We start from the raw sequence: 1,153,433 nt of genomic DNA on the forward strand, positions 1-1,153,433 counted from the left end.
TTTCCTCTTCTTCTGGACCGAAAAAAAAAACACTCTCTAATAATGCGCTGTGAAGCCCCTATTAATCGTAATAAGGTGCAAATAGTTTGAAGCGATAGAATTCGGAGGGTTTCGTCATGAAATTGGTTTAGGTTAGATAAATCATGCTTCATTTGGAATTCTGCGAAAATATATCTTAAATGATTTCACCGACATAGTTAAATCTCATTATTTTTGAAATATTTGTTTAAGTTTATCCCAAAATTGATAGCTATTCATGCTCGTAAATATTAAATAGGTTGGATGCTATTTTCTAACAGCATTCATAGAAAAATATGATGTTCATGACAGTAATTCATTAATTGGTTGTAAAGAAAATATAAGTAAATGGTCAAAATAATTTGTGTATGTTAAAATCAATAAAAGTTTAGAACTGATAAATTAAAGCTTGTAATTTAACTTATATAAATTATTTCTATTTCTAACATTTACTTATAATTTCTGCACAACCTATTAATAAGTTAACATTTATAGAATTTTAGAATTGATAAATTAAAGCTTGCAATTTACCTTTTTAATAGGTTGTATAGAAAATATAAGTAAATGTTCAAAATAATTTATGTATGTTGAAATTAACCGAATTTTAAAATGGAAAAATTAAAGTTTGCAATTTAACTTTTAATTGGTCGTATAGAAATTACAAGTGAATAATCAAAATAATTTATACAAGTTAAAATTATCGAAGTTTAAAATTGATAAATTAAAGTGAGCAATTTACCTTATTAATAGGTTGTATAGAAATTATAAGTAAATGTTCAAAATAATTTATGCATGTTGAAATTAATAGAATTTTAGAATGGAAAAATTAAAGTTTGCAATTTAACTCATTAAAAGGTTGTATAGAAATTATAAGTGAATAGTCAAAATAATTTATATAAGTTAAAATTATCGAAGTTTAGAATTGATAAATTAAAGTGTGCAATTTACCTTATTAATAGGTTGTATAGAATGTATAAGTAAATGATCAAAATAATTTATAGATGTTAAAATCTATAGACTTTTAGAAGGGAAAAATTAAAGTTTGCAATTTAACTTATTAATAGGTTGTATAGAAATTATAAGTAAATAATCAAACTAATTTATATAGTTAAAATTAATAAAATTTTAGAATTGATAAATTAAAGTTTGCAATTTACCTTATTAATAGGTTGTATAGAAAATATAAGTAAATGTACAAAATAATTTATGTATGTTAAAATTAATGGAATTTTAGAATGGAAAAATTAAAGTTTGTAATTTAACTCATTAATAGGAAAGTACACAATACAAGAGTAATTATGCACCAAGATGAAAATACTTCTGTATTCCAAAATAAAATACTAAATAATATTCCATTCTAATAAAATTCATTTTTAAGTTGTTTGGTAATATAATCGGATCATAATACTTCTTTCTCATCTAAAAAAAGGATTTATAAGTTTACCTGTTATAGAATCTTCTTTATTCTACTTATTTCCGAGGAAATTATTCTTTCTAAACAATTTTGATTAATACAGTTTACGCTTCTCCTACCTTGATCATTGAAATTGGACCTTTTTGTTTAGGGTTTGAATTTCTGCAGTTATAAAAAAACCTGAAAAAACAGCTTAAGACATTGATTATAGAAAAATAATTGTTAGAAATATTAAATATTCAGGTTAAGAAACTACAGTAATTCACAGTAGCCAAACAGTATTAAGATTTACTACAATGCTCATTGGAGTTTTTTAGCTCATAAGCACATTCTTCGTCTAAACTAAAGGATTGTGTATTCCTAACTTCAGTGACAGAATGCAAAAAAGAAGGTCCATTCCTCGACGTAACATTAGTTTATAAAGAGCTAACAGTATGTCCTCTCATCAAGGCAGCAGCTGAGTTGACCATTCTATTGTAGAGATACCACGAGCTTATATCCGTCAAGCTCTGTATCTCTTTCACTGGATTGGCAACCAATGGCTCCCGCTTTTGAGTGGCACCTTTTTCACATCATAATGTTATTTTCAAGATATACGTTAGTAGATTTCTTTTGATCTACTGTGTTTTTTATTTTGTTTGTTAGACGAACTAATGACAAATCATCAAGAAGGTCCAGTCCATGTAAAATTATTCTCTACAATGGTGTTATAAGACCATTAGAAGTAACTAGGTTCACTTCTATTTTGTCTTTTTTTTCTCTATTGTTTAGCGTAAATAGCTGCATCATAAGCCCTTTTGCTTGCATCCGAAAACACATGAATTTTTATTTCATAATCAGTTGCATCATCAAATGACTTTAGAATGTATCATGGTATTTTTAAATATTGCAAGTTCGGAATTTTGGAACACCATTGTGTTCACAGTTCTTTAATGTCAGGAGAAAGCATTTCATCTCATGTGTTAGCTCGTACCCATAATTCTTAGAATAAGAATTTGGTTCGTAAAATATAAGGCGTAAAGAATTAACGGATAAAATATTTTTCCTGCTACCTTCAGGATTTTATGTTCTGAGCTTTGTTTAAGAGTTCCCGACATTGTTTACCTCTATTGAGAAACAATCACTTTCAGTGTTCAAATTTAGTCCTTAAATCTTCGATGCATGAGTTTTTAACGAAACATTGGTGTGATACGAATGTGTGTCAAATCCAAATTTTTCCCATATCTGCATTAAATTTGGATGTTTGTAAACATCACCGCATCTTTCACAACGCTAGAAGCTTTACAAGCATTTTCAAATGCCCCTGAAACATTGTCCAATCTCCAATAAGATCAGCCACATGAAAACAATCATTCAAAATTTTCTGTACTTTACCGTTATCTACGTGATATTTCATTATGCGATGTTTAATCGGTATAATTTAACAACTAACTTTTCTTCATTGGTTGATAAGTTATCCGCCCATAAAAACCTGACCACATTATTGTCGTTTTCTGACAACAATATCTAAAAGAAAGCCAGAGCTGCGTCCTGCCAGAGCTCCATTTAAGTTAAAGTTTACCAATAAATCTAAGAGAATAGGATTAAAATTGGGGCCATTCATGAAGTGAAAACTATCTATTTACATAAACACACGCATCAAATCCAATTTTTTTTAAAACCAAGACCTGATTTTTTAATAAGCAACAATCTAAATTATTTCAGAATTGTTTTCCTTTTTCATACCAGAAGTTATCCATACCAATTTATTTCCCACCAAAATAATATCAGTACCCCTTAGTTTGAATTGACCCTATGAGTACATAAAATAGCTCAAGTTAATAAATCTATTTAAACTGGTTTATTAAAATTGGGATCAGAATACGGAAAAGGAGAGGTAAAATTTATCTTAGAAATATCATAATATTTAGAGGGTATTAAGTCCGTAATTTTTAGTATTATTACAAAAAATCATTATTTCTTGAAATTCTTATTTATGATCAGAATTAAAAGTAGGAAAGTTTTCTTTCAACTGTCAAATTTGATCCATTAATACCAGAGATGGAAAAAAAAATCTTTTTTTTTTTAATCCTAATAAATCTGGGCATTCTGTGGTAATAAAGCTAAATCGACTCGCATTATCTAATAACGCTTTTAATGAGCGGAAATTGCTTCGACAGTTCTTCGAATAAATAATAGCTATACTCAAAAAGATAAATGTCCAATTAGATATAGTAAGACAGTCATTACCATTTAAAAATGGAAGGAATCTAAGAATTTTCTCTAAACATTCCAGTTTAATTGAGTTATTGTTTATAGATGGAAAATGTATGGGCAACGGAGAATCCGCACCCAACGCGACCATATGCGTATCGACAAGGGTTCTGTGTGAATGTGTGTGCAGGTCTTGTCCGCGACTTTTTGATTGGCCTATACTTACAACCGATGCGATTTAATGGCAAATGTTATCTTATTTTTCTGGAACAGGTGTTACCAGAGCTACTGCAGTATGTTCAGATTGCCATTCGTAACCGCATGTGGTTTCAGCATGATGAGGCGCTAGCCCACTTCAGCATTGATGTGCGCACTTACCTGAATGCCACGTTTGGGGCGCGTTGGATTGGGTGTGGTGGAACAGACCCTTGGCCACCCCGATCTCCCGATTTATCGAGCCCCGATTTCATTCGATTTCACGGGGACATCTGAAGAATCTTGTTCATCCGAATCTACTTGACTCAGATGAGTATCTCGTTGCTCGAATGCAGCAGCGCGTAGGCCTGAAATACCTGCAGCGTGTTTGAACGTGTACGCCAATCGCTCCACCAACGCTGTCAAACATGTTTCTCTACTGGTGGACGCAATTTTGAGCAGTTACTGTAAGAATTGCACTTTTCAACAACGCTTTCAATTAGCACTTTCCTTTCGTCCCTTATTTTTTTGGTTTTGCACATCACCGCGTCACTTGCGTCCATACATTCCTATACAATAAATGATTCTTACAATGTCCTATACCTACCGTTAAAGTTTGTACCATGTATTTGCGATCACCACCCTGTATAATGACTGTGATTGAAATTCACAAGGGAAACATAATTTTTGAAATTTGTTGTATTTAACTAAAAAGGATTTTAATCGGTCAGAATTAAACTTAGATGGGGTGTTATCATCATAATATTTTAGAATTTGGTATCTTCTTTCTAAAAATTCCAAAAATGTATCAAAATCTAGCACTTCATTGTCCTCCAATGTTAGTTCAAATTGTTAAATTGTTTTGCTGTCTAATTTAACTAGAAGGACAAATAATAAAGATTTCTAATCATGCATGATTTTTCCTGACATTATCCAATATGTAGCGAAACACCCTAGCAGATTCGCGTTCGTTCCTTTGCATATTAAGTATGTTTTTGATATAACAGTTTACAATAATTCTTTTGTCTACATATCGCTGTTCTAATGCATTGAACAATGAAGCAAAGTTATCGCTTGTTGTTTCTTTTACTTGCGATTCATCCTTTGAGGATCCATGAAATTAATTAAGTTTTCCATTTTCTGAAAGTTCCGGATTTTCATTTATTATTAACCAACCACTGTGGTTTTTCTAGCTTCGTTTCCTACTTTTATTTTTCTACTTTTTGTTGGAAACTTTACGTTTTATTTTTCTTCTCATTCACTTCTGTTTCGTTTCATTCACGCCTGGCAAGTTTCGAAAAAGAACAAGCGCTTTTTTTAAAGCTTTACAGTTTTGGAGCATTTTTGAACACGTCGAATGTTATTTCGAATTTGAATTTTTTTGAAGCGAATGATGTTTTTAATCAAGTAACATCTAACCGCTTTAGCACTTTGGATTATTTATTTAATATCGATGTCGTGATTTGCAACAGATACAATTTTACATTTGAGTTTATTAATTGAGGTTTTGAATGTGGTCTTCCCTTATGTTTTGAATGTGGTCTTCAATTTGGGACAGTATTAATTCCATAGCTTCTAGCTCATCACCGTTAAGTATTTTGTAATACTCATTTTTGAGAATATCAAATTTTTCGTGGATATTCAACACTGGATCCAAAAATACGCAGTTCTGTTTGTTTCCTATAATTGTCCTTTTAGGTCACCGCGTTTAGTTTTAAAATGGTTATGCCAATGACTCTTTGGGTCATAACTGCAGACCCTTTGTTTGGCATGCAAGTAGCCATTGTTTGGCTTATATTTCTATTCCAAAGGTAGCTAAATTTACCTATTGGTTGATAAGGATCATAAACATGCAGGGGTTTCATGTTAGAAATGAATGAGGAGGTAGGCTGTGTAGTTAAACAAATAAACATTACTTGATACTAGCTGAATACCCATTCGTCGTATGGGGGGAATAAAAATTAAATAATCAGTACTGAACAACCCTATAAAATCATGCTCAAAATTGAAAGGCATATACCGACACAATTAAAGAGCTTAATGGAAGAACCAGGTAAGTGACATTTATAGGGGTATTTATGAATCAGGGAAAATAACATAAAGTGTTTGAATCAATATGGGTATGTTTAATGCCATAGAATAGTTCTTGCTTTCACTTTAATATTAATAGCTAACTCACATTAGTTTCTAGTAGGCTTGAATGATTTTTAATTTTAAATTCGGTAATGGTAAATAAGACAACGAATTATTAGTCCCAACTTCTATTAAATCGGTAATAAAATAATTTGAAGATCACTTATTTTCTGCTTACCCTGATTTTAGCATCTCAAAAAAATTTTCTTACCTGTTTTCTCCATTACGCTCTTCAATTAATAAAGTTAAAATTTTTTAAAGATTTTATTCATTATTATTTGTTGTCTTCTCGGTGGCTTTATGTTACTATATTCAGCAAAACGCGTTTTTTTTGTAGTTCATCTCATTAGAATAGAGAGAAACTGCATTTAGCATCATTTGGCGTAATGATCTATAGCTCGCGGCCAATTCATGATTGTCAAAATTTAGCACTATCAAGTAATCCCTTTCCAAAAATCTATAGATTTTAACATATATAAATTATTTTGAACATTTTCCTTTCCATATCCCTTTCAAGTGGCCGTAAGACACTTATTTCCACAGTATCGGTATTAAAACTGCTTAGTATTGATGCTGTTTCAGTAATTACCAAATATATAAATTTTTTTTATATCAACATTAAATATATAAATTTTTTAATTTGATACTGATATCAGTATATTTGATATTTATTGCACTGCACTTTTTTGTTGTTGCCAGAGATGCATTTATCAGTGGCAACAAACTAAAACAGAAAGTTTAAAAACAAATAGAATTCTTATAAGATCTTGATAAGTGCTTTAAATCATGACTATTGCTCTATCTGACCATTAATTTATTGTTTGAAATATTTATTAGTAGCGGCGGAATAAAGTTCGTTTAACACTAATTCATTAAAATATTAATACACTATCTTTGCTACCACTAGAAAAATGCTTTCTGAGACTACGAAAACCCGAAACTGTAGAATTCTTATTAAAACTGCACCAATTACTATTATACCAGTAATACATAAAACTAAAATTAATTGAGCATCATCTGTGTTGGGCAATTTTCTACGGTTCCCTTAAGCAAATTTCCCATTAATCCCTTCTCCATTAACTTTGCTTTTTATTAGATTGTTTATTTTTTTAATCAATACAGATTACCAACATTTATGTAGCATGATTGTCGCCAATAATAGTATGGCTAAATTTTTATGGTTCTTCTAAACCTTCACTCCATTAGTTTTGCTTTCTAGTTCATAACTTATTTCTTTTATTTCAATATGCATATATTACTTGAATTAATTAAAAATCATTGGCATCCATAATATTATGGCGATTTTTTACGCTTCTCCTAAGCGAATTAGTTCAACGTTGAATACCTAACTTGTGCTTTTGAATTTATATCTATTTTTTTTCGTTTCAATTAACATTTATTTTAAATTATTTACTTCTATAGAAACACATTTTAATTAAGTTACCACAATTAAAATAAACTTGTGGTATCATATAACTTTAGAAATATTAATTTGATGACGTAGTCCACGAATGCTATTAAGTTAATGTTGCTCCTTGAATTTTACGCCTGCGAATGACGTAGTGTGTGCATACCGATCGTGATTGGCTGTTAAAATTGGGCATTTATTTATGTTAGCAACTGTTCTTTCCATTCAATTCGAGTAAGCCAAGCCTATCAAGTAGCAATTTTCTGAAATGACACATTCTATATTCCTTCACAAAGATTTCGACTCTTACGCTATTTATTTCTTACCTAACACAAAGACAAGTACAAAGCCATAAAGAACATAAACATAATTATGTATCGAAGTTGCCAGACACACAAAACAAAAGATAATCATAGTTAATTTAAATACGTAAACAAATAATAAATCTGAGCTAAGTAAAAGACGTATACAAGAAAAAATTGTAATTTAGTAAATTCCTTGTATGATATGCTAATTAATATCCTAACTTATGTCGAGATTTAGCTTGACTTTAATACGCGATCTTGTTTATAAATGATTAACTGGCGCTGAGGTCATAGGTCACGTGTCTGTGTATCAGTGATCCTCTTTTTCTCTAGTTACAAGTTTCCAATTTATCTGCAACAGCTGATAAAAATAAATAAATATTAACCCGTTTTGTCCCGAAATTATATATTGAAATGATACGAAAAGTTGTTTTATAGAAAAAGTGGTATATTATCGAAATCAATTGGTTTTTCTACTGTTAGGGCAATCAAAAAGTCTTTGATAGATCAAAAAGTACTTGCTCCTTATAATTCTAGATCTAATCAAAAATAATTAAATCATTCTGGTATCTGAGAATCTCTTAATTCACCCAGATAAATAAAAATGCTGAAAAAAGTTTTCCGCCACAATGAATGTCTTTGAAAAAAGGAACTGTTCTAAATATATGACGCTGGGCGTTAACCGGTTAAAGTATCTGCAATAGATTGTTTCCAGACGGTTCGACATAAAATGTTCTAATGTCGACAGTGACCTTCCTCGTGCTTTGAACCATTTAGATGCCAAATTTCCTCGTAATCGGTCTTATGGTTTAGGAGTCTATAAAGGATAAGGCATTCCTTTTTTTTTTATTTATTAAGCCAAAGCAGGGACTGAGGATGTGGGATGGGGGCAGGGGTATTGCCGTATCAGCCCTTGTTAAACCTTTCTACCGTAAGCAGGTAGTCGGGCTACCAACAGGTAGTTGGGCTACCAACTACCACCGGGGAAAGCATCCCATTTGCAGAGATTCAAAACTGTGATGGCATGTCGTCCAATCATTCTTAAGGATGTTTCTCAGATCGTCGCTAATTGCCTACTGTGCAGCACTAGAGCGACCTAAAAAATTATCTTCGTTGTGAATAATTATTCATTTTGATAGCATTATAATTTTATTATAATTAAAATTATATTTTACTTACTTAATAGATTCATATTGTTCCATGTCATAAAATTGAAATCAATGAACTAAAACTTCAATAATATATTACAGTACAAGTGAAGAAATTGACTGTTTCCGTCACGCTTGTGTTGTATTTGTGCAATGCTTACGGGGTTTCACAAAAATTTCCTAAACATTAATGGGGTTCCCACACCAAAAGGATTAAGAAATCCTGCTTTAGAAGATCAAGCGTGGATGCAATGCATTTTTCTTTGAATTAAGCATATCATTTTGACCTCAAACGCGGGTAACTGAAGGAATACTAATTTGGTGACGTAGTCCAGTTAATTGTATGATTTTTTCAAAAAATTTTTCTTGTTTAAATATTAAGTCGAAAATCTTAACTAAATAACTACGAATTAGAAAAAAAAACTATGATATAATGAACTGAATACCTATGCTTTAAAAATAAAAGTGATATTTTAGCAATATATAACAACAACAAAGAAAGATGCTAATAATGATTAACGTTTGAAAACGTTCGGAAGAATTCCTGTTTCAAGCCATTGTAGAGTTTGTTAGTCGCAACATTCACAAATAAGAAGACTTACAAAAATAGTCAGGAAATTTAATCTTTTTTCTTTGCAACTTGTTGTTTTGCTTTCATTTAAATTGATCATTAAAATAGGTTAGAAAAGTTTTGAGAATCTAAAGGAAATGTTTGAAGCTTAAAAGGTAACTAAGGTTCATTGTCTAAATCAAATTCGAAATTTGGTTGAGATTATTTAGAAAACTTGTTATTTTTTATGTTATTATTTATTTTGTAACATGAAGAACAATTAATAAGAATAAATAATATAAGATAGAATAAGAGAATCATCACCAAAAAAACTATATGAACAATATATTTTAACATTAAATTTTAGGGTAGGTTTGGAAAATTAAATAAATTCTAGATTTATACATTTGTTTGTTTCTCATAATTAAATAAAAGCGAAAGCGAAAGATATCTACAATGAATACGAATAAATAGTACGAATATGAATGATAAGTATTTTAATATGAATATATATATGTTCAATTATGAATCAATCTGCACCAAATTTGGTTCACAGCCAGCCAAATCAAAACGGACCACTCTGAATTACTTTTGATCTACTGATAGCATCTTCACGTTCTAGGACTCATTCTTAATAGTTCGAGGGGGTGACCTCAAATATGTTATTTAGTTGGTACAGACGATACTTTAAGTTACGAAATCAGACACAACGTACTGTTTCGACGCAATCAGAATCAGCAGCAATCTGAAAAATATTGTCCTCATAGTTTGGTCAAGAGATCGATCCAAAATTTGGAATGAAGTAAATTAAAAAAAATTTTTTGCCCAGAATTATAAAATTCGTTTATTCAAAGATAATTCCAAGCAGAAAATATAGCTTTTATTAAATATTTATTATTTTCGTTTTTTTATTTAAGAATGGTCAGAAGAAGTTTTTATCGTAAGGCTTAAAATTTTTTGCATCATTTTAAGGAATGTAATTTTATGTAGCAAAATACAAAGTTTGAGCGAAGCGGTTAAATAGTTCCTGAGAAATCAGATTTTTAAGTATTTTACTTTTTTGAAATTCGAGTTTTCAGTAACTATTCGCGATTGCCATAGAAAGGTAGATTTTTTGAAATGATGAAAAAAATGTATACCTTATAATTCAAAATTTTTCTGATCATTCTGTAAAAAAATAATAAATAATAATAAATATTTACTGAAAGTTGTCTATTGTATGGAATTACCTATGGATAAACGAATTTTACAATTGAGTGCAAAAATATTTCAATTCTCTTGAAAAGTTCTCGAGATATAGCGAAATACACAAAAAGTAAAATTACCATGAAAGCGTTCAAACTCTTGAACGTTCTCCTGACCAAAATATTAAGGATCATATTTCCCAGATTGCGGCTACCCCCTATATTTTGGGGGTCAGAAATCTGAATTCGGCGACAAAAAAGTTACGTTTATTTAAAGAAAATACGATTTTGTGTCTGATTCGTACTCATTAAGAATTAATGAAATAAAATTGAACTTATCTATTAAACCATAGAAAAATTACGCTAAATTCTAATATCTATAGCTAATCTTTATTTTAGTCATAACTCCGATTATGATAAATCTAATAGTATGCAGCAAATAATAATAATAAAAAGATAAAGGTTGTAAATTAAGTGCCATGTATGTTAAGGATGATGATTATAGGGTACTTATATGATTCGGAAGACAGTAAAAATATATATTACTAAAGTAACTGTATACTAACGCCTTGGAATAATAGTTTCTCATAACTGCATTACTTATAACGGCAATACTAGAAGTATTTAATCTCACATTTATTAAGCATTACTGTCGTCTATAATAATTAGGCGATTTTTTACGGCCTTCTAAATAAGTGCCGTTATTAGTTCGTTCTCCAAAAATTATTATAAAAATATTAGCACCGTTACTAATTATTTTCAATAATTTCGCTTTACTAATTTTTGCAATACATATAATTTGAAATTAAAAAAGAGTGTATTAAAATGTTAAATTAAAGGATAAAAAGGTACTTATTTATGTATATAAACCGTAAAAAAACTGTCGTATTGTTATTGATGCCAGTGATACTTAGGAAAGGAAAGGGAAGGTAATAATGAAAAAAATGGGAATTGTATTAGCTTAATAAATTGTGTCAGTTTATGTCTTTCAGTTTTGTGCATAATTTTGTAGCCTTGATCAATACCGATTTATTGAACATTTACTTTTTTTTTCACTCTGTAAGGAAAAGTATTCAGTTATAAAATAATATAAGATATAATATGAGAATCCTCAATGAAAAACAAAGCAAAGAAACTAAACATTTTAATATTGAACTTTAGTTAGCTATGGAAGATTTTTGAAAATTACATATATATCTGATTTATTTTACACTTATATACATCAATTAAAGATATAAACACAAATCTTTTGAAGTCAGAGAAAGGTTCTATGCTAAGTATAATCACCATGGCTACTTAAGCAGTCAGTGTAACATAGGACCAAATTTGCAATTCGTATAGTATACTTTTCTACTTCCATAAAGTTAAACCAGAGTATGGTTTCCAGTCTCATTGGTCGAGTAGTTTCGATGTTGCACTAAACATTCTATAGTATTGAGGTAGTTCTAAACCTGCTGTTAACCTGGATACAACTTTGGGATGTCCTTCTCCTATTAATGATATCTTTTCTTCAAAGTTTCAAGGGGGTATAGATCATTCTTTATTATAAGCCCAAAAGTCTTGCATCTTGCCCAAAAGAAAGCAGAATGCCACTTTTTTGTTTTTAATTTATTCTATCAGCGGCCTTAAATAGCCAATTGTGATAGGATTTACAGCTATATCAAATTTAAGCGTCGTACCTTTGTAATTTTGTATGCAACCCAGAAAATAAGGAAATTCTTGGAATAAACCTTGGGGCAAATCTGTTTTCGTAGACGACTTTTTGAATGAAAATAACCAGCGTTCATTTTACGTGAAATGAAAAACCACGAAAAACTCTTAAGGTTAGTTCGACAGCAAAGGGGCTTTCACCCCTGATTTGTCTATCATTGAGGATTTTTTTACAGGGATGTGATCAGTGCAAACCGAGAACTGTATACGAATCTTAGAATACCGAAAAGTTATTTCTTTGTTTGAAGGACTCAGCCCTTAAAAATTGTTTTCTGCGAAAAATGTCATTAGTTTCGGTAATTCAAAGTCCTTTAGTTTTCAGAGGTCATAGATAATGTCTTCAACTTTTACTTTCATCTCATTCGTAAAAAGTGATGGCCTTTCACTAGTTGCGAAATGGTAGTTACACCTTGGCTCAAATCTTTCGCGGTCGTAGCATGGAAATTACGGTAATGTATGACAGCTATGGTATCTAAATTGTGAAATAGGTATAATTTAGCCTATTAAAATTGCTGCATTATAAAGTGTTTCTGTTTAAAATGTTTATTGTGCTTATGTCATGCTATATACCTTTTAAGAATCAAGCAAAAATAGTCAAATATTTGCAAAATTTACTGTGTAGTTATTTACCGTTTTTTTTAAAAATTATTTTGGCGTGTCCGGAGCAGTTGGCATCTCTGCACTCATTTCAGATAAGCCGTTCCCAGCCATAAAGACATAGATAAGGAGCCTCACATTCAAGCCTGCTACATCTTACATGATGCCTTTCATTATTTTATCTCATTTCAGGTTCTTTTCCGAACCACCAATACAACCATCCTATGTATTTCCCTTTAGGATATTTCATGATGAATGGGAAAAGGACCATTTAGGCCTCAGATGCCCAGTTCTACAGCAACGAACGAACAAATAAGCCGTTCGGTTCCCGCCATAACCCTAAATGTATTCTTCGTGATGTCCTTCTCTGAATTGTTCCATCTGTCTTTTTACTTGACAAAGGCTTATAAGCCTAAATTGAGTACACAAGCCTGCAAATGTATGTAATTTCAATAAATCAATCAGATAAGTCATGCTTAGCTTTTTAAAAAACTGGCAAAATCTTTCAAATTTGCAAATTTAGTTTGTAGTTATTTACCGTGTGGCAGACGGGCAAGCAATGTAAAATTAGCGTGGCATTCAACGTGTTAACAATATAGGATAAATGCGTCAACATTGTACTAGTCAATTCCTTATTAATAATTTCATTATTGGTCATGCAATACTAATCATAGATCAAACGAACTTTTTATACAAAAAGTAATTTTAACTTCTAAACTATTGATCTTATTGCCCCAAACATAAATTTTTTATCTATTCAGAAATACATGGTAAATACATGCTAAACTATTCAGAAATACATGGTAAACCATACCGTATTTGTAAAGCTTGCAATATTTATGGTTCCATCCTCATCTATCCCGATCCCCACATGTGAGGTTGCGCAACTTTTTACCTGTTACTGAGAAGAGGGTATGTCACTGGATTAAAAAATTTTATGCTCGGTTTTGAAAATTACTCAGCTATCTTTAATCGAACTAAAATGATTTAGCCTCAAAAATCGTTTTAAATAAGATTCATAATTCAGTGAAGTTTTTAGGTAAAAAATCTCTATTTACTGTAAAGGCATAATACGTATAACTGAAATCTATCTCTTGGATTATCAGGAGAAAATAAAACTGAATTAAATGCAAATAAAAGTTCTAGATTTTCAAATTCAGATATCACGTAAATATTTTTTAATATTTTCATTACTGTGCTGAAATAAATGTTTCTTTCAAACTTTCACGATGTATTTCTTTTTTGCATTGCATATTTTTTCTTTTGCATTAACTTTTAAAACCGTTTTTAACACAAGAGTTTAATTTTAAAAAAAATGATTCATAATTTTATTATTTTTAAAAACCCTTAATTGAACATAAAAAAATGCATTTTATTTTCCTTTAAAATATGAAACCATCGCTTATAAAATTTGATTTTAACTTGCTCTTATATACCTTATAGTTACGACTTCAATGCGAAATGTATGTTTTGTATTCATAATAAGAAAAAAGGATTAATAAAAGAAATAGTTTTACTTTCATCTCTTTTTTACTCATCAATTTCTTTTTACACGAGGAATTTTAAAAAAAATAGCTAATGCAATTTTGACTGTGCAGTAGAAATAGCTTTCGATTTAATATTTCCAGAAGAGAAGTATAACAAAATGAAATTTCTTTCATCGACAAGAAAAGAAATAAATTGATGTTGTGGAACATTAAATGTCTTAGTACGTATTGTGAGAATGCAGAAAGAATTTAAAGAAACGAAACATTTTTATTTGATTCCTATGATTGTTACTTTAGAAAACTATTTTTTAATATTCTATGCATGATTACATTTGCGGTCGTATTTATTAAGCATTCGAGCGATTATTTTGTTGTAAATTTATTGTTTTGTTCAATATCGGTAGTGAATAAAATTGTTGCTACGATAAGGTTATTGAAAGACTCTGTAGCTTAAGGGATAGCGCATTCGCCTCCCAGTTAGTAACCCGCTTCGAAACCCAGCCATGACTGGTAGATGTCCGCACACGGCCACTGTGATCACCGACCACTGTGATCACCTCCTACATCAAAAAGCCTCCACACGGTCATTTATAAGTAGTCCGCACAGACTATTTAAAAAGTGAATCAATTGTGCGCATGAACCCAAAATCTTTTATTAAAAGTAATTGAGAGAAATGTATCATATATATTTGAGAATTGAATCTGTAGTGGTTGACAAGTGAATAAGGCAAACCAATAATATTCATAAATAAAACAAATTTTTAGTCATATAATTGCTACCACTTTCTTATTTTAATTAGATTTTGTATTAAGTAACTCGTACGGAAATTTGATATCTTTCACAGTGGTCTGATCGGACTATCTATAAAAAACCGTGTGGTGGCTTTCAGATGTAGGAGGCGTTGCCACTGTGCTGACGAAAAGTATAGTTCGTTCACCAGGAGTTGGCACTTGGCTCCGCCTTCATCACGTGGTATCGGATGATACTATTTCGCTATTTTGGGGAGAAGGATATGAACAAGGCTGCTATTTGGCGATAGTATGACAAAAATATTTATTTCGCAATCTTCATGCGCATATTTTGAACATGAGCATTTTATTTCATAAACTTGTTGATATTTCTCTCTTTTTATTGAATAGTATGTTCTTTTTTAGATATTTTGCTGGGAAAAAGTTTTTAAATATAAAGTAGCTAGAATAACGAAAGGTATAATAGCTGATGATAAAGCGAAGTAAGTGACTGAACAAGAATTCACTGTTTTTGATTGGCCATCACCTTCTACATCAGAAAGCCTCCACACGGTTTCTTATAAGTAGTCTGCGCAGACTATTTAAAAAGTGAACAGTTTGAATGCATAAACCAAATTCTATTTTTAAAGTGACTGAGAGGAATTTGTCATATATATTTGAGAATTGAATCTGTAGTGGTTGACAAGTAAATAAGACTAACCAATCATATTCAAAAATTAAAAAAATTTTTAGACATATATTTGCTACAACTTTTTTATTTTTACTAGATTTTCTATTAAAGGGCTCTTTCGTAAACTGGTTTGCCTTCATAGTGGTCTGATTGGACTACCTATAAAAAACCGTGTGGAGGCATTGCGCGCACTAGAAGTAATCTTGATTTCAAGCGGGGAAATGTTTTTCCTCTTACTCCCCCGCTCTGAAATGAGCTCGGCGTCCGAGGAGGTGGAGTCAAGTGCCAACTCCTGGTGAACGAACTATATCTTCAGTGGTAGATGGATCATGGGTTAGAGTCTCTTTGTTGTTAGGCTAACCATGGACGGTTTTCCTGTCCATGTAACGCAAATGATATTTAGTTATAAAAAAGTCCTCCAAAAAGCAAATTTCTCCCATTACTTGAACCAGGAGTTTCCTTGTGTTATGGATTGGCTTCAAAATTACATGGCTTCGAGACTCGACAGATTTAACGTGCATCAGTCACCATTTACTACACGGGGAGTCTTCGGCCGGCAGGGATCGAACTCACGACCACTTGGATATGGGCCCAGTGATCTACCAACCAGACTATCCCGGCTCTCATACCTGTTTCATTCTGACAAGAAGACCCGTTTCTTGTGGCTGTTTGAAAATCGACTTGGGAGCATATTTTTATTGTTTAATTTTCTTATTTTTCGAAGTAAAATATTTATACCATTTTGCATTATAATAAATACACTTTGTCTCCACTAATTATGTACTTTGTTTCATTCCTTCAATCATTGTATATTATTAATTATTCCGAAAAATGTAACTGTTCCTAAGTAATTGTCAAGCTGTGTAGTTTGCTACCAGTTGAATATTTTAGGTGGACCTTTGGAAGTTCTGCTTTTCGGAAATCTACACAAACTTTCCGGAGGACACGAAGCTTGTTGCCGTTACTCACCCGAAAACTTAAATCTGTTGTTAACTCAGTGAACTAAACAGAGTAATATACTACTCCATCATTTCCGCTTCACCAACCTGGAGCAATATCTCAGCTGGTCAACTCGAAAAGTATCAAAATAAAATACTACATATTATGTGGAAATAGAAATTTTGTTTACACTTACGGTCGAGATCATTTCAATTTGACCTCGAAAATATTAGGGGGACCGGAAAGTAATGTCGTTTCGGTGCATTTGATATCAAGATTTTATTAATAATTTATTCACTCTCGTTAGCAACAACTTTTCAATGCCGGATCGAAAATGAATTGGTATTTAAGAACACTAACGAATATTTAATGCGCCGACACGAGATTACTTTACATTCCCCCTAATTTATATTCATACCTGCCAACTTTCACTCTTTCCGAGAATGGATTTTCAGAGTGGTTGTAAAACAATAAACGAAAAACAATCTGACTCAAAAATATATTTATATTTTGATTCCGTTGAAATTCGCTTGCGCAAGGATAATTATGCTTTCATATACTTATTGTAATTACTTATGTTGTGGTGGTCAAACTCATTTATAATTCAAAAAATTAACTCGAATAACCTGAGTATTGCTCCCACTTTAAATATGAAAATAAAATCCGGAAAATCTGGAAGAGTGAGCATCTATTACAATTTTTAAAACAAATGCTTTCCTCAATAGTAGGCATTTTTATTTATTCGCATTGTAATGCGTTTATTCGCAACGATAGGTGCAAACTATTTCATTAATAAAATATTTCGTAAATTTTAAACTGGTAGTAATAAATATTAAAGATTTATCATCGCTGTTTTCGATATTTTCAATGTTTCACTTAAGTTTTTTGAAGAACCATACGAACCCTGGTTAAAATGGAAGTGTATACATTGATAGTTAGTGAGACTAACTGTCAGACTATGTATTTCAATGAACAAGGTTCGAGTAAGAGTCAGAGATCACGAGTTCGAAAAACCTCTGAAAGAGGGAGTTCGAACATTTAAAAATAATTCAAAGACAGAATTTGCATAGTATTAATTTTGAGTGTGTAAGTACCCTCATTATGTAACTGTTATTATGTATATATATATAACAAATCAAGATTGGATTTGGAGTTTTGTTTCTTTTGATTTTCAAGACTGTATGTATTGAATTCATGTTATGGAGAGGATTGTTTCTCCTTTATGATGTTTAAGTTAAGTTATGATTTTACTTGCTTAATAAAATTTATGATTAGTTAAAAGATGACTTTTTCATTATGCTTGCTGGGCATTTTCCACAACGCACTAAACTCTGCCAGCAAGGTTATGGGCCATGCCTGCCCAGCTTAGTTAAGCTTTTGTCGTCTTTAGAAGCAAGTTTATTATAACGCTACTGGGGCCGTTTAGATAGATTGGAGATGGCCGAAAATGACAGCAGCTCCATATTGGGATTTACAAAGCTAAACAGTTTCAATTACAGTAGTTGGAAAATAAATATGAAAGTATTACTCATCGATAAAGGCTCTTGGGAATTTGTTGGTGGTACAGAGAAGCCATTACCAACTGATGCAACAGACAGAGACTTACGCTCTTATGAAATGCGAAAAGCTAGAAGTTACTCTACTATATTCCAAGGAATTGATGAGCAGTTTCAACCGCTGATAGCCGACACAGAGGACGGAAAGACAGCGTGGACTATTTTGAAGGAAAACTTTGAACCTACCTCCCGAGCACGGTTAGCCGGACTTATTGATGAATTCTTTGAATTGAAGTTTGATCCAGAGAAGGAGACTATTGGCATTTTCTTCAAGTTAGTAAATGAAAAAAGGAAACAGATTCAGGACGCAGGTTTTGAAATGCCAGAAAAGCTCACATGTTTCCAATTAATTAGAAGATTGCCAGCAGATTATGACAACTTAGTTCAAATGCTTTATCGACTAGAAGATAAAGATTTTTCGATTTCTAATGTTGAAAAGGAGCTCCTAATCGAATCTGGAAGGATACAACAAAAGCAGAAAGACAGAGGAGAGGACATAGTCGCCGATGCTTATACTACTTCATCTACTAGAAAGCAAGCCTATCGGAAGTTGAATGGAAATAAAAGCAGTGGTCGCGTCCTGGGCAATGATACAACAACAACAATTATGTGTTCCTACTGCAATAAGAAAGGACATAGTGCGGAAAGATGTTTCCTGAAGAAGAAAACCACGAAACGGAATTCTAAAACTCAAGATTCCAAGGAAACTTTTTACAGTGATTTGACTACGATAAGAGATGCTGAAATTCGCCAAAGGAAAGACAAGCAGTTTGTTGAATTTCTGATTGACACTGCCAGCACAGCTCACTTCTGTACACAAAGAGACTACTTTAGTAACTTCAAGACTTTGAATCCTAGTCAAGTACTTGTTGGAGATAAAAATAGTAAGTCTGATATTTTTGGTATTGGTGATATACATTTTAATGTTAAAGATAGAGATAAATTTGTTCCCATAAAATTAGAAAATGTATATTTTGCACCCAATATGCGTAGAAATTTAATAAGCGGTTCGAATATGGATTTAGCAGGGATTACTGTAAAATGGGGCAACAACAAAATGACTGTATTTGGTAAAAACCATAATTATTTATTTACTGTACCTAGAATTGATAAGTTGTATATACTTAAAGGCTATGTTGAAAAAGTGGTAGTAACTAAAGAATTAGCATTTAGTACAGGTCTAGATAGGGAATTGGTTCATAGACGATTTTGCCACTTAAATATTGGAATGTTAAATCATATGAGTCAAAACAATGTTGTGAATGGTTTAGATAATTTGTGTGGTAAATTTGATGCTTGTAATACTTGTAAAATAACTAAATCGACTAGAACTAGTTTTAAAGTAAATCACGGTATAATGACTAAAAGTGTATTAGAGAAAGTACATATGGATGTTTGGGGTAAAAGTCCAGTAAATTCAGTTGGCGGAGCTGAATATTTCGTATCTGTAATAGATGATTTTTCTCGTTATGTTGAAATTTTTACTATAAAACATAAACATGAAGTTTTTAATTGCTTTAAACTGTATTTAGCAAAATATGAAAGACAGTTAAATGTTAAACTTAAATCTGTAAGGTGTGATAACGGCATGGAATTTTGTAATGTAAAATTTCAAGATTTTCTTAATGAATTAGGTATACGTATGGAGAGAACTTCAGTATACACTCCAGAACAAAATGGGGTAGCCGAATCTTATAACAGAGTAGCTGGAGAGGGAATACGCTCAATGTTAGCCGATAGTGGTTTAAAAGGTAGATTTTGGGCAGAAGCACTGCATTGTTTTGTTCACGTAAAGAATCGTAGTGAACACAAACTACTGGAAGGTAAAACACCGTTTGAAATTTTCTATGGTTATAAACCGTCAGTTAAATATTTCAAAGTATTTGGATCTTTAGCGTATGCTCATATCCCTAAAGTTCAGAGAAACAAACTACAACCAAATGCAAAAGTAGGAATTGTAACTGGATATGCAGTCAATACTAAAGGTTATAGAATTTACTTGCCTAAAGATAGGAAAACTATAGAAACTATACACGTAAAAATTGATGAAAGTAAAAACGGAGTTAAAACACTATTTGGTAAACCTAGTAATGAAAACTTTTTATTTATAAAGCTGAATTCAGACATCAATTTTGATGATAACAATGAAAATGAAATAGATAAGGTTCATGCTAAAACTCCAGATTTAAAATTAAAACCTTTAAAAATATCAGAATGGACTAGAGTTGAGAGACCGCGTAATAAAAGTAGCAGAATAGATGTTTACTATTACCCTCCAAGCGATAAAACCAGATTGAGATCAAACAACCAAGCTAAAGAATATTGCGATAAAAACCAAATTGAGTATGATCATTCTAAATTTAATTTTAAAGCTTTAAGCAAAACTCAAAATTTAACTTCTTCCCATAGTGACACTGATAGCGAAAGTGAAGATTCGCCATCTAATTCTTTTGTAGATAATCAGATAAGTGATATATTTGAAGGTGAGGTATATAATGCAGAAATACCGAAAAACTTTTCCGATGCACAAAAACTACCAGAAAGAAATCAGTGGAATAAGGCAATGGAAAAAGAGTTAAATATTATGAACGAAAGAAAGGTATGGGAAATAGTTGATAAACCTCCCAATGCTAAAGTAATAGGAAATAGGTGGGTTTATGCAGTCAAAAGAGATGAAAACAATAATGTTAAACAATACAAAGCTAGACTTGTAGCACAAGGTTTTAGACAACAGTATGGTGTTGACTTTCTTGACGTATTTTCACCAGTTGTGAATTTTTCAGTTATTAGATTACTATTTATTATTCTTGTGTCTATGTTATGTTGGAAATATGCACAGCTAGATGTGAAAGCTGCATATTTGTATGGAAATCTTAGTGAGGTAATTTTTATGAAACAACCTCCAGGTTTTGAAATTGACGGTGAAATGAATAAAGTATGTTTACTTAAAAAGTCGATATATGGACTTAAACAATCAGGTAGAGAATGGAATGCTGAGTTAGATACTATATTAAAATCGATTGGTTTCGAAAAATTCAAATGTTGTAATTGTGTGTATAAAATGAATAACATTATTTTATTAGTATACGTTGATGACATGGTGTTATTTTGTGAGAATAAAACTATTTTAGATGAAACTATTGAATTGATTAAGAGTAAACTTGATATTCAAAATTTAGGAAAAGTCAAATATTTGTTAGGTGTTAACTTTGAGAACAAAAACGGTAGTTTGTATTTACATCAAAAAACTTATATTGAAAAATTATGTAAACGATTTAATGAATTACCTAAAACTCATGTTACGTTACCAATTAAAGTAGGTTTTAAATTGCCAAATAAAGTAAATGAAATTGTTGAAAATAAAATAATGAAGAAATTTCCTTATCGTACATTGATAGGGTGCTTATCTTTTATAGCAAATCGTAGCAGACCAGATATTTCATATGCTGTGAACGTTATGTCACAATTCTCGAATTGCTATAATTACCAACATTGGACTGTAGTTGTAGATTTAATGAATTATGTAATAAATACTAAAGAACATAAACTTTATTTATCAAATCTTAATAATTCTTCTTTGATAGCTTATTCAGATGCAAATTGGGGTTGTCATTTAACAAACAGATTTTCTACATCAGGTTATTTGATATGCTTAGCAGGTATTCCTTTTAGTTGGAAATGTAGCAAACAAAAATGTATTGCATTAAGTAGCATGGAATCAGAATTTATAGCATTAACCGATACGGTTAAAGAACTTTTATGGTTTACAAACATATGTAATGAGTTAAACATAATATCAAAAATTGAAAAACCTGTTTTGTATTGTGACAATCAATCTGCAATTTATTATTGTAAAAATAATGTTGAAAATTTAAAGACGAAGCATATTGATATTAGATTTCATTTCGTGAGAAATTTGCTTAATGAGGGAAAATTCGAAATTAAGTATATTAAAAGTAAAAGTAATTTGGCTGATTTTTTGACTAAGGCTTTAACTAAGACTGAATTAAATAAAATTAAAGGAATTTATTTTGAAATGTTCGATGGGGCCGCATGTCAGACTATGTATTTCAATGAACAAGGTTCGAGTAAGAGTCAGAGATCACGAGTTCGAAAAACCTCTGAAAGAGGGAGTTCGAACATTTAAAAATAATTCAAAGACAGAATTTGCATAGTATTAATTTTGAGTGTGTAAGTACCCTCATTATGCAACTGTTATTATGTATATATATATAACAAATCAAGATTGGATTTGGAGTTTTGTTTCTTTTGATTTTCAAGACTGTATGTATTGAATTCATGTTATGGAGAGGATTGTTTCTCCTTTATGATGTTTAAGTTAAGTTATGATTTTACTTGCTTAATAAAATTTATGATTAGTTAAAAGATGACTTTTTCATTATGCTTGCTGGGCATTTTCCACAACGCACTAAACTCTGCCAGCACTAACCATAAAAGCGCTTACCTGACCAAAGTTCACAAATTCAAAGCATGTATCATCTTGCCATTTTCTTTAACGAACATCACACAATTGAGTGGGAAATAAACTAAGAACGAAGAGAAAGTAAAACAGGTTTAAGGTAAGAATGCATCCCATAAAAGTATTTAATAACTATAATTTATTGTAGCATTTATAGTGCAATGTAACCAGACACGCTACACGTGGAATAAAACGTTCCCTCGTCGCAGTAGTGCCACCATCAAGCATTTGAAAAAATTAACTTTTCCCGCATTTTATTTAGTTAATTATTTATAAATTAATAAAGTAATAAATATTATTTAAAAATGAACCCAAAACCCCTTTCAGCTCCTTTTATTTATTTATTTTTCCTCAAAAGACTTGCAGAATTAGTTTATATCTTGGATTTCATTTATATAACTATTAATTTATATCTTAGAAACGAAACGTGTTTCTTTTAACCATGATAAATTATTGTTATAAAACTATCAATGTGTATCAGTAGTAATGGAATTTGATTTTTTTTAAAACTTACACAGTAGGAACATAAGGAAATTAATTACATAACTAGTTTCAGCACGTTATTTTACACATTAGTTAATATTATAAAACTATGAATGTGAATCAGTAGTGATGGAATTTGATTTTTTAAAAACTTACACAGTAGGAACATAAGAAAATTAGATACATAATTAGTTTTAGCACATTAGTGTACGCATTAGTTTTTAGCACATTAGTTAATATTATAAAACTATGAATGTGAATCAGTAGTAATGGAATTGATTTTTTCTAAAACTTACACAGTAGGAACATAAGGAAATTAATTACATAACTAGTTTCAGCACGTTAGTTTACACATTAGTCTTTTAGCACATTAGTTAATATTATAAAACTATGAATAGAAATCAGTAGTAATGGAATTTGATTTTTTAAAAACTTACACAGTAGGAACATAAGAAAATTAATTACATAATTAGTTTCAGCACATTAGTTTACGCATTAGTTTTTAGCACATTAGTTAATACTATAAAACTATGAATGTGAATAAGTAGTGATGGAATTTGATTTTTTTTAAAAACTTACACAGTAGGAACATAAGAAATTAATTAAGTTTCAGAACATTAGTTTACACATTAGTTAATATTATAAAACTATGAATGTGAATCGGTAGTAATGGAATTTAATTTTTTTTAAACTTACACAGTAGGAACATAAGAAAATTAATTACATAATTAGTTTCAGCACATTAGTTTACGCATTAGTTTTTAGCACATTAGTTAATATTATAAAACTATGAATGTGAATCAGTAGTGATGGAATTTGATTTTTTTTAAAACTTACACAGTAGGAACATAAGAAAATTAATTAAGTTTCAGCACATTAGTTAATATTATAAAACTATGAATGTGAATCAGTAGTAATGGAATTTGATTTTTTTTCAAAACTTACACAGTAGGAACGTAAGAAAATTAATTACATAATTAGTTTTAGCACATTAGCTAACGCATTAGTTTTTAACACATTAGTTAATAATATAAAACCATGAATGTGAATCAGTAGTAATGGAATTTGATTTTTCTTAAAAACTTACACAGTAGGAACATAGGAAAATTAATTACACGATTAGTTTCAGTACATTAGTTAAGCAGTAGCATTAGTTTTAGCATATCAGCACAATAATTTCACAATTACTTTTTATTTTAGTAATGCAAATATCTGTCATTCCTTTTATTCAAGTACTTTTCACATCATTGGGTGCGAATTTATTAACGAAGTAGCAATTTTTCATAAGAAATAACGACCCTTTTCTCGACTACTTGCAAATTAAAAACTTCCAAGACATTTTTGTAATTAAAAATTTATCTCAATATCTAAAAATTACTTATTTAAAAATAATCCAACTCATATATGTCAAGTGGTATTGCTCGTCGAAGTACATCATCGTGTATAATGGCAATTCATAATAATTAAACATATTAATACGAACTAGCATAAATTATTAAAGCATTTTCAGTCTTCTTAATTTAATATTCATCATTTAATACACAGTTTAGTTTGCAATAGATTAACACATATTCAAAAATTTAATGCTTGAAAACAGAATAATTCCATTGCATAATTCCATTCATAAGGATATATACTACATGAGTAGTCTCTTACTTATGCTAATGAGGTACTATCGTTGCCAGGCAATTATGCGATATCAGTTATCAATGTATGAGCATTCTCAAGAGGGGTTTAATATAAATTGGAGTTAATTATTGACGATAGTTTCGTCATCTTATACACTTATAAATTCATTATAATGCTATCCTGTTGTTCAGGACTAAACATTGAAGAATTATCAGTGATTACTATTCAAGGCACCAAATCCTACCTTTAGGAAATGCGTCATTAAAAAGAAAAGAATTAAACCCATTCTCCAAATAGTAAGACATTCGTGTCTTACACGTGTATACCCATACCTGCCAACTCTTCCGGATTTTCCTGAAGATTTTATTTTCATATTTAAAGTGGTAGTAAATATATACTTTTTTTTCTTTAAAAACTTAATTTTTAAATGATTTTGATCACCACTATTCTTTCAAAAATTAAGCACATATATTAATATGCGGTACTACCATGGTTGTCAACTTAAGTTTTTTCAAATGCAATGTATTTGTTTGCTTAAAATTGAAGTTTTAATTCCATTTTAATACCACTGCAGAGATGCCAACTTGCTCCGGACAGCAAATATATATTTTGAAGTGGTAGTTTATCAATTGTGATTCGAGATTTAATAAATTCAATTTAGAAGAGTTTTATCCCCCACTATTTCTGAATAATTCGTAGGCTTATATAATTCACCCCTTTATGATACTTAAGTCATGGGGACCTTTTAAAAAGCAAGCGAAAGTAGTCAAATATTTGCAAAATTTACTTTGCAGTTATTTACCGTTATTTTAATTATTTTGGCGTGTCCGGAGCAGTTGGCATCTCTGCCACTGGGAAAAATGCAATACTTGTCATTTCTAAATTTACAAAAGTAAACGTTCAGGATATATTTTCGAAACGGTTTCTGTTCACTCGAACTCCAACTGCCAAAAGGATTTTATACTTTTTATTTTGAGTATAGTACACAAAAAAAATTTGACTTGTTATTTAATGATCGGATCTTTACGTTCTAGGATTCAATCTGAATGGTTCGAATGGGGCACCTCAAATACGCTAATTAATTTGCGCAGACGATATTTTAAGTTACGAATTCAGACACAAAAACGTACTTTCTCCGAACAAATATGCCTTCTTTTCGACGGATTCGTATTTCTGACACCCTAAATATAGATGTAACCGCAACCTAGGAAATATAGTCGCAATATTGCATTAATAAATATTTTTAGGGAGCCTAGATTAAAACATCTCTACCTATAGAAAATATTTAACTACCAGATTTTCCTGAATTTTATTTTTAAATTGAATGCGGTAGTAAAATTGTTGCATTCATGTTTGCTTTAACTTAAGTGATTTTACATATTTTTAACTGCTATTACAAACCTGCCAACTTCTACGCTTTTTGCAAAATATTTTATAGTGTAGTAAGCATTTTAAAACCAAAGCTCGCAGAATTTTTGACAATTTTACCAATACTTACCTTCCAATTTTTTTATTAATTACCTTCCAGCATTTTGCGTAAAATTTTATATTTATATTTAAAGTAGTAGTAAAATGCATGCTTTTTATATATTCCTTGTATTTATAAACTTAATTTGTAATGATTTTGATCACCACTACTTTTAAAAAAATTATGCATATATAATAATATGTGAAATTTAATAATATTCATGCATGGCCCATCTTTATTATTACCCCACTGCATTTACATACATAGATGTCTAATACATGCTAGGTGAATATCTAAACTGAGGAGGTTGCGAAATAAGGAAAATTTAATATTGATTTGATAAGTAGTTTTCTTCCACTTTAATATTTTTAGAGGACCTTTGAGAGCTCAGCCTATCAAATATCAGCAAGACCATTCCGAATGGTAGAATATTTAAACTATAAATGTATATTTCTTTTATTTTTAAATTTTCTTGATCGCAGCAGAGGTTCAGAAATTTATTGCATACATACAGGGGTGAAAGCGAGACGGAAAAAAGGAAAGGCTGGTAGTAAAACCATCTCAGTTATAGCTAGTTTTGGGGAGGAGTTTACTTATTCTTTTTTTAAATTTTTCAACAATATCTACTTTATCTTGGAAAAGAAGCAGTTTTATATATATGCCAGAATTATAAAAGAAATCTTGATAGTTACAGATATTTCATTTTTTTCGAAAAAAATGCTGGAATGAAATGTTTTACGTACCAGGTTTTTCTCTTTTCCGTCTCGCTATATAAGGGCTTTCACCCATGCATACATAGATGTCTAATACATGCTAGGTGAATATCTAAACTGAGGAGGTTGCGAAATAGGGAAAATTTAATATTGATTTGATAAGTAGTTTTCTTCCACTTTAATATTTTTAGAGGACCTTTGAGAGCTCAGCCTATCAAATATCAGCAAGACCATTCCGAATGGTAGAATACTTAAACTATAAATGTATATTTCTTTTATTTTTAAAATTGAATCATTAAATTTTCTTGATCGCCGCAAAGGTTTAGAAACCTTTTGCATATATAGATGTCTAATACATGTAGGTGAATATCTAAACTGAGGAGGTTGCGAAATAAGGAAAATTTAATATTGATTTGATAAGTAGTTTTCTTCCACTTTAATATTTTTAGAGGACCTTTGAGAGCTCAGCCTATCAAATATCAGCAAGACCATTCCGAATGGTAGAATATTTAAACTATAAATGTATATTTCTTTTATTTTTAAATTTTCTTGATCGCAGCAGAGGTTCAGAAATTTATTGCATACATACAGGGGTGAAAGCGAGACGGAAAAAAGGAAAGGCTGGTAGTAAAACCATCTCAGTTATAGCTAGTTTTGGGGAGGAGTTTACTTATTCTTTTTTTAAATTTTTCAACAATATCTACTTTATCTTGGAAAAGAAGCAGTTTTATATATATGCCAGAATTATAAAAGAAATCTTGATAGTTACAGATATTTCATTTTTTTCGAAAAAAATGCTGGAATGAAATGTTTTACGTACCAGGTTTTTCTCTTTTCCGTCTCGCTATATAAGGGCTTTCACCCATGCATACATAGATGTCTAATACATGCTAGGTGAATATCTAAACTGAGGAGGTTGCGAAATAAGGAAAATTTAATATTGATTTGATAAGTAGTTTTCTTCCACTTTAATATTTTTAGAGGACCTTTGAGAGCTCAGCCTATCAAATATCAGCAAGACCATTCCGAATGGTAGAATATTTAAACTATAAATGTATATTTCTTTTATTTTTAAATTTTCTTGATCGCAGCAGAGGTTCAGAAATTTATTGCATACATACAGGGGTGAAAGCGAGACGGAAAAAAGGAAAGGCTGGTAGTAAAACCATCTCAGTTATAGCTAGTTTTGGGGAGGAGTTTACTTATTCTTTTTTTAAATTTTTCAACAATATCTACTTTATCTTGGAAAAGAAGCAGTTTTATATATATGCCAGAATTATAAAAGAAATCTTGATAGTTACAGATATTTCATTTTTTTCGAAAAAAATGCTGGAATGAAATGTTTTACGTACCAGGTTTTTCTCTTTTCCGTCTCGCTATATAAGGGCTTTCACCCATGCATACATAGATGTCTAATACATGCTAGGTGAATATCTAAACTGAGGAGGTTGCGAAATAGGGAAAATTTAATATTGATTTGATAAGTAGTTTTCTTCCACTTTAATATTTTTAGAGGACCTTTGAGAGCTCAGCCTATCAAATATCAGCAAGACCATTCCGAATGGTAGAATACTTAAACTATAAATGTATATTTCTTTTATTTTTAAAATTGAATCATTAAATTTTCTTGATCGCCGCAAAGGTTTAGAAACCTTTTGCATATATAGATGTCTAATACATGTAGGTGAATATCTAAACTGAGGAGGTTGCGAAATAAGGAAAATTTAATATTGATTTGATAAGTAGTTTTCTTCCACTTTAATATTTTTAGAGGACCTTTGAGAGCTCAGCCTATCAAATATCAGCAAGACCATTCCGAATAACTCAAAACATACTTATACACTTACCGGCTCCAGTGAAAATAAAACTGATTTGATAAGTAGTTTTCTTCTACTTAAATAGTTTTAGAGGACCTTTGAGAGCTCAGCTTATCAAAAATCAGCACGAACATTCCGGACCCATTACGCAGAAATACACTTGCCTGCTGCAATAATAATAAAATAAACGATGGAAAAACAAACAATGAACAAACTATGAAAATATGACACAAAAAAACATATAACCTTAACGTATCACATCATAAATTGAAATGCATTATCGCCTTTTTTCTATTGCTCCTTACGTTGTAGAGAAGTGGAGACGCTTAATATTCCCTCTAAGGAATTTTAATTAAAAAAAATCCCTGTTAAGAATATTATTATTAAACTGCTTAAAAACTACAGCTATTAAAAGTAAAAAACTTATCACAGATTTGAAATCAGTGACCGAAAATATCTAAGATCATTAATAAATGGCATTAGATATCAAAAATCTAATACCACAAAAAATAAAAAATAAAAATTTCCAGTGTTATCATACATTTCAAAATCTCCTTAAATTAAATTTAAAAATTTAAGAACTAAATTTAAAGCACATAAATTTTGCTAGCACTTTAAATACTAACTTAAAATCTAAAGGAAAATTCGTTAAAGTTGATATTTAAATCATTCTGAATCGCTGACCAATTCTTGTTGCAATCTTAATGATTTTGCAAAATTTACGAATTTAAACTCTATTCTTATATTTGGCGAAGATGAAAAATATTGATTTTGACTATCATAACATTAAAATAATCTGCTTGCTATTATAAGGTGATTTTAAACCTTGACCAAATGTAAATGATTAGCGAATTTCATTGCTACTAAAAAAACACTTCTTTTTAGAGCGTAAAAATTTATAGGTAAATAGGCTAACCAATTAAGTGCCTATGAGTTTATAAACTGTTATTCAAAAAGATAAAGACTTGCAGTTTAACTATTTCTTTCTTAACATTTATCTTGGGGAAAAACTAGACATTCCTGATCAACATTATACATATCCATTAACATTCGATGCGTTCGATGTTTTTCAATGTTAATGAGTAGAATCAAAACTTTTTTAAATAAATAGAACTTTTATTTTAAAAAAAATAGAACTTAAGCACATGAAGACTCCAAAGGTGACAACTACTCCGTATTCGACAAAATAATTTTTTTTAAAAAAGGTATTAAACAACAAACTAAACTGAAACTTTATAAGCGGCTCAAACAATGCCTCCTATGACTGAAACCCTCCACACGGTTTTTTATTAGTAGTCCGATCAGAACTTTATGAAGGTAAAAATGTTACAAACGAGTTTATCTGAAAATCTTGTAAAAATAAGAAAGTGGTAGCAAATATGTATTTAAAATGTTTTATTAATTTATGAATATGATTGGTTTGTCTTATTTACTTGTTTTTACAGATTCAATTCTTAAATATATATGATAAATTCCTCTCGAGTACTTTTAGAATAGAATTTGGGTTTATGCGCACAACTGGGTCACTTCTTAAATAGTCTACTTATAAAAAACCGTGTGGGGGCTTTCTGATGCAGGGGGTGATAGCACAGCATGGCTAAAAGTGGCTAACCCAATATGTTTTTGAATTATTTATAGGTAGGGGTGAGTAAAAACCTTATAAGTCGAATTTATTAAATCAGGAATCATACATTAAGACTGCCACTCGAAAATATTCATCTGCTGTGTGGAACAAGTTGCAATCTCTGAGAGTCTGGTCTGGTCTTTTTGGTGTAGCTGTGTGCCTGAAGCAAAGAAGTCCCTTTTCCCATTCATCTTGTAATACAGATGCTTAAGATATAAAATAAAAAGAATGTTTGCATGGCTGGAACCACGAATAGCACTAATTAAAGTAGAAAAAGCACTCTGCTATGATATTAATTATATAATAGCATGAATATACAAGGCAAATTGATCTTAAACTTGAGTTAAATCAAATTATTTACTATATAATAAATTATAAGTGAGCCACTATAAACAGCAAAAGCAGAGATGCTAACAGCTCCGGACACGCCAAAATAATTTTAAAAAAAACGGTAAATAACTGCAAACTAAATTTTGCAAATATTTGACTACTTCTGCTTGCTTTTTAAAAGACAGAGATGCCAACTACTCCGAACATGTCGAAATAATTTAAAAAACGGTAAATAGCTGCGAAGTAAATTTTGCAAATATTTGACTATTTTTGCTTCCTTTTCAAAAGGTATAGACTGACATATATACGACTTGACTTGACTTGATATATATTGTAGCAGAGTACCTGCCCGCGAAGCGGGCATCTAACTCCTTCTGATGATATGATATAAAAATTGAGACTAAATGGCTTTGGCAAAGAAAAGGATTCGAGTGTTGGCTGTGGAGCCTCTGTAAAATTGCAGACAAATCTAAGTAATATATACACTTTACTTTACTTTATTTAAATCAAGCTGGGTGCCTGGGCCGCGCAGCGGCCCCTAACCCATACATCATGAAATAATTTACTTTGTTTGAAAACATTTTATATTATGCAACATTGTGGTGGCAAGATTAAATAGACAGGAAAGTAACATATACACCTAGTCCTAGTGTTTAGATTTTACTGGGCACCTGGGCCGCGAAGCGGCCCCTATCCCATTCATCTGGAATTTTTGAACAGTTTTGGTTGAGCAATGAGGTAAGCAGGCAATGGAGTTGCTTTTATGAATGTTTCAAGCTCTTTGCTTGAATAACTAAAAAGGAATCAAAAATAAATTGAGCAGCTTGCTCTAAACTGTGTTTGTTTGATTTTGGAGTTGTTCAGAATTGTATCAGCATGAGTAAACGTTATTTTCAGAAAGGTTGATGAAATTATTTGTTTTGATAGTTATGATACGAGGCGTCGGAGGTGAAACGAAGGAACTGAAAGGATGTGTTGTTAGATATGAACTTTTCAATCATTTATATGTAGTGGTGATGAACATAAATTTACATGGATAGAAAATAATAAATTTAAGTAGAAACATAGCTACCAGTTTAATAGTTTTTTGTGATAAGCGTTGAAAGTTGGCAATCCAGCTATTGCATTTTACTTGATCAAACAAGCAAAAAGAAGTACGGCCAGTTATGTTATTGCAAATTAAGTGATAGTATAGAGTGAATAAAGTATTAATCTATGATATCACCTCCGTACTTGTTTTATTAACGTAAGGAAAGATTTAGTATAAAAACTAGTGGGTATGAAGTGTTCATCTTCAACAAGTAAGTCACAGGTGACTAAAAATGTAAAATATGGTGATTAATAAAAAAACACAAATCTATTAAAAGAAATAATCCATTCATTAAAAGTGTATACAACTCTATTATTAGCGATTGCAACTTCTCTAGCTTTGTTCTATCAGTTTGGTATTCATTCAAAAAGTTGAACTTGAACTGGTGTTTCTAGCGGAGTGCCTGTCCGCGAAGCGGACTATCGACTCCTTCATATGAGTTTGAGCCCGTGGGCGCCTGTAATGTTGACAATGGAAAGATGGGTAGAGTGGCGGGCGAAAACACAGAAGCGGTAGTCACAAATCAGTTTATACTAATAGTGAAAGGACCTAATATAAAGTGGGGATGTATACAATTCCTTCAGGGTTGTATACAATTCAATGTATACATACCTGGCAACTTTTAATCCCTTCCATTATCATTTTTTGTTGTTAATTTACGTCGCACTAGAGCTGCACAATGGGCTATTGGCGACGGTCTGGGAAACATCCCGGAGGATGATCCGAAGACATGCCATCACAATTTTGATCCTCTGCGGAGGGGATGGCACCCCCGCTTCGGTAGCCCGACGACCTGCGCGCGAAGTCGAGCACTTTACGGTAGCACAGTTTGACGAGGACCAATACCGCACACCCTCGGTCCCTACGCAGGCTGATCCAAGTGGTCACCCACCCGCACACTGACCGCAGCCAGTGATGATTGACTTCGGTGATCTGCTGGGAACCGTGTCTTAACGATCAGTCCACTGCGGGACTATCATTTTTTCCATTGGTATTAAAATGGAATTAAAACTTCAATTTTAAGCAAACAAATACGTTGCATTTGAAAAAACTTAAGTTGACAACCATGATAGTACCGCATATTAATATATCTGCTTAATTTTTGAAAGAATAGTGGTGATCAAAATCATTCAAAAATTAAGTTTATAAAAGAAAAAATAGTATATATTTACTACCACTTTAAATATGAGAATAAAATCTTCCGGAAAATCCGGAAGAGTTGGAAAATATGTACTGATATGATAGAATTTAAAAAATCATCATCAACATTTATCTGGGCGCCTGCGGCCGTTAGCGGCCTTTTTCCCATTCGTCTTGAATTTTGATCTTTGGGGTGGTTCTTTCTGGTAATTGGAATGCAATTGAAGTAAAAGGAAATTAAATATTTTGAATTTTAGATAAAATTACGTCACTACAAAAATGAGCTGCCATCGATCTGAGGTTTATGTCTTCTCTTAAGTTTTCAAAAGTAAAAATTTCGTTGAATCCTGCGGTGTCACAATTAATGGTTTTTTCAAAAAATCTGAAATTTAACTTTGCTATGTGATGATCTAAAGAATCTATGTTGAGGTCGCGATGTATGTTTTTATTTCTGATAAACCATCTTGCTTTTGTTATTTTCCTTAGGATTTTGTTCTGGCATGTTTTGAGTTTTTTAAGGAGTGATGTGGTGATGTTGCACCAAGCTGGAGATGCATAAGTCAGGATGGGACGGATCATTGAGAGAATTTAACAAATATCATTTTGTTTAAAATATGAACAATTTGCTGTGTAATCCAAGGTGGTAGTTCTATTTAGATGAAATAAGATTCTATCACCTGTTACACTTTTGGTAGTTTTTGACATTTTCCTGTCTGGGACAGGGATGGGCAAACTACGGCCCGCGGGCCAACTGTGGCCCACTTGAAGGTTTTATCCGGCCCATGTATAAAATTTTAACTTGCCGATCCGTGACGAATACAATATACATCCATTTTCTTGTCAACTTTGTTTAAAGCTATTTTTGTTCTTACTTTTTTAACAAAGTACTGATGATCTTTCTACTTTCTCTATTTTTGTTCTACAAAACATAAATTGATGGAAATAGGCAGCTTCAATTGGTAAAATGTTGAAAGCAAACGTTCTTTATAGAATAGCAGTAGATTGGCGCCATCTGAAGCAGTTGCTTCTAAATATGCCAAAGTTAGAGTTCTACAAATCATTACCAAAACCTAGTTTCCCAAATTTAATATTTCACGCCCAGAAAATTAGTGCTATGTTTGCTTCATCTTATATATGTGAACAAGTGTTTTCAACTATAAACCTTTGCAGTCAGAAGTAGACTAACAGACAAACATTTAGCCTTGAGCATTAAAATAAGTATATCTCACCTGGAACGTCAATATAAGGAACTTTTAAAAATGAGATCGCAATTTCATTCATCTCATTAAATATTTAAATTAAAACTTGCATATCGTTTTTTTTACTTGGTCCAAAAAAGTTTGCCTACCCCTTACCTACGACTATGCACGGAATAATTGAAAACGCTTTTTTCATATAATTTTTATTTTATTAAAAACTGGTAGTAATAGTTATTGATAAATTTTCAATTTAATTTTTGTTCAATAATGCAATTAAGTCAAATTAACTCAGTTGTTACGGGATAAATCTGAAGTTAATAATTTGCAAATTTAAATTTAAAACATTTATTTTATCCCATGCAGAGATAAAATGAAATGAGTGTTAAATCGAGAAATTATTGAATAATTTAATAACTGAATGAATCCGACATTTAAAAAGTAGTTTTTTCCATTTTTTACAAAACTAAACTTTTAAACTGCTGTTTGTAGAAAATGCAACACCATGAAAGAATCATCAGAATCAAATGAAATTTAATGCAGAAACGACTTGTACTGATACAAATAAATGATGAAATTTTCAAAACAAAAGAAACAAATTAAGCGTCCGAAATCAGTATTTGGTGCAGCCACCACGCGCTGCAATAAGTGCTGCTATACGACGTGGCATGGAGTCAAACAGATGTTGAATATCTGCTTGAGGAAGAGAATTCCATATCGCTTGTATGCGCAACCAAAGTTCGTCTTTGGAAACTGCAGGACGCGGATCACGAGTGAGACGCCGACCAACCATATCCCACACGTGCTCAATAGGCGACATATCCGGCGAATAAGCAGGCCAAGGAAGAAGTTGCATGCGTTGTGCTGAACAGAAGTCTCTAACAGTCCGCGCAACATGTGGGCGTGCATTATCCTGCTGAAAGATAGCTCCAGGGATGCCTTGAAGGAAAGGAACGACTTCGGGCTGTAGCACTTCACGGACGTATCTGTTGCTATTGAGATTACCCTCAATTCGTATCAAATTGGATCGTCCATGATACGAAATCGCACCCCAGACCATAACCCCGGGTGTTCGACCACTATGTCGTTCAATAATACACTCAGGAAGGCAGCGTTGACCGGCATAACGTCTAACACGAACACGGCCATCATGGGTCCACAAATTGAAGCGTGATTCATCTGAAAAGACAACTTGGTGCCAATCAGCTCGCCAGTCTCTGTGCTCAAGAGCCCACTGCCGACGCAGCCGTCGATGATCCGCCGTGAGGGGAATCCTGTATAATGGCACCCTTGCACGCAATCCACGGCGCAGCAGACGACGACGAATTGACGAAGCCGACAATTGTACACCTGTAGCAGTAGACCAATGTGCTGCCAGCTGCCTGGAGGAAGCTGTGCGATCATTCACCGCCATGCGGAGCAGGTGTCGATCATCGCGCTCTGACGTCACCTTCTGTCGTCCAGTGCCTGTTTTTCGAGTTGTTCGGTGCTCGTCGGTCCACTGCTTCCAAACTCGCATCACTGTGGAACTGTTCCGCTGCATACGAGCTGCTATTGCGCGATAGGAAAATCCTCCTTCTCGAAGGCCGATTATCCTCCCTCGTTCAAACTCCGTAAGTTGCTTGAATTTCTTATTCTTCCGTCGTGGAGGCATACTCAGGTCTCACTAAACGTTTGCCACTAACAAATAATCATAGACTATTTTCAACGTCCCGCTACAGCACTTTATTTATACGCTTTGATCATCAATTCAGAGGGCGCTGCGCGCGCCACGCACGCGCGATGGCTCTGAAACTTTATTAATTTGCATAATATCCTATAATTGACATTTGCTGCGAATTTCATTTGATTCTGATGATTCCTTCATGGTGTTGCATATTCTACAAACAGCAGTTTATAACAGATTGCCATTCTAACGCGAATTAAAGAGAAAAATGATGGAGGAGTAAGGGGCGTTACTTTGATAATCGAAGAATTAAACTTAAGTACACGGTATCAGGACTCTGAGTAACCAATATATATAAACAATAATCTTTTCATATAAATACGTATTATTATTATTACGTAAATACGTATACGTCATGTTTTTACTAAATTTTCTATTAAATGGCACTTTCGTTCATTGGTTTGTCTTCATAGTGGTCTGATATACTACCTAAAAGAAACCTTGTGTAGGCTTTCCGTTTAAATAGATGATAGGTACTTACTCAGGGTTCCCGCGGGACTTGTAAGTTACGAAAAGTGGTAACGAAAATTTAATAAATGTCGGTAATTTAGTTTCTGTGTAACCACCACTAAAAGTTGTTTTCCAAAGAAGGTATATATGCATGAAAATTCCAACTTCTAAACCACTTAACGACGAAGTGACATACCTGCCAACTCTTCTGGATTTTCCGGAAGATTTTATTTTCATATTTAAAGTGGTAGTAATTATATACTATTTTTTCTTTTATAATCTTAACTTTTAAATGATATTGATCACCACTATTCTTACAAAAATTAAGCACATATATTAATATGCGTTACTATCATGGTTGTCAACTTAAGTATTCTCCAATACAACGTATTTGTTTGCTTAAAATTGAAGTTTTAATTGCATTTTAATACCACTGGGAAAAATGATAATGGAAGGGATTAAAAGTTGGCAGGTATGAAGTGGTATAGTAAAATACGAAATATCTTCTAGCATTAACCTAAATTTACTACCCGTGCTATAATGTTTCAAGGACTGCGGGAATCCTGTTACTGTCTATTTTTTCCACATTTTGAGTACAATTTTTTTAATGCTGTAGCGAAAATTACGTTATTCCTTTAAACTTTTCGAATTATAATTAATAATTATAAACTTTTTGACCATCACTACACATACATAATTAAAGCAAATAGATAATCCATAATAATCTTCTGTTTCATTATCACGTGCTACAAGCCCTGTGAGAAGTGTGGAGAGGTTGGGTTCGAATCCCGCTGCTGCCTTGAATGTATCTTAGCGCTTTCATTCAACTTGACAAATGGTTTATAAGCCTGCAATAGTATGTTGCGCAAATAAAATGTCTATAACCATTAAGATCTCACTAACTCTTATAACGCATATATAAGGCTGGTTTTGACCCAAGAAAATTACTAATAGTTTATAATTAAAAATCGTAAGAGATTGTTATTATCCTCAATGGTTTTACTACCAGTTCCTCTTTTTTTCCGTCCGTTTTTTCACCGTGGACAGATATTTTAACAGGAAAATTCCCAGCCACAAAAAGTAGTCAAAAGTTTAAGGTCATAAAAAGTATTGGAAACAGCATGTGAAGAAAGTGGTAGTGCATTATACCCAAAGAATATTTGTTACTGCTATCAAGCACTAGCTTTGAAAGAGCACTGTGACTGAATTTCAAAGAAACAAACTAAAGTTCATTGCTGGAATATATTATGGTTGACAGAGCAATCTTGATTTTAAAAGGCAAATATTAATAATGAAACATCTTTGCTAATTCTTTCTTTTTTTTTATAAAAAATAAATAAATAAAAACCTTGCTCTTAAAAGAACGCTGGGCACAAATATAGTAAGAAAGAGCGAAAAATAAGATTTAACTTGCTATTCTCGTATACAAAAGAATATATAATTCTCTGTTTATCATAAATAAAAATGTGAGTATTTATAAAAATTAACCAATTTTATACAATCATAAAAACTCCAAGCATACTAAAAGAGCTTCTATCTAAAAGTGTTTTTTAAACACCAATTTTTTCGATTAATTACCAATTAATAATTAATTATTATCTTTGCTCCTTGGAACAGAGCTTCAAGCCTTTATCTAATTATCTTTTAAGCAAACTTTTCTTACATAATTAACTTAAGATATTATCTTCATTATTTACAAAAATGAACTAGCTTTAGATGTCGAGTTCTTAATATTAATTTATTAAATTGAAAAACTCTTATAAGTCAATTTTATTTTTAACAATCTTTGTTAGCAGGTGTGGTAGGATTATTAACTGCTTTTTTTTTTCTTTTCCTTTTTTAAAATTTGTTTTGGGTAATTCGCAACTCAGTTCTCCATCTTTATTTCATTAATGAATTTCTTGCTTTCCCACCGTACTTTATTTCCTTCAATGTTCTAAAAAATGTTAATAAATTCATTTTTAAAGAGCGTTAAAGATAAAAATTATTTTTAATTGCATTATGAAAGCTGTAATATTTTTGAATTTTATCGCGCTGCAGGTATCGAAAATACAAATAAATTTGCCATATTGTCTCTGTAACGCAATTAAAATCTTCAGCTAACAAATAATTAGGTTATTTGAAAATACAGAAAAAAATCTCTGTTTTTGATAGACACTGAAAGGAGAGAAATTCTGACGAAAATGGAAAATTTTGAAGCTCCTGGCTGTCGCTATTGTAATGCCATCCATGCTGAGTCAGTTATTTTTTTTATGTACTTTTGTCCTAAATTAAGTGGCAACAACAAGAATATAATTTCTCTACGGGAAGGAAAAAATGTTTAGAACTGCTTATGAGAGAAGCCGTTTTGTTGCAAAAAAATGTATGTTGCATACATATATAAATATTAATAATTTAAAACAAACTTCACACTCGTCAGTCCATGCAAGCTGCCTCAGTTCTTGGATGAAAAAAATGAGTCATATTTTGCAAAGAAACTTCATACTAACAGGTAGGGACTGAAGTTATAAACGTAGAAGGAAGGTAAAGAACATTGAAACTCATTCTCATGATAAACTGGCTGTTCATGCGCATTTGGAAGCTGTTTTATCGTGATTTAGTATTAAAGAAAATTTGCCAGGTTAGTCGCTTAATCATTAGAGTGTGTAAAATAGCTAATTTTTGGACCTATTTTGATGCAACTTTTGATAATAATTACTAGAAAGCGTAAATCTTATGAAAAACCAAGTTAATTTAGATAAGTAAAATCAACTGCATACTGGCTGCCATACCCACTCCCCAGAAGGCGACAGACTAGTCCCGACTGACAGCAGGAGAGAAACCCACCACCCTGCGATCCAACGGGGGTCTTCAGGCGGGAAGGTTTTTGAACCTAAATTTATTAAAATTACAAACGAAAATTACAAATTAAAATTACTAAGAAAATCAATGAAATAATCGAAATAGAATAAAATGTTAGAGCAGGTTGGAGATTGCAATGGCTGGCTTACAAACAGATACTAGCTTCTTCCAGTATATAATTTAATTTTTGTATTCCAATCTCCAATGCATAATTTAATATTTTCGCAATTTAACATTTGTGCCAGCGCTCTTTGGCAAGATGGACTTGTCCGTGTCGTCTTCAAGGCACAAAGATTGGTGCGAATCTTCATTCCAAATTTCTTGTTGGTTTCGTTGCAATTGATGCAATTGCTTTTTGGTTTGCACTTCCTCCATGATTTTCTGACTCACGATTCTTCGTTAGTGCACTTGACTGCCATGTGACCTAATCTATAGCATTTACAGCATCTGAGTGCTCTTAACTATTCCTTGGCGTTATATACACGCCGCCTCAGCTAAAGTTTCGCTCTTTGAATCGCCCTAAAAGCTTAGCGTTTTATTGTCACTGTTTACTGATACAGTCTTTGGAAATTAATTGAAAAGGGGATTTCGAATTGAGCACCTGTGGGTTCTTTATTGCTCTCCCAGAGTAAAGCTTCTAGGTTCTCATTTCCTCTGCGCTGTTGACCCCGAATAGGATGATTTTAGGTCCTTTTCTTAATAGTGCTTGGTAAGCAGAGTCATCGCGCAAGCCTTTATCTTTAATCTCCGTTTTGAACTCCATCGCTTCGTATTTTTTTATGCGTTTAACTCCAAAATTGAGTTCTGCCGAGTATGTTTTGCATTTAATTGCCTTCTCACTGTGCTCCAAAGTCTCATTTACATTTGGTTTCAGTAACACGACATGTTCAGTCTCCGCTTGAGGCTTATTAGCATTTGTTTGATTTCCGTATAAGTCGACTTTTGTTTCTTATTCTAGCGAATCATTTTGCTAAGAGCTTTTACGGCTTCCTGCTGAAAGCCTTTAATGTAGGACAAAACTTAGTTCTATCGTTTTATAATGTCGGCGTACTCTAATGCTAGTCGCATTAGCTTCGAAGAACTATTAGGTTCATGGTCTTCTCCTGGTTCACGCTCATTACTCTCACAGGGGACTCTGATCTGGCACACTCCTTTCTTCATTTCTCAAAGGAGTCTCTAAATTCTTCGGATGCCCTGTAATCTCCGCGCAAAGATTCTCTTTTTTATTCAAATAAAACATTTTCAGCACAAGTTTTTAACAACACAGTAAAACCAGTATTTTAGATAAAATATTTCTTTAAAATATTAAAACCGCCAAACGAACTCACCGAAGACTTGATGTGGCACTCTATGTGCTGCACTTGAAGTAGAGCTTAAATTTATTACCAATAATACAATATCTTTGTTGAGAAGTAAGTAAAATATTCCCACAACAGCCCGTTGTGGGCCAGAGCGGTTAATAGAGGATAAGGCTCCTCAATTTCGTGACCAACGGCATGATTGTGGCCGAGCCGCGATGGATCAGGGGATAGAGCGTTCGATTTCTAATGCGATGAACCGGGTTTGAAACCCGGCGATGGCTGGTCGACACGAATTCCGCATCAGGATTTCACCGACCACAGTGCTGACGTGAAATATCCTCAGTAGTAGACGGATCATGGGTTAGAGCCCCCTTGCCGTCAGGCTAACCATTGGAGGTTCGCGTGGTTTTCCTCCCCATGTAACGCAAATGCGGGTTAGTTCTTTCAAAAATTCTCCCAATACTTGAACCAGGAGTTTCTTTGTTTTCTGGGATGGGTTCAAAATTACAAGGCTATGTAGCTGAACATTAGTGTTCAACTAGTAGAATTGGGTCGGCTGTTCAACGACGGTTATAAAATTATAAAATAAAATGTGATTAGCCCTGCACACAAGCACAGACTGCCTTTACTTCCTAGACAAGATTTTACTTATCTAAGGGTGAGTTTCAAGCCACCACTGGGGATCGAATCTCAGCTATTCGCAATGACTGCCCAGGGCCTTAACCACTGAGCCATCACAGCTCAGTGTTGAGAAGAAATACTTTAAACATTTAAACAATTATTTTACTTTCCACTCCACTTTAGACGAAAATCATTAAAAACGAAAAAATAATTCTGGTCTTTCTTTGGGGGGTTTTAAACAAGGAAGATTTTTTTTTCTTTACTTTATTTTGTAACCGTCGTTGAGCAGCTGACCAAATTTTGAGTTTCCGACTACCAATGATCAACTCCGTATCTTTGTAATTTTAAAACCAATCCAGAAGACAAGGGAACTCCTGGATCAAGTAGAGGGAGATATTTTGCCTTTGTGAAGGACGCTTCGATGAAACTAAGCCGCATTTGCATTACTCGGAAAGGAAAACCACTAAATTCTCCCACGGATAGCCTGAGGGCAAGAGGATTCTAACCCCTGCTCTTTCCACCACAGATGATATTTTACGTCAGCACTGTGGTCAGTGCAATCTGTCAGGAATTTGTCTAGTATTAATGTGAATTTACTACATTTATGAAATTTACTCTATATCCGAGGAAATCTTGTATAAATTAACTTCCTTCAATATAATTTTCTGTTCCGGAAAAGGTTAATTTAGTTGTGCGACAACCTATTACCAGACCTCTAAACATTAAATTGGTTCCTTAAAAGAATCCTTGCTAGTATTAACGTGAATTTACTACCTTTATGAAATTTCCCCTATACCTGTGGAAATCCTGTATAAACTAACTTCCACCAATGTAATTTTCTGTTCCGGAAAAGGTTAATTTAGTTGTGTGACACCCTTTTACCAGACCCCTAAACATTAAATTAGTTCCTTAAAAAAATGCTTACTAGTATTAACGTGAATTTACTACCTTTATGAAATTTCACCTATACCCGTGCGAATCGTGTATAAGCTAACTTCTATCAATATTTCTTTGTTCTTATTTCCTTAAATGCAATTCTAAACGAGAATGTATTCACGTAATTTTAATCTAGTCACGTTATAGCTTTTCCCCCTTCTAAAATTGAAATAAATTTTTCACAGGAAATAAGGAAAATATTGAATTGCATTTTTATACCAAACATCATCCATGGAAATATAGTCCTCTCGCCAATTTTATCGCCTAAACATACGGCCCGACTGGTTCGTTCTCAAATTGCTTTTTTCCTTGAAAAATTATTCTGTCAATCTGTGCTGTCTGTAACATGAAATTTTTTTTTGGTGAATGTAAATACACCCGCGAGACTACTTTTTCAAAGTTTTTTTCAAGAAATTCTTTTGAGTTCTGATAGAGTTGCATGGATAGATTTATATATTTTCAAAAAATTGAGTATATTTTTCTTTTTCGAACAGTTATAAAATGGTAGTTTATTTCGCAATAAAATATTTGAATGCAAAGTATGTTTGGAGTTTGACAATTTAGAAATTGAAGGGTAACAATAAAATTTTATAAAATCAAAGTTTTTAAACTCTTATTTTAATCATAAAAAGAATATCCAGGCATTTTAAAGCTTATTCTTCTGACATAATATGGATAAAATATTATAAGATTTTATTATTTCAGAATTTGCAAAACAATATACTTAACTTTAACAACTTTTTCTTAATCTTCTAGTATAAACATTTTTAACTAAAAACTAAACATTTTGAGAATTCTGCTTCAGACTTGATTTTAGATATGGCATAATGTTATTATTTCTGAATTTGTGAAACATGCAGTTTTCCCAATTTATAAAGTTTTTTTTTTAATATTCTAGTTTAAATATCTTAACATTTTGGGGCACTAAGACAAAAAAAATTTTAAAAATTGCAAAATTTTATTATTTCGTTATTCGTCGTTTATTAAATTTTATTATTTATAAAATTCGTAAAACAAATTTGTTCAACCTAAACAGATTCATTGATTAGAGTATAAAATAGCTGAACATTTTGATAATTCTATTTCAGACAAAGTGTATAATTTTAATATTTCAGTGCTTGCAACTCTATTGGCTTAACTTTTGCAGGTTTCTCAGTATTCTAGTATGAAATATCTCGCTTATTTAAGGCTTCTATTTAATAATGAATTAATTGTAGAATTTGTAAAACAGTTTTCAATGTAAAAAAAAAAATTCTAACGTTCGAGTGCACGATTTCAACATTTTAAGATTTCTATAACAGATCTGCTATGAAATATTTTATAAGTACAAAAATTTTGAAATGCTTGCATACTAACTCTTTAAAAACAATCTTTTTTTATAACAGAGATAATTTTGGAAGATTTTACATTTCAAAACTCATGTCACAGTTTGAAAGATTATGCTTGAACCTTTTTAGAAATGGTGTCATAGCAACTCATGCAACATTCCGATTGACCAATGCGAGGCGAAGAAGTTAATGACTTATTTTTTTGTTTTTATACCAGCTATTTTGAAATTATTCTATAGGATTGCAATATTTATATTAGAATTCTTTTTGAATTTCAACGGTATTGAAAAGGGAAAGAAGATTTTAACTTCATACGCTCATCTTGTCTGATGAAAATTTTACATGGGTAAAAATGGCACCATTTGCCGGTGCAAACAATATTTCTTTTAGTAGCAAATGCTTTGGAATATTTTAGAAGGCATAACTCATGGCACAATTTGTACGATCATGCTTGAAGCTGTTAGAAATGTTGCCATTTTTACCCAATCTAACTTAGGATAGGCAAAAATAAGGAGAGGAAGCTTATAGCTTCTTTCTATTTTTAATACCAGTAATTTTGAAATCTGCCTATAGGATTTTTGATAGTCATTTAGAATGCTTGGTATATAGTGGTATTGTGGTTTTGGGAAAAAAATTATAATGGTATTGAAAAAAAAGGTGTTTTTAACTTTCCACCCTCATTTCGGTCGGTGAAAATTTGGTATTGGTAAAAGAACAAAATTTCTAAAAGTTTCAAGCATGATCTTTCAAATTGTGGCAGCTGTATTGCCTCGTAAAATGCTCCAAAAGGTTGGAGGCTAAAATAAATTTTTTTTGCACAGAGCTAGTACAAAAAAGTTTTTGTAATTTTTTCCATCCCCGAAATTTAAACATTTTAAAACTTATATCTCAAACCTCGTATCAAATATTACACACTTTTCCTACGCAAAACGGTGTACTTTACGCATATTTTCTCTTCACGTTTTCCCGAAACACTAGAGACATAAGGCGGAACATTAAATTCATTGTTTCTTAAATTGAAAAATAAATAATTCGAAAAATTAAATAATTTCCTTATGTTGGATAATTCAAGCTTTCAATAATTCGAAATCGAAATTTTTGTGTTAAGTATACCAATACAATCGAAAACATTAGTAATCGGAATACTATGGTTCGCGAGCTGCAACTTTTATTCTTGCGATTCGAGAGTGTTTGGATTAATGCGGTAAGGTTAGGTTTTGGAACAGAATTTGTCGAGTACTGCACTAGCATTTCATTATCTTGTTGACAAATTTGCGATCAAATTTTTTCTTGTGTTAAATTCTTGTTTTAAGGTATGAGATTACACGATTAGTAACCTTGATTACAGTAGAACCTTGTTCCTGTCTCCTCTCACCTCTCTCCACTACATATAAAAATTCAAAAGTTTAGATAAATAGTTACTTTGTTCCAGTTATGCCATGCTTTCGAAAGAAATGGCGGAATTTATCAAATTGAAATCTATTTTGAAAATCAGACAAAGGGGAAATAAAAATGGAATTATGGTTATACATTTTGATTAGCTCGATTTTCTGTGCTAAAGTAGGCTATGAAAACTTAATGCTGTGCAAGTTTGAGATCGTAAAAAAAATTCCTTCTCCTGTAGAATACGTCAATCATCAAAATTGATTAAGATAATTTCTTTAAAATTTAAATGATAATGCGTTTGGAATGCTTTATCTTAAGAAAGCAACTACGTACTCAAAGTTTTGTTATTCTATGTTATTAGAATACTGTTGTTTAATTATGAGCATACACTCGTTTCCACGGCTGCCAACTTTCTACGCTGTTGGAGAAAATTTCTTTAAGTAGCAGCTAAGTTTACGCTGTAATGTACGATTCTTTATTTTGTAAACTTAATTTAAAGTAATTTTCCACACGACTACATGTGAATGATCTGAAAGTTCATATGAAACACCATTTTCCTTCAGTTCCCTTATCTTCTGGGTTCAAAATTACAAGGCTACGGAGTTGAACATTGGTAGTCGTAAACTCAAAATTGGATCGGCTGTGCAACGACGGTTATAAAATAAAATAAAATGAGTAAAAGAAGCAGGTTTTGTTGCTCAGTTAAAATATAATGCTCATCACATATTTCAAGTTTAATCTTCTCAACACTAGCTATTTTCGTTTTTTAAAACATGCATTTAAATCGTGGTCTCTCTCTCTAAATTAAATCGCAAAGTGCATTTATCCAAACACGTATTTCAAATTTAATCTTCCTAACACACTTCTAGCTATTTTCGTTTTTTTAACACGCATTTAAACCTTTGTCCCATTCTTTAAATTAAATCGCATAGCGCATTTATCCAAACACGTATTTAATCTTTTTAGGTTCACTTTTTAATCTTTTTAACATGTAATTTCAGCTGTGTCCGTTTTCTTAAACGCTCATTTAAAGCTATGTCTTTTTCTATTAATACGTATTTCATGCCGTATCTATTTTTTCCAAACACACAATTTAACTAAAAAAATAAGGGAAAAAAGGCCAACTTGAAACTACTTTTACTGCTGTATTGATAAGAAAATAGATAGAAATAAAAAACAAAATAGAAATAGCAAAAAATAGCAATAGCAACCGATTCTACTTATTTCAGAAAGTGACTAGTAAAGAAAACAAAACAAAACGCTTAGTTAAGTATTTAATGGATTGCAAAGATAAAAGACCTCTCTACTTGGTAATGATAACTTACAAAAAGTAACCATTTCCGGAACTATATGGCTTTGTTGTAAGAAATGATTTCGTCTAAAACAGTTCCGGAAATGGTGCAACGATAAGAAATACATCAGTGTTCGATCAGGTATTATTATCAGAAACCACCTGCGATACAATGGACTGCCATCATAAATGTTATTAGCAGTTATAAATAATACCCATTAACCTGTGGACAGTTTTAGAATATTTCTGTTTTCCCCAAAGAGTAGTTTGATGTGATATAAAAAATCTAGTAAGGTACTTTGCTTTCGTTTTCACAATTCATGAACTTAGAACACGCTCAAAACAAACGTTAACTACTAGTAATCATTTAGTTTGCTTAATAAGTATTGTTTGAAACTATATATAAGAGCTGATTAAATTTATTTTTGAAATTAAATGTTTTTCTTCCTTTTATTACGGTATAATGAAGAAAAATGACAACTATTTTGGACAATTTCATTTTTGTAAGAATGATGTTCGTATCATTATCTAGTATTATTTCCGGCATCGGTGATATAATTAAAAAAAACATTTTGTGGTTATTATTACTCACATTATAGCAGGTCATCTTTCGAAAAATTAGTTAATAAGTTACAGCTGTATGAGATTATTGAGTTACAGGAAATAATGCACAAAACTCTCAGAAGCTACTCAGTTTAAGCATCTTATGGAAATTTCAAAAATAAATACAGATATTCCAATTTAGTTTATGACTATAATGACATGTTTTTCATCAATGACTATAATGTGAGATAGATGAACAGCAAAATTCAGCTAAACTCGCTAAAAGGGTGAGACATCAACCGAGATAGCAGTGTAAGGTTAGTTTTATTATTAGCAACAATCTTCATCGCACAAAGACCAACAAGGTTTATAAATGATTAACAAATAAACCATGCAAGCTTGAAATAACGTTACATTTAACTATGCTGGTTCACGCGCTATGATTTTCGCATTAAGCTTGCATAAACAACCCTTTTATATCGAGACTGAATTTCATTTTACTAAAAAAGGCTAGAAAAACCTGACAAAATCAAGAAAAAATAATCATTCGCAAATCAAGAGTAGAAAGCGTTCTCAATTCGAGGATAAATTCACCTTTCAAAGGTTTATTTAAGATCTCACGACCCTCTCTAAAACAAGACTTTTTTTTGCGCAGGCTTTTATATGGTTTCATCAACTTTTTAAAAATGATGGTTATCCTGATAAATAAGTTTTCAACACAAGCAAAATATTACATTTAAAATCCTGGACAAAGCTATAATGAGAAAAAGGAAAAACAAAGTTTACAGTACCTGTAAATAGAAGCCAAAAAATGAAATTTTATAATAAAGGCATTTACGTGCCTTTATTAAATCTTCAAGAAAAAGAGCTTTGCATACTGAGATTTCTACAACCAAGTTTAAAAACGATTAATTAGTCAACCATTATATGCCAACCAAATAAAAATGAAAATACAACGTTTGCCGTATGCTTGCTATCTGGGCAATTCTTTCCATAATCATCTGAAAGATAATTCTGAGTTCATGAATGCTTTTTTGTCATTAGATTCTTTAATAAATCCCTCCTTTAATAGTGTTTTCATTTTATTTCTGCAGGAAATCGAAAATTTTTTAATTTAAAAGTTTTTAAAAAAAATCTTTCTGCATGATTATTAATGAAGCAGTAGTCTCCTCTAGCTCTGCCACTGCACAAACTCAAACGCTATGACACACTTAATTAAAATGAGTAATAGGAATTTACGTAAAATTAGGAATCACCTGCTTAAAGCAATAAATTAACTGCTCAACTTAAAGAAGAGTCAAATTAAAAAAATACAGAAATTGTGGTATTGTTTATCTTACAGCCGAGTTATTTAGGATTTTGCATATTGCAAGGTACAGAGGTTGGGCAAAAATATGAAAACACTTCTATACTAACTCCATGTAAACAACGATTTCATGGTGTCAAATGCTGAGATGCCAACTGCCCCGGATTCGAAAAATATTAAAAAAAAACGGTAGAGAACTACAAACTATAGTTTGCCGATTTTTCGGTAAATTGTGCCAAATCTTTATAACACTCAATAGGGCTTAACTGTAACCAAGTGGAACATCATACAAGACTTTGACTTATTTAGATGTAGTTGTGAGTAAAAAACCTATAAATCGAATTTTATAAACGTATAATCGTGCAGTAAAAGACTATCTCTCGAAAATATTTACCTGCTGTCCGGAGCAACGTGGCGCATCTCTGCGAATGATGTCATATATTACCATGAAAAATCCAGATCGACCAAAATGAGGAGAGATCAATAACACCACAATTACTGTAATGAAAAAATTTATTACCATTTTAAAGGACTGAAAAATGTATATTCAGATGCATTTTTAATTATAGTGGCAATGAAAACGAAAAAAATATTTTAATTTTCTACGCTCATTTTGGTCAATGTAAAAATTGTGCATGGGTAAAAAGGACAACACTTGTAAAAGCTGCAAGCATGATCTTTCAAACTGTGCTAAGATTTTTGCATGTAATATCTTCCAAAACATTTGGTGGTAAGGAAATGATGTCAACATAGAGTAAGAATAAAACGGTTCCCATATTTTCCCTATAAATACATTGTATAAAAAAATTATATATCTGAATACCAAAAATTTGGGCAACAACTTTACACCTAAATGGTGTTTCAACATATGTTCCACAACGCCAAAAACAAGGATAGTTCTTGGTGTAGCGAAAAGTCTAGCATATTTTTTTACATTTCTTGATGTAAGGAAGCCGTTTGTATCATTCAGCTGTACTAAAGTTTATAATTACAATCAGATATGACACACGTAAGAATCAATTAGGTTGCCTTTACGATCTTTACGAGGTAACAAAAAAGAGTCACACATTTAGGATATATATATATATATATATGGAAAAATTACAGAACAATGAAAATAGGGGAAAAAAGAGAAAAATAATAATGAAAATAAAAATAACAAAAATCCGGGGGAAAAAAGAACAAAACATTTTTAAAAATCCGGAAAATAAAAGATATAATTTCTTCATCAGCTCGCACGATTATATCCGCAAAAAAGAATGCTTTCATTATAGCCAAAGCAAAATATATCAATACTATAGTGTTAGAAGCACTCAAAAAATTCTACAAAAAAATTACAACAAATAAAATAGAACACAATAAGTAAAAATATCACGTAAAAACAGAAATATAAAGAAAAAACAGATTAAAACTTGAAATGAAAACTATAAAGCGAGTAGCGAATTCAAATGAACTTTCGTGAACGGGAAATTTTTCAAGAATGATTTAAAATATTTTCGTAACAACATTGCCAGATTGCAAAATATGAAAACAAAAGCGTAAATTGAGCTAAATGCATAGCTAGGGGAGTTTTGTTTTAAAGTGCGTTCCTGCTGCATTACTGAAGTGCGTTTTATTTATTAGTTACCAAGGATGGGCCCGAAAATGGATGTGCGCAAGGTTATATTATACTGGATAATTTAAAGAAGTTGACAATAAATAATTTTGCAAAATAAATATTTATCTAAGAAAAAAATATATAAAATAGAAAAGAGAAAGAAACTTGTTTTCTACACAAAAGATTTTCTATTTTAATTTATATAATTTTTCCATGTGCAAATCCATTTTGGGCAAATCCGTGGCAAAAGTTATTCACTAAAACATTTCTTTGCTAAATTTTTCCATTTCAGGCAAATTCATGGCTAAAATAATTCACTAAAAAGTTTCTTTGTTTTATATAATTTTTCCATGTGCAAATCCATTTCAGGCAAAGCCGTGGACTAAAATTATGTGGAAAACAGGCAATTCATGTTTCTTTCTCTTTTCCATTTTATATATTTTTTTTCTTAGATAAATATTTATTTTGTAAAATTATTTATTGTCAACTTCTTTAAATTATCCAGTATAATATTACCTTGCGCACATTCATTTTCGGGTCCATCCTTGGTAACTAACAAATCAAACGCACTTCAGTAATGCAGCAAGAACGAACTTTAACACAAAACTCCCCTAGTTACGCTTTTAGCTCAATTTACGCTTCTACTTTCATTTTTTGCAACCTGGCAATCTTGTTACGAAAATATTTTAAATCATTCTTGAAAAATTTCCCGTTCACGTAAATTCATTTGAATTCGCTACTCGCTTTATAGTTTTCATTTCATGATTTATTCTGTTTTTTCTTTATACTTTATTTTCTGTTTTTACGTGATATATTTTTACTTCTTTTGTTCTATTTTATTTGTTGTAATAATTTTTTTGTAAAATTTTTTGAGTGCATCTCACACTATTGTATTGATATATTTTGCTTTGGCTATATTGATGCAATATTAGAAAGCACTCTTTTTGCTGATATAATCGTGTGAGCTGATGAAAAGATTATATCTTTTATTTTCCGGATTTTTTAAAATTTTTTGCTCTTTTTTCCTCCGGTTTTTTGTTATTTTTATTATTATTTTTCTCTTTTTTTATTGTTGTGTAATTTGACCCTTGTTTTCTCTACATTTAGAACTTATTTTATGAGTTCTATTTACTTGCAGCTTATGCGCAATGAATAAAACTTATTGTTTTTCTTAATTTTTTACATGTTTTTATTTATTATGTTATATATATATATATATATATATATATATATATATATATATATATATATATATATATATATATATATATATATATATATATATATATATATATATATATATATATATCTTAAAAAGCAAGTAAAATTAGTCAAATTTTAGTTTGTCGTTATTTACCGTTTTTTAGATTAAATTGGCGTGCCGGAAGCATTTGGCATCTATACCCAAAACATTATATAAACTTCACCTCAAGAAAAGTGGAAGAAAGTGGCGTTTAATTAAAACATTTGAATCATTAATAAACATCAAATAATTTCGCCACCATTAAACCTGAGTATTAACACATAAATGCCCAGTGCAGGATATTGTTGCGATCTCGGTGTTAGGTGCAAAACCCCACTAACCGACTCATCGTAATATCATACCTGCCAACTTTCACTCTTTCCGAGATTGGATTTTCAGAGTGGTTGTAAAACAATAAACAATCTGACTCAAAAATATATTTATATTTTGATCCCGTGGAAATTCACTTGGGCAAAGATTATTATGCTTTCATATATTTATTGTAATTATTTATATGTACTGGTGGTCAAACTCATTTATAATTATCATTATAATTGAAAAAGTTAATTGGAATAACCTGAGTATTACTACCACTTTAAATATGAAAATAAAACCTTCCGGAAAATCCGGAATAGTTGGCAGATATGTAATATTCAAATGATAATCTGAGTGGTCAACATATTAAAAAAATATGTATGGAAAGAGTGGTAGTAAATATTTGATACCATCAAATGGATATTTCTTTTTGTAACCTACCATTTAAAAAAAAACTGGGGCATAATTTCTTATTTTAAAATAAATATGTGCTATTAGTATTTTGTGATCCACAGAAATTTCTTACTTCTGCAAAATAAATCTTAATATAGAATCAATTAAACTACCACTCCTTTCGCTTTTGAAAAAAAAACTGTCAATTTAAATAGACGCTGTACACAAAGGGACAGACAGATAAGTCAAAATAAGATCATTAAATTAAAAAGGTATTAAATGTGTACCATTCCTTTTTTTTCCTACGCAACACATTTCAATTCCATACAAAATTAATAAGATAACTTATAATTATTTAAAAATTGTTATTAGCTAATATTCTTAATTATTTAATAACAAACATTAGCTAATGTTTGTTAAAAAAATTTTAAGAGAGTAATGCTTTTATAAAGATTTTGCAGATATTTTTATATGTATATTCACATAAAATATATTTTAGATAACAATAAATGGGCTGTAATTAACTAAACTTAACTTATTAAACCTAACTAGTGGATAATATACGTCTGTTTAATTTCCCTCACGGTGTTCGTTGTTAAAGGACTTACAGCTGCTTAACAATGTCCAACACAGGAATGAGCAATTTAGATAAACAGGTTTATCTTGTCACTCAAAACCAATTGTTTCACTGAATATGCAGCTGCATGCCCTGTAGTAAATGGGAATTTAATTGTAATACAAATCATAAAAGCCAGGTACCTGTTTACATTAAATGAAACCGTGAAATGAGCTGCAACGATTCAAATTTTTTAATCAAATAACTATATTCTCCTGCGAAGGATTGTGTGGTTTAATTTGTTAAATTTTGATGTAATTATTAAGCACTGAATCGAAAAAGATTTTCAAATTTGTTTCTCAAATAATTACATTCTAAAGTAAGAATTCTATGTTTTAAGTTATTGGATTTTTATGTATTTCTTTAGTGCTAAATCAAAAAAAATTTAATTTTTCCTCATTACTTCACGTTTTTTTTTATTCATATCGTCAAATTCAATACCCGGGAGGCCACGAGCGACTAATAATAATAAGTTGTGACTAATAAAAAGCAAAAAACGATTAAAAGTAATTAAAACCAGGAATACCGACTTGCTCCGCTTTGTAAAAAAATATTTTCTAGTGTTGACGAAATGTAAGTTTTTTTGAGTTCGGTATTTTTCTTTTTAACACTAGGCTTACGAACGTTTTTTATATGCCTATGTCTACGAGCACGCGTCAGTTTGACGCATGAACGAATACATATAACAGCACTTACAGAGATGTCAACTTGCTCCGGACAGCAAATATATATTTTAAAGTGGTAGTTTATCAATTGTGATTCCTAGTTTAATAAATTCAATTTAGTAGATTTTTATCCACCACTATTTCTAAATAATTCGTTAGCTTATATAGTTCACCACTACATAATTGTTAAATTTACTTTGAAGTTATTTACCGTTCTTTTTTATTATTTTGTCTTGTCCGGAGCAGTTGGCATCTCTGCCCTTAGAAAGCAGTGCAATTATACACTATAAGAAATAAAATGATATGCATATTTATGAAATATTGTAGTATTTTATTTTTCAACACTCGAACTGAGCAGCTGAAACCTTCAAAATCTGACATCAATTGACATTCTGCGTTTGTTCGTTCTATTATTGCTTATCGGCAGCAATTGTTTATCGCTTGTTTCATTTGAGATAACGACAGCGGATAACGGATCGAAATATTGTCGGTACATTCCTATTTATTATTGACGTGATGTTTACTCAAAATTTTGTCTAAATTATGATTGCGTCAAATTGACGCATATCCGTAGAGATATTCGTAGAGATTGACGCATACTACAAAGAAAATTTCAATATTTCTACGCTTTTGAAGAAAATAGACTTCAATATATATTTACCTCGATAAATGAATAAAAGTCATTATAAAACATAAAATAAAAATACAAACGGGTTTTGTAATTTTCCTAATAAAATTAGTAAACTTAGTGTTAAGTAACATAGTAACTTACTTAACACTAGATTACTCCCGTAAACCTAGTGCTAAGTAATTTTACACTAGTATCAAAAATTCAAAGTATTATTATGCAATGCAATTTTATTGCAGTTTTTCAGTGGTGACATTTTTGTTAAGAATGGGCGCAAATATCCTTATTGTAAAAGTGTCTCTATTTAATTAACACTGATTACTACAAGTTTTACTATTTATTTAAAACTTTTGCAAAAAGCGGAGCAGTTGGCATCCCTGTAAAACTAGTAACTTTTTCAAGTTTATTTTTTTAAGTTTACAGTTGAAAGTTAATGCAAGAATAATTTCGATTTAAATATGAATAGTTTTCAATGTAAGTTGAGGTGGCAGTTACGATTTAAAAACTAAGCAGATTAAATAAATAAAAAAATATTTGAGTTACTACCACTTCTAACAATTTGGTCACCTCTAGCATCCTTGCAACAGCGATGCCAATTTTCTCCGCCCTATAAAAAATATTTTGTAGTGGTAACAAAGTTTAAGTTACTTTTAAATTATTATATTTATAGTAATTTTTCCACTACTATCGAAAATTTAAAGTATCATGTGAAATACAATTTTATTTCGATCACGTTGAAAACTTATAAGAATTAAGTCGAATTATTCATGTTCTATATGTTTTAATATTGAATTCGCTATCAATTTACTAAAACTTTTGCAGATAGTGGAGCAGTTGGCTACCCTATTGCAATATCATCAATAATTCAACATCAATTTCCTATTACAATGCGAAAATATAATTTTTTTAAAACTCTTAACGTTTTATTATACTAATTTTTTAGCCACTGTGCTATCTTATACAAAAAATAGTTGAAATATTACATCGGATGTTTGACCCCTTCAATTCTGCAATAAAAAAAAGCAGAAATAAGATAATTTATTTTAGAAAAATAGTTGTAAAAAATTAGGCTTGCTTTAGAAAATTTGCTCATCCTTATGCTTTGTCATTCTTTTAAACACCGATTATCTAGTTTTTGATCTCAGTTCTGAAAACAATCCATGGAACTTTATTGTACTCTGTTTTATTTCTTTCGGAGCATGGTTGAAAGCCCTTATATAGCAAGACGCAGAAGAGCAAAAATTGGTACGAAAGTCATTTTATTAAACCTTTTTTTTAGAGAAAAATTAAATATCTGTAACTATTAAAATTTCTTTCCTAATTTTAGCATCTATATATATATATTACTCTTAAACGGCGACAAAAAAAGCTTCGTTACAACTTCCTGAATGGCAACGCTAGAAAATCGACCAATGATTACCGCTAAAAATGTCACATGCCAAATCTACTGAGGTGGCTTAACATATAGCGCTTTTAAAAACGGAAACGGAAATAACCAGAGAGCATCAGCTGCAGCTGCGGCAATCTCATACTATTAAGCTATGCAGAAGTGAGTAGTCTTTGTCGATAGATCTCTATTTTAGTATTTTGTCGAAAGCGCTTTTTTCACGAATTTATATATTACGAATTTATTTGACGATTTATGATTTATATCACGAATTATACTATAGCACATTTCTCATATTTTTAATGAACTACATGTCATTTATTTGAATTCAAATTTATTTTAATGACTTAGTATTTACTAAAAATATGTAATTTTCTTTAAAAAAAAGTTTTTATATGGATTTGAATGATTGTTTTGAATTCTTAGAATTTTGTGCATTTGCAATGTACCTAAGTCAGTAGCGAGCGACGCGAGCTTGGTTTGCGAAGCAAACCATATAAGATTTCGTAGCAATTTTCGGGGGTTGGCGAGCGTTAGCTAGCAGGGGACGCAGCCCACTAGTATATATAAAACTGCTTCTTTTCTAAGATGGTTTAGATATTGTTGAATAGTTTAAAAAAGAATAAGTAAATACCTCCCGAAAACTAGGTATAACTGAAATGGCTTTACTACCAGCTTTTTCTCTTTTCCGTCTCGCTTTCCTTCGGTTGCCGTGATTTCTTTCTTTTTATTTCCAATATTTTTTCCCAACTATTTTTTTAAAATCGAAACTATGCTTTTTTCCCATCTTTTTAACCAGTATTGAAAGTTCCCTTATTCACATGTCGTCTTGGCGAAGAGCGTCTTCAAAAGAAGACGAAATATATTTTAGACGAAATATATATTTGAAGACGAATGGACGCTCAAAACATATGAACTTTTTTCCACTTCTATTATGAAGCAAAAAGAAGTTATAATTTTTCAATATTTCTTGATTCATGTATCTTGGCATTATTCGTTTCTTTTGCGAAATCTGGTTTTAATATATTAGCAATTAATTTTAGAAAATTATTAATGAAACTCGAAGATCTATTATGCATTTTAATCAAAGAATCTTCAATCATATGCTTGCAGCCTAAATTTTGTCTGGAAATTTTATATCCTTACACATTAGAATCAGCTTTACATGAAACACAATGAAAGCTAGTGAGTTTAGTTTTCCAGAATCTGAATCAAGTTTCTTTAGAAATATTTTGCCGAACATAAATTACAAATTATTGATATGGAACAATGCAAAACATTTCCATAAAATAATTTGCATATGCACACAGCTGAGAATAAAATATATTTTAAATTTACATATCAATTCATATGTCTGACGAGAGAAGTTTTCTAGGATTAGATTTTTTGTTTGGAATCGGCAACTTAAAGATTGACAAGGAAAACAAATTCACCTAAAACTATTCAGCAATAAATGTAGAAATATCATATTTTAAAAGTTAAATCAAACGACTCTTCACTAAAAGTTATACTTTTTTATATATTTAAACATAAATTTTAAATTTTTGAGTCAAAGGAGCTGAATTATTATTTTCTTCGAAAATTTTAATTTGGGAAATGGATAAGAAGAAATCATAAATCATAAGCAAATGTTTTCTTTTCATTTGAAAGATCATTCCAATGGGAATGCGATAGAAACTTACGAAGTCATTAATTTGAAAGTCTAAAGTTTTCAATTACTATATTTCAATAAATAAATCTTTGTTTTCAACCTTTGCTTGATATGAAAAATTTCCTTACAGTTAGAAAGTATTTATGTTTATCAGCACAGTTTACAGTGAGGCGCTTATATGAAAAGAATTCAATAATATTATAAGAATATTATCGTTTAAAATGATATGAAAATGTATGTCTATCACAATAATAAAGCACAGATAATTATACATAGTTTTAAATTTTTTTCTTAATTTTGCATGGAAATATCATTGGATAAATAAATTTTAGAAAAATTAGGATTTCTTAAATTGTTCCATTAAGTTGGCGAAATATGAAAAAAGTTAAATTAACATTTAAAAGATCCGAACTCATGACTGCTCTTCTGGTAAAATTATTGGAGACGATACTTTCGAAGTTGCGAGTCCAGCCGCAATGACTCAAGGGACAGTGCGCTCACCTCCCAATAAGATGACCCGGGTTCAAATCCGACCGGTGATTGGCTGATACAGATTTTGCTCCCGGCTCGCACCGGTCACAGTGCTGATGTAAAATATCCTCAAAGGTAGATGATTCATGGGTAAGAATCCCTTTGACATCGGGTTAGCAGCGGAAAGTTTTTGTGGCTTTCCTTTTCATGAGACGCAAATGCGAGTTAGTTGTATCAAAGGCTAGTTTGTACCAATAATTGATCCAGGAGTTCCTTTGTCTTCTAGGCTGGGTTAAAACCCTGAAGGTTACCGAGTTAAACATTGAGAGTCATAAAATCAGAATTAGATTAGATCAGGGGTGGCGAACCTTTATACACCAACGTGCCATTTTTTTTTAAAAAAAATTGTTTGATGAGGTCATTGACGTGCCGTCAAATAATTTTGACTTCGTGATTATTGGGAAAATATTAATACTAAATACTATCAACTCAAAACTCTTTATTTACATTGAAAAAAAAATTGCACTGTCTCAGTTATTCGCGTAATTCAACTTAAAGTAACATCAGCGTGACTTCTGTTGCAGATTAGATGACAAATAACTTATATTAGGTTGTAAAATGTTAGTTTAAGCAGGACTGTTTATTTCTTTGTTAGCTTATATTGTTAGCTTATTTTTAATGTTTATTAATTGTTTTTTTAGCATTAATTGTTAATTGTTTTTAAGCTTTATTGTTAGCTTATTTTTAATGGTTATTAATTGTTTTTTTAAGCATTAATTGTTAATTGTTTCTTAGCTTTATTGTTAGCTTATTTTTAATGGTTATTAATTGTTTTTTTAAGCATTAATTGTTTTTTAGCTTTATTGTTAGCTTATTTTTAATGGTTATTAATTGTTTTTTTTAGTATTAATTGTTAATTTTTTATTAATAATTGTTTATTATTTTGTGTGTTTTTTGGGAATTTTAATTTAATTGTTACATATGCTTCATAGTGTAATACCATTAGTGTAATAACAAATGTGATCGGTGGCGCGCCCGAAATATTGTGTCGGGTGCCATTGGTTCGATATCCCTGGATTAGATGTTCAACGCCAGTTATAAATTAAGTTACGAGTCAAGAGCCAAATATATATATATATATATATATATATATATATATATATATATATATATATATATATATATATATATATATATATATATATATATATATATATATATGTATGTATATATATATAAATAGCACGATAGTCCGGTCATTAGATAAAGTAGACAAATTTAGCTCTAAACCATAATTTTTATCTATTAAGTCAAAAGTCTGTATATTGCAGAGATTACATTGTCTACAACTTAAGTAATTTAAGTTAAGCCTTTTCCAGCAAGATGATTATGAATTAAAATGGCAATCAGTCCAAATTGATCGTAATAGCAAACTAATGACATTATAGTTGGAAAAAGATCCATTTTACCTTCCATCACAACAATAAATCATTAGGAAATTACCGATGAAACCAAAATTCGGGTTTTTAAAGAAAATATAAATACTCGTATTCCTTTTCTGATGTTTATTTGCGAAATATATTTACTCTTTTAAACAGCAACTGCTGAAAGTCCAGATTACGTATCAAATCAGAATTAAGTAGTTCAGTGAATAATCTAAATGGGAACAACTAGAAAATAATAATTATTGATTGGCTAGTAAATAAGGTCCAACAGTAGTAAGTTCAGGTAGTAGTTTAATTTCCGTCAAGAAAACCAAATCAATTAACGAATTTAAATAATAATATTAATAAAAAAACAAAAATTTATAAAAGGAAATAATTTACTATCAGTTAGTTAAAAAATTATGTTAATATTAATATCTGTATCTATAAAAGGCTAACTTAAACCACAATAGGTGGGCTGAATTTGTTTCGTACCGGTGGCAATGGTTATAAAATAATTTCCTTAAAAAAATAAAATTTTGAAATATTTTATAAAAGGAGAATAGTATGTTATATTGCAATAGCCCAACGAAATAAGTTAAAAGATTTCATAACAAGATGTGCATATTATCCAGATTTAGTTACTTTTTCATTCCGCTGGAAAAATTTATAAGTGACAAAATATTTAATACGTTGAGGGCAGCATCAGTCATCGGTGGCTGACACTGGACTTTTCATTTAGGTCGCGTCAGCCACCGGTGGCTGACACTGAAATTATATTTAGGCCGCGTCAACCGCCGGTGGCTGACTCTGAAATTACATTTAGGCAGCGTCAACCACCGGTTGCTGATGGTGAAATTACATTTCAGCCTCGTCAACCACCGGTGGCTGACACTGACCTTTCACATAGGCTGCGAAAAACAGCTGACTCACAGCGTATAACATGATATAGAACTATTAAGTTTACACTGTTTTATGGAATTTCAGAAAATTTATTCAAAATTTACTTAATTTTTGTGATTCTTGGTTTAAAAAATCCAATTTAGTAGATTTTTATCCACCACTATTTTTATATCATAATATATATATATATATATATATATATATATATATATATATATATATATATATATATATATATATATATATATATATATATATATATCATAATACACCACTTATATCAGAAATGTCAGGCTAAACCTTTAAAAACTAGTAATATCTGCCTAATATTTGCAAATTTAGTTATTTACCAATGTGGCCTGAGGGACAAGGCATGTAAAATTAGCATGGCGCTCAACGTGTTAAACCATCACCTCCTACATCAAGAAGCCTCCACACGGTCTTTTATAAGTAGTCCGCGCAGACTGCTTAAAAAGTGAGCCAGTTGCGCGTATAAACCCAAAACCCTTTATAAAAGTAATTAAGAGAAATTAATCTTATATATTTGAGAATTGAATCTGTAGTGGTTGACAAGTGAATGAGGCCAACCAGTAACATAAATAAAATAAATTTTTAGTCATATATTTACTACTATATTCTTATTTTAACTATATTCAGTATTAAATGACTCGTTCAGTAATTGGATATCTTTCAGAGTGGTTTGATCGGACTACCTATGAAAAACCGTGTGGAGGCTTTCAGTATTGGAGGCGTTGGTTAAAAATATTTTGTGTAGAATTATTATCTTTTTCTTTCAATCAAATAATAACCAAAGAAAATAAAAGAAACTCATCACGACTGTTTAAATGAAAGAAGTGACAGCGTAGCCCAGAAAATAACAGAACAGCAAGAATGTGCAAATTAAATATCGGGCCAGTGAATTGATGATGTTGTCGATGTATGATCGTGAAAAGGATAGTTGCTGCGTTGTATTTAAGATTAAATATTGCACTAAATCATAATTACAAGAAGTCATCAGCGATCGTACTCGCTTGTTAAAAATGGATCGCAATGATATCAATGATTACACTGAGGAACAATTTCTTTTCATTTTTGCTTTCTGTTGCAGGAGATTTTTGAATCTGTCTTGATGTTTTCGCGTAGTTGATTTTATATCTGCAATCATTTTCTCTCGACAAACTAATGTTTTTATGAAATTCAATAATAATTTTCTCAATTAAAATTTTTTAAAATTCTCTCAAGTGAACACTAAATGTCCCTACTTCACTACTACATAAGGAGTGGTATGACAAAGGAGATATTACAATTCAGTTAACGAAATGACACGTTAAGGTCAGATGTAATTTTTTGTCTTAAGTAATATTTTCAAAGGAGAAGACAAGTCTATAGCTATGAATAAAAAACGTACTTTCGAAACTGGTATATTCAGACGACAAAAAATTATACTTAAAATATTATATTGAAAAAAATCTGTAGTTTTCAAAATAAAACTAATTTTGAGATTTGAACTGAATTAGGCATGCTCAAGAACTAGTATTAAAACAACGTTTGTTCCCCAGTATTATCCGAATCCTGCAGTGAGAAATCGTAACCTTGAATGACGTTTGTACGATTTGGTCTAAGTGTTCCGACTAAGACTGAAAGTCCACAGTCTTGGTCAGACAACCCGCCCGAGACTGATATTCACTTTTCAACAGCTAATTGGCATTAAAAGACTTCTTATAGACCCTCAATGAATTTATCAGGAACCTCATACCTGCCAACTTTTAACCCTTTTCATTATCATTTTTCCCAATGGTATTAAAATGGAATTGAAACTTCAATTTTAAGCAAACAAGTACGGTGTATTTGAGAAACCTTAAGTTCGCAACCATGATAGTAACGCATATTAATATATGTGCTTAATTTTGGTAAGAATAGTGGTGATCAAAATCATTTAAAAATTAAGTTTATAAAAGAAAAAAAGTATATATTTGCTACCACTTTAAATATAAAAATAAAATCTTCCGGAAAATCCGGAAGAGTTGGTAGGTATGGTAACGCATATTAATATATGTGCTTAATTTTTGTAAGAATAGTCGTGATCAAAATCATTTAAAAATTAAGTTTATAAAAGAAGAAGAGTATATATTTGCTACCACTTTAAATATAAAAATAAAATCTTCCGGAAAATTCGGAAGAATTTGCAGGCATACTGTGAAGCATACCCTCCAACTTATGAGGATTTTGAAAATAATTCTTTCTAGTGGTAGCGAACCAAAGAAGAAATTTTTAAAGCAAATGGATCTCTCATAAAACTTTTATCAGAACTTAAGAATCTAGACATATGGCCTGCACTCTTATAAATAATAGTGGACAAGTTACGATAAAATTAATTTTTTTTAAGTAGTAAGACATTAATTTTGCTACCGTCTGAAACTACGGAAATTCCGTAGCACTTGGAGGTTATGGAACCTTTTCAAAAGAACCCATTAGCACAGAGATGCCAACTTGTTTCGGACGGCAAATATATATTTTGAAGTGGTAGTTAGCTTAAAAAATTCAATTTAATAGATTTTTATCCACCACTATCTCTAAATAATTCGTAGACTTATATAATTCACCACTTGATGGAACTTACGTCCCAATTTTATAAGCACAATAACAAGTATAAACTTACGTCAACCAGTGCTTCTGCTATTTCTCATGTTATTATTGCAATAAACACAGTACTCTAGTCGCCCACGGGCAACGCCTCCTATAACTGAAACCCTCCACACTGTTTTTTATAGGTAGTTCGATCAGACCACTATGAAGGAAATCCTCTTACCGAACGAGTCGTTTAATACTGAATATAGTTAAAATAAGAAAGTGGTAGCAAGTATATGATTAAAATTTTATTTCATTTATGAATATTATTGGTTTGCCTTATTCACTTGTCAACTACTACAGATTCAATTCTTAAATATATAACATAAATTTCTCTCAATTGCTTTTATAAAAGGTTTTGGGTTCATGCGCACAACTGGTTCACTTTTCAAACAGTCTGCGCGGACTACCTATAAAAGACCGTGTGGAGGCTTCTTAATGTAAGAGGTGATGCCACGGGCATCATCACAGACGAAGTAGAGTGCCTGCTCTGCGGTCAGGTACTTCGTACTACATCTCAGCCTAAGCCTAAGGAACTTACGTCATGTTGTACCTTTTAAATAGTCAAATATTTGAAAAATTTACTTTGTAGTTATTTACCGTTTTTTTAATTATTCTGGCGTGTCCGGGGCAGTTGTCATCTCTATTAGCATGCCTAGCAATTTTCTTGAGTTTTCCATCAGATGTTTTATTTGTAATCAATCTGGTAACATATATATTTAGCCCGTTTTGTCCCGAATTTATAAATTGAAATGATACAAAAAGTGACTTTATGGAAAAAGTGGTATAGTATATTGTTGAAATTAATTTGTTTTTCCACTGTTAAGGCATTCAAAAAGTCTTTGATGGATCAAAAAGTACTTGTTCCTTAGAATTCTAGATCTAATCAGAAATAACTAAATCATTGTGGTATCTGAGAATCTTTTAATTCATCCAGATAAATAAAAATACTGAAAAAAGTTTCCCACCACAATGAATGTCTTTGAAAAAAAGAACTGTCTTAAATATATGACGCTGGGCGTTAACCGGTTAAACTTGATACTTTTTTAAATTTGATTTGAAATGATTTTGACTACCACTACATTTAAATAAATTAAATACACATATGCATTTAAAAATCTAATTACATATGAAGAAGCTCACAGCAAAATCTACTAAAATTTGTAGAATGTGGAAAAGGTTATTTTCCGCATTGTACGCATGCATTTAAAAGTTTATGAGAAACACCATGCTACCTGTACCAGCTTCAGGGTTCATACGCACCTGGAAAAAATTAAATAACAATAAAAATATTAATTAAATCTTTTTTAATATTATTATGCTCGTAACTACTAGAATATCTTATTTCTTCTTAGTAAATATACATAGATGCGACAAATATTAAATTTTATTTGTCTAGAGGAAGTTAATATTTAGAAATTTTCATCTTCTTTATAACAACATTTATACCCAGTTTTTATTTTTTTCCAGGAGCGAACGAAACATGAGCTCTATCGTGTTAGGGTTTTTAACGCTTTGCTGACCGGCAACTTTTCTGAAAATTACCCCCATGTGTCCGGATATTGTTCTGAAAGCGAATATGGAAGCAAAACAGTATATTAATCTTTTAATTTTTAATGTCGTATGATAAAAAGTATAACATTTACCTACTTGTAATAAGTACACTGCAAGTTTTGCAAATATATCATGTTTCGTAAAGTTATAATAAATTGGAGGAAAATTAAATAGTCAAACTTGAAAAGAAAGGAAAATTTCGCCCACCAACCCTTGGCCACGAAAACACGAGTTAACTCGTGACCGGTCAGCAATGTGTTAAAATGTAAATGCCAATCACCAAAATTTTTGAAAGTTTTTGTTTTTAATTGTCTCACACTCTATAAATTTTTTCGTAAAAAACACAGTGAATTAGAGTCCTGTAAATCTACAGGTGTTTCACATAGTGGGCTAAATTTAACCTCTTGAAACCAGATATCGATAAGAAAATTACAGAGCACAACCTGGAAAAAATTAAAGAATGATGAGGTACTTTTCTCAAGACTGGTTATTACTTTATAAAGTAACTTTCAATTTTTGTTTTCTAAAATCATTTTAGAAGTTTTTACATCAAGATAAAAGAAATTATTTTTAGCAGACATGAATGCATCAAAGTATGAATATTTTTGTTCTAAAAGCTACCCCACTGCCTGCTTACTTCAATGTCCATACCTGCCAACTTTTACGCATTTGGCGTAAAATTTAATTTTTATATTTAAAGTGGTAGTAAATATATTCTATATTTTCTTTTATAAACTAAATTTTTAAATGATTTTCATCACCACTATTCTTAAGAAAATTAAGCATATATATTAATATGTGTTACCATTATGGTAGGCAGCTTAAGCTTTTTCAAATACAACGTATTTTTTTGCTTAAAATTGAAATTTTTATTCCATTCTAATACCACTGGGAAAAATCATAATGGAAGGGGTTAAAAGTTGGCAGGTATGAATGTCCAACCTAAAACAGTGTTAAAATTCCATGATGAATAGATTAGAGGGTGCTTCGCTGCCAAGGTGCTCAGAAAAAACAAAGAACAAGGACAAGGCATAATTAACATGATTTAGCTACCTCTTTAAAATAATTTCCAGACCATGCTTGTGGCATGCCATATCAGGTTTAAAGAGGATAACTGAAACGTGTGCTTATAGTGTCAGTTCAATTAACAAATTTCTACTTAACATTTTTTGCTACCACTATGTAAACACGCTTCTTTGAAGTGGACTAAATTCGGCAGGTATGCATTCGATGTCTATTAGACTAATTTCGTTCAAATTTTCTATTTTGCTAGTCAAAATGACATAGTTTATAATGTAAATTTTTTTTATCTGCGTACATCAAAATTTGTAAACATTAACTAATAATAAACTGCAAAAATTTGTGTTTTAAAACTTTATTGTTCATTATTAAATAAAATAACGCTCTGGCGCCGACTGCGACAGTCGGTGCTGGTGTGAGCTAGTTTACGAGCCGGCATGAGACGTTATCAATCAATCAATCAAAAAGACGTTATCAATCAAATCTAAATCCGGTAGCAGTTTAATTGCGGGTAGGGTAATAATAGTTTGATTTCTTTAATTCACCACTGCTAAAAAAAAGCATATTAAGTTGGGCAATTAAGCCTTGTCCATATTAACGCTACTACTTTTAATTTTTTTAAATTCAGATTCTGCACAAATGCATTTATGAATCGCTCGCCCTGAAGAGTTTAAAACTTCCTGATATATGACGAAATATGCACAAAAAAAAAGAAATTATAATTAAGGGTCTAAAACATGCAACCGTTGTCCTCGCTAAACTATTTGATTTCTTTAATTCACCACTGCTAAAAAAAAGCACATTAAGTTGGGCAATTAAGCCTTGTCCATATTAACGCTACTACTTTTAATTTTTTTAAATTCAGATTCTGCACAAATGCATTTATGAATCGCTCGCCCTGAAGAGTTTAAAACTTCCTGATATATGACGAAATATGCACAAAAAAAAGAAATTATAATTAAGGGTCTAAAACATGCAACCATTGTCCTCGCTAAACTATTGGGACTACAGATCACGGGGATCTTATATTTTGAAGATAAAGAATCTAAATGAGATAATAAAAAGTTTTGTTTGTTCAATGAAACTCTGTATTCCTGCCTGATTTTATAACATAAGCCATCGTTAGCATCAATTTATTCGCTCGTTTGAAATCACCCGTTTAAACAATTATGATTGCCATTCAAATTTCAATTCGTGAGTAACTAATAATTTAAAAAAAAGGCTCTCGGGTTGACACTGCTTCGTTTAACATGTCCTTCCAAATATCACCATTAGAATAATTCAAATTTAGCATTGCCTACACAATGCAGGCATAATTTAAGATACAGAATCGATTTAGCAAATATATATATTAGATCTTACAGATTACAATTAATTATTATTATTATACATTTTATTTAAATAACGGTAGTTAAAGAATCGCACTGTTTGCGTTTCTTTTCGAGCAACCTTACAGGAAAAATGCGTATTTGACACACAATGACATAAACATTTAATTTTTTTTTCCAGAAACTTTTTTCCTTGCATGAATAACTGAAAGTATATATTTTTTTTAAACTTTGCAATCGTATATTTGGTCCTCCCGGAAACTAGTTAAAACTGATATGGTTTTACTATCAGCTTTTCCTTTCTTCCGTCTCGCTTTCACCAATGTTCCAATTTCAATTCTTTTTTATGTCTACGTTGTACTTTCAACAATTACTGTTTTAACACATTGCTGACCGGTCACGAGTTAACTCGTGTTTCCGTGGCCAAGCGTTTTAAAATAGTCTCGTGATGACTATTTGAAAAGTGGACGTAATTTTCCTTACTTTTCAAGTTTTACTATTTAATTCTTTACCAATTTATTATAACTTTACGAAACATGATGCATTTGCAAAACTTGTAGTGTACCATTACGCGCAGAGATGCCAACTTGCTCCGGACAGCAAATGCATATTTTAAAGTGGTAGTTTATCAATTGTGATTCTTGGTTTAATAAATTAAATTTAGTAGATTTTTATTAACCACTATTTCTAAATAATTCGCAGGCTTATATGATTCTCCACTTTATAATACTTTAGTCATGCTATAACATTTAAAAAGCAATCAAAAATTGTAAAATATTTGCAAAATTTTCTTTGTAGTCGTTTACCGTTTTTTTAATTATTTTGGCTTGTCCGGAGCAGTTGGCATCTCTGTACGCGTAGGTAATTGTTTTACTTTTTATCTTTCGAAAAAGAAATATAGTGCCACGCAGAAAAAGTTAAACTTCGCAACCTGCGACGTTAATTGTAGAAAAATCAGCAGTCGTAGAAGGATCACTAGTTCTACTCAACGACTCTTTTTCCTGATCCGCTCGCTTCCGTGCTCTGTAATAATGGTAATATTGTGCATTTTCCTTCTTGAACCAGTGGAAGTGCTTGTGGTTGCATCATCGTCTCGCCCTCGAAAATGTATTTGTATTAATAATGTATGTGAATGCGCCATAATGTAATTTCAAAAGAGAAAACCTAACAATCAATTGATATTCACAAGAGACGTACCTTGACATAACCTTAAATCCGTCGCATTGTCCGTGGGATTGTTTTCAATCATTTTTACAATTGTTATCCACTAAATTTGAAAATAGAAAATACTACCCTATTAAATTATATGTGTATCAAAACAAACTAAAAAAATATTTATGGAAAAACAATAATTTTCTGACTTTTCTTATTTTTATGCTAGTTAGAACCAAAACAATATGGAAATGAATGAGGGAAAATTGGATCCTACCACGTGATTTCCCGGCCAATAAAAATGTCGCGTTAAGCGTTTAACGCAGCCTTGTTGGAAGTCGCATAAGAAGTATAACTTCAAAAAAATTTTAAAGTTTATTTATATTGTTTTACTTCCATATCTGCTTCCAAAAACAATAGCCAGGCACATGGGGAAGTTTTCAGAAAAGTTGCCGTTCTGCAATGTGTTAACACGTTGAATGCCAAACTAATTTTACATGGCTTGCCAATCTGGCCACAATGATTTTTGTGTGTTCTATCTTGCGTTAATTTCTTCAAACCATTTTAGTAACGATAATAATATAAAAAATTAAAAGCATAAAAAATTCACTCGAATTATGTGTTTCTAATAATCTTGGCTTCACCGGTGACCCCCATGGCATTCAACGTGTTAAAGAGTAAATATTGTTCGCAAATTAATATCAAAAAAGAAATGCTAGAATCTATTTTTTCTTTAAAACATGACAAATTTCTAAGTTTTACCGGTAAAAGCCATGACTTAACCCATTTGAAGGCCCACATTTTACCACTTTTAATTTAGGTTTCCATTTTTCAATAACTTAAGCTTTCTTGAAGTGAGTTTGAATAGAATTTGTAGCCATTTGTCACTTTTAAAAAACGTATAAAAGTTATAAAATACATAATACCCTTTGAAGTTTGTAGCATTTAAGGAATTTATTTTATAAATAAAGAAAAATAAAAGTCAGTAAGTCCCTAATAGGTCATGTTAAATATATTTACCACCAAAAAAATGGCATTTTTATAAACTAAATGAGTTTTTTTTTTAATATCAATTACTGTTCACTAAAATCACAATCCAAAAATTCTCCAATTTACTTTTACTGGAAATAAAGGGCTCATTAAAGGGTTAATATCAAAAAAGAAATGCTAGAATCTATTTTTTTTTTAAAACATGACAAATTCTAAGTTTTACCGGTAAAAGCTACGATTTTCCAAAGTATTTTCATATTTTCTAAGTTTTACCTCAAAATCTTGGTACATGGCTGAAATGTGACCATAATACAGCATATTACGAACTTTTACCAAGCAACTTGGTTAGAAGCTAGGTTTCATTGTTAAAAACTAGGATTTACTAGACTTCGGATTTACACTATAACAACTGTAGAAGTCCGAAGTATGGTAACTTCTGAGTTAAGCCAGTAAATTCTAGGATTTGTGAAAACTGTTTGGCAAGACTTAGCTTTTACCGCGACGGCAGGTTAAACCTTTCAATCAACGATTTGAAAATTTTGATGGTGCGCAGTAAGCTTATAGAATAATGAATTTATCAATACTTTCGATGGTAATTTATCCTTACAAATGAATTTATCAATACTTTCGATGTTAATTGCTCTTTACCAATAAATTCATAAATACTCTCAGCGTTAGTTACTCTTTACCAATAAATTTATTATAACTTTCGATGTTAATTACTCTTTACAAAGGAATTTATCTAAACTTTCGATGTTAATTACTCTTTACCAATGAATTTATTAATACTTTCAATGTTAATTACTTTCAAGATTAATTTATCAAAACTTTCGGTGTTAATTACCATTATTAAATACTATTATTATTAATAACATTATTGCAATTATTGCAAGTACTAACAACAAGCTGCTTACTAATAACTAAGAAATAATGCACAACACTGAAAGACATATAGCAACAAAATTAATAAAGTTAACTATTGTTTATTTAACATCATATCTCACTTATTCCGGTGACTTTTCATTATTAGATTAATCGTAATGCGTTTTTAGTATTTTTTTCTCATTGAAATAAAGATTGACTGTATTCATTTGAAATGATATTCATTTGAATGGCGAAAAACTATTCCAACGAATACATGACTAGAATTTTTTTTGATGGATGGGGATGTTTTGTGGGGTTTAGAAATGCAGCCACACCCTATGGGTCATATTCCAAATTTATAATTTGATAATGTATCTTTATATAAAAAATTAAGATTAATATTTACGTTGGAGCTCCACATAATTTCAAAAATAAATCTTTTTTATTATTTATATTTGATTCTTCATTAAGTAGTTTATAATGTTTAATCATTGCTGTTTAATCATTGCAGTTTATAATCATTGCTAGCTTGAATCACACTGGAATAATATAAAGACATCTAAAAATACGCCAATCAACATCTTCAGCTGATGGTAAATAATCAACTACTACAACAAAACAAATTATTCCTGCATAATACCAACGCCACCTATAACTGAAAGCCTCCACACGGTTTCTCATAGGTAGTCCGACCAGACCAATGCATACCTGCCAACTCTTCCGGAAAATTTTATTTTCATAATTAAAGTGGTAGTAAATATATACTTTTTTTTCTTTTATAATTTTAATTTTTAAATGATTTTGATAGCCACTATTCTTACAAAAATTAAGTTTAAACTTAAGTTTTTTCAAATACAACGTAATTGTTTGCTTAAAATTGAAGTTTTAATTCCATTCTAATACCACTGGGAAAAATTATAATGGAAAGGATTTAAAGTTGGCAGGTATGCTTCTGTGAAAGATATCCACCTGTGAACGAGTCATTTAATATAGAATATAGTTAATGTAAGAAAGTGGTAGTAAATAAATGACTAAAAATTTATTTTATTTATGAATATTACTGGTTTGCCTTATTCACTTGCCAACCACTACAGATTCAATTCTCAAATATATAAGACAAATTTCTCTTAATTGCTTTTATAAAAGGTTTAGGGTTCATACGCTCAACTGGTTCGCTTTTTAAACAGTCTGCGCGGACTACTGATAAAAGACCGTGTGGAGGTTCTTGATGTAGGAGGTGATGATAATACCCTTTTTGAGAGGATTTAGTTTCTCACTGGCCGCTGCCCTAAAGTTGGCAAGACTTACTTGGCGATTATTCAGCCACAGATCACGATAAGGAAATATACCCATTATTCCTATTGAATAAATGTAAAGATAAATGCCACTTAAATGTTTTCTTCTTGCCTCAACAATCTAGGCAGGACAAACATCAACATTAGATAAATTATCATCTAATGTTGATCGTAATACAGAAACGAATCAAGCTGTACTAAAGAGACAGTTTTTTTCTTTTTTTACAAAGAAATTTTTTTGACGCAAAAGTCACACATCAACGAAGCAGAAATAAATTTAAATACCTACTCTACCTGTATCGGGTTAGAATAAATCTTAAGGGGTGTAGAGACCTTTAAATGTCGAATTTTTTCGAAAAAACAGCATTGTGTTCTAAAAGCTCTCACTCACTTAAAACTTAAAATACATGAATGAGATTTTGTATACACAATACAACATTATTCATAAGCCAATAAAAATTTCAAAAAGTTCAATACACTAAATAGTTTCTTAAATATATGAAATTATAATTATTAAAAATTAAAAAAAAAAAAATTATTATCAGCCACTATCCGTAAGATATTTCTCCCTTAAATTAAAATTTCAACTTCATTATGGTTTTAAACTGTTCACACAAGTCCATTTTATAGAATGAATCAAGGATTTAGAGATATTTAAAAAATTACTATTTTTTAAAACATGTCAAACTTTAAAATTTTGAAAAAATTTTGAAAAAAGTTCATTTTTTCATTTTTTTTAATTAAATAAAGTTAGATTCACTAAATATTGATTCATTCTATAGATTTCACATATATAAATATTTCTGGAAAATTTCATAGCAATCGGTGGATTAGTTTTTTTTTTAATCTTACGGATCGAGCAAAAAAAACAGTTTTGAGAAAACGAGAGTTAAAGTTAAGAAATGAGATATGATAAAAACTATTGTCTATTTTACCCATTAGGTCTACTTTAAATCAATAATATTCATATATACATAATGTTTGGACAGTTTTCTGCATTTAGATATAAAATTTCAGCTTTTATAAGCTCCGAAGAATGGAAGAAAGTAAAGTTTATCCTGTAAAATAACTGTTTACAATTTTCAAAATAAAAATAATTTTATTAGCACAAAAACATCAAACTGGTAAGATTTATTCAAATTCTTGATAATAAATGAAAAAAAGAGAAATTAATTACCATTAAAATAGAAAGTAGCAATGGCTAAACATTAAAATCAATATAGACATTAAAAAATATATCTAATTCGAAACGATAAATACAAGTAAAAATAAATTGTTTACGAAAACTAATTTAAAATATGCACATATCTTAGTAACAACCAGGATTGTATACATTTCCTTCTTTTTTTTTAAGAAGTTCATTTTTATTTTTTCCAGCTTGCCTCCTGGCTCGTCGGGCTTCCAAGCTTGCCATCGAGGCTCGCTTTTCGGCAACCTTTATTCGAAGTAAATCTGCTTTCATCGCATATTGTTCATATTTCCCCGGTAACATATTCAATTCGTTCAAGGTGTCTCGCCTATCTAGTTTACCACCATTAAAAGTAATGATCGCTTCATTTGCAGCTATATCTGCAACAATTTTTGATGAACCCGATATTTTCGGGCAAATTTGCCACAGCACTGAATTAAAAGACTCATTCTGATTCTGAGTTTTTCCAGAAAGACATTTTTTTAATAGTTCTGGAGACGCTAAGTCAGAGAAAGTCTTTTTTATCGACTTCATTACTTCCACTGGAACATTATTTGTATGGCGGAATGAGGCAGCATTTCCAGAAGCTACATGCTTCTGGTACTTACACCACGAGGCTTCTCCTGTGGGGCAAAACATACGCAAAGGTTATTAAATACGGTGATATGATCTCTCAGATCTCGGGGTTTCAATCATTACAAACGCCTTTTAACATAAAATATATTTAATAACAAGAAGGATGATGATGATGTTACAGTGTTATGGAGGAAACTGATTAGAAACTAATGTTTTTACATTGCTGCGCAGAGCGCCATCTATTGAGTATTAGAAATTATAATTAACAAACTTCCCCCCGATGAACTTTTAGTTCATAACAATTTTGTCATTTCATATATTAATCAAAGTTATTTTTCTCAAATGTAAGGTACCAATATTTAAAATATAATATAATCTTACCTTTTTACAATATGAGCCCTTCTTAATTATATAAAGATTATAATGCAATAATATTAATTGAATTCTTAAAATAATATGTTTCATGAGCATTAGTTCAAACATTTAACAAATTATTACCTAAAAATGAAATTATTGAAATTTAAGTAAATATCAATTGATGAAATTAAATTATCATATCATGAATAATAAATCAAGCAATTTTCACAACACAAATTCTTTCACATGCAAAATATTTCAATTTTAAACAAACATGCATTTAAACAAGAAAATATATATGCATGCATATTTTCTTTAAATCAAAAAGTTCAAATAATAACTTAAGATAAACTTAATTTGTAAGTTAAATGATTATCTTAAGTAATATTGTAAAATAAAATGTTCAAATAATAATAAAAGTGAATTTAAAGTTCAAATAGAATGTTCATATTAATTTAATTGTTCACTTCTAAATTATATAATAAATTTATAAGACGTTTTATTATTGACGTATCTGTTTTCAAAGCACATGCTCTTATTTTGTTATCACGTCCTTGAAATGTTTGCACAATTTTTCCAAGTTTCCACATGCTCCTTGGAAGTTTGTCATCATGAATCAAAACAATATCATTTACCTTAAAATTTTGATTACCTTTATCCAAATTTACATAATTGACAGCTCTTAAATTTAAAAGATAATCCCTTTTCCATTTCTTTCAAAATTGATTTATAAGTCTTTCTCGATATTTAAAATTTTTTAATTATCATTTTTTTGTCAATCATGCAGTCAATACCGGATAACTTGACTGACGGTAAACTTATTAATCGTCTTCCAAGTAGCATGTGGGATGGCGTTAGAGGAAAAGTATCTGGAAAGTCTGTAGTCACGTAAGTAATAGGCCTCGAGTTAATCACAGCTTCTATTTCACATAGAACTGTTTCGAGTTCTTCACTAGTCAAAGATGTTTTCCTCAGTAATTTCCGAAGAATGATTTTCATTGAACGAACCATTCGCTCGTAGAATCCACCCCACCAGGGTGCTCTTTCAACGATGAATTTCCACCTTATTCCCCTTGAGGAATAAAACTCACTCACTTCAGAACTGCTCAAAATAGTCCACATTTTTTTCAATTCAAACTCTGCTCGCTTGAACGTTTGAGCATTGTCTGAATAAATAACAGAACACAGTCCTCTTCTGGAAATGAAGCGACGAAAAGCAAGTAAAAATGCTTCAGTTGTTAAACTGGAAACAATTTCCAGGTGTATCGCTCGTGTAACTGCACAGGTGCATAGCATGGTGTAAAACTTACTGTCAGAATCTTTCACAAATAAGGGTCCAGCAAAATCCAGGCCAGTAACTGAAAATGGGGGTGACTGTTCTATTCTGTCTTTAGGAAGAGGAGCCATGATTTCTCTTCCTGATCGAACATTGAATCTTTTACATAAGACGCATCTTCCAATTATTGACTTAATAAATTGCCGACCTTTCGGAATCCAAAATTTCTCTCGTACCTGTGTTAGCGTGTCTGAAATACCAGAGTGTAGGGTCTTTTCGTGTGCTTCTTTCACTATCAGTTCTGTAAATTTAGTTTTTGATGGTAATAGTATAGGATGTTTTTCATAATAGTTCAAATTGGAGTGCTGTAGTCTTCCACCCACAAGTAGAATCCCTTTGTCAGAAATGAACGGATTTAAGTCTCTGATTTTTGAGCACTTCTGTAAATGTTGTCCTTCCTTTAAGCAATCTATATCCTTACTGTAGTTCTTTGCTTGTACGTGTCTCAACCAAAGGTTTTCAGCTTCTTCTAATTCTTCTGCAGTTAAAACATTTTTGATTCTATCTTCTTTCTTCGCTCTCAAATTCGTTATAAATCTTCTAATCCAGGCTGTTATTCGGTAAACCTTCTTAATAGAACTAAATTTGGGGATATCGAAAATTGAATCGTTAACATTATTTTCACTTGCATAATTAACTGCAATAAATTTTGATCTCTTTTCTTCATCTACATCTGCTCTTCTAAAATTTTCTTCATTTTTCGGCCATTTTTCTTCGCTTAATGTCAACCATGTTGGTCCATTAAAAATAATTGCACATGAGAGCAAATCATTAGCACTGCATCCTCTTGATATGATGTCAGCTGGATTATCATTTCCCTTTATGTACTTCCAATTAGTAGGATCTGTTAAAGTTTGGATCTCACTTACTCTGTTTGAAATAAATGTCTTCCACTGATTTGCATTTCCTCGAATCCAACTAAGGGCTATGGTTGAGTCAGAATATAGTTTATAGTTGTTATTTATTTGAAACACTTTCCTTAAAGTATCCAATAATCTGGAACCTATAAGAGTGGCCATCAGTTCTAATCTCGGTAGACTCAACTTCTTCAATGGTGCAACGCGTGCCTTTGAAGTAACGAAGCTTACGTAAAAATTTTGATTTCTTTCATATCGAATATATGCAATCGCTCCATACGCCTTCTCACTTGCGTCACAAAATATAATTATCTTATAATTCCCTACTTCAGAACAGCTATCTTCTTCATGAAAATAATATCTTGGTAGTGAAAGTTCCTTTAATACATTTACTTCCTTATACCATTTTTCCCATTTCAGTCTTAAAATATCTCCGAATTCCTCATCCCATTCTAAGCCTTGTTCCCATATTTCTTGAAGAAGAATTTTAATTCTAATCGTGAATGCTGTTATATATCCCATTGGATCAAATAATTTCGATGATATGCGAAATACGCTTCTCTTAGTATTTTTCACATTTTCCAAAGAATCAATTAAAGAACTTAAATCTAAATTAAATTCATCCTTTAAAGTATTCCAAATTAATCCTAAAACTTTTAAAGGTACTGTTTCTTCACTAGGATATTTTTCAAATTTTGTGTCTTGCCATTTTTGGCATAACTCCTTAGAATTACTCTTCCACTTCCTAAGACTTATTGATGCATCCTTTAATATTAATTTAGTGTCCCTGGATAATAGTAGTCCATCTTCAATCGTATTTGTACCAGTAATAAGATCGTCGACATACAAATTTTCATTTAAAACCTTACACGCCAAAGGATGAGATTCTTTATAATTTTTGATATGATACTTTATTGTTCCAGTCAGTAAAAATGTTGATGATTTTACTCCGAAAGTTACGGTTCTATTGCGAAAAACCTCAATTTTCTTGGGAGGGAATTGCTCTGACCAAAGAAATCTAAGATAGTCCCTATCATGTTCATCAATTAACAATTGTAGGAAAGCCTTTTCACAATCAGCAATTATTCCTATCTTAAACTCGCGAAATTTTAATAGTAAAATTAAAAGATTGGGGTTTAGATTGGGACCCTATAATAAGTTATCATTTAGAGAGTAGCAATTTTTTTCTTTAGCCGAAGCATCAAAAACTATCCGTAACTTAGTAGTTTGTTTATCATTTCTAATTACTGGATGATGAGGTAGGTAATAAACCATATTTGGAACTATTGATTTATCATTAACAGGTTCTATTATTCCTTCCGATAATTGTTCTTTAAAAATACTAGCATAATTATCATGCAAAGAAGGATTTTTATTAAAACGCGATGTTAAACTAATTAACCTTCTTTTAGATAAATTAAAATTGTCAGAAATGTTTACCTCATCTTTAAATGGTAATTTAACTACGTATCTGCCATCCTGAAATTTTATATTTTGTTCAAACTGTTTTAAAGTTTCTTGCTCTAAAGGTGTATTCTGAATTTTATCATTTATGCCTAAGCTTTCAATATCCCAAAATTTCCGTAACTGTAAATTTATATCATCACAAGAATTATTTTCACTAGTTAATTCCTCACAATTAAATTTTTCCTTACAATAACACAAATTTTCAATGATAGAGTCATTTTTTAAATCTGAATGAGTAATCCCAGTTACGCTTCCGCCGAGTAATGTTTCGACATAAAACAAATCTTTAGTCAACTCCTTTATGTACCCAGTGTGGAGTTTCCAATAATAATCTGCTCCAATTAATATATCAATGGAATTTATTCCTTTCGAAAGACATAAATCAGTAAGCGCAAAATCCTCAAGCAGCAACTTTATTTTATTACTAGCCGCCTAAGGCGGCCAGCTGTCCGCCTTAGGCGGCTGCTGGTTTTCACAAATGAAGGTTTTGACAAATAAAGTTTTTTAAAACATAGCAGGAAATCTGAAGATTAGTGGACAATTAAAGTGTTCCTGTCCTGCAATTTTGTCTTCATATCCAGTTCTGCTGCAGATGTGTTATAGCTCTTGAGGATGCTTGAAATTATATAGCTACAACGCTTAAGAAGGAAAAAAAACTAAAATGCCAAATACATGAAAAGAACACGAAAACGAATAAATTTTTTATGGTATCAATTTTTATTTCTATATAATTTTTTATGGTATCAAATTCTATTTCTATATCTGTTACGTCAAGCACTCAGGTATTATAATTTGATCTAGTTGTGCTTGTATAATTTTGATCTAGTTGCGCTTTCTACGTCATTTTGTTAACATCGTTTGGTTTGTTATTTAACATCGTTTGGTTTGTTATTTTTAAGTTAACTTTCAAAAAATTGGCTGGCATCAGCATTTTTATTCTTTAAGTTGTTTACTTTTTCTTTTGGAATTCGTTCCTTTTTAGCGAAATGTTTTTCAACCTAATCGAATTCTTTGCCGACTGTTCTCTGTATATATAAAGAAAATAAAGTAAATATTTTTAAAGTGTTGTGAAAAGAATTTTTAGTTGTACAAAGTACTACAATATTCGCGATCGCAACGAACTATAGGGGGCGTTGTTGTATGAGACGCTTACCTGCGATTTCTATATGAACCGTCATTCATTTACTCTGGAGACGTCGTTAATGTAGTGTGTAGCATTGCAACGTTCCTTCTTTAATGTGGCTTATTAAATTTAAAAAAGAAAAATGCTTGATATTCTTTCTTGTACAACCGAAAACAAAATGGTATCTCTTTTTATTAGAGAAGGAATATCCAAAACACATCGGAAAAATATTTGTACATTAACAGAAAAAAATATGTATATTCTTATAAGAGTTAAAACCTAATGCCCGAGAAATAGTATTACTAAATTTAATGATATAACATGAAAGGCCCATTTAAACTTTACATTCTATAGTTTTAAGAATCATATTACTTCAAAAATTAAAATGAACAAAAAGTATACATAAGCCTCATAATTTTATGAAATTTAATTTTGTAAACAAAGTTTTTTGACAACAATTTTTATCAAAAAATTTCAAGTTTCAATAAAAATCATTATTTAGAAACTAAGAAACGTAAAATAAAGAATGCTGACGAAACAAAAACAAAAAAACAATTCTTTTTTGTCGCCATTTTTAGTGCTACGAAAATTCGTCTTTGGGATTTGCCAAAAACAAAACAAGAAGCAATTTTATTTTTTCAGGAGGGAAATATTTTACCGAAAAAACGAAAATGTACCAATTCCCACAACATAAAACTTTATCTTAATAAACGTACGTTTTGGAAATGTTATTTCATTTGGAATCTTATTTATCAGAGTTCATATGGCGATATGATTGTTTTGAATCTATGCTAAACTCTATATCGGCTCATTTTCCACCGAAATCCGATTGACTATTTTGATTTTAAATAAAGTGTTTTATTCTATGAATTGTCGCAAAAATTTTAAGTGTAGATTGGCGGCACTTAAAAACCGCCAAATCTGTAGCGGCGGTGGCGTTAATATGTAAGTACCGAATTTTTATTCCATACTTTTCTGAATCATATTACTTCAAACATTGGAATATACAAGAAGTATACATAAACACATAATGTTATACCATTTAATTTTTCAGAAAAAGTATTTTGAGAACAATTTTTATCAAAAAATTATAAACTAAAAAACGGAAAATAAAGAATTCTTAGGATAAAAAAACGATTTTAAGAATTCTTTACATTGAAATAAAAACTTTCATATTGTTTCTTTTTTAATTATTCTTATAGTTCTTAATCAGACGTAAAAAACCATTCTGTAGAGAACCATCATCAAATGAAAAAAAAATATTTACAAGCAAATTTTTTATTGTAAAAATCATTGCACTTATCTGATTTATAATTCCCGGAGAATTCCAAAATGATAAGTTCCTTGTTTGAAAACTTTATTCTCAAATAATAGATACATAGTTTATCCCTTCATTACTTTTAGATAACATACTACACAGCAATATTTTATAATTGATATGAATTTGAATATGTAGCTAAAAACAGAATAGCTGAATTCTAGTTGAACTTATTCTTTCAAAACTAAAAAATACTTACCAAGAAAACGATACAAATTAATTAAGAATCAGCACAAATGGCACTATTTCAAGTAACTTGGATAATTTTTTATTGTTGTTTTCCGAATTATATGGATACAGAAATATATACTATTCTATAACGAAGAAGAATATGCTATAACTATTACAATTCTGTATGTTCTGAATTCATATTTATTCACTGGAATGACGAAAGCAATGTTGACTTCACTTTAATTCGTAATGAATTGAAGACAGAAGAAATGCATTTTACCTTAATACACACATCTGTAACAGTATCCGAAATCGGAAGTCATCAGTTGCAAGTTTGTTGATATTAAAAATTATTGAGGAATTTCTCTTCAAATGTTTGGCGTGTTCTGTTCATGAAAGATTTACTAATATTCTGGAGATTTTTTTTAAGTTCTTCGGCCTTTTCCTTAGGGAAATCTTGTTTCTTATTTGCTGTTAAAAAATGGCGTCTGATTCAGTCAATGACTTTGATGGAACTAAATGAAAACGTGATAAATTAATGTCTGATATTTACAGGCTCCCGCTAGACGGCGTACTCGAGCGTTGCGATCGCGAATCGCTACAAAAATTATCGTTTTCGCTTAAGAAAAAAAATAGAGCGTGGAAAGAAGAAAAACTTATTATAACAATTATGAACAGCGACAAATATATCAAAGCGAAGCGTTCTATTTACGTATCGAATATGTTGCCACATTTTTAATACAAAAGTTAAACTTTTCTCCACTTTAATAAATGTAAACTAATGCGAACTTTACAATTAAATTATTAATTCCTTCGTATATTATTGGTTTAAGTTGTCGAAAATAAATATTTCAATTGTAAGGTTCGCATTAGCATACATTTATAAGAGTGGGGAAAAGTATATGCATTTTTTAATAGTTTTTTGAATATGGCTCTTTGAAGACGAAAAAGCAGACGAAAAGCATAGACTTACAAAATGACTGATAACTAAATAACTAATCCAAATTTTTGAAAAAGAAAAAAAATACTTCTTCATTATGTCAAAACACAATTATGTGCCGAGTTTCGTGCCTGGGCGAGGCTTCTGGGGCGATATATTGTGATTACAGACACACACACACACACACACACACACACAGCCGCTTTTATTATTATGTATAGATGTATAGATTATGAGGTGGGAAAGATGCACGTGTTATGGTACTTGAAACCAATAATTCGAACTCTGACCTTCGAGTAGGATATTTTTTATTGCTTATACTCGCCTTTACTATATCAAATGTTTTTTCTTGCGGTTCACGGCTTCCAAAAGTATAAACTAATAAATTTTCCTTTCTTATTATCGGGAGATTAAGCTTTTGAGCTAATTCTCTAGTAATGAATGACCTCATCGATGCGGAATCAAATAAAATACTTATCTCCTGCGTTTTGTCTGCCAAATGTAAATTCGCAACACATGTTTGTAAAATCACTGATTGAAATTCCCCCTTTTGTCCCTCTTCGACATGAGAAACGCTGGCTACGACTGTATTTTTCTCTGCGGTTTCTTGCGAACTTTCGTTTTGAGTTTTCGGAATTCCAAAACAAATTATTTCGTGATGAGATTTACTATTACATTTTTTACAAGGACTAATTTTACTCCTACATTGTGAACTTAAATGTGATTTTCGGAAACATTTAAAGCAACGACCTTCGCGCATTAATCTATCTCTTTTTTCAGAAATCGACATTTTTTCACAAATAAATGAATCATGTTCTGATTTACAAAATACACAATAAAATTTTACATTAGTAGTCAATGCTGAAGCTGTGGGAATATTCGATCTGAACTGTTTTTTGTTATTTATTACTTCCCTGGGATTATAATAGTTGTAGTGTTTATTTTTCTTAGCATTATCATGGAATAATGTAGATGATTCGCGTACTTGAATTTCTTCCTTAATAAATTGAATTAATTCCGAAACATTAAATTCTGATTTTGATTTTCGTTTGCGGTTGTATTTTAAAGTTAAATCTTCTGGTATTAGCTTTAATAATATAGGGCATAATAAGTGTCCATATGTTCCAGAGACTACATTTAAGCTTTCTAAAGATCTAATGTTTACTTCTAAATTATCATATAAATTCCGTAATGCTCTAATATCACTAGAATTTTTTACGTAATCAAGATTTAATAGACGATTCATATGACTATTAATCACTAAATCTTCGCGCCCAAATCTATCTTTTAACAATTCTATACTTTTGGTATAATTTTCTTTAGTCAAAGCAAACCCTTTAATAGCATTTAATGCAATTCCACCCAGTAAGGTTTTTAAATAAGTAAATTTTTGTATCTCAGTTAAACTTTCGTTTTCATGGATCGCGATTTCAAATTGATTCCAAAATTCAAGCCATAGTGTTGTTTCTCCGTAAAATTTGTTTATGCTTAGTTTTGGGAGTTTAACTGCATTACTTATTTCTGGAACAAATTTAGATTGTGCGCTGTTAAATGATTCTTCTCCTCCTCTACCTTCTTTATTGTTTTCTTTCAAATATCTTGCGATTCGAGATTGCCATTTTATTATTTTTTCCGAATATTCTTCAATTCCAGTAATTTCATTTTCTATTTCCTCACTTTCAATTAGTGGTTCAATTCGATTATTTATTGCTTTTAAACTTTTATTTTTATCTATTAATTGTTCTTTACAATCTATTAATTCTTCGATCTTTTCTTTAGTTTCAACATTATCATCATTCATCAAATTTTCAATCTTTGTTATTAATCGAGTTGTTAAAGAGCGAATTGTTTTTCTTTTATTTTTCAAATCATCGTATGAATCCATTATTTAAAATCAATTGCACTCACCTTTAATCAAATTCTTAGCTCCAGGTTGGTGCGCCAATGTTAAATACGGTGATATGATCTCTCAGATCTCGGGGTTTCAATCATTACAAACGCCTTTTAACATAAAATATATTTAATAACAAGAAGGATGATGATGATGTTACAGTGTTATGGAGGAAACTGATTAGAAACTAATGTTTTTACATTGCTGCGCAGAGCGCCATCTATTGAGTATTAGAAATTATAATTAACAAAGGTTCTGCATCACTAGAGCTCAAATGGCAATATATAGCCCATATGGCCTTTTTCATTGCTTCGACAGACTCTGTGTTACCTCTTATGGCATTGCCATAATATACAGAAATTTTGTCTATCAAGGCATCAGTAAGCCGACCACGTCCAGATAAAGGCTTTCCGTCAGCGAGTTTTGAACCTTTCATTTTTTCCTTATGTTTGCGAAGCCTTGTTCCCATTCGCTTCTGCACGTGACCAACGCACTCAAGTTTTTCAATTTTAACATCACCATATGGCTTAGCCTTACATACTTCATTATATGTTTTAGCATCGCCATCTCCAAGGTATTTTAAGTATCTCACACCACGGCCAGACACTGATCGAGAAAAAATCCTTTTCATACCTGCTACCTCCATTGCCCCAGCAGATCCTGTGTGATTTTTTACACAAGAATGTGGAGAAATGTTTTTTTCGCAGCTAATGCAGAAGTTTGTCAGCACTTCTACATCAATAACTTTCCCTGTCTCGATTCCAATAACAGAGCATACCCCAATTTTTGAAGAATGTCCCCTGGTCTTCCAGGTTCCATCACCGCTTACTACTACATCGGAACTGCTGCTTAGTTCAGTTTCTTCCTGTTCAGCTTTAATCATGGACTTTTCAGCTACCTTCTGTGTAGCGTGTAAGATCTTTTTATTGATTTTATCATAGCTCTTGCGTGTTATTGGAGGCAGCATATTCATAATGAGACAGAAAGTTTGCAGCCCTCGTAAGCCAACACCAATGCATCTCATGCTGTATACTAATCTTGTGTTTACTTCTGGAATATTTTTTTTTATTACCTAGCATTACACAGCTATTTACATTGCTTTCTAAAATACAATCACATTTAATTGAAAATGAAGAGGCTGCACCTCTTATTTTGTTTTCAGAAAAACTGATATCTGATTTGCAAATTTTACAGCACATTTGTTGACTAAGAGCTGGGAATAATATTGAAATGTCTATTAGTCTATATCCAGTTACATCTTCTTTTGTTAAATCTAAATTTTCAATCAGAAATGTCCAAATGCAGTTTTTTGGATGAAGCCGAAATATTTGAAGCAGAAATATTAGAAGAATCAGTTCCTTTCGATCCATAATACTTTCGTTTTCTTGGTCTGTAACCAGTCGAACGATTGTAAGCTTTACCCATTATAAATAAACTTTAGAATTTCTAACAGATCTTATAATTAATCAACAAGTTATAATTAAACTTAAACAACTAATAATTTAACAATAGTACAGCTAGAAATTGAATTTTAAACAGTAAATATTAGAAAAATAATCGAGCAGCAAAAATTGAAACGTGTTGACAAGCTGATGTTTACACAACAACTTGATGAGCATTATCAGAGTTGAGTTGTTTTAATTTAAGTAGCTGTAACTTGAAAAAATAGTTTATTAATTATAAAAATATTTATTTTTAATTAAAAAAAAGTCTTATTTGATAGTTTTTAAGCAATAAAAGTGCAGCGTTTCATGAGTTTCGTCTGCAGATTGTTAGTTTCTGTTTCGAAATTAGAGTTGCGGTCTCGGAGTCATTTACAATTTTGGCTGTAACTTCTGAACTAAAAGTCGTAGGAACATAAATAAGGTGTCAAAATATTCAGAATTGTTCGTAGATTAACATATATTTTTTTTTCAAAAAAATGATTTTTTTCGACGATTACAGGTCCCTAATGCAACATAAATAAGAAAAAAAAATAGAGCGTGGAGTCCCTCCGCGCGGAAGAAGTTAAACTTCGCAACGTTAAATGTAGAAGAATCACTAGTTCGACTCTTTTACCTGCTCCGCTCGCTTCCGTGCACTGTAATCACGGTAATATTGTGCATTTTTCCCTCGTAGACCTCTTGAACCAGTGCTTGTGGTTGCCTCATCGTCTCGCCCTGGAAAATGTATTTGTATTAATAATGTATGTGAATGCGTCATAATGTAATTTCAGAAGAGAAACATTCAATTGATATTCACAAGAGACGTACCTTGGCATAACCTTAAATCCGTCGCATTGTCCGTGGGATTGTTTTCACGCATTTTTTACAATTGTTATCCACTAAATTTGAAAATAAAAAAATACTACCCTATTAAATTATATGTATATCAAAACAAACTAAAAAAAATATTTATAGAAAAGCAATATTTTAATTATTTTTATGCTAGTGAGAACCAAAACAATATGGAAATGAATGAGGGAAAACTGGATCCTACCACGTGATTTCCCGGCCAATAAAAATGTAGCGTTAAACGTTGAACGCAACCTTGTTGGAAGTCGCATAAGAAGTATAACTTCAAAAAACTCAACAAAAATCAACTAACTCTCCGCAATTCGAGAAATTGTCTCGGTTTTTAAATTTTTTCTTGATCTCGTTTTTCTGTTTCTCAATTCAAGCTTGTATAAGCTACATATTTTTTAGATATTAGAACTCTATAATACCGAGCGTTTTGGAATTCATTAGTAGAAGGTATAAAATTTATTTATCAAAGCAAAACACGTGAGCTTTGTCGCGCACTGTACATGTTATTTAACTTCTCCTACACTTTTTGGAGAATCATTTTAATTTCTCTATAATTAGCTACTCTTAACTTCAATTTCAATGTTTTGCTAAGTTATTGAGAACAATCCGCCACACAACGAGGCATAGTTTATAATTCAAACTATCGAGCAAAGATTTAATAAGAAGCAATTAGGATATCATTTCTGTAAAATTGGCTAATTGTTCTCTCAGATCTGCATATTCAAATTGTATCAGAATTTTTTTTCTTTAAAATTCCAGCAAAATGTGCAATGAAAGTGCTACGTTTTTCTGAAATTCAGAATAATCTAGAGTAACTGTTTTCGCTCTGATATATTTAGTACAGTCAATAAATAACAGGGAATAACCGAAACAAGAAAATAGTGTCAGATCTGCAATGCAATTGTTGGTAAGTCTTCCCACGACTTAGAAAAAAGTAAGTCACTGGTAGACGTTTCTCAAGACTACTGAAAAATGCTTCAATTAAACCTTCATTTGAAAACTACAAGATTATTCCTATAATATTTTTTGCAACCATATATATTTCGTTTAAATTTGATACTAGCATTGCAATGATTAATAAAATAATGATAAACGAGCAGCTGTTAGTTTATATAAGGCAACGCATAATGGAGAGGCCGATCGCAAAAGGAATATTTTTGAAGATTTCCTGGAGCAATGGATCTAAGTAAGATCAAATTAATTTTGAAAACATAAACTAAGTTCATAAAGGCAATCAAGTTTAATGTTTGGGTAATTTTTCTCAAGGTATGTCATGACAACGTAAGGTAACAGTAAGTAAGCAAAGCAACATAGAGAATTTTACACAAATTCAAATGGGAAGATTTGAATGGAAGAACCCAGGGCTAAAGAGAATACAAAGGCTAGTTCACTCCGCTCTTAGAGCTGAAGCTACGATTTCCCTCCTCATGACGTCACTGTGTCTACAGATCTCGGAGATCGCAAGCAAAGATATGATTACTTTGCATCTTTCTCTTGTAAAAATAAGTTAGACTTTTTCTGGTTATTAGCCTTCAAACTTTACGTAAATAACACATTATTTCCGTTCATAAACATAGTTCAAAAAAAAACTTTCTTGGTTATTATATTAAAAAAATACCATTTTAAACTTATAAAAATGTTTTGCTAGTTGGTGAAAATGTCACGATAAATACTTTATTTTAAAAAGTTCAGTTTTAACTTCAACTATTAAGAAAAATGAAGGCATATATCGACACTTTTTTTATCTACATATTCTTTTATAAGGATAAGTTAAGTTAAATTTAGAATCCCTGATTTTAAAATATGTCGTTAATAGCAATTTGTTCATACTTAATCATTAGGAAACATCAACCTTAAACGCTAATTACTGAAACAAAATAATAATTTAGGTTCATAATGACATCAGAAATTTTACAATTGTTTATAGGCATTTAAATTTACGATGATATAATATATAGATATTTAAATTGAAGAGAATATAATTTTTAAAAAAAATCATAAATGTTTAGAATAACTAAATTAAAAAATATGTTATGAAATTAGGAGAATTTCAACTATATACTATATATATTATTTATACTTTTTACTTACATTTTAATTTTCTTTGACTTTATCTATTTTTTAATTCTTTTCACCTGCCTTTCTTTATGAAGTAGCGAGGCGGTTTCTATTTAGATAATGAATTTTTATAAAAGTTCTTTACGACAGAATAAACGTATTGCGGTTTTATATTAACTGTGTCATTTCGGAATCCATTCTTTACATAGTTGTTCATTTACTTTACGGAACACGCGAAAAATTATACCTTTTCCTTTTGTTTTTATATCAGAATTTTTGCAAGTTGCAATCGCGCAAACTGGCATTTCGATAATAGTTTTAAATTCTTGTAAATTCACTGCAAAAGCTGAGGAAAGTCATTATAGAAGATAACAAATGTCTTAGAATATCTCGCAAAAAGAAATGATCCAATATTAGTTAGAGCTAGTAAGGCCAAACGCTCCGTTCTTGAAGTAAAAGTGCGAGCTTTGCGCCAAAGTGACGTCACTAGTGACGTCGGAGGATCGGCGCGGCAAGAGATACTTCAAAGGAGTGAACCAGCCCTTCTATTCTCTTTAGTCATGGGAAGAACCACCCATCTTATTATCCAGATCAGTCCCAGTGTTACTTCCACATTTTGATGATTCAAAATCTAAATCTGTTTCAAACGGACGACAAAATTAAGGCGTGTGCGCAAAACTGTTCAGCAGCTAAAGGCTTGCTTACAGGCGTGGAATTGTTAATTTAGCAGGTCATTCAATTAACAATTGGAGTTGTCAATTAACGGAATCAGAATTTAACAGAAACTTAAATGATTGTACATAGTAACAGCACTTTTGAGTTACATGCAATAAATATTATGCAATTCCCAGTGACTGCATCTAATATAAAGTTAAAATAAGTACACCGATTTGAAAATGTAACGCTAAGAATTTAAAAACATTTTATGAAAAAAAAATCATTCCTAAGATATTAAATAAAATATGTAATTCTGCAGTTAAAAATGCTCGCCAATGTATTGGTTTCTTGAGTTTAAATAAAATAAGAAATGTTTCACACTTTTAAATTTCCCACAGGGAGTAAAATTCCATTATTTTAATTCAACAAACAAAAATATCTTAATATCGCGAACGACAAATAAATAAATTCAGGTAACATTTTTCATCATCTTAATAGCATCTGGTTTCGAAAAGCTCAAGCGATGCTCGAACAAAAAATTATGCAAATAACTGTCGCAGTTTCTAAAATTAGATAACTCTCAAGTTAGAGTTGGCCTCTCCACAAATTGAGTTTTTGGGAAAAGAAATTTTGAAACCTTTTTTCTTCCTTCTATTCCTCCTTGCTCCATTATATGTATTTTTTCTCGACTTTAATATCCGGTCTAGAGGAATAGTTTTCTGCAAACAGTAGAAGAAACCTTTTAAAAATAACATCGGTTTCGAGTTAAGGTCGCCAAGTCTCTGGTTTTTCGCCAGATGGGTCGGTTGTAATTTCTCCCAGTGGAAGGCTAACTTGACATTCTGACATATTTTTTTTGCCATTTCGAATAAACGAGAAACCTCGTAAATTATTCCACCGGTGGCCGAGCATGAAACTCACTAATGCGATAATTTATGACATCAACAAATTTTTTTTTTAAACATTTATTTTGTGGAAATAACCCGAAATAGCTAAGTTTCAAATCGATTTATTTTTTATTTAATTGAAATAAAAGTGAGTCATAAGCAAAAATTTTAAACATGGCGGAAATAGATTTCTTGTGAAAAGTCCATAATTATCTCTTGCGTTGTGTTTTAGTTAACAGATGAATTAAGACACGATTTTAAGAGTGGAATTATAATTAATCAAGGAAATATCCATTATAACATTGTCGTTTGCAATTACTCATAAAAAAAAGGAAGAAAATCTTTTTATTCTTTAGGACAATGGAAGTCAATTGGAAAAAGTAAGCAATGCACAGATATACAGGGTTATTCACGATTCCCTCCGGGATTTCGAACTGATATAGTAAAAAATCGAAGACGAATATGGCAAAAAAGAACATATGAAATTATTCCGAAAGTATTCAAGTTTTAATTTAAGCAGTTGCCGGTAGATGGCAGTAACATGTACCACTGAAGCCAGTTGTAGTAAAGAAAAATGGCGTTTACAGGCAGAGGGACATTTTGCGGAGGGACAATTATGAATAACCTGTATATATCTGCTTTCATTAACTACCACTGACAAAAAAATTAACAAAAATGCATCAAATAGTCGGAATCTGTGAAGCATTATCCAAAATTACAAAAAATTCAAAATCGTTAAGTGTATGCTAGACGGAGTTAGGAGAAGCAACAAGACCGTACTCTTAATACTAACATACACACAGAGATACCTACAACAAGAAATTTTCAGTATCGGTAGAGAACTACAAACTGAAATTTGCGATTTTTGGTAGCACCAAACTTTAAAGAAGCTCAACACGTCCTAACTGTAACAAAGTGGTACATAAGCTTTTGAATTATTTAGAAATAGTAGTGAGTCATATATATATACAAAATAAATAATTTTGGCCTCCCAATTATTTTAAACGCATATATAAAAGGTTTGAAATCTAATTAATATGAAATTTAAATTTTAACTTATAATTCGCAATTTTTAATTTTAATTAAAATTGCAATTTTTATTTCATTACCATTTGGAAAAAAACATTTCTTAACTCATATTTTGTAAGTATGAGAAAAGAGTCTTTATTCCATTTGTAATTCAGAATGTTATAGACAGCACCAATTATCATTTTTATAAAAACTAAAAAATGGTAACTCAGTGTAACTTTTTAAATTTATTTTGGAGAAACAAAGATATCTGAAAGTATAAAATATAATAATAATACGAGTTATAATTGTATACGTAATTATGCGTTTGCAATATTTTTGAAACTGAAGTGCGAGTTATTATTCGAACTAATCAAGTAATGATTCTTACATGGAACTTTCCATGTAACTTTAGCAATGATTCCTGATAAAAAAAAAATTTCCAGGGATGCTTTTTTTATCACAAGGAAGTGTTCCACTATTGCAATGATAGCCGGGAAATGATTTTAAGTAGGTTGTCTAGATGAGCTCGGGCTTGCTTTAGAGGTCCGAGTCTGAAGAATTTTAATCTAAGCCCACCCGAGTCCGGAATACATGGGATTACTTAGAACTCGAATCGGCGAAGTCAGATATATACTTCGGATAAAGACCCAATTTAGCGATTTTTGTCATTTGGCTTTTGATATTTAACACGTTGAGCGCCGCGTCAGTCATCGGTGGCTGACACTGGATTTTCCATTTAGGGCCACGTCAACCACCGGTGGCTGATACTAAAATTACATTTAGGCCGCGTCAAACACCGGTGGCTGACACTGAAATTACATTCAGGACGCGTCAACCACCGGTGGGTGACACTGAAATTACATTTAGGCTGCGTCTGCCACTGCTTGCTGACACTAGCCTTTCACATAGGCCGCGAAAAACAGCTGACTGACGGCGTATAACATGATATAGATCTATAAACTGTACATTTTCTTATGGAATTTCAGAAAATTTATTTAAAATTTACTTAATTATTGTGTTTCTTAGTTTAATAAATTCAATTTAGTAGATTTTCATCCACCACTATTTTTAAATAATTCGTAGGTATATATAATACACCACTTTTTCAGATATGTCATGCCAAACCTTTATAAACTAGTAAAATCTGTCTACATTTGAAATTTAGTTACTAGTTATTTACCGTGTGGCCTGACGACAAGCCATGTAAAACTAGCGTGGCATTTAACGTGTTAAACAAGGGAATTAGTAAATTTAAACCTATTCCATTGCTAAATTGTGAAAGAAAAAGTGAAAAGAAAAACTGAACCTCGTGAAACTCCAAGATGACTGAAACAAAAAGTAAAAAATAAAATCAAAATTTTAAACTAAATGAAAGTCACTTGACAATTAGCGTTTGCCTCATAACGCAAAAGCTCCGAACAGCAGATCGCTGTAAATGTTTATACTAAATAACTGAACTAAACGTTTGTTTCAAAGTATTAAAAAAGTTTATGAACATTTTATCAAGAACGTGAGCCAGCCCAAAACAATTTATCAGTCAGACCCGGGCTTCCGAGGGCGGGTTGAGCCCGTTTCATCTTTACAGTCTATTGTTGACGAACACCTCAAAAAAATCTCTATTATTGGTTCTGTTAATTACCATTTCTTTTTTTAAGAAAAAGTAAATATTATTCAGTAATTTTGAAAGTACTGTGTAGCGAACTAAATAAATAATTTTGATTGCTAAAAATTGATTTAACATGTTGTTTCAAAACATGTTAAGTCTATAATTTTGGGAAATAGTCGATGTAGAAGTAAAGCTCACGAAAGTACCCTAGTTAGACAAAAAAAAATTTCATATACGTTAGTAATGCATATTACGTTCGTTTAGTTATGCGAACGGACACAGGCAAGTAAAAAGTGATGATTATTAAAAACAAAAATCTATTAAAAGAGATCAAAATTTGATGCATATTTTTTTAGTTTATTATTGAATCTGTATTAAGAGAATTTAATCATTTTTAAACAACAATAATTTATAATATATATCATAGTGGTAGTTGCGTTTAAATAAATAAAAAAATTAAATAAATAAAAATTAAATTACATTTTTTCAACTTCTTATATTTTTAGTCACTGTTAATTCAATCTATATCACTTTTTATACGAGAATCATTACTAATTGATGTTTCGTTTTTCTTAATTATAAATTATTCGGTGTAATTTATTATAAACAAGAGTAAAATTTAAGATAATAGTCCCTTTGTTCAAAATAAATGCATGTTTATTTATGATCCGTAAGTATGAAAACAAATATATATTTTAATTCTATTAAAGAAAAATCCACTGCTGACATTTAAAATCCACATTTTGTTGTCCCTTTAAAAACGCAGATTTTATTATTATTATTATACTAATTTTATTTTGATGCAAATATTGTTGTCAGATTTCTTTCTTTTTCTCAAGGCTATAGTCATATTTTTTCCCAATATGCCATTCAGAATTTCGTTGCCGAATGCTGAAGCTCATTTATCGTTTGCAGATAAGAAAAAAAAGACGTGATGCCACAATTGTTTTACCGAAAACATTTGCTACAAAATAATAACGAGGTTTCATCTGTCATGGTCAAGTTCAAAAAGAAAACAATCTCTTGCCGTAAATGTCAAGAATAGGTATAGATTTTTTTTTCCTTATTCTGTTTTACTCGAAATGCAGTATGACAATGGAGAATTCGAACATTAGATAGCAAGGTCATTTTAACTGCGAACGATAGTTTTTTGTTTTCGGCCTGCGGGGAAAAAAATCGATTGAGCTTTCGAGCGATTTGACGATTTTAAAATGCAATTAAAATAGTGCTAATATTATTTTGCAATCAGTTAAAAGTGAAAGGGAAATTAGATTAAAGCAATTACTGGCGCCAGCTGAGGTAGCAAAAGATTTGTTTAGAGTTTAAAAAGCAGATGCTTTCTTGAGAACCAATTCGAAAGTATTTGTATTTATTCTATTCTTTTTTCTTTCATATGATTGATGACTTAAGAAGGTGCTCAAACAGTTATAAAAATGAAAGTTTAACTAATTGATAAAAAATATAAAAACTACAAAAAAACAACAACTTGTGTTTTAGAGGTAATAAATTCTAAAGTAATATTAACCCCTTGACATACGAAGACGTCTGAGAGACGTCATTTGTTTCTTATGTCAAAACAATAATTGACGTGTCTCAGACGTCTTCAACACAGAGATGCCAACTTGCTCCGGACAGCAAATAAATATTTTAAAGTGGTAGTTTATCAATTGTGATTCTTGATTTAATGAAAGTGAATTTAGTAGATTTTTATCCACCACTACTTCTAAATAATTTGTAAGCTTATATAATTCACCGCTCCTAGAATAATGTACTGCAAAGAGCAACCCAACACGAGTAAAAATAGTCAAGAGGGTTGTGGGAAGTATAATTTCCACCACTTTTAATTTAGGTTTTCTAACCCTCCGTGTACGGCTCCCGCGAATTGAGCGGGGTATCTGTTTCATTCCCCAATACGGGTCACGTGAAAATCGCGGGCGAAGAAATGTTTCCCCGTGTACGACCATCATCTGATGCTTATTTTCGCTACTAGGTGGCACTAGAGGGTTTGGGAATTTCGCTAAATTATATAGAAAAACTCGTTGAAGGAAGATAGTAACGCCTGCTTTTTAATATAGTAACCAGTAGATTGATGCTTTAAAGTTGCCTTTCATATCATACTTATAATTTTTGATATTTAGTGGTGAAAAAATTACTTAAAATGAAAAATACTAAACTAAAAGAAACTTAAAAATTATTTCAGGACCGGAAAGTATAAAAACTGAGCCGAACGCGGAGGGTTAAAGTGCGTTTGAATAAAATTGGTAACCATTTGTTAGTTTAAAAAACGTATAAAAGTAATAAAATACATAATTCTTTTTGAAGTTTATAGCATTTATAAAATTTATTTTGTAAATAAAGAAAAATAAAAGTCAATAAGTAATATATGGTCGTGTTAAATATATTTACCACCAAAAAAATTGCCTTTTTATAAACAAAATGGGTTTTTTTCTTTCTTATATCAATTACTATTCTTAAAACAATTTCAATTCAAAAAATACTTTAATTTACCTTCACTAGAAAAAAAAATAGTGCGTAGAGTTCCTACGCGCGGAAGAAGTTAAACTTCGTAACCTGCGACGTTAATTGTAGAAGAATTAGCAGTCGTAGAAGGATCACTAGTTCTATTCAACGACTCTTTTTCCTGCTCCGCTCGCTTCCGTGCTCTGTAATAACGGTAATATTGTGCATTTTTCCCTCGTGGACCTCTTGAACCAATGGAAGTGCTTGTGGTTGCCTCATCGTCTCGCCCTGAAAAATGTATTTGTATTAATAATGTATGTGAATGCGTCATAATGTAATTTCAACAGAGAAAACCTAACAATCAATTGATATTCACAAAAGACGTACCTTGACATAACCTTAAATCCGTCGCATTGTCCGTGGGATTGTTTTCACTCATTTTTTACAATTGTTATCCAATAAATTTGAAAATAAAAAATACTACTATCCTATTAAATTATATGAGTATCAAATCAAACTAAAAAATATTTATAGAAAAGCAATACTTTTATTATTTTTATGTTAGTGAGAACCAAAACAATATGGAAATGAATGAAAGAAAACTGGATCCTAGGACGTGATTTCCCGGCCAATAAAAATGTAGCGTTAAACGTTTAACGCAACTTTGTTGGAAGTCGCATAAGAAGTATAACGTCAATAAATGGCCCATGAAAGGGTTAACAGAGGTCCACCTTTTGGTCAATGAAGGTTTACTTGATCTTACCGTTATTCATTATGAATATTTGTTAATTCTTGTAATTTTCGTTTCCCTGCTTTATATATGTCTTGTTCTTTTCTATACATTTAATTATTAGTTGCTTATTACCCTGGCAAAGTGCCATTCTTTCTTCTCTACTTTAACATGCGCCATTATTTGTTGCATTTTATGTAATATGTCTATTGTTTTTACTTATGTTCTCATTCGATAAATAATAGATAAATACGGATGAACTTGTAACTCACGAGTTTACTTATGTTCTCATTCGATAAATAATAGATAAATAAAGATGAACTTGTAACTCACTCGTCTACTTATGTTCTCATTTGATAAATAATACATAAATACGGCTGAACTTGTAACTCACGCGTCTACTTATGTTCTCATTCGATAAATAATAGATAAATACGGATGAACTTGTAACTCACGCGTCTACTTATGTTCTCATTCGATAAATAATAGATAAATACGGATGAACTTGTAACTCACACGTCTACTTATGTTCTCATTCGATAAATAAGGATGAACTTGTAACTCACGCGTCTAAAGGGTAAATTTTCCATTTTGGGTCACTCCCTCGCAATAAGTTCAAAATGGCGTCTAACTCTTGTATGGAAATAAAGGTTAACTAATATATTCTTTCTGTACATAATTGATAACGTTACAAACAACGCCAATCAAAGCAAATATATCTGATTTAGAAACTACTTAAGTTTAACCCTTTCGCGCCGACTGTCACAAATACGTGACAGAAAAAAACCGTATCAATCAGGGTAAAAAGATAAAACTGGTAATCAAAGTATTTCTTTAGCAGTTTATTTGTGGGCGGAGTTATAATTGTTTGATTTATTTAATTCACCATTACTTTGTTCAAAATAAAACTATTTAGTTATACTTTGAATTAACATTGATTATATATATGATTAAACTAACAATAATTAAAATAAAAGCAAAGTAAGTCTGTCAAATTAAGCAAAGACTACATTTAAGTTACCGTTTTTTATTTAATTGCAACTTGATTCAGATTTTGTACGAATGCTTTTCTGAATCACCCGTCCCCAAGGGGTTAAACACTTTTCAACCGGTAAATGTAAGATTTCCGTACATGTTTTTGAGTTTGAGGATTAATTCGCTGATCAAGATTTTATGACAAACTTTATGAAATGATTGTTTAATACTCAGGTGTTGCCATGCCTGCCAATTTTTGCTGTTGCCAAAAAATGATTTACATACATAAAAAGCTTCAAAATTTTTTTTTAGATTATTCCTTTATCTAAATCTTTTTCTTAATTTATTATTCTAAACTAAACGCTCTTTCTCACACCATAATATTCACATCCTGTCTTTTAATTTAGTTATGGTTTCAAGTTATGCATTAATTAACATTTTTGATTTCTCCCTTTTATAGAATTGTGAGAAAGTCTTTTTTCCTCGACCTACTTAATGGACCGATTATAATTATTAAGACTTCCCTTATTCCATAAAACGAAATATTTTACGGATTTATTTTGCAAAATTTTCCCTTACTTTTATTGAGGAGCACTTCAATTTTGCGTCACTTGGATGCCATCTCTTCATGAATATGTCTTAATAAGTAATAATTGTGTAAAGCCTGGTGCCTGAAATCTGCTTATTTCGACCTTTCATCATCATCAAAATGTATTTGGGCTCCTGTGGCTGTTAGCGGCCCATCCATCCTTAAATGTTATCTTTAAGGTGGCTCTTTCTGGTAATTGGTATGCAAATTGGATTGAAAAGAAAAATTAAATGATTTGTATTTTAGATAAAGTTTCGTTGCTTCAAAAATAAGTTGCCATTGGCCCTAGGTTTACGTCTTCTCTCAAGTTTTCAAAAGTAAAAATTTCTTAAATCCTGCGGTTTCACAATTTGAGGTCTTTTCAAAAAATTTGCAATTTAGCTTTGTAATATGATGATTTAAAAAATCTTTGTTGAGATTACGACGAATATATTTCCACCTCTCGGAGACGACCTGCTCTCTCTCTCTCTCTATATATATATATATATATATATATATATAGTTCGGTAATATTGTTCAGCCAGACCAAGCAGACCAGACTAGACAGTAATAGCGTATTTAATTGTTAATTAAATTATAACGTAACATAAATGTACAATCTGATTTTTTTTTTTGCATTTACTGTACCACTAGGAAATTTTTGTTGTTGAAAAGTTGGCAGGGTAAAGTTAGTTGTGAGTGTATTTTATATATAGCGAGAGAGATTAAATATTAATCACGTTTATATAATTAATATAGTATTTTGCCGGGCAAACTTTACTTACTTCTTCAAAATATATAATAATGCATACATTTTGCAGCCACTTTATATAAAAGAATAAAATTGTGCGAATAATTAACGAAAATTTTTAGAGTAATATTAATGTCACCAATTTCAAAATCAGTCAGCAGTGTATACTACTTGCTATTTTTTTAAATGATAATATTTCATTACATCGATAACAATGTTATTTCAGAGATGCTAACTTGCTCCGGACAGCAAATAAATATTTTAAAGTGGTAGTTTAACAATTGTGATTCTTGATTTAATAAATTAAATTTAGTACATTTTTACCCACCACTATTTCTAAATAATTCGTAGGATTGTATAATTCCCCACATAGTAATAATTGTGTCATGCTATACTTTTTAAAAAGCAAGCAAAAATAACAAAATTCTGGAAAATTTTAGTTTTTAGTTATTTACCGTTTTATTAATTATTTCGGCATGTCCGGAGCAGTTGGCATCTCTGTTATTTACATTCCTGAATATTTGAAATATTTGTTTTGATATTTAAAGTCGTAACATTATTTGATATATTTTTAACTTATGAAGTGCCAATTTGTTCGTTAAGTCTTTTCGAAAAGATGAAGATGGTAGCACAATTGCTTCATTCATGAAATTTATCTCGTAGAAACAAGATAAACGTATTACCCACAGTTTATTAATGATATAAATATCTAATTTTTGATCTGTAATCGGATCACTGAAATATTTTTAATAAAATGGTATCAAATTATATAGTAAAATTCGTTAAAGAAGGATAGTTACGCCTACTTTATAATAGAGTAACCAGTAGATGAATGTTTTAATGTTGCATTGTATATGGTACTTATAATTTTTGTTATGTAGTGGTGACAAAATTACTTAAAATGAAAAATATTAAACTGAGAGTAACTTAAATTACGTTACAACTAGAAAATACTATTTCACAAAGCGGAGCAAGTTGACATCCCTGCATTCGGATATTTTATATCTAAAGTGATATCCAACGGTTGAAAATTTCATATAAGTCTATACATAAAAGTCCCACCACGTTGCCTTAATAAGCCCCTAAGCCTTAGTGTGTAATATTTAAAAAGAATGAAATATTCTTATTTGCATCAAAGTAAATTTTCTATCATTCCTATAATTTTGTGACACGTTCGGAAGACCTGCTCTTATAATTTTTTACTTTCCTTGTATCCTACTCACTAATTTTTACCTTCAGAAACTATCATAGTAAAAAAATCTACTAGTAAAGATATTGACCATCCTTCGCCTCAAAAATGAAACAATAAAAATCTCTACAATATTTTTTAAAGGTAGTTAGCTCAGACTGTTTAAAAATATGAACCACTTAGCACATTAAACTTATTTTACATTAACTTATTTTACAAAACGATGCTAAATAAATTTATTGTATTTCAATATTATATACAGGTCTGGAAAAAAATTTGAAATCACAGCATAGTTTTTTTAATTGTATAATATGAATATTGTAAAACAATAATGCTTTGAGTTTTGGATTAGTAATTTATATATTTAAGAATGTATTTAAAAAATTGAAATTTATTTATAAGACTTGAAGCAAAAATTTGATAATGATAAAAGCTGAAATAAAAATTTAAGGCTGCTTTTTCTGAAACTTTTTTTTAAAAAAAACCAAGGTTATAAACTGTGAAATGTATTCTGTCTTCAAAAACCTAAAACTAGTCTAATTTTAATCTTTATTCCTTTATTGAAAGCCTTGCATAATTTCATATGCTTTTTTTTTTAAATTTTGTTTTCAAACAAAAGTTTAACGAATGAAGAAAATGTAAAAGAGAAAATGTTGCTTTTTTAGTGCTTGGCGTGAGTGAAAGTTGCATTTAAAGCAGTATGTAATGCTGAGTAAAAATTTTAATCTTAAAATACGTGTAATTAAAAGCAAAATCAAAGTTGCAAAAATAGCACATTCAAGAACGTCTAAACATTGCTTTATGCGATGATGCTACGAAAATTTATGGCGATAATTTATGCATGCTCCTTAAAAAGTACTAGATGTTCTCGTCAGGTAAAATTCTTGTGATTCTGGTGGGATTTAAAGCAAAAAACTACAAACTATAGAAGAGAGCCGCAATGGCTCAGGGGATAGAGCGTTCACCTTCCAATGAGGAGAACCGGGGCTCGATCCCGGTGATGGCTGGTCGATACGAATTCCGCATCCGGCTTACACCAACCACAGTGCTGACGTGAAATATCCTCAGTGGTAGACGGATCATGGGTTAAAGTCCCCTTGCGTCAGGCAAACCGTGGGAGGTTCTCGTGATCTTCCTCTCCATGTAATGCAAATGCGGGTTTGTTCCATCAAAAAGTCCTCCACGAAGGCAAATTGTCTCAATACTTGATCCAGGAGTTCTCTTGTCTTCTGGATTCGGCTCAAAATTAAAAGGCTGTGGAGTTGAACATTTGTAGTCGTAAACCCAAAAATTTATATTTATATATATATATATATATATATATATATATATATATATATATATATATATATATATATATATATATATATATATATATATATATATATATATATATATATATATATATATATATATATGTGTGTGTGTGTGTGTGTGTGGTGCCAGTTCCTGTGCTGTAAGCTGATCTAGCTAGAAATCCAGCCAGATTATGTAAACTGCAAGTTAGACCGCGTGCGAATTTCCCTAAGACACGAGAGACACGGGAGCGCGTTATGGAACTAACCAAAAAGGAGACACTTATGGATTCCAGAGAGGAGTAGCAATGATAATTTTCTTTTAACTTCACGAAGACGAACTCATTTATTTTGGTGTTATTTATGTGTTTGTTTATCGTCCATCTTTATGGAAATTTAGCGTTTAATATATGTTTTGTTAAAGTACAGTGTCTCTCATTTTCAAAGACGACCACTCATGCCGTCCCCCCCCCCACATATATATATATATATATATATATATATATATATATATATATATATATATATATATATATATATATATATATATATATATATATATATATATATATATATATATATATATATATATATATATATATATATATATATATATATATATATCATATATATATATATATATATATATATACATATATATATATATATATATATATATATATATATATATAAACTATAGAAGATGGTTTAAAGATATCTCGGTTATATGAGCTGGTTTAATTTTTACTCTCCATCGACACCAATGCGGAGACATCAAAAGTCACCAGTTTGAAATTTAAAATTTTTGGATTTCAACATTTCGTCATCAATTTTAGTTATTATAATATTGCATAGTAATATTGCTACAGTAATAATGCATCATATATTTGAACTACTTTAGTACTTACACAAACTTAAATAGAATTTCAAAGTACCCTGAGTGCGTCAGATTAAAAGCGTGAGCTAAGACAGATATCCTCTTCAGAAATGCTCAAACAAATACTGTGGTTTACCAAATTTTAATTGCTAACAAATTCATCACGTTAAATGGTGGACAAAAAAGTTGCAAGTCAACGCCTCAATCCACAAATTTCTGTCCACAATCGCAGATTAATCAGATAATAATATTAATTGTAATTAATTGTTATTAGTTGTTATGCAGTAATATTGCATAATACATTGTAACTAAATTAATACTCAGAAAAAAACATACACAGAATTTTAAAGTACCCTGAGTACGGAAGATTAGCAAAGACCGATATCGTCTTCTGAAATGCTCAGACAAATTCTTTTACCGAGATATACTTGCCAACGAATCCATCGGGTTAAATGATGGATCTGATGGATGGATTTTCCTATCACTCCCTACATAGCTGAGAAATGGGGGCACTTAATATTCAATCAAAGGAATTTTAAAATATTCTGGTTATCAAAATATTGTCGCTACTGTTGTTTCTCATTCCACTTGCCAATAATAGCAAGCCTGCTTGGCGAAACCAAGCGAATTTTATGCAAATGGTGCGTATCTTCTTTTTCAGTGGAGCCATTTATGGCCAAGAATACGACTTCAGCCACACACGCCTTACAACCCGTTTATAGGGGGAACCATTCATACGTCCATTCATTCACAGATCGTAATTTTGACCTAGACCAGAGAATGATCAATCTTCAATTCAGTACTCCCAGATGAATTGGGTTGTTATAGGAACACGGAGGACTTTGTGACCCGACCGATTTAAAGTCCACCAGTCACTATCATCTGCCGGCAGGGATCGAACCCGAGACCTCTTGGATATGAGCCCAACACCCTACCAACCAGGTTGTATCGGCCTATGGAAAATATTATAATATTGCATAATAACCAGAGAGAAACCCAATACAGATTTAAATTCAGCGATAGGAAAATATTTGAGATCCGTTCAAAACTCTCATACAATAGAAACAACATTGTTCTCCAGTGTAATCAGTCTTCTTAGAAATGGGCACTTTATTTTACATAATTTTTTTTACTATGTTTAAGTTTTTATAAGTACTCAGCTTTACGCGTACTGCTCTGTACTTTACTTTTTAAGCTAAGTTAACAGCTTTTACAGTACTTAGCTTTTGTCATAAATATTCTACAATATTTTTGATAAAAAGCGATAGTTAAACTCTTCGTTAAAAAGATAGGGAAAAAAAGAAAATCTTCTGCAAAATGAGTCAATTGAGTTAATTGCAAATTTATCGTAATATTTTTGAAAACAATAACGTGCCTCATCATTCTCTGATAAACTCTACAAGCGACATTTAATTTTTTAATATTTTATTTATTTATTTATTTATTATACTTTCCTGTCTAGCCACTATTTGATACCACAAAACGTTGAAAATAAATCTATAAATCTACTGTGACTTAGATTTTAAATTTCTCTTAAAGGTTTTAAAAAATGTAAAATAATGTTTTTGTTTATAGTTTTCAGCTTTTCTACTCACTTTTCGCTACTAAAAGGCCAAAATCTTTTTAAAGAACGGAATTTCCGATCGTAAAAACTCTTCTTGCTATAAATGTGCATAAACGTATACTGTAGGAAAAATTTAAGATTTATTTGCTGGAGTCGTACACATTGAAGATGATGCCCGAAAAGTTTTAAAATCTTAGTGTCATTTTGAGTGTCATAATTGTTTGATATGATTATAGCAAAAATTGTCAAACTAAAACAGAAAATCCAGACTGCACTTTTGAAATGATACAAAATTAAATACTGAGAGTAATTTTAAAAGTAAAACTTTTTATGGGATTTTAAGATTATAGCTAAGTTGATAATTGTTAAGAGAGCTCCTAACAATATAGACATCAAGTAATGGGGTCCGTACCTATTTCTTAGAATTGAAGTATTCGAATTACAGAGATATCATCATTTGCTAATCTTGTTTTTTCAAAAACTCTAAATAAAAGTATTTTTTTTAATAATAATAGTACTACTACATAGCGTTCTAATTTAATCCACTATAACTATATAATTAATACATATTGTTTTCAAATAAGCATACATGCTTACCTGGAAGTTCTGACTTTCCACAATATTTATAGTAATAGTGAAGTAACTAACATATTAGTTTGAAAAGTTTGCCAGGTCTTAATAAGCTTTCGAGAGAATTTGTCTTTTATATAGGTATGAATAATTCATGTATCATGTTATGTAACGTACTATGTTATGGGTGCGGATCGTCCTTGGGGATGTTTCCCAGACTGTCGCCAATAGCCCGTTGTGCAGCTCTAGTGCGACGTAAATAAAGTACCTACCTACCTTTAGAGATTAATTTAAATTTTGTTACTAAATGTAAACTTATATAAAATTTTATAAGAATGGAAATACTTATTAAGTATTCAAAGATTATGATGAAGCCAAGCAGAATGAGAAAAAATAAATCTTTAGATTATTTTTAACGTCCTTAAAAATAATCTTCATTAAATTTACGTAAAATCTTCAGAAGTAACTTATTTTCAATACTTGTCAAAACCTGATCAGAAAATTCATTATAAATAGTTCATCAGTTCTGATAAGGATGCTTTGGCCTAAAGTATGAGGAACAAGCAATAAAAATTAAACTAATTGATTTTTTCGTTCAAAATCTTTCATTCTGCTTTACATATTTAAATAATAAAGGTAATAATTCGCAAAATTTTAAAAAAAGAATTGTCATTTGACGTAATGGCGTCGCCACAATGGTAAAAAAATAATTTAAAATCAAATTGATTGAACCGAAAATGAAATGTCAAAGTTTAGACTTGCTACTATTTGAAATATTTGTGCCAAAAGAAGGAAAACTTGGCAGGTATGCAAATAAACATTTTTAATCATAAATTCACCTCAGACATCAATGCATCATACGCTCCTTTTTTTAAATGAACTCAGAGTTCGTACAATTTGTATGCTGAACAACAAATCGTACAAACTCTGAATTGTTAGCTAATTTCATTGATTTTTGAAGTTCGTTCCATTGATTTATGATTCAATGCAAGCTTTATAGAGTTTCCTCTCGATTCCATTCGTACTCAACATTATAAGGAAAAGGCGAAAATTGATTTTTATCGTTGGTTAAGAATATTTCTTTTGGAACTTAAAAAAAACCAAGGTTCTTACATTTATATATCAGTGTTTTAACCAATCAGGACAGAAAATAAAACAAAAATAAGAAAAAAGCTGATGGCAAAGCCATTTTATTTACAGCTGCTTTTTGAGAGGAATAAAATATGCTCTGATTAAAGTTGCGCTTTTTGAACTCTATTTACTGATAATTTTTGTTAAAAAATGATATGGAATAAATTTGTTGCATAAGTAGGCCTGTGTAATTTTGATGACTTCATTGAAATTTTAATATTATGAACTTGAAAATGTTCGCTCGTTGTTGTGGAACTGGGAGTCTGAGGCCTTACGGCCCTTTGAACTTGAAAATGAGACCCTGGTGTTAAACCTTGTCAAGAACCTTTGAGAAGCAGTGCTGAGTTCTGTTCGTTATGGAGAATCCTGGAAATATGTTCGATTATACTGTGGAGCTATTAAGTCGTATCAGGTAGTTTGCAAAAGACATACTAGTCATATTACGATGTAATATGCAGCGCGATACTTATATAGATTACGATATAGATACTTATATAGATTTTTGTACTTCCTCTGTCCCAAATTAATTGCTACATTTGAATACTTCTGTTGTAATTATTAATACTGATGATTTTACGATTTTGTTTCAACTTTTTTCGATATTTTGGATGCTTTTAATAAACAACATTTACTCCGTAAATCAATACCCAATTAGTGTCAAAAATTCATCTTCAACCCCACCATTTTAGCAAGGACTCTTCCAGCAGAGATGCCAACTTGCTCCAGACAGCAAATATATATTTTAAAGTGGTAGTTTATCAATTGTGATTCTTAGTTTAATAAATTCAATTTAGTGCATTTTTATCCACCACTATTTTTAAATAATTCGCAGGCTTATATCATTCACCACTATCTCATGCTATACATTTAAAAAAGCAGGCAAAAATAGTTAAATATTTGCAAAATTGACTTTGAAGTTATCTACGGCTCTTTTAATTATTTTGGCGTACCCGGAGCAGTTGACATCTCTGCCATTAGTAGTCACGTGAAAATATCAACTAGCTAATAAATCATGAATTCATTAATACTATAATTTTACTGGAAGCGATATACTAAATTGCATCGGGAGTTATTGATGACTCCGCTTCCTTAGAATATAGTAACTAATTTTGGACGAAGGGGGAATAGCTTTTCCTAAAAAAACCAAGAGATTGATGGGTCCTTAAATCTCAGAAGAAGAAATTTTGCTGGATTTATGGAAAAGTACGTCATTGACTTTCTTCGAGGCAGTAGGGAAGCAGTTTAAAGTAAGACAGGCGTCTAATATATGCTCAATTATTTGTATATATTGTTTCGGCAGGAGCTTGATCAACTTGTCTTTGATTTTGTTATAGCACAGTTTCAATTTTAAAACTTTTGATGCGTCCTGTGATTTCTTCCGTAGAAGTCAATTCACTTATCTCAGTGTACTGAATTGAAATGATTAAATATTTCGATAACATTGTGCTTGCGTAGGTTGAAAAGTTTAGTCGTTTTCCAGATGAAGTAGCAACATTAGTTCATCATCATCGTCGTCGTCATATCTTTTTATCTTGACTCCTGGGAACGTTTACGGCCCTTTCCTCCTCCATCTTGGAGATAGTATCCATTAAGGTGGTACACTCTTGCGACTACATTACAAATTAGAGTAAAATAGAAACAACATTGGTCTTTAATATGTGAGAGTAAATTATTGAACTGTCGTCAATCAAATTTATTAAAACGAAAATTAAATTTGAATATAGAAATGTTGTTACAACATGAAATATATAAAAAAAAAAGAATTTTACCGAAAATTCAAAAAGTTTAGAAGCGCTTGACAAATTCAAAAACAGTTTCCACAAATTAGGGAAGAAAATCCAGGATATGGTGGGATTCTAGCCCACTCTCCACACGTTTTTTTATAGGTAGTCCGATCAGACCACTATGAAGGATATCCATTTACTGAACGAGTCATTTAATACAGAATATAGTTAAAATAAGAAAGTGGTAGCAAATATGTGACTAAAAATTTATTTTATTTATGAATATTATTAGTTTGCCTTATTAACTCGTCAACCACTACAGATTCAATTCTCAAATATATAAGATAAATTTCTCTCAATTAATTTTTTAAAAGGATTTGGGTTCATGCGCACAGCTGGTTCACTTTTTAAACAGTCTGCGCGGACTACTTATAAAAGACCGTGTGGAGGCTCTTTCCACAAGCTTATTGCGTCATTGAATTTGTTTTTAGGCGTTTGATTTTCTACCACAAGCCTATTTTTTTCAAATGCACTTGGACTTTTTTCCCACTTCAAAAATACTCACAGATTGTTATTTAAAATCCTCATCTAATAAGAACTTCGAAATTGAAGAATTTTGCAAAATAATTTGCGTCGTATGCTTCAACGACACAAAAATAAGAACTTCCTCCATAAAATCTCTTCCTTCTTTTTCAAAACTGCTACTTTTAGAACTTTTACCTTCTAAAGTCTTCAACTAAACTCTTGTAATTTAAAAATGACGCTTAAAAACACTTTTTTTTTATTTTAGTCCATTTGCTGCGTAGGTAAATATATAATTACTAATTAAATTCTTCTTACAATAGACTATTTGGATTATGGTTTATTCGAAACATAACTTCCCTAAGATGAAATATGTTGTAGGAAAAGCTGAGAGTTATGAAAATGTTACAAAAAGGAACTAACCAATTCTTGAAATCTGGCAACTTGCCGAATCTTACTGTGCAGATGTAGTTATAAAATATTATATTTTTAAGATGACTAAGAGTACTAAATGTCATTATTTTATTTTGTGGGTATTGTTATACAATTCTTCAATATTCGAACAAACAATATTACGTTGGCTTTATTTAACCCGTTCAGGGGCGTGAACACATTTAAGTGATGATGCTAATCTTCCTTTACGATACATGGTATTATAATGAGACGAGCCTATCCGACTCCAGCGGCCAATGATCGTTATTTCAATTTACAACGTCTTATTTAATTTTTTAAACTGCACTAGATGGCGGTTGATTTGCATAAAAATTTAAAATATACGTTGCAGACAATTAAATTAAATATGTACTTTCGGTTAAAAATTTTATTTATTTGAATATTTAAACTTATAAACAACTTCATGCGTTTGGCTCTTTTGAAAGCAGTGAGCCCGTAAGTTACTAGTTTTGATAAGATTTTGATAGAGTGGGATAAAGATAGAATGCTCATTTATTTGTCGTAGCGTAGAGTAGATTTGTCGTTTGCAGTTCTGAGTTTGCTAATTCAGGATGTTCTGGGTCAGTTTCGAAATTATTTGTTTTTAAATATCGTGAACATTTATTGCAACATAGGAGTATCCACTAACAACGAACAATAAAAAAAGTTATCCAAAAGCGTCAATTCATCTGATAATAAAGCCTTTGAAGAACAGTCTTAAATTAAAGTTGTAGTACTTATCGACACAATAGTAAATTGTATTTAATTCTTAGCATAACACATATGAAAATTTCAATTGAGTCGAAATACGATGCTTTGTTCTTCAAAATTATTTCAGATATTATTCCATTTACATGTAGTTTAAATAATTGTTATGATCATACGAAATATTCTAGATATGGAACCCATTTAATTACTTTCGTATCCAAACAATCTGATTTCGCGATAGATTCTACAACATAAAAGAGAACCAATTCTATGCAAACGACTTCGAAAACTTCTCTGAAGCAATTTAATCCTCTGAAATCGAAGTGCTAGTATATGAAAATGTCAAATATTTCGAGGAAATAGAGAGCTTTTGGTTAGGCATCCAAGGCTTGGTTGATGGTAAATATCTTTTACTGTTGATAGGGATTAATACGTATTTACATAGACGATCGATTGCGATAGAGAATTAAAGGGTGTTTAATTTCCGCAGACGGTAACCATTCGACGAAAATGATTTCTTGTTGCCATATGAATCAACGTTTTATTACAGTACAAATCTTTTGGTTTCTAGGGGGAAAGACTATATTTGGTCTGCTGTTATATGCAAACTTACGATCTTAATTAAAGTTCATCAGCTCTAATTTCATCTTAGAAATGTTAAATGCCATTATAACTTCTTGGGGATTAATTTAAACTAAGAATCGGGACATAAATTTCGATTTATTCTAATGAAATATATAGGCTTTTAATATGTTTTATTAAAACTTAGTGAAATGTAAGAGGAAAAATTCAAAGTAAATACTGTTTTTTTTTGGAACTGTGAGCATCAAAAGTTTTATTTTAATAAATATGCGTAAGAAAATTTTTTGTAATACAAGGGTTTTTAATCAGTTGTAAGCAATTGAGTTCATACTTAATTATTAAACTAATTATATTATGTAAACATTTTTAGAAAACATAGATATTACGTAAACATTTACAAAAATGAAATAAGTTAAGAGTACACATCAAAACGAAATCTCTCGTCAAAGTGAAGTAAACAATATATATCATCTCACATCGAACACAGTGTCATTCTCAACCAATAGCTTGATATTTTGAAATTTAATCGCTCGTATATTCGACACAGATTTACTTCTGATATAATTTTTTATGAAAAATCTCAATTATACATGCAGCCAACATATTCTCCTAGTAATAAATTAATAAACAATAATTAATAATTTCTTTTTTTTTAAGCAACTTTAATCGGAAATATTCTGAAAAGACTCAAATGTTAATTATTAGTTTATTTATAAACAGCTGAACGCTTGAAATATTTAACATTTATGTCGCTCTTTTTTCATTCGATACGAGTCTATGAAATTCTCAAACTAAGATTAAAAATAAAGATTTAACAATTTCAGAAATGACGCTTTACAATTCTCTTACGGTCAAACTATCAAATAAATCCATTTAATTGCTAAAACAAAAATGCCATGGTGTCATTATCTTTTATGAACCACTAGTTAAATGTTCAACAGTGACACCATAATAAAAAGAACATATAAATGGGATTTTTTTTTCTTCCGAAAAATCTAAGCGTAAAGTTGTTTTTGATGAAGGTTTGTCTTTTTCTGTTTTTCATGGCATTAGAAAGACACGTTAGCCCTTTTTACCCTTAAAATAAGGCTTAAATTTAGATCGTAAACTTCTCCCTTTTTTAGTATTATCACTGTTAAAACATTATTTATAGCTTTCAAACTTGAGATCTTTTAGAATTAATGCTGGCTAAAACTATTTTGATCCGTAAAAAATAAAAAGTAAAGATGAAAAAATCGTATTTTGCTATCAAAATGGCTTTGCTTTGATAAACTAAAACAAATTCTTCGAAGTAAATTAAATTTAAAAATAGAAACTTTGGAGTTATATTAAAAGTCGATAATAAATTAGTCTGAGAAATCAATATAAAATGAACAATATTGACTGTATAAAATAAAATTAAACAGTTAGAGTAAGGTTTAGGAAAATATTACTGATTTGAAGATGAAAATTTTTGTTTAAATTATGTATAAAATTTAAAATTCAAAAATTCATTTCATAAAATTACTTTTTTATCACAGTAGGTTAGTTACTTTTTATCATAGTAGGTTATCACAGCAGTAAAATTACTTTTTATCACACAGGTTTTGTGAGGAGGGGGAGAGGGAGCACTGTTCCCTGCTCACCCTCCTCCCAAAACCCCGTGTTTACCACCCATTCCTTTTCTTTTTTTTTCTTTCTCTTAAAAGTTGAAACTTTGCAAAACAATCTGAGATCATTTTGCTCTAAAATATCTAAATAACATAATTTTGTGCTTTATTATTTCGCTAATATGTCAACCATTATGAAATGAACGAATTTATTTGAAAAAAAATATGTATTTAAAAAATAATGAACTGTATTCGGAAGAAAAAAAATATTTAAACGTAGAAATATGGATTGTGTGACACAATAAGAAGTATTAAATGAGTAATTTTACTTGTCAACAATACATTAAGGTAACCATATATTATAAAACAGTTCAAATTGGAAACGGTTTTTATTTCTCTTTATTTTTTATATTTTAAAAATTTCCGCATAAACATTAAGATTTATGTCTGGTAACAGCAGATTAAAGTTTAATAATTTCATCTTAAAACCTTCGTTTAAAAGCTTCCCTTAAAAGTTCTCGATTTTTCTTCTAATTTTATCTTTTCCTTTGTTTTCTTACTTTTAAAATAAAGTCAAATGCGAGCTTATAAAATGAAGATCTCAAGAAAGATAGTGTTTTCCAAAGCTATAGATATATAAACAAAGAAGGAAAGTGATGAAAAAAATCTTTAAAAAAAATTGCTAAAACATTTGAACAAATTGGAATTTCATAAAAAGTCAAGTTCATGAATGAAAATAGTCCTTTCAGCAAGTCAAATTTCAACTCTCTATTTGCATTTCAATGGACAGTAGACCGGTTTTACAACAGGTTCAAAATGTTTTTTTCTTCTCGAACTAATTCTCGAATGTTAATTTTTTATTTTATTTCAACGAACTCCTTGTGCATTTTTCCTCATACCTTCGAATTTTCAAATAATAAGAAATATTTTAATAAAAACAAGAAATCATTTCAGAATGGCTATAATCAAGTTAGGAAGAAATAAAATGGCATCCGAACTATTTTGCTCCAGATTTATAAGAAGATGAGGCTAATAATTGTTTGCCATATTTTATTTACCACTACCTAATTAGAAGTAAAAACTATGCATGAAAAATTAATGTTGTTGTTGCTTCTAATGCCACTTGTTAATACCAGCAAGCCTGCTTGGTGGCTATCTATGGCCAAGAATACGGATTCAGTCGCACACACGTCACAGCAAGCTTATTGGGAGAGCTCAATTATAAATTCATTCATTTATAAACAAATCGTAATTTTGGACCTGAACCAAAGAACGACCAATCTATGGAATCAGTATCCCCAGAGGTATGATTTGTTATGGGAACATGGAGGGCAGATTTAAAGTGCACTAGTCACCATTTACTAGACCGGATTTACTAATTCTTCGACCGGAGGGAATCGAACTCACGACCTCTTGGACATGTGTGTATCGCCCTACTAGCCAGGTTATCAAGGCCAGGCAAAACTTTTGTGAAATAGTTATGTTAAAATAAAAGTGAAAGCAAAAAAAATATTTTGACATTAAACATCTCCATATTGATATAACCACTTTATTTTCTGTTTCCTGATTAATAAATATCCCTGAAAATGTGACATACTCAGAAATGCCAACTTGCTCCGCTTTACAAAATAATATTTTTTAGTGGTAACGAAGTTCAAGTTATTTTTTGCTTAGTATTTCTCATTTTAAATAATTTTTCCACCACTTCGTATCAAAACTTCAAAGTATCATATGACATGCAACTTTACTGCTGTTATTTCTTAGTGACACTTTTGAAGAGTAGGTTTCCTTATTTTACAAGTTTTACAGTTAAAAAATTACCAGTTTATTAAAATTGTCGCCAAAAGTGGAGCAGTTGGCATCCCAGCATAACTGCTTTTCGCCTTAATCTTTTCAAAGTAACCTGGAATATCTTCTATTTAGTTAATACATGTTATTTGAATATAATGCTTATCACACGCTTAACATGTAAACTGGTGGCCAAAATCATTTTAAATTATGTTAACCCATTGACTTATCATTTCTTAATATAGAAATGATCTTTGATTGCACTGTAAACAACAACTCGCAAACGGAATGTTGTGAAGACGTCTGAGACACGACAATTATTGTTTTGACATAAGAAACAAATGACGTCTTCGTATGTCAAGGGGTTAATTTGAAAGTGAAATTTACTAAAATTTATTACGTCTAGGTGAATTATAGAACATACTTCAAATATTAGAACGCAATAAGCATTCTTTTTATTATGGATTATATTACGAATTTCTGACTTGATTTAAGCAAACTAGTGAATATACATTATAATTTTGTTTCAGTTTAAAAACTGGTAATTTAAAAACTTCAGTTTAAAAACTGGTATTTTGTATACCACTAATTAAAAGGAGTTCAAAAATTATGAGAGCGCCAAGAGGTATTGGTGAGTATTGGTTATTTCCTAATTTTTGCTGACAAACGGACAGGGTTGAATCAGTGACGTAAGATCCTAAAATCCTTTTATTTTCGCCTATTTTTGAAAGCACAAAAAACTTGAAATTAATATTAAATTTGGGAAAAGAAAATGTTGGGGAAATATTTTCTAACTGTTTCGAAATTTTATAAAAACGAACTGACATGTAGTTTTTGTTTATACAAAATTCCATCGTTTATTTTAATGTAATTGTTCAGTTCCTAATATTAGAATAATGCAGCAAAAGTAAACATTAAAGTTAAAAATAAGAAAATCTAAAAGTTAAGTTGTATCTTATGTATGTTGTTCTCTTTTTTAATGTTTAGTGATACGGGTAATTTACAATCTTCAATTTTAATCAAATATTTGTAATGATTAAAAGAGAAATAATTGCTAGCAAATATACTTAGTGTGTTGCTAAAACCCATTTGATGAACATGCAGTTTCTAATGCAATGGAATCAACATTAAAGTAATAAGCAATATCAAAAAGCCACTTTAAGTTTTTTTCCTATTGAACTTTAAAAATTTTAAACTGTTAAAAATACTATTTATTAAATAATTTATAATTAAAAATACTTATTAGTTTTAACCTTTGTCTAAATTAATTTTATGAAAAATTAACGTTTTATATATGCTAAAAAAATTAAAATTAATTCTAAGTTTTTTATAAATTTTTAAAGTTTGTTCACTTTTATTAATTATTTTTGTTTTGCATAATCGTATATATATATATATATATATATATATATATATATATATATGCTGTAACAGAAACTTAAATGAATTCCTTTCAAAGATTTTTCACAAACATTGTTCCTATAAAATTAAAAATTTTATCTTTTATTACACTTATTTTTGTCTTTTATTTATGAGTATTTGACATAAAATATATATTAATGATTATTTTTCATGAAATATACTGTAATATTAAAATACTTTTATATTTTACTTCAAAACATTGCCTTATATTTAAAAAAAATTTAAACTAAATTTATTATGCAATATCAATAAATTTAAATGAATTTATTTCTAATATTTGAAAAACAATGTTCAACTTTTTATGAAACTAAAATTTTAACAAGCATTTATTTTTGTTAACAATTTTGTTAACAATTTTATTTTCAGTTAATATATTTGCCTGCATTTAATTTTAGCAAGCATTATTGTTTATTTTTTATTTACGACTGTTTTAAATATCGATTCGATTCTTTCATTGAAAAAAAAATGCATGAAAAAAAATTTTCATAAAAATTCTTGTTGTAAAAATTTATTTTTCATTCATCAATTTTGAAGATTTTGAGAATTGTAATAGAACCATTGTGATTAAAAAATATTATTTTTTTATTAAGAGGGAAGAGTAAGGCAAAATCCATTGCATCGCTTAGTTCTGGAATTTGAAAAAATTTTTTACAGTTTTTGGCTTTTTTTTATTTTCATATAAAATACAGGGTACTTATAATTAATATCCGCATTTCAAAAAGTTGCAAAAAAAAAAAAAAAAAAAAAACCTTTTTTTAGTACCATCTGAATTTAGTCCTGAATATTTATGAAAAGATAAAAAAAATATGGTACAAAAACGCTTTTCACAATATAGGGGCTTCCAGTGTTGCGCCAAATTGATTTAAATCTTGAAAATAATTAAAAACTTAAAATGTATTTCTTGTTTTTAAAGAATGGAAAAAAAGTATCTGGTAACTCCAATAATTCAATACCCCAAATATTATATATGGGTCATTCTCACAAAAACAGTCATTTTCATGTCCCCAGTATATTTTATGTTTGTTTTACAGCTTACGAAAAAAAAATTCAGGGAAAGTGTCCTTCAGAATGCAAGCTAACAAAGGAAAAAAAATAAAATTATCAATTTTTATTTTTTATTTATTTTAGGTAATTAAAATGTACCAATATGTCATTCCCTCACTTGTTCCCACTACTTATTTAAAAAAAGAAAAAAATTGTTTCTGAAATAAATTTTTTTTTCTTACAAATTCGTGTTTTTTATTTCAGAATACTGAAATATAGAATTCAGAAAGTCAATTTTAAATTGAATTTCTGATAAAAATATTAACACAGCACTATTTTAAACTTTGTCCCCAGTGTTTCGCGTCATTCCCTCACAACAATGTTCTTATCACCTGCAATCTTCTTAGAATAAAAATATTTTAATAAAAACTTCAGAAGTTAACAACTGGCATCATAGAACAAAATTGCAGTATGTTTCCATCTTCAACTTAAAGAAGCCTTGCTGTGGAATAAATTTGAATGAATCAAACCAGGTAAAATTTTTTACATTTGTCATTCCCTTCATGTCATTTTTTAGAGTAAAATAAAATACAACTTCATCGAGAAAGTGAATAATTATATGTTGCTTTCTTGTATGAATATAATTGTATGTGATTGACTTCAGAAATTAATTAGGCCTAACTGTTATTTTTAAATTTTATTGAATTCGTCATTCCCTCTTTAGTGTATAAAGTGAGGGAATGACGCTGAAGTGAGGGAATGATTCAAGATGAGTATATTATTAAATTTTTTTTTGTTCAATCGTGTCAGCCAATTTCATTTCCCAAACCTGTAAAAACTATTAAATACGAGGTATATCCACAAAGTAAGTTCCGTTTTGTTATATAAAAAAAGCGTGTACAGATACAGAAATAATATTTATTGCACAAAAATCTACAACTGTGAAACTAATTTTCTACATAGCTTTCGAAATTTTGTAGGCACTTGTCATAGCGTGGCACAAGTTTTTGTATGACTTCGTCATAGAAGGTTGCCGCCTGTGTTTTCAACCACGTAGTAACATGTTCTTTCAACTCGTCGTCATCGTTGAAGTGTTGACCACCAAGGAAAGATTTTAGGTGTAAAAAGAGATGAAAGTCGCTAGGAGCGAGGTCAGGGCTTCACGGAGGATGGTTAAACACGTCCCAGTCAAATTCCTGTAGGAGTTCTTTTGTCACGTTTGCAGTGTGAGGTCGGGCATTATCGTGTAAAAAACCAACACCTTTTGACAGTAATCCTCGGCGCTTGTTCTGTATTGCGCGGCGCAATTTCTTAATGGTCTCGCAGTAAACATGTGCATTGATTGTTTGGCCTCGTGGTAAGAAATCAATCAGTAAAATGCCTTTTTTGTCCCAAAAAACGGTGCACATGAGTTTTCGAGGTGTCAAGATTTGCTTAGGCTTAACTTTCGTTGGGGACGACGTGTGCCTCCATTCCATTGATTGCCGTTTAGTTTCTGGGGTCTCGTAAGATACCCAAGTTTCATCCCCCGTGACTATCCGAGAAAGAAAATCATCACCATCTTCATTGTAGCGTGTCAAAAACTGAAGTGCACTGCCCATCCGTTGTTTTTTGTGTTGTTCGGTAAGAATTTTGGGTACCCAACGTGAGCAAAGTTTTCGAAATTTCAGTTTTTCAGTAACAATTTCATGAATTAGTGATCGTGAAATTTGCGGAAATTCCGTAACGAGAGCACTAATTGTAAACTTACGGTTTTGCTTAAGCTTCTCTTCAACTGCGTAAAGCAGTTCATCAGTAACTAAAGACGGGCATCCACATCGTTCTTCATCGTGGACTTGATCACGTCCTTCATTGAACTGTCTGACCCATCTTCTAACCATTGAATCACTCATAGCAGTTTGTTCGTAAACCTCGCAGATTTGCCGATGAATTTCACATGGTTTAACTTTCTTTGCATTTAGAAAACGAATCACAGATCTGATTTCACAAGCGGCGGCATTTTCAATTAAGGCTGTCATCATAAGGAAGCACTACAAAGAACACATCGGCAGCAGGGATCTGAAAATGGCGCACAATTCTTCTGCTTGAGTCAGAGTAACTAGCGCGCATGCTCGGAACTGCGATCGCAGCGCTGCCGCGGATAGAAATGGAAACGGAACTTACTTTGTGGATATACCTCGTATATAAGACTAAATTATAATAAATATTAGATATACTTAGTATGTTATCATTTTCAAACTTTAGGTAGATGTAACTTAGATAAAAACATGTATTAAAATAAAATATCATTCCCTCACTTTTTAAATAGTGAAAATTATTAATTTACTTGTTAATTAATTAATAAATTAATTTATCAAATTAATTAATTTACTTATTAAATTAATTAATTAATTATTAAAAATTAATTAATTATAAATTAATTATTTAAAAAATTAATTAATTTAAATATTAAGTATAATTTATAGGATATATACTTTCTTTATAATGCCATTACATATTTCTATTAATATAAAAAGTTTCAGAGCTTTTTATTCACTTTACTTTTTTGGGATTTTATGAACTGAAAAATGACAGTTTTCGTGAGAATGACCCATATATAAAAATCTGACAGAGTTATTTCTACTTATGTGGACGCTTACTTCACATAAGACCGTGATGATACTTCCCTCTAAAATCATTATATTTCATATATCAATGGGAAGTTATTTTCCCACCAATGATTTGTACGGAAATTCGCTGAAGTTTTAATATTATGAATTACTAAGTTTCAAAAAACGCCTCCTGTACCTCGCACACGATTTCCTATAATAAATTCGATTTAGCAACTATGAAATTTAACCAGTTTACGAAAGAGCCATTTAATTGAAAATCTAGTAAAAATAAGAAAGTGGTAGCAAATATATGTCTAAAAATTTGTTTTATTTATCAATATGATGGGCTTCTCTTATTTACTTGTCAACCACTACATATTCAATTCACAAATATATATAATACATTTCTCTTAATTACTTTTACAGAGATGCCAACTTGTTCCGGAGAGCAAATACATAGTTTAAAGTGATAGTTTGTCAATTGTGATTCTTGATTTAATAAATTCAAATTAGTGGATTTTTATCCTCCACTATTTCTAAATAATTTGTAGGCTTATATGATTCACCACTTTACAATACTTAAATCAAACCATACCTTTCAAAAAGCAAGCAAAAATAGTCAAATATTTGCAAAATTTACTTCGTAGTTCTTTACCGTTTTTTTTAATTATTTTGTCTTGTCCGGAGCAGTTGGCATCTTTGCTTTTAAATTTCTTTTGTAAATAGTGTAAATATTTTTTCTTTATCTTCAATTTGTTCCCTTTTATTATGTATCAACTTGCGATTTATCTTCAGGTATAACCCAGACTTGATATTTTGATTATCAATTATTGTTTATTCTGAGATTTAACTTAATGTTAACGCAGCACCTCCTTTCCCTTCCACCACATATTCTTCAATTTAGATGAAAGAGCAGATTTTCATTCATGGATAGGTACTCTGAAAAACTTGATTAGTTAGTTAGTTCTTTTAAAATAGAATTTGGGTTCATACGCACAGCTGGTTCACTTTTAAATAGTCTGCGCACATTACTTATGAAAAACCGTGAGGAGGCTTTCAGAATTAGGAGGTGATGGGTGTTCACTGAGGTGATATTTTCAGAAATACGTTTGTTCATTTCATAATTTCTTATACACTTTATTTATTGTAAACTTAGAGTTTATAAATTCTATTATTTATAAGAGTTCAAGTTTATGGCCAATCCTTACACCAATCTTTCAAAATTATATCCACTAAAACGAGAGAGAAAATCAAATTAACTTCAGGTAATACGAATAGTATAATTAATTTTTAAAAAAATGGTAGTAGGTTTGCATGTAAGTTAAATATAAGTTTTCTTCCATTTGTGACTACTTTGGTTAAAGTACATCACAATTGCTTGAATTTAGAACAAAATACTTTTTTCAATTACAGTGAAACCTCTCGGTAAGGGCCACCTGCCGTTCCATTGAAAATTGGCCCTTATGGGGGGTGGCCCTTAAATGGGGGTGACCAAAAAATAAAATGAGGAAATCAAATTTTATGTAGAAAAAAACTGTTTATTAACATTTTAAGTTTTTATACATGTTTAAAAAAATTTTCAATTGAAGTTTGTTTACATTTTACAATTTTTTCGCAAGCAATTTTAGTTTCTAATGATTCCTTAACTCTATAAAACAAATTAGCGAAATTCGCAACATTTATTAATGCTTTGGATTGGGATATCAGTTTATTTACTTCTATTAGCGTTTCTTGGTTTGATAAATATGGCACAGGGGACTCATTCTCATTATCTGAATCAGACTGAACTCCTGAAAAAATTTAACAAATAAGTTTTAAAAAAATATGTATTGTATTTTTTTAAAACTTAAAACAATAAATATTAATGTTTTACCTGTATCTAAATCATCTATAAATCTTTTATCCCAATCTTCCGATAAATCATCGTAACATTCTAGCCCATTTTCATATTTATCTGAATTTGGGTCATATTGAATTGCAGCAGCTTTTGAAAGTTCAACCACTTCATTTTCTAAATCAGCTGCATCGATAGTGGCCTCTAAAGCTGTATCGCTTAGCTTGCATTTTTTAAAGCAATTTACAATTGTCTGTCCTTTTACATTTTCCCAGGCGTGTCTAATCCACCGAATGGCATCTAATACTGTCATAGATTGAATGATTTGTGATGAATTTTTATCGCAATCTATAAGAGAAAGGAGTCTTCGAAGAACAAAACGTCGGTTTTCTAATTTAAAGCAACGTATAACTCCTTGGTCTAGAGGTTGAATTTCAGACGTAGTATTTGGAGGCAGGAATTGAAGCTTTACACTTTTCAAGTTTTCGTAAAACGAGTGACATGGTGCATTATCCAAAAAAAGAATCACTTTTCTGCCTTGATTTGTAATTTTATTGTTAAAACTAATCAACCAATCTTTAAATATTTCCATGGTCATCCATGCCTTCTTATTATGATGATATTTTACTCCCATTTGTGATAAATCTTTACCTTTAAAACAATGAGGTTTCTTGGAGTGCAAAATGACGATGGGCTTTTCCTTTTCACCAGCAGCATTAGCACAAAAACACACAGTGAGCCTCTGTTTAGTTTGTTTTCTTCCTTTGGCCTCTTCTGCTTTCTCAACTAAACTTTTGGTAGGTAAGGCACGGAAAAAAAATCCTGTCTCATATCTAAGTTATAAACATCACGATCTTCATAGCCTGCCAGAATGATTGGAAGCCTTGATTTCCAGTCTTGACACAAATCTTTATCAACATTAGCTGATTCACCTCATAATGTTTTAAAAACAATATTGTTTCTATTACAAAACTTATTTAACCATCCGTTGCTTGCACAAAAGTCTTCTATACCAAGTGATTTTGCAATCTGAATGGCTTTTTCTTTCACTAAAGTACCACTTAATGATACGTTTTTAGTCCTAGCACATCTGAACCACTGAATTACAGCTTCATTTATATCACAGAACTTTTCATTTCTCTTTCTCTTTATCCCACGATTTTTAATATCTTCATATTCTTTCAGTAAGCTCTCTTTGTTTTTAACAACATTGTTTATTTGATTCTTGCTGCAATTAAACTGTGAAGCCAATATTTTTGCAGATGTTCCTTGATCATGATAATTAAGAACTTTGATTTTGTCACTCAAATCCAAATGTAATCTTTTGCTTGGTTTAGGTGCCATGATTTTTAATTTTACTTGTGCCTGAGCATAAAATTCCTAGTGTAAAAAACTGTGCTTCAATATGCCTTCACACTTATAGTAAATGAGGACTCTAGTTTCTTACTATCAAAAGAGTACAAAGGCTTAAACCTGTTATCCTTTGTGCACCCACAACAAAAGGTCAAGTTCCTCCCCCAATGCTCAAAATTTTTCAGCATAAAAGGGAAGTTGAAAGGCCAAATAGTGTGATGAACACCTGTTTTCTCACTTATGGAAAAGCTTTTGAGTCTTCATTGTGTTAAATCCTCCCTTCTTTCTTGAAAGTGCAGGTGTTTGGAATTCCTGAACTCATATCTTTTAGTTAAAGAATTGGACACACCTGTGTAGATTTATGGCCTTTATGAGAAGAAAAATGTAAAAAAATGGCTTTTTTGAGAAATTTAAAAAAAAAATGGCCTTTATTGGAGGTAGTCGGGAAAATGTGGCCCTCTAATGGGAGGAAAATTAACATTATGTCTATGGGGAAAATTTTCGTTCCTCAAAATATTGGCCCTTAATAGAGGTGGCCTTTAAGTAGAGGTGGCCTTTAGGAGAAGTTTCACTGTATTAATATAATTTGGTTGTCAGGAATTTTTAGCTTCTTTGACTGTAAGTGTAAGAAAAGAAAGATTTGTACCAGTCTTAAACATTTTGAAAAGAAGATATGTTTCAAAAATAGAACATTGGTGTTTGAACAATTAACCCTTTTGAAGGCCGTGGTAAGCATACTTACTACACGTTTTACCACTTTTAATTTAGGTTGCCATTTTTCAGTAACTTCAGCTTTCTTGAAGTGAGTTTGAATAAAATTGGTAACCATTTGTCACTTTTAAAAAACGTATAAAAGTTTTAAAATACATAATCCTTTTGAAGTTTGTAGCATATAAGGAATTTATTTTATAAATAAAGAAAAATAAAAGTCACTAAGTTCCTAATAGATCATGTTAAATATATTTACCACCAAAAAAATGGCATTTTTATAGACTGAATGAGTTTTTTTTTTATATCAAATACTGCTCTTAAAACAATTTCAATTCCAAAAATACTTTAATTTACCTTTACTAGAAATAAAGGGTCCATTAAAGGGTTAAAGTGATATTGACTTTTGACTCTCTATTTCATTCTTTGATTAATTATATTAATTTAAAGGGATTTTAACCATCAGTACACACACCATTGCCAATTATGACCACTAATATATATAGTAGTATGTATCATTTAAATATTGTTCGCTGACATTTTAAAAATAGTGGAGAGTGATTGCGAACCTAGTTGATGTTGACACACAAACGTTAAAACCGAGTTCGTTGCTGCTTTTTTGTTCTATTTGTTGGGATTTAAAATTGAAACACTTCGTATTCAAAATATATAAAATTCATGCAATATCAATTTTATTATGAATAGTAATTTTTAAATATTTTCCAGAAACTCTTTTAAAAATTGCATTTTCTTTTTTCAATATCACAGAGATACACCACATTCTTCAAACGATTTTATGAAACTTTCAATATTTTTACTAATTTGTTAACCCTTTTAGGAATTTACCACGAAATACCTGAAATGTGGCAATTATTTATGAATTATTCATTTGCCGCAGTGGACAAAATATTTTTCAATTAAATTTTCCGAAATCAGAATCATGCATTAAATGATAATAACTGCAACCACTAAGAACGATTCGCCCCAAAAAGTAGGGCAAGTTAGAATCTTAGTAAGAATTCAACTGAAATTTTTAATTTAAAAATTCTTCATGGAACTTAAATACATTTTATTTTAATTCAATAAATTTTAGAAAGATTTTGTAAAAAGATGAAAGAATTTAGAAAAAAATTACAAAACGTGAACTCAGCAAGATTATAATGACTAAAATAAATTTAAATCGTTTTATTTGGAATATTTCTAGGAGATTATTAAGTTTCTTCGAAACTTAAAACCAGAACTGCTTTATGTAAAAGCAGATAGATTAAAATAAATGATTGGAGTGTTTGATCTTTTGGAAAGAGCCGTTCGTGGAAAACTGTTACAATAATAAATTTCCACCGAAAGCAGTAAATGTATTTTTGAGGATAAATTAATTTTAAGTTACCGTAAGTTGAGAAGATTTGAAATTAAGTTTTTGGAATCCGAATAAATTGAAGAAATATGGGATGTTGAATTTAAATGATTTTGAAGCAAATATCAAAATGAAATATTCATAACAATTTTTATGTGATCTACAATCTTTATTTTTAATCAAATATTTTCATAGATTAAAAGCAAAAGAATTGCTAGCAAATATACTTAGTGTGCAGTTAAAGCCTATTTGATGATCATGCAGTTTATAATAAAATAGGATTTATAGTGCAAAATTTTTTTTTCTAATGCCACTTGCCAAATACCCGCAAGCTTGATTGGTTAAACCAAGGGAATTTCTAATCACTATCATCTTATAACTATCGACGAAAATATTTGCAAATTAAATACCTTCGTAACAACTGAAAAAATATGAATTCATTACATAACGTGAGTTTAAAGTTTTAAATTATTATAACCTTACTAAACACAAAAAAATTTTTAATTTTTTTTTCAGGCAGCAGTTACTTTGCCTTTTTTAGAGAGTAGGGGAGAGTGGGATCAATTGAAACATTTTTTACTTAACCATTTTTAACTAACAAAAAATCCAATATATTATTAGTATTAAATGACAGACGAGTAAAGTAGACTATCCTCTACTAGAAAAAAAAATCCTATTTTAAATTAAGGTATTAATTAGTTATTAACAATTTTTGACAGTCGTGCACTTGTTACAATTGTCCCCACTTACAGTGTCAATTGTTACAGTTCATAAATTCAACTAAAACATAGTTAATTATTCATATTATCATAGTTGTGATATATTTTTTTATTGATCAAAATAGTAGTGATATTTTAGGAGTAAAAATAATAATGAGCAGAGACCTAAAGGGTTAAACTTTTAACTTTAAGGGGTTAAAAATTTTAATTTTTGCTGTGAAAGGTAACAAATAAAATAATGCACATGCAACATAATATAAATGATATAGGAAACTATTGGTGGTTCTTACAGAGTTAAATAATGGTTTGTAAACATAAGATTATTTATTTTCAGCTGTTACAATCGTCCCTTTACTTATTATTACAATTGTCCCCAAGAGGCAATTTCAGCTTCATTTGTTAAAAACAATGCTAGTGAATTAACAAAACTAATCTTTTTTTTTAAATGTTAATTAAGGTGTCCACTTACGTATTCGGTTCATAATTTTTTTTGTTTGAACAAAATTACTTTGTTACAATATAATATTCTAATACCAAAAAAAGTACTTACGTAGCGTGAAAATATCTTGTGTGATGTAACTACTCATACTGTAACAGCTACCTAAATAATAACCATATAAATGTGAATATTCCATAGAAAACCAATGAATTTAACTAAAAAATGACTTACCAACAAATAGGGAATTAAACCAGCATACAAACACGCTAAAAATTTATTGATTTATACTGTAATATCCAAACGACGGAGTTTTTTTGCAAGTTCGTTTAAAATGTCTTCGACAGCTGGGGTAAATTTTCTATGAATGCTTAAGAGCGCCAATCCATTCATTCTATTATTTCCCGTTGAGTTGCGTAAATCAGTCTTCAAACGGCGCAAAGTCGAAAAGGATCTTTCGTTTGCACTCGTTGAAACAGGTAGAACGACCAATATTTCTAGGAGTTTGAAAATGTTTGGTGTTATATCTTTACTGCACATTCCAAGAGCATCCGCCGCAGTTTTTGGAACACTACCGCTTTTGGACTTAAGGCTTTCTTTACAGGTATCCAAATCTCCAGCGTAAAATTCCACTAATGCTTCAAAAGCCTTTATGCTTGAAGGTTGGCAAATGAAAGGATCGGCAGGTAGAAGACACTGAAATCCTTTCAAAATATCACGATGCGATACAAATCTTAAGTTTAATTGTGTTATAAAATTTTCTATAAATGGAATAAAAACACTAACTCTGAAATATGTTTCCGGTGTCGATGAGGGAAAATTATCGCGATATTTCTGTCTTTCTGTTATTCTAGGGATTTGCATGGAAGTGGAAGATCCAATGCTTGTTAGCATCAGAGAAGAAGAGCTGAATATTTCAGAGAATGTTTCAGTGGCATTTTCACGCATTAATTTTAGATCTTTAATGACATCTTCTGCAAGACTCACTGCCTCTATCAAATCTATGCTTGTTTTTTGTAGGTATCTACAGCGATGGATTGTTATGGTGAAAACTTTGTAAATGCACAAAAGAGATATTACGAACTGGCAATTCGATACTGTGCACAGTAAAGAATTAGCCTGGGTAGCTGATTCCTTATCCTTCCATTCTGATATTTTTTGTAGTGTTTCGGCGATAGGCTCGAAAAGTTCCACCACAGCGGTTACTGAGTCGTATCTTTCCATCCAACGGGTTGCACATAGCTGTTTAATTTTCTCCCTCTTAGAGCTGGTTTCCATCTCCTCTATTGCTGAAGATAGGACATACTGTCTTTTTGGTGTATTTAAAAAGTCGTATAATGTTTTAATTGTCCCTAAGCAATTTCTAATGCCAGTTATTTCGCATGCATTTGATACAGCCAAATTGAGGCTATGAGCAGAGCAATGTACATAGAGTGCTGATGGGACAATACTTCTTACGTGGGCTTGTACACCATTAATTTTTCCACTCATTGATGCAGCACCATCGTACCCCTGTCCACGTAACTTTTTTATATCAACTTTCATAGACTGTAATTGGTCTAATATTGTTGTTGCTATTGCTTTTCCGGTTAAGTCATGCACCGGAATGAATTGCAAAAACTGTTCGGTGATGTTAAAATTTTCTTTATCGACATATCAAACGCATAACGATAATTGCTCTATACCTGCAATATCAGTTGTTTCATCTGCAAGAATGGAAAAGCAAGTTGCATCATTAATCTTGCTGACTAGTTTTTGCAGGATTAAAATATTGCAAACCTCAATAACTTCGTTCTGAAATCGAGGGCTGGTATACTGAGCATTTTTTCTGCTTGACTCTAAAATGTTCTTAAGAGTCGAATCGGTCTTACTCCGGAAACGAAGCAATGCCCGAAAATTTCCGTCGTTCTCTTCACCTGGTTGTTCAGCAATTATTCCCGAATCCTTATGTCCTCTTAGAGTGAGACATTGATTTCCACAAAATAGGATGGTTTCAATGATTGGAGTAATGTTTTTTCTAATTTTCGTCTGCTTGCTGCACTGTCAACTTGTTCATCCACAGGTTTCATCTTTCCAAATAAAATATCGTTTAATGTCCCAGCAGTTTCGATCGATTTTTTGTGATAAAGACATTTCTTGTGTTCAGAAAATCGCTCTACAGCATTTTTCCAGTTGTCAAATTTTACATTGCACAGTTGGCCTAAAGGTTGCTTTCCAGAACCGGCACCACTTGGGGCGAAAAGTACACAAAATTTGCAAAAAGCACCACCCTTAACCTCTGAATATGCAAGCCATTTCCAGCGATAAAGCCATTTGTACTGAAATTTCAATTTTCTTTTTTCTTTTTCAGGAAAAACAAATGCTGGATTGGGTTCCCAAATATTTTTAAGTATATCCAGTTTTTTATCCTCGCATGTATTATCTTCTGAAAAAAGTCCAATGTCATATGGGTGGGAAGTAACACTTTGAGGGCCGCTTTCACATTCTTCAGATTCCGCTAGAAACGTTTTCTTCAACGGAAGTATCACATTTCTGTTCAACAGAAAAACTTACATTGGTACTAGATGCTGTCACCTCACTAATTTCAGGTCGTAATGTTTTCTCAAAGTAATTAAAAATTGTTAAATTCTTGCGTTTAGACATCCTAAAGATCCAAGAACAGCAAAAATATATACATATATATTGGCACAGAAATATCCACTAAGCTACGATCTCAAAGTTTCGAGCTGGAATGAATAACTTCAACGAGCACAGAGTCTCCAAAACAAAACAGATTTAGAAACAAGCTTCGAAGGACAAGCGGCAGAGATAACTCTTAGTCTGACTAAAATCGAAAATAAATGTCACCCCCTTTCATATAATTTTTTTTAACCGCATCTACAAAATTCTCGAAATGTCTCAAAGACGACAGAACGTCTAGGATTCCAGACCTCGCGAATGCCAGCCAGTCTCGAAAACTATCGCGACTGGCAGGTCAGAAAGGAACCAGTGATCGGGGCTCGCCCGTAACAGTATCACGTGAATTTGGTTTCAAAAATACAACCCTATTATAGTAAATGTTTTATCAGTATTCTGAGAAATACCGTGAGAAAAAAAAAGTAGGCATAAGGCAAATAAAAATATATAGTCTTAAAAAATAATAACCCGCATAATTTCTACTAAAATTTTTATTTTTTTCTGTATTATTTTGTAAATTCACTTTGTCTGAGCTCAAAGGGGGGGGTTAACCCCTAACCCCCCCTTGCGTACGCCCCTGCTCCCCACAATGTTATGCCTTTGCTTAAATTTGTATAACCAATCATTTGATGCTTTAAAGTCCTGTGACCCCGAATATTCAGAAACTTCTGCTTTTTTTGAAATGCACCTAACTTACAGAAATATTTACATTCTAACACATTCTGAACATTCGAATCTAAATTCATCTCCTAAACATTCAAATAAAACTGTTCCGATAATTTATGATAACAGTCATGAGAAATTTTCACCTTTTTGTGCTCTCATTGCTGCTGGGCCATCATCTCCTACATCTGAAAGCCTCCACACGGTTTTTTATCAGTAGTCTGAGCAGACTACTCAAAAAGTGAACCAGTGGTGCGAATGAGACCAAATTCTATTTTACAAGTAATTAAGAAAAACTTAGCCCGTTTATTTGAGAATTGAATCTTTGGTGGTTGACTAATGAATAAGAACACTTATATCCGTAAATTTAAAAAAACTTCTAGACGCATATTTGCTATCACTCTCTTATTTTTATAAATATTCTATTAAATGGCTCTTTCATAAACTAGTTTACTTTCATAGTGGTTTGATCGGACTACCTATAACATATCTGCCAACTCTTCCGGATTTTCCGGAAGATTTTATTTTCATATTTAAAGTGGTAGTAAATATTACTATTTTTTCTTTTATAAACTTAATTTTTTAATGATTTTAATCACCACTATTTTTAGAAAAATTAAGCAGATATATTGATATGCGTTACTAACATGGTTGTCAACTTAAGTTTTTTCAAATACAACGTATTTGTTTTCTTAAAATTGAAGTTTTAATTTCATTTTAATACCACTGGGAAAAGTGATAATGGAAGGGATTAAAAGTTGGCAGGTATGCGTATTTGTTTGCTTAAAGTTGAAGTAGTTTTAATTCCATTTTAATACCACTGGGAAAAATGATAATGGATGGGATTAAAAGTTGGCAGGTATGCTATAAGAAACCGTGTGGAGGCTTTCAGTTATAGGAGGCGTTGGCTGGGCTGCAAACTGTTTTATACAGTAATAGACAGTAAAAACTAAAACTTTCAGAAATTTTAGAAATTTCGCCAACATTTTAAAATTTTCATCAACAAGTTTTATTTCGTAGCAACCTTTGAATGATTTGCATGAAGAGGTGTGGTTAATATTAAATCAAATTTACAAGACAAAGAAACAATAATTAAAACATCAACTAAGCCACCATTATTGGAAATTCAAAGTATGGAAAAAAATAAAAGTGTAGAAAGTTGGCAACCATCTTCTTTTTAATTTTTGTGGAGGATTTCCTTTTTTTTTGCTAAAGTAGTAAAAGAATGCTCAGGTTATTGATTTTACTTTTGTGAGACAAAGTATATTTATAATGATTATAACTATATATGATTAGCGCAGTGATTTATAAATAATTTAAATAAAGGTACAAAAATTCGATGTGATAAAAAAATTGTATTGTATGTGTGCGTAGTTAAATTCCAGTTTACGCTATTTGTCCTACGCTATTTGCAAAATATTTTATAGATTGGTAGGCAATTAAAAACTAAAGTCTTTAGTATTTTTGGCAATTTTGCCAACATTCTAAAAGCTTCATCACGAAAAATCCGGAACAAGTGGCGTTTCCTATGAAATTTTGAATTTTTTACATGTAGTAGTGCAGAAAATAATTTTAAATCAAATTTACAAGACAAAGAATCATTCATTAAAACGTAGACTTAGCTTACCACAAGAAGAAATTTTCTAAAAAGAGAGTAGGAAGTTGGAAGCCTTAGTTATACCTTCCATTTAGGTGTTAGTTCTCGCTATAAGCCCCTCCTTTTCTTCCCCAGTAATTGTTTTAAATTCCTATGAGAAAAGGATTAAATAACCTCAGAGGTTAGGTACCTAGCAAATACCTTAACCCCTTCTTTCTCTCTCCCGTGAAAATGACGGGGTGAGGTTTAGCCCTCTATTTCTCGTTCCCGTGATATTTCAGTAGTAACGCGCCAATAAGAATAAAACTAATTCATTTCTTTTGCCCGGAAGACATTTTATTTCTCCTTTTACACACCAGATGGTAGTACCAGGATATTTTCAAGGTAATTGTAGGTAGTTAGTTTACTTTGAACTAGATGTCAGCACTAATCAAATACGTGTATAAAAAATAGGCACTTTTATGACCGTTTTCTTGAAAATTAACCAATCGTAAAGAGGTTAAGTTCTACAAAGAATTTTAATGAGAAAAATTGAAAAAAGGCAGCAAATGTCTAAATTCAAGCAAGTTAATTCGAGATAGCAATATTTTAAATTAATTTTGTTAAAAATTATTTCAATTATTAATTATTGGTGATAACCGCCTTTTTAAAACTAATATATAACTTTTTTGATAATGAAACAATAGGCTTAGACCCACAATAAATTTACATACCGATAATTTTATTGAATTATGATTTAAGCAAATACTTTTATTCAGTTTAAAAAAAGACCTTAGATAAAACTTAAAATCTTTAAATACCAAAATCTTTTTAGATTCAAATTAAGTACATTTTTAATACTCTGGAGTTTTGAGAATAGCTTCAAGCTATGGAGCAGTTAAATTCTTTGTCTTTAGATTTATTTGCTTACCTAAAAAGTCAATGCATTTAAATCCCTTTTTAATTGGCCTCATGTGCCTTAACAATGAAAGACAATTTTATAAACATTTGTTTAATCGATGAAATAAAATCTGAAAGATTAACAATGATTTCATTTTTAAAAATAATGAAACAAACAATATGTAAAATTAAAATTTGGCGTGTAAGGTGTTTTTCAACACTAATAAATATCCAGAGGTAGTAATTATATAATTTGTGAAAATAATTAAAAAAACAATTAATTCTTCAAACGCTTAAAGAATTTGCAAACTTTTTTAGTGTGTGAAATTATTTTGCTGATAATATTTTAAATATTAATTTATTTTAAGGGGTTCTTAAATGACAAATTAAATTTCTCAAAGAAATTTTAATAAACAGAAAAAAGTTGGGTAAGAACTATATCGGTAAGAACTATATTGGGTTAGAACTATATTGGGTAAGAACTATATTGGTAAGAACTATATTGGTAAGAACTATATTGGGTAAGAACTATATTGGTACGAACTATATTGGTAAGAACTATATTGGGTAAGAACTATATTGGGTATTTTTCGAAGCAATCATAGTGCTTAAGACACAAGCATTGGGTTACGAAATCCACTACTGGTATACGTTGAGAACGTTTTGTAAGTTAAAACATGTGAAAAGTAAAGCATTCCCGCAACAGCTCGTAGTGGGCCATAGAGGTTAAAGCTCCACAAATTCGTGGTCAACAGCATGATTGTGGCAATGGGGTCAGCCAACGCCTCCTATAACTGAAAGCCTCCACGCGGTTTTTTTATAGGTAGTCCGATCAGACCACTTAAAGGATATCCACTTTCCGAACGAGTCACTTAATACAAAATCTAGTCGAAATAAGGAAGTGGTCGCAAATATATGACTAAAAATTTGTTTTATTTATGAATATTGTTGGTTTGCCTTATTCACTTGTCAACCACTACAGATTCAATTCTCAAATTTATATGATGAATTTCTCTCAATTACTTTCATAAAAAGTTTTGGGCTCATGCGCACAACTGGGTCACTTTTTAAATAGTCTGCGCGGACTACTTATAAAAGACCGTGTGGAGGCTTTTTGATGTAGGAGGTGATGGGTCAGCATGCTCACAGGCTGACTTTACTTCCCAGACAAGCTGCTGCTAATCGATTATTAAATTTAAATAAATAAATAAATATTAAAAATATTCATGACGGTGAGCAAAATTTAAAAAGTGAACATCTGGATTAACTTTTAAAATAAGGAACAGAGTTTCACAAACTAAGAATCCATCTTAATAACTTGAGGATCCAACCTTAAACGTGCTAATTAATTAGTGCAGTCGGTATGTTGAGGCATCCTAGTCGGTCCAACATATTTTGGTTTTGAAATATAAATAAAACCAAATAAAAATTTTAATTTTATTTTTGGAAAGCCTTAGGACTTTTTTCCCCAGATAAAGTAAATAGAGCCTAGTAAAAGCTAAGCATTGTAAAAATTAATTTTAATCCTTAAGTAAACCCAGTGGTGAAAGCGGGACGGAAAAGAGAAAAGGCTAGTAGTCAAACTGTTTTAGTTATACCTAGTTTTAGGGAGGAGTTTACTTATTCTTTTTTTAAACTATTCAACAATTTCTATTTTATCTTGGAAAAGATGCAGATTCATATATACGTATGTTAAAATCTTAAAGAAATCTTGATAGTTACAGATATTTCATTTTTCTCGAAAGAAATGCTATTATAAAATATCTTTCGTACCAGTTTTTCATCTTATCCGTCCTGCTATATAAGGGTTTTCAGCCATGAGTAAACCAGCTGTAAGCAAAATGGTTTTATTACCAGTTTTCTTGTTGTCTGTTCTGCTAACGGATGGGTTAACGAAGAAATTAACCTTTTTTCACGGAGGTGATATTTTATCCTCTTCTAACAGGAAATAAAATATTTTCAATATTTTTTTTCTAAAATTTAACACTAGGTTTACGGAAGTTTCTTATATACCTATCTCAACCGACACACGTCAATTTGACGCATGGACCAATACATCAATAGGACGTTTCTTATGTACCTATCTCTACTAACATGCGTCAATTTGACGTATGAAAGAATACATATAATTGTGATTCTTAATTTAATAAATTCAATTTAGTAGATTTTTATCAACCACTATTTCTAAATAATTCGTTGGTTTATATAATTTGCCACTTTATATTTCCAAAATTTACATAAGTGTTATTTACCATTTTTTTAATTATTTTGTCATGTCCGGAGCAGTTGGCATCTCTGCTCTTAAAAAACAATGTAATTGTTTACTAAAAGAAAAAAAATGAAGATCTGAGATATATATTTATGAAATATTCTAGTATTTCATGTTTCAATGCTCGAACAAAGCAACTGAAACCATCAGAATTTGACATGAATTGACATTCTGCGTTTGTTCTCTCTATTATTGCTTATCGGCAACAGTTGTTTATCGCTTGTTTCATTGGAGATAACGATATCGGGTAACGGATCGAAGTATTGTCGGTACATTCCTATATATTATTGATGTGATAATTGCTTGTTTACTCAAAATTTTGTCTAACTTATGATCGCGTCAAATTGACGCATATCCGTAGAGATAGGTATACCATAAAGAGAATTTCATTATTTCAACGCTTTTGAAGAAAATTGACTTCAATTTATATTTACCTCGATCAATGGTTAACAGTCATTACAAGAGATAAAATAAAAATTCAACCGGGTTTTTTTTCCTTACAAAACTCGAAATGCGTCAAAATGACGCATCTCGTAAACCTAGTATTAAAAAAGATAATAAACTTTCAATATGGACGAATGCTTGAGAATATCCTCAGAAAATGGTAATAATAAATAACTTATATTTTATTGTGTGAAAGATTAAAAAGCGAGTTAGCATTATGATGCAAGCCCATATAAGTAACGTATGAAACCCCGCTATTACTTTAAAAAAAAAACATATTAATGTAAGTTCATCAAATTTATTGATCCAACCTTAGAGTAATTTTTTTCTTCATTTTTTTATTTTCTTATGTTCTTGTGATTTTTTTATGAAGCAGATAAGCCATTTTTTTAACACGTTCACGCCGGGTGTTGCGCCTGAAAGCGGGACGGAAAAGACAAAATACTGGTAGAAGAACTATTTCAATATTCGGGAGGAGTTAATATATTCTCAACAATAACAATTCACAGTAAGGAAATTTATCACGGCGAAGAAGCAATTCAATATAAAAATTGAATCCGTTAAAAACAATTGGTAGTAATGGATTTTTATTACCCCCGGAAAAAAACTAAAAAATGAAATTTATATGTTACCAGTTTTTACTCAGATGCGCAGCCCGATGAGACAATCTAGCATGACCCACCGGTGGGTCACCTCGGCGTGAACGTGTTAAATAAAAATATAGGATTGTCCAAATCATGTAACGGACACAACACCGATAGTTTTTCGCTGAACTTTATTATTCAAGGGTCAATCTAATGTTTTCTTAATTCAATGAAAAAGTTATAATAGAGTTCATTTTACGTACATAGAAAAGTATGCGGCTTTGCATAAATAGTGAATATTTATTGCATGCCACATAAATATCTAAAGAATTATAAATTAACTACTGATAGCGTATTTGATCCTTTCTCTTAAGATTTGCCGATAACTGCATCCTGCATACAATGATGTATTAAAGCTTTGGCTGAATAAAAAAGATATTTTTGCTTACAATTAATATTTAATTTTCATTTCACTACCAATTCGAAAAACAACATTCTCGGGATGGGTAAATGTTGTCAGGCATGCATTAGTATTTTTGTTACTGCATTTTTGTTATCCCTGATCTCAGCTACCTAGTATATTGTGGTATAAGAGATTATTTTAAACTGTTCTTTCAATCCGTAGTGGCTCAGCGGATAGAGCATTCCCTTCCTAATGAGGCGACCCTGGTTCAAATCCCAGCGATGGCTGGTCTATACGAATTCCCCACCCGGCTCGCACCAACCATATTGCTGACGTGAAATATCCTCAGTGGTAGACGGATCATCAATTAGAGTACCCATACCGTCAAGCTGGCCCTGGAAGGTTTTTCATGTTTTTCCTCTCCATGTAAAGCAAATGCAGGTGAGTTCCATCAAAAAGTTCGCCCCGAAGGCAAATTTCTCCCTGCACTTGATCCAGGAGTTCTTTCGTCTTCTGGATTGGGTTCAAAATTACAAATCTATGGAGTTGAAGATCAATAGTCGTAAGCCCTAAATTGTGTCGGCTGCTCAACGACGGTTATAAGACTGTTCCTTCAAACATTAAAATGTTCCTTAGTATTATTTCTAGATAAAATTTTAATAAACTTTAAAAATTTTTTTTTAATATTAATATTTGAAGCTTCTGAAAAACCTGAAAAACAGAGCTGTAAAAATATTTTTTACTGTATTGTAAAGTAATAGCAAGCTTACAATCCCAAAGAAATAAATAAGAAATAAAAAAAAGACAAAATAAATTAAAACGAAAAATCGAGTTAATTGTTCTTCAAATCTTGTTGAGAGATGTTTGAAAAATATGTTTTCCTGGAAAACGTGATTAAGGATTTTTACTTGTTTCATGTTGCCCTAACCTTTTCGCAATTTCTACAAATTAGGAAAATCTCAAATATTTTGAGTTCATTTTGTAGTTAATAAGCCTTAGAGAATAAGAATAAAAAATTTTAATTTTGGGAAAAATGAAAGCAATAAATTTATTTGAATGAAAACAATTAATGAAACTTCTCTTAAAAAACATTTAAGTTATTTAAATTCACATTTCTCCTTTTAAGTCTATAAATAGAAGCCTATAGCTTCATTAAAAATCTTTACAAAATGATAAATTTTAATCTTCCCCATTTTGTTTCCTAACATCAAAATGTAAAAAAAATATTAATCATATATTAAAAATTACCAATAACAAATGGTAGCATACTCTTATACAAAAATTAGGAATTTAACTTCTCGAATATTTTTATCTTATTTTCTTTAATTATTTATTATTTTCCTTAATATTTATTATTTTTTTAACATAAAATTTGAATCTTAATTTTCCTCTAACCCTTTCTCGCCGACTGTCACAAATACGTGCCAGCATAAAACCGTATCAACCAGGGTAAAAAGATAAAACTGGTAATCAAAGTAATTCTTTAGCAGTTTATTTGTGGGCGGAGTTATAATTGTTTTATTTATTTAATTCACCATTACTTTGTTCAAAATAAAACTATTTAGTTACACTTTGAATTAACATTAATTATATATATGATTAAACTAACAATAATTAAAGTAAAAGCAAAGTAAGTCTGTCAAATTAGCAAAGACTATATTTAAGTTACCGTTTTTTATTTAATTACAACTTGATTCTGATTTTGTACGAATGCTTTTCTGAATCACCCGTCCCCAAGGGGTTAATAAACCAAATCTTTTATACAAATTATTTGCTCAAAAGATTTAATTTGCATGTTACTAAACCATGAGATGCATTGAATTATACATTAAGAATTTTTTAAAACCTCATTTAAAACTAAAAACAAAAAAGAAGGTTGATGCTTAAACTATGAGCCAATTTATAATTATTTTATTTAATTATTTCTTGATACAATAGCAATGTTTCATATTCCTGAATTTAATTAATTATTTAATCATATAAATTACGAATTATCAAGGAAAAAGTTAAAAGAATCTTTTTTTGTAAATATTGCGAATTTTGACTGATACTTGTAAAATAATTTATTATTAGGAAGATACAAATAATATATTATTTCACAAAATGTTGTCAATTTCTTTAATTAATCGCATAAACAACGATGGCACTGGGGAGAATTTTTTTTGTTTTCTGTACCAGGAGAGTTTTGACCGGATCTTAAATATCTTTGCTTCGCTAATTTCATATCTGCAACATCACACATGTCTAGGTGACGGACGGAATTGTCAACTTGCTGAGCCATGGGTCATGATGTCATGTGTCACGGATTAGATGCGGTGATGTCACTTTAAGGAAGAGTTTTTCGAAATGATGCCATGCGAAAACGCTGCCGATAACTGATGCTGATCATGCTCTACTGACGTTCTCTTCTCCCTTGCGATGCCGGTTATGCTGAATTGATGCTGATTATCCTGAACGTTACGAGGTGAGTGATACAGATTTTGATCTCGTCAGGTTCCTGAGTCGGGAGAGACAATACTGACAACTGGCCATTTTGATGTCTGGATTTTGAGCCCGCCATTTTGTTTTTTCAAGTCATGCCGTATCATAAAACAGCTCGTGGTGGAAAGGTCTCACTCTCCATTCGTAATTCACCGTCGCATTGCAAAGAATCCACGTCATTAGAAGAAATCATTGCTACCTGTGGGATATCAAAAAAATACTTTCCACCAGTTGAACACGAACATATTGACGATCTCGTAGAGTTTTACACTCAGTTTGATACAGAGGAGCTGATTGGTTTAGATAAATTACTTAGCAAACTGCTCATTCAAATAAGATCAAGTTACTCTGGAGACTATGAATACTCCTACTTCCTAAAACTGACAAATGCAGCTTATCACGTCAGGTGGAAGAGGAAAAACTTTCAAGCGGAAGAAAACAAGGAGATGAATAAAAACTCCATTCAACTCGAATCAATAATGACTGAAATTAATCCAAGCACTGAAGACATAACCATGGAAAATAAAGATGAAAACCTGAATACAACACCGAATACAGAAACAGACACGGACATCAATATTAACAATAGCACAGAACCACCTGCAAAGAAAAGAAAAAAGAAGAAAAAGCAAAATGCAATCAAAACAATTGAAGATAATTCTACACTCATATCTGCAAACAGCTGTCCTTCTTCTAGCCAACATAATTCAACAGATGACGTCACTATCTTGCCGACAACAAAACCTAAGGAGGATACCGACAAAGTACGGGATCCGCCCAGCAAACCTGAAATAACACTGCAAGCCAGATATATTAAGGTTTTGGTCCGGGGCCTGCCTGTGGACTTTGATACAGATGCCATCAATACAGAATTACAGAAAAACAGTATTGAAACCTTTAAAATTGTGCAGTTTAAGAAAAGAATGGGAGAGGCCTGTCGGCTCCTTCCACTTTTTCTCATAATCCTAACATCAACGGCGAATCACCAAAGAATATTCGAAGTCAACAACATACAGCAGATCCCGATCAAAATCGAACGATTTCGAGGAGGTCGAGGACCTATACAATGTTACAACTGCCAAAATTATGGACATACACAAAGCCACTGCAATGCACCTGCAAGGTGTGTAAAATGTGCTGAAAACCACAGGTCACATGAATGCAACAAAGACAGAACTACACCTCCAAAATGCTGTAATTGTTACAAAAGCCACACAGCCAACTATACTGGGTGCGAGACCCGTCCCAGCAGAAGGAGCCCTCGAACAACATCATATTCGACGCCTAAACTTGCTCATCGATTAGTGTCATTAATCAAAGAATTACAGGAATTGCTCAAAAATGAAGAAGTGCTCCGTCTTCTGCGGGGGATCATCGGGGAAACATCTCAATCCCAGTGAGTTCTACTTTTATTTTCAAGACTCTCAAGTTAAATTCACTGAACTTTTCACATCAGACTTTTACTTAAGTTAAATTAAATTACATTAAGAATTATTTTCTGATAATATAACCAATTTATGCATACATATATATCAACTTTGCATGTTAAATTCTTTTAAAATTCTATTGTATTTAATGAGCAATACTTCTCTGATAAAATATATTCACTGCATTTTCTCCAAATATGTTATTTCATCATGTATCAAGGTATGATTTATCTATATTCATCAATTATGCCTTTCATTTTTCAAAAATCAATTACTGTACATATTAAATCATGTTTTATCTTTATTTTTAATTTAAGTCTACAATCAATATTTCTAGTGTTAAGTCAATTTGTCATATTAAATTTCATTGTTTTAGTATTTCACAAGCAAACGGCTTAATTTTTTTTATGGTTACCACAATGTATTCGAATGAACTTCAATGTATGTCACAATTAAATATGTGCTAGTTAAAATATAGAAATTTAATTAGTGAAATATGTATCAATTTATGTTATTATTTATTTATGTCAACTTATGTATATATATGTCAAATTATGTTTATATTTATATATATCAACTTAGATGAATCAGATATTCAAATGTTATATTTACTCAAGCAAAGTGCTTGTTTTTCTATTAGCTACCACATCGACTGCTAAATTCAAAATGTTATTACTATAAATTTTCTGTAAATTTCTAGATGTATGGGATAGGGGCCGCTAAGTGGCCCAGGTGCCCAATTTTTGTAAATAAAGTAAGTATATCTGCAACATACTGAAATCCTGACCTATGTTACTTCACGTTGACAATCAAACTACAGCCATCCACAGATTATTTTCACTCTCTTTCGGTTATACAAGCAAGGTGCTTGTCTCCCTGTAACAGCCACCCCATAGACTGCTGAACTCAAACTGTCTGTTATTTTAACTTTTTATACTATTTCATGACGTATGGGATATGGGCCGTGCCCAATTTTTTATAAATAAAGAAGAAAGACATATCTGCAACAGGTTCAGAGATGCCAACTTGCTCCGCTTTGTAAAATAGCATTTTACAGTGGTAGCGAAATTTAAGCTACTTTTAAATTAGCATTTTTTATTTCAATAATTTTTTCACTACTAAATATCAAAAATTAGAAATATCATATAAAATGCAACTTTAAAACATCAATTTTCTGGTTACTCAAATAAAACGTAGGCGTAACTATCTCCCTTTAACGCATTTTACTATATAATATGCTAGCACTGTATTAAAACTATTCCAGAAAGCTGAGCAGTTGGTATCCCTAGGTTTCACTCTAAAAGCAGCAATTTTTAGAAAATATGATTATAGATTCCTAACTGGAATATTTTTTATACACACTTCAGTGAATGCTAAATAATTTTACTTCTCATCTACGTAAGGAGTGGTAGGAAGAAGGCAAAGATACATTTTTGCGTATGATATGATAAGCTTAAGTTTTGTATTTTTTGTTTAGTGTTTTTTCAAGTGGAGTAAACAAGTGTTTGTATAAATTTGTAAAACTACATGATCTTTATAAACTTGTTCATTCAGATAAAAAATAAAATAAATTAAAATATCAGTTTGAAAATATCATTTGTCATTTTACAAAAATATCATTTCGAAAAAGAAAAGAAAAAGCTTTTCGAACAAAACTAATTCTAGATTTGAACCTCAATTTTTAATTTTTTGTCGGTCGCTAAAGCACTAAATAGCGATGATGTGTAACTTTTTTGATATATAAACAACTTTTTGTATACTAAACTTTTGATACTAAACACAATATATATATATATATATATATAGGGTAAACTAACCAGTGAAGGAACACTTAAACTTTGCCTACCTTTTAAAAAATCATATTAACTTCAAAAGTGTCAACACATTTGTTACTAATTGCAAATTATGCAAAAAAATTGTAGAGAATTTCCATAATATTGTTTTAAAGTTTTGGAGGTTCAAATAACAAGTAGTAAGAAGACCAAGTGAAGGAACAGCTCTTACCAGTGAATGAACACCCAGCATAGGAACACTTAATTTTGGTTTTTTTTAATGCTCTTTATGAATTTATAAGCCATACAAATATTTAAAAATAAGCCTATTCTTGAAATTATAACATATAAATACTTGGAAAATTTTAACTTTTTTTTTGTAATCAGGAATTGAAAATTAAAGTGTCAACATATTAACACATACTGTTCATTCACTGGGAAATCTATGCCCAGTAAAGGAACATGCCCGTTCCCTCACCGGTTAAAAGTTGTTTTTCGTATTTTTAACATACTTTTGATGTTCTACTAATCCTAATGTAAGGTTTTTAAGACGTATGTTTACGTTCTTAAGTTCAACTAATTTTTTTTAAAAAATAATTTCTATTTCTTTCCAAAAATTCTGCATTAGTTCACTATTACTGAAAAAAAATCACAACAGCCTTAAATAGTTGGAATCGCTGATTGCATTCAAAACTTTAATACCACTCCTCTTTAGCATATACTGGGGCAGTTAAAGTTTTCTTGCAGCCTTATAGGGTAATAACACAAATTAAAGAATTGAAGGTTAGGAGTAGTAGTAATCGTAGTACTTTATTTACGCCACGCTAGAGCTGCACAATGGGCTATTGGCGACGGTCTGGGAAATATCCCTGATGATGATCCGAAGGCATGCAATCGCAATTTTGTTCCTCTGTAGAGGAGATGGTTTAACTTCTTCGGTAGACCGGAGACCTGCATGTGAAGACGAGCACTTAACGATAGAATAGTTTAACGAGGAATCTATATCTATATTATGTTTTAATCAAATCAAATGGAGTTTTTTAATGTATTTTCATCATAATCTTTAAAAAACACTAAAAAAAACTGAATTGCAACAAAATTAATGTTAATAGCCTAATAAATGTTTTAAACAAAAAATACGCGAGAGATTTTCGTAATACAAGTCTTTTATGCCTTTCGCCTAATTTGGTAATTTTAAAATTCAAATCGTTCCTCGTTGCCAACGTCTCAAACTCCTCTGATATCCACAATCGAATCGTGTACATGAGTCTTAAGAGACTCTTTTCTAATGGCACACGTTCCACGCTTTCTTTTATCGCCAATCTCTCTTTTAACTTCTTAGTAATTGATAAAGAGTCAAAGGAACCGTCTGTGGTTGGTCTTCAGAAAAAGGCTTTTCACTCGAAGCATTTTCTGTGATTGAGAAGTTTGTGACACTTTCTCCTTTACGGCTTGCTGCTTCTGAAGCGCAATTTGATTAAGGAACGCTTTTCGCCATTCATGTCTGCACCATTTTGGGGCCTTCCTTTGATTTTAGTGAAAGCCCTAGCGAGATAAGTTGGCTGGAATGATTTTCGCAGTAAATACTTACTTCATTTGTAATTGAATTTAGCAGGGAATGATTGTGTAAATGTGTTCTGTTCTTTTGATATATTTTGGTTTTTAACTTGATTTGCACTAAAGCCAAAACCACGTTAGAACAAAAAAAACACTTTATGTCAAAAAATATAATTGTAAACCATTTTAGATGAGTCTAAGAGTTTAAAAGTTTCTTCTAAAAAATTAAAGTGTTACATTTTGTTTGTTGTTGATTGTTTTTAAATTTCACGATAAAAAAGCACTCCATTTTCCTGTGATAATTTTTTATTCCATAAAATGAATATGATAGATTTAAATTAATTTTTTTGGTCATTTAAATTTTGATTTAAAAAAAATAGTGACTTAATTTCATATAGCTACTTTACTTTTACCATTCTTCGTGTAACTTTAATTTGTCAATATTTTTTGTTGATACCGTATTTATATTTCATTCCCGCGTGCTTTATAAATACGTTTTTGGATTTCTTTTAATATTTATGTTCTAGAACACTAACAACTAACAATCAATACGTGGTATCATATGCGGCAATAAAATGGAATAATTACCACGCAGAAATAGTTTAATTGTTTTATGAGTTCAGATCTGTACTAATCTGTACACATTAGTTATTTTATCGCATATCAGAACGATTTTTATGCCTTACTGTCCTTACTAGTATTATTTTTATATAGATAAGTTTCGCCATAAATAAAATTAAAGAAAAATTTTATGTCAATCATTACGAATTGCCCGATGCTAAATATAATCACGAAACTTTATGTTTAAATTTGCTACCACAATTTATGGGAAATTATCTTCGGTAAAACTGAGAGATTAAAAATAAAAAATAAAACGCACACTTCGCATATAAGTATGCACTTATAAGCTTGTTTCAAACACCAGGTGCCTGTAACTTCCTCTTATTATTATTATGCTCTTGTGATTATAATATTTAAGCATCATCGATCAGCAGGAACCAGTTTAAATAACTATAAAATTTTGATTATAAAGCGTGTTTATGCCAGTTAGTACCTATCAGCCTAGGCCAAATATGATCACGAAATTAGCAACACGATAATTTGTAGAGATGCTATTGCGCATGCGCTGTGAAGCTCAAATAATGTTAACGTTGACGTTAGGGGGAACCGTAACGCTTCGCAAAAGCTCTATAATATTAATTACTTGTGATGTTAAAATAATACGTTATATTGTTACTATAATAATATATAGGAAGTGAATCATTCCCACAGCAAACAGGCTGGCTAAGTTGTTCACGGAGGTGGAGGTTGCTCAATTTTAAGACTGATAGTGACAGTGTGGTCAGCATAACCTACAGGCCGCTATTTCTTCCTGTACCTCAGCTTGGTGATTTTCACAATTACTGGTTATGTTTTGCTCTACAACTATTATTAGGCCTACCAGTAAATTCTGTCCAAAAAACTACACGCCTTGTTATGCAATGATTCAAATGATACCTTTGAAAAAAAGTGATATGGAATTTTCCCTTAAATGTATATATTACATGTGCCGAGGGCAGGAAAGCCTTCGTCACCTGCACCAAATTCATCAGGCTTCAACCGAGCACCTCTTGGATTTCACGGGACTCTCTAAGGAGGATCTCTTTAGCAATCCTCTCCTAGTCTTCGACTTCCTTTCAGTCAACGAACTCGGGGATCTCTCTGTCTGACTCCGTCAGACAGAGAGGATAAGCAACAATAACACATGTACCGGTTAGGTCTGTATTATACTTTCCCTACATGTTCATGGCTGGCCAACCTTTTTTTATTTTTTCCCAAAAAAGTTTAATTTTATATTTAAAACGGTAGCAAAGTCTATGCTTCTCTATTTAATTACTAGCTCTATAAATATAATTTAAAATAATTTTGACTCACACGTCATAAGAATTAATTATGTATATATATGTAAGAATTTATGACCTTATTTTTAAAAAAAAAAAAACACACAACTCATTTCCACAGAAAGGGCATAAGCTGGCTTCTTTTAAGCTTTATTTTGCATCGTATGTTAATTTCTTAAGGACTAGGTTTCCCTTATCAGGATCTTGGGTTTTGGTCATTCGGGCAGTAGTTTCGCTAGCAGTTACATCACGAGAAAGCCACGCATTTTCGATGGCTCCAACTATTTAACCAGGGATTCTGAAAGGGAATTGTTTGCCAGAATACCCTTTACTTAATCAGATGTCATTCAAACGGGAAAAGTTAGAGATTTTAATATGGTTTAAAACATGACGGCCGTTCAGACGATGGGGAATTTTTGGGACTTTCTTAATGACTATTTTTCTCAGAATTATTACCCATTAACTTCAGAAAAGAACCTTTTAATTGGCATCTTAACTTTTTATGGCTCTTTGTGAAAGAACGATTTCTAAGTTTTAAAATTAATAAGAATAATTTATTTTAAGCTTATGATTTAATATGGAAAGACTCGTATAAGACATTTCATATATATCGGCTCAATGGTGTGATTAAGCTCTAGAATAATATAAAATATTCCTCCCTGTAATTATGATTTGGTCGTCACGTTACTAACACTTGGAAAAATCATCCGCGCAGAGAATTAAAGTTGGCAGAATTGTATATTTATGCCTTTGCTCTATTGCGTTATGAAAGCTGTATCTCTTTAAGCTAGCATATTACCATTGCATAAAGGGTAAATACCCTACCACTTTTTCTTGTTAAAAGAGGGGTGTACTTTTGCTAACAGAACTTTCCGGTAGACCTAATATACAGGGTGCTCCAAAATTATCTTTACAACTTCAAAAATTCATAACTTCGAACATAAACAAGATATTTTTATTCTGTCTTTTGCATGTATTACTGCAACTAATAAAGTTTTTTTTCAATAGGCTGAAAAGTTATAAGTTAGGATGTTCAGTGCGCTCAATGCGTCTCATGGTTCATAGAGACGAAATCAGATACACAGGTTCAACGGAACTTCAGGACAAATTTCCATAGATACCCAATATCCAGACCCTCCATCCGTGCATGGCACACAAGCTTCATGAGCACCGGATCAGTATTGCATAAAAGTGGAGCCGGACGACCCAGCACAAGTCCAGAAAATGTGGAGCGAATACGGCCATGAGACGCATTGAGCTTTCTGTTGTGGTGTCCACATCCTCACTTAAAACTTTTCAGCCTATTGAAAAAAAAACTTTATTAGTTGCAGTAATACATGCAAAAGACAGAATATAAATATCTTGTTTATGTTCGAAGTTATGAATTTTTGAAGTTGTAAAGATAATTTTGGAACACCCTGTATTATAATTTTACAATAATATTATATCCAAATATTTCAATAATTCTATGTTCCACTAATACTATAGTAATACCTTAACCCTTTCTCTACCACCGGGACATATATGTTCATACAGAACTTTCCGGTAGACCTAATATATTCTAATTTTGCAATAATAATATATCCAAATATTTCAATAATTTTATGTTCCACTAATACTTTAGTAATACCTTAACCCTTTCGCTACCACCGGGACATATATGTCCCGCAGGCAGTTTCAAATAACCCTATGGGCTAAATATGCTTTGTATTATTATGAATGCATGTCCCACTGGTATTCCTTGATATCACTGACAATTCAGTGTAATTTTCTCCCAATAGATGACAGTACAATCCTTTCCCAATACACTTTTCCCTCTCAAAAATTCATTGCGTGGTATTTTGTCTTGTCTTGCCGCCATTTCGAGCACTGTGTGATGGAAGGAAAGGCATCAAAGCTTATTATACTGAACGAGGGCGATCACTTGTCAGTAGAAGGTCCAACTCGCAGAAGATGTGTATGTTGTGCCAAATTGAAAAAGGAAAAAAGAACAAAAACTGTATGTACAATGTGCAAAATTGCACTTTGCAAAGACTGTTTTGCAGTATACCATACATAAGTGTTTATTATATCCTCATTATAGTTTCATTATATCCTTACTGTATCCTCATTATATACACATTATTACATCCTCATTATATCCTTATTATAGCAAAATACGTGTAAATGAGTAAAAGTAACTTAACTTTTCTCGGCATTCTCAATCATTATTTCAGTACCACTGGGAGGCATGTGTCCCACGAAAAAATACCAATGGGACATATATGTCCCACTCATCCCTTTCCGTTTGGTAAGTAATTTTTTCCCTTTTTCAGAATTTTATCGATATTTGCATTGTAACTGATGTATTTAAGTACTTATTTTATTTTTTTCTCAGAAAAAAAAATTGGTAGTGAAAGGGTTAAAGTTATACTATTCATGTTTAGATATTTTTCTAAGGAAAGTCGTTGATAACAATAAAATAGAAATGTTCTGTAAATTAACACTTAAAAATATGTTAATTTACTGAAATCAATGTCGATTTTGTAATAGATGAAAAACAAAGCCTACAATATAATGATTTATACGTGAATGGTTTTATCTAGTCCTCCAAACTTCCATAAAATTTACTATGAACAAACAAGAAGAATTATCGTAATAACAGTTTATCATCCGTCAAATGTCCGCATAATATCCTTTGGCTGACAAAACTTTACAGCTAGGTAATGCCTTATCTTTCATCCTTACCCTCGAATATCCGTATAATATACTTTTGATTGATAAATAGATTTATCTAGACATTGATATATCACTCGTTAAGCATACCAAGAAAAGTTTTTTGAACAAAAAATAACTATTCTGGCAACAGTATTTCGCTTATTAGAATTATATTAATAATTTTAATGTTGGAAGTATAAGGTATAATTTTTAGATTTCTTATGATTTGATTTTTAAAGCTTTAAAAGTATCATTATGTGATAAATTGCATAAAAGTGCACTTACAGTTTTTTTAAAAATATTTTGAAAATTTTGATTGTAAACATTACATCATATAACATGTTCTTAGATATGAGTATTTTGTACATAAAGTATAAATAAAAATACTGATTACTAGGCTCATACTTCTGTACATAAGATCAAAGAACTCTAAGAATCATTATTTTATTTCTAATTACAAGAAGAGTTTGGCTTTTATTATTAGTATTATTATGTACCCAAAAATAAACAAGAGTTTTGTTTATTCAAAACAAGCCTCTTTTAACCCTTTGACGCAGAAGGGACACCAGTTTCCTTTTCATAAATTTTTCGGAAGCTGTAATTACAAACAAAAAAATATTTTGGTATTTCTTAATTATAAAAAATCATCTAATAGTTCCTAAAAATATATGCTAGATTTTTGGAAATTATATTTGTACTAAAATATAAATCCGACAACAACAAAAAAAGTTTAAATTTCTTTTTCATGCATTTTCTAAGATTCATCAATAATTGATTTTGCAAATTAAGACATTTTGATGATGAAGTAGTTTCTCATAAATCTAAATAACTGCAAATAAGGGGAAATTTGAAAATTCACCTTTAATGCAGAAAAAGATGCCGCTGTTTCTTATTGCATTTCATATCCACAAGTTTTAAAATGTTTATTTTAATATTTTAAACTTATTTCAGCCTAAGTTAAAACAAAAAAATGAAAAGGTATGAAAATATGTTTAGTAAAAATTCTTCGTCAAAAGGATAAATTCTTTTTCATACTACTTCGCATTTTTATCAATTTTAAAATAGCATTAATAAATTCATAATTTAAGACAGATTAATTTGGGAAACTGCGTTTGTAGTCCACCGAAATTATGCAGAATGCACAATAATTCGGAGCTATTAAACTCTTTCAGTTTTATTCACTTAAACAGATTAGAGATATTATGAACTAATTATTCAGGAGCATAATAAAGAGTTTAATTTTTAACCTCACGAAGGCACAAAGAATCAAACGGTTATTTAAGTTATCGTTCAATTTATGAAAAGACAATGGATTCGTAAAATGGATGGCTAAGTGATATGGTGTAATTTAGAGTTTTTAAAATTGAAAAGAATTATCGATTTTCGATTTTAACTTATTGAACTTATCGTGATTTACAATAGCTGCTACGAAACAATTTATGAAGATTAATATTTATTAACAATGAAATCTTTTGCCAGTAAAATACTTTTTTGAAATAACTAAATGAAAATTGTAAAACATAATTAAAGCTTCTAAAGAAGTATAATACAGTATAACTGATATAAAATAAATATGATAAATTTAAAATAGTTCATAAAAGAACTAACTGGTTTTGGTGGTCACCTTTCAAAATTATCTTGCAAAACATTTAAACTTTAATAGTGACCCAGCAGAATGCACTGCATAACTATATTTAAATATTCTAAGTCTTTAACCTCTCCTAAAATACTAATACTTTAAATAGTTTTAAACAATACACTAAAAAAACTTTTTTCACCGTCTAGCTGTTGCCCGTATGGAAGTACTTTGATTTCAATTTTAACTATTTTCAAAAGACGTCAGAGATATTGTCACAGTTCTTTATGTACAGAATCTTAGTAATAATTAAAAATCTGTTCGACAGCTTTTAAATCACTCAAAACATCGTAAATATGAGTTCAGATCATTTAAGCTTAGCAAAACCAGCTGACGTATTTAAATTATATACATCTCTGTCGTAATATAAGATAGATCATATATATATATATATATATATATATATATATATATATATATATATATATATATATATATATATATATATATATATATATATATATATATATATATATATATATATATATATATATATATATATATATATATATATATATATATATATATATATATAAGTTCAAAATGAAGAATAAAACAAAGAAAAATTATAGACATATGAAAAAAAGGGGGGTGGGAAATAATAAGTAAAAAAAAAAAAAAAAAACAACAAACAATATTTTATTTAAAAAAAAAAAAAAAAAAAAAGTTAATTGTTAATTAAAAAACCGGTTACTTATTGTTTTTTTTAACTTTCTTAGTGTTTTCTTGTATTTATTTATTTTCTATATATATATATATATATATATATATATATATATATATATATATATATATATATATATATAATTATTAGACGCACTATAAGATTCTTTGTAAAATCTTAACTATCTTAAGTAGACTGTAGTGTCTTAATAATTGCATGTTTTGCACTAATTTATATGCAATACTTTTATATTTAAACATGCATGTAATGGGTTTTTACTCAGGAGATTTTTTTATATACTTCCTATTTGTATTTATTTTTAGCATATTGCACTAGAATGTTAACCAATTGATGCGCGAACATAAACAACGGTAAACTGGTTTTAACCACGTTAAAACAATAATGCTGTAAAGTATCACCTGATAATTAAGATTTTACAAAGAATCTTATAGCATTGAGTCTAATAATTTGGTTAGGGCCAATATACAATATTAGAAAGCACTCTTTTTTGAGGATATAATCGTGTGGGCTGATGAAAAGATTATATCTTTTATTTTCCAGATTTTTTTAAAAAATTTTATCCTTTTTTAATTATTATTATTAATTTCCCCCCCAGTTTTTTGTTATTTTCATTTTTATTATTATTTTTCTTTTTCCCCCTTTTTTCATATGTCTGTAATTTACATTTGTTTCATCTTCATATCGAACTTATATATAAAATACAGGTATCTCTATACAGGATATTTTTTATCACTGCAGGATGTTTTCAAAATTAGAGGATATTCTTCTTTTTTTGGAAGGATATAGATATTTTTAGCAGACTTTTAAATTTTTAATAGTGTCTCAGACGAGAAATTACCTTATATTATTTATTTCGCCCACGCAAAAATTCGAAATATGTTTCACTTTAACCATGCAGTTTGAATCTAATAATATAATGGAATTCTGCAATTCAAAAATAGAATCGATAGAAAAAATGGAAAAAAAGTTTCTTCCATAGGATTTAACAATATATAGTATCGCTATTTTTAGTCTTCTGTATTTTGAAGTTCCATTTATTATTCGGTGCATTTTGTTCGGGAAAATCTTTCTCAAAACTTTTAGTAAACAAAACGTTAACAGTAACATCGACGGAAGATCTTTTTTTGTATCATTTTTTCCATACTGAATGCAAAAAAAATGTTTGTAAGTTGTAAAGAAACCGAAGCATTGCAATTTTAGTGATATTTCTCAAAACAGTTTTACTACTTACTTCTTCTTCCAGTCTTACACGCCATAAAGAAATTTGAAATTGCAGGTAAAGATATTTCGAATTTTATTTTGGTTTGAAAAATGTAATAACTTTTCGTGTGATTGCTGAATAATTTTTTTAAGAAATTTACTGATTATATACACCTCTATTTTTTGCTGGAAGCGGAAAAGAATATATCAAGTTATATAGCAATTTATCCTTTGACCCAGAATCTTAATTAAATATATTTTCATACTTTTTTCATTATTTTGAAAACACCGGTGAGCAAGAAACACCGCACAACAGCAAGAAACACCGGTGTCCATTTCCGTGTTAAAGGTAAAGTCTCTAATTCCAAGCAAGAGGTTTTCTAATTTGCAGTTACTTAGATCTACAAGAAAAAGTTAATCATCATTGAAACGTCTTTAATTTGAAAAATAAATTAGTAATAAATTTTTGAATATGAATGAAAACAAATTTCCAAATAAATTTTTTATCTATATATATATATTTCTCTTACACGGCACCAAAAAAAAGCCTCATTACAACTCCCCGAATGGCAACGTTAGAAATTCGACCAATGATTGCTGCTAAAAGTGTCACATGCCAAATCTAGCTTAGGGGGCTCAACATATAGCGCTTTTAAAAACGGAAACAATAACCAGAGTGAGTATTATCAGGTTGTTCAATTCAGATTCATGCCCTAAAAACATGATAATATTTAATTTAAACTCAATTAGGAATTAATTAATTAATTGAAGTGAGAATGCTTTAAAAGGCCGCAGTTGAATTAATATTTTTCTACTGGGAGCTACCTAAACGTCTAAAAAACGTCTAAGTGTTTGTATTGAAAGCATTGAATTATTTTATATTTCGCGTTTATTTATGCATTGAATTTTCACGTTTTAAACGTAATGAAAGAAAACGTGTTCGAAGAGCCCAAGAAAGTGTTGAGGAATGTTATGAAAGACGTAAATTGCAGAGATCAAGTGCAATAATAACTGTTCAAGATGTAACAGTAGATGTCGAAGAGTATAATATTGGCTCAATGACGGAACAATGTAGTTATTGTAATGCTTACTTCTGGGCCAATAAAAGAAATTCTTCAGGCAAATATACGAAATGCTGCCACGATGGAAAAAATTTTTTGCCTACACTAATGGACATTCCCGAGTTGCGGCAAAAATTATTAAGTGATAATTCGATTTAGGCACGAAATTATCGAAATCCGCAAGTTTTTAGTCATGGACAACTTTATGTTGGCTTGTCAAGAATTAAGTCATTTGACAGACTTTCAGTAATTGCTCCAAGATGCCAAATCTATAATTGTGTTTTCAAAGAAATTCTAAATGCCTAGTGTTAATTTCTTAGAGCTTTGCAGGAAAAAATTTAATTGAAACTTCTATTGGCAGTAGGCAAGGGGAACTGCCAAAATCAAAACTCCCCGATTAGAAACGCAGCATGGCGACCTCCACGTGGTATTTCTCGGGTAATGCTAACTGCCATGCATTTTAATTTATTGTATGTAAAACATCCTTATTTTGTTCTAAAATGTTATGCACTTTATCAGAAATGTTAATTAATATAGAAATTGATAAATTGATTTCAATAATGCTGATCACCAAAAAATATTTCATTTGGCGGTAAAACAAATTTTTGTGTTCTTGAAAATGAAAGACTTTTTGAGGGTTATTATCTCACAAGGAAAAGTTAGGGTTTAAAGTTTATATTTTTAAAAAATTAAATTTTTTTCTAAAACTTTCTGAATTTCTAGCATTAACTAATTTATTATACACATTTAGTTGAATTTAGGTGAGTAACTGCTATATTTGATAATTTATTTTGCTAATATGTTTCTCATTTAGCTAATGTTTTGATTTTTTCACCAAGTACAATCTAAATAGCTAATATACTTTTTTAAAAGCAAATAAGAACATTGATAGAATTCTTCTTGATGATAAAATACTATGTCTTTGATGATAATATACTATGTCTTTGTGCTAGAACATTGTGTTCATTGGCGAGCGAGCGCAGCGAGCCATGGTTCACGGCGTGAACAACATAGGATTGCGTAGCAATTCTCGGGGGTTGGCGAGCGTTAGCGAGCAGGGGGCGGAGCCTCCTAGTATTTTTTTATTTTAGTACAAATTAAATTCTGATAATCTAAAGTATTTTTAGCAATTATTAAACAGTTTTTTTTTACAATTAAAAATACAGCAAAAAGTATTGATGCTTGTAATTAGGGCGTCAGAAAAAAATTATAAAAAGGATACCGGTGTCCCCTCTACGGGAAAGAGGCAAATTTTCATATATATTATGCAAATTATTCCTTAATTACACCTCTATTTGTATTAATTTCATTGTTATTATTATAAAAATTTGAAAAATGAATAGAAATGAAAGAAGTTTTATATGCTTTTGAAACTGAAACGTACATAAAATTTTAGATTTTAAAAAATATTCCAAAAGAATTATTTTATCCCCGATTATCATGGGGCTGGGATAGCCTTGTTGGTAGGGCATTGGGCCCATGTATGAGAGGTCATGAGTTCAATTCCCGCTGGCCGAAGACTCCCCGTTTAGTAAATGGTTACAGGTGCGCATTAAATCTGTCGGGTTACAAAGTCCTTCATATTCCCATAACAAATTATACTTCTGAGGGTATTGAATTGGAGATGGAACGTTCTGTGGTTCAGGTAAAAATTACGATCTGTGGATGATTGAATGGATGTAGGAATAGATCCACCTTCTTCTGGCAGAAGTCAAATTCTTGGGACCTAGATGGCGCCACTGGAAAACAAGGATAAGTGCATTTAATCCACTTGTCTTTGTCAATTTTCAATACAATGTCAGAAGGAAACTTTCGTGGTTATATCCGTGTGAGTTGAGAAAGTGGTCAGATCTTTTCGTGGTTAATTTGTCTTTAATTTAATAAATTGAAACATTTTGTGTTACTTAGTAATAGTTAAAAGAGGAAAAAAATCACAACAAATCAATAACGAGGAAGGCCGAACATAAAATTTTAAAGTATGTTTAATTGCTTGAACAAACATAAAAGTGTTGGAAATCTTTAATTAGAAATACCGCTGAGTTTCAAAACGTAATAAACTTGGTTTTGATATTTTTCAAACCATCATCTTTACTATTGGTCACCAAATTTGGAGAACGTTTTTGGTTCTTCTTCATTAAATACTAAACTGCGACCACTACAGTATAAGTTTCTGACTCCATTTCAGACTGTTATTTTGTACTAATTAAGTAGTACACTAAAACACCTAATTTGGAGGGAAAAAAGTATGGGTGTTAGACCGCATTTAAGACTAATTTTTTTGTGGTGATTGAATACACCAATACAACCAATTGGAGAAATAAACAATCTATGTTTGAGTGCAATTCAGACGAATTTTTTGTAGTGATTGAGTGCATCAAAATATTTAATTTGGAAAAAAAAATTTTTTTGATCGCATTTCAGATTATTTTTTGTAGTGATTGAGTACACCAAATCAACAAATTGGAGAAAAAAAATCTATGTTTGAGTGCAATTCAGACGAATTTTTTGTAGTGATTGAGTGCATCAAAACATTTAATTTGGAAAAAAAGTATATGTTTTTGATTGCATTTCAGATTATTTTTTGTAGTGATTGAGTACACCAAATCAACAAATTGGAGAAAAAAATCTATGAGTGCAATTCAGAAGAATAATTTGTAGTGATTGAGTGCATCAAAACATTTAATTTGGAAAAAAAGTATATGTTTTTGATTGCATTTCAGATTATTTTTTGTAGTGATTGAGTACACCAAATCAACAAATTGGAGAAAAAAAATCTATGTTTGAATGCAATTCAGACGAATTTTTTGTAGTGATTGAGTGCATCAAATCATTTAATTTGGAAAAAAAGTATATGTTTTTGACTACGTTTCAAATTATTTTTTGTAGAGATTGAGTACACCAAAACAAACAAATTTAAATAAGAGTAAAAATTGTAACCGAGGTTTTTTTTTTATTTTATGAAATTCATCTAAGTTAAACAAAAAATGTTCCTCATGCCTATTTATAATTTTAAGTTCGAACTTGAATAAAATTTTTAATACTATCTGCATTAAACTGAATATAAAAATATGCTAAAAAGAAATACATTCGAAAAGGATGGATTAGTCATTTTATTATGATTATTTTAAATTTTTTATGATATATATTTAAAAACATCATGGAAATAAAATAAGGAAACAACACGAAGTGGCTGCATCAATATGGGTATATTTAATGAAAAAAAAATTGTTTTTGTTTTTACTTTAATTCTAATATAACTAATCCACATTAGTTTAGAGTATGCATGCTTTTCTTTATTTTGAATTACATAGTGGTACATAACATAAGGCAAAGAATTATTAGCCTCACCTTCTCATAAAATTGTACAGGAATAGTTATTCCGGATGCTGCCACTTTAAATACATAACTGCCAATTTGTAAGTTCTAGCTTTTCAGAATCTTAAAGAGGTAGCTAAATAACAATTATTGGTAAACTTAACATGTTTAATTTTGCCGGTATTTAAATCAGAAATGCAAGCAGCTCCGGGCACGCCATTATAATTTAAAAAACGGTTAACAACTACAAACTAAAATTTGCAAACATTTGACTAATTTTGCTTTTTTTTAAACGGTGTAGAATGACTTAACTGTAACAAAACGGTGAGTTATAGAAGCCTTCAACTTATTTAGAAATAGTGGTGAATATAAACTTAATAAATCTGAAATTATTAAACCAAGAATCACATATTCATAAACTACCACTCGTAAATATTTATTTGCTCTTGAGAGCATATTAGCATCTCGGGACTATAATTCCTCTGCATAGTTAATAAGATTTATCTATACCATAAATTTTTTTCATATGTAGTGGTAATCAATATCAATCTAAATTAGAGTTATTAAATCAACAATGAAATGATAAATCATAAAACTTAATACCACCAACCACTCTAAATATTGATATAAAAACGCTCCTGTAAGGGGCCGAGATAGCCTGGTTGACAGGTCGCTGGACTCACGTTCATGAGAAAGGAAGTTCGAATACAGACGGCCAAAGCGTATAGTAAATGGTGATGGGAGCACGATAAATCTGTCGGGTCACAACATCTTTCATGTTCCAATAACAGATTATACTTCTGGGGTACTAAATAAAGGATTGATTGTTCTCTGCTTCAAGTCAAAATTACGATCTGTGGATGAATGAATGGATCCTCCCTATGAACAGGTGTGACGTATGGGTGTGACAGAAGTTGAATTCTTGGCCATAAATGGCGCCACTGGAAAACAAGGAGAAGCGCATCTCCTTTGCTCCCAACATACGACAACTGAATATAATCAAAGCAAAATATATCAATATTACAATAATGTGAAGAGCTCAGGAAATCCTATAATTTCCTTTAGCATCATCTGAAAACAACAAAGACGTTACAAAACAGACAAAATATTGCAAAATATATATTGTATGTTCTGTTTTGTATTTTTTTTCTATATTGCTTTTCTATATTACAAGAATAATAGCACCCCTTGCCTTAACGGGCAACGACAACAACAACACCGTTACTTTAAAATGTAAAAAGTTGGCAATAATGCACTTAAATGATTTATTCGCTTAACTTTTCAATTACATTTAAAAATTATTTTTTTTTAAATATTTAATTGTAAAGTGTAATGGAAGCTAAAAAACTGAAGAAAAAGGACTTGGAGAAAATTGTGGAAAATATTTAGAAGTTAAATTACTAAAATGTTTCTAATAATATATTGTGAAATTTTTCCCAGGTTTCCATCTACAATTTTTTTTATTAGTTTTTGACAGATGTCAGTTTAATTAAATGTAGTAAACTAAATGAATGCGAAGTACATTGCATAGCGATACCATACTAATTCTAAGTAATGTTTATTTTAATAATAAAAAAAAGTAATCTAGCAATATTTCAAGAAACAAATTCTAACTTATTGAATTATGTGAAAATATTGAAATAAAAATCTTAAAAATAATCTTTTTAACATTAACAAAATATTAAAATAAATGTTAGTTACTACAATTTTTTAATATTAATTTCCATAAAAGGTAAAAAACTTGAGTCCAACATATTAATTATTAGTAATGATAATTATATTTAAGCATTAATTTTTATTAAATTAAATTTTACAAAGTTTTACTGCTACAACTATAGCCTATTTTGTACAGAAATTGCAAAACAAAGACTTCAAAGTAAAAATGCTAAATTAGTTAAAATCATTTCTTGGCCTATTTTGACCGACTTTGGATAAAAAATAATGTTAGAACTAGGAAAACAACTTTTTTAGCTAAATTTTCCTGCGCGAATAAGAATTCACCGCAAAATTCATATCTTTGTAGATCAAAGCCGGTTCAAGTTCAAAGCTTTCATCGCTTGTTTCAATTGTTTACACTCTATCTCAACTTTAACAAAATGCAGTCCACACATCCATAAATCTTTTCAAAATGTTAAACGTAATCCTTAACGCTATCACTATCTGCATCCAAAGCTTTCTTATTAGTTTCTGACTGAAGTCAGATTCATCGAATTTACAACTAAATTTCATAAACAAGATAAATGAGAAAACTTGCAAATCAAAACATGTTTACGATAACATGTTTCTAAAGCAGGCGATATTTAAGGAAATTCTTAATTGTAGAACTACGTAAAAATATATTAGTAAAGTAATTCTGGTAAAAGCGGAAAGTCTCTAACGTTATTTTTTTTTCATTTCTTTTCTTTCTTTTTTTCCATCTCATTAGTATTGATCATTTAATTGGAACAAGTTCGTTTTTCAAAACTCCAAGTTAAATTTCGTATGAAGTGATTTTGCAATCAAGATTCAAAACTATTTCACACAAACATGCATTTATTAAAATGACAGTTTGTTCGAGTGATTTGGAGAAGAGACTTTTAAAGTATTTTATGTATTAACCCGTTTTCAACCTGTGTCTTCGGTTGTGGTCATTTCTTCTTTTTAAATCGTAAAACTTAGTAGCATATTTTTTTAGTCTATTAGTTTTAATCTGGGAGAAGTAAAACTTGTTAACCTACCTTAATATTTTAGCAATATAAGGATATCTTAATTTAAATATGTGATCATACAATAATGATTACTTTAAAACTTAGATGGAAGCTAACAAAATAAAAAAACTTACTCAATTATGTTAATAAGGTATCAATGAATTTATAATACAACTTCTTATATTTTTTAGAAGGAATCATCATCAGCATAAATATTCCTTAAGTTTGCAAAAATCGCTAAATGTTTTTTTTTTATTATGCTTTAAGATTTTAACTTTTTATTGTAGTCTCGCAGTGGACTGATCGTTAAGACACGGTTCCCAGCAAATAACCAAAGTCAAACATCACTGCCTGCTGTCAGTGTGCGGGTGGGTGTCCACTTGGATCAGTCTGCGTAGGGAGACCGAGGATGTGCGTTTTGGTTATCGTTAAACTGTTCTGCCACAAATAGCTCGACTTCGCGCACAGGTCGTCGGGCTACCGAGGCGGGGGTGCCATCCCCTCTGCAGAGCATCAAAATTGTGAAGGCATGTCTTCGGATTATCCTCAGGGATGTAATACAATCGATGGAGATGTTTGAGGAGGCAGTCGCGTCCGGTAGTCAGTCGAAACTCAGCAACTGCCCTACGTCTTGGCCACATAGGAAGATCTTTGAGATTATTCCACCAGATCTTACCAGAATTTTTCTCCGTGTATTGGTTTAAAGCAGGATTCATCATCTTATTCTTGATTAGGCGCTTGGCACTGGTGAGAGGGACAGCTTTCTTTGATGTCTGTAGGATAAAAGCTCCCTGCTTAGCAAGATGGTCTGCTAACTCATTACCAGCTACACCGCAGTGTTCCGGGATTCACTGCAGAACAATTTCCTTAGAAAGCCCGAACAGACCCCGTAGGAGCTTTTTACACTCAGGGATGTTAAAGGAGGCAGGAGTAGTGTTTGAATTCACAGCAAAAATTGCCGCTTTTGAGTCACAAAAGATAACAGCCGTAACAAAACTGTTCAGATGACAGTGCAGCTGCGACAGAGCTACACGAATAGCAGCAACCTCACCATCAAAGGCAGTTGTGCAATTTTCAGTTGAAAAATAAAAGGAGAAGAGATGGCTATAAACGCCTTCTCCTGCGTTGTCAGTGTTCTTCAAAAAGCTACCATCGGTATAGATATGTAGCCAATCGGGTTCAGGATATAAGGTGCTTATTCTTTCCAGAGCAAGCATTCTTAAAATCGAGGTGTCTTGCTCTTTTTTGGAAACCGCTTGGGTGAGAAATGGCATGAAAATCCAGATTTAGTTTTAAAAACTATTGAAACTGAATAAATAATTTTTTTTGCCCCACTATTTACAATTGTTTTTCATCATTAGAAATTAATTCATAGAGATTAATTAACTCATCCAAATTCCCTATTATGTTACATATTTGTCTTTGGGGCGAGAGTTTAGAACTTTTTGTGAAAGAATTACTATAGTTTAATTAATTCTTTCAAAGGATATGGAGAGAAACGTGACACATTGAAATGAAAGTAGGAAAACAAATTTTTGAATCGTTATCTCTGTTAAATTTTAAAAGCCTGCTTTTCAAAACTATCCCACCTATTCTGAGGGTGAAAAATCTAAATTCGATCAATAAAAGATATGTTTCTATTTTTAAAAAAATTCATTTTTTCGTCTAAGTAAGTAAATTTTGATTCGATAACAGTTAACTGTTATACGCATTTTAAGATATTTATTTTAGACTTACGAAAGGAAAATCTATCCAACCGTTTAAAAATGATAAAGCCGATCATTTTGTTTAATGCTGTATGTTGCGATTGCTAATTTCGCTAACAAAAAAATACAATTAATATATCGTCAATTGTATGTTATATAATTGTCACTATTATAAGTTTGCATTGTTTAAAATGAAAACACACATTCCCTTTTAACCCTCTAATGCGCTATTTATTTCCAGTAAAGGTAAATTGAAGTATTTTTTGAATTGAGATTGATATAAGAATATGTAGGGAAAAAAAACTCATTTAGCTCACAAAAAATTTATCTAAATTTTAATTCCTTTTTTTTTCGGTGGTAAATATATAATACCGTGACCTATAAGGAACTTATATACTTTTATTTTGCTTCATTTATAAAATAAATTTTATAAATGCTACAAACTTCAAAAAGAATTATGTATTTTATAACTTTCATACGTTTTCTTAAACTAACAAATGGTTACCAATTTTATTCAAACGCACTTTAAGAAAGCTGAAGTTATTAACAATTGGAAACCTAAATTAAAAGTCGATAAAAAGTTCACCACGGACTTTAAAAATTGGTGGTAAGTATACTTACCACAGCCTTAGAAAGGGTTAAACAAGAGAAGTGTAAAATGTAGTGTGTTGTCGAAAGTCAAGGACCAGTACTTCAGTATACTTTCAGTACAATTCCGTATACTTTTTTTTAGTGTACTGAATTTGATTATTGTGGATGTTGTTTGTTTATTAGAAATCCAGGAAATGAGCCATACAAAATTGAATTTTTATTAACTCCAGGTTTACCGAAATATCGATGATTCATAAATCTTTAAATTTTAAATTGAAGTCCACCGAAATCTTTGCACAAAATATTGATTTAAATTGTCTTAATTTTAAGACAAAAATTCCTTATGACTTACATTGATATGATCTTTATAAGAAGATTTGTGAAATTATAGTTACTTTAAAGAATTTGGTTAAGAACTATAAGAATACTGTGTTAGTGATGAAAGTAGTAATTATGTTTGAATTGCATTGCAATTGATTTTTAGCATTGAAATTAAAAACAAACTTATATTATAGTTTCATATGAGCCATGGAATAATTATAATATATAATTGTAAAGATGATAGTTATTTAAATAACGTTTTTTTTTTGTTAACTTTTGATTTTTCATGAAAACAGTATTTTCACTTTTATTTTAAATTTTCATTCAATTTTCTTACTATATTTATAATTCATAGTTTTGTATCTAAATCAAGAAGATTTAATTTCTTTCCAAAAATCTTATTTTTCAGACTTTTTTATTATCTTCAAATAAAAAAAATGTTTTTGTGTGTTTTAAAAATGTATTTGTTTTTAGTTTCAGACATTCTATAAAAGTTTAATTCTGGTGTATTTCATAGATCTCCTATCCATTAATTGTGTGATAAATTTTTAATTTATGAGGAGATTTATGAATTTATTATTATATTATCAAAGAACTTAATTAAGAATTGTAAGAATATTGTGTTAGTTATGAAAGTAATATTCATGTTTGAATTGAAATCATACTTGTATAATAGTTTCATGGAATAATTACAATATATCATATTAAATAAGCTAGTTATTTGAATAACGTTTATTCTCAGTGAATTTTTGATTTTGACAGAAAATAGAATTTTCCCTTTCATTTAAAGTTCTGTCATCTTTGATTCAATTTTGTTACTATAATTATAATTCACACTTTTGGATCTAACTCAAAAAGATTAAATTTCCTTCGAAAATTCTTATTTTTATTTCAAATTAAAAAAAAAAACATTGTGTGTGTGTTTTGAAAATAATTTTTTATTAGTTCCATACGTTATTTTTAGAAAAGTTTAATACTGATACAGGGGAGAGAGTGTTCTTCATAGATCTCTTATCCATTAACTATAAATTTATTTGAAGTGTGATAATTTTTTAATTACTGAAGTTAACGAGCTTTATAATTAGCGAATAGTTATTTCTCTACTCTATAACATAACTTAAATTTTAAATCTGAATAACAACAAAAATTCTTATATAAATATTTAAAAAGTTGTAAAAGAAATCTTAATATCTTGCAAAATTCATTTTTCTTCTTCTTTCATATTATATAAGGTTTAGTAAATTAGATCCTTATTTTTTGTAATAAAGTATCTAGTTTAAACTATTTAAAACTATTAAATTCAATCTGAATTTAGATACTGATGTTAGATAACATTTATTCTCTCTAACAACATCATGACTTCAAATTTTGGGGAATAATTAAGATTTATGAACAAAAACCGTGAAGTACACCCCCCGAGAGTTCATCAAAATCTGAAATCAGTCGAATTGTCGGCAAACTTGCGCTTTGAAATTTTGTCACGCACAACAAAAATAAATGAGAAATAAAGTAAATGGGGGAAAAAAAGAATGATCATTACTCCCTGCTGAGAGAATGGGACCGTCCAAAACTCCATCCTGGAGCTCAAACGAGATGAAGTTCTCTTGCACGATCGTAGCGCCATCCCACACCGGTCGATGAAAACAGGCGAAGTGAAGCGACCGGGTGGATTTACACGAAATTCGGACTTACCGAGAAAATATGCAGCAGTATCGTCTGCCAGATTTTAATCCCCATCTCAAAGGTCGAAAATAGGAACATACAAAAACTGAGACTTCTGAAATATGCTGCAGTTTTCGGATGGTCGCCCGGTGGGGAAAGACAGCACGGGCCGACCCGTTGAATAGTTTACAGAAGTTGTATGTTGGTCTGTGGGCGAAACGGAAAGTAGAACAAACGTGGAACGATGTGACAACTGCATAGTTTGCTGAAAACGATATTTGACAGTAGAGAAACTTCGTGCTTTACTTGAAAAAAAAATTAATAAAAGTGAGAGTGGCAGCAGATGTTTTCCTCCTTGATATCAACTTTTTTTTAGGCGTGTTTTGATTGGTCGCTGCAATTTTGCGTCACTTTTGAAGTTTTAGTGACATTTAATCGATGTTTACATTTTAAAACATAATAAATATATCGATTACATTTGAGTGCCGTTCGAAAGTTTTAACAATAAGTAATGACATAAGTGTGTTATAAAAACAAATAAATATTATGATAAACAAATTAAATGATTTCACATAAAGTTGGCACATATGTAATAAAGCAACTTGTACACTACGTTTCGGATAAAATAATTTCAGCATAAAAACATACTACCAAAAATAAAAATTTCGAAAAACTTCTAAGGTAAAAGTTGGTTCTTATAAATGTATATAACATCTTATGAAGCTGATTGAGTTTAATATTTAGAATGAAAAACACTCTAATATTTTGAATCAAAAGAGATATCAATTTTGATAAGAAACTTTGTGAATAGTTGTGAAATATTGAAAAGCTGTGACCAGTGAAATATTTATGTAATAAAGTAGTTACATCATCTAATAAGTGATATATCAAGGTTGAACGACTAAAGGTAAGTTTATAAATGTTTTTATAACTTAATGATATTTTTTGCCTGCAAATTTCTATTATATGAAGAAATATATCTAATTTATTTTAAATATATTGATTATTTAGTTAAAAATTGCTATTGGAATAACATTTCTATAATCACACACTCGCTGCTAACTACGTTAATAATGATATACTTCCTCAGGAAAATAAAATTAGCGTCAGTGTTACCAAAGGCTTTTTTAGTGAGCGCAATTTTATTTCTAGATTATTAATAAAATTCAGTTTAAATTATAAGTGTTTGACTGCTAGATATTTGCAATCTAACTTTTTACATAACTAGTAACTAACTTTTTATATGCGAGTTTCGCTTTGAACAAATGATAAAATCAAATCCCAGTCTCAAAATATTCAACAGTTTTAGAAATTAAAATGGTAGAAAAAGAACATTTGTATTATTTTTTTAATGTATAAATAAAGTTGATCGCAAACGTATTAATTTTAAGTCACTACTCATGTTGAGTTTAAGTTATAAAACATATTCAACTTTTCTTAAAAATAAATTATAAAAAATAATATTATATTTACGAATAAGTGAAATTATTTTTTTCCTCAACTATACCACTTCCACTTTATTGACTTTATTGAAAAAAATATATGTAATATATTATAATGAATGAATATATTATAATGAAAAAAATATATTATAATGTTCACTTTTGCCCAATTCCATTATCGCGAGCAGTGTAAATTCCATGTTTCTTAGATACAATTAGCTTAAGTTGAGAATTGAGTTGAGTTGAATGTAGAATTTTATGGTTCAAGATACAAATGAGGATATGCTTCGCCAGCTTAAGTTGCGAAGGTTCTTTATTTCTCAGAGAAAAACCTCTTAAACACCGAGGACTCCTCATTTTCCTCGAGATAAAGGCACTACATATTAGTGAGTCAAATTGTAATAATGGTTTTGTTGATAGTGTCGCTCTACAGCACAATATTGGTTTATTGTCGACGATCCGATGCGGCAACAATGATGATCCGAAGACAATACTGTCACACACTAAACTATCGAAATTCAGATTAGAGAGCATATGGTGGTTGTAATTACCCGACCTCCGCGCCACACTCCCCAACTGCTTAACTATGCATGAACTATCAGAACGTCGGGTTTATTAGAGTGTATTTAAAACCTCATTATGTTGATCAGGTTGAAGACAATTCGATTAGATACCACCCTTTAGCACGGAAAATAGAATCCCGTCTCAAGCCGTATGGTAGACGAAAAACCACTACACCGACAGGACGGTGTAAACTGAAACATATCGAAGGCATGAATAAATTAATAAAAATATGTACAACATACATAGAACAACAACATACAAATCAATATGTAGTAACATACATAGAATATCAGTTTTTTATGCAAAATATTTTAATAATTTGTTTGCGGTTATAAAGTTTTTAAGTGACTGTTGTTTTAGTACTCTTTAAAAAACCTTTGACCTGTGGTCCACCAAATCCGTTCTGTGACTAACATACTGAATTTTATTTTAGTTTTATTTTATAACCGTCGTTGAACAGCCGACCCAATTTTTGGGTTTACAATTACTAATGTTCATCTCCGTAGTCTAGTAATTTTGAACCCAATCCAGAAGACAAGGGAGCACCTGGATCAATTATTGGAAGAAATTTTCCTTCGTGTAGGACTTTTTGATTGAACTAACCATATGTTACACGAAGAGGAGGACCACGAGAACCTCCCACGGTTACCCTGACGGCAAAGGGGACTCTAACCCATAATCCGCCTACCACTGAGGGTATTTCACGACAGCACTGTGGTCGGTGCAAGCCGGATGAGGACTCGTATGGGATTCGAACCCGGTTCAAGGGCAACGCTCTATCCCCTGAGCCATCACGATGTGTTTTCCCCTTACATTTTTGACATAACGCCTATAACTCCTACGACCTGAAAAGTGGAAGAATCACAATACTGTATTGCATTGTTAAGCACATACTTTATGCCTTCTGTAACAACAGAGCAAAATGCATGTATTTCTATAGGGAACAAATTTCCAGTTACTTTTGTAGGAAGAAGTTATGATTACATTTAAAAGGAATTAAAGAAATGAGCAATTAATGTTTTTCGTTGTGAGATATATTTTTAGATCAAGACACTACCCTTGTATCTAAAAATTTAAAATTTCATCATTATTCAATTATTTTAAGTGTGTCATAGAAGTTATTTTATTATTTAAAGCAAAATAAAATCACGGAAAATTCGCGGATAAGGATTAAATTCAGTTTGATGATAATAAAACGCTAGTGAAAATAATAATAGTAATAATAATAATAAAATACTGAGAGATTGCTTTAAAAAGAGATAGAACATCCACAATGGGTGTTATACTGCCCACGGGCACGCAACGCCCACTATAGCTTCCACGTTGAACTTCCGGAACTGTAACCTAATTAAAAAGAATCGTGATTTTCATAAAATTAGCAAAAACACAAAGCTGTTTGCGACGCCTCGTGTGAGATTTATTGCGAAAAAATGTATTTATTCTTTAAATACAAAATTATATCTAATACACTATACTACTTAAATATACTATTATATCAGTTAATTTGACGCATTATTTTATCAATATATATTAGCAAATACAGAATTATCTTAATTTTTCAAAATAAATCTCAATAATGAAGTACTTTATCTACGACTCATTTTCTTTTCTGAAAAAAAAAGAACCGTTCTCTTTAAAGGTTAAATAAGTTATCATTTACATAACTTCCATCGTTTGACTTCACTGTGAAATATTTTTTTCCAGCACTAAAAATAAAGTTTTAAAACAAATAAATTTTTAAAAAAACTTTTATTAGGTCAACAACCTGGTAGCTTGCGTATCTGTTGATTAAATCTTTTTTTATATATATTTTTTTTTTATATATAGTTGCGGGCAGAATTCTTTTAACTTAAAATATCATTACATTGATTTTCTGAAAACATAATTTTTTCTGATAAACAGCAATTGATTTTAAATAACAGAAGTTATAAATATTTTATATACTTATTCATAATATTATTATGAAATTATACTTCTTAAAAGTTATTAAAAATGTCCTGCTATTTCTTACTTACATTACTATTGCTCTAACAGTGGGAAAAAGAGTTGATACTTTAACTTGACTATATTGTATAGTTAATAGCTAGTAGTTTGTAAAACATATCATAAACTTAGCGGTATTGATATTTCTTAAAAGAATCACGTAAAATTGAAGACGGAATTCTTACAATCTAGTGTATCAGAGGCGTGGTAGCTCAGGGGATAGAGCTTTTGCCTTCCAACAAGGTAACCAATGTTCGAATCCTAGCGATGGCTGGTCGATACGAATCCGCATCCGGCTTGCACCGACCACAGTGCTGACGTGAAATATCCTCTGTGGTAGACGGATCATGGGTTAGTCTTCCTTTTCCCTTCAGGCTAACCGTGGGAGGCTCTCGTGGTCTTCCTCTCCATGTAACGCAGATGCAGCCTAGTTCCATCAGAAAGTTCTCCACGAAGGCAAATTTCTCCCCATAGTTAATCCAGGAGTTTCCTAGTCTTCTGGATTGTGTTTAAAATTACAAGGCTAATGAGTTGAACATTATTAGTCTTAAATCCTTCATTGAGTCAGCTGCTCAAGGCGCTTATAAAATCAAATCAAGTGTATCAGAGTTATTGCTATCTCTAAAAAAATGATAAGCGTAGGAAAGGAATTGGGAATGCGAGGGAGATTTTATTAAATCTGTAACGACCCCCCCCCCCCCCCAAGAAAAAACGTAAGAAATCATGCAGTGTAGAAGATGGTAGTGGTAAAGTTACAAAAGCAACAACATTTGTAAATATTATAGCGCTACCATGTTTTGAATTTAATCAAAACTGGGAGCAAGACAAACCACGATAGGGAATATGAAATGAGCATAAAAATAAGAAACTTAGAGTATCAAATGAAAATTGAAACTAGAGTATCAATTTTCTTTAAGAAAACTTATATCTTTTACATGTTATATTTATGAAATGTATTAATAATACAGGTAAAATAAAATGAAGAAAAAGGAATTCATCGTTGTTAAAATGCTAATGCAAATAAATTGCATCTGTGACTGTAATTATATTTGTTTGCTTTGTCAACAGTTGCGTTTCTATTTAAATGCGGAATAGTAACAACTAGAAACACTAATGAACTATTAAGCTATTTTTTTCTAATTTGTTGAGTTTTGGTTTATTTTTTCCTTGCTTTCTTGTCACGCAGAAGCTATGAAACTACATATTATTTTTCTATTTATTTTATTTTATCCCTACAAATGCGTCCTATATCGAACAATTACGTTATTTGTATTTAAATTTAAAACCCTCCAAAACATACGAACAATGTTCTAGTTCTCTTATCATTGTTATTTACTTGTATTTTTAACCCTTTCTGGCGCAGTGCTGCTAGTCTTGTGTCACTTAGTCAGAAAGTATTACAAACCACTAGAAATGTAAAATGAATTATTCTAAACGTTCACCAATTTTAAGTTGCCACAGGAGATCAGCAGAGATGCCAACTTGCTCCGGACAGCAAATATATATTTTAAAGTGGTAGATTATCAATTGTGATTCTTGGTTTAATAAATTCAATTTGTAGATTTTTATTCACCGCTATTTCTAAATAATTCGTAGGCTTAAATAATTCACCTCTTTACAGACTTATGTCATGCTATACACTCTAAAAAGCAAGCAAAATTAGTAAAATATTTTCAAAATTTACTGTGTAGTTATTTACCGTTTTTTAAATTATTTTGGCGTGTCCGGAGCAGTTGGCATCTCTGGATCAGCCTGCGTAATGACCAAGGGTGCACGGTATCGGTCCTCGTTCAACTGTAAAGTGCGCGCCGTTCGTTGGGTTGCAAAAGCAGGGGAGAAATCCCCTCTGTAGAGGATCAAAATTGCGATGGCATGTTCTCAGACCATCTCCAATAATCCATTGTTCAGCTCTAGTGCGATGTAAATAAAGTACCTACTCACCTAGCACTATTACTTAAGCCACAAAGAGATAAAGTAAGCCTTTTCAATAAGAATACAGGGCTTCCAACTACTACACCTTCTACAAATTATTTTAAAAAGTGACAGACAATTAAAAGCAAAGTTTACAGATTTTTTGGGTAATTTTTTGCCAACATTTCAAAAGGCTTAACTCTAGAGAATTGAAAAAAAAAACGGTGATTAATAAGAACTTTTGAATCATTTACATGTAGTTGTAGAAAAAGCAACTTGCAAAAATCAAATTTACAGGACAAATAATCATGTATGAAAACATAAACTTAGCTAATCTACCACTGGAAGAAATGTACCCAAAACAAGCATAAAATTACCTACAAGAACCCTCAAGACGCAAAATGTCTCAGTTGCTAATGCGTTGCCTGATTAAAGTTTGGAACCCAAATTTACAGTTCCGTAAGGGTTAATAGGGTATTTATAACTATAAATTTCGTTCTGATTTCTACATACATAAATTTAAAACATAAAAGTTCATGAATTGTCATTGAATTGTTGTTGTTCATGAAAAGTTTGAAATGTCATGTTCAAAATGTTTACGCGAGCCTTCGCGTAAACATTTTGAACATGACATTTCAAATTTTGTCAATATTACGCATCAGTTTAGGTATTAATATTGTTTAGTAGGGTAAACTAAACAGTATAGGAACACTTAAGCTTCGCTTGCCTTTTAAAAAATCATATTAATTTCAAAATTCGTAATTTCAGTTAAATGACAGTGTCAACATATTTGTTACTAATTGCAAACTATGCAAAAAAATTGTAGAGAACTTACATAATATTGTTTTAAAGTTTTGGAGGTTCAAATAACAAGTAGTAAGAAGACCCAGTGAAGGAACAGCTCTACCCAGTGAAGGAACACAAAATTGCCCAGTAAAGGAACACTTAATTTTGGTTATTTTTTAATGCTCTTTATGAATTTTTTAGGCATACAAATATATAAAAACAAGACTATTTGTGAAATTATAACATACAAGTACTTGTAAAATGCAAACTTTTTTCTGTTATCATGAACTAGAAATTAAAGTGATGTTAAATACAAAATAAATAAAAAAAATCATTCTTTCTTATAATTTGACAGTCAAATCTAAATCATTATGTCATCCGATGCTGTTTATTATCATTATTATTTTATCACCTTTTTGTTTACTCTTTTTCCTCTTATTTCTTGAAGCTTTTTTTCTTTTTTAAGTATTTTTTTTCTTTTTCTTTTCCATGTTCTCTTGTTTAAACTTTTTTTAGATCTTTCAGCCTCTTGAAATTTTTGCCATTTCTCTGAAATTAGTGCAAAAGGTAATTTATTCGTTTTTCTTCTTATTTGACCTTTCTTTTTATCATCAATATTTGGCCAATGTAAACGGTTCTTCCAAACTTCTTTTGATTTTTCAGCAACATTTCTAGAATGCCTTTCTCGAAAATAGACGGGGGAAAGGTGTCTGGAAGTTTGAGGCAAATCTATCTTTTGTTGACTTATATCTAGAGGATCTTTAGAAGTACTGGTTTTACTTCTAGAATCATTTCTTTTTTCAACTAAGAGAGGATCAGCTTGAGGACTCATTTCAAATTCGATATCTAAGATGCATTCATTATCAATACTAGCTTCAGTTCTTAAGTTTGAGTTAACCAAGTGGTCTTCTTTTAATACGTACTTCTTCCATATTGAAAAAAGTACAGGATCTTGGATATTTTCGATATTAGACTCTTCAGTCAATGCTGCTTTAAAAATTTGCACCATATCTTGAGGGATTTTCCTCTCAAGCTTCTGAAGAAATTGAGTATCGTTTCTGTTTAACTCTGTTTTTTGTTGAGGAGCTTGCTTCTAAATTCTAACATTGTAAAGTCGTTTTTATAAATTATATAATCACGTTGCTATCCTATAATGATAGCATATTAGGAGTTCTTGGTGCAAAAGCTAGCGAAAAATTGTTCTATTCAAATTTTTATGATTATATTTAATTAGTTTTCGATTTGTAAACATAGTTTATTAAGTTGCCTAACATTTGATGCTACTATACACCCCATTAATAAATATAAATTATAATGTTTTCATAAATTTAGCTATTAAATTAACATTTTGAACTGAAATTATTTCAGGAATTATTCATACAATTTTTAACAAAATTTTGGTTGTCCTCTATATAGCAGAATTACTTATCATGTCATATCTATATAGCAAAATTACTGTCATGTAAAATCATATTTCAAACATTACTGTTAGTCCCAGTGAAGGAACATGCCTGTTTCTTCACTGGTTAGAAGTTGTTTTTTGTCTTTTAAACGGAATTTTGATGTATAATATGACTAAACCTACAAGAAAATTAAAAAATTTCTTTTATTTTCATTAACTGGGAAATGAATCCAGTAAAGAAACACTTGTTCCTTCACTGGTTTTTCATTGTTTGGTGATCCAGTGAAGGAACATGCCTGTTCCTTCACTGGTTAGAAGTTGTTTTTTGTCTTTTAAACAAAATTTTAATGTATAATATGACTAAAAGTACAGGAAAGTTAAAAAATCTCTTTTATTTTCATTAACTGAGAAATGAACCCAGTAAAGAAACACTTGTTCCTTCACTGGTTTTTCATCGTGTGGTGATCCAGTGAAGGAACACCCCCTTATCTCAGTACTTGATTGTGCTATGGTGCTTTAAAAAAAATAAAACGTAACTTCAATAACTATATTTTGAATTTTCTTTTTCACAGTGAGAAAAATAAGACTACTACATGCAATTAATTCCACTTCAAACATATAAATACAAACACTCACCTTATAATTTTTTCAATGAAACAAGGTGTTGCAGAGATAATAAAAGATTCAAAAATTTTTCCCGAGAAGTCTATTTGACCACATAATCCAAAATATTGCTAGATGACTTCCTATTGTTTGGCAGTAAGCTATTGTTACCAATCAATCTAAAAAAAAACTTTCAAATTCTAATTTTTAATCAATATATATGAAATGTTCCTTCACTGGGTAGTGTTCCTTCACTGGTTGGTTTACCCTAACATAAGCTAATATTTTTGCAGATGAAACTTATGTCTGAAATATATTGATTATTACAAATCGAGAATTGTGTTTTTCTTCTGTATTCCTGCGTCTAAATGTCAACGAAATGTTTTTTTTTCCAATGGCAGGCACTGAATTTGAATCTTTTGCCTATACTATGCCAGAATTGTTGCTCATTTGGCGTTACCCAGTGGGCACCTGTGAACCAAAGTCACGGAGGCGAGCAACATTGCCCACGCCACACTGCCACGAACCCGTTTATAGGGTGGGCCACATTCACACATCATGCACATAAACAACAGAGGACAGCACAAAGAGAGAGAGAAACATCCATGCCCAGAGCGGGATTCGAACCCGCAGGCTATGGCTTCGCAGTCAGGCACGCTAACCGCTCGGCCACCAGGCCGGCAGTCTCGAAATGTAGTACGAAGTCAAAAAAGAATATATTTATCAGAGAGAGGGATTTAAAACGAGAGAGAGAAATCAATTTTGGTTCATTTATTGACTGTTTTATTTATTTATTTATTTATTTTTTGCGTTTAAATTTGAATCGAATATTTCAAATTAGTAAGGGACTCGTAGAATTGGATGACAGGGGAGAGAGCTCTCGCTTCCCAACTAGGTGAATAGGGTTCGAATCCTATGTATGCGAATCCTGGTGTATGCGAATTCCGCAACCGGCTAGCACGACAACAGTGCTGACGTAAAATATGCTCAGTGGTAGGCGGATCATTTGTTAAAGTACCTTTTACCGTCAGGCTAACGGTGGGAGGTTCCCGTGGTCTTCCTCTCCTTGTAACGCAGATGCTGATTAGTTCTATCAAAAAGTCCTACGCGAAGGCAAATTTCTCCCAATACTTATTCCAGGAATTCCCTTGTCTTCTGGATTGGGTTCAAAATTACAAGACTACGGAATTGAACATTAGCAGCCGTAAACTCAAAACATGGGTCGGCAGTTCATCGACGGTTATGGAATGAAATAAAAATTATAACTTATTATTTTTTCATTACTATGCAGTTCCTCATATAGGAAAGGAATTGATTGAATTAAATTACAAAAAATTATTGATTTTCATGTGCCTTGCTTTAGCTCTTTTAAAAATAGTCACCCAAAATAGTCACAAATCACCTCAAGCATGTTCAAATTTATTGATTTTGGCTAAATCAAATCCGAAATAATGCGAAATCTTAAAATAATGTATCCCAAAATATTGTAATTATTCTAGTATGGCAGTATATTTAGTATTTATTTAGTAGTAGTAGTATTTTCGTATTGTAATTTTTATAGTTATTTTAGTATTTTAAGATTACGGTACCAAATATTTTGTTAATTTTATGTCCCAATATATCTTTTTTAAATGTTTATGGTAATATTTTTCTACATTTCAAATTTATTTAATACAGGGACATGTTTTAATAACCTAGGGTTGAAAGCAAGAACCGAAGAAAGAAATTATATAATTTTTAAGATATATTTGATAATTCAAATAAAAATCGTGGGAGTAAAACATGTTAGAAAAATATGCTTAGAATGAAAAAAAAAAACATGTTTTTCACATTAAAAAATTTGCTCACTTAATGTCTTTTAAACCACCTTTAATGTGCACGCGCCGTAATGGCTTTTCATATGCGTAATAATGTTTTCTTGTTTTGAACGATTACTAAGAATTTCGAAAGAAAAAATTTGACTTTTTCCCTAAAAAATAATATTTATTTATTTAGTCAATCTAATACATCTTTTAATTCCTTACATGTAAAAAAAAATGCTAATCCAATTAAACATATTTGTTTAATTAGTCCCACTAGTATTAAAATATTTTATGTGTGTAAATAATTTGTTAAATTACTTATTTGAGATTTTTTATTGAGTAATTTTGCTTGAGTAAATCACTCATAAGCTTTTTTTGTACGTTTTTAATTTTATTTTAAAGGACATATTCTTGTTTTTTATGGAATATTAATAAAATATTTAGGATGTATATTTTTTAATGGTTGAGCATATTTATTTCACTGATAAAAAAACACCTTTTCTAAAAACTTAACATGCATTTTCATTTTTTTAAACTTTTATTTCCATCAGCTACGCCAATATAAAATAGTTTTGCTTCATATTATTGAAGGTATAGGCAGGAGAAAAAACTTTTTATTTTTATTTCGTGTTTAATATGACATGCGATTCAATTATTTTTTGTCTGCTCAACATCCTGCAAAATATTGTCCTTCAGATACCATACTTATATGGCAGACATATGACAGCATTCTCTAATAAGTTTCACCTGTTATTATTATTCTTACATAAATGTAGATTTCAATAAACGTTTAGTTGTTGAATATCTTAAACATATTTTGAACGTATTTTGAACAATTTTAGAAAACTTAATTAAATTACGTAAAGTAAAAATTTCTTGTTATTCTTTATATTTTTTGCATTAAGTCTAAAATAACTATAAAAATTTCGTTTTAAAGAAAACGTTTTGTTAAAGTCACTGTACGTTAACTATATAATCGATATTAGATATTTACAGGACTGTTTCTTGTATGAGAAAATGAATAGTATCGAATAGATAATTGCTCTGCAACCTTTTTTTAGAGCAGTGGTGGCTGAGGGGAAAGATTGTTCGCCTACCAATGAGGTGAAGCAGGTTCGAATCCCAACAATTGCTGGTCGATAAGAATTTCGCACCCTGCTCGCACTGACCACAATGCTGGCGTAAAATATCAGTGATAGATGAATCATAGGTTAGAGTTCCCTTACCGTCAGGCTAACCATGGGAGGTTTTCGTTGTTTTCCTCTCAATGTAACGCAAATGCGGGTTAGTTCCATCAAAAAGTCTTAAACGAAGGCAAATTTCTCCCAATACTTGATCCAGGAGTTTCGTCGTCTTCTGTATTAGGCTCAAAATTATCGAGTACGGAGTAGAACATTGGTAGCCGTAAAATCAAATTCCGGTTGGCTGTTCAACGATGGTTATAAAACCTTTTTATCACAGTGGACCGGTTGACGGTTAATAATTTTATCGCGGCGTTGATTGATTAGTATTCATAATGTTATGATTTTATAATTTTAATTTAATTGTATTTAATCATGCTGTCAAACTAAAATTCGGTATTGGTGTGGTTTAGGAGAATGTCTCTAAGCTCTAGGTTGCAGTTTTCCAATCCAGCGGCCTTTAGCGACTTGTTCCCTTGTTTTATTTTTATTTTTTTATTTATTTTATTTTTTAAACTAAAAGAAGTTAGGTAAAGTTAGGTTTAGTTCAGGTAACAAATTTTAAAAGAAGTAAAAGCTTGTAAAAGTAAACCAACTACAGGCAAGAGGAAAAGTTCTAAATAAAAGAGAATCAGTAGTTAAAGGTTGCTGTATTGTAAATTAACCTCACTGTTAGGCACTCATCTATGGAAAGTCGCTCAAACCCGAGAGAAATACACTACAACAAATAAAATAGAAATAATTTAATGTTCCTTGGACGGTCCGGGAGCATTTAATACGAAGATAGGGGGTTGTAAACAAATAAATTATGCTTAAGGAAGAAAAAAAAACTTAAAGGTTGCACAATTTTTTCTCATTTTATCGTCAATTCTCCCTCCAATAGTTGTTCTCGTGACAGTTAGTTAATACAATAAAACATAATTTTTTTACGGTACATAAGAAAGTGTTATAAGTTTTTCATAAATTCTAATAATAAAATACAGTAGACTCTCGATTAACCGGAATGGTCGAGAAATGTTTCGTTCCGAATTAGCGAATATCGCGGATAATTTAATTTATGTAAATTTTGATTAAAAAAAACTGATAAAAAATGTTAAATTATTGTTCAATAGAAAATTATTAGTTAAATTAACTCAAAAGACAGAGAATTAACAAGCCATTTTAGTTTATTTAGATTCCATCATAAATTCTAATAATAAAATACAGTAGACTCTCGATTAACCAGGATGGTCAAAAAATCTTTCGTTCCGAATTAGCGAATATCCCGTATAGTTATTCAATTTATGCAAATTTTGATTAAAAAAACTCATAAAAAATATATAATTATTGTTCAATGTAAAAATTATTCGTTAAATTAACTCAAAAGAAAGAGAATTAACAACCCATTTTAATTTTATATAAATTCACACTTTCTATACTTATTTTATTATAAATATTTCGATATTTATAAACCGATCCCGGTTAATCCAGTCTCTACTGTAATTGTACTATCCCTATTCATTTTTGTTCTTAAAAAAACTAGTTGTATAAATATAATGCAGATTGACCAGGTATGAGTTAAATTCGTCAAAAATCTGATTTCTTGAAGGCAGCGTTAGCAATTATTACTTTAAAAATTTAAATAATGCGCATTTAATGAAAATGTCGCCTACCCTTAAGTTTAGTTTGATATTTAAATTTAATTAAAACTGGAAGCTGAAAATAGAAATGAAGAATGAGAATTTGATTGTTTGACTGTTTTAAAAACAAGTTATATTCAATTTATTTTACATCGATGCATTGAGAAAATGAAAAGGAAAGACAAAAGGAATACAAAATGTTTCTGCGATTCAAGTTGTATTCAATTAATTGCATTTTAAGCGTGAATTGCATTGTAATCAACAGAATTAGAATTGATGTACTTTATAATAATAATAATACCTGATTAGTTCAATTATTCTCTTCTTATTATATATAGAGTAATTAAGAGCTATTTATATGAAAAAAATTCTTCTTCGTTATAAAAATCTCCTCTTTATGAAAAATTCTTCTGTAGGTTCTGTTACAAAGAATACCTCTTAATTATTTCAGTTTTATGTGTTGCAGAATTTTTTGTAATTGTATTAGTTTTCTTTATTTTAGAAGTCTTCTTTATGCGTACAGTCTAAAACATTCCGGATCAAATTTCGTTGTAAGTACCGGCACTTTAGGTGTATCGTCCTTAAAATCCATCTTACTGTGAAATCCATTTTTATGGCAAAATATATGCCGTAATTTTTTACATCAATATTTATTCAATTAGAGTAATTCAGTGATTTTATGGTCATTATTAAAACAAAAATGTACGGTACATAAGATTTTTCATTCCATTACATGTTCATGCAAAAATGGTTTTAACAATACAGAAAACCGTGAAATCCATATTTCAAATTCGGTAAAATGGTGTCGGTACTTTTATCGTAATTAGTTACGGAGTTTTTTTCAGTGTTAGAAAAATACAAAACTGAAAAATGTATAAAAAATTTATAAAAATACAAAGAAAAAAGGGAAAAATTTAAATATTTTTAAAGAGAAGAAAAAAAATGAATTTTTTTAAAAAGAGAATTTAAAAGTTCAAAAAAAATTAGAAAGCCGGAAAAACAAAATAAGGGATAACAAAATAAGGGAATCTCGTCATCAATTCACACGTTTACATCCGCAAAAAAAGTGCTGTATGCACTGCGCAGTAAAGTGCAGTATGTACTGCGCAGTAAGTTTATGCGCAGTAAATAAAACTTATTATTATTTTTTTTATTTTCCTCATTAATTTTTATTTTCTCTTATTCCTTTTTGTTGTATATATATATATATATATATATATATATATATATATATATATATATATATATATATATATATATATATATATATATATATATATATATATATATATATATATATATGTATATATATATATATATATATATGTATATATATATATATATATATATATATATATATATATATATATATATATATATATATATATATATATTATTCACACCTATCGTTTTAGCATAATTCTAAAAGAAATAAAGCGAGTAATTTTTTACCACCATTCCCTAAACACAAAAATAAAAATTGTCCTCAGCACGTAGCTTATTTGAAAACAAAACATTCATTATTAACTTGTTTACTTTAATGCTGAGAATATCCCTTTAAGCCCGACTTCCACGTCTTTGTTTGGGACAGATTTCTTCGACAAAAGAAGTTTCGATACAATTAACACAGGGGAACTGCGATCTATCAAGATTTTATCATAGTTTTGTGGGATAAATTGCATATCGCGTTTGTTTTGTTTACTGAAACAAGCAGAAATCGATTCATTATTCTGTGACAAACACCGGCTATTATAGTCTGTCATATATTTTGCTATTTCGTCCCATTCATCAAAAATGTCATTTTTCAAATATAATAGTTAGCCTTAACTATGTTTTTGCGAAAAATAATTAATTAAACCGTTGTTTCACGTTAATGAAGAAAAATACGTTAAAAATAAAATTGTTTTTTTTTTTTTGTTTCTTCAAAAGACATGTTCAGCTTTCATTTTTAAATCCCTGAATGCCCTATTTAATTATTTGGGAATTTTACATTGTAACCTTATTGTGGAAAGAAAAAAAAAGATTATGAACTTTTTTAGGTACTAGGTAAACATTGTTCAATTGTTATTATTTCTTTTTTAAAACGCTTATTATATTTATTTTTATACCTATATTACAATAATGAAAGAATTAATTTTAATAGTTTGAAATTTAAGGTTGAACAAAATTACTAATCTATGAAATAACGAGCTATTGTGCCTCAGGGGATAGAGCCTTCGTTTCTTAATGAGGTGCCCCAGGTTCGAATCCCAGTGGTGGCTGGTTGACACCTATCTGTTCCCGGCTCGCATGAAACATAGTGCCTTAAAATACTCAGAGTGGTAGACGACCACTGGTTAGAATCCCCTTGCCATCGGGCTACCCATGGACGGTTTTTGTGGTTTTCCTCTACATATAACGCATATGCGGTTAAATTCCATAAAAAAAACTTCTCCACGAAGGCTTATTTGTTTCAATGCTTGATTCTGGAGTTTCCTTGTCTTCTGGGTTGCGCTCAAAATTACAAACCTACGGAGTTGAACATTGATAGTGTAAACTCAGAATTGGCTCGGATGTTCATTACCGATGAACTCTGCTTGAATGTTCGTATAACAAATAAAACATAAAATAACTATGATAAAAGAAATCCTTGTTTATCTCAAAAACAATGTCGGTAAAAAGAATTACCTTTTACACACACAAAAAAAAAGATTCAAAACTTATATTAAAGTATACGAATTAATTCGTATATATTACAAATTAGTACGAATAATTCGTATATATTAAGAATTATTCGTATTATATACGAATTAATACGAATACGAATTAATACGAATACGAATTAATTCGTATATATTACATACATACGAATTCAAATCAACCTTAAATGTAAAAATGACCCATTTTAATGATTTTATTTAAATACTTATTTAAAAATGTGCAGTTTGGGTGTGTTTTTAGTCTTCCTTAGAATTTGTTATGGGGTAATAAAGGAGCTTCTTTGGAAATATGAATTACTAATTTAAAACTTTTTAAGAGTTATCAAATAATAACTATATAAAAAGTACATAAATACATTATTTTTCATAAGACAATGTTATCTTACCCTAAACTAAAAATACATTTATTTATTTTATATATTTACTAATTGAAACTAGTGTTTTTTTAAATTCAACTATTCATATTCATTTAAAAAAAAGCGTATATTTAAAATAACAATTATAGTTTCTTTTAATTAATTTCAGGGATTTAATAATAACGGATTCCCATTTCAAGTTTTTGCGTTTCAATTTATAATCAAAAAAGTAATACACCTTTCAATACATCTTATAAATAATTCAAAATAATACACCTTATTATGCAACTTATAAATAATCCAAAATAATACACCTTATAAATAATTCATATTATAGGTAATAGTTTGGTTCAAAACTTTTTTTATATTTCATTTCTATTATATTTTAGAATATTTTAGTCATTATGTTCGGCATTACAGAATCTCACAAAATCAGACGATGTAAATAAATGCGACTTTAAGATAAAGTATTATCAAATTTGAATGGATAATTTGAAATTATATTTAGTTATTCATAAAAAATGTGTATCCACAAAAATTTATGCCATAATGCTGATTTCAAATATGACTTAAGATTTCTTAAATTTGTTGTAGTTTGTTGAAACAAAATTAGTTCATTAAATCCCACAATGCATACAAAAATGTTTTTAACAGAATGCGTTATTTTAACTAAATTAAATTGCAAGCAGGTTGGGAAAATCTCTTTATATTCAACTTTATCAGGCATTTAATGAAATAAATTGTGTTTTCAGTTTAATATGATTTTTGAAAAAGATTTTAAGTATAGTTTTCAGCACTTTATTTCAAATAAGATAATTTTATAAAACGTGTAAATATAACAAGACAATAGGAAACAACTAAGTGAAAATAAATAGTGGGTTTTATAATTTTACGAAATGGTATTTGCTAACAGTTGCAGTTATTTTACTCAAAGCATTTTTTTAATATTTTAATATACAGGCTATGCCGTGAATACCAGGCTTAAATATTTTAAAACATCTTGTCAAAAATAATCAAAAAATTTTACTTGTTACTGTTATAAAATTAATGCTAACGTGAGGGTTAAATTTAAAAAAAAATAGTGAAAGTTGAAGACGTTTATAATAATTGTTTTCAACTTCTTTATGTTTTCTCTGAAAATTGAACACGTTTCGATATTTCTTCTCACCTACCTCGGGTAGTGATTTGCAACGTTTTGAAAATCTTTTAATTTTTTTCGTGCTTCATTATTAATTTACGAACCCTATTGTGCATATTTTTTCTTCTAACTCATCAGGTTAAGTAAAATTACTAACAGATAACAGTATGAATAAAGATATAAAAGTATATTTTCAAAAATGCAAAGAAACTATTTCCATTTTGGTTAATAATACTAAAAATTCAATCTTAGGCTTAGATAACACTATTCACTATACAATTAGGCTTAGATAACACAAAAATGCAATCCCAAATGACAGGCAATGCAACAAAAACTTTAAAAAATATAAACAAAAATTAATAAAATACCATAGATAATTAATATCATACACAAACACTCATTTTCTGTATCTATCTTTCGCCTCACTATAATCTCAGTCAGAATATTCAGTGTACACCATGATGAGTAATTCACCAGAATCATTCATAAGTGATTCACCAGAATCACTCATACCAAAGTTTTATCTTAGGGTTATACAAACTTCTCGTCATCTATACCCTTCTTAGTATTTCAATTTGTTTAGTATCAGTATCCAATATTAAATATCACACATATAGTTTTTAGAGTTACGAGTTGCACGCTGAGAATGATCTGAGTTGCATAGTTTTTTTTTAATTTTACGAATCGTGAAGTTTTTTAATGTCCCGAGTTAACATTTAAATGTTCAGAGTTGTATAATTTTGTAATGTTTCGATTTGTATAGTTTCTTGTTGTTACGAGTTGTATAATTTTTTAATGCTTCCCCATGTAGAGTTTTTTAATGTTACGAGTTCTATAGTTTTTTAATGTTCTGAGTTGCACAGTTTTTAAGTCGCCTGATTTGTATAGTTTCAATCTGATTTGTATAGTTAGTATAGTTGCTAAGTAGTCTGATATAGTTTATATAGTTCAGTAGTCTGATTTGAATAGTTAGTATAGTTGTTCTTAATGATAGGACTTTTATAGACTTTTAATGTTCCAAGTTCTATAACTTTTTAATGCTCTGATTTTAAATTTTTTTAATGTTCCGAGCGTTCTCCATTACAGCAGTTCTCAAACGGTGATCCGTGGAACCCTTGGGTTCCGTGAAAGTGTAAATGGGGTTGCAAGAGTAAAGACTTGTTTTTTATTTCACAGTAATGATTTTTGAAATTTGTATTTATAATTAGATGTCCCGAGAAATTAAAGTAAAATGCCTATAAAAAAATAGAATTTTTTTCAAGAAATAACTATTTTTTCTTATAACAGTATATGTTGAATATAATATGAAATATATCTACATTTATGAAAAACTGCATTACTCATTAGTATTTACCATCGCGCTTTTCAAATCAAAATAAAATAGTTAATAAAGGAATATATTTCTATAGTGACCATTTTGACATTTTAGCGGTGTTCTTTTAGCTTCAATTTTAACAAAAACTATAATTTGGTTTACTTGTTTCATTTTCAGCTTAATGTATTTACACCAAAAATAAATTTAATATTATATTAAATACAGCTCTAGGAGTGTTAATTCAACTGTCAAATATAAAACCGAATTTAACTCTACGAATGAACAAAACTGAGAAAAAATTCCATTCCTCTTATTAAATATTTTCGAAATAAAGTAGTCTTTTTCTGATTAACACGCTCGCAAATCTTTTTATGTGCTTTACTATTTACTAACTCTGTGTTCCGCTAAAAGCAGATTGATCATTTAAGGTTCCATAGGCGAAAAAAATTTGGGAAGCTCTGCTCCACAATTCACAGAGCCATTAAAGCTTAAATTACTTATAGTGAACTTCATGAGTCAATAACAGTCTTAGGAATTGTAAACAATGATAGTGTCGGTGAAATACCAACTTCATCTTTTTACCCTACTTTCCCCTATAGCATACAGCGAAAAATTGCTAACATTTCCAACGAATGTTTAAAAAACATTTACCGCTTAGGCTAAAGTAATTATCAATTAATTTGATATATATTACAGACATAAGCTAAATTATAAAATATAATGATTTAGAGTTATTTAAGTTGAGTATTATGGGCTGTTTATTAGTTATATTGTTTATTACGTTTCCTTCTAACAGGGCAACAAATTAAATTTCAGTAAAAAATCTTTAAAAAACAAAAGTGGTATACAGTTTTTGGTAATATTGTCTTTTCATTATATCTTTTGAAAACATTTGCCGTTTTCGCTGGAGTCTTTATTATTTCAAAATTCAGGTGGAGTTTTGACTTAATTATATTTATAAATTATATATAAATTGTTATATCTAAGCAATTATAAAAAACAAAAGTGGTATACAGTTTTTGGTAATATTTTCTTTTCATTATATCTTTTGAAAACATTTACCGTTTTTGCTGGAGTCTCAAAAAGTGGTATACAGTTTCTGGTAATATTTTCTTTTCATTATATCTTTTGAAAACATTTACCGTTTTTGTTGGAGTCTTTATTATTTCAAAATTCAGGTGGATTTTTAACTTAATTATGTTTACAAATTATACATAAATTGTTATATGTAAGCAATTATATGTAAATAATTATGTATAAAAAATTATACATTAATTTAATATAATATTTTATGCATTACTGTTATTTTTATATATTAAATTTTTTTGTCTTGTTTATCCCTTCGAAATCTCAATTATGCATTGATTGCAATCCACGTTCTTGAGATAAATATGGAGATATTCTAATAGCGCACCCTTTGCAATATGTATTTAATAAATATTGATATCAATCCTGATAACGCATTTAGTGTAATCAGCAGAATTGAACACGACAATGCTTTAAACCTATAATTCATGCCTTACGGTGAAGCTGACACTTTTTGCTTTGTAATATTATCAATTGATGCGAGTTATAGATTAAAATTACTTCCAGGATAAAGTTTTTATTAAAAATAGATTAAACCGTTTTTTTATAAAACATATAGGACGAAACATATTAAATGAAACGCATTAATAGATATAGAATGTATGAAAAAATCTTATACCGTGTATAAAACGGTAAAACTGTGTGTAAATCTTGCATTAAAAAAGTTAACATTTAAGAAGAAGAAGTGCAAAAGTTAAGTTTCACGCAAAAATTTATTTTTTTATAACAGGGGTTTCCAACTTACAAGAGGCCGAGGGCCGCAATTAAAAACACAAGTCAAATGGTGGGCAGCAACTTTATTAAAATTTTATGTTGGACTCTTTTATGTTTGAAGGAACATTAAATATTACTGTCAGATTTTTACTAAGTTGTACAAAACAAAAGTATTGAATTGCAAATTAAAATAAGAAGTAGATTTTTAAAAATATTTAATTTCATATTAAAAAATTCGGGCGACAATAACTTTAATGTGCACCTATGTATTAAACAATTAATGTGCAACAGATATCTAATTGTTAAGATATAAAACTTTAAAAAGGTTGGTATTAAAACTTGCATAGTAGCACACAAAATGTTCAATAAGAAAATTGAGGTTTGTCTGCTGCAACCACCAGAAAATAGATATTTACATTTTAAATTTAAAATTTGCAAATGTGTGTGTAAATATTTTCGTCCGACATGAATGGTTTCAAAAAGTTAAATCGGAGAATTTCTTCGAGAAAATTCATGATACGCACATGCTAAAATATATTCACAAAATACAAAAAAAATAAAATAAAAAAGAGCAACATACACGATTATTTTTGTATTTGAATAAATGTTTTCTTGGATGCAAAACCTGAGAAATAATTTTTTTGCGCCGTTGGTATGTTAAATTTCACAGAAACGAAGAAATTAGGTTTTTATTAACGAGAAGGGTATTTTAAACCCATACAGATTTTTTACAAAAATTGTCCGCAAAAAAAATGACAACTAATATATTTTAGTTCGCGGTCCACGAAAAAAAGCTTTGCGGCCCTCGGGCCGTCAGTTGGAAATCACTGTTTTATAACATATTGTCCAAGGAGAATTTTGTGCTGTTCTATTTTGTCCGCGAGTTATTTAGTATAGAACTATGGAGCACAAGAAATTGTTTAACTGCGTCATTCTAAAATTAAACTAATGTAATAGTTGTTTTATTAATAAAATTGTTATTTTTTAAAATCTTTATCTTACCCGTTTTTTACATAAAGATTTTGACTTGGTTTCTGTTGTAGCCGAAGTAAACTCTAAATATTCATTCCGAAAATGCTAAATATTCATTTCATAAACCTGCGGGATTAATGACAAGGACAGTCTGAAAATCTGCTTTTTTTAGATAAGCCTTCTTGGAAAATATTTTTATAAATAAAAATAATTGGATCAATTATTTTCTCCCTAAAACATACTTCCAACGAAAGTTTTTTTTTTCTTATAATTAATCGGAGAAGAACATTCAACGACAATAAACAAAGGATTCAAATAATAATATCAATAGAGAACATCACTAATGTCAGAAGGCTGAACATAAAGAACTGCACAATCAGCTGTTATTTATCAGCCATTCAACAAAGGATAATAAAAAACGGTTACCAAAAAAAAGTCTGTATAAATTGCTTGAAATCTACGATGAGAAATTTTCCTTGAATGCTAAAGTGTTTGAATGCTAAAATGTTCAAATAAATTGTACAACAAATTGTATAAATTGCTTTCAACCAGGCCGGATCACAAGGGGAGTTACTGGGGCTATTGCCCCTGCTTCGAAATTTTTTAACACCTTACAAGGGACCTCTTAGTTTTTGAGGTTAAAGTTGATTTGTTAAATTTTTTTAAAAAAGGATAATAAAAAAATCAATTCAAGTATTTTTAAGTGTTATGTTTTGTAATCTTCCTTTAAAATAACTTAAAATGTATTATGTATTTTAAGTAAATTTCGGAATATAAAAAAAAAATATATTTATATATATTTATTTCATTCAATACTCTTCGCACAATTTTATGACTTTATCTGATATTTTAATTTGTTTCTAAGTCACTAGTACATAATTTCCCTAATTATTTTTCTGTAACCATTACAAAACATTAAAAAGTTTTTGGTGTTGTTTCCTTAGCAAAAATTTAAAAAGTTTAATTAAAGCGAAAACTTCTATTTTATCTCTTTCACTTTTTAAAGTTTGTATGTTGGATAGTCCTTATTACTACTTTAAATTTACAATCTAATGCATGTTTTCTTTCTGACAAAAACATTTAATTGCATTTTAATAATTAATGTAATTAATTTCAGAAAATTTTTAAAATTTGAATTTTTTTTTCGAATTTATTTAAAACAAGCTGAAGACGAGTTCAATTTCATATTTTTTTTAAATATTGCTGAATATCGTTAAATTTTAGCTGATTTTATATAAGTCGGATGTCATCAGCTTCAGGCTCTAACATACCCTAATCGAACTCTACTTGCAACACACATTGGCCCAAACATACCTTAATCCAACTCTGATTGCAACACACATTAGCCCCAAAATACCTTAATCCAACTCTGCTTAAAACACACATTGGCCCAAACATACCTTAATCCAACTCAATGTGTGTTCGCAGCACACAATAAGCAATTTGCTTTGAATGCTAAAGTGTTTCAACAAAATCTTCGAATTCTTAGGTTTTTCAACAAATTTTTACAAAAAGTGCAGAAAACAAGAATAAAAACATACTATAAAACTAATCTAAAATGTTTTCCCTTTTTTTTGAAATGCAGAATGCTGCTATTTTCGCTGATTTGAAAGTTGGAAAAGATCTCAAATACATCAGGTTTGTTACAAAGAAGCAACTTGGCATTCGTTCGGAATAAAAATAGAAAGATGAGTTAAAAAAAAAGGGTTGATTTGAAATGATATATCAAAGCAGTTGCTAACATCGAAGTTAAACTGCATCTGAGCGCCAAGAAATGTTGGCACGTAGACCTAGTAATTAAGTTTTCTGCGTTTACGAATGTTGTGCAATTAACTTAATGACGCAATTCCTTGAAATTTTGAGAGAATTTCTTGGGAAGCTAAACTAGTGCTCTGCTTTAATTTTTAAATAGTTTCGATGCTTTTTTAACCAGCGAACGTTCACCCCTTTAATAGATGGGGACGTATTTTGTTAGTTTATTTCTTTTCGAATTAAAACTAATGAGCATTTTACGAATGGCTTTCAAATATTTTTGAGTTAAATTAGTTATTTAAAACTGAAGCAGTTATTCTATGGACTCGTTAAGGGCTGTTTTCAAGTATAATCGATCAACAGCCGTACCCGTCGTGACACATATTTTCATGAAATTTTTTTTGTAAGAAATTAGTTTATGAGAAACATCTAAAATAATTGCTTCGGATTAAAATCTGACTCATTTTAACAAAATGGCGCCACTCGACAAGATGGTTGATACGTTTGTAACCTCTGTAACTTATTTATTTATGAACCGATTTTGGTTCTTTTGTTGTCATTAGAAAGCAAAAGATACCAATTATGTGTTAAAAGTATTCTGAATATATACCAAACCAGAGCAGAATATATATCAGAGCTGAATATTTACCAAAATATGCTTTAAAATTTAAATTGAAAAATATTTTTTGGAGAAATGTATATCAAATTTCAAGATATTTTTTACAGAGAAGCTACAACTTTTAACACTTTTTTTCATGATGTTTAACACACTTTTCAACATTAAAAGGAGCAGATGATTGGTTTTTATTATTACTCTTTAAAAAAGCAGTTGAAAAAGCTAAGCTGTGAATTTCGCAATCTACTTAGAGTGAAATTCACGAAACTTCCAAAATTTCTATTGATGAGAAACGGGAAAATCCGATCATGAGAGAAAAAGTTATTCAATGTATTCATTTTCTTTTTCACACTGAACAGTTGCATTCATTTTGAAATTCTTTATAAATGCTTACAAATCATTGCATGTTTTTTTTATGCCGTATATATTTAAAGACCACAAATTAAACTCACAAATAAAAACCAACTTCACGAACTGTTAATATTATATCGTACTATTAATATTATATCTTTTATTCCTTAATAAAGTTAATTATGGTGCAATTCTTTTAAGAAATAAATTCTATGATAAAATATAACAACTTTAAAGAACCAATAAGTATATAATTTATTATAATAGATTAATGACACATTATTCGTGGTTTATTTCTAAGTTAATGGATTTGTCCCCAATATCACTATGTCTAACTTTCGTTTAGAAATATATGTGGCAATAAATGGGTATTTCTTACTTTTACGATTTGTTAAAGTGATTTATATATTTCAGTTACTTTAACAGTTTTGTTTGATCATGGTTACCTAAATAATTATTGGATATCGTTATTTGTTTTCAATGCATTTTTTTTCTTTCAATAAGCTGATATTAAAAACATGATAAACTGAAATTTCAGAAATAATTTTGTCCTCATAATATATTAGATTAGAAAGTGAATGCATCACTTTTATTATACTTTTATGAAAGTAATTTCAGTGTAATATCAAATAACGTTGCAAATTTGATGTTAACTTCAAAAACTATGAAATAAAATCATTTTTTTTAATCCATTAAAGATAAATCAACGTATAATCAATTACAAAAAGTAAATTTGATTTAACATATAAAAGTAAATATGATAAATATAAAAAAAGTAAATTTGAATTTACATATAAAAGTAAATATGATAAACATGAAAAAAGTAAATTTGATTTAACATACTGTCATATTAAGTTTGCAGAAAATTTGAACTATATTATGGTTAAACACGTTTCTTAAAATGTACTCTATTTGTAACTTATTTGAAAGTTATTCCAATTTTATAAAATAATTTACTTACTGTAGAACTTTAATTAATTTTGCATGGATTTAAATAATACGCTGAAATTTAGATTAAAGAAAAATATTTTTATTAAAAATATTGTCCATCAAAAATTTTTAATCATTTCTTATATATGTAGCGTACTTTTTGCTACAAATAAATTTTTTAAACTAAAAGTAGGATTGCTAAAAATTTATTTTAAATTAAATAGAAATTTATCAAAATCTTTACACATTGTATATCAATAACTACATACATATTTATTACTTTATACATAAAAAATCAGAACTAGTATGTTTTATAAATTAATTTATATAATAGAAACATATTGTTGACATTAAATTTTGTATTCAAATGGATTCCGTAAAAATAAAAATGTTATAGCATTATAATATACAGATTTATTTAGAAGTGAAATCATAGAATCATAAAATAGAAGTGAGAATCATTAAAATAGAAGAGCTTAGAGGGAAAAAATTTCAAGTAAAATTATGAAAAAGTTTGATATTATGAGCTTAAACTCATATTATATTTATACATTGCCCTACAATAATGGAAGAAACACTTTCGATTTTTTAATTTTTTTTTTTTAATTTCTCATTAAATACTTATGGGACTATTTTGTAATTTCAGAAGTGTGATTCGTGTGATTTTTCATACATTTCAATAATGTTTAAAGCTTTCATTGGTTTTAAGAACCAACAATAAATTACAAAAAAATTCCTGTAAAACGGGTTTACTGAACCAAGAATTATTAAAAGAATACCACTCAAAAATATTTAGCTGCTATATATATATATATATAACATAGTATGTGTCGCACATGTGTATCATAGTGCGTGCGTCATAGTCATAGCTATATGCTATTAGCTATAATGTTATAGTTGGTTGAACCTAATGTTTTCTGCAGGTTTATAAAATAAGACGGTTTTAAATGTGAAAATGTGTTTTGTGAATGGTTACCAGATGTTACTATATTTTCTGATGTTCCTAATATTACAAAAATGTTAAATAGAACCTTTCTTCAATAACCAATTCTATTAAATAATCCCTTTTTTTTGCTTTTAATCGATTTTTAATGAGCACTAATCCCACCCCTTCCTCGCTACCCCTCGTCCAATTCTGGAACAACTTGTTTGTTTGCTAGCTTAGAGCTCTGTTTGATTTTATTTTTTATTGCCAACAAGAAAAAAGAAATTTTATTGGTCATGTGACCACGTACATGTGTATCAGCATATGTCATTTGATATCGATTTCCCCTCCAAAATCAAACTTTCAATTTGTGCACTTTTTTTTTTCATTTCACTGAATTACATCTGATTAATTGACTAATTCAGATAGCTTTTTTTTTTAATTTCCAGAATAAAAACTGAATTCTTAACCAAGAAAATCTTTCGAATAGTGAAATAAAAAAAAGGCTCTTCTTTCACTTTCTTTTCACTTGACTGTATAATCTTGAAGCAAGCATTTATTTATTTTTGTTTTTTTGTTTCAGTTTTAAAATATGGCAAAGGCACTTATTCATCAGTCATCAGCTTTCACTTTGTTTTGAAAATGATAATAGATAATCTAGTTCGGAAGTTCTTAAGATCCAAATTGCGCCTCAATCAATCCTTTTTAAAAATAACTTAATTTATCGATGAATGAAATGTTTATCCTTTCAATAGAGTGAAAGAAAACTTTGTATTTATGCATTATATGAATATTTTATTTGTAATGCTAGTTGCTTTATTACATGTTTTTGTCACTCTCAAATCAAGTGTATTAGCTAGTTTTTCTTGTGAGAAAAGAAAGATAAAAAAGCCGGAACATTAATATATGGAACATGAAAGGAACATATTAATATTAGGGGACCGGAAAGTAATGTCGTTTCGGAGCATTAAATATTCGTCATTCTAAAAAACTAACTAATTTTTTTCGATTCATTTTCTATCTTGCATTGCTAACGAGGATGAATACGTAATTGATTAAAAATAAAATCTTGATAACAGATACACCAAAACGACATTACTTTTTGGTCTCTTTAATTTAATTAAATTTTATTTTATAACCCTTGTTGAGCAGCCGATCCAATTTTATGGGTTTACGGCTCCTTTAAATATTTATATGATTTTCATCGCTTCATTAATTGGGCAAATCAGATAATTTATAAACAATGAGTATGTTTTGATGGTTTTATATTATCATTTACATTGATTACTTTTGGAAATATAATTACCTAGAGTAATTTTGGAAATAACAAAGTTTTTATTTTATGGTGTGTACTATATATAATTTATTTATTTATTAAAAACAGTCTTGCTGTGTTTCTTTTTATTTTAAAGTTAATGTTTTAAATAAGGATTTTGTGACTTCCTAAACAATGAGTAATGATTTGAAAAGCAATTTCATGAAAAATGGTTGTTGAAAGAAAGGTATGAATAGCTGAACTTTTAAAATTTCTTACAAAGAATAATTCCAACTATTTTATAAACATTATTGAAACATAATTAGTTACAATGCTAGTGCTGTCTGCAAAACCTATATTTTTATTTCATTTTTTAAAATTTAATAATCGTTGTTGAACAGCCGATCCAATTTTGGTTCTACTAATGTTCAACTCCGTAGCCTTGTAATTTTGAACCCAATCCAGAAGACAAGGGAACTACTGGATCGAGTATTGGGCGAAATTTGCCTTCGTGGAGGAATTTTTTGATGGAGCTAACCAGCATTTGCGTTACATGGAGAAGAAGACCACGAGAACCTTACAGGGTTAGCCTGACGGCAAGGGGACTCTAACCCATGATCTGTCTACCACTGAGGATATTTCATGTCAGCACTGTGGTCGATGCATGCTGGATGCGGAATTTGTATCGACTGGGATTCTAACCCGGTTCTCCTCATTGGAAGGCAAGCGCTCTATCCCCTGAGGCATTGCGGCTCCCGGTCTCTTTAATGTATGGAACAAAATATGATAAGTATAAAGTGTGGGAAATGAAATCTAAATACGTCAAGTAAGATCTAATAAGTACCAAATTAAATTGTATTCTATGTCACATTTTGCTAAAACAAAAGTACTTAGCTCTTGTTAGTTAGCATGTCTTAGATAGACCTCTTCTCAAACCTTTGTGGTGTTGCTACGTCACACTTCATCAACTTAGTTTCATAGTTTTTCGTTCGAAATGTAAACTTTCTTCTTCAAACTTAGTCTTATTTATTTTTTTACCGCGTTGGAACTTTAACCTTTAATTGATTTTCTGATATCGATTCTTTTTTGATTAACTGCAACCGATAAAAGGGTTCGCCAAAAGAATAAAGTCTTATCATTGGGTTACAAGTTATTCAGTGTGAAACATTTTTTATTGAAAGAACAGTACATCATACTCTTGATGATGGTGTATCAATTATTTTATTTAATTATTGTACACAAGAAAAAATATAAATGTTTCGGAAATAACATTATTAAGATTCATTATGATGTAATGTGCATTGCTTCAATTTGATCTCTTACTTAATATAAGTCAATCAAAATCATTATACTGTTTTTAAGTAAGAATACACTTATAAAAATTCATTCCTTGAATTATCACTTTTATTTCGCTTATAGGGTGATAATTATATTGAACTGTATGAAATAAGATGTAAATTATTTAAAGACTGCTGAGTGCACAGACTTTATGCAATATGTAAACGTCACTACAGATATTCAGGTATGACATGTTCGATATGCCTGCCATCATTAGCTATGATGTGATGCAGATGAATAGCAAAATTTTGCATGACACTCTATAGTTCAATAGTTGTCAACCTGTTGGATTAACAGCTGAAATTGCATTAACAGTTTTTTCTTCATTGGTACATTTCTGTAAAGCTTGTAAAACATGTATTAATTGAATATGTGTTATGATGTGATGCAGACGAGTAGTAACATTTTGCATGACTCTCTATAGTTCAATAGTTGTCAACCTGTTGGATTAAAAGCTAAAATTGCATTAACAGTTTTTTCTTCATTGGTACATTTCTGTAAAGCTTGTAAAGCATGTATTAATTGAATATGGGCTGCGTATTTAGTTATTTGAACAAAAACACAACTTTACAATATGTAGCGTTCAAAAAGAAAAAGTAGCACTTCTAAGAAAAACTTCATAGTCATGCACTGTAAAAAGTTTCTGTTAAACAAGCACATATACTCTGTAACTTCCATGCCGAAAACTTCTGCTCTTTAAAACTGCAGAAACTTACTGTTCAACTACATCGTAATTTGTCAAAAGACCAATTTTTTCTGCTAACCAATAAAAACTGCAAGCCTTGATACAGATTGTGATGATTGGGTGAACAATTTTTTTCTGTATGGAATGAAAAGCTTCAGTTTCATAGCGGCAACACATAGTTTGATGCATTGAAACAGATGCCGATTGCCTTGTAGTTAACTTCATACTCGAAAGGTCCCGAGTTCGAATCCAGCTTTAGAACATCTGAACTTTCAACGATGGAAAAAAAATAAGAACTCTATAACGATTCTTTCAAGCGTGATAATTTTCGATGTCTCAAAATTGGCGACCAAAAATGGAATAATTAAAGAAATACGCCAAATTTCAGAAATTTGTTTCAATATGCAAATAGACCAGAGAGTATATAATTAACTTCATTCCAAATTTCTCTGTCGTACCCTGACCTACGGAAAATATCTGGTGCGTATAGATATTTTGCGTATAATAAGCAATATACGCAATTGCGTATGTACGAAAAATATCTGGTGCGTATAATTTCTGCCAACGTTTTTTTTCCATATCGTACGGGTGATTTCTGGTAACTTTGCAGCCAAAAATTTTCCTTGATTATAGAGAATTTTTTTACAATGTATCTTTAACTCGTTAAGCCAAATATACAAAACTGTCTGATGATTTGGTAGTAACTCGTGTTTAACATTATAATACCATGATGGAATACGTAAGAATGCTTGATTTTTTTAAATTCATTCAACCATTTATTTTGCTTTTCAAATTTTCATTCAAAATCAAAGTAAGCATCAATCAATCAAATTTTCAAACATTAAGCCATTTATTTAGCTAAGTTTCGCCATATTTCAATTGATATTAATCTTTATCTTTAAAGACTTTTCCGAGAATATCTCTTTTTTATTTGACTTTTATTGGAAATCAATCCATAAATAATGCAGGCAACATAAACAACAAGCAAGGAACGCGAACAATAAGCAACATGAACAATAAATCAAAGAATGAACAACAAACAATATTGTGTTCAAAGTATATCTAATTTATGGAATTGTTTTTTCATCCTAATGTCTTTGTCTCAATACTGACGGGTTTTTTTTTCTGTTGCAGACAATGAGTAACATGGCCAAAATAATATTTATAAATAAAAGTTTATTTGAAAAGTGATACAAATAAGTTAGTGATAGTGCAGTTAGTGATACAAATAGAAGATGAGTATAAAAGCTTTTTAAGTACAATGTTAGAAATTTCTCGAAAAATGGTTAAATAACAGTTTATCTAATAGTTGCTTAACCGTATTCAAACAAAACAGTCTAATAAGTATAAATAAGATGGTATTCAAAGTGTTAACTGTGGGGAAAAAACGTTTATTAACTGCTTTTACCTATTACGGATAAATAGCCAGAATTTTATTGCTCCAACTAGACCCACGTAATGAAGTTACTTGGTTCCTTGCAGCTGGGTACATATCATACTCGAGAGGGTTAATCTGTCAATTTCATGACCGGTAGGACGGGTGTTCGAATCCCAGCGGTGGCACTACAATATTTCCTCTATTCCCTTCAACGCATAAAGAGTTTCCAGTGTCTTACATTGCCCAATTTGTGATCCTGGACTATTATATTACGATGCACTAATTCACGCATAGATGACAGTATCATAAAACTGCTTCAAAAAAGTATTATATTTTCGATCTCCCACCATGTGATAAAACACAGCTCAATCACAACTTAACTCCAATGCCCAATTCCTAACGTAAAGACTAGCTCTAATTCACAGTTTAATTTCTTTTTTTTTGGTTTTGAAACCATGCTAGTTGTGAATGGTTAAAAAAACATGAATATAACACTATACAATTTTTTTAATTATTTATAACTAGCATTACCATTTTAACCATTTATAATTAGCCATTACCATTTTAACCATTACCATATTAACCATTTATAACTAGTTGTAAATGGTTGAAAAAACATGAATATAAAACTGTACTTTTTTTTAACCCTGAAAAAGCATGAATATAAAAATATACAATTTTTTTAATCATTTATAACTAGCATGACAACTAGCACCGTAATATTTATGGTAAAGAGAATTTTTTACCTTTACGGTTTTGATTGTATGGTTACAGGTTATTCAACCACAACAGATTTTTTTAACCATACACTTCACAAATTGTATGGTTAAAAAAGTCATGAATGTAAAACTGTACGATTTTTTTAACCATACTATTTGTGAACAATTTCAAAACCGTAAAGGTAAAAAAAAATGTTCTTTACCATAAACATTACGGTTAATTAGAAGGACATACTGTTGCCGGCTATTTTGCCGTAATTTTAGAATGAAAATTCTAACAGTATACATTTGAAGGGAATTTAATTCAATATTTGTATAAGGAAACCCTTTATTCTCATTCTAAAAGCAACCAAAGCAACTTCATTTTCCAGCTTCTCTACTTTCAAGTGCCCCCTTTTAATCAGATAGATACATTATTCAGGATTATTAAATGCTTATAATCTCTTAACTTTAATCATAATCTCGTACAAAGCGGCCTTTCATTTTAATTCGCGAAATGAATATCATATATCGATAAGCGGTGGTGGCTTGCTTAATGTTAGACACAGTCCTTAAAAGTTTGGTGTCTGGGATGACAAAGGATACCAACTTATCTGAGAGTAATTACTTCACCGAAGTGATTAATTACCACCATTTAAGTCAGTTTTCCTTAAACTATACATCATTTTATTCGATACCTAACCTGTAAATACCAACTTTAAATCGGTCTTTGAACAAAAAAAGTCTTAGCATGGTATTTTTTTATTAATACTTTAAAAAAACAGAGCAATTAATTATCTTTCAAATCGTTAAAAAAATATGTCTTCATCTCAATTAAAGGTCATTATAAGGCTTTTGTTCTTTTTGATTCAATTTTAGACTTAAGTTAGGCTGAAATTTTGAAAGTACTTTTTTTTCATAATAATTTTTTAATGCTTTTTTTCTCAACTTCACAATGTATTTTAAAATCTACTAAGGAAAATTGCAACAAAAAAGGGAACATAAAAATTTAGTGCGGGTATATTTTAATGTTTTTTGTTTTAATTTGTCCCTAGGAAATTTATTTAATATATTTCATTTTAATTTTTCTTTAATAAACTAGTTGGAGTAGAAATTTGAAAGAGTAATTTTAAAACTTTTTACACTTGTTTTAAATACTCGTGTAAAGCATGTTAAGAACAAACTTAAGTATGTTCATTTTTATTGAAAAGAAACTAAAAAGTTTCATTATTGAAGCTTACTATTTTAAGTTATATTAAAATTAGCACATATCATTTTTTTAAAAACTTAAATGTTATATTAGTTTTACCAGCGGGTGACCGAGCTCCGCTCGGAGAAAACAGGTATCGAAGCTAACTCGAAGATTTAAATTTTCAATTGTTATTTATCAAAACAATACATGCCATAAGAAAATTTGTGAAACCATTGGTGAAAAGATAACCGGTTAAAGTGCACCATTGTAAACTATCTAAACAAAGTTTGGAAAGGGAACTATTCTATACAAAGGTAAAATTTGAAAAGTCATAGGAAATAAAATGTAATTGATAACAAAAAATTATACAATTAAAGACACTGTTCACAACGAATTCGTAAATTTGCTTCCGTTCATCCGCTTCTTGAAAATTCTTGCCCAGGAAAAGGCGTCGATGAGAGAGGTATTGTCGAGCATAAAAGACGATGCCGCAGGAAGACGCGTCATCTTGGTGGTTGTAAGCGTTGCGAGGTTTCACGATGCATCCTTTCAGCTTTTCATTCGTAACAACGGTATTCAAAACGCGTCGCAGTATTTTTCTCAAAACAGCATCGATGGGCAGCGGGTTGTCGACTGGATCGCAGACTAATAGTTGACGTTCTCCATAGCTTCTTAAATTCCTAGCATCCAGTGCTCGCCTCTATCCATTTGAGCTCTCTTGTGAATGGGAATGAGTAGAACGTCGAATCCTTGTTGAACGCCGTATAGATAGTTGGAAGCCTTGTTCTGGTCGCTGATATCGTTGAGAAGAGCCATCCGCTGTTGTAACGTAGAAGCGTGCGACAAATTCAGGGTGAAGTACGGCAACTTTGACGGTCGGGTAAGCTTGTTCGGCGTAATGGAGAAGCATTCTGACAATGACGGTATCTTCTAGTTGTCCATTTGCGGGTAGAATTGAGTTGATCGCTTGTTGTTCCAAAATTCCGGCTCCTTGAAGAATTTCATGTAGAGGTGCGTTCTGCATGTTGAAAATGTAGCTTGAAATCTGACGAATGTTGAAATGTCGGACTTTGTTGACGGTGATTTTAACACAAAAATTAAACTTTTCTCCACTTTGATAAATGTAAACTAATGCGAACCTTACAATTAAATTATTAATTCCTTCGTATATTATTGGTTTAAGTTGTCGAAAATTAATATTTCAACTGTAAGGTTCGCATTAGCATACATTTATAAGAGTGGAGAAAAGTATCTATAGCCATTATGGCGAACTAATAAAGTTTGAAAATATCCCATCTGTAACTCCGAACTGCTCGACCGTAGCGCTTCAAAACCGGCGCCAATCGATTCTTCGTGGCCAAAAACCCCAGACCCCCAAGTTTACCGGAGTTTATTAATTCTGGGGCGATTTTCGACTTGGCAACCATTCCTCGTATTATAGTATAAGATTATGATTGATGCACGATTCATACAAATTTCGTGTAAACTTTTTACATGGCACAGCAGTATAAAAAATCAAATTGATTCAAACATGTTTAAAATATATATTTCACAACTGCGTCTCGTAAACGCTTTAAGGTAGTTTTTCAAAGTTTCTATTTTAAGTTATAACTTATTCTATGTGTATAAAATGCAACCCAATAAGTTAATTTAATTAATTTTGTGTTGGCTATTTAAGTTTTCATTTTTTAAATGTTAAAGTTAACTAACTATTTTATGGAGAAAAAAAAACATTTTAGGAAAAAAAGAACAATTTTGTGAAAAAGAAAATCTTTTTGAGAGATAAATTTGATTTGATGTACCTATCTTTTATCTATGATGTTTTGAGTAATATTTTGTATTTATCTTCGTTTGTTTTTACAGAAAACAAAATAAATTTTGTTCTTTAGTTTTTTAGTTTGCAAAAAATAAAAATAAATAAACAAAAAAAGCAGCTTGGAGTATTAGTTATAATTTGTTGAAATTAAAATATTTTGTACGTGTTACTACAATTACATTAATTATCAAAAACTAATTAAGAAAACTAATCAAACGTTATTAATGTGAAAAAATTATTGCACTTGTTAAGATAGTAAAAATAGTTGTCATAAAAATAAGCCATTAAGATTACTAAATATAGGTTTTTAGGGTAAAGAAATTATTGCTCCTGTTAAATTATCATAAAGTTAATCAACTAATGGTAATAAATATAATGTTTATATTGAAGAATTATTGAACTTGCTTATTGATTTAGATCAATTATGTTCTGTATTTATCTTTTAGTTTTTAGTTCCTTATAATAGTATAGTTTTAGCAGTTATGCAATTTAAATAATATAGTTTCTAACGATTTAGCATTTATACGTAATTTAGGTATAAATTTTAAGCTTAGAATAGCAGCCATTAATTAATTTTTTAATAATTTATTAATTATAAAACCCATCCAAATTTTTTTTCGAGATGATGCTTAATGAGCCAAAAACCAGTTATAATAAATTTTATCGATATAATTACAATCAGTTTATTGACTTTAAATATTTACTAAAAAGCTTGATGTTATTAATACTATAACTCTCAAGAGAAGTAAACTCTCATTCGACGAATGAAAGAATGCTTTAAAGCTTTGTTTAAAGAAAAAAAAGATGATAGAAAGGTTTAAGAGAGCAATAACTTTCGATTCAGATAAATTGGAATTTGGAAAATAACTTTTCATTAACCCCTTCCTTCTCACTCCCGTGAAAATGACAGGGTGAGGTTTCGCCCTCTATTTCTCGCTCCCGTGAAATTTCCGGGCTCTAGTGTTCAGTAGTAACACGCCAATAAGAATAAAACTAAGACATTTCTTTTGCCCAGAAAACATTTTATTTCTCACTTTACACACCAGATGGTAGTACCAGGATATTTTTAAGGTAATTGTAGATAGTTAGTTTATTTTAAACTAGATGTCAGCACTAATCAAATACTTGTATTGGGCAAAATAGGCTCTTTTATGACCGTTTTTTTGAAAATTAACTGATCGTTAAGGGGTAAAGTACAGCAGATATGTTTTTTTAGGCTACAAATAAAACATTCAATATTCTAATTGCTGTTAACAAGTGTGAAGGGCAATCTGTATAATAAATTTTACTAATTGTTTAAAAATTAAAAAATTTCAAGCAAATTTCAAGCTTTTGGAGAAAAAACTGTTTTATCTTACTGATAGTACAATTTTGTGCTAGGTTTACATATTTTAAGGTTCTAAACGTAATAATTTTTGTACAGTCTAACAGAAAGTTATAAAACAGCTACAAATTAAGTTCAAAATAGAAATAACGTACTTATTTTATATTTTCATGCAACTCCAACATAATTAATGTCATTATTTAGAAAGCTAATTTCTTATCACAAACTATCTGAATCTGTCACGCTTTAATTTCAAGTTCAAATGAAAGCTGCGCATTTAAATCTACCCTCGTCGTTCGATTTCCTCAGTAACCATGAAAAAAGAGCAAAAATAAAAACTTACATATTAAATATTATTATGTTATGGCAATTTGAACAATGTTGCAATTTTACATAGCACCCTATAAAGGTGGTAACAGATTTGAAAAATACACTTCATCCTAATTCTTCAAAATTGCATCAAATTTTAACGATATTATGATTTAACTTAATACTTTATTGTGGTAACGACAAACTTGAACGATATTATGATTCAACGTAATAACTAATTATGGTTGCCACACATTGGAACGATATTGCGATTTAGTTCAATACCTTATTAAGTTTGCAAATAATTTGGACATGTTTATGGTTCATAAAGTATGTAAGAGATTTTAATATGATTCAGTGTAATTGAAGTTTCTGTAAATTTTAACAATATTATAGTTCAACTTTCCCATAAAAAGGTTGCGATACATTTCGACGATATTATGTTTCAACTTAGCACTATATTAAGAAGTCGATAAGTTTAAATGATATTATGATTCAACTTAACACTTTATTATGGTTTCGACAAATTTGAACGATATTAAAATTTAAATTCAAACTTCATTAAAGTTACGATAAATTTGAGTGGTATTATGATTCAACTTAATACTTTATTAAGGTTACGCCAAATTCGAACGATATTATGACTCAACTTAATATTTATTAAAGTCACGACAAATTTGAATGATATCACGATTCGCCTTCAGACTTTATTAAGGAAGGTTGCAACAAATTTAAATGATATTATGATTCAACTTTATACCTTTTTAAGGTTACGAGAAATTTGAATGATATTATGATACAATTTAATACTTTAAATACGAAAAATTAGAACGATAAACTTAGCACCGCATTAAAACTGTAACAGAATCGAGAAACATTAAGATGTAATTATTCACCTTGCTAAAAATGCATCAATTTAAACAACAACAACAACAAAAAAATAAATAAAAAGTGCGAATGTGAAATTTCTTACTTAGTATCATTTACGCTAATCGTTTTTTTACGGATTCGTTTTAAGTTAGGTTAAAAATGGTTTGACTATTCTAAGTTATTTCAAGCTCTATTTCTCTTAACACGACAAAAAATTTAAAATCAAAATGGAAACAATAAATACAATTTTATTTTTAAATGACTCTAACAAAACGAATGTCATTTTTTAGAAAGCTCATTTCCTATCACAAACTTTCCGAAACTGTCACACTTTAATTTCAAGTTCAAGCAAAATGAACGTATTTGAACCTACACCCTCCATTCGATTTCCCCTGTGACCAAAATAGAAACTTACAGCTTTCTATCTCATTAGGGTAAAATCAAACTTGAACGATATTATGATTCAACTTAATACTTTATTAAGACTACAACGAATTAATTTAAATGATACTATGATTCAACTGAATACTTTACTAAGGTTACAACGAATTTAAATTATATTATAATTCAACTTAATACTTTATTAAATATATGAAAAATCTGAACGATATTATGATAAGAGAAATAAGAAATTTGAATGATATTAGGATTCAACTTAATACTTTATTAAAGTTCCGAAAAATTTGAAAATTATGATTCAACTTTGCACCACATTAAGACTGCAACAAATACAAAAAACATTACGATTTAACTATTCACCGTGCTATCATTTAAAAAAAAATACAAATCCGAAGTTTCTAACATAATATCATTCATCGTTTTTTGACAGATTCGTTTTAAGTTCAGCTAAAAATGGTTTAACTATTCTAAGTTATTTAAAGCTCCTTAATAAGGCTAAAAACTAAAACTCAAAATAGAAACAATAAATACAATTTTATTTTCAAATGACTCGAACAAAACGAATGTCATTTTTTAGAAAGCTCATTTCCTATCACAAACTTTCCGAAACTGTCACACTTTAATTTCAAGTTCAAGCGAAATGAACGTATTTGAACCTACACCCTCCATTCGATTTCCCCTGTGACCAAAATAGAAACTTACAGCTTTTTATCTCATTAGGGTAAAATCAAACTTGAACGATATTATGATTCAACTTAATACTTTATTAAGACTACAACGAATTAATTTAAATGATACTATGATTCAACTGAATACTTTACTAAGGTTACAACGAATTTAAATTATATTATAATTCAACTTAATACTTTATTAAATATATGAAAAATCTGAACGATATTATGATAAGAGAAATAAGAAATTTGAATGATATTAGGATTCAACTTAATACTTTATTAAAGTTCCGAAAAATTTGAAAATTATGATTCAACTTTGCACCACATTAAGACTGCAACAAATACGAAAAACATTACGATTTAACTATTCACCGTGCTATCATTTAAAAAAAAAATACAAATCCGAAGTTTCTAACATAATATCATTCATCGTTTTTTGACAGATTCGTTTTAAGTTCAGCTAAAAATGGTTTAACTATTCTAAGTTATTTAAAGCTCCTTAATACGGCTAAAAATTAAAACTCAAAATAGAAACAATAAATACAATTTTATTTTCAAATGACTCGAACAAAACGAATGTCATTTTTTAGAAAGCTCATTTCCTATCACAAACTTTCCGAAACTGTCACACTTTAATTTCAAGTTCAAGCGAAATGAACGTATTTGAACCTACACCCCCCATTCGATTTCCCCTGTGACCAAAATAGAAACTTACAACTTTCTATCTCATTAGGGAAAAATCAAACTTGAACGATATTATGATTCAACTTAATACTTTATTAAGACTACAACAAATTAATTTACATGATACTATGATTCAACTGAATACTTTATTAAGGTTACAACAAATTTAAATTATATTATAATTCAATTTAATACTTTATTAAATATATGAAAAATTTTAACGATATTATGATAAAACCTAATACTTTATTAAGATTACGAGAAATTTGAATGATATTATGATTCAACTTAATACTTTATTAAAGTTCCGAAAAATTTGAAAATTATGATTCAACTTTGCACCACATTAAGACTGCAACAAATACGAAAAACATTACGATTTAACTATTCACCGTGCTACCATTTAAAAAAAAATACAAATCCGAAATTTCTAACATAATATCATGTATCTTTTTTTTTAACAGATTCGTTTTAAGCTCAGTTAAAAATGGTTTAACTATTCTAAGTTATTTAAAGCTCCTTAATACGGCTAAAAATTAAAACTCAAAATAGAAACAATAAATACAATTTTATTTTCAAATGACTCGAACAAAACGAATGTCATTTTTTAGAAAGCTCATTTCCTATCACAAACTTTCCGAAACTGTCACACTTTAATTTCAAGTTCAAGCGAAATGAACGTATTTGAACCTACTCCCTCCATTCGATTTCCCCTGTGACCAAAATAGAAACTTACAACTTTCTATCTCATTAGGGTAAAATCAAACTTGAACGATATTATGATTCAACTTAATACTTTATTAAGACTACAACGAATTAATTTACATGATACTATGATTCAACTGAATACTTTATTAAGGTTACAACAAATTTAAATTATATTATAATTCAATTTAATACTTTATTAAATATATGAAAAATTTGAACGATATTATGATAAAACCTACTACTTTATTAAGATTACGAGAAATTTGAATGATATTATGATTCAACTTAATACTTTATTAAAGTTCCGAAAAATTTGAAAATTATGATTCAACTTTGCACCACATTAAGACTGCAACAAATACGAAAAACATTACGATTTAACTATTCACCGTGCTACCATTTAAAAAAAAATACAAATCCGAAATTTCTAACATAATATCATGTATCTTTTTTTTAACAGATTCGTTTTAAGCTCAGTTAAAAATGGTTTAACTATTCTAAGTTATTTAAAGCTCCTTAATACGGCTAAAAATTAAAACTCAAAATAGAAACAATAAATACAATTTTATTTTCAAATGACTCGAACAAAACGAATGTCATTTTTTAGAAAGCTCATTTCCTATCACAAACTTTCCGAAACTGTCACACTTTAATTTCAAGTTCAAGCGAAATGAACGTATTTGAACCTACTCCCTCCATTCGATTTCCCCTGTGACCAAAATAGAAACTTACAACTTTCTATCTCATTAGGGTAAAATCAAACTTGAACGATATTATGATTCAACTTAATACTTTATTAAGACTACAACGAATTAATTTACATGATACTATGATTCAACTGAATACTTTATTAAGGTTACAACAAATTTAAATTATATTATAATTCAATTTAATACTTTATTAAATATATGAAAAATTTGAACGATATTATGATAAAACCTAATACTTTATTAAGATTACGAGAAATTTGAATGATATTATGATTCAACTTAATACTTTATTAAAGTTCCGAAAAATTTGAAAATTATGATTCAACTTTGCACCACATTAAGACTGCAACAAATACGAAAAACATTACGATTTAACTATTCACCGTGCTACCATTTAAAAAAAAATACAAATCCGAAATTTCTAACATAATATCATGTATCTTTTTTTTAACAGATTCGTTTTAAGCTCAGTTAAAAATGGTTTAACTATTCTAAGTTATTTAAAGCTCCTTAATACGGCTAAAAATTAAAACTCAAAATAGAAACAATAAATACAATTTTATTTTCAAATGACTCGAACAAAACGAATGTCATTTTTTAGAAAGCTCATTTCCTATCACAAACTTTCCGAAACTGTCACACTTTAATTTCAAGTTCAAGCGAAATGAACGTATTTGAACCTACTCCCTCCATTCGATTTCCCCTGTGACCATAAAAAAGGATTAAAAATAGCAACCACGTAGAAAAGAATAGACGGAGACTCCGTAAAATTGTTCAATCGATTTTGTCTATGCAGAACCTTCGCTTTCTACCTATTTTTTATTTTTCTTCTTCACGTTTAGGTATTCATTTTTAAGCCGGCAGGAAGAATGCTCAAATGCCTTTTTTTGACACGGATTTTTGACAGGCGGCCTAGGTCGTCACATCTGCAATACAATGGATTTGTTGAATGGGTGAAAAAGCTAGGGGTGCCATGCTTCAACTGCGGAAGGTTTTTCCTAGGAATATGTCAGATAAAAAGAACGATTAGATAGGGCGAGAGGAAGTTGCGAACGTTCATTATCATATTTTGGGCTGGCGAAAAACCGGACGATGATGATTTAAAGTCATCAAGTTGATGAAGTGTATATTGGAATAATAAAGTAAAAAATAACGGCGTATAATGCATATGTAGAAGCTACTTAAGCGTTATCGTTAAACATATGCTTTTAATGGATAGTTTGAAATGTTTTATATTTAAAGGATCTGAGTTAAACTAAGAGAATTAATTTCTGCTGAATAGAATTTAAAATACTCTTCTTTCTAATCAATTATGGGATTTTTAATTTTTTCGGGTAATAAGGAAATACAATAATGTATTCATGATAGTTTATTATTTTAGGGTTTACGTGTAATTGTTATATATTATTGTTTACGTGTAAAATTATGTATTATTGTTTCCGTGTAATTGTTTACGTATAGTGTTATATATTATTGTTTACGTGTGATAAATTTCTATAGTATAATTTAAGATCTCAGTGACATTTTCGGAAATGCAAATTTTTTAAAATTATTATCAGTTTACTCCCCTTTTTGTAATTATATTAATTTTACTGTTTTGTTAATTAGGCAAATCAAATAATTTATACATGATGAATATATTTTGATAGTTTTTTATATTATCGTTTACATTGATTTATTTTAGGAAATATAATTAAAAAAAACCAGTGACATTTTGGAAATCCTAAATTGTCCAACTTATGGTCAAATTTAATAAAAATTTATCCTTAAATAAAAGTGAATGCTATTTGAATCGAAGTGAAATACTCTCCTTTAAATATTTATATGATTTTCATCGCTTCATTAATTGGGCAAATCGGATAATTTATAAACAATGAGTATGTTTTGATGGTTTTATATTATCATTTACATTGATTATTTCTCGAAATATAATTACCTAGAGTAATTTTGGAAATAACAAAAGTTTTTATTTGATGGTCAGTTGGTCAGATCTAAATATAATTCATTTATTTATTAGAAACAGCTTTGTTGTGCTTCTATTTATTTTACAGTTAATGTTTTAAATAAGGAGTTTGGTGTCTTAAACAATGAGTAATGATTTGAAAAGCAATTTCATGAAAAATTGTTGTTGAGAGAAATGTGTGAATAGCTGAACTTTTAAAATTTCTTACAAAGAATAATTCCAACTATTGCAAAACCTATATTTTTATTTTATTTTTTATAATTTTACAACCGTCATTGAACAGCCGCCCCAATTTTGGGCTTACTATTAATGTTCAACTCCGTAGCCTTGCAATTTTGAACCCAATCCGGAAGACAAGGGAACACCTGGATCAAGTATTTTGAGAAATTTGCCTTAGTGGAGAACTTTTCGATGGAATTAACCCGCACTTGCGTTACATGGAGAGGATCACCACGAGAACCTCCCCCGGTTAGCCTGACGGCAGGGGGACTCTTACCCATGATCCGTCTGCTCCTGAGGATATTTCAAGCCTGCTGCATGTCAGACCATTTTGCTCCTTATAATGAGGTGATCAGCAGATAATTTTGCTCTAAGTTTGCACTACGCCGTTAACGCAACTGGTGTTTATTTTGAATGCTTGTTTCATAGTTTTTCTCAGTTAGTAATATAATCTGTTGAATGCTTTTTTAAAGTTTATTGTACAATGAATCTCGTGAGGATGTGCCATCTGGTTTCTCAAGCAGAATGCAGCGTCTTAAATTATTTTTTAAGTTTTGTACATTTTTAAGGCTTGCAGTATCATATTAACATGTCACTTAGTAATAATATGTTATTAGTATCACTTAGTAGGATTTTTCATCAAGCTCTTCAGTTATTAGAGTATAGTAAAAATGAGTTTGTTTTTCTTTATATTGCATTGGGGTTTGATCCCTAACCACAGCTATAAACTCAACATCATTCCGATCTATGAGTATTAGCTTGACTAGGCAATAAAGTTGGTTGGTGCGCAATGTTGACCACTTTTTCACCACCATGCCGTTGTTCATAAGATTGTAAATCTTTGACATACATAACCTCCTGTAGGTTTTAGTAGGAATGATTTACATTTTTTAAATACATATTGCTACGTTTACATAGAAATCGTAATTACAATTCTGTCCTATACAAGAAATAGAAAACTCTAAATTGCCTTTTTCATATAGAACAATGCAATAAGCTAAAGTGAAATAAGTCTTGTTGATTAAATATATATTGTCTCTTTAGAAAGCAGTTGGACTTCATGATTTTATTTTATTTTATAACCGTCGTTGAACAGCCGACCCAATTTTGAGTTTAAGACTACTAATGTTCAACTCCGTAGCCTTGTAATTTTGAACCCAATCCAGAAGACAAGGGAACTCCTTGATCAAGTATTGGGAGAAATTTGTATTCGTGGAGGTCTTTTTGATGGAACTAACCCGCATTTGCGTTACATAGAGTGGAAAACCACGAGAATCTCCAATGGTTAGCCTGACGGCAAAGGGACTCTAACCCATGATCCGTCTACCACTGAGAATATTTCATGTCAGCACTGTGGTCGGTGCAAGCCAGGTGCGGATTCGTATCGACCAGCCATCGTGGGATTCGAACCCGGAACACCTCATTGGAAGGCGAACGCTCTATCCCCTGAACCATCGCAGCTCTGGACTTGATGATTTAAAATAGTCTTTTTTTACAATAGTAGTAACCCGATTATCCGATGCCTCATATACTTCGATTAACCGTCAACTATGTCGACGCTCGTTAAAAAGGCTTCGACAAATATATCCATCATTTATACAGCTGGTGTTATCAGTCGAATCTAAATTATGGCAGTTAAGAAATAAAAAATAGACGGAAAACAAAAATAAACAAATATTTCATTTTTCATGACATAATACCAAGATCTATAATTGAAAAATAGAACACAATTGAATTTTTAGGAAAAAAAACTTTATTATACTACATTTGTATACGAAACAAAACAAATCGTAATGTTTAAAATTTCTACATCATTTACCATATTTTTCAACCATCGAAATGTCATTAGGAACAATTAAATTATTTTTAACGTCATTAAAACGGAGGAGAAATGACATAAAATGGATAAAATATGGTAAACGTGGGGATTCAATCGACTTAATTCAAGATTAGAAACTTAAAATTTTTGGACCAAAAAAAAAAATCAATATAATAATTGAGAATTGGGGTGTTTGTTCCAAAAATCAATAGGTGTGTAAAATTCTGGTCAAATATCCTTCATTCTAACTTCTTTGGAAATCTGCCCAAAAGAGTGCTTTGACAACTAAAATAAATCGATTCATTTTTCAGAGAAAAAAAAAACTTATAGCTCATAACGCACACTCACAGTTGTGTCCCAGAGAATGATTTTTTTAAACTGTACTTATACTTATTAAATTTAATTATTTATCTTATTTATTTGTTTTGCCTTAATAATTATTTTTGATGGTTGACTTTTATTATACAAGGTGGAAGAAAATTATTGGTCTAAATTTTGCGCTTGGTTACATCAAAAAATATAAGAACATATAAGTTCTGTTGCTTCAACCCATAAGCTTATATTAAAATACAGTTTTTCATGTTAATCATTAATTTTAACTTGTATAAATTGTGATACATCGCTTAAATTAGTTTAATGCATTTTAATATGTTTCTTCATGTATTTTCATACATGAATTCATTTATTTCTCTGATATTCATATAAGTTCTGTTGCTTCAACCCATAAGCTTATATTAAAATACAGTTTTTCCTGTTAATCATTAATTTTAACATGTATAAATTGTTATGTTTTGCTTAATTTACTTTAATGCGTTTTAATATGTTTCTTCATATGTTTTCATACATGAATTCATGTATTTCTCTGATATTCATATAAGTTCCGTTTGCTTCAACCCATAAGCTTGCATTAAAACACAGTTTTTCATGTTGATCATTAATTTTAACGTGCATAAATTGTTATGTATCGCTTAATTTACTTTAATGCATTTTAATATGTTTCTTCATGTACTTTCACACATGAATTCATTTATTTCTCTGATATTCATATAAGTTCCGTTTGCTTCAACCCATAAGCTTATATTAAAATACAGTTTTTCATGTTAATCAATAATTTTAACGTGTATAAATTGTTATGCATAGCTTAATTAACTTTAATGTATTTTAATATGTTTCTTCATGTATTTTCATACATGAATTCATTTATTTCTCTGATATTTATATTTTCATTTAAGATCAGGCATAGATGGATCATGCATGGATTACCATGCAATAAACATATTAATACACGTTAATATGTTTCTTCGTACATTTTCATACATGAATTCTTTCATTTCTCTGATATTTATATGTTTGTTTAAGTATCATGTATTTCTCTCTTCATTTATTTTACTTCTTTTCTTTCTTTTTTCCCATTTCTTATGCATAACCTCTTTTCGTTTGTTTCTTCATACAGTTTCATGCATAAATTCATCTATTTTTTGAATTTTCATATCTACCTTTATGCACTTATGCATCACTTAATTTTTTTCTTATTTCATATCTTCTAATACTTCAACCATTTTATTTTCACTTGTATTCATTTTTTTCTTTATACATTTTCATGAACCATTTGTTTATTTTAGAGAGTTTTTGATTTATATCAGTTATTTTTTTGTTTTTTCATTCATAATTTTGTTTACTTCATTTTTTTTGTATGTTTTTTCGTATTTTTTTCTTATGTTTCTTCAAGCAGTTTCATGCATAAATTCAACTATTTTTCGGATTTTCACATCTTTATCACTTTTTTTTTTACTTATTTCTTTCTTATTTCATATCTTCAAATGCGTTGCCTATTTTATTTTTACTTGTGCTCATTTGTTTTTTCATGCATCTTCATGTAACATTTTATTTATTTTGGAGTGTTTTAATTTACATCATTTATTATTACATGTCTTTTCATTCATCACTTACTTCGTTTATTACATTTTATTTTCTGTTTTTTCGTTTATTATTTTATTTATTTTTACTTATTGTTTTTTCTTATTTCATATCTCCTAAAACATTTCCCATTTTCGTTTGACTTGCGTTAATTTGTGTCTTCATGCAAGTATAACTTTAGTTATTTTCAAACGTTATAATTTATACCAGGTATTTTTATATTCATGTCTTTTCATTCATTCGTTTATTTTATGTATATATATATATAATATATATATATATATATATATATATATATATATATATATACATTCACTCTTTGTGTTTGTGTTTTTATTTGTTTCTTCATACATTTTCATGAATCACTTTACTTATATTTTTATATTTGAGTGTATAATTTGTATAAGGTATTTTTATCTTTATATCTTTTTTTTTCATTCCTTCATTTATTATAATTTTTTATTTTAATTTTTTACGTACATTTCAATAAATGTTTTTATAATTCATGTATTCACTTATTTTTAATAATTTATATTTGTATCTTATGAATTTATTTATATATATATTGAATTATATTTATATTTATTATATTATATTTTATTATATTATATTTTATTATATTATATATTATATTATATTGAATTATATTTATATTTGTATTATATTTATATTTGTATTGATTTATATTCGTATCTGTTATTTTTTTTATACATTTTTATGTAATGTTCATTTCTCCATGTATTCTATTTTTCAAGATTTTATTTAAGCCTTCTGTTTTTGGAGTTCTTTAATGTATTGTTCGAAATTTTACATGTTTCCATGTTTATATATACGTATAATCATAATAATTGCTTTTTTTTAAAATAATTTTTAATGTAAAGCAAACACATATTTTTTTAAATTAATTTTTTTAACATTTCCAAGTTTTGCAACTATTTCATTATTTAGTAAAGCCTCCTATTGCCTGGATTTGAAGTGGCATTAATTCAATGCATTTTTATTTATATAGTTTTATTATATACTAGCTGTATATCCGGTCACCGTACAGAATTCAACAAAACGTACAAGGCAAATTTCTCCCAATATTTGATCCAGGAGTTCCCTTGTCTTCTGGACTGGGTTCAAAATTACAAGGCTATGGAGTTGAACATTAGTAGTCGTAAACCAAAAAATTGGGTCGGCTTCATCTATGACGGTTATAAAAAAAATCAGTATGAGGGCCGGGATAGCTTGGTTGGGGTTGGTAGGGCACTGGGCCCATGTCCAAGAGTTCGTGGGTTCGATCCCCTCCGGCCGAAGATTCCCCGTGTAGTAAATGGTGACTGATGCACGTTAAATCTGTCGAGTCGCAAAGTCCTCCATGTTCCCATAACAAATCAATACCTCTGAGGGTACTGATCTAGGAGTTTCCTTGTCTTCCAGATTGATTCAAAATTATAAGCCTACGGAGTTGAACATTAGTAGTCGTAAACCCAAAATTGGGTCGGCTGTTCAACGACGGTTATAAAATAAAAAGATATGAAATCAGTAAAGGGTTTAGCAAAAAGTACAAAAATGTTTTTTATCACTTATATTAAAATATTATTACTTATATTAATATATTATTGATTCAAGTAATCAATAATCTGTAAACTAGTCCTACGTAATCAAGCACAAACTGAAAGGTATATGTCGCCTCAGTTTAATAAAAAAGCTGAAGTCATTACAATATTTTTCATTATGATTTGTCACCTTTTCTGGTGACTTCATATTAACAAATTAGCCCAAAACAATGTTTCAGAAATTTAAATCATCAGTATAAAGATTAACTGTACTCAGTATCAGTTGGCACTGAAAATGTTGCCATTGATCGCGACCAGATCTAGACATTAAACTTTACCTCTATCAGGCAAATTTACTTTGGCATTTTAGTATGAATTTAAATTATTTCGTTTTAATTTATATTTATTTTAAACTATTTATATATTTATGAGCGCGCGTTTAACGCGTAACTATTAAAAAATGCGTTGTTTCAAATCTTTTTTGAATTAAAAATTTAGTGACTTCATCTCACGTTCAGTTGTCTATACGCACGAGACATACATGACTATAGACAAACAGTTATTTAAAAAAACATTTAATGAAACTCTTATTTTGATCTAACAGAGCTGTAAGCTAATAAATATAACTGGTGCCATTTTTAAATATGTGAAAAATCGGAATCATCTACAAGCAGTGCTTAACAACAGAACACAGTACTATCTGTTAAAATTATTTTTTTTTGTTGACAAAAATGAATTTATTTTATGGTATTTATTATTATAGTTTTATAGTATTCGCTGAAATATGTATTTTCATTATCTTTCAGTGACTGAATTGGCAGATATGCATGCTTCTGATTTCGTTGATTTAAACTGAAAATTTTAGTAGCCAATAAATTTATTAATAATTAATGAATTTTCTGTAGCCAATAATTTAATAAAGGACCTGTTGTATAAATTAAATGCAAAATTAATTTCTATTAATCTATTTTTTCTTAAGTTACATATGTTAGTACAAAATAAAAATTTTACAAAAATTGTGCCATCGGAGACAAGGCACGCATGCTTATTTGGGCCAAATCCAATCACAAACCTCTTACAGTTTGCTTATATCTTATCATTCATTTGACGTGTGCCCTTGCTTAAATTGAGTTACAGCACGCGATAAAGATTACCCACGGAGACACTGATCTACCTTTTCAAAGTAGCTTATCAAACAATGGCAGTATCGCACTACGAGAAGGAAAATAAATACTTGACTTCTATGTCGTTATTAGATCTATGCCATCGATTCATGTAGGAAATTCTTTTAATATGTTGCGTAGTTTGAGATCTGAATATAGGTTACATTTATCATACCAATTCTCTATGTAACATGCATAACTTATGTAGACGTGCCTACTAAAATTGTTACGTTAATTTTTTATGGAACATGAATTAAAATACTTATTTCGTTAACGTTATGCATTCGAATAGTTTCTCAACATTATGTATATGGAATTATGGATTTACGTAGGAAATTCTTTTAGTATGTTGCGTAGTTTGAGATCTGAGTATAGGTTACATTTATCATACCAATTCTTTATGTAATACGCATAACTTATGTAGTTTGAGACGTACGTACTAAAACTGTTGCGTTAATTTTTTATGGAACATGTATTAAAATACTTATTTTGTTAACGTTATTCATTCGAATAGTTTCTCAACATTATGTATATGGAATTATGGATTCTTGTATGAAATTCCAATGAAAAGATATTTAGTTTGAAGTGTGCGCACTATGTAAACAAGCTAAGCACATTTTTATGGGAAATAAATAGTGTACTAAAATCTAGTTAAATTTTATTTGAAAGTAGAAAGTATAAAAAAACGACTATAAAAAAATTATTACATGAATTTAAGGTCATGCGTTAATCAACTTTATGACAAGATAGTTCAAAAATGATTTTAAAAAATGCCACTTTTGGTGGATATAACATAAAATATGACTCCCTTCGGCAATGGCAATACAGGCATTACAATGAACTCACATATTTTATTATGAGTAAATGAAATGTTCTTGAATTTTAGAACAATAAATCTAAGGTAATAAATGAAAAAATAAATTTCACTCTTCCATTAAGGAAGTTTTTAAGCCCGAGAGATTTCTGAAAGGATAGTTTTTAAACCCGACAGATTTCTGAAAGGATAGCAAGCTAAATTGTTTTGCCAAGAGCATCCCAGACATGCCCCATGTGATATAAACCTAACTATATGGTTATTCCATTCTTTAAAAATTTCTTTTTCTACGTACTCCTCGACCAGCCCAGTTTCGCTTAGAAGCGTGTGGCTATCCATAAAAATAGGATCAACATCTTTTCGGTTTCTTTTCTTTTTTTTATTTGGCGCTGTAAGATTTTAGTTCTTTGCCCGAGGTATCGTTTCTTGACCACTGCAAGCACAATTTATAGCAAATAGTTTCAACGAAAATATATACCTTAATGAACTAAATGGAAACAAAAATGATGATTTGAATTGAAGTTTTCCAAACTCCGCATTATTGAACCAGAATGTAATTATTCTATTGCAGTCTCACCTAAAACGAAGAACTTGTGGCTCATTACTTTTTCGATACACTTCTAAATCAACAACTTAAATACTCCAAGTTTTTGGAAAGTAATGCACTGTAAAAAATGGATACTCAAATATCAATAAACTTCCTTCGTTTATGACAAAACCGTTTCCTGGTATATGCTCAAAGCAAAAATTTCGTCAAAGGGACGAAATAGCTATCGTCATTTCTCCAAGGAAACGAATTTCGTCAAAATTTTGAAAAAAATATTTCGTTATTCTATCCCCCCCCCCCAAAAAAAAATCCTCGTAGTGCCCAATATAATCATAGTGTCTAACTTTTCCGATAACCACTTTAACATGGATACACAACATAAGAACAGATAGATCAGAGAAATAAATTACACTCATGCCCTTTGCGGTGTTCGAACTCCTGATCTTTCTGCCACAAGGCTATCTCTTTTACCACTATACTACCGTGTAATTGAAAAATCATCGTAAGCGACAAAAAATTCAAAATTAAGATTTTTATACATTTGGCATCTTTGTATGGCAAGCTACATATTGCAAAAAAAAAATATAAAGTGTTTTTGAAAACCTTTTCTCATTCAATTATTTCTGCAGAAATAAAAAAAAATAAAAACAAAATCAACAAAAAAAGTTGTGACTTATTACGATCACTGGTTATCCATTGGTCAAATGCTTTTTCCTTATGGATTGACTCCGTTAAGCACCACAACATTTCAATTCAAGGGTTGCAAAAACTGTCTCAATTGATGTTTATTGTCGGATTGATTTTCCTATCACGTGCCTATGTACGTGTTTCAAGATGTCACAAAATACTTTTATTTCTTCGGCATTCATATTTATATTAAAATCACCGTCAAGCCCGTAATTATACGTTAATAATAAAAAGAATATAAAAATAATTTAAATTATTATGTAAATACATTAAAAATGTCTGCTAGTGAAAATGAAAAGAAAATAGCAGCGGTCGCCATAGCAACGCATGCAATGACGACGCATGCGCACTGTTTGCTATTACTCTTGAACACAGTTGAAAAGTGTGTGGACACCATCAAATCCAAGCCAAGACCCATTTTGCCAATGGATAAAAAAAAAATTAAAAATATATTTTATTTTATCAGTTTTTGACATTCTATTTAAGCATTCCTAGCATTAGCAATAGAAGAAAAATAGTTGTCACTTTTCTCAGAATCAATCTTGAAGCACTAACGTTGTGTTTTCAATTGCTCGGCAGTATGCAGGTCGATCGGCTTAATCCGTCATTCTACTTTAGATTGCCCAGTTCTTATTCTAGTTTCGTCATTCTAGATAACTATCTCGCACAACGCACTACAATGTGTGTGTGTAAATAAAAGGTTATAAAATAAATGCGAAGTTTCGAAACGAGGAAACATTGTCATATATTTGAGAGCTCGCGTTTCGTCACAAATCATGTGGTTTCCTGACGAAATGATTCTCAAAATTAACGAAATTTGCTCAAGGATTGCTGAATCGTCAAAAGTGATAGTTTTATTTCGGAGAGTGCTTCTTTTTATGTTTCAAAGATAATAAAAATGAATTTGTTCTTTTTTTAATCTGAAACGATGTATACCTATTTTTTTTTTAACTGTTTTAAAATGAAAACTAATAATACATTTTTATTCATGTATCATGGTTTCATGATACTATTAAAACTATTTATTACCCGCAATGAAATTATTAACTATTTATTTGGCTATTAAATTTTTTTATCATCCGGAAACCTTTTACCCATCCACCTGCTAAAAGATATTAATCGATCGCACATGTTTTCATCATGGTCATCAATTGATATTTCAGTGAGAGCATAAAAAAATAAGATAAAAAACATCTTACATTAATGGCATTTTCACAAGCAATCAATGAAGTTCTGCATCTTTAAAGATACTTTTCTTAAAGTTTTCTTAATGGATTGTGTTGAAATGTTATACAGTTTTACATTATACACCACTCTACTCTTCAGAGCTAAATTCTAAATGATCTTTTAAAAGCTTTTTCTATTATTTCTTACACAAAAATTTTAAGCGTGTATCTTTTTTCAACAACTTGAGGCTCTTTGCAAGTATTTTACTTTTGCAGTACTCTTGAATTAATTTATTTTGCTGTTGAATAATTTTAGAGTTTGTATTTTTTATTAAAAAGATGTTTGTGATTTTTTGGTATGGTTAGGGTTAAGAGATTGAAAGAGTATTTCTTAAGCATATCCACCTATTTGGGGATTCATTTGGAATGATTAGGGTTAAAAGATTGAAAGAGTATTTTTCAAATATATCCGTCCATTTAGAGATTCACTTAGAATGGTTAGAGTTAAAAGATTGAAAGAGTATTTTTCAAACACATCCGTCCATTTGGAGATTCATTTGGAATGGTTAGGGTTAAAAGATTGAAAGAGTATTTTTCAAACATATCCGTCCATTTGGAATGGTTAGGGTTAAAAGATTGAAAGAGTATTTTTCAAACGCATCCGTCCATTTGGAGATTAATTATAAAGAGTATTTTTCAAACATATTCGTCTATTTGGAGATTCATTTGGAATGGTTAGGGTTAAAAGATTGAAAGAGTATTTTTCAACATATCCGCCCATTCGGAGATTCATTTAGAATGGTTAGGGTTAAAAGATTGAAAGAGTATTTTTCAAACATATCCATTTATTTGGAGATTTATTTGGAATGGTTAGGTCTAAGAGATTGAAAGAGTATTTTTCAAGCAAAACTTCTTATTTAGAGATACATTTGGAATGGTTAGGATTAAAAGAGTGAAAGAGTATTTGTTAAACACTTTTACCTATTTGGAGATTCAATTAAAACTATAGCGTTTCATAGAAATATAGTACACGGAGCATAGAGATTTTAACTTTACATTTGCTGTAAGTAATTCTGCAACTTTTGGGTGACCCGTCTTTTTTTTTTTTTTTTTTGAACATTTTTAAAAGTTTAACGTGTGAGATTATTTAATTTTTTCTGACCGTTCCTTTATCTCTTGAAGCGAATTTACGTGCAGAAGTTATCTTATTTTCTCTTTAACGGAATCAACTAAACAGCCAGAATTATTACAATCTTTGAGTTCAAAATTTTCTTATTTTAAAAGTGACATGACATCAGTTTCTTTGGTTATTTCAGTCATAGTATACTTCCCATACAAAGCACATATGTCACATGCAGCTTTTATGGCCTTACAGAATCTTGATTAAAAAGCAAAAAGATGGAGGTGTCGAAAAAGCTAATTTTTCTAAACTTGGCATACTATTTCAATGATTTAGAAATGAACAGAAATAAACTTGTACGACAAAAGAAACATAGATCCCGGATGAACATACCATCCTCGTATGAATGATTTAAAGCATAATACCAAAAACATTTTTTTTACAAAGTGGAATGCTAAAATTAAAAAAAAAGTAGAAATTTAGTTGTTAACTCAATATATTGTACGAATTACTCAGTATTGATATTTTTCAGGATATTTTAAATAGTTCTTTTATCGTGTATTAGCGGAATCCCGATTAAAAACAAGGTTTTAATAGTCTATACGAGAATAATTGTCTTTAATAGACAGAGATGCTAACTTGCTCTGGTCAGCCGATCTATATTTTCGAGAGTTAATATTTCAGTGTATGGTTCTTACTTTAGTAAATTCGAAGTATAAAATTTTTACTCAAGGCTACTTTTGAATAAATAAAAAGGCTTTTGTGAAAAATCACTTTCTTACAGCTGCGCCGTATTGAGACTTTTAAAAAGTTGGTAAAATTTATCAAAAATCTGCAAATTTTAGTTTAGAGGTCTATACCGTTTTTTTCATAGATTCCGGAGCTCTTGGCATCTCTGAATATATTTTTTTAAATCTTAGTCAAAAATTTAGGTATCACAAACTAATATTTAAGCGAGGAAAAAAACAAAACCATTATCTAAATCTGTCGAATCACTTATGTGTGATTAGAAACGACAAAACCAGTTTAATTGTCTCATAACAATTGAAAGTGTTCTAAAATCGATTTTCAATTCTTCGCCAAACATCAAGGAAAAATTCAAATATTATTAATTATTATATAAAAGAATAAAAACTAAATTATATTATAAATCATATTTTATTATTCCGTATTATAAATTGAGGTATCAATATCATTGATTAACGTTAAAATGATTAGTATATTTTTGAGTGTGTAATATACTTACCTGCTTATAAAAGAAAATTCGAAACTCATATATTATACAATTCATATATTATTAAGTATAATAAAGTAATACGAAATAAATTATAAATATATCATAATTATATAATAATTTATATATTGCTATTCTGTATTATAAATTAAGGTACAGATATCATTGTTTAAAGTTGATTTGTGATTTTTCTTGGAGTGCAATATACTTACTCACCTATAAAAGTAAATGGAAAAACTCATGTATTATATAATTCATAGATTATATGTTTAATATATTATATGATTAATGTTATTAATTATACTACAAAGTAATAAGAAAGAAATTATATAAATTCATATATTATTATTCCATATAATATACTAAGGTATCGATATCATTATTTAACGTTGAAGCGATTTTCGATTTTTTTTTTTTTTTTTTTTTTTTTTTTTTTTTTTTTTTGAGAGTGTAATACACTTAGTCGCTTTGAAAAGCAAAAAGAAAATTCATAAATTGAGCAAATAATTAACTTTTTATTCTTTATTTACTTTTTATCTTTACTTTTTAATTAATTTTAAATTTAGGTGCAGACATCATTGTTAAAAGTAGATTTGTGATTTTTCTTGGAGTGCAATATACTTACTCACTTATAAAAGTAAATGGAAAAACTCATGTATTATATAATTCATTGATGATATATTTAATATATTTTATGATTAATATTATTAATTATACTACAAAGTAATAAGAAAGAAATTATAGTAATTCATATATTATTCCGTATAATACATTAAGGTATCGATATCATTATTTAACGTTGAAGCGACTTTCGATTTTTTTTTTTTTTTTTTTTTTTTGAGAGTGTAATACACTTAGACGCTTTGAAAAGCAAAAAGAAAATTCATAAATTGAGCAAATAATTAACTTTTTTATTCTTTATTTACTTTTTATCTTTACTTTTTAATTAATTTTTTAAAAAAATCATTCTAATTTATAGGTCACTTCACCTTTCAAAGCCGTCTCTTAATGACATTCTTTTATCTGGATTCTTCACTAAATTAAGCCTTAATTTTCTTTATTAAAACCTTAAAAGTATTCCATGTGCTTGGTTTCTCGAATAAACCTAATTTCGGAGGAATGTGTCACCCCTTTTAATAAGAAAACACTAATTAGTCGGATACTTGTTTAGACGAACTGAGAACTTTTGTAAATACTTCTATTCAAGAAAAGCAAACAATGAACTGTATTTAAATAATTTCTAATAATATTTCTTGGAGCATTATGTAAGACTTTTCGTAAAGGCTTAAGAATTAATTAGAAAATTAGTCAACCACATATTCTTTACAATTAGATGCACCTTTCAGTTTAAGGGGACTTAAAAGTCTGTCGTCACTGTATGCTAATTTAAACTCTTCTCTATGTAAAAATGAATTATTCTAGAAACTTGGTAAATTTATTGCAATCTTGCGTTTGTTTAACATTTTCTTTTAGTTTATTCTTTTCACATTGTTGACGTTTTTTATTTCTTTATTTTCTAATATTTAATGAAGCTATAAATAAAATTAGTATTGTTTGATGCGTTCTTATTTACTATGGTAATGGGAAATTGTCCCAGTTCAGGCGATGGTGGTATAAAGTTTGTGTTTCTTTATCCAGTTACAGGTGTTGGGTTTTGAGATAACCATAACTTCTGTGTAAGTGTAATAGTTGTAATACTTAAGCATAACTTGTATGTAAGTGTAATACTTAACTATAACTTGTATGTTCTTAATAATGTTACTAAGTTGACACTCAAAGAAATATAAATCATTTTTGATGAAGCATAAATTTGACTTTCGCTACCTTTTTCAGTAATTAATATTATATACCTTATTTATACGCTATTCACTCAAAAATTATTATAGGGTACCTTAAGAAAGCCATCAGTGTTGAGAATACTACACAATGGTTATTAACCTTTAAAATACAGCATTGTTGGGAATACCGCACAAATGTATAACGAGCTGTGGAAGAACCTTAAAAAACAGCAGTATAGGGAATAACGCACAGATGTATAACGAGTAGTGGAAGAACCTTAAAAAACAGCAGTATAGGGAATGACGCACAAATGTATAACGAGCAGTGTAAGAACCTTAAAAAACAGCAGTATAGGGAATAACGCTCAAATGTATAACGAGCAGTGGAAGAACCTTAAAAAACCATCAGTGTTGGGAATGTCAAGCAATGGCAACTAACCTACGAGTTTACTTGTACTGGGGCGTAACTACCACTACAGTTACGTCACATTATAAGGAATATTGGGAAAATGTTTATCAAGTAGTGGAATCTATTAACCTTTAAAAAAAATCAGTGTTGAGATTCCCAGGCAAATATATTCAGTGCAATGTCACAAACATCCCTCCATTGTTATTTTCTACATTACATTTATTATTAAAAATAATACTTGAATACTACGACCATGCACTGTTGTTTGATCATATTATCCGGAATGCATATGCTGATATTTTCTCTTAATTTATCCTTAATCTTTGTATCATAAATGTGTGAAACAAGTAAAAATATTTATTTTAGTCAAGTTGATAAATCTTTATGCTTGCTTATTTATATGATAAGCATTTGTAATCGTAATGTGTAGTTTTCGAAGAATTAATAAATTTTAATTATTCTTTTTCAAATTTAAATACTGACTTTTTTTTAACTTTTCAATTTAAAAAAATTTTTTTTTTCATGTCTTTCTGAAGGACAAAAAATAAAAATAAAATTATATTGATTAACATCAATTTTGATTCTATATGAACAATTATATCATAATACACCAGGCAATTTAAATTTGTTTTTTATAGCTTATTGTATTAAATACGATACAATTGCAATACCCAATTTATGCATTTATTAAACGAATTATTGTTTCGAATCATTTGTTCAATGCATGTAGAAAAATTAAAAGGGATTTTTTTCCTCCCAATAAATTATACCCGACTTTTAAAATTACGAAGGCAGGTAAGTACGCTAATCCGTTTTTATGCATTTGTTCATCTACTGGTAACAAAATTTTATTTAAATTTAGATTCTTTATTTAGTAAATCTGATTTTAAATGCGAATTTTCTAAATTTATATATTTAATTAAATTTTACTTGGGCAAGAAGCAGTCTTATATAAACTGATGCTATAATTATTAGAAAAAAATCTTAATACACTGAGAAAACTGTATGGTCAAAACTACCAAAACTTTACCATGTTTCTGGCTCTACGGGAGCACCAAAAAACTTGGTAATTTATACCGAAGCATTTTAGTAATGATTTTGGTAAAATTAATAATAAAATATGGTTTCATAATCTGTGATAAATTTTGGTAAATGTGTTAAAATTTGGTAATTTTATTATAACTGAAATCATGACATAAAAACCATTTATCCGGTTAAATTTATTTTTCAGTTTTGTATTTTTATTAATGTTTGTGTGTGGTAACAAGAACTATAATTCTGAAAACCAGAACTTCCGGTAAATCGTTCTCATTTCGTTATAAAAACCATGTATTCGTTAAATTTATTTTTAACTTTTTTTTACTTTTCACTAAATGTGTGTTAATAAGAACTATAATTTTGAAAACCAGAATTTCCGGTAAACTGTTACCATATGAGCGGACAAATTGCTAAATAAATGGTTTAAATACTTTTTTATATGGTATTATTATTCAGGATTATGGGTTTTTATTGAAAAATGTCACCACCGTATAATACGGAAATTTTATCCGAATTTGTTTCTTCGTGCTTAATAGACAAGAAAAATTTTAAATTCTTTTAAGTACAAATAAGTTTCTAATTGAAAATCAAATCAGTTTTCTCCTCCTTTTTAGACGCAATTTTAAAAATGCAAGACTAATTTAAATAAACGCATTTACGTAAGATTAAGCGTTGACAACGGTATTAGATTGATAACCGCGATTTTTGTGTCATGTAAGTTAAATACATCTGATATGCTTAGGATAATATATAAATAACACATTTTCCTAAAGTGACCTTTTTCATTTAACTGTCCCTTAATATCGTTTACAGATAGGTATTAGATAATTTTTGAAATTTTCACAAAATAACAGCACATAATATTCAGAAACACCTTGTTGCTTTTAGAAATTATAATATTTTTTCACGAAAAATGCTTTATTGAATAACATAAAAATCTGGATTACCAATACATTGCTCCAAATCCTTTACTTACACAACATGCATTTATAACCATAAAGAGAAATTTAACGTTTATAAATCAATTTTAATTCATATAAATATATAACAGTTTTCTTCGTAATAATTCATAAGGCTCTAATATATTTATAGCTCGTATTTGCTTGCGCTACCATATTGAAATTCTATAACCACCAAATAGAAAGAATAATTCTCCCAACATTCTACGTTCTATATTCAGTAACTTGAATGAAGGACCTTCGAATATTCAGCCGTGAAAATAAATATTTAGTTAACTCAGATTTGAAAATCTAATTTGCATTTGCATAGAGAAACATTCGACAAAAAATTCTTGGAAATGAATATTTTCAAATATATTCGAAAGCATTTAATTAGATATTCTTCCCTTGGGATAGAAAAAAAACTTTGCTTCTATTAATAGAAAGTGTGGTAAGAGATTTTACTTTTTTTTTCGAAGAATATCATACCTGCTTATTTTAAGGTTATTTATTTTCATCTTAATTTTTATACCTTTTCTCCTTACCTTAAAAATGTCTCTCCATGCATTTTCTTTCATTGTTTTTTTTTAAAAATAATAAATGTGTTTTGTTGATTAATAATTTACGTATTAGGTTTGCTTATTTTTACTTTTATAAGGAATTTTTCGTTAAGTAATGATTATTCCTCATTTTATAAATTAAAATTTTTCGTTTAAAAAAAATCTTACAGCGCATAAAATTTCTAAGAAAAAATATACAACATGAACAGCTACTGTAGCATGTTCATGTAACATATAGGATTAATTTACGAATGTCGACCGATTGATTTATGGTTTTTGGATACCTTCAAGCGTCGTCACGTGGGTGTCAACCATTCAAGTTCAACACACACGCGTGACGTCGCCTGCAAGTATCATAAATTTGATTCGGAGTGATAATAAAACATTTAAGCTGTAGCGTTAACACACCCTGCACAATAGCAACCAGGAGGTTAATGGCAAGTACCCAATTAAGGGCCATCCCTAAAAGCTAATAAAGTGAATATATTTAATCTGTCGACTTTAAATGTAATAATTTTTAACAAAATGTGTGATGTCATATTTTTTGTTACCTTTTTTCTCTCCTTTATCACAAATCGTTGCAAAGAACTCTATCCTTTCCCTCCTAGCAGGATTTTTTTTTTTACAAATGAATGTCACACAAGAAGAAAGTTTAATATAAAATAGAGGTTTTAAATTGAATTTTGTTTATCATTTGTTGATTTATAAAATATAAATTAATGAGACTGGTACAAAATAACGTATCGATAAATGGAAATGAGCTAGGCGGACAAACAAACACCATTTTGTCAAATCTAAAATTGAATTCATTTATTTACTGTCACAACCGTGTTTCTGCGGAAATATACCTTTAACAAAAAGGTAAACCTTGTTTCTTTTTAACCAGCAAATTTTATTTAGAATGAATTATTTTTAATTCAAACAAAAATGCGTTCGTTTCAAGAAATGAATTATTTCATAAGCTCAGCAGACAAATAAAAAAGTCTTTGAAGAATGGAAGTTTTTAAACTAAGAAAAATATTGCATAGCATTAGAAATGTTTCTTTAAGGTATATAATGTAAAATTACAAGGATTTCAATAAATAGAATTATTTTGAAAGAATTGAAAATATTTATAAATAAATAGAATTCATCTAAACTACTGTCCTTTCTCGTTAAGGACAACTTTTGTTGCTCCATTAATATCCTAAATATAACAGTAAGGTTAGTCTTAGTCAGCAGTAAAATATCAAGCAAAGCGTAGGTGATCGTATGCTTCTTGGCATTATCCTTAGAATTTCAAAAACCAAACCAAAGCCTTCAACAGCGTTAAATCACATGATTTCAGTTAATGTGAGATCTTATATGACTATGCATAACTCTATGGTAAAATACCAATGGAGAAATGTTGCCATAGCTGTATGTCAAAGGTGTACCATAGCTTATGGAAAAATTTCTTCATAAGCTATAGCATACCTTAGTTTTATGGTAAAAATATGCCATATAAAAATACCATAGGATATTCTTATAGGGTTTTGCCTATGGTAAAATTTTGCCACACACTTTTGCCATACGTATATGGCAAAGTGTATGGCGAAATTTTACCATCGGCTAAACCCCATAGGAATATCCTATGCCATTTTCTTATGGTAAATTTTCCTAAAGGTAGGGAATGATACACCAATATTTGAAATACACTGTTAGAATTTTCATTCTTAAACTATGGTAAAATAGCCGGCAGCAGCCTGTCCACCCAATTAACCGTAAAATTTACGGTAAAGAACATTTTATACCAGCCATGAATACAAAATTTTACAGTTTTTTAACCATTCACATCTAGCATGGTATCAAAACCGCAAAAAAAGACATTTAGCTGGACATTGGATATAGTTTAGAAGCTTTATGGAGCTACCATTTATGCGTGAATGAGAGTATCGTATTCTAATAGTCCAGAGTCACAAATCGGGAAGTGCAGGATACTGGAAACTCTTCATGTGTTGGGGAAAAAATGAAGGATTTCAACGCTAGGACTCGAACCTTCGTCCTGCCGGTAATGAGATTGACAGATTAGTCCGGCTCTGCAAAGAATTAAGTGGCTTGAACAGGTGGGCTTAGTTGGTATGATAAAATTCTGATTGTTTAACAGTATTAGGTAAAAGCAATATATAAACGGTTTTTCTCAAAGTTAATGCTTTGAATTATATTTCTTATGGTTATTTGACCTTTTTGTTTAAATAGGGTAAAGAGAAAAAACAATTGAAAAAATTGCTATTTAACCATTTTCTTCCAAGAATTGGGTTATTCCACAATAAAAATGCGTTACTCATTCCTTTTTTTGGCAATATTTATAACATAAATGAATCAATTTTCCAGCGTTTCGTGAATTTCCAGACAACTTATAACGTTTAAAGAATTCTCCTCAAAGAACAAAATCATTAGAATCTAAAAATTTGAAGTGACAATTTAATATTTAAATGAAAAATATAAAAACTGTATCAAACACTGAAGAATCATTATCAAGGACAATCACAGTGAAAACAGAGTGTTATATAATGTCTTTTAAAATGCTTTCACACTTGATTACTTCCAACACTATATTTATCTGTCATGTAACATCATACACAAGCACATTCTGATGACAAATATAACGAAAAAGAAAGAAAACTTTATGAACTGGATGACCAAAAAATATCTAAGATGACAAAACAGGAAAGAATAGCGATAAACTTTCACCTTCTGAAGTATTTCTTAATCTCAAGACCCCACAATAGCTATTTACTCTCACTACAATAGCTTTGATTATTTCGGAACAGCACAACGGCAGCAATTAAACTTATTTAGAGTTCTCAGAACTTTTTTTTCTTCTTATTTTTCGCAACAAAAAAGAAAGAAAACTAATTAACGAGTTTCTTTATTTTATACGTAAGTCGTACGAAATGTCAACTTCTATTAGTGATTTGTTAAATACCCATCATTAAATGCTGTTTAAAAGTTAACCTTTCCATTATCAGCTAACGGATTTTAACCATTTGTTTGGCAGCTTTAAGGCAATTAGCACACTGCAAATCCTGTAACATCAATAATTACTTGACAGTTTAACTTAAGTATTTAATGGTTTTCTATATCCCACTCTAAAAGTTATTAGGCACCATACTAACTCGTACCACGAACACAACATCATTTTATAAACTCACTTAATATTTTTTGTTCAATATTATTGATAAATTAACAATATCGGAAATTAAAAACCATTATTCCTGTTCTTAAAAGAAAACTTACGTTTAATGACAAAAAGAACTAAATAGAGAATGTTCGTAAATGCAAAAATTAAGATAAATGTTTAAAATTTTTAGATAGTGTTAAAAATACTGCAATGAATCAGCAAATTATATCAAAATAATAAAATAAAAAATAATAGTGAATCTATAATTATTGGTCACTTTACTTGTCTATGATTCACGCACATTACACTTAGAAAACAGTTCAAGGGGGAACCATATTATTGTGTAATATAATATATCACATTATTGTCATTATATTATATTGTATTATATTATATTATATTATATTATATTATATTGCATTACATTACATTACATTACATTATATTATATTATATTATATTATATTATATTATATTATATTATATTATATTATATTATATTATATTATATTATATTATATTATATTATATTATATTATATTATATTATATACAAATCATATTTGTTGATTTATTGTAGAGTTTGGAATTAATTTAATAATGCTTGTAAATTAATGCATGGGTTCTTTCTTTTTGAACGATAGGTATAAAGAACTCGAAAGAATATAGTGATAAACTCTTTTTAAAGATGATATTTTTTACATCAAACTGTTTCTTAATGTAATTTCTACGTAGGTATCTCAGTTTATTTTATAACCCACTTTGAACAGCCGACCAAATTCTGAGCTTACGATATCAGTGTTCAGCTCCGTAATTTTGTAATTTTGAACCAACTCAGAAGAAAAGGGAACTCCTAAATGAAGTTTTGGGACAAAATATCTTCGTGGAAAACTTCTTGTGAAACTAACTCACATTAGCGTTACATGAAGAAGAAAGCTACGAAAATCTCCCACGGTTAGTTTGACGGCAAGAAGATTCTAACCTATGATTCGTCTACCACTGGGGATATTTTACACCAGCACCGTGGTTGATGCGAGCCGGGAGCAAAATTCATTTCAACCGGCCAACCGAATACGAATTCCTCACCCGGCTCGTACCGACCACAGTACTGACGCAAAATACCCTGAGAGGTAGACGAATCATGGATTAGATTACCCTAGCCGTCTAACTAATCATGGGGTGTTTTCGTGGTTTTCCTCTTCATGTAATGCAAATGCGGCTCAGTGCCATCAAAGAAGTCCTCCACGAAGGCAAATTTTACCCATTACTTGATCCAGGAGTTGCCTTCTGGATTGGGTTCAAAATTACAAGGCTACGGAGTTGAATATTGGCAGTCGTAAACACAAAATTGGGTCTGCTGTTCAACGATGGAGATAAAAAAAAATTAAATGTATGTATTAAATTAACATTTGGTTAATTTTTACTAACCAAAGCCCAAAGTTTTGACCGCTCTCCTGACCCAACTTGGGACCAGATTGGTACCATATTTTCCAGATTGTAACAACCTTCTATACTTTAGGGGTCAGAAATCCGAGTCCGTCGAAAAAGGTTTGTTTATTCAGAGAAAGTGCGTTTTAGTGTCTGATTTCCTGACTTAAAAAATCATCTGCACTAACTAATTAGCATATTTCAGATCATCTCCATGAATCATTAAAATTGTGTCCTAGTACGTGAAAATTCGTCATTTTTTTTTTTTTTTTGATGCGCATTATACATATTGATTCAGGCGCAAAATGGAAAACCCATGTAAATTACATAATAAGAAAATTAAACTTTATCTTAACCAGATTTTATTGTTTAAAATTTAAAGTAAATTTTTTGTAACTTTATAATATTATGCATGGGTACACTCTTCCATTTATTATTGATTCTCATTATGGGATAAGGATTATATACGAGTAACAAACACAAGTAAACTACATAATATTCAAGACAAATTTATGAGTTTGTTGCTAAATGAAAATGAATGAATTGACTGAAACCACTATTAGTTACTCAAAATATAATCATTCCATTATATTTTTTTTTTACAAATTATGTCTTTATCTTTTCAAAGATCCCAAACGCTTGTAACAAAAAAGACATGACTAGCATTAAAAGACCTTACCAAATTTATTTCATAACCACGCCAAACAAGAACATTTTTCGTAGAAGTTTTCAGTATTTATTGCCAAAATGTATTAATTAACTTCCGACTGAAATTAGAAATGCAAAGGGCTTGCATAATTTCAAAAAGTAATGAAGTTCAACTTAATGAAGTTATTTTATCGTATGCACCCTTTATCTTTCTTATGAATGTCTCTTTTCACTCATTTTTCATATTTTTGAGATTTTATAACTGATTTAACTTGCTGTAAACCAGACGCTCCTGCTTGCCACACTTTAAATTATATTTGTATTTTCTTCACTGTTTTGCATTTCCCTTCATATGTATGTTTTTTCTATTTTGTGAACCTAAAGTTAACATTTACCATATTAGAGTAAACATATTTTATAACTTATTCTAATTAATTTATTTATTTTTAAATATTATTTACAATTCAAAATAAAAACAAGAAACAAACAAACACAGAAATGAATTGATATGGTAACTTTCGGATCTCTAGGTCCATCATAGTAACTACAAAAATGAATGTATATATATATTCATTTATGTATATATGTATATATATGTACAATGTATTATGTATATATGTACAATGTATTATGTATATATGTACAATGTATTATGTATATATGTACAATGTATATATATATATATATATATATATATATATATATATATATATATATATATATATATATATATATATATATATTTATTTATGTATATATGTATATATATGTACAATGTATATATATATATATATATATATATATATATATATATATATATATATATATATATATATATATATATTCATTTATGTATATATGTATATATATGTACAATGTATATATATATATATATATATATATATATATATATATATATATATATATATATATATATATATATATATATATATATATATATATATATATATATACATTTTTGTAGTTACTATGATGGACCTAGAGATCCGAAAGTTAATATATCAATTCATTTCTGTGTTTGTTTGTTTCTTGTTTTTATTTTGAGTTGTAAATAATATTTAAAAATAAATAAATTAATTATATATATATATATATATATATATATATATATATATACATTCATTTTTGTAGTTACTATGATGGACCTAGAGATCCGAAAGTTACCATATCAATTCATTTCTGTGTTTGTTTGTTTCTTGTTTTTATTTTGAATTGTAAATAATATTTAAAAATAAATAAATTAATTAGAATAAGTTATAAAATATGTTTACTCTAATATGGTGAATGTTAACTTTAGGTTCACCGGAATTCGCATGAAAATTTTAATCTATCTCGGAATCTACAAATTCGTACTTAATATAATGCGTATTAGAAATATGCATATTTTTATTTAAAATTAAAGTTTCCACGTGGATTCCGGAATACCTAATTGTTACATTTCATGCATTGATACATTGGTTTTATAGCTACTTTACAGTCTGAATTTTAGACTTTTGTTCTTGAAATCTAAAATAAGTTTTCTAACGTGAAAATATTAAAAATTAATATTTTAGACCAAAGAAAAAAACATTTGCCACCCCCCTCAAAAAATAAATTATTGCCAATTTTGTAAATTTTGCCCAGAAGACCTAAATAGTTTTTAACTTGACTAAAATCAATTCTGACCACGTTTACAACTAGAAAAAAAAGTTTGTGATAAATTCAATAAAATAATTATAAATATTATTTCTATTAATTGATTAATACACAATAATAAATCTTTCAGTATTATAAAACTTATAATCGAAATTAACATTGTGATCTAAATATAACACGATGTAGACTGATCGACTTTTAAGGAACGTAGTTTGGGTTAAAACTTCATTTCTTTTCATCTATTTTCAAAGCTCATTTCTTCCTCGCAGATGCTTTTATATCCTATGAAAAGTAATCCCACATTCAAAATGAAATAAAAAAAATTGCATCCCTAAACCTAACCCTTCGTCTGTCCAGCACCAATCTAAAGAGGCTGTCCACTTGACGCGCAAGGATATCGATTTCAGACCGCATTGCATACCCGTCTTGGAATTTATCCCAGCGCTCTTCGCAATAAGTTCCTCCACATCGAACTGCTCAACATCAATGAGTCCACTTATCTTAATTTTCCCATTTCTAAGGCTTAGAACTATGTGAAAGATATGACGACCCATATTTCCAATAAAAGTCTGCTCATCTCTCTGAGAATTTTTTTTTTATTTGCTTAGGGTGATTATGACGAGCACATATATAATGAAAGTTTTGATCTTTCATTCGAGAACTAGTTAAAAAAAATAATGCTTTGAGTTTTACAGTAAAATAAAAAAATAACGCTTTGTTTGCGAATTGATTGTTTATGTTTTATATATATCACAAAGTAATGAATCCATTTATTATTAACTTGCTGAATTGCCTTTCTTCGTACAGGGTAAGAAACTCAAGAATTAATTAAACGATATTACTCAATATTACGCAATCATGAATAAAACTGTAAACCTATACCTACATAACGAAAGCAATTCAAGCAATTTTAATTTATTTTTATTGCTATCTGTTGTCTTTCGGTGATTTTACGTTATTAGACGATTAAGAAAAACAGGTTTTTAGAGATTCAACTCATTAAAATAAAGATTAACTATACTCAATATTATTCAGCACTATTATTCAACTGATGAAAAGATTTTATCTTTTCATTTTTATGTTTTCCGGCTTTTTAATATTATTTTTTAAATTTTTTTATTTTACCTTATTTTAATAATCTTTTCTCTTCTCTTTTCATTAATCTTTAATTTTCTCCATGTTATATATATTATATATATATATATATATATATATATATATATATATATATATATATATATATATATATATATATATATATATATATATATATACACCGAAGAGCCATTACATTATGACCACCCTGCTAATAACATGTAGGACCACCTTTAGCCCTCAAAACTGCTAGCACTCGCCGTGGCATTGATTCCACAAGGTGCTGATAGGTAGTCTGCGGTATCTGGTACCAAGCGCTCACCAACTGGTCCTGCAATTCCCTCACATTGTGAGGGGTTAGCTTGGCAGCACGAATTTGGTTTTCCAAGTAGGACCACAAATGCTCTATTGGATTAAGGTCAGGTGAATTTGGGAGCCAAGACATGACTTGAAAGTCACTGGAATGTTCCTCGAACCAATCCATGACGATTCGACCCTTCTGACATGGGGCATTATCCTGTTGGTAAACACCATTCCCAGCAGGAAAAACTGTTTCCATGAATGGGTGAACCAGGTCTGCAACTATGTTCAAGTAGCTTACAGACGTCAGGGATTGTTCTATGAGGATTATGGGTCCTAATGTGCCACATGAAAACATTGTTCCTGGGTGAGAAACCATGAACACCTGGGCTAGCCCATTGTTATAGAAGGAGGGTGGTCATAATGTAATGGCTCTTCGGTGTAAATACATATGCTCAAATCATACATGTGCAGAGGTAGGCAAAACTATTTTACCCAATATTATTAAAATAAATCAGAATTAATTCATATTATTTATATATTCCAGAAGGAAAAATATTTTCTGTAGTTTTGGAAATTCCATAGTAGTTCGAAAATTTGCGTTTTGTTCGTAGGTCATTTTTCTTCGTGTCGAGAGACGAAGATAGTTAACGAAGAACAGCGTTTGGCGCAAGCTTGAAAATTTTATTCACCTTTTATTACTTTTTAAAGAACGTTGTTAAAATTGTTAATATAATAATGAAATAAAAATAGTTCTGTTTGTTATAAATTACTTTACATAATTAATTATGTGTTTTCTACAACAAACGAACAATGGCCTTGTTGTATTCTTTTCTAAATCTATTGTTAACTGTGCCTTTAAGGTAAATTCTTTAAAATTAAATTTCAAACAAACAGTTCTTAGGCTGTCACTAAAGTTTAGATCTAAAATATGGATAATTTCAAAAATTCTTTTTCATTAGAAAAGTTTGAAAAGCTTACTGATATCACATTGAAAACTGAAGATGGCTCTATATTTAAATCCCACAAAATTCTCTTAGCACAAGCAAGCAAATATTTTGAGATACTCTTTTGCGGTAACTTTCAGCAGACTGATCAGACTCTAGTACCAATATTTAAAGGTGACGTACTACATCAGATATTGCGTTACATCATTCAAAATGCAGATGTATTGACAGAAGAAAACGTGTCAGATATTCTATTAGCATCCGATTATCTTGCAATAGATGATTTAATCATACGATGCAAAATATTTCTGTTTAATAAAGGTTGCACAGTAGATAATTGCATAAAAGTCTACAACACTGCGTGGTGGTTGGAAATGAAGGACATCAAAGTTAAATGTAAAAGATTCATTGAAATCAATACTTCATATGTTTTTGCCAACTCCAAAACCGACATCATAAACCTATCATTAGTCGCTTTCAAGGAGATTCTGGAATGCGGCCATCTGAACATTCCTAATGAATCTTTAGTATGGAATATTATGATAGCATGGATAAAAGGAAATATTTTCAACAGAATTGCTTACTTTCCCGAATTATTAAGATATATTAGACTTCAAGAGATGGATGAAACTGCTAATAACATCGAGCTACTTCCAATAATAGAAAACAGCCATTTTTGTTTTGGCTTGAACCAATCAAAGTTTGAACTCAGCTGTGCGATTAAGCAAGCTAAAACTCTTCCCCTCTCCATAACAGGCTTGAGAAGTCGCGTACCATCCAAGATCTACTTTATTTGCAGACAAGCTGAAGATGAAGACGCAGAACTTTGTATTACATATGACGAAAGATTCGATTACTGCTACTATTTGGATAGACTTCCCAAGCAATTTTGCATAGAGTGCTGTGACATTTGTGTTGCTGGACGATTTGTTTACTTTTCTTTTTACAACTATCCAACTGAAATTAAAGCTTTCGATCTTCTCCTCGAAATATGGGTACCAGTTAGTAAGGCTCATGAAAGACTGACTTCATACTCCGTTGTGTCAGTCGATGATAATATTTATGCTCTGGGTGGTCGAACATTCACTGAAGAGGAGGAAGCTGAAGATGAAGAAGTTTACATGAGTGAATCAGATGATAATGATGAAAGTACTGAGGATATGGATGTCGATTTTGATGAAATGTCAGCTGAAAAATCGGAAGACATGAACGAAGATTTGAATGAGGCTGAAAGCATTGTAGAAGCAACATTTTCGGAAGAGGAAGAAACAGAAGATGAAGAAATTAGTTCAAGTGAAGCAGATGATGATGAAAACTTAACTGACGAAGAGGAGAACATGGATGTTGATTGGGATGAAACGTCATTTGACGAAATAGAAGACACGGACGAAGACCTGTATGAAGAGGAAAGAATTGTAGGTGTAGTGCAACGTTACAACAGTGAAACTGATTCATGGTACTTAGTGTCACCGATGACCTCAGTAAACATTATGAATGTGGTTGTGTTAAACAACAAAATTTTTGTAATCGGATTAACTAAAGACTTCGAAAACCAAGTGTGTCAAGTTTATGACACTTCCGAGGATACGTGGACAGTCATTCCAAACCCAGCATTCTATCGTTCAAACTATTGCGCTTCTGCAGTATTTTGTGGTAAATTGTATCTTATTGGAGGACAAGACAAAAATTACAACGTCATTAATAAGGTTGAAGTATATAACGCAATTGAAAATTTATGGCGTACAATAGCAGATCTACCATCCATATACTACAATCCTAAAGCTACAGTCGTCAATGAAAAACTAATTGTGTTCGATATAGGAAAAATCGATTATTGGACGGAATATCTGTTAGAAGAAAACGTAAATTCTGTGTTCTTGGACAGTGAACAAAATGCATGGCGCGAGGCAACTTTTATTAACAGAGATTTGTTGATGGAAATGAGATTCTGCCAATTTATTACTATAGATAACGCCAATTTGTTGAATGAATTAACCCGAAAACACAAGCGTATGAGATCTGTTTGGGCTGAAAGTAATTTTTCAGATTTGATTTAGACAAGCTAACAGATAAAAATAATTTACATTTTTAAAAAAAAAAACTGAATTTCTCTAATTAAAATGGAATGCTATAGTCAAAACTTGCCGTATTTCTGCATTTGTTTTAGTGAGATAGTTTTAGTAATCACTTGTATCGGAGGCTGTAAAAATTCATTACCATAGTACCTATGTTAATATATGTATATATATATATATATATATATATATATATATATATATATATATATATATATATATATATATATATATATATATATATATATGTTAATATATATATATATATATATATATGTTAATATATATATATATATATATATATATATATATATATATATATATATATATATATATATATATATATATATATATATATATATATATATATATATATATATATATATACAGAGCAGCCAACTTGCTCCACTTTGTAAAAAAGTATCTTCTCGTGGTGGCAATGAAATTTAAGTTATTTTTAGTTTAGAATTTTTCATTTTAATTAATTTTTCCAGCACTGCATATCAAAACTTAATATGAAATGCAATTTTACTGTGGTTATATCGAAGTTACTTTTTAAAAAGTGGATGTAATTATCCTTATTCAACAAGTTTTACTATTTAATTTGCATGTTTACTGCATTAAGCCTAAAAATGGCGTCGACAATTTGATTCGACACATATGTTTTTAAAATGTTGACCTTCGGTTTGAACACCAGTGCTTAATATGGTCTTTGTAGATAACAGTGTTTCGCCTGCCTGTATTAACACATACATATTTAGCAACCTTCTGAATATAGATATTACCTAGATTATTTTATTTTGGTAAGGAAATTGTGACAGACATTTTAATTATTGTTATTTATTTAGTAGTATTACAAATTTTGTTTTTTGACATCTGAATACGAGGAAAATTTATCGTGATTATTTGACGTTAATTGAAAATTTACATACTTCTTCAAGATATAGGTGAAAAAATACCTGCCAATGGTGATAAATTCACTTCCGGCAGTCGACAGTATAGAATTTCGAAAGTAATTAAAAATCCGTTCTTCTTTCTCTTATCTACTTCAAGTTTAATTATGGCCCGAAATATCACATGCCAGTATAAATTCTTCACTAAAATTTCTCTGCAGAATATCCTGCTATACTCGAATTTAATTATAAAAGAGACTTAATTAAATTTTTCGAGTAAACATATCAGGCATCTTGCTTTTCTTTTGATTTAATGACAATTTTAACTTGACTGGTATTTCTATGCTACATCGTTTAACGGCTTATGTCCTTACACATTTAATTTAAAAGTGTTTCTTTCGAACAAAAATTCTTTGTTTCGTTTTTATTAGGCATTCGAAGTAGAACTAAGTTAACAACCTGATTATTTATTTTCACTAATCAGGCGAAAGCTTAGATTTAGGAGTGTTAGGAGAGTTATAATCTAAAATATTCAGGATAAAATTACGGTAAATAGTGCCGTCACTCAGGATGCCGGTACTTTTTACCTTAAATTCCATTTTTACCGGAAGATGTTAGTACAAAAAACATGATGTACCGTAATTTTTACAGTAAATTCACTGAATCACTCTAATTAAATAAATATTGCTGTAAAATTACGTTATAATATTTTTCGGTAAAATTTTTTTTACAGATGATGCATCAAAAGTACCGGTACATTATACCGTAATTTAATCCTGTACTTTTCACAATGTAAAAACACTAAAAGTTCACTTTCCGACCAAGCTTATTAATACAATCCGTGTTGACGAAAGCTAACTTATTATAACGATTTGATTTTTCTTCTAATTTTGAATTTGTAACTACATTTGCTTACAAATGTAGTTGCAAATTCGAAAAAAAGGCTTTCAGAAACCATGAATTATCAGACATATCTTTTTTTATCTTGATTTAATGACAATTTTGTCTTACCGGCTATTTTTATGCTTCGTCGTTCAACGGTTATGCCCTTACATACTAAGTTAGGAAGAGCGTTTTCCAAAAGATAATTCCTTATTTTATTTTTAGTATAATGTTATAAGTTACAATACTTTAGTTCTTTTCAAACATAATGTTTTCAAAAATGAGGCTTAAAGTTCTTTTTAAAATTGGGAAAAAATTATGTCTATATCTAAATTAAAATGCTAGACAACACTTAAGATTAATTTTTTCGCCTACTGAGCTGAATGTTTTTGTTTTTTGTTTGCAATGATGAATTTTGTCAAATTTTTTCAATTTTAAAACGTTGTATCCCAATTTTTTTAAAGAAATATAGCTCCAAGAAATTTAGACGATGTATATTTTAAATATATTTCGTTAGTAAATTGAATATTTTGTTTAAAATTTTGAAATATAAATTTAAAAAGAATAATAAAATGAAAAAGGCCAAACTTTAAAATTTGTAAATTTTCAGCTGTTCAATAGCAAGAGATGCTGAAGGCTAATTAAATGTTGGCTAATATTTTTAAGAATTAATCAAAACTTGTTATTTTTAAATCACAGTAATTTCAGTTATGAAAAATTTAAAACGTCTTTTTATTTAAAAAATTTTATTTGAAGTTACTGTCTCGCTAAAAATTCGTGATAAAATTTTGTATAAGTATTAAATAGTACACTACTACAAAAGCTGAAAAATAATGCAAACAGTATTAAAAAGTTTCTAAGCTTGAGTTTCAAAAGTTAAAAGAGTTTCATATTGGACTCTATTATGGCGTCATACTGGTTTTGGCAAAGTAAAAAAAAGCATATTAAAATGTTGATTTTTTTCTTTAGTTCTTGCCATTTTTAGAACTTTTATTGTTGCTTTTATAATTAAATTTTTTTAACATTTCACCAAGATGGTTAGTAGGGTTAATATTTTTAATGAAATATTTTATTTTATTTAACACAGGGCAGGTAAATTTTTAAATTTAAAACAGACGTTTCTTAAATGTTTTTAAAATGAGAATTTCATATATTGCAACATATATTGCTACATATGCATATATTGTAACATATTTCATATATTGCAACATATTTCCTATATTGCAACGCATGAGAGTATTGCAATCACATTTGACGTTTGAATCAAAATTCTAAGTTTCAGTTTTACAAAAGTACCCGTTCTCTGAATTAAACTTAAATTTGAATACTATTTAAACTATTAAGGATACATTCAATTTGACTATATCTTAATTTTTTTTTAAAAATTAAATAACTGAGAAGTTTTAGTTTTAATGTTTTATTTTCAATAAAAATATATGTTTGGTTTCTTGAGCAAATTTTTTTATAGACTTTAAGTTCTGATTCTATTATTAAATGTGTTGCCTTAATAATCACAGTTTACAAAGCATTCAATGGAAATATCCTATTTAAATTATTAAATTAAATTATACTAAAGTAAATGCTTCAGCTAGCATATAATGTCCATCTATCTTTTAATAAATATACTGCAAAAAATTGGTTGAAAAATTCTGTAAATTCCACGGAGTGTAAAAATATCTTCATTTCATTATATTTGCTGCTTTGCTTTTAAAAATGAAACTTGAACTTTTTGCTTGGTGTTTTATTTCAAATAGTAGTATGAAATGAAATCCTTAATACTATTTAAAAAAAATAGGAAAACATTCTAAATAGTAGAATTAAAAAAAAACTCTTAATTCCAAATTGAAACTAGACTTGTATTTCTTCAGGAAAAAAAATTTCCAACATTAAAAGTCTAGAATTACTATCAGCAAAATTTAAAACATGCATATTTTAAAAGTGAATGTGTTCTTTGCAACGATGCATAGAAAGATTTAGCGAGAATATTTATTTGCTTTCCCAAACAAGCTTCTTTACTAACACACTCTCTACGGCGAACCTTTCATACCATTGGCACGCAAAAGAAAGTTCTAAAATGCCTTTTGCGGAAAAGAAACAAAATAGATGCGTTCCTTTTCACGGTTTCCAGTTTTAAGATGGCTGCGAAAGTTCATGGCTAATGGAATTGTTGCCATTCGTGACAATGTAAAAGAGGAATGAAAACAAGGAAATAAAAGGAATGGATTGTAAATAGAAGACGCTGTGGCTGGGTGCAAATTTTTGATCAGTCATCCAAGTGATTAAAACAACAGAAAGAAAAGAACAAATTTTATATAGGATTTTGCAGAGTTCTTTCTTTAATAAAAAATAGGAATATTGCTTGCTTTTTTGGACAAATGGCCACATTTTAATTAAAACCTATACATTTTACGTTTTTTTTTTAAATGAGTTTTCTATCTTTTATGTTCATACTCTGATTAGAAAGTTCAAATAGAAAAAATTTTTATAATACAATAGTAATAATAAAATCAGATACTCAGCAATAATAAAATCAGTAAAACGTAATGAAAAGTTTAATTGAAAAGAGTATTAATAAAATGATTGAAAAAAAGTGATGGCTTTACTATTAGTGAGAAACATATATTTTTATAAACTTAAAAAATACATTTTTAATTGATGAAAATGAATTTAACAAAATTACAAACAGATTTACCGAGAAAGAATCATGTATAATTAGCTCTGTATAATTATTTTGAAAACAATATCAATCAAGGAAAATTTATAGATTTAAGTAGTAAAATTTAGTAGATTTAGTTCCTGTAAGTGAAATTAAAAATTGTTCGAGTCACAATGTTTTTACTGAATTAACAACAATCGATTTCAAAGGAATAATAGTGATTCAATATTATGTGCAATATAAATTTAAAAAGCAATAAGAAAATAAAGACAAACGATTAAAAATTAGTAAATGTTTTATTTTTCTATGTAACTGTCATTCGCCTTGTGATATATAATATATCCTAAGGAGCATGATTAATAAATAGTATCTCGAAACTCTTTTAATACATGAAACAAGTACAGAACAGTGTAAAAAGTTTCTAACAAAACAAATTTTCCAACTAAAAGATGGGTAAAAACAATCTCGTTCGTTCGTGTTGCCATCGGCGAAATGCAAATGTACCTGGAGCAGTTTCTGCTGCAGGAAAAAGAACCTTGGAATCGTTTGAAGCACAAAACAAATAATTACATGGAGGGTGCGTGTTGCCAAACATTCTGAAGAATTTTTTTTAAACTCTTTTTTGCAAAGAAAATTTCAAAGGAAAAGTCCTGTTAAACACAAAATATCGCTTAGACTATTTTAATAATAAGGAATTCTTTTCCTATCTATTGAACTTGTATTTATTCTCATTCTTTCGAGTATATATCTGCAAAAAAAAAAAAAAAAAAGTACAGAAGATCGTTAAGATACATTTAAAATGCTAGCAATATGTTTTCATACATAAAATCAATGCTTAGTACACTATTTTTTTTAACTTACTTTTATTCTTTTGAGAACTCATTTATAAAGTAGTTACAGAATAAGATCTTATGTATACTTACAATTCTAACTGTACTTCAATATTTTTTGCTGTACTGTCGATATCATATAAAATAACATGTTTTAGCTAATAAAATGCTAATTTTATAATTGTTGTAAATTTATAACCGTTATTTTTGGCAAAGTATTTTTTGTTGAACAGCCTACCCGATTTTGAGCTTACGACTACTTATGTTCAACTCCATAGCCTTGTAATTTTGAATCCAATGCAGAGGACAAGGGAACTCCTGGATCAAGTATTTGGGTGAAATTTGCATTCGTGGAGGGCTTTTTGATGGAACTAACCCACATTTGTATTACATGGAAAGGGGACTCTAACCCATGATTCGTCTACCACTCAGGATATTTTACATCAGCACTGTGGTCGGTGCGAATCGGGTGCGGAATTCGAATCAAACAGCTATAGCTGAGATTCGAACCTGGTTCACCTCATTGGAAGGCGAGCGCTCTATCCGCTGAGCCAACATGGCTCTGAGAAAGTATTGACCATATTTGCCCAGGGTCTTTTTATGCTATTTCTGAAATGGTTCAAAATGTTAGTGTGAAGAAATTCTACTTTAAAAACTGAAAAGTGCTTTTGACCAACTTTTTTAATAGTTGAAATGTTACTCTAACGCTGCATTCTTTGTAATAATAAAAAAAAGAAAAAACTCATATTTATTACTATTGTATGCTTATAATTGTTTATTATTGTTGTGTTAAAAAATTATTCAAAATCATTTTATCAATTTTATTAAAAATAATTTTATCATTTTATTTAAAAATCAATTTTATTTAAAAATCAATTTCATTAAAAATCATTGTTAATATTCACCCTTTGTATCGGGAATAATTTTCGTTGCATTACATTTCTCTATAGATAATTTTGCTTTTTGTGAATATTTAATGTACAGAGTGCTTTGTATATTTCAAGTTCCTTGTAAAAACAATTCAAAACAGTACACGTAAGAGTTCAAGCGAAGAAAATACAAAAACGCTATTGAAAACCATGGCTATAATGAAAAAGCTAAAACCTGTTTGATTACCCTATGGAACTTTAATGAGTTATTAAAATCTGCCATTCAGCTTTTTTTTTGTTTCCTAGGGCAATCAAATAGGTTTTGACATTTTCAGAAGCGCCTTTAGCAGTTGTGATTCATTAGATTTCTATAACATTTCCGTTTTATATATTAATAAATAGTTATTTGCAACTTCTATTGAAATATTTAAAACATATGCCACATTAAAAATAGAAATATGCCTACATTCACCGTTCATAAATTGTAACTTTAAAACTATATATGTATATCATAAAATGTTGCCTAGTGCTGTAATATTCTACTATTACACTTTTTCAAAAGGAAGGAACAATGCCTTTCGCTCTGAACTTTTTATTTTTAAAAAAAATAATTAAAATCAGTATATCGTAGTAATGAAGGTGAGACTATTAAGAAGGGAGGATAAATACATAATATTGGCATATGCAGTTAAATAAGGGATAAAACAGTAATTTACAAGTAAAGACAGTTGTAATTTTTATTGACAGCTAAAGAGATCTAGATCTCTTTTCTTATTAATCGTGTGATTTTTTTGTCAAATGAAATTACGGGAAAAGTGGAGTTGACATTTATCTTTCAATGTTATATAAGATATTTAAAAAAAAAAACAATTTGTTGAATTTTCCATTGCTATATTAAAGCAGTATTTTTTTCTGAAACAGGTTTTTGAAGGAAATTTGTTTGTTAAAGTTTGATACTGGGTATAGATGAACTGCAATTTGTTCCTAGTAAGTATATTTCTTTTATTAAAGCAAAATCAACATTTCAATTTATCAATATTAAGTATCAAAACAACGCTTGTCAAATGTTCAGGTAGCAACATCTGTTTCGAGTATAGAATTGTTGTATGTAATCAACTGACAAAACTTCAGCTATTCATCTGAGTTAAAATGCCATATGTTGCTATTGGTTACGGCTATTATACTTCGCGTTAATTAAGGATCTATGCTCGCAGCAGAGCTAACCTTTAAAGTATTGTATATAGCACGATATGCTATGTTTGGCCATTATGTAATAGCTCGCATTAATATTGCTTAGAATAGTGATAAAGTAAGAAACAAACCCGGTATCTTTTGATCAGAATAGAAGTAATAACGGAGAATTTAATCCGAAAAAATATGAAAATGTTTTAAATTTGTATCATGAAACAAATTTAAAAATGCAAGATGGTAAAAAAATAAAAATTAGCTTTGGCTCATTTATTAACATGCGTTCTTTTCGGACATTTGCAAAACCCTATTACTAATAGTTTCTTTTATGTTAAAACCCTATAACTAATAGCTCCTTTTATGTTAAAACTTTTTTACTGATAGTTTTTTATGTTAAAACCCTATTTCAAATAGTTCCTTTTATGTTAAAACCCTAATACTAAAAGTTTCTTTTATTTTAAACCTTATTACTTATAACTTGTTCTATGTTATAAACCAATTTCTAGTAGTTTCTTTTATATTGACCGATCTTTTTAGAGCTGAGTAGATGAAAAAGGTAAGTGCCAGTTTCAGAGTGGTTATAATCAGGGCAAGAAGAAGAAAAATTATATACCGAAATACATTATTAAAGATTTGTTCGAATGTATTTTAGCTAATAATTATTTCCCCTTTTTTTATTTACCACGACCTAATTCGAAATAAAAATCATGCAGGCATACTCGTAATTAATGTGTATTAGTTATGTCAAAGCTGGAGCGAAAGCAAAAACAATTCTGTTACATTTTACATATCCGTAATAATGCGACCACTTTATGTTATTTTCCGATTAATAAATACCAATGAAAATGTCACTTGCCAGATTCATCCACTAAACTTTTCATTTCATAAAACTTAGGGAAAATGTGCCAAAAAAAAATTTTTTCTCCACAAAATTCTGAGGTAAGTGTCACTTATAACACTGGGCAACAAATCTTTTTGATGAGATTTTTGAATGTATCTTAGATATCTCCGCATCACTAATTTTAAACTTGCAATCGGTTTCCCTCTGGAATTTTTTGTTTTTAAGCAATTTAGTTCAATATTCCTAACCAGGATTTTTTTAAAATTTCCTCTAGTAAATACTAAGTGTTTCCACTTATCTGCTACGCAGAAAGTGGTAGAAAAAAGCGATAATACATTTCAGTATATGATACGACACGTTAGGCTCAGGTGTATTTTCTTAGTGTTATTTTCAAGAAAGCAAACAAGTGTATATGTATGTTTATAAACATATACGTTCTTTATAAACTTGTATATCCAGACTAAAAAAAATAAACTGAAAAAACCTGTAGCTTTCGGAACAAAACTTATTTTAAATTTGAAATCCCTACACCTGAATTAGGTAAGATCAAGTACTTGTATAAAAGCATCGAAAATATTGTCGCCCTGTGCAGTGCGACTGCGCTATTAAATAGTTTCATAAAGCTCGACTATAAGTTCGAAAGTTGTGTTCTAAATGCTTCGCCTACAAAATGACATCATTAACAGCCTTGATGTCCAATTAATATCCATTAAGACATCATTATTCTGTAGCATCAGATACTCTTATTAAAACTGCAACACTGAACTCCGACTTAACATACACAAATACTCGTGTAACCCTGACCTCGAGTCTATTTTTTTTCTTTTCATTCTTTTATTTTGGTGTTTTCCGCCAAAAGCTTTCACTACCGCCAAATTTGGATACTTGCCATGATTCTTCCTTTAAAAAGACCCGATACTTTAAATAGGCTTAGCCTCAATTTATATTTTTATTCATTTTTTTCCTCTTTGCTTTACTGCAAAAAGTTTAATGTCGAAGGATCGATGATAATGATATGGGTGGAGTTGAGTTGTTCGTGTGCTTGTATCGAGCGGGAAAATAAAATGCAGAATGGTAAAGATCATTTACTTTTTTTAATGTATTTTTATGCATTCCAATTAAGTCAACATTGTAATTGTTTTTCATTATTCTATATGTTACCGGCAATGCAGGAAATATCGTCCTTGTATGCAATGCATCATTATGCAAAGTATTATATGAGAATTATTATATACTTAACGATGTGTTCAACCACTAATTCTCTTTAGAAAAAGTATAAAATATAAGAATCACGGTAAAAGAAGATGTTTATTTTTTTTTCTCTGATTCCGTCGATTTTTTAAAAAAATTAAGACAACCACTAAAAATATTTTCGTTTTCTGATAAATCAAATTTTATGAGTAACGCGTTTTATTACTATTAGCGGCATAGTTAGTTATTACTAATGACTGATTAGAAAAAAAAAAGCATTGCAGGGAATACCGGGCAAGAGTATACCGACAAATGGTCCTTACAAAAACATCATTGTATGAACTACCGGGATTGCGAATATCCGGCTATAGCTCATACATCCCTGCCAGGAATTTACGTCATAATTCTTGATATTTTTCATTACAATGGTGATTGATAAAAATTATCTTTCTTTTTAAAAAAAGCAAAATAAAAATGTGTACCCATTGTTAGAAGTTTGAAATTATTTTCAACTAATACTAATGAATCATAACGAATCAAACTAATAAATCAGCTGAAAATTGGAAATCATCTTTGTCATTGCGTTCAATACTACTAAAATGTGGCGTGTATGTAATGCATGCCATTTGACAATGAATAGGCATTGTTAATATAGCCATATTTCAGCTTTACCGGTAACATATACCTACACAAATATTATCTTGAAAGATTTTCTTTTAATTAAATAATATGTATTTGTAATAAGTAATAAAATGTGGGTTATTTATATTTTTGAGTTACGCAATTGGTCAGATTTCTGAAACGATAGTTACAGAAGTTCAATGACTAGTTTTTAGAGCTATTTGTCTTTTTCTAGCTTTGAATAAATAAAAATAAAGTTTGAGTTAGCTATAATTTGGTGATGAGATTTGATTTAGGTTGAAAACGATAACAACATTAAAGTTATATTGTTCTTTTGTTAGGGCGAATATAATGAAGAAAAATGATTTCAAATAGAAATGATTGATTTCTGATGTGGTCAAAAACGACATAAATATCCTTTTTTTTTCTATTTTAACGAAATTGGTAACTTATCCTTAAATGAAAAATTTACTAAATTGAAAATTACTTTAGATTGAAAACTATATATGTAATATTAAGTATTAATTTTGATTTTAAGACAAAAAATTTTCGTTTTATTAAACGACAATATAAAAAACGTACGTAAGTTGTTTTAATATAAAAATAGATTAATTTCTGATATAAACAGCAAAATGTTTTCCCTTTTTTCTATTTAATCGAAATATAATCGAATTCTCTATGAAATAATAGTTAAATAGAAAATATTTTTTATATTTCTTCTTTATATTTACGAAGTTCATGATTAATTACGATATTAAAATGGTCTTTTATAGTTTATTAGGGTTTTTTACTTACTCTAGCGAATTATTTAAATTTCAACAAATAAGAAACAGATATTTCAGTAAAACTCTCCTATATGTGAATTATTTGCGTTTATTTGACTGAGAAACTAAACTAACGCGAAGAAAATGTAACGCAAAGTTTCATTTTACATATAGAATATATGTGTAGTTGATTTCAAAATAACTGGGTTTTTTTCCTACTAACTCCTTTACTATCAATTTAAGAACTGAATGATCTATGGCAATTATAAGCCACGTTTTAAATTTTTTTTTGCTTGCCATAACAAATACATTTTTAGTAGAAACACGTGTGATTTCCAGAGAAACAGTGTTTGTGTATCTTGTTTTTATCTAATAAATAAACCCGGAAACAATATTGAAGAGCTGTTGGTCATACAAAAGTCATGTGAGAATAAACGTGACTTAACACCTCAAACTTTTTCAACTCATTAATTCTGCTGTCATTCGATCAAGGATCATAACCTTATTTTATCGATTAGTAGATTGTTGTATAGATGATGTGTTGCTTAATTTAATACTCCAAAGACTAACATTTGAAAGCATAAATGAATCAATTTTTCAATAAGAATTTCTCCTTTTTGTGTGTCACATTAAACTTATAATACGCTGTAAAAAAATTTTGTTAAATTTACGGTTTTAAACCAGCACCTGGGTTGATTGTTCAAAACCATAAAACTGAAGGAATAAATTCGTAGACTCAATGCTTTTTACTATACAAGAACAAATTTTTTCCATAAAATTACGAAAGATTTACTGATTACAGAGAAAGACATCAGTCACAACGCTTTCTTACAATAAAAAACTGGTTATTCTGAAAAATAATTTTCTTTGTTAAAGTTTCGAAGTAAATCTGTATTTGTAACAGATATGGATATTTCATTATGCTGTGTTGGGCGTAATCTGGGAGCAGAATTCATATCCCTGTATTCAGGAGCAATATCAGTCATTGCTAGAATTTAAATCTGGGTCATCTCATTGGAAGACAAACGCTGTGTCACATGAACCACCGTGGCTGTAGAGCAGAGCTTTATTATGAATAAACGTCTGGAACTACCTTTATTTTAAAAGTCTTACAAATTGAAATCGTTTCTAAGTAGAAAAGCGTTTAAAACTTTAATGAGCCACCTTGCTCATCCGCAATTTAACTTACCAAAATATTATATCTAAAGTAAGATAATAATCAGGCAAAGTGTCAATTAGATTATAAAGCAGAATCGCAGTTTCGTTTATACTGTGTTCAGCATCCAAAGTTTCGTGGCCAAAATTAGCATTTCGATAAAATTTGTTTCAAAATTTGGGGTTTTTTATGCGCACGTAAATTGAATTCATAGTTGAAATTTTGAAATACACTCAAAATACCCCAGAAAACAAAATGGCGGTTGAAATATAGCGAGCAAAAATTTAAAAAATGATATAGTACGTTTAAATAATTAAATATAGCAATGAAAATATAATAATTTTCGTAATTTTATATTAATAATGAAAAGTAAATTATATTTCCGAAGTAATATTACAAAATAAAGCGAATTAGTTACGAAATAACGCGAAAACATGAAGAAAAAAAACATAATTTTTGTTTTTCGGTTTATTTAGTCCACCTTTGCAATACGGGCAAATTGGGGCAGGTTTTTTCGAAAGAAGAAACATAAAAGAAGACAACAACAGAAAAAGTTTAGCTACCTCATGGAACTTTTTGGAACTAGGTTTCGAAAGTCTAGTTCTAGGTTAAAGTCATTCAAACATTGTAAAATGTCAAATGATAAGATATAAACTATAAGTTTGTCAAGAGTATTAACTAATCCAACAAATTGAAAAATTGTACTTTAATTTCAGACTAATTACTCTGAAAAAATGTAACAGTAAGGTGAAATTCCTATATATATTTCTGAAATAAAAATTTAAAAGTTAAATTTAAAAAAAAAAATTTAACATATTTTTCATTACATTGTACTCTTGTCGGTCCAAAAAGTAAATTATAATGTTTGGAATGATTATGAATATTTAATTTGGGCTATATTAAAACTGCCTACACATATTTAAGTTGAAAATTTAATTTTTGACTTTTGGCCAAAGATCATGGTCTTCTGGCCTACAGTACAAAGTAAGGACAATATATGGAAAAAAAATCATAAAACGATTCGGGAAAAGGTAAAATTACCATACGGTAAGCAAAACTGTATGGCAAAAACTGGAATTTTAACTGACGGCTTGAATCCGTTTGTGATTGGGTTGAAAAGCAATGAAAACCAGTTTTGTCAGCAAAATAGCTTTAAATCTTTAAATATACGGAAAAAGTCAGCAAAACTGCGTATAGTTTTCATAGTGATCTTTTGATTTTTTTTTCTACCTTTAGAGCATAATGTTATTACACAAAGTTTCTGTTCGATTTATTGCATGGTTCGATTTATCCCTTGAGTCCTTTTTTATTGCATGGAGGTTTTATATACACATAATTTCGGGAGAAATGTTCCCCCATGTATAATATTTTTCTCATTGGGGAAGATATAAGCATGTAATCATATAAGGATTATTTGAGAAAGAAAAAAACTAATTATTACAGCCTATATTTTAAATGAGAAAATTAAACATTTTTCAAATTTCATGCTACTGTATTTTTATTTTTCTAAGCTGAAAACTAATATTTAATTGCAGATTATTCTTTTGATGAATGAAAGATACAAAAAAAACTATTAAAAATGCAAACATAAAAATATACCTTTTAAGCACATTTAAATTAAAGGGATTGGAACAGTATAATGATGGCCTTATTTACAATATATTACAAAGTTTTTTATTAACTTTTTTCGTAAATAAAAAAAACTATTTTAACGTAAGCTACAAAATGTTACTGCGTATCATGCCGTTATAAAGAGGAAATTCCGCAAATTCATAAAATACTTATCTGGAGACAATACTGGGGGGGGGGGAGTTAGAGGCAAAAAAATTCATTTTTGGAAAGTTCCTGGCTTATCACTATATTGGCCTACGTCTTTTAATTCAGTTATTGTCTTTAGTTAAGCAAATCTAACAAAATGAAAGTTTTACACAGAAATTTAAAAAAATAATAATAAATGAACTCCTTATTCTATGGTTTCATCTTTTGACATAAAACTTAAATGCTCTGAATTTTAATTCAATAAAAATTAAAATTTGAGGTGCACAAGCATAAAATAAACAAAAAACGAAGAAATTTTCTCTAACATCTCTTGGTACTTATCCATTTCAAAGCCCGGTAAAAATCAAATATTATTGCGACCTGTGATGCTTATTTAATTGCAGTTATAGGTATTGCTGGTATTGTGGTAATAGTGGATCGGTACTGTTGTAGTAGGTACGTAGTATGTACTATGGATACATTATATGTACTTAAAGGGCCCACCGAAACGGATAAAAGCTGAATTTTTGATACGAAGGCATAAATTGTGACATTCTTAAGTTAGACATTTCAACATATTTCTACAATCTAAACAGTCAATTTAAATTACAAAATTTATATTTTATTTTTAGTACTACAATTTAATTTTAAAGATCTAACATATTTAACTAACAACCATTATTACTTGGCTTATACGTGCAACAGCTAACTCTTTTAAAGGAGCGGGGAATATATTTTTGACAGCTTGGCGAACTTCAGTCGGCCTGACAGTATCTGTTTTTAAAGTATTAACTTCATCAATAATACGCGCCAAAACAGTAGCTAAGCTTTCACTCAGCAAGGATGTGCTATTATCCTTGGCGAAAAAGATACCAAAGCAATCACTAAGACTCTCAACACCTTGTTCGAAATCGTTTATATGATCTTCGGTTTTGGATACTTCTTTCTTGCCTTTAGCTAATCGTTTTGATTTGGGCTTGATTTTCTTTTCTCTTTTTGGTTTAGCTTTCAATGCTTTTCTTTTAGGTTTTTCCTTTGCAGTTTTTTTCTTAGGTGGTAATTTCGGTTTTTTATGTGGTTTTGCTGATGTTACTGCTTTACGTTTTTTATGCTTAACAACTTCTTTAATAGGTGATTTGTCTTTACTTTCTACTCGTTCGCGTTTGCTTGGTTTGGATTTTGGTTTAGGCTTAACTTTTATTTGCTTACTTGTAACTATTTCTCTCAACGGTTTCTTTTTCTGAGTAAGCTTCGGTATTTTTCGTGATTTTAGCGGTGGTTTAGCCTTGCGTTTTTTGATCAGGCCCTTCGTTTCATGCTTTTTCTTTCCTATAGCTTTTGGTACAACCCGTTTCCGCGAAATACTCTTTACTTTTTTGCCAACAACTTTTTTTTCTGTTTTTACTTTAAGTTTTTTCATTTTCTTTTCTGTCTTTTTTGGTGATCTAATTTTTCGTTTTTTAGAGGTTCGTTTCGGTGTAGTGATCGACTTTGTTCTTTTTTTCCGAGCAACTTTCTGTTTAGGAGCCTCGTCTCCTTTTTTTAATAAACGTCTACGTTTTTTATGTCCAACTTTCAAGCTTTTTTTCTTCTTTGGCGAAGTCTGAGTTTTGGGCTTTTTCTTGGGAACTTTCACTACTGGCTCTTTTTCCTCAACTAATCTCTCTTCCTCAGTCTTAGAATCTTCAGATTCACGTTCTTCCTTTTTAACAATTGTTTCTTTCTTACTACTTAAACCAGCGCTCCTGATCATCATAACTTGATTAATTCGGGCAGCAGCTAAGTCCCTTAATGTAGCTGGAAAAATAATTGACACTGACTGACGGATTTGTGCTGGAGTAACTGTGCCTGTTTTCAACTTGTTTACTTCTTCAACCAAATGTTCCAATACAGAAGCCAATTTACTTCCCAGAAGCGATATACCATCATCTTTTGCGAACCTAATTCCGAAACATGCGTTAAGTCGTTGAATACCTTGTTTTAATTTCGCCATACTTTCCTCTTCTTTTTTAGATACTTGATTTTTCTCTTTTGATATGGTTTTTGACTCGGGTTTGACTTTCAACGCCTTCACCTTAGGTTTTTTCTTCAGTGGTGTCTTTTTAGGTCTTTCTTTCAATATCTTCCGAGGTTTTTTTTTAAGTACCTTCTTTTTAGATTTTTCTTTCAGTGTCTTAGGTTTCTTAGGTTTTTCTTTCTGGGACTTTTTCGCAGGTTTGATTTTCGAAGGTTTTTTCTTGGGTGTGGTTTTGAGCTTTATTGGCTTCCTTTCTCGGGGTGCTTTTAAAATAAATTTCACTTTGCGCTTTGTTGTTGGTTTCCGCTTTTCCTTTGTTGCTACAGGAGTTTTCATTTTGATTCTTGTTGCAGTTTTCTGTTTTTTCCGTGGTGATATCGATGCTTCTGCTTTGCGTTTAGTTGTAGACTTCAATCTTTTAAGTGTTGTCGGAGCTTTGGTTTTAGGTTTTATTGTAATGTCTTTCTTTTCATGTTTTCTCGCGGATTTTCTGGTCTTTGTTATTTTAGGTGCTTTTCGCTTACGCAAGGAACTTTTTTTCAAAGAAGCTTCCTTTCTAGATGCGTCATCTTTATCTTCTGACTTTTGTTTTCTTGGTAGTTTCCTAGATTTCTTTTTCGGTGGCTTTTTTGATGCCTTCTTACGCGAAGTTCCTTTTCTTGCTTTTTGCATTTGTTTCTTCTTAGTTTTCTTTAGAAGCTTTTTCTTTCTTGGCAAAGATTTTGTTTTTATTTCACCAACTCTCCTTTTTCTTGGAACTCTTAATTTAGCTGGAACTATTTTAGCAATTCTGCCTTTAGTCATCATAACTTGAGCAATTCGAGCAACTGCTAACTCTTTCAAACTCGACGGAAATATATTTAAAACAGCCTGTCGAATTTGTGTTGGCATTACAGTTTCTACTTTCATTTTACTTAGTTCTTCCATAATAGACTCCATTAGTTTTATCAAATTGTTACAAAGAAGAGATAAACCATTATCTTTTGCAAAACTAACACTAAAAGATGCTATTAAGATCTGGATACCTTTCTTGACATAATTACTATTATATTTTCCTTGAGGTTGAGGTCGCTGTTTGGCATTCGATACAAGTTTACTTGTTACAGATGTGGTTTCTGGCTTGTCTTCGTTTGGATTGTTCGATTCACTTGAATCTTTTTCGCTGGATTCATTTTTTAAAAGTTTTGTATGTACAACTCTTTGGAATTTATCTTTGCTGAATTTATATGAAGTTATATTCCGAAGCCTTGTAATATATTTTCTGACGAGTATTTTTTTTGCTTGCGTAAGTTCTTTATTTTGTAATGAAACCATCTTTTTCATCAATGTCACACCTTTATTGGAAAAAGAATTCATATTTAGTATTTAAACAAATCAATTCATAATTTTGTGAGGAAGTTGACAATAATATTTGTTTTTAAATTTAGCATAAATTCAGAATAAAAATAATATCATGTTTACTTGCTTAGAGTAGGATCTTAACGCAATACTTAAAATTATTAATGCTCATGACAGCTTTTTACATGTGAACTTAAAGCAAAATTTAAAATTTGGTTTCTTAATATCTGACAGTTATTCTAATTTGATGCTAAATAAATCGTGTATTTACAATTCCTGTTGCTTATAGTCTTTTGTCAGCATAAAAAAAGGATAAATAAATATTAAAGGAATATTTTATAGGGATGAATACACATTTGTAACTTTTATTTAATATTATGCTGGCCCCGCAGTGGACTGATCTTAAAGACGCGGTTCCCAGTAGAACACCGAAGTCAAGCATTACTGGATGCAGTCAGCAAGCAGGATAACCACTTCGACCAGGCTGTGTAGGAACCTAGAGTGTGCGGTATCGATCCTCGTTAAACTGTTCTACCGTAAAATGCTCTACTTCCAGCTCATGTCGTCGGGCTACCAAAGCAGGGAGCCACCTCCTCTGCAGTGGATCCTCTAGAGCAGGGGTCCCCAACCCTATGCCCGCGGGCACCATGGCGCCCTTCGATCGGATTAGGTGCGCCCGTTGCTTGTGCCCAACGATAAAATACTTCAGTTTTCCATTTTCCTATAAAATGTTATGCAATATATTTTGCTTTTTCAATATGGTTTTTTTTAATTTGCTTTTTCAATATATTTTGCTTTTTCAAACACAACCAAAATAGAAATCGCTCTCCCCACAGATATAAGCACAAAGCAAAATATAGCTGACCACTTGCAAATTGCATATATGAACTCATACTTTGTATGTTTTGCAAGCAATTTGGTAATAATTTATTTTACTCAAGGATATTAATACTAATTATATTCATATGTTTAATTAATTTTTAAAATTAAATTTTTTGTGCATTATATGCAGTGTGTATTATTTCCTATGTCTACCAACTATAAATTTATCTTGAAAAAATAAATGGTGCCCGCCATTCGACCGATATTCTGGTATTTGCTCTTTGGTACAAAAAGGTTGGGGCCCCTGCTCTAGAGCAACGTAAATAAAGTACGTGCCTACTTACCTAATATTATGCTGATGACAATCAAGAAAATCTAGATCTTAGTTCACTGAAAACTATACCATACATAATTTCTAGCCAATAAGAATTTACAGAAAGCAATGAAAAACTGCTTTAGACCATTATAACTTTTTGTTGGAAAATTGCGAAATCAATATGAGCAATAAAAAATGTTTTGGAACTACAAATTGCGTTTTGGTTTAACATAGAGAGTGTTAATTGCTGAAAAAACTGTTGCATTCAGGTTTGATATTAGGCGAATTAATTTCTAAAAATAGTTTTTATGTTTGATACTGGAGAGTTAATTGCTAAAAGTAACATTTGAGTTTGATATTGCTCGGTCACTTGTTAAAAATTACTTTCTTGTTTGATATGGGAGAGTCAGTTGTTTACATTTCAAACAAAAACGCATGAGACAATTGCTGCAATGACATCGTAAACGATGTGGTGAATAGTTTTGGGCATTATCGGAATTTTAATATAGAAACATATAGTCATAATAAGTTGATATTTAAATGTGTATTTTGATATCTTCCAATTTCACAAGTTTGCATTACTTTTACATTGAGGGAGGGGTAAGGAAAATATCCAAAAAATGATTATTTTTGTAAAAGTTATTATTAATATTTTAATCATAATTTTAAAAAAAAAACTGTATAACATGCGGAAATAAATCCTATAATAGTTTCGATGTTATCGCATTGGAAAATTTCAATATATTATCGTATAATTATCACGATTTTATAATATTGGATTATTATTGTTGATTATCGTAAATGATAATTTTTGCGAAGTCTCCTTGCTGAATAATTATCATGATTATCAAATGAAATGATATTTAGGATATTATCCTAACACTTTTTATAGATAGATAATCTTGATGTAATTGAACCTGACTACTATCGTTACAGATAATATTAGAGATATTATCGCGTACTTGGTATTTATCGTTAGAGATGACATTCCTGTTATATTGAGGAATACAATTTAAAAAATCCTTATCGCGAAGGGTAATAAATTATATCACATTTCAAAAAAGGTTGAAAACTATCGTAATTTTACGATAACATGTTTATTTTTTTTTTTGCAGTTTTGTTTTTTTGCTGTAGTATATTAACTAATTCAAAATACGTCATCTACAAGAAAATCGTTTACTATTATAATTGAATCATCACGTTAATCAAGCAAGTATCGTTATCATTAGTAAATCAAGAAATTTGTCGTTTAAGAAGCCAATCAGGATCGACACACACGCGTGACGTCGCTTACAGGTATCCATTAAAATCTTATTTAAGTCACATGGTTAAACATAATCACTTTACTTCTTCTCAAGATGCAAATACCAAATTGTAGATTATAATATCGTTTGAGATGTATAGTGCGCTAAAAAAAACGGACCACCTTGAATAACTTTTGCTCTAATGATCAGATCTTTACATTCTTGGACTCAATCTTAATGCCTCGAAGGGTGGATTTGAAATATGCTAATTAATTAGTGCAGACGATATTTTAAGTTACGAAATCAGATACAAAAACGTACTTCCTGTGAATAAACTTACCTATTTTCGACGGATTTGATTTTTGACCCCTTAAATATAGGGGGTAGCAGCAATCTGGGAAATACGATCCCAGTAGCTTGGTAAAGAGAGAGCTCCAAAGTTAGGACCCCTTTATGTTAATTTTAGTTTTTACGTATTTCGCTATATCTCAAGAACTTTTTAAACGAATTGAAAAATTTTAGCACATAGTTATAAAATTCGCTTATCCAAAGATAATTCCATGCAAAAAATGAATTTCAGTATGCATTTGTTATTTTTTATTATTTTATTTATTACTGGGCGAAAAATAAATTTAATTGTCAGGTACAAAATATTTTACACCATTTTAAAATATATAATTTTACATGGCAAAGTACAAAATTTGAGCGAAATCGATTGAAAAAAAAAATTAGTTATTTAAAGCTTGATTTTTCAAGAACTATTCAACTGATTTTGCTCAAATTTTGTACTTTGCCCTGTAAAATAATGTTCTTTAAAAATTGTATGCCTTAAAATTCAAAATTTTTTGACCATCATTAAATAAAATAATACAAAGTAATAATATTTTCTAAAAATTACTTTTGCATGGAAATATCGCTGGATAAATAAATTTTATATCTGTGTGCAAACATTTTTCAATTCGCTTAAAAAGTTTTCGAAATATAGCGAAATAGGCAAAAATTAAAATTAATACTAAGGGGTCTAAACTTTTGAGCGCCGTCCTGACCAAACTACATTTTCCGGATTGGGCTACCCCCTACATCAGTGGTCCTCAACCTTTTTGTACCTAAGAGCAAATACCAGAATATCGGTCGAATGGCGGGCACCATTTATTTTTTTAAGATAAATTTATATTTGATAGGCATAGGTAATAATACACAGTACATATAATGCACAAAAAATGTAATTTTAAAAATTAATTTAACTTAGGAATATAATTAGTATTAATATTCTTGTGAGAAAAAAATTATTACTAACTTGCTTTTTCAAACCATACGAAGTATAAAAATTATTTATAAAATATATAAAATACAGACAATGTGATCTTTGGTATTGCATTTCACTGGCCAGCCCTTCATAATTGGAAGAATATGGTGAAATTCCTGCTGGCAAGCAATCGTCAAGGTGTTCATCTGTAAGTCGGGATATATATTTTGATTTTATGATATTTACTGTCGAAAGCAATGATTTACACAAGTATGTGGAACTAAGAAACGACTTTATTTTATATGCTGCTCTTTTTAAGAATGGAATTTTATTTCTGACAACTATTTTCCAGAATTTACAAAATATGTGATCAAATATCAAAATGATATTAAATTGTTGAAAGCTCTGTTCAAAATGATCATTTATGGAAAATTCACAAGATACTTCATTTTCAAATGTGATATCCACAAAACTAACTTAGCTGTAAACGAGTTTATAGTCCCTATCATTCTTGCTATATGTTTGTCCATTCCCTGCAGCTCCAAGTTTTAAAATTTTTCCGTTATGTCCGTTATGAAAGACAAATCTCTTAGCCAAAGAAGATCTCTTAGATCTAAAAATATTTGATTTTTGGCTGCATGATAATTTTTTATTTCTTCAATTAAATGTAGAAATCTATCAAGTACTTTACCTTTACTGAGCTAGCGTACTTATATATGTATTTGCATAGCATTTTATGGGGAAATAGAAAGCTGAAATATTTTATTGTTGGGCACAAGCAGCGGGCGCACCCAGACCGACCGACGGGCGCTATGGTGCCCGCGGTCATAGGGTTGGGGATCCCTGCCCTACATCTTGGGAGTCAGAAATCCGAATCCGTCGGAAAAAAAAGATATGTTTATTCAGAGAAAGTACGTTTTTGGGTCTGCTCTAATTAATATATTTCAGGTCACCCCTTGGAACCATTAAAAATGAGCCCTGGAATGCGAAAATTCGATCAAAAGTCGTCCATTTTTTTGGCGCACTGTACGTATTTATTCAAAATGATTAGCTTCTTAAAAACAAAGCATCGCGCCTGAGTTTTTGAAACTCGCCTTTTACCAAAATGCCTCGCGGTATTATTAATTAATTTTCTAAATAATATACAAAACTTTTCTTCTAATTAAATCAAAGACTAAAAGAAAAAATTTTATTTATACGACAAATACTAATAGTTAGGAAAGCAAAATGCATTCCTTTTTTTTTAATCATATATTTCAGTGATGTGTCAAAAACCCTTTCCTGTAAAATGGCGAATTGAATACATTATATTTCTGGACAATTTCTCCATGAATATTTCTACTTAATTATGAAATCATTTTAACTTGAATATAAAGTTTTCTTACCTCTCTCATTGTGAAACCGACAAAAACGAATTCAGAATTTATTTGCATCTGAATAAGGAAATGGCGCTCTTGCGGTCTTCAAAAACTTCTGAATACAAAAGGAAGATTTCTTATTTATTTCGTTTTAATTTTGCTTTCTTTTAATCTCAGATTAAAGGTGGAGAACTCCGAGTTAAATATCTCATTCTATTCAGAACTACAATGGGCAAAAAGAACAACTGACTTTACGATTTTTTATTTATTTATTTTTTGTTTTTCAGGGAGACTTTGAAGTGGAATAGTAATTTATTTTGCTAAACGCATGGGTTTGAGATGCATTTGAAAAATTCATTCACCAATATAAACAATGCATGCGTGGGTATTTAATTACATTACGAACTGAGAACACGTTTGTATTTATTCTATTTATAAGTTAAAACCTTAGGAATTAAATTATAGTCTGTTATAAGTTCTTTTTCTAAGTATTTTCTGCGTTAGTTAAGTTAGTTTATATCAGCCGGTGCATTTTATAGTTATCTTTTATATTCTTAATAGTTAGTAAATGACAAAAACGGATTAAGAATTCATTTACATTTAAATGGGAAAATGGAGTTTTTGAGGTCATCGAAGTTTCGAATACAAAATAGAGTTTATTTATTTTGTTCTGATATTTCTTTCTTTTATTCTCTTATAACAGGCAAAACTAGGATTAAGTGTACCGAAACTGCAATAGGTAAAAATATTATCTGATTTAACTATTTTGATTTTTTTGCTAGGAAACAGTTGTCATTCATTTATTAGTGAATTTGAGAGGTATATGGAAAATTCATTCAACACAATTAACAATCTATGAGGGGCACTTAATTTTTTTGAGAACTGAAGAAGTTTACAACGCAATTGCATTGAATAGTTAAAAGTTACAAGTTTTTCTATCTAAATTTTTTCTGAAATGAAGTTTACTTCAAAAAAATACCAGTTTAAGTAGGTACGTTTACCTTTTACAAGTCCTGCGCTAGGCATTCGCCACCTCGCCAAATGCGATAAAATTGTAGATTTAGCGAATAAAGTTGTGTTTTGGTGAAAGTATTGGCGAATGATTTTTTCCACTGAGAAGATATTAAAATTACGTCGAAAAGAATTTTTCTATACAAATCAGAATTTTTTATTCTATTAGTTTTCGGTAAATGCAAAGCATAACCAAATAGATCCAAATTGATGACCAAACAGATTGGGTCCAAATAACAAAACCCTGAAACAAACTACCTTAAAATAGTTTTCTATGGGGAAAAAATTAATAGCAAAAATTTGTTAAGATTTGCATTTGGCAAAGACTTTCGAAAATTGGCGAATACTTTTGATATTTGGCTAATTAACTAGCTATTAATTTGAAAGCCTTAGCACGGCCCCTGCGTTTATTTGATTAATGATGCTTAACTAGTCATACGGAGTTCTAATTTAGTAATTATTTATTTTCTGTAGTTTGCGTGCCATCATCATATCCCTAAAATAAAATAAAGAGTGCCCGGGTAAAATAATAAGGATTTCAAAAGTCAAATAAAGAATAAATTTACTATGTTCTGCTTCGATAACTAGTTTCTATTCTCACTAATTTTGAAGATTAGTTTCAAACTTTGCCAACGGAAGGCGCTGCTACACTGGAAAAAGCTACGTTAGTTATCATCTAACTTATGCCTCTATCACACGAGAGAAAAATATGTGCAACTGCAAGTGTAACTGCAAGTGTAAGTGCAACTGTAAGTGAAATTCCTCCGTTCGGAGTTGCCGAAAGGGTTGCTTAATTGCCTGAACGGTTGCATGAAATTGGGTTACCATATTTTGTTATTTATCTTTACTTTTGGCTCATATTTAATTTTATCATATGATTCTATTATATCATAGTTTCTCAACGATGTTCGTAAAGATGCTGTAGAATATTGATTGATTTTGATTTAATTTTTTACATTTGTATTTGTGTTAAGTCTTATCTTCAGCAGGAAATTGCAATTCTGAAAACTTTATTTCCCCATTAGTGAAGTAGCATAGTATAAAAAGGATTATGATTTCTACCTCATAATATGAGATAATATTAAGATATCATTGAATTTCATGCTGCGTCCCTAAAAAGATAAGGGGGTGAAAGGGGGATGGACTTAAATACTATCTAGAATTTTGACGATTTTTTTTATCTTGATTTGAGTGACTAAGGTATAAAACATGGTGCGTAGCGTTTTTAAAAAGTGCTTAAAGGTGCTTATTTTTGATTTTCATTTTTTAAAGGCCCTTAAAGGTGCTTTTCTTAATAAGTGTTTTTAAAAAGTGCCTTATTTTCCTTTTTCGAAAAAGAGATTTATGAAAAGGAATGTCGATTTTCGCCACATTTTATGTAAAAACGTGCTTTTCACATTTTTCTATTTCACGTTTTCAGAATTCATTCGTCCCGCACTGGACTGATCGTTAAGACACGGTTCCCAGCAGATCACCGAAGTCAAGCATCACTGGCTATGGTCAGTGTGCGGGTGGGTGACCACTTGGATCAGTCTGCGTAGGGACCGAGGGTGTGCGGTATGGGTCCTCGTTAAACTGTGCTACCGCAAAGTTCTCAACTTCGCTCGCAGGTCGTCGGGCTACCGAGGCGGGGGTGCCATCCCCTCCGCAGAGGATCAAAATTGTGATGGCATGACTTCGGATCATCCTCCGGGATGTTTCCCAGACCGTCGCCAATAGCCCATTGTGCAGCTCTAGTGCGACGTAAATTAACAACAACAGCAGAATTCATTCAACCATGATCAATTTCAGCGTACCGTCAGTCCATAGCGTATGAAAACGCCAATCATTTTACAGGTTTGGTGAAATACTTGCGAGTCCGCATGTGCGTCTAGTGAGCTGGGTTCGGTGAGATTCTTGCTCTCTCATGCTGTATTTTGCAAGATATTCTCAATTTCAGGCTTTATTTTCCACCCTCTGAAATCGAACCGAAAAATCTCTTGATCATTTTTTTAATGGCTAATATAATCAAGAAAACAGTTCTTTGTCAAATTCTAGTTATTTTATCATGATCATGTAAAGTCTGAGAATTATTTTGCATTTTGTCAATTTACCTAGAGCTTTAAAATATTTTTTGAGTGCCTAAAATGTTCTTAAAAGTTGCTTATTTTTTGTTGAAAGATTTGGCTCCGCACCCTGTAAAAGCATAGTTTATTTATATATATTTACTATGTAACATGCTAGCTAGGCAAGTACGGTATCATTATCTATGTAAACACTAAATCGAATGAGAATAAAAACAAGCTGTCTGATTTAATAGTTTAACAATTCGAAAATTTATAAAAAGTTTAATGTGTAGAAAGGACAATTTTATGACTTATACCACTTTATGCAACTGACATTGCTATCGAATCAAGTAAGGCATTTCTTCAAATTTATTTTTTAAGCTTAATTCAAAAACATAGTCCTTTGAAATAATTCTGTAGAAGAAATGATGGTTTAATGTATGAAATATAAATTTTTGAATTACCTTTCACTCATAAAATATTTATAACATCAAAACTATTAGATCTATCAAATCAATTCTATTTTTTAAATTCAGTCTAAAAAATACATAATAAATAATGTCAGACTTGTCTATACTACAATGTCTCAGAATTTTATTTTCATCAAATTAATTTACATTACATGAAGGGATCATCAATTTTATTCATTTACACATTGCATATCAGGAATATCACTTTTATGAAAATTATTTTTTCCACTTTCTTAGTAAAATTGCTTTTTAAATATAAGAGGATTTTCAATGTCATACTTACATTTTATTATTGTAAAATTTATATCATTCATTATTGGTATAAGATAATTTAATTAAAAATTATAGGATTTATTTTGGGACAAATTTATTGTAATATACAGTATATAAATTAAAATTTATTTATAACTATAAAAAAAAAAAACAATATTTTATTAAGAACATACTTTTAATGTATCATATTATTTTGTTATAGCCCTTTACGTGTTTTGTTTTGCATTTTAAATAATACAAGAATCAATTTAAAAAATAAAACATTTATTGTCAAGTGAAACATTTAGAACATTATTCATTTTTATTTCTTATTTTTTAATTTCTTCTATAAAAACAGTATTACATCTCTTTCCTTCTTTACCAGATAAACCTTACAGGATTATACGAAATATCTGAAATAAAAGAAAGAAATCACTTTCATGATAAAATTTTACCAACACATTATTAGAATAAGGAAGATTAAATGCCATTAATTTGAAATCATTTAAGTCCTTAGATATCCCTTTTAAACTTATTTTAAGTTTGACAGATATTTTGATTATAGTTCTAAGATTATTCTATACACTAATGAAAGATGGCAGGTGTGTTTAGTTTTGTAGTTCTTATGTTTGGATTGAAATTTGTTTCAAGAAAAATAAATTGTATTTATAAACGAAGACTCTTAAAAATGTAAGTATATTGAAAAATTAGTAAGGTACACTTACTGTCATTATAGAAAAGCTAAGTATCAAGAGATAAATGTGAAGTATAAATAAAAAGTAAAGTATCATTAGTTAACTTTGAATAATTATAAACAAAATATTATGCAAATCATCATACACAAAAAAAAAAAAAATAGAAGGGATGAATGTAGAAACAGACAAGGAGATTGGGAATTTGCATTTTTAATAATTATTTTTTATATATAATATACTACCTTTCTTGTAATACTTTTCAATAATTACTGGAAAATGGGGTAACTTTGTGAGAAACAAGGTAAATATTTACCACACATATTTTCTAACTTGTTTTAAAATGAGATTTTCAAAAATTAAAAGAATTCTTAGGGAAGAATAAAATAATTATTTCACTAATAATTATAAAACTTTCAAATAATCGGACACATGCTTTTACAATCAACAGAAACAAAGATTAAAATTTAAAAATAAAGAAATATAATCATTATTATATTTTATGTTATAATACTGAAACAAAGTTTGGCGAGTTGCTTGGCGAATATTTCAAAGTAAAGCTTTTCGCCAGTATAATTCTTTACATATATAAAAATAGAAATTATTTCTATTTAAAGTAATTAAAACTTTGATCGGAACAAATTATAATAAGATTTAATTTTATTAGCTTAAAATAAATAAATATTTTAGAAGAAAATTTATCGCAAAAATAATGTACTATACTTACCGATACTAAAATCGTGTGCAGGTTCCTGTTATGGTAGTACATCAACTGCATTGAGATGGTCATCTCATAGTGCGAAAGTATTTTTAATGCTTTCATTTTAAAGGAAATGTTATTATTAAACTAAAAACTTGTTCCGTCTCATCTATAAAAAAATTTCATCCGATCATCTTCTTCCTAACGTCGCCGCCATTTTTATTTGCATTTGTATATGTCATCACATAAAATTGAAACGTCATAAAAAGCAAACGATCTGATTGGTTCATGAAAGAAATTGCCTGAACGGTTGCAGATATTTCGTGCAACCGTAATTTCTATATCACACGAGAGTTTTTTGGAGAAATTTCACTTACAGTTGCACTTACACTTGCAGTTACACTTGCAGTTGCACATATTTTCTCTCGTGTGATATAGCCATTAGAATAACGTTTTCTCTAACTTAGAAACTAACTCTGTAAACTCTAACTCTGTAATGTGATGTTTAAAAAAAATACAACTGCACGGAGTCTCGTTTGTTTACAATAACAGCGTCTCGTGGCAGGAAGACAAAATTAGCTAGCACTATCACTTATGTATCAGATGAAATGAAAATATGTGCGCGCGACGATATAAAAATAAAACATTATTTCATAGGTACCACAAAATTAGTAATCGTACGGCCTTTTTTTATTTTTGGCAATTTTTAAAGTGGAATATTCGCACACATTCGAAAATAGGCCTAAATCTCACTTTTTCACCCTTACTTTCGAAATTCGTCAGAGCTATGATTAAAATAACTGGGAAGTGAATCAGTAAACCATTATGAACGAGTTTCAGAATTTGAAGAAAACAGTGTTGACTTAAAAATAACCTCAGTGGTATACGGATCATTGATTAAAGTTTTTTCGCCACCTAACTCAGGGAGTTTTCATGATTTCTAGAAAGAAAGTTCATCATAAACTTAAGGTATTCGACTAGTTTCGACAACTTTTTTTTCTAAATATTGATACAAATTTTAAAAAAAAAACTAGTTTAGTTGTTTTATTATGCGTAAAAACTTATAAAACTAGCAACTAAATTATTATTATTATTTAAAAAGTCATTTTTAGATTTAAAAAAAATAAGGCATATTTTGCATATACACTAAACACTGCTAAAAACTTTCTATAGCCTAAAACAAAAAAATTCTTTGAGGATTTTGTTTAAATGACTATCATCTATGTTTTAAATTATTATTTTAAAAAACAAGTGCATATACTACTGAGTTAAGGATCAATGTAGTTAAAAGAGCCATTTGTTTTAAAATTCCCGCACTTGCCTTTGCGAAAAAAATATGCATAAAAAATGAAGTTATACTTTTTTCTCTTAATTTATTGTTCAAATCATATATGCTCGAATCAGAAATGTTCATAAAAAATTTTAAAGAATTATTTTAAAAACATAATTAGATGTCGTGTTTTATTTTTTCCAATGGCCACCTGGGGAATGACCTTTCGTCAATACAGGCATCTAAAGGGCAGATTTTTTGGCAACTCTTTCAAGGGCACCACATTAGGTGGGGCCATTGGACTGCTCCCACAGTAAGGACTGATAGTACAATGAATGAAACTACCATCATCATCATGCCTTGGTCGGGATTCGAACCCAGAATCTTTCTGATAGTTTAAGGTGGTGTAAAATGCGAAAAAATCTGATTATGAGATAAACTCATTTAAAGTCAAAATCATAAGTCTATCCACTGTTATCACCAAACAAAACTTGCTGTAACTTTGTAAATAATTGGAGTACAAACAAAAGTAAAGTATTTTTGGTAAGCTACAAAAACATGAATTCTAAATTTAGAATAAATTTAATTTTGAAAATTTTGCCCAGAATCTTGTTTGTGCAATATTTAGATACCTTAATACAGAAGCTTTCTTTTCTTCTAGATAGGAAGGTGATAAATATTTATCATCCGCTTATCTGATATTATAATAAATATGATATCATATTATCCGATAAATTATCTAAATCCGACTTTTTAAACAGGGTGATAATATAAAAACTCTTGTAGGAAAACGAAGGTGTATCAAATGCGAATAAATTTATAAGCAAATTCCTACCAATTATTTGGAAATATACTTAATGCTCCTTTCAAAGCTGAAGGCCCACGCATGAGTACTACATTAGAGTATTTTTCTTACTGATACCCCCAATAAATTTCCATAGTCGTCGATCTATTCACATAAAATTTCCCAATATTGAGATACATTGCAGCAAATCCATCATTTAATTTTAAGAATAGACCTTTTGAAAGCCGAAAAACTATAAATCGAGCCACAGAGAATTCTTTACATTGAAAAATTTACTTTAAACTCGGCGATCGAAACCGTATTTGCTCTTTTTGATACCCGCATTTGAAGCCAAGGGAGAAAAAGTATGACTCTAAAAAAAAGGTATCTTTTTGGATACATTTATTCTTTGTCCAACAAAGTAACCACATTTGAAACATCTCGAGTTTTTCTCTAACCACATGGTCTTTTTTTTGAAGAAATTCCTCGATTCTTGATTCAGTTATATTTTTAAAAAAATAATTCTTTGAGGTTTTTAAGCTATTACAATAATTATACTGATTACCGAATTGTTCTTGAACTAGAGGATAATTTCTAGTATTCTCAAGCACTTTAGATTTTTATTAAAAGTGTAATTTCTAATCAAGATAAATAAATTTATATTATTAATAATAAAAATTTAAAAATGTAACTTTGTTTTTGATAAATTTCGTATTTTACATTTTTAAATGGACCTATGTCATCATCATCATTATAGTTGGCCAGACAGCCAAATGTGAGCCAATGCCTTCCTCTGAAGATATCTCCATGACGACTTCTGATTCACCTTTGATCTCCAGTTCTTTTCATTAATTGCGAGAAAATCAGACTCCACTGAGTCAGCCCATCTCAACCGCGGCCTTCCCCGCTTTCTTGTTCCAGTGGGTCTAAAAAGCAGTATCTTTTTTATTGTATTGTCATCACTCATTCGAATCACGTGGGCCATGCAATTCATTCGATTTATTTTTTAGTATTTAATAATATCAGGTTGTTTATAAATCTTGTACAGTTCAAAGTTAAATCTCCTTCTCCAGTTATTGTTTTCATTTACACCACCAAGTAATGGACCTATGTAGTGACCTATAAAAAATTAAAAGTGTTAGCTAATGAAATTAAGGTACTCGCAATAGAATAAAATTTTACTTTCACTTCACAATAAAAACAGCCATTTTTGAGCAAAATATAAACATTTAAAATTATTTACATAGCCTGATAGTTAAAATAGCTGGCAATCCCTAAATATGAACAAAAACATCATAATTATAATAACACTTTTTAATTTGTAATGAGATACTATTATCACTGCTGATGAGTTAAAAAAACACATCTCTCTTCTTTCAACTTCTTTAAGTTTGACAAAATATTCCTTGAAAATTGTAATAAATGTTTCAGAAAAAGTATTTTTCTGTAATCAGAATACGATATTAAATGTGACAATAGAGTTATAAAGTTTATTTGCAATAAAACTTACAAAAATAAAAATAATAAAGCGTCTTTTATTAAATAAGTAAAGTGCGGACAGTTAATAAATAAATAAAAAGATAGATTTAGTATAATAAATAACTTATCAATGCCGGCTACTGGAGAAAAAGAATCCGGAAATGTGTAACGGATGTGTGACCCAATGTTTTATATGATAACTGATATTTGTTTTTGTTCCTTCTTTTATGAATCACAGCTGTATTTTTAAGCCCGTGAGAAAGTATTTTATGAATAATATATTTGAACGGGACCACATCAAAATTTAAATTTTTCTCTAATGGTACTACTGAAGCATAAAAGCTATAAGCTTTGTTGTAAAGAAAAGTGGAAACATCTTCTAATTTATGAAGCTCAACGAAAAAATATCTCTACCAATTCTAGTACGTTAATCAAGTCATGTTTCTATTACAGAAAACAACACAATTACATATTTTGTGATAAAAAAAATTTTGTTTTTGTATAAGTAGTATGATATATGCAAGAATATAATATATATATATGAATGCTTACAAGATCGTTATTGATTGATTTTGTTCCGACTTCTATGAATCAGAGAAGTTTCTTGATACCCGTGAGAAAGGAGGAATAATATATTTCAACATAATCACCGCGAAGTTAAAAGTGTATTTTCAAATCGCTAATGGCACTGCTGGAAGCTATAAGCTTTGTTACAACGAAAAATGTGTAAATATAATAGTTTTCGAAGACCCAATAACATTTAAATAACTTTATTAATTCATGTAAATCGATCAAACAATGTATTTTAATGATATAAATAATTAAATTACATCTTTCGTGGTATGAAACATAGAAAAATGTTCCAAAAGAATTTGAAAGAACCTTTAATTAATAGGGACGTATGTCATCAGTCTTCGAGACGAATTGTCAACATTTCGTGGCGGAGTTCCTATGTGATTTCTTTTAAAGAAAGACTGAATTACAATGAATCATATTCTTTATAAGAGTTACTGCCTCTGAAAGACTCAAAATAGGTACGAATAAATAAATATAAGGGAACAGAAAGTAAATAAAATAAAATTCACAATCAGAAAATGTTCTTAATCAATTTGAAAGACTTTTTAATTATTAGGGACGTATATCAACAGTCGCCGAGCCAAATTGCCAGCATTCGTGGAGTTCTTATGTGATTACTTTAAAAAAAACTGAATTGCAGTGGATCATATTCTTTATTTGAATTATTGCCTCTGAAAAACTCAAACAAGATATGGAAAAATATAAATGAACAGAAAGTAAGTAGTTCGAAATTCATCGAAATGTTTCCTACGAAATTGGAAGAATCTTTAATTATTAGGGACGTATATCAGCAGTCGTCGGGACCAATTTCCAACTATCGTTGCAGTTACAGAGAATTGAATTATATACAACAAAACCGCCGTGTTCGAAAATTCAAGTTAAACATATTTTGTGAAATCTCTAATGGGTCTGTTAAAATATAGATGGTAGCTGCAAGCTTTGCTACAATGACAATTTAAGCTTAAATTACTCATTTAGGAAAACAAATTGTTACACTTAATCTTGTTATTAGATCAAACCATGTGTGTTTATTATGGAAACAATATAATTAATTATACCTTTCGTGGAATGAATTATATCTTGACAAATAAAAAATATTCCAAACGAATTTGGAAGAACCTTTGACTACTGGGGACGTATATCAGCTGTCGTCGAGACGAATTGTCAACATTCGTGGTGGAGTTCTTACGAGTATTTTAAAAAACTGAGTTAACCGAATGCAATAATACACAGCGAATCTACGGCTTTCGAAAATTCTAGTTAAAATTGCTTTGTGAAATCCTATTGGCTCGATGGAAACAAAGATGAAAACTAAAAGCTTTATTACAATGACATTTTAAACCTAAATTGCTGATTTATAAAGCTCAGCTAACAAGTTGTTAACCAAATCTTGTTAGTCGATAAATCCACGATACTATAGAAATAATAGAATGATATCTTTCGTGATATGAAATAGATCTTGACAAGTAGAAAATGTTCCAAATGAATTGGAAAGAATCCCTAATTATTAGAGACGTATATCAACAGTCGGTGAGACGAATTGTCAACATTCACTGCTGAGATCTTAAGTGTTTAGACTGAGTTACAGTTACAGCAAAATCACAGCTTAAGAAAATTCAAGCTAAAAATGCTTTGTGAAATTTCTAACGGCTCTGTTGAAACTTAGAAGGAAACTACAAGCTTTGTTACAATGACATTTTAAACCTAAATTGCTGATTTATAAAGCTCAGCTAACAAGTTGTTAACCGAACCTTGTTAGTCGATAAATCCACGATACTATAGAAATAATGGAATTATATCTTTCGTGATATGAAATAGATCTTGACAAGTAGAAAATGTTCCAAATGAATTGGAAAGAATCCCTAATTATTAGAGACGTATATCAACAGTCGGTGAGACGAATTGTCAACATTGACTGCGGAGATCTTAAGTGTTTAGACTGAGTTACAGTTACAGCAAAATCACAGCTTAAGAAAATTCAAGCTGAAAATGCTTTGTGAAATTTCTAACGGCTCTGTTGAAACTTAGATGGAAACTACAAGCTTTGTTACAATGACATTTTAAACCTAAATTGCTGATTTATAAAGCTCAGCTAACAAGTTGTTAACCGAATCTTGTTAGTCGATAAATCCACGATACTATAGAAATAATGGAATTATATCTTTCGTGATATGAAATATATCTTGACAAACAGAAGATGTTCCAAACGAATTCGAAAGAATCCCTAATTATTAGAGACGTATATCAACAGTCGTCGAGACGAAGTGTCAACATTCGTGTCGGAGTTCTTATGTGATTATTTTTAAAAAAGACTGAGTTACAGTGGATCATATTCTTTATAGGAGTTGCTACCTTTGAAAAACTCAAAATAGGTATGAAAAAAATGTAAGTGAACAATAGGTGAATCAGAACCGTCCATCATGGCTGACAGAGCGTGTGAGCCGCCATGTTTGTTTATGGTTGCCTTATTCTATTGTTTTGTCAAAAGTGTATAACTTCTGGTCTGCTTAATAACTAAATGGTTGCCATTCACGTGGTTTGGAATTCTGAGTGAAGTAAGGCATTTGTTAATAGTGTGACGCAGGAGGAACATCAATCACGTGAGTGCCGGTTAATTTTATTTATTTTTTTCATTTCTAATTCATTGAATTTATGAGTGTGAATTTCGAAGTTTTTTTCCTCCCATATAGGCGTCAATATTTCCTGATCTTAGACTTATTGAATGTGTATGGTTATGAATAAATTTCGCTGAGTTTACCGATGGTACTCAAACCGCTCAAAGACCGGGACATTTAAAACTTTTTCGGTGTGTTTTCAGGAAAAAGTTATTAATATTTTAATATAAAATATTATTAGGAGTTGATGTCATAAAAATGATTAATAATTCATTGAATTTGAGTTTGGGAATTTCGAAGCTTTTTTTCCGTAAAAGTGTCAGTATTTTCTAATCTTAGACATATTGAATAGATACGTTTGTGAATAAATTTAGTTTTTTCAGTGATGGTACTAAAAACATTCAAATACGGGTGAGCAGAAAACGTTTTCAGTACGTTTAAAAGAAATAAAAATACATATGTTTAAAAAGAAAAATCATTTTTGAGCAGTGTGCAAAATAAGATCACCCTGAATAACTTGTGATCTAATGATCAAAAAAGTCGTGTAATGAATGAAAAACTCATATTTTTAAAATCGATCTCTCAGGAACTATTCGACCAATATCGCTCCAATTTTGCATTTTGGCATTTAAAATTGCATTTTTTAAAACGATGTAAAAAGTTTCATACCTTACAAATATTTTTCGACTGTTATTAAATAAAATGTAATAAATAATTACTAAGCTATTTTTTGCAAGGAATTTTTTTTTGGATGAACGAATAATATGAATGTGGGCAAACATTTTTCAATTGTCTTAAAAATTTCGCAAGTCATAGTGAAATACTTGAAAAGTAAAATTAATATTAAGGATAAATTAGAAAGAGTAAAATTATATTTTATACCTTACAAATATTTTTCGACTGTTATTAAATAAAATAATTAAATATAATAAATAATTACTAAGCTATTTTTGCATGGATTTTTTTTTCTCGGATGAACCAATAATATGAATGTGGGCAAACATTTTTCAATTCTCTTAAAAACTTCTCAAGACATAGTGAAATACTTGAAAAGTAAGATTAATATTAAGGATAAATTAGAAAGAGTAAAATTATATTTTATACCTTACAAATATTTTTCCACTGTTATTAAGTAAAATAATGAAATATAATGAATAATTACGAAGCTATTTTTTGCATGGATTTTTATTTTCCGATGAACGAATAATACGAATGTGGGTAAACAATTTTCAATTCTCATAAAAATTTCTCAAGACATAGTGAAATACTTTAAAAATAAAATTAATATTAAGAGTTTCAAACTTTGACCAAACTATTGAGACCATATTTCCTAGATTGCGGCTACCCCCTATATTTAGGGATCTTAGATTGGAACCATAGAAAAAGATGTATTCTTATAGTTAGTCCACTTTTATGTCTGATTTCGTAACCTAAAATACCGCTTGCACTAACTAATTAGCATATTTGACGTCACCCGCTGGAACTATTAAGATTGAGTCCTGAAATGCGAAAATCGGATCGTTAGATCAAAAGTTATTCAGGGTGGTCTGTTTGTTTTTTGTGCACTATACGTATGAGTTGAAGTTATAAAATTATACAGTTTTTTCAAATATGTTGTGAATTATTTTTATAAGCGAGTATAGGTTAAATTTTTTATAAGTCGAAAAATTAAATATTTTAGGAGAACTTCCAAAATCATATTGACATTTTTAAGTACGCTTTTACGTATTTTCCATAACCAGTACGTGCGTATATGTAACACTTTATAAATGGCAAAATATTTAACTACAATTTTCTAAACTATACAGATTTTTGTAAGCATAATTTTACATATTTTTTTATCAATACACGCGTACCTGTGCAACCAGCTGTGTCTCACGATTAGTTGAACTTATTTATTACTAGAAGAAATTTTATTTACTGTTGATCAAAAGCTTAATATAAATCAAATTTTTAGACCATCAAGCAATTAATACTAATTGAATACAAACTTTTATTTTAATTATAGAAAAAAAGATCATAATTATAAAAAAATTCTGAGAAAATTATGCTTTAAATTTATTTCCAGCATTTTGAGTTTTAAAGATTAATCGGAACTTTATTTTAATTGCTTTTAGGTTAATTTGTATTGTAATCGAACATTATAATTTAATTATTAAGAATGATAAAAGCCAGCCTTTCATTTAATTAAGAAAGAGTTGAAAATTGTTTTAAAAAAATATTCTGAGAAATATGTGACATGCGTTTCTAGCATTTTTAGTTTTAAAGGGATAACAAAAAGTATATGTCAAGAATAATAATATCTTCAATGTGAAAAAATTTATATAATTTCAATAAGTTTCAAGATTTACTTAATTAATTAGCTTCCTTTCAATTTAATTGTGTTTTAATTAAACTTTTGAATTTGAAATTTAATAAGATAAAATAAATTACATTCATCATTTTTTATGAAATAATGAAATAGATGCTTTAATTAAACCATTATTAAACCTCTTTTGTAAGTTTTTGATTTTTAAAGAATTTGTAATACATGTTACTAATTCTATTAATTCGTATTAGCTATATTTCTTTCATGTGATATTAATGTGTAATTATTTAGTTGCAATAAATATATTTCTCAAAATAAGAACAAAATGTAGAGAAATCTAATGAAGAGAAATCTGATAAAGAAAACTATAAAATAAAATTAAAAAGAAAAATAATCAGATTCCTTAAGTCCAATAAACTTTAGGCATTAGTTTATTTCCATTTTATCTAGAATGTGGAATGTAGAATTTTTAAATGTATGCTGCTTTATAAAATGTGAAACAAAACTCACATAATGAATGCTTTCCTATGTTTGACAATTTTTATTTTAAATTCCCAAGCCACATTAGCTATGATTGCATTAAGAAGGATCGCATCCAATAGAAAAAATCCACTAGAAAAAATCACCCTTTCCATGCCTTAAATTATTTTAAATTTCCACTTTATACACTCTCAGAAATAAAACTCGCACTTTTGACCATTCAGCAATCCTTCAACAGTATTTCGTTAGTTTTGAGAATCATTTCGTCACGGAACCACGTGATTTGTGACGAAAGGTGAAATCTCAAATACGAGTATATTAGGAAAATGTTTCCTCAACTTAGAACCTCATCTAGTGCATAGGGAATGCTGTAAACTAGAATGACGAAACTACAATGAAGACTGGGCAATTGAAAATAAAGTGGCGATGTAAGCCGCAGTAAGCAAGGCGTTGGCCATGCGCTAGGAATTGGCCATGCGCTCCGGTGTTCGAAGCCCGCTTTGGGCTTGGGCGTAATTTATCTATCTGTTCTATCGGTGCTTTTTGTGTTGTGCCGCCTATATAGCGCTCACGTTAAAGTAATTGTTAGAAGAGTTAGATACATAAGGCACTAAAAAGTGTTTTTTTTCTTCTTTTTGAAAAATAATAGAATGACGAAGTATTTATTGAATTTTAAGGAAATTCGTTTCCGTGAAAATGTTACTTCAGTTAATTCGTGATCTTGACTAAGGTTTGGCTCGATTATTTTTTACAGTGTAACCATTGAAAAGGTGCAAAATGTGAGAGAAACATATTACCACTGTGATAATTCGCTAGATTTGATTAAAATACTTTATTCTATTTTTCAATGAATAACTAATATCAATAATAAAACAAATAAATTCGTTATATAAATCAAAAAATCGTCAAATAAATATATAAATTCGTGAAAAAAGCGCTTTCGACAAGATACTAAAATAGAGATCTATCGACAAAGACTACTCACTTCTGCCTAGCTTAATAGTATGACATTGCCGCAGCTGATAGGGTGAATTTCGGGAGAAACCACATATGGTGAGAATGCTCTCTCAGTTTCCGTTTTTAAAAGCGCTATATGTTGAGCCACCTCAGCTAGATTTGGCATGTGACATTTTAGCGGCAATCATTGGTCGATTTTCTAGCGTTGCCATTCGGGGAGTTGTAATGAGGCTTTTTTTGTAGCTGTGTAAGAGAAATATATATATATATATATATATATGTAGGAAAATATATAGTATGCTGCATGAAATGGGTTTGAATGTGTCCATATATTTTCGCATCACTGATTTCAAATCTGCAATTGTTTCTCTCTACTAGCTACTGTTTTTCTGCAACTTTGATAATATATTCCTTTTCTTAAATTTTCACTGAAAAAAAATACCCTCAAACTACCAGAATATGGTATAATTTACCATGTTTCTAGTTCCTTAGGTACACAAAAACTATCTGTAATTTTTACCATAGCTCTTTTGTATTGATTTTTATAAAATTAACAATAAAATATGTTTTATTATATGTGATAAAATTTTGCAATTTTTTTATGATACACTAGAGCATAGCATAAAGTCCCTTTATTCGGTTAAATTTACTGTTCAGTTTCGTATTTTTTACTAAATGTGTGGTGATAGGAACTATATTTTTGAAAACCTGAGTTTCCGGTAAAGGGCACATTTGTATATATAGGCCTATAAACCTAACATCCTTTATAAACCTAGACATTCAGACAAAAAAGAATAAAATTAACTTAAAATACCATTTTGAGAAAAATCTGTAGATTTCTGAACAAAACTCAATTTCTGATTTGAAATTCCTACACCTGAATTAGGTAAAATCATGCACTTGTATAAACAAAAACATGTTCGTAGATTGATTTTAGAATCTCTGTTTACAACTAAACTAAATCTGGTATATATTTTTTTTAAAAACTAAATATGATACCTTACAGACAAATTTATTTTTACTGTCGTTTTTTTACCTTTTTTAATTATCCTAATTTATCGTATCGAAAAAGTTGCTCTTAGGGGTCTTTCTTTTTTAAGTAAACATCGTTTCTTCTATTCATAACTATCTCCTAGTGATCTTTCTTTCGTTTTTCCGGACTTAGTTTATAACTCCGCTTGATCTCGTTATCTTCAGGTATGCAATATTTTTAATTTAAAAGCAGTATATTTGATAGTCAGCTCTTGTTCTACTAATTACCTCATTGCTTCCAATTTAACACAATAATCAGGACATAAAGGTATTTAAAATTGAACACAATGTAGCAAAAAATTTAAATACTCAATTAGCGCTAAAAAAATTTTATTATTTTCGTTTTAAAAGGAAGTTTTTTTGACAAAAAAATTTTAATAAAACCATATGAAGTGAAATATTTATATTTAAAATCAAATTTTATGTTTGAGTTTTTAATACAATATATACTATGAAATATTCGACAATCTAACATTTACATAATTCCCTACTTTCATTAATTAGAAAATTATTGAACTATAACTTTTGAAATATTTAAAGCTCATTTCATTTTTCTAAGATCCTACGGTTTGATTTAAAATGTGTAAAAATCTATATATAAGAATATAAATAAAATCCCAAAAGCAAAAAGTTTCAAAGAAATCTCTGCAATTTGAAAGGGAAAATTTTAATAAAACTATATGAAGTGAAATATTTATATTTAAAATCAAATTTTATGTTTGATTTTTTAATACAATATATACTATGAATTATTCAACAATCTAACATTTACATAATTCACCACTTTGATTATTTAGAAAATTATTGAACACATTTGAAATATTTAAAGCTCATTTTATTTTTCTAAGATCCTACGGTTTGATTTAAAATGTGTAAAAATCAATATATAAGAATATAAATAAAATCCCAAAAGCAAAAAGTGTCAAAGAAATCTCTGCAATTTGAAAGGGAAAATTTTAATAAAGCTATATGAAGTGAAATATTTATATTTAAAATCAAATTTATGTTTGATTTTTTAATACAATATATACTATGAAATATTCAACAATCTAACATTTATATAATTCACTACTTTGATTATTTAGAAAATTATTGAACTATAACATTTGAAATATTTAAAGCTCATTTCATTTTTCTAAGATCCTACGGTTTGATTTAAAATGTGTAAAAATCTATATATAAGAGCATAAATAAAATCACAAAAGCAAAAAGTGTCAAAGAAATCTCTGAAATTTGAAAGGGATAAAGAATTTTTTGAAAGGTTTTTATATTCTTCTCAAGCGTCACTTTCTCCGACTTGAGTCTTTTTCCCCCCTTAATACTCAGAAATGACATCATTTTTTCAAAAATAAAAAGTTATGAATTTTTTCAAAAAGTGAAATTTTAATTATAATCCGACAAATGTTGTCTGCAGTTATTTATTTTCCTGATTGTTTATAAAATTAAAGTCATTCACAATATTCTTAACGAATATTTTTTTCTTAATTTTGATGAATGTTATTGATAAAAAGAAACTTTCCATGAATAAATAATAACGCTTTCGCTTTTCCTTAAGAATGAAAATAAAGAAATGATGATTGAACTTTTTATGAGTATTTTCCTGTTTTTCAACTTAATCTCTTTTGTAAATGACATACATAAATGGATTTTCCAAAACTTTGAAGCATTTATTTTTCTTATTTCATTATCAGTATGTCTCGATGAAGTCTACCAAATGTTTTTGCCCTTTTTGAAGTTAAGCGATAAATATATTATACAGAAACAGTAATTATTTGCCCTTTTTTGAAGTTAAGCGATAAATATATTATACGGAAACAGTTGTTCTTCGCCCTTTTTGAAGTTAAGCGATAAATATATTATAGGGAAACAGTAATTCTTCGCCCCTTCTGAAGTTAAGCGATAAATATATTATACAGAAACAGTAATTCTTTGCCCTTTTTGAAATCAAGCGATAAATATATTATACGGAAACAGTAGTTCTTCGCTCTTTTTGAAGTTAAGCGATAAATATATTATTCAGAAACAGTAATTCTTCGCCCCTTCTGAAGTTCGATAAATATATTATACAGAAACAGTAATTATTTTGCCCTTTTTGAAGTTAAGCGATAAATATATTATACAGAAGCAGTAATTATTTGCCCTTTTTGAAGTTAAGCGATAAATATATTATAGGGAAACAGTAATTCTTCGCCCCTTCTGAAGTTAAGCGATAAATATGCGGCGACTGAACTTAACTTAATCGTAACCGCAACAATTACGATCAGTAACTGTCTCTGTCAATTCCGCGCGAAGAAAAAGCCTAACCGCCATTGTAGACGCACTGTTCTAACTTTCATGTTTTCCCTTGTGTTCGTTATAATTAAATATTAAAATAAATACTAATTAAAATGTAAACTACGTCTATTCATCTCCTGGACACAACCAACCACCACAGTGGTGACAGCCGGACGTTCATATATTAAGGAGATTATGTTTCAAATGGAATAACTAATTTCGCTTTGGATATCGGAAGTTTCACAAAAACGGTACTGTGGCTTTTCAATTTTTGTTTCTTAATTTCTGTCGGAATGCATACTGTATATTAATTTAATTTCATTACATATATATATTATTACATTTCAATATGCAAACAAATAACGCTGAAAATACTCACGTGGATAAGATTGCACTTAAATTACCCCCCTTTTGGCGTACAAATATTAAACTTTGGTTTTTACAAGTTGAAAGTGCATTTACTTTATCTAACATAACCAAAGATGAAACTAAATACGCAAGTCTTATTGCACATATCGATGCAGAAACGCTATCTCATGTATCAGACTTGTTATTTTCACCCCCTGCTACTAATAAATATGATGCTTTAAAAGAACGTCTCATCACCGAATTTTCGGATTCTGAAAATAAACGCATTCGAAAACTACTTTCAGAACTTCAATTAGGTGACCAAAACCCTTTCTTCTCCTACGACAAATGCGAGAAGTTGCTACCGATTCAGTAACTGAGGATTTTCTTAAAACAATATGGCTACAACGTTTGCCCCCCAATGTGCAATCTATTTTATCAATTTTAACTGATCAAACGTTGGTCAAATTGGCTTTACTAGCTGATAAAATACTTGAAACTTCCCCCACCCAGCAAATAAATTCCATTAAACAAAATGAAACTGAAACCGATCTAAAAAGTAATTCATTTGTTGCTCTTCAAAATCAAATATCAGAGCTCAGCTTACAAGTAGCGAAAATGTCTGTGCAGCAATACCGGCGCCGATCAGATTCTCGTGGCCGTGCAAACTCAAGGACAAGAAATAAATCAGAGGAACGTTCTCTTTGTTTTTATCATTTTCGTTTTGGAAAAGATGCGTTAAAATGTAAACAACCTTGTTCTTTTAATTCGGGAAACGAATAAGAGCCACGTCATCTATTTTGCCTGCAGATTCCGTGGCTAATAAATTAGGCAACAGATTATTCATTTATGATAAAAATACAAACTTAAATTTTCTTATTGATTCGGGAAGCGCATGTTGCGTTCTGCCTATTTCTAACAGTAAAAATAAATATACGCCAAGCAGCATAATGCTATATGCCGCGAATAATTCACCCATTAGAACTTACGGAACAAAACATTTAAAATTATCATTTAACCTCCGTCGTTCATTTGGCTGGGATTTCATTCTCGCGGACGTCACCTCGCCAATAATTGGAGCTGATTTTTTAACGCATTATGCATTACTTGTTGATCTGAAGAATAAACGTCTCATTGATTCAAACACTTCTTTAAAGTCGAGCGGCTATTTTGCTAATTCTTCTCAGTGCTCAGTTAAAACTATATCTAATAATATGCCTTTTCAAAATTTATTACAAGAATTCTCGGATATTACTAACCCCTCGCAAGAAAGAAAATCTATTAAACATTCTACCGTTCATCACATTGAAACAACATGTTCGCCTGTACATTGTAAGCCACGTCGCTTACATCCGCAAGTTTTCGAAGCAGTTAAGCGCGAATTTTCAACAATGTGTGAAAAAGGTATATGTCGTCCTTCAAAAAGTCCCTGGTCTTCTCCGTTACACGTTGTTATTAAAAATTCGAATATAAGACCAGTAGGAGATTATCGACTCTTAAATTCAAAAACCGTCCCGGATAGATATGGCATTCCATATTTACATGATTTCGCACATGCTCTCTATGGAAAATCAATATTTTCTAAATTAGATATCGTCAGAGCATACTATCATATCCCAGTTAATGAGGCTGATATTCCTAAAACCGCGATAGCCACCCCTTTCGGCTTATTCGAGTTTCCTTTTCTAAATTTCGGACTCTGCAATGCTGCCCAGACATTTCAACGTTTTATGGATGAAATATTTCGAGATCTACCTTTCTGCTATTGGTACTTAGATGATATTTTAGTCTTTAGCAATTCAGAACAAGAGCATATTCAACATCTTACCGAAGTTTTTAAAAGACTCCGAAATTACGGTCTGACATTAAATGTATCAAAATGCATACTTGGGGTACCTGAAATTTCTTTTCTAGGGCATTCAGTAAACGATAAAGGTATCACTCCTCTTACTGAACGCATCGAAGTAATCGACCGGTTTCTAAAGCCAAATACGATCAAAGAGCTTAAGCGATTTTTAGGCTTATTAAATTTTTATCGTAGGCATCTACCTAACGCGGCAGCAATTCAAAAACCTTTACATGATCTGTTAAAAGGTAGCCCAGCTCGAAACAAAATCATCGATTGGACCTCAACCGTTACCGAAGCTTTCGATAACTGTAAGGCGTTACTTCGAAATTCAATGCTTCTTGCCCACCCTTCCCCAGATGCCAACCTCGTCTTGCACGTCGATGCTTCAGATTTCGCCGTTGGTGGGGCATTGCACCAACTGATAGGTAACGATTTGCAACCTCTCGGATTTTTCTCCAAAAAACTTACTCCTAGGGAAACGCGTTACAGCGCTTATGATCGGGAATTGCTCGCGGTATATTTGTCAATTAAACATTTTAGACATATGCTTGAAGCACGTTTATTCGCAATATACACTGATCATAAACCTTTAACGTATGCCTTCCGACAGAAATGGGACAAATATTCGCCACGTCAACACCGTCACCTTGATTTCATCAGTCAGTTCAGCACCGACATACGTTATATTAAGGGCGCAGATAACATATCTGCTGACATGTTATCTCGAGTTGAAACAATTCGTACACCTACTGCAGTGGACTATGACGAAATAGCCGATTCGCAACGTGATGATCCTGAACTGAAATTAATTTTGAGTACAAACTCGTCACTTGAATTACAAGAAGTTGTAATTCCTGGCTCCTCCAAGACACTTTTTTGTGACACAAAATCTCAAATCACTCGTCCATATATTCCACAATCGCATCGTCGTACAATTTTCAATACTTTTCACAAATTGTCACACCCTGGAACTCGAGCTACATCAAAACTGATCCGTTCCAAATTTGTGTGGCCTTCCATCAACAAAGACTGTGTGAAGTGGACTCGAGAATGTCTTGCCTGTCAGCGATCTAAAATCAACAAACATACTCGAAGTCGGGTTGAATCAATACCCATACCTTCAAAAAGATTTGATCATGTACACTTGGATCTCATCGGACCGCTTCCGCAATCTAGAGGATTCCAATATTGTCTCACGTGCATAGACCGTTATACACGTTGGCCGGAAGTTATCCCAGTCACTGACATGTCAGCAACGACTATAGCATCAGCGTTTTTCACAGGCTGGATTGCCCGTTTTGGCATACCAGCCTTCATAACGACTGATAGAGGAACAAATTTTGAATCATCATTGTTCTACAGCCTGACGAAACTGCTTGGAATTGAGCGTTGCCGAACAACAAGTTTTCACCCGCAAAGCAATGGCCTGATAGAAAATTTTCATCGGCCACTCAAAGCCGCTTTGAAGTGCCATGCAACAACAGATTGGACAGATGTTCTACCAGTGGTTCTCCTCGGTTTGCGATCCACAGTTAAGGAAAGCATCCAAGCAACCCCAGCTGAACTAGTTTATGGTGAGACATTACGCTTACCAGGTGATTTCTTGATTCCCACTACAAATGATGATCCTCCACAAGAATTTGTCTGTAAATTAAGACGTCTATTTCAAGACTTAAGACCTCGACCGACGTCACACCATGAAAATCGTCGAATTTTCATACATCCCGAACTTAGAAATTGTTCACACGTATTCGTACGTAGGGACTCTGTTCGAAAACCTCTACAACCTCCGTATGACGGACCATTTAAAGTCATACGAAAAAGTGAAAAACATTTCACCATCATGATACGTGAAAAAGAACAGACAATTTCTATTGACCGTCTCCAACCAGCATTTGGACTATTTCAATCCGAACCAAACACGATCCAAACTTTTCCCTCAAAAGAACCGAGTCTACCAAAAGATTCTCCGGACAAACCTGCACAACGAACTAGATCAGGCCGCAGAGTTACCTTCCCTGATCGTTACGTATCAGTACCCTGATACTGGCGGGGGAGTGTGCGGCGACTGAACTTAACTTAATCGTAACCGCAACAATTACGATCAGTAACTGTCTCTGTCAATTCCGCGCGAAGAAAAAGCCTAACCGCCATTGTAGACGCACTGCTCTAACTTTCATGTTTTCCCTTGTGTTCGTTATAATTAAATATTAAAATAAATACTAATTAAAATGTAAACTACGTCTATTCATCTCCTGGACACAACCAACCACCACAAATATATTATACAGAAACAGTAATTCTTTGCCCTTTTTGAAATCAAGCGATAAATATATTATACGGAAACAGTAGTTCTTCGCTCTTTTTGAAGTTAAGCGATAAATATATTATGCAGAAACAGTAATTCTTTAAAAAAATCCTCTTAATAAATAAAACTATTTAAATCTCATTTGAAAATTATCTTAAAGTAAAATAAAAAATTAAATTAAATAAATTCTAAACATACTGTTTTTTTTACAGATTTAGTTTATATTACTAAAAATATTTTTTTTTTTTTTTTCGATTCATTCAATATCTGTGTTTGCTAACTTTTTTTTTCGATTCGTACTATTAGTTCACATTCTCCCTATATCTTGTTCAAATTTTCAGTCCTTAATAAAATACTTTTTATTAATTCATTCAAGTTCAAGTACATTTGTTTGAACTTGTAGTGGATGACACTTGATGTTAATACAGTTTTTCCAAATATTAATTCATAAATTAAATTGGGATGAGCGATAAACGAAATGGAATTTTCTGATTGGTTAAGCATAAGTCATTGTTTTGAATTTTACTATAAGCAATTAAGTTATTCACATATTTTAAAAATAACATCAGTGATAATTTCTAACTTATAGCTCTATTTGAATAAAAAAAAATAGTTTATTGCTCTCATTTAAATATTTAATTATTTTATATTCGCTGGGTCAGATAAATTCAATGAAGAACATTACGTGATAGCACGTGTCACCAAATTTATACTTTTATATTTGTATGATACCACATGCTTTTTTTTCAATTGGGTATAATATGAAAAAAACACAACTACTTCGATTTAGTAGGAACAACATATGACGCAATACTAAACGAATGGAATTTAGTTGTTTTATTTAGTTATTGTTATTAGTAGTTGTTGTTATTTGTTTTAGTTGTTGTTGTTTATTTAGTTGTATTTAGTTTCAATAACTTTTCTTTATAATGCAATAAAATCTGGCGAGCAGCTATTTAAACGATCGAACACTTCGTTTGTTTATTTGTGGCTTGAAGTTAGGCTCGCAGAAAATGCCGTTCATGGCTTAAATTTAGTAGGAACAACACAACCTGTGACGTAGGCTATATTATATCCAATTCCTACTATTAGTTCATACTCTCCCTATATCTTGTTCAAATTTTCAATCGTTAATAAAATATATTTTATTCATTAATTCAAGTTAAAAAACATTTTTTTAAACTTAACACTTGATGTTAAAACAATTTTTTCAAATATTAATTCATTAATTAAATTTAATTGATCAATTAATTTATAGGAGAAATTTTTTAAATTACTTCATAAAAAGTAACTAAAATTAAAATTTTTCCTTGTAGACTTAAGTAGCTTAAGTTGATTTTAAGTTGACTTTAAAAATATTTTTTTATATTACTTGTTAGAAAGAAGTTTCCTAACTTGACCAACTTATTTAGGTGGAAATACATTCTGAGGTGCCTCATGGCAAAACTTTGGTGCCAAGTGTGTTTATGTATAATATCTTGCTAAATAAAATGGAGCTTAAAACAAAACATAATTACAATGTCAAAATTTTTTTAACCCAAATAAAATTCATTTTATATCAAAATAAAACAAGGAATAACGTAAAAAGAAAATGCATGTTATCTAATATGCGTAGTAGAATAGGAAATTTTGACAAACCCCATCTAAATGTTTCTGTGCGGATTGCCATAAATGAAACAATGTCGCTTTTGCTGGAGACCAACTTAGTGATAATCCAAAAAGCCCTTCAAAATATATCTTAACCCTAATTTTACTTAAAAATGAAGCTCTTTTTAACGATACAACCTCATGTTGCAGTCAGAGTACATTAAAATTGAAGACGATGCAACCAATGATTTACTTCTTGAGTTCAAACTTAAATTAGAGAAAAAAAGTTTTTTTGGAACGAAAAAAAAATCTCAAACAAACAAACTTCTTCTTTAAAGCTAACTAATTTTTGTGATATAAAATTAAATGCAAATTTAAACAAAAAAAAACATAATTATATTATTATTATTTTATTATTATTATTGACATAATTATTTTATTATTTAATTATTTTTATTAACATAATTATTTTATTATTATTATTATTATTATTATTTTATTATTATTATGATTATTTTATTATTATTTTACTATTATTATTAACATAATTATTTTATTATTATTATTATTAACATAAGTATTTTAGTATTATTTTATTATTATTATTATTATTAGTTTATTTATTTAAAATATCTTTAACATTCATAATAGGGAAATTTATTTTTACACGTAGTTATATCAGTTTAGATCATTTTTATAGACGCTAAATTTTATTCATCGATACTTCTTTTCATGACGCCAATAGAAGTGGCATTTACGCACCAAGAAACTGACACTACCTAAAACTCATATACCTTCGATAACAATTTTGATGTCAAGTTAGGTAACCCCTCAGAACGACCAACCTCCATTAACGACCATTTTACAGTGGAACGGACAGTGGCCACTCCCGAGAGGTTTCACTGTATAAATCAAAGTGTGATTTTCATTCATGACATAGGATTTTTTTCTCCTTCCTACGAAAGACAGGTACTCAGCTGAAAAGTATACAAAAATATCTAGCATAATTTATAATAAATATATAAATGTGATAAATATATAAGCCAAATAAAAAATATATGGGCAGATCTCTAAAACCTGTAACTTTTGATAATAAATAAAAAATGATAAAACATAATAGGCACACTATTTTTACACCTCCAGAATTGTTTAAAAATGTATAAAAAATCAGAAAATAATCGTGGACATCGAAAAATTTGATGCCCTTATAAGTATAAACGAAAAATTAAAATTTTTGAACTAATTTTTCTAGGTTTATAATAAACAAACTGTCATTCGGTGAGGTTACAGTTACGATGTCCAGACCGTTATCAGACGCAGATCTAAAAAGTAAATGTTAAAATCAATCAAAATTTTGATCTTACGTTTGTCATTGCCTAATTTATTTTCTGTGTTGTGTGCATCGCATTGCGTTGCATCTGAGTAAAGTTTTCGATCTATTCTCTAGGTTGTCCAGACCGTTACCCTGTCAAACCGTAACCTCAGGATTAATTAATTGAATTTAACGTATCAAAACTTAGTTTTTTCCCTATGTTTTACTAAATGAAGATATTTTTTGTCTGAAAATAATTAAATTAAGCCTTTTTATACATTTTATAACAACTTGACTTAATATTAAAATTTTTCAATTCATTATGATACTAATAATTTTTGATGAAAAATAAAGGGTAAATATGGATGAAATTATAAAAAAGAAAAAATTGCTCAATAAAAGAAAAATAGGTTCAATAAGCTTATATGTTTATTAAATAAATGATACTTTTGTCGTTTTAATGATTTTTAATGAAATGTATATAAACCTATAAAAATTAATTCAAAAATTTTAATTTTTTGTTTATACTTATAAGGGCACCAAAATTTTCGATGTTCACGTTTATTTTCTGATATTTTATACATTTTTAAACAATTCTGGAAGTGTAAACATTGCGTGACTATTATTTTTATCTTTTTTTTTATTATCAAAAGTTAAAGGTTTTAGAGATCTGCCCATATATATTCGAAATTTCAAAATAATTTATAACGATAAAAGTGTATAATAATTTTACTTTAAAATATCTTATCGTAAATTATATTTCAAGTGCAATTTTCGTTCGATGTATGAATACTGCATTCATAATTAGCTAGAAAAGAAAATAGCAGTGCACTTTGAGCTGCAACGTAAGTGCGTTCGAAAGCGGGAATTCTTCGCTTATTAAGCCAATAAAAGTTCGAACTTCCATGTCCTCGTAAACCTTCTATCGGGATTCGCCTAAACGAACCCGACTTAATCCAATAGATAAGTCCACGATGGAAAAGTAATGCAACTAATTCCGAACTCACAATATCTGATTCGTTTGGACGTAAATATACGTCGAAGGATTCGGTGGACTGGGAAATCTCTTCTAGGAGGCATCAAAAAGAACTTAGGAGCATAGAAGAGACAGTAACAGTAAGTTAAACAGAGTAGTTTAGTTCCAATTCTAGTAGAAGATTTTACGTTTAGTTTGCTTTCCAGAATTGATGTGTAAATTTAGAATCGCTATTTCTGTTTGAATGAATTGTTACTACGATGAATTGATGTTTGGGTTGTGAATTACCATTTTTGAAATTCACATTTACAGTTTGTTTTTTAAATTAATCGTTATTTTTTTTAAAAAAATTAAATAAAGTTTTGATATTTGGATGTGTATATTTTATTTACATAATAATGGTTACATATAGTTGCGAAATTTTATTTGAAGAGCATGTATTAAAGAGGTAAATTTAAAAAAAAAAAGGAGGAAAATAAAACTATCTAGCAAACAGTAGAAAAACTGACATTCTTTTGCAACATTCCAACGCAAAAATTATTATAGATTTTGTTTAATTATTGAGGCGTATGAAGGTTAATTTTTAGCATTAAGAAAATAATCACTTGTTTTTTTAAAAAGAGGTTTTTAAGAGGAAAAAAACCTGTTTACAAGTATTTAAAATAATTTATCATATAGATTTTTAAAAAAATTTTAATTGTTTTTTTTATAAAGAATAAGTGTTATGTAAATAATAGCATTAGGTAGAAAGTAAGTTTTAGGTTAATGACACATTATGATCAACCTTATGATCAAGATCAAATTTTGCTACTAATTACAATTTTTTTTTTTAATTTTTCATTTTCAGACTGTGTTTTCTTCAAGCATAATATAAGAAAAATTATTGTATTTGTTACAATATAAAGAAACAAAAATACTTTTTTAAAGCTCGTGAACTTTGCAAAAATGTATAATTTTTCAGAAAGAAATATGGTGAGATTTTTTTGAAAATATAACATTATTTTGTTTTTGTTACACTTAACATTAACTACTATATTTCAACTTAAAATAAATATTTCAATTCCAGCGAATCAAATTGTCTTAACTCGATTTTATTACAAAACATCAAACAAAATTTATAAAAAATATCACTTTTTAGAATTTTTTACGCAAAAAAATTGTTGAAAAACTCGATTAAATTTGTTACAAATTGTTAAAATTGCCAGATTCTATAAATCTTTAGTTTATATTTAAATTTTAAAGTTAAGACAGTTTAAAATCATGCTAATTCCAAATAAAAAAATTACATAAAGTCAATGTCAGCGGACAGTCAATGGAATTTACTTTATAATTAACTAGTTAAAAAATAATTTTAAACTGCATCAATAAAATTAATTTTTACGTAATAAAGTTACTTCTGTAAATAAGTTTATCCAATTTCATAACTATTTTACTTAATGTAAGATTACTTTTTATAAGCATTTCAGATTTACAGGCATAATTTATTCATTACTGTAATTTCATTTATATCTTTATTCTTATACATAACTACGTACTCGTTACAAAACGTGGTTTGTAAGCACTAGACAAATTGAAGAACAACTAACTCAAGCTAGAGCAGAGCTTTACAATGGTGTATTTAGGCTTACAGTGGAATTCGAACTCTACCGTTATGTTGCCCAGTGTCATTGTTGGGAAAGAAGAAACAACATCTCCAAATTGTTTGGTTATTATGAACGATTTAAAAAAAATAATCGTTCAACAATGATTGAAGTGTAATAAACTTTTTTTTTAAATTTAACCTACTATTAACCCTCAAGTCTTAATATAACTGCTTAAATTATAAATCTTAACATACATTGATTTATAAATTTCAAATAAGGGGTAAAACAGTTCCTTTTTTTTTTTTTTTTTGTTGAAACATTAAAAACTAAGAATTATAATCTGAAACATAAGTGTATTAATCTCTAAAAGAAAATATTTCCTCACTGACCATGCAATTTTCAGCTACGAATTATCTTTTTATTCAATTATGTAACAATATTTTTTAATAAAACTCTATAAATATTTTTTTTAAATATTTTTTTCAATATCCTTATAATTTGACAGCATTGGATTATCTTATAATTTAAAATATAAGTGTATTAATCTCTGAAAGAAAATATTTCCTCACTGACCATGCAATTTTCAGCTACGAATTATCTTTTTATTCAATTATGTAACAATATTTTTTAATAAAACTCTATAAATATTTTTTTTAAATATTTTTTTCAATATCCTTATAATTTGACAGCATTGGATTATCTTATAATTTAAAATATAAGTGTATTAATCTCTGAAAGAAAATATTTCCTCACTGACCATGCAATTTTCAGCTACGAATTATCTTTTTATTCAATTATGTAACAATATTTTTTAATAAAACTCTATAAATATTTTTTTTAAATATTTTTTTCAATATCCTTATAATTTGACAGCATTGGATTATCTTATAATTTAAAATATAAGTGTATTAATCTCTGAAAGAAAATATTTCCTCACTGACCATGCAATTTTCAGCTACGAATTATCTTTTTATTCAATTATGTAACAATATTTTTTAATAAAACTCTATAAATATTTTTTTTAAATATTTTTTTCAATATCCTTATAATTTGACAGCATTGGATTATCTTATAATTTAAAATATAAGTGTATTAATCTCTGAAAGAAAATATTTCCTCACTGACCATGCAATTTTCAGCTACGAATTATCTTTTTATTCAATTATGTAACAATATTTTTTAATAAAACTCTATAAATATTTTTTTTAAATATTTTTTTCAATATCCTTATAATTTGACAGCATTGGATTATCTTATAATTTAAAATATAAGTGTATTAATCTCTGAAAGAAAATATTTCCTCACTGACCATGCAATTTTCAGCTACGAATTATCTTTTTATTCAATTATGTAACAATATTTTTTAATAAAACTCTATAAATATTTTTTTTAAATATTTTTTTCAATATCCTTATAATTTGACAGCATTGGATTATCTTATAATTTAAAATATAAGTGTATTAATCTCTGAAAGAAAATATTTCCTCACTGACCATGCAATTTTCAGCTACGAATTATCTTTTTATTCAATTATGTAACAATATTTTTTAATAAAACTCTATAAATATTTTTTTTAAATATTTTTTTCAATATCCTTATAATTTGACAGCATTGGATTATCTTATAATTTAAAATATAAGTGTATTAATCTCTGAAAGAAAATATTTCCTCAATGACCTTGCAATTTTCAGCTACGAATTATCTTTTTATTCAATTATGTAACAATATTTTTTAATAAAACTCTATAAATATTTTTTTAAATATTTTTTTCAATATCCTTATAATTTGACAGCATTGGATTATCTTGTAATTTAAAATATAAGTGTATTAATCTCTGAAAGAAAATATTTCCAAAATGACCTTGCAATTTTCAGCTATGAATTATCTTTTTATTCGATTATGTAGCAATATTTTTTAATAAAACTCTATAAATATTTTTTTTAAATATTTTTTTCAATATCCTTATAATTTGACAGCATTGGATTATCTTATAATTTAAAATATAAGTGTATTAATCTCTGAAAGAAAATATTTCCTCAATGACCTTGCAATTTTCAGCTATGAATTATCTTTTTATTCGATTATGTAACAATATTTTTTATTAAAACTCTATAAATATTTTTTTTAAGTATTTTTTTCAATATCCTTATAATTTGACAGCATTGGATTATCTTATAATTTAAAATATAAGTGTATTAATCTCTGAAAGAAAATATTACCTCAATGACCTTGCAATTTTCAGCTATGAATTATCTTTTTATTCGATTATGTAACAATATTTTTGACGTAACAATATATTTTATCATAAAACTCTATAAATATTTTTTTAAATATTTCTTTCAATGTCTTTATAATTTGACAGTAATGGATTATCTTTTATTCTTCGTCAAAATAACAATATTTTTTTAGCGAAATTATATAAATTTTTTTAGAGAATTTTGCTCAGTGCTTTTACAAGCTGGCAGCTATGGAATAGCTTTTATTCATTCTATTATGCAACTATATCGCTTGAAATAAAATTACATGAAAAGTTCTTGGATTATCTTTTATTTATTTGCTTATGCAACAATATTATTTTTAAACAAAATTACGTAAATATGTTTTTCAATAATAATTTCTGTCTACCACCAAAATAATTGAATAAATAGCATCCAGATGACATTCTTTGTTTTGTAGCAAGTCGTATAAATTCTAAACAAAAGACGTAGTAGATACTTCGTCAAAATTTAAAATACACGAAAACTAAATAACCGACTTGGAAATGCAATAAAACTTTCCTTTCTAGTTTCGTGCGTTTACTTTATGGGAACTTCATTCTTTTTTATTTTTCTCTTTAATGCAAATTAGTTATTTTGTGAAAACGATACTGTGTGGTCATAAAAATGTTTTGCATTGTGTTTTACTTCTTTCTTTTCAAAACCAAACAGAGCATCTTTTTCCTTTCTTTGACTTGTGGCGGCGTCCTCCGCCATTGTTGAAGTAGCTCATCTTGGCGAAGAGCATAATGTGATTTAAGAATGTCTGACAATAGGCTATTCGCGTATTTAGTTTTTCTTCCTTATAGATTAAAAGAGAATAAGAATAGCGAATGCGAATGTTCCCTTTTTTATTCAATTGTTTTTGTTTCGATTTTTTTGTGGATTTTTGCTTTCTGCTTAAATAAAAATATGTTTGGTATTAAACTTCTATAGCAAGTCGTGGAATTAAAATGCACACTTGTTATTTATAAATGCACTGTTAGAAATTTCTCAGAAAAAAAGGCTAAATAATAATTTAATGAATTGCTATTCTATAATATCCAATAAAAACCGTCAAATATCCATAAAAAGGTGATACTCAAACTGTTAAGTGTTAATAAGCTGTAAAACCATGTATTGACTGTTTTCATCTGATACCACCCACCGTATGATATATGCCCACCTGAAGAAGTCACTTATAGTTTGTCTACTGTAAAAACTCCCCCCGCCACAAAGTCTGCAGCCATCTGCTGCTATGGAAACAAGAATAGCGCATTTCAAGAGGGTAGTTTCTGGGACTAGCACAATAGACCGAAGAAAAAGATTCCCTTTCTCTCGCCAACTCGAGCCAAATCCTAAACAGTGACCCCACACCACTACTTGAAATAGTTATACCTCGTTACCACAGTCAGGAGCCACGGGTCTAGACGAATGACTAGGGGAGTTCTTACTTAAGACAAACTATAGTTTTTTGCAGCTGGGTACATACTGGAACCGAGAAGGCTTTTCTGTCAATCTCATGTCATATTGTACGGAAATTCAATTCCCAGTGTTGACACCACAATATTTCTTCCATTCCTTTAACACGTAAAGAGTTTCCAATGCCTTGCACTTCCGAATTGGTGATCTGGACTATTAGAATACGAAACTCTCATTCACTCATAGATGGCAGCACCACGATGCTGCTTAACGCAACACGTTTAGTATTCCCCATCTTTCAAGATAGAAGGCGCTACCAAGAAAACTAATTAAATCACATCCCACTGTTTATTCGACACGTCTCAACCATAACCTAACTTCAATGTCTGTTACCTAACAAAAAGCCTAATTTCATTGTAAAATAAGTTTCATTTTAACAGTTTTAAAATCATGCTAGTTGTAAATGGTTACAAAACCGTATAGTTTTATATTCGCAGTATTTTAACTATTCCCGATGCAAACGGTTTAAATACCAAAAAATAAAAGAATGTTCCTAACCGTAAAGTTTACGGATAATTGGATTGTTGCCGGCTGGTTATTTTCCCGTAAGTTTAGGGAATTATGCTGCTTAACGCAAAGCGTTTAGTATTCCCCATCTTTCAAGATAGAAGGCGTTACCAAGTAAACTAATTAAGCCACATTCCACTGTTAATTCGCAGGGCTGATTGTGCTCCGGAAAAAATCAGGATTTCCGGATTTTTTGCTAACAATGATCCGGAAGTTTCTGGAGATCGAAGTTCCAGCCGTTTCAAAAAATCATTGCTTACAGTTTCCGGTAATCAAACTTTCAAAGGTGGAACTTAAAAATACAGTGTTTTTTTTTTTGTTTTTTTTGTAAGGGAGAGCCAGATACTTTATAAGCTTATATACATGATTAATATTCATTTTTTATCAGTAAATAGTTATAATCATAAATTCAAGAAAGAAAGACATATTTGTAAACTTTAATTATTTCTCCAGGTCATCATAGGTATGCGTAAAATTTTAAATATATTTAAGTAAACTGAGAAATATTGAGAAAAAGGAAAAAAAAACTTGTTTAAATTTTTTTTCAATTCAAACTTTTTTTTTTTTTAACTCAAGAAATTTTCCGGAATTTTGACTTGGGCTCACAATCACCCCTGAATTCGACACAACTCAACCATAACCTAACTTCAATGTCCGTTACCTAACAAAAAGCATAATTCCATTGTAAAATAGGGTAAACCAACCAGTGAAGGAACACTACCCAGTGAAGGAACATTTCATATATATTGATTAAAAATAAGAATTTGAAAGTTTTTCTTTAGATTGATTGGTAACAATAGCTTACTGCCAAACAATAGGAAGTCATCTAGCAATGTTTTGAATTACCTGGTCAAATATACTTCTCTGGAAAAAATTTTGAATTTGTTATTGTCTCTGCAACACCTTGTTTCATTGAAAAAATTATAAGGTCAGTGTTTGTATTTATATGTTTGAAGTGGAATTAATTGCATGTAATAGTCTTATTTTTCTCTCTGTGAAAAAGAGAATTCAAAATATAGTTATTGAAGTTACGTTTTATTTTTTTTAAAGTACCATAGCATAATCAAGTACTGAGATAAGGGGGTGTTTATTCACTGGATCACCAAACGATGAAAAACCAGTGAAGGAACAAATGTTCCTTTACTGGGTTTTTTTTCCCAGTTAATGAAAATAAAATAAATTTTTGAATTTTCTGGTACTTTTAGTCACATTATACATCAAAATTCTGTTTAAAAGACAAAAAACAACTTCTAACCAGTGAAGAAACAGGCATGTTCCTTCACTGGGAATACTTCCAGTGAATGATTAGTAATGTGTGAAGTATGATTTTACATGACTCTAGGATAAGTACTTCTGCTATATAGAGGACAACCGAAATTTTGCTAAAAATTGTATGAATAATTCCTGAAATAATTTCAGTTCAAAATGTTAATTTAGTCGTTTAATTCATGAAAAAATTATAATTTATATTTATTAATGGGGTGTGTAGTTACATCAAACGTTAGGCAACTTAATAAACTATGTTTAGAAACCGAAAACTAATTAAATATAACCATAAAAATTTGAATAGAGCATTTTTTCGCTGGCTTTTGCACCAAGAACTGATAATAAGTTATCATTATAGGATAGCAACGTGATTATATAATTTATAAAAACTACTTTACTATGTTAGATTTTAGAGGAAAGCTCCTCAACAAAAAACAGAGTTAAACAGAAACGATACTCAATTTCTTCAGAAGCTTGAGAGGGAAATCCCTCAAGATATGTTGGAAATTTTTAACGCAGCATTGACTGAAGAGTCTAATATCGAAAATGTCCAAGAGCCTGTACATTTTTCAATATGGAAGAAGTACGCATTAAAAGAAGACCACTTGGTTTAGTCAAACTTAGGAACTGAAGCTAGTATTGATAATGAATGCATCTTAGATATCGAATTTGAAATGAGTCCTCATGCTGATCCTCTCTTAGTTGAAAAAAGAAATGATTCTATAAGTAAAATCAGTACTTCTAAAGATCCTCTAGATACAAGTCAACAAGGGATGGATTTTCCTCAAACTTCAAGACACCTTTCCTCTGTCTATTTTCGAGAAAGGCATTCTAGAAATGTTGCTGAAAAATCAGAAGAAGTTTGGAAGAACCATTTACATTGGCCAAATATTGATGATAAAAAGAAAGATCAAATAAGAAGAAAAATGAATAAATTACCTTTTGCACTAACTTCAGAGAAATGGCAAAAATTTCAAGAGGCTGAAAGATCTAAAAAAAAGTTAAAAGAAGAGAATATGGAGAAGAAAAAGAAAGAAGAAATACTTAAAAAAGAAAAAAAGCTTCAACAAATAACAGGAAAAAGAGTAAACAAAAAGGTGATAAAATAATAATGATATTAAACAGCATCGGATGACACAATGATTCAGATTTGACTGTCAAATTATAAGAAAGAATGATTTTTTAAAATTTATTTTGTATTTAACATCACTTTAATTTCTAGTTCATGATTACCGAATAAAGTTAGCATTTTACAAGTACTTGTATGTTATAATTTCATAAATAGTCTTGTTTTTATATATTTGTATGGCTAATGAATTCATACAGAGCATTAAAATATAACCAAAATTAAGTGTTCCTTTACTGGGCAATTTTGTGTTCCTTCACTGGTAAGAGCTGTTCCTTCACTGGGTCTTCTTACTACTTGTTATTTGAACCTCCAAAACTTTAAAACAATATTATGTAAGTTCTCTACAATTTTTTTTACATAATTTGCAATTAGTAACAAATATGTTGACACTGTCATTTAACTAAAATTACGAATTTTGAAATTAATATGATTTTTTAAGAGGCAAGCGAAACTTAAGTGTTCCTTCACTGGTTAGCTTACCCTAAGTTTCATTTTAACAGTTTTAAAATCATGCTAGTTGTAAGCGATTACAAAACCGTATAGTTTTGTATTCGCAGTATTTTAACTATTCCAGATGCAAACGGTTTCAATACCAAAAAAAATATTAATTTTCCTAACCGTAAACTTTACGGTTAATTAGATTGTTGCCAGTTATTTCACCGTTATTTTAGGGGGAGAATTTTTAATAGTGTAGTGGAAATAGTTAAAAGTAGCCAACTCGTTTAGAAATTAAATAGAAATTATTAGACAATCTTCATAGTTTTGAAAAACTTAAATTACGGATATAAAAATACTCATTATTAATCATTTTTAAATTTAGGACAATATAGTAATAAGCAATTTTAAAAACTCTGAGAAAACAGTTCTTTTAACCAAAAAACATTTTCAGATTGATATGAATATGTGGCTTATTATTACACTGAACAAAGCCCCTTATTTATCTATCATACAGTTTTCTAAATAAAAGAAAAGATGTTACCTACCCGAAAAGAACAATTTGTAAAAAATATAGTTTATTATTATTAACATGTATCAATTAATTAATTAATCAATTTTAAAAATTTTTTGTAGGATAATATTATATATTTGAAAAGAAAGTATGACAAATTTGTGATATAATAAAATAATATTTGCCGAAAGATGCTACAAAACTTGTTATACGAGGTTAAGATTAGTTGAAAAAGGGCTTTTGACTTTAATTTAATTGTTTGTTGTAAGCTATTGAGCATATTAAAGCACTTTTAAGGTGACAAACTATTATTCTACATTACTCTAAACTCTCAACTATTAACTTCAATTTTAAATATTTTTAGTAAAATATTACAATCAAGAGAATTTTTATGCGATAAACTATTCTATATTATTCTACGCTCTCACTAATTCTAACTTTTGTGTTAAATATCCATTGTACTTTGTGGTCTTTAAATAATATGTACGTGATATTTGTTGTAAATATATAATACGTGTTGTAAGATTAACGATCTTCAATTTAATTTTAAACATTTGCTTTACAGCACTTGAAAGTTTTAAGTTTGGAAACCAACGAACCTTAACATAAATATTTAAACTTTACTTCCAGACGTGCAATTTGATTTATCCGATGCCTTTAAAATTTTGCCCAAGAAAATCGGTCAGCAATCGATATAAATTTACAAAACTTTTGTCAAGACTAAAAGATCTTAACCTCTCGCTTAAGGGCTGAGATAAGAAACCCCGGAGACAAATAAAACTCTTGAACATTCTCCACCAGTGATCCATATTTCGGAAATGCTAGATCAGCAGCAAGAGATGGAGATATCATTGGATCATTGAAATACAACATCACGTTCTGCTTAGAACTATCGCCTGAGTATGTAATTTCTGTCGCTCATGCGAGGAGACGATAGTATTAAATCATTGATGCGTCAAGATGGAGAATTTTGAGGATGTCGATTTGTCTTGGTTGATGGGCTCCTCGCAGCTAATTTATCTTTACATCGGGGATTACAATTATGTAATGCTGTCGATAGTGTATTACTAATTGACGTTTGCATATGCAGTTTATTATTTATATGCCCCAAAAATATCTTTTGTGGTAAAAATAGAAAGCAAAGGTATTGCGAAGATAATCTTCTGTGCTTTGAAAAGATCACTAATTTTATTTTATAACCGTCCTTGAACTGCAGACCCATTATTAAGTTTACGACTACTAGTGTTCAACTCCGTAGCCTTGTGATTTTGAACCCAATCCAGAAGACAATGGAACCCCTGAATCAAGTATTGGGAGAAATTTTGTCTTTAATAAAGCTTTATTAAGGAGCTTTATGGTAGAAACAGGTAAGTGACATTTTTAGGGGAATTAATGAATTAGAGAAAATAAGATAAAGTGGCTGCGTCAATATGGGCATGCTTAATGTAGCAGAACTGTTTTTGCCTATATCTAACCCACATCAATTTTTAGTATGCTAGCATGATTTTTATTAAAACTTAGTGGTAAATAAAATAAAGCAAAGAATTATTATTCCAGCCTTCTAATACATTGGTAATAAAATAATTCGAATACAACTTTTTTTTCGTTCAGAAAATGTCACTTACCTGGTTTTTCCACAACGTTTTTCAATTAATATAGCTAAGATAATTTCAATTTTTTTTTTTTATTATTATCTGTTGCAATTTTCGGTGGCTTTACGTTATTTTATTGTCTTAATTTTATTTTATAACCGTCGTTGAACAGCCGACTCAATTTTTGGTTTACGATTACTAACTACTCAACTCCGTTGCCTTGTACTTTTCAACCAATCCAACAGACAAGGAAACTCCCATATCAGCACCGGCAGAGGCGTGATTTTTTATGGGAACATGGAGGACTTTGTAACTCGACAGATTTAACGTGCATCTGTCATCAATTACGGCCCAGCGCCCTGCCAACCTGGCTATCTTGGCCGAGTTAAATTCATCTGACCCAGCGAATATAAAATAATTAATATTTAAATAGGTGCATTAAATTATTTTTTGATCAAATAGAGCTCTAAGCTAGCAATTATCAGTGATGTTATCTTTAAAACATATGAAAAATTAAATCGTTAAATTTAAAACAATGGCAAACGCTTAACCGATTAGAAAAGTCCATTTTGTTTTTCAACAAAGCAGCTCGAACGGTTTGTCATAGAATGTTCTAATGGCAAGAGTGACCTTCCTCGTGCTTTGAACTGCTGTATTTTTAATTTTCTCGTGTTCTGTTACATAGATTATGTATATATAGATTTTAGATATTTGATATTACCATTTCATTTTCATTTATATAACATTTTTTTCATATTTTAAATGAGCATGTAATTTATGCCACATATAATTTCGTACATGGATAGAGAAAAATATTTTTTGAGATTGTTTTAAAGGTATATTGTTTTAATTTTTCAAAGCGTAAATAAAATAAATGGGCAGCCTTTTTTTGTAGAATAAATATGCAAACTATCAAATGTATAAAATATACAAGCAACATTTCAATTGCTATAAGTATAACTAAAATTGAATAACTAAAATTAAATATTCACAATAAGAACTTTTAATAGGCTATTTTTTTAATTCGAATATGTGCTTAAGGTTTTATTTACTACTTAGACTAAATATTTCAATGCATTTGAAATCAGTATTAGCAACCACGTATTTCATGTTATAACTATAATAATTCATTTGAATATGAATTATAGAACTTAATTTGTTTAACAATTTGAAAGTCATTGACCAGATAATAATGATAGCTTCCTTCTTATTTTATTGTCAAAGCAAAAACATTAAAATAACCCACACTTTAACGCATTAAAATCGTTTTTAGAGAAAGATCACATTAAAATGTTATTTGCATTTTAAATAAAGCAGTATATTTTTGGAAAACGGATTTTCTCACTTTATTTCGACATTAAACATCGTTTGGTAACAAAATGTAATATTTTCCTTTTCAGACGATAATTTAAAACATACTTAAATACTTTTGGTCAAACAAATCTTTTTAAAACCAAGCGATTTTCTTTTTGTTCTCTCAGTTAAATTATTCTAAACTATATTTTATTTTTGTTTTATTAGATAAAGTTTAAGTAGCAAATATATATTTTAAATGTCTTATGTTTTCACTTTAAAGTGTAATCGTGTAACATGCAAATGAATCTTTTATCTTAAAGCATAATGTTTATTTAAATGCGATTTAATAATTTATAGTTTGCAGCAAGTATTTGAAGTTTTAACATCCAAAACATGATTAATTCATATTCTAATTTGTATAAATTTATCATATATATGATATAGTTTGACATTACAGAGTGATACAAATTTCGAAACAATTCTTGCTATGTGAACTGTTAATCAAAATCGTTTGAATTCAGAGTGGCATAATTATTGATTATATGATACTGTGGTATGAAAATCAGAATCCATTTGTTATTATGTTCAATCACCGTTAATGTTTTGATAACTACGATTGATGACTTCAAACAGCAAATTTCAAACATTGCACCTAGTTAATGCTGGGATTGAATATTTATTTCATTTTTAAATAGTTAAGAATGTTAATCTGTCTCTTATTGTATCAAATGAGAATTGGTTACTTACGCTTCAAGAAGATGACGATCACAGATACCCATACATGTGACCTACGACCTCTGTGCCAGATGATCGTTTTTAAGCAAAATGGCGTTTTAAAGTGAAGCTAAGTTTCTCCACATAAATTAGAATGTTAAATGGAGTGAAATTAATTAAATATAGCGCCGCATCACTCGTAGAATTTGTTGGAGTATAATTCTTTCTCTTTTACGTCTTTTATTTAACTTAGATTTATTATTAGTCTATGTATTTTATGGAAACTGGGATATATTTTTGTTTTGTGTACCTGGCAACTTCGGATGCATAATTAATTTGTTTATGTTCTACTGGGCTTCATATTTTGTGTTAAGCAAGAAATGCATACTGAAAAAATTGAAATCGTTATGAAGAAAATATGTAACTGATACTTAGCGGGCTTGCTCAACGCCTCCTATAACTGAAAGCCTCCACACGGTTTTTTATAGGTAGTCTGATCAGACCACTATGAAGGATATCCACATTCCAAACGAGTCACTTAATACAAAATCTAGTTAAAATAAGAAAATGGTAGCAAATATATGACTAAAACTTTGTTTTATTTATGAATGTTATTGGTTTGCCTTATTCACTTGTCAACCACTACAGATTCAATTCTCAAATATATATGATAAATTTCTCTCAATTACTTTATAAAAGGTTTTGGGTTCATGCGCACAACTGGTTCATTTTTTAAATAGTCTGCGCGGACTACTTATAAAAGACCGTGTGGAGGCTTTTTAATGTAGGAGGTGATGGCTTGCCTAACTCGAAAAAGAATAGAAAGAGCAGTTGCTAACGTAAACAAATGCTACGTTTTAACAACCAATTAGGATCGAGATACCCACACTACGGCACTTGCATACATCCCGTTATGAAAGAGATTAAAATGTGAAATGCATATACTTTTAAGACATTGCATAATTATTGCAACTGTAATAAGTTTTGATTAACACCAGATTTTGCATTATAATAACCGAACTTAACAGCACATTCCAACTACCTAGAGCACTCAAATATCAACTAAAGCTCTGTGCTTGATTACTGTGCAAATTTTTATTGTTTCCAAATCAATCCAAGAACAATTTATTTTCATTTTATCACCGAATGTAGTTTGTCATCAATCAAAATTCCGTCCACTTTCCTACTAATTATAGCTCCCAAATCCCATCTAAAGATCTACGCTTAGTTCCGTTGCAAGTACAATTGTTTCCTGGCCTCCATAAACAAAATATACCACAGTGCTCAAATACTAACTGGAACTCTGTTAACATAAAATTTATACCTTATGCTTTTTTTACCTTCAATCGATATTTTGATCACAATCCGATTAGCTAGAGTACTCAAAGCTTAACTGGAGTTCCCTGATATCAATAAAATATACAATTATTTACGAAACTAACTAAATTTCTCGCCAATCAAAGTTTCGATCACTTTTTAGCGTAATCCTACAGAAACAAAACTAAAAACAAGGCTAATAATTGTTAATAATAATAGTAATAAAATGAAATATTATAAAATTTTTAAAACTTAATTTCTCTAGTGAACAAAACAAATTTCAAACTTAAACTGTGAAACGTGGTCGCATCTTTTTCGAAATTAGCTTACCTTACCAGCAAATTTATCCCCGTTTCTTACGTTCTTTTACATTAAAATTAACAAAAATAATTATTTTTTCTCAAAAACAACTTCATTTTGTCAAAATCAAACTCTTTTCTTATTATTTTAAGATTCGAATAATCAAAACAGCTATTATACTCGTATCTTATTACTAAAACTCTGATTCTCTCAATTGTAATGCGCTTCTAAACTGCATCCCAAATATTGGAATGTGTAATTTCAAAACCGCTTACAGCTTTCAGGGAATTTCTCCAGACAATACTCCCTAATCCTTTTCAAAACGTTGCTCTGTCTTTCGAAGTTCATAGATTCCTGCTTCAATTCCTATGCATCTTAAATATAATGTGGTTGGTACACTCTGTTTCGATCTGGGATAATATGGGAGACGGTTTCCATGGAAACAAAAAGGAATGTTACCCATGGGAAAGAGATGCTCCATCCTAAATGTCTGTACTCACACTTACATTAAACACGTTACTTTGCCTTTTGTGTAATGGCAGATGCTTGTTTGAAAGTTTAGAAGTCTACGGAGAAGTTGAACCAAGTGTGTGTTTAGGATTTGTTATCGGGTTTAAACTTGCTATTACTGGCAGAAAAATACCCCAGAAGGAATTGATGATTGAAAATGAAATAAAAATTACACGTTGTATCTTGTTTTCGTGTATTAGGAGCAAAAACAACCTCTGTTGAAAACATTAACGTTTTTCAACTTGGGTTTTGAGAAATACTGATGCTTCGAAAACAAACTATAAACATCCATGCACGTTTATGATTTGCTTTCTGGTTAGAGATTATGTCGACAGAAAAATACTCCGGGAGGAATTTATGTTTTGTTTTCAGATTAAACTTGTTATTTCCCACTGGAAAATACCCCTAAAGGAATTTATGATTGTTCACTTTTCCTCATATTGGATTTAACTCATCATTTTACTAGATTGTTACAATAAATCAATTTTATTAAAATATTAATTAAAACATTGTATTTGTTTTTGTTGGTAATTGGGGCATTAACCCATATCCGTAAATTAATGATTCTTAACCTGAGTTTTTAGAAACATTGTTAACCCAAGTGTGTTAGAAATTTGTTTTCGGGTTTAACATCGGAATTTGTAAGAAAAATACCTCGAGAGGGAAATATTGATGTTATTATTTTTTTTTATTTTTGAATGTAATGAATAAAATAATTCAGTTAAAAAAATTAATAAAATTACTCAGCGCATCTTGCTTTCGTTTATAAAAAGGAATATTTCAACAAATTCAATGTGCGATACGACATTGTATTTAATATACTTCACATTAATTAACATTCTAACTTATGTGGAAAAACTTGGCTCAACTTAGACACGCCATTTTGTTTATTGATGATCAGGTGATGCCATAGGTCACATGTGTGGGTATGTTTGATCTTCTTCTTCGCGAAGTGCAGGTACTCAATTACAGCGTCTCATTGAAAGGAAAATGGTGGTAGAAGAATTAAAACATCTTAAGCCTATGTTCTGATACAACTAAATATTTCCACATCCAATGCATGTTAATTTAATTTGAGTTATAACATACAGTTCTAAAGTATCTCTAAAATGTTATTGTTATTATTTAGTTAAAATAGTCTAGAACTTAAATATTTTATTAAATTAAAATTAAAACTTTTGTTTATTAATTTAAAATAAATACCATTTTTTAATTTTGCACTGAACGCTACGACCATTAATGTTTATCATTTCTAAAGACAGATGAAAATTTTATAAAATTAGGTTCTGCTTTAAGTTTTATAAAATCAATATTATAGATATCTCAGCATTTTTTCGAGTTTATAATAACTTTGTTAAATTAAAATGTTTAAAATATTTAATTTTCAGACCATGTTAAGAATATACTAAGTAAAACTTAGTAAAAATTAATACACATTACTTTTTCTCTCTTAAAGCTATAAATGGAAACAATTATAACTCTTGAAATTTAATATCCTTCTTCAAAATTACTTATGATTATTGTACTTTTAATCATAAGTATTATTTGAGAAGTACAAAAAATTTTAATATCTGATTAATTAGCTTCACGATTATTTTTTATTCTGAATATTCTATTCTCAAAGTTTTCATTTCGAAAATGAAACTAACTGATTACTTGAAACAATGAAACGATGGATCAATCTCCGTGTTGCCATTCGTTATCTTTCTAATAAGCTTTGCTCAGCAGACGATAATTTGAAAATGGAACGAAAATATCCATAATTAGAATTTCGAGAAAAGTTTTTGATTAGTTCCCTCTGTAATGACATTTTAGAGTTATTTTAGAAATCCTCATACATTTCAGAATTTTTGGGAGATTCCAGACTTAGTATTTCATTTTTATTCTCTTATATTGTGAATTAAAAGTAAATTAAAACATTATGATTGAATCAAACTACTAGGATTTCGAATTAGAAATTAAATAAAATAAAATAATAATTCATACAGCTGAGCTTTTCATGTTTATGAATTAAGAGATCTTTAGCATTAAAGTATAGGCATTAAAAAGAAATTACACTATCATAATTGGAAAAATTGACTATTTCACATATTAATTAAAAAAATATTGATCTCTATTGTCATTGTATACAGATTTAGGAAGAATGTAAATATAATTGTTTGTTAAAATTCTGTTTTAAATCAGAATTTCTCTAGTATGTATAGTTTTTCTCCAGTAAAGAATTTAAAAAACGGGAATCTCTGACAGGAAATATGTAACTTAGTTTTTCAATATATTTGGGTGAATTATTGTGTATTATTGAGTGTGAATGAATTATCTTGAGTAGTTCCCAAGAACTATGCAACTACATTAATCTAGTGTATCTCTTGTTTAATCGGCAAAAAAACGGATCACATTTAAAACTTTTGAACTATTGGAAAAAATTTTATTCTGTAACTGCAATATCTAAAAAAAGTGTCTTAATATACGCAGAGCAGTAAACTTTAACTGTAATTGAAAATTTTTATTTTGATGCAAAAATGCACTTTTTCTGGAGAAATTTATCAATCTCAATTTGTTTACTTCAATCAAGCATTTGTGTGGTCAGTTTTTATAAATTTGTCGAAAAGAAGGTTACTAATCAATATTTTGAGCACACTTTGTCTTTCGTTCATTAAAATTTGAAATTTATCTTTATTTTGTATATTATATTGTAAGGTGTATAAACAGCTTTTTCAATCCCCCAAAGTTGTACAAAAATCAGGGGATAAATTTGTACAAATGTAATAAAATCGAAACTTCGTTGATCATGAAATACCGACCATTGATGTATCAATTCATTTCTTTCAAAAACTATTTCCAATATGCAATATATATAACTGATTTTTCATTTTCTTAAATATTTTTTTTATTTCTAGAAACAATTCGAATTTTTAGAAGTAATATTTTAAATTACGTTCAGAAAAAAGCAATGAGTTAAAAAAATATAATTTATTCAGGAGTATTTAAAAAAACTATAATAAAATAAAATAAAATCCTTCAAGATATGCCATGAAACTTAATTCGCAATCAAGAGTTTTAATATGTAACATATGGAAGTAAAACACAGTTTTACTAATTTTCCACAAATTTTTAAGTAAATTTTGAGTGATAAATAATAGAAATATTCCATGTGTCCACACTAAACCCATATCCACATTTACCCCCCTACCTTTTGAGTATAATAAAAAATCTCAACACAATACTCTCAAAATATTTTATACAAGAGATAAATGAATCTTCTTTTCTCTTTTCAGGCAATTATTGGTGAGGCTAAGCGACATAAGATGCCAAAAGAAGACTACCAGTTACTCGTTATGACAAGCGTTGAGATGTCATGAAGAACAACGCGAAGGCTCATAACACCAACAAAAAGGACATGAAGCCTATTGATGAAGAAATGAACATGAAGGTATTATTTTTCCCAAACAAAACTTCAAATATAAAAAATTTATGTAGTAATTAATTGATTACTTAAAAATTTAAAGTAGTAATTGATTGATTACTTAAAACATTAATGTAGTTATTTATTGATTACTTAAAAAAATTTAGGTAGTAATTGATTGTTTACTTAAAAAATTAATGTAGTAATTGATTGATTACTTAAAGCATTAATGTAGTAATTGATTGATTACTTAAAGCATTAATGTAGTAATTGATTGATTTCTTAAAAAATTTATGTAGTTATTTATTGATTACATAAAAAAATTAATGTAGTAATTGATTTTGCTTGTAGTGCATTTGCTCAACCGGGAAATTAGATAAAATATTTCAAATAAATAGAGGATTTATGAATTTTGAATGTCCTCAGTTGGAAGCATTACAGAAAATTGCATTATGAATCTTGAAATATCGAAATATTTGCAAATCTTTTGCTCTATACCTTTTTTCATAGATTATAATTACTTTGATGAAGATTAATATATCATAAATTCATGATGAATTTAAAATTTAAATGTAAGAAAGTATTGTCACATTTTTAAATTCAATTTAAGTATTTCAAGAGCACAGAAATACATATACATAAATACACGAAACACTGATAATCAATTATCATATAAAATGAAATTTGGTTTTACGATGCTTCAAATCATCAAAGCTTTGTTCATGAAATGAAAGAATATCTTTAGTGATAATATACAGGATGAATATAAAATGCATTTGCCACCTTACGATCCTCTAACATACCAAGCAAGAAATATAATAAAGTTTTATAAAAAGGTTTTGGAATATATAAGTTTAAAATTAGTTAGGAACGATTACCCAACTCACAGTTATTGTTAAAGTAGCCGAATTTCAAAAAAAAAATTGTAATAGCAAACACAACTTTTTTCAAAAAAGCCAGATTATCAACACTTAAAATATTGTAGCTGAGTTGAAACTTTACTTCATTTGCATTCCACAACCTCATCGAAACACCTCAAAGTTCAAGTTAAAGATGGATGGGAAAAGGGCCGCGAGTAGCCTCAGATGCCCAGTAATACAGTACGAACTAGACAGGGATGATGCGAAACTAGACAGAGATGAAAAAAGCATTAAGTCGACGTGCAAGCGATTCAGTTCTACCGAACGCTCACTAGCAGCGGAGAAGGTAGCAGAAAGCATAGTGTCATGTTTCCCCTTTGTTTAAATACGCAGTATGTTGCAAGTCTTCGACTATGCCAACCGTCGCCTTTATTTGTGCATAAAATATATTCTTAAATATATTTCTATTGTAATATAGGTGTGTCGCTGCGAAAAAGTAGGTTTAGCCGCATGAAAAATTATTCAGCGCAAATAGCAAACTTTTTTCGGATTGAAATGTGAATCTAATTATAAAAAGCTTAAAAGAGAATTGGAATACTACTTTTAGCTCAAATAATGGCAACGCCAGACAGAGATTAAGAAAAACAAGAAGCAATATACTTAATCACAGTTCCTTATTCTTCTTTCTTTTTTGTCAGAGTGCATTCAGAATGCTGACTTACTCAATATATACAAAAATTTATAAAACACATTTATTTTTCGTCTCTACATAGCACTACGATATTCATGCAAAGAATATCGTTCTGGCTTTAAGTTTTTTATGTGAACATCACAATTCGATGGTATAAAGAGAGAGGTGTTGTCATTTAAGAATGATGATATTCTGTCATTATAACCGTGGTCATGTGAACTGGAAGAACGTTTTTAACAATATTCTTAAACAGATACCCTATTATACTTTTATACACAATTTTATTCCGTTCCATCAAACAATATTTGCGCCAAGGCGTCATATAATGCCAAAAGTATTTTGTATTCATCCTGCATTAGGTTGATTAAACTACGAAATGTACTGGAATAGAGGCATTTGTTTTTAAAAGCAGTTTAATGAAATTTTTAAACAAAACACACAATTTGCAGTAAAATCCGAAATCATACTAAACGTAAAAACCATTTCTTTGTAAAAAAAAAAAAAAGAGAGAGAGAGAGTGAGAAGGAGGGAGAGTAAAAAAACCAAACGCGCAGTTCTCTGTGTTCTGCTCAGGAGGCGAGATTTTGATCAACAAATACTGTCAACTGTAAAACTATCTATGTTTTTGCTGCTCGTGACACTATATTCTACAGGATGTGTAGAGTTTTTAAAAAGTGCTTAAAGGTTTTCGTTTCTTAAAAGCCCTTAAAGGTGCTTTTTTCATCGGATGTTTTTAATAAGTGCTTAATTTTCTCTTTTTTAAAATGAGATTTTTCCGTTACCATGTTGATTTTCAATACGAATTATGCAAAAAGACGCAGTTCACATTGTTCTATTCAACGTTTTCACAATTAATTCAGCCTCTATCTATTTCGGCGTATTGTCAGTCCGTAGCGTATGAAAACGCCATTCGTTTTACGTGATTCAAAATTTCATGATTTTTGACAATTGTCAAAAACAATGCTAAAAGGTTTTTTGACATGACGGTAAAAACAAGATTAAACCGTCAATTGTCAAAAACTGTCCAATCCAGCATGATTATGATATTTTTTTAAAGTGCTTAAAATATTTTTTGAGTGCTTGAAAACTGATTAAAAGGTGTTTATTTTTTGGTGTATAATTTGGCTACGCACCCTGTTCTAATTTAATTTGCACGAAAATATGTTAATTGAGTTTGCAAATGGTGATCGTTTTGAAAACATTGTTTTTCAGTTTTTTCTCGCTCAGCAGAGCAATCTGTTGAGAAATTTTGTAACAAATTTTAAGTGGGAATAAATTTTCTGATTTCTTATACCAGATGAGAGAAATTATGCTTTTCTCTCTCCTTTCCTTTTCTTTTAATTCATTTTTCAAATCTGGAGTTTCTATAAGAACGTTGTTTCCTTTCATTAGTGCATGATAGAAGTAAATTATTCCTCAAAATTCAATATAGGATCAAAACAGCAAAATAAATGTACTTTATATTGTGAAAAACTATTTCCTCTTACTTAAAATTAAACCAAAAAAGGAGACTTTTTATTAACATCCAATCATTTACATAATTTATTCGATAAAAAATAATTTTCAAAAAATCTATAAAAGAAAAAAAACTACTTAATAGACAAATTCTTAGTAAGCTTTTAAGCTCCTTCAAAAATGGTTCTCTTAACTCTATAAAAATATAGAATTTAAATAAAAAGAAAAATATCTTTTCTTTCTCCCAATTTTTGCTCCTTTTATTGACATAAATGATTAAGTTTTCCTCTTTTTTCTCCTTCAAGAAGTGGTGGTTGAAAATCGAACAACTTCAACTGCTCCAAAAATAGCGTATAATTCTTAAAAAAACTGAAATCATTTGGCATAAAAATGGTAAACATTATTTATTTTTGCTTGAATGTTTATTTATGAATCATAACAAACAAACTATTTTCCTGTTTTATTGTTTCTTGAAGAAATTTAGAAAATAAAATTCCGAATAAATCTGCATAAAAATTGCTTTTTTTCAGTAAGAACATTTAATTTAAGTAAAAAAAAAACTGAAAAAATTTTTTGAAACAAACATAGTTAACAATTAGCTAGTGATTTATGAAATACATTTAATCAGTTTTAAATATAAGATACCAAAAAGTGATATCGTTAATTTAAATTGTGTAGCTTGCACATGTTCTAGCTGCCACAGCCTGGTTGTACTCTGCAAAGAGGACTTTTAGCTAAGACTTTTGTGGACGCTTAACCCGGTTGTATTCTGCAAAAAGAGCCGTCAGCTTAGACATTCGCAATCGCTTTACCTGGTTATATTCTTAAAAGAAGTTGTCAGTTAATGATATTATTAGTTGCTTAATCCCGGTTTGTTGTACTCTGCAAAGAGGTAGTCAGCTTAGACATTCGTTGTCGCTTTGCCTGATTGTATTCTGAAAAGAGATCGTCAGTTAAAGACATTCGTAGTCGCTTAGCCCGGTTGTATTCTGTAAAAGAGGTTCGACAGCTTAGACGTACGTGATCATTTATCTCTGCTGTATTCTGCTAAGAGGTAGTCAGCTTAAGACATTCAGTTGCTTAGCCCGGTTGTATACTGCAAAAAGGGACGTCAACTTGCACATTCGTGTTTACTCAACCCGATAAATAAATTTTTTCGTAATAATTTCAATTTTTTTGTTACCCATACAAGCCGCGAGGCAGCGCACAATAGGTATGGAAATCCAATTTAGCAAAAAACTCAACAAGTTTGCATTAGAAATTTTTTCATGATAAAAACGTTCTTTGGCGATGATTGCTTATTAGAAGGCCAAGTTCATCGGCATCGCAAAAGGTTTTCTGAAGGACATGAAGAATTCAATGATAAGGCTCACACTTGTAGACCATCTACGACCACTGCCGACTGAAATATGACACGTCTAATTGAATTCTTAAATGGAGACCATCCTTAAGTCTTCGTTTCACAGGTAATAACATTCCAAAAAGTCCCGATCAGACTTCGAAAGATTATTAGAAACTCCACAATAATACGGAGTCTTACTCCTCCACCTTCGTCGTTACCTGCGTTCTTGGTCAAATGCTTATTGTTCTCCAGCAAATTGCTATCCCAGATTTCTTATAAAAATCAACCTCTAATTAACTTCTATGCTATCCATTAGATTACATTTTGGAGATATTGTCCAGAAAATGTATTTTTGTGGTGGACGATGGGAGAACCATTCTCATCAACATAAATCTGTATCCGATATTATTTACTGGTTAAAATATAGTTTCAAAATGATGATCTTTCAAAATCATGACCAATTGAAAATATGTTTATTTTCAGCTTAATCTTCAAAAGGTTTAGTTGAAAATCTTCATTTCGAGTTCATAAAATAACTCAGTTCATAATAACTGGCGCAGCAGTAAATATTCCGACAAGTTGTCTTTAATTTGCGGCGGCCTTCAAAAAAAAGTATTTTTGGATTAACATCTTTGAAACCAAACAGGATTTTAAAAAATGCGTTGTTTTCATTTACTTTATGGTATCATCAGAGTAACTTAGTAACCAAAAAAAATCACTCACCAAACATGGAGTTGGTAAATTTACATTGTGAAATACCTGCGGATATGCTTTTTTTCAAAATGCAAATACTCACAGTATCAAGGGACTTCAATGGCGAATTTATGCCCTCCCGAACTGGGAGTATAACCCATGAAATTAGTAACTGATGCATTCGCTTTTAGCTTACATTGCTCTCTAAGAATAGAAGGAAAAAAACATCTCAACCTAACATGATAGCTTCCGTTCTCGCACATGTAAAATAAATTACTTTCGTTCTATAACGATTGCAGATGTTTGCATTTTTTTAGCATAGGCTGTGCGCATTTACAGAGAAAAAGGTTCATACCGCAAAAAAACAATTAAAAATTTAAAAAAATAAAATTAATGGTAACGTTAATATCACAGTGAGAATAAACGGTCTAGTTTTCTAAACAAAGAGCAGTAAATAATACCTATCTATCTCTTTCCAATTTTTAATGTATTTTTTTAATCGTTAGCCATTTTTGAGACTTCCTTCAAAGTATATTTAATTAATTAATTTAATTAGTTTGACATGGTTGCCAAAAGCGGTTACCGTTATTAATAAAAACTTTTTTTTCAAAAACATGAAAACTAAACTAATTACCTGTTCTAAAGTTTTTCTTCTAAATAACGTTAAAAATATTGCTTTAATTTAATACCTTATTAAAAATAATTTTCTGAGGAACTGCAAACAATTTTCTTTAATTAAAAATTGTAATATATTTTTAAAAAAAGAAAAACAATAAATATTAAAATTGGTAAGGATTCGCTTAAGATTTCCGAAAATAAATTTAGTCACTTAAATGCTTTAATTACAATTAGTCATAGTTATTAACCTTAACCATTTCTTTTAAACAATAATAAAACTTAATATTTGCTCTGGAGTTTCCTAAGATTAGTAAAAATAATACAATATTTTATGGTAAAATTACCGTACTGTAAGATAGGGTCATTTCTGGTAGAAAAAAAAATTTAGAATTCTGGTATTCAAAATATACGGTATTTGAATCTTTCATTTAGTAATTTTTCAGTTCAAATGGTAACGCTTTACCAGAAATTCTGGTTTTCAAAATTTTATATTACCACATATTTATAAAAAAAACTAAATATAAATTAAACCGAATAACTGGTTACCGAAGTTACCAAATGTCACCACATTTACTAAATTTTATCATATATTATAAAACCATATTTTGAAAATTATTTATGATTAAAGTACTTTGCATCAACAGTATTGAAATGTGCACTTAAAATTGTTTCAAGACCCTTCAGTGAAAAAAAAAATTTTTTTTATCTTGAAAAAATAAACCTATGAAAAACAACGACAGCATACGAATTTTCCTTCAATTAAAAATTTAAAAAGAAATAAAACGCACTACTTATAAAAAAAACTGATATTGCTAATGATTTGATAAAAAAGAAACTATCAAATCGATTAAATATGTTAGTTACCATTGCTTGTATTGATCGTTATTAATGAGAACTTATTTTAAGTCAATTCTTAAATATCTATACATAAAAAATTAGTTATCTGTTTCGAATTTTATTTAAGTATTGAAAATAATACAGCAAATTCATTAAAAAAACTGTACACTGAAAATCATTCGTGTTACCTATGAAGAAAATTTATTTTCCAATGCCCGCCTGGGGAATAACCTTTCGCCATACCGTCATTTACAGGGCAGATTTGTTGGCCACTTTTACTGGGGAACTGATATCGCTTGTTGAGATAAATTTACATTGATAAAATATAAGGGAAGCATGTGCGTTTACACATGATGTATCCAAGATACAAGCTGGGATTAACTCGAGAGAGTTAATAATTAAGTGATAAATAAATCACTATATTATAAATTACATATCTTACTTTCTTACCTAAATCAAGCAGGTAACTGAAAAGAAATAATTCAATCAAGAAAAATGAATTAAGCTATAAGATAATTACTGCCGGCACGTGGGCATAAGACCGGCGCGTGATCTAAAAAAAGATATATAGTGGAAGCTAAAAAAGAATAGTGAATCCTAGTGAAAGAGAATATTTTAGAAAAAATAACATGGCTCTAGAAAGAAAGACAGAATCAAAATTATAGACAACTTACATAATTTATTGGAGGAATCAAACAACACTAAATACAGTGGTGCAAACACCACATCTTGAAGAAAAGAATTTTACAATTCTGTAAAAGTGGTTTTAAACTTTCACAACGATGAATATGGAATTAAAACACAAGGAAAATTCCTTGCCCCTGAGTAGAAATTATTTTCTTGCCTACCACATTCAGGCAAGGACAAAAAACTCTCTCTGAAGGAATTAGGGGGGCAAGCCCCCTAATCCTCGTGAAAAACTACAAAAGAATATCACCCACACATTCTTTGTTCAAACAATCAACCTCTCCCAGCCGCAGTTGCCACACCTGAAAAACAGTTCTAGAAAAAGTCTTTCTACTTGTCTTAGGGCTCTTTTCCACTGCTCTGCTTCTCTCACAAGGTAGTTCTCACTGATTGAGATTCAAGTTAAAGGCAGTTCTCACTGATCGAAATTCATGTCACCCTTCAGGTGTAACAGGAACCATATTAGGAGGGCCAATGCTTCTTCCACAGTTAGGACAAATAATACACAGAATGGAAGAACATCCGTGCCTTGCTCGGGATTCGAACCCAGAACCTTTCTGATGTAAGGTCAGTTCCCTGACCCTTACACAGGCTGGTAGACCCTATGAAGAAAATAAATACGTAAAAATGAATACTGGACTCTTCAGTTTTATAAAACAAAAAACGCAAACATGATGAATCAAACGAGTAAAGGAAACACTTCTTTTAGTTAAGAGACATAACAAAACAAAAAAAACGACATAAGGAAAAAATTATAAAATTCAACTATTTTTTCTAAAAAAAATATCTCAAATCATTTAAATGTGTTATTTACAATTAGTTGCAGATATTTATCAAGCCTCTAATTTAATTTGCTCTGTAACTATTACAAAACAAACATTTGCTTTACAATTTATTTAAAAAAAATACTCTTAATTCGATTTTATTAAAAATATTTTCCGTCACTAAAATAATTTACCTCTAAATTATGGAAAGGAGAAAAATAAAACATAAAATCATTTATGTAAAATGAATACTAGACCTTCCAGTTTTATAAAACAATAAAAAAATTAAATATGGTTAAATATCAAACAAATGAATAACAATGACATCATAAATTATACATATTCAGATACATATACATATTCAGCAGTTGAAAAACTCTAAAAAAACGAAAACCATAAGTAGATATAAATTAATTTAAAATGATTTCTGAAAAGAAAAAAATTTGTATAAAATCTCTTAAATACCTACCTTATTTATTGTTTGCTGTTACTAATCAAAACTAATTTACTTTTAACTACAACAGAACAAATTAATTAGTTTTTCGAAGACTTTTGAAAATGTAAAAAAGAAGGAAAAAAAATAGTGCTCCAAAATCCATTTTCATTGAAAATTGTTTTTGTCAACAAAATCTTTAATATCTAAGAGAAAAAAATACATTTGAAATCATTTATATCATTTTCAAGATGAATACGTACATAAAAGGAACCTGAAGTTTTGAAACCAAATAAAAAAACTCATTATCGTTATATAAACTGCTGTTTGTAGAAAATGCAACACCATGAAAGAATCATCAGAATCAAATGAAATTTAATGCAGAAACGACTTGTACTGATACAAATAAATGATGAAATTTTCAAAACAAAAGAAACAAATTAAGCGTCCGAAATCAGTATTTGGTGCAGCCACCACGCGCTGCAATAAGTGCTGCTATACGACGTGGCATGGAGTCAAACAGATGTTGAATATCTGCTTGAGGAAGAGAATTCCATATCGCTTGTATGCGCAACCAAAGTTCGTCTTTGGAAACTGCAGGACGCGGATCACGAGTGAGACGCCGACCAACCATATCCCACACGTGCTCAATAGGCGACATATCCGGCGAATAAGCAGGCCAAGGAAGAAGTTGCATGCGTTGTGCTGAACAGAAGTCTCTAACAGTTCGCGCAACATGTGGGCGTGCATTATCCTGCTGAAAGATAGCTCCAGGGATGCCTTGAAGGAAAGGAACGACTTCGGGCTGTAGCACTTCACGGACGTATCTGTTGCTATTGAGATTACCCTCAATTCGTATCAAATTGGATCGTCCATGATACGAAATCGCACCCCAGACCATAACTCCGGGTGTTCGACCACTATGTCGTTCAATAATACACTCAGGAAGGCAGCGTTGACCGGCATAACGTCTAACACGAACACGGCCATCATGGGTCCACAAATTGAAGCGTGATTCATCTGAAAAGACAACTTGGTGCCAATCAGCTCGCCAGTCTCTGTGCTCAAGAGCCCACTGCCGACGCAGCCGTCGATGATCCGCCGTGAGGGGAATCCTGTATAATGGCACCCTTGCACGCAATCCACGGCGCAGCAGACGACGACGAATTGACGAAGCCGACAATTGTACACCTGTAGCAGTAGACCAATGTGCTGCCAGCTGCCTGGAGGAAGCTGTGCGATCATTCACCGCCATGCGGAGCAGGTGTCGATCATCGCGCTCTGACGTCACCTTCTGTCGTCCAGTGCCTGTTTTTCGAGTTGTTCGGTGCTCGTCGGTCCACTGCTTCCAAACTCGCATCACTGTGGAACTGTTCCGCTGCATACGAGCTGCTATTGCGCGATAGGAAAATCCTCCTTCTCGAAGGCCGATTATCCTCCCTCGTTCAAACTCCGTAAGTTGCTTGAATTTCTTATTCTTCCGTCGTGGAGGCATACTCAGGTCTCACTAAACGTTTGCCACTAACAAATAATCATAGACTATTTTCAACGTCCCGCTACACCACTTTATTTATACGCTTTCAGCATCAATTCAGAGGGCGCTGCGCGCGCCACGCACGCGCGATGGCTCTGAAACTTTATTAATTTGCATAATATCCTATAATTGACATTTGCTGCGAATTTCATTTGATTCTGATGATTCCTTCATGGTGTTGCATTTTCTACAAACAGCAGTTTATCAAACAAATAAAAAACCATGGCATTCTAAACTTTTCTCTGATAAAAAGTTTAAAAAGATCATAAAACATAAATCTATCAAAAATAAAAATTGATGAAAATTCGCTAATGATTTCTTAAAAAAGAAAAAAAAACATCAAATCTCTTAAATACGTAATACATAATTGCTTGCCATTATTAATCTAAATTTATTTCTTTTCAAATTTTTCTTTAACTGCGGCAAAACAAACTAATTGTCTGTTTTGAAAAGTTTCAAAAACTCCAAATCCATTTTCATTAAATATATTTTTTGTCACTTTTATAATTTATCTCTAAATTAAAAAGGAGAAAAATTACGTTTAAAATCATTTGCATTATCTATTAGGTAAATATGTACATAAAACGAATACTGGACCATTCAAATAAAACAAAAAAAAAATTCAAATGACAAATTCTTGTTAAGCTTTTAAGTCTCTCTTGAGACACTATCTTCGGTCCCAGAGCCATGTTTAATTTAAAGAAGAAATCGCTTTTCTTTCTCAAAAATCCTTCTCCTCATGTTTGTCATATATGAAGCGAAATTAACGTTTTCTCCGTCTTTTCTGCTTCGGTAATTGCCATTTAAAACTGGCAGGGAGGCACCGGAAATTAAGAAAAAGAAATCTTTAGGCATTAATTATTTAAGGAAAGCAGTATTCTAAATAACGTCTGATTATAAATATATTATGGGGTATGGTGTTTTGGGGTTGAATTGGGGTATCGCTATTTATGGGGATTATTTTCGTTAATTAGGAAAGATGACGACATTTTTGAAATGAAGTGAAGCGTGGGCATTTTTTGAAGAAAAAAGATTAGATTTAAAAACTGGAGGAAAAAAAAAGTACATAAAATATCCGTTTGCTTTTTTTTCTCGGTTTAGTTGAGTTATTAATTCAGAAAAATGAAAAATAAAGCTGTTTTGCACAATTATAAAATAATTAAATGTAAAAAAAAAATTTATTCCGAACATGTAGCTTAATAATCGTGTTTACGTTATGTGACACACAGTTTCGAATTTTCGTTTTACAAATCTAATCTAAGTATGAAATTGATTTAAGCAAATTTAAAAAAAATCTTTACAATAATAAGTCAAAGTGGAAAATTTTTAAAAGCAGCTAAAAACAATTTAAATAAAAGTTAGAAATCAAAAACAAGCAAAAATAGAATTTTAAAGATATATATGTTATCAAGAACAATATAAGCCGACCGGCCTGTGTAAGGGGCAGGGAACTGCCCTTTGCATCAGAAAGATCCTGGGTTCGAATCCTGAGCAAGGCATGGATGTTTCTTTCTCTCGCTGTGTGTTCCATGCCCTTTCTCCTTTGTGTGTGAATATAACCCGCCCTATAAACGGGTTGTGTGATTGCCGTGGTGGAAGTCGAATTCCTGGCCATAGATGGCGCCACTGAAAAACGGAAACAATCACACCCCCACTGCCTAAACAGGCATACGACAAAAAAACAATATAAATTTAGAATTGCTTAATTTTAGTGCCTACGTGTTACCCTGCACTGCATAAAATTCCAGATCAAATTACGATAAAAAAGTACCGACAATCAAAACGGTATACAGTATTTAGTGTAGAATCACTGAATCACCGTAATTAAATAAATATTACAGTAAAAATTACGGTACAAAATTTTACGGTAAAATGAATTCTTCACATACAGCATTCAGAGTGCCAGTACATTTTACCAGAATTTGACCCGGAATATTTTGCATAATGGAGTTTGACAGACGGTGCCGGTGATTCATTATCTACAATAGGCATTACAATATTACTGTCTTACTCTTTGCTCAATGTTCAAAGCAATCTGTAAAAAATTAAAAAGTGGCATCCAATTAATTATAAAAGATAAGAAAATATTTTTCCGTTTTATTTTTAAAAACAACACGCTTGTCAATTGCAAAAATTACGTAAGTAATTAGATATTATTTATTTTTATAACAATAAACAGTATTTGCGATAGACATCAAAATATTTAAAAATCCCATCCATAAAAATATTTCATTTTTCTCGTCTTTTTTCATGATTCATCGAAAGTTGAGAAAAAGTATCTTGTACTTGAATTAATCTTGATGTTTTTACTAATAATTTTGTTAATAGTCAATTACCGGTACCACAAAACACAAATTCGGGAAAGGGATGTGTTTTACTACAAAATTTAACTAATTTTTTTTCATTGTGATGTCTGAGATAGATACAAAAGCTTACGATTTTGATTCACAGGAAGCAGAATCGTACCGTTGATGAGCCAACCTTCCTGAGTAGGGGTGAAGCAGAACTAAAAATCTTCCGATCCGGACCCTTCATCGTTATCTAATAACTTGTCTTTGAATTAATCTTGAGGTTATTACCTCAAGATTGGTTCAAATACAAGTATTAATTTGGATAAATACAAGTATTAATTGTCAAGATTAATTCAAATACAAGTAATAATTTGGTTGAAAGCGAATAACCGGAATCATATTTAGCATAGTACCAAAAAGCGTAATTCCGGGGAACGATTTGGTTTTACTCTTGAATTGAATTTTTTTTCCATTGAGATGTCCCCAATGCATCTAAAAGCTTGCTGACTTTGATTCACAGGAAACAAGGAAGCAGAACGGTACCGGCGATGAGCCATCCTTCCTCAGCAGAGGTGAAACCGAGCTAAAAATCGACAGATCCGGCCTTCAACGGTATCTTCCTCAATGCCTACAGTTCGCCTTTGCTGAAAAGAGCGCAGAAAGTTTGTACAGAGAGTACTACAGGATAGAAAAAAGGCGGAACACCAAAACCTTACTACTAGTCCTTGCATTGGTCGACATAGTCCTGCTTGCTACCTATGCCGTGGCCCTTCCTTTCCGGGATGCTAGTCAACTTATTGGACAAGCATCATTTCTTGCTGGAGCCCTCCTCATTCTATTTATTATATTCATAGTTGTTCGCTGTTATGCATCTGTGTTACCTTCTAAGTAAGTATTTTTAACTTATTTATTTATAAGCTGGTTTATTAATTTTGTCTCTCGGTTACAGATAAGAAATAAGTATTACGGAAAAATAAAATAAATGATCTAGTGGATGAAATTTCATTCCAAATAATATTTGTAAAAAACTCTTCGAATTTTTACATGAAGAGTGAGGGGCTGTATACCACGATGCGTAGCGTTTATAAAGAGTGCTTAAAGGTGCTTATTTTCGATTTTCGTTTTTAAAAGCCCTTAAAGGTGGTTTTTTTATAGGGCATTTTTAAAAAGTACTTAATTTACCCTTTTCGAAAATTAAATTTTTTCTCTTTACCATGTCTATTTTCTCCACGTATTATGTAAAAGCGTGCTTTTCACATTGTTCTATTCAACGTTTTCACAATTCATTCAACCACAATATATTTCGGCGTATCTGCGGTATATAGCGTATGAAAGCGCCAATCATATTACATGTTTAATGAAATACTTACAAGTTTGCATGTGCGTATACTGAGCCGAGTTCGCTGAGATTCTTGCATTCTCATGAGCAACTCTGATGCATTTTGCAAGATACTCTCAATTTCAGACTTCATTTTCCACCCTCTGATATCGAATCGAAAAAATTTCTTGATCATTTTATAATGGCTAATGTAATCAAGAAAAGAAGTCTTTGTCAGAAAGTAGTTATTTTAGCATGATCATGTACATTCTCTGAAAGTTACTTTGCATTATTTAATATATATAGTGCTTAAAAAAAATTTTGAGTACGTAAAAAGTACTTATAAGGTGCTTATTTTTTGTTGAAAGACTTGGCTATCTACCCTGTATACATTGTAGAAAGTTTTTGTGTATCTTAAAGTCGAAAATGGTAGTGACTACTTCAGACCAAGGGGGTATACAACCAAGGAGAGTTCCTGACGTAATAAAACACCGAGAATGAATATTTTTTACTCTAGTCTGTTGTGGAGTATCTGCCACGATTTTTGGTATTAATAACACAAATACAGCGTAACCTCCGAGAAAGACCACCTTATATAGCGACCTCTTCTGTTTCCGACCACTGTTGGGAGGTACGGAGTTTTTTCCATAAACTTGTGTTGAAGAAAACCTTTAAGAGAGACCATCAAAACCTCTCCCAGTGGCTGGGCAATACTTCGCACTAAATGCAGAAAAGGTAAATTTAAGGAAACATGAAAAATATAAAAGCAAAAAATTTTCACATAGCAAGTAGGTAGTTTAAAATGTATTCAAAATATGTGTCTAGGCTTTTAAATCTGCTCTTTAAGTAAGACTTTTACTTAAAGAGCTGGTTTTTATGATCTCTGAAAGAACTCAACAATCCCATATGCTGTCAGAGTGCATTAAAGACGATGCTATCAATGACTTATTTTTACAGCTGAAAGTTAAATTAGAAAAAAGAAGTTTATTTTTTTAAAAAAACTAAGCATCTCAAATAAGCATTGAGGATCGAATCCCAAGTCATTTACAATTTCAGCTCTTTGTCTTTAACCACTTAACCATTGCACCCAGGTAGGTTAAAAGGTGCTTTTTAATAAACAATTTGAGACTAACAAGCAATTTGAAGATTGGGCTTATCATGATATTTCCTCAAATCTGGCTCATAGCTTTCCCATCTCCTCTGCAGAGAAGAGGAAAAGCCCCTTTCCCCGGATTTTAAATTAATTCTTTAAAAAAAAATTTTATTCTGAACAATGTTTTTTTTTTAATAAAAAAATCCTTCACGGTGAAAACTTGCTGATAATCGTATAAACTTATGATAGTAATTTTTAAAGTAAAGAAAGCTGTCTAATCTCGATGTTATTAAAAGGGTTTATTATTTAAAGAGATTTCTTATTTTGCAGGTTATGGGACTGTATCCCTTTTATAGCCTGGTTTATCCAACTGGGACATCTAGTCTGTGATATGTGGCTGTTCAGTGTTCCGAGGATGCCTGGAGACTCTGTGGCTTGGGCAATCCTCTACACTTACATGGTTTACCTGCTGCTGCCTCTACGGTTAAGTGTTTGTCTCATCCTCAGCATAGTGATGGCCTTTGTTCACTTGCTTCTAGTCGGCGTCCTGCCTAAACCCATCGATTTCACAGAGAATCAGGTAAAGGAGCTTGTTCATAAATGTCTTATAGTACGTGTTAATTGAGCCATGGTGGGTTCGTATCCCAGTCGATACGAATTCCACATCCGGCTTGCACCAACCACAGTGCTGACGGGAAATATCCTCAGTGGTAGACGGATCGTGGATTAGAGTTCCCTAACCGTCAGGCTAACCTAGGGAGGTTCTCGTAGTCTTCCTCTTCATGTAACGCAAATGCGGGTTAGCTCCATCAAAAAAGTCCTCCACGAAGGCAAATTTCTCCCAATACTCGATCCAGCAGTTCCCTTGTCTTCTAGATTGGGTTCAAAATTACAAGGCTACGGAGTTGAACATTAGTAGTCGTAAACCCATAATATTGGGTAGGCTGTTCATGACGGTCATAAAATAAAATAAAATAAAATAAAATTAAAATAAAATAAAATAAAATAAAATAAAATAAAATAAAATAAAATAAAATAAAATAAAATAAAATGATGGCTCTGGAGATGGAGAGTTCGCATCCAATGAGGTAATCTGGATTCGAATCCCAGCGATGACTGGTTGATACGAATTCCGAGCCCATCTCATTAGTGCAGACGCAAAAATATCTTTAGCGGTAGACGGATCATGGGTTAGAGTTCCCTTGCAGTAGGGCTAACCGTGAAAGGTTTTCGCGGTTTTCCTTACCATGTAACTCAAATGCGGACTAGTTCCGCCAAGTCCTCCACGAAAGCATTTTTCTCCCAACTTGATCCAAAACTTCTCTTCTGGTTTGGGTTCAAAATACAAGGCTATACGGTGTTGAACATTAGTAGTCGTAAACCCAAAATTGGGTGAGCTGTTCATCGATTTTTATAAAATAAAATAAATATGCGATTAGGCGGTATGAAAATGAAAGATTTATTCTGAAATCTTTCATTAAAATTTTAATATAGATTTCAGAATTTATTACTTTATTTTATATTAAATAATACATCCAGTTTACCAGGCAGATAAATTTTGCAACGTCGTGTATGAGAATATTTTTATAATATGTTTTAATTCCAATTCATCCAGGATTAGTAGTTTTAATTATTTTTGTGTTGAGTGACTTAATTTTCGAAATATTACCTTGAAGTTAATCCCTTTTTCTTTGGAAAATTGTTATAACTTTATCTTAAATGTTTGAATGTTTGAAAGAAATGTACTAAATGTAAATTAGTTCTGTCTAGACCGATTGTTATCATTATGAGAAGGAGAGAGAAAATCTTACTCAGACGCAAAGTTTATTGAAAAAAAAATTTTAATATTAAACTTCTAAAATCATTTCAAATAGAAAAATATTTAGCGATATGATACTACAAAATATTGTCTTAATGAATTTCGAAGGAATGTCTGAATCGGGAAGTATTATTAACTTCGCTCCCCATGAGAGTAAAACAATATTTTTAAAATAATATTTCGGAGAAAGATTTGGAAAAAGTAAGATTATTTCAGTTTCGAGTTTAAAATTAAAGATACTTTAAAAATCACAATAAATACAATTTATTAAATACTCTTACATTTAAATGACTCATGAATTTTAAAAATCGGTAAAAAGGGGGGGGGGAATGGAACGCGATTAAAATGTTTTCGGCATTACAGCGTTGGGAAACTAGGATTTCATCCCACCGAATTGCATATTTAGTTAAACTACCCACCAATATGTGGTACGGTAAAACAATAGAAGATACTTCAAAACAATAGATGATACTCCAAAACACTGAATATCCACTGTTGTAGCGTGTAAACCATTATCAAAATCTTTCACAAGCACTCACTAACTGATTGCATGACAAAGAATGTAACGGACTTAATTTCTATGTAGTTCTCGCACGCATGCAGCTCAACCTATTGACGGGAAGTTTGCTAAATATGCAATTTCGCCTCTCAATAAGGAGAACTGGGTCCGAATCCAATGACGGCTGGTCGATACGAATTCCGCACCTGGTTCGCACCGACCACAGTGCTGACGCAAAAATTCCTCAGTGGTAGACGGATCATGGGTTTGAGTCCCCTTGCAGTGGAGCTAACCCTGAAAGGTTTTAGTTGTTTTCCTTGCCAGGTATTTTTTTTTAAAATTTCACAATTTACAATAAATAAAAAAGTTTTTTGAATCACAGATAACTTTTAATGTATGAATTTTACTACCTTATATATGAAATAAATTCACTTATTTTGCTTGAAAACGTGATTGATAATAAAGAATACTACGTTAGTATAGTTTTATTATTACGTGTAGATTATGTGTACGAACAATAACTATCATTCATTTTTGTTTTTAAAAAAAAACATTTCTTTGTCACTAAATCTTATAAGTTGCTTTCTGTTAAGTTCTCATGTATCAGAAACGATACTTTCAGATATATGAGGCGTTCAGCGCTAAAACATCTCCTCCACACTGTTTTCATAAGTAGTCTGCGCAGATAATTTAAAAATTGACCCAGTTTTGTGCATGCAACGAACTTCTGTTATAAAAATGCCTCAAAAAGAAATTCATCTTACTTTAATATTTCATTTTGCTGACGAATATTTCTATTTGATGGATTAATATGAGGTCATTAACAAGGAAAGTTTATCAAACCAATCGTATTCATAAATTAAACAGATTTTAAGACATATATTAGTTGTCTATTTCTCTTTTTTAAGTAGATTTTCGATTAAATGACTATTGTGGTCTTATTGGACTACTTTTAAGAAATCCAATGGAGTCTTTCAGCTGTAGAAAGCGAGGGCTGAAGTGGTAAATATCCATAAATTGTAGTTTTCATTTGGTTTTAAGAACTTGGTTACCTATATCTTTTCGAATTTAAATACCACTAACAACTATTACATATTAAACGGCAGAAAATAATTTTTTCATTCTTAATATGTTTAACTCTGAACGTTTTAGTGCTTTACACAAGGCTAAATAACTTGAATAATTACCAAACTAGGATGTATATACTTAGTTTTTGAAATTTTCATTTTTTAAGCTTTTAATTAATTGTATTTATTAATTAATTTTGCATAAAAAGCTTATTAATTAAGCCTTTTAATTTAATTCCTTTGTGTCCCATTCTTATATGAAGTGCAAATATAGAAATAGAACAGGGATGGCGAACCAATGGCACGCGTGCCATTTCTGGCACGAGACACAATATTTTGGGCACGCCACCGATCACAATTGTTGTTACACTATGAATTATTATTACTCAAATGTTATTACACTTTGTAGCATATGTAACAATTAAATTAAATTCACAAAAACAAACAAAATAGTAAACAATTATTAATAAAAAAATGAACAATTAATGCTAAAAAAACAATAACTATAAAAACGAGCTAAAAATAAATAACTAGTAAAAAAAATAATAATAAATAAATAACAGTCCTGCTTAAACTAGCATCCTACAACTTAATATAAGTTATTTGTCATCTAATCTGCAACAACAGAAGTCATACTGATGTTACTTCAAGTTGTTTTAAGACATGGCAAAATGTTTCCTTTTTTCAATGTAAATAAAGAGTTTTGAGTTGATAGTATTTAGTATTATTATTTTCTCAATAATCACAAAGTCAAAATTATTTGAAGGCACGTCTATGACCTCATTAAACAATTTTTTAGAAAAATTGGCACGTTGGTGTATAAAGGTTAGCCACCCCTGAAATAGAATATTGGAATATTCTTCACTAAGTATAGATCAATTATTTTATGAAATGTAAAATTTGAATGATTAATTTCATGTTTGTCTAAATGTGATTTTATTTACTTCTTACTTCTCGCTTGTTTACATTTCTGTTCACTGCACACACACCTATATATATACATATTTTATTTAATTTTCTACAGCTTGGAGCAAATGTATTGCTATTCATTTGTGCAAATCTTCTTGGGATCTTATCTTATTTCTTTTTGGAAAGGCGGCAACGACGTGCTTTTCTTGAAACGCGACAAAGTTTAGAAGCCAAATTAGTACTAGAAGAAGAGTCACAAGAACAGGTAATAAACTTAGTTTGAAATTTGTACTATAATAATTATATTTAAATACATATTTATTTCTGTAGGTAGGTATTTTTATATACATTGCACTAGAGCTGCACAATGAGCTATTGGCGACAGTCTAGGAAACATCTCTGAGGATGATCCGAAAACATGCCATCACAATTTTGATACTCCGCAGAGGGTATGTCCCCCCTCCCACTTTGGTAGCCCGACAACCTGCGCGCGAAGTCGAGCACTTTACAGTAGAACAGTTTAACGAGGACTGATACCGCGCACCCGCGGTCCCAACGCAGTCTGATCAAGTGGTCCTTCATCCGCTTTCTAACTGCAGTCAGTTACGGTAGACTTTAGGCTTCGACTGGGAACAGTGTCTTTACGAACAGTCCACTGCGGGGCATGTATTTTTGCAAAACCGATACTTTTTTTTGGAATGGAATATTGTTTAACACGTTCACGCCGGGGTGACCCACTGGTGGGTCAAGCTAGATTGTCTCATCTTGGCAGCGCACCGGAGTAAAAACTGGTAACAATAAATTTCATTTTTTAGTTTTTTTCCGGGAATAATAAAAATCCACAACTACCAATTGTTTTTAACGGATGCAATTTTTATATTGAATTTGCTTCTTCGCCGTGATAAATTTCCTTACAGTGAATTGTTATTGTTGAGAATAGATTAACTCCTCCCGAATATTATCTAATATTGAAATAGTTCTTCTACCAGTATTTTCTCTTCTCCCGTACCAGTATTTTCACTTTTCCCGGCGTGAGCGTGTTAAACTATCAATGAAATGTAATTATTAAAAAATCAGTTCCTATTAAATCTTTTTATTATCTTATTTAAAAAAAATCACTCCATAATTTTAAAACCTATACTAATATATCAAATATGTTCATGGTTAATATATCATCGAAACGTGACGTGTGATGTAGTATCACTAATTAATCCTAGTATTGTTATGAAACTGGGTACCTGGACAGTGAAGCAGCCCCTATACCATCCATCATGAACTTGTTTAGGATTTGCAGTAACACGTTGTGGTCAGCTGACCTTTTGGTTGCTGAATATCACAAACTAACTTCACTTGATATAATGTTCTTCGAAGTTCCTGCCCACGAAGGGGGCATCTGACTTCTTCATCTGACTAATTAGCCCGTGGGCGACTAAGACTTTTGGCGTTAAGCAAAAGGAGGTGATTGGGTAATTGGCGGCTTATGGAACGACTAGGGAGCTAGTGAAATCTGGTGAATGATATACTCCCGAATCGAGGATCATCTTAATAGTCATTTCCTCTCCTGAGAAGTATCCATAAGTTAAGGGTAGTACATTTGAGGTAGCTGATGGTGAACTATCAGCTACCTCAACTGATGGGGGGGGGGGGCTGTTGGTACTTAAAGGAATGTATCGTAGATAAATAATTTTACTGTTGTGGTGGTATGCTCCCGAGTTGAGGATCATCTTAATAGTCATTTCCATTTCCTCAGGAGTATCCATAGCTAGTGAGTATTTCATGGTGATCTGACTGTGAGCAAAATATCATAAAAATAAAATTAGGCATGGCAATTAATTGAGATGGTCGAGGACAAGGGTGAAAGCGAGACGGAAAAGAGGAAAGGCTGGTAGTAAAACCTCTTCACTTTTAACTAGTTTTCGGGAGGAGTTAACTTATTCTTTTTAAAACTATTCAACAATATCTACTTTATCCTTGGAAAATAAGCAGTTTCATATATAGACTAAAATTATAAAAGAAATCTTGATAGTTACAGATATTTTATTTTTCTCAAGAAAAATGCTAAAAAGAAATGACTTTCGTACCAGTTTTTGCACTTTTCCGTCTTGCTATATAAGGGCTTTCAGCCATGGTCGAGGATCATATTAATAGTCATTTCCTCTTCTTGGGATCACAAACTAACGGTAACGTGAAAATCATTTATCTAAAATCTTCTATGCTCCATAGTGGTAATGAAACATGAAACAGATTCTGCCTGAAACAAAAGATGTTAGCACATTTAAAGCATTGAAATTTTAAAATTTTTTTTAAATTATTAATATTTGTTAAGTAAACGTAGCTACTAGTATGATTTGGATTTACTTTTCTGGAAAACAAAGCACCAGTGCAAAACTTGCGTTTTTTAGCCGCTATGAATGCAAAGTTTCTTCGGATCTTATTTCTTTTTGGAAAAGCGGTAATGACGTGATTTCCTGGAAGCACGGCAAAAATCAGTAGCTAATTTAGTAAGCGAAAATGAGGGACAAAAGTAGGTTATAAACTTGGATAGGAAATTATTTTTTTTACTAGAGTTGGCTAAAAAAAATTTTTTTTAAAAACCAAAAAATCTGATTTGATTTTATTTAAATTAGATTTTTTTAATTTAATCACATGGTATTTTACACTTGCTGGCCGATGCAACCAAAAAGATGTTTTAACACTTAGTATTATTTTCAAACAAAATTATAGCTAATAAATGTAATTTTTTTTTCTAAAATGATTATTTATTTATTAGAAACTATTAAATGAATAACTAAAATCATTGTTACAGTTTCCAGCTCAATTTGCTAATGAGTTTTAAAGATTGAAGAACTATTAGTTAATTCGATATCCAATGAAGAGTTAATTAGTTTAAACCAAAAAACATTGCTGAAAAAAGCATTTTGACTTACTTTGAGGAGAACAAGTGTTGATATGCAAAAATTACTTTTAAATAAGCATGAAACTAAATGCTTATTTGTTTATGTATTTTCACCTATAAGTTATTTTAGATATATTTGAAAGAAATTTATAATTTAAAAGATTAATTCAACTCTAATCCTAGTTTAGTCTTTTTCTTAAATTTTAGTTAGGTTTTAAAAGCCAGCCATGCTATTAACTTTATTTTTGGTATTTTTATTTTACTATATTTTTCTATCGAATCAGTATGCTTTTTAGAAGTAAAATATTGGTCGATTAAAAAAGATTTGCAGACTACAAATGTCAATTTTCGAGATATGATTAATAAATTTTTAGTCACGTGATAGTTTTTTTTACAGTTACAATTATGATTTGAAATGTAACGTCAAAAACTAATATAGGTCTTTTTAAAAGAAACCTACAGTAAAATCATTGCTGCTCTTATCCCACCCAGTCAGCTTTTACTCTTTTTGAGAATTACTTTTCCTAAATGAAAGTGGAATGACAAATGAATTACAATTGTAGGCAGATATATTTTCTATTGTTTTGGCCTTGTGTCAGTCTTATGCATAAATATGTTTCATTTATTTGCATGCAATGGGGACCTAAATCGTTTTAAATTTAATTTATAAATTTAAGATTTAAAAAAAAAATTCTTAAAATTCAAGAATTTTGATAAATAATATAGTGTGTACTATTTTAATAATTTCTTAAGAATGGGCAGCTATATGCCTTGCATTTATTGAAACAAATAACTATTCAATTAAAAAATACGCGATACCGTTCTATTTTTAAATTTTCAAAATTTCTACAACAAACGATTTGTGCAGTATTGAGAATCTATTGTAGTGAGAATCTTGTTTTTAAGTCATTGTTATTTTTTTAAAATTGTTTACTAAAAGTTTACTTTTATACAGATATTTTTTTTCTTATTTACAATCAACTCAGATTAAAATTACATTATGGAAAATAGTTTTTCAAACAGCTCGTTTCAGAAATTAGCAGATATCACACTGAAAACAAAAGATGGATGCACATTTAAAGCCCACAAGATTCTTTTAGCACAAATCAGCAAATATTTTGAAAAACTGTTTTGCGGTGAGTTCAAACCATGTACTGATGAGATATTTGTGCCGATGGTAAAAGGTGAAACGCTAAACGAGTTATTGTGTTACATCTACCAAGAGAAAGATATTTTAACAACAGAAAGCGTAGCAGATGTCCTCCTAGCTTCAGATTATTTAATCATGGATGATTTGTTTGCTGATTGCAAAACCTTTATACTTAACGATGGCTTAACCGTCGATAACTGCATACAAGTCTACAACAGTGCTTGGAAAACTCAGTTGAAAGACATTAAAGCTAACTGTAAGAGATATATTAAAATCCACAGTGAAGAAGCTTTCAGCAGTCCTAAAACCAATATCAGTGGTCTGTCATTAGCTGCATTCAAAGAGATCCTAGAATGCGACAACTTGAATATTTCCGATGAATCATGTGTATGGAACACTATGATATCATGGATAAAAGGAAATAAACCCGATGGAATGAACCATTTCCCAGAGTTATTAAAATACATAAGACTTCAAGAAATAGACGAATCATTAGCAGAGGGACTCGAATTACCACCCACAGCCGAAGACAACCCTTTTTGCTTTGACTCTACTCTGCACAGCGAGAACCAAGCAAAAGCACTATCCTTGATAATTAAACAAGCCAAGAAACTGCCTCAAACCGTAACTGGTTTGCGAGGTCCTCGAATTAGCAACAACATCTACTTCATATGTAAACATTTTCGTGGTAGGAGAGTGGAACTTTATATAACATACGACAATAATTTTGACTATTTGTATAGTATGGGTAATTATCCTATGTTTCGTGAAGTAGGTTTTATGGATATTTGCATCGGAGGACCGTTTGCTTATTTTTCCTTCTATAATGAACCAACCTTGATAAAAATGTTTGATCTCGTCAATAAGACTTGGACAACTATAAGCAGTGTTCCACAGAATCGATCTTTATATTCGATTGTTTCCGTAAATGACGATGTTTATGCATTGGGTGGTATGTCTTTCATGGACAACGTTGACGAAATCGAATTTAATTTCATAAATCCTTTTGGGGGATTTCTGTTTTTAGATTTTAACCTAAATGAAAATAATGACGATAATAGAAATGTACCTCGTCTTATATTTCATCGAGCATTTCATAGGCCTGATATGGAAAATCCAGTGGATGAAGAAGACGAGTTTGGTGATTTTCCTTTTAGGGATATTGGGATTTTCCTTTTTGGAAATAATAATGTGGATAATGAAGATGAGATTGAGGATTTTCCATTGGCAATTCTTCCTGGAGACGAAAATGCAGAAGAAGAAGAGCAAGGTATTGATGAATTACAAGTTAACGAGGATAATGTAATTGATGAAATCTCTGATTTTAATCCAGATGATGACGAATTTTTGGGAATACATTCTGAAGAAGAAACTGATGTGGACGAAAACATTTTTTCTGATAATGAGTATGAAATTGAAAATGGACAAGCTATTAACAGGAATGAGCATTTTGATGAAACATCGAACGAACAAACGGATAATCGAGATGAAAATTCAAATGAGACAATAAATAATTACGAAGAAGAATTAAATGCGAACTCTGCAGAAGTACAAGACCAAAGAGCTGATAATTCAGATAATAATGAGTTCGAAGAAACAACAAATAACGAAACAAGAAATACACCCGTCGTCATAAATGAAACTGAAATTGATGGTGATAATCGGGACGAAGTTTTTGATGAAGCATCAGACATAAGCGTGGAAAACTCGGCAGAAATGCGAGACCAGATAGCTGATAATTGGGATGATAATTACTTTGAGGTCGAAACAGATAATGAAGCAAATAATTTGCCTGTAGACATTGTTGAAACAGAAAATGAAGAGACTGATAATAGAATTGAAGATTTGATTGAAAATTTTGAGGATGAAAGGAGAGGTGTTGAAACACGCCCGGATGAAATACAACATGAAGAACCAGTTGATAATCATAGTAACCTTGATGAAGTAATAGAAAATGAAGCAAATAATCTGGATGTAAACATGAATGAAACAGAAACTGAAGAATCTGATGAAACCGAGGAAGATATCAACGAAACCAGCGTAAACAGATTCACCATCGTGCAGCGCTACGATAGAGAAACCGACTCTTGGCAGTTGGTGAAACCAATGCACCCGATGCATGTTTCCAAGGTAGTTGCATTAAACAACAATATATATGCCATCGGAGAAAGTATGAATCTCGATGCAATGGTGTGTCAAGTCTATCATCCCAACAACGATACATGGCATTTGATACCAAATCCTGAATTCTACCGCTCTGATTGCGCTGTTGTGACATTTCATGGTAAACTATACCTCATTGGGGGACACGGTAGACAGTTCGATGAGCTTAGAAAAGTAGAAGAGTACAATCCATCCAAGAATTTGTGGCGCCCACTACCAGATCTACCATTTCTATATGTCGAGCCTGAATCTATAGTTATAAAAAATTCGCTGATAGTATTTGATCAGAGTATACTAAGAAATGAGAGCCAAAAGCCTGTATTTTGGAACAACGAAGACCAATCGTGGTGTATTGCAGAATTTATGAACCATGAGCTCGTGGGGCAAATGAAACACTGCCAAATAATTCCTATCGAAAACCGGAGCGTGTTGGAGGAATTGACAAAAAAACACAAACGTGAAAGAAGTGTTTGGGGAAAAAGTAATTTGAGTAATTTGAATCTAAGTGAACTGGAAATTAACGGTTAATAATGCACGGGTGTTCTTTTAGCAGATTTAAGTAAAATATCTATTTTTAACGGAATGATTCTTGTTTTCTTTTTAAAACCCTCTTGCTTACAATACAGTAAAAACGTATCGAAACAGCGTCTATGCAAATCATTATGCCTGTAGAAAGCATAAAAACTTCTTAAGTGCTGTCGCCAAGAACATTTATCAAATTTCCTAGTGTTTTGATTTTATTGAGCACCTGGGTATCAAATTTATGTTGACTAAAAGCAATGAATATTTTTTGTTTCAAAAAAGAATTGGTATGGTATAGCACACATGCAAAAATATATATATTACTCTCTGGGTTTCTCTTATTCTGTTCAACAGTTTTTTTTATTAATATGAACATTAAACCTAACTATCTTTAAGTTTTCTATTATTTCCCTATTCAAAAAATTCCTACAGGTGGTTCAATCATTTTACAGTGACAGCGAAACTTGTTTCAACCATTATATGTCAAATTTGTTAAGACAATCTATATTTACATGAAAATTTCGACCTACCACAGCTCGAATCATTAATTTGGCATCTTAAAAAAGAATTCTTATGTCACTAAAGGGAATTTACAACCACTATTTCATTTTCTTTAGAGCCGAGTGAACCCCGTTTATATGCTTTGAAGTAGCAAGGATTTTGACCTACACAGCGTCACGAGCTGACTATGTCGGATCGCATAATCTACTGCAAAATTGCAACGAACGGACATACCTTCAACCTCTAAGCTTGATATAAAGTGCTTCTTTAGAAGAGGGAACATTTTTAATTCCTTTTCTAAAAAGGGATGCAACGCTGAATTGATTTGAAGAGATGAAATCTAAATTATATTTTATAAACCCAATCTACACTAATTTTGCTTTCTTACCAAAAAAACAACTCCCGTTGCAAATCTCCAAAAGCGTGACATGTTTTGTATTCATTACGATGACAGTAAGCATTCAATGATTCAGGAGGCTATCAATATCTGTCAATAGCAAAATTAGGATTCAATGTATAATTTTAATTAGATTAGCTTTCCTTTCATCATTCAAATTTTGCAAAATAATTTTTTCACTGGCAGTGAACAATAGGTAAAATTTTTAGGATTAAATATATTTTTTAAAACACCTTAAGAAGCATTTAAGGACATTACCAATAGTTTACATTGGGGAATAAATATTTTTTTGTTTCCTGTGGCGTGCAATTTTTTTTTGCGTCACTCGAGTGACAATTGAGTGACTATTGTGTCACCAATTCTCAGTTACGTTGGGAATGGTAGGAATAAGGCGATAATTATGCTGTGAAACATTAAGGTCATATGTTTCTTATCTTTAGTGACATTTTCAAAGAAACAGATAAGTGTATACACCTATTCACAAACCTTACCTATACATAAACCATACCTTTTTTAACTTGTACTCAGACAAAAAATTAACGAAACTAAAAATATCATTTTGAAAAAATTCTGTCTCAAAATTACTAATTCAAACATCCGAATTCCAACATCCGAATTAGGAATGATTGTCAACTTGTATAAATGCAACAGAAAATTTCTTATCCACTGTTATTTGCTCTTTCGTCTTTGAAATACAATTTATCAAACCAAAAATTAAATATTAGTGTTAAACCTTTAATGGCATTGTAGCAAAAATCATTTGTAGTTGCTACAGAAATTCTATAGCAGATGGAAGTTTGGCATATGCTTATGACTGGCAGTGCTTATGACGGCCTAAATAGTTATGGTCATATGTTTTGTCTTAAGTGACATTTTCAGAGAAACAGACAAGTGTATATGCCTATTCATAAATCTTACCCGAACATAAACCACTTATAACTTGTATTTTCAGTTAAAAAATTAACTAAACTAAAAATATTACTTCTGCCGAAGACTCCGTGTGTACAAAATGGTGACTAGTGCACTCTAAATTTGTCGAGGTCACAAAGTCCTCCAAGTTCCCACAACAAATCAATACTCTGAGGATACTGGATCGGAGATTGATTGTACTCTGATTCAGGTCAAAACTATTATCTGCAGATGGATGGTGTGTGCATGTGCCCTTCCTGTAAAACGGGATGTAATGTATGTGTATTATCTCCAGATCATCCTTAGGAATCTTTCCCTGACCATCGCCAATACCCTATTGTGCTGCTCAAGTGTGACGTAAATAAAAGTACCGTAACGTATTTAATATGTTTCGTAATTTGTATAAAAATTATTTAATTGGAATGGTTGAAGAAAGAAATTTCAAAACTATGCTTTTTTTAATAATAATAAAATGAATGAATTACGAAAAAGACATTAATTTATGAAAATTTTAGCATAATTTCGCATCGACATCAACAAGTAAAAATATGCTTTCTAATAACCATTCACAATGTTTATTTTATTCCTTTTTCGTTGTTATTTTAGTGGAAACCATATTTCTTCTCATTCATTTTCAGATTACGCATGAACCAAAATTGAATTCTAAAAAAAATGAACTTTTTTCGTCAGCAACTATACGTTGTCCGTTTAAAATCACTTATGTTTCCTTCTTCCCGTCTGGCGAGTCTTGAGAATGGGCCTCGATTTTTGAGAGCTCGAAAAGACATTTTAACGGTTATTTGGAAACTTATCGTGACAGCAGACTTTCGTAACAGAGACTTCAACCACTGCGGTTTCTCCGTTGTTTTAGAAAATATATTTACTAGTAGTTGAAAGGGATTGTATTTCTATTTTAATAAATTAGAATTAAACTAATTTTGCCCATCACTAAATGCGAGTAATTTAATATATATATATATATATATATATATATATATATATATATATATATATATATATATATATATATATATATATATATATATATATATATATATATATATGTATATATATATATGTAGAGCGCTGATTATCCGAACGTTCAATTATCCGAACTATGTCTGAATTATTTTTTTATTTTTATTTATTTTTTTTAAAGTTTGGAATACTTTTTAACCTATTGACAATTTTTCTAAATTAAGAAGAATAAACAATATCCCCTTCATCTGAAGACCATATTTAATTTACAACCTTTTTAGCAGTTTTCTTATAGTAGCCATGCATACATGTATTGTGATACAGTTAAACCTACATACCCCTTTAGCCCTTCACAACTGAAAATTATCTTCCAAGAATGCGAACTTCATTTTGATAGTCTACAATGGTTGGAATGCAGAAGAAGTTTATGAATAGATAAGTGCTGAAGTTCTATAATTGGGGGATGGGTAGTTGTCACTTATGGTTAATGAATAGTGATTACAGTGCTTGGAATCTTAAATCTTGGAATAAAATTCTTAACAAAAAAACAAAGTTTCTGAACCAGTAGATCTTTCGGATGAAAATGATGAAATTGTTGCTGAAATTTTGAAGGAAAATCGGAACTCCACAGACGAAGAGGAAGAAGTAGGTGATCAAGTTCAAGAAAGTGGACCTTCTCATACAGAGGGATGCAATTCATTAGATTTTGCAATGAATTGGCTAAAACGTCAAAATGATATTGATCCAGTTCGGTTGATTTATTTAAAAAGAATAAGAGATATATGGCTGCTCAAAAAAACAACAGAAAAACGCATCTTCTTTTAAACGAAATCTTTGCTGGATTTCTTTTGCAATGGAAAATACTGAAAAATGTGGTAAAATCAGTAATGGACAACAAAATTATAAAAAACTGAAATATGACAAAAATAATTCAAAATGAAAAAAAAAGTTTAAAAAAATTAATTAAAAATATTTAAAAGTTGAAAAAAAAACTTTTAAACACGCCAGAGCTATTTTAGATAGTATTGCCAGTCCTAAGCCTACAAAAGGTGCGAAGGGAAGTTAGTGCATAAATAATAATCATTTACATTAGATTTTAAACAACTTTCCAATTATCTGAAGTTTTCATTATCCGAACCATGTTCGGTCCCGAGCAGTTCGGATAATCGGCGCTCTACTATATATATATATATATATATATATATATATATATATATATATATATATATATATATATATATATATATATATATATATATATATATATATATATATATAACAATATTTTTTAAAAATTGTATTTGTTTCTAAAAATTTGTTTTAGCGCACTACTTCTGAAAATAATAATTCGCAACAACCTGAAGTAGCTGGAATCTCTGTGCACTTGTTACATCGATTTAATTTTTTTCCTTTAGACGAACAAAATACTCTTGTTCAACCAAAAATCTCAGTTTTGTTGATAAGAATGATGCTTTTTCTTTCGATTAGGAACGCTATTTTTCATAGCCGTTTATTACCTGCAGGATAGGGACGACTCAACTCCACTCGTTTTTATTTTGGCAAATGTGGATTGCATGGAGATTCATCTCAGACTACGCCCTACCAACGAAGCGCTATTTCTGTAAACTCTAGGATACGCCCTGCTACGCCTTCTTATGTGATTTCAGCAGGTGTCTTATTGGAAAATATCAGAGAAAATAACATATTCGTTATGTGATATTTAGGATGGTTAAGTTCGGAATCAGAGCATCCTACATTTAACCGCCCAAACAGCATCATTTTTCTTTGCCATCAATCTGTTCATAGTTTTATTTAATGCGGAAGAGGCAGCAAATAATATGATCCGCAGAATTATCTAGATAATAGGCGTGGTTTATGAAAGCAATATTCCGCCCTACTAATACTATTTGGAAATTCGATATTTTTTTTATTGGAATCCTAGGTATTTATCCTAGTCTTGCGAATTTTTGTTTTTATTTTATTTGTATCACCGGCGCCTCAAAGCTTGTAAATAAAACCACCTTTTTGTGGTAAAATATTATTTTTGTAACTGTTCTGAGCAAGGATCAGTTATTTATAATTCCTCGGCAAGTCGTGTGTTTGCCTGTTTTGGAAAGAAATGTTTGATTGAATATAATGGATAATATATGACGACGTTACATTGTATACAATGTAACGTCGAAATTCTCCTCAAACCATCGCAATATTTTTGATAAAATACCAGAACCCAAAGAGGCTGAGTTTACACCTAACACGAGATTTAAACACCAAGCAAAAAAAAAATGCTAAGACCTCATTAATCTAATGCTATTTACTACATATCCCTTACCTGGTGCAAAACTGAAGAGAATAATCATATAAAGAATAACATCCAATTTCTACTTTTTGTTTGGAAATACAAACAATTCCGTAACTACCACTGTTTATGAACACGTACTTCCTGCCAAGATTTGTGCACTTCAAAAAATCTTTTTCCCAGAGGTAGTAAAAAAAACTAATGAAATTATGTATATTGTAGGCGCATAATTAATTTACCTTTAGCCATCACTTAAAACTCATAGAAATACATTGAAGCACACTAGCTGGTCCTTATTATGTATGTCGAAACCATATAAATGTAGTTGTTGTTAAAAGTATATTAAATAAAATTTATTAAAACAAGAATCTAGCATAAATGCAAATATTTTGCTTCCACATTAAATACAAAAATAAATTTTCCGAAAAATTTGGAAAAGTTGGCAAGTATGCTTGCCAACTTCTACCACCATATTTAAAGTTGTAGTATATTTTATGCTTCACCATTTTGTATTTGATTTTGAATTTCATTTGTGTTGATTACGGTTACCGCTATGTATAAGCAATTAACCCATTCCGACTCAGTGATACTAGTCAGGCATCTCTTAACCCCTTCCTTCTCGCTCCCGTGAAAATGACGGGGTGAGGTTTCGCCCTCTATTTCTCGCTCCCGTGATATTGACGGGATGGAGTGTTTAATAGTAAAGCGCCAATAAGAATAAAATTAATTATTTTTTTTTTGCCTGGAAAACATTTTATTTCTCATTTTACACACCAGATGACAGTAAAAGGATATTCTTAAGGTAAATGTAGACAGTTTATTTTAAACTAGATATCAGCACTAATCAGATACGTAATACAAGTACTAAAGCCAAAAAATAGGCACTTTTATGTCCGTTTTCTTACAAATTAACCGATCGTTAAGGGGTTAACTCAAAAATGTTACAAGCAACTAGAATTGTAAAAAATTTCCTAGTGGTATCTAGCGTTTGCTTTTAAAAGTTCATCAGTTTCTAAGTATTTCTAACCATAACCATTACATTTAGCCATTTTAAAATTATCTGGGTTTTTATCTGTCTCATCCTGAATTATCACAAAATTTTACCTGAAAAGGATTATTCTTCAATTTCAATACATATTTTTTATTTCTATTTTATCATTATATTTATGCAGGCAAACTGAAAAATCCTTCTTTACAAGTGAGAGACACCAGATCAATTAGAAAGATTTCTAATATTTTTTACTCATCCTGACAAGTTTTTTGACTTGCTAGAATAAGAAGACTAGTGTGGCCCCTAGTTAGTGGATGCATCATCTATTATTTGATTAGCTTTATTTATTTTAAGTATCTTTAAAATGAACGTGCAAGGGTCATTGCAATAACCCTACGCATATTGAATATAGTTGACTAATTTTTCACACTTTTCCTAAAAGCATATGGGTTAATTTTTTCTTAACTTGCAACAGAGTATAGCTTTTTTAGAGGAATTTGCATCGTTAATCCATCATAAAAAAATATGATTAATCTCAAATAGAATAATTAAAAATTTTCAAGAAGTTGAATTTCAAATTAGAGACAGACATTATTAGACAATTAGAGAAAAACATTTTTAACAGAAAGTGAATAGAACCCTTGACAATAGCAGAAAAATAAAATTAGTTAAAAAATATTTATTTAAATGGTGCTTTTATGCACCTTTATCCGAAAATGGGTTCATTAGCTTGGCGCATTTGTAAAATGTGACTGATTTATACATTACTACTTTAATACATTATTAAAGGTTTTATTTACTTTTTAAAATCTATTGTTCAACTGCAGATTTTTCCTAAATAAACAAAGCAAATATAACTTTAAATACACAAAAATAAAGCGGATTTTTTTATTGCGATTGTCCTTCAAATGCTATAATAAATTCGATCTGCCTGTTAAGCGCATGAAGAATTTAGTTTATTAATGCTACTATTCTTATTAATCTTTGACTTTTGTTCTTATGACCAACTTCAGCAATTTAGTTTACTAATTCTACTATTCTATTTCATCTTTGACTTTTCTTCTTTAGGAACGATTTCTGCAATTAATTTTATAAATACTACCATTCTTATTGATTGTTGACTTTTCTTCTTTAGGTACGATTTCTGCAATTAATTTTATAAATACTACCATTCTTATTGATCTTTGACTCTTGTTCCTTAGGAACGACTTCTACTATCGGTTTTACCACAGCACGTTGCTGCCGAAATACGGGAGGACTTAGGAGCAGTAGTTACGGGCCAGTTCAAGAAAATATATATGAGCAGACATGAGAATGTGAGGTAAGATTTTTCATTTTTTAAACATTTTTTACCACAATGGTAACTATTTAAGCAAAATTTAACGATTCTAATTAAGGCTCCACAATTTCATGGTCAAAGGCATGATTGTGTCAATGTTGTCAGCAATAGCACAAGCTGCCCTGACTTCAATGCAAGCTAATACCCATCGATCTGAGACTAGATGGGCTTCAAGTCTACACTGTTATCGAACTCTAATCCTGTACCATGACAGTTCAGTGCCTTTAAAGCTAAACCATCAAGGTTTATGATAATGAGAGTAGCGTAACTATAATCGAGCATATAACCAATAACACTGGGGAAGACCAAATTTTCTGTTACATGAGATTTTGAACAGATATATTAGCATCGCTGATTACAAATCTGCAGTCACTTTCTCGCTACATGCTTAAGTTTTCATACAATTTAATAATATATTCCTAAACAGGATTTTCTAAAATTCACTAAGTGCCTGCACTTTTCTAAATTTCACTAAGTGCCTGCACTTTTCTAAAATTCCTAAGTGAGTTGACACTAAGTGCCTCCAGGCTTCTGCTATGTCACTTAGCGGAAGGAAGAAGGCGATAATGTATTTCAATTTATGATGCGATATGTTAAAGTCATATATTTTTGCATTAAATATTATTTTCGAAGAAGCAGACGAATGCATAGATATGTATATAAATCAATAACGTTTTTCATAAATTAGTACATTTAGACAAATTATAAATTAGACTGAAAATATCATTGTGAAAAAAATTCTGTAGTTTTCCAATCAAAACTAACTTTAGATTTGAAATCCTCAAACCCGCATGAATTAGGAAGGATCGAACCCTTGTATAAAGGCAAGAAAAATTTTCCCCACTGTAATCAAACTTAAAACTCTAACATACGTACAATTTTAAAATATTTACCGTTTAAAAACTGGTTCTTAAGTTACGAATAAAAACAAAAAATAATTTACATATTTTAAGACACATAATATCTTTTATGAATACTTATACAGCGGCATTTTTAAAGGAAATGTAAATTTTCATTCCTCTCTATGCTATGAAAAAACTTCCACTATCATTTTAAGTGTGTACGATTCAGAAGCCAAATGCTCAACATTCTGCGGAATAGCTTAATATGGTGGGAAATAAAATTCTAAAACTTATACTAAATATTAAACTATCTTTTACATCTGAGAATTGTAACCAAACAAATAGTTTGCATGTTTTAAGATACAAAGAGGATCCTGCCGCTGCTCACTCCACCCACCAACCCCTATTTTGGCGTCTCATTCATCTTTATTTCTTTTTCTTAAAAATCTATGTTTCTTAAAAGAAGACCATTTGGTTAATATGTTACCGGAAAAGTATGAAATCCGGCATTATATATAATGCCTAAAACTAGCCGTCAAAGTATGTATTATATTTCACACATTCCCTAGGCATTCTATATAATACCGGATGCTATTTAGGCAAAGAATGAAATAAACGTCCTGATGAGGTTATTATGTAAATGATGTGCATGTTACTGTGAATGACCGAAATCGGTGGTTGTTGACTTTCACCGGTGAATGTTGACAAGCACATAGTCGCTTTGGTGAATGTCCGAAATATTTATTACATCCGATTTGATATTAATTTATTCATGGACAAAATTACATTTATTCGATATTTTAATACTTACTGACGATAGATTAGAAGAAACATCAGTGTTTGGAGTATCGGGCAAATATATACCAGGCAATGATACTTGACCTTAAAAAAAATATCAGTGTAGGGTATACCGGGCAAATGTATACCGGGCAGTGGCACTGAACCTTAAAAAAACATCAGTGTAGGATATACCGGGCAAATGTATACCGTACAGTGGCATTTAACTAGACCTTTGGTAAATGTCCGAAATATATACTAGGTCTAGTTAAGTGCCACTACCCGGTATACATTTGCCCGCTATACCCTACACTGATGTTTCTTCTAATCTATCGTCAGTAAGTATTAAAATATCGAATAAATGTAATTGTGTCCAAAAATATATTAATATCAAATCGGATGTAATAAATATTTCGGACGTTCACCAAAGCGACTATGTGCTTGTCAACATTCACCGGTGAAAGTCAACAACCACCGATTTCGGTCATTCACAGTAACATGCACATCATTTACATAATAACCTCATCAGGACGTTTGTTTCATACTTTGCCTAAATAGCCTCCGGCATTATATAGAATGCCTAGGGAAAGTATTTAATACTTCTCATATTTCATACTTTGCCTAAAAACGTCAGGCATTATATATAATGCCGACGTTTCATACTTTGCCAGTAACAAATACAAAGGACATTTAGATTATAATAATTTTACGTAAGGACATTTATTTATGCGTTATTTGTAACAAAATGATCACCTACTCAGATTTTAAAAATAATCAACTGATCATGAAAAAAAAGTACGTAAGCGAAGGAATAGATGCGTGATCCAATAAAAAGCATTTAATGAAAATTAATCTTAACTGGGCGTGTATATTTCCTTAAATGTGTATTTTTTAAATACATAACTTTCCTTAATACGATTTTTAAACTGGGTTCATTTTTTTAAATTCTCATTTTGGACTATATATATTTCCTTAATTGCGCATTATGAACTGGATCCATTTTTTTTAAATATGGCTTTTAAATTGTGTCCATTTCCTTAAATACCTATTTTGAGCTATGTCCATTTTCTTAAATGAGATTCAAGTTATGTCGATTTTCGTAAACACGCAAATTTAAGCTTTATTCAGAATTAAAAGATTAAAGAAAATTCTAGTATTAGTTTTTATTTGGGCCTTTTTATTTCTGTGGTTAATAAAAGGAAGTTCACCAATTAACACTACCTTATTTTTTTAAAGTAATTTTTTTATTGTTTAAATGTTCAATGAAAATCAATTTAAAACATGTAAAAAAAATTCCTCACATATATATTTCATTTTTTTCTAAACGTAATTGTTTTTTATCGTTTTTAAAGTTCACTGAAACGCAATTTGAAAGTTTTTTAGATTTTTTTCAAAAACATATACTAAAAAAGTTGATAAAGACGGATGGATATAATTCTTAAAAGGAAGAAAGCGTAAAGAAAGTTGTGTTTAGATCTTTTTTTTTTTATAGTAATAGAGCTGAACAGAAGATTGAACATGTCTCAAAATTTTGTTTTTTATATAAAAAAAAGGAATGTTTTATAATAAAAGAAGTGATGAATTGGAAAAGACTTTAAAAAACCTTTACTATATTCTTTTTTAAAAAAACACACAATTGCTTGTTCCTTATTGAAAAGAAAGAGAAAAAATTTATTTTGTTTTTATGTTGGTAACTCTGTTAATACGGCCCGGCATCATAATAAGCTTCCAACGAAATTTATTAGGAAATTGTTTGGGATTTATTTTATAAAAGTAAAATACGATACATTTGTTGTCGATGCATATAAAGCTGTAACTAATATTTGGAGAAAATTATACAGGTTTTCTTGAGTTATCTTTTTCTACTATTAGTAACTAAGGAAGTAACTAATCGTGATAAATAATTTAATACTCTTCTATTTTATTTGAACCAATTATACTACCTGTTACATGCACCCAAAAACATTACTCTCTTCGTATGATGATAAAATTTTGAAACAAGAAAAACAGAATAACCGGAAAAAAAATTAAAATGCTAACTTGTGCCACCTCAAGGCCCTTGGCATCAGCAGTTTAATTTAATTTTTTTTTACTATTAATTATTCTCTTCTATTTTTTTACACAACTGTATCTTTTCTTATCCCAAATCTGTTTTTAAATCTACTTTATTCCCACGTCACATGACGAGGGACATTGTGTTCTTGGCTCTCGACACAAGACGAGCTATCCTATAGTGCGGCTTTGAGGAGAACTCCTTCAGACTGAAAGTCTGGGGCTGTCTGCTACTATGGTAACAAGCGAGAGCACATTTCTAATGGGGGTGAAATGGAGGAAAGAAAGTGACGATTGGTTTATTCACGACTACCTATGTCAAGATTAAGACAAAACTATTCACCCCGCACCTCTATTCGAAGTGTCTTTTCCTCGTAACCATAGTACCCGCCACGACGCGAGACGAGTGTCTGGAGGAGTTCTCCTGACAGTTGCACTATACTTTCCTTCTATGAAACAAAAAAAGAAACTTTTAAGTATGAATGGTGGACTGACTGTAAACAATAAAAAGCCTCCTAATACCGGAAGAAATTTAAAAAAACTTACGGTGTATCCCTCCGCTTATGCTATGTTGACGAGGCGATGTGTAAACAGGCTTGATATCCTAGGACATTTGAATATTGCGATGTCCGTTTAAATTTGCACGTAATTTTATCATTCCCAAGAGTTTTCGGTAATTTATGAATTTTAAAAGGTCGTTAGTGGTAAAAAAATTAATTGAGAAAGTTAATATCACTACATAAATAAAACGTAAGGTTTGCCATGTTTTGAGTGTTATCCCTTATTTAGCTATATTTTTGTTAAATATCAGTGATTATTATTTTTTGGATAGCATCATAAGATAGCATGGCTATATTTTTGTTAAATATCAGTGATTATTATTTTTTGAATAGCATCATAGGATAGCATAGCTATATTTTTGTTAAATATCAGTTATTATTATTTTTTGGATAGCATCATAAGATAGCATGGCTATATTTTTGTTAAATATCAGTGATTATTATTTTTTGAATAGCATCATAGGATAGCATAGCTATATTTTTGTTAAATATCAGTTATTATTATTTTTTGGATAGCATCATAGGATAGCATAGCTATATTTTTGTTAAATATCAGTGATTATTATTTTTTGAATAGCATCATAGCTTGCTTGTGGAGTCTTTCGAGTTCTTTTGTTAGTTGCTTCGTTGAAAGTTAAATTGAAGGAACGCGTTATATTGAAGCACTACAAGTATAATAATATTGGAGGACCCACTTTTTTAAACTTAGACGTAAAAATAAATTTGAAGTAATAAATTTGATTTACTTCCAGTGAATCCTCACCAGTGCTTAGCTTTATACGGTCAACCGCCCCATACGGCTTATTTTTCACTAAAGGGAGACTAGGGAAGTGCGACTCACCAATTTTGAAATAAACTAGTGGGATGTATGCCTTATGAGGAATAATTTTAGGGGACAACATTCGTTTCGGACCATAGAAGGTCCTATGAGAGATTAAAAAAATAATTCAATATATAGAAAAATCGGTATTTTATTACTTCAATGCAGACTATTAGTTATTGTAATTATCTCATACTCCAATTAATTTTGTGGTACTTTCACCTGCTATATAACGCATATTTATTGTCGTAATTGATCTCAAAAGCCAAGCTCAAAGAAAATTGTTTGAAAAAAAAATTTAAAAATTTGATGCCAATTTTTTTTAAAATTAACCTAACAGGTTTTCCTGAAAAACTACAAATATATAAAATTTTCGAAATCAATTTTTACAATAAATATGCGTTATATAGTACGTAAAAGTACCACGAAATTAATTGGAGTATGAGATAATTATAATAACTAATAGTCTGCATTGAAGTAATAAGATACTGATTTTTCTATATATTGAATTATTTTTTATCTCTCATAGGACCTTCTATGGGCATACGAATTCATTCCGAAACGAATGTTGCCCCTTAAAATTATTCCTCATAAGGCATACATCCCACTAGTTTATTTCAAAATTGGCGAGTCACACTTCCCTAGCCTCCCTTAAGCGCTGTTTATTTAATTAAATGTTTTAAATGAATTTAAATTCATGAAAAGCCTTGAAATTTAATCTTCAGTTGTATGAGAAAACATGCTATCTACCATTTGTTTATCTTAAGACATTGCGTCAATATCATCATACTCAATCATTTTGAAAGAATAGTGTACTAAAGCAGAAAAAAAACACTCAAAACGCATTTATGACCAAAAATGCAATTTTCCACGACTCTTTAATAACAACACAATCAACCGTTACAACGCTTTGCTGGCATCTTTTAAACATCTCACGCATTGGAAAATCGTGTTTGTGCTATAAATCCTCTACAATATCCACGGACAAGCTTACAGCTCTGCGTGACTCGAGGAAAAAAAGTCCGGAACCAGCCAAAAAAAACTCGTCAAATCGCTTTGGAACACGCGCCGATTCAATTTCGATGGTAATATCAAAACACCGGTACTAAAATGTTTGTTTTCCAATAAGAAGTCAAACCGGGTCTAAGTATATCGAATCCTTAAAATAACATGCTTTTCTTTTCTTTAGAAGTGTTTCGGTCTTAACAGCTTTTGAAGATCAATCTATCTACTCGGTAGATTTATAAAAAACTTTTTTTTTTTCAATTTTTACTTTTTGACCTTTTATTTGTTTTACAGTTATATCAAAAATAACAATCGTCTTAATAGCTTCTTAATAAATAAAAAAATATTTGAAACGGATTTAAAAAAAAGGGTTTCTATTGTCACTTAAATCAAACAAAATTTTAAAGAAAAAAAAAAAAGAAAGAAAGAAAAAAAAAAAAACTTGATGCTTGCTTAACAAACTTTTAAAGACGGAAATTAAATTTAACACCATTGTTCCCGCATCCGTTGTATTATTAAAAAGATAAAAACTGGTAATATAGTTATTTCATCATAACTTATATCATGTTAAGTGAATATTAAATATTGATGATAGATAACTAATAAAGGCTTCGAATTCCGATCTGTAATTATATAATTATTAATTTTTAAATATTAAATCGTAACATACTTTATACAGTAGGGGAGAGTTGGATAAAACGGGATAGTCGGACAAAACGGGATACGTCGCCCAGGGACCAGACTATTGCCGCTAACTAGCGGACGACGACAGAAATCTGTTATTTGACTGTTATTATGTCATTTTCACTGCGTCCCGTCTCGACATCACTATTTGATAGAAAGTTGTAGGTCTTAGAACTTTTTTACTCCATTTTTTTGCCATTTTCTACATTTACGTGCGTTGTTTGTCACATTGTACTACCTATATACACTGGTTATCATAAATTAAGGAAAATTCACAAAAATCGCGATAACTCAAGAAATTACACATGGAATTTTATGAAACTTACCCACAATATACAACACATAGTAAGGTATTAAACAACATAAAAAGAAATTATCAGACATTAATAGTAGTATAGAAATTAGCACGTGTATAAAATAAACAAATTGGAAGTATCGGTTTGCAATAGAAAAAGTACCTTTAATATGGAATATGATTGCCTCTAGAAGCAATACAGCACAAACAGCGATGTGTGATGCTTTCAATTATGCGGTCTATCAGTTCAATAGGAAGTGAGAGCCATTGCTCTTGTAAAGCAGTTGCAAGCGTGGCAAGGGTCTGAGGGGGCGGATTGATGGCAGATACACGCCTCCCTAGAGCATCCCAAACGTGCTCGATAGGATTCAAGTCCGGGGATCGAGCTGGCCACTCCATGCGAGTAATTGTTTCCTGTTGAAGATAATCATCAACAATGCGAGCTCTGTGTGGTCTTGCATTATCGTCCTGTAACAGGAAGCAATCACCAATTGCCCCGGCATATGGGCGCACATAAGCATCAAGGATGTTGTCTCGATAAACCTGAGCATTCACGGTTCCCCTTGGAAAGACATGGAGGTATGTGCGCCCTCCTAAGGATATGCCTCCCCAAACACAGACACTGCCTCTTCCGTATGCATCTCTTTCACGGATGTTTGATGGATGATAACGGGTCCCAGGTTCTCTCCATATCAAATAACGTCTACTGTCACTTTCTAGACTAAACCTGGACTCATCCGTAAAGAGAACAGGCCTCCATTGATCTGACGTCCAGTGGACATGTTGTCGGGCCCACTGCAAACGGTCTCTCCTATGGCGTGATGTGAGCGGCACGCAAATGGCTGGTCGTCTCGCATACAGACCACCTTCGTGGAGCCTTCTGCGCACAGTTGACGTTGACACCAACCTTCCGGTGGCTGCAGCAAGAGAGGATCTAAGATGTGTCGGAGTAGCGGTTCTATTCCTGCGTGCACTTAATGTCAAATATCGGTCATCGGCACTGGTCGTAACAGTTGGCCGTCCTTGACTGAACCTCCTAGATGCCGAATCTGTGGTTTGAAATTGCCTCCAAAGTCTATGAACCACAGATGGACTCACATTTAGCCATCTGGCCACTTCTGATTGACTCTGCCCTGCCTCTAGTCTCCCGATGGCTCTCCATCGTAGTTCTTCAGGCAAATGATGCCTAGAGGTCATTATTACGAATTGGCTATCTCAGATTTTCAATGTCGCAATCACAGTAAAATTTGTGTGCTTTCTCTCAAACTTGGACTTTTATGCTCCAGGCAGATGACGTAAGCCGAGTGCAGCGCCACTAATTTGCATATTGCAATTTTACTCAGCTACTCTTAGTGGACAACATATGCAAATTTTGCACGGTTTGGCTTACTTTTGAAAGAGTTATCGCTATTTTTGTGATTTTTCCTTAATTTATGATAACCAGTGTATATGGGATTACAATTCCGGAGAGTATTACATTTGATGAAGCATTTATTAACGAGTATTCTCATGTATAGTTAATCTAATTTTTCTTTCACGTTTAGGCAGCAGCCATGTTTACTTTGAAAAGTGTCTGAGTTGGATAAAACGGGACACTTATGAGTTGGATAAAACGGGATACAGTTTTTTTATGTCCCGTTTTATCCACCTATTTATTTGTTGGCTTAGTACTTCTACTATATTGTTATTACTATATTGAAAGAAAGGTAAAAAAAGGCTCGTACAAATACATTAGGCCCTGAATTGGCAGCAGTGAAAAAGTTGGACAGATATGAGACAGTATTCAATGCTGAACTAGAAAAAACGCATGAATTGGCTCTAGAAGAAAGATTATTTGGTATAACTCTAACGGACCTACGAATGCTAGCATTTGAGTTAACTGAGTGAAACAATATTAAGCATAATTTTAACACAGGAAAAAAAATGGCTGGAAAGTGTTGGTTGTAACCATTCCTCCGAAATCCAGAACCCACGAGTATGGTCCGAGCAAAAGGGCTTAATCACGCTGCAGTTAAGCATTTTTTTGAACTTTTGAATTCTCTATTAAGCAAACATAAGATTACTCCAAATGATATTTACAAACTATATATAGGATTAAACTACAAGAATGAACCAAGAGAATTGAAGAAAGAACCGCTAACAAATCCCTCTTAAGGGCACCAGACACATCTCGACTGTGAAAATTATGGAATTAGCGTTCATGTTTGAAAACTCATAAAATCTTTAAAAACATACGTAGCATAATAATTTTTGTGTACTTAATTATTAAACAACAGTCTATACGAAAATGTTATAAGCAATTAAATCCCATAAATACAATTTTTATAAATTTTGCTTCGCAGTTTTCTGTCAGTTAATTATGTTTTTTAGTTAGTTTTACCCAAAAATTTAAACATTGTAAACCCTATCCCGTTTTGTCCAACCCAGGTATGCTAACACGGGATATGTAAGAGTTTGGAAAATGATTTTTTTTCCTATTTCACAGTCCTTAAAATTAGTTTAAAATATGTTTTTTCTGTGCTTCAATAAGTGATGTAACTATAAAAAAATAATGTGTGGTTCACTTTAACAGATTTTCCGTAGTAAATAAAAACAATAATGGTATCCCGTTTTGTCCAACTTTCCCCTATTACTTAATATACGGCAATTTTTTTATCATATCTCACTCTCAATATCATCGCAATGAAAAAACTTGGGTTTTAATAGGTATTTATTGCTGAAAAATTTCTTTCCACATTTTTGCTGACTCGTTGTTGCTCTGTCATGCTTTCATGATAGACGGTATTTTATTAAAAAGGTAATTAGTGGCATTAAAATAATTTCATTATTCACATAAATCTTGGTTAACCCTTTATTTACTAAAGGTACTTATAAGTATCAATCACTTTAAACTAATAAATTAAAGTTGTACTTTTAAGTACCACTTTAATTATTTAGTTCTAACAAATTAAATTTCGCACCGGGGAGATTTTTTTTCCTGAAAACATCCTCGAATACATCAGTAATGCTAAATTTAAACACGAAACCGCCCTTATGCTTATGCTCGACATGGCCAAGGCCTTCGACCGAGTATGGCATAAGGGGCTTATCGTAAAACTACATAAAATGAATATTTCATTAGACCTTATTACTTTAATTAACTCTTTCCTTACTGATAGAAAGTTCAAAATTAAAATCGATAGCTCGTTCTCAGCTTATAAAAACATTCAAGCCGGTGTGCCCCAAGGTAGTATCCTCGGGCCACTACTATACATCTTATACACAGCTGACTTCCCTATTAATAACGAAAATCCAAACGAATTCACAGCCCTATATGCCGACGATACAGCAATTATCACGAAATCTATGAGCCATTTACAAGCCTTCAAATACATGCAAAACAAGATCTACAATATTGAAAAATGGTGCTCACAATGGAAGATAAAACTACATCCGGATAAGTGCCAAATGATTATTTTCAATAGTAAAAAGAAAGGTAGAACTATTCCTGATATAGTCCTATACAAGCAGATCATTAAACCCACAAAGAGTGCAAAATATCTAGGAGTCACCATCACCTCTAATTTAAGTTGGAAACAACACATAAATAAAATTATTGAAAAAGCGAATGGTGCCTATTGGGCCCTCAACTCCATATTAAACTCGAAGTCATCTTTAGACTTAAAATGCAAGCGCACTGTCTATCTAATGGCAATTAGGCCTATTCTAACTTATGCCTGCCCCGCCATTAACACTCTAAGTGATCATTTAAAAAATAAACTCTCTATGTCAGAAGGGAAGATTATAAGAAGACTCGTCGGCGGCCCTAAATGCATTAGCAATAATAGTATAAAAAGGGATCTTAAAATTGATGACGTCAACGTCTATATAAAAAATTTAAACCAAAATTTCTACGATGAAGCAAAAACCTGTACCACCAGCAATTTTAACTCACTCCTAGATATTGAATTAATTGACGACAACACTAAATTTAGCCCAATCACTGCCTTTTTCCTTAGGGATATGACGTTGCCCGAGCACGCGAAATACACTCTCGATTTTTGGTGCTAAGCACCACCTCTTCCCCCCATCTCCATTCCACCTCACTACTCCTCATCATCGAATTACTACTACAGATGAATCGGTTAATGCCGCTTCGCTGCAGCGCACCGAGATTTATATGATTTCTACCATTCTACCATTTTTTTTCTTTGTATATTCTTTAAGTATCAATATGGCAGCTAAAAAAATGTATATTTATGAAAAAATTTTCAGTACTTCATAATGCAGTAAATAGAGGATTAAGGGGTTTTTCTGGGCTAAAGGTCCGCTTTAACTCTCTTGTTTAAAAAACTTTTTCAGTGAAATAAAGGGATATGTAATATAATGATTTAATGGCTTTATTTCATCCTCTTTTCGTTACTGTTTAAATTTTTCCACCCCGAAATAATTTTAAATTAATATATAAAAATGAAAAAGAAGATATCAGTGCACATCGAGCTCTGATGGACGGGAGTAGCTTGACATCCATACTGTATTATCTGAAGAAACTAGGCCGAAACTTAACGATACCTATGGTTAAAACTAAAACAATCTGAAAAAATTATATTTGTTCACAAAATGGCGGTCATTTGAAAAAAAAGAGAACATGAATCGACTTTTTTTGTCGCTTAAACGTTTATAAAGAAAATCGCATTTTTTAAAAATCGTATGGCTGGAACAATCATTATTAGTTCCAAACTAATCCACGAGTTCTGGCGGCAATACTGGTGGGAGTTCAAGGGATTTGTTCCGTAATTTGGTTTGAATTTCAAAACTCTAAGTTCGATTTTAGAATAGTTTTAAAAGAATAATTGACTTTTATTTTTAAATGCTTTTAGTAGATTTTTTAAGATAAATGTGTCTTTTTATTTTTAATTGCGTTTACGGATTTAGAGATATTGTGCCTTTTATTTTTAATTGCTTTTAGTTGATTTTAAGATAAGTGTGCCTTTTATTTTTAATTGTTTTTACTGGATTTAGAGAATATTGAGCCTGATATTTTTAACTTGATCCTGAAATTTATTGAAAATATAATTTCGTATTGCTAAATTTTAAACCTGAAGTAACTAATAATGTGTACATATGTGATATCTACGTTATACGTACATTTGGAAATGATTTGAGTTTGTTTTTGTTTGGAAACATTTAGTAACAATAAAATTGCTTGTAAATGTTTAATGTTTCAAGTAATTCCTTGATTAATTTTCCTTCTAACCTGGGTAACACTGTTACATATATTGATTACTGGATAGCGTAAACCTAAATTTTAGAGGTAACAGTACACATAACCACATGAATTCTCTACAAATTTAAAAAGTGACATCAATATCGGTCGTGTAGCTTTTCTGCAATACAGATGTCCAACAAAAATAATAAGATTTTGGGGAAATCGTGTTTAAAGTTATTATAACGTTTTTCTCCGTTTTTGGGGAGTGGGGGGACTTGTCATCAATTGGGGGCAGCCTTGACTATACAGCACGCCTTCCTCGAATACATACATTTTCTTTTCGTGCATTGCTTTCCAGGCCTCAGACCTGGCTTCTTTGCTAGAGGTAAACGTAAGGTGCTCCTGAGTGTAGATGGCGATTTGCGCTTCGTCTTTTGCAAAACACAAAACTCGCGTTGCCAATTCGAACACCCATGATATCCACTATGCTAGCAATTCCAACTAAACCATTCCATGTAGATCACCGTAGCCAAATAATTTTATTTTATTTTATAACCGTCGTTGAACAGCCGACCCAATTTTGAATCTACAACTAACAACGATCATCAGCATAGCCTTGTAATTTTGAGCCCAATCCAAAAGATAAGGGAATTTTTGGATCAAGTATTGAGAGAAATTTGCCTTCTACTTTTTTGATGGAACTAACAAGCATTTGCGTAACATAGAGAGGAAAACCGCCGTGACAACCTCCCCTCTCACGGTTAGCCAAGCCACTACTATATATATATATATACACACAGATGCCAACTGCTCCGCATTTGGCGAAATATTTTAAAAAACGGTATAAAATTACAAATTAAAATTTTCGGTTATTTTTGATAGTTTTTTAAAATGCTTGAGATGACTTTCACTGTGACGAAATGTACTGTAAATATGTCTTTGAATTAATTACAATTAGTAAGTAAAAACCTTATTCAAATTTACTAAATCAAGATAATACATTAAAAGACTACCACTCGAAAAATATTTATCCGCTATCTGGAGCAAGTTGGAAGAACAGTTCAAAAATTTCATAAAAAAGAAAACAATAAAATCGCTTTCAATGCAATTAATCAATGCCACTTTAAATGAAAATTTCTATTTAAGTGAGTAAGTTAAGTTTCTATTTACATTTATCAGTACATTTGCAGAAGGCTGAATACAGAGTACATACGGTTTTTGCAAAATGTTTCATTGAACGGTAGACAGTTAAAGACTAAAGGAATTTTTTTTGGTGATTTTGCAAACTTTTCGAAGCGTAACAACGAGATATAAGGAACATCATTTGCATTAGAACTGGGCATCTGAGGCCTTGCGGCCCTTTTCCCATTAATCTTGAAAATAAAAGAGAAAAACATACCTGATAACAGTTAAAGTAACAGAACGCAAAATGGAGTTCGTGAGAGTATGGCTCTTTGCCAAATTATTGGGTTAAGTCAAAAATTGAGCTTGAGTAAAAAAGATAAGTGAAATACAAGTGAAAAAATGCTACAAAGAATAAAATACACTAAAGGTTAGATAACATATATGTACACACCAAAAATATATACAATAAGCAATAAAAATTGATGAGTTAGATGTGAGTGAGAATCTTTGCGTGTGTAAAAAAGTGTGGCTCTGTTAAAGTAGAGACCCGGCCGTCCGGATAATTATCACTCGTGCCGGATTAACTTAACCCCGATCAAACCCCTAAGAGTACGAGATATAAAAAACAATGCAGAGATGCCAACTTGCTCCGGACAGCAAATATATATTTTAAAGTGGTAATTTATCAATTTTGATTCTTGGTTTAATAAAATCATTTTAGTAGATTTTTATCCACCACTATTTCTAAATAATTCGCAGGCTTCATAGTACTAATGTCATGCTGTACCACTTAAAAAGCGAGCAAAACTAGTCAAATATTTGCAAAATTTACTTTGTAGTTATTTACAGTTTTTTTAATTATTTTGGGGTGTCCGGAGCAGTAGGCATCTCTGACAATGTGACTTTTTTTATAAATTTTTGACTCATTAACTTGTACAGGTATGAAAAATGACCGTAAATCAAATTCATTTAAGGTAGTCCTACATGCATAAGGTAGTACTACATTGTACTACATACATAAAACCATAAACTTTGCAACTATAAGAAGAATTTTTCCCAAAACCGGTAGAAAATTGATAGCCCCTTTAATAAATATTATTCAATTCTACTGGTAATAGTTGTAAAATAAATATCAATATTTATTTCATCATAAGAAAATGTGCTCGTCAAAGCATGCAAATGTTGGCAACTAGGCTGCAGATTGTATATAATAATATAAAAATGTCTCTACAACTTGAAGCAATTTAACACTTACTTTCTAAATTGTTCCAGAAATGAGCTTGTCTAAACCAATAAACTCACTTTAGAAAATTCGCCAACAAAGCAATTTCAGAATAGAAATTTGAAATTTTCTACAGAAAATTGTTGCTTCATTTTCGCAAAACAAAACAATATTTTCCTGCCTTATATTTTCTGAAAGTTTCCAGTTTTTTGTATTTTAACGAAAAAAGCACTTTCAACCTTACACTTGATTTAGGAAACTTAAGGAATAATTTATAAGATTTTTCCCTCAAAAAGATCGCCAATAAATATTTATGAAGTAAATGCAAGAAGACACGAATCAAAGATTAATGTTAAAAAATGTTTTATTTGCACTAAGTTTCATAAAACAAATTTTTGTTATAAATTGTAGAAAAAAAGTATTTAAGTTTTTTCCCATCTAATAAATTATGTACTGCTTTATTTTATTGTGTCTTTCATTAGTTTTTTTTTTTCCTAAGGTTTAAAAACTTTCTTAAGAAAACACAATAAAAAAAGAAATATATACCCAAAAAAAGTTATTAAGAAGTAGTTTTTCGTTCCTTTTATTTTATTCCTTTCCCTAGAATAGTTTTTGTTAAAACTTTATCCAAAAGTATACTCTAAAAATTGATTGAAGGTTTAAAAGTACGGAATCTGCCCGTTTTCATTATTGAAAGAAATTAATCTATTTAAATCATCTAAAAATACTAATATGTAATTAACTAGTTCTCATTGCTGAATTTTAAAGTTTCAGATTAAAGATTTTAAACATTTGTTATTGTTTAAATAACTGTATAAAATAATAGTTTTTTTTCACGTTTTCCAACTAAATTATCATTTTACAAATTAAGAAAAAATATTTTGAAATTCGATTAGAAATTTTATTTTATATAACGCTTAAAATGTGTTAATTAAACAGTTTATTGATGAAATTTTAAGTTTCAAATGTCTTTCTTAATGTTGAAAAACATGGACATCGCAGGTGACCAATTTTTGAGGGGGGGGGGAATTAAACTACATAGTTAAGATAATTCTCTAAATTTCACCCAGACGAAAAAATATTTATTCTATCTGTTAAGTACCTGCATAATATGATTCAAGCGCTTACAAGAAATACCACCAAGTTCCAGATCTTTCGTGATTAGCTCTTTAAATTTTTGTAAATTCAACAAAATTTTGAAAATTTCAATTTTTTATTGTCTACCACCCTATACAATATTTCGTAAATAGCGTTGTACTTGCCCGCCCTGTATTACTCATTTATTTGTTCCACGGCATGGGAACTCTGCTTAACACGTTCACGCCGGGAAAAGTGAAAATACTGGTAGAAGAACTATTTCAATATTAGATAATATTCGGGAGGAGTTAATCTATTCTCAACAATTTACTGTAAGGAAATTTATCACGTCATCATCGAAATATAACTGGGCGCCTGGGGCCGTTAGCGGCCTTTTTCCCAATCATCTTGTATTTAATCTTTAAGGTGGTTCTTTCTGGTAATTGGAATAAAAGGAAATTAAATATTTTTTTTTAGTTAAAATTACGTCACTGCAAAAGTGAGCTGCAATCGGCCTGAGGGTTATGTCTTTTCTTAAGTTAAATTTATCACGGCGAGGAAGCAATTCAATATAAAAATTGCATCCGTTAAAAACAATTGGTAGTTATGGATTTTTATTATTCCCGGAAAAAAACTAAAAAATGAAATTTATTGTTACCAGTTTTTACTCCGGAGCGCTGCCAAGATGAGACAATCTAGCGTGACCCACCGGTGGGTCACCCTGGCTTGAAGAGGGGGGGGGGAATTAGAACTTAACCACAAGTGATCTAATAAAAAAAGTTGGTCATCAAGAAAATAGTAGTTAGTTTATCATAATGTAATATTAAAAAAAAGAGTTTTTGCAGAGTGCCTAAAAGTTTGGAATCACACTAAATCTGATAACCCTACTTTTCTCTATAGAACAAAAAAAGTAGTATTCGGATAATTTTTTTTTCCTTTTTGTCCTTTTATTTTAAATAGTTCGCCACATTAAAAAGTTCTTTATAATTTCAAAATAATAATTTACATACACGTAAATTCTATATAATTGTTAAAAAAAATATTTCCCCATCTTACTTAATTTTGAATTACTTTTTTTTTTTTGGATGATACCTAGTTAAAGCAACTTTAGTCAATTAAACGGCAGATACCTTGTTGCTGACAGTTTTGCGGGAATTCTGTCACTTCTGAAAGTCAGCTTCCACAGTTGCCGGAACATTGCAGGTTTTCTTTTCTATAGAATTCATTATTTTTTGTACTCTTTTTACCTTATCAGGGAAATAGAGGGTATTGTTGCCAGATTTGTTTTGACATCGCCGACGTTTCTCTTCCGAGAGCAAAGAAAAAAGGTAACTAATAAAAAGATTTTGTTTGGTATCTCTCGACTTCCACTCCTCTATTCCTTTGAATCAAAGTTTTTCTTTCTTTTTCTGGATAGAAAATAGAAGAAAGAAAGGATAGTACTCTTCGGCTCTGCCGAAAGGAATTTTAAAGAAAGGATTTTTTTTTTTTTTTGATGCATCAACAGTAAGAATATTTCGTTATTCAGATTCAGAAAGATGTAAAAATGACTTGGCATTCTGCGTATAGAGCATAAGTCTGAAGAAAATCAATGTTAACAATTTATTTGAATTAATTTCGAAAAATCTAATGCAACGTAAACAGTTTCATCGGATTTGTTTCGAAACATATAATTCAAAGTATACAATTTCATTGGATTTATTTTGAAAAGTCTAGTTCAATGTGAACGATTTCATTGAATTAACTTTGAAAAATCGAATTCAACGTAAACAGTTTCATCGGATTAGTTTCGAAACATATAATTCAAAGTATACAATTTCATTGGATTTAATTTGAAAATTCTAGTTCCATGTGAACGATTTCGTCGAATTAATTTTGAAAAATCTAATTCAATGTAAACAGCTTCATCGGATTAGTTCCGAAATATATAATTCAAAGTATACAATTTCATTAGATTTATATTTAAAAGTTTAGTTCAATGTGAACGATTTCATAGAATTAATTTTGAAAAATCTAATTCAACATAAACAGCTTCATCGGATTAGTTTTGAAACATATAATTCAAAGTATACAATTTCATTGGATTTATTTTGAAAAATCTTGTTCAATGTGAACGATTTCATTGAATTAATTTTGAAAAATCTAATTCAAAATAAACAGCTTCATCGGATTAGTTTCGAAACATATAATTCAAAGTGTACCATTTCACTGGTTTTATTATCAAAAGTCTAGTTCAGAGTGAATAATTTCATCGAATTAACTTTAAAAAATCTAATTCAACGCAAACAGTTTCATCGGATTAGTTTCGAAATGTATAATTCAAAGTATACAATTTCATTAGATTTATTTTGAAAAGTTTAGTTCAATGTGAGCGATTTCGTCGAATTAATTTTAAAAAATCTAATTCAACGTAAACAGCTTCATCGGATTAGTTCCGAAATATATAATTTAAAGTATACAATTTCATTAGATTTATTTTGAAAAGTTTAGTTCAATGTGAACGATTTCGTTGAATTAATTTTGAAAAATCTAATGCAACGTAAACAGTTTCATCGGATTTGTTTCGAAACATATAATTCAAAGTGTACCATTTCACTGGATTTATTATCAGAAGTCTAGTTCAGTGTGAATAATTTCATCGAATTAATTTTAAAAAATCTAATTCAATGCAAACAGTTTCATCGGATTAGTTTCGAAATGTATAATTCAAAGTATACAATTTCAGTGGATTTATTTTGAAAGTCTACTTCATTGTGAACGGTTTCATCTAATTAATTTTGAAAAATCTAATTTAGTGTTAATATTTTCATCTGATAAATACTCTGAAATATCCAATTCTATGTAAACAATTTCTTTGGATTAATTTTGAAAAATCTAATTCAGTGTAAATATTTTCCTCGGATAAATGTTGATAAATCCTATTCAATGGAAACAATTCCCTCGGATTAATTTAGAAAGTTCTTATCCCATGTAAACGATTTCATCTGAATAATATGAAATCGAAAACTCAGTTTCAATAGAAATCATTTCAATAGATTAATTTTGAAAACCCAAGTTCAATGTAAACGATTTCATCGGATTAATTTTGAAAAATCTAATTCAATGGAAGCCATTTCCTCTGATTAATTTAGAAGGTTCTTATTCAATGTAAACGATTTCCTCTGAATAACATTAAAAACTCAGCTTAAATGGAAATAATTTCATTAGATTGATTTTGAAAACCCAAGTTCAATGTAAACGATTTCATCAGATTAATTTTGAAAAATCTAAATCTGCGTAAATATTTTCCTCGTATAAATGTTGATAAATCCAATTCAATGGAAACAATTTCCTCGGATTAATTTAGAAAGTTCTAATTCAATGTAAACGATTTCCTCTGAATATAATTGAAAAAACGCATTCTATGGAAACAATTTCATCGTATTAATTTTGAAAAATCTTGCATTGGGCTGATGTTTGCCGTAAAATAAGATTTATTCTTTACAATAACCGATGAGAAAAAAGCCTCATAAAAGTTTCTTTTTTCACGATGGAGAAAAAGAGCTGAAAACTGAAATATCAAGCGAGTAAGCAGTCATATATATGCGCGTTGAAATTTACATGATTGCAAATTTCTAAATGAAATTATTTTCATGCGTTAGCAATGAAAAGCTATAAACAGGCCTGCCAACTTTCTACGCTTTTAGCGAAATTTTTATCTTTAGGCTGATAATTTTATGTTTTAATGTGTAATTCTTTATTTCGTAAAATAGATTTAAATTTCTTTTCCACACTGCTTCAAGTAAATGATTCAAAAAGTTATGTGAAACGCCACATTTTTCTAGATCTCACATCGTAAGGCTTTTAAATTTTTGTAAAATTACAAAATATCCTAAATGCTTTAGTTTTTAATTGTCTACCATACTGTAAAATATTTTGCAAAAAGCGTAGTAGTTTTCAACCCATTAGAAAATTAGAATACAGTGGAGCAAACTAGAGCCCCTGAATTAGACAGGCCGACTTATCATTTATTGTTGGAGCAAAGAGCTAACATAAGCGCAGCGAATAAATATTTTCAAGTGGTAGTTTATTAATTGTAATTCTTGGTTTAATAAGTTCGATTTAGTAGATTTTAATCCACCACTATTTCTAAACAATGCGTAGGCTTATATATTTCACCACTTTATAGTACTTATGACAAGCTTTACATTTTTAAAAGCAAGCAAATATTGGCAACTATTTGCAAAATTAACTTTGTAGTTATTTACCGTTTTTTAAATTATTTTGGTGTGTCCAGAGCAGTTGGCATCTCTGTAATAACGTAACTAATACTAACATAACGTTAACTTGCGAAATTGTTTGCTCCATTATTGCTTGATAGGTCAGCTCTGATAGTATAGGAGCCTTAGAGCAAACCAGTCATTTAAACAAACTGTTCAAAATTTTTATTTTAACACGCCGAATGCCATGGGGATCACCGGTGACGACATTGAGTTTGTTCGTAGTTCCACCGGGTGACCGGCGAATCCAAGATTATTAGAAACACATAATTCGAGTTAATTTTTAATTTTTTTATATTATTATCGTTACTAAAATGGCTCGAAGAAATTAATGCAATATAGAACACACACAAATAGTTTTATTTATATACACCGAGATGCCAACTTGTTCCGGACAGCGAATAAATATTTTCAAGTGGTAGTTTATTAATTGTGATCCTTGGCTTAATAAATTCAATTTAGTAGTTTTTTTATCCACCACTATTTCTAAACAATTCTGTTTGGCCATGGTCAGACGGGTAAGCCGTGTAAAATTAGTGTGGCATTCAACGTGTTAATAAGATGCACATGAGATCATATAGACAATAAGTATTAAGTTCTTATAAGATTTTTAAAAAAATCTGTTTGTTACAAAAATTTTTGCTTTAATTCACTAGCACTGAAAAAATAATTCGCAATAGGGATGACTAGTTTAAGTCTGAGTGTATTAATCAAATCGAAGTGTATATAAACTAAAATGCCTACTGTTCGGCTTTCTACAAAAGTTTCAAGAAATTGGTAACATATTAAATAATAAAACTTGTAGAATAATGACAATAATGCCTACTTTTTAGAAGTGTTGTCATGGAAAAAAACTTGCCATTAATTAGATACTTTAAATATTTGATATATAGTAGTGGAAAAATGACTTAAAATGAAAAATTTAAACTAAAATTTCGTTACCATTAAAAAATATTTTTTTACAAAGCGAAGCAAGTTGGCATCTCTGTATAAACTGAAGAGATGTTTATAAATCATAGTTTGCCACTATCAAATGCTTTTTATGTATATAGAAATAAATCAGTAAAATTAAGGATTAAATCAGTCAATTTATTCCCAATTTTTTTTTTTTACTTAGTACTATGAATTTTGTGCTCGCATATCTATCACATAGATATTTCTCCACTATGGATCCAAATTTTAAAAACCCTAAGCTTCCTTATTCGTAAAAGAATCTCTTTTATAATACAAAAATATTTTCACATTGCATTGAAATCTTTATTATTATCAACATTCATCCGATTCTTGATTCAATTTAAAAAATAGGATATAATGCTACAATGGATAACTTTTTATCTTATTTATAGAAATCTCACATATGAGAATTTTCGTAATAGATATATAAAATAGAATTTTTTTAAGTAAAGAATAGTAGTAAAATGTTGATGCCGAAGTAATTTAATAAGCGAACTATTCTGATGCTAGGAAACAATAAAGTTTAGAATATAGTTTATGGAGAACAAAAAAAAAACTCCATGAAAAGAAAGATTTGCGAAGTGAACCGATAAAAAATATATCATACTTATCAGGTTTCCGGGTTTTATACGACAGAAGATGTATTGTTTTATTTATATTCAGTAGCTGGTATTGGATTTCTTTTTGCTTTTTTTTTCTTTCTTAGAGGGAAAAAAATATAGGCATATATCTAGATATTACTAAAATCCCATTTTGCCATCATTTCGGTTCAAATCTTTTGAATTTTAATAGATTACTTGGAAGAATAGTTTTTGAATTTTAATATATTATTTTTCTAAAAGTTCTTACTCTAAATAAATAAATCAAAAGGTAGCAGTCATATAAAAATTTTAAGTTTAATAAATTAAGTTTTAAAATTCGGTAAAAGTTTTCTTTTTAACTTCATATACCTATACATACCCTCCAACTGCTACGGAATTTCCGTAGTTTCAGAAATCTTCTTTTCAGACGGTAGCAAAATTAATGTCTTAATATTAAAAAAAAAATATTTTAGCGTAACTTGTCCACTATTACTTATAAAAGTGCAGGCCATATGGCTAGATTTTTAAGTTCTGATAAAGGTTTTATGAGAGATCCATTTGCTTTAAAAATTTCTACTTTGGTTCGCTACCACTAGAAAGAATTATTTTCAAAATCCTCATAAGTTGGAGGGTATGTACCTATATATCAGAGATGCCAACTTGCTCCGGACAGCAAATACATATTTTAAAGTGGTAGTTTATCAATTGTGATTCTTGGTTTAATAAATTCAATTTAGTTGATTTTTATCCACCACTATTTCTAAGTAATTTGTAGGCTTATATAATTCACCACTAAATGATACTTATGTCATGCCATACCTTTTAAAAAACAAGCGAAAAAAGTCAAATATTTGCAAAATTTTCTTTGTAGTTATTTACTGCTTTTTTAATTATTTTGACGTGTCCGGAGCAGTTGGCATCTCTGTACTTATGATATGCTATACCTTTTAAAAAGCAAGCAAAAATAGTCAAATATTTGCAAAATTTACTTTGTAGTTATTTACCGTTTTTTTTAATTATTTTGGCGTGTCCGGAACATTTGGCATCTCTGCTATATATCATAAAAAGATAACTGTCACCTTGTCATTTCATATATATTCATTGACTAACAAACAAAAACCCATCTAAATCTCTATCTACTTATTATTAAAAAAAATTTCTTTACTAGTATTTATTGATTTCAATAGGACAAATTAAACATATACTATCGTCACATGAGGCATTGTAAGTTAAGAATATCTTTTACTATTACATACCTGCCAACTTTTTATCCTTTCGATGATGATTTTCCCCAGTGGTAGAAGATTCGAATTTGAATTACAATTTTAGGCAGAAACATATGCTGTGTTTGGGTAGCGGTTATATGGAGAACCACGACAGTATTTTATATTTATATATATGTTTAAGTTTTTTAAACATAGTGGTGGTCAAAAAGATTTTAAATTAAGCTAAAAAACGGAAGAAATATATAGAAAGCATACATTTTACTACCACTTTAAATATAGAAATAAAATTTTACGCCAAATGCGTAAAAGTTAGCAGGTATGCTATTAATTATTTGCATTGAAATTAATTATTATTTTTTTTGTAATTGCAAGTCTACTAACTTGCTTCTATTTACTGAAACATTTTTATGTGAATATTTAGAGTGGTAATAAATTTTAAGAGTTTTCATCTTATTTAAATGTTTTTATTAGCACGTTCACGCCGGGGTCACCCACCGGTGGGTCACGCCTAATTGTCTCATCGGGCGGCGCACCGGAGTAAAAACTGGTAACAAATAAATTTCATTTTTTTTAGTTTTTTTCCGGGAATAATAAAAATTCATAACTACCAATTGTTTTTAACGGATGCAATTTTTATATTGAATTGCTTCTTCGCCGTGATAAATTTCCTTACAGTGAATTGTTATTGTTGAGAATAGATTAACTACTCCCGAATATTATCTAATATTGAAATATTCTTCTACCAGTATTTTCTCTTTTCCGTCCCGCTTTCAGGCGCAACACCCGGCGTGAACGTATTAATCTTAGTCATTTTTATACAGTCCTAATAATCAAATTTAAGGGTTTGAATTGTCTTAGTGAAGAACTGCGGTTCGATCCCCAGTGGTGACTTGAAGCCCACCCAGCTTCAGATCGATGAGTACTAGCTTGTCTGGGAAGTAAAGACGGCCTATGCACAATGCTGACTACATTGTCACAATCATGCCGAGTTGGTCACGAATTATGGAGCCTTAACCTCCACACGGTTTTTTACAGGTAGTCCAATCTGACCACTGTGAAGGATATCCACTTACCGAACGAGTCATTTAATGCAGAATATAGTTGAAATAAGAAAGTTGTAGCAAATATATGACTAAAAATTTATTTTATTTATGAATATTATTGGTTTGCTTTATTCATTTGTCAACCACTACAGATTCAATTCTCAAATATATATGATGAATTTCTCTCAATTACTGTTACAAATGGTTTTGGGTTCATGCGCACAACTGGTTCACTTTTTAAACAATCTGCGCGGGCTACTTATAAAAGACCGTGTGGAGGCTTCTTGATGTAGGAGGTGATGTCCTGGCCCACTTGGGCTGTTACCGGAATGCTTTATTATGCTTTTAATTTTAAAGTTTATGAGGGTTATTTTGGGGTAAAAATTATTGATTTATTTAAAGATAAGTTACATCAATGCTTATGTTTTCACAGTTTTTAGTTAGGCGGTTGAAAACAAAAATTAAAACTCTTGCTCTCAAAGAATATAAGTTTGTTCACTAGGAACGGTCTAACATGTAGAAAAATATTTTTCTTTTTTTTTGCAAATGGTTAAATTTAACCTTTATTAACCCCTTGGGGACGGGTGATTGAGAAAAGCATTCGTACAAAATCAGAATCAAGTTGTAATTAAATAAAAAACGGTAACTTAAATGTAGTCGTTGCTAATTTGACAGACTTACTTTGCTTTTACTTTAATTATTGTTAGTTTAATCATATATATAATCAATGTTGATTCAAAGTATAACTAAATAGTTTTATTTTGAACAAAGTAATGGTGAATTAAATAAATCAAACAATTATAACTCCGCCCACAAATAAACTGCTAAAGAATTACTTTGATTACCAGTTTTATCTTTTTGCCCTGGTTGATACGGTTTTATGCTAGCACGTATTTGTGACAGTCGGCGAGAAAGGGTTAATGGTTAAATTTACCAGTTCGGCAACACTTAATTCAAAAATTTTACAACGCTCTTGAAATGTAAAACTGCTTGCTTCTGAATGTTCAGCTAATTGCGAATCTTTAGCTACCATTATTTATTCAACAATAAAGAAATCAAACAATGCCACAAGCAGGGTTGTCACGGGCGACTTAAAATTCAAATAATGCTGGCTAATAAATTTCAAAATTTTTATATTAGTAATTAAAATTAGCAACTTATTAAAGAATATTTGTTTCAGTTTACTATAGAATGTGAACACAAAAAAATTTTGTATATGAGTAATATGTAAGTGGTAGATACGATTTAATAATTAAAGAGATAATAAATAAATAAAAATGAATTGAGTTTCTACCACTTTTTACATAAATAGTCACCTGTGACATCCCTGCACAGGTGATTTAAAGTGTAAAAAGTGGTGATTAGTAAATGGCTAAAATCTATTAAACTAGTTTAAAATTAGCAACTTTTTCTAGCACATTTCTCTCAGTTTACTACTGAAAATAACTAAGAATGTTTTCAGTTTAAACATGAATAATTTATAATTTAAGTCATGATAGTAGTTACGATTGAATAATTAAATAAATAAAGATGAATTGATTTTATACCATTTCTTACATTTTTAGTCGCCCGTAGTTTACCTAATTTTTATTACAGTTCGCAGTTGCTAGTTTGTTGCCTGACAAAGAATTGCTGTTCCACAAAAAGTTAAAAGCAACGTAAAGATTTACCATTTTCGGTGTAGTGTTCCCAGTCTGGCAATCCTTATTCAACAAATAACACAAACCGTTAAATACGTGAAAATAATTACCTATCAACCACTATTCTTTAGCCCTTTCGCGCCGACTGTCACAAATACGTGCTAGCATAAAACCGTATCAACCGGGGTAAAAAGATAAAACTGGTCATCAAAGTAATTCTTTAGCAGTTTATTTGTGGGCGGAGTTATAATTGTTTGATTTATTTAATTCACCATTACTTTGTTCAAAATAAAACTATTTAGTTATACTTTGAACTAACATTGATTATATATATGATTAAACTAACAATAATTAAAGTAAAAGCAAAGTAAGTCTGTTAAATTAGCAACGACTACATTTAAGTTACCGTTTTTTATTTAATGACGTCCTGATTCTGATTTTGTACGAATGCTTTTCTGAATCACCCGTCCTATTACATATTAAGTTATAAAAGTGTGCGGTTATTTTTAATCACTGAACAAAATAAAATAGATATTTCCGCTTAATAAAAATTTTATTTTACATTCACTTGGGAAAATCATACTTTTAAGAAAATTGAACAGTGTAAAATGAAACAAAGAAATGGACTAAAAATTAATTAGGTTCTAAAATTAAGACCAAAGTATGCAAACATAAATTTTACACCTTTTAATTAAAATTGATGAGATTAAAAATTTACCCGTTTCTTTTAATATTATGACAAATATGTCTGGTCCTTTTTTTGCGCAGTAATCGCAAGTGAAATTTTATCATGTTGAAAAAAAAATTCATGTCAGCGAAATATTTAATGAATCACAATAGCGGGAAAGATATTTGACTTGGAATTTTTCGCATGATTGCCATTCCTCGTTTCTGAAATAGTGGAAAGAAAAAATAAAAATAACTATTTTAAACTGCTCGCTCGCCAGATAAAGAACAAATTTATTAAATCATTCAGTGTCCGCAATCAGTACGTTTTCTGGAGGGACTCGTAGATTGCATTTAAATGAGATTTCCGCCTTTCTCGAATCTCCCCCTTCCCCCCATCGAATTACTATTTCGAAAATGTTTTCTTTCTTTTTCTCTCAGACGATTTCATTCGCTTAATTTAAATCATTCCGCGCGTCAAAATGCATTTCTGCTGCCTCGACGTCAAAAAAACGTTTTAACTTCGCACAAATTTTGAGCAAACGTAAAAAGAAAATGTTAAGCTAAATTAAATTTCTTTCACTCATTTGTTCCGTTGAGGGATAGAGGGCGCTAGTGAAGCAAACTCCGCGCACAACATTTATATTTCGTTTTATTTAGTAAAAAGGTATAAAATTTTTAATTACTACGCAAAATCTCATATTGCAAATCGTCGGTAAAATTTTTATTTTAGTGCGTTTATAGAAAAAAAAATGAACATTGCTTGAAATGTGCGTTCGGAAAATTGGATATTGCTGAAACTGGTTTAAAGAAATAAACGCATCTCAACCCGTAAACCGCACCTTCGATCTGTTCCGAGTAATTTTTCCAAAAGATAAAAACTGAAAGAACTGAAACTTAATTGATGGAAAAATTCTTTGTTTTAAATGTCTCTGCGAACAGAATTGAATAGCAAGTGAAATCATATTAAAAAAGTGCTGTTAGATGAGAGATAAATAATTCAAAAGTAAACAATTACTTTTATTAATTTTATTTTAGTTTTAAAACAGTTCGAATCATGAAAATGATATTTCAGATTCAAATTCTTGATTGCAATTTCGTGAGGATCAGATAATTCTGACGCGATTTCATGTTAATTCATACGATAAAAGAAATTATTTTAATTTTAATATAAATAAACTAATTACTTGGAATTCTAATGTTTCTAAAAACATCTATTTAAATACCGTTTTTAATCAAATGAATAGAATTAAAAGAATATGTAGTAATGTTTATTTGTCCAAAAGAGAAATAGACAAACTCTTTCAAAATTTGATTTAAAAAAACAATGGATACCCAACTGATGTAATTAAATTCTATCTTAAATCATTGGGTTAATTGTATATTATTATAAATAAATTTACCAAAAAACTACTTTGTTAATTTATATAATTTTTACCATGTGCAAATTCATGGCTAAAATTACGTGCAAAACAGGTAATTCATGTTTCTTTATCTTTTTTATTTTATTTTTTTTCCTAAATAAAAGTTCATTTTATAAAATTATTAATTTTCAACTTCTTTAAATTATCCAGTATAATATTACCTTGCACACATCCATTTTCGGACCCATTCTTAGTAGCTAACAAATCAAACGCACTTCAGTATGGCTGTAAGAACGCATTATAAAACAAAACTCCTCTATTTACGCTTTTATCTCAATTTGTGCTTCTATTTTCATATTTTGTAATCTGGCAATCTTGTTACGAAAATATTTTAAATCATTTGAATTCGCTTTATAGATTTCGTTTTATGTTTTATTCTGTTTTTTCTTTATATTTTATTTTCTATTTATACGTGATATTTTTACTTAATGTGTTCTATTTTATTTGTTGTAAATTTTTTGTAAAACTTTTTTTGAGTGCTCCTCACTCTATTGTATTGATATATTTTGCTTTGGCTAGATTGATGCAATATTAGAAAGCACTCCTTTTTGCGGATATAATCGCGTGAGCTGATGAAAAGATTATATCTTTAATTTAGTTATTATATTCGCAATATAAATACACAAATTTACATCGAAATTGTAAGCAAATAAACCAATAAACAAATTATAAAATTTGCTATTAATTGAAAAATTTTCTGATACTAAGTTGGCATCGATGAATGTGCCTGCAAAAATACTCCACTGTCCCCATAGTTTCTCATATCCAATGTTGAAACAATTCCAGCATTTAAAAACTCTGATCAAGTTATCGGAGTTCGTGGTTGTAAAAGCATTTGATTTTTGCCTTAATTTCAAAAAAAGATCCATGACGTCTATTTAATGACAGTCAAACTTAAGTAGGAGACTGGAAAGTAATGTCGTTTCGGTGCATTTGATATTCGTTAGTTTTAAAATCAAATTCCATTTTTTTTTATTCGGCATTGTAAGGTAGGCTAACGGACTTTGTAGGGAAAGGCTAACGAGGGTGAATACGTTATTGATTAAAAATAAAATCTTGGTAACAAATATCAAGTGCACCGAAACGACACTACTTTCCGGTCCCCCTAATATATCCTCGTAGATTTTCACGCTCATGATAATTATTAATAATTAGTGGTAGTTGCAGATAGTTTAATACTTCTGGAAGAAGATTGTATTGCCTTTTCCTAAAATAAGCAAGTCTGATTTACGAAAGCTTCTGTTTTTCTGACTATACATTTTTATAACTTCCATAGATCTCTGATTAATTTACATATGTTTGACTTACATCATTTTCTAATTGAATTTATTTTTTCTGCAGCATTCTTTTTGCCGACATCGTTGGTTTCACAGCAATATCTTCCACTTGTACAGCTCCCGAATTAGTGAAAATTCTAAACGAACTCTTTGCTAGATTTGACAAACTCTCTGACGTAAGTCCACCACTTTTACTTTACAATTTTACATACTAAGTTAATGTCATAACAGAAAGATGTCAGAACTATTTACAGAGATGCCACCTGCTCCGGTCACGCCAAAGTAATTTTTAAAAAAACGGTAAAAAACTACAAACTAAATTTTGCAAATATTTTACTAGTTTTTCTTGCATTTAGAAAGGTATAGCATGACATATGTGTTTACGAGTGGTGAGTAATATAATCTTACGAATTATTTAGAAATAGTGGTAGTTAAAGATCTACTAAATTGAATTTATTAAACCAAGAATCAAAATTGATAAACTACCACTTTAAAATATATATTTGCTGACGGAGCAAGTTGGCATCTCTGTATTTAAGCTAAATTATGTATTTTCATATTCCTTTTTGACTGCATAGTTGTTGATTAGATATCAATCATACCAAATACAACCCTTTCCGAAATTAATTCAACTGATAGTGAAACCACAATCGAATTACAATTGTTGGAAGAAATAAATGTATGTTTTGCCTGAGCTAGTTATCTAGCATCTTCTGATTATGTATTTTCTGAATGATTTTTACTTATATATTTTAAGCTGTAACATAAAAAATTTTCCTATGTTAAATTTTGGCTTAATAGTTTTTAATTTAGAATAATTTTTAACCTCTAACTTCATAAATATTAATTAAATTCATATTACTATTATATGACGAGCTTAAAGCTCTATCATAAAAAAAACAGTATATATACGAGTATTCCCGTCTGTAATTGCGTTTCTGTAATCGCTTGGAAAAATCATTTTCGAAGAGAAAAAAATATGCTGGCTTGTGTAGGCCTGTCACTTAAGAGAACACTTCTTTGAGATGAGTAAAAGTTGGCTTCATCTTTTTAAATTGCAAAATAAAAGTGGTTGGTTAAAATGTTTGTGTTAAACAACACATCTATTACAATTTTAGTGGCTTAAATTATTTTTAACAATTGTGGGGGTAGTTTTAACCCTCCTGAGAGAGTCCAAATTATTTGAGATTTTTCAGGTGATACATTTTCAACATCATATGGCACTTAAATTAGACATTTTTGTAATCTCACTTTCTGTGCTTTTTCTGTTTATAGAAATATCATCAGCTACGCATAAAAATTCTTGGTGACTGCTATTACTGCATTAGTGGTGCCCCCGAGGAAAGGCCAGACCATGCAGTCCTCTGTGTTCATATGGGTTTGAGCATGGTTGAAGCCATCAAGTAAGTTTATAAATATTTAGATTAAAAAAATTACTACAATCTTCATAAAAATCACAAACTAAAATAAAAAACAAAATTAAACAAAAAAATATTTTCAAATAAAAAAAGACAGAACAATTTTAATCTGATCGAAGTAGCAAAAGGTACAGACCATCAATTCGAAACACGTGTCAGCAATTTTCGGTCATCATAGCAGTTCATAGTGAATGAGTAATGCGTTTTGTGTTTTTATTTTTAGAAAAAAATAAAAAAAAGAATATTTCAATTCAAATTCTAAAATTATTTTCTCCTTTTCAGTAAAATTATTTTCTGTTATTCAGTTTACTTACAAAAAAGTAGTTTTTATAATTTCTGCTTTATTATTAGTGTTTTTTTGTCAAGATTTTTATGTTAATTTGTTTGTGTTGGAAAGAAGGGGAGATTTCGATTGGTAATAAATTTTCTTGCGCTATTTATATTTATAATTATAACTTGTATTGGCATCAGATTTATGGAAATCTAATGTTTAACTTTAGAAAAAATTTAAGCACTCTGGCTAATTGGAAAATTGTCAAAATACTAGGTACTTTATTTATGTTTCACTAGAGCTGCTCAATAGGCTATTGGTGACGGTCTGGGCAACATCCCTGACGATAATCTGAAGACATGCCATTTCAATTTTGATCCTCTGCACGGGGATGTCTCCCCCACTTTGGTAGCCCGAAGACCTGGCGCCTGAAGTCAAGCACTTTACGATGGAACAGTTTAACGAGCGCCGATACCGCGCACTCTCTGTAACTACGCAGGCTAATCAAAGTAGTCACCCACCGGCTTACTGACCAGAGCTAGAGATGACTGACTTCGGTATTCTACTAGGAACCATGTCTTTACGATCAATCCACTGTATAATGGGAAGGATCACGATTGCTAAATTCAAATTAGCGTTTCGATATCTATTGTTAATGGCTGAAGGGTTTGTAGAAAAATAATAATTATAATCCACATTCACACGTGGCATACTTATATTGAGAATAGAATACAAATGAAACATATCCTTTCTTCAATAATAACTTAGGAAATAATTAAATTGAATAATTAATATCTTATCGTAATTTGTTGCCATATCTACAGGGAGTTCCTATACCAGCACTATTTGAAGAATTCTTATCAATTAAAATGAAAACTCTCGGGAGAGACCGCTATCTGTTCTACCTCCATTGGCTTCAAAATGCTATCGAAGGTACATGATTTATTTTTTGCAAGCTTTTTAATTTTAGTCAGGGTCATTTTCTTAGTGCAGAAATGCCACTTGCGTTGGCGTCATAAAAACCGGATAGATGAATAATCTTTAGCATCAATAAAAATGATCCCAACTGATATAATTCTGTGTAAAAACAAATTTAGCAATTATGAAAGATAGAGCCGCGATGGCTCATGGGGATAGAGCGGTCGCCCTCCAATGAGGCGAACCGGGTTCGAATCACAGTCGATATGAATTCCGCATTCGGCTTGCACCGAACACAGTGTTGGCTTGAAATATCCTCAGTGGTAGACGGATCATGGGTCACAGTCCCCTTGCCGTCAGGCTAATCGTGGGAGTAGGTTCTAGTGGTCTTCCTTTCCATGTAACGCAAATACGGGTTAGCTCCATTAAAAAAATCCTCCACGAAGATAAATGTCTCCAAACACTCGATCCAGGAGTTCCCTTGTCTTCTGGATTGGGTTCAAAATTACAAGGCTACGGAGTTGAACATTAGTAGTCAAAGACCCATAAAATTGGGTCGGCTGTTCAACGACGGTCATAAAATAAAATAAAATAATGAAAGATAGATTTAACTATTTTAAATAAATAAACAATAATGTTTTTTGAAGTTTGCATTTAATTTTGTAGCATATAAATTAGATTACTTTAAAGCATTTTTTGCTTGAAATACTTAATTTTTTCCTAAAGTAACTCTTTTTTCTAATTTAACTTTCAACTCTAAAAATAAATCATTGATAGCATTTTCTTTAGCGCCTTCTGACTGCAGCATGAGATTGTAGATCTTTTTCAAAGAATATCAAAAAGAGATCTATAAATAAGTGTTTTACACAAATAATTTGATTACGTTTTATCCACTTTTTTGTTTCGTTTTTTAGTTTTTATATTTTTTCGTGTTTCCTTAGTTAACCTTTTTCGCATTCGGTGCGAAGTATCGCTGGGAGAGGTCTTGATGGTCTTTCCTGCAGGTTTTTTTCAACACAAAGTCTATGGAAAGAATTCCGTGCCACGCGATATTGGTAGTAAATAAAGAAATTCGTATCATAGAGGTGGTCTTTCCTAACTTTTCAAAGTGGGAGTAACCACGACCCCATAACATTTCACCAATACTAAGCATCAGCTGTCCAACACCTCCTAGAAGAAAGAAGGCCTCAGCACGGATCACTTTAGTAGTCCAACTTAACGAACATAAACTGCGCAGTAGAGGGAGGATAAGAAAGATGTCCAGACGTTTATGCTACTAAGCTGTGCAGTGGTGGTAAATACGAAAGAGGCCATTACTTTTGGACTACTAAAGGATCAAATTTCTTTTTATCAATCGTGGTGGTTTATCAATCGTGACTCTTGGTTTAATAAATTCTATTTAGTAGATTTTTAACTACCACTATTTCTAAATAATTCGTAGACTTATATGATTCACCACGTTTAGGAACTTATGTTAGGCTATACCTATTGAAGAGCAAGAAAAAATAGTTAAATATTTGCAAAATTTATTTTGTTACCGTTATTTTAATTAATTTGGCGTGTCCGGAGCAGTTGGTATCTCTGCTAACCATGTGCTTTATATGTAAACTTTTCATTTGTTAGTATTGGTGTTATCAATGCGCTTCAGAAAAATTATGGATTAGTGGCAACAATCAATTTTTTGTGGCAGGGTAACCTGTTTTTTAAGAGGTTAAACTTTGTTTTTTTTTCTTTCTTTTTTCATGGTGTTTTTTCCCATATATTAACTATACTTATCCATTATTAACTTTTTCATTGTTGTAACTCCCTGTAGATGTTTCTAATGTATTTCCATTAGGAATCGCTGGTTAATTTTTAAGTGAAGAAAAAGCAAAAGAGCCTCGAAATGTATCAAATCATTTCAATGAATAACATCGAATCCAGTTTGATTGCTGGATCAATCATGATTAAATATCAACTAATTTATAGCATTTTTGATAGTGCTTTTGTTTTTTTCTTCGCTTGAATAGTAATTTTAGACTCTGTCCTTGTTTCGTTTTATTTTACTTCCTTCATTTACATATATGCTAAAAATATATATTAAGTGCGGTCATTAGAAAACACTCAGTAAAGCGATAATATCTCATCAACACTGAAACATTTGTTTGCCTTAATACCTGCACTGATTTTAAATTTTTGTAAAAGACTTTTTTAACAAATAAATTGAGAAATTTTTAGGGGTTGAAATTTTTTTTAGCTATCGTGATAGGCACAATTGTTTGTGATATAAGATTAAATACAAATCTTATAACATCAGACTTTATTAAAAAATTTAAAATGCAATTAAAATGGATACAATTAAAATTAAATTGCGATTAAAACTGACTCAAGTATTTCTTAATTTTAAAATCTTCTTCTTTTAATTAATTTCTTGGAATGCTTGTTGCCAGTTGTATCGAAATAAACATATTCCAATTATTTAATATTGATATTTCGTTCTTTCCATACGACTTACGTTTGGGAAACGAACATAGTTTTAGTTGCATCGTTTCAATAATTAGCAAAAACTCAATTAATAAAGGTCGATCGAAAATAAATTTATTTTCTAAATTAAAAATCTCTTAAGCAAATGAAGCAGTTCTTTCCTTATTTTAATGAGCTCCTTTTTTTTTATTGATATTTAATTCAAAAATGCAATGAAGAAAGAAAATGTACATGGACTTCTTCTCTCGGAATCAATCTTTTTTTCAACTTCATTGATTCTAACTTAGGTTCACATAAATTTATCATTAATTTATTTTATGATGATTTTAAAAAATACAGATAGGGATTTTTTTTAATTGAGATGATTTTTATTATGAATGACATGGTAAAGTAAATTATTTTTAATTTTCCCAGAATTAATCTTGTTTAATTCTTTAACGTATGTGATCATAAAGACTTTAATTTTATTGAGTTGTCTTTTTTCTTCAACTAAATCTTGACAGTTCGTTCGAAACAGGGCTGAAAGTACAGGGTGACAATCATTGAACAAAAAGAAATAAGACGTGAATTATTTAGAAACTGCTTGGTCCACAAACTTAATTCAACGTGTAAACGTTACTACAGATATTTTATTTTATAACAGTCATTGTACAGCCGACCCAATTTTGAGTTTACGACTACCAAAGACTAACCATCTCGGCGTAAGGATTTATTTGAACTTTAGAATGGACAAATAATTTAAATATTAGAAAAATCGCCAATTTGACGAGATTTTTTTTAACATAGGAGATCAAAATAATGATAAAAATCTTTAAATTAGTAAAGAATTTAAGTATTTGCGAACTTTATGATCCAGATAATTCTCAGACTCTATATATTTAAAAATGAGGTCACAAACACTTTTCATTTTAACAAAATTTTGTACTTTAATTCATACTAACGCGTCGTGTCATTTACAGAATTGGCAAAGAGGACGCTGTTTAAAACTAGAATACACGAATAACTGTTGCTAACACATTCTGTTGCTAACACACACCTGTTACGAAAATAGCACATTATTTACAAAAAGCATTATTTCATGTGGCAGAGTCTTCGAAAAACAGTCTTAAATGGATCAGACTAAACTCTTAACCCATAAACACGAACAACTGTTGCTAACTCACACCAGTTATGAAAATAGCACATTATTCACAAAAAGCATTATATCATGAGGCAAAGTCTTCGAAAAACAGTCTTAAATGGATTAGACTAAACTCTTAACCCATAAACACGAACAACTGTTGCTAACTCACACCAGTTATGAAAATAGCACATTATTCACAAAAAGCATTATATCATGTGGCAAAGTCTTCGAAAAACAGTCTTAAATGGATTAGACTAAACTAGACTTAACCTCATAGACACGAATAACTGTTGCTAACTCACACCAGTTATGAAAATAGCACATTATTCACAAAAAGCATTATATAATGTGGTCTTCGAAAAACAGTCTTAAATGGATTAGAGTAAACTAGACTTAACCTCATAGACACGAATAACTGTTGCTAACTCACACCAGTTATGAAAATAGCACATTATTCACAAAAAGCATTATATAATGTGGTCTTCGAAAAACAGTCTTAAATGGATTAGACTAAACTAGACTTAACCTCATAGACACGAATAACTGTTGCTAACTCACACCAGTTATGAAAATAGCACATTATTCACAAAAAGCATTATATAATGTGGTCTTCGAAAAACAATCTTAAATGGATTAGACTAAACTAGACTTAACCTCATAGACACGAATAACTGTTGCTAACTCACACCAGTTATGAAAATAGCACATTATTCACAAAAAGCATTATATCATGTGGCAAAGTCTTCGAAAAACAGTCTTAAATGGATTAGACTAAATTAGACTTAACCTCATAGACGCGAATAACTGTTGCTAACTCACACCAGTTATGAAAATAGCACATTATTCACAAAAAGCATTATATAATGTGGTCTTCGAAAAACAGTCTTAAATGGATTAGAGTAAACTAGACTTAACCTCATAGACACGAATAACTGTTGCTAACTCACACCAGTTATGAAAATAGCACATTATTCACAAAAAGCATTATATAATGTGGTCTTCGAAAAACAGTCTTAAATGGATTAGACTAAACTAGACTTAACCTCATAGACACGAATAACTGTTGCTAACTCACACCAGTTATGAAAATAGCACATTATTCACAAAAAGCATTATATCATGTGGCAAAGTCTTCGAAAAACAGTCTTAAATGGATTAGACTAAACTAGACTTAACCTCATAGACACGAATAACTGTTGCTAACTCACACCAGTTATGAAAATAGCACATTATTCACATAAAGCATTATATAATGTGGTCTTCGAAAAACAGTCTTAAATGGATTAGAGTAAACTAGACTTAACCTCATAGACACGAATAACTGTTGCTAACTCACACCAGTTATGAAAATAGCACATTATTCACAAAAAGCATTATATAATGTGGTCTTCGAAAAACAGTCTTAAATGGATTAGACTAAACTAGACTTAACCTCATAGACACGAATAACTGTTGCTAACTCACACCAGTTATGAAAATAGCACATTATTCACAAAAAGCATTATATAGTGTGGTCTTCGAAAAACAGTCTTAAATGGATTAGACTAAACTAGACTTAACCTCATAGACACGAATAACTGTTTCTAACTCATACCAGTTATGAAAATAGCACATTATTCACAAAAAGCATTATATCATGTGGCAAAGTCTTCGAAAAACAGTCTTAAATGGATTAGACTAAATTAGACTTAACCTCATAGACGCGAATAACTGTTGCTAACTCCCACCAGTTTTGAAAATAGCATATTTTTCACAGTAAAACAATATTAATGTGACAAACTTCGAAAAACAGCCTTAAATGACTAAATGTTCAATTTATTCTAACAAAACAAAAATAAAATAATAAACGTAAAAATACATGTTTAGTAACTACTACCTTTAATGTACATTATTTTCTTACCAGGATGTAATTAATAAGTTTTGAATAATAATTAGCTTCTTATAAGCTTCAATTAGAAGACATAAGTGGAGGTTTATTCATTTAAATATTCTGTAAAAATACTTCATCCGTTAGTTGCGCTAACATTCTATCTTGCATTGATCGCTTGAGATGGTTAAGTTTTCCGGTTCTAATGATTTACAATCAATAATTCAAAAGCTTAGAAAGTTTCTAATTATAACTAATTACTAGTTTTGATGGAAAGAAAGCAGATGCTACTTGGCGTCTGCAGTTAGAATTAATATCCCAGAATGCCACGCGGTATTTATTTCCGATAACTTTGACGAAGTTGACGTAAACTAGCGTTAAAAGATATGTTACCCGTTAATGTATGATGTTCTAAATGATCTATGCATTGATTTACGACATTTCGAAATTAATTATGGTAGTTTCGCCTTCTATATTTAGTGTGCTCTTTTATTTAACGAAAAGTTTCTAAGTCTGAGAAGACATATAATATTTAATGTTTACATTATGATTCACAAAAAATACAGTGATTGTAATTAGTTGATAAAATACGAAAGAATACCTGCCAATTGCGGTTTTTTTCTGTAATAAAGAACATTTAAATAATTTCTTACTGGGACCAATTACGGTCCTACGTTTATTTGAATTTTTTTTTCAAGAAGCAAAGGACTGGTAACTCGATTATTTGTTTTTTTTCTTGAAATTTGTTGTAACGGAACAAGACACAGGACAATTGTGTTCGCCAAAATCTGTATTTTTAATATATTGTATTATATAGCTTGTCGTCATGGTCTTAAAATTTCAGGACTTTTAGGCAGAGGTTTTTTTTCATCTCTTCATAGGGATTTATTGAATCATGTCATATATTCATGGTGATTTGTGATGAAAAGAATTAACACGTTCACGCCAGGGTGACCAACGCCTCCTATAACTGAAAGTCTCCACACGGTTTTTCATAGGTAGTCCGATCAGACCACTGCGAAGGATATCCACTTACTGAACGAGTCATTTAATACAGAATATAGTTAAAATAAGAAAGTGGTCGTAAATATATGACTGAAAATTTATTTTATTTATGAATATTACTGGTTTGCCTAATTCACTTGTCAACCACTACAGATTCAATTCTCAAATATATAAGATAAATTTCTCTCAATTACTTTTATAAAAGGTTTTGGGTTCATGCGCACAACTGATTCACTTTTTTAGCAGTCTGCGCGGACTACTTATCAAGGATCGTGTGGAGGCTTCTTTCTTGATGCAGGAGGTGATGGGGTGACCCACCGGTGGGTCACGCTAGATTGTCTCATCAGGTGGCGCACCGGAGTAAAAACTGGTAACAAATAAATTTCATTTTTTAGTTTTTTTCCGGGAATAATAAAAATCCATAACTACCAATTGTTTTTAGCGGATGCAATTTTTATATTGAATTGCTTCTTCGCCGTGATAAATATTTCCTTACAGTGAACTGTTATTGTTGAGAATAGATTAACTCCTCCCGAATATTATCTAATATTGAAATAGTTCTTCTACCAGTATTTTCTCTTTTCCGTCCCGCTTTCAGGCGCAACACCCGGCGTGAACGTATTAAAGAAAACGGAAAGGATACTATGAACATTTATTAGAAATAAGTTCCCGTGATCGCAGCGGCAGTAATTGCAGCGCCTATAAAATTATCAGAGTTTATATATCAGTCGACTAGTGTATTATATATTAGTTTATATATTAGTAGTCAGCATTCACACAATGTCCTGTGTGTACAAGCACTGTATTTAGCAGGAGTCGGTGTGATGTGATACTGTTCGATAACCGGCCCAATCTGTTACAAACTGGCACTGGTCAATATTCCATTATCCTAATATTGGATTAATACCAATAAAAGCATATTTTTAAAGCGTTAATATGTTTTGTAAGTCAGAAATATGTTCTCCATCGGTTTAGAAATTGGTAGAAAAAACTTATATAGTAAGAACATCGCTTGTAGAGCAACAGGGGGGCAGTAGACGAGAATCTAAGTAGGTGAGCAAAAATTTTAATGTGAATTTGTGTGTCAACCTTTGTGTTAAATTAAATTACAATTTTTTTAATTATTCTAAATTGCCTCTTTATTTATAACTTTTGCACAATATCCAAATTTATCGCTATGTAACCTTTAAATAAGAAAATCCGAGCATCAGCTTACTCACATGAAAGGTGCGCACTTCGCGAAGCGGTGAAACCTTCAGTGGCGTAACTTAAACAGAGTAAAAACGAAAGGGTTAAAACAAATTATTTATTTATCCTATAAAAATTATTTAATTAGTTTTAATGTATGTAAACTACAACTTTTTTAGTATATACTTTTGCAATATTTATCGTCGAATATAAATTGGGAAAAGTATTAAAATCAACGATATTTGAACTGTTAAAAAAGGACTGAAAATTGATTTAATTTAAAATAGATATTTTTTGTTTGAATTCGGATTTATTTTTTAAAGATATTAAAAAATTTAATTTTATAATTTGTTAAATTCTATAAATGCAATTTGTAGTTGAAATATTATTAAAAAATAAATCTGCAATCTGAAATGGTCAAAAATAAAATTATAAATCCAGGTGAGCTTATACTGACTTTGATTGCGCTGCAGATTTCGTGTTTTTTTTTAATTAATCAAATCCGATTAATTAGATTTAAATCAGATATTTCTATTTATTCAGATTTATTTTTTAAGAATAATTTAAATATTCAAGTTCATAATATGTAAATTTTATAAATGTAATTAAAATCGAAATACCATTAAAAAATAAGTAACAAGTCTTAAATAGTAAAAATTAAAAATCTTGGTGTCCTTATTGCACTTTTATTGCGCTGCAGAATTCTTGTTTTTTCTTTTCTTTTTAAATCAAGCAGATTGAATAATTTCATTTAAAGCATATTTTTTGTTTTAATTCAGTATTACTTTGTAAAGGTAATTAAAAATATATCTGAAATAGTAAAAAATTAAATTATAAATCTTGGTGAGCTTATACTGACTTTAATTGAGCTGCAGAGTTCGTGTTTCTTTAAAATCAAACAAATCCGTTTAATTTAATTTAAATCAGATATTTCTTTTTATTCAAATTTATTTTTGAAAAATAATTAAAATATTATTGTATGTAAAATTTTATAAATATAATTATAATTGAAATATTATTAAAAAATAAATAATAAGTCTGAAATAGTAAAAAAATGAAATTATAAATCTTGATGAGCTTATACTGACTATTACACTTTTTCCAAGCAAGCAAATCGAATAATTTATTTAAAGCAGATATTTTTTGTTCTAATTAAGATTTATTTTTTAAGATGATTAAAAAATTAAGTTTGTAATTTGTTTAAATTTATAAGAAATTATAGTTGAAATATTATTAAAAATTAAATCATAAATCTGAAATAGTAAAAAAATAAAATTATAATTTTTGGTGAGCTTATACTGACTTTGATTGACTCTGATTCTTGTTTCTTTTTTAAATTAGACAAATCCAATTAGTTTGATTTAAAACAGATATTTTTTTTAATTCATATTTATTTTTTGAAGGTAACTAAACTATTTAAGTTTATAACTTTTGCAAATTTTATATTGTAATTATAATTGAGATATTATTCAAAAATAAAACATATTTATGCATTTCAAATTATATTGCTGTATAAAAAATTATATTATCGAAATGCATAAATAATATATATTGAAATTAATTGAAATTGGTATATATAAGTGTATCATTGCCGAAAAACAAACTAAAATAAACAAATCACAAAATTAAATAAAAATTTTCTTATTTTTTGAAATAATGAAATAAATTATGTTTTATTATACCTTAATTATAGGTTAAAAAATCTTTATATTCGAAATATCTTACCCATTTATTTTTAAAAAAATCACCTTTTAAGTAATACTTTAAGATTCAGAAATTTATTCGAAATATGGAAACAAAATGTGATTTGAAGATCGTGTTTCAAAACTCGGAATGGGTAATATTTCCATTACGAAAGGGATTTTTTTTTCAAAACAATCCATATTCAATTACCGATTTTGTAATTGAAAAAAAAGAACAAGAATTTAATAAATTTTAACTATCAAAATCAATAAAAAATTTAAACAATATTAAATTAAAATACTTAGTAAATTCAAATTGAGGGGCAATGTTTTTTTTTCAACAAAAAAAAATAATAACTTTTTTTAAATCAAAATTTTTTACAGAAATCATTTTATATAAATCAATGATTTATTTAATTTTTTTTTAAATTATCCGTCCTAAATCTGGTTTTCTAGCAAGTTTTTAAAAAAATTCATTCCCATTCATCATGTATTTTTCTATTTTGAATTGGTTTTTTGTGGTCAGCGGTCTATGTGGTAGCTGTTAACTAAAAATTATGAGGGCAAAGCTGCCAACTTTCTGCTCTTTTAGGACAAATTTCTTATTGTGGTAACTAAGTTTTATCTTTAATGTATTATTTTTCATTTTCTAAATTTGATTTCAAATTATTTTTTACACCATTATATGTAATGGATTCAAAAGTTTTTATAAAACCACTATGTTCCAGACCTTTCGTGGTGAGGCTTTAATTTTTTGCAAATTCAATAAAAATTCTGATAGTTTCAATTTTTAATTGTTTACCACTCTATAAAATATTTTGTAAAAAGCGTGCAGGCTTGAGGTGTGTAGTACGTCTCTTAAAATGTTGGCATAGTTACCATAAATTCTGAAAATTATAGTTTTAATTTGCCTACTATATAAAATATTCTGACTACTATTCCATTCAATGTTGGCGACCCTGTATGGAAAGTATACTAAAAATGCTTTTCGTCATACTTTACATTCTAATTTTTTCTATAAGTTCACTCAATTCTGAGTTTTCGACTATTATTATTCAACTCCGCATCCTTGTAATTTTGAACCTTACCCAGAAGACAGGGGAACTCCTGGATCAAATATTGGGAGAAATTTTCTTTCGGGCAAGGAAACTTCTGCATTAAGGGGAGTCGGTAGGGCATACATCAGTAATGCTCAAACTGACCTTTTTCGATGTAGCTTTTGCTAAGAAACTTCTTATGATATGATTTTTTAATTTTTAGGGGACATTTGAGATTATATTAGTTGTATGCTGTGATAATGTTTTAGCGTTAACAGGAGTACTTTTTGAGTTATGAAAGATTTTTGATGAAACTTTCAAAAAAATATGTTCACAATTCTTAATTTTTAAAACATCATTTCTGATAAAGTTAACAGTTATCACAGTGTAAACATGCCTATGTGAATATTCTGCGAAAAAACACTGAACAATACATTGCTTAGATGCTGTGAAAAGTTACATCGAAAAAAATCAGATTTAGCATTATTGGTATATGCCTTACTGACTCCCTTTATGCTTTGGGGCAAAGCCTTCGTGGTGGACTTTTTTATGGAACTAACCCGCATTTGCATTGCATGGAGAAGAAACCCACGAAAACCTCCCACAGTTAGCCCGACAGCAACGGGAGTCTAACCCATGGGTCATGGATATTGGTCACAGTCATGAATATCCCGTCTACCATTAACCCCTTGGGGACGGGTGATTCATAAAACCATTCGTATAAAATCAGAATCAGGATGTAAATAAATAAAAAACCTTAGCTTAAATGTAGGCGTTGCTAACTTGACAGACTTACTTTGCTTTTTCTTTAATTACTGTTAGTTTGATCATATATATAATCAATGTTAGTTCAAAGTATAACTAAATAATTTTATTTTGAATTAAAGTAATGGTGAATTAAATAAACTGCCCACAGATAAACTGCTAAAGAGCTACTTTGGTTATCAGTTTTATCTTTTTAACCTGATTGATACAGTTTTATGCTGGCACGTATTTGTGACAGTCGGCGCGAAAGAGTTAAGAATATCTTTGTCTGCTCTGTGGTCGATGGGAGCCGGAAGAAGAATTCATATGAACCAGCCACAGCTGGAATTCGAAGCTGGGAGCCTCATAAGGAGGCGAATGCTTTACCCCGGGAACTACAGCAGCTCATCATACTATACAGTATCAAATTATGCAATATAATGTCATTAAAATACTAATTGTTATTCTTTTTTTATGTCAGGTCTGTTCGAGAGAAAACGAATTCAGGTGTGGATATGAGAGTAGGAGTGCATACTGGTGCAATCTTAGCAGGAGTGATGGGACAAAGGCAATGGCAATTCGATGTCTACAGCAGAGATGTTGTACTTGCCAATAAAATGGAAAGCGGTGGAATGGCGGGGTAATTGCCTGTTTCCATATATATAGTTTGTCTGAAATCAGAACTCCCCCAGACATCCGTCTGGAGCTATGGCGGTGACTATGGTAACGAGGTATGACTATTTCAAGTAGGGGTGCGTGGTCACTGTTTTTGAGTGGTTTTGACTCTGGTCGGCGAGAGAAAGGGAATCTTTTTCTTCGGTCTATTATGTTAGTCCTAGAGTGAAGCTACCCTCCCTAAAATGCACCATTCTTGTTTCCATAGCACCGGGCAGCCTCAGACTTTGTCGCGGGAGGAGTTCTTAGATTAGACAAACTATACATAGCATTTTTTTAAAAAAATCCAATATTTTTTTTCTGAATGACGCTTCATTTTCAGAAGAATTATGGCTTGTCATCCTCTAGTTTCATTCTTTGGTTAATATGCATTGGGTTAACAACTAACAAGGGAAACTAGGGAAGTGTGACTCACCAATTTTGAAATAAACTAGTGGGATGTATGCCTTATTAGGAATAATTTTAGGGGTAACATTCGTTTCGGCCCATAGAAGGTCCTGTGAGAGATAAAAAAATAATTCAGTATATAGAAAAATCGGTGTTTTATTACTTGTTGTTGTTGTAGTTCATTTACGCAGCAGTAGAGCTGCACAATGGGCTATTGGCGAAGGTCTGGGAAACATCCTTGAGGATGATCCGAAGACATGCCATCACAATTTTGATCCTCTGCAGAGGGGATGGCACCCCCGCTTCGGTAGCCCGACGACCTGCACGCGAAGTCGAGCATTTTATTACTTCAATGCAGACTATTAGTTATTGTAATTGTCTCATACTCCAATTAATTTGTAATTAATAGGTTAATTAATTACTTTTCTAATTAATAAATTAATTGGTAAATATATGAATAATTATTAATTAAGTAATTATTAATTAATTAATAATTAATTATGCACTGATTAATTATTAATTAATTGATTTGATATTACATGCTCCAATTAATTTAGAAAAAAAAATTTTAATTTTAAAAAGTTTGATGCTAATTTTTTTTAAAATTAACCTAACAGGTTTTTCTGAAAAACTACAGATATATAAAATTTTCGAAATCAATTTTGACAATAAATATGCATTATATAGTACGTGAAAGTATCACAAAATTAATTGGAGTATGAGATAATTACAATGACTAATAGTCTGCATTGAAGTAATAAAATACCGATTTTTCTATATATTGAATTATTTTTTATCTCTCACAAGACCTTCTATGAGCCGAAACGAATGTTGCCCCCTAAAATTATTCCTCATAAGGCATACATCCCACTAGTTTATTTCAAAATTGGCGAGTCACACTTCCCTAGTTTCCCTTGTAAGTTTCCACCGTTTTTTTTTTCTTCCCAATTTCTTGATAGTTTAAAGTGTAAGAGGGTTCTATTTTCTCTGAAAGTTATTTTATCGTTTGGCGCGAATTTTCGTGCAAAAGTTGCTTAGTTAGTTTAAAAGTTGATTAAAGTTGGTTTAATTCATTAAACTCTACAAAATGGCTAGAAGGAGGTGTCTTCTGCCACTATGATCACTACAAAAACGACGTTTTTGGAGTATAACTGTATTCTTTTTGCATTACTTGCGTTTCAATTAAACGGAAACTAACGCAGTTAAACCAGAAAAGAACTTTTTGAAAATTTGTTACACATTGTTTATTCTAAATTAGTTTTAGTTACTCTTTGCCAAACGATATTACTTTTATAAAAATGTTTCTGTTATCAATTCTATTTCAAATTAAATATCACAATGTTTAATTTATTGCCTCTCAGTTTTAGCTACTCCTATTGCCAAACGATACTATTTCTGTTAAAATTGTATCTTATTTTTTTCTGAGTAGTCAATGCAATACCTTTTATTGTTTTCAAATGTTGAAAATTTTAAGTATTCCTTTTTTTTATCTTCACTTTTTTTGAATAAATTATTTAAATTAAATTATTTGATCATTTTCCCCTTTTCGATTTTGAAATGAGAGAAGAATTATATTTCGCAGATGATATTCATGAAAATATTCATAGAAATGGCGGAATTGGAAGATAAAAAATAAAAAAAATTATTCATCTAAAATTTCCTTTCCATTCTATCCTTCTGACAAGTTTGGCTGGTGTGAGGGAAAATGAAAATGGCTACAAAATTGAAAATAGAAGAATTTTTTTTTCTAGAGTAATCGAACGGCGAACCTGGCAATTTCCGTTTTGGCTTATCTGCTATTTTCCCTTTCTTCCGCTTTCACCTTTGAGAATCGTCTGCAATTTTTCCCCCCTCTCTTCTAAATTCGAAAAAAAAAGTAGAATAAAGGCAAGAAAGATACTGTGTAAAACTTTTTTTCTTTGTTTGATATACACATACATATAGCACTCAGCTTATTCTGCAAATAGTATCAACTGCTTTTTTTCTGGAAAATGGTATAGTCTTTTCTAAACTATTTGAAAAATTACAGAATTTTCAAAAAATATTTTTTTCTTGTTTTTATTCATTGTTCTCTCTTATTTTTAATTCTTTTAAATTAATCTTGAATTGAAAGTTAGGAAGTGTATTAAGTAAAATCTAGAAACTATTTCTTTAAGCAGAAAATGTGTATCCAAAGCATTTCAAAAATTTCTTTCAAAATCGCAAGTGAATTTTCAAGCATTTTATTATTAAAATCATTCTTAGATAATCCAAAACATTTCCAAAAAAATTTAGAAACTGCATGTGAATTGTCAATTGTTTCAATATTAGTGTCATTCTTAGATATTTGAAAACATCTCAAAGCTTATTTTTAAAAAAACTGCACGTGGATTGCAGATAATTTTATTAGAGTAATTCTTAGATAATCCAAAGCATTTCAATTTTTTATTAAAGCTGCAAGTGGATTGTTAATTATTTCCATATTAGTGTCATTTCTTAGATATTCCAAAACATTTCGAAAGTTTTTAGTAACCTGCATATTATATTATTAGAATTATTATCCGATAATTCAAAACAATTTTTTTAAAAATTCAAAACTGCATGTGGATTAAGTTTTACTTTAATATTGCATTTTTTTCTCAGATAATGCGAAATATTTTTAAAAAATTTGGAAAATTAAAGGTGGATTATCCATCTTTTTAATATTAGAAACATTCTATGACAATGGGAAATATTAATTTTAAAAAAAAAAGATTAATTATTTTAATATCTAATTCTTTTTATTAATGCAAGTGTCTATGCCAGCTATTCAGAAAAAAATTACTAGCAGAGATCCTAACACATTGCTGACCGTTCACGAGTTAACTCGTGTTTTCGTGGCCAAACGTTTGTGACCGGTCACGAGTTAACTCGTGTTTTCGTTAACAGTGATATCGTGGTGACTATTTTAAAAAGTGGGCGTAATTTTCCTTACTTTTCAAGTTTTACTATTTAATTCTATACCAATTTATTATAACTTCACGAAACCTGAAATATTTGCAAAATTTTTGGTGTACCATTACACATAGGTGATAGTTATACTTTTTATCATACGGCATTGAAAATTAAATTTTTTTAAAGTTTATTTATATTCTTTTACTTCCACATCCGCTTTCAAAACAATAGCCGGGCACATGTGGTAATTTTCAGAAATGTTGCCGGTCAGCAATGTGTTAAGACTTAATTATAATTTTAGTCATTGCCTTAAATTTTGCCACTTTTTCAATATAATTGCGATCTATATTTGGAAATATCTTGAGAAAATTTAAAAGCATTTTTCAAATAATTTGCGAACTCTTGATGACATTTTATTTTTTGCGACTGCGCTAATATTGGTTTCACCATATCCGAAATATATAAATTACTGAGGCAGTCATTACACATTTTTCAAAACAGCTTTATTTTAATGTTAAGCCTCCTTAGGGCTCGGATAAAACGAACACTTATTCGATATTTATGCTAAAATTTGTTCTAAATATATTTAGGAATCATTTAGCAGATTTAAATTTATTTCACTACTAATGAACTTGGTTATAACACTCAATAAAAACACTGGTTCCAAATTTAGAACAAATGCAGCGAAATACGGTTTTTATTTACTTAAACTACCGAAGACATAATCAGCTTAAAGGACTTCAAGCTACTGAAATCTAGTGGAAGATCTTGTGGAAGATACTGAAATCTAGAAAGCTAGTGGAAGATCTTAAAATTGTTACTGTTAGTAACCAAGTGGTGGAAAAGGATATCAAGAAGAATGACCAAATACGCATTTTGACTCAAATTAAAGTATCCGAATGGTTTCGATGCAGGTTTTTTTTTTAAAGTCTCAATTAAAATTTTAATTTTATGTTTATTAAGCAAGGATCTTCAATACATTAATTTAAAGTAAAGTTTAAAAATTTATAAAATATTTTTAAAGATAAAGGCAAAAATTGAAGCTTAAAAACTACAAAATTTTCAAGTCACGCTAACAGCTCTGCAATGCATAAATTTCAAAATGAATTATTTTTTAGATCAATAATATGATTACCTGTGTTTTGAACTAAAATCTTTAAAAAAAATTTAAAAAGTAGTGAAATAGAATTAATTTGGAGTTAAAAATTTTAAAGGGTTTTGAAAAGCTAATGAGCTGAAGTTTAAACATGGATAGTGAAAAAAAAAATCGAAATTTTCGTCGAAATTGCCGAATTTCGCTCAATCGCATTCCTTAAAACATTTCAAATCGACAGATTAAAAAATTCATAATTTTCGTCGAAATTAGTACCCAAGCATCAAACCATTATTGTTGCTATTGACAAATGTCATTAAAACACATAAAACTTAAAATAAAAAAATATTAAATAAATTTTAAACCAGTGCTTTGTTCCTGAATTGCCAATTTATGTTTATCAATGAAACGTGACAAGGGGATAAGGTGCAGTAGGACACTTTATGACAAAGCGTTATTAAAAAGTTCTATATCCCCCCCTCATGTTAAGTTCTATATTCCTCCATGTGAAGTCATAAATGTAGCAAAATAGGGCTTATTTGTTAAAATTTTCCACTGCAAAAATCTCTTTGGAAATTTTATTTCGTTCAAAGATTACCTCATTTGACACCAACCTCTTGTTTTATACAATTTCTGTTGTCTTGAAGAAGTTTACGTGTTCGAAGTTTAAGTAGTAGTAGTAATAGTTGTAGTTCATTTACGTCGCACTCGAGCTGCACAAATGGCTATTGGCGACGGTCTGGGAAACGTCCCTGAGGATGATCCAAAGACATGCCATCGTAATTTTGATCCTCTGCAGAGGGGATGGCACCCCTGCTTCGGTAGCCCGACGACCTGCACGCGAAGTCGAACACTTTACGGTAGCACAGTTTAACGAGGACCAATACCGCACACCCTCGGTCCCTAAACAGACTGATCCAAGTGGTCACCCACCCGCACACTGACTATAGTCAGTGATGCTTGACTTTGGTGATCTGCTGGAAACCGTGTCTTAACGATCAACCCACTGCGGGAAGTTTAATAAAGATCATTGTGAAATTAGTGGTAGTGAGAAAGAAAAAAAGAAAGAAATGTATGCACGATGACAAAAAAAAAATCCTTTAATATTTTTGTACTTATGTAAATCCCTGTTGTCTTAAACACATTTGAATACACGAAGATTAGGATTATCGAAGTTAGTTATAGTGAAGAAAGAAATGTATACACAATTTCAAAAATAATCTTTAGATTTCTTTGTATTTTGGTCTTTACCCTGTTGTCTTGGAAACATTTAGATACACGAAGATTAATAAATATCATTGAAGTTAATGATAGTGAGAAATGCATAAAAGAAATGTATACACAATTTCAAAAATAATCTTTATATATTTTTAAATTTTTGTCTTTACCCTGCTGTCTTGGAAACATTTAGATACTCGAAGATTAATAAATATCATTGAAGTTAATGATAGTGAGAAATGCATAAAAGAAATGTATACACAATTTCAAAAATAATCTTTAGATATTTTTGTCTTGACCCTGTTGTTTTAAAAACATTTAGATACTCGAAGATTAATAAATATCATTGAAGTTAATGATAGTGAGAAATGCATAAAAGAAATGTATACACAATTTCAAAAATAATCTTTAGATATTTTTGTCTTGACCCTGTTGTTTTAAAAACATTTAGATACTCGAAGATTAATAAATATCATTGAAGTTAATGATAGTGAGAAATGCATAAAAGAAATGTATACACAATTTCAAAAATAATCTTTATATATTTTTAAATTTTTGTCTTTACCCTGCTGTCTTGGAAACATTTAGATACTCGAAGATTAATAAATATCATTGAAGTTAATGATAGTGAGAAATGTATAAAAGAAATGTATACACGATTTCAAAAATAATCTTTATATATTTTTAAATTTTTGTCTTTACCCTGCTGTCTTGGAAACATTTAGATACTCGAAGATTAATAAATATCATTGAAGTTAATGATAGTGAGAAATGCATAAAAGTAATGTATACACAATTTCAAAAATAATCTTTAGATATTTTGTACTTTTGTAAATTTTTATTTTTTTCTTCATAATAGTAATTAATTAGTTAATCAGTCAATTAATGAGAAGTAATATAATGAAATAATGGTGCAAATAATCCGCAGATTCCTCAAATGTGGAAAGCAATTATATAATTAGTGATAATTGAGTTTCAATGTAACCTAATTATGGAAAGCTGATAATAATTCTGGCCCTTGGGTGGGCGTTTCAAATTAAACAGATATCCCTCTCTTCCTGATCTAGTCTGAATGTATTTAGGGGTACTAGTTAACAGAGATGAGTCATATAAAAGGATAATTAATGTTAATTTTAAAAGTAAAGTTTTTTTTTTTCAAAATTATGTTTTGTTTTATGAATTTTGTGAAATTCTATTTTAGCGCTCACAGCATTAGCAGTAGAATAGAATTCTGTTTCAAAAAATTCTTCTTTACTCCACTTCCACTATAAAGAAAATGATTTGCAATGCTTCAGATAGTTAGACTGAGGCTGTATACGATGTTCTTTTCCGCCGAGCGGACACTTCACATCTTCATAAGTGCTTAAGTCCTAGGACAACTGGAATAACGGCAGTGTACAGTACGCAAAATAAAAAACGGATCACTCTGAATAACTTTTGATTTAATGATCGGATTCTTACTTTCTAGAATTCATTCTTAATGATTTAAGGGGGGGGACCTCAAATATGCCAAATTAATTAGTACAAACGATAATTTAAGTTACGAAATCAGACACAAAAATCAACTTCCTTAATTGAGTACACAAGCCTGCAAATGTATGTTGTATCAATAAACCAAACCAAACTTTTAAAATAGAATTTGCATTCATGCGCACAACCGGTTCACTTTTTAAATAGTCTACACAGACTATAAAAAACCGTGTGGCGACCTTTTTAAGTAGGAGGTGATGGTATATTTCAGTTTTCCTTAACAGGATAATTATTTCGCTTAAAAGCAAGTTTCTTAATTAAATAATTAGTTGTTTAAAAATTTGTACATATTCTAATTTTGCAGACGAGTGCATATCTCAGAAAAAACACTTGGATTCTTAAACGGAGAATTCGAAGTATCACCTGGTGATGGAATGTCTCGTGAAGAAGCTCTCAGATCTGCTGGATTGGAGACATATTTCATCGTCAAAATTCTGAAGCCGGTAAGAAATGCCATTAAGTATTTCCTTTTAACCCATTAATGGGTTGCTGTTAGCAAAGCTAAATATTTTTACCAATACCACTTTTTTCACTCAATAAAGAAGCTTGCAAAAAGCATTTAAGTTTGTGTTAACAAAATTGATCCATATCGAACTTTGTCAAACCGAACCCAGAAGGCAATCTGACTCCTAAGCGTTAGAGCAGTCTCTTAATGTTCTAATATCTTCTGTTTGTCTCTCAATGAGATGCAGATTCGAAACTTCAATATTCAACTGATAGTTCACATCAACATTTGTTTTCAACTATCAATGTTCAACTCCGTAGCCTTGTAATTTTGAACCCAACCCAGAAGGCAAGGGAATACTCGGATCAAGTGTTGGGAGAAACTAGCCTTCGTGCAGGACTTTTTGATGAAACTAGCCAGCATTTGCACTACATGAAGGAGAAAACCTCCTACGATTAACCGGACTGCAAGGGGACTCTAACCCATAATTCTCCTATCAATAAGAATATTACATTAAACACAATGGTCGGTGCGAGCCTAGTACAAAATTCCTATCGATCTGTCGTCGCTGGGGTTTAACCCTTTCGCGCCGACTGTCACAAATACGTGACAGCATAAAACCGTATCAATCAGGGTAAAAAGATAAAACTGGTAATCAAAGTATTTCTTTAGCAGTTTATTTGTGGGCGGAGTTACAATTGTTTGATTTATTTAATTCACCATTACTTTGTTCAAAATAAAACTATTTAGTTATACTTTGAATTAACATTCATTATATGATTAAACTAACAATAATTAAAGTAAAAGCGAAGTAAGTCTGTCAAATTAGCAACGACTACATTTAAGTTACTGTTTTTTATTCAATTACAACTTGATTCTGATTTTGTGCGAATGCTTTTCTGAATCACCCGTCCCCAAAGGGGTTAAACCTGGTTCACCTCATTGAGAGGAAAGTGTTCTATACCCCGAGCCACCACGACTCACGTAATATGCATTTACTATTTGCTCTGAAAAATAGTAAAAATTGCCTTTTTCGCTGCTTAGAATCCCCTCTCGCACTCTTATATAAATATGAAATGTATGCAAACATTAAAAGTAACTAGCTTCGAACAATCTTGTTATTTGTACAATTTTACAGGACATTAAAGTAATTAATTTTTATTATAAGAATTAAAATAAGTCTATAACTTGTTGTTAGCTTATGCAAATATATATATATTTTTTTAATTTTCTAGTATCCAATGGGCACACTTGATGAAAAAGCTGAAATAAATGGAAGAACAGGAAAAGAAGTATGTGCTGCTTTTTTCATGTTTAAGATATTTTACACTTTGAATCACTGTGTATGGTTTATTTTGTTATCTTTATTTTCTAAAGATGTAATGGATTTAATTAATTGATAAAAAAAACATAAACTTTATACAATTGTTCGAAACTATCTTGTGAATTTATAGGAACTAGACCAAGAGGAAATTTTAGCGGCTTTAATAGAAGATGTTGAAGAAGAGGAGGTAAAAAAATATTCGAAAAATGGGGGAATCTAACTAACAATGTCTATTTTTATTCTTTAAAGAAATATCCATTCTTTTAAGATATTTTAGAATTTAACAACTATCAGCAACAAAACTTAAATGTTGTATTGTAGTTCGTTTCTCATTAATTAATGCTTTGTTATTTTTCAATGACCTTTCTAATAAAATTTACTTAGTAATCTTTTCTTAATGTCTACCTTAAAATATATTGATGAATTCTTATGTAAAATATAATAATTATATTTTACATACTATTTGAATTATTACATACAGTATTCATGTTATTCGTAAGGAAGTAATCAGGTTAATTAATAGCATTAAGATTATTATTTTTTTGTTAGTGTGAAAGCTTTCTACCATCTATTTTCCTTTAAAAGTTTCTACAACGAATATATTAAAATTCGCTTCAAAATTTGTATAACTTAAAAATTCTATGATAAAAAAATTTTAACGCAAAAAGAATTCTGCTGGGTCTTATTATATTAATAAATCATCTTTTTTTTTCTGTCAATTTAAATAGTATTTTTTTTTCCCGAATTCCTTAAGGAATAAACTCAACGTTAATTCGAATAGTGTACTAAGTAGTTTGAATTTTTTAGAGTTTATATCAGTTCTACATGTTAAAGTCGGAGTGCAAAAGGTTAACACTAACTCCGGAAAAAAGTTCACATTTGTCACATTATGCTAACTTACGCAAAATGTGACGGGTGAATGTCTGATTTATCAAACTATACTATAGTAGCGCCATCTGTTGATCCGTAAAGAAGATCACAAGTTAAGAGAATACCCATATTTTTATATGAAATTTTAAAACACTGTATGCGCTGTTGTAAAATACTGTACTGTACTAAAGTTAATTTCTTTACATACAATATAAAAGTGAAACTGCTACTTCATTAAAAAAAAAAATTGAAAACATGAAAGTAAGGTGTCAATTTTGATATTTTTATACAAAAAAACGTGTAATTGTATTTAATATTGGCGTTGCAATCTAACAAGGTGTTCCATTTCAAGAAAATAAAACGTAGGAGATGTTAAGTTTTAAAATTTTAAGAAAGGTTATGATGAAATATTAAGTTTACATTTTAAAGTATTCTTAAAATTACTTGAAATTAGAAAAAAAAGAATGGATATTTTTAATTTTTCTTAATCTTCTCCTCTTACTAACAATTGGTGTTGGAAAAGCATATTTTCTCTACATTTCCATTTTTTCTTATTTTATTAGTAAAAACCTGTATAACATTCCAATTATGTCTTACATTTTAATAGATCTGGAAGAATTCGCATAGTGATTATTTACATAATGATCGGGATAAATTTGAATATTTTAAAATATGATTTCTCATGCCTTAATTTTTATCCACTGAGCAGTAAGACAATATTTTCCACTATAAAAATAGATGGAGGATATATTGGAAATTGACAGAGTGCTAAAAACTTGACAACATTTTTCTGGTTTTTCGAAACTAAACTTATCTGAAATCATAAGAGTGCGAAATCACTTAAAAATTATTTTTTACACCTCCAGCTTATCATAAATTAACTAACATTTTCATAAATTAGCATCTAATTACAATATATAAAAATTTTAAATTATAAAATTAAGGTTGTTGGTCGAAAAGTATGAAATTTTGACGAGAAAAATATTCATTGATTCTAATTTTATTTATAATAAATAAAATTTCATTTATAATAATAATCATGCAATACAAAAAGAAATCACTGAAACTGTTAAAAAAATTTCAAAGGATTTCAAGGGTAAAATTGTTAATTCTATTTTATGTTACAAAATGTACAATATGTTTTTCGCTTATATTAATCATTATTCTTTTATAAAAAGTATTCTAGTGTTGAATGTCTAACTTACGTATAAAAAAGTGTTTTAAAAAGAACTATGCCCTACCATATGCATAAACATTAAAGGGGTGTTTTAAAAAAGAACATTTTTAAAAAAAAGCAGCAACGTGAATTAGCTACCATTAAGAATTTTACCCAATTTTGCGTGTATTTTTCATATTAGACAAAAGTGAAATAGTTTTTAAAAATATTATAATAAAAAACTACTAAATAATTAATTACTTAAAAATTAATTATTTAAAAATTAATTATTAATATTTAATTATTAATTATAAAACTATTAATATTTATTAATTACTTATAATTAATAATTATTAATAATTATTACTGATAAATTATTATTAGTAATTATTACTAATTAATTATTATTAATAATTAGTAATAATTATTAATAATTATTAAAAGAAACCGCAAAAAAATCACAAAAAATTAGAATAATAACATAAAAATTGTTAAATTGTCATTTTAAAAAATTGGTCGTGCAAAAAAATTTTTAAAAAAAACTACAATTCCTCATGTCTTACCATTCCTCTAAACGTTAAAAAAAAGTTTTAAAGGAAGGCAACAACGTGAATTAACTATCTTTAAATGTGTCTAAATCTCATATTTTTAAATCTAGTACAATTTTACTTGATTTTGCTCGTATTTTTCATATTAGAGTAAAGATAAATATCTTTAAAACATGCTAAAATAAAACAACTACTGTGGTAAAAAGAACTACTAAAACAATTTTTTTTAAAAAATAGAACTACAATTTAAAAATTAGTTAAGAAGTTATTTTAACTGAAATATTTCATTGATCCGGTATAAACCAAGCACATTGAATTCAACTTTCGAAAAAAATAGTAGGGGCCACGCCCATAAAACATTAATAAACTATTGCATTGTCATGTTTGGCGGTCTAGCAAAAGCAATCACAATTCAATTAGAGAAAGAATGAGGAAAATGCATTCAGCCAATCGGATTACGTCTGGTAATTGAGTAGATTAGTAAGACAAGTACTGACTGGCATGTTGTCCTATGGATTCACCAATCAAAATGTGTCTCACGTCCTTCCAATTGGGGCTTCCAAGTAAATAACCCTTGTTTTGAAGGGATTAATGTTTAAAGCCTTAATCTCATTGTGAGGAGGACTTTTTTGTCTTTAGGTGTTTAATTAAAAGAATCGAGTTTTTGTAGATTGGCGAGTACATTAAAATAACATGAATTCATATGTTATTTTAATGTTTTATTTGCTTGCCATATAAGAGTAAAGGAGACAACGAATCGTTCAACTGCTATTACTTCAGCGACAATTTAAACAATTTTATATGTTTACGAAGGTTTGCTTATTTAATTTACTTCCATGAGTTCTTGCATGAAATTGAAATATAACAGTTAATTTTTAACTACTCAAGAATTTTGGGTTGTTGTTGTTAATTTACGTCGCACTAGAGCTGCACAATGGGCTATTGGCGACGGTCTGGGAAACATCCCTGAGGATGATCCGAAGACATGCCATCACAATTTTGATCCTCTGCAGAGGGGATGGCACCCTTGCTTCGGTAGCCCGACGACCTGCACGCGAAGTCGAGCACTTTACGGTAGAACAGTTGAACGAGGACCAATACCGCACACCCTCGGTCCCTGCGTAGACTGATCCAACTGGTCATCTACCCGCACAATGACCGCAGCCAGTGATGCTTGACTTCGGTGATCTGCTGGGAACCGTGTCTTAACGATTAGTCCACTGCGGGACCAAGAATTTTGAGTAAAATCAATATTAAATTTATCCCTTTTGAATTAAATTATTTCCATTATATGCTGTTATGAATGACTAAAGATTCTGCTACAGAAAGCAAATTAATTCGAAAAGTATTTAAAGAATTTCCTATAACTTAAATATTTTAAAAATTAGTAAGCCTTTTTTAAAAATCGTAGATTTGGCGAGATTCTCCCACTACAATGAACATTATCAAAGTCAATGCATAATTCTAATTTTGAAATTTTTTTATGCACCCATGTAATGCAGCTTTGGAGTATTTTTTAAATTTTAAAAAATTAGATCCTAAACGCTTTTATTCTAACAAAACTGCGGTTTTTAAGATCAACGTTTTGCGTCATATGCATTATTAACCTAGAGTGTGCTGGCTAATTTGACTAAAAGGCTGGCATTTACTTAACAGTCACAAATAACTGTTGCAAACCCACAGCAGTTTTGAAAATAACATGTTATTAGCAAAAAAAACTTTATTTCATATCACAACAGCGCCTTCAAAAAGCTGCCTTTAAAGATACCCATAAATGCAGAGCTGAGTGCATGAGCTAGGTAAGTGGCTATAATCAAGGTAAGAAAAAGAAAAATGGCATCCGAGCTATTTTATTATAGATTTATTAGAAGATCATGCTAATAATTCTTTGTCTTGTTTTATTTATCACTACCTAATTTTTTTTAAAAAAATCTTAAATAAGTATGCTTAACACGTTGAATGCCATGAGGGTCACCGGTGACTGTCACTGAGTTTGTTCGTAGCTCCTCGGGGGTCACCGGTGACCGACTAAGCCAAGATTATTAGAAACACATACATAATTCGAGTAACTTTTTAATTTTTTTTATATTATTATCTTTACTAAAGTGGTTAGAAGAAATTAATGCGATATAGAACTCGCAAAAATAGTTTTGTTTATATACACAGAGATGCCAACTTACTTCCGACAGCGAGTAAATATTTTCAAGTGGTAGTTAAATAATTGTGATTCTTGGTTTAAGAAATTCAATTTAGTAGATTTTTATCCACCATTATTTCTAAACAATTCGTAGGCTTATATTATTCACCACTTTTTCTAGATATGTCATGCTAAACCTTTTAAAAACTAGCAAAATCTGTCTAATATTTGCAAATTTAGTTTGTAGTTATTTACCGTTTGGCCAGGCATGTAAGCCATGTAAAATTAGCTTGGCATTCAACGAAAACTTATGTAGATCAGTTATTTTTAAGTTGAAGAGAAAGCAAAAATAATCCTGTTGCATTTACCATACCCATATTAATACGACCACTTAGCGTTATTTTCCCTGATTTATGACTTCTTAAAATATCACACCTGCTTCTTCGTCCATTCTTTCACTTTCTGAAAAAGACAAAAAGATCTGCGCATTTAGAATTTTTATCTATGGTACATGTCATTTAATGTATGCCACTGTTAAACTCACGAATACATTACTATTGATTGCAGATCTATTTAATGCATTTGGTACTAATACTTAAAAATTAAAGTTTGAAAATGAAATAAAAAATGCTTTTACTACAAAATAGAAATGTATGAATTGAGTCTACTATAACGGAAGTCAATACGATTCTCCTGATTGTTTGACATGCAGTACATCTACAAGAATTCTTCTCTAAAAAAAAAAAAAACTCCATTATGCTGAGATCTGAGAATGTTAGGATTTTTTTTCCTCAGAAATTCTCTGTTTCCGAAAACAAATCAATAGAATAAATGCGTTTGTTTTCCCTCAGGGCGAGTTATCCAAACTGACGGGTGACAGTGACAAAAATTTCGAAGAGGACTACAAGGCACGATTGCACGAAGAGCTCCTTGGAAGAGACACGAAAAGGTAATGATATTCTCGTTGAATTTTATTTGCACCTGAAGCCAAATTAGTTTTGTTGTTACTTCACTGATGCCTTTGTTGTTTTATGTTTACTTCTGGAGATGCAAAATGTTTTGTAAATAAAGGAACACTACGCCGTTCGGAAATGATGCCGTGAATGTTTGTGTGTCATACATTTGCAGACATTGTTGGCATTTCTATCAGCAAATTTATTTCTGTTATTGTTAAGACTTTTTCAATATAAAGTAATGCTCTTTTTTCTGTAATGTAATCTGCCGAGATAGCTAAAATGTTTTCTTTTCTTTTCTTTTGATTTAAACAATGAATGTTTGCGAATTTTTCTATTACAAATTTTATTTTATATTTTATAACCGTCGTTGAACAACCAACTCATTTTTTGGATTTACGACTACTAATGCTTAACCTTGTAATTTTGAAACCAATCTAGAAAACAAGGGAACTCCTAGGTTAAGTATAGGGAGATATATATATACTATTGTATATATACTATTATATACATACTATTATATATACTATTATATATCTATTATATATAATAGATATAATATATATATTATGTGTTATACTGAGTGATTCAGTATAGCGTTTGCAAATTTGGAGATATTGTGTGATCAAGAAGAATGAGAATTACAAATTAATCCTTAATGTTCAACTCCGTAGCCTTGTAATTTTGAACCCAATCCGGAAGACAAGGGAACTCCTGGATCAAGTATTGGGAGAAATTTGCCTTCGTGGAGGACTTTTTGATGGAGCTAACCCGCATTTGCGTTACATGGAGAGGAAGACCACGAGAACCTGCCACAGTTAGCCTGACGGCAAGGGGACTCTAACCCAATTCGTCTACCACTGAGGATATTTCACGTCAGAACTGTGGTCGGCGCAAGCCGGTTGAGGAATTTGTATCAACTGGGATTCGAACCCGGTTCGCCGCATTGGAAGTTGAACGCTCTATCCACTCTAGCCATCGCGGCTCAAGAAGTGGCTATTAAAGGAAAAGAAGGCATCGATATCGATCACCGACTCATAAATTTGAGTAAAAAATGGCTCTCTGCAAATTAACTATGCAATCTGCAGAATAACTGAGTTGTGCACATTAGTGATAACACATACATAAAATTAAAATGACATACTTCTTTACAAGGGTCTAAACAACTGCTGTCCGTCTACTAAAAACGTGTTACTATCTAAAAAACTGATTCAAAAAAACTAATTTTGAATATTTCTTATTAAAAATCACAGTTTCCTTTCTTAATATTACTAGATCTATAGCCTCATCTTCACGTGTCTATCATAATAAATATAAATATAAAACCCTATTATTCAACTGAAAGTTCTGCAACTTCAATATAAGTTAGCTTTCAACTTATAAATAAAATACGTCTTTCAATTGTAAGAACAGTTTCACGCTTTTTTTTAAACCAAAATGGGTTTAGAATTAACCATTCTCCTTACTGTGATAAATCTTTAATCCAAATGTAAATTATAATAACCATCTCTAAACGATTAACCATTTCCTTTGCTATTATAAATCTTTAGTTAAGTATTTTTAATCTAGAACCTTTAATACCTTAATCCAACATTAACTTTGTGACTGTTAATGGGTAACCATTCCCTTTACTATCATAAATCTTTAATCTAAAAGCAAATTATCATAACCATTTTTAAACGAATAACCATTTCCTTCGCTATTATAAGTCTTTAGTTAAATATTCTTAATCTAGAGTCTTTAATACCTCAATCCAACATTAACTTTGTGACTGTTTAGCAAATGGGTAGCCATTCTCTTTACTATTATAAATCTTTTATCCAAAAGTAAGTTATCATAACCATCTTTAAACGATTAACCATTTCCTTTACTGTTATAAATCTTTAGTTAAGTATTCCTAATCTAGAACCTTTAATACCTTAATCCAACATTAACTTTGTGACTGTTTAGCTCATGGGTAACCATTCTCCTTACTATGATAAATCTTTAATCTAAAAGTAAATTACCATAACCATCTTTAAACGATTAACCATTTCCTTTACTATTATAAATCTTTAGTTAAAAAGTATTCTTAATCTAGAGTCTTTAATACCTTTATCTAAATCTTCGATCCTTAACCCTTTGCACTCCGAGTACTTTAATATGCTGTTTAATCTTATGCAAGCACTAAATCATTTAAGATACACAATACAGTATTTTTTTATAATTTTTAAGATTCTTATAATAATGTGGTTACTAATTATTGGGTATAAAAATTTTTAATTTTAGAGTGGTGACTGTTGATGGTGCCTTAGAGACGACATCGGAATGCAAAAGGTTAATAAAATTTATTTTAAATATTAAAAAAAAATTTAAGTCAGTAAGTTATTTACGTTCTTATAAACCTAATGGGTCTTGGTAAGCATACTTATCATGGTGACATACTTATCCGAAAATGGCGTAATAAGCTGAATGAGTTTTTCTTCTTATATCAATTTCAATTCCAAATGTAGTTTAATTTACCTTTACAAGAAATAAAAGACCCATCGAAGGGTTGAAATAATATTAAAAATTCATTGCACTATTTTATTTACAGGTTACATTTACAAAAATATTGAAATACATACTTCTTCCTTGGCGATATCTCTCAAATTATTTTATTTTATTAAAATCATTGAACAGCCGACTCAATTTTTGGGTTTACAACTACTACTGTTAACTCCGTAGCCTTGTAACTTTGAACCCAATACAGAAGACAAAAAAACTCCTGGATCAGTACCCCACAGGGGTATTGATTTGTAATGGGAACATGGAGGACTTTGTGACACGACGAACTTAACGTGCATCAGTCACCATTTACTACACGGGGAGTCTTCGGCCGGCGGGAATCGAACCCACGACCTCTTGGACATGGACCCAGAGCCCTATCAACCAGGCTATCCCGGCGCTCTTTCAAATTATTAAAAATATACTATTTAAAAAATAATCCATAAATATTTTTCAAACATATTATCTCGATAAACTCACCTGCAGCGCAATTGAAAAATCAACATAAGCGACAAAAATTTCAAAATTGAGACTTTTATATACAATTTGGCATCTTTGTAGGTAAGATACATATTTAAAAAAAAAAATTAATAAATAAATAAATTTTGTTTTATCAGTTTTTCTGTTTTAGCATTCGTAGCATTAACAATGGAAGGAAAATAGTTGTCAAGCCTTCTTTTCTCGGAATCAATCGTAAAGCACTTACGTTGTTTTATAAATTACAATATCCGCCTGTTTATAAATACAAAACCCATTATTACACTGATAATATACAAAACTACATATATATGAAAATTTATTTCTTTTTAAGTCAGCGTTTAACGATTAAATAAATAACGTGTTGCAACCATAAACAAATTAAGAACGGTTTCTCTCGACTTTTCGAACTAAATTGACTTTAGAATAACAGGCATTAACCATTCACCTTACTATCATAAATCTTTAATCTGAAAAAGAAAAAGCAACTAAAAACTTGCACTTAGATGTCTTAGTGGATATTTTCGCGAACTTCAAGAACTAAGCAAATTTAATTTCGCGTGATTGAATTATTGGTGTGCCTTTCCAAAAAAGAATTTTTTTTCCGTCACTAAAACTTTTAACATTTGATACGATTTTCACCCATTTTCCTTATCGTCTAATGTTTGACTTTCGAAGTAAAGTTTGACGGTAGACTTAATGATTTTTCTTACTTCTTTTTTTTTTTTTTTCGTTTCTTTCAGTCACATAAGACAGCAAGCCAATCCCTTAACTTTGTTCTTCAAGGAGCCGAAATTAGAAACTGAATTCCGAAAGATCAAAGATACCGTCAGTGTAGTATCAATTTCTGGGCTACCTCTAATTTTGGTTTTCTGTACTGCTGCTTATTTTCTAGTCATGTCGGGGTAATTATTTTACTTCTCTGTTTAATTAACTCTTTGGTTTTTATTAAACATATTTTTCATTATTTTGTATTAGTTTGGATGAAAATAAGTGAGAAATATTATACAGGGTTATTCATAATTCCGCCTGTAAACGCCATTTTTCTTTACTACAACTGGCTTCAGTGGTACATGTTACTGCCATCTACCGGCAACTGCTTGATTTAAAACTTGAATATTTTCGGAATAATTTCATATGTTCTTTTTTGCCATATTCGTCTTCGTTTTTTTTTACTATAACGCTTCGAAACCCCGGAGGGAATTATATGAACAACCCTGTATTAAGCAATTTTAATAATTTATGGTCATGAAATACAGTAATGAAACACAGGTGTCTTTTTCTTCGTTGAATGTAAAATTTTCCAAATACAGCTCACTTTCAAATAATAATTTTTCAAGTTTACACTTATTTAAATTTAAGAAAAACAGCAATTCATCGTGGAAATTTCTTTAATTTACAAAATAAATTAGTGATAAATTTTTGAATATGAATTTTAAAAAATTTCAAGCTCCTTTTTTAGGATTTTTTAATTTTAGTACAAATGTAATTCCGATAATCTATAAGATTTTTAGTAACAATTAAACTATTCTTTTATTTTTAAAAATAAATACTAAAATATATTTTTGCTTGTAATTAGAGAGCACTGTAAATTTTGTTGTGTGACTGTGTTTTTGTGCTGCTCTCGACTAATATCTTGTATCCTTTTGATTTGTGTTCAAAATTCTAGCCACCCACCTCGCTGAGATTTTTCGATGTTCCAAATCATCATGAATTATGCTTTGCATACTTTCATTACTCATCTCTGTTCTAACACTGATTTCTCGAATTTTCCTTTGTCAGTAATTATGAATAAGGTCACAAATTTAGTTATTTTTTTCTGTTTTAAGTCTCGTTCTTGGTCGCAGAGCATGAGACAAGTTTTCAACTTCTTTACGACTTTTTTTGAATAATTTTGCCATTTGAATACTTGACCCCTCGACAGAGTATCATTTCCGAACTGTGTCGGTAATGTGAGAGAGTCATTATCTGGATTGAAACTTAATAGTTTTAGCCTCAAGCATCCACAACCCAGTACCACGTTGCTCATGAGCCATTTAATGCCCATAGCCTATGGCTTGTGAACCGCTGAATTAGGATAACAGAAAATCATTGGTGTCTTTAATGGCTGCAAATTGGGATTTCTGAACTGTCAAAAAACTTTATAGTCAGAAACTGAAAAAAGGTGTCAGTGGAGATTTAACTAAAGAGAATTAATTTTCAAAAATTTTGAAATTAGTTTTTTAACAGAAATTTGATCGAAAAAATGAAAAAACTTGAATAAAAATAGAAGAAAGCAAATAATTGTTAACTTGGCTTTATGCTATTGTGGGCTTTCTTCAAATTTCGGTTGGTTGGTTCTAATGCCACTTACCATACGGGCAAGCCTGCTTGGTGAAACCGAGCAAATTTAAGGCAAAGTGTGCGTTTCTTGTTTTATAGTGGCGCCATCTATGGCCAAGAATTCGACTTCTGCCACACCATACGTCGCACCCGTTTATAGGGCGGACCCATTCATTCATCCACAGATCATAATTTTGACCTGAATCAGAGAACGATCGATCTCCAATCCAGTACCCCCAGAGGTATTGATTTGTTATGGGAACATGGAGGACTTTTGCGACTCGACAGATTTAACGTGCATCAGTCACTTTACTACACGGGGAGTCATCGGCCGGCGGGGTTCGAACCCACGAACTCTAGGACATGGGTTCAAATTTCTTTAGGTATTATTGTCGGAAATACTAATTAACACAGCATAAATTTTTCACAGCATAAAACCTTACCGTGTATAATTTTTGTTAAACTTGCAGATACGAATTTTGCTTCATGGAGGTTAGATTAAGCCTAATTATTAAAGTAATCGTCTTTGAGTGATTTCATTGGGATAGCAACAAAATGTGAAACTATGAAGATTGTCCAGCAAATATATTTTGAAAATTCTACTATTAGAACTATACATCAAAATTTATTAAACAAAATTATTGAAATCTTATCTTTAACACTCAATCTTATTAGCATACAAGTTACTAATTTCTTCTGAAATAATCAATAAATATATTTCGTTTCAGAAGTTCTTTTGCTCTCATATGCCTTCCTCTTGGTTCTTTGCTACTCATAATAATCACCATTATATGTATAGTCCCAGCTGGACTTAAGGTATGTTGCTTTAAATTCTTTGTTTATGTAATCTTTGGTCTATTAAAAGGCCCGAATGGTTTTTTTCTTAGTAATGCATTAAATGCAATCTTCGATCAAGAAATATTACCACGTTTAAAAAAAATTTAAAAATTACAAAATATAATAATTTTTTTTCAACATGAAAGCTAAGGTAATCATGGCAAAAAATATATTACTTGTGCAGGATTCAGCGTAAATTAATAGATATCACCCAAGTTGGTAATAAAGCAGTCTTCAGAACAAACAAGACATAATTACAAGAAATGAAATTATGAGAACTAACAGAGCACATCATTAATAAATAAGTCATCAAAGCAAATAATTCTAGTATCAAATAAGCCTTCGGTACAAAAAAAATTCTTATTAGTATGTAATTAGTCATTAGAAGAAACTATGCATACTAGAAATAAGAACAGCATACTAAAAACAAATAAGACAGCACTACAAACAATACATGCTAGAAATAAGTAAGATAGCACAACTAACAATACATACTAGCAATAAATAAGTTAGAACAACAAAATAATACATACTAGAAATGAATAAGTTAGCAAAACAAACAATACATCTTAGAAATAAATAAGTTATCACAACAAACAGTACATACTAGACTAGAAATAAATAACTCAGCAAAACAAACAGTGCATGATATACTTTGGAATTTAAAAAGTCTTATAAATGTAAAAGACTGATTGCACTGTTTACGGTTGGGTATCGAAATGAACAAGTTATATATATAAAATTAACAAATGAACTTAGAAGAAATATGGCCGAATTAATAAAATTACGTATAGTTAGCATAACCCATACAACAATCTGAAAGAGAAACAGGGATAAAAACAAGTATTTACCTGGAGTTATCTTCTAGTAGATCTAAATGAATAAATCACTCAAAAAAGATAGTCACTTTAGAAAAACCAAAAAGTTCTTTTTATTAGGTGGATCCATATTGAAAGACAGGCAAACAGTATCCAATGGTGGAGTAGTGGGTGAAGGGCAGGATATTCAGGGAAAAGGAAACTTTAGATGAAATCCAGAAGACTATAGGTTGGCGATGGATCATTTTATCCCATAATTTAGTGGGAACTGAGCAGATACCGGAAGCAGAGGAAACAGCGGTTGGAGCATACCCCAGAATTTGGGATTTTTCTCGGCTTTCCATCACAAAATAAAATTTTCCAAAAGTCGAAGATAACGTTCATGTTTCTGTTGAAGATTTTGCGATCTAAGTTCAAAATTTCAAATTTTAATTTAAGTGCCAATTGAGGCTTCTATTCTAGTAGTATTTAATGCAAAAGGCAGTCAGATAAATTCTTAAAATGGTCGGAAAAAAAGGGATCGTCTCATAAATGGGAGACAACACGAAAGATGGCGTCTGGCATGACGCTAAAAAATATAAATTCCATCCTTCAAGAGGACGGGAAAATAGAATGTACCCACTGCGAGGCAACTGCAGTGTAGATGGACGATGTAAACTCGAATAACTCTGCTCGCCTTTCGCGCTCTGCCTTTTTATCCTCTTGCTTAAAGTTAAAGTTAAATTGCTTATTTTTAACAAGTTGAGATGTAATCGCATTTATTTTTCGAGCGTTACGGTTAAGAAACACATCTCCGATCTAGTAAGGCACGCTGACATCAAAGATACCGGCAAACAGGTGTCTTTCTAAGAAAAAGAGTAGGGCGAAAGGAATGTAAAACGTAACAGCACAAGCATCATGTACAGAAAAATAATACTTTCTACTACAGAAAAGACTGTGGCTGAGTGAGAAGTGGGTATTTAGTTAGGAAAGTTTAAAAAAGATGGCGCTGGAAACCATTGATGACCAGAACAATCTAGCATTAAAGCGTGAAAGAAGGTTGACGAGCCAGATTAAGAGGTTTTAACCATTTATCCATTCTATTGTACAACGTGTGGTTTAGGTTTAAGACTATTTTTTTCCAATGCCCACCTGGAGAATGACCTAGGTCATACAGGCATCTGAAGGGCAGATTTGTTAACCACTCTTTCAGGGGTACCATATAAGGTGGGCCAACGTTGCTCCCGCAGTAAGGACAGATAGTACAAAGAATGAAAGAACATCCATGTCTTGCCCAGGATTCGAACCCAGAACTTTTCTGGTGCAATGCCAGTTACCTGAGCCCAGGTTTAATACTATCACATGTTAGATAACAATTCTATGGTACTTGTAATTTTTTCATGAACTGTGTACAGCATACAGCACCATCTGCGTCCAATTTTGTTAATAAATTCTGAAATTCCTGTAGAAATTTTTTTTAGATTTTGAAATAGACATCCTGTTTGATTTTGTTTATTTCCAAGTTTTTTAATTTAGAAATCAGTTAAACTTCCACTAGACATCCTGTTTAAGAAACGTATCATCCCAATACCAGAAAAAAAATATATGTAGTCTTATAATGATTGAAATCTTGAAATTGTAGGACATGGAATAAATAAAATAATAATAATAATAATAATGAAAACATATATTTTTAATTGTAGCAAATAATGAGTGATTAGTTGATCCAAAATGTAAACAAATTGAAGTTTTATTTCAAAACCTTCTGTTTCCTTTTTTTCTAATTTAATTCTATCTCTATAAGATACAGTCAAAAAGGTTTTCAGTTTAAAAAATAAATTTTTTTAAATCTTTATATTTCTGAAAAAGATTAGAATACACCAACAATATACCCTAAAGCATATGACTAAATAAAAATATAAAAAAAAGTTTAAAGTATCATTTTTTAAAATTCTTTTTTGTTCGAAATTTCAACCAAGATCATTATTTAGAAAGCCTAGGTAATGAATTTCATGGTTTGACGCTTTTTCTGTTTTTATCTACGATTAATTAACTCGTAATCCTTTTTACGTGAAAATCCCTTTTTGTTTGTTCTATATTACGTCAACTCTATGCGTATCTTTAACATACAAAGAAGAATTTTCCACAAGTTTTTGAGGTATTCTGTAAACAACGAAAGTTTTACATAATTATCTTTCACTTTAAATAAAATGGCCCAGGAAAAAAATTTCATCATCCCTTATGACATTGTATTGTATTCTTTTAATTAATTGTTGGTAAATAAAGACATTATGTATTCTGTTATCCTTAATAATTAAAGTAATTTGTATAAAGTGATGGCATAATAAATCATACAAACTATTTTGATATTTTAGTTTTATGACTAATTTTAAAATGCGCATAGCTTACCTTGCCAGTTTTATTAATGCTATAAAACAATAAAAATAGTATAAAACCGCTAAAAAATTTTAAAAAATAGGAAAAATTACATTATGAGAAACAAAAGAAGATGTTTTTATTTAAAAATAGAAAGCATATTTAATTGCCATTTTTAAAAAATATACGATCTATACATCATTTTAACATAACTGAAATTTTAGTGGATGAAGGTCCGAGGAAAAAGGTTCTTCTTGAGAAAAGATTTTATGTTAGTCTAATTTGACTTCATAGCATTGATTTATTTTGCCACTTCGATAAATTTCGAAGATTTCAGTGGATGAAGATTCTAAGTGAAGGTCCTAAGAAAAAAAGATTCAAACGGAAGGTCTTAGGAAAAGAAGATCTTAAGTTAGTTTAATTTAATTTCCCAGCATTGATTTATTTTGCCAAGTCAATATTTTTGAAGGATTTTAGTGGATAGATCTCAGTGGAAGATACTAAGTGATAGTTTTTAAGTTTTTTGAACTATAAGAAAGTCCCCATTGTGTTTGGCCACGGACTGTAGACGAGAACCACAGAAAACCTCTCTCTATGACGTATATGAAAAATGTTAATAGTGCGCAAGCTAAGACGCAAACTGTTCAAGTAAGTTTTGGGGATTTGTAGATTAATCTCGATACAAGCTTACTGACCAGAAATGTAGGAACGGGATCATTTTCATTTCCTTACACGCAAAAAGAGCAACGTGTAAACTTATTTAAAACCTTCATCTAAAAAAACTCTGCAACAATAGTTGTTAGCAAACTAAAAAAATTTAAACTTAGAAGTTTAAGAATTAGCTTCGCAGTTGCTCTAAATAACAAAGAATTAAAATTCATCAAACTAAAAACCAAGGTTTTCAACTAAAAAAATTTTTTTTCAATTTGAATGATTGATTATACATCATCATAGTTAGCCAGACAGCCCAATGTGGGCCTATGCCATCCTCTGAAGATTTCTGCATTACGACTTCCGATTTATCTTTGATCTCCTATTCTTTTCATTAATTGCAAGAAAATCAGACTCCACTGAGTTAGCCTTTCTCAACCACTGCCTTCTCCTCTTTCTGGGTCTAAAAAGCAGTATCTTTTTTATTGTATTGTCATCGCTTATTCCAATCACGTGGGTCATCAAATTCATTCGATTTATTTTTATATATTTAATAATATCAGGTTATTCATAAATCTAGTACAGTTCAAAGTTAAATCTCCTTCTCCAGTTATTGTTTTCATTTACACCACCAAGTATACTCCGCAAAATCTTTCTCTCAAATATTACGACCCAATTTTCCTCCAGTTTTGTCATTGTCCAAGCAAACATTCAAATTATTTAGTAATAATTTGAACATACTTAATTAATTACTCGCACATTTCGATGTCAACACATTATCAATGTCAACACAACAACATTTTCAATGTCATTAACTGACGGTTTCAATTTGCAATCATTGCTAGTCTTTTAAATTTACCTTAGTTTCAAAATAAAACTCTTAAAACAGTTTTCTTTCAACATATTCATTTTTTTATGAAGACTTAACAATTTCTTAAGTAAAACAAGGAAAACTAAAACAAAATGGAAATAAATCAAGCAGATAGACATGGATTATTGAATTTCAGGATTCATAAAAAATGGAAAACATCAAGCAGAAATAATTATTATACTTTTGAATAATTGAATATGAATTTATAAGTAATTATACTTTTGACTTTTTAAATCCCAAGTCATTTTTTTTCATAATTAAACTCTTTAATAAATTCCGCATTTAATTTTTTTTTATTTCATCTTTGCATGAGGGAGAATATTTCTCAATTTAAAACTAAAAAATTCTTTTTGAAAGATTAATTATTTAGTTTTTAAATTTTAACAGCTTTTATATTTTTTTAATATGCACTTACTTTTACTTTTGATTTAGTGATTCTTGAGATATAGTTTTTTAAATGAAATAAATAAGTGCTAAAAATTTTTATTGCTTATAATGGTATACCTGCAAGTAACGTAGTATTGATATCTCGTCAGGATATATTTTCTAGCAATATCAGCATTACATACAAAACTTCTTTTATAATACAATTTTTTGACCTGTTTTAAACTTTGTGTAGTGTGTTTTCTTGTGTTGACCTGTTTTAAACTTTGTGAGCGGTAGCGCTTCGCGCTGTCGTGCCACAGGTCCTTGGTTCGATCCTTGGGCCGGGCAAGGCCGACTCAGCCTTTCATCCCTTCAGTGGGTCGATAAAATGAGTACCAAGCATGCTTGGGAACTAACACTGGGGGTTCCGCGTTCGGCTGACCACCTGACCGGAACATATGCTCCTGCACCCCAGAGCCCAAGGTCAAGAAAACTGAGATGGGCACAGTCGGCCTTGGCCCTCTTAATGGGCTGTCGCGCCACTGAGTTAGTTAGTTAGTTAGTAGTGATAATAATGTTGCGGTGTAACATATTGCTTTGATTAACTGATTATGCTATAATCAGTTAATCAAAATAGTGTGTTTGACAAAGCATTTATCTAACACTGACTTCTTAGAAGTATATTTTCTACACAAAAATTAGTCAACTAATGTAAACTTGCTCATACATTGAATAACATAATTATCTCATATAATACAGTGAAACTTCTAGGAAAGAACACCTCTATGTAGCGACCTCCTCTATTTACGAGCACTTTTAGGCGACACGGATTATTTTCCATAGACTTGGTCTTAAAGTAAACCTTTAAAAGAGACCATCAAAGCCTCTTCCAGCGACCGGGCAAATCTTTGCACCAAATTCGAAAAAGGTCAAATAAGGAAACACGAAAAAATATCGAAGGAAAGAAATATTAACAAAGCAAATAAGTAGATTAAAATATATCCAAAATACTTGCTTGAGGCTCTTATTTTGTGAGCCCTTTTTTAACATAGCTTCTTTTTTTACGATCTTTGAAAGGGACCACATGTTGACGGCAGATTGCACTACAGATGACGATATCAATTACTTATTTTTAGAATTGAAAGTTAAATTAGAAAAAAAAGTTATTTTTGAAAAAACCAAGCATCTTAAACAAACAAACCTCTAATCTTCTTTTAAAGCTAATAAATTTTTATGATGTAAAATTAAATGCAAATTTAAACTACAAAAAAATAATTTTTAAATTATTTAAAATTGTTCTATTATTCATAATTGGTAAATTTATTTTACCCATAATTATATCAGTAAGGATCATTTTATTTGACGCTAAATTTTATTCATAGATTCTGGTTCCATAATTCCAACACAAGTGCCATTTCCGCGCCACGAAAATGACCCTAAGAACAACCAACCTCTCAGAACTCAACCCCTAAAAACGACCAACCTCCATTAACGACCATTTTACTGTGGAACAGAGAGTGGTCGCTTCCGAGAGGTTTCACTGTATGAAGAATCATAGTGTAAATAATTTAATTTCAGAAAGGCACTAATTAAATGCAATCACGTTTTCTTTTCAGGCTGGCCCTCCTGGATTAGTGCGCATGTGCAATAAAATCATAGAAAAACCAGGATTGCGAATGGGCGTAATATTTATCATGGTCATGGTTTGGTGCGTCGTTCATGTTCTATCAACTGTAAGTTTGAATCAAATATATTTAAATTAAATGTATTACTTTTTAGTATGCTTGATGCCTTAATTTCATTGTGTAAAATTAAATTCGTTGGAAACCAAAATCACAGATCGATTAACTTTCGATTTTCAAAGCCTCGAAGCTCATGTTCAATCATATTGATCCGAAAGGATCTTCAAAAATATGCTAGGTACACTTTAAAAAATTCTGGATCAAGTTATGGAATAAAGTACCGGTATTTTGGGTATATCATTCGTAAAATCCGTTTTACCCTAAAATCCATTTTTACCCTTAAATATATTATACCTTAATTTTTTCAGTTATATTTATTTAAATAGCGCGATTTTGTGTTTTTTACAGTAATTATCACTGTAAAAATTACGGTATATCAGAATATTTTTTACGTAACATGTTCCGATGAATATAGATTTTACAGTAAAAAGTATCAGCACACTGAGAAGTGGTACTTTTTTTTATCGTAATTTGATTCGCAATTTTTTACAGTGTAGATCGCGTGGTCAAGGTTTCTATAAATTTTAAATTTTGCCAACATGTGTCATTGTAATGAAGCAAAAAGAAAATTAACCAGTCAAAAATGAAGGAAATATAGAATATTTTATAATATACAACTGTTGTAAATTGTTTATTTACATAACTACACGAAGCAAAAGAAAATTAACCACTCAAAAATCAAGGAAATATAGAATATTTTGCAATTTACTGTTTACTGCTTATTTACTGTTGTAAATTGTTCATTTGCATAACTATTTGTTTACGAAACTATAGAAATTGCTTTAGAGTATTTACATTTCCCTTTTTTGGAATGATTCTTCGAATTTGTATAACTCTTCCATTCCTTCACTAAAACATTCATTTTTAGCTCCTTTTGAGTAAAATACTTTGTTTTATTTTCGACACGGTTTCTAAAAATATATCCTAAGTATACTGTCAAAAGTGACCGACAAGTTAATGATCAGAGTTCGCATGGGTTTAAGAAGTATTAAACAATGGTAGCGTACTGAAACAATCCTTAAACATTTATTACGTTTGAGACCAATCCTGGGTTATTTTTTTTAAAAACCAATAAATTTTACTATAAAATTCGTATAAAATCCTAGGATTCATGCTAGCATTAACGTAGATTTAAAACCACTATTAATTTTTTAGAATCCTCGGGAACCCTGATTTGTTCCCTTTTAGCATCACGATCCCTTTTTAGGTTTTAATTAGAGAGCACGAGGGGTTTTAATTAGAGAACACCCTTTGAAAAGCTTTTGTAAAAATAAAATGGATATTTCTTAACAACTTCAACTATTCAATTAGGATTATGACAACAGTTGGTCATGGCCTTCCAATGTGATGTCTACTTACGTAAATCCTCTTCAAAACATCAGCAGCAATCGAAGCAACTCAACTCTACCTCCACCCATTGTAACCAGCACCAGTCAGACATGGTTGACCCACAACTTCCCACAGTACCTCACGTACTTCACAGTGCTGGAACTAATAGGTCTAACTGTAATGACCCATCTGTCCCATCTGGTCAAGCTCTTTTTGACTTTGGTGATCGCTGTAATCCAAGGCTTCATCAACATCAATCTTGTGCAAGAGTCCTTGGATTATTACGATGAAAGAACTTATGGCATGAAGTAAGTAGTTTCCTTTCATTTATTGTATTACACAATACAGTTGGGCCAAATCTCAAATTCTATTCAATTCTGTGAGTGTGTTTTCATTTTATTAAACGTATGGAATTTCTCTCAATTAATTATGTAGAATTTGAATAAATTACAAATATTTTACAGTCTTAATACTGACTTTAAAAGTTTAAAGGGTTGTTATTTTTTTAATTTAAAGGCTTAAGGAAATATAATTAAAAGCTACATTTCTACAAAGAGAACATTTTTGCTCAAAGGGGACAAACTGTTCCTTAATATTGTTTCCAGATCCGTGCTGTGTTCAGAACCGGTATTTCTATTAGAAGGCAGTGGAATATGCAGAAACGTCTTATTGCTTACATGGCACTCGTGTTGTTTTTTCTCAGAAATACTCTTAAAAATGTGTTTTTCTGGACTACTTGAAATTGTGGTCAGCAAGTAAAAGAATTTCGCTTTCCATTTTCGGTTCCATTTTTTTAATACAAAAAAGGACTTTTAATGCGATAAGAGCCGTGGTAGCTCAGGAGATAGAGCGTTCTCCAACCTATGAGGTTTCCCAGGTTTGAATCCCAGCAATGGCTGATCGATATCAATTTCGCTCCTGGCTCCCACCAACCACAGTGCTGACGTAAAATATCCTCAGCGGTAGACGGATCATGGGCTAGAGTCCCCTTGCCGTCAGGCTAATCGTGGGAGGCAGTTGTTCTCTCTGTGTAACGGTGGTGCGGGTTAATTTCATCAAAAACTCCTCCATAAAATCAAACTTTTCACAATTGATTCAGGAGTCCTAATGTCTTCTGTTCAAAAATACAAAACTACGGGGTTGAACAACGGTCTCGTTGACTCAAAATTGTGTCGGCTTTTCAACGATGGCTGTAAAATATAAAATAATATGCAATGAGTTAAATATCTTCCAATCTATTCGATGACCTTTTTGCCATCTTTCTGGTCTTTACCGACAAAAAACTCAGGTTGAGGTCATCGTTATCACTGAAACTTTTCAACACATAAAAGTTTCATAAACTTCCAAATAAATACTAATCTGATAATGTATGGCTGGGAGCTATTATGGGGAATGTAACAAACATCACTTCTCAACTCAAGCTCCAATAATTTCGATCGTGCTGCTAAAAAACGTCTGCGGCCTGGCATATTCGCGATGGAATATGATTCCTTTAAAATTTGCGATCCCTATGTATCCCCTTATCTGCTTACAATTTATTTCGAAGTCAACAATATTTTCTAAATGTTAAAAATTTCAGTCATAACGATGACCTCAAATCGCAGTTGATTGAGTTTTTTGCTCGTAAAGACAAGACCAGAGTTTCTATGAGCGCGGACTCGTGAAGTTGCCTAGAAGATGACAAAAGGTCATTGAACACAATGAAAGATATTTGGCTGATTAACACGTTGAATACATACCTGCCAACTTTTATTCCTTTCTTTTAACATTACAATTTTAGGGGGAGAATCCTTTCTGGCCCAAAGTCACAGGTGTGCCTCGCTCAAAGTTTTCCCCCTTCCCTTTACAATCACAGGTTTGGAGTTGACACTAATCCATCGCACTTGACATTATCTTTCTTTCCATAGGGGTTGATAGTCATGATGTGTTTATCTCTGATTGGCGCCATTTCGTTAATATTTATTATTTACAAAATATTATGATTTTACAAAACAAGAATAAAATTCAGAATTTTTAAAGACTGCTTTTTTTTCCGCGAGATTATTTTTAAAAATTTATTTATTGTAATTCGTTTAAAAACTTATTTATTGTTTTCGTTAATATTTATTATTTACAAAATGTTATGTTTTGCCAAACAAGAATAAAATTCAGAATTTTTAAAGACTGCTTTCTTTTGCGTGAGGTTATTTTTAAAAATTTATTTATTGTAATTCGTTTAAAAACTTATTTATTGTTTTCGTTAATATTTATTATTTACAAAATGTTATGATTTTACAAAACAAGAATAAAATTCAGAATTTTTAAAGACTGCTTTCTTTTCCGCGAGATTATTTTTAAAAATTTATTTATTGTAATTAAAATATCAGTATTGTAGAGTTATTTCGTAATATTTTTAATCCCCTTTGCTCACAGTATTTTATGGAACATAAAGTAAATTAAATATGAAATTTCTTAAGACATTTTTTTAGAGTGTGTTTATTATAAAAATTTATTTATTGATTATTTACAGCAATATTAGTAAATTAGTGTGATTTAATGCAGCCACATGCTAAGAACTAAACAGGACGAGAAACAGCATTCTTTTTGTCACTAATTTTTTAATATTAATTTATTAGCAATTTAATTCTAAATAGGTTGTCCCATAATTGCGAGATCAATTTTTTTTTTAGAATTCTTGACTAGGTAGAAAAATTACACATAGGTAGTCTTGAAGTAACATTTTAAAAAAGAAAATTATTAAAGATAGACGCAATCTATTAATTACAGTAAATGTAGCATAAAAATATTTAAAAGCAATTCCTTTTTAACATATTTTAAAGGTGTTCGCTTTAGTTCCATACCATTTTTCACTTGAAATAATAAAATTGTATATTAATTATTTAATTCTGCTGTGATGAATCAGGATAATCTTTTATGAATCTTAATCATCTTCTCAAATATTAACTTTTTAACAAAATTTTAAAACTAGCGAAGAGTGGTGTTTATGAAAAAAAATTATTTTGAATGTTTCTAAAATATAGATGGAACAGTTGTGTTCATCAAGGCACTAACATTTCATAACAAATAAATCAGCTATGAAATGAAACTAAGGAAATTTAAATACACACTACCGTGCAATAATAGATAAGACACTATCAGTTTTTCACCTTTTTTTTTCTTTTTTTATTGGAATTTCTCACAAAATACCTAGAAGATTATTTTATGAATTTCAAGAGTGTAATAAATTTTAAAAACTTCAGAGGTGGTCTAAGGGGCCGACAATAAATTATGAGCGAAAACAAGTATTATAGCATCTTATTTCAGAAAATGTAACAATAAATTTATTAACTCAAAGGACACTTTGTTATTATTTGTAAGAAGTACATAAAATTTCGTAAGCTTATACTATGAAAATATGGACATTTTTATAGAATAAATAAATAAAAACTTTTATTTGCCATACGATTTTTTCCTAAAACAGGAAAAATACTCAATAAAATAAAAGTTTTAGGAGCAATTTTTCATTAACAAGCATGTTAAAATTAGACCAAGAAAAAAAAACAAATCCTTTAAAATACATTTTTAAAGTAGTTCTTTCCCACCTGCGCTGAAACAAATATTTTTTCCTAATTTTGCAGTATAATTTTTTGAAGATATTCAAATCTTTTTTCCCCCACGAGTTGCTAACTACAATTTCCGACAAAATTTTGAAAAAAAATCTTAATACGTTCATATCTTGAGCAATTTTTAACGATTTACTTTCTGTTCAATTTTAAAATCATTATCTTGTAATTAATTAAAAATTGCTTCAAAACTTTTATTCCATTTCATTCAATATTTTTAAGCTATAGCAAAGAGCAGCTACAAAATAATCCTCAAATTAGGACAGTGTATGTTCTACATTTACATAGTTGTAAGAGGACCAATTGTACTCGATCTTGAAAGAGTGAAAAAATTCTTTTGATTGGATTGAGGTATTACCCATGATATAAGAAAACTTAAGTTTATATTCAATTCAATGCTACTAACCTCGATTTCCGATAGACAATTCTTCGTGTAGGGGAATTTATTTATATTATGCTGGATATAACCTATATACTATTCAATAAATATATACTATATACACTAAACAGCCTAGAGGAGAGAGAAAAAATTGTAAAATTCGATAAATTTTTGATTTTTGGCACTTTGAAAATTCGATATTTGTCTTAAATTTCATTTATACACATAGACATTTTAATTTAAGAATTAAAAGACTACCTTTTTTGAATAATTTGAATCCTACTTTTGTTTAATTTTAATTAAAGAATTTATAAAATTAAATTAAATGAATTAAAGTATTTCTATCCATAGCAATTTATAATAAAGGATGTTTACAAGAATGTATCGGTAATTTAAAAAAAAGTTATGATACATTTAACAAAAGCAGGAATTAAAACTTTAGTTTTTCGAATGATACTGAATCTAATTTTATCGAAAAATCATTACTTTATTAACAAAATTAGTTTATCTGAGACAACTCAATGCTGAATCAATTGCTGAACCAAAAATCAATTGCTGAGACAACTCAATGAGTTAATTGCTGAACCAAAAATGCTATATAAAATAAGTTTCCTTCCACGTAGAGCAATCATCATCATCATCGAAATATATCTGGGTGCCTGGGGCCGTTAGCGGCCTTTTTCCCATTCGTCTTGTATTGTGGTCTTTAAGGTGGTTCTTTCTTGTAATTGGAATGCAATTGGAATAAAAGGAAATTAAATATTTTGTATTTTAGTTAAAATTACGTCACTACAAAAACGAGCTGCCATCGGTCTGAGGTTTATGTCTTCTCTTAAGTTTTCAAAAGTAAAAATTTCGTTGAATCCTGCGGTGTCACAATTTATGGTCTTTTCGAAAAATCTGAAATTTAACTTCGCAATATGATGATCTAAAAAATCTATGTTGAGGTCGCGATCTATGTTTTTATTGCGGATAAACCATCTTACTTTTGTTATTTTTCCTGAGGATTTTATTCTGGCATATTTTGAGTTTTTTAAGGAGTGATGCGGAGATGTTGCACCAAGCTGGCGATGCATAAGTTAGGATGGGACGGATCATCGAGATGAAGAGTAAACGTTTAAGTCTGAGTTCCATTTTGGGGTTCTAAAGAAGGATTTGTAATCTGTGACAGGCTGCTTGTGCTTTGTTAATAACTGTTTTGACGTGATCTTTCCAATTAAATTTGCTGTTTATGACCAGACCAAGATATTTTGCGCTTTTGACTATGGATATAGTTTCGTTGAAGAGAACAACTTGATTTTTTGGGAGGATAGTTTTTCTTTTATGTTGGATGATTAGTAGTTTCGATTTTTGGCCGTTGACTTTAAACTTCCAGTCTAGACACCAGGTTTCTATTTCCGTAAGCTTTTCTTGGAGTTTCTGTAAGGCAATGTTGGGATTTTTGGACTTCACGACAATTCCTGTATCATCTGCGAAAAGTGCTGTGATGCTTTTAAAGTCTTGTCTGTCGATGAGAAAAACGTAGGTAAATAATATGAATAGTATGGGCCCAAGTATGCTTCCTTGTGGCACTCCTGCTGTTATTCTTCTGTTTGTTGTTTTAGGCAGAAACTTACTTTGTATTTTAATTTATATACTTAATTTTTTTAAAAATAGTGATGGTTAAAATTATTTTTTTTTTACAATTGCAGGCACTGAATTTGAATCTTTGCCTATACTATGCCAGAATTGTTGCTCATTTTGCGTTACCCAGTGGGCACCTGTGAACCAAAGTCACGGAGGCGAGCAACATTGCCAATGCCACAGTGCCACAAACCCGTTTATAGGGTGGGCCACATTCACACATCATACACACACACAACAGAGGACAGCACAAAGAGAAAGAGAAACATCCATGCCCAGAGCGGGATTCGAACCCGCAGCCTATGGCTTCGCAGTCAGGCACGCTAACCGCTCGGCCACCTGGCCGGCTGGTTAAAAATATTATAAATTAGGTTTATAAATGCTAGAAATATATAGAACGCATATATTTTACTACCACTTTAAATATAGAAACAAAATTTTACGCCAAATGCGTAAAAGTTGGCAGGTATGTAAGAATGCCATGGGGATCACCGGTGACCGGCACTGAGTTTTTTCGTAGCTCCACGGGTGTCACCGGTGACCACCGGCGAAGCAAAGATTATTAGAAACACATAATTATTAATTCGTGTAAATTTTTAATGCTTTTAATTTTTTTTATAGTTACTAAAATTGTTTGAAGAAATTTATGCAATTTAGAACACACAAAAATAGTTTTATTTATACAGGGTGGTCCCGAATTCATGGTACAAACTTCAATGGTAGGTACAGGACATTATAACAATGATTTATTGTATAGGAATGTATAGTCGCAAGTGACGTGGTGAGGCGTAAACTGGAGAAATAACGGCCGAAAGGAAAAACAAAGATTTTATTGAAAGCGTTGTTGACAAGTGTCATGTTTACAGTAAGTGTTCAAAATTGCGTCCACCAGAATCGATACAGGCTTGACATCGTCGGTGGAGCCATTGGCGTACACGTTCAAAGATGCCTGGTATTTCACGCACACCTGCAGCAGCTACAGATATGCGAGCGACGAGATCCTCATCTGAGTCAACTGGAGTCTCATAAACAAGATGCTTTAGATGTCCCCATAAAAAGTAATCGAGGCTCGATAAATCGGGGGATCGGGGTGGCCAAGGGATTGGTTCACCACGCCCAATCCATCGAGCACCAAACTGCACACTACTGCCCTCTACCGGCAATGATACCAACCGATCAGTCCATTTCTCTTTCCTTTTATTTCCCCTGTTTACGCCTCACCGCGTCACTTGCGACTATACATTCCTATACAATAAATCATTGTTACAATGTCCTGTACCTACCATTAAAGTTTGTACCATGAATTCGGGACCACCCTGTATACATAGAAGTGCCAATTTACTTCATACAGCGAATAAATATTTTCAAGTGGTAGTTTATCAATTGAGGTTCTTGGTTTAATAAATTCAATTTAGTAGATTTTTATCCACCACTATTTCTGAACAGTTCGTAGGCTTATAAAATTCACTACTTTTTTTTAGATATATGATTCTAAACCTTTTAAAAAATTAGCAAAATCTGTCTAATATTTGCAAATTTAGTTTGTAGTTTTTTACTGTTTGGCCAGACGGGCAAGCCATGTAAAATTAGCTTGGCATTCAACGTGTAAAAATTCTTCTTTGTATAGAACAAATTTAATTTAGTTTAACATTTAACCGAAATTGCGTTTTTGAGTCCCAAAAAATTATCTTAGCTCTCCAATTAAAAAATAAATATTATATAAATTAAAAAAACTTTATCCTTCACTACACATAAATAGTTTAAAGAGATGTATAAACAGCCATGTTCTGAGCGGGATAGAGCTCTCGCCTCTCAGTGAGGTGACTCGTGTTCGAATCCCTGCAATGGCTGATCGATATAAAGTCCACACCCGGCTCTCACCGACCACAGAGCTCACGTAAAATATCGTCAGTGGTAGATGGATTAGAATCCCCTTTCCGTCTGGCTAACCATGGGAGATTTTCGTGATTTACCTCGCAAAGATTCAATTCGCAGGATTCACAACGACAAATGCGAGTTAGTTCCATCAAAAAAGTCTTCCATTTAGACAAATTACTCTCAATACTTGATCAAGGAGTTCCCTTGTTTTCTGGTTCAGGTTCAAAATTACAAAGCTACGGATTTGAACATTAGTAGTTGTAAACTCAAAATTCGGTAGGCTGTTTTCAAATTCAAATAAAAGAGTCATAAAACATCTATTGATTCTTAAAAATCTCTTCTTTAGCTCACTACCAGTTAAAATATTTTGCTCAAAAAAATTTTTTTTAAAAAGTCACACATAAGAATTTTGTTTTGAATGCAAAATAAACTATTTATTAATAACAAATATTGACTTTAAATGTTATGAAAACAAGATTTTTTTTTATTCTTATGTATATCTTGTATAGAATAACTTGTTTAAATTTAAATAAATTCATATAAAAATTTAATCCATTAGAATTTATAACTTGAACAAACATTACTTTCTACGCGTACAAAACTGACTTATGCATTTCGGAATTCTTATAAGGCATTCATTAAAATTTCAAAACTCATAGCTTTGAATGGATTAATAAATACCATTTTGTTTTTATTTTTATGCACACTAACTAAAGATTCATTCATGCACTAATGAATATTCTAGTTTTCTCTTCCTATGAAAAGATATGTCATTATGGCTTTTGTTCAAATTGAATATTTCTTTAACTTTTAAAATTATACTGCATTCCATTAAAAAGTTGAATCAAATTCCAGACAGTCTCATTTAAAATGAAAAGATATTTTAAATTCAGATTCCCTTTGTTTACATTTCTATTTTCTAACATCGTAATAAAGCAATATTGATTCTTCTTTTTCATTTCTTGATTTTCAGTAAACATGTTATTTCAAATCTATTTATAACATATACTTTTCTGATAACAGACATATTATCGTTTGAATGAGCTTTAAATAGCTTTTAAAAAAGTGTTTATTTATGTCAAAGTGAGGAAATAAACGACATTTTTTTCTCTTCAAACACTCTCTGAATAGTGATTTGAATAAATCAGACGAAAATACCTCTAATTTTCTCGTCATCGATAATTTATTCCATCAAAGTCTGGCAAATTTAATTAACTGATATTTGATCTAATGTAATTATCGTTTGACTTAGTGCTTTACTAAAAAGCACAAAAGATTTAAGGGGAAATACGAGAAGCATTTTTTTTGTTCCATTTTTAACTTATAAAACAAAAGAGGCAAATTAACTTCATTTAGTGACGGGTTGAGTGTGTTGGATGGAAAATAATTATTTTTATCAGCTATATTTAATTCGAAATAGAACACTTTGCCATTGAAACTTTCGAAGCCAAATTGAAAACTTCTATTTATAGACTAAGAATACTCAACTAGATTTTTATCAGAATTGTTACGTAAGCACTGTAAAAATAGAGTGTATATGTAAGATGATTTGTACAACATCGCTATATAATTTCAACAAATCTGTGCCTAGTGCCCTTTTCAAAAGGACATTTCCTTTTTTTTTAAAAAAGAAAAGTAAAACATGATAGACTGTTTCATATTTAGGGTATGTTTGGCAAAAACAAGATAGTTCTTTTTATCCACCATAATATATTTATAATTTAAATATAAGGATTTGCTGTTGACGTATGCCTGTTTAGGCAGAGGGGGCGCGATAGTTCTTGTTTTCTAGTGGCGCCATCTATGGCCAAGAATTTGACTTCTGCCACACCATACGTCGCCCCCGTTTATAGGACGGACTCATCCATACATCCATTCATTCATCCACAGATTGTAATTTTGACCTGAATCAGAGAACGATCGATCTCCAATCCAGTACCCCTAGAGGTTTGATTTGTTATGGGAACATGGAGGACTTTTGCGACTCGACATATTTAACGTGCATCAGTCACTTTACTACACGGGGAGTCTTCGGCCGGAGGGGTTCGAACCCACGAACTCTCGGACATGGGCCCAGCACCCTACCGACCAGGCTATCCCGGTCTTAATATAAGGATTTAAATCTGGAGAATAATGCTAAGCGATGTTAGTTAGAAATTTACACTTTGTATAAACAAATATACACTACCTTTTTTTTTTACATTGGTGTGGTATATATATATATATATGCCACTTTCTTTTTAAAGGGTTTTGTATTTAATTGAAGTTACATAACTTGGCTTGCTTGTTTGCTCAATATAGGCTTATAAACCTTTGTATGTAGAACAACACAACAAGCAACCTCCACGCTTCGCACAGCGTTAGGTGGGCGATACCGAGCAGTCAGGGAAACCCCTCTTTTTACTGGTCATGGCTGCCAATCTTTAATGCTTTGTGGACAATTTTTTCTAGTAGTAGCAAAATTTTTGTTCCATTGAGTGATTTTTTTGTTTAGTTAATTTTATTTAAAGTCATTTTTCACACCACTGCATGTATTTGATTCAAACGTTTCTATAAAAAGCCTCGTAATTCAAAATCTTTTCGAATAGCACAAAGGATAAAAGCGAGTAGCACAGATCTTTATCATCCTCAACTTCGGCTGTTCTGTGGCAGGGCTTTTAAAATATTGACAACTTATCAGAGAACTTTAGTTTTCGCAAAAATCTTAGTAGTTAGCTGCCCTGGTGGAAAATGACCTATTCCGATTGAACTTAGCTGATATTGCGATTGAGCAACACTTAAATTATGTAAAAAAATACCCTCCAAAAGAAAAGTTGCGGAAATGGCTTACGAAGTGGCAACTACTTTGATTTCAATGAGTATTGAGAAATATATTGTCAGATTAATATGTAACTATTTTATACATTATTTAGTAATTATATGTAACTATTGTTAAGTTACATTATATAAGTTTTATGCCTTATATAACTTATTATTAATACACCGAAGAGCCATTACGTTATGACCACCCTGTTAATAACATGTAGGACCACCTTTAGCCCTCAAAACTGCTAGCACCCGCCGTGGCATTTTTTGCACAAGGAGCTAATAGGTAGTCTGAGGTATCTGGTACCAAGCACTCACCAACTGGTCCTGCAATTCCCTCACATTGCGAGGGGGTAGCGTGGCAGCACGAATTTAGTTTTCCAAGTAGGACCACAAATGCTCTATTGGATTAAGGTCAGGTGAATTCGGGGACCAAGACATGACGAAAGTCACTGGAATGTTCCTCGACGATTCGACCCTTATGGCATGGTGCAATATCCTGTTGGTAAACACCATCCCCCGCAGGAAAAACTGTTGCCATGAATGGGTGAACCTAGTCTGCAACTATGTTCAAGTAGCTTACAGACGGCAGGGATTGTTCTGTGAGGATTATGGGTCCTAATATGCCCCATGAAAACATTGTTCCTGGGTGAGAAACCATGAAAACCTGGGCGAACCCATTGTTATAGATGGAGGGTGGTCATAATGTAATGGCTCTTCGGTATATATTATAACAACACAAGTGAGTTTTTTTCTTCGCAGAAACTAATTAAAAAATCATAGCAATTAATTCACCAATCTTTTATCTTTTTGAAAGAAAAGTACACGTGAGCATTAGAGTTTAGGCGATTAATAGATTAAGTTGTTCTGATGTTAATATTTAAGTTAAAAGAGCAGTCAGAAGTCTGGTTATGAGAAATTTAAATGTAGCATATATTATTTTGAAAATATTTATTTACATAAATAATTTTTGCTTTGCTTTTTTAACAGTGATTATGATCTAAGTCACTCCATTACGCTGACTGTGATTGTTGTCATCGTAGCAATATGTTTAATCATCATCAACCGACAGGTAAAACATATTTTTTTACTTTATTTTTTTTTAATGATACACTATTAATTGTTGTAATTTCGATAATTATTTCTTATCAATACTCTGACACTTCATATACTGTTTTCGTAAATTGTTCAAATCAATAATTTTTGTCAAAGATTCGTTTAATCTTATAAATATGGCACAACTCTGACACTTCATATACTGTTTTCATAAATTGTTCAAATCAATAATTTTTGTTAAAGATTCATTTAATTTTATAAATAAGGCACAACTCTGACACTTCATTTACTATTTTCATAAATTGTTCAAATCAATAATTTTTGTTAAAGATTCGTTTAATTTTATAAATAAGGCACAACTCTGACACTTCATATACTGTTTTCATAAATTGTTCAAATCAATAATTTCTGTTAAGGATTCGTTTAATTTTATAAATAAGGCACAGCTCTGACACTTCATATACTGTTTTCATAAATTGTTCAAATCAATAATTTTTGTTAAAGATTCGTTTAATTTTATAAATAAGGCACAACTCTGACACTTCATATACTGTTTTCATAAATTGCTCAAATCAATAATTTTTGTTAAAGATTCGTTTAATATTATAAATAAGGCACATAATATAAGACTGAACACAGTTTTACTGTGAAACAGAATTATTAGCAATTTTTTTTTTCTAGAAGCAAATAGCGTTTGTGATTTAATATTTTAAATAATTGAAAAGGTAATCTATCACTTCATAGTTGGGTGAAATTTCATATAATGTATAAAACTTATATAACTTATAAAACTTATATAACTTATAAAACTTATATAACTTATAAAACTTATAAAACTTATATAACTTATAAAACTTATATAAACTTATAAAACAACTTTTAATTTTCTATAAGTTTATAGATATAACTGACAATTGGATATCTGGAAACGACGCTATCGTGGCTATCAATCCTGATCGGCTGTTGAAACGTAGCGTTTGTTAATGTTAACAACTGTTTTTTCCATTCTTTTCTCGAGTTAGCCTAGCCCGTCAACATGAATTCGATATGCGATCTCGTAATCGATATCTCTGTGATAATCTCGTAACAATGAATTCTTATAAATTAATGAAATATGTAATTAATACTTAGCAAAACTAAATAAAAAACCTATTAATTTTCCTTCATTAACGAAAAGAAGCCGATAACTAAACAATCCTAACGGCGGCAAAGTTAACACGCCACCTTGTTTGTAAACAACCAGCTGGCGCTAGGGTTATACGTCAGGTGACTGCGCATCAGCAGTCTTCTTCTTCTGGAGTTGAGAGTATCCCATTGTTCTCAGACAAACATTTATGCCATTTTGATAACGCCGTGATGGCTCGGGGATAGAGTGTTCACCTACCAACGAGGTGACATGGTTCGAATCCCGGCGATGACTGGTCGATACGAACTCCGCATCTGGCTTGCATCAACCACATTGCTGACGTAAAATATTCTCAGTGGTAGATGGATCATGGGTTAAAAAAAAAAAAGAAAAAGAAAAAAAAGTCCCCTTGCCGTTAGGCTAACCGTGAGAGGTTTCCGTGGTGTTCCTCTCTATGTAACGCAAATGCGGGTTAGTTCCATCAAAAAGTCCAGCACGAAGGCCAATTTTTCCCAGTACTTGATCCAGGTGTATCCTTGTCTTCTGGATTGGGTTCAAAACTACAAGGCTGCGCTCTTGAACATTAGTAGTCGTAACTCCAAAAAATTGGATCGGCTTATCAACAACGGTTATAAAATAAAATAAAATATATTATTTTGATTATAAAAAAAAATCGAGGTTACTAAACGCTTCAAAGGTTTGGTAATGTAATTTAAGTTATTTTGTAATAATTAATTTTTTAACTTAATTTAATAATGTAATTTTAATATGTAATTTTAATATTTAATTTTAATACGTAATTTTGATATGTAATTGATAGTGTAATTTTAACTTAATTTCAATAATTTTAGCTTAATTTTAACTTAGTTAAAGAAAAAAAATCTGAAATGTTTAAATGTGTTTATTAAAAAATTGTTACATTAACATCGATAATCAATCAATATTTTATCATTTCAATGCAATTAAATATTACTTAGCTTGAAGTGACATCCAGAAGGCTTTTCTTATGGCAAAAAGATGTGGAAGAACAGAGAGAAAAAGTAGCCGATATGAGGGTTAAGAATGAAGCATTGGTCTACAATATTTTACCACCTCATGTTGCCAAACATTTCTTAGGTCAACGAAAGAAGGACGAGGTATCATTAATTTCTGTTACTTTTTCTTTTTGCTTAAGTTTCTTAATTGAAAATATTAGTGGAAGAAGCAGGTAAGTGACATTTTTAGGGGTATCTACAAAGGTTGGACAAAAATATGGAACACTTCTATACCAACTCCATGTGTGCAATCTTTTTTTTTTCAGCAGAAAATGTTGTGGGAGATATTGGTGGCAAAATTTGAAATATTATGCTTGAAGCTTTCAGAAATACAAGGCCCGCACTAAGCATTTTCCACATCGCCAAATGCTATAAAATCGTAAATTTGGCGAATAAAATTATGTTTCGGCGAAAGTATTGGCGAATAATTTTTTGCACTGCAAAGAAAAATATATACAGGGTTATTCATAATTCCTTCCGCCTGTAAACGCCATTTTTCTTTACTGCACCGTTGATAGATAATCAATATAAAGGTTGGAATTCGGATCTATCTTATTAATTTTTAAAGATTAAGGGGTAATAATAAAGAATACATAAGAGAGAATTACTTAATGTACACATAAATACAGGGTTATTCATAATTCCCTCCGCCTGTAAGCGCCATTTTTCTTTATTACAACTGTCTTCAGTGGTACATGTTACTGCCATCTACCGGCAACTGCTTAAATTAAGACTTGAATACTTTCGGAATAATTTCATATGTTCTTTTCTGCCATATTCGTCTTTGTTTTTTTTTTTACTATAACGCTTCGAAACCCCGAAGGGAATTATGAATAACCCTGTATTTAACTCGATCCTCAAAATTTCATAAAAATTAATTTTTCGAACCAAATTAAGTATTTTTTATTCGATTATAGAAATTTTCGGTAGATGCGCCGCATTACCAATTAGAATTGGGTAAAATTAATATACAATTATACAATACAAATTATAAACAAACTACAGTAAGATAGTTTTCTAAGGGGACAAAAATACTCATTAAAAATTGTTAAGACTTTTGAAAATCGGCCAATACTTTTGATATTTGGCTAATTTACTGGCTAATTATTTGAAATGCTTAGCGTGGACCCTGGAAACGGCGTCTTTTTAACTCATGCCAAGTTCGGATAGACGAAAATGAAGAAAGGTTTATAACTTCTTTCTAGTTTTAATACCAACAGTTTTGAAACCACTCTATACGATTGCAATGTTTATATTATAATGCATTTTTAATTATAATGGTATTGAAAATAGAAAGAAGTTTTTAACTTCCTACCCTCATTTTGGTGAAAGCAAATTTTGCTTCGGTAAAGAAAGACCCCATTTCTAAACACTTCAAGCATGATCTTCCGGAATGTGTCAACAGTTTTGCCATGTAAAATCTTTCAAAACATTTACTGCTAACTAAAAAGATTGTTGGCATATTTTTACAATATCCTTGTATTAATCAGGTAAAATAACATATTGGAATCAGATCAATATGGGTCTGATTAATGTAATGGAATTGTTTTTAATTTCACTTCAATTTTAAACTACCTAATCCTCATTAGTTGAGTATGCTTTCACGATTTTTTATTTCAAATTAGGTTGTGGTAAATAAAATAAGGCATTGAGTTATTAACCTCGCCTTCTCAATAGTAAGTAATAAAATAATTTGGATACCGCTTTTTTTCGTCTTACCCTAATTATAGCCTCTCTGAAAATGTCACTTACCTGAATCCTCCACTAACCTCTTCATTTTCTTTCCGAATTTATGCAACCTATTGAATGAAAATCGTTCTGTTATTCGAAATAATGCTAGCAATTAAATTTATGCTGCTTTATTGATTGTGGAAAATACTATTTGTAGTGAGGTTACCATAAATACTTTTCAGTAGAAATATTTAGTTCAAACATTGTAACTGCACAGCCACTTACATTGTATATTGTATTTTATGTTTGTTAGTTTCACTGGCATTTAATGGTGGAAACCTTGGTAACATTAGCAACGCTAACAAAATATAATATATAGAAAAAAATATCGAAACCAAACCATCCTTCTACTCTCTTTTATTTTCGTGTTAATTTTATTAAGTTTGTTGTTAGATTTTGTTATTAAAGTGTGTTATTCGAATCATTAACATAAGTATTCATTAAGAGCCACGATGGCCGAGGGGATAGAGCGTTCGCCTTCCAATGAGGTGAACCGGGTTCGAATCCCACAATAGCTGGTAGATGTGAATCCGCATCCGGCTTGCACCGACCACAGTGCTGACATGAAATATCCTCAGTAGTAGACGGATCATGGGTTAGAGTCCCTTTGCCGTCAGGCTAATCGTGGAAGGTTCTCGTGGTTTTCTTCTCCATATAACGCAAATGAGGGTAAGTTCCATCAAAAAGTCCTCCACGAAGCCAAATTTCTCCCAATACTTGATCCAGGAGTTCCCTTGTCTTCTGTATTGGGTTCAAAATTACAAGGCTACGGAGTTGAATATTAGTAGTTGTAAACTCAAAAATTGGGTCGGCTGTTCAACGACGGTTATGAAATATAAAATAAAGGTATTCATTAATCTTTATGCATCATAATCACTTCATAATTATACAAATTTATGCTGCATTAGGTATCAATTTGGATTAATACTATACAAATTTATGTTGCTCTATTGATCTCAAATATATATTTTGCTATTTGACTAGGATGAATACTGTATATGTTGTTAAATTAATTAATGATCAAGTTTATGTTTCGCTATTGATTAAGATTAAGATTATAAAAATTTATGTTGCGCTATTGATTGGGATTATTCATATGCAAAATTATATTTCCCTTTTCATTAGAATACAATACAAATTTATGTTTCTTTATTAATTAAAATTTATAACACTTTTCAATTTATAACACTTTTCAACAGCGAATGGGGGTCGATCTGAATCGGAAGGGTCGATTGTGGGTCGGAAAAAAAAACAGTTCTCAATACGCAAATCACACATACCTAATTAAGTATGTAAAATTTGTGAATTTTTTTTATAATTGACTCAATATCAGTTTCTTTATAAAACATAAATTAATACACTTATATTTATTGGGGTGAAACAAGTATTTACGTACCACCGCGCAGTGGCACGAACTCGGCGCAGTTTATAAGTCATATGCATATGTGCGCTTGTCCAAATGTCACGTGTGACAAGCATTGACGTTACAAATGCAAATATCATACGCAGTTTCAGCTATCTTTACAAACTGTGTTGAATATTTGCAGTGCCATTATTAAAACTTTTATAGTTTTGGATAATTAGTTATTGTTTCGATAAAACCATTCGTTTAGTTTAGATATCAATTTTAATTATCAATTCACAAAAAAGAAGGTAAGCATTAATAATATGGATTAGTACAGCCCGCGACAAAACTATAGCACACTTAGTTATTTTTTACGAAAATTTCAAAATTGACCAATTTTGACGGAATTTAAAATTGACCAATTTTGAACCCAATATAGCGAACCTTGCAAAAAAACACCATGCACACCCATCTTATTGATCAAGAAGCAGTAAATCTTTAGTTACTTTACTTATTATATCTACTTATGCATAATTACTTATTATTTAATAATAAGGTATTTAAATTTCAATATTAATATATTTTTCATAAAACTATTGTTACACAATGTACTATTACTTTAATAAATATTTAAAATCATAAAATAAATGTACAAACACAGTATTTAATAGAGTTTTATTTTAATTAACAGAAAATTACTTTTGTGGGGGTCGATGGACATTTCGAAAAATTATATAGGGGTCGATAATCAAAAAAGTTTGGCGACCCCTGGATTAGGGACTATTCTATTGATTGAGAATAATTCTTAAGTACAAAGTTATTTTGATTAATTGATTAGATTTGATAAACTACAAATTTATTTTTCTTAATTTATTAAGCTACAAATTTGTTTAATTTAATAAGCCACAAATTTCTGTTACTCTATTAATTGAGATTATAAATATACTATTGATTGGAATTGTTATTATACAAATCTGTTTTGCTCTATTAAATAAAATTTATAACACTTTTTCAATTTATGCTGCTTAATTGATTAGGGATTTATCAATTGGTTGAGAATAATTAAGTACAAATTTATTTTACTTAATTGATTAGATTTGATAAACTACAAATTTATTTTGTTTCATTTATTAGATTTAATAAGTTACAAATTTTGTTGTTTATTGAACGTAATAACACTATTATACTTCTGTACAGATAGATGTTGCTTTATTGATTAGGATTTATATAATACAAAGTTATATCACGCTATTTATTGGGATTATCTATATACAAATTTATATCGCTCTATTGCTTGAAATCATTATTTTACGTATTCATGACGCTTTATTAATTCTGAGTAAGAAAAAACTATTCAAAGATACGTTGCTTTATTGATTATGTTTAATACAGAGCAAATTTATGTTAATTTGATCGTTGAGATTACAAATAAACAAATTTATATTTCGCTGTTTATTAGGACTAATACAATTAAAAATTTAAGTTCCTTGAATTGGGATTAATGCCATGCAAATTTTTGCTGCTAATTGACAATCAGACATAATGTAATTTTTATAAGTGGTAAAAATAAACAATCTGTTCATTAAGAAAAATATTTGTGTAGGCAATTTTAACAAATCAACATTATGTGTAAACATTGTTTAAACAGTACACTTTAAACTATGTGTATTAAGAAAACAGCCACTTAAACCTCTTAAGTGTTCTTAAAACAAGAGTGTCAGAAACCTGAAAAAAAGTGTTGGTAAAATAACGGTAAAGGTTTCTCAACTTGCATTTCAGCAGTTCACAAAATAGTTGCTAAGAACATATCCGTATAGTATAATATACCCAACAACAGATACGGTCATTTGGCCAACAAAACATATGCCTGACACCGTTTTTCCCGACTACTCATTTGCTCGACAGGTACGTTTATCCATCTATTCAATTCTCCGACTTGTACATTTACCCAACTATTTATTTTCTCGACATACACATTTGCCCGGCAGGTATGTTTGCCCAACTACTCAATTTTCCGACATTAACCCAACAATTTATTTTCTCGATATGGACATTTGCCCGACAATTTACTATCCCAAGAGCTGGCTTGTAAGGGAAATGAATATAATTCTCTGTTGGCAACTGTTTGACCTTTCAAATAAGGCTGGGCTACTTATGGAAAGAAAGGGCAAGCGATATATAAAGACTTTCTGTAGTATAGTGCGGCTTTCAGGAGAACTCCTCCAGACTCCCGTCTCGCGTCGTGACGGGTACCATGGTTACGAGGAAAGGTCACTTCGAATAAGGATGTGGGGTGAGCAGTTTTGTCCTAATCTTAGCGTATGTCGTCGTGAGTAAACCAATCGACACCTTCTTTCCTCCATTTCATCCCCATTAGAAATGTGCTCTCGCTTGTTACCATAGCAGCAGATAGCCCAGACTTTCAGTCTGGAGGAGTTCTCCTCAAAGCCGCACTATACTAATTTAAGTTGTCAACCTTTCCTTTTGCTTCTGCGGGAATTGGGACATTACAGAATTATAGTTAATTCTGGATGGTATTAAAAAAAATTTTAATTCTTTTTTTATTATTTATTTGCTTTAGTTAATTCAGGGTAGTATTAAACGGGATTCTTTTTATTCTCTTATGTATTATTTTTTTATTGTTTTTTTTTTTCAGTTTTTATTCTTTTACTTTCTTTTTTATTCAGTTTTTTTTTATCCTTTTTTCTTTTGTCGGGCAAAAGAACCTGTCTGGAAAATGAGCAGTCGACAAACGTACCAATCGGGAAAATAAGCTATCGTCAAACGTGCCAATCGGGAAAATAAGCTATCGGCAAACGCACCAATCGGAAAAATAAGCTATCGGCAAACGTACCAATCGGGAAAATAAGCTGTTGGCAAACGTGCTAATCGGAAAAATGAGTTGTCGGGCAATATAACTGTCGGGCAACCGATAGTGGGGAACATGTACCTTACCTACTAACAGTACTAACGCTAATTTTATTTTCAGGAATTGTACAGCAAAAGCTACGAAGCAGTGGGTGTTCTATTTGCTGCTATGCCAAATTTCTCCGATTTCTATACTGAAGATTCTGTCAATAATCAAGGGTTGGAATGCTTAAGGTTCCTAAACGAAGTTATTTCTGATTATGATGCGGTAAGAATTTTTTTTGTATCAACTTCATTCTGTTAGTTACATGAAGAACAGAGTCCGTAACGTTTTAATAAAGCGCTTAAAGGTGTTCAATTTTTAATTACGCTTTTTAAAAGCCCTTAAAGGTGCTTTTTTTATTCGGGGTTTGTAAAAAATGCTTAATTTTCTATCTTTCAAAAGGAGATTTTTTTCTTCGCCATCTCGATTGTCATCATAAATTACAAAAAAAACGCATGATTTTCACAATTTTCTCTGCAATATTTATCAGAAACTAGTTATTTTATCATGATTATGTAAATGTTTTTGAATTTTATTGGTTTTATGTTTGTAAATTAAGAACTTTGAAAGACAGAAAAAAAAATTTTTATTGCTGCACAGATCGTAATTATAATTTTTTGGGGGGGAAGTGATTAAAAATATTTTTTGAGTGTTTAAAAAGTACTTAAAAGGTGCTTATTTTTTGTTTGAAAATCTGACTACGCTCCCTGAAGAGCATATTGAAAACCAATAACAAGACACAAATTGTACAAAGCATACGTAACATCGACAGCTCGTTTAATCGACAGATAATTTCATCGACTCATCGACATTCATACATCCTTACATTCATAACCTTTCAAATTTATTTTCAAGAGGCCATAAAGCTTTTTATTATTTAATTTTAGCCATTTTTCCATAAACTAAAAACGTTGACTTTGCAATATATTTTATTAAGTCGTAGAAATTACTGATTGAATGTATCCATGAAACAGACCAATTTTAGGTTTGTGATTGAAGATGGTGATTTTCTTTTGTCTAAAATTGGAGAAATAAAGATGTCGATGCCTGAAATATTTTGCCCTGATATGTTATTTCCCATTAAATTATGACTTTTAAATTTGGCTTCTCTGACATACACCATATTACTAGTGAATAAATAAAAAAATATTATCTATAAAAAAGATTTGATTTTATTAAGTAGTAGTTAAATATATTTAAATTTTTTGAATTTTAATATTTAAGAAAAAGTTTTGGAAGATATTAAAACATAATTTTTTAAATAAAGTGTGTCTTTTTTTAAAAAAATAAAAGTGGCAAAACACAAGTTTTATTATTTGAATTTATTTTTCATAAGATGATTCTGTCGACCGCAAAATTTTAAATCTGAAGTAGTAGGAAAAAACAAAGGGATAATAACTTGTTTTAAACAAATGCGTACCACCAGTAAGAAATAAAACGAATCTTCCTTATAACTATTAAACAGATGTTCATTCTGTAAAGTGTTAAGACAATATCTCAAAAAAAACTCTTCAATTAAATATAACAGTTAACTGTAAGCGCTGCTGAATATATTTATTTTGCAAGGGTAGCAACACTTTTTCTAAAGAAGCATACATTGCCGGGGGAAAAAATCCCGACACCAAAAAGGAGTTTTACTAGAAAAACTAAATTTGGTAGGCTTGTTTATACAACTAAAAGATGATGTCTATTCGAATTTCGCACTTAAAGCATAAGTTTGGCGCTAGTAGTGCCACTGTGAACATGAAATTAAAGTGGCTTCAAATACGTGTTCTGCAGTTCGTAAGCGTTATTTTTCGTTATATTTTGATATAGTGAGTTGCTGTTTGTCAAGAATGTCTTTCAGAAGACGAAGAAGCCATTACCAACAGCTCATTGACTTTGAACGTTGCCGTGTAATAGGGCTGCGAGAGGGTAGATTTTCTTTAGGCGATATTGCAAAAAAGACTGGGGAGAAATATAGCCACTATATATGACTGTTGGCAACTGTGGTCAAGGGAAGGTATTGCTTCAAGAAGACCGGGTTCAGGGCTGCCACGCGTCACTACTCAGAGGGAAGACGTGTATGGCGTATGGCTGTGGTGCACCGTACTGCGTCTACATCAGAAATTCGAGAATTCTCAATTCTTATAAAATGTCCCTTCTAGTCCTTTCTCAAAGTCTGATACCGCTGAAAGAAATCATCCAGTATATTCTGATCGGACTATATTTCAATTGATAACTTTTTTTTCTGATCTGACTGTATTTCCCTTGATAACTTTTTTTCTGATCTAACTGTATTTCACTTGATAACTTTTATTTCTGAAATGACTATGTTTCACTTGATAACTTTTATTTCTGAAATGACTATATTTCACTTGATAACATTTATTTCTGATCTGACTATATTTCACTTGATAACTTTTTTTCTGATCTAACTGTATTTCACTTGATAACTTTTATTTCTGAAATGACTATATTTCACTTGATAACATTTTTTTATGATCTGACTATATTTCACTTGATAACTTTTTTTATGATCTCACAATATTTCAATTGATAACTTTTATTACTGATCTGACTATATTTGATTTGATGACACTTTTTCTGTTCTAACTGTATTTCACTTGATAAAATTTTTTTCTGATCTGACTATATTTCTCTTGAAAACTTTTTTTTCTGATCTGACTATATTTGATTTGATAACTTTTTTTTTCTCTGATCTGACTGTATTTCCCTTGATAACTTTTTTTTAACGTTTAAAATTTTTACAGCTTTTAGAGCAACCCAGATTCAAAGATATCATTAAAATCAAGACTATCGGCTCTTCATACATGGCAGCAAGTGGTTTAACAGATGATAATTATAATGTAAGTAGGTCTTTCTTTAATTCAATGCCTAAGACCAGAAAATTAAAATTTATCGGCTTCACATAAGTGTCTTAGATTACGCTGGAGAACGATTTTTTTCCCCGGATGTATGAGATTTTTGAACTAAGTTTAGATATTCTCACGTTACTGATATCAAATCTACAATCGGTTTCTCTCTACAAGTTCCAGTTTTTATGCAATTTAATATATTCCTAATCAGGATTTCATAAAATTCACTCGAGTGAATATTAAGTCTCCCCACTTCTCTGCTATGTTGGGAGTAGTAGGATGACGGCGATAATGCATTTCAGCTTATGATGAGATACATTAAGGTGACGTGTTCTTTCTCTTAAGTGGTTTTTTCAAAGGAGCCTATACGTTAGTGAAACCTATACATTCTTTAGTTGCTTGAACGTTAAGACAAAAATAAACTAAATTAAAAATATCATTATGAAGAAACGGGAGCAAAACAGGATTATACATACAGGAAAACGAAAGATTCGGGAACAATGGATCGAAGTTCGACTATAAAGTAAACATCTATTTAATAGGGTAATATACTAACAGAGGTAATAAAGTATTGAGAAATAAGATTAACTATAGTAATACTAAAATAAGTAAAATAAAATCAAAATTAATGTATGTGCATTTACATTATAATAAATGTGTTACCCCTGACAGCACAGCTACCCAGTAATCCCGGTAAGTTACCACTCTAGCCAGATTGCTTGCTGCTCTGGATTTTACACTTTTGGTAGTTGAAACTTTGCAGGGTTGCTCCTTCCCAAGGTCTGCCACAACAAGAGTGTTTAAACTGTGGATGTGCTATAAGTGTTTAAAATGTGTTGCTGTTGTTTTTTATGACACCCTTGACTTTCGCATCAAGAATTACCATATCACTTTCTGTTTGTTTTTTTCTTCTTTTTATTCAAATGTATTAATGCATAACATTTTGTGTTTTACAGCCCAATGCTTCGATAAAAGAAAAATGGGCCCATTTAGCTGCTCTTACAGAATTTGCGCTCACACTGAAAGAAACTCTGACAAACATCAACAAAGAAAGTTTCAATAATTTCTTATTGAGAATGGGTAAGTCTATTTTTATTTGCTCTACTTTCCGGCGCATTCTGGCAAAAATAATTCAATAAATGTTACAAGCCACTAGAAACGCAAAACTAATTGCCTTTAAATGTTTAGCAAAAAGCACAGTCTTTAAACTACATTTCGAGCATACATCACATCTCTCTTTCATATGTTCCCGTCATGGAATATTTCAAGATGAATGGGAAAAGGGCCATTTGGGCCTCAGATGCCCAGTTCTACAATAACGAAAAGTTTTTAAACTACAAAGAGCTAAAGTAAACTGCTTAAAACAATTAAATGATATTGAGGTTGTGGGTTGATCATGCAACTGAAGAATTGTTAGAATGATTGATACATTATCCAGACGTAGTAGGCTAAATTAGATAAAAATGACATTTGTTTGGAAGAATAAAATGCGTTTTATTAAGCATTTGGGTACAAAAGGGAAAAAACACAAATAAAAAAAGGTGTTTCCTAAAAAAGAAAATCGTTTTTAGAAGGAGGTATGGTTTTCCCGAACGTCCAAGAATATTGAACACCTTTCAGGCATCAAGTCAATAGGGTCATTAATGAGGGCTGGGGTGTTTTGTCCCACTCCTCCAGTAGAACTCTCTCCAGTTCTTGGAGAGTTTGTAGGGATGGTAGGCGTCCTGCCATTCGTCTGCATAGAATGTCCCAAACAAGCCCGATTGGGTTCATATCCGGAGAACACGCTGGCCGATCCATTCGTATGATTCCTTCCTCCAAAAGGAAATCATTTACCAAGTTAGCACGATGTTGCCCGCAATTGTCGGTCAATTACATGAAGTCATCTCCAATTGCTGCAGCGTAAAGGACTACAATATATCTCAAGATCCCATCCCTATGTCAGCGACCGGTCAGAGCTCCATTTCGAATGATATGTAGATGCCAGCACAGACCATCACTCCCCCACTGCCAAACCTTGCACGTTCGTGCACGAACGCAGGATTGTTTCAAGTGAGACGTTCCCTCCAGATGAAAATACGCCAATTATCGGGATGCACAGAAGAACGGGAATCGTCAGAGAAAAGAATATTACGTCATTCATTTCTCCTCCAGTTCACATGCTCTGTTGCCCACTCCCAGAGGACGCGACGGTGCTTTGCTGTTAACGCGACACAGACCATTGGTCGGCGAGCATACAAACCTACAGTTTGAAGGCGGTTTCGGACAGTTTGTGTCGAAACTGTGATGCCAGTAGCCGAGCGAAAGTGTTGTTGAAGAAGAGTGGCATTCATATTTCGCTGTCTTCCAGCCGTTAGCGTTAAATAACGGTCTTCATTGGGCGTTGTTGCATGTCTACGCCCTTGCCCTGATCTTCGGTCTGCATTTCCTGTCTCCAAAAAACTGTTCCAGTTCCTGGAAATCACACTTTGTGAAAATGCAATAGCTTCTGCTACTTCGGCTTGTGTTTGGCACCCCTCTAACCAGCCAACAACTCTCCAAGCTTCTGATTCGATTAATTGACTTCTTTGAGGATACAAGACTTGCAATATCCTTTCATTGTTTTTAGCAGTGTATGTCGCTTCACTTAAAATAGAATATCGTTATTTTATACAAGACTTACAATATCCTTTCGTTGTTTTGAGCAGTGTATATCGCTTCACTTAAAAGAGAATATCGTTATTTTATACAAGACTTACAATATCCTTTCATTGTTTTGAGCAGTGTATATCACTTCACTTAAAAGAGAATATCGTTATTTTATACAAGACTTACAATATCCTTTCATTGTTTTGAGCAGTGTATATCGCTTCACTTAAAAGAGAATATCGTTATTTTATACAAGACTTACAATATCCTTTCATTGTTTTGAGCAGTGTATATCGCTTCACTTAAAAGAGAATATCGTTATTTTATACAAGACTTACAATATCCTTTCATTGTTTTGAGCAGTGTATGTCGCTTCACTTAAAAGAGAATATCTCATGATTTTTCAAGTCAATTCTTATATCTTTTACTTTCTTTTGACTTCTTTTAAATAATTCATCATTGAAACAACTTATAAGTAATAGTAACATATGATGAAAAGGTAAAATGTCCTTATGAGGCCTAAATGCCACTATCAATCATATGACTATGATAAACTGTCTAAGGTCGCACTTGTTAATGTGCTGCCTGACTACAAAAGCCTTAAAACATTTCTTTAAATCAAACAACTATTTTAACGCATATTTTTTCGTTTTTGGTTTAAAAAAAATATTTTCTCCTTTTTTCCATTTAAAAACGTGATTTTTAAAATTTTTATACAAGTTTATTATTTTTTTCCTTTTTATCTTGTTTCTATTAATTTGCCTCGCTAATTACCTCACTATGAGGTCAAATTTTCGATTGGCCATGAAATATTAGCAAGTTTCATTGCAACAATTAAAAAATAATTGTAACTTGTATTGTCATCAATATTGACAACTTTTTGTGGTTGGGAATTAATGAGTTTGCATCATTTCACATCAATATTAAATTCATAAATATATTTTAGTTGATGTAAAAATGTTGTAAAAACAAGATCAATAGTAAGAACGAAGTCAAATTACTACCACTGTTTACCATTTTCCAAATAAAGCTTTGCACTGATATGACTCAGCTGGTGGAGAAGTTGTCAAAATTACTTATATTTGAAGAGCTCAGTGGAAGAAGTGACATTTTCAGAGGAGCTGTAATAAAAGTAAAAGGAAAAAAAAGTCCTATTTTATTATAGATTTATTAGAAGGCGGGGATAATTGTCTTATTTTATTTACCACGGCCCAATTAGAAATAAAATCATGCAAGCATACTCAAAACTAATATGGATTATGTTAAGATTAAAGTAAAAACAAACACAATTCTGTTACATTAAACATATTCATATTGATACAACCACTTCACACTGTTTTCTCTGATTCATAAATACCCTGAAAAATGTCACTTACCTGGTTCTTCCACTGAGCTCTTCATTTATCTTAAAAATTTAATTTTAATATTTTCGTTTTAATTTTATTTATCATTGTTTAGTTAGATCATAATTTTTAAAAATCATGCTTCTAATGGTTAAGTACTTATTTAATATAATTTATATATAGGATAGCATTAATAAAATATTTAAATTAATATTAAAGCGTATGAAAATTCCATTATTTTATGAAAATGCTTTGGGCTGACGTTTAAATTAATAAACTTAAAAGCTTCGAATATTTCGCCAGTATCAGTGCTTTATCACTCTCGTTTAATAACTTTCTGAAAGTGATCCTAAAACTCGATTTAGAGCAACTCCAAAGTTAATTGTTTCTCATAAGCATATTAAGTTATTGAAACCTAAAATTTATTACACTCATTGACTGAGTTCATCAAATATGTTTAGTATATTTAAGCTATATTTTATTTAGTATTAATTATATTTAGTATATTTAGTATATTAACTTGTAAATTATATTCTTAGCTCTTTTTCTTTATTTTTTATAGAACATGAACTAATAGGAATAAATAGATTTTTTTTGTCACTATTTCTCTTTAATTTTAAAATAAAATGAAATATTACATTAAAAACAAAATTTATAAAGTATTGTTTGTTAAGAATTTTTTTTTCTCCCAATTCCGCATTATGAATGGTGTTTTTCATTTGTAAACTCCGATGGAAATTGATACATTTATGCATTATTGAAAAATTAAAAATTTTATTGTCGGAAGAAATAAACACTCTAAATATACTATACGAAAAACTAATTCTATAAGATATACTAATACTATAAGAATAATAATACAATTTCTATAAGAATGATAATACTATTATTATATGATTTTCAGTACAGTAATAGTATTATCATTCTTATAATAATAGTATTATGAATGATAATACTATTAGAAAAGACAATTTAATATAATAATACTGTAAGATAAAAAACACTTTATTATCAAAAAGTGATGGCAATGCTCTCTACCATAGTTAGAAATTAAAGACGAAAATTGTCAGGAAATTAGCCCACTGTCAGAAAATTAACCCATTAGGCACCAACGTTTTCATTGTATGATCATGTCAGAGCGTTTGGTCTCAATAGGAAAATTAACCCATTAGGCACCAACGTTTCCATTGTATGATCATGTCAGAGCGTTTGGTCTCAGTAGGAAAATTAACCTATTAGGCACCAATGTTAACATAATGGAAACATGTCAAAGCTTTTGGCCGCTATAAAAATATTAACCTTTGGAGCAAAAATGTTTCCATTATCGGATGCAATGCTTTCACTGTTAAATCATGCCAGAATGTTTTGTCAATAAAGGAAAATTAACTCATAGGTCACCAAAGTTTCCATTGTGGGATCATGTCAGAGCATTTAGTCACTGTTGGAAAATTAATCCATTAGGCAACAATATTCACATTGTGGAATCATGTCAGAGCGTTTGGCCATTATAAAAAAAAATTATCCCATTAAGCAAATATGTTTCGATTGTGGGATACAATGTTACCATTTTAGGATGCAATGTTTCTATTGTGAAATTATCTCTGAGAGTTTGGTCTTTACCATTGGGCACTAAGTTTCCATTGTAGTCAGAGCATTCAGTCACAATCGAAAAATTAAGTCATTTGGTACCTTTGTTACCAGTGTGAGATCGTATCAGAGCATTTAGTCACTAAAATTAACCCATTATGCAACAATGTTCCTATTGAGGGAACATTTGAACACTATCTGGAAATTAACATATTAGACGCTAATATTTCCATTATAAGAGCACATCTGAACATTTGTACTCTGTCGGAAAAATAATCTATTAGAAGCTCCCATTGTGGGAACATTATTTAATATTAGTACATTTTCAGAAAATTAACCCATTTGGTATCAATGTTTCCACTGTGGGATCATGTCAGAACGTTTGAACACTATCAGTAAATTAACCCAATGGCAACAATATTTCCATTGTTCGAATATGTTGGAACATTAGAAACAATCGTAAAATTAACTGATTAGGAACGAATGCTCTCATTTTAGAAAGATACCCTTATTGCATAAAGATTAATTTTTTCAATTATTTTATGTTTAGCTTTTACAAACAATACAGTGGTGTTCATCATATTAATTATTGTTTAAATACTTTAATTTCACGATGGAAAAGTGTAACTGGGATCGTTTGAAGTTTTAGCTAGAATTTAAAAAAAAAATACTTAAAATGCAGGAGCCAGAACACGGTGTGATAATTAACCAATAAGGTAAAAATGTGAATTTGTCTTACACTTTTTACACTGCTTAAGATTCATGCACTTCTGATCACCATCGAGAGAACCTGATTGGTGAGTTTTATTTTTACGATTTTACTAGAGCATATATTTCACCAATCAGGCTCGCATTCTCTCTCGACGCTGATTGGAAATGCGTTATGCAACCCGAATGTACAGTGGGCCAAAAAAAAACTAACCACTCTGAATAACTTTCGATCTAACGATCGGATCTTCACGTTCTAGAACTCCATCTTAATGGCTTGAGAAAGTGACCTCAAATATGCTAATTAATAAGTGCAGACGATATTTTAAGTAACGAAATCAGACACAAAAATTTACTTTTTCTGAATATATATATCTTTTTTTTTCGACGAATTCGGATTTTTGGCACCCAAAATATAAGGTGCAGCCGCAACCTGGGAAATATGGTCCCAATACTTTGTTCAGGAGAGAGCTCCAATGCTTGGACCCTTTAATGTTAATTTTACTTTTCGCTTATTCCGCTATATGTCTGGAACTTTTTAAGCGAATTGAAAAATTTTTACATGCAATTATAAAATTTGTTTATCCAAAGAAAATTCCATGCAAAAAATAACGTTTAATAAATATTTATTATTTTATATAGGAATGATCTAAAAAAATTTTTAATTGTAAGGTGTACAATTTTTACCCTGTTTTAAGGAATGAAATTTAACTTGACAAAATACAAAATTTGAGCGAAATCGGTCAAATAGTTTCTGAGAAATCAAATTTTAAATATACGACTTTTTTTTTTAATTCAATTTCTTAGGAACTATACCTCAAATATTTTTATTTTGCCAAGTAAAATTACATTCTTTAAAATCCCTCCAAACGGCATCAAAATGTTCGCTGATGGCAGTAAAATGGATAGACAGACTGGCAGTGGAGTATTTATTGAAACACCTCGAGAGAACTACACTCTTCATCAACGAAACCCCGATTTGTGCTCCGTCTTTCGAAGCGAACTAATTGCGATCGACAGGGGACTAGAGAAAATCTTGAGTGAAGGGCACCTTGGAAATACTTGGATACTATCTGACAGCCGTAGTTCAATTCAACACCTCAAAAATTGGGCCCTCATTGGAGATAAAACCAGCTTTTCGATCTTACAAAAAGTAAAGCTCATTTCCCAGCAGCATGAGGTCCACTTTCAATGGATCCCGTCCCACGTCGATATCCACGGCAACGAGTTGACTGACACTCTCGCAAAGAAGGGACTATCCAGTCCCCTCCACCTCAGATCTTACATACCTTGAACTTTTCGCAAGGCAAAAGGCCCAGAACAAACAAAAGTGGCTGCTTCCACCTACTCACTACTGGTATGAAGCAAAAAGACCAGGACTCTATCTCTTCCTGGTGACAGGCAAACCAACACTTGCTTATCCTTACTGGCCAGTGGACACCTGAAAAGTCTCACATTTTCTGCTAATCAAAAGATCTTTCCTCTTTGCCCTAAATGCCAACAAAATCAGGCATCACCTGAGCACATCTTGAACTGTTTAGGGCTGGACTGGAACGACATTCATTCCTCTCCCATTCTGGTTTCGGATTTTCTTAATGTCAACGGATTTATTGATCTGGTCTGACCCCGTCTGACCAGATGGGAATTAGCAACAACAACAACATTCTCTGAAATGACGCAAAAAGTTGGTGGTAAAATTTTTTCGACCATCGTTAAATAAAATAATTAAAAAAAATATTTACTGAAAGTTATTTTTTGCATGGAAAGATCTTTGGATAAACGAATTTTATAATTGTGTATAAATTTTTTTTTTTTAATTCACTCAATAAGTTCTCGAGATATAGCGAAATACGCGGGAAGTAAAATTAGCATTAAGAGGTCCAAACTTTGGAACTATTGAGACCCCCTATATTTTGGGGGTCAAAAGTCCTAAACTGTTGAGAGAAAAAGAAAAGACATGTTTAATCGGAAAAAGTACGTTGTCGTGTTTGATTTCGTAACTTAAAATATCGTTAGCACTAATTAAATAGCATATTTAAGGTTACCTCCTCGAACCATTAGGATTGAGTCTTAGAACGTAATGATTCGATTTTCAGATTATAAGTTATTCAGGATTGTCCATTTCTTTTTCTTTTCGCTTTCAGCCCTCTGTACGTCATTAAAAGTGATAATGATGAATATTTTGAGTGAATCGTTATTGTTTTTTGTAGGAATTAATCAAGGACCAATCACAGCTGGTGTAATTGGAGCTAGGAAACCTCACTATGATATGTGGGGAAATACTGTTAACGTCGCCTCAAGAATGGAGTCTACTGGAAAAGCAGGATTTATACAGGTAATAAAACACTTTCCAGGTTTCAAATCGATTTTATTTAATTACTTAAGACCATGCAACTAGATGAATAACAATTTAATTTTTCAGGTTGTGGAAGAAACAGCACGGATCCTGGAAGAATTTGATTACGTTTTTGAACAAAGAGGGATGGTTGCCGTAAAGGGCAAAGGAAATCTCATGACGTATTACCTTTTGGGAAGGAAGTCTGACCTTAATAAGTCCCCAGTCAAACCTGTAGTCCAAAAAACACAATCCTCAAGCTAAAAAATAAAAACTTAAAAAAACCTATTTGCACTGATTAGTAAAAATGAATTGTGCTGGATCCCTGACACGCACAACTTAGAAAAAAAATTTCTCAGACAACAACTGATTCCAGAAGTAGTAGATCAGATAAATAAAAATCACATCTGAAATTTAAAAAAAAGCACAGTATTGAAACTAACTTGACCGAAGAAACAACAAGCACATCATATGTTTACAAATAAGTAGAAAATGCTATTAAGGCCCAAGCGGCACAACGTTGTACACGTGATGTTTGTGTAACTTTAATGTACATATAACCATACGAATTGGACTTAAAAATATGTTGATATTACATTAATCAACTGGGTAGAAACCCAGTGCTTTAAGCCCAGCAACACAGAAGTGTTTCGTATTACTAAGAAAGCCCAAGACAGATGCAATACAGTGAAAGGTTCATATAATCCTTATTCACGAATAATTTAAGAATTGCTCACATTTTTAGCAAGAATCATATCAAAATAGCTCTAAGTTCATGTCCTGACATGCTGACGCTGGTTAAAATGCCCTCCACTATGTCCTTGGAGCGTTTGTTGTGCTTTCAGTGTTTAAAAGACGTCGCATATAAACTATATTATAGAGTTCTCGTCCGCACTGTGCAAATCCTCTTAAAGCAGCCCAAATTAATGTAGTCCGCTTAAAGCATCATTAGAAGGCAAAGATATGGAAATGACATTATAATTGGAGTCGATTCAAATGGAGCCAATGATGGACTCTGACAATAAGTTGAAAGGCTACCGTAAAGAAAAATGTAAAGCCGTTAACCGAGATAAAAAAAAAAACTCAAATGTGCAACTGGAAACAAAACGAGTAGCCAACGCAAAAATGTCACTTTTTCCTTTGGGAATTTTTCTTTCCTCCTTAAAATAAATGCTTTTTGCAGCCAAATGAATTTCACTTAACAAACTAGGCCACGATATAATGCATTACAGTGCATCTTAAAAAAAAAATACTTGTTTGTTGCTTAAGACAACTTTATTAATGGTAACTGAGCGTTTTATAAAATCGTAATCATCGAAAAAGAATGCCAAATTCGCAAAATCATGTTATGAAAATTAATTAACCCTTTGCACTTGAAGTCCTATCAATGGTTAAAAAACTGATACAACCACTAAAAGCTTACAAGACTAAACTCATCATTTACACACATAACATAAAATACCTGGAGACTTCTAAATAAAGTGGTAACTAAACATTAAGATATAAAAAAATTTTACATTTAGAGTGGTAGGTAATTCATGGGTAACATTGGTACCCGAGAGGCAACTATCGAGTGCAAAGTATTAAGAAGTGTAATATAAACTTGGTATCATATACATCAGGGGAAATATAAAATTTTATACCTATTTCATGACGTTTGAATATGCTCTATAGTTGCTTACATCAAGCCGGTATTCTATGTCTGCCAGGTTTCGTAAACATCTATGGACATACAGTTTCGGTTGCAGTTATGATTCGATTTTTTAGGCTGCTGACATCAACATACATGTCAACTTGAGATTTTTTTTCTGGATTATTATTTTAATTTTTTAAGTGGAAGTTAATTTATACTTTACCATTTTAGCTCAGCTCCGGAGCTACGCCCGGTGGCTGGATGGATGGTAGCGTTTCCGTGTCACAGGTTTGGGCTTCGTATCGGGCAAGGTTGACTCAGCCTTTCATTCCTTCAGTGGGTCTATAAAATGAGTACCAAGCATGCTTAGGGACTAAATACTGGGGGTTCTGATTTCAGCTAACCACCCGACCGGAACATCTGCATTTGCACCTCAGAGCCCAAGGTCAAGAAAACTGTGATAGGAACAGTAAGCCTTGGCCTTTCATTGGCTGTCGCTCCGCTAAGTGAGTTTTAGTCAGTTCCGGAGCAGTGTTGACCGTCTGCAACGCTTATTCCAAAAATATTGCAAACCATTAAAAAAGGTAAATCTGTTTAGTTTCTAAAGAGCCACCGTTTTTTAGCAACCACTATTTTTTTTTATTTTGCTTCTAAAGATCCACCGTTTTTAGCAACCACTATTTTTTTTAAAAAAGAATATGGCGTTCGAGTATATCTGTTTACCGGGGAATTTACGATCTACGGTTCCAACAGCTGATCTGCTGCCTGTCTAAAATTTTCGGTTTCCTATTTTTCAAAATTTTCTAGGTTCGATAAGGTTAAGGGTTGACGTCTATGCTTCAAGAATTGTATCCCCAAAAAGAAAAAAGCCGAAAACGTTAGATTGGGGCTTCGTGTAGGCCACAAAATAGGGCCAGTTATAGAAAGCGTCGCATAAACACGGCATTCTTTTTCAATGATTTTGTATTATGGCATTAATTCTTTCCTATTTTTAGAATAATAATTTTTATTGTATGATGATTATTTTAGAACTGCATAACAAATATTTAGTTTTTTAATGGTTTACATTTAAAATAATGCTTTAATGTATGCATAATACTGTATTCAGTGCTAATTATAAGTTCAGTGCCATTAAATTATAATAAAAATCATGTTACTTTAACTTTAATTAATAATTTATTAAATATTATATTAACTATAAGTAATGTAAAAAGGAAGTACGAATTAGATACAAAATATTAGGTAAATCTTTTACACTCATGCACTTAGTCATCTCCCTAAGAGATTATGGCTGAAAATTAATGTTTCGTTATCTCTCTGAACTTAAAAATATTAGCATTTTAATTTTTGAACCCACTGTAAAAATTTTAGAGCAAAATAAATACATTATTCTTTTCAATATAAGTGGTAACTGATTTAATTAATTTGTTATCTATAAGAAGTTCCTCTGAATCCGGAAATTAAAAATAAACTTTTAAAAAATGTTTAAATTTTTAACAGGTTAATTCTCTGACTAAGCAGATTCATTAATAATACACATTTGAAAAGTTGAAAGTTCTATTGAGTTTTAATAAAATATTTAAAGTTTATACTTTAACAAGAGAAACTAAATGCTATGCATTGCTTTTTATTTTTGTGAGCAAGAATTAAAAATAAGTAATGCATTTAAATTCTTTCAATTGGCCAAATCTACAGGGTGTCTAAATTTATACTGATGAATTTTAAAGATTTATATTAAAAAAATTAAAATTCAGGTTTAAATAAAATTTCCTGCAACAAATGTGTCTAGGCATAAATTTATAATCATTTCCTGCTTTTAATACAAAACTTTTCAACATATGGCTATGCAAGTAGTAAATTTTTGGTGGTGGAGAAAAACAACTAAAAATCTCGTAGCAATTTTTTCGAACTCTTTCAATAAAAGTACGATATTTTTGAAATGTTCATCAGACATAATCATATTTCATAATCTGAGAACGAAATTTTCATGCATCAAAACGCAAGGGAAGAAAGCTGTAGAATGTAGTTCCAGCGCCATCTGCCGAAGCATTTTTGAACTAAAATCAAGATTTTTGGAAGTAAACATTTATGACCTGTCACATAAATTCGTTACAAGAATCGTATTTTTCACCTTGACTTTTTTTCTGTTCTAAATTTTTGAAACCGCCTGTGAAAAAAACATGTATGCTCAGAAATAGAAATTTGCTGAAAAAATTGTACTTTTCACATAGACTATTTTCCTGTTATAAATTTTTAAAAACCGTCAGTCTACTTTATGAGATTCTGGATAAATTCCTAACACTCATTTAAAATGTTATCGCAATAGCATTTGTACTCTTGGCGAGTCAATTTGCCGCCAAAAGAAAGACTTTCTAAGTTTACTTTTCGACTAGTTGTTACCACATATACTTAGAACTTTCTTACTCTCCAAAAACACCTAAAGATTGTTAGTACCTTCATGCTTAGACATTTGCGTAATTTAAAGACTTGACAAACTAAATATATAATGCGTAATTAAATAAGAACTTTCCACCAGAAGCCACAGTTTTTTTTTCAAAAACCTTACTTTAAACCTTTTTTCACAGAGTTTTCCAGTAGTGATAACATCAGGTTTATCATAAAAGGAATTTTGTTTTTCGTTATCAACAGAGTCTGAGAATTAACTTGTTAATTATATTTCGTCCATAATTCTGAACATTTCTCTATTGATGCAAAAATATGCCCAGTTACCTAAGCAACCCTTATTTTAAAAATTAAATATTTTCACCATTATTGGGGCCAAAAAATAAAAATATATCTAGGCTGTTTAGGAAACTAGCATCTGCTAACCTGACCGAGCTTGAATTTTACAGTTTCAACTTTTTATCTACAATCATTATAAAGTTTGCCTTTAAAATTTTTAAATTTAGAAGCAAGAGAGCAGTTGAAAAATTTATATACTACGAATTACTATCAAAACAGTGCAGCTTACTTTAAACATTTTTGTTTCAATTCTTTTTCAAAATATCGCTTTTAAATGCAATATTGTACTTACATTCAGTGTTGCTAGCTGCGCCCAAAAACGTAAAGAGTGGTAGCAAGACTACATAATTTTTTTCTTATCTAGTGAAATAACATATTAGTAACTACTAAAACCTACTGAATGGTTCAGAATATATAATTAGCTTTAAGTATGATCGTCTGCGGCTTTAAAAATAAACTATTGGTCATAATTCAAATTTTCACAATCATAATAAAATAGTTGCCACTCTTTATATTTACTGGTGCAGCTTGCATCCCTGTTAAATTTATCCATGTCTATTACAATTTGTTAGAAGCAATAAATATAATTTTCTTATGATCAAACATTACCCAGATAGCAAACCTAGTGTGAAACAATAATGTGTTATGACTTTATGAGCGAAATGATCAGCTATGATATTTGAATGCAATACGAATGTTGCTGAAAGAACCTGTCAAAGACTAAAATGCCCAACAAAATAAATTATGTTTAAAACAAGAAAAGGGCAAAATAAACTTGACTGGAAACTAGATTTTTTAAAAATGTGCAACTGTATGAGCTGTGAACTGAACTAAGAAATTGCAAAAGGAAAATTGCTACAACACTGCTACAGATAAGTAGCAAAACATTTGCAAGTCTCGTAAAACGTTCATCAAATTTGTAAAAACGTTACAAGCTGATGCTTCTGCAATAAGTTAACTCAAGAAAATTTGTCTGTTACACAGCCATTTGCAAATGCAAGGAAAAGTATGTGTGTTTAATAAAAGTAACAGGCATTGTATAAGGCTAACACGCTATCTGGGTAGTTAGCTTGCTTGATTTTTATTAATTACATTGTTTTCAAATCGAATTGATACCGAAAGTAAACAAACCAGCAATCATACTCTCTTACACCAAGTATAAATATCAAAACTCTCATCACTAAGTTATTCGAAAACTAACGATTAGAATTAATAGAAGAATCATATAAAATTTGAAACAAATGAAGAATTTTTTCAATGTTCCTCATACAAATAAATGTGTATTCGATTAGTTTGTTTGTATTGTTGATACCCATATGATATTTTCTCAAAATTAACAACGTCAACAGTCAAACTTTTTATATTAGTTATATTAATTAGCGTAGCGAACAAAACAACGTTTCCATAGTGTTGGAAAAAGTTGTTGAAGCTCTAACACTAAAACTTTTCAAACAAGGGATAAAAAGTTAAATGAACTCTACTTGGTTTAATTAATTTAGTGTTTCGCAAATACCGCATATATGTATATTAGAATTTTTATCATCAATAAAAACAACAAAAGAGACAAAACACATTAGAGATCACAATATGTTTTTAGCAAAGAAAAAAAAAACATTAAAATTTGGAGAACCATTCTCAAGGAAAGAAGAATTAAAAAAATCAAAATCTGTTTAATTGCAGATGAAATGCTCAGATAATTCTAATACTAGCATTTCCCCATCTCTTATTTTCAAACGGCAATCAAACAGGTTTGATATTTTAAATCTCGCCTTCCTTGTTAGTGATTCTTCAGATTTTGATAGCGTTTTTGTGTTTACCTTACTTAAATACTTACTTACTACCCTCAGTGTTCATAATGCTTCATTTCATGTAGTCTAGGATTCATCACTATTTAAATACAACAATGATTACGGAAGAATCTGGATGCGCTTTACGTAATCCTTATAGCTTTTTTGTTTGGTTTCGGTATCAATCCTATATGAACGAAATATAGCAATATATGAGTTGTAACTATGCACAATATGCATCACATATTTACACTGTGATCCTTTCTATTCTTTCTCGAAGCTACACATAAAAACAAACCCTAGTTTTAATTAGAGACCGTCTCATGGGTTGGCTTACTGAAACATGTGCCTGACAATCCACTAGTATAAATAATAAAAAATTTTCACAAAGTATAAAGAACTGTTGCGAGCCAGTGAAAAACTGTGAAAGTTTATCAAAAAGTATTTTGATACAAATGTCTAGTCAATAAGAAAAGGAAAACAAGTTGAGAGAATGGATTAGGGTTATAAAAAAATTTGATTTGGTTGTTTGTGAAAGAAAATTTAAAGCTTTTTGTTCGATATTGCTTATATGCTTTGAAGATTAATGAGTGAAGGCTTGATGAATGTGATTTTCTTTTTACTTTGGTGTGAAAATTAACAAATTGTATATTATAAAAGAAACAATAAAATGTCAATTTTTAACCATGTCTATTCTTGTTTCTTTACATCGAAGTTTATTGTTGCATTATATACCAATGTTTTAAAAATTAGATAGAAAAGTGTTGTTCTGCTTAGTAATCAAGCAGGGTGCCAAATTTTTCAACAAAAAATAAGCACCTTTTAAGCACTCAAAAATATTTTTAAGCACTTTAAAAAAATATTATAATTAGGATATGCGAACTAATAATTTTTTTTCCTTCATATTGTTGAAAGTTCTTCATATATTAACAAAATGCAAAATAGTTTTCTAGGTTACATGTTCATGATAAAATAACTAGTTTCTGACAAATAATTCTTTACGTGATTATATTAGCCACCATAAAAACAATTTATGCACAATTTTAAATACATTCAATATTGAGTGAATCATTATATTTTTTAAATTTGTAATTCCTTAACACATTTATGTAAAAAATTTTATTCAAAATTATAAATAATTTAACTATTATTTAAAAAGTTTATCTCTCTTGCAAAATGTAGCAGAGTTGCTCATGAGAATGCATGAATCCTTCCCACCGAATCCAGCTCAGTATTCGAACCCGCAAGTATTTCATAAAATGATCGGCGCTTTCATCATTAAGTCGAAAATAAGCACTTTTTAAAAACGCTACGCACCCTGTCCAGTATCACCAAGTTTTTAAGCTAGTTACAAAATTGCTGAACAGATGGCGTTGCTAACCTATCAATACTACGAAACGATTTCACAATATCACCATTCACAGCAACAGCATGGGGGTCAGTCAGAGGCGTAGGCAGAATTTTTCCAAGGGGGGTGTTCATAATTTTCTGAAACTACTAAAAGAAATTCGAGTCTGTAATAAAGCACTATTATTTCCCTAATTTAGACAGCTAGACAATTTTGACTTTTTATTTAGACAACATTGTTTAGTTAAATTTTGATTTGATATTTTAAGTTTAAGAACATAATGTAATATCTTCTGAAAAAAGTCCAGTGTCATATGGGTGAAAAGTAACACTTTGAGGGCCACTTTCACATTCATCAGATTTTGTTATACTAGAAACGTTTTCTTCAACGGAAGTATCACATTTCTGTACAACTGAAAAACTTACATTGGTACTAGATGCTGTCACCTCACTAATTTCAGGTCGAGATTTTTTCTCAAAATAATTAAAAATTGTTAAATTCTTGCGTTTTGACATCCTAAAGATCCAAGAACAGCATATATATATATATATATATATATATATATATATATTGGCACAGAAATATCCGCTATGATACCATCTCAAAGTTTCGAGCTGGAATGAATAACTTCAACGAGCAAAGTATCTCCAATGGTATTGTTACTGATTTCTTCACTAGTCGAAATAGTGGCGACGACGGGTTCGGCGATTGAATGAACTTTTTGTTAAGACAAAACAAAACAGATTTAGCGACAAGCTCCGAAAGACAAGCGGCTAACTTCACTGTACCCCGTTCCCCCTTTTATATAATTTTTCACCACATCTCCAAAATACTCGAGTTGTCTCAAAGACGACAGAACGTCTAGGATTCCAGAATCATCGCGTCAAGATCTCGCGAATGACAGCCAGTCTCGAAAACTATACTGGCAGGACAGAAAAGAACCAGTCCGTAACAGTATCACGTGAATTTGGTTTCAAAAGTACAACCCTATTATAGTAAATGTTTTTTCAGTATTCTGAGAAATACAGTGAGAAAAAAAAAGTAGGAATAAGGCTAATAAAAATATATAGTCTTAAAAAATAATAGTTAGCATAATTTCTACTAAAATTTTTATTTTCGCCATTTTGTCTGAGCTTAAGGGGGGGTGTTTAAACCCCTCCCTTGAGTACGCCACTGATGGGGATCCATTCAAATAGTTTAATTGGAATAGTGTGACACACAGCAAAACACATTGTTTTTAAGGGTTTTAAAATTAGCAGCGCTATCTCTTGATGATCTTAGAAATTAATTTCAAAACAGCCTCCTCTGCATTTGAATATTGCTGTAAATCTGGCAACGAATAGCAGATGGATGAAGGGCTCTGCAAAAAAGAGACCTCTGCTTTACAACTCCACATTGTATTGTGAAAGTTGCTTGTTTACGCAAGATCTTACATATGTGGCCATTAGTCCTTGCGAAGTTAAATATTAATCGAGTTTATGGCCAAAATGTATAGACAAAGCGTAAATATTTACCTCAACTTAGTTCTAAATATAAGCAAATAACAGCTTTGAAGAGTGCTTGTTGCTCTTACACAAAGAAACAAGCAGACCTCATTACGCAACAGAAACAACTGAAATTTTAGAGAATTACTATTCATATCACTAATTAATCCCAACAGGTAAAAAAGTATAACAATTGAAAAATTATCTTGAATAATGAAATGAATAATGAATAGTAATTAAATTTTAAGTAAATAAGATTATATTACTATATAAAAATAAAACTATTTCTACTAACAAGAAAGTCTTAACTAACATGAGAGACATAACTAAAATGCCATAGAAACCTTTCTTTTATTTTTCCCTAACAAGCTGTTTAAGATTTTAAGTCATTAGCGTATGTATATTTGACCGAAGCGCCACCTTTAATTTTCTTTAGATTTATTTGTTTTAATATTTCACTTTAGGTTGCGTGGCAACCAGAGATAGTTTTTGTTGTTGTTCTTTTTTGTTGTAATTTAGAATTATAATTTTTAGAATCCGTTTTTGATGCTAAATTATTTGTTATTAAAAGATTAAAGTTTTATAATTGTTGTCATTCATCTGTAGAACTTGTAGTTCATTTGATTGATTTTATTTAAAAGGCGTCCGCATTATTTATATTCACATATTAGCGACATTTTGTGGCGTCCGCGACAGGACGGCTGATACGCTATTTCTGATTTGAAAAATGTTTTTAGCATCAAAAGGATTTAAAAAGGAAGATCTTATTATTGTTGCCCAAGAAATTGGCGAAGTATTACCTCAAAAAGCTACTGTAGCGGATCTGAAAACGATCATTTTGAAAAGTAAAGAATATTTAGCTGATCCAGATTTTGTAACAAGTGTATTGGTAGCTACTGTCAATGATCGACGACAAAAGGAGGAATATGAAGAAAAAGAGAGACAAAGAGAATATGAAGAAAAAGAGAGACAAAGAGAATATGAAGAAACAGAGAAACAAAGAGAATATGAAGAGAAACAAAGAGAATATGAAGAGAGAGAAAGTATAAGAAAACATGAACTGGAGTTGGCGAGAATTCAAGCTACATCGCAAAGAACCGGTGAGTCTCCGCCAAATATTATTAGTGCCAGTGCCAGAAAGCAGTTTAATTTGCCAAAATTAGAACTTAGGCAATTTAGTGGAGATTTAAAAGATTGGCTACCATTTTGGGGACAATTTGAACAAATTAATAACGATACAGATATTGCCCCTGAAAACAAATTTCAATACCTGATTCAGGCTACAACTGTTGGATCTCGAGCTAGAGAAGTTGTAGAAAGCTTTCCGCCAACAGCTGCAAACTATACCAAAGCAGTAGATAGCCTCAAAGCCCGATTTGGCAAGGATGACCTTTTGGTCGAAGTTTATGTTAGGGAATTGTTGAAGCTCATAGTTTCCGTTCAAAAGCATGAAAGGATATCTATGACGTCCCTTTATGACAAACTAGAGTCATATCTTAGAGCTTTAGAAACGTTAGGTGTTACGACCGAGAAATGCGCTTCAATACTATTCCCTATGGTAGAATCTTGTTTCCAAGAAGAGTTTCTAAAAGCCTGGAACCGAAGTTCTTCCCGCGTTGCTTCAGTTGACGCCAAAGAACGATTAACGAACATCATGGCTTTTCTGAAGGCAGAAACGGAAGGTGAAGAAAGAATTAATTTGGCCATGTCAGGGTTTGGCTTGGGATCTGATGAAAAACGCCAACCCTTTAAAAAGAAAGCAAGAGATTTCCCAACAAAAAGATTTCCAACAGCGGCAAATCTATTGACTACAGATGTAAAAGATTTGAAGAAAGGGTGTGTGTTTTGTTCAGGGAAACATAAAAGTTCAGATTGCTTTTCCGCTCGAAATATGACTTTAGCTGAAAGAGAGAACATAGTAAGAGAAAGTCAATGTTGTTTTGCCTGTTTAATGCAAGGACATCCAGTTCGTAAGTGCAAAGCTTTTATAAAATGTGTCATATGCGGTAAAAGACATGTGGTACTAATGTGTGAATCTTTAGCTGCAAAAAATCGTGAACCCGATAAATCTGGGCAGAAAAGTGAAAGTTCCGAAATAAACATGTCCAACATCACGTACGGTCCGAAAGTGTTCCTTCAAACTATGAAACTAAAGCTGATATCTGATAGAAAAGAAATTGTGGTGAGAGCAGTTTTAGATTCTGGATCACAAAGAACATATATTTTAAAAAATTTGGCTGAAGCGATGAAATATGTTCCCTTGAGAAAAGAAACTCTCATACACTCTTTGTTTGGTGGTCATAAATCAGATAAATTTGAACACACGTGTTATAGAATTAGATTAAGGAATCCAGAGAATAACTTGACTTGTAACATGGAAGCTTTAGATCAAGCATCTATTTGTGATAGTATAACACCTGTTAGCTTTGGACCCTGGTTAAAAGAGCTTGAAGAAATTAATATAAAGTTGTCAGACGTCGGAAATGAGTCACAACCAGTTCAAATTCTGCTTGGAGCTGACGTAATAGGAAAACTTATGACAGGAAAACGAAGAGTTTTGGCAAGTGGATTAGTAGCAATAGAGACACTATTGGGATGGACTTTAACAGGGAAAGCACCTGAAAATGATTTACCGTCAAGCAACGCAATGTTGGTTACTTCACTTTTAGTAAAAGAAATGGATATTTCTGAGATGTGGAGATTAGATTCTTTAGGAATAAAAGATCCTTCAGAACAAAAATCTAGAGAGGAACTGCAAGAAGCCTCAATGGAACATTTCTTAAATACAGTGAAAGTTGAAGGAGATGGCCGTTTTATAGTTAGTCTGCCATGGCTTGATGGGCATTTGCCTTTGCCAGATAATTATGATTTGGCGTTAAAGAGATTGCAAATGACAACACGCAAGTTGAAAACCGACAAATTGTATGATGCCTATGGAGAAGTGTTCAAGGACTGGGAGAAAGAGGAAATAATTGAAGAGGTTCCAAAAGAAGACATGGAGATACCTTGTCATTACTTACCTCATCGACCTGTGATAAAGGAGAGCAGCACAACTAAAATCAGGCCCGTGTTCAATGCTTCTTCTAAGAGAAAAGGAGTTCCTAGTTTAAATGATTGTGTAGAAAAAGGGTTAAATTTGATAGAAGTAATTCCCTCAATGATAAATAAATTTCGGAGATATCAATTTGGCGTAACAGCTGATATACGTAAGGCTTTTTTGCAAATAAGTCTTTATGAAAATGATAGAAATTTCTTGCGATTATTATGGTATGGAGAAGATGGACAGCTGAAACATTTTCGTCATCGAAGAATTGTGTTTGGCGTTTCTTGTAGTCCGTTTTTGCTAGGAGCTACTATTCAATACCATTTGAATAATAAACTAGAAGAAGCAATGGGAGGGAATGAAAAATATCCTAAGGAGATTATACAGGAACTAATATGCAGTTTTTATGTAGATAATTGCCTCACAAGCGTGAAAACTGAATCAGAGCTGAAACAATTTATAGAAGTTGCTACTAATATTATGGCTGAAAGACAATTTGATTTACGAGGGTGGGAGTCTACTAACCCATCAGAACCTAATTCTAGTGAGACCAATATTCTGGGAATGAAGTGGAATAGACAAAGTGATACTCTGTTAATTAATATTCCTGATATGAAAGACACAAAACTTGAAAAAATCACCAAAAGAAGCATTTTAGCTGCCTCACACAGAGTTTTCGATCCTATGGGGATAAGTAGCCCGGTATCGCTACGACCAAAATTATGGTTACAAAATTTGTGGAAAGCTAGAATTGGTTGGGACGATGAAGTTGACACAAAAACACGAGAAGATTTTACAAAGTGGCTAAGTCAGCTTGAATATCTGAAGCACATAGAAATCCCAAGGTGGTTACATTGTGACAAAGGTTACGAAAGCATTTCATTACATTTCTTTTGTGATGCCAGTAAATTTGCGTATTCCACAGTAGTTTTCCTGAGAATAGAAGATGAAAGCAATGTTCAAGTTCACCTGATACAGAGTAAAGCAAGAATTGCACCTAGCGGGAAAAAGGAAACAACGATTGCTCGACTTGAACTTCTTGGTGCCACAATTGCAGCTCGTCTGTCTATTGAAATAGTAAAACAGTTTCCGACGGACAAAGTTCATTTCTGGACAGACTCAACAACTGTATTAGCTTGGCTTAAAAGAGAAGACACATGGGGTGTATTTGTGGAAAATCGAGTTCAAGAAATCAGGAAATTGACTCCAGTAAAAGCATGGAGGCATTTACCCGGATCTATGAATCCCGCAGACTTACCAAGTAGAGGTTGCTCTGCTCAACAACTTGGCAATTCGAAGTGGTGGGAGGGCCCCAGCTGGCTATATCTTTCCCACACGCAATGGCCTGCAGCAGCTGACGAAATTTCCGTTAATGAAGAGGAAATAAATTTGGAAAAAAGAAAACAAGTAGTTATTTCCATGGTAAATATTGAAGTAACGGAAATATGGTGTAATTACTTTTCAACATATAGCAGAAATGTAAGAGTAGTAGCTTGGATCCTACGTTTTGTCCACAACGTTTCACATCAGGATAAGTTGAAGGGAAATTTAATCTGTGAGGAGTTAACAAAGGCAGAAAGTGTGATTTTTAAGTCAATGCAAACAACGCATTTCCAAGATGATAAATTTCTCGCCAAAATACAAGCTTTTCGAGATAAAAGTGATATTCTGAGAGTAAAGACCAAACTTGTACATAGTGATGAGAATGAGAATTTCAAATGTCCAATCCTTTTACCTGCTAACAGTGTTGTGTTAGAATTAATCCGTGAAGAGCATATAAAAGCGATGCATGCAGGTCGTTCCATCTTACTCTCAAGACTCAGAGAGCGATACTGGATTCTTAAAGCTAAAAAGTTAGTAAATAAAGTTATTTCCAAGTGTGTGATTTGTAAGCGTCATCAAGCTAAACCAGTAGAAGTTCCGTTTGCGCCCCTTCCAAGAGAAAGAGTTACTCAGACAAAAGTTTTCCAAGTGTCTGGTGTGGACTATGCCGGTCCTCTGTATCTAAAATCGAATGAAAAAGCTTGGATCGTTTTGTTTACCTGTGCTGTGTACCGAGCAGTTCACTTTGAATTAGTACGGTCTCTCACTACAGATGCTTTCATTCAAGCATTCAGACGATTTATCGCAAGAAGAGGTAGAATATCGGTCATTTACTCGGATAATGGAAAGAATTTTGTAGGAGCAAACAATTACTTAAGGAATTTAGATTGGGAGAAGATTGCTGTGTACTCAACCGCTCAGAAAATAATTTGGAAATTTATTCCACCCACAGCAGCATGGTGGGGTGGATGGTGGGAGCGGATAGTTGGAATGCTTAAGACTCTTCTGCGTCGTGTGTTAGGTAAATCTGTTGTGGATTATGAAGAACTAACTACAATTTTATGTGACTGTGAATCGGTTATAAATAGCAGACCATTGACCTACATTCACGATAATCCATCTGAATTAGTACCTTTAACTCCGGCAACATTTATATACGGGGAAGGTAGCAACAGCAACGAAACTCCCGATCTAGACCTTGTGAATCGAACCTCTATGTTGAAACGTGTAAAATTTTTGCAAAAATTACGTGAAGATCTCAAACAAAGATTTAGAAATGAATATCTTGCTCAGCTAGTGCACAAGGGAATAAGAGGGAATGATGTAATAAACATCGGTGATATTGTTTTAATAGGACAAGATAATGCTCGACGCATAGATTGGCCTCTTGGAATTGTCTTGGAGCTTTATCCTGGAAAGGACAGTATTCCTAGAGTAGCCAGATTAAGAACCTTTCAAGGAGAAAGGATCCGACCTTTCCAGAGACTTTATCCTTTAGAGCTATCAGCAAAGAACGATATGGATGTTCTGGAAAAGTCTTCAAAGAAACTTAACTTGGAAGTTGATAATATTCCCAAGTCCGTTGATGTGCCTGATAATTTGGAAGTGAATTCTCTTATCAAAGGCAGATTGGGAAGAATCATAAAAATTCCGCAACGCTTAGATTTATGAACTTTTGTTATTTATATAATGACTAAATATTTTTTAATTAGTTTCATATAAAGGTGACCAATATACATGAGTTAGTTTGTATTTTATAGAAATGCTAACTGTTTGTTCCAAAGTGCTATTTATAATATCACTTTGCAAGGTGGGAGTATGTTTAAGATTTTAAGTCATTAGCGTATGTATATTTGACCGAAGCGCCACCTTTAATTTTCTTTAGATTTATTTGTTTTAATATTTCACTTTAGGTTGCGTGGCAACCAGAGATAGTTTTTGTTGTTGTTCTTTTTTGTTGTAATTTAGAATTATAATTTTTAGAATCCGTTTTTGATGCTAAATTATTTGTTATTAAAAGATTAAAGTTTTATAATTGTTGTCATTCATCTGTAGAACTTGTAGTTCATTTGATTGATTTTATTTAAAAGGCGTCCGCATTATTTATATTCACATATTAGCGACACAAGCCACATTAAAGCCGCGAACCCATGACCTTAATCACCTTCAATCTATTGGTTTAAAGTTTTATTTCATTAGTTTTTACACATTTTGGAAAGGGCATAATAGAAAATTTTCAACAGGGAGAAAATGTTTTAAAAAATTAATAATCTTATACCTGTAAAAATTAACTAGAAAACTCCAAAATATCTCATTAATACATCATTTTAAGCTCCAGGATAACATAGGAAAAGATTCTAAAGGACAATTACTTTTACCGGAGTTGTAATAAAGCCAGCACTAAAATTTTTAATTTTATTAATATTTTAAAAAATTATTTAGAAAACGTAAGTGCAGAAGATAAACATCAGTATTACTTAAGTGATAAATAAGTAGTTAAAAATTTTAACAAAAAGTGAAAGATATGCAACAAGGAAGAAAAAAAAACAAAACAAAATTTTCACAGATTTAATTTTAATGCTATACTGAACAATCGTTTTGCTTGATTTACAAATTGTACTTAAACTGAAATAACTGATTTCTATAAATTTACACAATTCAAAATACAGATAAACAACAGGCATAACAAAACATTTTTGCATTCATCTACAAATTTGAAGTGGGGAAAAAAATAGGACAAATCTTTTTACATAAAGGTACACAAAATAAAATTAAAAGGTTTATACAACATCCCTTTCGAATTTTTGACTAATATCAACTAGCTCCATCAGTAATCGTTTAAGCAGAAAGAGTTTAATTAAATAAGAATAACTTTTTTTTTCTTTAAATAAGTTCAAGTTAAGCTATGTTACATTATATCAACCTACTGAATAATCAGGATATGATCTTAACAGGCAAATTGGTGATACAAATCGGTATTAAATAGTTAAATTGAAAAGATTTGTAGACAATAACATTGTTTTGCATTAAAAATGGTTTTGTACACAGCACTATTATTATACTAAATGCAAAGAAAATGAAATTCCGATAACTATTTATTATTCAATCTGCACTAATAATGTTACTTTAATAATTGATAACCATTTCAAACTAGAAAGCTTTGAGTATTTTATACAAACCCATAAATCCAAAAAATAAATCTGACATTTTTTGTTGACGTTAAACAATTAAATCCAAAAAATACAATTTTTATTCAATTTTCTGAAGAAAAAAAAATCAAAATTGCCAATTATAAAATTAACTTAAGTCAGAAATTTAAATTACCCTAAAAGTTTTTGTTAAAAAAAACATTAAGTATTCAATTATTTTAGAAAAATTAGAGATATTTTTTAACGTCTGTAAGTTAGACTAAGGGTATATATATTTTTACATAGAAATGGGTAAATAAATAAATAATACAGGAATAAAATAATTTGAACAATTAGACTCAATTCATAGTTAAAATTTGAGACATTAAAATCTAAATTGTTTGAAAATTCATTTTAAGACTGATACCACTTGAAATAATTTAACAAAAAAATTCCTCAATTTGTATTAAATGATGAGCTTTATTTTTTATAATGTATGCTTTCACAAAGGCATTTGAAACTTTATGTTATCAGTAATTTAATTTGAAAAGGAAAAAAATTCTTTGAGATATTAATACAAAGAACTAAACATTCAAAATTGATATCAGAAATTTCAAAATTAATATTAAAATCTAATATTAATATAAAACTTTTAAAAACTATGTTAGATAAAAATTAGTATAATTATAAAACAAAATATTTTAATTTTGTGCAGTCCTAAAAAAAATAAGAAAACTAGAGTGATAGAAACAATATGTTTCAACTCCCAAATTTTAAATTTACAACAAAATAAAAAACAGCAGACTGCTATAAAATAAATTAATCAATTTATACAAATAAGTTAAATTAAAAAAACTTACTGAACATAAAACTTTTTACATAAAAATGTGTGTAACATAAATGTGTTACTTATTTCCTGACAAAACATACATTGTAATTAAAAATAATAATTTAGTACTGTTGGATTAATAGATTTTAGAATAACTGGAATTGTGGCTTCTAAATTTCTATTAAGTTTAATCACAATTTTTTTTAAATTCATTAAATGAAGTACTTTCTAAAAAAAAAAATACATGACTTTTGACACAGAGTTAAAATAGAAAAGGGAACTACTAAAAAACTAAATAATAAAAATAAATAAATGTTAAAATTTTTTAATTAAATAGGAATTGATAGTTGGCAAGCAAGTAAAAGTTTCACAATTATGCGCATATCCATATATTATATCCGACATTCATTATACTCTAAATGATATTTTGACAATTTAAAAATTCATAAAAAACACTATGAAGTTCTAATAAAGTTGTTAAATAAAATTTTGTCCTCTTCCCATCACAAAGAGACATTAATTGAAGAGACCTATAAAAATTTCAAAAATTTACAATAGACAACATTACAACTAGTAGTGATACTATGACATATCGCAAATTACAATACACATATTTACCTTAAAAAACACACTGGTCACTTGCGCAATGATGCAAAAATTTGTTACATATACATATAAAATCTTCATACAAATGAAGTAATTAAACATTACATTTAATATTTAGTCTCTGTGATTCCTTCAAACTCTGTTTTGGTCAGACCCTATCACATTTTCTGATTTCATAGTTAAGCTTTCTCTTAAAGAAAGGTAATTCATTATATTGAGATCATTAATTTATAAGAGGGGGAATTAATATAGAAATGAAAAACAAGTTACCCATAAAATTACCAACTATATAGAAAATCAATTAAAGAAAATTAACTTAACAAGAAATGTGCTGAGTTATGCACAAGAAGAGATTTATTTTCTCTGAAATTAAAAATAATTAACAGGAATCGTCACAAAATGGTGCCCAAGGAAAAGCAATAGAACCAAGTTTTGAAAATATCCACTATTTGCAACAACAAAGTGACAATCTGGAATGAAATTAACAGATGCCAGTGCAAATATTTCAGTCAGAAAGGTTTTATATGCAATAAAAAACATTGTTTTGTGGTTTTTCAGTCAGCAATGCCATCTCTTGACAAAATTTTTAATTAATCTCATAATTAGAGCTGAATAAATATCTAGTTTCCTAAGCAAACAGCAAAATAACACACTTTTTCCTTTCCATCTTCTATAGATGATTTTCTAACAGTTGGTCACTTTTGGGATAACTAGTATTAAGACTGCTTTCACCTAATGTTAAAGTAGCTAAATTCTAAATTCCCATTGTCTATAAGAAATGTATTACAATTATCTTCTAAACTTTATATATCTGAAACTATTGATGCAAAATAACTTATCTGAAAAGTGTCTTGATATGTGTTATTTTAATAAAGAAAATATTTACAACTAAGAAAGCAAAAACAATTCTTAGAACAAACACAAAAATCATTATAATTATTTCCCCATTTACAATTTTTACTTTTATTTTTAAATAAAAATTATATATCAAGGCACTGTTTGAGCTTTAAATTGTTATATGTTCAGCAAAATTTAGTATGTTATTAAATATTTAAAAATTAATTTTAATACATTTATCATAGAAAATATGAATGCAGAGTTAGTAGATACTTTAACATTGGATAAAAGCCTTATTCCTAAGCATTAAGTTAAATAAAAATATTTTTAACAAAATTGGTTACATTTTAATAGCAAAAATTTTAATCAAATAAACACTATTCTTTCTATGCTTAAGATACATTTATTGTAATGCTAGAGTTAAGGTAGAAGTATATGAGAAATTTGAGATTTAATGGCACTACATTTCAACCAGCCCAGCTGGAGACTAAGAATAAGAAACAAAAATGCAATAATAGTTACAGTCAATAAAATTAAGGTATCACTACTACATTGACTCAAATTGACATCGGACAAAACAAAACGACATAACACAGCTGATGGTAAACAAAACTTTCAATATTTGTAAATAAATTTATACAACACTTAAAACTATTTTGTAAGTAAAGCAACAAATAATAATTTATAAAGATTTACTTTGATGTATAGAAATAAACAATCATACCTACAGTCTTGTTATTTGAACTACAACACTAAGGGTTTGCAAATGAAGTACGAATCTCTTCACTTCAATTCAATTAGCATCTTATAACAATCGTGAATAGGATAAGCTTTAAGAAAATGGCAACATTGACAACGCTTAAAACTTTTAAAAATTACAAGATGGTCGAAAAATGAGCAGAGCCTTACTGTTTCCCGGAACAAAGGGTACTCTAAGCATTATTACTTTTTTTTTTGTTTCCTTTAACCATTACTCGACATTGACAAAATTTATAGAAAAGTTGCGAGATGTGTACAATGTTCTGATGCAATAATGACAGGTTGCAAAAACGGTCCGGAGGTATCTTGGACAATAACATTTGAAAAGCTTCTGTAGGTTTACAGCTACAGATGGAATGTTGCTACAAAGATTTAATTTTGCGCAAATAAACAAATACCATTTCGTAAAATCAGTTTATAATTTAGGGGTGACATTAAATTTAAGTTAATAAAAAAACATTTTCATTTGAAAAAATGCTACATCATAGGGAGAAAAGATTAAGGACGATATAAACTTTTTTTTTCCAAGCCACCCCTATTGATAGAGACTATAGATTGCAGAAAAAGACAGGTGAAATTCTGTTTTATATGCACATCTACAACATCTATAAACATGAAAAAGAGTGCACCACACTAAGTTGCGATGCATGTGCCGGTTGGGAAAGGACAACTCTTCCATAGATCCAAAGTTGATGCCTATAGTAAAATGAACTCATTCCAAATCAGTAACCAACAAAATGAACGAAATGTATACTTAGATGACAATGGCATTTAAGAGTTTGGTTCTGTGCACACAAACGCAGCAACTGCAGCTGATAAGTCCCGAGCCACGCTTGATTTAAAAAGGAAAACACATTTCCCTTTTTCTTTTCAAAAAATCACGCACACATTCTCATTCAATACATGTAAATTAAATAAGTCCCAACATTAAAAGTTTTCTGCCAACCCAAATGGTAGCTTGCAAAATGTTTCCTTCCTTAATAACATGGTCCTTAGGCGTAGAACTCCTTGTTGCTGCTGCGAGTGTACGAATTTACAGTTGGAGACCGCTTGGGTTCGTCTAGTGCGTAGCTTCCCTCATCCTTTTTTCTCATTCGGTATACTATGAACATGACAAGAAGGATGGCACACAAAAGACCAACAACAGCACCGCCAATCACAGCTGTAAGAAGAACAATGTAACATCAACATAAATAAAAAAGGAAATATATGAAAAATGATTTTTTTAAAAAGTACAACTAGATAATAAATGATTAGACAAAATTTTTCGTTTGATGTCGGTGTTTATGTTACCATGAATGTATGGAGTGGCAGCATTTTATAGAATGTCATTCTACAGAAGGTTGTGCCTATTTAAGCAAAGTATGAAACATTAGAATTATCTTCGTATCTCCTACCTGGTCTAACGAAGTCAGACTGGGTAGAATAAACCTCTGACTTAATGCATGCAGATGGCAAACAGAGGAGATAAGTAGACTTCCCCTCTGCTGAGTCCAAGATATGTTCAGAAGCGGCCTGATGAAGCTAGCATTGGAAAAGGTTTTTACTCTATCAGGGAATTTCAGACATTTCAGGTGACCGCTAGCAAGGCCCAATAGGCAAGTTTGGGTAGATCTGTCTCCCAAAAAGGAAAGAGAGAATCCAACTTCAGTCACCGTGTACCAGTTGTCGATAGGAGGGGGGGGCGGTAGTCAGCTTTTCTTCAACAGCAGATTTTTTGATAGAATAAAGTTCCATAAATGTTAATTTGGTGGTATTAGAAGTCTGTTGACAGCAACCATCTTTGGAGAGTTTGTCTGCTATGAGAATTATTTAACCCACTGGCAGTTTTAACATTTTCTTTTTTACTGCCTTAAAATGACTTTTTTCTTTAAAGATACATGATTGAAGCTAATACCCCCTCCAATCAGAAAACTGGTTCTTCCTCTCCCATTTCTAAATTGGTGGGTGTTTCAATGCACTAAAATAGAGGCTTTTTAAACTTAAAGGATCTCTTACAGGTAGAAAATTTAGTGATATTTTCTACCTGTGCATAACCATTTAGGAGGATTAAAAAAATTAAAATTTTTAAGGCGATAGTTAATTTAAAAATTTAAAAAAGAAAAGTTCACACAATTTTAAATTCATTGTTGCATCATTGGTCATATTTCAATCTATATAGAGATAAAATAGAACAAATAAAAAGAACCAAGTTACGGGTGAAGATTATACTTCTTATGGAAACTACATGATGAGAGTGAGAATTGAAAAATTTAGAAACAGGGAGTGTCTAGGAATCCAAATAAAAACTGTGTAAGACTAAAGAAAAGTTACAGAATGTCTATCATTATTCAATGCCAATGACGACTTCTGCAATATGGTAAATCTATCTTCAATAAATGTTAGAAGAGATATTTTAAAATAAACTTTGCAACAGTATTATAAACTTTCAAATGATATTGAATCTTAAATATGCTAGTAAAAAAATATGCTAATATTTTAAAAACCTTCTGTAAATTAAAAAATGTTGTTACATCTAAATGTCAAATGTGATTCGGTAAAAATATATAAATGTTACAAGGCTGCCAACTACTATGCATTTTGCAAAATATTTCATAGAGTGGTAGACAATTGAAAACTTAAGCTTTCGAGATTTTGGGGAATTTTCCCAACATTTTAAAAGCCTCAACATGAGATCGCTGGAACAGAGTAGCGTTTCATCTGAACTGACGATTCATTTACATGTAGTGGAGTGAAAAATAAGCTTAAATAAAATTTGCAATACAAAGAAACATGCATTAAAACAAATTTAGTTAACATTGAAGACCTGATGTTCAGGTCTTAGAGTATTAGTTAAGTTTAAATTTGAAAAAAAAATTTTTTTTTTTAAGTGTACATTCCAGTTAGTAGAATCAGCTGCCATATGAAATCAAATGTTCTCGGAACGGACATGATTTTAATGAGCGGCAGACACTTTAACCTGCTCATTTGAGTGCAGATAGTTAAGAGACCAATCTTATTTCTGTAACTGGGTCTTTCCAAAAGAACACATTTTTTATTTAAAAAAAATGGTGGAAAGAGGTTTTTCATCGGGAGATGATGGTCTTTAGATATTCAGAACGCTCAGTTGGTTAAGCCTAACATGCAATTGTATATTTTCACATCCAAGACTCTTCCACACACTTGTACATATATCATGCGTGCTTCGATTTCTTTAAAAAAATTGGAAGAGATGAGAAGAAAGGTTTGTGCATATATCATGTGTGCTTCTATTTCTTAAAAAAATTGGAAAAGATGAGAAGAAAGGTTTGTGCATAGATCATGTGTGCTTCTATTTCTTAAAAAAATTGGGAGAGATGAGAAGAAAGGTTTATGCATAGATCATGCATGCTTCTATTTCTTAAAAAAATTGGAAGAGATGAGATGAAATGTAACTAGTTGTTTAGTTTGCAGTATGCTGCCCCTAGGCTCATTAGTACTTTAGAAATCACCTATTTCAGCATATCGCCCTTTTACAACAAAGTCAAATCTTCTTTAAGTGATAGCCTGTTGCTTTTGAAAACAAACAACACATACATTAAATATGAAAATTGAAAGAATGAGAACCATAAGTTGACATTTATTTAACCCTAAAAAACTAATATAGAATACATTTTGTTAAAGAAAAAATTTATTAAAAAAAACTATTATGAAAAATTTTCATTAAGAAAAACATTTACTGCGATTTTAAATATTGTGCTAGTACATATTTATGAAAAATATTAATAAACATGTCATGTGCAAGGTTTACACAGAATTAATTGTATTTTCCATGCAGATAAAAAAAAAATTCAATACACAATAGAAAAAGACACTTCACAACAATAGAGGAAGATAAGAAAATTCATTAAAAAAAGATATAATAAGTCACACAAATTTAAAGATATCTTTGATTACTGAAAACTTCAGGCCACAAGCAATGTCCAAGTGATTTTAGAAAGAGAGAAAGAAAGAGAGAGAAAGAGAAGATTTAACGATACAGATAAAAATTCCTAAAATTGATTCGACTTACTTGCTATATATCCAAAACAGGTATGCAAATGTAGCAATGATAAAAAATATTCATATTTAACTTTTAACAATTTATAATTTCATAACACATGAAATAAATTAGATTACTTTTTATATTTAGTTCAAAATTTTATATTCCTTTAACATCTTACAAAAGCTATCAAAAATACAATGCTTAAAAGTGTTAATTTGATTAGATTTACTTGTATTTATATAATCTTTCTGTTTTTCACAAAATAATTTTGCTTTCTATCAACACTTTCTACAAAATATTTTGTAATATAGAATTACAATGAACTTTTTTTATTAAAGGGAAAACGTTTTTAAAGAATGTGGACAAACAAAACCTAATTTAAATAGCAAAATTATATGATGTTACAACTAAATGTGATAAACAATTGATAAACAATTTTATAATACAGCAACAACAAATTGTAAAAAACTAATTATTTTCACAATTAGATATTTTCAGCTTTTATAAAAATAATTTTTTTAAAAAAATATGTCTTTAAATTGGTTAACTTAAAAGAAACTCACATGAGAAAATTCTGTTTAATTAAGATTAAAATTTTCCAATTTTTAAAAACTCTTAGGCATTTTAGTTTTGCATATTTTTCAAAAAACTTCCTTGCTTAATATATGCACAATTACTGCTAGAAAACTGCATTAATTTGATCAAATATGAATTCGAACATTTTTATGATTAGTTTTGTGTAATATCAAAGAAAAAAATTTTAACGCTTATTCAAAACACAGTTTTATTAAACATATAATACCAATTATAAAAGTGTTTACGTCGAAACTATCTTTAATTGAACAATAATCCGCAGAGATTTAAGTAACGTGTAAACATTAAGCAATTAAAAATTATGTTTTTGTAACAAGAACCACAGCTGTTTTCGTCTAAAATCACTCATATTTCTATTAGTAATATAGACGGAGACAAAAAATTTTTCTATGCATCTGGAATTGTTTGAAGTTTTGATAAGAGCAATAAATTTTCAATACATTAATCAATTTTTGGATAATGTCATCCCTTTAATAGCATTTATGTTATTCAGTACAATTACTGCAAAACTATAATTATATCTATATTTTGCGATAAGCACTCGCCACCCCGCCAAAAGAGATTAAATCATAAATTGGACGGAAAAAAATGCATTTTAGCTAAAGTTTTGGATGATTATTATTTCTACCGAAAAATATATATAACTCTCAATCCTGAAAAAAAAAAAGGTCAAAGGGAATTTTTCTGAACAAATCCTGTATTTTTTTAAAATTTGATTACAATAATTTCCGTTAGATACGTCGCATAACCAATTAGAATTATATCATGTCTAGATAATGTAAGATTTTGGAAGCATAAGACAAACAGATTACCATGACAGTTACCGGATCAAGCGATATCGAGTGACAAATCAACATATTCCTATTTCTTTCCCTCAAAGATGACAAAACATTTGCATTTTTCATTCATTGCTTCTTTACTCCTCCCCAACAGCAAAATGACTTTTTATTTGAATTTTATAAAAATAATTCAATTTATAGTAAATTTGTATGTTAGTGTTATTTAAATTACAGTAATTCATATTATTTATTGTATTATGATTTGAAGTTTCTATGTCAAAAAATCGATCATAAGAAATTGTTCAGATTTGTCTTTGGCAAAGAATTCTGAAATTTGGCTAATATTTTTCATACTTGTCGAATTTACTAGCTAATAATATCCATGGTGTGGGCCCTGTACATACTATAATCAAAATTTATCACAATGCCTTAAAAAACAGATATGCATAAAATGTTTTTTCTTTATTTGAATGATTTAACATTGTATCAATATTAATATAATTTAATATTTAGCTAAGTGTAATGAAATTATTAAATAATATAATATTTAATAATTTCATTACACTTAGCAAGGGTGTAAAGGTGGTGTGTCTTTTGTTAAGCCTAGCAAGTTTTAAATATTTAGAGTTTTTACCCATTTTGAAATCGCAAATAACACACAATTTAAAAACAATACCATCCAGTAAATAGGTAAAAAATTTAATGCATACTTAATCTAATGAAAATATGTTTTCATAAATTACGAACACTGAAAGTTATATTTTTAAAAATTAAGAATCTCATTTCTTATGTATGCTATTGGATTACTCATCATATTTGGCACAAAGCCTTCTGCTGAAACCTTCTCCAGGACAACATATTTCTTGACCTGGACTGCTAGTCTTTTATCCCAAACACTTAAAAAAACGATTCCACGTAATCAAGCTATCGTTGTTCAGCTTTTCTCTTTATTGACTTGTGAGGGGCTTTGAAACAAATTTTTTTTTACTTTCATCCATTCTGACAATATACGCAAACCAGTTCATTCTCTTAATTATAATACTCTTGGTGATATTAGGCTCTTTAAAAATTTCTTAAATTTCAAAGCTATAATTTTGTTTCACACTTCAGATTTCATTTTTTTTTTATAAATTTGGATTAAAGGAAATATAAATGAAACATTTATTCCTAACATTTTGTCCACAGTGCAAAATAGTGTATTAAAAATACTCTTTTGAGATAAATAATTGAATAATTGCAATAATTAACTGTAACAAAATTGTTAATTTTATTAAACTTAGTATATTTCTAATTATTAATATTAAATTAAATATTTTAAAAACTATTTATGTTAACAAGTTCATAAAGCAAATATTTAAAACCAATTTTTAATTTGCAATCAAATTAATATAACTGCAATAATCAAGAAAAGACCAGATCTCACCAGAAAATTTTCTTGTCAAGGGATCATATGAGATCAAATGCCTTTAAGAATCAAATAATATTTTAAAAAGCATCTACCTTATACATTTTATTTCCAATAGATCAAAAAGTTGCTACATATCAGTTAAAAATGTTTAATCTCTTTATTAAAGTGTTTTTGTTTTTAATGTATGGTAGTTTTTTTTAGTATTGGGGATTTTTTTTGGGGGGGGGGGGACTTGAAAACTTTTAAGAATGGGCCTTATTTTAATTTACAAGCATGCTTAAACTACAATGTATGGTTTTCAATGATGTACGTAAACACATACTAGAAAATATATTTTTACACTAAGCATGTTTTTTGTCAACAAATTTTATTTTAACTACCCCAAAAGTCACATATTTACAGAATTTGAATTTTTCTAAATCAATTTGGTGAGAAGTATTCAACCAAGATAAAGCAAAAAACTTTGTGGATGAAGATTAATCTTAAACATACTTTTTATTTTTTTTTTGTCAACTAAAAAAGAACAAATATTTGCTATAATAAGTCATCAAATCTTCTCGCGTTTTAACCATATATAGAAAATAATCACATATAAAATCTATAAATAGTCAACTTATGTGTAGCAGCTACAGAGGATGAGAAATTGCTACGTACCAGCAAGTATTCCAGGCTGACCAAAGAACGAAGTTTGCCTTTCTTCTTGTTTTTGTCCCATGATGTGAACCTCATTACTCTGAGTATTAGAATCTGTGAACTTTGTAGGAGCTACATCAGGTATATTATGCCTGGTAGAGGTTTCATGAGTCACAGGATCAATCGCATCAGGAATCCTGTTCTCTTCATCAGGAAGAGGATACGACTATGAACGGGAAAAAAAAAACAGTATGAACAAAGTGAATGATGCGCAATAACAGGGTGAGCAGCTAAATTTTTCAATAAAAAATAAGCACATTTGAAGCACTCAAAAATATTTTTAAGCACTTTAAAATATATATATATATAATTAGGCAGGGTTGGCAAGTGTTTGACAATTGACAGTTTTATCCGGATTTAACCGTCATGTCCAAAAAAAAAAACTTTAGTTTTGTTAGTTTTGCATGCATAGTTTTTGACAATTGTCACAAATCATGAAATTTTGAATCATAAAACGAATGGAGTTTTCATATGCTAAGGACCGATGGTTCGCCAAAATAGATTGGGGTTAAATAAATTGTGAAAACATTGAATAGAACAATATGAACAGTGTCTTTTTGCATAATATGTGGCAAAAATCAACAGGGTAAAGGGAAAATTAAGCACTTTTCAAAAACACCCAATGAAAAAAGCACCTTTAAGCACTTTTTAAAAACACTATGTACCCGGAATAAGAGTTCCTTTAAATTAACGTGATTACACAAAAGTTTGATGAGGAAACAAAAAAATATTAGGAAAATTTCTACACTAAAAATACAGGGTTTCCCGTAATGACTGCCCTTGTTCCAAACCAGATCCTGTTAACACATTAAAAGTTGCAATAAGGGATCTTATTAAATATGCTAGATTACATTAATACATAGGGAAAACATTAACCCATTAGGGATCTTGCCGAATACATTAGGGGTCACAAATTAATATTTGAGCTAGGAAAAAACGAAATATCAATAAATCATTAGTGATGAAGGAGGTCTCAAAACATCACAAAACCTGCTTGTTACCATAGGAATCACGATGACTCAAAAGAAACACCATCATACTTCATCAGGCAATCAAAATGATTTTGATGTTTTTTCAATTCCCTCTTCCTCATAAATGATTCAACAAATTTTGATAGTGTTTTTTTTTGTTTCTACCATGCGATATAAATCTGACACCTTTAGTGGGAATAATTTTTGACAATGGTTCTAAAAATGTAAAAGTTGTAATTGAAATATTTTTTAAATCAGTAATCATATTACAATTACATACGTAATTATTAACGTATATACGTAATTATTACATACATATTACATACGTAATTATTAAGTTCATAAAGACTTAAATGGGGCTAAAATCTGAAATTTTACGATGTTATAATCCTTTAACTGTCGATAGAATATGAAAGAAATAATTTTTGTAGTTTAATTGATTCATTAGTAGAGCCATAAGTTTTTTTTTATCATTTAATTTCGGACAATGATTGATTAAAGATTTTAAAAGGTTTTTATTTGTATTATAAAAATATTTTAAATAAAGTTAAAAGCATTTAAATCAAAAAGGTATAAATAGATATGAAATCAAAAGATTATGCATACAGTCTTTAACAAGATTTTAATGTGGTAAATATTTGGAGAGCAAAAAGAGATCAGAATGTATAAATTTTCCATTCATTTTATTTATTTAAACTTAAAACTGTTGCTAAATAACTAACCGTTTTGCACAGGGGCAAGTTTATAAACAATCCAATATTTCCTCTTTAAAAAACAAAGGGAAAGAACATCTTTAGGTGTCAGAAATATTCAATTGGTCAAGCAAAAAAAATTTAGTAGTTCAAACTATAAGCTTTGTTTATAAACAATCCAATATTTCCTCTTTAAAAAACAAAGGGAAAGAACATCTTTAGGTGTCAGAAATATTCAATTGGTCAAGCAAAAAAAATTTAGTAGTTTAAACTATAAGCTTTGTTAAAATTACAGTTTAAGCAAAACTTTTAGAATTACATGCTCTTTTTTATGTGTATTAAATAACCAAAACATAAATAAGATAACTCATTAATAAGCATAAAGAAGATATAAAGAACAAGAATTCAATGCAAGTAATCTTACAAAAGAAAATTTTTCTGTATTTATAAAAACTTATTAAACAGAATAAAGATCATCCACAAAAAATTTAATTGGCTTTAACAACTTCCTCTGCACTAGACTTAATCGATTCATTAATAGTCAGTCTTCAAAACAAATTATTTTACTTATTGCAGAGTAAAAAAAAAAATTGTTGAACAGAATAAAGAGCAGAGGAGAAAAATTTCTCATTAGTTTTTACCATATTTTACTGAAGTTAAAATGATATATCAATATGCTGGGAATAAAAGTAATTGATTGCATAATAATTTAATAAAGAATCTTTAATTTTGTGTTCATTCTTTCGACTTTTTAAAACTTTGAGCTATTTTCAACTATGTGTATAAACTTAAAAACATTTAACTTTATACATTAACACAATCAGTTTGCCTTTTCAAGAGATCTTAATGCAAATAAATTTTTAATTTGATTATTTAGTCACTGACTAAATTATCAAAATCAAAATTATTTTCTAATAATTAATTTTATTTCTTCATGTTAATTTTATTACTTCAAATTAAACTTTGTACCTTAATTTTTTTTAAAAATATCTTACTATATTAAAATAAATATTTTATTATATTAAATTCATATTCAATAACTCTGAATTGAGATGAATATTTAGTTATTAGTGAGATGTTTTTAATGGTGCCTTTTTTTCTTGCTTCTTATTCTTAGTCTAGGCATTCTTAAAGGTACTTTTTTACTAAATAGAAAGGAAAGGAGATTTTCACTGCTGTTCTTCAATAGTTCGTCTGCTGTGTTATAATACGAAGTTAAATTCAAATTTTAAGATAAATGATAGATTCTATTAAGGTCCTGTCAACGTACTTTTAACCAAACAATTTTTTACAACAAATATTTTTATTTGTTTAAATTTGCAAACATTTTCAATAAAATTGCAAAATTGTTGAAATATTCTAAAGTTGTGCTTAAAGTCTAAGTTGCTAAATGTTAATTTACACATAAAAGTGAAAAAAGAATTTTAGGTAAAAAAATTTAAGAGTAAGATATAAAACAACTATTTCTGTTAAAAGAAATCTGAGAAGAACTAAATAATCTTCGAAATATCTTTTTAAAAAAAAACATTTCTAAATTTTTTATAACTGCATAGTTTAATATCATTGATTTTTCTTCTTAATTTTTGATTTTCTAGATCCAAAGGTTTTAAATGAAAACTTGATATTGCTTAATGGAAATATAAAAAAATATTTTACATTATTCTGAAATAAATATCAATCACATACTCATTTTTGAATAATTTGAAAATATACTTTTATAATTTAAATCAGTAAGATTTGTACCGCACCATTAAAATGCCCTATTTTTTCAATCCATCACATTCTCCATCATTTTGTCTTTTTATTTTAACAACATTGTTGTTTTATATTATTTTTACATAACCCAGAAATGTATTCACATTTTTCATATAAACCTCTAATATTCTCAAAATAAATTTTTCTCAAGATAATTGATTTTCTTCATTTATACAATATACCCAAGGCTTTTCTTTCTTTCTTCCTTTTTTCCTTTTTTTAAATGGCAAAATTTTTTTTGTTTACTTTTTATCATCTTAGATTCAAAAATTATATATTTTTATTATTATTTCTTATTGCGGCATATATTCCATTTTGGCTCCTATTGTTGATATAGTAAATCACAAATATAAGCAAAATAATCAGATTGAGATGGATTATTGGACTCGTTAATGGATGAAGGAAGGCGGAGTCATTTTTATACAAGCATTTACCCTTCTCTAAACTAGGAACTTTCTTATCCTTTTTACATCCAGCATAGGAGAAATAGGTAAACAAATTTACTATTTTAAAGAAAAATTATTTATTTTTATTATTATTTCTTATTGCGGCATATATTCCATTTTGGCTCCTATTGTTGATATAGTAAATCACAAATATAAACAAAATAATCAGATTGAGATGGATTATTGGACTCGTTAATGGATAAAGGAAAGCGGAGTCATTTTTATACAGGCATTTACCCTTCTCTAAACAAGAAACTTTCTTATCCTTTTTACATCCAGCATAGGAGAAATAAGTAAACAAATTTACTATTTTAAAGAAAAATTATTTATTTTTAAAGTTATTAATTAAATATTTTATTATCATTTTAAAAATTATTCTTTTATTTATTATATAAAATTTATTAATTTATTAAGAATTCCATGTTTTTGCACATGTAAACTGGGTCTAAAACAACTTTTGATGGTTTTTAGCAAAGCAAATCTATTAGGGTTAACTAGGCTTCTGAGGGGAAAACAATCTGAATCTTTGAACTAAGAATTTAAAAATAAATTCTCAGTGTATGAAAACAGTTAAATCTATAAATCTATACTGAACTCAATTTAGCAAATAAAAATTCAAGAGTATAAAATTTTAGAACTGGGAGATATTTCAGAAGCATACTTGGATAAACACAGCATCTAAAAAAAATTATTAACAATCACAAAGTTACAGTTCTACACCTGCCACCTTAAGTTTATTCTTTACCAGCTAAAAAAAGACTCTTTGCATTACATATTAGAGTTGCAATTGCTCAGTAGTTAGGACAATAAACTGTTACAGTGGAGAACTGAGGCTTGATTCTCAGTAACAGTTTAAAGATTACCCATTTTCATATCAATGGGTACCAGTTTGTCCGTGGAGTAAAGGCAGTATGTATGTGTGTATGCAATGCAAATCCCATTAACACAATCATGCCATTGGTCATGAAATTGTGGAGCCTAAAACCTCCATAACCCTCTAATCTACAATTAGCTTCTGTGGAAATGTCTTTTTTTTGACATTGCATACAATTAGTCATGGTTATACACTGTTTTAATACTTCTCATATAAACAAATCATGCAATTACACTAGCGAAAACAATTAAAGGTAGAAATGTTTTATGTTCAAAAAAAGAACAAAATAAGTAAAGCCTATACACGGATAAGATATCAAATGGTAGCTAGCTAAGCTCTTCACGGACACTTTTGTCACGCAGTGGCTCGCAATGTCGTAAGGCAGTGGGGCAGTGATAGCATTTCTGTGGAGGTTCTTAGTTTGCTTGCCAAAATATATAGCTTAAGGACATTTTGAAACATCATAGCTTAGCCCAATCGTTGTTTTTTTTATTATTATTTCTTAGTTTACCCATTGTTAGTATGGTCAGTTTTCATCGTCTAGACAATGCCACAAGATAGCGGATAGCTGGATGAGACTAGAGGCTGGTCAGTCACAGGCCACAGTTATAGGAAACTAGAAATTTCTAGAAATGTGGTGTCTGCCCCATGGAAACAGTTTATACAGACAGGAACAGTGGTCTGCCAACCTGATCAAAGCTGCAAAAGGGCAACAACAGTGGCTCAAAACCGTTACTTGAGACTTTTAGCCAAAAGGAATAGGTTTGCAGTAGCAATACAACAGTCGTGCAACCTGTATATTGCAACAGGAGCATCCATTTCATAAATAACAGTCGCTCAGAGACTTAATACAGGTGGCCTGTATGCCATGCGCTCTGTAGTCGGCATCCCTTTAACTGTGAATCACAAAAATGACAGTCTAGCATGGGGTTGAGAATACCAGTCTACCTGTTACAGGATTATTGAGGGAAGGTTATCTTCAGCGAGGTGTCAATTCAGTCTGGAAAAAGAATTAAGACTTGTTCTCACTTAGAGAGAATGCGGGAGTCAATATTGACCTTCTAATATTGTCGATGCCACAATGGTTGAGGTGGTCTGATGGTTTAAACAGGCATGACGACTTTTATGTGTTCAACAAAGGTACTCTGACAGGTCAGCGGTACAGGGGCGAGATCCTTGGTCTAAATTTCATCTTCATGGACGATAATGCTTGTCTACACAGAGCTTAGTTGGTGGATTAATACCTCCAATCAAAATATATTAGATTTTAGTGGTTTGTGACGCTCCCTGACCTTAATACATCCAACATGTGTGACACTCCCTTTAATGCTCAATTGCAACTTAATGACCATCAAGGAAAGAGCTCAAGGATGCCTTGGTGCAAGAGAGGTTGTGGTGGCCACAACGATTAATAAGGACCTTAGTAAACAGTATGAAATGCAAAAGTGAGATTTGTGTACCTGTTAGAGGTGATCATACACCCTATTAGACATATCTTTCTCTGCCTAACAAAATGTTGGTCAGTTGTTGTGCTGGACAAGTGACCAGTTTCCTTATTTAGGGTACAGATTGTGCACATTTCTGTTTTTACATATATTGGTCTTATATTGGATATTTTGGCCAGGTTTAATTTTATTTGCTTTGATAGCTTTTTCTTATTGCATAAAAATTTTTTTTTAAAAAACTTTCAAAAAATCATTCGCCCCCTTCAATTGTTTTCACCAGTGTATAACTGCATTTTCACAAATTTTTTTTCTGAAAAAAAAAATGAGAAGTTAATACACATGTTTAATTAAATATTAGTAAATTTATCATGATAAGAGTTTTTTCTAACTACAAATTATATAACTTATAATATAAGGTAAAGAGAGGTAATAGACAGTGTTATGAAAAGATTATAGAACAATACAAGCATGGTTAGTAGTAGATCAAGGTGATTAAAAATATAAGAAGAGCAGGATAGAGAATAGAAGAAAGTGTAAGAAATGTTAGATCTTCATTTGTCAGTGCAACAAAATAATACAAAACAAAATACCTTATCTTGCTTTCTTGATTTGGTTGTGCTGCTAGTAGACATAGTGGTTGTTTTAATACCAGGATGATGTTCAATTGGAGATACTTAAAATAATGAAATAATTATGTAAGATTTCAGAAAACACAACAGAACAATGGATGGAGTATGGTATACTTAAGGATGGGATATACTTAGTGCTAATTAGACAAAAACAAACAACATGAATGAAAGTATATAAATGACATACTTCAGTTTCATTCAATAAGCAAGAACCTTCCTCAGTATCAAAAAATTTGATGTTTAGACACTGAGAAAGGTTCTTGTTTATAGAACTTAAACTATAGTATGTCGATTTATATACTTTCATTTGTGCTTTATTCATAATAATTTTTGCCTTAGTCAAAAATTATGTAATTAAAGTTTTAAACTTAAGAGTTTCAAATACAACTTAACTAATAAGTTTAAAATAATAAATAGAATATAGAGATTGAATGAAACCAGGGAATGAAAATTTTCTCACAAGCATTAATTTTATACCAAAACCTCTAAAAAAAATACTTAAAATCTTTTAGTGAAATTTTTTTAAATTATTTTTAATTAGAAAAATTAGAAAATTGCTCTTTCACTTTAAAAAAAATTGAATTAGAAAAAAAAAATCCAACTTGATACAATTTTAAAAAGATTAATAAGCATTAAAAACAATAAGTTAAATCTCAATTTAATAATATTTAAAAAATTAAGATTATAAATTATTTCATTAAATAATTCTTGACAGACAATTGAGAAGTCACATAATTTAAAAGTAATTTTAAGCTAACGAACTCATCTTATGTCAAAAATAATCCACTGAGCATTTATAAAACTTATTTAAGCTGATTACATTAAAAATTTTATTTCTCGATAGAAAATATATAAGGTCTTCTTATGTTGCTCCTTTTTAAATAAAATTTGGATTCAAGTGACAATATAAATACAGAATGTATCTTTCTATCTAAGTGTGCAAATATATATTACACTTTTATATTGATACAATGTTAGAAAGCACTCCTTTTAGGCGATATAATTGTGCGAGTTGATAAAGAGATATCTATTTTTTCTTTTTTCCAGATATTTATTATTATTATATATATATTTATTTTTTAAAGTAATTTTTTTCTTCTCGTTTTCCATTATTCGGTAAATTTTTCCATGTTTTCTCTATATTTTGAACTTCATTACTACATTATATATATATGAAGTTCCAAGAATATCGTTAATCATTTCCTTATCACAAAAAAAAATAATAAATAAATAAATAAAAAATATTTTAAAAGAAAATACTTCATTAAATTCATAATTATTTCATTAATGAAATGAAAATAATAAACCTTAAAATTTAATAATTTTTAAATCCTTTAAAAAATTTAGTAGCAGTAACAATGATTGTTTAAACTTACTGAATTAAAACACACACTACTACTACTATTACCAGCTAAAAAAAGTATCAATTAAACTACAATAAAATATTTCACAAGATCAATCCATAATTAATAAGAATATTAATTAGAGGAATTTATCTGTAGTAGAATTGTAAGAAATTTATGAGGCTGCTGTCTCCAAAATTGCATACTAAAAGTAATAAAATATAAAACAAAACAGGATCCACGTGAATATATTCTAATTTGAGAAAAAATTCCTCCTAGATTTAAAATGATTAAAGGACAATGTTATGGTAAATGCAATGCGATTACTAAATATTTGAAGGAGTTATTACATCCGCCAGATCCAGCATCATCATCTTCTTCATCCTCTTCTTCATCATCATCATCATCTGGTCCAAATCCAGAGCCTGGAGCATCTTCATCATCAACTCCTATACCAGAAGAGTGATCTAAGTCTCCAAATTCTTCATCCACAGCACTTCCTTCAATATGATCTTCCTGTTGATATACATAAAATTGAAATTTAGAACAATTTCCACAGATTTCTGTGAAAATGGAATCATTATAATTATTTGTCTATTATTTAGCGGCAACTAAAATGTTACTGATGAATAAAATGTTACTGATAAAATTGGCAATAATGAATGTTAAAAAGGACGAGTTACATGAATTGCAAAATTATTAAAGTTAGAGTTTAATTTTTAGATTTGAGGACAAATTCAATTTACATTTAAAATTCCTATCAAATTACTCTTGAAGATTTTCTTTGGTGCTATAACATTATAACACTATGATAAAGTGAGCTACATAGTTATAGTTTAATCGCACAAGATATACTAATGGACTTTTGGCAACAGTTCAGGATTCACCCTTATTGACAATCCAAAGCAATACTGGAGTGTATGTGCATTAAATGAGGGGAGCTAAGTCCTAGTCGAGCACTAGCTCTTCTGCTGAAAAAAGTTTTCGGCCTCAAGCATCTCTTGGGTATACTGTCAAAAGTGACAAGGTTAATAATTAGCAAAAGGAGATTATGCACCCAAGGTATTTGATTGCAAGTTACCTTTTAGAGAGAAAAACATAAACCAACATAAATAGCTTTTGGTAGCATAACGATATGATGCATACATTATTTTGGACTTTGTTGTTGTTGTTACACATCCCCCTGGAGAAAGAAAGCCTAGAGCAGGTCCAGAAGGCCCCGTAGCGTCAGTTCCCATATGTCTGCAGAAAGTCCCGATCAACCAGCAGCTGCTTAAAAGAAGCGCCAAGGCAAAAAAGAAGATCATCAGGACTGGCAGGTTGAGAGCAGGAACAAGGTTGGAAAGTCCTCTCTCCATTTTGAAACCTTAAACACTCAAGATGGACACTACGAAAACTGGCCATGGCCGATTGGAAAGGCTGAGGACCGCAGCATGCTAATGATAGGCCAGGGCGGTTGCTAGCATACCACTGATGAGATGGAGTTCGGCGCCACACTGGAAGCAAACAATGTTTTCCCAGAGAGTGGATGAATATCAGTGGGAGAAAGACGGTTCAAACAGTCCATAGGAAGATCACAGCCATTATTGGCGAGCACATCGGCTATCTCATTGCCATGTACCCCGACATGTGATGGGATCCATTGGAGGCTTATTGGTGTCTTCAGGCCTATCTCAGATAGTAGCTCGTTCAGTGATTTTGGACTTTTCGCCACAGAAAAAATTTAACTCATTGAAACAGCTAAAGCACATTTAATATTTGCTAAATATTGTCTTACTCACATTTGGAAGCACACCCACAATATATACTATCTGGAAGAAAGTGACGGACAACTGTAAAGTTTGGTGGAGGAGGATTGATGGTATGGGGCTGGCCCACTGGTGACGGTATGATGAATGCCGATGGATACTGGGATATTCTCGACGATCATGTCCTTCCTACCTTGTGGGCAACATACGGTATGGATGATTGCTTGTATCAAGAGGGCAACGCAGGATCCCATGTTGCAAGGAGGACTCTTGACTGGTATGTGAACAACAACGTTAAACGCATGGAGTGGCCGGCGCAGAGCCCTGATCTTAACCCAATTGAACATCCCTAGGACGATTTGGACCGTCGGTTGAGGGCCTGCACCCCACTCCCCATAAGCAAGCATGAACTATGGAACTTTCTATTAAACATTTGGAAGGAAATTCCTCTTGCCACTATGGCTAATTTAGTGGAAAGCATGCCCAGAAGGGTTGCAGCTGTGATCACTGCCAAAAGAGGCCCTACCTCCTATTAATTTTAATAAATATGGGTTTATGTCCTTATAGTGTCGTGTTCCGTCACTTTCTTCCAAATAGTGTATTTACCACTTTCAAATTAAGCAGTTATAGAAAAAAATTTATAATTCAGATATTAGACGTAAAATGACTTAAAATTTAGCATAACTTATATAAAATACAGGATGATATGATCGGGACATAAATAATATTTCTTATAATTTTGACCTATATCTGACATAATATATCTTAAGCTCAAAAAATCCTGTCCTTGATATAGATTATAAGTCTTTGAGCTCTGACCTTCATAAATAAGCTTGAGCTTATCTCGAATGTGCACTACACTAGTATAATGGAGATAGGAAAGCAAATGGTGGCAATCATATTTTGGTTTTAATAGCATGTAGATTTTTTTGGTTCTGAAACTGCTGGGTTCCAACAAAACCAATACAACAATTGGAGAAAGAACGAACCCAACAAACAATTCGCTTTTACCACTGGGAATTAAATGCTAACCCGAGCCATGGAAGAGAAAGATTGATGAAAGATGAAAGAACTTTAATAACTCTTTAATAAAATAAACCTAGATAACTCCTTAAAATCAGTATTAGTTTTCAGAAGATTATAAAACTCATAAGCTAGGAATTCAAACTGCGATTTGTCTTATATGCAGATAAGCGTTAAATTTTACCTTATGCAAATATTATCTAAAAAGCATATAAGCTTTATATTTTACCTTAACAATCCTTGAAAACACTACGAGAAGGTAACATCGAAACTAATATTAACATCATTCCTGGTGGCAGATTTTACAGAGTGAATTTCCAGCACCATAATCATAAATCCAAATTTGACTGCAACCGCAATGCAGTCAGACAAAGATTTAGATTGAAAAATTCAGCTTAATTTCGCATACAAGTAGCAAAATTTTCAAATATAAGGTCCTGATACTGTTTCTGTTGTTTTAATTTAAGTTGAATTTTATACAACAATGCTAAAAATATAGATTTTAATCTCTATCAGTAATCAGTATTATCTGTAATCAAGTACCAAGTCAGTTCTTCACAATGTTCAAATTTTTAATTTTATTAGAAAAAGTTTTGAGATGTTCTGAGAGAAAATTTCTGTTTTTTTTTTTTTTTTTTTTTTTTTTTTTTTTAAAGGAAACTTCAATAAAATTTTTTTTGCAGAACCTACTAGAAGGTGTATACTACAGGGCCGATACAGAGTACTAAAAGCCACATCAAAAGACAGCTAAGCAAAAGTCCATTTGACGAATTATTATTTATTTAGGATTAAAAAATAATGATCAGTTTGACATAGAGGTTCCAAAAGTATGTTAGTTTAAACTTGAACATTTGATATGAAATTTTAATCTGCTTGAGATAAAGCTTCCATATCAATAATAAATGTAACATTGGCTATTGATTTTAGCAAATATATTTAAAACCCACACTAGATAATCATAATAAACCTGAATGCGAAAATGAAATTTGTAGATAACTTTTCATCAAAGAAAAGATTTTAACATTAATCCTTATAAAAAGAATTCCTATATGCAGTCTATATTCTAACTCTGTTTTCAATTTAGCTAATTAGCAAATTTTCGAAATATATTGCTAAGCTCTAATACTTATTTACATTTTTAAGTATATTAAGGCCAAATGTACATGGTAAAGTATGTAATGTTATTTAAATGTGTATTGCTTCTTTCAAATTATATACTATAAAAAATCTGTACTACGAACACTTCAAAATATATATGAAAACAAAAATGGCATTATGCAAATACGTCTGATTTTTTTCAAACACTAAAGCTTGTTCAAATACTACCTTTTTTTATCAAAAACTTCTGTCCTGAAAAGTTCATTTAAAAATGCTAAAATAAAAAAGATTAAATGCCGATACATGAAAGACTTGTATACATTAATAGCAAATGTTATATGGAACAAAGAAATAAGATAAAATATGTATTACAATTTATAGAAAAAAAATCATGAAGAAGTATATTTCTTACACTTTCTTCATATTTACATTTAACAATAACATCAACAAACAATAGAATAGTAAGAATAAATTACATAAATTTAAGTTAATGGCTAATCTAACAAATGAACATATTAACAATTTAAATTTAACTTACACCTAAGTAAAAAGGCAAAATTTTGATAAAATTTCTCTTCGATACATTTTCTTATGCTAAAACATAATTATTTATTCTACCACTCAACTCTTAAACAGAATACAAGATATCTTTTATTTTTGACTAACTTAAAATAAATTTTTGTGCTATATGAGAAACCTAACTGATTAAGATGACTGTTAAAATGTTAGAAGCATTTCATTTCAATTTTCTTTCAAATATACAATCTGCATTTGCCCAATTAAAATTTTTCTGATATTAATCAGATAAATATTAATCATGGAATCATGAAAAAATTGGTTAGTACATTTCTGATCTGAATAATAACCAAAAATAAAATGAAAAATACAACATAAGATAGAGTTTTCTATTTTTATTTTACATTAAAAAAATAAGTGCATTAGAGGTTATTTATTTCATTGTTAAAATGTAGAACTAGAAAGAATTTTAAAATGCATAATCTAACATTGTTAACGGAAATTAATCATTGCTATTATAAATAACTGCAAAAAGATATGTTTTAACAAGTGGAGTCACAAAAAAGAAGGGGCTAATTATTTCAATATTGCTATTATAAAAAACTGCAAAAAGATATATTTTAACAAATGGAGTCACAAAAAGGGTTCTATTTCAATACTAGTAACAACATAAAAATATTGATTTACAATGATTCATTACATATAAGAAATTTTAAATGAATAAATGAAAATACAAATTTTAGAAGCTAATTTAATACAACTTGAGGCTATACCACTCACCGGAGAGTCATTCAAGAAATATAGCTCACTGTCTCCTTGTTTAATGTCAGGATCCTAAAAGACAAAAGCACAAAATTAGAAAAGAATTCGATACAATAACAACTTAACTTTTACCAATAAAATAGGTAATGTGTGTTGAATATATACAAATAAAGTAGCAAAGCATAATAATCATTAAATAAAAACGTGAATGGAGCACAAATGAAAGTGCAGAAATGAACATACTTTAGTTTTGGTTCTGTAAACAAGAACTTTCTTAGTGTTTAACACCAAATGTGTTATTTAGAGTTTCAACGCAGTGAAAGGTTCTTGTTTATACAACCGAAAGTATAGTATGTCCATTTCTACACTTTCATTAGCGCTTCATTCACGTTTTTTTCATTTATTTATTTAGTCTATATATCAAAGCATGTGTTATATCTTTTGCATAATAATTATTATAATTTTAGCTATATCACTTAGACTTAAGATGTGAAAAAAGAAACTAAGATGCAAAATTAACTTCTTGAAGTACAGTCATAAATTTAAGATTTAATAGACAACTCAAAATGATTAATAAACAAAATAAATTAGGAAGAAGTTTTAAAAAATGTTAATTTATGAACTCTATTTTTTTTTTATTGAAACAGTACCCTATCACCATAATGAAGGTAGTAGAAACATTTAATAATAAAGTTTAAATTAAATATAAGAAAGTAAAATATGATTTGCACATGAAAATCACTAATAATTATTTTTAAAAAGAAAAAAAGTATAATATTTTGAGTTTGAATGTAGACAGGATTTAATTACTTTTAAACGCTGATCATAGATGGCGCAACATGCGCAAAAGAAACAAATTTGTTTACATTCCCATTTATGGCAGGGATCAGTGATGTATTGCTTAACTGAGAATTATGAGATTTACAATCTTCATATCTATAAACGGTATGAGAAGCAGAATTTTGTTTTAAAGTAATTATTACTAACATTTGTGCAATATAATAATGATCAAAATGGATAATAACATGGTGACGATAAGTCTTGATAAAACAAATTGTGTTATTCTAATTCTTCCTACATAGATAACATTACTATTCGTACATTTTCATTAGTCCGAAAGCAGAAAAACCTGATTATGCATACATTTGTAATGAATATATGGCACATTACATAATAATTATTTTGATAAAATTCTTTCTCTCAATAATAGTAAAGTAAATTTATTATTCCTTTAAAACATCAATATGACACTCATGGACAAAGCTAAATAGTTCAAAATCACAATCAATAAACCAAAATCAATATTAGCAAAAAATTAAGACAGAAATTATAAATAAAATAGAGAAATAAAAATTAATTTTTCGAATAAAAAAAAAAAAAAAAAAAAAAAAAAAAAGAGGCTACTAGTAGGTATTTAAATTACATTATATTAGCATGGAAACTATTTAAATTAACTAGAAAGAAAATATGGTCTACTGCCGTGCAAGTATTAAGTCTTTTATTTATTTATTCCCTAACACATTTAAACTATTCGCTTCCTTCTACCTTTATTCATTAGCTATATCATTAATAGTAGCAGTTCTAAAGAAACATTTTATTACGATGGCTGTGTCCATACCATTCATACTAATAAAGTTAAAAAGCCTTTTTTTTAAAACTTTTAAACGCCTCTAATATTGCTAATATTAAATCACATGTAGAGTAAAATGCATACTAGACTAAATGTAAAAATGAATTATATTTATTATGAATTATAAGTAATCTTTTAAATGAACATGAAAAACAATATATGGACTATTGGTAAATATTTAGGTTAAATTCATTCTCAAAATGTTAAATAACAACGAACAAGAATGTAAACAAAAACATATTGTAAGGATATTTTGAGAGTCTTGGGACGTAATCAATTTAAATGGGAATAATCGCCATATGAAATAATTTTAGACTATATAGAACAATTAAATGACGTCATGGATTAGTATTGTGACAGCTATATGAAGCCCAGTATTTCTTTTGACGCGTTAATCTTAACCCTCTGAGCGGCAGATCCGAGACACCTGAAAACGAACATTGATTTTCAAAAAAAAAAAAAAAAAAAAAAGTTGCCACTAGAACATCACCAAAAAAAAAAGTCAACCAATAAAAAAAATTTAAAAACTAATCTTTTACGGTAATCTTCTATAGGCCAAAATGATATGGTCACTGTCGGCCACAGGACGACTCACACTAAAAAATGGCGTTTTAAAAATTTTTTAACATCGCCAACAGATAGCCACTTTTTTCGTTGAAAATGCACCCCATGTGCATTTTATTATATTCTTTTTAATTAATATAGAATTATTATGAATATTTTATAATATTCTGAAAATTACTTAGTTTCACGCTTGTTTATTATGATTTTTCTTCATTTCAGAATTAAATAGTATAATGTTTACCACATTTTAAGAAATTCATCGGATGTAATACCTTACATTAAAGCAAAACAATATACGCCAGTTCTTTACATGGCTGAAACTAGTAATTTAGATATGGCTGAAAATTTTAATAAAAAGTGGCATTAAATTCTAATGGTATTATATTTTAAGTATGAAATTTCAAACTAAAAAGAAATCCATCAGCCAACATTACAAATTATCACAACTCGTTTTACGACAAACTTTCAGCAATTGTATCTTACATTACAATTTCACATTCTTATAAACTATCTTTAAAAAAAGATGAATAAAAAAAATTGCTATATTATTTATTACGCTAACTTATTTACTGAATACTAGAAGATAAAAAAAAAATTAACCCATTTTGCTAATTTATGAAAGATTTCTAACATTATAAAGTTGCATCAATCGAAACCGTATAATCAAGAAAAGAAAAAAATCAATGAAACTACCAGCACAACGTAGTCAAACCACATCTGTCTTCAGTTAATTAACCTTATTCCGATACCAAGCGAAAGTATAGATCGGCATCTTTTTTACTATAACTTATGAATGAGGTCGTTGAAATACTGGCAACAACATACCGGCGTAGTCAAGAAAAGTAAACAAATAAATAATTTAAATAAAAAAATATAGGCCAAATAAATAAATGCGGGTAATCAAAAGTAAGATTGTTGAAAAAAAAAGTGAAAGTATATCGAATAAAGATTGCAAATATTGTTACTTAGTTACAATAAGAATTTCTAATAGTTCAAAATAAAAGAAAACCACTTTGAGCAAAATTTGCATGGATAAATAAATATTGAAGCAGTTGATAATCAAGCTTTAGGCAGGAAGAAAAAATACTAATAGCTTTTACATAACATTATTTCTTCATTTTTCGAAATTTTATTTCATTATTCTCAGTAGGAAAACAGGGGACAAAGTTTCGTATTTTCTTCTACCCCAATTTTATTTCTGAGAAAGAAAAAACTTTTATTTTCTACTAATATTTTCTTCTCATATTTTATACAGTTATTTAATTTTTACCAATAACATAGAAGGCAAGAGGCCCGAAAAAGAATGAACTTTTCAGCTTTAGGGCCTTGCTAAATTATCAACTAAAATGGTTTAAACATACCTCATTTTCTCATCATTAGTTTGTGATTTCTCTAAATCGAGTTTTGTTTGGGGTTCTAAAAAATGTGGAGTCCACTACTTTCAGGCGACCTTAGGTCATCATTTTTATAATAGAAGTACAAACAAAATTTTATTTATATTTTATAACAGGCCCGTTTTTAAGTTTATGGATATCTATGTTTAACTATAAAACCTTAACATTTTGATCCCAACCCAGAAGACAAAACTCCTGGATTAAGCATTGAGGGAAACTATCTTATTTGTAGAACATTTAGAGGGAAGCAACCAGCCTTTTCGATACATGGTAAAGAAAATTGCGTAAACATCTCGCGATTAGAACGATTGCAAGAGGATTCTAACCTATGATCCGTCTACCACTTGGGATATTGTAAGTCAGCACTGGTCGTAGTGAGCTGGAAGCAGAATTCGATTTAATCAGTCCTTGCTGGGATTCGAACCTGCGATATCTCATAAGGAGGCGATCGCTCTACCTCTCAGCCATTACGGCTCAACGAAACAAAATTATCAAATTTCCAATGATAGTAATAATTCTAAAAAAAAAAATTGAAAAAAAGAAAGAAAAAAAGAAAAATTATCACTTTATTGGGAGTTCTGGAAATACGGGATAGACCCTGCTTTCAGGAAATAAATAGTGTCAGCTACTTCTGCTGAATACGAACGAACCACTAAACGAAATAAGCATTATTCTGAAAATAGAATTCTGTCCTTATAAGGAATATCAGAGTGAAATTTTGTTGTCTAAAGAAGGTTGAGCTAATAAGGAGAAACATTTTTAGAGAACAAATAAATGTGTGCGGCATTAATGAACATGCTGCTTTATTAAAAACGCAAGCTATTATTCAAACCTGGTGTAGTGTTTGCAACACGCATTAGAGATAATAATTCTTCAAAGTTAATATGCATATATATCGTCTTATTAAGAATGTATACATCGTCTTATTAAGCGGAATCTATTTAAACACAAGCCAACAGTAGGATGACAAATATTTCTCTTCGAGAGAAATATAATAAAACCACCACTATCATTGAGTAATGAAGTTTTGTTCTCAAACTAATTTCTTTTATGTATACTATCAAAAACTATGTCTTTACTTAAAAACGTACAAAATAAGTATTATTTTGCAACACGAAACACCATTCGTAGTTAAACAGAATTTCTTTAAATTTATAAAACAGAATTTATGAACAGAATTTATAAAAAATCTAGTGAGTATCTTGGGGTTCTTTATCAATAACATTAAGCTCTTACTCGCTCACTTTTTATTTATAAAATCAGCAACAGTTTGACTATCTTTTAATATTAATATTAATTATTTCATAAATTACTCTAGATGACCAATTGTGAAACTAAACCCCCAACACTGTAAAAAAAAAAAATGGATACTCAAATCTGACGAAACTACTTCCTGGCTTATGCTCCGAGCGAACATTGTCAAATTGACGAATCACCACTTTTTCAACGAAATGAATTTCGTCAAAAGTAAAGAAATGTTTCGTCTTTCTATTTAATTTTTCAAGGAAAGAAAAACGGATGGCATTGTTTTTCACTTTTTTGTGGGCACAATATATGATTCCGATAGACCGATTGTTCCAGTTTTAAAATAGCGGCTGACGGACCGCCATAAAATAAAAAATAAAGCTAAATTTACATTTTGTAAAAAGTTCGTTCGTTAAATTGCCATAATTCACTATTGTACAGCCATAAAATTAGCGATTTTACAATAAAGAAAAGTTTTATCATGGCTGCGGTAATTCCAAATTCCTTTTAACAAAGCGCTTGTTAGCTAGGTTTCATATTGAATCGCTTTTTTTACTGATTGACCTGAACCTTATCTGAATATTTAAGTGATACAGCTTTGGTGTAATGCAAATAGTTTTCAATTCTAGAGAGAGACACTTAATCCGAATGGCACGCAGATATCATAAATTTTCAGACTGTCTAAGCTTTAATTGTTACTGAAACTCTTTTCCTATCCCCCCCCCATCTGAGACAGTTGCAGTTATGTGTTGCGGTTTCTTTAAAATCAACATAGCGAAAAAAGTGAAAATCAACATAGTAAAGGAAAAATCTCATTTTGAAAAGGGGAAAATTAAGCACTTTTTAAAAACACCCAATGAAAAAAAGCACCTTTAAAGGCTTTTAAAAAACGAAAATCGAAAATAAGCACCTTTAAGCACTTTTTAAAAACGCTACGCACACTGTAATGTAGACAACATAAATTTCAACGATAAAAATTTACGTTTCTATAAGTTTTAATCTTTGTTTCGTATTTACCATACACAGAACAATCAAAGAAATTTACCGAAAAAAACAAATATCATTAGAAATACGCCAAACTTTTACAGGAAAAACTATTAGTTAAATTTCAAAGATATATTTTGACGTTTATACCTTGTATTATTTTATTTCATTCAATTCCAACCAATAAAAAATAATTCGACCGCGAGCATAGGTCATAAAACTCACACTAATAATTTTCCACAACAGCAATAATATAAAATTACAAGCTTTTCCCTCGAAGTTCATTAGTATTGATTAAACCGTCTGGGAAGTTCCAATTCCCTAATGGAACAAGAATCTCAACCACCCCATAAAAATACCAGCCAATCCAAGCTTTAGTGAGGGACTTTCACCTGCCTCGGTGAAATTACCAAATAGAATTTCGTAAAAGAATGCACCCCCAATTCTTTCACCACTTCATCACTCTAAGTGATGTTCGACAAGAATTATCAGCTGAAATGTTTTCTTAATCTATGATTCATGGCGAAAGAATCCATCAGAATAGGATTCGGGGATTCGCGACAAAAGAAAACATCATATTCACCGAAAAAGGTAACCTTCCAAAATTAGGAGAGGAAGTAAAAAGAAGTGGTGTTCATTGTCCACACATACACCACTCACCAAAATTGCTCCGTGGCAATTTCCTGGAATTAAAAGACATGGGTTGGGGGAAGAGATTGAAACAGAACATGATATTCATCCACGAAATTCACTGAATGCCTTTTTTAACCATCCTTCATCATCTGTGGATTTTTCCTTCCCTCCCTTTTCCTGGCAAACCCTCAACTTATAATATATCCGGGGGTTATCCGGCATGATTCACGATGAGTCCCCGCTCCTAAACGACCATTAAAGTTGCTAATAAATGTCATTCTCTTGAAGGGAATCAGAGAAGAAACATCTTTATGCCATCAATTTACATTGAAATAAAGGGAACATTGAATTTTTTGATATGTTATTTTACATAATAATGGCGATCAACTAATTCTTAGTCTACCATTTAAGTGAAGCTTTGATATTATCAAAGCAATTGCAATCTATCCAATATATATTGCATCACACAGGTTTTCTTGATTCTGTGAATAAAAAGAATTCTGTGAAACATATGTGATTGTGACGTCAATTTTTGAGATAGGTTCTGATTTTAAGATAGAAATTCTGAGACGGATGGTAAGGGCTTCGTTTAAGAACGAAAAACGGTTTTTCAAATCATTTTAATTAGACCTCAAATAAACAAGTTTGTGTTGATTTGAAACAAAGAGTACATAAACTGAAAAAACAACAATTGGTATTGTTTCAGTAGTAAGAGCTTTGTTTTTAGTGTATTTTAGGGATAAGTCATTTGTTTAATACACACTGAGTACTAGGCCATATTAAAATTAGCATCTACATCATTGTAACTACATCATTAGAATGACAAAATGGATTTTGAGGTTAAGAACTGTATTGTGCCTGGGAAATTATTAAATACAATGCAATAATTACTTGTAAATAAAACAATGTTTCAAAATCTTTTTATTACTTTGTTATCATTGATTATATTATTATAATAGTAAAAGAGAGATGTAGTTCTAGTTAAGAGAACATCTTTAACTCTGAAAATATTAATAGATTAAGTTTTAAATTTAAAAAAAAAAATTAAAATTTAATTTATTAGGGCTTTTTTAAAGCTAAAATGAAAGTCATTTATATTAAAGAAAATATTTCATGTTATAAGCCAGCTTTGCCCAGATTGAATCAGAACTAATAACCAGCTTAGCAGACAGTTTCAACCATTATTTACAAAGAGGGTTAGCAACCTAACTTCAGAAACATTGTTTTTGTGAAAGTCTAATCTAAATTATATTGAGACAGCCTCATATATGCAGCAGTTAAGTAACTGATCTAGTTTAGCTCAACAACTAGCCGTGTGTGGAACAACCAATCGCGGTAAGTGTTAGAAGAGAACTAAGCAACTAATAAAACATTAATTTAAAACTTTTTTTTTTTTTTCAGAACAAGAGAAATATCCCGATTTAATACGATACCCACAAACTGGTAAGCTGTTAGAAATTTTAAACTGTGGTAAACAATATCGTTCTAATTTTCTGCTAACTTAATATAGTGAACCAAACGATAGAACTTCCTAAACTTAATTGCTTGATGATATTATGATTCATCTTGGAATGAAAAAATAGCTCATTTTGAAACTTTCCAAGGATTGCAACGAATTTGCACCTTAATATTATTCAAGGTACCGATATTATTTAACTTTGAACCTATTTTTTGGATAGTATTACACGTTAATTCTATTTCTTTTATAAATTTTCATAAATTGAAATGCAATTGTCTGTCTGGAGTAAAAATAACTATCACTACCTTAAAGTAAAACACTATTTTTTATTGTTTATTGATTATTATTTATTGATAATTATTTTATGTGACACAAAAAACAATTAAACAATAAATTAAAATAAAGAACAATTAAATAATAAATTAAAATCATACCAAGAAAATTATTAATAATATCTCTGAACAAATTAGACGAAGTGAAAAAAACACGGCAGATTTTTTACAAGAGTAAAAGTTTTGATTTTATACACACAATTTTAAAGAGGTGGTGGGGAAATATATTCAGAATTTTCTCAACACAGTTGTAGTCAGAAAGAAAATACATCTTTTTTTAAAAGAAAATACGAAATTTCACGCACTGTTTTTGAAGCTTTCGGAAATGCACACGCATGGGGATAAGAAAGGCAAATAGGAAACTGTGATCTATTTTGGAATGCAAACTTGCAAGCGCAACATCTGCTACGAGAAAAATAAATACTCGCAGAAACAGAACAACTAGATTTATTCTATGAATATAAAGGACAAAATATAGATAGTACCAAAAAAAATCAAAACTATTTCGATTTAAACTTTTAAGATCTTTACATCTGGAGAATTTTTCATTTCTTCTTTTTACTTCTGCGAACTCACATTTTATATTATAATTTTAATTAACATTTTTTTATTTTAACTTATTGAGTTAATTTTATTCGAGTTAAATTAATTGGAATATCGTAATGCATGACGACTGGAAACATATTAATGGGAAATTTCACTAGCTGTTGCAAGCAGAGCTGGACAAATCGGTGAGTTGTGTCCATAAGTGCGTCCTTGCGATTTTTTTTTTTTTTTTTTTGAAGGCTACATATCGCCATTCGTCATATGAAATGCTATTTGAGGAATATTATTCTATTTTACCACGTTTATATCAACTTGCCTTCGTGTAGGTCTGTTAGGGTGGAATTTTGTAATAGATTTTAAACTAACTTCCCGACTAGCTAAAGACTTCAAATTTGGCACATAGTTCAAAATGGATGACTATGCATGAAAATGAAGAGAAAAAAGACATACAAAGTAAAATAAAATTAAAGAAAAATTAATATTTTTGCGATTGTCTTTTGTTGTCGATTCGATTATTTCAAATTAGTGTCACATGTCAGATGAAAAAGTTTTGTGTACAGTGAGTAAAAAAATTGAGATTTTGGGAGTTTTTTTAAAAAAAAAAAAAAAAAAAAAAAAAAAAATAAATAAATTTAAAAACCACGTTTTTGTAGTGGAGAATAATTAAAAAACAAAAATTTGAAAAACGAAAAACGTGAAGCACATGAAATACATAACAGTACATATACACATTTTCGAACTCATACACATGCACAACCACATACACAAACATATTCTACATTCAGATACAATTTCAGATATACATACACGTATCCTCATGAGCACACATACTGTTACTGTTATGTATTTCCTGCGCCCCATGTTTTTCGTTTTTCAAATTTTGTTATTATTCTCCACTATAAAAACGTGATTTTTAAAAATACTCTTTTGATTTTGATTTTCATAACTGCTGTGAGTTTGCAACAGTTACTCATGACTGTTAGGACAAGTTTAACCTTTCTAAAGCTAGCGCTGTCTATGCTTATTCTGAAAAGAGCACGAAACGTCAATATGGAGAAAAGCTACAGCTTTGTGGAAATAAAAAGCGTTGTGATTTAATTTTTTACTATTTAAAAACTTACTCTATCTAATGCTGCATTATACGGGCTCATAAAATTTTGCAAAAACTGAGAAAAAGGCAGTGAGTTTTATAATTTTCATCTAGGTAGAAAAATATCGCTAAATTGACCATTTTTTTAAAAATAATTTAATAACGTTACTTATTCGTCTTACATCCCAGATTATTCTTCCCAAGATGATATAGATAGTTAATCAAGTGTGGCTTTTTTATGTTTCTTGGTGGCAGAGCTTCGAAAAAAGCATGTTAACCGCAACTCACCAAATCCATGTTTTGCGAAGTCATTTTGCGAATGCAATGTATTGAAAGTTCCGGGACACCATAAATGAAAAACTTAAGCAGTCACTCAATAGAACATGTAAAAGTGGTCTGTAATCTTAGCATATTCGAACAAGTCGTGGCGACTCAAGGAATATAGTGCTCGCCTCCCTATGACATCACCTGGGTTCGAATTCTAGCGATGGCTGGTCACTTGGTTCGCATCGACCACAGTGCTGACGTAAAATATTCCCAATGGTAGACGGATCCTGGGTTAGAGTCTAATTACTGTTAAGCTAGCCGTGTGAGGTTTTCCTTTCCATGAAAAGCAAATGCTGGTTAGTTCCATAAAAAAAAAATCTCCACACAGACGAGTTTCTAACAATACTCGATCCAGGAGTTCCCTTGTCTTTTGGTTGGTTTCAAAATTACAAAACTACGGAATAGGGTGGCGTGGATAGCTCAACGCCGGTTGTAAAATAAAATCTATACATTCAAAATAAATAAACATTACAAGGAACTATTTTTTACATAAAATTTGATTCGGTCTTACAACATTTATTACAACAAAAATGTAAATACAGCTGTAAAAACGACGAAAAATAAACTTTGGGAAGAAAAAAAAAAGAGAAATTAAGAGAGATAGACAAAATGGTGCGATAGATATAGAAATTTAAAACTCTTCGCCATGAGAACCAGGAAGGCATAAAAAAAAACCCTAGTCATAATGTCAGCTGTGGCACATACACGACAGTGACATTGAAATGGCCGAGTATTACCATAATCGTCATGTAGCAATCTTCATAAGCGCCTGCTTATTCACAAGGAAAAGAGACACACTAGGAAGAAAAATAAATAAAAATTACACCATAAAGACGTCTTAACGTCAGACTGATATCGTAAGACATAAAAATAAAAGATACAGTACTTCCTTCGACATTCAAAATGGAACATTTAAGGAAACAGGATAATATATTAGATTATAATACTAGAACAACTTTCTCAAATTGGAAAAGTAAAAAAAAAAAAAAAACATTCAATTCTTCTGCGATAACGTATGAGATCAAGTTATTCAACAAGAATTAGAAAGATCTTTATGCAGAAATGAAACTAAATTCAATCAATAACCGTGTTTTTTTTTTTTAAAAAAAGTTTACTTCATGAATTTTTATTCACTCAGTCGACAGTTTTGAATAATGAATTAGCTTTCGATGTTCAAAACTATTCTAGCATAATGTAATAGGAGTCTCACCCTACCCCCCTCCGAAAAAATGGGAACTGTTCTTGAAAAAAAAAAAAAAAAGGCAAAATCCGCAAACTTGTATGGTTTCTATTGTTGTTGATTTAAATATGGTCAGAATAAAAAATCATTGTAACCTCCCAAAAATCTTCAATTCAGTTCAGACAAGTCTCTAATTTTCCGATACCTTAAAAAAGGAAACGGAACTTTTCTGATATCTGTAGAAAAATAAAATAAAAAAATTTCAAAAAAAAAAAAAAAAAAAGCTTTAGAATAGCTGTCGCAAAAAGACAAAATTTGGTCTTAGCTCAATGACTGGCATTGCGCAAAAACGAATCATACTGCTGCCAAAAGCGAACATTAAGCCAATTTATCGAAGAAAAAAAATTGATTCGTTCAATTATAAGAATTGAAAAAGTAACAGTTAAATGTTAATTTCATACGGTGAAAAAGAAATATTACGATTGGGTGAAATTGGAATTTTATTCTGTGAATTAAAAATTCTCCCCCCCCCCCAAAAAAAATAAAAAAATTTATATATAAGCTCACGGTGCCTTAGAATTGTAGATTATTGATCAGGAATTTCTTAACAGAAAATAAAAGTATTATTAGCTTTTTTTTTCCAATTAATTGCTCGCGATTTTTCAAATAAATTGCGGATTTTTAAAAAAGGAAAAGTTTTGGAACTTGTACATAGGATGCATTATCATACCATACAGATCGTATCCCTTACTATACAGTTCAGCCGGTCTGAACCTTAGTTTAAATGAGATTGAACATATAATTTCATTTTATAACCGTCGCCGAACAGCCGACGACTACCAATGTTCAACTCCGTAGCCTTGCAATTTTGAACCCAATCCAGAAGACAAGGGAACTCCTGGATCAAGTATTGGGAGATATATTTATTTTGCCTTCGTGGAGGACTTTTTGATGGAATTAAACAGCATTTACGTTACGTGGAGAGGAAAACGAAAACCTCCCCTGGTTTGTCTGACGGCAAGAAAACTAACCAATGATCCGTCTACCACCGAGGACATTGCACGTCAGCACTGTGGTCGGTACGAGCCGGGTGCGGAATTCGTATCGACCAGCCATCGTTGGAATTCGAACCTGGGTCACCTCATTAGAAGAGGAACGCTCTATCCCCTAAGCCAGTGTTTCCCAAACTTATAACTTTTGTGTACCCTTTCCAAATTCTTCGTAACGCTGTGAACCCCAATAAAAAAATTAATGTATTTTTTACTATAAAAAAAATTGCAAAAAAAGTTAAAAATTACAACTAGTTTTTGACAATACTAATTATTAACTGTTAACTCAGCAAAAAATAGCCAATAGAAAAATACTCCATTGTAAATTTTCATGGACAGCTTTGTTTTTAAATAAAAAGTTTTTGAAATGTTTTTTTTTTGTTGTAAGATATCGCATAAGAACGCGTACCCCCTCTAAACTGTTCCCGTAACCCTAGGGGTACGCGTACCACACTTTGGGAAACACTGCCCTAAGCCACCACAGCTCTTAACATATAATTTGTTACAATTAGAGTTGTATTTGTACCAATTGAATCAAAAGCTTTTCTTTTTTAGTATGAATCTTCCATGGTCAACAACGCTGACATAAAATCATCGCCAGTACTTAACACGCAAGGAAAAAATATAACTACAGTTAGACTAATCGTGAATCGTACAAAATTAATTTTAATTTAATTCAAAGATGCATTAATCTCGCAAAAACTTCATAATATAAACATGTTTAAACCAATGCTTGATTGGGATGCTTACCTTTTGAGTTAGGTTAATAAAAGACTACGAAAATTAACGAAGTGATGTAAATTTACAGTGACTTGCACAGTGAATAAGGGTCATCAGGGGTCTGTCCAGACATTTTGTGAAAGGTCCGTTCTTTGTGAAAAAATTACTCACATTCTTTCAACCAGGGCCCGCTTTTATGAATTTGTGCAAATAGGGTCCGTTATTGCAAAAAAAAACTTTTTCAATGAGTTTTTAAATTGTTAAGACATACAAGATTATGCTCAACACTGTTAAATTATAATTAAAAAAAATAAATTTTAAAAAATAAACAATAATTGCTGCTTCTAAATTAGAGATGCAACATACAAATATTTGGTATTTAGCCTATACTGCTGAACGCAGAACATTAATTTCGGACGAATAATGGAAGAATCGTCTGCCGAAGACAAAACTTAATTCGCTTACATCCATCTTTCTTGTTTTCTGCCCTGGAAGTGGTTTATTCGATTAACAAAATAATAATGAAGATAAACAAGTTTGTGAAGGGTCCGATTAAAAGAAAAATCATTTTGTGAAGAGTCCGTTTTTACGAAAAGATATTTTGTGAAGGGTCCATTAACGGACCCAAATTTCTTCTGTATACTTTTTTGAACACTGAAGTTCCGAAAACTTTTCACTGTAGAAAATTCTAAACCTGTGCATTTCAATATTAATTTGAAATTGCAAACAGTTCACATATTTTTCTTAATCACACTATTCTAAATTTCAGTTGTTGAGAAAAGTAACTGTTGTAAGTTTTGTTTTAAAGTCTTTCCCACCAGAGGGCTAAAACAATGTGTTGTAAAACAATATGAAATAGTACTGAACGCCGGATGTAAAGCATCGGCTTCGATGAAGATAATTTTGTGAGAATTTTTTTGATAATTCGGTGAGAATTCACACGATTAGCCATATGATGCTCACTACGTGCTCTTGCGAGACGAAGCCTATCAATTAAAACGTATTAGCGTTTTATATAATATAGAATAGCCATATGATGCTCACTACGTGCTCTTGCGCGCCGAAGTCTATCAAATAAAAATGAAAACTGTTGCCAACGCGAGAGAAGAAATATCATCGGTTTTATTGATACATACGTACGTGTTAGCGTTTTATATAATATAGATTTCTGTACGAACTTCAGAAGAAAAATAAAGAAAAAAATTTAAATTACATAACATCACAAAATTTTTTTTAAAAAAATAGATCACAAAGAAAAACACAAAACTAATCAACTTCTAACGTAACACGTCAAAGCACTCAGACAAGTGTAAATTTCAATATTTGTTTAGCAGTCTTACTCACAGCATTCTTACGTTCGAAAGTATGCAATTCAACTGAACTAATAGACGTCAGAAGAAACAAAAATTGAATATTTAAAGAACGACGTAATTCTCAGGATTAACGGAGGTAGGGTAACTTTCACAAAATAAATTCAAAAATTCAAGGCCATTCAGTAACAATAGGAATTAATAAATTAACAGCTTCAACTAAAAGAAAAGAACACCCAACTTTCTAAAAAGAGGAAAAAATATTTTTCCTCTAATAAAGAAAAAGTACGTCATATACTTCTTAATAAGTAATCAAGATAGCAACTGATAACTTTTTTCTGATCCATTAGAAGTATAAAAGTAATTCTTAGTAACGCTTTCTGTGAAGTAATTACAAAGAAAATAATTTTGCATCAGTATAGGATCAAGAGCTTTTAGTTCTTTTTACAAAGTCTCTTTTCTAAGATAGCTTAGCCATTTTTCATTTGAGGAAACAAGAACAATAATTAACGTTTGGCTCTCAAAACTTTTTTTCTTCTTTTCTATCAAAACGAACGAAAGCAGAAAAGGGGGGGGGGATGGATAAGAAACACAATTCCGTATCTTTTTTATTGTTTTTTGCAATATCACTTCATAAAATAGAGTTTGTATTAATGCGCCCCATTTAGCTTTGTTTTAAGAAAACGATCAAGTTTTTACGATTGAAAAAGTGAATGTAATTTCCGTTTTCAAGATTATTAATGAGTATTTAATTTTCAATCGATTTAACTAAATGATGATGAAAACACTGAAAGATCTACTTGGAAAAAAAAAATTTAATTCAGAATATTTGTTAAATGTACCATTTAGGAAAGAAAAAAAAAAAAAAAAAAAAAAAAAAAAAAAAAAAAAAAAAAAAAAACAAGAATTTTTTTTTCTACCCAAAATATCAAAATGCTAACAAATTATGGCGGAATTACTTCCTAACTGTCTCAAGTTATTTGAATTTTCATATTTTGAAAAAAGGTTCAGCATTTGAAGCTTCATGGTTTACTCTTAGTTTATTGGAACTCAAATAGTTTTTTTTTTTTTTTTTTTTACACACTTTAAATTTTAAATAAATTTAAACTACCACCCTTTATGGCTTATTCAATTTGAATTGCTTAAAGTAATCCCAAGTAACTCAAGCGATACTATATAACTTCATTAAAAACTTCATTCCCTTTAAAAAAATATACATAACAGTCGACATGTTTCAAGAGCTCAAAAAAAAAACAAGCACCCATTTTCAAGACTTGCGAGACGTGAATGAGAAGAAAAAAAAGTGATTTGAAATAAATCGTAAAGTTGCCAACGAAAAATGGAAATTGATGACTTCTCGTATTCTTGATAACTATTACATATCAATAGATAAGCTATTACATATCTATTACATATCATGCGCATAAATTCAATTTCGACAATGGCAAAATTGTTTCCACCCCAGTCACATCAGCTCATCTTGATGCCCAGGAATCTTGTTTTACTCACATAAATGCAGATTCCCTAGTTAGCGACGTTAGTTCCTTGCCACCTCTTCATAGCGTATGAAAATGCATTTTACCTTGATTTGCCCCTTTCAGCCACTTTGTTTGTTTTGTTGTTTCATCCTGTTTCTCTCTCAGCTACTTTGGTTTTTCTAGTTTTGCTTTTCACACCTTTATTTTTCCATTAGTAACTTTTTGCTTTATATTTCAGTTCACGACTGACAAGTCTTGACAAGCCACCTTAAAAAACTTTTGTTCTAATGATTGGATTTTTAAACTAAGTACCAAACTTAATGGTATAAAAGGGTGCCCTCAAATATATTAAACAGATTTTACCATTAAGAAAGTTACAGAAACAGACAAAAACGTATTTTCCCTGAATAATTCTGGGTAAAGGTAATTTCACCTAAAAATAGTTTTTATAGTTAATTATTTTTTATTATTTTTCCTTCAGTTTCCATAAGTTTGTACTCAAAAATCACTGAAAAATTTTAGAGTTGCTGGAAGCATTTATTATTATAATTATATTATTGTTATTATTATATTATTGTTATCATTAAATTATTGTTATTATTATATTATTGCTATTATTAAATTATTGTTATCATTAAATTATTGTTATTATTATATTATTGCTATTATTAAATTATTGTTATCATTAAATTATTGTTATTATTATATTATTGCTATTATTATATTATTGCTATTATTAAATTATTGCTATTATTATATTATTGTTAGTATTATATTATTACATTTCAAAATGAGGCAAATTCGGAAAGATAATTCTAGTTTACACGATCTAATAACAATGAAGCTAAGAGTTTTTATTTTAGAGATATTTTTGACAGCTTCTCAATTAATAAACTATGTCCCATTATTAAGACATACAAAACAAATTAATCCTTACGCTTATTGGCCCTCTAACTATACTTAACAATAAATGTTTATAATGAATACACATAACATCACGCTTCATAGCATATATATATATATATATATATATATATATATATATATATATATATATATATATATATATATATATATATATATATATATATATATATATATATATATATATATACAGTAAAAAAAAAACAGTTTCAGCAATCTCTTCAAATTAAATTTATCCTTCATAATTTTAGCTAACGCAGAAGATCATTTAATTACTTAAGACATCGGGTGAATTCAAAACAAATTATCTTAACGCTTCCTTTATGAAACTGATAAGAACAAAACTTGCACAGCAGAATGATTCCGGAAAAGGAAGAAAAGAAAAAAAAATCAGCGAATAGAAAACACAATTAAAGATTGTTGTCGTAACAGAGAGACACGTCATATTAGCAATAGCCTGAAAATATGGCAATTTGTTTAAGATTTTGAGATTAATTATTCTAAGGAAGAGAGTAATATAATCAGAGAGGATTTTGTTTTAAAGGAAAGACTTCCATTAACGATGAAATGAAATAGCAGCTGTGTGAGTTGAAGTACAATAAATTTAGATGTTGACACAAACAGTTATTTTTTATAAAAACTCAAAATATAGTATAAAGATACATTATACTTTAATTATTATAATGATATATTATCTATAAATATCAGACAAAAATAGTATTTTAAAAATCTAACCTATTACCAGTCAACAGAAATAGGATATGCACTCAAGCTATTGTAATTTAATAGCGAGCGTCATTTAAAAATTCTTTTAAGAATGGCGCGTCGCTATGGAAACCATTGCTGTTCTTAAAATAATAAGTGGATAAAGATAGAAAAGAGCAAGAGGAGAAAGTAAGCAAATCTTTCTGAAAATTAATAACAAATGAAGTTACTTAGCCAGATTCTTCTCGCAAAAGTCGAAAATAAAAAATAATAATATTCTTATTTTATTGGTTTGCCTGGGAAATTAGAGACAATTCTCGGAATCCGAAATATCAGAATAACTGATAACAAATGACATGCGGAAATAAATCTGAAATATTGAATTCAATTCGGAATCACTCTCGTTAAAAAAATAAAAATTTAAGAGAGGAATTTAAAAATGAACAGGCAAGGGGTTATGTTTCATCACGGTTCTTTTGTTGTTGTCGTCAACTGCATCAAAGTTTTCATTACTTGATTAGGATGTTCTATTCCACCCTCGATATTCGTCTGATTTTCTACAGTATAGATTCTTACAAAAATTCTCTTGATAAAACAAAAAAAAACTATACTCTGCGATACAAACACATATTAAAAAAAAAAAGTTCTTCGCCGAAAATACTGGAAATCTGGGAAAGATGTAGTTTTTGAAAAACAAAATGGCACTTAATATATTATAATAAATAAATAGTTTTAATTTTCTCGCAAGATGGCATGAAAGTTCCCGATCACCAAGTACATTCCAGCTTTAAACCATTAAATAATAATTATCTGAAATTGGTGAGGGGAAAAAACCGTAATTGGAACTATTTAAATCGAAGACGACGCTATACCAGGAAAGAAACTTTTCATGGCCAATTTTTTCTTTATCTCATTGATATTTAAAAATTAACAGAAATGTGAGTTCAGATAAAACTAGCGTAGTTTCCCAATGCTGTTATTTGTTTGCAATTTAATACTTTGAATTTTTTTTTTTTTTTCCCTTTCCAGCTTTCTTCATGGTTTTTGAGGTTCAAGCGAAGTCAATTTGTCCATACTTTAAATTGACAGACTATGAAGAATTGGATACGATGGTAATCTCCCGCAGTAAAGCGTCCTCTTAAGGAGGTAAAAGAAAAAAAGAAAAAGACTTTTCAAAAGCTAAAAAAAATCCCGATTTCGAACTCTTATTGTAACGAATAAGTAAATTTTTAAACGAAGAAAAAGAAAATCAAATAAACCAAGTTTCTATTTTAAGTTATAAATTATGTATTACAAACCAGATTATTAACCACACTCTTTATCATTATTAAAACAAGTCATCCAATCAGAAAACTAGACCTAAACACTAGACCATTTTACTTTGCTAAGCAGTTTGCGACGCATTCTTGATCATTTCTCATCTCCGAACTCACGAAACTTCCAACGAGTTCTATTCACTTCTCAGATCTGAAGACGTTACAAATCCAAATTGCAAACCAAACAAATGACTGTATTAAAATAAATTAATACACTATTTTATAATCGTTCATACAGCTACCTCATGCCATCTAAAACCAAACCTAACGAAAACCCCAATTAAAAGACCAAAACCCTAACACCCTCGGTTTCGTTGCATTTTAACGAGGAAAATTATTCCAAACGCCATTGTCAAGTGTACTGAAACTTCCTCATCCGTCATGCCAGCGGGTCTTCCAATGGACTATTCTGGAAAATTAATAAGCGCCAAATGCACTCTTTCTCGCCAAATACAGTTTCGGTAGAACAGAATGGGGCCTTTTCAGCATTATTGTGAATCACCTGGGAGAGATTAACATTGGCTACTCAAAACAGTGCTATTCCATTTCAAAGGGATAATAAATCATTGAAACATCCACTAATATTAGTAGAGTCATTCATAAACGTATTTATTTCATTGAATATGGAATTTAAATGTCTTTGTGTCGTACAGCGAAATCGAACTTAACTGAGAATGGTGAGAACGGAACAAAGAGAACAGAGCGCTGAGAAAGGTTTAAGATCAATTTAAAACTAGCTAGCACAGTAATATACAGGGTGTTACGTAATGACTGCTCTTGATGTGTATTTTTAACAAAAACCTTGTCAAAAATTATATACATTAGAAGACACAAAATAAAATTTTAAACTTAATTTGTGGAATTTACAAATGCAGGGGTCTGTCCAGATATTTTGTGAAAGGTCCGTTTTTGTAAAATTGTGAAAAAATTACTCGTAATTTGTGAATATAAAATAAACGTTAAGTCAAATTCTTTCAACCAGGGTCCTGCTTTTGTGAATTTGTGCAAATAGGGTCCTGTTATTACAAAAAAAAAATTTCAATTGTAAAGAGATAAGATTATACTCGACACTGTAAAATTATAATAAAGAAATTTAAATTTTAAAAAATAAACAGCAATTGCTGCTACTAAATTAGAGATGCAACATACAAATATTTGTTATTTAGCCTATACTGCTGAACGCAGAATATTCATTTCGGACGAATAAAGGAAGAAGCGTCTGCTAAGGACAAAACTTAGTTTGTTTACATCTGTCTTTCCTTCCCCCCACCCCCCAGGGAAGGGTTTATTTATTCGATTAACAAAACAATAATGAAGATAAACAAATTTGTGAAGGGTCCGATTAAGAGATAAATTATTTTGTGAAGGGTCCGTTTTTATGAAAAGATATTTTGTGAAAGGTCCGTTAACGGACCCAAATTTCTTCTAAACAGATCCCTGAAATGTAATTAATATTGAAAGAATCTGGCATTAATGAATTTAAAATAATCGAATAAGAAGTAGTATTATATTTTTAAACATAATTTATATTTTCAACAAATTTAAATTTAATTATAAGTTAAAATTAATGGATTTAAATTCCGTGGTATAAATTTGCACATATTTCCCTTTTGTAAGATTTCTTTGCATTTTTGACGTTTGTGACCTCGATCCTGATGTCATTAATTTAATACTTAAAATTAATACAATAAAATCTACAAGTATTTTGAGTTATGAATGCAATAATGTAATGTAAGTATTATGAATGCAATAATGTAATGTAAAATACAAATAAAGTAATAAAGATACATTAAATCAAAAGAAGATGTTAAAATGTCGTTTAAAATGCATATTATAAGAAAGGATGATGTCCCTGTTTAAGGATTGCTATACTCAAAGAGAAATAATTTATTTAATTTCATAACAAGTTAGAAAATGTTACAAAACTGAAAATAATGTGAATGTTGCATGCAAGGATAATATTGTATTGTAAAATAAAATATACTACCGTCTTCACGAATGAGCACAACTTCAGATAGACAAATAATAATGAATAATTTCTTAACTTATTTAGAATTAAAGAAAGAATTCGAAAGAATTTGCATAAAAAAAGGAGAAACAACATAAGAGAGGCCCTTACAACTTGTTGACATAAATATAAAACAAACGGATCAATCGATTTGCGAAAAAATGAATAGAATCCTTTGGGAGTGGATACAAGAAAAAGCACTCCAACCAAAAGAATCTAGTAAATATTCTTGAGAGGGGAAACTATTTTGAAAAGATATTTTCATTATTGTATCTCTTTGTTCTCTTAATTCTTTTGTTTCTGGTCAGGTTGCTAATTTAGATAAAGCTCCAAAAGTGAAAAATAATTCGGTTTACTTGTTTTAAAGATTAAAAAAAAAAAAATGTTCAAACAGCTTACTATTAAAACAGATATTTGTCGCAATATGTGAAACCCTTAGAGTGTTTGGCATTTTGAAAAGTAAAAATAAAGATCCTAGCGACAACGGAAAACGTTGAAAGCAATAGCAATATCGAAAATATTTTATTTTTCTTGTCTTCTCTCTGATGAATTGATACCATATAAGAAACTTGTGAAAATTGGAAATACTGTTATACTTTTAAAATCATAAGAATAAATTTCAGATTGATTCAGTGTAGAGTTTACTAGCACAACAACTCGATGTAGCTGTTTTGCACCAGACGTTTAATTCTAATATAGTGTCATAACTAAACAGTGTCATAAACTAAATCTGGAAATAAATGACCAAATGAATGAAAATAACAAGAAACAACTTGGATACGACATACAAAGTTTGAATGCCCATAAAAATTTCAATGCGGTTTCAGAAAAATGTTTCGGTTTAAGGACACAAGAATTATTTTAGGAATATTTAAATCTTAAGATTTAGCACAAGCCAATGTTTCTAAGATGGATTTTAAAAAAATATTCATTGGATTTAAATCTGGCAAATTAAGAGACTATATTTGTACTGTAAAAAAAAAAAAAAAAAAAAAAAAAATCTTTAGTGTCTATCTCAGTGTATAGGATTAAAAAAGCACAACTTCTTTCAAAATTAGTTCATTGTGTTAAAAAGATATTTGGGACTTGTCCAAATTGCTCCTGTCACCCCTTTTCTGATGTAACATAGTATTGAACTGAGGTACCTTCATTTCAAATCTTAAGTCAGCATTAAAGAAAGAACCAATCGGTAGCAATTTTTCAGAATTACTAACATTTTTTTCCCGCTCATTATCATCTATACGTCAGATAAAGCACCAATCGATATTCTGAGATTATTTTGCCTATAACATAGAGCAATCTACTGAGATGCAACTACTATAGCTATTTAGATTCAAAACCATATAATTATTCCAAAGTAACAAGCTGCAGCATGTTTATATAACAGATTTCTGACAGCAATATTTTTACTTTTGAAACAGATGATTGAGTAAGGAACACAAAGAATTTGTAACCGAAGAGACTAGATTTAGTTCGATAATTAATCAGGGGTTCCAAAACCAGTGTTCCTGCCCTGAGTCCTGAATAGAACTCATTTTTTGTAATTTATTTTGAAAGCAGAAATATAAACACACCGAAAAAAGGATAAATTCCATAGGCACGAATATACGAAAAAAATACGAAGAAAAAAAATAGTAAATAAACAAGTATGCAAAAACTTGTGACTGATTAATTGCCAAACAGGATCAAAACTTTCTGAGCATGCTTCATTAAAAAAAGGAGATAATAAAAATACAAAATTTAACCTTAACAAAAAAAAATACATAAAAGAAAAACTACCGTTTAATTCTTATCTTCTAATTACTCTAAGTAAACATCAATCATTTTAACTTCAGAAGTTAAGCGGATGTAATTTAAGTCATAAATTAAAGTCCTATCCCCCCTCTCTCTCTTTAGATGAAGTTTAACAACAATTTTTTATTTTATGATGGGAAAAAAATGATAATTAAGCACCAATACAAAGCAAACAAAATTCCGTTACACGAACGGCAGTTGCCTTTTACTATAAAAGACCGTTCTTGGCTCTAAATATAGTTTTGAATATATTCTAAATATAGTTTAAAGCATTGTTTACGAATTAAGTTTAAACTAATGCAAACTTCATTTTAATTATTTTCCGATTTTATTAAAACAAAAATGTTAAATACAATAATATTAACTAAACATTCGTCAGACTCCCGACTTATACCAGGGACATCTTCTGAGATAGCAAATAGGGAGATTTCGATTCGACTGGTGTAATTATTTTAGTTTTAATGTTTGACCAGCAGAGGTCCTAAAATTATAAATTTAAAACAAAGTTTAAAAATTTGTAAAACAATTTTTAAAATAAGAGCAACTTTAAGATCAAAAACTACCAATTGCTATGCATAAACTTCAAAAAAAAATTTTTCTAGATAAATGTAATTATCTGTATTTTAAACTAAAATCTTAAAAAAAATTAAATACAAAGTAATATGAAATAGAATTAAAAACATTACAAAAATAACAAAAAAATAAACATAAAAATAAATAAAAATAACAAAACAAACTTATACCTTAGCGTTTAGTTCAGAGCATCGCTAAAATAATACAAAATCTACATTCAAAATTACAAAGAGTTCGATAATAAACTTTTTCTTGTGATGATTAATGATGTAATTGTAAAGATTAACGTAAAGAAATTTTCTCAAAATCAATGTTTAGATAATGCGTTTAAAATGCAAAAAAAAAATTCTGAAATTTAAGAAAATTCTGACAAAAAAAAAAAATTTATAATAATAATAACTCGAAAATAATTTCTAAAAAGGAATTTTATTCGTCTTAAAAAAACAATTTATTCAAATAAATTAGGATTCAAATACTCAAAGCAAAACAAAAACGCGTTAGTTTCGTTTCCGTTATTTTATTTCCGATTTCGTCAGTCAGCATGAAAAAAAAAAAAAAAAAAAAAACATTTTTAAAAATCAGTATCATTTCTAAACTATCATTTCTATTCTAAATCATAAACATTAGCTGTATCGGCGTTTAATACGCAAGGTGCACTAGGGGGGGGGGAGTGAATTTTTTAAAAAAAATTATTTTATTACACTTCGTTTAACTGATATTGAGCGTTATGTTAACATTATACTTTGTACTTATTAAAAAATAATAAACACAAATGTTAAAATATGCAAAAAAGTTCCATGAACAGAACATTTCTTAAAGTCGTAAAGCTTTCTTGGGGGAATTATATTGGCTAGAAAATTCGAAAATTCCCTTGACATATAAACAAGAACATGATGGTTCCAATATAGATTAAAATAAAAGACTTCTCATTTTTCATTTTCCTAAAAAAAAATTTAAAAAAATGAGGCGTTGACTAATGGGAGATAGTTAACTCTAAATTAAAAATTCTATGAGAAAAACAGAGATACTTTCGTAAAATATGAGCCAAAAGTTAAAATCTCGAAAGAGACTTGAAAAAATTGATACGATTTTTATTCCTGTGACGTTTTAAAGATATTTTTAAATTATGTTCGAAAGATAATTAGTATGTTGTCTAATAATTTTTTGGTTTAGTATTTTCTACAAATAAAAGAAGTATTGTTGACTCAATTCAAGATATAAATTTCTTTCTCTTGGAATCGCACACGTTTTACATTCAATAATAAAACAAAAAAGAAAAACTATACATTTTAGAATAAATAAAAGTTCTTACATACGTTATAAAATGATAATTGCCTTGTTTGTGGAATATAACTATATTTAAATGTTCCATTTCTTGGTTATAAAATATGCAAAAAATAACTTAAATGCTATTTTAGTAATTGTTAAATAAATTTCAGTAGATTTGTTAATTAAACTTGCTTAATTTTGAACAATATTTAGTGCATTTTGTCACAAAAGAGTGGGGGGTCGAGATAAAAGCTTTAAAAACAACACTGAAAGGATTTTATTTTTCCAAAATTAAAATGATTTATTATGTTACTTTATTTTGTGTTTCGTTTCATTTCTATTGCAGGAAAATTATTTTTAAAAAAATACAATTTAATTTCAAAACTTATGTGCATAGTTTATGCATTAAATTATATTCAACAGTAAATTAAAATTATATCCACATTTTTAACTCGAAAAACCCCTTTTACGTTTAACTTGCATCGAATTATAAATCAGTAAATGCATAAATAATAAAAAAAAAATAACGAAATACTAGAAACTTTTTAATAAAGGAATAAATGATTCTTTGATAACCAGTTGGATAAATTAAAAAAAAAGTAAACCAAAGTAAAAAAAAAATTTTTTTTTAATTAAATTTCTTCTGGCATTTTCTTTAGTTTGTAATATTTTCGAATTAAAAATTTCTATTTATAACAATTCGGCATTTAAAATTATTGCATAACTTTTTCATTAATCCATTAGTTAATACTAATACAACTTCTATCCATTAATTAATGCTAACACATGATTGAATACGATTAATATATTTTGTATGCATTCAACAAAATTTCGCAGTTGACGCAATTAAAATTGCAAGTCTATAATATAACAGCAAATTTTACACATTTCCACAAACATGAATTATGCTTAACTTATAGACGACACTAATGTAGTTTGATATGCATGTTATAGATTCAATACAGAAGAATAAGGTTAAGTTTATTTTATTGCAACGCGTAAGAGGGGATTTGATTGACAACTAAAGGGTGTGCTGCGTTTTTTTTGATATCTGCCCTTGTGCTTGTTCCACATAAACTGGGGCTAATTAAGAAGAACCATTCTCATCTTGAATTGGGGGAACAAAGCCAAATCATCAAACGGCACTTGGTAAGGACATGATAGTCTAACCTCACCAGACGAAAAGTGAACGACTCTTGGTTTCAATATCGGTCAAGGGCACTTGAACAAAAGAATAATACCTCTTCCTTCATCGTCAAAATCCCGTCCGATTTCCTTCCATTGATCTAATGATCGAAATTTGAGTATAAAAATAAATTATACTCATTTTGATCTAGTAAGGCATGGTTCAACAGTAAATGAAAAGAAGATTCATTCAGAAGTTGATTTTAAAAATTATTTCATAAAAAAAGTGTTAACTGATAAATTCGGTATGTCAAAGGTAAGTTTTGATAAATAAATAAAAAATTATATATATTCTTAATACTATTTACAAAACATCATATAAAAACAATAAGAATAAATTCCACACAAATCATTAACATTGTCAGCTAATTTAAAAGCATGGGAAAAAGCTATCAACATTTTTATAAAAACCTCAAATTTTACTTTGTTTATTATTAACTTATATAAAATTATTTATAGTTATATACATCTTTATCAAATCTATTTTAGTAAAAGAAAGAAAAACAATATAAGGCAGATCTAGAGGCAGAAAGACAAAAAAAACTTGACAAAAAGCTTCATAAAAAAAAACCTTTTAATTCAACAACAACAGTTAAAGTTAGGTCAACAGTTAAAGCTAGCGAACCTCTAGAGGCCTATATAGTAATTCTACACGAACCGCTCAAACAGTTCAGCCATTTTTAGAATTTTCTTTTCCAAATTTTTTTCTAGTTACTTAAGTAGTTCTAAGTTATTTTTAACATAAACGTCACTGCAACAAATGCTACGTCTTTTTCTGTTGATAAAAAAAAATTTAAAAAAAACTCACGTTGCAAGTAAATATATAGCACTTTTCATTGCCATAACCTATAACATTACATAAAAGAGAGCATTACACATTTCTCAAGACCTTCAGCCTATAAATGAATTGGATAGTATAAAAGAATTCGAAAGGCACTTTCAAGAATTCAACACACACACACACTACTTTTAAGAACTTAAACGACAGACACGAAAATGGACATTGAAAAGCTTGCTCTCAGATTGCAAGGACATCAAAATCTTGCAAATCACGTACGACTGTTAGCAGAAATGAGGCAGTTGCGCAAAACAAACTGCAACATTTTTACTTTGTTAAAAATTCAATGTTCCTCTACTCATATTGTTTAATAAAGAAGTTCTTGAATTTTGCCTTATTCAAACCTTATAGGTTTGAATATAAATTTAAATGTAAGCAGAAGTATACTTTTCAACTTTTAACCAGAACAAGCTTCTATGAAACAAATGAGGGTAGCAACCTACAAGTCACAAACGAAACGAGCACCTCCAGAAATTGGGTTGATATTAATTAGTATAAACTACACTCATACCATTTCTGCGAGCACAGCCTCTGAGAGATAATAGGACAAATATTGGAGTTTAATAAGAATTATCAACACCATATACTTTTTAAATTATTCTTTACCATTTTCCAACGAATAAGAATTAATCTAGTTACAAAAATAATCTTAACAATACAGTACATCTATTTCACACTAGTTTGTAAGCATCTTCTAACAAACTAAAGTACCGAAATTACATATTTTCAAAAATAAAATGAACAAATCATAAAATATAAAACAATTTGCAGAATTAAAAACAACACATATCACCCAATCGTGGTCGGGCACCTAATCCCATTATTTTGATCCCGGTCAGGCGACGTGAACAGCGCCTGAGCTGGTACCCCTCTCTCCAAACTTCCACACTACAGCCAACGAGGGGACTTTGAACCACGACAGATTTAACGTATACCTTGCTTTGAAACAACAGAAAACTCTCAAAGCACCATAAAAATAGAGAATTATTAAAACCAATTGTTTCTTACGTCTAAGAATTAACAATAACTTACTTTGACAGAACTATTCTTTATGAAACAAAAGGATTTTAAAAACACCACTTCATAGAATTTAATAAAAATTAAAGATGATAATAATAAGCACATTGTCAGAAACGTCACGAATAATTTATGCCAAGTCGAAATGGAAACATTAAATATTTGTCTTCTCCCAAACGATAATTGCCTCTAGAGAAATATCTGCATCCTGAAACTTCAGTCGCTAAGTACAATAATTATAGGAACTATTCAACGAATCATACCAAACAATTCTTAATAATCTTTCAATGAATGCAAATCAACAAAATTATTAAAATAATTTTTAGAACAAAAGTATAATTATTCTACAGTTGTTTACAAATATCTACAAAAAGCCAAAGCATAAAAAAATAACAAAATTAAAAATATCTTCTAAGTAATAAAAAAATACCCAAAAGAAACAAATCAGCACTAATAGAACACTTAAGGGGACATTGAACATCTCGCTGAACGAAAATGCGGCGTGAAGTGACTTTTACAATAACTGCTACAAAAAATTTAATTTTAATGATAGGTTTCTAAATTTTTTAATATTTATTTGTTAGGTTTTTTTTAATGTATTTCTGCAGTAAAATATACAAATTAAGTTAGACAATAATTTTTATTCATACAATTTATAGGCAAATTTTTTGTTAAATTTTCAAATTATGTCATCAGTAAGGTACATATAAAACTACAACTACTCAATATAATTGTCTGAAAAAAATTATACACACAATATATAGCCTAGAGTATACAGTATACCTAAAATTAGACTAAAATGCACAATTTTTTGCAGAATAAAAAATTAACTGTTTCAAAATACCAATTTTTGCTGATTTTAGGCAATTAAATTTTACTCCAGATTTCAAAATGTTTAAATTTTTAACTAAATTTGAGGTTTACTGTATAAAACAATCAATGATGTATAAGCCTACCAAGTTTTATCTTTTTAAATTGTATAGAACAAGAGATATATGTACCTAAGTAACAAAAAATAATGTTTTGAGAAAAACAGATTTAAAGGTAAAAAAACATATAGTTAAAAATAATTCATAAATTTAAAGCTCTCCAGCACCATAACTTGTTTTATCTCGAGGTAGCGGGTTCGAATCCCACCGTAACCCTGGATGTATTCTTTGTGATGTCTTTCTCTGGATTGTTCTATCTGTATTTTCTACTTGACAATGACTTATAAGCCTATATTGAGCACACAAGTCAGCAAATGCATGTAATTTCAATAAATCAATAAATAAGTTAGATTCCGTCACTAACGATCCACAAAAGAGCTTCTTTCTTTATTTCGTTTCTAGGCGCAAGGCAGAATGTAAAAAAACATAAAAAACAGTAGAATTCTAAAGTAAACAGAAAACGAAACCTTGAAATGTGGGCGTGGCACTTTTGTTTACTTTTGTTTTATTGCTTTTAAAGCACTTTAAATTCATGAAAATTAGCAAACCTATATATTTTCTTAATCAGAAAAGTATAGGCTAATAGATGATGTCAAATTCAAAAAATCAAATTTTTGAAAGAATTTTACTTCACTGTCCCCTTAACAAAATTATTTACATTTCAAACGTAGGATATTAAATAAAACGCATAATCAAGAAAAGGCTTTGTAACAATATGCAATTCCTTAAACACAATAAAAATAAATAATTATAAAAACCAATTTACTTTTTCTCTCGTCACGAAATTATCAGTAAATTACTTATCTTAAACATCTCATTATAAAGCAAAATGAATTTGAAAACAGAACACCAAAAGTAAAAAAATTCCATTGAATTTAACAAAAATGAAGAAAATAAACCCATCTTTAGAAACTTCAAGAATAATTTAAATAATCTTTAATGGTTGCCAGATTGGAATACTAAATTAACACATTTCTCTTCTTCCAAACGATATAGTTCCTAGAAGAAATATCAGAATCTTAAAACTTCGTTCTCTAAATACAATAATTATAAGAACCACTCAACTGCGAAAACATAGAAATACTTGAAGCGTTAATAATTTCTTTCGAGATATCTCAATATATTCATTTTAAAACCATCTTTCTTGAACGCTGAAGAATTTTATCCGCCTCTTTTCTTAGCATCGTATTTTCGTCTGCTTTTTAATGATCACGCAAACGATGTAAAATTACAACATATAAAGTGAAAAAAGAAAAATTAGAAATTCAGTAAAATATTCGCGTGTCTTCTTTTACACTTTCTCAAAACTATTTAAAACAAAACGGTTTATTTAAGACCGAGCTTAAATAAACCGTTAAAACTTAAGATATAAGATTCACGTGTAATTAAATATACGCTTTAGGTGTCTTCTTAAAAGAAATGTTTAATTTAAAATTAAGTTGAATAGATATTAATAGCATACTTTAAGAAGCAGTTGGCAAACAATTTAATTTCGTACAAAATATTATTCCGTAAATAAGTAATTCATAATCATTTTGAGGATTTTTTTAGATATGTCGCATTAAAAGTATACATAAAGATAATATTTTGTTTTTTGGTACATTATAAACACTTGAATTATATATTATTAAATATAAATAGGATATGAGAAACTTATTGTCTTTACAAGTTTGGTTAAATTAAACTTTACAATTTAAACTAACTTCATAACTAAGCTACTCCTTTAAAATTGCTTAATGCTTTAAAATTTATCTTAAACTCCTTAGACTTTTGGAATTAATAAAATATAGGAAATTTGTTTCATTACTAAAAGTGCTAAATACTTATTTAAGTGAATAAATAATTTTTGATAAGTAAAAAATAAATCCACGCTGGAATACTCATTAAAATTTTAAATAAAATAAGAGCTTGTTCTATTCCTAATGACAAACTCAATTGAAATGCAATGATTAAATCTTGCCGAAAAATTTTAATTGTACCCAGATGAAAAATTCGCCATTAATTCTAATAATTTAACTGTGTCACTGACTTCTTTCCCGAATATTAATTCACAGATTTTTTTTCAGGTGCGAATGAATCTAGATTAAAATACAATAACGATTTAAATCTAAACACCAAAGCATTTAAATTTATACAGAAAGATTTATAGAAGATTTAAGTTCTCAAAATAAATGAACCATGGTTTAAATATGCAGACAAAAGAAAAGCTTCTCTCCGTACGAGGAAACATAGGGAGAAATACAGTTCAATGCATTCCCCATAAAAACTACCGTAATTTATTTTTTACCTAAAACGATACTCCAGGGAGTAATAAAAGGTTTTTATAAACAAATCCTAATTTACAATCGAAAAAGGAAAATTAAGATTCAGCCAACACCTTGAATATAGTTGCTATTAATCTTTATTATTTTTTTTACACATTTAGAATCGCAAATATTTTCATATATTTCGATGTGAAATGAAAAAAGACGCGGATTATTTCATTTAAAATGAAGCATTACCCAAAATACGCAGTTATTTCACTTTAACGCAGTGGTACGAATTAACTTAATTAAATAGTCTGCAACACACTACAAATTTGAATAGAAAAAAAATAGCTTTTGCAATAAGTTTCCTCAAAATTATACCGAATACCTTGTTTTAAAGCGTAATTAAATCTAGAAAGAAAACACGAAAGTGGAATTGAAATAAGTCAGTAAGTTATTACAGGGTGCGTAGCCAAATCTTTGAATCAAAAATAAGCACTTTTTAAAAACTTTTCAAGCACTTAACAAAAATTTTCAAGCACTCAAAAAATTCATATTCAATCAATGATATTATTGAAAAACAAAAACTTTTTATAAACAGTTTTAGCGTTAAAAAAACCCAACAAGAAACTGGCGTAAATCGAAACAATCAGTACTTTCCCACATCACCGAGTGAATTCAACTTGACCCTGAACTCAGAACAAAAGTACCCTTACCCCCTACGTCAAAAAAAGTGTTAGAAGTAAAATAAAATAAACAAGAACAAAATTAAAATAAATTAAAAAGAAAAACATTTCATAAGGATCTGATATTCTCCATCCGAATAGGAGCCCTCGGGTTTCGGTTTAAAGTGTGCGCGCATGCACAAGTCTTAACGTGGGAACGACATGAAGTCCGCATGATTGATTACGTAGCAAACTCCCCATTTTTTGGGAAATGCATGGGATCCACCAGATATCACTGAAGGGAGAAAAAAAAATCGGAAAAAAGCACTTTTTAAAAACGCCAGCTGAAAAAAGCATCTTTAAAAGCTTTTAAAAACGAAATCCCCAAAAAAGCACCTTTAAGTACTTTTTACAAACGCTACGCACCCTGTATTATTATTTTGTATTTAATAAAACTGTTTCCGAATTAAGGTTTTCTTGGTTTAAAATTCCAAATATGTACTTGCTAAATAAAATTTTGGTGTTCTACAAAAAGCGGTGTTTCAAACATACTGTCATTGAAATAAAATGACTCAGTATTTGATAAAATGAGGAGTAGGAAGCGACTAAACTGCACCTATCAGAATGTGTTATAAACCAAGTCTTAAAGGGGGAAGGGGGGAAAAGAAGCAAACAAAATGAAACGTGAGGAACTTCTAAGGTAACCTTCATTCACCCATAAAAAGGTAAATCACACCGAAAATAATTTTTAGAAGGATCACGTAAAAAAGATCTGAAAATAAAAATAAAAAAAATTTCCAAATAATATTACAGCTATCTATCCAATAACTCACCAATCCTGAAGAATCGTGAAAAAGTGTTGTCCGGAATTAGCGAAAGCAAAACTAATTCCCAGAACAACTAAACTCAACTTCAATTCCCAAACGAAGAAAAAGGATAATCAAAGTCCAAACAAACAACCTGACAAAGATGGATACGCCAAACAAAGCGATCATAACTCAGTCCAGCCTGATAAACCTCCACTGTCCACGCACATTTACTCCAGGTAGTGGCCACTGTCCAGTCAATACCTAGAAACAAAACTTGGCGAACAAGGGCACTAATGGATTGTGGGTGGTTCTAGGTAGAATGTCGAGGATATACGTGACACATAAGTCGTGGACGTTTTCAACCGAGTCTCTATTTGGCCAAGGAGTTGACAGATAATTAAAGTAAAGGTTCATTGATCATTTGGAAATATGTCAACACATACATATATACCTTAAGATTTCGTAAAGGATTTCCTAACGATAAAAGAAAGAAATTATTATAACTTATTAAGTCTGTCTAATATCAAAGAACTTAAATTACATTAATAAATTAAAGTAAAGGTTCATTGATCATTTGGAAATATGTCAACACACACACATATACCTTAAGCATTCGTAAAGGATTTCTAACCATAAAAGAAAGAAATTATTATAACTTATTAAGTCTGTTTAATATCGAAGAACTTGAATCATATTTTAATTTCTAAGCCTATTATTTATATTTAGGAAAATTAAGGGATTAGGGGCTGTTGTAAGTATATCTGATACTTAATACAAGGTCATTTAATTTTTACGTTTAATCCCTTCGGAACAGGTAATTCATAAGAGCATTCCTACAAAATCAGAATTAGGAATTTAAAAAAAGCGGTAGCTAAAACGTGAGTATTGCTAAATGGGCAGACTTATTTTGTTTTCACTTTAATCAATATTAGCCCAATCACATATCTAACTAATGTTAGTGTACTTCAGTGTTTCCTAAACTTATGACTTTTGTGTACCCTTTCTAAATTTTCCGTAACGCTGTGTACCACTAATAAAAAAAATAAATGCATTTTTACTATAAAAAATTGCATAAGAGTTAAAAATCACAAGTGGCTGTTGACACCATTAATTATTAACTGTTAACTCTGCAAAAAATAGCCAATATAAAATACGTAATCGTAAATTTTCAAGGCTAGTTTTGATTTTAAATAAAATGTTTTGAAATTTTCGTTTGTTCCAAGATATTTCACATAAGAAAGCGTACACTCGCTAAACTGTTCCTGTACCCCTGGGGGTAAGCGTACCACACTTTAGGAAACACTGGTGTACCTAAATAATTTTTAGTTTGAATTAAGTAATGGGGATTTAAATAAATCAAACTATTTTAACCTCACCCACATAAACTACAAAATTAGCATGGTTATCAATTTTCCCATGAAAACAGTATGATATACACATGGGGGAGAGAGTAGAGTGGTAGGAGCTTTATACATATTTTTCCCCATATCGAAAGTTTTTATGCCATCAAATCAAAAATCAAGAGTAATGGTTTAATACAGTCAATACTTGGCGCGCTATGAAGACTTTATTGTTCATCTTGTTATATACTTTGTTTGTGGCATATACCGTAGTTTTTGAATTTTCTTCAATTCTTTTTTAGGTAATTAATATTTATTATTCCTGCTAACAAAAAGGACATTTAACATATTTTTTTAAAAAAAGAAATTGAGGAATTTAAGGACAACTTCGATCCCTGTGTCATCGTCTAAAAAAAGCCAACTTATACAGGGTGCGTAGCCAAATCTTTGAATCAAAAATAAGCACTTTTTAAAAAATTTTCAAGCACTCAAAAAATTCATATTCAATCAATGATATTATTGAAAAACAAAAACTTTTTATAAACAGTTTTAGCGTTAAAAAAAAAAGAAAGAAAAGAAACGGGCGTAAATCGAAACAATCAGTACTTTCCCACATCACTGAGTGAATTCAACTTGACCCTGAACTCAGAACAAAAGTACCCTTACCCCCTATGTCAAAAAAAGTGTTAGAAGTAAAATAAAATAAAATAAACAAGAATAAAATTAAAATAAATTAAAAAGAAAAACATTTCATAAGGATCTGATATTCTCTATCCGAATTGGAGCACTCGGGTTTCGGTTTGAAGTGTGCGCGCATGCGCAAGTCATAACGTGGGTACGACATGAAGTCCGCGTGAATGATTACGTAGCAAACTCCCCATTTTTCGTGAAATGCATGGGATCCACCAGATATCACTGAAGGGAAGAAAAAATTATTCGGAAAAAAAAAGCACTTTTTAAAAACGCCAAAGTCCAAGAAGCCCGCCCCTATCTCTGGGGAATAAAAGTAATGTTCCATTTTCTTTCCCCCTCAGTTAGAGTTAATAATTTTCTCAAAAATACTGTAGGAATTAGTAATTATTATAAAGGTATTAAATTACACTAGAAATAGACTTTTCCCATAATATTAATTTTAAACAACAGCAGCCCTGCGAAGCTAAGTTAAAAGTAGTTTGCTTGCTAATTATCACTTTCCATATCAGAAATTCACGCTAACGGATTTTGGTTATTTCCATTAAAATAGCTGTAAAGTAGCTTAAGCTTAGTCTTGACACGAGTCAAAAATAATTTATTTAAAAATATTTATAAAAAAAAGCGCCATTTATGGCAGAATTCAAAATCGTTAACTAAAGATAAAGTATTAATTCTTCGACATCTATAATCCAAATTTAAATAATGTTTTGAAGAAAAATATTTAGCCATTAAATCTAACGAGACTAAAAATTGGGCAAGAAATCAAGCCAGAAGATTTTTTCAGTGATCAAAAAAAATAATAAAACTTCTGTAAGCTACAATTAAACCAAATAAAAAAAAAAAAAAACATTGCATAGTTACAATATAAAGTGACCAAAAGAAACAAATCGAAGTCAAGTCAGAGATTTATACTAATTCAAACTTAAAAAACCAAAATGAAACGATTTCTATACAAACAAGTATTAGATTTAACAAAAACTAACGCATTCAATAAAGAAAAGAATGCTCTTCTTAGAAATAATTACTATCTCCGGCTTAAGCGAAATCGAACAACGCCACTTTGTTAAATCCAAGAACTGTACAACTAATACTAAATCAACTTAAATAAAAATCCAATTACTTCCAGGCTCTTAAAGCATTTAAACTGCATCAGAGTGGAATTGGATTTAATTATTGAATAGTTTACTCTTTAAAAATGCTAAAAGTAAACAGAGTGAAAAGAATTTTATAACGGAGGTAAGCTTTGTATCTTAAAACCTCGCTGAAATGAATCAATTTACTTCTTAACAAAACAAATAAAGTTTAAACGAGAACAAAATTAGGTTTATAAAATACTGAAGTAAAGCCAAATACAATTTAAAAATAGAGTAAAGAGTTTTTAGATACAACCGAAAATCTCTTTAGAATTAAATATTAAATAATGTGACGAGGTTTGTTTTAAATTAATAAATTTTTTTCTAAATGCTAATTATTTTTTTACTTCTTTCTCAGAAATATTTCTCTTCTCCCCTTTTTTCATACAGAAAAATTTTTCATTAAAACTAATTTTTTTTAAACAAGAACATAAAGAACACTTCAAAAAAAATTATTTTTTATTTTGAACAATTTAAAAGACATTGCACTTTAACTTAATAACTAAAACCACAAAATTCCTCCTCTTCCACACACACACACGTCCTTTTTTTTTAACACACAAAACGAGTTTACCACAAATCCGTATTATTTACACCGTCATATTCGGATTAATTACTGTCATATAAAAATGGCTAATTTTCGTCATTTGGTTACTGATAACTGACTGCGAAATGACGAATTTCCGCCATGCTAACAAATATGTGTACCCCACAAGCCTGAAGTGCTTTAAATTAGGGGAAAACTAAAATATTTATAAACAAAACCTACATTGATGTCGTCAACTATAACGACGGCAGCGTCCTTCGAACAATTTTTCGGCTATGGAACCCCAAAGGACTTCTTTTTGGCGGAACCCTTTAAATTTCATTAGCGATAGTGTACATTTTAATCAATGAAAAACTGTTAATCATTTGGAAAATATTCAATACATGAAATTTTATTAATTATTTTTAAATTAATTAAAGAAAATGATAAATATTATTTTGAAATTAATAAAGGAAAAATTAATAAAGAAAATATTTAATGAATGATGTGGAAAAAAAATTCATCGTATCGTTTTATCAAGAGTCTTAAAGTTTTTTTTTTTTTTTTTTTTTTTTTTTTAAACTGTCATTTTCACAGGTCGAGATCGCCAACTTGTATTGTTTTTAATTTGATTCTTTTGTCTAGTTTTTGATTTGATTTTCTAGCCTAGTTCTTAATTTGTTGAAAATTGAAAACGAAAGAGTTGAAACATGGTTTCCATTGGAATAAAATCGAGAATTTTTTTTTTTTAAATAACTAAACGTTGAATGGTTATAAGAGAAACTTACTTAAATATCATTATTTTTATTCTATGCGAATACTAATGCAATAATTATTCATAAATGCATATCCTTTTCATTATTCTTCAATATTTGTTAGTAGAAAAAAAAATTGTTTTTAATTTGGCTATTCTTATTATTTCAATTTATAACTTCCATAAAATAACAAAAATATTTAATAAATAATGTATAAATAATTAGATATAAATTTAACTACAGGTTTCGAAAATCCTAATTGCATAAATAAAAAAAGTCCTATTTCTTGAAACCCTTTTAACCAGGGTGTGTAGCCAAATAATTGAACAAAAAATAAGCACCTTTTAAGAACTTTTCAAGCACTCAAAAATTATTTTTAAACACTTTAAAAAAATATAATTAGGCAGGGGTGGAAAGTTTTAATGATTGACGCTTTTATCTTGTTTTCACCGTCATGTCAAAAAAAAAATTTGGCATTGTTTTTGAGAATTGTCAAAAATCATGAAATTTTGAATCGTGTAAACGCTACGGACTGACAATACGCCTAAATAGATAGGGGTTGAATTAATTATGAAAACGTTGAATAGAACAATGCGAACTGTGACTTTTTGCATAATTCGAAGCAAAAATCAACATAGTAAAGGAAAAATCTCACTTTGAAAGGAAAATTAAGCAGTTTTTAAGAACACCCAATGAAAAAAGCACCTTTAAGGGCTTTTAAAAAACGAAAATAAGCACCAATAAGCACTTTTTAAAAACGCTACGCGTCCTGTTAACAGAACACCAGGGTTCCGCGAAACACCATTTGGCATATACAATCAGGTATACCTCAGGCATATACAATCAATTTTTGCAATTTTTATTTACCCCCTCTGACTTATCAATTCATTTACGAATTCTAATACTTCCTAAATCCTATTCATTATTGCAGAGAAGATACAGTGTTGATAAAACAGAAGTATAAAGAGAAAAAAAGAACAAAAAAAAGGGTGGGAGGTGAAATAGGTTAATACAGCTTAATGCAACCAAGATTGATTCTCAATAATAAAACGATCTGAATTTGTAATCACAAAACGTTCCCGCTTAGGATTTCCCGTTCGTAAAAGGCCTTGCAAATGACAGCTACATTTTTTTTCCAATTGTAAGACAGCTCTGGCTTTAAATAAAAAAAATCGACATTAATAAGAGCCACCCATGAAGATTCTCCGCGAATTTTGCTATAACTCTTCCTCAATTCCCCATAGAAGCTTCTATATTTCACTATAACTTGTATTCCCATTTCGAGAATTTAAAAGAAAAAAATCTGGATGGTCTTTAACAAGAACCATTTTAAATCATAAATTCCACCCTCACAAATAGGGAGGAGAAAAAACTTTATTTGGGTTATAAAAAGAAGCTGCAACTGAAATTCGTCATTTTTTAAACCTTGCCACGAAACGTTTAACGCACCGTAACAGTGGAATAATTTTGTTCGATGGAAATAATTTTTCATAATGCACTGAAAGACAGCATCGATTAGTGTCAATGCCATATGCTGATGCGGGGTAGGAAATAGAATATATTGTGGTGCGTTTTTTATTAAAAAAACGATCAAGTGCTAAAAAAAAAAAAAATGTCTGCGTTGCGATTACAATGAGATGCGCATACATGTGGCATTTAATCCTTTAAGAGAGGATACAATTTCCAGGATATATTTATTTTAGAGTGTGTCCGTTTAATTGAATGGAAATGAAACGACACTAAGTTCGAAATTTGAGCTTGGCATTGAAAAGTTATTTAATTCAGTGCGACGCAACAATTAAACATTGTTTTGCCCTTTAAATGCGTAACTTGTTAAATAATGTCCTTTCTTTAATGCATTTAAACCAACTACGTTATGCATTTTAACCAACTATTTTAAGCGTTTAAACAAACTATTTTAAGCGTTTAAACAAACTATTTTAAGCGTTTAAACAAACTATTTTAAGCGTTTAAATTAACTATTGTAAAAGTGAATTTATTATTACGAACATTTAAAAAAATTGTTCTTCAGAGGCAACGATTTTAAACAATGATCTATTTTCATCAAAAAATTCTAAAAAAATCAAGGTTTTTTTAAAAAATAATAATAATGCTATATAGTATTTGAAGTTAATTTGAATATGCCTGTGTAATTAATGTCAATATGCCAAATAGGCATAAAGATAGATTTTTAGAATTCACTTGTATTATTGTCCTCATAAAGCGGTACTTCTTCATTAAATAAATCATTCTAAATCGTTAGTTCCATTGAATTCATTTTTAAAGTTGATTTTATTTATTTATATTTCTCTAAGATCTCTAAAACTTTCTTGTGAATCCATTCATACAGCGATATGCATTCTTAATCAGAAGTGGACGCCATAATGGTTCAACTCAAAAAGAAAAATTAAACGACAATTTACATTAATTTCTTTAACAAAACTAAGAAAACCAACTTCAACAACAAAAAAAAATTATCGGCTTAAAATAGGATTGAAATTAAAAAAGTGAGCTGCGTGCATTAAAAAAAAGAAGGGAAAAAAAAGGATGGTAGACATACATAATACAATAAGTCGATACATGCAGATGGTTTATACACGTTACTGCCTTCTATAAGTCGATGAAAACTGGAAACATTGAAAAAATACCGCTACTATAATAATCATACATTAAAACAGAATGTTTCAACTAAAAATAAGCACCTTTTAAGTACTTTTTAAGCACTAAAATAATATTTTTAAGCACTATATACATTTACAAAATGCAAAATAGTTTTCAATGACTTTACATGATCATGATAAAATAACTAGTTTCGGACAAAACACTATTTTCTTGATTATATTAGCCACCATAAAGAGATCGAGATCTTTTGGTTCGATTTCAGAAGGTGAAAAATGAAGTCTGAATTTGAGAATATCTTGCAAAATGCAGAAGAGTTGCACACGAGAGTGCAATAATCTCACCGAACCCAGTTCAGTAGACGCACATGCGGCCCTTTTATACGCTGTGGGCCGACGGTACGACGAAATGGATAGTGGTTGAATGAATTGTGAAAACGTTAAATAGAACAATGTGAAATGTACGCTTTTGCATAATACGCAGTGAAAATCGACATGGTAAAGGGGGAAAAAAATCTCATTTTCCAAAAGGAAAAATTAAGCACTTTTAAAAAACACTTATTAAAAAAAGCACCTTTAAGGGCTTTTAAAACACGAAAATAAGCACTTTTTAAAAACCCTACGCACCATGTTAAAAGATTCAAAAAATTAATTCGATGATAGAATTAATCTTACGAAGTTAGTTTCTCATCGAATTCGCCAGAAGCACCGGGGCGCCTCATTTCAAAAACTGTCTCCATTGCTCCGTTTTAATCTCTTTAAATGAAATTCAAAACGTCTCATTGACAGACCCATCTTACATGCACGAGTCACATAAATATAGTGGAAAGCAAACAACTAGCATTTATTCATAATTGCTTTGATAAAACAGTCGCACATATTATCGATAACCATGAAACTCAAACCATTTCCACGAAATAAATTTCAATGAAACAAAAAGACGTCGCGACACGGGGTCACCAAAGGAAACATAAACCTGGCGACGCTTACCATTTTTCAAAACACGCCAAATTAACTAGCCAGAAATCGACATTACAAATTCAAATATAGAGGCCTTCAGACGCAAAAGGCGATCATTAAGAGTCTAATCCTTTTTCATAAATTTGAAACCAGAGATAAACATTCGGACTGGAAAGGACTTCCTCAAGTCTGAATAAGGGGAACACTCCTCCGGTTACAGTTATCACGAATTAAATAACATATATTCAAAACGAACTGAAAAGAGGTGGTGTCTTATTATAATTAATCTTGGCTGATCTCAGTCTGCAATGACGGGATTATACGTAAAATTTGCAATTTCTAGATGAGGAAATGGAATAAAAGAATCAAAAATAATACACGTGATGTGTAGCAGTAATTATATCAAAGAATTCTTTATACCAGGAAAAATTTTATTTCGAAAAATTAAAATTACGAGGTTGATAATATCATTAGAAAAATAATTTCAAAAGAAAAACATCTGTTGTTGAATATCCTTGAGTTTATTATCAGAAATAAGAAAAAACATCCTTAAACTATAAAAATTAAAAGTTAATTAAAAAAGTATAGCCATTAATATCCATAGTAATAACCATTAATTTTATTGCGTTCATTGTTTATATTTCCGAGAGATACACAAAGTAATAAACTAATAAGTAAATATATGTTTTATTCCAGCAATCTAGTAAATATATCTATTCGAAGTTAGGCAAAGAAACCAACAGGGTGACCAAAAAGTATGGAAACTATAATTTCCCAAAAAATACACGTTGGATCAAAAATCTTAAAATAAAACAAGTGCGAAATATTTTCAAAAGATGCAATTCATTGATACCAAACTACCTCCAATTTTAACCCTTTTGACGCAGATGAAACACCGGTGTCCCTTTTACATATTTTTTTTTTCTCTGACGCTCTAATTACAAACAAAAATATATTTCCAATCCAATAGTTACAGTCCAATAGTTACAGAAAAATTCTGTTAGATTATAGGAATTTCAAAAATTTATCAACTATTGATTTTGCAAATTAAATAAATTTCAATGATAAATAACTGTTTCTCTTAGATCTGCATAAGTGCAAATATGAAAAATTATTGTTTGGTAATACAATAACAAATTCGAAAATTTTGTTATCGTATTACCTTTAACGCAGAAAAAGGCACCAGTGTCTCATGCTGCATTTCATAACCTTAAATTATTAAAATCATAAATCTAATATTTTTTTTAAAACTATTTCGACCTAAATTAATACGAAATACAGTAGGGAACCGATTATCCGGAACGATCGGGACCATCGCTATTCCGGATAACTGATTTTTCCGGTTTTCTGAATCGCTACAAAAAGCCGTTTTTTTTTAATTTTTAAACTCAACTAAAAAGAAAAAATATTAGGAAATAATCTTAAGAGGAAGAAAAAACGATAAAGTAATACAGTAATGATTATTTCTGAAAAGTTGGTCTGGTAAACATCCTTCAAACATGAAAGAAAAATCCCAAAATCTTATGAGGAAAAAAAAAATTTTTTTTTTAAATGGCGGGAAAATTTACCGAATTTCGTTCCGGTTTTTTGGTTTTCCGGTTTTCTGATTTCCGGATAACGGGTTCTGTACTGTAATAAAAAAAAAAGTATGAAAAATGAGTTTAATAAAAAAATTCTGCAACGAAGATTAATAGTTAGGTTTTTTTATAAGAGCAAACAAGACTATTTTTTTCCATTTGACATTTTTTATTCATTTTAAACAATTTTAACCCAATTTTATCTTGCAACTACAGCGCCATCTGCAAACGAAAATAGCAGAACTTGTAGGTTAAATTAATGTTTATTTTCTAGAGAATCCAAAGCTGCATTAAAAGAAAATGGGAAAAAGAATTTTAAATTACTTCGCCTTCACCCAACCCGACGGGGAAAGAAAGGTTGGAGGGGCTCTTGATTGAAGCCATTGAATGCATCTTTTGAAAATACTTCACACGTACTTAGATATTTGTTCAATAAGTACATCCAGGGATATTTGACCATTTTAATACTTTTCGGACACCTAGTATCTCGTTACATAATTTAGTACACACTGCAGAATTTTTTCGACGTCTTCCCCCCCCCCCGTTTTTTTTTCGTAAATCTTTCCTTAAAAGCACTCCACCCAGTTTGCAAAGCACATTGCCTCTAATCGTATTTTAAAATTTTTAGTTTAGAGCAGGGGTTTCCAACTTGCACGAGGCCGGGGGCCGCAACTTTATCAAAATTTTATATAGAACTCTTTTATGTTTGAAGGAACATTAAATATTACTGTCAGACTTTTATCAAGTTATACGAAACAGAAATATTGAATTACAAATTAAAACAAGAAGTAGATTTTTACCCGAGAAATAATTTTTTTTTTTTGCACCGTTCGTAATGTTACATTTCATAGAAACGAAGAAATTAGATTTTTTTCAACGAAAGAAAAGTATTTTAAAATCATATAGATAGAAAATTGCCCGCAAAAAAATGACAACTAATATTTTTAGTTCGCGGGCCACAAAAAAAAAGGCTTCGAGGGCCGGATGTGGCCCGCGGGTCGCCAGTTGGTAACCACTGATTTAGAGAAACTGGTTCGTTCATATCTAGAATAATACGCTAAGTTTCGAATGTTGAAGAAATGATTTTAAAATATCAAAATGCAGAAACAAAAAAAAATTCATGCAGTTGTTGCTTGCAAAATTTATAAAATGTTGCAGTTCTAAAAAAAAAAAAAAAAATTAAATTGATGAAAAGTGTCCCAAAAGTATGGAAACGTTCAAATATCTCGAAAAATAATCGGATCAAATATATAAATAATTTTGGTCAATTTCCAACTACATTTCAAAACTGCAATTATCGCTCAAATTTGCTTACAGAATATTTTTAAAGCCAGCCGTAGATACAATAATGCATATTTATAAACAGAATGTTTCGATTTAGGGCTATAGAGACGTTGGCGCAGACGACTTTTCTAAAATAAAAAAAAAAAATGGACATATATCCTTGGGGGAAAAGAAACATCATAAAAAGAAAAGCCACTTCAAATAAAAGGAAAATTGCACTGGTAAAGACAATAACACTTCTCAAACCACTCTTTCCTGCTCAAATTGATAAATGTACCTTTTTCAGAAATATAAATGAATAGGCTCTGGGGTAAATATAAAAGACAAAACTTTCATCGCAGCATTAGTACCATATCTGCAATAAAAATAAAATAAAAAGCCAACCCGAATGGAAAGATCACATTCACAATGAAATGAAAAAAACACAACATAATAAATCAAATGAAGAACCGTTGGCGACAAAGGGAAAAGAACAGGATTAAAAGAGTCGGGAAGCCCGTGAATCACAAAGTACCATGTTCCAAAGGATGGACACATAAACCGCTTTACACCGGATATACTAAAGAAGATATCAGAAGAAAAAAAGCTATACTCTCACAGAATCGTGGCCAGATACTGTTCGATTTTTTTAATTCTTTGAGAGTTGCCATTTTTTTTTAATAAACTCTTGCTGAAAAAGTCAAATATGTTTGCGATAGTCATCGATAAAAAGAAAGGGAAGAAAATATTGGTAGACTTTTTTTGAAGGTGACGTGAAGAAACCAAGAAACAGAGACTTAAGCAACACTTTTCTTTTTTTAATGTTTGGGTCTATTTCTTTTGGCAGCTTATGTTCTTTTTACAGTGAAAGCGTGTGTTGAAATCTTGAAATAGTATAAGCGATAATGTGTCAGTATTGGTTCTTTTGTAGACAACCGTTTTGATATATGAAAGGATTGTGGGGGAGGTGCCAAAAAATATAAAGCTGACGAATGGCATCGAATATATTTTGCTTACAATGGCGAGTGCGCAAGCAATAAAAATTTGACCATATTTAACTGCTTAGTATAAGATATTTTATAACCACTGCTCTTAAATGGGCGATTGCTTCGCGATTGAACTAGATTGACCAAAGGATACAGATAAAAAAATATTGAATTTATTTGACGTATGATATGTTGTAAGTATAGTCTTAATTATTAAACTGTTCAGGAATCTGTCCAGACATTTTGTGAAAGATCTTGTTTTTGTGAAATTGTGAAAAAATTACTCACATTCTTTTAACCAGGGTCCTGCTTTTATGAATTTGTGCAAATAGGGTCCAATCATTGCAAAAAACTTTTTCAAGGAGTTTTTAAATTGCCAATAGATACAAGATTATGCTCAGCACTGTAAAATTATAATAAAAAAATAATTCAATTTTCAAAAATAAACGGCAATTGCTGCTTCTAAATTAGAGATGCAACATACAAATATTTGGTATTTAGCCTATACTGCTGAACGCTGAATATTCATTTCGGACGAATAATGGAAGAATCGTCTGCCAAAACTTAATCCGTTTACATCCATCTATCTTGTTTTCTGCCCTGGGAATGGTTTATTCAATTAACAAAACAATAATGAAGATAAACAAATTTGTGATGGTTCCGATTAAAAGATAAAAACGGACCCTTCACAAAATGATTTAAGTTAAAATATTTTGTGAAGGGTCGTTTTTATGAAAAGATATTTTGCTAAGGGTTCGTTAACGGACCCAAATTTCTTCTAAACAGACCCCTGCTGTTAATATTCCACTAAAATTGGGACACTTTTTTTTAAAAGATAGTAAATTAAAAATCAGAGCTGATATTCGATATAGCTTTAGTTTTTAGGGTATCTTTAAAAGAATGCTCTCAAAAAAAAAAATAAAGAATGTCCAACTTCTGTGCTTCATTTGTGCGTAATCCACGTTGTTCTTTGCTTTAATTATGATTTTTTCGTTGATATTTCGTACACACATAAATATTTTCGCATGCTTCATTTTGGACTTGGAAAGTAAATACATAAAAATTAAGTGCTTTAAGATCTTAGTCGGGCGACTTGACGGTATAAACTATAACTACAAAAAGGACCTTAAGTAAAAGGAACGGATTTCTGGGGAAAAAATAAAAACAAATTTTGGACGGAACTATAACTTCCAATTTCACATAATTAAATTTGGTAACAAATTTTGACTGGTTTTTTTATTCATAGAAGAAAAGGTAAAAAAATACGCACTAATAATCTTGTTGTTAGTTGGTTAACAGCCTAATTCTTCAAAAACGACGTAATTAAATTATATCATTAATGAAAATGCTTCAAACAAAGTTATGAGCCCGAAAGGCTTTTCATAATAAGTCCCTAGAGAATATTGTAATAAAAGGAAACACCTTAAGCTTTTCCGATCTACGTTGTTACATAATTAGCGAAGACAAAGGTTCGCTTATGGTCAGGAATGTAGCAATTAAGCCGATTATTAATCAAATCTTTAATTACTATTTTGCGATCAACTTTATAACTGGTACTCCGTAGCTATCAATGTTTCCCATCTGCTAAACAAATAACTGAAATAAAAATAAACGCTTGAAAATATAGTTAGTAAAGGCCGGATTTGGATATTAGTTATTGCATTTTTGAACGAATAAAAAATAAACTTGCATTTGTGGTATTTTTTTTTTCTTTTTGAGCATTTAAAAAATTAAAACGTATGGCTCGCGAGCCAAAAGTGGTCCTCAAAGCCTTTTAATTTCGCCTCTGAACTGCCTAAAATATTCATAAAGCAATAATTAAAAAAAAAATATAAAAAATTTTTTTAAAAAAACTAAGTTACTGATCTACTTCACAGCCTTTCTCAATGCATCAGAATGTAACAATTTCAGTTTCTTTATGAAAGTTATCTATTAATGCAATGTGTTCATACTAAACAGTGAAATGTAATTGCTTATAAATTTGTAAATAAGCTAAATAATGAAAAGAAAATTACGCAAGCAGATAATATGAATTTTTTAAAAAAAAAAATAATTTCAAAATTCGATCAACAGTCATCACATTAATTTGATACTGCATTAATAAATTTTGTTTTCTGAATAATAGTGAAAGTTAACTTAAAGGATGAATGTAAATTTAAGTTAACTTTTTTTTTATTGCATGCCAATGTTTATATAAATTTACTTAATTTGCTTCTGTAATCTAGTAAGTGTAATTGTTTAAATTTATTCACATTAATTTATTATATACACAGGAGTAAACAAGGTGCGTAGCCAAATTATTCAACAAAAAATAAGCACCTTTTAAGCACTCAAAAAATAATTTTCAGCACTTAAAAAAAAAAAAAAATATCATAATTAGGCAGAGTTAGGAAAGTTTTTGTAATTGACGGTTTTATCTTGTTTTAACCGTCATGCAAAAAAAAAAAAAAAAAAAAAAAAAAAAAAAAAAAAAAAAGAACTTTTGGTATTGTTTTTGCCAATTTTCAAAAATCATGAAATTTTGAAATCATATGAAACGAATGGCGTTTTCATACTCTACGGGCTGACAATACGCCGAAATAGAATGGGGTTGAATTAATTGTGAAAACGAATAGAATAATGTGAACTGTGTCTTTTTACATAATTCGAAGCGAACATAAAGGAAAAATCTCATTTTGAAAAAGGGAAAATTAAGCACTTTTTAAAAACACCCAATGAAAAAAAGCACCTTTAAGGGCTTTTAAAAAACGAAAATCGAAAAAAAGCGCCATTAAAAAACGCTACGCGCCCTCCTTGCAACCTTGTTTATCCTTATTTAGTTCAAACTTCACTGAAAAGTCTGTTTCTCCTATTTCTCTCAATACAAGTGAAGAGCTCTGTGGATTAGGCCGGGAAGTGACATTTCCAGGGGTAATTTATTAATCAGGGAAAACATTTAGTGGACGCATTAATATATATGGGCGAGTTCGATGTAACAGAATTATTTTTGATTTCACTTCAATTTTAACACGATTTATCCACATTATCTTTGAATATGTTTCAGTAACTTATTCTAAATTAGGTAGTGGTTAATAAGATAAGTATAAGCCTCGCTTTCTCTAATAAATCTATAATAAAATTATTTAAATGCAACTCTTTTTCTTTACTAAACTATAGCCACCCTGAAAATATCACTGAATTATCCACTCAGCTCTTACTATACTTCAATTCAGGAAAGAAATAATGTTTTAGATTAAAATATTTCAAAAATGAAGAATTTTTTTTTCCTATTTTTAAAATCATTTTTCAATGTTTAAAGAGCATCTATTGCAATTTTTTTTTTATTTATTTATTTTTTTTTTTTAATATGCATCATCAAATTCCGACAATCCGTACTCATCAGAAAATTTTAAATTAACAAGTCAGAAGTAAAGGTCATGAATTTAAAATTAACAATTTGAAATTGCTCACTCCTTTCAATAAAATTAATTGACATTTTTCAATGAAAAAAACTTAATAAACAATAATAATGCAGTATTTTATTTAAAGAATAGAATAAACTTTATATATAGCCTTGAGCAAAAATGGGAAATTTTATACGCATTTTTCCGTATTTTAACTCAGAAACAAATCAGAATAAGTTTCTGCTAGCAACGTCAAATCGTCGAATTGTGCAAAAATAGATTTCCCATTTCTGTGAAATAAAACGGGGAACGCAGCGAAAAATTATTGAGTCTGTCAAAATATTCACACATGGAGAAGAGACATAGCGTAAACGTCATTTTTTTTTCTCCCTATTCTCCTTTTCGGATATTTTCTATCTAATCTCAAATTTAGGACATATTTATATGTCTAGGAAATGGGAGGAAAAAAATCTTTTTTGGCGTAAAATATCTACTTTTATATATTTATATTCATGTAAAGAGGCACAACCCATAATTTATGTAGTATAACGATGTAATTTATATACATTTATATCAACAACAGAATAATTTGCTTTAATTTGACTAGGAAATGGATTATAAAATTAAAAAAAATTTATAACAAAATGCAATAGCAATATCATAATGTAATAGGATCATGTGCAAAACCCTATTCATCATATCAATATTTGCAACTCGAGAAGTGAAAGTGAATATGACTCACCATGTGATTTAAACCAGATTTAATTGGATAGCTGTGAGCGACGTCACGCTTGTGTATCGAACCTGAATGGCTTCTAAATCAACGGATGCCACGATTTACTAACAATGACGTCACTTGCAAGGATCCAATAGAAGGATTTAGAAAATATTAAAACTAAATAAAAATTTTAGATATTTTATAACTCGTGTTGAACAGCCGATCCAATTTTGTGTTTACGACTTTCAATGTTCAAATCGGTAGCCTTGTAATTTTGATCCTAAACAAGAAGACAAGGGAACCCTTTGATCAAGCAATAGGTCAAACTAGTCTTTGTGGAGGATTTTTGTTGAAACTAACCTGCATTTGCGTTACATGGAGAAGGAAACGGCGAAAGCGTTCCACGATTAGTCCGACAGCAAGAGGATTCTAACCCATGAGCCGTCTACCACTTCGGATATTTTACGTCAGCACTGTGTTCGGTGCGAGCTAGGTGCGGAATTCATATCAACCAGTCACCTCTGAGATTCGAGCCCGGGTTACCTCGTTGGACCCTCCAAACCACCACTCCACAATAGTACACAAGACACTACAGAGTAATTCAAAAGAACTCTTCCAAACTAAATAAGAATTATTAATGCAAAATATTGCATGCCATCCGTATTGTTTCATGAAAACCTACATATAATATTTAAGAAGTCACAAAATATTGGTCTAAGTACTTTTAGTTATGAGTCATGTTTTACAAGTAAAAATACTCTAATAAACTAGTGATTTGAAATTTTACCGAGCAATATAGGATTAAAAATAACATTTCTTTTTAACTAATTAAAATTTAAAAAAAAAAAAAATTATGTTTGCTTGCAAGTGTTTTAAAGTTCGAAGGTATGCTCAGAAACTTTTTTGAGTGGCTAAAAAAAAATTTGAAATTGTTTAAAAAATATAAGTTTGTTTAATAAAGAAAATTCTTTCCGCTTTCAATATCAGAATAAGACTTTCATTAATTCGATACGAAAAATGCCGTTTAAAAAAATAAAGTCTAAAATCTTAAGTTTTGAATGAAATCAAAATAAAGACAAATAAATATTTTTTTAAAAAATCGAGAATAAAAATTTTAAAATCCAATTAAACAGATTCATTAAATCCATAAAAATATTCTCAGTAACGAATAAGTAAACCGATATTAGTATGCAAAAGAGGATTAATTAAGTCTCATTAGAAGAAAATAAATTAAAAGGAATGATAAAATAAGAAAAATTAGTTCGAAGCTAATGATGGCGATGGCAACAATATTTCAGCAGACGATATTTCTTTGCTTTATGGGCATTAGCATTCCACGATTCAGACATTTTAGTCATTTTCTCATTGGAATAGTCAGTTTAAAAAATTTAAACAGAAAATTTTTGAATTAGCCTCTTTGTTTCACTAGACGTCTTTAATTTAATCATGAAAGCTAATTAATGATAGAACGCATTTTCTAGTTTGTAGAATAATTATGCATATAAGCAGATAAAATTACGCAAATACATAAATTGCGATATCATTGCGTAAAATAACAATAATTTATGCTTGATAAAAGAAAATTTTTATAAATTTCTTTTAAGCCTAATTATGTCAGTTACTATACGTGTTTTGATTAATGATCTTTTATACTAGAGTAAAAGGTTTACTATATGTGTTGTGATTAATGATTTAATACATTAGAGTAAAAAGTCAAACTATTTTGGAAGATAATAATGAAAATATTCAAAGGAGGGCAATAAAAATCTCCAATTTTATAACTATGCAGTTAAACTTTTGCTTAAGTTGAAACAGCGGGTCGAGAAATATAGAAAATTCTTTAGAATACCTTATTCTTTAAACTTATTCCTTCCTGTCAAGTTTAATTACAATATTAGTTTTCTCGGAAATTACCAAAATTAATTCCATAAAAAGTTTTGGAATGTGCGATTGTTAACTATAGATCTGTAATATTTGTTATAGTAAATTATTAAAAGAAAAAAAAAAAAAAAATATTACAGTTCGAATATTTTTTTTTTTTTTTAAATAGAGAGAGAAAGCCACTATATAGAAACCTGGAGGGGAAAAAAATTCTTCATAATTAATGATTAAACAGGGTGCGTAGCCAAATCTTTGAATCAAAAATAAGCACTTTTTAAAAAATTTTCAAGCACTCAAAAAATTCATATTCAATCAATGATATTATTGAAAAACAAAAACTTTTTATAAACAGCTTTAGCGTTGTTTAAAAAAAAAAAAAAAAAAAAAAAAACGGGCGTAAATCGAAACAATCAGTACTTTCCCACATCACCGAGTGAATTCAACTTGACCCTGAACTCAGAACAAAAGTACCCTTACCCCCCTACGTCAAAAAAAAAGTGTTAGAAGTAAAATAAAATAAACAAGAACAAAATTAAAATAAATTAAAAAGAAAAACATTTCATAAGGATCTGATATTCTCTATCCGAATTGGAGCACTCGGGTTTCGGTTTCAAGTGTGCGCGCATGCACAAGTCATAACGTGGGTACGACATGAAGTCCGCGCGAATGATTACGTGGCAAACTCCTCATGTTTCGTGAAATGCATGGGATCCACCAGATATCACTGAAGGGAAGAAAAAAATTATTCGGAAAAAAAAGCACTTTTTAAAAACGCCAGCTGAAAAAAGCATCTTTAAAAGCTTTTAAAAACGAAATCCCCAAAAAAGCACCTTTAAGTACTTTTTACAAATGCTACGCACCCTGTTAAACAACTAGGGCAGGGGTGGCGAACCTTTATACACCAACGTGCCATTTTTTCCAAAAAATTGTTTAATGAGGTCATAGACAAACAATTTTGCCTACGTGATTATTGGGAAAATAATAATGCTAAATACTATCAACTCAAAACTCTTTAATTACATTGATAAAAAAAATATTTGCAGTGTCTCAGTTATATGCGTAATTCAACTTAAAGTAACATCAGTGTGACTTCTGTTGTTGCAGATTAGATGACAAATAACTTATATTAGGTTGTAAGATGTTAGTTTAATCAGGACTGTTTATTTCTTTTTTTTGTTATTTATTTATTGTTAGCTTGTTTTTTATGGTTATTAATTGCTTTTTTAGCATTAATTGTTAATTTTTTTCATTAATAATTGTTTATTATTTTGCGTGTTTTTTTGTAAATTTTAATTTAATTGTTACATATGCTTCATAGTGTAATATCATTTGAGTAATAACAATTCATAGTGTAATAACAAATATAATCGGTGGCGTGCTTTAGAATTTAAACAACATGCTGTAAAATTGCATTTGTGTATCTATAGCATAGCAGTTTCAGAAGAAAGAATGGGTTTTAAAGTTTGGAGTAGGACTAACTGTACAGCGATATTTTAATTTTTAACATCTTCAATTTCCCATCAGCATAAAAACTTGTCTTAACCACATAAAAATGGAAGAGGTGGAACAATTTATTAATAACATTTTAATTTTAAAAAAACCTATTTTTACCCTATTCTCTCTCTTTTCTTTTTCTTCTTAAAACTTCATTTATAAGAGACCTTTTTTAGGAAAATATAAAATATTAATGCAAATGCAGATTTTATTACCTTAAAACTGCTATCGTAATTTTATGAAAAATTATTCATTAACAGACTACAATTCTTGAAAACTTATTCCAGAAACTATAGTCATGTTTGTAAAAATTGCATACCATGAAGGATTTATGCAAATTAACACAATTACAAAGTGATTGCGTCTGTACCACTATCAGTAATATGTGGAATAAATTTCATTAATTTCTAACAATTCCTTCATAGTGTTACAATTTTCACAATTATTAGTGTACATTTCCTTTAATAGAAACTCAAAAAATTTATAGTGCAGCATAAAAACATTTTAACTGTCAAATGGTTAAAAAAAAAAAAAAAACTACAGAAAATCGGACAAAGAATTCGAAATCATGCCCAAGATTAAGGATAGCAGATCATATCATAAAAAGTCTAGCCTTCATTTTTACTACAGACAGCAGACGATATTGAAATATTTTTCAAACAAAAGATTATCTTTTGCGCCGTTGAAGTTCCACAGAAATAAGCATTATATCTTGACAAAGCGATTTTTTTTTTCACACATGCTTCAACATAATACGATCCCAATCCGTCAGCTCAGCTGGCAAAAACTTTTAGAAAGGTTTACTCAAGAGAAAACAATGGAATGCATCATACGAATCGATGGTCTTTAGAGATCTGAAACATCGATTTGAAGGCACATATAAAAACGAAGATTTACCATAGAAAGAAAAAGAAAAAAGTCTACCAAGAAAATTGACAAAAAGAGGAAACAATTTTCTGTTTAATTTTTGTAAGATTAAGCAAATTAGATTCCAAAATGCGACAAATTTATTATTATAAGAATAAAATATATACCTTGAAACCATCTAAATAAAAAATTAAAAGTAAGTATTATATACGAAGGAATTAGAGCAGTATAATGATAAGCCTCATTTTCAAAACTGTTGTATAGAGTTTCTTTTTTTAGGGGGGGGGAGGTAATGCAATTTTCATGTAGGTTACGATTACGATGATATTTCAACTGTCAAAAAGGAAAGCCATAGAAAACCAGACAAAGAAATCGAAATCGTGACCAAGATTGAGGATCACAGATCATATAAAATCCAGCTTTCATTTTACCACTACAGCAAACGATATTCAAATAATTTTCTAACATAAGATAATCATCGTTTGCGCCTTGAAGTCCTACAGAAATGAACATAACTTGGCAAAACGATTTTTTTTTTCACGCATGCTTCAATATACTATGATCCCAATCCGTTAGCTCAGCTTCCAAAAACTTTTATAGAAATGTTTTACTCAAATGAAAGAAAACAATGGCATGTACTGTGTGAATAAATGGCATTTTAAGTACTGAAAAATTGATTTTCAGGGCCATATTAAAAAAATAAATAAATAAAAGGATATCTAACAATGAATCACTATCAAGAAAAGAAAATATTTACAAAAGAGACAACGAATTGCAGCCCAATTTTTCTTCTATTAAGCGAATTTAAAAATAAAAAAAAAAATGAAATAAAAGATTTATTTCAATGTTACAAGAGCGAGAATTATTTGCATAAATTAAAAATAAGAAGGATATGAAGGGCTTGGAGAAATATAGCTATAAGCCACGTCTTTTATAATTGCTCTGAAAAACGTTTTTGAAGAAAAATAAAATTTCTAAGCTTAGAATTGAGGTGGAGAGAAAAGTATCTAAATATACAGAATAAATTTATGTCAAGAAAATGTAGTACTATAAAAAAGAAAGAAACAATAAGAAAAGTACAAGGTAATGATCACCTATAGTAATAAGTCATTAATCCAAGCTATGTTAAGTTTTAATGAATTAGAAAAATAATACTTCTCAAGAATAGTTAGCACAACTTTCTTAGAAAGTTGGAGGAAACTATCAACCCAAATCCATAATTAATCTATTATCAATAACGGATTCGTTCGCCTCACGTTTAATTAAGAATGGACATATAACATAATTATTCGATTTAAAAAATGTGTGGCATAAATTTAATAATAATCGTAGAAAAAAGAATTAATAAATAATAAAAAAATTCATGATAAAGGCTTAAGATCTTTAGTTGGTTCGTACACGTTTTCTCAGGAGGAAAACAAAAACATAGAAATGTTTTCTTTTTCTCCTTCATAAAACCAATAAAATATTTTTTTAAAAAAAACTTATAGGCACTCCAGCTATAATGTCTAAGTTCTGAATTGAGAGAAGAAAGGAGAGGGGAAAAAACGTCCTAATACATAGAATCAATTTAAGTCAAGAAAAATTAGTTCCATAAAAAAGAAACAAATGAATGATCACGTACACTAACGAATCATTAATCCAAGCTTAACTAAAAAAAAAATAATAATACTTCTCAAGAATAGTTAGCACAACTTTCTGAGAAAATCAAAGGAAACAAGTTTATCTCGATTCAAACACTTGGTCAATCTATACAAATAATTAGATTCCTTCGTTTCACGTATTAGAACGGACTAATATCACAAAACTAATTTTATCATAAGAGCAAAGTTGTTTAGTTCGTGAGTATATATATATAAAATAAAATTAAAAAACCAAAATGTCATTTTTTTCTCAAAAAATGCTTATAAAAACCAACTACACAACTTAAACCAGTAGTTCCCATTTTTTTTTTTTCCGCCACGGAACCCTAAATGATCAAACTTCTTTCGGCGGAACTAGGGTTTTATAAATGTATAAAAACAACTATGAACGTATTAACTAATAAAAGACTGCTTTATTTTGAAAATATTTAATAAGAGGAATGGTATGTTCTCATTGTTTATCATTAAAAATCTTCAACTATGTTTCAGGTCTGACAATTAAACCTACAGTCCTGGAGTTTAATATAGTTAAGTAATGAATATGTTTTAGATGTATACAGATGAGCTAAAAATGAAATAAATAAACCGAATTATGGTTTTCGATGAAATTAAAATTTAAAAAGAAAAATTCCACAAAGAACTGCTACAATTGAAGAAAATGGTTATTAGGGAAACATTTTTCTTTATCTAGAAATACCTTTTTTTTTATTTGAAAAGTGCGAAGCGAAATAATGCAATTTTTATACATGCATGTCCTTTTCATAATTTATTCAATAAAATGTTACTAGTACTTAGAATAAGTTTTTTTTTAATTATTTTTATTATTGGTATTTCACTTTAAATAACTTCGTAAAAACAACCTAGCTATTAAGAAAATAACAGATTATTGATTAATAAATAATATTACATTTTTAAAACCTGTAATTATATTTAATATAATTGTATATAATAACAGGTTTTAAAAATACGGTTAAAAAAGTTTAAAAGACCTATTTTAACCCCTTTAACTTTTTTTAACTGAAACATGCTATGGAACCACTGACTTAAGCTATAAGAACCGAACTCATTAGTTAAGAGGGGAATAAAAAACACTTTAATTCCCAGACTCAATTTATGTCAAGAAAAATTAGTTCCATAAAAAGAAAAAAAAACAATAAGAATAGTACGAATTAATGATCACGTACACTAACAAGTCATTAATCCAAGCTGGGTTCGCAGTTTTTTTGGATTTAAAAAAAATACTTCTCAAGAATAGTTACCCGAAACTTTCTAAGAACAGTTTATCTTGATTTTCAATCACTTGGTCCATCTATTACACAAATCCAGAATTAATCTATTATCAATAACGAATTCATTCGCTTCACGTTTAATTAAGAACGGATATTATTCATCACAGTTCTCGAGAGAGAGACAGCGAATAAATTACACGTATAAAGAATTCATTATAATCGAACATTTTTGGATCTTTTATGAGTGAAATGATAAAAAGTTCAAGGGAAATACATATGCAATTTTAGAGGCCAATGACTCTGATAACCTTCGTTTTTAACAAGTTGGATTCGGAGTCGAGGATAAATTGAATCAAGGAAGTCGGGTAATTTCTAATTTTTAATTGGCAGGATAAGATGGGGTTTTAAATAAGAACAAATTGCTAAGGGGAAAGAAAAGGTTTTCCAGAAACGATTAAAATAATATTTTAGCCACCAAAATAAGTTACGCAAAATATTATTTCCAAGAATTATAAGAATAGTTTGGAATATTGTTCCTAACTAGAATTAAAGGGAAAATCATTGAATTTGATACAGTTGGATTTACTACAGACAGCAGGAGTTTCGTTTTTCTCGGCACAAGCAAACGATAAGAAGGAACATCCAAACGATAAAAGTAAACCACAAACGATAAAAGTAAAATTTTAGGCACAAAAATATGTTACGTAAAATATATAATTTCCAAGAATTATAAGAATAGTTTGGAATAAAAACGATAAACTAGTTCTAAACTTGCTCCAAACTAGAATTAAAGGGAAAATCAGTGAATTTTATACTGTTGAATTTACTACAGTCAGCAGAAATTTAGTTTCTCTCGGCACAAGCAAACGATAAGGAACAAATGCTAAGGGGAAGAAAAAGGTTTTCCACAAACGATAAAAATAAAATTTTAGCCACAAAAATATGTCAAGTAAAATATTATTTCTAAGAATTATAAGAATAGTTTTTGGAATATTGTTCCAAACTAGAATTAAAGGGAAAATCATTGAATTTGATACAGTTGAATTTACTACAGTCAGCAGAAGTTTCGTTTTTCTCGGCACAAGCAAACGATAAGGAACAAATGCTAAGGGGAAAGAAAAGGTTTTCCACAAACGATAAAAGTAAAATTTTAGGCACAAAAATATGTTAAGTAAAATATTATTTCCCAGAATTATAAGAATAGTTTGGAACATTGTTCCAAAAGAGAATTAAAGGAAAAAATCATTGAATTTGATAAGCTAATTTCAAAATTACGATCATTATATGATAAAGTTTAAAGTAATTATACACGTTTGACCAGTCATAGAATATGCATAGTTTCAATTTTAAATTTATAATCGAAGATTGAGTTATTTAAACCGAATGAAAAAGAAAAACATTCTTCATATAAAACTCATTTTTGAAAGGGGAAAATTAAGCATTTTTTAAAAACACCCAATGAAAAAAGCATCTTTAAGGGCCTTTAAAAAACGAAAATCAAAAATAAGCACCTTTAAGCACTTTTTAAAAACGCTACGCACCCTGTAAAAGTTTCACACTAACTGCTTACAATATAAATAAAAAAAAGAAGTTCAATTAAACGCATTTCAATAAATAAAATGAAACAAAACATTAAAAAATATTAATTAGTTACTAAAAAAAATAGAAAATTGCGTTCCAACAATTCTTATTAGGTTAACATGGAAAAAACAAAAATCACTTTTTTTAATTTAAGAGCTTTTAATGAAATTTTTTCCATATTTAATATTTTAATTTTCTTTAATTCAGTTTTTTTTTTCCAAGAAAAAAAATGGGTTAACAATAAATTTCATAACCCAAGAAATTCAATTCCCACAACAAACAGTAAATTCCAGTTACTAATTTGTGTCAGCAGACTTACAAAAACAGAAAAGGCAATAAGTTTGAGTGAAAAAGATGACATATTTATTAAGTGCAGTGGCTTTACGTAGAAATGTAAATCGCTCGCGTTCCCAGGAAGTTGACTGGCATGCGAATCAAGATCAGGATACTATATTACAATATGACAGTGTAACATTTTTTTTTTTTGGAAACATGACCGTTTTATCAGCAATGCTAATATTTTATTGTTTTCGCGTAAATCAGAGTTACTTTGTAGTAACTTATGTGTAGCATTGTTACCCTGTAATGCAATTATTCAACTCTTAGGATACGATTAAAAAAAATTTATAACATATATATATATATATATATATATATATATATATATATATATATATATATATATTATTTAGGTCAGCGGTTCTTAACCTATGGGTCGCGACCCAAAATTGGGTCGTGAAGCATATTTCTTGGGTCGCGCTGAGTCGAACCAAAAACGTTAGTAATACACCAAATAATAAGTAATACCAACACCTCCTAGAAGAAGTCATTGTTTTTTGGGACGCGACATGAACATATTTCTCAAATTTGGGTCGCGGCTTAAAAAGGTTTTAGCCACTGATTTAGGTCACACAAAATAGCATAGCTTAAAGGGAAATACTCTTAATTTTTACTAAAATATAGATAAGTGATGACATTTAAAATTAGCTACCAGGGCTAAATCTTATAATTTTTCGATATTTATTAATCGTTTTCTTGGATATCTCGACACGATTTTTCAAACTTAAGTATTTTTAATACGATGATATTGCTTATGGTACAATTAAACTTATGCTCATAGTACAATTATGCTCCTTAACAATAGCAAAAGTTAGAATAGTCTTTGGGTCAAATGTTCAGGCCATATTTATGTGTAGGCTTTATTCAGTACCCCTCACATACTTTTTTTTCCTTTTAAAAAAAAAAAAAAAAGACGTCTCATTTTATTTTTAATTCCGATTCTTACGACGCTATGTTGATATTACTAATTGCCCGTTTCAATTCCATTTTTCTCGTCTATTTCAATTAGTTTTACGTTTAATTTAACACTGATTTTGACACAATAACAAATACATCGTATTTTTTGATGATAAGCCCCAATAAAAATTTAAAAAATAAATGGAAAGTGGAGATAAATTAGGAATTAAATATGCAAACATCTTCTCATTTTAACTACCATTTACAGGGTGCGTAGCTAAATTATTCAACAAAAAATAAGCACCTTTTAAGCACTCAAAAAACATTTTTAAGCACTTAATACCATAATTAGGCAGGGTTGGAAAGTTTTTGACAATCGACGGTTTTATCTTGTTTCAACAGTCATGCCCCCCCCCCAAAAGCCTTTTGGCATTGTTTTTGACAATTGTCAAAAATCATGAAATTTTGAATCATGTGAAACGAATGGTGTTTTCATACGCTACGGACTGACTATACGCCGAAATAGATTTGATTTGTTCATTTACGTCGCACTAGAGCTGCACAATGGGCTATTGGCGACGGTCTGGGAAACATCCCTGAGGGTGATCCGAAGACATGCCATCACAATTTTGATCCTCTGCGGAGGGGATGGCACCCCCGCTTCGGTAGCCCGACGACCTGCAAGCGAAGTCGAGCACTTTACGGTAGAACAGTTTAACGAGGACCAATACCGCACACCCTCGGTCCCTACGTAGACTGATCCATGTGGTCACCCACCCGCACACTGACCGCAGCCAGTGATGCTTGACTTCGGTGATCTGCTGGGAACCGTGTCTTAACGATCAGTCCACTGCCGGACACACCGAAATAGAGTGGGGTTGAATTAATTATGAAAACGCTGAATAGAACAATATGAACAGTGTCTTTTTGCATAATTCAAAGCAAAAATCAACATAGTAAAGGAAAAATCTCATTTTGAAAAAGGGAAACTTAAGCACTTTATAAAAACACCCAATGAAAAAAGCACCTTTAAGGGCTTTTAAATAACGAAAATCGAAAATAAGCACCTTTAAGCACTTTTTGAAAACGCTACGCACCCTGATTTAAACTTAGACTTTAATTATAAATATTAAAACCTAAACGGATATATGTGCATTTTTTAAATAGAAAAATCTAAATGTATATTTATTGAATAAATAAAAACCTCCAGGGAAATCAATTTGGTTAAAAAAAAAAAAAAGAGATAATTCTTTAAAAAAAGCGAAAAATCTCTAAAAAAAATACTTTAGTAGCAAAAAAGAAGAGAGGAAAAAGAGAAAAATGCTTTCTCGGCACGAAAGCCATTCTCACTTTCCAACCTGATAAGCAGTGCTTTCCTTGGCAAAAATATTCTCCCATAAAGAAGAAGAAAATCTTAAAAAGAAAGTTTCATCTCCAGATGTCCCATCCCTCCCACTGATGTATAGAGAGATTTTAATCTTCGAAATAGTGGTCAGCAACTTCAATACATCGGTCGAAACTGCGGCTATAATCGAAAGTTTCCTTCCGATAACAGAAAGTTTTTAAGTGTTCTTTTATCGACAACAATACACTATACTTCCCTTTTACTGAAATGGAATCAGTTTCCGATATTTCAGTTAAGTTATCTACTCTAAGAGTTTGTTAGGGGTCGAGAGTCTAGTCGGAAAGTCTGAATTTTGCGAGGCTTTTTTTTTTTATTTCGTTGTTTTGGCACCGGACAATGCAGGACGTTTCCGTAACAACCTCTTTAATATATAGTTTTGGAATTCTGGTTAAAAATAAAATAAAAATTAATTAATATCTGGTCACTCATTTATGAGAATCTTGTATAACAGGGTGCGTAGCCAAATTATTCAACAAAAAATGAGCACCTTTTAAGCACTTTTCAAGAACTCAAAAAAATTTTAAGCACTTTAAAAAATATGATTAGGCAAGGTTTGAAAGTTTTTGACATTTGACGGTTTTATCTTGTTTAATAACCCTTATCATGTTAAAGAACCCTTTGGCATCGTTTTCGAAAATTGTCGAAAATCGTGGAATTTTAAATCGTGTAAAACGAATGGCGTTTTCATACGCTAAGGACTGACAATACGCCGGAACAGATTGGGGTTAAATTAATTGTGAAAACGTTGAATAGAATAATGTGACAGTGTGTCTTTTTACATAATTCGAAGTGAAAATCAACATAGTAAAGGAAAAATCTTATTTTGAAAGAGGGAAAATTAAGCACTTTTTAAAAACACCCAATGAAAAAGGCACCTTTAAAAAACGAAAAACGAAGCACTTCTTAAAAACGCTACGCACCCTGTATAAAACATTTTATCTACATCGATTCAATATTCCAGGAGTGTACAAGAAAATGAATCATATTCTGCAATACTTATATTAACAGATACTCAGAACACAGCAGAACAGAACCAAGCAAATTTCATTTATACCAGAAACTTAGTTACGACTATTTCATATAAAAATATTTCATTTCGGGAGATATCTTTATTCAGTTACTGCAGCAAGGTAATATAAGTTAGGCAACAGTCGACTTCAATCAGCCAACTTCCAAGACACGCAATACATCTCTATGACGGAGACGTATGGGTCGACAAGCAAGCATAGCCTTTCCTATTTATTTCTTTTTTTCTTTCTATTCCTTACATTCGACGAGAAATCGAATATCGTTACCTTATTCTAGAGCACTCGATGGGGAAACGTCTTTTCCCGATCGAACGTTGAAGTCATTTGTCAAGGAGACAAATTCCAAAGCGTCTTTGGCTGAGAAGTCCCTTTTCTCTTAGTACCTACCTGAACAGGAAAATCGATTTTGAGATTACGATACTATTCGACTACGATATAATAATTACGAAATCGATACACTGGCTGGGGAGGTTTATAAAAAGAAATACTCGCCAAATGATTGATGTTTTACCTTTGGCTAAGGGAGAAATATAAGGCATAAATCCTCTCGACTGCACGAAATCTAGTGGTCTTGGCATGGGTTTTATTTCAAAATGGAGCGATACACGAGGGAGGGCAACGCACGATACATTGGTTTAGGATGATGTCGCGATAATACATGTATTGAAATATGAATTTCGATCGGAACTTTCGCTTTATCAGAGGAAATAAACATTATCGATCTGGCTACTATTGATTAGGAGAACAAACAAAACGATGCAATATATTTTATCAAATAAACACGATAATATATATAAAAAAACTGCTTATCAAAATCTAATAATGTAATACTTAGATAAAGATACTGAACATTAAGTTATACAACACAGAAATTTCATAATTCATTATGAAATGATTTGACTACTTGGAATCCTTGTTCCAGTTTTTGGTAAAAATTAGAACTCGCCCGCCCTTGTTGCCTTTTTATCATTCTGTATTTAAACCACAATAGATATTTGCTAAGAGCTTTTCAGAGATGAGTTTTTCTTTGCTTTCTTTCATTTCCTTATTCTATCAAATCATTTTAGTTACTAATTTATTGTTTTCATAATTGTTTAAGGAACAGTAAAAAATTAACGTAAATTAGCTGCAAACAATAAAATTTCATAGCAGTCTCAGTATTTCTCAGCAATTAAGAGGGGGTGGGACTATAAAATCGATTATGGAAATTCTCAAAAACGGTAATTTTTATTACTCAACTGTAAGACTGTAAACTTGACTATGAAAATGTAATAATTACGTATAAATCGTAATTGATGGCAACTAAGAAAATGTCGAATTAATTTCCATTAGAAACACGTATTTAAAAATCTTGAAACTTATAAAAACACGTTTCAAGATTTTAAATACTTTCAGCAGCGACTGACAATTTATATCACACATTAACAGTTTTAAAACAATTCAAAATACGAAGGAAATTCAACAATTCTTAAATAAAATGAATAATTAAAAAATAATAATAATAATAATAAATGAATTATAACTAGCTCTCACATTCTTAGATGAATAATGATTAAAAATAAAAAACGATAATAATAAAAGAATTATAACTAGCTTTCACATTCCTAGCTGAATAATGATGATAATAAAAATAAAAAACGATACTAATAAATGAATTATAACTAGCTCTCACATTCCTGAATAATTATTAAAAATAAAAAAACGATAATAATAAATGAATTATAACTAGCTCTCACATTCCTAGCTGAATAATGATTAAAAATAAAAAACGATAAAAATAAATGAATTATAACTAGCTCTCACATTCCTAGCTGAATAATGATTAAAAATAAAAAACGATAATAATAAATGAATTATAACTAGCTCTCACATTCCTAGCTGAATAATGATTATAAATAAGAAACGATAATAATAAATGAATTATAACTAGCTCTCACATTCCTAGCTGAATAATGATTAAAAATAAAAAACGATAATAATAAATGAATTATAACTAGCTCTCACATTCCTAGCTGAATAATGATGATAATAAAAAAATAACGACCAGGCCATTCATTCTTCGGATAAGCTTTTATTTAACTGCAAAGCTTTGTGGTGATAATGTAATGATAAAGTAACTGGAATAGTTAACGTGACAGTATTAAGATAAACTAACTAGACATTACAAGCAAAGTACTGTAAGATTTTAGGACTTATTAGATGAGCATGAAATGAGAATTTAGTATATCAACTAAACGAAATAGGGTATCAATGAAAGTTAAGTTTTTTCCCCTTACTTTTTTATGGTTATGATGCTCACATGTTGTTAAAGCAAGTTGAAATTTAATGTTAATTCAGTTTTTATTGCAGTTTATAAGGCTAAAAGCTGTCTAAAGTTTGGGTTATAATTTCTATATATTACGTACACACACAATATATTTTAAACCCAATTTTTTCAAAATTTTCATATATTATTAACTGTACTCAATTTCTTGATGCTTATGATTACGTACACATATGGTTTATGGTTAAAAACTAAACTTTTATATTAGATAGCATACAACGAATATAACAAATTCAAACTAATATCTTCGTCGTGCGCTATAAAAATAAGGATTTAAGTTAACATTAAATAAAACTTCCAAAATATAATCCAACATTCAGCTCTAAATTATATCATGATATTGAAAAAAATTAATGCATACATTTATGAATTATAAGCAAACAAAATATTTTTTTGAAAAAGAGACTTATCACTTTTTTCTCTTGAGAAATCGACCTAAGAGAAATTGTTCCACCAATAAGTTTAAAACAAGCAAAAAGATGTACATTACCTAGAAAAGAATAAAAATTTCATTAAGTACAAATATGTACTATGACACAAACGCATGCATAAATTTGGCTTAGTATATTCTTATTACAATGCTATAGTTTATCAGTTTTTAGTTTAACTTTAAGCAATTATTTGATTATAACAAATTAAGATCAAAAAAAGTAATTAGAATATACTAATTAGAATGTAATCAGAATATAAAGAACAAAAATTTTTAAAATTTACGCGTTTTTCGTTTTATGGGTTACGCAAAGACGTAATATAACAGCTATTAAGTTTCATACACAGATACATTAGCACAAAAAACTCGAAATATTTTGACGATCGATAGTGATTTCATTTAGATTTTTTTTTTTTTTTAAATTTTTGAAATAAACACATTTTTTCAGAGTTCTTTTCTTTAAAGGATAAAAGGAAAAAAACTTAATCCTTTGACTGCTATAAGCGCATATTTGCGTCCAACGAAAACCATCAGTGTTATCCATGAGTGCATATGTAAGACCAGTTCAAGCAAAGGTCTGTTTAGAAGAAATTTGGGTCCGTTAACGGACCCTTCACAAATTATCTTTTCATAAAAACAGACCTTTCACAAAATATTTTAAATTAAAAACGGACCCTTCACAAAATAATTTATCTTTTAATCGAACCCTTCAGAAATTTGTTTATGTTCATTATTGTTTTGTTAATTAATAAACCCTTCCCAGGAAGGGGGGGGGGGAGAAAGAAAGATGTAAACGAACTAAATTTTGTGTTCGGCAGACGCTTCTTCCTTTATTCGTCCGAAATGAATATTCTGCGTTCAGCAGTATAGGCTAAATGCCAAATATTTATATGTTGCATCGCTAATTTAGTAGCAGCTATTGCTGCTGATTTTTCAAAATTTTATTTTTTTAATTATAATTTTACAGTGTTGAGCATAATCTAGTATGTCTTCACAATTTTAAAACTCCTTGAAAAAGTTTTTTTGCGATAACGGACCCAATTTGCACAAATTCACAAAAGCGGACCCTGGTTGAAAGAATGTGACTTAAAGTTTATTTTATATTCACAAATTAAAATTTTTTCACAATTTTAAAAAAACGGACCTTTCACAAAATGTCTGGACAGACCCCTGGCAAGCCATTTGTGTATAGTTTGTCTACAGTAAGAACTCTCCCGACCACAAAGTCTGAGGCTGTCTGCTGCGATGAAACAAGAATAGCGCATTTCAGGGAGGGTAGCTTCTCTTCACTCTACTAAAAATGGACCAAAGAAAAATATTCCCTTTCTCTCGCTGAACCGGGTCAAAACCTATCCTTAACAGTGACTCAGACCCCTACTTAAAATAGTTATACCTCGTTGCCATAGTCACCACCAGGGTATTTTTTAAATGTTCTTCCATTTATAAACTGCGAAAGAGAATACTACGAATAAAACTGGCTTATTTACCATAGATAGCATCACTACAAATTTGTGTTTTCTACAGAATAATGTAGATTAAATAGTTGATTTTAAGTAAAATCGTTAAGAATATAATTTTATTTTCTTTCACTTCCACAAATTCTTCATGTAAGGTTTTAATAATAGTTTTGTTTTGAAAAACTGCAATTCACTAAGGTCAGCAGAGCTTTCGTTTTTCTCGGCACAAGCAAACGATATCGAACAAATGACAACGATATAACTGTTCCACAATGCCGTTATCCGATTAGATCTGAGTAGTGCCGTATGATGAAAAAACGCTCTAAGGAAACTAGACGTCCATGATACAATATCAGAAAATATTGAAGTGTTTTGTTATGTTGTCTTATTGATTACAAGCTTTAACCCTCTATAAATTTTTAAGGAAACTTTCAACACGTTATAAGTTCTTAAGGAAAAGTATACTTCCCCTCTCTATTTCATTAATTTTTAAACGTTGAGAGGAAGCTATTTTCTCACCTATGATATGTGCCGCCATCTGTTGCTTAGAAAAAAAATCAATAAAGGGCATTTTTCAAGAAAATAAGTGTAACAGTAAAGGATGCGTAAGGTCAAAAAGAGTTGCTAACACAGGGAGCTATTTCTTACTGGCGTTATGTGCTCGTTCATTTTATCATTTTTCAACGAGTTCATTTCCATTTACAAACATAGAATTTATAAATTCGGTAATTTATAAGCACAGAAGTTCAAGTTGGCCAGTTTTTTACAGGAGGTAAAATTTTGAAAACTACACCACCCCAAAAAAAGTCTTGAAAATCAAATGAATTCTAGATATAAGCTAGAGTTTTTTTTTTTAAACAAATCAATCCCCAACACAAAAATATTTCAATGTATCATTTGCTGGAAAAAAAGAATAAATTTTAATTCTTTTGATTTACTTATTATATTTAATCAAAAGACGAAATTTTTAAAAACAGTTTTTTAGCAAAATAATTGCTATCTTCTAGAACTAAAATTTCAAATCAGAAAAGAACAAAAAACATTCCATAGATTCCAACTGCCATATGACACAATAAAACGGAGTCTTAAGTTGTTCACTTGACACTTTGTTTTGATATATCTGTTATTTATAAAACCATCGATCAGCTGAAAGACATTCATCACGGGGGACTACAGATGCCAATTTTATTTTCGAAACTTTCTCTTTTGTGAAGACGATATTTCCTTCGTCGTTGTTCCAAAATTTATTGCCTTCAATTCCGTGACCCTACTCCATGAGAGCCAATGATATTGTAAGGATCTCTTCCAAGAGAACTGCATTAATTTTTCACTGCATCTGAAAGCGAAAAATCGAACATTTCCCCGAAAAGGCTTCTTCCGAATTCCAGAAAAACCGTATTTACTGGGAAAAGACCCAACGATAATGATTCAGGAAAGATAAACAGGATTTCATATGCGCGGAGAAAAATCCATGAAATTCAGAAGGATAGTGGTTTTGGTTGATAAATTTGATTCATTAAAGCTTTTTCATTCAGCGTTACTTTGAAAAATTAAATTCTTTTCAATTAAAATGCAGAAATTTTAGATAGCAACAAGAATAATTCTTAAAAAAAAAAAACGCTCGATGCCATCAATCATCAGGGGTCTGTTTAGAAGAAACGGACCCTTCACAAAATATCTTTTCATAAAAACGAAACCTTCACAAAATGATTTTTCTTTCAATCGGACCCTTCACAAATTTGTTTATCTTCATTATTGTTTTGTTAATTGAATAAACCCTTCCCAGGGCAGAAAACAAGAAAGATGGATGTAAACGAATTAAGTTTTGTCTTCGGCAGACGTTTCTTCCATTATTCGTCCGAAATGAATATTCTGCCTTCAGCAGTATAGGCTAAATACCAAATATTTGTATGTTGCATCCCTAATTTAGTAGCAGAAATTGCTGTTTATTTTTTAAAATTTAATTTTCTTAATTATAATTTTACAGTGTTGAGCATAATCTTGTATGTCTTTACAATTTAAAAACTCCCTGAAAAAAGTTTTTTTGCAATAACGGACCCTATTTGCACAAATTCACAAAAGCGGACCCTGGTTGAAAGAATGCGACTTAAAGTTTATTTTATATTCACAAATTAAAATTTTTTCACAATTTTACAAAAACGGACCTTTCACAAAATGTCTGGACAGATCCCTGTTGTGGTTGAATGAATTGTGAAAGCGTTGAATAGAACAATATGAAAACCACACTTTTGCATAATACGTGGCGAAAATCTACAAGGTAAAGGAAAAAAAATCGCATTTTCGAAAATGGAAAATTAAGCACGTTTTAAAAACACTGAATAAAAAAAGCACCTTTAAGGGCTTTAAAAAACAAAAATCAAAAATAAGCACCTTTAAGCACTTTTTAAAATCGCTACACACCATGTTAAATATAGGAACTCTAGAAATATAGTAACTCTAGATCACAGCTTTTCCCACTATATGTCGCAAAAGATATCCTTTTTTAACACCTCTTTAATTAAATGGACTACAATTAAAACTCAATACTAGTTATCAAGATACAACAACCGATGATATTTTTTTAAAAACATGATTCAATTCTGTGCACAGGAAATCTGATATAATCATCCATTCATCTCTGTTAAGGAAGCTGCCAATTCAATGTGATTCATATTCCTCTTTTTAAAAAAATTGATTATCTTTGAATGTTATTTTAAACCCAGAATAATCTCGCAACAAACGACGTCTTTATCTTCGGACACTATCCCGAAGTGAGATAAAACATAAAAAGATTCGACTTACAGCGTAAATACAGATAAAACACACAAAATATGAAGTGCACGGTCTTAAGCAAGCACTTTTAAGAGCAAAGATAATGTCTATCAAGTTCTATTTTTCTTTTTATCTGTCAGATGGAAAGAGAAAATTCTCACCGATGCCTTTGAAAATTTCTCGTCTCAAAAGTAAAGTCCACTACAGTTTTAGGGTAATCACTTTTTTCATGCAAAAGAAAAAATTAAAGCTTTATAGCTATTAGGGTCCAGATATTTTGTGAAAGGTCCGTTTTTTGTAAAATAGTGAAAAAATTACTCTTAATTTGTGAATATAAAATAAACGTTAAGTCACATTTCTTCAACCAGAGTCCTGCTTTTGTGAATTTGTGCAAATAGGGTCCTGTTATTGCAGAAAACTTTTTCAAGGAGTTTTTAAATTGTAAATAGATACAAGATTATGCTCGGCACTGTAAAATTATAATAAAAAAAATTAAATTTTCAAAAATAAACAGCAATTGCTGCTTCTAAATTAGAGATGCAACATACAAATATTTGGTATTTAGCCTATACTGCTGAACGCAGAATATTCATTTCGGACGAATAATGGAAGAATCGTCTGCCGAAGACAAAACTTAATTCGTTTACATCCATCTTTCTTGTTTTATGCCCTGGGAAGGGTTTATTCAATTAACAAAACAATAATGAAGATAAACAAATTTGTGAAAGGTCCAATTAAAAGAAAAATCATTTTGTGAAGGGTCCGTTAATGGACCCAAATTTCTTATTAACAGACCCCAGGTACGTATGCTTTGTACACCGCAATACGTACGTGAACAAGCGAGATGGTATGTAAAAGAGATAACTCTCTCAAATACCGCTTATTTTATTTCTTTCGTGCAATTTGAATCTTTAAAGCACATGAGACTGCGGTGGGAAAATATTAAATCACGACAAATAAAAAAATTATAAAATGGAAGTGTACTTACAGCTTCAAAGAAATTGACTATCCTGAGGGGAAAAAACGGGTGTGGGGAATATCCAAATACAATCGCGGCCTTGTTTATGTGAGAATTGGTAACTTAAGAACACTTCCGCCTGGTATGATCAAAGGGAACGTTAACCTTTTGACCAACTGTGCCCCAGTATGACACTGCTTATATTGCCCTCGCACTTATTTCGGGTTACAATTTATAGCCCCATTATCGCAGCCATTACTCGTTCGCGCGCCATAAATTTCACGCTTTCATCAAGGCATAAAATTAAGATTGAGGTTTTTTTTTCTTCTTTCTTAATAATAACGCGTTAGGATGTAAATAGCAAAACCAACACATTTCTGTTTGCAAAAATTGTCGTAGTTAAAACAAATAGGGAAAAAAGTTCATAAAGCTTAAATATATATATATACTAAGAACCTTATTTTTTCCTTAGTCAAATTTAGACGTAAATTATTTATAGTCACACTTAATACGTGGCGTGGGCAGAGACTAAGATTTAAAAAAAAAAAAAAAAAAAAAAAAAAAGACTAAGTATAGACTAAGATAGTAGAGACTAGATAGCAATAAGAAAGTAAACTAAGTTAGTAGACAAAGACAAAAAAAATTCAAAAAATTGTGAAAATCGATGTGTGATAAAATGTTCCAAACATGCAAGAAATGTAGCACGAGCATGGCTGCCAGCTTTCTAAGCTTTTTGTAAAAAGTTATTGCAGTCGTAGCTATATTTTTTATTACGTCGTTAAACAACCGATTTTTGCGTTTACGACTACTAATGTTCAACTCCGTAGCCTTGTAATTTTGAACCAAGCCAGAAAACAAGGAAACTCCTGGATCAGTACCCCCAGAGGTACTGACTTATTATGGGAACATGGAGGACTTTGTGACTCGGCAGATTTAACGTGCATCAGTCACGATTTACTACACGGAGTCTCCGGCCAGCAGGGATCGAACACACAACCTCTTGGATATGGGCCCAGTGCCCTACCAACCAGGCGATCCCGGCCTTGGTAGCTATATTTATGGTTAAAGGTATTTTTAATTTATTTGAACATATTTTCCATATCACTACATGTAGATGATTTAAAAGTTCATATGCAACTCCACTTTGTTCCGACTGTTTCGCAGTGAGGCTTTTAAAATGTTGGCCAAATTACCGAAAATTCTGAAAGAGCTTATTCTTAAACGTGCAGTAGTCTTTAAAAATATTTTACTTTTGCGAAAAGTGTAGTAGTTGGCAGGCCTGCACGAGGGATGAAGTGCTGACTTCTATGGCAAACTCAGGTTGATAACTCAGCGTTGGCGGGACGATTCATATATTGCTACAGATCCAGTGCATCGATTACAGTGCTGACAGGTCCCTTGGCAAAGAGATTGCATGTTAGAGTTCCCTTGCAGTGGCGATAACCGTTAAATTTCATGGCTTGCCTATTCATGTAAGGCAGATGAGGATGAGTTAAAAAACATAAATTAATAAATAAAACGTAATCAAGGGGAAATTATCTCGACGTTGACCTAAAATTTTCGTCCCCTACATTGGGTTCAAGAGAAATTTAGTCTTCGTAGCTAAACATGAAAAATGCGGTTCTATTGCTATATAGCTCGACTCTTCAGCGCTGTTGATAAAATAAAACATGAATATTGATAAAATAAAAGTTCACTAATTAGATGTTAATCGATTCTAGTAATAACAGTATCTTACTAAATCTCGTTGCAGAAATGCAATTACTCAAAGTTAGCCATTTGCTTAAACAATTTATTGCTTCAAAAAAAAAAATTTGTGAAAAATTTAATACTCTATAAATCAAGGGTGATTGTGGGCCCAATTCAAAAATCCTGAAAATTTCTTGAGTAAAATCATTCAAAAAATTTATATCTTTATAAATTTAAATCATTGAAATTTTCAAAGCATGATTATTCTAAATGAATTATATGAAGCATAATTTAAATGAATAATTATGTGTAAGTTTACTTTCATTTCTAATCACATTTATTACTCAACCAGAAAAAATATTTATAAATGAAAGAGATGCCAAGCATAAATTCTAGTTCTAATATTTTTAAATAAAATATACAAGAATTTTTATACATAAATGTGATCGATGATTTCTTGAAACTTCTGGACTTCGGATTTCCGGAAACTTTAGAACGCGGTTAGCGAAAAATCCGGAAATCCGGATTTTTTCAGGAGCACCTCTGATAAATGCCTTATCTTATTTTAATAAATTAATAATAAATTTTTATGAACTGTAATTACAGCGATTTTGCCTGTATTTTTTAGAAGTATTTCGTCTAACCAATTCTTGAACCAATAGGACAAAAAAAAACAATTCAACGATCATTTAAAAGAAATTTCTAAAGGAAAAAAAAAAGAGATTATTCATTTTCATTACACAATAGCGGAGAAAAATATTAAAAGGAACAGAGCGTTGTACAATTTTTGTCGTCTGCAATTGCTCTTATAGAAAGGGAAAAATTCAAAAAGAAATAAACGTTATTAAGTTGTTAATGGGAAAAAAAAGTAACAAAATAACCTCGCGAAAGGCAAAAAATACTCTTTACCCACACCACTACATTTAAACAAAGGAAGAAATGAAGTGGAAAAATATAAACGTCCTGATGGAACGCACTTAAAGAAGGTATTTTCACCCAACAACGTAAAATTCCTCACTATAACCCTAGCATGCAATTTTAAAAAAAGAAATGAAATCTTTCAACAAAAAAAAAAAACTGCCAGCGAAAAGAATGAAGGGCAAAAAAATGACACAAAAGTAAACATTCTGAAGAAGCAGAAAAGACTAATCTTCGTTGCCAAAACTGCAGGAGAAATTTCCAACATTTCGTTTAAAAAAAATCTAAGAAAAACAATAAAAAAGATAAGGAGGGAGTAAAAAAAAGAGGAAATGTAAGACAAAAGTGTGAAAAAGAGATAACAGGAAAACGTTCAGCTATAAAATTCTAAAAACTGAAATTATTCCACAATGAAGACAAAACTCAGGGGGGAGGGGAGAAATAGTGGCAGACGTTAGCAATAAATTTCTACAGAAGATTTTTAAAGTTCCAGACGAGAAAATCATTAAATGGATGTTGCGTTTTTTAAGAATCAACGACTAGCATTTCTTTTCTATTTTTGCAAACGATAAATTTTAAACTAAGAGAAGTGTTAAAAAATCTCTTCAATTCCACGTTCAACATGGTGGAAATTGTCGAGTTCACGTGATTGGGAAATGGTGTTGTAGATAATTAAGAAAAACCTGTAATGAAGCGATCGACGATGCATTATTATCTTCAGTAAATGATTTTGCGTAGTAAGAGCAACGATTAGCATGAGAAAAATGTTCTTATTTCGGATATTTAAAACCTTACTATTTTGAAAAATAGTGCAGCATACTTAAGACTGTAGAAGTACAGGAAAAATTTAGAGGTAAAATTCCGGATAGAGGTATTTAAATTTAAAAATCCAACAAGGTTGTCTTTTACAATTCTATTCAAAAGCAGACGGTGGCATCGAGAACGACAGTGGGGATTGAATTAATCCTGAGTTTATTGTCTGAAGAGCTGAAATAGATTATCGGTTTGGTCCAATCGAAAACCAATATGGATCCCTAATCCCTTTTGGAAATGGAACAAAGCTTCTCTAATAAAGGTCACTTCACAACAGCACAAAAACAAGTAATAAAATAATGAGTTATCTACATATTAGACTTTAAATCAAACGAACAGGTGCGGCGCCCAGGAAATTCTCGTAGATCTCGTGTCAATGATTGGAAGGAAAAAAAATTGCAGAAACATTTAAAGCGTGGTTCAAAAAATAAACCTGCTGGTGGCTTGCGTCCTAAATGTCTCATTCACGCCTCCCACCAAGTGGATTTTTTCATGTCATAACTGCATTCAATGGATGAAAAAACGTGGAATCACTCGCTGAGTTGCTTCCCAAACAACTTTAGTAATGGGTTTAGTAGTATCTAAAAAATTTTTGCCTCCGGGTCCCTTATCATAAGACTTAAAATTCGAATGTTTTTTTTATTTCCAACGGCAAATTTATTGGGCAGTAGTTACAGCACAATAAGAAAAGTGAAATACAATAAAAGATGGTACACATAATGCAGTAACTTGAGTCCATTGGTCACTTCATGGCTAAAAGATCTACAACTTGGCATTTATGTCTCACGCTTCCTTAAAATTCGAATAATGGAGACAGCATATAGGTGGCGCTCCGAAAACGCCCATAGTCTCATGAATGGGTCAAAAATATTGCAGAAATATCTTACACGTGTTCCCAAAACTAAAAACAGCTGGTGAATTACACCCTAAAATATCATTGAGGTATAGGATTTAAGTAATCATCCGCGACTGCATATAGTCCTATTTTATTTAGCTATCAAATTATATAATTATGTTTCCAAAACAATAAGCGTTTAAAAGTTAAACCCGTCAGACAGAAATTTAATTCGTGCTAAGCAGGGTTGGGTTTTTGCCGTCAAAAACTGGTTTTTGACACGACAGTGGTAAAAACCGTGTTTTTACCGGTAGAAACCGTCAAGAACCTACTGTTTCTTTCATTTATGGCATATAGCGGACAATATATTATTTTCACATAATTGTCTTTATAAATGAATGTTGTAAATAATTGCTATTGATTTTGCAACTATATGCATGCATTCTTATAGAAGGATATACATTCATATAGAAATATTGTTATATACTTATTGAAAATAGTGATACTTTTATCATTATAGCTTGATTTGTGTAGGATTCAAAATTTTGCAGTTCTTAATTGTTAGAAATAAGCAAACAAACAAAAAAGCTTGGAACTATTAATAAATTCAAGAACTAAAAGGAAGAATTTAAAATTTGGTATTTCTTAAATATTAGAAATAAGCTAAACAGAACTTTCAAAACTTGTAACTACTAACTTACTCTAAGTCAAGAATGACTTGACATTCTTCAGTAATGTAATATGCCAAACAAAATGATGCTTGGAAATGTTGAAAATTTTGTTTAGTATCCTAATATTTTACTTCAAATCGCCTAATTACCTAATATTTTACTTACAATTACTTCAAATGTTTTGATGTAATCATGTTGGGAAAATGCAAGAAACTGTTCTTAAATATCTTTTAACAACTTTTTTTCTAATTTTATTGCCCAAAAATGAATTAATTTTAAATTATAAGCAGTTAAACTCAAATAAAAATGCAGTTTTACCAAAACTATGGGTTTTTGACAGTTTTTGACGTTTTTGACAGGGGTTTTTTGACATGACGGTAAAAACCATGGTATAAACCGGTAAAAACCGTCATGTGTCAAAAACTTGCCAACCCTGGTGCTAAGCAAAAAAAAATTTCGCTACGTCGTTGCAAGAGTTGGCGTTCGTTCGAACTTGAAGCTTGGCATCCAATTATCGTACACTTAGATGCAAACAGGCTCACTCCATAAGGAAAGTGTTTTTTTTTCCTTCTTAACTTGCAACAGAGTATAGACTTGATTACGTGCATTCAATGGATTGAAAAACGTGAATACTAAGTTTTGTCCCCAAACCACGTTCGAAGATGGGTGCAATTCACCGAATTTCAATCAGAACAGAGCTTCTCCAAGACAGGTCACATAAAAAACAAGCCACAAACTACTCACTCATCTACAGACGCGTCTTTCAATCAAATAATCAACAGGCTTTTTCATTAGACACGCGCCATCTCTTCAAGACGACGGAAGAAAAAAAAAATACGAATATTAACGCCATTAAACTTGAACCAAAGATAACAGCATACAGTTGGCCATTATCCATAGGACATAAGATTCGAATGTTTGAGAGAAGAACATATGGGTGGCGCCCAGAAAGCGTACGTAGTCTTGTCTTTTAATGCTCTTATATTAAGTCCCAGTCTTGGCCGACATCCTAAAAATTCCAACAAGAGCATTTTTTTATGCGACAGCAATAAGACGATATGATGTCGCGAGAGAAGATAAAGAAATATTTCTCTTGTTGTCGCATCGCGTATAAAAATTCAAGTACTCAACATTCTGTTTGCCTCGAAGCTTCGAACGCATAAGGAGAGAAAATTCAATAAATAAAAGGTATTTCTTTTTCCTTCGGGCTATTTTATTGGATGAAAAACGCATCGGGATTTGATAAAAAAAAATGTATTCAGAACATTATTCTGCGATATTTTTTTTATCTGCGTTTTTTATTTTTTTTTAAACTTGAGTCATAAAATTTCATAAAGGAATTTTTTTATTTTATTTTCTCAGTACTTTGGAAACACAAGTAAGCGAAGATTTCTAATTAGCATACTTCGAGTCTAGCAATGGAAATTTAATTTCGCTATTTATTCCACATCAATTAGTTTAAACTAAATGATTGAATTTATTAAGAACGTTTCCCTTAAATCTTAAAAGAGATGCACGAAGCGATGCTTTTTTGGAGCAATAAATATATTTTTCCGTAATAAAAAGATGTAAATTAGTACTCTTCGTAATATTTTATAACCAGCGTGGAACAATTTAATATTTTAGGGTTTAAGACTATCAATGTTACACTTCATACTTTAACAGATTAGTTAAATAAATAAATTAATTTTAAAAAAAATAATAAAAATAAACATAGCCGTAGTGATTAGGAGATAGAGAGCTTGCCTTCCAATGAGGTGAACCGGATTGGAATCAAAGGTATGGCTGGTCGATACGAATTCCACACCCGGGCATATTTGATTATATGCATTAGCATATTTGAGAACATCCCCTCGAATAATTAAGATTGAATCCTATAACATGAAGATCCGATCATTGGATCAAAAGTTATTAAAAGTGGCCCGTTTTTTTTTTTTTATTTTGCGCACTGTACAAAAGATTTAAATTGTGCAAAATCAAATTGTACAATTAAAAAGGCTAGATATTAATAATTTACTCCCACATACATAAAAGAATTATCACAAGCATAAGCTAAATAAACGGGTACAGCTCTATCCATCCTCGGAAGTTCCTACCTGGGTTTAACCCCATAATTATCTCCCACCACCTGCCTTAGATTACGTCCCCTCCTATCAGTTCAAGATCGACTGCCGCATAAAAATTTTAAGTGTGTGCGCCAGAGTAGCGAAATAAAGCCAAATCTAGATGGATGAAACTGATGGGGCCTTCTTATGAATGACTTGTAAAAAAGTCGTCTTCAATGATTTGTAGTTACAAAAATGTTGCAGCTAAGAACATGCGAAAAAAATGGCGAAGCCGAATAAAAACAAGTACCAGTCAAGATATCTGTACATAAAAAATATTTCTTAATGTGTGCGTGTGTTTTTTTTAAATTTAGAACTGCAATGTAAAAATTATTTTGACAATTAAAAATTTTCTTCGTATATTTCATACATTTCTAATATGATTATAATTTTATAGGATGGTCGAATTCTGCTAATGTATTCTTAATATGAAAAGTAAACAATCTCTCTTTTTTACCGTGGTAATTAATCTTTCCTGAAAATTAAAATTACATCAATATTGTTTTATAATGAAATATTCTACAACAATTATGTTTATTAATTAATTACAATTATATATTTTTTTCTATGTAATTCTGTACACTGATAATGTTTTTAAAACACAATATTTTACTGTCAAATTTAAAGAAAGTCATATTGTATAAAATTGAGTTGTTTAAAAAATTAAGTAATATTAAAAGTCCAGTAAATTACTGTTCCCAAGAATTTGATGAACTTATATTTTTAAAATATTAATCTTATTAACTATGTTTTATCTTAGTTAATTTTAAAAATAGTATGGTGTATGTATACCGTTTCAAAAAAAAAAAAAATGACGCGATCTTTTTTTCTTTGATGGACTACGAGGCCTGAATTGCTTGAAACTTTTTGAATTTATAAAATCAGATCAAATTTTTTTTAAATTCCTTTTTAGCGCATGCGCAGCATAAAAGAGCTACTTGAAATACTCATATCTTGCGCAGTTTTTCTGCAATTTTTTTTTTAAATTTTAAATCAATGCATTTGTAATTAATTTTAAATTGCGACAAAAAGTTTGCTTAATTCCATTGAATATTTTTAAAGTTATAGCAAAAAACCATAAAACAAAAAATTAGCTTTTTTTTCATAAAAAAACCCCATCATATCTCCAGTAATATTTACGCTAGGTATACGAAATGTTATGCAGTTACTAAAAGCAACAACTTAAGTAATTGGTACAAGTTCCAAGTTTATTGCTTGATTTTCTGGCATAGGGTGTTAAAAAACTTGTTATTTTTCATTACTTATTATAGGCTTCTGAAACCTCTGAGAGCTATAAATTTTACTTTTATTTAATTTAAAATTATATCCATTCTTCTCTTTTTCTCGAAATTTTCATTTTGGACGCGAGTACTAACACTTGATTTCATGTCGAAAGGTAAAAAAAACTGAAACATTTTAATAAAACACTGATTTGATGCTGTTAAAAGTTAATATTTGTATCGAAACGTTTAAAATTATAAACGGTTCAAAGGAAATTTAAACATTTAGTAATTTTAACAGTTATATGATAGAAAGTTATATTTATAAATTTTTAACAAATAAAATTAAATCTTAACAAAATGTGCTGAAAAGAGTAACGAGAATTTTAAAAACAAAATCTTTTTTTAAATCGATTTTTAGGAAGAAACAAAACTAAAATGATTCAGATAGATGTATAGGAGTTGTTAAACGAAGTGATAGTGCAATGAACCTTCAAGTAATTAACAAAAAATTGCTGTTTTATGCTCTATACCCGTTTTCTTTTCTGATACAAGACCACGCTGTCTTGTTCTTCAATTCCCCATGAAATAATAGAGGTACTTTTCATGTTTCAGGATTTTTTTTCTCCAAATTTTGAATTATGAAAAAATCTCTCCATCTTGATTATTAAAAATACTATATTGACAACACGTGGTGGTATAATCTTTAGGGGTTGCTAAAGAGATGTTTCATTCGCCAAATGTTTGGCGATGGACATTTGTTAAAATTCAAGAGTTCCCACTTCAAAGATCTATTCATAACAATACATTTTCCCCTTTGACACATTGACGGATCATATCTATTGTTATGACCCTCTAACCCACCTTCAGGTTGGAAAATCCTAGGATGGACAGAGCACAGCCCAAATAAACTTAGTTTTCGAATTTATGATTCTAATGACTCCTTATTAATAATTCTCTCATTAATATTACTTTCTGAAGTGTTCCAAAATTTCTTCAAATGCTACAAGATGGTGTTAAGAAGAGCTAGGCAATAAATGAATAAAAATAAAAAATTTTATAATACTTTTCTTCACAAAAAAAAAAAAAAAAAAAATATGAATAAAATCATAATTTGTAATTATAAATTTTGTAAAAAATACAATAATTGATATGAATATGTTGTGACTAAAATTAAATGTAAATAAATATTTATTAAAAAATAAATAAGAAAATACCAATTTTCAGTCACTATTTTCCAAGAACATTAGAATTACATTAAATTATCAAATATTTAATATTCTTTTAATTGAAAGTTTTGCTTATTGTACAAAAGCAAATTCTTTATACCAGTGTTTCCCACACTTATGACTTTTGAGTAACCTTTCTAAATTTTTCGTAATGCTGTGTACCACAAATAAAAAAATGAATGTATTTTTAACTTTAATTGCACAAAATTTAAAAATCAGAAATTGGCTGTTGGCACCACCAATTATTAACGGTTAACTCAGCAAAAAATAGCCAATAGAAAAATACGTAATCGTAAATTTTCATGACTAACTTTGTTTTTAAATAAAAAAATTTGAAATTTTCATTTGTCGCAAGATATTTCGCATAAGAACGCGTACCACCGCTAAACGGTTCAAGTACCCCTGGGGGTACGCGTATCACACTTTGGGAAACACTGCTTTATACGATATCTGTTTAACATCAACACTTATTATTAGAGGATATATAAAAAAAAAAAGATTCATTGCAAAATTTATACAAATTTATAAAGGAAAAAACTAACATGCGAAATGCGCTTAAAATGGAAAATATCTATCAAAATTCATAAAAATGGAACAAAAAATTATTAGAAAAACCCTGAAAAATACCCTATAAAGGAAAAGTAAAATGCATTATTCATTACTAAGGCCCGGATTTTGATGACATTTTCATTTTTTTTGCATTTTTGGACATTTTTGTCCCTTAGAGCATTTCTTGAGATTTATAGGGCATTTTCTTTAAAATTTTGGGGCGTATTTTGCATTTTAAAGCATTTTTTAAATTTTTTGTTAAATTTTTCTAATTCTTATTATTTTTTATTATTACACTGGCTTTCAAACAATGAAGAAAATTTCTAGGATATTAACAGGTGAAGCAACATCTTTTCAAATTGAAGAAGAATTGTCAGTAAGTGTGACCGTCCTTTTCAAGTACGCACCAATAACATCAGTAGACGTTAAAAGAAGCTTCTCCTGGTATAAAAATTTGCTTTCAGACAAGAGACGCTCGTTTACATTTCAAAATATTAAAAAAAAAATTTAATAATCCACTGTAATTCTGATATTTAGTAATATTATGAGATGGAAGTTGTTATACAGTTTCTATACAAAATGAAAATGTTTTGGAGTCAATATATTTTCCTTTCTTTTGTTATTTTTGGATATAAAACATATTTGTCAAACTTTAATGAACGTAGAACAAGTACTGCATTGCTTTATATTTTTTGAAACGACTCATAATAATTTTAAAGAGTAAAACATTGCTTTAGTTCAATATTTTTACTTCTATTTAAGTTATATCATAAGGCATTTTTAGCGCAATTCTCGCATTTTAAGGGCATTTTTTGCACTTTTAAGGGCATTTTTTGCAGTTCATAAGGGCATTTTTTGCACTTTTTAAGGGCATTAATTGAGATTTTTTAGGTCATCAAAATCCGGGCTCTATTCATTACCATCCTAGCCCTGGCCTTGATAAAGTCATAGTTTAAACAATTAACATATATTTTGAGTAACATTTCTGTTCACCTAATTATAAATGTAAGTCTAAATAAATTTTATATAAAAAAAAAACCTTAGTTTAAAAACAAATAAAAAAATATATATAAAAAAAAGCCTTCGACCTCGAAACAATGATAATTTTAAGTCAGAAAAATGCGTTCCGATACTATTACATACATACATATATTTGTTTATTTAGTATATATAGTTTATACATTATAGTTTGTTTAGCCAAGTTTGTTTCTTTGGCCAAGGTTTAGATATTAGTTTACTCTTTTAAATTTTTATGTCACGGAGCACCTGTAAAAAAAAAAAAAAAAATTTCCCCTTTGCAAAAAAAAGTGTACTAAATGCTTAAGAAATCAAAATAGCGAAAGCTCCCAATTAAGTTTTTGTAAATAAACGCAACATACTTTAGCAATTTCTTTCCGCTTGGAATAATTTAAATTAAAATCCTGGAAGCAGAACTGGAAACTCATTTCAAATACAGAAAATAATTAAAAACGAGTCAAGTTTCAAGGAAAAGAAATTAAACTATAAAAATTAGCTTCAGAAATTCCGTACATGAAAAATAAACTATTTCACAGAAAACGGGAAATTGTATGTAACATTATGAAACTCGTTTATTACATTAGAGAAACGTAACTAATCCAAAAGTAGAAAATTAAAAGGAAAACAAAGCAGCTTGTTCGTACAAAGAAAAAAGGGTGTGTTCTTTCAAATTATAACTGTTAAATTAGTGTTTATATAAAAAAGGGAAAGGACAGAACATCACTATAATATGTTTGTAATTTCCTCAATATTTTTTTAATTATATGCTTAACACAATTATTTTTTTTTTTTCGGTGCACCTGTGCGCTATCAAATGTTGAATAGTTCTGGAATACAAGTCAAGTAATTGTATATAAACAAATTTTTCTTTAAACCCTTTAATGGGCCATTTATTTCTAGTAAAGGTAAATTGAAGTATTTTTGGAATTGAAATTGATATAAGAATAGTAATTCATATAAGAAAAAAAACTCATTTAGCTTATAAAAAATTAATCTAAATTTTAAAGTATATTTACCATGACCTATTAGGAACTTATTGGCTTTTATTTTTCGTTTTTTATAAAACATATTTTAGAAATGCTACAAACTTCATAAGGACTTTTTTGACGTTTTTGCGCCATCTTCAATTTTATTCAAACGCACTTCAAGAATGCTGAAGTTCTTAACAAATGGAAACCTAAATTAAAAGGGGTAAAAAACTTCACCATGGATTTTAAAAATTGATGGTAAGTATATTTACCACGGCCTTCAAAAGAATTAAACATCTCTTTCTAGGCATTTTTCTTTCTATTTGTCGATTTTTTTTATTTTTTGTATCCGCCGTTGTACAGGCCGACCCAATTTTGGGTTTACGACTACTACTGTTTAACTCAGTGACCCTGTAATTTTGAACCAATCCAGAAGACAAGGAAACTCTTGGATCAGGTACCCCCAGAGATTTTGCTTTATTATGGGAACATGGAGGACTTTGCCACTCGACAGATTTAACGTGCATCAGTCACCATTCACTAAACGGGGAGTCTTCTGCCGGCCTGGGAACGAACCCACGAACTCTTGGACATGGGCCCAGAGCCCTACCAACCAGGCTATACCCGTCCCACCTTTATTAGTTTGGAAAATATCTTACTGAATGTTAATTTCTTCGATAAAAAAAAATTATAAAATAAACAAAATATGGATATTTATACTTTCAGTCGCCTTACACTAAACCTCCCTTTTATAAAAAAAATAATTTAGAATTATAAAAGAAGTTAGAAACGCACACGCAATCATAAAAATTCATAAATACATTAAAATATTAACTTAATTTGATAACAAAAATTAATAATTTTTTTTAAGTTGCTGATATTTAAAAAGGAGTCTTAAGAATGCTAACAATTTTGACAAACAATTCTTAAAGGCAACAGCAGCACCAAGAGAAATACAGATTTTATGGAATTAGAGCTATGTTATTAATTGTGTGTATTATTAATTACTAACTTTGTATCAATATTTTGTTATCAATTTGTGACTGACAATTACCAGAGAGCTAGTGACGACTTACTCTGTAACAGGCAATAACAACCCGTGTTTTATTATTATGTTACAAAAGAAACTTGTAGAAGGGAAATGTTCTTAAATTAAAATAGTTTTCTAGTTACATATATTTTATTCCACAAATGTAAGTATTCAAGCAATTACAGGGAGGGAAAAAAACTAAAAGTTTTTTATTTTCTGTCAAGGCGCGCAGTGGTGAAAACTAATTCGTTCTTATTTCCCAAAAGATAGCCATTTGCCTAGAGCTAAGGAATGAGACATTTACTTTCTTCATACGAAGTAGATCAAACGAAATTTCGCCGAAAATTCGAATAGGCGAGGAAAAATAAAGACGGAATGGTCCAATTTATAGCTTTTTCCTATCCGCGCAATTCCCCTCATGCTGTTAGAATGAGTCCAGTTTCACAGCGCGGGTAATTCGATACGGGTCATTTTCATGTGCAAACTGCTGGGAAAGAACAAATCTCTTCGGCACAGCTTCAGGCTTTTCGCCAAGCCCATATATATCTCGTTTTTTAGTTCTTTTCCTTGAGCATTGCTTTGTTTAAATAAGTTTGAAAGCATCAACAACAATGTGATTAAATTATTTTTGATTATTAATTTAGTTATAGCCATTTTTCTTTGCTGTAATTCAATCAAAGCTTCTTAATTTTGTATCAAATGGCTCTTTTTTGCGAATAATATGCTATTTTTATATTAGAAGTGAGTTTTCATCGGTTGTTTATGAGTGCTAGGTTAAGCTAAGCCTACTTTAGCCGTCGAACTCTATACTGATTCTGAAAATGGCGTAGAACGTCAATATAAAGGAACAGCACAATGTTGTGAAAAGGAAATGTGTTTGGAATCTAATTTTTTTAATATTTTAAAAGTAACTTCAAGCGACATTATTTAGGTTTATAAAAATTTACAAAACAAAATTGAGAATTGATTTCGATCATTTTCTTTTAGGATGAAAAATCACAAAGAACCGACAATTTTATTTTTTTAAAAAAAAAGCTTTCTAAAAAAAGTTTTTTGTCCATTCAAAAGTCCAGATAATTCTTAATGGCAAGATGGGATATACAGTTCAAAATTATAGCATTGCCTCAAATGATAAGCATTTATAACGTGAATTTTTAATTTTCTTGGTGGAAGATCTTAAACTCAGTTGCGTTAAAGAAAATCGGTTCAAATCTTACCCATTACGTCTGTACTTTGAACCAGAATAAGGTGCAAATTTGGAGCAATCTAAAAAAGGATGTTAAATTGAACAATGTCAAATTTAGGATCATGTTATAGAGTTTAGATTTTCAATAATATGGCTCGATTTAGCAATCATTTATTGAGATTGCAACAAATTTGAACAATATTATGGTTCAACAGACTTCGAAATTTCAGTGAGTTATGTTTTATAGCTCTTCAATAAGAAATGAGTCCTAAATTGATGCATTATGTTCCTTTTTATACAAATATTCCAGTTATCACCATTTACAATTTTTTCGAATGCCCGAACAACAACACTCAACAAGAATTTAGTAGCTTTCACGGGCGAAATCTGCAACGTTTATTTCCCCCTCTCCTTTCTTTAATAAAGATATTCATTTTTATTGTTCGATCAGGCTTTAAAGTTCTTAATTAGCGTATTCAATTTTTTTTAAGGAAATCACCTAATGAATAAAAAATTAATCACCTAGAAACAATTCTAATAAAAGTAACTTCACTAATTACATACAACTTTGAAATTATTCACGAGAAAGCATACTTTAAACTACTAAACGCTTCTTTAAGTCTTCAAACTTTCTATATAAAGTTCGCTGTAAACAATTAAACAGATTAAATTTTCAACTACTTTTATACTTTCCAAAACATTCTCTGGCGCCTAATTAGGCATCAAAATCTAGAAGTCATGCAAATGAGTTTTCCGGGATAACACTTAAACGTCGAAATCCCGCTCAACAGTTTTCTCGGCGATCGCCAATTAAATACAGATAACCAGATTGTATAGCACCTTCGCCTTCATTAGCATGGAATAAGTCCACTTGATTACACAAAATGCAATCAAAGAACTTCGTCCAGGACGGCAGATTGCTGTTGTGAAATATCGCATCTGCCGATAGCATTCTCCAAACGATAATAATTAATGATGGATAATGGGAATATGGCAACAGTCAGAAATCGTTTGCGGGAATACATAACTATTGTTGATCAATATGAAAGGAATTTCGATCACCAAGTTTAGAAAAGGGAAATAACTCTTTGTACAAACACAATTAATAATTTCCTAAATACTAAATAAGGTAATGTATTTATATCTAACTAACAATAATGGAAATATGGCAACAGTAAGACACAATGGAGGAAATACATAACTATGTTGATCAGTGAAATTGAATTCCGATCAACGAGTTCAGAAAAGGGAAATAATGCTTTCTACAAGCCTAATTTTCACTTTCCTAAATACATATTAAGGTAATATATTTATTTCAAACAATAACAACCACTTGATAAAGCTTTCTGTAAATGTTCAATCCTTTATAAGTAATCAATTAAAGTTTATCAAACTTAATTAACTGTTCAACTTCCTCTATTAGCAAAACAACTTGTGTATTCTACTATAAAATTGAACAGCGCATCTGCAAGGGTAGTTAAGAAATAGCAGTAATATCAGCATCTAAGATCAAATTTTAGATGTAATGCCATATGATTTTGAAGTAACGAAGTAAATTCTTTCCTTCTAAATTCTGAAGTATAGTAATATATATATTTTTTTTAAATGTTAAATTACAAATCAGAATTAAATATGTAGTACGTATGCCTAACCATACTAAGATAACGATAATTATTACTGCAGTCAAATTCTAAAAATTACAAAAATTCTAAAAATTACAGTACAAGGATCACCCGGATTTTCGTAATTCTTTACTGATTAAAATTATGCATAAGTTATTCTTTATTGAATAAAATTATGCAAAATCCATACTAACTTAATATAATAATAAGGAATTAGTAACTACATAATCCCCATAGGTTAACACGGGAGACGGAAGGAGAAACTGACCCCAAGACTCGACATCCGTTGTAAATATATTCGTTTACGTCCAAAAAATCACAATTTTCAAGGCCTTTTTAAATCCCTACGGACTCTATATCAACACCCTGATTGTTATCAACTAATGCTTTTCCTCACATTTCCTAAGTTCATTTCATTAATTCTGATAAGAAAAAAAAACATAAATAGGAAAATACGATACTTACCAGTTTCACCGGCGCAGGCGATAAGGTCGCAGATGCGAAGTCCGCCAATGCAAAGTAAACTCAACTTTTTATAATAATTATTATTTATTTAAGGACTATTTTAAAAAATAAAATGAATTTTCAAATAAATAAAATATTTGAATTTATTTGCAACGGTGAAATGGAAACGTACTGAAATATATTCAAAATAACGATAGCTTAATTCAGGATGCGTAGCCAAATTATTTAACAAAAAATAAGCACCTTTTAAGCACTCAGAAAATATTTTAAGCACTTTAAAAAAATATCATAATTAGGCAGGGTTGGAAAGTTTTCGACAATTGACGGTTTTATCTTGTTTTAACAGTAATGTTTAAAACAAAAACAAAAACCTTTGGGCATTGTTTTCGACAATTGTCAAAAATCATGAAATTTTGAATCATGTGAAACGAATAGCGTTTTCATACGCTACGGACTGGCAATGTGCCGAAATAGATTGGGGTTGAATTAATTGTGGAAACGTTGAATAGAACAATGTGAACTGTGTCTTTTTGCATATACAGTACACTCCGATTATCCGTGCGCGGATTATCCGGTTTGCGGATTATCCGTGCTCATTCCGGAGTCACAGAAAATATAAAGAGAAACATTTTCAAAATTAAAAAACTTTGATTCATGAAGTTATGACACTACAAAATTTCTGGAAGCAATATTCGTTATTGGATTACAGTATATGGAATATCAGCAGCATGGTCAAGGGTAAAATCGTCTATGTTATCACCATCTTGGAGAGAGATCATACCGCTTGATGAACAATCTTCTTCAGATGTTCAAGAAAAATATGATAACAGTATTTTCGAACAAGCAAAAAGAATCTAGTGTTTCGAAATTCTTGATGAAGAAAATTTAGAAGATTGGTTTCCAGTACTTGACAGATGAAGGCATCGTTATGTTGTTAAATCAAATAGTGATGATAGTAACTGATGCAGAAGATGTAGTAAATGAGGGAAATACAATTTCTCATACTGCTGCTCTGTGGTAACTTTATTAGATTATATGGGAGGATTTGATTACGGTGACATTACTGCGGTTCGTAAAATATGTGTATCGACAAATGGCGAAGACGCATTACACATTTTTTTAAAAGGAAAATTCCTAGTCTGATGTTTTACAGCATGCAAATATGAGTAATTTTTATATTTTTGTACTGATATTGATTTTTTCTTTAATAAAAGGAGTTTTCGGATTATCCGTGTTTTTCGATTGTCCGTGCGACCTGTCCCGGTGATTAACCCGGATAATCAGGAGTGCACTGTAATTCGAAGAGAACATCAACATAGTAAAGGAAAAATCTCATTTTGAAAAAGGGAAAAAGCACCTTTAAGGGATTTCCAAAAACGAAAATCGAAAATAAGCACCTTTAAGCACTTTTTAAAAACGCTACGCACCCTGCTGTTATTGTAATTCAAAATTATTTTTCATCATATATATACTTCCAATTATACTATAATAAACTTTTTTTTAAAAAAAAAATACCTAGCCTTACAAATAGAATAATCACAAAAGATATCAATCATTTCACACTTACCACAGAAAGAAAAAAAAAAGAGAGACGATAAAAGAAAACAAGTCGCCCTTCAATAAAAAGAGGCGTTTTAAAATAGATCAACGCCCCAAGATAATATTTAGAGGGGCAAATCAATGAATCCGTCGACAGATTACAAAGAGCAATTTAGAGCACAACCATTTATCTCCCCTGCTGACAAGTTACGCTCGATTTGTTCACCAAATCAACCAGAAATCATCTTCCGAATAAACATACGGAATGCCAGAGTTCAGACGCTTTGAAACTGTAATTTTTCAATATCTAAATTTAATCATCATTCATTGAGCATGGTTTTAAACTTGATGTGAGCAACGGAATAATGCAATTAGTTAAAATAGGAAATTTATGAAGCTGATAATGTGGAATAGCATTAGAACGAACATTGTTTGAAGCAGCGGTTTTCCAAATGGTATTCCGCGGAACCCTAGGGTTCCAAGGAAAAGTTAGAGGTATTCCGCGAGTTAGTATTTCTTTTTTTATAGGCAGTGATGAGTTTTGAAACCTCAGATTATATTTCGATCCAACCTATAATTCAATTTTTGGTCGCCTTTGTGAAACTAAATTAAGTAAAATGGCAATAAAATAGAAATGACATTTTTTTTTAAAATTTAAAATATATTTTTAGTAACAAAATACCAAACAAATTATGAAAAGAACGAGCCTTCATAAAATATCGCATTAGTATTTTCGAACGCTCTTTTCAAATCAAAATAAAATAGCTAAATTCTTTCATAAAGAAATATGTTTCCATAATATACATTTTCAATGAACTAGTTAGTTCTTTTAAGTTTTAATTTCGAAATAAACCATCATTTTCAACTTATTTATATACTCCAAAAACTTACACTGGAAGCAATGCGATGATTTTAAACTATGTATATGATACGGCCAAAGCCCGAATCCGGCCACTTCGCGAATTGGCCGGCCAATTCGAACTTGGCCACATACGGCCAAAGCCCGGAAACGGCCAATTCGCATTTGCTTATACCTCTCGACCAAAGTGCGATGTAATTGAAACGATCAGTGAATAGTCTACTTTGGCCGGCCATTTCGCGAAGTGGCCACGATGTTCTGGCCAAAACTAGATGTGCTCATTCAAGAATGCCCGGTAGCGGGGCATCTGCAATTCCGGCGGGAATGTGCCACGTGGCGACATTTGTCTACTGCTACTACTTTTTTAAGATCTTTTGTATTTCTAATAACTTTTACATTACAGAAGAAAAAAAATTGTAGTGGTATGTTTTTTCACATACCGGGTGGTACGGTGGGACCACAATTTTTTAATATTTGTTTTATTAAAATATTAATTTGCTAATATTGCCACTTTTGTTTTCTTATTTAATTTAAAAATATAAATCTTCGAATTTAAAAATATAAAAAATAGACAAGTTTTTAAACTAAAATTTAAAAAATTAAATTTTTTACTTTGTCTTAAACAATCGCAGAGATTCAAAGTGTCTTGTTTTAAATGTAAATAATGAAAATATTTTATATAGTCCTTATCCAACCCAAGATTCATTTTGTACATAGACTTTTGAATAAATTTTTCATCATGTAGATTTGCTTTCTCAAACGCCCCTACCTTTAATTTTTGTTAAAGTAACCCTCGAGCTAGTTACTCTATATCCGAATGCACATTGACAACTGAGTAACAAAGTTTTTTTTATTTTTATTTTATTTCTCTCTGTTGAAGCTAACATTAAACTAAATAGCTAAAAATAAAGGTTAAGAAACAAATAAGAATTTGTGATAATTACAACTTAAACAACAAAAAAAATCGATTAAATTACTTAATAATAAAAATAACTCAAAGCGATTAAACATTTCGAAAGTAATGAAACGATTTACCATCATTAAAACGACAAATAGACTGGATTGAAAAAAAAAAATGAGAGAAAACATAGCATAATTATATCGTTTTCAAAAAAACGAATTATGAATGAGAAATTACTTCAAAGCAAACTAATAAGAATAATTTGCATAAGAGAAAAATACCTTACTCGTTAAACCTAATTTCATTCTTAACTTTAAATTCAAATAAAATAAAAAATTAACATTCCAGAATACGTTCGTAAAGCATTAAACATTAAAATATTTTCTTCAACAACAATAACGAGAATTTTTATTTTTGTCGAGACTTTCAGTAACACTGAAAGAATTCTTAGATTTAGTTTGGGTTATTCTAAATTCGCAATCAAAAACATATTAAGTTTCTGCAATTCATAAACATTTTCTGCTATAAGAAAATGAAGTCATTTTTAAATGCTATGATTTGTAAAGCATCTTAGATTTATTTAAAAACTGGTAAGTCACATCCCGCGAAAAGTTCGCAATTTCAATAATTTAACAGCAACATATTTTTTTTTTTTTTTTACAGATCAGCTTCTTTAACGCTGCTTTTCGAAACTCCGTCGCCAAGGAAAATAAAAAAGTAATAGTTTAAGTTCCTTACACTGAAAATTAAAATTATCATCCAGATTACGAAGCAATATTAATATTAATTTTTTTGGATTTGGGTATTATGAAGAAAATATCTGTTTTGTTGATTTCTAAGATAAAAGAAATGATTTTAATTTTAATATCAATAAATTAATTACTTGGAATTCAAATTTTTCTAAAAACATATATTTAAATACCATTTTTAATCAATTGAATAGAATTAAAAGAATATGTAGTAATGTTTATTTATCCAAAAAAACAAATAAGACAAATTCTTACAAAATTTGATTAAAAAAACAACGGATACTCAATAAAGTAATTAAATTCTATATAAAAAAACATTGAGTTAATTGTATGTTATTGTAAATAAATTTATTGAATAACTTCTCTGCTAATTTATACAATTTTTACCATGTGCAAATCCATTTCGGGCAAATACGTGGCTAAAATGATGTACAAAGCAGGCAATTCAGGTTTCTTTCTCTCTCGAAGTGTTTCCCATATCTGATGTTGAGGATTGCGCGCCAGCTTGTGGGGGCAGATAGGCGTGAAGAGGTGGATAATGATGCAGTCAAAATTAGCAAGTCAACTGGACAATGTGGACAATCCAACGAAGTAGGCGTTACTGCGTGTTCAAATCACGTCCGGGTCACCAATGTGGGGGCGGAGTTATCGACGATGCCAACCTTCATCTATCAAAAGGTACCTCGTGATTGAATCAAGTTAGCATGTCTTATATACCAGTGAATTGATGTTTAATAATCATAGTGGTAGTTGCGCCACAAGCTAAAGATTACTAACGTTTTTTGTACGCAAGTCGAAGAGTAATAATAAAAAAAATTAACACATTTTTGTAACTGCGTATTATTTTTCAGTCATTTTTTGTATTTCATTTTATTGGTAATTTATTCAAATAATGTGTAATAAAAGGAGGGAGTTTGGAAAGACTGATTAAAATTGTGGAACGGATATAATGAAGTCCCGTTTATAGTGAACCGAAATTTCGGTCCCTTGAAGGTTCACTATAGCGGGGTTTGACTGTATATATATATATTATTCAAGTCACTTTTTGAAAACCTGCAAATATGGGGTCAATTATATTAGGAACCCACTGAAAGTATCAAAAATGGCTTTAGAGAAGAAACATAGTTCCAGAGACAAAACAGTTCTTACGATGAGATAAACAGTCAGCTCCACAAGGAATAAAACGAAAGGGGGAAAAAAGGATCAGGAATGCTATTTTCTTATTCAAGATGCGTTACGAGAACTTCAATTGATATTCGGGATGCGCCTCAACCTCTTCAAAAAGACGCCGTTCGCATTTTTTGCGACATCTTGAGATGGCAATATAAGCATGCTCCCACGAAGTTCGCGGATACTTTTTTAATTTCATTTTACCCTATTCTAAAGGTCAGAGAAATTTTGTTTGTTCTGCAGTCGTGAAAAGTTGAAAGAAGCTTCGAAGCTAAAAGGTAGTTTGAACCTCGAATATATTATTTCGAATTTTATTACAAGTCAGAAAAAAAATTGTAATAAAAAGTAAAAGTTAAAGTTGTAAACAATGGGCGAAAATCTTTTAAAAAATCTTTTTCATGAATATCAGTAAATGCTAAATTTATTCGACCACCAGCAATGGTTAAGTCTTTCTAGAACTCTCAATTTAACACATTGTTGTACTAAAAAAATAATATTTTTATTAAGTTAAAAAAATAATAATTTTATTATACACGAAATAAATAGTTAACTGTTTGATTAACTGGCAGATTTCCAGTTAAAACGTTATTTCTAGAAGAAAAGTTTGCAAACCAACTAAAAATATAGATATAACAAGATCATAAATTTAAAATGCAAGATAATTAATAATTTACGAGACTTTGGTGTAGTAACGCCTACGTGTCTCTTCGCTTGTTAAAAAAAAAAAAAATTTAAAAAATGAAATTAGTTGCCATTAGAAAATTCGAAAGAAATTTCGCAACTATCAACTTATTTTTCTTTTGCAAGTTTAAACTGAAGAATATGAAGCTGCTTGTCACAATTCTCTTTAAACAGGACGCGTAGTTAAATTTTTCAACAAAAAATAAGCACCTTTTAAGTACTTTTGAAGCACTCAAAAAATATTTTTAAGCACTATATACATTAACAAAATGCAAAATAATTTTCAAAGCATTACATGATCATTATAAAATAACTAGTTTCTCACAAGGAACTCTTTTCTTGATTATATTAGCCATTAAAAAATGATTAAGAGATTTTTCGATTTCAGAGGGTGGAAAATGAAGCATGAAGTTGAGAATATCTTGCAAAATGCAGCAGAATTGCAGATGAGAGTGCAATAATCTCACCGAACCCAGCTCAGCAAACCTGTAAAATGACTGGCACTTTCATACGTCATGCACCGACTGTAAGCTGAAATGGATTGTGGTTGAATGAATTGCGAAAACGTTGAATAGAATAATGAGCAAAGCACGTTTTTGGATAATACGTGGCAAAAACTGACATGGATTTAAGAGGAAAAAAAAAGAAAAAAAACTAATTTTCGAAAAGGAAAAATTAAGCACTTTTTAAAAATACCCCGTGAAAAAAGCACCTTTAAGGGCTTTTAAAAAACGAAAATCGAAAATAAGCACCTTTAAGGGCTTTTAAAAAACGAAAATAAGCACCTTTAAGCACTTTTTAAAAACGCTACGCTCTATGTCAATTAAAGCGAGTGGCATAAGAAAGATACAGTTCGCTGCATTATATTTATAAATCGATTTCCATTCCGATGGAGTTTTAAATTTAGTAGCAAAGTTCGCCTACAGATGGCGAAACTAAATACGGAAAGTATAACAATATTTTCAATGAATCAACGTTTGCAGTAACAACGTTGAACAACCCGAGGATAAAATGAACAGAAGTTCGAGCATATATTTCAGTTGAAAGGGTCTTACATGCACGTACACCAAATATTATTATATATTTTCTTGACCTTGCAGTGCCATCTGTTAACGAACTTTGTAAATTATCTTTGAAATTTATTATTGAAATGTAGAACATCGTAGTCAAGCATCATTGGTGAGACCAGTGAGTGTGTGGGTGAGCACTTTGATCAGCCTGCGTAGGAACCAAAGGTGCGAGGTATCGATCCTCGGTAAACTGCTCTACCTTAAACTGCTCGACTTCGCACGAAGGTTGTCGGGTTAACAAAGCGGAGGAGCCGTCTTCAGAGTTCTCCCAATACTTGATCCAAAAGTTCTCTCCCGTGTCTTTTGGATTGGATTTAAAATTACTAGGCTACGGAGTTGAACATAGGTAATCGTAAACCCTAAATTGGGTAGGCTGTTCAACAAGGTGAGTAGCCAAATTATTCAACAAAGCACCTTTTAAGCACTTTTCAAGCACTCAAATAATATTTTTAAGCACTTTACAAGAATATCAAAATTAGGCAGGGTTGGAAAGTTTTTGACAATTGACGGTTTTATCTGATTTTAACATGTCAAAAAAACATGTTTGGTTATAAAGTGTCATGATAACATTAAAAAAAAAATTATCTTGGCATTTTTTTTGACAATTGTCAAAGTTTTTGAACCATGCAAATCGAATGGCGTTTATATAAGCTACGGTCTGACGATGCGCCGAAATAGATTGGGGTTTAATTAATTGTGAAAACTTTGAATAGAACAATGTGAACAGGATCTTTCTGCATAATTCGTAGCGAAAATCAACATGGTAAAAGGAAAAATCTCAATTAAGAAAAGGGAAAATTAAGCACTTTTTAAAAACACCCAATGAAAAAAGCACCTTTAATGGCTTTTAAAAGACGAAAATTGAAAATAAGCACCTTTAAGCACTTTTTAAAAAGGCTACGCACCCTGTTCAACTACGGTTATAAAAAAAACCATTCTGCAGCTCAAAAACGACATAAATAAACTAATACTATAGAAATTTATTGTGAATATATATCTCGTTTCTTAAGCAGAACGCAGAAAACAGTTATCTATTCCTTTTGGTTTTTCTTCAACTGATTTGTCGTCCATTTTTCGGACACCCGATTCTGAGTTTGCTATCCAATTCAAACAAATTTATCCAGTACTCTAATTAAAATTAGAGAAAGCAATCAAATTATCAAAGCATTTAATTCAATGAATCCTGAATATGCAACATTTGATTAAACATTTTAAACACTCCAGAAAATTCGAACACGCGCATAATTAACCTGGGCATTAAATAAACTAGAAGTCTTATTATTTCTGCCAAACACGCCAAACAATTAAATTGAGTTCATTCAGCGAAATTTTAAATAACGATTAAATTTCATTACATCATACGAAACAAAGTTTGAATACACGCGTAAAGCCGAATTTGCTATGGCCTTTCCAGCGCTATTTCTCCTAAGCAAATGTTATCTCAAGGAACGGGATGAATTTCCATCGAAAATATCGCTGAAACCGCAAGAAATAAAAATTCAAGCATACAAAGTGTGTTTACTTAATCGAAAAATGGGGAAAACTGCACGCAGTTTAATTCTAAAACCAGCACAAAACAAACACGAAATTTTGCAGAGTTTTCAAGTTATTCTTAATTTGTTTCTGGAGCGCTACTCGAAATATTCATAACGTTCTAGGAAAATATTTCATTAAGTCGAAACCCATTTTAAACAGAAAAAGAAACCATCTCTTCCGTTCAGGTATTTTATTCTAAGTATAAAAAGAATCTTTGTGAATGGGAAATTTTTTTTTTGCTCTCTTAATTTAAGGAATAAATAAGTTCTCAATTTGGAGAGTCAATTATTTCGCATCGAATGTTTGAAATACTTGGGAAAAATTCTTCAACCTATTTAAGGTAAATCTTTTGAAAGACTTAATCAAAGAAATTCTCAACAATTCAAAGATTTCGTTGATTTTATTAATACTTTAAACTTTCCAAGAATGGCACAATTGTCGCTCTTTGTCAACTAATTTTAAAAAAAACTTAAAAAAGTAAGTTCTACAAAACTAATGAATATTAAGCATTAATTCTGCAGGAAAATCTCTCAGTGCAATTAAAATAAATCTTGTTATACTTATTAAAAGTAGAAATGTTCATCAAAATTCGTTAAGAGATTCATAATAAAATTGTTTTTAAAAAAAAAAATAACTTAACAATTACAATTTCAATTTTTTCTAGCAATGTTATGTTAAAGTATTTTTGGGAATGAGATTGATTTATAAAAAGAAATTCATTTAATTTATTGCCTAAAATTAATTTAATTTTTGATGCTTTTTTTGTGATGGTAAAGTGGATGATGATTTTTCAAAATTCTACATACGGTAAAGATTTGGCGATGTGCTCATAAATAACCGAATCTGCTTATAAATAACCGGAATTTGGACTTCTGTGCTTATGAATAACCAGAATTTGGACTTCTGTGCTCATGAATAACCGTAATTTGGACTTCTGTGCTTATGAATAACCGGAATTTGGACTTCTGTGCTTATGAATAACCGGAATTTGGACTTCTGTGCTTATGAATATCCGGAATTTGGACTTCTATGCTTATGAATATCCGGAATTTGGACTTCTGTGCTTATGAATATCCGGAATTTGGACTTCTGTGCTTATTGGACTTCAGTACTTATGAATAACCGGAATTTGGACTTCTGTGCTTATAAATAACCAAATTTATAAATTCTGTGTTTGTAAATGCAAAAAAAAAAACTATGAGAAATAAACAAACAAGGGCATAACACGCAAAAGGAAATAGCTCCCCTTTGTCAGTTTCTCTTCCAGGCCCCACACAAACCTTTACTGTTACCCATATTTATGTAAATAAACCTAACTTCACCATTTCATTTTCCTACTTTTTCTGAAGTTACGTAAACAAATATCCGCACAAGAGGGAAAATAAGTTTTCCATAGTCATTCAAAAATTAATGAATTCGGTGGGATTTGCAGGACATTAAAAAGGCTTGAAAAAAAAAAAAACCATACAGCAAATTTCGTCCTAAAGACATCCCAAAACATTCCGAACACTCCTGGAACAGTCATATCCGTAAAGTGTCAGAAGAAAGAATTTCGTAGGATGTCACAAATAGACAGCAATATGACAGGCCTTTCAAAGGAGGTTTTAGGAGTCTTGTAGGATCATCGTTCAGCGCATGCGTGTTAAGTTCAACTTTGCCGTTAATGTTATTTCTTTTATCCAGTGACAAGAGCAATTCTGCTAGTGAAATCTAAACAATAAGGTATTTATAAGCTCAAATATCTTATTAGTTTCTTTTTTGTTTATCTTTCTTTTTTTTATAATCTATTTATATATTTGATTTATAAGTGTACTTGAACCCCGTCATTATCTTTAATATCTCAATTGCAATGTTCACATGCATGTTTGCAATGTTTACATACATTACTAAATGTTTAAATGCGTGGTTTATTTAATTTTTTCATAATTATTGAGCAAGTTTTACTTTTATTATTTCGTGAGGCAAATTTTTATCTGTTCTGATAACTCATTCTTTCTATTATTTTTGTTTTCTTCCTTTAAGTTCAACTTGTTATTTGGCATGTTTTTTTTGGTAACCCTAAATTAATCATTTCTTCTAATTACAAATGAAATGACGTTTAAATTATTTCAATGTTGCTATTCATCTTCATTATTTAGTATATTGTTATTTTACCATTTTTTACAAAGTTTTGTCTATGAATGGTGTTTTCAATATAAATGTAAACAATAACAATCTCCAACTCAATACTTGCTACTGCTTATTCTGCTAGGCTATATTTTCAAACTGATAATTTTGTTTTTAACAAAAGAAATAAATTATGTAATTTTTAAGCTCAAATCTGTTGTATTTCATAAGATAATAACGATAAGTAATTCTGGTGAGTAAGAAGTGAAAATTTGTTTTATTTCTTTAGAGATGTATTGCGAAAAAGGTGACATGGTTGCTAGATTTTGAATAACTCCCTTTTTTGGCAATCCTGATTTGGCCTCTTTCAATTTGTTTATTATTGTTTGTTCTTGTTGCAAGCTGTGCATCATCTTACGTTAGTGTTAGCACCTTTAGCATTGTAAACATAAGTAATAAGTAATCAAATACCATGTTTGCAAGAATCACAATGTTCTCTTGCAAGTTCTCAAAACACAATGATCGCGTTGTGAGCCAAATGGCTTTAAAATACACCCGAAACAGTAACCTGGAAGTATAGGCGTATAGAGCTTGCAGCGTTCCCTTGTGTAAAAAATGCGGTCCATAGGGATTTTTAAAATTAGAGATACTTAGCCAAGTAAATAACCAGGCAAAAGGGCTGCAGGTTTTTTTTGTCCTAGTCTGAGTAAATTGCAGCATTTGCTGCAATGAATTCAATTTTTCTCCTTATATGATTGTTCATAATCATGATGACCTTATATCATCATGATCTTATATGATTGTTCATAATCAATCTGTCTTAAAATTAATAAAAAGTTGCAAAGTTATCTAACTATTATATTAAATTTAATCAGGCTATCAATTTTAACTGCTGAAGATAATTACATTATTTTCACTATCTCAGTAATTCATATCTTTTTAAAAATAGTTCTTAAATTATATTTATATTAATATTAGTTAAGTTTATTATTTAAAAAAGAATCATATGGACGCGATCAAAATGTCTATATGTGTAACTAATTTTATACAGAATAGTGTCTACATTTTCTCATTTTAATGTCATTGTTTCAAAAGCAGTTATTAGAATTTCTCCTGCTTAATGCTTAGTTTCATGCTCACTACTTAGTATTTCAAGAATACTTTTTTTTAAAAAAATATTGAAAAGTTAATAAAAGTATTGAAAAAAGTTATTGAATCTGTAAGGAGTTTATTTTCTTTTAAAAAGTTCTTGTAAATATATTTGTCATTATTCACCTCTTGCATTGTGAAGCTGGTTTAATTATATGTGTTTACATTTTAATTCTTAGTTTACTTTTATAGATATATTTTAGGTAGGTATCTTGTGTTTCATAATATGTATTTTTTGACGGGGTTAAAAAATATTCAATGATCTCTTAAGATAAAATATTTAGTGCTTTAAAAGGCATATAAAACTTACTTGTAGTTGATCTGCATATTTTCTCAATTATTAAATTTTTGTTAACATTTTTAACTGATAATTGTGGTTGAAACATTTAATTAGTATTTACATATTTGTATTTTTACCAAAAAAAATTATATGCTAAATTTTAGTATTGTCTTTTTCTTGATTCTCCAAGAGCTCGTTCTTTTACAAGGACAGATTTACGATAAACTATTTTCAGAATGAAATTTTGTTTTCTTTAAAATAAATTTTTATTAATTATATCATTTACATGTCAATTTGCTTTTTTAAAATATTGTTATTTGTATAATTTTTTTTCTTTCTCATAGTCTGCTAGATTGCAAAGTCTTGATGGAACTGATTTTAAAGAAAGTACTAGACGAGCTATTCGTCACATCATGCCTGATGATGTTGTTGAACTCTAAAGCTGGATGGGCAATAATGAAAAAAAAGATTTTTTGGTTACAGAGTGTCAGGTGCAATTATTGGTAATATTTAATCTCTTTATATATATATATATATATATATATATATATATATATATATATATATATATATATATATATATATATATATATATATATATATATATATATATATATATATATATATATATATATATATATATATATTATTCCATTTGTAGTTTGACAGTATATAGTTAAAATTTGTGTTGCTAAAGTTGTCAAACTTTTTAATATACTATAAATTTAGTATTCTATGAATTTTCAATGAGTTTATAAATTTCAAACATTGGAATAATTTATGAGTGTGTTGTTTGTAATAATATTGTTATTAGTATCACCATCTTCTTTTCCAGTCATAGTAGAATGGTAATCATACGATACTTCAGTTATCCAACACTTTTTTTGACTTGCACTTGTGTGTACTAATAGCTTTATCATTATTACAGTTGTTGTTACTAGATTATTCTTATAACAATGAATCAAACATGTATAAAATCATTTTATTTTTTGTGAACTAGTATTAAGTTACGTATGATGGGCAATTGAAAAAGCAGCTTAACAAGGTTACCCTATAATATTTTCCCTGAGAGTAACAGAAATCTGGGCTTCTACTAATTTAGTTTGAGATACCTTTTAAATAGGTTCTGAAATAATTTTATGTTTATTCATGAAAATACCTACTGGTTTGTTTATATTTTCTTTTTGTTATGTTTTAGAAGCTGTTTGCAGTGTTTTCACATACACTAAAGTAAATGAAGTTGGAAGCATTATTAGAGGCTGGTTGCGCCATGCTAAAGAAAGAAGAGTTTATTCTGTTAAAAAATTAAGGAAATAATAGTGTAAATAAAAGTTTCACTTATGTGATTCTAATATTGTTTATTTTTTTCTATTCTCATATTTATTTGCATACACTAAATTTATGCTGCCAAAAAATAGATAAATCCTTAAAACAAGTTATTTTTAATATTTTCAAGATACTGATTTAAGTATGCCTTCAGCTAACAATTCTTCAGCAAAACATGGTAACAGCTGTTTTAGTTTGTATATAAAAACAGATAATTTTCTAATTTTATTTGTTTTTTTAAATTGCATCATTGACACAATAACTAAACAATAATGTCTGTGATCCATAAACATCTATTTTGAGTTTTTGATAAAATAGTCACAACTTCATTTAAACTATTTATAATATAAAATGTTCTTTAGTAAATTTTGCAGAAGAATGTAATGAGAATTATTTTGCCAATTAACTAGTTTCAATTGATCATACGAGAAATTTAAATATTAATGCGAAGTTCTCAGTAATAGAGCAACATTAAAATGAAAATTATTCATTATTTTATTATAAGATATTTAATATATCTACTACATTAAACAATATGAGCAATAATGAAGCAATCATAAATTACAATGTACATAAAAGATTCAATAAGTCTCATAATTTAATTTAATAAGAAATATTCTTTACAGAAAACTAACGCTAATTAGGAGACTTGTAACCTTCCTTGGTGTTCAAAGGGTACATTCAATTAGACTTTTTAATAATGGCCAAGTTTTTATTCCAAGCAATAGAAATGTGAAATCCAATTATCTTGCATATTTTTGTATTAAAATGATACATTATTTTTTTCTTTAGATACGTTTGTTTATTAACTGTTTTACTCCCTTTTCCTTTACTAATTTTCCTAAAAAAAATAGTAGAGGAATAGCCCATTTTTCTGGAAAAATATAGTGGCATACAAATTAAAAACTATCACCTTTTTTTTCATTTAGAAAGCATTTTTCTGACCTCTAATTCAGTAAATTTAAAAGAAAAACCTTATTTAAATTGCTAAAATTAATAAAAATTTCAAAGATGAAATTTATTTCCAAAATAAGACACCCTCCTATTACTATCATACCATTTCCAACATGCATCCCACAAGTTACCTAAATCCTTACTAAACAGGTCTTATTATGTCCTAATGCCATCCTAAAGAGTTCTAAAGGTATCCTGAAACTGTCCTAGTTATGACATCATTAAGATATCTGCAGGTGGGACATTCTAACACGCAGATGACATCCGTAGGACATTTAGCGGTAAATATAGGACTTCCTCTGGAAGTCACAGAATCCTAAAGATGACAACTTTAGGATGTCATAACGAAGTCAATGTGCTGTATGGGAAATCACGCTGATGTTATATGATTATAATTTGTTTATTTACTTCATTTTTACGAATTCAGTATGCAATTATTTAAATTTTAACAAAATTACAAAATTGGAAAAAAAAAAAAAAAAAAAGAGAAATATATATATATAATTTGAAAGTGTCAGGAAAAAAAACATCCATGAATGTTACGTTTTAAGTAATGAAAAAGTTAGATAAAAATTTCAATTATTCTTCAAGAATTCTGTCTGTAGTCAGTAAATAACAAAAAGGTTCAATTCATTTGCTTTTTTTTTTTTACAAATTTACAGTAAAATTGCCAAAAATCACCCCAACTATGAAAAACCTTAAGTCCAAGAACATCAAGTAATTCAATTCTCTACTAAATCACGATTCAGTCAGTAAATAAAAGAAACCCAATCTGCATGTCATTTGAAATTTGTCGGTAGAGAGGGAAGGAAAAAAAAGAACACTCTTGTTACTATTCAGATTGTAAAAACAAAAGAACAGGAAGATGGAACATTTGGCATGGAGCCAAAAATAGCGAATTGTGTTTACAAATTACTCATTAAATCAGTCCTTTAGAAATTCTTATCATATCCCGCCGGCTTCCAATTACGCTATGTCCAATCTGCGACGGATTTAAATGTGCCAACATGCAGGGCCGTCTTTAAACTATTTGAGGCCCTGGGCACATTAGGATCATGGGGCCCCTATGACCTTGAGAAAACACTATTTAGTTACAATAGATAAAGAAAGACAAACAAGGTTCTAAATTTATTTTTATTTAGTTACTAGCTATAAAAAAATAGGAAATATAAAAAATAATCTACAAAAGTAACTCGCTTAACTTAAAATCCTTAGATTAATTCTATGTTGATTGCAAAGGTACCCTTCTAGATTTAAGATGAGCAAAATCGTTAATCACTTCTTCAAAATCTATGGTATTGAGAATATCACATTCTATGGACATCAGCGACAAACTATTTAATCTCTCTTGAAGCATTGTACTTCTTAATTCATTTTTTATTCGTTTCAATTTGGAGAAGGAGCGTTCTCCGCTGCAGTTAGTTACCATCATGCTTAAAAATATTCTCAATGCAATTTCTACGTTAGGAAATGTGTCTTCAATTTTGTTTTGCTTTAATAGATTATATACTTCCTGTACATTGTTAGATGCTTCATTTTCACTCTGAACATTTATTAAGTATTCTTTTAAATGTTGACATTCTATTTCTAACTCTTTTTCATTTACATCTTCGTGATAGATTTGAGAAAATTCTTTGCATCCTTGTCGTATCTCTTCGGAATTCAGAGTTTTTAAGTGAAAAAATAAACTAAAACGTTGACTGACGATCTCATATGAACTTTGTCGCTGTTTTAGATGAACACTCAAGGTATCGATTATTGGGAGAAAGGTTTCTACGTTGAATCGCTCTTTTCCATTCAATTGGACTGATGGCGCAGAGCCATCAAAAAAACTCTGCCGTGAGCTTCTACGTCTTGTTCTTTGAGATAGATCCTTGTAGTCAGATTCTGGGTTATTTTCTTTGGCAGATGATTCGAAGTTATCAAATTTATCCCTGAGGTTAGTAATAAAATCATAAAGTGAAGTCAACAAATTGGTTGCAACGTCCAGTGTTATTGTTTCTTTCTGAAGATAATTACTTGTTTTGTCTATTCTTTCCAATATAGTGCTCCAGATTTCCGTCAGTATAATAAATTCTAGATTTCCCATTTTTCTAGACAGACTAAGGGCTTCGTCTCTTGTTTCTCGTGCCTGTTCAGTATCGTTTGCGATGGTGATTAAAGCTTCTAATATTCTTTTATAACCCCCATGCAAAGCACTTACTGCATCAGCTCGGGCTGACCATCTGGTTTGTGAAAGACTCTTAACAACTTTTTTTGAACCTAAATGTTCTGTTAACATATTCCATCTGTGGGTAGAGCCCGAAAAAAAGTTGTACACTTTCTGAACTATTTCAAAAAACTGTGATGCCTCCGGTACACACCCAGCAGCATGGACACCTACCAAGTTTAGTGAATGTCCTGCACATGGTATAAAGGTGGCAAATTCACATTTTTCCTTGATTCTTGTTTGTAGACCACTATACTTTCCCGACATATTTGAAGCATTGTCGTAGCTTTGTCCTCTGCAATCTTTTATGGGAATATCATGTATCTCTAAAAAATTTAAGATGGTCTCCGCTAAATACTTAGATTTATGTTCTTTAATAGGTATAAATTTCAAAAACCTTTCAACAGGAACACAGTCTTTTACGTATCGAATGATGAAAGTTAGCTGGTCAATATGAGACAGATCGGGCGTACTGTCAACGCTTATGGAAAAATATTTTGCTGATTTAACTTCATTTATAATTTTTTTTAGAACCTGTTTTCCCATTACTTCAATAAACTCATTACAGATATTTGCTGATAAATAAGAAATGTTACCCTTTCCAGGATTCCCAAATTTTTTTAAGTGATCTGCAAGAAATGGATCAAATTCACTCAATAATTCCACACAACCCAAATAATTTCCATTGTTTGGAGATCCTAGGATTTCATTGTCGCCGCGAAATGGAAGCCCTCTCGATGCCAAAAATTTTACAACAGCTACAATCCGTTTAAGTACGTTTCTCCAGTAATCCACTTCCTTTTGATGTTGAGATAATAAGTCTATATCTACTCTACCAACCGCTTTACTTCGTGCCAGATAAGTCATCATAGATTGCTTATGCGCTGGGCTATTTTCATGTGTTAAAATTATGTGATTAATATGCTTCCAATCATTACATCCATTCCGAGAGCAAAGATTAACATCAGTTGGGTTAAATAAGCAGCATGAAAAACAAAATACAGAGCATTTGGAAGGCGAATACAGCAACCATTTTCTTTCGACGCTTTCATTGTTCTTTAATTTGCGAATAAATAATGCTTTGTTGAAATATCTCGTTACTAATTTATTACCATCTTTGTATGTTCTGGATGCCTCGGAAAAGTCAGAATCTTTATTTTGAAAATATACTGGTCCCTTACGAATTAAAATTTCGCGATTTATTTCAACAAACTTTTCGTGAAAATAATCGGCGGGATCGTGCGATATTAATTCTTCTGTGTTGGAAAACTGCTGTTCAATTGACACAGTTGGAGTTGTCGGTTTTAGTGAAGTCACTGAAGTCGTTGCACTTTCGTCGTAGGAATAGTCGCTTTCTGATTCAATCTCTTTTTCAAAATTGGAACATGAAGGTTTAGAAATTCCCGCAATTTGTAATTGAGCTGAGTCATCATGTGGAACATTTATGAGTTGATTGCTACTTACAGAAGTTTCTCCAGTAGTAGTAGTAAAATATGATGTTAATTTTGGTAACTTTTCAATTACTTCTTTCTGATGTAGAGCTTTTTTCCTTTTTTCAGATCCACTAGGATATGACCGTTTCGACATTTTATATTATAATTCACTATTTAATTAATTTTATAACGAAAATATTCGCTAACACAAAACAGACAAAACGACGATTTAATCAAACAATACTATTTTTTTTATCAGAGCTCGAGCACAGTCAGTAACAAACTAACAACTACAAACAAAACAAACGCCACAACATCGCAGACAAATACTTGAAGGGAATTCCCGTTCGTCAAGTCAAACGACGATCGGGAATCGGGAATTCCCCTTTTTTGTCTTTGGTATTACGAATGACGTTCGAATAGGTTTCTTTAAGACATAAACCACACCGCATCAAATAATTCTTTTTTTAATTTAATAATTTTTTTTTAAATTGTATTCTTATACTTACATATAGGTATTTAAATTAACCTAAACATACTAATATCGGAAAAACTCATTTTTGAGAGAGAGTGGAGTATTATACCCTGTTTATTTATTAGTTTGATCTTTCTTTTTGACAGATGTCAAATCTGAAATCGATATAACTTTGCAACGACGAACAATATCTTCTTATTTTAATAATATTAAAAATTGATAATAATCATAAGAATAGACACACAACATAAAAGTACCTGTTAAGGACTCAAGCATTTTCCGAAAGTCTTAAGTGGTTTTTATTGCTTCGAGGTAAAATTTAAATAGAAAAACTGAAAACAATGGTTTCTTACCTACCCAATGTTTTTATGTCTAGTGCAATAAAATTGATTGACGAATGAATTTATTTTGAATAGTTTAAAACATACATACAGCCACATATTTAGCCAACACATTTTTTACACCAATAGATATTTTCTGTTTCCCATCACTGACCCATCTGTCAAAAAGTTCAAGCTATGTTGTACAAGGTATAGCTATCCGCATGCGGCAAACTAAAGCTAATATAATAAGCATAGGTATTGTAGTAAGTCATTATCATCAGATTTTTCAAAATTAATGTTTTTCGGTAATAATGTATCGGTTATCATTTGGTAATCTGGCAGGAACTAGGGGGCCCCATTCGATCGCGGGGCCCTGGGCACGTGCCCATAGTGCCCAGTGGGGAAGAGGGGCCTGCCAACATGTAAAAATTCAATTAATTTAATTCGATAATGGTGCATAAATATAAAGTTGGCGAACGATAATGCCAACTTCATCGTATTCTTTATCGTTTGGCTTTTTCTAATTTTATTGTAGCTTCAATTTGGAGCATTGGTGACAGGCTGGTTAAAACGACAAGGCAGAAATCATTTGTAACGTAATAAGACAATTTTGAGTAGTGAGATATGAATGAACACGAAAAATCTTCCAAGACGACGAATATTTTTTAAAATCATAACAGCAATGTTTAGAGTGAGATTTTGATAAGGTTTAAATATTTTATCTAAATTAAAAAGGGTTTTATTGAAGTTATACTTCTTATGCGACTTCCAACAAGGTTGTGTTAAACGTTTAACGCTACATTTTTATTGGCCGGGAAATCACGTGGTAGGATCCAGTTTTCACGCATTCATTTCCATATTGTTTTGGTTCTCACTAGCATAAAAATAATAAAAGTCATAAAAGTATTGTTTTTCTATAAATACTTTTTTAGTTTGTTTTGATACACATATAATTTAATAGGGTAGTATTTTTTATTTTCAAATTTAGTGGATAACAATTGTAAAAAAATGAGTGAAAACAATCCCACGGACAATGCGACGGATTTAAAGTTATGTCAAGGTACGTCTCTTGTGAATATCAATTGATTGTTAGGTTTTCTCTTCTGAAATTACATTATGACACATTCACATACACTATTAATACAAATACATTTTCCAGGGTGGAGGCAACCACAAGCACTTTCACTGGTTCAAGAGGTCCACGAGGGAAAAGTGCACAATATTACCGTTATTACAGAGCATGGAAGCGAGCGGAGCAGGAAAAAGAGTCATTGAATAGAACTAGTGATCCTTCTACGACTGCTGATTCTTCTACAATTAACGTCGCAGGTTGCGAAGTTTAACTTCTTCCGCGCGGAGGGACTCCACGAACTATTTTTTTTTTTGGATTTAAAGCATAAATTTAATTTTGTAATATTTGCATGGTTATGTTTCTTGTCTCAATACATAACTTTTTTTTCCTTGTGAAAAATAATAAGAAATATTGGTAACAATTGCTTAAAACCAGTGTAAACCAGATAAACGTTACAATTTGCTGTCGTCCATCGAAGAATTAAAAGTATTTCAGTTCATTGTTACTATTCCAAATTTCTATACCTTTTGCACGAGTACATCGTTGTGACTCTGATCCATATTGCTCCAGAAGTTTAAAATTGCTTTCAAATAACAATGCAGTATACTCTTTTTAAGAGCCATTTGCAGCAAGGATGATGGACCAGTACAAAACTGGAACTCAAGGTTTAAATGAAACAGGACTAGAATTTTTGAACAAACTACTACATATTTGGGAGATACTTTTGCACGAAAATAGCTCTAACAATTTAAAAAAAAAAAAAAAAAATATTTCAAACTTTATAACTACCTAATGAAAGCTTCACCCATACATTTTACGGAAGTAAACAAATGGCAAGCATGAAATCCTGAATACACTTACCTAAAAAAAAGAAGAAAATATATAAGGTAAAAGCAAAAATTAAGCAAACATAAAAATAAAAACATACATTTACAAATTTAAAAAACTTATTATTTTAATTAAGTCTTTAAAGAAATGCAATATACCTTTATTGAATTATAATTGTTATTTCAAGTTTAAGCAATTATTTTTTTGCTGGCGTAAAATTTTATTAATCATTACGCACAAGATTCATTAACACGCAAGATAAATTAAAACGATGTTTTGATTTATTTTGTAAACTATAAATATTAACTATCTTTTTTAAAGAAAATTAGTGACCTTATTTAATGAAACTTCTGAGTGTTAAACTATTCTTATTTCGTTTTGATGCTATTCATTATACAAACCAGTTTCGGCGAAGATAATGGGAACTTAAGTTTAAGTCTGAAAACCCGTTAAAATAATTTTAACGGTAAATGAAAATAATTAAATGTCTAAAATAAATAAATAAATTCAAGCATATTCCTTGAGATAACAATTTTCAGTTTAAAGTTGCATCAGTTGCGACTTGTCTAGCCATCTTGGAATTTAGGTTAACTTTTTATTTTCGTTTTCTTAATGTTTTTATTGTCATTCAATTCTTTTAATGATAAATAAGTACTCTCTAAAACAGAAAAGTTGAAGAAGAAAAAAGTTGGACTACAAAAATGAAGAAATATTGCTAGATTAGATTTAGAACTTGTAAGGAATTTTATTTCAAAAGTTTAAAGTGAAGAGGATTGAGAGATTTTTTTTTTAAAAAAGTTCGATAATTTTTAAATATTGCTTTGAGCTTAATGTTCTTAAATTCTCTTCTGTACGAAAGTTTAAAGTTTTTTATGTAACTGCACATTTCGAATTATTCAAATTTACTTAAAATGAAAATTTTAACATCACCAATAGTTCCGACCATAATTAAAAAAGACACCGAGCTTCGATAATCTATAACTAGAATTGACACGTCCACATAAAAGGTAGCTAAAGTGACCATAAATGAGAGCATAAGGAAAGGACTCAGCGGGATTGTAAATATTTATTAGTATTCGATAATATCTCTATAACGGCGCCATAAAAGCTCTCCACGTTTCAAGACGGACAGAGGTAAAGGACAACGGGTCGAAAGTAAAAACAGAAAAGGGAAAAGTTTTTCGATAACAGACTTTTCTTTTTGTTTCGGTTTCACTGAGAAATCTTTGTATTTGACCTTCAAGTAGGGAAGTTTTTACCTACATGATCGCCAAGCATAGTGGCGTGCAATAAATGTTTGTATATTTTTTTCGCATATTAGTTTACGCAAGGATCAAACTTTTTTCCTTCGTAACTTCTTATTACCTTCATTTTTATAACGTGTTAAAATGACAGATTCAGAGAGTTGCAACACGAAGATTTTCAGTAAGTAAAAACAACAAAAATATGTTTCTTTTTAAGGCAATAAATAAATGTAGCTTTATGAATTTATCTTAGCTCTAAGCCTAACTTCATCTCAGTCAATCTGCGCAAAGTTATCAGACTGGATGAAAATCGGCGATTTAATAATAAAAATACGAAATTATTTTTATTAGAAAATGGCATAGTTAATTTTATAGACCAGTTCCAGGATCGAAAAAAGAAATCAATAAGGGAACAGAGAAATTTTAAAAATTTTGGTACAAGACCAATATGAATATCTGCAGTTTATCACCTCCTCTTACAAGGTGCGTAGCCAAATTATTCAACAAAAAATAAGCACCATTGAAGTACTTTTCAAGCACTCAAAAAATATTTTTAAGCACTCTAAAAAATATAATTAGGCAGGGTTGAAAAGTTTTTGACAATCAACGGTTTTATCTTGTTTAAACCGTTATGTCAAAAAAAAAAAACTTTTGCTAAAAATATGGATATTTCAGAAACTAATTTTTTTTTTTTTTTTTTTCGAAACTAAATATGTATTTTACATGGAAGGTTTGCACTGATAAAAATAGAATGCTTAAAATATATTTTTCACCAATTAAAACCGGTCTTTATCCTTGACGACTAATATTTTTTATTTTAGATACAAAATGCCGTCTAAAACACATATTCACGAGCTTCCTTACCATATAAACTTCAATTTGGCTTCTAAAAATAGTTTAAGGGAGCTATTTAAGCCCAATTTGCAACAAAATACAATCTAAAAAAGAAAAATGGTTTCCTATTCGTACAAAATTCAATTTAAGTCTACAATTTAGTAACTTCACTATGGCAACACCGCTTAAGAATCTCGATATTTTAAGCTTTGGATCACGTCATTCAAGAGAGTCATTTGATGAGGAAATGTCTTCAAAGTACCATGCATAAAATTCTCAGGAGTGGAATACTGCTGATTCCCGGAGAATTGTTTAAGTACAGGAATTCCAGGATTTAAGGCGTAATAGTTCAAATTGTTTACAGGGAGAAGGCCTAAAATTAATCATGTCTAGAGCTTAAATTGATAAAAGAGTGAAATACGAGGCCATAAATGAAATTGGATAATTAGCTTAATTATGTATTTAAAGTTAACATTAAAAAAAAAGGTATAAGAATCCTAAATGAATTTCTCAATGGTAGAATAAAAATTAGACTCAATACTTTAATCCTTTTATCAGGTGCGTAGTCAAATTTTTCAACAAAAAATAAGCACCTTTTATTTACTTTTCAAGCACTCAAAATATATTTTTAAGCACTTTAAAAAAATATTTTAATTAAGCAGGGTTGGCAAGTTTTTGACAATTGACGGTTTAATCCGGTTTAAAACGTCAAAATGTCAATTATAATGTCAGTTATAATGTTTAAAAAAAAAAAAAAAAAAAAAAAAAAACTTTTGGCATAATTTTTTGAAAATTATCATAAAATCATGAAATTTTGAACCAAGTAAAACGAGCTTTCCCCACGCTACGGACTGACGCCGAAATAGATTGGGGTTGAATTAATTGTGAAAACGTTGAATAGAACAATATGAAGTGTCTTTTTGTATAATACGTGCAGAAAATCAACATGGTAAAGGGAAATTTAAGTAATTTTTAAAAACACCCAATGAAAAAAGCACCATTAAGGGCTTTTAAAAACCGAATATTAAAATAAGCACCTTTAAGCACTTTTTAAAAACGCTACGCACCCTGTCTCATTTTCAAACAGTTAATCGTGAGCAAATTTTGTGGATAGACATTCAACTCACTTTAAAATTTATCTACTAATTAACAACTTCTAATAACAAACATTATTACTTCTATTAACATTTTAACTTCTTTTAACAAACTTCTAATTAGGGCTAAAAAAAAAAATAAAGACGTACGTACTTTTAACATTTGTAGAGATCTTCTCACAATACATTTAAACAGATACTTTTTGTTAAGTAATACTTTGCCAAAACTTTTGCAATATAATTTAATTACATCGTGAGTTGGAACAATAACTTAAGAGGTTGCATGCTTGCGTCTCATACGATGTTTCTAACTAACGATTTGGAATGATCTAAATTTGTTTCCGTGAAAACAGAACCGCACATTAACACTTTTTTTCTTTAAAGATTATTTGCAGTATATGATTGTACGATATGGAATTCCCAAAACAAAAGTAGCTTAACATGGCTTTTCGAAGCTCTTTCGCTAAGGAAAATAAAAAGTATCAGTTTAAATGCCTTTCTCTTAAATATCAGAGTTATAATTTTAAATTATCTATACCATCTAAACAGGAAGAATTATCGAGGCTTTAGAACTCACACATTACTTCAATATTTTAAAAGTTATTAAACTATCTTTTTAAATAGATAAAAGATAATGTAAATCACCTTATTTTTCAGTTTTTGACAATTTTTTTGAACCTAGATAATGCAGCATTGGAGTGGATTTTTAAATAGTATTAGCTTTTCCCCATATTAACGCTTTGTGCCATTTTTGGCACAAAGCGTTCAAGGGAAGTTTCAATTCATTTCAAACAATTTGCAATCAGTCCAGAGTAGTAAAGGCTTATGTAAATAGATTTAGTAAAGTTTATTGCACCAAGCTTGAGCAAGTTTAGTTTTCCGCACATTCCTAAATAAGCTCGAAGTCATAAATGCTAATTGCAATAAGCATAAAAAAATATTAGGCTGATAAGAAAACAACCGTTGCAAAATACCAGCGGCATTTGTCGGCACCTTGGCCAACGGCACAATTCGGATTTTTCTATTAGTCTACGACATTCTTAGACTAAAGTTTGGTTCGCCAGTCGCATACGATATTTTTGAGATTCCCGAATGTTTTGTAGTGGTAACGCTTCGCGCTCCTGTGCCACAGATCCTGGGTTCGCTCCTCGGGCCGGGCAAGGTTGACTCGCAACTAGTCAGCCTTTCATCCCTTCAGCGGGTCGATAAATGAGTACCAAGCATGCTTGGGAACTAAACACTAAGGGTTTCGCGTTCGGCTGACCACCTAACCGGAACATCTGTTCTTGCACCCCAGAATCCAAGGTCAAGAAAACTGAGATGGGCACAGTAGGCCCTCTAAGGGCTGTCACGCCACTGAGTTTAGTTTAGAATGTTTTGTATTTGGGATAATGTATTTAAGTGCGGGCTTGCGAGATTTTGAAGCCCTGTTTGCCATCTACTGGTCGACGACATGAATAATGCAAAATTTGTATTTCATGAATAAAACTAAAGGACCCATTATTGAATATATGCCGTTAACTGTAATAAAAAATATTCAACACCCCTTCAGAATCAAAATTCATAACGGTCTTTTTCAAGTCAAAACATAGAATATATATGACTCTTCAAAGTGAAAAGATTTTCAAATCAATTTTGATTACAGTTGGTAGAAGTGGTGTCAGACTAACGCAAATTCCACCCTACTCGGAGAATAGTTCATCCGTAAAACTGCCACCATCTCCCCGGAAAGTAAACAAGAAAAATTAGGGCCTTCAGATAGGTTTAAGAAGCTGCTGACCACCCTCTAATCGCCGAGAAGTCAAGTCAACCTTTGAAATAAGTGGAGCATGGCTGAAAGACTTGTTGGAGGGAGAAAAAAACAAAAAAAGAACTTCTATTCTGTTATTGGTGCTAATATTCTTATTCCCTACCCCTTTAATAAGGCAAAAAATATTTTATGTAAGCTAATCATTAAAAAAATAAATAATCGGAATATTTAGTTAAATATCGGAATAGAAAAAATAAAATTTTATATTACTGAATGTAGAGTTAACGGGCCGGGTATGACCGTAAAGCAGACCGTATAACTTGAAATTACGGTAATACGAAGTCTAGATAACAAAACCAATCGGAACTATAAACTAAATGTCTCGTAAAAGCAAATGGGAGTAGAAAATGTGAAAAGAAACGGAAGAGAATAGATGAGTCTAGTTCACTTTTATCTGAAAACAATTCTGAGGTACAGTGAAATTTTGAGCAAGAAATCACAAACATTCACCATAATATTTTAAGTGCATAATATTTAAATAAGTATTTAGAGTAGCAATTTTTAAAGTGTTTTCTTTTTATAAAAATTATTAAATTAAAAAAATTATTCGCACGAACAATTTTTTAATAAACACCGTTTTTTTTTAAATATGTATATATGATTTTTTGACAATTTCTAATTTTTCCTGGCTTACGGATCAAATTACGGTTTTAGCACGACAAAGCTACTTTTCTGTTAACTACTTTTCTTCAGTGTGGTTTCGCAAAACATGATTTTTTTGTGGGAAATTGACATTTAAGTGGTTGATTAGTGACATAATTTTTTTTAATTACTATTTTCTTAATTTTTATGCTTTGATAAAAAATATTTAGTTCATTTGTCAATAAAATAGGGTAGAAAATGTAATTCTTTCTTACATAAGAAAAAGTTACAGCCATTGCAGTCGCCGTAGCTTTAAAAAATATCCTCGGCAGTCTCATGTCCCTTTCATAGCGCAAAAACAATTGGCTGAAAAAACATCAAATTTTGCACATTTTTAGAGAAATGTAAAAAAATGTATTTTTATATCCGCCACGTAATTCAGTTAAGTAATTGTCTATATCTGATTTAACTCTGGAATTATAATGTTTTGTAATAACATACTCCAGTGTCTGTAGATTTGAATTTTAAAATTATTAATTTTTTTAATTTTATTTATTAGCTGGCGAACAGATCTATGAAAAATTAGAATGCAAAAATTATTCCTCACTTTTTATGAAAGATCAATTTCTCTAGAATCGTGAAATATCTACTTACAATTAAGTGAATATAAAAATAGGGTTCCGATTTTGCAATAAAAAAAAATAAAAACATTCACCACCAGTTGGCTGACTTTTTGCAAAAGATCCCGTTTTGTCTAAAATGAAAATCTACTCAATTTTCTGACAACATAATTATGATAAAATCTGGCTATTTAAGCTTTTTCTTTTTTTTTTCCTCTTCTAAATATCCTGCTTCTAAATAAAAAATTATAATATAAGACGTAAAGTCAGTTTCAAAAAAATTGTGAAAGTTCTGTTTTTCCGATTAAATATTTAATGAAGGGTCTGTTTTAGGGGTAAAATATTTGATAAGGAATCAGTTTTAACGATAAAATATAAAAGTTCAATAACAAACTAAAATTTCTCCTAAAATAATCTCTGGAATGAAAATTCTTTAATAATGTTTTATTACTAACTGAATACCCGTTCTTCGCACGAGGTGAATAAAAATAAGTAAAGAATCAATAAATAAGTACTGAGAAACACTAAGAAATCGTGCTCAAACTGAAAAGCATATACCGACACAATTAAAAAGCTTGATGGAAGAACCAGGTAAGTGAAATTTTTTGGGGAATTATGAATCAGCGAAAATAAGAAAAAGTGGTTGCATCAATATGTTAATGTAACAGAACTGTTTTTGCCTTCACTTTATTTTATCATAACTAACCACATTAGTTTTTAATATGCGTACATAATTTTTATTTCAAATTAGGCAGTGGTAAATAAAATAAAGCAAAGAATTATTAGTCCGCCTTCTAATTAATTAGTAATAAAATAGCTCAGATACAATTTTTTTTTTTTCAATTCTGAAAATGTCACTTACCTGGTTCCTCCAATAAGTTTTTCAATTTTTTTTATAACATTATTATTTGTTGCTCTTTTCGGTAGCTTACCTTATTTTTTTTTTTTTTTTTTTTTTTTTTTTGTAGTTCATCTTAATAAAATAAAGATAAAACGAATTTAGCATTACTTGGCATGATGTTATTGCTCGCGGCCAACTCTTAACAGTTAAAATTTACCCCTCTCACGCGATTTTCTCCGGTACATATCCCTTTCGAGGGGCCGTAAAACATTTATTTCCCAAGTATCGGTAATAAAACTGCTTAGAATAGGTACTGTTTTAATAATCACCAAATATATCAATTAGTATATTTGGTACTTATCACATAATCCTTCAAAATGAGTTCTGCGAAAAATACATTTGTCAGTAACAACCAACTTAAACTGAATTTTTTTTTTTTGAACTTGATAAGGATTTTGGAGCATGACTATTTATCTATCTGATATTTACTGTCAAAATATTTAAAAGTAGTGGTGGAACAAAGTCCTTTTAATTCTAATTTATTAAAAATATTAATACACTATCTCTGCTACCATTGAAAAAAAAATTCTGAAACTACGAATTACTGCGAATGGAGATTTTCTACGGTTTTCCTAAGCGAATTACCCATGAACATTACAACCTTTAACTTCGCTTTTTAGCACATAGATTGTTTTAATCAATACATCAAACAATACATATTGAGCCGTGATGGCTCAAAGTATAGAACGTTCGCCTTCCAATGAGGTGAACTGGGTTCGAATCCCAAGGATGGCTGGTCGAGACGAATTCCGTATCCGGGTTTCACCGACCACAGTGTTGACGTAAAATATCCTCCGTGGTAGACGGATCATGGGTAAGCAGGGGTCTGTCCAGACACTTTGTGAAAGGTCCGTTTTTCGTGAAATTGTGAAAAAATTACTCACATTCTTTCAACCAGGGTCCGCTTTTATGAATTTGTGCAAATAGGGTCCGTTATTGCAAAAAAAAAAAACTTTTTCAAGGAGTTTTTAAATTGTAAAGACATACAAGATTATGCTCAACACTGTAAAATTATAATTAAAAAAAATTAAATTTTAAAAAATAAACAACAATTGCTGCTTCTAAATTAGAGATGCAACATACAAATATTTGGTATTTAGCCTTTACTGCTGAACGCAGTATATATTAATTTCCGACGAATAATGGAAGAAGCGTCTGCCGAAGACAAAAGTTAATTCGTTTACATCCATCTTTCTTGTTTTCTGCCCTGGAAAGGGTTTATTCGATTAATACAATAATAATGAAGATAAACAAATTTGTGAAGGGTCCGATTAAAAGAAAAAGTCATTTTGTGAAGGGTCCGTTTTTATATTAAAATATTTTGTGAAGGGTCCGTTTTTATGAAAAGATATTTTGTGAAGGGTCCGTTAACGGACCCAAATTTTTTCTAAACAGACCTCTGGTAAGAGTCTCCTTACCGTCAAACTAACAGTGGGAGGTTTTCCTCTCCATGTAAGGCAAATGAGGGCTAGTTCCATCAAAAAGTGAATTTCGTTTATCGCTCATCCCGTTCGAACGGCTCGTAGTAGAAAGTTCGCACGTCAACAGTGACCTTCCTCGTGCTTCAAACTATTTATATGCCAAGTGTTATCAGTTTCGGTTGAATGATTTAGGACTCAGTAAAGGACTCACACATCCACACAAAGACAGACAAACATTCATTTTTATATATCAGTGGTTACCAACTGGCGGCTCGAGGGCCACATCCGGCATGCGAAGCTTTTTTTGCGGCCAGCGAACTAAAATATATCAGTTGTCATTTTATCACAGACAATTTTCGTAAAAAATCTATATGGATTTAAAATACTTTTCTCTCGTTAAGAAAAAAACATAATTTCTTCGCCTCTGTGCAGGGTTGGAGTTTTTGCCGGCAAAAAGGTTTTTTTGCCAGGACAGTGGCAAAAACCTGGTAAAAACCGGCAAAAACCAAAATATCTAAATTGCTGATTAAATAATATTACAAAATACTTGAAACAAATTTAAATCAATCATAAGGAATAATAATTTTGATACATTACATGAAAAAATTATTTTTAACATATTAATAATTTAAAGAAAGGCAATAATTTTTAAAACATTGAAAGTTTTTGACCTCTTTTCATTTTAGAATCCTTAAATAAATGTTTTTTTACAAATAAATAAAATATTATTATTTGTATAATATTATTATTATATTATAAAAAATTATTATTTGTACAATAATTAACTACACATCTTGATAGATATTTTATGCTTTAAATTATAGTTGTATTAATTTAAAATAAGTTCATTTCACTGGAAAAAAGAGAATAATCGCAAATTTTCCAATCAATAATGTTTTAAACTACTAAAATGATATATTATTAAATTATGATTTAATTATGTAATAATAATTTTGTTAATTTTTTTGCAATTATTTATATTTATAGTATATATTTCAATTTTAGGAATAATTTTGTACCAAAAATGTGTTTTTGTCCTCTCATCTTGGAAAATATAGGTTTTTGCCAATTTGCTTGGCAAAAGCCTGTTTTTGCCAGGACGGTTTTTACCGGTATTTACCATGGTTTTTTCCAGCTGCGGCAAAATCTTGCCAACCCTGCCTCTGTGAAATTTAACATACCAACAGCGCAAAAAACTTTTTTCTCAGGCAAAAATCTACTTTTTTTTTTTTTTAAATTTGTGATTCAATACTTTTGTTTTGTACAGCTTGATAAAAATCTGACAGTAATATTTAATGTTTCTTCGAACATAAAAGAGTCCTATATAAATTTTTTATAAAATTGCGGCCCGCCATTTGACTGCTGTTTTTAATTGCGGTCCCCGGCCTCATGTAAGTTGGAAACCCATATAAAGAAGATCAAGTTACGAAAAGTCGTTAGATACCTGTTGGTATATTTGCAGTTAATTATAAAAGTAGTTTTAAATTCCTGGTTTAAAATAATTAATTATATGTTTTAAATAACGGAATTTAAAACTTTGGCGTGATATTTATTAACTTAACTGGCTGTCATTAATTACCTCAACTATACCGAGGATATATAATAAGTACGTCTAGGAATGGTTCTTAGAACTTTATTTGGGAAAATTCCCGGAATAGTTATCGAAGTGGGACAGAAACCTTCAATTAGTTTCGCAACGTTATTCAGAATAAATTTAATAAGGAAAGTGAATTAGTAGTTAATTCTTATTATTAAACGAAGAGTTTGCTTGGTTCGCCTTATTTCTTTTTTCTATCATAAACGAACCGAATAAAATCCTATATTTATTCTTTTAATCTCAAATTAATTTAATTGAAAGCGATGACGCATTCCAATAATAAGCCACATTTTTCAATTGTTGGAGAGCATTTATGGCGAAACACACAACGGTTTCTATGTAACAAGATGTTACAGTGTATAGATGCCATTATCTAGTGAAAAGTCGAATACTTGTTAAGTAACTATCTGGAAACAATACTGAAGAACAGTTTGAAGTAGAAATGCCCCCAAAAATTGAGGTTAATCAATATTTTGTTTCAAGGTCCTTAATTATTATCCCCTTAGAAACAGTTCTATATTTTTTAATACTTTTTTTTAATTTTTAGAAAACTCGTTTCACTTATATATGTAGTATACAAAGATCGAAAAATTAGGAAATAAAAAAAATAGGTTTACATAAAGTCATTTTAAGGAGAAAAAAAAAAGAACATTTCAGCCAATATAACGATACAGCATTGCCAGTTAATGAAATGCCACCGTAATATGAGACTATATTTAAAAAAAACTAATAAAAAAATTTATTTTTAAGCTATTTAACACAGAAAATGTGTATTAACCTTCATAAATTTACCAATTTTAATACAAAATCTAAACACTGTAAAAAGTGAATTCGATTTTTTTTTTCCTTTTCCTTTACGTGTTTAATTTGTTTATTTTCTTGAAAAAATACAACACAACCCTTATAATAAAGGAGCATTTTCAATAAAAATAACGTCAGTTTCATATTCAACTATTTTAAAAGTAGTTTAAATCAGGGTTGGAAAGTTTTTGACGCTTGGCGGTTTTTACCGGTTTATACCATGGTTTTTACCGTCATGTCAAAAACCCCTCTGTCAAAAACCCATAGTTTTGGTAAAACTGTATTTTTATTTGAGTTTCACTGCTTATAATTTAAAATTAATTCAATTTTGGGCAATAAAATTGGAAAAAAAGTTGTTAAAAGGTATTTAAGATCAGATTCTTGCATTTTCCCAACATGATTATATCAAAACATTCTATTTGAAGTAAAATATTAGGATACTAAACAAAATTTTCAACATTTCCAAGCATCATTTTGTTTGGCATATTTACATTACTGAAGAATGTCAAGTCATTCTTGACTTAGAGTTTGTTAGTATTGACAAGTTTTGAAAGTTTTGTTAAGCTTATTTCTAATATTTAAGAAATGCCAAATATTAAATTCTTCTTTTTAGTTCTTGAATTTATTAATTGTTCCAAGCTTTTTTGTTTGTTTGTTTATTTCTAACAATTAAGAAGTGCAAAATTTTGAATCCTTTGCAAATCAAGCTATAATCATAAAAGTAAATATCACTATTTTCAATAAGTATATTACAATATTTCTTTATGAAAGTATATAAGAATCTTCTATAAGAATACATGTATATAGTTGCAAAATCATTAACAATCATTAACAATATTAATTTATAAAGGCAATTACGTGAAAATAATATATTGTCCGCTATATGCCATAAATTAAAGAAAACAGTAGGTTTTTGACGGTTTTTACCAGTAAAAACACGGTTTTTACCACTGTCGTGTCAAAAACCAAATTTTGACGCAAAAACCCAACCCTGGTTTAAATATATCAAGCTACATTAACACAAAAAATGTGTATTAAACATCCAAGTGTTTCTAATTTAAAAAAGTAAAATAACACCCTTCACTCATCATTCAAAATTTAATTATCTTTAACACAAAAGTGAAATAAAATTATCCCAATTTTTTCGCACTGAATAATAAAATGTCCAGTAAGCGTAAATTGCTAACTACATAAATAGCCCATTAAAGCTTCAACCACATTTCACCATAATAACACTCAATCGACATCCATCTAAAAAAAAGAAGATTAATAAAAAGTAATCGATATATCAAAGTCACCTACAGCCGGTATTTAACACTTGCCCTCAAAAGCCTACAATTCCAGACTACAAGCCAGAACTGAAAGCGACAGGGGTAAAAGAAAATACCATTACGTGGTGCAACTACTAACCTCTAAAAAAAAAAAAGAAATAGGAATAGGAAGAAAAAAAAGTTTTCGATCACCCTACAACATTCCATCACCGAGGAATCTAAGACCAATGAAAAATTCATTCTGGACCAAGCGAAAGGGAAAAAATCCAGACGTAACGGTAATGGCAAAGAGGTGTGGCTTAAGCCCATTATTTTAGACCATCACTGGCACGGTGAAATAAGCGAAATTGGGTTTTTATCAAGGATTGTAAAACTTAGCAGAATTCGTTTGATTCATAAAAGTTTAATTTCTAGTCAAAAGAAAACGAGTGATGAATATTTAAGCATAATTTTGGGCGAATCCGAAAGAACAATTTATGTAGAGGAAGAATTACTTTAACCCTTTATAACACATACGGTTCTAGAAGCAAGTGAAAGTGGATTTTTTTTACCTTTATAATACATACGGTTTCAGCAGAACGTAAAAGTGAATTTAACCCTTTATAACAACATACTATTAGCAAATACGAATCCAGCAGAGCATGAAAGTAAGCGAATTTAACCCTTTATAACAACATACGTTTCCAGCAAAACGTGAAAGTATGCGGTTAGCCCATAGGAATCTGGCAGAACATGAAAGTAAGTGAATTCAACCCTTTATAACACCACTTACAGTTCCAGAAGAACGTGAGAAATAAATATTAAAAATTTTTCCCAATGCAGTACTTTCAAATTATTAACTTATTAAATGATATTCATGCAGGTATAAGCCCTACGAAAAATTCATTCTGGACCGGAAAAAATCGAAAAAATCAGATGTAACCGTAATGGCTAAGAAGTGTGACTTAAACCCATTATTTTGGAGCATGTGCGAAATAAATGAAATTGTGCTCTAGGTACTAAATTTTGCAGAATTCGTTCAATTTATGAAATTTTAATTTCCAGTAAAAAGAAAATACATGTTCTGAGCGAATTCGAAAGGCAAGAATGAAGCAAGAAATAACTTAAGCCCTTTATAACTTACATACATACTATAAAAACTGTGGAATAAGGACACTCCGTAGTAGACAAGGTGTAGAATAACTCTAAATTTATGTGAAGGAACACTATCCAGGGGTCTGTCCAGACATTTTGTGAAAGGTCCGTTTTTTGCGAAATTGTGATAAAATGACTCACATTCTTTCAACCAAGGTCCTGCTTTTATGAATTTGAGCAAATAGGGTCCGGTTATTGCAAAAAACTTTTTCAAGAAGCTTTTAAATTGTAAATAGATACAAGATTATGCTCATCACTGTAAAATTATAAAAAAAAAATAAACAGCAATTGCTGCTTCTAAATTAGAGATGCAACATACAAATATTTGGTATTTAGCCTATACTGCTGAACGCAGAATATTCATTTCGGACTAATAATGGCAGAATCATCAGCCGAAGACAAAAGTTAATTCGTTTACATCCATCTTTCTTGTTTTCTGCCCTGGAAAGGGTTTATTCAATTAACAAAACAATAATGAAGATAAACAAAATTGTGAAGGGTCCGATTAAAAGATGAATTATTTTGTGAAGAGTCCGTTTTTATGAAAAGATATTTTGTGAAGGGTCCGTTAACGGACTCAAATTTCTTCTAAACAGAACTCTGCCATTTCAAATTAATATCAAATAGAACATTCATAAACACTTGAAAAGGTAGTTAAATCCAAATACCAATAATGGAAAATGCTTAAACCTAACTGATGCACAGCTCAGTTGGAAGCATACGTGAGTGAACAAGGAGGTGTAAAACGTTGTAATTTTGTAGCGATACATGGAAATGGCAGATCCACTATCGGTACGTAAATTAAATGAACAGAATATTTCTCATTCATGAAAATATTCGATTCGTTGAAAACAAGTCGCACATAACGCCTTAAATTTTAACCACCCATTAAAACTAGACTTGTTTCTCAATGTATTTTACTACCAGATTTTTCAGAAAAATAACTGAAGTTCGATTCCATCCGGTTTTCTTAAGTCGCTAAGTCAACAATCATACAATAATAACTCCAATTTATGGAATAACTTAAGACAGTTCGAATAACAAATGAAGAAGTATCGATTTTTTTTATCGAAATTATCTGTAAACAGTTCTATCATTCATAGTTAATCTCACGCAAGTAACACATTAAATGACGGCATATGCAAATAAGCGTTAATCCCCAGTTCAACAGAAATGAATCTGGCATCACATTTAAAAACCAAAAAGGTAGAAGGATTCGGACAGAAGAATAGGAACACAAAATATCGATTTCACATTTCGTTGAAATCGATTTCGTCTTCAGGGAATTTTTCTTTTTCTGGGGAATTTTTCTTGAGAAATATAAACGTAATGACTGGAAAGTTGGCAATAGTAAAAGGAGATCAATTCTAGCAATTGAAGAGGCAGCTTTGTAAGAGGTTAGTTCGGAGAATGTATTTATAAATTGAAACTAAAATATCACTTTTTACCAGAAAAAGAAAAAAGATAGTCGTTGATAGAAATGAAACTATTATTAGCATGGAACAGAGAAAAGAAAAGATCTTAGAAGAAAGAAAAATTCTTAGTCATAATCATTATACGTTATTTATACTAAGAAAGCCAATTAAATAAAATAAAATATATATATATATATATAAATTGTAGATTATTTTAAACACTATATTGTATCACTTTACTCTTTAAACATATATTTTTCCACCATATTCTTTAACCTTGTACTTTTCCACTATATTTTTTAACCATATGTAGTTCGTTCACTAGGATTTGGCACTTGGTACCTTCATCAAGTGGTATCCAACGATATCGTTATTTTTGGAAGAAGGGCGTGAACAATCACGAACAAGGTTGCTATTTGGCGATCGTATGGCAAAAATATTTATTTCGTAATCTTTTATGTGCATTTTTTTAACATTAAATATTTCATAAATTTGATATTTTCCTGAATAGTTTGTCCTTTTTTTGAGAAATTTTGCTGCAATATATTTAAATAGCTAGACTAGCGAAACGTATATTAGGAAATGATAAAGCGAAGTAAGTGACTGAAAAAGAATTCGTTGTTTGGCGCGCATTAAGGGCTGCATCAATTTCAAGCTATGAGACGCTTCTCCTCTTACTCCCCCAAGCTGAAATGAACTCTTCGACCGAGGGGGTGGCGCCAAGTGCCAACTCCTGGTGAACGAACTATACTCTTCCACGACATTCTTTAACCAGATACTTTTTCGTTATACTCATTAACCATACACTCTTCCTCTATACTCTTTAACCATATACTCAACCAGTATACTCTTTAACCATGTGGTTGAATATGTTCCACCCCTTCCACTTCAAAAATCATAGTGGTAGAATAGGTTCTTCCTCTACGATTTTCCATCACTTAACTATCTCAATTAAGTCTAATGCATATAGAATAATTTATCATAAGGCTATCCAAATAAAGATTATGCTATATGTGAATAAAGCAAAGCATTGTGTACTATACATGAATAAAGCTAAACAACGTAGTCAAAGCACAAGTAATTACACAAAAACGGATGTACCATAGTTTGTTTTTGAGTCATTCCTCACAAGAACCTTCCTCTACGTTAAAACAAAGTTTGACACATGACTGAAGAAAGGTTTTTGTTTATAGAACCAAAACTAAAGATATGCTTTCGTGCCATTATTCACATAGTTAATTTTATTCATACGAACTAGATTTCACATTATAAAATAAAGCAATAATTATGAACTATCTTCGTCCAGTTAATATAGAGGAGAGACAGTACGAATGAAAAACAGTCCTAAAACGTTGTTTAGCAATGTAACTTTTAAGTGACAGAACCCCATACTTCCCAGTTTTCTATAATGGAAAATGTACTTTAAGTGACAATATACAATATCATTACATCGTAATTATTTGTACAATTTTAAATTAAAAACTAAATTAAATAAAATTACTTAATTATTCTTCGCGTTGAATATTTTCCAAATAATTAGTAAATTTCCTTCGGTTAGTTTCTTTACAGCTGCTAATGAACTTTATCTATAAAGTCGGGGTTCAGTCACAAAAAAACTGAACTTTATTGGATTATTTAGGATCCCATATCCGAAAAAAAAACAGGAGTCCAATGCCCAAAATATTCTTCCTAAAATTTTAACTTAACTAACTCAACCAGAAGAGATTTCCTGTTACGAAAGAGATTTTTTAATGCAAATCTCAAAGAGAAACAAAAAAAAAAATCTAGCCACTTAAATAAAATAAAAAACATACACAAAACAAGTAAAAGCTGATGCCATCGAAATAACGTAAGAAGAAAAAAATCAACTCCAGTTTCTTTTAAGAGACGCACTAACACTGAAGTGGAGCGGAAGCGATAAAGACTTTCGAGGTAGAAAAAAGGAAACAACTCAACTTTACTCGAGAAAAAAAAACTTCAAGGAAGTGGTCACGAAGAGAGAGGGTATTGATAGCTTCCAAACAAAGCAAAATAAAAATTTACCGAAACTCTATACGCCATGAACAGACTTGCAAAACGGAAACCATTTTTCTTTTGATTGGCTCTGTTTATAAACACCGCTCGATATCTCGTCCCAAGAGACTTTCCAACAAACATTTCTTTCTTTCGTCACCGTTCGCATAATATTTTGCTGAAATGTAGAAAACACCAAATACAAACACTGAAATAGCTTTTCGAGGAACACTCAGTTAAATTAGTTGAGTTTTGAAATAATGGAGCTGTCTTCAAAAATTGATACGAGAACTCACTTATGAAATACTTCATACGACCTGAAAACTCATATTTAAAAGTTCTTTCAACAGAGTAAAGCAAAAAGTTACTAAGAATAAATTCGCCAAACTTATACGTTGCTTTAAATCTTCACATCAATATCCAGCTTCCCCCTCCCCTCGAAAAATGCAAGTAGCTTCTTTAGTAAAAAAAAAAAATAATAAAATTATTATTTGCAAATAAAAAAAAAACAATTACTTTTTGTTGAAGAACAAATGCGCAAAGCTTCCAATGTTTTATAAAATTAACACTGTACCTTTCATTCAAAGAAGTTAGCAGCCTTATTCTTATTACACTAATGAATAATAAAGTTTCAACTGATTAAAAAAAAAAGGAATTTATCCTAACTAAAGCTAAATTTTTCCTTTCCAGACTCTTTTTTCCAGAAAAGTTTGAGCACCCCTACCGTATTCTGTCCATTTTTGACAAAACTTTAGTACTGTGATCGTCATTACTAGGGGCTACCATGTGGCGAAAAAAATCCTGTTATTCATTACTTAAAGCAGGTTTGCATTCAGTAAAATATGGATTCCACGACCCTAGACGTACATTAACCCTAGTAGCAAAATAACTTAGACCCTCATTGAACCAATTTTCACGAATCTAGGCTCAATAAGGGTTCAAAGGACCGATATTTCCCCCGATATAAGCCTTATATAGAACTGTCAGATTCACCCGATATTTCACTGCCATTTTAAAACCAATATCAACTCAATATGGAGCTGTGAGATTCACCCGATATTTCACTGCCATTTTAAAACGAATATCAACTCAATATGGAACTGTGAGATTCACCCGATATTTCACTGCCATTTTAAAACCAATATCAACTCAATATGGAATTGTCCGAATCACCCGATATTTCACTGCCATTTTAAAACCAATATCAACTCAATATGGAACTGTGAGATTCACCCGATATTTCACTGCCATTTTAAAACGAATATCAACTCAATATGGAACTGTGAGATTCACCCGATATTTCACTGCCATTTTAAAACCAATATCAACTCAATATGGAATTGTCCGAATCACCCGATATTTCACTGCCATTTTAAAACCAATATCAACTCAATATGGAACTGTGAGATTCACCCGATATTTCACTGCCATTTTAAAACGAATATCAACTCAATATGGAACTGTGAGATTCACCCGATATTTCACTGCCATTTTGAAACGAATATCAACTCAATATGGAACTGTCAGATTCACCCGATATTTCACTGCCATTTTAAAACCAATATCAACTCAATATGGAACTGTGAGATTCACCCGATATTTCACTGCCATTTTGAAACGAATATCAACTCAATATGGAACTGTGAGATTCACCCGATATTTCACTGCCATTTTGAAACGAATATCAACTCAATATGGAACTGTCAGATTCACCCGATATTTCACTGCCATTTTAAAACCAATATCAACTCAATATGGAACTGTCAGATTCACCCGATATTTTATAATTACTATTCAGCCCTATATTGACCCTATATAGGCCAATATTGACACTGCATAGGACCAGTGTTAAAAAATCTAGACATCCCAATATTGGTCCTTTGGAGCGTGTTAATATAGGGCCCATATTGAGCCCAACTCGGCCCAAGGTATAATAGTTGCTAGAGTATTGGAATACGCCATGTATTATCAGTATGCCATGCCCTAGAACCCCACTAGTGAGCCGTAATTCCTTACTTTCCTCCTATTTTTGAAAGAATTAACCATTTATTTTTCTACGATGAGTAGTTTATGTCATTGTGCGAAGTTCAAATCTTGTTGTACTTCTTAAAAGTCTACATTTATCTCTATATCTACTGTATTCAATTAAACTCCTCATTTTTAATTAAACTATACAGTCATCTCTTTATCAATACTATTTGGAAAAGCTAAATTTAGATCAGATTGGAGTACTTTATTTTGACAAAGAGCGATATAGTTCTTCTCAATAGTAAAATTCTTTTCCGAATATCCTTTAAGGTTCGAACGCCCACTCAAAGCGGCCAGGTTGTTCAAAGGTCATTCCACATTCGCTTCGGTTTAACATCGTAAAGCAAGTGGAATTATTTGTTTAATCCACCTAAAAGTAGTACAGTGAAAAAAGATAAGTAGACTTGAAGTAACAGTTCATTTTCTTGACAACTAAAGATAAGAAAAAATTAATGCTGCATCTTAGAAGCACGAATCATGGCGCCATTAGACAATCACAAATAGAGTAATTAGAGAGTATTCACAAGCTTTACACGTAGCATGAAATAGCTCAAATATAATTTTTTTTTTCAATGCCTCAAATTTTATGTATTTTAAGCACACACCATTAAAATTCATTTTATGGTATTACAGGGTGCGTAGCCAAATTATTCAACAAAAAATAAGCACCTTTTAAGCACTCAAAAAATATTTTTAAGGACTTTAAAAAGATATCATTAATTAGGCAGGGGAAAATTGACTGTTTTATCTTGTTTAATATGACATGTCAAAAAAAAAAAAAAAAAACCTTTTGGTATTGTTTTTGAAAATTGTCAAAAATCATGAAAATTTGAATCGTGTAAAACGAATGGCGTTTTCATACGCTACGGACTAACAATACTCCGAAATAGATTGGGGATGAATTAATTGTGAAAACGTTGATTAGTACAATGTGAAAAGCACACTTTTGCATAATACGAAGCGAAAATCAACGTAGTAAAGGAAAAATCTAATTTTGAAAAAGGGAAAATTAAGCACTTTTAAAAAAAAACCAATGAAAAAAGCACCTTTAAGGGCTTTTAAAAACCAAAAATAAGCACTTTTTAAAAACGCTACGCGCCCTGCATATATATTGTAGGCAAGAAATTAAAAACACCTATATTTTCAGCCAAATGATATAAAACTCTTCCAACTTAACTTTTCTTTTATGCAGTTTTGTTTAAATTTAAAAAATGAAAAAAATAAAAAAATAAAAATCTGTCAGAAATTCTATTATATATTTTTTTCGTAATTTTGTTACATGGCCCTCGATAAATAAACGAATTCAGCTACGCATCGGAATAATTTTATCGCAGTTAAACAAAGACGACAAAAGCTTATCAAGCTAATTAAAACTTGAGAAAATTTTTTTTTGATTAGGCAGTTATCCAACTAATTAGCAGACTTATTAAACCACTTCCTGTAACTGATAGTTATATCAGTTACAGGAAGTGGTCGAGAAGCTGTTCCCATATTTCCTATTTTTTTAAAAAATGTTTTTTAAATTCATTGAATTCGAACCGATGACACTGACGCAATCCACCCAGGAGAATTAGAATAGGACACTTTAAGACGTAAGCCACTGACAGCCTTAGCAAATCAAATTTTTAAACCAAAAAAGAAATTTTTAACCGCTATACGCGAAAAACCACAATGAAAAATGACTAAGACAGCATTGCAATGTTTAGTTTTAAAAAAGAAATTAAAATATCTCAAAGCAGAAATTCGGAAGAATCCATTACATTTAAGTTGGTTAGAAGCAACTGCATGATTGAAGGAATTGAGAGATAAAATAAAACTCGAGTATATTTCTGTCTCATTTACTAAGCCCTTTCGCATAGGTTCCTGTTCTGATGCAATTTAAGATGTACTCATACATACTGTGCGGCTTTGAGGAGAACTACTCCAGGCTAAAAATCTGGGGCTGACTGCTGCTTTGGTAACAAGTAGAATACATTTATAATGGGGGTGCGATAGAGGAGTGAAGGTGCCGATTGGTTTACTCACGCCGACCTATACAAAGATTAAGACAAAACTATTCACAACACACCCCTTTTCGAAGTGACTTTTCCTCGTAACCATAATACCCACCACGACGCGAGACTGATATCAGGAGTTCTCTCCTGAAAGCAGCACAATACACATTTCAATAGAGATTCATCAACATTTTAATAGAGGTTATTCAAAGTTTAAACAGAGTTCATTCAAAATTAAAACAGAGATCTCTCCTGAAAGCCGCACTATACGCATTTCAATAGAGATTCATCAACATTTCAATAGAGGTCATTCAAAACTTAAGCAGAGTTCATTCAAAATCAAAACAGAGATCTCTCCTGAAAGCCGATTCAACATTTTAATAGAGGGTATTCAAAATTTAAACAGAGTTCATTCAAAATTAAAACAGAGATTCACTAATATTTCATACAGAGATAATTTAATATTTCATCAACTCAGTTCAGCCGATTTTGTTTCGTGAGATATTCATCGACAATAGAGATAATTCAAAACTTTTCCATTTTACTTGAGGCAATTCAAAAAAATATCGTAAGCTTCACTACCATTTTAGTAGAGATAACTCAAAACTTCTAGGAGGCGAAACCTAATGACTTACTTTCTTTTGAATTCAGTCCTCTTTCCTGGACAAAACCATTCCAAGTATTTTTCAAAAAATCAGTAATTCGTTTACAAGGAAAAAAGAAGAACGCTTACAGCAGCATCTAAACGCTAATAAAGACTTAATGGTGAAAAGGGTGGAGCAAAGAAATCATCTTCAAACGAAATGAAATAAAATAATGAGGTAAAAAACATTTCACATTCTTTCATTTTTTAAGACATTTCATTTCACTTCTTGGAATGAAAAGCAGAGCAGTGCGGGGGCGATATTCAGGTTATTGCCTTACCATATTCGCCTCAAGTCAGGTTCTTACTCGTAAAACAGCAGTTTAGCTTTTGCAATCAAAGACCGGATGACCACTTCTTGTCTTACCTTACATACAGCCGTTCGTAAAAAGTTGGCTCGCGATTCTTCGACAATGGTAATAAAAAACCAAATTGAACGTTTTCAGTCGAAACGATCAAATCTTTGAAACTTTTGCGAAAGAGTAACTGAGGAATTGAAATGGTGCGGAGGAATCTTGGTGAAAAGGGTAACACAACTGGATTGATGAGACAACCCGTTTGAAAATTTTATGTTATGGAATAAAGCAGAGACTTCTATCAAAAGAACAGCGCAAAAGGTAGATACTATTTGCGACAAAAAAGATTCGGCTCTTTGTTAGAACGTATGAAACATGAAAAAGGAATAAAATGACCTAAAGCTTAAACGGGAAACAATCAAATACTAACAGGATATCTAATATTCATGTTCAAATTTAGATTTCGGTATTTTTCGAGATTTGATTTAGCTTTTATTGGAGTTAGCCAACTTTATTGTCCATCGCCAGCTTTTGTATTTCTATTAATAGTGAAGATTACTAATCGACAACAGATTCCACAGTATTTGCGATTTATAAAGTAGGATATAACTGAATTAAAAAATTGGTAGAGCACTGTTATAGCAGGTTAAAGCATATAAATAGATCGATTTTGCAAAGCGTTACAATTCCCACAAACTCTAACCCCATTTGAGTTTAACAATGCATGCGCGAAAATTTTTCTGCTAATTGCAATATCGCTAAGAGGTAAAAAGTAAGACAAAATGCTCAAAATCTATCTATTATCGTATGATTCATTTCCGTAACTTGACGAAAATGCGGGTTCTTCGTCAAATCTTCTGTCTAGAAAAAAACTTTCAGTCCTTGAGTTTCCATAGAGATTTTCGTTCTGATTCAGAGTGCGGTTGTTCCACATTTATATCTCATTTTATAATAAAATCGTATTTATCCGAATTTTAAGATTTTAATTCGTAACTCATAAGATAAAAAAAACAGTAAAAAATCTTATGGCAACCAATTAGGTTTTTTTTTTAACTAATAATGTATGAAAATTTTTTAAACACTACTTTAAAACACTACATATAGGCTGCATTTGGAACACCTACAAATTGACAACGACTGGTCTAACTCAGTATGAAGTATTACAAACTTTATTCCTTGTAAAGCCCAGTTTTTTGAAGGGATACTTCGTATGCGACTTTCAACAAGGTTGCGTTAAACGTTTTAACGCTACATTTTTATTGGCCGGGAAATCACGTGGTAGGATCCACTTTTCCCTCATTCATTTCCATATTGTTTTGGTTCTCACTAGCATGAAAATAATAAAAGTCATAAAAGTATTGTTTTTCTATAAATATTTTAGTTTGATTTGATACACATATAATTTAATAGGGTAGTATTTCTTATCTTCAAACGTAGTGGGTAACAATTGTAAAAAATGAGTGAAAACAATCCCACGGACAATGCGACGGATTTAAGGTAATGTCAAGATACGTCTCTTGTGAATATCAATTGATTGTTAGGTTTTCTCTTTTCTAATCGCCATTTATATTTCACGAAATGCAGCCATGAGGGATATTATATTATTTATTGCAAAATCTTTATTGCCACTATCCACTGCAGGTTCACAAGCTCTGGCAGACGTTACTGGTGAAGAAATTGATTATTGTGAGCGGCCTGTGATCCTTGCAGGAGATTTTAATGTGAATTTCTCGTTACCTGAAGCTGAAACATTAGCCTTCCTTAAAGACAAATTTGGATTGGAAATGATAAATGGTAGGAATGATCCAACAACCAAAGGGGTAACTACCATTGATGCAGTTTTTGCAAGAAATATTAAAAAATAGAACTCAAACATTTCGTATCTTACTTTAGTTATCATAATCCCATTGTAAATGATATAGATTTGGATATTTCTCCACTCGAAAATGATAATTAAAAGATGCGATCAATTGTGAATTGTAAGCATCGTTAATAAAGTTTGTCTTAAAGAAGCAATATGATTTCACTAAAAATCAATTTCTACCCCTTCCTATTTTCATTTCCACATTACGAAGTTTCACTTCTTCCGCGCAAAAGACACCACGCTTCTATTTTTTTTTTTTTTTTTTTTTTTTTACACAGTTCAAACAAAAACTTCAAAAAAGTTAAAAAGAAATTTTAATATTTCATTTTAGCACAGACATAAACAGCTGCATAGAAAATAAATAAAAGCCAAGTTGAATAAAGGTGCTAATCTTAATAAATTTCATCCAAATCAGAGAACTTAAATGTCGCCTCCTTTTAAGATACGAACCTCCTTAAGAAAGTATCTTCGATTGTTGAAGGCAGAGAAGGAAGTCATCAAGCGATATCTTTTTAGCGAACTTTGTTCCCTTTTGCCTTCCCGGCATCAGAGCTTCAACTTCATCTCGTTTAAATCATACCTCTGATTTTGGAAGAAGCGTGCGTTGAGCAAGGAACAATATGACTTAGAAAAGCTTTGTCATTCGCGCCTTGTTTCGATGAAGAATTTCGCCAATTCACAGCAACCAACTTCTCTGTCTTTGATTCCTCTTCATTCCTTTGAATCTTTTGTTGAAAGCAGCGGAATCTTGAGATTTTCACAAGTAATTTAAGTAGAAGAAAATTTATACTCCTAAGTTTAATTACTGCTTTATTGCGTTCGATTTAGCATGATTTTAACCACGATGATAGTCTTATATCAGAGCCATTTATTCAATTCGTTTTTTTTTTTTTTTTTTTTTTTTTTTAAATGTTTTTGATAATTTGAAAGAAGTTGTAATGTTCGGCAGAAATCTACGTTTTTTTAGGTCGAATATATTTATGTTAATTGTTAGATCATTAAAATGGAATGACAAGTTAAAAAGAAGCCTTTCCCAAACTTTTTTTTTTTTTTTAAAATCAAGGTTCAAAGATCGGAGAAGCTGCTCCTGACATTTGTGCTCACAGTAAGGAGAGGATGCCATACCTTAAAGAGCTGCTTGCGATTGGTGTGCCAAGTTTCAAGATGAAAAAATTGACCTAGGAGGCGCGTCTTGTTTTGGACGTCTAAGTTGATGAGTTTATGGACGAAAACTCATGTCAAACCATCAGGAAACTGAGAGAGAAAATAAAATGCTCCAAAACTTTAAAAAAAAAATCTTAAAAAATTGACGGGGATTTAAATACCTACTAACTTTTTTAGAATTATGCTCATGAAAATACTTTCAGAAAAAAAAGGGAATTAACTTCCTCGCTTGTTCATGAAACGAAGAATTAAATGAACGTGATTTTCTTATAAAGCAACAAATTAACTAATTAATACTTTTTGCTTCGTTTTATTCATTGAAATATGTTAACCTAGTCACCAAATTTTAAATCTTATGCTAGGAAGTATTTTTTTAAAAATACTACATATTAACTTAGAATTTTTTTTTTTTTTTAAATATTTACAGCTAACTTAGTATCTTAAATATTACATTTAATGTAATGAAAACATTAAAAATACTAAAATCCTTAACCTCAAAATAAGGTGACTAGATTCAATCGAACATATTTCAACGAGTAAAACAAAAAAACTCAATAGTATTTAGCTACTTATTTAAGAAAGAAACTGCGTAAATTAAGTAGTTAATTTTCCGCGAGTTAACATGGGAGAAGTAAAATACCTTATAATGAATAGCCTCAAAGGACAGTATCACGACTTAATTAAGAGTAGGGGAGAGTGGGGTCAATTGTAACATTTTTTACTTAACTATTTTTAACTAACAAAAAATCCTATATATTATTAGTATTAATTGACAGACGAGTAAAGTAGACTATCCTCTACTAGAAAAAAAATAAATACCTGATTTTAAATGTTATTATATTAGTTATTAACAATTTTTGACAGTCGTGCACTTGTTACAATTGTCCCCACTTACGGGGTCAATTGTAACAGTTCATAAATTCAACTAAAACATAGTTAATTATACATATTATCATAGTTGTGATATATTTTTTTATTGATCAAAATAGTAGTGATATTTTAGGAGTAAAAATAATAATGAGCAGAGACCTAAAGGGTTAAACTTTTAACTTTAAGGGGTTAAAAATTTTAATTTATGCTGTGAAAGGGGACAAATAAAATAATGCGCTTGCAACATAATATAAATGATATAGGAAACTATTGGTGGTTCTTAAAGAGTTAAGTAATGGTTTGTAAACATAAGATTATTTATTTTCAGCTGTTACATTCGTCCCTTTACTTATTGTTACAATTGTCCCCAAGACGCCATTTCAGCTTCATTTGTTAAAAACAATGCTAGTTAATTAGCAAAACTAATCTTTTTTTTTACTGAAATGTTAATTAAGGTGTCCACTTACATATTCGGTTACTAATTTTTATTTGTTTAAACAAAATTACTTTGTTACAATATAATATTCTAATACCAAAAAAAGTACTTTCGGGGCGTGAAAATATCTTTTGTGATGTAACTCTTTCAAAAGTACATAAAAAGGGTTGCCATCAGGGGTGTACATGTAGATTTATTAAATACACCTTGTGCGCCACCTAGGAACCAAATCTAGATCCCGATATACTCGAAATGTTTGCTCTGTTACAATCGTACCCTGTTACAATTGACCCCACTCTCCCCTACAATATGACTAAACTATGTTTTAATAAAATGTTGAAAGACAAACACAGAATTCCTTTTCCATAAATACTTAGAATTGAAGTAGTTTTTAAAAATATGAAAGTTTACAATAAAAAATACTTTTCCCATTTAAAGATAGGAATATCAAATTTCGATAACCTGCAAATAAAATAATCTTTAGATTCGTCCGAAATACAAGCTTTTCCACTTTAAGCCCCGAGAGCATAACATGGAACAGAATCCTTTTTAAATGTATTTGAAAACGTATAACTGCGTCAATCTCTCCGATCAATATTCTTATTTTCTTTTAGAAAGAACATCAGGAGTTTATTCAAATGCGTTTTGTTAAATAAATGAGATTAAAATCACATAACTTCAAATTTCATTGATAAAAAAAAATTTAATCTTGAATAAGTACATAAATATTAGAGTTAAAAAAAAATTTGGGAGTCTTATAACACTTGACAGATTTTGTTTTTCGATAATCCAATCTCAACGGTGCGGAATTTTGGGTACTAGTATTTCAGATTGCTTGAGACAAACTAATTTTAAGTACGAGTTTTCTTAATTTGCAACAGCTGAATAAAAAATTCGAAATTATAGTTTAATCATTTCGATAATGCATGGTATGCATTTTCTTATTAAATCCTAAATTGCGCTTTGCATTTAGGGTGCGTAGCCAAATCTCTCAACTAAAAAAGCACTTTTTAAGCACTCAAGTTGTTTTTAAGTACTTTTTCCATTAACAAAATGCAAAATAATTTTCAAAGAATTTACATGATCATGATAAAATAACAAGGTTATGGCAATTCTTCATTATATTAGCCATTATAAAATGATCAAGATATTTTTCAGATCGATATCAGAGGGTGGAAAATGAAGCCTGAAATGGAGAGTATCTTGCAAAATGCAGCAGAGTTGCACATGAGAGTGCAAGAATCTCACCGAACCCAGCTCAATAGACGCACATGCAGACTCGCAAGTATTTCATCAAATGCGTAAAATGATTTACGCTTCCATACGCTATGGACCGACGGTACGCCGAAATAGTTGTTGTAGTTCATTTACATCGCACTAGAGCTGCACAATGGGCATTGGTGAGAGCCGAAATAGATAGTGGTTGAATGAATTGTGAAAACGTTGAATAGAACAATGTGAAATGCACGCTTTTCCATAATACATGGCGAAAATCGACGTGTAAAAGAAAAAAAAATCTCATTTCCGAAAAGGGAAAATTTAAGCACTTTTCAAAAACACCTAATGGAAAAGCACCTTTAAGGGCTTTTAAAAAACGAAAATGAAAAATAAGCACCTTTAAGCACTTTTTAAAAATGCTACGCACCATATAATAAAATAAAAAATTCTTTAAAAATATCAAAATCAATCAAAATTTAGATCAAAAACAAATCAAAAATTATAGCATATATATAAAATGCAAACTTATAGCATTATTAGCAGCAAAAAATAAGATGAACAATACACCGTTAGTGCTAGGGAATAACGGTATTTTAATATCACGATACATCACCAAGAAATATCGCTATTTTACGTTATATCACAATAATTAGCAAATCAATATATTTACATTAATCAATATTTTTATAACTTTAACAAAAATTATCAACGCTCACTTATTTAATTGGGTAAACTATAGCCTACGTAACAGATCGTGTTATTCCTACTAAATTTAACTAGTAAACAGCATTTTCTGCGAACCTGATTTCTAGCAACAAGTAAAAGCATCAAACGAAGTGTCTTGTTTATAAGTCGCTACTCGCCAGGTTGAAACTGTATTAGTCTAGTTCCTTTGGAAATAATTTATATTGTTGTTTTACCGAAGTTTATGAATTTAGTAAACATATTTAAAACTCATTTTATTAATTAAACTAAAAGGTAAATGTTATTCCTAGTAGGTGAAAGTAGTTGTGCTTTTTTCATATTATACCCAATTATCAATTATGATCACATCACGTGATTTTGGCACAGCAATCAATGTAATTGAAGGACAAATTGTAAAGCTACATTATGAATCTTTCAACATTATCTGTCCTTACAGCAGTTAATAATTTAACAAAATTTCTTGGAAGGAAAAAAAAACATAAATAACTGATGTTGGCATTACCATGAAATACCTAATACTTGTCTTATCGTATTCTATATATATAGTAGATAAAATTGCGATATTATCGCATTCAATAACTATCGTCATCGACAACAAGACATTATCAAACTATATTTATCATTGTCATAATATTCGAGAGAAAAAGGATTTTTAAAAAAGAGAATAGTTTCAAAATTAAGAGAATTTTCAAATTTGAGACCATTTCCAAAGCAAATTTCATTGAAATTTTGATCAAAAGTAGGTTGATGCAGTAAAAATATATAATTTATAACATGCATGATAATAGTGCGACATAGTCAAAGTAAGCCAGCATGAATGATGCGAAATAAACTTTAAACATTTTAATGAAATAAATATCAGACTAATAAATAAAATAATGAAATAAATATTATATTATATAATTTCTAACTCGGTATTTTTACGTTGCACGAAATAGAAAAATTCTCTTTTCAATTTTACCTTAACATATTAAAAAAGTTCTTCTCAAAATAAGTTACACGAGAATAAGTTTTATGTATACTGTCGCTTTTCAGCAGACAAAATACACGAAAACCGTATTAATATACAACTAGTGGCATCATAGACAACAAACACAAGAGTAGCAAACGATTTTTTGACAGAGCCATTTTTTTCTAAAGAAAACTAAATAATAAAGAACACTTAAAATAAATTGTATAATATTTATCATTCTCCTTGGATATGAAGTTGCGAGTTTTATTTAATTCACTACTCCATTTTGCTTTCCTTTATTAAAAAGTATAAATTTAAAAAAAAAAAAAAACAATGCCGGAACTGCAAAAACGGATGAAGTGTTCTTAATCTCGTTTAAATGCTGGATTAAATCTTCGCGTGAAAAGAAACCTTAGCCGTACCTCCTTTATACTTAGAAAATGAGGAGTAGCTTTTTATCAAATTATTTACATCACATTTAGTTCCCTTGCAAGAGTAAGTAATCGATTGAAATGAAAATGGTAATTTAATTATAAGGAAGAATTCGGTGGAAAAAAGGCAGTTAAAGCTGGAGGGAAAAAAAGAGAAAATAAGAAAGAAAGAAAATATTTTTTAACCGGTCACAAATTGATGACTATGCACAAATAATTGAAACATTTTTTGAAAGGTTTAATAAACATGGTTTCTAAATAAAATCTGAAACGATAAACGCTAATATTAGTGGATTTAGTTAATACAAAACTAAGTGGATTATTATTTTCTTCCCCTTATTATTTTTTTTCACATTGCCTGATGGAGGTCCAAATTGGTCATTGATAACTATACCATTTAGGGACATTAGTTAGGATATCATAACACAAATTGAAATTTTTTGGTTAATTTTTTGAGAGTAATTCTAAGCACTTATTAAACAAATGGTATTTGTCAATTAACCATACAAAAAAAAAGCTGCAAGTTTTTTAATGCCTATTAATTAGCTTTATTGATGAGCTTAAATGCTAAAAATAATAGTCACTATTAAGAGTCCCCATCAAGGATAAGGTTTCTAATTCTTTCAAGTTAATTTGCAGAGAATTATATGAACGTAATTTATTAAGTAAATTAATATATTTATTTGATTTTATGCAATAAAATTTGTTTAATAAACCAAATTAGAAATTTTTTAATAACGTAAGTATTTTTAAAAGTTTTTCTAAGTCCATGTTTTAAAATTACTTAAACCTTAAATTTAAAATTTAGTAACTTAACTGAATGGAACACATTTCATTGAAAATAATAAAACGAAAAAGAATTAAAAAAATTTGTTAATTCCTTATTTTATTCCCAATATTATTAAAAAAATTAATTTAAGGAATTAATTTTTTTAATTCTTTTTCGTTATATAACGAAATTGAAAATAATAAAACGAAAAAGAATTAAAAAAATTAGTTAATTCCTTATTTTATTCCCAATATTATTAAAAAAATTAATTTAAGGAATTAATTAATTTTTTTAATTCTTTTTCGTTATAAAAGGAAATTGAAAATAATAAAACGAAAAAGAATTAAAAAAATTAGTTAATTCCTTATTTTATTCCCAATATTATTAAAAAAATTAATTTAATGGATAAATTAATTTTTTTAATTCTTTTTCGTTTTATTATTTTCAATGAAATGTGTTCTATTCAGTTAAATTACTAAATTTTAAATTTAAGTATTTTTCATCTTCATACATTCATATTCTTATGAGTCTCTTAAATCGACATAGAATAAATATAATTTCTTTCACCTTACAGGCCAAATTCTATTCCAATGGATTTATTTTGAAAAATTACTCGAATTCACAAATTCAAACAAACAAACGCCAATTCAACAATACGTTCAACATTTTCCTTCAGCTATTAGTTAATTCAAAATAAACTAGCGGCTGATAATTGAACCAGCTGATAATGATTGTACACAAGTACACATCATTATTTCGATGGTATAAATGAATTTCAAGAAATAAAATGAATCATAGCATCAAATTTTCAAACTCAACAATACTTCAAACTAATGATCAAAACGACAGTAACAACAAAATATTAAATGCAAAGAATTTCTGAATAATTGTCAACACACTTTATAACAGAAAGAAATAAATTGGATAAAATACAATATATTAAATATATTCCCCACTCAGATTCAGAATTACTTTTTTTTTTACGAACATGCATTTGATTTTTAACAATCCGATAAAACATGCCGATTTAAAAGAGTATCAGACGGTAAATAAAAAGAATCAAAAAGTGAAGGGGGACATCTAAAGAAAACTTCTTTTTCAAAAAGGATTTGAAGCAAAGTAATAAAAGCATTACGAGATCATGATGAAAAGCACTCCAGTTACTTTTTACTCCTTTTTTTTTTTCAAAATTGAAGAGGTTTTATCTGATAAATTTAAACAAAATATATTTTTAGTAACATTTGAATATGTTTGCACATGAAGATCTGAATAAAACAAGATGTCTGCGAGTAAAATTACTTTTCAGCAAATTTAGAAAAGAAAATATTTTCTAATTTATTCTGCATTAATATAAAAAAACATATATACATTGTTGGAAAGAAAAAAAATTAAGCCATCTCAGTTTTGCATAAATATCATAAGATGAAAATTAAAATCAATGTTCTTAGTTTTATACTAATTACTTACTTGAAAACATGTTTTAAAAATTAAACATTTTTGATAAATTTTTTTAAAAGAAATACGATTACATTAAAAAATGTATTATATTAAGAGCCAGTTTTAGCCAAAGTTACAAGAAGAGTGCCCCTGGCATCTTGTTCTGACCATTTTTTATGTTCTTACAGAAAACGGGGAAAATGACTTTAATTTCATTGAATTTAATTTTTCATTGAAATAATTGTAAAATGTGAGATTTTATGTACAGTAAAAGCTTCAAGTACAGAGCCTAATCCAAGTTGCATATAGTTTGTCTACTGTAAGAACTCCCCTTGCAACAAAGTCTGAGGTCGTCTGCTGCTATGGAAACAAGAATAGCACATTTTAGAGAGGGTAGCTTCTCTTCACTCTAGGGTACTAACACGGTAAACTGAAGAAAAAGATTCCAGAGTCAAAACCTGTCCTAAATAATGATCCCACACCCCTACTTGAAATAGTTATACCTCGTTACCATAGTCACCGCCATGGGTCCAGATGAATGGCTAGGGGAGTTCTTACTTTAGACAAACTATATGATTCTACACAACTGAAAAACCTCGACGATAAACAAATCTGACAAATGAATTCAACTTTCAAAAATTAAAATAGCAATTAATAAATCTCTGTACAGAATAGAATGGTAAACAGAGAACAATATTAAAAAACTAAAGCTTCCAGTTAAAGGCCAGGATTTTATTTTAGGGGAAAATTTTTAGGTACTTAAGCTAATGATGGATATACGAAAGGAAAAAGGAGCACAGGGCAATTGCTGAGCTAAAATTTGTAATTAAAGTAATTTCAGATGTTGCTCATTTCCATTTGCGAAAACCTTATAAAAAGCTTTTTCATATAGTCTTTTGGAAGTTATTCGCTTAAAGATAAAATAACACATTGGTAATCAGGGGTCTGTTTAGAAGAAATTTGGGTCCGTTAACGGACCCTTCACAAAATATCTTTTCATAAAAACGGACCCTTCACAAAATATTTTAACTTAAAAACGGACCCTTCACAAAATGATTTTTCTTTTAATCGGACCCTTCACAAATTTGTTTATCTGCATTATTATTTTGTTAATCGAATAAACCCTTTTCAGGGCAGAAAACAAGAAATATGGATGTAAACGAATTAAGTTTTGTCTTCGGCAGACGATTCTTCCATTATTCGTCCGAAATGAATATTCTGCATTCAGCAGTATAGGCTAAATACCAAATATTTGTATGTTGCATCTCTAATTTAGAAACAGCAATTGTTGTTTATTTTTTAAAATTTAATTTTTTTAATTATAATTTTACAGTGTTGAGCATAATCTTCTATGTCTTTACAATTTAAAAACTCCGTGAAAAAATTTTTTTTGCAATAACGGACCCTATTTGCACAAACTCATAAAAGCGGACCCTGGTTGAAAGAATGTCAGTAATATTTTCACAATTTCACGAAAAACGGACCTTTCACAAAATGTCTGGACAGACCCCTGCTAATACAGTGATTAAAAAGAATTTCAGACATATTTTTATTTGTAAGGCATTTGTATATTTGTAATGTATGAAATAAATTTAAAAAAAGCATATTTTTAAAATTAATGACATATTTCCAAATGGTTTTAGAAAATTATTTTAAAAATTAATAAATGTCCATTTATTAATTTGATTTCTTTTTCCAGCCAGTTAACACTTTTGAAACATGTGTAGTGAGGTTTTTTCTGTTCATTTTTTATTTTTATTTTTTTTTGTTCGCAAAGATTTAAAAATATTTATAAATTACGGTTAGCAATACGTGAAGGCAGTTTTAAAGGATAATAATGTGAAACCATAGCAATTTTTTTTTCAATTTTATCATATGAGATGTATGAGAAATATAATTACAGATGTATGAGAAAAAGATTCGTGGGTTGAATTGAATATAAAGTTTCGCACGGAATTAACAGTTGGATGCGGTAATATTTATCTAAATTCCAGGTAAAGCAAAAACAGGACATTAAACGATGAAAGCTATGTCCTGAGAAAAACAAAAGGAGAAAATAGAACAAGAAAACAAAAGGATAAATGTTTTTAAAAACTAGTCTTCGATAGATGACAAAGGTTAATTTCTTGTATAATTAATGTTTTTGTCAGTTCATTTAACTCTATTCACGTAAACGATTGATTTAAATATTGTTTAAAGAATGGTTAAAAATTTGATGATTTAGGTGTCCATAACATTGCCTTCACGTTTTACGAATCCAAATATTATCGAAGACTGCAGTAGATGCAAGAATTATATTTGGTATTGATACGATTTGTCTTGAAACTGATTCGGATGATTAGATCCGAATAATTTGATTCGGATCAACTGATTGGAATCAGTAAATGATTTCAATCAATTCATTTAAATTAGTAAACAATTAAAAATAAACAAATTAAAATCAGTTAATGACTTTAATAAATTAGGGATTGGTCGAAACTCAATATAAGGGATAAACACTATCCGAGATGCTAGAAGCTGTGTTGGACGTAAAAACAAAAGAAAGAGGAAACAAAACAAAATTAAATTTTTTAAAAAAAGTGCACCAGACTGAACCAAAGAAAAAGTGCACCATAGTGCACCAAAGAAAAACAAAAAATTTCTTTAGCTGAATGTTAATTCCATGAGGAAAATAAGACCTGCTCAGCCAGCAAATTTCACTTTTGCATTCTTCACATAAGAAAAACGTTTAAATAAGGACTATTTCAGCTTTTTTAAATTATAATAATGCTCATAAATTCCACGATCCAAAAGATTAAAAAAAAAAAAATAATAAAAAACTCCAGCACTATAAACAACCCTCTCAAAAAATTTTTTTGCATTAAATGGGTCGAAAATTCTCGAATACAATCGAAATATTAATTACTTTTAATTAAGACTATTTCGAGAAAGGCAAACGATTTCGGAAACAAAATAAGAGCGAAGCGCAAACGATTTTCAAAACAAAGCTGTTTTGAATTACAACTATGAACTTTTCAAAGATAAAAAAAACATGCTGTGCATTTTATCAGAGGGTTGCAGAGCAGCGTAAGAAAATAGGTATTCTTATCTGCATACCACCTTCCTATCAACTTCTGTGCGCTCCACTGGTAATCGCTCCCGCATGAATTCGAAATCCATTACATTTCTAAAAGAATATGCGTGAAGTTTTCGTGTTTTAGTTTTCTGGTAGTGGCAACAGGCATGCACTGAAATATATGCTATTCAGAACACGTATTAAGGAAAATACCGGTTTCTTTTTAGGTATATATAATTTCAGATCATTGAAGGATATTACGTTTCAAATTTAACCAGACATGAACGGTAAATAATGACAATCGAGCTCTATCAATGCACGTTGTTTTGATATTGAATTTATTTTTAGAATTAAACAAAATTAGATGATCAACCAATCAAATGATTCCACTTAGAACTAGAAAAGTTCCCTACATAACATGACGTATATCGAAAACCACATGCTTTTATATCTAAACAGCCATTGGTCTTTACTTATAAGTTTAAGAAAGAAATTTTATAAATTATTAGAATCTTAATACAGTAGGACGCCGATTTACAGGATTGTCTAATCATCCGTATCGTTCAAAGACTATTTTTCCTACCTTCTTCCCCCCCCCCCCCAAAAAAAATCGCAAAACATTTTTTTTTTATTCCTTTGACGGGGCAATATATGAAAGGGGTGAAAAAATTTCCTTTGTTCCTAGTTTCTGACTCGGCACCGGACGTAAAGAACCTTTTGTTCTTTACGCCCAGTTTCAATGTGGGTGGCAAATAGTAGTTTCTAATAAATAAATAAAAAATTCAAATTACGACTTTTAAATACGCCATTTTTAATGTACTATAAGAGGCATTTGTACAATTGCCAATCCTAAACCTGGAAAAATTGTGAAGGGAAATTTCTTTAAAACATTTTCATAACCGTTTATTAAAATTGTCCAATTACCCGAATTTTTTGTTATTCCGGATCAGGTTCGGTTCCGATTGATCTGAATAATCGGCTCAAATGAGAATGAATATTCTAGTATTGTATGGAATTCTAGTATTCTATGACGATATATGGTTTCTGTAGGATATATTGATGCTGGAGAACATGGTGAAAGTACATTCTAACATAAAGATAATTGTTAAAATGCTAATACACGAGTGAGAAAGAGTGCTCTATGGGTGAAAAATGGTTTTTGTAAAAAAAATATTGTTATTGAAGAACATTCCAAATAAAAATAATTGTTAGAATGTTAAAACAAATAAAAAAGAGTGGATGAAATATGATTTCTGAGGGAAAATATTGTTATTGGAGAACATAGTACAAGAACATGCTAAACGAGTTTTGGGATGGGAATTGACAATTTTCTGGTTTGAGAACATGTAATGATCAATTCTTAAACATAGAAAAAAATTATTCCACTAAGCATTTTTAAACAGGTTTTTGTTCACTTTAGAACTTTCTAATGTTTCCCTACATTTTAAATGTGATTAAAACTAAATTCTTCTACTAAATTCATTAATTTAATAATAATCTTTTCTTTTCATTATTTATATTATGGTCTGGTTTTTTTCCGGGGGGGAGGGGGGGTTGCTAGATATTTAAAGCGCACAAATATAAAATATTTTACAAGGGAATAAATTACGTAATAAAATATACGTTTAATAACCTCTAGAAAATTTAGTACTTATCGGTTATAAGGACCATGCGTAAACGACTGCTTTTCGCCAAAAAGAACATTGATCCCAGCAACCGAATAGAACAAAATTTTAATAACACAATGCATTGTCAAATAATATCGATATTTAACAATATGTCGCATCTTTACATGCTGCAGCACTAGAATGGAAACTATTTACTTCTGTCTGGTTTATATTTATCCAGGGGTCTGTCCAGACATTTTGTGAAGGGTCCGTTTTTGTAAAATTGTGAAAAAATTACTCGTAATTTGTGAATATAAAATAAACGTTAAGCCACATTCTTTCAACCAGGGTCCGCTTTTGTGAATTTGTGCAAATAGGGTCCGCTACAGCAACAACAAAAAAATTTTCAATGAGTTTTTAAATTGTAAAGACATACAAGATTATGCTCAACACTGTAAAATTATAATTAAAAAAATTAAATTTTAAAAAATAAACAGCAATTGCAGCTACTAAATTAGCGATACAACTTTCAAATATTTGGCAGGGGTCTGTTTAGAAGAAATTTGGGTCCGTTAACGGAACCCTTCACAAAATATCTTTCCATAAAAACGGACCCTTCACAAAATATTTTAACTTAAAAACGGACCCTTCACAAAATGATTTTTCTTTTAATCGGTCCCTTCACAAATTCGTTAATCTTCATTATTATTTTGTTAATCGAATAAACCCGTTCCAGGACAGAAAACAAGAAAGATGGATGTAAACGAATTAAGTTTTGTCTTCGGCAGACGATTCTTCCATTATTTGTCCGAAATTAATATTCTGCGTTCTGCAGTATAGGCTAAATACCAAATATTTGTATGTTGCATCTCTAATTTAGAAGCAGCAATTATTGTTTATTTTTTAAAATTTAATTTTTTTAATTATAATTTTACAGTGTTGAGCATCATCTTGTATGTCTTTACCAGGGTTGGAGTTTTTGTCCGCAAAAAGGGTTTTTTGCCAGGACAGTGGCAAAAACCTGGTAAAAACCGGCAAAAACTGGCAAAAACCGGCAAAAACCAAATTATCTAAATTGCTGATTAAATATTATTACAAAATACTTGAAACAAATTTAAATCATTAACAAGGAATAATAATTTTGATACATTACATGAAAAAAATTATTTTTAACATATTAATAATTAATATAAGGGTAATAATTTTTAAAAGATTGAAAGTTTTTGACCTCTTTTCATTTTAGAATCCTCAAATAAATGTTTTTTTTACAAATAAATAAATATTGTTTGTATAATATTATTATTTATTATAAAAAATTATTATTTGTACAATAATTAACTACACATGTTGATAGATATTTTATGCTTTAAATTATAGTTATATTAATTTAAAATAAGTTCATTTCACTGGAAAAAAGAGAATAATCACAAATTTTCCAATCAATAATGTTTTAAAAACTACTAAAATGATATATTATTACATTATGATTTAATAATGGAATAATAATTTTGCTAATTGTTTTATAATTATTTATATTCATAGTATATATTTCAATTTTAGGAATAATTTTGTATCAAAAATTTGTTTTTGTCCTCTCATCTTGGAAAATATAGGTTTTTGCCAATTTGCTTGGCAAAAACCTGTTTTTGCCAGGACGGTTTTTACCGGTATTTACCATGGTTTTTTCCACCTGCGGCAAAATCTTGCCAACCCTGGTCTTTACAATTTAAAAACTCCTTGAAAAAGTTTTTTTTTTTTTTTGCAATAACGGACCCTATTTGCACAAATTCATAAAAGCGGACCCAGGTTGAAAAAATGTGAATAATTTTTTCACAATTTCACGAAAAACGGACCTTTCACAAAATGTCTGGACAGACCCCTGTTTGGTATTTAGCCTATACTGCTAAACGCAGAATATTCATTTCGGACGACTAAAGGAAGAAGCGTCTGCCGAAGACAAAATTTAGTTCGTTTACATCTGTCTTTCTCCCCCCCCCCCTTCCTGGGAAGGGTTTATTGATTAACAAAACAATGAATATAAACAAATTTGTGAAGGGTCCGATTAAAAGATAAATTATTTTGTGAAGGGTCCGTTTTTAAGTTAAAATATTGTGTGAAGGGTCCGTTTTTATGAAAAGATATTTTGTCAGGGTCCGTTAACGGACCCAAATTTTTTCTAAACAGACCCCTGCTAACTGATTTTTTTTTTAATTTTCCTAAAAATGAATGAAATGCTGAGAATGTTTGAAATCACCCTACAAACGGAAGATAAAGATATACATTTAATAAGTAAAAGAAATAAAAATACGATAAAATTATAACGAAAAATAATGTCATAGTTCGTATGGTAACAATTATTTAACAATCAAATGTTGACCTTGAAATCAAAATTTGACTTCGTCTAGACTACTTCAAAAGCCAGGAAGTTCCGATAATTAAAAAAAATAATAATAATAAGTTCAACACTATACTCAACACCGATCGAACGATCCTCTCTATATTTTTCGATTTTTTAAAACAGATGCGAATCAACAATTCCCATGAAACTACTAATCACAAACGCGCGAAAAAACACTCCCAATCTCAAAATAATGAGAAAACTAAGAGAATAAAATCCCATCACAGAACCAAAACGGAACTGTTCGAATATCCATCCACTTGCGGGGGAGGGTGCACTGCATTGTCATCCACCCTCCATCCAGTTTCAGAGATCACGAGTCGAAGAGCTCTCTGTTCAATGAAGAGGGGAAATCGTCGTGACTCACGTCACGTGACCGGCGGTTTATATGCTTGACTGAAAACTTCATGAATGGAGAGCGGGAAAGAAAATAGTTCTACTTTTCTTCAATTTTTCCCCCTCCTATCAAATATCATGCGGTCCACAATTGCATAACAAGCAAGAAACTACGAGCGATTTCAACTTAACTGCATCCGACTTGCTGTCTATATTCTAGACCAGTGGTTATCAACTGGCGGCCCGCGAAGCCTTTTTTTTTGTGGCCCGCGAACTAAAATATATTAGTTTTCATTTTTTTACGGACTATTTTCGTAAAAAGTCTATATGGGCTTAAAATACTTTTCTTTCGCTAAAAAAAAAAATCTCGTTTCTGTGAAATTAAACATACCAACGGTGCAAAAAAAATATTTTCTCAGGTTTTGCACCCAAGAAAATATTATTATTTGTAATTCAATACTTTTGTTTTGAATAACTTGATTAAATTCTGACAGTAATATTTAATGTTCCTTCAAACATAAAATTGTCCTATATAAAATTTTGACTAAGTTGCGGCCCGCAATTTGACTGGTGCTTTTAATTGTGGCACCCGGCCTCATGTAAGTTTGGAAACCCCTGTTCTAGACCATAAAATGAATAAGAAAAGAAACGATAGCCATTAGACAGACTAGTTCAAAAATATTTAACTAGCAATTATTTTTTTTAAAATTCATAATCTTATTCTACCTTATAATTTGTTGCAGAGAATGGTGTGTTAGCGTCTGCTACAAGGACTAATCTGATAGTGTCCGTTACGGGGAACAATTACATCTTGCCTATTACGGGGACAGATATGATAGTGTCTGTTACAGGTAATCATCCAATAGTGTCTGTTACAGAGAATCATCCAATAGTGTCTGTTACAGGGAATCATCCAATAGTGTCTGTTACAGGGAATCATCCAATAGTGTCTGTTACAGGGAATCATCCAATAGTGTCTGTTACAGGGAATCATCCAATAGTGTCTGTTACAGGGAATCATCCAATAGTGTCTGTTACAGGGAATCATCCAATAGTGTCTGTTACAGGGAATCATCCAATAGTGTCTGTTACAGGGAATCATCCAATAGTGTCTGTTACAGGGAATCATCCAATAGTGTCTGTTACAGGGAATCATCCAATAGTGTCTGTTACAGGGAATCATCCAATAGTGTCTGTTACAGGGAATCATCCAATAGTGTCTGTTACAGGGAATCATCCAATAGTGTCTGTTACAGGGAATCATCCAATAGTGTCTGTTACAGGGAATCATCCAATAGTGTCTGTTACAGGGAATCATCCAATAGTGTCTGTTACAGGGAATCATCCAATAGTGTCTGTTACAGGGAATCATCCAATAGTGTCTGTTACAGGGAATCATCCAATAGTGTCTGTTACAGGGAATCATCCAATAGTGTCTGTTACAGGGAATCATCCAATAGTGTCTGTTACAGGGAATCATCCAATAGTGTCTGTTACAGGGAATCATCCAATAGTGTCTGTTACAGGGAATCATCCAATAGTGTCTGTTACAGGGAATCATCCAATAGTGTCTGTTACAGGGAATCATCCAATAGTGTCTGTTACAGGGAATCATCCAATAGTGTCTGTTACAGGGAAACATCCAATAGTGTCTGTTACAGGGAAACATCCAATAGTGTCTGTTACAGGGAAACATCCAATAGTGTCTGTTACAGGGAAACATCCAATAGTGTCTGTTACAGGGAAACATCCAATAGTGTCTGTTACAGGGAATCATCCAATAGTGTCTGTTACAGGGAATCATCCAATAGTGTCTGTTACAGGGAATCATCCAATAGTGTCTGTTACAGGGAATCATCCAATAGTGTCTGTTACAGGGAATCATCCAATAGTGTCTGTTACAGGGAATCATCCAATAGTGTCTGTTACAGGGAATCATCCAATAGTGTCTGTTACAGGGAATCATCCAATAGTGTCTGTTACAGGGAATCATCCAATAGTGTCTGTTACAGGGAATCATCCAAGTGTCTGTTACAGGGAATCATCCAAGTGTCTGTTACAGGGAATCATCCAATAGCGTCTGTTACAGGGAATCATCCAATAGCGTCTGTTACAGGGAATCATCCAATAGCGTCTGTTACAGGGAATCATCCAATAGCGTCTGTTACAGGGAATCATCCAATAGCGTCTGTTACAGGGAATCATCCAATAGCGTCTGTTACAGGGAATCATCCAATAGCGTCTGTTACAGGGAATCATCCAATAGCGTCTGTTACAGGGAATCATCCAATAGCGTCTGTTACAGGGAATCATCCAATAGCGTCTGTTACAGGGAATCATCCAATAGCGTCTGTTACAGGGAATCATCCAATAGCGTCTGTTACAGGGAATCATCCAATAGCGTCTGTTACAGGGAATCATCCAATAGCGTCTGTTACAGGGAATCATCCAATAGCGTCTGTTACAGGGAATCATCCAATAGCGTCTGTTACAGGGAATCATCCAATAGCGTCTGTTACAGGGAATCATCCAATAGCGTCTGTTACAGGGAATCATCCAATAGCGTCTGTTACAGGGAATCATCCCATAGCGTCTGTTACAGGGAATCATCCCATAGCGTCTGTTACAGGGAATCATCCCATAGTGTCTGTTACAGGGAATCATCCAATAGTGTCTGTTACAGGGAATCATCCAATAGTGTCTGTTACAGGGAATCATCCAATAGTGTCTGTTACAGGGAATCATCCAATAGTGTCTGTTACAGGGAATCATCCAATAGTGTCTGTTACAGGGAATCATCCAATAGTGTCTGTTACAGGGAATCATCCAATAGTGTCTGTTACAGGGAATCATCCAATAGTGTCTGTTACAGGGAATCATCCAATAGTGTCTGTTACAGGGAATCATCCAATAGTGTCTGTTACAGGGAATCATCCAATAGTGTCTGTTACAGGGAATCATCCAATAGTGTCTGTTACAGGGAATCATCCAATAGTGTCTGTTACAGGGAATCATCCAATAGTGTCTGTTACAGGGAATCATCCAATAGTGTCTGTTACAGGGAATCATCCAATAGTGTCTGTTACAGGGAATCATCCAATAGCGTCTGTTACAGGGAATCATCCAATAGCGTCTGTTACAGGGAATCATCCAATAGCGTCTGTTACAGGGAATCATCCAATAGCGTCTGTTACAGGGAATCATCCAATAGCGTCTGTTACAGGGAATCATCCAATAGCGTCTGTTACAGGGAATCATCCAATAGCGTCTGTTACAGGGAATCATCCAATAGCGTCTGTTACAGGGAATCATCCAATAGCGTCTGTTACAGGGAATCATCCAATAGCGTCTGTTACAGGGAATCATCCCATAGTGTCTGTTACAGGGAATCATCCAATAGTGTCTGTTACAGGGAATCATCCAATAGTGTCTGTTACAGGGAATCATCCAATAGTGTCTGTTACAGGGAATCATCCAATAGTGTCTGTTACAGGGAATCATCCAATAGTGTCTGTTACAGGGAATCATCCAATAGTGCCTTTTACAGGGAATCATCCAATAGTGCCTTTTACAGGGAATCATCCAATAGTGTCTTTTACAGGGAATCATCCAATAGTGTCTTTTACAGGGAATCATCCAATAGTGTCTTTTACAGGGAATCATCCAATAGTGTCTTTTACAGGGAATCATCCAATAGTGTATTTTACAGGGAATCATCCAATAGTGCCTTTTACAGGGAATCATCCAATAGTGCCTTTTACAGAGAATCATCCATTAGTGCCTTTTACAGGGAATCATCCAATAGTGCCTTTTACAGGGAATCATCCAATAGTGCCTTTTACAGGGAATCATCCATTAGTGCCTTTTACAGGGAATTACCCAATAGTGTCTTTTACAGGGAATTATCCAATAATGTCTTTTACAGGGAATTATCCAATAATGTCTTTTACAGGGAATTATCCAATAATGTCTTTTACAGGGAATTATCCAATAATGTCTTTTACAGGGAATTATCCAATAGTGTCTGTTATAAGAAATTATCCAAGTCTGTTAAAGGGAATTATCCAATAAGGTTTCTCGAACGCTAATAGAAAACCTATCGATTTAGCGCCTCTATACATTCAACGATAAAACAATTGAATCCCTCCCAATAAAAAAGACAATTTCAATAAAAATCACCTACTTACGACTTAGAAATATTATTTTAAATAATTTATCAATAATAAATCGATCAATAATAACCAAATTACTAAAAAAAATTAATAAAATATTTTTAAATTATGGAGCCTTATTCACACTTGAACAATTTTTTTAAAGCACTCAAAATAGAATATTATACCAATTTGATTGATAAACATAATTAATAATTAACTTAATAGCTAACGCAATTAACTTATTAGCTAACTTTCTATAAAGCAAAAGTTTTTTAACTTTTAAATAATAAAATTAAAGAACAAAGAAAATTCAAATGATATTTACTGCTAGTGCGAGATACTAAAAAAAGCATTCTGCATCCTGTTTACACGATTCGAAAACTGTCTGAAGTTCTTAGCCAAAAAGAGCACAGAATCGAACTGCCTTATTTCTCCCTCCATATACAGATGGCCGGAAGCAAAAAGGCATAAGGGAGGGGTAAAAAAAAAGAACAAAAAAGCTTTTCATATTAAATCAATAATAGGCTATATAAGTCCTGACTTACGATTAAGTTCTCCGGAAAATGAAAAGAAATACGTTTGCTAAAACTATTTCGAAACAGGGTTTGTTGATTCAAATCATGATTTAAATCAAATGATTTTTTTTAAAAAATCATTGATTTAAAGCCACTGATTTTTTTTATGGTATTGATTTGAAAAGTTAAAAAAACAGTGTTTTAAATTATTGATACTTTTATTATTTTCTTTTCTTAGTTTTAAATGAAGAGCTGCATTAATTAATTTTTGTTAACAAAATTACTTTCTTTCTTAATGTGTGATAAATTCCAGCACATTTGAAATTACATTTTTAAAAATCTTTTGATACTTGAAATTGAAAAAAAAAAGATTAAAGTAAACATTCAATGCTATCTTAATATAGACTTGCATAGCTGCAAAAAGTAATTAATAAACATGAATTTTTTCTACATTATATTTCATTGGTGGAAAATGAATATTTCTACAGCTTGAGGTTACATTAAAAAGAAATTACCCTAATATGCCAAAAATAGAAGGAAAAAAAATGCTGATAAATTCAGATATTTCTTTCCTGATATAGTGTCATTCTTCCTCTTCAAATTCTTTCAAAGTCTATTTAAAGCAGTAGGGATATTAACTGGTAACAGGGCGCATGTTTACAGTATCTTTGTCAGACTTTCTATTTCATTACTGATTTCTTTATAAAGAAATTTTGTGAAAAAAAATTCCAATAGGTACGTAGATTTTTAAAAAAAATTTTTAGATTAAATATTTATTTATTTTTTGATGAATGACTACATTTATAAACACAATCTGTTCCATTTATTTTATCTTTTTAAAAATCAAGTGAAAGAAAAAGAAATCACAATTTCAAATTAAAATTATGGTTTGCTAATTGAAACTTTGTTTTAATAGTTAAAGTATTCATTAAATTCTCTATTTCATCTAGTCTTTAAATTTCAATCATGCATTTATTTCAAAATGGTTACTAAGCATTTAAAGCTATGTATTATAATGAAAAATTGTTTTAGGTAGCTAGATCTTCTAAAATATTGTTAAAATATTGTTTTAATATTAATTTAATTTTGATTACACATTTATAAAGTTTTTTTAATTCTAAATCAAAGTTCTTACAGTGTATTTGTATAAAAATCAAAAAAAAATCTGATTTAAATCAAAAAAATCCGATTTAAATTTAAAAAATATGACTCTTTGATTTTAAAAAAAAAAAATCAAAAAAAATCACAAACCCTGTTTCGAAATATGAAACATAGTTACAATTTTGATTAATTGTATAGATTGATTGATATTTTTCTCCAGCTGAGTGAATACTTTTTAGACATCCATAAAAGCTTCATAAATATATTTCATATATATTTTTACTTTGAGGGCAAAAAAAAATTATAAATAGTGCATAAAAAAATAGCGGAGTATTTTGTTTCAGCAGCTAATAATACTTAAAATTTGATAAACGATTTTATTTATTTATACCACAGAAAGTATTTACGCTATTTAAACGCTGTATCTCAGTTAACAAAGTCATCTCTACACATAATTAAAAATATAATAATAAATTAAAAACGTATTTTTAACATGCATCTGACAAGTAAAAGAACTTAAAAGTTCTGGGGTATGCGAAAAATTGCAAAATCAACAGCCTAATATTCTATCAATTAATTTTATGAATAAATTGATCAATTACTTATTTACAAAATTTTTTTTCATTTAATATCAATAATAATGTGCACACGATGTTCGTAAAAGTAGAAATATTTCTTAGAATACTACATTTGAAATTTAAACTTAAGGGTTTATTTGATTAACAAAACAATAAAGAAGATAAACAAATTTGTGAAGGGTCCGTTTTTATGAAAAGATATTTTGTGAAGGGTCCGTTAACGGACCCAAATTTCTTCTGGCAATTCGCTTACGGTAGCTGTCTCATATATTCAGAAACATTTCGGGATTTTTTTACATCCTCAGAAACAGCTATGAACTTCCCATTATCTACTAGTCGTCAAATACTGCTCCCGATCTCTTTGGCCTAAGATGCTCTTCTAATGCCAGAAAACTGCAAATAATTTACAGGCAACATAGTAAAATACCTCTCTAGGTCTTGTAATGAGCAGTTTCTATAGATCGTGGATTTCCTTTGCCCACCTTGCATAATGTTGCACGATGTGACTGATATTAAGTGATAGAATTGTGTTGGCAGAGCACGAACAGTAAATTTAAATATTTTCATAAAATATAGTACCATCTCGATACAGCAAACAGATAAAATAATTACTTATCACACAGCATAAACATATAAGGGTAACGTACATCACCGGGATATAGCGACAAAGTGAAGTCACTACTTTTAACAATACATGCCTTTTATACAAATTCAGTAAGGACACGCACACAAAATGACGTCACTAACGTTATCGGTGAAAGAAAATATACCTGTTGCCAACACTCGACTGATACTTAATTCTGTTAACTAAATATGCTCAGAGGAGTAATATACTACTACAACAATTTATAGTGCGCAAAGCCTTGCAGCAAATTGCAAAATGTGATCTTTAAATGTTAAATAATTAAAACCGATTGAAAAGGGGGAAATGTATGTTTTATACCTTAGTATAAAACACAGAAATGCTTGAAATTGATGTTTCTTTCGGGCGAGAAAAAAATAGATTTTAACATCAATAATAGAAAAGTCAAAAACTCTATATCACGAAATTTCTCTAATAATAACTTTGCTAATAATAATTAATAAAGACAATTAATCATTGTGGCTCAGGAGATAGAGCATTCACCTTCTAATGAGGTCCCAGGGTTCGAATCTCAGCGGCGGCTGGTTGATACGAATTCTACTCCCGACTCGCACCGACCACAGTGTTGACATAAAAACATTCTCAGTTGTAGACAGATCATAAGTTGAAGTCTCCTTGCGGTCGGACTGGCCGTGAGAGGTAATGCGGTTTTTCTCTCCACGTAATGCAAATGCGGGTTTTTTCCATCAAAAACTCCACGCAAGGCTAGTTTGTCTTAATGCTAGATACGGGAGTTTCCTTGGCTTTCGTGTTGGGTTCAAATTGCAAGGATAAAGGGTTGAACACTGAAAATTGAATTGAGGGTTGAACACTGAAACTCAGAATTGGGTTCGCTGTTCAACGCCGGTTGTTGTTGTGTGCCTGTTTAGGCAGAGGGTGCGATTGTTCTTGTTTTCCAGTGGCGCCATCTATGGCCAAGAATTCAACTTCTGCCATACGTCGCATCCGTTTATAGGGAGGACCCGTTCATACATCCACAGATCGTAATTTCGACCTGAATCAGAAAACGATCGATCTCCAATCCAGTACCCCCAGAGGTATTGATTTGTTATGGGAACATGGAGGACTTTTGCGACTCAACAGATTTAACGTGCATCAGTCACTTTACTACACGGAGAGTTTTTGGCAGGCTGGGTTCGAATCCATGAACTCTCGGACAAGGCCCAGTGCCTTACCGACCATGCTATCCCGGCCTCGTTCAACACAGGTTATAAAAAAAATACAGATATTATTTAATACAGAAAAATCTATCTCAATTTTTATCAAGGATTCGTGATTTTATTTGACTTACTACACAAGCAGACCTGCATATAAATATTCCAAACATAATCTCCATATCAATTGCACAAAAAAACTAAATATCTTCCGCACCAAGCCACCAAAAAGACTTCACGCCTCAAAGAACGCGCTCATCTCCAGAAACAGTTATGAAATAAAAATACTGCCAACCATCTCAATGGTGCAAAACGTGGAAAAGACGCTCTTTTAATGCCCCAAGAACTGCTAAAAAATTTAATCGGCAACATCCGTGAAACACATCTCTAGGTCTTGTAATAAGCAGTACCTATTGATCGTAGACTTCCTTTGCCTGCCATGCATAATGTAGCATGATGTGGCATTAGGTGATAAAATCATCGTGCGCAAAGCCTCACAGCAAATAGCAAAGGTTTGAGACTTTTAAATATTAAAAGAGGAGAAAGACTGCGCCTGTTTTTTTTTTTTTTTTTTATGACTTTACTTGAACACAAGCTGCGTAACTTCTCTGCTTTTGGAGCTTTAATAGCGCCATGGGATATCTCATTAATAAAAATAAATAATGCATGATTCGGCACCTTTTTTAGGAAGAGATTTTTATTCTATAGAAGCCAGTTTGAGGTTTCATTGTTTTTAACAAATAAAAGGGAAGAGGAAATTAATAAAATGGTAGACTATTATTACTGATTTCCTTCTTTGCTTTGGCATCGAACTTAAGTGGAAATGACAAATATTCCACAATTTTGTAAAGCAATACGATGCACAGCAAGAAAAAAACTTTGAAATGAAACGAAACTAGTGAGTTATATGTTTATTTCAATAGAAAAATTTAAAAAACTTTTTAATGTAAAAAAAAAATATATTATTACATTTTACGAGGAAAATTTTTTTTTCTTGTCATTGTTTTTGCAATAAAATATTGATTACAAAAAGGAGGGGAGATAAAACATTGACTGTAAGACGTAAGAGAAAAACGGGGGGGGGGGGATTTAAAAATTAGTTAATAGTTAAATTTGCACTGTTACACAGGATTTTACGAGAGAAGAGTTAAATGTTATTTATAACTTGTTTAATAACTTTTTATCTTGCCATGATATACTATCAGGGGTCTGTCCAGACATTTTGTGAAAGGTCCGTTTTTCGTGAAATTGTGAAAAAATTACTCACATTCTTTTAACCAGGGTCCGCTTTTATGAATTTGTGCAAATAGGGTCCGTTATTGCAAAAAAAATTTTTTTTCACGGAGTTTTTAAATTGTAAAGACATACAAGATTATGCTCAACACTGTAAAATTATAATTAAAAAATTTAAATTTTAAAAAATAAACAATAATTGCTGCTTCTAAATTAGAGATGCAACATACAAATATTTGGTATTTAGCCTACATTGCTGAACGCAGAATATTAATTTCGGACGAATAATGGAAGAATCGTCTGCCGAAGACAAAACTTAATTCGTTTACATCCATCTTTCTTGTTTTCTGCCCTGGAAAGGGTTTATTCGATTAACAAAATAATAATGAAGATAAACAAATTTGTGAAGGATCCGATTAAAAGAAAAATCATTTAGTGAAGGGTCCGTTTTTAAGTTAAAATATTTTGTGAAGGGTCCGTTTTTAAGTTAAAATAGTTTGTGAAGGGTCCGTTTTTATGAAAAGATATTTTGTGAAGGGTCCGTTAACGGACCCAAATTTCTTCTAAACAGACCCCTGACTATGCAACTATGTATTATTGTTGTTGCAGTATATACCTACAATTAAAAAAAAAAAAAATAGAAGCATCCTTTATAAAGGAAAATATCACGAAAATATTTGTTTCATTAACCCTCCAAGTATAAAGAATCTAGACGAAACTGTAAAAAAATTTCCATTTGCAGATCAAATTTTTTTTTAAATAACACGAGAAGAAAACTATGCTTTGTCGCACCAGTTTAAAATTCGAAAAAGCTGGAATCAGAGAAATAACGATCAATTTCCTTTTACTGAAATATGCACCTTTTGGGGGGGGGGGGTATACGCACCTTTTTAGTGTTGTACTTACGTGATCTGTAGATCTGTCCCAAACATTTTACCTTGGGAAAAAATAAGTCTTTGTTATAACTTAACATATTGACCAGACCTTCAACTAGAAATAGGAGTTTTGATTTAAAATTACATTCTAACCGGAGGCTTAAGTTCAGGCAGGTAATAATTTTCAAGCAAATATTCTTTATAGAATCTTTGTCCTAATCTCTACTTCATTATTTTAGAGAATTTTCTTGTATAGATCAGTTCCTTTAGCACATGTAGAAAAAAGTAAACGACGACCAGAATTATAACGTAATTTATATCGTGAAGAAATATCGATGCTCTGTTGTATATCGCAATATGTTTCAGGTTAATTTACATTAGTTTTGCATAGGTCGATAATTTCCGCACCCAAATGAAATTTATCAACACTCACAATATCGTATTCAATAATTATTGTTATCAATTATAATTAGAAGAAGAATTCAATAATTATTGTTATCACTTATAATTAGAAGAATTCAATAATTATTGTTATCAATTATAATTAGAAGAATTCAATAATTATTGTTATCAATTATAATTAGAAGAAGAATTCAATAATTATTGTTATCAATTATAATTAGAAGAATTCAATAATTATTGTTACCAATTATAATTAGAAGAATTCAATAATTATTGTTATCAATTATAATTAGAAGAATTCAATAATTATTGTTATCAATTATAATTAGAAGAAGAATTCAATAATTATTGTTATCAATTATAATTAGAAGAAGAATTCAATAATTATTGTTATCAATTATAATTAGAAGAATTCAATAATTATTGTTATCAATTATAATTAGAAGAATTCAATAATTATTGTTATCAATTATAATTAGAAGAAGAATTCAATAATTATTGTTATCAATTATAATTAGAAGAATTCAATAATTATTGTTAATTATACTAAGTAGAATCTTTGTCCCAGCCCCCACTTCAAACTTTATTTTACAGAATTTTCTTGTATATCAGCTCCTTTAGCAAAGGTAGAAAAAGGAAAAGCGATCAGAATTTCAATGTAATTTATATCGCCAACTAATATCGATACTTCGTTACATATCACAATTTGCTACAGGTTAATCAATTTACATTATTTTTTACATTAGTCGACTTCATCAACCAAATGAAAATTATCAACACTCACAATAATATAGTATTCAATAATCATTGTTATCATTTATACACGTATTTGATCTTCATCAGTGTCGATAATGATTGCGATATTATCGTATTCAATTATCGTTAGCGATTGCACACGATATTATGTTAGTCTATATTTATCGCAGTCGAAAATGTTCACGATATTAGCTGAAGCCGTAGTAAAAAAAAGAACATCATGAAAACACATTTTTAAATTTCACTATCGAGACAGTAAAAAAAATATTGATATTTCAATCAGGGTGCGTAGCCAAATTATTCAACAAAAAATTAGCACCTTTTAAGTACTTTTCAAGCAGTCAAAAAATATTTTTAAGCACTTTAAAAAAATATCATAATTAGGCAGGGTTGGAAAGTTCTTGACAATCGACGGTTTTATCTTGTTTTAACCGTCGTATCAAAAAAAAAAAAAACTTTGGCATTACTTTTGACAATTGTCAAAAATCATGAAATTTTGAATCACGTAAAACGAATGGCGTTTTCTTGCGCTACGGACTGACTATGCGCCGAAATAGATTGGGGTTGAATATATTATGAAAACGTTGAATAGAACAATGTAAACTGTGTCTTTTTGCATAATTCGAAGAGAAAATCAACATAGTAAAGGAAAAATCTCATTTTGAAAATGGGAAAATTAAGCACTTTTTAAAAACACCCAATAAAAAAAAGCACCTTTAAGGGTTTTCAAAAAACGAAAATAAGCACCTTTAAGCTCTTTTTAAAAACGCTACGCACCCTGTCAATACATATCAACCAACTCTAATGGAAAAATTTAAAAAAAAAATCAACTCCAGACGCACATAGAAAACAAGTTAAGGAGGAAAATATTTCATTAATGAAAATCGATAAGGTGTTTTATTTTTTTTTTTCTTTTCCGTAATTCAAATTTCGTAATTCGCAAATTTCGTAATAATCAAATAACCCTGAAGTAAAAAGAAGCAGTACCAAACACGTAAGTCAAACAAGGAATAATGAAAAAGAAATACGGTTCTAAGAACTCGAAAATAAAATGTCAACAACTGTAGTTTTAGTTCAGCAATAAACTCTGGAAGAAATAGAAGTTTTTCAATACAATAAATATGCTAAAAGTCTCTTCCTCTGGAGGATATTGAAAAGAAAAGGTTTTAATCAGAAGTCGCCTGGGCGTATAAACCGCTGACTTTTCACCAAAAATACAAAATACTCTTGAAGCCGAACCCACTGAAGTTGTCAGTCTTGAAAACTCGATATATTAGTTCGGCAAATTCCCGTCTTACAGAAAACTCAACAAAGGCGCATTCACAATCATGAGGGTCGTTACCATGGCAACTGATATTCCTTTAACGTTTCCACAGCAACCAAGGTTTGGGTTGGTACTTGGTAGCAGTTTTTTTTTTTTTTTTTTTCTTGGGGCTTTATCTTTTTTAGATGAACTTTTATTAACATAATAGATTTTCTTATTATTATTTTCTTTAATTCAAGTTTAAATCTATCGCGGTACATAGAAAGTATAAACAAAACTTCTTTTTTTTTTTTTGAAATCTGATCTCTTGAGAAAATTAAGTTTTTTCTTTTTCCTTTTTAATATTTTTTTTTCGAAAAGAAGTAATGAAGTATAAGTTGATACAGTACCTTATTTTCTAAGCAAAATCAACAACAGAACAGAGTTTATTAAATTGAGAATTCCAAAGAATCGCTTACCTGTAACAAAAAGAAAGATGTCATAAATAAATGTTTTACAACTTGTATTAAAAAGAATTAATAATAAAACAATAAATATTTTGTTCGAACAACCGTAAATCGATAGTTAAAAAAAATAGAAAAACTTATTATTTCTGCCAATTTCTTAAAACAATTAAAAGGTGAATTTAAAAAGTTTAATAAAATATATAGATATACGTATAAAAATAGTTTGAGAGTTCATAGAAAGAAAAAAGTATTTTAATACTCCGTTGATCGTGTTTTGGAATTTTTCTTCATCGGACAATCGGGTACTTTCAACTCGAGAAATGGTTATGCCTAACCATGTGATATAAATCAGGCTTAATTGGATACCCGTAAGCAAAGTCACACGTGTGAGTCGAAACTGATTGGCTTCTGAATCCAGAAATGCCAAGATTTGCCTACGATGACGTCACTCGCAGGCATCCAATTGTACTTAAAGGATGAAAGTCACTTATCAATGGCATAAAATTTAAGCGTTTGACAACAGAAGATAATGCTTTTTTTTTTGGCTAACCTATTACTGATCGAAAAAATTCATAAATCCCTACCACCTATTTAATTTGTTCGTGTCCTTTTTGGCATTTTACAAGATTATTAATAGTTTACTGTTTGTAACCAATTGCAATTATTATCAACCATCAGTTACTACTATTTTTATCCACAGAAATAATTATCCACAAAATATGTAAATGTATTGTTAATATTGTATGGTTAAGTAACACCAGGGGTCAGTCCAAACATTTTGTGAAAGGTCCGGTTTTTGTGAAATTGTGAAAAAATTACTCACATTCTTTCAACCAGGGTCCTGCTTTTATGAATTTGTGCAAATAGGCTCCGGTTATTGAAAAAAAAATTTCAAGGAGTTTTTAAATTGTAAATAGATAACAAGATTATCTCAGCACTGTAAAATTATAATTAAAAAAAAATAATTTTTCAAAAATACACAGCAATTGCTGCTTCTAAATTAGAGATGCAACATACAAATATTTGGTATTTAGCCGTAACTGCTGAACGCAGAATATTCATTTTGGATGAATAATGGTAGAATCGTCTACCGAAGACAAAACTTAATTCGTTTACATTCATCTTTCTTGTTTTCTGCCCTGGGAATGGTTTATTCAATTAACAAAACATTAATGAAGATAAACAAATTTTTTACAAATTTGTTTAAAGGGTCCGATCAAAAGAAAAATCATTTTGTGAAGGGTCCGTTTTTACGAAAAGATATTTTGTGAAGCGTCTGTTAACGGACAAATTTCTTCTAAACAGACCCCTGAACACTATATTATTATTAGGTTATTATTGTATGGTTAAATTGCACAAATATTTCAGGCAAAAGAAAAAAAAATATGGCTTAAAAGTTTTGCTACAAATCTTCTTTCACTAAGCCCTTATGTTTTCCCGCGCATAATCTGACTTGTTTAGCTACTAAATTTAATAAAAATGTTTTTACAAGCAAAAAAAATCCACTAACTCGATTTTGTTTTTTGATCACCTCGTAAATTTTTACAAAATCGTATAAAATTACATAATTTTCTTTTTTAACCTAGGTTAAAATTCGGGCAAAACAAAACATTTTGCAATATTTATTCTATTATATTACACTTAAACAGATACACTGGAAGTAAGAAGATACAAAAATATTAAATACAATCCAAGGTAAAGCATAGTTATAAAAATTTATAACAAAGAAATAAAAAAGGATATACGTGTCTAAGAAAGATAAATTCAGCTTACGAATGTCTTGGCATAAAAAGTAAGAGTATCATATTCAAGAAATAAAATGCATTATTCAACAATAAACTGAAAACTCGAGACAAGTCTTTGTTAAAAATGGAAACTTTTCAATTCCCGTTCTTTTCAAGTAGATTTTTGTTCTTTGTAAGCAGTTAATTCACTGAATTTAAAGTAACTAAAGAAACAGACAGCAGAAACTAAACTAAAGAAACAGAGATTTTTTAGTCACATTCATGTGATACAATATAACTTACACGTAAGATAAAATGTATAAAATTTTTAATGTATTTATTTAAAAATAATGTATAATTCGTCATATTTACTCTACACAGGGTGCGTAGCCAAATTCTTCAACAAAAAATAAGCACCTTTTAAGCATTTTTCAAGCACTCAACAGATATTTGTAAGCACTTTAAAAAATATATAATTAGGCAGGGTTGACAGTTGACTGTTTCATCCGGTTTTAACCGTCATGTTAGGAAAAAACTTATGGCATAGTTTTTGAAAATTGTCAAAAAGCATGAAATTTTGAATCATGTAAAACGAATGGCGTTTTCATGCGCTACTAACCGACTGTAAGCCGAAATAGATTGGAGTTGAGTTAATTGTGAAAACATCGAATAGAACAATGTGAACAGTGTTTTTTTGCATAATACGTGGCGAAAATCAACATGGTAAAGGGAAAATTAAGCACTTTTTAAAAACACCCAAAAGGGAAAATTAAGCACTTTTTTAAAACCTCTCTATTGTCAATAAATATATTAACAGAACAAATGAACTATTCAAACTTATGATGTCCATAAATAAATAAACTGACAAAACAAATATGCAAAATCAACATTTCTTATGTTACAGTAAATAAATATGAAATTAAACTTTTCTTTTAATTTTTAGAAAAATAATTTTTAAAAAGTTCATTTAATTAACTAATTTTAAAATTGTGAATTATATTTTTTCATCACAATCAATTTTTTATCTATAATCAACCACAAATATTAGAATTTTTTTTCATTAAAATTTCATCAGTTTTAAAATTTAATGAACAAAATCTTAAAAATAAAGCTTAGGTATCAAAGTAATCGCATATGCAAGTGAAACTTTCAAATAACACCAAACGAACAGTAAAAACTGCATTAAATAAAAATAAAAAAAAACGAATTCCTTTAATAACATAGAATGCAGAAAAGCAAATATCAAACTTAGCAACAAAAAAAAGGGGGGAAATCTGTTCATCCATGTATTACAGGAAAGCTTACAATGAACTGAGAGGGAAAACTCATTCGCTTGCTTGTAATACAGGAAAGCGCACATCGAATTGAGAGTATGTGTGGCAGGAAAGCTTGCATCAACTTCAACAAGGGGGAAACAAATATTCATCTATTAGTATTGCAGGGAAACTGCTATAACATTGAACAGCAGGAATGCTCCGTTTGCATCTGCCATATGTACATGAATTGAGACATGCGAGAATACACTAAATAACATCTTCACTATTTCCAATAGCTGGTCCAAAAATTTATATTTTTAATGTGAAATAGTGTTCTGAAAAAAATATTTTTAATGAAAAAGATATTTAAGAATTCTAATATACTAGATTTCAATGGCATTTCCAAATGTGGAATATTTGACTACTTAAATGGTACAGACTTATGTTCTTTGTGAAATAGATATTTATTATAACATATATTTACACACATTATTTAGAAGCATTAAATATCGATCGTTAAATTAAATAATCAAAAATAAAATAAATTCTGGCATAGTTCGAAGTAGTGAAAGATTTCAAAATAATAAGTAAAAAAATTATTAATTTTAAAAGATTAAATTCCAAACTAGCTTCTGTCTACGGAATATTTTAACTATTAAAATGGTGCAGAAGTATGTTATTGGAAAACGATATTTTTCTTTTTATATAAGATACATACTCAGAAGCATTATATATCGATCATTAAATTAATAAATAATTAGAATTAATAGAATGAATTCTTGCAATATATTTAAAAATAATGTTCAGAAAGGCTTTTTTTTAAAAAAAAATATATATATAACAATTCTAAAATACTAGGTTTCAAGCAAATTTTTTAACTACTAAACTGGCGCAGACGTATGTTTTTTTAAATTTATAATTTTTATGAACAATATCAGTACAGATAATTTAGAAAGATTAAATATCAGTTTTTCAAATACTAAATAAATAAAATTAAAATAATAAATTCTTGCCTTTAACAGTTTGATACGAAATAGTGCTCAGTTATAAAAATTATAAATTAAAAAGATTCTTAATAATTTTAAAGCATAACATTTCAAATACAGTTTTCATTTACGTAATTTAAAAAAAAATTATTAAAGTAGCAAAATTAAGTAGACGGAAGTAATTTTACTCTTAACTTCCGAACAAAAAGATATCAACTCTAATCATTAATGATCCCATTAACGAGGTCGTAGGGGGAAAAAACATCTCAACTTCACAGGAGATAGGTAATATACAAATCGGCAAGACTTTGATATCCGAAAACTTTTATTAGTTTGAAGTCATTACTTAATGGAAATTTCTTCCTTTTCCACTAAAAGTTTTTCCTTTTCATCGGAAAGATCTATCTGAAAATTACTCTAAACGCAAAACGCAATAACTAAAGTTAATTTAGATTTATAGAATAAAATAAAATATTATAAAAATAAACTGATGCGCTTCGTTCTTTAAAAATTTGCTTAGATGCTAAACAGAAGAAGCTAATATGTAAAATGATAAGGTCAAAATGCCTTCAGTATTATGCAATATTCATTTCTTTTTTTTTTTCGTTCTTAAATTTAAGTTATTTTTATTTATTTATTTATTTTGAATAAATACAGTCACAAAAAAAAATCAAGCAGTTTTTTCATTTATTCATAATTAATAAAAACTACTTATTTTGAATCTACATCGCCACAACTGTTTTTTAAAAAAAATAATAATCAAAAAAGTCTAAAATCTTTATTTAAAAGACCAAATAAATCTTTAAAATCTTGTTACTTCAAAAGGATTAAATGTTAATTTTTTTTTAAATTCTACTTTTTAGGTATTAGGTTTTTACTACAAGTACAAGTATTTCAAGTAACTTAGGTTTCAAGTTTACGGTCCAAACGCTATCCACAACTATAAAAAAGTAGAATAAATTTGTTATACTTTCCATAAATAAATTGTAACAGCAAAAGAATTTGTAACAACAAAAACTATCTGATGGCAATTTAAATGGCAGTTTTCTATACATAAAACTTCAAAATAAAAATACTCTCTAACTTTTAATATCACTTGAACTAAAAGTGATGCTTTGTTTTATGCCTCCTTTTAAAACACTTCAACTACTCATTAAAGATTTCAAACGATCCAAAGCTAAATTCATTAAGAAAATTCCAACAAAACCAAATCGAAATAAAAGCAACCTAATCGTGTCTAGCAGCCATAAAGAACCCACTAGAAACTCTCACATTCCGAACTCTCGACAAAACTTACGCATCAAACTCGGTAAAATAATTGAAATTTAAGAGTTTTCTGCGCAACAGATACATTAAACCTCTTTCAAAATCCCTAAGCCAGAGCCAGATGTTGATTTGGGAAAACAGGTACCATTAACAGGAATTTAGCTGAATGCCTCAAGAAACAATCCTGGCTTAACCAGCAAACTAAATGACAAAGCAAGTTCTGGCAGAAGATATTACTCAAGAACCTTGACTGAAATGTCTCATCTGAGATTTCATAGCGGCGAACTCAACCGACTGTGCAGGACATTTTCGGTAGTCCCTGGTGGTCCTAGTGTAAACCAATCATCGTGATTATCAGGCAAGATGGCGGTTGGATGCATGAAATATTCAATGCAAATGGTGCCGAACAGAAAAGCCGAAATGTTAGGTCTCAGGGGTGGCGTTTATGTGTTTTCTTCTAAGAAGCAGCATACAAAATGAGATGGGGTTCAAAAGGAGATTAGAATGACATATTTGGGATTTTCATTTTTGGTTTGGAGATATTTCAAAAGGTAAATAAAGTTTAGAACATATCTTTATTCTTTTTTCATGACATAAAAGCATAGCGTGCCTTAAATTAAACAGAATTTTTAATAACAGACAGATTTTCCTATTCTTAATTATTTTCTAACTGAAAAACTAAGCTGAAAGTTTCTTTTATTAGCATTATTATCCCTTTCCATTGGAATATTTGAACAATTTTGTCAAACTGTGGCAAAAATTATTATGGCACAAAGGGTTCAGAACAATAGTTCTTAATTCATACAATATTTTCTTGCAAGTAAACAAAGCAAAGAGAATATTTTCTAACATTCTCAGACACGCAATGGCCATAGCACATATTTTACATTTCCTCCTTAAATCTTTTTTTCCGGCAGAAACAAAAATAAACCAAAAACTTTACTTCACTTGCCTGACAAAGCTTTTCATAAATGTGCACAAAAAGTTGCAACAATTTATTATCGTCTAACAAAAATATCCTTCACTAACAGTGCGGAAATAATGTTTCGTTTCATATTTGTCCATTGAAAGTAGTTATCTCAATGGTTCCTTTTCCTATATTTATTCACAAAAACATCAACTAACATACACTTAACTATAACTTATAAGTAAAATGATTCATATGTGCATAATTTAATCCTTAATCGTTTGTTGGACCGACCCCAACAAAGAATTCTTTCTGCGAGCAAGTTGAATTCTGATCTGGTTGAATTCCTTACAGCAGCAGTTCCAAAAGAGTGTTTCGCGGAACCCTAGGGTTCCATAATAGAGTTTAAATGGAATCCGTGAGTTAGTACTTTTTATAACTGCTGATGAGTTTTGAAACCTCTAAAATTGTATTTAAATACCGCCTATAATTCATAATTAATCTTTCGATTGCCCTTAAGAAATGCTTTAAAGTAAAATGCCAATGAAACAGAAATATTTTTTAAATCAAAATATTTCTAAAAACAATATAATTAAAAAATTACGAAAAGGACAAGCATTTATAGAATATCGCACCAGTATTTCCTTTCACGCTTTTCAAAGCAAAATATAATTAAATTCTTTAATAAAGAAATATTTTTGCTTAATAACCATTTTGAATGTTTATAGAAATTTTTATATTTTCACTTCGAAGTAAACTATTATTCAGATTAGTTTAATTATTTTCAGTTTATGTATATGTTACGGTTAAAGTGATAAGTTCGGTTATTATTAATACTAACCGGTCGAAATTGATGATAACCGTTTCTTTAGTTTAAAGTGAGAAAATAAAAACGCGAAAGAATGACATTGACCAAACTTCATTGGTTATTAGTAATAATAACCTGTTTATATGGTTATTATTAATATTGACCGGTTAGTATTAATAATAACAGACTATTTACATTGACCGTAATATGCATACAATAAAAACAACTAGACTAGTTGTAGCATAAGGACTGCAAAATTAACTGTCGGATATAAAACTTAATTTCAGAAAAATCATCATTCCTCTAATTAAATATTTTAAAAGCAGTCTTTTATAGGTTATAATGATCACAATTACCTTAACAAACTTTATTTATTAAGTCGGGGTACCGTCGAAAGAAAGTTGCTTACTTAAGTGTTCCGAAGCCGGGAAAAAAAAAAAAATTGGAACCGCAGCCTTACGGGAAAAGAATGATGCCCATTTCTCGGCAAGAGTTGCTACATACATTATCTATTTCGTTTTTTAAAAAATTTTAGAATTCAAAGAAAAGGAAGTCAGATTCCTCCAAATTTCATTTTGTCCTAAACAGAGGAAACTTTTGCAATGGATATGCAATAGCTACCGATAACTGAGCAAATATTAGGGGGACCGAAAAGTAATGTCATTTCTGCGCATTAAATATTCGTTAGTCTTAAGAATTAATTAATTTTTTTAGATCCGGCATTGAAAGGTTGTCGCTAACGAGAGTAAATACATTATTGATTAAAAATAAAATATTGATAACAAATATCAAATGCACCTAAAAGGCCATACTTTCCGGTCCCCCCAATATATTCTATAATTTAGATTGTTATTGTACAGTTAAAAAAAGTAGATTCCTTATTGAAATTCCACTGATTGCCTGGCTCCATAGACAACTGTCACACAAATTTAAACGCAACATAAACTTCATTCCTTAGTATGGAACAAATAATTCCAAGGATGCTTTGAAAAGCCAAATCTACTCGCGTGTGAAAAATTAGCTTGACATTGGACATATAAATGGTTGTGCGATAAGGAAGCCATTCCTTTGGACTATGCTTAAGATTAATATGGAACAATAAGTGCACAAAGTCAGTATCAATGATACTGTTCCAAACAGAAGGCATTGTTTGGATTGACAAGATATCTGTTTCCAAGAATAGATTTTGTTACTCTCTCCATTCATAACAATTCCCGAAAGGGATGGTTAATGTATGGTTTTCCTAATATGATAAATGAGTGGCTGCTTTGGTAGGAAGGATTATCGCGCATCTATTTAGTTGCAGCACTTAAAGATTAGAAGGAACTATTTAAGAAAATTCATAGAATTTCCACAAGGTTTCCACTTTTAACGAGTTATTTAGTTTTAGATTATTAAGAAATATGATAAATGATTTAGAAAAGTAAGGAATGACTTTATCTTAATTTGAAAAGGACAATTATAAGGAAGATTTTTAAAGAAAATTTAGAATTCTAAATTTTTTTTTTCCAACGATAGTAAAAGACAAAATCCAACGTTGAAAATCAAATATCTTACTAACTTTTAAGTTTCCTACTTCTCAGATTACTAGGAAATTTGATACATGATTTTTACCTAAGTAAAGAATAATTTAAGATGTTAATTAAGGCCCAAAGGCCATGTCGTTTCATAAGATGTTTTTTTTCTTTCTTTTTTTGTGTGAATAATATGCTATTTTTATAACTATAGTGAGTGTTTGCAACAGTTATTCATGACTGTTAGAACACGTTTAACCTACGCAGCGCCTCTGTCAACTCCACGTGAAGAAAAGCCACGGTTTTATAAAAATTTAAAGAGTTGGTAATTTATTTTTTTAAAATTTAAAAAGTTACTTCAACGCTGTATTATCTGGGTTCATAAGGTTGTTTTCAAAAGAATCTGTCCTCGCCTGTGATGCTTATTTACGAATAATAAGCAAATTTTATAATTGTTGAGTTTGCAACGGTTACTTAACTGTTAAGTTAAGCCAATCTTTAGGCAGCGTATTGTACGTTTATGCTGAAAATGGCACAGTGGTCCTTTTTTTTTAATATTTAAGAACTTAGTCCATGCCGAATTATCTAGGTTCATAAAAATTTGAAGGAAAAAAAAAATGAGAATAAGGCATTGATTTTGATCATTTTTCTCTAGTTGGAAAAATATCGCCAAATTTGCCACTTATTAAAAAAATTAATAACTTTTAAAATATGTAAGTTATATGCCCAAATAATTCTTCACGGCAAGATGTTATCTATTGTTCAAAATCATCGCATTGCTTCAAGTGTAAGGCACTTAAACTATAGCTTTTTTATTTTTCTTGGTGACAGAGCTTCGAAAAACAATTTCAAAAAAAAAAAATTTAAATATTAAATTATTTGCCAGTTCTAAATAATTTAAAATTACAGCTTCGTATCACTGTACTTTTTAACTGTAGCTTACACTGTAATTGTTAACTTTATTTTGTTCTTGAAAAAGGTTCAAAAGTGTTAAAAATTAATCTCGAGAAAACATCTTATATGTGAATGTTTGTTACATTCCATGTTTACAAATTTTGCGACAAATTTAAACACTTCCTGAAATAAACACAAGTCGTGTGAGAAAAGAACGACTAGGGCAAGCTATAGTTCATAAGTCGTGATGATTCGTTCCTCAAAAAGTATAACCGAGCTAGAACCAAAAAATAAGTTGAAACTGAGAATTAAGTTACTTTGCACTTGTTTTAGTTAATACGGATCGATCTATCTCTCTCAGATAATCTATGAAGTAGCTAGTAATCTTAATCGAGAGAGCATTAAATAAATTTTTAAAAAAAAACTATAAAGCATAAAATAAACTAATTTTTCAATAATTTAAATTATCATTCATGACGAAAACTATTCATATAACTATTCCTTCAATATAATTCCCGCTGTAGATTATATAACTGAAACATAAATAAACCGAACATAAACTTATCGCCGGAATTAAACCAAAACGTTCGTAAATGCTTCCCTACACAATCCAACCAGAACACAACAGTCATTAATTCATAAGAAAACATCTCTTGTTGTCATAAATAATTTCAATCCTTATCTCTGATACAGATCAATCCACATACATTTAAACACAAATCGTTCTATTCTGGGGTTCTGTTAGTTAATCTATAAATGTATCAATACACAGCTCCCCTATTACTATAACTATCTCAATGCCGAAATTATCCTCCGTTATTGCCTAAAGTTTCACACTGCCTGGTAGCCAAATGTGTTCCAATCTCCAGAAACAGGTAATAACTCATTCTTATCATCGCTATCGGTGAAGCTACCAGATTAAAAGCATAATCCAAAGTGGGCTATCTTTACCTAAAGTACGACTGTTTTCTATCAGTATTTCTTGGCTTTATCTGAATCGTTTTGCAGATTGGCGGGGTTCATTCTTGATGCTTCAAGTGATAGCGTGATTAAACAGAGAAAAACAATTTATGTAATTAGTGCCGGTATTAGTACAGGTTTATCAAGATTTATATTAAGACAAATAGTTGTATCTCACTTGTATAAAAAAAAAATAGGTTAGAAAGTATAGAATGAGTATTAAAGCAGAGATGCCAACTGCTCCGGATACGACAAATTATTTTTAAAAACAATAGAGAACAACAAACAGAAATTTCAAGATTTTCGGTTAATTTTTCGAACTTTTTAAAAGGCTTAGCCCGGTGTAACTGTAATAAATCAGGGGTCTGTCCAGACATTTTGTGAAAGGTCCTTTTTTGTAAAATTGTGAAAAAATTACTCGTAATTTGTGAATGTAAAATAAACGTTAGGTCACATTCTTTCAACCAGGGTCCTGCTTTTGTGAATTTGTGCAAATAGGGTTCTGTCATTGCAAAAAACTTTTTCAAGGAGTTTTTAAATTGTAAATAGATACGAGATTATGCTCAACACAGTAAAATTTTAATTAAAAAAATTAAATTTTCAAAAATAAACAGCAATTGCTGCTTCTAAATTAGAGATGCAACATACAAATATTTGGTATTTATCCTATACTGCTGAACGCAGAATATTCATTTCGGAGTAATAATGGAAGAAGCGTCTGCCGAAGACGAAACTTGTTCGTTTATTTGGTTTATTCGATTAACAAAACAATAATGAAGATAAACAAATTTGTGAAGGGTCCGATTAAAAGATAAAAACGGAACCTTCACAAAATAATTTATCTTTTAATCGGACATTTCAGAAAATAATTTAAGTTAACGGAGCCAAATTTCTTCTAAACAGACCCCTGTTTTAGGACACAAAAAGAGAGAAAGAACATACAATATGTATCCGACATATATTTTAACCCTCAAAAATTAAAACTGGATACCACTTCGTAAAAAACAATTTCATTATTACTCTACTAATAAACTCTTTAAGTCCAGTATATCATAGTAATAAACCGAAGAAGTCCCATCAGTTAAAGTTAACAACTTACCACCAGCTTATACTGCTAACATAAACTGAGGACTAACTTAAATTAAAGGTTTTATTATACATTTACACCAAATCTAAAAAGATCTCAAGTCTCTCCCGAGATTCCAAGCAGCTCATAAATCCCTGGGAAAGCTACCACAAAATCCTACTACTAACACATTCTACCTTTAGGCCACCCCCATGCATTTGTTTTCGAACGTGTCGACGATGAGCTCAAGACGGGAGGGGGGAATACGACCAACAATACACGCCCCAAATGTGAAGCCCCTGTTTCTCTCTACCTGTAACTATAGCAACCGGATAATGAACCTGGGGCACTCGTATTTCATCAACGGCCTAAGATTCCAGGATGAACCGAACCTTAAAGCTCAACAATCCCCAAAACAGAGAGAATGGGGGGGGGGGCTTACGACGTCAAATAACAGTTTAAGATTTTCTTGCACAATCCATCATAATCACAATAGTGTTTTTTTCCTTTCTAAAATATCAGAAGAGGTATTTTCTGGAGTGAAACGTACAAGACAACCTAAATCTGAAAAGCGAACTCAAACAATGAAAAATGAATCTTTGCCCAAAGAAGAAGTTTTAAGTTTTCGAAAAGCTTCTATTTAATAAGTTGTAACAAAAGGAAATGCAAGTTTGTAAGAATCCTATTTACTGGTTACGAACTAAGAATTTTTAATTCGCTTTTAGGCGATGTAAATCTGAATGCAAATTCAAATAGAAACAATGTGTTTCAAATTACAGAAGCTTCACGCAAGGTGGGTTAGTAGCTTATCGAATTTTTAATCACAACTGAAGGCAAACAGCAGTAAGAAATAAAAATGTTTAATTTAAATACAAGTACAAAATTTTAAAACTTAATCTTTGACGTAGATGGGACACCTGTGTTCCTTTTACACATTTTTTTTCTGACTTTTTAATTATAAGCAAAAAAATAGTTTTGGTATTTTTTAATTATCAGGCCTCTGTCCAGACATTTTCTGAAAGGTCCGTTTTTGTAAAATTGTGATAAAATTACTCGTAATTTGTGAATATAAAATAAACGTTAAGTCACATTCTTTCAACCAAGGTCCTGCTTTTGTGAATGTGTACAAATAGGGTCCTGTTATTGCAAAAAACTTTTTCAAGGAGATTTTCAATTGTAAAGACATACAAGATTATGCTCAACACTGTAAAAATTTTAATCAAAAAAATTAAATTTTAAAAAATAAACAGCAATTGCTGCTACTAAATTAGAGGTGCAATATACAAATATTTGGTATTTAGCCTATACTGCTGCAGCAGAATATTAATTTCGGACGAATAAAGGAAGAAACGTCTGCCGAAGATAAAACTTAGTTCGTTTACCTCCGTCTTTCTTCCCCCCTTCCCCCTGGAAAGGGTGTATTCGATTAACAAAACAATAATGAAGATAAACAAATTTGTGAAGGGTCCGATTAAAAGAAAAATCATTTTGTGAAGGGTCCGTTTTTAAGTTAAAATATTTTGTGAAGGTCCGTTTTAATGAAAAGATATATTGTGAAGGGTCCGTTAACAGACCCAAATTTCTTCTAAACAGACCCCTGGTTTGAAAGAATTATTTGGAAAGGAGTCTTGTTTGGAAGATTTTACCTTCAAAGTAGAAAAAGACACCGGTATGTTGCATACTGAACGTTCAAAATGAACGCAAAACAATTAAAAAAGTATGAGAAATATGTTTAAAAATTCTGCGTCAAAGGGTTAGATAAGCCAAGTGATTTTAATATATTTTTTTAAAAAAAATTAGCCCTTCGCGGTCGTGTGGCAGTTTTCAGAAACACATTCTACTGTCTCTAGCAACAAAATTCAACCGCAAAAGGGTTAAATTTAATAAACTTCTCTATTGAACACATTGCTTACGGTTAACGATCCAACAGATTTTGAAATTCACGTAATTTATTAAATATTCGTTATTGTGTGAAAAGCAGCCAAAGCCTAGGTTTTCATAATATTGATTTTATAGGCGTGTTACCTATAAAATAATTACAAGTAAATAATAGGAATTATCAACAGTAACGTTAAAAAACTGAATTATAAGAAAATTAACAAAACTCCATTTAGAAAGTATTCAAATGTTAAAAAAATAATAATTTTTACTTTATTGAAAACATGGGGTTTAACCCGAATACCATGCGCCCCAAAACTGGGTCGGGAAATTCTAGAATAAAGCAGAGCATAATAATTAAACGAGTTAATTCAAGCATTCCCTAGTCAAAAAAAAAATAATAATAATGCCCGGATAAAAAAAATAATTATAAGATTAGGTTTCATAATTCTCATAACTTTGAAATTAAAAAAACATTTCGAAATTTTTTAAAATGATACTTATATGACTGACTAAATAGAATAAAAAGAAACCAGAACTCTTTTCAAAAAATGAAATATGAAAAAAAAAAAAAAAAAAACAATTAAAACTCAAATGACAAAAAAAGAAAGGGGGGGGGAACATTTTTTTAACAAACTCAATTTCGCCAAACAATTTTAACAAAAGCAAAACAGGGCTTCAAACATCAAAAGCTTTTTAAAATTCTAAATCTGGAAGATCTAACAGAAATAAATAAAAAACCATTCTCTTTCTCACTGTCTGTTTCATTTATTTTATTGTTAAAGAACGTATTTTTTCCCCCACTTACCTTCCGGAGACGTTAAAGAAAAATCTGCATCAGGTGTTTTCGAAACTCTTTAAATATGCCAGTTTAGAAAGCATTTTTCCTGGTAAGAACATAAAAACGTTTCGTGTCTGGCAAGAGAAAAATCCAAGGGGAGCAAAAAAGGTTCTTTTTGATTGAAGCTTCTTTAAACGCGTTCATTTTTACATGAATAAATGGCATCAAAAACCCTCAGTGAAGATGGAACTTTAAAAGCAGTAAATTATGGGTGAAAAAATCATTAAGGATGTGAAATATTACCCCTCTGTAGACGCCAGAGCTATAAAAAATAAAGTTCACTGGATTAAATTTCTGCTTTTACTACTTTTTTTGCTAAGAATACAATAAATCACGGCGAATTCAGACTTACAAGCCAAATCGTTAAAGTTCAGAGTTAAGACTAGCTAGCTGTGAATTCAGCCAGCTTTGCATCTCGAAATATAATTTTTAAAGCTAACTTTTGATTCATTTTGAAATATTAAAAATAAGGTTTCTTTTCTTTTACATAAAAAAAATTCTAGCATCATAAAATCAATATTAAACAAGGCATAGTATTTATGGATGAAAATGCTGCACTCTTGTTTTAGCATAGGGGTGCTCAACCTGCGGCCCGCGGGCCAAATGCGGCCCGCCAACCCTCGATGTGCGGCCCGCGGCCGCAATCTGAACAAAATGAAAAAAAATTAAATATTTGTTTTTGAAAAATAATAAAAAAAATTCGGTAATTTAAATTTACACTTTTAAGTTTTTGACGCACCCAATCTCAATCAATGTAGTTTTTCGATGGTTAACGCTACGGATTTCAGCATAGTTTTAAAAATCCCAATATTTTTAATACATCATTATTACGATTTACGAATTTTAATTACCACTTTTGACGCCTTTCGTATGTGCCGATTCCAATGACTTTTCGGTAGTTATTGCTACCCATTTTCAAGTAGTTTCTGAAATAGCGATTTTTGAAAGTTATGAAACGCTTTATTTGTGCAAACTTCATGGAAAATCTAAATGACTTTACCTTTCTTCAACAGTTATTGCTGCACATTTTTGCCCGGTTTTTAAAACTTCGATATTTTAGCACGATATTATTACGAATCGCGAGTAAAGAATCGCTCATTTAGATAACCATTTTTTGACACGGCTTAATTGTAACGATTTTATCGCAAATCAAATTATTTTTCAATCGTTATTCTAGAAATTATTGCTACACATTTCTACAAGGTTTTGAAAGTACCGATATTTTTTATACGCTATTGCGACATTTTAATTTCAAATCCCGCATTTAAATTACATAAAATTTTGATGGACTTTATTTACTCCAATTTCATCTGAAATATAAAAGTATTTTGGCTATTGTTTTAGTAGTTATTACGTTTTCCCCGTGATTTAAAAAGATTATGATATTTTTAATACTATGGTTTGACAGCAAGCGAGTTTTGAATCGCGCATTAAAATAATTATTTTTTACGTGCTCTGTTTGTGCCGATTTTATCATTTGCGTTGTACCGATTTTAACACGCATTTTTTAAGAGGTTTTTCGAGCGTGTTTTTTCTTCTTTCCCGTTATTGCTGCATTTTTATTTGTGATTTAGAATATACCTGATATTTTCACACAATATTGCAACTCGTGAAATTCGATTCAGTTTTAATTTTTTTTCGTAACTTAAAAAGTAATTACGTATCTTAGCCAAATCAGCACCTTCCCAGGAAAAAAAAACGAGATATGTTTATATTAAACGCGGTCCGTTTTGCAAAAAAAATAATTCAAAACACTGCCTAATTCTTTAGTCCCATGAACACGTGCAAGTTTAACAACACACATCGAACCTATTCTTTTTGTTGTCACTTGTAATTTAAAAGTCATACATCGTAATTTGTATTTACGCTATCTGAAAATTGCCCATCGCATTTCGTATTAACATTAACGAGATTTAAAAATAATCCATAGCGTTTCGTATTTACGGGATTTAAAATCACATATCGCGATTCGTGTTCTGGCGTTTAAAATATCATCCGTTGCTACTTTTCTCGCAATTCATATGCACGCGTTTTAAAAACCATATATCGCGATTCATATTCATGCATTTTAAAAATCAAGTGTTGTGAGTAGTCCTTTCGCAATTTAAAAGCCACAAGATTCGTATTCACGCGATTTGAAAAACAAGCATAGAGTTTTTTATTTAAGCAATTTAAAAATCACACATGGCAATTCGTATTCAAGCAATTAAAAAATAACGCATAGCAATTCGTATTCAAGCAATTAAAAAATAACACATCGATATTTGTATTTCCGCGATTTAAAAACCCAGAATGGAAGAACACCATCTAGGACAAATTCCAAAACTGATGATGTTATTTGCTCTAAGTTTAATACTACCCACAACAACAGCTTCTGTCGAAAGACTGTTTTCCAGAATGAATTTGGCCTGTTCAAAATTACAGAGTAGTCTTTAAATACAATCATTACATTTTCATTTAATGGCTCAAAAAATATCACATGATCAAGTAGATAAAATTATCACAATATTCAAAAATTTTGCAAATTACAGTATAACCATTAAGAAATTTTTTAAACCATTTTCTACCTTCTTGGAGCATTTTATATCATTTATGATTATATGCTGGGAAATGATTTGTATATCATTAAATTTTAACTGTATAAAAAAAAGATAAGTTTCGTAAAGTAATGTAAATTTTATTGATTGTAAATAGTAAGTGTCATGTTAAAAATATATTCGTCATAAAAAGTTGTAAACAAGTATCTTAATAGTTTTTTATTATTAAGGAATATAGTTCCTTAAAATTTAATGTGTTTTCTTTCTTTCTTTTTCTTCCCTCTCTCAGCCTCTTATAATTTAAAATAAAAATGTCTGAAAGTTAAAGTACATTCCCTAATAAATGCTAAATCTTATTTTCCACTTAAGGGGTTTTGTTTTAATCATTTTTAACCCTATAAACTTTCTTTAAATCAAAGTATTTAACTTGAATTTATATTAATAACTAGAATATTTATTTATTTGAAATTAATTCTATGAAGAAAAAATTTAACGTTAAAATCTATGTTTAAATGGACTTTTGTATTTTGTAATGTGATAAAAAAAATTTCCATTTTTCTATAGTTTTTAAATTATTTCAATTTATCTAAATTTTTTCTGATAAATTGATTCTGATTTTCGAATTCTGTTTTCTTAAGTAATCAGTTTTGCATTTTCTAATTTTAAACGTTTTAAAGTATTGTATTTTGTGCAAAGAGATTACAAGGTTAACCGACAAAAAGAATTTAGTGTTATATAAACAATGATGTTTATATAACAATTACCACCAACAATTGCTTTCAATATGTAACATATCATCTAATAATCTAAACACTTTGGCATGCGGCCCTTCATTGGTCAATCTGCTGTGCATGTGGCCCTTCACTGAAAAAGGTTGTGCACCCCTATTTTAGCAGGAATGAGTTAATTTTTAAAAAAATAAATAAATAAAAAAGCTAAAAATAGAAACTCATAAATGTTAAGAGTAAAGCTAATTTTAAATGTCTGAAAAAATACCAGAAATTTGAACGAGAAAATAATGGAAATAGTGACAGCTGTATTTATTAAAAATTTTAACATTTGTGACATTGCGTCTAATAAGTTTTACCTCCAAAACGCAGCAAACATACCTATCAGAAGTTTCAAAATCATTCAAAGAAATTTAAAAAAGTTCAAAATGCAGTTGCATACGCAGAAATTATTAGACAGAAGACAGTAGAAATTTATTAGACTTTTCGAATAGAAATTTCAGCAAATTTCAACATATGGTGATTATCGATACGCAAAAATCATATCAAAAATATATTTTTTTAAAAAATTAGAAATTTAAATAAATTTCAACAAGTGGTAATCATCGATACAGGGTGCGTAGCCAAATTATTCAACAAAAAATAAGCACCTTTTAAGCACTTTTCAAGCACTCAAAAAATATTTTTAAGCACTTCTGTCATGTCAAAAAAAAAAAATTTTGGCACTGTTTTTGACAGTTGTGTCAAAAATCATGAAGTTTTGAACCATGTAAAACGAATGGCATTTTCATACGCTACACACTGGCAATACGCCAAAATAGATTGGGGTTGAATTAATTGTGAAAACGTTGAATGTGAATTTTTTTTTTTTTTTTTTTTGTGCATAATTCGTAGCAAAAATCAACATGGTCAAGGAAAAATCTCATTTTGAATAAGGGAAAATTAAGCACTTTTTAAGAACATCCAATGAAAAAAACACCTTTAAGGACTTCTAAAAAAACGAAAATTGAAAATAAGCACTTTTCAAAAACGCTACACACCCTGTCGATATGCAAAAATACTTAAGAGAATTTTAAAAATCACCATAAAAATTTAAGCCAATTTCAACTCGTGGTAATTATTGATACGTAGTTATATCTATTAGAATTTTCAAAATCAGCAAAAGAAATTTAAACAAATTTCGACAAATTGTGATTTTAAGTTGGTAAGAAAAGGTTAACTCCTAATTCATAAAAAAAAAGAAAAAAACGTGAACATTCCTACAAACCATACCTTAAGAATAAATAATTATCTCGCTACGTTTTCTACATACTTGACTAGCTTAGAATGTATTTAACCAAATTACGTCAACGTATTGATTGTTCTTTTCTGAAAATTCAATAGCACAGCACAAAATATTAATGACAGTTAAACATTGTAGCAGACAGCAATCTAGGCAACAAGGATTAAATTAAAGGTCACCAGGAATCGAATGCATTTAAGTAAAGAAATATAAGATTTTTTTTTAGATATGCGATCCTTCGTTGAAAATAAGTGAAAAGAGAAAATAATAAAAAAGCAGTTGAGCGATGTTAAAATAATTATCCCGACCTTGCAAAAAGAACAGGAAGCGGGAAGAATAAGTCATTTGGATGGTGTAAAAACATGTTTCCAAACTTGTGTAATTTGTGTTCGTAAAGTTATACCCAACAGCCATTCTAGCTAATGAGGCAGTTAAGAAAAGAGCGTAAAAATCTCAATTTGGGTAATTCTTTTTGTGTCTGCTTAAGGTTTTATTTAATTAAAACTGTTTGTCCAAAACCGTATTTGAATACTTAAGTTTTTTGTTGTAATGTAATTAGAAAACTCTAAGTCGGAGTCTGTAAATGCTTTCAGAGTTTCCCATACATACTATCACTCATTTTTTAAACAACGTAATGAAGAATAAATTTAATTGAATGAATATTTAAATAGATACGATAATGGGGAAATAACATGCAACATTAAAATAACTAATTTTGAGGGCTGCTGTAAAATGTCTACACAGTTAAAGGCAGAAAATCTATAAATTCAAACTGATATCTTATCCTATAATATTCAAACGTTACGTTATATATTGCAAATAAAATGTTGAGAATGTTCACCAATTTTTAAAGTGTACAGCAGCGGTTCCCACATTTTTACGGCTTAAAAGGATAAGGATAAATAATGGAAAATCTTTCGCTGGAATCCCAAACATAGTAGAAAATTTACTAACAGCCTTGAACATGTTGACCAAAGAAAGATTACCAATTATTTTGATAATATTTAATGCGAAGAATAAAAAAACGTTAAATTTTTTTTTTTTTTTTTTTTTTAAATACAACTTTTACTATAAGCAGTTTTACGTCAAACAGTTGAGTTCGCAGACCTTCAGTAGTATCTAGTCAAGTTCTGATTTTTTTTTCACACATTAATTATTAAATAAGAATTAATTATCAAATAAGCAGCTAAAAGTTATCAAATAAGCTGAATTGTAGCTTCTGAAAAAGAACTCTTATAAATGTTGAGAATAAGTAATCAGAGAAACATAATTAACAGTTCTTGAATTTGGTTATTTCATTTAATAATTTCATAAAAAATAACAAAACTATTAAAGAAATTATGGTTTATTGTTTTGATATAAAGATAATTGCAAGTTTACAAAAAAATATTACTGATTCAAAAAGTTTAAACTCTCGTAACACCATTCGGAACGGCTAGTAAGGTTCTTGTTCGAAGTAGCCAAACTTGAGTGTAAAATGACGTTAAAAATTTGTACTGTACTAACTCCTAAAACCATTAACTTCCTAAAAAATACTCTAAAAATATTTCTATAAGATCCTAAAAATATCCTCCAAGATCCTAAAAATATTTCTATAAATTTATACATATACTAGGAGGCTCCGCCCCCTGCTCGCTAACGCTCGCCAACCCCCGAGAATTGCTACGCAATCCTATGTGGTTCACGCCGTGAACCATGGCTCGCTGCGCTCGCTCGCCAATGAACACAATGTTCTAGCACAAAGATATAATATATTATCATCAAAGACATAGTATTTTATCATCAAAGACATAGTATTCTATCATCAAAGACATAGTATTGTACTTATGTAGAAGAATTCTACCAATGTTCTTATTGGCTTTTAAAAAAGTATATTAGCTATTTAGATTGTACATGGTGAAAAAATCAAAACATTAGCTAAATAAGAAACATATTAGCAAAATAAATTATCAAATATTGCTTCACTAATATTCTGCATTTTAAAGCGTGAAAATTCAATGCATAAATAAACGCGAAATATAAAAAAATTCAATGCATTCAATACAAACACTTAAACGTTTTTTAGACGTAGCTCCCAGTAGAAAAATATCAATTCAACAGCGGCCTTTTAAAGCATTCTCACTTCAATTAATTAATTAATTCCTAATTGAGTTTAAATTAAAGATTTTCATGTTTTTAGTGCATGAATCTGAATTGAACAACCTGATAATGCTCACTCTGGTTATTGTTATCTGGTTGCTCACTACGTGCTCTTGCGCGCCGAATCCAATCAATTAAAAATGAAAACTGTTGCCAGCGCGAGAAAAGAAATATCATCGGTTTTATTGATACATACGTACGTATTAGCGTTTTATATAATACTAGCCGCCTAAGGCGGCCAGCTGTCCGCCACGCTGAAGGTTTTCACAAATAAAGTTTTTTAAAACGTAGCAGGAAATCTGAAGATTAGTGGACAATTAAAGTGTTCCTGTCCTGCAATTTTGTCTTCCTGAAATTATATAGCTACAACGCTTAAGAAAAAAAAAACTAAAATGCTAAATACATGAAAAGAACACGAAAACGAATAAATGTTTTATGGTATCAATTTCTATTTCTATATAATTTTTTATGGTATCAAATTCTATTTCTATATCTGTTACGTCAAGCACTCAGGTATTATAATTTGATCTAGTTGTGCTTGTATAATTTTGATCTAGTTGCGCTTTCTACGTCATTTTGTTAACATCGTTTGGTTTGTTATTTCTAAGTTAACTTTCAAAAAATTGGCTGGCATCAGCATTTTTATTCTTTAAGTTGCTTATTTTTTCTTTTGGAATTCGTTCCTTTTTAGCAAAATGTTTTTCAACCTAATCGAATTCTTTGCCGACTGTTCTCTGTATATATAAAGAAAATAAAGTAAATATTTTTAAAGTGTTGTGAAAAGAATTTTTAGTTGTACAAAGTACTACAATATCGCTACAAAAATTATCGTCTTCGCTTAAGAAAAAAAAAATAGAGCGTGAAAAGAAGAAGAAAAACTTATTATAACAATTATGAACAGCGACAAATATATCAAAGCGAAGCGTTCTATTTACGTATCGAATATGTTGCCACATTTTTAATACAAAAGTTAAACTTTTCTCCACTTTAATAAATGTAAACTAATGCGAACTTTACAATTAAATTATTAATTCCTTCGTATATCATTGGTTTAAGCTGTCGAAAATTAATATTTCAATTGTAAGGTTCGCATTAGCATACATTTATAAGAGTGGGGAAAAGTATATGCATTTTTTAATAGTTTTTTGAATATGGCTCTTTGAAGACGAAAAAGCAGACGAAAAGCATAGACTTACAAAATGACTGATAACTAAATAACTAATCCAAATTTTTAAAAAAGAAAAAAAATACTTCTTCATTATGTCAAAACACAATTATGTGCCGAGTTTCGTGCCTGGGCGAGGCTTCTGGGGCGATATATTGTGATTACAGACACACACACACACACACAGCCGCTTTTATTATTATGTATAGATGTATAGATAGATAGAGAGCAAACAAGTATGATGCTACAATTTTTCCAGACATGGCATCAAAACGATCAGGTAACAATAATTCCGCTAGATATATGAAGATGTCAAAGTATTTAAATAGATACTAATTAAAAATCAGTATCAAGAAAAAGCAATTATATTATTTGATACTCCGAAAAGTATTTTATCCTTCTGATGAAGAAAAAAAAATATCGTTTTATAAAAAAATATCGTTTTAGAAAAAAAAAATCGTTTTACAAAGTTAGGTTAATTTTGCTAGGACCATTTTTTTTCCCGGTGGACTACCGTATTTTGCGTATTTGATGTGCTATTGCACGTATATGGAATGACAGACATAACATTATAAATTCTGGGACATCATGCAAGAAAGATATTTAACAATGTTAAAACTTAATTTTTGTGTTGGAGACAAATATTTAAAAAAGTACATTTTCTAAACGAAGTGTGGCGAACTGTTGTTTCTGGATGCTTTTAGGAGCCTTCCTTTCCTCTGGAACCGATTCCGTATGATTCAAAACATAAAATATTAAAAAGATAGTAACAAAATTCGAAAACTCACATTTGGAAGCTCGTTCCAACCTTAAACCCGCAAAATAACAATATTTCAACGAAAAATATTCTTAAAATAATTAAAAATAAGTATTTCATCAAAATGATAAAACATACAGTCGATATTATTGAAATATATATGTCTTTTTTTATGCCCAAATAGATATTTTAGATTAACAGTCGACATTTTATGACCAAATAAGAGATACTTTATGTTTAGAGTTGACAGCTTATGACAAAATAACCAAATACTTTACATTAATATTAATAGTCGAGAACTTATAACCACGTAAAAAATTCCTTCGCATTCCGCTTAGCCATCATCGAGTCTTTACAAAGGGTCGCTAAATTTAGATACATACACACAAAAAGTAGTTTTTTTTTTTTCAGACTTATAATCGGCTTATAAATGAAGTGCTGCGTGGGTGATTGATCAAGTAACATTTTAGTGAGTTGAAGTAAATAAGCATTAAGTTTATTTATACATTGGCAGTATAGGAAATGAAGATTATGCCTTTAATTATTGATTGCAAGCTTCCACTTGGCGAACTCGATAAATAAAAAAGGTTGTCTAAGATTTGCCCACTGTTTATTGCCAAATGCACTTCGATCTATCATTCTTCCTCTAAAAAAATTACAATACAATGTCTCTTAGGTCTTCCATCAACAAATACTTTTGGAATTGAAAAATTTTATAGTAAAAAATAAAATCTTTCCTGCTTTATACGCTAGTTATGACGTTGTGTGGTTGATTTTATAATTATCGTAATCATGATCGTAAACATAAAAAAAAATATTGATCTTGATTAAAAATCACGATACAAACCAAATTACAACAAACATAAATAAAGGAAAATTTAAAGAATAATCTTTCCCCTTGACGACACATCGTCTGTTTAAAAAGGTGAGCAGCACAAGTTATAGCAAAGTCATTCCGCGCAAAGAAAGAATGGTATGATAAAATTTTGATTTTGATAAAATTATAAAATCAACTGATAAAATTTTCATTTTGTGGCATCGGTACAGTTTATCTATGGTAAGAGCTCCCTTCACCATTCGTCTGAAGAATGGCTTTGACTATGGTTACGATGTTTAAATATTTCGAGTAGGGTTGTTGGATCAATGGTTGTTGGAATTAAAAGACAGGTTATGGCTCGGGTCATGGAGAGAAAGGGAATCTGTGTAGAGAAAAGCTCCCCTTTTGAAATGCGCTATTTCTAAAGGGCTTGAAATAAAGCAAGGCAAAATAAAATTGCCAAATTTTGACACACGAGGCTGACAAACAAGTAGAGCAATGTCTGAACATAAACGGATAGATTAGATTTTTGTCAGAATGATAATTCAACGCAAATAAAAGTGTAACTCACCTTTTAATTATGCAACGGGCATAACAGGCAAATAAATCATATTCATGTCTAAACATGTCATGATAAGGTGCTTCGCGGAAAAAGCTGCAATAAGCTCATTCACTCGTGCTCCCAAAATTAAACGTCAGAATTGATTGCAAATGGTAGTTTTTTTGTTTGTTTTTTTTTTCAATAAATTTAAACAATTGTAAAATTATACAATTTATGTAGAATAATAACATTAAATATTCAATGAGCATGTATTCTAATCAATTTTTTTATTATTTAATAACCGTCGTTGAACAGCTGGCCCAATTTTATGAGTTTACGACTACTAATGTTCAACTCCGTAGCCTTGTAATTTTGAACCCAATTCAGAAGACAAGGGAACTCCTAGATCGAGTATTGGGAGCAATTTGCCTTCGTGGAGGACTTTTTGATGGAGCTAACCCGCATTTGCGTTACACGGAGAGGAAGACCACGAGAACCTTCCACGATCAGCCTGACGGCAAGGGGACTCTAACCCATGATCCGTCTACCACTGAGGATATTTCACGTCAGCACTATGGTCGGTGCAAGCTGGATGCGGAATTCTAGAAATTAGTTTGATTTTGGTTTAAAAATAAAAAATAAAAAACGAATAAAATTTTTTGATAAAAGATGTCTATACGTTCACTTTTTAATGAATGTACCTTGTAAATTGGATTATTATTAAGCTTAAAAAACTTATGATTTTTGTGGAAAAAGAAGTTAAAAGAAATTTTGAAAACACTCAAATTTCAGAGATAACGCATTATGGCCATCTGTAAATGCAGGGTAATATAATAGATAAGCTACATCTTCTAACTTTTTAAGATAGCATTTTTTTAAACACTGATTTTCATGCAGACAACAAGATATTGGTCATCTAGAGGAAATTTCGAAATCTAGTTAAGTTCCTATCTTTATCTAAAAACAACACCAAGAATCTGTTTAGAGTAAAAACAAAATCCCTTTAGGAAAAAATTTTTATTATCACTATATTTCCTCTAGTCCTTTCATTAGAGTACTTAACATTGTGACATTATTAGAGGGTGGGGTTTTGCAAACTCAAAAGATAATTTCCTCCAATTCACTTAAAGATAAATAAACATACATACACACAAAACATCTTCATTATCATTATGTCATAAACAGAATGACAATAGACTTAACTCAAAAGATTAATAATTACTTTAATAGCACATAATATGAAAAAAAATTGGATTCACAACTTAAAATTGTGTTCTGGATTTTTTTTTTGATAAAAATTTTCTTTTTATCCTGCCTTTCTTTGCTCGGTTTTAATCACTCCCTGCATATTTTTCCTGGCTTAACTCCCGGAATTTGACTGAAAAGGCACTGGATGACTAACCAGTAGGAATTACTATTTTTAGTTCCATTCATTAAATAACTAAACAATTCCAATACAAACACAACTCTTCCAAATCCTAACAATCCGTCTGTTTCAAAGATTTACATTATTAGCGTGAGAAAAAAAAAACTATCAATAAATAAGATCAGCATATTTTTGCCAATAGGGGAGAAAAAAATATAAATGTCAGAAAATGTGATAGAACACTGTTGTATTTTACGCGCCAATTAAATGTTCCCATGACACCGGTTTGGCATATTTCCCAAAAGTCTTACAAATGTATGTTTTTCCATTAAATTTGTTTATAGGAGCAGTCAAAATAACTTTTTTTCTTCTTTTTTTGTGAAAAGAAAGAATGTGTATAAAATTTATTATTGAAATTATAATAACGAACAATGTGCAAAAACGAAAATTAAGAGACAGCTTTTACGAAGAAATATAAAACTATATATGAGGGTCAATTATAAAAACAAAGAACTAATGATTTCGACGAACAGCATTTATCGCCAAGTTAGAGATAGATGACATTTGCGTAAATAAAAATGTCGGAAGGGCTTAAGAGGATACTAAATTGCAGGAGGAATTGTTCATGGCAAATTCTGTTTCTCCTCCATTGGTATTTTAAAATTTTATGTTTAAGTAATGGGGAATTTAAATAAAATTGGTGCAAACCATAAAGTTACAAATGCTGGAAAAATTGTTTCAAATTTTCAAAATGCAAACTAATTATAGTAGAATTACTTCCTTAGTGCATAATCCAGAGTTCTGGCATAATTTGTTTGCATTTTGATATTTAGGAATAAAATTTTCTACATTTTGAAACTTTAATAAAGTTTCAATATTTACTTTTATTCCAAAATATCAAAATGCAGACAAATTATGGCAGGATAACTCTGGATTAAGCAGTGCGGAAGAAATCCTGCCATAATTTTCCTGCATTTTGATAATGTGAAATCTACACCAGGTTTACTTAAATTCAAGTTTCCTTAAACTTTAAAATGCCTATGGGGGTGAAACAGAATTAGCCATGAAGAGTTTCTACCGCGGTAAAGAGTTCCTTTTAACATCTATTTGGTATTTTGATAAATATCCAATATTTGTTACAAAAAGAAGAAACCTCACTGTTGATAAATAATTTCCTACATAATATGAATATTAGAACCAAAAAGAATTTTTTTTTTTTATGTATATGCTCATAATATTATTTAAATTCCCTTTTAAATTGAACTTAAGGTTCTACACTAAGTCCAATGAAAGTACGAAGCGAGCTCAAATTGCGAAGCAATCCGAACGAATAACTGAAACAACGCTATAAGTTGGACGGTAATGAAATGAATAAATCTATCAATTTGTACAAACAAACTCATACAATATTTTTGTTTTAAATTATGCTTATTAATGTAAGAGGGGAAACAAAAATTAAGAACAATATTTCAGTTTTAATGATATTTAAAAATCAGAGAAGTCTTTTATCACCCAGAATGATGTTGATTTAACTTTTTCTTTAGCTTTTATCCATTTTACGAGTTTGTGTTACATTGAAGGACATTAAAAATTTTAATGTCTCCAAACAGAGAGTTATAATTGCGAGCATTGAAAAATCTAATGAATTCATTTCAATGTTACAAAGGTTATAAGATTATTTGCAAGTAGTATTGAACTATAAATCTTGACGCAATATATAAATATTAAATGAAATATTAAGTTAAAAGTTTCATAGCTGCATGATTTTTTAAGAACTTTATTTTAATAAGAGAGTAAAATATGGCATTCATACAAAACTGTACTAAAATGCATAAGTATCCATTAAACAAGTTCTCTTGAATAGAGAAGCAATCCGACTGGGGGTGGGTCTAAGTTAAAAAGCTCTAATGTATAATAATTTAATTTAAAAAATATTAAATTGCCGCCGCCTATAGCGATTTTTTTTTTACTTATTTATCTCGCGACCCTTATTCGAAATATGCTGTACATCCTTACCATAATTTATCAAGTTGGCATAAATTGTATACGTAGACACATACATGAGTCTGTATCCATATCAGCAACCATAATAAAGCGAGTTCGATATTTTCTATGTTTAAATACAGCTGTGAATAATAACTGCCGAAAACAGCTTAGAGTTCATTAATTTAAATGCTGGTTGTAATAGTTTGGAGTTAATTACATCATGTGAGATCGTACAGTAATAGATTCAATTATAATATTGGTTTGAAGTTTCCCAAATACTCTACAATTAACACTAGTTTTGAGAAAACCCGATAACGGGCATTGAAGTTGTGAGCCACACTTTCTCTAATTTCTACTATGCGTTACGCTTTGCGAAAATGTAATACAAGAAAATGAGGGATATAAATCCTTTACAAATAAATCTATTTCGAAACTTGAAGGACTATTTTCCATGGCGATGTCAGCAGATTTCACGCTACTTTAGGTATAAAAAATATCAAGCTAACTTCACAATTATTTACTAATTTATCATTTAAAAAAAATTGGAGTGTGTTAACGAGCTTGTTCAGTTTGCAAAATGATAAGTACGATAATGCGGTTAGATTTAGCAAATTGTACATGAGTACGAGGTGAGCTAACCATCGCGAATTTCTTTTTATAGCTTAATCCCTTCCTTCTCGCCCCATGAAAATGACGGGGTAAGGTTTCACCCTCTATTTCTCGCTCCCGTGAAATTTCGGGGCTGGAGTGTTCAGTAGTAACGTGCCAATAAGAATAAAACTAATTAATTTCTTTTACCCGGAAAACATTTTATTTCTCATTTTACACACCAGATGGCAGTACCAGGATATTTTAAAAGTAAATGCAGATAGTTAGTTTATATTAAACTAGATGTCAGCACTAATCAAATACGTGTATAAAAAATAGGCACTTTTATGACCGTTTTCTTGAAAATTAACCGATAGTTAAGGGGTTAACCAGCTGTTGATCCCGATCGGTTCACAAAGGGTTACCTTGATTATACAATACTATGGAGCAACTTGACCGGAAACTTGCAAAAAATTTTGCCTGTATTGTGTTTAAAGGTGCATTTCCAGAAAAATGATATTGATCATTTTTCTGGGAATGCACCTTTAACCATGTCTTAATGTACCTAGAACAGGGATGGGTAAACTTTTTTGGTCATGGGCCAAAAATCTAGGAAAAAAAGTTTGGTGGGCCGAGTAAAAACTTCTGAAATAAAATAAAGTCAATTCATCATTGAGTGCATGTCACTCTACATCAACTTTGCGATTTTTAGTTGCCATTTTGGGATAAAAAATTTTTACAAATAACTCAAAAAAGCAGTAGCCATTTTATACATTTAATAATTTCACCATTATTTACAATGACGCTGTATGTGTTTCCATACGCAATAAATTATGTTAGTGCTCGAGCCGACAGAAAAATCCGTACGTTGGAACTTAAAACGCGTAGCCAGCCTCATGTGACGTACAATTCACCTATATTAGATTCCATATGTCTGCTCCTCGAGAAAGACAAATACTAGTTGGAGCTAATCTACAGCTATTCTATAAAGAACTTTTGCTTTCAACATTTTACCAGTTAAAGCTGTTTGTGCTAACTATTTTAATTAATTTATGTTTTGTAGAACAAAAATAGAGAAAGTGGAAAGGTCATCAGTACTTTGTTAAAAAAGAAAGAACAAAAATAGCTTTAAACAAAGTGGATATATTCGCCACTGATCAGCTAGTTAAAATTCTGTCCGCGGGCCGGATAAAATCTACCGGCGGGCCGTAGTTTCCCCATCCCTGACCTAGAATGTCAAGATATTTCTGTTACAAAATCGCCAATAACTAGATGTATAGTAAGGCGGGAAACTATTAGGTTTGTTTTTAGCATCACAGATGTGGAAAATATTGTTACGATTCACGTATCACCTCGCAAAGACTTGCAGCTAACTGTTTTTATTTGTAAACGGGCGAAATAGGAATGGTCCTAAAGGTGAAAAAATCTAGTTAATTTGCATTTTTCTCGTTTTGAGGAACTTTAAGGGAAAGCGTGGCCTCGCCATAAGCGGTAAAACTTAAGGAGAAAGCTTGTTCGATCTATATCTACAAAACCAGACAATTAGAAACAGTTCTTCAGTATTCGCAAATTACTTTCAAGATATTTCCAACACACATTCCAAAATCAAAATAGCATCAGAAAGGAACTAAAATTAAATTAAATAAATGAGAACGCATTGTGTAGCAAAATGGATACCTTGTCTTAATAAAACAACAAAATTGCAGATTCCTGAGGAATTAATAATAAACATTTTAAGGCGAATCTAAACGTCAAAAGAATTTTTTAAAAAAAAGTTTTTATGAAAGACGCATTAAAAAAAAAATAAACGTTACTTTTCATCGCTTGAAAGAACAGCTTCAGAAACTTAAAGAGCTCAAAAATCAAACGAACTGGAAAGGGCCATTTTTCCATCATGGCCACCCGAAGCCTGCACGCCGAAGAGAACATTCCTCACAAAAAGCACTCTTGACAAAAGATGACTGCAGCAGAAGACGGAGAGAAAGAAGTTCTTTGATTCATGGAACAGAAACATAAGAAAATAAATGGTAAAAGGGAAGGTTGAATTAAAAATAGAATGATTTTTTTCTCTCCCCTCCCTTCTTACCTTCGTGCCCGAATGTTCGGCACTACTTCAAACCATTTTTCAAGAGAGGCAGTAGGATTCAAAGAACCATTGCGTTAGAACATTATAGATGCCTTTTGCATTCCTGTAAGTCAATGATACTCCATAAAGATCTTAAAAGATACTCAAGAGGACGGAAGGTTAAAGCGAGCAGTTTGTCTTCGAATATGGATGTTCTGTGAAATCTAAAAAGATGTTAAAATATATAAAGAATTCAGAAGTTGGAAGCTTTTCCTGGATGTATTTTAGCATTCTATTTCCGTACTAGAGTACAGAAGCAGGAGTCTGTCCAGACATTTTGTGAAAGGTCCTGTTTTTGTAAAATTGTGAAAAAACTACTCATAATTTGTGAATAAAAAATAAGCGTTAAGTCACATTCTTTCAACCAGGATCCTGCTTTTGTGAATTTGTAAAAATAAGGTCCTGTTATTGCAGAAAACCTTTTTAAGAAGTTTTTTAAATTGTAAATAGGTACAAGATTCTGCTCAACAATTGCTGCTACTAAATTTGAGATGCAACATACATATATTTGGTATTTAGCCTATATTTGCTCAACACAGAATATTCATTTCAGACGAATAATGGAAACAAAATCACTCACATTTTTAATAATTTCAATTGGCATATTTTTAATAATTTCTATTGGCATATTTTTAATAATTTCTATTGGCATATTTTAAATAACACAACTTAGTAATGTATCACTTTTAATGTGTTACGCATTAAGTAAACTTAAACAATTCTTAAATTTATAATACTTTATTTAAAAAATTGCCAGAAATTAATTTTCATTTACATAATATTCAATTAATTAATTTTATGAATAAATATAAATTGATCATATATTTATTTACAAAAAAAAATTATGATTTAATATTAAAAAGAATGCGCATACGATGTTTGTAACAGTAGAAACATTTTCTTAGAATACAACATTTGGAATTTAAACTTAAGGAAACTTAGTTTGTCTCGAACCATCCTTCTTTACCCGGAAGGGTTTATTCGATTAACAAAACAATAATGAAGATAAACAAATTTGTGTAGGGTCCGATTAAAAGATAAATTATTTAGCGAAGGGTACGTTTTTATGAAAAGATATTTTCAGGGGTCTGTTTAGAAGAAATTTGGGTCCGTTAACGGACCCTTCACAAAATATCTTTTCATAAAAACGGACCCTTCACAAAATATTTTAACTTAAAAACGGACCCTTCACAAAATGATTTTTCTTTTAATCGGACCCTTCACAAATTTTTTTATCTTCATTATTATTTTATTAATCGAATAAATCCTTTCCAGGGCAGAAAACAAGAAAAATGGATGTAAACGAATTTAGTTTTGTCTTCGGCAGACGATTCTTCCATTATTCGTTCGAAATGAATATTCTGCGTTCAGCAGTATAGGCTAAATACCAAATATTTGTATGTTGCATCTCTAATTTAGAGGCAGCAATTGTTGTTTATTTTTTAAAATTTAAGTTTTTTAATTATAATTTTACAGTGATGAGCATAATCTTGTATGTCTTTACAATTTAAAAACTCCTTGAAAAAGTTTTTTTTTTGCAATAACGGACCCTATTTGCACAAATTCATAAAAGCGGACCCTGGTTGAAAGAATGTGAGTAATTTTTTCACAATTTCACGAAAAACGGACCTTTCACAAAATGTCTAGACAGACCCCTGATTTTGTGAAGGGTCCGTTTTTATGAAAAGATATTTTGTGAAGGGTTCGTTAACGGACCCAAATTTCTTTTAAACAGACCCCTGCTAGAGATGCATTTATTGGGTTCTAAAATTTTACCAGTTACCCGGTGAATATTGAATCTTTTCTTAGACCGGTTCCGGATGCCTAGCAGGCAAAAGTTTTATTTGGTACCTGGCCGGTTTCTGGCATCCGCCAGTAAAAATTTTTCAAACAAGTTTTTTATTGATTGACGTAAAAAAATTATAAATAAAAAAACAAAAACTATTTTATTTCAGATTATATTAATTATCAACACTAAATGATTACCATGTTTGAGAAAGTGAAGTTTCCATAATTGCATACAATTTGCTTTGGTGACATTTTATCACCTTTGAATTAAAATCCTTCTGAAATGCACTATTTCTTGTAGTTAATTCATTTTAAGAACTTTCTCTCAATATTTCTCCAAATGATGGCATTGCATATTGAGTAACGTACTAACATTGTAGTGAAGCGAACTCTGTATTCAACCTGGATCAATCAATCAATGCATATTTTAACATTTTATTCCATTCAGGGTTAACTTTAAATGCTATGAGATAGTCACGTTTGTGAAAGTTTTTTTCACGGCTGTATGAAATTTACATACGTAATTTTTATGGCTTCTAAGTTACAAACGTTGTAAGTTGTAAAATGCTCCGGTTTTTAGCTGTAAATTCTTCTCTTTAACTAGAGCCTAGATTTTGATGACCTAAATAATCCCTACAAGTGCCCTTAGAAAATACAAAAATGTCCTTTAAGCGCAAAAAATGCCTAATAATTAATGTAAAAAAGACTGGAACAAAGCTTTCCTCTTTTAATTACCATATTTTAAATTACCATGCAAAAGCATAGTAAAGCAATGCAATGTATGTTTCATGTTCATTAAAATTTGAATTATGCATAAGTTGGAAAAAAAATGTCTGCTGATATTGATTTCTGAACGTTTTCTTCTTGCATATAAATTTTAATTACCATAAAAAAATTTCCAATACAGAATTACATCGGATTATTAAATGTTTTTATTTTTGCTAAAATATTTTGAAATTTTATTTAATTATTTTGATTTTTATTAATTATTTTTAAATGCAAATCAACGTCACTTGTCTGAAAGTAAATTTTTATGCCTGAAGAAGCTTACTTCATAGTCTGCTGATAAGCTTAGTGCGTGCACACTTAAAAATAATAAAAAACTTGAATAAATAGAAAATAATAAGTAGGAAAAAATACCACAAAAACTTCAAAAATTCTCAAAAATCCAATAAATGCTCCAAATTTTTTTTAAAAAATGCCCTAAGAGAATAAATGTCCAAAACAGCATTTAAAAAACTGCCGTAAGAGAATAAATGTCCAAAAATGCATTTAAAAAACTGCCCCAAGAAAATAAATGTCCAAATATGCATTTAAAAAACTGAAATCCGACCTAAATAATAACTCTCTCTCAATATCATTTCGATACCTTAATTATCGTTCTACGCATTCTGTAGAACGAATCCGTAGTGTAAATTTAGATAACAATTCCTCATTTGAAGTAATTTCTACGACTACATTTTTCATTTATTTGAGGAATAACGATAGAAAAATATTTCCGTCAAAAGTAGTCATTACTAAATAAATAAATGATTCGCCGTGCTTTGTGAAACAGATAAATCTCAGAGTCTAATTTTTCTAATAAAAATTCAGGATACAATTCGACAAAAATAAAAATTTATTTAGCAATGGCGGATGAAGATTTCGTGGCCCGCATTTATTATGGCATTAATCTGATTTTGGCATTTGATATTTTTATTTTCCTTCTCGGTGGTAGCCTGACTTGGATTGTGTTCGTTCTCTTCCAACAGTTAATTGAATTGTTGTTACGCATGGATATTTTGGGAACATTGTTTTATTCCTTATCATGCATCTTTAAATAGATACAAATTAATTTATTGAGCTCGCTTTCCGATTTTATTTTGTTGGATACATTTAACAGAATATAAATTTGGCAAAATGACGCCTATGTTTTGAATTTTTTCTTTCCTTTGTCATAGAAGGACGCACGATTCTCTTCACTCTTCTTGCTTTGTTTAACAGTAAAGCAAGTTCATTTTATAAAAATTGATCGCAAAATATTATAATAAAAAAATCTTTCTTAAAGTAATTTTATAAAAATGAACATTTTATAAACGTGGATCGTAAAATATTTTTGTTAAAAATCTTTCCTAAAAGCAGGGGTCTGTCCAGACATTTTGTGAAAGGTCCGTTTTTCGTGAAATTGTGAAAAAATTACTCACATTCTTTCAACCAGGGTCCGTTTTTATGAATTTGTGCAAATAGGGTCCGGTTATTGCAAAAAAACTTTTTCGATGAGCTTTTAAATTGTAAATAGATACAATATTATGCTCGGCACTGTAAAATTATAATTTAAAAAAATTAAATTTTCAAAAATAAACAGCAATTGCAGGTTCTAAACTACAGATGCAACATCCAAATATTTGGTATTTAGCCTATACTGCTGAACGCAGAATATTCATTTCGGACGAATAGTGGAACCCAAGTCAAAATTCTTGATGGTACCATCAAAGAATTATGATGGTTTATGTTGGTTTAAATAAGATTCTTGATGGTCCAACATGTGTTGATGCTCACCATCATACAACAATTTCCATCTACTTTTGATGGTTTTTGATGGCCCAACAAATTTCCATCATTACAAAATGGAAAATGTTGGTTTATGTTATGATGGTAAACCATCAATCAATGTTTGATTTTTGATGAACCAACATAAACTTTCATATTTTGATGGCAGATGTTGTTTTACCATTATGATGGTCTACCAACAAGTTATGTTATTTTAATGTTGGACAAACAACAACCATCGAAATATGATGGAAGATGCTGCATGGCTATTTTGATGGTCCACCAACAAGATGTGTTTATTAATGTTGGACCAACAACAACCATTAAAATATGATGGAAGATATTGCTTTACTATTATAATGGTTCAACCATCAAGTTATCTTTTGTATTGCTGGACCAACAGCAATCATCAAATTAAGATGGAACATGTTGTTTTAGTACTAGGATGGTACAACCATCATGTTATGTTTGTTGTCGTTGGACCAATAACAATCATCAAAATAAGTTGGAAGATGTTGTTTACCTTTATGATGGTCAACCAGCAAGTTACGTTTTAATTGTTATACCAACAGCAACCAACAAAATATAATGGAAGATGTTGTTTATCTATTTTGATTGTTCAACCATCATGCTATGTTTTTTATTGTTGGACCAACAACAACCATCAAAATAAGATGAGAGTTGTTAGTTTATCATTATGATGGTAAACCAGCAAGTTACGTTTTTATTGTTGGGCCAACAACAACCAACAAAATATAATGGAAGATGTCGTTTATCCATTATGGTGGCTCAAGCATCATGCTATGTTTATTATTGTTGGACCAACAACAACCATCAAAATATAATGGAAAATGCTATATGGTCATTTCGATGGTTTACCAACAAGTTGTGTTCACTAATGTTGAACCAACAACTGCCATTAAAATATGATTGAAGATGTTGTTTATCTATTATGATGGTCAAACCATCATGTAATGTTTTTTTATTGTTCGACCAACAATAACCATCAAAATAAGATGAGAGGTGTTGTTTTATTATTATGATGGTAAACCAGCAAGTTATGCTTTTATTGTTCGACCAACAACAACCATCAAAATATAAGGGAAGATGTTGTATGGCAATTTTGATGGTTTACCAACAAGTTATGTTCACTAATGTTGGACCGACAACAGCCATTAAAATATGATTGAAGATATTGTTCATCTATTATGATGGTTTCACCATCATGCTATGTTTAATAATGTTAGACCAACAACAGCCATAAAAATAAGTTGGAATATGTTGTTTAACTAGTATGATGGTTCAACCATCATGCTATGTTTTTTATTGTTGGACCAACAACAACCATCAAAATAAGATGAGAGATTTGATTTTATCGTTATGATGGTAAACCAACAAGTTATGTTTTTATTGTTGGACTCACAGCAACCATCAAAATATCATGGAAGATGCTGTATGGCTATTTTGATGGTCTACCAACAAGTTGTGTTTACTAATGTTGAACCAACAACTGCCATTAAAATATGATTGAAGATGTTGTTTATCTATTATGATGGTCAAACCATCATGTAATGTTTTTTATTGTTCGACCAACAATAACCATCAAAATAAGATGAGAGGTGTTGTTTTATTATTATGATGGTAAACCAGCAAGTTATGCTTTTATTGTTCGACCAACAACAACCATCAAAATATAAGGGAAGATGTTGTATGGCTATTTTGATGGCTTACCAACAAGTTGTGTTCACTAATGTTGAACCGACAACAGCCATTAAAATATGATTTAAGATGTTGTTCATCTATTATGATGGTTTAACCATCATGCTATGTTTAATAATGTTAGACCAACATCAGCCATAAAAATAAGTTGGAATATGTTAATTAACTAGTATGATGGTTCAACCATCATGCTATGTTTTTTATTGTTGGACCAACAACAACCATCAAAATAAGATGAGAGATTTGATTTTATCGTTATGATGGTAAACCAACAAGTTATGTTTTTATTGTTGGACTCACAGTAACCATCAAAATATCATGGAAGATGCTGTATGGCTATTTTGATGGTCTACCAACAGTTTGGGTTCATTAATGTTGGGCCAACAACAACCATTAAAATATGATGGAATACGTTGTTTAATTATTATGATGGTTCAAGTATCATGCTATGTTTTTTTATTGTTGAACCAACAACAGCATCAAATTGAGACGGAGGATGTTACATGGCCATTTTGATGGTCTACCAACAAATTATGGTTGGTAGGACCTATATTGGACCAACAATAGCCATAAAAGTATGTTGGAAGATGTTATTTTACAATTATTACTGTCCAACTATCAGGTTATGTTTATTGTTGTTGAACTAGCACCAACCATTCAAATATGCTGGAAACAGATGTTTTGCTGTGATGATGGTCAACCAGTATATTATGTTTAATTTTAGAGCAAAAAGCAAATATATCTATATATCGTGAAATATGCTGTTTTACTATTATGTGCACATGCGTCATAAATTAGTCAGGAGATGTTTTTTCTAAAATTTTCAACACTTTAAATTAGAAGTATATGTTAAAAATTACAATAAGAGTCTAAAAATAAATAGTTTTTGCAAATAATGGGAATAAAACAATAGACTGCTTATTACGATTGAAACAAAAAATTAAGAAAAATTCATTTTAAGTACCCAAGTGTATAACATTCAAAGAAGATAAAATTATTATGCGCACGTACACTATGCTCGATCTTTTAATTATTAAACACGAAGTGAAATTACAATAGAATTTTTAAAAAAATAAATAGTTGTTGTAAATATTGACATTAAGATGAATTTGACAAATAAAGAACAATTAGGCTTTATATCAGAACTAATAAAGTTAAAAAAGATTAATTCAAAGATTAATATGAGAGAGAGAGATTTTTATGTGCACGTGCATTGATTGAGCATTGTCTCGTGACATTTTACTGAAATGTTTAAAGTTATTATTTAAATTATTAAACATGTGGTGAAATTATTATGAAAGTTAAAAAATAAATGGTTATTGCAATTAATACAATTAGGGGAATTTTAGAAACACAAAACAATAAAGCACACATCAGTATTTATTTAATTAAGAAAGATTTAAATTAAATAAAAATTTTAATCGTATTCGCTACAGTCGAGTATATTTTTATGATATTTAACAATTGGGTAGAAATTTGTGCTTTTAATCTCAAAAAATATTGTTTTTTTTTTTATCCAATTCCCGCTTGGAGAATGACCTTTCGTCATATAGCCATCTGAAGGGTAGATTTGTTGGCCACTTTTTCAGGGGCACCGTATTAGGTGGACCAACGTTGCTCCCACATTAAAGACAGATAATACAGAGAATTGAAGAATATCCATGCCTTGACCGGGATTCGAACCCAGAACCTTTCTGACGCAAGGCCAGTTTTCTGACCCCTACCCAGGTCATTCCACCCAAAAAAATATAGTAATATGTTTTAAATGGTTGAAAATTAATAGCAACCGCAATTAATATCATTCAAAGGAATTTTAAATTCAGAAAAACAATAAAGCTACATATCAGTATTAATGTGATTAAAAAAGATCATATGGATTATGGGTACATCATTCATATGGGTACACGACTGAGAAATTAAAATATGAGCACGTGCAGTACTTGAACATTGTCCCGCGACTTTTTATTGAAAGCTCGAAAGTTGGCATTTAAATTATCAAACATGAGGTGAAATTATAACTAATGGTTTAAAATAAATGGTTATTGCAATTCATTACATAATGGTGAATTTTAGAATCACAAGACAATGAGGTTACAAAGCAGGATTACTTAAATCAAAAAGGATTTAAATAAGATTGGGATGAAAGTTGCACTTTTAAATGCAAAATATGTAATAATATGTTATTAAAGGTTAAAAATTAATAGTTACTGCAATTAATATCACAAAAGTAAATTTTTAATTCAGAAAACAATTTTGCTTCATATCAGGATTAATAAAATTAAGAAAGATTCATTCATATAGGTACACGAGTGATAGATAACATTTTTATGTGCGCCTGCACTACTTCATCATTGCCTGGTTACTGAAAGGTTAAGACTTGCTTTTTAAATTATTAAACATTTGGTTATAACATTATTGAGTTTTTTAAAAATGTAAAGCAATATAGCAACATATCAAGATTATTTAGATTAATTAGAAGAAAAATTTAAATAAAAAAAAATTAGAGATTTTGCAATATTTATAAAAGTACTATTAAAGGTTAAAATATAAATAGTTATTAAATATAATAACATTGAGGTAGGTTTTCAATTTACAAAATATTATGCATATTCAGATTAGTGAAATTAGAATGATTCGTGGATTTAGGTAAACGAGAGATAGATTAAATGACAGGGGGGGAAAAAGTATTTTCCTTACACATTTACTTAAGTCGGGCATATTCTAATAACATTTTATAATGGCGTGGAAATATGAGATAATTCAAAATAATTATATATATTGTTTTTGTTGTCATAGGTTCTTAGGGCAAGGGGCTGTGATTGTATTTTTTCAGTCGCACCATCCATGGCCAAGAATTCTACCTCAAATAATTTTTTTAAACAAAACTATATATAAATTATGATGAGATAGTGGTTAGAAACAAAAGGTTGAGTAGATACTTTAATGTAGGTAGGTACTTTTATTTATGTCGCACTAGAACTGTACAATGGGCTATTGACAACGGTCTGGGAAACATCTCTGAGAATGATCCGAAGAAGTTTGCCATCACAAATTTCGTCACGCCATCTCCTCAATTTATATATAGATATGAAGGGAAAAGAAATTTTCACCAGATCCCTGTACCCATGGTACTGCTAAGCGACTGACCACAGGACTTTCCATTCCAGAGATTTTGCAGAGCACGTATAATGCATGCACTTCTCGGTGAGAGGTTAGCAGAATCAGGGATCGAACCCTGCAATTTTAATTAAGAAAAATAAATAATAACAGTTTATATAGCTTAATTTAAAATTCCAGATTATGCTTTCATTTCTCACAAAAAGTACAGCATTTTTGTTTCATATATAAGGTAGCAGTCGGTGTGAATGCTCCTTGATATACGTTGCTTCTATACATTCGACCCCGCGTCAAGGGCAATCAGAGATGCAGTGTGAATTGTGCTTGAGTGTTCTTTTCAAACTTTACGCTTGGGTCGAGTAGCAAAATATCAACTCAACTTCTTCTTGTCAGTTGTTATTCCACAAGCCGGCGTGGTTTTCTCATGTAAGTTTATGTAAAATTATTTATTCTTTTAATAATTATTATTTTTTTATTGTCTTTTTCTTCTATATAATTTATTTGCAATGTTTATTAAATTTTGTGGAGATCGAGCTATTAATAGATTGCGGCAAATCAGAAATTCCATTATTCTTCCATCAGTGTTTTCCCTAATCGTTTTTCCATGCTTTGCTTGCCATTTGATCCCAATAAATACGCTCTTTTTGTAAAAATAAAACGAGATCTCTTAAAAATTTATTCAGATTCCATTTTAAAGAAAATTAATTCACTGTTAAGAAATTAAATATTAATAGGTAGAAGGATTTATACATAAACGGTGGGAATCAAAATTATAAAAAAAAATTTAACTGTTGATGTTATAAGATATTTGTAGCAAAGAAAGTGATTGATAAAACAATTGTTATTAATATTGTTAAAAGTCTTTTGAATTCAGTCTTACTTTTGAGACTAAATTTTAAGACTAGTATCCTACAACACTAGTGATGCTTTATATATTAATAAACAATTTTGTTTTTCTTTCATTTTATTGTTATGATCTGTTTTTCTTATCTTTTTCGTCAGTTATTTTTGATGTGAGCTTATTTGCTTTCCACTATAATCACATTCATGTTCAAGAAGTATTCCTTGCTAAATTTAATTTAAATTTTGTTAATTTTGATTCATCATAAAAGGATTACTACATAAACGGTGGGGATCAAAATTATATATATATATATATTTTTTTAATGTTATCTAGAAGATATTTGTAGCAAGGAAAGTGATTGATAAAACAATTGTTATTAATATTGTTAAATGTCTGTTGAATTTAGTCTTACTTTTGAGACTAAATTTTGAGACTTGTATCCTACAACACTAGTGATGCTTTATATATTATTTAGCAATTTTGTTTTACTTTCAATTTATTGTTATGATCTTCTGTTTTTCTAATCTTTTTCGACAGTTATTTTTTATGTCAGCTTTATAGCTATCAACTACAATCACATTCATGTTCAAACAGTATTTCCTGCTAAGTTTAATTTAATTTTTGTTAATTTTGATTCACCATTAAAGGATTTATGCATAAACGGTGGGGATTAAAATTATAAATTTTTTATTTGATGGTATCTAGAAGATATTTGTAGCAAAGAAAGTGATTGATAAAACAATTGTTATTAATATTGTTGAAAGTCTTTTGAATTTAGTCTCTGGTGTAAGATCGTCATTCAGATGTGGATGCATTTGTCCGTACGCAAACACTCGGTGCATATGGCAAAGTACCAAAATCCTGAACCTCCGTCACATGGAGGACAAATATCTGTGTGGCTGACTGAATCTCACAAGATAATCTCTTCTGAGATTAAGATTCGAAATGGGGTTCAGGTAGCCCAAAGTGTTGCAATAAGGCTTTGTGTCCCGGATCTTAGAATTAAGTCGCTGAGCACGTAACTTTTGAGACTAAATTTTAAGACTAGTATCCTACTACACTAGTGATGCTTTATATATTAATAAGCAATTTTGTTTTTCTTTCATTTTATTGTTATGATCTGTTTTTCTTATCTTTTTCGACAGTTATTTTTAATGTCAGCTTTTTTGCTATCCACTATAATCACATTCATGTTCAAGAAGTATTCCTTGCTAAATTTAATTTAAATTTTGTTAATTTTGATACATCATAAAAGGATTTAAACATAAACGGTGGGGATAAAAATTATAATTTTTTTTTTAATGTTATCTAGAAGATATTTGTAGCAAAGAAAATGATTGATAAAACAATTGTTATTAATATTGTTAAAAGTCTGTTGAATTTAGTCTTACTTTTGAGACTAAATCTTAAGACTAGTATCCTACAACACTAGTGATGCTTTATATATTAATTAGCAATTTTGTTTTACTTTCAATTTATTGTTATGATCTTCTGTTTTTCTAATCTTTTTCGACAGTTATTTTTGATGTCAGCTTTATTGCTATCCACTATAATCACATCCATGTTCAAACAGTATTCCCTGCTAAGTTTAATTTAATTTTTGTTAATTTTGATTCACCATTAAAGGATTTATGCATAAACGGTGGGGATTAAAATTATATATTTTTTATTTGATGGTATCTAGAAGATATTTGTAGCAAAGAAAGTGATTGATAAAACAATTGTTATTAATATTGTTGAAAGTCTTTTGAATTTAGTCTCTGGTGTAAGATCGTCATTCAGATGTGGATGCATTTGTCCGTACGCAAACACTCGGTGCATATGGCAAAGTACCAAAATCCTGAACCTCCGTCACATGGAGGACAAATATCTGTGTGGCTGACTGAATCTCACAAGATAATCTCTTCTGAGATTAAGATTCGAAATGGGGTTCAGGTAGCCCAAAGTGTTGCAATAAGGCTTTGTGTCCCGGATCTTAGAATTAAGTCGCTGAGCACGTAACTTTTGAGACTAAATTTTAAGACTAGTATCCTACAACACTAGTGATGCTTTATATATTAATAAGCAATTTTGTTTTTCTTTCATTTTATTGTTATGATCTTCTGTTTTCCCAATCTTTTTCAATAGTTATATTTTATGTGAGCATTTTTGTTATCCACTATGTTCATGTCCATGTTCCTGAAGTATTCCCTGCTAAGTTTAATTTTTGTTAATTATGCTGCACAATAGAAGGATTTATTGGTGGGTAGAAGGTGAGCATTAAAATTATTAAAAAAAATTTTTAATCTTTTAAAGTGACTGAAAATATACTACATTATTAACATTATTTATTCCCATTACATGAGCGCAATTAGCTTAACGCTGTTGTAAACATAAATATTATTTCCTTTAAAATGTTAATTCCTTTCTAAACAATGTATTTCTGTTTAAGGGAATAAAATGCAATTTTTTTTTTTTCTATTGGCTTACTTTTCAGTGCATTAGTTTGGAGGAGTTGAAATGAAAATTGGAGCCTCTGAATGTTGAGTTGATCATTTGGATGAGAAGTGATGCCTTTGAGAGGATGAGTAAGTATTCTAATTATTTTTTTTTCTTTTCTTGGATTCTCAATCCTGATAGTTTTGTTAGTGCGAAAAACAATCCTGATTCTACCTTTTTAAAAGATTTTTTTTTTCTTCAATTGAGTATGTAAACTTTTTGTAATGTCTGACTTTTATTTGCTAAATATATTTACTTCAATGTCTAGAGCAGTGATTCTCAACCACTGTACCGCAGCACTTTTGTTTGCCGCTAAATTCTTAAAATGTGCCTCCAAATATTAGAAATGATACAATTATAATGCTTTTTTAGTGAAGAGTGAAGTTTAAATTAAAGAAAAGTTTTTACATATACATAAGTCGGCGATTGTCTTGTCTCTGATAATCTTAAAATAAGTTAATATAAGAAGGAAGCGTTTAAATTGTCTTTGGCAATTTTAAAAGAATGTTGAAATAGGTAGAAAATTTAATGACTATTAAAATTATTAATTAACGAAAGAAAGTTAAATATTAATTTTCAAACGGATATTAAAGCTAATCATTAAAGTAAGCTATGCAATTAATAGTTATAAAAGCAAATTAACAAAGGATAACTAACAAAAAAAATAAGCTGACAATTTATAATTAGCAAAAAAACTAGTTAACAGGAAATCACAAAAAAATAACAATTTAAAAAAACTAACAGTTAATAACTACGTAAAACAAGCTAACAATTAATAACTAGCAAAAAAATAAATAACTGTTACTAACTAATAAAAAATTAGTCGAAAGAAATAATTAGTCTCTTAATAAACGTGCTTTTGTAGTACATATTATTTTATTTATTTTTCAAAATTATTATCACAAACTATTTAACACAGTGTATTAGTGATAAATTAAAAACTTTTAAACTAATTTTTTTTCATTGTGTGCCGTCAAATTTCAAAATCGTTAAAAGTGTGCCGCCACACAAAAAAAAAGATTGAGAATCACTGGTCTAGAGTGATGGTGCAAGGTGTCATTTCGCCAAAGCTTTGGCTGCTAGTATATATTAAGCTTTCATATTGAGGGCATAATGTTTGTATATTCAATATATATATTCCAGTTTACTTTGCATTTTTGCTTTATTATTACCAATTAAGGTAAAATAGTCTACGCTCATTATTAAGACCCCCATTTGTGCTCTTCTTCTGTTATAATGGTCGTTACGTAAAGTCCCATTTGCTGTTCTATTGGTGCAATGTCCATTAGATCGTCCAAGCTGAACAAATCATTCCAGTATAATAATAAAATAATCTTTTGTTTGTAATTTTCAGAAAATCTTTAACAGAACCAGATGTTAGGAAATATATATACATTTGGAACTAACATTTTTGTGGACCGAAAAGTATTAAAATCAAAACTTGCTGAAATATACAAAATCCTGAAAAGCATTTTGTTTATAATAATTAAAAAACCTGAAATAATTAAGGTTTAAAAATAGGGTGTTCCAATTTTATGCCATCGTGCTTGTAAAGCGACATTTCGATATCTAAAATAAGTATTGACTTGAGTTTTCGCACAATAGTAAAAGATGTTATTTGAAAAAATTTCAATATTCAAAAGTTACCAAATCGCAGTTCTTCGATGGCCAGGCCTAAGCTTCAACCTTACTAAAGGCTTGTTCCATTTATAATGTTCTTGTTTCTTAATTTTCCAAATAATTTTGAAAATAAGGTAATAAAAAAATTTTTGCTTTTTGTGTAGAATTAGAAACAAAAGACAAATTCTGTTAAAGAAAATATATGCTGAGTCAAACACTTGACATTTCTTTTGGAAATAAATGCGGTAACATTAGGGTTAAAGACAATGCTTTTTTAAGTATAATTTACTAGTGATAATTATTATTTTAAATTTTTTTTTGATAAAAATTTTAAAACTTAAGTTTGTGATGGTTATTTTTAATGAGTCATATGTTTTTCTTACAGTTGCCACTTTCAATGCTTTAGATTTTTTTTACTTATATTCATTCAAGCAATAGCAATAATTATTCCTATTTTCCTACATTCAACAACTGTTAAAAAATGGGTTGAACTTTATATTTTGTCTGTTAAAAATCTATCTTTTTTGAAGTAGGATAATTGATTTTAAATTTTTATATTAATAATTTTTAAATGATAAACTGAACTGCTTAAGTACAGTTAAATTCTTCATTATTTAATTAATTTTTTTTACTTTTTTTATTTCAGCATATATAGTTCCAAATTGCTTTCAAGTGTAAAATATTGAAAGGTTTTGCACAGTTGTAAAGTTCCTATTACAGTTGTTTAAATCAGTTCGCATCCTGTAGCTATATTATTTCTGATATTGTTAACCTTTATTTAATATAACATACTTATAAAAGTCTGTGTGTGGATTATTTTTTATGTCGCATACTAGCTTGCATATATTTTTTTCAATGCATAAAATCGATTTTCCTGCCTTTTTCTTTTGGCAACTGTGAGCATTTATTTTCTAATCAAACTCAAGTTTCTGACAGTTGAAAATAAAACTATAATTAAAATACACTCACTGGAACTAGAAATTTTCTGAAACTGTGTTTTTTAAAATATTTTTTAAGTTAATAAGAAAAGAAGCTGCATTTTATTTGTTTAATTTTTTATATTTTTGCCCATCAGCATAAGCTGATGTATTCAATATTTTGTTAATGAATTATAAACAAGTCTTCCTGCTTAACTTTTAAAGAGTTGGGGGTATGTAGCAGTGTTTGCAAAACTGTATTATATGTACTTATAATCAGGGCTTTGTTGATTGAACTGATTTTTTTAAAAGAAAATCATTGATTTAAATCAACTGATTTTATATAAATATTTAAAAAGTTAAAAAACTACATTTTAAAGTATTGGTACTTTTACTATTTCTTTTCTTGGTATTTGTTAAATTCCAACGAATTTGAAATTACATTTTTCAAAATCTTTTGATTCTTGAGATTGAAAGTACAGATTAAAGTATACATTGAAGTATTTTTTTTTCTCATATGTTTACAGTATCTTTGACATTATCAGATTTTCTATTAAGAAATTTTGTGAAAAAAAAATTTCAATGGAATTTTTTTAGTTCAACTTATGTATTTTAATATAGGATTAAAAATTAATATTTTAATATAAAAAATATATAGATTAAATATTTATTTTTTGATGAATGACTACTTTTATAAATGCAATTTGTTACATTTATTTTGTCATTTTAAAACTCAGGAGGGAAAAAAAAGAAATCACAATTTTAAATTAAGATTATGGTTTGGTAATTGAAACTTTGTTTTAATTTTTAAAGCATTCTTTAAATTCTCTATTTCATCTAGTCTTTGAATTTCAATCAGGGATTTGTTTCAAAATGGTTGCTATGCATTCAAAGCTATGTTTTATAATGAAAAATTGTTTTAGGTAGCCAGAACTTCTAAGATATTCTTATAATATACTTTTAATATTAATTTAATTTTGATTAAACATTTATGATGTTTTTTTAGTCATAAATCAAAGTTCTTTGTATTTGAATGAAAAAAATCTCAAGCCCTGCTTTAATACATTAGATATAATTATTTACATATCTAATGTTTAGATTAGAAAAATATCTAACTATATCTAACTAGGAGGCTTCGCCCCCTGCTCACTGGTGCTCACCAACCCCCGGAACTGCCTTCGCAGTTCATTTCGGATTGCTTCGCAATCCGATGCTCGGTTTGCTCGCTCATTGGATACGTTCTTAGCGTCTAGCTTTTGTATACTTTTTTGTACACTGAAGTTCCGAAAACTTTTCACTGTAGAAAATTCTAAGCCTGTGCATTTCAGTATTAATTTGAAATTGCAAACAGTTCACATATTTTTCTTAATCACACTATTCTAAATTTCAGATGTTGAGAAAAGTAACTGTTGTAAGTTTTATTTTAAAGTCTTTCCCACCAGAGGGCTAAAACCATGTGTTGTAAAACAATATGAAACAGTACTGAACGCCGGATGTAAAGCATCGACTTCGATGAAGATAATTTTGTGAGAATTTTTTGATAATTCGGTGAGAATTCACCCGATTAGACATATGATGCTCACTACGTGCTCTTGCGCGCCGAAGCCTATCAATTAAAACATATTAGCGTTTTATATAATATAGATTAGCCAAATGATGCTCACTACATGCTCTTGCGCGCCGAAGCCTATCAATTAAAAATGAAAGCTTTTGCCAACGCGAGAAAAGAAATATCATCGGTTTTATTGATACATACATATTAGCGTTTTATATAATATATATGTTATATTAGAAATCAAAATATAATTATAAATAAAATATAATTATTTCAGTCATTTTTTGTCGCCTTCTACATGTACAATAAATTGCATAAGGATGAAGTTATTGTAAATAAATGAAGTGTGAAATATGAAGCATAATAAGTTAAAAATTATAAATTGAAACTTAATTAATGAATGGAATTTCTAGAAGTGTTGTTAACATCCGTGAAATGAAATGCGCTATTATTGCTATTGTACATTATTTGTTTTATAGATCTCAGAATTTAGTAATGTGTTTTAATAATTTATAATTTAGTAATTTATATTAATAATTTATAATGTATTTTTTCGTGTATTTAGCCAATTTTAATTTGTTCATAATAATTTTGTTTGCGAATAAGGTTGTAAAAAGGCATAAAATAAAGATAGGCATAAAAGTTTATAGAACAATATATTACAAAGAGCAACTTAACGAGCAACAATTATTTCAAAGAGCAACTTAATTAGGTAATTTCAAAGAAAATTGATTGGAACTAATGAAATGTTAAGAAACTTATTTGGTGTGTAAAAAGATGGATTTTATTGGACTGAGCCCACCTTTGATAACCCTGAGATCACAAGAAAAGATTACTCAATTTATATTGTTAAATGTGATTGCCCGAACTTCATTAAAACTGTAATTTCATAATGCGTTTTTCTTTCGTAAAAGAAATCACTGTGTGCATAGAATTGTTTTCCCTGTCAATAATTGACTAAACAGCATAACAATTCACTAGCTGAATAGCTAAAATTATTTATGAATTTGGTATTCGTTAAAAAAAATATTTTTGAAGAAAGTAGAGTATTTACATATAATTTTATATTAACATCAAGGAGTTCCAAAAAAGTTTAATATTTGGTCTATACAAATTGTGCTAAGATGCAAAAAATCTACATAATTTTATAACTGCCAATTTTTCTGCATTTACGTCCTTTTGTATAAACATATGCACAAATTGATACAAATATTAACCTAACATTTTTCTTAAAAGTAGGCTAATTTTAAATTTGTTTAATTTTATTTATTTTGGATCTTGTTTGAATTTCACTTTATTACTTGTAGTAAAAATTATTATTAATTATTTAAAGAAGCTGTTAATTTGATTGCTCTTATTTTTTCTTCTAGATGTAATACGAGGACATATATGGAATGAATTAGTAAAGTTAGTTTAAAAGAAGTTTGTAAATGAAGACTGACCATTATAATTGTGAATTATGTGTGCTTGTTGTTGGAAAGAAGTTGCTTGAATAATATGCTCTGTTTAAATAAAAGATTTTAAATAAATATCCTTGATTTTATTTTGACATTGAATATTAATTTTTTTTAAAAATTAGTTTAATTTCTTAAATGTGTCACAAGCTTACATTTTTTTAATATTTCTTTCTAATTAGCCTGGATTGCAATTATTTTGATACTGGATTGTCTACTATATTAGAGAATAATTGCCGCAATAGTATTAATGTTTCATTTAAAAATACTGATATGAATTGTTCTTGGACAAAATTATTTTTATAAATAATATTCTAATCAAAATTCACGCACAATTTGAGTTTTTCCTTCTTAAATTTGCTTAACGTTTTACCCAATGAGACCCGTCATGGAGATTACGTGTCAAACAGCACGATGTAATGATAGTAAATCTGGATGATCCATAAGGATTTATCAAATCACATAAATCTGATTAAAATCATGTATAAGGTGATTGTTCCAACAAATTATTGTTGGACCAGCGGGAATATACCATCAAAACTATTTGCCTGTATTATGTTCGACGATAAATTGTCAGACAAAATTCCTACATTGGGATGATGGTTCCAACATTTGAGCAGTAAGAAAATGTGATGGAAATTTCTGATGGTCCAACATGTTGCTATTCTAATGTTGGACCAACATAAATCTGTCCAAATTCCTATATTGGGATGATGGTATCTCATGTTGGTTCCAACATTTCATTTCTAAGATAATATGATGGAAATTTCTGATGGTCCAACATGGATGAACCATCAAAACAAGATGCTATTCTTATGTTGGACCATCAAATATCTGTCCGAATTCCTATATTGGGATGATGGTATCTCATGTTGGTTCCAACATTTCATTTCTAACATAATATGATGGAAATTTCTGATGGTCCAACATGGGCAAACCATCAAAACAAGTTGCTAATCTCATGTTGGACCATCATAAATCTGTCCGAATTCCTATATTGGGATGATGGTAGCTAATGCTGGTTCCAACATTTCATTTCTAACATAACATGATGGAAATTTCTGATGGTCCAACATGAGCAAACCATCAAAACAAGTTGCTAATGTTATGTTGGACCATCATAAATCTGTCCGAATTCCTAAATTGGGATGATGGTAACTAATGTTGGTTCCAACATTTCATTTCTAACATAATATGATGGAAATTTCTGATGGTCCAACATGAGCAAACCATCAAAACAAGTTGCTAATCTTATGTTGGACCATCATAAATCTGTCCGAATTCCTATATTGGGATGATGGTAACTAATGATGGTTCCAACATTTCATTTCTAAAATAATATGATGGAAATTTCTGATGGTCCAACATGAGCAACCCATCAAAACAAGTTGCTAATCTTATGTTGGCCCATCATAAATCTGTCCGAATTCCTATATTGAGATGATGGTAGCTAATGTTGGTTCCAACATTTCATTTCTAACATAATATGATGGAAATTTCTGATGGTCCAACATGAGCAAACCATCAAAACAAGATTCTAATCTTATGTTGGCCCATCATAAATCTGTCCGAATTCCTATATTGAGATGATGGTAGCTAATGTTGGTTCCAACATTTCATTTCTAACATAATATGATGGAAATTTCTGATGGTCCAACATGAGCAAACCATCAAAACAAGATGCTAATCTTATGTTGGACCATCATAAATCTGTCCGAATTCCTATATTGGGATGATGGTAACTAATGTTGGTTCCAACATTTCATTTCTAACATAATATGATGGAAATTTCTGATGGTCCAACATGAGCAAACCATCAAAACAAGATGCTAATCTTATGTTGGACCATCATAATTCTGTCCGAATTCCTACCTTGGGGTGATGGTTGCTTATGTTGGTTACCATCAAGGATTATGTTGGTCCATCAAAGGAAAACCATCAAAAATTTTGACTTGGGAAGAATCGTCTGCCGAAGACATAACTAAATTCGTTTACACCCATCTTTCTTGTTTTCGGCCCTGGGAAGGGTTCATTCGATTAACAAAACAATAATGAAGATAAAAAAATTTGTGAAGGGTCCGATTAAAAGAAAAATCATTTTATGAAGGGTCCGTTTTTAAGTTGAAATGTTTTGTGAAGGGTCCGTTTTTATGAAAAGATATTTTGTGAAGGGTCCGTTAACGGACCTAAATTTCTTCAAAACAGACCCTAAGAACAAGTTCGTTTTATAAAATTGGATCGCAAATTATAATAAAAAATCTTTCTTACAACAATAATTTCATTTTATAAAAATGAATCGTAAATTATTATAATAAAAATTCTTTCTTAAAAGAACAAGTTCATTTTATAAAAATGGATCGAGAAATATTTTTTTATAAAAAATCTAAAGAATAAGTTCATTTTATAAAAAATGGATTGTAAAATATTGTAATAAAAAATCTTTCTTAAAAGAATAAGTTCATTTTATAAAAATTGATCGTAAAATATAATAAATAAAAAAATTCTTTAAAAAAAAGTTGCTGTATTTTTTGAAACTAATACATATATACGACGCCTAAGTTTTTAACTGTCAAGTCTTATTTTTATTACAGTTATTACATTTAATGTAAATGTTTTAATCGTTCCTGATAATAAATATTAAGTAAGAGCACTAAATGAACAATCTGCCAAACAGTTAGATAGAATTACATTTAAAAATGATAGTAGTGATTAGAAAGATAATGCCTTTGTTGAAAGTAAAAATAATCACAGACTTCCTTATGATAAAATTGTGATTATCATATATTTGAGTTATTCCAGTAGCATTAATAGACTATACCTTTAATCTGCAATTCATTTTTTTTATTAATATGCTTCTACTTATTTATTTTTAATACAAGGTTTTAGTAAGGCGTAGCTTAGTAATGCGTGAAAGTTATTTTAATCATTGAGTACTTTAAAAAGATATTTTAATTAGAATTTTAAACATTAAACTGCAATTAAAAATACTTTATTTTATATATGTGATGTACACAATTAAGAAAAAAACTCTTGATAGAATTTTTTCGATAATCTTTTCCTACAATAAAAATTTTGATAAAACGTTTATTTAAATCGAAAAGGAAGTCTATAATTTGAATTTTTTTGACGATATTTCTTTTTTCCAGTTTTCCTTCCTTTTTTTAAATATATTTTGTACACTTTTATTTGATTGTTAATTCGATGTTGTATATTCAAAATGAATTTAAATGTTCCGAGGTTAAGCTACTGCACGATTTTGTAAGATCATCAAAATTACTTTTTCTGGATAAAACGATAGCTAAATTAAACAATCCGCTATCTTTATTTATTCGTATTTATTTTTATTATTTTTTAAAGGTTATATTTCTGTGAATTTTTGAACTGCTCAGAACTACCTGAACCAAAAATCAGTTACATTTTTTACCAGATTTCTGTCTTTGTGAGGTTTAAATTGAACATGAGAGAACCAGAAGCGGCTATACTGCGCCAAACATAAACGGTATTACGTGGTAGAGGCAAACTGACCAAACGATGCCATAAACTAAGTATGGCACAAAATAAGGGACGAGGAAAGACCACTAGGGCACACTGTGGTCGAAGGCTCTGTATTTAACCTTAGAAATTAAAACATCCGTTCTCAGGGAGTTAATACATAATGTAATACATAAAATAAATAACATTTCAAACAGCAAGAAGTAAATGCTTTTTCTTCTTGCCAGTCTAACTAATCCGAAGACTTTATAATAAATCTAACTTAAAGGACAACAAATGTTAAAGATGGGAACAATGAACTCCGCACTTAGATTATATAACACACTTAATTTGAGACGGCGCAACTTAACGACTTCTAAACTATCAATAAACTAAGGAAAATAATTTATGCTTTTATGCAATATTTTAAAGCCTTCGTTAAATGAAAGTCTTTGGCCTTGCACAAGAAACCATTGATTGTTGATTTAAACACTACGGCTGAATTGATTTTGCAAAAGGAATGTTTAAATCGTTTTTTTATCGAAAAAGCAATGAAGGCAGAGACGATACATTTTATTCGCAAGTTTTGGATTGCCTATGATCCGTTTGCCTATAATAGGAGTCGGAACAGACTTTTTTTTTTTTTATTAAAGGCCCTGTTATTATGAAAATTTGAGCAGAATTTAGTGAATGTGAAAATAGCTGTTTTGTAATTTTGTGAAAAATCGAAAAACTGTAGTTTGAAGGACCTGCTTTTGAGAATTTGTAAACAATTCAAAACTTTCTGCTTAGAATCGAGCATTTTTTACTCGTTTGAACTGTAAAAATTAGAAAAAAATTTAATTCGTATAATCGGGTATTGAGCATTAATTTTAGAGCATTAATTTGGGCCCAATTTTTGTTTAATTTTTATGAAGAAAAAAATTAAATGGTTGGAGTCAACATAATGATAAAGTCCATTTTTAAATTGTTCAAAACGTTTTTTTTAAAACAATTCCGCTAAAAACTTTGCCGGAAAAAAAATGCGGAAGAACAGTTTGATATCACCTATGATAAAATTACAGCTAATCACGATATTAATCCAAGCCCTTCATTTTTAAATTTTTCTCTCCTTTCAGGTAATCAATGTTTTTCCACATACACATATTATTTTAATAACCGCATCTATTAAATGCACTACAAGATCATTAGACCAGATATCGATATCGTTCACGGTTTAAAAGAGAAACATTTATTCAAAAAGAAGTATCGGTAGTTAAACTTATGGCCATACCAGAAATTAACTCGTTCTTAGCATTTTTTTCTCCTCTTCTTTTTTAATTTGTTTCTTTAAAAAAAAAAAATCACGAATTGCGTTTAAACCCAATATCTGCGATCGAAAAGCTCAGGAGATAAAACACCCGCCTCCCAATGATGTGACCCAGGCAAAGAATATAGAAAGGAGAAGTCCAATTCTTCGAATACGTAACTAAAGTGGGGAACTGCTAGATTCTGTAAGCTATACACGAAAAACAAAGAATATGGAAAGGAGAAGTCCAATTCTTCGAATACGTAACTAAAGTGGGGAACTGCTAGATTCTGTAAGCTATACACGAAAAACAAAGAATATGGAAAGGAGAAGTCCAACTCTTCGAATACGTTACTAAAGCGGGGAACTGCTAGATTCGGTAAGCTATACCAGAAAAACAAAGAATATAGAAAGGAGAAGTCCAACTCTTCGAATACGTTACTAAAGCGGGGAACTGCTAGATTCGGTAAGCTATACCAGAAAAACAACTTACAGGGTGAGCAACATACTCAAGGTGTTGGTTTAGCAGAGCGACAGTCGGGGGGGGGGGGAGGTACGTCACCAGTGAACCGGTTGTTGGACAACTAACTAAATGCATGGTTGGGTACGCTTCTTCCCGCCAACCGCCATTTTATTCTTTTCTTTCAATATCAAAATGTGTTAGTAGATTTAATAAACATGGATGATATAAGTGTATTCTCAAAGAAAAATCTTCATAGTACAGTGCTGTTTATTAATAGTGTAAAAATACAGTACAAACCAACGATAAAAAAAAAAAAAAAAAAAAACTTATTTTCTTCACCCCAACGTTTCTCCATTCCCAATATTACTTAGGAGGAGAGGATGGTACAAACCCGTTTATAAAACCTCTGCTGTTGTACCCCTAAATGTTTTTTTTTTCTTTCTACACAGGGACCGCATCAAACCTTGGATAACTAGTTTACATTATGTCAATGAAAGCTAGAGTTATTCCCGTATGTATATTCTTTGACCCAGGCTCGAATCCCAGCTTCGGCTGGTTGATACGAATGAATTTTGCTACCGGTTTAGTTGTCTTCTAATTAGTTGGGTTCAAAATTACAAAGCTGAACATTGATAGTCGTAAACTCATGATTGGGTCGGCTGTTCAATGAGGGTATAAAGTCTAAAAATATTAAAAAAATAATTGGCTAGCAAAAGCATGAATAAAAGTAAAAATATTAAAAAATAACGGGCTAGCAAAAGCAAGAATAAAATAAAATAAACACAAAAAGAGATAAACAATAAAATAAAAGCAGACGATAAAATTAGAAGACTTCTTGAAGAACAGAAAGTTGTAGGTTTTTTAGAGTTTTGTTGTGGAATTTGAGTTTTCTTATAACCCATTACTGGTTTTTCTAGTTTGTTTTACAAGATTATAACTATCCCATTACGGGTACTTTATATTTGTTACTGTTTGTGAATAATTTTTTTTTTTTATAAGAAACAGAACTGTTATTTATATAGCTGGATACGTTACAAGGGTTATATAATAAAATATCTGCGAACAGAAACTAGTCTTGAACATATGCGACGCTTAACTCATTGTAAGCGGGAAGACAATTTTACAAAGACGACTCAACTAGTCTTTATTTTTAAATGCGTTGATAAAATAAATAAAACAGAACGAAATTAATCTTTAACACATTTTCTCTCAAGGAAAATTTGGTAATTGGCTCCTCAGTTATTAAAAACGAAAACTGAGAATATTAAAAATGGAGAAAACTTATTTCCCAACTAATTTCTGGGTGCCTAAGCAAACACTCAGAATGAGAAAGATAGTCGAAGTACACCAGCAGTTATTGATTCGAACAAAACTGAAGGGCAAGGGGGGGGAGGGGCTTTCATAATGTCCAAGCATTCACGCAACTGGTAGATGAGGAAAACTGGGGGACAGAATAGAAACAGGTGAAACGCATTAGTAAGGTTCCTTACACACGCAAGTTTGGGGAACTGCGGCTCCAAAACGAGAAAAACTTATTACTTTGAAAGAACAGGAAGAAAAAAATAACTTCCCCCTCAAGTACAAATACTTAAAAACTTTCTTAGTTTTTATCTTTCAATAAAAAAAAAATCCCTAGCACTTTTTACCCCTCAATTTTTTTTTTTTAACCTTCAATCCTTGTTGGCAAATTGGATTAAATATAGGGCATAATGGACGATAGCCAGAAGCGGCTACACTGCAATAACTCTATTGAAAGCAAACGAGGTTTTGAACTAAGTCAAGCGAAAAAATAACTTGGAAAGAAACGTAAGAGGAAAGACAAACAACCAATATCAGTGGCGAAAACGATCGAATTTTCGGACATAGGAGAGCAGTTTGCATACAGGGGCTGATCTACGGTAGGGCAGGCACATGACTAAGGCAACCGCCCCAAATTACATAACAAAAGAAATATTTTTATAATTTTTTTTTTTTTTTTAACTAATTTGGCTTTTAACTTGTAAGGGCCTACAAATTTTTCGTTTACTCTTTCATATTCAGGGGTGTGTTTAGAAGAAATTTGGGTCCGTTAACGGACCCTTCACAAAATATCTTTTCATAAAAACGGACCCTTCACAAAATATTTTAACTTAAAAACGGAATCTTCACAAAATAATTCATCTTTTAATCGGACCCTTCACAAATTTGTTCATCTTTGCATCATTGTTTTGTTAATTGAATAAACCCTTCCCAGGGCAGAAAACAAAAAAGACGGATGTAAACGAATTAAGTTTTGTCTTCGGTAAACGCATCTTCCTTTATTCGTCCGAAATGAATATTCTGCGTTCAGCAGTATAGGCTAAATACCAAATATTTGTATGTTGCCTCTTTAAAATAGTAGCAGCAATTGCCGTTTATTTTTTAAAATTTAATTTTTTTAATTATAACTTTAAAGTGTTGAGCATAATCTTGTATGTCTTAACAATTTAAAAGCTCCTTGAAAAAGTTTTTTTTTTTTGCAATAACGGACCCTATTTGCACAAATTCACAAAAGCGGACCCTGGTTGAAAGAATGTGACTTAACGTTTATTTTATATTCACAAATTACGAGTAATTTTTTCACAATTTTACAAAAACGGACCTTACACAAAATTTCTGGACAGACCCCTGATATTATAACGTCAACTTTTATACAAGTATTTTAAAATACGAAATACATTTCATGTGGGTTGTTTTCCTTTCATAAAATTATTACCTCAAATAAACTTGATGTTTTCTTTTTTTTTTTTTAATAAATCTTACAAATGATTTTTTATAATGCTATAGATGCTTTGCTGGGTACTAAGGACGAATATCTTGTATCTTACATAATTATCATCACTCTCACCAACTTAATCCAATTACATTTTAGCATATTTTTTTACAAGGTTTAGCTAAATTTAATTCTGAATTTTTGTATAATGTTCTTCTAAATAAGCTATTAGGTTGGTTGCAATCTGCTGCAGACAGACAAATTATCTTTTGATATTGTGATTAAAAAACACGCATGTCAACTGTAACTCGTAGACTCTTTTAGTGGGTACCCAAATGCCTCAGTGCCCTGAGCCCAGTAGGCCGGGCCCTGTTTTTATCATTAACCCGATAACATAATAACAAAAGAGGGGGAAATGGGAAACGGAAGTTACAAAATTTTTTTAAAGAAAGTTAAATCGTACAGTGCTGATAATCTCTGTAGCAATAAACCAGCACTAACTGAAAAATACAAATTATCGAATAAGAAGTTACAGGGTGTGTAGCCAAATCTTTCAACAAAAAATAAACACCTTTTAAGTACCTTTTAAGAACTAAAAAAATATTTTTAAGCACTATATACATTAACAAAATGCAAAATAATTTTTAAAGACTTAAGATGATCATGAGAAAATAACAAGTTTCTGACAAAGAACTCTTTTCTTGATTATATTAGCCGTTTTAAAATGATCGAGAGATTTTTCGGTTCGATATTAGAGGGTGGAAAATGAAGTCTGATATTGAGAATATCTTGCAAAATGCAGCAGAGTTGCACATGAGAAGGCAATAATCTCACCGAATCCAGCTCAGTAGACGCACATACAGACTCGCAAGTATTTCATCAAACATGTAAAATGATTTACGCTTTCATACGCTATGGACCAACGGTACGCCGAAATGAATTGTGAAAACGTTGAATAGAACAAAGTGAAAAGCACGCTTTTGCATAATATGTGGTGGTGAAAATCGATATGGTAACGAAGAAAATCTCATTTTTGAAAAGGGAAAATTAGGCACTTTTTAAAAACACTCAATGAAAAAAGCACCTTTAAGGGCTTTTAAATAACGAAAATAGAAAATAAGCACCTTTGGGCACTTTTTAAAAAAGCTACGCACCATGAGTTAACAAGAAAGAGTAAAATGGGTCCCCTATTGTCTGAATTTCAAATTCGTAAAAATAAATCACGTTAAAAAGAGAGAGAAAGAGAATAACGACGTTAAAAATAATAAGAGACAAGTTGAACTAAGTTTTCAGAAAACGTCAAGTGTAAACCTAAATATTATTGACTAGAGAATTAAGAACCTAAACAAATTAAACTTTCTGAAGACATCCCCCAGACATTGGTATTTTTAAGATTCAGACAACTTCCAGACGTGAAATATATTACTTTCCATAAATAATCTGTGTTGCTTACCACGGTTGTAGTTCTTCACAAAATTAGCGAATGCTTGAAACAAAGCTTCAAACAATAAAAACGGCTGGCATAAATCATAAGGGCACTGAATTATAAGAGGCTTATAAAACTGACGCTAAGAAATAAAAATTTACACTAAATTTATGTAAGATAAATAACATTGTTCACAATAATTTAGGAATTAATAGGAAATATTATAATAATGGATGGTATTCACCATAATTATCAGATTTTGCAATTTCTCACAGTACTCTGAAAGGTTTTTATTTTATTTTGCGACCTCGAGTTCAATTCCATAGCCTTATAATTGTAGACACCATCCAGAAGACAAGGGTACTCCTGGGACAAACTAGCCATTTTGTGTGACTTCCTAGCAGATCTCAATCATATCTGCATTAGACTGAGGTTAAAACAACGAAATCTCTCGGTGTTGAAGATATTCTAATAATAATCTGTCTAGCACTAAAGATATTTCACGTCAGTATTGCGGTCACTGCGAGCCGTGATCAGAATTCGTATCAACCAGCCACCACTGGGAATCGAACCTGGGTCACCTCATTTGGAAGACTAAAGCCTTTTCCCCTCAGCTACCACAACCGGTTCAGATAAGTTGTAAAACAAACAGTTAAGAATCAAAAATAAGCTTTTATTTATGAAATCATATTTTTGATAGGGCTATAATATTAGCCACCGCTTACGAAAATGTTAAAATAAGTAATTTAGCCTTTTTCAAATTCAGTAACATTGCATACAAATGCACAATAAAGTCATTTAAACAGATCTATACACAGGGGTCTGTTCAGACATTTTGTGAAAGGTCAGGTTTTTGTGAAATTGTGAAAAAGTTACTCTCATTCTTTCAACCAGGGTCCTGCTTTTATGAACTTGTGCAAATAGGGTCCGGTTAATGCAAAAAACTTTTTTCAAGGAGTTTTTAAATTGTAAAGAGATACAAGATTATGCTCAGCACTGTAAAATTATAATAAAAACCCCTTCGCTCCCTTCCTGGGAAGGGTTTATTCAATTAACAAAACAATAATGAAGTTAAACAAATTTGTGAAGGGTCCATTTTTAAGTTAAAATATTTTGTGAAGGGTCCGTTTTTATGAAAAGATATTTTGCGAAGGGTCTGTTAACGGATCCAAATTTCTACTAAACAGATCTACACAATTAAAGTGCAAAGGCACTGAACAAATTTATTTTTAGTCCCAAAGGATGGCTTTACGTGGTTAGAATGGACAAACAACGAACCACGAAAAGTTTTCATTGCCTACCCAGTTGGCGCACAAAAACATTAACCAAATTTAAGATGGATAGAAGGCCTTGAAAAAGACATTCTAGTCTTAGGGACCAAGAGTTGGAAAACACTAGAGGAGAGGAGGTTATTTTGAAAAAGGCTCGTTGGGAAAGTCACCTGGGCTGTCAAGCCCTTTAGGAAGAAAGGGACAGGATAACTTTTATAAAATTACAAAACAATTGAGTCAAAAACTATTCTCAATGATAAGCATCAGAGTGATAAAACATACAAAAACTTAGCAAATAATTGTAGATATATGTCATTCTGACAGCGCTAAAATTTTGTATCACCTGGACAGAAAAATAAACCTGTAAATGTATTTCTGCATTTAAATCTCACAAATAAGTTTCTTCGGTAAAAATCTTAAACATACATAAACGTCTTGCTATTCGCGACTAACAAAACATGAGGTTTGAAGTTGTTTTTATAAAATTACTACTTTAAAGCTAACATTCAATAAACAATAATAAGGGCAATTTTACAATCATTAGTATGATGAAGAATTCCACCCGTTTTTCTGAAATTCTCTTCTTAATGATTTGTTTGCATTTTGAAGTTTTCTTTTTTTTCAGCAATTGAAATTTCATGACAAATTCTAGGTATGCCTGAACTTACTTTTTCGTTTTTTTAAATTTTAAATTAGTAATGAGAATTTGCAACGAAATTTTTCTCCCGCGGTTCTTATGAAAAGTCACTTATATCCATTCCAAAAGAGTTGATTTTATGAAAAGCCACTTATATCAATTCCAAAATGCGAATTCTAAAAGGCAAAGTACACGTTTCAAAGAACCAAATGTACTCTATAAACAATCAAATAAATACAACAAAAAAAAATGAAAGGCTAATGGTGAAAACATTCCATTCTAAAAACAAAGATTAATGATATTTAGCCTAAAAAAATTAAATAAATAAAGTTAGTTCGCTTGAAAAAAGATAAAGAAAATTCGAACATAGCATTCTAAACACACCGTCGTATTAATATTTTTAATTATCTGATAGTTTTATTTTCTCGAGCATGTGAGTAATTGAGATCAATATTACATCGATCAATTTACCAGTAAAAATCGCCGATATTTCTCACCAGATGCAATACAAAAAAAAAACATTCTCAGTTCCAAATAAAGGTACAAAATGGCCAGAACTTCAGATAATTTATAAAGCTTTTAAAATGTAAAGAGAAAGCAACAATTTCTATTTATAGAAAACAAGATTCATATGTGTAAACTAAAACATTCTAGAAAACACCTTTTGACTAGAAATCGATAAAATAGGGTATTAGAAATCTATAGATACTTAGTATAGTTAAACTTCTAAAAAATTAACTTCGGCCATCAAAGTTATCTACTTTAACTATTCAGCTTTGTTTTAATCGTGCTCTACATAATCGTTTTCTAAGTCTCAAATGATACTCTTAGAAGTCATTATCGCTTGGAAACCAATCCAAATTGGGATAATTACTCTCGTCGGCAACCGTGTTGCCACCCGATGTTTTTTATTTGGCTTTTCCGGTTGCTTTTGGATGATGGATTTTCTATTCCCTCAGCAGTAATTGCAGGTGATGGTGATTGGTGATAGCGGAGGAACAAAAATACAATAGCGATTGAAAAAAAAATGGCTTTTCGTGGAGAAGTGATGTTTTTTCCACCCATTTCCCTAAGGTATCTTGTATTTTTCCTTTATATCTAGCTGTACCGAAACATCTAATGCTCTTATGAGAGGAAGAGAAAGTTTTTGACGATAAAAACAAACAAAAGAAAATGACGTGATATTAAGAAGAAGAATATGGTTTTGATACCTCCAAAGGCCCTTTAAACAAGATGGGTCACTGAATAGCCCAAGTTTAGTTTCGTAGCAATTTGTCTTCTTTATTATTTCATGGGAAAGATTTAACTTTTCTTTTCACTGATACTTGAAACATTTTTAGAACTACACACCACAAAGTATTAAGTATTTAATTAGATAATCAACAAAAACATCAGAAAACAAGTTATAGCATTCTATGTATAAATAAAAGGAGACACACTAAATTTTTCAAGGTGAATTTGTTTATGATGGGAATTCCTACTTTTGCAAAGCATTTTATCGAAACTAAACTATTTTTATACCAGCATGAAAGCCCGTCTGCATATTATTGGGCCTTACTGCTGCCTTACTTGATTTTAATAAAATAAATACCTCATATGAGATTCAGATTATTTATTTCAAACTAATTATTAACGTCTACCGAGCGGGATAGCCTGATTGGCAGGACGATGGACTCTTGTTCGTCAGAACGGAAGTTCGAATTCAGCCGACCGTGGAATACCTGTGTTATGAATGGTGACTGATGCATGTTTAATTTGTCCGGGTCACAAAGTCCTTCAAGTTCCCTTGTCTTCAGGATTGGCTTCAAAATTACAAAACTGCGGGGTTTAAAAATATTAGCCGTAAACTCAAAATTTGGGTCGGCTGTTCAACGACGGCTATAAAATAGAAACCACATCAAGTTTCCCAAGTTTAGACCAATCAGAGAGGACACAAAAGGACTAATTGTAATGACAATATATCCTATATATAGTGGCCATGGCGTACTATGTTGGCCTAGGTAGTATCAGTCACAATCCACAGGCTAAGTCCCATATAATAAGCCAGGGCCGGATTAAGCGCACGCGGGGCCCTAGGCCATTCGAATTTCTGGGGTCCCTAAATATAAAAAAAATTTCTCGTATATTTTTTATTTATTCAAATATAAAAGTATTCATATATCTTTTCATTTAAGAAAGCATATTTAAAATTAAAATAAACAATAAATTAAATTAGAACTAAAAAAAATTGCCGTATTTTATTAATATATATTTGAAATTTATTTCTTTTTAAAAAAATCATTGTTTTTCTTAATTTTTTTAAATTTATTTTCAAAAAAATTTTTTTAAGGGGGCCCTTAATCATTGGGGGCCCTTAGGTCATGGCCTAGTGGGTAATCCGGCCCTGTAATAAGCTTATTTTTAGCAGTTGTTACAGTTGGATATAGTGGCGCAGTTCTGAGATATTTCTATACGTAATCAATATCTTACACCTAGTTTTAGCAGAAAAAAACGAAGAAAAGAAACAAGATACAGGCAATTTTGGCGACTGATACTGGAACACGCTTCGTAAATTATCAGAGAAAACAGGCTAAAGAAGCGAAGAAACAGCCAATTAAATAGATCGAGGTAACGTGAACAAAAAAACAACTCAGAAGCTAATTAAATAGAAACCTGCAAGAAGCTAGCAAATTGTTACCCATTTCACAAGTAACTTTTAATATCAAACGAAAGGGCAGCACAGGCGTAATAATAGCCCTGGCATTCAATTCTATCGCTCTTCTATTCTATCCAATTGATTTCCTGGTTTCACGTGATCATTAAAGTTCCAGGGGCTTATTTCCAGCGGACCAGGGCGGAAATCCTCAACTTGCCTCCCACTTCCTTCCGGTATTAGTTGTACTGCCCAGTGTTGATTACGCCTTCCAGAAAGTACAGGCTATTCTATGTAAGAAGATTGGATTGCAGAACTAGAAACACAGACTATTGCGATATACATTGCAGGAAGAAATGCGGAAGTAAATATTGATATCGGAAGTCATTAGGAACTTGTCATAAGGAACAATTGGTTTAACTATTAATTTCAATAATGAAAACAATTTGGAAGTAAATCCGGCTGTTTTTCGATTGATAAATTTTGAAACTTTTACAGAACATTACATTGGTTTGTTTTACCATTTTATCATTAAAATTTATTGAGACTAATAAAAAATGAATTTTTTAAATAAATCGGATGTTTTTTAATTTGTATGGTTTGACACCTTTTTTTTCCAGATAGTTCCGTTTTTGTTAATAAAATTTAGTTTAGAATAAATGAAATGCGTTAAGGAAAAAGATATTTTTACACTAAAAATAAATCTTTTACCTGAAATCAACTGCATTATTCTCTTGTTTTAATCTAAGAATTCTTGACAGAAATTCTACATTTTATTGAAATCAATATGGTAGGTAGAGGGCAATCGTAATTTATAAATGTTTTTTTATGTAAGCGTGGTCTCTTAACCAGCGATTATTCCTTGGGATATGTTGAAATTATTTTCCTTAAGTTTCATAAAAAAAAAATAATAAAAAAAAATTAAAAAAAAATGCTTAAATAAAATAAAGAATGCATAAACTTAATAATTTGACATTTAAGATTTTCAAATGGATAAAAGATTCATTAAAAATCATTGAAGTACGTAGACGTTTTTTCAACGATGTACAATATTTAGAATATCAGAAATATTCATTCTACTATAGAATAATAATATTTAATAATTTTAAAATTCCTTTTTTTTTTTTAATTAAAAAAATACAAAATTTAGATTTAAGAAAATGTAATATGTCAAGACAATCGACACAACAGAAACATTGTTCAATAAAGAAAACTTTAATCTTTTCAGTAGTATGGAAATAGCTTATAAACGTTTTTCAACAATAAATAAAAACGGGGCCGTAGTGGGTCAGAGCTGACCCACGTCCGAATCCAAACAATGACTGGTCGATATGAATTCTGCACCCAGCTCGCATCAACCACAGTGTTGCTATAAAATATCCCCAGAGGTAAACGGATTATGGATTAAAATTCCCTTGCTGCCCGACTAACCGTGGGAGGTTTTCCTCTCCATGGGGCGCAAATGCGAATTAGTTTCATAAAAAAGCTCTTTACAAAAGGTAGTTAGTCCCAATGCTTGATTCAAGAGTTCCCTTGTCATCTGGGTTGGGCTCAAAATTACAACGCTGCAGAGGTGAACTTAGGTGTTGAAAACTCAGAATTGAGTCTGTTGTTCAGCGCCGGTCATAAAATAAAATAACGGTTAACAATTAAGAAGAATTGTTATCTGATTAAGACTTATTGTTATCTGACTTATCTGATTAAGAATCTGATAAAAAACATTTTGCATTAATTCATACTATTTTTTTCAGTGATACCGTTTTTTTTTTAAAAATAAAATATGTTACAATTCACTTATAATATCCGTTAGAGTTGAAAATGGTTTTTTTTTTTTTTTTTTTTTATTTATTTATTGCAACTTTATTTTCATTTTTTTTTTTTTTAATAAATTTAAATTCTTTAAATTCAAATTTATTTTCAATTTCTAGACCTTTTGGGATACTTAAGTTAAAATACCCTGACTGATCAAATTTTTCGACTTATCATTTTTCCATGTTCTATAGCCTAGTTTTAGGAGGGGGGGGACTAGTTTTATGATAAATTGAGAGAAAGTCGCAGATTTACAAAGGGAGAAGTAACAGAAATAAATCAAATAAAAGGAATAATTTATTTCCCAGAAGGTTGAGCGCAGACTATCATTTTAAAAGCACTTCTTTTAAATAAAGAAATTATAAAAGGAATTTAAATTCCAATTACGTAGCTGTAGCTATACCAACGGCATAAAAATAGTCTCAAAAAATTACTCAATAAATTAGAAAACGAACTTCTCGAGTAGAATTACAGAGTCAAAAAGAAAAAGAAATTAATTAGAATTTTAAAGAATATTGCAAACAATTGAGCTACGTAGTATTTTAATTTTTCTAAAAAATAAATTACTCAATGCGTTCTGAAAAAGATGATTAAAAACGACGAATTTTTTTTTTTTTTTTTAAATAAACAAAGGGCCTATTTTTAAACACAAAGAGCTCTTTATTAAAATTTTAGTTTCTCAAAACTCTTTTCAAGGAATTTATTAATTGCTGAGTTCAAAATAAACATTGTTTCATTTTCATTGCTAGATACAGACAAATTTATTAGATTTAACACTCAGTATACTGAGAAAACTTTTTAAACAGCTTTAATTCAACTGAAATCCAATTTATTTCTTAAATAATACAAAAGAATTATAGGATGAAAAAAAATTATTTTGAGGGTATATTATCGAGATTGTTTTAATATAGAGCATGTAATATAGAGTAAATATAGAGCATGCAATAAATGAATATCTATATATATTTATAAGCTTACATTATTCTACCCGTTTTAAAATAAATTTCAAAAATATAATAGCTCAAAACGAGTAAGATCGAGTATTTAGCACATCTGTTATGAAAACATTAGAAAACAGCAGACTTTATAACTTTTCCAGTTTTTAAATAACTTATTTAAAAATTAATAATTAAAATAATTAATTTAAATTAATGAGTTTAAATTATTTATTTAAAAATTTAAAAACATGTATATTATTTATGAAAAAATTGTACACGTTGCAAATATATAATATTTTTTAAGAAATAAAACTACACTAGAGAAAGTGGGCTCATTAACTCCACGCTCCCGTTAAAATGGAGGGGTGTAACTTCGCCCTTTATTTCTCGTGCCCTTGATATTTCCGGGCTGGAGTGTTCAAAAGAAACGCACCAAAAAGATAAAAATACATTTCTTACGCCCAGAATCATGTATATTTACAGGGGTCTGTTTAGAAGAAATTTGGGTCCGTTAACGGACCCTTCACAAAATATCTTTTCATAAAAACGGACCCTTCACAAAATATTTTTACTTAAAAACGGACCCTTCACAAAATGATTTTTCTTTTAATCGGACCCTTCACAAATTTGTTTATCTTCATTATTATTTTGTTAATCGAATAAACCCTTCCCAGGGCAGAAAACAAGAAAGATGGATGTAAACGAATTAAGTTTTGTCTTCGGCAGACGATTCTTCCATTATTCGTTCGAAATGAATATTCTGCGTTCAGCAGTATAGGCTAAATACCAAATATTTGTATGTTGCATCTCTAATTTAGAAGGAGCAATTGCTGTTTATTTTTTAAAATTTAATTTTTTTAATTACAATTTTACAGTGTTGAGCATAATCTTGTATGTCTATACAATTTAAAAACTCCTTGAAAAAAATTTCTTTTTGCAATAACGGACCCTATTTGCACAAATTCATAAAAGCGGACCCTGGTTGAAAGAATGAGCAATTTTATCACAATTTCACGAAAAACGGACCTTTCACAAAATGTCTGGACAGACCCCTGATTTATCAATCTATGCACCAAATGGAAGTACTAGATTATTTGTAGTGGATTTAGAGATAGTAAATTTTAAACTTGCTGTAAGCACTCAAATATTTGAGCTAAAAATTAACACAAAATTATAAATAAAAACAAATACAGAACATACACACAATATTAGATAATTTTTTTGAATTAAAAAAAAAAGTAAGCATTTCAATGAAAGTTTTCTTCAAAATTATTATATCATTACGGGGTCAATAATGTCAGTGGAAGCTCTTTCATCAAGAAAACAGTCATAGTTTGAGTTCCTTAAATTTTATTTTAAATTAAAGCAATTTGAATTATTTAATAATTAAACATTGGTTAGAAAAAAAACGATCAAATTTTCAGATTCCAGAGAGAATTTCCAAAAAGTTAGGACAGAAAATACAAAATTTCAAGAGATGCTGTAATTGTCCATAGACTAGGATTCAAAACAGTCAAATATTTGACAAATTAAAAAAAATTATTAAATTCAAATTCGTGAGATTTCTCGAGTGTAAATACAAATTCTTAAAATCACAATAATCACATATTTCTTTGAATCCAAGCAAAGTGTATGAATAAGTTTTAAAAAATCAAAAAAATAAGATCGCTAACGCTTTTGGTTTTTAGAAAACTGTCGCTTTTCCTCTTATTTTCGTTTTGCGCCATTTTTATAAATGTCATAAACGCTGGCTAGAGACGAATAAAACTTAAACTACCAGTTAGGAAATAATGTTGCCACAGTTATAAAAACAGCACTTCATTAAATACAAAGCGTAAATTCACGCGACGGCAGAACGTATTTAACTATTGGAAAAACAAACACGTCATTGGAATTAAATCTTCAGAGTTGCTTTTATATGACGTTATATTGCTAAACCTGTGGGGGAAACTTGTATCGCTTGTTTAAGTTGACCATCTAAAGTGCAACAGTAAGCAAGTCAACTTGAAGTGATCAGATTAAAAATTCTTTGGAAATTGAAATGGAGAAATAAATACATATAAATAAAATTAACAAGAAAAAATTAGAAATTGCATAGTTTTCTGTTTTATATTTTCTTCAGAGTCCGAGGGAGTTAAAGCACTTTTAAAATAATTTAGTCTCATTTTAATCGAATGCTCTCCTTTAAATTTAAAAATACGTAGCGTAGAGCACAGAAATTGTTTAATTATTAGGGACTTCAAAATATTATCAGAATCAACTTTTTGCAAACGGTCCGGATTTTGTGAAAAATTTCAAAAACAGTGTTCTGTAGATACTATTTGCGATTAGAGTTTTCAGTTCTCGCAAAAAAGTGAAGAAAAAAATCTACATCATAATTTGGTGATGTGTGAAAACTAAATAAAATAACTATTCAAAAAACTAAATAATTTAAAGAGTTTCAATTTTTAAAATGATTTAGAAGCGTCATTGACTCCGTTCTGCAAAGAAATAAATATATAAAAATTCTGTTTTTACTTTCTCCGATTAGTTATTTTGTTAAGAGTCTGTTTATACGATAAATTTCGTTAAAGGTTCATAAACATTTCTCCTAAAATGACCTCTAATTTTTAAAAATAATTTTTTCAATTAATTATAATGACTTCATTATGAGTTGCACTTAGAAAGTCATCTAGTTAAAAAAAATATTAAAAATTACTTTTCAATAAATAGTGAATAGACCAACTGAAATCGTTCTGCTTTAGACTAAAGATTATACATGCCAAACATAAAAAATATTTAAAAAAATATTCTTCGCAACATAGCCTCTCAGACTATTATTATATATAAATAAATGTATAATAATAAATTATAAAAACTTGCAAGAAGTAAAAAATTTTAATTAAATAGGTTTCATTACTTCCAAAAAAGGATGCATCTTCAAATTTTGTTTAAAGCAATTTTAACTAACATTTCAATATGACATTTCAATACGAATTTCAACTAACATTTCAATATGAATAAAAAAATTCACATTTAAATGGAGAATACTTAAATATTAATAGAATTTCATAAAAAGTACAGAATTAGCGAGTGAGCAATTTTCATTAATATTAAATGTAGGTTTAATTCACCTAATGAGTTTAGTTTTTATTGAGCTAAATAAAATTATGCAGCACAAGTTTCCATTAAATTTTCAAATTAGATTAAAGGTGACATAAGGAAACTTTAAAAAATTTTAAAAAACGATGTAACTTTTTTTTTTCTTAATTTGCAAAAAAATGACTAATTATCCTCTCAGACTAAACTTCATTGTATGATTGCAAAAAAAAAAAGGAACAAAAGTTAAACAAATAAGATCAGGGACAAAAAAGAAAAAATATATATCAAAAGCTTTCAAGGCGAAAGAAATTTTTTAGTTACCAGGTGAGGATAGTGGACCAAGATTAATTGCTTTCAAGAGACAAAACGAATCATTAGACTAATTTATGTGTTAAGACCATCAAAATTTGGCACATAAAGATATTAAAACTGATTAAATTATAAATTAGTGCTTTCCCTCGCGCTATCTAAGATGCATATTTAAAAAAATTTCTTTGTCTTTTGAATGAACATATCTTTTAAGCAAATTTAAACAAATATTTCCAAACAGTTTAATAGATATTTTGACGAAAAGTCAACCTTAAACACCTTTATTAATTCCATTAAAAAAAAATAATATCATGTATCGTCAAGTGAATTCAACAAAAAAAATTTTTTTAAACTTTAAATTGAATATTATTGGAATTGATATACATTACTATATTCAGATAGTAATAAATAATCGGATAATATAAAACTAAATACTTTAGGCAATTAAGTGAAATATTACGAATTGAAACTACTTTTAAAATATGTTTCTGTTTAAAGTAGTTTTCAAAATGAAATACAGATGGCAGCACAAAAATCACGTGATTAGTAAATGTTTATTTTTGTTTTATGTATTATGTAGTTACTTCTCTATGAGTTTTGTCTCAATAAAGTTGTGCTATTAAAAACGGCATGGTAATATTAAAGTGATTATATCCCTGAGAAGTATCTGTCAGACCTTTTACTAAGTATCTGTCAAAAGAAAAGTTATTTTTACCTGTTAATGCCAGGGGCTTACAGCTAGTTTTCTAAGGGGGCTAGTTTTCTTAATCAGAAATAAAAATTTACGTCATAGAAAAGTTTAAGCTGACGTTACTTAACTTACCTGCACACTGAAAATGTATCAATGATCAGTCAGATAGTAGTAGCAACCATTAAAATAAGTTTTATTTCAAAACAAAAATAGCGTAAACAATTGATTGTTATTAACAGCCACAATATTACGGCAGTTGATTAAATGATAATAGTCATGTGATGTAGTTCAACCTCTGATAAATAAATAAAAACAGCGCACAAATGATAATAAATAAAAGCAGCGGATTTTTCAAAAAGGATAGCAATTTATAATTTAAAAAACGTAAAAAATAATTACAATAACTTATAAAACAGTCTTAACAAAAACGAACAAATCTAAAAGACACATAAATCAACAAACAACTGTTCCCAGACCAATTTACACGAATCGCTCAAACTAAATACATAAAAAAATAAACTTAAACGAAATGCATGCATTCTCAATTGAAATACAATCGAAAATTCTGAGTCAGACAAAAAAAAGTAATCTCAAGAGATTGAGCAAACACTAACTATCTCAGACGAGTTGTAAGTGGAAAAAAGTGTCAAATCAAAAAGCAACCAGACGATAATTTCCCAAAGGATCAGTATCACGCATACATAGTATATGATAAAATTGGAATAAAAAAAAAATGGCAACTCTGATTGCAGCAGACGACAAATAAAGAAAGCAAAAGATTTTAAATGACGCATGGCTTGGAAGACAAACCGCCATCTTAACTCTCTAGTACTTCATTTGATACATCCGCGTTTCTTAACTTTCTTTCATTTAAAAGGCAGTGAAAGGGGTTCAAGGTGAAGACATGTCAACGTTTTCCGCTAAATGTTTACAATTCAGAAAAATAAAGCGAATATAGACAAGGAAGATATAAATTCATTCTTTTAAATAGGATATGTATCGGATTTAGAAACGGGGGGGGGGACTAAAACAGTTTTCTTGAGAAATAAAAATATGGAATGTTACAGTCCGAAATTAAACGTTCTTAGGTGATGACAAAAAATTAAAGAAAAAAAAGGTTGTTGTAAATGAGAGCATAGCGGTTTTGTGGTTTGCTGTTAGGTTAAACCGCTGAAGACGGAAAATTGCCAATAAGGGGGAAACAAGCGCCAAGTCCAAAAATGTACAGTTAAAGATTTAATAATGTGTTTTTATTTATTTTTCATACTCCAAAAGGCGGGAAAAAGTACTTTTTCTCCCTCTTTAGGACACACATTTTTACGATACGGATACAAAGTATTGAACTTTTAAAAACAAGATAATGTTTAAAACAAGGAGCCCCTGCTCTGTAGTTGCATTTCAGTGGGCAACATAGTTTATTACCGGCCTACACAGTTTATTTTGTATCCAATAATCAGTTGAAAATTGAATCTAATTTTTTATTTTTTTTTATTTCATGGAACATTTTTCTACACACCTCCGTAATTTCTATTTTTTAAGTCTTATTTTGAGCAGCCAAGTAAAACGTAACCTTAAGTTGAAAACCCAAAACAGCGGCGGTTTTTACGATATTTCACTAAAGAGAGAAATAAATTGACCCACAAATTTTTTTTATTGTTTAAAACATAGAAAATAAAATTTAAATAAAATATTAAAATCATACAATAGAATTTTCGGATCAGATTTAATTGGACACCTGGGAGCGACGTCACGAGCGTGAGTTGAACCTGATTGGCTGACCCACGCTTGATGCCATTTGCAAGTATCCAACTGAGCCTAAGTATATGCTAGTCAATTTTTAATAAGCAAATTTTTTAAAAGCTTCAACTGACTATTGCTAAACTTCCCAATAGGAGCCGTGGTGGCTCAGAGTATTGAGCTTTCGTCTCCCAATGAGATGACCCAAGTTCGAATCCCAGCGATGGCTGGTTAGTCGAATTCCGCACCCGTAACGCACCGACCACAGTGCTGACGTAAAAATATCCTCAGTGATAGACGGATCATGGGTTGGAGTCCCCCTGCCAGGCTAACCGTGGGAGGATGTATCGCAGCAAAATAGTTCCATCAAAAAGTACTCCACCAAAGAAAATGTCTTTCAATGCTTGATCCAGAAGTTCCCTCGTCTTCTGAATTTTGTTCAAAATTACAAGGCTACAGAGTAGGACGTAGGTAGTCCTAAACCCAAATTTGGGTCGGCTATTTAAATAGATTATAAAATATAAACTTCCTGATCGGTCAGATAAGTGTTAGCAATGATACAAAAGCAAAATTTGTTTATCAAATTAATTATCCAATCGGATTGGGCAATGACAAAAGCGCCAAAGTCTATCTAAGCAGTTCGAATTTGCTAATAATTGATAATGTTCAAATTTATTGATATCTAATCAAATTAATTATTCAATCGGATTGGGCAATGACAAAAGCGCCCAAGTCTATGTAAGCAGTTCGAATTTGTTAAGAATTGATCATGTTCAAATTTATAATAATGGATATCTTATGAAAATCTTTATTAACTTAAAAACGTAATAAAGATAAAAAGAAAAATCAATTGTTTGACACATTGAGAATGCCTTCTTAAGTTCCGCTTCCACTGGCTAAAGATAATAACTTCTCAGAATAATTGTAACAGTGATTTAAATATAAAAACACTTTAAACAGCGAGATATTTTAAAAGTAACAAAAACACACGAATTTCAGGACTAACTTCGCTTTCACTTTTTTAAACGAGGACCATCAAGCGTATGCTCTGACTAAGCGATAAAAAATTCAGCGATAGTGTCAAATGATGTAACGCAGAACAGAAAATTTGTTTAGAATATTAGGTTAGTGACGTTAGACTGACGAACTTCTCACACGTAAATCTGACACTAAACAAATTTTTCCGTCGGCAATGCAAGCAGGGAATTTTCATTCAAAACTTTTTAAGTACTATTTGTTAAGCAAGTGGGCTGCGCCCCTTGCTCGCTAACGCTCGCCAACCCCCGAAAATTGCTGAGCAATCTTACATGGTTTGCTTCGCAAACCAAGCTCGCTACTAACTTAGCTACATTGCAAATACACAAAATTCTAAGAATTCAAAACAATCATTCAAATCCATATAACAACTTTTTTTTTAAAAAAAATTACATCTTTTTAGTAAATACTAAGTCATTAAAATAAATTTGAATTCAAATAAATGACATGTAATTCGTTAAACCTATTAGAAATGTGCTATAGTATAAAATCTTAAAGCGTAACAGCACGACTGTGACTCATTTTTCAATAAAACAAACAAATTCTTGATATAAATTAAAAATCGTCAAATAAATTCGTAATATATAAATTCGTGAAAAAAAGCGCTTTCGACAATATACTAAAATAGAGATCTATCGACAAAGACTACTCACTTCTGCCTAGCTTAATGTTATCTCACTTTCAGTTTTTAAAAGCGCTTTACGTAGAGTCACCTCAGCTAGATTTGGCATGTGACATTTTTTGCGGCAATCATTGGTCGATTTTCCAGCGTTGCCATTCGAGGTGTTGTAATGAGACTTTTTTTGTCGACGTATATATATATAGATGTTCGTGATAAAGAGGTTCATGCTTATGACGGCTGACTCGCTTGATGTTTAAGTTTTCGTTTCCTTGTTGCCAACGAGGGGGAGGTGGGGGGAATTTCATCGTTTTAAAACAATTTACATGCATTCACAATTTTTTATACCATAAGATAGATTGTTGTAAAATAAGTCGAGCGCAGAATAAAAAAAACAAAAGCACAAGAGCAATAATCGGATATATCTTCAAACTCATCAAGTAGTGAAATCAAGCTAAATTATTTTAGAAAAAGCAAGCCTAACAAAAAAAAAAAAAAAAAAAAAAGAAAAGATAATGATCACTGGAGCAACGGTTCCTAATTTTTTATGGCTACGAAACCCTAAACTATCGAGTGTTTAGCGGAACCTCAAATAAATAAATTTTATTAGCGAATTATGGCGTTCGAAACTTTTAAACATGGAGAATAGTTATCAATGAAACAAGATTCATTTCTCTAGAATTTGGTTATTCTAGGGCAATTTTTTTCTTAAAATTTTGCCATTTTTTTTTACTGGCACTTTACTTAAATAATTTCATAAAAATAACCAAATTATCAAAGAAATTATGGTTTATTGTTTTGATATAAACAGGGGTCTGTCCAGACATTTTGTGAAAGGTCCGTTTTTCGTGAAATTGTGAAAAAATTACTCACATTCTTTTAACCAGGGTCCGCTTTTATGAATTTGTGCAAATAGGGTCCGTTATTGCAAAAAAAAAAAAAAAAAAAAAAAAAAAAAAAAATTTCACGGAGTTTTTAAATTGTAAAGACATACAAGATTGATTATGCTCAACACTGTAAAATTATAATTAAAAAATTTAAATTTTAAAAAATAAACAATAATTGCTGCTTCTAAATTAGAGATGCAACATACAAATATTTGGTATTTAGCCTATATTGCTGAACGCAGAATATTCATTTCGGACGAATAATGGAAGAATCGTCTGCCGAAGACAAAACTTAATTCGTTTACATCCATCTTTCTTGTTTTCTGCCCTGGAAAGGGTTTATTCGATTAACAAAATAATAATGAAGATAAACAAATTTGTGAAGGATCCGATTAAAAAAAAAATCATTTTGTGAAGGGTCCGTTAACGGACCCAAATTTCTTCTAAACAGACCCCTGATAAATATAATTACAAGTTTCAAGAGTTATTACTGATTTAAAAAATTTTAAATCTCGGAACCCTGTGGACCCTTCGGCGGAACCCCAGGGTTCCGCATACACCATTTGGGGAACCGCTGAACTAGAGCACCTACCTCACTGTTGTCTGACGAAAAAACATGGCAACGCCAGAAATAGTTTTATTATTACTTGGAATAAAAGACTACAACGGAAATTTAAAAGAGAAAACTAATAAAATATTTTGGCACAAAAACTTTTTTATAGAGCAAGAACAAGTTAAGGATTCACAAATGACAAAGGTGGAGAATTTTTTTTTTTTAGAATTTATTAAGTTCAAATAATCATTTGATGAATTGCTCCCTCAAACGCCTAGTATAATTTAGAGCGAAAAGTAAATCCAATAGTTACTTAAAGGAAATACAAAAGGTTACGTCAGTAAAAATGTCAATAAAAACAGAAATTTAAAAAAAAAAAAAAAAAACAGTCAACTATTCAAGCTCATATGAAAAACATACTTAAGAAAAAAAAAAAAAGAATTTTTACTAAAATTGAATACCGCTAGAGATAAGAGAATTACTATTATATTCGCTTGTTCTAAACTTATTGCTTTACTATAACATAAATAACTTCAAAAAATTCTATAATGCAAACTTCAAATAATATATAAATTCTTATCTTGCTCTTATCATAATCGGGAAGGAAAATTTACTTTTGAACCCTGATATTAAATTTTTTTTAACCCATTTGAAAAAAACATCATATTGTCAAATATTGTGGGCGCTTCCAAACATATATTTATAAAAATCATAAAATTTGCCTATTTAATAGAAAAATTTTAATATTTTGAAAATTTTCAGAGATTTCATGTATTATTTTCCAATTAGAACAAACTAATATTATACATGTTTTTAATAGTACTGAATTATTTAAAAATATTTTTTAAATCCTAAAACATTTGTTATTTTTAAGATTTGTATTGTTTATAAACCTCATAATTTTCATTATAGAAATTTTTTATAAGATTGCTTTTTAAAATGTGATAGAAAAAAAAAGTCAACTATTTTATTTGATTTTTAAACCGTTGTTGGATTTTTGGATTTACGACTACAAATTCTCAACTTCGTAGCCTTGTAATTTTGAACCCAATCCAGAAGACAAGGGAACTCTATGATTAAGTATTGGGAGAAATTTGCCTTCATGGAGGGCTTTTGATGGAACTAACCCACATTTGTTTTACACGGAGAGGAAAACAGCTAACGATTCGTAAACTTACAGCCACTGACCGTTGTACAACCACGAACAATTTTTTGGTAGAACTAGTTAAGTGTATAAGATGCAAAGCAAACGATATTTAACAAAGCAAACCACTTAATATTCATATTATAGTATTGTTTTTCTATGAAGCGTCACTGATTCTTATGGTAATTAAACTATAATGAAAACATTTAATTTCATCAATATTGTCTGCAGTTCAGCGATCTTCTATTTTTTCGTACTAAGAAACGTAATTCGATAATGAAATGTTACCTCAGATTTCAGAAACATCTGTTTTTAATCAAAACGACAAAATTTGACGTATACAATGTGCTCACAAAGGAAAATAAAAAATAAAGGTCATATTTAAATGATTGGTTAAATTACCTGTTTTATAGAATGCTATTTATAGTTAGATATTTGAAACTTAGATTTTTATTTTATGAAAATGTCAATAATGAATACTCCTGCTTTTTGTGGAACATAAAAAATTTTTTCTCCCTAATTTCATATAAAATGATTAGGGCTTTATCGAACTAATTTTCTCATGCGGTGCGTAAAGCTTAGAGTGTTTAAAAATAATTATTTAGAGGTTACATTTTTGATAAGTTCCATGACTAAATTTGATTTTTATTTGGAAAAACAACTCTGTGATTGAACTTTTGATTTTCATTTAGCTAAATTATTTTTTACTTAATGTTTCTTTTAAAAGAAATCAAGGAGGGCTTTGTGTTGATAGCTATATACTTGGATATGCATACAATTTGTATAATTAATTTGTTAATAAAAATGCAATTAACATTAGTAATCACACTCACATTAATAATAAGTAGTGATGTAACGAATAGTGATGGGGCCGAATAGCCGAATATTCGGCCAAATTTTAGGCCGAATAGAATATTTGCTTTTTAAAAATTTCTCTTTTGATTGTAATTAAAGTAATTTTCAAATTTTAAATTAAAAATGAAATAAATATTAACAAAATTGCTTTTTTAATCTTTGTATATTTGAAAATTTTTTTAACAACTTGATTTATTTTTTGTAATATCTTGATGCCAATAACAAGGCAATATGGCTTTTATAAATATAAATAATTAATAATAGTATATTTTAGTTATAGTTATACTTGTAATTTATATGCTATTTTATTTAAGATAAGAACTCATTACATAGTACTGTTACTACTGTTAAATGTATTCTTAACTTTCTTTTTTGTCAGAAAAATTATTAAAACTCAGAAAATTAAGAACTTTTTAAAAAGTTTCACATTTGAAATTTTAATTTCATAATTAAATAATTTTCAAATTTTAAATTAAAAATGAATTAAATATTAACAAATTTGCTTTTTAAACTTTCTATATTTTAAAAAAAATTTTAACTTGATGCATTTTTTGTAATATTTTAAATATCTTGATGCCAACAATAAGGCTTTCACAAATCTAAATAATTAATAATAGCAGCATAATTAATAATAGCATATACTTCATTATTCGGCCGAATAACTTCAGTATTCGGCTAGGCCGAATATTCGGCAAAAGGGCCGAATACCGAATAGTGGCCGAATATTCGTTACATCCCTAATAATAAGGCAATCAACCGTGACTCTTAATTCAACTTCTGGAATACATGATTGATATTTTATCTATATTTTTTTTTCTGTGGGCAAACACCGATTTTGACCAATCCGTAAATAGCTCAACCGCAATGACGATTCTTTTCACATATCTGCCTATCTCCAGCCATACTCAAAATTTTTATAAAACTCAGTTACATTATTTGAAGTACTTGAACATAAGAGCTTTATTTCGGGACGTCAACTTTCTATTTTTTATTTATTGGTAATTTTCAAAGTAAGCAAAAACACAAGCTCACTAGCTAATCAAAATGTTAAACAAAAATAGTTTAGAATAATAAATTCACATAAACATGAATACATATCCCTTTATAACTTTTCACGTTTAAATAAGCTAATTTATAAATCTAAACAAGTTTTTAGGAATTTTTTTCTTGTTTTTATTTTTAATTTTGAACATAAGTCAATTAAACCACCAGGAAAATTCATTTTTTAGTGATTTCGAGAATAATTTGCAGTCACTACATTTAAAACATGCAGTTGCAACTAACTACAATTTAATTAAAATAGTTATAGTTATCTACAAAAAAAAAAAACAATTTTCCTTATAACTGATTAAAACAAATAAAAAAATAGGAAATCCAGTCTTTTCACGACACAAAAAAATCATTTTTATTAAAAAAAAGTTTTTCTGATAATAAATTTTATTGTAACAATTTATGCTTTATTTAAAATTGTATTAAAAATACTTTTTATTCATAGATAATTTTATAATATATATATAGTTATATCATTTTTAATAATTTTATTGTGTAAGTATTTAACAGAATTTTGAATTCTGGCAAAAATGTGATTCTGATGAAACACACTATTTCGAAGAAAAAAAATTTCCCTGCATATTTTTTAGAAGAGAAAGAAATTAAAGGAAATCAAGTTGCGCTTGTGTTTTTCTAAATGTGCTACCCACGAGTAAACCCTCTAAAAACTTAAAACTATTTTTTCTCCAATGTGGTGTTATGTTATAGTTCAATTTTAAGGAAATAAATAGAAAATTACAAAAAAAAGTGTACAAGAAATGTTCAGAATATTAATAAGCAACATTGTTTATTTCTCTTATAAAGGCTGAAGAGAAAAAAATTTAAAACTAATATTCTTAGTATAATTTAATAAACTGTCCTTTTCACTAGGAATTTATCCCATTCCCTTTAAAAAACCAATTAATGAAAAAATTGGGAATTTTCTTTTTTACTTCCAGAAATTTACAAGCAAGCATTCAATTTATTTGTAAAATTCAAAAAGAGTTGTAACAGGCAACCAATTACTGCTTCAAAATTGCAAGAAAATATAAAAATTACCCTCTAAAAAGCAATAAAAATTTGCTTTTCTTAGAAATTTCAAGTTTCATTCAAAAGATAAAGAATCTAGGGTGACCCGGGGTAATTCACGATCACTCTGTTTCTGGGGTAAATAATGATCACGTAAGTTTCATTTTAAAAAAATTATTTTTTTTTAAATTTAAGACATGGACAAGAATGCTTGTACACTTTACTAAAGTATAACTACATTTACTTAAGAATAATTTTTTGTTTAATCTTACAAAATAAGTACCTTTTAAACTGCTTTCTGTATTTTCCATTTCAAAGATGGGTTTCAAAATGTACACATTTCTACAAAGATCTCCCTCCTTCTCTTAATAATAAATATTTTGAGTCACTTTCTTTTTCTTTGATATAAAAGTAGTGTAAGCTTTTGTTTAATTGTTTCACATCTACTGTAAACATTATAATTGATTATAGGAAACTATATCAAATGTTGCCCCCTACAGATGGGGTAATTATTGATCAATGGGGTAATTCCTGATCATTGTCATTTCTTCTTATAAATAGTATATAAAATAGCTTATAAATACCTAATTGTCTTTTCTTAAATAACAGTTCATATTCATTAAGTGGAACAACTATAAAATATATTTTAACTGTCATCACAAAATTTGTTTTTAACTGTATACAAGACTGTATTCTGATTTGCACCATTTCTGGCTTATCTTACCTTGCTTCTATCTTAATTTTATGTGTGTACATCGTTAGAATAATTTTTAAGTTTATAAATTAGCCTAGTATAAATATGGTGAGAAATTATAAGCCTAAAAAGGATACTAAGTTTCTAGAAAACAAAATTAATGAATTTCTTTTAATGATTGAAAATGAAAATTTCAGTGTGAGAGCTGCTGCCAGAGCTGTTGACATACCTTACTTAACTTTACACTTTCCTTTAATGAAGTTAAAAAATCCAGCAAAAGTGACCCATGGAAAAACTCTCTTATATTTCAGAAGAACATGAGAATGAGTTGGCTGATTGCCTAAAATGTATGGCACAATGCAAAGATTTTTGAAAATTTAAAATGTTAATCGTTCTTCTTGCTTTTAAATAAATCATTTTATTAGTTGCTTAAACATATCTTTTTGGTTTATTTGTTTGATCTTGATGTCTTATTTGTTAATTACAGTTATATAATTATTTTTAAACAGCCCCTTTACAATAAAAACTGGTGATCAGTAATTACCCCAGAAGTGATCAGGAATTACCCCAGAAATGATCAAGACCAGGGGTAATTCCTGATCACTAAAAATTTAAAATCTTTTAAATTCTAATTAGATTTTCAAACAAAAGAAGGTGGCATTGAACTCATCTCATATAGCCTCAAACTTCCAGCAAATATTAAAATTCTATTTTGAATAGTTTTTTCACAAAATAAATGTTTGCGTTTTTTGATCAGGAATTACCCCAGGTCACCCTACTTTGATATCTGAAACCACTTTTACAGATTATAAATGAAGTTATTTATATGTAGTACACATAGGTTTAATCTACTCATCATTTATCACGACAATAATTATTTTTTCCTAGCAATAATTTTTAAAGAAAAAATTTATCCTTGAAAAAAATTTTATTTTTAGGTTACTACATGCATCAACTTTTCTTTTTAGTAGTACTCAACCATTAATATACCTATTCATTTTGGTATTGAATTTCCATTAGGGGACCTTCGCACCAACTAGAATCTTTAAGGCTTCGAAAGGGTTATTGTAAATGCAAAAAATTTAATATAAATCTATATAATTAAATAAAGCTTGCATAGATGTGGCTACGAATCATATCCTGCAAATTAGTCTCTTTCAGGGTTTTCTGGTTATTTTTTTAGTGTCACTACCTAGTTGTGGTCAAAACATGGCAGTTTTTTGGTATTTGATACACAAACCAACCCATTCTGATTTTGTAAAAAATAATGCAGGATGATTCCTGTATTGTGGTCTGCGGCAGAATAAACGCCAAATATTGGCAACTTCCCGAGAGAGAAACTAAAAACAAAATCACAGAAAAGGACCAACACTAAGGGTATAATTTGTACCACCTTCAAACAAGTCTCCAGATTTTTTTTTTTTTACTTTCTCTTTTGTAAAAATTTGCACACTTAAAATCCACAAGGTGCCTTGGTGGCGTTAACTGTCGTGACAAATCTTGATACAGAAATATCTCCAAAAATTTTATATTTCATTTGGTGCTTTATGCAATAAATACAAAAAAGTTTTAAAAAACTTAATGCATAAAGTGATTGTAAAATTTCATATATCTTTAAAAAAAATATCGCCAAATATTGCACTGACTAATACTACATTAAAAAAAAAAAATTTGAATAACGAAAAATCACTATAAAATAAGATTGCAAATTATGAATATACAAATTTTAAATAAAAGATACTTTTATGCAAACAAAAATGAATCTAATTAAACTAGCTCATTGTAATGATTGATTCAATATTCTCATTTAAAATTTACTAATCGCAGCAAAGCAAGGACTATCACAACAATATGAGTTTTCATACCAAATTAAGAAATTTGAGCAATAACTCAATTGAAAAGTTATTCAAAGCACTTGCTTATCGCTATTTTTCTGTTTATTTACACATAAGAAACCTTGGCGTCAATCAATAAACAGTTCTAAATGATTGTCAAAAATATCCAATTATATTTAAATCAATACTTCATTATATTGTCAAATATCAACAATTATATTTTAGTATAATTGTCAATTTAGTGAAATTTAAACTATGAATAAAATAATTCAAGTAGGTATTAGGATTCAATTATACTAAAGTTATTTACTGCAATGATAAATACAAATCTTTCTTATTAAATTTTCAAAGTTAATACCCTGGTGTCAAATGGCTCATAAAAATACCACTAAAATATTTAAGAGTTAATTAGCAACTAAAAATTTTAAGAAAATTTATTTATGTAACAATACTCACCAGAAATTAAATTATTTCAAAGTTTAAAATGGAATAAAAAGATTAAAATAAACAAATAAAAACTAAATCCATCATTTCCTAACTGTCAGAAATCATCCTAAAATATTGTGCGCTAATTTAGGCATAGCATATACACAGAAAAGCTTTTGCGTCAATCATAACATGATTCAAAATGACTGTCGAAAATCATTGTAAAATATAAGAAATTATAATTATTAACCTGAATTTAGAAATGTTACAAATAATTTATGTAATAACATTCAATTGCATTAAATTTTATTACTGTAAATGGTTTAAACCACTATTTTTTAAAGTAAAAGCTTTGGAATCAATCTAAACAGTTCACTCTCAAAAAAGTCCTTCTAAAAGAATAATCAGAATTAATTTGAAAGGAACTTTACAAAAATTAATTTATACAACAACAGCATTATATTGATATGAAGAAGTTTAATGCAAAAATTTGAAATAAACAAAAAAAAAAAAAAATTGGAGTTAATACATTAGTCCTGTCAAAAATCACCCAAATATACTCTTGTCTGTGGTGAATTTAGAAATTATATGAGTAAAATAATTTATACGGAAGTATTCAACTGTACTTTAATTACCTACTAACTGGAATACTTTAATCTTGTTTATTTTAATATACAAATGAAAGATTTTGGCATCAGAACAGTCTTAAATAGCTTTAAAAAAATCACCCAAAAATATATTCTGAGTGAATTTGAAACAAGAAATCTTACAAAAATTGATTTTTGAAACGATTATAGTCAGCTGCATTTAAGTTTATTGTAAAATTTTCAAATTTCTTTTTGATTATTGAAAAATTAATAAACAAAAAATGTTTTTACATTAACACAATCAACACATAGCCCTAACTGTCAAAAACCATGGTAAAAGATAATCATCTGTAGTGATTATAGACTAAAATAAAATAATAGTCAGCTACATTTAAGTTTAAAGCAAAAGTTTCAAAAATTTTTAAATTAATTAATAAATTAATAATCGTAAAAATTAATAAACAAAAAAAAATTGACATTAAAACAATCAACACAGAACCCTAACTGTCAAAAACCATGGTAAAAGATAATCATCTGTAGTGATTATAGAATAAGATAAAATAATTATACACAATGTAATAAAATTGTACTAATGATGTTTATTGTAATGGTTCAGACCTATCTGTTTATTTCTATTTCCCTCGGAAAGTCTTAGTAACATATACTGTTTATCAAACACAATTGTGACAGGCAAAAATTGACCAAAGACGTAATTATTCGTAATGCATTTAGAAATTTAACGAATAAGAACATTTATGCAACAATAGTATTTAGCTGACTTAGAGTTAATTACAATAAAGATTTGACATTAACACGTTAATTATAACAAGTCCTGATAGTAAAAAAAATCACCTGAAAATATCTTTACTCAGTAAATGTTCAAATTTTAATAGAATAATTTTTACAAAAAGGGCATTCAATAGAATGTTTAATTTCAATCTGTTTTCTTTATTTTACCCATAAAAAGCTTCGGCGTCTATACCGTGAATCAAAACACAACATTTAATAACTATAATAATTACTCGTAATGTATATACATACTCGTATTGAACATATTAGATTTTACTGATAAATTAATGTACCAGAAGTACTACTCAACTTAATTAAATTTTTTGCCTGCTGTCACATGACTATCAACAAAAATTTAAATTGTTTATCTTTAACACCCAATCCATAAAATTATTGATTACAATCCACGACTTACAAGCAATAACTAAAATTCTGTTTTATATATATTGACGAAACCTTGAATTGTATAATTATCAATTATATTGATGGCACATGTTTGACGTTTTATAGAATTACATTAGACAGCTAAACGTAAAACACACATGGCACACAGCTCCGGTAGTAGCATCCACTATTTCGGAGCACTAACCTAAAGCGGTAAAAAGCAGACATACCTTTTCGCCTTTGGTAAATCCATTAAACAAGTTGACACAGATTAATATGTAAAACAAATGAGTCCACATTTCCTTGGATGAGGGTTAGTCCTGGTGCAAGTGATACTGTAAGTAATAGTTTAGTTTGTTAGTTACTTTTGATGTTTAAATCGCGGATATTTTCGCATAACATCAAGCCAGCCCTCAAGGAAGGTGGTCTGTGATTTGGTATATCAGACTTCTGATTGGTCGTACCAATCCTACGATATTACGCTGAATGGATCTCATCTCTATTTGAGTTTCGTAAGATTCTGTGCTGCCATCTATGAATTGAGAATTTGACTAACAAAATATTTTTTTAAATAGATTTAAAAATTTTAAATCAGGCAGGGATGCCGCTTCGATTTAAAAGAATTTGTCGAAAGCTATTTTTTATCATGTATACAAAATTTACTATATATTTTAAAAATAAATTGATAATTAGTTTATTATTAAAAATACCATAAACACATTTTTAACGATTTTTATTATTACAACAAATCACAGCCAAATCAAGTTTATGCTGAAAACTAAAAACAAATTTTAAACGATGTCTTAATTTAATAAATTTACTCTTGAAATTATATTTTAAATTCAAATCACGATTGAAACAATACCATGTGTACTTATTAATAATATTTTTGTTTTTGTTATAGATAGTTATCCAATGTAGAACTTTTTGCTGAAATATATACCGATTATAATTTTAAACGACAAACAAATAACTAATCCTACTTTTCAAACATGCGCCGTGAATATAATTTTATTATTATTATTTAATATAATTGATTTAAAATACCTTCTTTGGAAATATTCCATACAAATTTTCTGAAATTTTGCTTTAATATTTGTTATAGTTAGCTCTCTAATTAGTTCATATTTTCTTGACCCATATACGAAATAATTTTTTTTAATTTTTTTTTCTTTAAATTTAAACATTTACCCGTTTTTACACTTTTCCACCAAAACTCTACTCTTACACAACATTTACTAAAAATATACCGTATTACCGGTTACCGTCAAAATATACCGTATTACCGGTATCTAAAAAGTTTTAGCGCTAAAGACGTGAGTAACGTAAAATATATTTTTCCCGAAAAAATTGTTTCGAAAATAAATTGCGATATTTAAAAATTTACTATTCATTTTCAATTCAAAATTGCTATTATCAAACAGAATTAAAGTTAATTTCTGAAAAACAAATAATAAAAATTTTAAGCAATTTTCATACAGATTTTGTAATTTCGTAGTTACAAAACTACGGTTGAACTTAAGAGTATTTGAACTAAAAACACGAAGATTCTTAGATTACAAAATATGCTACGCAATTAGGAACCGAAATTTAATACATATATCTATAACAAGCAAGCGAAATCAAGGCCTTATTATCGCAAAAAGCAACCTAAAAACAATAAAATACATGAATTTTTGTAAAAACTAATTTAAGTAATTCTACAAATGGAAGGTCGTTAATTGTTAAAGGAAGATAAATATTGCAGAATATAAAGTTTTATATCTCTTTCATTTCTAAGTTCTTGTTATTATTTATACATTTCTGTAATATTTTTTTATTATTTTTGCACTTTTATCACATATTTTTATTATTTTCACATTTCCGCAATATTCTTTTATTATTCCTCATTACTTTACTATTCTTTTGTTATTCTTTCCTTACAATAATGTCATTTTATTATTCTTGCCTTTCTGTAGTCTACATATATATTTCTCTATGGTTATTTCTCAATCTATTGGCAACACTTAAATTGTTATTCATTTTCTTAGGTTATCGTAAATAATAATTTATGTAGTACTAAAAAATCAGTTACTAAGGAATAAGTATTAGATCCACAAGTGATTGTTTTAAATTTAATAGGAATTTTATGAAATTTTGGACTAATAATTAAGTATGGAAATCGTATATAACTGATTTTAATTTTCCATCTCTTATACAAAGCTAAAATCTTTTTATTAATTACATAATTGTTAAAATTGCTAAGCTTAAAATTGTTACTATTTTTTTGCACTATTTTGTTTAATTGTTACTATCATTATATTGGAAAAAATTTCTTTAAGTTTTTAAAAATATTATGAAATTTAAACATATTGAAAATAGGGTTTTGAGAGTTAATAACAAAATATAAATTATCTAAATTTTTCTTTTTATTGGGGGAATTTTTTTTCTTTTTAGCTTTAACAAGATCGAAACTTAGAATTTTGAAATGTAAATTAATAAAAGAAAAGTTAATAACAAGATCTTGAAGCTTTAACACTCTTTTATAAGTATATAATCGTGCAAGCTGATGACAAGATTATATTTTTTCATTATTTTGTTTTCCGATTTTTTAATTTTTATTTATTTATTTATTTTTATAATAAAATTCTTAAATATTTTTTAAAATATTTTGTTTTCATAATTTTTCTTCTTCTCTTTTCATAAATCTGCGCTATATTTTTTCCAAGTTTTCTCTATATTTTTAACTTACTTATATATATATATTTCGATTTGTTTCGTAATTTAAAAAAGAAATCAATCTGAAGAATAAATATTTCTGGGCTTGAAGAGCATTATAACTTTTTGCAAGCACACGAGACATTTTTTAAAATTCCAATTTCGATTAAATTTATTATATACTTTAAAAAAAAATTTAATTTGCATCAGATTTTATTTTAATTATTTTACTTTAATAAAAAAAATGCATTTTGAAATTATAATAATCTTAATTATTTAAAGTGTGAAAAAAAATTTTACAATTTAAAGTGTGAAAAAAATTTTACAATTTAAATAATTAAGACTGCGACTTTTTATTATGAAATGTAAAATACTTAAATTATTACAGCATTTTAACGTGCATAATTTTTAATTACAACTTATAAAGTTTGAAGAAAATCAGCCAAATAGTTTTTGAGAAATAAAAGTTTAATAATACGACTTTTTTGAAAGTTTATGACTTGCAACGTTCTGTTGCAAGTCATAACCGACGTTACTAGCTAAAATCCGACGTTCGTGTAAGCCTCTTTGGCATTGCTTACACCTGTTTGGTGGTTTGCCCTCAAATGCAGAGTTGTCAGCTGTTGTGTCATATCACGTCTTTTACGTCATAATTACTTAGCATATGTTTATCTTTCTTAGTAATTTCAATATTTAAGTTTCTTAAATCGTTGGGATATGATAGCCTACAATCTATCATCGACTGTCACCTTCGATACGCTAAGGTCAACCGCCTTCTTACTGCAGGTGTGTCGATCAACATCACCCAGGCATATGGCCAAGTCTGGAAGGATGGTCTAGCATTCAAACTATTCCAATAAAATAGTTCTGGAACCCCTCATAAATGGAACTGCAACTTCGTCTCGTCTAGGACTCTTCGAGTGCGTTGGAGAAACGTGCTATTTAAGCACTTCTCGCACCGAGGGGTTCCTCAAGGATCGGTGCTTCCGCCTCTCATATTCATCATTTATATAAACGATATCAATGAGGTTCTCCTTGATGGCGCTATCTGCGTCATCTACGCAAACGATTACTCGCATACTCATCATGCTCCCATTAATTTCTTCGAACTTATTCGTATCTTTGCCGTGCATTTTTCATCTCTCAATTTTCGGTCCCGCAGTGGACCGATCGTTAAGACACGGTTCCCAGCAGATCACCGAAGTCAAGCATCACTGGCTGCGGTCAGTGTGCGGGTGGGTGACCACTTGGATCAGTCTGCGTAGGGACCGAGGGTGTGCGGTATTGGTCCTCGTTCTACCGTTCTACCGTAAAGTGCTCGACTTCGCGTGTAGGTCGTCGGGCTACCGAAGCAGGGGTGACATCCCCTCTGCAGAGGATTAAAATTGTGATAGCATGTCTTCGGATCATCCTCAGGGATGTTTCCCAGACCGTCGCCAATAGCCAATTGTGCAGCTCTAGTGCGACGTAAATGAACTACAACTACAACAACTCAATTTTCGACATCGCTTCTTCCAAAAACGCGTTTTTGCCCTCAAGAAACTAAATGAGTATCGAGAGAAACTCATGAAGAAAGCGTTCATCGCTTTTAATCAAAATTATTCAAGCATGCATAATTCTCTCTCTGGACTTCGGATGTCACTTACATTCGATGTCAAAATTTTTTTTTCTCCAATGCCCACTTGTGTTAACATCCGTCAATTCAGGCATTTACAGGGCAATTTTGTTGACCTCTCCTTCAGGGGCACCATATTAGGTGGGTCAACGTCGCTAACGCAGTGAGGACAGATAGTACAGAGAAGGAAAGACTCGAAGGAAAGACTTGCCCGGGACTCGAACCCAGAACCTTTCTGATGCAAGAACAGTTCCCTGCCCCCTACACAGGCCGGTCGGCACCGCTGTCAAACAAAGCAGACCGGAAGACTATTCTGTGTTCTATACTGCTATAAGAATAGCAACTGAATTACCCAATGGGACACCAATACTACTCTTTTATCAGGAGTTCATCAAGTCCCCATGATCTCCAAGATGATCTGGAAAAAAGATTCTATGTTCGGCAAGCTTCATATCAATCATTAAGTGCGACCGTGTACAAAAATCTTCAGATTTCCCCATAGCTCTGGAAAAAAAACTCTCCCCATTAAAACGATTCTGTAACTTGCTAACTACGGAATTCGTCCAGATAGCATCATAAACACATTTGGGATTACTCCTGTTCAACTAACAACTGTGAAGCTACGAACAACTGCGAATGTCCAACTTCCTGTTTCAAGACAAGAACCTCTTGCCTCCCGCCAATAATTATAACTTCTGCATTTCGAGAATCTGTCAGTCAACATTGGAATAATCACATGCTTCTAATACAGATGCACCGTGATCCTCTGACAGAACTGATTTCGCAATTTATAACCCTCACAACTACTCAGTGCTGTCGGGGTCGGTTTCAACTCTGTGCTCCATCCTCACAACAGAAGGCATCACCATCCTACTGGCAATCTAACGTATTTCATTTTAAGCTACTCATCTTCACAGATTATCTGCCCAACTCATTCGCCCACGTTTCTATATCGTCAACCTCATTAGCAATTACGCAACACATCACTCTATCCCTAAGTAATCCTGCAGATTCTCGTTAACTATTCATCTGGTTTGGATTCCTTGCCATACTGGTATACTTGTAATTGAAATAGCTGACGAAATGGCTAAAATTTCAATTAATAAATCCTGCATTTTTACAAGAATTGCTCCTGAGGACATACAAGTTATCTCTTTGATGTTGTCATAATAGTCATGAATTGTGCGAAGTCTACCATTAAAGTCATGCTTTGAATAAACGTAGGTGTCCTGGTCTTTCTTACGTACAGTTATCAATCCAGAAAACCATGCACTCCTTGTAGTCAGAAGAGTGTTATTCTGGTTTAATATTTTTTTCATACTTTTGGTGAGACTGAAAGATATGAGGTGATCACAAACTAAGTATTCAACTGCGTATAAATCAAACGTCGTAACTTGTCATTCAAAATTATATGGTTCTTCATATTTTTTTTTTAAAATACTGCCACGGTCATTGTTCTTTCAAAAAGTTTTCTCGAAACGCGTCCTTTCATTCTCATTCATCATAACGCAAAAACTATTTGGTGTTGTATTATAAAATATCGCCTTTTTTCTGATGAAATGTTTATAGCCGTCGTTGAACAGCCAACCCAATTTTGGGTTTACGACCAGTAATGTTTAACTCCGTAGCCTTTTAATTTTGAATCCAATGCAGAAGACAAGGAAACTCTTGGACCAAGTATTGGGAAAAATCTGCCTTCGTAGAGGATTTTTTTTATGGAACTCATCCGCATTTGCGTTACATGGAGAGGAAAACCGCGATAACCTCGCGCGGTTAGCCTGAAGGCTAGGGGACTCTAACCAATGATTCGTCTATCACTGAGTATATTTTACGTCAGCACTGAGGTCGGTGCGAGTAGGGTGCAGAATTCGTATCGACCAGCCATCGTTGGGATTTGAACCCAGTTCACCTCACTGGAAGGTGAACGCTCTATCCCCTGCGTCACCACGGTTCTAGTGAAATGCTTAAAGAATATTTAGATATCAAAATGTTACTATTGCGGTAATTACATTCTGAGTTATTTTAAGTTTAAGATTAAGTTGATTAAGGATTTAGGATTAAGTTAAGATTAAGTTGAAGATTTTTTTTTGTTCCATGTATTCCAGTTTAGCCAAAGTTATAAACAGGACAATTGGAATTTTTTTTCTTGCAGTTAAATACTCCTATGATTATAAGAAAAATAATAATTAATAAAAAAAATTGGATTAAAGTATGAATGGTTGCTCGTGTAAACATTAGCATAGATGGCGCTGGTGGTTAAAATTTATCGTAAGGTTTCCGGGTTACTACTTCCAATTGATTTTTACCCCTAAACTTGAAAAAACACATCATCAAATACTATTACACTTTTAGTGTTTACAATATAATGAGTTATTACAATTTAAATTTCAACAAAACAAACAACAAATTAATATGTAATACTCCGCAAGCATGCTATGCCCAGCAGGATGCAACCCAAAAAATATTTAACTGAAATATTTTTACACAAATATAGCTAAATAAGGGTTAACACATATGTTTAATTATGATTTAATATTAATTTTCTTAAATTTGTTCTACGCTCACAATAAGTTGCAAAATTATGCGTAAATTTAAACATAAACAAAAAGTGTGCATGTTCCTAGAATAGTTAGCCTGTTTACACATCGTCTTGTAAGCATAACATAAGCGGATTGATCACCGTAATTTTTCTAAATTTCTTCCGTTTTTTGGAAACTTGTTATAGAGAACATTTAGTCAACTCTCTATAAAATTTTAAAATATTGATTTCTTTTGGATAATACCGAATGGTTTACAAAAAAGTATATTTACTTTGAACGTAACAAAAGCCGTCTCGCAGTGGTTTGATCGTTAAGACACGGTTTCCAGCAGATCACCGAAGTCAAGCATCACTGGTTGCTGTCAGTGTGTTGGTGGGTGACCACTTGGATCAGTCTGGGTAGGGACAGAGGGTGTGCGGTATTGGTCCTCGTTAAACTGTTCTACTGTAAAGTGCTCTACTTCGCGTGTAGGCCATCGGGCTACTGAAGCGGGGGTGCCATACGCTCTGCAGAGGATCAAAATTGTGATGGCATGTCTTCGGATCATCCTCAGGGATGCTCTAGTGTGACGTAATCGAAAGAACAACAACAACGTATTCAAAGCCAAATATCTTCCTGTCCTTAAAATTTTTTTTCGATTATTTTTATTAGAGACACGAGTTTCGTTGTTCTGTTGTTCACGAGTGCCGTTATGTCGTTTTAGAGAGCATTCAAATTGTATGCGAGTGCCCTTAGATGTGCATATAAATGCTTCGAAAATAAATGCTGCTCACGCATGAGTAATTCACGTTGACCTACGCCCACTTATGCGAATCTCGCGCAATGATCATCTCCATTAGATTGGCTCTGACTTTCACACCTCCGATTGCAGTTGTGGGAAAATGAGAGCAACCAGATTAGTAAAATATATCTTCCTGCGAATGGCTCACTTATCAGACAAAGATCGGAATTGCGCCAATCCCATACAGCGGAAACGGTCAAAGTGCTGTATTGTTGATAGTAGAAGTTAAAGTGTTTTTTTCAGCATATGAGCCATTGAATAAGTGGTACTTCCCTTCCTCTTTGCGTCAAACTGTGACCGCTGTCATTGATGTTTTTCTGTTTGAATCGTGTTTATTTCGTTGATCGTTGATTGCTCACAACTTTTCTTTGTTAATTTTATAGTATATTACCATTCCTAATTAATTCACTATGAGCGAAATTGATAATTTAGCTGATCAGTTGTCATCCACTAAAGTTGAAGATGTTGAAAAAGAAGTAAGTTTTGTTGGACAAGGCTTGTCTCTTGATACCGCTAAAGATGCCGCACAAATCGTTGAAGCTATCCAAAATTGTCCTGGTATGACTACTCTAAAATTAGAGGGCAATACTTTTGGAATCCCGGCTGCAGAAGCAGTAGGAAAAGCTCTTGAAAGCCAGCAAAATTTCAGAAAAGCATTATGGAAAGATATGTTTACCCGGCGTTCCAAAGATGAAATCCCTAAAGCCTTGACTTTTTTAAGCAATGGAATCATGACAGCCAAAGCTCAACTTGTGGTGTTAGATCTAAGTGATAACGCTTTCGGTCCTCGAGGTTTAGTCGGTCTTCAAGATCTTTTACAGTCATCTTCATGCTACACTTTGCAAGAACTTCACTTAAACAACAATGGCTTAGGTATTTCTGGTGCAAAAATGCTATCCGAAGCGATCTGCAATTGTATTGAAAATAGTCGGAAACACGGTACTCCTTTGAGCTTAAAGATATTTGTTTGCGGCCGCAACAGATTGGAAAATGAAGGTGCTAAAGCTGTATCTAAGTTTATTAAACAGTTGGGCAGTCTGGAGTCTGTTGCGATGCCTCAGAATGGTATCTATTCTCCTGGTGTTACACGTTTGGCCGAAGCTTTTCGCTGCAATCCAAATTTAACAGTTATTAATTTAAATGACAACAGCTTGACGGAAGAAGGAGCAAAACTAATTGCAGGTTGTTTACCTTCACTGAAGCAATTACAGTTGCTTAATTTAGGAGATTGCTTGTTGAGGAATGAGGGGGCTAAGGTCCTGGCAAAATCTCTCCAAGTTAATTGTGAACATTTGATCGAGTTAAATCTGGGATTCAATGAGATTGAAAAAGATGGAGGGTTGGCGATTGTTAAAGCGATTGAGAATAAATACACATTGCAGAGTCTTATTTTGAATGGAAATCAATTCGGAAATGTCGGATGCCAATTGATTGAAGACAAGATGAAAGATATAAATAAATTAGATTTTTTATCCTCTTTGAGTGAAGATGAAGGTATATTGTTATTTATTATATTTTTTCTGTTAGAGCAATTCGTTTAAGTAATTTCTATCACTATTTTTTAGAAAATTGATAATCTAGTTAAATTTTTTTGGATAAATGCTGAGGAGGTTTATTGAAATTGTATCTTGTTCTAAAATTATTGCCAGGTTCTGGTGACAACCAAACCGTGCGCTGTATCCTAAATTAAATAAAATATCACAGATTGGGACAAACTCAGGGAAAGCCTGTAGTCACCTCTTGGCGAGGCTGCAAAAAAACCTGAACTTTATGGTTTAAACCTAGATTTTTTTGGTTTACACTTTTTTTTTTGTTGTTTAAACTAGTTTTTATTTTATTTATTTGTAACAAAGTGTTAAATAATACTTTATCCTCTTAATTAATACTATAATCTTGAAAGGACTTTATTTTATTTTTTAGTTACTATTTCAATAAACAATTTAAAAATATGCTTATACATTAATTTACAATGAAAATTAACATGCAAATAAAAGTTTAATATGAAAATGATATATTAGTTAGATATTATTTATTTGTTATACACAGGGTTGGCAGGTTTTTGACATGTGACAGTTTTTGACAGTTTAAACCATGGTTTAAATCGTCACGTCAAAAACCTCACTGTCGAAAATGTCAAAAACCTATATTCATATGTGAAATTTAATTAATACATAAAATTTATATATTTTTTAAAGGATAGTGTTTCTAAATATGTTCTAGAAAAAATAAATTTAAAATTTTGAAGAAACACTTATATTTTGAATAGTAACCAAAATCTTGTACTTTTGAAAACTCACATCTTTTGTAATACTATGCATTCATTTTCATGTGTTATTGAAAATCTGCAGTGATATTATTAAGAAATTTATTTATAACCAAATTTAGTGTATAGTATAGATTATACTAAAAATTAGACATTTTTAAAGATAAACATTAGCAGTTTTGAACATTAGACATCTTCTTTTAAAGAAATTTTTTTTTAATATTCTTTTAAATCTTCTTAATAATCTTTTTAACATAAGACAATACAAATTTAAGTGCTTTCTGTTAAATACACAGAGTAGTTAGTGTCGATTTACAGTATATTCAGCCTATTCATTTACTATGCTGAAAATTTAGTTTATCCAAATACTTGTGAATTTCATTTTGCTGAATACGATATAGTTTTGTTGAATATCTAAATATTCAGCTGTTGAATAATTACTTCTTGCTTTCAAGATATGCATTATTTGTATTCTTAATACAAGTGGAGAAAAAAAAATTAAGAGATAAAAATTGTTTTAAAATGATAAGTGTAATAATTATAAATAAATATAATAAACAATATGAATTATATTTATCATTATTCATAAATATAACTACTTTTAAATTCAAATTAACATATTGGATAATAAAGATGTTCGGTATAACATTAAGAAATTTTTTTTATACACTTGTATCTTGTATCAAGTTTGTATTTATACAACATAACTTGTAAGCTCCTTATAAATATTAGTTATATGTTCCTTATATGTCAAAAATGCATAGTAATAAACTTTTAATTTTCTTAAGTAAGTAAGTCAAAAAGAAAAAAAAAATTTTTAAATATAAATATTTAAACAATTTTTGTGGAAAATTTTTCTGCACATGCATTTGAATATAAATTTCTGAGATTTTAAATCTGTTATTTTACCTTAATTTTAATTAAAAAATATTTTAAAACCTGCTGATTACCTATTGTATAATTAAATTTCAATATAATGCATGGCAACTGTTGGTAGTTTTGAAGTTTATATATTTTCTTGGCAAACTTCAGTTTTTGACATTTTTGACGGGTTTTTGACGGTTTAAACCAGTATTATTCCCTTGTCATGTCAAAAACCACTTTTTGACGTCAAAAACCCAACCCTGGTATACATGAATAAGTTCTCTTTTGTCAGCATATATGAGAATATCATGCTTAATTTATTGTCATTAATTAGCAGTATTCAATTTACATTGTGTCAATTTATTACTAAAAATGATCAAGCCTTTTTTTTCTTATGATTGAATAAATACAAATTTTTGTTTTTCACTTAAAAGGATCGAGGGAAGAGTAATAAATTTTTTCTGTTAAAGGGTGATTTAACAATAAAAAAAATTCTTTTATTTCAATATTTGTTTTAACGCAATAAAGAAAGCTTTAAGCACAATAATGCTTATAAATAATGCATCATAAAATAAAGCAATATAAATTAATATTTTAAATAGGTAAATTTCAAATACTTTTCAATATTTTTTAATAATGCTCTTTTTTTTAAAGCATTGTATTTTGAAATTGTTAGAATCATTTTAATAAAAACATTGCATGCATAAATTAATATTTTTTTCTTCATACTGATGCCAGAAAAAATTCAGAAAGGCACCTCGTTCCCTTTTATGCTTTTGATTGTACCCAAGCATAATATAATGTTTAAGAAGATTAAAAAATTTTTGATTATTACTTGCACTTTAATTAAATTTTTATCAATTCCTACTATTAGTTCATACTCTCCCTATACCTATATATTTATATATCTTGTTCAAATTTTCAATCATTAATAAAATACTTTTTATTCATCTACTCCACATCCAAGTTCAAATTCATTTTTTTAAACTTGAAGTGAATGACACTTGATGTTGATACAGTTTTTTTCAAATATTAATTCATTAATTAAATTTAATTAATTGATTTTTTTTTCAATTCCTACTATTAGTTCATACTCTCCCTATGTATATTTATATATCTTGTTCAAATTTTCGATCATTAATAAAATAGTACTTTTTATTCATCCACTCCATATCCAAGTTCAAATTCATTTTTTTAAACTTGAAGTGAATGACACTTGATGTTGATACAGTTTTTTCAAACATTAATTCATTAATTAAATTTAATTAATTGATTTTTTTTTCTTTGTTGCATAGAAGTTGGAATTGTTTAAAAACTATGAGAACATGGTGTAGGTGATGGTCTGTGTTATATTCAGAATTTTTAGGGACATTATTACTTAACTTGAAATTTACTAACATTATTTTATAAATATGTTTTTGCTGTAGAGCAATAAATATGGATGGTGTTTTCAATAGGAATGTAAACAATAACAATCTCGAGCTCGGCACCTACTCTAGTTCCGGTTAAAAAGTTTGCAGCTGCTTACTACATGTTATTCTGATAGGCGATGTTTTCAAATGGATAATTTTGTTTTCAATAAAAGAAATAAATTCGATAATTTCTGAGCTCAAATCTGCCGTATTTCATAAGATATTAATGTTATTATGTAATTCTGGGGAGTTTGGAGTGAAAATTTGTTTTAGTTATTTTGTTATTTATTATTAAAAAAGGTGGCATGGTTGCTAGATTTTGAATATCTTGCTTTTTTGGCAGTCTTGATTTGGCCTCTTTCCATTTGTTTATTATTGTTTGTTCGTGTTGCAAGTTGTGCACCATCTTACGTTGGTGTTAACACTTTTAGTATTGTAAACACAAGTATTGTTAGCATTGTAAACATGAGTAATAAGTAATCAAATACATTGTTTGCAAAAATCTCAAAACACAATGATACCAAATGCCTTTAAAATACAACTGAAACAGTAACCCGGAAATTTAGGCAGTCCCGAGCTTGCAGCATTCCCTAGTGTAGAAAACACCATCCATAGGACATTTAAAAATTGCATATAATTTATCCAGATTTCACTCTATGAATAAAAAAGTGCAGTGTACTTTCTCACAGAAAAGCGCACTTTGAGTATTTGAAGGACACTCAGTTACCACCGTTAAAATTAATCAAAATATGTAACATTATGTAATACCCAATTTGATCCTAAATTTTTAAATTCTCCTATTATACTATTTTATGTCTATGTATATACTTCACAAAATAATTCTCTCTCATTATCAAAATAACAGAGAAGTCTGAAGCTTTTGAAAAATAATTAAAGGCAAGCTAAAAGACAACAGTGAATAAATTTTACTAAAAAAAAGTAAACTAAAAAAAAAGAAGAGGGGACTAATTAATAAACAACTTTAAAGCTTTCTTTTTATATTTTAAACTGAAAATTGTGAGAAAATAAACATTTAATGGTACATTTTTAAATAAAAGGTATTTATTAAAAAAAATTAATAGTTAATTTTAAAATACTGAAAAATTCATCCCCAAATAAAAATGTAACAAAATAATTAATGTAACAAAATAAATAACCCTTCACAAAATAATTTATCTTTTAATCGGACCCTTTACAAGAAACATTCGATAGACATCTACATATTATTGTAAATGGGCAGGAAAAATTAATTGATGCTGAGTGTTCAGCTGTCATAGTTATTTTCAAAACTGCTAGCAATCGACATATATTGCTCTAATATTTTGTTAATCATGTTTGTCTGCTTTAATTCTAAGGCTAAGTTTGATCTCATCTCATTTATATTATGTACCTTAACCTCTTCGAAGTCAAAAAAAAGTTTATAAACTCCAAATGTAGTATTCTAAGAAAATATTTCTATTTCTACAAACATTGTCTTATTGACATTAAATGATGTTTTTTTTGTAAATAAATAATTGAGCAATATATTATTCTTAAAACTAATTGATAAAATATTAGGTAAATAAAATTTAAGAATTGTTTAAGTTTACTTAATGTGTAAAACATTAGAAGTGATACATAACTAAGTTGTGTTATTTAAAATATTTTTGTGTGTATTTGTTTTCATTTTGTGTGTATTTCCATTTCCATTATTCGTCTGAAATGAATATTCTGTGTTCTGTGTTGGCTAAATACCAAATATTTGTATGTTGCATCAAGGGTTGGCTTTTTGCCAGCAGAAACTGGTTTTTGCCATGCCAATGGCAGAAACTGGTTTCTTGCACACTTGGAAGGAATTTATGACCATTCAAGGTTCTATTGTATTTTGTCACTAGGTACATTAATAAATATTAATTAAAATCTTGGTTTATATAAAATTACTGAAAATATTATTTCATCATTATTTAAGGTGACGAAGATGATGACGATGATTATGATGGAGATGAAGAACATGAGGATGAGCATGCTGATGATGAAGAGTACATTGTAGATGAGGAAGATGAAGAGACAGATACTGAAGATGATGATTCAGTTGAAGAAAAAGAACTGACTCAAAAATCATACCAAAGCCCCATGTTTAGAGTTACTACTCCTGCCGATTTCATTGCTAATCCATCTGTCGAAGGATTAGTTTCACTTGAAAAATCTAATATTGCTTTAAAAGCTATCTTACCTGAAAATCCTACTCTTAATGACTCTCTTGAGTTATTTATGAAAGTCGCATTGACTCTAAATCCAGAGAATACTGCAGAAAAAGAGACAGCTTGTAAATTTTCTGATTATATTTTAAGCCAAGCTTTTAAAACGGCTAATATCTCAGAGTTTAACAACACATTTCTGGTGCATATTAACTTGCTTAAAGGCGAAGATAAAAAACCCAAAAAGAATCTTGACATAAGTGGAGCTTTGGCAATTCTCGAACACTCCGTGAGGCAACCATATTTCCATGCCTCGACTCGGGACTTGTTGCAGTTTTTCTTATCCAGACCATTGCCATACGCTTCAACTTCAGAAAAAATAAAACATTCTCTTATGCAGGCATTATACCAAGTTTAATTTCTTGTTAATAGATGTGAAGTAATTTTGTGTACGTACATATTTGCTGATGTACAAAATTTCTGTTTGAAATTACTCTTTCTGAGTATAAAGAGTCCCTTAATGCAACCAAAATCTACATTGAATTAATAATTTTTTTTTTCATTTGTAATAAATTATTAAGCATGACTCGATATATTGATACATTTTCAATATAGTCAGCATTATTAAATTATTACCGACGGTTTGCATTCCACCATTAAATGTATGTAAATATTTAAGAATAAAATGTTTTCATTTAATAAATGTTTTTTTTTTTTTTTTTGATGGTGTGCATTATGAGCAACTTTAATATCTTAATCAAGGCTGAATTAATGTTGGTCCATTGCTAAAAAATAATTATCAGTGGTCTCTCGGACCAGCTATTGATGTAAAGGGATTCTATGCTGATTTAGTTTTTTAATTTTGTGTTTTGATCTGTGTTATTATCACTGAATAGCCTATTTCATCATAGCTAAGACCATTACACATTATTCTGTTAAGAACTTTTAATTTTAATTCACTTATAAACATTTTTCTGATAAAAAAATTCAATAGATACATACAAACAGACAAGTAAGAACGTGTAAGGACTAGAAATTTCTTTTAGTCACTGGTCCGTAGACTAGTGGCTAAATTTTCTTAATTTCTACCCCTACTAATTATTATTAATTCACATTTTGTATAAAATCTGGCTTATAACAATAATTATAGATATATATTTTTATCTGTAACTATTAATACGTAATTTTACAAAAATAAAAAAGGTGCATTAATGTTAAACATATTTATTTGCAAAGAAGTTAGTATGTGCACATTTTTGGAAAGATTTAGATAATCAGCTTTAAAATTTGAAAGTACTGCATGACTCTGTTTTTATCAAATCCTGTAGTGCGTTGTCTTATTTGTAAAACAAATAAATGTTCAGTAGACAACATTCGAAATAGCATTATATTACATGACGTTTTTAAGGACAAATATTAAACATTGATTTCCTAATAATTATTCTTTTATAACTATTTTATTTCAAGAAAACATTTTAAGACAGTTATAACCAGGCTGCTTTTAATGAGATTTCTGATTTTACTAGCAAAATGGGAATGTTTTGTTGGGTACTATGTTAAAAAAGATTTTTTTTTAGGGATGAATTTTTTTATTTTTGTTTTTTTAAACTAAACTCAGTGGTGCGACAGCCCATAGAGGGCCAAGGCCTATCGTGGCCATCTCAGTTTTCTTGACCTTGGGCTCTAGGGTGCAGGAGCAGATGTTCCGGTCAGCAGAACACGGAACCCCCAGTGTTTAGTTCCCAAGCATGCTTGGTACTCATTTATCGACCCACTGAAGGGATGAAAGGCTGGAAACCTTGCCTGGCCCGAGGATTGAACCCAGGACCTGTAGCACGGGAGCGCTACCACTCAACTGCCTTTGTTTTTCTAATGGGAGAAATAATTTTGGAAGCCTGGAACAATTTTGAGAAATGAAGAACTATAAAAAATAAAGAAACAAAAATTTTTTAAACGTATTTTGGTAATATTTATTATGAAATATTTTTAGTGTCATTTAGAGAAAATTGTTGAATCATTTTTGAAAGCTATTAACAACAGGTATTATCTTCAGAGAAAGTTGCAATGCCATCCGGAATGGTCAGCGGCTGACCTGGTGCCCATTCTGGACACCTATCCTGTAAACAATGGGCTGACCGTCAGCCTATTGTTCATCGAAGAAATGGAAAGAATTTTGATGAGGTTTGAATCATGTTAGAGCTGGGGTACAGAAAATTCTTCCAGAATCATAACTATTTAGTTAATAAAATTCTTTCAAATTATTTTTATAAAGTAAAGTTTGTGTTTGTTAATTTTTTTATTATTAATTATTTCTTTAAGAAAAAAAATAATTGATATTATACAGTTCTTGAATAAACTAGCATATGTGTTAAATACAGGATTGGCATTTTGTCCAAAAGAAACATATTTCTTCTAAGACACTGGAAGAGAGTAAGAAGAACTGGAAGATTGTAGCTATTTTTATTTATGTAGCACTAAAACTGAACAATGGGCTATAGGTGATGTTAAGATCCAAAGGCATGCTATCACGACTTCGATCCTCTGCAAAAAGAATGCCTCCCCTGCTTTGGTAGTCCAACAACCTGGCGCAAAGTGGCGTACTTTATGGTAAAACAGTTTAACAAGGACTGTTACCGCACACTCTCGCCCCCTTTGTTGTTTGTAGTCACCTACCTGCCCACTGACCTCAGATTTTGGGATTTTATTGAGAACAGTGTTTTGCAATCAATCAGCCGTGGAATTTTAAAAAATAAATAAAATGGAAGTAATAGAAAATGAACCAATACAATTGTTTAGTGATATACATTTTAAAAATAGCTTAAAATAAATAAAATTTAGAAGAACGTTGAAAGTTTCTTTTCAATTTTTCTGAAACAAATATTTTTTTAAAGTTTTATGATGAATTTTATAACATTTGCAATGTTGGTCAGGTTTTACCTTGTCCCCAGTCGGACTCAATATGGGTTTTATAAAAACATGCATCGAGGAACCAATATTGGGATGTCTAGATTTTTTAATATTGGTCCTAGAATGGCTAATATACGGCCTATCCCTGTAGTAGAATCATGACGATATTGTCGCAGAACACAGTTCTTGCAGAAAGATTTTTCTTTTGGGAAGAAAAAGTTTTGGATATCTTTTCTGCAGAAATATACACGTAAAGTTGGAATTTAACATTTAAATAATCACTTTTTGTCATGTTCAAATTACGGCAATAGTATTGTAAATCCATGTAGTGTTTCAATTGTATTTTCGGCAGTTATTGATATGCACATGGTTTTTTATTATCCCGATATATTTCAGATGATATGGGAAATTTGAGTCTTTACTTTTTAAGGCAACGATTCTATCGTTTTTTGGCAATTATTGCTTTTGATTTCCTTATGTTTTTAAAATCCGATTTTATTTATTACAACAATCAAATCTTGAAACGACGCATGTATTTGAATAACCCCTGCTTGAAGAGTCCAATTCACGTGATTTCATTTGTTTTTCGGTATTTACTGCTACAGATTTCATGATTTTTTTGATGTGATAATGATTTACAAAATGTGATAAAGGAATTAATTAGTGTGTTTTCTTCCCAACAAAATGCCAAGATATCGCTCATATTAGAATAAAAAAACATTGCATATTCAATGAAAATAATTATATGTTTTTTTTTATAACACGCATTTTTATTACTTTAAATTAGCAACATACATATTTGTTATTATTGAAAGTATCTTGCAGAAAGATATTTTTGCTAGACAGTTTTGTCGCAGAAAGCCTGAAAAAATTCTGCCACATGGGAGACTATATTGAATATAAAATATTGGGTGAATCTGAGAATTCCTTATTGGATCGATATTTGTTGTAAAATCTCGGGTGAATCGGAAAATTCTATATAGGGTCAATATGGGAAAATATAATGCCCTTTGAACCCTTATTGCGCCAAGATTCATGAATATTGGTCCAATAAGGGTCAAGTTATTTTGCTGCTAGGGTTAATGTGTTTTATTTTAGATATTAATTTTGTTTATAATATTTTGAATAATTAAAAATGATAGATATTATTTAACAATGAAATAACAAAAACTGATTATTAACACCAAGCTATAATATTTACAAATTTTAACCAACATACTTTAAAGCTAACAAAGTGTGAAAAAAGAATTTTCTACTTTGCAATTTACTTAGCTTTGTTTTTCATAATTGATAAAATATATTCTGGTTCTATACAATAAAACAATTCATTCTATTTATATTACGTTTTAAACAATCAAATTTTGTCCTTAGTTCTATTTATTTTTTCTGAGATACCTTGAAAATTTTAACTAAATTTTGATTGATGTATATTTTTTAGCGTTTAATCTATTCTTTTGCACTATTTTCTTAAAATTACTTCCTTGACTTTACAAAGTAAATTTCAACTGGTCTGGCACAAACACCACTCAATAAAATATTTTAGTGATGGATACAATTTACACAAAATTCTTAATGATATTTGTTGATATTCTGAAAGAATCTATTAGTAATTCTCATTTTCTCGATTGAAAAATTGACCGTTAATATGTTACAGTTTGTAATGGATACATACTATACTGGAAAAAAAGTGATTAAAATTTTAATAGATATTGATTACAAATTTTTTCTCAAGACACGTCTTAAAATTTTATTTTGAGTACTCCATGTTTTGGTTGTTATTATAAACATATATTAAAAAACTTTATTAATTTAGCAAATAACCCACCCAGAAACCCGAAAAAATCTCGGTCTTTAGGTTTTATCAAACAATTAAATTCTGACCTTTCTTTAAATTTTATTTTTTATTATGTGACATATAACCTATATAAAACTGACTACTATACTTAGCATCATATAAATAATTTTATAAAATTTAAAATTCCATGAAGATATAACATCGGCATGGAATCGCTTTTCTAACAGTTTTCAGGGATTTCAAGTAAAACTGTATTTTGGAATTTGATTTGCAAACTAATACACACTCAGAAATCCATTTATTTATTTATTTATTATCTGAATCCATTTATTTATTCTTTCAAACAGTTCGCAACAACAATTAAATGCAATTTAATGCATAGGAACAATATTGAACATTTACTGAAAAACATTCTAACAAATGCAAAGAACACAGCGACACTGCAAATAGATAAAATATTTACCATATTATTAGAAACAAAACAATTTTAAAATTCAATAAATGCAAAGATTCAATTTAATTGTGCAATGCTATGAAGAATATAACAATTATTTTAACACATGGAATATTTAATTATTAAAATGAAAAATAAATTTATTCAAATAAGAACTAAAAATATATTTTAAGGGCAAGAGATGATTTTCATAAAAACATAGTTAGAGATTAAGATAACACCTACTCACAATAATTGTAAGAATGGATCTGAAAAATTGATCACTTATTTTAGGAAAATTTTGGAGTACAATTACTCAATATTTATGATGCATATTACTATGCATGTTTTACAGGGATGAGTTTGGTAAAAAAACGAAAATAAAAATCCAACAATGTTATGTACTAAACTTATGAAATTAAGTGAAAAAAATACCTGAAATTTGAGCAAGTAAAAAAGAATGGATAAGAAGCATATTCATAGAATATTATCAATGTTTCAATAGTAAATATAAAAGTTTATCAACGTGACAAGGTTTTTTCATCTATAGTGTGAATAGGAATCTGTGTGATTTTTTAAAATCACATGAATGTGAATCCCGATATGAGATTTTTAAATCATATGGGTATGAATCGCTATGTGTAAATTTAAATCCCATGAAAATAGATCATGATATGCAGTTTTAAATCTAACTTATAGCTAGGGGGAAAAAAAAAAAACTATTTTTTTTGGGAATTTGAAAAAGCGGAAAAAAAGTCATCCCTGGTTTTATTATTATATATAATAGTTAAAAGTTATAACTACCATAAAGTTAAGTGTGAGAAAAAATTATAAGTAATGCCTATGCAAAAATAAGTTACAATTATTGTTAATTGTATAATAAGATTATCTGCAATTGCTATGTAAAATTTCAGAAATCAAACTGAAATTAAATTTTTTTTGGCACTCATTTTAGAGACAAAGTCACTATAACAATGGAAATTCATTTTAAAATTTCTAAACTTTTTTTTGTTGCATTTTTTAAATATTGTGCTGTTAATACACACGTTTTAAAACTTAACATTGTCAGGAATACTAACAATAAATAATAATAAAAATTAGAATTTATAGTTGTCTCATACATGTGAGACTTTGCAATTTGTTTGTTGAGGACACACTCAAATCATTGGTCTCTGAGAGACAACAATTAAAGAGATTTTTTTTTTCTTCATTTAAAGCTAATGCATTAAAATAATTGCTTTACACACTTGAAAAAAATACCATATTAAATATAGAGCAGTCATAAGAATATTTTTCTAAAACAAGAACTCTTAGTAGTCCATGGGCTTTGGAGACATTCATAAATTGATATCACACTTGTTTTCAATATTTTTGTCTTTTCATTCTCTTTCTTTATAGCCTCAGAATTTAACACACCCCTATCCCCTCTTGTCACATATCATGCTTTATTACATACTTTCAGCTCACAGAAAACATAGTAATATTGAAGATCGGCGATCATCAAATCTCAATTGAAAGCTATTACAAGCTAGCGGGAAAATTTTTGTAAATCATATTAATGCTCTGGTTGGCTAACCTAGTTTCCGCCCCTGAGCTAACAAATGAATTTAAAAAATATATATATATATAAAAAAAAAAGGTAGTTTTTTGGTTGTTAGCTCGAAGTGGGATTTTAAAACAATATGGTAGCCCAGAAGCTTCATAAGTTTGGCGACCGCTGTTATAGATCATATTTCGAATATTTTTTAAACTTTAATTCTGTGTTTTGATGCCCTTTTTGCGCATAACAATAATCTGCTAAAATGCTGTTAACCAAAATAAGCCTGCATCAGCTGCAGGGCCTGATTACCGAAAAGGCACAGGAAGCAAGTGCTTCTCCTGTAAAATTCTAGGGGGGCCCCCAAATGACTGAAATTAAGGACCCAATTTCTTATTTTTTGCAACAAAAAATAATAATAAAAGAAATAAGAAGAAAAAAATGACCCCAGCAAAAACTCTCGGAAAAAAAATGGGATGCTTGTTGAAAAGTTAAAAATGATAAAAACATTGGATATTGGACATACTTTTCCAAATGTGGAGACAGCTTTGAGAATAATGCTCTCAATTCCAATAACTAACTGCACTAGTGAACGTTCATTTTCTGCATTGAAAAGAATAAAAAATCGGTTGAGATCAACTCTTTCAAATAATAAATTAAGTGGTTTAGCGCTTTTAGCAATAGAGAGTGATATTACAAATAGGCTACAATTAGCAGATATTATTGAAGATTTTGCGAATTTGAAAGCGAGAAAAAAACCTATGTAATGGTAACCTATGAGCTTTCTTCTTATTTTTTTAAAATCTTTTTTCTCTATCATGTGTGCTCAATTTAATTTTACTCTGTTTTTTATTGTTGAACTAAGCACATAAGACTTTTAAATATCTATTAGTACAAAAAATATTTTTGTTTCATGTTTGAAAATTATTTGGTATGATTTTTCTGGTGCAGTAACAATAATTTATGCTGAATTAGAATTTTGTGTTGTTTTACCGCTAGTAAACAAATTGGCGTAAAAAAGAGACTAATCTTGCTAAGAACCTTTCGTATAACAACAAGTAATATTATAATTTAATTTAGTGAAATATTTAAATTTTGTTAACATATGTGCTAGCTACTCTCTCATGTTTTTGTTACTATAAAGCATGTAAAGAAGGGTCCAACATGATTGCATAAGATCTCTGTATTCCTTTCTAAGGTTCTAATAGTTTTCACATGGTTCTTCTCTCTTTAAAATGTATTGTTTATAGGCGATCAAAAGTTTCTTTTGCTCAAGTTTGGGGGGCCCCAAAATCCTATTATGCTTCCCCTATTTTCAGAGGTTAATCGGGCCCTGATCAGCTGTAAACACTACTTGTATCACTCAAAATAAAATTTCCGCACGGTTACAGTTATAGTGAACAAATTTCGAATGTGAATGCCTTTTTTCTTCCATCCAAACAAAATCCTCACAGTAAATAAGTTAAATCAGAGTTTTCAGCATGCCAAGCTGCTATGTTAGCAGAGATGAAGAAGCAAGAAGTAGTAGTACAAAAATCACTCTTTTCTTTTTCTTTCCTGTTGGCAAAAGAACATATAAAATATTCTTTCTTTTGTAAGTTTCTCTGCGGTTTTTTATGTTAAAAATATCATTCTAACTCTGTTTCAAGTATTTTACAATGAGGAACATATTTTGATTACAAAAACGTGTACTGGCATTTGAAACTTTCGAAATTTTTTCACTGTAATCTTAAGTGTGAGAGCTATATTTTTCTGAATTATCACGATATTCAGCTATCGTGATCCAGCTACGACACTATCTGAAATTTCATTTTGATTGGTTAAGCGGATAAAGCCCTCTGGATTCATGAATAGGTAACGTTTTTTATGACCACTCTATATATTTCATACAATACAATCACATTAATGATGATTTTGAAGTTTCTTAAGGCCAGACACTTTTTAACATGTTTCAAACTGAGGTTACAAAATGAATAAAATAAATGCTGATGATCATACTTATGTATTGCAAATCATTCTGAAAATAAGTAAAATTTTTTTTAATACTTTTGTTTTTAGAATTGCTATAACAGAATTTTTTTTTATAAAAATAAAAAAGATATAAAAATAAAAACATATAAAAATAAAATACTACAAAAAACAAAACTACATATAATACATAATGTAATTACTAATACACTATGGTATAGTAACTAATGTTAAAGAGATTCTTTACCAGTTTTTAAAATTTATTATTCAAAATAAAAAAAATTCATTAAAAATAACAATAAAACGAAATTTAATAAGTGTTAATTTTTAATAAATCTTCACTTTGTAAACATAATGAAATTTTAAAAATAGCTATCTGATCTTAAGGCCTGTTTAGACGATCCAATTTCTTGGACAGAGATTGATTGATATTGATGGAAACTTGTTTTGCTTTGAGCTTTGATCGTGTAAACAAACATCCAAGAACTTGGTCCAACTTCTTGGACGATAGTAGAGCATGTTCTACTTTCCATCCAAGTTTTTTCTCCCTTAACCAATCAGCGTCTTAGGTTTTGTGACATCAACAATCAGGCAGCAAATTATGTCATCTTCTTGTCTGTTTTCATATATTTTAGTCCAAATAAATTGATCTGTTGCGGTTTATTTGTGTTATTATGATTTTATTTGAATTTATTTAGTAATTTTAAACTTATGTTAGTATTATTTCATAATGTTGAATATGAACAATGCGCATGCGGAAGTTTTTCTTTCAACGAATCAGTGACATTCAAGAACTTGGATAGTGTCAACGAATCATCCAATTTCTTGAACAGAGAAATCCGTCCAATTTCTTGGATTCAAGAAATTGGACCGTGTAAACAGGCCTTTATAAATAATATAATGAATTTACCAAATTAACATTTTAAATATATAAGATAGCACTTCGCTACAACAAACACCACCAATTATCTTTCTAAATGTTTATAAAATTTGAGGTCATAATAAAAAAATAAAGTTTAATAATTTGGGTTCCTACATATTAAGAATATATATTTCTAGCACTCTGTTCAGAGCAAAGTCTATCAATATAGCAATATGCTTTAATAGGATAATCTAATCTTGATAGGATGACTCTAACAGTTTTATACATGGAGGGAATTTAATGAGTATATAATAAGGTCAAATATATACATAAACTTTATTACATCTGACACTGCAGTAACATCAAGATCTACTTTATATATCTTTTTTTTTCTTTATTTGGATGGCCAGATGGATGGAAATAAACTAAGTTACACAATTATATTCTTATTCAGTACAATACATAGTTTACACCAATCGTACATACACCACAAAATTAATAGTGCTTAGTATGCTTTACTAATTTCATAATTTCAGTAGCTACACATGGAGCATATTAAATTTATAACAACAGCATAATCATTGTGCTTAAACATTACAAAAAAAATTTAAGACCAATGAAAATATTTAGCACAGGCAATGTACCACAACAAAATCTTAATTATTTAATCTTATTAAGTGACTAATTTTCAAATTAATAACATAACAAAATTTTAGGCTATACCAGATTTGAAATGCTTTTAATGAAGAATAAAATAAGAATTATAATAAATTTTCAAATAATTAAATCACACTACATACTTTAATAGGAAATTAATAAATGTAAAAATGATTCCCTAAACATCAATTTGATTATAACTTAAACTAGTTTAACACTAAGATTAGTTAACGAGATTATTTTTTATAAGAATATAATAGTATAGTTAATTTCTACAGTTAATACAAACAGCAATAGAGATAATCCATTTCTATTACAACAAGATTAACATTGATCAATATTTAGTGGAAACCTCTATGTTTTTTTGAATGAGTAGATTACCTTATTTTATATATTTATATTAGGGGTAGGTTATATAAAGATGGCTGTTTTAAAAAATGATTCCTACTCAATATTGGGGGGGGGGGAAATGTGATTAATATTTTTTAATAATTTTGGTTTTTTTTTTAAAAATATCTTTTGGTCATTTTACTAATTTGCACATTTTATAGACAATACCTCAATAATTAATGAAAAAAACAACAACTTAAGTTACTATGTGTACAAGATTTTAGTATGTTGTTTTCAAAAACTATAAGTAAAATAACTTGTTAAAATTTTCTTAAACAGCTACCTAATCACCATGGGTAAAATGCAAGAGAAAATATTGGAAACAGAGGGGAAAAAAGCTACATTTACAACATATATACACAGTAATGGTACTAGAAATTGAAAAAATATTTAATTTAAATATTAAGGTAAAAATATATACATATCCACAATATACGACATGGGTTAAAGACAATAGAGAACAATTCCATAGCTAATTATAACTAAAATTTGGAACAGCTGACATAATTTTAAAAAATTGGGTTTTAATTTAAAAAAATGAAATTCAATCTAAAATGATTTGAGATAATTGTATTTAGAAAACTAATGATAAGTGCTAGATAACCCATTTATTACGAGAGTTGCTAAAAAGCAAGATCTAATTTTTCAAAAATTAACTCTAAAAACAAAACTTATATTCAAACAATGGCAGCATTCATTCCTAAAACAGAAGCATATTTTGAAACTGCAAAGTAAATATAATGCTGCTTGTTAGAGCTAACATAAAATGTTAGATACATCTTGAGTAGTCGTTAAGTTTTCACTGTCTTAAGTGAAAACAAGTTTTAGTTTTCTTTTTTATAGTCACAAATGTTTTGCTTATTAAGTCCTTCATCCGATTTAAGATACAGGATTAAAAGCTTTCTTGTTAATAGAATCAAAAATGAATCCTCAGCAAATATAATGTTAATTTCAGTCATAAAATGGAATCTATATAACTGAATTTTACATTTGAAATCAGCAAAAAATATACAATCAAACTCAGATTATCTGTAAGTATTTCAGGACCAGGGGTATGTCAGACAATCAAAATTGTAAGATATTCAGTAGTACATTTTTATTTAAAATTTTTTAAAGGTGTAAAGTTATAAAATAACTTATGACTATACGTTTTGGGTTAAAAAAATATACTAACTTAATATTTTATTTTCGATAATGAATAATGACACAATGTTATGAAAAAAATATAGTGCATTTTTGATTTCTCTTTAATTTCCGTTTTCTAGCTACCAGACATTAGATTCCTCATGGCAATAAATGTTTATTGCCATTATTAATTATTTTATTGCCATAATAAACACATGAAGCTGTTCAGCTTCATGTGTTTTGAACCATTTAATACAGATCAGATTCAGGCATTGTTTTATTTAATACTTTAATACGGTCTACTTTATTCTTTAATATGGGAAAGATGGTCTGTTTTATAGACATACATAAACATGCCAGGATATACAATATTTCCTGTATATTTTTGACTGAAAATAATGAATCTGAAATTAATATTTCTTTTAATACATAAATTCATATTTTAGCTTGGCAATTTAATGTATTTTATTAGCACAGAATGTAAAAAGAGCTTTCATTGACAGGAATGCCACCAACTTAGCAATCATTTTGAATATCCTGGCAAACAAAAATCTTATGTACCTTCTCGAATTTTCGTGGCTCTAAATACTTAAGGAAGCAAGATATCTGAGAATTCACAAGAAGGCAGGAGACTTTTCTCCTTCAAAAATTGTATATGAAGGATAATTTGCTTTATATATTAATCAAACACCTTTTGTTAACACAAAATCACATAATTTCAAGAATAATCAATTTGTTGTGTAATGTAATCAGGGTTTTACTGTACTGTAAATTTTTCAAAATGAGGCATATTTCATACCTGCCAACATTGGAGAAATAAAATAATGGAGATTTTAATAATGAAATTTTTTAGGTTACGAGTAAAGTTGTGATACATCCTGCATAATTATGTCAAAAAGTTAAATACAAAATCGGAAATAATATAAGTACTTACATTTAGCGAAGTAAAAAATAAATATATATATATAAATCAAAAGATTTTTTTAAACAATTATTTAGAATTACTTAAACTATTTTATTTTATAATCGTCGTTGAAGAGTCGACCTAATTTTTAGTTTACGACTACTAATGTCTAACTCCATAGCCTTGTAATTTTGAACCTAATCCAAAAGACAAGGGAACTCCTGGATCAAGTATTGGGAGAAATTTGTCTTTGTGGAGGACTTTTCGATGGAACTAACCTGCATTTGAGTTACATGGAGAGGAAAACCACAAAAACATCCCACGGTTAGCCTGATGGCAAGGGGACTCTAACCCGAAATCTGTCTACCACTGAGGATATTTTACACCAGAGGTCGGTGTAAGCTGGATGCGGGACTTGTATTGACCAGTCAGCACTGATATTCGAACCCGATTCAACTCTTTGAAAGTGAACGCTGTATCGTCTGAGCCATCACATCTCGACTTAAACTATTAAGATTCAACATGCTGCTGTACTGGCAATGGCACCATCTGTTGAAGAATAAGAGAAGTATTTTTGCCATCAGTAGATAATTGATCACCAAAATTTTTTTTCTTAAAAATTTCTTTAACAAATACGGAGAAATTTGAGAATATACGGGTAAACAGGAGATAGTCATAATATATAGGGGTTTGTTAAAAAACAGGAGACTTGGCAGGTATGATAGCTTGACTCCAAACTTTTAAAAAAAATGACAGTCTTATCCAAATAATAGTTAGCATGGAGTTGCTTTGGAATGAAAAATTAAAAGCAGTATATACAAAAGAAACTTTTTAACAGCTAGGTGGGTTGTACAGGAAAATTCATCTTATACACACTCTTCTGTACGGAGAGAAGGTATCCAGACTTACAGACTTTTTCACATTTTTTTCTGTGATTTGTGATATGTATCCATACATTTGGCTTTGTATAAATGTCTCTTCTGCCTCAGACAATTTAGACATGAATTCTTTGTTGTCAAAAGTTCCAAGATGGCCACCATATTCAGATGGTAGTACCTCTGGAGGTATGAGTTCATGCAAACTCTTCATGTTGCCACCATGTGTATGAATCTGAGTGAATAATAAGATATAAATACTTTTAAGAGCCACATAAAATGAATTAAAGATATTTTAAAATATTAAATCAAGCAGAAATAAAATATCAAAAAATTTGCTAATACATATATACAGTCAGACTTCTATTTAACGAACTTCTATTTTGCGAATTTTTTTGAGGAACCAAGAACATTTTGGAAATTTCTTCATAAAATAACTTCCAAATAGCGAAGTGAATTTTCTATTTAACGAATTTTTCTTTGAGATCCACTTTCCCTATTTCCCACTTCCACGTTCTCTATTTAAAATTATTTTACAGTTATTATTTTATACAGCAAATATATACAGTCAAAATTTTAAGCATAAATTTAGTTGTTTTTAGTTGAAAATGTATGCAGCATGATAGTGTAACACTGGATAATGTTTTGCTCTATTCTTGTTCTCCATGTAGATTTCTTTTATGGTTAAGATTGATAAAATAAATAATAGATACTAGTTTACAAGATAAAGGTGTATCAATTGCTTTTTTAATTATGTCTAGTGTTTATGAATTTATAACCTGTTTTGTGTTGTTTAAGCATTTTAAAAGGCGATTTTCTATTTAACGAATTTCCCATATAACGAACTTATTATCGGGATTTAGCAACTTCATTAAATAGAAGTTCGACTGTATGTATACTAAGAAAAAATTACAAATGTAGATACTGCTATATATATTTTCTGTAAACGTCACTCTCAGTATATGTCACTGTTAAAATGCTGAAATCAATAATTATACAGATTATTTAGCTAATGGGTAGATAAACTAGTGTGATTCGTTAAGGGGCTAAATTTTTTTAAAATTTCTTAAATTATCTAGGTAATCTGCAAACTACCTAGATAATCTGCACATAAGTACTATTCAGCACTTGTTAAAGTGAAAATAAGATTTTTACTGGAACAATGGCAACAGATATATGCTTCAATTACCATAGCGTAATTTTTTTACAATCTAAAAAAAGTAAATTACTACAATCAATACATTAGTCGATAGAATCAACCATCCATCACTTTAAAAAATAAAATACAATGAATTAAACAGTTTAAAATATTATTACAATTAAGAATATTAACATAATGTTATTTATTTCTCGGCATCTAAAGAATCAATAGTTGAAAAAGTTAAGAAAAAATTTAATGATACCGAAATCATTAAGGAGACGATACCTTGGTGAATTGCGGGAAACTCTTGATTCCACATTTCAATGGATTAACCGAGTAACCATGCAGGTTATGTGCATAATAATCTCTTTTAAACTTCAGCGGTAACATATATTTTAATAAACCTTGACCAAATTAAAATATAAAGAAAATTCACAATAAAGAACACAATTAATATTCAAGCAAGAAAAAAAAATGCTTTTTCAAAATATGACAAACTAATATTGCGAAAGACATGGTTAAAAATATCAAAAATATGAGTTTGATGACCGAAGGAATTTTGAAGGTACAATATATAATAATTTACATTTCTCTCAATTTCTTTTAGCAATAAAATATGTTTTGAACATTTTAATCTTGTCTTCCTCAACAGTGGTTGGTTAGCTTTTTGGTACTTTTGATTCTTCTTTGCCTGAATATAAATTTGCACTTTCTGTTTGCATTTTGAAATCAATAGAATCAGTAAATAATTCCCAATTTTTGTATGTTTTTATGAGCCTAAACAATGCAGTATTGGAGTAACTTTAGAAACATATAAAAATTAGATTATAAACGGTCCTCATTTTAACAAAGCTGTGACTTTCCTTCTTATTGCACCACTTTCATAATTAGCAAAGGGAGAGCTGGTTAAAATTTATATAAACTGAAAGCTTAAAACTGGTCACACATGAAGTTGAAAAATGGAATGAAAACTTTTGGTAAAGCATAACTACTACAAATACACAATAGCAATAAAAGTAGCTTATTATTTGCTGATAAGCATTTTTTATTTTCAACATTAAAATGCATTTAAAATAATTTTTTATTAACCAGCTTATGTGATAGAGAAGCTTTGAAATTAAAATTTCGACCCTTTTCTGACTGGCTAAAGCTCTTATATCTCTACAGTTGTTTGCAAGTTTCAATAATTTTCAGACCATTTCAAGCAGTACTTATAAGTGATATTTTTCTCTAAATAAAATGTATCATCACTGAACATTCTGACTCCTTTTAGACTAGCTGGAACACATAAATTTAAATCTGAACTCTGTGCCTGGTAACAATACATGTTTCAATCATTTCCTTAATATTATGAGCAGACTTTATTGTAATATTATCAAAAAAAAAAAAGTACAAATATAATCAATAAAAAAATTCAGACCATATTTTAGTTTTAATGGTGCTTTATAATTGTCGCAGGAGGGAGATTCGTTTTATCAACTAATGTCAACTATCTGCTTTTTGTTTAGTTTTTCTTAGTGTTTTTTGGAGGCACATCTGTTTTTCTCTCCAAACACTGAAATTGATAATTTTGCATACATAAAATCTTAATGTATATAAATAGAACTGAATGTTTATAAATCTAAAGTTTCACAGGATGTATAAGTTGCATTTTTTTAGAATTTCATTTTAAAAAGAGTATCAGCATACAAAAACAAGCTCAAATTATGACACAATCCTAAAGGAACAGTGGAAACAGCTATAAGGGTTTCCAACTACAATGTGCAGAGGGTAGGCCCCCCAGTTAAATTAATAAGTGAAAATAAATGCATTATGATAATTAAAAGTAAATCATGCATACGATGAAATTCCAATTGAGAATAAAATGTAAAGCAAAAGTTACATGAAAGTTTAAAATGAATAAATTTAAACAATTTCAAATTGTTTAAGTATTAACTTACGTCAAATTTCTAGTTCTTTTCTTAGTTTTCTGCACATACAAAAAAATTTACATTGCTTTAAAACTCCAGTTTTAGATCTCATGATAACTAGCTTTTTAAAGAAGTACCACAACCTATTTTATGCAATTATCACAATATTTTAAAATTTCAAAGGGAGGCAAGTTATTTATAAAGTCATTTGTAGCTGAACAAAAGAAGTACTTTTATTTATTGACTTATGCAATTTATCATAATCTGACATTTAAAATTTAGAGCAGCCGTCTACAAATTTTGGTCAATAAATATTAGAAAACAGAAAGGTTTAAACTTTTGGAATTATTTTCTAGTTATAGTGTTTTCTTAATGTGGTAAACATAATGTAGTAGGCATGTGATTTTTAAGTATACATAATAGTATTAAAAAGGCTAGAATTAAGATGATTCTAATGAGAAAAAACTACATAGGGAACTTTTTATAAGAAAAATCAATATTTTATTTGGTAGATCAAGATTTAGAAAAATGTGTGTTAATATAAATCAACTCAAAAAATAATTTAAAAAATACTTACTCTTTTCTTTATTTTCTCACTTATGAGAGGTTTCACAATAGTTAAAACAAGATCAAACAGAGCAGGTTCATTCACAACATGCACAGCTTTAAACCTTGCAGGGAAAGAGTCCTAAAAAGAAAGATTTTATATAAGAAATTCAAAAAAGTAAATATCAGTAGATAGACATATAACACCACTAGAATCTTTGATAATACACATACATAAAACAAATTTAACACATGAACATTTGTAACGTGGTGCACCAATATATTGTAATATAATATATGTTTTATCTTCAAATTAAGTGCAATTTATATTACAACTGTACATGTTATCATCATCAGTAGCATAACAGCCCAGATTGGTCCTAGGTTTTCCTTTGAAGTGGTTTCCCAGAAACCCAATAGGACGTGATAGACCCTCAGCTCTAAAACTTTAGGATTTCAAAATTTCTCTCGATTGTGTCTATCCATCGTAATTTGGGTCATCCTCTTTTTCTTTGTTCTTGCAAATCGTCTTATAGAAATCAAAAATCCACTTTTTTTTAAAAGATTTTCCAATAACATTTGAATCCACATTTTGCGGCGAAGCCTAGCGTCATTTGACATGTAACATCTAGAAAAGCAGACAGGAAATTTCCTAAAATTTTGCAAGAATTTTTGAGGTGAAGTATTTTTAAGTTGAGATAACTTTTGTAGGCTTAATAATTTTCTTGTTTTTCAATTTCAGACATTTATATATATATATATATATATATATATATATATATATATATATATATATATATATTTTAGCGGTTGATTTATATACATGACATACCAGAAATTTGTAATCTTGACATCAAAAGTAGAGGGATGACTTAGAACACTGGGATATGTCTTTTTTATACGAAAATTATTTGAGAAAATAAATATTTAAGTTAACTGATTTAGCCCTACTTAAGCAAATTATGATATAAAAAAGAAAAATACATATTTTACTAATTTTGCACAATTTTTGGGGGAAAATTTGAAATTAAAGAATAAATCTTAAGAAAGAATCATCAATTACTTGAACTAGTGAAACAATTTTCAGAGCATGACTAGGAGAGAAGTGTCGTATATGATGAAATCCTAAGTTTTTCATATCCAAAATAGCAATAACTCCATTTATTTGAGTCAGAGGATCATCAATTTGCTTTTCTAGGCATATAACATTGGCTCTGAATAAATCATCAGCTGTACAAAGTGAAGGATCCCACAACCCTGAAAATATACAAACATCGTAGCTTTTAATTAACAATGAAATCAAATTAAAACGTTTAATTTAATTATGTCAGGATTTGAGAAAAAGGAGAAATAGGGCTTTATTAGCTGCAAAAAACAATAAGAAAATCATATGTAGAAAGAGAAGCAACCTACAATCCTAAAAGCATTTAGATAACATAATAAATCTAACAATTCTCTCCCTTTCAATTAGCAATGAAATCAAATTAAAACAGTTTATTGTTACATTTAGATCTATTGGGATTAGATAAAAAGGGAAAAAAAGCCTTATTTGCTATTAAAAAAATTATTAAGATCATCAGATGTACAAGACGAAAAAATCCTGCAATCTAGAGAACTTTCAGATAACAAAATAAATCTAACAATTCTTTCACTTTCAATAAGTAAAGAAATCAAATTGAAACAAATACAACTAGTTATATAGTTTTATAGTGAAAAGAAATACAGGGCTTTATTAGCTGTAAAAAAACATTATTAAGATCATCAGATGTAGAAATAGAAGAATCCAATAATCCTGAAAATATTCAGATAACAAAATAAATCTAACAATTTTCTTACTTTCTAATAGCAATGAAATCAAATTAAAATATTTCTTTCTTCTTACATCTATACATATTGGGATTATAAAAAAAAGTAAAACTTTATTAGGGGTAAAAAAAATTATGATAATAAGAGGGTTGCATTAGCTATAAAAAAACATTTAGCAAAATTAATTAATAAATGTTTCCCTTCAAAATAAAAATGTACAACTTAGTTTTCAAAATATCAATATCTTAGCTTTTAAGTCTTATTTGATTTACATAAAATTTAGTTTTGATTCTTTGAACTAATAAAAATATTATTGTACTTGGTTGTGTTTGGGTATTAGAGATACCAGAAAAGGCCATACTTTTCCAAATATGTGATACAATTCCACAATTAAAAAGCGACAAAACGAATTCTGGTTTTTAACAAATTTTAATTCTAATAATTAGATAGTTTTTTTCTCCTTTTGTGATATTAAAATTTGTATTTGAGGCTAATTATGAATACTCAAGAATGATTATAGTTAACTACTACAGGAAAACAGCATTCATCTTGAATAATTTCTCATTTATACCCATTTTTGCGTGTTTTATAAATATATAAATTAAATTAATCTGCAGGTTAAATACAATAATAACAGAATATCAAAACTGAATACAGTAAAACCTGTCTATAACGATACTGTAGGGACCTAAATAAAATATTGTTATAGGCAGGTTATCGTTATAGACAGGTTTGAAATTTAAAAGTATACGTTTAAAACTAATGATAAATTAAACTTCTTTTATAGGCTCCAAATGAAAATTTTACTTAGAATTATGAAACAGCACACAAGAAAAATTTACTTACAATTTTATGAATCAAAACAGAAATTATTTAGAAAAATAATCGGTTAGTTTTGTTTGGTTATTTTTGGAAGCAATTGCCATTTCCATGCTCATAGATTTCAGTCCATCTAATGAATTCAAATGAACATCAGTTACATTTGATAATGTTGCAACAAAATCTTACAAAGTGTTAATTAGCAATATGGCATTCTCCGGTGAAATTTGAGTCCTGTTTTGAGAACAGTCAGCTGCTTCTTCCTCATCACTTTGATCACCCGGGATAACTTCTGCTAAAATCTCTTCATCACTTGCACCACTGAAAACCAACACATCATTATCTAAATTTAAAAATTCATCTGCGTTAAATAGAAATGATGTATTAGATGATTTTTGGAAATCACTGACAATTGAATTTAAGCCTGCCACACATTTTTCTTTTTCATCAGTGATTTCAGTAAGCTCAGTTTCTGCGTTTCCGTTGCTTTTATCCTCAAAGAAAGAAGCTTTCTTCCAACAATTTTGGATGGTGGATTGTGTCAATGAATTCCACCCTCCGGAAATCCAATCACATGCATTTTTCACATCAACTGCATAAGGATTTGGGCGTTTATTATCCAGATTATAAACAACATTCTGAATTAATCTTGTTCGATAGTATCCTTTGAAACATTTTATTATTCCCAAATCTAATGGCTGTAGAATCGACGTGCAATTTGGGGGGAAATAAAACAATTTTATATTTTTCAAACTTGGAGGATTGTTGTGAGGAGTGCAGTTGTCAACTAAGAGAGCTATTTTCCTCTTCTTTCTTTTCATCTCCTTATCCACATCAAGCAGCCAGTTGTTAAATATTTCTTCTGTCATCCAGGCTCTTTTGTTTGCCTTGTAGTCAACTGGTAAACTTTTCACATTCTTAAAACATCTAGGTTTAGCGTATTTGCCTATAACGAACGACTTCAGTTTATCTGTTCCAGTACTGTTTGCACAAAGTAGAACAGTTAACCTTTGTTTTGATTTTTTACCGCCTTTACAATTTTCTCCCTTAAATGCCATTGTTTTATCTGGCATGAGCTGATAAAATAAGCCAGTTTCATCAGCATTTCTGACGAAGCTTCCTCCTACAATACCCCTTCACCCATTTCTACTGCTCTAATTTCCCCTAAAAGTGGCATTTTTTCTCAGAAAGAACGAAAGAATATTACATACAAAGGAGATGAAAAAAAAAAACAAAACATTTTGTTATCTCACATTTAAGCTCGATGGGGAGTCGTTTTCCAACGGTAGAAAAATCGGAATGGAACTATCAACTATCAAAAGAGGAAAAATTATCGTTGTAGACATGTTTAACTGAAAAGTGGTTATTGCTATAAACAGGTTAAAAATACATTGAGTAAATAGGAATTTCACCGGGACCTCAAGGAAATATCGCTATAGACAGGTTTATCGTTATAGACAGTATCGTTATACACAGGTTTCACTGTATATTGAAATGCAATATGTATCACAACTGCTAACTTAAATTTTACTGCACAATTTTCTATAATTCCTTTCAAAAATTTTTATATAAATGGAGGGAAAAAAAAAATGAAATTGCTCAATTAGTCAGAATAAATAATTGCTTTGATTCAGTTTAGACAAATATTAGGGGAAAAAAATTGCCTACTGAAAATTATTTTACTCAAAATAAAATATTGAATTATACAATTTAATTTTCATATTTTAAATGATTTGATTTTCAAATTTTAATATGCAAGACAATTCAGACTATTGAACAAAGGTAGTCTTATTTACGATTTTCTATTCTATATAAAGTTTTTATTATTAATATTGTTCCTAAACATTGTTATATGTTTTAATTAAATTAACAATATAAAATTTTAATTCAGTGTTTGTTTATATCAAAAAATCTTGAAACTTTTTTTAATGAAAAATACATTTTGTAATCAGTAACATGAAACATTTCATAAGTTTTTAGAGATAAAAAAAATAAATAAAATTTTGTAAAAATAACTACAAGATTATTGCTAAAATACTTAGTAGAATATGCAATTTTCCAATGACCACACATATTACCTCCTCTGAAGACAAATATGGCACGTCCCTCTGAATCTCTGTACGGAAGAAATCCTTGAAGATTTAACTGGTGAACATGTTTAAGTGCAGAAGGGGTGAAATCTCTAAAGATTTTGGGATTTTTTGCTCGCATCATGTAATAGTTTTGTAACAAACTGAAGGATCTACTGTAATCAAACTTCCTGGCTCTTAAAAATCTTAGCAAAAATGCATCGTCTGTTCTTGAGACTAGGTCAGGGTCATCTGTAAAACACCATTTAATTAGACAAATATACAAGGAGCACAAATTTGTGTTTTGTAAAAAAGAAAAATAAGGTTATATTAAGGTATATAAGATAAACAGGGTTTGAAAATATATTCTTTTGACTATTTGAAATTTCTAATTAGGAAGGGAGACATATATCCAATGTTCCCTGAACCAAGAACCTAGGGCTCAGGGTTGAGAAAGTGTAAAGAGGTCTAAGTAACCCAATCATAAGCTCTGTTTTTAAATATTCAAAAATCTTTTTGCATAGACAGGGTACATATTATACAATAAAAAATTATTCAGCAATTATTCAACAAAATAATTACTCAACAAATGATGGTAGGTGCAAATTATTCAATCAATAGGTGCAAATTATTCAAAAATAAAAAAATAAATAAGCACCTTTTAAGCACTTTTCAAGCACTCAAAAAATTTTTTTAAGCACTTTAAAAAATATCATAATTAGGCAGAGCTGTAAATTTTTTGACAATTGACGGTTTTATCTTATTTTAACCGTCATGTCAAAAAAAAACTTTTGGCGTCGTTTTTGAAAATTGTCAAAAATCATGAAATTTTGAATCATGCAAAACGAATGGCATTTTCATACGCTACGGACTGACAATGTGCCGAAATAGATTGGGGTTGAATTAATTGTGAAAACGTTGAATAGAACAATGTGAATTGTGTCTTTTTGCATAATTCGAAGTGAAAATTAACATAGTAAAGGAAAAATCTCATTTTGAAAAAGGGAAAATTAAGCACTTTTTAAAAGCACGTAATGAAAAAAGCATCTTTAAGGGCTTTTAAAAAACGCTACGCACCCTGATAGATAGTACAAGAAAATTTAAGCCAAAAATAAATTTTTTACAAAAGTCCGAGATGGTAAAAATAAGTAATGAATAGGAAAAATTGTGACATTTAGTCATTTACCACTTATCATATCTCTAAGAGCTTGAATATCTCGATCTCTCCAAGATTGTTTTTCCATTAGCTCATGTTCGGCTTTTTCCTGCAATTCTTGTGTTAATGCAGAATTATCACATGTTTCATCTAACTGTGTTCCTCCTCCAACAGCCTGATTAAAAACTGCCATTGTGTCAACTATAAAATAATAATAAAAAAAAACATCAATACAGTCATAGATCGCGTTTATTAATTTTCAAACATTTAGAGCAAAAAATAAATAAATAAAATAAAAGTAATTGTTGTAGTACATTTTTGTTGCACTAGATCTGCACAATGGGCTATTGGCGACGGTCTGGGAAACATCCCTGAGGATGATCCGAAGACATGGCATCACAATTTTGATCCTCTGCAGAGGGGATGGCACCCCAGCTTCGGTAGCCCGACGACCTGCACGCAAAGTTGAGCACTTTATGGTAGAACAGTTTAACGAGGACCAATACCACACACCCTCGGTCCCTACTCAGACTGATCCAAGTGGTCACCCACCCGCACACTGACCGCAGCCAGTGATGCTTGACTTCGGTTATCTGTTGGGTTTAATTAATTTTTGTCTTAACAATCAGTCCATTGCAGGACTTAAAAAAAAAGTAATTAAGTTTTAACTTTTTGCTTCCAAATGTGTAAATGGTAAATTCTGAATTCCCCATTTCTAAAATTTGGATCATTGTGAACAACTAAGGGAAGGTTTGAAGGTGATTCAGCTTCAGATCCCAGAACTGAGAAGTTAACGTGAAGTTAACTGAGAAGTTATCGTGTGCAATGATGACTGCACTGCTATCATCATGCTGTTAGTCTTCATATTCTGAAACTTACCTTTTATGTCCCTTTTACCAGACAATTGGCTATTAAAGGAGTATTTACTTTTGTTAGCTTACAGTTTTCGAAAGATGAATGAGCTGCTTATCTATCTAGCCAAAAAGTACATGTTTAAACTTCTACACTACTAGCAAAGGAAAAATTAATATTTATCTTTCAAGCAGGGCTTAAGAACTGTTTAATAGTTTTTAAGAAAATAGAGAAATTATACATTTCCTAAATACAAGCAGTTCTTTCACTAGGGTGAAGGAAAGTATATAACTTAGGACACTATATCTTTGGCTCTTTTATTGAGATAAATAAAAATACTCTTTTCCAAATATCTTAAAAAAAAATTGTTTTTCCCCTAATTTTTTTTTCCAATTATATACTGCTAATTAATTTTTATATATTAAACATAAATGGCCTTTAGAAAAGAAGAATTGTACATTTAAGAGCTTAGCTCTAAATTATATTTATTTCTTTAACTTTGATTTCTTTATAGTTATTTTTTCTGTGGAGCCTTAAGAATACAGAACTCTGGCAGATGCTTTCCTCATTTTGGCCATTCGTCCGTCTTCCACAGAGAGGCCAATTTCAGTTCCGAAAGATTAAAATCTTTTTGAATTTTTAAAAGACATTTATATTATATTAAAAGAAATATTGTTAAAAGATCTCTCTTTTATAGTAAAATATGGAAGTAGTTTACACACATTATAAATTAATAACATAATTTTTCTTAGAAAAAAGTTGAAAAAATTGAAATAATTTAAATCTATTATCACTTTATTGCATGTAGAGAACAAAAAATGCAGAACTGCTATTTATTTATTTATTTTTTAACTTAAGTACATTATTCACACACATTGAGTAGGAATAATTAGCAGTAATTGCATGAGAGAAGCTGACAATTTTAATTAAATTACAGAATCATTAAGTTAATTTTAACTGACTTCATTATGAAAAGAACTAAATTATTACAGCCTATATATGCAAAAATTTTTCTCTTACAAAACTCCTTCAAAAGCATTCTACAACAAGGGGCAATCCATAAATGATGTTAAATTTTTAAAAATATTTTTTCTAATTTTATTAACAGAGCGATTCGGATAGATATTATTCTTTTATTTATATTTTTTTTCTTATACAGTAAGACAGATAACTGGAAACATAGAATACTGATTTTCAATGTTAAACTCACATTTTGAAAACCAAAAAAAAATATTATTTTGCCTTTTTTATTAACTTTTCTTTTCATCTGTTATGAGCAATACATATCTTTTTATCAGTTAAGTGCTCATGTTATGTTGCGTTAAGACACAAAATTTTTTAACGAGCGTTTCTAATGAATGTTTTTCTTCTATCATTACTTTCTTCTAAAAATAAGGTAATATAAAAAAGTTAAATTAAGATTTTTAGTGTTAGAATTTTTCATTTAAAAATTAAGAATGATTTTTGCTTCGATCCAACTTTTTTCCTTCCGTAAAAAGCTTTTGTTTTTATCGAGGTTTTTTTTTCTTAAAAATATAGCAATTGGAAAATTGAGATGTTTTGCTTAAAATTTTCTTAGATTAAAATGTTCTAGAATTAAGAAATTATTTTTTTCTGTTTTGTTTTGTGTATAATCATTTGTTTTTATAACAGCGTGGCATTTATAAAAGTGTTTCTGATAGACTATATTTTTTTAAAAAGCTTTATGGATACTTTTTTTTCTAGAAAACATTATTTCAAAGTTTTGCTTTAAAAATCAAAAGGATTTTTTCTATTTCTCTTTTTTTAACTTTACAATTTTAGTTGTTTTTAATAGCTGTTCGTCAGTTTTTTATTTATCTTAAATATTTCTAATGGATCTATTAAATAATCATAATAAAAATCAGGATAATCTATTAAATTTTTTTCTCTTTAACCCATACCATTAATATAGCTAAGTTTTGATTCATTTTCAATAATGACCTAAACTTATTTATGCATAAAAAATTACATTTATTAATGACTTTTTTTAAAAAAAAAATTTGCTATAAGGCCATTGAATATTTGGTCTTCGACTAATTCCCCCCCCCTCAAATCACTATTCATTATATCCTTACAAGTAACGATCTTCAAAGAAAGCTCTCATAGTAATTGGAACCCAGGTGACAATCATAAATGCAGGTCTAAGACAAGTCAAACCCTGCCTCCGCTATTTTTTCACAAAGTGATAATTTTCCTCGTTTTATAATAACTCTTGGTACATGTCGTGCCGCATCATATAAACATATATGTGGAGTTCAGAAACAAAATAAATGTTATAAACAATATTTCATATTTTATATTTAAATGTAACTGGGGATATTTCTGTATCCTGATCAGTCACCAAATAGGTTTTAAAAAAGCAATTAAAAAAACAAACAAACATGTCGAGGTTTGACGGGAGATGGCTATGAGTTGGTCCTCTACTATAATTTTTTCAGTCTATTGTGGGCTGCAGCCCAGAATTTACCAAGACTCGGCAATTATTCTGCCGCAGATCACAATATGGAAATCTTCTCACTTAACTACATTTTAAATGGTATTTATGTAAATTACGATTATTATGATTAGATGTGTATTTATTTTGAAGAAAAAAATGTAAAATAACGTAGAAACGGGGAAATTTTCGTATTGTGATCTGTGGCAGAAGAATATCCAAGAAAAAAGAAAACAACAACTCAAAAAAAATCCCAGAAAGGGACCAACTCGAAAGGTATAACTCCTAGCTACTTCCCAGGCAAACATCTACATGTTTTCTTTAAAAAAATTTTCGAGTTTAAAATCTATTTGGCACCTTGGCGATTGTAGTTGGCGCGACAGTTCCCCGATACGGAAATATCCCCAGAAAATCTCCTCCTTTACAAGTATGACATTATGAACTTCTTTTAAAAATTTTTAAAACTTATAAAGCATCACTATTAAGTAGTTAAAATTCAAAAGAGTGCTTTTAAAAATTAAGAAAGGCATTTCAAAATTGTGTCCTTTACATCACAGAGCAATTTTAATTCTAAATATTATTACTTAAGAAAATTTATTCACAACATATTGCTTTAGAAAAAAAAGAAAAAAACCAGAGAGATAACACAAATATATGCTCTGGGTCAATATAATAATATATCTGCAGAAATTAGAATGTAACAGAATCAAAAGGTTTATTTATAAGGATCTCCTTATGAGCAGCTTTTAACTTAAAAGTGCTATTTTCATATAAGTTATTCTTTCTGCCCCATGCAGATATGATATTGCTTTTTGAATTTAAACAAACATAAGATCATAGAAATAAATTAACATAGTATTAAGTCTCTAATGTCATAAATAGCACAAGCAGCTGTTTGTTTGTTGTAATTTGAAGATAGATAACATAATTACTTTTTAGAGGACATCGAAGAATTTAATTTAATACATCATTAATAGGATTACTTTATTGATTTATCCCTCAATAAATAAATAGCAGCTATTTCAATAAAAAATTTGGAGATAAAGTTCCCAGATTACTTGTAACGATCATATTATCCTTTCAAATCGAGACCGAAACAAAAACAAACCAATGTTGCCAATTTCGTCGTTAATTTAATCGATAAGTGTAATAGGTGAATGGCAAAAAGTGTTTAAATAGCTTAATTCTCGTTGTCAACGCGAAAACGAAAGGTTTTATCGCAGATGCTGTGATTATTTTGGGACATTTAGAGTGGATGCAACGAAACGAAATTACATATTTGAATACGGAAATGCGAGCAAGAATTTAAATGGTGAATTTTTACCCTGATAACATATTTCACCAATAAGGTTCTCGTTCGTATCGCCATATTTGCATACGCGATTTCTTAGTATCCAGTGTGAATTCGTACTTGATTCAAAATGTTTTTTAAAGGGCCATTTTTATTGATTTCGGTTCACCATCGAGGGAAAATGAGTTGATTGGAGACAAATATTTTCCCACGAAAAATTCACTATATTTCTGTACGGCTAACGGAAGTGCGTGAACCGCATTCAGTGAGAATGGCATTTGTTGTTGTTGCTGTTGTTACTTTACGTCGCACTAAAGCTGCACAATGGGCTATTGGCGACGGTCTGGGAAACATCCCGGAGGATGATCCGAAGCCATGCCATCACAATTTTGATCCTCTGCGGAAGGGATGGCACCCCCGCTTCGGTAGCCCGACGACCTGAGCGCGAAGTCGAGCACTTTACGGTAGCACAGTTTAACGAGGACCAATACCGCACACCCTCGGTCCCTACGCAGACTGATCCAAGTGGTCACCCACCCGCACACTGACCGTAGCCAGTGACTTCGGTGATCTGCTGGGAACCGTGTCTTAACGATCAGTCCACTGCGGAACTTAAAAAAAAAGGCATTTAAAATAGCCTAATAATTATAAAACCTGTTTTTCAATAAATGGCTACCGAAGCGAGGGTGCCCTCCCCTCAGCAGAGGATCAAAAATTGTGATGGCATGTCTTCGGATCATCCTCCGGGATGTTTCCCAGACCGTCGCCAATAGCTCATTGTGCAGCTCCAGTGCGACGTAAATTAACAACAACAACAACAACATCAATAAATAAACACACAGTTCCCAGCAGATCACCGAAGTCAAGCATCACTGGCTGCGGTCAGTGTGCGGATGGGTGACCACTTGGATCAGTTTGCTTACGAACCGAGGGTGTGTGGTATTGGTCCTCGTTAAACTGTTCTACCGTAAAGTGCTCGACTTAGCGTGCAGGTCGCTGGGCTACCGAAGCAGGGGTACCATCCCCTCTGCAGAGGATCAAAATTGTGATGGCTTGTCTTTGGATCATCCTCAGGGATGTTTCCCAGCTAGTAGCCCATTGTGCAGCTCTAGTGCGACGTAAATTAATTACAACAACTACAATAAATAAAGTATTATATTTTAAGAGGATTTAAGTTTAATTTTTCTAGAATTAAATAAATTCTGAAAAAACTTCCCCCCTCCCCCTGAAAAGATGGCAGCCTAGAATCCGTACGCTTCTTTTTATTTTAGTCTTGTTTAATGTTTAAAATTTCATGCTTTATTTAGTATATAACTAATAGATGTTACGCATTTTGTTTGTGATCACTCGCTAACTCTTAGAGCTTCTTCCAGAATTTTTTACAGATTACTTTGCGATTAAAGCTTGATCTGCTTGTTCATCTACCCACAGTGCGACGGATTACCGACAAAGCGGCAAAAAGTTAAAATATTGTATTGGATTTAGATTCGTTTGGGAAAAATAGGAACTTAATAACTCCAAAACTAATAGGAAATTTAAACAATCTGCTCATTTTCAGATATCTAAAAAAAAAGATGAAAAAAAAGAAAGTTTTTAACTTTGATATGAAATAATTAAATGACAAATGTTCTAAACGCTTATGGATGGTGTTTTCAATGGATGGGTGGTCTAATGTAAACAATAACAAGCGTCCTTAAACCGGAAGAAATTTAGAAAATTTCCGGTGTATCCCTCCGCTTATGTTATGACTACGAGGCGATGTGTGAACAAGCCTAATATTCTATGCAGTTTTGTTATTGTAATTTGGGTTCAAATCTAAACATAATTGTACCATTCATAAGAGCTTTCAGAAATGTATAGATTCTCAGAGGTCGTAAGGCCAAAGATTTTTTTGGAAAGTTAATATCTCATTGTGAATAATTCTTAAGGTTTGCCATGTTTTGTATTTTGTCCCTTATTTGGCTACATTTGAATAAAATGTCGCCAAAAATATCTTTGAAAATATCTTTTTAAGTTAGCCTAATTAGAAAATATTCTAATGATTTTAATATTAATATGAATATTAATATAATGCTGAAGTTTAAAGGCTGAAAGAAAGAACTCGGTACATGTGAAATACTGCAAAAGATATGATGCAATAATATGATGTCACGTTTTTTCAATCTGTGGCGTAAAAATATATCGGAAGCAGTAACCCGGAAGTCTGGAAAGAGCAATTTTCACTAGTGCCACCACCCTTAGCTTTACACGATCATCCATCCATAGAAATGTAATCAATAACAATCTCGAGCTCGGCACCTACTCTAGTTCCGGTTAAAAAGTTTGCAGCTGCTTACTACACGTTATTCTGATAGGCGATGCTTTTAAACGGATAATTTTGTTTTCAATAAAAGAAATAAATTAGATAATTTCTGAGCTCAAATCATCCATATTTCATAAGATATTAATGTTAATATGTAATTCTGGTGAGTTTGAAGTGAAAATTTGTTTTAGTTTTTTAGAGATATATTACTATTAAAAAAGGTGACATGGTTGCTAGATTTTGAATAACTCGCTTTTTTGGCAGTCTTGATATGGCCTCTTTCCATAAGTTTATTACTGTTTGTTCTTGTTGCAAGCTGTGCACCTTCTTACGCTAGTGTTAACACTTTTAGTATTGTAAACACCAGTATTGTTAGCATTGTAAACACAAGTAATAAGTAATCAAATACATTGTTTGCAAGAATATCAAAACACAATGATGCCAAATGGCTTTAAAATACAACGGAAATAGTAACCGGAAATTTAGGCGGTACCGAGCTTGCAGCGTACCCCAGTGTAGAAAACACCATCCATAAGTGGTTGACTAAATGTAAACAATAACAAGCTTCCTAAAACCGGAAGAAATTTAGAAATCTTCCGGTGTATCCCTACGCTGATGTTATGCTGACGAGGCGATGTGTGAACAGGCTTAATATTGTAGGAAGTTTTATTAATGTGATTTATGTTTAAATTTGGCGTAATTTTACCATTTATAAAAGTTTTCTGTAATTTATAAATTCTAACTGGTTGTGAACACAATTTATATAATGTTATTTTATTACAGTTTAAATAAATGCGGGTAAAAGTTATTTTGACTACCGTAACATATAAATTATTTAAATGTATATATGCTAGCTTGCTAGCCTTCCAAGACTGTTTCAGCTACCACATAGTCTGCTGATCTCAAAGAACTTATACACGATGGTTGGGATAAGGAATTAGTTTTAAAGAAAAGCCCCTAGAAATGTCTACATTGAAAAATTGTAATTGATTTATTTTATTTTATAAAAAAATAATGTGTCTATTTCAATAAACTAACAATTATGGCAAGTATTTTCCTCGTTAAAGATATGTTATTACATTATTACTCATTAAAAAAATGTAGAATATTATAAGAATAAAATTGAATAGAATTTAAATACCTTTGTTCTAATTCAGTAAAATATATATTTATTTTTTCATTTTATTATACATCGCATCTTGATTGTTTTACTTTATCCAATTTATAAAAATATAATGCTTTTTTCTTTTTGAAATATAGAATTATTTATTAAAATAAAATATTTACCATACAATATTATAAATATTCAAATAATATAGCTCAATCGTAGTGAAATAAATAAAATAGTTTTAACTCTTTTTTTTTGAAGCACCAATAAGATAACATAATACAATTAAAGACAAGATTATTGTGATTTGAAAAAAATGTGAAATTTTTTCAAAAATATTACTGCTTGTCAAGTAAATTTATTGGTTTAATATTTATAATATGTTTTATATTTTAATTGACAAATACATTTTTATTTTATTTAGTATTTTAAAAATTAAACAGTAATTTTAAAATATTTTTCGATTATGTTATTTGCATCTAAAATTTAATTTCAAATTCAGTTAACTGTACTGAAAATTTAGCAATTGTTTATTACAAAAGACCAAATAACAATTGGCATTGATTAAGAAAAAAAAATGATTTGTACTTCTTTGAAAAATTTATTTTTTCTTTGAACACTCTTAATAATGCCTATAATGATTTAAATCACGAATCATACCACCCTTTGAACCTTCTGAAAAATCGACTGCAAAAAATTTCTAAGAGTTGAGAAAAAAAAAATTATAGCAGATTATAAAAGACGAAATGAGAAAGTTTTAACTTAATATTTTCAAGGAATGGAATAAAAATAAAATATAATATTTCAGCCGGAAAAAAAGAATAAAAAGTAAATATTTAAGTTATCTTCAAGAATATGAAAATATTAATTAATAAAAAGTGGCATTTAAGAATAGAAACTCCGTATTTTTACTTTAAAAGTTGCAATCACCAAAATGGTGGCTACTTAATCTACGTATCCAGGGCTATATGCCAAACGACTGAAAGCAGATAAGAAAGAACCTTACTTGAGACAAAAATGCAGTGATGGAATGTAAAAATCTGTTAATACAAGTTTACATTGCATAAATATTAACATCATGTCGCCTGTTTAAAATTGTCTGAATTTTAAACGAAAACAAATTGTTTCTTCATATTATTTTCCAAAAGATGAGAATAATTGCAATTTTTAGTTCACTACACACAAATGTTGAAATTTAAAATATCTGACTGGTTTCAACATAATTTTTTTTAAGAGGCTCAATTAAAATTTCAATTTTATGTTTGATAAACAGGGGTTTTGAAATTATAAATTTAAAGAATTGTTTAAAAATTTATGAAAAGTTTGAGCTGGAAAACTACAGATTCAAATTTTCGATGTCACGCTAGTAGCTCTACAACAAATTGTACTGCATAAATTTTAAAATAAAATTTTTTCTAGATCAATAATGTGATTACCTGTGCTTTTCACTAATATCTTAAAAGACATTAAAAAAAGAAAGAAGTAAAATAGATTGTTTAATATCGAATTTTTAAAGAAATATTCCACATTTTTCTAAAATCATAAAAAGCAACAACCATACTTTAGACCTTAGCTTTTAGTTCAAAACATCGATAAAATTATACAAAATTTGCAATTGAAATTTCAAAGAATTCTATAATAAACTTTTTTTTATAATGTGTGTTAGCATAAAATTTTTTTAAATCGAAATCATCGTTTTTCAAAAAATGCATTTAAAATGCAAGAGAATTCCGACAATAAAAAATTAATAATTTCAAATTTAATTTCTGAAAATAAATTTATTTGTCTTAATATAATTTATTCAAAAGAAATAAGGGTCTATGTACTTGAAGCAAAGCATTTTAGTTTCGTCGCTGAGGATATGAGAAAACAATTATAACTTCATTTCTAAAAATCAGAGATAAAAAATTTAAAGGAGTTTAAAAAGCTAATGAAGTTTGGTTTAAATATGGATAACAATAATAAAATCGAAGTTTTCGTCGAAATTGCCAATTTTTACTCAGTCCGCTACTTCTATTACTTCACAACTATTTCGAAACTTAAAAATAGCCAAATTTCTGTTTAATCTTAAAATATGTAGCTGGAAAAGAAAATCATAATTTTTCTACAATCAGCTTTCTTCATTGCACAAAATTAAAAAAACAAAATCTTAAAAAAATCAATTTTGAAATGAAAATGTTAAAGTTTTCTTTCCGTGATGTTTGATCCGTAACATTTGGATATCAGAAAGTTCTTTAAATTTTACTTTAGAAATATGCGTATCATTTTGTTTCGTGTTATAATTCTTGAATTATGAGATTTTAAAAGCTAGAATTTTTTTTTAAAATCAATATCGACGGTAGCTTTTTTTAAAAAAAGGATATACTCTATTGGATATGGGATTTTTAAAAAAAAAATAATACGCTAAAAAATGAATTGGGTGCTTGCACTTCAAGAAGAAGAAGATCACATATACCCACACGTGCAACCTATAATGTCAGGGCCAGCTGATCGTTTGTAAGGAAAACGGCGTGTTAAAGTTAAGTTTCACCACATAAGTCAAAATGTTAATTAAAGTGTAAATACAGCGTCGTATCACACATAGAATATGTTGAGATATAATTCTTTTTCGTTCACATCTTTTACTTAACTTAGATACATTATTTTTTTATGCATTTTGTTGTAAGTATGATATATTTTTCTTTTGTGTACCTGGTAAATTCGATGCAAAATTAGTTTGTTTATGTTTTATAAGGTTGCGTGCTTGTCTTTGTGTTAAGTTAGAAATATAAATTAAAGAATTGAAATCTTTGTGAAAGAATCTAGTACGTGTCACTTAAGAGAACTGATACTTAACGGGCTTGGTTTACTCCAAATAGAATGGATTAGTTGCTAACGTAAGCAAATGCCACGTTTCAACAACCAATCAGGATAGAGGCACCACACTACGTCACTTGTCACAGACATCTCGTTCTTTATGAGGCTAGTTTATTCTTAAAGGAGATAATTTAAATTCAAATTTTGTTACAACTCAAAGTTTAAAGGCTGAGATTCCCAAACTGTTTTAGCTGCGTAGCACCTATAAAATTGGAAATTCTATGCGGAGCATTAATTTTTTTTTATCTTGTAACTAAATATTGTGTTGAATATTTAACAATTAAGTAACATTAATGATACGTATGACTTTTTATCAATGCAATTGTTATCTCATCGATAGTAGGAAAAACGTTGCCCGAACAATGAAAGTGTTGCCAGTTATGCATGTGAGGTAGGCAAATATATTGATAACACTCCAACAACAACAACAACAAAAAAATTAATAAATAAAGGTCTTGCGAATGATAAATAGCCTTTGTGCGCATGTAGATATCGGTTTAAAATACCATGGCATTGTAACATTTGCGCAATTATAAATAGTTTAAATTTAAAGTTCGGAAAAAAATGATAAAGCAAATCTATTAGATAATAAAAGACATAAATTAGACGAGAAAGAGACACAAGAACGAAACTAGAAAAAAAACAAAAACATCCTAAATATATTTGGAGAAGGAAAAAAATATAGATTGATTATAATCAATCGTGGTACAAATATATCAAGGAAGTATCGTACATTGATAATTGCATAGGAAACCAAGATCGGATATGTCATGCTACGCCGCTAGAGGCGCTTAGCTTTTATAAAAAGTCTCTGCGTCTGCTTTTGAACAGGTACTTTTATTAATCTAAATTATCTTACTTTTAATGTTTTCTAACAATTGTTGTCGAAAATTGCATTTAAATTGGCTCAGTATTAGTTTTGTTATCGTACTTTAATGATTTGGCGACTAACTGGACAAGCAAGCTAAATCGCTAAATTTCAATAAAAAACTATTTCTGAGCCTATTTGAATGAAATTTTCGACAACAATCAATAGGAAATAAAAAATAAACATGAGATTAAGATAATATAAGTAAAAAAAAAGTATCTGTTCAAAGGCACATGTAGAAACAGTTCATAATAGGGAAGCGTTCCTAGCGGCGTACAATGACATTTCCGGTCATGGGTTCCCATGCAATTCCTTATTCTTATGATGTGCTCTATTTCCCCACCAAATTTGCCTCACGTTTTTGCAATCTTGTTTATAGAAGGAATTCATTCATGATAGGGCAGAGGTCCTTAATCGTTTATTGTCGCCAAGCACCTTTTAAATTGCAAATTCTCCACTGAGAATTAAACTTCATATCGCGAGCTTATAAAACATGGTTCCTATAGTCATAATGGGTTCTTATGCAATTCGTAATTATGATGAATACCTTAGAGTTTAAATATCTTAGAAGTTTGCGGGACATCGTATACCGTATTTAATAAATTTACTAAATAAATAGCATTAATTATGCAAGGTATTTCTGTCATTTAAACTTGCAGGACATTAGATTTCACTCTTAAAAGATTTTTTTATTTTTGGTCTTATTTCCCAATGCAGGCAGTAAAAGACAACAAAAAAGTGAACAATAACAAGTTACAAACAAAAAAGTGAAGATAGCTGCAAATATTGTAAATTCATAGTTTGACATTTAATTACTCTGATTCCCTTATAGTTGTTAAAATTTTGCAAGGTCTCTTTTAACACAAACTTAATGAGAAGGGAAACACTGCTGATTTGTAAAATGAGATTATATTTCCCATATATTTGGATAGCGTTGTTTAGTGTTGCCATTTACCGTTATATTTTTGTCGAATAACGGACGAAATACTGAATATTAAATACTGATTTCTTTTTTTATACAGACAATGTTCCAACTGAAATCTGCTAATGTTAAAATTAGTCAGCTTACAGGTTTACTACAAGAAAATATAACTGTCGCAGTATGTTTATAAAATAACTGTTGCAGTAAGTTTACGTTAAAGCTAATAGGATTTTTATTTATTTAATTTTTTTAAAGATGCAGCTTTAACATTTAGACTTCGGGTAAAAAATTTTTTCATATAGATGCATTTTATTTGTACAAGAACATATACTGGTGGTCACAGGTGTATTAAATGTAGCCAAGTAAAATTAGCGTGGCATTCAACGTGTTAAGAACATTACCACTTTCTTTTATTAAAGAACCTTTAGCATTACTGTACATACAATGAAGCATGAAAGAACTTTACGTTAGACCCAATATTATGCACGTGCATACTTATTCGCATGTCCTAACATAAAAGCCAAGTGTGCTGCGATGATTTCAACTATAACAAGTTCCGCCTCGATGTTTCATCAAGCACAAAATAATTCCATTCGCATAAATACTCTTCGACGTTCGTAAACATTTAATAATAAGCACTTCATAGTTATTTTCTTCCAACAATTGAACACGGAACCGAGTCATCAATGACCTTTTATCTGTATTCAAAATTAGATGTCCCAATTTTTAATGGGAATTTCCGAGAGTAAAAATGGCAGTTATGAGATCAAGAACTAAGGCAGTGGTATTTGTCATACCGGTTTCTCTCTCTCTCTTTGCTTTGCCGGTTGCAAACGAGAATGAAATTGTTTTGTATTTCGTTTTATGGCCGCAGGCGAGATTGGAGCTATAAGCGTATTAAATTCTTTTTTCCCCTCATCATCAATACAGCATTTTTCGATATTTTAAATGATTATAAAACAATTAAAGTCTTACTTCTTTCACAATTTTTTTACGTTTCCTGATTTTTATTTTCATTTATATATATATATTTTTTTTACGTCTCGGGCTTCAAAATTTATTTAGTAAAAGAAATCTTTCACGGAATTTTCGACTTCTCTGTAGATATTACCCCGTACGATATTTTTTCCTGGTAAAACTTTTTTGATTAGAGCCTAGGGCTGCCACTTTTCAGAAAAGACCAAACATGTTTCGGTAAAAATTAAAATGTTTTGGTAAAAACATTTCACTTTTATTTTTCTCTTAGAAAAGAGTAAATTATCCGTAACCAGGGATGCCCACAGGGGGCACCGAGAGATATCAAGTTTCCATAGCTATTCTAGGGGGGGGGGTGCTTATTTTTGGAATAATTTATATAATTTTGTAGTTTTTAAACTGTAAATTAGATTTTAAAGAAAATTTTTGATTAATTAAGGTGGTATTTTTTAATATTTGAAAGGATTATTTATAAATTCTTCTTTGGTAGGGGATATTTTTCCAGTTAAAATTTATAATGCAATCATTAGCGCGCACTTTATCAATTACATAATATAACAAATAAGAGAAGCACATTCACAGCTAAAGATTTAGTTAGAGGGGACCGGGAATTTTTTGGGTGGTGGGTTGGGTTTCAAAATTTTTTTTTGGTGGGGGAAAATTTTTTGTTTTGGAGGGGATCATTCTTTGCACTCAAGTTTATTATATCTTCAACTCAAAATTTATATTATAAGATCAGCAGATTCATCACAAATGGGTTGGTTGAACTAAAACGCTAGTTTAATTTATTGATTTAGGGCGGAATACTTTTAAAACCTTTTTTGTTGTGGATATTATTATGATAATTTTTATTACATCTCTATTATATCCGAAAAAGAGGTGGGAGTTCTCAAAGAAATCCTCATTTTTTTTCGTAATTGCAGTTTTAAAAGTCTCCTCTCAAAGAAGATGGATCAATTTTGTGAATATTACGGGTTAAACTCTTCAATTTTGGTAAGATAGTTAAATATTTTGTATCAGATTACAGAGAATCGGAAAGTAATGCCAACACTAGTGACGTAAATTATTTTAATAGGATGGATGAAAAAGATCTTCCTGAACATAATGAAGAGGGAAAGTTCGAAGTAAACTAAAGAGACCTGTGGAATTTTTAAAGTTTTATAGAACCTCGTCTCTTATATAACCAATTCTTTTATTTCCTGAATATTTTGGGATTTTATTAGCTGTTAGCAACAGTTGTTAAGGATTGTTTTGTGGAAAGGGATCGAAGCAAAGTTAAACTTCTAAAAAACAAATATATTATTTTAAAATTAATTAATAAACAAGGGTCAGTTTGAAGTTTTCTGAAAGAAAATGTTCACATTTTATACTTTTATATGCATCTTATATTGCTGTACAGCAAAATGAGGTTTTGTGTCGTAAGTAATTTTTCTCGCTTAATCGAATGAAAAAAAAAAAAGAAAAAAAAAATGAATCTAGTATTGCAAAAGTTGAAATGATTTTTTTACATAAAAAATACTATATTTCGAATTGTACTTATTATAAAGAATTTCCATATAATTTCAAAGCTATTTATCTTATCGACCTGAATTTTATTTAATTTAATTCAGCATGGAACATTAAATCGGAAAATGTACATTACATATTCAGATAGCCTCCAGATAGCAATATAAAAAGTGTATATAAGTACATACCAATCAAAATACTTTTTACGCATAAAGTGTTTTTCACTTTTAAACATAGATTCTGTTTACTCTTGAAAAGCTTCGTTCGATCCAACTTTAAAAAATTATACATAGGAAACAATGCCTTGCTTCTCTAGATAGTAATGTCAGATGCGTAAACAGGTACAAATACAAAATTGTACTTTTTGTACATAAAACCCATATAACTTCTAAACTACACTGGTTATCATAAATTAAGGAAAATTCACAAAAATCGCGATAACTCAAGAAATTACACATGGAATTTTATGAAACTTACCCACAATATACAACACATAGTAAGGTATTAAACAACATAAAAAGAAATTATCAGACATTAATAGTAGTATAGAAATTAGCACATGTATAAAATAAACAAATTGGAAGTATCGGTTTGCAATAGAAAAAGTACCTTTAATATGGAATATGATTGCCTCTAGAAGCAATACAGCACAAACAGCGATGTGTGATGCTTTCAATTATGCGGTCTATCAGTTCAATAGGAAGTGAGAGCCATTGCTCTTGTAAAGCAGTTGCAAGCGTGGCAAGGGTCTGAGGGGGCGGATTGATGGCAGATACACGCCTCCCTAGAGCATCCCAAACGTGCTCGATAGGAGTCAAGTCCGGGGATCGAGCTGGCCACTCCATGCGAGTAATTGTTTCCTGTTGAAGATAATCATCAACAATGCGAGCTCTGTGTGGTCTTGCATTATCGTCCTGTAACAGGAAGCAATCACCAATTGCCCCGGCATATGGGCGCACATAAGCATCAAGGATGTTGTCTCGATAAACCTGAGCATTCACGGTTCCCCTTGGAAAGACATGGAGGTATGTGCGCCCTCCTAAGGATATGCCTCCCCAAACACAGACACTGCCTCTTCCGTATGCATCTCTTTCACGGATGTTTGATGGATGATAACGGGTCCCAGGTTCTCTCCATATCAAATAACGTCTACTGTCACTTTCTAGACTAAACCTGGACTCATCCGTAAAGAGAACAGGCCTCCATTGATCTGACGTCCAGTGGACATGTTGTCGGGCCCACTGCAAACGGTCTCTCCTATGGCGTGATGTGAGCGGCACGCAAATGGCTGGTCGTCTCGCATACAGACCACCTTCGTGGAGCCTTCTGCGCACAGTTGACGTTGACACCAACCTTCCGGTGGCTGCAGCAAGAGAGGATCTAAGATGTGTCGGAGTAGCGGTTCTATTCCTGCGTGCACTTAATGTCAAATATCGGTCATCGGCACTGGTCGTAACAGTTGGCCGTCCTTGACTGAACCTCCTAGATGCCGAATCTGTGGTTTGAAATTGCCTCCAAAGTCTATGAACCACAGATGGACTCACATTTAGCCATCTGGCCACTTCTGATTGACTCTGCCCTGCCTCTAGTCTCCCGATGGCTCTCCATCGTAGTTCTTCAGGCAAATGATGCCTAGAGGTCATTATTACGAATTGGCTATCTCAGATTTTCAATGTCGCAATCACAGTAAAATTTGTGTGCTTTCTCTCAAACTTGGACTTTTATGCTCCAGGCAGATGACGTAAGCCGAGTGCAGCGCCACTAATTTGCATATTGCAATTTTACTCAGCTACTCTTAGTGGACAACATATGCAAATTTTGCACGGTTTGGCTTACTTTTGAAAGAGTTATCGCTATTTTTGTGATTTTTCCTTAATTTATGATAACCAGTGTATTAGTCAGATCATCTCGTAATTAATATCATTCAAATCAGAGTAAAAAATAAATCGTAAGCAATGCCTCGCTTGCCTGTTCTTGACGTATGCTTGTTTAGGCAGTGTGATTGTTTTTGTTTTCCAGTGGCGCCATCTATGGCCAAGAATTCGACTTCTGCCGCACCATACGTCGCACCCGTTTATAGGGCGGACCCATTCATACATCCATTCATTCATCCACAGATCGTAATTTTGACCTGAATCAGAGAACGATCGCCAATCCAGTACCCCCAGAGGTTTTGATTTGTTATGGGAACATGGAGGAATTTTGCGACTCGACAGATTTAACGTGCATCAGTCACTTAACTACACGGATAATCTTCGGCTGGCGGTGTTCGAACCCACGAACTCTCGGACATGGGCCCAGCGCCCTACCGATCATGCTATCTCGGCTCACTTGCCTGTGTGGAAGACATTGAATTTTCCCTCTTTAATCATCCAAATTTATGTTTATGGAGGGATGTTGAAATAAGAGCCATAACCGAAAAAATACATAATTTTTTACTAAAGAACTCACACTGTAATTGTTTGTTTTTGCGTTGTTCTCATATGTATTTCTTTCTCGGTAACTTTTACTTAAAGAATATATTCAATTTTTAACCAATTTATACACAACTACACATTCGCGCATGGTGTTTAGTTATGACCGTCGTCTTTAATAAATTCTTTGAATCTCATAAAAAAGGGCGAAAAAAGCATACTCCATACTTACCAACTTTCGCGGATTTTCCGAAAGATTTTATTTTCATAATTAAAGTGGTAGTAAATATATACCATTTTTTTCTTTTATAAACTTAATTTTTAAATGATTTTGATCACCACTATTCTTTCAAAAATTAAGCACATGTATTAATATGCGGTACCATCATGCTTCGCGGCAGCGCACCGAGATTTGGTTAATTTCTAATGGTTCTAATGGTTCATGGTTGTCAACTTAAGTTTTCTCAAATGCAACGTATTTGTTTGCATAAAATTGAAGTTTTAATTCCATTTTAATACCACTGGGAAAAATGATAATGGAAGGGATTAAAAGTTGGCAGGTATGATACTCTGTAGTGGTCTAATCAATATTTAACCCCTTGGGGACGGGTGATTCAGAAAAGCACTCGTACAAAATCAGAATCAAGTTGTAATTAAATAAAAAACGGTAACTTAAATGTAGTCGTTGCTAATTTGACAGACTTACTTTGCTTTTACTTTAATTGTTGTTAGTTTAAACATATATATATAATCAATGTTAATTCAAAGTATAACTAAATAGTTTTATTTTGAACAAAGTAATGGAGAATTAAATAAATCAAACAATTCTAACTCCGCCCACATATAAACTGCTAAAGAATTACTTTTATTACCAGTTTTATCTTTTTACCCTGGTCGATACGGTTTTATACTGGCACGTATTTGTGACAGTCGGCGCGAAAGGGTTAAGAGAAGGAGATTATGCAATAGAAATTTAAGGATTTAATACAGTGAAAGGCGGAACTAAAATTATCCAAGCCTATTATTTGATATTTAGTCTTTTAAGCATTATTTATGTTGTTCTTTTCTTCGTTGTTTGTTAAAAATGAAGGGAAATATATACACTTTAGGGGTGGCAACTAAACATTTAAGAGAATAAAAAAGCAAAAACGCTATCGAAATCTAACAATTAACTAGTGAGGAAAAAGGACAAGAAAATATTAATAAATAGATAAAAGACGATAATCGGACAGCAAAATTTCATCAGGTAATCAAACTAGTTTTGATATTTTTCCTTCCACCTTCTTCATTAGTGATTCGACAAATTTCGGTTCCGGTTATGTCTTTGATTGAATATTAATCTGCGATATCTAATGAGTATGCTTTTTTATTTCATTTTTAACAAGAATTCTAAAATGTATAAATTAGACTCAGTTTAAGGAGCATCCTGAATTATAACACTTGACAGAAGTATAGTTTTCCTACCAATGGTTTACATAAACTTTACAAGGATTTTTAAAATAATATTAATTTATAAATTCCAAAACTAAATTTATTCAGTTATGTCATTAAATTAATTGAAATATTTACAAATTAATTTAATGTATCATTTGTCAAAGTTTCTTGATATTATGAATACTCATTGAATAATTTTTTTTGTCATAATATGTTCATAGATGTGCGTGTGATAATATCGATATGCAAATTTTTCTTTTAACAGTTTTGCACAGTTTCCATATTTTCGACAATTATAATCTCTACAAGAATTTTTAATGAATTTAGAAGAAATGAATTTTATGTAGCATTTGTCATAGTTTCTTGATATTACGAATATTTATTGAATGATTTTTTTTGTCATATTATGTTTATAGATGTATTGATATGCAATTGCATATGCATATTGATTGCATATGCATATTGATATGCAATTTCTTTCTTATAACAGCTTTGCACAATTTCAATATTTTGTACAATTACATTTTTTTGTAATAATTTTTAATGAATATTACAAGAAATTTTAATGAATTTTGAAGAAATAAATTTAATGCGTCATTTGTCAAAGTTTCTTGGATTAAGAGTATTCATTGAACAATATTTTTTCTGTCATAATATGTTTATAGATGTGCGTGTGATATATCGATATGCTAATTTCTTTTTTAACAGTTTTGCACAATTTCAATATTTTCGACGATTGTAATTTTTACAAGAATTTTTAATGGATTTAGAAGAAATGAATTTAATATAGCATTTGCTAAAGTTTCTTGATATTATGAAGCAATGATATTGAGCAATTTTTTTTGTGATATTATAGATGTGAGATACTGTTACGCAATTTTTTTCTTAAAACAGTTTTGCACAATTTCAATATTTTGTACAATTATATTCTTTAAAATCTGTTTCTTCAACTGTTAAAAAATACAACTACCAAATTCAATCTTAGGAGTCTCAAAAAATATAATAATTATTCTTAAATGAACGTTACGAGATCAATACATTGTAATTGCTGGAAAAAGTGTTGTTAATAGACAAATCTAAAATGTTAGAAATCAGCAAGTTTTGGGGACTAACTTTAAAAGATTAATGTAATTAAAAAAATAAATAGTTTTAGAAATAAAAATTGCTTATGCATTTCTTTTAAAATATAAAGCATAATAGACAATCATTATAATAGAATTATTTAACTGTTTTTTATCTATACAGCTTTAGTCCTTCATTTTAACAAATATTGTCTTATCACAGCTAGAGATTATCCACAAATCCAGGACTTATAAAGAGAAGTTCAAAGTCGACAGGGATCAAAGCTATATTTATCGTTTCAAAGTATCAACATATTTTCTACAGAACAATTACATATTAGTAGAATTCTTTGTGCGTCCTTTAAGCGTTTAAAACATTTATTATTTTTAAATAAACTAACAGGTTCATTGCATTGAAATCGCTGAAAAAGTGTTGTTAATAGACGTACTTCAAATGTTAGAAATCGGTAAGTTTCGGTGACTAAATAATAATATAAAAAATGTAATTAAATAAATAAATAAAGAGTTTTAAAAATAAGAAATTGCTTTTGCACTTCTTTCATAATATAGAGCTTAATAAAAAATCATTGTAATAGAAATATTATTTAACTGTTTCTATTAATACAGCTTTCGACCTTCATTTTAACGAATATTGTTTTATCACAGCTGAAGATTATCTACAAATCCAGCACTCATAATGAAAGCTTAACGTTTCGAAAACCGAAATATTTTTTACACAACAATTACATATTAGTAGAATAGTCTTTGCGCGTTTTTTAAGTGTTTAAAAAATTTAATAGCAATTTTCAAATGGACGAAAAGGATCATTAGATTGTAATCGCTGAAAAAGTGTTGTTAATGGACATATTTGAAATGTTAGAAATTGTTAAGTTTTGGTGACTAAATAATCATTAAAATAATTTAATTAAATAAATAAATAATTAATTTGAAAAATAAGAAATTGCCTTTGCACTTCTCTCATAACATAGAGCATAATAAACAATCATTATAATAGAAATATTACTTAATTGTTTCTATTAATACAGCTTTCGACCTTCATTTCAACGAATATTGTCTTATCACAGCTGAAGATTATCTATAAATCCAGCACTCATAAGGAGCAGCTCTAAGCTGACGGAAGACAAGGCTATATTTATCGTTTCGAATACTAAAATACTAATTTTTTACATATTTACATACTAGTAGAATAGTCCTTGTGCGATCTTCAAGTGTTTAAAAAATTTAATAACTATTTTTAAATGGACGAATAGGATCACTAGATTGTAATCACTGAAAAAGTGTTGTTAATAGACATGTTTAAAATGTTAGAAATCAGTAAGTTTTGGTTGCTAAATAATCATTAAAAAATTTAATTAAATAAATAAATAATTAGTTTGAAGAATAAAAAATTGCTTTTGGCTCTTATCTTATAATAAACAATCATTATAACAGAAATAATATTACTTAACTGTTTCTATTAGTACAGCTTTCGACTTTCATTTTAACGAATATTGTCTTATCACAGCTGAAGATTAAAAGCGTAATCTACAAATCCAGCACTCATAAAGAGAAGCTCTAAGCTGACAGAGGACAAAGCTATATTTATCATTTCGAATACTGAAATATTTTTTACACAATTACATATTAGTGTCTGTGTGCTTTCTTCAAGTGTTTAAAAAATTTAATAACTATTTTTAAATGGACGAATAGGATCACTAGATTGTAATCACTGAAAAAGTGTTGTTAATAGACATGTTTAAAATGTTAGAAATCAGTAAGTTTTGGTTGCTAAATAATCATTAAAAAATTTAATTAAATAAATAAATAATTAGTTTGAAGAATAAAAAATTGCTTTTGCTCTTATCTCGTAACATTAAGTATAATAAACAATCATTATAACAGAAATAATATTACTTAACTGTTTCTATTAGTACAGCTTTCGACTTTCATTTTAACGAATATTGTCTTATCACAGCTGAAGATTAAAAGCGTAATCTATAAATCCAGCACTCATAAAGAGAAGCTCTAAGCCGGCAGGGGTCATAGCTATATTTATCATTTCCGAAAATAGTTGTTTTCCTCATTAAAACTTCCTCTAAAAACGTATACTGTTTAAATGTACACACTCATATTTAACACCAAAATTAAGAGCAGTCCTCTTACCTTCGACGCAATCATTATTCGGTATAGAATTTCCAATTATCCAATTCAGCATGCTTGTGAAGAAGAAGAAAAAAAACTAGACGAATTCGATTTCGAATGATCCGTCGAAGTTAACTGAATCACCTGTTAAGATGGAATAGCGGATCTTCTGTTTTTTTGACTAAATTCGGTCACTAGCGCGAGGAGAAGTAAGAACGTCCTTGAACTTCTGGTTTTGATTCTGGATGCTGTCTGGTCATTGGCCCATGAGACTGTGACGTAATTGAAAAAAAAATTTTGGTGTTCTCAATTTTGTTAATTTACTTTTCTTTTTTCGCTCCCTCTGTTTTAGTTTTGTGATGATTGAAGCTTTTAGCCTCCCACATGGAACCGATTTACATTTTCCATTGATCTACACATCTTCTTCCTAAAACAAGTGAAGCGAAGATAAACAAATAGTTCTTGATTGTTTCAAAGGCGGAAATATGTTAAAACTTTTTTTTTAAGAGAACAAACGGCCGGATAAGTCAAAGCTAACATTTTGCAATCTCTTAACCAACTTCCTCTGATAAGAAAGAAAGATTTCTTAAAAGTATTTAAATATGCTGCATATCTAGTGGCAGTGCGCTGTAGATTCGAGATGTTATTAACACGTTGAATGCTATGGGGGTCACCGGTGACCGGCGAAGCCAAGATTATTAGAAACACATAATTCGAGTAAATTTTTAATTTTTTAATATTATTATCATTACTAAAATGGCTTGAAGAAATTAATGCAATATAGAACACACAAAAAAATAGTTTTATTTATATACACAGAGATGCCAACTTGCTCCGGACAGCGAATAAATATTTTCAAGTGGTAGTTTATTAATTGTGATTCTTGGTTTAATAAATTCAATTTAGTAGATTTTTATCCACCACTATTTCTAAACAATTCGTAGGTGCAATTAGATTATATTTTAAAACTGCAATTAGATTAGATTTTAAAAAAATGTAAAGAGTGTAAAAAGTGAGAAACGTGTTGTTTTAAATTACTTACTCAAAACAAAACTCATTACTCTATTGCTTTGATTTGAGGAAAATTCGAAGAAGTTCCAAAAATTATCAAGCGCTCCTAATCTAATTAACACGTTCACGCCGGGGTGACCCACTGGTAGGTTACGCTAGATGTTCTCATCTTGGCGGCGCACCGGAGTAAAAACTGGTAACAAATAAATTTCATTTTTTAGTTTTTTTTCCGGGAATAATAAAACAACCAATTGTTTTTAACTGATGCAATTTTTATATTGAATTGCTTCTTCGCCGTGATAAATTTCCTTACAGTGAATTGTTATTGTTGAAAATAGATTAACTCCTCCCGAATATTATCTGATATTGAAATAGTTCTTCTACCAGTATTTTCTCTTTTCCCGTGCCAGTATTTTCACTTTTCCCGGCATGAACGTGTTAAGTGACCCCTTTATTTTTTTCTTTTTAAGTCTAATAACACTATGTAAATAAAAGTTTTAAGAGAAAAAAAAAATCGAAAAAACGCATGTTTAAAATTCAAACAAATATTTAAGATGGCGAGCGCTACGAATCTTAATTTATCCCAAATCAGATCCTGTTGCGAAAACGCAACGTATTGTATTAATTTTGTGAAGAAAAATGTTTGTGTGATATTTTTTTGTAGTAAGTAATTTTATGAAAAAAGTGGTAGTGCATATATGCAATGGCTGAATATTTTCTAGAGTTGGCTATCATTTCAGCTTTTAAATATAGAAATAAACTAATTAAATATTAAAATATCGATTTTTATATCAATGTATTTTTATTTTTCACTCCGACTGCTATCAATGTTATTCTTACTGCATACCACTGCGTATAAATAATTTAAATAGATATATAAAAGCTCTGACCATTTAATTCTCACTTTTAACACAACCTTTAGCTATTTATTGAGTGAACTCACTTATAGTTTATTATTTTGAAATATTTTGATTCAACTCAAGTTTAAGATCAACTTGCTTTCTTCACTCATAATAATTTGTGAATAATTTAGATTTGTTTTGTTGTATATAATTATTACTGTACATTCATGCCATTTTTTTCTTTTCTACTTTAATAAGTGCTATTTGTGGTTCTAGCCATGTAAACTTTTTTTGTGTGTCTTAAACATCTGTATTACAAGATGAATGGGAAAAGGGCCTTCTTTGCCTCAGGCTCTACACCAAAAAGACCAGACCACTTTCTCAGAGATTACAACTTGTACCCCACAGCAGATGAATATTTTCGAGTGGCAGTCTTAATGTATGATTCCTGATTTAATAAATTCGACTTATAAGGTTTTTACTCACCCCTACCTATAAATAATTCAAAAACATATTGGGTTAGCCACTTTTAGCCGTGTTGTGCTATCACCCCCTGCATCAGAAAGCCCCCACACGGTTTCTTATAAGTAGACTATTTAAGAAGTGACCCAGTTGTGCGCATAAACCCAAATTCTATTCTAAAAGTACTCGAGAGGAATTTATCATATATATTTAAGAATTGAATCTGTAGAAACAAGTAAATAAGACAAACCAATCATATTCATAAATTTAAAAAAAAATTTAAATACATATTTGCTACCACTTTCTTATTTTTACAAGATTTTCAGATAAATTCGTTTGTAACATTTTTACCTTCATAAAGGTCTGATCGGACTACTAATAAAAAACCGTGTGGAGGGTTTCAGTCATAGGAGGCATTCTTTGAGCCGCTTATAAAGTATCAGTTTAGTTTGTTGTTTAATACCTTTTTTTAAAAAAAATATTTTGTCGAATACGGAGTAGTTGTCACCTTTGGAGTCTTCATGTGCTTAAGTTCTATTTTTTTTTAAATAAAAGTTCTATTTATTTAAAAAAGTTTTGATTCTACTCATTAACATTGAAAAACATCGAACACATCGAATGTTAATGGATATGTATAATGTTGATCAGGAATGTCTAGTTTTTCCCTAAGATAAATGTTAAAAAAGAAATAAATAAACTGCAAGTCTATATCTTTTTGAATAACAGTTTATAAACTCATAGGCACTTAATTGGTTAGCCTATTTACCTATAAATTTTTACGCTCTAAAAAGAAGTGTTTTTCTAGTAGCAATGAAATTCGCTAATCATTTACATTTGGTCAAGGTTTAAAATCACCTTATCATAGCAAGCAGATTATTTTAACGTTATGATAGTCAAAATCATTATTTTTCATCTTCGCCAAATATAAGAATAGAGTCTAAATTCGTAAATTTTGCAAAATCATTAAGATTGCAACAAGAATTGGTCAGCGATTCAGAATGATTTAAATATCAACTTTAACGAATTTTCCTTTAGATTTTAAGTTAGTATTTAAAGTGCTAGCAAAATTTATGTGCTTTAAATTTAGTTCCTAAATTTTTAAACTTAATTTAAAGAGATTTTGAAATGTATGATAACACTGAAACAATTTTTATTTTTATTTTTTGTGGCATTAGATTTTTGATATCTAATGCCACTTATTAATGATCTTAGATATTTTCGCTCACTGATTTCAAATCTGCGATCAGTTTTTTACTTTCAAAAGCTGTGGTTTTTAAGCAATTTAATAATAATATTCTTAACAAGGATTTTGTTATATTAAAATTCCCTAGAGTGAATATAATGTGCCTCCACTTCTCTGCAACGTAAGGAGCATTAGGAAAAAGGCGACAATGCATTTCAATTTATGATGTAATACGTTAAGGTTATATGTTTTTTTGTGTCATATTTTCATAGTTTGTTCATTGTTTGTTTTCCATCGTTTATTTTATTATTATTGCAGCAGACAAGTGTATTTCTGCGTAATGGGTCCGGAATGTTCGTGCTGATTTTTGATAAGCTGAGCTCTCAAAGGTCCTCTAAAACTATTTAAGTAGAAGAAAACCACTTATACTACTCTGCTGCGATCAAGAAAATTTAATGATTTAATATTAAAAATAAAAGAAATATACATTTATAGTTTAAATATTCTACCATTCGGAATGGTCTTGCTGATATTTGATAGGCTGAGCTCTCCAAGGTCCTCTAAAAATATTAAAGTGGAAGAAAACTACTTATCAAATCAATATTAAATTTTCCTTATATTGCAACCACCTCAATTTAGATATTCACCTACATGTATTAGACATCTATATATGCAAAAGGTTTCTAAACCTTTGCGGCGATCAAGAAAATTTAATGATTCAATTTTAAAAATAAATGAAATATACATTTATAGTTTAAATATTCTACCACTTGAATATTTTTGGTGGGTTTTTTCCTATTGAAAATAACCACGAACTTTCCGGACGACGGCCTAATAATTATTTCTGATTGCAATTGCAGGGCTGCCTACTTTCTGCCTAAAATTTTATTCCAGTGGTAGCTATGTTTATGCTTTAATTTATTATTTTTAATTCATTTAAACTTATTTTCCCCACCGCTACATAAAAATGATTCAGAAATTCATGCGCACACTTCGTTCCACAGCTCACGTGGTGAGGCTTTTAACCTTCTGGCGAAATTACTAAAAATTCTGAAAGCTCTGGCTTTAAAATGCCTACTACTTTATAAAATATTTTTCAGAAAGCTCAGTAGTTGACAGGCATTCAATTGAAATTTGTGTGATTTCAGACTATTCATACTCATAAGTGGTAGTTATCTTGGCATCAGACCCACGAGGGCTCTAATTCATCTGAGTGGGAATGTATAATAAATCACCGGAGCGCATTGGAATGTTGAAAGTTGGGTTTCAGTACTACTTGAGTCTAAATTCCTTTTATAGGGATATTTGCTCCATTAGCCCTTTAACAACGAATTTTAACGAAAATGATTTTTTTTGTCCCGTTTATTATTTAAAAGGACGAAATAGGTCACAAATAAGGCAAATTTAGAATTTGGGATTTTTCTGACAAGCGGTTATCTATTTAGAGACTGGGACACATATGTCCCGGCCGTACTTAATGGTGGGATACATATGTCCCACCTGTATTGATAGACTTACGACAAGCACATCTATCATTCCATAAAAATTTATTGTATGGACTATTTTTTACATGGTATAATACAGGGTAAAGCAATTTTTGTATAACCCGACATTACACATTGGACAACTCATATTTGTTCTTTTTTCTATGTTTATTTGAGAAAATATGAATGAACGTAACAATCCCAATGAAGAATATGAGTGGGATATATCTGTCCCAATGAAGAATACTAGTGGGATATATCTGTCCCAGCCCAAAATCACAATGCTATTTCATGCAAGAAACTCTTTAGCGCCATCTAGGGGATATTTGACATATGAAGCACGTATAGTACTTGGTTCGACTCTACGACTGAGACATATTACAATGAGTTTCTAAGCGCTTTTCACCCCATTAGTATTTTTTAAACAATTGTTGGGACAAATGAGTCCCGTTAGTAGCCAAAGGGTTAATACAAAGAAAAAGGGGTAGTTTAAGGGTTTATGTTTATTTTTTTTTATCTTTTTTTATTTCTTGTCATCAAAAAAGCAAGGTAGTTCCGTTTACTATAATATACTAATGGTATTTATAATTAGATCTGAAGTCAAAAAACAGTGCCCCTTCAAATCTTAAATGAGAGGTAACAGATATACATAGAATATGGACATCCATTCGTTTGAAACCTCTACGTTTTTCATAAAAACCCGTTCGATGTTACAATATTTATAGTCCGGAGTTAATGGAATGGTTGGAAAAAAATTGCTGCATTGCTAAATTATAGCTCTTCCAAAAATTTTGGAAAAAATTGTCAATCTTGGATTCAGACGAAACCACGTGAAAATGAAAAGTGCTTGTTAGTTCTTTAAGAGGCCTCTTTCCTCCTGAAGGAACTCAACCGTTGAAGGGGATGGAGACAGAGGGAGAAAATTCTAAATTGTCATAATTTATTTTTTACAAATGTATTGACGCCAGATATTTACTCTAGATCACGCCATCACCCAATGAGAATTAGAGAAATATACCGAGCTGCAGTTTAGATTTTCCTTTCATTTTTCTGACAAAATTATATTAATAGAATTTTGCAATCAGCATTGTTTGAAAGGTAATTAAGTTTTATACATTTGTATGTTTTAGGATCTTCAGGATTGCTAAAGGAGACTTAACCCTTTCGCGTTGACTGTCACAAATACGTGCCAGCATAAAGCCGTATCAATCAGGGTAAAAAGATAAAACTGGTAATCAAAATAATTCTTTAGCAGTTTATTTGTGGGCGGAGTTATAATTGTTTGTATTTAATTCACCATTACTTTGTTCAAAATAAAATTATTTAGTTATACTTTGAACTAACATTGATTATACATATGATTGAACTAACAATAATTAAAGTAAAAGCAAAGTAAGTCTGTCAAATTAGCAACGACTACATTTAAGTTACGGTTTTTTATTTAATTACAGCCTGATTCTGATTTTGCATGAATGCTTTTCTCAATCACCGTCCCCAAGGGGTTAAAATGCAAAATATGGTGACTAAAAAGATTCTAAACTTTATTAAAAGAGATCACAATTAGCAACTTTTGCTAGCATATTTTTTCTTATTTTACTACTGAAGGTTTCTATAAAAAACGTTTTTCATTCAAATATGTATAACTTGAAATGTACGCTATGATTGTATTAAGTCAACATATTATAAATATATGAAAAATGAATTCAGTTTCTACCACTTGTTTTCATTTTTAATCGTCCGTGGCATCCCTGGATTTTAAATAATTTTTTTTTGTTTTGGTAAAATTAAAAGAGATTTTCATCAATAAAAACAGTAAAATGAAAAAAAAAAAAAAAAAAAAAAAAAAAAAAAAAAGAGTGAGTGTTGTTATGCAACTACACATGGAAATGTGAAACAATTTTGCTAATCAGTCAAAATTTACCGGAAAATTTTGAATGATTAATACTAGAAATATTCGAACAGTCCACATGAGTCCCATGTCAAAGCTAGCTCTTTCACCCCTATATTCTGTTTATCCCTTAACGGTGCGGAAGTATCGAATTATATTATTAACTAATTAATTTTATTAATTATAATTTTGTAATTAATTACATTTTATTATGAATATTAGGTTTATAATAAATTATAAGTTCTTAATTAATTATAATTACATAATTAATGATACTTTTATAAGGAATTATAAGTTTATCATGAATTATAAGTTTATAATTAATTATAATTACGCAATTAATTATAATTTTTCAATTAATTATAAATATTTAATTAATAATAATTATTTTTATTAATTATAATTATTTATTTAATAATAATTATTCAATTAACTATAATTGCGTAATTAATTATGATTAAGACTACAATATGAGAGGTAAAATAATAAAATGATTTTTACCACTGCCTATCGGACACAGCAAACAAACTTATATCATCATTAAGGGTTGAAATAATAGCATCGGTTTCAGCTTAATATGCTTGTTAATTGTGACTTTTGTGTTCATTTTTGGCAGAAAAATCATTAAAAAGAAACCGAAAGTAGAAAATGACAATGTTAATAAACGTCGCTCAGCAATTGAAATTCAACTGACATTTGAGTCGAAAATTAGACGGAAAACTGTTTCTGAAAACCCAGGCAATAAAGAATGAAAGGAAACTTTTTACTGAGCTAAATATATTTCGGTCAGTGACATCAAGATAATATCTCATCCATTTTGAAACAAATGCTCTTCATAAAATGTAGATTCTTATTTCAATAATTTAGATTCATCTCTTACTCATCTCGTATAAGTAAGACGATTTTGAAAAACTCAATTTATCGTCCGTGTTCATGACACCTAGACACGTGACGTGCTTTATTTATTTATTTTCATAAAATGTTTTGTTCTTATATGATACGTTTTCAATAAATAAATTGCTCAGAAGAGCAGTGGGTTTACATTTATTGATTATTTTAATCTTTCAAAATCTTTTCTGGAAGTTAAAACTTTTTAACCTTTTGTACGATTCTGTTGGGTGGTAACAATCAGGAGGAAAAAAAAGTGGAAGCCAAGTTATTACGTTGTCAATTTATTTTTGGTCGGAATAATGAAGCTTTGACTAATTTTAATCACTACTCAGTCAAACCTCGATATCTCGAACTTGAAGGGAGATGAGAAAAAATTCGAGATATCGAAAATTCGAATTATCGAAAATCGCATGTTATCGATGGTAGAATAAAGAAAAATGCTCTTTACATACCTTATTTACTATTCCATATTTATTCTAAAAACACTTTTTACACTTAAAAAGATTCAATTGTTGTTTGCTTTAGAGATGTGTAAGAAAGTTTGTCCATAGCGCTTTCTAAGTGGACTGTAGCTTTAAATGTCTCCTCTGACATATTCGACTGCCTCTCAATATATCTCCTTACAGTGTCCACTGCAGAAAGTGCTTGTTTGTTAGTAACATTGGGCTGTGAATCTTCGATTTCCTCATTCTCTAGTTCTGATAGTTCACAAGAAGCTTTCGTTTGAGCGATGATATCATTGTCATCCCACTGACCACACATTGTTACTGCATCATCTACGTTTACAAAGTCATGAAATTCCATGTCATCAAGCTTCATGAGTCCGGTCAATCTTTTCCTATCATTTTCGGTGTAGTTTTCAGCAGAATTAACGATATTGATTGTTTGACTACTTTCGTGATCTCTAATGAATCCAGACTTCTTGAAGCCATTCATTATCGTAGAGGAAGACACATCATTCCATGCCTTGCCAGCCATTCCAGACATGCCAACTTGCTCCGGACAGCAAATATATATTTTCAAGTGGTAGTTTATCAATTGTGATTCTTGGTTTAATAAATTCAATTTAGTAGATTTTTATTCACCACTATTTCTAAATAATTCGTAGACTTATATAATTCTCCACTTGATAGAATTAATGGCATGCTATATCTTTTTAAAAGCAAGTAAAAATAGTCAAATATTTTTTAAATTTACTTAGTAGTTACTTACCGTTCTTTTAATTATTTTGGCGTGTCCGGAGCAGTTGGCATCTCTGCCATTCTTAAATTTTTTTATTTTTTTTCGGAATATTTTTTTAATTTTGGAAAAAAAATCTACTCTATTTATTGAAAAAAAGTTCAACTTGTCGAGGGATTAAAAATGTTTTTTATAACATTGAGTGTATGGGAAGTTTGAAGTGAATTTTTTTTCCTTCGAGATATCGAAAAATTCGTGAAATCGAGGTTCGAGTTAGCGAGGTTCGACTGTATTAATTTTATATAAAAAATTAAACAAACACTTAGAAACAAATATGCCGGACACAAAGTGGCAGCTATCGGCTATGCTGCTGATATTAATTTTATTTTTGAGTTTGAAAATCTGAGAGAAAATGATATTTCAACAAGGCCGATTGCTGCACTTTACTGTAATAACGCTTCCTTCTGAAAATTTCAAAATGTTTTACGCCTGTAAATAATCTGTGAATATGTAAATATGTATAATATAATCAACTTGCTTACATTTATTTCTATTTTATAATTTCATTGCTTCGTGACCTCAAATGTATAACGCGTGAGCAAAAAAAAAAAAAAAAAAAAAAAAAAAAATGAACGGACCACCTTGAATGCCTTTTGATTTAATGATTGGATCTTCAAGTTCTAGTTCTCAATCTTAATTGTTCAGGGGGGTGACTTCAATATGCTATATAAGTGCTGCTGACCATAGTTTAAGTTAGGAAATCAGTCACAAAAACATGACTTTTTTTTGGACGGATTCGAATTTCTGGTCCCAAAATGTAGTGTTTAGGTGCAGATTGGGAAATATGTTCACCACAGTTTGATCAGGAGAGCGATCCGAAGTTTGGACTAATGCTAATTTTATTTTCTGCGTATTTCACCTTATCGTAAGAACTTTCTACTCATAATGAAATTTTTTTTGCCCACAATTATAAAATTCGTTTATTCAAGGTAGTTTCAAATAACTTTTAGTAAATATTTATTACTTTTCATTATTTTATTTAATAATATTCGAAAAAGTAATTGATTTGTAGAAAATCATTTTAAAGAATGTAATATTGCACGGCGAAATACAAAATGTGAGCGAAATCGGTCGAAAAGTTCTAGTGAAATCAAATTTCTATGTACGACTTTTTTTTTTTAAAAAAATTATTAACTTAATCGTATTTTAATTATCATTTTTATTTTCAGAAGAAATAAATAGCGTCGTCAATTGTAACTACTATCATTATGACAGTGAAAGTTATTGATTGTTGTCTGATTTTTTCAGCTGACTGCGCAAATGAAGATGGCATTAAAAGATCTATAACTTAATTTGAAGTAAGATATGAAAGATAAGCATAATGAAAGATAAACATAATGAAAGATAAGTAGCTTCCCAGAATATTTAATGCGGTAGTCAAATAACAATTGAAGTTAAACTAATTTATTTCATTTTTCCTGCATTTACTTCTCACTCCAATTAATTAATCGATTAATTGTTCTATTTTAATCCATTAATTAATAGATTAATAATTAATAGATTAATTAACGATTAGTAATTAAAGGATTAATAATAAATAGACTAATTAAATATTAATTTATTAATAAAAAATTAATTTTTTAATTAAAAATTAATTTATTAATTAAGAATTATACTTAGTAGATTTTTTTCTAAATGTTTCAGCTACTTTCATGTAATGATGGAAGAATCATTTCTAAATTTAAATTATTTAACTCCTTAACGCACAGATTTTTCGAAAAAAACCGGCCAAAGAAAATCACATTTTTTTAATGTAAAAAAACACACTTTAGAACATTGTCTTTTCTTTTGGAGGACAATTTTGATGTACTGCGTTTTTTTTCCATGGAAAAAGGCGATATATTTATTCTTGAATAAATAAGATTTATAGCTTACAATCCTATGTAAATCATAAATATCAATAAAACGATTTTTCTTCTTCTTAGCTTTCACATTGTTATTTTCAATTCTCGATTATATTCGAGTGTCAAAAAATTATAGTACAACGCCAATATTAAAACAACGCCGCTCGAATTATCTCGAGTGCGCACAGTTTGGCCCGTTTAGCACCCTCGAATTAACTCGAGCGCACAAGTTAAGGGGTTTATCAATAATAAAAGGTTAAACCAAAAAATGTACTGTCACTTTAAATATATCAGATAAAAATGTTCTGGTAAATCGGAACTAGTTGGCCAGGGTTTTAAGTCACAAAACACAAAAAAAAAAAAAAAATTAAGTAAGTTGTCATCTTGAGAACATGGGCATGTTCTCGAGTTGTGATGAACGCTTTATAAAGTCACTTTGATCCTTAAATTTAGATATAAACTATTTAATGAAAGTGCTAAAAAAAACTTAAACCTTACCACGTTGTAAAAATGAAATCCTACGCTCTTGGATTCAGGTATGTAATGCTTTTCGCTGTTGTTTATAGATCTTTCCTTTATAATACATACATATATATATATATATATATATATATATATATATATATATATATATATATATATATATATATATATATATATATATATATATATATATATATATATATATATATATATATATATATATATATATATATGTTCTAGTAGACTATATAATTTTATTTTACATATTTTACTGAAAGCAAATTTCTTATGTAATAGAAAACTAAGCAATGGGTATACTAAATATATTAGTTAATTTATTGAATAAATAGAAGATATGACATACGAGAAAATAGCATTGTTGTTAACAAGTTTTTCAACCATTAACACAAATAAATTCAAATGTAACGATTATAAAAATGTTACATCCTCAATAAAAGATGTATTACATTTAATTTTATGCATTTCAATTGAAACGCTATGTCTTTGTAAGCTTATAGGCGAACAGAATCACTTTGATTCGGTTCATTCGTAGCGTGAGGGGGACAAAATGTTTGCTTTTAGAGAACTATTCGTCTATTTTATATTTTATATACACATTTATGTAGGTACATACATATAAAAAATAAATATGCAAATATGTATATAAATTAAATAAACAGTTTTCTGAGAACAAAAAGAGAGCCGCCCTCACTCTATGCCTACGGGTTTCATAAAATTAGAAAGTGAAGTAAATATGTTTCAGATAATACAGATATTCAATAATATGTGCTGTGCAAGTTATACAAACATTTAATGATCTTTGTACCAAAGTTAACAGTTCGTCTTTGCTTATTGTTGTGTTTAGTTTTCACAGATTAACACTGATCAAAGATATGAATAGAAATAAATTCACAGATCTTTGTCACGCTTTTCATAATAAAAATAATTGAAGTAAGACTGTTTTTTACTGAGTAATATTTACATGATACTGTGATAGTTTTATAACTCAATAGCTCTTCTTTTATTGCTCAATATAAAGCTTGACGATGGCTATGATATAAATTATTATGATATCACAATATCAACACGTGAAATAATAGTTTTTGAAAATTGGCTTATGCACCAATAATTTGCATCAACAGCAGTTGTGCAATTAGCAGTATCCCTTATGATGCAATTGAGCGTATCTTTCATAGTACAACTCCATTTCTCTTTGGCACCAATCTTGGGTACTGTAATGAATATTATCACCATCATACTCGGCTGGCAAAATATCTTTTGGAAGGTATTTTTGTAAGTGCTTTGTATCGCTTCCGTGGAAGTGGAACTAAAAAGAAATAAATAACATCATTTAGGTGTTGGTGTGGTATTGATTTACCTCGACACCAAAAATGCTTGCAACCATTTTCGGGGTCGAGATAACTCAGATAACTAACTAATTTTTTTTTTACAGTGGTTAGCACCATTTTACAGTGTAGGTCCAATGCCAAAAAATCATTTTATTATTTTTATCATACTTATGGTTGTCACATTTGCAATAATAATATAACTAATTATTTTATTTTAATTAATATGAATTATTTTAACCATATCTGGTGGAAATAAATTTGAAATACTTCCAGACTGTAAAGGGTTAATACATTTCCTTTGCTACTACTAAAAAATATTTTCTAAAACTACTGTAATTCCATAATAGTTGGAAGAGATAGATGCATTATAGTGGTAACCTAAAGCAACAGCAATTAATTTATATTGAGAAGTTTCCTGGGCAGTTCTTTAGATTTGTGATACTTATATACTTATAGTCTTACATAAGTATATAAGTATATATAGTCTATACTTGGACACAAATTCTCAATATAAAATATTTAAATCGATATAATTTGAGGAACTGATACTATCGATTTAACTCGATTTGCCTTGGCTTGTCATTTTCAAGAAATATATAGCGCTATATACCCACAAATTATTGAATAACACCAGGGGGAACAAGTTTGCTTTTGTTTTCTGTGGAATGAGATTTTTAACAAATCTTATACTTTTACATGGCTGATTTCAAATCGGCAATCGGTTTCTCTGAAGCTACAGCTTTTATGCAATTTAATAATACTATAATAATCAGGAATTTTTAAATTTTTTAAAACACTTAGTAATCACGCGAAAGAGACACTTAGTAATCACTCGAGTGAATTATCAAAATTCATTCGCGTGATTAATAAGTGTCCCCAATCTTCGAGTAGGAAGAAGTGAATAATACATTCCCGTTCATTACGCGTTAAGTTAAGGTCATACGTTTTTTGTCTTAAGTGTTACTTTCAAAGGGGCGGACTAAAGTTTATGCATAGATATAAACCTATGCGTTCTTACCTGTACATTACGCATGACATAACTACTATAAAGTGGTGAATTATATAAGCCTATGAATTATTTAGAAATAGTAATGGATAAAAATCTACTAAATTGTATTTATTAAACCAAGAATCACAATTGATAAACTACCACTTTAAAATATATATTTGCTGTCCGGAGGAAGTTGGCATCTTTGTAATGATAGTAAAATCATAATTACCTTAATAATAGTGAGAAGAAATTTTTTAAAAGTCTGATAGCATTTGGAATTAAAATCATGAAACTCAACCCTACAATATACATGTTTAAATAATTTTTACTCAAAATCATTTTAAATCAAGGATTTTATATCTAGAATTTTGCTACCACTTTAAATATAAAAATAAACAGAAAACCGGGAGAAATATTACTTATTGTACTTAGTAGCGAACACTCGTACCACCAGGACAATTACAGTGCTGTTGTGATCTTCCATATCTTTATATTCTCTACGCAAATAATTATCCCAACTCCGCCCCTTCGTTTGCACGTCTTAGATGAAAGAGCAGATAGCCTGTAGGGCTAGGTTCTTCAGATACTAAATTTCTTAAGCAATAGGCATAAAGTATTTATATCAATAGAGGCCGCAGCGTCTTATTTTAAATAAAAAATAACAGGATAATTGTGATACTTTTCATTACCCTTTAGTTGAAAAAAAGATATTTTGATTTATTAGAGCATGTTAAATAATTTAAGTAATTTTATATAGTCTCCGCACCCAAAATTGTGTTGAGAATATTGCTGAGCCTGACTTTAAGCATATATGAATACTGACGGATAGAAAATCTTCAATCCAACACCTTAGCAACTGGATGAATGTTGCAGACAGGGATGCTCTTCAGGCTCTCGGCGGACTTTGGGGTACACTTCCAATGGATTCCATCACACGTTGGAATCAAAGGTAACGAGGTGGCGGACTCACTGGCTAAAGATGCTTCTTTGGAACCTTTACAGCCAGATTTACCTTCCACTTTCAACGAGGTCTTTGCAGAGTGCAAAAAACGTTTATGGACCTCTGGAGGGTTCCTCCTCCGCATGATTGGTATTTCAGAAAACGACCTGGAAGTGCCTTGCTTTTTGAGGGACCTAGAAGCCAGCAGACTTGTTTATCTCGCTTTGCAAGTGGTCACTTGAGGTGTCTCTCGTATGTTCAGGGGCAAAAGACTTTTGAACTTTGCACTAAATGTAGGACTGCTCAGGCTTCGCCCGAGCATATTCTAAACTGTATTGATTTTAAGATCGACGAGGTTTTTTCAAAACCTCACCTGTTTTTAGACTTTCTGGACATTTTTGGACTTATGGAATTGGTCTAATTAGGATGGACCTATTGGGGATTAGAAACAATAACACATTGTGTAACCTTTAAACCTACATGGCTACAACTTTTAAGTCATTCATTATACAGGTCAGGTTAAAATACTTTACCCTTTTTTTAAATCTTTTCAGACAGAAATATCTTTAGGACACTGTAGATGGAACCGAAAAGAAATGATTCATTGACTATGTGGATGCCTTTAAATCTTAGTGGTAGAGTATCCTAAATAAAAATAAAATAATTAGTACAATATTCTTCATACAAAGAGTTTATATATATATACAGGGTGTCTCAGTTAAGCGTTTCAGAATTCTTAAGAGGGGTAGGGGGCATCCTGACGACTCGAAATCATATAGCAATGCGGGGTCGGAAATGCTTTCCTGAAGCGGTGATGTATACAGAAGCACCATAAAGGAAAGAGACCGTAAGTGAAAAATCGTTTTAATAATGCATTGAAAAAATTATATAGTACATGGATCAAAGTAAGTTTTCGAAGTTTCTGCCACCGGCTACAATGTACACCTCACATCTCCGGAGCATGGACATTCTGCAATACTCCAGGCATATCACGCCGGCAGTTACTGCGTTTCTTGCAACCAGCTCCTCAGCATTGTCAACAGGGGTGCCATAAGCCAGTGTTTTCATATGACCCCGGAAATAAAAATCAAGACATGATAGGTCGGGTGACCGAGGAGGCCATATAATTTTTTCAATGTATAATTAAAACGAATTTTCACTTACGGGTTTCTTTTCTTTATGGTGCTTCTGTGTACATCACCGTTTCAGGAAAGCATTTCCGATCACGCATTGCTATATGATTTCGAGTCGTCAGGATGCCCCCTACCCCTCTTAGGAGTTCTGAAACGTTTAACTGAGACACCCTGTATATATATTATGAAAAATTATATATATATATATATATATAATTATAAATATATATAATTTTAAAAGCTTTAAAACGAGTTAGCTGAAATAAAGTTCTTCAAGAGTAACAGTAAACCAGTGCGCATGCGTCGTCATTGCACGCGTTGCTATGGCGACAACTGCTGTTTGATAATTTTTAGAATTCTTTTTTCATGAAGTTTATTATGCATTGATATGTTTGGCGAGATTACTCTTGAATTGTGGGACCTGAATAATCCTATAAATATTACTGAAATTGTCAATAAAGAGAATCACATCCCTTGAACGACGTTTTCTTTGTTTAATAGAAAATCAGAAATCTGGTCTACAGTTCAAAAGTGACGTTTGATATGCACTTTTGAATCATTCACAAGTAGGGTGTGGAAAATGACTTTAAATCAATTTTATAAAATGATCAGTCTGCGTAGGGACCAAGGGTGTGCGGTATTGGTCCTCGTTAAACTGTTCTACCGTAAAGTGCTCGACTTTGGCTCGGGTCGTCGGGCTACCGAAGCGGGGGTGCCATCCTCTCTGCAGAGGATCAAAATTGTGATGGCATGCCTTCGGATCCTCTTCAGGGATATTTCCCAGACCGTCGCCAATAGCCCATTGTGCGGCTCTAGTGGGACGTAAATGAACTACAACTGCAACAAATTTTATAAAACAAATGATCAAAAACTTAGTGACCTCTAGACGAAATTTTCTCCAAAAGCGTAGAAAATTGATCGTCCTGTTATACTTACGTTACACAAACCAAGGGAAGAAATAATCTGCATCTAAATAGTTAACGATCTGACCGACAGACGGCTCTTTTCACATTCACACGAAAAACATCAATGGAATTTGGTACAGTTCAAAAAGCCAATAGTCACTGCGTAGCCAGTAGTTCCATTGACATAATGTCTACTGGTTTTATTTTACTTTATAACCGTCGTTGAACAGCCGACCCAATTTTTGGGCTTACGACTACAAATGTTCAACTCCGTAGCCTTATAATTTTGAACCCAATTCAAAAGACAAGGGAACTCCTGGATCAGGTATCGGGAGAAATTTTGCCTTCGTGGAGGACTTTTTTTGATGGAACTAACCCGCATTTACGTTACACGGAGAGATAGACCACGATAACCTCCCACGGTTAGCCTGATGGCAAGGGGACTTTCTTTTTTTCTTTTCTTCAAGCTTTGGACATGTGCATAGGTCATTATAGACCCTTTACCATGTAGCCCAAAGCTTGGCTACTGGTACGGCTCCACACTAGCCAAGGAACGAGCCCAGTCAGCAAGAATTTATTGACAATTTAGATATTTACAAAGTCACAATGTTTAAAAATACAAAGATTAAATATAATATAAGTTAATAACACATAATAAAAAAATAAAGAAAGAAGTATAAAAAGAAAAACAAAATAAACTTAAAGGCCGTAAAAGTGACTAAAGTAGAAAATCTGTAAAATGGTTACGTATTGAATGGAAAATAAATAAATAAACATGAAAAAAGATAAATTTCGCCTAAGAGTTAAAATTGAAGTTATAGTTGGCTTTAAGACGTTGAAGTTCTGATAGGTAACTGGGACAAGTAGAGTGGGAGGCTTTATGGGTACAGTCATGTCGGGAATCGGAGTGTTTATTCGAGTCCGAGCAGTTTATGCATAAGTCCTCGGCTGAGTCGCAGTTTTCTTCCATGTGACCGTTTATTCCACATTTAGCACAGGTAGGAAATACTTGTTGGCATTGGCTTTGATGATGTCCTAGTGATTGGCAGTTACGACATCATTGAAGTACTATTCGTTTCTTTATGAGACATTTATTTAGTCCTGCGAAGAAATAGTGAAGTTTGAGAAGTTGAATTGCGATACGATGCGAGGCTCTTACTATGACGTGTTGTTTATTTTGTTGATGTTTGTGCGGCAAGGTTTTTATGAATTGAATGATGTCTACATTGTTGTTGTAAGTACCGTTTTTTAAAAGTTCTAGGATCTCGTTTACGTTGTAATCTAATGGTGCGTTAAGGATTATCAGAGAGAGTAACCGCCTTTCTTTTTCAACATACGGTAAAATGTATAGTTTGGAGAGCTATGTCTTTTTGATGATCATTATGGAATTTCAATTCCACAAGATGGCTGTTTTTGAAGAACTTCTTGACATGTAGTTTCGAGTTGGTTTTAGTAATTTTTTCCAGAATGACATTAGTTGGACAATTTTTCGTAGCTGGGATGATGATAGGCTTTGGAGGAAGTTGTGGTTGAACATTATCACTGTTACCATGATTGGCATGATTAATATGATCTAATTTGTTTGATATGACTTCCAAGCCGTCGTCTATAGAGTTGAGGGTGATATTCGGACGGCAGAATGATCGAACGTTTGAGTTGTCCATAATTTGTTTTAACTGCTGAAGAGCTTCGTGGCAAGCTTTTCTCTGTGCTGATGGGAGACTGTACATTTTCTTTTCGCGACCATGTTGGTTCTTTATGTTGATTTCCAGAGTGTCGAACAGTTTTTCAATATGGAATAATTCATATTCAGATGGTGCTGGTGATTTTGTCTCTGTTGTTTCCTGCTGGGCTGTTTCTTGCGGAGTTTCCGTTGAGTCTTCTTCGTTCTCTTCAAATTCTTCCAAAATTTGAGCCTCTGTTTGGCAGGCCTCTGTTTGCGTTGATGATGTACATCTTATTGCTCTCAAAGGTGTGGTTGTTTCCATTTGTTCTCTATTTGACGTAATTATACTATTGCTTAGTCCTGTTATTTTTGTTGATGGTTTGTCTCTGGTCGATGTGAAGATTCTTTCATTTCTGATTCGAGACCTAGTGGCAACGTTGGGTGAACCCCAACCTAGTTCTGAAGATATATGTCTTTCCATTCTTTTTTTTTTTAATTGTTAGGTGTTTGTCCGTTATTTTTTAGAAACGTTATGTAAAAAAAGAATAAATAAAAATAATTTTTAAAAAAAAAATAAAAGGGGAGCTATGTATTATTTAAAGTAATTAGATTTTTATGTGGCGATGGCGAGCCCCTCCCAACCCCCGAAGAGTTCCCATTATGAACGTACATTTCATAACGTGGATGATGATACATACATCAACGTACGTGGATCATCATACATTTTTCATACTGGATCATCATACATTTTTCATCATACTGGATCATCATACATTTTTCATACTGGATCATCATACATTTTTCATCATACTGGATCATCATACATTTTTCATACCGGATCATCATACATTTTTCATCATACTGGATCATCATACATTTTTCATACTGGATCATCATACATTTTTCATCATACTGGATCATCATACATTTTTCATACTGGATCATCATACATTTTTCATCATACTGGATCATCATACATTTTTCATCATACTGGATCATCATACATTTTTCATACTGGATCATCATACATTTTTCATCATACTGGATCATCATACATTTTTCATACCGGATCATCATACATTTTTCATCATACTGGATCATCATACATTTTTCATACTGGATCATCATACATTTTTCATCATACTGGATCATCATACATTTTTCATACTGGATCATCATACATTTTTCATCATACTGGATCATCATACATTTTTATCATACTGGATCATCATACATTTTTCATACTGGATCATCATACATTTTTCATACTGGATCATCATACATTTTTCATATTGGATCATCATACATTTTTCATCATACTGGATCATCATACATTTTTCATACTGGATCACCATACATTTTTCATACTGGATCATCATACATTTTTCATCATACTGGATCATCATGCATTTTTCATACTGGATCATCATACATTTTTCATACTGGATCATCATACATTTTTCATCATACTGGATCATCATACATTTTTCATACTGGATCATCATACATTTTTCATACTGGATCATCATACATTTTTCATACTGGATCATCATACATTTTTCATCATACTGGATCATCATACATTTTTCATACTGGATCATCATACATTTTTCATTTAAATATAAACTACACTGAAACCTGAAAATTGCTTTATTTCTATTATTTTATTTACTTTCATACTCAATTGAGGATTTTGATAGTTCGTGTCTACAGTAGTAGGAGTTAGGTCCTTTTCTTTCCGGTAACAAAAAGAGCAAAAAGAGGTCGGTAACAAAAAGAAATATTTCGTGGTATAAACAAATATGTATTACCACTTTTTTCGAGTAAGTGTCTTTTACCTAAAGATCTCTTTTTGGGACCGAGCATAAATAGATTGAATATAGTGGTAAGTAAGATAATGTGGTGTAATTTAACGCACCAGTTTCATGCAAGAAAAAAATTATTTTTCCTTAATTCTTCAAGTTAAAAAAACGAATGAAATTAAAAAAAAAACAAATGAAATTGAAGAAACTAAGCATTACTTACTCTGAGAGCATGAGAAATTAATTGAATATATCTGGGCGTGATTTGACGTATTTGTTTCATGTACAAACCTTGCATATCTACCAGAATTTGGACACCACACACCTGAGTTGCTAGATCTTCTACGCAACACAAAACTGTCCCAGTCATTGCAGAAACGATAACTTGAAAAGATAAAATATCTGGATCCCATTTGGCTATAATTAAATAAACGAATAAATGCATACAAAATATACAAAGAACATGGAACTTTATAACAAGTCAAGCAACTATCACTATTTACTACTAGCCGCCTAAGGCGGCCAGCTGTCCGCCACGCTAAAGGTTTTCACAAATAAAGTTTTTTAAAACATAGCAGGAAATCTGAAGATTAGTGGACAATTAAAGTGTTCCTGTCCTGCAATTTTGTCTTCATATCCAGTTCTATTGCAGATGTGTTATAGCTCTTGAGGATGTTTGAAGATGTAACTTTGCTGTGGTAACCTAAGGCCTATGGTAACCTAACCTATAATATAACTATCAGGTGGAAACTTTTTTTTATGTTTTAAAAAAGCCCCCAGAAATTGTAAAAGCATATAAAAGTTGCTTTCGAAATCATCATTGGCCAATAGCTGAAAATTAAACACGATCCCCTTCCAATCTTCTTTGACGTTCCTCAGGTGTTTCTCGGGCCCTAGCACTGCTAGTTGAGACACTATCCTCTTCTAATCTTCTTTGACGTTTCTCTGATACTTCTTGGGCTCTAGAATTGCTTGTCGAAATTCGGTCATGTACCATCCTTCTTTGACGTTCCACAGACATTTCTTGGGCCCTTCTTCTTCTTTGAGAATCTCTTAATATCTTTTTCTTTGACAAAATACAAAGTTTTTTGGAAGGCGGTTCTGCCATGTCAGTAATCGGTTTTTTAAGAAGTCAACGAATACTTTAGAACAACAATTACTATGAAAGCAAATCATGAAACTTCAATATTAAAATCTAAGTGCTTACCTGCAAACTGAAACTTTCTGAAAATAACTAATTACATTTAATAAAAACTGTTAAAATAAAGAATAGAAAAACCAAAGAGATCCAAGGTAAGTGTGATCCTTTCTTCAAAAACAATTAAATTCCTATTATATATATTATATAGCTACAACGCTTCAGAAAAAAAACTAAAATGCTAAATACTTTATTATTATGCATAGATTACTCAATATTTACTGCTATACCACTATTTATATCAGTATTTAATCACTATTTACTTTATGTTGGGCGAGAAAAAAAAAGAATAGTCCAGTAAATATGCCCAAAATGTTTAAAAAATATTGGCCGTAAGTCCTTTGTAAAATTTATAATGGAACCATTTGTCGTGTTTACACGTGATTGTTTGATTTTAAATCTGCACCGAACGGGGTATTTTAAAAATTAAATTCCGTACTGAACTATCACCTCCTACATCAGAAAGCCATTACACGGTTTCTTATAAGTAGTCTGCGCAGACTATTTATAAAATAAACCAGTTGTGTGCTTCAATCTAAAATTTATTTTAAAAGTAATTGAGAGAAATTTATCATATACATTTGAGAATAGAATCTTTATCGATTGTGACAAGTAAATAGACAAACAAATGATATTCATAAATTAAAAAAAATTTTTGACATATATTTTCTACCACTTTCTTCTCTCGATTAGATTTTCTATTAAATGGCTCTTTCGTGAACTGGTTTACCTTCATAGTGGTCTGATCGGACTACCTATAAAAAACCGTGTGGAGGCTTTCAGTTACAGGAGGCGTTGGCTGAACTGGTTAAAAAGCTTTTCAATTTAATAATTTAGGCTGATGTAGTCTTTTCAGCAAGAGATTTTAAAATTAGCTTTAGTTCTAGGGTATCGGTCACTCAAACTGAAGCTTCTAATTTTCTTGGTGAAACAGCCTCGAAAGTCTACAGCCAGTTTTTACCAATATTTCGCTCCCAAATAGAAGAATTGTTTTAAAATTTAAAGTTCAAAGAGAATTTTTGGAAGAATTTTACACACTTCAATTTAGAAAAAAAGTTGAAAAAGTTCCCGGCAGTTTACAAAAGTTTCCACCTGTTTTTTAGAGATGACCCACGCAGCACAGTTTTTAGATCACTGCAGTATAAAAAATCGGATAAAATATATTAACATCATTAGTTCTGTATAAGCTTTTGATTCATTAACCACTTTTTAGCCTTTACTTCTGGGATAATTTTATAATTTTTTATTAACTGAGGATAAAATGAGCTAAGGGGTTTTCCAATGTCTTTTTTCTCAACACTGTTGCTGGTACTTGAATGAAGTAGCGAAATGTCTTTCTTTAACACGTTGAATGCTATGGGGGTCACCGGTGACCGGCACTGAGTTTGTTTGAAGCGCCACGGTGGTCACTGGTGTCTGGCGAAGCCAAAATTATTATAAACACATAATTCGAGTAAATTTTTAATTTTTTTATGTTATTATCGTTACTAAAATGGTTTGAAGAAATTAATGCAATATCGAGCACACAAAAGTAGTTTTATTTATATACACAGAGATGCCAACTTGCTCATCACCTCCTACACCAAGAAGCCTCCACACGGCCTTTTATAAGTAGTCCGCGCAGACTGTTTTAAAAGTGAACCAGTTGTGCGCATGAACCCAAAACCTTTTATAAAAGTAATTAAGAGAAATCTATTTTATATATTTGAGAATTGAGTTTGTAGTGGTTGACAAGTGAATAAAGCAAACCAATAATATCCATAATTAAAATAAATTTTCAGTCATATATTTGCTACCACTTTCTTATTTTAACTATATTCTGTATTAAATGACTCGTTCGGTAAGTGCATACCTGCCAACTTTTAATCCTTTCCATTCTGATATTTTCCAGCGGTATTAAAATGGAATTAAAATTTAATTTTTAAGCCAGAAAATACGTGTATTTGAAAAAGCTTAAGCTGACAACCATGATAGCAACACATATCAATATATATGCTAAATTTTTTTAAGTATAGTGGTGATCAAAATCATTTAAAAATTAAGTTTATAAAAGAAGAAAAAGTATATATTTACTACCACTTTAAATATAAAAATAAAATTTTACGCCAAATTCGTAAAAGTTGGCAGGTATATAAGTGGATATCCTTCACAATGGTCTGATCGGACTACCTATAAAAACCGTGTGGAGGCTTGCTCCGGACAGCGAATAAATATTTTCAAGTGGTAGTTTATTAATTGTGAATGTGATCCTTAGTTTAATAAATTCAATTTAGTAGATTTTTATCCACCACTATTTCTAAGCAATTCGTAGGCTTATATAATTCACCAATTTTATCACATACGTCATGCATATCGCTTGATTCGAAAATAAAATTGACGATTGAAGTCATGCGAAAAGTTTGAGATCAGTGAAAAGTTTCTGCCTTTGATGTCGCCCATTTGATGTTAATGAGGAGGAAAAATTTTTGATATTTTGAGTTATTGATGTTTAATCCTTTTGGTGAGTAGTTCTTAATGATTCTCTCGCAACTATGCCTGGACGTGGCAAAGTTTGAAGCTCGTAGTTTAAAGTAAAGTACAAAAATTAAGTTTAAGCTTATTCAATTCAATTTTTAAAGTACTGCAAAATGAGTATTCGACGTTGCGGACGTGGTGGAAAGACAAGCACGCCTACCGGGTGTCAAAACCTCAGTGACTCTACGACGGATGAGGAACCCGAGGAATTCGACAACAAAATCAAATCACGCAATATGGCTACATATCAAAATCATCCACGTGGCAGAAAACGGCAAACCGAAAAGACATCACGAGAACCAACGGTAAATGTGGAAAGCATGAGTCCAGGTGAGCGAATGTTATATGAAGAATGGATGGAAATGATAAATTTGACCAACGAACAAATTGAAACAACAGCGAAAGTGCTCCAGAATTGCTCGCAACTCAAAACTCAACTTATGGAAACTCACGATGCAGGCCAAAATGTAGAACAGAAAAGCGAAATGACAACCGATACAGAAAATACAGCTAAAAATAATGCAGAGCCCCCTCCAAAAAAGCGGAAAAAGAAAAAGCAAAATAACGTTGAAAAATCTGAAGAAAATTCTTTCATGACTACAAATAGCAGCCCTCCATGACTACTAGATGTCGCCATTTCCTTGCAACTTTCTGAAACCAATGTAGATCCTGACTTAGCCCAACCCAAGGAGGATTACCATGCAACTGCAGCTCCACCCACAACTCCAGAAATAGATCTACCAATCATGCACATTAAAGTTCTAGTCCGTGGACTTCCAGTTGGCACCAATGCAGAACATATCTCCCTTGAATTGGCCAAGACAGGCATTATAACACAAAAAGTCATACAGTTTAAGAGAAAAGTGGGCGAGGCCTATCGGCTCCTCCAACTTTTTCTCACAATATTGATCAAAGCAGACCAAAATCAGCAAATCTACTCAGTTACCAATATTTGTGACCTTCCCGTGAAAATTGAAAGATTCAGTGGCGGGAATAGCCCAATTCAATGTTACAACTGCCAGAATTTCGGCCACACACAGCGAACATGCAAATCTCAACCAAGATGTCTTAAATGTGCCGCCGACCACCGTTCCTTTCAGTGCCATAAAGACAAAACTACACCACCCAAATGCTGCAACCAGGGGCGTACGCAAGGGGGGGGGCTTAGGGGTTTAACCCCCCCCCCCTTGAGCTCAGACAAAGTGAATTTACAAAATAATACAGACAAAAATAAAAATTTTAGTAGAAATTATGCGGGTTATTATTTTTTAAGACTATATATTTTTATTTGCCTTATACCTACTTTTTTTTCTCACGGTATTTCTCAGAATACTGATAAAACATTTACTTTAATAGGGTTGTATTTTTGAAACCAAATTCACGTGATACTGTTACGGGCGAGCCCCGATCACTGGTTCCTTTCTGACCTGCCAGTCGCGATAGTTTTCGAGACTGGCTGGCATTCGCGAGGTCAGGAATCCTAGACGTTCTGTCGTCTTTGAGACAATTCGAGAATTTTGTAGATGCTGTTAAAAAAAAATTATATGAAAGGGGGTTACATTTATTTTCGATTTTAGTCAGACTAAGAGTTATCTCTGCCACTTGTCCTTCGGAGCTTGTTTCTAAATCTGTTTTGTTTTGGAGACTCTGTGCTCGTTGAAGTTATTCATTCCAGCTCGAAACTTTGAGATCGTAGCTTAGTGGATATTTCTGTGCCAATATATATGTATATATTTTTGCTGTTCTTGGATCTTTAGGATGTCTAAACGCAAGAATGTAACAATTTTTAATTACTTTGAGAAAAAATTACGACCTGAAATTAGTGAGGTGACAGCATCTAGTACCAATGTAAGTTTTTCTGTTGAACAGAAATGTGATACTTCCGTTGAAGAAAACGTTTCTAGCGTAACAGAATCTGATGAATGAGAAAGCGGCCCTCAAAGTGTTACTTCCCACCCATATGACATTGGACTTTTTTCAGAAGATAATACATGCGAGGATAAAAAACTGGATATGCTTAAAAATGTTTGGGAACCCAATCCAGCATTTGTTTTTCCTGAAAAAGGAAACAGAAAATTGAAATTTCAGTACAAATGGCTTTATCGCTGGAAATGGCTTGCACATTCAGAGGTTAAGGGTGGTGCTAGTTGCAAATTTTGTGTACTTTTCGCCCCAAGTGGTGCCGGTTCTGGAAAGCAACCTTTAGGTCAACTGTGCAATGTAAAATTTGACAACTGGAAAAATGCTGTAGAGCGATTTTCTGAACACGAGAAATGTCTTTATTACAAAAAATCGATCGAAACTGCTGGGACATTAAACTATATTTTATTTGGAAAGATGAAACCTGTGGATGAACAAGTTGACAGTGCAGCAAGCAGAAGAAAATTAGAAAATAGAAAAAACATTACTCCATTGAAACCATCCTATTTTGTGGAAATCAAGGTCTCGCTCTAAGAGAACATAAGGATTCGGGAATAATTGCTGAACAACAAGGTGAAGAGAACGACGGAAATTTTCGGGCATTGCTTCGTTTCTGGAGTAAGAACGATTCGACTCTTAAGAACATTTTAGAGTCAAGCAGAAAAAATGCTCAGTATACCAGCCCTCGATTTCAGAACGAAGTTATTGAGGTTTGCAATATTTTAATCCTGCAAAAACTAGTCAGCAAGATTAATGATGCAACTTGCTTTTCCATTCTTGCAGATGAAACAACTGATATTGCAGGTATAGAGCAATTATCGTTATGCGTTCGATATGTCGATAAAGAAAATTTTAACATCACCGAACAGTTTTTGCAATTCATTCCGGTGCATGACTTAACCGGAAAAGCAATAGCAACAACAATATTAGACCAATTACAGTCTATGAAAGTTGATATAAAAAAGTTACGTGGACAGGGGTACGATGGTGCTGCATCAATGAGTGGAAAAATTAATGGTGTACAAGCCCACGTAAGAAGTATTGTCCCATCAGAACTCTATGCACATTGCTCTGCTCATTGCCTCAATTTGGCTGTATCAAATGCATGCGAAATAACTGGCATTAGAAATTGCTTAGGGACAATTAAAACATTATACGACTTTTTAAATACGCCAAAAGTATGTCCTATCTTCAGCAATAGAGGAGATGGAAACCAGCTCTAAGAGGGAGAAAATTAAACAGCTATGTGCAACCCGTTGGATGGAAAGATACGACTCAGTAACCGCTGTGGTGGAACTTTTCGAGCCTATCGCCGAAACACTACAAAAAATATCAGAATGGAAGGATAAGGAATCAGCTACCCAGGCTAATTCTTTACTGTGCACAGTATCCAATTGCCAGTTCGTAATATCTCTTTTGTACATTTACAAAGTTTTCACCATAACAATCCATCTCTGTAGATACCTACAAAAAACAAGCATAGATTTGATAGAGGCAGTGAGTCTTGCAGAAGATATCATTAAAGATCTTAAATTAATGCGTGAAAATGCCACTGAAACATTCTCTGAAATATTCAGCTCTTCTTCTCTTATGCTAACAAGCATTGGATCTTCCACTTCCATGCAAATCCCTAGAATAACAGGAAGACAGAAAAATCGCGATAATTTTCCCTCATCGACACCGGAAACATATTTCAGAGTTAGTGTTTTTATTTCATTTATAGAAAATTTTATAACACAATTAAACTTAAGATTTGTATCGCATCGTGATATTTTGAAAGGATTTCAGTGTCTTCTACCTGCCGATCCTTTCATTTGCCAACCTTCAAACATAAAGGCTGTTGAAGCATTAGTGGAATTTTACGCTAGAGATTTGGATACCTGTAAAGAAAGCCTTAAGTCTGAACTAAAACTCTGGTATAAAAGATTAAAAAGGATTAGTGAAGACGGAGGTAGTGTTCCAAAAACTGCGGCGGATGCTCTTGGAATGTGCAATAAAGATATAACACCAAACATTTTCAAACTCCTAGAAATATTGGTCGTTCTACCTGTTTCAACGAGTGCAAACGAAAGATCCTTTTCGACTTTGCGCCGTTTGAAGACTTGTTTACGCAACTCAACGGGAAATAATAGAATGAATGGATTGGCGCTCTTAAGCATTCATAGAAAATTTACCCCAGCTGTCGAAGACATTTTAAACGAACTTGCAAAAAAACCCCGTCGTTTGGATATTACAGTATAAATCAATAAATTTTTAGCGTGTTTGTATACTAGTTTAATTCCCTATTTGTTGGTAAGTCATTTTTTAGTTAAATTCATTGGTTTTCTATGGAATATTCACATGTATATGGTTATTATTTAGGTAGCTGTTACAGTATGAGTAGTTTTTTCTGGCTTGATTTATTCCTACTTTTTAATAAAAATAAAATATTTTACCTCTTATTATAAAAAAAAAATATATTCTTAAACTTAAAAAATAAAAACAAAATTTAACTAAACAATGTTGTCGAAATAAAAAGTCGAAATTGTCTAGATGTCTAAATTAGGTAAGTAATAGTGCTTTATTACATACTCGAATTTCTTTTAGTAATTTCTGAAAATTATGAACCCCCCCCTTGAAAAAATTCTGCGTACGCCACTGGCTGCAACTGTGGTGAGGCACACACCGCCAACTTCACGGGATGCAGCATCCGTCCCCCCAGGAAGAGCTCTCGAGCAACTCCAACTGTAACTCCACCAACAACGGCAGGTCAAGCCCATAGACTTGTCTCAATCATCAAAGAATTAAAAGAACTATTAAAAAACAGAGAAGTCCTACAACTACTTCAAACAATCATGCGTGAGTCCACTCCAGATTAAAGCCACTTTGACTAAACCTGAACTCTTTTTCGAACTTTTGATAATATCTCTAGTACTATGCATATTTATATTCTTGAATGTTTATCACACTAGATGGCACCACTATGGCTTAGAAAAATTTATGTAGAATCTTCATAATTTATAATTTTCATAATTATTATTTATAATCTTCATAATTTTCCCGATCATGTGTATATATGTAATCATAATTTTTTATGCTCAATTTCAAATTTCAACTGTAATTTATGTAATATCACAGATAAAGCTTGTATCTCATGTATATCGACCTAATCATGGCTGTATTCACTTCTTTTTTAAAGGCAATTTATGTAAATCATCGATCAAATTGTACAAATTTCTAATCATGGTTATTTTTATGTTACCACACTGTTACATAAATCAAAATGTTATATTCACTGTAATAATATTTTTAAGATGGATGGGTTAGGGCCGCTGCGTGGCCTAGGCACCCAGTTGTTTAAATAAAGCAAGCAAGCACATACGTCATGCTAAACCTTTTAAAAAACTAGAAAAATCTGTCTTAATATTTGTAAATTTAGTTTGTAGTTATTTGTAAAATGTAGAAGTTTTTAATTTAAAAATCTTTTTATTTGGATTCATGTGTAGATTATACACTAAAACATTATGTGAATATAAAATAATAACATGAAATTTTTTTAAATAAAATATGTCGAGGATACTGGTCCTATAAGACCAAAATCGTAATTATATTTTTTAAAATAACATACCTTTCTTGAAATTTATTACATTTCCATTATTATTGTTTTATAATACTTTAAAAGAAACTTTGTCAGTAGAATAAATATAAAAATAATAAATATAACAGCAAATATTAAAACTTTTTTTTAGCAAAAAAGGTCAAATATTGAAATTAATTAGGCAATCATTTTATTTATGTTAGTTAAGTACAAGTTTACTTACATATATTGAAAACAAAAACGACGCTACCATGGTCATCCCTGTATGGCAAACAGCTACAAACACCAGAATCAAAAACTTTTTTTAATGTATGAAGATCCAAGTTTTCTGGATACACATCAGGAAAACTCTTTTTTACAGTGAAAAAATTTTGCAACCGGTCCATGGCTTTTTCGAGATTAAATTTTCTTGATCTTAGATATTGCAATAAATAAGCATCATCTGTCCAGCAGTCTAATTCCGTTTTTTCTGCAATACATTAACAAAATAAATCATGATTATTGCTAAAATTTAAAAAATTGTTGTACTTAATACTGTATTGTATCTGTGTTATAAAAAATGAAAATTATGTAAAAACACCCTGTATCTATATCACGAAAAATTACTTCGATGAACTAACAAAAATTTTAAGAGTGTTAAATGCTTCATATAAAGTAGATTGCTAAACTGGTTGCCTCATATTGCATGCAGTTACAAAATTTGCTTAGCCTCATTCAGAATTTTTGTAGAAGGAGTATAAATAAATTCTGTAGACTATGTGCCATATTGCATTGAGTTGCAAACCTCGTTTAATGCGACTTGGGGACTCGGGGCCATGCATGCTATCTCTCCCCAAGCTCTTGCAAAATACCAAAACCTTTTTTTCTATAATGGATATTACAATTTTAATTTCAACACTTTTTGGGAGAATCATTCCTGGAAATAGCTAAAAGTGGCAGGTACGCATTTAATCGTACCAACTTCTCTTTCTAGTAAAGATTTTCACAAATAAAGGGATGTCTCTAGAGGCTCAAAGCGTAAAATGTGGTGATTAATAAAGAGCAAAAATCTATTAAAAGAGATTAAATTTAGTAATTTTTTCCTATCATATTTCTTTCAGTTTAGTATTCAATTTGATTTTAACGTGACGACTAGACTCTTTACGTGTTGGCGCGAAATTCCTGCCTGCGGCAGCGGGCACCTCAGTTCTTCATCTGTATTGGCCCTGGGGCGACTGAGACTGTTTAGGGTAAAAAACAGTGGAAGGGTTTAGGTAGAACGGAAGAAATTCCACAAATCTCGGTGTGCTGCCACGAAGCGGCATTAACCGATTCATTGATGTGGGTTGGATCTATGATGCAGATTCGGATGCAGGAGAATTTGAAACAAAAAAGAACTTTGTCTTTTGTATGATCACAAGCTGTGATCATACAAAAGACAAAGAATTGAGAAGGGGCGTGGCTTCCTGGATGCTGGCTCCGGGTTGGCCGATCATGTAAGTCTAGGTCTGGGTCTCTGGGAGTAGGGAACGAAGCAGCTTAACAAGCTCTTAACCTTTTAAGAGTTCTTTCATCTCAGTAAATAGCCGTAAGAAACGGCTGGCAGAATCTGTAGCTTTCTTGTGATAGGTCTTTTTACCTTTGTCAATTTACTGGGTCTTGCACTACAGCCCGTAAAACAGGCTGGGTGCTCACCATTGCAGTTGACGCAGGTCGCCGGGTCTGATCTAGGCTTCGTACACTGGTACGAGTAATGAGCTCAGGCACATTTCAGGCAGGCAGGATCGGTTGCAGTGCAGCTTCACTGAATGCGTCCATATTTTTGGAATCTGTAGCACTGAATTTGATAGCGTCCCCAATGGAAACGCTCGATATGAACTGCTCTCTCTAGCGAGAACAGATGATGAGGATGTTTCTGCTCATTTGGGAATCCGATTGGATGAGGAGGAAAAGTGGGAGGGGCCTGAGCTCCTGCCAGTTTCCCCTCTTGAGTTGAACTATTTTTTCTGGGAAAAGTTCAAAATCTTTAAGATATTTCTCCAATTCTGGAATATCGGTATCAGTTTTTAATCCTCTGATGAGAGTTTTCAGTTTCCTATTCGGTGGGGAATTCTTTGATGTTGAAGCTCAAACAGGAGGGTCCGCCGCCGCCGGGGCTTCGGCAACTTCCTCTCGTTCCGTTGGAGCTGATTCCACAGGTGTAGCGGGAGCAGGTACTGGGTCTGGCCGAATGAGTCTGCCAACTTTCTATGCTTTTTGGAAAAATTTCTTCTAGTGATAGCTAAATTTATGCTTTACTATATGAATCTTTCTTTTATAAATTTGACTTAAAGTTATTTTTCACACCACTACTTGTAAATGATTCATACAAAAATCACTTTGTCTTAACTTAGGCTAAGTAAGGCTTTTGAAATGCTGTAAAAATTACCTACAATTCTGTAAGCTTTAGTTTTCAAATAAAATATTTTGCAAAAAGCGCACTAGTTGGCAGCCCATGATTGAGATGGATGGCGGCGTGGAGCTTTCAGTAGAAACTGATCAAATTGTGCAAATACAATCAAAAATTTGTAGAAAATTTAAATTTTTAAAAATTTGAGTTAAGAACTATATTAAGTAATCTGTTGCTTATATGTAGTAGCCTATCTTGTTGGGTACAATTAGGTATAAAGCTAGGAGTGGTATACTCCAGATGTGAGAATCACCCTTGTTCATTCATGTAGAAGTATGAGGAGGGGGGGGGCTTTCTACTGAAAACTGTGAAGAACGTTTTAGTTTTAAATATAAATAATTAGCAATGCAAATCATGATGATAGTTACAATTTAAAAATTAAATAGATTAACTAACCAAAAAAAAATTTCCACCACTTTTTCCATTTTAAGTAGCCCGGGGTATTTCTTCAAGTAGTACTGAACTTAGAAAATCAAATTTAATTTTAGGTAAAACAATTACTAACAATTTATTGAGGATAAAGTAGCTTCACTCAAGGTTTTTACGCATGTAATTATAATTAATTTATTAATATGTAGTAGTGATTAAATTCAATCTAAATGTTTCAGAAAAGCGCAAGTTTCATTATCAGATCACAATAAATGTGCTATCTCAATTTTTGTGTCGATGGTTTACCCAGAAGGTTCGGTTTGGGCAATTATGAACGTCTTATTTTATATCAATCGAAAAGATTCTTTTATGAGAGAAAGTGGTAGGATCTTACACTTAATAGTACTGATCTAGATTAAAGGGACGTAGCATGTATTGCGCAAAAGAGCATGTGCTTGCATATTCAAAATTGTAAAGAAAACATCTGATAGAAATAAGCAGTATACTTGATCTGTGTATTTAAGGGTAAATGCCAAGCCACATTTCTTTTTTTAATATGGATTCTTTTGCATCCTTATACGATGGGGCGCGTTCTGTCTCACACAGAATTTTACGGCAGGCCAAATAAAACATCTTCAGGAAGATAAGAGAGTTATGCCTATTTTTTTAAGCTTCAAATATGTATCTATTACCACTAAAGCTTTAAAATAATTTGCACTTAAAATTGTGCACGATGTGTTTGAATTTGTTACTGATAACTCTAAGGGAAAAGTCCTTAAATTACCTCTCCATCAAGCGTCTCAAGAAGCATGTCTGGCAACTGGAGTGTCGAACTTTACACTTAAAAATATAAAAAGAGAAGTTTCCTGTTCATGAAAAGAAGGGGTATAGTGCACTCCTGGAAAAAGCAATCTGACCGAATTGCTGATTTCGACAAGTGTACGATACGGCAAATCATCCATGAATTTTAAATAAGGGAGAAGAAAGTGTCATCGCTTCGGATATTAATTTCAGTTCTTCGTGAAAGAATTAAATTTGAATGGCAAAAAGATTCACTGAGGAAAATTTTAGTAATCATTTTTTAATAAATGGTGAGAAAAGCTATACAGGCTGCATAGAAATAAAAATAAGGAAACGTGATTAAAAAAAAAAAACTTAGATAACTTCAGATGGTTTGATGAGTGTTGATAAAAAATTATCGTTGATAATTTTAGACATCATCCTAGTTGCGGTAACTTGCTTTCTGCTACAGAAAAAAAAAGAATAAAAAAATAAATGAATAATGAGAAGTAAAGCACGTTACAACTTTTTACCAATTTATTTTATTCTATTTTTTTATTTTTTATTTATTTATTTTATTTAAATATTTTTATTTATTTATTTTACATACTATTTGCGATAAAAAAAACTGCACATAAAATAAGAACATGACCTTCTCCCAGCCAATGAAAATTTTTTTAAAGGAAAAAAAGGAGAGAGAAAATGTAGTTGTTAACATTTATATTATCTATCTAAATAAGTTATTTAAACTAAATATTATCGATTGAAATATCTACACATGAGAGTATACAACATCAACATGAACAAAGAGTTTAAAAAAATTCTAATGAATCGATTAAATCGTTGAAAATTTCTTCTGCATAGATAACATGAAATATTTCTGTCTTGTGCAAAATTTTTATCACCCTTTAAACTTAAAGTTAATAAGTTTAAGCGCGCAACTAATAAAAGAAATTAACTGCTTTGAAAAAAATGTATAAGTTTACAAATCAATGACCATTCATAAAAAATAGCTCAAATAATGAGAAACTAACATAAAATTAAAAAGTAGCACAAAAAACCTGCAATACCCTTAATGTCAGAATATGTTCAATATTTTTTCTTTGTATATAAAAAATGGCAACCGACTGGGTAGAGAGCATCATTTCAAGTAAAGAAAGAAATATCTAAGCGAATCTTCAAGTTCTTGCATCAGATTAAATAAGTCTCCTACCTGGTATGCTTCCTATATAATCTATCATCGAAGCTACCCACCCTGAAATGCACTATTCTTGCTTCCATAGCAGCAGACTGCCTCAGACTTTGTGGTGTGGGGAGCTTTTACTATAGACAAATTATAGAAAGGCAGGAACACAATATAAACAAAGTTTTTTCTAAGTAAATCCAGCAAATCTTAAACTATATCTCCAAATATTGGGTCTTAAGGATAGTTCGTGCCGATTTTGGTAGGCGATCTCGCTAAAATATGCAAGTGGCTAGAAAATGTATACTTTTTTTGAACTTTATTTAACAAAAGCTGGGCACCTGGGAGGCGCAGAAGACCCATATCCCATTCATGGTGAAATTACAGACAAATTAAAAAAATATAAACAGTTTGTATACAGAGTCTCTGGGGTAGAAAATATATACTATGAAATACATTTCTTTTGTATAAAATGGTTCATTAAACTTTATTAGTAACCACAAAAATTTGGAAATTTCCTGCATATATAGAAGTCTAATACATGCCGTTGAATATAATCAAAATGCCGACCGGCCCGTGTAGGGGGCAGGGAACTGTCCTTGCATCAGAAAGGTTCTGGGTTTGAATCCCGGGCAAGGCATGGATGTTTCTTTCTCTCTATCTGTTCCATGTCCCTTCTCCTTTACGCGTGAGTGTGACCCGCCCTATAAACGGGTTGTGGTGGTGTGACGTGGGCGACGCTGCTCCACTGCCATGGCTTCGCCACAAGTGCCCTCTGGGTAACGAAAAGAGAGTTAGCAGTTCTGGCACTTTCTGTGGCCAATGGACAATAGTTCCAAGTGCCCGCCATTAAAAAAAAATATTATCAAAATTGAAGTGCGGGCAAAATTAGGGACTTCTTGGATATTTTTGGCGGACCTTTGGGGAGCCCTGTTTTTGAGAACGGCTGCTTTACGTAATTCTCACTTAAATCATAATTTTTCTACAACTTCGTGGAAACTTTTCCAACGACCATACATGTTGGCAGCTACATAATACTTACTGGCTATCAAACTTCGGAATTCCTCGAGAGCGGGATCTCGATTTTGATCAGTTTCATTTAATTCTTCTTTGGCTTTTTTAATCATCCAATCTGTAAGATATCCCATTCGATATGGAAGAAAAGCCTTCGTTGCCATGATTTCGTCGTATTTTGAGCTCATTTTCCAGCAAGAATTGCCTTTGTGAAAACAGCTAGAAGAAAAAAAAATAATTTTTTGAATCAAGTTTTGAAAAAAAACTTGTAATGCATAACTTGTCCTCATTTACGGATTTTCCGTAATATTTTATTTCTATGTTTACAGATAATGCATATTTATGAATAAAATCTAATCTTTCGAAGGTGTCTTTAAGCTCTGGCAATTTAAAATCGAAAATTGTACTGCCTGCAATTGTCATTTTTCTACCATTTTCGAAAATTGTTGTTGAAAAAAGTAAAATTAGGTTGGTATGAAAATGAAAATGGAAGAATGTTAGTAGAGAAAAATAAGTAGGTTTTTACCCTTTAATGAAATAAGTTGTTCTTGAAAAAAAAAAACCTCAAATAAATTTAGACGTTTTAAGTGTCTATTACTCATGAATGATATTTTTATTTTTTTTATGTTCAATATAGAAACATTACTCAAAAACCATTAGGCTCGTTCCATGACCAAGTGCACGCTGTCTCATGCTGTACTGATAGCAATCAGTACCCCTTTTTGAAGTTGTTGTAGTCAGCAGTATATGAGTAAGGATTTCACAGACTTTCTAAAGACGGAACATTTTTTAAAAATGTTTCTTCAATGAGTCTTAGCTTGCGATTATTAAAACCTCATTCTGCCTATTTGTGGCTAGAATGATGATGATTTGTACGCAATCAGGTGGGTTAATCCAAATACAGGGGTTTAAATAGATTTGGAATTCATCTGTACTCAATCTATATAAACACAAATGCTTAGAATCATTTTACGTGGCAAAACTTTGGCACAATTTGAAAGATCATGAATGATCCTTTTTAAAAATGGTCAGGGGTGAAAGCGAGACGGAAAAGAGGAAAAGCTGGTAGTAAAACCATTTCAGTTATAGCTAGTTTTGGGGAGGAGTTTACTTATTCTTTTTTTGAATTTTTCTACAATCTCTACTTAATCTTGGAAAAAAAGCAGTTTTATATATATGCCAGAATTATAAAATAAATCTTGATAGTTACAGATATTTCATTTTTTTCGAAAAAAATGCTGGAATGAAATGTTTTACGTACCAGGTTTTTCTCTTTTCCGTCTTGCTATATAAGGGCTTTCACCCATGAAAATGGTGTTATATTTACCCATCCAAATTTTGGATCAATTATAGTAAGCAGAAGTTAATAATTTTTTTTAAAGTTTTAATAGCCGTAATATTGTCATACCTGCCAATTCTTTCGGATTTTCCGGAAGATTTTATTTTCATATTTAAAGTGGTAGTAATTATATACTGTTTTTTCTTTTATAAACTAAATTTTTAAATGATTTTGATCACCACTATTCTTACAAAAATTAAGCACATATATTAATATGCGTTACTACCATGGTTGTCAACTTAAGTTTTCTCAAATACAACGTATTTGTTTGCTTAAAATTGAAGTTTTAATTCCATTTTAATACCACTGGGAAAAATGATAATGGAAGGGATTAAAAGTTGGCAAGTATGTATTGTAAATTAATATGATTGCAATATAACTATAGTGGTATAGTATAATTTTTTAACTATAGTGGTATTGGCAAAGGAAAGAAGATTTTAATTTCCTACTCTCATTTTGGTTGAGGAAAATTCTGCATGAGTACCATTTCCAAAAGCTTCAAGCATGATCTTTCAAACAGTACCAACAGTTCTGCCACTAAGATCTTCCAAAACATTTGCTGTTAAAATAAATATTGCTTGCATAGAGTTAGTATAGAAGTGCTTCCATATTTTTGCCCAACTTCTATTGTTTCATAATTAAATTCAAATGAAATACTTTACGAAAACGTTTTGGCACAACGTGAACCTCTTCAGAAATGGTGTCATATTTACCCATGCATCTTTCAGATCGACCTAAGTGAGGAGAGTAAGTTATTGACTTTTTTGTCTAGTTTTAATACCAGTAATTTAGTTAACAGTATATAGGATTGTAATATTTATATTAGAATGCTTTTTCAATTTTAGTGGCATTGGAAAAAGGAAATAAGCTTTTGAATACCTGCCAACTTCCACTCTTTCCGAGAATGGATTTTCAGAGTGGTTGTAAAACAATAAACGAAAAACAATCTGACACAAAAATCTATTATATATAATTCTCTTACGTGGCTCCCAAATTTTGGCTGTATTTCTTTTCCGCTGGTGGCAACAGTTTTCATTTTTAAAGAAGTACTTTGTACAACTAAATAAGATTCCTTTCACAACACTTAAATATTTACTTTATTTTCTTCATTTATAGAGAAAACAGTCGGCAAAGAATTCTGTTAGGTTAAAAAACATTTCGCTAAAAAAATTACGAATTCTAAAAGAAATAAAAATAAACAACTTAAAAAATAAAAATGCTGTTGCCAGCCATAGAATTTTTTGAAAGTTAACTGGGCAACATAAATTAAAATGACATAGAAGCGCAACTAGATCAAAATTATGATACCTGAGCGCTTGACGTAACAAATCCTTCAATTCTATAAGTGTTGTATCGCCAAATGCCCAGATTAACAATTGTGTTTTTAAAGAAATTCTATAAAAAATTTTAAATAAAAAAAACTTCTATCCAGCTACTTCTACAACTGCTTCTTGAAGAACTTGGCTCATTGATTAAAAATATTGTTTTAATTTTACAGTACTAACTTTACTTCTACTTACATTATTGCTATGACCCTCTTTCATTACATTTTACAACTTCATGCTAAATTTGAGGACTTTGAGTTGTTTTGTGGTTGAATACTGACATTTAGAAATATGTACATAAAAAAAATAATATTTAGAGGTTAAGAGTTGCCTCAGAAAAATTTGAATTGTTTACACTGAATTTAATAATGGAAACAATCATTTTTGTGAAAAATTGAATTGTATTGCCGACATCAAAACTAAAAATATTGTGTTTCAACTTAATAATACTACCTTAATTTTTACTTATATAATTACTATGATCCCTTTTATATATATATATATATATATATATATATATATATATATATATATATATATATATATATATATATATATATATATATATATATATATATATATATATATATATATATATATATATATATATATATATATATATATATATATATATATATATATATATATATATATGTATATATATATATGCATTTTAGAACTTCATATTAAACTTCTGTTGTGTGTCTGAATACTGACATTTAGAACAAAATTAAGGTTTAGAATTGCCTCGGAGAAATTTGAATTGTTAACAATGAATTAAACAAAAAGTTATATTTTAACTGACAAATACTATATTATAATTTTAACTTTTTCAATGACTATACTCATTTTCTTACTCTTTTCTTTGTTTTTAATATATTTTATATTTTTGTGATAAAATAAAAAACCTATAGTTGTTCTGCTTCTGAACACTGATGAAAACACAAAATGATAGGCTTCATCCGCAATCAAAAATATATACATTTATTTTACAAATTCCATATTATTAGGGTGGTGCCCTTCAGAGAATTAAAAATACAAAATTATCTTCATCGAAGCCGATGCTTTACATCCGGCGTTCAGTGGCAGACTACTATTTCATATTGTTTTACAACACATGGCTTTAGCCCTCTGGTGGGAAAGACTTTAAAACAAAACTTACAACAGTTACTTTTCTCAACAACTGAAATTTAGAATAGTGTGATTAAGCAAAATATGTGAACTGTTTGCAATTTCAAATTAATATTGAAATGTACAGGTTAAGAATTTTCTACCGTGAAAAGTTTTCGGAACATCAGTATTCAAAAAAGTATACAAAAGCTAGACGTTAAGAACGTATCCAATGAGCGAGCAAAGCGAGCATTGGATTGCGAAGCAATCCGAAATGAACTGCGAAAGCAGTTCCGGGGGTTGGCGAGCGCCAGCGAGTAGGGGGCAAAGCCTCCTAGTATATTTATATTTTGATCCCGTTGAAATTTGCTTGCACAAGGATTATTATGCTTTTATACATATTTATTGTAATTATTTATATGTAGTGGTGGTCAAACTCATTTTTAATTATCATTATAATTCAAAAAGTTATTTGGAATAACCTGAGTATTGCTACCACTTTAAATATGAAAATAAAATCTTCCGGAAAATCCGGAAGAGTTGGTAGGTATGCGATGCAAATTGTGCATGAGTAAAAATGACATCATTTCTAAAAAGCTAAAACCTTGATGTTTCGAATTGTGCCAACATAAAGTTAATTAAGTAAAACAAAAGTGCCAGCATATTGTTTACATAAAGTTAGTATAAAAGTGTTTGTATATTTTTGTCCAACTCCTATTGTTTCATTATGAAATTCAGATATGTCAAGAAAGCTGTAATTATATACAGTCAGCAATATATGAGATGTTGAGATTAATAACATAGAGTGTTCCTGAAATTTTGGCATATATGTTAAGGGGTCATCATACACTACTTGATTAGCACAAAATATAATTGAGACTCATTTTATAAAGCTTAAGAGAGTGAACACTTTTAACTTGTCTGCATTGTTCTAATCTGAAAAAAGAAAAATGAAAAAGTGATTTTCACAAGACTACTGAAATGTGTTTAAACTTATCTCTCCTTTTTTATACCCACATATATTTTCTTGTCATTGAATTTGTTGCCAGTTAATAACAATACTTTAAGGCATAGGTCGCCAAAGTGGTCTATATAGACCCCCAGGGGTCTATTTAACATAAGCGGCAACAGTTTTCATTTTTAATTGATTAGATTCGGCGCACAAGAGCACGCAGTGAGCAACCAGATAACAATAACCAGAGTGAGCATTATCAGGTTGTTCAATTCAGATTCATGCACTAAAAACATGACAATATTTAATTTAAACTCAATTGGGTATAATATGAAAAAAACACAACTACTTCGATTTAGTAGGAACAACATATGACGCAATGCTAAACGAATGGAATTTAGTTGTTGTTTATTTAGTTATTGTTATTAGTAGTTGTTGTTATTTGTTTTGGTTGTTGTTGTTTATTTAGTTGTATTTAGTTTCAATAACTTTTCTTTATAATGCAATAAAATCTGGCGAGCAGCTATTTAAACGATCGAACACTTCGTTTGTTTATTTGTGGCTTGAAGTTAGGCTCGCAGAAAATGCCGTTCATAGGTTAAATTTAGTAGGAACAACACAACCTGTGACGTAGGCTATATTATACCCAATTAGGAATTAATTAATTAATTGAAGTGAGAATGCTTTAAAAGGCCGCTGTTGAATTGATATTTTTCTACTGGGAGCTACCTAAACGTCTAAAAAACGTTTAAGTGTTGGTATTGATTGCATTGAATTTTTTTATATTTCGCGTTTATTTATGCATTGAATTTTCACGCTTTAAAATGCAGAATATTAGTGAAGCAATATTTGATAATTTATTTTGCTAATATGTTTCTTATTTAGCTAATGTTTTGATTTTTTCACCATGTACAATTTAAATAGCTAATATACTTTTTTAAAAGCCAATAAGAACATTGGTAGAATTCTTCTACATAAGTACAATACTATGTCTTTGATGATAAAATACTATGTCTTTGATGATAATATATTATGTCTTTGTGCTAGAACATTGTGTTCATTGGCGAGTGAGCGCAGCGAGCCATGGTTCACGGCGTGAACCACATAGGATTGCGTAGCAATTCTCGGGGGTTGGCGATCGTTAGCGAGCAGGGGGCGGAGCTTCCTAGTATTTGTATAAATTACTTAAACAAATACAGAAAATATCAGATAGACAAGTGGCCGCACGTACAGAAATTCAGGTAAAAATTGAAAAATAATGATTTGTTTTAAAAATTTTCACTGAAATTCACTGCCTCTGTAGAAAATATTTCGCGAGAAACTTTATTGGAAGGTATGAATTTTTATCTATGTCCAAAATTTAAAAAAGCTCGTCTGTGATCGACGAGTTTTAAGTAATCTAGACAAATTTTAAGTAATCTGCGCAGATCTGAATAACAGGGAATGTAAAATTATTTTAGAAAAAAAAATTAAAAGCAGAACACTTACCTTCTTTCTTTTTTAAATCCGAAAGTATGACAAATTGGTACAATTTATAATTCGCGATCGCAACGCTCGAGTACGCCGTCTAGTGGGCCTGTAAATATCAGACATTAATTTATCACGTTTTCATTTAGTTCCATCAAAGTCATTGACAGAATCAGACGCCATTTTTAGCAACAAATAAGAAACAAAATTTCCCTAAGGAAAAGGCCGAAGAACTTGAAAAAAATCTCCAGAATATTAGTAAATCTTTCAGGAACAGAACACGCCAAACATTTGAAGAAAAATTCCTCAATAATTTTTAATTTCTTTTATCAACAAACTTGCAACTGATGACTTCCGATTTCGGATACTGTTACAGATGTGTGTATTAAGATAAAATGCGTTTCTTCTGTCTTCAATTCATTACGAATTAAAGTGAAGTCAACATTGCTTTCGTCATTCCAGTGAATAAATATGAATTCAGAACATACAGAATTGTAATAGTTATAGCATATTCTTCTTCGTTATAGAATAGTATATATTTCTGTATCCATTAATTCGGAAAACAACAATAAAAAATTATCCAAGTTACTTGAAATAGTGCCATTTGTGCTGATTCTTAATTAATTTTAATCGCTTTCTTGGTAAGTTTTTTTTAGTTTTGAAAGAATAAGTTCAACTAGAATTCAGCTATTCTGTTTTTAGCTACATATCAATTATAAAATTTTGCTGTGTAGTATGTTATCTAAAAGTAATGAAGGGATAAACTATGTATCTATTATTTGAGAATAAAGTTTTCAAACAAGGAACTTATCAGTTTGAAATTCTCCGGGAATTATAAATCAGGTAAGTGCAATGATTTTTACAATAAAAAATTTGCTTGTAAATATTTTTTTTTCATTTGATGATGTTTCTCTACAGAATGGTTTTTTACGTCTGATTAAGAACTATAAGAATAGTAAAAAAAGAAACAATATGAAAGTTTTTATTTCAATGTAAGGAATTCTTAAAATCGTTTTTTTATCCTAAGAATTCTTTATTTTCCGTTTTTTAGTTTATAATTTTTTGATAAAAATTGTTCTCAAAATACTTTTTTTGAAAAATTAAATGGTATAACATTATGTGTTTATGTATACTTCTTGTATATTCCAATGTTTGAAGTAATATGATTCAGAAAAGTATGGAATAAAAATTCGGTACTTACGTATTAACGCCACCGCCGCTACAGATTTGGCGGTTTTTAAGTGCCGCCAATCTACACTTAAAATTTTTGCGATAATTCATAAAATAAAACACTTTATTTAAAATCAAAATAGTCAATCGGATTTCGGTGGAAAATGAGCCGATATAGAGTTTAGCATAGATTCAAAACAATCATATCGCCATATGAACTCTGATAAATAAGATTCCAAATGAAATAACATTTCCAAAACGTACGTTTACCAAGATAAAGTTTCATGTTGTTGGGAATTGGTACATTTTCGTTTTTTCGGTAAAATATTTCCCTCCTGAAAAAATAAAATTGCATCTTGTTTTGTTTTTGGCAAATCCCAAAGACGAATTTTCGTAGCACTAAAAATGGCGACAAAAAAGAATTGTTTTTTTTTTTGTTTTTGTTTCGTCAGTATTCTTTATTTTACGTTTCTTAGTTTCTAAATAATGATTTTTATTGAAACTTGAAATTTTTTGATAAAAATTGTTGTCAAAAAACTTTTTTTGCTAAATTAAATTTCATAAAATTATGAGGCTTATGTTCATTTTAATTTTTGAAGTAATATGATTCTTAAAACTATGGAATGTAAAGTTCAAATGGGCCTTTCATGTTATATCATTAAATTTAGTAATACTATTTCTCGGGCATTAGGTTTTAACTCTTATGAGAATATGCATATTTTTTTCTGTTAATGTACAAATATTTTTCCGATGTGATATTCCTTCTCTAATAAAAAGAGATACCATCTTGTTTTCGGTTGCACAAGAAAGAATATCAAGCATTTTTCTTTTTTAAATTTAATAAGCCACATTAAAGAAGGAACGTTGCAATGCTACACGCTACATTAACGACGTCTCCACAGTAACTGAATGACGGTTCATATAGAAATCGCAGGTATGCGTCTCATACAACAACGCCCCCTATAGTTCGTTGCGATCGCGAATTATGTTTCGATTCAGATAATTAAAGTTAAACAAAATTTAATTAGAACCTTTCGCTTCGCAAAAATATAATTCATTAATCAACGCTCAAGCACGATTGCTGGAAAATGCATAAAATTTGAAATTTGAAAATAAAATTTATAATGTTTACAAATTGATAGGAAATGTTATCGCATGAACTGTTTATGAGTTTGTATGGATAATCAAGTGCTTATGCTATTCAAGGTGGAAACTAAACTGTTTGAAGTTTGAAATACTCCATTTTGAATTATCAGTGCATGTAAAAATACCACGTTTTTCGCATCTGGACAAACGAAATGAATATTATCTAAAAAAGGAATCATTATCTAATGTAACTGAAAAATTATTTAATAAGATGCATAAAAAACAACGTTATATAATTTCAAGCGATTAGATGAACGCGAATAAATGAAAACGTGTATCTTTTTCAGCAAATATTTAAAATTTTATCGTACAAATATATTGATAGTGATTTTTGATTGCAGCGGTGGCAAATATTTGCCAAAATACAGCGGTACCTATAAATAATTTTTAAATTATTTTATTTTTCTTTCTTTATTATTGAAAGATCGGGATAACCTGGTCAGTAGGGCTCTGAGCCCATGTCCGAGAGTTCCCGCCGGCCGAAGACTCCTCGTGTAGTAAAGTGACTGATGCACGTTAAACCTGTCGAGTCGCAAAATTCCTCAATGTTCCCATAACAAATCAATACCTCTGGGGGTACTGGATTGGACATCGATCGTTATCTGATTCAGGTCAAAATTACGATCTGTGGATGAATGAATGGGTCCGCCCTATAAACAGGTGCGACGTATGGTGTGACAGAAGTCGAATTTTCGGCCATAGATGGCGCCAATGAAAAACAAGAAACGCACACTCTGCCTTAAATTCAGAGATGCCAACTTGCTCCGGACAAATAATTGTTGTGACCGTTTATTATAAGGCATGGTATATGTATTTAGGATGATTGACAATGATAGCACTCATATTGATAACTTATAACATAACAATAACTTTATTCACAATACGTACATAGAACACATCAACAATAGAACATACTGGAAACCGAAACTGAAACATACAATGTAAACACAGTTGCAGTTACATCACAACCGCGATACTAGCGCCACTGGAATTACATGGAAGATCCCAACAGTCTCCCCCACTTAATTAGAATTGAAATAACAGTTAATTGAAAACATTAGCTACTTAAAAATTGAATATGTTTGAAAAATACACTTAATTGAAAATACTTAACACAGATTTGAAATATGCTTATGACATTACGAAGTCCCTAAAGCGTGTAGGTAATTGTCTCTTTCTTTTTGGTTTTGTCACAACGTCCTGTTTGGAATTTGTTGGAAGTTCTGGAATACTAGGCTGAGTAGGTGAGGAGATCTTAGATGGTCTTGGAATGTCAAAAGACTGGGTTGGGCCAAAAGTCACACACTTTTTTTTCTCTGGAATTAATGTTGATCTTAATTGGTTTATGTGTCTCTTTAATTGCCGACCTGAGTCTAGTAAAATCAAATAATGACGTGTACCATACTTTTTCACGACTTTGCCAAACTGCCATACGTTATGGTTATTTATGAACAACCTCACCTGGACTCTCTCCCCCACTGAAAAAGATCTTACAGGAGTACTGGAAACTGTTGATGGTGTTGGATGATAAGGAAAGATTGAGTTTAAACGTATGCGGATTTTTCTATGTAAGTATAATTGAGCAGGTGACTGTCCACAAGCTAGAGGTATTGCTCTATAACGGAATAATATGTTTTGAACTTTACTTGGGATTGAGGATTTTTCAAGAAAAGAAGCTTTTAACTTTTGCTTTAAGGTTTGGACGTTTCGCTCTGCAAGACCATTGGTGGCAGGATGTCCTGGAGCGATGAATTTTTGAAATATTCCTCGATTAGAACAATAAGAATGGAATTCTTCACTTTGAAATATTGAAGCATTATCAGATACAATAACCTGTGGATAGCCATGAAAAGAACACATTTTTTCTATCAAAAGGATAGTTTTTGAACTAGTTGGGGCATCTTTAATGACTTCGACTTCTGCCCATTTGGACTTAGCATCAACACACACCAAAAAATAGTAATTTTCAAATGGACCTGCATAATCTATATGAATTCTGTCCCAGTTATCTGCTGGAGATTTCCACGGATGGACAGATACCTTTGGAGGATTAGACTTTGTCAATGCGCAGCCTTCACATCCTTTGACTAAATTTTCAATGTCACGATCAATGGCAGGCCAATAAACATACTGTCTTGCCAGTTGCTTCATTTTAGTTATTCCTAGATGAGTTTCGTGAAGTTCCTTTAGTATGTTTGAACGTAAGCTTTTTGGAATAACTACTCTTTCTCTTCGAAAAAGTATGCCATCAAACAATGTAAATTCTGAATCTTCAGAGTTGTTGTTCAGCCTTTCAATTATTTCGCTGAGTTCTGGATCTTTCTTTGTTTCAGACTGGATTGTTAAAGATGTTATTTTTTCACTTGAAATCTGGAAAATGTTTTCGGCACATATTTGATTTGCTTCTTCCCCTATAAATGTATCGACTGAGTTTTCGGGTTTTTGAATTGGAGCTCTAGACAGGCAATCGACATTTTCATTTTCAGATCCCTTTTTGAATTGCACTGAGTAATCAAAACTTGATAAGTAGGAAGCATAGCGAAGTAATCGTGCTGAAGTCATACGTGGTAGTGCCTTATGAGAATGAAAAATTCTTGTTAGTGGCTCATTGTCAGTAATAAGTTTGAAATGTTTACCAAATAAGTAATTGAAGAATTGTGTAACACCAAAAATAATAGCTAAAGCCTCTCGATCTAATTGGCTATAGTTTTGTTCGGAGTTGGTAAGTGAACGAGATGCGTAAGCAATAGGTCTTTCTACACCTTGTTTAGAGTGACTCAATAATGCTGCAATTCCCGTAGGGCTGGCATCTGTGGTCAGGACAATTGGTAAACTAGGATCAAAAGGAACAAGAACTCTATCACTGGTAAGTTCATTTTTCAGTTTCAGGAATGCAGATTCACAACTTGCAGTCCATAACCCCAAGGCTGGTTTTTTCTTAGCAACCGTCGAAGTGGGTATGATACAGTTGAAAAATTTGGCATAAAACGGGAGTAGTAAGTTACAAGTCCCAAAAATCGTTTGATTTCTTCAATATTTGATGGTCTTGGCATTTCTTGAACAGCTTGAATTTTTGTTGGCGATTTACTTATCTTATTATATTCAATAACATGTCCGAGATATTCGATTTTTTCTTGAAAGAAGGAACACTTTTGTTTATTTATGTGCAGATCATAGTCAGAAAGTCTTTGTAAGCAAGCTTCTAAATTTTCAGTACATTCTTGAAGTGTTTCACCATGTATAATAATATCGTCAAAGTAAGATTCTGTTTTTGGTAACCCTTTGAGAATTTGAGAAAGAATGCGATTGAATTCTGATGGTGCTGTCTTGATTCCAAAACTAAGCCTATGCATGCGATACGTACCACGATGTGTTGAAATGGTCTGTATCATGCTACTATCTTCATCAACTTTTAAATGTAGGTAGGCTTTAAATAAATCAAGTTTACAAAAATATCTTGAATTTCGAAGACTATGAAGCACATCATCTATCCTTCTTACAGGATGATTTGATTGAATTAATCGTTCATTGACACCACATTTGTAATCAACACATAATCGGACGCCACCGTTTGGTTTTGGAATGACAACCAATGGTGATCCCCAATCACTCGCAGGCACTAAGGATATTATTCCATCTGCCTCAAGAGAGTCCAATTCTTTATTGACGCGGTCCCGGAGAGCATAAGCTTGGCTTAACCCCGTCCCGCCTCCTGTGGGAGGCATCCGGGGAGGCAGATGATCCATTGAACAAACATAGTGTAGTTTTTACAAGTGAAAGATGATAAGTATAATGGCAACAATGAACAGAAGTAAAGATGATCAGCAAGTATAATATTTACAGGAGAATGTTGAAACAGATGTGAAGATGATGGGCACGGTGGTAATCATGAACAGAAGTAAAGATGTTCGATTACACAAACAAAAAATGGTTTTTATATGGGGGGGTTGTGTGACGAATCTACGGTTTCCAATAAGGTAAGGTCTAATTGGCATTATATCCGCGAGCTGTAGCAAGATTTCGATCTGTGTAGTGATTGTTATGCATAATGATTTGACGACTGTGAGAAGTGTTATCTGTCGATGATTTCCGGCGTATGTCTCTCGAAGTGTGACTTGATTATTTCAATGATTCCCTGTTTAATCTGTTTGTTTCTCCAATTTTGTCTCAATTGTTCGTAATTGAACCCGGCAGGGAAGAAGCCTGTTCTTATGGTTTGGTATTCGGGGCATCTGGTTAGTATGTGGTCCAAGTTATCGGTGGTGTTACATGAGGGGCAGTTAGGATCTTTATGATGAAAGCGGGCCTGATAGGTGTGCTGGGTACCGTGATCTGTTAAGAATTGGTTGAGATAAAAATTACTGTTTAATGTTCTTGGGTTTACGTTTTTAATTAGATTATAAGTGTGTCGACCCTGTTCATGTTCTTCATCCCATCTCTTCTGCCATATGTCCAAAATCTCGTCTCTCTTTTGCTGCCGAATGGTTCTTCTTGATGGGGAATTATAAGTATCGATTTTTTCTAGTTCGCAGGCCCTTTTGGCATAAATGTCCGCTTTTTCATTTCCTTCGTGTCCCACATGGGCCCTTATCCATGACAAGCCAATGTTGTTTTTGTGGTGCATTTTTATCATAGTTACGAGATAGTCCGCGTCTTTCGGCCGCTCAAGTGCTTGGAGGCCCGAAAGTGAGTCTGAGAATATGTTGACATGTTTACTGATCCCGTTCGTGTTTATGAACATTATTGCCTGAAGAACTGCCCACAGTTCTGCTTTAAATACAGTGGAATTTTCACAAAGTCTGAATTGGCATTGGTCAATCTGGTTACCATTTTGGTAAACTACAAAGGCGCAGCCGACTCTGGTCTCGTTATTATATGTCATTCTTGACCCATCAGTGTAGATCTCCATTCCCGTGTTTGTTGGTGGGTTAAAATTAAAAGAGATTTGATAATGTTCTGCGGGGTGTTTATATAGTAGGTCAATCTGTCTATCAGTAGGTTTATCATGTAAATAGATATTAGAGATGTCGGCTTCTGTTCTGACGATCAGGTCAAGGGGTATAGTTCCTGCAAGAATTTGTAAGGCCGAGGTGGACGTGGTGCTATAAGCCTTGGTTATGTTTAGCAAAGGTAGTCTCTCTATTTTCCTAATCTTGTTAAAAATTTTTACCTTCTCACTATACCAGATCTCAGCTCCATAAATTACGATTTTTTGAGTACACTGTAAGTAAATCAGCTTTCTTATTTTTGGATCTAGGCCCCAATCGGCTCCCGATAGTCTATTTAACTTGTATTGTAGTTTTGAAATTTTTGTGTAGAGTTTCTCAAGATGAGGGAGCCAAGACAATAGGTTGTTTAAGCGAAATCCGAGGTAGTCGATTGTATAGTGTACTCTAATGGTCTGATTATCCAGTTTTACGGTTGGTTTTCTTGTGATCTGCTTTTGCTTTGGGAATACGATTGCCTGTGTCTTGGTAGTACTAAATGTTAATTCATGCTTTTTAGCCCAGTTTTGGTATTTGGTTAGTATATTCGACATGGTGGGCCCGAGGCGATCCACCCCCGTGCCCACCACCGTGACCATAAAATCGTCAGCATATGCGATGGTTGATTCTCCCTCACTGTACGACTGTGTCAAAATGTCATTTGCGATTAGGAGCCAGAGAATCGGTCCAAGGCTAGAGCCCTGTGGTACACCTTTATTTATGTGTTTTCGCAGTGTCAGAGATTTTGATTGATGTATTATAGCTCTATCTGTTAGGAAACTCTGAATAAGACAGGTAAGTGTCCATGACGTGTTGATATTAACCAGTTGCTCCATAATTCTGTGTTTCCTCACGCTGTCGAAAGCGCCTTTGATATCCAGTGAAACTCCTAGAGTATGCTGTCCCTTGTTTTTTGCTGTTTCTATGATGTTAAGTAGTGACCTCATGGCCGTTGCAGTAGATCCTCCTGTTCTGAAGCCGTGCTGATTTGTGTGGAGATAATTATTATCCTCCAGATAGAAAAGGAGCCTGTTTGTGATCAGCTTGTCTAACAGCTTTCCCCAAGTTGGTAGAAGGGAAATTGGTCTATAGCCATCCGGCCGATGGAGGTCCTTACCAGTCTTGGGTATAAGTATAACCTTTGCGGTTTTCCAGGGCTGTGGAAAGTAGTTAAGTTCGAGACATTTGTTCATAACGTGTTGTATCCAATAGGGGTGTATACTCCAGATTGCTTTGAGGACTTCAGTTGGTATTCCGTCAGGTCCTGGTGACTTATTGTTTCTCAATTGTTTAATTGTATATTCGATTTCTGTATTGGTGAACGGTTGTTCTATATTGTTGTTGGTGATCTCAGGCATTTGTTGTTCTATTTCTTTCGAGAAATGATAGTCGAGAATATGTTCAATAGTGTCTCTGAAGTTTTCAGTGTAGGTATCGTCTGGTTTCAGTTGTGACTTTAGGGCAGTTTCGCCCAAGAATCCACCCCTGGCAATGTGGTATTCCGAGCCGAAGCATTCCTTAGTGGTTATTCCGGTCAAGTGAGCTCTCAGGGCTTCCGTCTTGTGTCTTCTGATGTTTTTGATATAAAGGGATTTTTCTTTTTTGTATTTAATTTTCTTGATGTTACGTGTTATCTGATTAGAATCAGACTGAAATTGCCTTCTTGTGGCCCTTACCCGTTTTCTCTGGATAGCAAGGTCTAACGACCACCATTTCGGGCTTTTGGGAAATGATTTACATCGTTTTTTCCTCGAGGCTTTGCAAGCATTTTTGATCCCGATTGTTGCATTTTCGATATATTTATCTATATGTTCTCTAGTTTTTATTGTCTCCACCTCCTCCTGTATACCTTGTGTGAGTTTTAGTATGTTTGCTGACAGTGCGAATAGATCCAAGTCCTGGTAGTTGATCTTGTCCGCTAGATAAACAGTCTGTTGTTCCTCTGTTATTTCCATCTCTATTAGTCTGTGGTCGCTCAGTGTTTCGTGGTCGATGACCCTCCAATTCTGTATCTCAAGATGTTTGCTAGTATGGAGCGTGAGATCAATCCAGCTATCACCAAGGACAGAGTGGTAAGTTGAAAGTGAACTAGGGTCATTGGCCACCTCAAGGTCCATGAGCAAAATGAATTCCATCATCTCCCTTCCCCTACAGTCGTCCATTGAGTTGCCCCAAAAAATGTTTTTGGCATTGAAGTCTCCATTAATGATAAAGTCCTTTTCGGGGTGATTAATAATGAGGGTCTGAAGAGAGTTGAGGATTGGTGTGAGTATTGCGGAGGGAGGAACATATACTGAGACGAAAAGGACCGACCGCTCTGCCCGTGCCAGCTCGACAACGACTAGGTCTCTGTCGATCATGATGGGAAAAAGGTCAATCTGTCCCCTGCGATGGATAACTGCGCTTCTAGGTTGTAAGTCCCCTGCTATAATGCCGATATCCGACTGAAAACCAGCAATGTGATTTTCGGAGTTGTAATAGGGCTCGTTCAACGAACCGGAGAGCATAAGGAACGTCACGCTCCCTAGTAAAAATGGCTTTTGCTCCATCCCTAAGTTGAAGTGATACTTGAAAATGAGGGACGCAACCAACTCGTTCTTCAAAGAGGGGTGAAAATTTTTCCAAAAGTGAATTGAGAGGGTTGATTTGATACACTGGTGATTTATGAATTGAAGTGTTTGATATATTAGCATCTATTTGTAAAAGTTCGATTTCTAAGGCTCGAATCCATTGACGGCCTAGAATAGCTGCACATCCAGCTGGAACAATATGAAGTTCACCTGTAATGTTTTTGTTTTGAAATGCAACATTTACATGCACTTTCCCCTTGGGCTGAATGATATCTCCAGAATAAGTACGAAAAGCAATGTTTGATTTTTCCAAGGGCACATTTAAATTTAAACGTTCAAAATCAGTTTCTGAAAGTAGGGAAAACTTTGCTCCAGAATCTACTTCGAAATGTTGTAGCTTCCCATTGAGGTATACAGAGACGATATATTTGTCAGAGTCATGGCAAACTTCAAATAAATCTATAACTTTATAGCATGGTGAAGAGCTGTGAATAGAGTTGACACCAAATGTAATATTTTGATCATGTACTTCAGTTGAAACAGCATGAAGAGAAGGTCTGGGACTGGAATTCATTGACTTTCGTGGCATCTTAATTAAAGTTGAAATGCAGACTTTACTAACATGACCTATTTTTTTGCATGAATCACATTTTAGTTTAGTTTTATTAATTCGACAATCTTTGACTTGGTGATTATTTCTGCCACATCTGATGCATAGATTTTCAATACCAAGGGCTCTATAATCTGGTTTCTGGCGTTGAGAACTAGATCGTGAACTGGAACGATTTCTATGACGTGCTGAGAAATTTGAAACTTTATTATTGTCACTTAAAGCGTAAGAAGTAGAGCGTGGAGAACCTTTTTGAGTGAGTTCTTTACTTTCGATTTTGGACGCCTCCAGAGCAATCGCTTTTGATAAGACATCATCGAAAGTTATTAAATCTGATTGTAGCACCTGTTCGCGCAACCAGTCATCACGCAATCCTCGAATGAACTGAGCCCGGAGAAAAACATCTGCAATTGTTACTGATTTATCACAGTCACATTTCACAGAAAATTCGCATTCAACTATATCACGTTGCAAAGCAGCTACAAATTCTGAAATTGATTCATGTTCTTTTTGATATATATTTAAAAAATAATGTTGAGAAACAACTACATTTTTTCTAGGAATTAGCATTTGCTTGAAAGCTTTCACAAGATTATCATGTGATAATTGTTTGACTGGTTTCTCTGGTCCAAGAAAAGCTGCCAAATTATTATAGTGTGATGAACCAATAGATACACATAGAAGTTGAGCAATTTTATCTTTATCAATAACACCCTTCACAGAACAATAATTTTCAAATCGTTCTAAATAGCATGAAAATTTTTCACGTTTTGAATCATAATTTTCAAAAGGATGCACATTAACAAGATTTACTGATGAATCAATAGACTGTTCTTTTGAAAAATGTTTTTCGATTTGTGCTATCATTGCTTGTTGTTGCTGATTAAATGCAGCAATAAATGTTTGGAATTGTTCAGCATTCATTATTTATATATTGAAAGTTTGAAAAAAATAGTTGAAAATTTAAATTAATTACAGTACCTGAATTCAATTACTTGAAACATTTCCGTTTTGAAATTTCATCCATTTTGAAGTTTCGTTTTTGAACGATCTTGAAATTCTATTGATTATTTCTTCTTATTTTTCTCCTCGTCGCCAAAACTGTTGTGACCGTTTATTATAAGGCATGGTATATGTATTTAGGATGATTGACAATGATAGCACTCATATTGATAACTTATAACATAACAATAACTTTATTCACAATACGTACACAGAACACATCAACAATAGAACATACTGGAAACCGAAACTGAAACATACAATGTAAACACAGTTGCAGTTACATCACAACCGCGATACTAGCGCCACTGGAATTACATGGAAGATCCCAACAATAATAAATATTTTAAAGTGGTAATTTATCAATTGTGATTACTGATTTAATAAATTCAATTTAGTAGATTTTTATCTACCACTATTTCTAAATAATTCATAGGATTATATAATTCATCACTTTATTAGCATATTAGTTACGGTAGGGAGTTGCAAATGGATGTTGTAGCGTCCTGAAATTATGATAAAGGTCAACTTGATTGATGCGAATCCGGTCACCTCGCTAGCGAGTTTCAGAGTTGATTCAGATCCTTGACGATTCCGGTCAGCCCATTTGATGTTCCTGACGAGGAAAAAATTTTGATGTTTAGAGTTATTGATGTTTAATCCTTTTGGTGAGTAGTTCTTAATAATTCTCTCGAAATTATGTCTGGACGTGGCAAAGTTTGAAGATCGTAGTTTAAAGTAAAGTGCAAAAACTAAGTTTATTCAATTCAATTTTTAAAGTACTGCAAAATGAGTCTTCGACGTTGCGGACGTGGTGGAAAGACAAGCACGCCTACCGGGCGTCAAAACCTCAGTGACTCTACGACGGATGAGGAATCCACAGAATTCGACAACAAAATCAAATCACGCAATATGGCTACATATCAAAATCATCCACGTGGCGGAAAATGGCAAACCGAAAAGACTTCACGAGAACCAACGGTCAATGTGGAAAGCATGAGTCCAGGTGAACGAAAGTTATATGAAGAATGGATGGAAATGATAAGGATGACCAGCGAAGAAATTGAAACAACAGCGAAAGAGCTCCAGGATTGCTCGCAACTCAAAACTCAACTTATGGAAACTCAAGATGCAGGCCAAAATTTAGAACAGAAAAGCGAAATGACAACCGATACAGAAAATGCAGCTAAAAATAATGCAGAGCCTCCTACAAAAAAGCGAAAAAGGAAGAAGAAAAAGCAAAACAAAGCCAAAAATATTGAGGATACACAAATCATGATTACAGAAAGCACCTCTTCTTCACCAATAGATGCCGCCACCTCCTTGCTACTATCTGAAACAATAGTCAACTCTGACATAGCTCCACCCATGGAAGTTCCCATTGAAGAAACAGACACACCCATAACCTCTGCACAAGCACATCCAACCATACATATTAAAGTATTACTCCGTGGACTATCAACAGAATACAAAACAAATGAGATCTCCCATCAACTGGCAAAAACAGGCATTACAACTCATAAAGTCATACAGTTTAAGAGAAATGTGGGCGAGGCCTATAGGCTCCTCCCACTTTTTCTCATAATTCTTAAAAATACAGTGCAAAATCATCAAATTAACTCCATCACCACTATTCAAAGTATTCCAGTCAGAATAGAGAGATTTAGGGGGGGTCGTGGACCAATTCAATGTTTTAATTGTCAAGCATTCCACCACACTCAAAGATCATGCAACGCTGCCTCAAGATGTGTGAAATGCGCTGGCAATCATCGCTCCCATGAATGCAGAAAGGACAGACACACTCCACCAAAATGTTGCAACTGTAGTGAATCCCACACCGCAAACTACACTGGGTGCATAGCCCGTCCCACTAGGAAGGGCTCTCACCCGATTCCCACAACAACAGCCGGTATGGCTCGCAGACTGGTCATAATAATAAAAGAACTGCGAGAACTCATAAAGAATGAAGAGGTACACCAATTACTGCAAAGAATCATTAGAGATAATGCTCCATAATGTCATAGTCATGCCCAATTCCGGACTATTCATTCTGAACTCTTGCATTAGTGTAATATGTAGATTATCAAACTTTTCTTCAATGAAAAAAGTAAAACAGCTCAATTAAATAGCAAACTGTGTCCGATAGATGGCGACACCAATATTAAACAAAACTTCTGTAAATTTATCATATATCATGTTATATTTGTTTTACAACTTAAAATTACACAATTCTAACTTTATTCAATGCTAAATTGTCAATCGCATTTGCATATATTCTAATTTTACTCATAATTTATCACAACTTATGAATGCATGAAATTTGAATTCCATTCAATGCTAAAATATCAATTGTAATTGTTTATACATTAATTTAATTCATATTTTAATCACAACCTATGATTGCATCAAATTTAATACCAATCAATGCTTAAATATCAATTGTGCTTTTTATATTCACGAAAATTTCTGATTATTGCATAAATCATGACTTATATTAAATATCAAATCATGTTTAATTTATCAAGCAAATATGCTTGATCTTCTGTAATGCTACCTAAATGCTGCATAATTCAAAATGTTTTTTAATTCAACTTGTAAATACTTCATGATGAATGGGTTAGGGGCCGCTGCACGGCCCAGGCACCCAATTTTAGTTAAATAAAGAGAAAGAGAAGAGCATATTAGTTACACATCTTAAAAAGCAAACAAAATAGTCAATTGTTTGCAAAATTTAGTTTGTAGTTATTTACCGTTTCTTTTATTATTTTGACCTCTCCGGAGCAGTTGGCATCTCAGTAAATTTGATCGGTTTTACAGAGCATTCAAGCAGGATTGCCCGTGTGGCAAGTGGCATTAGAAGCAACCAACCAACTTCATTATTGAAGCACTGGATGACAACTTCTTCCAAGTTGTTCTCCTCTGATGAACGAAACAAAAATAAATATATAGTTCTTTTTCCCCGTGTTTTTAGTACTACAGCTTTTATCTATTTATAAATAAATACAAGAGGAGGTAAGGTAAGTTATCCTCACCCCTCATTGGTGATCAGAGGACGTGATATAAACGCGCCTACTTCGGTGGATGGTCCACATTAAAAAGTTGACTTGCTATTTGTGACTGCGTCATCGTCCTCCTCGCACTGTTGCTTCTCAGCCTCATTTATACACTACGGTATCCTGCATACACTCGACTACCAATAGGAAACACAGGCGAGACCACACATACAACCGTGAACTTAATACAGCTCTCACGAAAAACGCTCAAATCTGGTGAATTTAATACAGCTTTCTTGGTTTTTCACAAATACAGCAGCTTGTGGTATCCGTTCATCGAATTTTATCCCTGATAAAATTCTGGTGATAGAGTATTATGGCGTAACTACCACTACTATTGTTAAACATCAATTTACTAGTGTATAAAACATGCGTACCTGCTCTGGACACGTCAAAATAATTAAGAAAATGGTAAATTAATTAACAAGTAAATTTTGCTTTGCATTTTGAAAGGTTAAGCATGACAAATTGCTCCGGACAGTAAATATATATTATAAAGTGGTAGTTCATCAACTGTGATTCTTGGTTCAATTTAGTAGATTTTTTTCCACAACTATTTCTAAATAATTCGTAGGGTTACATAATTCACCACTTTATAGTACTTATATCATGCTATAAATTTTAAAAAGCAAGCAAAAATAGTCAAATATGTGCAAAAGCACATAGTTGTTATTCACCGTTTTTTTTAATTGTTTTGGCAGTTGGCATCTCTCTCTTTCTTTCTTTAAACAAAACTGGGTGCCTAGGCCGCGCAGCGGCCTTTACCCTATCAGTTGGCATCTCCGAGAGTGGTGAATTATATAAGACTACGAATCTATATTATATAAAACGCTAATACGTACGTATGTATCAATAAAACCGATGATATTTCTTTTCTCGCGCTGGCAACAGTTTTCATTTTTAATTGATGGGATTCGGCGCGCAAGAGTACGTAGTGAGCATCATATGGCTAATCCATGTTATATAAAACGCTAATACGTTTTAATTGATAGGCTTTGGCGCGCAAGGTATTGAAACATCCATAAATGTGGAACTTAAAGCCAATGTTTGAACAAGGGTACCACAAATTCTGGTTACAAAAACAGATCCCAATTTTATATCCTGCATTATGGGTAATTGTATAGAAATTGTTGTCAGCTTTACAGTCTTCCTAATTGGTAGAACATTGCCTCAGTGCCGTTATGAACCTCCTCATAAAAAAGAAACTGACTAGAAATTAGTGCTCGTGGGGATTTGCAGTTACTACTCACAAGCATTTTGTCGGACATGAATACACTCATACAACCAAGTCATTATTTTTTCAAAAATTTTACTTTAAACAAAAGTTATGATTTTTATGAATATTTCTTCAACAATTTTGTTTTTAAAATTTGTAATTTTTAGACTATGCATTTATGTAGCTTTTTCTCTTGAGGGTCATGTGGAAAGTTTTGACTATAAAAAAGGGTCCATGGATCAAAAAAGTTTGGGAACCACTGATTTACAATAATCTGAGCTGCTGTGACGTCAAAGGAGGTCCGCAAGACTTCCGCTTTCTTTATAGGATTCAGGAGGAATACAGAATCAATGATTTGAACATAAGTTTAATCTATTAATGCGAAGCCACAAGAAAGAGTCTTTGTGTGAAAAACATCAATAAGCAGAAAAAAAATGGTACTACGCATTTGTTTAAAGCAAACGAGTATTTCTTTCAATTACTTTAACTTTATAAAACCCCCTAACTTTAACCTATCACATCATTTGACAAGCATGACACATCATGTATTTATTTGAAATAAATAAAAAGAGGTGGCAAAGTTTTTGAAGAGATACTGCATTGATAACTACGACATCTTATAAACGACAAAGCTTTTAGCATAGCTGCCAACTTGAAAGTCCTAGTTTACCAGAATATTTAAGGGGGTCTACAAATAACAATTTAAGGTAACTTAATTTGTTAATTCTTCTCGTACTTATAATCTCCACAGACAAAATTATATATATATATATATATATATATATATATATATATATATATATATATATATATATATATATATATATATATATATATATATATATATATATATATATATATATATATATATATACAGTATTTCTTTCAATTACTTTAACTTTATAAAACCCCCTAACTTTAACCTATCACATCATTTGACAAGCATGACACATCATGTATTTATTTGAAATAAATAAAAAGAGGTGGCAAATTTTTTGAAGAGATACTGCATTGATAACTACGACATCTTATATACGACAAAGCTTTTAGCATAGCTGCCAACTTGAAAGTCCTAGTTTACCAGAATATTTAAGGGGGTCTACAAATAACAATTTAAGGTAACTTAATTTGTTACCTTAATAACAATTTAAGGTAATATATATATATATAAAGGCAAGGTGCCAGATAAATTGCACCACTAGGACCAGTTTTCCCCCACATACTTACACAAATAATAGATAAGTGATTTTATAAAGTTATAGACAGATCTTTAAAAAAATTAGAAGTTCTAAAGTTTAACAAGATGTTTTGTTTTCCGGGAAATGATACTATTTTTAGTTACCCAAATTTGGATCTATTATTGCAATCAGAAACAGGGAAATAAACTATAAAAAAATAGAAGTTAATAATTTGTTAGTAATGGATGGCTTTTAACCCTTTCGCGCCGACTGTCACAAATACGTGCCAGCATGAAACCATATCAATCAGGGTAAAAAGATAAAGCTGGTAATCAAAGTAATTCTTTAACAGTTTATTTGTGGGCGGAGTTATAATTGTTTGATTTATTTAATTCACCATTACTTTGTTCAAAATAAAACTATTTAGTTATACTTGGACTTAACATCGATTATATGTATGATTAAACTAACAATAATTAAAGTAAAAGCAAAGTAAGTCTGTCAAATTAACAACGACTACATTTAAGTTACCGTTTTTTATTTCATTACAACTTGATTCTGATTTTGCACGAATGCTTTTCTGAATCACCCGTCCCCAAGGGGTTAACAAAACAAACTTTGAACCAAAAAAAAATTAATAAAAAATTGAAATTTTTTTTTTGTTATTTACACTGGTGTGCAAAACTTAAGCAGCAAGTGGTTTTTCGGCCACAGCTCCCCAACAAAGTATAAGATAGCCATGAAATTGCAGTATAATATGCACGTAATTCAGTAGAAATTCAGTATTTCTAAAATTTGTATGCAAATTTTAGAAATAAAACGTCGTAGGTGATGTAAGTGTACGTAAACCTTGTGGGTCGGCGCACGCAGGTCAAAGCTGTGATAAAAGGATGAAGAGCACCGTAGTTAAAGACATTCGCTGCAAGTGATTTGTTTTGTGAAACATGTCTTCAGGAAATCATTTAGACGACTTTACTCGAGGAAGAATGATTGAGAAGCTTGAGGAGGGGCGTAGTGTGACCAGTGTCGCCGAAGAGTTCGGGATCAACAAAAGTGTTGTTTCTCGTTCTTGGAATGCCTTTAAAACTACTGGTACAGCTGTTCGGAAGGTTGGTGGTGGCCGTCCAAGGAAAACAACACCAAGAGATGACCGTTACATTGTCCTCCGGGCGAAAAGAAACCGTTTTCAGTCAGGGAGCGCCATATCTCAGCAACTGTGCACAGCCACAGGACGACAAGTATCAAGATTTACAGTGGCCAGACGCCTCCACAAAGGTGGCTTATTTGCTAGACGTCCTGAGCGCTGCATACCTTTGAAAGTTAGCCATCGGTGGCACCGTTTAGAGTGGTGCAGAGAACACGAAACCTGGATACCTCATCAATGGAGTCGCGTCCTCTGTACAGATGAGAGTCGTTTTAATGCTACAAGCGATTCTTAACGTCAGTTGATCTGGAGAGAGGTTGGAGGTCGATTTCATCCCAATAACATCGCAGAAAGAGATCGTTACGGTGGTCCTGGAGTTGTCGTCTGGGGTGGCATTATGTTGAACGGGCGGACTGAGCTTCAGATCTTCGACCGAGGTACTGTAACTGGAGACCGTTACTACAATGAGGTAATCCTACCCCATGTGCGTCTGTTCCGAGGGGCGATTGGACCAGACTTCATTTTTATGGATGACAATGCCCGGCCACACCGTACTGCTAATGTTCAAGAGCTACTGGAAGGTAAAGATATCACACGAATGGATTGGCCAGCTTGCTCTCTAGATCTAAATCCCATAGAGCATGTGTGGGATGCATTAAGGAGACGTCTTACGACACGACAGTATCTTCCTGGTTACACCCATCAGCTGAAAGATGCGTTAAAGGAGGAATGGAGACGCTTAACCCAAGAACTCCTGGATAATCTGGTGCTTAGCATGGAGAGACGATGCCAAGCAACAATTACAGTAAGGGGAGGGCATATCCCATACTAGGGAACATCTGCCAGTTGTACTTACGCTTCTTCAGGCAATCATGTGTAAAGCCACTATATGTCAAATAATGCCTTTTTTGTTCCATACCCTACTTTAAGCTTTATATTCATTTCTGCGCCATTATTCTTTTACCATCGTTTAAGTACAAAATAATGTACATCATATTCAAATTTCATGTCAATCGGATGATTTCTTGTAGAGTTATGATAAAAAACGCACTTGCTGCTTGAGTCTTGCACACCAGTGTATATATATATATATATATATAGCACAAAAAAACAAAGAGAAAAACGAAAATAATTAATAAGTTTTATTAACTGCGCATAAGCTGCAAGTATATAGAACTCATAATATAAGCTAAAAAATTGCGTCTAAAAAATTTTAATTAATTTTTTTTTTTTTTTTTAAGGTATTAAAAATTATGATCTTTTAAATTCTTTTAAAATATTATTGCTAATAATTTTTTCTCTTGTCATTATTTTGTATTTTTCCCATATTTTCTCAATTTTTTAGCTTATATTATGAGTTCTATATACTTGCAGCTTATGCGCAGTTAATAAAACTTATTAATTATTTTCGTTTTTCTCTTTGTTTTTTTGTGCTATGTTATAGTGATCATATTTAAAGCAGCTTTAGCGCTTGATATTATCTACTATTATCTTACTTCCGTTTTCTTTTTGTTTCCGTTTTTGTTTGTTTTTGTTTTTATTGTGCTATGTTATAGTGATCATATTTAAAGCAGCTTTAGCGCTTAATATTATCTACTATTAGCTTACTTTCGTTTTCTTTTTGTTTCCGTTTTTAGTTCGTCTTCTAATTTCGTGTGTTTAGGGCATTGCTCTTTGAGCCTAATTTTCGGACTTCTGCAGCAATAATAATTTGACTCCTGCTAAAAATCAATTCAAAATGAGTAAATCCTGTTTTTTTTTTTTTTTTTTTTTTTTTTTTAATAGTTGTTTTAATTTTCAAATTTTTTAATTACAAGCTTTAAATTATCCTGTATTATACTATTACCTTGCGCGCATCCATTTTCGGGCCCACCCAAGGTAACTAACAAATTAGACGCGCTTCAGTTTTGCAGTAAGAACGTGCCATAAGATATCACTTTATTTATGCTTCTGTTTTCATATATTGTAATCTGGCAATCTTATTACGAAAATATTATAAATCATTCTTGAAAGATTCCGGTACGCGTAAGTTCATTTAATTCGCTCCTCACTATGTAGATTTCTTTTCGTGTACTGATCTCTAATCTCTTTACATTTTATTTTCAGTTTTTTGCTTGATATATTTCTTTGTTTTTCCGTACATATTTTTTACTTAATGTGTTCCAATTTCGTTTAAAATTTTGTGAGTGCTCCTCACACTGTTGTATAGATATATTTAGCTTTGGCTATATTAATACAATATTAGAAAGCACTCCTTTTGCGGATATAATCGTGTGAGCTGATGAAGAGATTATATCTTTTCTTAGTTTTGTTTTCCAAATTTTAATAATTTTTTTTTTTTTTAAGATATTAAAAATTATGATCCTTTAAATTCTTTTAAAATATTATTGCTAATAATTTTTTCTCTTGTCATTATTTTGTATTTTTTCCCATATTTTCTCAATTTTTTAGCTTATATTATGAGTTCTATATACTTGCAGCTTATGCGCAGTTAATAAAACTTATTAATTATTTTCGTTTTTCTCTTTGTTTTTTTGTGCTATGTTATAGTGATCATATTTAAAGCAGCTTTAGCGCTTGATATTATCTACTATTATCTTACTTCCGTTTTCTTTTTGTTTCCGTTTTTGTTTTTATTGTGCTATGTTATAGTGATCATATTTAAAGCAGCTTTAGCGCTTAATATTATCTACTATTAGCTTACTTTCGTTTTCTTTTTGTTTCCGTTTTTAGTTCGTCTTCTAATTTCGTGTGTTTAGGGCATTGCTCTTTGAGCCTAATTTTCGGACTTCTGCAGCAATAATAATTTGACTCCTGCTAAAAATCAATTCAAAATGAGTAAATCCTGTTTTTTTTTTTTTTTTTTTTTTTTTTTTTAATAGTTGTTTTAATTTTCAAACTTTTTAATTACAAGCTTTAAATTATCCTGTATTATACTATTACCTTGCGCGCATCCATTTTCGGGCCCACCCAAGGTAACTAACAAATTAGACGCGCTTCAGTTTTGCAGTAAGAACGTGCCATAAGATATCACTTTATTTATGCTTCTGTTTTCATATATTGTAATCTGGCAATCTTATTACGAAAATATTATAAATCATTCTTGAAAGATTCCGGTACGCGTAAGTTCATTTAATTCGCTCCTCACTATGTAGATTTCTTTTCGTGTACTGATCTCTAATCTCTTTACATTTTATTTTCAGTTTTTTGCTTGATATATTTCTTTGTTTTTCCGTACATATTTTTTACTTAATGTGTTCCAATTTCGTTTAAAATTTTGTGAGTGCTCCTCACACTGTTGTATTGATATATTTAGCTTTGGCTATATTAATACAATATTAGAAAGCACTCCTTTTGCGGATATAATCGTGTGAGCTGATGAAGAGATTATATCTTTTCTTAGTTTTGTTTTCCAAATTTTAATAATTTTTTTTTTTTTTAAGATATTAAAAATTATGATCCTTTAAATTCTTTTAAAATATTATTGCTAATAATTTTTTCTCTTGTCATTATTTTGTATTTTTTCCCATATTTTCTCAATTTTTTAGCTTATATTATGAGTTCTATATACTTGCAGCTTATGCGCAGTTAATAAAACTTATTAATTATTTTCGTTTTTCTCTTTGTTTTTTTGTGCTATGTTATAGTGATCATATTTAAAGCAGCTTTAGCGCTTGATATTATCTACTATTATCTTACTTCCGTTTTCTTTTTGTTTCCGTTTTTGTTTGTTTTTGTTTTTATTGTGCTATGTTATAGTGATCATATTTAAAGCAGCTTTAGCGCTTAATATTATCTACTATTAGCTTACTTTCGTTTTCTTTTTGTTTCCGTTTTTAGTTCGTCTTCTAATTTCGTGTGTTTAGGGCATTGCTCTTTGAGCCTAATTTTCGGACTTCTGCAGCAATAATAATTTGACTCCTGCTAAAAATCAATTCAAAATGAGTAAATCCTGTTTTTTTTTTTTTTTTTTTTTTTTTTAATAGTTGTTTTAATTTTCAAACTTTTTAATTACAAGCTTTAAATTATCCTGTATTATACTATTACCTTGCGCGCATCCATTTTCGGGCCCACCCAAGGTAACTAACAAATTAGACGCGCTTCAGTTTTGCAGTAAGAACGTGCCATAAGATATCACTTTATTTATGCTTCTGTTTTCATATATTGTAATCTGGCAATCTTATTACGAAAATATTATAAATCATTCTTGAAAGATTCCGGTACGCGTAAGTTCATTTAATTCGCTCCTCACTATGTAGATTTCTTTTCGTGTACTGATCTCTAATCTCTTTACATTTTATTTTCAGTTTTTTGCTTGATATATTTCTTTGTTTTTCCGTACATATTTTTTACTTAATGTGTTCCAATTTCGTTTAAAATTTTGTGAGTGCTCCTCACACTGTTGTATTGATATATTTAGCTTTGGCTATATTAATACAATATTAGAAAGCACTCCTTTTGCGGATATAATCGTGTGAGCTGATGAAGAGATTATATCTTTTCTTAGTTTTGTTTTCCAAATTTTAATAATTTTTTTTTTTTTTAAGATATTAAAAATTATGATCCTTTAAATTCTTTTAAAATATTATTGCTAATAATTTTTTCTCTTGTCATTATTTTGTATTTTTTCCCATATTTTCTCAATTTTTTAGCTTATATTATGAGTTCTATATACTTGCAGCTTATGCGCAGTTAATAAAACTTATTAATTATTTTCGTTTTTCTCTTTGTTTTTTTGTGCTATGTTATAGTGATCATATTTAAAGCAGCTTTAGCGCTTGATATTATCTACTATTATCTTACTTCCGTTTTCTTTTTGTTTCCGTTTTTGTTTGGTTTTGTTTTTATTGTGCTATGCTATATATATATATATATATATATATACATAAAATCATTCTGAATTTAATTTATTAAATTAATTATAAAATGTTCAATCAAAAAATCTTACTAACACTCTGAATAGATAAAAATAATGGGGTAAATCGGATTAAGTTGGTAAGTACGTACAAACCACCTAACATGAAAAAATAATAAGTTGTTGTTATTACAACACGGACATGTTACCAAATTGTGCTGACTTTATTATGAAGCCACTTAAGTCCTTGAATTTGGGCGTATATTATTTCAGATGAGAACACTCTAGGCCTACATTTATATCATTTTATTTTATAACTGTCGTTGAACAACCGATCAAATTTTTTGGGTTTATCACAACTAATGTTCAACTCCGTAGCTTTGTAATTTTGAACTCAATCCAGAAGACAAGGGAACTCATGGATCAAGTATTAGGAGAAATTTGAATTCTTGGAGGACTTTTTGATGTAACTAACCAGCATTTGCGTTGCATGAAAAGGAAAACCACGAACAGCTCGCACAGTTAGCATGACGGCAAGGAGACTCCCATGATCCGTCTATCACTGAGGATATTTTACGTCAGTACTGTGGTCGTATCGACCAGCCATTGTTGGGATTCGAACCCGGTTCACCCCGTTGGAAGACGAACGCCCTATCCACATAGCCATCACGTCTCCGCCTGCATCTATTGGAGTTGTTTGTTTTCTTTGTACGCCAAGAGAGCACTAAACTGTTGTTCTCAATAACAGCTGATCGGGGGTTCGACTAACACCGTGGACACCTCTATGCATTTAATACAAAGTGAGTTTCCACGACATACACTTCTCATATGAATATGTATTTTCTTTCAAATAATACATTTAGAAATTAATAAGTCTGCTTTCTATAGAAATTTGACTATTTTAAATCAATGCGATAAAATAGTGGGTTATAATTCCCCTATCCATTGTTATTTAAACTTATCACGTTGAGAAAATGAAATCCCGTGTTCTTGGATTGAGGTATGTAGTACCTTTCGCTGTCTTGGAGTTTAGGTACTTTTTGTATATATTTCTATTTCCATTATATTGAAGTATATATACGCAGAAGAGCCATTACATTATGACCACCCTCCATCTATAACAATGGGCTCGCCCAGGTTTTCATGGTTTCTCACCCAGGAACACTGTTTTCATGCGCACATTAGGACCCTAATCGTCATAGAACAATCTCTGACGTCTGTAAGCTACTTGAACATAGTTGCAGACCAGGTTCACCCATTCATGGCAACAGTTTTTCCTGCGGGGGATGGTGTTTACTAACAGGATAATGCACCATGTCATAAGGGTCGAATCGTCATGGATTGGTTCGAGGAACATTCCAGTGACTTTCAAGTCATGTCTCGGCCCCCAAATTCACCTGACCTTAATCCAATAGAGCATCTGTGGTGCTACTTGGAAAACCAAATTCGTGCTGCCTTGCTACCTCGCAATGTGAGGGAATTGCAGGACCAGTTGGTGAGCGCTTGGTACCAGATACCTCAGACTACCTATCAGCACCTTGGAATCAATGCCACGGCGGATGTGCTAGCAGTTTTCATGGCTAAATTTGGTCCTACATGTTATTAGCAGGGTGGTCATTCTGTAATGGCTCTTCGGTGTACACACACACACACATATATATATATATATATATATATATATATATATATATATATATATATATATATATATATATATATATATATATATATATATATATATATATATATATATATATATATATATTATAGATACATACAGGCTGTTGGAGTAAGCTATCTGATTACATAATAATTTCATGTAACGTATTATACTGAACGTAAGTTTTTAAGTAATTAGAAAATTAAGCAAATACAAAATATATGAGTTAATTTATTGAATGAACAAAAAATATCGCATGCCAGTAAATATAATTGCAGTTAATAAGTTTTTCGACCTTTGATTCCATAAATTCAAATGTAATTATTATATCGAAATAATACCCTTCATAAAAGATGCATAACATTAAATTGCTTGCATTTCAATTGAAACTCTAGGCCTTCGCAAGTTCATTAGCGGACAGAATAAATTTTATGCATTTCATTCCTAGCGTTAGGGGGTGGGGCACAATTTTTGTTTTTAAAAAAAACTGCTCGTCTATTTTAAGTTTTATACATACATATGTACATAAATATACATAAATAGAAAAAATAAATATGCAAATATATATAAAAAATTAAATATGCAAATATACATAAAAAAATAAATATGCAAATATACATAAAAAAATAAATAAAAAGTTTTCTAAAAACGAAAAGTGTGCCCACCCGCTTACACTGCGTCTACCAGTTTCATAAAATTGAGGAGTGATGTAAATATGTTTCAGATAATACAAAAATTCAGCAACAATCTGAATTCTTTACAAATTATACAAACATTGAATGATTTTCAGCATCAAAGTTAATTGTTCCTCTTTGCGCCTTGATACGTTATATGCCACAGAGTATCACAGATTAAAGATCTTAACATAAATAAATTCCCAGATCTTTGTTACTCTTTGCCTAGCAAAAATTATAGATGCGAGACTGTTTTTTATCGAGTTATAGCTGCATGGGTTGTTTTAAAACTCAATAGCTCTTCTCTTATTCTTCAACACAAAGTTTGGCCATGTGGCTATGGTATAACATATTATGTTATCACAAGATCAGCAGGTGCAGCAATAGTTTACAAAATTGGCATATACAACAATGATTTGTAACAACAGAAGATATGCTATCAACGGTATCCTATACGATGCATTTCAGCGTATTTTTCATAGAACAACTCCATTTCTTTTTGACAGAAATCTTTGGGATTGTAATGGATATTATCACCATCATATTCAGCTGGCAAAATTTCTTTTGGAAGGTATTTTTGTAAGTGCTTAGTATCGCTTCCGTGGAAGTGGAACTAAAAAAAAAAAAAAAAAAAAAAAAACATTATTTAGGTATTGGTGCGGTATTGATTTACCTCGACACCAATTTATTTTTACAGTGGTTGGTAAGAATTTTTTTTTACAGGAAATGGCACCACTAATGAGTTTGTACCAATTTTTTTACAGTCGAAGTCCAATGGAAAAAGTTTTTTTAAAATTTTCATGGTTGTCATATTCACAATAAAACTACAATTAATTACGGAATTTTAATTAGTATAAATAATTTCAACCATATCTGGTGAAAATAAACTTGAAATACACTGAATCCGATTGCTTCTTGGTGCCAGATTACAGTGGTGCATGGCTCGATCAGGCTGGAATGATGCCGACTGGGAACGTATAGTCTTTAGCAACGAATCCCGCTTCCAACTGTGTCCTGACGATCATCGAAGACGTGTTTGGAGACGCACAGGGCAGAGGGGGAATCCTGCCTTCACTATTGCACGCCACACCGGCCCTCAACAGGGCATTATGGTCTGGGGTGCCATTTCCTTTGACAGCCGGACCCCTTTGGTCGTCATTAGAGGTACACTTACTGCACAGCGGTACGTCGACGACACCCTAAGACCTGTTTTGCTACCGTTCCTTTTGCAGCGCCCTGGGCTGGTTTTTCAGCAGGGCAATGTCAGACCACATACGGCACGTGTTGCTATGAACTGTCTGCAAGCTTGCCAAACTGTTCCTCGGCCTGCCAGATCACCAGATCTCTCTCCGATCGAGCATGTCTGGGATATGATGAGAAAGCGATTGCATCTGGCACCGAATGTTGATGATCTCGTTCGACAATTGGATCGAATTTAGCAGAAAATACCGCAAGAGACCATCCGGGAGCTTTATCGGTCTACACCACGCCTTGTGGTAGCTTGTATCCAGGCTAGAGGCGGGTCAACACCTTATTGAACTTATTACTGTAACTCTGCAATAAATTATTCAGTTGTTCTGAAATTTTAATCATTTACTATTCTGCAGATTGTCCTCCTATCCACCAATTTTCGTTTCAATCGGACAACTCCTTCTTGGTGCGTCGATTTTTTTTGTTATAGAGTGTACTTCCGGACTGAAAAAGGGTTAATAAATTACCTTTTCAACTCCCGAGATGGGTCTCAGGGTGTCGATAATCAGGGTTAAAAAGATAAAACTGGTAGCCAAATTATTTTTATATCAGTTTATTTGTGGGCGGGGTAATAATAGTTTGCTTTATTTAATTCAACACTACTTAGTTCAAATTAAAAATTGTATTCGTTGCACTTTTTACCCACGGGGGTTGGATGTGTTAGAGTTAAAGTAAAAACAAAAATAAGTCTGCCAAATTAACTTCGCCTTAACTTAAACAACAGCTTTTTATTTCTTATTATTTTGATTCCGTGTGCGATTACATTTATGACTCACCTGTCCCGAAAAGGTTAAAAAAAAGAAACGTTTCACCGAAACATTCGTGAAAGCGACGAGCAAAGAGTTTCATACCGATTTCACGAAGATTTCCGTTCAATTAAAAATGACTAACAGTAAGTTGAAGTAATTTCACTCCATCCAGGGCTCAACCTGAAGTAACCGATTTCGAATTAATGGCGGACGACCGGCAAGTTTCAACGAACGACGCATCTATAATAGCAGAGGAATATAAAAATTAAATCCAATTTTTTATACGTTGCTGTAAGCTGTGACTTTATCAATAAAACTACACGGCTACAGCTTTTAACTTATTGATAGGAAGCTGCGGTCATTGTTTATCATCATCATCAATATTTATCTTGGCGCCTGGGGCCGTTAGCGGCCTTTTTCTCATTCGTCTTGAATTGTGATCTTTAGGGTGGTTCTTTCTGGTAATTGGAATGCAATTGAAGTAAAAGGAATTTAAATATTTCGAATTTTAGATAAAATTACGTCACTGGTCATTGTTTCTTTCTTTCTTTAATACAAATTGGGTACCTAGGCCGCGCAGCGGCCATTACCCCATACATCATGAAAATTATGCAGTGAATAAAACATTTTGTTTTTGTGACATTGTGGCAACACTTACAAGAATATAAACATGATTTGAAGTATATACTGATTTGAACGGTGATTTACATAAATTGCCATGAAAATATGTAAACAGCCATGATTTGATGTGGTCATTGTTTATAAGGGTTACAAACTAATACGTTCTTTGTAAAATAATTTAAAGAGTGGTAGACAATGAGAAACAAATATTTTCAGATGTTTGGTAACTTTACCAACATTTTAAAAGCCTCGCCACTATATAGCTTGAACAAACTTTTAAACTTTAAACAAAAACTTTTTAATCATTTTCGAGTAATGGCGAGGAAAATAATTATAAATCAAATTTGCAAAGCAAAAATTATACAAAAAACATAAACTGAGCTACCACTAGTAAAATTTTTCCCATAAAGCGTAGAAAGTTTGTAGCCCTGGATTTCTAAAGTCAAAGTACTTTACCCTTTTTTTGATCTTTTCAGTCAAAAATATCTTTAATATACTGTAGATGTAGCCAAAGAAAATTGATTCATTAAATATGTGGATTCCTTTAAATCTTACTGGTAGTGCGTTCTAAATAAAAAATAAAATAATTAGTACAATGTTCTTTATACAGAGTAGTTCTAATTAACAAAGCCCTGTTTAGTACAATAGAGTTTCCGTTATAGAGGATAGATATCTATAAAACTTGTTATATACGTTGCACAGACCGAAGAAAAAAAATCTGTTATGAATATTGTTGACAATTTGACAATTGACAATTTGACGGACAGATGGCGACACATGCACACGCACAAAACGTTATTATAATTTGGAACGATTTAAAAAGCAATTCATCATGGCAAGTTTCATTAACATCTGTCTATTACAATAGACTTTATAATAGTCTGAGAAAGGAAACATTAATAATTACTTTCCTTTATTTGAATAAGGAAAACAAAAAAAGCAAATAAAATAATAATCATATACGTAATAGACACTTATAACATTTCCTCTTAATGTAATCTCGCTTTGTGCATACACCTTCACGTTTTAATTTTGGCTTCTAGAAAAATTATGGTAAACTTGGAAAGGCTGTATAGGGATTAGACAAATTTATGGTTCACTAACTCTATTTAAACAATCATTCCTTTAGTAGAAATGCTTTGGAAGTTTCGTGACAAAACTGTTAACACATTTTGAAACTTTTAGAAATGGATTCCTTTTTTATCGTACCAAATTTGTATCGACCAAAATGTGGGCAGGAGTTCAATAATTTTCTTTTATCTTTAATGCCAGAAATTTTGAAACTGTCCTTTATTCGTTCGTTCGTTGTAGTGGAACTGGGCGTCTGAGGCCTTACGGCCCTTTTCCCATTCATCTTGAAGTTAACTTAGAGACATACATGACAAAATTAAAGTTTGGGGAGCAAATGGAGTTCTTGAGAAAAGAAAAATGGCACTTTGCCATTATTAGGCAATGACAATATTATAAGTAATAAAAATGTACATGAAAACTGTCCTTTAGGATAGCAAGTTTTAAATAACAATGCCTTTTTTTAAAAAGTATTGTGGTATAGAAAAAGGAAAGCTGGTTTTTACTGTTTATTAACATTTTGGTCGATGCTGATCTTGCATGGGTCAAAAGGTCGCTTTCTAAAAGCCTCAGGCATGATCTTTCAAAATTTACCAATGGTTTTGCCAAGTGAAATCTTCCAAATGAAACATTGTTTAAATAGAGTTAGCACAGGAGTGTTTCCCTATTTTTGACCAACCTCTGTAGTTCATAGCTCATTGATTGGTTGATTACAAATTACGGTGATTTCATTTCCAAAAGCACTCTGCTTTTATTAAATTTTGTGTCTATGAAGGTGATATCTTGGAATCAAATTAAAGTAATGCCACAAATGATGGCTGTAGTCAAAGCCATCTATAACTGAAATCCTCCACACGATTTCTTATAGGTATCATATCACTATGAAGGTAAACTAGTTTACGAAAGAGCCATTTAATGGAATATCTTGTAAAAATAAGAAAGTGATAGCAAATATACGTCTAAACATTTTTTAATTTATGAATATAATTGGTTTGTTTTATTTATTTGTCTACCACCAAAGATTCAATTCTCAAATATATATGCTAACTTTCTCTCGATTATTTTCAAAATAGGATTTGATTTCATGCGTATCACTGGTTCACTTATTAAATAGTCTGCGCAGACTTCTTATAAAACACCGTGTGGGGGTTTTCTGATGTACGAGGTGATACTATAGTCCTCCTTAGAATGCCTACCGTTTCAAGAAATGTCTTTTTCGCGGACTTTTTTTAAAAAATTAATTCGGTTTCCTCCATATCAGAATCGTCGGAGAAATTGCTCCTTTAGTCTAAGAAAGTGGATCCTAACAATTAGTTAGCAAAACAATACGAAGTGTGCTAATGCATTTATTTGGCAATTATTTAGAAATGCATCAACAAAAGATGTAGATAACATATCAATTGTTTTTGTTTTGTTTGTTTGGCAAAAAGAAAATGCAATGAGCAAATAACGGGTATAGCTGTCGAGTAAAACGACGAAAATAATATTTTTCTTTATCAGACCTAAGGCAAAAAACGTAGAGTTCATCACCTATGTAATAAATTTCTATCTTCATCAACCTTCGCCTTTCAACGCTGACGCGTAGTATTTTTTCCGTTTTAGGTTTTGTCAAAAGAAAAAAAAAAGTTCCGATATCTGAAAATTTCTATTTGAAAACAGAAGTTTTCAAAACTTTTATTTTATTTTAATTAAGCAAGAACAAAACTTACGAATATACAAGCATAAAACGCGGTATTATAAAGCGAAAATATTACAAAAACTTTTAAATTTTTTCCAGGTATAGTTCGTTCACCAGGAGTTGGCACTTGTCTCCACCTCCTGGGACGAACAGTTCATTTCAGCTCGGGTCTAAGAGGAGAAACGTTCCCGCACTTGAAATTGAGACAACCCTTAATGCCCGCCAAACGCAAACAGCGAATTCTTTTTCCGTCACTTACTTCGCTTTAACATCAGCTATTATATATTTCGTTACTCTAGCTAATTAAATATAGAGCAGCAAAATGTCTCAAAAGGGACAAACTATTCACTCAAAGGAGAGAAATATCATAAAATTTGTGAAATATTTAATGTTAAAAAAAATGCACTTAAGGATTGCGAAATAAACATTTTTGTCATACAATCGCCAAATAACAATCCTGTTCAGGATTGTTCACATCCTTCTCCCAAAAATAGCAAAATAGTATCGTTGAATACCACGTGATGCGCCAAGTGCCAACTCCTGGTAAACGAACTAAACGTATGAACCCTGGGAAAAAAATGATCGTTGTTTTCCTTTAATTCTTTAAATCAAAAAAAAAAAAAGGCAACTAAAACATTACTTACTCTGAGAGCATAAGAGAGCAATTGAATATATCTAGGTGTAATTTGGCGTATGTGTTTCATAGAAGCACCTTGCATATCAACTAGAGCTTGAATTCCACACACTTGAGTTGCTGGATCTTCTATAGTACATAAAATCGTCGCAGTCATTACAGTAAGGGCTGTTCGAAAGGTGAAAATATCAGGATCCCATTTGGCTGTAATTACATAAACCACTAAATAATTTAGAGAAATATATGCATAATACAAAAAAGGTCATGTAACTTTATAATACGCGAAACAATATAGAGACAACATTCCGGTGGCAACATTAATAGTTGCCACCGGACACAGGGCAACTGAGTATGAAACATTTAAATTAAAAATTTGCTTGTCCGCCAGCCGATCATTACATTTTCGAACGAAAATTATCACCGAAAAATTCTGTTTTTTTTGCGCAGGTTGATAATTTAAGGATGTCTGATTTCGGATATGAAACTTAATTTCATATTACTTTTAAATTTAGGGTCGATGTTTAAAAACAATTTACCTAATTAATATAATTTCATTATTTAGATTACAGGTGAATCAAATCTATTTTGTAAGAAGCAAATTTTATATTTGATAATGAACATAAATTTTATGTTCACTATCAAATTTATTTTGTAAGAAACAAATTTTATGTTTGATAATGAACATGTTGCGTTATTTGTTCAAAAACTCAAACCCTAAACTTTATTAGTTGTAAATTTAACATTTCAATTTTACAATACTTGGGGAGGCAAGGAAGATTTTTCTTTGGTTTCAAAGTAAACCCTGTAGCATTTTCCACATTTTGAGAAATGCATCAGAAGAATTGCTTTATATTAATAATAACAATAGTTAATTTTTAATGGTTAAGAATTTTCCATTAATTTAAAAATGGTCACTATCGAAAATGCTACTACTGGCTACTGATCTGTAACAAGATTTCAAAATTTTCTATTTGTGTTTTAGAAGGTAGGTAGCAACTTTATTTGGCTCTAGTGTAGAATCGGGGGCTCCTTAGTTTGGCGATAATTTTCTTTCAGTTTTGCTGATATCCCATTTCTAGTTACTATGATATATTTTGTGGTCTTTGCTTTATATGACGTCACGAGCATTAATTGAGCATAAAATTTTTTAAGGTTTCTTTTCTAATGTCTTTCTGATTTCAATACAACATACTTGCATGAAATACCGAAACTTCTTTCTGTCCCTCGAACATTTTTTGTCGTTTAAACCTCAGCACTGATGGTTTTACTTAAATGGTCATCTGTGCTTTGTACATTGTCTTTCCGTTTTTTTAAAAAAATATTGTGAGTGATTATGTAACGTTAATTAAGCATAAGTTTCCTTACCTATTTTCAAAACAATAACGATGCTGCCATTGTCATCTCTGTATGGCAAACAGCTGGAACCACCACAATCTAATAATTTTTTCAAAGTGTCAAGGTCCAAGTTCTCAGGATACACATCAGAGAAATTCTTTTTTACTGTGTAAAGATTGTGCAAACGCTCCATTGCATTTTTGACATTAAATTTCCTTGCTCTCAGATATTGCAATAAATAAGCATCATCTGTCCAACAGTCTAGATCTGTTTTTTCTGCAAGACGAACAATGATTATTGCTGAAATTTAAATAATTGTTATACAAAAAAAAAGAAAATGATTTAAAAACAATCTGGGGCCGTACCATGAGCTACCGGGAATGGAATGAAGATTCCCGGCTGGAAAGTGAAACTGGGAAAGTTTGGTTCCATGAATGTTCAATAACGCACCATGAACACTCCCTTGGAATCAGACATTCCACGATAACTCTCTCTCAGGGCCGAAGTCAAGCATCACTGGCTACGGTCAGTGTGCGGGTGGGTGACCACTTGGATCAGTCTGCGTAGGGACCGAGGGTGTGCGGTATGGGTCCTCGTTAAACTGTGCTACCGTAAAGTGCTCGACTTCGCGCGCAGGTCGTCGGGCTACCGAAGCGGGGGTGCCATCCCCTCCGCAGAGGATCAAAATTGTGATGGCATGTCTTCGGATCATCCTCCGGGATGTTTCCCAGACCGTCGCCAATAGCCCATTGTGCAGCTCTAGTGCGACGTAAATTAACAACAACAACAACAACTCTCTCAGGGCGTGGCTAAAATTTAACCAATCACACAATTTACTTAAGATTTTCTTTTTAAGGTTGGCAGCATTAGCATAAGTAAAACGAAACGAGCTTCTGCTATTTAGATAATATTTTTGACGATTTATTGTTTTCTTTTTATAATGTTTTTTGTTTTCATAAGACTAAAAAAAACATAAACTGCAATGACTTTGAAATATTCTTTAATTTATTATACATATAGTTTTAATAATTAAAGACTGTCATATTTAACATGTATAATTAATAGAATAAAATCATTTTTTCATAAATTATTTCTGATATATCCTTTAATACGCTTCACTATTTGTTTTAAATATTTTTTAAAAAGTACAACTCTTAAAATAATGATCATATTTTAATGAATTAAGATTCAAAATTTCGTGCCCGAGTACTGCATGTAGATAGATTACTAATTATGCTAGTTTTTAAATAAAAACTAATTGCCAGAAAGAAATAATATTTTATCAGACAAAAAATTAGCGTTTACCAATCGGTCAAGAGACCGATTGGTAAACGTTAATTTTTAGTTAATTTCTAAGAAGAAATTAACTTAATTTCAGAAAAGTTCATTAGTTTTCAATTAAATTTGTAACAATATGAATGATTAAAGTTACTACTTTGCTTATTACTTTGGTTTATTTGTTACAATATTAAAGTGACTGTTTTTACTGATAGTTAAATAAATATGTTCACAACAAATTAATTTATAGATTTGTGTAAAAATTTTTTTCGTGATTCGTAAAATTATTTCACGTTTGAAATATTTAAAAATTATAGTTCAAGGAACTACTTTCACAGCTTTTATAGTATATATTTTAATGGAAGAATGAGAATAAAGAATTTTAAAATGAGTAAAAGAAGAAATAAGTACATATTGCATAAATATTTTTCGAAGCATTTTTATTCTATTTTCTTTTCCCATTATTCTTTTTCGCATTTCTTATTATAAATAAATTGTTTACTTTGTAATACATCATACCTGTAACAAATTCCTTTAAATTTGCTGCTATCTGTATACAGTATAAAAAAACTATCTTTCGGAATGAGGTAAATACTGTTGAATTAAAAGTTCATCGAAAGAAAATTAAGAGAAGAAATTATTAGAACTTCAAAAAAAGGTATTGGTCAAGTAGTATATCCTAGGTAATATAACATAAAAATAGTAACAATTATCATATAATAAGAGCATAATTATATTTAGTTTGTCGTAATTTCTTAGTTAACTCTGAAAGTATCTTTTCGTTCATACATACTAATAAAACAAAACATCTCTTAATTATCGTCTTGAAAATGGCTCGGGCGCGTTTATCTTTAGAAATTTTGAAATCTTCCCTTATGAAATAGAAAATAATTAAGGCATTCATCGGCGGAATATCGTATTTAGCTCTCAAAAATTCACCATTCCATCCAAGAATGAGGATTCCGGGCAGTAGTCACCGGCTGGAAAGAAAACCGGTTGTTTCTTGCCAAGAAACTCTTTCCAAGGTGTTCGTGGTGGGGAAAAATAATTCCCGTTCGAACGTGACGTCATTCCCAGATGGAATGTCATTCCATGGAGCTCATGGTAGGGTCCCTGTATCATAATCACGAAAAATTACTTAGATGGTGTATCAAGACCTTACGAGGGTTAAATCCTTCAAATAAAGTACATTGCTTAACAGGCTGCACCATGTTGCAAAATTCGTTTAGCGTCATCCAGATTTTTTTTGTAGAAGAAATGCAAATAAATTCTGTAGGGTACATACCATATTGTATTCATATGCAAAAATCGTTTAGTGTAATTTAAGGGGACTCAAACTCTCTGCAAGCCATCTCTCGCCAAATTCTTGGAAAAATTAAAAAGAAAAAACATTATAAACAGCAGACCAATTTTGGGTTTACGACTACAAACTACGACTATTGAACCACTCCAGAAGACAAAGAAACTCCCTGATCAGTACTCCCAGAGGTATGATTTGTTATGGGAACATGGAGGACTTTGAGACTCGACAGATTTAACGTGAATCAGTCACCATTTACTACAGTCTTCGGCCGGCGAGGATCGAACCCACGACCTCCTGGACACATGGGCCCAGTGTCCTACCTACTAGGCCATCCCGGCCTCCCTATGGATGTTTTACTTTACTTTATAACCGTCGTTGAACAGCCGACGAAATTTTATGGGTTTACGACTACTAATCTTCAACTCCGTAGCCTTGTAATTTTTAACCCAATCCAGAAGACGAGGGAGCTCCTGGATCGAGTATTGGGAAAAATGTGCCTTCGTAGAGGACTTTTTGATGGAGCTAACCCGTATTTGCGTTACATGGAGAGTAATACCACGAGAACTTCCTACGGTTTGCCTGACGGCAAGGGGACTCTAACTCATGATCCGTCTACCACTGAGGATATTTCCCGTCAGCACTGTGGTCGGTGCAATCCTGGATGCGGAATTCGTATCGACTGGGATTCGAACCAGGTTCGCAGCATTGGAAGGCGAGTGCTCTATCCTTTAAAATTCGTTTTCTGGTTACTACTTCCGACTGATTTTTACACCTAAGTTTTTAACTTATATGCATTTAAGGAAGGGTAAATATCCAACCACTTTTCTTTTTTGTAGAGGCAGGCACTTTTTGCATCCTTGCTTTGTGGGGTGCGTTGTTTTGTGGGGAGAATTTTCTGTGATAGCTAATATAAAATCTTCAGAAAAATCCGAAAGGTAAGGCAGTTAAGCCTATTTTTTTAAACTTTAACTATCAGTCTAATATGACTTTAATGTCTAAAATGACTTATTAAATATGACTTTAACATAGTACTAAAGGCAGTTGTGTAATAAATCCAGGAACACGCTGTGGAACAAAATATTAAAAAAGTCGTAGAAATTTAGAAAAGTCATCTTACATCATTTTTCTACAACTTTTCCGACGACCATACATATTGGCCGCTATGTAATACTTACTGGTCTACTATGTAATACAAAGTCTTAGAAATTTAGAAAAGTCATCTTACATCATTTTTCTACAACTTTACCGACGACCATACATATTGGCCGCTATGTAATACTTACTGCTACTATGTAATACATACAAAGTCTCAGAAAATTAGAAAAGTCATCTTACATCATTTTTCTACAACTTTTCCGACGACCATACATATTGGCCGCTATGTAATACTTACTGGCTATCAATCTTCGGAATTCCGCTAAAGCGGGACCTCGAATTTCATCAGTTTCATTTAATTCTTCTTTGGCTTTATTAATCATCCAGTCTGTAAGATATCCCATTCGATAAGGCAGAAAAGCCTTAGTTGCCATGATTTCGTCGTATTTTGAGCTCATTTTCTTGCGAAATTTGCTCTTGGAAAAAACAGCTAAAAGCAAGAAATTAATTTTTTAAAACAAATTTTGAAAAAGAACTTGTAATGCATAGTTTCCCTTCAATATGTATTTTTCCGCTTGGTTTCATTTATATGTTTACAGATTAAACGCATTAATAAATACACGATAATCTTTCGTAGGTGTGTGTTTAACCCTTGACAATTTAAAAAAAATCGCTCTGCCAACATTGGTTGTTTCTTTACCATTTTTGAAAAATTTCCTTGGAAAAAAAATAAAATTTGTTTTACTTTTGCTTTTTTATTAGCTACTTTACTTTAATTCTAGCAAATCTAATCATTTATATTTTAAATAATGTGGCTGGGTCGCGCAGTTGGTTTGTCGTCGGCCTTCTGAGCCCAAGTCTGCGGGTTCGATCCCCGGCCCAGACACCGGATTTTCGGGATGCAGAAAATCCTCAGCGGCCATGTCATATGATTATGCGGCATGTAAAAGATCCCTGGAGTGCCTTATTCGCTCTTGGCGTTTCCGGCAAAATTAAATTCCTTGTGCACTTTAGCATCCAAATAGAGCCTCGGTGCTGCCATCTAGTGTGGCAGAAACTAGACGTCCAAATTAACATGACCAACGGTATCTCACCCATTGTGGTGGTCCTGAAAGAGTGGATACCACCTCTGGAGAACGCACTAGGTCTGCTCATCGGCAGGACCGATAATGCAGCTCATTGGAAATAAAAAAAAATATTTTAAATAAAAGCTATATAATTTTTAATTTGAAATAACTAATTGTGAATGAAATAAAACAAACTATTATATAATCCGCTCACAAATAAGCTGCTCAAGAGTTAGTTAGGTCTCAAATTTTAGCATATATATATATATATATATATATATATATATATATATATATATATATATATATATATATATATATATATATATATATGTATAATTAAGTATTATATATGTATAAGTATAATTAAGAAGTTCAAAATGTAGAGAAAACATGGAAAGATTATAGCATAATGAAAAGAGGAGAAGAAAATTATTAAAATATCATAATAAAAAATTTCAATAAAAATGTGGCGAAAAAAATATGTATAATCTTTTCATCAGCTCGCACGATTATCTCCGCAAAAAGGAGTACTCTCTAATATTGTATCAATATAGACAAAGCGAAATATATCAATACAATAGTGTGAGGAGTACTAAAACATTTGAAACAAAATAGAACACATTAAGTAATAAACATCACGTAAAAAACATGAAATAAAATTTAAAGAAAAAGCAGAACAAAACAGAACAGAAATCTATAAAGCGAGTAGCGAATTCAAATGAATTTATATGTGCTGGAAAATTTTCAAGAATGATTTCGAATATTCTCATAATAAGATTGCCAAATTACAAAATATGAAACCAAAAGCGCTAATTGAGCTAAAAGCGTAAATGGAGGAATTTTTTTTTGAAAGCGTTCTTACTGCAGTACTGAAGAGCGTTTGATTTGTTAGTTACGAAGGATTGTTCCAAAAATGGATGTGCGCAAGGTAATATTATACTGGATAATTTAAAAAAGTTTATAAATGATAAGGTTGAAATTTAATTATATGATTTTAAAAAATGTTCTTAAATAAATTTTAATTTATTTAAGATGTATCATTTTCTCCCGAATACAGATATATAAACAATTTAAAGAAATACAGAGTATATCAGATAGACAAGTTACCATGTACAGAAATTATGGTAAAAATTTAAAAATAATTATTTGTTTGAAATCAATTTCCTCGCATTTACTACCACTGTGGAAAATATTTCACAAAAAACTGAAATGCATTTTGAGTTACGTCCAAAATTAAAAATAAAGCTCGGAAACGGTTGACAAATTTTAATAATTAATTGTAAGTAATCTAGACAAAGTGTAAGCAATCTAGAAGAAAAGCAAAAAGTAATATTTAAAGAAATCTGGAAAATCAAAAATTAAAAAAAAGCTGGCAGACGAGAGACAAATTTTAATAATTAATTGTAAGTAATCTAGACAAATTATAAGCAATCTAGAAGAAAAGCAAAAAGTAATATTTAAAGTAATCTGGAAAATCAAAAATTAAAAAAAAGCTGGCAGACAAGAGACAAATTTTAATAATTAATTGCAAGTAATCTAGACAAAATATAAGCAATCTAGAAGAAAAGCAAAAAATAATATTTAAAGTAATCTGGAAAATCAAAAATTAAAAAAAAGCTGACAGGCGAGAGACAAATTTTAATAGCAAATTTTAAGTACTTTAGAAAAAAGCGAAATAAATTTTTAGTAATCTAAAGAAGAAACAAAAAATAAAATTCTAATTAATCTAGGAAACCCAAAATTTAAAAAAAAAAAAACTTGCCAACTATAGACAAATTTCAATAACATGTATTTAGTTATCTAAACAAATTTTAGGGAATCTAGAAAAGAAAAGAAAAAAATAAAATTTTATGTAACTTAGAAAAACTAAAATTAAAAAAAGCAAAAACACGCCAGAGATATATAAGTTTTAATAACATTATTTAGTTATCAAAATTAATTTTAAGCAATCTAGAAAAAAAGTAAAACAAAATTTAAGCAATCTAGGAAAAAAGCAAGAAATTAAATTTTAAGTAATCCAGAAAATCTGAAATTAAAAAAAAAAAAGCTCGACATAGAAACATAAGTTTTAATAACTAATTTTTAGCATTCTAGATAAATTTCAAGTAATCTAAATAAAAAGGCAAAGCAAAGCTTAAGTGATCTAAAAAAAAAGCAAAAAATAAAATTTTAAGTAATCTAGAAAATCCAAAATGAAAGAAAAAAAATCGTCCGATGATAAACAAATTTTAATAACAGGAAATGTAAAATTATTTTAGAAAATGAAACAAAAAGCAAATCACTTACTTTTTTTTAAAAATCCGAAAATGTCACAATTTGTTACAATTTATTACTTTTGTTTCGTTTCAAATAATTCAATTATGAATAAAATTTATTTGAAAATTTTTGTTTCGTAAAAATATAATGATTTCATTCCAATACACTCAAACACAATTCCTGAAAAAATTTATACAAATAAGATACAAAAAGAAAGATTTTATTTATAATGTTTAAAAATTGATGGAAAATGTTATCGCATGAATCGTTTATCAATCAAACAATTATATTTTTTTTTGCGTGGCGATAATTTTTTTCAAAATGAAAAAAAAAAAACTGTTTAAAGTTCGAAAGGCATCATTTTTATTTATCAGTATATGTTAAAACGTTACTTTTTGCACATCTGAACAAACGTAACAAATATTATCTAACAACTGTAAGTGAATAATTATCTAAAAAAAAAAAAAATTAATTAGACTCATAAAAAATAAAATTTTTGTCTTATTTTAAGCGACTAGACAAATATGACTTGATGAAAACATGGATCTTTTCCAGCAAATATTTATGTACCGTGTAAATATATTGATAGCTTTATTTTTGATACAATTTGTTAAAGAAGAAAAATATTTTTGAGTGAACTCTTTCAGGAAGAATCATTTAAAAAAATATTAAAAAAATTATTTTTGAGTTCAACTCTTTTATGAAGAATCAATGATTTGAACATAAGTTTAATCTATTAATGCTAAACCACAAAAATTGATCATTATGTGGAAAACTTATCTATATGCGAAAACAATAGTACTAAGTATTGATTAAAAGCAAATGGGTATTTCTTTCTTTAACTTAGCTTTAAGAAACACCGTACTTTTAACCGTTTTCACTTAAATTTTAACCTAACTATACCCGTTAATTTTGAGTATGCTTCCATGATTTTTATTTCAAACTAGTGGGCTGCGCCCCCTGCTCGCTAACGCTCGCCAACCCCCGAAAATTGCTATGCAATCTTATATGGTTTGCTTCGAAAACCAAGCTCGCTTCGCTCGCTACTAACTTAGGTACATTGCAAATGCACAAAATTCTAAGAATTCAAAACAATCATTTAAATCCATATAAAAACTTTTTTGTAAAAAAAAACTACATTTTTTTAGTCATTAAAATAAATTTAAATTCAAATAAATGACATGCAATTCGTTACACCAATTAGAAATGTGCTATAGTATAATTCGTTATCTAAATCAAAAATCGTCAAATAAATTCGTAATATCTAAATTCGTGAAGAAAAGCGCTTTCGACAAAATACTAAAATAGAGATCTATCGACAAATACTACTCACTTCTGCCTAGCTTAATAGAATGAGATTGCCGCAGCTGATGCTGTCCGGTTATTTCCGTTTCCGTTTTTAAAAGCGCTATATGTTGAGCCACCTCAGCTAGATTTGGCATTTGAAATTTTTCGCGGCAATCATTGGTCGATTCGCCGTCTAAGATAAATAGTAACGTAAACAAAACAAAGCAAACGTTGCCACCGGCGGAAAGGAAATACAGCCAAAATTTGGGAGCCCCGCAAGAGAATTATATATATAAGATTAGGCTGGGGTAAATAAAATAAGGCAGTCATGCTATTATATGCATTGCAGATTTCCTAACCCATTCCTTCCATTCAGATTGAATTTCATAAATTTAATTTAAATTTTTAATCTTTCGTAATTCAATTATAATTAAATAAATTTTTTAATAACTTTTCATACAAAGCGAATATAAATATTTTCATTCTTTTCTCAATATAGCGGCCAATCAATATAGCTTTTCTCAATATAGCTTTTTTATCCAATGCAAGTGTGTAACTCATGAATACAGTGTCTTGACTGTTAGAATATCAAAATATATTTTTACCTTTAAGTTGTTTTATTTGTCCAACCAAAAAAAAAAAATTTTTTTTTCGGTTGAAAGGTTATATTAAATTTCCACGGTCACTTCGGTGATTAAAATGTGGCCAGTTGATTTAAAATGTAATATCAATAACGCGGGGGTCGCCTTTTTTGTGTGGCTATAATGCCAACTTTGGATCTCTTCTCATGTTCGTAAGTGTCAGTTAAAAAAATTAATTTTCTGGAAATTTAAAATTTTTTGGTCTAGGACTAGGTTATTTTTGGACCATTTATAGTTATAATTGTCATATAAAAATGCATCTCTTCGTCTCCATTGAAAAGGAGCTGCTTGCTATTTTATTTCATTATTATGCTTGCCATTTTATATTTGTTCCTCTTAAATATAATCCCTAAATAAAGCTAGTTTATATGATGTATCTCAGCATTCCCTCTTTCGCAGAAAAAAACAAACAAACAAAACAAACAAACCTCAAATGTTCCAGAAACCAGGCCTTCGTGAGATTTTAGATAACGGAAGATCATCTGATATTCTTAAGAGTTTGAAAAGTTGAAATAAGCATTCGCCCTCTCGCCAAATGCTATAATTTCTTGAATTTGGCTTGAAAAGTTTTGTTTTAACGAGGGTATGTGCGAATGATTTTTTCTAGAAAAATATATATTCCCCTCAATCCTGAAAAAAAAGTTCATAAGGAATTTTTATGAACAAATCATATCTAATTAGAATTATATTAAGTTTAGGAAATATAATTATATCATCAGTAGCTAGAGAGATTAAGTAAGCATGAGACTAACTGCTGTAAAATACTAATTAATGCGTCGTTACCGAATGGCGTGATATCACGTGACGAAATTCTTTCCTGTAGTTTGTGTCGATGACGCAGATTATGTGGTAGCAAGATGCATATCATTATCTAACTATTTTTGTGGAAATTAAATTTTCTCGTGTGGCTGTAACATATCAATAACGTGACAACAACAAAATATTATTTAAGGTTTACTCTAACATTACTGTCCTCTAGTCTAAGAAGTAATCAAAAAATTAACGCCAACCTATTCCTATTTGTTTCGAATTCATTGTTCATTTACTCTTACCCAACTGCAAATTCACTCTTGATTTGAATTTTATAAAATAATTATTATTAATAATAAATAATAATTCATAGTATATTTGCATTTTGATTTTATTTTTTAAAGGAAAAAATCAATCATAAGAAATTGTTAAGTTTTACCCTTGGCTGAGAATTCTGAAAATCGGCCAATACTTCTTATTTATGACTAATTTAATGGCCAATAATTATAAATCCTTATTGCGGGCCCTGTATATATATATATATATATATATATATATATATATATATATATATATATATATATATATATATATATATATATATATATATATATATATATATATATATATATATATATATATATATATATATATATATATACAGTCAAACCCCGTTATAGTGAACCTTCAAGGGACCAAAATTTTGGTTCACTATAACCGGGAGTCCACTATATCCGTTACATAGGCAATTTAATTAATGGTTCCCAAACTCCTCCCTTTTATTACACATTATTCAAATAAATGACTGAAAAATATTATGTAGTAGCAAAAAATGTGTTATTTTTCATTACTCTTCGTCTTGCGTGCAGAAAAAAAATTTAGTACTTTTTAGCTGATGAGCAATCCTCAACATCAGATATGGAAACACTCTTCCCGACTCTCAGATAATTTTTCCTGGATTTCTGTTATTCCGTTTTTTAAACCTGTCTAACCTGAAATTCGAGCACATAAAAGTAGTCTCATTAAATTGTTTAGCAAATTCATCGACATTTGTCCAAATACTGCAAAAAAAAAAAAAAAAAAAAAAAGATTTAGGCTTCTTCGAATGGTGAATCACTTCAGTAATGCTTCTTCAACATCCTTGTGATCTGCTTTTCTCAACTTTTTTCTGCCATCTAAATTTTTTTTCATGAGCAGATATTATTAATTGCATGAGCAGATAGTTTATATTGCCTGCAAATATCAACTTGATTGCATCCAATTTTAATTTTTCTGATAATGCCCATTTTATCATCAATGGACAACGTTTTACGTTTACTGGTTGCCATAGTTAAATTTGAGACATTTGTTTGTTGGCTGAACTGAGAGCAAAAAGGAGTTGAAATGAGGGCCTTATCAACACATATTAGTGTCCAGTTCTTTTACCACTAATGAATAATTATTTACTTATTCCTTCTGACAGAAAGTGCATATTGATCCCACTGACACCCTACAGGTGCATCATCTGACTGGGTTAAAAACATCTGCTTGGGTTATTTAGGGATAGGAAAGTGAGATAAAAGAAGCCAACAAGAAAAAATGCTTATCGCTACATTCCCTCTATAGATGGTTTTAAACATCGGTATATGTATTTATTTTGAAGTAGAAATTCCAAAATTATTGCAAAAAAAAAAATGAAGAAAAAAATTAGTCGAAGGCAGAAAAAAGTTCATTATATCCAACTTCCTAACTTTTTTGGTTCACTAGATCCACAAAAAATAACATTATACGTGTATAGCAAGGCACGAGACCGAACATTTCGTTCACTATATCCGGGAGTTCACTATAAACCGTGCTCACTATAGCGGGGTTTGACTGTATATAATTTATTTTTTTCCATCCATTAAACATTTGTGTGACCTCATCAATAGTGCCTAAACTAAAAGTAAGATGACATCAACAGTTACATCAGAAATAGTTTATCTAATGTGCCTTCGATTTGAAGAAATGCTATATTCACGTTTTCAAGGACAGTAAATAATGCAAGGACCAATCTTCTCCTCCCCAGGAAATGAAGTGCGCATTGATAAAAGCTTTTTAATTAATTAATTACTACAGAAATTACTGCAGTTTCTTTCCTTTAGCAGTTATTTTTTATTTTTTTATTTTCGCTATTTTATGTAAATTTTTTTGCGATGCATATGCTAACTTCTTTTCTCATATATTTTAAAATATTATATTAGCATGATTTAATATTTTATTTTGATTTTTAGCAACTGCATAAAATTTAAGGTCAATAATTTTGTTTAATATACACATAAATGCAAAGAATTATTAGCCCCACCTTCTAATTATTCAATAATAAAATAGTTCTGACATAACTTTTTTTTCTTCTTTCTCTGATTATAGTCACTCTGAAAATGTCACTTACCTGATTTACCCAACCAGATCCTTAAATGTGTTAATATTTTCTCTGCGAAGGAATCGAACTTTGGACATAAAAACTACTTATAAAAAGAAGTATATATCATTTGTGATAAACCGATGCAGCGTCACGAATGGACTATGTACGGTCACATAATCTTGTGCAAAAGCCAGCATGGTTATGCATTCTCGATACTTGTCAGCTTGAACGAGGCACATCTGGAAGATAGAAAACTTTGAGTTTTCTTTCTAAAAAAGGGTACAACATAGTAACGGTTAAATGAAGTTGTTATTTTCTTTTATTGGCTACAACTTTTATTTTCAAAAAAACCTTCTGTAATAGTTTCATTTCTTCTTCTCTCTATATATAGAAGGGTCGCTTCGCAGCCCAGGTGCCCAGTAAAATCAAAACACTAGGACTCTTTCTATATGGGGCTGCCGTGCCCGAGAGGTATCACCCGCCAAACGCTCGGCAAAGCGTGAGGTGGCGGGTTCGAAACCCGCCGTCAGCCAGGATGCATTATTTTACGTGATGTCCTTCTCTGAATTGATCTTCTTCTTGATAAAGGCTTCTAAGCCTAAATCACGCGCAGACGCCTGCAAGTATTTATATTTTTTTTTAAATGGCGGGCACTTGGGGGTTGTCCCATTGGCCGCTGGAATACCAGAACTGCTTACTCTCTTCTCGTTACCCAGTGGGCACCTGTGGCGAAGCCACGGCGGTGGAGCATCGTCGCCTACGTCACACAACAGCAAACCCGTTTATAGGGCGGGTCACATTCACACAATCACACACAGAGGAGAAAGGACATAGAACACAGAGAGAAAGAAACATCCATGCCCTGAGCAGGATTCGAATTCGCGACCAGTGGCTCCTCAGTCAGGCACGCTAACCACTCGTCCACCAGGTCGGCTGTTTATAATTTTAATGACGCAATAAATCTCGCTATGTAAAAGCGAAAGTCTGTCAAGATGTATGTTCGCTAATAACTCGATATCGAGAGCGCCGATTTGGATCGTGTTTTCTGCACAGTTTACAAATCTACAAGGATCTTCATTGATGAAAACCATTGTTATAGATTAAAACTTGCACGGTCATGGAAACATTTTTACAAAATATTTAAAGAAAGTAGGAGCAGACAAAACCACAGGAAAAAATTAAATATCTTTATAGCTCGCTAAGCACACAGTTTAAGTGCAGAAGGAAAGTGTGCTGAAACAAATATGTAGGCTAACATAAGTTATCGAAAATTCAAGAAATTTTATATTTCACTGCCCAGTGGTAATGTTAAACATAAATACGATTATTCTTATTCGTCTAAACAACATTTCAATTTCTAGGTTTTTAAATCGATTAAATTCTGATAGAGACATTTTAAAACCATCTGTTAATAATAATAATTTATTGTTTGCATACTTTCTGATCACGAATTATAAATTTACAAACTTTATTTTATTTTATAACTGGCTTTGAAAAACCGACTTAATTCTGACAACCTTCAATGTTCAACTCCGCAGCACGTGTAAATTTTTATACCCACCTCAGAAGACAAGAAACCCCCTGGATCGAGCATTGGGACAAACTAGCCTTCGTGGAAGAGTTTTTTTTGGAACTAATCTGCATTTGCGTTACATGGAGAGGAAGATCACGAGAACCTTTAAATTAAAATATTATGAACTTTATAAAAGAGAAAGCCAGTACTAATCGGTTATTGGCTCCATGAAGCCAAGTTCAACAAGAAGGAGAACAATACCAGATTCTGATTTTCACAGATCCCCGGCTACCCCATATGCTATTAATTCCCATATGCTTGTCTCATTGCTTACGCTTTGGGGTGGGCTATCGGATTGTATAATTGAATAATTAATTATTTTATTTTATAAATTTTACTGATCAAGCTTTTTTATAAAGTAGAGAATTAAGTAAGGAGATAAACGAAATTTTTAAGTTAATTTATTGAATGAACAGAAGATATGACATACGAGTAAATAGCATTGTAGTTAACAAGTTTTTCAACTTTTAATTCTATACATTCAAATATAATGATTATAAAGAAATCATATCATTAATCAAAAATGTATTACATTAAATTATATGCATTTTAATTGAAACGCTAGGTTATACTAAGATTATTAGACCACCGAACAAAACCACTTTGATGGGTTTCATTCGTAGCAGGAGGGGAGAGCACACTTTTTTTTTTAAAGACTTTTCGTATATTTTAGGTTTTATACTATATATATATATATATATATATATATATATATATATATATATATATATATATATATATATATATATATAATAAGTTCTTTTAATATATGGAGGATTGCTAATTATCAAATCAAATGAACTTCTGCACTCTGTTACATACATTTATATATAAATAAACATAGATAGAAAAAATAAATACGCATATATGAATAAAAAAAATAAATAAAACGTTTTCTAAAAACAAAAAGTGTGCCCAGCCCTTTACCATACGCCTGCCGGTTTCATAAGTGAAGTAAATATGTTTCAGATAATACAGAAATTCAATAACATGTTCTGTACAAATTATACAAACATTGAATGATATTTGTTCAATCAAAGTTAACAGTTCGTCTTTGAGCCTTGATATGTCTAGTTCGTATCACAGATCAAAGATCTTAGCATAAATAAATCCCCAGATCTTTACCAAGTATCAGTAATTGAAGTACGACTGTTTTTAATGAGCAATATTAGGTACATGGGTTGTTTTAAAGCTCAATAGCTCTTCACATTTTGCTTAAAAAGCTTGGCAGTGTCGTTATGATTAAACATATAATGATATCTCAACAGGAATAACGATAGTTTTTAAAATTAGCATATGCACTAATAATCTATACATAATAATAAACGCGGCTGTGTGTGTGTGTGTGTCTGTAATTACAATATATCGCCCCAGAAGCCTCGCCCAGGCACGAAACTCGGCACATAATTGTGTTTTGACATAATGAAGAAGTATTTTTTTTCTTTTTCAAAAATTTGGATTAGTTTCTTAGTTATCAGTCATTTTGTAAGAAAATCTATGCTTTTTCGTCTTCAAAGAGCCATATTCAAGAAACTATTAAAAAATGCATATACTTTTCTCCACTCTTATAAATGTATGCTAATGCGAACCTTACAATTGAAATATTAATTTTCGACAACTTAAACCAATGATATACGAAGGAATTAGTAATTTAATTGTAAGATTCGCATTAGTTTACATTTATCAAAGTGGATAAAACTTTAACTTTTGTACTAAAAATGTGGCAACATATTAGATACGTAAATAGAACGCTACGCTTTGATATATTTATCGCTGTTCATAATTGTTATAATAAGTTTTTCTTCTTCTTTCCACGCTCTTTTTTTTTTTTCTTAAGCGAAGACGATAAGGTAAAATTATACTTGAGGATGCCCCTTGGCGAAATTGGTGACTTATGTTTGGCGCTATTCCTGCTTGCGCGGAACACCGTGGTAACAGAAATTACGGCCAAAACATAATGATATTTCAAAAAACATTGGAAATTTCAACAAAACATCGGATAAAGCTTGCAATGAACCCAATATAAGCAAAATTAATAAATCCAATAAAAAGGATCTTGAATCGAAGCAAAGATTAATGGAGTAGGTGCAGAAAGAAAAGGAAAAAAACAACAACTCACTTCTTCATTAAGCTTGAATGTACTCAGATTTAGGTGCACAGAATTATCTAATAACAGTTAGATACTGTCTAAATTTATCGTGAATAGAATCTGTGTACCTCCATCGTCACATAAATTCGGCGAAATATGAATCGAAAATGGCGTTTGTGGTACCGATCTGGTGATGACATTTTTTTATAAAGTCCCTTTTTATGACTGCCCACATACCTTCGATCTTATTGACCAGAAGTAAAAGTAACCTTACCAGCCGGTATCTAACGAAGAACTAATGGACCTCTGAAATTACGCATACCGTTGAACATTAATAACGCTAAAATCTAAACCGTTGAGAATCACGATTGGGTTTCAACATCGCCCAGCTTGGCGATCAACCGCGATCACAACTTGGCGAGAATCAAGGGGCACCCTCAAATATAGTCTACCCGACGTTAATTTTTGTAGCGATATAGAAATAGAAATTGATACCATAAAAAAATTATAGAGAAATAGATACCATAAAAAATTATTTCGTTTTCGTGTTCTTTTCATGTATTTAAAGCAACTTTTGTATGCTTTTACAATTTCTGAGGCCTTTTTTTAAGAAAAAAAACAAGTCTCCACCTGATAGTTATATTATAGGTTAGGTTACCATAGCAAAGTTACATCTTCAAACATCCTCAAGAGCTATAACACATCTGCAGCAGAACTGGATATGAAGACAAAATTGCAGGACAGAAACACTTTAATTGTCCACTAATCTTCAGATTTCCTGCTATGTTTTAAAAAACTTTATTTGTGGAAACCTTTAGCGTGGCGGACAGATGGCCGCCTTAGGCGGCTAGTTTGCAATAACAGCAGATGTGCAATCAGCGGTATCCTTTATGATGCAATTGAGCGTATTTTTCATAGTAACACTCTATTTCTCTTTGGCACCAATCTTTGGCATTGTAATGAATATTATCACCATCATATTCAGCTGGTAAAATATCTTTTGGAAGGTATTTTTGTAAGTGCTTTGTATCGCTTCCGTGGAAGTGGAACTAAAAAGAAAAAAATAACATCATTTAGGTATTGGCGAGGTGTTGATTTGCCTCGACACAAAAAAAATGCTGGCAACCATTTTCGGGACCGAGTTTTCTCTGACAACTAACAAATTTTTTTTCAGTGATTTTCACCATTTTACAATGTAGGTCCAATGGCAAAAATTATTTTATCACACTTATGGTTGTCATATTTAAAATAAAACTATGATTAATTATCTAATTTAAATTAATATCAATTTTATAAATAATTACGTAATTTTATTATAAATTTTTTAATCATATCCGGTGTAAATAAATATGAAATTCTTCCTGACTGTAAAGGGTTAGTATATAACTTTTGCTGCTAGTAAGAAAAATATTTTCTAAATCTACCGTAACAGTCGGACTGTACGAATGCATTAGTGATATAAAAAAGCAACAACAATTACTTTAAATTGAGAAGTTTTTTCTAAGCAATTCTGTAAATTATTGATAATTTTGTACTTATAGTCTTTGATGGGGCGCAACATAGAGCTATCTCCTTGTTGATGCAAACTCGGCAGCATTCTAGTAGCTTCAAAATGGTTTACAGGTTCGGCAATTTTTTGAACCCATGAATAGGTAGCACCTGTGTCAATGAGCAGCTCTTATAACACGTTCACGCCGGGTGTTGCGCCTGAAACCGGGACGGAAACGAGAAAATACTGGTAGAAGAACTATTTCAATATTATATAATATTCGGGAGGAGTTAATCTATTCTCAACAATAACAATTCACTGTAAGGAAATTTATCACGGCGAAGAAGCAATTCTATATAAAAATGGCATCCATTAAAAACAATTGGTAGTTATGGACTTTTATTATTTCCGGAAAAAAACTAAAAAATGAAATTTATTTGTTACCAGTTTTTACTCCGGTGCGCCGCCCGATAAGACAATCTCGGGTGACCCACCGGTGGGTCACCCCGGCGTGAACGTGTTAAAGGAGACTCAGAAACTGCGCTTTATTGGCAAGGAGCTCTTGCAATCTGGCAATGATTTCGGTCAATTCTGTTCTTTAACACTTTTTGCACTCGGATGTCCCCACGGAGGCACCATCAACAATCACCACTTTAAAATTAAGAAATTTTATACCTTAATAACTAGTAACCACATTATTTCAAGGATTTTAAAATTGTATAACAATAATATATTGTGTATTTTTAAACGCTATAGTGCTGATATTAAATCAAACAGCATTTAAAAGTACTCGCAGTGCAAAGGGTTAATCTTTTGTTTATTTGTCTACCCATTAGACAAAGTTTCTTTTTGCCAATGAATGTAGTATGAAGAGAAGTTCACAACATAAAATATTTAAATCTATATAATTTGAACAATTAATTGATTTGTACTATATTGTATTGATTGTCAATTTGCAGGATTAAATAACGCCATATTCCCACAAATATTTGAATGCTACAGGAGGAAACTATGCTTTTTCTGTAGCATGATATTTTTGGCAGATATTTTATAGTATTTTTTACCCATTTTTTATTATATTATAATGTAAAGAAAGGTTTTGCTTTAATTATGAATAATGTCAACTATAAGTATTAGAGGTAGTTACGATTGGATAATTAAAGTGCTAAAAATAGACTAAAATGAATTAAGTTTTTACACTTTTTACATTTTTAGTCGCCTGTGGCATCCTCGCAATATTTTTTGTATGTATTTTTACAAAGATACGTACCACCAGAATAATTGCAGTACGAATCATAATCCCAAATCTCTACAACAAATCTCTATCCCTTCATTTGCTCATCTTAGATGAAGAAGCAGATAGCCTGCAGGATTAGGTATTTCTGATAAAAGATTATATAAGCAATAAACTTGAACCTGTTATACGGCGTCCTGTTATAAATGAAAAAATAGTAGGAGAATTGGTGATACTTTTCCTAACTCTCTAGTTAAAATAAGATATTTTTATTTATTAGATCTTATTAATAATTTAAAGGATTTTATTTAGCTTTAAAACCTAAAATTAAATTGCAATTTTTAAAGTGGAATTTTTATTTATTTTGTTATTATTTTGCTACATGGGTACAACTTTTAAATCATTTATAAGACAGGTCAAAATACTTTACCCTCTTCTTGATCTTTTCAGTCTGAAATACCTTTAGGACACTGTAGACGTAACCAAAGAGAAATGATTCATTAACTATGTGGATGCCTTTAAATCTTACTGGAAGTGCATTCTAAATAAAAATAAAATAATTAGTACAAAGATTTTTGTCAGAGTTCGTACAGTCTGGAAATTTTTTAAAGTGACAGTAAAAGTGAGATAAATCTAGATATTTTAAGCTACAAATAAACTTCTTATTTGTTGTTGTCGTAGGCCATTAAGGCAAGGGAGTGCGATTGTTCTTGTTTTCAAGTGGTGCCATCTATGGACAAGAATTAATTTTTTATTTAAAAGAAACATATATGGGTGCAAAAAGTACTTTGGGAATAATTTTGATCTTTATCAGAGTTCGTACAGTCTGGAAATTTTTTAAAGTGGCTGTAAAAGTGAGATAAATCTAGATATTTTTAACTACAAATAAACTTCTTATTTGTTGTTGTCGTAGGCCATTAAGGCAAGGGAGAGTGATTGTTCTTGTTTTCAAGTGGCGCCATCTATGGCCCAGAATTAATTTTTTATTTAACACGTTCACGCCGGGGGTTGCGCCTGAAAGTGGGACGAAAAAGAGAAAATACTGGTAGAAGAACTGTTTCAATATTAAATAATATTCGTGTGGAGTTAATCTATTCTCAATAATAACAATTCACTGTAAGGAAATATATCACGGCGAAGAAGCAATTCAATATAAAAATTGCATCCGTTAAAAACAATTGGTAGTTATGGATTTTTATTATTCCCGGAAAAACACTAAAAAATGAAATTTATTTGGTACCAGTTTTTACTCCGGTGCGCCGCCCGATGAGACAATCTAACGTGATCCACCGGTGGGTCACCCCGGCGTGAGCGTGTTAAATAGAAAGATAAGATAATACCGGTAAAATAATTTCATACGTAATTGACTTGTAATATATTAGTGGTATTTATGGCATTTCGTACATGATTGGAAGAGTAGAATTACCACCCGAATTCAAATGGTTGAAACCCTGTGCCGAACTACTTCCAAACGGGCAAGTCATGCATGTATTTTCAGGGTGGTAATCACTGTAAAGCAAATATTACTGGCAGAAAAATTATTCTTTACATGTTTATTTGTGTGCTTCATCTATTTAATTCTCCACTACTTAGTTCAAAATAAAAATTATATAGTTACACTTTGAACTGTAATGCATTTGATATATTAGAATTAAAGTGAAAACAGAATTAAGTCTGTTAAATTAGCCATTCCCGCATTTAAGCTATCGCCTTCTCGTCGTGTTATTCATCATGATTCTGCGCATTTATGATTCATGCGTCTAAAAGTTCTAAACGTTAGCTACAGATCTGCTTCATAAAATTTGATTACCGAATTAATTTTTAGCCCCTTTGAACATTCGTTCGAATTAAAGGACTGTTATTTTAATAACAAAACGCAGAAAGTAGTATCACAGCTATTTTAAAATTGGGATATATTTTACAGAAACAAGATAGTTCTCTCTACCGAAATATACTTAAAATATTAATATTAAATTTGGATCTGAAGCTCAATTACAGTCTTTTTTAAACGTTATAGTGTTAGATAACAAAAATTAATCTCTTGGTTTAAAATATTATACATAACCACTTTTTTTTCCTCACCTAAGTACTTTTCATACAAAGATCACTTCTTGCGACTGAGCTTAAATGGGTTTAATACAGAGATGCCAACTTGCTCCGGACAGCAAATATATATTTTAAAGTGGTATTTTATCAATTGTAATTTTTGGTTTAATAAATTCAATTTAGTAGATTTTTATCCACCACTATTTCTAAATAATTTGTAGGCTTATATAATTCACCACTTTGGAGTATTAATGTCATGCTATTCCTTTTATAAAGCAAGCAAAAATAGTCAGATATTTGCTAAATTTACTGTGTAGTTATTTGCCGTTTTATTAATTATTTCGGCGTGTCCGGAGCAGTTGGCATATCTGTTAATATAGTGGTAGTTAAGGCATTTAAATGCAATCTGACGCATCTGTTTAATGCAAAAATAACGGAAATAGAATAATCTTTTTTTCTTTTTTTTAAATTATTTAAATTATAAAAAACCAAAACATTACATACTCTGAGTGCGTTAGAAAGCAATTGAATATATCTAGGTGTGATTTGGCGTATATGTTTCATGCAAGTACCCTGCATGTCGACTACAATTTGCGTTCCACAAACTTGAGTTGCTGGGTCTTCTACAGCACTCAAAATTGTCGCTGTCATTGCAGTAAGAACAACTTGAAAAGAAAAAATATCTGGATCCCATTTGGCTGTAATCAAATATACCAATAAATAATTTCAAGAAATATGCGCAAAAGAGACAAAGGACATCTGTTACAAAAAATAGGGTATTATGAGATTGACAAATATAAAAAAAGAATACACCTGATGTAGAAAATGAGGACATGTTTTGCACCAAAAATAACCTCATTAATAAACCTAATATACCTCTATGTGTCAACCTCATTTACACCTTACAAAATCAGCCTCATATGTAACTCAGAAATAAATTTAGCTTAGATCGGGAGGAAATTATTCACACCTCAAATATACGTATTTGCTTGAGGTGTGGAAAAATAATCCCTACAACTTCAAAACAACTTCCCTAAGCTGATTGCTCTAAAGTAGATTTTCATCATCTTCGAAACAACCTCAATTGTGAATAAAACAACTGGGTAGCAAATTTTAAAAGTGGTAGCGAAAGTTAGAAAATAAAATGTATTTTTATGAATCCTTGCCCACCACTGCGCTTAATGTTTTTTTTAAAAAATATACTTATCTAGTAGCAACGCAAGAGATATTGCATCATTCCATTCGACGTTGCCTGTGAAGGATCCTCGATATCCAGAGAAGGCAAGAAAGGATCCCGAGCGGTTTTCCGTGTGTTTAGTGGGTCCCGCGTGAAGCAGAAGCAAGACTGTTCCTGCCTGTCCTTCAAAGCTCTTTTTTATATTGCCTCTGGTATGGTATTGACTGACTCGTGGTGGATGTCTTGTGCTATAGAAGCATCCCGGGGACAACTAAACGACGAGTCGGTGTTTGTTTTTTCTGGGTGGGTTCAGAGATTCATCCGGCTCCACTTCAGCGTAATGGAAAATATGGATCGCAACATGGATTTCCATGAGATAGAGAATTCCGTTTCGGTTAATAGTGCAACGGAAGACAGGCCCTTTTAAGGGCCAGCAAATTTCATTATCTGCTAACGCAGTTGAACTAACTGAGATAAACCCAACGTGGATTAAAATTAATTTAGGAGATAGTTTAGATGATAATTACGATTCGGCGTCAGAAATTACTAAAATATATAACTGCGATGACGCCAGACATGCTATTTTAGTCTCTGAGACGTATGGCAAAGCGTTATGCTAACTTTCAAGTGTAGTTATTTTTAATTTTGACCTCATCCAAGAAAATACTAGATATAGCCCGGCGACTGCACTCTTCCTTTCGAAAGGGGTATTCCCAAAGAAATTCCGTAAATAATGTATCTAATTTTCTCTCCCCATTGTATTTAGTGTTTTTATTAATTTTTTCGCTTTATCTTATTTTTTATATTTTGTATTTTCATTATGTATAATCAGGACTGTTCCTGGAGAGCAACCTGTGAAAGCCGTGGAAAACAGCGGGGGAAACAGGTCTCCAGAACGTTGGCCACTCCCTACCCCCATCATCATTGCTGCACTCCGCAAATTTTATTACATCACTCAATCAGATGGATGAGTTAAAGCCCTTAAATGGACTGTGTACTCAGATAACAAACACATATAGGTATATAGAGTTTTTGCATTTTTAGTATTATAGTAAACGCAAATTCGGAATTTAAATGAAGTACCAAAACGTATTCCTGTCTATCGAACTTTTTGTTTCAAACCTCAGCACTGATGTTAGTACTAGTTCATGTTACTTAAACAGCCGTCTGTGCTTTGCATATCGTGTTGTTGTTAGATTTTAAGTATGGTGAGTGACTATGTAATGTTAATTAAGCACAAGTTTACTTACATATTTTAAAAATAATAACGACGCTACCATTTTCATCTCTGTATGGCAAACAGCTGGCAGCACCACAATCTAATAATTTTTTCAAAGTGTCAAGATCCAAGTTTTCAGGGTACACATCAGGGAAGTTCTTTCTTACAGTGAAAAAATGGTGCAAACGCTCCATTGCATCTTTAACTTTAAATTTCCTTGCTCTCAGAAATTGCAATAAAGAAGCATCATCTGTCCAACAGTCTAGATCTGTTTTTTTCTGTAAAACATTGACAAATGAAAAAAATTAGCAACTTTATTATAGCATATTTCTTTCAGCTTAATATTCAGTTTAAATATAAAATTTTTTTTGTTTTAAGTATAAATAATTTTCAATGTAAGTTATGGTGGTATTTGTGATTTTAGATTAGGTAAATAAAATAAAGATTTTCTACTACTTCTTACATTTTTAGTTGCTTGAGGAATCCCTGAAAGTGCAATTGGAATTTGAAAGAAAACTTCAATTGGGGGAACATTATTATAATTTACCAAGGTTTATACATCTTCATGCGTGCTTTGTATGCATTTATCTATGAATATTTAATTTATTCATATGTGTGTAGAGGTGGTTAAAATTATTTTAATTACGAAGTCAACGAATGAAACAGAAGAGCATAAGTTTTGTTATCACTAAATATATGTATTATGTCTGCAGGGAAGTTCTGCCCTTGCAGAGTACTAAGTGAATCTCACATTAATCGAAAAAGCTCTTTTATAAAAGAAAATGGTAGGATATTTTCCATTTAACTCAATGTTAGTGTTCCTGTTTAAGGATATAGCATATATGGCAAAAAAGAGCACATGCATAAATATTCAAACTTGTAATGAAAATATCCGACAGAACTAAACGGTACATTTATAGATTTAAGGTTAAATGGCCAACCACTATTTTTTTATTATATAAAGCAGCCATTCACATCCTGACGCGGAATGAGTTTTCCGCCAAACCTTATTTAACACGTTGAATTCCATGGGGGTGACCGGCGAAACCAAGATTATTAGAAACACATAATTCGAGTAAATTTCTAATTTTTTAATATTATTATCGTTACTAAAATGTTTTGAAGAAATTAATGCAATATAGAACACACAAAAATAGTTTTATTTATATACACAGAGATGCCAACTTGCTCCTGACAGCGAATAAATATTCTCAAGTGGTAGTTTATTAGTTGTGATTCTTGGTTTAATAAATTCAATTTAGTAAATTTTTTATCCACCTCTATTTCTAAACAATTCGTAGGCTTATATAATTCACCACTTTTTTCCGTTATGTTATTAACATGTGCCATTATTTGTAGCATTTTATGTCATTTGTCTATTGTGTTTGCTTATGTTCTCATTACAGGATGAATGAGAAAAGGGCCACAGGAGACCAGATATGTAATGGTAAAACTAGCAAAATCTGTCTAATATTTGCAAATTTAATTAGTAGATATTTACATTGTGGCCAGACTGGCAAGCCATGTAAAATCAGAGAGGCATTCAACGTGTTAAATATTCCAAAAAATATGGAAGATAAGGGAGTTATATCAATTTTTTAATTTTAAATTAACATTTGAGACAGCTGTATAGTAAAGGCCGAAAAATAGTTTTAAAAAAGTTAATACTAATTAACATCAGCGTTTCGTAAATTATACTTCTAAATATTGGGTTGTCCGGAAATATAGTGCCAATTTAGGATAAGCGGAGCTCGGACAGGTGCGCCGAAAATATTCAAGCTGTAGCAAAATGTACATCATACATAATAAGCAATCTATATTATATAAAACGCTAATACGTATGTATCAATAAAACCGATGATATTTCTTTTCTCGCGTTGGCAACAGTTTTCATTTTTAATTGATAGGATTCGGCGCGCAAGAGCACGTAGTGAGTATCATATGGCTAATCTATATTATATAAAACTCTAATGATTTTAATTGATAGGCTTCGGCGCGCGCAACCCCTGGAACTGCGAAAGCAGTTCCAGGGGTTGGTGAGCACCAGCGAGCAGGGGGCGAAGCCTCCTAGTGTATATATAAATGCATGTCTTGCTTTTAAAATCGAATCATTGCATTTTTTTTGATCACCCGAAAGATTTGGAAAATTATGGCATAAATAGAAGTCTGACACGTGCAGTTGAATTTTACGCCATTCATAGAGATCTTAACATCGACCGTCATTTCAACAAATTAAACAGAAACTTCTTTATTAAAGCCGCCACCTGCGATACCGTGAATTTTAATGATATTTTCGACTGCATAAATCTCAAAGAGGATGCAAAAATTCGACCCATTGCACACTTCTGATATCATACTAACATTTAACAACAAAAACACTCACTGAGTTATTCACACGCAGATTAAGCTTATCCCTGTGAAATAGCAACCCCTCGGGGTCTGATCAGGAGTAAGCTAATCGCTGTAACTTAACTCGTTCACGCCGGGAAAAGTGAAAATACTGGTGGAAGAACTGTTTCAAAATTAGATAATATTAGGGAGGAGTTAATCTATTCTCAACAAAAAAAATTCACTGTAAGGAAATTTATCACGGCGAAGAAGCAATTCAATATAAAAATTGCATTCGTTAAAAACAATTGGTAGTTATGGATTTTTATTATTCTCGGAAAAAAACTAAAAAATAAAATTTATTTGTTACCAGTTTTTACTCCGGTGCGCTGCCAAGATGAGAAAATCAAGCGTGACCCACCGGTAGGTCACCCCGGCGTGAACGTGTTAAGTGTAGAGAGCTACCCGGCACGAGTGGTAATTACCAGGACGGCCGGGTCTCTACTTTAACAGAGCCACACTTACTTACACACATCCTCACATTCCTTTAACTCGCTCGCCTTTTGTATGTATTTCCAAACTGTAAATATTCATTAGTGTTTATTTTCCAATTGTACTTTAATTTTACCTTTTTTCATGTACTTTTTTATTACTTGTAATTTTGTTATTGGCTAATAATGGCAAAGTGCCATTTTTCTTCTCTCAAGAACTCTATTTTGCTCCCCAAACTTTAATTTTGTCATGTATGTTTCTTAGTTTAATTTCAGGATGAATGGGAAAAGGGCAGCAAGGCCTCAGACGCCCAGTTCCACTACAACGAACGAACGAGCAGTTGAATTTTATCAGAATCGAAGTGGCTGCGAAATTACGAACCACTTGAATATTTTTGGTGGACATTTGGGAGCTTTTGGCGACGGCTGCTTTACAAAATTCTTACTTAACCTTTTGCTTACGGCGCATTTTCTTTTTAACCTTTTGCTTACGGTTTATTTTCCTTTTAACCTTTTGCTTACGGTTTATTTTCCTTTTAACCTTTTGCTTACGGCTTATTTTCCTTTTAACCTTTTGCTTAGCATAAAGAAGCCATTCTGGCCGACTTATTGTACTAGCCGTAAGCAAAGGGTTAAACGAAGCAGCCGTCTCCAAAAGCTGCCAAAGTTCCAACTTCGTGAAATCTTTTCCAACGACTATACTTGTTGACAGCTATATAGTACTTACTGATTATGAAACTTCGGAATTCCTCGAGAGCGGGACCTCGATTTTGATCAGTTTCGTTTATTTCTTCTTTGGCTTTAGTAATCATCCAGTCTGTGAGATATCCCATTCGATACGGAAGAAAACCCTTTGCTTCCGTGATTTTGAGCTCATTTTCCAGCAAAAACTGCTTTTGTAAAAATGGCTAGAAGAAAAAAATTATTGTTATTTTTTTTGTCAAGTTTTGAAAAAGAACTTATAATGTATAATTGCCATCTTTTACTGATTTTTCGCAGCATTTTCTTTCTACATTTATAGATAACGCATGTTTGTAAATGCATGATAATATTTCGATGGTGTGTTTAAGCTTTGACAATTTAAAATAGAAATTGTTATACCTACAATTGTCATTTCACTTCCATTTGGGAAAATGTTCCTTGAAAAAAGTAAAATTGGGTTTGTATGAAAATGGAAGAATGTCAATAGAGTGAAATAGGCCGCGATGGCTCAGGGGATAGCGTTCACCCTCTAATGAGGTGGACTGGAGTTCGATCCCGGCGATGGCTGGTCGATACGAAATCTGAATCCGGCTTGCACCGACCACAGTACTGACGTGAAATATCCTCAGTGGTAGACGGATCATGGGTTAGAGTTTCCTTGCCACCAGGCTAACCGTAGGAGGTTCTCGTGGTCTTCCTCTCCATGTAACGCAAATGCGAGCTAGTTTCATCAGGAAGTTCTCCACGAAGGCAAAGTTCTCCTAATACTTGATCCAGGGGTTCCCTTGTCTTCTGGATCGGGTTCAAAATTACAAGGCTGTGGAGTTGAACATTAGTAGTCGTAACCCCAAAAATTGGGTCGGCAGTTCAACGACGATTATAAGAAATAGAGTGAAATAAGTAGGTATTTAAGCAATAATAAAATATGCACTTCTAAAAAAAATGTAGATGTTTAAAATGTCTATGACTCTTTAATAATGTTTTCATTTATTATGTTCAGGATAGAAGCATAACTCAAACCATTAGGTTCGTTTCATTACCAAGTACACGCTCTCTTATGTTGTATTGATGGCAATCAGTACTACTTTTTGGAGTTGTTGTAGTTAGTAATGTATGAATAAGTCTTTCACGCATTTTAAAATTTCTAAAAGCAAAGTATTTTTTTAAAATTATTTAATTTTTCTATAAGTTTTTACGTGCTACTATTTAAACCCCACCCTTCCTCTCCGTGGAACAAAGATTGTCTACGATAATTTAGCTTTATAGGCTATCAGGTGGGTTCATTCTAATACAGGGGTTGGACAAAAATATGGAACATATGTGTACTAACTCTATGTAAAAAAATTTTCTTTTAGCATTAAATTTTAGGAAGATTTTACTTGGCGAAGATTTATTGTACTATTTTAAAGATCATGCTTTACCCTTTTTAGAAATGTTATCATATTTACGCATGCAACATTCGGATTAACCTAAATGAGAATAATTTTTTATCTAGTTTCAATACCAGCGATTTTTTTAATAATTTTACAGAGTGCAATACATACCTGCCAACTTTAACGCATTTGGTGTAAAATTTTATTTTTATATATAAAGTGGTAGTAAATATATACTTTTTCTTCTTTTATAAACTTAATTTTTAAATGATTTTGATCACCACTATACTTAAAAAAATTAAGCATATATATTGATATGTGTTGCTATCATTGTTGTCAGCTTAAGCTTTTTCAAGTACAACGTATTTTCTGGCTTAAAAATTAAATTTTAATTCCATTTTAATACCACTGGAAAATATCAGAATGGAAGGGATTAAAAGTTGGCAGGTATGGCAATATACTCATATATGTTAGAATGCTTTTCAAATTATACTGGTGTAGAAAAATAAAGAATAGGGTTCCCAAGGTCTGGAATTTTTTTTTAAAGTGGTAGCGAAATTGATATATACCTAGATGTTTTAAGCTATCAATAAATATTTAATATGAAGGAAATATACATGGGTGCAAAAATTAATTCGTAAACAATTTCGTAATTCACAAATGAAAGATAATTTTAAGCATTTCTTGAAAAATCTTAGCTACCACTCATTTATTTCCCCAGGTCATGGGAATCCCGAAGAAGCTTTAAAATTCCTAAGCTCATTTTGATTGATAAAAAATTTGCATGAGTAAAATTGTATCATTTCTAAAAGCTTCTAACAAAATCTCACTAACTGTGCCAACAGTAGCCAAACATTTGCTATTATAAGAGATATCGGTTTCCTTCCTGTATTTTGAGTTATGCCCCCAATTTTTTTCTTTCTTTGAAAAAAAAGGAAAATTACAGACGATTAGTAATCTAGACAAATTGTTTTATTAAAAAAAACACTTACCTTCTATTTCTATTTAAATCCAAAAACGTGTGGCCACTTGTTACAATATGTATTTACGATTCGTTTCTAGTAATTAAAGTTTAAACAAAGTTTATTTGCAACCTTTTGCTTCGTAAAAATATAGTGATATCATCCGATTAATCATCACTCAAACACTATTGCCGAATAAAAATGCATACAATTAAGATACAAAGAGAAAGTTTTTGTTTCTAAATTAAATGGAAATATTATCTCATGAATCGTTTATCAATCTGCATAATTCTGTATGCAAGATGATAAAAACTCTCAAATGCTTTTGCAATGCACAAAGAAAGAAAAATGTTTGAAGTTCATAACGCAAGGTCATTTTTATTTATCAGTGTATGTAAAACGATACGTTTTTTTCGCAGCTGGACAAACAAAATAAATGTAATCCAAAGTACTTTAAAAAAACAACAACTTAGCATCATTTTAAGCGATTAGGCGAGCATGATTCTAAATAGTCAACTAATCATACTAAACAATCAACTAAATAATCAGAGATACCAACTTATTCCGGACAACAAATACATATTTTCAAGTGGTAGTCCTATTACCCGCGGTAATAGGAAAACTTTAGTAGTGGTGGTAAATTAAGGTTAATGCTAGATACTTCTTATTTCAACATTGAAGTGTACAGTAAGCAAAATAAAAAAATAGTGCGTGGAGTCCCTCCGCGCGGAAGAAGTGAAACTTCGTAATGTGGAAATGAAAATAGGAAGGAGTAGAAATTGATTTTTAGTGAAATCATATTGTTTCTTTAAGACAAACTTTATTAACAATGCTTACAATTCACACTTGATCGCATCTTTTAATTATCATTTTCGAGTGGAGAAATATCCAAATCTATAACATTTACAATGGGATTATGACAACTAAAGTAAGATACGAAATGTTTGAGTTCTATTTTTTCAATATTTCTTGCAAAAACTGCATCAATGTTAGTTACTCCTTTGATTGTTGGATCATTCCTACCATTTATCATTTCCAATCCAAATTTGTCTTTAAGGAAGGTTAATAATGTTTCAGCTTCAGGTAACGAGAAAATTCACATTAAAATCTCCTGCAAGGATCACAGGCCGCTCACAATAATTAATTTCTTCACCAGTAACGTCTGCCAGAGCTTGTGAACCTGAAGTGGCAATAAAGATTTTGAAATAAATAATTTAATATCCCTCATGGCTGCATTGGGTGAAATATAAATGGCAATTAGAAAAGAGAAAACCTAACAATCAATTGATATTCACAAGAGACGTACCTTGACATAACCTTAAATCCGTCACATTGTCCGTGGGATTATTTTCACTCATTTTTTACAATAGTTATCTACTAAGTTTAAAAATAAAAAATACTACCCTATTAAATTATACTAGGAGGCTTCGCCCCCTGCTCGCCAACCCCCGGAACTGCTTTCGATGCAATATGAAATAGTACTGAACGCCCGATGTAAAGCATCGGCTTCGATGAAGATAATTTTGTGAGAATTTTTTTGATAATTCGGTGAGAATTCACCCGATTAGACATATGATATGCTCACTACGTGCTCTTGCGCGCCGAAGCCTATCAATTAAAACGTATTAGCGTTTTATATAACATGGATTAGCCATATGATGCTCACTACGTGCTCTTGCGCGCCGAATTCAATCAATTAAAAATGAAAACTGTTGCCAGCGCGAGAAAAGAAATATCATCGGTTTTATTGATACATACGTACGTATTAGCGTTTTATATAATACTAGGAGGCTCCGCCCCCTGCTCGCTAACGCTCGCCAACCCCCGAGAATTGCTACGCAGTCCTATGTGGTTCACGCCGTGAACCATGGCTCGCTGCGTCCCCCGCCAATGAACACAATGTTCTAGCACAAAGACATAATATATTATCATCAAAGACATAGTATTTTATCATCAAAGACATAGTATTGTACTTATGTAGATGAATTCTACCAATGTTCTTATTGGCTTTTAAAAAAGTATATTAGCTATTTAGATTGTACATGGTGAAAAAATCAAAACATTAGCTAAATAAGAAACATATTAGCAAAATAAATTATCAAATATTGCTTCACTAATATTCTGCATATTAAAGAGTGAAAATTCAACGCATAAATAAACGCGAAATATAAAAAAATTCAATGCATTCAATACAAACACTTAAACGTTTTTTAGACGTTTAGGTAGCTCCCAGTAGAAAAATATCAATTCAACAGCGGTCTTTTAAAGCATTCTCACTTCAATTAATTAATTAATTCCTAATTGAGTTTAAATTAAATATTGTCATGTTTTTAGTGCATGAATCTGAATTGAACAACCTGATAATGCTCACTCTGGTTATTGTTATTTGGTTGCTCACTACGTGCTCTTGCGCGCCGAATCCAATCAATTAAAAATGAAAACTGTTGCCAGCGCGAGAAAAGAAATATCATGGGTTTTATTGATACATACATACATACGTACGTATTAGCGTTTTATATAATATAGATTAGTGTTTTATATAACATGGATTAGCCATATGATGCTCACTACGTGCTCTTGCGCGCCGAATCCAATCAATTAAAAATGAAAACTGTTGCCAGCGCGAGAAAAGAAATATCATCGGTTTTATTGATACATACGTACGTATTAGCGTTTTATATAATATAGATGTGTATCAAATGAAACTAAAATATTTATAGAAAAACAATACTTTTATGACTTTTAATATTTTTATGCTAGTGAGAACCGAAACAATATGGAAATGAATGAGGGAAAACTGGATCCTACCACGTGATTTCCCGGCCAATAAAAATGTAGCGTTAAACGTTTAACGTAACCTTGTTGGAAGTCGCATAAGAAGTATCACTTAAAAAAAAAAAAAAAAAAAAATGAACCGACAATTCTGAATAACTTCTAATCCAATGATCGGAACGTCATGATTAAGGGCTCAATCTTAACTGTTCGAGGGGGTGACCTCAAATATGTTTATTGTTAAGTGCACACGATATTTTAAGTTACGTAATTAGACACAAAAACGTACTCTGTCTCAATAAACATACCTTTTTTTTTAACAGACTCGGATTTTTGACCTCCAAAATATAGGTGGTAGCCGCAATCTGGGAAATATGGTCCCCATAGTTTAATCAGGAGAGCACTCCAAAGTTTGGACTCCAGAATGTTAATTTTGCTTTTTGCGTATTTCGCTATATCTCGAGAAGTTTTTAAGCGAATTGAAAGATTTTTGCATACAATTATAAAATTCGTCTATCCAAAGATAATCCCATGCAAAAAGTAAGTTTTAGTAAATATTTACTATTTTTTATTATTTTATTGAAGAATAGTCGAAAAAAAATCTTCCTTTATTTTTAGTTTTATATTTGCAAATAAATCTAAGGTATTCATCCTTTCGCCATTCTTTTTTCATTTTTTTATAAACATCAGAAGGCGAATGTTAATTGACATTATAAAAAAAAACAGATTCAATGAGGAATAAGCATAACATTGACTTTTACATCATTATTAGCTTAGTTAAAGAAAATTAAACAAAATAAGTATTATTTTTAAGACTATTACTTGTACACAAATACCTACTTTCTCCGGAAAATACACTTTTATTTAAGAGTTATTTGTATTTTTTCATTAATTTATTTTTATTAAGTGTTTAAATTTAGTTTTTTTTTAAAAATAAAAATATTAGCGTATTTTACGCATTATCAGAAAGGAAGAATTACATTTGAAAATAACTAACAATGTAAATTTTTATTTGCCGTGTTTTGTGGGTCTGAGGTTCTGGTCTTTCTGTTGTATATTTAGTACCACAATATCAGTTGTACTTAAAATCACATCTAGTTAAGCATTATTAGCGTCAATAACAGTTTGGTGACTCTTATGCTCGTCTCCAAAATGCAGTAGAACCTTTCCTTCGAATGTTTAAAACGTTTTAGCCGGAGTGACCCACCGCTGGGTCACGCTTGATTGTCTCATCGGGCGGCGCACCGGAGTAAAAACTGGTAACAAATAAATTTCATTTTTTAGTTTTTTTCCGGGAAGAATAAAAATCCAGAACTACCAATTGTTATAATTAATTGCTTCTTCGCCGTGATAAATTTCCTTACAGTGAATTGTTATTGCTGAGAATAGATTAACTCTTCCCGAATATTATCTAATATTGAAATAGTTCTTCTATCAGTATTTTCGCTTTTCCGTCCCGCTTTCAGGCGCAACACCCGGCGTGAACGTGTTAAAGGGGTTTTCGAAAGTTTGTGGTTAAAACGAGGGCTAAATAGAATAGAAGGGCTAGTTCACTCCGCTCTTACAGCTGAAGCTACGATTTCCCTCCTCATGACGTCACTGTGTCGACAGATCTCGGAGATCGCAAGCAAAGATATTATGATAACTTTGCATCTTTCTCTTTGTAAAAATAAGTTAGATATTTTCTGGTTATTAGCTTTCAAACTTTACGTAATTAACACTTTATTTCCGTTCATAAACATAGTTCAAAAAAACTTTCTTAGCCATTATATTAAAAAAATACCATTTTAAACTTAGATTTTTTAGAACCGATTAGACCACTGTGAAGGATATCCACTTTCCAAACGAGTCATTTAATACAAAATCTAGTTAAAATAAGAAAGTGGTAGCAAATATATGATTAAAAATTTGTTTTATTTATGAATATTGTTGGTTTGCCTTATTCACTTGTCAACCACTACAGCTTCAATTCTCAAATATATATGATTAATTTCTCTCAATTACTTTTAGAGTAGCACAATGAGCACAAATACATACCTGCCAGCTTTCACTCTTTCCGAGAATGGATTTTCCATAGAGTTATAAATAAGGAGTGGGCATTCCTCTCCTTCCCTATTGGCGCGAGTGAAGTAACTGTCAATTAGCGGCGGCCATGTTGGTATAACCAGAAACTTCGCGGAGTCGCTCAGGTTTCAAGAGGAAGAGTTAGTTTTTTTTGATATTTTCTCTTATGATTGGAAAATTTCGAAAACGAGATTGAAATAGTTTTGTTGTTAATACATAACACCTTTTTTCATTCAATTTTTCAACATTAGTTTCTTTTCTTCTTCCCAAAAAATAACGTTTTAAGATAGCTCTATTTTACAACTGAATTAAAAAAAGAGCTTTACAGCAGTTTTCTGGAACTTAGGTTCCTTTATATTTTATGTAGGCATTAAAAGTAATATATTATTGCTATTTAAGGGGGCAGCTCTCCAATTAAAAATTTATTCAAAGAATATCACATTAAAACCACACTATTTTGAATCTAAACAAAATAATATGAAACGCACTTTTCTTTGAAGTTAGAATATTTAATGGGAAAAATATTGGTTTGTGCTAAAAGAATAGCAATAATCAACATTAAGCTATTTGAGTAAACGCTTGGGTTATAAAACTAGTCCATAACATACTTTTTATTACTAAACAAAGAAGTCTAATTTTTTTTTTTTTTTTTTTTTTTTTTGCTAAGCACTTGATCATATGAAGTGTACAAAACTGTAATTTACAAATAGCAACGTAAAATAACTGTGTATTTATTTTTAGAGGTAAATATTCACAGTATTTAATATATAGTAATATTTATTTTCCAATTGAGGTTTAAACTCCACTCATGAAATTCTCTATCTCATTCACAAAATACATGAAGTGGTGAGCAAATAAATGATCGATAATAAATGCCCAGTCATTATTATCTGTAATGAATGCTCTATAATAAATTATAGCTTTGACACAGCAATTGAAACGTTAGTAGAGGAAGGTGGAGGCTGAGATGAAACAAATTTTAAAGCTTTTAAGGAACTTTAAAAGATAAAATGAATACTAAAGCCATTTTAAGGCACATAGAAATCCTGGAAAGTACTAGATTTAAATGTCAACACTTTGAAAATTCAATGAGTAAATATATAATTACTTGCTGCTTTTTAGCTGGGTTTGAAAAAAACCAACCCGCCTGGGTTTTATTAAAAAATCCCGGGGGAAATTGGCTTTTTTCTGTGTAAATATTTTTATTTATTAAAAAGTGTCGTATAAGCTTAAAAATAGAAATAAATCCAAAAAGTTATTTTAATTTTGCTATATGTATTTTATGTTAAGTTTAAATAGCGCATTATCACTAGTATATGTTTGAATATTCTTTAGTGTTAAGTAAATAATGTTTCACAATTTTTAACTCAAGCATTGCAAAATCTAAATGCAGTAATATAAAAGGAGCAAGCTTATGAATCTTTTGGTTTTTACACACATTTATTTACTATATATATATATATATATATATATATATATATATATATATATATATATATATATATATATATATATATATATATATATATATATATATATATATTCTAAAATTTAATCTGACTTTTGACTTTAATAAAAAACTGAAATAAATATTTAATGGTTTTCTATGTTTTTATAATAAGATTAATAGAAATTGAAATTAAAATTACGTATAATTATAAAGAGTATCAGGTACTTGTCCCATTTTTTTCAAATAAATGAAGAGAGAAAATGATAAAGAAAATGATTTCATTTTTAGATAAATAATTTTAAAAAGTTCTCTAATAAAAAGTTTTAGCTTACTTATTTAAAGTCAGAAAATAAAACTGTTTAAATTTGCTAATGTATCACTTAGTAAAAAAAAAAAAAAACTGTTTCTTTTCAATTTTTTAAACGTATGAATTAATAATTATAACCTGTTTATTAATATATAAAGCATGCAACTATATTTGAAAAATTTATCTTTTCAGACTGTATTGTTTAAATTTCTATTTGATTTAATATCATTTTCAACAATGGACTAATTGCTAAAATAAAATCTATTACTCAGTTTGAAGAATGTTTAAACACATACAGCTCCAGTTCAACGAAGTTCGATTTGTTTTGGTTGTACCAATATGGCGCCGCGGTTGCTGTCAAGGCTTCACGAGTTTACGGGCATGCCGTCTCCTCCTATTTATTACTCTATGGAATTTTCAGAGTGGTTGTAAAACAATAAACGAAAAACAATCTAGCTCAAAATTATAATTACATTTTGTTCGCGTTGAAATTCGCTTGCTTAAAGATTATTATGCTCTGATATATTAATTGTAATTATTTATATGTAGTGGTGGTCAAACTCATTTATAATTATCATTATAACTAAAAAAGTTAATTGGAATAACTTGAGTATTGCTATCACTTTAAATACGAAAATAAAATCTTCCGGAAAATCCGGAAGAGTTGGCAGGTATGCAAATGGTACACTTTTTTAAATAGTCTGCGTAGGCTACTTATAAAATAACGTGTGGAGGCTTTCTAATGTAGGAGGTGATGCCCTTATTCGATTCATCATGAATTTGTGTTCAGTTAGTGTTGAGTCGTTATGGTAAGCAGGCAGTGAGGTTAGATCATGGTGGTGGCAATTCTTCTAAATAAAATTTAATGTACCAATTATTAAGTATTACATTTTAACCTGTTAGTGCCCAGCGTCCAATTCATAGGACAGTTTCCTTTTCAAAAACATATATTGTGGTAGGACAATTGTTTCAATTTTCTCTTTTATCTAGGAGAATTAAAAGTTTCCCTTCCACCATAATTTATTAGTGATTTAAGTTTCTATCACTAGATGTATAACTATAAGATGCAGGGACATTTCGAAATTAAATGGTAAAAAATAGTTGATATGAGCCATTTAGTTGAATAACATATTATAGGGGCCGTTCAAAAAGTACGTACATCCCGAAGGGGGGAGAGGGGGTTTGCTATTTTGTACGGTTTTGTACGATGGGGAGGGGGGGAGGTATTATACAAAGTACGTACATTATAAGCATACCCAATCTAAATTTGACTTTTTCCTACACACTTCTTAAATAAATATTTAATTTTATTTAAAACGTAATTATTTTAATTTTTATGAAAAAGGGGGGTAGACCAATAAAATGTACGTACTCTAGGGAGGGGGGAGTAAGACCTTATGTATGGTAATGTACGAAGGGGGGGAGGGGTTTAAAATTTCTCTATTTTTGTGTACGTACTTTTTGAACGGCCCCTATACCACTTTTTTCATAAAGCCAATTTTTGCACCACTTCAAAATAAAAAATCTGGATAAAACGGGTTAATTTCTGACTCTGGTAAAATGCTTCGCAGTTATTACGGATATTCCATGGTAGTTGGATGATGCACCTTATAATAAGGTCGAAGAAAAGAGTTTAAATTAAGGTAATTAAGTAATGTGGTGAAATACATAGCAGTAAATCATTGAAACATTATTAAGTGATAATTTAAAATATTACAATAAAAATATTTCAATATTTATATTACTGTGATGCGAGTTACCGGATTGTTTTTCTTACAATGCAGAAACAATTTTAAGTTTTAAAATTTATGACTTTGTGAAATTTTCAATTCAATTCTTTATTTTTTAAACTTTTTTCGTTTTAGGAAAAAGTTACATAAAAATGCTTCAGCCGGATACACTTGAATAAGGACTTGAAAATAAACTTTTTAACCATTTTGAATTTAAATGTATTTACCGCTTGTAAAATAAATTGAAAACTATATACAAAAAAAAAAAAGAAAAAAAAAAAGAAATCTAAATTGATTGTTAAACTTGATACAAGTTAAAAATAGCGGTATTTGCAGCTTTCAGAATTGCTGAAAAATTAAGTCAATGGAACTAAATAAAATAATAAATTAAAAAAACAAATACAATGTAAAAATCGACATAAAAAGCCCTGAATAGATTAAATTTTATCAATCGAGAAATTCCAATCGTCAGACATGTGATAATCAATTTTCACTTTTAAGATTACGATAAATACGATTCGATTTGAAAGACGCATTAAAATAATTTTATGCACCGGTTCAAAGTTACAGTTACTAGTCAAAATCTCGTGTGCAAGGATCAAGGTTAATATTTTTTTTCATCACGGGATGTGGTCTGATTGTTATCGAAAAAAAAAGGATTTGCCTTCACGTGAAGAAGATTTTTTTTGTCATTTCAACAATTTAAAACCATTTACCACAAAAAAAACAATTATTCATTGTTATATTTCATTATTTTTCAGAGATTTCGAAGATATTTGTTTATCATGTAAATTACGATTTATCAAACCACGTTCTCCACAAGACTATTCAGGAACTTGATTAGATAAACTTTTAAAATATAATACTTTAGTTATCTCAATAGAGGACGCTATACCACGGTGCAAAATTTCAGGTCAGATTCACTTTCGCAAGTAATTTAAAATTTAAAGCATAAAAAATGTTTCGGTAAATCTAGAGGGAGCCATGATGTTTTAAATAATGAAAAAAAAAATCAAAATGCAAGTGAATTTTGGAAGTATAACTCAGAATTAAGCAGTGTGTAGTCTGCAATAATTGATTGGTATTTTTAAGTTTTTTTTAAAATTATATATATATATATATATATATATATATATATATATATATATATATATATATATATATATATATATATATATATATATATATATATATATATATATATATATATATATATATATATATATATATATATATATATATATATATATATATATATATATATATATATATATATATATATATATATATATATATATATATATATATATATATATATATATATATATATATATATATATATATATATATATATATATATACTAGGAGGCTTCGCCCCCTGCTCGCTGGCGCCCACCAACCCCCGGAACTGCTTTCACAGTTCATTTCGGATTTGCTTCGCAATCCAATGCTCGCTTTGCTCGCTCATTGGATACGTTCTTAACGTCTAGTTTTTGTATACTTTTTTGAATACTGAAGTTCCGAAAACTTTTCACTGTAGAAAATTCTAAACCTGTACATTTCAATATTAATTTGAAATTACAAACAGTTCACATATTTTTCTTAATCACACTATTCTAAATTTCAGTTGTTGAGAAAAGTAACTGTTGTAAGTTTTGTTTTAAAGTCTTTTCCACCAGAGGGCTAAAGCCATGTGTTGTGAAACAATATGAAATAGTAGTCTGCCACTGAACGCCGGATGTAAAGCATCGGCTTTGATGAAGATAATTTTGTATTTTTAATTCTCTGAAGGGAGCCACCTTAATAATATGGAATTTGTAAAATAAATGTATATATTTTTGATATTTGATGAAGCCCATCATTTTGTGTTTTCATCAGTGTTCAGAAGCAGAACAACTTTAAGTTTTTTATTTTATCACAAAAAAATAAAATGTATAAAAAACAAAGAAAAGAGTAAGAAAATGAGTATAGTCATAGAAAAAGTTAAAATTATAATATAGTATTTGTTAGTTAAAATAAAACTTTTTGTGTAAGTCATTGCTAACAATTCAAATTTCTCCGAGGAAATTCTAAAGTATAAATTAAGACAGTATTGTTAAGTTGAAACACAATATCTTTAACTTTGATGTTAACAATACAATTCAATTTTTCACAAAAACGATTGTTTCCATTGTTAAGTTCAATGTCAACAATTCAAATTTTTCTGAGGCAACTCTTAACCTCTAAATATTAGTTTTTTTATGTACACATTTCTAAATGTCAGTATTCAACCACAAAACAACTCAAAGTTCTCAAATTTAGCATGAAGTTGTAAAATGTAATGAAAGAGGGTCATAGCAATAATGAAAGTAGAAGTAAAGTTAGTACTGTAAAATTAAAACAGTATTTTTAATCTATGAGCCAAGTTCTTCAAGAAGCAGTTGTAGAAGTAGGTTGTTTATTTAAAACTTTTTATAGAATTTCTTTAAGAACACAATTGTTAATTTGGGCATTTGGCGATACAACACTTTTAGAATTGAAAGATTTGTTACGTCAAGATTTGTTACGTCATAATTTTGATCTAGTTGCGCTTCTATGTCATTTTGATTTATGTTGCTAAGTTAACTTTCAAAAAATTCTATGGCTGGCAACAGCATTTTTATTTTTTAAGTTGTTTATTTTTATTTCTTTCAGAATTCGTTATTTTTTTAGCGAAATGTTTTTTTAACCTAACAGAATTCTTTGCCGACTGTTTTCTCTATGAATGAAGAAAATAAAGTAAATATTTAACTGTTGTGAAAAGAATCTTATTTAGTTGTACAAAGTACTTCAGCCAAAATTTGGGAGCCACGTAAGAGAATTATATATAATATATATATATATATATATATATATATATATATATATATATATATATATATATATATATATATATATATATATATATATATATATATATATATATATATATATATATAAACAAATAATAAAATAAAAATTAATAATAAAATGGGAAAACCAATAGTCGTTATCAAGGCACATCTATTGGTATAAATTAATGCGATATTTTTGAATAAAGAATAATTATCCTAAGATAAAAGTTATTCTTAATATGTGTCGATGTCGCAAAAAACATTTTGTTGAAAAAGAGCATGAAATAAAAGAAAAAAAAGGTAAAAAATAATCAAATATATATATATATATATATATATGTTGCGAAAACATTTTAAAATCATTCTTGAAAAATTTCCCGTCCATGTAAGTACATCTGATTTCGCTACTCGCTTTATAGCCTATGTTTTATACTGTTTTTAAAAATTATAGACATATTTTCTTTGTTTTATCTTCATTTTGAACTTATCTAATGAGAGTTCTGTTTACCTGCAGCTTATGCGAAATAAATGAAACTTATTGTTTTTCTTAACTTTCTTCGTGGTTTCTTGTATATATATATATATATATATATATATATATATATATATATATATATATATATATATATATATATATATATATATATATATATATATATATATATATATATATATATATATATATATAGTTCAAAATGAAGAATAAAACAAAGAAAAATTATAGACATGAAAAAAATAACAAACAACACAGTTTATATAAAAAAAAAAAAAGTGAAAATTTATTTAAAAAACCGGAAAAAAAGCCGAAAAAAAAAGATATAATCTTTTCTTCATATATATATATATATATATATATATATATATATATATATATATATATATATATATATATATATATATATATATATATATATATATATATATCATGGCTGTGAACAGCCGAGAGAATTTTTGGATTTACGACTACTAAAGCTCAACTCAATAGCCTTGTTAAGTTTGAACCCTATCCAGAAGTTAAGGGAACTCCTGGATTAAGTATTGAGAGGATTTGCCTTCGTGGAGGACTTTTTGATGTAATTAACCAGCCTTTGCGTTATAAGGAGAAGAAAACCACGAGAACCTCCCACGGTTAGCCTGAAGGCAAGGGGACTCTAACTCATGATCCGTCTTTCACTGAGGATATTTTTAAGTCAGCACTGTGGTCGGTGTAAGCCGGATGCGGAATTCGCATTTACCAGCCATTGCCGGGATTCAAACCCGGATAATCTCAATAGAAAGCGAACGCACTATCCCTTGCGCCATCACGGCTTCTATTTTGATGTTTTGAAATCATTTTACTTCCTATATGAAGCTTCAGGGTTTGTTCAAGATTTTTTTTTTACCGTAACTTACTCTTCTCTAAACTTTTAAGTGTCAAATGTATTTGAAACAGAATTTGCTACGAAAATTTTCCAATATAGCTTCTTCGTAACCCTTTGCCTCTTTTATAGATATTTTTTTCTGTCTTACTAATTACAAGGGAAAACATATTTTGGTACTTTTTAATTATAAAAACTGTCTAATAATTATTGCAAAAATCTGTCAGATTTTCCGAATTATATTTGTACTGAAATATAAAATGCAAAAAAGTAGCCTAAAATTGAAATTCGTATTCAAAAATTTAACAGTTATTGATTTTATAAATTAGAGAAATTTTAATAATGAATAACTATTCCTCTTAAGTTTTAATTACTGCAAATTTGAAAAGTTGTTTGGAAGACTTTACCTTGAATGCAGAAAATGACACGGGTGTTTCATGTTGTATTTTATTACAATAAATTATTACATGACTTTTTCACTTATTTTGATATAAATTAATACAAAGTAATGCAAAATATATGAAAAATGTGTTTAATAGAAATTCTACGTCAAAGGGTTAAGTATTCACTGTAGAGGACACTATATCGGAGCAAAAATATTTTCATGGCAATTTTGCTTGTATTTTAAAATAACTTTTTCCGCATATAAAACTTCATGATTTGCTCTAGTTTTTTCTAAACTCACTTTTCTCTAAACTTAAAACATTTAAAGTGCCAATCGAGGTGAAAGAGAATTTGCTTTACCCTTTAACTCACAGATTTTCTGAAGAAAAACCGGACAAAAAAATAATATTTTTATGTAAAAAAAACACACTCTAGAACATTGTCTTTTCCTTTGGTGGACAATTTTGATATACTGGTCTTTTGCTCCATGGAAAAAGGCTATATTCAGAGATGCCACCTGCTCCGGAAACGCCAAAATAGTTAAAAAGACAGTAAATAACTGCAAAGTAAATTTTGCAAATATTTGACTCTTTTGCTTGCTTTTTAAATGGTATGGCATGACATAAGTACTTGTCTTGTTGGTTGGTTGGGGTGCCTGAGGCCGAGATGGCCCTTTGTACCTTCATCATGAGATGAGGATCGATGAGGTGGAACCCTGTGGTCAAAAGCATACAGCTAAAGATGAAATGGAGTGAAAAAAAATGGCACATTGCCATGGTGAGAAAATGAAGATAAACTGGAGGTGAGGAATAGCTATGAGGTGACTTGAAAACGAATTGAGAGTAATCAACAAAAAAACAAAAATGAAGACCACTGTGCTTTACTTGAAGAGAACATCTCGCTGTTTTTAAGATTACTTATCTCTATTAGATAATTGGCATCACCAGTTAGTAGAGCTTAGTTAAGCCAGACCCCTACTTGCAAAACATGCATCAACCAGTCGGTTTCGAACGCAAACGGCCGTCTTTACAGTTTGATCGGACAGGTCCTAGACGCAACTAACGAAAGGTCAATGCAATCATCACGTTCTATGGTCTAAGCCAGTGGCTGGCAAACTTATTTGCCGAAGAGCCAAATATGAACATTACAACAATTTAAAAAAAATTGGGAGCCAAATTTGCTTGTTTAGTAAACTTATATTACTCTAAATAAGTAGTACACTAAATAAAACTAAATTTCATATTTAATAAATATTTATTAATGCGAACAATGTGCTTGCATCTCCTTGGAAAGTTTGAGTAAGTCAGGTTTGTATGTGTTGTTTTTAATTTTAGGCATGATTCCAAGTTCTCATCAATAAGACGACTTCTCAGTTTACTCTTGATAATGTTCATGCTTGGAAAAGATTGTTCGTATATATATGTAGAACAGAAAAGGGAAAGAACAGCAAACGCCAGCTTTTTCAGCTGATCGTAGGAGTCAGGAATACTATTCCAAGTGTTGAAAATGATCATGTCTTCCTTCTCCAGGTCATTCAAGGCAGACCACTTGTGTTGTGGACTAAGATCAAATTTTTTCTTCTCCAATATTTACAATTCAACACAAAGACGTTCGAATTTAGAGCGCCATATCTTCTTGTTTTTTTTTAAAATCCAGCAATTGTATGTCAAAGCTACCAATGTCAATTTCAAAAGGAGAAAATTTCAATTCGGTTATCGTAACATTAAGAGGATTTTTGACAAATTCTAAAGTTGCTCTGCTGTTTTTAAATTCCTGAAACCTGCTGAGAAATGCTTCCCTCATATTTAAAATTTTTGTTTTAAAATGGTGTTTATCAATAGAAGAATTATCTACTTGGTGATGCCTCAGCAGGCTCGGAAAGTGAAATAATGTTTCCCTTTCAAAATCTCGAGCAAAAATGGATAATTTGTTTTCGAATGTTATTACTTCTTCTAACATCGAAAAAATTAAAGTTTCCTTTCCCTTCTAGTTAACGATTAAGCTGATTTAGATTAGACGTAACGTCTACCATGAAATAAAAGTTTTGGATCCACTGATCGCTTGTTAGTTCTGGATACTGAAAGCCCTTCTCAAGGAGAAATGCTTTAATTTCCAGAAAAAGGGACACGAAACGTTTTCAAACGTTCCCTCTTGGTAACCAACGTACCTTGTTATGAAGCAGAAGAGCAGCGTACTCACTCTCCATTTCAAATAAAAAATTCTTTGAATTGGCGATGATTAAGATCTTTAGCTAAAATAGAGTTGATAATGGTAATTAAAATTTTAATTACCTATCTATCTTTTAACTTAAGCAAGAAATTATGCATGTTATCGATGTATAGAAGAATTTTAATTTATCAAAACAAGGTGTAATTTTTTTCTTACCAAGTTTTTTTTTAAATGAAAATATTATTGCGCCTTCCGCGGATATTTGTGCCAGAGCCGCACTTAAGGAGGCAAAGAGCCACATGCGGCTCTGGAGCCGCACTTTGCCGACCACTGGTCTAAGCTAAACAATTTACTACTGCCGGCTTACACGGTGTTTTCACGTTGACTGGATCTGGAAACTATTTCACCTTAATGTTCTGTCTTTAAAACATTGATCAGTGATCGACGTCGCAGTACTGCAGTCATCAGGCTTGCATCAAAAGCTCACGAAGGAAGGGTGGAATCATCGCCGAGGCAAACGTGAATACATAACCAGAGATTCCAACTTGCTCCGCACAGCAAATCTGTATTTTAAAGATCAATTGTGATTCTTGGTTTAATAAATTTAATTTAGTAGATTTTTATCCACCACTATTTCTAAATAATTCGTAGTATTATAAATAATATATTATATAATATATTTATAATAAATATTATATAATAAATAATATATTTCACCACATAAGAGTGCTCATGTTATGCTATGCATACCTTCCAACTTATGAGAATTTTGAAAATAATTTTTTCTAGTGGTAGCGAACCAAAGTAGAAATTTTTAAAGCAAATGGATCTCTCATAAAACTTTTATTAGAACTTAAGAATCTAGCCATATGGCCTGCACTTTTATAAGTAATAGTGGACAAGTTACGCTAAAATTAATTTTTTTTAAATATTAAGACATTAATTTTGCTACCGTCTGAGAAGAAGATTTCTGAAACTACGGAAATTCCGTAGCAGTTGGAGGGTATGTGCTATGCCTTTTAAAAAGAGTGCAAAAATAGTCAAATATTTGTAAAATTTACTTCGTAGTTATTTACCGTTTTTTCAATTATTTTGGCGTGTCCGAAGCAGTTGGCATTTCTGCGTAAGTACTTACTTTACTTTATTTACAAAAATTGGGCACCTGGGCCACTTAGCGGCCCCTATCCCATACATCTAGAAATTTACAGAAAATTTATAGTAATAACATTTTGAATTTAGCAGTCGATGTGGTAGCTAATAGAAAAACAAGCACTTTGCTTGAGTAAATATAACATTTGAATATCTGATTCATCGAATCTAAGTTGATATATATAAATATAAACATAATTTGACATATATATATACATAAGTTGACATAAATAAATAATAACATAAATTGATACATATTTCACTAATTAAATTTCTATATTTTAACTAGCACATATTTAATTGTGACATACATTGAAGTTCATTCGAATACATTGTGGTAACCATAAAAAAATTAAGCCGTTTGCTTGTGAAATAATAAAACAATGAAATTTAATATGACAAATTGACTTAACACTAGAAATATTGATTGTAGACTTAAATTAAAAATAAAGATAAAACATGATTTGATATGTACAGTAATTGATTTTTGAAAAATGAAAGGCATAATTGATGAATATAGATAAATCATACCTTGATACATGATGAAATAACATATTTGGAGAAAATGCAGTGAATATATTTTATCAGAGAAGTATTGCTCATTAAATACAATAGAATTTTCAAAAGAATTTAACATGCAAAGTTGATATATATGTATGCATAAATTGGTTATATTATCAGAAAATAATTCTTAATGTAATTTAATTTAACTTAAGTAAAAGTCTGATGTGAAAAGTTCAGTGAATTTAACTTGAGAGTCTTGAAAATAAAAGTAGAACTCACTGGGATTGAGATGTTTCCCCGATGATCCCCCGCAGAAGACGGAGCACTTCTTCATTTTTGAGCAATTCCTGTAATTCTTTGATTAATGACACTAATCGATGAGCAAGTTTAGGCGTCGAATATGATGTTGTTCGAGGGCTCCTTCTGCTGGGACGGGTCTCGCACCCAGTATAGTTGGCTGTGTGGCTTTTGTAACAATTACAGCATTTTGGAGGTGTAGTTCTGTCTTTGTTGCATTCATGTGACCTGTGGTTTTCAGCACATTTTACACACCTTGCAGGTGCATTGCAGTGGCTTTGTGTATGTCCATAATTTTGGCAGTTGTAACATTGTATAGGTCCTCGACCTCCTCGAAATCGTTCGATTTTGATCGGGATCTGCTGTATGTTGTTGACTTCGAATATTCTTTGGTGATTCGCCGTTGATGTTAGGATTATGAGAAAAAGTGGAAGGAGCCGACAGGCCTCTCCCATTCTTTTCTTAAACTGCACAATTTTAAAGGTTTCAATACTGTTTTTCTGTAATTCTGTATTGATGGCATCTGTATCAAAGTCCACAGGCAGGCCCCGGACCAAAACCTTAATATATCTGGCTTGCAGTGTTATTTCAGGTTTGCTGGGCGGATCCCGTACTTTGTAGGTATCCTCCTTAGGTTTTGTTGTCGGCAAGATAATGACGTCATCTGTTGAATTATGTTGGCTAGAAGAAGGACAGCTGTTTGCAGATATTAGTGTAGAATTATCTTCAATTGTTTTGATTGCATTTTGCTTTTTCTTCTTCTTTTTTCTTTTCTTTGCAGGTGGTTCTGTGCTATTGTTAATATTGATGTCCGTGTCTGTTTCTGTATTCGGTGTTGTATTCAGGTTTTCATCTTTATTTTCCATGGTTATGTCTTCAGTGCTTGGATTAATTTCAGTCATTATTGATTCGAGTTGAATGGAGTTTTTATTCATCTCCTTGTTTTCTTCCGCTTGAAAGTTTTTCCTCTTCCACCTGACGTGATAAGCTGCATTTGTCAGTTTTAGGAAGTAGGAGTATTCATAGTCTCCAGAGTAACTTGATCTTATTTGAATGAGCAGTTTGCTAAGTAATTTATCTAAACCAATCAGCTCCTCTGTATCAAACTGAGTGTAAAACTCTACGAGATCGTCAATATGTTCGTGTTCAACTGGTGGAAAGTATTTTTTTGATATCCCACAGGTAGCAATGATTTCTTCTAATGACGTGGATTCTTTGCAATGCGACGGTGAATTACGAATGGAGAGTGAGACCTTTCCACCACGAGCTGTTTTATGATACGGCATGACTTGAAAAAACAAAATGGCGGGCTCAAAATCCAGACATCAAAATGGCCAGTTGTCAGTATTGTCTCTCCCGACTCAGGAACCTGACGAGATCAAAATCTGTATCACTCACCTCGTAACGTTCAGGATAATCAGCATCAATTCAGCATAACCGGCATCGCAAGGGAGAAGAGAACGTCAGTAGAGCATGATCAGCATCAGTTATCGGCAGCGTTTTCGCATGGCATCATTTCGAAAAACTCTTCCTTAAAGTGACATCACCGCATCTAATCCGTGACACATGACATCAAGTAGCGTAACCAGTTCGTGAAATTCCGTGTGTGGATGATTTGCGTAAGTACCAAAAAGTGGTGAATGATATAAGCCTATGAATTATTTAGAAATAGTGGTGGATGAAAATCTACTAAATTGAATTGATTAATCCAAGAATCACAATTGATAAAATACGACTTTAACATATATATTTGCTGTCCGGAGCAAGTTGGGATCTCTGTAAGTGCTGTTATATGTATTCGTTCATGCGTCAAATTGACGCGTGTTCGTTGAGATAGGCATACATACCTGCCAACTCTCCCGCATTTTGCCGGAGATTTTATTTTCATATTTAAAGTGGTAGTAAATATATACTATTTTTTCTTTTATAAATTTAATTTTTAAATGATTTTGATCACCACTATTCTTACAAAAATCAAGCTGATATATTAATATGCGTTACTATCATGGTTGACAACTTAATTCTTTTCAAATACAACGTATTTGTTTGCTTAAAATTGAAGTTTTAATTCCATTTTAATACCACTGGGAAAAATGATAATGGAAGGGATTAAAAGTTGGCACGTCTGGGTATATAAGAAACGTCCGTAAACCTAGTGTTAAAGGAGAGACAATATACTATGTATTCAGTCTTTATTATGTGAGTTACCAACTTTGCTTGTTTTGAAGTTGCCGCAGTTTGTTTCAAAATTGTTAACGACTAATTTACAGAGATGCTAACTGCTCCGGACACGCCGAAATAATTAAAAAAACCGTAAATAACTACACAGTAAATTTTGCAAATATTTGACTATATTTGCTTGCTATATTAAAGGCATAGCATAGCGTAAGTGCTGTAAAGTGGTGAATTACATAAGCCTACGAATTCATTAGAAATAGTGGTGCATAAAAATCTATTAAATTGAATTTATTAAACCAAGAATCACAATTGATAAACTACCACTTTAAAATATATATTTGCTGTCCGGAGCAAGTTGGCATCTCTGAATTTATAGAATCGATTTTAAAGCTTTATATTAATTATTTATTATGGTGACAACACGATATGTAATTTTGCGCCATTCATTTAAAAAGATAAAAGCAGAAGATTAAAAAGATAGGAGCTATTTTTCCTTTCTTTTTATAATTCAATGTCTGCGTAACTATCGAATGAGGGAGCAAACATGCTAAATGTAATCTTTCAAGGCAAAAAAAAAAAAAAAAAACCTTTATGAAGTTTTGTTATTTTAGTTCGTACGATTTAAATGAATATGAATATAAATTTGTTTCTCTCTGGAATAGAATGCTATGTTAATTATAAAAAAAAATAGTGCGTGGAGTTCCTCCTCGCGGAAGAAGTTAAACTTCGCAATCTGCGACGTTAATTGTTGAAGGATCACTAGTTCTATTCAACGATTCTTTTTCCTGCTCCGCTCGCTTCCGTGCTCTGTAATCAGGGTAATATTGTGCATTTTTCCCTCGTGGACCTCTTGAACCAGTGCTTGTGTTTGTCTCATCGTCTCGCCCTGGAAAATGTATTTGTATTAATAATGCATGTGAATGCGTCATAATGTAATTTCAGAAGAGAAACAATCAATTGATATTCACAAGAGACGTACCTTGACATAACCTTAAATCCGTCGCATTGTCCGTGGGATTGTTTTCACTCATCTTTTACAATTGTTATCCACTAAATTTGAAAATAAAAAATACTACCCTATTTAAATTATATGTGTATCAAAACAAACTAAAAAAATATTTATAGAAAAACAGTACTTTAATTATTTTTATGCTAATGAGAACCAAAACAATATGGAAATGAATGAGGGAAAACTGGATCCTACCGCGCGATTTCCCGGCCAATAAAATTGTAGCGTTAAATGTTTAACGCAACCTTGTTGGAAGTCGTATAAGAAGTATAACTTCAATAATTATTTGAAACTTTCTCTTAATTATGTTAATTCAATTACATTCAGCTGTTAACAGCTCGAAAAGCAATAGAGATTATCTTTCCAATCAACACTAAATGAAAAGTGTCTACATTTTGCAGAAGATTTTTTTTTAAACATCTTCTTTAATTTTTTTTCTAACATGTATTTTTTACTCACAGAAATATTTTTAAACTCTTCAAAACTATAAACCAATTCCATTTTTATTACTTCTTCTTACTTTTATTTATTTATTATTACTATACATTTTTAGGCGTGTGGTGAATTATATATGGCGAGTTGTGAAATTGAAAAATAATTTGATCTAGGATGAACCGATTAGAAAAATTAAATTTACTTAATAGAAAAAATATAATTGCCTTAAAAGAAAGAAAATATCAAGATAAGTATTACTTAATTCGATAGTCTAGTTCATACTTAGTAGAGTTACGCTTAGAAAAGTCTAGTAGAGTTCTTGCTTAGAAAATACTTTGTGAAAATGATTGCAATCTTTTTGAAAAAAGTTATTTTAATAAAAAAAGAATTAACAATAAAAGAAGCAGCAAGAAAAAAGCAGTGTAAATTGAGTAAAATAAACTTTTTTAAGCAGTTAAAGACGTAACTAGGCTGTTGTTTCAGAGGGGGTTAAAATAGTCAGCCATGATGATCTAAAAAAATGGCGCATCATAAAGTTTAAAATTTTGTTAAAAAGAAATTGTTCATAATTTATTTTGCAAAATGTAATACAGTTAATAATTTTCTAAGTAATACAGTTAATGATTTTAATAGTTGACTTATTTATATTTCAGTATTAAGTCATGTAATACCATGCACTCTTACTGGTATTACAGGTTCAAAAAATCATTTAATTTTATAATTTACTGAAACATTATTCTCTTCGATAAAAATTTTATCTGAAATTTACTATCGTGCAAAGGTCTCTAATCAAACGTAATATTATAGGTTGTTGATTGGAAATGTTTGAAAATAATGCATAATTCTATTCTATTTTTAAACTTGTTCAGTATGCTTATCATCAAAAATAGAAAGTCAGCTCTTTGAAAGTCACTTCAAATCAAACGCATTTTTCATATCAAGCAGATATAAAGTGAATTGTGCTTTTCCTAGTTATCGGTTTCCGTACGTCAGCGTAAGTATTGGATGAATATTTTTGTTTATGATAATAAGAATTAGTTAAACTAAAATTTTTACAAATAATTATAGGTTCTGAATATTTAAATTCCTTACCGTAATTTTCTATGTATACCATAAATGGAACATTGATATTCATTCCTTTAGAATTTGTTCTTGTATGACTTAAAATATGAAAAAAACGAAAAAAAAACGAATATTCAATTGAGTTGCTTGCAAGTATTTAATTTTATTCGAAGCAGGTTACACTAACGATTAAATGGTAAGATGATAAAAAAATTCGTAACTCAAGAGTAACCTATACATGGGTAACCTATGCAAAAGTTTACACTAACAAATAAATAGCAAGAAGATAAAAAATTTACTATTTAAGAGTACCATATACCGATATTTAAGAGTAACATATACCAAATAACATACACAAAAGCATAGGCACATACACTCGGAGTAGCATGCATATACATTAAGGACTAAATAGCAAGGAGATAAAAAATTCCATATTCAAGAGTAACATATACCGAATAACATACACAAAAGCATAGACACATACACTCGGAGTAGCATGCATATACATTAAGGACTAAATAGCAAGAAGATAAAAAATTCCATATTCAGGAGTAATATATACCGAATAACATACACAAAAGGATAGACACATACACTCGGAATAGCATGCATATGCATTAAGGACTAAATAGCAAGGAGATAAAAAATTCCATATTCAAGAGTAACATGTACCGAATAACATACACAAAAGCATAGACACATACACTCGGAGTAGCATGCATATACATTAAGGACTAAATAGCAAGAAGATAAAAAATTCCATATTCAGGAGTAATATATACCGAATAACATACACAAAAGGATAGACACATACACTCGGAATAGCATGCATATGCATTAAGGACTAAATAGCAAGGAGATAAAAAATTCCATATTCAAGAGTAACATATACCGCATAACATACACAAAAGCATAGACACATACACTCGGAGTAGCATGCATATACATTAAGGACTAAATAGCAAGAAGATAAAAAATTCCATATTCAGGAGTAATATATACCGAATAACATACACAAAAGGATAGACACATACACTCGGAATAGCATGCATATGCATTAAGGACTAAATAGCAAGGAGATAAAAAATTCCATATTCAAGAGTAACATATACCGAATAACATACACAAAAGCATAGACACATACACTCGGAGTAGCATGCATATACATTAAGGACTAAATAGCAAGAAGATAAAAAATTCCATATTCAGGAGTAATGTATACCGAATAACATACACAAAAGGATAGACACATACACTCGGAGTAGCATGCATATACATTAAGGACTAAATAGCAAGAAGATAAAAAATTCCATATTCAAGAGTAACATATACCGAATAACATACACAAAAGGATAGACATATACATACGGAGTAGCATGCATATACATTAAGGATTAAATAGCAAGAAGAAAAAAAAATCCGAAATCAAGAGCAACATATACATAGGTAGCAAATACAAAAGTACGGAAACAATTCTATACTAATTCTATGTAAACAATATTTTTAGAAGTAAATGCTTTGGAAAATTCTACATGGCGAAACAGTTGGCTCAATTTTTGAAATCATGCTTGAATCTTTTAGAAATAATGTCCTTTTTACCCATGGAGTATTGGGATCGACCAAATAGAGGAGAAGAAGTTAATAACTTTTTTTAATTCCAGTACCAGCAATTTTGAAATAATTTAATAGGACTGTAACATTTATCCAAGAATGTTATTGAATTATAGTGTTATTAAAAAAGGAAAAAAAAGCTTTTAATTTGATCATATTTTTGTCGATGGAAATTTTGTTAGGGTGAAATTGAAACCATTTCTTAAAGATTCAAGTGAGCTCGCTCAAATTGTGTCAATAGTTTTGCCATACAGGCCTGAAATTGAGACAGAAAAGAGAAAAAAATAATGGTTGAATCATTTCAATAACAGATGGCTTTTAAGAGGAGTAAGTCTATTTTTAATTATAAACTCAGTATTATGAACTTTTTCTGACGGAAGAAGCAGTTTTATATATGTATTGTACCCGTTAAAAAAGTTTGTTTGTTATGGATATTTACACTTTCCAAAAAAACAGCTGTAAATGAAATTTTTAGTTGACAACTTTTACTCTTTTCCGTCATGAACTTTTAGTCCTGTTGCGATGCAAAATCTTCCAAATCATTTGTTACTAAAAGAAAGATTGTTGATGTAAAGTACGAAGTGTTTCCATAATTTTGTGCAACCCCTCTTTGCTGTCCTTCCTAACCCTTTCTGGACGGGCGATTCATAAATATATTCGTAAGGAATCAGTATCAGGATGGTAAAATATTAAAAGCGGTAGCTTAAGTTTGGACATAGCTAATTTGACGGATTTATTTTTGCTTTCACTTTAAATCTAACACATCCAATTCATGTGTGCTAAAAGTGTAACTATAAAATTTTTAGTTCGAAATAAGTAGTGGTGAATTAAATAAAGAAAAGCATCATTACCCCGCCCACAAATAAGCTAATAGTTTTGTTACCAGTTTTTATCTTTTTTTACCCTGATTATCGCCACCCTGAGAATGCATATATGACTCGCCCTTCTCGAAGAGGTTAAAAGCATCAGCTACCAAACATCAAGAAAAAGGCCAGAATGTTTTACACTGCTTGGAATAAAATCTTTGTATGCTAGTGTATTTCAATTCCTTTCTTTTTGATATTAATTTAACCCTTTAATGGGCTCTTTATTTCTAGTAAAGGTAAATTAAAATATTTTTGGAATTGAAATTGTTTTAAGAACAGTAATTGATGCTGGATATTGGGGTTATCTCGGCGTTTGGCGCGAAGCGCCACTAACCGATTCATCGATTCTGTTTTGTCGTATTCTGGGAGGTCCTAAATATCTTTGAAGTTGTAGTATGTTGTAACGACAAATCAAGTCCTTAAAGAAGTAAATCTTTAGTTTTGAAGTGAAAATCATCTTTGGAATGGGGAGATCCCCTTGAGTAGAGTTTTATGATAAAGTTAATAGTATTTTGATAGTATGCAGTCTGAGCATAAAAAGGTGGTAATTGGGCTGAAATTCGAATTATCACGGATTATATCAATATCGAACAACTTACTGAAATCTAATGTGGTGCATGATTTTGCGTCGCTATAAAATTTTGTGGTCAATTTAGCTATAAAGCAATTGATATCATCAATGTTTAAGTCTTTTTTGAGTAATCTATTGCTAATCGCCCTTGGGGCGCCAGTCATTGTGCGTAAAAATTTACCTTTTGTTGTAGATAGCTTCTTTTTTAGGTACAGTAATTGATATAAAAAAAAACTCATTTAGTTTATAAGAATGCCATTTTTTTTGGTGGTAAATATATTTAACATGACCTATTAGGAGCTTACTGACTTTTATTTTTCTTTATTTATGAAATACATTCCTTAAATGCTACAAACTTCTAAAGGAATTATGTATTTTATAACTTTTATACGTTTTTTAAAAGTGACAAATGGTTACCAATTTTATTCCAACTCACTTCAAGAAAGCTGAAGTTATTGAAAAATGGAAACCTAAATTAAAAGTGGTAAAACGTGGTGGTAAGTATACTTACTACGGCCTTCAAAAGGGTTCTTACTGGTGGGTCACGCTAGATTGTCTCATCTTGGCAGCGCACCGGAGTAGAAACTGGCAACAATAAATTTCATTTTTTAGTTTTTTTCCGGGAATGATAAAAATCCATAACTACCAATTGTTTTTAACGGATGCAATTTTTATACTGAATTGCTTCTTCGCCGTGATAAATTTCCTTACAGTGAATTGTTATTGTTGAGAATAGATTAACTCCTCCCGAATATTATCTAATATTGAAATAGTTCTTCTACCAGTATTTTCACTTTTCCCGGCGTGAACGCGTTAAGTAGGTGTGGTGTGGCAGTTAGGGCTAAGTGACGGAAAGCAAGATATTGCTTGTCCCCAGGAACCCCGGTCAGTGTCAATATTTAAGCTGATCGGTCTGTGTAGGGGTCTGGAAACTGGCCTTGCATTAGGAAGGTTCTGGGTTCGGATCCCTGGCAAGGCATGGATGTTCTTTCATTCTCTGTACTATCTGTCCTTACTGTGGGAGCAATGTTGGACCACCTAATATGGTGCCCCTGAAAGAGGGGTCAACAAATCCGCCCTATTGATACATAAATTGACAAAATATTAACACTGGTGGGATTCAATCGCAGCTACCCTTTTGACTAACATTTCAAAGCATTCATATTTAAAGCGAACACATTCTTTACATTTATTTTCAATAGTAAACAGAAAAAAAATATTCTAGAAAAGGTGTAGCTAATTTTAGTTTCTTTTTAAAAAAATTTTGAATTTCATTGTTCACCAATTTCCGCATTTTTAGTCACCTGTGGCAACACTGGTAATAGTTTCTTTTTCGAATCTTTTTTCCATTTAAAATCCGTTTCTCCAACAAATACAATTAAAATAATAACGCATAGAAAACGTGTGTAAAAAAATTTGCAACAATAAGTAATAAGTGACGGAATGAGTTGTAAAAAGGAAATTTAATGCAATCGAATGCATTTTTCAAAGTAAATTGGTAAGTTATATTTCTTTAAACAAATAATAATAAATAAATAAATAAAATTGAATAATATTTTTTTCTATTACGGGGCTGTAGCGGATCGCACAACCCTCACCCTGGCCTGGTTTAAGGTTAAGGAAAATCAATAACGGAAAACTAACAAACTTTTAATGATTCTGAAAATTACTTTTATTATGCTTATTATTTATTTATTTTTGTATGAATATGTATTAAATAGGAATGAAATAATAAAATGTTTGATTTATATTTTGATTTTAGCTTCTCATAATTAAAAAATAAATTTTTAAATTTTAATGTCATTATTACAAAGGGGTAAGAGTTCATTTATATAAATGTTTTAAAAAAGCTACTTTTGATTAAAAAAATAATTTAATTTTATTCATTGAAATTTTGAATTTAAATGAAATAAGAAAGTATAATATTTCCAGATTTATTGTAACCCTTTTACATTTGAAAAAGAAAAATTAAAAGTTAAGGTTCACACATTTATTTAAAATAATTTCTATATTAATGTAAAACTATAAGTTGTATTGCTAAATACACTTACTAATTAATACACAATATAGAAATAAATATCTATAAACCAATTGTATATTTAAATAAATAATCCCCATAATCTAAAGCGGTAAGATGTTAATTGATTTAAAACTTTATTCAATTCAAAAAATTACATGAAAATTCGATTTCATTTCTACTGAAGAAAATTGAAAGTCCTAAAAACAGAAATAATAATCTGTGCAACAGAACACTGGTATTTCCAAGCGTAAGATTATTTATTCCTCATAAGACTAACTAGATTTCTTATTTCTTCCTTTCAAATGAAACGCAGCAACGGGCACGCACGCCATCTATCGAGTCCATCATACATGAAAAACTTTCGCGAAACAAAGCTAACGCGTTGAATGCCATGGGGGTCAGCGGCATTGAGTTTGTCCGTAGCGCCACGAGGCTCACAGGTGAGCGGCGAAGATAAGATTATAAGAAACACATAATTCGAGTAAATTTTTAATTTTTTAAAAAATATTATTATCGTTTCTGAAATGGTTTGAAGAAAGTAATACAATATAGAACACACAAAAATAGTTTTATTTATGAGAGATGCTTTATTAGAGATGCCGACTTGCTCCGGACAGCGAAAAAATATTTTCAAGTGGTAGTTTATCAATTGAGATTCTTGGTTTAATAAATTCAATTTAGTAAATTTTTATCCGCCACTATGTCTAAACAATTCGTAGGCTTATATAATTCACCACTTTTTTCAGATACTTCAAAAATAAACTCTCTATGGCATAAGGGAAGATTATAAGAAGACTCGTCGGCGCCCCTAAATGCATTAGCAATAATAGTATAAAAAGGGATCTTAAAATTGATGACATCAACATCTATATAAAAAATTTAAACCAAAATTTCTACGATGAAGCAAAAACCTGTACCACCAGCAATTTTAACTCACTCCTAGATATTGAATTAATTGACGACAACACTAAATTTAGCCCAACCACTGCCTTTTTCCTTAGGGATATGATGTTGCCCTAGCACACGAAATACACTCTCGATTTTTGGTGCTAAGCACCACCTCTTCCCCCCATCTCCATTCCACCTCACTACTCCTCATCATCGATTTACTACTACAGATGAATCGGTTAATGCCGCTTCGCGGCAGCGCACCGAGATTTATATGATTTCTACCACCAGATACTTCAGCTACATCTTTTAAAAAACTAGCAAAATCTGTCTAATATTTGCAAATTTAGTTTGTAGTTATTTACCGTTTGGCCAGACTGGCAAGACATGTAAAATTAGGGTGGCGTTCAACGTGTTAAGTAATTCATTGAGTAAGCTGACAAAAGTGTGTAGTGACGAAAATCTGATCCAAAAATTTAAAAATAAATAAATGAAAAATGGTATTGAGATTTTCAAAACTGCCTAAACGTGTCGACCTACGCAAATAAGTAAATCTGATCTCAGATTAACGAAATAAACAAGAAGTAGTTACAAGATTTTTAAGTTATTCATTATCTTAACCTGACAGTCGGCGCTGTAATTTGTAAATTTGGCCCCAACATAATACATTAAGAAGAAAGTGTAAGTAAAACTTAATAATGTACATAAATTCAGAGAGAAAGAAGGAAAAAAAATTATAAGTCGTCAGCATTGCAATGAAAAGAGTAACAAATTTCTTTTTATTAGGATTTACTTTAAAATTTAAGAAATAAAGATCATACATTTAACTAAGCGAGTTGGTGAATACAAATTTATTAAAATACAATTAATTTTTTTACTTTAGCTGCTAATTTTTTAATGTTTGTACTGACCGAACCTTATAAAGAAAGAATAACTAAACTGCAAAATTATTTCATGATTAGCTATTTTCTCATCCAAATAAAATGTGAGTGGCCCCCACAATAGATAGTAATTAAAAGCCAACAGGTTGGACCTTTAATTATCAATTATTAATTTTATTGCAAGGAATATAAGTATGCAAGGAATAAAAATAATTATATTTTTATTAACAATATGATTTTTGTTGCAACCGAATCAAACTAGATAAAACTGTTATTTATCACATCATTTAATTATTACTTTAATTATCAAATTTTTACATAATTTTATAATCGTGTGAGCTGATGACCCCGTCATCTCTTTTGCCATAGTTTGTTTTTCGGCTTTTTATTATTTATATATATATATATATATATATATATATATATATATATATATATATATATATATATATATATATATATATATATATATATATATATATATATATATATATATATATATATATATATATATACTAGCTGACCCGGCAAACGTTGCTTTGCCACATGAATTATTTCTAGAGTATGAATATACATCTTATTTATAGTAAGTGTGTGCGTATGTGGTATATGAGTGGAAGAGGCATGGAGCGCTGTGAACGGTGTCAAAATGTGAAAATAACAGCACACCAAATAATAGTTTTTTTTAATTTATTGTAACTTTTATTTATAAATTATATATACAGCGAATTCTGAAAGTATTAGTCAACAATATTAATCTCTTAGTGCAATGGAGTGTACAATATTTTTTGTCTTTCCATCTTAAGCTAACACAAATAAATTGGATGATTTGCCCACTCGACAGCATGCCACGCATGAATGCTTAGATTTGGGAACACCGTGTGAAAAACATGGTGTGCTCAAATCTAAGACAAAAACAGACATTGTTTGGCCTTGTCATTGCAAATGCCAATCTAATGGAAGTGTTTGTCTGAAATCACCTGAAAGGAGTAACAGAGTGCCGCCAAATAATTTGTCATTGTTTTTTATATCTTTCAATGTTCTGTTCAACGCTTAAAGCGAATGTTTGTGTGCCATAGTACATTCATCCCAGGTGATAATTTTACAGTGTTTCAACACTGTGGCCATAGATGATTGCTTTTTTTTATGTTGCACACTGCATCTGGGTTGTTTTGAATATTTAGTGGCAGCTTAAATACTGAATGAGCTGTTCTGCCTCCATCCAATAAAGTTGCCGCAATGCCAGATGATGCGACGGCCAACGTGAGGCCATTATTTGATCGCATTTCAGCGAGAATTAACAAAATAATAAATGTTTTGCCAGTTCCACCTAATGCATCCAAAAAAAAATCCACCTTGTTCAGCCAAAACTGCGAGCATAATCAACACCTCCTAGAAAAGAGTAGGCCTCTGCACGGGTTACCATAAATATCCTTTAGTAGTCCAAACGTAATGACATATTTCGTATTTTCAACCACTGCGCAGCTTAGGATCCCAAACGTAATGACATCTTTCTTATTTTTCATCAACTGCGCAGTTAACTTCGTCACATCGGACTACTAATTTGATCCGTGCTGAGGCCTTCATTATTCTAGGAGGTGTTGGCATAATGCGGTCATAAATGTTCCTTTGTTCCTCATTCATTAGTGGAGCATTGCGAGTAACAATCGCTGCCATTTCTATCGTATTGTATTGAAGTTCACGATTCATGTCAGTGGTTAATAAATCAGATGCACTTCGATTTGGCGAAGGCATACCGAAATGACTGAGTTGCAAGTTCGCAATAGTAATGCAAAGATCCTCAATAGCAATCTGTGCTTCATTGCACATAGCATAGCTGAATGCTATCGTTAGATCGTTGCAACGTGTGCGATGTTGATACCGTATGTCATCAGTCATCGAATCTTTGTGATTATCCCATAACGTTCCTATACGTGCCCGGATACATGTAGTTAATACTATAGCAAATAGTAGACGAATTTGCTTTGCAGTACAGTTCAATGCTGCTTTAGCAAGCATACATTTCCACGGGTTGTCGTCTTCCATCAAGCCGAGTGCAAAGCATGCATCTTTATACTTTGGATGCTGATGTCCATCGACTTTACGTATATCTTGAATTGACAATGAGCCGGTGACATTAGCCAACAACAGTCGAAAATAAAAGCACTCAGTCTGCCTTGGATTGACTGTAAATACTCTCCCCTACGGTGTTTGATTTGAATAAACCGGGACATGCATCAATCGGTGTGCCTTGCTTGCAGGGTGTCCATTTTTTTTGTTTGAGCCCATGTGAAATAGTGTGGTATTTCTGAGTAGAGTAATGTCCGTGCAAAGGCACCAAAAGCATCCGCACGATTACACAATTCAAAAAAATTCGGTTAGTGTAGTTTTTGGTGGATTTATAGCTCGGTCAATCGCGGTCTCGTTCGTGAAATATACGCTCTGACCGTTTTCAAGATGGACGGCTAAATGACTAACGGTTGGATCATGAATTGGGAATCCAAAGTTACGCCAAACAGCTTCATTGGAGCTGATGTACCGGCCAATTTGGTACAGCGTTATTTCGTCGTTGTTATTCACTGGAAGAGCAGTATTTTCGACTCGAAATACTGCCATATCACTGCCTTCATTCACATACTTGCAAATATGTTTGATGCTCTTCTTTTAAGGGTGAGCATAAGTATTAAAGTTTAATATGACTTGTTGCAACGTGCGTGAATATTACTTTTGATTTATCATGTCTCTATGTCTCTTTTGGATCCGAATACGATTAAATAAAGATATATTTAAAATATACGTTAAATTTGTCCAAAAAATGAAAAAAAAATTAGTTATAAACCTATTCTCAGACCTACTGAATATACGTATAAAATTTCGCCAAAATCGGTCGAGCCGTTTAGGAGGAGTTTAACCACTAAAACTGTGACAAGAGATTTTTATATATATATATATATATATATATATATATATATATATATATATAGAATTCCGACAATGGCTGATCGATACAAATTCCGGATTTGGCTTGCACCGACCACAATGCTAACGTGAAGTATCCTCAGTGGTAGACGGATCATGGGTTAGAGTCCCATTGCCGTCAGGCTGACCGTGGGAGGTTCTCGTGGTCTTCCTCTCCATGTAACACAAATGCGGGTTAGCTCCATCAAAAAGTCTTCCACGAAAGCAAATTGCTCCCAATACTCGATCTAGGAGTTCCCTTGTCTTCTGAATTGGGTTCAAAATTACAAGGCTACGGAGTTGAACATTAGTAGTCGTAAACTCATGAAATTCGGTCGACTGTTCAACGACGGTTATAAAATTATAAAATAAAATGACCTGAAAAATTAAAATTTAGGTTTTAAAATAGTTAAAAATACTGAGTATAAAAAATATTTTTACCTTGCAATTTAAACTTTTTTCATCATTATCAAATTAATTAGCAAAAATTATGTTTTTTACCTAAATTTCTTATTATATTATATATATTTGTCTTTGGCCGAAGCCGTAAAACATTTTATGAAAGCATTATTTTCGTATTATGAATTCTTAAAATGAGATTCATCGAAATAATATTGATGCAACAAATTTTTGAACCCTTATAGCAGCTGAACTATAAATGATTTTTAAAACTTTATCCACCACTTATCTTGGGGGCTCCAAATTCTATGAAAAAAAAGCTTTATTTCTTTAGAAAAAATAAGTTTTTTTGCTCAATATAAATATATTCTGCTAAACACTTAACTGTTATGCAAATCTTAAGATTTCTTTCTGGAGATATTGCGAAATCTCTTTCCGGAATGAAAATCTGACCAACCTTTCAAAAGTATTAAGGCTGATCCATGTTCTTTTTTTTTTTTTTTTTTGCTGATAGTGAAAAAACGTAACATTTTAAAATTGTGATTAACCCCTTCCTCGCCGACTACTAAAAATTATTTATATGTATGATAAACACTTCTTATGATTAAAGTGTTACTAAATATTTATATGAAGTGGATAGTGCTTTCTGTTGCCTGTCATTTTACTTTTAAAAAAGCACAATATTTTTGTTTAACTATTTAATTTATATCATTATATTATAATCTGTAAAATTATATCTTTTGTAATCTTCTACTATACAAGAGATATTCGAATAAATGAAATGTTGCATAACATTTTTAAAACAAAAAAAATTTTTTTTTTTCTCGTGTCCATAAATTTTTATTTTATTTCAAACTGTGGCAGACCATAAAAAATATTGTAACTTTGCTTTATATTCATGTGCCTTAATGCATATCACCAGCAGTAAATTTTTATTTTGGACGAAGCTCAAAACGCACGTTAAAGCGACTATATATAACAAAAAAAGCTATTTAATACTAAACAATGAATAAAATTTTGAAGTTAAAGTACGAATTACTTTCCTTCTAATGCCACGTACTTTAAGAAAACCTTGTTCACCAGAAAAAAAAAAACTTAAAAACAACTGTGGATATTTAGTTGCTGTATTAAGACCAAAGTTAAAAGCTGATTATTTTTTTTAAACGCGTATTTTGAATTGCGCCAAACTCGTTAATCACGTTTTTCAAAGCTGCGTCCTTCTGTCTTTAAATGTTTTCATCAAGCTATGACCATTTTTTAAACGTGTATTTTGAGATATATACAGGGGTTGAGTAAAATAATGGAAATAGATCAATGTTCTATTGTTTACCATCTCCATGTAAAAAATTTTTCTTTTAACAATAAATGTTTTGAAAGATCTTACATTGGAAAAACTGTTGTCACAATCTGAAAGATCATGCTTGAAACGTTCAGAAATGATGCTATTTTACCCATAAATCAGCTTTTAACTTCCTTCGTTTATTTCGATCGAGGCAAATTTTGCATGGGTTCTTACTTTTGTTGTTAAAAGAAAAATTGCTTAATGGGCATTTCTGTTGGCACATCTTGAAGAATCATGCTTGAAGTTTTTAGAAATGATGTCATTTTTACTCATAAATCAGCTTTTAGCTTCCCTCGTTTATTTCACTCGATGCAAATTTTGCATGGGTAAAAAAGAACGCCATTTTTAAAAGCTTCAAGCGTGATCTTTCAAATTCTGCCAACAGTTTTGCCATGTAAAATTTTACAAAAAAATTGCTATTGAAGGAAAAATTTTATTCATGGAGATAATATAGAAGTGTTTCCATAATTTTGATTTGCCGTGTTGGCTCAAGGGATAGAGGTGAACTTCCACTGAGGGGAACCGGGTTCAAATCCCAACAATAGCTGGTCGATACGAATTCCTCAAACACCTCGCATCAACCACAGTGCTGATGTAAAATATCCTGGTAGACGGATAATGAGTTTTAGTTTCCTAGCCGTTAGGCTAACCATGAGAGGTTTTTGTAGTTTCTCTCTCCATGTAACACAAATGCGTGATAGTTCCACTGGAAATGTTTCCTATGAAGGTAAATTTCTCCCAATAATTGATCTAGGAGTTTCCTTGTCTTCTGGATTGGGTTCAAAATTATTAAGCTACAGAGTTGAACATTGGTAGTCGTAAACCCACAACTGGATCGGTTTAACAACGGTTCTTAAATATCTATATTCTTTTAATCCAAATTTCAAGCCATGTTCATTTTCTAAAACACTTTTTTGACAATCTTTGAAGCCCTCATTTCAAGCTATATTTATTTTCTAAAACACGTTTTTAGCAATTTTTGAAGCCCTCATTTTTAGCTATATTTATTTTTCAAACGGGTTTAGCAAGTTATCTTCATTTTCTGACTCGCACTTTTAGAGCAGTTTCGAGTTTTTCAAGCTGCCCTTTTTCTTTCAGACTTTTGAGAAATCACGCTCATTTTAGCGTTTATTTTTGAGATTTATCTATATTTTTCAATTGCGGTTCTTAAGCTGTGTCTATTACAGTAAACTTATATTTTAAACACTGCTTTTCAAACAAGCATTTTTAGCGATGTCCATTTTCGGAAGCTTGAACTAGTTCTAATTTTTCATGCACGCATTTTAAGATACAGCTTTCTTCTTCTTCAAATACTTGTATCAAGCTTGTTTTTTTAAACGTGCTTTTTGAAAAATATCAATTTTTTTTCAAACCATGTCCATTTTCTTTAAAACGCAGTTTTAGCTAGGTCTAACTTTTCAAGCACGCACTTTAAGTTATGATTTTTTTTTCTTCTGAAAACACGCACATCAAGCTCCTTTTCTTAAACGTGCATTTTGAAAAATATAAATTTTTTTTCAAACTTATCCATTTTCTTTAACGCGCATTTTTAGCTAGGTCAAACTTTTCAAGCACGCATATAAAGTTATGGGTTTTTTCTTTAAACACTTATATCAAGCTTCTTTTTTTAAACGTGCTCTTCGAAAAATATCAATTTTTTTTCAAACTTATCCATTTTCTTTAACGCGCATTTTTAGCTAGGCCAAACTTTTCAAGCACGCATATAAAGTTATGGGTTTTTTCTTTAAACACTTATATCAAGCTTCTTTTTTTAAACTTGCTCTTCGAAAAATATCCATTTTTTTTCAAACTTTGTCGATTTTTTTTCATACGCATTATGAGCAAGGCTCAAAATAATAAGTTCATTATCAATATGTATCAGGAAGGTTGGGTAAAGTGCAAGGTTGCAAATTTATTTGTTTTATTGTCTGCTTTTTGGAGATAAAATCAGTTCTTAAACACATAATAAATATTTTTTTCCAAATAAATTGATTTACGTCATTTCATTATCGAACGATTTTTTTTATTGGACGTTTAAAATATTTTTTTTTTATCAATGTAGTAGATATTTTTGAAAAACACGGAACTTATCGGCATTCGAGGAAATAGAAGATTAGGTCAAGGTTTCTTCTAAAAAAGATTTACTGATGATAAGTATAGTATATGGACTAGATAAATTTTGCATCAATATCTATAATCATGGGTACGCATACTTTTATCTTGTGTTACTGATTAAATTTAAAATACTTTAAGTTCAACAAAAATTATGCATAAATAAACATCTTCTAATATATTTGTGTTCATTAAAATGAATGTTTGTATTTTATTTTAGTGTTTTATTGATTGATAAAAGTCTGATTTAATATTTACTATTAGAATCACTGAAAGGTATTTGGTAAAAAATTCTTTATGTTTCTTTCTTAATTTTGATTGAAATGAAAAAAAAAATGTTGTAGTATTTTCAAAACGAAATTAATTTCGAAATTCAATGCAATTAATATAATTTTTGATCTAAAAATATTTTCACGTGTAACTCTACTATGAAGTTTTGCGTGAAAAATATTTTTTGAAAATTTCGAACTAGTATTTCTGTTTAATTTCAAATTTCTTAAGCTTATAATTACAGGATCTAAAATAATTACGGGTTATTTAGGAAAAGTCATTTATGCTGTTTTAAATTGGATTACACTGTTTTAAATTATTAGAAGAAATATTAGAAATGAATTAATGTGTTAAAATTGAATTTTATCCTGAATTAAATTAAGTTAAAATGATCTTTGATTAAAATGTTAAGGATTATGTTTTCACACGGAACTCCTATATAATTATGTGAAAATTTTTTTTTAAAATTTCAATCTATTAATTCTGTATAACTTCGAGCTTCTTAATCTTACAATTAAACTTCTTTTCATATTCTAAAATAATTGCATTGTATTTAAAAAAAAAACATTTATATTTTTTTAACCGGATTAAGCTGCTTTCAGTTAAAAAGAAAGAATATTAAAAATTAATTAATGCTCTCAAACAATGTTAGTTTCTGCGTTGAATTCAGTCCATTTTATTTATTTGTAATAAGTAATATTTAAATAAGTTTTCTTAAAAGGTTGAGTAGTCTGAGCTTTCATTGCGAAAGATTGAGAGCTGCTTAAACTTTCCTTTCGTACTTCCGATCGATAAGTACCAATTTTGTTTGGGGAGTAAAGGTGGCTTGTGCGTAGAGCAGATCGCATTGCTTTAATCATGTTGTTGGGCATTGAATTATAGAGTCTTAACCTCCATGACCCCTTAGCTTACAACTTGTTATTTCGGGAATGCCTTACTTAATTTTGAAATTAGATATATGTAAAAAAATATATTAGATTAATCAGTTTGTTTTAAAAGGTCAAAGCACTTTATACCACGAATTGTCTGTGTAACTTTTTATTTTATTAAAATAATCTTTCCAATGTATTCAGCTACACTTTTTAATTTAACGCTTCTATTAGAAATCATATTATTTTTATCAGTTCAAAAAAATACGATGAAAGAAATAAAGCAGTAAAAACAAACTAAATTGGGCTTATCTCTTATCTCTGTCTCTTATATCTAACTTATCTCTTAAAAAGTATGTGTGATTAAAAATACATACGATGCGTAATTAATACTTTATATAACAAGTGTAATTACTAAGGCCCGGATTTTGATGACATTTGCATTTTTTTGCATTTTTTGCATTTTTGGACATTTTTTGTCTTCTAGAGCATTTTTTTAGATTTATAGGGCATTTTTCTTTAAATTTTGGGGCATGTTTTGCATTTTAATGCATTTTTTAAAGTTTTTTGTTAATTTTTTCCAATTTTTATTATTTTTTATCAATTTTCATTATTACACTGGTTTCCAAACAATGAAGAAAATCTATAGGATATTAACAGGTGAAGCAACATCTTTTCAAATTGAAGAAGAATTGTCAGTAAGTGAGACCGTCTTTTTCAAGTACACACCTAATAACATCAGTAGACGTTGAAAAAAGCTTCTGCAGTAATGAAAATTTAATTTCAGACAAGAGACGCTCGTTTACATCACAAATTACCAAAAAACATTTAATAATCCAATGTAATTCTGATATTTAGTAATATTATGAGATGGAAGTTGTTATATCCATTAAAGTTTCTATACAAAATAAAAATATTTTGGTGTCAATATATTTTCCTTTTTTTTGTTATTTTAGGATATAAAACATATATTTCAAACTTTAATGAACGTAGAGCAAGTATTGCATTGCTTTATATTTTTTAAATGACTCATAATAATTTTAAAGAGCAAAACATTTTTTTAATTCAATATTTTTGCTTTATTTAAGGCATTTTTTTTAGAAAAATTTGCATTTTTAAGGGCATTTTTTGCCCATTTTAAGGGCATTTTTTGCACTTTTTAAGGGCATTAGTTGAGATTTTTTAGGTCATCAAAATCCGGGCTCTAGTAATTACTATTCTCAGTCAGGAATATCTCTATTTTATAAATTTTTAAGCAATGAAAATTTATTAAAATATTTCAGATTTTTTTCCGCATACTAGAATGTAAACGTTCTAAAGCCATATATATAAAGCCATATTCATAAAGCCGTTTCTAAAGCCATATTATTATTGTAGATAACTAAATCAGTTTTATTGGCGACCGATTACAGAGATATCCTTCTTAATAGAAAAGGCCAAGGGCTTGAGTATGGTTCAGGGTCGATAAACAGAAACAAGATGCGTATATTGTGCTAAGTGTTTTCTGTAATTGCAACCTTCTGTTGAGTGGTAAAAAAGATGAGAATAACTGAGATAGAATTTCATTGCTGACAGGCTGGCACTGAAATAGTTTCGAGGTTCGCCTTCGTGCTGATACTGTGATTATTTTTATTTAAAAAATCTTCCTTAAGGATGATTTTACACCGATATTTAATATGGGAGCAACTTTGATTTCTAAACAGAGTGAAAAACTGAGAAAAACAAGGAGTTAATTACAATTAAACTCACTACGATGGATAGGAGGAAAGAATTGCATTCACTTAGATGATAGGCTTTCTGTCATGTGTTAATTAGTTACATAATCTTTAATCTTTACCGTAAAAGGGCGCAGTGAGAGCCGAGGTATCACAGAGAATGTATGTAAACACCGACGAAGGCAGTCTTCCGTAAGTTAATAAGTATTTAATGAACCTTTGATTGTTGTGTTGCCATTTCTGAAATTGTTATTCATTCAAATGTTAAATATTTATGTCTAAGTAGTTGAAAAAAAAAAGCCAACACAAGGATGATAAGAAATGTTGAACCAAGGATGATAGATCATGAAAATAATTTAATTGTGATAGTGAACACTTTATTGTCAAGCTTTTACCGTCCAGCTATTTGAAAAATTTTCGTGATTCTCATGTAACCTCTAACTATGATTATTATTATTCAAATTATTTTACAGGAGCTACATAGCCCTACAAGCTACATTTTTCCTATTATTTATAAAATCATTGACTGCTTGTGATTTTGAAATTGATTCATAATGACTTAAAATTTAAATGGATTCTGAAGATACATATAGAAAGAAAAGTAATTGATAGACATTCAATATGTTAATTCCTTATAAATATTATGAATAATTTATTTTGACGAAGAAAAAATTTATTTTTAATTTTGATTAACAAAATTAAGCGAATTTATTGTTCCGTTGCGCATTTAAGAAAAATATGTGCCCCCATAATGCATTTTTTATTATGATTATTATAAAATAACAATAGTAAACTAATAAAAATCAAAAGGATTTAGTCTAGTATTTGTTCACTTAAGTGCATATATGACATATATATATATATATATATATATATATATATATATATATATATATATATATATATATATATATATATATATATATATATATATATATATATATATATATATATATATATATATATATATATATATATATATATACAAACACTTATACGTTTTTTAAAATTTCGTGTGGAACAAAACTAAAACTAATTAAATTTTGAGTTATTAAATGCATTATTAGCAATATAAAAATAACATATTGATTTCCAAACATTAAAAAACTTTAGAATTCAAATTAAATTGTATTTTAATGGTCAACACTGATTGAAAGCAATATTAACATTCATTGAGAATTTTAAATCGAGAAAATGATACTCTTCGAATGCTAGGGCCGCTTTTTTTTTGCAATAAACCAGTATGTTTAGATTTGCCCCGCTGGGAGTAAGAAGTTTTACCACTTTTATCATAGTGTTTTTTTTTTTTTAAACTGACTGAGCAATAAAAGAGAAACTGTTGCTATGAAATTACTTTTAGAAGCATACTATATTGGCTTTTTTAAAAATAAAGGTAAATGTATAATTGATAGAATTATTTAAAATAAGTGGTAGAAAACTAGAGGCTTTAATTTAGTCAAGTGAATTCAAATTGAATCTTAGAACGATTCTACTGAATTGAGTAAAACGTATTTTTTTTTGTTGGTGTCGTCAAGTTTCTTAATTGATCATTAAGGTGTAAGAAAATCAGGTTTGTTGTGACCTTCAAGATGTATCTTTAATGACGAAAGTAAGATGCACCTTTCCGAAATTAAAACATTTACTTTCCTTGCGCTTTCAACATGTTCTTAATAAGGGTTTAATACTTTTAATAGTTTCCCTTTAAATGATATAAAGTGCTTTAAGTTTTGACACGCATCTTGACATCTTCGAATTTATCTGGTATAGAAGTAAGTTTTACAAATATGTCATAGTTTCTTAATGTTTATGTGATAATATTGTCAAAAATCTCTCTCTGTTAGTATCGTTTTACATCTTGAATATTTTGCTTGATTTTTAAATGGTACTTTATTAATTTTATAATTTTACTTTATTAATTTTATAATTTACTTTATTAATTTTATAATTTACTTTATTAATTTTATAATTTCACTTTATTAATTTTATAATTTTACTTTATTAATTTTATAATTTTACTTTAATAATTTTAATAATGAAAATTTTTTTTTCTTCAAAAATAAAATATTGTTCTAAGCAAAAAAGTAAATTATATTAATATAATAATAATAGTATAATTTATTTCATTACAACAAAATTGATAAAGGATTAATTAAATAATTAATCATAATTATATTTACTATAAAACGGAGGTCTCATAAGTTAAAAGTTTTTCTTCAATGAACTTTGCAAAAAAATCTTAAATCTATTTGAAAATTAAAAAAAAAATTGATATTTTATTAATAAAATGAAATATTTATGTTATTTTAAAATAATTAAAATATAATTTTAATTAATTATTAACAAAATATTATGCAATAATTTAAAAGGAATGTTAGTTTTTAATGATGCAATAAAGTATATTACTTTAATATAATTGATCTATTTTACTACGTCATAATAAAATTAATAAATTATTAATTAATTTTTCATTAATTTTACTAACAAATCTGAACTTCTTCAATTAAAAGTTGAAACTTAAAAAAAAAAATCGCTGCAAATATTGAAAGAACATGGCTTTTCTGTAGACTTGAAGAACCACAAAACACATTTATAGATTTTACTGAAACAAAAAGGGACAATATTTAACATTGTTTTCAGTACACAGTATTGTAAATAACTACTATGATATACTAAATACTATATCATAATAAAATTAATAAATTATTAATTAATTTTTCATTAATTTTACCGATAAATTAGAGCTTCTTCTATTAAAAGTTGAAAAGAAAATTTACAAAAATTGCTACAAATATTGAAGGAGCATTGCTTTTTTGTAGAACCACAAAACACATTTATATTTTTTACTGAAACAAAAAGAGACAATATTTAATATTTCTTTCAGTACAGTATATATATTACTGTAAATAATATTATATTGCCAATACATACTGTATATTTCGGTGCACAAGTCGAACCCTCTTTTTGAATGCGAAATAATTTCTGGTTTGTCGGGTGTATAGGTCGACTGCTGTCACTAAGTCGATTATTATTTTTATGGAAGCCATTTATCAAATGATATTGGTGGTCAAATGTGGATTCAAATGTATATTTGAAATCTTTTAGAATGTGTAGAATTTCGAATTCCTTAGATGGGAGTGAAGACGATTTTTTTTGTGGGACTCAGATGTTTTAGAAGTTTTCATTGCATTTTATTTTTTTGAAATGTGAACTTGTGTTGAATAAAATAGACACTCGTAAAAACTCGTGTTCAGTTCCATAGCTTTGTAATTTTGAGCCCAAGACAAGAGAACTTCTGGATTAAGGCAAACTAGCCTTCGTGATTTTATGTTTGGTTCGTTCCTGTTTCGTTGTTTGATGAGAAACCACGAAACCACCCACTGTTAGCCAGACAGCAAGGTGATTCTAACCCATGATTCGTCTTCCTCTGATGATATTTTGTGTCTTCAATGCGATTGATGTGAGACGGGAGCAGAACTTCCTATTTAGCCACTGCGATTAAAACTTTTCTCTTTCTGAATATAATTTGAAGTAGTGTTTCTAAAAAAAAATCTTTACAATTAAAGAAAATGCAAAATGAATTGTAAATCGAAAAGTAAAATAGTTTTTGAAAAGGGTAAATTGATAGACTTTATCTCATTGTTTATAATGGATCGATATTTCAAGATCAAAGAATATCTGATTTTATAACTGGTGTATATGTCGACCTTTCGAGTTTCGTGAAATTTTGGGGGTTGCAGAGTCGACTCATACACGGTATATATATACGGTTATAATATTGGTAATATAAAATTTCCAACACAATGTTTAATTTCATATTGATTTAAAAAAGGATAAACCTCTTAAATCCATATTTACATTGAAAATTGAAATTAGAACTAGAATTAGAATAGATACTAGAACTAATTATTTCTTCAGAACATTTGCTGTTTTGTGGTGAATAATAAAAATACATTCATTTCCTCTCACTAGTGTGTTTAAGTATTAAAAATTTAATTTAATTAAAATGGTCTTAAAAAATCCTATATTGATTGTATCACAATGTATGGACAAACATTGCTGAGATAACGTGTTATATCATGGAATATTATATTCATTACCACTTACACCTGCGTTTAAGCATTAAAAATTAAATTTATTGAAATTGAAACGGTCTTAATACAGATTGTCAGACAGGGTATTGGCAAACTTTGTTGGGATAAAGTGTTATGTCATTATGTATTTTATTCCTTTCCCCTCACTAGATCATTGAAGCATTAAAAATTAAATTTAATTAAATTAAAATGGTCTTAAAAAATCCAATATTGATTGTATGACAATGTATGGACAAACATTGTGGAGATAACGTGTTATATCATAGAATATTATATTCATTATCCCTTACTAGTGCGCTTAAGCATTAAAAATTAAATTTAATTAAATTAAAACGGTTCTTATTTGGATTGTAAGACAGTGTATTGACAAACTTTGTTGGGATAAAGTGTTATGTCATTATGTATTTTATTAATTTCCCCTCACTAGATCATTGAAGCATTAAAAATAAAATTAAAATGGTCTTAAAAAATTCAATATTGATTGTATGACAATGTATGGATAAACATTGCTGAGATAACGTGTTATGTCATAGAATATTATATTCATTACCCCTTACTAGTGCGTTTAAGCACTATAAATTAAATTTAATTAAATTAAAACGGTCTTAATATAGATTGTAAGACAGTGTATTAACAAACTTTGTTGGGATAAAGTGTTATGTCATTATGTATTTTATTCCTTTCCCCTCACTGGATCATTGTAGCATTAAAAATTAAATTTAATTAAATTAAAATGGTCTTAAAATCCAATATTGATTGTATGACAATGTATGGATAAACATTGTTGAGATAACGTGTTATATCATATAATATTATATTCATTACCCCTTACTGGTGAGTTTAAGCATTAAAAATTAAATTAAATTAAATTAAATTAAATTAAATTAAATTAAATTAAATTAAATTAAAACGGTCTTAATATAGATTGTAAGACAGTGTATTGGCAAACTTTGTTGGGAAAAAGTGTTATGCCATTATGTATTTTATTCCTTTCCCCTCACTAGATCATTCAAGCATTAAAAATTAAATTTATTTAAATTAAAACGGTTTGAGAAAAATTCAATATTGATTGCCAGACAATGTATTGATAAGCATTGTTGACATAAAGTGTTATGCCATAGCGTATTCCAAAGGTCTCAGATAATGCTTTGATATTAACAAAAGCATGTAAATGTAATTTTTTATATTGAAGGAAAGAAGCTTTGTTTACTTTCGTTCCTTGGATAATGCTTTGGTAAAAAGTAACTTAGATTTTCTTTATAAATTGTGCTGAATAAATAATCGTGCTAATTATGCTCTTTTAGCAAGAAAAAAATGCAGCATTCATTTTTAGGATTTTCCCCGAAATTTTTGTTGTTAAATGATTTTATAATTCAAAAGAGTTTTAAGTCCGGAAAGCTTTTTTTTAAAACCTTTTTCAACAATTTTTATTAGCTAAAAGCTAAACATTTCCACATAAAAATATATTTAAAATTAAAATGAGTTATTACCCCCTTTATCTTTATTGCTTTATTTTAATAGATTAGATTAATTTATATTTTTAAATTCATAATACTTCTAAGAGCTAGTTTATTTTTTAAAAAAATTACCATAACTTTTTTTTCTCTGGATTTTGTCACTTCTGTCTCTGTCAGCACTGTCCCCTTTAAAATATGTTTTAAATATTTTATTCTTCTTCAATATTTATATAAAAATTAATTGCTTCAAGATGTTAAATGTTATTTACTAGAACAATAGCTATATTTTTACCTGTCTTTACGAAATTAGTTGGCTAGAGCCCAAATTAATTCCTAAGTGTTTTTTAAGTAGTCTCAGCTGATTACTAATTTGACTAGGTGTGGTGGATTTTACTCGTATGACTTGTTTTTTCCGGTAATTAATATGGAAAAAATTGCTTGAAATTGCTTGGAAAAATTTTTACCTCCTAAAATAGGAAGTTGTTAGGATAAATATAGATTCCGTGTTTTTGGAAATATGCTGTTGCGATGGCTGATCAGGTGACATCGTAAACATCGCGCGCACGTCAGAAAAAAACTCATCACGCATTCACAGAGTGCATTATTTATTATTAAATAGCCCAAACGTATTTATTAACACGCTTAAAGTTAATTCTTCCAATCTTCATGTACCAAGATTTTAATAGATAATGCGTCTTACTCATATAAGTGTTCCAAACATTGTTAAATAAAGTTTGGGCATATTCTAGTAAATGCCTTGATTGCTAAGTGTTTACCTTTTGACTATATTATTAGGTAAAAACTACCAACTATGGAAAATAGCTACGACAGTATGATGGCAGCTAAAGGCTTTTTGCCTTACCGGATGGGTTACCTGACAGATTGGATGGTGGAAAAAGCAAAAGAAGAATTAAATGAAACTGAAGAAATTCGTGAACAGGCTCTTGCAGAATTAAAGAGATTGATAGCTGGTAAGATAATGAAGAATTTTGTACATTTTTGACACGCTGAATGCCATGGGGGTCACCGGTTACCGGCGAAGCCAAGATTATTTGAAACACATAATCTGAGTAAATTTTTAATATTTTTATATTATTATCGTTACTAAAATGGTTTAAAGAAATTAATGCAATATAGAACACACAAAAATAGTTTTATTTATATACACAGAGATGCCAACTTGCTCCGGACAGCGAATAAATATTTTCTAGTGGTAGTTTATCAATTGTGATTCTTGGTTTAATAAATTCAATTTAGTAGATTTTTATCCACCACAATTTCTAAACAATTCGTAGTCTTATATTATTCACCACTTTTTTTCAGATATGTCGTGCTAAACCTTTTAAAAAACCAGCAAAATATGTCAAATTTGAAAATTTAGTTTGTATATATTTACCGTTTGGCCAGACGGACAAGCCATGTAAAATTAGTGTGGCATTCAACGTGATAAAAGGGTGTCTCAAAAAATATTACGACTGATTTTTAGGCCCGATAGGACGCATAAGAATGGTGCATCATGCGGATGAAATTCCATGTCAGGAAACGTCAGAGAAGGTAGTAGCAGAGGTTGAAGATCTTACTTACCAGACTCTTGCATTGAACTCAAAAAATTACTTTTATTAAAGTCAGGGCTGCCAACTCCAAAGTAATTGATGTCTACGATATTTAATACGTTCACGCCGGGGTGACCCACTGGTGGGTCACGCTAGATTGTCTCATCTTGGCAGCGCACCGGAGTAAAAACTTGTAACAATAAATTTCATTTTTTAGTTTTTTTCCGGGAATAATAAAAATCCATAACTACCAATTGTTTTTAACGGATGCAATTTTTATATTGAATTGCTTCTTCAGACCCGCCCAGGCCATCAAAACCACAGACAAAGCAACTAGGTTCCTTCTGTTATTCAAGGAAATGCAACAGCTTCTCAAGGATCCAGATCTTCAGAATCTACTTAGATCTCTGCTCACAGAAAAGACGTTGAGGCGGAGTTCACCCCACCAAGCCGCGCCCATCAAGACATCCACAGCCCCACTGTGGAACACCTACACCCTTATAGACAATATTCCAGGTGCCCACGGGCACAATCTTCGATGAAAGAGTCAATTGTCCGCTTCGCGGACAGGCACTCTGAATCACACCTTAGTTTAAGTTCAAGATGAATTTCCTTGCAGTGAACTGTTATTGTTGAGAATAGTTTAACTCCTCCCGAATATTATCTAATATTAAAATAGTTCATCTACCAGTATTTTAACTTTTCCCGGCGTGAACGTGTTAGAGAATTAATAATTAGCTGGCAAGTTTGCCAGTCGTGTGACTAAAACATATCTGCCTTTTTTATCCGAAATTTTTTTTTATAAATTTTATTTTTACATCTGCAGTGTTCGTAAATTTTATGCTTCTTTTTCCATAAGGCTCCTTTTTCCATATCTTGAATTTAATACTTCCAATTATGAAAATCATTCTTAAGAAGAATATTACTTATTTCTTAGGAGCATTCACATTCTTAGGAAGATAGATTAGATTCTTAGATCACATACTTAGATATTTAATTTTCACCGACAAAATTTTAATACCGGGATACATCCCTAGATTAGATCAAGTTAATTTTTTCCTGTTTTCTATCATTTTATATTCAAAAGATCGTTATATTTCGACTTCAAATCCAAATAAAATCATTTTATTAAGGTAGATTGTTTCTTCTAAATAAATTATAATGGTAAACTGCTTGAATGAAAAATTCTGCACAAAAACGTTAAAAAAGTCACTTATTTTGCCTTTACTTGGCCTACAGTGATTTTACATGTGCCATGCAGGATTTCATGCAAGTTCTCCAAAACCTTCATTTTTTCCTGTAATTCTTTCATATTTTACTTTTATATATACTTATACCTATATTTAATACTTCTTTACAGCTATATTTCTTTAAACTTTTTCTGATACAATTAAATATGTACCCAATTTAAAGTTGGTTTTTTGTTTCAATTGCTTAAACTTTAAGAGTTTTTCTGAAGCATTAGAGCAGAATTTTCAAATAATTTTACAAGACTATGTATATAAACCTGTAAAGAATAATATTTCCTGACTATTTGAATTATAAAATTAAGTTATTATTATTATTATTATAAAATGTATTTAAATTTTAAGGAAGAAAATATAGCTCACACAAATGGCATCTGCAGAAATCGTTATAAATTTTTTCGCTGTCATTCAGTAAATCAAATTTTATTTCAAATTATTTAATTATAGTTTCTTTTTCTTATTCTTTTCACGTGTCAGGGTCACACGAGCACTTAACAGTTAATTCAGAGTATCTTTAACAATTTTCAAAAATAGCATAACTATGCCTAAATTTGTTTTTAAAATTAATATTTTTGAGATTATCTTATTTATTAATTTTTTTGTGATTATCTTATTTTTTATTAATAATAGATAGATGTCACTAACCTATAATATACCATATAAATAAAATTCTTTAGAGATTATTATTTTTCTCATGTTAAGTATAATTTAGTCTAATTAACATTGCATGGAAATTTTTAAATATATTTCTGAGTTTTTAAAATTTCGGTACGTATATTAAACACTGTATTAATTGTGTGTAATGCAAAAAAAAAACCCTTTACAACAGCTTAAGAGAATCGGCTCAAGCTTTTCCTAATGCAAAAAAACTGCAAAAGCTACAGTGTTGTGAAGATAAATTAGCTAGAAAAAACCTGCAACTTTTATAATTGTTAAAAACCTTTATCAAAGCTGCAGCTTTTATGTAGGTATACTTTTTTACCTGAACCTAAGCTGCAGCTTTTGTAAAGGTTTTTGTCTCAAGGAAAGCTTGTGCCGATTCACTTTTGTAAAGGTTTTGTACAGAATTTATTTACTTAGGCTGCAACTTTTTTTCTTTTTTGAAAAATGGAATCATTTTTTTAGATGAACACTAGGCAAAAAGAGGTTAAATACGCAGGGCTAAAACTTCGTTATTTGCAAACCATTTTATGGAGTTACAGACAGTCAAAATTTAAAGCTTTCAGAATTTTGGATAATTTTGTGAAAATTTTGAAAGCTTCACATTGACAGAACTGGAACAAGGAGGCTTTTTTTAAAATTAATTTTTGAATTATTCACATTCAGTGGTAAATAAAATAACTTTAAATCAAATACTAAATATGATACTAAATTAATACTAAATGAAGACATTTATGCCAGCGATTCTCAACCTGTGGGGCGCGCCCCCCTAGGGGGGCGCGAGCACACCAGAGGGGTGGCGCGAGAATATTCAAGAGAAAATATTATTTAAAAAAATTGACTAACTGGATGAAAGGAAAGCACACATATACATAGAAAACAAAATACATTTTGACATACTTAATAACTTAAAGTGAAACAACTTATTAAATCAAAATTTAAGGTGGGGAGCCAAGGGTGGCTTGGCCTTAAGGATTTTTTTAAAATAATTTTCTGATTAAGTCTGTGTATCTGAATTTTTTCTGTAACATCTTTCACCTATCTCTAATATATATCACGTATACTTTTAATTGTAAAATAAAATTTTAGCTTCTGCACCTAAGGTTTCGCACAGGTTCCAAAGGTGAGCCATGTTTTGAAATCACTTTTTCACTTACTCAAATTATCTTTAGAAAAAACACTTGGACTGGCAAACTTCTTTTAAAAAGGCACTTTAAGTGTCTTGCTGGTAGGAACAAGTTTCCCGACTTTAAAAAAGATTTGTTTTCAGACTGTGTAATTTGTTTATTGATTTTACTTTGATAGTTCTTGCGTGAAGTCACTAGCGATTCTTTTGAGTTCACTCATTAGAATTAATCAAGAATTGCTGAGTTAATTTTTTCAAAAGGATTAACTAACAAGTAAAAGTTAAATAACCATAGAGTTAACTAACTAAACCCATAACTAATCTAAAAATACCCAAATTTGCAAGAAAATACCAGAATCTACCACAAAAACACTCATAACTACCACAAAAATAAAAAAAATACATGAAAAATGACTTTAAAATGCAAACAAAACAAAACACTTGAAACAAAATATCGCCAAATCTACTAAAGTGCAGAGAACGTCAAAATATTATAAAAATTTAAAAAATACCAAAGTTCCACATTTGCTTAAAATGAAATAAATCAATTGGAATTTAATTCAAGCATTCCTTTTTGAGAAATAATATGCTACGTAATGATTTATAATTAACTCTTTTATAGATTTCACGTTTGCTTCCGAAGGTGGCCCGAGTGTCGCGCCACTTGGGAGCATACATAAGGTCTCTCTTACCATTTGCACGACATAAAACTATTAATCTGATAGATTAATTCGAATTAAAGTAATGTGGTTAAAGAAAAAGAAATAAACTTTCAGAAAACATATTATAACTCAAAGTTCTAAGAATTTAAACACATTATCTTCTCACCTGGAAATTAGAACGACAACTGCAAATAATTAAATCACTTCATACAATGGATGCCATTCAAGGAAATATCTTCCAATTCAGCCTCGTGCACCTCAGGTATAAGATTTACAATGCAGAAGGGACATCTTATGATTCAAAATAAATATCATTTTACTTTGGGGGGGGGGGCTACGTTAGGAGCACTGGCCACCTTTGGCTTACCCACCTTACTTAATCAAACATAATAAATTTTTAAAAAAAATTAATAATTTTTAGTGACTTCCTTGGGCCTGTCCTGAGAGCAAAGTTTTTTGAGGTGAGGCTTAATATTAGAGATAGCCACTGTCAGTCCTGTTTCTATATTTAGTCGTGATCTATATTTTGTCTTCAAAGAAGCTACAGCAGAAAATCCAGTTTCACAAAGGTAGGATATTGAAAACGGTAATAGAATGCGAAATGCCCTTTGTTTCAGTGCAGAAAAATCCTCCTCCTGCCAAAATTCAAATAGTGATTTCTTACTAAATTGCATTTCAGTTTCGCCACTTGTCGTGAAGTCTATGAATTTTTCTTCCTCATCAATTGAGAGTCCTTCGGGAGTCTTATGAAATGGATTCCTAACCCACTCGTAACTTGTTAGCAGTTTGTCATGAGCAGGAAAATATTTTTCAAAATTCTTTGCCAGAATGGCTAAATGATTTTCAATGGTTACAAACGTAACTTTCATATATTCTTCAGCCTTATAAATTTTTGTACAATTATCCACATTTGCAAACATTGTTAGGTTTTTTTGCTTTAAATTTCTGCCCCACAATTCTAATTTTCTACAAAAAGCATTATCTTCATCACTCGTATCCAACATATGTGTATTTGCTCCTTGGAGTTTAAGATTCAAGTTATTTAATTTCTCGAATATGACGACCAAGTATCTCAATTTCATCACAAATAAACTATAGTGTAAATTCCCGGTTTCCGGTCTGTTATCTTCTAAGAAAATGACGATTTCTTCTCTTAATTCATGAGCACGTTGCAAAAATTTCTCATGTGATAAACATCTTGCCTCACATTTAAATAGTAACTCTGAATGTACTGAACCCATGTCATTACAAAGAGCAGAAAAGATTCTCGGTCTCAGGGTTCTCATTTTTATATAATTTGAAATGGTTACAACCGCAGTTAATACAATATTTAAACCAGGACGTATTTCTTTCGAACCCAAAGCTTCTCTGTGGATCATGCAATGTGTCCAGACGCATTGAGGCGATTTTTGTTTTACTAGTGCTTGTATACTTTCGAACCTTCCGGATATTAAGCAAGCATATTCCAATGCATATTCCAGTGCATATTCCGATGCAATTTTTGCATTCTGTGTTTGCATCATTTATAACATCATTTAAAATAGCAAATAATGCTAGCGCTGTTGTTTTGAGTTCTATTGATTTGCAGAAAAGTAGTTCTACTACTGACATATTATCACAAAATCAAACATAGGCAATAAAATGAGCATCTTTATTAATATCTCTTGCTTCAAAGTTTATTGAAAAAATTTTGTCACGCAACATCTAGAAAAGCTGACACTACATTTTCAGCTGTATCACCAATTCGACGAGCAACAGTATCATTTGAAAGAGGTATAGACTGTAATTATTTTGAAAAATTAACTCCAAACATAGTTTCTACAATCTCAATTGCTGCTGATTTTTACTTTACTTTTGTTTTGATAGTTAGTTAAAAATAATTTAAAGACGGAATTGAAAATACTCAATATACATTATTGTTGCATACATTTTACTGCAAGTGGGGGGCGCGATGAAAATTATGATTGAAAACTGGGCCGTGAATACTGAAAGGTTGAGAAACGCTGATTTATGCATTAAAACATACAATTTTTCTACTACAAGAAGAAATTTTCAGTGTCGACAGTTTGCAACCCTTTACGTCTTCGAGACGAGCGAGTCATATATGATTTGTCAGGGAGTCGATAATCAGGGTAAAAAAGATAAAACTGGTAGCCAAACTAATTTTATAGCTTTTTATTTTGGGGATGGGTAATAGTAGTTTGCTTTATTTAATTCACCACTACTTAGTTCGAATTATAATTTGTATAGTTACACTTTTTACACATAAGGATTGGATGTGTCAGATTTAAAGTGACGGCAAAAATAAGTCTGTCAAATTAGCTGGGCCCAAATTTAAGCTACCGCTTTTTATTTTTTACTCTCCTATTTCTTATTCCGTACGAATACAATTATGACTTGCCCCTGCCGAAAAGGTTAACACGTTGAGCGCCGCTTCAGCCATCGGTGGTTGACACTGAAATTACATTTCGGTCATGTCAACCACCGGTGGCTGACACTGAAATTTCATTTAGGCAGCTTCTGCCACCGTTTGCTGACACTGACCTTTCACACAGGCCGCGAAAAACAGCTGGCTGACAGCGTATAACATGATATAGAACTATAAAATTTACACTATTTTATGGAATTGCAGAAAATTTATTCAAAATTTACTTAATTGTTGTGATTCTTGGTTTAATAAATTCAATTCAGTGGATTTTTATTCACCACTATTTTTAAACAATTCGTAGACATATAAAATTCACCACTTTTTCCAGATTAAGTCAAGCTAAGCCTTTTATAAACTAGCAAACTCTGTCTATATTTGCAATTTTAGTTTGTAGTTATTTACCGTGCGGCCAGACGAGCAAGTCATGTAAAATTAGCGTGGCATTCAACGTGTTAATACGTATATCTCAGAAATAACTTTTCCCACTGTAATGATTTTGACTTGATTCTGCTGACTTGCTTACATCTTGGCCTGTTGAATTTGATTAAATCTTGACAATTGCATTGCAGAGGAAAGAAATCTGGATATTTGGACTGATGACTCTTACTTGTTGCAATTTCTACGAGCAAGAAAATTCGATACAGATAGGGCGATGGAACTTGTACGCAATTTCTACACAATGCTCAAGAATTATCCCGATGTTTATAAAAGGGATCAAGATCCTGAGGAATTAAATATTTTGTCGGAGAGTGATAGTGGAGGGGCTTATCCCTATAGGCACAAGGATGGGGGCATAGTCTATTTTTTGAACGCCGGTGAGTATGAGCCTTATTGTTATTTATACTTTTTTTGATGTCCTACACGTTTAGAGGAGAGAGCTTCAACACCTGAACCGTCGTAGTTTCGGGAATAGAGAGTTCGCTTTCCATTGTGATTCCCCAGACTCGAATCCCTGCCATGACTGGAAAAAAGGATCATGGGTTAGAATCTCTCTACCATTGAGCTAACAGTGGGAAGTGTCGGCGGTTTTCCATTCCATGTAACTCAAATGCGGGACAGTTAATAAAATAAGCCCTCCACGAAGGCTATAGTTTGTCCCAATGCTTGATACAGGAATTCCACTGTCTTCTGGGTTGGGTTCAAAATTACCAGGTTCATTGATAGTCGTAAACTCAGAATTGGGTTGGAGGTTAAAAACCGGTTATAATGAAAAAAAACCTCATCCTTTTTAGGGCAATTTTTTTAGTGGTAGCATAGTTAATGTTATAACTTTAAGCTTTCAGTTCAGTAAGTCTTATTTAAAGGTATTTAGCCTAGCAATATGCATAAATAAATAAAACCTATGGTTGAATTCCATGCCAACTGAAACCAGTAGTAGAATTCCAAGCGTAACAGAGGGGGAATTAAACAGGTATTTTATTATAAAAAATGTATTAAATATATGTGAAGACAAACAATTGTGCAATAATATGTTATTTTAAGGTGCAATGTTTAATTAAATGGCATGATATTTCCCTGAAAACTATTTGTCAAATTTTCAAAATGTCCCCTCTGTTACATTGCAGTTTTTGAAGATAATAAAAATGTGTAAGCAATTTAAAAAGTCTTATAATAATTTATTTTACCTTGAAATGTGATAATTAAAAAAAATTACAAATAATGTTTGGGATGTTCCAAATCACAGAATATAGCGGAAATAACAGTGCATGTCAAAAATGTGGGATTTTCTTAGTCGTCTCTATTACGGACGCTTTTAATTACCTGGCAATTTAATTATTAGACTCCTTTATTATTTTATGCAATTAAATTAAACATTGCACCTTAAAGTAGCATATTATTGCAATTTTTTTTGTTTTCACATATATTTAATACATTTTTTAGGATAAATTACCTAGAGTGGATACCCTTCTGTTACGCTTGGAATTTTACTATATATAAGAAACTTTGGTTTAGTCTTTTCGTTGTAATTAATGTAAATATCACAGATTAAGCATGTATTTCATGTTTTTGAATCACGATTTTGTGCATATATGCTATCATCAATTTTCAATGCTCAATTTCAAATTTCTACTGCAATTAATGTAAATATCACAGTTTAAGCTCGTATTTCCTGTATATCTATCTAATCATGGTTGTATTCATTTTTCAATGGCAATTAATGTAAATCTCCGATGAAGTTTGAACATACTTCTAATCATGGTTACTTTTTTTCATAATGTTACCGCATTGTTACATAATTCAAAATGTTTTATTCACTGTATATAATTTTCATGATGAATGGGGTAGGGGCATCACCTCCTACATCAGAAAGCCTCCACACGGTCTTTTATAAGTAGTCCGCGTAGACTATTTAAAAAGTGAGCCAGTAGTGCGCATGATCCCAAAACCTTTTATACAAGTAATTGAGAGAAATGTATCATATATATTTGAGAATTGAATCTGTAGTGGTTGACAAGTGAATGATGCAAACCAATAATATTCATAAATAAAACAAATTTTTAGTCTTATATTTGCTACCACTCTCTTATTTTAAGTAGATTTTGTATTAAATGACTCATTCGGAAAGTGGATATCCTTCACAGTGGTCTGATCGGACTACCTATAAAAAACCGTGTGGAGGCTTTCAGTTATAGGAGACGTTAGTAGGGGCCGCTGCGCGGCCTAGGCACCCAGTTTTGCTTGAATAAATAAATAAAGAAAGTCTTTTCGTAGTGAGGCTTTTAAGCAAACATCAGAATTAATCGAGATTTAAAGTCTGAAATTTAAAAGGCCTTTAGTTTGCCTCATGTAGCCCAAGATCACACTAATAAGGAATGTGATAAATTCTCAAGAGATTCAAAAACCTAAAGATTCTCAAACCTAATAGGATCTTTAAGAGACTTAAATTTGGTTTCGTTAACAGGCCTGAAAATGACTTTACAGCTAAAACTAACTTAGTGAGAACGATTTATTAGTAAGTCAATGTAAAAGTCACGCCTTAACATTCTCAACAAATTCTCACTAAATATTTAAGTAAAAATCAACAAAGTTATGCGATGTTATATTTTAAGATTAACAAACTTTGACCGTAGCATATATTTCGTACAGTTATCGTAATGTTTCTACTACACATTAACTACATGAAATTAATACAACCATTTAAGAAGATTTTTTTAAGGCAGGAATCCTTTAAATATAAATATATAAGGTGATAAGGCCGTAATCATTCATTAAGTATATATATATATATATATATATATATATATATATATATATATATATATATATATATATATATATATATATATATATATATATATATATATATATATATATATGGGTCATTCTCACTGAAAAGGTATAAATAGACTAAAAATTTTTCTTAAATTAAAGTAATTAAAAAGTGACAAAAATTACATAAATACTTTTATTTATTTTTGTTATATGTCCTTATAATAATGGTCAAGTTTTCTATTTTATTTTTTGCAAGATTTAAAATATTTTAAATTCTGCCTTGTCCACGGAGGAGATGTAATAGTCAACGGAGCAGACATTTTATGTTATAAAATATAAAATATCAATGAAGACTAATTCATTAATTATTCGGTACAACTGATATGAGTTTAACATTAATAAGTAAATAATAAAATATTTCATTATTAGAGATAGAGCTACTTCCGATTAATCATGCTGCTATGAAAGGAAACATCCATTTTAACCTAGGTGTACACTTTTTTAAGTAACTCTTACTGAATATTGATAAATTAAAATGTATAGACTATTGAAATAAAAATTCAGACTCCACATGAAAGTTGAGCGTACTCTTTTATGAACATTTTATGCAAGCTGAACATACTGTCATCCAAATAGCGTTTTTGTTTTTTCTCTTTTCTTCTTGTTTCTTTTTTCCCTGGGCCCAAACGGCTTGCTCTATCAATTTCTAGAAATTTAAGTACATTTAGTCACGATTTTTCTGTTAAATCTTTTTCTGATATAGATTTTAAGATTTCTTGCTCTCAATTTTTTTTTACTTTCTTCAAACAATATAGGGTTTTCTTTTAATTTCTGTCTAGCTTGTCTCATACTAAGTTTTTTCTGTTCCCTTCTCGTTTGTATTTGAACATTTGATTGCTTTCTTTTCGTACATTTTGGTTTTGCCATTTTTTTCCTAAAATTTGAAGAGAAAAATTTTTTTAAACATCACAGAAATTATTTAGAAAAATTGATACCAGCATACCGTATATCCCGGTATATATAAGTCGATCCCTCTTTTTAACAGCTGGATAGTAAATTTCTGTTATGTCGGGGGTATATCGTTCGTTCGTTGTAGTGGAACTGGGCGTCTGAGGCCTTACGGCCCTTTTTATTAGGGGTATAATATTGGCTGAAAGCCCTTTGTAGCAAGATGGAAGAGAGAAAAAACTGGTAGGAAACACATTTCATTCTAGCATTTTCTATGAGAAAATTAAAATTACTTTCAAGATTTCTTCTATAATTTTTTCATGTATATAAAAGTGCTCCTTTTTCACGATAAAGTAGACATTGTTAAATAGTTTTAAGTAAACTCCTCCCGAAAACTAGCTATAACAGTAATGGTTTTACTACTAGTCTTTCCTCTTTTCTGTCTCGCTTTCCCCCATGGGTATAATTCGAGAAAATTCGAGAAATTCCATTTTAAAAAATTGCTAAAATTAAAAAAAAAAAGAAAAAAATTAGGTAATAATTAAGATGAGCATGCAGTAGAATCCATTGCTGAGTGGGATCCGTATGACGATTCTGCTAGCATTAATAAATACGACACAGTTCTGAAATCGAGCAGTTCAAATAGAAAACGGTATTTTAATTTATTTGACTTAAATTTCTTACATTAAAAGTTTCAAACTACACTTGGTAACATTTAATCTAGTACTCTCTCCTGTTTGTTACCTACGACATATTTCCAGCTCCACCTTATAAATTAACATTTTAGAAAAGCTAAATAAATGTTTTGCAAAAAAAGGAAAACAGTTCTTTCTTAGAGCAAAACAAGTAAAATTGAAAAGTCCTAATAATTAAGCTTAAAGTAAGTGAATTTAACATAATATTTAGTTAAAAAGCATAAAAAATTAAGTTGAAGTCTAGAACTAGTTAGAATGTCGTAAAAAAATTACGGTAAATCGCAATTCCATGGTCTGTAAAAAGCTCTACGTCGTATTTTTTACTTTACGTTCAACAGTTAATAAATCTTTTTTTTTTATCCCATCGTACTCTTCATAATTTAAAATTTCTAAGTTGTATAGTTTATGCACAGTATGTAACTTAAAAATCATGCAAAATAAAAAAAACACTTAAAATTGCAATAACATTCGAACAAATTGGGGGAATTTTTACAAAAAAAAAAAAAAAAAACTCTCCTTAATTTCATAAACAAAATAGCCCTTTCAGCACGTCAAAATTTAACTATGTAGTTGCAATTCAGTGATCTGCAAAGCGGACCGCATGGTGTTTTTCACTAAAAGTTTAACAGATGAATTTAACTTTTAGTTTAACAGTTCCTCAGCAACTATCAATTTTTATTTTTCTTCATCGTATTTCATCTATATTTATCTACATACCTTCATTATATCAAATTATAGTCTTATAGTTTTTACTCAGAAAAACAAATTTTAACGAAAAGTTGAACACTTAAAATGTCAGTGACAGCGTCGTTTATGATTTTTTAATATAGAGAGAAAGGTTTGCCCTTCCATTTGTTCTCAAAAATTTAAGAATCTGAATCAGCGCAGCAAAGCTATGATCTATTCAAATGAAGCAGGTGCATTATTTTTAATCATTGTAATAAAAGCGGCGGTGGCTCAGGAGATGGAGCATTCGCCTTCCAATAAGGTGAACCGGGTTTGAATACCAGCGATGCCTAATTGATACGAATTCCGCACCCGGCTCGCACTGACCACAATGTTGACATAAAATATCCTCAGTGGTGGACGGATCATGGGTTAGAGTTCCCTTGCCGTCTGGCTAACCGTGGGAGGTTTTCTCGGTTTCCCTCTCCATGTAACGCAAATGCTGGTTAGTTCCATCAAAAAGTCCTCCATGAAGACAAATTTCTTCCTATACTTGATCTAGTAATTCCTTTGTTTTCTGGTTTGTGTTCAAAAATTTCAAGGCTGGAGTAACATTCAAGGCCGGAGTTGAACATTAGTAGACGTAAACTCAAACATTAGATCCTCTGTTCGTCGAGGGTTATAAAATCATTGTATTAATTACGAAAATTGGTGTCATTTGGGAATCAAGGCCTCCGGATTTCCCTAGAAAGTCACTACTTTTAGGATTCGTTCTCTTTTGTTTACTTCTTCTTGAAAAAAAGCATTAATGCTGAAAAAAAGAGCAGTTATTTTTATAGCTTTGTTGTTAATGTTTTCTGAAATTTTTTTTTGTGACACTGTAAAACATATTTGTTTTCTTTTTCTCATTGATACATTTTTACATTCTCTTATATTACAGCCAAATGGGATCCTGACGAAATTTCAACTGACTTAGCTATGATGGGCTTCACCGGTGTGACACTAGCTATTGCAGAAGACCCAGCGACTCAAGTTTGTGGAGTTCATTTCATATTTAATGCTCAATATAGACTGAAGCATCTACGTGCAATTGGTGTGAAAACAGTTAAGTTGATTTCAGAAATATTTAGAGTAAGTAGTGATTTTTATAGAACTACTAAAAATTTGTATCTATTATCTTCCCAGCAACTGCCAGCTGCCGAAGAAGAAAATTTTAAATCAACCCATTAAATGACGGGTTTCGTGTTCCGAAAACAATGTTTGAAGTTTGGGAGAAATTCAGCACAACAAAGACTCAATATCATAACTGAGTCTCCGAATTGAAGAGTATGTTAAAGGATCTTAATAATAACAAAGGATCTTAATAATAATGAAGGATCTTAATATTAATAAAGGATCTTAATATTAATAAAGGATGTTAATAATAATAAAGGATCTCAATAATAATAAAGGATCTTAATAATAATAAAGGATCTTAATAATAATAAAGGATCCTAATAATAGTAAAGGATCTTAATAATAATAAAGGATCTAATATTAATAAAGGATCTTAATAATAATAAAGGATCTTCAAATTAATAAAGGATCTTAATAATAATAAAGGATCTTAGAATAATAAAGGATAGAATAATAAAGGATTTTAATAATTATAAAGGATCTTAATAATAATAAAGGATCTTAATAGAATAATAAAGGATTTTAATAATTATAAAGGATCTTAATAATAATAAAGGATCTTAAAAGAATAATAAAGGATCTTAATAATAATAAAGGATCTTCAAATTAATAAAGGATCTTAATAATAATAAAGGATCTTAATAATAGTAAAAGATCTTAATAATAATAAAGGATCTTAATAGAATAATAAAGGATTTTAATAATTATAAAGGATCTTAATAATAAAGGATCTTAATAGAATAATAAAGGATTTTAATAATAATAAAGGATCTTCATAATAGAATAATAAAGATTTTTTATTTTATTTTTGTCATAGCTATAGGTCATTAATTTATCTTGCTAAGCCTTTAAATTTCCCAGAATGAAGATATTAAAGTTTAAACGTAGAATGTTTTCGGGGTGAAAAAAAATTCGTGCGAAACAATCAACTTTAAACGTAGAAAGTTTTTATTTAGACAGCATATTAGGGTGCCAGGAATTCGAGCGGTCAAACGGATGAAAGTTTTATTTAAGAGTCGCCTCTAACAACTTAATAAGTAGCATGATAAGATATGATGCCATAAATGCATAGCAATTATACTCCGGCTTATACCCGGTACTTAGTTAATCATTCGCGACTACATATAATTCTGTTCTATTTCATTATCAAATTATATAAATCTGCTTTCAAAACAATTTAAAAGCTTTTAAAAGTTAAACACGTCTTAAAGACATTTAATTGGTTCTATCGTTTACGATATATATCACAGAATTATTAAAAAAAAGGTTATAGTTTCGAAGTTTTACTGGAATCCTTGACTTGGCGACACATTTCGATAAATATGGAAAACATTCGTCGTGGAAAAAGAAACAACAGTATGACGTTGCAATAAGAGCATTGGATTTGATTGGACCACTATAAATGGTGCGTCTTATCCTGACACACCTTTAACAAATCAAATGTGAGATAAGGAACTTTTACTTTTGTTTCACGGTAGACGAAAGTCGTCTGCAAGAAACATGTTTTTATTATTCTTTCTTCAGTTTCTTTAAATGCGAATAGGAAGATGTATATTTGTTACGATATGACTTTTATTGCTTGTTAATTGATTATTCATTAAGTTTTGTTTTCCTCACTTCACACGATTTAAGCTAAAAGAAGGCTGTTCAACGTTATTTCAAGAGTTGGTTTTGCTGTTATACGTCCGCGCTAGGAGCATGGCATTCATTTGGTATACACTTAGACGCAAACAGGCTCTCTCCTTAGGGATTATGGTTTTTTCTAAGCTTGCAACAGAGAATAGTATTAGACGTATCTCTTACATACTCATTTCTGTAGCGTTTCAATGATAATTTTTACATAAAACTGTGATGTACGATTTTACTCAAAATAACACTTTTATTTATTTATTTTTTAAAGTTGTAAATTACGGTTTCGTTGAAAGTTACATAAATTTTACATTTTAGTGAAGTTAGGTTAAGACTTAGTATCAGATTGAGCATTCGAGAAATAAATTAAAAAAAGATTCTAAGCAACATTTTTGAAATTAAAAAAGTTTTTATTTTTGGCACATCTTCCTTCATTCATTCTGTTTCGTAGGCTATCAATTTATTTTGACAAGTCATTTAATTTCGCCGATTTCAAAATCTTAAGTTACTCAGGGGAAGTCGTGTTCATTCTGTTTTTTAGGTTATCAATTTGTTTTGACAAGTCTTCTAATTTTGCAGATTACAAAATATTAAGTTACTCAGGGGAAGTCGTGTTCATTGTGTTTTGTAGGTTGTCAATTTTTTTTGTTGACAATTCTTCTAATTTTGCAGATTTCAAAATATTAAGTTACTAAGGGGAAGTCGTGCTCGTTCTGTTTTGTGGATTATCAATTTGTTTTGACAAGTCTTCTAATTTTGAAGATTTTAAAATATTAAGTTACTCAGGGGAAGTCGTGTTCATTGTGTTTTGTAGGTTGTCAATTTTTTTTGTTGACAAATCTTCTAATTTTGCAGATTTCAAAATATTAAGTTACTAAGGGGAAGTCGTGTTCGTTCTGTTTTGTGGATTATCAATTTGTTTTGACAAGTCTTCTAATTTTGAAGATTTCAAAATATTAAGTTACTCAGGGGAAGTCGTGTTCATTGTGTTTTGTAGGTTGTCAATTTTTTTTGTTGACAAATCTTCTAATTTTGCAGATTTCAAAATATTAAGTTACTAAGGGGAAGTCGTGTTCGTTCTGTTTTGTGGATTATCAATTTGTTTTGACAAGTCTTCTAATTTTGAAGATTTCAAAATATTAAGTTACTCAGGGGAAGTCGTGTTCATTGTGTTTTGTAGGTTGTCAATTTTTTTTGTTGACAAATCTTCTAATTTTGCAGATTTCAAAATATTAAGTTACTAAGGGGAAGTCGTGTTCGTTCTGTTTTGTGGAATATCAATTTGTTTTGACAAGTCTTCTAATTTTGAAGATTTCAAAATATTAAGTTACTCAGGGGAAGTCGTGTTCATTGTGTTTTGTAGGTTGTCAATTTTTTTTTGTTGACAAATCTTCTAATTTTGCAGATTTCAAAATATTAAGTTACTAAGGGGAAGTCGTGTTCGTTCTGTTTTGTGGATTATCAATTTGTTTTGACAAGTCTTCTAATTTTGAAGATTTCAAAATATTAAGTTACTCAGGGGAAGTCGTGTTCATTGTGTTTTGTAGGTTGTCATTTTTTTTTGTTGACAAATCTTCTAATTTTGCAGATTTCAAAATATTAAGTTACTAAGGGGAAGTCGTGTTCGTTCTGTTTTGTGGATTATCAATTTGTTTTGACAAGTCTTCTAATTTTGCAGATTATAAAATATTAAGTTACTCAGGGGAAGTCGTGTTCATTGTGTTTTGTAGGTTGTCAATTTTTTTTGTTGACAAATCTTCTAATTTTGCAGATTTCAAAATATTAAGTTACTAAGGGGAAGTCGTGTTCGTTCTGTTTTGTGGATTATCAATTTGTTTTGACAAATCTTCTAATTTTGCAGATTACAAAATATTAAGTTACTCAGGGTAAGTCGTGTTCATTGTGTTTTGTAGGTTGTCAATTTTTTTTGTTGACAAATCTTCTAATTTTGCAGATTTCAAAATATTAAGTTACTAAGGGGAAGTCGTGTTCGTTCTGTTTTGTGGATTATCAATTTGTTTTGACAAGTCTTCTAATTTTGAAGATTTCAAAATATTAAGTTACTCAGGGGAAGTCGTGTTCATTGTGTTTTGTAGGTTGTCAATTTTTTTTGTTGACAAATCTTCTAATTTTGCAGATTTCGAAATATTAAGTTACTAAGGGGAAGTCGTGTTCGTTCTGTTTTGTGGATTATCAATTTGTTTTGACAAGTCTTCTAATTTTGCAGATTATGAAATATTAAGTTACTCAGGGGAAGTCGTGTTCATTGTGTTTTGTAGGTTGTCAATTTTTTTTGTTGACAAATCTTCTAATTTTGCAGATTTCAAAATATTAAGTTACTAAGGGGAAGTCGTGTTCGTTCTGTTTTGTGGATTATCAATTTGTTTTGACAAGTCTTCTAATTTTGAAGATTTCAAAATATTAAGTTACAATGGGGAAGCCGTATTTATTTTGTTTTGTAGGTTATCAATTTGTTTTGAAAAGTCTTCTAATTTTGCAGATTTCAGAATATTAAGTTACTAAGGGGAAGTAAAGTTTTTTCCGTTTTGTAGGTTATCAATTTGTTTTGACAAGTTTTCTAATTTTGCAGATTTCAAAATATTAAGTTACTAAGGGAAAGTCGTGTTCGTTCTGTTTTGTGGATTATCAATTTGTTTTGACAAGTCTTCTAATTTTGAAGATTTCAAAATATTAAGTTACTCAGGGGAAGTCGTGTTCCTTGTGTTTTGTATGTTGTCAATTTTTTTTGTTGACAAATCTTCTAATTTTGCAGATTTCAAAATATTAAGTTACTAAGGGGAAGTCGTGTTCATTCTGCAGACAAATCTTCTAATTTTGCAGATTTCAAAATATTTAGTTACTAAGGGGAAGTCGTGTTCGTTCTGTTTTGTGGATTATCAATTTGTTTTGACAAGTCTTCTAATTTTGAAGATTTCAAAATATTAAGTTACTCAGGGGAAGTCGTGTTCATTGTGTTTTGTAGGTTGTCAATTTTTTTTGTTGACAAATCTTCTAATTTTGCAGATTTCAAAATATTAAGTTACTAAGGGGAAGTCGTGTTCGTTCTGTCTTGTGGATTATCAATTTGTTTTGACAAGTCTTCTAATTTTGCAGATTACAAAATATTAAGTTACTCAGGGGAAGTCGTGTTCATTGTGTTTTGTAGGTTGTCAAATTTTTTTGTTGACAAATCTTCTAATTTTGCAGATTTCAAAATATTAAGTTACTAAGGGAAAGTCGTGTTTGTTCTGTTTTGTGGATTATCAATTTGGTTTGACAAGTCTTCTAATTTTGCAGATTACAAAATATTAAGTTACTCAGGGGAAGTCGTGTTCATTGTGTTTTGTAGGTTGTCAATTTTTTTTGTTGACAAATCTTCTAATTTTGCAGATTTCAAAATATTAAGTTACTAAGGGGAAGTCGTGTTCGTTCTGTTTTGTGGATTATCAATTTGTTTTGACAAGTCTTCTAATTTTGCAGATTATAAAATATTAAGTTACTCAGGGGAAGTCGTGTTCATTCTGTTTTGTAGGTTGTCAATTTTTTTTGTTGACAAATCTTCGAATTTTGCAGATTTCAAAATATTAAGTTACTAAGGGGAAGTCGTGTTCGTTCTGTTTTGTGGATTATCAATTTGTTTTGACAAATCTTCTAATTTTGCAGATTACAAAATATTAAGTTACTCAGGGGGAAGTCGTGTTCATTGTGTTTTGTAGGTTGTCAATTTTTTTTGTTGACAAATCTTCTAATTTTGCAGATTTCAAAATATTAAGTTACTAAGGGGAAGTCGTGTTCATTCTGTTTTTTAGGTTATCAATTTGTTTTGTCAAGTCTTCTAATTTTGCAGATTACAAAATATTAAGTTGCTCAGGGGAAGTCGTGTTCATTGTGTTTTGCAGGTTGTCAATTTTTTTTGTTGACAAATCTTCTAATTTTGCAGATTTCAAAATATTAAGTTACTAAGGGGAAGTCGTGTTCGTTCTGTTTTGTGGATTATCAATTTGTTTTGACAAGTCTTCTAATTTTGTAGATTACAAAATATTAAGTTACTCAGGGGAAGTCGTGTTCATTGTGGTTTTTAGGTTGTCAATTTTTTTTTGTTGACAAATCTTCTAATTTTGGAGATTTCAAAATATTAAGTTACTAAGGGGAAGTCGTGTTCGTTCTGTTTTGTGGATTATCAATTTGTTTTGACAAGTCTTCTAATTTTGAAGATTTCAAAATATTAAGTTACTAAGGGTAAGTCGGAGTCTTTCTGTTTTGTAGGTTATCAATTTGTTTTGACAAGTCTTCTAATTCTGTAGATTTCAAAATATTAAGTTACAATGGGGAAGCCGTATTTATTCTGTTTTGTAGGTTATCAATTTGTTTTGAAAAGTCTTCTAATTTTGCAGATTTCAGAATATTAAATTACTAAGGGGAAGTAAAGTTTTTTCCGTTTTGTAGGTTATCAATTTGTTTTGACAAGTTTTCTAATTTTGCAGATTTCAAAATATTAAGTTACTAAGGGAAAGTCGTGTTCATTCTGTTTTGTAGGTTATCAATTTGTTTTCAAAAGATTTCCAATTTTGAAGTTTTCAAAATATTAAGTTATTAAAGGGTAGTCGTGCTTTTTCTGGAGAGGGGAGGTTGGTAATTGGTAAAAAACAGTCGGCAGCAAACGCATAAACAATTTTGATGATCCTGAAAGATGCTAAAAGGCCAAGATCTACCAAAGAGCACGACAGTTTAAAAGAATGTTATGTATTGCAGATTTTACTTGTTGAAAGCTTTTGAATAAGAAATGGAGACAAGGTATAATCGTTATTTCAAACAAAATTTCAACTGAATTTCTCAAACAAAACCCTTTTGTCTATCACAGTTTGTCTGCTTGCTTGTTTTACCCCCTTCATTTTTTGTGCATCCGTACATTTTACAGAATTTCTCTGTATATTTGGTGATATAAGGCTGTTTTTTTTAAAACTATTTTTACTAACTAGTTATTTTTTAAAAATTGTATTCAATTGAAAAACTCTATAATTTTTGTTTACCAAACATTTAGATTACCAAAAATCAAGCCCTGTAGATCATTCTAAAATAAATAATTTATCAAAAGTTACTTCCAGTCAACTTCTAATTATTAATTAATATTAATTATTACAACTTCCTGTTAATTATTTTGAAAAATGTCTAACTTCTTTCGAATAATTATTTAATTACATTAAATTAGGGTTCAGTTGGAATAGGATACTAATTTTTCCTTATAATTGATGAGGGGCCTATTTATTCCGGTGCTTTTTTGCTGTCTTTTTCTCCCGGTGTTTTTATTCAGGTGCTGTAATTTTCCGTTATTCACGTAGACCAATGCAAAGCTCATTTTACCTTGTGGGCTCTGCGAACCATAGATCCTATTCATTAACTTGCTATTCCTAATACAAGGACACTTCGGTGTATTTTCTAAATTGTTGTTAATAATAGAATGACAAATGTATTTAAGTAATTCAGATTGAAATTTCTTCATTAACCACATTTTGCCTTATCGTACTCTAACTCATGTAATTATTAAAAAAATTATCGAACTCCTCTCGAATAATTATTTGATTACATTAAATTCGGGTTCAACTTCTCGGAAGGAATCGGACACTAATTTTTTCTTATAATTAATGAGGTAATTTTCTGTTCTAAAACCCAGAATTATTCTGTTTATCTATAATTTTCTTATAATCAATTTATTCCTGTGCTTCTTTGCATACTTTTTCACCCAGTGCTTTTTTTTCAGTTGCTGTAAGTTTTCATGATTCACGTAGACAAATGCAAGACCTTGCAGGCTTTGGAAACCTCAGATCCAATTCATTAACGCTGTTTTTCGAAGTTCTGTCGCCAAAGAAAATTAAAAAAGTCGTAGTTTAAGTGCCTAACCCTTGAAGCAATGCGATGATTATAAACTATTATTATAAACTTGATATAAAGAATTATCTGGGTTTTAGAACAGACAAATAACTTAAATATTTTAAAAGTTCTTAAACTTTTTTAAAAATCACCGATTCGGCGACATTTTTGCACCCAGATGAATGTTATCAAAATCACTGCCTGATTCTCAATTTTTTGCAAATTTTTATGAGCCCAAGTACTGTAGCATAAGTTGGTAAATATTAGAAGACTAGATTTCAAACGCTTTTCATTTATCACACAGCTGCGGCTTTTCTCCATAGTGACCTTTTGCGACATTTTCAGAATAAGCATAGACAGCGCCTTCTTTAGATAACTAACTTGACCTAACAGTTATGAGTAACAGTAGCAAACTCACAGCAGTTATAAAAATAGCATATCATAAAAGGCATAATTTCATATAACGACAGAACCTTCAAAATACAGCCTTAACTATCTTTTATTCAAGGGCACTTCGGTGTATTTTCTAAATTGTTGTTAACAATGCAACGGCAAATCTAGCCGAAATAATTAATTTTGAATAAACTGCTTTGCACATTCTGCTTTATAGCATGTAACTTACGCTAACTCATGTATTTTTTAGCATCTTCATGATTTTGAAGATAATCGTTTGTTCTAAATTTTCAATTATGAAAATGTGTTTAATTAGCTTATGTAATTTCTAAGACTTTAATTTAATATAAACAGCTTTATAAATAATTTTCGTATTTTTTATAGAATACTGTACCCATTCGATTCAAAAGCATCCACATAGTCAATGAATCATCGATTTTTGGATATATTTTCAACATGTTGAAAATCTTTATGACTGATAAAATTAGGAATAGGGTAAGATTTTATGTCTTTATTAAATTAGTTTAAAAAGTTTGAAATTTTGTGAAAATATAAGAAAAAAATCAGGGGAGAGTCGGGTAGCCCCGCCCACTTAAGAAGTATTACTTATATTTCTGTATAATATTGAGTAATAATCAATATTTTTGAATGTTTCTATTGTTTTACCATCTAATTAAATAATGCAGAAGGAATAAACAAAAAAAAAAGAATAGTTTAACTTAAAAAATAGAAATTTAAAAAAATATGTTTTTCAGCTCTTTTCAAAATGTGCCCAGTTACAAAAATTATGTTTTTTGACTGTTTTTTCAGGTGTAAATGAGAGTGATCAATGTATTGACAATAGATAAACCTCATTTATCATTTTAATCACAAAATTATTTTATTTATGACATATTTATATACTTTTAGTGAATTGTACAATTTAATAACAACAATAGTTTTTGTTAAAAATGCATATAACATTCAAATTTGAAGCAATAAAACAATAATCTTTGCAACCGTACATTTATCGACGAAATAAAATTGGGCGGTGATACCCGACTTTCATATGAGCGGGGCTACCCGAAATCCAATTTTTTCGTAAATTTGTAATTACTCGAACAATTTTTCACATATAAACTTCTTTCTTCGTGCAAATTAAACTTAAGATTACATAATTTAATGCTGTATGTATAGAAAAAAATTTTTTTTAGTATTAAAATGAAGTTTAATCGAAACATTCAAACAATTTTTCTTAATTTCATGACTACTGTATTCAACATATTTTCAAAACCATTGTTTACCATGTTAACAGCTGCATAAATACTTGAAACTTCGAAAATAGCCTTTTTGTAATATAACAATTAATGTCCGATAGCCCATTGACTTGAAAAAATATTCTATACATATGAAATTGACTTTGGGCGGGGCTACCCGACCCTCCCCTAAGTATTTTTAAATCTTTACCTTTGAAATTTCAGAAACATTTTCAATTATACTTATTAAATGATTGTATCTAATTTATTGTACATGCTTCTCAAACAACATAAGTGTAATAAGAATAAATATATTCGACAGACATCAATTTTTACTGTATTTGTTACTGTGAATGACCGAAATTGGTAGTTGTTGACTTCGATCGATGAATGTTGACAATCAATTAGTCGCTTTGGTGAATGTCCGAAATGTATACTAGGTCTAGTTAAGTGGCACTGTCCGGTATACATTTGCCCGGTATGCCCTACATCAATGTTTTGTTAAGGTCAAGCGTTACTGCCCAGTATACATTTAACCGGTACTCCGAACACTGATGGTTCCTCAAATTTATCCTCAGCAGATATGAAAATATCGAATAATTATAATAATATTAACTAATAAATTAATATCAAATCTGATATAACAATGATTCTGAAAACTATTAAAATATCTCACAAGCATATTCATTCATAACATAATGTCTCCCACAGTTAAAAGCAATGAATAAAAATAGTGGAAAGTTTTTATCATGGAAAAAAAAGCACGAAGTTACTTTTCACCATAAAAACCCATTACAGAATTAATTATTAAAAACTAATTACAGAAAGGCAAATCGAAAACGACAATTAAAATATCTCATAAGCATATTCATTCATAACATAATTACTGCCACTGTTAAAAGCAATGAATACAAATAGTAGAAAGTTTCTATCATTGAAAAAAAATACGAAGTTACTTTTCACCGTAAAAGCCCATTACAGAATTAATTATTAAAAACTAATAACCGAAAGACAAATACGAAACTACTATTAAATTATCTCATAAGCATATTCATTCATAACGTAATGTCTTCCACAGTTAAAAGCAATAAATAAAAATAGTAGAAATTTTTATTATTGAAAAAGAAATATGAAGTTACTTTTCACCATAAAAACCCATTACAGAATTAATTATTAAAAACGAATTGCAAAAAGGCAAATCGAAAACGACTCTTAAAATATCTCATAAGCATATCCATTCATAACATAAAGTCTCCCACAGTTAAAAGCAGTGAATAAAAATAGTGGAAAGTTTTTATCATGGAAAAAAATACGAAGTTTTTTTTCACCATAAAAGCCCATTACAGAATTAATTATTAAAAACTAATCACAGAAAGGCAAATCGAAAACGACAATTAAAATATCTCATAAGCATATTCATTCATAACATAATTACTGCCACTGTTAAAAGCAATGAATACAAATAGTAGAAAGTTTCTATCATTGAAAAAAAATACGAAGTTACTTTTCACCGTAAAAGCCCATTACAGAATTAATTATTAAAAACTAATTACAGAAAGGCAAATACGAAACTACTATTAAATTATCTCATATGCATATTCATTCATAACGTAATATCTTCCACAGTTAAAAGCAATAAATAAAAATAGTAGAAATTTTTATTATTGAAAAAGAAATATGAAGTTACTTTTCACCATAAAAACCCATTACAGAATTAATTATTAAAAACGAATTGCAAAAAGGCAAATCGAAAACGACTGTTAAAATATCTCATAAGCATATCCATTCATAACATAAAGTCTCCCACAGTTAAAAGCAGTGAATAAAAATAGTGGAAAATTTTTATCATGGAAAAAATACGAAGTTTTTTTTCACCATAAAAGCCCATTACAGAATTAATTATTAAAAACTAATCACAGAAAGGCAAATCGAAAACGACAATTAAAATATCTCATAAGCATATTCATTCATAACATAATTACTGCCACTGTTAAAAGCAATGAATACAAATAGTAGAAAGTTTCTATCATTGAAAAAAAATACGAAGTTACTTTTTACCGTAAAAGCCCATTACAGAATTAATTATTAAAAACTAATTACAGAAAGGCAAATACGAAACTACTATTAAATTATCTCATATGCATATTCATTCATAACGTAATGTCTTCCACAGTTAAAAGCAATAAATAAAAATAGTAGAAATTTTTATTATTGAAAAAGAAATATGAAGTTACTTTTCACCATAAAAACCCATTACAGAATTAATTATTAAAAACGAATTGCAAAAAGGCAAATCGAAAACGACTGTTAAAATATCTCATAAGCATATCCATTCATAACATAAAGTCTCCCACAGTTAAAAGCAGTGAATAAAAATAGTGGAAAGTTTTTATCATGGAAAAAATACGAAGTTTTTTTTCACCATAAAAGCCCATTACAGAATTAATTATTAAAAACTAATCACAGAAAGGCAAATCGAAAACGACAATTAAAATATCTCATAAGCATATTCATTCATAACATAATTACTGCCGCTGTTAAAAGCAATGAATACAAATAGTAGAAAGTTTCTATCATTGAAAAAAAATACGAAGTTACTTTTCACCGTAAAAGCCCATTACAGAATTAATTATTAAAAACTAATAACCGAAAGGCAAATACGAAACTACTATTAAATTATCTCATAAGCATATTCATTCATAACGTTATGTCTTCTACAGTTAAAAGCAATAAATAAAAATAGTAGAAATTTTTATTATTGAAAAAGAAATATGAAGTTACTTTTCACCATAAAAACCCATTACAGAATTAATTATTAAAAACGAATTGCAAAAAGGCAAATCGAAAACGACTGTTAAAATATCTCATAAGCATATCCATTCATAACATAAAGTCTCCCACAGTTAAAAGCAGTGAATAAAAATAGTGGAAAGTTTTTATCATGGAAAAAATACGAAGTTTTTTTTCACCATAAAAGCCCATTACAGAATTAATTATTAAAAACTAATCACAGAAAGGCAAATCGAAAACGACAATTAAAATATCTCATAAGCATATTCATTCATAACATAATTACTGCCACTGTTAAAAGCAATGAATACAAATAGTAGAAAGTTTCTATCATTGAAAAAAAATACGAAGTTACTTTTCACCGTAAAAGCCCATTACAGAATTAATTATTAAAAACTAATTACAGAAAGGCAAATACGAAACTACTATTAAATTATCTCATATGCATATTCATTCATAACGTAATATCTTCCACAGTTAAAAGCAATAAATAAAAATAGTAGAAATTTTTATTATTGAAAAAGAAATATGAAGTTACTTTTCACCATAAAAACCCATTACAGAATTAATTATTAAAAACGAATTGCAAAAAGGCAAATCGAAAACGACTGTTAAAATATCTCATAAGCATATCCATTCATAACATAAAGTCTCCCACAGTTAAAAGCAGTGAATAAAAATAGTGGAAAATTTTTATCATGGAAAAAATACGAAGTTTTTTTTCACCATAAAAGCCCATTACAGAATTAATTATTAAAAACTAATCACAGAAAGGCAAATCGAAAACGACAATTAAAATATCTCATAAGCATATTCATTCATAACATAATTACTGCCACTGTTAAAAGCAATGAATACAAATAGTAGAAAGTTTCTATCATTGAAAAAAAATACGAAGTTACTTTTTACCGTAAAAGCCCATTACAGAATTAATTATTAAAAACTAATTACAGAAAGGCAAATACGAAACTACTATTAAATTATCTCATATGCATATTCATTCATAACGTAATGTCTTCCACAGTTAAAAGCAATAAATAAAAATAGTAGAAATTTTTATTATTGAAAAAGAAATATGAAGTTACTTTTCACCATAAAAACCCATTACAGAATTAATTATTAAAAACGAATTGCAAAAAGGCAAATCGAAAACGACTGTTAAAATATCTCATAAGCATATCCATTCATAACATAAAGTCTCCCACAGTTAAAAGCAGTGAATAAAAATAGTGGAAAGTTTTTATCATGGAAAAAATACGAAGTTTTTTTTCACCATAAAAGCCCATTACAGAATTAATTATTAAAAACTAATCACAGAAAGGCAAATCGAAAACGACAATTAAAATATCTCATAAGCATATTCATTCATAACATAATTACTGCCGCTGTTAAAAGCAATGAATACAAATAGTAGAAAGTTTCTATCATTGAAAAAAAATACGAAGTTACTTTTCACCGTAAAAGCCCATTACAGAATTAATTATTAAAAACTAATAACCGAAAGGCAAATACGAAACTACTATTAAATTATCTCATAAGCATATTCATTCATGACGTTATGTCTTCTACAGTTAAAAGCAATAAATAAAAATAGTAGAAATTTTTATTATTGAAAAAGAAATATGAAGTTACTTTTCACCATAAAAACCCATTACAGAATTAATTATTAAAAACGAATTGCAAAAAGGCAAATCGAAAACGACTGTTAAAATATCTCATAAGCATATCCATTCATAACATAAAGTCTCCCACAGTTAAAAGCAGTGAATAAAAATAGTGGAAAGTTTTTATCATGGAAAAAATACGAAGTTTTTTTTCACCATAAAAGCCCATTACAGAATTAATTATTAAAAACTAATCACAGAAAGGCAAATCGAAAACGACAATTAAAATATCTCATAAGCATATTCATTCATAACATAATTACTGCCACTGTTAAAAGCAATGAATACAAATAGTAGAAAGTTTCTATCATTGAAAAAAAATACGAAGTTACTTTTCACCGTAAAAGCACATTACAGAATTAATTATTAAAAACTAATAACCGAAAGGCAAATACGAAACTACTATTAAATTATCTCATAAGCATATTCATTCATAACGTAATGTCTTCCACAGTTAAAAGCAATAAATAAAAATAGTAGAAATTTTTATTATTGAAAAAGAAATATGAAGTTACTTTTCACCATAAAAACCCATTACAGAATTAATTATTAAAAACTATTTACAGAAAGGCAAATCGAAAACGACAATTAAAATATCTCATAAGCATATTCATTCATAACGTAATTACTGCCACTGTTAAAAGCAATGAATACAAATAGTAGAAAGTTTCTATCATTGAAAAAAAATACGAAGTTACTTTTTACCGTAAAAGCCCATTACAGAATTAATTATTAAAAACTAATTACAGAAAGGCAAATACGAAACTACTATTAAATTATCTCATATGCATATTCATTCATAACGTAATGTCTTCCACAGTTAAAAGCAATAAATAAAAATAGTAGAAATTTTTATTATTGAAAAAGAAATATGAAGTTACTTTTCACCATAAAAACCCATTACAGAATTAATTATTAAAAACGAATTGCAAAAAGGCAAATCGAAAACGACTGTTAAAATATCTCATAAGCATATCCATTCATAACATAAAGTCTCCCACAGTTAAAAGCAGTGAATAAAAATAGTGGAAAGTTTTTATCATGGAAAAAATACGAAGTTTTTTTTCACCATAAAAGCCCATTACAGAATTAATTATTAAAAACTAATCACAGAAAGGCAAATCGAAAACGACAATTAAAATATCTCATAAGCATATTCATTCATAACATAATTACTGCCGCTGTTAAAAGCAATGAATACAAATAGTAGAAAGTTTCTATCATTGAAAAAAAATACGAAGTTACTTTTCACCGTAAAAGCCCATTACAGAATTAATTATTAAAAACTAATAACCGAAAGGCAAATACGAAACTACTATTAAATTATCTCATAAGCATATTCATTCATAACGTTATGTCTTCCACAGTTAAAAGCAATAAATAAAAATAGTAGAAATTTTTATTATTGAAAAAGAAATATGAAGTTACTTTTCACCATAAAAACCCATTACAGAATTAATTATTAAAAACGAATTGCAAAAAGGCAAATCGAAAACGACTGTTAAAATATCTCATAAGCATATCCATTCATAACATAAAGTCTCCCACAGTTAAAAGCAGTGAATAAAAATAGTGGAAAGTTTTTATCATGGAAAAAATACGAAGTTTTTTTTCACCATAAAAGCCCATTACAGAATTAATTATTAAAAACTAATCACAGAAAGGCAAATCGAAAACGACAATTAAAATATCTCATAAGCATATTCATTCATAACATAATTACTGCCACTGTTAAAAGCAATGAATACAAATAGTAGAAAGTTTCTATCATTGAAAAAAAATAAGAAGTTACTTTTAACCGTAAAAGCCCATTACAGAATTAATTATTAAAAACTAATTACAGAAAGGCAAATACGAAACTACTATTAAATTATCTCATAAGCATATTCATTCATAACGTAATCTCTTCCACAGTTAAAAGCAATAAATAAAAATAGCAGAAATTTTTATTATTGAAAAAAAAATACGAAGTTACTTTTCACCATAAAAACCCATTACAGAATTAATTATTAAAAACTAATTACAGAAAGGCAAATCGAAAACGACAATTAAAATATCTCATAAGCATATTCATTCATAACATAATTACTGCCACTGTTAAAAGCAATGAATACAAATAGTAGAAAGTTTCTATCATTGAAAAAAAATACGAAGTTACTTTTCACCGTAAAAGCCCATTACAGAATTAATTATTAAGAACTAATAACCGAAAGGCAAATACGAAACTACTATTCAATTATCTCATAAGCATATTCATTCATAACGTAATGTCTTCCACAGTTAAAAGCAATAAATAAAAATAGCAGAAATTTTTATTATTGAAAAAAAAATACGAAGTTACTTTTCACCATAAAAACCCATTACAGAATTAATTATTAAAATCGAATTGCAAAAAGGCAAATCGAAAACGACTGTTAAAATATCTCATAAGCATATCCATTCATAACATAATGTCTTCCACAGTTAAAAGCAATGAATAAAAATAGTGGAAAGTTTTTATCATGGAAAAAAAAAACACGAAGTTACTTTTCACCATAAAAACCCATTACAGAATTAATTATTAAAAACGAATTACAGAAAGGCAAATCGAAAACGACAATTAAAATATCTCATATGCATATTCATTTATAACATAATGTCTCTCACAATTAAATGCAATGAATAAAAGTAGTAGAAAGTTTTTATCATTGAAAAAGTTAAGAATTTACTTTTTACCATAATAATTTTGTTTTTTTTTTTAAAAATTGTTATAATGTTTTGTTATGTAGCTACTCATTAACATGTAAAAAAGTTTTGTCAATCTGCAAAAATTTGCTGAAAATTTTTGAGGGATAAATAACAGAAATATTCCATTTGTCTACACTTGCCCCATCCACCCGTAATACAAGTGTCTGTTTTGGAAAATGTCAAATTATGACTCTGGAAGATTTCATGTTTTTTTCTTTAAAATAATTTACGACTTCTATAACAGAGATTGTTATAAAGGAAATAAATTTTGTCATTTTTTGTGGGCTTGTTTTACTACGTTAAATTGTGCATAAAAAGAAACATATCATATGTTGATTAGTTTACAAAAGTTAAAATGCATGATAAACTTCACTTTTTGAACCATTTCAAAAAAATTAAAAAGGGCTAAATTCAACCCTTCTAAGATTGAAATAAAGTATCTTTTCTGAAAATTTTTATGATTTAAAAGACTTGAAATTACCTAGGTATTAAGAAAGAAACTCAAGGAGCTCGTCAAAAAATATATTAAGATTCGACTGTTAGTTCAAGAAGTCGACTATTTGTTATATACAGTTAAACTTGCAGGAAAAAAACATCTACGGTCGATCTGTAGCCCGTACTGAAAGAGTTATTTTTATTTTTGAATTTAACGTAAATTTTCTTTCGAAATTCTAATTTGTTCGAAAGTTAATGCATATTTAACTGCTTTATCGTGGAATGTTAAAAAATGTTCTGTTTTAAATATTCCACTATTTATTTATTGCTGCAGGAAATTTCTTTCTTTATCATATTAGTTTGCGCTGAAGTAGATGTCAAAGAAAACAAAGAGAGAGTATGAAATATTACATGTTGCCAGATATAAATCAGAACATTTATATTGAAATTTTTTAAACTGAAAAATACTTAAAAATTAGGGTGATAAAAATCGTTAACTTTATCAAATCTAGGTAATCATCTATTTCGTTGCGATTAATGCAACAAATTGTTCTTAAATAAAGCTTCAATAATTGTATATTTTGTAAACAAAATATTCAGCGTTTTTATGTAAAATATAGAGATTTAAGAAGAAAAAAGAAGAAAAACAATGAATGAGAAGCAATTACAGAAGTCGGCAAAACGGAACGAGTGTCTTTTTTTTTTTAAAAAAACAAAATTCGTTACAATGTATTTGGTCATCTAAATAATGTATATATTTTCTTACATTTAGATCCACTTTCATGGAAGTGATTTGAAAGAGCTACATAAACACATACCGAAAGAAATTTTGCCTGCTGAATTTCATGGTGATAATATTAACTATTCTGCAAAGGAGTTTTGTAAAAACGAAATCGGCTCATTCCTCAAAAAGTACTGTTTGATGCTCAACAAAGGTTATTTCTGAAATTCAATTCAATTCAGTTAATGTTATTAAAAAAACTTCCAGGCCCACTAGGACCAACATTTTTCTGATTTTGTCTTCATGAGTCTTCATGATCGACTGGCATACTTCCTGTATGCCAGTCGTTCTTAAAAACTTGAGATATCGCAATGACTTAATTGTCATGTTCTAACATGTCATAACGATTGTCATGTTCTTCATTTTCGAATTCATTTGTATGTCATTCTATGTCATTATGCTATGTTAGAACTTATGTCACTTTTTTTTATGTTATGTTGTGTTAGCATGTTATTTTAGAATTTATGTTATTTTTTATGTTAAAACTTATTTTGCTGTGCTAGAATAAAGAAAATTTCAAAGTTATAGATTTTTATTGATGATCATTTCACACAGTCTAATATAACTGAATTTAAGTTGAACTTAAGGGAAAATAAAGATTTCACGATTAAGATTAATATTTTACGATTGATTAAGGTTTTTTTAAAAATTGAGATTAGGAATAGATAAATATTTTACGTTCATCCTTAAATGCATATAGTTGCCAATGGCCTTCGCTCCAGTTCCATTTAATTTTATTTAAAAATCTGAGTATGTGATGAGTGTTAAGATCAAAATTTTACGATTAATTAAGATTTTTTTAAATTAAGATTAAGAATAGATAATGATTTTACGCTAACCCTTAAATCATATAGTGGTAAACCCCTTAAATCATATAACCCGTAAGTCGTATAATGGTCTACATTCCAGTTCCAATTAATTTTGCTTAAAAAATATGAGTGTATGTCTTTTAGAACACAGGTTGATAACCATAGGCAATAAATCGTGTGTGAAAGGGAAAAAAATTATATTATTTTCAGTGGGTAATTGAAATTTTACAGTGGCCTAGGCCAATAGGACCATACGCCGAATACAATGGAACAACAATTTTTAACTTGGCAGCAAGTACATAGAAGTAAAATGTTAAAAATTTTACAGTGACAACGATGGCAAAAAGCCTCTAAAACATAGAAATACATCAGAAAGAAGGTCAAATTTCAGTGGATAAGTCATATTTTGTGGGCACATCCAGGTTGCGAAGGGTTTGCACGGACTGAGTACATACATGCGAGGTTGCTTTGTGTCACAACAAAATTCGCAATTGCTTTGCTATATTTCATATATAATACGAAAATTCCTAAACTAATAAATAACATTGTACCGAGCAAAAGGGTCTGTTTTTAATGGAGATGAATAAAACAGTCTTTAAGACTCTAAAAATTTACAAACCAAATCTTCCAGAAAACACAGCTATTTCTAACACTCAATTACGGCTCAAATAGCAGTGTAGTACAGAACAAAATATCGGCTCTGATGGTACAATGAACTCACTAGAGACTTGCCATCCAGAATACTATTGCTTTGTTCGCCAAGACTATTGCAATCAAAGGCAGACTAATCCTCTCAACTACTCTCATCAGTGAGGCACACTCTTATTTATATAGGCTTAGCAACGGAACCCCAGAGCTTTCGATATGTTTGAGTCTAGAATCCAAAGCGGATCTCGTATAACTCCGTAAATATTAATCCCATCACTTTGAAACTTCCCTACGAAATGCCATTTTGTTGCCAAAATGGTCACAAATCGCCAAGTCAGCAGAAATGTCGCCAAACTGATTTATTCCTAAGAAATACATTAGGCGTTATTTTCTTTTTCAATTACGTTAGATGTATGAGAGTTCCTAGCAATTTTTCTAATTTAACTATTTATTTAGGATCCGTCTGAGACATTTAGCCTCATAAAAAAATCTTTACAAAATTATACACATATTAATTAACTCGCAACAATATAATAATATAACTATTAATGTTTTTAAATGTTGGTATAATAATGTTATGTCATTACTAACATTATTGGTATAATAATGTTATGTCATTACTAACATTATTAGTATAAATAATGTTAGTAATAAACTCATATTGTTGCTCATAGTCTACATACAACTTTTTTCGAAATAAATGCACAATATTATTACTACCTAAATATTTTTAATTAGTTTTTACGCAACCTAATGACTACATTCCAACAAATATACGCATTATCAGTGAAAGCTCCATACCTGATAAAACAATCATTTGTAGATCACTTTAAGTAGAATTTTTTCGCAATGTTATTGTTAAAGCGTCATTTTTCATGATTTAAAATTCCGAGCACGTTTCGAATTAGTAGGGCATTCAAATTTTATTTAGTCTCTGTACTGGGTGACAAAACTGTCATGCATTTGAAGAAAAAAATTGTAAGTAAAGTCTTTTGTGTGCACTATAAAGTCTGAAAATATTAAAACAATAATTGGCTTGCTAAAGCACGAATAAAATAAAATAAACACATAAAGAGATAAACAATAAAATAAAAGCAGACGATAAAATGAGAAGACCTTTTTAGAACAACAGCGTTGTTGGGTTTTTAGGGATTAGTTTTGTTTCGGAATTTGAGTTTTCTTATAATCCGTTACGAGTTTTTCTAGTTTGTTTAACAAGATTATAACTATCCCGTTACGGGTACTTAATTTTCGTTACTGTTTGTGTTGTTTGTGAAATTTTTTTTTTTACAAGAAACAGAACTGTTATTTATAATATAGCTTGATACGTTTCAGCACTTAAGAGTGTTTTTCAATTGCACGGCAGAATACAAGCGGCAATTGTTTCCTAATTGCTATAAGCAGTACAATTATGATATTATTTCCAAAGGAAGTTTATGATACACTATCTGGCCAAAAGTTACCGGACACCCAGTTGTATGGACTTAGAGTGTCCTGAGGCTTATATTAATATGATGTACACCTCTCTTTTGCATCGATGACAGCCTGCACGTGTCTGGGAAGACTTTCCACCTGTGTTTGATAGGTGGCTATAGGAATCAACTTCCAGGCTTCCATCACAGCTGAAGTGAGTGCTAGGAGTGAGGATGGTCCATTTGGCTGGATACGTAATCTGCGCTCTAATTCGTCCCAAAGGTGTTCTATGGGATTTAGATCAGGGCTCTGCGAAGGTCAGTCCAGTTTTTGAACACTCATTTCGTCAAAGCACGTCTATGCAAGAATCGATGGAGCTGTTATCTTGCTGGAAGAGACATTGGCCTTCTCCTAAATATCACCATAGAGTTGGGAGTGCAGCATTGTCCAGAATGTCCACATATATCTCAGAGTTCACGTTTCCAACCTCAGGAACTAACGGACACAGGCCAAACCACGAGAAACACTCCAACACCATTATGCTTCCACCACCATGACAACCGGGTGTCCGGATAGATTTGGTCAGATAGTGTATATCAAATTTTAGACAAAATCAAAATTTTTTCGAATTGTTAGATTGATCAAAATTTAACTGTAGCTCTGTGCCTGATGACAATATATGTTGCAATTGGTTTCTAAATGTTCCGAATAAAGTTTATTTCCCTTTCAGCCAGTCGAAATATCGAAAGAAAATTTTTATTATTAATTAATTTTAGACTTTTATGATTAATTTGAATTATCAGACACAAAACTAAACTGAAGAAAATAATGAAAATTCTAAGAACTATACGTCCTGCAGTGGACTGATCGTTAAGACACGGTTCCCAGCAGATCACCGAAGTCAAGCATCACTGGCTGCGGTCAGTGTGCGGGTGGGTGACCACTTGGATCAGTCTGCATAGGGACCGAGGGTGTGCGATATTGGTCCTCGTTAAAATGTTCTACATTAAGTGCTCGACTTCGCGTGCAGGTCGTCGGGCTACCGAAGAAGGGGTGCCATTCTCTCTGCAGAGGATCAAAATTGTGATGGCATGTCTTCGGATCATCCCTTGGGATGTTTCCCAGACAGTCACCAATAGCCCATTGTTCAGCTCTAGTGCGACGTAAATAAACTACAACTACAACTAAGAACTAAACATCTATCAAGTGGATTAAGACGGAGGAAACAATTTTTTTAATAAATCCAAAAATACAAAGTAATTTTTAAAAAAAATGAGAACATTAAGATGTGTAAGAAAAAGGGATAATTTGTTTTAATCCCTTGCCTGTGGAATATATTTGAAAAAAAAAAACTTGTCAAAAATGGAATTTTTTTCTCTTTAATTTTGTTCTTAATTATCATCAAAGTTTTACAAATAGATTAATTAAAAAAAGAAACAAACAAACTCGCAGTAACTGTTATATTCAATATTTTCACAAACATGGGAAATATTAATGGATTACAGTAAATTTTTGCTCAAATTATAAGCAAAATAAATCAAATGACTTAATTTTCAAGATAAATGTAATAAACTAATTATTATTATTATTTACATTAACTGTAATGAATTGAATGTTCCTCAGATTCCTTTAAATTTTTGACAAATTTCGAAAGTCCGACAAATGGCGCGAAACTGTCGAGCTTTTCGCTGGAAAATTTAATTAACCATCTATTAGCTGTTTTTAACTAACCATCTATTGGGAAAATGGTAAATTACATATTGTCCGTTGGACGAACTGAGTTCTGGCTTCACGAAATTGAAGTACAGATTTTTGTCTTACCCGAGGTCAGGTCGGGCATTCCAAAATTGGTACATTTGCATTGCCCGAGCTGATTTCGGAAGTCGCAGACAAGGGATTAAACAAGAAATATAAGCCAATAATTCTATTTTTAAATTTATTTAAGAGAAAAAGCTGAATTGTTTTTTGTAAGCATTCACTTTATTAATTTTTAAGTTGATCAAATATCAAAGTTGAATTTCAATAAATGTTAACAGGGTGGCCACAATCGAGATAAACGAGAAAAACGGTGACAAATATTTCATGATGCCCCCCGAAATTTTAAAATTTTTAATTACAATTTTAGGAACAAAGCTTGTTAGCTCAATCCTCTAGATATATTTACATTAATTTAATAATACATTTTGGTAAATGAGAGCAAGTAAAAACAATTTTTTCTTCAATCTTTCTTTATCACCATTTTCTTTTTACCTTTTATGGGTATTCTGGTATGACTCAATATGTCTAAGGTAATATAATTTAAACAAGAACATCTTTATATCAATCTTATAATACATAGTTTCGAATTTTTAAAAAGATTTTTAGTAGTTTACTGTTAAGTTTTTTTCTTCTTTCCTCCTTTTCAACGCAGTTTTAAGTTGAGCGAAATTTGTGTAAAATGTTTCCTTAAAATATTTGTTTAAATTGTTTTATGTTTTAATGTCATTCGCCCTTTGACCGCAGACAAAAATACTTTTAGATATTTCAATTTCATTTTATGAGGGTGAATTTACTAATATTTTCCTTCTTAAACTGTTTATACAATTATCGAATTTACAACAATACAAGTACTCGTATATCATTATATACGTGGGATATTTCAAAGTAAAGGTTTGAATTTTACAGAATTGGATAAAATAAACCTTAAAGTTTTTCAAATTGGAAGTTTTTTTTTTAATTACGAAGATTTTCAATGAAGGTATATTAAATTTAATCGAATACGAAGATTAAATTTAATCGAATACGAAGATTAAATTTAATCGAATACGAAGATTAAATTTAATCGAATACGAAATTTGTCTTTTTTTTTAATCTACTTTTTATTGCTTGACCTAGAATCCATGAATCTAACGTAGTTCAAGAGATATTTATGACAAGCGTTTTCAAAGTATTTCAGTTATTTCGAACTATATAGCATTTCAATCGATAAAACTTGAAGTAATTAAAATGTGTTAAGAACAAAATGCAATACCAGAAAATTTTAACATCATTAGTAGTCTTTCTTTGTAATAAATTTTATGAAACTGTAATTTTAAAAGTATCTTGTTTATGTATAATTTCAACGCTTGATTTTAAAAAGGAAACTTGACCGAAACATACTTTATATTAAATCAATAAAAGTTTCTAAATTATCAGTTGGATTTTTAAAGCTTTTTAATGGTATGGCTCTGCATTTTTAGCGGGTTACAATATCATCTAAGATTCAACTGACCAGTAATGTTCCTGATTTCCAGTCAAGCCACAAACTCCCATTTTGTTTTATTAGATTCGCATTGGTTATATGGATTCACACTGATGTAGCTTCACCCTTAATCTACACTTTTGATGGTAGTTACCATCTGTTTCCTAATTTTAAAAAGGTAGATACCTCGTTCAACACATTCACATTAAAGCATTAACACATTGCTGACCGGCAACTTTTCTGAAAATTACTCCATGTGCCCGGATTTTTGAAAGCGAATATGGAAGTAAAACAATATAAATAAACTTTAAAAATTTTTAATTTTTAGTGCCGTATGATTAAAAGTATAACAATCACCTACGTGAAATGGTACACTGCGGAAACTAATAATTGGTGCACCGGAGTACCTGGCCAAAAAGACCACCTCCGTAAATTATAAGACTACAAACTGAATCAAAGGCCATTGATATTAAAATTATTTGGGTTAGTAAACTTAATGTTAGTAGTTAAATAATATTGTGGAAAAGAAAATAGAACAGGGATAACAAAGACAGGTAATAACATAAACAATGAAAAAAAATTTAAATTATTTAATATAAATCATTATTTATTTTTTATTTAAAATTATTGACAAATATGCAGTTAGTGATTAGCATTGTTAGTAGTTGAATTTGTAAATTGAATCAAAATGAGTCGCAGTGATTCCGCGAAGGATTAGGCCAACCCAGGAAGCTGGAAAAGGGTAATGATGATAGAGGAGATGAGGAGCCAGTCAGGGGGATAGAAAAATCAGCAATACGACTCAAACGATGTCTTGGAGATTATTATAGTAATGGAGAATTGTCTTAGGCCGTCTCCTGCACTTAGGGTCATCTGGGTCGTAGTTAGAGGAAGACCAAATAAAGGGGCTGAAGTGTCCAGTGCTCTTAAGAAAATACTTGAGAGAACTTACTTTCTTTACTTTATTTAAAAACAACTGGGCACCTGGGCCGCACAGCGGCCCTTATCCCATTCATCATGAAATTACAAAAATGAGTTAAAAACATTTTGAATATAAGCAGTCGTTGTGGTAGCTTTACAATAATATTACCATGATTAGAGAAAACACAAACTTGAACAGAGATATTTACAGTAATTGCCATGAAAAAATGTACAGAAAATATAACCTTGATTAGAAAAATTACAACTTCAACAGAGATATTTACATTAATTGCCATAAATATGTACAGAAAATTGAATATGAGCATTAATAAATGATGATTATATATATACAAAAGTCGTGATTCATGGACGTGAAGATTTTACATAAATTTTGACAAGCCTTAGTGGCGCCATCTAGTATGATCAACTTTAATTTGAAAGGACAGTATTTATTTTAATAATCTATATGGAAAATTAGAGTTCTGAATAATAATAAGAGTTCAAATCAATACAAAAAAGATGTTACTGTGCAAGAGTGGCTTTTTCCATAATCCTCTGAAGCAGTTGAAGCACTTCTTGATTTTTTAAAAGTTCTTGCAATTCTTTAATTATTGTAACCACCTTTGAGCAAGTCCTGTTGTTGGTGGTGGTATGGCACGTGTTCCCCTCCTGCGGGGACGGGCTCTGCACCCCGTGTAGTTGGCTGTATGAGCACCTCCGCAGTTGCTGCACTTAGGTGGTGTATTTTTATCTTTTTGGCACTCGTATGATCGGTGTTTGGCGGCGCACTCAACACATCTTGATGGTGAATTACATGATCTTTGACTGTGTCCAAATTCTTGGCAGTTGTAACACTGGATTGGATTTTGCCCGCCTCGGAACCTTTGAATACAGACCGGGATACTTTGTATATTGGTGATAGATAAAATTTGTCGATTAACATCTGTTTCTGTGAGAATTGTGACAAAAAGTGGGTGGAACCTGTAGGTCCCGCCCAATTTTCTCTTAAACTGAATTATCTTTTGTGATATGATGTCTGACTTTGCCAGTTCCTGGGAGATCTGATCAGTATAGAATCCAACTGGAAGACCACGAATAAGAACTTTTATATGGTTAATTGGTTGAACTTTTGCTAGAGTTGTGGGTGGATCTACAGTTGAACTGGAATCCTCCTTGGGTGGAGCTAAGTCAGTATCAGATATAGATTCAGATGGTTGAAAGGAGGTGGCGGTATCTATCGGTGAAAAATGTTTACTATTTGTAGTCATGATTAGATTTGCTTCAACTTTTTTGACATTATTTTTCTTTTTCTTCTTCAAAGGGGGTTCTGCAATATTTTTGGTTGAGCTTTCTGAATCTATTGTTGACTCATTCCCCGACTGTTTCAAAAGTTGGCCGCCTTCATAAGTTTCCATATCAATGACATCAATTGGTTTTGTCGATATTTCGGGCCTATTTGGCACAGGCATGAGAGACTGCTCCAAATGATTTAGTTTCTCAAGTAGTTCCTTATTTTTCCTTTCATCTTCTTTACTTCTCCTTCCCATGTCTGCTAACGTTTTAGCCATTTTGGTTTCAAAATCCGAGCATTCCTCATCCGTCGTTGAACCACGTGCAGGTCTTTCGGTCAGCCGCTTTCCGCCACGTCCGTGGTGGTGATACTTAGCCATTGTTGCGTGATTGCAAATATTAACTTCAGCAGTGATGTTAACGTAAATTGAAAGCTACTATATCGGGCAGAATCATTTAACTTAACTTGCATCTACTTATACTCTTAAGTTAATTCAGAATTAGAATGCATACATACCCTCCAACTGCTACGGAATTTCCGTAGTTTCAGAAATCTTCTTTTCAGACGGTAGCAAAATTAATGTCTTAATATTTAAAAAAAATTAATTTTAGCGTAACTTGTCCACTATTACTTATAAAAGTGCAGGTCATAGGGCTAGATTCTTAAGTTCTGATAAAAGTTTCATGAGAGATCCATTTGCTTTAAAAATTTCTACTTTGGTTCGCTACCACTAGAAAGAATTATTTTCAAAATCTTCATAAGTTGGAGGGTATGTGCATACATGATTGCAATAGTATGAAATATGTATTACTCACTCAAAAGACACCAATGAAAATCCGAAAGTCCTCTCGAAGAAGGTCAAAGACCTGGTTTTCGTTAAAAAGTCGCATGACAAAAATTCCCACACTTAAGAGAACTCTAACTAATCAATTTTTTTCAGAGTACCTATCCATGTATGGATATCTGCTCTTTCATCTAAATTGAATAATATGTGGTGGAAGGGCAGGGAGGTGCTGCGTTAGCATTAAGTTAAATCTCAGAATGAACAATAATTGATAAAATCAGGTCTGAGTCATACATAAAAATAAATCGCAAGTTGATACATAATAAAGGGAACAAATTGAAGATAAAGATAAAGAAAGAATATTTACAATATTTACAAATTTACAAAAGGGGGAAGACTCCCTGTGCACTCTCTCGCCTCCCCCCGGTATAGCCGGGCTTCATTGGTGCAGAGAACACAGTTTGTCTAGGGCAGTGGGGATAGTCATGATTATCCGAAATGCTTAGAGAGAACACAGTCGCTTAAGAAAAAAGCGGTTATCGGGCTGAAATTTTTATTGTCATCTATGAAATCAATGTCTAATAACTTATTGAATTTACACGTTGAACAATTTTTGGCACCTTTAAAAAAGGATGCATTGAGTTTAAACAGGCACTCGTCTATTTTGTCGATTTTGAGGTCATTATAGAGGTTGTTATTTCTGACGAATCAGGGAGCCCCAGTGATTCGTCTTAGGGTTTTGTGTTCGAAGACTCTGAGTCTCCTTCTTTGTGTATTTGTAAGCGTCCCCCACGCCGGGGATGCATAGCTGAGGATTGGTTGGTTGGTTGGTGTCGTATCCTGTATAGAATCATATTTCATGGTGTGCTTGAATAGTTTTTGTTATTTCTATGGCATTAAAAGAATACAAATCCTCTTCTGTGGGGTAGTTTAAGAGGTGAAGGCCTGCAGCGACTGCAGGGCAGTTAAAAACATGATATGGTGTCAGTTCCACATTAAGACAGTTGGCTGAGGATTGGTCTTATGCACATTAGATAAATGTGCCTTTTCGTGTTTAAAGCCATTTTGCTATTGCTATTTAAAATGGGTTTCAAAGCTTGATAAGCAGCTTCAGCTTTTTTAAGTATATTAGAGACGTGATATTTCCAATTTAGGGTGCAGTTTATTTTGATACCCAAATAGTTTGCTTTAGAGACTTTGGGAACTTCTTCGTTGAATAATAAGATTTTTTCGTAGTTGATAATTTTCTTTTTAAATGTTTTGCGAATAATGAGTAGGTTTGATTTGGAGTTATTGATTTTAACCTTCCACCTGCTGCACCAGGTTTCAATATCTTTTACATTGTTTTGTAGTCTTTTAATTGCATTATTTACATTTAAGGATCCGCATAGAAGGCTGTTAGAATATTTATATCTCCCCTGTTAACTGGGAAGCTTAAGAGAACTCAAAAGGTTTGCAAATATATCTAGTTTCGTAAAGTTATAATAAATTGGTACAGAATTAAATAGTCAAACTTGAAAAGTAAGGAAAATTACGCCCACTTTTTAAAATAGTCACCACGAGATCACTGCTAACGAAAACACGAATTAACTCGTGACCGGTCACCAACGCTTGGCCACGAAAACACGAGTTGACTCGTGACCGGTCAGCAATGTGTTAAAATCAGAAATGAAGATCTTAAGGTCTGGTTTCTTAGGACAAGCGCCTTATCTGGGCGTCAGCGGGACGTCAACGTCCCGCTTACGCCAACAAAATACTGGTTTGTTAGTTCAAAGCCTGGTTTCTTAGAACTAGCGCCTTATCTGGGCGTCAGTGGAAAGTTGAAGTAGAGCTGACGCCAAAAAAATACTTTTTTGTTAGCTCAGCGTGAGCAGTCGGTCCAACGCAGACATTATCTCTTATTGCGAATGCGTTAATAACGTAAACAAATATTTATTTTGAATTTGTATTGATTTTGTCGACCAGTGTTTTAGAGAACAAATAATGACTTTGTCCAAGAAAAAACACATTATAGCTGAGCTAAATGAAGAGTGCTATGTTTAATGAAGAAGCTATGCTTAATGTCAAAATCAAAATCTTGGCTGATTTCAATGTGCTGTTGGATGTTGTCCGCCATTGCTTCTGTGGTTAACGTCACGTTGTAATCCAACTGCAGTTGAGTTGGACGGCAATTGTAGTTCAAGATGAGCGTTCGATGACGTATACTATCAAACTCATAAATGGACCAATCAGAGGTTAGCGCTGATTTCCAGCTGACGGCGTCCTGTCCTAAGAAACCAGGCCTTTAGTGGAAGAAAAAGGTACGTGACATATTCAGAGGTATTTATGAAACAGAGAATTTAAAAGTGGTCGTATCAATTTGGGTCTGTTTGATGTAACAAAATAGTTTTTGCTTTAACTTGAATTTTAACAAAACTAATCCAAATTAGTAATGAGCATGATCCATCTCCTAATAAATTTATAATGAAATAGTTTGTATACTACTTTTTTTCTTCTTACCCTTATTATCGCGGCTCTGAAAATGTCTTTTACCTGGTTCTTCCACCGAGCACTTTAAATTGAACAAAAGTAACTGGTTAAGATTTTAAGTCATTAACGTATGTATATTTGACAGAAGCGCCACCTTTAATTTTCTTTAGATTTATTTGTTTTAATATTTCACTTTAGGTTGCGCGGCAACCGGAGATAGTTTTGTTGTTGTTCTTTTTTGTTGTAATTTAGAATTATAATTTTTTAGAATCCGTTTTTGATGCTAAATTATTAGCTATTAAAAGATTAAAGTTTTATATTTGTTGTCATTCATCTGTAGAACTTGCAGTTCATTTGATTGATTTTATTTAAAAGGCGTCCGCATTATTTATTTTCACTTATTAACGACATTTTGTGGCGTCCGCGACAGGACGGTTGATACGCTACTTCTGATTTGAAAAATGTTTTTAGCATCAAAAGGATTTAAAAAGGAAGATCTTATTATTGTTGCCCAAGAAATTGGTGAAGTATTACCTCAAAAAGCTACTGTAGCGGATCTAAAAACGATCATTTTGAAAAGTAAAGAATATTTAGCTGATCCAGATTTTGTAACAAGTGTATTGGTAGCTACTGTCAATGATCGACGACAAAAGGAGGAATATGAAGAAAAATTGAGTCAAAGAGAATATGAAGAGAAACAAAGAGAATATGAAGAGAGAGAAAGTATAAGAAAACATGAACTGGAGTTGGCGAGAATTCAAGCTACATCGCAAAGAACCGGTGAGTCTCCGCCAAATATTATTAGTGCCAGTGCCAGAAAGCAGTTTAATTTGCCAAAATTAGAACTTAGGCAATTTAGTAGAGATTTAAAAGATTGGCTACCATTTTGGGGACAATTTGAACAAATTAATAACGATACAGATATTGCCCCTGAAAACAAATTTCAATACCTGATTCAGGCTACAACTGTTGGATCTAGAGCTAGAGAAGTTGTAGAAAGCTTTCCTCCAACAGCTGCAAACTATACCAAAGCAGTAGATAGCCTCAAAGCCCGATTTGGCAAGGATGACCTTTTGGTCGAAGTTTATGTTAGGGAATTGTTGAAGCTCATAGTTTCCGTTCAAAAGCATGAAAAGATATCTATGACGTCCCTTTATGACAAACTAGAGTCATATCTTAGAGCTTTAGAAACGTTAGGTGTTACGACCGAGAAATGCGCTTCAATACTATTCCCTATGGTAGAATCTTGTTTCCAAGAAGAGTTTCTAAAAGCCTGGAACCGAAGTTCTTCGCGCGTTGCTTCAGTTGACGCCAAAGAGCGATTAACAAACATCAGGGCTTTTCTGAAGGCAGAAACGGAAGGTGAAGAAAGAATTAATTTGGCCATGTCAGGTTTTGGCTTGGGATCTGATGAAAAACGCCAACCCTTTAAAAAGAAAGCAAGAGATTTGCCAACAAAAAGATTTCCAACAGCGGCAAATCTATTGACTACAGATGTAAAAGATTTGAAGAAAGTGTGTGTGTTTTGTTCAGGGAAACATAAAAGTTCAGATTGCTTTTCCGCTCGAAATATGACTTTAGCTGAAAGAGAGAACATAGTAAGAGAGTCAATGTTGTTTTGCCTGTTTAATGCAAGGACATCCAGTTCGTAAGTGCAAAGCTTTTATAAAATGTGTCATATGCGGTAAAAGACATGTGGTACTAATGTGTGAATCTTTAGCGGCAAAAAATCGTGAACCCGATAAATCTGGGCAGAAAAGTGAAAGTTCTGAAATAAACATGTCCAACATCACGTACGGTCCGAAAGTGTTCCTTCAAACTATGAAACTAAAGCTGATATCTGATAGAAAAGAAATTGTGGTGAGAGCAGTTTTAGATTCTGGATCACAAAGAACATATATTTTAAAAAATTTGGCTGAAAAGATGGAATATGTTCCTTTGAGAAAAGAAACTCTCATACACTCTTTGTTTGGTGGTCATAAATCAGATAAATTTGAACACACGTGTTATATAATTAGATTAAGGAATCCAGAGAATAACTTGACTTGTAACATGGAAGCTTTAGATCAAGCATCTATTTGTGATACTATAACACCTGTTAGCTTTGGACCCTGGTTAAAAGAGCTTGAAGAAATGAATATAAAGTTGTCAGACGTCGGAAATGAGGCACAATCAGTTCAAATTCTGCTTGGAGCTGACGTAATAGGAAAACTTATGACAGGAAAACGAAGAGTTTTGGCAAGTGGATTAGTAGCAATAGAGACACTATTGGGATGGACTTTAACAGGGAAAGCACCTGAAAATGATTTACCGTCAAGCAACGCAATGTTGGTTACTTCACTTTTAGTAAAAGAAATGGATATTTCTGAGCTGTGGAGATTAGATTCTTTAGGAATAAAAGATCCTTCAGAACAAAAATCTAGAGAGGAAATGCAAGAAGCCTCAATGGAACATTTCTTAAATACAGTGAAAGTTGAAGGAGACGGCCGTTCTATAGTTAGTCTACCATGGCTTGATAGGCATTTGCCTTTGCCAGATAATTATGATTTGGCGTTAAAGAGATTGCAAATGACAACACGCAAGTTGAAAACCGAAAAATTGTATGATGCCTATGGAGAAGTGTTCAAGGACTGGGAGAAAGAGGAAATAATTGAAGAGGTTCCAAAAGAAGACATGGGGATACCTTGTCACTACTTACCTCATCGACCTGTGATAAAGGAGAGCAGCACTAAAATCAGGCCCGTGTTCAATGCTTTTTCTAAGAGAAAAGGAGTTCCTAGTTTAAATGATTGTGTAGAAAAAGGGTTAAATTTGATAGAAGTAATTCCCTCAATGATAAATAAATTTCGAAGATATCAATTTGGCGTAACAGCTGATATACGTAAGGCTTTTTTGCAAATAAGTCTTTATGAAAATGATAGAAATTTCTTACGATTCTTATGGTATGGAGAAGATGGACAGATGAAACATTTTCGTCATCGAAGAGTTGTGTTTGGCGTTTCCTGTAGTCCGTTTTTGCTAGGAGCCACTATTCAATACCATTTGAATAATAAACTAGAAGAAGCAATGGGAGGGAATGAAAAATACCCTAAAGAGATTATACAGGAACGCTAAAATTGGTTGGGACGATGAAGTTGACACAAAAACACGAGAAGATTTTACAAAGTGGTTAAGTCAGCTTGAATATCTGAAGCACATAGAAATCCCAAGGTGGTTACATTGTGACAAAGGTTACGAGCGCATTTCATTACATTTCTTTTGTGATGCCAGTAAATTTGCGTATTCCACAGTAGTTTTCCTGAGAATAGAAGATAAAAGCAATGTTCAAGTTCACCTGATACAGAGTAAAGCAAGAATCGCACCTAGCGGGAAAAAGGAAACAACGATTGCTCGACTTGAACTTCTTGGTGCCACAATTGCAGCTCGTCTATCTATTGAAATAGTAAAACAGTTTCAGGCGGACAAAGTTCATTTCTGGACAGACTCAACAACTGTATTAGCTTGGCTTAAAAGAGAAGACACATGGGGTGTATTTGTGGAAAATCGAGTTCAAGAAATCAGGAAATTGACTCCAGTAAAAGCATGGAGGCATTTGCCCGGATCTATGAATCCCGCAGACTTACCAAGTAGAGGTTGCTCTGATCAACAACTTGGCAATTCGAAGTGGTGGGAGGGCCCCAGCTGGCTATATCTTTCCCAAACGCAATGGCCTGCAGCAGCTAACGAAATTTCCGTTAATGAAGAGGAAGTAAATTTGGAAAAAAGAAAACAAGTAGTTATTTCCATGGTAAATATTGAAGAAACGGAAATATGGTGTAATTACTTTTCAACATATAGCAGAAATGTAAGAGTAGTCGCTTGGATCCTACGTTTTGTCCACAACGTTTCACATCAGGATAAGTTAAAGGGAAATTTAATCTGTGAGGAGTTAACAAAGGCAGAAAGTGTGATTTTTAAGTCAATGCAAACAACGCATTTCCAAGATGATAAATTTCTCGCCAAAATACAAGCTTTTCGAGATAAAAGTGATATTCTGAGAGTCAAGACCAAACTGGTACATAGTGATGAGAATGAGAATTTCAGATGTCCAATCCTTTTACCTGCTTACAGTATTGTGCTAGAATTTAATCCGTGAAGAGCATATAAAAGCGATGCATGCAGGTCGTTCCATCATACTCTCAAGACTCAGAGAGCGATACTGGATTCTTAAAGCTAAAAAGTTAGTAAATAAAGTTATTTCAAGTGTTTGACTTGTAAGCGTCATCAAGCACAACCAGTAGAAGTTCCTTTTGCGCCCCTTCCAAGAGAAAGAGTTACTCAGACAAAAGTTTTCCAAGTGTCTGGTGTGGACTATGCCGGTCCTCTGTATCTAATATCGAAGGAAAAAGCTTGGATCGTTTTGTTTACCTGTGCTGTGTACCGAGCAGTTCACTTTGAATTAGTACGGTCTCTCACTGCAGATGCTTTCATTCAAGCATTCAGACGATTTATCGCAAGAAGAGGTAGAACATCGGTCATTTACTTGGATAATGGTAAGAAGTTTGTAGGAGCAAACAATTATTTAAAGAATTTAGATTGGGACAAGATTGCTGTATACTCAACCGCTCAGAAAATAATTTGGAAACTTATTCCACCCACAGCAGCATGGTGGGAGCGGATAGTTGGAATGCTTAAGACTCTTCTGCGTCGTGTGTTAGGTAAATCTGTTGTAGATTATGAAGAACTAACTACAATTTTATGTGACTGTGAATCGGTTATAAATAGCAGACCATTGACCTACATTCACGATAATCCATCTGAATTAGTACCTTTAACTCCGGCAACATTTATATACGGGGAAGGTAGCAACAGCAACGAAACTCCCGATCTAGACCTTGTGAATCGAACCTCTATGTTGAAACGTGTAAAATTTTTGCAAAAATTACGTGAAGATCTCAAACAAAGATTTAGAAATGAAGATCTTGCTCAGCTAGTGCACAAAGGAATAAGAAGGAATGATGTAATAAACATCGGTGATATTGTTTTAATAGGACAAGATAATGCTCGACGCATAGATTGGCCTCTTGGAATTGTCTTGGAGCTTTATCCTGGAAAGGACAGTATTCCTTGAGTAGCCAGATTAAGAACCTCTCAAGGAGAAAGGATCCGACTTTTCCAAAGACTTTATCCTTTACAGCTATCAGCAAAGAACGATATGGATGTTCTGGAAAAGTCTTCAAAGAAAATTAACTTGGAAGTTGATAATATTCCCAAGTCCGTTGATGTGCCTGATAATTTGGAAGTGAATTCTCTTATCAAAGGCAGATTGGGAAGAATCATAAAAATTCCACAACGTTTAGATTTATGAACTTTTTGTTATTTATATAATGACTAAATATTTTTTTAATTAGTTTCATATAAAGGTGACCAATATACATGAGTTAGTTTGTATTTTAAAGAAGTGCTAACTGTTTGTTCCAAAGTGCTATTTATAATATCACTTTGCAAGGTGTGAGTATGTTTAAGATTTTAAGTCATTAACGTATGTATATTTGACAGAAGCGCCACCTTTAATTTTCTTTAGATTTATTTGTTTTAATATTTCACTTTAGGTTGCGTGGCAACCGGAGATAGTTTTGTTGTTGTTCTTTTTTGTTGTAATTTAGAATTATAATTTTTTAGAATCCGTTTTTGATGCAAAATTATTAGTTATTAAAAAATTAAAGTTTTATATTTGTTGTCATTCATCTGTAGAACTTGTAGTTCATTTGATTGATTTTATTTAAAAGGCGTCCGCATTATTTATTTTCACTTATTAACGACAGTAACTGTTATAATGAAATCATAAATGTTACTTACGACAGAATCTATCAGCTTCTTCAATATGCTTTTTGTTTCAGATTCTTTTCTTTCAAACGTAAAGGAAGTGTTACGGGTTCGCATAGGTAATATTGGAAAGCGGGAAATAGTCTAGTTGGAATGGCAACATAATAAAAAATATTATAGAACAAACAATCGATAAGTTAACAAGAAAACGATGTCTAAAATAGTTATTCTTTCTATTTTTCTTCCTATGTAAAATGTCCTCGTCATGTAAATAAATGTGCTCTTGTCTAAAACAACCTGTATCTTCTTCTTGTGAGTCGTAGTTCAATATTAGTATAAAATTCAAAGTTCGACTTCGCAACATTAAGTGGCGTCCGCGACAGATTCAAGAGCCAAGCATAAAAAAGAAAGGACAAAAGAAACAAAAGTAAGTGAAACTATCAGAATTTAATTAATATTTCACTTCATAAATGGAAGAATTAAAAAATAAAAGAAAGCCATTGCGCCAAGGATTTACTTTAACTGCAAATAATTTAGAAGCAGAGTTATCGAATACGGAGGTTAAAGTGGATCGCGTAAAGATTTTATTATTACAATTGACGAATAAATTCGAAAGATTAAACGATGTGCAAAATCAGATTTCTGAAAATTTATTAAAACTAGAAAATAATGGTGATTATGAAAAAGATTTTGAAGCCAATGAAGAATATATTGACAGATATGTGTACTTAAAAGAAACTGTTAATCTTCGTTTGGCGAACAATGAGCCAAGTTCACAAAATAGTGTGGAAATGAAGCGGAAATACAAGCTTCCAATTATACTATATTTGAACTATAAAAATTTGATGGAGAAATAAGAAATTGGCTCGGATTTTGGGGACAGTTCCGTAAAATACATGAGGACAACACCATCGATGATGATGATAAATTTCAATATTTGGTTCAAGCAATGGTTCCCGGGTCACCAGCAAAAGAACTGGTAGATAGTTTTCCACCGTCAGGCCAAAATTATCAAAAAGCAATTACTCAACTAAAATCAAGATTCGCAAGAGATGATCTGATGGTCGAAATCTATATTAGAGAATTGTTAAGATTAGTGTTGGCACAGGCTACAAAAAAAAGTCACATGCCATTGGCGACATTGTATGATAAATTGGAAACACAGTTACGAGCTCTGGAATCGCTTGGCGTTAAAAGTGATATTTATGCCGCCATGCTTTATCCATTAGTAGAATCAGCTCTTCCAGAGGATCTTTTGAAGGCGTGGGAGAGATCTCGATCATCCGGAGAAACAAATGCTAGCACAGAAAATCTTACAAAATTATTGAAATTTCTCCATTAATTGAATTGAAGTTGAAAGTGGGGAACGCCTGCAAATAGCTCGTAGTGGATTCGGTAGCCAAGGAAGTTTTGATGTAGTTCCACCAACTGCCGCTTGTATATATTCTGGCGATTCAAGGAATAACACGAGTGATTTCAAAAGGTTTAAATGTATATGGTGTGACAAGGATTCACATAGTTCAGTGGAATGTTTCAAGTTACACAATTTAAATTATAACGATAAAAAGACAGTTTTAAAGGAAAAAAGAGCATGTTTCCGTTGTTTGAAAATCGGCCATCCAGCACAACAATGCAAAAGTTCTGTTAAATGTTTAATTTGTAATAGAAGACATTTGACAGTAATGTGTTGGAACATAAAAAATGGTGAAAACCAAGGTCAAACAAAGTCAAGTACTAAAGGAAAAAATGATGAAAATAGCAGTAGTTCTAAAACTCTTGTTAATCAACAAAAGGGTGAAACGTTGATGCAAACACTGATAGTAAAGGTTGAGGGCATAGATAAAACAGATAGACACGCAAGAGTTTTGATTGATTCCGGTTCCCAAAGGTCCTATATAAAAGCAGAGGGGGTAAAAAAGCTAAATTTGCCAATAGTTGGAGAAGAAACTTTAAACCATGCATTGTTTGGCGGAATAGAAACTGGTCAAGAAAAACACAGTGTCTATGACGTCAATATAAAATCCCTAGATGGTCAATTCAAAATTACATGTCCAATGTTAGCCCAGACAAAGATATGCAATTTCGTACCGAGATTAAAGAATCAAAACATTTATCCCATTCTACAGCAAAAATCAATTAACTTATCAGACGTTGGGGACAATCCTTTAGAAATTAAAGTGTTATTAGGTGCGGATGTATTGCCTCAAATTCTCACGGGTAAAATTGAAAAATTAGATGAAAATATTATGGCTATTGAAACTCGGCTTGGGTGGACAATAATGGGTCAAAATAATAGAGAAGAAAAAACAAACATTACTTTAAGCTTATTCTGCCAACCCAGCATTGAAGACCTTTGGAGCTTGGAGACTATTGGAATACGAGATCCAGCCGAAGCTAAAGCAACAAAAATGAAGGTGAAGAAGAAGAGAAAGAGAAAGAAGGCTCAACTTGTACAGCGTGGTAAAGAATCAAATAACAATTTAAAAGAAGGAGACGTGGTGCTTATTGGCGATGATAATGTCAAAAGAATAAATTGGCCTTTAGCAGTTGTCTTAGAGTTATATCCCGGCAAAGATGCCATATCAAGAGCTGCGAAATTGAAAACAATCCATGGAGAGAAAATAAGACCCTTACCAAAGCTGTTTCCCTTGGGAATTTCGCCTGAAGAAACAGATTTTCACAAACCGAAATCAGCAGTCCCTATTTCCGAAGGAATACGGGAGAATATTACTCGTTATGGAAGAAAGATAAAAATACCAAATAAACTGGACTTGTGAACTATAAAACATTTTTACATTAGGACATTAAGAGTTAAAAATATTTTTATAATCAGAAATTGTTGTCTTAAAACAAAACAAACAAAAAAAATTAATTAAAAGTTTAAAATTTATTTGTTGGTGGGGAGGATGTTACGGGTTCGCATAGGTAATATTGGAAAGCGGGAAATAGTTTAGTTGGAATGGCAACATAATAAAAAATATTATAGAACAAACAATCGATAAATTAACAAGAAAACGATGTCTAAAATAGTTATTCTTTCTATGTTTCTTCCTATGTAAAATGTCCTCGTCATGTAAATAAATGTGCTCTTGTCTAAAACAACCTGTATCTTCTTCTTGTGAGTCGTAGTTCAATATTAGTATAAAATTCAAAGTTCGACTTCGCAACATTAAGATTTTTAAAAGGCATTAAAATGTTTTTTAAAAGGCATAACAATACTTTTAAGTTGGACGTCAGCTTTCAAAATATGCAGATTCAACAGCAACTTATCAATTGATTCTTCGTTCTTGATAAACTATGTTACAACATGATATTCAAAACATTCTTATCATAATTCATGCCATAACCTTGAAACTCAGCAATTTTTTTATCAATAGTTTGCGGGTCTTGGTTTTATAAACTGTCTTCGTTAAGAACAAAGATAGATTTACGATATTTCTAATTGAAATTATTGGATCATATTCAAGACAAAACCATATTCAGTTATCTTTAGATTGTTCGACATATTTTAACACGTTCACGCCGGGGTGACCTACCGGTGGGTCACACTAGATTTTGTCATCTTGGCGTCACATCGGAGTAAAAACTGGTAACAAATAAATTTCATTTTGTAGTTTTTTCCGGGAATAATAAAAATCCATAACTACCAATTGTTTTTAACCAATGCAATTTTTATATTGAATTGCTACTTCGCCGTGAAAAATTTCCTTGCAGTGAATTGTTAAGAATAGATTAACTCCTCCTGAATATTATCTAATATTGAAATAGTTCTTCTACCAGTATTTTCTCTTTTCCCGTACCAGTATTTTCACTTTTCCCGGCGTGAACGTGTTAAGTAAACAGTGAAAGTTATGAAAAATTTTGTGAAACTAATCGCTTGCTTTTGAAAATATCTAAAGTATCCTAATTTGTTTTTCTGGATTATCTAAACATTCAACAGGTAGCTTAACAGCTCTATTCATTATTTGGAATTATCTTGGGTATATTCCTATTATTATAAATTGCATGCATATTGCTATTAATTATAATTAGTATTAACAGCATAATTAGGTTTTATTTGGCTTTTATTCTGCTTCTACTTTACTAGTTATTTATTCTTTGGCAAGAAACAGTTCTATATATGGTTCTGCATTAGTTCGCCATATCGCAGCTACAATTCGTTAAGGTAACAATTTATCGTAAACACAATTCGTCAACGATCATAATTTATCTTAGTAACATTTCGTCACGGGCACAATTCGTCGCGACGACAATTCACAGTGGAAAATTCGTTTCAGGCACGACTCATCGAAGTCCAATTCGTTGGTAAATTAAAGTGTAAATATTTTAGCACTGCTGTTGTTTCTAATGCAACTTGCCAATATCAGGCATCCTGCTTGGTCAAATCAAGCGAATTTAAGGCAGAGGGTGTGTTTCTTGTTTTTCAGTGGTGTCATCCATTCGACAAGGATATGACTTCAGCCACACACACTTCGTAGCCCGGTTTAGAGGACGGTCTCATTCATACATCCATTTATTCATTCACAGATCGTAATTTTGACCTGAACCAGAGAACGATCAATCTCCAATTCAGTGCCCCTAGAGGTATTGATTTAGTATGGGAACTTGGAGGACTTTGTGACTCAATAGATTTAGCGAACACCAGTCACCATTTACTGCACGGGGAATCTTCGGCTGGCGGGAATCGAACTCACGACCCCTTGGACACTGTTTTCTTTTTCTAAGTTACTTTTCACACAGGGTTCCCACGGTCCTTGAAAAATTTCAGTAGTTGTAGTAAATTTAGTTTAATGCTGTAAGATATATATTTTTTAATACACCACTCCGTCGCTAAGTGGTTAAAAAGCTGGAATATTCTCGCATCTATACTCTCTTTGGAAAAGAAATTTTAGTGGTAGTTACACAGAAATTAAGTTATCGACATTTGTTAAATTTTTGTCACCACTTTTTAAAATTTACAAGACTTGCGGAAACCCTGTTCACATCAATACCAAAACATAAATTTCCATCCCTTTAATAATGAATGGTTTTATGATATTTCACTAAAAAGTTGTATTTATGGAAGGATGAGATATTATTTTTAAATTCTTCTATTAGTAAATGGTCTTTTATTTTTTTACATGAATATAAACAATTTTGATGCATGTATGGCTTACAAAAATTGATTATTTGTAAAAAAAAGTTTAAAAAGTTAATTTAAAGGAAAATTCTAGTGTTATAATTTTTATACTCTCAAAAGTATCTGAAAATAGGGATTTTTTTCTTCGTATAAGGACTTAAGTTTATTTTACTTTTGTAGAGGAAATTTTTTCGTGTTTAGAATATGATTTCGCTTTTTCGAGTGTTGCATAAAAATCATATTAACAAAATTTCTGCTTATATTATATAAAAATAGTAAAAAAAAAATGCTTTAGATTTAATTAATAAAGAACAGAGTTATTGCAATGTGATAGAAATCATTGACTTTTTGGAGATATAATGTTCATTCTAAAAATGAGTATGTTTTATCATTTGTTGGAACCCTAAAATGTTGAAATGCCTTTAATGCCCTAAATGTTGAAATGGAAAACGTGTGCTCTATTTACAAGTTTAGAATCAACGGCAGCAGCTGACCGGGGCACGACTCCCCTATCGAGTGATACTTAACCAGTCACTCCCCAGTTTAGTATTTTCTTTAAATAAAAATAAACGTGATTATTGACGATGATTTAGTTCAGGTAACAAGTTTTAGGAGAAATAAAAGCTTGTATTATAATTGGAACCAACTGCAGCCAAGATTAAAATCTCCTAGTATTAAAATTCAATTTTTTTTCGTTAAATATTTTGAGTTAAGAAATTGTTTTTAAAAATTTTTTTTTAAGTAACTTTATACTTATTGAACTCAATAACAGACATTCCTAAGAAAATAAATCTGAATGTCTAATTACCATAGAGGAAAGTTTGAATACAGTTATTACAAAAAGGTCAACCTTGTACTGCTGTTGTACTGCCTGTGGCAGTGCTAAATATTTCTAAAAGTTCAGAGAATGAGTTTTACGAGTTTTGGCGACAGAAGACAGTATAGGATGCTCTTTGCTGGTGAGCCGAGTTCAAAAAGTGCAGCCAGAATGACTTGACATTTGAAAATGTGACCTGGCGTGAAATGGGTTTCGGGGCAATGTTTGCGTATGGGTATAATCTGGTCTATTGTGGGTATGAGGTTTCTATGACCATTTAGATTCGGAATGGATGGTTTTTTGAACGTTTGCTTGTAAAGTTTGAGCTTGGCAACTGCATTTGCGTCATCAGAGGAGACGGTGGGGGTTGGATTCCAACCTTGGGCTTCTTTATCAAGGACGTCTACGCACGTATTTTCCTCAAAGCTCACATGGGTAGGGATTCACTGGCGATTGCAAGGCTTTTTTTATGTGTCTCAGAAGGTTGTTGATGCTCTAGGTTAAATATGTTTCATATCATTTATATTACAGTATTTCATATATTACAGCATATGGCTTCTAGTGCTGAATTTGAGTCGGAGAAAATGACCTGTCCTTCTGTTGTGTCTTGAAAATTTATGAAAGAGCCTCTTTGATAACAATGAGTTCGCTAGTGAAATTTGAAGCTATTTAACCAGAACAGGGAATGATATTTAAATATACTTTTTCACAAGAAGGGCGGGTGACGAAGATACTTACAACGCTTCTATTAAAGTTTTTATCAGAGGAACCATCTATGTACCCAAAAAATGATTAATAGGGGATGGTCTCATAAAAAAGTTACATTCAGGACATTTGGAACGAATTAATGTAGATTATTACTCTGTTTTAAAAGGAAAGTGAACTGATTGTGTCAATGGCATTCCGGAAAGGCACCTGATTTTATTCTTTTTTAGAGAAAGGTTGTAGAAGGTTTTAGAGAATCTTAGCATTAACAGATGGTTTCATGGGAGGAAAAGGCTCTGAAGGATATTCATAGAAGATCGAGGAAGATATTTTTCTGGATGTTTCCATCAAAGCATCAAAGTGCAAGGTTGATGTCATTTTTTTTCTACTCAAGAGTTGAACTCTCTGTTGGAGATGTGATCCTTGTTATAACTTCGTAACGTGTTGATAAATTTTACAGTGGCAAGCCTGCGTATGCTTTCTAAAAGAATAGGATCTATTTCGAGTTCTGCCTCGGAGTTGTTTGTTAATGAAATAGCGCCTATTATAAGTTTAGATGCTCTACACTCAATACAGTCAAGTTTGGCTACAGCTGTTTCTGATGCAGGTTCCCAAACAGGTAATGAGTATTCTAGCACTGACCTGATGACGCTGTTGTAAGTGCTTTTCAGCGTAGAGGATTTTAAACCCTAGTTTGTGCCACATAATTTGCGAAAAATAATTAATTACTTTCTATTAAGCACGCTAAATAAGAGTATTATTTCCATCTTTTACTCTATTAAGTCCTTCTTTTTGCTTTAACTCTATTATTTTTGCTTCTCTAGAACTTTTCATTTGATTCGAAATGTTAAAAGTCATATTCTAAATTTCGTTTGCTTAAAAATTAAAAAAAAAAAGAAAGAAAAAAGACGAAAACACTATTAGATATAAAAGGAGAAACACCCTTCTAAGTTATGATTTTGGGGGACGTAGCACTAGGGGGGACTATTTTTGTAGTTTATAATAAATATAAAATTGAGGGAAAAACTCACATCCAAACTTTATTTGGATGTGAAAATTATGAAAAGAGTGACCAAAAAACGTGGTTTTAGGAAAGTTATGTTCGAAGATGCAGGGGGCTTAAAGGGTTAGACTCTCGTCTCAGGGGCTGGGAATAAATTGCTGAGGGGAAACGGACAACTCACACTATTGTGAGGTCTAAATTGAGTGAAAATTTAGGAAGGTAAGCAAAAAATCGGAAAATGTGAGAGGAAAAAATTATAATTTTCGCTTAAAAAATAATGGCTATTGGGGCAGGGAGTAAAGGAACTGTTCTGTCTTCATCCTACGAGGGTAGAAATAATCTTTTAGCATATAAGTGGATCCCACATGAGAATTGTTTTTAAAATTCCAAACCTCTATTAAATTTTCTTTTCTATTTTTATCCATTTAACTAATTAGTGAGATGTCATTCCAAAGCTATAGTCATTATTCTCATACTCATAACTATTTGATTTTACATTGTATACATAGAATTTATAGAAAATTTTATCCAATTTTCAAATAAGCCGTCAGATATTTTTTATTTGATACCAGAAAAAAGTTGATTCAAGCAAACTGTATATTTTCAGTTTTTTTCCTTTAAAAAAACATATTTCCCGGTGAAAATTTTGGTCCCAAAAGGAGGATACGTGTTCAGCATCGCAAAACAAACATTAATGTTTAAAAAATAAAAACTCCCTCAAATTTGTCCTGGTAATATCTTTTGTTGCCTGGACTAAGTTGTTACAGTCTCGTCAACGAGTAAAATTACATTGCATGCATTTCTTCTTATTGATTTAACCAATCCGTACTTTTAGTCTAAAGTTTCTTCGAATACAGATGATCATCTTTTAAATCTAAGTAATCATCTATTTCAATACGATTAACATATTAACAAAATGCTCTTACATGAAAGTACATTAGTTTTATATTTTGAAAACAAACTGCTTTTAAATACATTATCTAATCTGTATTTCTTAGGCTAAAGTTTCTTTCGAATACAAATGATTATTTTCCAAAAGCTGAGTAATTATCTATTTCATTACGATTTACATATTATCAAAATGTTCTAACATGGAAGAACATTAGTCTTATATTCTGAAAACAAAATGTTTTTTGGAAAATTAGTAACTATTGGAAAAAAGCACCGAAGAAAATAGTGATGAATGCGAAGCAATTCCGTTAGTTGGCGAGCGAAGTCTTCTAGTAGAACAAAAAATTGAAAGAATAGCAGAAAAATCGCCAAATGGGCAATAACGAATTACAGTAGATAAAAATTTATTTTAAGAAGGCTTCAAAATTAATTTAAGATACCTTTTATGTAGATTCAAATATTAAATTAAAATGATTTCTTGTTACAGTTCCAATTCAGTCTAAAAATACTCATAAAATTGAGAGTTGTGTAATAGCTGTTGTAATTTATTAATCAAAAAATAGAAATTTTTATCTTAATTTTTCAACTAAATCTCTTAGTTTCGCTCTAAAATGAAAAACTCTTAAATTAAAGTAACCCTCTGCAGCCAACATAGCACTTCGTTTTAACCCTTTCGAAGGCCGTGGTAAGTATACTTACCACCAATTTTTGAAGCCCATGGTGAACTTTTTTACCAATTTTAATTAAGGTTTCCATTTGGTAATAACTTCAGCTTTCTTGAAGAGCGTTTGAATAAAATTGATAGTTTAAGAAAACGTGTAAAAGTATAAGTTCTTAGCATTTATAAAATTTATTTTATAAATAACGAAAAATGAAAGTCAATAAGTTCCTAATAGGTAGTGGTAAATATAAATGGCATTAAAATTTAAATTTTTTTTAATAAACTGAATGAGTTTTTTTCTGATATCAATTACTATTCTTATATCAATTTCAATTCCAAAAATACTTTAATCTACCTTTAGTAGAAATAAATGGCCCATTAAAAGATTAATAACTTAGAGAATTATTTAAGGTAAAATTTTAAATAAGTTATATCTTGATAATGTTATTTCGATTCAGTCAGAATAAATATTGAATATTATTTTCTAAGTTAAAAATCTGTCTGTTAAAAAATTCAGTACCTTAATTGTCAGACTATAATGAATTGAAATTTATTATGACCTTTAAATTTCGTTATCTTTGATGACGATAATGATGCATAGTTTTCCTTAATCTCACTTTATTTTTATAACATTTTATCATTTGAGTTTCAAATTTGCATACAATAGTTTTCCTTCTCATGTAGAAGTAAAATATCATTTAAAACATTCGAATTTGCTCACCATAGCAAGTAAGTTTATATAAATGTTGTGTTTTGTCCCATATGACATAAATTTTTTTTATTTCGTTACGGTCGCTTATATTAAGGTAACCAGTTAATATGTCTTTATGCTAAATATCTGCATAATAATTATATCAGTGTTCGCACAGTCCTTTGAAAAATAGTTGTAAAAGTAAGAAAATAAGACATAATTTAATTAATTCGTAAAAACCACTACGTTAAAAATTTCCAAAGCTTGGAGGTAGCGGGTTCGAACCTCGCTGTTACTTTGGATGTATCTTCGTGCTGTTCTTCTCCGTATTTTACTATCTGTTCTTCTACTTGACAAAGGTTTACATGCCTAAATTGAGCTCACAAGCCTGCAAATGTATGCAATTCCAATAAACAATAATATCACATATCATATTTTGAATTATTAATGCCGCGCGTTTGAACCTCCATACATTGAAGTTTATAATAATAACATCAAAATAAATGAAATAATGAAAGGTATTGGAAAGGTACTCATAAAAACTAAATTTACAGGGCTTCCACTTCTTAGCAAAAAGAAATGTGTGGTAGCTAGGATTTTTCAAGACTACTAAAAAATGCTTAAATTTATTTTTCATTTGTGAATTGCGAAATTATTCCCGAGCTGGTTTTTGCACTCATATATATCTCCTTTAAATTACATATGTATTAATAGCTTCAAATATCTAGATATATATCACTTTTGCTGCCTCTTTAAAAAATTTTTCAAACTCTGATATATATTAATAAACATATTTCGTGAAAAATCAGAGAAGTTAGCACTTATAATATATTTTTATTCAAATTATGTAATAATAATGATAAAATAAATTCCGATTTCATTTCACACGCACTTTAATAGAGATCACATAAAGAATTCCCCTGTTACAAAAGTAATTAAAAGTTAACATTTAAGAAAAATTAACACGTTGAATATCACGTTAATTTAACATGGCTTGCCCGTCTGGCCAGATAACAACAATAACTACAAACTAAATTTGGAAATTTGACAGGTTGCGCTAGTTTTTTAAGGTTTAGCATAACATTTTCAGAAAAAAGTTGTGAATTATACAAAGCCTATGAGTTGTTTAGAAATAGTGGTGGATAAAAATCTACTAAATTAAATTTATTAAACCTAGAATCACAATTAATAAACTACCACTTGAAAATATTTATTCGCTGTCCGGAGCAAGTTGACATCTCTGGGTATATAAGTAAAACTATTTTTGTGTGTTCTATATTGCATTAATTTCTTTAAATCATTTTAGTAACGATAATAGTTTTAAAAGAAATTACTCGAATTATGTGTTTCTAATAATCTTGGTTTCGCCGGACAACGGTGACTCCCCTGGCGCTACGAACAAACTCAGTGCCGGTCACCGGTGACTCCCATGGCACTCAACGTGTTAAAAATGACTAACGTAAATGAAACGTTAGTAAATGAAAACTTTAAATGTAAAAAGAAGTATGTGTATAAATTTCCTTACATCTATCTGAGATTGTTTTCACTATCAATGCTATTTTAATCAAAAAAAATTCAATTAATTCCTAATTAATTTTAATCTTTTATTGATACTTATATTTTAATTTATAACACTACAAGTGATTGCCGATGCAGTCTTTTCTCTAACTGTTCACAGCTCTGATTTTTTATTAGTTCTGAAATTCATTCAATTAGTTCTGTATGGCGTTGCAATTGCAGCAAATATCTCAAAATTATTTTTACCTTTTTCTATATGATTATTTTTTTCTGTTTTCAAAACTCATGATGAAAATTTCTTCACAACTTCACAAATTAGGGGGAAAAGGTAAAAATACCTTTTTTATGATTAAATGATTTGCTCTTAGCGGAGATAAATGGGAATAATGAAATCATGTTATTGCCATTAACTACCTTTTTAATAATAATACTGAATGTCTGGAAATTATGACTTAGCAAGAACGAAACTATAGAAATCTGGAAATTAAATTTTTTTTTATCAGCAATAAATGCCTACTAAAACAAAATCTTTTTTTCTTTGCAATGTTATAGAAAGTGATAGATGAAATGAATGATTATTTATTAATATGTATACTAAGTAATTTTATATAATACAGGGTGTGGAGGAATACTTTTTGTGAGAAAATAAGTAGACTCGCTTCTTATTATAAAATATAATATATTAACAGCTTTGAATAATAACAATAACGTACATATTAAAAACAGGAGAATTATCAAGCAGCAGAAAGAAAAACAATAGTTTTCTTTTTATGTTCCTCGTTGCTATTGGATTTGAGACTGGCAGTGTTGAGTTGTAGTAGGCAGGTCACCACAGTACTCCCCCTCCAGTGCTAACGATTCCTTTCTTACAAATATTTCGGATTGAAGCGCACTTGACGTCCCGACCGTGTTGTTGTCGTAGTATTTGCTAAGTCGGACGACGTGGTTTCTGATGATGTTGATGACGCATGTGTTACAGTCGCTTCAGGTTTCCAGATGAATGCCGGTTTAAAGCGGTCGATATTAACATCAACTTCTTTTTCGTTTACTAAAATTTTGAATGTTTTTTCGTTTCGAGCTAGTACTTGATGTGGTTCTGAAAATTTTGGTGCAAGAGAAGGCTTTGGAGCATCACTTCCGGGTCACCAGTTTGTGGAGGAATACTTTTTGTGAGAAAATAAGTAGACTTGCTTCTTATTTTAAAATATAATATAATAACAGCTTTGAATAATAACAATAACGTACATATTAAAAACAGGAGAGTTATCAAGCAGCAGAAACAATAGTTTTCTTTTTATGTTCCTCGTTGCTATCGGATTCGAGACTGGCAGTGTTGAGTAGTAGTAGGCAGGTCACCACACAGGGTTATTCATAATTCCCTTCGGGGTTTCGAAGCGTTATTGTTAAAACACGAAGACGAATATGGCAAAAAAGAACATATGGTGTTATTCCGAAAGTATTCAAGTTTTAATTTAAGCAGTTGCCGGTAGATGGCAGTGTTGTTGTTGTTTCCAATCCCAGCTGGGATAGCGGATCTATATCAGATCCATGAGGCCGTGAGTCCTCAAAAAATCGAGGAAAAGGAGAGGTCTCTCAAGAACCTCTTCCATGGTGAAATCCAGGCAATCAAGTAGATGGTGAGGACTAGTCTCGCTGGAGTTGCACTTTTCACAAGATGGAAAAATTTAATTTGGTAGAATGGTAGAAATTACATAAATCTCGGTGCGCTGCCGCGAAGCGGCATTAACCGATCCATCTGTAGTAGTAATTCGATGATGAGGAGTAGTGAGGTGGATTGGAGATGGGGGGAAGAGGTGGTGCTTAGCACCAAAACTCGAGAGTGTATTTCGTGTGCTAGGGCTACGTCATATCCCTAAGGAAAAAGGCAGTGATTGGGCTAAATTTAGTGCTGTCGTCAATTAATTCAATATCTAGGAGTGAGTTAAAATTGCTGGTGGTACAGGTTTTTGCTTCAAGTTTAATTTGTCCACTGAAAGTGAGGCTCTTAGTATGCCCACTGACAAATCTACAGGTAGCGATTTGGTTGGCAAGTGTACCCTGGAAGTCAAGGGCTCTTCCAGGAATCTTGCGGGGATACCAATTGTGATCCGGTGGAACAAGCCAAGGTTTATAAACTTTAGATTTGCGGATAGAAAATAATTCAGCGTAAGTGAGGGCCGTGTTTGGAGAGGCCGGGAGGGAAGTGCCTTCTTTTGCCAACTGATCTGCACGTTCGTTGCCAAAAAGACTCACGTGTGAGGGTATCCACTGAATATGGATGTCATGGGAGGCTGAGAGGGCATTTAATAAACGAAGTATAGAGACCCCAGACCGGTCCGTTACTCTCTCCCAATTGCTCAGGTGCTGAATATAGCTACGACTGTCCGTGAAGATCCAGACATTGCCAAAAGTGGCTCTAGTCTTGATATTTTCCAGACCTGTTTGAATAGCTATAAGTTCACTGCGAAACACTGAACAGAAATGTGGCTTTCTTAGTGATCTTGATTCGTGAACTTCAGCAGAGTATATAGTGTAAATTCCACTGCCGGCGTGGTGATGGTCGTCACCGTTACCATCCGTATAGATTTTAAGATCGTCAGCAGGGACAAGGTTTATTATCTCCAAAGCCAATTACTTCAAGTACTCCGGTGGGTGGTTGCCCTTAGTTACCTCAGAGAGCAGTGTAGTATGGAAAAACACTCTGGGCAAGCCCGCAATGGGACATACAGGACTGCAGATGAATTGCGGATCAACATTGAACTCTACTGCATCAAGCGAAAGGGCCCGAGAAAGAGGGCTGTCCTTTTTTAATCTTTGATAATTTTGCCAATTAAACAAAAATTCAGCTGTCCGATTCTGAGTGCCCAAGCTAGCCAATTTCGCATAGTATTTAACAAGGTTAGATTACCTTCTCATTTCCAAGGGCTGTAAATTTGTTTCATATAGTAGAATATGAGTCGGGGAACTATTACGCAATCCAGAAATAATTCTGGTTGCACTATGCTGAACTTTTTCAAGTTTCTGGAGATTACTGGCCGAAGCACAGGTGTAGACCTGGAAAGATAGATGGCAGTAACATGTACCACTGAAACCAGTTGTAGTAAAGAAAAATGGCGTTTGCAGGCGGAGGGAATTATGAAAAACCTGTATAAGTTGCCACTTATTTCTTATAATTACGGCATAATGACAGACCTGAATTCAAAACTTTATATTAGTTAGTTGCTATATATAATTTTGAGCTTTTCATTTTAAATGATAAAAGCCAATCATGAAAAAACTATGCTAGCAGTTTCTCGCTTTTTTAAAATAGTTCAGTTTTAGCTGGATGCGGGGCAACGGTGATAAGTGTAATTTCTGTCTTTAAAAGCATAGTTTCAAAACGAACGGAAATTCAAATATCATGTTTTGTTTTTTTCTCCGTATGAATTTTAAAGAAAAAAACTATATCGAGGAAAAGATTCCAAATAACAATTAATTCCAGATCCCTGCACCCGAATTAGTTAAGACCAAGTACTTGTGTAAATGCAACAAAAAATATGTTCCCCAGTGTAATTTTTATATTTTAATATCAGGTAACCAAATTATTTTATAACTATTAGTTTCTATAAGCAAATATTTTAAATTATTTAGGGCTCACATTATTTTAAATTGCATTTTAGCGCACTTAAACTACGAAGATTAAGATTTCAAGTTTTTTTTTAAATTTTACTAATTACCAGTTTATAAAGTAAGGAATATTTTTTTTACATTTATATTTCAAATTTAATCAACAAATGTACTGAATCCAGTTACAAACGCAATGCTTATTAGAAAACTGCATCACTTATAAAATATACGGGGCTCTGTATAATAATCTGTTAAAATGGTGATTCGTGCTATTTTTTGCTGACTGTACGCGTATAAATCTATAAGTTTTTTAAGATTTTATGCATCTAGACAAAGAATAACTCAAGCTAAATATATCATTTAAAAATAAAATCTGTAGCTTTCCGAAGAAAACTAATTTCAGTTTTGAAATCCCCGCATCAGTACTTGATTAAGTAAAATGAAGTACTTGATTGTTTCACAGTGTAATTTTCATATTTTAATATTATTTTATGATTATTAGTTTCTAGGGTAAACCAACCAGTGAAGGAACACTACCCAGTGAAGGAACATTTCATATATATTGATTAAAAATAAGAATTAGAAAGTTTTTATTCAGATTGATTGGTAACAATAGCTTACTGCCAAACAATAGGAAGTCATCTAGCAATGTTTTGGATTACCTGGTCAAATATACTTCTCTCGAAAAATTTTTGAATTTGTTATTATCTCTGCAACACCTTGTTTCGTTGAAAAATTATAAGGTGAGTGTTTGTATTTATACGTTTGAAGTGGAATTAATTGCATGTAATAGTTTTATTTTTCTCACTGTGAAAAAGAGAATTCAAAATATAGTTATTGAAGTTACGTTTCATTCTTTTTTAATCATCATAGCATAATAAAGTACTGAGATAAGGGGATGTTTATTCACTGGATCACCAAACGATGAAAAACCAGTGAAGGAACAAGTGTTCCTTTACTGGGTTTTTTTCTCAATTAATGAAAATAAAATAAATTTTTGAATTTTCTTGTACTTTTAGTCACATTATACATCAAAATTCTGTTTAAAAGACAAAAAACAACTTCTAACCAGTGAAGAAACAGGCTTGTTCCTTCACTGGATCACCAAACGATGAAAAGCCAGTGAAGGAACAAGTGTTTCTTTACTAGGTTCTTTTCCCATGTAATGAAAATAAAATAAATTTTTTAATTTTCTTGTACTTTTAGTCATATTATACATTAAAATTCTATATCAAAGACAAAAAAACAACTTCTAACCAGTGAAGAAACAGGCATGTTCCTTCACTGGGAATACTTCCAGTGAATGAACAGTAATGTGTGAAATATGATTTTACATGACTCTAGGATAAGTACTTCTGCTATATAGAGGACAACCGAAATTTTGTTAAAAATTGTATGAATAATTTCAGTTCAAAATTTAATTTAATCGCTTAATTTATGAAGGAATTATAATTTATATTTATTAATGGGGTGTGTAGTTACATCAAATGTTAGGCAACTTAATAAACTATGTTTACAAATTGAAAACTAATTAAATATAATCATAAAAATTTGAATAGAGCATTTTTTCGCTGGCTTTTGCACCAGGAACTGATAATAAGTTATCATTATGGGATAGCAACGTGATTATATAATTTATAAAAACTACTTTACTATGTTAGATTTTAGAAGCAAGCTCCTCGACAAAAAACAGAGTTAAACAGAAACGATACTCAATTTCTTCAGTAGCTTGAGAGGGAAATCCCTCAAGATATGTTGCAAATTTTTAACGCAGCATTGACTGAAGAGTCTAATATCGAAAATGTCCAAGAGCCTGTAATTTTTTCAATATGGAAGAAGTACGTATTAAAAGAAGACCACTTGGTTAAGTCAAACTTAGGAACTGAAGCTAGTATTGATAATGAATGCATCTTAGATATCGAATTTGAAATGAGTCCTCATGCTGATCCTCTCTTAGTTGAAAAAAAAAGAAATGATTCTATAAGTAAAATCAGTACTTCTAAAGATCCTCTAGACACAAGTCAACAAGCGATGGATTTTCCTCAAACTTCACGACACCTTTCTCCGTCTATTTTCAAGAAAGGCATTGTAGAAATGTTGCTGAAAAATCAGAAGAAGTTTGGAAGAACCATTTACATTGGCCAAATATTGATGATAAAAAGAAAGGTCAAATAAGAAGAAAAATGAATAAGTTACCTATTGCACTAACTTCAGAGAAATGACAAAAAGTTCAAGAGGCTGAAAGATCTAAAAAAAAGTTAAAACAAAAGAATATGGAGAAGAAAAAGAAAGAAAAAATACTTAAAAAAGAAAAAAAGCTTCAAGAAATAAGAGGAAAAAGAGTAAACAAAAAGGTGATACAATAATAATGATAATAAACAGCATCGGATGACACAATGATTCAGATTTGACTGTCAAATTATAAGAAAGAATGATTTTTTAAAATTTATTTTGTATTTAACATCACTTTAATTTCTAGTTCATGATTACAGAATAAAGTTAGCATTTTACAAGTACTTGTATGTTATAATTTCATAAATAGTTTTGTTTTTATATATTTGTATGGCTAATGAATTCATAAAGAGCATTAAAATATAACCAAAATTAAGTGTTCCTTTACTGAGCAATTTTGTGTTCCTTCAGTGGTACGAGCTGTTCCTTCACTGGGTCTTCTTACTACTTGTTATTTGAACCTCCAAAACTTTTAAACAATATTACGTAAGTTCTTTACAATTTTTTTACATAATTTGCAATTAGTAACAAATATGTTGACAGTGTCATTTAACTAAAATTACGAATTTTGAAATTAATATGATTTTTTAAGAGGCAAGCGAAGCTTAAGTGTTCCTTCACTGGTTAGTTTACCCTATAAACAAACATTTTATTATCGAATTTAAACTATTAAAAGGCTCATACTAGTTTGAATATCATTTTAGTCTACTAGAATTACAATGGGTTATTTTAGGAATTTTTTTAAAATTTTACAAATTATAAGTTTCTTAAGTAACTGATTAATATTTTTGTATATTTTTTGTTTTATTTTGTTCCATTAAATGTACTGAATCTAGTTACTAACGTAACGTCTTTTAAAAGTTTCGACTAATAAAATATACAGGTCTCAGTAGAGGTAATATTGTTTTTTTTTCATATTTCACAGTGCAAATAAACCTAATTAAAAAAAAAAGTAATTGTAGTTTTTCATCCAAATCAGAAATCAAAAATACAAAATCTTAACTTTTGTATTGTCGTTGTGTTGAATCTTATGTATTGTCGCCGATTTAAAAATTGACCATATTTTCTTAGTTACTTTCTGAATTTTTAATCCTGTGGAAATGATAACAGTTATGACATCCTGATGAAACAATCATTCTTGCCTTACCGAATGGGATATCTGACAGACTGGATGATTGAAAAAGCAAAAGAGGAACTAAATGAGACTGATGAAAATCGTGCTCAGGCTATTACAGAATTAAAACGATTAATTGCAAGTGAGATATACTAAAAGAAATAACTTTTGTGACTCCTTTCTGGGATCAAATTCATTTTCGACCTTTTAGACATCAAAAAGAAAAAAAAATATCAAAAACTACACCGAAGAGCCATTACATTATGACCACCCTGCTAATAGCATGTAGGACCACCTTTAGCCCTCAAAACTGCACCCGCCGTGGCATTGATTCCATAAGGTGCTGATAGGTAGTCTGAGGTATCTGGTACCAAGCGCTCACCAACTGGTCCTGCAATTCCCTCACATTGCAAGGGGGTAGCGTGGCAGCACGAATTTGGTTTTCCAAGTAGGACCACAAATGCTCTATTGGATTAAGATCAGGTGAATTTGGGGGCCAAGACATGACTTGAAGGTCACTGGAATGTTCCTCGAACCAATCCATGACGATTCGACCCTTATGACATGGTGCATTATTCTGTTGGTAAACACCATCCCCCGCAAGAAAAACTGTTGCCATGAATGGGTGAACTTGGTCTGCAACTAAGTTCAAGTGACTTACAGACGTCAGGGATTGTTCTATGAGGATTATGGGTCCTAATGTGCCCCCATGAAAACATTGTTCCTGGGCGAGAAACCATGAAAACCTGGGCGAGCCCATTGTTATAGATGGAGGGTGGTCATAATGTAATGGCTCTTCGGTGTATATAAGTTTACTGAAACGTTTTTGTCTTTGAAGACAGAGTATCAGAATTGTATAAAATTTGGTCTCAGTGGCTACTTTTGAACAATAAATCTAATACTATGAAAATGCATATGCTTTTCTGTTTTTAGAAAAAAAAGCATATTTGGATAAAAATGAGATAGTGAGATTTTATTCTGAGATATCTTTTAGATATTGCCTTAACCCTTTACAAAATGAAAATCCGACCAACCATTCAAAAGTTATATGGGTGATCCATTTTGCTTTCTTATTGCGCAAATCGGTTAAGAAGAATTAACTTCAGATTAAACACTCATATCAAAAATAGTTTTACCATATTTAGCATTTTGAGTTTTTTATAGAGCCGCAATAATTACATTTGAGCGCGTACCCGGTTTTGAAGAGATAGTTGAAAATAATAAATTAACCAATTTACATCCAAAACTCTCTTATTATCTCATAAAATTGGAAAAATTCTAATATTCTGTACTTTTTCATATTATTTATAATAATAAGTAATTTTATTTTAATCCAAAACTGTGCACTTGTAATATTTTTTTAATATTATTCACGTTGAAAATTATCAACTTAATAAAAATATCAATTTTTAACTACTTTATTTGGAAAGATGCTTTTAAAATAAACATATATAATTACACCCACAGGGCCCTTGTTAAGCATTCGCCATCTCGCCAAATGCGATAAAATCGTCAATTTGGTGAATAAAATTGTGTTTTGGAAAAGTATTGACGAATGATTTTTTTTCCCACTGAAGATAGAAATACATATGTAACTCGATTCTCAAAATTGGATTAGAATTGTGTCCAAATAATATGAGTCTGAAACAAACTACAGTAAAATAATTTTCTATCGAATTTAAAATTTTTAATCGGTTAAAAAATTGTTAAGATTTGCATGTGGCGAAAATTTTCGAAGAGAGAGAGAGAGAGAGAGAGAGAGAAAGAAAGAGAGTAAATAATTTTACAAATTCCAAAAAGTAGAAAAGCCTCTTTGTTCTTTACTATAAAGAGTAAAGGAATTAACTCCAAGATTACTGAGTAAAGGAACTAACTCCAGCCGACTTCTAGTACACCTATTAGTATGATGACTGAATATTATTCTACATACTGTGCCATTTAATGTCTCGTTACATTTATAAATTTCGTTACTTCGAAATATTATAAACATGCCTGCTATCTTTTCTTGATTTTCTGGAAGGTTTTATTTTTACACTTATTCTGGTAGCCACATTTACACATTTCAACTTGATTCCTGTTTTAATAGACTTGACTTAAAATAATTATTACTACTGTTACGTTTAAATAATTTTAAAATACATACTGAAGATTTACTACAGAATGCTTGGTGTTTCAAATAGTGGGCTAAATATAAATGAAAAATCCGCTTGCAGTGAGTGAAATTTCACACGCAAATTTAATTTTACTTGCCACTAGATAAAAGTTTCATTGCAAAACGAGAAAGCTGCAGGTATAAATATATATTTTTAGTTTAACATGTTGAATGCCACGCTAATTTTACGTGGCTTGCTCGTCTGGCCACACGGTAAATAACTACAAACTAAATTTGCAAATATAGACAGATTTTACTAGTTTATAAAAGGTTTAGCATGACATATCTGAAAAAAGTGGTGAATTATATATGGCTACGAATTGTTTAAAAATAATTGTGGATAAAAATCTACTAAATTGAATTTATTAAACCAAGAATCACAATAATTAAGTAAATTTTGAATAAATTTTCCACAATTCCATAAAAGAGTGTAAATTTTATAGTTCTATACCATGTTATACGCTGTCAGCCAGCTGTTTTTCGCGGCCTATGTGAAAGGCCAGTGTCGGCAAGCGGTGGCAGATGCAGCCTTAATGTAATTTCAGTGTCAGCCACCGGTAGTTGACGTGGCTAAAATGTAATTTCAGTGTCGGCCACCGGTGGTTGACTCGGCCTAAATGTAATTTCAGTGTCGGCCACCGGTGGTTGACGCCGCCTAAATGGAAAGTCCAGTGTCAGCCACCGATGGCTAACGCGGCGCTCAACGTTTTAATGTTGGGAATATGAGGTGCCACTGCAATTGGTCTGATGTTCTTGTCTTCAGTTAAATTTTCATTTAGGAATATTTCATCAAAATTTGCTGCAGAGCAAGAGGAGGCATTTTCGTAGAATTTGACATGTTTGTACGGGCTAATGTATGCTAAGTTGCATTCTATATGACTTTGAATTTTTGATACGTAGTGGTGAAAGGATAACTTAAAAGGAAACTTATTAAATAAAAAAATTTTTGTCCTCGCTACCACTAGAAAATATATTTTTACGAAGCGGAGCCAGTTGGCATCCCTGAATTATGTCAAAAAAAGGCCCGTAAGGCCTCGGACGCCCATTTCCACTACAACGAACGAACGAACGAATCAAAAACGATTCTGTGTTAAATTAAATATGCCTACACTGGCGCGACCACTTTAACCTCTTCCGAACCAAAGCAAAGTATCCGCAACCTCGAATCATTAGAGAGTGGTGACTAACTTATCTCGAAAGTACTGTTAATTTCGTAAAGTTAATTTCTTTTTGTAGTGTTATGAAAGTAGTCACTCCACTTTAAATTGAATTAAAAATTTTTTTAGCGGATATGATTGCCTCAAAGTATATCTATATTTTCAAAAATTTAGTATCCACTTAAAAATAATTTCCAAGCAGTGCTAAATTTATCAAATCTGATAAAGTTATAATATTTTCTCTGATGAATAAATACCTCTGAAAATATTACTTGCGTCAATTCACGTAGCTCTTCATTTGTTTAATTAATTGTTTATATATTCTAAATAAGTCAGCGAAAAATCTGTTGTTTAATCTGAGAGAAAATTTTTTTAATGATAAAATCAAATTTTATGTACGAGTTCTCCAAATCGTGCGACTGATATTGACTTCTAGACTTTTCAGATGACCCTTTCATCCGTTTTTCTAAATGCTGAAAAATGTGAATAAGTATTTAACACGTTAACGCCGGGGTGACCCACCGGTGGGTCACGCTAGATTTTCTCATCTTGGCAGCGCACCGGAGTAAAAACTGGTAACAATAAATTTCTGTTTTTAGTTTTTTTCCGGAAATAATAAAAATCCATAACTACCAATTGTTTTTAACGGATGCAATTTTTATATTGAATTGCTTCGCCGCAATAAATTTCGACTAGCTCTTAGGAGGGAACACATTTGACTCACGACTCATGGTTTTTGGGCTCTAATATGGCCACTTATCATCACCACGGACGTGGCGGTAAGAGACAAACCGAGACTCCAACACGAAACTCAACGATACAGGAGATACAACGATGGATGGAAATTCCACATGAGGAATGCGGACGTGGCGGAAAGCGTCAAACCGAAAGCCCGAGACGTAATCCTATGACGATTGAACCACCCACGGATCCTATGGAATTAGAGATATATGAGAGAATAATGGAAGCATACGGGAAAATAAACAGTGAAGCAAGCGAACTGCTTGAAAAAACAAGAAACTATAACCAGCAAATCAAGTCTGAAATGCAGACTACATCAGCGGAAGTCACTGACACAGAAATTCATGAAAGCGGCCGGCTTTTGGAGCAGACAGTGAGTGTGTCATCCGTAGATTCAGAAAGTTCATCGAAAAATATCACCGAGCCCCCCCCCCCTCAAAACACGAAAACGTAAAAAGAGAAAGAAAAACAAAGCTACAAAGCCTGTTGAAAATTTATCCACTACTACAAATATCAGCCTTCCACCACTACTAGATGTCGCCACTTCCTTGCAGCAATCTGACAACGAAGAAAATCCTGACTTGACCCAAACCATGGAGGATTATAATTCAGCTGCGGCTCCACCCACAATTTCAGAAACAGAACCACCAATCATGCATATCAAAGTTCTAGTCCGTGGACTCACAGCATGTACCAATACAGATCATATCTCCCGTGAATTGGCCAAGACAGGCATTATAACAAGCAAAGTGATTCAGTTTAAAAGAAAAGTGGGCGAGGCCTATCGGCTCCTCCCACTCTTTCTCACAATATTGATCAAAACAGAACAAAATAACCAAATCTACTCAGTAACCAATATTTGTGACCTTCCCGTGAAAATTGAAAGATTTCGTGGAGGGAATAGCCCAATACAATGTTATAACTGCCAGAATTTCGGCCACACACAACGAATGTGCAAATCTCAACCAAGATGTCTAAAATGTGCCGCCGACCACCGTTCCTATCAGTGCCATAAGGATAAAACTTCACCACCTAAATGTTGCAACTGCGGAGAAGCACATACTGCAAATTACACAGGTTGCAGCAACCGTCCCCCCAGGAGAGGCCTTCGTGCAACTCCTGATACAATCCCATCAAGAACGATAGGTCAAGCCCATAGACTTGCATCAATTATCAAAGAACTTAAAGAACTCTTAAAAAACCGAGATGTATTTCAACTGCTGCAAACAATTATGAGGGAGACTACTCCGGAATAATTTCACTTTAGGACTAAAACTGAACTCTTCTCTGACTTTAAATATGCATCTCTATAAATTACAATTTAATAATCTTGAATGCTTCACACTAGATTACGCCACTAAGGCTTCGCAAAATTTGTAATTTCTTCCTGATTCTGATTACCGATTTTGTATATTCTTTGCTATCATCAACTCTGATTCCTGGCTCTGTAAATATTTATGCTTTCATCAATTTGTCTCCCGATTTTATATATACTTACGCTATCATCAACATTAAACACTCAATTTCAAATTTCTACTGATCATCAATGTAAATATCACAGATTAAGTTTGTATATCATGTTTTCATATCTAATCATGGCTATTTTCAATTTTCTTTGCAATTCATGTAAACCTTCGATCTAGTTGTACTTTCTAGTCATGGCAATATTATTATGTAACCATACTATCATATAACTCAAAATGACTATATACACTGTATTATTTTCATGATGGATGGGTTAGAGGCCGCTGCGCGGCCTAGGCACCAAATTTATTTTAAATAAAGTAAAGTAAGTAATAAATTTCCCTACAGTGAATTGTTATTGTTGAGAATAGATTAACTCCTCCCTAATATTATCTAATATTGAAATAGTTCTTCTACCAGTATTTTCACTTTTCCCGGCGGGAACGTGTTAAGGTAGCTCTAATTTTGAAAGCTTTAATTTTTTATGTAGAAAGTTTCGTAAAAATAATTCGTATCCTTATTTGCCGAATACGCTGCCTATTAAATTCAATGGTATCCACGTGGTCAACGAATCAGCCATCTTTAGATACATTTTTAACATTTTAAAAATCTTCTTGACTGAAAAAATTAAGAAAAGGGACTGAGACTCCTTATTAAATTAATTTAAAAAGTTTCAATTCTAAATTTAAAAATGGGCAAGTTCTTTACGTTCTTTGAAATTTGAGAAATGTTTAAATTATGCATGTTTTATTACTTGGCAGGCATTCAATATTCACATTTCATATAAGTGATTAACGTTGGTGCATTGGATATTGCAAAACATAAGATATTTTTCTGACATTAAAAACAAGTGTAGTGACAATACTTAGAATTTAAAGCATAATTTTTGGTGCTTTTTCGTTAGCCTGGTGCAAGTAAATTAAAATCGTATTTTATTGATTCATTCATTTTTATTTATTTATTCAGTGTTTTGGGTGATGAAAATATTTTTAAAAATAACAATGTTAAAAAAAATAGTTGAATATACATGCACCGACCTGGTGCAATTAAATTGAACTATTTTATGTATTCATTTATTTTTATTTATTTATTGAATATTTTTGGAGGGCGAAATTATTTTTTTAAAAAAAAATGATAATACTAAAAATAAAAAAAGTTGAATTTACTTTCACTACCTTCGTGTGAATGAATCCAACTGTTTCATTTATTTATTTACTGTTATTTATTTATTTAGTTTTTTGGATGAGGGACATTAAATAATGTTAAAAAAAATAAATGTTAAAAAGAAAAAAAATAGTTGAATTTACTTGCACTCGGGTATCTGAAAAATGACACTTTTTTAAATGGAGGAACGTAGCCATAACAGACATAACAGTCATATTTTGGCCTCTAAACATAATTTGAGGTCCAAAAATAATAAGATTATGCAGATATGTAAGTTAGATTCATTTTCTTCCAAAATGTATGAGTTAATGTGCAAAGTGTTGTGTATATATATGTTGTGTAAGTTCTAATTCGCTAGATTTTACAAATAAACACTGCATAACAAAATGCATGACATAAACAAAACATAATTATGCATTAACATCACTGCATTGCATAAACAAAACATAATTATGCATTAACAACACTGCATTGCATAAACAAAAACAAATCAGCTCCTAATCACAACTATACTGGAAGTACTATTTTTCATTTGCAATAAATAAATAAATAAATGATAAGTAGGAGGGTGTTCAATAATCATGGCTATTAAAACACATTTTTAATTTTATTTTCAGTCAAAAATAAAGATGAGGGAAACAGTCACTTTAGATACAGATATTTTAGTGAGAAACTAATTAAAAACGCTGGAGAAACTATCTAATTAGATCGAAATAAAAAGGAGTAAAGATAGAAATTAAAATTTTAGTCAATTAATTTCAGAAGTAAAGTGTGCCACCTACAGAAAATTAATAAGTTTTTTTTATTGTATTTTCCGTTCAGTAAATTTCATTATGAGTTATTTTGCCCACCACAACGCATAAATAATTTAAAAGTTAAAACTAAATGTTACTTTTTATCAATCAAATGACCAATTGAACCCTAAATTGACTGCTGTAACGCTGCTGCTCGTAGGAGAATGGTCAGTTTAGGATTCATTCGCTTATTTGACACCACCATAAAGGATATACTTCAAAAGTTAATACCTAATATGTACTGGTAGTTTTAAAAATAACATTTCTAATTTAGTTTTCTTAATGTTATAATTAGAAGTTAACTTACATTAATAGACTTATTTTTTTATTTTATGCCAAGGCTAAGAGAGACACAAGCACCCACCGATTTATAGTATAGCACTCTCTCGAATTGCCGGATGCAAAAAATTCTATACCTTAAGATTCAAAATTTTTTTCAACTACTATTTTATTAAAAAATAAATATTTATACATTTTATTTTTTGCATAAATTATTTTTGGATTAACGAATTTTATAATTATGTATAAAAATTTTTTCAATTCACTTGAAAAGTTCTCGAGATATGGCGAAAAAGTAAAATTAACATTAACCCTTTTGAAGGCCGTGGTAAGTATACTTACTACCACGTTTTACCACTTTTAATTTAGGTTTCCATTTTTCAATAACTTCAGCTTTCTTGAAGTGAGTTTGAATAAAATTGGTAACCATTTGTCATTTTTAAAATTGATTTTTAAATTTGTCATTATAAAATACATAATTCCTTTTGAAGTTTGTAGCATTTAAGGAATTTATTTTATAAATAAAGAAAAATAAAAGTCAGTAAGTTTCTAATAGGTCATGTTAAATATATTTACCACCAAGAAAATGGCATTTTTATAAACTAAATGAGTTATTTCTTTTTTATATCAATTACTGTTCTTAAAACAATTTCAATTCCAAAAATACTTTAATTTACCTTTACTAGAAATAAAAGGCCAGTTAAAGGGTTAAGGGATCCAAACTTTGGATCACTCTCCTGACCAAACTATGAGGACTATATTCACTACATTTCGACTATCCCCTGTATTTGGTTAGTAACAATTTAGTCCGTGCTTTTTTTAAATTTTTTTTACGCACTGCCCTTTGGAGTGAAGCTTAGAATAAAAAGTAGGCGTTACTTTCTATTTGTTATAATAAGAATGGGACAAAAATTTTACGTTTTATCTTAAACTAACTTTAACTGTAACTTTCTTTAAACAACTTTCTTAATGTTGATTACAACTGTAATTGTGCTTACAAAAATCGATTGTAATAAATTACTAGCTACCATGTTTACAAATTTTGATTGTAACTTTAGTCGAGGTGACTATAATGAATTAGAGCAAAACTTACTTGCAATCGAAACACATGGTTACATGCAATTAAGATTATTGTAATTATGATTACAAGTAATCATATTATACGATTACAAGTAGTAAATATTGTACGCTGTAAAAACAATGATGACATCCTACTGACATCCTTCCTTCTTCTTTTAATCTATTTGTGATCCGTTCATTCCTTATGATCTGGATACTTGGCGCCTCATATGTGTCCTTTACCCATTCGTTATCTGGTGCTGGATTCATGATATTAAAAAATTGAGGTGGAGTTGATATATAAACCAACTTGGTATGTTGGTAATTGAGGTGGAGTTGGTCTTGGGGGAAAGAAAAGAGGCAATTTTTCCTGTGAGAACAAAGATGAATGCTGCTAGTAAGTAACTTATGAAACAACATCAAAGGATTAAATAAGACTTGAGATAAACTATGTACTTACAAATAATTTACACGCCAATGTATGCAGTATCGCTGGTGAAGAATTGTGCTCGAGTAGGAAGGCCTCTTCTGATAAATTTTCAAAAGTAAAGATTAAATTGACATTAACATTCAACTCTAAAGAGAAACAGAATGGCCCTTTTGGTATATTTTCAATCCTAAGTTTAATATTTACTAATTCTTTGGCTAATTAACAAATGTTAACTTTCTATTTTATTTTTAACATTTGTAATCTGATTTTATTAAATTTCAAACACTTGGCGAAGTAAAAAACAGTTGTTGATGTTGTAAAGTTTAGGTAAAAGAGGAGGTTTATTTTTTCGTTTTTAATTATTAGAGCCTTACTAAATAATTCTCGATTTTAGACCAGGCTGCAAGAACAATCTACAAAGCTACAATCTAGTTCAATGGTGATTATAAAATGAATAACAGAAACATTACAATGTGTTGATACAAGTGCGAACAGGTTTATACTTATCCATTTTATTGAAATTTTTTATAAGTGTCTGTTATTCATATATGAAATTTTTGACTAATCAATCGAGATTAGTCGGCATTGCGCAAAAGAAAGTTTGTAAAATAAAGAACGAGAGCTCTACTTTTAATGGTAGAAACGTGATGCCTGTCTTTTAGAAACACGCTACCATTAGCCTCGCTCACCGAGAGCCTATTTTACATCGCTAGCAGCAGGGCTGAAAGCCTATAAATACCCAGACGGAAAAGAGCAAAAACTGATACGAAAGTCATTTTATTCTAGAGACATTAAATTTCCACAACTCAATTAAAGCGTGTTAATAAAACTGCGTCTTTCTTAAGAAAAAGTAGATTGAAAAGAATTGACTATAGCGCGCTAATTAGTTCTATCAGACCTTGTCCGTCTCGTATTCACCTAATCTGTAGGCGGGGCTAATTTTCGCTTCCAGACGTAATGGTCCGCATAAACTTCCGGAGCAACCGGAACTTATTTCTTTTCTAATGTTTTTACTTAGGCTGATTCAATCATCGTTGATTAATATGAAAAATTCATTTTTAGGAAAAATACATAAAAGTTAAATAAAGGGTCTTTGAATACATAAAAGTTAAAAAAGAAATAAAGGTTCTATGAATACATAAAAGTTAAAAAAGAAATAAAGGTTCTTTGAATACGTAAAAGTTAAAAAAAAAATAAAGGTTCTTTGAAGTGTGTTTGTTTTTAAAGTCTCCAAATAACTCAATATAAAGATCTATACGCAAACATAACCTGAAATTATTATAGAATAAAGCTCTACACTATTTTTAACATGGGTTATATTTGTTTCTTCGCAGTGATGGAGCAAAGGGCCCATGCTATCCCTCTCCTGAAATTTTGAGTTTAAAAAAAATATATAATCTGAACAAAACGAACTTTTCTGTATATATTTCTTAAAATTTTTCCAAAAATAATTTTTTATCTAATATATACAGTATTCTTATTCTTTAAATTTCAACATTTCATCAAGCGTAATTTAAAATAAAATTGGTATGTTCCCATAATGTAATGTAAAATTTAAGGTATCTGAATAAAGAAACATGACTTTTAACACTAAATAATTCAAATTCGTGTGTGCTATATTTGACATATAAAAAATAAAGTTACTTTAAACCAGAGGAGACATTTTATGTGGCACACAAACTTAATTTGAATTGAAAAAAAAATAATTTTTAAAAAAAATTTTAAATATAAAAGAATTAGTCAAAATTAAAACAATACACAAATCACATTAGTGTTTGTATCCTTGTAAGTTTTCTCCTTATTATTTGTAATTTTAAAATTATTTCATTTAAAAAAAAGTAATTAAATGTAATTTTCTGTTTATTATTTTCTTGCTCATTTAAATACATAAAAATGATGAGCAAAAAATTGTGATTGGTTAAATGTTAGCCATTGTTTAATTCTAGAAAGCATTCACAATTCAAGATTTTAAAGATAACATCTGTGATATTTACAAACGTATAGTTTTATTTGATCTAGAAAAAAAAGTTACTGTACGTGTAATAAATAATTCAATGAACATCATTAATACGATAGCACTTATTGACTTGACATAAAATTTATATTAATAATTGCCATGTGCAGGATTTTTTACACTAAAAGTGGTGCACAAGATGCTCCAGTGTTGATCAGCCCTGCTTTTAACAATTAAACTCCCTAAAAAAAAAAATAATTGCATTTTAAGAAAATTTGATGAAGTAACATATCTCTTGTTTTTTTTGTTTGTTTGTTTAAGTGCGGGAATTGAAGATATTGCTTTTATTTAAGAAAGAAAAAAAAAATATTTCCATTATGAAGCGTAATTTTTTAAAGAAAATAAAATTTCTGTTACAAATTTACAATAAAGCCACATTTTGTACTTCTTTTAATGTCATATCTAAAAGTTACAAGTGCTGTTTAAGCTGTGCATGTTTTTAGAATGCCATGAATAATTAGTATATCTGCGAGGTAAATATATCTTAACTTAATATTTAGCTGCTAGAGACCAGTGTCTTTTAAAAACTTAATTGTATTTCATATTTTAAACATTAAAATAACTCTCCAGAAAAAGGATCAGACAACAGAATATTATTTTTTTCTATAATATATATTTTATATTATTTTTATTGACAATTTTTTCTTGCCATCATCATTCAACTTGTGATAATAGAAAAAGCTCATTTCGATTTAATGAAACAGATTTTTAAATTTCCAAACAATAAACGCTATCAAGATAAGAGAAAACGCCAACGATGTTTGGAAATCTAATGCAAAACATTATAATAAGAAGGTTATGGCGATGTAACGGAAGTTCGTTCGGACGGACCGGGTGAAGTTCAAGTTACTCCCGCTTAACTAGCCGTTTGTTTATTTAGAAAACGAGGTGAATTCATATCATATTTCATACCATCCACACATTTGAAGTTGCGCAGACGGTTTAATATTTTGAGAATAGTATATAATTCTATTTCAATCAAAATAAGAGAGAATTAAATAAATATTGATTGAATTTAATAGTTTTAAATACTGGTAGATATGCTAATAGTGTAATAATATAGTCCCGATCTTATATATTAATGAAAATTGATTACTATCCTATTTTTAAGAGACTATTATTCATTAGCTTTCGTCGATGCCAGATTTTTAATACAGTTACCAGATTTTGCCAGATTTTTAATACAGTTACGGTATTTCATATATATATCGATCACTTTCGTTGATAACGCGTAAATAAGAGAAAATTCTCAAAATGTTCTGGAGTTTCGAAAATATTTAACAGTTTTAATCTTGTGAACTATATTATATTTTTGCAAATCAAAGTTTATTAACATTGCGCGCCGTGTCTTATTTAAGATTATCATTACCATATGCAGGTTGTTCGTACTGCAGAGGAAGTAGGCGTTACTGTTTAATATAAGTACTCCGTTTTTGGACGATTCACAATCAAGGATATGTCAGTGTATTTAAAATATTCATCACTCTTTGGATGACTCACCGTAAAAAAAAGTAAATAAAATAAATAGAAATAAAGGGTATATATATATTCTTCTTTACTACCTATTAGAGCATCTATCAAAGCTTTCTATCTTCTGTATTTGTATTTGACGCCATTTCTTGCAGATTGCTTTTAAATCATGTGCAACCGTCCTTCGCCAAGTTTAAAGAAATATCTTAGCATCAAGTCGAATTTTTTTTCTTCTAAAGTTTGTGAAGGCACCGAATTTCAGTATATATTTTAAGATCACTTAAATGGTTCATAAGTTATTCAGTCCATCCTCCCCCCGAAAAAAAACGTTTATTGATGACGTTTAGTGACGATATAGTTTAGTGACGACACTATGATTGCCAGAACTTTAATACAGTTACAATATTTCCTATTATCTGTTTCGTTGCATGCGTTTAAATAAGAGAAAGTTCTCAAAATGTACTGAAATTTCATAAAATTTTAACAGTTTTTACCTTGCGAACTACATTATATTTTTGAAAATTAAATTCTTTTCACGTTTCTCGTGGTTTAATTTAAGATGATATTACCATATTCCAGCTGTACGTACTGCGGAGTAGCATAGAGGAGAAAGTAGGCGTTACTGTCTAATGTAAGTTAGTAACGATGTAGAACTCACCATGATTGCTAGAACTTTAATACAGTTACGATATTTCCTATTATCCGTTTCGTTGCATGCGTTTAAATAAGAGAAAGTTCTCAAAATGTACTGAAATTTCATAAAATTTTAACAGTTTTTACCTTGCGAACTACATTATATTTTTGAAAATTAAATTCTTTTCACTTTTCTCGTGGTTTAATTTAAGATGATATTACCATATTCCAGCTGTACGTACTGCGGAGTAGCATAGAGGAGAAAGTAGGCGTTACTGTCTAATGTAAGTTAGTAACGATGTAGAACTCACCATGATTGCTAGAACTTTAATACAGTTACGATATTTCCTATTATCCGTTTCGTTGCATGCGTTTAAATAAGAGAAAGTTCTCAAAATGTACTGAAATTTCATAAAATTTTAACAGTTTTTACCTTGCAAACTACATTATATTTTTGAAAATTAAATTTTTTTCACGTTTCTCGTGGTTTAACTTAAGATGATATTACCATATTCCAGCTGTACGTACTGCGGAGTAGCATAGAGGAGAAAGTAAGCGTCACTGTCTAATGTAAGTTCAGCATTTTTTAAACGATAACTTGAAATGGCAACAAGTGTATATGAAATTCATGTATCAACATTTCTCCCTACTCCCAAATTGCAGCATAGGGACTGATTGCTCTTCATCTTCCTTTATCTGTGCTTGACTCCATGTCTTGCAAATTGCTTTGAATTCATGTGCAACTATCCTTCGCCAAGTTGAAATAAAATATTGATATTGTCACAGTGACCCGTGATTATGTCTATTCTTTTGTTAATTTTTTTTTAATTGTAATTCTGTTATTTTAGTTTTTCTTTCCCATTTTTTTATTACTACCTACCACCTGTTAAATTTTATCTCATTTTCTTTCCTCTTTACCTATGATGGTTATTTTTTTTAAATCCTTTTTCTTTTTCTTTCCCGTTTCATTTTTTTTCTCATTCCAGGTTCTTTCACTCCCCCTCTTCCCCCCCCTTTCTTTTCCTCCGTTGCCATGAGTTTTGTTACTTGACCGGTACACATTCTTGACCGGTCTCAACCAGATTTTCACTTCTGTCCCCCTCGTGTACATCTACCCTTTTGCACCGCCCTCAAATGAGAGAGAGATTCTTCCTTACCATATTTGGCACGATTTTGGGTATCGTACTAAATGATGGCGGTATCGTACCAAATGATGACCAAATGATCGATACCAACGGTGACCCTGATTGTCTTGAACATTAAATTTTTCACCTTTCTCTCGTTAAATCAACTTCCTTCTATTTTAAATGTGAAACTTTCCCTCTCGTTTCGGACACCACTTCTCTTTCAAATTTCTCTTAATACTTGATCCAGGAGTTCCCTTGTCTTCTGGATTGGGTTAAAAAATTACAAGGCTACGGAGTTGAATATTAACAGTCGTAAACCCAAAATTTGAATCGGCTGTTCAACGACTATATATATATATATATATATATATATATATATATATATATATATATATATATATATATATATATATATATATATATATATATATATATATATATATATATATATAAAACCTACGTAAAATCTTCCAAAACATTTGATGCTGCAAATATTGTTAGAATAGAGTTAATATGGAAGTGTTTCAATAACTTTGATCAACCCCTGCATTTATTTGCTGTACTTTTGAACACAACTCTAAAATCTCGTGGTGCGTTAAACGTCCATTTTTTTTTTAAAATTTTTATTTCACATGTCATGCATATCGATCTGGGAATCTATGATTGAAATTAGCTTTGGTCATTTAGCAAAGTAAAGCATTCCAAGCCCAGAACATTTGATATAAAAAAATTGGATCTATATAACTATTCTTAAGTTGAATACGTAATTCTTACACAAGATTTTAAGTGTTATGTAAAACGCATGTTACTAATAAATAATAAGTTGAACGTAGCCAGCTACATACAAAATAGTGATATATATATAATAAATATGAGGAAATAAATATGGGAAATAAATATAAGGAAAACTAATAAATAATTTATTACATTTTTGATACAACAAGATGTTGTTGTAATAGCTGTTAATACTGTTGTAATAGTTGTTAAAGAAAGATATTGTCACAGAATTAAGTATGTCCTTTATTTAGGTGATTTAACATGATGCAAGTTTAATTTTAACCCTTTTGCACCGGACGGGACATGTGCTGTCCCAGTCCATGGGTGAAAGCCCTTATATAGAAAGACGGAAAAGAGAAAAACCTGGTACGTAAAACATTTCATTCCAGCATTTTTTTCGAAAAAAATGAAATATCTGTAACTATTAAGATTTCTTTTATAATTCTGGCATATATATAAAGCTGCTTCTTTTCCAAGATAAAGTAGATATTGTTGAAAAATTAAAAAAAAGAATAAGTAAACTCCTCCCTAAAACTAGCTATAACTGAAATGGTTTTACTACCAGCCTTTCCTCTTTTCCGTCTCGCTTTCACCCCTGCTGATTTTTCGCCGTATCAAAAGGGTTAAACAATGACAAAAAAAAAAAAAAAAAAAAAAAAAAAAAAAAAAAAAAAACGGAAATGGAATTCTTTTTAATGTTGTTAAGTCTATGATCAAGTAACAAACAAATTACTTACTTTTTTTATTTTGTAGTATTCTCTCGATTTTTAATTTTTGTTAGAAACAAGTTAAGAAATGTTTTGAAAAGGAGTCTCAGCACATATCGCCACCTTGTTAAAAAAAATAAATAAATAAAGGAACATTTACGTAAAACATAATCTGCAGATGCTGTTATAATCTACAGCGCCCACTGCAATGTTGAAGGATTGTTGCTTTTGGGCTTATTTTATACATTGTTATGAGGGAATAATGCAGAATAATTGAGATGTTTGACATGAAACATATTCTGAAAATTTTTAAGACTGTAAAACACTATCTCATTCTTCAGAAAGAATAAATTTCATTGTTTTTTTAAATTTAAATTAAATAGATTTTTATATTCCAAAAATTGAAAAGGGATTGATTTTTTTTCCGTACATTAAAGATATTCAAAATTCAAAAATTGTTTCAGCGAAAAGGATTTTTTACGGAGTTCAACGTGCTTTTCTTTTAAAAAATTAATAAGTTCAAAGATACATGTTAATTTTGCCAATCTCTTACCATATTATTAAACAAAAGTTTTTCAAAATATATATATCATATTTGATTAAAATTATGCACTGCATAATGCAATGAAAAATGTTTCAGCTACATGTGTAGATTGAAATAAATGGATTTTGGTTGACTAATGGCGGAAATCAAAAAATTAATGGAATCAAAATAAAGCTTTAATTCAGTAGCAGTTATAGAGCTCGAGATACGAAATCAAAATAATATTTTTTCCAATGAATTTTTAAGTAAAATAATAAATTTTGCATAATAATATTAATAGGGACAGGCCATGAAAGATAAATCACTGCCTGATCAAAAGCCAAATTTTTAAGAAAATGTATTTTATTAAGGCTTTTGGAGTACAGTAGAGATCATATTGGTCATCGAAAGTTAGCACTACCAAAAGTATATTAAATTCTGCAAACCTCAAATTATCTCATGTTAATATTTAAACATTTTAGCTGAAAATAAGACTAATAGTTAAGATTTGAATATTTTAATGACGGGTTTACTTTTTTCAAAAAAAGATTAGTAATGATTAAATTTATGATAAAAAAGGGTTAGTAATGATTGTATTTATAAAAAAAGGAAGTTTAAAAGTTAGGAAATATGTAACGTCGATAGACAACAAACATATAGACAACACACATAGTTCTTTAAAACAAAACTATACATCAAAAGTGATTGAAATTTATCAGTCAGACACGGTTTTCTGTTTAAATCCCCCTTGTATCTTGCTACTTACTGAGAAGATAACAGTTGCTTTAATATGTAAACAGTTTGAAGTAGTTCAGTAGTCTGTAGCAATTCATTTTTTCTGAATTGAGGACTTACCGGCACTTCTTTATACCTTTCTCAGAAGAAGTCACAGATAAAACTTATTGAAGATAATGAAATAATAAGTTACCACTTCACAAACTTTGGAAAAAAAATATCACCTCAGAAGCTATTTTCTCGAATTACAATAACCAATTGTAATTTTCAAGATGAACAAATGCGTTATTTCTTTTTTACTAATTTGTGTGGCGTATGTTGCAGATTCATTGAGTATTGATTCTACATTCAATGGAGGTAAATGAATTTCAGTGTCATATAACACGCCTTTTGTTTATGTTATAAGCTAATTGGAAAATTCGACTCTTTGCAAATATTGTACTCTTTTCAATGCTCCCAATAAAAAAGTCTTCAGCATTCTTCATTTAACCTGATATCTTCAGGCCATATCCATCAGCATATATGCTTTTAGGTTAATTAGCAAATGCCACTCTGTGCAAATATTACAGTGCTCATAATGCTCTTAATTTGCGCTTAAATATTCATAATGCTCTTAATTTGAAAAGTGTCCAGTATTCTTCATTTATCCTGATATTCTTAGGTTCATCACAATCAACCCATATGCCTTTAAGCTAATTAAAAAAATCCTACTCTTTAAAAATATTGTAATAATTTTACAGTATTCTTTGCTAATTGGAAAAGTATTCATTTCACTTTATTCAATCTGATATTTTTAGCTTCGATACAATCAACCCATATGCCTTTAGACTATACAGAATACGATTCTTTACAAATATTGCAATACTTTTACAATGCGCCTCTCTGATTGGAAAAGTCTTCGATATTCTTTAATAAATGTGATATTTTTAGGTTTATTACAAACAGCCTATATGCTTTTCGGCTAATTAATGTGTGAAGGATTATTCAATTAGCTTTAATTTGCTTAGGCGGGTGCTCTTGTTATTAATAAGCCTTATCCCTTCCAGTGCTTTGAATCGAGATATATATTAAAAACGCATGTGATTTATTATTAATAAAATAGAGCCTCGGTGATTCTGGGGATAGAGCGTCGGTCTCACAATGAAGTAACCGTGGTTCAAATTCCAGAGGAGGCTAGTTGATACAAATCAAACTCTGCTTCCACCTCAAAGCAAGTGAAGTCCTGTTGTAAAATATCCTCAGTGGTAGAGGAATAGAGATAAGATTTCCTTCGCCGAAGGGATGAAATAGAGAATCGATCTTGGGGTGAAATAACGAATTCGACGGTTTGCACTTATAGTTGTCCAGTAACTGCACTTATAGCTGCACTTATAACTGTCCAATTTACAAGTAAAAAATTTTATTACAAAAATTTTAACACTTACCTGCTTTATAAATCTGGAGAATTCCAAAATGATGTGTTCTTCATTTGAAAACTTTATTCTCAAATAATATATACATATATTATCCCTTCATTACTTGAAGATGACATACCACACAATAAAATTTTATAATTGCAAGATCTCGATATGAATTTCAATATGAAACTGAAAAACAGAATTCCAGTTGAAATTTATAATTCAAAACTATTTAATTTAATTTATTAATAATCATCGTAAATGATATTATTTCACGTAATTCGGATAATTCTTTATTGTTGTTTTCCGAATTATATAGATTCAGAAATATATACTATTCTGAAATTATTATAGTTCTGCACTTTCTGAAATCATATTTATTCATTGGAATAAACTAAGCAATGTTGATTTCACTTTAATTTGTAATGAATTCAATAAAAAAAAGGATTTTACCGTAATACACACATCTGTAACAGTATGGAAGTTATCGGTTGCGAGTTTGTTGATTATAGAAAGGTAAAAATTATTGAAAATTTCTTCAAATGATGGGCGCGTTTTGTTTCTGAAAGATTTACCGATGTACTAGGTCGTTTTTTCAAGTTTTTCTGCTTTTTCCTTAGGGAAATTTTGCTTCTTATTTGCTACTAAGAAAATTGCGTCCGTCTTTGCCAATGATTATGATAGAACTAACTGCCTGATATTTTCAGATTCCCGCTAGAGGGCGTACTCAAGCGTTGCGATTCCGAATTGTGAAAACTGTTTATTAAAAATTAAGACAAAAGTAAATTTCATTCAAATTGCACGTTTTCAATAATTATTTACATTTAGTATGGAATTTTAGGATAGCATAACTAAATTTAGTTCTCGAAGATTTCATTGCTGACAGTTGTCATTTGAAAACTGCGAGAAATAGATTTTTTATTATTACAAAGTTTTAGAATTAATTCATGTTATTTCTTTCATTTAAAAAATGGATTTTTGATTTAAATTTTATCATTTTTATATTTCTCAGTTAATTTCTTTTCTTTTTCTTCTTTTTTTATTATTTAAAATAGACAATGTTTGCATAAATATACCACCTAAACGAATCGCTCTTAGTTGATCAACATCTCAAGCGTGCAAAAAGAGAACTACCTGTGTTTCAGAAACATCGGAACAACGGGAAAGAAGACTGTTAACAAATAAACTACGCATTACTCAAGCCCGTTTGTCGGAAACATCAGAACAACGGGAAGCAAGAATGAAAACCAATCGAGAACACACATCGCTATTTAGAAGCTGCCAGTACTCTGATTTGAATCTTAGTGCTTTCATTGTGATCCGACAGCCAACTATAGTCTTCACCCAAGCGTCATCATTGGAAAAATAGATTAATTATGTACGTCTTGTAGTGCTCTCAAATTTACGAATGAAACAGCTGTAATTTGCTGTTCTGGAGGACAAGTGAAACTACCAGACTTAACGTCGCCCAACGAACCAATATCAACTTACTTATCAGGTCAAACAAAGCAATCGAAACATTTTTTGGCGAATATACGCTGGTACAATTCGTGTTTCCAAATTACTTCATTTGGTGCTACAAGTACCTGCCTACTTGATTTACTTAATTATAATAAGTATACTTGATTTATTTAATTCTAAGTCAACAAATCAACAGGGCTTGAAACTTATATAGCCCGACATAACCACCCAAAGTGGCATATTATTATTCAATCTGAAATACCGTAAACCGCATATTTGGCAGAAATCGGCAAGATAACGAACGGGGCCAAAAAGGGAATAAGTAATAAAATCAATTATATTTCCTTTCACCTAAATAATATTCAATTCGATTATACTAGCAGCTTTGTAACATTTTAAAATTATTTGTACAACATATAAATAGAAATAATGACCAAGCTGAATGCGCAGCACAACTCTATTAAATTATTCTAATACTTCTGAACCCTCCTCATATCCTAACCTCTTAATTAATTTATAAGATTATATTTAAATTTTTTTTCCACCTGGTATTAAATATTGCTTATTTATGGTATTAAATATAGATTATTATTTGTTGCAGACGGATATGAGTGTAAAGGTACTGAATGTATAGGGGAAAATCAAAAGTGTGTTCCTAAAGGCAATGATTACTATTGTGACTGCAACGTAAATTTTAAACTGGTAGATGAAGAGAAAAAAGGAGCTAAAGACGTACAATGCAAGGGTAAGAATTAGACCAAGAGATGCGAGAAAATATTATGTTTTTAAGTTATCTCTATTATGATCTTTATGTTAACTCAGCACTCTTGACAATTAAGTCTAATTTAATCTGCAGTATTTTAGAAGAGATGTCAAACGTTTAAGTGATTTTATTCATACTACACTTCTTCAAACTAGACCTAAATGAAAGAGAAATATAAATTTTAAGTGCTTTTAAACATTTCTTTCAATTCGCACTGTTTTTTTAAAAGCCATAATGAATCATGCAAAAATTGAATTAATTTATTTACGAATAGGATAATCTGTCTTTTAAGATAATTTTAAAAACCTAAAACTGAAAAGCGTTGTTCATATAAGCCTATCAAAGTTTTATTGAACTACAGAAGTATAACGAGAGTGCAAGAATATTCATGAAAACTAATTAATGTTCAACGTCCAACTTGATTTCTTTAATTATAATTTAGGTAACTGAAAAAAGTAACAAAATATAAACAGTTCTAGAATATCATATTGCCCGACATACCCACACAAAGTGGCAGTTAGTTATTCAATCAGAAATACCATAAACCGATTAAATGCCCTTCAAATTTCGCTGAAATCGGTAAGATGTCGGACGGGGACAAATAAAGGCTCCAAAATGGGAATAAGTAATAAAATCAAATATATTTTGTATATACTTTTCACCCAATTAATAGTGAATTCGATTTTACTAGCCACTTTCGTAATTAGCTTTGTGACATATAAAAATTATTTGTACAAAATATAATTATCAATAACGACCAAGCTGCATGCACAGCACAACTTTATTTAAATATTCTAATTCTTCAGACCACTCCTCCAATCCTCTCCTATTGATTAATTTTTAACATTATATTTATCAATTTTTTCACCTGGTATTAAATATAGCTTATTTCTGGTATTCAATAAAGGGTATTATTTGTTACAGACACCTTTGAGTGTACATGTACTGAATGTATAGGGGAAAATCAAAAGTGTGTTCCTAAAGGCAATGATTACTATTGTGACTGCAACGAAAACTTTAAACTGGTAGATGAAAACGAAAAAGGAACTAAAGAAATACAATGCAGGGGTAAGAATTAGACCAAGAGATGTGAGAAAATATTATGTTTTTTAAGTTATCTCAATTATGATCTTTATGTTAACTCAACAGTCTTGACAATTACGTGTCATTTAAATTGCAGTAATTTAGAAGAGATGTCAAACGTTTAAGTCATTTTATTCATACTGCGCTTCTCCAAACTCGAACTAAATTAGGGAGAAATATAAATTTTCATTCTCTTTTAACAGTTCGATCAATTCACACTTTTTTTAAAAGCCATAATGAATCATGAAAAAATTGAATAAATATATTTGCTAATAGATAAATTTAAGAACTTAAAATTGAAAACCGTATTTCAAATAAGCATCCATATATCTTGCAAAATTTTATTAAACTGCAGAAGTATAACGAGAGTGCAGGAATATTTTTGTGAACTAATTAATGTTCAACGTCCAACTTGATTTATTTAATTATAATTTAGGTCATCTCTAGGTCATCATTGGGGTGCCGATGCAAATACTCTCTTATAACCACACATTCATTTATAAGACCTTTTCTGGAATAAAGTTATCCGATCTATTCCTGCGCATCTGAAACAAATCTTCAGAAATTAGAAATTCCACAGCAAACAAGCAAATTCACATCGAAGACCATCTTAGACAGTTGGCTCTGGAAGTTATCAGTTGCATACCTAGGGATGCAATGCAGGTTTATACCGATGGTAGTCTTAGAAAAGACCGTACTGGCAGTGGTATTTATATTAGGACCCAGCATCTAGAAAAATCAATAAAGCAAGGCAATCCAGAAACTTGCTCTGTCTTCAGGAACGAGTTCATTGTGATTAAGGAGGGGCTTGACGCTGGTTTTTCCAACGACAGTGATTATGGAGAATTCTGGATTTTATCGGCTAGCCGCAGTGTCCTGCAACATCTTAGTAGCTGGTCCTCTGCAAGCGATGAAACTTGTATATGTATCCTGCTCAAGATAAAAAGATTTCTCCACACCATGACGTACATCTCCAATGGATTCCATCGCATGTTAATATTGGTAGTAACGGGATAGCATATAGATTGCCCAAAGAGGGCAGTGCGGAAGATAAGTCCACCAGGTCATCACTTACTTATCAGGAACTTTGCTCCAATGAAAAATATAGACAACATTAAATCATCCTTCCTCCACCTACTCTCCAATGGTACACCGCAGCAACTCTTGGTACCCTTCTGGGAATCAATTGCAATTGAAGCTCCCAGACTGCCTTGTCCAGATTCTCAACTGACCTTTTAAAATGGTTAACATTCGACTTTGGCACAAAAATTTACTCGACTTGTAAAAAATGTTGTGCCCATCCAGCCTCACCGAAACATATACTTGATTGTATCGGACTATCCAGGGCGGACTTAACTTCCGATCCTCTTCTTGTCACCGACTTTCTGGCTGTCAACAACTTTTTAGAGTTGATTTGAATAATGTCAGATCTATGAGGATAAGTAACAACAACATAACTTAGGCAACTGAGATATGAAACAGAAAATAAACAGGGCTTGAAAATCATATACCCACCCAAAGTGGCATATTATTATTTAACTTGAAATACCGTAAATAGAATAAATGCCCCTTCAATTTGGCAGAAATCGGCAAGATAACGGACGAGGCCAAAAAGAGGTTTCAAAAAGGTAATAAGTAATAAAATCAATTATATTTCTGTTCAATTAAATAATATTGAATTTGATTATACTAGCCGCTTTGGTGATCAGCTTTGTAACTTTTCAAAATTATTTGTTGAACATATAAACATCAATAATAACCAAGCTGAATGCACAGCACAACTTTATTTAAATATTAAAATTCTTCAGATCCCTCCTCCAATCCTAAATTCTTGATTAATTTTTAACATTATATTTAAAAATTTTTTCACCTGGTATTAAATATGGCTTTTTTCTGATAATAAATAGAGGTTAGTATATTTTACAGATGAATATGAGTGTGAAGGTACTGAATGTACAGGGAAAAATCAAAAGTGTGTTCCTAAAGGCAATGATTACTATTGTGACTGCACTGAAAATTTTAAACTGGTAGATGATAAGAAAAAAGGAACAAAAGACGTTCAATGCAAGGGTAAGAATTACACCAAGAGATGCGAGAAAATTATATGTTATCTCTATGATTATCTTTATCTTATATCAACACTCTTGACAATTAAGTGTAATTTAATCTGCAGCATTTTAGAAGACATGACATGGTTAAGCAATTTCATTCATACTACACTTCTTCAAACTAGACCTAAATTAGTGAGAAATATAAATTTTCATCGTTTTTTAACAGTTCGATCAATTCACACTGTTTTTTTATAAGTCATAATGAATCATGCAAAAATTTAATAAATATATTTGCTAATAGAATAATCAGTCTTTTAACATTAGAAACTGGAGTACCCATCCTTCTCTTCCGAGACATCAACTCACCCAGACTTTGTAACGGTACGCGTCTTTCAGTCAAAAGAATAATGACCAATATCCTCGAAGCTATCATAGGAATCGAAGTCATCATCGGAAAAATGGATCATTTATGTATGTCTTGTAGTGCTCTCAAATTTAAGAATGAAACAGCTGGAATTTGTTTCTCTGGTGCAAAAGTGAAACTACCAGATTTAACATCTCCAACCGAGCCATTACCAACGTTGTTATCGGGTCAAGCAAATCAATTGAAACTTTTATTGGCCGGTACAATTCGTGTTTCCAAATGTCTTCATTCGTTGCTACAAGTACGCAGATGGGGAGCCAGATTTATTTATTGCATTTACATGCAATCCTGCCTGAGCTGAAATTAAAGAGCTTTTGTAACCCAGGCAAACATCATCTGATCTTAATGATATTTCCAAGTTAAAACAAAAATTGAGCTCTGTATTTGATTTCATAGTGAAGCGTCATGTTTTTGGAGAGACATTGTGTTTGAAGTCTATTGAATGGCAAAAAAGAGGATTGAAACATCATCTGGTTTATTGAAAAAATAACTCCATGCCAAATTGTTCAACTCATATCGACAGAAATACCTGATGTCGCCATTGATCCAGACTTATTTTATATCATCATCCAAAATATGCTTTATGCTCCGAGTGCATCATCATACATGTCTGTTTGAAAATGCATAAACGATATTCTAGAGAATTATGCATTTTCAAACAGACATGTATGATGATGCACTCGCATAACGAAAATGCATAAACGATATTCTAGAGAATTAACTGGTCCCGCAGTGGACTGATCGTTAAGACACGGTTCCCAGCAGATCACCGAAGTCAAGCATCACTGGCTGCGGTTAGTGTGCGGGTGGGTGACCACTTGGATCAGGCTGCGTGGGGACCGAGGGTGAGCTGTATTGGTCCTCGTTAAACTGTGCTACCGTAAAGTGCTCGACTTCGCGCGTAGGTCGTCGGGCTACCGAAGCGGGGGTGCCATCCCCTCCGCAGAGGATCAAAATTGTGATGGCATGTCTTCGGTTCATCCTCCGGGATGTATCCCAGACCGTCGCCAATAGCCCATTGTGCAGCTCTAGTGCGACGTAAATGAACAAATCAATCAATCAATCAATCAATTAACTGCTGAGACTATCACTGGTTTTTTCAACATGTAATAAAATTCTCATTTCAAATCCCAATCGCAAATCCCATTTACACACTTAAATACAAAATTACAATTCAAGCTGAAAAAATTACCACTCATGCTAGTAAAAAAATAAAATAGAGCTAGTATGAAATAAAATATAGCTAGGAAGAAAATAAAATAGTGGTTTAAAACTAAAATTATTCTAGTTATATTATGTCCAAAAAGTTGCATGAAATTATGTTATACATAAAATGTTCAATGTCATACTTTTTAAATAAAAAGAAAACAAAATTCAAATTTTTGTATTAATTGAGGTCTGCAAATTTTCTTCTTAAAAAATCCTTCGACTAGAAAATTTTCATCTTAAAAAAGTCTTGGACCCGAAATAATCAACGATTTTTTGTCATCAAAAAACAAACAAACAACGCTTTTTCATCACAAACTGCTTCATATCAATTTTAAAAAAAGCAATTTTATCTTTATATAGTTAACATTTCACTTATTTCTGGTATGAAATATAGCTTATTTTTTGATACAGATAAATTTGTGTGTGGAGGTACTGAATGTACAGGGGAATATCAAATGTGTATTCCAAAAGGAAATGATTACTTTTGTGACTGCAATAAAGACTTCAAACTGGTAGATGAAGTAAAAAAAGGAACGAAAGATATACAATGCAAGGGTAAATATAAAAACAAGAAATATGAGAAAATATTATGATCCTAAAGTTAGGTGGGCAATTTTTACAATTATGGTTTTATTTGTTTTAAAAAAAGGAAAAAAAAGTGATTTTTAAAACCAATTTTTTTTGTTGTTATCACATTGGAAGAGAAATCGACCAGTGGCTGTTCCTGCCATGCACATATTTTCAAGAAAATATTTTATAGAAATATTCTTGAAGAAAAACAGCGAAAATAACTTTTTCAAAGTTATTGGACAGAAACTGCGATTACGGGTCAATTTAAGAAAATAAAATTAATACTGACGGTGGCTGGCATGTTGAAATTTTCTATATATTTCTTTTCTTTCTTTGTTTTGCTGCACCAAAACAAATATTTTCACGTATATCCTTCCCCGAAACATTAAATGACGCATTTTTAATACAAAAAAGGGGTAAATTTTTTTTAAAATTGAGATCGGAAAACTTTCAAAATCTATCTAATTTTTTTTTAATCATTCCATTTTCTTAATTTTGGTGAAATCAGAAAAAAAAATCAAAACTGCACAAATAAGCAATTAAAATTCTTAAAATATTTGCATATCTTTTTAAAGATTTTGATAGAAATAAGATTTAGGGTAATTTTTTTCTTACAAATTTCCGTGATATTTTAAAGTGAATTAAAAAATTTTTCATCCTCAAATTTTTTTCAAAATATTAAATGTCAAACCTTTTAAAAAATAATTCAAGAAGGTGTGTTTTGTTTCTGTCAATAAGAAAATGAAATAGTGTTTTACAACTAAAATTACTCAAATTCTTTTATGTTCAAAAAGTTACATGAAATTATATTAAAGATAAAATTTTAAATTTCCTATTTTTCATATAAAAATTTTTTGTTGCAAATTTAAGTGATTTTTTTGAAAGTGAATATACAAATTTCTCTTCCTCAATTTTTCTTCTCTAAACGCTAAATATTTAAATTTTCAACAAATAATTCAAGAAGGTGTGTCTTGTTTCCGTCAATAAGAAAATAAAATAGCGGTTTACAGTTAAAATTATTCAAGTTTTTTTTATGTTCAAAAAGTTACATGAAATTATGTTATAGATAAAATTCTCAATGTCATATTTTTTATATAAAAAAACTAAAATTGATATTTTTGCATAAGGGTCTGAAAATTTTCATCTTAAGAAAAATTTTAGATCCAAAATAATCAACGATTTTTTTCATCACAAACTGCTTTATATCAAATTTAAAAGAAGTGCTTTTTTATCTTTAAACAGTTATCCTTTTTATTATTTCAGGTATGAAATATAGTTTATTTTTTATTACAGATAAATATGAGTGTGGAGGTACAGAATGTACAGGGGAAAATCAAAGGTGTATTCCGAAAGGAAATGATTACTTTTGTGACTGCCAAAAAGACTTTAAACTGGTAGATGAAACCCTAAAAGGAATTAAAGATATAGAATGCAGAGGCAAGTATAATTTTAAGAGATACGAGAAAATATTATGATCTTAAAGTTAGATAAACAATTTTGACAATTTCTGAATTACAAGAAATTATTTATAGAAATATTCTTAATGAAAAACAGCTAAAATGACTATTTAAAAGTTATTGGACTGAAACTGCTATTAGGGGTCAAGTTAAGAAGAAAAAAAGTATTTAAGACGGTGGATGGAATGTTAAAATTGTGTATATATTTCTTTCTTTCTTTTTTCTGCAGCTCAAAAAGAAATATTTGTGCGTAAATTTTTCCTGAAATATAAAATGTCACATTTTTAATGCAAACATCAAAAAAGGGGGAAATTTTGCTATGATTGATATCGGAGGACTTTTTAAAGTTATCTATAATTTTTATTAATCATTCAATTTTCTTAATTTTTTTGACATAAGAAAAAAATTCCACACTATGCAAATAAGCATTTAAAATTCTTACAATATTTACCTATCTATTTAAAGATTTTCACAAAAATGAGATTTAGGTTAATTCTTTTTCCAAATTTAAGCGATATCTTGAAGTGAACTGACAAATTTCTCCTCCTCAATTTTTTGATCAAAATGTTAAATGTCAAACTTTTTATTAAATTACTCAAGAAGTTGTGTTTTGTTTCTGTCAATAAGAGAATAAAATTGTGATTTACAGCTAAAATTATTAAACTAAATTATATCCAAAAAGTTACATGAAATTATATTATAAATAAAATGTTAAATGTCATATTTTTTATGCAAACAAATTAAAAGGGATATTTTCGCTTGAATTGAGGTCTGAAAATTTTCACATTAAAAAAATCTTGGATCCAAAATAATCCAGGATTTTTTTAATCACAAAACAAACAAGCAACTCTTTTTTTTTCACCATAAAGTGCTTTATATCAATTTCAAAAAATACATTTTTACCTTTACTAGTTATCCTTTCACTTATTTCTGGTATGAAATATAGCTTATTTTTTATTACAGATAAATATGAGTGTCTAGGTACAGAATGTACAGGGGGAAATCAAATCTGTATTCCGAAAGGAAATGATTACTTTTGTGACTGCCAAAAAGACTTTAAACTGGTAGATGAAGGCAAAAAAGGAACGAAAGTTATACAATGCAAGGGCAAGTATGAGACCAAGAGATACGAGAAAATATTATGATCCTAAAATTAGCTGGAAAATATTGGTTTCAATTTTATTTTAAAAAGGAAAAAGGGATGATTAAAATTTTTTTTTTTCGATGTTGGCAAATATTTAAAGAAAATCGACCAGTGGCCATTGCTGACATGTCATACATCTTTTCAAGAAATTATTTTATACAAATATTCTTGATGAAAAACGGCTAAAATAACTTTTTCAAAGTTATTGGACCAAAACTACGATTAGGGGTCAACGTAATAAAATAAAATTATTACAGACGGTGGCTGGCATCTTAATATTGTCTATGTATTTATTTTTTCTTTTATTTTCTTATATTTTTTTCGCAACACCAAAACAAATTTTTTCACGAAATGTCACATTGTATAAAAAATGTTACATTTTTAATACAAACTACTTAAAAAAGGGAGGGGGATAATTTTTTTTTAATTGAGATCGGAGAACTTTCCAAATGTATCTATATTTTTTATTGATCATTCATTTTCTTAATTTTTGTAACATTAGAAAAGAAAATTCAACACTACGCAAATAAGCATTTAAAATTCTTATAATATTTTCGTATCTTTGTAAAGATTTTTTATAAAATCAAGATTTAAGTTAATTTTTTCTTGTCCAAATTTCAGGGATAAATTAAAATGAATTAACAAATTTTTCCTACTTAATTTTTTTCTCTAAATGTTAAATGTCAAACTTTTCAACAAATAACTCAAAAAGGTGAGTTTTGTTTTTGTCAATCTTCTATATACATAAAAATTAATGTCGGTCTGCCTGTGTGTGTGTCCTTTATATACTCCTAAACCAACCGACCAAAAGCTATGAAACTTTGCATACAGATATTTCAAAGCACGAGGAAGATCACTGTCGACATAAGAACCTTCTACGACAAACCTTTCCAGCGGTATGAGCGAAAGTAAAAATGAAATTTTCTGATTGGTTAAAAATTAGCCATTATTTTAAATTATGCAAGAGCATATAAATCCATCGATACTGTTATAGATCAAAACGAGGTTGTAAACTGCCCAACTGAATTTCTGAATTCACTTGATTTTCCTGCTGCGGCACGTTTTAAGATTGAAAACTGGCGTATCTATCATTCTCCTCCCAAACATCAACCCACCTAGACTTTGTAACGGTACGCGTCTTTCAGTGAAAAGAATAACAACCAATATCCTCGAAGCTACAACTCTAAATGTCAAATTTAATGGGGAAGATGTTCTGTTACTGCGTATTTCAATGACCCCCACAGATATATGCCATTTGAATTTAAACGTTTGCAGTTTCCTTTGCGACTTGCTTTTGCTATGATCATCAACAAAGTCGAAGAACAGTCACTACAAGTATGTGGTCTGAATTTGAAAAATCCATGATTTTTCCTCAGACAGCTCTATGTGGCCTACTCACGTGTCGGAAGACCTTCTAATTTATTCATGTACGCTCTAAACGGTAAAACAAAAAACATTGTTTATTCAAAAGCACTTGAATAAACCTGATTATAACGAGTCGTGAAATTACCAAATGCTTTTCAACAATTAAATACATTTCATATCATAATTAAATACAAAATGTGAAACTTCTGAGCAACAGCAAGCAAAACTGGTTATCGATTGACTGCGCACCTCTCAAGCTCATTCCTCTGAAACATCTGAGCAACGGTAAGCAAGGCAGGTTTCCGATTTAAAATATATTTGTCAAGCTCGTTTATCTTAAACATAAAAACAATGGAAAGTAAGAATAGGAAACGATAGAAAACTCACTTCTCTATTCAAACACCGCCAATATGCTGGTTTAAATCTTTCTTACAGTAATCCTGCTTGGGCTGAAATTAAAGAGCTTTTGTAACCAAGGCAAACATCATCGGATCTTCATGATATTAATGCACGTGAGTTAAAACGAAAAATAAGCTCTATTCTTGATCTCATTGTGAGGCCTCATGTTTTTGGTGAGACACAGTGTTTGATGTATTCGATTGAATGGCAAAAAAAGATTGCCACATGATTTGGCTTATTGAAATAATCACACCATGCCAAATTGGTCAGCTCATATCAGCAGAAATACCTGACTTTGCCATTGGTCCAGACTTATTTCAGATCATCATCCAAAATATGTTTCGTGGTCAGTGTGCATCGCCATACATGTCTGTTTGAAAATGCACAAACGATATCCAAGAGACTTAACTGCTGAAACTATCGCTGGTTTTCACACTTGTTTATCACTGGTTAACCACACTTTTTTCGTCAAAAACGAAAAAAGTTTCGTGAAATTTGAGAGCATCAATTTTTTACAGTGTATCGAATCGATTGTTCTAAGGGAATTCAAAGAGTGAAGTTAAATCTTAGCACCAATAATTGATAAAGCTTACATCAATCTACAGCTCACTGGTGAAAAAAAGTGATGCTCTTTGAAGGTCCGTAAATTTAGCAATAACTAATGTTTATTTAAATTATTTAACTAAGTTCTTGTGTGAATTATAGTAGGGCTTGTTTTAAACATAAAACAAATGTTTTTGGATCATTATTATAAGTTTAAAGGCGGATAATTGGAAAATTTTAAGATATTGACAGTATGGCGGTTTGCTTACATGAAGTGTGCTGGTTAATGCCTTCTTGACGAATTGAACTGACAAACTGGTTATACATATCAAGTAAGTTTCAATCCTTCTTACTAATTGATTAAAAGGCCGGGATAGGCCGGCTGGTTGGGCGTTGGGCCCATATCCAAGAGGTCGTGGGTTAGATCCCCGCCGGCTGAAGACTCCCAGTGTACAAAATGATAGCTGGTGCACGCTAAATCTATAGGGGTCGCAAACTCCTCCAAGTTTCCTTAATAAATCAATACCTCTGGGGGTACTGGGTGGGAGATTGATCGTGCTCTTGTTTAGGTCAAAATTACGATCTACCGATGGATGGCGCGTGAATGTGTCCTCTCTGTAAAATGGGCTGTGATGTATGCGTGTGGAAGAAGTCTGATTTCCGGTAATTGATAATCCACTCCCATAAGACGTCCCGGTAATCCACTGGAAAAGCAGGAAGAAGCGCGATCCTCTGCCTTAAAATTTGCTTGTAAATATTAACAAGTGACATAAGACAAAAACAATTGATTAAGAAAATTAATTGTGGCCAATTTTTGTCGAGCAATTGAAATTTTCTTATTGAATTGATTGGACAAATTACTCATATAAACTATTAAAAAGTGCATGCACGCTTTTAGTTGTATTAAGCAGATATTTATGTTTTCATAAGATTTGCATAAATCTGTTAGTTCTATAAAATAATTTTATAATATTTAAATTCTATTCCCTTCGGTTTTGTTCAAATTGATATTAGTATTTTATCTGTGCTCTGTGTACTCGTATAAGAAACTATTTTTGGGAAATATTGTATATATGCAACCAAAATTTATAATTCTTGTTTTATATTGAACAGTAAAAGTAATTTTACTGATACTTATGTGTACCATATCTTACTGAAATCATAAATGTTAGTGTTTCTGGATAACTAACAAGGTGGCGGTTACTTTACTCCGAGTAGCGTAAATAAGCATTCTAGAAATCACTCAACCGATAACTATCCTCATTTTCGGTGTAGTGGAATACCACATTGGTGTAAAGTAATTGCCACCATTCTTTACAGTTTTCTTTTGTTTTTAAACTATCCTTATTTATTTTTCAGCAAAATTATAAAAACTTTTTTTAATCGATCTTAATATACGCTTGTTAAGGATTCATAGCCAATGCTATTCTGTGCTATCCTCTGCTCGTAGAGGTAACCCGGCGATCAACCCTCCTCTACATGGGTGTCATTGCTGGGCCCATAAGAAGCTACAGTGCTACGGAGATAAAATATAACTAAATCCAAAGCCGAACAAAGGTTTTACAAATATCAATGCAAAACTTATTGCGGGTAACTTTCCAAAGCACAAAAAGCCTTATTTTCACATTTTATAAAAAATTAAACCCTTTATACAAAATTGCAGTTTTCATACAGTTAAAGAAATTCTTTACTATTTACTTGAAAAACAATATATAAACACTGCATATTTTGTAAGGAATTTTGTTCACACTATCAGCAGTCCTTATTCCTGGAATAATTGACTCTCCACCACCTTGAGTACGGCTTTGACTACATCACATATAAATTACATGCATAATTTTCTATAGGTGTCATAAAAAATAGAAAGATATATACTTTTTCATTGAAATTCTAATATTTCCAAATTTCCCATTTTACCCTACTAGTGGGGTAAGACTGGGTGGTTTGACTTTTTACTAGAGAAGAAAATCATTTATAAATGACAGTACATCGATGACTTTTCGAGAATGACATATTGGACACAACAAAACAATGGATATCTGGGTTAAATGTGGCAGTTTTTATGTTGAACAGTTTAACTTCAATGTACCTTAAAATCTTCATTACTTACTTTCATTTGTTAGAGGATCAACTGATGAAAACTCCCCAAAACATTGTTTTTATTACTTTTTCTTAAGTAATTGATTCGGCATGAAGTAATAGTTTATTGTAATAGTTTATAGTAATAGTTTATTGTAATAGTTAATTGTAATAGTTTTGTCGCTATTTCTACTACTACTGAAGATTAGAATTTAGTAATTTTACAATAAATATATTTCAAACTGTATAAATTAACTGTATGGATACAGATTTCACAATCTTACCTGGGGAACCTGTGTCAATATCCAAATGTTTGTATACATTTAAAAAACTAATAATACTTACAAGGGAAACTAGGGAAGTGTGACTCGCCAATTTTGAAATAAACTAGTGGGATGTATGCCTTATGAGGAATAATTTTAGGGGGCAACATTCGTTTCGGCCCATAGAAGGTCCTACGAGAGATAAAAAATAATTAAATATATAGAAAAATCGATATTTCATTACTTCAATGCAGACTATTAGTTATTGTAATTGTCTCATACTCCAATTAATTTTGTGGTACTTTCACGTACTATATAATGCACATTTATTGTTAAAATTGATTTCAGAAATTTTATATATCTGTAGTTTTTCAGAAAAACCTGTTAGGTTAATTTAAAAAAAAAATTGACATCAAATTTTTTTTATTTTGTTTCAGAAAACTTTCAAAATCAATTGGAGTATGTAATTGCAAATAAATTAAAAATTAATTAACAATTATTATTAATTAATTAATTTTCTTATTAATTTATTGATTAGCAAATTAATTAATTATTCAATTAGTTACAAATTAATTGGATTATGAGACAATTACAATAACTAATAGTCTGCATTGAAGTAATAAAATACTGATTTTTCTAAATATTGAATTATTTTTTCTCTCACAGGACCCTCTATGGGCCAAAACGAATGTTAATTAATTTATTAATTAGCAAATTAATTATTTATCCAATTAATTACAAATTAAATGGATTATGAGACAATTACAATAACTGATAGTCTGCATTAAAGTAGTAAAAAACGGATTTTTCTATTTATTGAATTTTTTTTATCTCTCACCGGATCTTCTATGGGCCGAAATAAATGTTGCCCCCTAAAATTATTCCTCATAAGGCATACATCCCACTAGTTTATTTCAAAATTGGCGAGTCACACTTCCCTAGTTTCCCTTGTTAGATGCTGACTTAAATGCATTGCTTAAAACTATGCATGCTGTAAATTATGCACGCCAATTTTTTACAAATATTTAACAATAATTATAATGTTTTACCTTAACTCTATTTGTAAGATTGTGTTTTAAATGAAATTCCTAACATTAGTTAATGAGATAGACATAATAATTGCATCAGTATTAGTTAATTGTTGATTCTGTAAATTATTTAATTGAGCTTTATTCGCTGGAAGATCAGAAAATGAAAAAGTTCAAATAAGAAAAGTTTTGTTTTTATTAACTACTATACGTAAAAGGTAAATGATGAGACATGTACATTTTTAACGTAAAGGTTTTGTGATTTTTTTGCTGATAACCAATTATAAAGCTTAATTAAACTGTTACACAGCAAATATAATTCAAATTATCTAAAATTAACAAATTGTTTATAGATTTCGATACTACACCAGGGGAGCTTTCGACAAGATTCAACTGTAAGTGTATATTACATTTTTTACAAAAGTTAAATCGGTGATAAATGCATTCATTAAGAGCTAAACTGTTAACAACTTTATGCAAGTACTAAACAATAATTGTACACTCTAACATTAAACTTTTTAAAGATCAAACAATGCATACCATAAAAATTTATCAGTGTAAAATATTAGTTTAAAAAAGAAAGTTTTTGAGTGTTTCATGTGGTGATCTTCCAACAAATGAAAACCAATTAGTTTTCGTTAAAAAAATAAACGATACATGTTTTTATTACTGCAGTTTTGTCTATAGTTCGATTGCTAAAAAAATTGATTTAGTAAATTCATAACAATTACATTTCAAAAGATAAACAGTAAGCAAATTGTTTTCAGATTTAACTTCCACACCAGGCGAACTGTCGACAAGATTCAACTGTAAGTATATATTACACTTTTTGCGAAAATTAATCAGTGCTAAATGTGTTCATTAAGAGCTAAACTGTTAACCTTTTTATGCAAGTACCAAACAATAATTGTACACCCTAACATTAAACTTTTTAAAGACCAAACAACGCGTATCATAAAAATTTTTTCGAAGTAAAATTTTAGTTTATTTTAATTTCATTTGTTGGAAGATCAGCATAAGAAATCAGAAACTTCTTTTATTAGTTTTAGTTAAAAAATAAACGATACTTGTTTTTATCACTGTAGTTTTGTCTATATTTTCATTGCTAATAAAATTGATTTAGTAAATTCATAACAAATACATTTCAAAACATAAACAGTACGCAAATTGTTTTCAGATTTAACTTCCACACCAGGAGAACTGCCGACAAGATTCAAATGTAAGTATATATTCCACTTTTTACAAAAATTAATCAGTGCTAAATGTGTTCATTAGGAGCTAAACTGTTAACCTTTTTATGCAAGTACTAAACAATAATTGTACACCCTAACATTAAACCTTTTAAAGACCAAACAACGCGTATCATAAAAATTTTTTCGAAGTAAAATTTTAGTTTATTTTAATTTCATTTGTTGGAAGATCACCATAAGAAATCAGAAACTTCTTTTATTAGTTTTAGTTAAAAAATAAACGATACTTGTTTTTATCACTGTAGTTTCGTCTATATTTTCATTGCTAATAAAAATTGATTTAGTAAATTCATAACAAATACATTTCAAAACATAAACAGTACGCAAATTGTTTTCAGATTTAACTTCCACACCAGGAGAAATGCCGACAAGATTCAAATATAAGTATATATTCCACTTTTTACAAAAATTAATCAGTGCTAAATGTGTTCATTAGGAGCTAAACTGTTAACCTTTTTATGCAAGTACTAAACAATAATTGTACACCCTAACATTAAACCTTTTAAAGACCAAACAACGCGTATCATAAAATTTTTCGAAGTAAAATTTTAGTTTATTTTAATTTCATTTGTTGGAAGATCACCATAAGAAATCAGAAACTTCTTTTATTAGTTTTAGTTAAAAAATAAACGATACTTGTTTTTATCACTGTAGTTTCGTCTATATTTTCATTGCTAATAAAAATTGATTTAGTAAATTCATAACAAATACATTTCAAAACATAAACAGTAAGCAAATTGTTTTCAGATTTAACTTCCACACCAGGAGAACTGTCGACAAGATTCAAATGTAAGTATATATTCCACTTTTTACAAAAATTAATCAGTGCTAAATGTGTTCGTTAAACTGTTAACCTTTTTATGCAAGTACTAAACAATAATTGTACACCCTAACATTAAACTTTTTAAAGACCAAACAACGCGTATCATAAAAATTTTTTCGAAGTAAAATTTTAGTTTATTTTAATTTCATTTGTTGGAAGATTACCATAAGAAATCAGAAACTTCTTTTATTAGTTTTAGTTAAAAAATAAACGATACATGTTTATATTACTGCAGTTTTGTCTATAGTTTGATTGCTAAAAAAATTGATTTAGTAAATTCATAACAATTACATTTCAAAACATAAACAGTAAGCAAATTGTTTTCAGATTTAACTTCCACACCAGGAGAACTGTCGACAAGATTCAAATGTAAGTATATATTCCACTTTTTACAAAAATTAATCAGTGCTAAATGTGTTCATTAAGAGTTAAACTGTTAACCTTTTTATGCAAGTACTAAACAATAATTGTACACTCTAACATTAAACTTTTTAAAGACCAAACAACGCGTATCATAAAAATTTTTTCGAAGTAAAATTTTAGTTTATTTTAATTTCATTTGTTGGAAGATTACCATAAGAAATCAGAAACTTCTTTTATTAGTTTTAGTTAAAAAATAAACGATACATGTTTATATTACTGCAGTTTTGTCTATAGTTCGATTGCTAAAAAAATTGATTTAGTAAATTCATAACAATTACATTTCAAAACATAAACAGTAAGCAAATTGTTTTCAGATTTAACTTCCACACCAGGAGAACTGTCGACAAGATTCAAATGTAAGTATATATTCCACTTTTTACAAAAATTAATCAGTGCTAAATGTGTTCATTAAGAGCTAAACTGTTAACCTTTTTATGCAAGTACTAAACAATAATTGTACACCCTAACATTAAACTTTTTAAAGACCAAACAACGCGTATCATAAAAATTTTTTCGAAGTAAAATTTTAGTTTATTTTAATTTCATTTGTTGGAAGATCACCATAAGAAATCAGAAACTTCTTTTATTAGTTTTAGTTAAAATATAAACGATACTTGTTTTATCACTGTAGTTTTGTCTATATTTTCATTGCTAATAAAAATTGATTTAGTAAATTCATAACAAATACATTTCAAAACACGACACGAAGTGTCCTTGCACTTGAACAACAACACGAAGTGTCCTTGGGGATCCTGGCTCTGGACACAGACAAATCTTGGCTGAGATATCCTTTTCTGCAGATAGAAGGTCTGCAGCACATCTCACATATGTTTCCTGGAATTTTGTGAAGGCGAACTGGAAACTTTACACAGACACCCTGGAGCAACTCTTACAAAGGAACCCTGTAGACACTCACTCCCATCCAGATGCTATTTGTGCTAAACTTAATTATATTCTGGATAGTGCTAAAATTGCTATTCCTAGGGGAAGAGTCAAGAGATACAGTAGTTCTTGGAGCGAAGAACTCCAACAACTAAAAGATAAACGTGATCGCCTACGAAGGAAAGCAGAGATCACTGGTAGGGTTCCAGATGTTATAAATTGGAGAAAGCAAGTGGCTATATTCAACAAGGCCATTATAACTGCAAAAAGGAACAGTTTTAATGAATTCATCTCTGAAATTAATTTCCAAAAAGATAGCTTGAAAACTTACAAATTTCTATCTCAATTGAAAAACCAATCCCCTCAAATTGCTAAACGCCCATTTCTTGTTGATGGAAAAGTTATATCTTCAGATACTAAAGTTGCCCACTGTTTCTTGAAGCACTTTTCCGGGCAAATCGTAAAGGTACATTCGCAAGAAAAATGTCCAGAGTGTTTAATCGCAGACTTGGTTGTGCCCAGAGTGGCTATTCTAATCTCCCGGTGAGCGAAACGAATATTTTTTGTGCTCCATTCTCCCAACACGAGCTAAATATGGCCCTGTTTAGATTGAAAAACAGCAAATCTCCCGGGGTTGATAACATCCACTCCGAATTTTTAAAGCACATGGGTCAAACTACTGAAGCCAACCTTCTTGCATTCTTTAACATAGTCTGGAATTCTGGCCGTGTGCCTTCATTGTGGCGTAAAGCTTTAGTCATTTCGGTCCACAAGAAAGGAAAAAACGCTGAAGATGTACGTAATTATAGACCAATATCATTGACAAGCCTTATGTGTAAAACAATGGAAAGAATGATTTACAACAGACTCAATTGGTACCTGGAGTCTCATTCCTTGCTTGCCGAAGAACAGGCTGGTTTTCGAAGGTCAAGATCAACTTCGCATCATGTAACTCTTTTTAGCCAAGCTATAAAAGACGTTTTGGATTCAAGGCAAGTTCTTACAGCAATTGCTGTCGATTTGAAATCAGCATACGACACAGTTTGGAAAGAAAATCTCCTACTCAAACTTTACAATATGGGAATAACTGGACACATGCTAATCTGGATCAAGAGTTTCATAGGTCAGCGCCTCTGCAGAGTCAGATACGGAACAAAACTTTCAAAATATGGCCAACTTCAGACTGGACTCCCTCAGGGAGCAGTCTTGAGCTGTATTCTTTTTAACATATATATCAACGACCTTGTCCAGAAGTTAAAATCTATCCCTGGTATCAAATGTCTACTCTATGCCGATGACCTCCTCATTTGGACTGAAACCCCAAAGAGAAGGTCTTCCTTCCTGACTGAAAAAGTACTAAACCAAGCCCTTACTCACCTTGAGGAATGGTGCCTGAAAAACAATATGAAAGTTAACGTTGAAAAAACTTGTTATGAAAGTTTCTCTCTTTCCCATAATAAATTAGATCTCTCATTGGCTTATGGAGGTGAAAACATCCAAACAACAGACAGTTTTACTTACCTAGGTGTGATATTCGATCGTAAGCTCACCTGGAGGCTCCATTCGGAAAACATAATTGACAAAGCTTCAAGTAGACTTTCCATCTTAAAGCGTCTGGCAGGCTGTAGATGGGGTTGCTCTAGATCAACTCTCAAAACAACCTATAAAACATTTGTTCTTCCGGTGATTACATACTGCTGTGAACCCTTAATTAGTGCTCCAAGTCAGGTTCGCAGATCCCTTGAGGTTTTTCATAATCAAGCACTTCGCTTGATCACTGGAGCTGTTAAATCCACCCCAATAGACGCTATGCTCCTTTGCACTGGACTTTGGCCGATGGAAAAAATAATTGAAGAAAAGGCCTTGATACTCTGGGAAAAAATATTACGGACTCCTGGATATCTTTCTCTTTGGAACCAGGAGAACCCCAGGCAGCGCCACTTAAAAACTCAAGCGGGTTTCCTACAAGGGGTGCTGAGCTTAAAAGACAAATACAACCTTTTTATTGAGCCCGAAGTTCTTCCCACTCCTTGTAGCCCACTGGACTACCAGACTTTCAATGTGGTCACAGACCTTGCTCTCAGAGTCCTAAAATCAGATTTTGATAGTGATGTCCTTAAAGGTATCTCTTACGCAACTATGAATGAGCTATATCCTGAACCTGAATGGTTGAGAATCTTTACAGATGGCTCCCGAGTGGATCAGCGGGTGAGTGCTGGAGCGGGAGTATTTTGTCACCTGTTCTCTGCTACGCTTCTGTTGGCTGCTATGCATCAGCCTACGGCGGTGAAGTCGAGGCTATTATAATTGCCCTAAAACAACTACAGTGTCGTACTGACCAATTTTCTAGCGCCGTCATCTTATCTGACTCTAAAGCAGCACTTCTTGATATTAACTCTCCACTGATTCCCCAATCCATCTCCATTCAGAAATGCATTGATTGTCTGAAAGACCTGACACTGAAAGGCAAGCAAATCGTCCTCCAATGGATCCCGGGACATTGCAGGATTTGGGGTAATGAAAAAGCTGATTTCTTGGCCAAGAAAGGAACAACTATTGCCCAAGCATCTCGTTGCTCCATCTCTCTGCACTCATTTAAATTGCTGGTCCGAAACCGATTCCGGAACATGCTCTCAGAGAATTTCCGTACAAGCAATATACACAAAACCTGGTTCAACCATATTTTAACTATCCCAAATCAGCCCAGGTTTACGGCAGTCGCTCTCTTTAGACTTGTAACGGGCCATGACTGTCTGGCCAAACACCTTTTTAGCATAAACATTTTTGACTCTCCTAAATGCAAGCTCTGTCGCCTTGGGGAAGACATGGACTTGCCCCATATTTCCATCTGTCCTGCGCTCATCTCCACTACTGTATGTGGACGCTACTGGGAAGCTAGGGCCCGTATGGGCTAAGCATGTCAATATGCATTTAATTCTATTTATCTCTTTTTGCCTTGTTTTTCTTGTTATTTTATCCTTTTGTTCTTTTAAATTGGCCTGCCATTGGAAATAAAAAAAAAACATTTCAAAACATAAACAGTAAGCAAATTGTTTTCAGATTTAACTTCCACACCAGGCGAACTGTCGACAAGATTCAAATGTAAGTATATATTCCACTTTTTACAAAAATTAATCAGTGCTGAATGTGTTCATTAGGAGCTAAACTGTTAACCTTTTTATGCAAGTACTAAACAATAATTGTACACCCTAACATGAAACTTTTTAAAGACCAAACAACGCGTATTATAAAAATTTTTTCGAAGTAAAATTTTAGTTTATTTTAATTTCATTTGTTGGAAGATCACTATAAGAAATTACAAACATCTTTTATTAGTTTTAGTTAAAAAATAAATTATACATGTTTTTATTACTGCAGTTTTGTCTATATTTTCATTGCTATTAAAGAATTGATTTAGTAAATTCATAACAAATACATTTCAAAACATAAACAGTAAGCAAATTAATTTCAGATTTAACTTCCACGCGAGGCGAACTGTCGACAAGATTCAACTATAAGTATATATTACACTTTTTGCAGAAATTAATGAGTGCTAAATGTGTTCATTAAGAGCGAAACTGTTAACCTTTTTATGCAAGTACTAAACAATAATTGTACACCCTAACATTAAATTTTTTAAAGACCAAACAACGCATAAAAAAAAATTTTTCGAAGTAAAATTTTAGTTTATTTTAATTTCATTTGTTGGAAGATCACCACAAGAAATCAGAAACTTCTTTTATTAGTTTTAGTTAAAAAATAAACGATACATGTTTTTATCACTGTAGTTTTGTCTATATTTTCATTGCTAATAAAGAATTGATTTGGTAAATTCATAACAAATACATTTCAAAACATAAACAGTACGCAAATTGTTTTCAGATTTAACTTCCACACCAGGAGAACTGTCGACAAGATTCAAATGTAAGTATATATTCCACTTTTTGCAAAAATTAATCAGTGCTAAATGTGTTCATTAGGAGCTAAACTGTTAACCTTTTTATGCAAGTACTAAACAATAATTATACACCCTAACATTAAACTTTTTGAAGATCAAACAACGCATACCGTAAAAATTTTGTCAGAGTAAAATTTTAGTTTATTTTGTTTTCATTTGTTGGAAGATCACCACATGAAACACTCAAAAACTTTCTTTATTAGTTTTAGTTAAAAAATAAACGATACATGTTTTTATTACTGTAGGTTTGTCTATAGTTCGATTGCTAATAAAAAAATTGATTTAGTAAATTCATAACAAATACATTTCAAAACATAAACAGTAAGCAAATTGTTTTCAGATTTAACTTCCACACGAGGCGAACTGTCGACAAGATTCAACTGTATGTATATATTACACTTTTTGCAAAAATTAATCAGAGCTAAATGTGTTCATTAGGAGCTAAACTGTTAACCTTTTTATACAAGTACTAAACAATGATTGTACACCCTAACATTAAACTTTTTGAAGATCAAACAACGCATACCATAAAAATTTTGTCAGAGTAAAATTTTAGTTTATTTTGTTTTCATTTGTTGGAAGATCACCACATGAAACACTCAAAAACTTTCTTTATTAGTTTTAGTTAAAAAATAAACGATACATGTTTTTATTACTGTAGGTTTGTCTATAGTTCGATTGCTAATAAAAAAATTGATTTAGTAAATTCATAACAAATACATTTCAAAACATAAAGAGTAAGCAAATTGTTTTCAGATCTAACTTCCACACCAGGAGAACTGTCGACAAGATTCAACTGTATGTGTATATTACACTTTTTGCAAAAATTAATCAGAGCTAAATGTGCTCATTAAGAGCTAAACTGTTAATTTTTTATGCAAGTACTAAACTATAATTGTACACCCTAACATTAAACTTTAAAGGACCAAACAACGCATATCATAAAAATTTTTGCAAAGTAAAATTTTAGTTTATTTTGTTTTCATATGTTGGCAGATCACCATATGAAATCAGAAACTTTTTTATCAGTTTTAGTTAAAAAATAAACGATACATGTTTTTATTACTGTAGTTTGGTCTATATTTTTATTGCTAATAAAAAAAAAATACACTTCCAAACATTAACAGTGAGCATATTGTTTTCAGATTTAACTTCCACAGGAGGAGAATTTTCAACAAGATCCAAATGTAAGTATATATATTGTAATGAAAATTATTTTATAACTTACTTGAAGTCATATATTCTAAACTAGTGTTAACATCCAATTTTAGATAAAATATTTTACACTTATCCGTTTTCCCAGTTGCATGTAATATCCCGCATGCTTCCGTTATACATAACTTTTAAAGTCATTGCGCGTTCTAGTATTTCTTTAATTGTTTTAATTTCCTTTTTTTTATCATTGTATCTTAAAATTGTGTTGCCGTTTAGCTATGAAAATGCATACTGTTCATAGCTGTTGAGAAAATTTTTTTGATAAAGTCTATGATCTTTTCGTACTGACAAAAAATACCTAGGAAAGTGAGAACATTTTGTAAAATTGTTTTGAGGAGTAGTATACGAACATTATTACGTTTATTTAAAATACTTATTTAAACAGAGCTTATTTCAAAATATATATTCAGTACATTAATTATTTTATGTGCCTAAATATATATATATTTGAATATTGAAAAAAAGGTAATTTTGGTCTCCGGTCTTCAAAACCTTTCAAATATTTCGATTAGGTCCTAAGTTTTATTTTATTTTATAACCGGTGTTGAACAGGCTACGCAATTTCGAGTTTACAAAGATCACTGTTCAACTCCGCAGCCTCGTAATTTTGAACGATGCCCAAAAATAAAGGGAACACCTGGATCGAGCATTGGGAGAAACTAGCCTTCGTGTAAGACATTTTGATGGAACGAACCTGCATTTACATTCATGGAGAGAAAAACCAAGAAACCTCCGACGGGTAGCCCGATAGCAAGGGGACTCTAACCCATGATCCGTCTACCTCTTGGGATATTTTACGTCAGCACTGTGGCTAGTGTGAGCCGGGTGCAAAATTCATACAGACCAGTTATCGCTGGGATTCGAACCAGGGCAATCTGTTTGGGATTCTACCGCTCTATTCCCTAAGCCACCACGGCCTCTGTAAATGGAGTGGATTGCATACAATAAGAACGACCAAATATAAATGCTCAAAAATTCATTACATCTAACTGATAATCTCATGCAATGCATTAATGTAATCTCATGCAATGTATTTATGCGACCTAATGCAATGTATCAATGTATACATTTTACAGCAATTTGTGATGAAGATAGAAATGACTGTGTCAATGGAGCAGAATGCTTACAACTTGGAAATCAACGATTCTGCCACTGCTTGAAAGGAACATATGGAGACAAATGTCAACACATGTGGGACTGTGATGAAAGATATAATTTGAAATGCAATTATAAGAATGGTGAAATTTGTGCATATAACACGACGTTGGAAGAATCGGAATGTTTATGCGTAGAAAGTGAATTGCAGTATGACACTGAACAGGGAAAGTGCAAAAGTAAATACAAACTTATTGTTTAAATATCTTGGAACAGGGAAATTTCTTATAATTCTAATAAAATCAAAACTAAGCCGAATATATTATTAAATTAAAAGTTATAAATTTTTCTTAATACTATTTAATATATGAAAAGTTATATGAAATCGAAACTATTCTTTGACTTAATTATAGTTTTATTTGATTAAATGTAAATAAATAAATAACACATGCAGCAACGTTAGCAGTACAGCAACGTTGACCTTACAGCAATATTAAATATCTAAATAAGCATATATATGCAACTGTACTATTTCAAATTAAAAAAAATCGTAACTTACGAACTATTAGTAAAATCAATTTTGCTATAGTTTCATTCAATTCAATGTAAACAAAAAGAAAAACTACATAGGAAACAGTGCCACATTTGCTTAAAATGACGAAGTCAAATATATATCTAAATACAGGATTAGCTTAAATGATTTTTAACCTCTCAGAGGACAGTATTTTCACAAGTATACAACCTGCAAAGGTAAGTGATACATTTAAGGATACAAACTCTCATCAAATTTTTAGCAGATATTAAAAACGTTCAAAGTGTATCCTTTTAGACACTCTTCACACTTTTTAATGGTAAACCATTTATGACCAAGAGCTTAATTGCATGTTTCGATCAATATCCGTCACAACTGCTGTGATGAGTCCTTGTAGTGTAGTTGGAATTGGAGGTACTTAAAATTTAAACTCTAATGCTAATAGCACCACAGACCCGTATCTGTGCTGATGTGACAGATATTGATCGAAATATGCAATTAAGCTCATGGTCGTAAGTGGCTTACCATTATAATATGTGACGGGTGACTAAAAGGGTACCCTTTGAACATTTTTAGTATATGCGAAAAACTTTGAGTATTTTGAGTACTTTAAATGTATTGATAGTTTTTGCACTTTTTATACTTGTAAATATTCAGTTCTTTGAAAGTGATCTAATCATTTCGCCTAAATACGGAATTTTCAAAAAAATGTATTTTAAATTTTTGAAAATTACTTGAACAAATAAAAGCAAAACATACAATAGTACAATTATTCTAAGAATGCGATTAAATTATGTCCGCTAGCAAAACTTAACGATTGAGAAGAAGTGGACCTGCAAATTATTTTCAAATTATTTCAGAACATTTTGATATTTCAATAAAATTAATTAATTTGAGATATAATTTCTTTTTCAGAAACATGTGTGGTTGGAAATCATGATTGTGAAAATGGAGCTATCTGTAAAACCGTTGGTAACTATGGTTTCTGTGAATGTCGTCCGGGTACTACTGGGCACAAATGTGAAAGAGTAACAGACTGTGACTTCATGAATTGCACCAATACTACTGGTGGAAGGTGCGATTATGACAGACGTTTAGAAATAGCTAAATGCGTGTGTGATAATGGTCTGAAGTACGATGAATATGCCTATGAATGTAGAGGTAAAAACAAACTAAACAATTCACCATTCAAACAGAAAGCGGTATTATCTAGCACTTTTAAAATAAATGTTGGCTAAATACCGGGGAAGCTAACATTTATTTTCATGATTGCCTCGATACTTCGGGAGGAGGGTGCGAGTATAACATTAATTTAGAAACAGCTAATTGCGTATGAGATAATAGTATGAAGTACGATGAATGAGCATATGAATGTGGAGACAAATTCAAAAATTTGCAGTTGAAACATAAAGATGTTTTATCAAGCACTCTTAAAAATAAATGTCAGCTAAATAGTGTTACAGAATATTTTCAGATTAAATATTGTTTGATAAATTATGGTCAAAATAAATATGATTTTCTGAAGCTTATATACACTATCTGGAAGAAAGTGATGGGACACGACACTATAACGACATAAACCTATATTTATCAAAATTAATAGGAGGTAGGGCCTCCTTTGGCTGCGATCACAGCTGCAACCCTTCTGGGCATGCTTTCCACTAAATTAGCCATAGTGGCAAGAGAAATTTCCTTCCAAATATTTAACAGGAAGTTCCATAGTTCATGCTTGCTTTTGGGGAGTGGGATGCAGGCTCTCAACCAACGGTACAATTCGTCCCAGAGAGTCCCTCAGTCTTGTAGCGACACAAAAAACGTGGAACAGTTGATTTTGAGCAGTTACGGAGACGGGATGTCTCCCTAATTGACACATTGGCAAGATGTAATCCAACTAACACTCCTTTCTCGAACTCAGACAACTGTTTCCGTGGCGGCATCTTGACAAAAACAAATCTAGTCGACTCCACAGAGTATTTATAGGATATGGCTGACACGTGATACTTATTAGTGCGCATGTATCAGCTGTATTGTCGACTTTTCTACTTTTCGAGGTGTGTCCCGTCACTTTCTTCAAGATAGTGTATAATGAAGCCTATATATAACTTATAGCAACCTAGTGAAACAATTGCAACGGCTTATTTTTTAAAAATAAATTTATGTATTATTCTCTAGTAAAATATGCCGCTGTCATACCGTTTATTAGTATCGGGGCATGGCTTTTTCGGTAATATCCATTATACAATACTCAAATTATAGCTCGAGAGGTGTGTGAGATAGCTGTTCAGCACGTAGTAAAGCATTAGGAAGCGTTTTCTATCTTATTTCTTGACAAAGATGGAAATAATTTTAATACTTCCGTTTAATATGCTTGAAAGGTTTCACACTCTTTCGGTGGTTTGTTTGACCTACGACTGCTGGGCAGATATTTCAATTATTATCAATTATCGTAAGAACTTTGACAATATCACGGTCATCTTATGAAAATCATTAAAACTGAAATCAAAGTATTTCCGCGTGTGCCAAGTAAGGGTAACAGCTAGACAGTGAAAATATTTGAGTAATATCTTGTTTAAAACTATCTTATCTTTCGCCTTTATAATAACACAAAGGTGTTAGGTTTAGAGGAAGGACTGAGGATTTAGAATATTTAAATACAGTAATGCTCTGTGCAGTTTGTTTGGTTACAATTGAAGTTTATATGTTGTATAAGATAATTTTGAAAGGTGACCAAGCTATTCGCAATGTCGGCTAGTTATATTAATTAGCGTTAAAATGCTTAAATATGGCAGTTTCTTTGATTATGCATATTTCTTTTAAATTTAATTAATGAATAATTAATTTAAAGTAGGAGTCCTTTTATTTACAATAACGTGGTTCGCGTATGAATAAGCGTAATTTGGAATGTCTTGGACAGTGTGCAAAATAAAAACTGACCACCCTGCATAACTTTTTATCTAATGATTAGATCTTCACGGTTTTAAGACTCAATTTTAATGGTTCTAGGGGTGACGTCAAATATGCTAGTTAACTAGTCAAGATGATATTTTAAGTTAGGAAATCTGAGACAAAAGCATACTTTGGCTGAATAAACAGGCCTTTTTTTCACGCATTCGGATTTTTGACCCCTAAATTATAGGGGGTAGAAATCTGGGATATATGGTCCCATTAGTTTGGTCTGGTCAGGAGAGCGGTCTAAAGTTTGAACCCCTTAATGTCTATTTTTATTTTATACGTATTTCGCTGTTTTTCAAGAAATGTTTAAGCGAATTGAAAAAAAAGTTGCACACAATTAAAACATTCGCTTATTCAGAGGTAATTCCTTACGAAATATAGCTTTTAGTAATTATTTTTTATTATTTTATTTATTAACAGTTGAAAAAATTTTGAATTGTAAGTTACATAATTTTCGATACCATTTTAAAGAATGCAAATCAGTTGAGGAGTACAAATCGAGAATCAAATTTCGAAAAAGTAAGTATTTTTTTTCCGTAAGTATTTTTATCCGAAATCCATATGCGTCGAGAAAGGAATGTTTCATCAGAGAAAGTAGGCTTTTGAGTCTGATTTCTTAATTTTAAAGTATCGTCTGCACTAATTATTAGCATATTTGTGGTCCCCCTTCGAACCATTAAAAGTGAATCTTAGAACGTGAAGATTAGATCAAAAAATATTAAGGGCTGTCCGTTTTTTGTATAGCACCAAGAGTAAGTAGAAACAAATATTTCATTTTAGTATTTTGGTGATGTCACCTCTTCTTTTCCAATATCAGTTTTGCTTGGGTTCAACTGTTTTAAGATACAAGCGATGAATAATTATTATAAACATGCAATAAAACCTCAAATTTGATTTGATTATTAGCTAGCAAAAGCCACTCATGCAATCTTTTAATTAATTAAAAATATAATTGTCTTCAGTTTAAAGACAACAAAGACATCCATGTTAATTCTATTCTAATCTGTCCCGCAGTGGACAGATCGTTAAGACACGGTTCCCAGTGGATCACCGAAGTCAAGCATCACTGGCTGCAGTTAGTGTGCGGGTGGGTGACCACTTGGATTAGTCTGCGTAGGGTCCGAGGGTGTGCGGTACTGGTTCTCGTTACTATGTTTTACCGTAAAGCGCTCGACTTCGCGTGCAAGTCGTCGGGCTACCGAAGCAGGGGTGCCATCCCCTCTGCAGAGGATCAAAATTGTAATGGCATGTCTTCGGATCATCCTCAGGGATGTTTCCCAGACCATCGCCAATAGCCCATTGTGCAGCTCTAGTACAACGTAAATGAATTACAACAACAACAACTATTCGAATCTTTTTATTATCATAAATCCGTAGTTTTTCAAATAAATTAAGTAAGTATAAAATAATTTGAGTAATAAATTAAAATTGATAGATTTAAACCAATTAAACTATTTGAATCAGCATCTCTCATATGAATAAACATTTTTATGTTGAAAACTGTTGAAAATTAACAGATATAATAACATTTTTTGCTTACTTTAAAAGAATTCAACTTGAATTTAAAAGAGATAGGCAGAAATATAATTTTGAAAGTGCGAGTGATTTTTCTACAGGTTGTATTAAATTCAATGTTCATTTAAATTTTAGAAATATGTAATCTTCAAAAGAATGATTGTCAAAATGGAGCTATGTGTGAAAAAGATGGTAACTACAGTTTCTGTAGATGTATCTCAGGTTCCTATGGACACAAGTGCGAAATTGTGGATGATTGTGAAAGTCAAAAAGTGATATGCAATGAGAATAGTGGAGCAAGGTGTGGAATTAACATGGATTTTAGAGGCACTGGATGTTTATGTGACAATGGTCTTAAATACGATGAAGAATCTCTTGCATGTAGAGGTAAATTAAATTTTACAAAAAGCGAAATTTTTAAAATTTAACTTTTGATCTAATGATTGAAATTTCCCTTACTAGTACTTGATATTAATACTTCGAGAACCTAATGGCAAAAAAGCAAATTAATTTGTATTACTTAGCCTGATACAAAAACATACATTCTTCGACGACGTATTCGGATTCTTGACCCTTAAAATATAAGAGTCAGTCGCGATCCGGAAAATATTGCTTCAATAGTTTACGCAGGAAATCTGTTGAAGGCTTGAACGCCTAAATGTTGATTCAATTTGTGCATAACTATGTCTCCATCTTAAGAGCCTCGCATCTTCGACCAGAGCTCTTAAAATTTGGATTTAATCATTTAAAATTGCGTAGATAAAATTAGTGTAAAACTTTGTAAATATTACAGCTAAAAATATTTTCGACCTTAAACAATATAAATCTCCGCTTTTATCATCCTTCATTTAGCACTTTCAACTGTCGATCTACTTTCCTGTGGTATCTCATATATTCTTAGAGTAGCAGCTGAAATTGTGACGTCAGCTTCATTTTGAGCTTATTCTTTGGCTGTTGGGCCTACATTTAGTTCTAATTATTCCAAAACTGTCAATACCTTCTTGCAACCTAAAGCTAAATAAGTTGCAATTTCAACTACTTATTCTTGCAACCTAAAGCTAAATAAATTACAATTTCAACTACTTATATTGAAAGTATCATCAATTATTTTTCTAATATAACTTAAACAAATTATTTCAGTGAAATAATTAAAATGGTAATATTTTATAAAAAAGGTTTTGATAAGAGTGATCAAATCTGTTAATCAACTGAGCTGACAAATTTATTTTTTCATACATGTCATAGTTCGTCCTTCTTTACTTTCGACTTATTGTGCTGTAAATTTTACCTTTTTGCAAAAATCAATTCAGTATTTTGGTGCAAAAATCTTAAAAGGATAAACTATTTAAAAATACAACAATCCTTTTTTTTTAATTTTTCGAATATTTCACTGTGCAGTAACCACTAAAGGTGTTCCCTTTTTACTTTTGCTCACTGTGTGAAATTTATCATTCATTTAAATAATTCAATGTAGGAATAGTGTTTTAATGATGTGATTTATTTCTTAGAAACATGCAACTTCTATAAAAATAAATGTGAAAATGGTGCACATTGCAATCGTATTGGATCCTACTTATTTTGTGACTGTCCTCCAGGATATTTTGGACATCGATGTGAAAAATTCAAAGGTGAGAAAAATTGAGCTGATGTAAAATATATATTGTAAAGAAAGTGCGGAAGCATCTATGTTTTAAAATTTGCATATACAAAGGTGACTTAATATATGGCAACATAGTTAGGTTAAGTAAAATTAATACATATTTTATATTTTAATTCATATCATTATGCATTTCATAATTTAACGAGAAGTATGTAAACAAAAACAAGTAACCCGAAAAGAACCCCTTTTTTTAAAAAAAATTTATGTAAAAAACTCATTTACTTAAAAAATGAATGAAAGTGGAGCAGGTAAACTTATTTCGAACACTCAAAAATGGGTGCCAAATTCTGAAGACTGATCAAAAAATGATAAAAGCAAGTGAGATTTGAAACAGAAAATGTAAAATAGTCGTCAAAAGCAATTTTATTTTATTTTATAACCGTCGCTATACATCCGACCCAATGTTTTGAGTTTACGACTATCATTGTTCAACTCCAAAGCCTTGTAATTTTGAACCCAATCCAGAAAATAAGGGAACTTCTGGATCAAGTAGTGGCAGAAATTTGCCATGGTGGGGGACTTTTAGATGAAACTAAACCGCATTTGCGTTACACGGAGAGGAAAGCCACCAAAACTCCCACGGTTAGCCGGATGGTAAGGGGGCTGTAACCCGTGATTCGTCTACCACTGAGGATATTTTACGCCATCACTGTGGGTGGTGCGAGTCGGGAGCAGAACATTGAAAGCAATTGAAAATTAATTTAACTATAAAAACAAAAATAGAAAAACCACAGCGGCCAATAGAGGCAAATCAGGACAGGATAACATTTCCCACGCGCTATGGAGAGATAAAGAGGAACTTATGTGGTTTGCAATAGAATCAGCATTCATATAAATTGAAAATTTCACGACATTTTAATCGAAAAAAAATTCTTTATTCGCCAAATTTTACGATAGTTGCTACAAGCTTTTTTGAAAAAAATCATGTTCACACAAAAATACAAAAACTACGTTTAACCATTGAATTAAAATTGAAAAAAATGCTTCTGCTTTTGCTGTATCTGAAATGAAAAAAAAACTTTCAATATAATTTTTTTACAAAAAATTTATGTGTATTTTCTAGATAAAGGTGAATACAGTCCAATATTATTCATATTACTATGCATCACATCTGGATTTCTTTTGATATCTACAATCACTCTAGTCACTGTTTTCATAAAGTAAGTAGTAGTTTGAAGAAATGTTTGTTTGGAGCAGAGTGTCCCATAATGGCTGCTCTTAATATAGATTCTAATATAGAATCTTCATGAAAAATGAAGCAGTAAGCACATTAGAAATCACGAGGTAGCATTTAGTAATACATATTGAACATTTTTCCAAATTCCATTTCATAACTATTAAAGTTTAGATGAGAAAAGATGTGAATTGTTATAAATCTGTCAATGGTTACTTAATTTCCTAATTTCTGATCTAAATTACTAGTTATATAATACCTAAAATTACCTAAATACACGTGAATTTCGAAAATAATTTTTAAATAAAATTATTTGCATTTAATTTCGATTTTCGGCTTTTTCGATTAGTAATAAAATGATATAGTTCTGATTGATTTCCATAAAAGTATGTTTTTTATACATGTACGCAAAATTTACAATTATTTTTAACACTGTACCGATAACTTCATGTTTATTACTTTTGGTCATATTTAATGATACATTTAAATTTATATTATATTTAATTATATCATGTATTTAAATTAAGCAATTGATATATTTAATGCTGTAGAGACTTAGGTAATTTTCTTACAAAAACTATTTTTGATACATTATTATAATACTTCATCTTACTGAAAACAACATTTGTGCTTATAGAAACCCATTTAAAAAATTCACTGAACTATAAAAAAAAAAAGAAAAAAAAAAAAAAAAAAGATACAGCTTGAAGACTGTGCTGGTTTGGCCGATTCCCCTACAGATGTTTGAAGGTCTAAGAGCTACAAAATTATTGCATTTTGTGAATTGCAGTAATCTTGTAATTGAACAAAACTTAAAAGTCCTACAGTAAATATGAAGTTAATAATTCTACAGTCAAAATTATACAGTGCACAATAGTACCATACAGTAATTACACAGCGTATTTACTCACTAAGCATGCAGTCAAAATTTAGTTGCAAGGAAATTAGAGTTTGGAAATGTTTGGCTTGCTGTTAGATAATGGACATTGGAGTTAGGTTCGGGTTAAGTTTTGTCAAATTAACCGTGGAACGGGTGAATTAATAGGTTTATCTGGGGTACCATCTATCTTGAGAAAAGGGAAATACTAGAGTCTTTTGTGTTGAGCATTTCTGATGCTTCGATCTGTCCGTGAATGAGGGTTCGCATTCCAATAGTCCAGGGTAACCAATTGGAGAGCACATGACAATATAAACTCTTCATTTGTTAAAGGAACATAATAAATATTGTATTCTAAAGTCTGAAGTTCCAACTACCGTTCAGCCGGTTATGAGACTAACAGATTAGTCCTCTCGGTCGTAGTTTGCATCCAGGGGCAATGTACTAAGTGGCATCATAAGGATCACCTTGTTGACGCAGATAAAATTCTAGTTCGTAATCTAATCGTAATAGATTTTCTCAGAGTTACCAGTTTCGATTCCCTTTTCTTGCTGTGGTTATTTGAGTGCTTTCGTTTAATATGGAAAAATAAAAAAAGAATTGTTACTTAACTATTATTTCCGAGTAAGTCCCTTAAGTCAAAGATAAATAAATAAATAAATAATAAGCTAATGAAAATAAATTTAGTTTTTAATCTAGTAGGATGTAATATTTAGTTTAGTAAGTAATATTTTACCTCTTTGGTTACTTGGGATTATTTACTTAAATATACTATTTTCGATAAAATAGCTTTTCTATTAACAAGTCTTCTACACATATGCTACTTATAGCTATAAAAGGAAATAAGTAGTAATAACAAGAAAACTAAGACAGCAACATTTAAAGAAGGAGTCACACAACATTGCATCATATACTAATTATTATATTTATGAAATATTTAACGAGGAAGTTTTATTATTAAATAAATTTTTCTTTCTTTTAAAAAAATAATGAAGTGAAAAAGTTATTCTTGAATTATTCGTTTGAAAAAGAGTGATTGAGTAGAGAATTTTATATATTTTTACTGATAGATGCAATTTAACTGATAGATGCAATATAGGACTTGTGTTGGTATATGAAATTCTGTTTTCTACTCATTTGGAAATTTCAAATGTAAAAATGAGTTTTTTTTTGTTTCAGATTTAGAAGCAGAAGAAATAAGTTATAAAAGAAAATATTTATTGTCTCTCTCAAATCATGTATGTAATTTAAATAAAATGTGTTTTTACTCTGAAAATAATGGCATTTATTGAATGATATATGATAATAATAAGTTATTTAAACATTAAACGCGAATTTACGTGCATTGCTTAGTCGTAAATATCGGTGAAATAAAAAAAAACCTGAACAATGTTTGAGCACAAAAGAGATAATATTGCGTCTGTAATTATATAAATTGTTTTAACAACTTCAGTTATGCAATCGCAAAAATAAACGTACAGTGCTCAAAATAAGTTTTGATCCTGGATAATCCTTAATAAGCTTTGATCTAATGATCCGATCTTCATGTTCTAGGACTCGATCTTAAGCATTTGTGGGCGTTATTTCAAATATACTAATTAATTAGTGCTGACGATATTTTAAGTTACGAAATCAGGCAAAAAAACATACTTTCATTTAAGTAACAGGTTCGGATAAACAGATTCGTCAGATTTTAATTTCTGACCCCCAAAATATGGGGGATAGCCGCAATCTGGAAAATATGGTCCAAATAGCTTAGTCAGGAGAGCTGTCCAAATTTCGACCTCATAATGTTAATTTGAATCTTTGAGAATAGAAAAATTTTTGCTGGCAATTATAAAATTCATCCATCTAAAAGTAATTCCATGCAAATATTTAATATTTTATTCATATTTAGTATTTTTTTATTTATAGTAGAAAATTTTTTGAATTGTACGGTATTTATATTTATTACCGTCGTTGAACATGCAACTGAATTTTTGGATTACGACTTCTAATGCTCAACTCCGTGGCCTTGTAATTTTGAACAAAATCCAGAAGACAAGGAAACTCCTGAATCAAGTATTGGGAGAAATTTGCCTCCGTGGAGGACTTTTTGATGAAATTAACCAGCATTTTCTTTGCATGGAGAAGAATGCCACGAAATCCTCCCACGGTTACCCTGATGGTAAGGAGACTCTAACCCATGATTCATCGACAACTGAGGATATTTCGCATCAGCTTTGTGGTCTGTGCAAGCCGGATGCGGAATTCCTATGAACCATCGCTGGGATTCAAACCCGGTTCACCTCAGTGGAAGGAGAACGCTCTATCCCCTGAGTCATCACGGCTTTGAATTGTAAGGCGTATAATTTTCATATTAAAATACACACATGCGCATTTCACATATACAAAAATTAATATTAACATTCAGGTGTCCGAACTTCGGACCGCTCTCCTGACCAAGCTTATGGGACCATATTTCCCAGATTTGCTGCTACATCCAATATTTTAGGCTCAGAAATCCGATTGTTTTTTTTAAAAAAAAATGTTTAAAAAAATTACTTTTAAAAAGTTTATTTTTATTTAGAGAAAGTGCGTTTGTGTGTCTGTTCTTATGATGAGTTCTGGTCGTTTTGTGATGAGTGATTTAAAAAGCCAGTAGGGGATAGAGACAAGTTTGTTCCCTCTCTTATTGGTTTTAGGTCTTCTTCTAAATTTAACATGGTTTTTCGAAGCTCTTTCGTCAAGAATAATAAAAAAAGAGACAGCTTAAGTGCCTAAGCAAAGCTGCAATTTTAAACTGTATCATTTTGTAAAGAATTATCTGATCTTTAGGAGGGACAGATGACTAAAATTGGCGCCTATTTAGCTATAATTTTCCACCTAGATGAAAATCATCAAAATCATTGCCTTATTTCCATTTCTTGCAAAGTTTTATGAGCCGAGGTAGTACAGTATTGAAAAAGTTTTTTAATATTAAAAAAATTAGACCTCAAGCGCTTTTCATTTCTTCAAAACTTTGGCCTTAATTTATATTGACTTTTTGCACCATTTTCAGAATAAACATAAAGTTTGCTGGCTAAAGATAGGCTAAACTTGACCAGAGCTTTCAAAAAACAGCCCTCGTCACATCTCACAATGATTTTTTCGCAACTAATATTCTATTTTTATCATTGTTTGATGACTACAACAGTTGTTCATGACTGTATTACCACGTTTAGATTATCCTTTTTAGCCAGCGTTACGTATGCTATTTATGAAAAAGGTGCAAAGCATTGTTAAGAAGAAAAACTACAGTTTTGTGAAAATGAGAAGCCTTTAAGATTTAATCGCTTCATATTTTAAAAGTTGTTTCAACGCTGCATTATCTGAGTTCAAAAAAATCTGCTGTAGCTGAAATATTTCGGGGAATTTGAGTTTTTATTTAGGTAGAAGAATCTCGCTAAAGTTACGAATTTTTAAAAAAAGTTAAATAACTTTAAAATATTTAAGAAATATTTACGATCTAAAGCCCAGATAACTCTTTACAGAAAGATGGTATGTAAAATTTGAAGTTATACCTTAGTATTGACTGTAAGGCTTCTAATTCATGGCTTTTTATTTTTCTTGTTAAAATTGGCGCGACCTGTTCAAAAGTAATAAGAAAAGAGTTAACAAATGGATGTGTCAGGGGTAGGGTGAAATTAATTTTTAAAATTAGTATTGGACACTAAATAAGTCAATGTTTCTTTATAATATCTGAGTACATAATAGAACATTACCAAAACTGCAAATCGTGCATTTGTACGTTAGAAACTATCAGTTTCTTTGATTATTTTTCAATTTAAAGTGTTTTACATATATATATATATATATATATATATACCCCGAAGATCTATTACATTATGACCACCCTCCATCTATAACAATAGTCTCTCCCAGGTTTTCATGATTTCTTGCCCAGGAACAATGTTTTCATGGGGCACATTAGGACCCATAATCCTCATAGAACAATCGTTGACGTCTGTAAGCTACTTGAACATAGTTGCAGAACAGGTTCACCCAATCATGGCAACAGTTTTTCCTACGGGGGATGGTGTTTACCAACAGGATAATGCACCATGTCATAAGGATCGAATCGTTATGGATTGGTTCGAGGAACTTTCCAGTGACTTTCGAGTCATGTCTTTGCCCCCAAATTCACCTGACCTTAATCCAATAGAACATTTGTGGTCCTACTTGGAAAACCAAATTCGTGCTGCCACGCTACACCCTCGCGATGTGAGGGAATTGCAGGACCAGTTGGCGAGCGCTTGGTACCAGATACCTCAGACTACCTATCAGCACCTTGTGGAATCAATGCCACGGCGGGTGCTAGCAGTTTTTGAGGGCTAAAGGTGGTCCTACATGCTATATATATATATATATATATATATATATATATATATATATATATATATATATATATATATATATATATGTATGTATATAAGGAAAATAATTGAAGGAATGTTTTTTAATAAGAGCATTAAAGCAATATCCCCCTATGTTAATCTCTGTTTTTTTATGAATCCATAACTTTTATCTGAAATTCCGGTAAACACCTTTCATTTTAAAAGAAATAAACAATTTGTATTAAGATCTGATGTAAGCAAATAATCATCTTTAACTTCTACTGCTTGATAAAGTTCAAGTCGCATCCCACCTTTTATAATTGATAACCAAACTGTTTTATCATATCCTGTTTCACTAGAAAAAGAAGTACCTCACATTATTTATAATCTGCCTTTTCAAGGTTAACAATAAAAAACACTTATGGATCTGTGAAGATTTCTGAGAACCTGATTCAAAATAATGGATAAAATATAGCTACTTAATCAGAACCAGCGCAACCTGGTAGAATACAAGAAATCTCTCTTCATATGTTAAAAAGGATAAAAAGTGAAGTAAATAAGGTGAAAAAGTGAATTATGAAGTTGTATATCATTGATATAATTTGATATCTCCATGGATCTATTGATACTAAATTCTAAGATGGTGTTCTAAGATGAGAATGCTTAAGCGCACATTCCTCCCCCCCCCCGAAAATATCCACATAGTGACGTAATGAGACAATATTGGAAACATCCCGGTTAAAAGAGAGGTTTTTGCAGTATGGGGCAAATAAATTGCATCTGATGATATTGAGCATTAAGAGCATGGTCAATAAAGATAATGTGAATGCTGTGTTTGTAATCAGTTATATTCTGATATCAGTTACATTTAGCTCTGCTTAGATTTATTTTCATCTTTCTTTTAAGAATTTCGAATCCTGATAAGATAATGTAAGCTTAGGTTTCTCAAGTACTTTAATATTTTTCCCTATCAGTTTTTTTAAAGATTTTCTTAAGCGCTTCTCCGCAATTTTATTAAAGGTTTATTTCGTAAGAAATGTTTTTTGTTTCAATATAATGACTAAAATATTAACATATTTACTGTTCTCTACTTGCTTCATTTATGGTGTTTATTCCTTTAGCGTAGAATTTAGCAACGAAAAAGGTGAGTTTGAAAATTTAATGCTTATTTAACTAAAGAAGATCGGTTTTTCTCTTTCTAATTAGTTTTTCTGCATAGCATTAGCGTATACTTGTCTAAATTCATTTCTAAAAAAGTAATGGAGCATTTAAATTTTTTTCTCCAATGTTCGCTTTTTTCGGTAGCATATAACCTCGTGGTACATAACGGGTGGTATTTTTACATCTTTGTCGTGGGCACCTTATAGGTGGATCAACATCACCCAAACGGGAGGCAAAGTTACTCGCGTCCGTAGCATCCCTAAAGCTACACGTGCCTCCTGGGTGGTGCTAAATGAGTGACAGCTTTGCAGCCGAGATCTCTTTGTTTCGATTTTGATCTTCTGATTGATTTTAATCTACACATCAACAAATATATCATTGCTAAAAGAACGGACAAAAGAGAAATTGTGGAGAAATGACATCCTTAATCTCCTTGATTGCCCAAGAAGCAGTGCTGTATCTGCCTTTCGTCTTGCTACCAAGCACGATTGCTTATACGCTAATCTTTTCCGTCTTAAAATAGTGGACAATCCTGCCTGTCCCATCTATCACAGTGGTGCGACGATGAATGCTGAACATCTCACAAAGAACTGCATCTACTCCCGATACTGGGAGGCCAGAGAACTTTTGTTCAATTTAAATTCTTGATTTAATTTTTTTGTTGAGGTTTTGTTTTTGTATTTTGTATATCTCATCTCTTTCTGTATTTGTATTTTTCTTTTGATCTCTGTACTGCGTTAAGATAATGTCAGTATCGCCTGCTGCATTGAAATGAAAAAAAAAGTCACCCAAACTCAAGGGAAGGTAGAACAAAGAGAGAAAGAGAAACAAACCAAAATCTTGATATCTGTGGCAAAAATGTTTATTTGTTGTACCCTATACAAATTCCATTAAAATTAATAAAATTCAAACAAGATTGTATTAAAATTAATACAATTTAGACAATGTTATTTAAAAATTAATAAGATCTAAACAATATTTAATTAAAATTAATAAAACTTAAATATAATTCCATTCAGTCATCTAAAAATTAAACATTATTGTATTAAAATCAAACTGTGTTTTATGAAAAGTAATTTTTATCAATATATATTTATCAATATTTTGGAAGAAAAAAAACTGAAAAGCTTATCAACGATTAAAAATAATGTCTAGTTCAATGTAAAATGAAATTAAGCAATAACGCAGTTATGTATGAGCAACTAAGTAGAATTATTTACAACTATTCGCGACGAAATATTCTTCCCCAATTTAGTGAAAGTAGATAAAATAAGATCGTCTAGTATTTAAGAAAGCATCATTTATTGGTTACTTCGATTACGAATTATGACATCGTTTTAATAATAATTTCATGGAAGAATATCAGAAGTGTCCCAGTAACTTTAATTTTTCTTTTTTGAAGTGATGTGAACTCATCAACATGAAAATAGAATGCTTCAGAAATATTTTTTCCTCTATGGTAGGGGGCAGTATTTCCAGAGTTTTTTTCAGCTTCAGGTAAAAGATTTGCTTCCAGCGAAAAATTCGTTCGCAAGTGGTGGTAGTTGTTCTGCTTTTGGATTCACTATGCGGCAAAGCACTACTTTGCTATCTGAGATGAAGGTATTTTAATTCCCTAAAAATCTATCTCACCGAATTGGATCTATGGATATTTTTAATTTATGTTTTACGTATAAAATCTATGGATATTTTTTTAAAGAGGAAAGACTAGAAAAAAGGAAGAGTCGCGTTCTGTTATGGCGCCAAAGATTTCTTGTGAAATTTGTTTGCTATTTCTGGATAGACGGTGAATAACATTAACTACATTACTAGTCAATAAGCGGAAATGGTAGGCAGATCCCGTACTTGTTATTGTCATTAACCAAACAGTGAGCTTCCGTACCTATAGGCACGGTACTTTTATACACTTTGTTTGAAATACTAATGCAATGTAGCCCTCCCATCCAATGCACGTTCATCACTGAGCTTATAATAGCATATAGCATAACAGATAAAAAATAATTAAAGAACTTTAAATGAATTCTTTTTTGATTGCACAAAGATGTAAGCTAGCAAAACATTGAGTAAAATTTTTTAAATGTTTGAAAAGGAAAAATCGCCAAGAAAAATAAGAGCAACCGTGAACGTAACCTTCATGCTATCCTCAACTCCAAAGGCTATTTCACAGTTCGAAGTTACCGATAGGGTTGCTCGATTGCTCACACGCTTACTCGTACCATTTTTCATTATTTATCTTACCTTTTAGCTAATATTTAATATTTTTGAGAGATGTTATTATCTCATAGTTTTTCAACGCTGTTTGTAATGGGAGGAAAAGAAAATCACAGAGGTTATAGAATTGATATGAGTTTAATTTTGTGCATTTTGAAAAAGTCTTTATTTATCTGCAAATAAAAATTCTGTGATAAAAATGCTTCCACATTGGTGGAGCAGCATAGTATAAAAAGGATTTCTTACTCATAGTATGAAAATAATATCAATGTATTTCATATTGCATTTTAAAAGTATAAGGGGGATAGACTTAAATACTATATAGTACTTTTACGATTTTTTATACGCTGAATCGAGTGACAAATATTATCGAAGTTATTTATGTTTTATGTTTAAAAGTACAGTTTTTTATTTATACCTATTTACGAATCTATCATTGCTAACTAGGCAAGTGAGGTATCTTTAACTATGTATATCATTACGTTAAGTCAAATGAGAATAAAACTAAGCTGTCTGATTTAATAGTTTAGGAATTCAAAAATTTAAAAAGGTTTTATGTGATGACAACTGACATTGCTATCTAGAGAAGTGAGGCATTTTTTCAAATTTAATTTTTTACGCTTAATCCAATAAAAGAGTTATTTTCAATAAATTCTTTAGGAGAAATGAGGGTTTAATGTATGAAATATATGATTTTCGACTTACTTTTTACTCATAAAATATTTATAACAAAGATATTAGATCTATCAAATCAATTCAATTTTTTAAATTTACTCTGAAAAAAGCATTATAAATAATACCTCCCACAGTAATGTCTCAAAACTTTTATTGTCATCAGGTTCATTTACAATGCATTAACTGCAATTATTATAAGGAACATCACTTTTACGAAATACCAATTTTTTAAAGAAAAAATTGTTTTTAAATACAAGAGAATTGATTTTCATGAATTCACTGTAATACTTACAATTTATAATTGTAAAATTTAAAACATTCAATATTGGTATATGATCCACTTAAACATTCACACAATTGGTATAATATAATTTAATTAAAAATTACAAGATTTATTTTAGGACGAATTCATTGTAACATATACTATATAAATTCAAATTTATTAATAACTGAAAGAAAAACAACAACTGTATTTTATAAAGAGCATACTTTTTATGTACCCTATTATTTTTGTTATAGGTTTTAAATGTGCTTTGCATTTTAAATAATACAAGAATTAATTTAAAAAATAAAACATTTAATATCAAGTGCAACGTTTAGAACATTATTCATTTACATTTTCAATATTTATTAAAGGTTCAATCATAAAAGCAATATTACATCTCTTTACTTCTATAGCAGACAAACCTTACATGGTTCCACAAAATATCTGAAATAAAAGGAAAAAAATCCCTATGATAAAATTTTACCAACACATTATTAGAATAAGGGTGAATAATTTAAGCGACTTTATCACATTAGCCAGTCATTATTAATAATAACCAATGAAGTTTGATCAATGTCATTTTTTCGCGTTTCTATAGGGGATATTTCCATATTGTGATCTGCCACGCCAACAACAATCGCCCAGGCGCTAAATTGATTTAAGCTGGAAAAATTAAAAAAAAGAAGAAAAAACAAAGATAAAACAGCAACAACAAAGCACGTAGATGTTAGCCTGGGGGTGGCTGCAAGTTATACCCTTCAAGATGGTCCCTTTCTGTGACGTTCTTCTTAGTTTGCTGGTAGTGGCAAAGACTTGGAGATTATTATGCCACAGACCACGATACGGAAATATCCACTTTTTATTAAACACTTTGACCAAAAGAAGCTGTTAATATTAATTTTGACTGGTTATTAATAATAACCGGATTTATCACTTTAACCGTAATGCATATACAAGAGGCACACCCATGTCCCAATGCTATATAAACCGTTTAAACACATTGACAAAATTTAATTGATTATTATTAATAAATACCGGTTAAAGTGAATAATTTGCGATATTTCTCACTTTGACAGAAAAATGTGGTTATTATTAATATTTACCAGTCAGTATTAATAATAACCAGATTTATTACTTCAACCGTAACATATACACTAATGAAAGGTGGGAGGTATATTTGGTTTTGCTACTTTTATGTTTGGATTGATATTAGTTTTGAAAAAATAAATTGTAGAAGGTGAAGAACAAGTCGGTTTTAGAAGTATTGCAGGAAGAATTCGCAAATATTTACTTTAAAGAAATTTATTGAACGAAGTCACAAATTTAACATTTCACTGTACATAAATTTTATTGATTTCCAGAAAGCTTTCAATTCTATTAATAGAGAGAAATTCTAGAATTATCGCTATTAATAGAATAGCTTAAAATTCAAATAGAATTGAATTAATAGAATTTGGAAAATTCTAGAGTAGTATGGCATTCTTAAACAGGGGTGACAGAATCATTGCTCTTAATTATAATTGATAGGAAAACGGAAAGTATATTCCACGACTGAAAGATAGTAATTCGATGGAACTTCACTACAACTTTTGAATGTCTGGATTTTGTGGATGACATTGTTTGATTTACCAGCAAATTTGATGATCTGCAATCTAAAACTATAAATTTTGAAAAATAGGCAGGAGATGTTGAATTGAAAATTAATAAAAATAAAAGTAACTTTTTTAAAATAAATAACAAGACTAAATGTGCAGCTAAATTTGAAAGTGGCGAAATAGAAGATGTAGAAAAATTTACTCAACTTCGTACAATTGTTGATTGAAAGGGATGAACAGATGCAGAAATAAGAGAAAGAATTTCAAAAGCACAATTTTGCTTCAAAAAAATGTCAGGAGTTTGGAGATCAAATAAATTAATGCTAAAGACTAAAATTAAGATTCTTAATTCGATGGTAAAGGAGTATACTCTCGTATGAGTTAGAAACATGGAAACTAACAAAACTTCAGAGTACAAAACTAAATAGTTAGCAAAACAGATGTTTGAGAAGTATTTTTGAAATTTTCTGGCCTCTGACCATATCAAATTCCGAACTCCACAATACAACCAGTCAAGAACCAATCACCATCTGTATAAAATGAAAAAGATGGAAAAGGATAAGTCACGTATTGAGAATGCCTCCTACAAGAATACCATTAGTAGCCTTAACGTGACCAAAAGGCAAATGGAAAAGAGGCAGACCCATGCTAATATGGAGAAAAAGGGTGGAAGAGGAAAGAAGATAGACGGCATGGATGAGCTGGTCCGAGGCGAGATCTTGGGCAGAAGATCGAGAGAACTGGTGCAAGAAGATAAGGTCCTTATGTGCCACCAGGCACGAAGTAAGATGAGTTGTTAAGTTTAAGTTTACTTTATTGATATGCAAAATGCTCAGTATACTGTATTATGCAAATTTACAAATTGGTTTATAACGCAACTACATTTTCGTATAAAAGTTTGAAGATTTTTGATATTATTTCCTGCCTCTTTTTTTAAAACTCAAGCTTGCTGCTAGATTGCTTGCTAGTTCTATCATACTTGTCGGGAAAATTTAATTCTGCATCACGTTTTTGTTTAATTTATAATCATATGTCACTGCTAATAATCCTGATATCCTTGGATAAGATATGAATTGTTGCTAAAAATTTACTTGACATTCTCACTGCGTACTAAAACATTTTTCCAAACAAAAATCTTGCGCCACTTTTCCTAAGTTTCTCGAACATAAGCAGGCTTATCTTTGCGTCTCCTTTCTTGTCTAGTCGATTTGTTATCTAAATGATTAACACGAGAAATTTCCCAAAATATTTCCAGTGGGATGTTTCCAAGAAATGTATGTAGACTAGTTTCTGGGTGACTCAAATATTTAATTTATTTCCCATGTGATTTGTACACACAGAAAATAATTATTAGCGGTTAATGGTAACCGAACATATACTTGAAAAACTGTAATTTTTAGTTTTTTACAATTTTTTTCATAAACTTTCCCTTGTTCAATACGTTAACATTTCCCCTTAGTAGTGAGTTGTCCAGCAGATGGCGCAGCGCCACAACTACTGTGTCTGTTTACAAATGTAAGAGAGAGATTTTTAATATGAAACGATTAGGAAGCAGCAATGTACTCGGCTGTTGAAGTAGTTTGTTTTCTTTTATTTCTTAATTAAATTTATTGTTTTATTGTTGAAATCATTCTTGACTCATCGCCACATAAAAGAGCAAACAGCGATAGAAAGTAAAAGAAGACAACAAATATTTGTCATTTTAATTAATTCATTCTGGATTGTGGATTAAATATAATCTCAAATGAACCTGTTGCATATATCACTATCAATCAGTCATACTTATTAACACATGGAATGGTTTTTATAATATTAGTGGAAAGCTCTGCCAGAAAAAAAGTTAATTTTATGACTAGCTTATATTTCATCTGAGTCTGCTTCGCATTATAAGTAGGCAAAGTATGAATAGTATCACCATTATCAGAAAAATCATTCTTCCCATTTATTTTTTATTTTCCTCCTTAGAAATGCTTTCTATTTTACTACCAGATGCTTACATATGCTTCGCTATTTGAATGTTATTCAAATATCTTTGATTTACCTTTTTTATTTTGATTTGCTTCTACAAGAAGCGGTATATTAAATCATCATACAATTCGAAACAGGTAAATAGAACTAATACGACACACCCTTCACTTGATTAGAGCCACGTGCTGCAGAAACTACACATGAAGTTATATGACTGTATCTCAAGTCATGTGACTAAGTCAGGGACTACACAGCATGGCATTTGATCTTAATTGAAATTTTGTCTTCATATGAAACATCTTCGATTGCTATAGAACATTGTTTCATCATTTCTTGTTAAATAAGCAACACAAAAAGATAATTTTGAAGTAAAATTAAAAAAAAAAAATATTTATTTTTAGTAATTTTGATCAGAACAGTATACTTATAAAAAATTTAAAAACCTTTTGCTTATATTTTTAAAAGAAAAGCCTCTTTTGAGGAACAATATAATGCATTCACATACAAATCCACGAAAAGTAAAGCAATAATCTTTGCTCGAAATTTTTTATAAGTAGCATGAAAAATAGTTTTGCGCTAAATAGTCTCTAACAGAACAGCAGGGTTTATACATTTGCTGCAGTTAAATTTTAAACAATTATCTGATCAACCGTTAAAACCTATTTTTAATAATGCACTCTTGAATCAAACTTCATTTATTATCATAGCACGTAAACAACGTTTGGTTGACTTCATTATAAACCAAGCGTTTGATGCGTGAAGAAATGTATAGAGTGAAAAAAAGTGAATGCTAAAAAATAAGATATGTCAAATTTATTTGAGGAAAAAGTATTTACGGGAGTTTATTATGCATTTTTTAGCAGTTTTTTTAAACATGCCTTTGTCAAAAAAGAGTCAACCATTTAGTAAAATATATTATTTCGGATGTAAGATTTCCTTTCGCATTTTTTAAAAAAAGTTATGCATCTTTTTCAGAATTTTTATGATTCTCCTAATATTATGTGACCATAGTTTATATTTTAAATAAAGGTAATCAATATTTTTAATACTCCTGGTATAAAAGACATGAAATTAAAAAAAAATCCAGTTTGAAAATTTATTATTAGAATTAATTTGGTTCATTTCACTACAGAATTTTTGAAGTCCAAGAACTGCAAAATTATTGCAGTTTGTATATCCGTAATTTTTAAGTTGTGCCAACTTCAAAAATACAGTAAATATACAGATATATAAATCTGAGCAATTCTTCTGTAAATACTTAGTTGTATAGTTGTATTGATATTAGAGTAAGTATATGTTAAGCTTTTTTGTTCAGTAATGGACATTGGAGTTAGACTGTAGTAAAAGTTTGTCAAATGAACCGTTGAATGAGGCTTAATAAGTTTATATGGTGTTACCATCTCTCGTAAGAAATGAGGAATATTAGACTTTCTGAATACTGGACTCGATGGTGCTTCCATATTTTTGTATTCTAATGTTCAACGGTCACTAATTGGTAAGGGTGGAACATTAAAAACACTTAATCTGTTAAAAGAATGAAAGAAATATTATGGCGTCAAAGTTGGGACTTGAACCCCTATGCAGCCGGTCATGAGATTGATAGATTAGCCCTCTAGGCTTCAGTATGTACCAAGCTATAAGGAGCTCAGTGGCTTCATTAGGTGGGCTTATTGGTTGTTTAACCATATGAGTAGAAAGCAGTCAATATGCAGTTTTTCCCACAGTTACCAGTTGGATACAATATTCTTTATGTTGTTTGACAGTTTTGATTGGATAAGAAAAAATAAAAATTATATAAATTGTTAATTGACCATTTATCGTGAGATATGGGAAATATCAAACTTTTTTGATATACAACGCTCTTTGGTGCTGTCATCTATGCTGGAATGAGAGTTTCGTATTATAATAGTCCAGGGTCACTAGTTTCAAGATGCTAGAAACTCTTCATGTGTAGATATTGTGGTGTCAACCGTTAAATCGGTAATTAGGACTGGGCTATAAATCGATATATCGCGACATATCGATTTAACGCCTATATCGGCAAACCGATACAGCAACTTTCATTCCAAGCGATGCATCAGAAATCTGATTTAAGCCGTCGGGTGAAGAAGACGATATAACGATATAGCGATATAGCGATACACGCAAGGACTTTCTCTTACGTTCCGATGCCAACTCGCGCTGTGGAAGACGATATTGTTTCGTTATGTTGAGACGGCCTTGACTGATGAGCGGTAGAATCAGAATCACTTTTGAGACCTTATATCGTTATATCACATGTTCGTTTTCGCACCTTCGCGATTTGAAATCGTTTCTTGTAGATTATTTTCAATGGGATTAACTTCGTGATCGCCGTCGTAACCTTGTTCTGAACGCAATCTATTACTGAAAAGAATTTATAAAGAAAAGTTTCTTCATTAATTAGGTAGGTTTTTTATTTATTTTCGGACAAAACTTTTTTTATATTTTTAAATGTGAAAATTATCGGAAATCTAATTTAAGGCACCCATAAGGAATTAAATTACAAAGTAAATAAATTTGTTAGGTTATTTTTTTACTTTCTTTTAATTTATTAAAAACCTTTCGGATAAAACTTCTAATAATTTAATGGGCTTCTATTACTGATTTTAAATTTATAAATCTTGAGTTGTTTTTATTTTTAGAAATAAAGTTAAAACAAAACTTATTTTTTGGACATAAGTCAATAAACTTTATTTGTTCAAAAGAATTTGAAAAGCTTGCGAATTTTATTCATTTATTTATTTTTTTTTTATCAATTACTACTTCGTTTTATAAGAGAGTAAAATCATTATTTTTTTTTAATTTTCGTTTTATATTATTAGTTAATTAGCTAAATATATTACCGAATATCACAATTCTTTTGTTTTTATTTTTAAGAATTTAATTAAGAAACTTTGCCTTACTTTGTTTTTCGTTCGTTCATTATTTAATTTAATTTAATTATTTATATGAAATAATAATAAAAATAGTGTTTAAGAAGCATTTTTTTTTTCTAAAATTTATTTAGCTCTTTATTTTAAGCATACAAATAATTTTTTAATGAACTTATTTTTTAAATTTTGTTCCTATGCTGTTAGGTAAATATATTGATAAATTTCACTTTTATTTATTTTTTTATTTTTAAACTAAGAAATCTTTTGTTATTTGCGTGATCATTTTTAGAAAATATAACAAAACTTGTGTTTACTTCTTCATTAAGAATTTGAACATTACGATCGAACTTAATAATTCTGTAATTATTTACGCATAATAGTACAAGCAAATATTGATTTGTTAAAAAAAAGTTTCTTTTTTTAAAAAAAAAAAAATATTTTTAACACTTTGTTTTAAGTGTATAATGAATTTCTTAACAAACTTTTTTTCTAATTTTTTAAATTTTCTTTCAATAATTTCAGCTAGATATCTTTATAAAATTCCCTTTTTTTTTTTAAACTGAGAAATCTTTCAGAGAACGAAAATTTTAAGAAATTATTACAATTCTTATGTTTACTTTTTAGTTTAAAATTCGAACATTTTTAATTTTAAACTTCAGCTTTTAGTCAATCTAACTTTTATTTTAATTAAAATATATTTTGAAATTTTAAAATCAGCTTTTGTTTAATAACAATATTTTTTTTCATTAAGGCTGTTTTAGGGGTTAACTTAAATTAAGACTACTTATACCTTATAAACGATAAAGAAGTGCAAATATTTCATTCTGTATCTACACACATTTTTTCAATAAATATTTTAAGTAAGATTTGTACATCTTAGTCAATTTATTTAATATCTTTCTTTAGCAAAACATATATATTTTCAAATTTATAAATTGATTTAAATCAATATGCGTATGAAGTCTTGATAGAAATCTGACTTTCTGTGCCTTAAAGTAAATGAAATTCAAAAATACTATATCGCGATACATCGCTATATCGCGATGCAAAACTGACGATATATCACGATATATAATTTCTAATATCGCCCAGTCCTATCGGTAATGGTATGTCAAATTGTCCCTCTCAACTACAGCATGTTCTCAGTTGCAAGAAACTAAGTGGCATCCTAAGTTTGACCTAATTAACGATGAATGAAATTCCGGTTGTTCAAACAGTTTAGGTGAAAATAGTCAATAAGCGAATTTTCTCATGCCAAACAGTTCGAGTATCTTCCATATTTGACTGTTTTAATTGAATATGATAAATTAGCAGTTAAATAAATTGTAATGTAATCATATTTCTAAGAAATTTCTCTCATTTAAATTTAACGAACTTCTAAAACTCGATTTGCATCTTTTGCGTTTCTTGCCATAGCATTATAATATTATAAGCCATTAAAATACTATAAAATGTTTTTTAAAGAAAGATATTTGTTTAATTAAAAAATAAACAATAAATAAGTATTTGTTTTAAAACACCTAAATTTATTTTTAAATTTTAACAACAGACTAAAATTAATAAATTTCCGAAGCAAAAGTTTAAAAAGAGATCATTGAATCTAAAATTTCTGGGATTGAATATCCGTTTTCAAATTTAATTACGTAAACTCTTTTGATATTAAGCTGTTTAAAAGCAAAAATAATAAAATTTATTTATTTCATTAGACCAAATTTTAAGTCAAATTTTAGTTCTGAAACAGTTCTAGTTTAATACGAATTCGAATAAAAAAACTTATTGTTCTTATGAATTCACATTTTATTATAATATTGTTCTCAACCCCAACTTTATGTGAAAGAAATTTTTACGTAAGAAATAAATAAATAAATAATAAATTAAAAAGCATATATTTCAAAAATTACCAAAATGCAGGAATATTTAAATACTTAATTTTAAGCAGATTAAAAAAAAATTAAATTGTACTAACAAAACAAATATAATTATGTCAATTATGTATTAATATATACATTAATAAGGATAGTGTGCGTTATTTCCGTTCTTAATATATAAGTTTAGACTCACTTAAATACTCAAATAGTCGCAATTTTGCTGTAATGCAACAGAAAATAAACCTCTCAAACAATGACAGTCGAATTACTTCAATATAATATAAAGTTTTATTATTTTTTAGTTGAAAAATAACTAAAGTATTTTTACAGTTAAGATTACGCAAAAGAAAATATATTATTGATAGTAAAATATTTCAATTCGGAAAAAAAATGGCAGTTTATTTTTAGTTGGGGTATTTTTGGCACGGATATTTTAAACTTGTATAATAGACACACGGGAGCATATTTTTCTAAACTGCTGTTTGTAGAAAATGCAACACCATGAAAGAATCATCAGAATCAAATGAAATTTAATGCAGAAACGACTTGTACTGATACAAATAAATGATGAAATTTTCAAAACAAAAGAAACAAATTAAGCGTCCGAAATCAGTATGTGGTGCAGCCACCACGCGCTGCAATAAGTGCTGCTATACGACGTGGCATGGAGTCAAACAGATGTTGAATATCTGCTTGAGGAAGAGAATTCCATATCGCTTGTATGCGCAACCAAAGTTCGTCTTTGGAAACTGCAGGACGCGGATCACGAGTGAGACGCCGACCAACCATATCCCACACGTGCTCAATAGGCGACATATCCGGCGAATAAGCAGGCCAAGGAAGAAGTTGCATGCGTTGTGCTGAACAGAAGTCTCTAACAGTCCGCGCAACATGTGGGCGTGCATTATCCTGCTGAAAGATAGCTCCAGGGATGCCTTGAAGGAAAGGAACGACTTCGGGCTGTAGCACTTCACGGACGTATCTGTTGCTATTGAGATTACCCTCAATTCGTATCAAATTGGATCGTCCATGATACGAAATCGCACCCCAGACCATAACTCCGGGTGTTCGACCACTATGTCGTTCAATAATACACTCAGGAAGGCAGCGTTGACCGGCATAACGTCTAACACGAACACGGCCATCATGGGTCCACAAATTGAAGCGTGATTCATCTGAAAAGACAACTTGGTGCCAATCAGCTCGCCAGTCTCTGTGCTCAAGAGCCCACTGCCGACGCAGCCGTCGATGATCCGCCGTGAGGGGAATCCTGTATAATGGCACCCTTGCACGCAATCCACGGCGCAGCAGACGACGACGAATTGACGAAGCCGACAATTGTACACCTGTAGCAGTAGACCAATGTGCTGCCAGCTGCCTGGAGGAAGCTGTGCGATCATTCACCGCCATGCGGAGCAGGTGTCGATCATCGCGCTCTGACGTCACCTTCTGTCGTCCAGTGCCTGTTTTTCGAGTTGTTCGGTGCTCGTCGGTCCACTGCTTCCAAACTCGCATCACTGTGGAACTGTTCCGCTGCATACGAGCTGCTATTGCGCGATAGGAAAATCCTCCTTCTCGAAGGCCGATTATCCTCCCTCGTTCAAACTCCGTGAGTTGCTTGAATTTCTTATTCTTCCGTCGTGGAGGCATACTCAGGTCTCACTAAACGTTTGCCACTAACAAATAATCATAGACTATTTTCAACGTCCCGCTACAGCACTTTATTTATACGCTTTCAGCATCAATTCAGAGGGCGCTGCGCGCGCAACGCACGCGCGATGGCTCTGAAACTTTATTAATTTGCATAATATCCTATAATTGACATTTGCTGCGAATTTCATTTGATTCTGATGATTCCTTCATGGTGTTGCATTTTCTACAAACAGCAGTTTATAATTATATGAGAATATTTCCTTAATGACATTGCAAACAAATATAATTAAAGACTCAAGTTAAAAAATAATAACTTCATCTTTTAAATTTAACCAGGATGCCAGTGCAAGAATGGTGACTGCGTTGAAGGAAAAGGATGCGTATGTTGGCCAGAGCACGGAAAATATTCAGACAAGGAATGCAAAAGTAAGACCTTTTTATAAATAAATATTTCAACCCTCGCTGTTTCTTATCTGGAATAAAATTAATCGGTGTGGAGAATTTATAATGCATTAAATTTTTTGACTTTCACTTTATCTTTTTAAAATTGTGATTGTCAAAGTTCCTAGGTATAGAAATTTGTGCATAAATGAATGCAAAAATAAAGAGAGATATTTATATGCTGTTAAAACAATAAGTGGCACTTTTGAATTATTTCAGTGAAATTAATTTTCATTTCATTAATTATTCTTCTATGCCACATTCAATAATCGCACATCCAGTCGTGGGGGAGGAGATATTGTAGGAGAATGCTGTACTTTTGTCGTTTCAATAAGGCTGGGTAAAAAATAATAAATGGCACTAATGATAATAACAACAACTTCTTGATGGACGAATAAATGCTCATCAGCTAACACGTATTAAAGAAGTTTTTCAAACTGATTGATTGGCTGAACTGTATAATGTAAAAATCGCAACTATCATTGCCAATTTAATAAACGGTGGTGGAAAAACTGGTAAGTGAGCACCCAAACTGGCGCATAACGCTTGTGCTCTTATTATACACTATATATTTATATGTTCAGCAGATATAATTACGGCATAACTACCACTACAAAAATTAAACATCAATTCACTAGTATGTAAGACGTGCTAAATTGGTTCTAAAGGTAACCAGAGGTACCTTTTAATAGATGAAGGTTGGCATTGTCTGAAGGTCATCCCCACATTAGTATGATTAAAATGTATTCACTCAAATGATGCTAATTATGAATAAAAAGTAATTGAAATTCACACAAATTCAAGTTAAAATGAATCATGAATGTCAAGTAATACTGAAAATCACTCAAACACGAGTGAAAATAGCTCAAGTTTGAGTGAAATTTTTTCACTCAAACTTGAGTGTTTTCCATCTAACTCTTTCACTTGAGTGATTTTAACTCAAGAAAAGAAGGCCGCTTTTTTCTAGATGAAAGAGTTAAATAACACTCAAGTTGAGTTATTTTCACTTGTTCATTTTAAGTGAGTACAAACAGAAAAACATTCAAAGGACTATTTTAATTGAACAGCGAGCATAAGCTATGGCAGAAATGAGAGCTATTTCGTAACCTGATACTACCTCTAAGACCGATGAAAAATTCTGAAAACAATACCTTGATTTTTGTAAAAGTATTTTACTTTTGTTGACCGTTTTATTTTTCAGTTGCGACATTTTTTTATTGCTTCAACCGCAATGTACTCTTATTTTTCACATAGTTTTTAGTGCTAGTTTGAAATTGGTGTTTCACCTGTTGTATATTGTTATTCTTTGGAACTAGCTTGATCTTAATTTGAATATTAGATACTCAGTTTATCAGCACGCAAAAAAACTGGCATTAAAGTGGTTGCAAATTCCTAATTCATGATGATGACTTATATTCGTTAAGAATCTATAATTTAGGATCTTTAATCAGTTATTTATTTCAATTTCATATTTACTCATCATACATATTACTTTTATTTATATCTATGCACTAATATACTTGAGCTTAATACAATTTGTTATATTTTACTGAGAATATCTGGATTTTCATATTTTAAAAGTTGACAATTAGAATTTAACAAAAAACCCTCTTCTTTCAGCAACATCAATGAACATTATTTTCGAATATTGTTTGATTAAACACTGAACACTATCATGACACACATCATTAGTTTCGGGCATTTCATCATTGGCCTCAGGCGGTTCTTAACCTCGTCTGCTGGGGATGCCACGTAAGAATTGCCCACATCAATATTCAATCCTCAGCTTTAACAGTCATGATCACAACCATCTATGCACTAAATAGTGCATAGATAGATGCATATTAATATACTTGAACTTATACAGTTTGTAATATTTTAATGAGAATATATGAATTTCACATTTTAAAACTTAACAATTAGATTTTTTTATACAATACATATTTTAACTTCATATATACATTATTTTTTTCCTTTCATAATGCAATTGTGGGAAAGGAATTGGCTGCTCATTTGATGTTGGAAGATGGTCAGACGATACATATTGCATTTGTAAGGAAGAGAGTACCGAGGGACTATGCAAAAGTATATGAAATTTGTACAGGAATAAAAATTAAAAATGATAAAATATTTCATAGTAAAACATGTAAAATTAAATCTGGAAATTTTTGTAGAACAAAATTTAAATTTATTATAATTATGAATAATACAATTCCCAACATAAAATTTGTCAGCTTGTCTTCTACTACGGTTTTGTCCTCAACCCCTTGGCGTGAGTCTATGCGGGACCCACGAAAGCTGTAGTGCAACGAAGGAAGAAGATAACTACATCTAAGGCAGAATAAAAGTTCCAGAGAGCAAGATTTATTAAGAGCTTCTTCGAACTAGAAAGAAGCTTTATTTTCATATTTTGTATATAATATTTGAATATCCTTTATATAAAGTTCTAGTTCTTTCTATTTCGATATAAAGAATTTCTTGACAATTTTGTTTTTTTTAAAAAAACTAGCTAATAGACTTAATATTTTGTTCCGGACATCCATTGTGCTTCTTTACCCCCCCCCCTCCATGTGCCTATGGTATTGACCGCATCCCATATAAATTACATGAATAATTTTCTTGAATTGTCGTATAAAATAAAAAAGTAAGCCATTTTTTTTTGAATTTCCATTGAATGAAAATATGTTCCCGGTTTTACTCCACTAGTGTTGTAAGATGATTTGACTTTTTCTAGAAAAAAAAATCTGTTATAAAAAAGTATTGCAACTAAAACTTTCAGGTATGATACATTGTGCACAACTGACTAAAGTATCTTGATTATAGCTGACAGCTTCAAGGTCAAACAGTTTAATTCTAACAGGCCCTCCAGTCTTAGCTGCAAGATCTACCACACTGTTTCCTACACGTATGTTTGCTAATAAATAAATTTAATTCATTTCAAAAAATGGTCACTCTTTGCAGTAATGAAAAGGCACAAAACTTTTTACATTTTTCAGCAATGGGTAGCATGTAAGTGTAGGCAGGAATTCCGTTTCGCTGATGAGAAGCTTTTCACAATCCAACGAGCTCAAAATTCCCAGAAAGATAGAATCTGGTCTTTAGACACTCCGAGTACCTCGGAGATTATTTAACAACACCAAAATCCAAAATCAATCATGTTCAGAAGCGGATTTCAACCTAATTTGAAACCACTTCTTGTTTTTAGTGAATAACGGTGTTAAAATAAATCTAATTCATTTTAGAAATATCTGTACTTCACTGAACCACAAAAGCACTATAAAATGGGCGTTTCAAAATTCTCTGCGCCAGCTCACAAGAGTCAAAAGAATCAGGGGAGGAGCATGGGACATTTTCCGGACATGATATCAACTACAGAATGGCCACCCTACTAGCTAGATTTCTATACTATGGATTCCAGTATATGGTCCATTTAGGAGTCTAGGGGCTGCACTAAACCACACAAAAATTAGGACACTCTAAAGCAATCACTCTCTCTTCTGCAGGGGTCTTGCTGCTCATTACTGTAAATTTCAATAAACGCTTGTATCTTTGCAATGTAGCGAAAATGGCGTTTTTGAAACTATTTAAATTTAATTATTAATAAAAGTTCACCCTTATTATTATTTGCTAAATTTTGTTAATTTATTAATTCTTAATAAAGTCATATTAAGAATTGTTTGCCCGGGTTTTTTTCTGCTTTCTGTACTTGCTATCATGATTATAAGTATACTTTGAAAAATGGCAATCTTAATTGTCATTAATCAATATTCAACTTTAAAAGTATATTTATTAAAAGTAATTATAATAAAATGAATTTAAATTCTTTTACTTAAAAATGCACCTGACTGACCAAAGGTTTGTTACCATACAATTTATTTTTTTTAAGTCTGCAATAACAGGTATCGCAATCATGGCATATTTGAAAAGAATAATGTTTATCGTTCGTGAATATCTCTAATTTCATAAGTTAACTAGAATGTTAATAACAGAATTTTATAGCAGTGTTATAAAAAATGCAATAATTAGGCAAAATTTCAAATTGTGTTGGGATTGTACAGAATAAAGTTTTTTAAGCATAATTCTGTATAAGAAAAAGGATAAATAATGATAGAAGGTTTTTATTTCCTATACTATTTTGTATAAACATGAAATAAGGATTGTGTAAACAGAAATATACTTAAGTAATGCCGCATCGAATTTATATATAGTGGCAACGAGTTCCACTAGGGGAACAGATTCCAACTAAAAACTAAACATAAACATTGTTACATAACAAATGAATATTAAAAAAAACATATTTAGAAAATATTAAATTATAATTTTTAGGTTTTATAAATCGATAAAATATGGGTAAAAAATAAAATGGAACATTAGTTTGGCCTATGTAGTGATTACTTTTATATTTTTCGAATGATTGATTGGAAATTAATTCTATATATTGTTATGGCAATATCTCAAAGAAATATCCTAAATTATATATGACAGTTAACAGTACCGGTGTTTATTTAATTATGCTTGTTTTAACTAGAGCCCCTGAATTAGACAGAATAGGAGCCTTAGTTTTAACTTTTTCGAAAGAAATACGTAATTTTTTTATGATACGACACAACTCACAATCGTGATTTAATATTCTCGTGTACCTAACAGACGGATTTATGAATCACTTAGTGCTTGAAGCTGATCATTTAGATCGAAATCATATGACGAATCTCTTTAACTGCAATTTACAATAGTATATTAATGAAATTTGCAAAAAAATAATAATTGGAAAACTGCTGATAAGATTAAATACCGATTTAAATAACTTCATCGTAAAATAAAGAGTAAAATTAAATTATAATTGAAAAAGACAATTCTCTTAGTCTTATTTTCTTAAGTTAGAAAACAACCAAAATCATAATAATATTAGTACAGACTTTCCTTGAAATTTTACAATACCTTTTTTAGGATTTTTATTAATTTTATGCGGATGACAACAAAAACAATATGGAATTCAATGTGGGAAAACTAGATCCTACAATTTGATTTTCCAGTCAGTAAAAAGGCGCTGACAACAACAGAAAACTGTGGTAGACCATCATGTTTTATGTTATGTAGAGAAATCGTTAATTATGAAAAAAATTGAAAAGTTAAATTTTTTTTTATTGTCTGGACTTGCAGATTTTTGAAAATTTATATTTAAATCTAAAATATTGATTGATGAAAAATGCTTAAAAATGAATTCAAAAAATTTAATAGTTGCATTGCTCTTTGCTGTAAAATGGAATTCTATATATCCGAATTAGCCAATTAATGAAAGATCTAATAATTTATTTGTAAAATTAGTAAACGCCATTGCTATAGAGAAGTTTCCAAAATAAAATCTGGTAACTTGGCATTTATATTTTATTTGATATTTTCTCTTCTGTAAGTTATGTGCTGTAGTTTTAAAATATTCCTGAAATTGTCATCATTGTTTATCAGGCATAAGATTCCTTGCAATTTTTTTCCACAATTGTGCTACAACTTTCAAATCTCGCAGGATTCTATTTTTTAAATCTATATGAGGTAAAACTCTAAAGAGACGAAGCAATTGTATTATTTTCTATAAAATTCTAATTAATTTATAATCTGCTATTTTTATTGATTCAGATAAAATGCAAATAAAATGAAGAGAACTGTGTTAATGTTAAAAGAGCTTTCCTCGTAGCTTTTATTACTTTTTTACAAAACAAAAACTTCTTAAGGACAGAATTTTTTTTAGTCGCTGATTACGAGTGTGATTTTGAAAGGGGTAGATCAAAATCACACTCATAAATCACACGCATCAGATTATTCATATGTTTAATCAAACATATGAATAATCTGATAATTATGTTTGTTTATAAATGCCGAAATATAGATAACTACCTGTCAGTTTAAATTTTCGAAAGTTCCTCAAAGGGAAGGCGTTTCTAATTTTCACAATTAATTATTATAAAAAAAAAATACCTTTTCTACTTATAGGTCTCTATTAAAAAATCTCTTTCATTTATTTTTATTCTCTAAATCTCAAAAGCTTCTTAATTATTAATATGTTAATTAAAATGTTATGTTACAAAATTAGTATAGTAAATATTATTTATTAAAAAATTATTTAAAATAGTATATTATTATAAATGCGTATAAATTAGCAAATAATATATGTTAAGAAATTAGATAAATTATAAATTTTGTTTCGAATAGAAATGTAAAAGTTGAATTGCAAGGAAAACAGAAAGAATAAGGGATATATAGGAATGGAGATATAAAGAATAAATAGAGATTTATTAAATGTTTTATTAACATTGTATAAGATTCAACTTAACGATACGTAAGTTGAGATTTTAACAAATCGAAATTATATAAATTTCAAATACGCGTATATATATATATATATATATATATATATATTCAATACATATATTCAAATATATTTTTATGCCTAATTTTTAAGGAACTTGTATTAGTAAAGTTTGCTTTGTATGTGAGATTAAATTGACTGCATCGTTGAAAAATTTGAAAAAATGAAGAGGTGATTAATTTCTGATACTGGACAAAGTGAGTAACAAAATTTGGAACTATTTCAGTTAAACAAGTAATGACAGCTTTTCAAAACTCCGTCAACTCTCTCCCTTAATTTTGAGGTTGCTATACCAAAATGTGCTGGAAAATGGCATGTTTATCTAGAAAATACGCGTTTTTAGAGTAAAACGCACATTTTCATTTTTTCCGCATTGCGCAGTACGCAAAATAAAGAAAAAAATATGCGAACCAACCAAATAACTTTTGATCTAATGATCGGATCAACACGTTCTAAGATTCAATTTCAATAGTTAAATAGGGTGACTCCCAAAAGGCTAATTAATTAGTGCAGACTATATTTTAAGTTTTCGAGATATGGTGAAATACGCAAACATTGGAATTAACATTAAAGGGTCTAAGCTTTGGACCACTCTCCTAACCAAGCTTTTGGTATCATATTTCCCGGATAGCGGAGTCAAAAATCGGAATAGGTCGAAAACAAGGTATGTTTATACCGAGCAGGAGAAAGTACGTTTTCATGTCTGATTTTGTGACTTAAAATATCATCTGCACTAATTAATTAGCATATTTGAGGTCATCGTCTCAAACCATTAAGATTGAGTTCTAAAATAGGAAGATAAATCAAAAGTTACACAGGGTGGTTCGTTTTTTATTTTGCGCACTGTACATCTAGATATGAACTATAGAGTCTCTACACAATACACCAAAATTAACTATCGCGAATTTGTATTTTATTTTAGAATTAAGTATAATAAAAAAATAAATAAAAAGCAGAAGAATCACAATACTCGTCATTCCAAAAAAACCACGTTACATAAGCATGATTCGATTTATGATTTAAGCTTTATTTGTTCCAAAATATTTTAATTCTAACTGCCATTTGTTCTGCAGAATGCAATTGTGGTAAAAACTTTGAATGCAGTGTTAAGAAAAGCCAATTTTCTAACATAGTGACATGTGATTGTAAAGAAGGATATGAAAAAATTGGGTCTAAATGTGTTGGTAAGTAAGAAATTAATTTTAAAACTTTATCGCTTTTAATAGTTTATGAAACTGAAGATAGGTTAAAATAAATCCTTTTTTTTAAACCTAAAGTGATAATTTTGCTTTTGTTGGAAGAAATAAGCGGAATTCATAAATAGGAACAATAACGTTAACAGCAACTAATTTTGCATTTTGTTGATTATTATGCAACACGGATGAAATATTACTTTTAATACTATATACTTTTCCCTCAATATTCAAAAATATTAGTGTAATCGCTGATTTGAGTGTTCACCTCTACGTTAAAAAAATGTTTACGGTATTTTTGTTGTAGCAGGTTTCTTATATTTCAGAATTTTCTTGCATTTTCAATGCATTTTCTGAAGAACGATAATTTTGAGAAAATTCCTTTACTCAAACACACTTTACAAAAATAAAAATTGAAAAAAAAAAAGAATTATGGAATTTTTGAAATTTTTTATGTAGATTTTGTATAATTCTAGCAATGTTTTGAGCTAAAAACTAAGATCTAAGTGTGACTATATAATTTTTAGCAAACTTAAATAAGAACATTTATAATTTTTAATAAAAAATTAATATAAAATAATATATTTAGTTTTATTTCATTGTTTTTTTTTATTTCTTTATTAATATTTTAGTTCCAAACACAGGTAATCACAGTTTTTATCTAGAAAAAGTTACTTTGAAATTTATGTTTAACAATTCAATGTAACTTTTTTTGCGTAACATAAAAAATTTCATGTTGCCCTTAGTTTGAAAGTTTTTTTTATGAATTTTTAAACTTTACCTTAAATATATAATTTTAAGAAATTCAAGTAACAAATACAAAATTTACTCTTAAATTACCCTTTTTTTTTAAAAAAAAAATCGTAAGTTGACGTAAGATTTAGGAAAAAGAAACTATAATAGGCAAGAATCAACCAAGGGATGGGTGATCAGAGCGAAAAGGAGACGGAGCCTCCTATACTGCTTATATTTAGTGAACGATATATAAACCTCTTTTTTTAAAAGCAAAGTAGATTATCTTAAACAATAAATTTCGAAAATCGATTGCTATGTGATCGTAATATTTTTTTACACACTCCAATGCTTCACGTACGAGAAGATCACATTTTTTTCCAGAACTATTTTATAAAAACATAAAGAAATACTTAAATATTGAAAGTTGTTTAAAAGATTGAGAAATAAGTTGAAAGTTCTTACTTCATTTTAGTTCTTTTTTTTTGGTAAATAAATAATGTGGTAATAGGTAAGCATTGCATTTTTGAACATGAATCAAAGCCCCCCCCCAAAAAAAATTTTTTTTTCTAAAAATCTTACACCCAGCAAAATATAGTTTACTCATTGCTGCTATTTGTTAATAAGATATTTTCACTTTTACTGTGTAAAGTTTGACTTATAATTTAATTTGATGGAATAAGCGTGAGGTCACATCCCTGCTTCATCAAAAAAATGATGAATTCTTGGAGATATATAAAAATATATACAACGTTTATCAGGAAAAAAAAACTGCACCATCTCTGCATTCTTCATAGAGTATTAAGAGTTCAGATTTAAATATTATATCATGAAGGAAATGAGCAAAAACTGGTTAGAAAATCTTTCCACTAATGTTCGTTTTGGGGAATATTTAAATTGACAAGAGTCTTTTATATTTTAAACATTTTGAAATAAATTATAATATGCATTTCCGGCAACATTCAATCCATTACTTTTAATTATATTTCGATAATTTATTACTTTTAGCTCCCCGATTATTTACTATTATATTTTTTTAACTTTTGACATCAAATAAAGAGCGAGCTATTGAAATGAATATTTCGAGGAAAACAAAATCTACAATAAAACTGTGTCACAGCTATACACCGTATACGGTTATCTTCCCTTTGAGTAGTGTCGAATGTCCACCCAGTCTTTTTGAAGCAGTACATTCCCTTGACCACTGCTGCCATGTGCCGTGAGCCTTGGTTGCTCAATGGGATAGAGTATTCACCTCCTAATGTGGAGAAGAGTGTTCGAATCCCAGATGTGGCTGGTCGATGCGAATTCCGCAACCGACCTGCACCAACCACTGTGCTGATGTAAAATATCCTCTTTAATAGATGGATCAGGGTTTAAAGTCTCCTTGCTGTCAGGCTACTTTTGGGAGGTGTTCGTGATTTTCCTCTCCAAGTGACGTATTTGTGGGTTAGTTCCATCAGAAAATCCTCAACGGAAACAAATTTCTTTCAATACTTGATCTAGGAGTTCCCTCGTCTGCTGGATTAGGTTCTTACGAGGCTATGGGGTAGAACATTGGTAGTCGCAAACTCAAGAAAATTGGGTCGGCTATTCAACGGAAATCATGGTCAAATAAAACGCGGTGATACATTTGCACATGCACAGTGACACATTTTCCCCCAGTCCTGCAATATCCAGAAAGAAAATCCACCATCTTGCAGTTCTTTTGCACGACCATGTTCAAAGTCAGGGAGCTGTTGATTATGGATTCTTCGTCTTCTTAAAAGCATTCTTCATTAACAACAACTCACTATGTCAAAATTTAACCAAAATTAACGCTTTCGAAGAACACATATTAAAAGTAACCCTGATGTTCATTGCGATAGAATAGAACTATTTCCTTTGCTCTATTCTATCGCAAAGTATATATAGAATGAAACTTTAAATTCGGAAATCTTCTCCAATGATCAGCAGGCCATAGGTGTAGGAGGTTTTGAATATGAAGATAAACTTAACTTGGTTTTTACCGTAGATCGCATAAAGGCTACCGATTACCCAAAAATACTAGAAACTAATTTATTGCCATTTTTCAGGAAAATTGGTAGCTCGAGCCAAATCTTCTAGCAAGATACTACCTCAATTTACGATAAAATTTTTTCACAGTAGTGGTTTTTCATCGCAGGTTGCTTATTGCTTCTCCTATCTCCTAACTTCAATCCCTAAGAATCGTAGGGGGCTGTTTCCATCTGTAGGGACTGTTTCTATCTCTAGGGGGCAGTTTCTAAGTGGCTGTTTCTATATGTGGCAAAATTGAAAGATACCACCATTGATACCTGGCATAATATTGATGTCACTATCCTCCAGGTATTGATAAAAAGTGAGCAACATTTCATGATTCAAGTCATATTTAAGTGTGGCGAGTATTTTGGCCATATATAGGAGTGGCTTTATATCGATTGGACATCTTTTTGAATTGACACCTTTTACTTATTCGTAAAACATTTACATATGTAAAAAAACACACACTTACTAAAAAAGTGCAAAATTTAATTTATAAAAAGTATTAAAAATGATATCAAGCGTCACATAAACACTGCTATTAAGACTACATATTCAAAAGTGTGACAGCTAGATCCAGTAAAGCTTAAAATTATAAAACAAGGATTCCCGTACTCGCCTGTCTAAATCAGATATCAATAAGAGTTTTAATTTCATTTAACGTATACATTTTTGCCATAAGAAGACATATCTCGCTAAAAGTGGCAGCTAAATAAGGCTGATGACGAGATAGATTTTATACATTTTTAATATTCTGGTCGTCACAGTTAACAAATTGAATTAAAAGAGAGGAAACAAGCAAGATAATTATTTAATTTTTTGGGGGATTATCAATTCTGTTTTTAACTTGCAGCGTTTAATAATTGGTAAGCAATGTAACATAAAACTCTGACAGTAATTTATTAAAAACGTACGGGTAAAAATAATAAGGGGTTTAAAAAAACAACAAATTAAAATTTATTAAAGCTACATTATTCAAGTGGATAATTGTTTAATAGGATAACAAAATAATAGGAAACAATTTGATTTTTTTGAGTCCTAAAACAAATAAATATGGAGCTTAGTATTTTCGAAAGACGTCAGAAAGAAGGGTTGTTCGTCGATTGTGATAAAAGTTCTTTTTACTTTAAATAAAGCACTCTAAGCTAGTTGAGGCTTGATACCTATTTTAATCAGACAAAATTTGAAACATTTTTTCTATTTAAAAAAGTAGTTTTTAAATGTTTTTTATGTCTGTAAGTTTTTTTTACCTACTTAAGTTTCGATAAATAAAATAGTGTTAATATAGCCATTAATTTATTCACATTATTTAAAAAAGGAATATTAAATTAAATTAGCATTAGGCACTAGTGAAACTTTGAGCATGATAGCTTGTTAGAAGGGGATCGAAATTTCGATTGGTATTAAATTCTGCCAGACGTTGATATAGCTAAAAAAATTCTATCAAGAGCTGTTTAACAAAATGATACTTGATACTTGTATTGTTAATTGATACTTTTAACACTTGTAACTCCATTTAAAATTTAAACACATTAGATAGTCAGAAAGTGGTCAAAATATTTAGTAACGATGAATTTCAGATAAAATCATAGAGACAAATTCTGCTTGTGTTGGTCAGAAAAAGATTAAAACTTACATTGTTCTCAGACAAAAAGCTGTATTTGAAATTGAGAGTACCTAAGTTATTCGGAAAGTGATCAAAGATTTAGGGTAAAAAATATATTTGGTGATAAAAATCTTTCTGTAGCAATGATGCCAATGAAACTTTTACTGCCACTAGGCATAGTGTTACAGAAAGAAATTTAAACCCACTGGTTAGTTGGAAAATGGTCTAAATTTTGATTAAAATTTTTTTCTCATGACAGATCCAAATGTGATTTTATAAAAACTGTAATAAAAGTAAAAGAAACGTTTTTAATAATTTTGGAAACTTAATGATGGAAATTGTTTTTTACTTAAATAGCATTATTTCAATTGGCATTTTCATGTGCAAAAGTAATTCACATTAATTTCAAAATCGATTACTTTGTATATGAAGTTTTAAAGGAATAAAAATACTTAATAAAAATAAGAACAGTATATGAAAGAGTAGTTTTTAATATTCTTATCTAAGTGAATTATGGTCATTAAAATATATTTTAGTATAGTTGTAAAAAATAATAAAACAAAACATAAAATTGTGACACAGTTATGATCTCTGTAAGAAAATCTTGTAATAAAAAAATAGCAATTTAGTGAAAAATCGAGCTAAATCTAATCAGTGCTAACAAAAATCTTCTAACAAAAAAATCTCTTTCTGTGCTATTCCTTGGAGAGAATCGCTTAGAATATAAAACTTTCACCTTTATTTTGGAAAAAAAATTCTCGATTTTAACTTTTTTTCTCTGTCCTTCAAATTTCATATAATATTATTTAATTTTCATGTTTTATGTACAAAACATTGGTGTCAATTAGAAAAATTTCGCATTCAAGGGCACGATAAAAAAAACCTATCTAAAAAATTTTAAATGTATCTCATTTTCTAATTATTTAATTAAATTTTTTCTCTCCATACTTAAGGATACTATTGTTTTCGTTCCCTTTTCATCGCTACAATAAAGCAAAAAGGTTTTTGGATTATCAATACTGCGCAATTTCAGTAATTAAAATTATTTAGTTAGTATTATTATTATGTAGTTAGTATTATTTAGTTATTATTATTATTATTATTATTATGTAGTTAGTTTTATTTAATTAGTATTATTATTATTATTTAGTTAGTATTTTTGCTATCTATTCATTTATTTTCATTTTTTGAAAATTACTAGCCTGAAGATAGAACCCTGCTCAGATGCCCACTTTCTCTACTCTATATTGCCATGCATACTAAAAGTTAAAATTGCTAGTTCCATGGTGTACTATTTAAAATAGGAAAGAAATACATTCAATTTATTTCTAAGAAGAATATTTATGCAGAAAACATACCATTTCTGTAGAACTGCTGTTAAATAATTTCAAATACAAGCTCTTATTATTTTTACCGAACAAATATCTTGTTTAACAATAGTAAAAGTTAATGATTGTTAAAGATGTGGGTGCTATCTGATCAACTTTTTCCATTGTGATTTTTATTAATTATTATTACTTTTTTGAGCTTCTCATTTTTTTAAATATAATAAAATCAAAACATAAGAAGACGATCATGGCTAAAAAAAAAATCACATTGAGCAAAAATGGGGTTGCTGGAGATAAAGTGAAAAATACGCGCTATTGTTAATTGACGAAGTTGCAATGCATGATGAATGAGTGCTAAAATATGCCTGATTTAGAAAGGAGGGTACAGCGCATGTTAGACAATGGCTACATTAATAGTCAATTCAAATTCCAATGGATGAATTTTTTGCATTTAATCAATAAAAAAAGATGGAGCATTAAGACCCTGAGGAAAATATAGAGAACTGAATGTTCAGACAGATTGATTATTCACATTTCACATTTCAAAACCATTACTTATTACCAAGTATAAATTGCCTGATAAAAGAAACACAAAACAACTATCATAACTCCATTTAGTGATGATTTTTTTATTCTGAGAAATACTCCATCCACCATTCAGCATTTCAAAGCAAAATTTTTAGGGCATTTGATTTTTTATTTCAATACTTGAAAGATATCTTAATATTTTCATCATCGAAAGAGGAACGCAAAGAGTCAGCAATATTCACACACATTCAATACTAATTTTATTTCAAAATAAAAACTTATTACGAATTACGAAATTATTTTTTTTATAAATATATCCGTATAATATTTAGGGGTAGCTTTGATTATCCTTATGAGTCCTAAGAGGGTATATGTGAATACTCACTTAAGACACGAATATCATTGTATACATTAGCAACAATAAAACTGTTATGTTTTGAATAGCACAACGCATGTTAGCAATATATTTCTTTGTTAATGAAATGAAATCAAATTTAAAATTGAATAGATTATTAGATGTTCGACAAATTGTGAAACTATTAAATTGGGAAATGTTTAAAAGTTCAGAGGCATAAATTGCTCGTTTCTCCCACTTTTCAAATTTCTGAACTCTAGCTCAAATGCTACTGGAGTTATAGGAAAAAGACACACAAGTAGGCCTCTATATTTCATTAATATATATTTATTTTGTCAGAAAATAAATCAGTAATGGTGTTATTGAATTTTGAAAAATAGTTTTAGACATACACTACCGGTCAAAAGTTTGCGAAAATTTTGAAATCTCCAAAAAAAAGTTCTAAATTCAAATGTTCATAGAACTGCGAAAAATCATTCAAATGGCATGAAAATTTGATATGTTCTAAGGTGAACCCTCTACAGTTAGTTACATATGATCAAATTGCAATACTTCGTTTTTTGCGAACTGAATCCAGCTTTTCATCACGGATTGTTTCTATGGTGAAAAAAGTTGTTAAGTTTGAACACTTGCCAAACTTGCAAAAAAAATTTTTTTGTACTTTCTGTTAATAGAAAATAGTTATTTGAACAGTTCTATGTAAGCCCTCAAAATTTCAAATCGATTTGATTTTTTTTGACGAAGTTATAGAATTTTGAAAAACATGTGTACTTTTCTCGATTTTTAAGCATTCCACATATGCGGTCCTTTGGTCTATACATCTTCGACCAAAGAACTTTTTTATTTTAATGTTTTCTATATTTTCAAATAATTAATATTGATTATAAAACAAATATTCTTATTTATCGAGAGAAGTACACATGTTTTTCAAAATTCTATAACTTCGTCAGAAAAAGTCGAATCGATTTGAAATTTTGAGGGCTTGCATAGAACTGCTTAAATAACTATTTTCTATTAACAAAAAGTACAAAAAATATTTTTTGCAAGTTTAGCAAGTTTTCAAACTTAACAACTTTTTTCACCATAAAAACAATCCGTGATGAAAAGCTGGATTCAGTTTGCAAAAAACAAAGTATTGCAATTTGATCATATGTAATTAACAGTAGAGGGTTCACTTTAGAACATATCAAATTTTCATGCCATTTGAATGATATTTCGCAGTTCTATGAACATTTGAATTTAGACCTTTTCTTTGCAGATTTCAAAATTTTCGCAAACTTTTGACCGGTAGTGTATATATATATATATATATATATATATATATATATATATATATATATATATATATATATATATATATATATATATATATATATATATATATATATATATATATATATATATATATATATATATATATATATATATATATATATATACTATAACTGGGCTCTACACGAACATTTTTATCCAACGTATCCATCCGCTAAATAAATATTTGGCAAATAATTTACAATAATTTGATCATTTCAGATCTATGCTATTCCAATCCTTGTCAGAATGGTGGCTCATGTAAAATTGTCGACAACACTGTCCGGTGTGACTGTCCATCGAGCCATGCTGGGCCATTATGTGAGAAAATAAGTATGTCAGTTTCATATTTATATTACATGTATTTTTTACATTATAACAATAAGACATAAATAATCAAAACACATTACAAAAACATATTACAATAGTAAAAACTTATTACAAACTCCTCAGCAGTCAATAACAATAACGGAAAGAAGTATCGGGTTTCGTTTTTGCAACGTGGCGAACAGAAAACACTGTAGGCCATGTTGCTTTTGGCTGCACCCTACACCAGTGGCTCCCAACCTTTTGTGGATCATCGCCCCCCTCTTGGGGTTGGCTGACACATATCGCCCCTTACTCTTTTTGCTCAAGAAACCATTCATTGCTGCTTGTGAGCAACCAAACACTGAAAATATGCTATATTATTTGATTTTAATTTAAATTGTAATGCGAATAAGGAGGCACATTTATCCTGTCATTTTTATCAATTCAAAAAAATTGTGCATCTTTTTTTTTCAAAAAGAAATGATATTTAAAACGGAATAATCGAAACAAAAGTAATTTTTTTTAAATTCAAATTTTAATGTAATCAAGAAAAAGTTAAAACTAAAATTTAAGAAAAAAAATGAAGAGGGAGAAAGTACATTTTTACCACTTCAATAACTGCCCTGTGCTTGGTGTATTTCAAGTTAAAGCTTGAATGTCAGATTTTATGCTCGTCAGATTTAAACGCGGGTCTCCTTTGAAGCAAATGTCCAACCTATCTCTTTGCTTTGTGAGCAGCTGGAAGACAGAACTAAATCCTCTCTCCACTAAATATGTTGACGGGAACGAGATGAGAAGCGGCTCAGTTTGTTTCCACAATTGTGGATAAGTGTCCATAAGCTAACCCAAGCTAACTCGTAACCATATTTTTTAAAGACGACTTAAGCCTCACAGTCATACTTCAAATCTAAAATCTCTGTCTACAAAGAGGAAGTGAGCTTATCCACAACTTCGAAAGAGAAAGGATCGAAAATACAATCCGGAATTTCTAATTTCATCAAATCTTTAAATCTTGATTCCATAAATGATCAAGGTGATCGGGAAAAATTAAGATTTTATTTTCGAGAATCTTGATATCTGCCATTGAACACTTTTTAGGAATTGGAAATTGCATTAGCTCTTTGCAACCAATGTTTGACTTGTAGATATCAAACTTGGCGATGAATGAAGATTTGATTCCCTTAGCCTTGATAATGTTCATTTTATTTCCTTGAAGTTTAAAGTTGATTTCCTTCATTTTTTTCAAAACTATGAGTGAGGTACGCATTTTCCAACTTGCGTTGCTTCAAACTCTCACTTAAAACAGGATCAGTGGTGTCGAGAAACTCAGTAACCGAATCCAGCAATTCGAAGAAACGACTCAGTCTCCTTTTGAAAGTCATCTCACAGCTGTATGTAGGTGCAGGAATTCGAAATCTTCATCATTTTCATAGCAAAGTTCTCAGAACAAACGGTTATTAGGAGAACTAGCTTTTATTTTATTGATGCCAGAAATAACCAATTTTTCGCAGCCAAAAATTGACGATGAATGACATAATGAATGGTGAGATAACTCCCGGTACTTCTCGTTTAAGGTGGCCCAAAAACCCAGTATGAAAACCAGACATGGTTGGAGCACCATCTGTTGCACAAGCACTTACATTTGTGAGGGAAATTTCTTTTACCTCAAAATAATCTTTGACCAATTTAAAAATCGACGATCCTTTTGTATCTGTGTTCAAAGTTCTTGTAAACAACATTTCTTCGTCAATCTCCTTACTCTCATTTATGAATCTCACGTAAGCTAAAACAGCTTTGGATCTATCACAGTTGATTCATCAATCTGCAACGCAAATTCACCTTCTTTCAGAAATTTGATGAGTTTTGATTCAACGTCGGCGGCCATCTCATCAATACGCCTGGAAACAGTATTATTGCTCAGAGGAACAGAGTGACTTATCAGATTTCCGCCTGCGATACTAAAACGTATGACGAAAACGATTCTGCACTTGAATTTTTTTAAATTTTTAACTATCCCAATTCTTCGTCTGCACCAGAACCATAGGTTTCATATATATTTTCAATTTCAATCTCAAATAGTTTTTATTATTAATATTATTAGCAATTTTCATCTTTTGAGTACTCGTCACCCCTGATCGCCACCCTAAGGATTATCGCCCCCTTGAGAAGCTCTATCGCCCCCTTTGGGGCGATCGCCCCCAGGTTGGGAACCACTGCCCTACACAAACATCAATAACATACGAACTCAAAGATATTTAAAATAACAAAATAAAATTGTAATACGTGGTCAGTGCATATTAAAACTATACCCAAGTCCACGTTCAATTAACTCACCACAATAGTGGTGGATAAACTGAAAACTTGTAATAACATGACATTTATAAACAGCTTTGATTTCGTTAATATTCTTACTACCTATTGCCTCTTGAACTTTTATTATCAGCAATTTCTAATTTCGTTCCATTTTCCTCTGCACAAATTAAGATTTGTATTGATAAATTTCTAGCTCTTTTAAAATTTTGTCAATACAACGACTACATTAGTAATGACTGTTTCGTACTCCTACAAATTATTATTATTTCCAATTTTAGTTCAACTATGCCTAACCTATTTCAAATTTCCTATGAGAAACAATAACGAGATAAATCGCAACTTTTTATGTTATGATATGCATTGACTGGATATATTAATGATATACTAATGACTAGATAATGATATACTATGACTAGATATATTAGCGATATTCATTAATTTTTCCGAATTAAAAAATTAACATCATTCAATTTATCCTAATTGCTTAAATCTTGTTAAAAGTAATGAGAATGATATTGCATTAAACTTTTTAGATTTACATGTAGTTTTGGGCCTTGAACCCACTATCTCCGTATATGATAAACTTAACCCTTTCCTTCTCGCTCCCGTGAAAATGACGGGGTGAGATTTCGCCAGCTATTTCTCGCTCCCGTGATATTGACGAGCTGGAGTGTTCTGTAGTAACGCGCCTGTAAGAATAAAACTAATTCATTTCTTTTGCCCGGAAAACATTTTATTTCTCATTATACACACCTGATGGCAGTACCAGGATATTTTTAAGGTAATTGTAGATAGTTAGTTTATTTTATACCAGTTGCAGCACTAATCAAATACGTAATACAAATACAAAAGCCAAAGAAATAGGCACTTTTATGACCGTTTTCTTGAAAATTAACCTATCGTTAAGGGCTTAAAGACGTCAAATTTGAGGTACTTAGTCTACAAAACTATTTCAATTGCATTAGTGTCAGGGTGCCAAGAGGTATTATCACATTTTGAATTATCAGATTTAAAAGAAATTTTTACAACAATACCAAATTTACACTGGAAATGGAAATTTGAAAGCTAAACTTTTTTCAATACTTTACCAATTAATTTTGTCAATGACCTTTTGACTGAATTTAATATTTAAGCTTAAATTTACCCTTTGTGATTCACACTGTCCATAATTGCCTAAACCGTAACCGTAACAAATATTTATTTATGACGCACTATCTTCAATCCAATATTTTAAAAGGATAGGTGTATAGGAACGTAGATTTGGATATAGTTTGGTTATGCACTGACTGCGGATTAAACTTTAATAACTGAAAAGTATTTAAGTTATTTTTATTATCTTTGAGGTCTTATGTTGTAGATGTTTGTGTAGCATACAGCCAATAGCTAGAGCTTTTGCTGTTCATAGCTTTGCTGTAACAAAACCCGACACTTATGAAAGTGAGAAACAGGATCTGCCTAATTTGAACAGATTTTTTAGCTACTGATTTGCCCGGATTGGATTTGCACATGGTAAGAATATAATTAACAAATAAGTTCTTAGTAAATTTATTATTAATATCACACAATTAACTCAAAGATATAATGTAGAACTTAATTACTTTAGTTGTTTTCTGTCCATTTTTTAAATTAAATTTTGAAAGAGTTTGTCGATTTGTTTTTTGGATATAAGCATTACATATTCTTTGTTATTTTTTATAAATTAACCACAAATTTCTTTGTTAATTTAAATGTTTACCATGAGCAAATTTAATTCAGGCAAATCCATGGGTAGAAATCTGTACTAAATGGACAAATCATGTTTCTCTCTTTCTTTTCTTAAATCTGTAATGTGGTAATTTTACAGATAGTAACTGTAATGTGGCAAAAATATTTTAAATCATTCAGGAAAGATTCCGGTACGAGTAAGTTCATTTGAGTTCGCTATTGGCCTTATAGATTTCGGCTCGTGTTTTGTTCTGTATCTTCTTTACATTTCTTTTTTTTTTTACTTGATATATTTTTTACATATTGTATTCTATTTTAGTTTCAATTTTTTAATGCTTCTCTTATATATATATATATATATATATATATATATATATATATATATATATATATATATATATATATATATATATATATATATATATATATATATATATATATATATATATATATATATATATATATATATATATATATATATATATATATATATATATTAAGGAACGATCAAAAATTGTTACGCATCTATTTGGACAAATGATACAATAGAAATTAATAAAATTATGTTTGTCTGCGCTAATAGCGTTAACTGCAAATGAATCTAATTAGCAATTAGTCTTGAATTTTTGAAATCCAGATTTTTCAATTATTATTTTTTAAAAAAGGCATTTCTGAATTTGATGTTACAAGTCTTAATTGTGTAGCTTAATTATTGTGTGGCAAAATGTACTAAGGGACATTCAGAAGCACGAGTTTTTAGGAATAAAACATGCACTTTTCTGCTGTATGAATCATATATAATTTTCTTTCTTTGCAGTTCAGATTTAACAAATGGGATTAAATAATAAATAAGATAAGACATTTTGTTTGATTGAGTTTTTATGAGAAAAAATGGGTACCATCTATTAATTATTTTCTTACTTAAAATTAATAAGCTTACTTTAAACATGACAATTTGATTATAATTCAGATTGTCATGTTTATAGTAAGTCAGTAAAAAATATCTTTCTTGCTAGAAATAAACGGCTTGCCATCCTGCAACACTAGATTGCTGCTGGGCGTTCTTTTGCTATCACAATGAGATTCCATGGCTTGGGGGATTATGTATATGAATTATTGCTTCAAGAACACTTTTAAAGCAATGTGTGTAGATCATAAACTGCAACTGTTCGTAAACTGAAGCATACGATTAAAGATGAAATAACTGATGTTCCCAGAGACAAGTTATACCTAACATTCTTGAATTCTTATGACCAGCTATTAAATGGTGGAAGCCAACAGAAAGTACATGTTTCTGATGTTACTTAAAAAAAAAAACAGTTTGCAACATTTTTGAAAGTCCAGATAACGTGTTTGAAAAAATATTCTAGATAATTTTGCATTGTTACAATTTAATTATCTTTGTAATTTTTGTATATGAATACATTAATAATCAAGTGTGTATGATCGTTTTTGCTCTCAGATATATGTACTCAAAACCCTACAATCTGTAGAAATGGTGGAACTTGTAAAACAACACCGTCTGGAGGATATAAATGCAATTGTCCGCCAAATATCTCAGATCTGAAATGCCAAAAAGGTAAGAATGATTATCAAAGCTTAAGTTTCTAATAAATTAAGTTAGCACCAAAAATCTAATAAAGAATGAGTAAATATAGCTAAATCTATTACACGCTTAAATTCATTTTAAATAAAAATCCCCTTCTTATTGATTTCATTAATATAATACTGAGCCCACAAGGAAATAAAGTCAAAGACCGCAAAAATACTTATTTAAATTATGTTTTGAAGAAATATCAAAGTGTTCTCTTTCTCCAAAACATTTGGCTGGTATAATTTATCGAAAACAAATTACCTTTCTTTTAAAGAAAATAGCAAAATATACTCCAAACAACCTTTTAAAATATATGTTCATAAATTAATGTTAATTGATCTGCATACACACAAACATTGGCATAAGACTCGCTATAGCAAACTCAATTTTAACCTTAAACCTAACATCATTTAGATTTTAAAATTTAATTGTTTTTTAAAAAAATCTACATGACAAAAAATTCAATATATTTTCTTTATAGAAATGTATGTTAGACATTATAGTACAGTGTGAAAAATAGAAAAGCGAACACTTTAGTAACTTTTCATCTAATGATTAGATTTTCACGTACCAAGTTGCATGATTAGATTGACTAACTTCAAACATAATAAAATGCTCACGTTATTTTAATTTACGAAATCAGACGGAAATCATACTTGCCTTAAAAAAAGTACTTATTTTTAGATTTGTTTTATAGGCCGATGCAATTTGGGAAAAGATGTAATCTTCAAAATATAGTTTCATATGTTTACTCAGAATAGTGGTCGAATGTTTTAACCCTTATTGTTAATTTTACTTTTTGCGTATTTTGCCATATCTCGAGAACTTTTTAAGCTAATCAGAAATATGAAAGCAAGAAAAATTAATTTTACTTCTTATTAAACATTAATTTCGCTTTTAAAGCACTTCACCCCATTTCAGGAAATAAAACTAATAAAATAACTGTTTCAATCAATTGTAAAACTGGTTTATCAAAAGAAAATTCAGAGCAAAATTTTTTTTTTTATAATTTCACATTGTTTATTTGATTAATGGTCAAAGGAATTGTAAATTATAAGAACACAAACACTTACTTCATTTTAAGCTCTTACTTCGAAGCACTTACTTTATTTAAATGCCAAAGCCCAAAATTTGAATGGAATCTGTTTCTTGAGAAATGTAAATTTTGAAAATATAACAAATCAAAGAAATGTTACTCAGTATGAAAGAGGATCAAAACTTTTGAACTCTCTCCAGCCTAAACTTATGGAATCATATATTATGGGACCAATTTCTTGATTGTGACTTCTCACCATTTTTGTGGGTCTTAAATCTAAATCCCTGAAAACAAAGATACGTTTATTCAAACAACGTAAGTTGTTCGATTTCGTAATTCAAAATATCATTTGAGGAAATAGTTTAGCATATTTAAGGCAAAAATTCAAATATTAAATCAGAAGCTTTGAAGGTACAACACTTCTTAGAAAATGAGGGTAAATCCTTATGCTGTTTGGGTCTTCAAACTATTTGAGACTTATATCATATCTATAAAAGATTCATATACGAGAAAGCTCTAAAGGTTATTGTACAAAATACTAGCTGAGAAAAGAGATACGATATAAAATCAAAAAATATATGTAAACCTATAAAGTAAACTGAGCTTGATGATGATTCAGCATTTTATCTTATCAAATCTTTAAAAACTCATTAAATATTTAACAATTTGAGCACTTTTTTAGAGTATTTCTTATTTATATTATATATCAATATTAAATGTAAACACCACCGAGCAAAAAAAAATCAGGTGACTTTGAGTACAAATTTGAGATTGCATATAAGTTAAAACCTCATCAATTATTATTATTATTATGAAAGTTACATAATTCTAAAAAAGGTATGGAACTCAGATTTTGTTAATAATGAGTCACTTTGTAACAATTATAAGAACCTGTCAATAATCATGTAAAAAGTATAGCAAATATAGCAATGTTTTAATATTTTTTTAATGTTTTATCAATATTTTAATGTTTTATCAATAGTATAGCAATATTTTTTTATAATTTCCAATTTATATTATCCTAACAATAATCAAGCACATTAAATTGGTTAAAATATGACATAGTTGCTACCTCTTCCGTTTTCTAGATAATAATTCTATTTTCATATTTAATTTGGTAATATAATTCATGCCTAAATATTTCATTTTCAGTTTTAAAAATCTAATTTAAAATGATTTTGAGTTTCAATCTACATGAGTATATAAGACATAGACATATAAAAAGCTTGATATTATGCGAGAATTTTGTTTGGAGCTGATAAAATTTTTAAAAAATGAACTGCTTCTGATGTTCACTATATTTTTAATTTAACTATTATTAATAAAAACGTTTCTTAAAATGCAGACAGTAGCAAAAACAAATTTATGTCTAAAAATGTATTCACTATTTCTTAATGAAGTTTATGTTAAAATGTAATATTTTTATATATTTTTCTGTAACAATAGGATGTGAAGACTTAAAAGGAAATGAAGAATGCCAAAAAAGAGGAGAGCATTGGACTTGTTATAACAATAAACAAGACGAATCTAAATACACGTGCAACTGTCAGACTGGATATAAAATAAAGGACACCAAATGCATCGGTAAAAAATATACATAAGAACTATTTTTAATGCTTGAAATAAAAGAAATGTTAAACGAGAAACATTTTAAATTATTTACAGATTTTTAAACATACCACTGTAATACATTCAAAGATAGTGCTAATAAATCACAATGCTTTAGTTATAGAAACAGACCACGAAATAAAATATTCAAATAAATTCAGAGTAGGGATAAAAATGCCTGCTAGTCATTTGGTGTTTAATTAGTGTTGTTTACACTTAATTATTAAAAAAAAAGAAAATAAATGAAGAACTGTAAATAACGTTTGTGAAAAAAATCCCATGTTGTATTCGTCTAGCAGCGTGCTATTATTGTAGTCAATATACAAGGCGAATATAAAATAATTTTGCTGACATATGACCTTACAGAGTGCATACGTTTAAGTGAATGGAACTAAATTCGGTACATAAGCATTGTAGTCTATGCATTTAAGAATGTTGTTAAATTCGATTGCGTGTCTCTTATGTCTGTAGTAACAAAATTTCAAAACATTCCAATTGCAACACCTAATTGGTTTGATCGAAACGTAATCCTTACAGCAAGATATCTAAAATAGAGTTGGAACGATATTTTTAGCAGAAAGGATCGCAGCAGGAGCCGCCAATTTTACGTGTTTACCAATACGAAGAGAGTGTGATAAAAACCGTGTAGTGAATGGAGACTGATGCACGTTAAATCTGTCGAGTCTCAAAGTCCTCCATGTTCACAGAACAAATCAATACATCTGGGGGTACTGGTCCAGGAGTTTCCCTGTCTTTTGGATTGGTACAAAATTACTACGGTACTTAGGGTGCGGAGTTGAGCATTAGTAGTTATAAACTCAAAATTGGGTCGGCAGTTCAACAGCGGATATAAAAAAATATCTTATCTTTGCACATACTACTAAAATTAATGAAAACTTTCACTTTCGCTTCATGTTCACATGTTTGTTTTGTTCGAAGCTTTTGTAACAAGTTTGACACATTTTTTCACAGCAAGGAAAAGACAGAGAAACTTTGTTACATATTTTTTTAATAGACATGGCTCTAGACTTACTGAATGGTGAGTGAAATTGGAATTTACGAAACACAAATATTTCGAAAACGATGTATTCGCAATTGTTTATTTTCTTAAATTAATCAGCTCTATTACGAAAGTTAGGTTTCGTAGATTTTTAAAAAAAAAATTAGACTTATTCATTGAAAAAGTAGAAGCATAATTACTTTCTCCATGAGCCATATTAAAATAAATGTTACTACTAGAGTGATTGCTAATATGGATACACAATATATATAAATGTGTATATATAAATGACTGTATGCCTATATATGTGTTCTGTATATACTCCTAAGCCATCAATCCGAAAACGATGAACTTTGGCATACAGATAGTTCGAAACACGAAAAAGGTCACTGTCGACATTAGAACATTCTACGAGAAACTGTTTAAGTGGAATAAGCGAAACACGAAAATGGAATTTTCTAATTGTTCAAGAGTTAGAAATTGTCTTACATTTAACTAAGGGCAATTTAGTTTTACAAATATTATAAATATATCATTACTGATATTTGACAACCTAGAGCTCTATTTGATAAAAAAAAGTTTATTTGACTTACTTTAATCTTTTAGGCACTACGTCAGATAAATTCAATGAGCATTATTAACGTGGTATTTGTGTATTACGCCACCAAATTAATATTTCTAAAGTTATCGGAAATCACATGTTTATTTTGTTTAGAGAGTTCTTTTAAAATGTGCCTCCGTAGAAGTAAATAATTTAAAATCATCTATATATTATTATGCATAAATCAAATATAATTATGTATCAAAATATAATTAAGTATTCAAAGGCAAAATTAGGGGGAAATGGTATCTTTCGTTTATTAGAAACGTAAAAAATCGCAAAAATATTATTGACGTCAATGATTTTAAACTAATTTTAGATGATACATATACATTACTGTTAAAGTAATAAATCCGGCTATCATTAACACTAACCGGTCAATATTAAGAATAACCTCTTCTTTTGGTCAATGTGGGAAATATCGCAAATTATTCTCTTTAACTGGTTATTATTACAGATAACTAATGATGCATACCCTCCAACTTATGAGGATTCTGAAAATAATTCTTTCTAGTGGTAGCTAACCAAAGTAGAAATTTTTTAAGCAAATGAATCTGTCATAAAACTTTTATCCGAACTTAAGAATCTAGCCATATGGCCTGCACTTTTATAAGTAATAGTGAACAAATTACGCTAAAATTAATTTTTTTAAAATATTAAGACATTAATTTTGCTACCACCTGAAAAGAAGATTTCTGAAACTACGGAAATTCCGTAGCAATTGGAGGGTATCAAACATCATTGATGTCTGATCAATGTGATTAAACGGTTAACATAGCATAGGGACATGGATGTGCCTCTTTGTATTTTTCTTAAGGTTAAAGTGTGAACATACCCTACTGTTAAATATACCCTATTGATGTCACTACTTTATTTTATTTTCACTCATTCATAAATGCCCCAAAAATATCACTCACCTGGTTCTTCCACTAAACTCTTTAATTGCATTGGTATATGCTTTCCGGTTTTGTGTTTCTTGTTCATTGTTGATTGATTGATTTTTTGAGACTGGCAACATGACTTTCAACATAATTACAACGAACCCGCAAACTTTGGAGGTGTTGAAAAGACACGTGTATATGTGTGAACTCAAAAAACTGTCAGTTGTCTTGAAATAAGTTTTTGAAAAGCGTTCAAAAAAATAAGCGTCTTTGACATGGAGAGATAGAGTGCTCCTAGATTTCGCTTTAGATTCGGACAAAATGCAGAGAAAACTTTTACAAAGCAAAAACTGGAAAACAGATACAGTTTTTTTTCTGTCACGAGCCAAGATCTTAAGGTCGATTAAGGAATTCTATGAGAGAAGAAAAGAGGATGGAAGATTGGTCATGCTGTGGTAAGCCTTCACTTTCTAGAACAGAATAAAATTTCGATATAATCTCCGGATATTGCATGTTCTTTTCTCTCCTGACTGCAAAATTATCAGAAAACTATTGAATTTTAATCACATTAGCGTTCATCAGAATTTAGATAATTAATCTGAACTAAAAAGAAAGTAAATCATGTGATACCAAATGCCTAAAGAATTTCATCCCGAGTCACAACAATATTCTTTGTCCGGAACTATGTAAGAACGTGGAATTTAGAGCAGGATACACAGGTTTATGGCTTCTAATTTGATTTGATTTGTTCATTTACGTCGCACTAGAGTTGCACAATGGGTTATTGGCGACGGTCTGGGAAACATCCCTGAGGATGATCCGAAAACATGCCATCACAATTTTGATCCTCAACAGAGGGTATGGCACCCCCGCTTCGGTAGCCCGACGACCTGCACGCGAAATCGAGCACTTTACGGAAGAACAGTTTAACGAAGAGCAATACCGCACACACTCGGTCCCTACGCAGACTGATCCAAGGGGTCACCCACCCACACACTGACCGCAGGCAGTGATGCTTGACTTCGGTGATCTGCTGGGAACCGTGTCTTAACGATCAGTCCACTGCGGGACTTATGGCTCCAAAACTCACACTACTATTTAAGTATGTATGATCAATTTCTTTAGGGATGATTGAGAGTTCATCGCAAGCACGTCAATTTGAAACAGTGGGGAAAAATAATTAAAAATGCTTTTACTGATCTGAAAAATAATATTTCAGTATTCGAGTTCCAAAATTTTATAAAGATTGGAATAGAGGGAGAAAGGAGAATTCTTTAACTTTTCTAATTAATGCCAATCAGGGTACAAAATTAAGAACAATAAATGTGCTGATAAATATATATGTCTCAAATTAATTAACGTCTGATTTCAAAAAGAGTAGTGATATATTTTGGAAATTCATGACCAATTTTTAAAGTGCTTAAAAAGTAAATTTGTTTTAAATTCCTTATATTATATACAGTTCATTTGTTTTTCAGCTATAACTGGTTGTGAGGACAAAAGAGGGAACAAAATATGTCAAGAAAAAGGAGAATTCTTTACTTGCATTAATGACGAAAAAGATGCTACTCAATTCAGATGCGAATGCCAACCTGGATACAAAATTGAGAACAGGAAATGCGTCGGTAAAAATGTTTAGCTCTTCAATTTCTATTTCTTTGGAATTTAAAACAATTAGTGATTTTTATGAAACTCGAAATGAGCCCTTTGAAAGCATAGAACTTACTTTTTTTCCTGTTTATATATTTTAGTTGCTGAAGCTAAATACGATTACCCGTACGAATTAGAAAGATTTTAACTCTCAATAAATGAGTAATCGTGCATTTTTGTGCTTTGGGGATAAATAAGAAAATCTTGTATGAATTTTATTTCTTAAGTAATCTTAATGCTTACAGAATAAAGATTAAAATGCTAAATAAATTTTTCTTAATATAAAGTATCAATTTTTTAGTTATTTCCTTAAAGATTTACTTATTATTAGATAGTTTCGTCTTAGAGAATAGACGCCATAATCAAGCGTTTAGAATTTTTATAAAAATTATGTACCACATAAGAGAACCGTAGGAGAAAGAAAGCCTTCCTATTGTATGAAAGATAATTATCTAATAAAATTTACAATAAAAATATCAATTTATCACTAAGCATGCATTTAAATATTTTCATTTGACATTTTTAAACTTTCGAAATTTAAGCAATGAGGTTCATAAAGAGGTATATTTTTGTATTCCGATGATAAGTATTAAAAACGTATTTGGAGGCAATGCTTCCGGGTGCGTGAAAATTGTAATTTTTTTTCTAAAACTGAATACTATATAAGTATCATTTTAATGAATATAAAATAAGTATCATTTTAATGAATACAAAATTTGAGCGAATTTGGTCGAATATAGTAACTAAGGAATAAAGTTTTAAGGATACGACTTTTTAAAATTCGATTCATAATTTGCATCATTGCTTAAAGATTATTTAAGGTAAATTTTAAAATTGATAAAGCTTAAAATTCTTAAAATTCATAATATAGCATGTGTTAATTAAATACGCACGTTTATTATATACAATTTGTTTATTTATTAATGCGTGTAAATTGAATAAAATTCAGTCACTTTGTTACTCTTCTAATAAATAAATAAACTAAGAATAAGCAATTGTCCGAAAATAATACAGCAGTGAACGAAAATACTTTAATTAAATGTTTTTATTATTTTTCTAACTTCAAAAGACATTTTAAAAATTTACCAAACCTAGGAGTGTATACTTTATTTGCTTAGAAATATTACTTTTTTTTCTTTTCTTTCGAGTTGTTATGTGAAGACTATTTAATGGTTGTTAGACAATATTTCGCTTTTATAAGTTTTTGGTATTCATTCCAATATATTCTATAAACTAAAACACGCAACAGTTTCTGAAACTTTAAATCAATTAGCATGTTAATTGTGTAGTAAAAAATTATTTCATGTGGTAATTCTGTTTTATCTATTTCAGGTGTATGTGCCAAAATATGCCAAAATGGTGCAAAATGTACTAAAATGGGAAAATATGAATTCTGTAAATGCTTACCTGGAACTTTTAGTGATGATTGTGGAATAATACCCGATTGTATTGATGAAGTTGTAAAATGTAATGAAAAATCTGATTCAGTTTGTGGTTATAACGTACGATTAGAAGAAGCTGAATGTATCTGTAATAATTCTAGTTTAGCATACGACGGGAATACAGAAATTTGTAGGGGTAAGTTAAAGACTAATAAAACTGAAGAACACATTTTTGGTTGCATTTATGCAAGTAATTGATCCTTCCTAATTCCAGAACGGGGATTTCAAATATGAAATGAGTTTTGTTTCTAAAGCTAAACAATTTTATTTTTAATGACATCGTTTATAATAGAGAGTCACGTAAACGTTGCGACAAACTTTTAAGGAGTTAGGGCACATCATTGGATTTAAAATTACAGAGGAAATACCCGAAAATGTCTTCGTGTGCGGCTAGTAGCGCTTCCTTATTATGATCTGTTCAAAACACACGAAAAAACAGTTCATAATAGGGAAGAGCCACCTAGCGGCGTATGACGACATTTACGGGTATCTACTTCTATGCAATTTTAATTGTGATGATGTGCTCTCCTAGAAGTTTGACGCTACAATTATGCGATCCCTTGTTATATATAAAAATTTTAAGTTTGAACATTTTGACAAAAGAAAGGTTGAAAATTTTATAAAAAAAAATTAATTTGGAGAGAAATATCTGAAATTAGAGTTACGAAAGTATCTAAGACGTGTTAAAAAATTTCATGAAACGAAAACAAACAAAAATTTGTTCCCTAGAGTAATGTTTCTCAACAAATTTATTAATTTCCTACACAATATATAAGGAAATTTTTGATTGATTTGCAATATTGCATTGTTTTGAGTAAGGAAAGAAAACTGATAATGAGAAAAAAACTGGGTGTTCCATAATTATTACTCTTGATATTACCTTTCAGAGCCATGTCAAGATTAATGTTAAAAACATGTACACATTAAGGTTGGCAAATTAACCCTAAATCAAGAGGAAAATACTTTCAAAATCTGGAGAGTTTCTATTGTGAAAGAAAGAACGGAATGAATTAAAATCTATTTTATTACCGGAGAAAAAAGAGAGGCGTTAAAAAGCGATTATTACAAAGATCTCCAAATTTTTTCCGGCAATAAAACTGGTTTTGATAACTTTAATACCATCTTTTGCTCTAGTAAATAATATCGCTCATTTGGTGAAACAATGACGTAACTTGATTTTGCAGTTACGTCTTTGTCTCACCAAATGAGCGATATCTTTGCGGAAACATTTTTTTTTCACGGTTAAAATGTTAATTTATGAATGCTTCATTGACATCGTTTTTAACAGTGATTTTAAAGTACAGATTAAGTGAGATAATAACGGGAAAATCTTGCATTTTTATTTAGTTCAAAATAGCATGACTTGTTTCATTCGTAATAAAACGAATATTTTTTTTAAGCAATACAATCTAAAAATTTCGCATAAAAGGATCTCAGAAATCTGAAAAAATGAAAATATAGCTTATTTATGAATATTCTTTTACATTGGTGTTTACATTAATAAAAATGTGTACAAAAAATCGGTAAAAGTAGAACAGATTTAAATTTCGACACAATACTACTTTTTGCATGAAAAGCAATATTTTCATTGGATGCGATTTTCAGATTCTCACAATATACAATATCGGCAACTTTTATTTCATATTATCACTGTCGTTGAACAGCGGGCACAGTTTTGAGTTCACGACTACCATTGTTCACCTCCGAACCCTTATTTTGAAACCAACCCATAAGACAAGGGAACTACTGTATCAAGCTTTGGAAGAAATTTGTCTTCGATGAGAACATGTTCAATAGAACTAACCCTAATCTCCGTTAAACAGAGAGGAAATCCACGGAAATCCCGTGGTTAGCCCGGTGGCAAGTGGACTCTAACCCATGATCCGTCTATCAATGGGTATATTTTTTGTCAGCATTTTGGTGGGTGCGAGCTGGGTGCGGAATGCATACCCATCAGCCATTGCTGGAATTTGAAACCATTCACCTAATTGGAAGGCTCTATCCCTTGACCCAGAACGGCTCAGTATTGGGAAATTGAATAATATATTTTGAATATTTTTGTGAAAAAAGCTGTTGAAAATTAGGATTCCATATTCTTTTTATTGTTATCTGTACTTCGCTAAACCCCGGAGCAATTAAAGTAAATAAAGAAAAGATATTTTATCAGAAATTCTAAATTCCGAAATTTTTCGAACTATAAATTAAGCTAATTTTTTATTATTATTTTTTAACTATCAAATTTCAGTTTTTGAAAAAAATCCGCAGATTTTTAAAATTTTTTATTTTACTTTCAGTTACATGTAATGAAACAGAACCATGCAAAAATGGAGGTACTTGCAAAACTGTGGGAAACTATCACTTTTGTGACTGTATAGAAGGTACTTTAGGAGACAAATGCGAAAGTGTGAATTCTTGTGTTGAAGAAACATTAATATGCAATACAGAAAGCGGTGCTGTCTGTGGATTTAACGTATTAGATAAAAGACCAGAGTGTTTGTGTAGCAATGGATTAAAATATGATTCCAATATCAATTCATGCAGAGGTATACTTTTGATTTTCATTTGCTTTTCTTATAAACCTCAGCAACAGTTAAAATATTTACATAATTTTATCAATAAAAAATATGTCTGTCTTTTACAGGAGAATATCTTTTCCTTTCATCTAAGCATTGCAAGAGCTAGTATTTAGATCATTTATACATCTTATATTAGATATATTGCCCTTATTTTAGATATATTACTGTCATACTCCTTCTATTAAATATATTTTCCTTATATTAAGTTTCGATACTAGACCCAACGAGCACTTAGATACGCGCTCGTATCTAAGTACGTGCTCTTTAAAATTTTTGGAGCTCCTGTGGTCGGTCGCTGAACAGTACCAAGGGTACAGGGATCTGTGGAAAATTCCTTCCCCTTCTATTCTATGTCTAAATTGAGAAAGTGGCCTCATAGATTATAGTTATCTTAGACAAATTATTTTTATATTGCATAAATTAAACTGGGGAATTTTTTTTTCTGTTGTTATATATATTTTGTTGTTATTTATATTATTATTATTGATTTAGATTTTCGTGACATTGATTTCAAATTTGTAATCGGATTCCTTCTGCAATCTACAGTTTTTATGGAATTTAAAAATACATTCCCATAAAGAGGATTTTTTAAAATTAAGTGTCATCACTTTTGCTCTAGGTAGTGAGTAGTAGGTAGAAGGCGATAATACATTTAAGTTAATGATAAGAAATGATATGCTAATTAATTAGTATATATAACTAATTAATTAGTATATATATTAATTAGTATATACAGACGATATTTTAAGTTACGAAATACTACACAAAAAAGTACTTTCTCTGAATAAACATATCAACAAATTTCAACGAATCAGAAAGCTTTTTTTCAACAAATTCGATTTCAAACACCCAAAATATAGAGGATTGCCGCAATGTGGGGAATATGATCCCGTTTGTTTGGTCAGGAGAGCTATACAAAGTTTGGATCCCATAATTTTAATTTTACTTCTCACGTATTTTGCCATATCACTAGAAATTTTTAAGCGAATTGAAAAAAAAATTGCATATATTAATAAAATTCCTTTATCCAAAGATAATTCGATGTGAAGAATAAATTTTAGTAAATATTTATTATTTTTTAAAATAATAGTCGAAAAATGGGAAAAATTTTATATAGGCATGAAATTTTTACATGACTTTAAATTATCTAATTTTACATGGCAAAATACAAAATTTGAGCAAAGTCAGTTGAATAGTTCCTAAAAAAATCGAATCTTAAAGAAGTCGTATATTTAAAACTCAAATTCTCATGAAACTATTCAATTCAAGTCGCTTAAATAGTTCTCGAGATATGGCTAAATGCGCAAATGGTAAAATTAACATTAAGGGTTCCAAACGTTAGATCGCTCTCCTGTTTAAACTATGGGAACCATGTATCACCGGCTACCCCCTTAATTTTGGGGTTAGAAATCCGAATCCGTTGAAAAGTTATTCTGGGTGGTTTATGATGCACTGTATGTAAATAAACCTATTAGTTCTTTATAAACTTTTTCTTTCTGGCAAAAAAGAAATATCATTCTGAAAATTATTTTTAGCTTCTTGAATAAAACTAACATCAAAACCACCATAATAACCACCCTTAGTCCATGTTTATAGACTTGAAGACAAAACGGAATATAAAAGCGTACACACATGTAAGAGCACTTACCATATTTTTTTAAAGGTTAAAATACTACTAAAATTTGACTAAACGGAGAAAAATATTGAAACCTGTTTTATAACTAATAGGAACTTGAAGGTGTACTGAATAACACTTGCTGTATTTAAACAAGTAATTGATCTTACCTCATTCGAGTGTGGGGATTTCAAAGGTGAAGTTAGTTTTCTGAAGAAAGTCAAAAAGTTATTTCAAAGTGTTATTTTTAGTTCAGTTTATTTTTTTCTTCTAAACGCACAAGTTTATGAAGAACGTATAGGTCTATATACATACATACGCAATTGCGTGTTCTTTTGAAAATAATTTTAAAAAAAATAATAAATAAATAAAGATCAAATTGCATCATAAAGTGAAATATCACCTTTTTCCCACCACTCTTTGCGTATTGGAACTAAGGGAATTTAAAAAAATCTTAGTTAGGAATATATTATTCAATAGCATAAAAACTGCATATTATAAAGAAAAACCGATCACAGATTTGAAATTAATCTGACATTCGTTTAAAAGTTTCATGTAACTGAAAAAAAAAACAATCATTGTAATCATCTTTCAATATATTTTTATTACTTCCAACCCCCATTATGTATAATTTTTAGTTTTCATTTTCAACAAGTTTACTGAAATTATATACTTAATGTAGTTTTAGAGAAACACCGTGTTTGAGAAAGAAAGGATTTTTCCTCCTTTTTTTAAAAAGTGTTTACTAAAAACTATTATGAACTTCATTTTATATAGTGCTGTTTTTATTTATAATTTGAACTTTTCCTTTCTCATATTTTTTGTAAAGTTGAACAACCGACCCAATTATCTGTTTACGACTACCAATGTTCTACTCTATAGCTTTGTAAGCTTGAACTAAATCCAGAAGACAAGGGAACTCATTGATCAAGTATTGGGTGAAACTTGTCTTTGTGGAGCACTTTTTCATGAAACTATCCCGCATTTGTAATATATTGATAGAAAAACCACGGATGCCTTTCCCGGTTAGCCTTGACGGAAAGGGGACTCTAATCTATGATCCGTCTACCACTGGTGATATTTTACGTCAGCACTGTGGTAGGTTCACGCCTGATGCGGAATTCGTATTGACCAGCCAGAGTTGTGATTCGTACCCGTTTCACCTTATTGGAAAGCGTACACTCTATCCCTTGAACCACCGCCACTCCCCATCTTATATTTAATGATTCATAAACTAATTTTAATTTATATTTTTTAAAATTACTTTTTTTTATTTTTAAGAAAAGTTTTGTTTGTGTCCACATAAGCCACACGAGATAAATTAGAGTATAATTTGCTTTTTTCTTTCTTCAGAAACGTGCAAAACAGATGACGATTGCGAAAATGGAGCTGTTTGCAAACACATTGGTAATTACCACTTCTGCGAATGCCGTATTGGAACATATGGGCATCGATGTGAGAATGTAATTGACTGTGACAATAAAAACTTGATTTGCAAAGAAGGTAGTGGAGCTATATGCGACTACAACTTGAATCTGAATACCACTGAATGCATTTGTGGCAATGACTTGAAATACGATTCTGAAACAGAAGAGTGCAGAGGTAAATATAAATAGTTCTTCTTGAATAGTAACTCCACAGTTCTCCGTGATAAGATTGTCATAGTATCTTTTAGATGAGGTCATGATTCTTTATAGCTAAATTTTTATTATTTTACTCTTATTTGATCATTACATTAAAAATTTCGTCAACTTTACGACTAGTTAGAGCCTTTAATTCGTTGCTGGTATTTTTGCCTGTTTTGCCTTTTCTGATAATTAAATCTCACATTTGACTAAGTATAAGACGCGGTTCTCTGTGGATAGATGAAATTAAGCATGATGTGCTGTGATTAGAGAGCGGGTGGATGACCACTTTGATCACTCTACGAAAGCACCATAGGAGTGCGGTGCTTTGTCAAACTGTTCTTTTGTAAGGTGCTCAATTTTGCGCGCGTCTCGTCGAACTACCAATGAGGAGTAGTATTTCGCAGAGGATAAAAATTATGATGGCAGGATATCCAATCATCCTTGGGAATTTCCCCCCGACCAGAACCAATAAACAAAACTCGTATGAGCGAGAAGGACACAAATAAATTCTATGACACAAATAAATTTAGTAGTCCGACGTAACGAACATACGCTGCCCAACTAGAGGAAATAAGAAAGATGTTAAAATGTTAGGGCTACTAAATTGTGCAGTGGAAATTAATACAAAATATGTCACAACTTTCGGACTACAAAAGTATTGGATTTTTCATTTATGGTTATCCGTGTGCTGGCCTTTTTTTCTTCTAAGAGGTGTTGCATTAATAACCCATTTTGCTACTTTTGCTTGAAGTAAATAAAACGGTACTACAACTGACATCTGAAAGTATAATTAATTAGCTTTTTGTCACAATATTAAAATTAGTGTTAATTTATTAGTTGTTACTTCGCAAATGCGTCTTTGTTCTGGATGACTATTGAATTTCAAATTTTTTCCTGGCTATGTCAAATAGAATTAAGAATACTAGCTCCAGTCGGAATTCATTTTTAATCGAAATGTGTGCTATTTTCCTATGAGGGAGTGTGGTCAAATTTATCTGGACCTCTAAGCTATAATTAATGGATGGTTATACAACTTTCAGTCATTAATTGACTTTTTCAATCAGAGTATATTGCGAACAGAATTTATCATAAGTTGAATTTTTTTTCCAAGTTAATGTTCAAATTTCATCTCAGCTTTATTCCTATTCTAGTGTAAATTAAATTAGTTTCCTTCATCGTGTAAACTAAATTTATCTTCAATTGAAATGCTTATAACTTGCCAACCAAAGCATAAAAAATATATTGTATATAAAAATATATTATGTATAAAAATGTATTATATATAAAAATACGTAATATATAAAAATATATTATTAATATAAAAAAAATATACCATATATATATTTTTTTCAAGTTGAAGGCTTAAAGCAGAAAATCACTTTTATTTTTGTAACTTCTAAAACGAAAACGCAAGACGCATCATTTTCGTAGTTAACTTTATCACAACCGAAAATCAACTCGTATCTTTAAAAGAGTAGCGCGTTTAACGTTTTTAGTCTAACAAAAATAAATAAGAAAAGAATTTTCGCTTTTTTAGTTTATTTCATAAACGTATTTAAAATTTCTATTTCATTTTATGATTTCGAATGATATTTAAGATAAGCGATTACGTTTTCATCGAATATTAATAAAAGTCAGCATTTTCGTCTATTTGCAAGGACGTGAAACTTGTTTTTAATAACTTTTCAGACTTACACCTATAAAATAAAAGAGAATAAAGATAAAACTCGGTAATTACCAAAATCGGTAAAATAAATTAAACATTGCTCTTTTAAAAAGAGTTTAATATGGGCTACTTCATTACAGAATGAACTTAATTCGCCTCTCTTTACAAAAATTAATAAGAGATTGTGGTATAAATCAGAAAAAGGCTTTCAATGGTTGTCAAATGTCAAAGGGCTCTTCTATTTAGATCTGTAGAAATAACTGGTAGATATAATATAGTTTGTCTAAAGTAAGAACTCCCCTTGCCTTCAGTCTGGACCCGTGGCTTTTACAATAGTAACGAGGTATAACTATTTTAAGTAGGGGTGAGGGGTCACTGTTTAGGACAGGTTTTGGCTCCAGTAGGCGAGGGAAAGATAATCTTTTTCTCCGATCTATTGTGTTAACTCTAGATTGAAGAGAAGCTACCCTTCCTGAAATGTGCTATTCTTGTTGCCATTGCAGCAGACTGGCTCAGATTTTGTGGAGGAGTTCTCACTGTGGACAAACCATACGTAATTTACGTTGCGCTAGAACTGTGCAATGGGGTACAATGAGGTAGATGGTTTGGAAAACATCACTGAAGATGATCAGGCCATTACATTTCTGATCTTCTGCCGAGGGGATCATTTCCGTTCCTTGATATCCTGACGACCAGTGCGCGAGGACTAATACCGTTCACCCTCGTTCCTTTCGCGGACTAATCAAAATTAGTCTCAGACTGACATCTGCCAGTGATGCTTGGTTTCAATAATCATCTGGAAACCGTGTCTACTATGGGACACGGGTAGACAAAAATGTTACTAAGCCTAAAAGATTTGTGTGCCAACAGTTTCATAAGTTGAACTTTCCAAAACTTTTATGGCAAGATTAAAGGTTTTTCCTTACAGTTAAGAGTTTAAACAGCATTTTATCCATAATTTTGTCCACTATTTTCACATGAACCATTTGAAATGAATTCTGCAGTCGTTATTTTATTATATTACCAGCGTCGAACCGCCGACCCAATTTTGAGTTTACGACTATCAATGTTTAACTCCATAACCATTTTGAACCAAACCCAGAATTCAAGGAAGCTCCTGGATCGAGCATTGGGACATACTAGCCCATATGGAGGACTTTTTGAATGGAACAAATCCGAGTTTGTCTTACATGGAAGGGAAAACCACTGAAACCACCCTCGGTTATTCCAATGGGAAGGGATTCTAGCTCATGATCGTCAACGATTAAGGATATTTTACGTCAGCACTGTAGTCGGTGCTATTCGGAAGAAGAATTCGTATCGACCAGGGATTCGAATTTGAGTCACCTCATTGGGAAGTGAATACTGAATACCCTGAGTTACCTTGGCTCTCTGTAGTTATTAAACAATAAAAGTAAAAACCATGCACGACAAATCTAACATTTATATTTTAAAAAAAATGGCAATTGTCATTTAAGTGCATATGAACGCACTGTTAGTTCTCTCATTTAATGGCCAAAGTTAGTTAAATAAAAGCAGGTGTACAACAGCAACTTTTGTCATTCATCAAAAATCCCTAATTGGCATTCATGACACAAATTCATTAAAAACAACAACTTCTCCTTTAAAATAAAATTAACATGCATAAATTCTAAGCATTTTTTACTCAAAAATTAGAATAGATTTTTGCACGATTTAATTTAAAAAATTTGTGTAACTTTTTTTTTAGAAATATGTAGTACTAACTCTGATTGTAAAAATGGAGCTGTTTGCAAATCCATTGGTAATTACGACTTCTGTGAATGCCTTGATGGGACATACGGAGACAAATGTGAGAAAGTGACTGATTGTGAAAATTACAAAGTGAAGTGCAAGCTTGATAGTCTTGCATCATGCGGTTACAATCCTGAACTGAAAATTGCTGAATGTATATGCGATAATGACCTGAAATATGACACTGAAACTGATGTATGCAGAGGTACTTATTGTCAATATTTCTTCTGATTTGATTATATGTCCTATGATGTCTTTTAATTTAAATTATAACACTTTTGAAAATTATGTCACTTGCAGATATACGAAACTGTTCTAGTTTGATTTTATTTCTAATTCATACATTAATGATTTGATACTTGTTCTTGTAGTATCGAAAGTACAGCTTTATAAAATAAACCAGTTAGATCGTCGTTACCTGTTAGATCGTCGAACCTGTTAGATCGTCGGAATTATATTTGTACATAAAAAAGTCCCAAAAAGTAGCTTGACAATTTTTTCATTCATATTCGAACATTTATCAATTATAAAATTTTTAAATTGATACATTTTCGGGATTAATAACTATTTCTCTTAGATCAACAGCAAATAAGTGTAAATTCGAAAAATTACTGTTTTAAATTTAGCCATGTTTTAAATATTTTGCTTTCAACGCTGAAAAAGAGACCAGTTTTTCATGCTGTATTTTAAATCTATAAATCATTAAAATTCCAGATAAAATATTTTTGAATTATTTTGATCTAAATTGATACAAAATAATAAAAAAAATGCATAATGCACAAAGCAAATAAATAATAATTTTTTCTTTGGGAATCGTAATCATTTCCAAATTATATATATTTTTTGAATCTCTAAAGTAAAATTGTGTTTAGAAAATGCATGTTAGCATTTTTGTTATACAAGTAAAAACTCTTGTAAGAATAAAATAACTGTTTAATTGACTTATTTAGATAAAATTATTAACATTTAAAAAGCACCATTTTTGTTTATTTAATTTTTTAAGAAAATGAAATTGAAGTTTTACTTTTCAGGCACATGTAGTACGGAAACAGATTGTCAAAATGCAGCTATTTGCAAATCGATTGGTAATCACAACTTCTGCAATTGCCTTGATGGAACATATGGGCATCAATGTGAAAATGTGACTGATTGTGATGATAACAAAGTGACGTGCAAGCCCAGAAGCGGAGCCGCGTGCGGGTACAACGCAGCACTTAAAGTGGCTGAATGTATCTGCGATGATGACATGAAATACGACATTGAAACTGAATCGTGCAGAGGTAACTCTAATCAGCCTTTCCTGACCTAGTATGTAGTTAGACACCCGGAATAACTTGTCTAAATAATCAATCATTAAGTGGCAATAATCAAAATATGAAGCATTAAGTGGCAACTTTAAAACATCCAGGTTTCAACTTTAAGTTTTCTAATTAACTAGTTCTATTTCTTAACCAAGTTTAGAAGTTAAATACAAAAGCGAATTTCCGAAAAAAAGCGGCATTCCGGAAAAACATGTTATTATTTTGCGTGTATGTGTGTCATGCCATAACAATTTTATCATAAATAATTTCAATGTTTTATATTTCTAAATAAATGCAATTTTTTCTAAAAATATATTCAAATGCGCATTTTTTTAAACTTTTTATAGAAACGTGCAATACAGGAGATTATTGTGAAAATGGAGCTGTCTGCAGAAGCATCGGTAATTACTACTTCTGTGAGTGCCGTAATGGAACACACGGAAACAAATGTGATCTTGTGACTGATTGTGATAATAACAATGTTACGTGTAAAGATGGAAGTGGAGCAACATGTGGCTACAACTTAAACCTGAATGTTACTGAATGTATATGTGATAATGACTTGAAATACGACTCTGAAACCGAAGCGTGCAAAGGTAATTGAAATCTTTACCTTCAGTTCGTGCAGACATGGTGTCACTCATTTAAAATCTGAAAGAAAAACAACATTCTCTGTAAAAAGGAGAATTAAAAAAAATAAAAGATATTTTTAGATGATGCAAGATTTTGGTTCTCAACATATGCAATTCACACAATTTGAAACCAATAGTTCTAATATTTAAATAAAGAAAGCTGCTCAAATTTCTCTCCCTTCAATAATAAGTTTACTGATGTTCGTATTTTGAAAATCTGAATGAAATTTTTAAGCCATACAAATAAAATAGTTTGTTTAAATTGCTAAATTCCATATCCATATTCCTTTTCACTCCGAATCGAAATATAGGGCTTCTATCATAGCTTCCCGTCTCACTCTATTAGTAACTAGACATTTTGGCTACCTCTATGTCTTTCCTATTGTTTCCAATTAGATTCAATAAATTACAATCCAAATATTTTTCAATGCAATTTTTTTTAAAAAATCATTTATTATTTATTTTTATTATTAATCATTTAGTATTTATTTATTATTTGTATAATGTTGATAATGATGATTGAAACATTTTTAACCTAAAAGGTACAGTCACTATCAAATAATAAACAATTACATATAAAATAATGCACAATATTAGTATATAACAGGGGTTTCCAACTTACATGAGGCCGCGGGCCACAATTAAAAACACAAATCAAATGGCTGGCCACAACTTTATCAAAATTTTATGAAGGACTTTTTAAGTTTGAAAGAACATTAAATATTACTGTCAGATTTTTAATAAATTGTACAAAACAAAAATATTGAATTACAAATTAAAATAAGAAGTAGATTTTTAAAAATATTTAATTGTTATTAATAATATTTTTAAAAATATGAAATAAATAATAAAAATAAAAAAAATTAATAAGTTGTACAAAACAAAAGTATTGAATTACAAATTAAAATAAGAAGTAGATTTTTAAAAATATTTAATTGTTATTAATAATATTTTTAAAAATATTAAATAAATAATAAAAATTCGGGCCGCAATAACGTTAATGTGCACCTAACAAATAATGTACAACAGATATCTAATTGTAAGGATATAAAACTTTAAAAAGGTTGGTATTAAAACTTACATAGTAGCACACAAAATATTCAATGAGAAAATTGAGATTTGTCTGCTACAACCACCAGAGAATAGATATTTACATTTAAAATTTACAAATGTGTGTGTAAATATTTTCGTCCAAAATGAGTGAGTGGTTTCAAAAAGTTAAATCTGATAATTTCTTCGAGAAAATTTCTGATACGCACATGATAAATTATATTCACAAAATACAAAAAAATGAAATAAAATAGAGCTACATACACGATTATTTTTGCATTTGAATAAATATTTTCCTGGGTGCAAAACCTGAGAAATAAATTTTTTTGCACCGTTGGTATACTAAATTTCACAGATACGAAGAAATTAGGTTTTTATTAACGAGAAAAGTATTTTAAACCCATATTGATTCTTTACGAAAATTGTCCGCAAAAAAATGACAACTAATTACAACTTAGTTTCTCTGAAATTTGATAAAAATATGCCTATTTTTGTTTTTATTTTCAGGCACATGCAATGAAACTGAACCATGCAAAAACGGAGGTACTTGCAAACTTGTTGGGAACTATGATTTTTGTGATTGTTTAAGCGGAACTTTTGGTGACAAATGTGAACACGTGACTTCCTGTGTTGATGAGACATTAGTATGCAATAATAAAAGTGGTGCTTTTTGCGGATTTAACGTATTAGATAAGCAAGCAGAATGCCAGTGTAGTAATGGATTAAAATATGATTCAAGAGTACAGCAATGCAGAGGTAAAGAAGTTTTTTTTTATTTTTCTTCGTCTCAATTTATTTTCTCATTTATAAGTAAAGGATTTGTATGGTGTTCATAATTAATTAATTTATAAGAAATTGCCTTTCTCTCAATATTACTGCAGCTGATGTTGCAGAAATAGTAAAAGGGCCGAGATAGCCTTTTTAATAGGGCGTTGATCCCATGTTCAAGACACCGTTAGTTCAATCACCATCTTCCGAAGATTTCCCGCGTAGCAAATGGTAATTGGTGCACGTTTAATATGTCGGGTAATAAAGTCCTCCATGTTTCCATAACAAATTATACCTCTAGGAGTACTGAGCTGGGGATTGATCATTATCTGATTTAGGTCAAAATTGCGATATGTGGATGACTGAATGAACGCCCTGTAAACGGGCATACGAATGGGTACGCCCTATAAACGGGTTGTGTGCGGCAGAAATTATATTCTTGGCCATACATGGCTCTCCACAAAAACAAGAAACACAATCCCTGCCTCAGTTTTGCTTGGTTCAACTAAGCAGGTTTGCTGATACTGGCAAGTGGCTTTATAAGCAACAACAAAAGTAGTACTGTTTATAGTACGGCTTGTCTCCCTGAATAATTTTTAATCTAATAATCGGATCTTTACATTCTAGAACTCAATCATAATGTTTCGAGGCGGAGAAATCAAATATAATAATTAATTGGTTTAGACAATATTTTAAGTTATGAAATCAGACACAAAACAGACTTTCTCTAAACATACATTTTTGTAGTTGGATTCTAATTGCTGACCCCCAAAATATTGGGAAGAGCCGCAATCTGGGAATTATGGTCCCAATAGTTCTGTCAGAAGAGTAGTTCAAAGTTTGATCCCCTTGATGTTTATTTTAATATTTGCGTATTTCATCATATCTCGTGAACTTTTTAAGCGAATTGAAATTTTTTTCCATATATTTATATAATTCTTTTGCCCAAAGATAATTCCATGCAAAAATTAACTTTCAGCAGGTATTTAATATTTTTTATTATATTATTCAATAAAAGAGTCCAAAATTTTTGAATTGTAAGGTATACAATATTTTGCATCATTTTAAAGAGTTGGAATTTACATGGCAAAATACAAAATTTGAGCGAAATTGTTTGAATAGTTCCTGATAATTTGTTTTATGACTAAACGATTCCGTGACAAGAATTTTGTAATTGCGTTCAAAAATTTTTCAATTCAAAGTTCTTGAGATTTTAGCGAAACACTCAAAGAGTAAAATTAACATTAAGGGGCCCAAACTTTGGATCGCTCTTCTGATCAAACTATTGGGGTCATATTTAAAAGATTGTGACTACCCCCTATATTTTGAGTATCCAAATCCATCAAAAAATAGGTATGTATATTTAGAGAAAGTACGTTTCTGTGTATGATTTAACTTTAAAAGTCTATTGCAACAATTAATTAGCATGTTTATCGTTATCCCTTCGAACCATTAAGATTGTGTCCTAGTGCGTGAAGTTTTATTCATTAGATCAAAAAGTAACCAGGGTGGTCCTTTTTTGCATAATATACAATAGATTTTAAATCTGTCAAAATTTAAAAAGAAATTTCAATTGTTTATTAACAGAATTATTTATGCTTGACAAACTGGTCTCTCTTTTTTTCTCCACATAATTCAGGGTAAATTATTCCACTCGAAATTTTCGACATCTACGTCATCAATGTGTTGACAAATAAATCGATGATATTAAATCTGAACTATACTGATTATGTCATTATGTCATTTTGCCGTTTTATTGATCTACTGTGGGACAGAAAAGATTTAAAAATGTCATACTTTTAAATTTATCGTTGAAGAATGTCATAATTATGATATCACGTTCGAAATTGATGTTTGTGCATGATTCAATCCCGTAAGAGAAGTTTATTCCCTAGAAAAGCATTTGAACATGTCAAATTCAATTATTATAATGCAGTTTCCATCCTGTAAATAATTTTATCTATTAAAATTAAGAAAATTTATGTTAGAAAGCTTTTATAATTTTCACTAATGATAGATTTTAATATGCTCTGATTTAAACAAGTTCATCGTTCGTTTTACCTATTTTCAGAAACGTGCAAGACAGGATATGATTGTGAAAATGGGGCAGGCTGCATGAAAGTCGGTAATTACCGTTTTTGCGAGTGTCTCCCAGGAACATATGGAAACAAATGTGAAATAGTAATTGATTGTGAAAATAAAAAATTGACGTGCAAGGAAGGAAGTGGTGCAATATGCGGGTACAACTTTCATCAGGATACAGCTGAATGTATATGCGATAATGACCTGAAATACGACCCTTCTACTGGAGAATGCAGAGGTAAATATAATCTTTACTTTCAAGTAATATATAATATTACTTAGATGAGGTTATGATTTTTTTTTATTTATTTATTATTTCTAATGTATGTTATTTCTTCTATTTTTTTTCGAGTCAGGGTATAACTGGGGTTGTATAAGAATTCAAATTTCAATCATTTTCTGATAATTATCGGCATATTTTTAAATAAATTTCGAACACTTTCCGATTGACTGACTATACTGGGGTATAACTGGGGTTGTATAAGAAATCAAATTTCAATCATTTTCTGATAATTACCGGCATATTTTTAAATAAATTTCGAACACTTTCCGATTGACTGACTATACTGGGGTATAACTGGGGTTGTATAAGAATTCAAATTTTAATAATTTTCTGATAATTACCGGCATATTTTTAAATAAATTTCGAACACTTTCCGATTGACTGACTATACTGGGGTATAACTGGGGTTGTATAAGAATTCAAATTTCAATCATTTTCTGATCATTACCGGTATATTTTTAAATAAATTTCGAACACTTTCCGATTGACTGACTATACTGGGGTTGTATAAGAATTCAAATTTCAATCATTTTCTTATCATTACCGGCATATTTTTATATAAATTTCAAACACTTCCCGATTGACTAACTATACCGTGACAAAAGAAATTCACAAATTTGAGCAAACATTAAGTCAAAATACTCCGAAATAAATATTATTTGAATATGAAACAAATATTGGTAAAAATGGAAACCGCATATTTAACATTTTGAAGCAAAATATTAAATATGCTGCAAATGTTAAATATGCAAATGTTGAAGATCAAAAATAAAACGGAGGGAGAAATGTGTGAAATATATCTTCTGGAAGAATTCAAACTAAAGAGCTCTGGGTTCTCAGATGTATATCCAAAACCAAAATTTTTGTACAACCAAGTCCGGGGAAAGTAAGGAAGTTTTATATAAAGACCGCAGCTATAACACATCATGACATACATTGATACATGACACTTACTTTAAGATATAGCAAAATAAGCAAAAATGGAATAAGTGACTGATCACGAAAAGAGGACATTTTTCGATTAAATAGAGCTCGCAAATATTATTTACTAATTTCCGGGTAGAAAATATTCATCTAGATAATTTATATCTGGTAAAAAGTCATACAAGTCACAAAAATCTTATTCTTCAGGAAAACAAGCTACATATGAAATAATTGTCATTATCCGGCTTTTCTATTCTTTGCAGAAATTACAATTAAGATGTTGTTCAAGAAAGAAACTGATTAAATATGCTTCAATAAACCTCATAAGCTGCTTTTCGGTTATTTTTTTTTGTACAACCGAGTTTTTTTTCGGTGAAACACTCCACTTCTCAAATTCATTTAAAAATGAAAGCTTGAAAGCTTTTCTTCTTATGGTATCCGACAGGATGAAAATCAGAGATTTCGACAAAAATATAATTTTTTTAATTAATATTCAAATTGAAGTTTATTGGACTATTTAAAATTTTTCCTTTCAAAATTTTTATCTCTGATTTTTGGAAATGAGGTTGTTTTTTTGTATGCAGAAAGACGAAACCGAAACCGGAACTAGACTCTCGAAAACGGAACTACTATGTTTTTGCTTTGCTTTGAGTATTTGAACCCTTATTCATATGAATAAAATATATTTCCAAGGCACATTTATGAAAGATGATTAATTATATTTTTAGTGCATTTTCAGAAATTTATTTTCCAGTTATGAATTCTTTTTAGTCAAAAGTGTCCTACATTTCAGAATTTTCTTGCATTTTCTGAAGAGCATTAATTTTGAGAAAAATTCTTTACGCTAACACTCATTATAAGAAATGTTTACGGCTGAATTCCTTGAAACTTTGGATGCAGATTTTGTATATTGTGTTGCGATGTCTTGAACTGCAAACTAAAGTCGGAATTTTAATTGTAACTTATATCAATCTTTAACTAAGAATATTTAAAATGTTTCTTTAAAAATTCGATATTAAACAATGTATTTAGTTTTTGTTAATTGTTATTTACACATTTTTAAAAATATTTTAGTTTAAATCTCAGGAAATGAGATTATTAATCTAGAAAAAAAAAAACGTTTTGAAATTTATGCATTACAATTTTTTGTAGAACTGTTTGAGTGACATGAAAAATTCGTAGTTTTTAGGTTTAAATTCGGCCATATTTTTAAAAATTATTTTGTAAATTTTTAAACTTTACTTTAAATTTAAAATTTTAGGACCCATTCTTACCAAACAGAAAATTAAAATATTAATTACGCCTTTTATAGAAAAAAAGTGTCGGAACCTGTCGGATATCTTCATAAATTATTCATGCATAATTGAAATAAACTTAATAAAACTATAATCTGCATATTTTCACACAAAACATTTACTTATACTTCTATTTGTTATGGGTAAAATGATTTTACAATCTTTTACTTCTTAGAATGGTGTCATTCAAGAGACGAATGTCAGCAAGGATCTCGTTGCACGCGTATCGGAAATTACCAGTTCTGTGAATGTCGTCCTGGTACATATGGGCACAAATGTGAAAACGTGACTGATTGTGATAATAACATATTGACATGCCGCAGTGGTAGTGGAGCAACATGCGGGTACAACCGAAATCTGAATGTCGCTGAATGCATGTGTGGAGATGAACTGAAATATGACATTGAAACTGGATTGTGTAGAGGTAAGTTAAATGATCATTTTTCAGGAAGTGGAATTTATTATAAGAGTATAAAACATGATTAATGATTTATTTTTCGAATTCTTATCAAAAAAGAAAATATAAATGCAATCACCTCTGGATCATAAAATACTTTTTAAGCTTGGAAAAAAAAAACTCAATTGAAATACGTCAAAAAATTCTACATTCTCGTACAAGAATCCATTGGAATCGCTTTCAATCTGGCAATGGCACGCTCTTGCTGTGCTTACATTTCCTCCAAAGAGACGAAATTATATCAAAAATTCTACGAAACTTATGTATTTTTACTCCTAAAAGCAATAATGAATCGCAATTTATTTGCGCAATTGAAAAGTAAGATAATGAGAAATAAAAAATCGTTACATTTTATAAACATTCCTAACTGTTCTACGAAGAATTTTATTCCTGTTTTGCAAACTCAAATATTTTCATTTTGTTTTTCTTTAAGTATTCACATTTATTTGTTTGAAATTTGCTTGTTGCTGTTGTTAAAGTTTTGTTCGTTTCGCTTCTTTTTGCGAAAGAGCTGAGTATATCGTATGCTGTATTTTTTCTCTATATAAAAGCTTCGTTCGGGTGTAAGTTTGGTATGTTTGGGTGTATGTATGACTCGAAAATGGAAGAACCGATTTGTATCATGCTTCTTCTAAAAGCATACAAATTCTTATGGAGAGGTTTTTAAACAATTACCATTGCGGCTTCAGTTCGTTTAGGAGCAATATGTAAAATAGGAAATTTTGTTGTCGGAAACCATTACTACAGATTACACTTTCCTTAGTATTTCTTGAATCGTTTCACCGTATGACATGTCATTTTCTGTTACAGATTGTTAATATTTTTCTTATCATTTTGCGATAGCCGCCCTCCCCCCTACGTTGAAGCGTTCGCTTCAATATTGAAAAATGTGGTTTTGCATTGTTTCAACGTTTCCCTGTCATGTAAACAACTAAGAAATTCAAAAAAAATTGATGCCGATGAATCTCGTGAAAAAATTAAATGTCTAATTAATGCTCTTTAAGCTCACAGCTTATATGAAACATAAACATGTGCTAGAAACAAAACAAAAGTACCATTGTAAAGTTAATGGTGCCATTGAGCTAATTAGCTTATTTGCTTTGTTTAGCATGTTAGAATATGCTGTATAGACCATTTTAATAACGAATTCTCTACAATACCCCTTTTCGTCAAATTTCAAATTCGAAAGATTTCTCAAAACGCCTAAGACGTCTAAAAGAGTGAGCATGTAAGAGATGAAAATAATTCTACTCTCGCTTGAGCATTATGAGTTTATGCTTACATATAGAATTAATTTTTAACTATATGAATTGAAACCTCGAAAGACTTAGAAATATATTAATTTAAAAAGGTGGACCTGTTGGTCATTGGAGATGGCTAGTTAGAAATAAAAAAAACTAACTATTCCGCTGCACGATTACTTGTGCAAGGTGGCTAGTAACGATATTTCATTCAATTCTAAGTTTCACTGTCATAATCCTTATGATAATTTTGCTATCTTTTGTCTGCCTTTCAGTACGAGTTGGCAATTATATTGAAGAATTTAGTAGGATTTTGAAGGATTTAACCTGATAACTACGTATGACGAAATGCTTCATTTTAGACGAACTATTGCAATGGACATGTCAACAGTTTTTGTCTGGGAAATGACTTGATATTACTTTTAATTACGAAGAAAAAATGCCCCCATTGTAAAATGTGTTGAACAAAGGTTTATTTCACAGTTAACAAGTTAAATACTAGATAAAGTAGTAGGGGTCAAGCTGGACCATTCGTGTTCTCTTTAAATGCACGCGTCAGAATGGATGTAGCTAATTAAAATGAGCCTCGTTTATCTTGTCTAATTCAAATGTTTAAAGATTTTTTTTTGCGAATAAGCCTAACCATATATAATAAAAATATTTTATGTAATACGTCTCTCAAAAATAACAGCGATATTGATAAAGCCATCGAAATAAACACGAAGGAGGTGAGAATACATTCGTTACTCCGTACTATTTAGAATACCAGTTGATTTATACTCTCTAAGTTTCAAATTTCATACAAAATTTTGCCAACTGGTAGAAGTCATGCTAATGACTAGAAAAACCCACAAATTTATGTTTTCGAAATGGGCACTATTTGTTACAAAAACGTGGCTCTGTCTGAAGACAAAAAGTATTAGCACCCGTGCAAAATATTTTAAATTATAATGGTCTTGCTTGGTGCAGGATATTTTTTATAGTAATTTCCAGTCAGCATTGTCATCTATTGACAGGATAAAATATTATAAAGCCATACATTTTCTTCTCGTTTTGTCTTTTTTTTTATTGAATTTCCAAATTGTTATTGATTTTAGGAATACCTGATGTACAAGATACTCTCATATTTTATTTACCTAGTAAAGTGGGGAATTTCCCTCGTAATAAATATGGAATAAAAGTCTTCTCATTTTCAGAAACATGCAATGGCAGAACTGATTGTAGAAATGGAGCTGGGTGCAAAAATATCGGTAATTACCATTTTTGCGAGTGTCACAATGGAACATATGGACATCAATGTGAAAAAGTAACTGAGTGTGAAAATAACAGTGTGATGTGCGGAGAAGGAAGTGGAGCAGTATGCGGTTATAACTTAAATCTGACTGTCGCTGAATGTATATGCGATAATGATTTGAAATATGACATTGAATCTGAAGCATGCAAAGGTAACTATAAATATTTCTGAGTTTGGAGAAGATGGCATCATCCATTGCAGGTCAAAAATATAAAAAATGAAAACGAGAGAGAATAAAAATTTTATTTTGGTAATAAAATATGATTCCAAATTTCTCATATACTACTGGATGAAAATATTGAAAAAATATATTGTTTTTTTAATATAAATGAGTTTTCACATTTCCGACTTGCCCGATTAAGCGTTTGTGAAGCCTATGAAGTTCTTTTTGACCTATCAGGTCGTTACGTCAAAATTAGGTTTTCCTCTATCATTTGTTACTTAATTTCAAAGGTGCGCACGGAGGAGAATTTGTTTTATAAGATTATCTAAAATAAAGAAGAGCAGATAATTTAAAAAAAATAATTTGTCTTTACTTTAAAGCTATAAAATTGTATTACAAATATAATATTACTTAAATATATCCTTAAAATTAAGAAAACAAATTTAGAAAACAGCATAAAAAATAATCCATCACACAGTGATCTGAATTGTAAAAAAGTTGGAAAACTACATTTGACTACATAAAACTACATAAAGCTACATTTTGATGTCCATAGAATAATATAATCACAAAGAAAAGAAATTATGTTGAGTTTTTTGAACTTTAACTTTCTGAAGTTATACTTTACTATCATGAGGAACGACGTAGTTTTCGAAATTTTGACAAAACAATTTTTTTACGTATTTATTATATATTTTTTGTATATTACTAGTTTACAATTTTTCCAATTAAAACAGGATGAAGGCTTTATTTGTTTTTTAAAAAACAATATATTTCTATTGCTAATCGAATGAATTAATTTACAAGTTATTTAAAAGAGTAATTCCAGATAGAAAAATTTGAATGTTTGTAACCAGCAATCAGAATAATTATATCGAATATAAATGACAAATTTTGATTTGCCTTCTACTATAAGTTACAAAAACTTTATCACGATAAAAATTAATTGCAAAAAAAAATATTTAACATTAAACTCGAGACAGCTGCTTTGTGACTTAAATGTTAAAATTGAGGAATGTGTACTTAGAAAAAATAAATTATTGAGGTTAATTACAGAGGTTATAGGTTAATTTAATTGCCCCAGAAAAATTGGAATTTTTAACATTGAGTTCAACTCTAAGTTTTATTTGAACTTCCACACACTACTTTATACTAACCTTTAAATGATTATACTTTTTTCCTACTCTTGTTTTTTGGTTCTTTTACATTTTACAAATTTGTGATAAAATAAAGGACTTATAGCTATTGTGTTTCTGTACACAGAAATCAGAAATTCAGAATTGTACATCGTAAAAAAATTAATAAACTGTTTAAATTTCGATGTAATATGTAGATATTTTGCGTTTAATTTCTTATACGTTTCTAAACGGAAGTAAATCCTTCAATTATCGAGAGAAGTTAGCTCTGATTGCGAAGCAATTCGAAAAGAACTTCGAAACGTTGGCTAGCGTTAGCGCAAAGGAGGCGAAACCTTTAAATAATAAGTTTAAACAAATTCTTCATTTTTTTCTTCAGTACCTTGCTATGCTGGGGGCGATTGTTCTAATGGAGCTGTTTGCAAACACATTGGTAATTACGCTTTCTGCGAATGTCGTCTTGGAACATATGGAAACAAATGTGAAAATGCGACTGATTGTGACAATAACAACGTTATATGCAAAGAAAGAAGTGGAGCAACATGCGGTTTTAACTTAGATCTGAATGTCACTGAATGTATCTGCCCTAATACCTTGGAATACGACAGTGAAGCTGAAATATGCAGAGGTAATTGTAATCAGTACTAATGGTATTTTTCATTTTCATGTTATGCATGGATAATTTAAATATTATCTATATTATATATATATATATATATATATATATATATATATATATATATATATATATATATATATATATATATATATATATATATATATATATATATATATATATATATATATATATATATATATATATATATATATATATATATATATATATATATATATATATATATATATATATATATATATATATACGCTGTTTGTGGATTTAACGTATTGGAAAAGAGGGCGGAGTGTTTGTGTTACAACGGAAAGTATGATTCAGATCCCGGATCATGCAGAGGTATTTTTTTTTTTTAGTATTACGTTGATTAAGTTATTTATCTGGGGTTTTGTTTTGGTTAATTATTCTGGTGCAATTCGAAATGCTTGTTTATAAAAATAAACAAAGCTAATAATACGTATTTACAAAAATGGACACAGCTCTAAATGTGTGCTTACAAAAATAGATTCTGAAAAATTGTGCATCTTCAGCTTTTAAACTTAACAACTAAACGAGAAATTGTGCACCTACTTTTTAAAATACTAGCCATTTTCATTACGGGGAAAATTATCGGACTTTGGGGACGTGGTGGATAGGTGTTCATATTACTAGTGTAACTTTTAAGACGTTGTATTTGTTCAGAACTCTAAACAATAAAGTGAGTTGTAAAACTCTAAATTCTTACAACATAAATTTATTACAATTATTATGAGTTTTTACACACCGTAGCACCCTTGTAAAACAAACATTTGACTTCTAAAATCTTTGCAAATAAAAACTAATTTTAAAAAAAATAGGCCAAGTAATTTTTGCAAATGGACGATATCACATTACAAATTTATTTAGACTAATCAGATAAATCTTTAAAAAAAGAAGCGTACTCATAAAAGAAGTCTGAAAATTGAATCAAAGGCTACGTCTATTTTCATAAATAGCTTTATCCTTTTTCGAAAAAGCGCTTTTCGAGCTGTGACCATTTCCATAAGCATGCATTTCGAGCTGCGTCCATTTTCGCAAACGCGCATTCTGTGCTTTTTCCTTTTTGTAAATATGCATTTTCAGCTGTGTTCATTTACGAATTCACGCCTTTCAATCTGTTTCCAAATTTAAAAAAATCATCGACAAGTTATTTCTGGTGCAGTTTAAGAATTATTGCCACACAACTGTCCGAGTGAGCAATGTATGATACTTATTGTTTCAGAGCTAGAAAATGTTATTTGTATATTAAACTTTTCTTACTCGATTTTTTTCTTTAATTAATATTTTTAAAACAACCATATTTTTTTAGACATGCGTGAAACATGTAAAATCATCAACAATCTTAGTTAAAATCTTATTTTAAAACTTAATTAAAATTTATATAAATTCATCAGTATTTTTCAAAATATACTAAATATGTAAATATTTATGGGAGATATGAAGAAAATAAAAAACATTAAACTTAAAAATATATACAAAGTTTTAAAAATATTATTATAACAAAATTGCTTATAACGCTTTGAGAAAAAAAAATATATGTAAGCTTAAATGCATTTTTATATTTTAGAAACATGCGTCTCAGAAATGAATTGCAAGAATGGAGCTGCATGTACAAACACTAGCAATTATAATTTTTGCAAATGTCTCCAAGGAACTTACGGAGATCACTGTGAAAATGTGACTGACTGCGACCTAAATTACGTAGTATGCAATAAAGACAGTGAAGCAACTTGCGGGTACGACTCCACTACACAAACAGCTGAATGTTTATGTAAAAATGGATTATATTACGACAGCGATACCGAAACATGTAGAGGTAAGAGACTCACTAGATAGATAACTATTTTTGTGGATAAAATGCTGTTACTTAAAATTTTTTGATACTTTAATTTACTCAGAATACTTTAATTTACCGATTTACTCCTTCACGTTTTCGTGCCATATGTCCTTCCAATCCTCGGGCTTGGCACGGTTGACTCAGACTCTCATCCTTTCAGTGGGTAGATAAAATGAGTACCAAGAAAGCTTGGGAACTAAACACTGGGGTTTCCGCGTTCGGTTGACCACCCAACAGGAACACCTGTCTTACACCCCAGAGTCCAAGGTCATGAAAGCTGAGATGGGCACAGTAGGCCTTGGCTCTCTATGGGCTGTCGCGCCACTGAGTTCAGTTTTAATTTAATCATTATTCAGCGTTTATTTTCTATAAAACTGCAGTCGCTTGTCGCAACTTAATATCATGCATTTAGTATAATCTGACTTTTTTCTATTAAATGAATACATAGTCTTTAAACTTTATTTGAATTTATAATACTATTTAAGCCAAAAGAAAATTAATTATGTAATTAAAATACTAAATTATTTGAAAAGGATTCAAAATCAGAAGCGCTTTAAGCATTTTTTAAAAAAGAAAAAAAACTTTTTATTGTAAAAATATCTACTACTACATTCGATGCTCTAAAGTACACTTTATAAACTGTAATATATTTCACTTTAATTCATAATACTTAATACTTTATAATACTTTATACTTTATAATACTTTATACTTTATAATGCTTTATACTTTATAATACTTTATACTTTATAATACTTTATACTTTATATTACTTTATAATACTTTATACTTTATATTACTTTATAATACTTTATACTTTATATTACTTTATAATACTCACATACACACTTTATAAACTCTAATATACTTAATAAACTCTTATAAACTCTAAAGCAATTCACTTTATAGACTTCTAATAAAGTACACCATACTCACTCTACTCTGAAGATACTCACTCTACTCTGCAGATTTACCATGCTACTCATTTTACAATTTAGCAAAAATTAGATACTTACTTGTTTAGAATTAACATTCATATTCATAACACGATGTAGATTGAATATGATATTCATTAATTTTGGAAAGAAATTTTATTTTTAATTATTAATAATAGTATTGATTAGTAATATTTTATATTAATTGATTATTAGTTTTTAATATTGAATATTAATGGTAGTATAGATTATTAATAATATAATTTGTAAACTAGCTTCTGTTTTTTCCTTGGAACGAAGTCTTTCCATTGTAGTCATTTCTATTGTGAAGATAAAACTTGATACTCACTATTCACTGTAAAATAAATTTCATTAACACTCTTCTAGTATTAATAGTTATGCTAAGATGTGAGTTGAGGATGATAATTATTATAAACCTCAGGGCGAAGGTAATGGCTATTAAAGTTTATTCTATAGTTTATACTTCGTACTCATTTTACATTGTAGACTAAGCCTGTTGCCATTTCCACAGCATGGATCTACACTACGGGAGGGACTTGAGACTTATTCTATACTGTAGAATAAACTTCATAAAATCTACCATGTGGAATAAGTTTTACTCATTCTACAGAGTAGAATAAATGCAGTACTCATTTTACACTGCAAAGTTAACCTAATACTAATTTTGTACTGTAAAATGATCTTTACATGCTCTACAGCGTAGAACTTATTTGATACTTACTACTTTAATGAATGAACTTATTTGCTTAAAAATTAAATGTTTTTCTTTTCTTTATACACAAAATTCTTAAATAAACATTTGTTTCATTTGTTACTGAAACAACTTGATTCTTGCCCTCTTTTATTAATTTTCATCTATCATTAATTTTTTTTAAAAGTAAAGTTTCAAAAACGAATAAATTCTTTTAAACTATGTAGGTACATTTAGGTGAAATAATTTTTATTTCTAGAAATTTGTGAAGATTCTGATGATTGTCAAAATGAAGCTACTTGCATAGGCACTGGTAAATACGATTTCTGTAAGTGTCTTAATGGAACTTTTGGACATCAGTGTGAAACTGTGACTGATTGTTACAACTATAACTTAAAATGCAATACAGACATTGGAGTGACTTGTGGTTATAACCCAGTTTTAGAAGTAGCTGAGTGTTTATGCCATAATGGCTTAACATATGACAAGGACAGCGAAACATGTAGAGGTAAGCAAATTTAATTAACAGTAAAAATGTAAACTCTTAATAGGGAAATTACTTAAAATAATCAACTAATTACACCAACTTTAAATGGTAATTAAATCTCGAATAGGGTTGTATATATATATATATATATATGATAATTACATCCTAAGATGAACAAAGGTAATACGGACTCAAAGACAAAATTTATTGTGGGTCTTTTCTCAAAGCACAGTTCCGCAGTGGACTGATCGTTAAGACACGGTTCCCAGCAGATCGCCAAAGTCAAGCATCTATGATTGAGGTCAGTGTGCGGGTGGGTGACCACGTGGATCAGTCTGCGTAGGGACCGAAGGTGTGCGGTATTGGTCCTCGTTAAACTATTCTATCGTAAAGTGCTCGACTTCGCGTGCAGGTCGTCTGGCTACCGGAGCGGGGGTGCCATCCACTCTGCAGAGGATCAAAATTGCGATGGCATGTCTTCGGATCATCCTCAGGGATGTTTCCCAGACCGTCGCCAACAGCCCAATGTGCAGCTCTAGTGCGACATAAATGAATTACAACAACAATCTTCAAAGCACAAAAAACCTTATTTTAATATTTATAGAATTTTTGAAGATCCTGTATACAAAATCGTAGTTTTTATGTAGATGTAAGGAAACTATCTGCAATTTTCTTAAAAAAAAAAAAATAAGCACCATACTTTTCGTAAGGAACCGTTTCTTGAGAAGTCCCGGTACCTAGAACAATTGTCCTCCTATCTCTCCTACTTAACTACAACCTTAACTAAATCACAAGATTCACAAGTAAATTAAATGCATAGTTTTCTTAAATTATCATATGAATAGAAATATCTGTTATATTTTCACTGAAATTGTTTTATTTCCTATACTGAATTGTATGTACACCAAATTCTGAAAGATATTACACCACAGTTTTTGTAATGTATTTAATAAACTCTGTTAACTCGTAAAAAAAACTATTTACATTGTTTTCTGTTGTATTTATGACACCATGTGGTAGTTTTGCCTTCAAATATTTTCTATTATTTTTTTATAATACCCTATTAGAGATTTAATTACCATTACACCGTTGTTGTTGCAAATGACAATACATTAAAGCTTCGGCAACGCGAATTTTAGTCCAAGTTTGCAATAAATTTTGAAACTTAATCAGAATAAATTTGTTAATCTTAAGTTTCCATTTTTCTCTTCACCTATTTTTTTAATGGTCAGATATTTTTTTAACACCCAGCATGTTCTCCGGGAGATTGTAAGTCTGGCAAAAGCTCAAAATGCGTGTTTAAGAAAATGAACATAGCAATTTACAAAAATGGAGAGATTATTTGATTCCGTATTTCATACTTCTTTTATGAGTGTTTTTAAAGATAAATTTACTGAATTCTGGGAAATTCGTAGTGTAATATCGTCATTTTGCACAAATCACTTGGTACATCTTATTAAATTAGTCTATTTTTAAAAAGTGCTTTAAAGTTAACAGTTGCTTTCAACATGATTGCTTTAAATTTATAATAATGGTAGTAAATTTATGTTGTACGAATTCAGGATTTTAAAACTCACTTTATTGTTTAGAGTTCTGAATAGGAAGACAACGTGTAAAAAATTACATGTGTAAGGTATCTAACCACCCCGATTCCGATGTTCAGGACTTGGCAGCATAACAATCATGATAAGAGTTTTAAAAAGTAAGGAAAAGTAAGTACGGAATTCCTAGTTTAGTTATTAAATTTGGTTTGAGCATTAAAAAGGGGCATTTTTTACCGTGTCCATCTTCGTAAACACTTATTACAGTTGTGTTCATTTTCTTAAACATAGATTTCCAGATGTGTCATTCTTAAACACGAATTTCGAGCTATGTTCAGAATAAATAGCACATCATTGGTGTATTAATTACGACTGAACGTAAATTGAACAATAATAAAAAAAGAAAGAAATATATTTGAATCAACTATTTTTAAATTATCTTTCTTTTTAATTTAGAAGGGGGGTTTAAACATGTAATTTTCAATTTATACTTTTTGCTTCAAAATGAAGCTAAAATTTATTCCGAAAACTGTACTAACATTTATTATTTGTTGTAGAGAATTGCCTTCCAGAATATGATGATTGCTTAAATGGTGCCTCGTGTAGTAATAAAGGTATCTTCGGTTATGATTTCTGTATTTGTCATCCTGGCACATATGGAAACAGATGTGAACACGTTATGGACTGTGTGAATAAGATCCTAGAGTGTAATATAACCAGTGGTTCAGCGTGTGGATTTAATGTGACGTCAAAAAAGGCCGAATGTTTATGTATAGACGACTCTCTGGTATATGATAGAGACAGTGAAATGTGTTTGCGTAAGTATTGCGGAAAATTTTTCTCTTCTTATTTTTTCTTTCTTAATTTTTCCTTTGATCGGAATCGAATATTCTTTGAATAAATACTCTTAAACATAGACATGACAAAATATAAGGCTTAGTTGAACATTTATATTCCATTAAATATACGATAAACGAATGACAGAAGTGCATGTGAATTCTTCTGATACATCGTTACGGACGGATCTGTTCTACTCGTACAACCTGGTGCAAAAGTCACTATGATCTGATATTTCTGTACTTATAAAACGGAACAAAAACCTTATGAAAGGATCTGATTTTCACCAAAGTAGAATTGGTTTTCATAAACATTAGTATCTTTTTCAGAAGAGTCTGTATAGGAGAAAATTTTACTTTTCCTACTTTTTCTTTCTTAATTTTTTTCCTTTGATCGGAATAAAATACTTTTCGAATAAATACTCTTAAACATAGAAATGACAAAATATAAGGCTTAGTTGAACATTTCTGTTCCATTAAATATACGATAAACGAATGGCAGAAGTGCATGTAAATTCTTCTGATACATCGTTACGGACGGATCTGTTCTACTCGCATAACCTGGTGCAAAAGTCACTATGATATGATATTTCTCTACTTATAAAACGGAACAAAAACCTTAAGAAAGGACCTGATTTTCTCCAAAGTGGAATTGGTTTTCAAAAACATTAGTATATTTTTCAGAAGAGTCTGTATAGCAGAAAATTTTACTTTTCCTTTCTTAATTTTTTTCCTCTGATCGAAATAAAATACTTTTTGAATAAATGCTCTTTAGCACGGACATGTCAAAATATAAGGCTTAGTGAAGTATTCCTTCTGGATCATATATACGCCACACAAAAGGTCAAAGTGCATGCAAATTATTTTAACTAATACCTCGTTACTGACAGATCTGATCCAGGCACAAAACCTGGTATAAAAATCCACAGGATCGGATATTTCTTTGCTGATAAGCCGGAACGAAAACCCTATGAAAGGAATTAATTTTTTCCTCGTCAACAGTGTAGAAGCTGTTTTCGAAAATATTAGTCTTTTTTGAAAGAGTAAGCATTTTTGGGTAATTTACTTAGAGAAATTGTAACGTTTAAACGGTTTAATAAAGTTCCAGAGACGCGGTGACACAGGCGATATAGCAATCACCTCTTATTGAGATGATCTAGGTTCGAATTCCAGCAATGGCTGGTCTAATTAAACTCGATTCTTAGCTCGCACCGATCACAAGGCTGTTGTAAAATATTCTTAGTGTTAAATGGATCGTGGGTTAGAATTCCGTTAATTATACCCTTGAATATTAGGGGTTCTAAAAACTTTCTTCATTGAAGATGGTTAATCCAAATGTAAGTTAATAGCCGATTAACAGCTCACAAAACGCTATCTATAGAAAATATTAACGTCGGATTGTATTTGTATCGGAAATAATTTAAAGAGTGGTTGGTAAACAAACAATTAAAATATTCAATCGAGCCTTTACTAAGAAATACTTTCAGTCAAATTAATTTTAATTTTGAACAAATACAGTAAAAATAATTCCGTAAATATGATCTACCGCACGATATTTTGCTATAAATCTTTGCTTTTAGTCTAAATGCTAAAATAATAAAAAAGGGGATTATAAACTCCATAATGATTGAACTACGCACGCATTAAAAATCTGAAATCTTTATTATTATTATTATAATTTAAATATTTGAAATTGGTTTAATATCCTTAGGTTATAACTCAAATGAATTATAATTTGTTTTACTCTTATAGTTCTATTTTCATTGTTTATTTTAAAATATATTTTTTTACAGCTTTAACTTCTACGTCAGATGTTAGTACCTCAACAACACAGCACACAACTTCAACTTTTCGTAGGTACAAAATTTGAGTAAAAGTACTTCATTCAACATTTGATTTGTTTGTTATTAAATTATACTGAATTCCATTCTTACAGTAGCCAACATTCAATGCAATTGATTGTAATGTTTGCTGCAATTACAGCAAAAAAAGTAAATAAAAACTACAGCTATTAAATTTTACTGGTGCGTTTACGAAATACAAAAAAATAGGATATACGTTACGAAAAAGTTATATAATATAACAATAAATAATATAACATAACAATAAATAATATAACATAACAATAAATAATATAACATAATAATAAATAATATAACATACTGAATAATATAATATAACACAAATTTCAATAAAACAAATCTAGCATTGGAGAGAGGGGGGCTGTTCTGGACATTGTGCTAGAATAGATATCTTGAAAAAGTTTAGCATTTATTGGTCAAATGTTTTCTGTGAGGTATCGCAGATTAGAAAAACTGATGTAAAGTCCCATGTGTAGTTACATAATCTCACAGTGATTATTTAAGTTGAAATTTGTAAAACAAGGCTTACAAAGGTACAAAAGTAACTCTCAAACTTTCTTTTCATATTTTCATTAACATAATTTATTTTCAGAATATCAGCAAAAAGTGATAATATATTATAAGTTCTATTGTTTGTTTTTTTTAAAACTATTTTGATATTAAATTTTGCTCTATATAGCATCAATAAATCAGATTTAAGAAGCAACTAACACATGCCTTCGTGGGGCTAATATAGCCACATGGTGGTGGGGTTATAACAGACATGTCACCTCCACACTGTCTTCCTTCAACTTTCAATGGAAAAAAATGTATGAACTGATTACAAATGATATTTTATGTTATTTATTTTAAGAATTATTTCGTAAAATGATAAAAATTATCAAATTGTAATTTCTATCTAAAAAATATATAAAACAATTAACATGAAAGTTTTATAGGTTTTAAGAAAATTTGAAGGAGATTTTGTCAGAGACTCGCTAGGTAAATCAGAATTTTAACACCAGACATAAGAGTTTGAAGAATTGAAATCGAAATTTTTTGACTAAGTTAACCTAATAATAAAAGTTAACAATTTTAAGCTCGTCAAATTTTGACAAAAAAAAAAACAAATAAATCAATAAATGAAATAAACATAAATAATTAATTAAATAAATAAATTAGAAAAAACAGTGTTGTTCATTATGTTGGCAATGTGGAGGTTGCTCATAGATATGAAGACAATTGAGAAATAAAGATAAATTTTATCACGAATCTTTCTTTTTTCCAAAAAAAGCATATCTCGGCTATATCTGGACTCAAATGTGGAGGACTATATCTAATAAAGGACTATATCTAATAAGGCTATATCTAAACTCCCATGTGCCCTCTATAGGTCAGCCGATTAGTGGACATATTGCTGTACCCACCTCAAACATTCCTTTATAAAGCGTTATGAGAGTGACATTCAAAGGGCTTGTTGTATAGCAAACAAACCACGTTCATAAAGCCTTCTAGGCACAGTATACGTTGACACCTATCTCCCGGTAGATGCATTAAGAATTTGAGCTGACTCTGTGTTGCGTTTAAATTCTTTCAAGCGCATAACGATGATTATTGGCTATCGGCGCACGTCACAGTATTTTGCCGTTCTTGGCTAAACCATCTGGATGCCGAGCCTGTGGTTAGAAATTGTTGCCTAAGTCTATGAAAAACAGAAAGACTCCCATTTTATCATCTGGCAACTTCTATCTGTCTTTGTGCTGCCTTTAGTCCTTTATCGCAGATCTCCGTTTCAGTTCTTTGGACAAATGGTGCCTGGAGGTCACTTTTGCAAATTGGCTGTCCTAAATGTTTAATTTAAGAAGCACAACGAAATTTGCTGCCTTGCCATAAGACATACAATTTATGCTTATTACAGATGACATCATTCTATTACAGCGCCACTAATTTACATATTGTAATTTCACTTACCAACTCTTATTTAACACCATATTAAAATTTCATTGGAATTTACTATTTTTGGGAGAATTATCACTATTTTTTCAATTTTCATTGAATGATAACCATTGTAGAATCTCGCAGCAAAAAGCTTACTGTACTATTTCATGATCATGTTTCTGTTATATACACTGAAGAGCCAAAAAAAACTGGTATACCTGCCTAATATCGTGTAGGGTACCCGCGAGCTCGCAGAAGTGCCGCAACACGACGCGGCATGGATTCGATCAATATGTGAAGTAGTGCTGGAGATAATTGACACCATGAATCCTGCAGGGCTGTACATGAACCAGTTGGAGTAAGAGGGAGTATAATGTTCATGTCTGGGGATTTTGGTGGCCAGCGGCACTCTTCTGAATTTAGACACTTCCGCTAGCCACCAAAATCCCCAGACAAGAACTTTATTGAACATATTAGGGATGCCTTCCAACGTGATGTTCAGAAGATATCCCCACCCCCTCTTACTCCCACTGTTTTATGGACAGCCCTGCAGGATTCATGGTGTCAATTATCTCCAGCACTACTTCACACATTGATCGAATCCATGCCACGTCGTGTTGCGGCACTTCTGCGTGCTCGCGGGTACGCTACACGATATTAGGGAGGTATACCAGTTTTTTTGGCTCTTCAGTGTAATAACTCTTCATTAACACATGATTTTTCTCATAAAAACTTATTTAAAATTTGGATTAGTTACTATAATTAGATATGTTCTTTACAGCAACCAATATAACAACAGATGTTGGAAAAACTAGAATGCCGTTTTCAACTTCAACAGATGGTTGTAAGTATATAGTTTTTTTTAACAGTTATATATATTCTAAACAGTTATATATGTAATTTAAAATGAAGTTTCAAAAAAAAGTTTAGTAAACAGGAATTTGGAAAATATATATCTAAACAGTAGTATTAATTTGTATACTCTGATTTGCTTGTACTTTCGAAACTAGAAACATGACAATGTATGACTGCAACTCTTACAAAAGTAGCAACTTCAACAGACTTCAGAATAACGAAGACGCAATTTTTAAATAATTTGCGCAAGGTTTGGCGCTTGACATTTTTGATATTAAAGAAATTTTCCGGTGATGCTCTTTATGTAAAATTATCAGACATATTCTTTTCATTTTATTTTATTTTGGCGAACAAAAAACATTTCTGAATGTTCTCAATTCCTCAAAATTTCTCAATATTTCTGGTGGGTTATCTTCTGGAATTTTGAGAAAAAGATATGCATTTGCATGCGATTAAGTTTTATGAAATTAGTGAACCATGACATTGATCATTATACTTTTTTCGACTTCGAGACTAAACATTAGTACAAAAATACTTTCAGTGAAGCTTTGTATTAAAGGTCAAATGTCATTCAAAATTTTTGAAACTGAGCTATTTTCTTATACCTTGACTGGCGAATTCTACTTGTACCAACAATAAACCACAAAGGTATATATTTTTGTCAGTACGAATTAATAGTACCAAAAACATCAACAGATATGTTGTATATATTTGGCGATAAAAATTGACGATAAATAACAAGAAACTGAAATTGTGCACACTTTTGAGACCATAAACTACCTTCTCTAAACTAGACAGGCGTGGAATTTGTAGGAAAAAAACTCTCAAATATCGTGAAAGTAAAATCAATTCCCTGATTTATAGTTACCGCTTCATCATTCATATAATATAGCCCTAAAGTTTGAGACCCGCACCTGAGTAACTAAGCACAGAAATAGTTATAAGAAGGCTGTAAATTGTCTAAAAATATGTAATTTAGGCTTAATATGAATATCTGAAGTTAACACAATCACTTGTGGGGACCTAGCAACTTCAAATATGAATGCTTGAAGTTAACAGCTCATCTCGAGCTTATTATCTAGATTTAACAGATTGAGGAGGAGGAAAAAAGGGTTACATACTCTTTGCTATCTAGGCAAGTTATGTAATGTTTCCGATGTAACATTTTACGTTGAAACGAATGATATCGCACCCTAGTCGATATATCTAATAATTAAGGTGTTATTTAGGACTTGCATAGAAGCAAGGTAGGCAAATTCCGATTTCAATCATTTTTATGCTTCTGACATGTCTATCTCCAGGCAAGTGAGATAACGATTCGTATGTATATTTTAAAAAATCGATATGAAGATATAGAGTTCACTAAGAGCTTAAAAGTTAAAAGAGACTTAAGTAAAAAAAAATGCAATTATGTACTATTTTGCTTTGACCTATCTAAAGCCATTATCAATGCAACATGAAACAATTTTTCATAGTTATCTGATTCATTAGGAATCGAAATGTTTAACTCATTTCCAGGTGTGATGAAAAGTTTTGTTAAAATACTCTGTAAAATACTATGTAAATTTTAGTCGCTTTTTTAAGTTGATGAATTTTTCAAACCAATGGACATCCTTGAAATCATTAAATTTGAGAGTAAATCCGGTTTTGTTTTTCCAGATGGCAACAAATGCAGCAGCGTTCCTGCAATCTGTCCAAAACTGTCAACAGAATGTGTTCCAATAGGAAACGACTATTACTGTAACTGCAAAACTGGATTCAGACTTAGAGCAGGAGAAGTAAAAGAATACAATAAAAAACCTTGTATAAGTAAGATTTAATTTATTTAGTTAGTGTCTAAAGTAAGACAGATTTACAATTATTGAAAAAAAAAAGACTTGTAACCTAAGCTTTAAATTTATAATTAAATATAGTCACGTTGTGATAACGTTTTCATTTGTTTATTTATTTTATAGTTACTGTCAGGGTCACGTGATGTAATAACACGCATTTTCTGATGTCGCGAGCTAAAAGCTTGATATTATAGATATGATCATTTTTTTTTGTTTTGGTTTTTGAAGGATGGATGAAAAAGAATAATAAAATGGTGAATTAGTTTTTGTAGAATTTTGCGTTATTTCTTTTGTAAAAGGTTACGACTGACAAATGCGCGGGAAGATCCCAATGGATTTCCAATAAAAGATTGGTAGTTGTTTGTTCTATGAATTTCAAGTTGTTTGATGGAAGATAGTGAGTTATTTAGATTGTCTTGAAATTGGTTTAGGAAGTGGCATTTTTTTTTGTAAGAAGGTGCAGTTTAGAAAGTAGTAGGTGAAAAATGGCATTTTTAGGAAGAGCTTTAAAAGTAGATTTGAAGTGTTTGGCGGAAGAGTTAGGAGAAACGGCAACGGAAGACATGAGAGTTACCGAATTAAAGAAGATTATATTGGCAAGTACGGAGTACGAAGAGGAGTTTGTGAAGGAATTATTAAAAAGAATAGTTAGTGGAAGAGAAGAAATAAAGCGCCAACAAAAAGAAGATGAAATTAGGCGACAAGAATATGAAATTAAGCAACAGGAAAGGGAAGACGAATTAAAGCGGCGAGAACAGGAAAGGGAAGATGAATTAAAGAGGCGAGAACAGGAAAGGGAAGGTGAATTAAAGCGGCGAGAACAGGAAAGGGAAGATGAATTAAAGCGGCAAGAAAAGGAATATGAATTGGAGAGGTTGAAGATAGAAGCTTCATTGGTACATACTGGTACTATAGGAGAGACGAGCAGCTCTCGAAATGAAGAAACAAGAGAACATGTACCTGGTGGATTGCAAAAATTAATGCGTACTTTTGATCCAAAAGAAGGTGATATAAGTTTTTATCTAATATTGTTTGAAAGACAAGCACGAAGAGTCCATATAAAAGAAGAAGATTGGGTAACGCATCTTGTTGGATTATTGCCTCTAGAAATGGCGAATTTAATTGCAAGGGAGCCTGAAGAAAAAGCAAATGATTATAAACATGTAAAATGTATGTTATTGAAAAGGTTTAAATTGAGCCCAGAAGCATTTAAAATAAAGTTTAAGAGACATTGTAAAGCGGCTGAGAGCACTTGGCGAGATTTTGGATTTGAATTGGCGAACTATTTTAACGAATGGGTTTCGGGACTAAAAATTAATGATTTCGACAGCCTGAAACAACTTGTCATTGTCGAACAGATAAAAGAACGAGTACCTGGAGACATACAAAATCATTTTATTGACGAGTGGAGTAGAATTTGCTCAGTTGACACACTTGCTGAGAAGTTAGATGAGTACGAGAATGCAAGGAAATATAACCAAACTACTAAATTCATTGCTTCTCAACCATGTAGGAACTTATACCGGGAAAAACCAAACATGGTTAGTAGAAGATATCATACATTTGGTGAAGGATATAAACATGAGCATAACAACCATGGCAGAATTGATAAGCGGAGTTCTTCCCAAAATCCAGTCACATGTTTTAATTGTGGACGAGTAGGGCACTTGGCACGATTTTGTCGAGATAATAAAGAGAGGAGAAGAAACATTGAAGGCAAAGTGGCCGAGGTTCAAGTATCGGAAGGGCAAGTATCCGAAGTTAAGGTACTCAGAAATGGAAATATCGAAAGCAAAGTAGTCACTGCAAGATTTAACGGTGAAGTCATGATAGGAAACAAAAAATGTAAAGGCGTTCAACCAAAAATAGCTGCCCTTAAGAAAGTTAGAATTTCATATAATGGAAATGAATACGAAGCTGTAGTAGATTCTGGTGCACAAATAAGTGTATTTAAAAACGATATAGTGGGTAAGGAAGTGGATTACAAAGGACATATAATACTACAACCTGCGTTTGGCGAAAGTCTAAAAGCTGAATTAAAAGAAGTGGAAATCGCTTTGGTAACGGAAGGATATATTACGCCTATAATTAAAACGATGATAGCAGCCGTCAATGGGTTAAATGCTGACATTTTGTTGGATGCTGAAACTTATGAGGCATTATTAGAACAAAAAAGAGTATACAATCCCAGTTTTACTGCTGCTATGAAGCTAAGATCAGATTCCCGAAAGGAGCAGTTATATATGAGTGCAAGTGACGGAGAAGAGCAGCAGGAGCCAACAGTAGGTGAATGCGGTGATAAAAAGAATGGAAATGAAACCGAACGATTCAAGATACAACAACAAAGTTGCGATACTCTCCAAGAAGCATGGAAATTGGGGAAGCAAAATAAAGGAGGGTATGTGATACAAAATAATATACTATGCCATGAAGAGCTGTTGGACGGGAATAGAATACAACAATTAGTAATTCCCGAAATTAGAAAAGGTAAAATACTAGAAATTGCCCACGAGTCAGTATTCGGAGCACATCTAGGAGCTCGTAAAACAATTCAAAGAATTAAATTTTCCTTTTATTGGCCAGGGATGGTCAAGGAAATTAAAGCTTATTGTAGCTCATGTCATGGGTGCCAAGGTAGAAGAGTTGTTCGTTCAGTAGACAAAATTCCGATAACACCTGTGTCACGTCCTGAACTTCCATTCCAAGTGGTGAACGTAGATCTAATTGGTCCTCTAGATCCAGTATCAGCACAAGGACATAAATATATCCTTTGTTTGATGGACCAACATTCAAGATGGCCTGAAGCAGTCCCGCTCAAATCGTTAACGGCAAGGAATACATGTGAAGCACTGCTCGAAATATTCTGTAGGACAGGAATTCCAGAAGTAATCGTGGTGGATAATGCGACAAATTCTACGGCAAGTTTAACGCAAGAGTTTTTGAAGGTTTTAGGAGCTTGTCCGCGATTTTCAACGCCATACCATCCGGAAGGGAACGGATTGATTGAAAGATGGAACCAAACTTTCAAAAATATGCTACATCACATTATTAGAGAAGTAGGAAGAAATTGGCATCGACATATACCATTTGTACTATGGGCTTATCGAGAAGTTCCAAATGCAACTACAGGAGTACCACCTTTTCTGCTAATGTACGGGAGAGAACCGAAAGGCCCGTTATCTATATTGAAGTCAATTTGGGCCGGAGATATGTTTTTACCTTTGAATATGAAAGGATCAGCGGAGGAATATTTAAAAGAGTTAAAAGGAAAATTAGAAATAGCAACCGAAAAGGCAAGGTTAACAAGTGATGTGCAACAAAGTAATTATGCCAAATATTACAATAGAAGGAAAAAATACCGGGAATTTGCGCCAGGAGATCAAGTACTTGTGCTAATGCATGATTCATCCAATTCATTATATGCCAGATGGATAGGTCCAGTAAAGGTAATTAGAAGAGTGAAACCGAATTCGTATTATTTGCAAATGCCTGAAGGAAATTTAAGATTATTGCATGTTAACAAAATGAGAGAATACAAAGCGAGAATTCAAACAGTTGGAGTTGTCTATGATATTGATGATGAATTTGGTGAAATATACGAAACACCAACTCTTCCTACAGATGTGGAAAGCTATGAAGCATTGAAAGGATTAAATTTGGATTACTTACCCAAAATGCAACAAAATCAATTGAAAGATCTTTTACATAGACGCAAAACGTTGTTTTCGGGGAAGATAAGGATAGCTAAAGTTGGGAAACATGCGATAAAGCTGAAAGCTGAGGAGGATACGATGAAACCAAAAACGTATAAGATACCAGAAAACTTAAAGGGGAAAGTGGATGCACAGATCAATGAATTGCTAGCGTTAGGACTGATTGAACCGGTGGTAAGTGAGATAGCACACCCGGTAGTATGTGTTCATAAGAAAGACGGAACAATCAGGTTATGCATTGATTTCAGAAGTTTGAATGCTCTTACCGTTCCGGATGCATATCCAATGCAAAATATGATGGAGTTGAATTTCTTAGTAGGAAAGAAGAAATTCATTACTGTGCTAGATATGTTGAAGGGATATTGGGCTATACCGATGGAGAACGGCAGCAAACACCTCACAGCATTCCGAACTCACCGAGGCCAGTACCAATGGAATGTATTACCCTTTGGATTAAGAAATGCTGCTGCAACCTACCAAAGAGCTATGTCTAAAGTGGTTCAGTCCATGTCTGATTTCACTTGTGCTTATATCGATGATTTAGCAGTATTTTCTGATACGTGGGAGGAACATTTGATTCATCTTGAAGAAGTTTTTAAGAGATTGGAATATTTTAATTTCTCCGTGAACTTGAGAAAGTGCGAATTTGCTAGACAAAAGGTTAAATACTTAGGACATATTATTGGTTCAGGTAAACATGCTCCTGACAAAGAACGAATAAGAGTAATACAGAAATTAGAGGCACCCAAAACCAAAAAACAACTGAGAAGTGCTTTGGGATTATGCAACTTTTACAGGCAGTATATTCCAAACTTCGCAAAGATTGCTCTTCCACTAACAGAGCTTACTAAAAAGAAAGTTCCTAATGAGATTCCTTGGAGCGAAGAAGCTGAGAAGGCATTCAAGGAATTGAAGACGTCGCTATGTAAGATCGCAGAGTTACAAGTCCCAGACATAGAGAAACCATACTACTTGCATACGGATGCATCTCAAAATGCGGTCGGATGTTGTTTAGGTCAGTTAGATGAAGAAGGAAATATTCGTCCCATAGCTTTCGGTAGCCAGAAGCTGAATTCAACTCAACAGAAATGGTCTACAATTGAAAGGGAAGCTTATGCTATTATTTGGGCTTTGCAGAGATTTGAAACCTTACTCTGTGGTGCTAAGATTATTTTATTAACTGATCATAATCCCCTAGTATTTCTGACGAGTGCGACACCCCAAAGCCCGAGGTTGCAGAGATGGGCGTTAGCCATTCAACGCCATGATATTGAGGCAAGTCACATCAAAGGATCGAAACTTAGTAATGCAGATGCATTGTCCAGACTGTAAATATAAACTAAAATAAGACTCTGAACATTTTTTCCTATTATTATTGTTAGGTGATTAAAGTAAATACCTAGTGTTAAGTTAAACCTAAGATTCAGTGAATATTTGGGTGAATGTGAAACATAGTTTGTTTATGTGTAAAGTGTGACCCTTAAATTATTTGCCATATTCGATCTTTGGATCTAATATGACTCTGGGGGGAAGGTGTCAGGGTCACGTGATGTAATAACACGCATTTTCTGATGTCGCGAGCTAAAAGCTTGATATTATAGATATGATCATTTTTTTTTGTTTTGGTTTTTGAAGGATGGATGAAAAAGAATAATAAAATGGTGAATTAGTTTTTGTAGAATTTTGCGTTATTTCTTTTGTAAAAGGTTACGACTGACAGTTACATCACCTTTTTAGTATAAAATCTTAGCGTCATTTTATTTAGCTAAAATTATATTTCTCTTTAATCCTTACTAGAAAAGAAATGTGATTGCGGTATCAATTCCTATAACTGTCAGTGGAGTGTGAAAGGCAGGAAAATATGCAGCTGTTTTCTTGGTTATTCCCAGATAAGAGGAGTCTGCACAGGTAAATGGTATTAAAAATAAAGCGTTATTTTATAAGCTGATTATTTAAAATAGATTGAGCATTCTGAAATGATATATTCGTTAGCTCTATTCAAAAGGATAGAATATACTTTGCGCTGCATAAAACAAAAGAAAAAAAAACGAAGCAAAAAGCATTTGTATTCGTGATATATTCACTTTTCTCTTTTTTTTCTTTTTGCTTTTGATAGCGCGATTGTTATGAACTAGTGGGCTGCGGCCTCTGCTCGCTAACGCTCGCCAACCCCCGAAAATTGTTACGGAATCTTATATGGTTTGCTTCGCTCGCTAACTTAGGTACATTACAAATGCACAAAACAATCATTCAAATCCATATAACAACTTTTTTAAAAAAAAATTACATCTTTATAGTAAATACTAAGTAAACACAGAAATTTTTGTTCCTTGCTCCCTATTCGTCGTCATCCACTCACCCTTCCCTCCTATTGGCCGTTGCTCTAAACCCTCTTGTGACGTCATCTTTCTATATATATTTACCCTGTTTTCTCTTATTTCTCTCTTTTGAAGTCCAATGTTATCGGTGCCAAAAGTTTGGCCATACCCAGAAGAACTGTCCAAATGAACCTGCATGTATGAAGTGTGCGGGAGCCCATTTTACATTTCAGTGCACCAAGCCCAAAAGCCTTCCTGCTACCTGCATCAACTGCGATGGAGATCACCCTGCCTGTTTTTCAGGCTGCGGTGCCAGGCCAAGGAGAAAGCCACAGCAGAAGCAGAGACAGCCCAAGAGTGCCAGCGAAACTGCAAACAGATTCCTGCAGATCTTCCGGGAGCTGCAAGAACTACTACAGAACGAGGAGTTAGTCCAATTACTCCGATCCCTACTTCCCGAAAACAAGATATAGTGATCCTCACTACTCCATGACGCCGACAACTCAGTCAAGTCATCATTTTATTTCTACTTAGAATCATCATCCTACTATTCACCTTAAGGAACTACCACATTGATCTTATCACATGATGAAGAGGTAAAGGGCCCTATGGCCTCAGGCACCTCGACCAAACCACAAGACCAGACCAGATATTTCTCTCTGTTGCACTGATGAAGGTTGCCCTTTGAGCATCCGAAACAGCTGTCTGCTTTCTTAAATTTTTTGTGCTCTTAAACGTTGTTTTACCTTACTTTGTAAATACTAAGTCATTAAAATAAATTTGAATTCAAATAAATGACATGTAATTCGTTAAACCTATTAGAAATGTGCTATAGTATAAAATCTTGAAGCGTAACAGCACGACTGAGACTCATTTTTCAATGAGTAACTAATAACATTAATAAAACAAAAATTTCGTGAAATAAATCAAAAATCGTCAAATAAATTCGTAATATATAAATTCGTGAATAAAAGCGCTTTCGACAAAATACTAAAATAGAGATATATCGACAAAGACTACTCACGTCTGCCTAGCTGAGATTGCCGCAACTGATGCTTTTTCAGTTTATTTCAGTTTCCGTTTTTAAAAGCGCTGCATGTTGAGTCACCTTAGCTAGATTTGGCATGTGACATTTTTAGCAGCAATCATTGGTCGATTTTCTAGCGTTGCCATTCGGGGAGTTGAAATGAGGCTTTTTTTGTCGCCGTGTAAGAGAAATATATATATAGATGTTACATTAGCACTACTGTTGTTTTATGTTAGCACTATTGTTATGCTTTTCTTTTCATATCAGATTTACAGAATACATACATTTACATAACATAGCAAGTTTTGAGAAAACGCTGACTTACTCCTCTGTGAAAGTCTTACATAAATTACGTTTAGGAACTGTGTTCCTTAAAACGTTATGTTGTAAAGAATTTACCAAAAATAATATCTTGGTAATTTTATCTATAGTCTCTCATTGTTCAATTCATCTTTACTTCTTAATTGAAATCATTAAGGTATTAAATGTTACTTTAAAATAATTTATTATAAGAATTTTTTTATGCATGATATCTTAACAACATGCCATAGAAAGCATTTATTCGATAAAATTTCCTTTTTAGTTTTGTATTTTTTATTAAACGTGTGGTAATAAAAACTAAAAACTTGAAAACCAGAATTGAACGTATACCGTTACCATACATACAGAAAAACTATCAAATAAATGGTTTAAATACCATATATTTTTGTTTCATTAATCAGAATAATATATATATATATATATATATTTTACCCGAAATGTTATAACCATATAATACAGTAATTTTACCAGGCATTTTTTCCCGTGTCGGTACACAGTGGCTCGGAAACCATTTAAATAAATTTAAAATTTTTAGAAATCTCTATAATAGATAAATCTCTGTGTCATGACAAGCTAATAAACAACAAATTTGAGCGATAGATTTTAAATATTTTATGAATTTTATATGGTTAAAATGAATAAATTTGAGCTATTGAAAAAAATGCTTTGAACGAGTTTCATTTTTCTAAACGAAAAGCACAATTAAAGAATAGTGCTGCCATCTGGTAATTATGATAAGGGATTAAATTTTACTTTGGAAACTTTGGTTTCATGTATTCAACACAGTGCATTTCGAAACAATTTTTTTAAAGAGTGCGGTTTTGATGGTCGTGCCACCATGCGTGAAAGTGTTTTAAAGTTAAACTTGAAGACATGAGCATTTTGGAACACCACTAGTCTCTCTTCATGGCGCACACCTTAATGAACCACTGTAATAGATCATAAAAAATATAATAATTACCTTGTAAAAGCGACGTATTATCGTAAACTTCTTTAAATACTGAATGTTATACGTTTATTAAATGGAAAAAGATAAACTAATACGTTTTAATATAATACGTTTTAATAAAACGTATATATACGTTTATATATACGTTTTAATAAAATATATTTCTCTTAATGAATTGTTTATTTAAAATCAGTTTGAAACCTGTTTATTTTTTCATTCATTTTATAGATTGTAATTGTGGCGTGAACTCTTTGGCTTGTATGTTCGATAGTAAGGGAAGAAAACTGTGTGGTTGCAAACCAGGATATTTTCAAAGAAATGGAACATGTTCTGGTAAGAGAAAAAAAAATTAATCATGCATCATAGCATTTATTTAGTTACTTTTTTTACGTTTCCTAAAAAAAAAATAAGATATTAAACTAAAATATGATATTTGTTTCACTAAATTTGTTTGTATGAAACGCATTAAAATTACGAAAGAGCCAAGTTTACTTTTTGTTAGATGTTTTCGGAAAATGATATTAAAAGTTCTTATCATTTACTATAGTTTTATTAACTCTCCTTGATATTTTTGTGTAATTCAGTAACTTTCCGACTAGTTAGAATATTTTAATCTCTGCTATAGCTTTGCGCCCTGATAACGATACAAACTTAAATCGCTTCCAAACCATTAAAATTTTATACGACTTTTTGGAGTTTTCAAATTTTAGAAGGAGTTCTATGTCTTATGGTAATCTAATTTACAAATATTTTAAAACAATAAAAATTCCTGAAAAAGCTATCCCCGTTTTATAGCACCGCTTTCTTCGACAAATTAATGCAAACAGACACAAAATTGCAAATGAAGACAACAATTTAAAAACTACGTTATTCAAGTTTCGAAAAAAGTAAAAAAAAAATTATTTTAATTCTGTCAGCTCTCAAACAGAAAATATTGGAGCATCACTTACGTCATAAAAGTTTCTTTAACCACAAAAAATTCCTACACGTCTGTCGAAAGTGATGTGCACAACGTCTTAGAACTCAAAAAATATAATTTTCTCCTAAGATCAAATTAAGAACCAGAGTTTTTGAAGTTTTTATTATGTTTCATTATTTAAAAAATAATAATTTACTGTATTTAGCCCTAAGTACGCTGAAATATGGGTGTAAATAAATATGAATGTTCGTAATAAAGAAAATAATCCTGTTATGGCAACAGAAAAAGGTCAGCTAAGAAAAATACGATAAAGCAACAATAACATATTCTGTAAGTATAAAGACACTTAAAGTTTTATATTTATGTGTATACTTTAAATATTTATTGGAAAGCTTTTGTGAGAATCTAAATCTTTGAAATGTTCTCAAATATGCTGTACTAAATGCTTGATTTTATAATTAAAAACAGAGAATAGGCTACCGGCTGAGAAAAATTCGCTTTAAAATTTAAAGAAATGCTGTACCTAAAAATATTTTTAAAATAGTTCTACGTTTTTTCAAATCATGAATTTTTAATTTCATTAATATCGTTTACACGATTAGTGCTTTTCGATCACTTGATGGAAAACGTGATTCTGATTACTGGTCCCTTCAAGTAATGCCTTATAACTTGCAACCGGTTCATTGAAAAAGCTTGTTATGAAAATACAAATTCGTAAAAACTTAAGATTCTATTTACTTTCAACTTTTTCTCAAATTTGTTTGCAATAGGTTATCACTTTTAAACAAACTTTAAACATTCATCTTTAGTAATTAAAATGTCAATCATAAATGATCGATAAAAATGTAATTTTTTTTCCTTCTTATTTTTAGAAATGTGCACAAATGATAACGACTGTCAAAATGAAGGGGTTTGTGAATTCCAGAACAATGGATACTTTTGTAAATGTAAATTTCCTTTCAAGGGTGATACATGTGAAATCAACGATGCATGCGAGCATTTAAGTGGCACTTGTCGTACTATTGGTGCGATTTGTCAGTACGTTGAATTTTTAAGAAAAGGCGTTTGTGTATGTCCACCAAACAGATATTTCGATGACAAATCAAATATGTGTGAAGGTATATATTCTATATTTATAATAGGAAGATTAAAAAAAATGCAATATCTTAAATCGTTTAGTTTTAGTGCAGAAAAGTTGCTATATACAATTTTACACCTTTAAATTAATATCTTCTACCCCCTTAATGAACTAAAAAATGTAGAAATGTGGCTAAATTTCTCAAATGGTCTATTCCATTGGTTCACTAAAAGAGCAATTCAAAACTTTCAATTTCGCTGCCTTAATAACTTACATAAACTTAAGTAAGATGACAGAAGGAATTCAATTACAAATCTTAAATTGGAATAATCTTGGAATTTAAAATCTTGTGTTGCCATTCTTGCCAAGTAATAGTAACATCTAAGTATTACTGGCAAGTCAGTTAACAAAGTTTGGGATTTTTTGGAGAAGGACAGGAGAAACTGTAATAACTAAAAAGTACAAAAAGAATAGGGGTGAAAATTACAAACTTGTTTAAGTATTGTGAGAAGTACATTGAATTATTTTTGTGGTAATGCGCTAAGTTTGATGTTGTTATTGTTTCTAGTGACACATGGACAAGCAAAGCTTGCTAGTCATTGGCGCTTTTTGAATTAAGTCAGGAAGGTTCGACTTTCATTTGACAAGGAAGTGAGTTGGAATCAAATGAGGAGTTAAGCAGTATTTGAGGTGTAGGATGCAATTAAAAAAGTCTTAATTTTGAAGTTATGGTAAAATATAACATACATTAAAATTGGTAAATCACAAGCACTACTTGAAAAATTTACTTATTACATGGATACACTAATACGATATGAGGTGCATTGTTTAAATCTAGAACTCTTATATGAGGGAAAATGTACATAAGTTTTTATATAATGACCATGAGATGTTTATTTACATGGAAAATTTAGAGAAGTCTTTATGATGTATTAATAACTAAAATTCATAGCTAAATACAAATCTTTTCTAGCAAAATAGTTTATTAGTGACTTGTTTATTAATTTCACTGATTAATTTTAAAGAGGTGTGAACTTCTAAAATTTCAAGTATTTAAAATTTAATTCCTTATATTATATATTTTAAACTATTTTTGTGGTTGGCTTTTGACGCTATATTTTTTAAAGAGACTCTTAAACTAGTTTTTTTTCTTATATTATTAAATAAATAAATTTTGAACCATTTTAAAATTTATACAATTATTTTCATCATACAGAACTTAGTTAATTTTATTTTAATACATATATTTGCATTTCGTTGATTGTATTTTATAGATAAATATGAATCTGATTCATCTTTGATCATAGTATTGTGTCTAACATCCGGATTCCTACTTATATCAACAGTCATATTAATCATTGTTTTCAACAAGTAAGTAATTTGAATTCTATTTAAAGAGCGAAACTAAAAGTTTGTTTTAAGAGTTATTTTAAGTATAAGCATTGATGTATGAGTAAAAATTAAAATATTGAATATTTCGGATATGTTTTTCCAGAGCTCAATAAGCAAGCTCTGCAAAATGTTTATTGAGTGTAACTAGAAAAACGAAGGTACTAAAATGAACAAGAACCATTTTATTTTATTAAGAAAAACTAATAATGTTTTGTTAGAATTCAACCAAGACATTCAATTTTCCAAAAATATTAAAAAGTATTAAGTATTGATAGATTAAAACATCTCTTTTCTATCCATATTTCAAACGAATTTACCGATCTGTAACTACTTATGAACAGTTAAAGCATAATATTTACTTATATTGATTGATTATTACTGGAATATCAGTAGTTGCATGAGTAATTTACTCTTTTTTAAAAAAAGTAATAATGAAGCAATGTCTTGTCAATTCCAAAAGTCAGGGGCCTTAATTCCAAGTAATGCTAATGTAAATTAATTACAAGTCTGTCTTGAAAGTAAATTTTGTGATTATAAAGCATGCCTTGGTCTTATTACACCTTAACAAGGTTTATATGGACCCGGAAAAAGCTAAAAAGTGGTAGTTGTATTAATATATTTTTTTATATTATTATGTTAGTAACAATGAGAATATTTTGTTTTCTCTAAGTAAAAATATACATCCGAAGGATATGAAATTTTGCTTCAGTTATGGAAGTTAATATTAAGAAATTTTCAGCTTCTTTATAACAAAATTGATATCAGGTATTAATTTTTCCAGGTGCGTAAGAACCTTGCTTAGCATGATTCATCAAATTCAAAATGTCAATTATATATATTTATCCTTTATGTTTTTTTTTTCTTGCTTTAAATGCGTATTATTACAAATATCTGAAAAAAACTAAATGTCTAAAAATCTTTGGTATATGAACTACTATGTTAAGTTCGTATTTTTTGTGAAGCATACAGAGTACCCTCTAATAACCACAAATAATATATTTTAAAAAAATTTTATTGTAAAAATTTTTTTTTAAAAAAATTAAAGAATAATACATTTAAGCTAAAAAATTGAAAACAACATTGAAATTCAATACTTCACATCTGAGAAATATCGAAATATGTAAATTTTGAGTAGGTTAAAGGCGATTATTCGAAAAACTTCCAAGTTTCATCAAGCAATCAAAGTGGTTTTGGTTTTCCAACTTCGATAGTGATTCATCTGATTTTGATTGTTTTTATTTTTCCTTCATTTAAATATTAATTTGTGACCTCTAGCGTTTACACTAAAAATCTATATGATTCATATGGCGCAATATACTGTATACATTAAAAAAATGACAATTTTTATTAATATAAGTATCTTTTCTTAACAGGTTCAAAAGCAGCAGAAAAAAGAAGTAAAGGAAAAGGATCTGTAATTTATTTCAATCAAAACATGCATAAAATTTCGAATAAAATAAGTTTTTATCTACAAAATCAAGAGATTTAGTTTTTCTTACATTCAGTTTTGATTTTCTATGCATAAGTGATAAATCACTTAGCAATATTAATAGAGTTTGCACGGACACTTCATAATTTGTGAACGACAATATTATTAAAAAGATCGACTGACATTCTGTAAATAGTTTGATGTTCTATCCACAACCCTTTAAATATTATTTTGTTTTTGGTCATTAAATGTCTTTCCTGCCATTTACGAAGTAATTTCGACCAAGAGACACCCGTAATTTTGAATAAATATATTGGAAATGTGCGTAAAAGACTTATAATGTACTAAATGCAAGCCTATTTCAAATTAACTCTCTCGATACCAGTTCTTCCTTTTTCTTCCAAGCACAAAGTAAATTTGAGTTTACTTTGTGGAACATTCCATCAAAAAAAAAAAAAAAAAATCGAAAAATTAAGTTTCAACTACTTTAAACATAAAATTGTTAATTATTAGCTATTTATTATATATGTTTAGGTGTTACCGAAAAAGTTATGCACAGGGTGCCTCGTAACTAATGCCCTCAATATATATTTAAGAATCCGTCTAATAGTGGAATAAATAATGAGTACACATTTAAACCAGTTTGATTGCCGGAAAAAAAGAGAAGAGACTGAAAGATGATTATTCGAAGCAACTCCACGTGTCACATCAAGTGATTAGACTGGATTTTTAATACTTGAATCTTACTTTTAATACTTTATTACTTTTAATTTGACAAAATTCCTTAATATTTATGTCTTTCCTTTGCTTGCAATCCCTCATCTGATTAAGCTTTTTTTAAAAGAATTCTGAAAATTTACTGTTAGATTTGTGTTTTAACGGATCCCCTTATGTGTAAAAGTGCAAAGAAAAAAGCAACAACAACGTTTTTTTCTTAAATTATCTCTCACGTTCACAGATCATTGATTGCGAATAAACACATTAGTAAATTAATAATCAGTACACGTAATGAAAGACGATGGTAATGTGATTTTTTTTGTGAAAAGGAATCATACGTCATTAAAAATATTTAATCAAATTTTCTGAAGATAATATTAATTCGAAATGAATATCATCTAAAATAATTTTAAAAATATCTTGAGTTAAAAAGCTTTAACAAGAGCTTTTTAATAGCTTTTTTTTATCTACGTTATTTCGAATTATGCTATTATCAGTGATATTGTGTTGTGACGCATAAGTTTTTACCCCCTCTTAAGAGGCAAAGGTTTCGATTTTATCTGTTACTTATCGTTATTTTTTTTTATTAAAGCCTATTTCACAATGAATAAGACATGTGGCTATTAAATAAATGGTTTTGAAAGCAAACTCTGAATATTTTAACTTCCTTCCCTCGTCTGTTACAGCACTCTTAAAAATAAAACTCTCTTTTAACTATTTAGCAATCCTTTTGAAGAACTTTGTTTTTTTTTTCTTTTGATTATTTTATCACGAAGTTAAGCGATTTTTGGTTGTACCGGCACTTTAAAATATTTACCAAAACTGTCAAGTTTCGGGAGTGTCACATCACTGTATCCTTTGAGTTAAAATTATTTTTGCCAGTAAGGTAAATATTAAAATAAAATGCATGACTTCCCCGAAATTTTATTTTAACGGTTATAGTAAATTATGCTAAAAAAATGAGCTAAAAAAGTATTTCACTTGATAGTTAGTAAAATAGTTAGATATATAGTTAGCAAAACTTCACAAAAGGTTATAATAGATTATTTTCACACCCATTATGAAGTCAGGAGTGGTTCCCCAACACATTTTTTTACCTGATTTTAAAACCATTTGTACAATATGATTTGTCATACCGGTTTCCCAGGTTTGATTTCTGTGCATGACTGTAAACCCAAAGCATTTTTACTCTTTTAATTATGTGTTATGTAGGTCATCAAATCAATCGAGTTAACAAATGAGGAACATTAAGGCTAATACATTTTATGAACTTTGTATCCTCTAACGAGCAAAGAAAACCTTTTTTTAACTTGACCGAATGTTTTCTCAGTGCTTTTTTCAAGAAATACTTTAGTAAAAAAAAAGAAAATTGATTAGGATATTTAAAAACTATTATTTTGAGTCCAAAGAAATCATTGCAAACACTACTTTTTCATTTAATGTACTATAAAAGGCACCAACTAATTGCATAGATAATAGTTCATGAAACTTAAACAGTATACAGAAAGTTATAAAATTGATGGTCAAAACTAGGCCATGTAGAAAGGATTGAGAATTGCATAGCAATCGATGGCAGGAAATGTTATCGAATGTGCTAGAATTGTACTGTCTGTATGTGCATATTTCAAATGGAAGTTATTTTTTTATCTAAATTATCTGCATTTTATTTTTCTATTGAATATTGTAGAATAATGCATTCAAGTAGAGGCAGGAACTGGATGTATCGAAATTTTTCTGATATTCAATGCGGCTAATTCGCATAAAGCGACTTAAAATTCACATAAAATTTCTGCAATTTAGAGGAATGAAAGCGCTGGTTTGAGTGGTCACGAATAATCAATACGAATAAGAAAGCACCGCCTGCTATTCAGTTCCCAATCGTTTAGATGTGCCCAACCTATTATACACGGTTTCGCCTATTATTCACAGTTTTGGAACCCTTTATATACCAATATAAATCAGTGTCGTAGCAATGGAAGAATATTAAGTAGTATAAATTAATTATTTAATCATCTGCGTAGGAAATATATTGGCATTTTTACCTAATACAGCAACTTGGCAGGAAAACTTATTTCCTTAATCTGAATTCATAAAAACTGACAGTAGAATTACTTCATTCGCAGTTTTATTTTTGAGAAGGAAAGCATGCCCTTCTACGATGATATTTTTGAACCATGGTGTTTTAATTTTTTATCTATCATCAGGGTATTAAGATTATTTTTAAAAACTTAAATATCAGTTAACATGAGAAACTGTCCACTTAATTGAAACACTAAGGTAGAGTACGCATTCTGTATCATAACTTTTCATGTTGCAATATAAAATGATCTACGTTTATGGGTTAATAAAACTGTAGAACTTAATCCATGGAAATCGGTCAGAAATTATGCCCCATGCAAATCTCTTTTGGGTATACTTTTTGATTTTAACACAATCGTGTATCCAATATCTCAAATTTTAAAATTGCATATAACAGGGTCTTTTTTAAATAAATCTTAGTTCACTGTTATACGACAAATATTTATAAACATTATTTCGTTGGATATTTTATTTATTATTACATATACATATTCAGACTTGTACGGCTTATTATCTTTTGTCAAGTCGAAGGGTAAATAGGAAAGGAAGGAATTTTCAGCGGGATTTGAACTCGCTACTTCCTCGCTGCAAAGCATTTCACGGAACAGTAAGACTGCTCATCCAGATTGAGCATAAGTTTCGTAGTGTGTATGTGTAATATATATTTAGGATTTTATTACAAAAATAATACCACTAATTACAAAAGTACATTTTTTAACTTAAAATACACTCGTAAATTATCAGAAAGGAACTGGTAGGAGGAAGTACTGGGAGTACTGGATGTACTGCCAGTAATTCAGGAGGGAGGGAGTAAAGAAGTATAGAACACAGCGAAAAGCAAATCATGCCCCTATTTTTTACATCACTGTTTTAAATTGGTTAATTTTATAACTAAATGAAGAATAAAATTATTTATTAACTACGACAAAAAAAATTTAATCATAGCAAACAGGTGTTTATGATCGGAATGAAGTTTATAGAGTTGTTAATATATGTACAAAATATGTTAAATACTATAAAAATATATATTAACAAAAAATAAATGCGGTATGAGAATAATTATTTATTTTGGGAACTTACACTTTTTATAATCTTTAATCTATAATTTACGTTTTGTTATGTCTCGAAATAATTTTAGGCAATATCATCATAACCTACAATTTTTTTAAAAAGTAAAGAAATTTAAACTAGTTTCATTTTCAGTTGATAACTATATAACCGCGTCATGAAATGCAATATTAAAGAAAAATACGTTAAAGATACGAAATCGTAAAAAAAAAGCAATAAAACTTTTTTACAAAAATGCCTTGACTGTTTTATCACTTATTTTTGTTTCTAATAATAATGAAAGATAAAATGTTGAGCAGTCTATGTTTGCTTTTATCGATAACACTTGTCATTTTCACCAAGAAAATGCTATAAAAAACGTTGCCCTATAAATCTATTTAAGTTTCAATGTTCAGAGGACATTAATTTGAAGGCTTTCACTCTTAAATTTTATATTGAACTTCGAAGATTTAATTTTTAAGGTGCAGTGAAACCTAACAAGTTTGCCTCTTGTCTAAAGTGATCTTTATTATCACGAAAAAAATTTTATCTTAAACTGGTTACAAAGATTTTTCTCTGCTTTTCAAACAGAGAAAAACCTTTGTAATATGACTTTTGTGTTTGTTCTATATTAAAATAATCAAATTTCTCACTAGTGAAATCATTCAAATGAATCAATCAATTTTAATTGATATCTCTTCTATTTGAAACCATTCACTAGTTAACACTCTCACCCGAAATATAAATTGTTTACTCGATATATTCCATATTTTAAATTTTTTTTTGTAGGAGTATGAGAAAAAAATCCAGTGTATATTTTAATACATTGATATTTTTAAACTCACTATATAACACAACCGTTTACTATTTCTCTCAGAATTAAAGATCCTACAAGAAAAAGACATCAAATGTACACGTAGGTTAAAGTTTGTTTGCATAGACTTTGAAACACAATTTCGAATACGTTATTTAATTTGTGGCCACTTAAATATTTTCCACGTTATTCATAAAAAAGGATTTTTGCTATAGAATAGAAAGAAAGAAAAATGCAGATTTCAAGATATCCTATTTGTGTAATGAGAAAGTACGTAGATACCGAAAAAAATGATGTTAGTGCAATAAAGTTTACTTTTTACATCGAAAAATCGTAAGAAAACGAATATAAAGTATCTAGTCAATCCAAGAGTAAGTCGAAATTTTAACAATGGGAAACGTGCTGCCAATCTTCACAGACACAATAATACGTGACCAAATTTAAATATTTATGGTATTCATAAAAATGGCACTTATCAAATAAATTAAAAAATTTACCTTTTCTCTTAACAAAAAAAAAGAAAAATGATAAATGTATAATCATGTAACTGATGTTAAATGAAACATTTCTTGCAAAATGATCCAAAATTGTTTATCGGCTGTTAAAGTCTTTTAAATTAAGACTTAATAGTAAAGAAATTATTTAGTATTAAACTTACTTACTTATCCTCTACGTGCCTTTTGGCACTACGTGCCTTTGGGCCTCTAGCATATTCCTCCAACGCCTCCTGTCTCTAGCAATAGATCTTGCTTCCTCCCAGCCAGATATTCCACATTCTTTTAATTCGCCCTAAAACATGCGCTGAATGGTAAGTCTGGGTCTTCTTCTTGTTCTTTTACCACCAGGAGCCCATGTAAGCGCAACAGATGTAATTTTTTCTTTGGGCATTCTAAGGATATGTCCGAGCCAGCTCCATTTTCGTTTTTTAATTTCATCTTCTACTGTTTTTATTTTAGCTTTCTTTAATAGATTTTGATTTGATACTTTGTAAGGCCAGAAAATTTTAAAAATAAATCTTAAATATTTGCTTTGAAAGGTTTTTAATTTTTGTATTTCGATCTTAGTCTGTTTCCAGGTTTCTGCGCCATATAATAGTACTGCTTTAGCTTTGTAAGCAACTATTTTTGTCTTTATTTCAAAATTTGACTCTCTCCAAAATTTATGCAATCCTTTAAAACATGTTCTTGCTTTGATTATTCTCTGTCTAATATCTTCACTACTTCCACCTTTTTTTTATCTACAATAGAACCTAAATAGCTAAATGACTCTATGTCATTTATTTCGTGATTTTCGATTTTAATTTTGTCATTTTTCTTTTGATTTATTCTCATTACTTTAGTTTTCTTCTTGTTTATGAATAAACCTACACTATTTGAATATTTGTTGAATTTGTCTGTTCTAAGCTGAAGGTCTGTACATTTGAATGAAATAAGTACGATGCCATCAGCAAAATCCAGGTCTTCTAAAGTAGTTGTGAAATTCCACCTTATTCCTCTTTTTTCATCTTTAAAGCTGTTTCGCATTATCCAGTCTGTCACCTGTATAAATAAAAATCCTGATAAAACACATCCCTGTCTCACGCCAGTTTTTACCAAAAAGAATTTAGTTAATTCTCCATTTACTTCCATACATGCTTTGCTGTTATCATACATATCTTTGATTATGTTAATATATTTCTCTGGTATATTATAAAGTGATAAAATATCCCATAATTTCTCTCTCTTAACTAAATCAAAAGGTTTACTGAAATCAATAAAGTTTAAATATAAAGAGGTGTTAAATTCTAAGCTTTGCTTAATGATATTTCTAAGTGTGAAGATTTGCTGCATTGTTCCATTTCCACTGCGGAAACCTGCTAGTTCTTCTCTTAAAATTCCATAGATTTCATGTTTTAGTCTATTCAAAATTATCCTTCCAAATATTTTTCCCGGTATGGAAAGTAGGCTAATACCCCGCCAATTTTCGCATTTTGTTAGATCGCCTTTCTTGGGAATTTTAACTCTGCTTCTTTCCATTGTTCTGGTATTCTTTCATTTCTCCAGATTTCATTGAAGAGCTTTTGCAACTGTCTTGTAGCGGTTTCAAAATCTGCCTTAAGCATCTCTGCCACGATTCCATCTCTCCCTGCAGCCTTCTTTGGTTTTGTGGCCCTCAGGGCACTCTGTACCTCATCCAGCGAGATATCTTCCAAAGAAAAATCTACAGTAGATGCTACATTTAATGTAACATTTGGGAGTTGCTCAGAATTTTCAACATGGTGTGCGTTAAGCGTATCTTCAAAATATTCTCTCCATCTTTCTTCGATCCTCTTATCCGTAGTAAGTAACGTATTGTTTTTGTCTCGTATTGCATATCGCGAATTTCGTTTATTTCCTTTTATTTGTTTCACTTTCTGATAGAAAGTACTTATTTGTCCTTTTTGCGCTGCATCTTGAGCTTCAGTGGCAAGGTCTGTGAAATATTTCCTTTTGTCTTTTCTGGCTGACTTTTTTACTTCTCTATCAATTTGACTATGCTGCTGTCTATACCGATTATATAATCTTTCAGACTTTGTAGTTTCCATCTGTATTTTCTTTTTCCTTCTGTTTTCAATTAGTATTAATGTTTCTCCCGTTATCCATTCTTTGATTTTCTTTCCTTTCTTTTTACTCAACACTTTTTCTGCTACATCGCAATAAATGTTTTTGATATTTTCCCAAGTCTCCTCAACTTTTTCTTTTACCTCATTTTCTGATTGCTGAGTGTTGCTATGATTTTATTCTTCCCTTAACAGCTCAAATCTGTTTTTCAACTCGATTGAAAATTCTTGTCTGCACTCTTTGGCTTTTAACTTAGCAATGTCATAGCTTATTATTTTATGTTCCGTCTTCTTTGATGATTTTCTTAAATTTAGTTTTAATATTGTTAGAATCAAGTAGTGATCTGATCCAACATCGGCACCTCTCATCGCTCTTACGTCTCTTAGTGAGTTCCTGAACTTGTTATTAATTGCAATATGATCTCTTTGATTTTTTGTTCTTCCGTCTGGTGAGGTCCACGTACATTTATGTATCTCTCTATGCTTGAATCTACTCCCACCTATGTTCAAACTATTTAGTTCACCCAGGGAAACAAACAGTTCTCCATTTTCGTTCCTCTCGCCCGGTGATTCGTTTCCCATGGAGGTTTCATCATCGCTAATCCGTTTTCCAACCTTAGCGTTAAGGTCCCCATAAGAAGTATCGTGTCATGTTTTGGAACTCGATTTAAAACACATTGTAGTTGATCATAAAATGCCTCCTTTTCCTCCTCATCAGCATCCTTCGTTGGTGCATACACTTGAATAATTGATAGTTTAATGTATTTTGAATAAAATCGTGCTCTTAAAATTCTTTCACTGATTTGTTCCCATTCCAATAGACTCTTCGCTGTTTCTTCATTAATGATTAGCGCCACGCCTCTTTCATGCTTTTCTTCAGCTCCCGAGTACAAAATGGTTTGTTCATTTCCAGTTTTAAGCTTACCAAAACCTGTTCATCTTAGTTCTGATATTCCCAAGATATCCAATTGGTATCTATCCATTTCCATTGACACCTGTCTGCTTTTTCCACATTGGAACATAATTCTTACATTCCAAGCGCCAATTCGGAACTAGAGTTTAGGTTTCATCAATGACTTCTTCCGCATCGAAGGCTCCAAATGGCTTTCCCTTCGACACTTCATAGGCGGGATTTCCCCATTCCAGGTTAGATAACTGTCATTTGGAATTTCACAAGTCATTGCTTCTGCCAAGAGAATTTGGCCCGATATGCCTTTGGTTTCTGTAGTCAGGGATGTTTTACGGGGTAGAGGGACTTGCCCTACGCCCAACCCTCCTCCTTTATCCAGACTTGGGACTGGCGCACGGAGTAGCCGAAGCTCTTCATGTGGCGGAGTTTTAGTATTAAACGGTATTTAAAAAAGTCATAACAGAAGTTTAAAAAACGAATCAAATGCTACGCTAAATTTCTTAAATTCCAGACTTTCTTAATTGCATAATTTTTGCAATTTTAAAAATTTCAATTTTTTAAACACACATTTTAAATTTCACCCACTCTCCTAAATACGTAAAGTCTATAATTTTAAACGTAACATAAAATATCCATAGCAAAGAACATAAAATAAAATTCCTTGGATAAACGATGTTTCAGAAATTCGACTAAAAATGTTCTTGACTTTCTGAACTACAATCTGGGCCTTTTGCTATGTAACATTTCGACTTTGGTTGAGTTAAGTTTTCTAAAACAAATCTATATTATTTACCAAGTGAATTCTAAAAAAAAAAGTAAGATAATTTATAATAAAAAAGGGACTTTAATGGCAAAAATCTTGAGAAAATCAGTAATGCACGTTACGTTTCCTCGTTATTATTACTTACCTATATAGAATTTTAGTACGGAGAATCAATATGATTAAAAGACATTGAATGCATCAGTTATTTTATGCAGATAAAGCGATTAAATTAAATTTTGCTAAATCGCATATTTTATCTAATCTGCGATTTTGCAAAATTAAAAATGTTACTTTAAAAATTTAAATCAAGAAAAAGGATGAAATTAAATAGGAGAATACAAGCGGAACTATGAAATTGATTCTACATATATATTTTTGAATTTTTTAGAGTAAAAGTTTTTTTTAAATTCTTTATTTTTTTAAAAATATGTTAGTCGCGATTAAAGTATTTAAAAAGGATATAAAGGAAACTTGGATAGAGAAAGTCAATGAGGTAAATAAGAAACTCAATAAGCCTAAAAGAAAAAATGAAATAAAAAACATTTTTTATTGTGAACAAATAGCAAAAGATCTGTGCTGAAATTGATTTTGAAAAAAAGATTGAAAGTATTGAAAGTATGCTTTTAACTTAGAGTGTAATAGGTATATATATATATATATATATATATATATATATATATATATATATATATATATATATATATATATATATATATATATATATATATATATATATATATATATATATATATATATATATATATATATATATATATATATATATATATATATATATATATATATATATATATATATATATATATATATATATATATATATATATATATATATATATATATATATATATATATATATATATATATATGTTATGGCGAAATCGGTGGTTGTGAACAAATAGCATAAGATCTGTGCTGAAATTGATTTTGAAAAAAAGATTGAAAGTATTGAAAGTATGCTTTTAATTTAGAGTGTAATAGGTATATATATATATATGTTATGGCGAAATCGGTGGTTGTTGACTTTCACCGGTGAATGTTGACAATCACATAGTCGCTTTGGTGAATGTCCGAAATATTTATTACATTCCATTTGATATGAATTTATTCGTGGATATAATTACATTTATTCGATATTTTAATACTTACTGACGATAGATCAGAAGAAACATCAGTGTTTGGAGTATCGGGCCATACATTTACATTTGAACGGTATACATTTGCTCGGTATACCCTACACTGATGTTTTTTTTAAGGTCAAGTGCCACTGCCCGGTATACCCTACACTGATGTTTTTTATGGTTAAGTGCTACTGCCCTGTATACATTTGCCCGGTATACCCTACACTGATGTTTTTTTAATGTCAAGTGCCATTGCCCGGTATATATTTGCCCGATATTCCAAACACTGATGTTTCTTCTAATCTATCGTCAGTTGGTATTAAAATATTGAATAAATATAAATATATCAAATAAATATAATAATATCAACGAATAAATTAATATAAAATTGGACATAACAAATATTTCGGATATGAACTGCAGCGACTATGTGATTGTTGACATTCACCGGTGAGAGTCGACATTCTCCAGATTTCGGTCATTCACCGTAACATATATATATCATATTTATATGTATTACATCTATTTAAATGTTAAAAAAGACATTCGTTTTCCCACATTGCAAACTTTTTCCTATCTCTTTTTTATAAGAAATTATTCAGCTGCACTTTGAAAAATGATAAGAAAATGAGGTTAAATAGTACCACAAAGTATGCACTTTTCAAAAAAATCCCAAAAAAATTGGATTTACCTTGGAATTGTTTACTTCGATTGTTTTCTAATCAAACTATATGTATTGACACAGCTCAACCTTGACTCCCAACCTCTATTTTTGATACAAATATCTCAAAATTGAATTCCAAGTTTGCCCAAAGATACACTCAATTTATCTTAAAGAATGTGGTTATCTTGCTCACTTATATCCGCGTAATAATTTCCCTATTAACAAAATAAGTTATGTCAGAAAACAATTTACTCCGGTTTTTCGATTAATTAAACATACATAAATAAAGTTAAACACATTTGCATTCACTTTTAAAAACATATTCATAGTTCTATCCTAAGTAGAAAAGGAGCGAAAAATAAATTATAACAGGTAAAAGAATATAGGAACATTACATTCATAAACTTTACATTTGTCTTAAATAATTGAGATTGAAATTTTTTTTTACTAGCATGGAATTTGTTGAACATTATGTAGAACGTTTTAAACTTTAAAAGCCTCTAAATATCTTAAAGAGATGCTCGTACTTCATTTGCTTTTAGTAACAGAAAATAAATTCAAAATCAATAAAATGGGAACTTAATGGTGATTTTAATTTTTCAAAAATCAAACTTAATTTATCATAAATATATAAATCTTGAAAAATCATAGATAGTTTTTGTCCAACGAGAAATTAAGGATTATTAGTATATTTCTTGTACGAATATTAATATAAATAACGAATGTTAAATTAATTAAAAATACATGTGTGCAATTAAAAAATACAAAAATACATAAGGTTTCTGGTTATCAGAGTTTTAATTTCTTAAAATTATGTTTCCTATAATTGATGAAGTATGTGGCTGCTCTCACGTGAAAGCAACTGTGATTACGCGTGGTATTTTTAACATGATATTGCACCACTCGTTCTTTGAAAAATTATAACTAAAGCTAATGTTTTCAAATCGTTGAATGGATTTTGCAATAATACACTAAAAGAAGTTTACATTTATAAGCTGGAGGTATATATTTGTAATTTATTTTACCGGATCATTAGTTTTTTAATATAAAAATTGACATTTCTAATGCAAGTAAATACATTAACCAGTTTCAAAAAATTCAGTCTGTTTGTAAGGAGTATTTTTATATTTTTTGACCTTTTTATGTGACTAAAATAACTAGCTTCAATAAACATCTCAACAAAATACAAATTAAGTGATCTTAAACCATGCAACTAAGAAACATTTCTCAGCAATTTTACTGCAACCTTGTCAAAGTGTTAAATTGAACGAAGTTTTCGTTTGCAGTTGAACCATAATATCGTGTTTAAAGCACGATTAATTTGATCGATCTTTTTTTGAACAGGGTGCTGCATTACAAGATTCGAAAATTTAATTATATTATAGTTCAAATTTATCAAAATATCTAACAATATGTGTTAAAGCAATTTTTTTTTTTAGTTTTAGTGTTCCTTCCTGCGTTTAATTTTCAATAAGTCAAGTTACATGATTGGATCAATGGAGTTTATTTATTTATTTAAGATAATTAAATGACATACTTCTAAATTTTATAAAAGTTATAACGAAACGGAAAACTCCGAGATGAAAACAATACTGGTTTTGCTTCTTGGGAAATCATCGAAGTGATTTTTTTAACTTCATTTTATAACTTGAGTTGAACAGCCGACCGAATTCTAAGTTTACGATTGTCAATGGTTAATTCCGAAGCCTTAATAATTTGAAATTCAACTCAGAAAACAAGGGAACTCCTAGATCAAGCGTTGGCAGAAACTAGACTTTGTGGAGGACTTTTTGATGGAACTAACCCGTATTTGCTCTACATGAAAGAGAGTACCACGAAAACCTTCCAGAGTGAGTCTGACTGCAAGGGGATTCTAAGATAATGGGGATGCAGATTCTGATCTGTAGGGTATTCCATGATCCATTTACCATTTAGGATATTTTATGTCAACACTGTGATTGGTACGAGTCAGGAACAGAATTTGTATCAACTAGCCTCACTGGGGTTCTAACATGGGTCCCTTAAATGGGAGGCGAACGCACCATGGCTCCCGAAAAAGTAATTTGCAATTTGTTTACATTTGACAATCATTAGGGCCCAATCAACAAAACTTTTATCACGAATATGAGCCGGTAGTACAAAAATTTATGCATTTTACTTAATTAACCATTTTTATCGCCTTGAAAGTTCAGAATTAAATTTAAATTTCGGGAGTATAAGGGAAATAATAATTAAAAAAAAACGCTGATAATTTCTTTTGTTTTATAGTTTAGAATTTTTCTTTCAAATAAGATTCTTTAACCGTTATGCGGAATTAGTTTCCTGTAAATTACCGTATTCAGTTACCGCTTACTCAGATAATGGATTAAAGCAGGAGCGAATTTTCTTGATTTTAATTCGTAGAAGAGTGCAGATTATTATCACTTTCTTGAAAACAATTATTAGATATAATCATGGTATTAATAGATACTGATAAATACTGATAATGATAGAGAAACTGAGTGAACTATAAAATGTCAAATAAAACGTTATATTGATGTTCTTTCTACGTTTTCAGTAAATGATTTCGTATCAAATGATTTTTCTTAAGGAAATGGTAATTAAAAAATAAAAAATACAGGACGTTACAATAGTTTCATAATATTTTTTTTTGTTATTTGAGCTGATAGAGCAATGCGATTTTCATTACGTGTTATTTTTTATCAGTATACATATATCAAAAAAAGTCAATGTGGACTGTTGATATTCTTTTCCCAAATCTCTAACCTTGTGAAAAACATGAATTTACAACATTACATTCATTCATTTTTATAGGAATATTTGAGGCTCTCAAAAACACATTTATATTAAGGGAGAGAAAAAATGTTAATTCTATATAAGAGTTAGAAGGGCGTTTTAATACTAAACATTTTCAGCGCCATCCAAGTATCTTTTATTGTTCTTTAAATGATAAGGTATACACGCTCCTTACCTAGATTACTTTAACTTTAAAGGTAAATATTGATTTAAAAGGTTTCGTTTTTATTGTCTTAAACCTCGGTTTTATCTCAGTTGGAGACTTGAAATCCTGAAGCAATCAATCTGTTATCTGATCAAAAACGAATCCAAACATAATGTACGTTGTTTTTTGGAAGGAATTATAATACCTTATAACAATGCACATCTAAAAACAATTACCTTGTCTTAGGTAGATTTTAAAATATCGCATAAATTTATATACTTGATTTGTTTTAGCTAATCATTCAATTAAAAATTAAAATTTTTTTTTCTGCAATTTCATCGATTTTTTTCTAAACTGAAAGATTCAAAATAGAGTGGCAAAAATGTAAGTTTATGCTCTTCTGTCGTGGTAGCCCTGTGGTCAGAGTATCGGGCTTCGGTTCGGAAGGGCCGGTGTTTGACCAGTAAGACCAACCGAGATCATGCGATATACGTGATTTTAAAATCTGGGGAATCGAAAGTCAGTTTAATAACTTCTTTGTGTATTTCACTACTCTGCGCGTTCCCAAGCATGCACAATGTTACTTGAGAATGTGAAATATATCTATTATAGTTTTGACAATTAAATTTTTTTTGCCGCTTTGCAATATAAAATTTAATAATTTACTCATTGATTTGCAACTATTTTCCAAGTTTTTTCCATTGATTAAATTAATATTTTTATTTGTATACAAGGCATCTTAAATCACCTAATATATATATATTAAGTAAAATATTATATTTAGAAAGGACAAACAATAAGTTTTGTACTTTCTTAACATGATTATAATTAAATCACAAAATTGCTTATTTTCTGTGTTTAAACTTTTATGAACTGCATGTTAGGTAATTTTCAAAATGAAAGAACTGGTAAGAATGAATGCACCAATCTTAACTAAATGATATTTCATTTATTCATAAGATTTAACTATCGTTGGTAAAATGGAATTCGTAAGATTTTTCTGTTTTTTGATCTAAAACAGAGATTTTAGTTATACGTTTATTAGAAAGAGGAACTAAAAAAAGAAACCGTGATTATTTTTTACTAAGATAAAAAAATAGTTCACATAACCTGACGCACTTCACCTGACGCACTTTTTTCATTTTATTTTATTGTTAATCCAGTCAAATAAAATGAATGGTTACAAAAATTTGCTTAGTTTCAATTCATTTGTATATTGCGTTGGTTCGTACAGGTATGAAAAGTCCAAGCTTTCCAATTGTTTGGACAACAGCATTCATCGCCATCTTGAAAAAACCACTGAATGTTTACCTTTTTCCCGATTTTTTTAAAAATATCTCCCGAAGTATTAGTGTTGCAAAAACTACGCAAATTGCAGTTCTTTACTAAATTAAATAAGTTATAACTTGATACTCACACGGAACTTGTAGCTGAAATACTTTACGAGTTTGAGCTTTTAAAATATTAAGAAATTTCTCAAAATGTATGAAATGTAGTAGGTATTGCTCCATTTCAAATAAAGGGTGAATTTTACATGATATCAACAAAAGGAAGAATTATACGACAAAGTTTGTCAAAATAATAGTAGGGGTGAATATAAATTCTTGGATACTATATTTTAGAACATTTTGAGCGATAGTGTTTATTAAAAAAAATTATATTATGCAACCCATAATAATTTTTTCGAGAGTTGAACGAGTTAGTTTTCATATATTTAGAAAGGCCTGGTGCATGAACCTTATTGTTCGAATGCTATGCAGTTCACACTAAGCAACATTCCATTGCTTCCAAATCTCTGTTTTTTATTTTATTTCCAGTATCAGGGGGGCGACTTTACACATTGTCGACTCCCGGGCACTTCTTTGGCACCGTATTTTGAAATTCGCCAATCTTACATTCGCCAAGTCGGCTTTCAAATTTTCTCGCGAAAATCTTCGAATATTAATTCGCGCATGTTTCACTTGCGACATACGATTTAAAAAACGCATGAGTGAACATGAAGTGTGAATAAATTTAGCTGCTTTAAAAGTTTTTGTGTATTATCACTCTCTTTTTATTCGGACTTCCTGAAACACATATTTATTTCTTACTTTTTTATTTCCTTTTTAGGATAAAGTTATGTTGTGGGTGTAGGATATATGAGTAGGGTATAGCTTTTTAATTATTTTTATAAATTTATTGCAAATATTTTATGGTGTCTTTGCCAAGTATGTGGACACAATATTCAATAATGCAGCAGGGTTTTGTACCTTATTGTTTAATTTTTAAAACCTTTAATTTAAGTGACTACACAATTTATGAGTTTTAAGCATTTTCTTTTTATATACGTGTAATAAAGAGGAGATTGTTGCTGTCAGCTTTATGCGTGAATTTATTCTTTTTTACTTTTCTGACATTGATATCTATGATTAAATTTGATGTCATGATTCTCATTTGCAGTGCTAATAATATTTGCGTCCAAACAATTGTACTTAGATTTGGCACTTTTTTGTAAATGTTATGTCCCAAACGATAAATTCCTTCATACGTATTCCTTCATACGTCCACAGCTTTGGTAGCCAAGACTTAAAAATTTGTAGCAGTTAAAGTATATTTATGAGGTGAACACAATTTTTATTAAAGAAAACTTTTTATGATTTGTAAAATAAAAATATAATGTAAACATTAAGCATCAACTTTGACATTCTCATATCGTAACTGTATTACAATTTAAGGACAATCTGTTTATTTATTTCTGATTCATTAAAGACAAGATATTGAGTCAAATAAGAGAATCTTAACAATTTTTAAATTTTATAATTTACTTTAAATAAAGAAAGTAGTTATAAAGCATTTGGGTTGAAAGGCTGAGGACTTACACTTTTCTCAAAAAAAAAATTAATCGATGTTATGATAATAAAACAAAACTCTTGCGATCAATTATCTCAGCAAAAGTAAGATTTTTATTATCAAATAAGAAACAATTATTACCATTTTGCAAGGAACAAATAAAATAAAATAGGTCATACAGTTTTCAGATTCAGACACACAGACTGCATGACAATCTAAGAATAAATATTTGAACTTTTAAAGCAAATTACATACAATAAAAGCTATTGTGTAAAAAAAATTAAAATACAAGTTGTTACAAATGAGACTATTATATGATTCCAGCAACTAAAAAATTCTTTTGGAATTTTAAAGACTAATGAATACTATTAAATAATAACAGAAAAGTTTTCTGTGTCTCTTTTGTCTCATTTTTGAAGCAGAATATAAATTAAAATACACATCTCACTTTTTCTGATCTGATCTGACTTTTTCTTTCTGATTTGAATCGTTTATATTAAAATAGATGAATCGTGTTAAATTACGTTACCTTAAGTTAGTAAATGTGTTTTCGCACTTAGGAGGAAAAAAAGGCCTAAATTTAGATTGACAATAATTGTAATAATTTTAATAGTATTTTTTTCCATATCTTATTTAGAAGCCCAAAAATTGAATAAAAAATTATAAAATATATAGACCAATTGTTGAGTTATAGAATCTAATAAGCTAAAGTTGTTATAAAATTATGAATAAAAAGTTACAAGATGGATAAGTTATGAAATTAATGAAGCATAGAATGAAAGGATAAATATATATAGCAAAATATATGATAAAATTAATTAGGAAACAATGAGTAATTTCAGATCTATACAAATAATAGTGATAGAAGCAAGAAAAATGAAAAATATCGGAATTTTCCCTGACAAATTTAAGAAACATTAAAAAAAGTTAAGCAGCCACAACTTTAAGTTTTAATAAATATGATTTGATGTTATAAAAAATAAATTAACTATACGAAAATAGTAGTGAGTATGTCATAGATTTGTTTCTTTCATGGCTTTACTAAAAATATTTTTTCTCCTTGTTTTCATAATAGCACGCATTTTACAGAAAATATTTGAACAAATTTAATTAAAATATTTTCAAATTTTTTTAAAGACTCTCTTATGAAGGAAATATTGTCAATCAAAAGTTGTTCAGTATAAAATATATGCTTTTTTTTTAAGATACTGTAAGCATTTTGAAGAATACATATTTTTTCCAAAATAGAAACAATTGAAAAAACCTGGTAAAATAATGGTAATGAAAATAATTATTTTTCAAACTGCGTAAAATTTTTTTTGATAGTTTTATCTTTAAAAATATGTACACTTAATAGTGTGATGATTTATATAGGGGATTATTTTTTTAAACTTTGTTTATTAATTAAGATATTCAAAAGAAATTGATTATTCTGAAGATATAAATATTTTATTACTCCAGATTTTTATTTAATTTACAAGAATAGTTTCTATTTGAAAATTTTTTTAGCCGAAATATGTATGCAATTAACTGAAATAATTGTGTGTATGTAAATTTTTCTTCCTCTTTCTTTATAGAAGGACGAAGTATTTTGTTCTCGATATTTGAATTTTTCTAGTCTTAAACGAGGATAAAATTTTAACTTAATTCAACAAGCAACTTTTAAAAATATCCATGAGCGCGAAGATTCGTTTATGACTTTTGCGAGTGCTGCATTGAGGCGAGCGTAGGGTTGCCTCTGAGTGAGGGTTACTAGATAAGGCGGTGAAACTGTTGACAAATAAAACCGCGGCGAGTGGAGGTGCCCGGGAGTCGACAATGTGTAAAGTCGCATCAGGGGGTCCTAAATAATATTAGGAACATGAAAGATTTAAACAAAGAAACAACAACAATAGCACTGGAAAGTTAATGAGAAAACCGAAGGTTATTGCCCTATAAGTCCTCTCGCTTTCCAATAATTCCATACGATGTGTCCGTATCTTCGTAGACAACTCTGCAAGGAGGCTGGGTATGTTTGTTCATGGGCTGGTTTCTTTTGTCCTACTGGTGTGAAGCAGTCTCGGTGATACAGATGAATGCTGATGCGATACAGATGGAAAAAAAGGGAATCAGGTCCGGAAAATAGGCGAAAAGCTAAAGTTCCTTTCCGTTCAGGTTTGTCATGTGTATCTAAAAGACAATTATTTCTTCAATATTTGATTTCCATTTTTGATAAGAGTTCATTCAGGTGAATCGACTGCCAGGTGAATTTGTTTAACGTATAGTTTTTAGGTAGGAATAAGGTTTCTCACTTTATGTAGAGTATCTGAATAGAACTCTCTTTGGAAGCTTCGAAACCTTAATACACTAGTTCATCGAAATTTTAAACTTGTGAA

At 30.5% G+C, this 1,153,433-nt stretch overlaps 18 protein-coding genes and 3 long non-coding RNA genes across 79 annotated transcripts; 12 read left to right on the forward strand and 9 right to left on the reverse strand.

Moving 5' to 3' along the window:
• Nucleotides 1-71,389: 71,389 nt before the first annotated feature.
• On the reverse strand, nucleotides 71,390-81,215 carry LOC147809317 (uncharacterized). The gene is made up of 3 exons (XM_087162765.1): nucleotides 80,580-81,215; nucleotides 72,997-75,544; nucleotides 71,390-71,892 (listed from the first exon to the last, which is right to left on the reverse strand). Exons 1-3 carry the CDS (start codon nucleotides 81,213-81,215, stop codon nucleotides 71,390-71,392), a joined length of 3,687 nt encoding a protein of 1,228 aa, XP_087018891.1.
• Nucleotides 81,216-81,525: 310 nt separating this feature from the next.
• On the reverse strand, nucleotides 81,526-82,292 carry LOC147809318 (uncharacterized). The gene has a single exon (XM_087162766.1). It carries the CDS (start codon nucleotides 82,276-82,278, stop codon nucleotides 81,526-81,528), a length of 753 nt encoding a protein of 250 aa, XP_087018892.1. The 5' UTR covers nucleotides 82,279-82,292.
• A 10,068-nt stretch (nucleotides 82,293-92,360) lies between these two features.
• Nucleotides 92,361-92,729, reverse strand: LOC147809319 (uncharacterized). Its single transcript, XR_015433532.1, has 2 exons — nucleotides 92,657-92,729; nucleotides 92,361-92,557 (listed from the first exon to the last, which is right to left on the reverse strand). It is a non-coding gene; the product is annotated as an uncharacterized LOC147809319 (long non-coding RNA).
• A 64,051-nt stretch (nucleotides 92,730-156,780) lies between these two features.
• Ac3 (Adenylate cyclase 3) lies at nucleotides 156,781-432,333 on the forward strand. 9 transcript variants are annotated; one of them, XM_087163807.1, is made up of 27 exons: nucleotides 156,836-157,765; nucleotides 185,680-185,782; nucleotides 234,300-234,365; nucleotides 294,718-294,872; nucleotides 307,571-307,938; nucleotides 309,792-310,041; nucleotides 313,871-314,020; nucleotides 327,761-327,879; nucleotides 356,679-356,790; nucleotides 357,890-358,017; nucleotides 370,812-370,970; nucleotides 378,451-378,589; nucleotides 379,827-379,883; nucleotides 380,046-380,102; nucleotides 385,478-385,575; nucleotides 387,848-387,895; nucleotides 389,326-389,487; nucleotides 391,633-391,720; nucleotides 398,419-398,535; nucleotides 399,856-400,181; nucleotides 411,151-411,232; nucleotides 413,320-413,478; nucleotides 419,442-419,588; nucleotides 422,117-422,212; nucleotides 423,178-423,301; nucleotides 430,698-430,822; nucleotides 430,910-432,333. In XM_087163807.1, exons 4-27 carry the CDS (start codon nucleotides 294,798-294,800, stop codon nucleotides 431,084-431,086), a joined length of 3,363 nt encoding a protein of 1,120 aa, XP_087019933.1. In that variant the 5' UTR covers nucleotides 156,836-157,765; nucleotides 185,680-185,782; nucleotides 234,300-234,365; nucleotides 294,718-294,797; the 3' UTR covers nucleotides 431,087-432,333. The 9 variants fall into 9 exon arrangements, with proteins under 9 accessions (XP_042903087.1, XP_042903090.1, XP_042903091.1 ...); XM_043047153.3 differs by lacking the exon at nucleotides 185,680-185,782 and having other exon boundaries at nucleotides 156,781-157,765; XM_043047156.3 differs by lacking the exons at nucleotides 185,680-185,782; nucleotides 387,848-387,895 and having other exon boundaries at nucleotides 156,781-157,765.
• On the forward strand, nucleotides 225,114-227,371 carry LOC110283538 (kelch-like protein 23). The gene has a single exon (XM_021148798.4). The coding sequence runs from the start codon at nucleotides 225,158-225,160 to the stop codon at nucleotides 227,228-227,230; it is 2,073 nt and encodes a 690-aa protein (XP_021004457.3). The 5' UTR covers nucleotides 225,114-225,157; the 3' UTR covers nucleotides 227,231-227,371.
• An 8,210-nt stretch (nucleotides 432,334-440,543) lies between the features above and the next one.
• Nucleotides 440,544-445,853, forward strand: LOC147809320 (uncharacterized). Its single transcript, XM_087162767.1, has 2 exons — nucleotides 440,544-440,661; nucleotides 440,782-445,853. The coding sequence occupies exons 1-2, from the start codon at nucleotides 440,544-440,546 to the stop codon at nucleotides 445,851-445,853; spliced, it is 5,190 nt and encodes a 1,729-aa protein (XP_087018893.1).
• An 886-nt stretch (nucleotides 445,854-446,739) lies between these two features.
• Nucleotides 446,740-711,631, reverse strand: LOC107455364 (uncharacterized). The gene is made up of 6 exons (XM_016072899.5): nucleotides 711,366-711,631; nucleotides 471,139-471,192; nucleotides 466,324-466,489; nucleotides 464,592-464,674; nucleotides 457,780-457,984; nucleotides 446,740-451,503 (listed from the first exon to the last, which is right to left on the reverse strand). The coding sequence occupies exons 1-6, from the start codon at nucleotides 711,432-711,434 to the stop codon at nucleotides 451,334-451,336; spliced, it is 747 nt and encodes a 248-aa protein (XP_015928385.1). The 5' UTR covers nucleotides 711,435-711,631; the 3' UTR covers nucleotides 446,740-451,333.
• Nucleotides 565,881-569,295, forward strand: LOC147809321 (uncharacterized). The gene is made up of 3 exons (XR_015433703.1): nucleotides 565,881-566,139; nucleotides 568,297-568,455; nucleotides 569,151-569,295. It is a non-coding gene; the product is annotated as an uncharacterized LOC147809321 (long non-coding RNA).
• LOC147809322 (uncharacterized) lies at nucleotides 614,978-619,683 on the forward strand. Its single transcript, XM_087163808.1, has 3 exons — nucleotides 614,978-616,363; nucleotides 618,925-619,453; nucleotides 619,534-619,683. The coding sequence occupies exons 1-3, from the start codon at nucleotides 616,345-616,347 to the stop codon at nucleotides 619,598-619,600; spliced, it is 615 nt and encodes a 204-aa protein (XP_087019934.1). The 5' UTR covers nucleotides 614,978-616,344; the 3' UTR covers nucleotides 619,601-619,683.
• Nucleotides 668,190-676,860, forward strand: LOC147809323 (uncharacterized). The gene is made up of 3 exons (XR_015433700.1): nucleotides 668,190-668,343; nucleotides 671,238-671,328; nucleotides 676,702-676,860. It is a non-coding gene; the product is annotated as an uncharacterized LOC147809323 (long non-coding RNA).
• A 7,392-nt stretch (nucleotides 711,632-719,023) lies between the features above and the next one.
• On the forward strand, nucleotides 719,024-726,187 carry LOC107455366 (ran GTPase-activating protein 1). The gene is made up of 2 exons (XM_016072901.5): nucleotides 719,024-720,262; nucleotides 725,256-726,187. Exons 1-2 carry the CDS (start codon nucleotides 719,179-719,181, stop codon nucleotides 725,900-725,902), a joined length of 1,731 nt encoding a protein of 576 aa, XP_015928387.1. The 5' UTR covers nucleotides 719,024-719,178; the 3' UTR covers nucleotides 725,903-726,187.
• Nucleotides 726,188-730,479: 4,292 nt separating this feature from the next.
• On the reverse strand, nucleotides 730,480-771,018 carry LOC107455357 (alpha-tocopherol transfer protein-like). 4 transcript variants are annotated; one of them, XM_043051776.3, is made up of 6 exons: nucleotides 770,592-771,018; nucleotides 748,415-748,585; nucleotides 747,238-747,480; nucleotides 743,598-743,791; nucleotides 742,566-742,676; nucleotides 730,480-739,172 (listed from the first exon to the last, which is right to left on the reverse strand). In XM_043051776.3, exons 1-6 carry the CDS (start codon nucleotides 770,641-770,643, stop codon nucleotides 738,924-738,926), a joined length of 1,020 nt encoding a protein of 339 aa, XP_042907710.2. In that variant the 5' UTR covers nucleotides 770,644-771,018; the 3' UTR covers nucleotides 730,480-738,923. The 4 variants fall into 4 exon arrangements, with proteins under 4 accessions (XP_042907710.2, XP_087019935.1, XP_071042112.2 ...); XM_087163809.1 differs by lacking the exon at nucleotides 770,592-771,018 and adding an exon at nucleotides 769,898-770,014; XM_071186011.2 differs by lacking the exon at nucleotides 770,592-771,018 and adding an exon at nucleotides 752,675-752,860.
• Nucleotides 771,019-782,691: 11,673 nt separating this feature from the next.
• Nucleotides 782,692-805,903, reverse strand: LOC107455358 (retinaldehyde-binding protein 1-like). Its single transcript, XM_043051782.3, has 5 exons — nucleotides 805,695-805,903; nucleotides 800,116-800,361; nucleotides 790,907-791,100; nucleotides 785,711-785,822; nucleotides 782,692-783,224 (listed from the first exon to the last, which is right to left on the reverse strand). Exons 1-4 carry the CDS (start codon nucleotides 805,852-805,854, stop codon nucleotides 785,718-785,720), a joined length of 705 nt encoding a protein of 234 aa, XP_042907716.3. The 5' UTR covers nucleotides 805,855-805,903; the 3' UTR covers nucleotides 782,692-783,224; nucleotides 785,711-785,717.
• Nucleotides 805,904-821,566: 15,663 nt separating this feature from the next.
• LOC147809324 (uncharacterized) lies at nucleotides 821,567-823,264 on the reverse strand. The gene has a single exon (XM_087162768.1). The coding sequence runs from the start codon at nucleotides 823,262-823,264 to the stop codon at nucleotides 821,567-821,569; it is 1,698 nt and encodes a 565-aa protein (XP_087018894.1).
• A 13,397-nt stretch (nucleotides 823,265-836,661) lies between these two features.
• LOC107441360 (alpha-tocopherol transfer protein) lies at nucleotides 836,662-854,127 on the reverse strand. Of its 2 annotated transcripts, none has more exons than XM_071185131.2 (6): nucleotides 853,817-854,127; nucleotides 848,433-848,624; nucleotides 844,489-844,734; nucleotides 843,134-843,327; nucleotides 840,200-840,310; nucleotides 836,662-837,735 (listed from the first exon to the last, which is right to left on the reverse strand). In XM_071185131.2, exons 2-6 carry the CDS (start codon nucleotides 848,590-848,592, stop codon nucleotides 837,562-837,564), a joined length of 885 nt encoding a protein of 294 aa, XP_071041232.1. In that variant the 5' UTR covers nucleotides 848,593-848,624; nucleotides 853,817-854,127; the 3' UTR covers nucleotides 836,662-837,561. The 2 variants fall into 2 exon arrangements, with proteins under 2 accessions (XP_071041232.1, XP_087019937.1); XM_087163811.1 differs by lacking the exon at nucleotides 853,817-854,127 and adding an exon at nucleotides 852,794-852,917.
• Nucleotides 854,128-858,807: 4,680 nt separating this feature from the next.
• Nucleotides 858,808-873,458, reverse strand: LOC122272388 (alpha-tocopherol transfer protein). Of its 2 annotated transcripts, none has more exons than XM_087163810.1 (6): nucleotides 873,235-873,458; nucleotides 870,895-871,075; nucleotides 867,407-867,626; nucleotides 865,457-865,650; nucleotides 863,337-863,447; nucleotides 858,808-861,232 (listed from the first exon to the last, which is right to left on the reverse strand). In XM_087163810.1, the coding sequence occupies exons 3-6, from the start codon at nucleotides 867,540-867,542 to the stop codon at nucleotides 861,059-861,061; spliced, it is 615 nt and encodes a 204-aa protein (XP_087019936.1). In that variant the 5' UTR covers nucleotides 867,543-867,626; nucleotides 870,895-871,075; nucleotides 873,235-873,458; the 3' UTR covers nucleotides 858,808-861,058. The 2 variants fall into 2 exon arrangements, with proteins under 2 accessions (XP_087019936.1, XP_042911968.2); XM_043056034.3 differs by having other exon boundaries at nucleotides 867,380-867,626; nucleotides 873,235-873,448.
• Nucleotides 873,459-894,672: 21,214 nt separating this feature from the next.
• LOC107456108 (retinaldehyde-binding protein 1) lies at nucleotides 894,673-949,395 on the forward strand. 13 transcript variants are annotated; one of them, XM_087163814.1, is made up of 6 exons: nucleotides 894,673-894,856; nucleotides 917,770-917,945; nucleotides 925,220-925,465; nucleotides 931,113-931,303; nucleotides 939,623-939,733; nucleotides 948,862-949,395. In XM_087163814.1, exons 2-6 carry the CDS (start codon nucleotides 917,786-917,788, stop codon nucleotides 949,033-949,035), a joined length of 882 nt encoding a protein of 293 aa, XP_087019940.1. In that variant the 5' UTR covers nucleotides 894,673-894,856; nucleotides 917,770-917,785; the 3' UTR covers nucleotides 949,036-949,395. The 13 variants fall into 13 exon arrangements, with proteins under 13 accessions (XP_087019940.1, XP_087019949.1, XP_087019941.1 ...); XM_087163823.1 differs by having other exon boundaries at nucleotides 894,722-894,856; nucleotides 931,113-931,276; XM_087163815.1 differs by lacking the exon at nucleotides 894,673-894,856 and adding an exon at nucleotides 908,522-908,663.
• An 11,491-nt stretch (nucleotides 949,396-960,886) lies between these two features.
• LOC147809325 (uncharacterized) lies at nucleotides 960,887-962,077 on the forward strand. The gene is made up of 2 exons (XM_087162769.1): nucleotides 960,887-961,033; nucleotides 961,121-962,077. Exons 1-2 carry the CDS (start codon nucleotides 960,887-960,889, stop codon nucleotides 962,075-962,077), a joined length of 1,104 nt encoding a protein of 367 aa, XP_087018895.1.
• A 52-nt stretch (nucleotides 962,078-962,129) lies between these two features.
• LOC122270997 (uncharacterized) lies at nucleotides 962,130-965,535 on the forward strand. Its single transcript, XM_087162770.1, has 3 exons — nucleotides 962,130-963,245; nucleotides 963,484-964,479; nucleotides 964,684-965,535. The coding sequence occupies exons 1-3, from the start codon at nucleotides 962,130-962,132 to the stop codon at nucleotides 965,533-965,535; spliced, it is 2,964 nt and encodes a 987-aa protein (XP_087018896.1).
• A 36,396-nt stretch (nucleotides 965,536-1,001,931) lies between these two features.
• LOC107446127 (uncharacterized) lies at nucleotides 1,001,932-1,038,681 on the forward strand. 33 transcript variants are annotated; one of them, XM_087163826.1, is made up of 25 exons: nucleotides 1,001,934-1,002,170; nucleotides 1,005,273-1,005,416; nucleotides 1,006,359-1,006,502; nucleotides 1,008,444-1,008,587; nucleotides 1,010,613-1,010,756; nucleotides 1,012,065-1,012,208; nucleotides 1,013,192-1,013,335; nucleotides 1,019,403-1,019,444; nucleotides 1,019,817-1,019,858; nucleotides 1,020,227-1,020,268; nucleotides 1,021,047-1,021,088; nucleotides 1,021,450-1,021,491; nucleotides 1,021,860-1,021,901; nucleotides 1,025,488-1,025,529; nucleotides 1,025,900-1,025,941; nucleotides 1,026,310-1,026,351; nucleotides 1,026,726-1,026,767; nucleotides 1,027,142-1,027,183; nucleotides 1,027,531-1,027,572; nucleotides 1,028,677-1,028,934; nucleotides 1,030,143-1,030,388; nucleotides 1,033,830-1,034,081; nucleotides 1,035,203-1,035,322; nucleotides 1,036,418-1,036,514; nucleotides 1,038,585-1,038,681. In XM_087163826.1, exons 1-25 carry the CDS (start codon nucleotides 1,002,086-1,002,088, stop codon nucleotides 1,038,610-1,038,612), a joined length of 2,454 nt encoding a protein of 817 aa, XP_087019952.1. In that variant the 5' UTR covers nucleotides 1,001,934-1,002,085; the 3' UTR covers nucleotides 1,038,613-1,038,681. The 33 variants fall into 33 exon arrangements, with proteins under 33 accessions (XP_087019971.1, XP_087019952.1, XP_087019953.1 ...); XM_087163827.1 differs by lacking the exons at nucleotides 1,026,726-1,026,767; nucleotides 1,027,142-1,027,183 and having other exon boundaries at nucleotides 1,001,935-1,002,170; XM_087163828.1 differs by lacking the exons at nucleotides 1,025,900-1,025,941; nucleotides 1,026,726-1,026,767; nucleotides 1,027,142-1,027,183 and having other exon boundaries at nucleotides 1,001,935-1,002,170.
• A 3,993-nt stretch (nucleotides 1,038,682-1,042,674) lies between these two features.
• Nucleotides 1,042,675-1,134,625, forward strand: LOC107446126 (uncharacterized). Of its 2 annotated transcripts, none has more exons than XR_015433705.1 (29): nucleotides 1,042,675-1,042,904; nucleotides 1,056,387-1,056,476; nucleotides 1,063,926-1,064,036; nucleotides 1,072,168-1,072,278; nucleotides 1,077,734-1,077,850; nucleotides 1,080,348-1,080,485; nucleotides 1,084,470-1,084,616; nucleotides 1,085,974-1,086,219; nucleotides 1,088,378-1,088,626; nucleotides 1,091,628-1,091,876; nucleotides 1,095,298-1,095,546; nucleotides 1,096,373-1,096,621; nucleotides 1,096,990-1,097,238; nucleotides 1,098,832-1,099,080; nucleotides 1,101,164-1,101,412; nucleotides 1,103,852-1,104,100; nucleotides 1,106,571-1,106,819; nucleotides 1,108,347-1,108,595; nucleotides 1,110,187-1,110,435; nucleotides 1,112,362-1,112,610; nucleotides 1,114,688-1,114,948; nucleotides 1,116,760-1,116,823; nucleotides 1,119,527-1,119,589; nucleotides 1,121,260-1,121,409; nucleotides 1,126,943-1,127,053; nucleotides 1,129,989-1,130,093; nucleotides 1,131,552-1,131,797; nucleotides 1,133,032-1,133,128; nucleotides 1,134,523-1,134,625. XR_015433705.1 is itself a non-coding variant. In XM_087163861.1 (29 exons), the coding sequence occupies exons 1-29, from the start codon at nucleotides 1,042,817-1,042,819 to the stop codon at nucleotides 1,134,548-1,134,550; spliced, it is 5,157 nt and encodes a 1,718-aa protein (XP_087019987.1). In that variant the 5' UTR covers nucleotides 1,042,675-1,042,816; the 3' UTR covers nucleotides 1,134,551-1,134,625. The 2 variants fall into 2 exon arrangements, 1 of the variants encoding a protein (XP_087019987.1); XM_087163861.1 differs by having other exon boundaries at nucleotides 1,116,760-1,116,819.
• The last annotated feature ends 18,808 nt before the right edge of the window (nucleotides 1,134,626-1,153,433 follow it).

This window comes from Parasteatoda tepidariorum, chromosome 5 (genome assembly GCF_982258835.1).
Source record: "Parasteatoda tepidariorum strain Cologne lab strain chromosome 5, Ptep-v5.0, whole genome shotgun sequence".
NCBI classification, from domain to species: Eukaryota; Metazoa; Arthropoda; class Arachnida; order Araneae; family Theridiidae; genus Parasteatoda; species Parasteatoda tepidariorum.

Coding starts and splice junctions, on each gene's coding strand:
- LOC147809317 (XM_087162765.1), bottom strand. CDS start 81,215: ATGAATGATGATAATGTTGAAACTAAAGAAAAGATCGAAGAATTAATA. Junction 75,545..80,579: donor ATTTATATGATAATTTAGAA/GTAAACATTAGA, acceptor AACTTATTATAG/GGTCCCAATCTAAACCCCAA. Junction 71,893..72,996: donor ACCGTCAGTCAAGTTATCCG/GTATTGACTGCA, acceptor TTTGCCCCACAG/GAGAAGCCTCGTGGTGTAAG.
- LOC107455358 (XM_043051782.3), bottom strand. CDS start 805,854: ATGAGCTCAAAATACGACGAAATCATGGCAACGAAGGCTTTTCTTCCA. Junction 791,101..800,115: donor CGTTTTTGTTTTCAATATAT/GTAAGTAAACTT, acceptor ATTTAATTATAG/CCAAATGGGATCCAGATATT. Junction 785,823..790,906: donor TAATTTCTCATGCTCTCAGA/GTAAGTAATGCT, acceptor ATTTTTATTTAG/GATACTCTACCACTAAGATT.
- LOC107446126 (XM_087163861.1), top strand. CDS start 1,042,817: ATGACTAAAATATTAACATATTTACTGTTCTCTACTTGCTTCATTTAT. Junction 1,106,820..1,108,346: donor TGAATCTGAAGCATGCAAAG/GTAACTATAAAT, acceptor TTTTTTCTTCAG/TACCTTGCTATGCTGGGGGC. Junction 1,119,590..1,121,259: donor TTCAACTTCAACAGATGGTT/GTAAGTATATAG, acceptor TTGTTTTTCCAG/ATGGCAACAAATGCAGCAGC.
- LOC107455364 (XM_016072899.5), bottom strand. CDS start 711,434: ATGTGGACTCATTTGTTTTACATATTAATCTGTGTCAACTTGTTTAAT. Junction 464,675..466,323: donor TGATGCTGGATCTGGCGGAT/GTAATAACTCCT, acceptor CATTATTTTAAG/TATCTCCAATTGAACATCAT. Junction 457,985..464,591: donor AATCAAGAAAGCAAGATAAG/GTATTTTGTTTT, acceptor TCCCGTTCATAG/TCGTATCCTCTTCCTGATGA.
- LOC107441360 (XM_087163811.1), bottom strand. CDS start 852,902: ATGCCAAATCTAGCTGAGGTGGCTCAACATATAGCGCTTTTAAAAACG. Junction 848,625..852,793: donor TTCTATTAAGCTAGGCAGAA/GTGAGTAGTATT, acceptor TCTTGCTTTTAG/CTGTTTTTTCCAAGAGCAAA. Junction 840,311..843,133: donor TGCTCTCTTATGCTCTCAGA/GTAAGTAATGTT, acceptor TTTTTTATTTAG/AACGCACTACCAGTAAGATT.
- LOC122270997 (XM_087162770.1), top strand. CDS start 962,130: ATGTGTGAATCTTTAGCGGCAAAAAATCGTGAACCCGATAAATCTGGG. Junction 963,246..963,483: donor AAGGGTTAAATTTGATAGAA/GTAATTCCCTCA, acceptor ATAATAAACTAG/AAGAAGCAATGGGAGGGAAT. Junction 964,480..964,683: donor TGAGAGTCAAGACCAAACTG/GTACATAGTGAT, acceptor TTGACTTGTAAG/CGTCATCAAGCACAACCAGT.
- LOC107455357 (XM_043051776.3), bottom strand. CDS start 770,643: ATGCTGAATTGGATAATTGGAAATTCTATACCGAATAATGATTGCGTC. Junction 748,586..770,591: donor GAATAATGATTGCGTCGAAG/GTAAGAGGACTG, acceptor ATTATTTTATAG/TTGACACAATGGCAGTTTTT. Junction 742,677..743,597: donor AAATTGTTTCACTAGTTCAA/GTAATTGATGAT, acceptor CTTTCTTTTTAG/GACTCTTTCCCTGCAAGGTT.
- LOC147809325 (XM_087162769.1), top strand. CDS start 960,887: ATGTTTTTAGCATCAAAAGGATTTAAAAAGGAAGATCTTATTATTGTT. Junction 961,034..961,120: donor ATTTAGCTGATCCAGATTTT/GTAACAAGTGTA, acceptor GAATATGAAGAG/AAACAAAGAGAATATGAAGA.
- LOC147809318 (XM_087162766.1), bottom strand. CDS start 82,278: ATGAATATGCTGCCTCCAATAACACGCAAGAGCTATGATAAAATCAAT.
- Ac3 (XM_043047153.3), top strand. CDS start 294,798: ATGAAGAACAACGCGAAGGCTCATAACACCAACAAAAAGGACATGAAG. Junction 310,042..313,870: donor TCGATTTCACAGAGAATCAG/GTAAAGGAGCTT, acceptor AATTTTCTACAG/CTTGGAGCAAATGTATTGCT. Junction 411,233..413,319: donor TAATCATCATCAACCGACAG/GTAAAACATATT, acceptor AATATTACTTAG/CTTGAAGTGACATCCAGAAG.
- LOC147809322 (XM_087163808.1), top strand. Junction 619,454..619,533: donor ACAGGGAATTATCCAATAAT/GTCTTTTACAGG, acceptor ATTATCCAATAG/TGTCTGTTATAAGAAATTAT.
- LOC107446127 (XM_087163826.1), top strand. CDS start 1,002,086: ATGAACAAATGCGTTATTTCTTTTTTACTAATTTGTGTGGCGTATGTT. Junction 1,021,089..1,021,449: donor ACTGTCGACAAGATTCAAAT/GTAAGTATATAT, acceptor AATTGTTTTCAG/ATTTAACTTCCACACCAGGA. Junction 1,030,389..1,033,829: donor ATATGCCTATGAATGTAGAG/GTAAAAACAAAC, acceptor TTTAAATTTTAG/AAATATGTAATCTTCAAAAG.
- LOC110283538 (XM_021148798.4), top strand. CDS start 225,158: ATGGATAATTTCAAAAATTCTTTTTCATTAGAAAAGTTTGAAAAGCTT.
- LOC147809320 (XM_087162767.1), top strand. CDS start 440,544: ATGTTTTTAGCATCAAAAGGATTTAAAAAGGAAGATCTTATTATTGTT. Junction 440,662..440,781: donor GAAAACGATCATTTTGAAAA/GTAAAGAATATT, acceptor ATGAAGAAAAAG/AGAGACAAAGAGAATATGAA.
- LOC122272388 (XM_043056034.3), bottom strand. CDS start 867,542: ATGGAGCGTTTGCACCATTTTTTCACTGTAAGAAAGAACTTCCCTGAT. Junction 863,448..865,456: donor TGCTTTCTAACGCACTCAGA/GTATGTAATGTT, acceptor ATTTTTATTTAG/AATGCACTTCCAGTAAGATT. Junction 861,233..863,336: donor CTGAAAAGATCAAGAAGAGG/GTAAAGTATTTT, acceptor TTTTCTTTTTAG/TTCCACTTCCACGGAAGCGA.
- LOC107456108 (XM_087163814.1), top strand. CDS start 917,786: ATGGAAAATAGCTACGACAGTATGATGGCAGCTAAAGGCTTTTTGCCT. Junction 925,466..931,112: donor AGTCTATTTTTTGAACGCCG/GTGAGTATGAGC, acceptor CTTATATTACAG/CCAAATGGGATCCTGACGAA. Junction 931,304..939,622: donor TGATTTCAGAAATATTTAGA/GTAAGTAGTGAT, acceptor TATTTTTTATAG/AATACTGTACCCATTCGATT.
- LOC147809324 (XM_087162768.1), bottom strand. CDS start 823,264: ATGAATGCTGAACAATTCCAAACATTTATTGCTGCATTTAATCAGCAA.
- LOC107455366 (XM_016072901.5), top strand. CDS start 719,179: ATGAGCGAAATTGATAATTTAGCTGATCAGTTGTCATCCACTAAAGTT. Junction 720,263..725,255: donor CTCTTTGAGTGAAGATGAAG/GTATATTGTTAT, acceptor TCATTATTTAAG/GTGACGAAGATGATGACGAT.